Genomic DNA, 1,153,433 nt, shown 5'->3' on the forward strand with positions numbered 1-1,153,433 from the left:
AGTCAGAGATTATTTTTATCTTCCCTGACTGGATGAATTGACCCTGGAAATGTTATTCTACATGTGGGTGCTGGTGGATCAAACTGTAAATCCAAGCTATGGGTGCTCTGTCTGGGCAGTGGTGCAGTCTCTGCTGTGCCACACCATATGTTCTACTTCAGCACTTGCTGGTGGTACCTCACTGAAGGGGAAAGCTCAAAAGGCAGCCCATGCTTTTGATAGGGTATTTGAATTTTTCAAGACTGATGGAGAATGGATGCAAAGAACAATATTTGAAAAATCTCTAGGCAGTCTCCCATAGGATTTTCCAGTTTTTCATTCTCCTTTTTTCACAAAAAACCCGAAGATTTAAAGGAAAATTTTTGTCCCTGCTGGCTGCAAGGAGTTTTGCATTTGCCCGTTAAAGAAAAATACTGCTTATTCCTGCAGAAATAAACTGAAGCCAAACTAAACTGTTACACTCATAATCACCCAACAAATCAGGTAAAATACAAAATTTCAAGACTTCTCCTTAGACTGTGTCAATTCAGTTTTCTGGCATATTCTTCAGTCTTCCCCACGCATTTGGAATAATTTTCAGCTGCCTCCAGGTCCTGGTTCTGATCTCTTGGCTTAACCATCTTGCTGCCCACACTAAACTGCAATGCAGAGTGTGGTCTCTGCTGGCAGATTTTAGATGCATGCTCTAGTTATATGTTGAAAATTCTGGTTTTGGAATAAGTGTTTCTTAATTTCTTCTAGCTTAAGCTGTGCCATGTGATCTCTGTTGTGTTAGGACACAACGGCTGCTGAAAGTGTGACTGCAGGGATCAGATGTACTGATGCAGGAGGCTGAGAAGCAGGTGAGATGGATGGCTACAAAGGTTTTATGTTAGGTGTGAGTCAGAAACTCAGGATTTAAAGCTCTTTTCATGTCTTTGCTGCCTGGAAAGTGAAAGCCATGAGGGTTGTGATTATCAGAAGCCAAAGCAACACCAAACTGGGAAAGATGGGAATCATTCCCTTGCTGCCTTTTCCTGTTTTTATAGTTTATGGTGCATTGAGTTCATCCTGCCAAAGCCTTCAGTGAAGTCTTGGATAGTGGTTATTCTTTGCCTGCTGTGTCAGGAGTGTCCCTGAATAAGTTCTGCTTGAATTTTTGTGTAGTGAGAGCAGCTGGGATTTTCTGAATATATGTTTGTCTTTCTCAGCTTGCAGGACCAAGTCCTGCTGGACTCGAATTGACCAGCTGCTCTGATCAGTGACTTTCCTGTGTGGCTGCGTTTGGTGCATTTGAAGTCTTGCCCCAAGGATGTAAGAGTGTGTGAAGCAATGGCCAGAGAAACCAGGAGCAACACTTGTCCTGCCTGTTTCTTCAGCTACCACTTTGGTGAGCTGGTGAGGCTTTTTTGAAGTTTATTCTTTCAAAGGCAAGGAGGAAACACATGGATAGTGCAGTGCAGGTACTGTCGATAGGGGAAAGGGAAATGATGGGCCAAGATTTGAATGGCACAGCTACTTAATTGGTGTCTGAGAGGGAAGAAGTAGGAATTGAGCCTACTGAACTGCTGGTTTGCCTAGTCAACATGGATATAGCCGTGTAAGTATTACCCAGACAGTCCTTGGGACAGTGGTTTTTCAGTATCCAGTAGAGCTGATCTCCAGGAGTGTGGCTAAGACTCTTGTGTCCTATGAAATTGTTGCAGCTCCTCCTCTGGGGTAGTGTAAATTATTTTTTTTAGCATAGCTTAAACTGGTTAAAATGACAAGCCAAGCTGGAAAAAAAGGCCATGTTGCACCAGAATGTCCGTAGGGTATATAGGTGTAACTGTAAGTAACTGAGCATTATGTGGTGTGTTATCATGAACTAGTTTTACTGTAGAAACAAACCTTTAAGCTGGAGTCAGTAACATCTTTGTTGGACAGCATGGCAGGAAAGGACACTTTTCCACAGTAATTTTGTAATGTCTAAGCTGTATAAGAAAATGGTGATTCCTTTGATATCACATAAATTTACATTTAAGAAATATGTAAGCAAATTAAGAATTTTCTCTAAGTGCAATTTCTGCCCCCTCCTTTCCAAATATTTATTTGATGTGGAATTGTTAAAATTTCCATGTTTCATCCCAGCACTGTCAGTCTGTGGTGGACTCCACAATCCGTGATGAATTAATGATATGCAGCTTCACATGGGAAGCTGCTCCTTAATAAGCTAAAAGGCAAAAGTGTATTTCTGTGGTAGGCACCTCTTTGTCTGCTGAAGTCTCAGTGTCTAAACTCACTACATTCACTGAATTCAGAGGTGTTTCATTTCAGAGGTTTCCTGCTTCTCTGATTGCTGTTAGAGCTGAGCTCAGAGACTGTCTTTGCAGGGATGAGGAGGAAGATGTTTGGAGATAAGACATTTGCTTTGTGCCACTGAGGAAAAAGAAAAAGGAACAAAAGCTGATTATAACCTAAGCCTTGGAACATACTTAAAAAAAAAAAATACATGGCAGCTCAGATTTCCAGCTTTCTTCTTTTTTGCCAGCACAAGCTGTAGGAGGTGAAAGTTGAATGGAGGTGGCAGAGGCATCTTTTGTGAGTCTGTGCTCCTTTTAACATACCCCACACATCACAGGCAGTGTTAGCCAGCACTGCTGCTCCTGTGAGGCTTTTGATGGTGAGGTAGTGGTTGGCTGAAAACTATCTGGATGCTCAGAAATCCTGGAGAGGGCCAGATTTTGTATTTCACCGTGTCTTACAAATTGTTTTTCAAATGCTGGTTACTCTGGTGGACAAATGAAAAAATTAACTTCTTTGTGACTTGCTATTTAAATCACATGACATTGAAAACTTTTCCACCCTCAACCTGAGACATGGTCCAGCTTTAAGGGCAAATGGGAATGGGGTGCAAAATTTTGTGTGCAGGAGAAGCAAACTTGCTTCTCACTGAAATGTCTTGGTGGGCTGGAGCAGAAAGAGGTAAAGGCAAGCCTGGGTTAAGCCTAGTGTGGGTGCAAGGGAATATGCTTGGTGTCTGCTTCACTCTGCAAGGCAATTTTGGGTGAAAGGAATGGACACATCCTCAGAATTCCATCACAATGAAAAATTTCAGTGTGACAGACTGCCTAACCTTCATAGGACATAGCAGCAAATTTCTGCTTAGTGGAGGAAATGGGAGCAGAAGAAATCGTACCTTTGAAGAAACTCTTTTAGTAGAAATGTCAGATCAAAGATGCCATAAAGCAAATGTCTAAAGAAAAAAACCACCACACACTTTTAGCTCTGGTGTGAGACCAACCATATGTTGGGAGCGCCTGGTCACGGCAAAAGCTCATGGTGAAAGAGAAATAAAAATGTGGCACTTTCAACCCAGCAAACTAGCCGATCTCAATGCTACTGCACAGCTGATTTATTTTCAATGGATTCCTCTGGCACATTCAACCTCCATTTCTGGGAAAGCAAAGCATGTGTTTCCAGCATGTGGGAGCTGATGTGTCAGTGGAGCTGCTCAGGATGTTAGTTAAGCACAAAATAATTGTGTGTATTTTACTAAATGCCATTCATCAGAAGCTGTGCAGATCATCTAGGCAGAGCCACGCTGAACACAATGGCATCCGCAGATAAAAAAATGACAAATGATGATATTATTTCTGCTCTGTGATTCATTGGGAAGAACTTGGAAGCCAAGCATTTTTTCTTCAAACAAATTATTCAGTGAAGACTGAACAGAGACTATAAAACAACAGAACTACCTCCTTTGCAGTAGTTTTAAATATTGTTGTACATAAAATCTGATTTATATGGTATTAAAGGCTTTTCTTTGGACTACAAATCATCTTTGGAAAACGTGATCTTCTAAATGGTTCATCAGACACATCTCAAATACTTTTATGATTATTAGTAAATGGAATTAGAGCACCTAGTAGTAGTTTTATTGCATTTTGCACAGCTGTAGGTGGATCACAGAGAGGCTCACTCTGCTGCAGTTCAGGCTGCATAGCAGCTCTAAGTCAAGACCTGCTTTTCATAGTTTCTTTGCTTTTTGAGAACCTACACTACTTGGCTCTGAAGTGATCCGTGCCTGGTCCCAGCTGAAAGTGGGAGCAGTGGAACTTAGCTGCCTAGGTTCATTAAAAAAATCCCACTAGGTGCATAAATGCCTGCCCTTCACCACCTGGTTTTGTTTCTTACTTTGTCTGGCAGTTTGAAGTGGATCTGCTGCACCCCATTGAACATTTAACAAGGTAGAAGATGGAAGGGTTCACCTTAGGCAGTGTTGTGTGTTGATTGTGCTAGGTTCATGTGATCTTGCTCCATAAGCTCCCATTATACCTGCTGGTGCTATGGGAGTGACTCCAGACCTGCTCCCTGATGGGGTGGCAGCTGGTGGCCAGGCGTGATAACCCACAGTGCCCAAAACAGCACTAGGCTCCTATGATTACAGGATGGAATTGAGCCCTCTGTCTGCAGCTACACTAGTCAATGTAGGTCAAGCTGGAGAGCAGTAAGTATGTTTAGGGCATGGGACATCTCAGTTCAGATGTCTACTTTGTGGCACATTAGCCTATAATGTGAATGTTTTAATTATATTGAAAGACAGGTAGCTTGGGTGGACATGTGCATCTGGTCAGATGAGACCAATGTATTTCTTCTAAACTAGTTGTGTAGGTTTTTGCAATAACAACACAGAAAATGAGAATTGTTTGTCCTAAGGTTCTTAGAAACCTTTGTTTGGGATGAATTGGTATCTGGAGATGTTCTCCATTGGCTGCAGAGAAATTGTGGGTGACCTGTTTAGACAGGATAGTTAATATAGAGTCAGCTCAGGTTATATGGAATGAATCCCAGCTTTATAGGGCTGATGAAAGATTGCTGCTGCCTAAAGTTTGCAGGCTTTGGCAAGTACACACTGTAGAAATTTCCTCCAGAACTCTTGTCTTTTTGTTCTTAAGCCACCCTACCTACAGGACCATGATGAGGTCACTCTAGAAAACTGGCCTTGGCTTCTGATTTATATAGATAACTTCTGAAAATACAGGCCATTACCCAAGTAGTGCAGTGTCTTATCCCAGAAGTGGCTTGGCTCAGTAGCATTGCTGGGACAGTCCTTACAGCTCCCATATCTTTCCCAGTTAAGTGCATACATAAGTGCTTTGCTGAACAGGGATTGATTAAATACATGCTTTGGGTCCCTAGTTAATTATGTGTCAGGGATTGCATAACTGACACTCTACTGAAGACATCTAATAGCCTTCTTCTGATAACTCTGTATATACACAGTGGTCCTGAACTGTAATTTCGCATGATAATGCCAACTTCATTAAAGCTCAAGGAAAAAGCAGAAAGACATTTGAATCTGTGAGTCCTTGTGAGCTGACTGAATTAGTGATTGCAGTCTCTGATCTGATAAAAAGCAGCTTTTTCCGCTAAAACAGCTTCTTATTCAAGTGCAACCAGGGAACCCCTGCACAGCTGGAAGATGCTGAGCTTCCCCAGGTAATAAGGAAAATTTTCAGCCACTAGTCAGTCACACTGACAAACAGTGGCATGAGATAAATTTCCTGCATAACTTACAGACATTATAATGCCTTAAATAAGTTTTAAATAGCAGTCTAGTGCTTGCTGTGCAGGACACTCGTTATTGCTTGGGTATAATAAAAGACATTATACTATTTCTGAGCCCTCTGCTCTGTATTTTCAAGATCACTAGAAAACTGCTATGCAACTATGGAGCCTCACAAAATTTGCATATTTAGTAAGCACCTTTCCTTAAGCCCCAGTTTTGCCTGTTTTCTTCCTCTTTTTTTGTACTACAGAGAGGAAAATAAAAACTCTTGTGCTGTCAGAGTGCAGATGTGTTGATGTCCACACCAAATAAAAGCACAAAGAGGTAAGAGAGAGAGCTTTGAGGAAGGTACAAGCTGTGATTCCAAGGTTGCATGGGTCAGCTCTCCAAATATGAGAGCTGGATGTAAATGCTGTTTGTCATTCCTAGCCAAGGACAGGGCTTGCAACTTCTCTCTCCTGCTGCTGTCTTTCTTCTCTTGGTCACTCTGCAGGGCAGCTCTAATCTCTGTATGCTGGTAGTGATCATTGCTGAAGAAAGCCTGAACCAAGATTTGTAAGGTATCTTGTGTTGTGATGAAATGTGTTTTTCTTTGCAACTGAGTAGACACTGATGTGTATGTTTGAGTTTCCCCGAGTGGTTCTGGAGCTCAGCACATGCTGTATTGTACAATGCAGGGAAGTAAGCCTGTGCAATATTCACACCATGTAGCAAGTCCAAGGACAGTGGTTTTTGGCTAGGGAGTCCATGGTGGGACAATATGGTGTCCTTCTTCACTCAGGCTTATAGGAAAATATTTGGCTTATTTAAAAACAAACAACCCCAAAGGCCATTAAGACGTTCACTGTGTGCCATCTCCCATGCTTTGCTGTTGAGCTCTAATGTCTGAGCACGAGTGCCACTTGAGAGGCAGGATCTGCATGAGGGTGTGTGGGCAGGGCAAAGGGAGGTCTCCACACCCTCCTCACCCCACAAAACCACCCAGGCCCTTTGTTCAGAGGAGTTTTGCACCTATCACTGAGACCACACAAGACGAATGGCAGGCATCTAAACTTAATGAAGGGTGTACTGCAAACAAAGCAGGAGGAATATTAATTTCATGATAGTTAAGGAGCTAACAGAGAATAACAAAACTGGGAATTGACAGCAAAGAGAATTAGAATTGTGAGCTATTAATTTTTGCCACCAGAAAATAAGTAGTGCAACTGCTCCTCTCCACTGCTTCTTCCTTGCAATGGGTAACTTACATCCACCTTAGATTACAGAATCTGCCATAAAAAATATCATTACAAAGAATATTTCAAGGAAAAAGACAAAACTTTGATGGAAGGTCCCACCTCTGCAGACACTAGTGCTCCACAGTGAGGATTCACCCAGCAGTTCAGGTTTGCACCCCAGGGATTTCTACTGCAGGTTGGTCACAATCTCACTGTTCCCTCACAGTCCCTGTGCCTCTATGGCAGCAGTGTCCCTTCTGATGCACTCTTACAAAGACAAAAGGTCTGTGTAAATGAGCATAGCTCCATCCATCAGAGATGCACTCTATTGTAGCCAATCCATGCGAGATGTTCCCAGCTCCATGACAAGCCTCTAGCTGTGTGTCCCCAGCTCCTCCCATGGAAATTGCCCCTCCTCATGTACCTGATTGCTGCTCCCTTCTTGCCACCCAGATAGGATGCTTTTGCCCAGATTTGGTATGAGGGAGGTCTAACTGCTGTTGGATAGATGAATCCCCTGTCATAGGTGCATGCATCTAAAGGTACCAGAGAAGTGAGCAGCTGGACTCCTCTGTCACCTGCATCCCAGATACCTGCTGTGTTTGCCAGAAGGCAGGTTGAGTCAATGAATGACATAAGTCCCTTTAATTTTCAGCTGAATTTTCAGCTGTCAAGACATCCTAAGGTAGCCTGAAAGAATAGCTTGAACAGCTACTGTCACTGAAATGCCCAGACAGATGGTGCAATCCAATGCACACTTATGAGGCACAATTTTGAGCTTGCATGACTTCAAGTCTCCACCATCTTCTCTGCAAAATCTTCTCCTTTGTGCTGCTGTTACTGAAAGGCAGAGTTGGGGATTGCTCTTGCAGCAGATTTCAGGCTGATAACAGCCTGTTGATGAATGGTGCTGGGTAATACAGAGCTTGTTTATGTTCTGCTTTGCTCAGCTCTGCTATCTGCTGCCAGTTGGTTCTGGTTTCATTATCATCAGGCTGCTACAGAGACCTTAGCATGAAGTGCAATGTAAATTAAAGACAAAGGGCTGTACCAAATAATTCATTGCCTTTCTCACTTCTAATTGGCATTGGGAGAATCTCACTTCCTAATAAAACATTTGGTGCCTGGCCAAATACTAAATTTAGATGTTCATTGTCCCCTGTTTACCATTTGCATGGAGAGATAAATATTGCTCATCAAGTCACTGTTATTACCTTAGAAAAAGTTCAGCTGCCCTAAAAACTCCTTAATTGAAATGGTTAAAAGGTGTGTCAGGCACAGAAAGCAGAGCAGCTAGCAGAGGTGATGCCATGCCCTTTCCTTGTATACAACTTGATTAATTCTTATTGTTTACTGCCTGGAGGGAAACGCTGAACATCACTTCCAGGTGCATATCATGGGGCATGACTTCATTTTTAATACTGGAGGTTATGACACTGCATTTATTATCACATTCATAGCTCTTGCAATTTGTTTTTCCTGACAGGCACAGATGCCAGTCTAGTTTATCTCACAAGGACATTGATAGTGGGCAAGTGGTTTCTCCAGAATAGGAACTCTTTGTGGGAAGATTAACAAAAGAACTTCTCCTTACTTCTGTCCCTTTCCCTCACAGACTCTGATAAGCAAATAGCTGGGACTGACCATAGCCTGTGCAGAAGAGCTTGTCATCTGCAAAGTTGCAGGGGAGTGTGGGGGCAATGAGAGCATATAGCATGGAGGTTTTATAAGAGAGACAGGAAAATATGTATAGAGTGTTGTATTCTGAATGTCTTAATGCACAAACATATAGAGAGATGTCCACAGCCACTGCTTTGTGACTAACAATGCAACATTTAAATATGAGTAAATCATACCTTGGCCCAAGAAGTCAACACAGTCATGACTGTGGTTTATGGTGAGCAGCCACAGCCCTTCTGGCTGAATCACATTTGTTCATTAGATCTTGTACTCCTGCATCCTGATGCACGGTGCCAATTCCTCCCCAACCCAGTACATTGCTCAGAAAGGACTCCTGTATCCTACGACCAGGGCTGTGGTCTGGTTGTCTCCTTGGTTTTCCTTCAACACTTTTGCCTCCTTCTGGGCAGATGTGGGCTAATCTGCCAGGTGTGCATTCCTCCAGAAAAAAAAATAAATAAAAAGAAAAGAAAAACAAACATACAACTTCCCCCCCTGTACTCGTATTCACCAGACTTACCTCCTGACTGCTTGGTCACAGCTTGGGACTCCTGGCTCCAAGCACATCAGCTGTCCTACACCAGGCTGTGCCCTAATTCATCTGGAGGGAGGATGGTCACCTACTCATTGGCTTTGGTGAATTTTTTCCAGCTTCCTGTGAGGCTTTGTGTTTGTTTGGTTGGGGGTTTTTAACATTTTTTTTTCTTCCTTTTTTCTTGACTTTCACAGAAGGGTTATCTTTGCTCTGTGTTTTTGCAGAACCACCCATAAGTGAGGTTTGTTTCTTGACAGAGGTCCTGGGTGCTCCTGCATGGGAGTGAGTCAAGTGTGCCAAAGTAGGCATCAAAGCAGCAAGCTGATGCAAATGGGTGGCTCAGGCTGTGGCTGCATCCCTGCCATTTCTTCTCTTATCTGCTAATGTGTAGAAACAATGTTATGGAGATGATAAAGAGATAGGGTGTGGGCTCAGTTTTATAGTACTTTGTACTACTAGAGCACCTCTCCTATGAAGACAGGATGAGATAGCTGGGGTTATTCAGCATGGAGTAGAGAAGGCACCAAGGAGACCTTAGAGCAGCTTCCAGGATCTGAAGGAGCTACAGGAAAGCTGATTGTCAGGATGAGTGGTAATGGTTTCAAACTGGAAGGGGGTAGATTTAAATTAGATATTAGAAATAAATCCTTCACTATGAGACCGTGGCATGGGTTGCCCAGGAAAGTTCTGGATGCCCTATCCTTGGAAGTGTTCAAGGCCAAGTTGGATGGGGCTTTGAGCAACCTGGTCTAGTAGAAGATGTTCCTCCCTTTATGGCTGGGCTGAGTAAGCTGAGGCACCTTGAAGCAATGTGGGATTCATTAGCTGCAGCCCACGCTGGGATGGGCAGCCCAGCCTGGGGTCTGGTCCAAGTACCAACAAACAACACCACCAAAACCCTCACTAGATGCTCCTGACCCACATCAGAACCTGCATTTTTGTGCAGATTTTGTGATCTTTCTTTGTCTGTATTTTTTTTTTCCCTTTTAATTCACACTGGTTTAAGCTTTTAATGTAAAGTTTGATGTTACCCTGAGATAACACTTTGAATGAGCACAATTTTCCAGTGTAAGGCCATTATTAAATATTTTTGATCAGTCATGTTGATTGTTGGATTCTTAAAGGTTTCCTCTTGGCCTAGTAATTCAGACCTTAAAAAAGAAATTTCTTAGGAAAGGACTCAGTGGTTGGTTATAAAAAGAAAAGCAAGCAGATTTGGTTAGTAATAAAATCACACCATGTTATCCTCTAATTCCATATGAATACATAACTGAGTAATAAAGTAGTAGCCTAATGTTTCACATGCTACAATTTTACACACCCATAATTTAGCGTAAATTTACTTGGCTTTCTTAATCTCATCACAATATAAAACTGGATTTTCATTATTGGAATGAAATTCTGTTTCTGTTACACTTTATGACTGAGTTTGCCAGGCAGTACTGAAAATCTTCAGGGCAATTTACTAGGAGCTGAAGGCACTGTTTATCTTTCAGCATAAGACCCACATTAGACAAATTACATCTTCCAGATGTGGATAATACAGAAAAGCTGAGCTAAAAAAAAAAAAAAGGTTTTTTAAATTTATAATTAAGACTAGAATAATCACTAAGCCTATAAAGCTAGCATCCAGAGTTGCTAATATGTTTATGCCACAGATATCCTGAGTTTTTTTAGGAATCTATAATCTTTCAAATAGCCTAGAAGCTCTTTAGGACAATTGCTTTCCCACCTATTTTAAAAACAACTGACAAAGGTTTCATTTACAGTGATCTTTCAAAGCCCTTCTGCTGCCTGTAGATTCAGTTCCCTCTGGCTTACCTAAACATTTCTTATAAAACAATCTTCCTGGCTTTAATGATGTACAAAATCAATATATAGTTGTGCTGACTCCTATAAGTCATAACCACTTCCATGTGACAGAAACAATGCACGTTGGAAAGTGGTGTTAACACAGTGACTGCTGCTGCTTCAAGATCTCTGCTCATAGATTGCTTTTGGCTGTGGCAAGAAAATTAAATTGAAGCCACAAAATGGAGACCATCAGATAATTTAGAGGCTCTTTCATTATTTGTAAGCTGGGCTTTTTAGAGATGCTTTCACTAGGGGCAATCTTTCAAATGTAGAAGATTTTACCCATTTTCAACAGTAAATTAAGAAAAAAATCGAGCAGCTGTTACATGGATAGTTAATTTGTGGATCTAGCAAACCATAAATGTTGCATTTGAGAGCAGAGGTAGATTAGATTTTTAACAGAAGTGGGTGTTACCTGAAAAGCCTTGCTGAAAAATGAGATTTGCTTTTGAAAATGCTCATTCAGCAAAGCCAGGATGTCACAGGCAAAGGCTTTGGCTCTGTGTAGAGTCAGGGGATGCAGCCTGGTCTGGTGTGTCCTCTGAAACACAACTGGTGACATTTTGCAACTAGCTGGCTTTTTGCTACCAGATCACAGCCATGGGGAAAAGGTCAGAGCTGGGACAGAGACAGGTAAAATTGCAGAAAAAGTCCTCTATTTCATACAATTTTCTAGTAAAACAGCATTTCTCATTTTATATCACATAATTTATCTCAAATATATATTTCTGCTGCCTTCAAATATACTGTTGGTCACCACAAACCTCCATTTATTGATGACAATGCTACGTATTATCACTTCTCATATTTTTCAGTACATTTTGTTTATCTAAACCTGCTCATAAAAATCCATACCTGTTCCAATGACAATTTCCATAGAAGCTGAGCCTTAGCAGAATCCGTATTTAGCAAGTTGCTGCATCTGCCCAAATCCATTTACAGAGAAAAATACTCTTCCTGTTGCTGCACTAGAGATAGGAAAGGATGTAATAAATTCCACATGTTTTAAAAAAGTTGAGAAAACCAGTGTTGAAGGTTCTCAAATTTTGTGTGTACACACTGTACCAAGTTTAACAGAAGAAGTTTAGATCCAGCCTTTTATCAAGTTTTGGCCCATCCGTCAATATTAAAAGTCCACATTTGTTCTCCCAGAGAAAATTACTGATTCAGGGTAAGATTATCTTATTTCCTGTGAAATTGAGTATCCAGCAGCCAACATAAATCACTGAATGAAATTCTTTTCCATACTTTTTTTTTCCTCTGAGATGTTTTTAGATAAGTTACACTTTTGACTAAAGAATTTGTTATGGTTTTTTTTTTTTTTGTTATCGTTTGCTCTTCAGAAACTTGACTGTTGTCATAAACTTGAGTGCATCCAGGATAAGACTATTCTAAGAGAGCACCTTGAGATTTTTAGCATGCGATTTTAGCTCATGATTAGCTTTCAAGTCACCAAAAATGTATTTTCACAATCTTCATCTTTGCCATTTTGAGGGAAAGGTAACCCTCATCTTGCCTCCAAAGAAAGTGCTGATTGATGGAAAATATTTAAGATCCTTTCAATATACATATAATTTTCTGCATGGGTGTGCCTCAATATTTCACTGTGCTGACAACAGGATTAAAAGATTTCCCACAATTTTGAAATTTTCTTAGCAGATGAGAAGTGACTGAAAACTTACACGACATAAACTTCCAGATCAAAGAATGACTTTCTGATAGTTCTCTGCTGCATTGCTCTGTGTGGGAGTGAAGCACTTGGTTGAAAGCAAATGTTTATTCTTGTTTTTCTTTGAGTAGCAGACATTAAAACAAAAATTAGCAGCTCCAAATGAGGCTGCATTTTCAAAGTCCCAGCCACTTATTTGATTGCACTAACCTTTTCACAACTGCATGTATTCTGAATTAAGTTTTGCTGCTGCCTGGCAAATGCTCAGGCAATGAATGATTTCCCTTTTGCCACAGTTTTAGCCAATAACCAGGTGACAGGTGCTCTCAGTTATCCCCCCACTACCCTTCCAGGGGAAGAGAAAAAGGGGAATAAGAGAGAGGGAATTTAAGGTTGGAAAAAAGCCCCTAGCATAGGCTTAATGAAGTCACAATAATAGTGATGATAGGAATTACAGATATATACAAATATGTAAATGTAAAGCCCACGCTCCTCAGCTGGTAATTGCTTCCCAACTCGAGAAGCCCCAAACTGGACTCAACAGCAGATGGTGATGCCTGGGTCCAGGGTCCCAGTGGCAGTCCACAAAAAACCCTGGAGCAGCCAAGCCAGCCCTCTACTCACAAAGGCAGGAGAAGGCAACACGTTTCAACAAACAGTGTTCATCTCCAGTCAGAAAACAGGATGCAGGAAGGCCAGCAGCAGTGACAGAGGGAGGGGTGTCCAGCACCACAGGCTGCTGGAGGCCTGCGAGGCCATGGGACAGTTTTATCCTGCTCCTCTCAAGCCAGGACACCTTTGAAGCACAGAATAACAAGCAGTTTTTGGAGGCGTTTTGGTATTTCCATCATTTCAAGTATTAGTGGTTGCAGAGAAAAAATAAGGTATTTTCAACCATTGCAAATGTTGTTTATTTCTGTTGGAAAGTGTGTATGTATCTCTGCGTAAGGTCTATAGAGGAAAACCTTTATATTTTTTTGGCCATACATAAAGGTACTGAGATGCATCTTGTTGTCTCTCAGCTTTGTTTTCCAAGATTCACCCTTACCTTTGCAGTTCCTCTTGGGGTATCCATGAGTGATTGTGGGTAATGCTAAACGACACTTCTGTCCCTGCTGTAAACTTGTTTCTGCCTCCTCTGAGGTTCTTGGCAACAAAATGTTTCAAAATCTTTGTTCTTAAAAACTCCAGAAAATCATTATCAACTGCTCCATTTCCTTGCTGCCTTCCAATGATCCACCACAAGCAGCTGAGGAACTGCCTGCATAAACAGCAATAACCCTGAAGAAATTACTGATTTCCCCAGTGGCCCATGGAAAATCCTATCTCCATTCAAGAAAAAGGAAAGATTTTCCTTCTTTCAGGACTTATATCTTGCCTTGCTGATGGGATGGTAACAGCTCTGTCACTGTATTGGTCATTGAGCCTTTTACGACTGTGATGCAACCAACTGTAAATACATAAATTATCTGATTTGAGTTTAGCTCAAGTTCAATTAGTCTGCTTGTGCTTCCTCTGAGTTGACTCGTAGCTTCCAGTTAGACACTGTGTCTAATATGGTCATTATTCACCATGGACAGTCCATGGCTGAAATAATTTTTTGAAAGTAAAAATGTATGTGCATATGATAATCTTTATGCAACAATCTTTTCTCTTGGCCAGGCTGAGCAGGCTGGGAAGAGTTGTTATTTATCTATCTATCTATTTATTTATTTATTTTGTAGTATGTCAGCACTGATTGAAATTGCATCAGTTTGAAACTTTTGGTGAAAAAGTCCTATGAGGAGCAGCTGAGGGAACTGAGGTTGTTTAGTCTGGAGAAAAGGAGGCTGAGGGGAGACCTTATTGCTCTCTATGACTACCTGGAAAGAGGCTGTAGCCAGGTGGGGGTCACTCCTCCCACTTTTCAATGCAATCAAAAGACCTGGGCATTAGGATTCTAACCAGGGAAACTTCAAGGAAATCACTGAGATGGGCTGCAAATTGGAGTACATCTACTGTCAGAAATAAAACATGTACTTGAAAAGGCAAAGTGCTACTGAAGTGTTGGGTAAGTGCAATACATTAGGTGAGGACTGACAAGTGGAGAATTACTTGGCTAAGAAGATGGGAGAATGGATTCCTACTGTTGCCCATATGATCACCACAGGAGGTTCCTGTCCCAGTAGTTACTATCACAGCACATAAAGTCACAAACAAAACTAGACATGTAGAACGCTGTTAACATTAACAGTATATAAGCTGTAGTAGAAAATGTTGCATTCATCAGAAATGAGCCTTTTACTAGTGGCTTCTGAACTCCACATTTCACAGAAGGATGAACTGAAGCTTCACAGGTAAGAGATGAGTGTTGCTGTTCCAGCTTGGAGCAATATAAGTAGACTGAGAGGTGGGTGATTGTGTTTACTTTAGACTAAGCTGGATGATTCTCTTGATTGACGTTTTTACCAGATCACGTTGGGCTAGAATGGGAGTTTAGATTAATCTAGATGCATTAATTTAGGTGCCTGCTTCCTGAGCTGAATCCCACATGCAGAAATAGTAAAGGCTCAGTTCAGCTCCCCACTCACAGGCATCTACCACCCTTTGGTATCTCCTCAGGTATCCTGCTGAGCTACCCTTGCATTTCATGATATATCTGGAGCTGGTATTCACTTTTCTTTCCTTAACCTGAAATCCAGAAAATGATTGATAATGCTGTAAAGAATAATCAGAGAAAAGTCAACATCCCAACACTGTATCTGCAGAACACTATTAGAAAAAAAAGTTTTTGGATTTCTGCTTTACAGGATAGACTGCAAAAGCTGAGAGTGAGCAAAGCTGAAGAAACTGCACCTCACATATATCCCCAAATAATCCCATTTGCTGGCTGTGGGTCTGTCTGTACTACTAGTACTACTGTACTACTAATAGAGCGAGTGTGGTTGAAGCAGTGAATGATGTTAACAAGACATTAGCTGAATGGGATGTTTCCAATCATTAGAGCTCTCTAAAGAGGCAGAAAGTGATGGAATTTATGTAGTGTTCAGCATTTACAAGCAGATATCTATAAAAGATGCTGAGAAATGAAATGGGATTAAACACAAACGTTTCAAGAAGACAGGTGCAGGTTACAAACTGCAATCTCTAACTAGCAAGCCAAGCCTTACCGTGTTCTAGGTAGAAAAATGAGAGTTAAAAAGGTTACAAAGATGTTGTTTGCAAGTTGTCTGTAGTATTTGTAGGTCCCTCTGATTTCAGTTAACTTAAAACTTTGAAAGGAAGGAGAACTTCTGCACTTGTCTCCTGAGGGCTCATGCTGCAGTGGTTTTTCCATGCATTGTTTGCTTCTGGTAATAGATACAGAACTGTCAATCAGAGCTGAAGAGGCAGGCAGGCTTGGGCTGTCTGCCTTGTATCAGCAATGGTAATCACTGCCTGGTGTATAACAAGTTGGAAAAGACTTGGACATGATGTATAAATATTAATGAATTAGCATTTTACTTTGAAACCACTTGAAAACACTTCTTCCTGCTTGACTTTTTAGGGGACTTCAGTAAGTAAGACCTTATTCTAGATTTTGCTGGTGCAAGAAAGCTGGTCAAGTGAAAACTTTTGTCAAGTGGGTGCCAGTGACTGTCTGTACCAAACCTCCTGTGCCAAAAAGGATGAACATGACACTGATGGCCCCATTCCTGCCTGTGTGAGGTGCAGACTGTTAATTAGCAATTGGGACAGGCTCCTGATGGCAGTGACACAGTGCTGGGCATGATGACTGCACTGTTGATGCCAATGGAGTTTGTTTGGGTGGGTCATAGTAGCTGGATGCAAAGCTGCTGAGAAGAATATGAAATGCATCTGTCTCCATTTTTGACAAATTGGTGAATGCAGGTGCATTAGCAATGTACTGGAGTGTGTGGTGTTGCACAAGTATAGCCAGTCAAAAGGCTGATGCTGAAGAGGAAGACAGAACATTAGATCATTCCAGTGAGGATAAGAAGGAGGAATAGAATTACCATAGTGTTTGAGGTATAGGTCAAGTATCTTGCAAGTGTCTCACCATATGTCTGATGTTCTTTTGTTAGAAGAAAATACTGGGTTATTTATGTCACTTTTAAAAATGAATATATGATATATTTTTAGTTCCTTGTTTTTATAAAACCCTCTTTTTTGAGTAATAAGTGGCAAAATGTAAGTGCAAAACTAAATTTATTGCAAGATTAAATACGATCACTGTTCAGATTACCATGCTGCTTCTGAACTATCCTCCAGGGAAGGGTATCATACCTAAGTCATGTCTATGACCATAGATATTTTCAAAGAGCATTCTCAGTGTTGGCCTCAACATGTTGAGTCCCAGAAACCACTATGTTTTCTGAGGTTGATTCCCTAATAACTGCCAGACATTTCTTTCTGTTGCATGGCATTTGATTACTGAATGCAGGAGTCTTTCCTGGGAGTAAATCACAGTTTCAGAAGTCTTAAACAGGAGGCTAAACACTTATTTTATAGTTTAGATTGACAATGCAACATAGAATTGTCTGGTTCTAAAGAACTGGACAGCTTTGTAAAAAATGAGCTTTCCCTTGGTGGTTGTTTTTTGTTTGTTTGTTTGGTTTTTTTTGAGTATGGGGTATGTAACCTTTTCTAAACCCTGGGCTGTGACCTGGCTGTACTCACTGCTGGCTTGGGCAGCAAACATGGGGTCATCATGCTGCACGTGTGGGACACAGACAATTCTGTCTTGTGAGCTGCCCAGAAACTACATTGCAATAAGTAAGTGAATAACATCTTCATGTTCATTGGCCATATGTCAATTGTTCAGTGGCCCCAGGTCTAACTTCTGTTTCCAAAGAACTACTGGGACCATTTACACAAGGCAGGCTGTAAACGTGTTTGGAATACCACAAAGACATTTATCTGTGGTATTTTTGTTGTGGCATTTTTTGTGTTTTTTTTTTTTTTGGCATTCCTGGACTTAAGGGCAAACTCCCAGACTTTGAAGGTCTGTTTCTGTCTCACTGAAGTTAGTAGGTGTTTTGTTATTGATTCCCACAGAGGGGAGGCTGAATCATGCAGCATACAGCTTTGGTCTGTGTTTCTGTATCTTCACAGTACTGACAGAGGGATAAAGTGGATGAGAGCAGAGTGGATGGTTTGAAGGCACCAGTTAAGACATTGGTGCTGGGTTCAGGTGAAAAAAGACTGATCCAGGTGTCTAATTAGAAATCCTTATGAAGCAATGCACTTAGGCCAGAGTTTAATAGGCCATCCTCATTAAGGAAAATACACTGTACTTCACAGAGGGTATATCCTGAGTAAGTCCCATGGAGTTCATGGGACTAAAGCAAATAAGTGAAGTTTCTGCAAAGTGGGAGCCTCTTTGTAGCATTTTTTCACCCTGCCCAATGTATTCAATGGCTACTAATACATCATTGCACAACAAACTTTTATCTTTTCTTCTGTTCTGGCAGCAGCTCTTTCCCAGCATACTTCAGATGTCTGCATGGAATCCCTCCTTATTTTGGCAGGAATGATAGCTGCAGAGCTATTTTAATAACTTTAATATGAGTTTTTTTTAGGGCTTTCTTCTAGTTTATTAGGATTCTTGTTTACTTTTCTTATCAGTGAGAGAACATCAGCATTTTGCCTTTAGATAAAGAACAAAAAGTTTAGGACAGACATAATTTAGTGGTGTTTTTTTAATTAAATTTTTAGTTTAGTTTTTTAACCTTAAATCTTTGTGTCGTGGACACATTCCATGGCACTGATAGTAACAAGGAAAAGCCATCCATAGATCATAGAATATAATGACATAATAGATAAGAAATTAAATGCAACTGCATTTTATTTTATTCTAAGTCAAGTTTTAATTTAATGTTACATTTAGATCAATGAGGTGATTTTTATATCAAATATTTGATTATAATCTAATGGAGCAATAAATACTAATGTAGGTGTTCCTAGATAGTAACTCTCCTTGGAATACAGTCTGACTGTAGAATGCTATGCAGCCTGGAGAAGAGAAGGCTCCAGAGAAACCTTATAGCACCTTCCAGTACCTGAAGGGGCTACAGGAAAGCTGGGGAGGGGCTTTTTGCCAGAGAGGGTAATGACAGGAGAAGGGGTAATGGTTTTAAACTGAAAGAGGGGAGATTTAGGTTAGACATCAGGAAGAAAGTCTTCACCATAAGGGTACTGAGGCACTGGAACAGGTTGCCCAGGGAGGTTGTGGAAGCCCCATCCCTGGAGGTGTTCAAGGCCAGGCTGGATGAGGCTTGTGCAGCCTGATCTGGTGGGAGGTGTCCCTGCTCATAGCAGGGAGGTTGGAACCTGATGGTCTTAAAGGTCCCTTCCAACCTTAACCATTCTATGACTCTATGATTCTATGATTCCCCAATCCTCATTTGTTGAATGGGAAGGGTGGAACTGGGCTCTTGCTAATCCAGTTAAGCCCCTTGGGTACGAAGGATTTTGTCTGAGTGCTGTATCATGACTACTTGTTTACTCAACTAAAAAGAATATATGGGAAGCCTTGTTCATCATAGGCATGCACAAGACTGCTATCCTGAGTGTATGTGTCCTCTGCTCTTGCCTGTTAGGTCACATTAAGCAAATGGCCAGTGTCACATTTCCCACCCAAATCTTGCTGAGCAGGTTAATAAGCGCAGCCCTTTGCTTCCGTTGTGTATTAAATGCAGGTAGCCTGATCTTAAACTCTTGTCACATTTTGATTAATGGTTGTATCAAACTCTGATCTTGTGACACAGAAGGAATAACAAAACGAACAAGTGAGTTTTAGTCAAAATATGTGAATAGCTTAAGAAGTGTTGTATCTGACTCTGAACCTTTTAAGGTTTAAAGAATAAGGACACATCTTTGGTTTATGATTCGTGGGCAAAGCCCCAATTCCAGTTACACATGCGTGGTTCCAAAATGTTTTCTCTTAATACATCAAGGACTTGGCTTTGCTGAAGTGATCCCAGATTTGCCAGAGTGAAGAACAGCATCTTACCTAATGAAGGTGTCTGAAGGACCACAGTGAACAGTCACTGGCACATGGCTTGACGAAAAAGACACAGAGACATATAGTTACAGAAGATGGGTTAATGTTAGTCATCTTTCCTTGCTTTATTTCAGTTTAGTTAAAGCCAGGGAAGGGGAGGAAGTAAAATGTTTTTTGAGAAAATAGAAACGTTCTGCTGAAGATCTTGATTCTATGGAAACTGTTATTTACACTGGAACTAACTTTCTGACTGACTTTGATGGTTCCTTTGGCTGGTAGTTTAGACTGCAGCTCTGTATATTTGCTTCTGGTGCGAGCTTGGTGTATAATGTTGTGGTCCTGTTTCCTCACTGGGTAGCTGTGAGTGTGTGAACACTGGCTTTAACCCACTGTGCTAAATCCATGGCTATCTTGAGCCCCTTTGTACTCAAGCTAAGGCCAATGTATTCTGAAATGAAGGAATCAATAGATAACTGACATCTTGGAGGAGATGAAGAATGAAACTAGAGATGTGAAAAAGCACTACAAGATATAAAGATGATGGTGAAAATGGCACTGGGCAAAATAGCTTCCCCTGATTTGCAACACCTTTCCTAAAGAACTGGTGATTGTTGCATGTTTGCCAGATCAAGCAGAATTTTTTGATGGTTTTGAACCATTTCTTATACTTACTGTGATATTGTTCAGGTCACTGCCCTTGCTAGTCTGTCTTGCCTTCTTTGCTCAATTTGATGTGTTTTAGTAGTTCTTTATAATTTCCCTGCTATTCAGAGACTGCACATTGTTCTGTGCCTGCCAACTTCCCTTCCTACCTCTCAGCTTTCTCTTTTTACCTTTCTCTTGCTTTTGGCAACCTTCTTCCTTTCATGCAGCACCCCACACTTTTCAAATTGTTATCTTGTGTACTAATTGTGATTCTTATCCTTCTTTAAATCTCATTTATTTCCTTAGGCTCTAATAAAAATCCCCTAGGCTCTGAGCAAACCTTTTGAAACTGACTCATGCTTCTTACATTGACATCAGCAGCACTGGATGAGTCTAAGCTACTTTTGTTAATGTCTTAATTCATTAAACTTCAAGACCTTGCTGGTGAATAGCATTCTTTTGTTCTAGCTGCACACTCTAAATATTAATAAAGCCAGCTTATGAGTGAGTAAGAGATAACTTGCTGAGCCTCTGACCATTGAGAAGAGTTCCAGAAGTGAAATCCAGGCAGGTTTAAAATTACAACAGTTTGCTCTGTGACCAAGGGAACTGAAATTTTGGTTTCCTGTGGCTTTATATTGTGTGGTTATCCTCCATCAAATTAAGTGCAGGCTCCGAGTGAAACTTCTCCTGAAATAGTAACAGCATTTGTAACAGTCTTCACTCAGGGGGATTCTCTCATGTCTAACTCCATAATTAAACTCATGCTGAACTCATTTAAGTTTCTTTTCTCTGCATTGGAAGTGCTTTTCACAAAACTTTTAGGGACTAAATGCATTTAGGGCTTCAGTTCCTCTCTTCAAGTTTTTCACTGAAACTGGCTAAGTGGTTTAGATGTCAAGAGAACACACAGAGGCAGTCTGATTGCCCAGCCTCTTTCTGCCTGAAACCTACCTTAAAAAATGATTGGAGCAGGACTCATTATCCAATCTTTTGAAAACTGGTGGCAGTTTCCTAGTTAAGGGAACCGATGGAGGATAGTCTACAGAATTATCTGCTTGTATTTTAGTGTAAAGTGTCAGTAACACTCAGTATCTGTGAATTACAAATATGCTGTCAGTATCCATCATCCATGGGCATGCATTAAAAATCATCTTGGTGTGTTAGAAGATGTAGAGGACAAGATTTATTCTTATTTTACATATGATTTGTTAGGACAGTTTCATAGAATCATAGAACCACAGAGCTACTCAGGTTGGAAAAGCCCCTTGGGTTCACTGAGTCCAGCCATCATCCCTACTCTACAAAGTTCTCCCCTAAACCATATCCACCAACACCACATCCAAACGACCCTTAAACACATCCTGGGATGGTGACCCAACCACCTCCCTGGGCAGCCTATTCCAGTGTCTAACCACTCTTCCTGTGAAATAATTTTTCCTAATGTCCAGTCTAAACCTCCCCTGTTGCAGCTTGAAGCCATTCCCTCTTGTTCTGTGGCTAATTACCTGTGAGAAGAGACCAGCACCAACCTCTCTACAATGTTCTTTCAGGTAGTTGTAGAGACTGATGAGCTCTCCTCTCAGCCTCCTCTTCCTCAGACTGAACATTCCCAGCTCCTTCAAGCGTTCTTCATAAGATTGATTCTCTAGGCCCTTCACCAGCTTCATTGTAATATGCTTTTTGGAAATTATTAAAGAGCCAAATCTTTAAGAACCCCGAGGTTGCTTGTGTGCACCACCTGGCTTTGCTAGTTATTAGACAGCACCGAGAGGTGTGTTCACTTAGATTTATGTACTTGTTCTGAATGGGGAAATCACAAAATGGGTTTGGCAGAGTTTGGGCACTGGTAGAGAGCGAGTTGCTATTGTGAATAGGCAGGAAATAAAATACTGATGTCTGTCTATGGAAGGATGCTGTCCACGAAAACAGAAAGGATTTGCTCCTCCATTCCCCAGTGTTTCACTCTGATGAACCTTGGTGGTGGCACAGAGTTAGATTTGTCCTCATTCACTATGCTGCCTTGCTGTGTTTTGGACTTGAGTGTTCTCAAGGCAGGCATCATCTTACTGCTTTGAAGTCCCCACTGATGGCCTATTTACATTGTAGAAATGTCAAGTGGAAAAAAAAAAGAGGACATGAAAACTAATTGGAAACCAATTTCTGTCATGCTTTCTGTGCTCAGCATTATTTTCCTCTTCAGAAACAAAGGAAGGAAATGCTTGTAAAAGTACATTGAGATTTAGTTGCATTGTTTCCCTGAATTAAAGTTATTTTCCCAAAACATGTATTTTAGAAAGTTTTTTTTTAATTTGAAGGGATGGGCAGTGCCTTCTGTAAGCACCCTGCAATGTTTAATTATTCTCCCAAATACTCTCCCAAAATTTGGTTTTATTTCTTGCTGGAATTTCTTTTACTTCAGAAATTGGACCATGTTATGTCTGTCTGATAACCTAAATAACCCGTTAAGTCAGAAAAATCTTTGTTTTTTAGTAGGTATTTATAGACTAATTCATCATTTAAGCCAAATTGAGTATTTTTAAATCTCTTGGTGCAAAGCTGATTTTACAGATCTTGAATTATTTTTCTTTATCCTTCATGAGCCCTGACCTCTGCACTCCGAGAACGATGATGACAGAAATATAATGGGCTGATCTGCAGTCATGGTGCCTCCACGATCCTGTGAATAAGCACTCCTATATAATCCCATGGGGTATTTCTATTTTTAGATTTCACAGTCCCACAGCCATCCTAGACAGAGTGTTGTTAAGACCTCACTTGAGTTAAAGAGGTGTATGTTTGTTCTTTTTGGGTTAATAATTTAAGGCTTTGCCTCTTAAGCTTCACTGGTACTTAAAGGTAAACTTTATATTTTTTCTTTTCATCTTCTCCTCTTTAACTTGCCTGTTTATCTGAAAATTTCACAGAAAATACTTTTTTGAAGTAAGAAGCACGTGCTCCCAAAAGGTCTTGCTTTCCACTCTTTACTGTATTCCAGCCAAGTCCTAAGGGAATAGGGCCAGTGAAATAATGCAGTCACAGATGGAATTAAATGATCTTTAAGGTCCCTTCCAACCCAAACCATTCTATGATTCAGAGAACTCTTGTGGGCAGCTGATCCATAGTCCTCGTGACTTCATGGTGTTTTTCCTGTTCTGATATTATCAAGCAGCAGACTTAAAACATTTTTTCCACCCACTAAGTATATGATCAAGCCATAGAACTTGTCGCAACAGAAAAATAAGAAAAACAAGTGGGATGGGGCCATTTCACACGGAATTGCTCTGATTTTGGCACAACACACTCCAGGAAAGGATTTCATTAATAGAATGGACTTCAGGGAACTATCAAGTTTCTTTGTCTCTCTGGATGATAAGCAGATGTACTTTCTCATCTTGGAGCTTCATTGCTGTGACATGAATCTGAAACCAGGAAGACCGACAAGTACTAAGGGTGATAAGGGCTTTGCTGATGTTTCGTGAAAGAGGCTAGATTGCTGCAATTCAGCTGGGAAATGAGAATATTAAAGTCTACTCTAGACTCTGTTTTACTGGAATGATTCATAAAACATTGTCTCCCTGCATTAAGAGTCTGTGGCTGTATAGTGACTATGCATTTCTGGAGAAAGTACCTCTAGGGTGGGTACTAAGATTGACTTATCAGATGGAGAGGAAATGAGTGAGTTAGATGATTTTTTTTTAAATCCCAAATGTGTTTTTCTGGCCCCAGGTTGTTGAGTAAAAACTGAAAACAGATCTTAAGAAAAAAAAAAGAAAAGACTATAAATGTAATAACTTGCTAGAGCAGTTTACAAATACTCAGTACAAACAATATTTCTTGTGATAGCTTTGAAGATGGAATTTGGGTCATATTTCATGTGCTGATGCATACAACAGTAGCTGTAGTATGTGACAAACATAACTTTTTTCCAGAAAGTCTACATCCCCTCAGTACAAAGACCTACCACCTAGACCTGATATTGCACTTTGCTACCAATTTTTGTTACAAATCTGCAAGTGTTTTGTCAAGGGGAAACAAAGAACACTGGCAGCAGAAAACTGGATTATAATCTCTTTCATTTTAATTGGGTTTTATTTGTTGTGCTTGTTTGGCTCCAAGTTAATGTGGACTTTAGAAACACTGCTTGCAATGAAACTATGTCAAAAAGCCAGGTCTTTAATTCATGAATGTAATGATGCTCCACAGTGCAGCTCCAGAGAAGTCAGCAGAATTGCTTCAGATAACCCCAGTGGAGGGTCTGCTCCATCTATTCAGTGTCAGAACAACTTAATGCAGGGTTGATACAATTCTTCCTAGGTTCAGTTTACAGCACAGTTATTGGGAGTGACTTCATCCCATTCAGCTCTAGGTGTTGGTAATCTAGTCATCTGCAGCTGAACCCAGACAGCCTGTGCTCCTTTTTGTCAATAGGTCAGGTGAATTGGACCTTAAAGGTGTCTGTCCAGGGAGCTGGATGAAATATGAAGTAGGGATCTGAACTTTGCAAAAGAAGGCAGAGAATACAGGTATGTTATGTTTTTTGTAGATGGTTATGAGCTTGTTTTGCTCTTGATCTGCTTCTGAAAGCAATGTACCCATATTAATGTCAATGTATCCAGCTTTTGAGCTGAATATACACCAAATCTGAGCAGAATATATGCCTCGGCCACACACCAGGTACTCATAGTTACTTGGCTTTGAGTTTGGAGCAAGAAAAAAGCAAACATAACTCTGCCAGCACAGTGCCTGTAAGGCTGCATCCTATCACAGATCCCATCCTCTGCAAGAACCTGGCATGATTTACATGCACTAATACAGCAAACTGGGTGAGTAGCTGAGGCAGCACTACCTGAGCTGTGTGAATCCACAGCTAGATAGTATGGGGTATGAAAAAAAGCTTCTGCAAAATTGCCCTCTGACTGTTTTTACCCTGCAGACCATTTCTGTCTTTCACAGATACCATCTAGCACAACTCAGTCATTTGAAGCAAGTATCCCAACTGGAGAAAAAAGATGCAGAATGCAAAATGCCCAGCACTAACCAGCTGATAAGGAGAGAGTGCACAACTAGGCATGGTGGCAGTACATGTATTCACCCAGCATTATTTCCTTCCCCTTGCTTTGCTGCTATGAAACTCTAGCTTAAGGAGGCTGCCTCTGTCTTCTGTTGCCACAGAGCCTGCACCAACCCTGCAGCAAAAGTGAACTTGGGTCAGAATAGCAGTTTTGGCCTCTTGTGGTTACCACAGCCTACTGAAAGCTAAAAAAGCCTGAAACATGTTGTGACTGTGAGGGGAATACAAAGGAGACCTACCAGCCATCTTTCCACATTTTCGTGTCATTTGTGCTGTTATATTTTGCTGCTCCTCCTAATCCAGCTCACAGAGAACAAGCTCAAATGCAGCTAAGACTTCTCAAGCAAGGAAAGGAACACCAAGACTGTCCTTGCATTGGAACATGGACCCAAATTCTGTGCCTCGTGCAATATTGCAGTGATAGGCAGCACCAAAGTCCTTAAATTTGAGTCACCCTCTGGACTAGATCCCGGACAGCAGTTATTGCAGGAGGCTTTAAAGGGAATGGGCAGGGTGGCAAATATTCTGTTAGACAATGGTTTCTGCACAAGTCACCATTGACACTCTCTTTCTCACGAAAATACTGGCTGCTCATGGCTTGGATGGGTATGCTCTCTGTTGGATAAAACACTGGCTGGATGGCAGGGCCCAGAGAGTGGTGGTGAATGGAGTTGGCAGAATGGCAGAATGGTGGAATCCAGTTGGCAGACTGTCACAAGTGGAGTTCCTCGGGGATCAGTGTTGTTTAACAACTATATCAATGACCTTGATCAGGAGATAGAATGCACCCTCAGTAATTTTGCAGATGACACCAAGTTGGGAGGGAGTGTTGATCTGCTTGAGGGTAGGGAGGCTCTACAGATACTTAGGCTGAATAGATGGGCTGAGGCCAATTGTATGAGCTTCAACAAGGCCAAGTCCTGTACTTGGGCCACAACAACCCCAGGCAATGCTACAGGCTGGGGAAAGAGTGGCTGGAAAGCTGTCCAGCAGAAAGGGATCTGGAAGTTCTCATTGATAGGCAGCTGCATATGAGCCAGCAGTGTGCCCAGGTGGCCAAGAAGGCCAATGGCATCCTGGCCTGCATCAGAAATAGTGTTGCAAGCAGGTCTAGGGAAGTGATCCTCCCACTGTACTTGGCACTGGTGAGGCCCCACCTCGAGTACTGTGTCCAGTTTTGGGCACCTCACTACAAGAAAGACATCAAGGTGCTGGAGCAGGTGCAGAGAAGAGCAACTAGGCTGGTGAAAGGCCTAGAGAACAAGTCTTACTGCAAGCAGCTGAAGGAACTGGGGCTGTTCAGTCTGAAGAAAAGGAGGCTGAGGGGAGACCTCATTACACTCTACAGCTACCTGAAAGGACGTTGTAGAGAGGTAGGTGCTGGCCTCTTCTCACAAGTAAATAGTGATAGGACAAGAGGCAACGGCCTAAAGTTACACCAGGAGAGGTTTAGGCTGGACATTAGGAAAAAAATTTTCTCCAAAAGGATTGTCAGGCCTTGGAACAGGCTGCCCAGGGAGGGGGTTGAGTCACCATCCATGGTTGTGTTTAGGAGTTGTATAGATGTGGTGCTTGGGGATATAGTTTAGGAGTGGACATGGTAGAGCAAGGTCAAAGGTTGGGCTTGATGATCTTAAAGGTCTTTTCCAACCTAAATGATTCTATGGCTTTATGATTCTATGACACCTTCCCTGTCTTTCCAAGCACAGCTCAGGAAAGGTATGAGGGAGAAGCAGCAGCTACATTATGGGGATCTACGTGTTCCAGCTGGGACTCTGAGCTGAGTCAGTGGTTCCACTGCTGAGTGAGCAACTTGAGGATGTGTTTGTAGGGACACGTGACAGAAAATTGTAGCTAATCCTGCCTGTGCCCAGAACAATTTCCAGTCCTGAAGTCAGAAGCATAGTGCAGGGGTGCAGTTAACACAGCCTGTGCTTCCACCCAATACAGACTGTTTTTCTGGAGTTAATTACTTGGAAGCAAAAAATCATCCTAAAAATCCTTAAATCTGTGTCCAGGGATATAAATTAGTGCACAAGTTAGTCTGCCTCAGGAACTGGGCAATAACTTTAAACAGTTCCACATACAGGAGCAAAACCTGCAGTGGAAAAAAAAAAGAATAGATTATTTTTTTTTTTTTCTGAGAAAGGCTCCATGATACTGATAACATCTAATCTTCTTTCCTCTTCTGTAAGTATCTGTCCCCTGAGAACCCAGACAATGTTTTAAACCCAACTGTTCAGTCCAGCAGAGCTCCAGAGACATCCTGCTGTTCTAAAATGGTGACTGTGAAACAAGATGGCAATATATCTTATTATAAGAATTCCCTGTGATACCACTGGGGAGTCAATTTAGCATGCAAGAAGTGTCTTGGAGCAGGACAGAGGTTTTCCCATTTTTCATTCTCCTTTGTGATATTGTCTATATGGGAGGCAGCTGTTGGAAGGCCTACAGGAACTTGAGAATTTGACTGAAAGCCATAAAGTTATACAAATATATAAAAAAGCTTTGTATGGTTTCCACTGGAATCAGACTGCAGGTTTATTATGGAGCCAGAAAGCATAGTCTGCCTATTATCTTTTTTGATGTAGATGTTTTGATGTGAATGTTTCGGAGCATCTAATTTGAAATATTAGATTTTGTGTTGAATAAGGAAGAGGCATAAGTACATTCCAGGAATCAGCCCCTATACAAGAAATTAATTCCAGAAAAGAATTCTCTGTAACAGCTTTCCTTATGTCTGTTTGCATCTAGGGCTGCTGGGTGATGCCATTCAGAGGTACTTCCAAACTGTTTTGCTCCATCATGTTAATTAAGCTGATGTTTTCATTAGTTTCAGTCCACATATTATTTTAATCTAGATTTTTGAAAAAAGAGATTGTAGTAGATAATGGAACGTGGGCAGCATGGTGGTGGCTACAGGGAGCTCATTACCCTTTTCTCAATTCACTGTAGTTTCATCAGTCATTAACTCCACTTTTAAGCTTCCCTGTGGTTAGAATGTACATTGTGAATTACTTTATTTTTCATATTCACCAATGTGCCACTTTCCATACATAATACAAAGGTAGAATGCAATAATTTGCAGCATTAGAATGCTTCAAAAGGTTTGGAGAAGTGGAAGAATGTTCCCTGAAGAATGTATGTTTGAGACAGCAACACAAATAACCTTGTAAGGCTGAAGAAAAAGGCAGAAGAGAAAAGGGGTTATGTTGAACTTGCTTTTTCTTATATCACAAAGTCATGCAGCGAGTTAGGTTGGAAGGGGCCTCTGGAGGTCTCTGGTCCAAGGCCCTGCTTAAAGCATGGCTAGCTTCAGTGTTAGGTCAGGTTGCTCAGGGCCTTCCTTTCCAATTGCATTTTGAATCTCTCCAAGGATGGAAATTCCCCACCCTCCCAAGACACTGATTCCAGGCTTGGACTGTCCTCACGGTGATAAGCTTTTGCTTATATCTAATTGTAATTTTCCTTGTGGCACCTAGCACCTATTAACCTCTTTCCCTGTTGCAGTGCTCCTCTGGGAAAAGTTTTGCTGTGTCTTCTCTCTAGATCCACCCCTCACCAGGTACTTAAAGGCAGTAATAAGGTCCTCCCTTAGATCTATCTTCTTCTCCAGGCAGAACCAACCCAGCTTTTTCAGCCTCTCATGGTACTTTATATGCTCCAGGCCCCTGGGGTGTTGTGATGGTCATCTGCTGTACTCAGGTATGTCTGTGTCCCTCTTGTGTATGGGAGCCCCAAGAGAGATGCACTACTCCATATGCTGTCTTACAGGTGCCAAATAGAGAGGAAAAAATCACTTCCCTTGACTTACTCTCTGTACTTTTGTCCAGGATTTAGTTGCTTTTGTTTGCTGCAGAGGTGCACTGCTCACTTGAGCTCAATTTTTCCTGCATGACCCATGTGGAGCTGCTTTCCAGCTGGTTGGTTCTAGCCTGTGCCACCCTGCAGGCTATTCCTTCCCATGTACAGGGCTTTCCAATTGCTGAGCTCTGGGGAATTTCTGTCATCTCTTTTCCCCAGTCTATTAAGTACCCCTACATGACAGCCCTCCAGGATATTGAATTCTTCTGTCCTGTTTGGTGTCATCTGCAAAACTGCTGATTGGAGTCCATGCTTTTGCCCAGGCTGCTAGTATAAATGTTAAACACTATTGCCCTAGTATCAACCCCTGAGTAATACCATAAGCAACTTTTAACTTCTTGCTACTGCCCCATGTGCCAAACAATTTGGACACTGATCCACTCACCTTATATACAACCCTTCTGCTCCACATGTCACCAGCGGGGCTATAAGGATATCATAGGACACCCTGCCAAAATCTTTGCCAAACCAACACCCACTGCTCTTTTCTTGTCCTCTTCTCATAGAAGGCAAACAGGTTTGTCAGGTAGCCTGGTAATCTCTGCTGACTGATCCCAAACCTGTCCTACATGTGGCTGAAACTTGCTTCAGGAAGGACATGTAACCCTGCAAATGGACTATGTGCATACAAAGACCCTCACCTGGGAGCTGGAAGCAAGCTCCCCACAAATGATTGAGCTGGTAGCACATTTATAACTGTGTTATGTTTTATTAATAGATTTACTGTCCCCTTTTGGTTTCTTATGAGGTGTCACAGGTTGGTCAGATCCAAAAGCAAAGCTTTCCCCTAGAAAAGTGAAGTGAATAGGTGGTTATCATTCAGCTCTCAAGCAGATGCACACAGAGAAAGGTAGAATAGAGAAGTACCAACTATCTCAAAAGCTGAAGTATAATCCTGCCACTGGCCCATAACTCACAGAGCATATAAGGTGCTGAAATTCTTATTCCTCATTTTCTTGACGGATGATGCAACAAGAGCAGAAAATGGCTAATATGAATCTTGTCTCAAGACTATGATTGCAGCAGTAATAAGGAATGATGTAAACTCAACTCATTCTTGTTACAGGGTACTAAAGAGAGTGACTTGGACTACAGGAGCAGTGTGCAGCCAGTGCAGAAGTTTGCTGTGAAATAGCTCTTAAATCACCCTTTTTTTGAACTCTGTTTAGCAACTGTGTTTCTTGTATAATAATCAAAGTGACAGAAAACAAATGCTTCTTGGCTGTACCTTTTGACCATCAAAGACAATTTTATTTAAAGGGAGAACTTCAGTAAGGGTATAAGGCCATGAAACACTTGCTCACAGGCAACATGTTCTCTTGCTCACAGGCCCAGTGCTGCTTTGCTTTACTTGATCATGAAATCTTGCAGAAAACATAATATCTAATATAGAAATGATGGGAAAAAGAGGCTTTTGTTCCTGGAGAATTCTCTTTGCTGCTCTGACTCTTGATCCCTTTCTATATTTTCAAAGTGAAATATTACTAAACTAATAAGCTCTAATGAAACCAATAACTGACATAGTCTTCTAGATTGCTTTCAAGCAGCTTTAATATGTTTCAGTGTCTTAGGAGGGTGCATGGTCTTTCTAAGCTGCTGTTTTGCAGTCCTCTGGGTTGCCAGGCTGCTGAACTGTCAATACAGGGATTAATCTGGGCATTCTTTTTGAGTGAGGTACTTGCCCCTTGCACTTGCTTCTGTCAAATTCTGAGGACTCACAAAAACTTGATTCCATTAAAGGTCCTGTCATCATTTCTGATTACTGACTGTGATTTAAATTAATCTTTCTGGAACAGGGTAACTTGTTTTAGCACCCTCCATTTTGCCAAATTCTTTTCTTTTTTAAAAATGTGGAAACATTTTTTTTTTGGTGCATTACTGTTTTTTTAATGCCTCCATTTCTCTGTAGCCAAATGTGAACTATCTTGTTTTATAGGGATTTTCTGCTTCTATCATTCATTCTGATCTTTTCGATTCCATTGCAGTAGGAGTTGGTTTCTCAGCTCTGAAAACCATCCCAGCCAGCAGTGTTAGTATTTTGATAGTGGGAATATGCACACAGACCAATTCTCTTCCATTTGCAATGTTTCTGCTTGAGTTATTTGTTTCTGGTTCATCCTGCAGACTTGCAGATTCAAGGCAAACATTTTTATCGGGTTTGCATGTAGGTTTACTGCTTGTTTCACATCATTAGCTCCTCTTGAAAGTGTTTGTGCCGTTACTAATAGCACCCAAGCTGAACCTCAGTTGTGATGAAGTGCTTTCATATTTGCAAAATCCTCCTTGATATCTGTTAGAGTTTCTCTTTTGGGTCTTGAAGCCAGTGCTCATTGATTAGTTTCTGCTTTGAAACTGCAACTTCAGAGAAAATTTGGAAATGTTATTCATAGATGCTTGCTTAGGTCAATATAGCAAATGTACCATCTCTTTCAGTTTGCCTACACATCTTCAAGTAGCTCTCAAACCTCCAGGTGTGTAAGAGGCTAATAAACAACGTGCTCTGTGATTCTGCAGCAGTACTGTTCCCAGGGCTCCCCACTGCTTCTGGGAAGAGACTTTGATGTCTTTCAACAGGTCAAAATTTGGTGTTTGCTGCTGATGCCAAAACATTCTTCTTTTGCTGGGCTCTTCTTGTGCTGTAGCATCAATGCCTGTTTGCTAATCTAGCATGGGTCCTGTGAGCTTTGCAGAGACTTTACATTTGCTTCTCTGTTTTTTGAACTGTTTTCCCTCCCAATCTCAGCACATGCAAAATTACTTGAAAATGAAATTTATAGGACAAGGCTTCTTGAACCTGAGAATGCTTGATCTTTCAGTGGGCTCTGTATAGGTACTCTGGTTCCCCTGACTCCATCTTGTATGTGTATGTGTGTTATTGGAAGACTTCTAATTAACACAATCTCTTAAAAGCAATTCTTACAACCCCCTTTTTTTGTGTTTTACACACACATGGTCTAGTGGAAAGTGTTTCTGCCCATGCAGGGGGTTTGGAACCAGGTGATTTTTTAAGGTCCCTTCCAAGCAGAACCATTCTGTGTTTCTATGTTTCTATGATTCTATGATCTCACTGACTTTTCAGCACATTGGAGCATAAGTGTTGCCTGACATAGCCTGTTCTCCATGGGCTGTGCAGTTCCCTGAAGAGGGACATTTCCTGAAGTAGTGCTAATTGCTGTGTTACTGGTGTTGCTTCCTGCTTTCCACCCTTTGCAAAACACAGGAAGTACAACTCTGTTGCATTCACTTCCCAGTTTTGCTCACAGATGTTTATCGATATGTCTTGGCATTTCTCTAAGGTTTCGTGTAACTGTTTCTTTTGCTGCTTGATATATGCATATCTGTATATATCTATGTATCTTGACTTCAGCAGTGTCAAATCCATCCCAGTAGAACCCATGGACTTGTTTTTTAGTAGTTATAAGCTGTCTGCTTTTTTTTAATAAGGAAGTCTTTTATGACCCCATCTTCAGAGGAAGGGGTCCTTAAATTTGCCACTTCATTATGTCTCCTCCTGATGGCAGTTTTTTAATAAGTAATGCACAGTGCTCTAGGCTTGCTGTGGATCTGTTATTTGCACTTCCATCTTTGCTGAGTTTTTGTATTAGTTGTCATGGAATACGTTGCATTCACAGGAGGAAGAAAAGTAAATGAGAGACTTTTCCAACAACTGGCTGAAGCCTCATATTCACAGTGCTAGACCTCATGGTGGACTTAAACCACCACAGGTCTTCTGAGAAAGCTGTGCAGCAGGGCACAAGCAAACCAGAAGGTTTCTGAAGGGCACTGATGACAGCTTCTTGGCAGAGGTGACTGAGAAGCTGGTGAGTGGGGAGGCACTCTGCTGAACCTCATAAGCAAGGGGATGGTACTGGGGCATTTGAAGTTGGGCAGAAACCTTGATGACACTGACTGGGTGATTGTAGAACTCAGGATTATGAAAGGAAGGAACAAGACAAAATGCAGGATCACAGCCCCTGAGTTTAGTAGAACACACTTTGGTTTCTTCAGGGACTAAGGCCTTGTCCTGTCCTCTTTGAAAATATCTGAGGCCAGAGATTCTCTGAGCACCACTCTCCCTGTGAATTTTTTTCCCTCTTCCCTTGTCCTGTCTTCTCTCATGGTACAGCTGATGCATCCTCCTGTCCCTCGTAAGCAGCTAAGCACTTTCTCTGAACTACTGAAGTCAATTAATCTGCTGTGGACAGCTGTGTACAGACCCAGCGTTCAATTTCAGTTTTCATGTTTTGTGGAGCTTTGATTCTCTCCAGTGAACATTTCAATACTGTAGGACAAAGTGGTCATACAGCTGCAGGGGAGAGGCAAGAATGAGAGAAACAAAGGCACAGCTGGTGTTATTGTCAGCCCCTTCAGCCTGGGGTCTGTTTACACAGAATGTCAATATGCATCTTGGAACTGCATGGCTACATATCAGGAGGCCTTTGCTTTCCTCACCCCAGAGTGATGTTCTACACAGTGATGAGCAAAAAAAGAGAGCAGTGAAGATCTTTGACTTGGAATTTAATCAGTCCCAGAAGTAACATCAACAGTGATGACTTAGATGGACGTAAAAACCAGGCTGGGTTGTTCTTCGTAAAGTTGTAGGACTGGATAGCAGTCACTGCAATGTAAGAAGGATGCAGACAAAGCAGAAGGATCTATAAGTCTTAATGCAGGTAGATTGTTACCAACATATCTGTTGCAAAGATTATGTATTTCAGAGTGTCTCTTTTCCAAGTTCTTGGAAGATGCCTCTGAAGGACTTTGGTAAAGATGATTAAAATAAATAGAAGACAGTGAACTTTGATTAGATATTAAACAATAGGAAGAAAGAGTTTTTTTGCCAGTATCTAGATAAAGGCCAGGTTAGGTGAGAATGATAATTAAATGATGCATTTATGAGTCATAGGACTCAAAGGAAGAGAAGTAGCAAAACAGTAACAATGGATTTCAAGTAGGAAGATTTTAACATTCATAAAATTGGTAGGGCTGCCTGGGAGGCAAGCCTGATGGAATAGAGAATCTAAGAAAGCTGGCAGTTCCTTAAAGAAGAATATTAATAAAGTTCTCTCCTTGTGGAGGAGAGATAAGAAGTCAATAAGAGATAACTTGGCTAAATTATGAGCCTTTCATTGACTTCAAACACAGGAGGAAAGGGTACTGAAAGTAGAAACTAGGTCAGGCTACTAAGTAGGAGAATAAAGGCATTGCAAGAGCTCTCAGTGACCTAATCAAAAAGATCAAGACATAAAGTCAGATGAAATGGCAAGGCACATTACTTATGAGAAGTCCAAATGTTGACACCTAATAGACAGATTTGGAGAAGCCTAAAGCAATGAATGCTTTATTCTGCTTTGCTCTTCACTTGCAATCAGGTGGAGAACACTATTAATACCAGTGCCTAAAGGAGAGAGTTGCCAGCCTTAGGCAGGAGAGGAACACAGCAGAGAGAGTTTTCAAAATGATCATGCAATGATTTTGTCAAAGCACTTTAAGGAGCCCTTAGGGGTTTTTTTTTTGGTGTTTTTTTTTAAAATGTGCTTTGACATAAGTAAGATACCAAGTAGGTGTAGAAAGGGTAGATGCTAGACTAGGGAAATATGATCTAGAGGAAATGACTACAGACTGATTAGCTCTCTGAGAACAACATAGCACACAAGCATGTGAAGTTCTGCAAGGGCCTCCTCTGAATCTGGCTGTGCCAGGTATTTTTGTTATTAACCTGTACAAAGGAGAGGTACTGAGATAAGAATCCCATCAATACACTGCGATCTAGGAAGATCATCATTAAAAATGATCTTAACAGAATGGAGGTATGATCTGAAAAATGGGAATACTATTTAATAGGGAATGACTTTATTTACATAGGAATAATCAAGTATGTGAATATAGGGTGAGAGGAAAACTACCTGGACATTTGGAGATGGGTGGAGAGGTTATAGAGGACTGCAAACTAGACATGTGAATGATAACAAGCCTTTGCAAACCAGTTAGTGTCACAGGGGGGTGTAAGCAGGAGCATGGTCTGCAGTGTGGTATAGTTACCTCTATGTAACTAAAGGATGGCCTTGGGTGGAGAATTGTGCTGGGTTTGGTGCCATCCTCAAGAAAGATCAGAGAATCATCATGCTTGGAAAGGACCTCTGAGATCACTGAGTCTAACCATCAACACAAAAATACGAAAAAAACCAAAACCAAAACAAAAAGCACACACCACCAAACAACACTCACAGCCCCCCCTCTCTGCCCTACCCCCCACCTTGGCCACTAGAGCAGGCCCTGAAGTGCCACTTCTACACATTTCTTGAACACCTCCAAGGATGGTGATTCAGCCACCTCCCTGGGCAGGCTGTTCCAGTGCCTGACCACTCCTTTGGTTTAGAAATATTTCCCAATATCCAATCTAAACCTGCTCTGACACAACTTCAGGCCATTTCCTCTGGTCCTATTGTTACTTACTTGAGAGAAGAGGCCAACACCCACCTCCCTACAGCCTTCTTTCAGGTAGTTGTAGAGGGTGCTAAGGTACAAGGAAATATGGAACCGAGCTTGATCAACCTAAAGGAAGAATGCTGAAGAGAACATAGCCTCTTATTTAACTTTCTTCTTATTTTTTTCCTTATTTTTTCCCTTGTTTTCCATATTTAAAGAAAAAAAAGTGTCTTCTGTAAATGCATTTTGAAAGCAGAAAAAGGAAAGTACTTCACCTGCAGCAAGGAAAGTTCAAGTTGAGCTGCTGAGACTCCACCATTAGAGATGGTTTAACAGTAGGTTTGACAAATACTCATCAGAAATGTCAGTAGGGATCCTTCCTCAGGCAGGGACGTGGGTGGATGAGTTAATGCCCTCCTGGATTCCTTCCAGCCTAATTTTCTCTAGTGTGAGCGAATGAGATTTTTATTTGCATGACTGTTTGGAGGCAGTGACCCTTCCTCATCCTAATGCCATACTGGTTTGTGAACAGATGACATGAAGATGAATAGGAATGCTGCTGACAGTCATTATTTGTTGTTGCCCTATCTTTAATTTCGGACATCAAGTCACAAAAAGGAGGGATAATATCACATGGCAGAGCTGATTGTTCACTTTATACAGGCAGCTAGTGAAATTAATACATAAGCCTTTGATTGAAAACAATTCAACTCTGTGTACAATATGCAAATACTACATTCTCAATTCACAGTTGACAAGTGAGCAGAAAAATAAATGTCTTTGTGATCATTTATTTGTAATTCAGGAAAATCTGGTTGCAGTCTGAAATGAAATCAGTTTTTCAGACTTATGATATTTTTAAAAAAATGTTTGTTATGCTTCAGAATTGAATAAATCTGAAAGAGCATCTTAAACAGGCAATTTATGATTGCTGAATATAGAAGCTGGCCACAGAGTTAGGACTAACTTGTCTATCATTTGTCATCTACCAACTGTAGAGGGTCATAGACAGCTCTTGTTAGACTCTGAGGTGGTTTATGTTAAGCCAGGGTTTGGTCTGTTCTACGTCACTAAAACTGTTTGTGAGGCAAAACGTTGCAACCTTGTGTACTCTCAGTTCTCTAAAATATTTGTAGACAGACTTTTCTGGAAATAAATGCTGCTCTGTAAAAACCCCAAGCCCCCAAGACTGTTTGGCAACTAAAAAAACCTCTGAAAAAGGAAAAAAGGATGAGAGAATTTTCCTCCTAATAAACCTGTTCTTGTGAGCCACAAATACTTCTGATATCTGGATGAGTTTTCAGGACAAAAAGCATCACATTTCAGGGCTTGTAATGGTTACACTTGCATGTAATCTGTTTTGATATACAAAAATAGCTGTATTCTGTTGAGGAAGGTGGTTCAAAGACAATCAGAAAGCACAGTGATTTTTTCTTTGTTTCAACATTTGTTATCACTTGTGGGAATTTTTGCATAATGCAACATGTGAGAATACCTTTAACACTGCTGCTAAAAAAAAATAATCCATTTTTTTACAATCTCAGGATTTAATGAATGCAGGAATATTTTATTCCTTGCAGTCATTATTTTGAAGATTATCCCAGGTTATTAGATTTGATTAAAGGATTTCATGCTTGGCTTGCTTGAGAGCTGAGGATTAAGCAATAAAGAGCTTTCTCCTATGCTGAGCTTATCTCCTTATTTCTCCTATCTTTGAGCTTATCATTTCAGTACTGCAGGGCTCTTATTACTTGTCCATTTTTGTAATACATACAGATTTTGTTCATTTACAGCTTTTTAGATCAGTCAGAGCCATTAAGCCTGCTAGGTAATTTCCTGGCTGACAGGTTCCACTGCATACTAGGTTTGCTTCTGTTTTCTTGACCAGTGTATGTCCACTGTCCATACAGAGCACTCAGCCCATGTGGCATGTACAGGGACTTCAGTGACAGTGGGGATTGAACTCACCTTTCTGTTAGCAAGTACACAGAAAGTTTCAGGGTTAGAAGCTTTTTCTTTTAACTAATGTGATGGACTTGATGTTCTTCAGCTTCATTCAGCAATAAGGGCAGATACTAAAATGGTTTGCCTGGATTATTTGTCTACCATACTGGAGAACCGCTGTTGACCTGTCTTTGCACAAGACCAAGCTTCCTCTGGTCTTTCTTCTAAAGACTGTTTGGAGGGAAAGGTGAGAAATCCAGATGCTCACTTCACTGTTGCAGTGGTTTCCAGGCAAGAGAACAAATGCATTTCCATGATATGGAGGCTGGGGGCAGAGGGTGTATGTGTGTGTCTGTAAGTCCCCCTTCTAAGGCAGTCCAGAGGTTGCCAGAAGACCATGAAACAGAAGATCACAGTGAGTTACCTTCCTGAGGTGGAAAAACATCCTGCACATGATCCTGCCTGCCATGTACTGGGAGTTAGGGCTGGAAGAGGTCCTCTGCAGGCCAATGGGTATGCCTGGCTGTTGTGATACATCCACAGCAGGCTGTGTACCAGGCATGTTCCGGTGGGAATGCTGTCATTCACATCTCTCCCAGCTAAAGTTGCTGTAGCTTCAGCACATGTTGTGCTGTAGGCATCTCTGCAGCCCAGTCTTTCCAGATACTCTATCCAATCAGTTGAAATTCAAGGGTGTAGGTTTGTGTTTTGTGTTGATCTTCAATGTCACTGGATGCACCTCATGTAAATATGGTTGTTGTCCATGGCAAATGGCTTCCCTTGTCTCAAGGTTAGAGCTTGTGTTTCCCAGATCCTTTAGTGCAGTGATCCTTCAGCTTCTTTCTAGTGTGGGATGAAGGACCTTGGGACTTCAGAACAAAACAAAACTTCTGTTTCTTCAACCTAACCTCCTGCAGACAGATCACCAACAGAAGAAGTCCAGAAGACTGCCCAGGTTGCTTTTTGATATTTCAGGACCCTGCACACTTAGAGATTCCTTGGGATGCTCTTTTAAGTATGTGGGCTGGTATTCACTTTAGTGTTAAACTTAAGTATACAGAAGCAGATAAATAGAGTTGCTGAGCTTTCACATTTACTAATACATTTAATTATTACTGTCCTATCTGACTTGATGTTCCCACTTTGGTCTTTGAATTTTTTTCCAGCTTTGACCTCTTTTATATATCAAAGAACTGAAAAACAAACACCATTCTTTTACTTTTTATTTCCCCAGGTCATTTCATAACTAATTCAGCCTGTTAATTGTGTGTTGCACCGTGCTGGGCTTATCTTTCTTCAAGCAACTCATTTGCAGAGCTGCAATTCAATCCTGTTGCTGAAGTTCTGAAGCTAGTTCTCACTTAAAAGGACTTAAACCTAGATTCAGCAGAAAACAGTATCTGCAGCTAATAACCGATGGGAGTGCAATGAAAGGTCTTGAGCACACAGCTAGAATAAACTTCTAATATGTGAGATGGTCCAGGTGGTGATGGATAAGAGGAGTGAGGTATAGCAATGCCAGAGGAGAGCAGTGAAAAGGTTCCGAGACATTTCTAATGCTGTTAATTACACCTTCCTTTGTGTTTCTTACTCACTATTCCTTGCCAGGACTTTCCTTCTTGTTTATGTACTAGCCTTGGTAGTGGCAGTTGACAGGTCAGGGGGTACCATGGTATGTGTTTCAACGTGAGCAAAATGTTCTGCTCAGCTGCTATCTGCTCAGTGGTTGCTTTGTAAGTTTGGGAGGGATGGACATGGGTAACCTGAGAGAATGGTGAACAAATTACCATGATTAATAATTCAAAACCCCTTCCTGGCTGAAACACATGTTTTTGGTTTGATATTGTTTCAATCAACCAATTAAACTTATTAAAATATGAACCGTATCCAGAGATTAAATTCCTCTCATCTAAAATAACTTTAGACAGAACCATTTTATTAGTGTTTTTAGACATGCAGTGCAGAGTATTCATGGTAAATCATTAATATATTCTGCCATTTTAAAAATTAAATCTATTCCATGGTGTGTTCTATTTTTTATAGCTATTATATGAAGCCCCTTGGGATGTTCCCATAAAAGGTGCCCTATAAATTTTACACAGCCTTGTACTGCATTATATTTTATTGCAATATTCCAGATTTTCAAAAAACTTCCAAGGCATTGTTTTTTTTTTCCCCAAAGGCCTCCATGGGAGAAAGGCATCAAGATTTGTATTGGCAAGGTCTGGTGAAAACACCTAATGTTTGCAATTGTCATCTCTGTTCTCAGTGACCTATTGCCTTCTGTCACTTTGAATGGAAAAGATTTTGGTGAAAAAGATGCAAATGGAGTGAAAACTGCAAAAGCAAGGGGGATGATTTTTCGGTGTAAATCTTCTGTCTCTGATTACACATCAGTTGCTTTCTCTCTGCTTGTTTTACTCTCCCACTGAGCTTTGGCAGGCTCTCCTGCAGTGTAGTTACTTCTATAAAGACAGAGCCACAATCTACAGAGGAGGACAGAGACAAATGCTGGGTTTGGTCCACATTCGGTCCCCAAATTATTGACCTTGGGGGTATGCAAATCAGCCCTGGGGCAGCATCTGAGCTTGGGGACCCCCCTTGATATGAGCAAGCAGAGAGATGCTGATTTTGTGAAGTCTCTGAAGGCCTGATCTTACAGAGGAGAGGAAGAAGGGCTATATGGATGCTATCCTGAAATTTAGTATGTGAACTTAATTCCCATATGTTCCACAGATCTGCATGTTGGTGTAGTATTGGAAGAGGGAAGCTTTTAATGGTAATTTTGGAGGCCCAAAGATGCAGATACTCTGTGTGCTCTCAGTATGGGGTTGCTGTAATGTTATGGGGTGCTTAAATGATAAAATAAAGAGTTGGGCATGTGGAGGAGTCTCTGGGACTCCTGAGTATACAGTGCCTAAAGCAGAGGTGACTGAAGGGAAGGGAATCCTTCAGGAAAGCAGCACTACTGGCTGCTGCAATTCTTGCATTCCAGAAACAGGAGCTCTCTGGCTGCAAATGCCTAGGATGGATTGCAGAAGTCTGGTGGCTCTAGAAAGACCTTGGGAGACATTGGGGAATACAGAGGAACTTCCTCTACACTGTGAATACTCTTTGGCATGATGTCACTTGTTTCTTAATGTGGAAATGAGTTTGTTGCTACCACTCTGCTTAAGGACTGAAGTTAGTTTTTGCTTGAATTATTTTGGGTCATGCAGGAAATAAATACTTTCTCGATCTTTACATTTCCTGAAGAGCCATCAATACTTTTCCTTAAAGCCTTGCTTGCCATGATTCTCAGTTATAATATAAAACACTCCCCTATTTTCAAAGTTAAGATCAGAAAACTTTACAAATCGGAATTCTTAATGCGAAAGATTTTTTCAAAAGAGTCTCATGAGTTTTCAAGTTCCCAATGTTTTTGAGAACTTGTCAGTCTCTTCCTTTATTTCTGGCAGAACCAGGGATGTGCCAAGTAACTCTGCCCATCGGCAAATCTCAGACAGCACAGGACATAACAGAGTTGCTGCCTCTAAGCTAATTGCTTGAGAAGTTCTATCTTTTTAGTTGTACCTTTTGAATGATGCCTTCTACCTGCTTCAGCACCTGCTTCAGCACCTGCTTCAGCACCTGCTTCAGCTATGATCTAAGTCAGAGTGGACTGAATTCAGAAAAGAAAAGAGGATTTTGAGAGTCACTTCTTGTCATTTTTGCCTCCTGACTTTTTCTCTTGTTGTCTGGTTTTGCTGTTGTATTAGGAGTGCAGCTGTTCTGAATGCCTCTGTAAACCCATTTACAGTCCTACTATTTGCTATGCTCAATTCTGTTCATTATTTTCCATCCTTGTCAGCAATTTTAATCACAGTGTTGCAACCAGATTAAAACTATTTAAATATGCTAATATGATGACAGGCAATTGAATGGCTTCTTATAAATGATTCAGAATCAAACACAGCTTCCTGTGCTTGGTACACCAGTGCCTTATTAGCCTGGATATTTCTGCTTGTCTAACACATTTTATTGCTGCTTCCTTTCTTTGTGGTCTGACTTACCCTTTTGATTCCTCCCAGTTTATCTCATATTCTTCCCAAATTGCATTCCTGCATTCCTCTCATCACAAAAGGTGGCTTTGTAAAACCGCACTACAAATTGCACCTAATCGCATGTCTTAACATACCAGAAAAAGGGGTGCTTGCCTATGAACAGTTAAACTATCACTGAAGGGCTTAAAAAGATATATCAGGAATTTTTTGCATCCTTGTTGCAACTAGCAAGACCGGAGATTGAAAATAAAACTTTAGAAACCATTGACTAGGAAGATGTAGGAATACATTGGTAGCACAGAGCTGCCAGATCTCCCAGTGAGGGGTTTCAGCACTATGACAATTTAGTTACAGGGCTGATGTTATTGCCAAGCTTAATTTGGTCAGCTAGAACTATGACTTCATTTCATGCTCCTGACTAACCTAACTATGGTAGCAAAACACTGTGCATTAGCAGTCTCCAGTGTAACCCTAAATGAAAAAGACAGCCCAGATCCCAACAGAGAGCCTGGCTTGTTTTATCATTCTGGCAGTCAGAGTGAGAGGGAATAGAAAAGCAGGGTGTCTGTTCTGTGACTGCAGGAGTTCTTGTCCTGCATGGGGCTATGTGAGGGCTGTGGAGTGTGTGAAAGGTTGGGGTTTCTAGACAGCTTTCCTGAAGAGGAAGGTATGATTTTCTTCAGTGTTTACATACCAAGCTAGTAAAGAAGCTGTTTGGAAATTCATGGCAGAAAAACTGAAAATATTGGTGTGGTGTTTTTTTTGTGTGTGTGTTTTTTTTTTTTTTTTTAAATTTCATGTGTGAAATCCTGGAGGGAAAGTATTTCCAGATATTAAATTTCAGAAGAAGTAAGAAAGTCTGATGTTGTGTATTGTCTTTTTGTGACCCCTGGTGTACTGTGCTGTGCTATTGCAAACCTGTAGGTTGAGCTGGGAGATGTCTATACAATGCTTATTTACAACAGATTTTAAGTCCATACACATTGTAGTCAGCAGTGGTGAGATCTCTTCTGCAATGTTAGAAACTAAGACATCTAAAGAAAATGCTGAGTGATTGTAAAGACCCTGAAGAATGAACTTCAGAAGAAGAGGCCTAGAAAATGCAACTTAAGTCTTCAACTTGCTGAAAATAGAGGGTATGAATTTTGCAGTGGTCTTGGAGCTGGACAAGAAGTAGTGAATTTAACCCCAGAAGAGGAGATTCAGGTTATAATTACATTCAGGTTAGGAAAAAGTTTTCTTGGAAAAGCTTTAGAGCTGTGTGAGAGACGTGCAGTATTTGACACAGGAGGTCTCTGTGGAGCGCTCAGCTGAGCATTGGGCTGGTTAAGGTGCAGCAGAATTTCAAAGTCTCTAGGTCTTCTAGAGTCTCATTTTCTAATTGCTGTATCCAATGTGGTAATAATGAAATATAAAATGACAAAGAACATAACAGCCAAATAAAATACTAACAACAATAATAACAAGATTTGTGGAAGGTCTGAAACTCTTCTTCCAAATGAATTCCCAAGTCTAGAACGTGGATAAATGAATGGTAGATTAATTCCATGAGAAATGTGGAAAGCATCAGAGAGATGTTACTTAACATGCACATCATTCTTTTCTAAGCAGGATGTCATTTCCACACTTTGCATCAAAACAAATACTATAAAACTGCAGTGATTTGCATATCCTGAAAAATCTTAAGCCTGTCTTCACTCCAGCAAAAAGGTCTCTTACTGTCATGTACACCCAGTGTAGTGTGCTTGAAAGTGAGCTGGGAGAGACTGAGTGACCTTCAGAAGAAGAAGAAGGTCATGTGTCAAGGAAACCTTGGGATGTCTTGTCTAGTTGCATCACCATTGCATGTACTAAGAGTTTTCTTTTAAAGAGGTAACAAAAATTCAGTTCTTACAGGGGCTTGCACTCCAACATGATGAATCCAGTTGATACCCAGGCATGAGAATAATCTTAATATCATTCCTACTACTCATAAAATTAGGAGCTTGCTTAATGTAGGAGCAGGCATCAAAGCTGGTCAAATAATTTTAGTAATTTTCTGTGCTGGTATGCATAAATGCAGCAAATGAATCTACATGTGCAGGAATGCAAGATTTGCCTCCGAGTTTAAAGAAATAATGGAAATAAATCAATGTATATGAAAGCAAGAGACAAATGTAATTAATATCTCTTAGTGCATTCTGCTCCAAATAAGAAACCTGTGGCAAAAACGATGCCTACAAGCAGCTGGGTAATGTAAGTGTCACGAACAGCCTTTATTAATGGAGGTCTCAGTACATAAAATGATGAGCTCCTGGATATGGGTTTTATTGAAGATGTTAAAAAGTTCAAGACACATGAACACAAGTTGAGCTGAACTTGCTCCTCAGCTCTGCCAAGTGATCAGCAAAAGGCATTTAAATGGGAGATGGCAGGAAGCTTCTGCCCTGGTTCCTGTCACCTTCCCCAGCCAGGCCAAAGCTCTTTATGCTCTGTAGCATTTGCCCATATATAAGCTGTGATTGAAAGAGAAAAGTCTGAAGGTAATGACACAAAATTAGTGTTGGGTGCTGAAGTGTTTTTAATCCATTTTTTAATTATTATTTTCTCACTGAGTTGGACCAGCCAGGAGATTTTTTTTTTTTTTACATAGTTTTATTCTGCAGTATCCTGTGATTAGACCAGGAAGAAAGCTGCATTTCAAAATCTGCCAGAAATCTTAATGTAGATGGACATAAAACCCATCATTTTTTTAGTAGTCCGTTCATTGAAAAAACCTCCTAAAATTCTGAGCTCCAACACTGCATTTTTTTCAGCATAATTTTCATCTATTTATATTACAAATGGTATCCTCAGCAACATAAAAAACAAATAAAAAAGACATTTTTTACGTCTCAAAGCTTCAAGACCAGGGCCCAGCTATGAAATGTGCAACTGATTCAAATTCCATTCCCTGAAAGATTTAATTCAGCCCTGGTCTGTACCAAATCTCCTTTCCTGAGGTTCTCTTTCATAGAATGCACTGTTGGAAGATGCTCTTCCATCTCTATAGATGAGCAGCATTAGGCACAACAGAGTCAGTCTTGACTCCAGTCTTCAGGGCTTTTTAGTAAAAATAATTAATAATTAAAAATTAGTAAGAACGTAATTACACAGCTATTATTAAGCATCCACAATCAAGTACTTTCCCTGGCATAATTGTTAATAGTGTTCAGCTAATCCTCTGGAAGAGTTTTTACTGCTTATACTCAATTCAATTAATTTTCCATTTTCACTTGCATTTATCCATTTTTATGATAATGAAAGTCTGATCCACCATTTATCATTCCAGGTCTTAGTATGATCCATTGCTGAATGTTTTAATCTGATTCTACCAGCAGTGTAGCTCAGGGAATTAGCACAGTGAAGTGTAAGCTGCAGGACATTGTCTGGCTTTTATTTTGGTTGGATGCTTTTTTTCAGGTGGTATTTCTATTATTTTTAACAACAACAACAAAATATTGAAAAATTCTAATGCTGAAAGGAAATGTAGGAGAAGGGAAGATTAAGCACAAGGTTTAAATGGGTTAATAACAGCCAGGAAGAGTAGTTGTGTGAGAGCTTATCAGCACAGCTTCCTCCCTGGATATAGGAGGAGCCTGGGTGCTGTAGCCATTCCGGTGGGCATGGTTCCTCTGTGCTCTGGTGATTAGTTTTTACTGGCTCTGTATAAAACCATGGAATTAGGAGAAACTTTAGAGAAGGAGATACGAGTAGTGCTGTCAAAAGTGACAAGAGACAGAAGAGACCAGACTTGTTTTTGATGTTATGTTGACAATCTGAATCCAATGTCTTGTTGACTTTCAAGAAGAGTAAGACCTGAAGGGTGTCGATTGTTGGTCAAGGCAGTTGTACTGAAGTGTACATGGATGGCAAAGTTCAGGCAGTTTATACTGGGGAAGAGAAGTTTCTGCTGCCACAATTTATTCCTTTCTCTTGAGCTGTGTCAACATGACATGTCCAACACAACCACACTGCAAAGTTTTTGGCAGCAGAGCTGTTGATCACAAATCACAGCTTACACAGAGGCTGGATGAAAGAAGTATCGTGGCAACAACTACTGACAAAGATCACTGTTATGGGCCTTGTCCCTCCAAAAAACACCTGTAATCTTCCTGCTTTAGCAACTCTGGCAGTGTAATCAACCCAGGCCTTGGTTTGCTTAACACAGAGTAGATGGTATTAAGAGTTAATGTTAGTTAATTATAGAGCTATTTCATTATAAAGCTGCTCAGTTAGGTTGTGTTGGGAACCAGTTTACAATGCTTAAGCAGAGACTAAATTGAGGCAAGTCTTCTTCAGTCATAGCTGGGTCAGTTCCCACCAGACCTTCTTAAACCTTGTCAAAACCTTTCTTTGCTGTTCAGTCTTACCAGTGACACACTATAGAGGTACCAAGCTATAGAGGTTTACAAGAACAATACAGGTTATTCATTACCCAGATAACACTAGCAAGGTGAGAATAATTATGCATGTAAATTACAGTAATGACCATTTCCCTGCAACTTGGAACTCCCTGCTGCACAGCCATATTCTGCTCAGCTCAAAATGCCACTTTCCTCTGTGACACAAAAATTCCAGATGTGACAAACTGTTTCCATGGAATTGTTTCTTTCATTCATGTTTGCCCTCATTGCAGAGTCCTTGTCTGTTTTCATACCTGTGCAGTGGATGTCAGGGGGTATTTTTCTGACAAGCCCCAGACTGCCAAAGCAGGGAGTGTGTCAGAACTCCCTATGTAAAGCACATGGACACACACACAGGTCTACTACTACTAGGTGCCCACCAGGTAAGACACGTTAAAGGCCTTATTGGACAAGCTCAGATGTGGAAAAGGTGGAAATCTTGGTAAACTCCATATAAAGAAGACAAAGTAGAGAGAATAGAAAGAGGGGGTAAGTCAGCAGGCATTTCTGTGAGGGCAAGAAGTTGCTTGGAATATTAAGGCAGGGAATCTGCTTCAACAAGGTCAGTGCAGGGAAGCTGCAGGCATTAAGTAGAAATCTGGGGGAGATGCAGGTTGGGTGGAGCCTAGAGACATGAGAGAAACAGCAGGAAAAGAGATCACATTGTAGACAGATTTATGTAGGGCCTTTAAAGAAAAAGGTGGGAGGTCTAGACTTGATCTATTAAAAAAGAATGCCTGGATTCAGTTGGACAAACAGCAGAAAGGAGATTTATGGACATCTCTGGGCAATGTTCAGGACTGTGGCTTGTTTTATGTCACTCCAGCCAGTCCTGTTTCCTCTGACCCTTGTATATTGAAATATGGACCCATTAGGAAGGTAATGGAGAGAAACCAGAGCACAGAGAAGGTGGTGGGCAGCTGGGGTAAGGCTGATGTAAGTGAAGATAATGGAAAAGGCAATAATATAGCTGCAGAGATCCCTGAGCCAGCTAATTAACATATTTTTTGTAAAGCTGAAAGCTCCTAAAGAACAGTGTCCATTTGATGGGCAAGAGGAAGGAATCCTGCAAACTGATTAACTTTCCAAAAGAGGACTAAAAGCTCATAGAAAGTCAGAATTATGTCCCAGCTCTTCTGCCATGAGCCATTGAACTTACAGTGAAATATGAAAGTGTCATTTTTGGCCAGACTGGATTAGTGAAATAAGTGCAGCTATTAGCAAAACTTAAGGCACTGTGACATACAGATATCTTGTGGAAAATAATGTGCTGCAAAATAAAAGCTGGGTTCATTTGGCATTCTTGATACCTAACGGCTTTGAAACTGCTTTTGTTAAAACAGTGAGGGGGAGTGGCCCATGAATAGGAACAAAAATGCTCTTGTGTATATAATAACTATGAAGTCACTTAAGGATCACAGGGAAAAAAGCTTCCCCTTGGTAGGAAGTTCTTTCTGTTCTTCTGTGTTGGCTACTTCATCCATTGTCATGTTGTCATAAATAGCATGGAAAACATGTATTGAGTGAAGGGACAACTTGCATTCCTGCTTTGTCACATTTCATTTCTTAGTGGCAATGTCCCCACCTGGGACCTGACAGAGGACACAGGTTCCTCAACCTAAATTTTCAAAGTCCTTATGTTCAAATGTAATAAAAAAAGTTTTCTAAAAATCATTATTACAATCTCACATTGTTTCCATGAAGAGGGAACAAAGCGTTTTCATCCATGTAGTAGAGGTGCATGCCCAGCGAGGCCTCTGCATTTGCCACAGCAGATGGGTTGTTGTGGTGGGGCAGGAGAAGATGCCTTGGGCAGGGATGGAGGCTGAGTCTGCTTGGGAAGCTACACAGGGAGTCACAGTAACAGCACGTATGGATATGTGGTTATCAGGTCTGGCTCTGGGACTGTCCAGCAGTTCCTCTACTACAGATAACATTTCCATGGTTTCAAGTCCTGGCCTACTGACTCCTTAAATTATTAAAGCAATGGGGTTTTTATCAAGCATTTATATTCCACAAGTATGCCAGTCTTCTCCATAAACAGACCTCACAGCATGGACAGTGTAAAGAGCTTGATTAGTTCTCCTCTTGTTTCTGCTGCATTTTGTGTCGGATTCTCTTCCTGCTTGGCTGTAATGTGCAGCTGGGAACACTGCAGTGGGATATTAATTGAACTGTAAGTAGTGTTTCCACTGAATTAAAAAAGTTACGGAAACCATAGACTCAGGTTCTGCCTAAAATTAAAATTCAAAGCATATGTTAAATGTTAATGGGTAGTTTCTGTGATGCTTGGGAGGAAAGAGTCAGAGAAACTGACAGCATGTGTAAACCCCATTGAATTTGCCCATTCTTCTTAGAATGCAATTATATGATTGCTATGAAAAAAACACGTTAATTAGGCAGCAGGAAGAAAGTGTGCATTGTCCAATCTTGTAAGTGAAGAAAAATCTCAATAGCTCAGATTAAATGAGCCGGACATGGTGGGCACCTGCTGGATTGTGAGCATGTGGAAATATTAGTCGCTAGTGCTTAATGGTATTGCAGCATCCCAGTCTCTGTTGATATAGCACAATGAATCCTGAGATCAATACTTGCACACTTGCAAGGATGAAAGATACATTTAGCAGAAAAGTGTAACAGCATGATAAAGCCCTGCTGGAGACTTTTAGAGGAGCAGCACGATTCCCTTTTCAGCAGGGTGTGTGTGTGTTTTGGGGGGGGACATACGGGACATGCCTGTTGTTACTTCTGGTTTCCAGATAGTGCTGCTCAGGTGCCTGCTTAGTTGGTTGACCAAGAGGTGATGCATGAGGGACTCATGGTGCTCGCAGGCAAGGGACTGTGTGACCTCTCCCTTCTGATATTCCCACTGGATATGGAAGGTGGGACAGAGGTTATCATCTCAGTACAGTGCCTGCTGAATCTTTCTCTGGAGCAAATGGTCTTGCTCAGAAATTCCTGTACCACCTTCATGCTTCTTTTTTTTTTGCACAACTTTCAGCATGTCATTGTTCAGTTGTCTCTTAAGATGGAGAATCCATCTGTTTACTTTGTGGAGTATTTTGTACTCCCCATTCAAAATATGCTCCTTTATTTATAGTCTGAAATTTATAGTCTACTTAATACATCTCATTCTACTTGCAGAAATCCTTATTCTCCATCGGGCACAAAGCCAACACAGCCACTCTCTATAATCTGAACTCAAACCACAACAGAATCCCTGAACTAAGGAATTTCAGCTATGCACCTTGACTTTCTTTAGCTTTCAGTAGGTGACAAGGTTGAATCTTACCCAAAAATCCCATTTAGAGCCCTTTTCCTTTCTCAGTCTTTTGCACAGGGCTTTGCTCTCCCTTAAGATCACCTTCTTGGAGATGCTTTCCATGCTAGGTTGTCAGATGCTGCTATCTTTCCTTCTGCACCACCACTTCCCCTGGACTCCTCAGCATTTCTGCTGTCAAACCTGGATGTCCTGGACCCTCTTATGGACTTTGAAGCACAGAGTGAATACTATTGTGCAGGAGCTGTTGGACACTGGGATATGTAATGAAATGATGATGGGGAAGCTATGGTTATTGTTGCTTTCAGCCCTCTCTCAGGGTGACTGCAACCCCTAGAAATGTACTTCTCAGTATAGAAATTGAAAGTACTTCAGGGGCATTCATTTACCAAGCAGAGAAATGGAAGTGGTGGCATTTGGGCCACTTGTTCTAGTCAGTTCTGCACTCTCCACAGAGTGTGCATGTGCATGCATTACCTCAGGAGTCTGGGTGGAGGATGTCAGCTTGCACTGTGGCAGAAGCAGGTTCAAATCCCAGCCTTGCCTAGCTGATAACAGTGCTTTCCTGTCCTTGTCATCCTGAATCTTGTAGAATGAGAGCTGACTCTATCACTTCAGGCATCCAGCTCCACTACTAACTCTGCTTTCCACTCCCAGCCTCTGGTGTGGGTTGCAAGAAACTGCAGAACCCTTGCCAAATTTTCTTTCTGATCAGTTCTGCACGGAGGAGTTATTACAAACAGTTCATTTCCTAGACACATGGAGTAGTGGAATTCTAATTAAAGATGGAATTGCCACTTAGGTAACCAGACAGGCATTAAGCCACCTTCTGAGCTGAAGGAAATGGCTCTCTGTATGAATACAGACATAAATCATCTGGAGATGTAAGTCTGAAGTAGTTTGGTGGGTTGATAATATAAAGAACAGCTTTTGAAGCTTTCTAAAATAGCCTGTATTTGGTTAAGAAATACCATGAAGAACTGAAGGGATATCATTTAGACAAAACACTAATTATCTAGCTCAATGTAGGAGTGTCTTCAATAAAGGTAAGAAATTCTGTGGCCAGGTGATGCAGGAGATGGGAGCTGATGTTATAATTATTCTCTTCTGATGTTACAATCCAAGAATACTGTTCTGAAATTTTCTTTGGGAGACAGCTGAACCTGTGAAGACCAGAATTTAGGGAAAACAATTAAGGGTTTAATTCAAAATGGAAAAAAATATTTGCCTTCAAAATATTGGGCCTTTTCATGCTGCTCCCTCTCCAGTTAGCTGCCATAGCATTACTGAAAGGTTCAGAAGTAGGAAACATACTTACCATGGGTCAAATTTATATCACGTTGTTAATAAAACATTTATTCTTTTGTTTAAATGCCACTGCCACAAAGGTCTGCTATGTAGTTAAGTCCCACTGACATCAGTCACAGAGGGGTCAAGGTTGGAAGGCACCTCTGAAGGTGAAGTCCAAACCTCTGTCAGAGCAGGATCACCGACAGTAGATCCCACAGGAACACTTCCAGACAGGTTTGGAATGTCTTCAGAGAAGGAGACTCCACAACCTGTCTGGGCAGCCTGTCCCAGTGCTCTGGTACCCTCACAGTAAGGAAGTTTTCCTCAGATTTATCTTGACCCTCCTGTGCTCCAGCTTGTGCCCATTGCCCCTTGTCCTATCACTGGACACTGCAGAAAAGAGACTGGCCCCATCCACCTGACACCCCTAGTAGATATTGATCAGTGTTGATGAGATCCCCCCTCACTCTCCTCCAGGAAGAGAGGAGAAGGAAAGGAAGTGTTTTATTGGGAAGCTAGCATGCACAACTAGACACAAGCAGACTCCTGGGGAACTTTGTTCATATTAACAATTAGCCACATGCAGCAGCAACTCTAGTAAGCAGAACCACATGAAAAAAAACCACAAAACCCCCTGGTTGCCTTGGAAGTGTTCTCCTATTATTTGTGCTAATAACCATACCATGGCAGTTAACCCTGCAGCCTGAGGAGCTGGCTGCCAGCTGTGGGTGCCAGATTGTTACTGCAGCATTTCGACCGTGGCTGCCACTGCGCTGTTGCAAGAAACAAGAGTGAACTTTGACAACTTAGACCCTGGCACTGGAGCTTCTTTTCTGATGAATCATGAGGCAGCAACAAAACCTCAGGGTTGGTGCAGGCTCAGGGAAACTGGGAAGGTGGCTGGTTCTCTGTGTTCTTAGGTTCACGTGTTTCTCACATATTGAGAAATGATTTCAAACTGCTTTTTGATACAAGAGCAGTTTTGGTGTCGAACAAATAAAGAATAAAAAGAAAGGAATATGCTTAGATAACAAAGAAAAAAGTCAGTAAAAAAAGGTAGGAACAGGAATATCGATGGAATTTGTCTCAAAAATTTGAGGATTAAACTAGACTTCTAATCAGGGGGACTTTGATTCCTTTACCATTATCCATGGTGGGTAACACCTTCTGCCTGAAACCAAAGGTGGTTTGGTTTTTCTGTGCTTGTCTGTAGGTTTCTTTTAGTGCAGTGTAGGGGACAACAGTGTCTCAGGGTTGAAACAACTCTTGGGCTCTCCTGTGAGTAGGCTGAAAGAGAAGAGAGCTGCTCTGTGTTTTTTCAGTGCTCAATGGCAGAAAATACTTTCTTGGAAGTTATCTAGAGCCATTAGCATTTCAATTGTACTAGTATCCTTCTTTCATGCATGTAATCACAGTGTTGTCGACTGCTCCTCTTAGAGAGAGGGGGAAAGGAGAGCTCATGGTCAGGTTTGTATCTGCCATATTTCAGATATATTCATATTTCAGACATCAATAGTAACACAACCCCTGGGACCTCCCCCATGAGCCTTACCTGCCTAAAAATAAGTGTCTCATTGGTGGAGAGCAGTATTTCCACCCTCGTCCTCCACATAAGTAAAGAAAATTCAGACATCTGCCTTGACCTTGTCACTTCTAGATGGCTCCTTTTTTTTTTGGAGGGGGAATGAACTCTTCCTTTAGTGATTAAAAGGAATTAGCTCTGCTTTCAAAAATAAATAAATAAATAAATAATAATTAAAAAAAGTGGCTTTCAAAGGACTGGGGAGTTGGTTGCCAATGGGAATTCTGCATGGCAAATGCAAGTCAATCAGACTAGAGCTTGGAGTTGTATATATATCTGTATTTTAAAAGAAATTTACAGGTGAGTAAGGTATTTAGGGAATGATTTTCCTCTTTGGGGCTTTGCCAGGTTTTTAAATCTGTAGCAATTGGGAGAAAACTTTGTTACTCTAAAATGCACTCAGCTCTCACCTTTCAATGTACAGAAAAGTAACTCACAGAGCAGAGGAAAATTAACTCACTTAAACCTGTTGTATGGACATGAAATATCTCAGTTCCTTATATGATGGTAGCTCATTAGCTGTGCTGCACAAAAGGGCTTGACAGCCTGATTTCCTGACACCATTAAAACCTCCTCCTTTTTCTATAATACTTCAAGCTGCACCTTCCCCAGGTGGTTCCCTGACAACTACCGGCCCCATTGACTTGTAGAAAATATTTTTCACTTTTTACATTAATCAGAGGGGAGGGAATATTCAGGAGAAGCAAATGCCAGATGGAATTTTTGTTGACTTTCCAAACAACTTTTTTCCTTTCCTTCATCTGAGAATCAGAGAAGGTCGCCTTGAAGATCCAGCATTGTTTATATTTACCCATGTGGAATAGCAAGGCTCAAAACTCCACTGCCTTTACTATCATTGAGCTCTGAGAGATGCGTGAGGATAGGGACTCAACATAACATTTCTTTTCCTGTCATCTCTGATGATGCAGTTGCACAAATGAGGTTTTAGCTGTTTACATAGATGTTAATTTTAAGCTTAATTAGTAACACAAGGGGTGTGGGGAATTGGTGTTTGACAAATAGAAAAAGACACGTTTGGTAGGAAAATGAAGCAGCATTTATTTTTAAGCTCCTAAGAGGCTGTTGCAAACTATGAAGAGAAAATGAAAACAAAGTTGGACTACAAGAGAAGTACGTGAGAGTGTGTCCTTTCAAGTGCTCCCTCTTCTAATTTAAAAGGCTAATGACTGCAAATATAAAGAATGCAGAAAATTTATCCTGTATTTCATTTGCTAGAGGAAAGAGAGCCAGATTGAACCTGGTTGTTCTTTCCCTTGGGAAGACATGGGACTAAATCACAAAGTAGGAAACATTGTCTATAAACTAAACTCTGTCCTGCTTACATCTTCCTCCTAAAAGCAGTGAAAGTACTGACCTCGTCAAGTTGTTCAACTAGCAGAGAGAGATTAACATTTTAAAAGGTTTTAAGACATTTATATTCTTTGTAGAAGTTTCCTTACTTTTCTTTTGAGGCTCTTACCTCATCCATCAGCCATACTGAATCACTGTGGAGCACCTGATGTATTTTCTCTTAGGGGCTACATGTCTTGGTGCTTTCCTGTTTGCAACTGTGTCTTTGTCCCAAGGCTTTCTTGTCTTCTAGGTGCTCTCCAGGCATGCAAGTCTGCTACAAGTTAAATGGATTTCATAAAATAAAATTCATGTTTAACTTCTACCTAAAAGATCTCTAACTCCACTAGGCTAAATCTGCCTGTCCTACTTTTATTTTGCTTTCTCTTGTGCTGACCTATTTGTCCCCTTTTGTTAGCTACATCCAATGCAATGACAGTCTTTTGCAATCAAGAATAGTGCATTTCTACTAAAAGATGTGCTTGGTCTCACTGTGGCCAGCAGATAAATCACAAGCTATAGCGAGGGACTGGTTGAGGATCCAACCTTTCCTTTCACACTGCTGACAGCCACCCCACCACACTGCCCTGTACATATTGAGGGTGTAGAAATGAATCAGAGGAGCCTAAGAGATGGGCTAGGAAACCTTTGGTTGGGATTTATGTCAGGAGTTACTGGAAAAGAGCATCCCATATAATTTTATCCACTAGCCCCTCTGTGATTCCTGTAATCCATTAGTGGTTTTATTCCAGCTTTGTGTTGGTTAAAAAGTCAACAGAAGAGATTGTTTCCTCTTCCCTGTCTAGTCACTGCTGGGGCACAGGAAGGATGGCTTTTAGGATCCCTGCCAATCTGTTTTACCCCTAAATTTATGTCCTAACTGAAAAGCAGCCTTTGTGAAGAATCTCACCTGCTGTTATTTCTAAACTATTTCCTAGATTGCAAAATAGTGTCATGGGTCCTGTAAAAACTGATGAAGAGTCAGGACCTGGTCAGAAGGGTAAGATGTGTGTACAACCACTAAGCATCTGCATCAGTTATCCAGAGGACAGGATTTAACACTGGCTTATGTCATACTGTCCCTGCATGTTTTGATGCAATGTCTCACCCTTTCCTGCTGTACATGCCACTTGCTCACCTGGAAACATGGAGCAGCAAGATCAAAGTGTGTGAAGCAGCAACATTACACTGGCAAGGTACTTTAAAGTTTTGCATCTCTGTTCTTGGGAAGACTGTCAGGTGTGCAGCCTCAGGAAAACATGATGGCTTTGCTCCACAGCTTGCTTTTGACTTCTGAGAGACCCTGGAGGGTGAGCACTTGATTTAGAGCAAGAGGAGAAGGCTGTAATAGCTCAGTAGGAGCAGGTGAAGGGTGGGATTTACTGTGCAGCTCACATATGAAAACTAAGAGGTCACTGTTCCTGCAGCATCTAAGCTTTGAATGATTGGCTCTTCAGAACAGTACTTAGCACAGGAAGCTTGTCTGAGGTCCTCTCAACAGCTGGAGATCCTTCTGGTTTGGTTTTATTTAAAATGACACTCAACAACACTGATGAGCAAGGGCATGTGGAGAGGGCACACTCAGTCACCCATGCTGAAGGTCATGAGAGACAGCTCAGCACTTCTCATCACCAGAAAGGGCTCCTTCCACCGTGTCACCCAATGGGACTCTTTTCTCAGCGCATTTGTGCTGTTGTAAGAGCACCACACAGAGTTGCCCTGAGTAGCCTGTTTTGCTCCTTATTACTGTTTTATTCCTGGATGTTCCCTTGACCTGTGCTGACTCTGTAGGGAGAGGAAAGTAAAACAGCACCTTCTGTTTTTTTTGGTCCCTGGGAGACCTCTTATAGAGACATCAGGAACCTCTTTTATTTTCCCCACTCAGCAGGTCTCTTTGAAATTAATGCTAACATTTGGTATAAGTGTTGACGTTCTCCATGTTTCTTCCTGCATGCAAAAAGAGTTAGAGAGTAAAGAGTGTGTCACTCCTTGGCATCTATTTCTGTATCAAGGATTCTGATCAGGTTTGAAGTCCACGTGGGCTGAAAGGCTTGTTGACATGGTTTGAGTTTTGGGGTTTTTGGCAGTTTGTTTGCTTTGTGTATGTTTTTTTGTTTGTTTTGTTTCTTTCTGTTCTGCTTTGTGTTTTTTTCCTACTCTTTAGAAAAACACGGCTCTTGTACTTGGCCCTCTTCTGTTAATTGCAACAGTGGTGAGAAGTTAGAGAAATTTCATACTGGCTGAAAATGAAGTGAATTTACTCTGGGGTTTCTAATTGGAGTAGTTGGCACTGCCTAGATCTGTCTACATTGCCCTGGATAAGATGGTCTATATAAAGTTAATTATGCTGCTTTATGCCTCCCTTGAGAAAAATATTTGCTTTTCCTTGAAATATTAGGGAGTGCAATATCTAAAGTTTACAGTATGGTAGCTATCTTTATTTATCTTTTTAAAAAACATTTTGCAACTTTTCTTAGAGTTCCAAGCTGTTACTGCCTTCTGTAGTTATTTATTGGAAAAATGTAGTATATGGCATATGTGGGAACACAGTAACCTTCAGCAGCCCCATGTTCAGTTGCTTAAAAGGAAAAAATCTATTCCATGTTATAATTTTACCAGCTTTAATAAAAGTAAAAGGCATAGAGAAGTTTCTCCTTCCTTCTTCAGAATGAGCTGAAGCCAAATATTTTCTGCCTTCCATCAGGGACTAAGTGAAGGAGGCTCAGAGCTTCCCCAGCAAGGTTTCCTGAAACCACTGAGGAGTTTGCCATGAATTCAAAAAGCATCAACACAACCCAACCCTGGCTCTCAAACCAGCACTCACTAATATTTTTCTCTCTTTATGAAGTCAACTTTCTTTAGAACAAAGAGGAGATTTTCTAGATCCAAGAAGCAGGTGAGGATACGTGTTTGGGTTATATCTCCATACATATGTTACCTGATGCTCCAAATGTTTCTGGAGTGCTGTTGCCATATTTTTATTGCAGCCTTTTACTTTTCCATTTCTTTGTGTTATTGCTTGACCTGGCTATTTCAATGAAATGTCAAGGTAGAATTTATACACCTATTTTCTTCTCCTTCAAAAAGAATAGTGGGTTTTGATTTTGTTTATTTATGTATTTTTAAATTTTAAATGTCAGAATCTAACTTTTGCTGGCAATGTTTTGGGTCGCAATTATCTATTGAGTCCATGACTATCATAACTGGGTTGAACATGACAACTTTTTGTCAGTCTTCTGGAGCTGGATATTTATTCTATTAAAGTTCATGTAACAGTTGAATCCGACTTCACCTGCTTTTGCCATACACTCATGCTGAAATAAATCTTATTTATAAGACATAATACTACAGGCCTGTGCTGACTTTGATCCTGTTCTGCTTTAAGGAAAACTGACACCCCTTTCCCTGTGATATCAGTTACTTGTTTTTTTCTGTTCCTACACCCAATATACTATGTGCTTTTAGTTTTGGTGCTGGTCTTTTTTGCTGTACTTTCTTAATGCATTTTTCTTGTATATTTACTCTGTCCACCTGATTGAAATTATTACTGCAACACTTCTCTGCCCAAGACTCTTTGCATTTTTATGAAAATTCAAATTGCTCCCCCCAGGGAGACTCTAGTCTCCAATTTGCACAATAATTTCCCATGAACTTACTTTTTTCCCTTTGGAAAGGAATTTACGATGAAATAACCTGCTCGGTTGATGCAGGGTGAGCAGTGGACATCATCTACCTGGACTTCTGCAAGGCTTTTCATATGGTCACCCACAGTCTCCTCCTGGAGAAACTGACTCATTACGGCCTTGACAAGTGGTGTGTGTAGTGGGTGGGGAACTGGCTGATGGACCGTAGCCAAAGGGTGATAGGAAATAACTCCTCCTCAAACAGGCAACCGGTCACAGGTGGGATCCCCAGGGACTGATATTTGCCCCAATGCTGTTTAACATCTTCATAAGTGACCTGGATGTTGGGATCAAGAGCACCCTGATGAAGTCAGTGCACAACAAGGTGAGTGAAGAGGTTGACACTCCAGGAGGGAGACCCATCCTCCAGGATGACCTAGACAGGCTGGAGGAGTGGACTAGCGGGAACCTTATGAAGCTCAACAGGGAGAAGTGCAAGGTCTCGCACCAGGAAACACATAACCCAGGAGCACAGTTCAGACTGGGATCCACCTGGCTGGAGAGCAGCCCTGTGAAAAGGGACCTGGGGATCTTCGTGGATAACAGGGTCAACATGAGTGAACAGTGTGCTGCAGCAGCAAGGAAGGCCAACAGGATGCTGGGCTGCATCAGCAAGGGCATCACCAGCAGAGATAAAGAAGTCATCATCCCATTCTACCCGGTGCTAGTCAGACCTCACCTGGAGTGCTTGCATTCAGTTTTGGTCCCTGCTCTACAAAAAAGGGTGGGGACAAGCTGGAGAGGGTCCAGAGAAGGACCACAAGGATGATCAGAGGACTGGAGGACCTGCCATATGAGAGAGGCAGAGAGAACTGGGCTTGTTCAGCCTTGGGAGAAAAAGGCTTTGGGGAGACCTTATTACCATGTTCCAGTACTTAAAGGATGGCTACAAAGAAGATGGAGACTCCCTATTTACAAGGAGTGACATGGAAAAGACAAGGGGTGATGGGCACAAGTTGCTCCTGGGGAGATTCTGATGGGACACAAGAGGAAAATTTTTCACATGAGGACAATCAAACACTGGAGTAGTCTCCCAAGGGAAGTGGTAGATTCCCCCACATTTGACAGTTTTAAGTCTCAGCTTAACAGGATGCTGAGCCAGGTCATACAAACTATTGTAGTACCTAAAAAGGTTGGACCATATGATCCTTGAATTCCCTTCCAACCTGCCATTCTATGATTCTGTGAAAAAGAAAAGTGATATTTTTTCTTTCTTTCACCAACTGTTTCCTTCCCTTGATGAAAACCTTGCTGTTTGCACTACTTCTTTTCACACAAGAACTTGCCTCCTTCTTCCAGTTCTTGTTTTAAGGGAGATTTGCTGGTTCTGTGTTCTGTAACCCAGTAGTTCAGGTGCCTCTTAGCCTGGTTGGCTGCATTCCCATTCCCATTTCCATATGTGATGTGATAGGGCTGCTTATCAAGATGATAGATTAATATCATGGCTCTATGGGATCTGAACAAAAGTAATGATATGTGGAAGGGAGGATTAATGAATTAAATTAAATTAATGGAATAACTTGTAGAATAATGATGTTTCCTGGTCTGCATTCTGTGTGATATTCCCCTAATAGAGAAGATATTATCCTAACATATTTCCCTATTATGCCTCCTTTTCTTCTTCCCACTGAGGTACTGTGAGTCTTATTCCTGTGCGGATCCACAGAAGAAGTCCATGTGGACTGGCTGGAAGAGTAGTGGATGACTCAGGCTGTGTGAGGCTCTGTCTGGTAGAAGGTCGTGAGGTTCCCTCAGGTGATGAGTGGGATGAATTTCTTTGACTATTTGGAGAGATAGTGTATGTGTACATATGTGTGGGAGTGTGCCAGAAAGGGCTGGCAATAGAGCAGGATAGCCAAGCTTTCTGTTGGTGTTCGCTTTTTTTAGGAAGGAATAACCGAAACAGCAGAGCAGTGGAGCTGGAATTTTAATTTTGGCAGTGTAGGAAATGGCTGGAAAGAACTATTGGTTTAATGCCAAACACTCCAAAGACCAATGCTAGAGCAGCCTGGTTTTTCTGATTACACCTTCCCCTAAGCCACTACAACAGACTCTGTGACAGTACTGCTGGACCTCCACAGTTCATAGCTAATGGTCCTTTGCATGAGCTCAGCAAAGCTGCTTTATCCTTTGGTGTCTTGCCTTCCCAAGGGCACAGTTAACTTGCATTCTTTTTTTGCTTTCCTGTACTGCTGTCTTTCCTCATCATGGAGGAGCCCTGGTACTTTTCCAGTATCTCTTATCCTGGTGTGTTGAGGACATCTAAACAACACTGCTTCTTCATAAATCTTTTGCTGTCACTGGTAGTACTCCAAAGGCAGACATAAATCAGGAATGCAAATAAATATTTGTATTAATTTGAGGGCTTTTAACTATTATTTAGTGGTGAACACATCTATGAATAACAGCAGTAGAGCCCTTGTATCTGTGCTTCCCTCACTGTATGTCTGTACCTGAGCCACAGCAGTTGAAATGAGTAGTGATAGAGCATAGGTAGAGCAGCTTGATTGAGGTTTACTGGAAGCACAGCTGTCCCCAGAGCAGCATGGGGCACTTGTGTGATGGGGATGATGTTTTGTGGCATTGTGCAAGGTCAAGGAAGTGTCTGATAATACCCCAGCTGCCTGTTGTGAACAAAAAATCCCTGCAGTTTCTTCAGCCTTGGAAGCAGCATCTCCATTCTGTCCAAGCTCAGAATCACCTAATTACAGGAGACTACCAGAAGCACATCTCTAGCAACACTCTCAGCATTTATGTCAGTAAAATGGTAGCAGTTTCACAATAATTTCCTGGCTTAAAAAAATTAATAATAAAATGAGTGTGTGAAAATGCTAACTTAGAATTGGATCTCACAGAAGTTCAGTAAAATCAAATGAGATACAGTATTTTGTTGGTGTTTGGTTTTTTTTTTTTAATTTTTGGCACCCTAAAATCTGCTTAATTTTAAGTCTTGGTCACTGAAGAGTTATACATAATGAGATCACAAAAAAAAATTATGTATGTGTTGCTGATGTAAAGTAAATTCCAGCTGCAATTGTATATAAACTGATAAGGGGTTGCTGCTGGTGGAGTTTTTGGAAAAAAGACAATTATTGTAGAAATCTTGTTGACATCAGTCAGTGATATAAAACTGTCCTGGTCTGTTAAAGGCAAACCAGTTTCCTCAGATATAAAGCAATATTTTCCTAACAAGGTCACTGCTTGGCACTGCTGATGGCATTCATCCTGGAGGAACCACAGTAACTTCATAGAAGGAGAACTATAATTGACCATGTCTGTACATACAAAGCTGTAATTTGGATAGGGCTGCTTCAGATGAGATGACGAAAGTCACCTAAATAATCAAAGCTGGGCTCATGGTTTTGGGTAAATCCTTATATTTTCCTGCAATTATCCAATTATTGTGAAAGACACATCTCATTTCATGCCATTTCCATCTCAAGATCCCAAGGGTCTGATAGCTTGCAATTACCGCCAATGATTTGGGGAGTTGAAGGGGGTACAAATGTCATTATAGAAGCCTGTAGGGCCATGACCTGCCTCTGGCACCAGCCATCATCTCCTGCAGGATTTGGCAGCCAAGCCAGAGCTATGGAGAGCCCTAGGGCATGGCACTGTGTAGCCCAAGGGTCAATGCTCCATGGTGCCCAGCTTGGGGGCAGCCATGGGGGCAAGTCCAAAGAACCCCAAAGGAAGTCAGACTGGATTTTCCCTCCTAATATTTTTCAAAACATCTGCCCCAGACAGTGGTTTGCCAGCAGCCTCCTTTTCTGGAGCCAAGGATGATCCAATCTCTTGGGTTCGTGGTCCTTCTGCTCAGAGGCTGCTATCTGTCAAGTGAGCATCTTCATTTCTCCTTGGTCTGAAGTGTCAGGGAGGCTGCAGGCTTGAGGTGTCCTGCCAGGATGCACAAGGAACTGAGTGGTTTTGCTTGGATTTTTAGTGGGATTTTCAAAATAAGGCATAGCAGTTCTGCCTCTGCTGAAACGCCAAGCAATAACAACTCTGTGGTTTTGTTTTGATGCTTTTCTGCTGGGGGGAAGGAAGGATGGAGAATATCAGTACAAAATCCCACACACAAGGGTGAGGCCTATAATAAAAACATGGAGATTACATGGAGGCAGGAATATCCTTGTGGCAAATGCTGCCTGCTTGCAAGCTAATTCCTCCTCCTTGCACCTCTGCTCTTGTCTGCTCCTAACTGCTGAGCTTGGTCTGACCCGGTTAGTTCTCAGCCCTCAGAGCTGGATGAAGTGCTTTGAATCCTACTGTCTGTTGCACAACTGTTTTCTTTTGCTCAGCTTTCATAGAGATTGATAACCTCTTGTTGTTTTGGAAGCAGGAGTGCTCTGTACCTTGGGAAGCTTAGGTTCACCTGTTAGCAGATAATTGATTCTGAGTGTCACTGAACTCAGCTTCTTAAAATGATTCTGTTTGACTCAGGCAGGGCTCTTCCATGAATCCAGAACTATTATTTTGTTTGCTTCACCTTTCCCCTAAAAGCTTGCACGCCTACAAAAGCAAATGCCAGGTAAAAGCCTATTGTTAGAGTGCCAAAGTGTGGTGTTCAGGGTGGGTGTTAGAAAGGTATTGCAAATAATTCCACTAATGCTAATGAGGATAACTGGAATTGTTTGGCTGAAAAGGATCATGGTGGTTTAAAAAGTCTTCAAGCTACTGAGTTCTGCAAGAGAGAAACCATCTTCAACAGGGATTGACTTCATTTGCTATACAGATGTGAACTCCTACCCTGGACTGTAAGTACTGGTTTATGAATGTTTTGGCTTTTAAAGTTATTTGCTTAATGATTTGAGTTATAGAAGAAAGAGATTTGACTTCTTAAATCCTGGTCCTCAGATAAGCTCTGTGTGAGTCCCACTTTTTAAGATTCATCAGAAAAATCTCTGTTAAGAGATTGTGTACACTGAGCTCACACTTTTAGGGGAAAGAGAAGCATGAATTGCAATCCTAATTTCAGTAATAGTAACATAGGTATTTGCTTAAATGGGAGATATTTCTTCTGTGGCTTATGTTGGGATAATGGAGATGTGGTTTATTGTTACTGTAAAAAGTGATTTCTTGTGTAAAATAAAACCAAATTTTCAAAAATGCCTTCCTAAAAAGCAGGGAAAAGGCTGTTGGAAACTGGCCTGAACTTAAATTCACTTACAAAGCCATAAAATGTTACTCTTGTCTATCTGAAAAGACAAGACTAGAATAGCAGAAAGAACTGTGCTGGGAGCCCTCTAAGACCAGCAAACATGAGATAATGAGACTTAAGCTTCTTCAACTGAAATAAAAATAACTTGTATTACACTGTACTTGCTGTGGGCAGCAGTGCCTGTGGATGGATATCAAGGCTCAGCTAGTCCATGCTGGCCATTCCTCAGTCACCTGACTTCACATCTGAACCTAAAGAAAAAATAAAAGTAATGGCTTTAAGCACTTCATAAAACACCAGGTCTAATGGGACTGGGATTTTGCTTTATCATTATCTGGAAGATCAAAGCTGCTGGCCCTCTAGTTTGCCTTCCTTATACCGTGGCAAGCAGCCCAGTTACCCCATAGGCTGGGTAAAAGATGATCAAAAGCTTTTATGTTTTTTCCAACTATGTCAGTTTGTCTAATAAAACTAAAGCCATCTTGCCCTATGCACATTGCACCCTGTGTATCCTTGAAACCCTACAGCATTATCATTGCCATATCCCGGACACATAACAAATGTGAGGGGAAACAGATGAGAAATGGAGAATTAACCCCATATCATTGCTGCCTGTTAAGTTAGGGCAGTCATCTAATGACACACTATCTATTTCATTGGTAAGTGTATTCAGGTTTAATTGGCTAAAATATTGCCTTTCTGATATTTCTTCCTTCACCCTGATCTGTTCCACTGAAGTCTTGAAGTCCTCTGTTGACTTTACCAAACGCTGGGTAAAAAACATTCAGCAGATGGTAGAACCTGCTCAGAACCATCTGTAGTTCAGGTAGGAGACAGTCATGTCTGTAAATATTGACTTTCTCCTTTGTAACCTCAGTGACTGGCATTTGTTGCTCTCTCTTCTCTCTTTAAATCTCCTTTACTAATATTGAGGGAGCTCAACATAATCCTGACTGCCTTTGTATTATGGAGACAGTGACTCCTTGTGTAACATGGAGCCACTTAACCTTCAATCTAATAATATTAAACTATAAAATTCACTAAGTAAGGCCTAGGCTTTAAATAATTGAGCACAGGCTAGCAGGGTAATTAGGTATTATGAACTGAGGGTGAAGAAGATCTAATAATCTGGGGAGAGACACAAATCCATAGAGAAAATATCTCTAGAGAATTATTCCATGTTAATTTAGGGGCTGCTAGACAGATAATATTTAATACAGATGCCTGCAAGGTAGTTTGTCAATACTGTGTAGATTCAGGGGGAAAATACATATAATGCTGACATGACCAAAGTGGAATCTGTGCCAGACTCCAAATAATTTGGATTAGTATTTCTTAATTAGCTCAGGAAACATGTTGTAATTCAAATATATGAACACTCTTAAGCACCTTCATTATTTATTCATGGCTATTCCTATCTGATATTGAAGCAAACCATGCCATACCACAAACCTCTTAGCTTCCTATTGATAACAAAACCAAATCCAATGGTAAATAGCTCCTTATCAAGTTGCTAGTCCTGGTGCCCAGAAAGATTTTCTCAGGCAGCACTGCAAGAAAAAGGTCCAGAAACCAACCGTTCCCTTTTTTCTGATGCTGTTAAAATGCTTACTCAGCTCTTATAGGACCTCTGCATTTGGAGACCCCAACATTTAGCAAAGGTAGTCCCCAGAGAGCCCCTGTTGCCACAACTGTATTTAAAATGAAGCTTTTGATTTCATGAAAGTCAACTGTGCTTGGATCTGAAGATTTTCAAGGAAACCTTGAGAAGTTTGGTGAGTAAATATTTCTTGTTATTTCCTCCTGATGTTTGCTTGCAACAGTTGAGTCAGTTTGCATGCACTGTTGAAATTGCCCCCCACAGTTATCCCCCAGTTCACAGCAACTGCTCGAACTGTGATAGAGAACAGTATTTCAGTGTTAGTAACTCAAGACATTACTGGGCTAATCAATTTCAAACTCAATTGGACTTCTCAAGTGGTTAGAATAAGTGCCCATACCAGCTCCAAAATTAGTAGACAATGTCCAGATTTCACTATTGGTTAATTCACCCCCTTATAAAGGATGTATGACCAGATATGCAAATTGTACTTTTCAGAAAAGGTGACTATGAAGGACACCCTCAAGTAGTTTTAAATCTCTGACAGCACTTTCTTTTAAAAAACTGAATGGGAAAAAGGGGTATTTACTACTCCTGAAAAGAGCAATTCATCTTCCTGAGTACCCACAGATCCTAAATATGATTAAAAAAATCCTCCAGAGAGGTGAATTATTGACATCTATAGACGGACTGACTGTCCCATGCTCCTACCTTTCTGTCTGAACTGAGACACAATCTATCCATGATCCAGCCTGCTTTGTGTGTTTGAGTTGCTACATGAACTCATCCTACAAACAGCTGTACCCAGGGAAGATACACTTGAACTATTTACAGTGAGAAGCAAAGGAGAAGTTAGAGTTATACCCTCTTCTGCTCTCCTCTAAACCTTTTTATTCAGGGTTCCACATAAAAAATGGGGAACTCTTCCTCTTCAGTAGGGAAAACACGGATGTAAATACCAATATAGCAGCTATTCTTGTTCACACAGGCCTTTTGGATGACTGTTCATATTCAGTATGTATTAATGACTGCCTAATGACCTCAATAAAAATCCTGAGGCCCCTGAGTAGCACACAAGGCAGAATCTCTTGCCTTAAATTAATTCTATTCAAGGCTTCCTCTGGAGTCCTAAGTAAAATCAGAATGGTGTCAATGTCCCTGGAAAGAATGAAGAGCCAGCTTTGGAGGTAAACTCAGCATCTCAGCTCAGCCTTGGCATTTATTCATTATGTGGTAATTCCCAGTGAGTCTCCTCCAGTGTTCTGCCGGAAATAAACACAAATGGAAATTCTCCAAAAGAATGAACATAGATGCTGTTTATAGAGGAAAAGTAGGTTACCAGGAAATTAAATTGTTTTAGCAAAATTTTGGCTGAAAATATTCAAGGTCTCTTGGGCTGAGATTAAAAAAAATTGCAGTGAATTATTTCTACCAGTAATTTCTGATTACTTCAGTGGTCTGTAGAAATATGCCTTCTATGTAAAGAACATTGTTACACAGATCCAAATAAAAGCATACTCCCCACCTTGAAGAGCAGATATAAATGCTATAAAAAGAGAAACAGCACAGAGTCTGAAAGAAATTTTCCTCTTTAATTCACTTTTATATCTATCCTAGAAGCCTTGCTGCAAGACCCTTTGTACTGATCAGCTCCTTTCACAGCTTAAACAGAAAAATGAATGTTATTCAGCTTTTATGCCCTCTCCAAACACAAAGCTCATCTGCTTGTTTGTGAATCTTTTTTTTGCTCTCTTGTAATTGCATACATGTATATTAGAACCCACTAATGTCTCTGATAATGTGGCCAGGCTTGCAAAGTATGGGTGCCAAGAGTGGTAATACCAAAGTGTGAGTCAAATTGTGCTAACTAACGCTGTTCTGTTTCATTATGTGGGAGCGGGATTTTGTTTTTGCAATGTGCTTTAGAAGTAGCATCCTTCAGGGATGAACAGATTGCTTCTTGTAACCCTTGCCAAAAGAAGAACTAGGACTAAACAAGAGAGATTTTATTTATTTTATTTTATTTTAATTGTATTTTAATTGTATTTATATTATTTTATTTTTTAAATTTTATTTTATTTAAAAAAAATCAGTTTTGTTTGAATTAAGAAACCTTGCTCTTTGAATGAATGCTTATGTCATTTTTAAGCAGTAAGATGTCAGACATTGCATTTTTTGGGTAATAACAGTGCACCTCAGGTAACTCTTTCTTCATTCCCAATTCCTATATGCACACTAACAGAGCATCTTTTCCTGGCTACAGACACCTTACCAGATAATTAAAAAATTCAACAAAATGAAGACAAGAAAGACCATTAGATAACTAGGGGAAGCCTTTTGGGGCACTAAAATAACCATCTGCAAAACCCCCCCCCGATTTCTCCTTCCCACATTTCCTTCAGGTCATCTCAACCTTTACGTGCAAACACATCCCCTGGATTTCTGAAGCCCTGTAAAGACCATCCCCAATGGGATTTTTATTTGCCTTGGGAGCATCAGACCTGGAGTCTTTTAGAAGCAAAGAAAAAGAGGATTACAAGCTGCAGTATTCTCAGTGAGCATATTCCAGTAGCAGCCTCCTTTCTTATGCTCAAAGAAGAGTTCAGCACTTCTGATGGTCTTACCTGTGGGAATATAGGGAGAGAGAGTGCCTTGGCTTAGAAAGAAGCTGTGATGAGAAAATATACTGATACTGTGATGAAGAAGATGCTGAAACATAATACTACAAACTACCTTGAATTATAAAACTTGTACCTAGGAATTTTAAAATACTTGGCCAAAAAGACTCACTGATCACTGACAAATTTTGGAAAACTGGAAAAATCCTGACTTCCTGAGTCAGTGTAGAATATTTGAGATTTATTAGTACTTTTAGCATTTCAAAGGAGAGCTTTCAAAGCAGTTCTTATCCCTCAGCATGTAATGAAAAGAAGAAATAAACTGATAACATAAAATTTTACAGCAAAATATCATTTGCCATCTGCCTTTAAAACACTAGCATGAAAACCCTCCTTATCTCCTCACTCATTCTTCTGAGGCTGATCAAGTTCTCTTGATCTTCCTAAAATCTAGATTTATTGATAGGTTTCTACTTTGATTTTATTCATTTTAGTTTCTAGTGGGAGATTTCATATTCTTCTGCTAAAGAAAAATACATGAATTCTGTCTGACAGGCTTTTAGATGATCAGGAGTGGAATTTGCCACCTTCACTGCATGTTCCATAGCTTTCTTCAAAAATGTTTTTATGCAGTTCATTTTTGTTTCTTCTTTTTTGAGACAAAATTATGTGCCCCTGTACAGGACTCACTATCCTTTCCCAAATGTATTTTGCAAAGCTACTCAATATCATGTATTTTGACAGCCCTTTTGTGTCACCTGTCAGTTAATTCCACTAAACTTCATGCTTATTTTTGTCACATGGTAAAGTTTGTAAACATTAATAAAATATTAAAGTAACCCAAATATATTGCTGTGTCTGATAGGAAAATTATAGACAACCATTTAAGCTGACATTTATTGAAGCTGCCAGGACAGCTTTTACACCTGGAAGAAACTGTGTATCCCGTAATGATCTTTGTATAGTCTGAAAACTGCCCCAATTTGTTACATCAGGGTTGAAGGAAATGATCAGTGTCTGGGTGCCAGGATGCCAAAGCCATTTAAAAGACTCTTGCTTGTTGCTGCAATATTTTAAGTTTGTGTTCTTTTTTAATTATTTTTTTTCTTATTTTTTTTTCTCTAGTGGGTAGAAGTGGATTAATTTAAACAACTTTCTGAAATAAACTCTGAGCTCATGCTTTGATCATTTTCTCTCTGAAGCTGGTTAGGTTGGATGGATCCCTGGTTTGGAAGGCAGGAGTGTGTTCCCTGGCATGAGAGAACAGCTTTTTCTTGGAAGAGGATGGTTATTTTCTGTGACTGGTGCTGAAAATAAATAATGCTCCTTGAAGAAGGCTGACCCTCAACATTGCACTTGGCAGTAACAGAGGGACTCCTCCTGCGGGGTGTCCTGGTGTGTTTGTCCCTTCTCACAGGGCAGAAAGGACCAAAGGGTTTTGCTTCTGCTGTGGCATGCAGCTGCCTCTGGTGTGAGCTAGATTTGCTGTAAACTGGCTCTGGAGATGTATGTTTTAGAGAAAGAAGAAGTTCTTAAGGCTCAGCCCTTTCATTAGGTGCTTCTCGGGACATCGTGGCTCATAGTGCTGAACGGTGCGAGTGGTGCTGAGGGAGCTGCAGAGCAGGGAGAGAGGAATCAAACTCTTCTATTTCAATTAAGATAATGGTTAGTGGAAAAGGAGATGTAACTGCTAAGTGTTCTTATTGCCCTAAGTGATCTGCAGAGACTTTGGAGACTAATTTTCCCTTATTACAGAAGACACAGCTATGAAACTCTTTCTCCAAAGTAGGTGCATGTGTTGGGCCGTAGGGAGACTACTCACTATTCCAGTTCCAGAGGCTGTGGAACATCCAAGTGACTCAATGGTGCAAAGAGGAAAGGGAATAAGACAGTGAAAAGTAATGTATAGAATTAGTGCAGAGCTCACTTTTTAAGGTTTCTTTCATAGCCACAGTAATCACATGTCCAATCTACAGAGGAAAAGGCATAATGAGATTCTTTTGCACCTTCACAGTTACCTGTGGATTGAAAATGTGAATAGTGTGGGAGATGTTTAGCTGCTGAAGCTGGGTAGAGGTTTAGCAAGGCAAGTAGGTGCTACACAGTTCTATCTTAAAATACACCAGCTACCCTGAAGGAAAGCCTACATGACCAGCTTTGTCTGGAGAAGCTATAGCCAAATGCTTTGACTTCTGAAAAAAAATATTGCTAAAGCTCATCAAGTAGTAACAGAAAGCCAGTATCTGGAGACAGTCCAGAGCCCCTAATACATCAACTTAAATCTAGGAATTCAGCATGACTCTTGTTGTCCCCTTTCAGACCTGTTCAGTGTGATTTACCTTACTTACTGGCAGTGCAAAGCTGAGACTGCAAAGAGCAGATGATCTGGATACTATGTAATTTTAGGCATCATTAATAATCTAGATTAAGTATTTACAATAACTTACGTTTCTGCAGCTGTGTAGTAAAGCTGCACCAAGGAGAATAAGGGCTTATTTGACTTGCAGAAGCTGTATGATGGAAACTGTTTATTTTTCAGAAGTCCAGGATCTGGTCTATTTACAATTTTAGCCTGGCTTTTCAGACCTGGCGGCTGAAAAGCCCCATCACTTCATGGTGAATTTTTATCTGTGTTTTTGGCTGTCTGTAGCACATATTAGTGTCATCACTTATTCTCATCTGAAAGGAAAAAAAAATATGTCCGATGTACCTATGGCAATTACAATTATATTAATGAGGATATCAGCAAGACATACCCATAGCTGTAAGTGGAGGAGATTGATCTGGAAATAAATTTAAAAAATGCAATAAAAAAATGCATTACATCTTTCTGATTGTAGTCCTACTTCTGAAAAGCATTTCATACTTTTAAGACAAAAATCTTTAGGTTCTCATCTTCCTTGCAGCCCCATGTAGAAATGCAGATCCCTAGACAGTGACTTAGAGCAGACTTCTTACTTACTGATCTCATTCCCATGTACAAAATCCAAAGCAAACTTGAGGGAAAGAATGAATTGTTGTCCACGCCAGACAGACTGATGGTCAGTTTCATACGGGTTGCCTCCCCAGCAGCCTTTCAGCAGAGCACAGAAGCTTGACTTATCCCCAAGAAGATGGAAAACAACCTGTCAGGAGGACAAAAAAGCAATCCGTTCAGATAGCGATCTGTGCTGATAACACTGCTTGAAACTTGACATGATTGAATTGTATGATGCTTGAATAAATGTCCAATACCTACCAATAGCTGAAAATAGAAGGCGAATTGAAGGGCATATCTCAAGTTTGGGGTTTAGTGTGGAAAGAGGCTAAAATAGAGCTTATTATTCACAAAGCTTACCTGAACCATGCAGACCTCAATCCCAGGCTGTAAAAAAAGATGAAAGTAGCCTTGTAAATTCTCTGGTACTATCTGATTAGTGCTGGGTCACAGAAGACAGGACAATTTCACTCCCTCTTCTTTGTTAGGATGGTTCCCAGCGTATTAAAGGCAGAAGAAGACTCACAAGCCTTGCTTAGGCCACAGCCAGCTGGGTTTCAAAGTCACTGCAAGAGTCCACCCAGCTCTAGAGCTCCAGCACAGTGAAGCAGCTGGACTATGAACTCTCCCTACATATGTACTCGGTGCCTGTGACAAACACAACATATTGCAGTTTAACTTCACCTTGTTTCACTGCAGGATAAGCTGAATTAAACTGCTCTGCAGCTGGTACAGTGGCTAAGCTGATGGGTGGCAACGTGGTGGTTGTGCCATCACTTTAACTGGAGGCAAACAAATGATCATTTTCTCTTGAACTAAGAGTGCATTTCTGAAGCAGTCCCTTGGGCTCAGGCTGCAGAGAGCTCGTGGAGCACATGAACTGAGATGCTTACCAGTGAAAACTATCCTAGAAGATGAGCTTCAGGAGAGTGTCTAATGTGCTCCAGCTACTAACAGATGGGAACAGACCATGGGAACTAACCTAGACCAGTAACACATTTATGGAGCACTTCAGGCTCACAGTGCTGTTTTTCTCTGCATATCTAATCATATTAGGCACCATTACACACTATCATAACTACAGCTATTATTTCCTCCAGTTTGTATCTTCAGGTCTATCAGGTCCTAAAGGTCTTCTGCATGCTGTAAATCTTCTGTATTACCTGTATCTGTTTAAAAATTGGCTGTGAGCTCCAGATAACTTTCCTGCAAAGGGAATGAAATCTGAATATTGCTCTTATCACTGCAGTATTTGCAGGGATCTCAGTTGCAAGCAGAGCAGGAGAACAACAGGCACTGAGCAAATCCAGTAGATGAGACAAACCTTGTCCTTGTCACTTCTGGTGGACAATCCAAGAGCACTGCCAAGGCCAGTAGTTTTTGGGTTTTTTAGCTTAGCTTCTGGTAAGTGAACTTCCACTGGTTTTGTTCTCAAGTTTTGGATCTGGATTAGTGTTTTGTTGTTGTTTGTTTGTTTGTTTCCTTTCCAATTTTGATTGTGGTGTTTTTTTTTTTTTTCTTATTTTCTTATTTTCTTTTTTTCTTTTTAAATCAAGGGAAAGAGAAACTATGTTTTGGTAAATGAAAAAGAAATGGCAGAAAAAAATTTAAAAAAGCTGGTGATGCTCAAGTAAAACACCAGAGAAAAACACTGTTGTTACCCTATCAATGCTCAAATAAACCTGACATGCCTGTAGTCTGTGAGTATTAATTTCCTCTAAAAATTGTGTTAGATTAAACCCTTGAAGGAAAGGTTCCTTCTCTCATAAACATGAAAAATCTCCAAGTTTTTCAGTAACTTGATCACTCTTCAAAGCCTGACTTTCCAAATATGGAGAAGTCTTTATATGGGGGGAAATGTCACTGATCATAAATCTCTAAAGACGAGCTCTACTAAGACTACTAAGACAGACTTTCTGATGGGCTTTGAAGTCATAGGAAGCAGAAACTCTAATCTGACTTTTATCACATCTCTCAGCTGACATTTTTTGTATTATTGAAGCCATTGTGTAAAATGTAAATGTGCATCCGGGTTCTCATAGAGAGCCTCCTACAGCCAAACAGAAGTTACTACCCTATTATATCTTAGTAAGAATTGTTCTAACTCTTCCTGGCTCCCACACTGGATTTTCATCTAGGTTGACTATTATAGTTTGTTTCCAAGCCTGTTGAAGTTTGCTTTGGAAAGATGGAAAGAAGTGCTTGAGTTCATGTGTTTGGTTTTTTTTATCATATCATGTCATGATGCTGCCTAGAAAAAAAAAAAAGAAGGCACTTTAGAGAGCATAGCAAAGATAACCAAAACCACTGGCAAGCAGTTGGATATGTTCACCATGTCTCTAGAAATTTCACTGTTGTTTTTGACTTTAATTTGTAGATATGAGCATTTGGGGCATGGCTAATATTTCTCTCTGTGTCGTCAAGAAGATTTTGGTACCAGTATGGATTAAAGCTCTTCAGAGCTACCTCCTGAACATGTTTCTTTGAACTTAATGTAAAAAAAGAATCCTATCAATTGCTATTCATTTAAATCATGTTAATTGCTTACAGTACTTCAAAACAAATTGGAAACAAATTAAGTGGATGGAGTTGTTGGTGTGAATGGTGCTCTCTGTTTTCACTTGCAAGATGGACAGATTTTATTTTATTTTTTTAAATCTTTATATGGCAGCCATAACTGTCTGGTAGAAGAAAACCTGCTCTGAACATACAGCCAAATGCTGTGGATACAGTTCTCTGGGAAACATATTGGGTGATAAAAGATTTTTAGAGAGTAACAAAAAGCTTTAGCTCTTGTGTAAAGTTTCAATTTCCAGATTGCTCTGCAAATCTGAGCTAACCCACCACTTCCCTGGGAGTGAGATAACAGCCATTGCCTCTATTTTACAGATGAGAAAGGTGTAAAACCATAATTATGTTTGAAATTAGTAGTTTCAGTATTTGTGAAAACCTTACGCAAAAATATAGATGTGTCTCAGGCCTGATGTCAGCCCTGCTTGGATCAATGTGATATCAAAATTTCATTTTAATGGATCACAAGGGCTGTGCCCTCTTTTTGTATGGGAAAACATGTTAAGAAGCACTCTCATGACATCACTACCAAATGATTTGAGTTAGATTTGTTGCTGGATGTGCACAAATATTTGTACACATACGTGTTTGTTCATCTGAGCTGAGTTTACTCAGGCTTTGATGAGCAAATACTCTTTGTAAATGATGTGGCCATTCTTTAAAGTATCACTGTCTAGGCACTGTGGTGGCTGTTCATGTCTGTACACTTTACCTGTGCTAAAACTAAACATTTCTGTGTTTTCAATTGAAGTTTTCAGTGTTTCAATGTTTTCAAGCTTTTGGTGAAAGCTAAAAAGGGGAAGATTTCAGTTGTAAAGCAGAACAGTGCAATCAGACATTACCAAGAAACCTGCCAGCTCCTCCTGGCAGTTGTGGTTTTATTTCTGTTTTCCTTTCACTGAAACATGACCACTCTCCTCTGCGAGACAGTTTTTCCTATTGTTCCCAATGTACCATTTTAAAAATACTTCAGAGCCAGGGATTTCATAGAGGCCACCTTCCCTCCTGGGATGGGATGGGCCACATGTGAAATCTAAAGGGTCCAGAGCATCTTATCCCAGCTTATTTTAGGCAGATGATCTTCAAGAAACTAGGCAATAATTTGGAAAATCATGGTTTGTCAAAAGCAGAATAATTTGTTAGGAAAGTGTCTATCTTGCAGAAGGATTTTCCTGGTGTTTAGAAAGAGAAACCCACCTACTGTAGAAGAGCCAGCAGCTATTCTAAACATAAATGATCAAAATCTCTTGGAGGAGAAAATTTTCATTTTTCAGTGAAACCAGCGACGGTAAAAAGTGAGACCCATGCAGCTGAAGTCTCACTCTGCCTTTCAAGGCCAGTGGCCATGAAGAATTTTGACATAGTGAACTCCAGGCTAGACTGCACACAGTGTATGCTTTATTTTGAGTGTATTTTTGCAATTGTACTCTCCTAGTCAGAAAGGCTAACCCTTCACATGTTGCGGCACAGAGATGGATAGGCCTGATATTTTTTCATTAATGGTGACTGTATAAGTTGTTCTTATTCATATAAGTGTCTAATCCTTTAAAGATTAAAACTAAGTGGTTTATTAGGTGAGACAGAATTCCCCAGCTCTTTTGATTTATTAGTAATTTAAAGTAAAATAATTGGTCTCTTCTATATGGAGTAAAATGCCCGTTGGTATTCGAGGAATGCAAATGAACTAAAGTATTAAATACACTTTATCTCAGCAGCTTCTCAGGTGCAATTATAGTCTCTAAGAACTTGGAACACTTGCACCTTTTAATATGAAATCCAATTCAGCATCTGGTAGCAATATGTTGTAGACCCTGCATGAAAGCAAGTATTCAGGAATGAACATATGATCTGTCATATATATTGGATATACTTACATCTTTTCTTTTTGTAAGAAACCACGCAGAACTCATTCTCTACCTGTATGCACACACATTTAAAGATGTTCAAGTTGCAAAAGCAGTATCTCAAAATTTAGCAAGTGCCAGTATGAAAGAATCATACTTGTTTTGGGTTTTTTTGGTCACTTTGGTCACATGTTGCCATAGTATTGACATTAGTAACTTGTAAGCATAGTTGATATTTTAATGTCCACAGAATTTCTTTTTCTGTGTTTCAGGACCAACAGCTTTCCCATTCCTTTGTGTGCCCTTAGTTGACAGCTGGCTGCAGAAGGAGCAATGAGAGGGAAAGTTTTGCTTGGGTCCTGCAACCTTGAGTTAGACCCTTCTCAATACAAGCAATATTTTCAGACATGAAGAAATTGCACACGTGGTCACACACCTGCATGAATTGTAGTCTCAAACCAGAGCCAACCTCGAAATTCCCTTAATCACCTGGACTGGAGCGAGCTAAAGTAAATTTTGCACTTAATAACTAAAAGGGGAGGCTGTGGGAAATGTGTACCTTAGATGGATATCCTAGGCTGACACCTGAATTTCATTGCAAAGGTATTTAGTAAAGAAGCAGGAGTGCCAGGAGCAACCTCAGGTTGGGATGAGCTAACTCCAGCAGAGCCCCCTGTGAAGAGTGAAGTGTCCCATTAGCTACAAGCCAGCAGATGGTACTTTAGATGTGCTGTTCCTGATCCTGCAACATGCCAGCTCTCTGCAGAGGTGCGAGACTGGATAGTTTTTGGGCTACAGTCCTTAGATTTCTCATAGGTACCTAGTCACTGAAAGAAATTTCCTTTGCACAGGCATTAGGAGGGAAAGAAGGCTTTAAGGAGAACAAGCCCATGTGAGTAACAGGGTCTGGCAATAGGAGCGGGGCATCCAGTGGAAGGAGGTTTGGACAGTACTGTAGAAGTAGCTGGAAAATAGACTGGGATGGTATCGGTCTCAACATGAAGAATGTGATTAAATGCTTGTAAAAGGAGAAATAAGAATGCACAAGATTTTCACCCTAAAATACTCTGAGGTGTATGAACAGCACACTGAGAAAGCTGGCTCCTGACACATCCCAAAGTACTCAGAGGAACTACTTTTCTTCAGTTGGGCCAGAAACAACGTGAATTAGAAGGCCCTAATCTGATTTGGGTTCAGCTTGAGCTTCTTGTTAAAAAAAGTCCTGTTTTTTCTACTTCAGTGCTGTCTGATAACCCAACACTCTTCCCACTCAGATCAACAATTGTACCACACAGCTGAAAGCCTGTGGCACCCACCAGAGACAGAGATGTGACAGACACTTCATCTGCAAGCTATTTCCCTTGTTCTGTAAAAATTTGGATAGGGCAAGAGCAGCCGCATGCTGCTGATGCAAATGGCACCCTTAAGTAGTCTGGACAATTACAAAGGTGAACTTCTACTGTTTAGCTGCACTTATGTGAACCCAAGGAAAACTGCCCTGGATATCCAGCACTCATGGCAACTGCAGAACTCAATCAGCTCTTTGTTTTTGGTTTTTTTTTTGCTTGTGTTTTTCTTCGTCTTATCTGCTTTCTTCCATGCTCCAAACACGATTTCAACTTTTAGAGCATCTCAAAGCATTTCACAAATGGAGGTTAATTAGTAGATTCAGACCAGCCTTCATGAATAGACCAGAAGCCTTTATCTAACACATGAAACCTAGAGTGGTTCTCTCTTTTCTTTGAATCTGAAGAATGATGACTGCTGGATAAAATGGGTATGTGCTTATTAAAGCTGACACCAGAAACAACTTTTTTCTCTGTGGTGATGGATGAAGTTTAGCTACCATCTTCCTGGAAACCTTTCATAATGCCACTACACACTCCTCCCTGCTGTCTGTACTAGCTATTAAACATTCATACAGTTAGTGAGTTTTCTGTATACAAACATCCATTTGTATAGCTTAAACCTCTTGGTTCTCTTAGCAAGAGCAGGCAGGCAGGACAAACAGTTTATTTCTGTGTTCTTGTTTTTTTTGTTAGTTAGTTAGTTTTGGTTTTTTGGTATATATCTTTTATATTATTGATGTTTGTTGTCTCAGTTTCCTGTTTCAAACTGGAGAGACCCCATGCTTTAAGTCTTTCCTACAAGTCATATTTTCTAGAGCACTTTTTATTTGTTGTTCTCTACTCTCTCTGATCCACACATTCCTTGAACTGTGGTGCTCAAAGCACAACATCGTGCTTTCTTAGGGATTTGGTCAGCTTTGAGTTGCAAAGAAGAAATTCTGTTTGTATTTCAAGAGTTATTTTATGTTGTTAAGTTGTTATGTTCCTTTTTTTTCTTTTTCTTTTTTTACAGCAGTTTGACATTTACTTCTGTTTACTTGGTGATCCTCTAGAAACTCCAATCCTTTTTGTAGAAAGCTGCATAACCAGCTGCTTCCTGGCTTTCTGGCTTTTATGCTGTTGATTACTCTGTGGAGTTTGCTCTTATGCTTGGTATTATGTTCCTTACAGGCTGCTTCTCTAAAGGGATAGTTTTATAAATTTTTCACACTGAAAGGTATTTCATACTAGGCTTTGGTTATAGATATGCTAACATACAGATATGTTCACTGCACTTCTGGCTGTTTTAATGTCCAGGAAGAGTGTATCTGCAAAATTTGGGAAAAAAGCATATTTTTCTTCTTTAACTTGTGTATCTTTTATCCCCTTCCTGTATAATATATGTACATTCCAATAAGTACTGACATGGAAACAATTCAGAGCAGAGCAAAGTTCAGATCTAAAAGGACAAGGGAGAATGTAGTTAATTGCAGCACTTTCTTTACTAGGGCTTGGTTGAAATCTGTGGAGATATTCAGAATCTGGTGTCCTGGTATTTTCCAAGACCAAAATGATGGACTGTAGTATTTCCTACCAGCTCTAGAGCTGAGTTACAGCAGGGGTCTTTTCAAATGCCAAGTTACATAGGAGACTTAGGAACCTCCTGCTGCCTCCTTTTTGCATAAGTCTGAGGGTGGTAACTACTGGTAATTAGTAACTAATGAAAATTTATACACTACTAATATAGGGAAAAATTTAGGTCCTGCTTATGCTCTTTTGCAATCATATCAATGAACAACCCTTGATGATTACTATTATCATAGTGGGAGCTCTGATAGAATGAAAGAACTGGGGGTGTAAATCAATTTTCAATAAAATAAAATTAAATAATTCAATCTGGAGGGAACCAGTCCAGTGACTGTCTCCTAAACATTTTAATTGAAATGCAGTATTGTTCACTTGGTGACTACTCAGAGTGTTGATGCTGTATGTGTAAGTCACAGTGTCACAGCCATCATTCTTCACAACTTCCAGTAGGACAGGAACCCTGCAAGTCAGGCTGGTTTTCTACAACCTGCATGTCTGATTCTGTCTGAACTTTCACTTGGTTGTATCCTCTTTCTTGGACTTAAGCTAGTGCTATAATGTACCACAGCTCCTCTGAGCTACTAATTTCAGCAAATACAACTCTGACCTCTGAGCTCACAGGGTCCTCCATGCTGCTTCCTGGCTAGAGGTAGTATCAAATCAAATTACTACAGCTCTCTCTCAGGCACCAATTAAAAATGATCCTTAAATGTGTTGTGGTACATAGCCTGAGATAGTTGACAGCTGTGTTATGAGAAGGAGGAAGATTAGCCTTCTCCCATAATAATTGAGAAATCCCGAGTCACAGTGTTTGTGAACAATGAATATAAATAATACATGCATTTTTTACATATGTTTTAAAATACACAAACTATTTGGGAGCTGCAACTACATCTCTAAAATCCCTGTGGCTTCTGCTTCACTTCTTCCCATCGGTAACATAAACCTTACCTGGGAGAACTATTTGCAAACTCAAGCAGGGAATTTCAAGCCTATGTGAGCACCTCCTGCCCATCTTGCAGTGGATCAATCAATACCACAGTAGCATGATAATGCTCTGCATCAAAAATTCTGCAGAAGCCTTATCAAGACCTACCAAGGAATGAAGTAATAAACTGTTATTTTGAGTGCCAAGGCTGGCCACACATTTTGAGAGTGAGGTTGTTAATCTCAGCACTGTCAAAAAGCACAGTACTTGGGGAAGAAATAAAAAATAGTATCAGCTTGCTTTTGTTTTTATATATATGTCTGGGGAATGCAGCATTTCCTATTCTTAATCCTGCTTCTGCCTTCCTCAACAGATTTTCCACCATCAACCTGTAATTAATGACTGATAGTGCCACTTGGTTTGACAAGAAGAAGGTGTATGTTGTGTCCCCCCCTCCTTGTTTCTGTGTAATTTTCCATGGCTATTCGTGTTATTAATATTTTGCAGATTACTCTGCAGGACTTGGTTTCTAAGACAGAAGCAGGAAAACATTGTTAAGGAATATCCAAATCGGTTATGCACATTTTGAAGCTGATTCCTCAACATCTTGTTGCAATACAGCCTCTTCTCCCCTTATAACTAGCTGTAAAATGCCTACTACAAATGCAAATAGCTGTACAGGCATGCAAGGCAACACACTGTCTAGCACCATGACTCTACATTTTTAGGAGGGAGGAAGCAAGTTTGTATTTTAAGCTACAAGCATGGTTTGCTCTTGCTTCTATTGGGGAAGATACTATCATAATCCTTTCCAATAACACTTATTAGTCTCTTATAGTATTTACATTAAACAGGACCAAACAGCTGGCTTAGTTATTCATGTAGAAATCAAGAATATATCATGTCTTTTATCACAGGATCAGTGTGATGGGTAATTAAAAGCTAATCAAGCAGTATCCCAGCAATTCTGGGCCATAATTTACCACTGCAGCCAGCATGATGGATTAAAGCAGTAGTTCTGCCTGATAAGATGGACTCTGTGCTATTTTTCCTCATTTTAATTCAAATAGTAGAATTTAATCCTTTTGTTGAGACAGATGATGCCCTTTCAGAATATTGTATGTTTGTGGGTAGATTTAGGAGGGGAGGGTATGAGAGTATGACACGGGAAAAGAGAATGAGGTTGTTGATAGAACATTAAAATACAGACAGCACAGCAAGGTGAGCAAAACAATAATCTTAGATCTCAGCCCTTTTTGAATAAGTGCCATAGTTTGGTGCATTTTAAGCTGTGCATCCTCATGGGTGCTCTGAGAGACGTGTTGAAGTTTTTTAGTGACTGAAACATTTCAATACACCTTTTTCTTCCCTCCTAATTCCTTGTTTCCTATTTCCTACTTTTCTCCTTTGAGAGAATCTCACCCACTTGGAAAGCAAAAGTCCAAAGCTCAGAAACTACAGGCTAGACAGTGTAAATCATCCTAGTACCTCTGGAGACTTTGTTAGCTGAGAATCTCCTCTGTGATATGTCTGTGAATGGTGAAACTGCATTGATGGGAATGCTCATGAAAGTTTGCACTGATTATCCTCTTGACTTAATATTAATTTAGATTTATAGTTCAGACCAGAGCTGCCAACCCCAACTGTGAGGTACCCTGGACCATTCTCTAGTAACACAAATGGAAACACAGAGCTCAGTCCTTGAGGTTGATACATTCGAGTCTCCTGCATAAGTTAAGGTAAGAAATGCACAGTTTAGACTAATCATGGGAAAAGTGAATAATTAAGAATACAAGCCTCTTGAAGACCTTAGTGAAATTGTGTAAGATGTATCACTCTACACCTAACAACATTAGAAACATACTATGTGAAAACAACATGCAGAATGCAGATTGTTTGACACTAAACACGTATTTTAGAGAGGCTGATTTCCACTGAAACCAGGACAAGCAGGACTGAACAACAAGAGGCATGTTTTCTTGCTTCATCGTGGCTTCCCAAAGCTGTTGATGGCAATCTCTGACAAGAGCATGCTTTTAATGTCTGTCCTCAAAGCAGGATCCTTGGACTTCCTTCGGGGAAGGTAGAACCACTCTCTTCTCCTCAGCACACTGTCCTGCCTGGTGTCAGAAATTATGCCCAGCACTGACAAGTTCAGGATGGTAACTTCTGTCATAATGTAGAACCTCAGTAATCTCTGAAGAAATAGATGGTATGATCTCATATTTGATTCTGACCTTTTCACTAGTGATCATTAGGTGTGTGATGCACACAATAGCTTGCAACTTTTCACTACCCAGCATATTCTCTTAATTCTCCTTCACCGCTTAATTTTCGAGAGCACATCCAAGAGCATGTTACACCCACAATACACAGGTATACCCAAGCTCTTACATACACTTGACAAAGAATATGAAACACATGGTTAGCTTAGGTTAGCTTAGATCATGGAATCATTCAGATTGGAAAAGTCTTTTAAAATCATTGAGTCCAACTGTAAATTATCAACCATTAAGAAGCTCCTAGATTTTACTATTTCCAAGTAATGTAATGTGATTAATACCTTACTGTTTAGAAACACTTCTAGTAGCAGTCTTGGAGAGATGGTGCCCCAGCTGCAAACCACCAAGTATAAACTTTGTGGCCACTTTTGTTGGCCAGTAGTATCTAATTCTTCCTTATACACTTCTCCTACTAAAGTGAGATACAGACTACTAAAAAAATCTTTCTTTATAAGCAATAACATCAGTAGTAGGTTTGATCTGAGAAAACCATGAGACTCCTTGAAAGTGCAGGGTGGGTTTTTTGGTAGTGGTGGAAGGGCCTTATGTGTGGCTCTGGTAAGAAGCTGAGAAGATCCCCCTGCTCCAAAAATAGCCAAGGAGCCATCAGAGAGACAATAGATGAGCCTCAGCTATTAACATATGAGCTGAGCTGGAGATCTGAGCTGGAGAGGCAGAGTGGTGCTGGTGGTTGGTGAGGAAGAAGGGGAAGAAGGTGCCCAAACAGTTTCCCTGCAACCAATGGTGAGATGGCAGCTGTCCCCCTGCACTCGTGGAGGAATGTGGTGGAACATTCCCTGAAGGCTTCAGGAGGGGTGGACTTGGATTTGTTGCTAGTGGACTTGGATTATGTAGTTTTGGAAGACCCCAGCGCCAGGAGAGGTGGCTGTTCCTGAAGCACCTGTGACTCTGTGGGAAGCCCAGGCTGGAGCAGCTCCGGACTTGTTGGGAAGGACTCCTGAACGAGAGGTTGGTGGAGGACTCTCTCCCATGGAGGGACCCTGTCGGGAAGCAGGAAAGGACTGTAAGGAATCCTTCTTCCTGAGGAGGAAGGAGCAGCAGGAACTGACTCTAAACCCCATCCCCATCCCCTTGTGCAGCTGGGGGGAAGGAGGGAGAGAAACCGGGAACAAAGGGATTTGGGCCCAGGAAGAAGGGAGGGGTGGGGTAACATATGCACGCCCTGCTTTGTGTGTGTGTGTCCTGTGTGTGTGTGATTAGTGTGAAATTAAATTTGTATTTTTCCCCAAGTTGAGTCTATTTTGCCCAGGACCCTCCTTGTCCTTTGTCTCAACCCATGAGCTTCTAGCTGGCCTCTGTCCTCCCCATCCCACAGAGTGTGTGTGTGTGTGGGGAGTTCAGTGAGCGGCCACGGGGCTGTTTCTTTTGTTTTCATGTTAGGCCCAAACCATGACATTTCCACCATATTCTTCCAGCCTCTGATAGTACATAGCTCAGCAAATTCCTTAACCAGATCTTTGCGTTTAACAACTTTTTCTCCATTACTTTTTTTTATTGCTTTGAAATGCTTTTGTACTAAAATCTCACGTAATGATGTCCACAAATTACAGAGGCTAGACAGCCCCAGATGGTGCTGGATGCTGACCTCTGTGCTGTGCTTTACATATCAGGACACTGATTTTAGTTTTGTAGTGAGGGAGTTGGGGACAGATGTTGTCCTCCAGAGTAGGGCAGTGTTTCTTCTCCGCTGCTGTGCTGGCTCTGGGCAGTCTTGCATGGTGGCCCCAGTGACTGTTCTCATGTTCCTCCTGGCATTCAACAATGTGAAGAAAGAGGCTCTTATGGTGAACCTTTGTGTTACTCCCACACACCGTGCACACCTTTCTCAAATAATTTATCTCCTTCTGGTTCAGTGCTGCACTGATCTGCCCTTCCATAGCAGTGACTGGTCTGTTAATGAGCACTAACAAAAACTTGGAGCATTCCTTATCCCAAATAGTGATTATATTTTTATATGGAAGGAAATAGGGAAATCACTTCTTAAAAGGAGAAAGAATAAAAAAAATAAATAAAGATGGAGAGAAGAAGAAGGAGTGGCAAGAAAATAGGACTTAGTCTGCTTATTCTGCCCCCTGTGACCTGACAATAATTTATATGCAGCATTAAGTGAAAGAAACATTACCATGAAGTTGCATGTTGTCTCCCTCTTGAGGGAATAAGAATTGTAAAATTGCAAAACTCCTACCCAGGTTACTGTTATAAATGCATTGGATATATGGATAACTTTTGGAGGTGAGTGGTGAAAGTCTTGCTTATGAAGGTGTTTATTTTATATTGCTTTTGCATACAGAGCAATCATACTCCACTTGTTTGTGATTTTTATTAAATATGATGCCAACTCATATTTTATGGGAAATGTTTATGCAAAGTAATCTATTTGATTTGGCAACTCAGTATTTACCTAATGAATATATATTGCCAATGATTAATCTTCTCATCTTTTACTGTTCCAAGCATTTAAAAAAAGAATATAGAGTGGGCAGCTTCAAGCTATGCACTAAACTGCAAATGAATAAAGGCTTTTAGCAAAGGTGTTTTGAACTCACAGACCATGGCTGGCTTGCAATGTTTTGCTTTCAGAAAAAAAAGAAGAGTTTTTTCAAACAATTCTTTTTTTTCTTATTCTGAACTAAACTGAACCCAAATGCCTGACTTGCAGTTTACACAATTAAAAAATTCAAACTACGTAATAGGATGGGTCTGCAACTTGTTACCATCCTGTGGTTGCATTTGTCTCTTTTTGTTTCATCAGGTTCTGCAGAAGGAAGAGCCTCTTTGCCCTCTTTGTAGAGAAACAAAAAACACTGAAAATGTTTACAAATTTGGGCACCTGTTGGAAAGCTATTTTATTCCCTACTATGTTCTTATAAATTCAAATGTCCTGAAAGTTGTTTTTTCTGTTTGTTATTGATACCACGGAATAGGATGGACTTCCTTTAGTGTACATTGGGATTCTCTCTTATTATTCTCTCCCAGCCAGAGGTGGGAGTTTCAGAAGCTCTACAGACAAATAGCCAAAGAATGATGTGACATATTTTATGTGACCCTTTTGTCTTGAAATCAAAGTTGTGTAATGGAGCTCTTGGTTTGTTGGTTCCTCTCTTACAGCTTTCGATGCTTTTGACCATTTTCACTCGAAACTGACGGAGAATGAAAGATCTTAATGGTATCTTTGAATTTTAGGTAAATAAAGGACAAGAATGCCAAAGAAGGAACTCTGTGAGACCCACTGAGAGAGGCATTTATAAGCCAATATATCCAGTGAGTTGAGCCAGCTAGCTGGCCTCCACCAGCCCTGCCATGTGTAACCCAAAAAGGTCTACTGGAAGAACTGGTTGAGGTGGGCGGGAAGGAAGGGAGAAAACCTGACTTGTAGGACACAGGACACAAGTCTGCAAGAAAACAGTCTTCGTTTAGCTTTACCGTTCATGGAACAGCTGCTTACTTGGGGCTGGATTGAGTTTCTGATATGGTTAGATCCATGCTGTGAATCTCTACTGACAAGCAGGACACATTTTGTTGGAGACTGACAGTCCTTGTGTTGCTGTGCAAGATAACAACTTTGGGGAATCAAGTCTGGAGCAAAGTCAGAATGATGGGGAAGCAGGGATGCTGGTTAAGATATGGATATTAACCCAATAAGTAGGAAAGCAAGGGAAAGAATCCATTTTCTTATAGGCTGGCAATTTAAAAAGTAGTATATAACTTCTTTTTTTTTTGCATACCTCCTCTAGTTTTCATATAAACATACAGCTGTTTGGTTTAGTAGCTTTTTTTTTTTTTTTTTTTTTTTAATAGTTAAAGAAAAAAAAAGTGGGTAAGAATAGTGTTATTAAAAATATAAGAACCAGCTTCCTAGGCTAGACAAGAAGCATGTAGTCTCCAATCCTGTCTCTGGTAGCAATCAGTGATTCACATGGAGGAAGATTAACAGCTCATGCATGAAGCTATATTTATCTGGTATAACCCACCAGCTCCTGGCAAACAGCAGTTAAAAGAATTTCTGATCCAGCATTAATATGCAATGACATATTCTATATCAGTGAGTTTAAGCTCTTTTATAAAACGGATTTTACTTTTGTCTCTACAGTTTCCTGTAGCAATGAGTTCCACAACTGAATAATAAAATGTATGAAAATGTAATTTCTTTTTTTTTTTTTTTTTTTAATCTTCCTTTTGATAATATAATTTCAGACCAGCTATTTCTTGAGCATCATGAATAATTATTTGCAGTTTTTCTTGTCTGCGCATTTTCTAGCTATACAGACCTTTCCTATGCTTTTCTTCCCCCTCTATAATCCCTACAACCTATAATTATGTGTGTCTGCTTATTTTGGGGTTTTTTTCCTCCCAAATGCATTACATTGTATTAATCAGTGCTGAAATTCAACTTCAATTTTATCATCCTGTCACTCATCATTGTGAGATCCTTTTGTGAGCCTTTGAAATGAGCACAGAACGGACTATTCTGAATATTTTTTTTGTTATTTATTCCCTTTTTCAGAGTATTTATGAATATGCTGAGCTGAATGAACTCTGGGACAGATCCTTGAGGGATTTCCCTGGCAACCTGCCTTCACTCTGAAGAAGTTTTCTGATATTCCTTTTGTTTATTGTATATTAAGTTTGTATTAATCTGTAAGGAGGTTTATAGTCCGTTTGGTTGGTCTGTCCATGCCTGTGGTCACACTGCTTTCCATCCATATTCACATGCTCCTTCTCCAGCTGTGATTTTTTTTTTTTTCCCACAAAAGGAGAGGAATTCCCTGCTGACTACATGGGATTGAATTGGGAGCAAGGCTCGTGACGTTAGGAGCAGCTCAGCAAGCCTAGAAATCTCCCTGATAAAGGAGGACATGATGCATTTCCCTTTTCTTCACCACCCTCAGAAAAGAAGAACAGCTGTAGCTGCAGCAATAAATGCAGCCTGTGCTCTGTGCCAACAGCCAGGCCAGGGAAGGGCAAGCAGTAGGCCTGGCTGGCTGTTAATTAAATCTGACAAGTGTTTACACAAGCAGCCAGTCTGGGAGTGGCCTAAAACTGCTGATTGATCAGGCTATTGATTAGCAGTGACCCATCCAGGGAGAGCAATGGCAAAGTGCTGCTTCAGCACTGCCCAGGAGAGCAAAGTTCAGTGCAAGCTGCCCACACCTGTCTTATTTATAGAAGCATCCACACGCTCCTTACCATCCCAGACTTCTATGGACATATCCATGTATTACCACATCTGTGTATTCATCAGACCAAACCCATACTCTGTTATCCTTCATTTTGATTAGGTTCTTACACCCACATTGAGACAGATGTTCTGGATGTACTTGGTTTTAGCTGGTACATATTTATAAAGGCAGACAAGCAATAGCAACTGCGCTGGTGGTCGCAGTTTATCTTTTGCTGCCTTGCTTTCTTAGCAAGGAAAGCACAGCCCCCTTGGAGATTGCTTCCCTTTTTATTGGCATCTCATCTTCCATGCTGAAGCTGCTACAGTCTCTGAAGTCCTTCAAATTATAGATACATCCTGGCACTCCCTGATACAGTGCATCATATGTATGCATCTCACACTCCCAGGATCAAATATTCACCTTTTTCTGCTCAGCTTGCTGTACATGGAATAATTTAATATTGTACAAATCAACTTTTTTTCAGGCAAATATACCTTCATCACCGTAGTACTGGAGGATTTTTTTCAGATATATAAATAAACTCAGTGTTTTTAAATCCTCATTTGTACTAATGTTTTAGAACAGGAGATGCAAATACAATGCAAAACAAGAGGCCCTTTCTCTGATAGCACAGAGAAATAAATAGTCTTATTTCCATTCCAGCTTTCACTTTTTAACCTGTGTTTGCCCATCTAGACTGAGTAGGTAATGGATTGAGGATTACAAATTCGTTGGAATTCATAAAGTGGGAAAAAGAGAGAGATAACAAGGAGAGAGACTTTCCAGATTGAAAACTGAAGTAGACAGCTTTAATTAAACACTAATGATAAAAGAAAAATTGTACAAGTATATACAAGTATGTTCGGGAATGTGCAAATCCCTGTTGCCTCCCCCCACCCTCAGCAGCTTCCCCAGCACCTCCTGAGCTGTGAGCAGCTCAAAAATGTCCTGCAGCTGCCAGAGAGAGTGGCAGAGCAGGCAGGAGCTGATGGGAGAGGGATGAGGTGGTGGATAGAGGGAGTCCTCCCTGGATGCTGGCCGTGGACAGAAAAGAAGGGAAGGAGGAGGAAGGGGCTTAACTTCCATCATCCCTTATGCTGAGAGCCCTTATGCTGAGAGCTATGTAGATACATATGTATGGAGTATCTCTGGTCAGTCCTGCTGTCTGTCTAGCCCACTCCTCTCTACAGCAGGGCTGCAGACTTTTCTGCTTCCTCAATAATCCAAAGCAGCAGGTTCAATAAGCAGCGCAAAGTGTCCTTGATCTCTTCCAGTGTTACCAGTCCACTAGCTGGAAAACTTATTGCTAGTTAAAAGAGAGTTCATTGGAAGGGAAAAAAATCAGTAAAAGGAAAATCACCTTCATCCTGGCTCAAACCAGGACACAAACCTATAATCTGGAAAAAAAAACGAATCCCAATCTCAAAAAACCTTTCAAACACAAAACCATTCAAGTTTTTTTTTCAATTAAGCTGTTTATTTTTATTCTAATCTTTTTCATATACATATACAACAAATGTGAATATCAATTAATTGAAATTCTCAAACTGGAGGATCCTTTTAAAGAAATAGTTTTCATAATGCTGAATTCAGGCCTTTTTTTAAGTTTTGGAAGCAGTGGCATAAAAACACTCAAATCAGAAAAGCCAGAGAAGCTGACTGCTTCAAATGCCTTCTGTTCTGACAAGTTTCCATCTCCTGAGAGGGCAGAAGCCTTTAAACAGAAAATTCCCAACCAGTACTACTGACATGCTTTATATCTGAAGCTCTGCAATTCTCTTCCTCCATCTGTGCTGTGTCTGGCTATTTACACACAAGATGATGAGAAATATCATGGATGAGGAACCAAAATGCATTGGAGCCGTAGGGAGCAGCCTTAGTAGTATCACCTCATTTACACAGCTCATTCATGTTTTTTATTAATATTTATTATTTTCCTTCCTCCCTTCACACAGCTTGGCAATGCTAACAGTCCTGGGGCTGGTGACTGGGGAAGCTGGAGCAGCCAAGGAGAACACCAAGAGCTGACATGCTCTTCTGCACATCCAGGCTTCCCCTGACCATCCATCGCCCCCAGACTTCTTGCAGCTTCCCATCAGAAACTGAAGGATTTTTTTCTTTCTAATTCTCAAGTCAATCAGACCTGACTTCAGAGGCCTGATTTCCGTGTGCCACTGAGTTTCTAAGTCTGTCTAGGAGAGATCTAGCTGCCAGAAGGTGGCTCTTGAGACATGGTGGCTGGAAGTGGTGCTCTGAAATCGCAGGAACTTCCTTCCAGAAGCAGTGTTGTAGGTACCAAAGCCAGCCTGAGCCAGCAGCTAACGCAGCAGGGTGGTACCCTGTGCAGTGTGGGCAAGCTTTGCTTCCTAGGCAGCTTTTGGGGTCACCATCAACACCTGGGACTGAAAGCCACTCAGATGTCACCACACTGTCATAGAATCATAGTTTCATTTTGGTTGGAAAAGGTCATCAAATCGAACCATTAACCTAATACATCACTAAACCATGTCCCTCAGCACCACATCTACACATCCTTTAAACAGCTCCAGGGATGGTGGCTCAACCACTTCACTGGGCAGACTGTTCCAATGTTTGATGAACTTTTCAGTGAGGAAATTTTTTCTAGTATCCAAACGAATCCTCCCCTGGCACAACTTAAGGCCATTTCCTCTTGTTCTATCACTTGCTACTTGGGAGAAGGGACTGGCACACACCTCACTACAACCTCCTTTCAGGTAGCTGTAGAGAGTGATAAGGTCTCCCCCCAAAATCCTTTTCTCCAGGCTAACCAGCCCCAGTTCACTCAGCTGCTCCTCATAAGACTTATGCTCCCGACTCTTCACCAGCTTCATCGCCCTTCTCTGGACTTGCTCCAGCAACTCAACACCTTTCTTGTAGTGAAGGGCCCCAAACTGAACACGGTATTTGAGGTTCAGTCTCACCAGTGCCAAGTACAGGGGGACAATCAGAGCCCTAGACTCAATGGCCACACTGTTGCTGATCCACTCCTGCCCCTCCATGTGTTGCCATGAGTCACTGCTTGGGGTGTTCAGAGGGACCTGCTGGTTGGGTTAGTTGTGGCACCAAGGGACTTTTGGGATGGTGCTGTAAAGTGCAAAGTGAGCAACATCTTTTAGTAAAGAGCTGAGAGTACAAAGTAGGGCAGTTGTCAGCAAAGGACACAGTGCTGGGAATGCCATCTAGCAAAATTAGCCAAAGTTTACATCTCTCTGTTACATGAATAAATAAATTAGAGCTCAAAGCTCTCATTTGTACAGAAACTGCTCAAACCATTAGGATGAATTTTGCCTCAGATTGTTACAGAAAGAAAGCATTTAGAAGAGCTGTGCAAATGGGTTTGAGTCCTTGCAGCAAGGCCACAGCCCTCTCTGGCCCTCCATCCTGGTCTGTTGTCTCAGCTCTCACAGCTCCAGACAATAACTTCGTATTAAATGGATTAATCCCTGACTGCAACCTCCGTAAGACGGATCTGCACCCTGTTCCTGGGTTCACATCATTAACTCCCTTCACCTGGAGGACTAAATGAGCTTTCTGGGAGACAGGCAGGAGCCAGAATTGCTCAGCCATGAACACAAGAACTCTGTCTTTTGCTCCTTTACTAGTTCTATAAGAATCTTTGTATGAAATTGTGAGCTGCAACTCTATAAATTGTCCTGGCAAGAAATCAATAATAACTAAAGTCTAATGAATTAAGTTTCCACAACTGATTTCATTAGAGTCTCCAGATCAGCTAGATGCTTAGGTAGGCTTACCTTTAATCATCTGATCAGTCTTTTAGTCACCTCTCTGTTGTCTTAGCTCCAGGCATTCAAGCAGTTGAAGTAAAGATGTCTTGATGAAATAAATTTGTATGTGTGATAAAACACAAGGAATGAAATAAGTGCTTTGTGCTTTCCTGAGCAAACATCTAACAAAAAAAACCCCAACAACGAAAAAAAAGGCAATTGGTGATTTGTTTTTTCTTTGAAAGTTCTTTGGATAGTAAAGTCACCTATTAACATTAGGTATGGCTAAAATTAATTGGGCTGCACAAAGAGAAAAATAATGAGAAGAATTTTCTGATGCACATTAGCTTTGATGCTGGAGAAAGTTCAGAGACAGAGCCCGGATCTTCAGTTGCCTGTACTGAATGCTGGTTTGAACAGTCATTATGACCAAGGCCTGGACTGCAGCTTTCCACCATTCTGCTTCCCCTACAGCATGAGAGAATAGAGTGATGGACAGTGATAACTTTTGGCCTTGTTATCTTATACTTAACATCCTTTCTACCTTTAGTAATACCTGGAAGTTACTAACTATATTTATTATTAGTGCCCTCTGACAGCCTGGGTTTCTTTAACTGAGAAAGGATTTTGGAGGAAGGCAGGATTTAAATGAACAATAAGAACAGAGCTGGAATACAGAAGCTATCCTAGTTTGCAAAGTACATTCAGCTGTGACTGGTTTATTTGCATATGTCATTCTTGGTTTGCAGATAAATAGCAGCACAAATGGACTCACATGTAAATTTGTCCCATGATGATGCTATGTAGCAGAGAGGAACATGGCTCTCCAGGGCTTGTCTGCTTCAGTTCAAGGGGTAGCAAGTTCCTCTCTAAAGCTGCCTGATGTGCTCAATGTTTGCAGGAGTGAGACCAGAGGAGGGAGTGAGAAATCATGTGAAATCTTCTTTCTACCCATTTTGTGCAATTGTGAGCTAGCAGGTTAACAGCATACATCAGCATGGGGTGTAAAGGGGACATATTTCTGTTATTTCCTTTAGAGCATATGCACTTCAGAACCAATGGAGTCCCCACCACTGTTTAATTGCTGGGGCTCATCCCCTAGAAAATAGAGGGCAGCTTCTGCCTGGTTTCGGGGAGCCAAGGAACCCAATGTTTTCAAAACAGTACAGATCTAGCTCCCTGGAGCTGGGTGACAACCTCCTTCTTTCTGCAGGAACATTAAGTCAACTCACCCCAAAATCAGCTGGTTTTAATGGAAACTTATCTTATCTGCAGTGACAATAATGGAGGAACCATGAAATATGCCCAGGAAGCCCCTTTATTGGTTTTAAAGTGAAAACAGAGACACACTCACAACTGTAATCTGCTCAGTACAGAAATTTTCTCCTTGTTATCTGTGGGTCCAAACTGAATGTGTTTTTAATTGCCTATTCAATGCACCAAGCAATTAAGGCAAAATAATATCTCATCTTTTGAAAAATGTATGAGCTTTACAATTAGAAGTAATTGTCCTCGTTAATTGAAAGTGCAGCTTTATTTTCTGTTGATTGTATGTTTTATTTATTTATTTTTTATTAAAGGATTTTAAAGGCTTTTGAAATCCCATTAAAGGGCACATACTATCATGTGCTTCCATTGCAGTCAAAAAGAACAGACTAAGGGGTCAGCTCAGAACTTGTGGGGCTCTTTAAAGCTCTGTGAATATTCAGTGCAAAGTTAGTGATGTTTAAATACACTAAGTTGTACAGGAGTGTAACTTTCACACTGGACATCTCACAGCAAACAGTAGCACTCAGAGTCTTGCCTCTTGAGACAGTGGCCATCAGTACATTATATACATGTGCTGTGCCAAGGAAAATAGTGGCAAGCCCTTTTGTGCTGCTGTTTGATGAAAGAGTAAATATAACTGCACTGCATGCAGGAGAAGACACTTAGGGAACTCCAAGAATTTCAGAAGGCCCAGAATACTGGACACGGGGTCAGAAAAACCAGAGTTGTATCAGGGAAGAAGCCAAAACAGAGCATACCCCGTAGGAACTGCAGCTGGTACACATCAAGGTTGCAGAAGATTGGTATGACCAAGCTGTTTTTCAAATTATCATCTCATTCAGCATATAAGGGAGAAGTCCTACCTGCTGCTCTCTTGTTGCATGCTGAGAATGGTCAGACTGAAGGAATACAGAATAAATGCTGATCTCAAATGAAAATGTTGGACAAAATACATTTTGGAAATGGAAACACCAGGGCAGTCCTTGTATGCCCTGGGTATCTCACTCCATATACGATGGTATCTACAGTATAAGCTGGATCATGATTTTAAACATCACAGCTGCTGTGAAGGAATTAGGACATCTCCAAGTTGCAGGCTACTGTGCCTGTCAGTGGATGCCAGAATTAAACCTCAGTGCATGAAATCAAGCTGCACTGCTGTGCAGAGATCCTGAACAAGACACTCAGAGTCCTTCTTCACCCTTCAGCAGAGAGCTGGAGCGTGCTGAGATGTGCTGGCATACATGCCAAGCCATCTTTCATCTTCTCTTGTCCATCCCATTGCAACTGGAAGCAAATGGACATGGCCAGGCTTTTCTTCCCAAAACTCTCTACCTTGTTCTTCATGTCACCTTTAAATTACTAGATGCTGTGTTTCTCAGAGCAGCTCTGGAGAAAGACACAAGGCAAGTGCTTCGTTTAACACTGCTTGACAAAGTGTTCTCTCCTGACCCCCAGCAACAACCTTCTCACTCATTTTAAGTACAATGTAATTGCTGGATGTCTGACTCACCTTGCTGTCTTTCAAGTGTATTTCTATGCCTGCATTTTTAGGCATGACTTTAAAATACACTGCTAAATGCTATCTGCTCATACTTCTGTATTTCTCTGGTGTTCTGGCTGGGATGTCTGTCAATCAAATTGGTGCTTAGCCTTTTCTTCTGAGGGGAGAAAAAAGTACTGTGTGATAATATTCATTGGTCTGTGAGGAATGAATACTTGAAAGCTGCATACATCTGTGTACTTGTCCTAGTGTAATTAGATTTAAGGGGACAACGTTTGGGTTGCTTCTCCCCAGACCTGACAAACAGCTTAACACGTTCATTTCTTTGTATTTTGGTAGTGGCAGTTAAGGTCTAGTTTATTTTTTGAGTGGTTCACTGCCTCTCTGACAAGTGACTGCATTCCAAGTAAAATACTGGAGGATCCAGACCCACTAGTAACTGGGAAAATGGAGCTCTGGTTGTACTCCACATTGAAGCACACAATTATTGTTTATACTGTATTCATGTCCAAAGGCTCCCACCAAAATCTTGGTCCTGCTGAAGCTGATGTGTTCCACTTACTGGCTTTTCCTCCTTGGAAAGATTCTTTGATGATAAACGTGTTTAAAAATCCATTACAAGTGGTACACTGGGTTGTTTTCAATTGGAAAGGGGGGGGGAAAAACCTGCAGCATAAACAATTTTATATTTCAAAAGCAGTTCATGCTGAAACATTCTGCTGTGGCATAATTTAAACTGCAGACAGATTGGAACAAATAATGCAGAACTGCTTTGTTTTAAAATATTGGTGTAGATAAAAAATGTATTATTCAAGGGAGTTCTTTGGGCTAGTTCTGAAATAGCAAATAATGTATGCAGATGGTCTTATATACATATGTAAGCGAGAAATCTGAAGAAGCAGTAGCACGAGATCCAGCTGTGATCTCATCAGATGCTCTACAGGGATGCTCTCTGGTTTGTAAAGTTGATTTTTCTTTCTTCCAACTCCAAAGACCCTGGTATGTATTGTCTGTCTTTTATCCTCTTTTCTACCCACCTTATTTAATCCTCCTGTGCCTCTTCCTTCTCAGATATCCTCGATAAGAATATGATTGTTGGTCAGCTTGCTTATCCTTTTATTGCTCCTGCTTGATGTCACCGCTTTTGAGCTCTTTATCTGCAAAATGTTTTCAGTGGCCACAGGGAAGGTATCTTCTCTGTTCCCTACTCTGGCCGTCTTTATGCCTCTTGAGAGTGTTTTTTGGACTACTTGGAAGGTATTTGGAACAGAGGCTGCTTGAAGCCTCTGCAGCACACTTGCATGATACTTCTTGATCTGGAAGGAGCCATTGTACAAGTCTCCCTTGTAGCACAGTGGACGTTACTTCATTACATTCCTCTTCCTGCAACCTCTCCCTGAACTCCTATTGCCAAGAAGATTAAGCAATCTTGAGCATTTTGTGTTTGTTCTATGACCAGCCCTGTCCATCAAACAGATGAATTAGGTGGATTTACTCAATTTCTAGACAGCAATGGTGACCTACGTAGTTTTGAGGATCACTCTGATTGCTGTAACATACCTCGTAAGTGGAAATTCAACAGCAATAACACATTATCTTTCTACTATAGAAGAAGCTGGACCTGTTGCACCTTGTTATTTTTGAAGCAGGGATCACCAGCATTTTATTTTGCAGCACAAACACTTCAAGTAAAGTGCAAAATGCGGTTTGTACTTAGTGTCCACTTATAGTAATTCTTCAGCTCATAGCTCATGACAAATGTGTGTTAGCTGTTGATGAGGACTGCATTGTGCTAGTTACTGTATGGTCAGAAAAGAAAGACACAGTGTGTCTGTCTGCAGGAGTCTGCAGTGCTGTCCTCCTGCTTGAGGGCAGCAAGCTGCCTGAGAGGCCTCTGGCATCTCTCGCTGCCAGTGTCAGGGTTTGGAACTGGCAGAGAGACTGAAGGCTCATGTTGAACCCCCTTACCTAACACCCCTCACCAAGCACCATGCTCCTTCTATTCCCAGCATATGCCTAGCATCAAGAAAAGAGCCTGGATTTGTCTTCTCCATCACAAGCATGAAGACCATTGCTAGCAAACTGTCAGGGCTTATGCATGCTGGTGGCTTCCTGTAGAGAAGACCCAGGGGTTGTGAGGGGCCCTGAGTCAGCAGGGAAGCTGGGGGGGCAGCTGGGGGAGCAGCTGGGGGCAGCCTCAAACCCAGGCATCAGACACCTGCATGGGAAAAGACTGAGGCCAATCTGGGATGCTTGAACAAAAAAGACCCCTGCATTTTTGCTCTTTGGCTTGCTGTGGGAGAGGTGGAAGGCATCTGCATCTGGTGGCAGTGGTTTTGCAACCCTCTCTAAGTCTGGCAGCTGTAGATAAGCAAAATTATGCCAAACTCTGCAGCCTTTCCCTACCCCTGGCCATTGGTCTAATCATGAGTAAGTCAGCAGAAGGACAACCTTCATCAAGTGCCATCACTGCTTCCTGGGCAAAAATCATAGTGACCCTCTAAAGGAAGTAACAGATCTTGCTCTCTGTGGTGACCTATGATTTAACTTGTTAATCTCCTGTCAATAAATGGCAGCCAAAACTTTCTGATCACTCAAGATGCTCAGGACTGAATGAATCCACCTGCTATTACAATCAATTTTGAAGCAAAAAATTTAAGACCATTGCTTTAACCAGAAAAGGTACAGAACTTGCCCGAGGTGTGACTTCTTGTTGCCCTGTACTGACATGGGATGAGGCTTAACTGACTCCGGGCTGGTGTGGATAAAGTTTGGAATAATGAAGACATTTTTTATCATGAGGGTGGTGAAACACTGGAGCAGGTTGCCCAGACTGGTGGTCAATGCCTCATCCCTGGAGATATTCAGGTCAGGTTGGACGGGCCTCAGAGCAACCTGATCTAGTTGAAGATGTCCCTGCTTGCTGCATGGGGGTTGGACTAGATGACCTATAAAGGTTCCTTCTAACCCAAACCATGCTATGATTCTATGAATGTGTGTAAGTGACAGCTGTTGCAAGAGACTGTAAAACTTTTATGCAAGAAGAACTCAACATCTCCAAAGTTAATATTGTCATATTTGTAGACAACTGAGACTCTTGTGATAGCCTTTCTTTTGATGTGTGAGTAAGAGGCAATGTGGACTGGAGTAAAAACATCAGTAGGTAATAGGAGAGAAGGCAGAGAGTAATTTAATTTCTGCCCTTGACAGAACAGGTGGTGGGAGGGACATTTCAAAGCAAAGACTGAAAAGGGTGCCAAATTATTTCCTCCCTCTGATGTGATTTTTCTTCCACCCAGGTGACCAAAGAAACTATATGTCAGATGACATTTTATATGAAAACAGAGCTCAGTAAATAACCAAGGCTGAGGGATGTCTTTAATATTAGCAATGTACATAAGTACCTTTAATAGGCATGACATGAGCTGTAAAAGTGACTGCTCATTATGAACACATCTAATTAGCATATTCTGCAAGAACACTTTGATGTGTAGATATAATCTGTATTTGAGAAGTAATCATGCAGCTCACACTATGGTATTAGCATGGAAACCATGCAATTTGACTCTGTAAATGTATTCTGCTGCAGCAGATGGAACAGCAGCTTGTTTTTGAAATTGAGCTAAAATACAAAAAAACTAGAGGCAATTTTTTTTGGGAGGCCTGTAATTTTGGAAGTTCTCAAGATAGCAAGATCAAGCACCTGGACCCTCTTTATATAAAACTTTTATCACCATGAGATAAAAATGTTGATTCATTCTTCACAATATCAGCACTTAAATTTTAAAAAACAGCAAGTTATTTCTGGTGTCCCAGTTTCTATTTTCCTAGTTTTTTTCCACTATAAAGAAATCTATTTTTGCAAAGAGACACTTCAGAAATCAAGCCTCTTCAATGAAATTTAAATTGGACAAACAAAATCCTTAGTTATTTGTGAATAATTCAGGCCCACATAATCCTCATCCAAATATCCATCATTCTCCATATGAGAATCAGTTCATATCAGAGAACCTGTTTAAACTGATACAAGTGCATTAAAGTTTTATGTATATGCAAAAGAAAAGAATAAACTATTCATCATGGCCCTGTTGGACAGAAAGCAATGGGATTCAATCCAACAGTTTACCTTAAATATGAAGAGCAGGTTTCTAGTAGCAAGACAGCACTTGAATAGTTTATTGGGCAGGTTGGGCAATCTCTGTTGTTTGATGTTTTTGTAAAAGCAGAGATACCTGCCAAGAATGATCTGTTAGACTGGGTCTAGCTTCACTGAAAATTGACTCGGTGAGCTCACAAGGTCTTTTTCACCCTCGTTTTCTATCATTCTATGGATGTATACACCATGCTATCTGCACATCTTCTGAATATCATGTATATGATATAATAAATGTAACTAATTCTATTCCCACATATAACACACACAGTGCTCATGGACCAACATATATTGATAGTTTACAGATATGGCCAGCTGGATGAGTAGTTTCATATTTACATTTCTAATTTTAGACAGTGTGGAATGAAAGGCTAATCAGGCTAATAATAATGAAGGCCACTGTATTTGCCGGGTTGGCAAGAGCAGAGCAAATGCAGAGGTTTTTGCTAAAGAACTCATTCTTCCTTTTCAGCTCCAAGAACATTTCGCAACAGAGCCACAAGGTGGCAGATAAGCTGCAAAGATTGCAGACTAGAAGCTGCAAAATAAAAAAAAAAAAGAAAAAAGATTGCAAATGAAAAGTTTAAAAAAATGAAACTGAAAAAGAAAAAAAAGAAGAAGGCATCAAGGATGGAGTCATTCCTGTGCTTTTGGTCCTTTCTTAAAAAAACAACAGTGCTCAGGACTCGTGGGTGAATCCCATCAGGTCCCATAAGTTTATGCACCTTCAGGTTCTTTTGATGGTCACGAACCTGCTCTTCATCTATGGTGAGGGGTAATTCATTCTCCCAGTCCCTGCTTTCACCTTCTGTGGCCTTTGTGTTGAGGTTGGAGCACTTGCCAGAGAAGACTGAAGCAAAGAAGTAATTGAGGACCTCAGCCTTCTCAACATCCTGTGTTGCTACCTCGCCCGTTCCCTTCAGGAGAGGACCTACACTCTCCTTGGATGTCCTTTTCTCCCCAACATACCTAAAGAAGCTTTTCTTATTGTTCTTAACATCCCTGGCAAGATTTAATTCTAGCAGGGATTTGGTTCTCCTCACCTGATCCCTGGCTGCTCGGACAACCTCTATAATCCTCCCAGGACACCTGCCCTGGCTTCCACCCCCTGGATGCTTCCTTCTTCAGTTTGAGCTTTTCTAGGGGCTGCTTACTCATCCATGCCAGTGTCTTGGAGTTTCCACTTGACTTTCTCTTAGTTGGGATGCAACGTTCTTGGACCTGGAGAAGGTGATCCCTAAATATCAGCCAGATTTCATGGGCCCCTCTACCCTCCAGGATGTTATCCCAAGACACTCTCTTGAGCAGATCCATGAAGAAGCTGGAATCTGCCCTTCTGAAGTCAAGGGTAGTAAGCTTGCTGTGAGTTTAACATTTCCCCAGGTTCACACTGAATCAGTTCACTCAATTATTTTTTATCTGATGCTTTGGAACCACAGCGAAGAAAAACAAGTTTCCTTGAGATGGGAGCATTGCAGATACATCATGTTGTTGTGCTGGAGCCCACACCTACTTGTTCAACTACCTTTATTTATCTGATGCTTGTAGCAGGGTAGAGAGGTGTGATAAAAAATTGGCAGCACCTATTTTCTGCAGTTCAGAACTGATGATCAGAAAACCTGAGCAAGGCATCCTGATTCTTATCCAGGTGGTTTGTTTGGTGTCTGGTAGACTCATTCTCCTTCTGAAGGCTCAACAACATTTTTTTTTCCTGAGCTACAGGGTGTCTCTTCTGTATCACTTCCAACCAGACTCAAAAGAATACTCCTGAACTATTATTTTCCATTTGGGATAGATTAAGATACAGGTACCATGTGAACCATTCCCCACACCACAAACATGAAGCAGACAACAAACATCTCAAGCAAGCTGTAATTCATTTCATCCTTTCTCAGACTGCACAAGCTAAACCTCATCCTGCACCTTGAACAGATTTAAGGGAAATAAAATTCCAGGATATTTCTTGTTACTCTAAACTACTGCTTCGATTATCAGGTGCTGTAAAACCTCACAGCCTTCACAGGGCACGTGACTGGTCAGTGTCCTCTGTCCCTGGCCATCCTGGGGATGAGACCAGGAGGTTCCTTCATGCCACCATGTGTCCACTGTCATGAGGATGCTCAGATGCTGAATGCTCAAAAGAGGCAGTTTTAGGCCACCCATGAGGATTCAGCATCCCAGAGCTGCTGTGGGGCAAGGAGCCAGCACTGCTCTGGGCACTTTGCCTGAGCACTAGTCCATGGCCAGATCAGATCAAACCAGCTTCTGAGAGACACGGGCACCTGATCTACCTGAGAGCCTGTGGAGCAGAAGTGTTCCAGGTACCCTGGCCCCTTGACACCACTGGGTTAACCATCTCCCCTCTTTGCTTTTCGAGTCCTGTTTTACTCAGTGGATTTAAAGAATTAAATTTTTTTCTCTGAGGCTGATCTCGTTCTTGTAAGAGCCATTTGAAGCATGGAGGAGATTTCAGACAGTGACAGCTCCTCGCTAGCAGTAATAAAGCTAATTGGAGCAAAGAGATGCTGCTTGTTAATGGAAACCTTAATAGCAGTTCCACTGCTTTTGTAGTTTTAACTAATTTTACTGAATAATTAAACAACAATTTATTATTTTTGTTTTGAAAGCAGTTGCCTCCCTCTTCAGCTTGTTTTTGTTACGTTGTTGTTTATTTTCCATGTTTGATCTTATGCTTACCATAAGAGGAATATATACAGACATACTTTCAAAATGTAATAGAGAAATGTATTTGCTGCCTGTGGCTTTCCAATTATATGAGTGAAGCTTTTGTCATAAATAATTCAGTCAGTATTAATTAAATCTTCTTGTTTAGGAATAACTGGGTTCCGTATCTTCTGTTTATTAGTTTTGCTTTTATTGCAGTAGTCTTCCATAAGTTATTGTCATTAAATAAACTTTCAAACTATATTCCAGAGGGATCTGGTAACAGACAGAGTAAGGACCTGAAAAAATATTCCTGCTGATGTTTTTTTAAAGATTTATCCTGTTTCTGTTACTGTTCTTACCTCATTCTCCTAAGACCAAAAATAGGCAAATTTTCAGAGCCCAAAAGAGAAATGTTCACAGTGCTTCTTGCATTATGGTTGGTTATGGTGGTTAATAATAATAAATCAAGAATATTTAATTATTAAATTAATTATAATTCAGCAAAATCAAGAACACTCTGCATCTGTTTCAGAGGGTAAGTATGAGGTAGTAGTTTCTATGTATCAACAAATGTGGCTTATGGCAGTCAGTTAAGGAAGAAAAGAAGATTGTTATGAGATACAGATTTCTGGGGTGTCTAAGTTGCACAACAAGAATGGTAAGGTTCTAGTCTTGTGGGGAGGTGAGTGTCCAGAGCTCTGACTGGCTCTGGGGGAGACAAGGGCATTCAGTGCATCTCAGATGTGGGCACAAGTTCTGGAAGCATTAACAGCTCCTTGCTGGAGCTGGCACAGCAGAGACTGGAAGTGCTGATTTTCTCTAAGCTGCAGTACTTACACTAATGAGATAAAATAATTTGATTTGGGTAGCATTTGTTCACTCTTCTCCTTTACATTTCCTGATTTATCTTGGTTAGTCCCTGAGCAGCAGTTACAACAAACCTCAACACTGCAAAGAATGTGGGTTTTGAACTTACCACAAACCTTATAATATTCAAGTGCTCTTTTTTAGTCAGATCTTTTGGTATTACTCTTCAAAAAAGAACCCACTAGGATTTGCCATTCAGTGAATTGTTCTCTTAGGAGAGACACCTATTATTAGCTTTATTGAGCACATCACTTTGAATATTTAAAAGTTCAAGCAGCAGGGACATGGCAGTTAAGAAGTTACAAGGAGCTCTGGGTTTGTTAAGCCTTCTGGACATTCTCAGCCTCTTGAATCATGTTTCAGATTTTATCTGACACCCTGAACAAAGTCAGTACTGTTTTGGAGAAACTCAAGCAGCAAGATCCTGTGCAGAGGCATTACATGTCTACATCTGAACTTGCTATCCTTGCCTTCCTTGACAGACACTGGAGTCAAAACACCTGACTTGTAGGATGTTATTCTTCTCATCCTAAAGTAATTTAAATTAACAGAATCCTCGAAGGGTCTAATTCTTCCTGATGACCATAAAAAGACAGTGAGGTGATTAGTTTGTAAGCTTACATCATTTCTGTGGATGTTTAAAGTGAGATGAAGTCCCACCCACACAGTTTCAGTGTGATAAGACTTTGCATAATACGACATTGGGAGAACTTAAACAGTGTAAAACTGGATTCATTGTATCAGTAATGATGCTATTGTTGAGATTTGGGGAATAGTTAAATCAACATCTTGATTATAGTATCAGACTTCTTGCTAGATAAAATTCTGATATTAGCTATAACACTATGCCATAGTTACACAGAAATATTATGATTTATTATGCTATGATGTATTTCCTAAGTCAGAAAAAGGAGGAGAACCTGTCTTTAGAAGACTGGACTGAAAGCATTACTGACTTAAAAGTCTATGTGCTTTCTCTATGGAACAGGTTTAAACATGGAATTTATAATTTAAAATGGACATTTATGAATTTTTCCTCTGAGTCCTATCTGGGGGATCTCAGCTGTTTCATATACTTGTTATAAAGTGTTAATGTGATACCCCACTTGAGAAAAGAATTGGAGAAGCTGTGGCTTGATAATAGCTGTGACTGAACATTATCTCCATTTTATAACCTACTGTATGTTAGTTACACACCAGAGTAAATGGATATAGTACTTTGAAGTTTTTGCTGCCGTTATAGCTCTGCAGTGCACATGAAGACCTGCCTTGCTAATGGGCAACAGAATGGAGCAGAGACAATATCAGAAGATAGGGATGACAATCATAGAGGAACATGTTTCTTGACAATTTTGGTAGAAGACAACTCAAAAATTAGATTATAGCTAAATCTAGATAACATTTGTATTCCTGCATTTGCCTACATAGATATAAAAGCATTAATACAGGCATCTGTGAAAGGAATAACGTGTTACAGCCCTGGAAACTGTTGTGACACTTCAAAGAAGACAAGGTGACGGAGGTGGCGGATTGGGAATATGTTCCCACTGTTCCTGGCAACCTGCACAAGTCAGAATCCATCATTTGAGAGCACTTCTTGTCTCAGACTCCCATTTTACTCTTCTGTATGGAACCTGCAAGAGAATTCTCACAGTATATTGTAGCAGATGAAAGATTGCCAGAGTTGATTAGCTGGAGCCGACGTTCTCTATGTATTTTTATTGGAGTTTTGAAATTAATTTTATGTCCTCTGGTATTGTTATTTCTCTTTCTTCCAATGACAAATAATACAGCAGAGGGAACTTTCACAGTTGTAGGGTATGTATACTTTTCCTTTGCTTTCTTCTCTGGGTTAGTTCCTTTTTTACAGTCAATAATATTTCATCCAGGCATAAGCTGGAAAAGCTCTTCACAAAGACTCTATGACTCAATGTTGTGCAACATGAATAAGCATTATTACCTTTTTTTTTTTTTTTTTTTTTTCTGTATTAGCATTGCAGCCTTTGGCCAAAACCTCCTTAGACTAGTTCTTATAATGCAGGATATATAGACAAGTAATATAATATTTTTCACTCCAGTGTAGGTCGTCACTTTTCAAAATGCAGTGATACCTCTTGCAACTGACTTCTACAAGACTCTTCCTCTGGGACCATTGCTGGATGAAGATGCTGGGAGACAGATTAAGACATTTTGTCTACAAGTATTCTAAGACATTAAATATTCCTGGGACTGGTACAATGTTTATGTGGCACCAAACAGCTCAAGTCCATATTGCCAAGTTCTTTTACCCTCCAAAATAATCTACTAGGCATGGCCAACTGTGCCAAGCAACCTTGTGAGGTTCTGGAAGACATTGGTCATATCTGCCCTTGGAGACACTGAGAATATACCAGGATGGACAACATTTCAAAATCTATCATTCTTTAGCTTAGTAGTTGAGATGCATCTTTTGTAATAACCAGAACTACATTTATCAGGTATCACAAATGCCAGTACTGAACAAAACTATGTCTACCAGCAAGGCTTAAAGAGTTTTGTGCCAGTTGCATATGCTTCCAGTAAAAAATCAGGTTTTAGAGGCTCTGAGACTGGGAAATAGAAGAAGAACATGTGAATCAAGAATTCAGAAACTAAATAGTTCTATTACATATTATCTCCTTCAGAAATATGCCTCTAAAACCCAAACAGTTCCAAATGATCCTCAGCTGCCTCCACACAGACAAAGCAGCATCCCTTAGACCCTGTGGCTGCTGGTGGGAGTTGAATACTTGACCTTCAATGCTAAAAGAGTAAGACGTACAAATTGGTGGAAATTGAATCCATGGCCTTCAATACCAATAGAGTAACATCTGAGCCAAAAATTTAGGACTTTTATCTGTAAGAATCCAGTGGACTATTACAGACACTGGAGCTCACTATTAGATGAAGACATGATTATACACTAAGCCAGTGTGTTATTACACTTTCATTTCCTCTGCTGAAAGGTCTATTATCCTCTCTGTGAGCATGATCTCATGATCTAATGTCTGTTGAAGTCAGTGTGAGCTTTTCACTGAGTTTAATCAGCTCTGAATCATGATCTAAATGTGTGAGCTTGGTCAGACCAGCTAGAATTAAACAGTGTACAAGAAGTACGAAGAAGTGATCTTTAAATATCTGTCTGTTTGTCTCTCTCTATATATATATTTCATTTAAGCACTGTATTGGACAAAACAGAATAGCTATCTGAAGGTGGTAACACAATGTATGAAGGAATTTAATCAAGGAGTTTAAAAGGCCTTTTGAGTAAAGCTGATAGAAAGATAGAGGAGATGTGTGAATGGAAGGAAAAGATGAGATGGGAGTTCTCAAGAGTAACCTTCCCAAAGAAGGGAAACTGAGACACAGTTTCATAGTGAGTGATTTTCCTTCTGCTGCTCTAAATAACTTGGCTATCCTAGGTCTGATAAACACATTCTTTAACAGCAGTTTTTTATAATCACCATACATTTGTTTGGTGTTTATTTTCCACATCTTTCTCTGTTACTGCAGTGAATATATATATATATATATATATGTATATATATGTATAGCCACCATGGATGTCTCAAACCCGTTCAACAGCAAGTGTGACAGTTATCATTAAAGGCTGATTCTCTGAAAGTGGAGTAGGTATAACCCAAAAATCCATCAACAATGAAAAAGCATTTTGAGGCTATGCAAATTGTATGGAAAAATTTACCTTTTTTCTCATCCCAGACCATGTGAAATAGGTCCTAAAGTCTGAATATTTAATTATTTGAAATTGTTATCAGAGGACAATGCTCTTAAAAGGACAAGAGTAGGGCTTTGGGACAGTTTTATATGGCAGAAAAAGGCCTTTCAGTCATCTTCAAATACTTGACCTGAATCTGTTTGTTCTACTTACATTACTGTGTATAAGAATGGCCACATTGGTCAGATCAGAAGTTTGTCCTGCACTTTGTCCTGTGGCTGACATTCAATAGGCACTGATACTCAGGAGATAGATAGGAGACCAAAATAAATTATTTACAGAGCTGTTGTGCTATATGTACCCCTTAGCTTCTGTTAGTCAACAGTTTAGGAAACATCTGAGCTGTAGGATTCCTAAGTACTGTTATGTTTAACAGCCAGTCTCAGTCCTCCCTTCTGGTGTTCTAGTTTAATTTTTCAGCAGAATAGGGGATTCTCTAATGCGTTTCTTTCTTGACAACTCCAGCTCATTTGCATATACTCTCATGGCAATTAATTGAGGAGAAGCTAAGTTAGACTGTAAAAAGGACTGTACATGCTACAGTTCTCCTGGCACCTCAGATCTCCCAGCGTTTTACTGAACAATTATAAATCTTTATTGTGACAGTTGAAACATCCATTTCCACTGGTGGAAATTACCCCTGTTGGAAAGCAGGCAAAGATATTATCCTGCAAATTGTGGTAGATTGCTATAAAGAGTCCATCCAAATTGAACTGCAGTCATGCAGCTACAGCAATAGTTGGATCAGTTTAAATCTATAGTATAGACAAGTATAGACTATAAATCAGTAACTATTCTCAGTACACTAGCTATTTCAGCCACAGCTATTTTTTGTAGTGGAGATTAACATACCTTTGATGTGTATATAAAAGGTGACAGAATATACCAATTGAGAGAGCATTACATGGCACGTGGCTGTGGGTTGCTTACTGCTGGGATCAAATTCTCCTTTGCATCAAACTCAGAGAAATACTGTTGTAACTAAAATGTTCCATAGTTTGTCACTGCCAATAGAGAAATCACCTAGCCAGTATTATGCTGTCTGGAAATAAAGAAGAACTATCATAAGTCAGCCACTCCTTTTTATATTAAAAAAAAATGTACTGTAGCAATAACACTGTGCTGACAACTTTGAGCTCTCTGTAGGGCTCACAAAAGGGCATCCAAAAGCCTCTGCAGAGAGTAGAAATAACTTTCAAGGATCTGGGGACAGATTTTCTGAATTTCCCTGTCTCCCCCTACATCTTCCAGTCAGCTGGCATCAACATCTATTGCTGCAAATAATGTGGGAAATGAGAATGCTTTTCATTCTGTGTTATTGGTCTGTAAATCATATATATTGATCAACTGAACCTGGAAACTCAAAACAGAGGCTAAATCATGTGTTATGTAGCAGGAAAGTAAGCGTGGAACTGGAAACCCTGTGGTTTGCATCTCCTCTGCTTTCTCTTTCCAAGGGCAAGGGGACTTGGAAAACCTGCCAGAAGACACACTTTGGAGGCTGTGGCTCCGTCCTGAAGCCTTTTTCCCACCCCCCTCCCACCACATTACTTGATGTGGGTCCCCCTTCATCGCTTGGCCCAAAGAGGTAGAGGTGCAGAAGGTAGTGAGAGAAGGCCAAGAGATGCATTGTCTGGAGGTCCAGGTCACAGTTTGCAGGACTCAAACTGTGTACTGTTTTGGCACCCTAAGCTGTAGGGTGTGTCTGTTCTTCTCTTCTGCACCTTCTTCCTGCCTCATATGCAGCTAGAACAGTGTGGATTGAGACATGGTGAAGGGCCTAGAGAATCAATCTTATGAAGAACGCTTGAAGGAGCTGGGAATGTTTAGTTTGAGGAAGAGGAGGCTGAGGGGAGACCTCGTCAGTCTCTACAACTACCTGAAAGAGGTTGGTGCTGGTCTCTTTTCACAGGTAATTAGTGACAGAACAAGAGGGAGTGGCTTCAAGCTGCAGCAGGGGAGGTTTAGAATGGACACTAGGAAAAATTATTTCACAGGAAGAGTGGTTAGACACTGGAATAGGCTGCCCAGGGAGGTGGTTGGATCACCATCCCAGGATGTGTTTAAGGGTCGTTTGGATGTGGTGTTGGTGGATGTGGTTTAGGGGAGAACTTTGTAGAGTAGGGATGATGGTTGGACTCAGTGATCCCAAAGGGCTTTTCCCACCTGAATAGTTCTGTGGTTCTATGATTCTATGGCTAACACCAAATCTGTGAATGAACATTACTCTTTTGAGGACAGCATTGAGTCTACTATGCTAAGATAGCATAAGGTCTATGGAGGACCAACTTAATAATTAAACTTTCTCCAGTATCAATGTGGCATCCCTAGGGAGCTGTTTTAGACAGGAAATGAGGATTAAATGGAAGGAAATATAATTTAAGGCAACAGCAATGTTTTTGGTCATTATTACTTTGGAGCACTTAGGAGGGGTGGGCAAGAAGGCTGGTCAAACTTACATTTGACCTAATCACCTCAGTCTGCTTTAGCATCAGTGGAGACAAGCTGGCACTGCCAAGGCATGACTCATCTCCTAAATGCAGACATCTGTGTCAGATGAAGCCCCCAGAAGTGTCTGTTTCTTTCCGTTGATCATACAGGTCAGATAGAAGCGCTCACATTACAGATACATAAAGATTGAGGGTGTGAAGACTCTTATAAAGACACCACAATCAGTGTGGACAAACACCCTCTTCCTGACCATCCACCAAACATAAAAAAGCCAGTCAATTACATGACTGAATCTTTTGGGAAAGAAATATCTTCCTCACATGCTGGTGCAGGTGCAGCTCCTGGAGTAGCAGTAAATCTTCTCGGTAATATCAGAAGATAAATAATTATTTATGTTTCTTATTCTCTTTGGGTTGGTATCTGGTTTCTGATGAGATGTGGATGCTCAGCATTTTACAGTCTGAAAACTCAACCCCCTACACTGAGACCTGCCACAGAATCTATGATCCACAACTGACATTAAAAGTAAAAGGTAAAATTAAGAAGGGTAATTTAGTAGCCTCATAACTATTCTGGGTGAAATTACTTTTTACCAGTTTAGAGGAATATGTTTTCATACAAACTTTTATTGCCTGCAACATCTTATTACATTAATCAAACAGGTTCTGGTTTTCTGGGTCTTATTTTGGTCTTGCAAAGATACTTAATTTTATTAGATTGTTCGATCTCTTTTAAGTGCAGCTGTTAATCAGTCCTCATTTCTTCCTCTCTCTGTTGAGGAAAATAATTTCTGTCATTAAGACTCAACTCTACTAGTCTTAATGAAAATCATCTTGTCCATTGCTATCATAGAAAAACTTTGCATACCAGAAACCCAGGTTTTGAACTGTCTTGTCACACTTGCCTCTGTGGATTGTTTTAGATTCAGTGGTCACTAGCCCCACACATATTTTTGAAGGGATTACAGGTGATTTAGACCTTGCCACTTTAATTGCATGTATAAAATACCACAATTTTTTTTTAATACATTACTCTTAAATATAGATGAGTGCTGTTAACAGGCACAGTTGTAATATAACTTCCATGTTGTATGTTCATATACAGATTTTTCTGAGTTTAGAGTAGTCTCAATCTTTCTGAATTCCAGAGATTTTCTATTTTTTTATTGTCTTTGTTTATGCAAAAGTAAAAATAACCTGCTCAAAAAAGCATCTATTTACTCTTTTAAATAGAAAGTTAGATTATGTTATCTCCACTGCTGTATATCTGCATATCCACTGCTTTAATTATAGAAATATATTACTAATTCTATGCAGAAAATCAAGGAACATGAATCAATGAAGAGTATGAAAAGAAAACCAATGATTGACTGATCTGTTATTTCAGCATCTATAATTGGACACTACAAAAATCCTAATTTGCTTTTACACCACCAAGGGTTTAAGAAAGCTAAAGAATTAAATTAGCCATTTTTTATCTCTGTAATGCACTATGTGCATTTACAGTTTCTAAGAAAGCAGCAGTGCTCAATATACACAAGAGGATTGAAAGGTACAATTGAGAGTCTGCTGTCCTGAATAGGATTAAATTCAAAGGAGATAATGAGGTCATACTAAAGATGCTTTAAAATTCTTCATGTCCTGTTTATTATAGACCTCTAAGCATCCCCAAAGGGTGTTGTTAGTGGATAGAAAGTTGGTGCACATAACTGTCAGGTTGTAATTTTGTCCTTTGCATCACTCACACATTGCAAACCCAGTGATTACAGCTATGTAAAGGGTTCATGAGATATTTTTTTTTCCTGTTTATTTGTTTTTTTGTTTAGATTTGTTTGTTTGGCTCAAATGATGTCACCTCAGCAGCCAAGCTATAAATAGACAGACCTTCTAGATGGTCACTCCAATGAATCAACATTTTCCCCACCTCTGTGTTGGCCTATGATGGAACTGAAATTCTCTTTGTATAGGTGGGTGTTCTCATTCACTGTTCATGGAGGATTGTGTTAAGCCAAGTGGGAGGAACAGTGCATTTGAAAAGATAAAAGTTACAAATGTCACATTAAAGACCACACTTTAACCACTTTTATGCTTAATACGAACAGGATAACTGAGACAATGGAGAAATAATAACCTCTATCTTCTCCAGAAAAAAAACCAACAAGATGCAGGAAAACCAAGAGAAGAGGTGCCAAAACAAACCCCAACCCATCCAGCACAGCAATCAGAGAGGCCAGGGAGGGCTGAGCACCAGGGGCAGGAGCGCTGATGCACCCTGTCCTCCCCACAGGAACAGCTGCTCCCTCCACTGTCACTGCCACAGCCTGGACCTGCTGGAGATATCCCAGAGGGTCTCAGGTCAGTATAGCTGTAGGCAATTTTTATCCTTGTCCTCTCAAACTAGTACACAGGATGTCTCTGAATGCTGATCATTAGCCAATTGGCTGCTCTTGTATCATACGGTTTGAACACGTAATACACTTTTTGCAGCTAATAAGGAGGAATTACTGAACTAGCTCAGTGGTATTGCTTCTTGTGTATCTATTATTCCTTACCAGTTTGTTCCCTTCCAGAAGCTTAACAGGCTGAGCAAGTCTTTGAAAATCCCAGTTGTGCAAAAAGCAGTTTAACGAACTGAAATTCATGACAGTACAGAAACAATATTATCAGTAGGTGATGACTAGAGCTATCAGAGCCCAATTGTTAATTGGATTGTTACAAATTAAACACATGGACCATTAAAAGGACATCAAACATGGTGGCTTGCAGTAGGGACTGCAGGCTTTGGCAAAGATAAATTGTTCATTAAGGCCATCTGATGACTATAAGTAGCAATCATTAACACCAAGTTTCACTCTGATGGGATGATGTTTACTGCTGGCTAATTTTCCTGCCCATCTTTTTGTGCTGCTTTAATGGGCTTTTTCCTTATTTCATGTGTTTTCTTTGAATTTGTCACTGTCAGCTGTACATACTTTTGCTCTGACAGTCTCCTGACAGGTTTTTTGTTTGCTGTTTGTTTGTGCAGCCATTTCTTAACTAAGCCACTGACATACATCAGGAGACACATCAGTCCTTTTTAGCCTGGTGGGAATGCTCCAGTGCACGAGAGCCCCCTACTACTCTTCATTATCCTACTTGTTTCTCTGTTCTGTCCCACTAGTCTGGTCCTAGGCTACCTGCACAGCCACAATGCCAGACCTAGAAATACCTGTTGTTGTGCACCAAAACAGCTTCTTTTCTCATTTACCCTGCCCTAATCCGAAACATTTTCACCAAAATACCTGCATAAGTAAAACCAAGAGAAAGGGCTCAATGAAGTGATCCTATAGAAGCCAAGGTGGTATGTTAGTGGTCTAGAACAGATTTGGTTCTGGGGAAACTTTTCAGCTTGCATTTCTTAAGTGTTTTAGACTAATTTCAGAATGGGCCTTTATCTTTCTTGTATTTAATTTCTGGAGGAGTTCTGCACTAAGCAGTATTTAGCACCAGGCAGCTGCTGGCAGTGTCTGAGCTGAGCACTGGGTGCATCCTGCAGCCTGAGGTCCTGCATCCCCCTTTCCCACATCAGTTTTGGGTCTTGTCTACAGGTCCTCACAGAGGCTTTTTTTTTTTTTTTTTTCATCAAAAACAGGTGCATGTTGCAGACTTGGGCCTTTTCCCAATACCCTACACTCAGTTTGGGATATAGCTATGATCTACACCCTTGCTTAGGGGCTTGGAAACCCCCAGAGTTTGATTCCATTTTCCAAAGTGCACTGGCAGCCACAGCCAGTGAGTGCACTACCTCTTCTGCAGACCAGCTCATTGCTCATGCAACTCAGTGCAGCACTTGATTTAGCACATTCTACTTTTCTGAGCCTCCTGATAGTTTTACTGCTGCTGAGAGTGTGCATAAATGGGTCCAAGTCCCAAAAACTCCAAGCTCAAAGTATCCAAGATACAGTTCCTCTTTATGTTTACTCGACCAGTCCTTTACACATTATATAGCAATGGGAAAACCACCCCAATAGTTTTCATAATTACCTTATCCATACACCTAGCACACACACAAGCTCCAGTCTTTAACACCAAGTATTCAATTAATGGCACGTATCTTTAAATGTTGTATGCAAACTTTTTCCCAGTCTGCTCATCCTCCTCCATAAAAATATCATGTGTCTTGTTCAGACCTTCATTAATCCTCTGACGGACGACAGGCAACTTGCTCATTACTCCTGTATTTAATTGGTTATCAGTCACACTCTCAAGCTCTCCATCCCTTGAGTTGCACAGATACTTTTCATTAAACTTCACTCTTTTTCAGGCCTTTCCAGCTTTTCTTTAGCCATGGCTTGGATAGAGGAATCCTCAAAGTATTTCTAAGGACATGGTGCTGGTCAAGAACAGAGTGAAGGGCTGCTCCATTCCACTTTTGTCCCAATAAGCAAGAGAGTTCTGGATCTCATGGCAATGTCCTTTTAGCTTGATTCACCCTTCTTTAGTAGCTGATGTTATATTTTTATACCCAGTGGGATCTGCCTGTATGCAGCCCTGCCTGTATGCAATCACATGCAGACGCAGTGCAGGTACCATTGTGAGCTGATCAAATGCTTCAGTGCTTGTGCAGTCTGTGGGAAGAAAAATAAGCAGGTGCTGCTCTGGTGGAAGGGGCATTCAGCTTGCCATATGTCTTTCCTTGAAAACTTAGACCAAATAAACTCATAAAGATGTTTTTTCAATCACCTGCTGCACCTGTGTGTCTTTGAGGAGTTTGAGAGTCATTGGTGTTCTTCAGAGACAAGCCTACAGCAGACACATGGTGTGAAAACAGCATCCAGTTCCACACAGACCTCAATTCTGCAGAAGTAAGCACAGGTCTTTTCCCATGAGTAAACCCTCTGATGTAGAGATTTCCCAAGCTGGGAGAGCCAGCTGTAGACAGGTGACAATATTTGTAGCATGGTGGCCTGTGCTCTCTAGGGATAGAATCATAGGATAGTTTGAGTTGGAAAGGACCTTTAAAGGTCATCTAGTCCAACCCCACTTGACTTTGGTAACAGATTTACTTTCAGTAAGGATTAAATGATGTTTCTCTACTGTTGGTAAGATGAATATATTGTATGCATTCCAAAGATTGTCTCTCAAGCTGTCTGTCTTGAATTTTGGGTAATGGAAATGGTATTTTTTCCTCTTTACTGCTTATAGTACTCCACAGTTGTTGAAGAAATAGTTTTTTACAGGAAAGATCAAACTTTGAAATGCTTTAATCTTTGTAAACTCAGAAATCTGATGTTTATAATTACTCCCAATTATTTCTTATAGCAGACCTTTCTAACCCTAAGAAGTTATTGATGCAGTTGTATTTGCTCCTTGTTAGGCAAATAATATCCTGTAAACTGTCTTGAGCAGAATTAATTGCTCCATATTTTATTGATCTGCTTGGTTTATGCCTTTGATTTACCTTTTGTTGCTGATTGGCTGATGATATTCACAATACAAGTTGGTAAATAAATCCTTTTCTTTTGCAAAGTATCACAAAAGAAATAGCCCACTGAAATATTTGCTTTTTGCAATGGGTGTTTAACTGATACAGAAAAGAGATGTGTTACAATGAATACAAAACAAAGGTTATTTTTGCTACAGGGAGAGAGAATTCCTGAGAATTGAACCTGCTTTCTCTTGTTGCAGGTAGGCTATTCCCTATGGAAAACACCCTTTTCCCTAAAATACCTTTCTCTTGACTCTGTAACTAATAAGTTAATTTAAACAGTTTTGGTGAATGAACAATGCATGTGAAGCTTTTAACTCTTCTGTGAAATGACCATGCTTAATGCCTGTTCTTGAGAGTATCTAAATTCATAGCTGGTTGCAGATGACAGTATTTTTGAAAGACACAACTGGAAGGTGAAGCCTTTTGACTCCCTGATTTCCCTTAGTCAGTCTTTCCCAAGCCATCTGGGTGAAGTAAAGAGGGTGAGGACTGAGTCCATCACCCAAGGTGTGTAAAGGCAGCTCTTGTTTGATCTAAATATGGCATGCACCAGAGTGTGATGCTATCTTCTACCTGGGGTAGTACTGAACTCCTTTGTAGTGCATCTTAAATAACAGAGAGTTTGCAGGCCACTCTAATGGTCTTTAGCTCCTTCTCTTGTAGCAGCTTGAAGGAGAGAGTAAATGCCAGACCTACACAGACACACTTTGGTGGCTTTCAGCCAGTATGTCACTGAGTCTTAGGAATTACATATATGAGCCATGGTCTATACCCAGGAATTGCCTTCTAAAAGACCTGGGAATTGTGGCAAAGTTTACTTGTGCTGTGTGTACAGCTGTGTATGTGAAATTTCTAAATCAATCCTTATCCCCTCTGAAAGATGTCCAAGGATCTACCAACCTGGAGAAGCAAGGCAGAGATACTCCGAGAAGTTGGAGTACCAGCTGGTCTTTCCTGTTCCTCCCTAATCATGTTTAGGATCATCTTTCAAATGCAGAAAATATCAAATACCTACAGATATGTACAAAGCTTTTCCAAAAGTAAAAGCCTTAAAAATAAGTGCAAATGTATCATTGTGCATCATTAATCAAACTGTGAAATGTGCTTGGACCCACTGTCCTGTGCCAGTCCTGTGCTAGGGGACTGAAAGGATTTGGAGACCTTTTGCTTGTGAGCATTTTAACTCACTGCTCCTGAGTAGCAGACTTGGATAAGATATTGGTAATTCCCACCACCTCTAAACAAGAACAAAAGTCTTTTTGGCTCTGTACTCAAATTATCAGTAGTTTTCCCACCTAAGCAACATCACAGAATTCAGGTGCTAAAGTGTTAGATAACATTTACATGTGATTTTAGGGAGTTTTTGGAAATCAAAAGGGTTATGGTGTCCATAAAAACATAGCATGAAAGTCAGAACCCTAAACCAACCTGCTCATACTGAAGTTAATAGCAATTTCTGCCTTTTTTTTTTTATATGAGCAGGAGCAGGACATGAGAAAGCTGCTTCCACTGGAGTTACTGGAGGTACAAAATGCTGAGATTAACAGAATTGAGCCCTTTGATTATTTTCTGCTGCTCTCTTCTAACCTTCTAATCTGCTGCTTCTTTTTGTCAGAAAATGCAGAGCAACATTCATTTGTCTTACAGAAACCACATGCTCTTATTAAACAGACTCACATACCTGGGTTGTTCCTCCTTGAGAGCTCTTTTGCATCTCCAGTTCCCTCATTGCCAGCCACACTGACCTTCAAGTGCTTTGTGAAAAATGCTGAAGAATGACCAAGAGCAACATTTTAATGAATTCATTAGCACGTTAAAATATGGGAAAAGAACTACTTTATTGTATGGAGCATCTGGTACTCATTCCAATAGGATTCACCCAAAATCTTTTTTGCTTCTGGCTTTAGGATGAGTCATAACTGATCCCAAGAGGATAGCTCAACTAATGTCTGAACAAAATATTATTATGGAAAGCATTTTATTATTCTGCCCCTGGGAACTCAGAGCCTTTAGAAGAGATCAGCTTCTTACCAGATTTATTTGGACTAGTGATTTGTAAAGTGACAAAGAATGTTTAACTGTCATCATCAAACAGCTTTAATTTTGGTCTCATTAAAAAAATTAAATTAATGAAATGACAAATCCTTACTCCAACTGACATTAGTAAGCAAGACCCAGGTCCTCAAAGGCATGCAGTTGTCCAGATAGGAATTAGACATCTATCACTCATTGATTTTGATGGAATAATTTACTGACCTACCTTTGTGGGTCTGAGATTTAATCTCAGTGGGGACCTGGGCTTTCAAGAGACACCCACAAGCACCAGCTGGCATATGAGACACTGGGCAAATGCTGATGTTACACAGCAGTGAGTGAGATATGGAGAAAGTGGCTCTGATACCTTTGTCTCTGGCTGACAAACATGGGACACAAGCGATTTGGGCAGCAGAGGCAGAAAGCAGACCAATATCACAGCAGTCAGACAGAGATGGCTGATGGTTTCACACAAGAGGAGCAAAGACCATGCCTTGAATACTTAAGTATTAGAAGAAATTGACCATAATTTCCTATCACTCCATTGAATTCACAATCTCTCAGTGACATCTGTATTTTGTGGATTCAGTTCTAGAGCATCTGACAAAAATATATTGAGGCAAAGATCAGAGCTAGAGAGGTTATATGTAAAAGCATGTCTTGCTCAGTCAGGTACTGTTTGGATATTTGTTTCCAGAATTACTTCTGAAGGTGTGATCCCATGGGAAAGAACTAATTCTTCCAGCAAATGGGGACTGCAACAATATATTCCTGGGTTGTTTTAAGAGGGAGCTCTCAGTGGTAAATCTAGTTTCTGTTCCTTGGCTCCAGGAGAGACCATGTAGAAATATTTTCAGGAAAAAAAAACCCAACAAAACATGTTTGCAGGGTACAAGAAAAACCTTTACAATGAAAAAAAAACCCAACCAACAACACCACAAACCAAAAGAACAACAGGAAGAAAATAAAGATATTTTCTACTGACTTCAAATATACATTCAGTCTTTTTGTCTGTGGTAAAATAGTCAAAATAATTGAAATAATCTATCTTGGTGTCTCATGATAATAATGTCTCCCTTAGTGAAAGAGTGAAAATATGTTTTTGTTGGTAGGAAAAAATATATTCTAACTCTAGTGTACTTTCTCAATTCCCTGAGATAGCCTTAACAGGGGACTCTGAAGCTAAACAAGTGCTCACACTTATCAGATTAATTTTCCCTACATACCTGACATAGTGCTTAAGAGTGGAAACAGGTTGGCTGACTCATCCAGTCTGCTGTGAAGTGTGGATTTAAATGTTGCATCACTCATTTCAATCATAGGAAAGTGATAATGTTGACACCAAAAAAGCTATGGAGTTGGTCTGTGATTCGTATGTAGCACTGTCACTGTAGAGAGGTGTGAACCATCAGCTGTCACCTGTTGATGTTCTGATACGCAGAATGCTGAAATCAGAGATTTGTTTCTGCTGGATGCTAACATCACATCAAGTTAGGAGTTGCAGATGTTGGAAGGAACTATTAGGAGCCAGATGTGGGATTCTAGCTGCTCTCTCTCACGGTCACAAACTGCACCAATGCTGCTAGAGATAAACTTCGTCATCATCTGGAGGGGGTAGAGGGAAACACCTTTCTGAGAAACAGGCAGCACTTCTGAATCGATAAAAGAGGAGCTAAGCATCATGGATTCAGTTCTTTGTCCCCAGGTTTGGTAAAAGCAGCAACTGGCTGTTGCTGAAAGGCCCTGGAATATCTATGTCACCGTGTTAATTGGTGGAGCAGGTGTCCCAAGGGTTTTGGCACTGTGGATGCCACTGCTTAGAGTATTTTATAGATGGTTAGATAGTAAGATGTGCATGTGTAAATGTGCATGCCTGGTTTTTCCTTGGTGTGACTGTGCTTTACTGAGGAATGCTAGACCTTCAGGAGATTCCTACAACCCTTGCTGGCTGTACTATGGGCAATATTCATATTATTAGCACTTATTATTAGCTTGTTATTGGTGAGCCATCTTTTGTCCTTGTATTTTTTAACTGTTTATGAGGTTTTCAAACAGTTTTCTTTCTTTCTCTATCTTTTCTGGGGCTTTTTATTGACAATAAAGTGTGGCTGTTGTTTAAATGAATAATTGAGTGGATTCAGGGTTAAATATTGATTAAGGAGTCTGGATTTCCAGTAGGTTGGTGTACAAAGAGCTGGCACATGTGAGGATGGAAATGCCAAAAAGAAAAAGATTGTATTTATTGGCTGATTTTGCCATAAATCACTACACAGCTTTAAAAAATAATACTGTAAGCTTTTTAGCTGCAGATCTGACCCTGATGTAAAAACAGTATTATTTTCCTGTTATGTTGCTACAAAGACAGAATTATGTGATGTGCCCATGTCTACTTGTAGAGAAGCAAAGGGAATTCAGCCACCACCTCCAGATGTTCTCGTCACACCATCATGTTGCCTGATTCTACTGGTTGGTGAGGATGGGTTGATGTTTGAGATCCAGATCCACTTCCCAAACTATACACTCCCCACCAGTAAGACTCCACCTACCCCAGATACTCAAACTGATTCCTGAGACTAAAAATGACTCATATACATCTATATGGGGAAGCTTGGAGTCTTTAAATGTGTTGTGCAGCTATAGGGTCTCAAAGCAAATCCTTAGTTGAAGCAACAGTCTGTGTGCTATTGAAATCAGGCAAATCACAGTGGTTTAGAATAGAATTGGAATAAATTTGCTTAGCAGAAGCAGGCATTGAGAGACAGAAATATCCTGTAGGATGTTGCAGTCCAATAGATCATCCATTTTATGAAGCAGAAGAATCTATCAGCTGCAGACCTCCCCTGTTATCTCCTGCATTACTGTTTCTTGCAATAGGAGATGACAGCTGTGTGGCAAGGAAAGTCACACGACTGAAATAAGTGGAGTTGGTTCAGATCTACTACAGCAAAAGTAGGATCAGAATTTGGTTTCCTCTTTTTATACCTTAGATATGTGTCATTTCATGTTTATTAGATCTCTGCCTACGTGGAGATTGGCCAGCAAGAGCTAGGTTAAACAGATAAAACCTATTTAATCAGTAAGCAGGAAAAAAAAAAGAGCACAACTCTTCCACTTGCTGACCCATTAAAAAAAAAAACAAACAACGAAACAAACCACAATTTTTCTTTCATAGTAAAACCAAGGAAGTAATTTTCATTCTGGAGGAAAGTGCAGAAGTGACATGAAAAGTGCTTCTTCCAAGGATTGCTCTCCAAGGTAGACGCACATTGCATCCCAATGATAGCACAGGGATGGTGCTCTGTGCAGTCCCTTTGCTCCAGAGGAGGATGTGGTCTATTAGTCCTGAATTACAAATGAACAAGCTATATCCTCCTGCTACATCCAGATAAGGGTGATCAGTCTGTCCATCAGACTGAGGAATTTGTGCTGCTGCTCACGGTTATGATTCCTCAGTGCTGGCCACGCAAAATTCACCAGCAATAGCAGCTTTTGACTCTCTACCATTATCATTCATTTCACTATCAGGCTGCAAAACCCATGTGGCTAAGAGAATTAAAGGAGCCTTAACTGGGTGAAATAATTAGGAAATCTCCAATTTAGTTGCCTGTGTTGGGGTATCTGATATGCAAGCCTGGACAGACTGTTTCTGGTCACATTGATTTAACAAATCAAGAGATCTGGGATCACTATCAGAAGTTCCAAATATTTTTGTGCCTATGTGTGGAAAGTAAAAACAAAGAGACGATTCTGGCTTTGGCTCTTTGTTACATATTTCTGTTGAAAGCAGTGAGCTGAGGCAAGCATGAATTTTAAGGGGGAAAGTAAAAGTGCAGAGACCAGTGCTCTCGAGATTTCTGCTTCTCAGTATTGAGTAATACACTTCTACAAGCCAGAGTATTGGCTTCTAAGAGGGGGGAACAAATAGGACCATAAGGATTCATTTTTCTCTCAGACAGCAGTGTTTGCTGCTTCGTGGGCAGGTTAGTAACCCTGCACAACAGCAGTCTTTATTACTTGGCTACTCCATGACTGGTGTTGCTGCCTTCCTGGCCATAGATTTGCTTCTTGTGCTGTGAAAGATCTGTGCTGCCAGGGTGAGAAACAGCCAGTGGGTTGGAGAAGACACAGCTCCAAGAAGGATGACTAGGAGGGCCGTTCAGTCTTTTCAACAGCCAAAGACCCTTGCATTCGTACTTTCAGATGGTGACCCCATGTCTTGTGATTTGATAAATCAATCTCTCCAGAAACAACCTGTCCAGGCCTGGATATCAAACATGGCCAAACAGTAAACTGCTCTAGAGCTGGGCTGCATACCAGGAGAGAGTGGAGAGGTCATTTATCTACATCTATTCTTTCTAGCAGAGCTTCCCTGTTGCATTACTAGAGCCCTTCCCACAAATAAAATCTGTACTACCCAGCTGAGAACTAAAAAGCTGCAGTCAAGCTTGTCTGTTCTAAAAGAAGCAGAATGAGACTAGCACTAAGTGTTCCCTAAAACTTTAGCTTCCCTTGAACCTTTTTGACAAGTCAGAGCCTTTCTTTCATGTGCTACCTGCAGAAATGTTCGCATCCAGCATGACTGTGAAGAAACAGCACTTTGCTCTCATTAATTAAAGAAACACCAAAATGCAGGACCTCTGCAAACAGCCAGTGCAAGATGCCACCAGAGTGTAAGAATGTAGGAGCAGCCATACCAGTTGAGATAAAAAAAATGCACTAATCCCAGCAGTGCATCCCACTGCTGCTCAGTTTGCTCAGTTTGTGCAAAACCCTGGAGAGGGGACAGGCTCCAAAAAATGTGGGTCGTGGCTGTATCAAGTCCACCGGGTTTGAGGGGTTCAGCCAGTTGTGTTGTGTTTTCCAGCTCCTTGCTGCCATATGGACAGTAGCCACCAGCACTGGTGTGATGGCTACAAGAGCAGCAGTGTCTGGATTCACCACCCAAATATGAGGCGAGTCAAACTGAAACAAATCACACTGAACCCGAGATTGCTGTTGTTTCCCTTGTAGCTTCTGTTAACTTGCCTAGCACAGCTGTCAAGCTTACAGGCTCTTTGTGGCCCAGGTCCCTCTGTGATCCTTTTATTTTTCTCCCTCTAAATCCTTCCATTCCCAAGGAAGCTTTAAGTGACAGGGTTAAATGTTGCCATTGGTAACTCAGCTGTTTCCTCCCTGGATGGGGAAGGGGTGGATACTCTCATCAGTGGGCAGTGTCCACTCTGCCTGCTTGTGTTTCAGTCTCAGACATACGTGCAGGCTTCCAAAGGGTTTGCAGGACTCTTGCCAGTTTCTTCTATAGCAAAAATCAGTACAAAGAATTTATTATCTGCCTGGCAATGGCCTTGTCTTTCTTGAGTGCTCCTTGTCTACTGGGAACATCAGTTGGCCCTACAGACACTCTGGGCAGGCCTTTTTCTTGTGGTGTATTGGAAGAAGAAATGGCTGTTTGTTTTTATCTTTTTGTTGATTTCTTCTCAAACTGTTTTTTCAACCATCTGATCTTATTTTGTGTTTACTAAAATATTTTTTGACATTTCACTAATTTATTATTATTATTATTATTATTATTATTATTATTATTATTATTATTAATTACTATTATTATTTGGTTTGAGCATAATTTCAGTCTTTTGAATGTTGCCTTCTTAATTCTAATAGTATCCTTTTTTTCCTATGCTGTGTCATCTCACTCGCTTTTATCCTTTTTCAAGACTTCTTTAATGGGTGCTATTCACTGGTGTTGTGCTTCCAGTTTCACATCCTTCAGTAGTCTCCATATGGCCTAAAAGGTTTTAATTCCCTCAGCTGCCTGTTTTAACTTTTTAACAAGCCTCCTCATTTTTACTGAACCTGTCTAATTGGAGGTCTACTGTACTGGATTTTTGTAGCTCTTGTAAGGGTATTGAATCTAAGTGCATTTTAGTTACTGTTAAAATATAGGGCTTTCACTCTGCAAGTTTGAATCAGATCCAGTGGTTTGCTTGGTATCAAGGCAAGGGTTGCTTTTCATCTCACCATCTGCTCCAATGAACTATTACAGACAACTGAAATCCCAGATACATTAAAAAGGTAGTTCCTGTTTCACTGAGGTCATTGCAGTCACCATTTTGGAGGATCCACTCAGGGAAGCTGCAGGCATATATAGTTCAAACCCATGCTGCTGAGATTATCCATTTACAGCCAGCCTTCATCAGTTGGGTGAAGGATGACTTGAGGAGCTATTCTGGAATTTTAAAGCATAATTTCCCCTTCCATGCATCCCAGTTCATCAGCAGCCAGTACTTGGTCTCTGCTGGGAGTAGTAATGCAGCTCTCTAATTCACCCCCATTGGGCTATTTGTCAGTCTCCTGCAGACACCCTGTGCCCCCAGGGTGGCTGAGAAGGAGATCTTAGCAGTGACACAGGAAGAAAATCCTCTCCAACTGCAAGGCACCCACAGCCTTTGGGGTGTGTTTGTACCAGATGGCACTGCACAGACAATCTGACAGAGCAGGTTTTGCACAGACAATCTAACATGTTGTTTCTTGCTGGTATTTCACACTTCTTAGGTACAGCTCTGGGAAATCTTCAGCATATGCCAGCAAAAACCCAAATATGTATTTTACTTTGTTTTGTTTTGTTTTGGGTTTTTCTATTATTTTTTTTCTTCTTTTTTTTTTTTCCTGGGGTCAGTAGTATTATGAAGAAGCTTTCGAGTGAGAAACTAACAGAAATAAAATTTACCTCCTTCTCACTGAGCTAAAGTGATATTCTATTTTAGTTTACAAATGTTTGTTCCTATTCTGTATGTGCTGATGTCTGGGATAAGTTTTCAAGTGTTTTTTAGGAGGAGAAGGATTCTGGAACACGGCTGGAGTAGTTTTCACTGCAGAGAAAACCATGTTTCTAAATCATGACAGCAGAGAGTGAATCATCACAGACAGTGGTTCCTATCCTGTGCTGTTAAACACTGCTGTGAAACTGGCTTCAGATACAGCTGAGATGAAAGTAGACAGCTGCCTGCTGAACCTCTGGCATTTTTATTCTTGCACTGTTACTATCCTTATATGAGAGGAAAACTAATCAAGGACTAAAGACATGGCTGTCCCAGGATGTCATAACCTATAGCAAGAGGAAAGTATGCAGGTAAGAGATGCTAACTGAGGGGAAACACCATCCTTCTCCTGAAAAATATTACTTTTTGTTTGAAAACAAAGAAAAAAACCCCAATCCCCAAGAACAACAACAAAAATTATGCATCACGGGTATTTCCCTTTCCCTCTTACTATGATTGAAGAGGGCAAGTCCCATCACTGAGTTACACTCATGCTGTTTTTGGATACAGTTTGGCAATGGTGTCACACTGTTGGCAAGAACTCAAGTGAACAGAAACCCATGAAGACATCTAATGGCACATTATAATTTCTGAATGTGTTTGTCCAGTGACTTGTGTATTCTTAATTATTTACCCTGCTGACCAGCTCTCAGCTCTGTCAGTCCTTGTTGTAATCTTGGCCACTCAGTGGAGCTTAAAGGAGGGCAGAGATCTGTGAAACACAAGTAAAACACACATTGGATTCCCACTGTATTTCCATGGGCTGTCAGATGACAGGTATTTAAACATTTGTACATCAGTAAAACACATATCCCATCTGCCAAGGTGGAAATGGAGCCTTGAGAAATAAGACCACTGCAATGCACCTCTTGTGAAGAGTGTGTAGGACTGGGACAACACGGCTGCTGGTGATAGTCTCATCTGCAGCCTCTTGTAATTTCACTAGGATTTGATTGTTTCTCCTAGACATGTTTATGAGTTGTTGGATTTTTTTTTTTTGTTGCCACAGATTGTTAGAGAAGATGACACTGTTCTGTCAGGTCTTGCAACAAGTGCTCTTATGAACTCTGGATGCTACGTACACTATTGGGAGCAATTCCCTTTTATGGTGAATCGTGAAGCTGAAATGAGAAAAACAAGCTTGCCCCCTTTATTACCTCTTTATGATGCACAGGCACCTTCCATAAGCAGTTTCCATGCTTATTCTGCCACTGACCTTTCAACACAGATATCAAGCTCTGAATACTGGGTTTTGCTCATGAGCTTTGTGAAGAACAGGTTCAAAAGGACAGAAATATCACAGAGGACAGAAGCAGAACCTGGTTTTTGTTCCTTAGTCCCTGAAGTGCTGTGTTACTCCCATATTCTACTTTCAGTGTGTTGAGGTCTATCTACTTCTTTGCCAAGATTGATTTCACCTAACTTTAGGTGTCACCCTTTTAAATCAATAGGTGTGTTTAGGGAGTGGCTCATCTGACCTATCTTCGATGTCATCTTTAGCTTGAGAAAAAATTCTTTGGTGTGAGAGTGGTGAGACATGGCAAAAGATTGCCCAGGAAGGTTGTTCATTCTCCCTCCCTGGAAGTGTTCAAGGCCAGGTTGGATGGAGCTTTGAGCAACCTGATCTAGTGGGAGGTGTCCCTGCCTATGCAAGGGTGTTGGAACTAGATGTTCTTTAAGGTCCCTTCTAACCCAGACCATTCTACGATTCTATGAGAAGAATCACACCATTGATCCAGACATGGTTCATAAAGAAGATGACTAGAACAGGTTAGATGAATCACTTAAACTTACGGAAGAAAAATCCCTGATAGGAGAATTTGGTGCCTCCTTAGCCTTTTTTGCACACAAGCATTTCAACTATGCAGCAGAGAGAGTCACCAAAGCCACAGGGGCCTTCATCTCTTTCCTGCGATCACGTACCACGCAGCACTATCTGATGATTCCCAGGGCACAGTTCTGCTTTATTTATGAGTCCAGTTATTTTAAGGCAGAAAAACATCAGAGCTTCTTCTGAAGAAATCCTCCAGCTCTTCATCCAAGAGTAAAAAGCTGCTTGTGGGCAAACTAAAAATCAGCTTATGAGATGCAGTACCAGTACCTTCCCACTATATTTAAGCATAATAAAAGCAATTCCAGGTGTCGTGTGGATGGAACTGGCCGATGGCACAAGACATGGTGAATTTGAATCCTCCCCTGAGCAGAAATGACAAAGACACTCTACAAATAGCTGATGGGTCTCACATACAACTTGTGTTTCAGTCTATTTTGATTTCTATCAAATAAACTGCAGGCTAAAAAGATAAAAGTGAAACATGCTTATTCTTGGTAGATAACGGGAAAAAAATTAAATCCCTGTTCTGATTAAAAGACTTGGAGGGACATAGTGACAGGAATGTGAAAGATTGACCTAACACTTGATCAAACACTTCTAGTGCATTAGGAAACTTATTTGTGCTGAACTTTGGTGCTGTTATGCCCTTGGGACATGTAACAAGGACCAGACTTGAATATCAAGATGTGCTAAAAATGCTGGGCTCTGAACAGGGGAAAGCAGCATGACAGCCTCTCATGCAGATCACAGCAGCTGCTGGTGGCAACTTGTTGTAGATAGAGTTAATATACCCCCATGCCACACTGTTGCCCACACCTACACCCTGACCAGTGTTTTATACTCCCACATTTTTTGGCACAGAGATAGAGTTGAAGGAAAGGGAAGTGAATGGAAGGTTGAATGACATCTTTATCAGGTATCTAGTGAGTGTCCAGTGTGTAGTGGCTGGTTAGGTTGCCAGTAGGTATCTTCTAAGGAGAATTGGTTTCACCCACAAATATATTGTGTCTGAATATGAAGGAAGCCTTGGAACTTGTTTAAATTAGATTGGAAGAGTGGGATCAATCTGAGTATTCACATTCTTCCTTCCAGAGATAGGAATAATTTTATCTTGCTTTATCTTCTTTTTCAGTCAATTAACAGAAAGAAGCAATTTAGAGGATGAAGTATGCAATTACTTAGACATCTGCTGTAGAGTGAGATAAATCATAATGCAGATTCTCTTGACTGGGCATGAAGACAAAGGTTGAGTGATGTCTAAGTGAATGTGAGCCAGTGATTACAGAATCTTTTCTGCCCCAACTCTCCTTTTCTTCCTGCTCTGAATCTGTTTTTCCTTGCCATTTCAAGGGCAGTAATTAATGCAGTACTGAGTGGTGTCAGTCTAGCAACATGAGCAGCAAACCCAGCACAACTAAGGCATCACCTTCTAATAAAAAATTGGCAAGCAAGTCTGAAGAATGGGATTGTGTGAAAGATACCTATCATATTGCATTTGGGAGGCAGCACTGGAGCATAGCCTCCTTGGAAAAAGCAAATAAATGTACTTCAGATTTTAGCTTTAGGTCAAAAAGTCAACATATGCAGCTGCCTGGAACCAGTGGTTTCAGTTTGCTATGTTCACCTCTGGAAAATTGTTGCTCATTCAGCTGTGAATATCTGACAGAGAGCCAGACACCCCCCAGGGCACCTCAGGAACAGGCAGTTTCAGTGGATACCAGTATCTATCATCAGCATACACACACCCAGCAGAAGTGTGCTGGGGAGACCTATTCAGGAAGGGTGGTGAGCAAAGCAGAAATAATATCATAGGCCAAAAGTCTGCATCTCTTGAGGTTGTTGTGGTATAGTTAAAGGGACAGAAGATGAAAGTGGATGACACTCAGATCTAAGGAAATCGAGGGAGGTATCTGGAATTAATCAGGTAACTCCTGAGATAGAAAGGCAAGATTCAGAAGGGCCCATGGGGATTCAAATGGCATGTAGCACCAACATGTACCATGGAGCTGGGATCTGTGGGGATAGAAGGAAATTATACTGGCTTTTGTGGGTGTTGTATGGGAACAGTGAGACAGCAAACAGACAAAGTGGGAGATAATGGGGCTAAAAACCCACTTGCAGCATGAACCCTGACAGATCACAGCAGCTGAAAGCAGGCCTGGGAACAGGGTGTTCAGATCCAGAGGCACTGCCCCAGGCAGGACCACTTTTATGCTTGCACAAAAAAAAGAAAAGCAAACTGGGAGGTACCTGTTTTCAGGCTGACGCAGCTATCTGTGTGGAGTAACCCTTGGGGAGGGATAATCTTCACTTGGTTGAGTGGGGAATTTCCTCTTCTTCATCTGGACAAGGGGCTTGTTCCAGTGGGGAGCAGTCTGGAAAAGACAGAGTACAAACCCAAGACCTAGCAATTTAATAGTTGACACAGACCAGCTAGTGTATGGGGAGTGCTAGAGGCCACCAGGCTTTAAGGACAAGCCACTACCCTTTTGGGGTGAATAACAGGATTTAGCTGGACTCGAGCCAGTAAGAGTAATTTTTTTTACCATCACATGCATATTAATCAGATCAGATGTAAGAGAAGGGAATGTGGAGGAATTGTTGATGAGGCTAAATATCCTGTTGCGATGGTCTGAAAATACCGACAAAATATTTTGCTCTTCCAATTATTTTGATTTAGCAAAATTCAAATGTTTTCATGACAATCATGGATTTTGCTGAAGCTCCAGTAAAACAGTGATTGCTATGTAATATCCTGAACCTTCCTGGGACTTCTGTGCCACAGAAAGGCACTTTCCTGGGGAGTGTTTTTGTGACACAGCCAGACTGTTGTGGTGCCTCTTGGCCATTTTCCTGGCTGGCTATTTCCACCTTCCCGCTTGACTTGCTGCTGTTGTCCATCAGATCCTGAAAGGAATTGTTTCTTCTTCCACTTGCTTTCACTGTCATTTAAATATTATTTTCTTTGTTTGCAAGCACATAATCAATCTTCTCTTACAAATTTTCTCACTGTGACAGTCTCAGACACATCATAAAGACCATCCTAAATTCTTTCTCAGACACATTTGTTTTTATTCTCACCATTGTGCTTCCAGTCTCATCCAGCAGAAGAATCTGGAAACTTCTTGCATCTCTTTCTAAAACTTTGCTGATTTGGAAGACATCTGATCCAAGATTACAGGTGGCATCATGGGGGAACAGAGTTGGAACACAGGCAGCCAAGCCCTTAGGAGTGAAATGGGAGAAGAGGTTGCAGAGGAGGATTGCACAGAAAGATGTTACAGGCTGCTCAGGGAGCTGGAGCCTGTTGGTGCCCCCATGGCATGACTCTACATGTTTCACTCACAGACTTCCTCAGTATTTAAGCTCTTTTGGGTCATATTTACAAGGAATATCAAAGTGCATAATCAAGCGTCTGACTTACAGCCTGAAAAGTGACCAAAGGCTCCTTATGTCAAAGCTTTTGAAATTTCCCTCTTAATACTCTGTGGCTGTTTCCCCACTGGAGAACAGGGGCATTTATGTTTCCTTACTCCAAAGAAGTCTTGATGGGTGGCTATATAAGCATTAATATGGGGAGCTGTTGAGGTAACAGTTTCCAGTATGACACAGCTTGCTTGCTGGAGGGTGTTTTGCAAGCAGAAAGGACATGTCTGTGTATTTTAAAGCAGAGTTACATTTTATAGCATTTTGCACTGTGTTTCCCCAAGGCTGGTGCTGATGTGTTGTTTCTGCTAGACTCACTTGAACAGACCTTTTGTTTCTCAAGACCGGGGGGAGAATTTCGAACTTCAGTCAGAGTGAGAATCCCACTGTGAAGGTTTAGAGAGTCTCTGGGTGGGGGGAAATGGATGGGGACATCAGCTGTCACCATATTCTGGCTACATATCTGATAGCAAGTTCTGCTTGAGGAACAACTTTGAATGAGTCCACTTTCCTGTTTCTCCTCCTCGAACTCGTTCATAGGGAAATTACGTGGAAGATCCTATAAATGGGATTTGTTTTAAGCTTGTGGCAACAGAAAAAGTGACCAGTGTTGCCCCGTGATGTCCGTATATGTGAGGCAGACAGGGGGCTTCCTATGCATCATCCACACCCACACTTTCTGCACCCTTCCTTTTGCTATCAATGGAGACCAAAGGGACTCTTCTTAATACAATTTGAGGCAAGTGCAGTGATTAATTTAGTCTAAAACCAGACCCTGTCTTGCCACTGGGTGGTATCTGAGAACAGATTACATTTTCCCGTAGGATTTGCTCTTCAGTCTCAATAAATCTGGGCCATGAAGGGTTTGGTTTTGGGCCCTGTTTCCTGAAGTCTGAATTCAATCATTTGAGAACGTTTCAGTTTCTGCTGCTGAAGCTCTGGTTTCAGTGTCTGGTGACTGCTGGAAAACCACAGGGTGAGGTAGTGCCCAGTGATCCCTGTGGGATGTAACTTTCCTCCCCATGTCTAGACCACAATTCCTGCTTCATATCCCACCGTGGACACCATGTCCCATCCTAGTGGAGCTGGTGAAATGAGCAGTCAACTGCACATTAGACACCTGATGATTCTCCAGTCTCCATCACAGCAGAGGTCCAGGGAAACAAAACTCCTGCTTTTGTCACTCTGCCATACGTGAGCATCCTGATGTCTAGGGAAGAAACCACCAAAATCACTTGCATGTGATGTGAATATGAAAGATCACTGTGTGCTGGAAAGCTCTGCTGAGGGGCATGGGCCTGAAGGAGAACACAAAGGGCTGTCTTCCCTCACCAGGTACATTGTAGCCCTTTGTGCCCACAATGAGTTGTGTTCAGTGAGTAAAACCAGATATCAAAACCATGTGAATAGAATAGTCTAAGCTATAAAATTGCTAATATGATATGGAGGTGTTACTCTGATGTAATAGGCCATTTAGAAAAAAATGAGTATAGATTTTCTGTCTTTTATCTGATCCATTTCCTTCCTCACAAAGGAACAGCTAAGAAAAGTGCTGCACTCATGTATCACAGCCATTCCTCTGATGCTTATGGTGATGCTTTAATGGAGATGCTTTGAATCATTTGCTTTAAATCACTGTTACCTCTTATTTTCGTATCCGCTTTCCGTTAGAGTTAAGCAAAGCACCCATTTAGTAATTCTTACCCAAGGCCAGGAGCAAACAATAGCAAGATATTTAGTGCTACTAAGAAGCCTCAGGAACTTACTGTGCGTGTCCATAAACTGTACTAACATTTCTGTCAAGAAAATGAGTTTGCACACATGGCTGGGATTTGTGCTCAGTTCCAGTGATTAGTTGACCAGGAATCTGGGCATCTGTGCTCCAGGAGGCCATTTCAGTAACTTATTAGAAAATACTGCATTGCAAAAGGTGTGAGAACTTTTTTAATGCAAAGGATTGAGTGTATGTTGCATATCCTTTAGCTCACAGCAACCACAAGCAAAAGCAAATCCCTCAGTGAAGCAGAAAAACAACTGGATTTGGCCCTGGAGGTCCTGCATACCAGTGTCAGAGTAAATGTGTGGTGGGATTGCTTCCAGAGTTGATTGTCATTTCCTATTATTATGATTTTCTGTCAAATAATGGTGGATTTACCCAAACAGAGGGGAAAAAAAAAAAAAAGAGCAACAGAGATCTATCAGCCTTGAGAACATTTGTCTAAAAGCAAATAAAATGCTCTAAGCCACCTTATCTCTCTTTATCACGCATGGTCACACCCTGCAAAGCTAAGGAAAGAGTTTGAAGGGAGCAAAACATCCTGCTTTTGACATTTTCTGAATGCATCATTTTGTAATGTGAAATCATCTCATACTTTAGAATTTCCTAACCCTTTGAGAGTTATATTAGAAAAAAACACAAACAAAAGCAAATGACAACAACAACAAAACAACACATACTTCACTGAATCCTTCAAATAAAATTGCTTTCCCCATTTTTCCTTACAGGCAATGAGTCCATTATGTTGATTTGTTCTCCTGTAGGTGCTGAAGAATGCAGGAAGTTTGGGATTTGGGGGAAGAAAGAGTTCTGTTGGAGATAGAATGGAATGGAATGGAGCAGAGTGGAATGGAATGGAATAGAATAGAATAGAAGTATTTCAGCTGGAAGGGACTTAAAAAGATCATTAGTCTCATCTGCCTGACCAATTAAAAGCCCCATGCAATCCTTCACTCTTCAGCCTCTGGCAGAGGTGCCTTTAGTTATTTAGTTCTTCAGACAGGCCATCGTGGGTATATATGTAGCACACTGGCATTTCCCTGCACGTTATAAAGAAGGGGTGTTAAGAGTGGGAGCCTGAGGAATAGTGGGAAGCTATACCTTAGTATCTTGTATTGCTTTCTGTATGAAGCAAGGAACAGATTCACTGTTTTTCAGCCACTCTGAAAGGAAATATCTACCAGCTGAGAGCTGTGGAAATTAATAGGCTACATCTCTGACAAAGTGGCTGGTTTATCTCTATGTACCTCTTCACTTATATTAAATTAGGTGGCAAATGCAGGCCTCTTTCCAAAGTTAGAAAAGAATTAGTTGAATACAGCCAAATGCAGCCTGAGCAAGGTCAAGAGGATTAGTGATTTTTCACGTCTGTGTTTAGTAAATAACAAAGCAGAAATTAGGAGACTGTCATAAAGATTTGCTTCAAAAGGTAAGTAAAAAGATTTTATTACAAAGTGTAAATCAAACCCTTTATATTTTTCTAATTCATACTACCATGCTTAGTATTTATGAGGTGTCCTATGGTTTTTCCACTACCTTACTGTTAATTCAGTGAGACAAACTTAGTAGGTGACTGATTCAGTAGTAAAGTAATTAAAACCCCATAAATCATATTGGCTCAGTGTTTAGCATTCTTTGGCTTCCAGTCCTTTTTGAAAACTTGTTTCTGAAGCATTAGGACATGATTTAGTGTATATGAGGGATTATTTTTTCTTTACTGTTCTTGTTTTTACAGGACTCTTTCAAAAAAACAAATTAAAAAATGCTATTGGAGTCACATCATGGTGTTAATACAAAAAAACAACCAAACCAAACAAAGACAGAAGAAAATATTCTCACCATAATTATTGCTGCAGCTCCAGTGTCTGATCCCACCCTGTTTCCTGTATAGTAAAAAAAACTGTGCCAGATTATTGTGATAAAACCTTCTAGTTCCCTTGTCTGTGCACAGTGGGGATCCTGGTGGGGACTTGCTCCCTCACCACTCCTAGAGGGTATAAGGGGTTCATCGTTTTGGTGCTTCAGTGTCCTCTGAATTACACAGCCTGAATTTCAGAGTCCTCAGATCCATTTCAGCCAAAATCTCCCCCAGAACTGGAAATGTGCCTTTCTCATGAGCTATAGATTACTCCATGTATCAAACTCAGCACAGATTTATCCTGTCGAGGAAGGCTCTTCCCCTGGAAGGGTCTGGTGCCAGTGGCAACTCCAGACTCTCCTGGGACATCTTTGCTCCCGGGGGGTTGTGGTGGAAGCTGTGCTGGAATGGCTGGTATTCAGTCACTCCCTCTGAAGGGAGCTTTGTTGCCTTTAAACCAAGTCCAGTCTCTCTGGAGGAGTCCTGTAGGTACTGATGTTGCACATCTTGGAGAACAAACACATGGTCTTGTAACTCCTAAGCAACTCTGAAAGTTAAAAGATTGTAAAAGCACAGAGCTGGATGATTTGCAGCCAAGCATTTAATGGAACCAAGGTACTATTAGGTTCCTGAAAACTGGTGATGAGCATGACCATGAAACTGCAAGCAAGTGAATACACCCATGATTTTAAAGGATAAATAGAATTAGCTAATTATAGTTCTTTCAGCACGACATTGATCACAGAGGAAATAATGGGACATTCAGTCTGGGATTTGAAAATAATTAAAGGACAGTAATGTAATTAATGCTAATCTACCTAGGATTATTGGAAATAGATCTTGTCAAACTAAAATGGATAACTTTACCTGATGGCTTTACAAACTGTTTCGATAATGGGAACAATATCAGTTTCATGGACTTAGGCTTTGCTAAAACATTTACCTTAGTCCCACACAGAAAAAAAGGAAATCAACATGGATGCATTAAGTTGATTAAAAACTGCTAATGGGAAGAACTCAAAACGTTCCTGTAAATTTGGGATCATTACTGGGCAGGTGAACTGCTGGTTAAGACTGCTATTTAACACTTCTGTCAATGCTTTGGAAGAAAGTATAAAATCCTTCCTGATAAAGCATGGTCATGACAGCAATATTGGGGGAGTGATAAATAATGAGAGGAGGGGGTGACAGACATGGAGTGGTCTGAATCGATTGGTAAACTCAGCTTGGCCAAGCATTGTGCTTTTTACAACAGCAAATATAAAGTCATAAACTGAGCAAAGAACAAAGGCTGGGCTCAGACTGCTGCTTGAGAAGCTGAGACCCTGGGAAGTCTGGCCATAGTGGATAAAACCAACTCAATGTGGCCTCCTGGCTTGGAGTCTCACCAGATGAATTGAAGGTTCCTTAGATTATCAGATAGGGGACTATCCAGTCAGCTTCATGAGGTTTTAATAGCCCACATCCAACTAGGTTGTTGCTGTGGCCCATTTTTGTTTTATTATACAACTCCACATAACTCAAGCTTCCATTTTGCAAGACATGTAGGACCATGATAAGTCCTTTCTTCCATTAAGCATATGCTTAAAGGCTCTGCTGAGCTGGGGACTTTTACCACAAGATACTCTTCCATTATCTTGTGGTTGTTTTTTCCCCCTTGGTTTCATAAACTCATTTAGATGCAGTGGTTTTCTGTGGTTTAATTTACTTTCTCTGTGTTATTATTGTCTCCAAACTGTGTATATTTACAAAATAAATTAAATTAGTACTGTTTATTTTACAGCCTGTAATGGCCCTTTTGGAGGGAAGCCATTATGTAGATACTTCTAACATACATCTTCTCCTATTAGAGAGCTCTCATGACATAAATACAACAAAACAAATATCAGGCTCAGTCCTGTGAACAGTTTCTCACAAAACAGGCTTTATTTCCAAGAACAGCTCTGTAAAAACACTGAAGTATTTGCTCCGCTCAATAGAGGTTGGGAGTGTCTCTTGGTTTTATCCCATTAAAATAGATGTTTGGTTATAGATGTCTGGGTAAAAGTGTCATTAAGAAATGAATCTGCTTTTGTGTGAGCCAAGTGCATGTGAAAAAATCTCCACCAATTTCAGTAGAACTGTTCCTGGTGCAGCACTGTAAGCAAACTTAAGGTGATTAAAAAATCCTTGAATGCTGCAGAATCAGCACAGAAACTTAAGAAGAAAACTGAAGAGAAGGAAAGGGAAAGGGAAAGGGAAAGGGAAAAAACTGGAGACCAAATGAATGACAAAAAAGAAATTATTTCCTTTCTGCCAAATTATCTAAATTTGTTCCTTTTAGAAAGCTGATAGAAATAAAATAATTACAGAAACTTGCAAACATATTTTTCTCTTTGAGCAAAATATTTTAAAATCTCAGGGTAATTCAGGCTAGAAGAGACCTCAGGGAATCTCTAGCCCAATCTCCTGTTTCAAGCAGGTCAGCTCTGAACCAGACCAGATGATTCAGGCCTTTATCCAGTCAGGTCTTGAAAACATCCAAGGATAGAGACTGCACAACATCACCGGGCAACCTATCCCACTGCTTGACTGTCCTCATGGAGAACAATGTCCCTTGGGATGGCAGTCTTGGCCTTGAGTATGTAATCTGGTCATCCATGCCAGATTCTGCATCTAAGAGTGAGAGAAGAGTGGTTGGAGAGCAGCTTTGCAGGAAGGGATCTTGGGGGTGCTGGGTGGCAGCAGGCTCAAATTTAAGAGGATGTGAAGGACCTTGAAAGACTCCAGAGAAGGGCAACAAAGCTGATGAAAGGACTGCAACTAAGAACCTTGGGCTTGTCTAGTCTAGAGAAAAGTAGGCAGAGGGGTGACCACATTGTTTTCTGCAGCTTCCTGAGGAAGGGAAATGAAGAGGGAGGTGCTGAGCTCTGCTCCCTGAGATCTAGTGATAGGACACAAGGGAATAGTTCAAAGCTGTGCCAGTGGAGGTTTAGACTAGACATTAGGAAGCATTTCTTTACCAAGAGGATGTTCAAACACTGAAACAGGCTTCCTTGAGAGCTGGGCTGTACTCTGAACCTGTCAGTGTTTAAGAGGCATCCTCTCCTCTCCTCTCCTCTCCTCTCCTCTCCTCTCCTCTCCTCTCCTCTCCTCTCCTCTCCTCTCCTCTCCTCTCCTCTCCTCTCCTCTCCTCTCCTCTCCTCTCCTCTCCTCTCCTCTCCTCTCCTCTCCTCTCCTCTCCTCTCCTCTCCTCTCCTCTCCTCTCCTCTCCTCTCCTCTCCTCTCCTCTCCTCTCCTCTCCTCTCCTCTCCTCTCCTCTCCTCTCCTCTCCTCTCCTCTCCTCTCCTCTGTTTCACATGAGAATTTTTGAGCACATACTCCATCACCTTCTCCAGGTAATTTATAAAGATGGAAGGACAGGACATTTTCCGAGATGCACTTTTGCAGTACCCCGGTAACTACTGGCCTCCAGGTAGATTATGGTCAACTAACTGTGATGTTATGAGGCTGACCATCCAACCAGATTTTTATCCAACCAGTTGTCTACCCTCCTAAACTGTAACATCCTGACTCAGCTACAAGAATGTTGTGGGAGACGACATTGAAAGCTTTGCTAAAGTTGAGGTAAATTGCATCCATTGTTCTCCTTTTGTACTGAAATCCGTTTATTTTATCACAGCAGCAACTGAGTGGATCAGGCGTGAATTATTCTGATCCATGTGACTGTTTCAAATAGCTTTATTCTTCTCCATATTTTGTGAAATGTGTCCATAATTTTTCCAGAGTCTGGAGAGAAGCTGACTGGCTTGATCTTTTGGCTGTTTTTGAAGATGTTTTCAGCATATGCCTTCCTCCAGTCACTGGTAACCTGCTATGATTTCTGTGACCTTTCAATTATTACAGAAAGTGGACTCTTATAAAACTGGCCAATTCTTTTGGCACATTCAGATGCAGCCCACCTGGTCCCATGGATGAGCATGTGTTGAGTTTATAAAATCTAGGCTTTATGGCACAGAGGTTTCTTTGAGCTGCTTAAAGAATGTTTCATCCCCATCATTGCCCTGTCTGCTGGTTGGTAACATGTTCCCAACCCAGTATCATCCTCACAGGCTTCTCTGATCCTGAGCCTCAGGCTCTCACCTCTCACCAAGTCCCATAGAAGAGCTCCTACACTGCTCCTACACGTTGCTCTTCTTCTCCCTTCCTGCTCCATTTGCACACAGACATATATATACATCTAGACTTGTTTCTCATTCGTGGATTTTTCATTTTGCTATCAAGCTGATTTCTGAACAGAGCCAGGAGCACCTCAGGTTTTAAGCTGAAGTGTTTTGCACTCTATACTCCTCAAACCCAATAATTTTAATGGGATAAAGATAGGCTCTGACAAACCAAAGATTGTTTCTTGACAGCATTTTAATACCAGAAATCTTGGCTGTTTTATTTTGGTCATTGCTGCTCTATGGATACAGGAAAACAGTTTTATTCTTTTTGTATATTCTGGCAAATCAGCTCAATATTCTTTGAAAGCCTCTCTTGCCAGAATGTGTCCCTCTGATGCAAAGCCTGATATGTTGATATTATGCCTAACTCACAGCTGGGTACAAAAGACCTTGAATAATTTACTTCAGAAATGAAACAGATTTATCATCTACTGAGCTGATTCTTCACAGAGAGCAAGCATATATATATATATATTTTAATGGTATCCCCTTTGTCTGATCCTGAAAACAGAGCAACTTAGGGCTTTTCTTGTCACTGTCTTGTCAGAGTCACATAGATCAGCTGAGTCATTGGAGCCATCCATAGGACTGTTCCTCTGATTCCTTTCTTCTGACCTTCCTGCTCCTATCTTGGTGAATTTTTGTATATCAGAGTTTTTGGTCTCTGTACAGCTACATGTTCTATCCCATGCTCCAATCCAAGCATTAGACTTTGCCCAGGTTGCTGCCAATTCCACTCAAGGAGGCAAAAGCATGTACAAAATTAACTTATGGAAAAAGAGATACGTGCTGTGGTTTCCAGAATTTTATTTTTAATTTTGTAAAGGGACGTTAGAAAGGGATTTTGCCTGAATTATTTCAAACATGACAAGTTACAACCAAATGAGCCCCTTTATATTTCCTCTTTCTTAAATGTGTTGAACTGGCTCTTTCTTCCTATTGCCAATGTCTTCAGGAGCTCCTTCTTTGTTCGAATTTAGAAAAATTCTAATGACCAAAATCTTGAGTGAGTAAAGGGGAAGAGCCTTACTTTCATGGTTTAAAAGGTCAGAAGTCCTTGTTCAGTGATAGGCAATAGTACTTTTGTTGCTGTTCTCTATTATAAGGCTAGCAGGTAATTCCTGATCAGTGGGCAGGGATGTAAAGTTCCCATATATTATGCAGGGGATCCAAAATATTCCTAAATGTTTTTTTCAGTGATGTAATTAATTCAAGCACTTCTTTGTTTTAAGCCCTCCCAGAATAGGGAAAGCAGGCAGGTTCAGACCTTGTAAACCCATGAAATTTGTAGGCAAACTGTCATCTGGAAGGTGTCCCTGTCCATGCAGGGGGGGTTGGAACTAGATGATCTTAAAGGTCCCTTCCAACTCAGACCATTCTGTGATTCTATGATCTTGGAGGCTGAGAAGCATCTAAAGGACACAGTCTTGAGGGTTTTACCTTCCTCCACCTGTGATACCTTCACTTAAACACTTGTTTAATGTAGACCTCCCCGTGTTTGTAGGCACTGGTAGGTTTTGTCTTTCTGCAAACAGCACTGAGCCCCGCAGCTTATACCAAAGGCTACTTTCATGGCCAACGTACAGCCAGACCTGGATCAGGACAGTAAAAAAAGAAGTTTAACAAGTTAACGGGGAAACTAGTGGCTTTAATGTCCTCTGCAGCCTTTAGCTCAAGACTGGATGCCTTTCTGGCAGACAGGCTTAGCCTGACAATAATTATTTGACTTAGTGCAAAAGTTACAAGATGGAACGAGATGACTTCTGTTCTGTTTGAGCAGTAGGTAGTCCCTATTGACCTTAAAAACTACAGATCTCTAACAAGCAGGCACGAAGAGACACTCAATATGCCACTGTCAACTTGTTGCCAGTGTGGACTGTTTGTGGAGAACCGTAATTCTTCCTGCTCTATGACACCTAAATTTCACTGTTCCTTTGGCAAAGAGCAGTTCAACTCTGCTCCAGCGTGCTTGTGTGGTCAACTCAGTGTTGCCTGTGAGACCTGAAGTGGGACCCCACAGGTAGCAGTGTTATAGGGTGCTGAAAAATGGAGCAGGACAAAGTTAGCATCACCTTAGGAGCTCTACATTTCCTTGTTCCAGTATTTACGTTGAATATTCCAGAAGGGCCCAAGGTATAAACAGGTAGGTTTTATTGAGCACTTTTTGGTGCTGTAGTAAGCAACACTAGCTACATAGCAAGATGTTTGAAAGGGATTAAACGTAACCACTGACAATATTTTTTGTGGCTGCAGTAGTAAGAGTTTTGTCCATACTGAACTTCATGGAGATCTTGAGTTATTGACTTCAGTGGGATTTGGATAAGACCTGATGACCTTCTGCTTCCGTTCTTGCAGTTACTAATGCTGCTTCATTGTCAATAGTGGGGACAGGAGGAAGCCAAGAGGAAAGTGTTTACTTTTAAATGATTTGCCTTTAAATGATTTCCACCCTACAGGGTACCAGGCCATAGAGCTTTCTTAGAAAAATGACTTAGCACTGCAGTTAAATGTGTGCAACTTTTTTCCCTGTACAATAGTCATCAGTCTCATCAATCTAAAGAAAATAAATTCTCTAAAGCAAACTTATGTGGCTCCATGAATTGATCAATGGATTAGTCAATGCAAGAAGGTTTAGTATCTCTCAGAAACACTTCCTTCTAGTAGCTGTTGATCACCTGCCTAGGAAAGGGTTGCAAGACCTCCAAAGACACATCCTGCATACACTTCACTCTGCTCTGAACAGTAGAGGAAGAGGTCCCTAGGATGTAGGGATTAGGCTGTGGATTTAACAGTCAAGTAGAAGAAATGGAGAAGTTTTGACATTAGCTTTTTTAAATTATCACCCTCTATTTTTGTATGCGAAGTCCAAGCCCAGGGTATGGTTGCTCTACTATGCTTTACAGGTTAAAAGATACCTGGCATTTATAAATGCCTGACACAAATCCAATAGTTACTGTTCATGTTCAAGGTCATGGGCCTAGGAAATTGGAACCCACCCAGAGCCAGAAGCATATCTTTGACTGAGGTGTGCTGGAAGGCTTCCAAAGAGAGGGTGGACTGCCTTTTGTAGTAGCTGCTGGAGGGCCACCTGATCTCTGAGCAATTGCAAGGAATGCTTTTGTTGGTTTGTTTTTTTGTTTTCTTTAATGCATGCATTGGAAATCACCACAGCCTTCAGATTTTTAGGAAAAAAAAGTCATTAAGAGGGAACTATTCCCCATTTGTAGGGTGGTTCACTGGCAGCATTTGCTCTAATTGTGCCATTGAGCAGAGTTATGTTGGTAGTGTGAATATAATTGACCCACAGCAGATTATTATTTCTGTCACAGAGCTTCTCTGCAGATAGAAAGTAACTTTGGCAGGGGCTTATGGGCTTCAGAGAATCTCAACAGCCTTGAGCAGTACACATCCTTGTATGCAGCTGAGATAAACATGAAATACAACATTCATACATACCAGACCCTCGGGCTCAGAACACCTAATGAATGTGGAATGTGTTTCTTATATTTAAGTAGATGTGAGGGAATGCTAAATGCTAACTGAAAATAGAGTACTATTTATCAAGCATCCTTTATGGAAATGTGTATTTATGTTAATCCTTAATTAATACATTGCAATCACATCTCTTTGTATTAACAAAGGAAAATTAGCGACTAATACAAGTTATGTGAGCAACCATGTGTCTCTGACTGACAGCTTGTGAGAAACATTTGCATTTCATACCTATATCATGACAGGTCTGGCAAATTATCAGTCCATTAATATTCAGCAAAATATCAGTAATGTCCTTGGGGGAAGAGATATATTTATTTTTGTAGTCTATCATATAGAAACCAAAACTAAAATGAAGTGAGATTTGGCCCAGGTTACCATGAAAACAGTGTAGTAATAAAGAACAAACTGTAAATGAAATGTACTGAGGAGATTAATATATATAAATATACAAATATCTTTTACTGTTGGAGTTAAAACTTTAATCAGGTCTTTTCTGACATCATGGTATGCATGTCATCCTGCTCTTATGGTGGTGGCACTACTAATGCATTTTATAGAAGCTGTCATTTGGCAACAGCTACCCAAATCCTGACTGTATTATCTTCCTACCCAACATCAGTCTATTGCCAGGAGGTTTTTTTAAGTTTTAATTAAAAAATGAAATACAGAATGTGCAAAATCTGAAGTAAGCTAGTATATAAATCTTTTAAACTCCAATGTATACCACTTTAGAAAGTGGTTCAGAGTGCATTTCTTAAAAGAAAGTAGTTTGAAAAATTACACCTTCTTATCCATAGATTTGTGGCTTCTTATGTTTATTTCAAGAAGATTGCCTGATTTTGGTGACAAATGCACTTGATTACTGTTGTAGCCAAGACAACTGCACAGCAATGAGGCAATGAACTGTACATTGGATTGTTTGTGTGTGTTATCATCAGAGCCTCTTTCCTGTCTCCAAGAAGTTGTGACTGTGCAAAGCCATTGAAAACCATGACATTGAAAAAAATGCTTCTGAGAGCACTTACTGCTGAAAAACTTTTGCCTTTGCTGCAAAATTTATTTCAGATTCCTGCATGAGGCTCCACTGAGGTGGAAAGCCTTCATTTAAGTCTGCAGAATGGTTTGTGTCCACATCAGCTACACACTTTTCTGCTTTTCTTTTGTCTCCTTCAGGAGACTGTGTTTGAGACCAGAGTAGCCCCATGTGAAAATGACTCAGTTCCTGAGTTCATTTCATTTGGAAACCACTGAGAAGCAATAAACACAGGATCCCACATCATCGTTAATGCAAAGCCATTTTTTTTGAGCAGAAGTTGACATTACCAGGCTCCAGCTGATGGCTTTTGTGAGCCATTGACCAGTGTTATTTGTGGAGACAATTCAGCACAGTAACCGTGTGTAGGGAGAAAGAAACACGATTGTTGCCCTTCTATTCTACTCCTCAGCTGGAGTACTGTGTCCAGCTCTGGAGTCCCCAACACAAGAAGGATGTGAACCTGTTGGAGCACGTCCAGAGGAGTGCAATAAAAATGATCAGAGGGCTGGAGTACCTGTCTTACAAAGATAAGCTGAGGGAGTTGGGGTTTCTCAGCCTGAAGAAGAGAAGACTCTGAGGGGATCTTATAGTGACCTTCCAATACCTGAAAGGGCCCTACAAGAAGGCTGGGGAAGAGCTGTTCACAAGGGCATGTAATGATAGGACAAGGGGTAATGGTTTTAAGCTAGAAAAGGGTAGATTTAGGTCGGACCTTAGGAAAAAGTTATTTACTATGATATTGGTGGATCATTGGAATAGGTTGCCTAGAGAGGTGGTGGTGACCCCATCCCTGGAGACATTCAAGGTCAGGCTTGATAGGGCTCTGAGCAATCTGTTCTAGTGTGACGTGTCCCTGCTTATTGTAGGAGGGGTTGGACTAGATGACCTTTAGAGGTCGCTTCCTAGCTAAACCATTCTATGATTCTATCAATCTATGTTTGTAATTTGCTAGCATATTTCCCACTATGACACCAAGACAATTCAATAGCAGCAGGAGAACCAATGTTTGCAGAACTAGAAAGATCTAAACCAGGTCTTTGAAATGGACTTGGTGACTTCTGGTTGCTCCTAGACTGGGCTATGTTTTAGAGAGAAAGGATCTGATGGGACTCACTGGAGAGATTTACTGTGTTTCAGGTTATACAGGTGGTAAAGGAGGCCTCCAGAATCACCATCAACTTTAGAAAGTGCAGAAGAGCAGCTGAAAATAATTGGTGTCACTGCATATACCCCTGTTGGATTGGCCCTCATTTTCAGTGGGATATGTTGGGAAATGTGAGGAAGTGAAGGAATGTATCATTCTTGACCAGTTAACAGGGTGTGCTGACCATACAGATCTGCTTTATAGTTTTTACGACTTAGTTTCCATCCTTTCCTCAGAATGATTTGACAGATCAAGACACAAAACAATCTCTCTGGGCTGTGATTTGGATTGCTATGGCTTGAGACATGTTGCTGTGACCAGGACATGAGTAACATTCTAGAACACAGTCCTGTCAGTAGAAGCTGGTCTTTTGCTAATGATACCCAAATATTTGCCAGCCTTCAGAGAAAGGATCAGTCCAGGCATCAGGTACTTCAAAAAAAGAAATAAAGGAGCATAGCTGAGCTGAGAGATATTGAAAGCAACTTTTAATAATGGAACATTTCTGATTTTGTTGTATATTTTTCAAACCCTATGAGCCCCAACATGTTATTTTAAGAGCTTGTTTAGTTCTTGACTGGTTTTCAGTGCATTTGGAACAGGCATCATACAGAGAGAGCTACAAACAGTCTGGGCTGGAGAGATATGGAAAAATCTATGGGGTTTGATTTTCAGCCTATGGTTTGTGGACCCTTCGAGGGAAGATGGGGGCAGGGGGCTAAGAGTGCTGACCTCCTAGGGATCCTGAAGGAGTAATTAGGAAAAAGAAACACTCAGGCTAACTTCACTGTCCAGGGGTTCCTGCCTCTGTGGGAAATGTCTGAAGGTCTGCAAAATAGGGAAGGGGAAAAAAACAACAAACAGACAAATAAAAAAAGAAAAAGCTGAAAACCACTCAAATACAGCAACACTGGAACTGCACAATGTTCCCAGACTTTGCTATAAATTCACTCGCTTCCAGAGGATGCTGAGTGAATAATGTGTAACAAATAATTTATTTGACCTGTTTGTTTGTTTTGTTGGGTTTTTTCTTCTTTTTTTATTCTGCCTGTACATTGATCACAACTTTCAACTGTGCCTCTGGGCTTGTTTGTGAGATGAGGGCCCTAATGCTTACCTTTCAGAGAGGATTCTTATGAGCAGAGCTCCAAAGAGCCTGATGGTGCAGTCTGATGCTGCAGGCTCTTCCAAAGTTCAATGAACTTCACTGTTGAAGAGGCCAGGTGAGATTTGCCTTGTAGAGCTGTGCAAACAGCCTCACTCTAGGTCTGAAAAGGCTTTTGAGACTGGACTCTCTGAGTGTAGAACCATAGTGTGCAGATTCAGGGGTCTATGCAAATATCTAGAGCAGCCCCCATCTCTGGGCTTTGTTCATTCACTCTGTAAAGTTCTCTTGAAGGATTAAAGGTGTTGCCAGAGTGCATGATGAATTATTAATTCGTAGTAAAGGTACCTCATTTTAAGTATTCTCTGCACATGGATAGGCCACATCAGCTATAAAAAGCAGAAAAAAAAAAAAAGGAGAAGAAAAAGTGGTACTTTGAACAATGGCACACATATAAGGACTGTATGTTATTATCCAGTCAGGCAGAAAACATCCCAGGGCTTGCTGCTTTGTCTCATATACATAGGACTCCTGGGCTAGTAGTAGTTTGCCAACCCATGGGGTAACATTAATCATGGCCCACAAATTGTCTGCATGACTTACTGCTGACATCTTTAGCATGAGCTTATTTGAATAAGCAGAGCTCTTCTTGATGGGAAATCCATGGCAGATCTAAGATTTGGACCTTACAGAGATTTAAGGAGGACATTCCTAGAGGTTTTTGTTCCAGGAGAGTTCATCACTTGATTGGGACCTTCCCCACTGTGTGCATGGGTGTAATGGTGAAGAAGATGTAGTGTCAAAACTAATATTATTTAGCTTTCTAAGGCTTCCTTTTTAGAAAAAAAGAAAAAAAAAGTGGTTTTTTTTTCTCTTATAACTAGTTTTATATAAAAGAGATTTCTACAGGATCAGTCCTCAAGAAAACACACCAGAAATGTCAGAGAAGCAGATGTTTTCTGAGTTTTTTTGGTAAACTTTTCATCTGACTAAGCTGGGTACCTCATGACAGCAATCCCTCTGGATCTCTCTTCTATTCTGATCACAGACAAATCAAGAACTATAATAATAATAAAAAAAGTGTGCAACTTCACAGTATTTTTGTTTCTGTTTTTATCCCACCAGCTCAATATGTGGTTCTTGGCTCTAATCTGGGCTATTGACCATTCATTGCCAGCCAAAGACTCCCCCCAGCTGATGGATTTATTGACAGACACAACAGAGGTCTGTGTACGAGCTTGGATGTCTTGAGTTTAACTTCTCTTGACACTCAACTTTGCTCTTAAACAGTTTGAAGTGATTTGCCCAAAATTCCTGACTGCTGGTGAGGCAGCTCTAGTCGGTGTGTCTATCTCTTTGAGGAAAAATGTTGCAAGTTTGCTCTCTCTGAAAAAAGTCCTGGTATTTTTCTCACTGGGGGAAAATAAATTTTAAAAAGTCCTACATAAAGTAACTTGATTTATCTGGCAGAGATATGATGAGGATGTTATTTTTAATGATAGCTCAGCTAAAATAAAATGTGCCATGACTCCAGGAGGTTATGATTTGAGAATCAGAATCTCATGAAGACAGAAAAAGGGCAGCATAAAAAATTGATCACAGGGATACCTATCTCACACAGAAGACATTTTTCAAAGGGGAACACCTTTCATGCTTTCAAAAGGAGCCCTGCCACTTGAAAAGGTGTTTATCAGAGGCAGGAAACAAGAGGGCTGTGAAACTTGCAGTCTGAATCTGAAAACTGCAGAAAGCCATTCCTGGTTTTGTTGCAAACTTGAAGTTCTAAATGCATTCACTGAAAGCTCCAGGTAAATTTGTACTAACCTTTGAGTGAATCTGGGTAGGTTTATAAGTGTCACTGAAGCCAAGGTAGATGCAGCAAGAAAATGTCTTTGTTATCCGTATCTTGAAACATCACCAACAATACACAAATCTTCATAGAAGTCCTGGAATTAGTCCTGATATTTGGAAAAGGTCTCTGTGAGGCACCTGGAGTACTGCCTTATCTGTTTCATGGGATGGCAGGAAGTACTAAATAGCCTAATTATTGTAAGAAAGCAATGCCCATTAAAATCAGCAGAAGCAGAAAGTGCTCAGAAGCCTCAGAATAACAGGCCACATACCTACATGCTATTTATATATTTAAAAGCCTACTTTTGGTTTAAGGCAATAAAAAAGCTACGATAAAACATGGACTACACCTCAGTCTGTTCCTTGATTTCATCCCAAAGCCAAAGATACACAAGTCTTTGTGTCTTGAGTGCAGTTCCACCCTACCAGCTCAAGCTAGCCAAGTCTTTTGGTTCAAGCTCAAATTTTTGATCTTTAAATCCCAGTTAGATTTTCCCTTTTGAGCACATTAGCAGTTGTCTTGTTGTGTGCCATAAACCTTAATAGGTTTTGTAGCACTGCTGCTTGATCTGCTGTTAGGTTACCTGGAGATGGTCCCAGACACAGGACATAGCTGTGTGGTATTTTAAAGGCCACTAATATTAATAATATTGCTGAACTTGCTGTGAACAAAATTTGCTTCTCACACTTGTAGACTGTATTTCTATTTTCCCTGTACATTTGATTTGGACTGGTATAACAACATTTGCTTATTCTGGTGATTTTTTTTCAGTGTCAGACTGAAGGTACTGGAACTTGAGTGTATTTCACAAATATCTGAGACTTTTGCATCACAGAGAGATCAATACTATCTCAGCAAAACCTCCAGGGATTCATATCTCTATGCAGGGGACAAGCACTTTCTCTAGCCAAGCTCACATTCTGACAGCCTGTGGAATTAATGCTTTTGCTTTACACAACCACTGCTAGAGTAACTGAAACAGCATAAAACAGTGACCTGTGACTTGTGCATTCAGCAAAACGTGGGCCAAACAGTTCTGTGGTGCTTTTTGTACAACCGGTTTGATAGCTTGATCCAAAAGCCACCAAAGTCAGTGCCAAAATTGTTTTAAGTTTACCAGGATTGAGGCTGAACCCACACAGATAAGGGGTTTTTGGAGGGCAGATACTTTTGTATGGCCTTTTGAAATCTATCCTTTAGACAGATGACATTACTTAGAATGTGTGCTGAAGGTTTAACAGTAAAAATCAACACCAATTATCAGGCCCATCACATAAAGGTTCATAAACTTCTATGTCTTGCTCAGCAGAACTAGATACTTTATAATCTTTAGACTCGAGGTCTCTTCCAGTGCAGATTATGTTTTTCTTGTAGTTCAGACACGACTTTACAACCCAGGGATCCATGTTCAGCCCACACTGCTTATGGGCCACTGATCAGTTTACTGTTAAAGGTCACGGTTCACTTGCTATCATACAGAGATGAGACATTACCCATAATGTATGCATTTTATGGAATAAGTAAAACAGGAGAATTGTTGGGCAGTTCCTAAGACTGTACTGGATACTTACAAATCCTGTGAAGCTATTCTTATCCCATGCAGCCCAAGGCAGCCTGTATTCTGTTGTAAGGAGAAATGGTTTGCAGCCATGCCTGTGCCTTGTGCTCATTCTGTGTCAGGAAGTGAATGCACATGGACTCTTATTTGACAACCAACATGTTTTTAACATACATTTCCTTTTGTATAGCACTCCAAAGTCAATGGATATTTCCACAAGGCCAAATTCATGCCAGGGACAATCTGAACTGAATTAAGCACAGGTACAGATAAAACAGGAGCCAGAATGCACCACTCCTCCTTCTCTTTTATGGTGTGAAGAGTCTGTAGACCAATTCAGATCTTTGTACAAGCTACAGTATCTTCTTCAGAGCCTCTGAAATCCCAGAACTACTTGTAGGTCTTGCACCCCATTATTAGAGTTGTTTAGAGGGGAAAAAACCCTTATGGGTAAAAGTTAGAGGGGAAAAAAGGCCTTGTTAGTAATGAGGGGCTGAGGGTGACTGCTCCTGATTGTAGCAAGACTGATGGTTTATTATTTTAAACTGTAGGGAAAAGTAGAGAAAAGCATAGAGAGAAGAAGGCAGAAGTGTCCAGTTTACCTCACTCATCTGGTTCATTTATGAAAGAAAGTTACCTCATCAGATTTGCAGAACAACAATGCCATTAAACAACACCTATCTCTCTAGGCTCCTACCAGATGTAAATCCCTGTAATACCAAACTGGACAAAGGAATTAATCCCCTCTAACAAATGTTAGAGAAGAAAAATGTTTTGCACTTCAAAATGGTTGGTTTCCAGCTGTGGACTGAACAGAGATCTATAAGGTTAGTTAAGCAGCATTTTTATTTTACAAATGCAGAGACTGTGTGTTCATTCCCCCCGGCTGATAAACAAGATGCTTTCTTCTCCCTTTTTTTCCTCTGGAGAAAAGCTGCGTGTGGATGTTGCTGGAAACTGGTTGCCTGTGAGAGGGGGAAGAAAAGTGAGGAGAAAGAACTGTTCCAGCCAAAGGTGGGAGCTGGAACAACACAAAATCACTATACATTTTCAATGAATAAATTTAGACTGAATTGCTCCAATCAATGAAACTACCTTTCAGTTTAATAAGGGCAAAGCAACTTGTGAACTCTTGAAGCAGAGCTCAGTAAGATTATGAGATAAACTGCATAATGTGGTAACTGTGGAGGGAGCTCTGCAGCAGAGCCAGCACTTGGCAGCAACTGCAGAAGTCCCCTGAGAAGGACCTTTTGCCTGACAGAGGACAGCCTGTAGCATGATGTGACTACTGGTCACAGATGGCCAAACTCCTTTGCCTTGCCACATGTGCAGCCCCAAGCTGTTGCTGCTGCCACTGCCACCCTGAAAGGTAGTGTGGAGGCCTGGATTGTCTTCAAATATCACTCTTGGTTTTTCCTGCGTGCACGGTGGGTCAGTTGAGTTGCAAACACAGGTGGGACCATTTGTGATGTCCAAGGATCCAAGGCACTCAACCAGTGCCACTGTAGAATTTAAGTTTTCTGTAGATCCTCTGCCTTGCCTGCAAGACTGACTTCCCAGATACCCAAGGAAGTTTGGCATGGCAAGTATCCCTAGGTTTAGGGAACCAGTTATGGCCTCACACAGATGTTTGTCTGAGTAAAGCTAGATATCCAGAATGCAGACATCTGGAAGGGCTGGTCAGTTTGTCCATTGACTACACCATGGCTAAATCAATTGGGATTTAGCCAGTACAAGTCACTGGGATCTCTGGTGCAATGAATCTCATCCTGAAGCAGACATCTAAAACAGGTCATATGACTCCAACCCTGGAAGTGCCAGTTTCTTTCTACTGAGCATAAAGGGAGCCCAAGGTGAGACAGTCTCATTTAACCTTCCATTTTTCAGATGTCGAAAGTTTAGTGAGTTCAATCTCTTTCTTGTTGTGCTGGTCATACGTGAACCCTGATGAAGCTCCCCAAATCCAAGAGTTTCTGATTGGAAGAAGAAGAGGTGGAGTTTAAGTATTTATGAACCAAAGTTTCATGTGAGCAACCGGGTCAGCTCTGCCTTCCACAGTGATGGTGAGGAGCTCAATGACTCACAGTGCCTAGCTTAGCTCAACCCAACCAACCTAGTCTGACCACCAAAACAGCTACTGAAGCTGCCCCCTTCAACTACTGTGGGTCAGATGACATTGTCCAGTTTGAAAATCAGAGTAAAAAAATTGATTAGATAAACTGTACAGGAGTCTTTTAGTTATGTTTGTGGTATTAGCAGTATTTAAAGACTAAGTTTCTTTTTCTCTTTAGACCATCAGCACTTGGTTGCAATCCTAAGCAGAGTAGCTCTTTAGATAGTCCTGTTACACGTCTCCCCCAATATGTCTGAAGACAGAATTAACTGATATAAGCCATTATAGGACTGCAAGATTCATAATTGACCTCCTTTGGAGTGACTATACAAGACAAATGGATATCATGCCAATAAACTGCTCTCTGATTATGCTTTAAAATCACAAACATTCTTGCAGGTAGCACTTGGGATGTTATGTGTGAACATAAATACAAAATTCATTGATAGCATATTGATTTTATACAGTGACTCAAAGCATTTGTCTTGGCTGTACTTATTACTTATCTTAACTCCAAGGATGGCAGCAGAATCAGATTCTCACTAATGGCAAATGTTTTTCAGGTTGTTTGGTAATAGTATTTTATATACAAATATAAATACATCTTAATAATTAATAATAAATAATAAATACATTTATATACAAATTGTTTGGTAATAGTATTTTGCATAATCACCTGTTTAAATAATTACCAGCATCCTCCTCCTGCTGATGTTCTAAAATAAACCTAATGATTTCTGAAAACATTGTATAACGTTCTCTAACTGGCCCAGACATGTCAAGGTTTTCTGGCCCAGCAGTCAGGAAGGTGAGGAAATTGTGCTAAGTGTCTGTAGAGCTTTTTCCTCCAGTGTCAAAGCCAAATGTTTTGCCAAATATCTTGCTCATGTGTCGTGTTTTCTGCACACATCCAGCTGATACTGCCCTGCATCACAGAGCATTTGGGTTGCTTCTTGGACCAAGAAGAGAGAAAACACTTTTGTCTCTGGGATTAGGCTAGTGATTAATCTTTTAAGTTTTCATTTTGAGTTTTGTTTTATTTTTTTCAGATAGAGTGACTATGGTTACTTGATGTCATTGTTCGGATTTGTGATATTTATAGAGTCTTTTCCTGTAGGGAAAGTGGGAAATCAGCTCCTCAACAGGGTTGAAAGTGTGTTTAAATAAATAGCAGTGTAAAATGAAAAGCATGTTGTGATTTTAATTTGCCATTCCTTTCAAAATGGAAGAAAATTGGAGAAAACGTTTCAGTGGAAAACTTACTTTGCTGTAATTATGGTAACATTTAACCTTAATAGAAGCCTGTAAGTTTTCTACACTTGACACATTGAATGCTTTGTTAGACAAGGGTGGTGGCATGCAAAAAGGTTCATGGATGTGTAGTGCTCTTTTGATGATTCACAAGTATATGGACACCTCCTATATGTGCCCGGTGTAGAAGAGTCAAACACTTGCCTTTGAAACAGTAAGAATGTCTGTCAGGGAGTGAGAGGTCCTTGGTGAAAAAGATCTGGAAAGAGTCACTCTTAGCACAGAATGTGGGGTGAGATTTGTTTCATGTTTGAATCAACACAGATGAAACCTCCCAGAAAAGGGGGACACTGTCATGATTTGAGGAGTTCCTAGCCCCCTGTGGACAGGCAGCTTGCTCCCACTCCTGCTCTGGAGAACATCTCCTTCAGCTATGCCTGCCAAGCTACATGATGGATTAAACAACAGATCTGGGTAAAAAGCAACAAAACACTTCCTCTTTTTTTTCTTTTATGTTGTTTCCCTTTTGTAATTTTTAGCCTGACTCCAAAGGCCCCATCAGTACTTGTGACACCACTGAGAAAGTGAGGTTAGTGGAAGTGGAGTCATTCTTTAATAGTTAAATATTTTCTGTTAGCAGCATTATTTTTTCCACTAAATGTCCTTATCTTCTGTTGCACTTTCCAAACCCTGAGAAGATCACAGATTCTCTGTAGGTTGAAATTTTATTATATTGATGTTAAAACCCACACATACAGATGAGCCAGGGTTAATGCTTAAATCTCAAGCATTTCCAATATAAAAGACAACATGGGAATTGTTTAAGGAACTGATCTGAAAATTTCTATGAAATCTGCCTGTCAGTGAAGACTGATTTTTCCTTATTCCAGGCATTTCATTCAAAATTCTTGTGCTCAGATATTAACTCTTTAAAAAAGTTACACATTCAGTTTCTGGGAGGATTTGTTACACCACAGAGTGCAAATATAATTCCCAACCTGTTGAGAAACAAAGTGCTTAATGCTAAGAGCAGCAGGGATGCTGAGTGCTGGGGCCTCCCCTTAAAAGCACCTTGCTCTGTGTGCACTGGAGATAATGCAGCCTGTTTTCCTCTAGGTTATATCTTGTGGTGGCTGTCTAGTGTTTAATGAAGTGTGTGTTCATGTTGCATCTTTCAGTGCTTTACAAGCTTTCGTTGGCAGCCAATTTTCATGAAACATCTCTGAGACTTCTGCTCTTCTGTTGAACTTGGGTTTATTATAGCAGGACTATCACATGGTCTCTCTCTTGTACACACAGACATACAGAAAGTAACTGCTTAAATTCTGTATCCTCAGAAAAAGAGTTTAAGAAGCCTCAGCTGCAAGCAGTTATGCTAATTCTTAATTTGCTTACTGGGCTTGCCTATGTGCAGATCACTGTTGCAGTGATCAGCTTCTGTATTCCCTGATTGTTGCACAAGTTCACAAGTTGTGAAATTCCTGCAGACAAAAGTGGCCTCAGGATTATTTGCATCAGGAAAGCATGAGGTCTGTGAATGCCATTGGAAATAATGTACTGGTTTGTAGGGTTTTCTTTTGTGAAATGATTGCTAGGAGGTAAACACTTTGTAGTTTGTAACTTTGCCTGGTGATTGCAGTGAAATTACAGCTTGTGGCAGAAACAGATGATGGTTGTGTCTGTGATGCAGAGTTAGAACATTTGAGTGAGTTTTTAATGAAGCAGAATATACTACCCAGCACTAGATCCAATAGTTTGCCATCTAGTTGTGAGCAGAATAATTACTAGTGATAAGGAACCATTAAAAAGGTAACTTGCTTTTTAAGAAGACCTGCTGTCTGAAGCTCAGCCTCTGGGCCATCAAACCTCTGAGTGGGAGCAAGAGAATGGCTGCCAGCATGTGGCTCAGAGGACTGGGTCGAAACAAAAGGCTTTATGGTGTCTCTCACTGTTTGATACAAAAAGCACATTGGGCAGAAAGAAGAGGAATACCCAGTTGTAAGAACTGCAATGGGACTTTTCACTCCCAACCTTTTTCACTATAGAAAATATGAGCTCAATAATATCTGGCTCCACAGATGTGCACAGACTAAATAGCAGGGACAAGGGCAGCAAATAGGACCTGAAATGAATCAGAGAGGAAAAGCATTTAGAGTGACAATGACTCCGGGATCTTCAGAGGTGAAGCGGCTTTTGAGGAGACAGGAAGAAAAAGGAAATCCTTGATCCCTTTTAGGGACAATGTGTTCACAACTTTTTTGCCCTTTGGGTTTCTGAAGGAGTGGTCTGGTTGACTGATGGACAGATGGAGCTTTAGAAGTTCCCTGGCCTCTATGCACTTAGGAGAAGAATTTACATCACTTTTTGCCCTCTCACTGAGCCACTTGCTGACAGACTCATAGCTAAATGCCTTGAGATTAAGCTAGGGCCAAGAGTGCTCTTTCTGAGGCTTGGAATGCATTTTCATCCATTGCTGGATGGGAGTGACTGGAGAGAGAGGACTGTCATCTGGGGAGAGGGCAGATACCCCTCCCCAGAGCAGCCTGGGCAAACAGCAAGTGGGTAGTGTTGGAAAATGCTCCTGTTCTCACAGCATGGCTGGTTACTACGTGTACTCATGACAGCAGCCAAGGGCATGTGACTTCACTAGTGGTTTGAAGGCTGGGAGATGTGTAACCAGCTCTCCCTGGCCCATTATGGATACATGTAGGTGCAAAGATAACTATTCATCTTGCTGACCTTCAACGTCCAGTTTAGTGCTCTAGGACAGGTTCTCTCATGTCTTGATTGCATCCAGGCCTTAGTGCATTGAAGAGGAAATTATCCTAAGAGTCTCCCTCTGGTTTTCCCACCACTAATCTTCCTTACTTCTGAGAGGACTAAAAATGATCTGCTGTGGGCTTTTTCTGCTTGTAATGATCATTCCTTCCCTTTGGAAATCTCATGACACAGTTTTCCTCTCACTGTCAACGTGTCAGTGAAAAGCATGGAGGCCAAACTGAGAAGATGATGGAAGGAATGCTTTGGGGTTTTTAAACACTTTCCTCTAAAAACTATCAATTTCTCAAGCCCACATTCAGAGCAGAAGTGGGGAAAGGCTAAAAAATGTAATAGTTTTATTATGTATAATGTATTTTGTGCATTGACATAATTTTACTTTCTTAGCAGTATACTCCTTTTTAGTAATTCCCTAGGACACAGTCCTCTTCTGAGCTCACCACAATTCTGTTATTGCCTTTTCTCCACATCTGGGAAGACTTTTGATGTAGCTCATTTAAGGAGAAAGCATTAGAATGGAGCACTCCTGCACTGTCTGCTCTGAGGACTTTCCTGCACCGTTACGCCTGGGTCTGCAGGGTCTCATCTGCCATCTTGTCTGTCACTTTTCCAGCCCTTTTTGTACTCTTCCAGGGCACGTGCTGCCAACAGGAGACCCCCAGGAATAAGGATGGCAGAATTTCATTTGCATTTCCTGAAGTGCCAGTTCTGGGTCAGGTGCCCAGACTGTCCCACCTGAGATTGCTCAGTGCTTTTCAGTTCATTTACTCCAACAACCATTTTGCAGGTAAGATTGAGGAGGAAAGCTGAAATCCTACACCCTCTCCCACTTTATTCTTGGGGCACTGAAAAGCACATTTTAAGGTACATTTTTGTGCTCTGTGTTAAGAATACAGCACTGACCAGAGGCGAATGGTCCCCATAGCTCTATTAATGTTAGATGAGGCTTTTCATAAATCATGACTGAATTTCCTGTTACATTAGGCCAGAAATTCTTATCTTACTGCTCAGTGAAATTAAAATAGCAAACAAGGATTGATATTTAAGCTGCATATCTGCCTAAAATGTATTTCAAACTCCATTAAAATATTGAAGATAATTTGAACATACTGATTTATATTAATGCCATTAAATAGAAATACAGTATATTTTTAATGCTGAAAAATGTTTAGCTGGCAGCTTAATCAAATGTTTAGAACAAACAGAAACAGCTGAGGTTTCATTTTCAAATGCTACTCAGTCATACTTGGAGAAGGGTAAATATACCTGCATCTGTTGTCTGACTTTCCAATCAAAAAGGTTGCTCACTACAGGGGAGCACTGGAAGATTTATATGACTCTATTTGTCTTTTATCTACCTAAAACAAATTAAATCCATGCTGCAGCTATAATGATGGAAGTAATAAGGGAAATGGCAATCAAGTAGAATTTAGCACTCTGAAATTGTCTAGAATTACTTCAAATGAATGTTCAAACTGCCTAATAATTTTAGTGGGAAATTGGTAAGTGAGAACTCATCAGATGCTGCAGATAAGAGTGATGAAGAGCTGAGGGTCATCCCTTACCAAGAGTTCAGCCCTGCCTGATGAAAATGGTCCTTCCACTAGTTGCTGGGACTTGCACACTTCATTCTGCAAGACTCAGTCCCTTTTTAAATCCTTACACTAGAGACCTCACCATGCTCTTGCCCCTTTGGGACTGTTCAGCTGCACAGTCTTCTCCTGTCACTTCAAATTATGGTTTAGAAGAATGGGTGCAACCACCCTACACTGCCATGCACTTGTCCTCCCCAGTCTCACTCTGTGTTCAGACTCCAGTGTTTCTGCCAAGGGAAGGCAGCACACAGAGGAGTCCTGGGAATATTTTTATTTGCTTGGCCCAGTTGAAAACATCTCGTAGGGCCATGGCTGGAGAGCATGTGTGTGGTTGGATGAGCCAGGACCAGTGATGGAAGGGGAGAAAGGAGTAAAGGAGTGTGCCTAAATTCTCTTTTGCTTGTTACAGTGATGAGCACACTCATCTCTCAGTATGGGTGTGCTTCACACCCTTTCAGAGGAGTGAAAATCACAGCAGGAGGTACTGGAGAACATCACCTTGGGGCTCTTCAGTGTCTTCAGACTGTAAATAGGGCAGGAGTGTGTCACTGACTTGGCTAAACCTTCTTGGGTCACTCTGGCTTGTGCCAGTCTGGTGCAAGACAAGCACTGAGGTGTGAAAGCAATAGAGAGGGTTTGCAAGACTTGGGCCTCACTGTCCCTCCTTGTTGTAACTCCCAGTGTGGGAATTCATTTTACCAAAGGAGAGCAATGAAACCTCAGAAGAAGAGTTACTGCTAGTGGCAGTCAGCAGAGCACCGTGGGGCTAATGATGTTCTCAGGTGGCTCAAGCTGATGCATGGTTGAAACTTTGCTCCTCTCCTTTCTTTCTGTTGCCCTTTTCTGAGAGCACTGAAGGGCCTTCCCTGATGGAAAATTCCTCAGGAGAAGACAGCTTATTTTGGCTGCATCCTGGTAGCTACAAACATGGCTCCAGGAAATAGAGTGACTGGTGAAACCCAATTCCCACCACATCTGTGTGGATCCACAAGACACACCATGCAGTAACAGTAGGGCTGCTACAATTCATGAACAATCCCAAGGGGGTAACTCTTGTCATCTGAGCCATCTTTTTTCATCTGAGCCGTCTGCATGAGACTGACAGATATTTTGTAAGGCATAAGAAGGACTTCATTGTTCCAGATGACAGCCTCCACATACGAACAGGCTCTGATAAAACATGTGATAATATTTTTCCAGGAGTGCTGTCCTCGAAAGGGAGGTTCATCCTGGAGTCTGCAGACTGTGACAGTGCACCTGCTCCTGTGGCAGCATCCCTGGCCATGCAGTGGGGGGTGTTTCTCTGCCTCAAAGCAGTAGATTACTGTTTGAAAAAGTTCAGTTGCCTTAGAAAAGAATGTTTCAACTCAACAAAATCTCTCTAGCCCTCTTCTATTTTTGTGCTCACCAGCTTTCCCTATGGGTGAGTTTTCCCTCCCCTCATTCAGAGGCTTAACAAAAGTCATTAAAATTGCCACAAATCTGTCTGAACAATTCCTTTGTGTGAAAAAAAATCAGACAGGATGATGTTGGAAGAAATATTTAGTTTGAAAAACCCTCTTCATTGTGCTGGTCTCCTTGTCCTCCTCAATCATGTGAAATAGAAGTAAGCATTTAACTAATATGACATTTGTGTAAAATTGCTTTTTCTTGCCTTTGATTCATATTACATGAATCTATCCATTTTCCCTGCATAAACAAACAAGATGGATAATTTCTGGGTGTTGGAGAATATATCTACCTCTTAGCATCAAGCCCATTCAAATGATTAAAAGGAATAATAAGAACAGTATTTCATGTAGAATAAAATGCCTTTTATTTAGGCATTAATACACTGTGGTCCTCACCAGCCTCCTAAGCAACTAACTTCTCATGAGAAGCATCTGAGGACTAACCTACTAGAAGCACATTTGAAGGGGGACATATTTCAGGAGCTGGCTGAAGGATGGATGTTAAGAGGCAGTTTTGAATGCAAACTGCTCAGAGCAGAAAATAGTTTATTGTCACCAGAAGTGAGCCTGAATCCATGTTCCTGTCTTATGAATAATGTTCAAGTTTGAAGGAGTTCTTTGTCCCAAATCCATGCTCATTGGAGACCTATCAAAATGTTTGTGTTTACTTATTTATTTTTCCTGAGAGATAAGGAAGGGAGGTTGAAGAACAGAGAAGACTTGGGAGAATAGCTTGGTAGTCCCGTCCCCCTCCTGCATGTCCTGTGAACTCTCTGCTTGTTAGCAGGGAAAGAGCTCTTTCAACCTCCCTGCCATGTCTGATGCCTCTCTGAGTAAACATCCTTGTTGGAGTAGAGCAGTTTCTGTCTTCTATGTCTACTCAGCTACTGACTGGGGATTTTGGTTTCTCACCCTCTCCAAGAAAATACACCTGTTCTTGGAGGCAAAAAAACAGAGGAATGTCTTTCTGAACATTTTCCAGTCAAAAAGCTCTACCTTTTTCTGTGTTCAGCTCAGCACCTAACTTTCCTGCTCTGCGTCGGAAGTGATGGCAGTGCTGTGATACAGAGGATGAAAGTGCTGCCTGGCTTCTCGAAACACAGTGAAGAGAGATTGAGGTACAGGTGGCAACATTTTGTAAGCTTGGGATGAGTCAAACACTTACTTGGTGTCTCAAGAGAGCCACAGCACAAGGAAGCAGAGGACAGACTCTTCAAGTCTTCTGGAGCCAGACCCAGTGAGTTTAACCTATATCAGCACTGTTCCTACTTAGATGAAATACTTAGCTATACAGACAAGAGTAAGAAGGCGAAAGGAGAACCATCCTGTCAACATCACGAGAAAAGGGAGACGAAGAGCAGTCCTCTCTCCACTCTCCATCACAACCCTTGGCTGAGCAGTTTGTAGCTTTAGGTCTATATCCAGAAAGCAAACCCTCTTGGCAGCAAAGCATCCTTTTGAATCAGATAATCTGCTAGTGAAGGTAAAATAAAACTGATGCATGGCTGAGCCCTGAAATGCCCTGAAGACCACAGTAACCATTTGGGAAGTGGACCATTAAATGGAAACATTTCTACTGTTATGAGAACGTTCAATGGGAGTCCACCTAGTTTGACCATCACCCCGGGCAAACAGACACAGAAGCAAGGCAATATTTTTCTATTTCCACTTGTCTTCCTTCTTCCACCCCCACCCTTCTAGTTTGGTGTTTTAATGCTTCTGGAAATCTGAATCACTAGTGGGTGCTGCTTACCTGGTAGAACTCAGCAGGGGTCCCTTGGCACTCCACAGATCCCTCTACTACATTCATAGCTCAGAATGTCTCTTGCTTCTGTCATATTCCTACTGGACTTGGTCTAAGGGATAAGGATGATGGCTGCCTCTTTTACTTCTTTTCTCTCTTTTGGCCTACAAATATGGTAAAGATTTTGTGCTGGGTTCATCTTCAGTTCAACCTTCATCAATAAGTAATATACAAGTAAAAAATTTCCCAGAGAAAACTTATTCTATCAGCACAAACATTCCCTCTATTCAGAGCCACTTGGACAGATGGATGAGGAGAGGGTTACGTGACTGACTTCAGAAGGGTTGTTCCTGCAAGTGTCACGGCTGCTTGAATTTAAAATGTCAGAGACTTGCTCCAGTTATAGCTCCTGCTGGGCACCAAAGCCTGTTGAAAAACCCTAAAAGACAGCTGGAAATGGAATACTGTAGCAAATGTCAGTGTGTTTTAATTGACTGGTCTGAGCAAGAAAATCCACAAAATACGGAGAGGCCAAATCCTTGCCCTCAGATAGTTGGCTTCAGGAGAACTTCAGATGCCTTCAAAGTATACACCATGCATCCCTGTTGTCTGAGAAGATAAGAGTCTAATGCAGCCGGTGAAGTTCAGCTTTGAGTTTGGGAGGTGGAGATCTGTGCTCAGTTCCACAGGTCAGGGGTTCAAACCTTGCTAACGACTCCTGAAGAAGCAAATCTCACACATCTATGGCAGAAATCAGCCCCAGAAGTTTAGCACTGGTGAGTTCTCAGTAACCTATTGAAAAGCAATACTATGAAGAAGTGAAACTTTCTGCCTTTGAAAATGCAATCTCCACACCCTGCTGTATCTGAAAATGTGCTGTAGGGGTGGTGAAAGATTCACATTATCGCCAGCACTCAGGTCATTGCATTGGACAGACCTGCTCAAAGCAGATAGGAACCTTTGGATGTAATTTAGTAATGGGTAGAGATTCGCAGCTTTCAGTGCATTTGGGGACTTTGGCTGAGCTAGGCTTGAGCCAACCCACCAGGGAGGGCTGCTCCTGTTTTCCTTAGTCATTCTGTCTCTTCATACTTGTGCATTACCTTCTCCTAAGGAAACCAGAGGGTGGTGAGGTGGCTTACTCTGCAGAGAGAAGGCAGGAGAACTAATAAATGTCTCAGATATGGAGATGTGCTGTTAGGTAACTAAGGCCACAGGAAGAAGCAGAAAGGCACAGGTCAAAACTTCTTGACTCCTCTTTCAAGCAAATAAAAATTAAAGCTCCTGGGGAAAAAAAAAAATCCTCATACATCTTCTGAACTGACGTTACAACGCTTTTTCTGCAGCTAAATAAAAATAAGGCCACTGTGCAATGATTACTAATTTATTTAATTTTTCTCATGCTGAGTTTATGGTCACTTCCACATATAGGGAGAAAAAAAATAAGTCTATCAAATGATAGATTTGTGAGCTCAGTTTCAAGTTGGGGTTGAGGGTTAAAACAGAAACATAACCTAAGGAGGCTGAAATATTTTTTTTGTGTTGTGAGAAGCACTGGACACCAAAAAGAAATAAAAGAAAAATCCACTTCTGTCCCCATAGATCAAGCGGTCTAAAGAGACAAGTGAACAAATGTAGGAGAGGAAAGGGAAGCCTGGAGAGGTGAAGCAGCTGCCCAGGATCATAGATCCAGGACAGAGTTAGCCAAGGAGCCAAAGCTTTCCTAGTTGCAGCCTATGCTTTGTCTATTTGTTGGATGATCTTGACTTAAGATGTCATTTTCAAAGCCAAGTTACCAACTATGATTACACTCCAGTCATCTTTATTGCATTTTTATAGTTTACTGAGATGGCCTCATAGGCACAGCACTTTATGGACCTCTAAAATAGCAGGTATCTGCTGTGAGGAGCTCAGTTTAGACTTTGCTTAGCACTGTAAAGTAATGGCAGACAATAAACTAAGGAAGACAGGTGGGAGGGCTGTAACATTGAATGTGCTGATATATCAAAGTAAAGGTAATGAAATCCTGCATGGCTAGATCATCCTTCATCTGTAAAACAGGACAGTTCACAGCAAGGGAGGCTTATATTTAAATGCAGCTCTGTCTTACTAACATTTTTTTTGCCATCTTCCCTTCTCACTTGCCTGTGCTAAGATGACCACCAGACTTCCCCTTTGATCTCAAGCTTAGTGTGTGAACAAGGAAAGAAAGTTTATATAACCTTTAAGGATAAAGGAAATTCAGTGAGCCACAGGTGTAGTGTGGCTATGAAACAGCAAATACCATGGTAGGCTGCACTGGGAGAAGAACATGCAGTGATGGTAGGTATGTAGTGACAGCACTGTGTAAGGCACTGGTCAGGCATCAAGTATTGCAACATCTTTCTATTTAAAATGTAAATGTAAAATTCTGGCCACCTACATGCAAGTGAGATTAATGGCAAACTGACAGGAGCAGGAAAGTGGGATGGATAGGAACAAGAGAGGGTTTTTTACAGAAAGAGACTAGAAGAGTGTAACTCCTACAGCCTAGCAAAAGAAGGATGAGCAAGTGTGTGGCTGCTGTCAGCAAATTTGTGAGGATGAGCCAATGTACTGGATGGGTACTGAGCACCAGGGAAAAGAAGATTAATGCAGGTGAAAGAATAGACATAGAGACTTGCTAGGGATGCTCCTGAACTAAAAATATCTAACCATCAAAGGAGAGAGGTTCTGGAACAGTTTCTGGATGTGGTCAGTGTACGAGACTAAGCTATTTTGAAGATGGCACATAAATTGGTTGCCTGCAACAACAGGGGCTAAATTAAATGATCTGGGGGATCCCTTCTCCCCCTGAGATCCTCTCAGTCAAGGAGGAAAGGGTGATACCATGGGTGCATGTAGGGAAATAATCTCCCTGTGAATTGTTACTCATTGCCCTTTGCTGAAGGGTTTTTTGTGTTTGTGTGCTTGTTTTGGTTTTGTTTGGCTGCTGGTTTTTTGTTTGTTTGGTTTATTGTGTTTTTTTTCTGTGTGGACAGTGCACACTGCCTGGATGTGATACCTTTTGGAGCAACCTGCACATCTTTCTCCCCAGTCCTAAAAGCATGTCGTCCAGCAGGGAGTGTATCCCTGAGCATCCTGCTCTCCAAGGATATATCCAGAAGAGCTGGATTTCAATGGGAAGAGGCAATGCATCATTGAGACATGAAGACAGGTACAGAGTTGTAAGAAATGCTCCATTTCGTGTGTCTGCTCTGGAGAAGAAGCAGTATGCAAAGCACAGAAAATAAACAGGGTTGAGTTCTGCCTTTATGACTACTAAGACGCTTCACACTCCATCAGTTTAAGGAGACCTCTGGTCTTTAATCCAATAGCTGAAGTTTACAAACAACTTGCTACCATAACTCACTAAATCTTCATGATTCTCTAGGTCAGAAATGCAGCCCTGGAGATTAGAATCCAATAGATCTCTACCTCTTTACATCAGGATTGGGTTTGGCCACACAGTCATCCTGGTGGCCTTTGGGTTAGACAACATATTAATTTGGATAAAGTATCTCTGCAGTATAATGGAGTAAAGTTATCAGTTATCTGAATAATGTAATATGAAAGGGAAATACAATTTCATTTAGAGATCTACAGGGATAATTTAGTGTTCCAAATAGCCTCTTGACAGATACCTGCAAATTAAAGGTTACTTTCTTCCTCAATTTAATAGCAGAGTTCTCCTAGGTGTATCCATCTTAGTAAAAGAAAATAAAACCTCAAAAACTAATTTAGAAACTCCCCACATAGTCCTGGGATATTTATAAGAAGTAACATCTGAATTATTTCAGCCTTTAGTAAATCTATAAATATCACTTGCCGAAGTAGACACTGAGACTTCTGTGAGCTGGAATCAGTGGACCACCATTCAAATCCTCCCCAAACAACCCTGAATGGATTTCTCTTTGCATTTCTCTCTCCACAAGGAGCTACCAAATATGGTCAAAGAAAGGTTCATTATTTTGATTTATAATAGTTGTACGAAATGTCTCAGAGAACAATCACAGATATATCTCAAGATATTGCCCCAAACACAAGAAGGACATGGACCTGTTGGAGAGGGTCCAGAAGAAGGCAACAAAAATGGTCAGAGGGCTAGAGCACTTCTCTTATAAAGACAGGCTGAGGAAGCTGGGGTTTTTCAGCCTGAAGAAGAGAAGACTCAGGGGAGACCTTATGGCAATACCTGAAAGGGCCCTACAAGAAGGCTGGGGAAGGCCCGTTCACTAGGGCACGTAATGACAGGACAAGGGGTAATTATTTTAAGCTAGAAAAGGCTAGATTTAGGGTGAATCTTAGGAAAAAAGTTCTTTATTATGAAATGATTGAACTGTTGAAAGACAGGAAATAAGACCCAAATTCTTAAAAGGTGCCACTCAGTTTTTCCTCACCATGTCACTGACAACAGTATCTGGATATAGAGCTCAGACAACATGCATCTCCCGACCAGTTGTCAGGGCTTAACGTTGTGGCCTTTCCCATCATACCTGTGTCTTCCCATATCTGAAAATTACTTGCTTCTGTGGCCTTCTTTAGTGGGCTGAGTGGAGGTATTTGATTTGTGCCAGTTTTTTGCATCCTCACTGGCCCAGCTGCGGGGATCTGCAAGCAGACCGAAGACAGCAAAGAACTGCGTTGTATCTTGAACTTAGAGTATCTTTATAACAACCCACCTCACTGCTAGAATCTGAATAGAAGGTCACAGACCTCCATCTCAATGCTTGTTCCTCTCACCAAACAGCCGTTGTTTTTAAATAATAAATTCCTAAATTAATGGACTGTTAATTTATTATCACTTATCAGAGTTATATGATCGGGACAAAGCTGTCCGTGTTCAGGAAAATGAGGATGGAAATGTAGCCCTGCTTCCTGCCTGTGGCATTTGCTTTTCTTCCTGGGATGTAAACTACTCTGGAGCACTATAAAACATTTCTGCATTCTTTTGGTTCTCTGCTCAAAGCTGGGTTTCAGACCAGATTCCAGGAAACACCGAATGTTTTAAATTCCTGTTCAAAAGAACAGGTACAGTGAGAGTTTTAACACCTACTCAGGTCAGGTACTTCTTTGATCCAGCCACAAAAGAAGGAAGCTGTGAGCTGCAGTTCCCACTGAGTTATTCGGTGTTTATTTCAAAGGGGTATGACATTTGAAGCTTAGTAAGGAGCACCTATCCTGCTAAGCAGACAAAGCTAAATGCAAATTTCATGGCAATGCAAATTCAGAATTTTCATTTCATGCTTGGATAAAGGGGATGGCTTTGAATGACCTGATCCAATTTCAGAGTCTTCCTGAACTGATAGATCTGACCTGATCTGATCCAAACCAGCTGCTGCTGCCCTTGAGTGCCTGCGGTCCTTCCAGTCCTCTTACTGTTTCTTTATTTCCTTCATGGAACCTGATTGTCCTTCCCTGTCTCCCAGCACTGACTCTGTTTCAGTGCTTGGTGAATGAAGTTCTTCCTTCGCTCTCATGGCAGTTCATTTAGGAGCCAAATTTATTAATGTAAACTCCCAGCTTTGGCCATGACAGCACACTCTAACCTTTCCAAATTCTCATGACTTCCTGCCTGCAGCATTGACACCTCCATTGCCCATCCTATGTCAAAGCCTGGAAATCACTTCCCATAAGGGCCAGTCTTCCTGGCTTGAAGAAATTACTTAGATAGCAGGTTGTGGGAAAGATAATGGGCATTTAAACAGATTGATAATTTTTTTATTGTGGCACCACTTCTACTGTCTTCAGCACAAAGTCCTGTTTGGGGCAACAAGCAAGAACTTGGGAGCCACCACCAGCAACTTCCTGCTCTGAAGCAGCTGTTACATGATCTCATTGGGTCTGATCAACAGGGTTAGGGGCAAGTGATGATTTTGCCTCTTTGTTTTTGGTCACTTCTTCTGGTCCCAGATAAAATCTTCCTTTTTCTTTTCCTTTCCATCAGCAGGTACTCATAGTATCTCTTGTCTGGAGCAACTCCTCAATAGCATGGATGGGACAGCTACCAAAGGACACATTGGAAGACATGGTAGAGCTGGAAATCAACCCTCAACCAAAATGCCAAATAATAATTTTAAGAGACTGAACCAATGGCATTTTTTATATTCTTGTAACTAAGAGCACAGGTAAAACACCAGGGTCAGTGATCACTGCCAGAGGGAATGGAAGGGACTATCTGCTGATTTCGTATGTGTGTTGTTGTCCTTGCAGCAGAGGGAAAGCTTGGAGCTGTCACACAGGGATACAAGTGTCCCTCCAGACCTGCAGCTGTAAAGGCTTGAGGTTCCTTCATCCCCTAACATGGACATGACACTGCTGCCCTTCACAGAGCTGCTGTATGGAGTAGTCAAGAGCTTAATATCAATGATGTGGCCTGGAATTTGGGAATGGAGCTTGCCCAGTCCCTGCTTACAAATAATGAAGAAAACATGGCCATTCTGGTCTCAGTTTGTCCACATTTTTAGGAAAAGTGGTGAAACCTCTAAGGCTCCACCCTCTTCTCCAAACTATCAACTAGTGATAAGGGAGAGAGCAAATAAAGGGTCTCTCCTGCCCAGAGTAACTCATGCAGAGCAGCCAGGCAATGCCATGGCCTTTAATCCAGTTCCTCCCAGAGAAGCTATGCTTGCAGCCTGAGTCCTCTCTCTACACTGGATTATTCTCACTAAGTGTGTGGTGTGCACGAGGTACTGCCTTGCTAAGTATTCCTCTCTTAATAAATTATGGATAAAACTCCTTGACTGATTGCACAGCTGGGAAGCCCTGGGCAATTCTGCTCTTCCCCTAAAATGTTCCAACACTTGTATTTTTCTGATGACTTTGCAGCTTTTAAAATTGTTGTCTTCTTCAGGAACACTAATGCTTTGGCTTCCTGCAGACAGGAAAACCACTTTCCCCCTCCCCCCCCCCTACACTCAACATTTCATATTGCTTTTGGGTTTAATAGGGAGATGTGACCAGACTGCTTAATGGCAGATCATATTAACTCTAGACTGACAGCTGGCTTTTGTATAAGTGCTCAACAAGCAAGTTAACACACAAACCCCTATTTTACTGTTGTAGCTGACTTGTGCTTACTCTGTTATCTTGTTGGCAAGGGACAGAGGCAGTATTATCTCCATCAGGCTGCTTAAGGAAAACCATGCTGGACAAGGTGAACGAGCAGAAAGCAACGGGATGACTGCAAAATATATAAACCCCTCAGTTCTGATGCTGTTTTCCCTCCTGTTTGAATGCACTGGCCACGTGCATCTTCAGATGCCCACTCTGCAGAATGGTATACAACCTTCTAGCAAATCACAGAAATTGGCTGTGGCAGAAGTCTGGGAGTCAGGATTATCTGGTTTTATTCAGGAAACCATCCCCACACTGCTGTGTGATACAGGAAACTCATGTATCACTTTCTTGACTCAGCTAATCCATCCAACAATGTCCAAAGCTTTTTAACTCTTAAAACTGTTATGCATAATTAACAGATGTGTGCAGAACATGTGGCAATTCTCAAAGAAGAGACCAACACCAGCAAGACTGACATTGTTACTGTTTTTGTTATTACACTTAGTTCCTATTGGGAGCACAGAGTTTTTCACTGGATTGGGGCCCTACTTCATGTGTTGGGTTTCTGTACAGCTGCATTATCTGCAGAGCTGAAGAGCTTGGGATTGCTCAGGTTTTATAAACACTGAAGAATCTCAGGACAGTAGGAATAAATCATTTTATCAGAGTCTTATCTAATACAGACTCAAATTGAGCCAGCATGGCAGATGTGAGCTTCCCAGCAGAGTGCCTGGAGCTGTCTGCCAACCAGGCGGGCTGGGGGCAGGCAGCTCTGCTGGAGCTGTGCCCATGCACAAGTCATTCCATGTTTGCTGAGCTTTATTAGTTACTGGAAATTGGTGTGCAGCTTTGAGAAAGTGGGGGAACCACCAAACTTCATATTCTTTCCTAATTTCCCCAAATCATCTCTCTAAAGTTCTGCATCAGTTTACTGTGCCAAAGATACTTAAATATTCCCTTTTAAGTTAGCAAAATCTCCTGCCATTTCCATATTTAACTTCAGTGTTATTTTTATCTGCACTATTTTGTGCTTCTGGAGTCAAGCAGGGCTTTTTAATCTCTTTGAAAGTTGTAGATGCTCTACTGCCAGTCTGATTTTGTCCCAGCTTTAACCACTGGATTCATGGAAAGAGCTCCTTCAAATTCCCCAAGGAAGGGGGTGTAAAAAGGAGGGATGGTAAAAAGCAGGTAGGGACTGGATGATAGACATCACCAGTCAGCTCTGCTTCTGGGAGTCATTATGCATATTCTCATTTGTGGCATTTGGAATTGTCAGTGACAGCCCTTGCATGGTAAGAGGGTGCATGTTCAGGGTTTTCTATTTTACATTTAACATAACTTTGATCTCTACTAGTGATCAGATATCATACCCCAATGGCCATTGCTTCCTTGCACCAGAGAATACTACAAGCTAGTTTTCCTTCAGGAACCCTGCCCCTCTGGGCCAATCCTTGTTTCATAATATGAAGTATCATATAATTAATGTAAGAATGTTGTTTTACCTATATTTTTCACTATTACCAATACTGGCTTTCAAGCAAAATTCACGTATACTAACAATCCTTTGTTTTTCTACTTCTTCTTCCAGCCATGGTGGTCTTGCTGAATTACTGATTTTTGGATAAAAAATTAAGGCTACAACCTATTAACAATCCTATTTTGTTTTAAAATATATCCTTTGCTGCCTGAGGCCTGCATTTAAAATTTAATCTGGAGAGAAATGATAGGAAAAACATTGACTGCTGGGCAGAATCTGTATTTCTAGTCCATCTTCATCAAAGGTATGCCCAGTTCACTATCCTTAATCCTAAATTACTACCATTTTCTACACACCTGGGAAAGGTGGGTAATATTGAAAATTAAGTGGATTGCCCCAGGGCAATATCTGTGGTAGCAATTGCCTTCCCAGTAAAGTAATCCTTCCATTCAGCTTTTAAAGGTTATAGTTTTGAGTGCCAGGGTCTTTGGAGATGTTCAGTCAGGATTATGAGTTTTCAGGGGTCTTGAACTCTGATTGGGATCTATTTATATAACTTCTTTTTTTGCATTACTAGTGGATTTTTTTGTAAAGACACCACTGAAATGATCATGCAAAGGACACTGGGAGAAATGAGACTTCAGATGCCCCCATACCTGTTAGAGATATGGCAAAGCACTGTCTCTGGCTGTTCTCTAGCCATGATCACGGTTTCTGGGTCCTCATCTTGGGGTTTATTTCTGAAGCTTAAAGTGAGAGATTAATCTAAATGGAATCCCTCAGTCCAAGTATCTTAAGTTAAGATCTCTTCTCATTTATTTGACGGGTTTTGGAGAAAAGTTTCTTAGACTTTCTGGACCACAGAAAAGTCTCTAGCCCTTTAGCCATACAGGGGTCAATACCCCTGATTACACCTCACCCATGCATGTCCCTTGTGACAGTTTTGCAAAGGCAGCAGTTATGTGCTGCCCAGCTGGGCCTCAGCATTCCAGAGTCCCACAAACCACAACTGGGAAACCACTGGGACTGAGCCTCATGGGCTCTTGCTGAACAAGCTGAACAATTGAACACTGAATGACAGTCTCGATCCCAAAGAAATGTGAAACACAGGTACATCATTCCAGGGACATTTTCAAAACTGGAAGATTTATTTCACTGCCAGTTTTGTGCCTCAGTATTCTAAATTACAGCATGTCGAACTGTGGGATAGAATATAGTGCAAGAAAACAAGTGTCAGCAGTGACAGCACTGTGAGAAGATGCCAGCTTTGGTCTGGCAGCCATAAAGCTGCTCAGGCTATGGTCCAGCTGACCTACCTTGCATTTCCACAGGGCGTATTAACTCAGATGCTAACACATCTACACTGTTTCTAGGTCTGGGACTACCTTGGTCATCAGTGGCTTGGTGTCTGTGGGGCCACATGGTGGGCAACATTTTAGGAGCTTTTCAGAATGATGTCCTTGAAACTCGTGCTCCTGTCTGGTAGATAAGGAGTGTTATTTTACAAGGATGAATCAGATGATTTCTAGAAACTTCTTAATTAAAACACCCCACAATAACAGTACAACTGTTTGTTTTATTTCCACGCTGATCTCTAAAGCAACTAGTTACTCTTCATTAAAAAAATTCCAGTTTGTGGGGCATAGATGTCAGAGAGAAAGAGATTTGGCCAAAAAAGCCACAATATGACAGTAAATCTTCTTACATCATGTATACATTAGAAGAGCATAAACAAGACAGAAGCATCATGCTTTCACATTTTCTAAGGGATCTGGCTCTGGATTTTGTTGTACTACAAAGCCATGTCTAATACCTGTGTGACACCACCACCAATTATTCTGTTCTAATCAGCCCCAAGAAATCATACAATTTTGATGGTGTAATGGTACACAAGAACCTCTAGTTATCCAGGGCTATGACAATCATGGAATCATAGGATGGTTTGGGTTGTTTGGTTTGAAAGGGACCTTTAAAGACCATCTGGTTCCTACCCTCTGCCATGGGCAGGGACATCTTCAACTAGATCAGATTGCTTAAAGATAATTCAACCTGGCTCTGAACTCTTACAATCATGGGACATCTACAACTTCTCTGGGCAACCTGTTCTGGTGACTCCCAACCCTCAGCATAAGACAACCCAGAAGTCTGCCTGCCTGTGTCTCTCAACAGCATAAGTGGGTGCAGACATTTGTAATACCGACTTGAGCTTATCTGACCAAGTCTACTCCCACCACTGCTTCCTGTGCCTGCAAACTTGCTGAGGCAATGTAACCTAGAGCTAGAGGAAGGGTTGGCTGGGAACCTCACCAGGAACCACACACCTTTCAAAGGTATCTGGACAACTACATTACTTCAGGAGGGTGACCAAGGCAATTGGTAGATTTGGGCATGAATAAAGGACAAAGGAATGACTGACTCTGCACTGGGTCAAGTCCAGACACCTTTCACCATTAGTGACAACGTTGTAAGTCCTGTTCATGATCCAGCCAAGGTCTATCTTGAAATAATCCGGATTTCCTTTCCCCCATTACTTTTACTAGTGGGACATTTAATATCCTCACTCTTGTAATAGAAACTGTCATACAGCTCTCAGCCCAAATTAATAGATAGCTAATGCCTATTCCAGCACTTCTTTAATAGTCCTCCCTCAACGGTTTATACTCACCCCTTTATCTCACATTATACAGAATGATCACCTCTTCTCCATTTGTTAAGCCAAGCAAGTTAAACATAAGATCAATGGCTTTAGATTAGAGATCAGCCTTGTTGTCTCACAGAATTGCACAGGACTTCTCCAGCACCTCTTCCAAACTCCGCTTCTTGCTCTAGACTGGGGGACCGGATTTGTGCAGTGAAGCATTAAAGACAGAGACTTGCTGATTCCTGTGCAAAAGTACATGTTCTGCTGTACCATTACTGAAAATATCTAATCTGAAAAGGCTCACAGACTATTTTAAAGCTGAATTCCTTGCTTCCCCAGCCAAGGTATTTTCCAGTTCTGTGGGACTATTCCCAATCCAGCAAGCTTTTTATAGCTCCTGCTGTTTGGGTTGGATTTTATGTGTGGTTTTTTTCCACCATTCAGAGTTGGAGATTTTTCAGTTCTCTGAGTTTACCAAGATCTCTAGACTTGGCTTTTACCTGGGATGTGCCTGTACTCTACTACATGTGCTCCATTCTCCGGATCAGCTGGGTTTTACAGGCAATCCTGCCTCTTTCTCTTTATTAAAACAAGAAACACAGTGCTCGTTGAATATTTTGTCAGGGGTTTTGGTCCCCTCCCAATCCATAATGGCTCTGCCTCTTCTCCTTCCCTTTAATAGCTAAACACTTTTCCCTACCTCTCACTCATTTCTTTTGCCAGAAATAATTCAGTTTGTCTCTTGGCATTTCTCACCCTCTTGACAGTATTAACAGATACAATATTTTGCTAATTCTTCTGAGAGGATGGTCCCAATTTGCCTTCCTTATTCAGGCTGGATTATACGAGTCATTTGCTAAAAGCAAATAAACAAGAACCCTTTAATTGTAAACAGAATTAACTGGTAACGGAATAATTTAGAGATAACACCACAGTGCCCTTCTGGCCTGGGATGAACCATCACTTCCATGCCCATTGTTCCCATTTCATTTCCATGGGACATAGACTGCAGTTCTCATCAGACCTACAGAGCCCACCATGGAAAGGTAATGATATTTGACATATGCATTTAATTTAACTCCCCTCATAGGGACCATCCCTTGTTTCCCATTTCCCTGCTGCTCACCCTACATGATGTGCCAGCTCTGCTGGTCAGGCACAGCTTGTCCCTTTACTGTGTAAGCAGCGTTCAGCCCAGGAGAAGTCCACAGGGCTATGTCCCCATACTGAGAAAAAAATGGTGGTGCTTTGCTCCAGTTGAATCACATCTCTCAGTTTTGTAAGCATTTAAACCATCCAAAGTGTTTTCATAAAAGTCTAGTTGACAGCTTTTTTTGGTGACTAATAAGAAGAAGTAGGATGAAATTAAATACATCTAAAATGTTTTGTCAGTTTTCCCTCTATATTCTGACTCTGCTTTGCACTGACAGACAAACAGGATGCATATGAAAACAAAATCAACAATGAATAACGCATTTCTTCGGGAGAGGATATAAAGTCAGGAAGATTGTCTTTCACCTTTAGGAGTTTAAAGCATGAATAATTTAGCAACACACTGGCACACTAAATATTTATTTGTGGTACTGATCTGAGCAGAAAAGCTTAAAAAAAAATGCAGAAAACAAACTTTGCTTTGACCATACAATTATACATAAGAAATTTACAATCTGACTTAAGGGATTTAGGAACATGTACCTCAGTTGCCATAGGATTTATGCTACTAAATCCCTGAATATCTTCTGGAACCATCTAACACCTTCTGTGGTTCCTAAACATGTACTGTTTTTTCTTGATGCCCTTTTACTTTTGGCAGTTTTGAACACAGTATGTGCTAATACTCTGGAATCAGCACTTGAAATAAGACTCATTGGCTGCATTGGTTTTACTTATAAATACATGTAATGCAATTAAAAATTAAACAGCCCATCCTTGACTAGCTTTTTTGAAATTGGGTTAACAAACTGAGCACTTGTTTTACTGTGTGCAAAGCAAATAATGATCAGCCCTCCCTGGAACCCGGCTCTGGAGAGAAGATGTGGGCAGAAGATAGTAGAGATTATTTGCTGTAAATAGAGAGGAAGGAACGAGGTGATGTGTTTGCCACCATGCAGTTTCCAAAGATGAAAAGCAAACAACACTCAAAACCCCTCAGGCAGATTAGTATCTCTGTTTTTTCTCTCTCAGATGTCACCATCTGAAACAGCATTTTGGCTCCTAAGTCTCTGAGTTACTTTTCTGTTGCAGCTTACAGCAGTGCATGAAAGGACAGGACAGAGTGGACAACATGTTCAGACACAGCCTCACTTTTAAGTATTTGGCTTTATAGTTCACACACCATGATTTTAAGATGGAGCTGACTGCATGACATTTTAGCTAGAGACAAACAGCACAGGTAAGACTGAAGAGATCATATTTTAAATACAGAAGCACAAGATGACAGAGCTATGACTGAGCATCTGAGTGTTTGCTTTCTGAGTCATATTAGGAGTATGTTTTAAAGAAGCTTTCTTCATATTGCTCATTTTACAGCTCTCATTATTATTTATTTTTTATCAAGCTGATGATATCTTTTTCCTCTGCAAAGTGGTAAGATGAGCACTACATTCTGAAGCTAGCAAGCAAGTTACCAGCATCCTGCCACACCACATCTCATGTTGTGCTAAACCAGTTGCTGCCAAATCTCCCACACAGAAAAAGTATCTTCTGAGCTTAATGGTCTGCTACAGTAGACTTTGGGAAGCCCAGGCTTTAAATGCAGGTAGTTCCCAGGAGAGGTGCAAAAAGTTTAAAGTGTCAATGAGAACACTCAGATGTCATTTTCTGTCCTGTGTTATAGCAGATGGTTGGAGTAGGACTAGGTAACAGCCATGGACCTTTGTGGCTGGATAAGCCAAAATGGTATCAAGATAGCAATATATATTCATGTTAAGCTCATAAAAACTATTTGAAACCATAATTAGAATTACAAAAACAGGCACAGAAAGGCTAGAGAAAGCCAGAATTAAAGGAAGACTGTTTATTTATTCACAGCCATTATGACTGCCTTTTAATGTCATAATTAAAAGAGCCCATTGGTCAGTAATGCAAGGGTCCAGGAGGAAAAAGAGTTCTCTTCCAACCTCTCCTGACTGACTGGAGGCAAGCCAGAGTGAGAAGACCTGTGGCATAGGCTCCTGGAAACATCTGCTTTTGGGTTTCAGAACCCTAGGAGCAGGGACCTGGGCTCTGGGCTCCCCTCTCACAGTGTCCAGAGCAGCGATGTGTGAGTCTGAACCTCTGCACCATCACAGCGGGCTTGGACTTAGGCTTTCTTCTTGAATGACTGCTCCAGCTGGTGAGACTCTTAGCTTCACCCTGCAGACAGGCTTATGGTGGCATTCAGCTCTGTAATGCCCCACTCCATCAGTGGGCTAAACATCAACCCTCAGGTCTCAGCTGAAAACAGAGGTGAGAATGTTCTCCTGCTGCACAGGGATGCTGCAGGGGCAGAGAAGTCCATTGCAGACAGAGAGCAACATGCTCAGATTGCAATTAAGTGTATGGAAAATGTCTCACACAAACCTGTCAGTCCCTCCACTGGTCTCCAGAGCAGAGGCTGGTAATTATAGCTCTGTACCACAAATTAAATGGTGAATTTGTCCAACAAAGAATAAGTTAATTAATTTTTACTTGTTTTGTATAAGATTTGGACCAAACTAATCTGTGTTCAAAGTTAAATGCTTTAACCTCCTCCCTTAAGTGTTTTCTAGTCTCACCGTCTTGGTTTAGCTACAACTCAAGTCACTTCACTCTGAAACTTGTACCATCCACTGGCCAAGAGTGTCAAAGCTGATTTTCTTTTCCTCACTTTGCCTGGTGCTCGGTGACTGCACATCTGAAATTAGAATCATGGCCTTTGTTTACCCTTCTGAGTATAAATGTTTCCAGCTTGAAATCCCTCTTTAGTCCTGACATGGTTTCAGGCTTTTTTAATTATTCGACAAGATGAATGTTTCATTCTCACTTCACAACTCTGTATATTTTAATTTCTTTTCCCCTTCTGAAAAAAAGTCATCTTTGGTTTTGCCATTTGGAATAAGTAGCATTCTAGGAGCACAAGAGAGGATTCACCTGCAGGTGAAATCAAGCAGCTGCTATGAACTAATCAGTGGCACATGCTGATGCCAGCAGTGTTCACAGTGGGACAGTTTTCCATCCTCTGCTTCTCAAGCCTCCTGACTTCTTGCACAGTCACCTCCTCAGTTTGATGAGCTGAAGGCACTTTGCTCAGCACATCGTTATGTTACCTGTATGTTTATAGATTTTCCTGGCAAGGAATGCTGGTGTGGGAAGGTGGTCACTGTGTGTGTGCTTTCACACACAGCAGTGCTTTGGGCATCCAGGCTTGTTGTAGCTTCTGAAGAAGGGGTGGGTGACAAGTGCCACTGTGGGGAAGAAGTGTTGTCCACCTCCATCATGAGCAGCACATCAGGCTCCCTAGGGCTCTACTTCCATTTCCAGCTGTGACTATTATCTGTCCCCTTCCCATGGTAGCAAGACCCTGTCCCAAACTCGGCGAGTCTGTGTTGGTGGGGTGGCAAATGCATCCCAGAAGAGCCAAGAATACCTGTTCTTCCTCTGCCTTCTCAACCTGGCACTGTCTTCTGCCCCACAGACATTGCTGAAAAGTCAGGTCTCAAGCTGCTGCTGATTTTACTTATGTATCTGTGTTTGCCAAGCTCCATCACTCACAGGTAGGCTCAGAAGTGGCACTTTGAGGGAAGATCTATTTTGTCACTCTCTGTATCTGGCTCTAGAATACATACTGAGCAAAAAAGAAAGAGGCACCTAAAAATGGGGATACTTCTTACCTAAGTATATATTTAGATTTAAAGCTCTACAACACATTGCCCCTGGTGAAAAATAATTTCCTTTGAGAAAGACTTACCTTTCTTTTTCTTTGGGTATATTGATCTGTCTTAAGGGCAACCTGGATTTTGTATGGTGACTGGCTGCAAACACATAGAAAATTAATAAATCCAGAACTGAGTGAAGGCCAGTCAAGAATATTCAAAAATGAACATAAAAGGAAATCAAACCCTCAGCCACAGATGCAATTACTTAAATAAATATAGAGTTTCTCCTGCCTATACAAATAAATTTTTTTTGCCTTAGTTTATGCTGTCAAAACCCCTATTGCACATGATTAATCTACATCAGAGTGGTAACTCTTTTTCTCTGAAGGTAGAGAAGTGCTTAATACACAGCTTTTTATGGCTTTCTGGGAAGAAAAGATGAGGAGAATGCACCAGACTTTTTAGTGAAAGAGGAACCAATGACAAAAATATAAGAAAAGCCCACAGCCCACAAGAGCATTTCATCAAATACTGCCTAATCAATAAAATGCTAAACAAAACTTAAACCACTGGGGTAAAAATAACATATTCAAGACCACTTTGGGAATTGGACTAAAAATAAAGATTACGTTTTTCCTGACAATTAGATGGTTTAATCCTTCTTTTTTTGCATTTCTTTTTTAAATTGCAGCGTGGTTTGTTTAGCTGGGGTCCTCTGTGTGAGGAGCATGTTAGAAAAAGAAGTGTTAATAGTAGGGGACCATGGAGGGAGGAAAAGAAATTGCAAGTTGCTTGTGTCTTTGGAGAGGCAATTCCCAGCCCTACAGCCCTCTCCAGCCTACCTGCAGCAGGGCCTTGCTCCAGGCTCATGGGTTTGGGAGGAGCTAGAGGCTTGAGCTTTCCAACTGTGACATCTGTTTTGTTTTGTGAAGCTTGTACTTTTTGGTAGTGTTCAAAAAGCCAAAATATATCCAGCAGTTTAGGTGCCAGCTAAAACAGTTGGTGGGGGAGGTTGGTGGGAGCAAGGGGATGGACAAAGTTGGCTCACTACTCCCTTTGCCATGGACATGGGGGTTATCTCCTGCTGGATTAGCTCATCAGAATTAAAGTAAAAAAGAGCACTGGCTCAGACACTTTTTAGCCACCCCCTGTTTGGTGACATCCTAAGTCTGCCTTGGGATGGAGATGGCTTGGCAGTTGCTGCTCATTAAAATGGTTTTACAACATGTCTCCTTGAAAAGAGTAACAGTTATCTGAGCAGGGAAGATCTGCAGAAAAAGATGCAAACTAGCTATTATTTTAAAATAACTTAGAAAGGAGGCATCCTAGACAACAAAAATATGGTGGGGTCTCACCTGGAATACTGCGTTCAGCTCTGGGGTCCCCAGTACAAAAAAACTCATGGAGGTGTTAGGACAGATACAGTGTGGGCCCACGAAGATGATCAGGGGGTTGGAGCCCTCTGCTATGAAGACAGGCTGAGAGATTTGGGGTCACTTAGCCTGGAGAGGAGAAGGCTCCAAAGAGACCTTATCGCAGCCTTTCAACGTTTAAAGGGAGCCTGTAAAAAAGGCAGAGAGGTTTTTTACAAAGGCCTCTAGTGTTAGGACAAGGGATAAAGGTTTTAAACTATAAAAGAGGGCAGATTTAGCTTAGGTGAAAGGACAAAATTATTTCCTAGGAGGGTGGTGAGACACTGACAATAGTTGCTCAGAGAATCTGTGGCTGCCCCTCATTGGAAGTGTTCATGCCAGGTTGGATGTGGCTTGGAGGAACCTGGTGTAGTGGGAGGTGTCCCAGATGATCTTTAAAGGTCCCTTCTGACCCAAACCATTCCATGGTTCTAAGATTCTATGATATATGCAGTAAGTTAATGACAAAAAGCTGAAAAATAGTATGGAAAATAAGAAGGGAGCTGCTGTGAGCATGCATATGAGGCAAGTGTTCTGCTGAAATGAGGTTCCCACCTCACTGTGGGAATTCAGAGAAAAAACAAATTGAATTTCTGTCTATGATAGTACCATTAGAACTAGATTTTAACAGCAAATCACAACAAATTAATTAAAGAGCAATCTATCTCAGGCTGAGCTGGGAGATGAGGGAAATGTTTCGTCTGCCTTTGGGTAGTAGAACTGAGACTTTTCCATGATCTTATAATAAGATTTTCTCTATTAAAATAAGTGATAAAAACCTAGAAAAGTAGTCACCTTAGTGGGATAACTAATGTTTTTTTAATATAAAAGGAGACTATACAGAAACATGAAAGTCAGTCTGATGTTGTTATAAGGCACCTGTGTCATACCATCCAATTTGTACTGTAAACACAAAGATTTTATATTTTTTGCATAATTATATTTCTTCCTACTATTGACTAGCTGCAAGGCATTTTTTTTACTAATTTTTGCTTACTTTGCTATGACAAAAATGCAAAATGTGAAGTTTTTATACCTCTTAGACATGATTTTTTTATTGCTTGTTAGGTTTTCATGGATAACAGGAGCTGTCTGTAAGAAGGAATGACAAAATAAACTGCTCTAACATAGGACCGTGTGTAGCCCTACAATAACCTCACTGCATTTTGGAGACTTTACTACAGTTACAGCAAGGTTAAATTTGGTCCACATTGCCAGTCTACTTACTTAAATCCGGAGTATACTGCTTAAACCTTCCAGGACATACAAGTATATTAAGGAATTAAATAGATGTAGGCATAACCTGCCTGATAACACACATAACTAACCCTATGTTTCAGCTGCTAAAATATCTTCTGTTTGGTACTCTGTCCTTTTCTACTTGACCAATATGCTGATATGTTTGTGATATTTTAAACTTGACCTTCAATATTATTTTAAACTTATTATTAGGTGGTTTTTACCTCCACTCACTTGTGTCTCTTAGTGCAGTGCTACACATACACACAGGGGTACTAAAATGGGATGTATTAGCTAAATCTGATTGTCTTTCACTCATGTAAATTAGAGATCCTGTGAATTGCAGTGGTTTGGTATGCTCTAAAGAGAGCAGAATTTTATCCTTCACATGTAGCTCACTCTAGGTAAGCTCTTCTCCAAAAGATTAATGTCCTTCCAACTCACATCTACTAATTTCTTCTCTATAAATTGTTGCAGTGCTTGAGATAGTGTTACTGTCTATTGGGGTTTCTGATTCACTGTTTTATTTGAAGTGGCATTTTCTATTTCAAGGCACTGTAATTCAAGCACTTCTGAGCTTGTTGTAAGAAAAAGGTTGGTTTGGTCATCATTGCCCTCATGGAAGTCACAAGACTGAGAAGATGCTGCATAGTTTGGGTTTGTGCTGCTGGTCTCATTGACCGGACCATGTTCAAACTGAGTTGTCTCAGTTGTTCAGAGCATCCAAATGGTTTCATATTCCCTGCAGTTCCTGAAAGAAAAGCCATCTTTATCTTCATGTGGGGATGGAGACAGGAGCTCCGTGTGTTCTGGCTTCTGTCATTAGAATGCAGACGAAAGTACCTTGTTGGAAATACGATGTGTGAGCAGTGGAAGTCAATGGACCAACTGGAGGAAGAAATGGCATCTCTTTGATGAAATCTGGACTTTTTGCAAGGGCTTAGTGATACCATGAGGAGTAATGGCTTAAGCTGTAAGAGGGTAGATTTAGATTAAATGTTAGGAAGAAATTCTTTACTGTGAAGGTGGTGAGACACTGGAACATGTTACAAGGAGAAGTGGTGGATGTTCCCTCCCTGGAAGAATTCAAGACCAGGCTGAATAGGGCTGTGAGCAACCTGATCTAGTGGGAGGTGTCCCTGCCCATGCAAGGGGGTTGGAACTAGATGATCTTTAAAGGTCTTTTCTAATCCAAACCATTCTGTGATACTATGATACTATTCTATGCAATGGCCATGGCTAAAGTGAGGATGTGTACCCTGAAGAACATGGAAAAACAAGTAAAGAGGCTTATATCTGATGGGGTAAAGAAGAGAAAGTGATTGAAAAATGTTAAGAGAAACCAAGTGGTGGGGAAAAATATATTGTCAAGATCATGTGAGGACAATTATTGTGCAGAATTAAATTTGTTGAGACCAGATCAAAGGGCATTAGAAGGGCCATATGAGGAGAAGCAGGTATCTGTCTCCTTTAATCAGTTCCTGTTCTGTTTGATTATTATTATTTTTTTAATGTTACAACCAAATGTTTTTTGCAGCTGAGCAAAATCCATCTCTGGGGATAAATTAGAATAGAATGGTTGTGACATGATTATGAAATGCCACGTTAGTGAGCAGAACAAATAAGAGGTGAATTGTTGTTAATAATGGCATGAGGGTGGTGAACAAGGGTTCTCAGCAAAAGTGATGTTAAAGGCACTGTGTGCTTTGTGTGCTGCAGTTCCACTGTGTCCACAGAGTGAAAGGAAGACATATGACTTACAATTTCCTGCAAGGATATTGAGTGGTGAGGTCTGCCCTAAACTCCCGGGAGGAATCACTGAGAGAAGTCATTTAATTTCTCAAAGTCATAGCATCGTAGTATTGGAAAGGACATCCAAAGGTCAGGCAGTACATCCACTGCCCAAGGCAGGACCCACTTTATCCGTGTTATTCCCGCCAAACTTGGTCTTGAAGATGGCCAGTGTGAAAAGATTCACGCACTTCCCAGACAGCCTGTTCTCATGCACCCTGACCTGCTTATGAAGTGAAACCTAGAAATCTTTTTTTCCTAGTTTGGAGTGTGTTGGTTATTGGTAAAATGTTTCGTCCTCCTCTTTTGAGAGTGACTTTGTAGAGTCAGTGAGATGGACTTCCTCCTACAACAACTGTCTTTAAAGTGGGTAACTTTTGTGAAAGTAAAATATATGCCCCCAAAAAACTTTAAACCCTGTCTTTAGGAACTGGATTGTTGTAAACTGGAAGATGTGGAGCTATTTGAACCTGGTCCCTGGATGATCCTGGAGGAAGTTGCATGTCTTGTGCTGTTGACTTCTGGCTGCTGTTTGTGGCTGGGACCAAGTTCCTCTTTCAAATGGCCACTGAGCACTACCAGAATATTTCAGAAATGTATTGAGACAGTTCATCCTGGAAAATGTGATTTCACAGTTAGTAAAACATTAGACATGGTGATAAAGAGGCTTAATATGTGTTGTTTGTTTTTCTGGCAATAGCGATTTTTTTTTATTGCACTTTTCAATCTAAGCAAAATGAAATCTCTACAGGATTTTCTGAGCGATTTGGATTTGACTTTCATCTGGAAGAATATTATTTCCTCACAGACAATAATAAAAATAGAAGGATGCCAGAAAAATTACTCTTTCTCTGGCTTTTGACAATAACACACACAAGCCCTAGACACACCAGCCTTGAAGCTTGTCTGAAATACACACTGCAGGAAAGCTGCCTCTTCAGACAAAAAAAGGGGTGCTTTGGTCTCTCTTCTGTTGGCCTGTAAAACTATGAAATAAATAACGTATTAGGGCAGCCTAAGTCTGCACTTTTTCCTTCCCCAACATCCTACCACATCCCAAAATTATCCTGATCCAGCACGACGTTGATGCAGTCAAATAAACAATGCTCCATCCAGAGCAGCTCCCAGGGATCCCACAGCCCAGGGCAGGAGGAGTAATAGAACCAGCACTTTTGACAGCAATATCAAATTGTCTAACCACATTTGCAGGTTTGCAGGTAATTAAGCTGGCACTGCTGAAGCCCAGGATGTTAATATAAACTTTAGCTCGTGGTGATTTGCATTAATCCAGGGGGTGTGAATCATAGCAGTGCAGGGGTAATCTCAGTTTGGATACCACTGTGAGGAGGGAGACAGAGAGCCTAAACTTCTACCACCCTTAAATTGACTGTGAAATGTGAATCAGAGCCTTGATTTAATTCTTTATTATGGTGGGGAGGTTCAAAGTGATGCATTACATCTTACCTCCCAGCTCTTAGGAGTAAAAGCAACAGGTTTGGAACAGCCAAAGCTAAGCACAGGGCAGGGGCATGAGTATGTGTACCTCAAGCTAAAATTGAACATTTTGCTAATCTACAGTATCTTCTACCATTCTTCCCATCTTGTCTCGTGTCTCATTATTTTCCCTGAAAATGGGAGTCCAAAACTCGTAAGAGTTTTATGCACTGAAACTCTCCTTCAGTACCATGTCTGTGTGGAAGCAGGATTGGGACCGCAGAAGGGTCTGCTGGTACCTGTATAACATTTCTTTTTTAATGTGTAGCATTTGGGATCAAATCACTGTCAGCTGAAATGGGGTGGAGCAAAAATAAAAGTAGCAAGTGACAAATAAGCTGGTCAGATAATTGAAACGGGCTCAAAATCTGACACTTTTAAAGCATTCCTGCTCTTCCTGCATTTGTGCTTGGGTAGGTGGATACTCTTCATGCAACTCTGAAAACTTCCCAGAAGTGACGAGTGGGCAAATCTCTTCAGACTCCCTGGCAACCAAAAATGTCAGAGAAAAAAATCCCTTGATTGAGGGCATCAAAGACCAAAGGCAGGGATAAGGCAATGGAACATATGTGTCACCAGAATCCATCATCTGGAAGATGCTGTGAGCTACAGCTCTTGGAAAATAAAATGTTTACGGCCTTTGGAAAAGAGGGTTGGGAACTTATGAAGAATACCAAGGTGGACTGAAGCTCTGCAGGGGGAAAATTAGAAGGGCCAAGGCTCAAGCAGAACTCAACTTGGTCACTGTGGTTAAAGATAACAAGAAGAGTTTTTTCTAGTTTATCAATAGAAGAAGGAAGACTAGGGAAAATGCAGGCCCACTGCTGAATGAGGTGGGTGCCCTAGTGGTGGAAGACACAGAGAAGGCAGAGTTACTGATGCCTTCTTTGCTTCAGTCTTCACTACTAAAGCTGTGCCTCATGGATCCCAGGCCCTGGAGGCAAAGGGAAATGTCTGACAAGAGGAAGACTTTCCCTCAGTAGAGGAGGACCAGGTTAGAGAACAGTTGGCCAAACTGGGCTTCCATAAGTCCATGGACCCTGATGGGATGCACCTGAGTGCTGAGAGAGCTGGCAGGTGTTACTGCTGGGCCACTCTCCATCACCTTGAAAGGTCATAGAGAACAGGAGAGATGCCTGAGGACTGGAGGAAAGCCAGTATCACTCCAGTCTTCAAAAAGGGCAAGAAGGAGGACCCAGGGAGCTATAAGTCAATTAGTCTCACTTCTGTCCTTGGGAAGGTGATGGAGTGACTTGTTCTGGATGTCATCTCTAAACATGCTGAAGTACAGGAAGTTATTGGGAGTGGTCAACATGGATTTACCAAGGGTAAATAATGCTTGACCAATCTGCTAGCCTTCTATATGATATAACTGGTTGGCTGGATGAAGGAAGAGCAGCAGATGTGATCTACCTTGACTTCAGCAAGGCTTTTGACACTGTCTCCCATAACAGCCTCCTTAGGAAACAGAGGGAGTGTAGGCTAGGTGACTGGACAGTGAGGAGATTGAGAGCTGGTTGTGTGACAGAACTCAGGGGGTTGTGATCAATGGAACAGGGCCAAGTTGAAGGCCTGTAACCAGTGGTGTCCGCCGGGGGTTGGCATTTGGACTGGTGCTGTTTAACATCTTTGTTAGTGACATGGACAGAGGCATTTAGTGCACCATCAGTAAGTTTGTTGATGAACCAAAGTTTGTGGTGAGGTCAACAGGCTGAAGGGAAGGGATGCCCTTTTTCAGATGTCTTTTTCTTGCATCTCACTCTTAAACTTATGTAAACAGGTAGATTCTTGAGTCTGATAAGAAATGTGCTAGTGATATAGATAAAATATTTGTTCAAAGAGGCAAACCTAGTACAAACAAAGGAAACAAATCTGTTGCTTTTGGTAACAGGTTGGATTTCTAAGGTGACAAAGCCTAATTCAAATCAGACTGCTACAAGTGGATATAAAACCTTCTTGGCCTGTAAGGCTATAAACTCCAGCACTATCCAAATGAAGGTATTTGTTATGAACCCAACAGACTGTATGTCTCCTCCGAGTGATGGAGAGATCATTCATCATGCATTGACAGAAAGGTTGACAGATTATTTAGAAAGCATGAAAGAATAAGTAGCAGTATGCTGATCAAGGCTCAGGCCGATTGGTTTATGACAGTTATAAAAATTGAAATGTTATTTACTGTACACAATAATGCTTCCCAAAGAAGAAATACTGTAAATTATAACAAAAATGTGCATTCCCTGATCAGATATATTTCTCATACATATTCTTATGTAGCTTATACTTCTTATGAGACTTATTTACACTCTAACTACTAAAGAAAATGCAATAACTTTCAGCTGAAATGAGTTATTTCTTGTGGTCTAACCTGGGAAGGCCAAATAGGCAGGGATGCAAGATGAGGCAGATCTGTGCTGCTTCTTGCATACAACCTTCACTGCATGCACAGACAGCTAAGTAAGTAGTAGGTAATGGTAGCTGACAGAAGAAGTTAAGGTTGCAGATGTTTGCTTGCCTTAATTGATAGATTTGCCCCGTGGACTGTGCTTCTGAATGAACTCTGTTTTAGTAGAGAAGTGGGGAAACTGAATTGGGTTAATGTTTTTATGAAGAAGCCTTGCCTCAGTATCCCTTGAAGTCAATAGAAGTTTAGTGCTTAATTTGGTTGGTTTTTTTACTTATCACTATGTCAGCTATGAGAACCTGAAATGAGACGTTCACCCAAACAGTCAAGGTTCTGCATTTTTGCAGCATTTCCAGCTCTGGTATCAAAAAAGGGTAAAAAATACCTTCTAACAGAAATTTGTGAAAATGGTGATGATAACATTAAATGTGCTTAGAACATCTTGTTGGAAAAATGCTTCAGATTTTGCGAGGAAAAATAGTTTATTCTGGCCCATTGATACATGAATTAGAGTGTGATAGCTCTGATGTGCCCGTCCTTCCAAATGTTTAACAATGGGAATGTTCTGACACATGAATGCACTACCAGGGAGCAGTCAGTCACTCTGTGGCAGGTGCTTCGTGATCATTACCTGGGTATGTGTGCTTCTCTTAAGGAACTTGACAGTAAATGGAAGGGATTTTGAGGTTGTGTACTCAATGAAAAAGGGATGTCTTAACTCGTATTCACTGGAAACTAAAAGCATGAACACAGGTCAGCTGCTGTAGGGTGACTGGTGCACAGTGATTTGTTAGTCAATGGAAGGGATATATTGAGCTCACTGGAAACGAAGACAAAAAACCCCACAGCTTAGTGCTACAAGGAGACAAACTGCCAAACTGATGTCATTGCCAGATGCTGCCTACTTTGCTTCTTTTATCAAGTATCACCTGGTTTTATATACTCAGTGATTAATGTAGGTCATCCCCAATCTTCAGGCAGAAGTTGTTGCAAATAGATTAATATTAAATATTTTTAGCTTATTGAATTAATAACTTTTTTCCCCCCTAAATATCTTTAAAGGATTATATATAGTTTTTTCCTCTCCATAGGGCAACCCTAAGAGCTCAGTAGTTATTGATCAGCCCTTCACCACAAATCCTAATGGAACCACCAGAGCATGTGGTACAGCTCTGATCAGTTTCTGCATTGCTAATCATGCACTTCAAGCAAATGAGATTAGCTTCAGCTTTATGTAGCCCCTGCAGAAGCTTTGAAAATGCATGAAATAAGAGTTCTGATAATTTTGACATTATTAGAGGTCTTATCAGACCTGGGGTAGCCCCTTAAATTTTTTTGAAAGCTGCCAGTGTAAACCCGTGGCTCTCTTCTGAATCAGCAGACCGTGTTTGTTGTGTTCTGCAGCAAGGAGGGATCAGCAAGAAATAAAGGAATGTGATACCACCTCAGCCCTGGGGGATGGGGCAATGGAAATAACAGCAAATTATCAAAAACATCTGTGTTAAAGCTCAGCCCTGAACAGTTTTCATCTTCTGTTCAGTTTCTTCCTTGGTAAAATAAAACACTGTCCACTTTGAAGGGTTCTCATGAAGCTCAGAAAAGTAACAACTTTTGTTCTGCTTGTGAGTGAAGGGGCAAGATAAGAAATAGTGGCTTGACATCTGCTAGCAGAAGAGGAGAGAGGGAACGGGGAGATTTGCAACTAGTTTAAGTCTCTGCAGGAGTATTTCAGGAGTGGAAGGTGCTCAAAGGGAGGCTTTAATTATGTTTCTTATTTGTGATGAGACCAAGACCAACCACTCTGGAGACCTCTAGAGTATGAAAGGTAGAAGCAGCAAAGTTTGTTTCTCTGTGGCTGGGAGAAGAGGCTTCTTGGGATCAAGTCCTCTGGCAACAAAACCAGTTCATCATGGTCCAGATCTGGATATTGAAGTTTGATACACATTTCTGACAATGAGGGCTGAGTTGTGACCTTTGTTGTTGTGACAATTCGTAATCTGCTTGAGACTGTACATGATCACAGAATCTGTGTTAAGATCTTGCATTGTCCATAAAGATTTTTTTCAACCATCAATGGCCCAAGTCTTCATATTTTACAATGCTACATCTCTGGGGTACTACCAAGCCAAAAAAATAATTAATGATTATCAAGTCTTTGGATACTGTGATAATAAAGCCTTATTAGTCACCAGGAAAAGCATCAGTAATTGATTGGGGTGATGCAGTGTGAATTGGACAATAGTTTATTTTCAGGTCAGATGTTTTTATCCATTTTTAGCAACATTTCACACTTGTTTTCAGAACCCTGAAACTCTAACGAGGACCATTTTAGAAATTAAAAATGTATGGCATGAGGCTATTTGATGCTACCATTAAGGTACTTCACTGCTGTGTTCCTGGATCATCAGGGGAGGAGGAGGAGAGGTGAGCTGCCAGCTGCACAGTGCATAGCTGCATGCAGGCAGCCTGAGTGCAATTTGCTCAAGGAAAAAAAGGTAGTGGTGGCCAGCAAAAGCTGTCTTATGTAATAGAAATAGCAAACAGCCATTGGATATGCAATCAAGAGGGAAAGAAGCCTCAGGACATTACATGTCAAAGCACTTGGGCAATTTTGCCACTGAGTCCTAGTCACCTGAAGAGCCTGGTGGCAGTGGAGACAAGTCACCACATACATGCTATTTGCTCTATATGTTTATTCCTTCTTTTAGGAGGGTATAATTCTTTGCCTTTCTGGTCCACATTAGTCCTGATACTGTACAACCTCCCACTGCCTGTGCAGATAGCTTTGCTTTGATTTTTTCATTGTACATGAGGAAACAATCTGGAAAAGTTAAGGGCTGGGCAAATAATACTGCTACTGTTGTGTAGGTGTGCTCAATATCTCCTTCACATTCCTGTTGGCTAAAGGGTTCAAAGCCAAGTGGCTGACATGTGGCTGCTAACTCTGCATTGGAACACCTAAATGTGAATCAAGTTCTTCCATAACCTGAGGCTGTCCACTCTTCCTTCTCCACCTCTCCTGGGAGCAGTCTGACAGTAGAGGAATGAGAAGGGCCAGAGCCACAAAACCCAGAAGAACTAACTGGGTTGAGCCACCACTGCAATCAAAACGGAGCCTCAGGACATGTGGGGGTGCAACAGCTGCCTCCCCCCTGGATCTGTTGAGGACAGCAAGCATGCGAGAAACACGAGACACTGACTCAAAAACTATCTAACTAGTACAACTCCAGCAGTAGCACAGCTGTGCTTGGCTAGTTTGGGGTCATAAGTTTAAATTTTAATTCAGAACCAAAATAAATGGTTGAACAAAGGTAGTTTGCTTGGTTTGGTTTTGTTAGGGTTTGCTTTTTTGTTTGGGTTTTTTTGTGTTACGCTCTTAAAGACCTCTTATGTCCCTGAGCTCTCTCCAAATGCTGGTGTTCACTGGTGAGCGTGGCTTGATTCTCTTGTTGTGAGTTGGTTTAATGTTTAATTTCCAATAGGTCTCATTTTTAAATTGTTTCTCTTCCCTCCCGTACACCATCAATCATCTCCTACTCTAAAGCATCAGAAAATAAAAATGAAAATTAAAAAAATGCTCAATTGAAATGATAATTGGAGTAATCGTGTTTCAAACAGAACAAAGGTGGACAAATGGCCTGCTGTCATTTAATGTGGATGTTAACCCTTATTCATGCATCAAATGCTCTTTTTAGTTACAGAATTTGTCCTGCTCTTGCTCCTTTGCAAGCACTCACCACACCTTTTGGTGTTGTGATAATGATAACCACCCTAATCAAATGGCACCAAATGTAGGAAATAAAAGTTTTATCAGAAAAACTGACTTTTTAAACTATAGATTTTGGCTCACAGTTGAGGAACATTTCCCATTTCACACCATTATATGAGTTCTTGCACTTGTAAGAGGAGTACAGAGTCTGAAATAAAACCCTTTCACACTAAAACTTAGATTTCACACACAATGCTCTACCTTTATTGCTTAGTGGGATAAATTTCTAGTTGGAATTTACACAGCATTTTATAAACCTCATAAGATGTTTTCCATGTCCCAAAGTCCCTCAATCTTAGGAAAAGAAGGCAAAACATAGTTCAGGGAATACAGGAACCTTGCCACCCAAACCCAGACTTGTATCATAGAATCATAAAATGCCAGGTTGGAAGGGACCTCAAGGATCATCTGGTCCAACCTTCCTAGGTGCTATTATAGTTTATATGAGGAGGCTTAGCACCCTGTCAAGGCAAGATTAAAACTGTCTAATGTGGGGGAATCTACCTTTTCTCTTGGGAGACCATTCCATATGTACTATACTTGAAATCCAGCTTGCTTAGTACCTTGCCTTTGACTCTGACCCATAAGAAGTGCTTCAGAGGGAAGCCAAAAAGAGCCTGGTAGAGACAGAGGCTGATCTGCTTCCCCATACTGGCCTCTCTAATCACAGAGACTGGCTTAAGTACTGATGGGTGATGTTTCAAAGTCCTTGAGTGTGAAGAATTCTCAGGATGGAGGAGTTAGTTGATAAGGAAGGGGTGAAGTTAGGAAGCTCACAGGAGTCCTGTGTAGAGGAATAGACCCCTGAGTAGGTAAGCTGCTGGGGAGGCAGATGGGGTGCAGACATCAAGACTTTCCACTGATTACATGTGAACACTAGAAGACAATCATAAATGAATCAATTCAGGTAACAATGAGGGACTTTTGTAAACCTAGACCTGCAGATTAGATCTCCTGATGTCCACCTCAAGACCTCTTCTCCATACAGGACAATTACTTCCACCCAGATATTGAACTGAATCCAAGTCATATACTGGATTTGGTATTAATAATGAAAGCATTTACGTCTCTGAGTCTGTGCTCAGCTGGCTGTACTGGTAAGCTTCACACCACCATCTATTTGTTTCAAAGCTATTTTTAATCCATATAAGTCAGGAATACTGAAATGGCAGACTGATCAGTTTCAGAAGACCCAATATAAATCCAAATGTTTCATGAACATCTCTATTTTGACGAAATTAATATTCTGAATTAATTAAGAGAGAGTCTATTTATGTTCAAAACACTTGAAATCATTCTCTGAAAGTCTTCTTGAAGGGTATTTCGTACGTTGTTTGCATTCTTCTAGCTCTCTTTTTGAGTAACTCATCAACCTCTGGACCTGAAGACAGTGGCAACAGCCATATGCACAAATTTAACAGCTCCCTGGGAACAGCTCATGTTCACTCCTACCTTTGGAAAATACGAAGTCGCTAAACTTTGTTCAGTGAAGTCTAAGGCCATGACCACCCCAGTAGATGACTGCATGGTGGCAGGTATGGTTACCTGCGTCTCACCTTCCCCTCTGTGCCTCTTTTCATCAAGTAGTAAATGTTGGGTTGCTCTGCAATAAGCCAACATTCAGGCTTACGAGCACCCTGCAGACAGGGAGATGGAGAAAGCACCGTGTATGGATGCAAACAGCACACAGTGCTCCTGGGCTTGGCCCTAGCCTGGGTGCTGGGCAGGGTGCAAGAGAGAAACAAGGCAAAAGATGATCTTTTCAAGGGCTATAAGTTTCTGGTAGGAGTTATCCACAGTCCCCAAGGTAAGAGCTGCCAGTGCGAGAAAGATGTTAAAAGGCTGAACAAAGTCCTGCAGTTGGGCTCTGAGGTGGTCAGGACCAGGAGCATGAAGGATAAGCCTTAAGAGGCACTGGAGCAGGGGCTCAGAGAAGCTGCAGACTCTCTGTCCTTGTAGATATTAAAAGCCTACCTGGACAAAACCCTAAGCAACCCATATAACTTTGAAGGAGGTTCCCTTCTTGAACAGGGAGTTGGACTAAATGAACTTGCAGAGATCCCTTCCAAATTGGAACTTTTCTATTGACAGCTCTTCTAGAACTCAACAGATAAATTGACCCTGGGTGTCATAAACGGCCATGAGATATAGAAAGGGTCACAGGGGATTTGGATCTATATGGAATAATCTAGACCACCTGAATGCCTTTTGAAATAGCTGCCTGAAAAAATGTATCCTGTAGCTCATACATCTCAGATCAGAATGGAAGAAATCAATGCCCAGGTTGCTCTGCTCTCAGAATCATTTCAGCTTGGGCTTTAGTTGGGGACTGTGACTATCAACATGCTTGAAATCATGCATATGTTCATGTGCTCTCTCAGACCAGATGGACAGTGCTCAGCACCAGCCAGAATTGAGCCCTTGCATAAGCTTTTGCATAAGCTTACTTGTGTGGAAGGGAGTTCTTAAGCATAAAAAATAAGGTCTCTCAGACACAAAGATATTTAGGCTTCATCCTGGGGAATCAGCAACTTGATTTTTTTTTTTAATTACTTTTTATTAATTATTATTTTAATGTTATACTTTATAAAGAGAAACGGAGTTTGACTTTGAAAAATAACATTTGAGAATGCCCACATCAAATTTGCCTCCCTTTGAGGTTGTAGGGTACGGATGTAAAGGAACTGACACAAGTGTGTAAGAGGAAATGTCAAGAGAACTTTTTTGAGAGAAAAAATGTTTGCTTGCCTTTGTTTCTTCTGCTGGATTTTTACATGAACAGCAATTACAAGAACAAAAGCTTTCTGTACCTGAGTTCACATTTCCATTTGAGGTTTCAAGAGTAGTGGAAGAAGAGGCAGAAAAGTTTAAAACCAGAACAACGTGGAGATGGGAATTTCCATACTGAAGATCTCAATGCCTTAATATTTGTTTGCATCTCAAAATGAAACAAGCCCATGTTTTAAAATTGCACAAGTTCTGCAAAGATTTCATTCAGTACTTCTGGAAAGGATTTTTATTTTTTTTCACTGTTGCTCTGAAAATAAAAGTGCAACTTGGAAGTTGCCAGTATTGTGAAATACTGATTTGTGAGGAAGTACTTCATTCTGAAGTTGCCATCAGAAAATATAAATTATTATTGTGTTCCCTTGGAAGAAGAACTCTCCTACTTACTTGATTCCTCTGCCAGCCTCCCCCTTCTTCCTTTTCCTCACTGTGTCGCTGAAGAAATAAAGTTAATTGAAAAATAGTGGCCAGCTCCAGTTATTACAAAACACACAGAGCAAAATCACTGTAACAAAACCAACAAGCAGAGGTCTCAGGGGACATACCTCTCTCACATGCTTCTGGGTTCCCAACAGCCATCATCTCTGGAGTGCACAGACAACTTCCAGCCCAACAGCCCCAATAATGCCTTCATGGATGACAGACGTTTTAAACTCGCCTTCTTATTTACCTTTCATCTTGCTTCCAGTGAGTCACCGAGAGTCTTATGATGGGCATAAGTGGGAACAACTCCAGGTCCTGGAAGCAAAATCATATGAGAACTCTTGTTTTCGCAAATGTGTTGAATTTTCATGGCAGGATGGAGATTATTTTTCATTATTTGCCATCAGTCTGCTCAGATTGGGATGCAGGGCAGGTGTACAGCATGGAGTGCAACAAATGAAGGTTAAAACGTGGCCGTCTGTCAACCTGCTTTAGCTCCAGCTCTCAGTTTGACCACGTCACTGCTAACCAGGCACTTGGCTGGACCAGAATGTTATCACAGTGGCTCCTTATTTATTTCACTTTCATACATGTAAAAGGCCATTTCCCCACCACTTAGGATACTGTTGTGTCATCCCACACATGAAAAATAGCTTCTGTGGCTGTGCTTATAGACAGACTAATTGATATTTATGTAGTTCTCAGCAGAATGTACTTTGCTATGGCATGAAAGACTCTACATTGGTCATTATAAAGCACACTGGATTTGTGCCTTATCTAGGAATCATAAGTCTTGTGGAACATCTGAATCAGTGTTGCAGTGAGTGTACCACTGGTGACGACAAATCTGAGAGATCGATTGATCCACAAAGAGTTTATTAAAAATTGATTGGATCCTTTGCGTAACGTTGGCTCAGTGCTGCTTGCTTTGAAGTCCTGTTTCCTTTGAAGTTTTGTCGCTGTCTTCTTCAGTATCATGATCAGATACTTGTTCTGCATAAGTGTTGCCACTCAGGGCAGCACCCTGTATGACCTGTTTCCTTCATCAAGATTTTATCTTGACCTGTGTAACCAACCTGTGTTTGTTATACTACTGAACACCTGTAGCTCAGCCACACAGCCTGGAAGACACTCATGGTCTGGCATTTTTTTGCCATTTTGAGATTGTGGCATTTGCTTCTTTAACACCCTGAAATTATTAAAGATATTGGAGTTGATAATCTGAATGCAGTTTAAAAAGATTTTATGCTTCATATCCCTTGTTCTTACACTATGCCATCACTACCTCCCAAGAAAATCCCTGAGTACCCTGATAGCAGATGACAAAATACACAGAACTTTTATTTATCATTAGACCTGCCCAAATAGAACTAGAATTAGAAGTCTGATTTTTTTTTTTTAATAGGCTTTTTTCCTAGTCACAGAGAGCAATTTCACATTGATCAGACACCCACCAAGTCAACAGCATTGCTCTGCTGTTGTCCTATTTAATCAGTTTATGACAGAACACTTACATTATTAGTGTGATTCTCTCCTTCTTCCAATTTTCCTTTCTCTGAAAGTATTCCACCTTAGAATATTTCTGATTGTTATTGCTATTATTATTTTTTTGATTGCTCTCCTGAGGCTCAATAAGGCACCTAAGTCTGTTTTTGTGTGTGTATTAATTTTTGAACCATTGCCTAGTTTCAGTCAAATTGGTGAGAAGTGACAAGGCAGTAAGAATAATCAAATTCCTGAAGTTTTTGTGGAAGTGGGCACCAAGCTGAGGTCTGTAATTGCCCTATCTGAATTAAAGCCTGAAACCTGAACTTCCACAGTGTTAGGTATCAAACTGAAGAGGTGGCAAACTGAGCGGAAAGGGGGAAGAGAGAAAAGACATTTTCTGTACTCCAATCATAAGATAATCTGAGTAAGGGTTTGTACTTCCTTTAAAATCAAGCCAGGAACACAAGACAAGATGGAACACAAGACTGCAGAACCATGTTATTGCATGAGTAATTGTGGCATACCGGATCGTGACAGTAATGCACAGAGGAATGCACAAAACAGGATCACCTCTGATGAGGGAAGCTCACAGTACAAGCAGATAGGGCATACTTAGGAGACAGAGCTACAAGTGATGGTGGGAACAAAAAGACTAAATATTCTGCAAATTGTCTAAGTCTGGGAACTGGTATTGTCTAACTTTTGTTGATGCATTTTTGAAAAGAGTTTAAGTATCTCACTCCACAGATTTAAGGACTCCGAGGACCTGAGTGTTGGAAAATTTTATCACAGGTACTTTTTCCAAGGTCAGATGTAAAGACCCTGTGTAAGAGCTGAGACCAAACATCTTTAGACCTGATTAGCCACAGGACTATGTACCTTTTTTGTTTATTCCCTCTCCTGTGGTCAGTGCAGCATACACACACACTCCCCTCAGTTATATTAGGCTAGTGCAAAAGTTGTCATCCAATGTGCTGAGGATATTGCTTTGTCTGTCATATTCCAATATCCCAAGCTAAAGAAAAAAATGTCTTCAGCTCCTCTATCATTTCTGCTCTCACAGGATCTGTCCCTGATGAATTTGTTTTCCAAGTGAGTTAAGATAAAAATCCCTCTTAGTTGCTAAACTTTTCTGGTTCTTTAATGAGTTGTAATTAAACACACATTATTTACTTAGATGTCTATAGTTCATCAAAGATCATCTTAAAGCATCTTTTTAAAGCACTTCAATTTTAATGACTCTTTTCCCCTTTTAGGTATAATGTGATGACAACATAAGAAGAACTTGCCAAAAATGCTTTCTAGGGGGGGTAATAAATTGGTGTAGTAAGCGTCAGCTCAAGTAATATTGAAGGCAAAAGCCTCTATGGATATTTGCCGTAAGTAGGTGTGTTCTCATCCTTGTGGATGTTTTGTTTCCATAGCCATCATATTTCACTGCCAGCATGTTATAATCTGAATCCTTTTGAGACAATAAAAACAACAGTCTTACTCACTGCTTCCAAATAGTTTGCAAATTGTTCAATCCATTTTGCCATTTCCTTGGAAAATCGATTCCATGTCTGTATTTTAGCTCTGGTGAGCACAAAGAAAACTGTCTGGAAAAGTCCTGGTGTGCCAGGATATTCTGTGGCCAAGTGGGATCAGCACCTGTCAAAACCACAGTGTCTTTCCAGGCTTAAGCTTAATGTATGAGCACACCTAACAAAATGAAGGCAAGTGTTTCTTCATCTTTGAGGAGAAAGGCATTATGGAAACAAAAGAAGATTACTGCCTTGCAAGTCTATGGTTGAAGCAGAAACTAAGGAATGCACCTTTGTAGTGGGTTTTTCTGGGTTTTTTTTGGTTGTTTTTTTAAGAGTAAGAAATAATTGTGTTTGGGCACATTAGCATATAGTGACTCATACCAGTTCCTTCAGTATTGCTACACAGGAAATTAGACAACATGCACTTCACATCTTTTTGTCACCTGAAGAAACAGGTTACAAATTACTTGGCTGAGATGCTCCTGGCTTAATTCCTTATAACTACGCAAATTCATACTTTTTTAGCTTCCATAAGGCATTCAAAATACTTGTCAAAGTTTTAAGGCAGAAAAAGGAGCAAAAGGGCATTTTCAGAAATGCTTTTTTTGCATCTTTGGGAAATGGCAAGACCTCTATAAATGTTAAGCAGGTTGCAAAACTATAAACACCTTAGATATGAACTGGTTCACATTAGGCTTGGGCAGGGTAGCCCCTGTGCTTTCATGCTGAAAACCTGCTTTATCCAAGTACAGCTTCTGCTAGGATTTCTGGCTGAAGAAGGAATAATTGTTTGTTTGGTATAACTAACCAAACCTTAATACCAGCTTTCTCTTTATTTGAACCATCTGGCTTTACAAAGCAGTGAGTAAGGCCCACCTGCCAGACTGAACACCTCAACAAATATTTAGGAACCACTGACCCTCTGCTCGAGCCATACCTTGAGGTATGGCCAGAACTCAAAATAGGAAACTATGGTCCACAGTTAAATTCCAGCTGCAACAGGAGCAGTATTGTTTTATGGATTTGGGATTGAAAGAGCAAAGCATTCAGGCAATGCAAGTTAAAGTTGCAACGTACTACGATGTTCAAAACAGCAAAGCCACAGCAGGAATTGCAAAGAGTTGTAGAGAACCTTGAGTTTCACAGCAGCTTGTCTGTGTTTCTGTCCAGGAGAGGACAGCAGCTCCCAACACTAGAGCAGAGCCGTGTGTGGCAAGAGCACCAGCACAGGCAGAGATTTCATGGAGCAGAAAGTGGAGATGGGCAAGGAGGAGTATAAAATGGACCCGCTTACCTCCACCACGACTGCTCCGCTGCCCTTAGATGCACAGTGAAGGTTGTAGGTCTTGGCAGACCTCCTCCCACCCCACTTTGGTTGTGATGGAGTCTGTTTCTGTGGGCATCTGTTTACACTGTAATCATAGTGCTTGTTTTGAAATGTTTACTTTGCATTTGGGTGGGCTGTAAAAGCCTTCTGGTTTTCCTCTCCTCTTCAAATTGAGATCTGTTTTTGAATGGAAAATGTAGCTTCAAAATGATAACTCAAGAACTTCATTTTGAAAACTGTTCAAATTAAATGCTCCATCATGTCAGGTAGGAATGAGTTCATTTGTGAAAACTGGAAAAACAAACTTCAATATTTCTGAATTTCTTCATTCATTTTGGTGATTAAAAGAAAAAATAATAAAATAATCCTCTCCCTGTTTAAGGGAAAAAGCAGAAGGGAGTGACAGCAATGTCACTTGCAGGCTGAGCCAGGGACCTAGGAGGTGTCAACACACCCAGTCTTTCTCCATTTCTCATAGGACTTTGGCAGCAGAATTTTAGCCAGTGGGTTGAGGTTGCCAGAGACAGCCTTGAAATGCAAGCAGCCTGGTTTTCAGAAACACCCAGTGCCTGCCACTCTAGTGGACTGCAGTGGAACTTCCTTAAACTGAAAGAAGGAAGATTTTAGTATAGGTGCTTTTCCTACCAACACCCAGGTTGCTTTATGCGTTGAATGTCTGCTATAAGGCATAATTTCTGTTACTAGTACCTAGTATTTTATCTATACATAGACATGCAAGTGTATTTTGGAGAAGTAGGTAGTCTCTCAGTAAAGAATATTACACTTTAACTCATGTTAAAAAATGCTACTTTACTGCATGTGTCCAGATCCTGTGAGCAAGCAAATACTTGTGGAAATTTGACACCCAGGCAATCACATTAAAATGTTCTTTTTGAAACCAGATTTAAACAGTTATCTCTTTCTTCTCTTCATTTGTATTAGCTAGTGGCTTTGCAAATCAAAATGAATAGAGGCAGAACTCCTCTGAGACTCTGGGAGTGTGCTGGGATCGTGTTACATCTGCTCACTTCAGTTTGAATTGCATCAGACCTTGGAAGGTAACCGACTGTTAATGGATGCTGTCACACCCAGTTTGACACAATCATATCTCTGAATTCTGAATTTGCAGCCCCAGTCTTGCCTCCTGCTGCAGCCATGAGAAGAATTCCAGTCCTCTGTAAAGGGCTACCTTTAAATCTATACCTACACATTTTGGAAGAGCTTGCTGAGGCCTCACTGTGGAACAGCTGCCATTGGATAAGATACTTTTTCAGCATCAGAGGCCTCTCCCAAAGCTGTCAAAGTCAACAGTTTATTCATTTCACAACTGTAGATCTCTGAGTGCTAGTGAAAGAGCCAATATGCATCACTGAATTCAAAGAGAATATCACTAATAAACAGCATAAAAGCGTGTATGATCACTGTGTGTAGGAGCAGCCACAAGAACTCATGAGAGGCTTGGGGCTTTAGAATATATCTTAGAGAAGAAGAGGGCTAGAAAAATGAGTGTGGCATAAAACTGAGATGAAGAAAGAGGAAATGTTGGGCACATAAGACTGGAGTGAAGTCACAAGTGACATGAGGTGAATTCAGTCTATTTTACAGAAAAAACAAGAAAGCAGATGGTTCACAGCTATTGCAACTGTTCTGGCAAGAGGGAGACACTTTGGCAAGTTATATCCAAGATCTCAAGTGAAGAGTGATGGAATGAGGAGGAAGATGTCAAGAAGGGATCACAGGACTCTTTGGTCCTTCAGGTAAGGAAAGGTCTCCTCTGCCACTGAGGATGTTAAATAATTTGATGCTACTGCTCACCTTGCCAGTGACTAGAGGGGTCTTTGCTCACTGAAGATATGCATGGGTAAATCAGAATCCAGACTGAAAACTGGTCTTCCATGTTATATTTGTCTTGATGGTTAGAATCAGTGATCTTAGTGGTCCCTTCCAACAGTTCTGTGATTCTGTGATTTTAAAAATGAATGAACTACTTTAAGGAGGAGAAAGCTACCAATGGATCAGTCCCTTCTGAAGAACGTTGACTTAGAGACGTAGATCTCCAGGGTGAGGTATCTGGCTTCAGCAGAGAGATGTTCTTACACCCTGAGAGTCCTGCTAGGAATTTGCAAAGCATTAAACTTGCATTTGATACATATGCAGTGAACCAAGTTCTTGCCCTCAGCAACTTTACTTTCAAACTGAAATTAGCCAGTGGAGCTGCTCTGAGCTATGGCTAATGGAAATAAGAAGCAAATTTGATCTAGAATCTCATGTGGAAACTGGCAACATGAATTGAGACACTATTTTAGAAATATTTCATAGTCAATACCATGACTTCAAAACTCAATGTCATCTAAAGTCTCCTGGCATGGATACATGGCATTTATTAATAGAGGTGCTGAAGGACTGGCATCCAGTTGATGTCATCAGACAAATTACTTCTCCATTACCTATTGATTACTGTTCTGCCTGACAAAGAATATGTGCTTACTTTTCATACCAGTGGGAAAAATTCGATAGCTGACCACTTTAGCTAATTATCCAGTTCTTGAAATGCTTCATCTATGGCCAGAAACTGCCACTGTTCCAGGACCCAGTAATCTGTCTTCTCAGCAGAAGAGTTCCAGAGAACGTATTGCTCTTGGGTTCCTCACATTTCCCTGGGTCTTTTCCATTAGATGATAAGTTTATTTCATGCTCCTATCCTTATTTTCCACAGATGTGGCACAGTTAATTGAAGGATGAGATAAAAGAGAAACTTTAGTGGGATTTATGATAAAGTTTGCATCCATCAGGTTTTCACAAAAAAATCCTACATTTATTAAAATAGAAATACTTGTAAGAATGTGTCAATTTTCACAAACTATGACAGGAAAAAATAAAAATGAGTTTTTTCTCTTGTTTTTCTTTGGTAAGACAAAAATGTTTTGTTCTGAGTATATTGTCCACGTTCATTTTGCCTAGGTTTCTCTGTCACATGCCAATATATATATTTTACAGTGCTGCAAAGACAATGACATAAGTTGAGCAATTATTACCTTATCTCTGCAAAACATTTTGTCACTTCTGAAATTAAATGCTTCTGAAGTCTTGAAATCAAACAGTAGATTGCTATGTATAAAAAGTCTTTTTGTTTCATTTTGATTTCTCCCTTTTAATGAAACCACCTAATATGACCACAGATCTTCTGATGTTTTCTGGTGATGGAACAGTATAATCTATTTCCTAGTCACAGCTTAGAGTGTACTTAGAAGATCCAGGTTGGTTCTTGTTCTCAAAGAGCTGATCCTTCCACATAGAAAAAATAACACAACTCTCCTTCCCGTGGAATAAGCCTGGTGTTTTTCCTTCTCTGTGGAGCTGATGTGGAGGTGACTGCTTGTAGACCTTCTCATTAAATCTGAGATGGGATAGACACAGCACTGAGACATGAACACTAAATGGCAGAGCAGATTTGCAGATGCAAATGTGATGAGTAAGTGTTCAGGGTGCAGCTCACTGAAGAAAGGATGGAGAAGGACCAAGTGCTCTTGGAATGGTGATAAAGGAAATATTGTTTCTCTACTAGCATTGACAAAGAAGGAATTTGTCTTGTCCAGAGTCTCACGAGTCACTGCTGAAGATACAAGAAAACTCACCGGGCAACTGGGATTAAACTCAGCCCTTCCCATCCCTCTGTGAAGCCCAAGGAAGGTGAACTGGGATGGACCGTGGCACTGAAGTGGAAAGGTAAAACTGAATCATGGGAACATGAGGACAGCCAGTCTGCCTCTTGGTGCCACCTTTCAATAGTGGCTCAGGAGATAATTATCAATATTGTAGTGTTTCCAAATATCTCCTTAGGAAGAGGAATTCCTGCTGGAGCTGAGGAACATCTCTACAACTAAACACAGAAATGGCCCCTATCTCAGCAGCTCTGCAAGCACCCTTGGGTGGGCTCTGCAAGTCTGTGCAAGGGCAGGAAAACTGTTGATTTAACACCTCTAAAAATTGTACAGAAAGGGCTTTGACAAACCCTGCCCTGACTTAACATCTTTCACAACTCCAAAATTTCAACCAGCTTCCATAGGGAATAAATCAGAAAAGAGTTTGTCTCACTGATTATTAAATTAGTCTGTGGCTGCTTAGCAGCCCTCTAGACTGGCACACTGTGGCTAGGGAACTTCAGAAGCCTTTTTGACTTTTTGAAGAACAAGAAGTAATTAAAAAAAAAAGTCTTTCTTGAATCTACATTCTCAAGGGCAAAGTAGTGACCCACTGGAAAAAATTGTCAGTGAGCTGCATTTCACCAGTAAAAAAGAACATATAAATGCAATGCCCACAGGCTTTGTTTTCAAGACTTTTGTAATGAAAGCTGAGAGAATGTTGAAAACTTGCAGCAGTCTATTTGATGTCTCAAATAAATAAATTTAAGAAAAAAACTCAAAACCAAAACAACAAGAAAACAGCTATTTCAAAACAACTCAAATATGTTTTTAACATTTACTGCCCAGAGAAAAGATGAGTACCATAGGATGTCTGGGATTGGAAGGCATCTTTATAGGTCATCTAAGTCCAGCCTCCCCTGCAGTGAGCAGGGACATCTTCAACTACATCAGGTTGCTCAGAGCCCCATTCAACCTGACCTGGAATGTCTCCAGCAATAGAGCATCTACCACTTCTCTGGGCAACCTGTTCCAGCGTTTTGCCACCCTCATGGTAAAAAATGTCTTCCTTCTATCTAGTCTAAATCTCCCCTCTTTCAGTTAAAAACCCTTATTCCTTGTCCTATTGCATCAAGCTCTGCTAAAAAAGTTTGTTCCCATCTTTCTTATAATCCCCCTTTAATTGTTAAAAGGCTGCACTAAGGTCTCCCCGGAGCCTTCTCTTCTCCAGGCTGAACAGTCCCAGCTCTCTCAGCCTGTCTCCATAGCAGAGGTGCTTCAGCCCCCTGATCATCTTCATGGCCCTCCTTTGGACTCACTCCAACAGATCCATGTTCTTCTTGTGTTGGGGGCTTCAGCAATGGACACACTGCTTCAAGTGGGGTCTCATCAGAGCAGATAGAGAATCACCTCCCTTGACCTGCTGGCCACACTTCTTGTGATGCAGCCCAGGCTATTGTTGGCTTTCTGGGCTGTGAGTGCACATTGCTGGCTCATGCCCAGCTTTTAACCCACCAGCACCTCCAAGTCTTGCAGGGCTACTCTCAGTCCTGGCAGGGCTGCTCTCAGTCCTTCCAGTATCTCTGGTTGTTCTATAGCTTTCCCCTTCCTCAGGCAACAGTAAATCAATGGCCAACTCCTGCTTTCCTGCTTTCCAGACCAGAGAGAAAAAGCACCCACCTGCCTCTCTTTCAAACCTTCAGATGATTTCCTCACATCATGTGGTTGACTGAACACTGTGATTATTTGTTAATGTTATGAATAGGAAAATAGGATCACTCACAAAAAGCTGAATGAGCTCTGAATGAGAGTTAACACTGAGGAGCTATAATTGATAATCTGTTGACAATAATGCTTCGTGTATGGGAAGTGGGTGTACGGGTGGCTGCAGATCTATGCAAGGGTTTAAGTTTGATGGGGTGAGGCTTTCACCATGTAGGATCAAGCTGTTCTTGATCTGTTGCCTCCAGCCCATTTGACCAGGGTGACTTTTCCTCAGCAGGGCTGAAGGCCTGGCCCTTTCCCAGTTACACAGTGAGCCTTGTTGCCTCTGTTGCAGTCATGTACATTTATCAGTAATGTGCAGTAATATACGCACTTATCTGTACCCATACTTGAGAGTTACCCCTGTCTCCCAGTGCTGCATGAGCCAGCACTCAGGCCATCTCTTAGGCCCAGAAGATAAATAAATGAAGAGACATTAGCTTTTTATTACTTCTGCGACGTATGTAAGTGCTTTTGGTAAGTGACTACTTCAGTTTTAACAGCTGAAAGTTAAGCAACCTTAGAAGAGAGTACAGTTTTGTGTTCACTGAAGTAGGAAGGATAACTTATCTGGCATGATGGAGGTTTTTGAATGTTATTACATGCCCTGTGAGCAAGTGGGGTTTTAAGATTACAGTTCCAGAACTGAAACTTATTGAGTGATACATCAGGGACTTGAGGCTGAAACACAAGCAATGAATGGGTCTCTTATCAAGGATGAAGCATGTATGGCATATAATTAGCATCCAAAACATGTAAGCATGTCTCTTGAAAGAAGTTTGCTGCAAGCTTTAGTAGAACTGGTGGAAATTAGTTAGTGTTTCTGAAGAATCCCCCTTCATGAACAACTGAGAGCATAAAAAAAATGCAGTGAATCAGACGTGCATCTGTACCTCATGTGGCCACCACTCTTCCTGGATGTCCTGGCATGGACATGCAGGCAGAAAGAAGATATTGAAATCCTGCTGCTGTTGAAGACTGTGACAAAGCTTCTACCAGCCTCAGCATGACCAATTTCGCCCAGTTATTGCATTATTTAGAAATAGGAAGCCACTTTAACTACCTGCTTGCTTTGTGTGAGGAACTATGTTTCAAAAAGGCTGGGGCATGAGGTATTCGGAAGAAGGTTGTTGTTATGTGCTTGTGCAAACTACAGAAGATAGCAACTAAAACATGAATCTTAAGGATGGGACTCACTTCACTTAATCTAACCAGCTAAAGTTAAGTAAATCATGCAAAGTTCCTTCTATGTTCAATGGGCAGAGAAAGTTACCTCCGAAGTATAGTTCACCACGTCCATTTCAGTATGGAAAAAAGTGACCATATTGGGGTGGCAGTGGATGGGAGGCAGCATGTTGCATCTTGGAGAAGCAGATGAAGTTTGGCTGGAGGCCAGTGACCCATGGTGGGCCCTAACAGTTGTTACAAGGTAAAATATTTTGGAACACCTTTCTTCATTAAAGACCTGAACAGAGTACACTCTCAGCAAGTCTGCAGATGACAAAAACTAGGAGGAGTGGTTGATATGGCAGATGGTTGTGCTGTCACTCAGATAGAACTCAATAGACTGGAAAAATGAGCAAACAGGAAATTAATGAAGTTAATTAAAGGCTATTCTTCAGGAGAATTCATCTTCCCCAGGCGACAAAATTCTGGACCTAGAGGAAATACTACCACACACGAGTGAAGGTTGGAGGCTGATCCACAAGAAAGCAGTTTTCAAAAAGGCTCTGGAGCATTTTGGTGGGCAACAAGTTTACCATGAGCCAACAATGTGCCCTTTACAACAAAGAAAGCCAACAGTCACCAGGGCTGTACTAGGAGGAATGTCACCAGCCAGCTGAAGATCCTTCCCTTCTTCTCAGCACTAGTGAGACACATCTGAAGTTCTGGGTCCAGGTCTGGGCTCTTGGGAACAAAAGAGGAATGAAGCAAGTGGAACGAGACCAGTGCAGGACCACAGGGATGATTAAGGGTCTGGAGTAGCTGGCATGGGGAGACAGACTGCTCATCCTGGAGAAGAGGAGAGCCCAGAGGATTTTATCAGCATTTATAAACACCTGAAGGGTGAGAATAAAGAAGATGGAGTCTGGCTCTCCTTCCTCAGTGGTTCTCAGTGACAGGACAAGAGGCAATGAGCATGAACTGAAATACAGAAAATTCCATTTAAATATATGCAAACACATTTTCCATGAAGGTAGAACAATGGAGTAGGTTGCCCAGAATGGTCGTGGGGTCTTTATCCTTGGAGATATTTAAAGCATGAGAGGACTCAGCTCTGAGCAACCCTCTCTGCCTGGCCGTGCTTTGAGCAGGAAGTTTGGACTAGATGATCTGCAGAAGTGCCGTCCAGCCTCAGCCAGCCTGCATGGGTGCTGCTTTGGATGGCTCATGTGAGGTGAGAAGTTACACATGCATCCACACACCCTCGCCCAACCACGCAATTACTGTATGAAATCAAGCAACAGGCAGAAGCTTCCCAAATGAGCCTTGATTAACTTGGCCAGAAGCAGGAGCACATTGGTCGTGGAGCTCTGGTGTCATGCCCAGATGTTGTCCTATGTGCTTCTTGCTCTGCAGCCAGGAGACCACAGTGGAACAAGAGAGCTGGGTAACTCTTAATTTTGCAGAATGACCAACAGTGTTTTGACTGATTTCATCTTTATTGTTCAGAGCCTAAAGTAGAAATAATGCAAAAGTTTCCAAAGGGTTGATAAGCAGACAAAGCAACTTAGTCCATGGCTTCCCAGTGCAGTTGGCTTCATCAGTGTGATGATATCCACAGACTGATGACTCCCAGTTTTTACTCTATGTCTTTGGGTAGGGTAAATTGCACAGACATTCCTGCTCTTGTTCAATAGCATTTTCTGTAGATTGCTTCCTTGGATTAACATCTCCTTTGTTCATCTATCAAAAATAATTCATGCAACTGTGCAAAACAGATTAGAGGCATATAATAGCACAATAATGAATGTAAACCATGTAGCATTGCACTGCAGGTGCAGCAAATGGTGAAGGAGTTGAAAGAATTAATAACTACAATATTGGAAATGGATTATTTCTTTAAAGATAAACCCAGAATGATTAATATCAGCCTAAAAAGCAAAAGTGTGTGCAGTCTGGAAACAAGATGTAGACAAGCAGAACATAGCCTCCCCTTCAAGCAGCAGAAAAATAATTAGAAAATGTCTAGCAAGAGAACTTAAGTCATCTTAAAAGAGTGCCAACAAGTAATACATCATGAATTTGATTGCCTGCTTTGCTCTTGGCATAGCCAAAGCTTTTGGTGGTGGCAGAGGGGGATGTGGCAAAGTCAAAGGGGTGAAAGTGAAGCCCTGGTATGGGAACCCAAAACAAATTTTACATCACTTACATTTTTTACTGCCCTACATAAGATGGTAGGATTTTATACCATTGCTCACCACTGTAATACCTGAAAAATGATCTACAGTGTCACTTCTGAGCTTGTTTATCTGGAATAGCACTGCAAGTTTGGTTGAATGTTTTGGGTTTGTTTGTTCATCTTTTAAGGACATTTACATTAGATATGTAGTGTTCACTTTGCAGAAGAGAAAAGCTGAAGATTTGTCAAACTCCATGAAACAGATTTTCACAAAATTAAGACCTGATTTAGGCACATTTATACAAGTCCTTAAATCCCTCACTGTTTAAAACACCACTTCAGCATGTGCATAATGCAAAGTATGTTATTTCAAGGCCTAGTAAATGTATTTTCACAGGAATTTTTCCTGGTTGTACAAAAAATGCATTTTATTGTGTGAGGTTCCTACTTGAAACAATATCTTTTTTTTTTTTTTTTTTTTTCTGAATAAGAACTTAATGCAAAACAGAAGGAAGAGTAAAGTTGGGGCTCCTTCCCAGTGAGGTGTCCTCTGGGTACACAGAAGACAAAGATCTCCCAGGTTGTTGTCATGCTCCAGAACAGCAATATTCTCCTTGCCCACATCAGCAAAGGATGGAGGAGAGGAGAGATAGCTCAGACCATGTTACATTGCTTTCCAGCAATAGACAGGCATCCTGTCCTTTGCAATCACGCTGCCCGTTAGTGGTGGTGGCAAAGACAAAACCTGGAAAGGCAGACCTCATCAGGCTTATGAAAATCAATTACTTTTTTTTCTTAAATATTTTAGTAATGAAAAAAAAAGAAATCATTCTCCAAAGCAGGTGATCCAATTCAGAGGAATTTTTAATCACTGTGTTTTAGAGGAACAAAGATAATTTTCTCCAAGAGCATCACTTAGAAAAGCAAACAAAAAACCTGATTTATTTGCCATCCATGGACATTATGCTGTATTAACACCTTGCTTTGGGATTCCTGATTTAATTTCACTTAAGGAAAAAAAAATCTCTCTCAAACTCTCTCTCCTTTTTTCTTTTTATCAAATTCTCGTGCAACTACAGCCAACTAGTGTGTCAGGAGATTAGTGCCGGGCACTAAGAACATTTACATATCCTTGCATATGGCAAGGAGCTTTCCCTTGATGTTATTGTGGAGATTTTTCTTGTTTGATCATCTAGCTTGTAAAGCTGGTGAGAGTGGACTGGAAGAGACTGAATGTTTCACTTTCTTTTAAATTCCCATTGCCTGTTTTTGTCAGAAGCCATAATGTAGCAAACTAAATGCCACAGTACAAAAGGAGTCATTTTACTTTTACCAGCTCTTTTTATCCTTCTGCACTGTCAGCTCATGAGTTGGTGTTTGATAGTTGTGCCCTTCAGCTCAACTTTTTACAAGTTCTCTTTATTTGTGGTTAAAACTTTTCAAAGAAGGCCACTAAACTTTCACTGAACACACACTGAACATGGTACATCAGTATAAAATTGTTCCCACCATTCTAGCTATTTTGAAAAGAAAAACAGAAAAAAGGAACAAAGAAAAATAAAAAAGAGGGAGGAAAGAAGAAGAAAAATAAGAAGAAAAAAAATCATGTTTCTATGTACTGGAAAATCCTTCAAAGATCTGACTTTCTGTCCTTGGACTTTCTGGTTATTAAAGCAAAAGTTATGAGTACTAATTGTAACTTGTGCAGCATCAGCCTGGGAGCAGTGAAGCAAAATACAACTAAGCTAGAGAATTAGGAGGGTTAGTGAAAAAGTATGGCTCGAGATGTTGATTTCAGTTAAATTCTGGCCATTCATTTCTGAGAGGAGATTACTACTGAGGTCTCCCAGTGGAGCCAGGGCTAGCAAAGTACAGGGCACTCCGAGGTCCTGCCTTAGTCAGACTTGAGGAGGGCTCCCCAGCTGTGCAAGGCAAATGCTGTCTGGCAATAACACAAGACCAGGATGTGGAAGGAAGAGTGAGACAGCAAGACACTCACATGTGGGGAATACAAGTGAGTGAGTGAGTGAGTGAGTGAGTGAGTGAGTGAGTGAGTGACTGGAGAAACCCAATGAGCTCTTCCCATCTTTTCCACAGTTGAGGTTGGCTAACTGATGGTGGACAAGGGGTGGACCCTGATGGTGCTGTTGCTGGGGAAAATAATCTCCCAACAAGAGCTGTAGATGCTCTGCTGCTTGACCTCTTTTAAATAGCCTGAATTAAGCACTGGAGCAATTATCCCAGGATCGCAGAGGCTTGTCCACACAATAAAGCAACTATAGGAGGCACATGCTCTGGCCCTAAAGCCAGCTGATGTAGTGCTGCTCTGTCCATAAAACCATTTCCCTCAAGTGTTTGGCTTCATCCATACTGCCTTTTGAGACCAGTGACTGACCTATATTAAGCCATAGAATGGCTTGGGTTAGAAGCAACCTTAAAGATCACCTAGATCCAAAACACTTGCATGGGCAGGGACACCTTCCACTAGACCAGGTTGCTCCCAGCCCCATCCAACCTGCCCTTGAACACTTCCAGGGATGGGGCAGCCACAACTTCCCTAAGCAATCTGTGTCAGTGTCTCATCAGAAGACTAAAACTACTGCTGTACTGCTTGGGTTCCAGCCCTGAGCCCTGCTCAGTCATCCTCCCTCAGCCTGAGGGACCAAGGTCTTGTAGGCTCAGGACCTAATGGAATGTAAAAAAAGTACTGTCCCATTTCAAAAATTTAACACTTTAAAAAGTATTCTAAAAATCTGTTTGTCAATGATAAGGATACAATAAAGCAAGCTGCTCATGACCCTAGCTACTATATGCCTGGTCCACCCCACTACCTAGAGATAATCTCTTCATGTGTTTACATTGATAAACTTCAGAAAACTCTGCTAAATCTGGATTAGTCCCTGGGATACAGTGGCTAGAGAAGAAACTGGGTAACACTGTTGTTTTGAGCCCAGGGTAATTCAGGCAAGTTTGCATCATTCTCCTGGAGCAGAAGGGAATATGTCCAAGAGACTGTAGAGAGCTTTTGGACAGAGCTGAGTTTGGCTGGGAGAAAGGACATGGGCGATGAGTCTTTCTCCTTCTCTCTAACCTTCTTCAGACCTGCACTTGTCAAGGCAGAGCTGCTTTACAGACTAATTTACCCATTGTTAAGGAACAGCTGTCAGCAGATTAATTTCTATTTGGGATTCCCTACAGAGGTCTCCAGAGTGTAGATTTCCATAGGCTTGAAGGGTGGGTACAAATCCCAGCAGAGGAACATCTTACTGTTCTTCACACAGAGGAAAAATCAGCCCTTCTACATGTGGCTTCTCAGATGAGTCTGCATTTGCTTGTGGTAGAGTTCTCAGTGCAGCAGAGCTTTTATTTTAATGCTGTAATAAAATATCTGACAAGAAGCTCTTATGTAATGATCAGTGTTCTGCTTCCATCAGAAACTCCCAATATATCCCACTTCAAAGATAAGGTTCTTTATCAGGCACCCTAGATCAGCTCTGTCTTGCCAGAAAATACTGCATCTAACATCACATCTATTTTTACTGAAGTTGGAATTATTATTTTATTGCATTATTAGTTGGCATTTTTCAGTTGAATGTGTCACATTAAAGAATCCCTTTTAGCATCCAGGTGTTGCAAGAACCAAAGATGTGAAAAAGCTCAGTGTCAGCTGCAAAAATCCAAACAAAAGAGTGAATGAAGAACATGCTGATTGCCCCACAGGCAATGCCATAGCAAAGGCCCACATCCTGTCCTTGGTGTCATTCGAGTAACTTTCAACAGGAGCACTGGCAATGAGCTGTTCCATCTTTTTGTGGTTATAAAGCAGGACAGAAAATGTGGTAGCCGGGAAGAAGTGTGGGCTTGACTACAGGAACCCAGTGTATGGAGCAAAGTTGTGACTGAATCAGTGAGAAATTCAGATGGCAAAGAGGCAACGTGGCTTCTTGGTTGGCTTAAAGAAAGGCTACCATTGAAAGGTAAAGTTCTTCCTCATCTCTGATGCCTCAATCTGCATGTTTCCTCTCATTCTCTTCATGGTTCATGTGATTTTACCAAGTGGAATTTTCAGCCAGCTCAGTGGAGGTGGCTTGTGATGCTTAAATTGGCATTTCCAGTCCAGAAGAAACAGGAACTTCTCAGCTTCCAGGTTCAGACAATTACCTTCATCATGTTATGATGCTGGCCCAGGAGAAGATGCAGATTCTCACTGTCCTCTTTTGTCCCCTCTTGATTTCCATGGGAAAGAAATCTAGATCTGTATGCCAGAAGGGAGCACAACATTCTGTGGTAAATCTCTGTTTGAGTAGCAGGGCCACAGAATCCTGGAGTAGTCAGAGCCTTGGACTCTCAGGTAGAGACACAGAAAATAGATTGTGTGGATCTGTAAAATGCTGCAGAGCTGGAGATCTCTTAAATACCAGTCAATAGTCTCAGCCACAGGATCTTGAGATGTCTTCAGCATTTAAAGCTGAACTGAGATCTGTCTGAGCTGGGCAGGATTGATATGACTGTGACGACTTGTACATCAGCAAGCTGGCCAACTTGGCTTGAGATCAAACTAGCCAAAGGAACATCACTGTCAACAAGTTATGGTTTCCAGAAGCCAATGTCTTTTAACTATTCTACCACAAGAGTGCTACTGGGACGTGTTTTCTATTATCTAATTTGGTGAAGCCCATCCTTATTTAACATTATTTCAAAGTTTAATATAGTTTGTCTTTTTTTAGGTCACAGGGCCCACAAATCAATATGTATTGAGTTAGCCAACCACAATGAGATAGTTAATTCTCATCCACCACACTTTGAGCACTACCTGCATCAACTAGAGAATGCAGAACTGAATTCCTACATTGTAAAGCAAGGAAAGAACCCTATAACGACATTGCCGAGGACTGGCTCCAAGTTATTTAAGTTGGAATTTTCACGGAATTACAACTTCAGCTCTTCCACATTGAGCAATGACCTTCTTGAATAAGCTTAAAGGCATACATTTGAAATGTTTAGCTGCACTGTATGGTTTATACTCTATGGCCAGTTTCAACACATAAAGGTAAGAATGCTACAATCTGACTTATGGTGACACTCAAATTCTTACTCTATTTTATACATTTCATTTTTTTTTGCATTTCAGTAAGAATTTTTAAATATAAAGCTTGTTGCCACAGGTGAAAATAAAATATCTGCAGGGTGTTTGGCAACTGAACGAATAAGCCCATCTTCACAGCTTATTTTCACACATAGATTCTACCAGCTGGTAGCAAGTGATTATCCTACCTGTGACAATGTGACAGGCTTCAGCTCTATAAAGCATGAGCTGTCATTGGCAATTTTTTCACAAAGCTCCAAACCCTCAGCATTTTCCTTCAGATGCTGGTGTTTAGGTCTGTGTGATAACACATAGCTCTTCTCTTCCTCTGATTAAAAGTAGGGAATTTAATGGCTTCATGACTAATGTGAAAAGCTTGGAAATGTCATTATTCACAACTTAAAACTCAGAAGATAAACAGTAATAATCCCAATGCATTTGGCTTAAAATTAGCAAAGTAATATGTAGATAAATATAAGTAGAAAAAAAAAAAGCACAACACAAACAAACAAACAAAAAAAATTGAGACTGGCAGTTATGAACAACCTGGAAAGGCAATTTATGGTTCACTAAGAAGGTGGAAGGATGTATTCTTCTCAGCCTCACCATGGCAGGATCCTGAACCCAGGCAATGATTGCTTAGGATTACTACACTACGCATAGGTAATACATTTTTTCTAAGTACAATGTTCAGAGTCTCAGCATTGTTTAGTAGTGCTGAATAGAAGATAATTCCTGAAGTAGCTTTCAGTCTCTGGGGGATTAAATGGAATACCTTCCAAAGCCCTATCAAATTAGTACTTTGATTATACTTACCAGATAGTGAAAGACTAGAAAGAAGTCATGCCCAGCCTTGGTGTAACATCCTACAACACCACAGGCAGAGCAGTGCCAAGATGTGACTTCTGTAGCAAATCCAGAGAAGTGGCAAATGCCAGGAACCTGCATTTCTCTTTGTACCTGGCCTTTGCCTGGTCGAAGACTGTCAAACAAAAAGACAGTACAAAATGCAGATTGCAAAACCAAGTACTTAAAAATATTGAGATGTCCTGAGAGAAGCTGATTCTTTTGTTTTATGAACACAAAAGCAGTGAAAATCATGATGCTTCTGTGACAAGCTTTTATTCATAAAAACCCCAGGAAGCAGCATTTGCAGTGGAATGAAGCCAAAACTATTGCTAAGATTTTTTTTTTTTTCTCAAAACATTTCTCAAGTCAGGGAAGGATGTAAACTTGCTGCTATTTTTTTTTTCCCCCCACCATCCCTTTATGCCACTATCTTAATGTCTTTCTCCATCATTATTGTAATTCCTATTGAACTTTTTATGTCTCTTATATCTGACTGTAGACTTGATTTCTGGAAGCTTTTTCGTCTCTTCCTCGTATCAAATTGTATGAAGGTGCTACACTCACATTTTTCAAGTTTCTTCCTACAGAAAGATAGAAGGGGAGGCAGCAAATAAAGCAAATAAACCCTTGGTAACTCTCTAAATAAATGTTTTTTAAGGGAGTAAGAAAACCCATTGATATGTGTAGTTAGGTTATAGAGATGGGAAGAACTGCATATGGCTAATAGGTCCGTGTTTAAATCTCTTAATCACAAGCTAAATATACCCACCTGCAACACGAACTAATACCAAGTGCAGATGGTACTGTTGAGGATTAATATTTAGTTGCTTTTTGTACAGTAATCCAAAGGTGTGCCAAGACCTGTACTGACCTTACATTTCATTGAATATTCCTAATACACCACTTTATGTGAACTGTCAATACTTGCTGAGAGACCTTTTCAAGCAAAAGTTTCTGTTACTTTTAGTGCTGTCAAAGCACCTAAAAGTTTTCTCCCCTCCTTGAATCTGGTACCTCACTTAATACCTAAGGTTGTTTGTTTTTTGTGGTTTGTTTTTTTTTTGGTTGTGTTTGTTGTTTTTGTTTGTTTGTTTGTTTGTTTATGATTTTTTTGTTTTATTGTGTTACTTGTTTTTGTTTTGTCTTTCTGTTGTTTTTCCCTCTATAGTTGAATGAAATATAAAGGGACCAGCAAACTCAAAGGCTTAATGTTTCATGCACGTGTCATCTCCTGGCTGTATTAACATCTCTCTAAATCTTTATACAATTTTAAAATCAAATGTTAAAGTTTTAAAGGAGAGGATCTAGAAGATCTGTCTTACATTTCTTCCAACAGAAAGCTGTTCTCTTGAATGCATGTTTCTTGTTTTGTTTCCAGATAAGATTGTGAACTTTGGTTAAAATTGATGAGGATCTTTGCAGTGTTCTTTATCACTCTGCATTTTCAACATTTGGACACAAATAGAGTATTTGCTGATGGTTCTCTTGTATTATGCCCTGATCTCTGCAGTGTGAAATATGGAATCAACCGGGAGACTTAAAAAGGGAGGGTCCACCCTGTTCATAAAGAGCAGCTGAGGTGGAGGAAAAACTGTCATTAAAGAATTTTCCTGGAGATTTCCAGGGAAAACCTCAAGACTGAGAGAATGAAAAAGGCAATTTCCATCAGTGACACCTGACTGTTCAGAGAATTAAACTTGCAATCTGTCAGTGGGAGGTTTGCTGGCAAGGCTAGAGTCAGAGGAGGAACATTGGGCTGCACCAAAATTACCCAGTGCTAAGTCTGGTGATGTTACTGTTGATACCTGGTGCAACTTATTCTGAGCTGCCATTCCTGATTCCTTGCTGGTGCTGGCAGTGGTGCTGTGCACTCTCCTCCACCCACCAAAAAAAACTAGTGATGTTTCCAGAAGCCAGGCTGATGTTCACCAAGCCCATCCAGCAGTTCTGGTTATGTCACCGATGAACTGAATAATGCAAACTAAGGAATTCTGCCCAAATGAGACAAGAGCCATTTAGAGACAGTCTTACCTACTCCAGGAAGAACAGAGGTGCAAGTGTGTTGTGCAAGGGACTACAAAAAGAGATAGAAAAGTAGATTTGTATTTGAATTACATACAGCAGTTGCAGCCTCTAGTGCTGCTGTAATACAGTTTAATCACCAAAATATTGACCATAGCTAATTTTAACCTTCATGGTTATGATCTCTGTTTTGATAAACAATCACAGCTAAAGCCATACAGCAGCTTCTTGTTCCCATGTCCTGTGTCTGGTGGAATCCTCTGGTATTTTGCACCCAAATACTGTTGCAAAGACAGTTGCATCCTGAGGTCAGCTAGCAGAGATATGGTGGACCAGAAAGTCCTACTGACCAATGACAGGAGAGGACAGGTTCACATTGGGGCCTGGTTTAACTTACTCTGATGAGGTCCTGATACTGTGGTGTTAGGGATGACAGTGGAAGCAAACAGAAGGGTGGTAGGCTGGCTTATCCAACCTTTAGTAAAACCTCTGGTCCCACTACCACTTCTATAGGCAACAAAGCAAAACTATATGGATGAAATCGGAAACAAGTGCCCCAGAGATGGATAATTTTTTTAAAATTTATTTTTTTATGTACTTCCCACATGCCTCTGCAGTACTGTTCTTATCATTTCTCTCTCTGCTATGTGGGTCACAGACTTGGCTGCTCCTAAAAAGTCATTGCATGCTTTTATCTGCCGTCAGGACCAGTCACACTACTGCAGATCCACCTGCCCCATAACTTGCTGTGGCTCATGACTGTCAATTCTTCCATGTCATTAAATACACCAGAAACTATGTTTTCCTACAAAGATCCATAGTTATAACAGGTGTAAAAGAACTGGAGGTTAGGCTGTGGAAGCTGCACATGGATGGAAAGAAGCAGTCTGGATCTCCTTTTCCAACCTCAGACATTGCCCTGGTTCCCCTAAGGACACCTCTCCTAACTCTACCTCCCTCTTTGCACAGGGCAGAGTTGGTCCCACAACATGCACCTTGCATGCTGCTTCCCCAGGTGCACCTTCCTGCCAACCACTGGACAAAGCTCCTCCCTGTGAAATTCTGTTCTTGTAGCAGGGTAGTCCTCAGAGGAAGAATACTCAGACCTGTCTGCAGCAGAATGTGGATTTATTTGCCTGTTCCAAGGCAGCAGAGACTGCATTCTGCTCAAACTCTCCTTGGCAGCACCTACTCAGGTCTGGTCACCTGCTTTGCTCCCACTGGGAACATTTTAGTTCTTTTTGATTTTGATTTTGATTTTGATTTTTAATAATAATCTACTAGAAGGGGAAAGAGTGTGGGACATGCACTTCTTAGGGAATGGAGGGCAGAAAAAGGTGGGCACGGGTGCTTCCAAAGTGTGTGCAGATTACAGTAAGGATGAAGCCTTCCAGAAATGCCTGCAATAGTCCTTATTAAATTATTTAATCAGTGCTCTCCATTTCAAAAAATACTTTAATGTTTTTGGAGCAGGAAATGCTTAATTTGTACTTTAGCTAGAACAAAGAATAGGCTGTGGATTGATTAGATGCATTGTAATTGCTCCCATGAATTCATCCAGGCAAGCACAGAGGATTTATTTACTGTAATGCATCAACACTGGCCACTTCGTTGCTGTGCACAGGGGGTGGGAACAGAGGGATTTCCTTGCTTAGTTGTCAAGATCTTTTGCAGAAGCTGATTCCTGTCCTCAGCCTGGCTGCCTCCAAGCAAGAGGGAACATTGGCTAAAGAGTTGTGAATTGATCTACAGCTGGTCTAGACCAGAACCCAGAGGACAAAAAGTTTACTAAGAAAAGAGATAGAAAGGCATTGCAGCCTTTCAAAGGTCATTCATGCCTCCAGGGCTGATCAAAGAGTCTGAGAGGTGGTTTGGGCATGTCGCTAACAAACTGGCATCCAGTCAGTCACATTGCATTTGAGGTTCTTGCTTAAATGGGGAGAAAGCAAAAAGAAAAATGAGCAGTTGGCAGAACTTACCCCTCAGTGGGCAACCTCAGCTCTTCCTGCCCCTGGTGCATCATCTGTCTCTCTCACCCTGGAGGACAGAGCTGCAAGATATTCACACTTGGAATGATCTGTTAAATCCTGCAGCTGACCTTTTTGTTCTTAGTAACTATTACTAGCCAGCACCTACCCCAAAAGCAGTGATTTGGGGGTGATATGCAAAGTGAGAGAGGAACAACAGCTTTGGATCCACCTTGCTGTGCCCAACTATCTCCACAGCAACGTGGGTTAAATAATGATTTCAGCAGAAAGTCCACACTTTGGAAACTCCTCCTCCGTCCTTCTTTTAGCCCAGCCATCTTTTGAGCACTGCCTGTCAACGGCCTCTGGACCAGAGCCTGACTGTTTCTGTGGATGTCAAACTTCTTTTCTAGTGCTGCTCGCTTCTTTCTTCCAGTTTGCACACAGGCAGTCAACACATCTGAATCCACAAGGTATATTTGGAAAACGAAAAAGAAAATCATTGTGTTTCTTTTGAGAAAACAAAGAAGGCAGCACATGTTCTGTAGCAGAGCAAAGGTGGCTGTTTAAAATATTGATACTGGTACAGGCAGCCTGTTGACAGGATGATAGCTTAGCTGTACATGTATTCCTCTTTCCCTTTGTTCTCCAATGAGACAAGCCTGCTTATTTATGCCAGGGGCAGATTGCATTGTGCAGATAAAGGCACTAAGAATGAATAATGAACACGCTGGTCAGGCAGGAGCAGGCAGTGCCTGTCCTTGGAGAGCACTGACTTAACTCAGGGTGGTTCGAGGGAGATCATGAGCTGCTGGAGTGGGAGGGAGGAGCTGCTGCTTGAGCCCTCCTGTGCTCACCTGCCTGGGGAGGATTTAGCCTCACATGGCTTTACACATCTATAGTGTCATGCTGGTCTTCCTTTACAATCTGTAAGAGAAGTGGGCACCTACAGCATTGTTATAGACACCTGTTTTCAGTGTCACACCCCAAACTGCCCAGACACTGCTCACTGTTGCCTGGATCTCCACTGCCACTGAAGGGAGCCTCAGGGACCAGTGTGGATGGAGATAGTAAGTGCAGGTAGCTACATTTACCCAAATGAATGCACCCTTGGTGGGTAGAAGGGTTTTTTCTTCTGCCTACTAGAAGGTCTCTGCTGTAAATGTCTATATTCCAACTTTTTATCTGCAGCTGTTCCCCAGAGGGGAGGATGCACGTGTAGCATATTTAGGACTACTGAAAATAAGCTTTTTTTTTCTTATTTACCTTTCTCTCACTCCCTAGAAATCCTCCTCTCACTTACCAGGACCCATGGAGAACAGGGTATAAACCACCAAGTCTTAGAAAGTGTTTTGTGAGTGAAGCTATGAAAATCACCTCAGTGATACTGCTAGAGGCTTGTGGCTTATGAACCAGTGAGGTACCTCCAGAGAAGATAATAAATTATGGAGGATGGAGAAATAAAAAACAAAGTTCTGCTCTCCCTACACTGATAGAAGTGTGGAAAACTCTTACCTGGCAGTGCTCATGGTGGGTTTTATGGAAACATTTGCTGCTGGTTAAATTCTCCTCTCCAGTAGGCCAGTTTTTGACCGCCATGGCAGGAGACTTACAAACACAGAATCATAGAAACCTTTAGGTTGGAAAAGACCCTTGGGATCACCGAGTCCAACCATCATCCCTACTCTACAAAGTTCTCCCCTAAACCAGATCCACCAACACCACATCCAAACGACCCTTAAACACATCCAGGGATGGTGACCCAACCACCTCCCTGGGCAGCCTATTCCAGTGTCTAACCACTCTTCCTGTGAAATAATTTTTCCTAATGTCCAGTCTAAACCTGCCCTGCTGCAGCTTGAAGCCATTCCCTCTTGTTCTGTCACTAATTACCAGTGAGAAGAGACCAGCACCAACCTCTCTACAATGGCCTTTCAGGTAGTTGTAGAGACTGATGAGGTCTCCCCTCAGCCTCCTCTTTCTCAAACTAAACATTCCCAGCTCCTTCAAGCGTTCTTCATAAGATTGGTTCTCTAGGCCCTTCACCAGCCTCATTGCCCTCCTCTGTGCTTGCTCCAGCACCTCGATATCTCTCCTGAATGGAGGTGCCCAAAACTGGACACAATACTCCAGCTGTGGCCTCACCAGTGCTGGGTACAGGGGGACAATCACCTCTCTACTTCTGCTGGTCACACTATTTCTAATCCAAGCCAGGATGCCATTGGCTTTCTTGGCCACCCGGGCATGCAAGGCAGACTTTGGGCAGGCTGACTGTGTACAACGTTTCTCCTAGATGACTGCCTCTGACACCAGGACTGTTGCAGAGGTCCCAGTTTGTGTGAACAACTTTTCTGCCCTTAGACCCAGCTTGACTTTATATTTGGGAACAATTTTTTCTCCAGGTACAACCTTTAATGATGGAGAAGAGACACCACAGTTGTTGTTTAAGAGGCCTTTCCTTATGGGTTGTACTTCTAATGTAAAGAAAGGCTGTCTTGACTGAAAAGTACACACTTTTCCCAGGGAACTCTGAAATCCAGCCATTGACTGTTAGAGATGAGGAACAACTGAGCATTGTTTTGCAAAGAGACAAAAGCATTCTGCTCTTGCCCTATTAAAATAATGACTGGCATTAAAGAAAGATTTTGAAAAATCAAGCAAGAGGAGTGCATGTGAATGTGTGCGTGTTGCATAAAAGACTGAGTGAGAATGAATATTATATTAGACATTCAGCAACTGAATCACTGCAGTTTTCCTTTAATGTTTCTCCAAATGACTATAACCTTAAAAGTCAAACACATGACAGATGCACTTAATCACCTGACTGCAAGAAAAATAACGCCCAGGACTGTTCAACAGAAGAAATGAAACATGACTAAGCTGGCATTTGTTACAGTGCTTAGTTTTAGACTGTTCCGAGCCATTTGATGGTAAGGCAAGTCTGCAAGCAGTAGGTGGTTACTAATGCCTTTTCATCTTCAGGGCGATGGCAGTTGTGGTCAAAGAAATGTTTTCTGTGCTGCTTTCCACACTGGGCATGGGGTGCATGAGATGCTCATCAAGATGCTTCTGCCAGAAGAAAAGGAGAACTGGGATGAAGAGATGGGTAGAGCCCAGGAGCACCAGTCTGTCCTCACCACCATCACCATTGGAAGTGGGGGAATCATCCTCTCTAGTTCAAGACCCAGTGTGAGGTGACCAAGAAATTAATAACTTTGGGAGGTTTAAACTAAAGAAGGAACAATTATTCTTTTAAAGTGTATTTATTATGGCAAAATGCAATTCCCCGTGTCTCACATGCATGGTGCAGCATTCAGGTTGCACTAGCAAACACAACCTGCAGTTTTTGTGAAAAAACATAGAATCACAGAATCATAGAATCACAGGGGATGGAAGGGACCTCTGGAGATCATCAAGTCCAACCCCCCTGTTGCAGCAGGAACGCCTAGGGAAGATGACAGTGGAATACATCCAGACAGGTCTTGAAAGTCTCCAGAGAAGGAGCTGGGTGTCTAATGTAGAGAGCATTACCAGCAGGAGAAATGCTTTTTGATGTAACTTCTGTTCACCTTTATCTCTTGAAAATAATTTTAATTTTGCAAAACTCCTTGACATTAATGGTAAATCTAACCATAAGCTGAAAAAAATATACCTGATCTTTGCCTTTGTTACTGCATCAAACCACAAGGCTTCTGACTGGAGTATTTTTAATGTAGAATTCTTGCTTCTTGTCCTTCTTTACTCAAATTTTTACTCATCATGAAGTCAAAAACTGTTGAGCTGAAAAATGCTCACATTTAAATTTCCTTTATGTTAAATATGTCAGTGAAGCAGTAAAGTGCTTTCTTTTGTATTTCTCCATTGCCCAAAACATTTCTTAAAGCCTTTTCTCATGAGCTATTTTACCCAAATGCTTGGGAAAAGAAAGAAAACAACAACAACTGAATAAACTGATTTATGAACACAACAATTGTTTTTTAGCACATGCATTCTTTTTCTTTGTCTACTGGATGAAAGACATTTAGTTTATGAATATTTTTGGTTCTGAAAACCACCTCTCATATATCTCACGTAATCACAGAGGTTAGAGATTGAGAGGAGCTATTGGGTCATTTAATTAATCCCCTTACTACCACAGGACTGTCATCCAGAGTATATGCAGTACTTCGTTTTGTCCAACTCAAAATAATTTGGTAGATGTGGGTTCTCAAAATGCCTAGAAAATGATTCCAATGTCTCAGCAGTCCCATGTCCCCAGGACCAGTCAAAATAACCCGCCTGGACTAGCATGGTCATAGCATGGCTGGTTTTGTGTACAGTTGCAAAGACTCAGTGATATAACTGCCACTCCATGTGGTTGCTTCTCCAGCTCTTCTCTCTCTGTATGGCTCAGGTTGGGGCAGCTTTTGATGGGAGCCTACAGCAATGCAGATAGTTGTATCTTTCCACCCTTCCATCTTTTCCAGACTCAGGGCTGGGGACCAGAAGAAGTTTTGTAAAACTTTCATGTCCTAATTTCTAAGGATGCTCTGTATACCAGCTCACTCCACCAAGGGTGTTGAGAAATTGCAGATGTACCTTTCTGGGTGGTACTTTTAGGTATGTAGATACCATGATTTTCATTTCTGGAGACTGCACTTTGAAGCACAGTGTGGCAGTAATTTGCTACAGCAGATGGAAGATGCACACCAAGCACTCTCTGCACACCAGAGACTTTGCCTCAGTTTCTCATTTTTGCTCAGAATGTCCTAAATTAAAACTGCTCTTTGCTGACTGTATCTTTACTGAAGCTGGGTATTGGCATCTCCTTCCCATGAGCTGGTTTTTGAGAACAGCTGAGCTCCAAGTTGAAGCACCTCATTGCTCTGCTGTGTGAGAGTGTCTCTGGCATATTTGGATACTTTCTTTTTTGTATCAGAAATGAGTACAACATCGTGCAAGGGCCATGAAAGTGATTTGTATTTGGTCCTGACAAAGTGTTTTGTTTCTGAGTGGTAAACATCCCATTGCCCAAACAGCATAACTGCCAGCTAAGGTCAGTATCTTTTCAACAAGTTTTTATTTTATATTTTCAACAATATTTTTATTTAAAAGATGTATTTCCATTATTATTACTGTTTTCCAATAACATGAAACTCAAAGATTAACACTGATTATTCCCTTTCCTTTAAGGGACTGGAGCCAGATCTATTGGTAAAGTCCATCACTGGACTGAGTTTCATGTTATGCATGGAGACAGGGTGCAGGTCCTCTGGGGAACTGCCCGTGGCTGTGTTTGCAGCTGAGAAGAGGCCTCCCATGCTACCATGTGTGACACAGCACAGGGATTACACTGAGCCTAGGTGAGGCCACTTGTTCAAATACCAACCAGTTTTTAACATTTGAAGTATCCAAGCAGGAAGGTTGAGGTAAAAAGAGAAGAAACAAAGTTTTTCTGACAAGAGGTCCTTTGGGCAATATTTTGTTGAGGGTAATGAATGGAGTGCTCAGATTTTCCTACTTCACTGTTCTTGTTTGCTTGTTTGTCAACATGAAACAACAGAAGAGCAGCTGCCATGTATCTCAAGCACTTCCAGGGGATGATTTTAAGCAGTGAAGTTCTTGCTCCTCTCTTTCAGCTGACATCTTTCACATCTTTTAGATCTTATTGCAGTAATCAATTTACTGGTGAGCAGTTTTTTTTTTAACTGAAACTCCTAAATCCATATCCAAGAATCAAATTAAGTGTCTGGATTTCCACATGCCAATGCCCAGGAGCTCACAAGGACAAAAAGAACTGAGAAAAGGAAACAAACAAACAAACAAACAAACAACAAACCTAAGGACTTTATATAGGTGCCTAATTGAATATAGTTAATTTTGGAAAAAATAATGGCCTAGGTACATCAGTATTTACTTACATCCACTCAGGTGGATGTAAAGGTGGACTTTAAAGCTCAGTTGTGTGCCCTGAGTATGTGCCATTCACTGTGGGGACAGCAAGGTCCTGGAAAAGGACCTCCTGAAAGACAGGTCCACCTTAAATACTTGATGACAGAGGGTGTAGATGACCCTGCAAAAAGCTGTCTTGCTGGTGCGGTGTTCTTTGTGCTGAAAATGGACACACCAGTTGGAGTCCAGCCAGATTGTCATTCTTCTGCTAGCACTGACCCACCTTCCTTTCCTAAGGCTGCACACTCCAGAGGCTGGCTCCTCCCTGTCAGCTCCACGCAGCAGTCTTGGGAATCACCCCAGCTTAGCTCTTTCCAGCTTTGGAAAGCTTGTAGCAGCACAGTTTTCCAAATGTTATTAAGGTCAGTTAGCAGCTCTTCACTACCCTTGCTGCTCCCTGTTTTGACATTTTGGGGCTATATCCACACCACTTATTAAATTCTTGGCCTCAGAAACAGAGGATGAGTGGTAGGTCTCTGCACAAGCTGTGTCAAAGCACAGGGTGGCTGACTGTGCTTGTGCCAAGTGTTATTGAAGGCACAACTGCCAGCACATGCTGGCTGAAGATGCCTTGCTTTACTTTTAAAGAACAGCCTGCAAAGTGCAACACCCACTCATCTTACTCCAGCAAGTCATGTCTGCTTAAAGATAAGCAAATACCTGTGAATAAATTCATTGAAATCTACATTTTTATTTGGATTAATGCTTACACTGCTGTATCACTTGGAAAGTACAATCTTAAATCCTAGGTCTCAATGTGCTACACGCACAGAGGCAGAAAAATGAAATTTGGGGTGTTATCAACTTTTGCTAGGGTCCTGCATATCTCTTCACCCACCTATTGGATAATCTTAACAATTTCCTAAGCAATTGCTAGTATTTCTTGGCAGAGTTGCAGTCCACTCTGGCTGTTTTAGATATTATATTAAAATATTGGTAAATACTTGAGCAGTATTGAGACAGAGGAGCCTTGGTATTGTCCTAAAAATATTGCTATCATTGCCTAGCCTTCTCTAAATAAGGATGGAGGTCATCAAGAAGAAAATCAAAGGTAGAATCAGCAGTAAGCAATATTAATAGGAAGAATGAATGGAATAACAGCCAAGCAGCATAAAGCCCACATGTTAAAAGATGTGAAATACAAGTTTTTCTAGTAATCTTCACTATTTCCAATGAAGTATCATAGAAGATGAGGAAGGAGGAGGTATTGGAAAAGCAGCATTCCTGATCCTGCTTGAGGCACAGCTTAAAATTCTGCCTCCCTCATGCAGCTGCCTGTCAGTGGAGCACAGGACTCCAAAACCATGTCTGTAATTCAGCTTTTTCAACTTGTTTCTAAGCAGGGTGCTGACAATATCTGGATAATTGCAGAGTATTTGTGGATCTTCCCTTTTTTCTAGTTTAAGTTCTCTTGCAACAACAGAAACAACAATAAAATTGCTTAGGTTGTTACTTACAACTCAGAAACACTCAGAAATCACTGCTCTGCTTTACATTATGCTCCCTTGAGGCATGATATTACCATTGTTTGTGGGGAAGCACAATGAAAGCCAACAGCATGTGTTGTGACATGCATCTCTAGTGGAGAAGTTTTGAAGGGGGGTATGGAACATGAGGAGAAAAAAGAGAGATCGACAAGTGCTTGCTGGAGTTCTTTGTTGCAGTTGTGAATAGCATCACAATATCTCTTAATGAAGCAGATGTTCAGATAAAACATTTCAGGCTACAAATGCTGAAAAACAGAAACTTCCACAGGGCTGGAGCTCCAACTTTGTTTCCTTTGTTAACCAGTTGTCACACTCTACTAGGCACACCATAAGCACAAAGGCATCTAGTGGATAGAAAATATTGAAGAAAAAATGCCATTACAGTTTCTTAAACACATCTTGCTGTGGTACCCTTCATCATCTTAGGCAGAAACTTTGTTTTTCACATTTGTGGCTCCCACTGCTATTTCTCCTTTCCTTCTCACATGGGGCATCATGGCCCTAAGTCACTGCTGTTGTAAAACTGGGAAATAAGGTTATATGAAACATAAGTTTTGATATAATTGCTTTTTACTCTAATTTTGTGTGAGTGCTTGCTACCTGGGACTGTGTCAAATACTCTCTAAAGCCTCTTAAGTAAATTGTTAAGTTAACATTTACATTTGGTAATACAATTACTTTTGGGACTCTTGCTCACTTTCAGATGTGTAGATGACAAAATTGTAAGGTGAAGGAGAGAAGACATATTGGAGCAGAGGTTTGGTTTTTACTGTAAGTAGGGGGTAAGAAAGCCACACTTCACTTCAGAGAAACCTCGATCACCTGCTGGTCTCACCATTCCCAAAGTAGAAAAGAAGAGATGGCTTTGGAGAGTACTTCAGAACAGGCAGCAGTTGCTGAAAAGGCTTGGTGAATCTAGCATTAGGTTCAGGCAGAAGACAAAGACTGGGTCAAAACCAGTGTTTGCACTGGGAACATCTCCTCTAGATTTATGTCCAGGTTCTCCTGTCCTTGTACAAGCCTAGGCATGAAGTTCAAGCAGCCACCTGAGCAGTGTCCATAAGGGGATGATAACCGAGGTATGGGCAAAGGAAAACACCAATCCTGTGTACATTCCCTAGAAATATACATTTATTAACAGCTGCCATGGTTAGTTTTGGAGTGGCCTGCCTGGCTCTTTGACAAGCAGGAATTTGGCAACTGGAAGCATAAAGCTGCCTAACGGGGAAAGGTGGACAAATCTCTGCAGAAACACTCGCTCTGTGCAATCGGAGGCAAAGCAAAAACCATCATGTGCACTGAGATATAAAATGAACCAAATTAAAAGAAAACTGGGAGAGTAAAGGACAACAGCAGTGACTGCAGTGTAGCTGTGCTGCTTATGGCCTCCCAGAGCCCATGCTAGACAGCACAGATGCTGTAACTGCCACTGGGGAGCTGAGTATTTTCCTTGTGATGTGGAGGTGCTGTGTGATGTGGTGGCCAAGACCATCTGCCAGGATCTTCACAACTGCCTCTCTCCTACACACAGCTAGATCAGCCACGTCCTTGTTATGAAAGTGATACAGAAGACACAAGTCCCCTGCCTGCCCTAACTTAACTCAAATTAGAATGCAACAACATCTTGAGTTGCAGGAGCTGTGCAGTGAAACCTCTGTGGAGACAGCTGGAAACAGAGTCTACTACATTAACAAGGGGTGGGAGTTAAAATTTAACCTTCTGAACGCAGCAGCATTTACGCAGACTGCTTGAACATATATTTATATGTGCTTAACCCCAGTTTGTCTCACACTGTGAGATCTGGGCAAGCCAGGTGTGGGAATGGCATCTGTCCTGCAGGACCTGGAGTGGTAAGTGATTAGACATAGGAAGCTGAGTTTAGCACTCTACAAGACAGAAAGGATCCTGAATATACAGGGTGGTACAGAGGGTAGAAGTCATCTGGATCATGCCAAATTTTGAAGATCTGGTGTTAGGTTTTCATGATAACTACTACATATGGATGCTCAGTGCTCCAAGGAAGACAGACTGTATGCTGAGAATTGTTACAGACGGGTTTCTTACCTCAGCCACAAGAACAATGTTGTCTAAATTCCATAACAGCAGGAAAGGGGGTTGTCAAGCCTGAAAGCAAAATTCTGCCTTCCATCTCCTGCACCTTCAGGCCTCTGCATCTAGAGACTGAAGGCTACTCCTGGACTATGCTAAGATCTCAGGGACATGGCTTTCCTATCTGACCCTCTATCAGACAGTGCAGCACCATGTCCCCTTTGTTCATTATTTTAGTTAATGATTTAAGATGACTCCAGAAAAAGAGAGCACATGAGTAAAAAGGACTTTGTAAGACCTAAGCACGATCACAGAGGAATCATAATAACTTACTCCATTCAAACTTATCAAGCAGATCTGCCTCTATGGGACTACTTGTTGTCAAAGAAGAGGGAAAGGTAGTTTAAGAGTGGAGGTCATCTGACCTATTTTAGATGTCTCTCTTGGTACAATGATCTTCCCTCACCTCTTTCCTCATTCACTTCATCTCCATTGAGTTTAAAGGGAGCCATCAGTCACTAGCTTAGCTGCAGACTTCTCCATTTAGTCAGCTAAACCCACAGGCTGATACAGAGAATCCAGGTCAGAGATGTCAAGTGCAAAACTAATGAAGAAAGGAATAGACACCTTCATCAAACTCTTCTATTGGATGAAAAGCTGGTGCACTAGCAGCAGTACACAGCTAACTCTTCTCTTTCATTAAAATGTGCTTAACTTGGAGTGCTACTCACATTGAAAGTGCTTCTTCACATTTCACCTTTTCCCTTAGAATTAGCCTTGGAACTCACTACATTTTCTCTGAACATCATGACCTCAACCTGTATGAAGAGCAGGTTATTTTTTTTACCAAGATTTCTCTTGTTTAAATTAGGCAGTATAATAACCCAAATTAGGTCAAAACACTAATTCAGTTTCCTTTTTGTCTGGGGAGGGAATCTGGGATGTTTAAACGATGTTGCAAGTCTAATTAAACAAATCCAAAGCACTCTGAGCTTTCCCAAATGAATATAACTTATGCTCTTTCACCAATGCTGATGATCCTCCCAGTCACCTCTGAATCCCTCAGGAGAGGTGAGGTTTGCAGAACGAGCTGTTTGCATAGGAGAATTAGATGTACTCAGTGTTTGCAGCAGTCTCTCAACTGATAACGGGCCCAAAAGCACAAAGATTGCCTTCTTTTCCATGGCTGGGTGCTGAGCACTGTCTGGAAGTCTACAGACAGTGATTTATCTGGGTGCCTCACTGCAGTTGTGGGGGTGATGGAAGGAAGTTGCTGAAGTCTGAGTTGGGAATGCAGCAAGTGCAGGACTCCAGCACTAACAGCAGGCCCCTGTATCCCTGTCTGTGAAGACTCTGGCAGTGCAAGTTATGACCTTTTCCAGCCATTCATGAGGAGCACAGGGGCCAGGAACATGAAGAAGTCTGTCAGGGAAAATCCTTAATAGCATGAAAGGCAACACTAAGACAACCGCCTGTAGTTTCAGATCCCCCGACTCTGCACAACTTGACATGACTTCTCTACTTCATTTTTTTTCAAAGTGCTACAATTTTCTGAGGCCAACAACAGCTTGAGAAGCTGGGTGAACAAATGCTAGTCAAAGGACAATTGATTGCAGTTTGGGACTAAGTCTGTGAGGAGCAGAGTATTCCCCTCAGCTCCTTTTGACCTCTGAGAACTGCTGATGCTCCTCAGAGATGTGGTCCATGTCTTCTGGAGGAGAACATGTGAGAGACAGCCTATCTGTAGCCAGAGATGTTGTGAATCCATTTTCTGCCTTGTCTCTGGATATGAGGCAGTGGGCTCTTGCATGCAAAGCTGGCTGCAACAGAATGGGCTTTAGGAGTCTCTTGGTTTCCAACATGAGTACATTGACCGTTACTGGTCTTGTGTGAGACCTCACCACACAACCTGTAATTGCTATGGACATGCAGGTTTTAAGCATGTGCCTTCCCTTGCTGCTGTGTACCAGAAAGTTTTCTGGCTGTCACTGCCCACTGCAAGTCATTTCCTTATCCCTTGAGTCTCTCCATGCCACTTCCAAATACTCTTGTGTAGTTTCCATGGAAGGTCTTGCCCATGGTACTGCCTGGATTCAGGCAGATGGGAAGCTAGGCATTTCTGTAAGTTATTGACAGGATATATTTGATGAGGTGACATCCCAATGTTAAGATTTACTACTCATTGGGTAACGAAAACCTTGTTTGCTATATTAGCCCAGTGGTAGCTCCGTTCGAGGTGTATGAGCACAAGTACAGTTTACTTAAAAATATACAGTAGTAATTTTGGAACAAGATGCAAAAGAAGATTAAACTGCAAAATACATCTCAGATACCCTTCTTGCTACTTCATCATCTCCCCTCTCTCCCATCATCTCCCAGTAAGTTATCTACTTACTGTCTTTGACTAAAAGGCCTGGATTTGCTTCCATGCTTCTCCCATACACCCTGAAGGAATTCTACAGCTCAGTATACGTGTTAAGGTCTTCTTCCACAGTCTGCCCTCTATATCACCTCTGTCTTTCTTACACCCTGCTAAAGAAAGCTGATGCCTTCTTTCTGATGCCACAGCAAGATTCTGTGAGTACAGCCAACTGTCTTGGTTACCTACCTTCCTCATTCTTTTCCAGGTTCTGTTGTAATGTTTATGTAGTAAAATTTATTTAATTCATTTCTAGTCTTAGGTAATTTAGCTTCTTGGCTGCAAACAGGATATAAACGTCTGAAGATGTTTTGGTAAGACCTTAAACCTGACATTATAACATACTTTAAAGGCTCAGCATTTTCCCTGGTTTCACACCAATTCTGCTTTGCAGATATTATTGATTGAACATTATGCTCCAAATAACAAAATCGTTATGGGGTGCTTCACTTCAGTGGCAATCTCAACCCCTCTGAAATCATCAGTGTAAGGGATCTCTGCTCATCAGAGAGTGTTAGTTAGTGAAAGAAGAAAAAGACAAGTAACTTACCCAATAGTCCAGTGGTTCTGCCAAACTTGGACCTAACTCACGGTGTCCATGCCATAGTTTGCTACACTGGACCACTTTGGTCTTTTCACTGGCAATTCCAAGAAACTCATTACTGACTGATCTGTGAAATTACCAAAGCTTTGCCTATCCTGATGAGCAGCTTAGGTTTCTTCTGCTGGGCCATAAATCATAAAGTTACTCTAAATGTTTGCACAGTGGATAGCACAGATGGAGCTGTGACCCACGGCTGAGGTCATTAAGCCTACTAGACTGAAAGCAATAATAATAATAATAACAAGCTTGAAAGATATCTGTGCCTTCCTTGAGGTTCAGGGAAGGACATCTGCTGTAAGCAATTCTTTCATACAAGATGCAAAGAAATACTGCAGATGCCACGCTTGTGATTTGTCACTGATTTCTGTGCCATTTTTACCCTTTTGCTAACCCAAATATTTTCATCCTCAGTTGCTCCCATATTGTTAATCCCTTTATTGTCATCGTTGGTTTTGTGGACACAATTTATCCTTGTAAGTGACTTTTTATTTTTCTAAGCACTGCTTCATCACCATATTGTGCTGGACAGCTGCTATTTTGCCTAGAATTGCATTCTTTGTCTGTATTTCCCTGCTTACTACTTAGCACAGTACCTTATTGTCCTTGACTAGAATTTTTGCTTTTTTCCCCTCCCCAGTCCAGTTTTGCTCTTGTCTGTGATTCAACTTCCATAGACATTGTAGTATCCTTTTCCCTCTTTATAATTTGTCTTTTACAATATTCAGTTTGTTTCTTTCCCATTTCAAAAGGAAGTTGAAGCACTATGTTAATCTCCTACACAGTTTCAGATTCAGCAGCCCTTTCCTTTTCCTCCTGTTTCCACTACCATATTACCAGACAGCTGTGGGTTTTTTGTGGGCTTTTCTGTTTTGTTTGTTTGAGGGTTTTTGTGGTTGTTTTATTGTTGTTTTGTTTGTTTGTTATTGGATTTATTTATTATAATGCGTTATTTTTTGTGGTTTTATTTTGTTACTTTCTGACTGTGTCTTTTTATTCCGTGTAGGGTTTATTTACTTCCAAGTCTTTGTTTTCTTTCAAGTACCACTTTATTTACGTATATTTTTGCCATTCTCTATAACAATTTCTGATACTGTAATGCTAGTACAGCTCAGGGCTCACACCATTCCTGAAGCTGATTTTGCCCTTTTCACAGAATCACAGAATGGTTTGAGTTGTAAGGAACCTAAAAGATGATCTAGTTCCAACTCCCCTGAATGGGCAGGGAGACCTCCCACTAAACCAGGTCTCTCAGAGCCCCACCCAACCTGGCCTTGAACACTTCCAGGGAGGGGGCAGCCACAGCTTCTCTAGGCAACCTGTTCTAGTGTCTCACCATTCTCACAGGAAAACATTTCTTCCTAACATCTAACCTTAATTTACCCTCTTCCAGTTGAATTGTTTCCCCCTCAATCTATATATGATACAAGGTCTCTCCAGAGCTTTCTCTTTATCAGGCTGAACAACCCCAACTATGTCATCCTGTCTTCATAGGAGAGGTGCTCCAGCCTTTGGATCATCTTCATGCCCCCACTCTGGACTCTCTCCAAGAACTCCACATTCTTCATAAGTTGAGAGCTCCTGGTGGGTTCTTGTGAGAGTGGAATAGAGTTGGGCTTCATGTTCTGCTGTTTTGCTCTGCAGTTTGGCAGCCATGTATTCTGATCCCATGTCTGTCAATGGGTGAACCACCTGTCAGCAGCAGGGCTGCTCTTCTGGTGCCCTGCTGGTTGCTTTAGATAGGCTGCTAATGAGCCCTGAGGGCTAATGGGGCCAGTGCAGGAGGGTGACCTCAGGCATGAGAGGGCTTTCCTTGCCTGCAGGCAAGCCATGCAAATAGGCTTAGCCCTTCCTGGAGGTGGTCAGCAAAGCTGCAGAAGTTTGCACAGTGAAGGACCTGAAGGTGTTTGCAAGCTGGTGCTCTCCCAGCCCACTACGTACCATAGGGGTCCGTGCAGGCTCTGCATGTGACAGTGAGCAGGAGACACAAATCTGCAGAGCTCCCTCCCTGCCAGGGTGTGGGGTATGTGAGACATCCCCATTTCCCACAGACACTCATAATTCTCTCCTTTCCAATAGAAACCTGATGACTGAACACTGCCTCTTACCCACCATCTTATTCCCCTCCATCAGCCTGGCTTTTCTTTTATTCTTCACCCACCCTCCCACCTGTCCCTTGTGTCTCTCTAATTGAGCCACTACGTGTCTGCCTAAGCACTCTGAATAGCAGGATCTAAACAACTATTTTGCTGTCAAATATTCCATTTCCTATTCCTCTCCAGTCTATAATTCTTCTGCAAATGGTGTCTGCATAGTTAGTCACAATTCATTACATGGCTGTCAGAAATCCAAGCCCTTGCTCTTGACACATTTAATCAGTGTCCTTGGCTTGCATGCAGTAATGTGTAGTGGGCTTTAGATTAAATTGTTATTGTTTTTTAACAGCTTATACATCTTCCAGTGCAGTCATTGCAGGACCTTGGGGGAACTTGGGTAGAGAGACAGGGTGAGCAGCAGGAGAAACAACATCTCCAGAGTATGATCAGAAGAGATGTAACTGCAACAGCAGCTGAACCAGGACTGGTGGGAGGAGGCCACTGCCTGGTAGCTGTCTTCTACTTTGTATGTCCAGGCAGGACACAGGAATCCTGGTCCAGGTTGCAGCCAAAACTGATGGCACTGCTGCAGACTGTGACAAGGGTTTTACTTTGAAAAGTCATGGATATATTTAGGAAGCTTTGAAGCTTGATGGGCCAAGGGTGTAAATGCAGGAAGTTTCGTGAAGAGAAACAAAATAGTTTTCTGGATTGATTGTCATCACTGGCCTATGATAAATTTAGTACAATTCAGTCGTCCATAAAACTGTGTCTTGATCACTGCTCTAGGAGCATTAAAGTCCAGCAAACCATGGTCAGCATAAAAATAGTAATCAAAAAACTATGATTATAAAAAAAGTGCAAGCTAGCACGCCCACCTACACAAACCCAGCAGTCATCCAAAACACATCAAAAAAGTTATAATAGGCTGTCAGGTGTTCAACATCACCACACCTTCTCTAAAGTGAGCCTTACTCCCCTTGACAGTCTAAAGAGGCTGCTTGCCCAGCAAATATTTCTGATAAAGGGAGTAAAATATGCTGCAACTTAGAAATGTTCTAAGAAACTTGTTTCCCAAACCTTAAGCTCCATCAGAGATCACTAAATTCAACATTAAAAAGAAAATACCACAGAACAACATGTTCTGATTCTGGTGGAATCAGAATATTCTTTGAGTATAGTCTATGAAAATTGTTAATATATTTCCAGTCTTAAAATGTCCTGGAATTCTATGCTTACTCCTCCCAAATGTAATACATGTCACCCACTAATAAAGTCCTCATAGTAGTTTTATGTATAAAACAACATCCATGAGTCAGAAAGAGTCAGGCAAAGCAAAAGGGTGAAACTGCTCAGTTATTAGTAGATGACAAATTTGTAAAACACAGTCACTCAATTTCCACTGTTTGAGTCTTACTCCTCAAGAGAAAGTTACTTTCCAAAGGTGACAATCAAAAGACATTACTCATGATAAGAAGAAATCCTAGCATCAACAGGGAAAAACATTTATGGCATGTTATAATTCTTCCCTTTCACTGCCACACTCCAACTCACTTCCCAGCAAAACCATCCACATGCAATGAGCTATAAATTCTCCCTCTCTTCTATCTCTCATGCTGTGTATCTCTTTCCAGTAGAAGACACTGCCATGTCACCTTTCACTTTGTAATATCCTTTCTTCCATCCCTCAGGTATCAAAATATTTGTCTTTCCCCTTCACCTCCCCCAAACTGATTGAGTTCCCTCCTGTGTTCTCAGTTCATACTATTGAGGTTTGGTTCACCTATTCCTGAGCCTGAAACTTGTCTATTTTTCTCAAAATAAATCAGCTACTGCAGATAAAGATGTTACCTTCTCCTCACAATCTTTGTTTAGCTTCACGAATAACTTAGATCAGTGCTGAAAAAAATAACATATCAAATCTGTTTTGCTTCATAGCAAAATATAACAGGAAGGAGACCTCATAATGGCCTTCCAAGTATCTGAAGGGGGCCGACAAGAAAGCTGGGGAAGGACTTTTTACAAGGGCTTGTAGTGAGGGGACAAGGGGTAATGGATTAAAACTGCAAGAGGGTTAGACGTGAAGAACAAATTATTTCATGTGAGGGTGGTGAGACACTGGAACAGGTTGCCCGGGGAAGTTGTGGAAGCCCCATTCCTGGAAGTGTTCAAAGGGAAGGTTAGATGGGGTTCTTAGCAACCTGGTCTAATGGGAGGTGTCCCTGCCCATGCAGGGAGGTTGGAATTAGATGACCTTTAGGGTCCCTTCCAAACCAAGCCATTCTATGATATGGTTCCATAAATGTTACTTAGACTTCCTTTTCATGTCTCAATTTGTAATTTTATTTTTTTTTTCTGTCTTTTATTTTTAAACTGTGTGGTGGCTCTGGTGGACTAATTCTGTCTGCTTATTAGGAATGATATGAACTGGCTTACTTAATCTTTTAAGAAGTGTGTGCAGATTTGTATGTATAGAATCACCTCTGCATTGACCTGGAAACTTGGCTGTAGCACCACACCACTTCTTTTCTCTTCCTTTGGTGATGCGTTAGAGATCATGTTTAACTGCCTCAGCACCTGCCTGTGAAATATCAGGCCTTTAAAGTAGTACGTCTGTGATAAGCTGTAAAATCTGTGTTTGTGCATCGTTCACTAAGATTCATGATGTAGTCACCCGGGTATCACCACCCAGGAAGCTCCACCCAAGGCCAAATCTTACCATTCACGTGGAGTTGTGTCTTAAACTTCAAACTGACAGGGTGCTCAGCGTGGGGCTGCAGGCAGGGCTGGGCAAAAGATCTTTCTGAAGCGTGAGCAAATGAATCAGAGGAGCACTGGGATCCTCATAACAGCTGATCAAAGATGGAAAGCCCCCACGTGTTTTACACAGTCTGGTAGAACAGGGTGAGCAGGACCTTTGAAATTGGAAAGGTTTTGCCCTTTCTCCCATTGAGCATGTGATGTGAGTGCGGGAGAGTGAAATGGTTTGATAGTAAAGCAGCCAAAAGGCAGGAATCCAGGCACCTCATTTATGCTACCTCTGAATTTTAAACTGGCAAAGGGACTCCTCCTGAATTACTGCTATCATTCCATGCAGATTATATTTTATGTTTGTTTTTGAAATGCTTGTTTTCTTTCAGTCAGTAAAAGCCCATCAGACTCTAAATCACTTCTATAATCCTTGTATCTTTAGTAATGGCATTTTACTTCCTAATCTCTGTGTACAGGAATGTGCTACAGAAGCTCTCAGGGACTGAAATTCCAGGGAAACATTTCTTCACCTTAACCAAAGCAGGTGGAATTATAGCTTTTATTGAAACATCCACCACAAGTGACATGTCACTTCAAGATAATATGTACCCAGGCCTTTCTCTGGATTAGGTGCAAGCTACTGGCATAGCAAATCTGACTAATGACACATTCAGTCCTGCCGTCTTCAATATTAAATCAATCTGCCACGGATTTCATATGTGTGACACTGTGGCAGAGTCAAAGTCACCTGCACACTCCCAAACTGCAGAAAAGACCTGAAGGAAATGGGAGTTCTCAAGAACTGATGATGCTTTGACTTTGGTAAATGTTTGTTGTCATGTAATAGCACAAAAAAAAAACAAACCAACAACTAAAACAAACAAATATACAAACAAAAAAACCCCAAAACCCCTAAAAACTTGGAATGTGTCTTTGTCAGTTATTTATACTAAGGACTTGTGCCTGTATGAGAAACAAAGGGAATACTACTGGAGATTATTTGCTTGTATAAAAACATTAGATGTAGTAGCTCAGTAAAACAAGTGCCTGGTTCCAGCTGGGTGGAGGCATTCAAGTGCACAGAAACCACTGGCTAGATAGTGCTGGGCTGGGCAGTGGTTCTGCAGAAAATAATTTGAAGACATGAGTACATGCCATGACAAAATCCTCAATGGGGTCATGGAAACAGGCATCACCCCTTCCCTGCAGAGAATGCACAGATTCAGCTCAATCACTGCTTTCATTCCAGATCACTCCAGTAATAATGTGGACCTCCTGTAGAAGATTTGTGGAGCTAACTGGAGTTGTTTAGTTGATGTTGTGGAACAGTAGCAGGCTTCAGAGATGCAAAAAATTACTAGAATCAGCAAGAGAGAAACTGCTCACTCTGTTCCTTCTGGGAAGGAAAGAAACTGTGTTAGACTGCAGCAGACTTGTTAGACATTAGGAAAAACCTTTTAAGGTTACTGAAGAACTAGGAAAGCCCAAGATCTCCACCTTTTCAGGTCCTTATGAAGAAGCTGTGCAGATGCCCTTTGGTGATGGTATGTTGATGGTTCTGAGCAGAGCTGACCTTTGAAAGTTTTGTCTGCTGTGAGTGGGAAGCCAGTGGTTCATGTAGTGCCCATACATAATGCAGGAAGCCTGCAGCTGCTGCCTATAGGCTTCCAAAACCAGCAGTGTTCAGAAAGTCCTTGGCAGCTCTTTGCTGTCTCTCTCAGTGGCACCCAAGGGGTGTATGTGGAGGGAATACATTTTTTTCTGTCTGAACATCAGGGTCCTCTCTTCACTTATGCTTTGCAAACCCTGTGTGTTCACTGGTGAAGTGAAAGGCAATGGGTACATTTTAGGAAGCCAGACAACATGTGTTATCCCAAATACTGTCTTGGCAAAACCAAATTTTTCTTCGACCATGGGTCAAACTTAAAAAGGAATGTCCAGAAGTCATTAAAAAACCCAGCCTCTAAAACAAAGCCTTAGACCATTAATTGCCTTGACAACTTTTCAGTAAGACATTTCATTTTACCCTGATCATCTTGGCTTTCCATTTTTTATTCCTGAAGCTCTACATTTTAAAATAAAACATTTAGAGACAGACAAGCCCATGCCTTACTTCCACTTATTTCTCTTTGGCTACTTTAAGGTGCAAATAAACATCTGAAAATCCCATTCAGAGCCTTCTCTGGCAGTTCATGTTCACGATTGTTTTAGAAAGTTCATTTCTTACTGATCTTCCCACACAGAAATTAAATGATAAAGCCAAGTCCTGAATCATTTTTCTTTTCCCTGTGATGAAACTGTGGGATTTATGTTTGATTAAGGAAATGCTACTCTGGTTTACTACCAGTTCAAGTAGTCTCATAATATCTTAATCCATCTTTAACTTGGCAGCTCTGGTCTGATGAGCTTGACCATGCTTAGAGAGCAGACAGAGCAATACAAGGGACAAGAAATGGAACAGTTTTCTCTCTGGTGAAAAATTGTGAAATAAGCTGTTAAAAGATACCTCTAACAAAACATGCTTCTGTAGCCACCAGTGCTACCTGAAGAACAAGGTGTACCTTCTAAAATTATAGATTCCTTTCTTAGCCCAGTGTGTGCAACACTTACAAGCTCATTGAGTAGTTATTAAATACATATTTGGTTCCTAATTATTCTTGCAGATGAGAACAACTGTATCGCAGCCATCAAGTTGCCCATCTCTGCTTTTCTTATGAGCACTGATTTTACATTTTCCTTGATTTGATTGCAATGACCATGAAGATGGCTGGATCCTTTTGCAAACCATCATCTTCTCTGCACCCCAACTCATTTCTGGAGAGAGCAGACTGAGCACCTTGCAAAGAGTGATTTGCACATGAGTGGCATAACTTAGCATAAAAAATACTATTGCAGTCAGCAAAATATTTCCCTCTAGGATTAGTGAATGTAGCAGGAAAGCAAAGGAAGTTAATCTTTTCCAGAAGGGAAATGAGAAAGCTCCCAAGTATGAGGCTCAACTGAGCAATCAATCTTGGATATGCAGCCCAGCACGCCTAGAGCCAAACACCCTACTCCTTCTCCCTAGTGGGAATGTAGTAGTTTGAGACACTTTCCACAACTTTCTCTCTGTTTTCATAGTCTATTTTCATATTTTAGAAGTGCTCCTGGAGGGCAAGAACTCTGCAAGTGTGATTTGTGTAACTGTTGTGTTGCTCCTTGAGAAAAGCAAGTGAGGAGCCACGCACATCCCTTTCTCCACCCAAGATGGCTGATGTGCAGTAACGTGTTTTTTTGCTGAATGTGGCATCTAGATGCTTTTGGTGGAGGTGTCACCCATAGCTCTGCGGTTAGTATCTCCACCAGAAGTTTGCCCCAGGGGCACTGCTGAGTGTGGTGGTAGGATTTTCACCTACAGCCAAGGAGAACCTGAAGCAGCACTGATGGCTGAGAGCAAATTTTGATACTGATTCTCCCCCACCCTCCTGGACATCCAGCATTCAGGAAATACCTTAATTTTCCAGACAGCATGGCAGAGATAACAATTATTTTTAACCTTAACCACTGTTTTCTTTAAGACCTATTGCAATTGTGAAGCAATGAACTGACAATCTCTGGTGTCTGCTGCAGTGGGATCACAGCTGATATGACTTGTATTCACTGATTCCCTTGGGATGGTCTCTGCCTTGCATTTTCCTGGGGTGGGATTAATTTGCTTAACTTGGGATGTCTGCAGGATAAAAGTTTCCATCTGAGCCAGTCACTCTTTATGGTCAGTGGGGATGGATGGTCACAGGGAGGATGTAACTCACCTCCTCTCAGTCAGGCCTTTCTGTTAGATGATTCATGCTCTAAAAACCCCTATTTCGCCAATTACTATAGTGGATGTCATGGTCTCTCCATGACTCCAGACACTCACATTTGGTCAGAATCAGTCCTGTTTGCTGACTTCTGCCTCACGTAGGAGGTCTCTGGGGACAGGAAAATGCTTGTGCCCATTATACAATACCTGACACTGTGAGGAACCCTATTCCTTACCAAGACCACCAGTTCTGGCACAAACCTAGTCCAAAAGTTCGATAATAAACATTCTATTTTTGTCAACTTATTTTCAGTTTGTTTTCTGAAGAGAGATTCCCAAGGCAGTAGAAAACTGACCAGAGTTCAGGTCAGAGGCACTGTTGACCGCTCTTTGCTGGTGCCACCACTGAACCATAAACAGCCATTCCAAAAGAGACCATGACATTGTTTCAAACAGTCACTGCTTAGTTTGAATGGTGCCATTATTTTTAAACTTCTGTTTGTACTGAAAGCTCTCATCCTGACAGAGCTTTGTTTTGTGGACTTGGTTAAAGATTTTGAAGAAGGTTTTTCAGGAGGGGATTGTTTTGATTATACACTTTGCATATAAGACTCGAACAATCCCTATCTGAAAGCTGTGTTAGTAAGATATCATTTTACTTCTGGTGGAAGCAGGGAAGTGCTGATGGATTGTCTATAAGATGCATGAGCTGAGGAGGCAAATTAAACAGCATAGTCTGGATGAATAATTATTTTGTGTGCTTACCAGAGGAAACTGATTATCAGACATTCCTGATCAATCCATTTTCCCTACATCTGCTTTTTCACAAGAATGAATTTATTTCACTTTATTAAACTTTCATGGTCTAACAGAGCTTTTAATACTGTGAACCAATGATGCAAATAAACTTAGTATGAGCAGTCCAGCCTAGCAGTGATGTGCAAAATTTTCAAATGTAGAAGTAAAGCAGGTGGGAAAGACAGAGCAAATTAAAAGAAATTTTAGTGAAGGGTGAGCTTATTCTTTGTCTATTCTTCCTTGTGCTACTTCTTGATTAGAGTTTTCTGGCTGTACCTCAGTCTGGAGCTGTCTCCTTGCGCTCTAAAGCATTGTGCACACATAAGGTGAAGAAGAAATACTCTACCTAGAATGTCATAATGATCTTTGAGACTTACTTTGCAAAATTAAGGACATCTACCCAGTGCTGTTACCAAAACTCTGGGCTTTGAAATGTGTAGTTCAGTGCCTGGAGCCCACAGAAAGCAGCAATACAAAAACCATGTCATTTTCCCAGATTTATGTGGAGGGGACAGGAGACATACATCTTGGGCTGTTTGGTGCAGTCAAGAATCCTGAGTTCCTCCACCCTTCCAGGTGCTGTGTTCTGCTCCATGTGGAGGGGTTACACGAGGCTGCAGGACTGGCTTACCCTCTTATTTTCCTCCTGGCCCTTCTTGCTGTCTTGTCAGCTGTGAAAAGGTGTCCTCTGCCATCTTTCACCCATGCACTTGCCAGCATTACCAGAAACAACCAGAAATCTGGCCCCAGAGATGATCTTTTACCCATGCTTGGACACTTCTGAGGATGAGAGAGCTTTTTCTGTGTAACAATTTAATGTTTGTGGCTGGTTCGTGATGATACTGAATGTTAAGCAGACATAATTTCTTCCCTGGCTTCAATTTCTTTTTTATTACAGGGTGTTTTGATTCACCTGTGTCACCATCCAGCATGGGAGTGGGAGCCAGAAAGTGTTTGCAGGCTGGCAGAATGCCTTACCACGATGTATCTGATGAGTCCTGTGTGTCTGCTTCCACAGGAGCTGCTGTGTTAGGTGGGGAGAGCCCGTTCAACAGTCAGTGAAGGACCTGAAACCTGGATTTATTGAATTGAGCTGTAGTACCCTCTCAGAGCATCCAAGCTGGAAGCAAACTGACTAGATGGTCATTGACAAGAAGCGGCACTGTTAAATAGTGGCTTGGATCCCAGTGGTTTGTTCACTGGTTGGGAGGCCTGGGCAGATGCTTACGCTTGAGTGGGAGCTCTGGAGGTCAGTCAGTTGGCACTGTAGCCACAGCTGTGGTGCAGCAGGGAATCAGGGCTGTGCCCTGTGCCTGTGTGTACACATCCCATGCACTTCTGTTATGCATTCCTTGTGTGGTCAGGGGCTCCCCAGCTGCACAAATGAGAAAGTGGTTGGAGTTCAGGCAATGGCCTGACCTGAAACAAGGGTACTGACTGCATGCCATGCTGCCTTTCACTATTCAGTATAGGAGCTTTCCAGGTGGGAATTTTGGTGTGTACTTAAGACTTCCGCGGGTGGTACCTGCTGTGCCTACACCAATTTTTATGTGTCAGAGCAATTTGTAGATTTTGACATGTTGATTAATATCCTGGATGGAGAATCTGGGCTCTCTGAGGTATCTCTCTCTGCAAAATTGATTAAATTGTACATAGATAAGAAATCAGGCAGTAGAAACCTCTCTTGCAGATACAGAAAGGGTGAGAAAGGGCATGTTTTTCTTATTCCATACTCTTGTACTTTTTACTAGGACAAGAGATATTTGGCTGCAGCTTAAGAGAACCAATAACTATGGACTGTGCTTTTATTGTAGTGGGCATGTAGGAGCTGGATCTAAGAATTGCACTTTGGGGATGTTCATGTGATCCAGATGGAGATGCTCTTGCAAGACAGCTTGAAACTAAGGTTCCCATCACCATCCAGAGAGCAGCCAGACACTGTTCAAGAGCTTTGATTCCCCATGTGAGCATTACCTTCTGCAAAAATTGCAATAAATCAGTTATTATCACAAGTTTAGAGTGCTGGAGTTCCTGTGCAACATTTAGGTGATGAAAGCTAAGTGCAACTCATTCATATCTGAACCCATAAAACCAATTTCTACCACAGCAAATTATCTAATTGAGGAGCCAGGTGTGTCATACAGTATTTAGGAAAATTTATGATGTGTTTGCAGAACCGAGTTCTTTGCTGTAGCAGATTCTCTTCTATCAGCTCAGAGTTCTGCTAGTAAGATTTTGTCCTCTTCCAGGAAATGCTTTCTGCATCAATCTAAAAAGTAGGTGTATTTTCTTAACCAGCTGCAGACCAGTCGGGCAAGAGGGAACTGCAGCAAGGACGAAAGTGATGTCCTTGAATCCTTCATATAAATAATTTAGATTCAATCTGTTTACAGAGGTTAGATACCAGTACATTATTCAAATCTCATTAGACTGTAACATCAAGGGTGAGATAGCATTTAGATAGATCCTGCAAACACAAATCTCCATTTTCTTTTCTTAATGAAGTTAACCTAATACATTTCACCTTAGAGTGAAGAACAAGCACTCCAAACAAGTGGCAAGGAAACACAATTTAAAGCAAAATCCAGTTTCTTGATTAATGACATAAACAGTATTGCTGTTTGCATGGTTACAACTGTATTTAAAGGCTTGGACTCATCTGAATTTCCAGGTTAAAATCACAATACTAAAAGAAAATTAAACACTTTTCACCATGCGTTATGAACAATAGAAGGGCAATCAAAAGACTTCACCTGAGACCTCCTTGTTGACTGGAATATTGACTCACTGTGATCATTGCTGTGGAATTAATCTAACACAATTTAGAGACTTAAAATATAGTTACCCTGGGCTCCCTGTGTGGTCACTGGAAACTCAGCCAGGGAATGTTCAGAAAAGTTAAGATGCATTTCATCTCATCCTAAAGACACCTACAGTAATGACTTAAAAATATTTGTTTCTTTCCAAAACCTGAACACCTTGGCAGACTTACTTGCAGACTGCAGAAGTGTCATGTTAGCTTAGGAGGAGCCTTCACTGCTCATTTATAAGAGAGAAGCTGCAGAAGCACTTGAACAAGTTGACTGAATCTGTGAGTATTAAACTGACTGCTTTTCCTGTTGGCCTGGTTCTGAAGAGAGGGGGTTCACCAGCATGAGTCTATGAAATTCCCAGAGAAACCTGTGGGAATGAGGGCAGGAACAAATCCCTACCTCAGACACACCTTACAAAAACTTGTTTTAACCCCATGGTGTAGGGCTATGGGGAGAAGAAACAACATGCTCCTTTTCAGGATGCCAGAAACAGCCTAGCTGTAAAAAACTGCAGGAGAATTTGGAAAGCCTCTGGATCTTTGTTAGCTGGTGGGAGCTGGGGACCAGCCTGACATTTGGAAATGGTTGTTTGCAAAAGCTGATGAGCTGTACCCTTTCTGTGACAGACCTCAGTCAGCAAGTCCCCTTTGCTCAGTTGTAACTTCTGCTGGAGTAAGTAATTAGATTACAATTTTATAGCTACATATAGTCCTTACAACCAGTGAATCAAAACCTCTCTGCCTCTCCACAATCTCTGCTGCTGGCAAAGCAAGAATATTTTGCACTGAACTTGAAATCCATGACTTAAAATCCATCTTGCTCCAACAGCAAGGCTCACTTAAAAACAACAGTTTAGCCACTGACCAGACTGTTAATTTGCTGAAGAGATTATTGAATCTTGCCAAAATGCATGAAGAAAAAGAAGAGCTGGACATTTTCATCACCACTAATAAAAATGTGAAAGTGATGAGACAAACTGTGTGTATGGGAAATTAAATCTCCGGGACAAAACAAGCTGCTTAGCTAGAAGGTGAGCCAAGCAACCGGGAGACAGTGACACTACAATCATAAAATATCCCCACTTTTGGCTGCCAGGTTCTTAATAAATGCTCTCTTTGCTTCAGTGTTTTGCTCTCCACCTTCTGTCCATTTTCTTACCCTGGAATAAAGCTTCCCACTTAATTTCTGCTTTTCAGTTCTGAATTCTGCCTTTTCAAAGTCATTTTGTGTTGTGCTCTGCTACTACCTGTAAATGCCCAAGTCTCCAATAAACTGCTACAGAAATTCAGGAATGGCAACAACTTCCTCTTCCAAATGTTTTACCAGCAATTAGCGCAGAGGTGTTTTGGTTCATGATGGAGTTCCTAGGTTTTTCTGCAGATGGGTCCTGTTTCTTCTCACTGTCGACTTAAGTTGTTACAAGGTCTTGACTCTACAAAAGTAAGAATTCCCAAGTGGTGGTGGCTAACATTAAAGATGTAGAAACAAACTACTATTCACAAGGAAAGCTATCTCAACCATGAGGAAGGTGTTCATATTAGAGCTGCTGGTCCAACATTTTGCCTCCCTCCTTGAAGACCACCTTCAGGAAGAAGGTCCTTCAAGCTTCAATTCATGAAGCCTAGTTTAACACTAGAAAGCAGGTTCTGAAATCTGAGAAACCCTTCCACAGCAGACTGGACTGGTGCAGCAGTTCTTCACATGCACACACACAGAACCATTGGAGTAGGAAGGGAACTCTGGAGATCCTATGAGGTCATCTTGTCCAACTCACCCGCTAAAGCAGGATCTCCTGGAGCACATTGCACAGGACTGCACCCAGGCAGGTCTTGAGCATCTCCAGAGAAGGAGACTCCACAGTCTCCCTGGACAGCCTGTTCCAGTGCCTTGTCACCATCACTGTAAAGTTTTCCCTTATGTTCAGATGGAACTTCCTGTGTTCCAGTTTATGCCTATTGCCCCTTGTCCTATTGCTGGGCACTCTTGAAAAGAGCCTCACTCCATCCTCCAGTCAACATGATTTCTGCTAAATCCTGTACTACACAACAAGTACCTATGTCACCATTCCACAATGACTATACATCAAACCAATCTCACTTTCTGAGCATCCAACTAGCATAGGAAGGGCTGCAACTGTGACTGTCCACGATACTTTTTCCAAATCATACATTCATAAATAGGTTGAAGACTGCTTGCTGCTGAATGTTCATGGTTACAGCTATTTTTAGTTCTAGAGCTTGTCATGGTAAAATGTTTATGAAGCTCCCAGCTTTCACTGATTGTCAAAGGAAACAGAAGAGCTTACTCCCTTCATGCAGTGGAAAAAATGGCACAGAATAAACCCATCAAGTGGAAACAAGAAACTAAGCACCAGTGGTTTGCCAGGGCTTCGGTGACAGCCTTCTCCTCCTCTCTTTTCATCACCATGCTAACAGCTGAGAGATGCACAAGGCAAAAGAAAATAATTCCTTCAACAGGAGACAAAAATGAACCACTTCAGAATAAACATAATTCCTCACCCATGAAGGGCAATTAAACTTATTTTACTAGTGAAAAGGGGAGCTTGATAAACTTAGGAGTGTTTTAAAACTCATAAAAGCAATTTTTACATTCCCCCTTCACAGATGAGCTCCCTCGAGTCACAGGTTTGTGAGCTTATTATCAGCTGTCATTCAGGGAGCAGCAGGGTTGTTAAAGTGTTTTGTCAACTCTCTGATTTCCAAGTTTTTCACCATTAACTCGAGTGCTTTTTTTTTTCCCCTGTCCATCCAAGGAATTCAGTAACAATGATGCGTAAGATGAGACAAATAATTCATTCACTTGCCCACCTCCTCTGTGCCACATCTGTAAAATGATCAGCCAAATAATTGGTAGGACCCCACCTGGAGTACTGTGTCCAGTTCTGGAGTCCTCAACACAGGAAGGACATGGAGCTCTTGAAGCAAGTCCCAGAGAAGGGCCACAAAGATGATCCGAGGGCTGGAGCAGCTCTGCTATGAGAATAGGCTGAGAGAGTTGGGGCTGTTCAGCCTGGAGAAGAGAAGGCTCTGGGGAGGCCTTATAGCAATTTCCAGTATGTGAAGGGGCCACAGGAAAGCTGGGGAGGGGCTATTTACAAGGGTGTGTAGTGACAGGACGAGGGGCAATGGTTTTAAGCTGAAAGAGGGTAGATTTAGGTTAGACATAAGGAACAAATTCTTTAGTGTGAGGGTGGTGAGACACTGTAACAGGTTGCCCAGAGAGGCTGTAGATGCCTGCTCCCTGGAAGTGTTAAAGATCAGGTTGGATGGGATTCTGAGCAACCTGGTCCAGTGGACGGTGTTTCTGCCCATGCAGGGGAGTTGGAACTAGATGATCTTTTAGGTCCCTTCCAACCCAAACCGTTCTATGATTTTCTGTTTTTTGCTTCTCCCCCTTTAGTATGTGTAGAAAAATAGGCAGATGAAAATACCTTACTGAGGCTCTGAACACATGATGGGAGCAGCAAAGCTCAAGGCAATGCAATGGAGCATATCTTGCAACCTAGGTTTGCTAAGCAAATAAGCAAGTTAAAGAAAGGCATTTGAAAGCCTGGAAGGTTTAACCCTGATTCATTCATGAGCAGAATTGCCACTGTCTGAGCAGATTCATATCTCTTTGAATATTAGCATCAGATCTGGGCTTTATGCATTATTTTGAGTTTTTTTCCCTAATCTGGATAACTTACCTTGCCAGAAATTGGCTTATTTTTGTAGCTCTGGCATAAAAGTTATCTGGATTTAGAGACTGAAATTGCCTTCTTTTTCAGTGCTTACACAATCACACGTAGAATCATAGAATTGTTTTGTTTGGAAAAGACCTTGAGATAATCAAGTCCAACCATTAACCCAGCACTGCCAATTCCACCACTAAACCATGTCCCTCAGCATCACATCTACACATCTTTTAAATATCTCCAGGGATGGTGACTCAAGCACTTTCCTGGACAGCCTGTTCCAATGCCTGACAACCCTTTCAGTGAAGAAATTTTTCCTGATAGACAATCCAAACCTCCCCTGGTGCAACTCGAGGCCATTAACGCAACTTAAGGCATTAAAAAGTGTAGGAGGGTGGGACCGAACAAAAGGTCAGGAGAGCACTTTGTAGGCAGTGTGATTTTCCTGCCATGTTGTTGTCTTCAGAAGTAACATCTGAAAGCTTCAACATTTTTTGCACTTTATGCTCAGGAACAAAGCCACTGGCTTTTAAGAGGTGGCCGCTTGCGGAGGCACCTGAATGAAAGTTTTTAACAGCCTCCCTGCAACTGCACGTGTGCTGACCCCTCTGGAAATACACTTGGACTGTGTCTGTTTTGTGCTGTTCTTTTAGGAGTCTGGAAGCTGATCTGAGATGGTACCTTTCACATAGCTCACCACAGAGAGATATATTCTATTATTTTAAATGCACGGTAGTGAAAGGGTAATTAGGACTCAGCAGTGGTAATGGTGCAACTATCTACAGTTGCCTTTCAAGGTTGATTCAGTAACATTTTTGCTGGACCATGTACCATTATATTTCTTCTCTGAATATCCTCCTCAGAACACCCCAGGACCCTTACAAATGCACACATGTGCACACGTGTATTTTAGGAAGCAACTTCTCTTTGAACCTTCGGATGTCAGGAATAGAAGTATCACATTTGTTCTCCAGGACAATTACACTGTACACTTGTGTCTTGCTTATTCAGCCAGAGGCCATATCAACAAACCTACTGGAGATACTGCCAGTGTTAATTTTGTTCATTTTTAAACCCTAGCACAGGAAACATTGTTTTGAAGCAAGATGAATAAAAAAAACTACTAAGCATATATTTTTACAACCTTAGCTCTGCTGCAAGAATAAAATTGAATCTAACCCTACCCACAGCAATATCCTCTTCAACCTCCATGGGCCAAAGAGGAATCAAACCTCAATATTCAGCACTCTGCATAGTCATTGCAGAGTAATGCATGAATCAGCATCACTTGCAGCACCAAAGTCAGAAAGGTTGCACTAACACCAACTGTGTGTAAGCAAATAAACCTCTGAAAATAATACACATTTTTCCCACTTTCAGTGGTCATGTTTTTAACAAATGTCCCCTTCAGACACAAATTCAATAAGCTCATGGCATTCCATGTGGTGCCCAAACATAATATTATGATGTGATACACACCATTTTACTGCTTTCTAATATAACAACTCTCCAGTGTGAAATACTGTTAATGATCAGCATAAAAACCCGATCATTTTAGTACCACTGTAAATCAAAATTTATTTTGCACCTAGGCTGCCATGAGGGTGTGATTAACTTGCATAAAATGGGCAGGATTTGGGGAGCCATGTGATTGGTCAATATTAGCTCTAAGCCACAGGTATAAATCTTTATGACTAAACAGGTCGAAATTCATTAGCCCTGTGTCCCTTCTTCATCTCACATTGCTGTAAAATGGTAGGGAAAAAAATGTACCAGTGAAAAAAACCTAAATCTTTGCATTCATTCCCTGATTTATATTCTCCCAGCAGAATACAAATATACTGTGGCTTTAGGTCCACATTTGGTGCATGACACTCTTTAAAGCTCTGTTGGAGCCATGGGCTGGCTGTCTTTGGACGAGTCTATGAAGGTTGCACAGATTGGAGGAGTTTGCCAGGAGCCAACATCCTGCAAAAGGTGCTCTTTATTGATGATGATCTTGTTAAGGACATGGAGTGTATCATCAGTAAGCTTGCAGATGACACCAAACTAGGCAGGAGTCTTGATCTGCATGAGGATAGGGAGGCTCTACAGAGGGACCTGGATAGATTAGATCATTGGGCTAATTTTAATGGTCTGGGCTTCAACAAGACCAAGTGCTGGGTCCTGCACTTGGGCCACAACCAGCCCAGACAACGCTCCAGGCTTGTGGAAGTGTGGCTGGAAAGTGTCTGGCAGAAAAGGACCTGGGGGTTCTCATTGACAAGTGGCTGAATATGAGCCAGCAGTGTGCCCAGGTGGCCAAGAAAGCCAATGGCATCCTGGCTTGGATTAGAAATAGTGTGACCAGCAGAAGTAGAGAGGTGATTGTCCCCCTGTCCTCAGCACGGGTGAGGCCACACCTGGAGTGTTGTGTCCAGTTCTGGGCACCTCAGTTCAAGAGAGATATTGAGGTGCTGGAGCGAGGACAGAGGAGGACAACGAAGCTGGTGAAGGGCCTAATCTTGAAGGAGCTGGGAATGTTTAGTTTGAGAAAGAGGAGGCTGAGGGGAGACCTCATCAGTCTCTACAACTACCTGAAAGGCCATTGTAAAGAGGTTGGTGCTGGTCTCTTCTCACAGGTAATTAGCGACAGAGCAAGAGGGAATGGCTTCAAGCTGCAACAGGGCAGGTTTAGACTGGACATTAGAAAAAAAATGTTAATAGAAAGAGTGGTTAGACACTGGAATAGGCTGCCCAGGGAGGTGGTTGGGTCACCATCCCTGGATGTGTTTAAGGGTCATTCGTATGTGGTGTTGGTGGATCTGGTTTAGGGGAGAACTTTGTAGAGTAGGGATGACAGTTGGATTCGGTGATCCCAAGGGTCTTTTCCAACCTGAATAGTACTATGATTCTATGATTCTATGACCCCACTTCACCAAGGCCTGAAGCCATCACTGCTCCTTTCCTGTGTCCCAGACCAAGACTGAGCAGTATGAAGCCACCTGGTGCTGCTTGGACACCCAGAATGAAGATAAAAACATGACATGGATTGAATAGAATTCCCTGATGTTATCAAGTCTCAGTCACTGCCCTGAGGCAACCCCCAGGGCAGCTGCTTTCTAAATTACAGGCACTTAATTTTGTAGCATTTGTTCATTTTGTGCTTTCAGTCTTCCTCCCCAGTGCACAAACATCAAAGTCTAAGGCAGACAAAGGATTCCAGGTCTACAGTGCTCACATGCAGGTGCTGCTGCCCAGAGCCATCAACACCAGCACGGCTGTGCTGGAAGGAAGAAAAGTCTGCTTTTTCCCTGCTTCTTTCTTGCTTTTTGATTTCTACCTCCCTGCAGGTGTGGATGCCAAGCTGCCTGGTGCACTGCAATAAAAGGGTCCTGTGGACAGCTTGGCCCATCATCAGGGTGGTGAGGCTCCTGTATTTGACTTCTAACCCTCCTTTTGGGTGGGAAATGGGAACATCTCTGGGCGTGCCTCAAAGGAGACATTCATTTACCTGCATAAAACTATAATCAAGAAGCAAGAAGCCTTGTTACCAAGTAGGAGCACCTCCAGAGGTTTAACCCTGCTGATGACCTGCTTTACAGGTAGGAAATTATCCACCAGCTGTCAAACCTGCAACAAGACTATGGATAGAGCAGCACCCCAGGAATGTGTCCCTGAGAAGCTCATGCCCACAGCCTGCAGTGGAATATGGACACCGACCACTGCTTCAGAGCGGCAGCTGTCAGGTGCCTCCACACCCACATGGAGCTCATCTCCAAGTGATGATGATAAGGACACACAGAGAGGCTATATCACAGCAGAAGCATGACCAGGACCTCTGTCACTCCTCTGTGCTACCTGTTTGGCACTAAAACTGTAACAATTTTCTCCAGACAGTTAATGATGTGTTTCTGTACCAGAGTCTCTAACACTCCATCAGTGATTCTCATCATCCTTTTAAGCACCTTACTTTAGCCATTTTAAACTGCTGTTCCTATGAGATCTATAAATGAATATCATTCACCAGTGAACAATGTTAGCAAAGGAATTCAACCAATCTGTTGCTTTATATTTGGGAATTAGGTGGCTTTATTATGGAAACTCTGCTGCAACTTGAATTACAGTGAATGTTATTTTCAACTGTGCATGTCAAATATATAAACATATCTCTTGTAAATGCTAAAATATTGGCTTAAAAATGAGCCCAAGAAAGCAACAGAAAGTAACTAGTGAAATATTTTTCATTTTGTGTCCTTACAGCTGTCAAGCCATGACTAGTGCAGAGTCAGGACTAGGATAATAGTGAAACCCCTATTAGATTGGAAATACCTTTCTTTGTTCAACAGAAACTTATAGAGATTTCCCCACTCAAAACAACAAATGTAAAAGCAAATTTAATCACAACTGGAAGGAACACCCATGCAAAAGGTATTAAGCAAAGAGGACTCATTTCTCATCTGAGTAGTCAGAGATTTATCCTGGCTATGAAGTAAATATTCTCTGCATATTTTAGCACCTTCCTGACCTGGTGGCCAGAAAGCACAGCTGAGCAGCCAAAAAGGTGCTCATCACTTCCCAGACGCTCACTAGTTTTGTTTAGATAAGAAATGAGCCATCTGCAGTTTCAACAGGGGGTGGTGCTGGCCTCATTGAGCAGATTTTTGTACTTCAGAGGGTACTTCCCTGCCTCAGACTGTCCCTTCCAGAGAAGGATGTGCTGTTCTGTGTCTGTAGTAGCATCAAGCACAGCACAGCACTTTGATGCACTGTGGATTCCTTGGAGTGATTTCACCTGATTTGATTGCTTTTAAAATAAAACAGATAAATAGCTATGCTGAAACAAAAGCTGTTTCCCTTACAGACTACTATTGCAGTATCAGGAGAGCCTCTTCTTTCCAAGCAGCAGTGGAAGGGACACATTTAGCTTCTCAGGTCCAAGGAGCAGCCCTCTTAACTGGGACTCATACGACACCATCAAGAATTATTTAAACCCCAGTACTGCTTCCAAATGGCATCTCTTCTCTGTTAACACAGATGGCTGAGTGCTGGGCAGACCTTTGAATGTTCTTGTTTGACTTGTGCCCTTCACATCCAGGGTTGATTCACTGTCTTTAGTGCCTTCACAGGACCATCTGTTTTCCTGGCTGGCTGCCCAGGGACAACCTGTTCCTCCCCTCGCCCTTGGACATTTGGTATCTGTGCTGAGGGAGGGCAGCCCGGCCGTGCAGCAAGGGCAGGGAAGTGAGAAATTCAGGGAAATTCTCCTCTGTGCCCCCCTCTGATCTTGATCTGTGCTCTGATAGGGAAAGGTGGGAAGCCAGGCTGAAAAAGTAGACAGGAAACATGGGGGTTCCCAAGGTCCCCTATTGTTTGTGCTGCTCTCAGAGCACTTGTTACCTCTGGGGACCCAAGGTAGGTGACCCCCTTGGAGCAGTTTACCCTGAGCTCTTTTGATAGTCTACAGAGCATTCTGAGTTATCTGCTGTCTGACTTGCTTCAGGCTGTGCTGAGATGAACACTCCCACCTCTGAAGGGAGGTGGGGAGGGCAGGTGCCATTAGACACTCTGCCTGCAGATATCTACTCATGAGCTGGTAGAGCTCCTGCGTCCTACAGGCTCCACCAAGGAACAGCTCCTATGGCATGCTGTGGGGAATGATGTACTTAGGGCCAGGGGGTGTGAGGGGAGCACAGCCCCAGGGCAGCCACCCTTTAAGTTTGGGTTTGCATTTTGCACAGACAGGTGCATGTCTATTTTGAGGTCTGGGTACCACAGCATCCAAAACATGACCACACTTCTCCAGGGTGCAACTCATGGAAAGCTGATGTTCCCTGAACCCACCCTCCCTTTAACAGCCATTGCAAAAAAAACATCTGTCATGATCGGGTATTTGGATATGTGGCAATTTTTTGTGATCTTTCCAGGACAAAACATTATCAGGTGCACAAATAGGCACTGGGGCTGGTGTGCGGTCTTACGAGAGATGGGGCAGAACCCCCTTGCTTTCTAACCTTCCTCACCACAGTGGGGGGCTGGTGTGGCTGGACTCTGTCTCCCTTCTCCCAGGATGAGCCACACGGCAGCTGCACCCTTTGTTGTCCTGCAGGACCTGTGAAAAGGTTTAAAGGTGATCCCAAATGGTGAAATTAAGATGCAGACAAGGTCAGATGTCACGTCCACGACAAACTACTGGACACAACAAAGTCCCTAGAGCAGAGAAGACAGGGAGGAAAATGGAGACAGAAAAGAAAGGAGAAAGCAGAGATCCAGAGGACAGCAAGCAAGAGAACAGTTACCACCACAGTCCAGTGATGTCATCTGCAGGGAAGTGCTGCCCCGCACCCATAGTGTCCCAGATTTTTATACAGTTCTTGCCCACTGCACTCCCACTTTTCTCCCTGTACAAGTGAGAAAATCCTTCTATCTTTTCCATGCTCCTCCAAGATAGGATGGGGGGGTATGGTGCCAGGGCTACCTCCTGCAAACAGTCTTTGTTTGGCTAATTAATGAGATCAGCCATTGCGAAACAGGAAGTTGAGACAACTAGCACCACAGGATTCGTTTATTGCCGTGGAGGTTCTGTCCTAGGAGGCAGCTTGAGACTGGCATTCCTTATCTTTTCCTGCTAAGTTGGTAGTTTTCATGAAATCTCAAGGCCTGGTTATCACTGGATATTCTGCTCCCAGTGCCAGCTGTAGAACTCCTTTGTCTCCAATCTCAGCACGTCCCACACTAAACTCCCCAGTTCTCAGGTACACATCGCAGGGGCGGGGAGTAAAACGGTTTGATGGATCACTGAGACATCTCTTTAGTCCATCAGCAAATTTTGTTTAACTCTTAGATGTCTCAAGACAAACAACAGATATCCTGCGTGCCTAAATACATCACTTATCTCTTGGATTGTTCGAGACCAGCACTATACATCCTGAAAGTCACACCACCCACCTGAGAGTCCCACTTGTGTGCTGGCTAGCAGAAAGCAGCAGGTGCTCGCAGCACTCAATGCACAGACAGAGAGAATGAGCTCCAGGCTTTCACACTTAAGAACAATCAGAGCAATACAGTTCTTCAAAGGGAGGAGACATCCCCAGGGGACAGGAGGCAGCATGTCCAAACCCGTTGGGAATGAAGTCAGTACTTCTTTGAGGACCCAGTCAATTTGCCATGACTTTGTCACATATGTATAATTCAAAAATTAGAGTTCAGTTCTGTTCCTCTGATAGTGCCTGCTAATGGTTTTCAGAAGGCTTTATTTACAGAGGCTTGTTGCAATATTTTATTATATTTTAACATTTTATTACAGGCAACAAAAGCAGAGAAAATACTTCGAAATATTGCCACCTCTTTACTACACTCATCAGCTACCACTGAGTAGTGAAGAACTAGCTATTTTACAAAAAAAAGTGAAATTAAATTCTTACTTCATAGCTCGTTACAGGTTTGGAAGATTCCTGCACCCAAACCACACTTGATAGCTGCAGTTGGAAAAAGTGTCTCAAAATGAAGTGCCTATAGAGAAGATTTAGAAGTTAATGGATAGATTAAACAGGCCCAATTTGCTGGAGACAGATGATATTAATTCAAGTGGTCAAATAGTACTCAAATAGAAAATAGAGGAATTGGTAACTATTGTTTAACTGAGCCTTGCTGTCTGAAAAATACAGGATAAGAAATACAATCTTACTGGCAAATATACTACTCTTTAAAAAAAGCTTTAAGAGTGGTGTAAGGATCCAGATACCAGTGATTATTTCTTTTGCACCAGAAAAAAAGGTGTAAGATGCACTAAGAAAAGAATCAGAAAACAGTGAAAAGGATCTATTGTGAAGAATTAATGGAATTTTCATCAGAAAGAAATTATGTCTCCCAAATCTCTTAGTATTGTTTTCAATGAGCCAGTGAGCATGAAGATAAATAAGGTATTGTCAGTGCAGAGAAGCTTGAGTTACAAAAACCTTGTACGTCTCACCGAAGACTGTAGGGAAACTAAGTTCTCATGGGATAAGAGGGAAAGACCTGCTCCAGATTAATTACTGAAAGTGATTAACTATGAATTGCTTCATTAATTAGGCAATAGGGTAGGATTGAACAGTTTGTTTTCACACTGAGGAGTGAAAAAAGTTGAGTGTTTTCCATCAGGGGGTCTACTAAGGTCTGTGGTGTTTGCATGTTCACAAATTACCCAGGAGAAGATGCTTAGACAAATCATCACTTGATTGATGAGCTACGGAAGAGCCTTGTGATATTCTGCGGCTTCAAGATACAAAGACATATTTCAGTCATTTCAAACCCTTACCCAGCTCTCATCAGTAGGTGTGTTATGTGGGAATTCAAGACCTACCTTATCCTTTCTACCAGTGGTACAAGGGAGGTCTGATAGCTGTGGTGTCTTTACTTGAAGAAGTACTATATTGCATGTGGGTGCCTCCTGAAGGCATAGGAGATACTTGTTTGGAAAATCCAGTCCTGCAGTGTGACAACTCTTGGCCAGTGTGTGATGTGTATGCACACAGAATCACAGAATGATTTTGGCTAGGAAGGGCCTTAAAGACCTAGTTTCAACCCCCCTGCCATGGGCAGGGACACTTCCCACTAGACCAGGTTGCTCCAAGCCCCGTCCAACCTGCCCTTGAACACTTCCAGGGATGGGGCATTCACAGTTTTTCTGGGAACCTGTGCCAGTGTCTCACCACCCTCACAGGAAATAATTTCTTTCTAATGTGTAATCTAAATCTACCCTCTTTCAGCTTAAAACCATTATCCTGCATCCTATCAAGGGGTGACAGGCTGCACTGTGGTTTTCTTGTATGCCCTGTGCCAGAGCAGTGACAGGGTCCATGGGAAGGAGGAGTAGAGACCATTCCCTTTGTTGCCATGCAGCACAGTCTGTACACCAGGAAAACATTTGTGAATATGAGTGAGGTGTCCACATATCCCAAAGCAGCCATAAGACAGTGAGCTTTATGGACACGCAGGAACCCGTTATAGACAATGTGAACATCCTTCAAAGGTCATTTGCTAAAATTTAATCTTTTCTTGCAGTGCTCACTTAACTCCACATATAAATACAAATGGATAAACAGAGGCAGACAAGGCGTCAGTAGTAAAATAAGTCAAACTAGATGGACAAGGTAAAGCAATGTCACTGCAGTGAAAGTGAAATCCAATAAACGAAGAATCCAATAAACCAAGATAGTGGTGATATGAATATATTAGAAAGAATATTTATGAAAGTTGATACTGTAAATCCTTTTAAATCTATCCCAGTTCTTGGCAAAAAAAGGGACCCACCCTTTCTGTGGCTCACTGTCCTGGCGTTGTGCATAAATCCTCCTAGGTGAAAAACTGATGCTGAATTATTCCTGGCTTTTCGTTTTGCTTTTACTTTTAAACAAAGCACAGGTGTCTCCCTGTGCTTAATCTATAAGCAGTCAGGGTTCAGATTATGAGCTGAAAATTGTACCACTTGGCAACACACATAATGTAAAGCCCAAACAGAGGAACTTTTATCAGCAGGAAAGGAAGGAGGAGGCATCTTCAAGACAGTCTTTCACCACCTCATGTTCAATCAATTTCCTCTCAATGCTGAACCAGTTCTTTTTATTCTATTTCCTGTCTTTGCCTTATGTAGGGTGAATCAGTCCCATCCAGTATTTATGGCAGCCCTTATTTCATATTGATTATTTTTTGCTCTCAGTATTCAGCAACAGCAGAATTCTCTTTCAAAGTTCAATATGAAATCTAACTAGAGCAGCACTTTTGTGATAATTATTTTATGAATTAATTACAGGTAAGTGGCTGTGCATAAGAGCAATTATAATTATCTGTATCACGCAGAGAACTCCTGCAAACTGTCTTGCACTTGAGCTTGTGTACTTCTCCACTGTGTCTTGAGAATAAACCCATCAAAGCTGGCAGAATTTTCCTCAAAGGCTGAGTTGATTCAATGCAGTATTTCCGTCTGAGGCTTGTTTGTTTTTTTTTTCCTGAAAATCCTGTTTTAGCTTTTTCTTCCCTTCCATATTCTTGTTCAGGTGCTACATGATGCAAGTTTCAAGGTCATGCAATATCCCCATGGGCCTTCATTTTAACACCCCTTTCTTTGGGCAAAATTCTCATAAAAATGAACCAGAAAATAGTGTGGAAGTATCTTTCTAATATTGTTTACTTCTTTTGGGGATCTGGCTGAGCCCTGATTAGCTATGTGGTATCTCACCTCTGCTGCTCCATTCCATTTTCTGAATCTTTTTGAGGAGAGTATTAAGATTGAAGCAAAAAAATAATGAAAAAATATAGGCAATAAATTCAGGACTTACATCTCTCTTCACACATGCTCTATTGCATTTTCATGTCTCAGGAAACTTTAGAGCTTGTAAAGGCCAAGAGCAGAAGAACTGGGTGTCGCTGGTGCATCTCATTGGGAAGAGATAGTTTCCCCATATCTCTGGCCCGTGTTAAAGCTTGGCCAGGATCCTTTCCTACAGGAGCTTCTCCAGCTGAAGCTGAGCTGAAGGTGCCTCCAGCCCTGCCTGCCCTGCCTGTGGCCTCACACCAAACCTGGAAATTATTTGCAAGTATTTCTCATTACCCCATGTACTCCTCATCCCTGATTATCCTTTGCTTCCCACGTCTTGTCCTTCTTTAGCCAGCATTCTTCTGGGCAGGACTCACAATGCACAGGGGCATTTAGGCCTTTAGACATTAATTCCAGCATGGAGCAGGGAAATTTAGTCACCAGTGGAGATCCGGGTTGAAGGAAACTATCCTTCCTGCAGCTGGCTTGGCTGTGAACACCTGTAGGCAAGACCTCAAAGCTCATTCAATATAGACTGACTCAGAACCTGCAGAGGCAGGCCAGGGCTTAATGAGGCATTTTGTTAAAGTATTCAGAAACTATCAATATCTTGCACAACTAAAATGGAGTGTGTGAATTGAAAAATTCCTGCTGATCAGATGTGTGATCCTCACATCATCTGGGAAATGGGCAAGATCATAGCTCAGCCCTGATCTGAGGGCTTAAGCATCCCTTTCCTCTCCCCATCTGCACACATTATGTGTAGCCCCCTAAGACTGGCTTCAGAAGGAAAAGTAGCTTTTGAAATCAGAAGAGGGTTTGTGTGGGAAGAAGAGAAAAAGGTCAAAGAATAATTAGCTTTATTCTTAGGAAATGAAGCTCAAGCAAGCAAGAAACTGAGAAAATAATAGAGATCTCAGGGTGCAGAATTCAGATCTGGAGAACTGAAGTTCTCTGCAAAGTCTGCAGTGAGACCAAGAGGTCTTGTAACATTTCAATAACAAAGGTGAGACATGTTGAAATAGAAACACTTTTCTACAAAACCAGTTACAAAACAGTCAAGGAAAGCTAGAAAATTATAACCTCAGCCAAGTGGTGTCTCAGCTGTGCACATTTTAATTTTTTTCCAAATGTCGTAATCAATATAAATTATGATGAATAGAAGTAATTGCCCCAAAAAGTAACTTGGATAACATTTTGGTTACAGTGCTGGAAGGCACTGCATGTTAATTGCTTTTCAGCTCTTATTCAGGAAGTTCTGAGAATCTAAAAAAACCCAGTGTAAGTTAGGAGAGCTGCAGCTTCTAAACAACTCCAAAAATCAAACTTCCAATGTTTCTCTTCTGGCCATTCTAAAACATTTTGAGAAAATATATGGACATCCACAGTCCTCTTTATGGAGGAAAATTACTCTATTAGACTTGATTGTCTCAAAATCCCCTGAGCAGAAGTAAAAAAAGAGATCCTGATTAGAAAAAAAATGCATGGGAAAGGGTTAAAATAGAGCAGAGGATGGAACCTGGCCCTGTTGAACCAAATCTAAGACTTCCATTGACATCCAGGGGGGCAGAACAACACATCTGCTTTGAAGAGGAGGAGTTCAGTTTTGTAACAGGATTAACACGGCTGCTCTGAAGGAGACTCATTCAGCCTTAACTGCTTCCAGCTTTCTGACAGTCTTCTGCAGACCTTATCTTTGATGTTGAAATAGCTAAAAAGGGTCAAAAAAATAGATGAGTTTTGGATCTTGGCCTCTCTAGGGATATGAACCTTCATTACTAAGAGCTAAACGAGGAGCTGGATTTGCTAAAATAAGGCTTGAGGGCAGAGCCTTTCCAACCCATTTTGCAGAGGGTGTTTCAATGGATGCCCCTGCCTGGAGCATGTCCTATAGAGGGGAATGTGTCCTGGAAATACCAAGCTGCCATTTTTGTACGAGCCCTCACAATCTCATGATCTTCTCAAGTCACAGGGTTTTTGGGGAAGTTAGCACAAGTAGATAAAACATCCAGCAACACCCAGACATTTCAGCCTGCTTCACCAGCCTCTGATATTCAACAAAGTTGGGTATATAGCTCTATTGAAAATCAGACAATGAGGCTGAAATTCATCTATAGTGTAGACATTCATATCTGAGCAAGCTGATGAAGGCCACAGAATACAAATCCCCAATGTCTCCTGTAATTGCTGTAGACTCAGAACAATTTCTGACACCAGTAAGGAGACGGGTCTGCCCTCACTCTCTAAAGATCTGGACTGCTCTACAAGTACTGGTGAATGGTGATGTCCTGAAGAAGTTGAGACAGAAACTAAGGGCTGCTTCACTTTCCAGTGCCATCAGGAAATCCTGTAATAGTCAGGGAATTAAATGTAATTGCACTTGCTTTTCTTTTTTTCTGTCTCTTAGCTGCCCATGAAACAGTTCTTTCTACTATCCAAAATAAGTGGCAGGAAAAAGCCTCCAGAAATACATTTCAGGCTGCTTGCTTGATAAATCACCTTCTGTTGCAAAGGTTGGAGGACAGCCCTGTCTCTTTGCTCCTTAACCATGTCCTTTAGAAAGAAAATTGTCTCCATCTGTTTTTAACTGTTTGTGTAAATACTGGAAATAAGAAAAATCTATTTACATGGAAGTAAATATATTTTTCATCCCTAGGTGCATCCATAATCTTGTCTTCTACTGTGGTGAAAACAAAGTTCAAAAGTGATGTGTGGCCAGACATGGGTTTATAATTATTTTCCTAGAATTGCCTATTTATTTATGAGCTAAGTTAGCCTGGCTTAAGTAATGTATTTGGCACTGCCAGTTCTTTTGTCAGGAATATAAACCACCATTTTCATACTCTGCTTTTGAGAAGCTGATTCTTATTAGTTCTCAAACCTTTGAAAATTCAGCTTTACTGCTGTCTTTTCACGTGTTCCTCTAAAAGATAAGGTGCTGACCACAGGGGTTCTCCTTAGGAAGTAATTAAAACTACTGAAAGAGAATACTTTCTGAACCAGCCTGCAAGAAGGCACAATTTACAGCCAGACTGGCTCAGCCTCAGAGGAGGCAGAATATGCCTCAAATATGAGTCTGTTACTTTCCCTTTCCAAGATTTTTCACCCTCCTGTTAAGTAAATTATTTTATACTGCAGAGCTTTCCAGAGTAGTAAACTGCAATGTTTTTACAAGTTGCCAAGTTCTGTTACTTCACCTTTCTGTTACACACCTCCCTCCTTTCACTTTTCCCTCCACACAGGTGAGCTCTGGACTTAAGAATCAATTCTCATCTTCAAAGATGTTAAAGCAGCTAAGAAGATAGGGATACACTACCAGATAAAACTGTCTGACTTATCCTCACTGCTCTGTACATCAAAATTTTCTACCTCTCATTTAGAAAGAAAGAAAATAAAGATTAGGATTCATTCTTGTCTTACATCCCGTAAACATTTGTAGACACAAAGGACTTCAGGATATTACTAGTTGTTTTGTGGGAGGGTTTCATTTGTTTTAGCTATTCTATGAAAAGGACACCATAAGCTATAACCATTTAGGATCTTAAGGCATCTACATGTCTCTCAGTTACAATAAGTAATGCGAGATGTCTTCTGTCAATCTACATTTCCTAACTTCTGACTGCATGATTTTGCAGTCTCTGTGATGATCTTCTAATGAAAATTTTGGTTAACATGAAGGTCCCTCCATCTTTTAAAATGCTAAACAGAACCTCCCCACCACACAGAAAAAATCCCAGCCTATAGAGATCCTATAGTCCATCTGCCAAACCAGCAGAATATAAGTGTGGTCTTTGGTCATGGTCACTTGGGTCAACAAAGGACAGCAGTGACAGGTCACAGTCTCCAGTGGAGAGTGGCACTGAAAGATTGGGCACATAGCTGGCCAGAGGGTGTCACACTTTACCATTGTTGACAGGAAAATCCAATGAAGGTCTGAACCCAAACCTCTTTTCCATCCATGGTTGTGAGAGCTTTTCCTGCCCACCTTGTAGCACTAATGCACTAGCTGTCTCTCCTTTCTCTCCTGCTTGGTCCCAGACTTAATCCCTTTCCTTGGTTCCTCTTCAGCCTCCTAGCTCTCACCTTGGACAAAGGTCCAAGCCTTTTTTCTAGCTTTCTTCCTTTATCTCTACCTTATTTAATGACCTCTTTCACCAGAATCTCTGTTTAGCTCAGCAATTCTGTTCCCCACATCCATGCTACAGGTATACTGGGAGCAAAGAAGAAAAAGCCATGGGAAGCAGCACAGGAGGGACAGAAAGTCTTTTGTTTCCATGTTTGGCCTCCTCCTGACATGAGGGAGCTGGAATGTGTTGCAAGAACATCTGGGTCTGCCCTGGAGCTGAGAAAAACAAGTTCAGTCACTGTCTCCGTGCAAGTGCAGTTCAGGAGGAGTAAGAGCTGAAAGGCTGGAGAACCCTCAGTGAAAACCAAAGCCTGGAAGATGTTTGCTGTCAAACTTTCATAAGTCTCTACTGATCTGGAAAAAAGGTGACTTCCAAGAACTTCAGCAGGACAGATTTTCTAGGGATTTGCAAATTCATCCTTGTCATGAATGTAACTCTCCTGCCATAGTTTCCAATGGGGAAAGGGGCACTAAAGCTGCTAAGAAAAGCCTCAAGGGTTGCCTGACGTATGCAGTGCAGCATGTTTTTCTCTGTCCTCCCCTCAACACAGCCATGCTGCCTCTGCTGAGTTCTGTCTTAGTTCACCCTGAGGGAGACACATGCTGATGAGTTTTATTCAGCTAATGGATGTTTGGTAAAATCATAAACAACTGAAAGCAGGTCATTAAATGGGGACTTTAATAATCCTGCCCCACTCAGAGTGTGTGCAGTTATGTGCCTTTTGCTTGTGTGTGTTTGTTCACATGGCAAGAAACATAAAGGATGTTTTTTTCCATCAGGTAAGTAGTTGCAATACCTTGGCAGAGCCCCTGAATCAAAGGGTTATGGAAAAGTCAAAGCACACAAAACCCACCTTGCTCTGTAGGTCTCAAAGTTGGCTGAATAAGAATTTTTTCTGGGATTGATTCAGGTGAGCATTCTGCTCCAGCCAGGATACGCGAGCTCTTGCTGATGGGATTCAGAAAACAGAGAATGAAAAGCAGTGGAAAGAGTCTCATCTTGCAAATATTTGTTCAGAACAGCAGTTCCACTGAGCAGTTGTGTTAATAAGGAAAAGAGACAGCAATAGCAGCCACTGCCAGGACTTTCATGCTCTGCTTAGGCTGCACCTTTGATCCTGCAAAAAATCCCCAAAGCTTCATGCTGCCTGACAATGAAGCCCTGTCTCCTGTGAATGGAATGAGTTTGGAGAAGGGATCTGTTTCTAAAGGACACAAAATGTGCAATACAGGCTCTACTTCAGAAAATCCATGTGATTTCATAAAAAGAGCTTCTTGCTCCACTAGCTTGTTAGAGCATGTTGGGTTTTACAGTCAGTGTGATGAAACTGATCACCACAACGGGCAGGAGTTTCGTAAAGCTTTTAACCCAATTCCTTGGTTTCCAATTAAAATTACATCTAAGAGGCAGAGTTATAGAGCCAGGAGATACTAGTGCAGTGCTTAAAATGAGGCCAATTCTAGAAACCATCTCTTAAAAAAAATATGTTAATGATCACGAGGGACTCTGCAGAAGCCAGCTGTGGGATGTGAGCTTTGTTATTGTTTATATTAACACCGGGCATAATGACACTGAAATCAAGGTTTTCTGGTTTTTAAATTATGCTAAAGATCAACAAATGATAATGGACTTTGAAATTGGGCTCTGAAGTAATATCAAATAGTGAATGTGATTAAATATAGATAAACAGAGAACAATCAGTCACGGAAGAAGAAACCAAAAAAGCAATTGCAAAAATGGAAATTTACTGCTGCAAATTGCCAAGAAGAAAGATTCATTAAAGAAAGAGAAAATGGATGGGAAGATGGGATCCTGAGTTCAGGCAGCAGCTTCACTAATGAATGCAAACAAGACTTTGCCTGCACTGTGGGAGAATATGATAATTTGTAAATTAAAGGGAGAGGTAGTACAGTGTTTCTGTACAACGTATTAGTTAAAGGCCATCTGTAGTAGCTGCCATGCTTTGGAAAGAATATAATTCCTCCTAATGGGGAAAAACAGAGATGAAGCCTAATGTTCTACATCTCAAAGATTTGAATGATGAAGAAACTGAATAAGAATTAGACTTGCTCTTCAGTGCCTGATGAAAAAGGTCATATATGGAAGCATTCTCACATTGAATCAGTAACATTGCTCCTAAGAAAAACAGACAGAGGTAGGTGCAAGAAAGAAGAAATATAGTCACCTCTGGCAACTTTTATTCAAACTCCCTCCATTCCATGCCCTCCTCCTGCCATGCCAGGGCAGCACCATTCATCGGGGCAGATGGCAATGCAAGCTTCAGAAGGTGCATTGGCTCATGAAGTGTCTTTGGTGCAGTTGTGGAGATGCCAGAAATGTCCCGAGGACCCAGCAGCTACTGTTACACACCATTTACAAAGAGATGTGCTCTGCTCTAGAGAGCTTTCAATGCTGAGAGGGCAAACAAAACCATGGAAAGCAGATTGTTTAGAGTGACTTAGGTGAGTGGTAGGAGTAGAACCAGCATCCACACACACCAGTTTTGTGGGTTTAGAAATACACCACTGTATTTCTGAGGTGCACAATATGTGTACAGCAAAGATTAATTCTGCTCAAAGCTTTCCCATGAGCTTTTTCAGCAACCGCTTCTTTTCATTTCTGACCCTCAATTTCCAGATTTGCTGTGTGCCCCTTTCCTTTATTGGTGCTGCTGTAAAGCTGAACTCTCTAATGTATTTAATACATCCATCCTGTACAGCACAAGCTGTTCAGCACAAATGTATTGCTCTTTGCTCATCTCTCTTGTATTCCCATGACACTATTGTTGACAGGCTTTGAACACGTCACAGAGGGGAGGGGAACAAGAAATGAATCAAACTAAAATCCCAGGCAACATGCTCTCTTGCTTCTTAAACCTCTTTCTGCTATATGTTTGAAAAGAAAGTTCATTTATTGCCCTGTTTTCAAGTGAGTTTCCTGTTCTGCTTTCAGGATCCTAATTGCTTTTCAGATTGTGTATATAATTAATACTGTATATCTTCATTTTCTAGCCTGGGTAGTAATCGAGCGTTCAGTCATTGTTATACTCACCACTCTGCTAACATTTATTAAAATGAAGCAATTAACTATTGTCTTAAATGGAGTTTGGAGGTAAGGCTCATTAGTTTTAGACTCATTACAATTAAGTGGGATGATAAATGTAAAATTATTTTATTGCAGCTTTGTACAGAAACCTTGTTTGATTGTGCAGGGTCAATGTTCACCTTGTGCTGCACTTTTGCAGTTCATCTGGCCCCATTTTATGACAGCACGAGTCATTACATGGACATTCCTACAACTAGGGAATCTCAGTCCCTTCTCAGTCCCTGTGTTTGACATTGGAGTGGTCCTGATTCACATCCAGCACAAGGCAATGCTGCCTGGTGAGAGCTCTGCCACCTTCTGAAAGCAGCCAGATGTCTCAGTCCCAGGAACTGTTTCCTTCTCTGTCTCACCCCCTACTACCTATGAGTACAGCAGCTAGGAAGAGCCCATGCATTAGCACGAGGAGGCTGTGATTCCTCCATCCCCCTGATGAATCTCTCCATGTTACTCTAAGTGCTGCTCTCTGCAGCTTAGCTGGTTGTGATATATGATGTCCTACTAGGAGGCCCAAGAACTCTTCAAGTTATGGCCCTCAAAGCACGTGGAGAAAGGTTATTAAGAATGCACATTTGGCAAGACACTAATACACTCTTGTGGCTGGTAGGCAGAAAGCAGAACCCTTCTGGGCAAGACCTCCAAATTCGGATATCTAAAGATACATAGGGTCACCTGATTTCAGAGGCTTATTTCCCCCTTGCACTCAGGTCAGCTATGAACCTTTCAAATGAAGTCCTTCTCTAATTAAGGTTCTTAATGCAAGTGAACCAAATGATGTAGCTTCATGTAGCTACTTCATTACCATGTTCCAGCACTCAAAGGGTGGCTACCAAGAAGATGGAGATGTCCTATTTACAAGGTGTCACATGGAAAAGACGAGGGACAATGGGCACAAGTTGCTTCTGGGGAGATTCTAATGGGACACAAAAAGTAAATTTTTCACCATGAGGAAAATCAAACATGGGAATAGTCTCCCAAGGGAAGTGGTAGGTTCCCACACATTGGACAGTTTAAAGTCTCAGTTTGACAGGATGCTGAGGCATCTCTCATAAGCTATAGTAGTACCTGGAAAGTTTGGACCAGATGAGGTCTCTTCCAACCTGGCATTCTGATTCTATGATTCTATGTTTAAGAATAAGGTCATAGGACAACAGATGAGGTCCAGAAGGAGTACTCAGGGGCATAATGTTCAGTCATATGATTAATCACCTTGCTGAATGAAGGCCTCAGGATCTAAATATACCCAGCCAGGCTCCTCAGAGGCCCCATACCACATCAGCTCAGACCTGAAGATGATATAGCAGCTTGACTCATTGGAAGTTTCTTCTTTAACATATAACTTCCAGGGTAATATTTAACCATATTCCCCAGTTTAGATTTTTCTTTCTCTAGTGACACAAGGGGAAGAAATATTATTAATAGGTAAGATAGAAGACTCTGAAAAATAATAAAGAAATAGCCATAGTCACAGAATACCCCCTTAGGGCAAAATTCTGAATAGTACAGCTTTTCTGCATCTCTGCCTACCAGCTGAACAGAGCCCTTTGAAGGTATCTGCAATTCTCAGAGATGGGATATTTTTGTCCAGATATCCAAATACATTCACATTTGCAGGACATGTCTTCTGTTACAGCACTTGTGTCACTCAAGAGGTAAATTGCATCAGCACTTTGATTATATTCATTTTAGAAGATGGAAGAAAGCTGTGGGAGTAGGGAAGTGTCTGGATCTGCCTGGCTCCACACATCACTAACTTCCCCCCCTACCTCCACAAGAGAAAAGGGGCACAGTTGATAAATGTCTCTTTGAAACCTGCCAGGCTTTGCTCTTGCTTCATGACAGCTTTGAGAATCCCTGGGCTGCAAAAGACATTGCTGTTGTAGTCCTTGCTCCACTCTGCTCACCACCACACGGGTTTCTAGAAGAGGAGAAGTCGGGAACGCAGACACATGATGCACCATCCACCTACCACTGCTCAGCTGCAGGGGGACAGTCACATTGCCCAGCATCCATCACATTTAACATTGTCTGGGCTGCTCTACAAATAAGGAATATAACCAGATTTTTCAGAGGCTCTGAGAAAATCAGATTTCTCACACGTGGAGTTAGTGAGTCAGATTAAACCTGTATTTTCACGTCTCCATGACACCAAGCACCACACTGATTAACAGTGCTGATTCTCTCAGCACGTGAGTTTTCTGGGAAGTGTTGGTGCCTTTGGAAACCTGCAGAAGAATTCTTTCACTGGATCTACAGGTAGAACTTGAAAAATGGCACATGTTATCCAAAGTGAGACCAAAAAAAGACAGTTTGGAGCTGCCCCACAGCTCACTTGAGAGTCAGGTATTTATAAACAATATAAAAAGTGGCTTGTAAAAGTCTTTTCTTGAGATACTACCACCTTAGCTAGATTTCAGTGATAATATTTTCTATAAATTCAAAGGCTTCACTTTCATCAGTGATTTGACCATTTAATTGTAATGTGTACTACAACACACAATTTAAAATAACAAAATTAAAAAAAAAGAAAAAACACACCACAAACTGCTGATTAAACAAAATTACTTGATCTTTTAAAGAAAAAAATATTTCAGTAAGGACAAGTACATTATTTCTAACTATTCTGAGTCCAGGGGAAAAAAAAACCCAAACAACACACAAACCACAAACCACAAACAAATAACACTGAGCTTGTGTTTTCATCATAGTACCAGATTAAATTTCAAATCTAAGAATGCTCTTGGGTCAGAAATTTTGTTTTTCAGCTGGTTCTAATTTCCTGGGAGAGTTAGTGAGGTAGCAGAGCAGAGAAGACACAGGTACTCCAAACACCTGTAAGTAATATTCTAGGAAAGGCCCTTTTCAGTTTTGTTTGGGCTGTACAGCTTTGATGTGATCAAGAAGAGAATTTGTGTCTTTCTGGAGAACTTTTCACAGAATCAGTCACTGCCATTCTTCAGCATCGTATCCTCAGGACCCAGCAGATTCATGTTTCCAGGAAATAAATAAGATAAAAACTGAATTACTGGCTTCAGCAGTAAGCTTGCAGGCAGCAAGGCTCATTCCTCTTGTTTGGAAAGGGAATGTAAATTAACAAAATTCAAAGCTTCTGACTTACAGTGCTACCTTGCAAATGGCCTGTAACTCCTGTAAATCACTTTAATCACTCTCAGTTGCCACCTTACAGGAGAATTTCTGCTTATGATACACCCACTCTGATTAAAAAAGTATAGTAGCTGCATGTGTAGGAAGCCCAGGTCTCCTGCCTCCACCCACGGGTCTCGGGTTTACCCAGAGGCTGATGCACTGATTTACCAGATAAGATGTGACCCTGCTTCACATCCTGCTCAGAACAGAGAGCCTGTGATTAGCAGCTATCTGTGAAAACTCAAAGGGAGTCGAGATTTAGGGGCTTTTCTGGCTCCCCAGTGGGCTGCAATCCCTTCTCACAGGGAAGCAGAGATTTGATGTGTTGTCATTTGGCAGCTTGAATGGCAGAGAGTCTTCAGCTAGCTGGGTCAATCCTGCTTTCTCCAGGGAGTGTGCTTACACAGCATAGGGAAATAAAGCAGCAAAGCAACCACATGGCTCCCAACAAGGCCAAGAAACAGCCACTCATGCTGCCCATGGCTCCTTGGGTTGCTTTCTCCTTGCCTGCTGCAAATAGCCTCTTTCCTAGGGAGTTCCCTTTGCTGGATAAGGTGGCTTGCTTCCAGAAACAGTGGTTGCTTCCTGTATCAGTGATGAGAATATCCCACCGTTGCCTCTGAAGAAAAGGGAAGAAACAGCACATTCATTCAGATCCTCATTTCATGTCTATTTAGATCACCACTGACTTCAGTAACCCTGAAATAATTTTATTCTCGTTTGTAGCAGATTTAATGGTTGGTTGTCATTCTATTTTAAACATTAATATCACAATTAATTTCTATAAATGGAAGACTCAAGATGTTTTCTCTGGATTAAAACAGCCTATTTTTTTGTATTCTTTCTCTTTAATTTCCTGCTACAGTTCAGGAAGAGCTGAATCCTACAGCTCCTGACTTAAAATCCTTGCTGGAGTACAGGGGCTCCTGGGGATCTGATCTTTGCTCAGGAGAGGACTGTTTCATATTGCAAGTTCATTTTAAGTCACACCACTGCATTTTCAGTGTTCAGCCCCCAATCCAATACTATCTTTGCCCATCTGTTATTTATCTTATTGGTTGCAGGACCTGTGGATCATCCAGCTTTTCTTCTACAATCTCATTCTGTTTTGTGGGGGTTTTTTTGTGTCTAGTCGTTACTTGCTACTTATATATGTAAAAAATTGCCAGTATGCAGTTTTACCTGAAATAGTACTAAGTTGCATAATGTACAACAGAAGGGCTTGTGCTCATAACTATAGCTATGTGTGCTACTGCAAGATCAGCTCCCTGCCCTGAGTCTTATGTGGGGGGAGAAGATGGGCTGTTCTCCACACCTGTGTTACACAGGGACAGCAGAAGTCAAGAGAAGCACGCAAGTATCCATTGCAGTCTCTGAGGAAGTCCAGATGGCCATGAAGTGAGATTTTGCATGTGTGATGCTTCTTGAACAAGCACATATCAGTTGGTAACCAGTTGGCTTAGGGAGCAGTTTCACTGTTGTTCCACTGTTGTTTTGATTATGCCTGTTCTTGCTGAGACATCTGGTGGATGCTCCAGCACTAATGTGCAACCTTTGACCAAAGAGAAAATCCTCCCTCCCCAAAACAGTTCTAATCCAACTACAGCTATTACACCTGAAATATTAGTTAATTATTAGCTGTAGCCTGGACTCCTGTTACACAGAGGTCTAACAAGTCCCTTCTGGCTTTAAAGACATTCTTCCTTTTTTCTTGTTTTTTTGGCATTTTTTTTTCATCTTACTAAGTAATATTTTAAAAGACTTAAAAATGTTATGTTACTGCTACTGATAGACCCTTTGCATCATATTGCATCCTTAAAGCTTTACTCAGGACTGTGTCCCATTATTCTGGGAGCTGTAAAAGCAGAGGGAAAGTCCTTGTTGACTTCAGGAAAGTCAGTACTTAATGAATAGCATAAAGCAAGTAGCTATGAAAACTTGGGGTTGGCAGGGCCTGGGAGCATGGTGTTCAAATGGAGGAAAGAGTAGTTCAGGCAGGGGGAGAATATATGGAAAGTTAAACCCTGATTTTTTATTTTTTCCATTCTAACTCCAATGCAATTCCTTGTTTCAGCTGCTGTAAAAGCAAAATTAATCCCAACTGTTTTGGTTTCATTCCCATGTAAAGTATAAACATTTTTGCTGCGTTTTAAATACTTATAAGGTTTTGTTTTTTGTTTTGTTTTTTTTTTTTTTCTTTTAAAATTGTTTCTATTACCTGGTATTACCCTCATCCTGCTGTTCAGCATCTAGATGTACAGAACCAGTGACTTACTGTGTACAGAGGGTTGCTGCAACCAGGACTTGGAGCAATGGCTCAAACACCCAAACTCAGCATGGTACCCACCAGTTGTACTCCCTGTTGCTCCCTCTCAGGTGTATGTGTAAGTTTTTGCTACCGAAAGGATAACTACTGATAGCCCTGGGGAAAACAGAAGTGCTTGTCACCAGCTTTGCCCTTCAATGATGAACTGTTGATGGACAGGGGAAGAAAAGTTAGGACATGGTGCTAGGAGATATTACTCCTGTTACAGGAGGGTTCTAACTGCTGACTGAGTAAATGGGGATATTTTTCTCTGTTTTACATGAGGCCAAACAACATTTTCCAGGCTTGGGAAGGAAGCAGGAGGCCAAGACAGGCTGCTGGCTTTCTCCAGGCTCAATTCCCTCTATCTCTCCAATCCTGCAATGAAAAATACTGTCCTAAGTGACTGAAAACTGAGAAAGTCAAACCAAATTTTAATGGGCCACCCATGGAAAGAAAGAGCTCCTGGCTTTGCCTGTTACATGGCACAAAGAGCACAAAGGCACATTTCTCTGCTGAGAAACCTTAGCTTACTACTGACAGAAAAAAAAATAATAATTCATTACTTTGCTCACAGCTGCAGGAAGATCCAGAGCAAGTGACTGTCCTCATATTCCCTAAGCCTTCATTCTCAGAGATGTGCCTCAACACACTGACTGCTGGTCATGGGTAGAAAGGGAGCTCCCATGTCCCCTTGCCCAGCTATTGCCCATGTCTGTGCTGTGGCAGATCTGCTGTTGCAGTTATGTGCAAAGATGTCTGAGTGCAAGGAAATATATATTTTTCACAACCCTAAAGTAAAGGCAACCTTTTCTTTTTTTTTTTTTTTTTTTCTTCCCCTAAACAGAATTTACAAGCCATTGCCCATCACATCCAGGGTATTATTGGATCTGTCAAGAGGAAGGTCTCTGTGTAAAACATCATTCTACTGGGAGATGTAAAATGCCAGCAAGTTGGTCCCTCTACTATATGTCTAGTGCTTAATATAAACCGATGTGCAACTAACCTGCAATGAGTTCTGTGCATGAACTCTCTTCTGGGATGCTTGTTTGTGATATTCTTGCTCGTTCAAAAAAATAGCTTCTTGTTAAAAAAATCCCTTTTTTCCCTTCCTTTTTCCAACACAGACTAATGAAGAAGCTGAGTGACTCAGCTGTGAATCTGACCATGGGGGAGGTGGGGAGGAGGGGAGATATATTTCATTATTTATGATAATTCTATGGTGATTAGAAGTCCCTCTCAGTTCTTTTTCATGCCATGCTCTCTACAGTGTGAGCGACATGTGGCTTCAGGCACTTTTGTTCTCTGGAGGATGAAGTATTGGCTCGGTGGCCAAATCTCCTTGCCAATCTGCTCTCTGTCCTAGTTGCTTTGTGCCCTTCTCTCTTCCATTTGCTTTCCCCTCACATGCTCAATCTCTTCCCAAACCTTCATTTTACCTTCCATCTTTGATTAACCTGTGTGGGTGCATGGTTAACTGTCACAGTTTAATGCTGCAATCAGTGAGGGCTCAGAGACATTGGAGGAATTAATTCACTGCAAGCATTTGGCCTGTGCTCCTTTTGCTTTGATTTCAGCTCCTAGATGAAATCCCACACTAACAAACTGCAGCAAAGTGGCAAACAACTGCAGCCTCCTCCATCTTTGCTCCATGATCTCCTTGTCTGTTCTTCCTTCATCCTCCCTTGATTCTCTTGCTTTGACTTTGAGGTCTCTTGCTTGCTCTTTAATCCCGGTTCCTTTCTCTACTGGTAAATTCTGTATTCCTAACTATTGGCTGCCTTTATTTCTTGTATAGCATCCTTTCTCAAAGTGGTTCATTCTTTTGGTAGTCAAATACTTCTGAGTGAAAAAGCAGAGTTTGCATCACATTACTACCTAAGCCAACTCTACAAGCCATTATCCACCCAGCACCTTGCCAGGGCCGTACTCACCTGCTTCCTTAATAGCCTTATCACCTCCTTGGTTTCCCTCTCCTCTCAACTCGCTGGGAATGCTGATAATAATGATGAATTCAAATTTATATTCCTCCAGCCACTTTTCTGGCTTGGTTTCACCCAACTTTAGCTGCTCCTTAAGCAGTTGCTGAGAGCTTTTTTAGGTCATGTCTCTAGGTCTTTGTTCCCTCCCAACACTCCCTGATGCTTGGTCTTCTTCTGGTGTTATTTATCAGGTTTTTTTCAACACTTTATGGCCTGTTGTCTCCTACAGTAACAACTCTCCTCTAACTATCCTTGTGTCAATGTTTTTTTCTTCTGTTTTCTAATAGGACACCCTCTGATCCCTTCTTTTCTGTAATTGGTACCAACCCTATTCTTCCCTTCATGGTCTGAGTAATCATCCACCTGTTCAATCCTGCAACCAGCTTTCTCTGCCACTTCTCCATCGTGCTTCTTGGCATCCCAAATACATCCTGGTCACTTGAATTTTCCATACAGAAAAACCAAACAGGATGGTGACTGTGGGAAAGATTTCCTTGGGAGAGCATTGGTGCTGAACAGCTTCCTGTGTGTGCAGTTTGAACTTCCATGTAAATTCAGATGAGTTATTTGAAAATAAATATTGCTGAAAAGGCATTTTATGGGTGATCTAAACATTTGTAAAAGTTAGGTCATAGGCAAGCTCATCCTTACACTATGGCACAAGTTTTATAGTGGGAATTTTCCAGGGCCTGCTATACACTATGTCCTATTAAGATGATCTGTTGTAACCACTGTTCCTCCCTGTGGACACAGTAAAGAGTCAGTCCTTATATATTATTTACACTAATCTCTAGCCTGGGTAAATATATATGGTAATGCTGAGTGGGTCATTTTGCACCTTGCTGCATTCACATTGTTTTGCTTGCTGTGGTAATGCACTTGTTTGCAGTGGCTGGGTCATCAGAATATCCTTCAGCAGGGCTACTACCCCCTCTCAGGCTGTGGGACTTAACTCTTCTGAGGAATACAGAGAAAAATAAAACAGAAGAGATTTTTTTTTATAAACCCCAAGATGTTTGTCAATTAGGCTGTAAAACACCTGTATGTTATACAGATACATTACTGCCTTTTAAAGTGTTCCTATTTGAAAAGCAACTATGGGGGAAGCTGCAAAATCCCTCTGGACTTCCTGCCTTTAGATTATTTTCATCATACAGGAACTTCATCCTCGTTTTGAACACAAAGGGCCTGATTTTCATTAATTTTAAACATCTCTAGGATCTTTATATCTAAAAGAAGGAGTGTTACCAGCAACAGCTCAGACCTCTTCACCCTCGCTCCCACCAAGCTGCAAGCTTGCATATTGCTGAGGAGAAAGGGACAGCTCTGGTGACTAGATATCCCCAATGAGCAATGCCAGACCAAATGCCAAATTTCAGTGATGTTGCAGAAGGAAGAAGTGGCTGGAAGTTCCTGGGATCACAACCATTTGGAGTGGCCCAAGGTAGCTGTGGGTGGGAGAAGTCCATGGTGACAGCACCTCTGTGTGCTTCTCACAGGGCTCAGTGAGTGCCATGGGCTATGGTGAGGGTTTATCCACACAGGAGAAGGTGGCAGGGGGCTGAGCTATGCAGGTGGTCTTTTCTACCAAACTTTCATTGAAAAACTCCCTCTCTGAGCTACGCAGTAAATGTAAAATCTTCCATCATTTTAGGGTGGTTTAAAGAACAATTTGTTCCTCAGCCAATACCTTTTTTTCCTCTCCAAGAAATACAGAAAAATGTGTTTGATGTAATTAGTGAGTGCTGCACTCACTGAACTGGGGAGGAGAGTGTGAGCAGGCAGTGCAGCTGCCCCACTGCACTCTCCCAGCCTCCCACATGCCCAATCCAAAGAGCCCCTAGGACAGGGCTGGCATCCTTGTGCAAGATTTTTCTCCCTTGAACTTGTACAGTGATTTCTTTAAGACTAGGCAAACTTCTAACATTTACAATGACAAAACTTCCACAGTTTAAATATTGATTGTGCAAAAAGGTACTCACTCTCATGGGTTTTTTTGTTTGTTTTAAACCTGCTACCTCACATCATCTCTTGATGACCTGTAATTCTTGTATCATAGACCTATGAACAATCATCATCTTGCCACCTTCACTGTGACAATCACAACTTGTACCTCTGCTCAGTGGTCCTACTCAGCTGAGTGGCTTCTTACATGGAAATAAATTCATACCTCTGTTCACCCTTGCAACCTCCTCTGGGCATTCTCCAATTGCCTACATCCTTTTCAAGACAAGGGATTAAAGTCACCAACATTACTTCAGACAAGGGATCATTAATAGATTCATGCATAATGGTCTTTTCTATTCTATTGCTTTGATTTTTGTGGGTTGTTTTGATTATTAGTGAACAACAGTTGTATCAAAGTGACTTTTCTAATCTCAAGATCTTTTTCTTGAGTGATAATAACTAGCTCAGAGTGCATCAACATGTATAAAAAGTGAAGTTTGTGCTTTATGAGTGTGTGTTTTTTAAATAAAGTGGATCATTTCACACTTAGGTGTTAAATTTCATTTGCCATTTTATCATGGAGTCTCACAGTACTGTAGTGTTTGCAATTCTTTGCAGTTAGCTTGTCTTTAACTACTCTAAATAATAAAACACCAGCAAGCTTCCCCACCTCTCTGATAAGACTCTTTTCCACATCCTCCATGTATTATTTGAAAAGTGGATGTCCTGTTTGGTTTTGTTGTTGTCGTTGTTTTTAAGTAATATATATCTTTTATCTGTATTTTAATGTTAAATTTAAACCATTTTAACATTCCTTAAGTTGTATGCTAGCTTTTTACCATTTCAGATGAACCTAAAAGTTCAAAGAACAAAATGCTGTAGACAGATTGGAGAATGAACACTCAGTCACCCTGGAGATTGATCAGCTAATTCTCTAAGCACAGTTACTTCACAAGGACTGTATAATCTAGGCAAGTTACATATTCAGTTCAAGAGAATGCACTAGTTTGTCACCTGAATCCAAACACTTCTGAGAGAAACTCTTCCTTGATTGAAATTGTTGAGTGGTTCACTCTTCTGAAGCCTGTGCTCAAATCTCTGCTCCATTCTAGCCCTCCTGGACAGAAGGTGATCCCTTGCAGTGTGTAGAGGTTCTGTTCAAGTGAGATAGCAACAACAGTCCCTTCCTTCCCATGAGCCACCATGTGTGGATTGAAAAAGAGTCATTACACACTAACAGTAACATTGGTGAAAATTGCACACATATGTGGGGTCTCTGACTTGATTAAGGAGAGCAATAAGGTAACAAATGAACAGGTGGAACCACTTGATTATTCACATGACTAGCAAGTCGTCCTTTCAGACAGATCCAGTGGGAGCTTTTAAAACACCTGGGAGAAAATAATACAGCTTGAATGCCAGAGAACTTTAAAATGTAGCAGCAGAGAGCAGAAATAGGGGTGAGCAGGGTGGTGGTCCAGCCATTCTCTGTGGAGCAGATGCTCTGTTTGCAGGACTCAACCAAGGCAGTGATGGATTCCCGGGGTCTACTATAGCATGATTTCCATTAAGGTAATTCAGCTGATTAACTAAACTGTATTGATCAGAAACCTGTACAGACTCAATACAACAACTCTTGAATGTGGACCAGGGAAACAAAGGTGTGTATGAAGCTGTTGATGCTGCTTTTACAGCTGTAGCTTTCCTTACCTGAAGATCTTGTTTCAAATTTTAACTCTAAATCCAGAGTATCAACTTCTTGTCTTTAATCTTTCCTTGGACTTGGTACAATTAGGTTAATGGTGTGCAGAGTTAGGTTATGGTGGGACTTGGTGATTCTAAAGGTCTTTTCCAACCAGAATGATCCTGTGATTCTGTAAAAGAGAACAAAACAAGTTACATGGTTTAACAGAGCCTGTTCTGGCAGCTGAATTCCAGCTACCTCAATAGTATTTCACAATGGATTTATTTATTTATTTAGTTAGTTAGTTATTGAGAAAAGTCTAAGCTTGAGATATCCAGGAGTGCTGTTTTTGGTAGAACTAGGCAAGAAATACTATTCTGTGATCTCAGAACTTTTGCCAGTGCAGTGGCCCATGTAGCAGTTTTCCTTTGCAGTGCAGCATCCATGTATTAGAAATGAAGGGTGTGTACAGCTAAACACTGCTGAACCACTACATTACTGGCTGCCTTCTAAAATAGTTATGCCCCACTAAGGTAAAACAGTTATGTGCTTCATAGCAAGCCAATTATTATCTGAAAAATACAGACTTTGCTTAATAGATTTTCAGAAGATGTGGAAGATGTGTAGGTTAAAAGTCAGATAAACTAAGGATCAACAGGAAAACTCTGCTGTGGAATCTTGTATATACATGGGCTGCTTAGCAGGCTTTATGGAATGAACTTTTATTTCTAGTTTACAGCCTTTACAATAAGGCTACATTTAAAGTTCTCCAACGGTGCAAGACCACACTGTGCTGAGGACCTAGAATATAAAACCTGTGTAACAATGGAGCAGCAGGAATGAGTAAGATTACAAAATCAGTTGTGAAGTACTGATCTTAAACCTTCTTTGAAGTCAGAAGGATTTTTAATGCAACAGTCCTTTGAGTTGAAATTCAGTCCTTTCAAGACTTTCTGCTTGCTTCTTAAAGTTGCTACAGAGGTGGATCAGGTGGTCTTACTTCTTGCATATCAAAGACAAAAGGCTTTCATGTCTACACAGGGAACCCAAATTGTAGATAATTACCTGGGCAGGACCATTGTGTTTCTCCTCTGATGCTGTCGCTGAAGTACTGAACAAAGCACTTGCAGGCCATAAAACTGCAGCATCAAGTTTCATTCTCTTCCTTTTTAGTCAACTCAATAAAACTCTTCTGGTGAAGTAACTGAGGGACTAAGCAGAATTTCCAGAATTCTAGGAGAGAAATCAGTGAGTTCAACTTCTTTCCAGTAGCAAGAATGACTTCATTCATCTAAACTGCAAAGGGATGTGCCACCTTGACTTACAAGCTACCATAACATGCACACAGAGTGGAGACACCTATGTGCCTGCTGAATTCCAAAGTGCTGAGGTGTCCCCAACTTCAGTGGAGAAGCAGGAGCTTCAGCTGCAACTGAATCACACAACAGCAAACAAGCTGTCACATAGGAAAGGGGCCATATTTCCATCCAGGAGATGCTGAACAGCTCGTTCATTGTGCAGTAGATGCAATATGTTCAATACACATCAGAGCCTGTGTGCCTGTGCTGGAATACAGTTGATGTGTTACACATCAGACAGTCTCTGAATATTTTGGGTAAATTCATTTTTCTCCATGAAAGCAGTATTTCCTGAAGAGGAAAAGAAAGAAAGAAAAAAAAGTTGATAACAAACACTAAATAGGAAAGCTAATTCCCCATCTACTGAGTTTGTTCCTGGTATCTCTTATTCCATATTTCACACTGCATTAATTTAAAAAGGTTTGCAGATGAAAGGTACAAAAATCATTTTAGTGTTAGAGGAAGATGTCTTAAAACCAGACACTTAAATTTTCCCATCCAGCTAATGAGATTAGAATCAGCTCGGGTTGTGGGAGTACTGATGTGCAGGAAAAGTACTTCTGAAATGGCTCTTTAATCAGGAAAGGGGTTAAAAGAAACACTATCTGGAGGTGAGAACAAAGGTAAATCTACACCATTACATCAGTGTGATGGTGTAACTGCTGGAAAAAATTCCCAGAGGAAATTACAGATTTTTCCAGTTGTTTGTCCTTGAAACCAGCACAGCTTTCTGGAATAAATGTTAGAATCAAACACAAATTTCTGGGCTAAACAACAGTAGCTGTGACCTGGAATGCTGAGGGACACCAAAGACATCAAAATAAGGGATCTAATGATCCATTTAGTATTTAAAGTCCTCTGAGTTCATGACACTGATCTTGTATCTGGTTTCATTAGGGTTGTAGGGCTGCATGGGTTACCCCAACTGTATGATCAGGCCTTATTATTTATTTGCAATCAGACAGATGGTCAATGTCACTTCATGTAACACTCAGCAGCCTATAGCATTTTTAGGAAATGGGGCATTACTGTGGAGGGACAATGTGTTCTCAGTGCAGCCATGTTTGACCAGGTAATGACACGACCCTGAACAGGCATTTCAGATTAAGCTCTCAAAAGAAAAGGGTATCTGAAAAGAATTTAATCATAGTTTGAACCAAGATTATTTGAGCCCACATCCAATTAATTGATTATTTTCATTTTCTAAAGAATATAAGTCTTCTAACATTAGGGACATCTTCTGCATTAAGCATCAGTGATACTGTCAATACACCTTTGCAAGACTTTGCCTTCACAAAGTCATTTGCTTTAACAAAATGCCTCACTGGAACAACATCTTGGTGATGTTGAATTTTACTGTTTAATCCTTTAAATATTGTCCATTCCTCAAAAAAACCCAAACAACTTCTGAGTTTCTAAAAGAAAAAGGCATATCTCTCAGGAATCAAACAACTTTAGAGGAGATAAAAAGCACCATTACCATTTTTTGTGGATTTAGTTCTACTAGCAAATCAAAGAGGAATGGTTACAACCAGGTCTCAGATCCTGTAAGATGTTTATCAGCAAAAATATTGTCTTGCTCTTTTCTACTGGGTTATAGGAGAAAAAAAATAAAAATGATCTAGCATCTAGAAGGAAACTTGGTCCTAATTCAACACTTTCTAAACAACTGTTTATGATAAATTTGCTGGAAAATTAAGTATGTGCTTAAATATATGTAGCAGAACCAGGAGCTTTTCATATGCAAAGATAGAACGCATTCAGCATTTTCTTAAGCACAACCAGAGACTGAAACAAGAGGAAGTGCAGTCTCATATTTAACCTTTTCCTCAATTCAAAATAACTAAGATGCCCAAGAGCAGTTGGCTCAGTCACTGGTGGAAATAACTCACTCCTCTTAACATGGGCAGCACAGGACTACACATCTCTGGAGATCATTTCACACCCCATTACCTTCAGGCTCCTGGTAGTGTAACTGCCTGTTTTCCAGCCCTGGGAGACAAAGGCATGAGCTGCACTGGGACCAGCTTCTTGAGAACCAGTGAGACCACCCGTTCACAAAGAGGGAGGGTGGAAAAGAGCTGCTGCTCTTCCAAGCACTGTCTTTGGCAAGCCTGCTTTGCCAAGCCTGCCGAGCCTGCTTCCTCCCGAAGGTGGTGTCCTTGGAAACCACTTATCCCAGCATTATCCATTATCACCCTTCTTATTAAGGAAGTTGCTATTTGACCTCTCTTTTGTTAGGAAGATTTGTGATGATAAAGCTTAGGTTTCCATGTTCTTTCCTCTCTGTCTATCACCACTAGAATAACAAAGATACAAAAGCTTGACTCTGGGAGATGAAAATTATTGAAATGAGTAACAGCTGAGCCTTTTCTGTCCAATTTGATCTCATTCTCTCTCCCTCCTCTTATCCCTGTTTACTCTTGAGAGTGAAACTCTGTCAATTATCAGACATCAACAGAATTGGAAGGAAATCATCAAGGTATATCTACCTACAACTTTCTTTGTATTACTTGCTTTCTTCTGTCTGTGCAAACCACAGGCAATATTTTTTGCTGCTCTTGTCTGTAACTGTCTATTTTTTTTCACCAGTCTCCCAGTTAATGCATCTGAAAGCCTTGCAAGATGTTTCAGGTACCATGCAGAGAGCAGCAAGCTCTCAAAAGTGAAGGGAGCAAACACACAATGCAGGAAAAAAACCCACCAAAATATGATTTCTTCAGTGGCAAGCTTCACTCACGCTGAGAAACAAATGGACTCCTTTCTTCAGCTTTCAGCAAAATATTCCATGCCTCCCCACAGTTCTGTTTTTTCCCTGGTTCAAAATGTAAAGGCATTTTACTTCTTGCAGTTTCCATTTACATCATGTCACTTCACTTCCCTTCTTTAACTGTCTTTCAAATTGGTCACCCTAGAACTGTAAATCTACTGCTCACTCCATGATCACTATCCCCAGTGAAGGGGTGAACCATGCACAAGTGGCATTTCACCCAGGTGTCCCTAATTCCAAAGACCAGGAATTAATTTCTCATAGCAAGAAAAAAGGGGAATCCATTCCTCACTCCCCTTCACCATCATCAGCTTCATCAGAGAAGGGAGGAGAAGGGATTGCATCCTCTCCCCTTCTGTTTTTCCCCTTGTGAAGGACATACTCCCTGTTACCTGCTGGGGGAAGTGCTGCCCCACTGCCCTGGCAGAGCACACAGATCCCTGTACCAGCTGCTGCAGGAGAGAGCAAGAAGTGTCGTTGTGCCCCATCTGCACCTTGGCCTGAATTAATCTTCCCTAATTCGGGCACTCAGGTGTGCTGGGAGTCCAGTCATTCCTACAGTCCATGCAGGAGTCATTAGATCTTACTGCTCTGCTAAGCACAGCAGGGGCATTGGACTATTAGTTTTGTAGCTCAAGGACCTTTAGGTAAGTGCCTTTAATTTGGGGAAAGGGAAAAGCAAGGACCCTGGAACTTCACTCCTGAAGAGAAGGGTTTATTTTATTATTTATTTTCTTTTCTGTAAGGAAAGTGGGCAATATTACTGTAAGACCTAAGTGAGGGAAACTGCCTAAGAAATATTCCTTCCACTTCCTCCTCTAACCTACATATGACAAGGAGAATAAAGTGTGAATACAGACCATACTCTGGGTAAAAGGATAGAGTAAATAAATTTCTTCTAAATAAGAAATCTGAGAACAGATAAGTACTGAAGAAGCTGGGCTAATATTGCTGCTGTAACATTCTATGTAGAAGTGGATGGGTCATAAATCAAATTCATTGGAGTTACAGGAAAAGTGCCTGGAACACCAGATTCTAATACAGCTTCATGATGGGAAAATTGCATGAGAAACCTCAGGCAGCTCAGCTGTAACTTCATGAGAAAATTAGATGTCTGTTTTCCCTAGACCTTGCATTCTCTCCAAAACAGAAGTCACTCTACTTAATTTATTTCCTGCAACATCTCTTGCATACATAAGGTGGATACATGCATTTTGACTTGGACTAAACCAGGCCAATTTACTTGAGTGTTGCTGGTAAGCAGGTGAAAAACTTGTTACTGAAGACATTTTTAGTAGAAATTTAATTAATACATTGTATTTGCAATGAACTTCACTCTGTGATGCACCTCACTGTATTAAAGTGGCTCTAGGAAAGTGTATTTAAATCAATTCAGTAGGTAAAAATTTGCAAATTTACTTGTAGACACTTTAAAATGTGTTCGTTTTCCTAAATAGCTTAATCTAGAGGGTAGAAAAAGTAAAATGGGTGGTATATTTATCAGAAAAAACATATTTCTCATCTATCAGAGGTACATGTAACCTTATCATTACATTAATTGCTAAGTGGGAGGTTGAAAAAAAGTCTAGTTGTTACCCAGGCCATAGTTATCATCAACAGTGGAATTTGTGTGGTTATAACTATTACATCTCATTTACTGGCATGTGACTGTGGCACCATAATCACTACTCCAACATCCTGAGGTCTTGGTACAATGGAATACTCTGGATAACAACAAATCCAGGTAGCACCAGTACCTTGGGATGGATGAGGTCATTCAAGCTTTTAAGTTTTGCTCCCTGCTGACCTTGGGTTCAAACAGGCTGCTGTGTAGTCACTGTGTTTTCACTGCACTGTGCTCTTCATGCTTTGTGGTCTTGGAGGAATCCTTACAAGCCAAGACACAAATCTGGCCTCCTAACTGAGCAGGAGAAGGCAGAGCTTATCCATCTTATCTGATCCAAACCCAGCAGTTTGGGACCCAGGTTCACTGCTGTAAAGATGCTCGAGTTATGCTTGTGCAAAAGGATTGAGGAGAACTTTCCCAGTCTCAGTCCCACATCCTGACTTCATGGTACCATCTGGCAAAAAGCATCCTTCTCTCCCTCACTGCCCACGGTTATAGGAGTCAGTGAACTCCAACCAGTCTCCAGCTGACATCCTGGCTGTCCTGAGACCAGTCATAGCCTCAGTGTCTTTCACAGTTATCTTAAAGGTGATTCTGACAGAGGGTTTGTTTTCTTGGTTGTATTTCCAAGCAGGAGCGAAGATGATGCATTTGTTGTGATCAGTCATGGCTGGAGCTAATGATCCCAGCTCAATCTGAGCTGCTGGAATGTGGAACCATAGGCTGGAGATTCAGACCTTGGTCTGACCAACATGCAGGAGGGGTATCTCTGCCAGTTCTAGATAGAGTGATTTTTATTTTCACCAGCTTTTTAATCCAAGTTGGCACAAGCCCCAAATCAATGGCCTTATTTCTGGCCCTGGAAATAATACAGCTGTATCTCCATGGCTTCCTCAAACTGCACAGTCAGAGCTGAGCCAGCATGCACAACCCACAGCCTGGGGAGCTGAGAGTCAACTGCACTTAGGAGTATCTTACACATGCATTTTCAGAGGGGTGGGAATTCAGTGAAGTGTTGGCAGTGTAAACTTCAGCAGAACACCTTTGGTGTCAGCTAAGCAGCGAACCGAATTATATCCTCTGGGAGTGCAGATGGTGTAGTCAAAAGCAACAAAGACATTGGGTGAAACCCAGAACAGTAATCCTCACATTAGCAATACAGCTATTTAACAGGTACAGTTTTTTAGCATTGCACATGTCCAGCTCCCAGTGACATCACAGATGTTTGTATAGGGCTGGTGGGATCAAGCCTGTGGTGATCTGAGAATCTGTAAGTGGGAGCTGAAAGGAAAGAAGAAAATGCTCAAGTCAGCTTCTGTAATTTAAGGAGTTCAGCCTTCACTGAATACCAGGGGGTGGAAAAAAAATAATTTAATTAGAAAATAGCCAGTTAAAGCCATGTCTTCAGTACAGAAAGGTTGGACAAAACATATACTTTTGTTTGGAATGGCTGATATCCCAATGGCCAAAGCTCCTTCACAACCAGAGGAGAAACCAAGGGAGAATGGTACTTTGAGTCCAGTGGAAAGATGGGTAAACAATGTTCCAGGTTTTGAGCTATTCTGAGGTTTCTCTGTTGCATTTCCCTATTTAAGATCTCATTTCTAATTCTAGTCCTGAACAAAACCTTCAAAACCTCTTTTTGTGTGTGTGAAGTACACTGTTTTGCTTTTCTGACCAGGCCAGGCTGTCAGCTCCTTTGAGGAGTGGAAAGAGGGAACCCACGCAGCACATGGTAAGAGTTGGCTGCTTTGCTGTTCCCAAAGAAAGCTGTCTGCCTCTCCTAAAATACAGAGAACCAAAGCATGTGAGGAGAAGCACTGTGGATCAGCACTAATGTGCTGTCTTATCTCAGACACCACTGCTATTTTTCTCAGGGTAAGACATAAAGACTCAACAGGACAAGATACTTGAACACACTTAAAATACTGAGTATTCCTGAGTAAATCACTGAAATTACTCAATCTAGCAACCCCCTAGATTAGATTTATATCAATATGCTGAAATGAAACACTAACTATGGTCTCTTAGAGTTCACATTTACTGCTGATGAACACAGACAGTGGAACTGAGAGCAAGTTTGCCGACAACACCAGGTCCTATGTAGTGTGGATATTTTTGGTCGTCTCTAACAAGAGCTAGCCCCAAGGAGGATGCACACAATCCAGCCTGTCCCCACAGGGACCTGGGATTCCTGCCTGACTTGCCTTTATTAGATATGGCAATAATATGTTAGTAGAAAATATGATGATGCATTCATGGCCCTAAGGCATTTGCTAAGCCTGTATCACAGCCCTCAGTCTGAGACCTAATCCTGTTACTGTTCATGAACTGTTTTGAGTAGCATCTAAAATTCTCTGCCTCTTTAGGATCATTGTAGGGAGCTGAGATCTTGCATCAGATTTACATGCACTGTAAATGTACTTGAACAGAATTGCTTCAGCCAACCTTGTTCAGGTACACTCCTTTAAAGGTTGTGCTGAGCTGTGTTGGTTACAAATGCTCCCTGGCAAGTGTATTTACCAGCAGCACATGTTCCCAGCCTTGCTGATGCTCAAATGCCTGCTGAAACACCAAGAAACCAAGAGTTTTGCAGTTTTAATTCAAATATTAGTATGTCATTGAAATTTATCAGCAGCCTTCCTTTCTCTGGTTATCAAAGGGCCTTAGGCATAAATGCTGTAGTGACAGCTGAAAACAAAGATATCTGAAGAACCCTCCTCTCTGCCCCTTTACTTCATCATGACTCGCCTGGTGACCACTGACCCTCTGATTGAAGTGTGCAAGTTGTTAACGTAGCAATTAGTTGAAGAGCTTAGAGCAGGGCAGGGACTTTGCCTAACAGTATGGATAAGGTACTTGTGGCCTTTGCTAATCATTTAAGTGGATTTACTGCCTGCCTGGTTTTCTCGATTCTCAGGCAACCTTAACTGCAAGTGCAGTTTTAGATAAGTTGAGGGGAAATACACGTTTTCAGAGATGGTTACTCTGATGTATGAGAGTACTTGAGTACTGTGTCCAGTTCTGAAGCCCCCAACACAAGAAGGACGTGGAGATCTTGGAGCAAGTCCAAAGGAGGGTCATGAAGATGATCCGAGGGCTGGAGCACCTCTGCTATGGAGACAAGGCTGAGGGAGTTGGAGCTGTTCTGCTTGGAGAAGAGAAGGCTCCAGGGAGACCTTTTACTGGTCTTCAAATACCTTTAGGGAGCCTACAAGAAAGCTGGGGAGGGACATTTTATAAAGGCCTATAGGGACAGGTTTTAAACTAGAAGAGGATAGATTTAGGTTAGACATTAAGAAGAAATTATTTTTTGTGAGAGTGGTGAGACACTGGAACAGGCTGCCCAGAGAAGCTGTGGCTGCCTCATCCCTGGAAGTGTTCAAGGGCAGGTTGCACATATCTTTGAGCAACCTGGTCTAGTGGGAGGTGTCCCTGGCAATGCAGGGGGGGTGAAAAAAATAATAAATATTAAGGTCCCTTCCAACACAAACCATTCTATTATTCTGTAAGATGTCTGCTCTACAGTGAGATTATCATGTCTTAGAGTCTGTGGAGTGACTGATGAGATCTGCCTTGACTAGAACGTGAGCCCATAGTGTAACACCGAGGAGACAGCTCCTCTGTAGCTACCCACTGCTAGGCAGATGAGGTCTGCACTAAATACCTGTCCCAGCAAATTCAGTCAGTCTGAGCCCCAGGAGTTTTGAGTCAAACCACATGAAAAAGGTGAATGGGCCTTAAATTGACAATTTGGGATCCCTCTGCTTACATTTCAGCAGTACTGATGTCGATAGAAGGTTGGTCATTTCACTGAGTAATTCAGTATGGGCTCTGCAGATCTTATATTGGGGAGAAAAGCAGCTGGGTATCCAAGCACTACAAATCAGTTTAAACTTACCTTGGTATATGGAGTGGCTACAACTAAGAATTTAGCTGACTATCTTTGAGCTGTCAGCTGCTCTGGAACAGCAGAGAGATTGCTGTCCTTTAGAAAGAATTCTGCAGCTGCTGAGTGCCTAAAGCAATTCAGGGACCTGTCACAGGCTTTCCTTGTGGCAGCCGTGACTGAAGTCTCCCTGCAGAAGGGAAGGAAGTGAACTTACTTTCCTCTTTTAGTATGGATGTAATCAGCATCATTACCTAAGGGAACTGAGCTGTAAATCTTATGTCGACTTCAAGGTTAGTATCACCCAGAGGACTTCCCAGGGAGAGACGAGTTCACTGTGATGAGGTGTTTCGACTCACTGCTGTTGTGTTACTTTTGACTATGCAGCCCAGCAACTACACCAGCTGTTACTCTGGTGCCCATTTCCCACCTGTGCGCCCTTATGAAGGTGATTTTGAAGACAGTTTGCCCTGAAAATCCGTGTCAGAGTAGGGGCTGAAAGGTAGCAATGGGGAGCAGAGTGTTAAACTCAGTGCTCCTTGGCCATTGTAATCCCAAACCCAAAGGAGAGGCTGGGTTTCATGAGAAAGCATGAGATTCCTCTAATCTGAAGCCTGGCCCTGATGCATATGTCTGCACATGGAGGCTCACCACTGTGAGCCAAATCATGTAAACTTCTACTTTTATATGATGAGATTTACAGATGCAAGGTTCATGTGAATAAACAGCTTGTAAAGGCACTTGCAACTACATGCAGGGGCAGCAGGTCTCTTTGCAGACCTGCTGGCTTTTGTTACCAAATTTAGGTGAGCAATAAACTTCAGCATGGCTTTTGTACAACGTTTTTGATGTAACTCCATGACTTTTTCCACTGTCTCCAACTGAGATGCTGACTGTGCACCTTGAGATCTTGGACTATTGGCTTTGCTCTCTCTAAAGGAAGTTTAACATCCTACAGTTAGGCTGAAAAATGGGTAGTGTGCATGTTTCCCTGTACCCTCCTAAGTTCAATTTCTGCTTTATAAGTTCAATTTCTACTATATAATGCAAGCTAATAAGACTAGAAACTGCTTTTGTAGAAAATCAGATAATAGCTTCTTTCTAGATTGTGTCTTCGTATAATAACTTTGGTGGAATTTCATCACAAGACTGATGGGGCCATGGCTCTTTGAAGAGAATGGGTAATGGAGCAGTGAGAAAAGGCCCTGCCATAATTTAATTAGGAATAAAATACCTTATATGTTAACTTGCAGGAAAAAGATTTGCAATGTAACACATTTCCTGCTTTCTTTCCTATTACTTTTTAGCATGCTAACTAATAACCTGTAATATGTAATTATAATAATTAGAATTCCAGTATATACTGGGCATGAAAGTAATTTAAAACAAGCAGAGCTGCATGATGACAAAAAGAAGTCTTAACTTTCATAACAAAATATAGTTCTAGCAGTCATCACACAAATGTTTGTGTGAGTCCAAAGGAAAGACTAAGATCACATATTAGTGGAGTTAGCTCTATCCTGAGAAGATTCTGTTTATTTCTACTACTTATTGATGATACAGTGCCAAACAAATGTATCTTTCACCTAAATCACTGTCTTGTGAAAGCGCCTGTTGCCTCCTCCTATTCAAAAAGCAAACGGTCTAGTGTGGAGAATGTTTACCCAGGTCCCATTTCTTGCTTTGCCAAGGATGTCTTCAGAGGTGGGAGCAGCCTTTTAGTCTTCCTGGCCTGCTGGGCTCAAGAAGGATTTGAATACTTGGCCCTTGGACTTCTGATAGGCCTGGTGTCATCTAGTTGTCCCATGCAATGCCTGGGGAAAGCAAGTGTCTAGGAAGGGACTTCACAACCCAGGAAGGAAGGTGTCTGCAGCAGCCAGCAAAAGATGCAGCTGACAGATGTGTTTCTTAAATCCTGCTCTCTCCACAGCTCAAGCACGTAATGCATCACTTTTCCTCCATTGAGGATGAAGTCTTGGGCTCTATTCTTTCCTTGAGAAATACAGCCAAGATCAATACTGCCTTACAAAGGACAGACTGCAGTAGTGGCAAGGCTTATGGATCACACATCCATTGTGGTGGGTAATTCAGTAGCCATAAGGCACCAACCTCACCTTCAAGCACATTAAAGCCTTTAATACCCACTATCTACAGAGGGTAATGAGCAAGCAAGCCAGCAGCCTCCTATTTATCCTCAACTACTGCAAGGAAGTGCCTAAACCAAAAGCTGCTTGAGCCATGCTTTGGGGTCTGGAGAACCTTAATTCAAAATGCAATGGGAGTGCTGCAAATGAGAGTGGCTTTCTTGCTTCCCAGCCCTCCCTTCCCAAAAAGGAATCATATACAAAACACAGGTTCATCTTTACTCTCAAGGAAGGAGACGACCCATAATGATCTATGATAAAAGAAAGCTGAACTCAGGCCCCCTGGATCCTGGTGGAGTGCTTTAAGAAGCTAGTTATTTCTGAAAGATGGAGACCACACATCCAAATCAAGCCAAGTTTTGAAGGAATAAAACAACTGATGCTTGGTTTTTTTTGTAGACCATACTCAATAGATGCTCATCAGCCCAGGGTGTGAGAGGCAGAGGAACAAGCACAACCCTCTATGTGTTCTCCAGGCAGTTCTGATGCTTGTCCTACAGAGAACTTGAGACACTTTGCAAGTTTTAACATTCAAATTGAAGGTGTTCAGTCATTCACTACCTCTAGGATGAGGTGGGAGAGCAGCAGTGAGTGCTGAGGCTTTCATGGGATCTCGTCCTGGGTGTCTCCCTCTCTAACAGGGGAAAAAAGCATTTCTGAGGGTAAATACATGGAAAATTGCAGGAAGCACAGTTAGATATGGTGGTAATTGGAGTGTTGTCTCAATTGGGCAGAATCAGACTCCAGGCAAATCTATCTGCCAGAAAAAAAACAATTTGAAGGAAAAACCAACTCAAAATCATGAAGAAAACAGAATTAGAGTGGAGAAAATTCTAGTCTGCTACTTCCCAGATCTTATAAATAGAACAAGCCAATAAAACGCTCCACTGAAATGGTATTACCTTCTTACCAAACAAACAGAAAAGAAAGTGCTTTTTAGATACAAACTGAATTAAAAAAAAAAAAAAAAGAAAAAAGAAAAAAAAAGAAGAAAGAAGAAACAAAAGAAAAAAAAGGAAAAAAAAAAGGTGCAGGAAGTCTAGGAAGAAAAACCTCTTGAATTTCAATTTTCTGCTAACACAAAAAAGGAAGTGACTGAATACTTGTAATCTCTATTTTTAAAAAAATCTATTTTTCATTCAGCGATCCTTTAGAGTAATAATTTGTAATAACAGGCATTAACCTAAAATCCAATTGCTATGTAAGTTTAACTTTCTTTTTCTGTACACTAGTAAACCTTTTCAGCATAAAGAACTTCCTGTTCAGTTGACATTTGACTTATTCAGTCGAGTTTACTGAGTTCACAGAAGTGCTGGACTTTGCACTCAGGCTGTTGCAGATGACAGCTGAAAACTGCTTAGCTCTAAAACCTGAATTAACAACACTTCTTTTACATGAAACTTGAAAACTAGCCAAAGATGAACTGCATTTTAAATTTCCTACTCAATCCACAAGGTAAGATTTGGAAGAATAAAGGCTTTGATTAGTCTTCAGAGGTCCAAATGGGTTGGACTTTGTCATGCAGGGCACTAGTAGCTCAGTACCAACTCAATATGCTGCAATTGTATCACCCACTGTAAGGGTCAAAATAATTCTCTGTCATTAGCATCCAGCAGGAATTAGTAACTTGAGAAGAAAGGAGCTAAATGCTGGCTGACATGCAGCTGATCCTTGAACTCAGTTTGTTAAAGGTATAGATTTAATCATACTGTCCACGTCTGGGTGCACATCTCTGTTCTTACACATACATTGATCTGTTCCTTCCTAAAAGCTTTAGTGGGAACTGGCTATTTTTAACCAGATTGGATGCAGAATTAAGAGTCTCAGAGTTATAACAAGATTCATGTAAATAGCCTGGGAGAGGTGGGATAGAGAGGAAGGGCTACAGCATGAAGCCAAGTTCTACTGGATAATCCAAATCAAGGACAGCTTTTATGAGCATTCTAGCTGGAATAAATGCTTCACCTGAGCCTTGTCCTGTTTTGGAGACCAGAAAGCTCACTTTCTAAGAACCTGGTCTTCATTTCCTTAATGTTTTTTGTGGCTCTTCCCCTAGATTTCCTTCATGTTGTTCCTCATCTGGTAAACCTTGCTTGTGCTGTGTGATATGAGAGAAATACAAAGACTTAGGGTTGGATCTAGATGACATTAAAGGTCCCTTCCAAGACAAACCATTCTATGATTTTTAATTATCATGGAAGAGGAGAAATGTAACCCTCTATAGATGGGCCAAGATGAACTGTCGGGAGAAAAAGAAGGGAGGAAAAAAACCGGAACAACCTAATAAAAACCAGTCTGGAGGTAAATTCACATGGTGAGGTTTTTTTCCAGTGAGCTTCACTTCTCTGCTTTTGCTTCAGCATATGTTTGTTTTTCATAATGGCATGTTTTTGTAATTTCTAATGTTGAGTTGAAGATCTCTGTTTTCAAGAACTTGGTGTGGCCCTCAGTGTCAAATGGGTGTTTTCATTTACTGCATTCAACATTTCAAAACAAGTAATAAGAGCAGTTGCTTTGCTGGTTAGAACACTGAAGAACTGTATGTGCTGAGTAACTCTTGATAGTCTTTGACCACAACACCTGAGCCAGTGGTGCACACTACTGATTCAGATGGGTATTCACAGCATTTGAATATTCTTTGAATCACATCTGCACTGGACACAGCATATGTAGAAATCCTGATGCTTCCTTTCTTTTACCATCCCATAGACCTATCCCTAAATGGCCTTATCAGAAGCTTTTCCTGAAAAGAGCAGAAGTCCAGGCCAAGTGACTTTAAAAAAACAGCTGGAATCTAGTTCTTTTGCAACAAACAAAAATGCACTAGCAATGATTGCTAATGCTGGGTCCTGTTTCTGTCTTTTAACAAAGAACATGTGAGTTTTGTATTTATAACAACTATCTTAATAACATACCTCCCAATCAGTCCCTACACTGATTAATTCTAAATGTAACCCGTCAGCAAGAACACCCCAGTGGCTTAATTTTTTTGTCAAATTAAAAGTGTGTGTGTGTTGCTACAGAGCCACCCACGTGTAGTCAGAGGTTAATGTGTAGGGCTTGACTCTAATGCTGCAGTAAATTGTTTTTATTTTTTTAATTGTGAATAATTCATCACTAAAAGGATCAACCTAATTTCCTCCCTCCCCTTCCCAGACAGACTGTAATTAAGAGAGACTACATTCCTTATGAGGTTTTACAACTTTAAGTACATAAGCTACACTTGTGTCTTTGGTTTAAAAGACTGGACGGTGTCCTTTTAATAGTAATTAGAATTAGGTAGTGTCTGCTTGTATTGCAAGCTTTTTCATCTTATTGATGGATTCTTTTGAGTTTCTATAAAGCATCATAGTGCAAATTATTCCTCATTCATCTCTGATATGGAGGTGGGGGAGAGCCTAGACAGAGTCTATGTTTCAAAGAAACTGGCTGTTAAATATTGATCCATTTAAGTTAACAAGAGCCTCCTTGTCAAGTTTTTTTCTAAGTTCCTATACTTTTTCTTAGGAGTTCATAGAAAAGTACTTACTTCTGTAAATGATTTGATAAAGACACCAGAAACAGCTTGCAGGAGGGAAAAAATAATGAGAAACCTTATACCTGCACAGCAACACAAGATTAATTCTGGTAGTGACTACAGCAATGATTGCTTCATTTGCTGCCCTTGATGCAGGGAGAATCTGTCATCTCAAAGGTTTTTTCCTTGCTCTCTACGCATGCTCCTGAATGTACCTGCTGTGAGATACCCCACTTGTCTTCCCAGGCAACTAAAAGCTGTTCCCATACAGCAATGCCACAGGTCTCTACCTCTGGAGAGATAACATAGCCTGCTTTAGAACAAAACAAAACAAAAACCCAAACCAACCAAGCGAAAAATGAACCCCAGCTAAAGCACAACAGAGGCTGAAATGTCCTGTTAAATAGAATATATATTAAGGTGTATTTTCAGGTTTTGCACTTCAAGGGGGCTTTCAACTTTAATAGTTTTTGTAGATGCCTGATAGTCCTTGGCAACAGGCTTTATAGACACTAATAGCTTAGAATTAATTGGGGGTGCCTGAAGATGCCACCTTTTTGTGTTGACGGAAAGGCTGACCTAAGACACACCCAATCTAAGAGCTGATTGTAGGTTTTTGGGGGCCATAGACCTGACCCAACCACTAGGCCCTTTCCTGAATTTGCTTCAGTTGAATGTCCTGCTGTAACTTTCTGCTCACAGGTGGGAAGCACTGGGATGAGATAGGGATTGCAGTGGAAGAGCAGAGGAGGGGAAGAACCCAGGTAGATAGTCAGGCCAGGTGAGTCTGAAGGATGGGCTCTGAGGATTGGCTGAAGGAGAACACGCTCAGAGACACCTTTCACCTAAGTTCAGATTGTGACTGATATGCAGCTACATGCAGGCTGCAGTAGGAAAATACAGACCATAAGATACACAAAGGTGTTATGTTTGGTGGATGACCGGGTAAATCTTGCGACCACAAGCTGTGCAGGAATTCTTCTGAGGCCAGTCCTGAGACTGGAGCTACAGAAGGCCTTGTGAAAAATGAGCCATACAGTGTAAAAAGATTTTGGCTGGTGTAAAACCTGGCTCATCTCCACCTGCCTTTTACAGTCTACTTTTGAGGTCAAATTTGACATCGCAAGACAGAGCAGGAGCTGCAGTGCTATGTTACAGGCTTCCTGATCCCATCTTCTTGCACAGCAGAGCCACCATCCTGCTCTTCTGAATGCCTCCTCGCGTCAGACAAGAAAACTTACCCCAAACTATGTATTCAAGCCTAAATACTGCCCTCTGGTGCACTTCTGCTGGTGAGGGAAGAAAGTCTTGATAATACTTTATGTTTCTGTACAAAATGAATGCACCCCATTTACTCCTGATTTTCTGGCCATCGGGTTGCAGCAGTCTTCACTAGCTTTCAGCAGATGGACTTGTTTTGCAAAGCAGAACATGGATATTAGGGAGGTCTGTAGTATTTCAGTTATGGTTGCCAACAACTATCTCTATCTTTGTGTTCTCCCAGTGTCTGGGTTTTTGTTGTGTTGCTTTTTAAAGTCTCAGTGGTAAGCAATACCTTCTCTTGTTGCTGCTTTACAGATTGTGTGTGTGCATGTGGATTCAACAACACCTCTTGTGATAGTTATAAGATAAATTATGTCCAAGCCAATGATACCTGCACTGAAAGTGCAAGGTAAAGTGCTTAAGAAACGGTAGCTAGAAGATGGAGTGGATTCCTGAGCAGTCCCTCCAAACATTATGTGACATTTCAATCATTTTAGTTGCTGCATGTGCCTGCTACAGTGTTCTCTAGAAAGAAGTTTTTTAGGATCTTTGAATTCTTCAGAGCTTGTGGTGGCCACACATAAGTCACAACTGTCCCAAACCAACCTGATCAACCCTCCATCACTAAAGAGAGATACCACAAAAGAGGAACACAGATTAAATACTTCTGTGCAATACTCACTGGCTAATGACACCTTCACCACCTTATTTCTGCTTCTGTACACCTGACTGTGGTTTTCAAATTCTGGAGTTCAAAATATTTCAACTTCAAATTCCTTGCTTTGTTCTTTTGGCTTGCAGAAATTAGAGGTTTGAATGATGGGTCTTGGCAGATGACATGGAGCCTTTACATGGAGTTATCAGGGTTTTTTTGCTGATTAACAAATGGGCAAAGGCACATGTGGCAATATTCTACCCATGAAGTCAAATGGGAGTATTTTACAGCAATTTACAGCTATTTGACATCTTTGTCCTTGACATGGACAGTGTCTTTGAGTGCTCCCTCAGCAGTTTTGCCAATGACACCAAACTGTGTGGGGAGGTCAAAATGCTGGAGGGAAGGGATATGCCATCCAGAGGGACCTTGATAGGCTTGAGAAGTGGGCTTGTACAAACTGCATGAAGTTTAACAAGGCCAGGTGCAAGGTCCTGCATCTGGGTTAGGGCAATCCCAAGCACAAATACAGGCTGATGGAGAATGGATAGAAAACAGCCCAGAGGAGAAGGACTTAGGGGTGATGATGGGCAAGAAGCTCAACATGAGCCAGCAGTGTGTGCTTGCAGACAGGAAAGCCAGCTGTGTCCTGGGCTGCATCAAAAAGTGTGGCCAGCAGGGCCAGGGTGGTGATTCTCCCCCTTTACTCAGCTCTTGTGAGACCCACCTGGAGTACGGTGTCAGATTCTGAAGATTCAACATAAGAAGGACATGGAACTATCAGATTGAGTCCAGAGGAGGATCATGAGGATGATCCAAGGGCTGGAGCAGCTCCACTAAGGACACAGGCTGTTGGGGCTGTTCAGCCTGGGAGGAAGAGAAGGCTCTGAGGAGACCTTCTAGCAGCCTTCCAGTACCTGAAGGGGTACAGGAAGGCTGAGGAGTGACTTTTTACAAGGGCTTATAGTAAGAAAACAAGGTACAATGGATTAAAACCGGAGAAGGGGAGATTCAGGTTAGATCTTAGGAAGAAATTCTTTAGTGTGAGGGTGGTGAGACACTGGAACAGGTTGCCCAGGGAAGCTGGGGATGCCCCATCCCTGGAAGTGTTCAAGGCCAGGTTGGACGGGGCTCTGAGCAACTTGATCTAGTGGGAGGTGTCCCTGCCCATGGCAGAGGGTTTGGAACTAGATGATCATAAAAGTCCCTTCCCACTTAAACCATTCTATGGTTCTATGAATTGTATGGGCTTAGAGTTTTGTATTGAAAATAGTTTTTAAAAATTTAATTTTTGAACTTTCTCTTCCAAGTCAAGAACTGGAAGGTAAAGGGATGGTGAAGTTCCTTTGAACCAGAACAGGCTGCCCAGAGAGAGGTGTGGGGGACTGGCTGTCTCCTGGCGGGCTGTGGTACAGACACACTGGAGGGACCTGCTGAAAGCTGGTGGGTTATATGTTGCTCATCCTCTACCTTGACTACCACTGCAAGCTGACAGAATAAACAGTTAAAAATGCAATTCAGAAGCTGCTCTTTGGTTCCTTCAGAAGCCTAATGCATGTCTTCATAAAAGCACCAGATCTTAGGTAGTGAAAACTGACGGCTCAGCACTTCATAAGGTCATTCAGGCTGGGTGTCCAAGACATGAAGCATTCAGAGGAACCCATCTGGTTTCTAGAATCCTGGCTTAAAACATACTTTTGCTGTTCCTTTTCCATCTAAGCAAGCGCTTTAGTTGCCTCAGGGATACTGTGCATTTGTGTTGCACATCCTCCATGCTAAAAAGTAGTTCACAGTGAACAAAAAGGAAAACTAAGGCTGCTTGGGGATTTTCCATCAAAATTGACTGTTGAAAAAAAGTTTTGTTTTCAACTCAGTAAGGGCAGTGTTGATTTCCTCACTGCCTCAAAGAATAAAAGCAACACTATTTTAAGGGTGTGTGGGAAGACTTAATATTTTTGATGGAAAGTGTTAATGTTCTAATTTAAAAATATTACTGTGTCTTATGAAAATTCTAATTTGGTGGATCCAAGTCTCCTTATCCTTCTCTTATGTTCAGCATCCACAGAGGGACTGCAGACCCCATGCTGAGTTTCTGCTGCTTCAAAAGACAACTACTTCACAACATGTCAGATGAAGAGCAACTGAGGAGTCCAGGGAAATGGATTTGAATTACTGCTCCCATGAGTAACTCTGCAACAATCTTTCAACTACTTTTCACTTTTTTTGGACACACTATGGATCTTGAACCTTTAATGAATTTTTAATTATTTTTTTTCCCCCTGAAAATCTTGATTTGCTTTTCTTTTTTTGTTTTTCTCTTTCAAACACCTTCCGTTCCAAGCAAAGAATCTCCCTTCAGTTCATTCTAAAAATGAAGTTTCTCTAAAGATGTAGTTAGTGAAGATTTGTTTTTAAAATTTGTGTGGAGTTTGTAGACTGTCTGGCAGCTGTCAAAAATGACCTGAAGTTTCAAAACATGGAAGTGGTGACCATCCAAGGGCAAGAGATGCTCTTCAAGCCTATCCCCGAACTCGTGCATGGCCAAAACGTTGCACCATCTTGTGGTCAGCAGGATTATGGCATCACTGCAGAAAGCCCTCACCCTCATGAAGGTAGTGCTGGAGCTTTATTTAGATAGATACCCTTCATTTTCAATACAGATAGACCATTTTTTAATCTGTTTCAAACAGCTTGCTTCTTCTTCAAACGTGATGTTTGAGTAAAATTATTTCCCATTGATTTATTAAATTAAAAGGCCTCATGTAGCCTTAATCTAGCCATAAGAACATCTGATGGTAGTTTATGGGATGATTTTTCTTATGTTTATAATCTGTATAAATTATGCAATATTTTTGTAACATGTCATATATTATGATGTGATTTAATATCTCATATATATTCTTGTGCCTGAAAGTAAAGTGGAGAGATATTTTTGAAAGGCCATTAAGTATAAATAAATTAGAGTGAGATCTAGAGTAGTACTGATGAATCATATTCCTTGATAAGGAGACCTCGTAGACTAAATGGGGTGAGTAAATTATTACTTAATAATGCCATGCTTAAAACATTCCTAATAGGGCATTCACCTGGGAGTGTTCATACATCTGGCCAAAGGACTGCTCACCCAGCAGCTGTGTAATATAAAACACAAGGCAGTTCCAGAAGCAGGCACAAGCCCCAGGAACACTAAGAAAAAGCCCTTATCACCAGACTGTAGATGATTATCACTTCGGACATTTGCTCTCCAGCTTTATAAACCCTTGTTCTTTACTGGCCAAGTTCATAGCTTTCAAGGGATGCAGGTTGAGGGCCTCAGCTGGGGCTTCCTGAGCATCCCTGGTGCCCAGTGAATTTAGAAGCCTGTGAGATCTACCAAACAGAAAAGTGAAGTTGGCTGTATTCTAACTAACTTGGGTGTTTCACTTCCACTGAAGTCCTTTACCACATTTAGTGCATTGTCTTTGCTCCAGGGGTTTCAGAGCAGCTGCTTGGCTGAGCTGCAGATGGAAGAAAATGTGGATGATCCAAGGAACTGAAAGGACTCAGTGGATCAGCAATTGAGCCAAAAGCAAAGCTTGGATCCTTGATTCCAGCTCAAGGTTTTGAGCTACCACTTCCTCCTCAATAATGTCAATGAGAAGAGGTAAGTAGGCAGGGGAAGGCAGGGGGAGTATTGTGGGTAAGCATGGGGGTCCAGCATCTGTGGAATTAATCACTACTTTTGCTTTTTAAGTTCCCTTTTGCCATCTCATCTTGCAAAGAACAACAGGCCAAGTAAAAAAAGAGCTGGAAAATGTAACAGGAGACAGAATAGGCTTGATCAAGGTGGGAGCTGCTGTGAGCACACTAGGAAGAGAACGGTACCAGAAAAGCATGGAGTTTTTTGGCTCTCACATACCTCTCAAGATTCTCACTGGGCCAAATTCTTTCAGGAATGGTTTTGCCCCAGTCAGCACTGCAGCCTGCAGGGGCCAGCAGAGGTGCTGTGAACTAGCTCTGAATTCGCTCAGTTCAGTACTGAAATTTGTCCTTCTCATGGGGAGAACATTGGACCAAGCTGGGCTCTGTGCTGGTAGTGTCAGCTTGGGTATTCACCCTAAGTTACAGCCAGCATGTGTATGTCCTCATACCATCTGCTGAGCAAAGATTCCTCATCATGATCAAGGTTTCTGGGGACTTGGAACACCTCCTTTTCCTTGCCTACTCACAGAGCCTGGAAGTTCATAGAGATGGCTCTGTTCTGAGGAGGCCTAATATTCACAGCAGTGTTACTCTGCACAGGCATTTTCCCCATCATTACATTAGCTTTGACTAACCTCCACTGCTGGTAGCAATGAAAGGAAAGCAAGAGTGGAGACTGCCTCTTTGCAATTTCCCTGCAGAGCCACCAAACTCAGTGTGGACAGAACAGGTCCAAGTGCTGCTGGGGTTATTCTGACTTCCCAGCACTTTGCTAAGTCCGTATCAGAGGTCCCAGAAGCACAGCTGCATCAGGAGATGTTCAGCCTGATCTGCAGGTATAATTTTTCCACAGGGTGTGAGATCCCTTTGTGTACTAATGAGTTTTTACCTATATTGCTGTAATACAGACTGAAAAATCCTGTGAACCTCCCCCGTGTTGCTGTCACGAGAAGAACTGTAACGATCAAGCCAAACTCTGCATTAACTGTGTCCACTTGAGTGGATTCAAAAAGCTCAGTCAGGCTCCTGGCTATGACTAAATCATCTAATTATAGCCTTCCCGTGCTGTGCTTTTTGCATTCATTCCTGATCCATCATTGCATTGATTTTTAGAATTGTGTTCTTTAGCACTCCGTGGTCTCAGTTTTCACATCCTCCTCATCTCCTGTGCTCTCAACTTCTCCCCACTCGCTGCATGTTGACCACTCACCTTTCTAAGCTTTTTCCTAAAACCAGGCTTTTAATCACATTTCTGTTCTGAGGTGGAGAGCAAGGTGAACCCTGATTGATGATTTCTGCAACAATTTGACCTTTGTACAAGTGTAAGTTCACATTAGACTTCCTGTGGCCTGGCACTGTGGCTTTTGACCTGTACAAATTGGATGTAACTTACTGGTTAAGTCACAAGCAATGTCAAAAATTGCAGAGTGGTAAAATGTTAGACTCTCTCAAACAGCTTTCTACTGAAAATACCAGTGAAGGAAATCAGGAGTCTTTATCTTTGCCATGTTATTGTGAAAGCCTGAAAATCCCTGGAGTTCCCAGAGCAGTGATACCGTGCTGCAGACAGCTTAAATTTAGATCAAAACAGGCACTTGGGAAGAATTTATAAACATGGTGAGGTATTCCAAAAGTCCTTAACTAAGTCTGAGCTGGAACTTGAAACTAGCTGAATTCACCAGTGTTGGAATTCCTGCTGGTTTTGGGTTTTGTGACACTGGGTGTTTCTCCAAAAGCCTCAATTCTGGAGGCAGAAGAAATATATAAAGCTCTTGATTTTGATTTTCTCTTAGTTTTAGAGAGTTAATCTGTGACGTATGAATTTGAAGAACTTAAAAAGTACTCGACACATTGTTAAACTTTATTACATAAGTTTGGCTTTAAAATTCTGTTTTGTTTTATTTAAAATCTTATGTCATGCTTGCCTGAATTTCCTTGCATCCATTTTGCATAGCTTTAGCTCAGCTCCAAAGACAGATTAGCTCTCTTACTAAATGTTCCCAAAACGTGTGGCTGAGATTCCTTTTAATACTGTTCTCAGCTGAGCTTATGTATAATCTTTTTCAAAGTGTAAAATGCCTAGGGATGTTTATATGCTACAGTTTATATGACACTATACTGTTGTTCCTTCACACTTCACTGAACAGTCTACGAACACAAATCTATGAATCACTTGTCTCACAGGCACTTGAAAACTTTTGTGCTGTTCGTGGCATTGTCTGTTCTTTTCTAGATTTTAGAAAACACTTCAATTAAAAGAACAACAGATTGTAATGATTTCACATTTGCCTTTTCTGCAGTATTTAGGGGCCCTCACTGAAACAAGAGCCAAATTTTGCTGGACCCTCTAGGATTGCATAGGTATGTCCTGCCTTAGGGAAGTTGCAAGTGGTTGGGGCAGAGGGACACTGAAGGGTGAAGGAGGATGGTGATGGTTTTCCTCCAGGATCATGTAGAGAGGTCTGGGCAGAGTTTGGAACTGAACCAGTTCCTACCAGATTTCAAAAGCTGCCCTTCCCCTATGCATTCAGCAGCCTTCTTCCAAGTAAACATCCTCATGCTTATTCCTATTTTTGAAAGCAAATGTCTTCTCCTGTGAACTCTCCTCACTATCCCAGCTGGAAGCTGCAGAAGGGAGGTTCAGTGCTGTAAGGTTTGTCTGGGTTTTAGGAGAGAATGGAAACTCCCATGAGCGGGGCAGGAATCAAGTGGAAAAATGAAAGAAAGCAGGAGACATTCCCTGGCTCTTTCTTGCCAGGGCATAAGATAAAATGTGCCCTATAGTGAAAATAGCCTCCCTGCCTGCTCTAAAAGACTGGCAGCAGAATGAAGAGGAGGCTGCTTCTCAGAGAGGACAGAGGAGAGGTGTCTTTCATATCCTGCCTTGCTTCAGGACAAAACTGCGATAAACCAGCATGAAGCAACACTCCCATGATCCAGGAAGTGGCCAGAAGGGTTTGCAATGGATTTTAAATCTCTTTGGGCAATTTTGCTTGCTTATCTCTTTTTTTAAAAAAAATTGTTCTGCTTGTTTGTACAACTGGAAATAATTCCAGGGACTTCTGCATGTCTTGGTGCAACAAACCATTCTGAGAGAATAGAATGTAGCCAGGGTCCATTAAAGATACAACTCAAAGTCTGTAATTGGACTTACTTACGGACATTTTGCTTGGGAAGATACGAAAATCAAACCACTGAACAGAGCAGTCGGAGCATTAAACCTCAAATTTTAATCAGTACAGAAAAGTAAAAGCCATCAGAGGAAGGTAGCAGGGATTAGTAATAATATATGATATTTGGGGCTGAGCATGCTTGATAGCTCGGCCAGGGTGCCAGCACCCACTGCACATGGAGGCTGGTGGGACACTTGTCCATGAGGGTGGAATTCCTAGCAGCACTTCTGAGCTAAGCATCTTGTTTCAGTAAAGCAAGGGAAGCAGAAACTGCAAGGTTAAGGAGCAGTGTGCTCATTACAGTATGAGAGCTCCTCGGTGAGGAAGGACTGACCCTGAAAAGATGGTTTCTTCCTGAGGAAACCTGTTTCTCTTATCAAAGCAGTCATTAGATGCTCTTCTAAAAATCAGTGCCCCTTGCTGACAGGGAGGGAAGTCTAACAGCACACTGTGGTGTTGGGACCTCTCTTTGGCCTTGGAGCTGAAAGGCTGTAACAGAGTTTACCTTCCAACTGTGCTTTCTTCTGCTGTCTGCTCCACAGTGGTGTCTCTAAATCCATTTTAACTACAGGGCTGGAAAATACAGCCAGTTAAGCACGTGATGGGGTATGTGCCCTTCAGAAATTAAGAAGCTGGGATTCTACAGAGCACCGTTGGCTCTGGTGCACGATGAACAGCCAGAGCATTGCTGTTCTTTTAGAGGCAGTGCTGTATGGCCTTGCTTACCTGAAAGAGGGGTAACAGAAAGGAGAAATCCAGAAAGGATTTTATTTATGTAAAGGTTTTTAAGAATGCTGCAGAAACATAACAAAAATGCCTGAAACAATCCATTCTGACAGATTAACCCCTAAGGAAAAAAAAAAACCCAACAATTTGGTAAGATGAAGTGTGGATGCTTTTAGCCTTGCTATCCTGATCTTCTCACTCAGACATAAGGTGGGTTGGGTTTTGCTTTGTTGTTGTTTTTTTGCTGGGTTTTTTTGTTTGTTTGTTTATTCTTTTGTTTGTTTGGTTTATTTTTTCTACTCTGGGAACTTCATTTCACAAAGTTTTTGTTCCAAGACCAGAAGAGGCAGCATCTGGCCTCATGGGCTGAAGCAGAGGAGTGGAACAGGAATAGCAGAAAATATCTGGATAATGACTCGGAATAGGGGTTGGTTGGTTTGTTCGTTTAATACTTAAACACCACATTTTTACCACCAAAGCCAAGTCGGTTGTGCAGCCCTCATTTCACCAAAACAAAGAAAACAAACAAACAAACAAACCCAAAAGGCCCTGAGCTCCGGTACACCTGGAAAAGGAATTATACAAACAAGTAAGACCCAAATCCTGCGGCTCGGTAGCAGGTAAACACCTGTCAATCAAAACACAACCAAACGTTTATTTCACGGGAACCGGCCGGACTAGCTGCCCCAAGCACCGGTGGGTCAAACCCATCCCTGGTGGAAACTCGGACAGTTGTTTGTTTGGGTTGTTTTTTTTGTGTTTTGTTTTTTTTTTTTTTAAAGGCGATTTCCCCCAGCGGGGGAGATTAAAACCAAACAACAGCGAAGAAGTGAGAGCTCCCCGGGGAGCGCCGGGCTCGCTGCGGAGGCGGGGACAGCGCGTCCCGCGGAGCGGAGCGGCCCCTGCGCCCGGTGCGGAGCGGCCCCTGCGCCCGGTGCGGAGCCGGGCCAGCCCTCCCCGCTGCCGCGGAGGCCCCGGAGGGCGAGGGGCGGGCAGAACCGGGCTCGCCTCGCCTCTGCCGTGCGGGGCGGGGGAGCCGGTGGGGGGGTGTTTCGGGTGTTGTTTTGGAGCTGGGAGCTCCGGTGGCGCGCAGACCCCTGCGGACGGAGACGCGGTTCCGCCGCGGGGACAGCCCCCGCCCATTCCTTCCTCCCCTTTCCCCTCCGCGGGTGCGCGGGGCTGCGCGGAGCATCGCGCCCGGAGCCCAACTTTCCCTGCCCGCCGGTCCCAAGATGAACCAGACGGCTGGGGTCACCAACCATGTCCGCTGCTCCAGCGGCAAGGGGGCCAAGGTAAGACCGGCCGCGGGGCTCCGCGGGGCTCCGCGGGGCGCGTAGCCCGGTGGGAAGGGGGCTGGGTGGGGCGCGCAGCGGCGGGGCTGCCCGGCTCGCCCGTCCGCTGCTCCCGCTCCCTGAAGCTGTAGCTGGGAGCGGTGCCCCCGTCCCGGGCAGCAGCCCCCGGCGCTCCCCTCCAGCCCAACTTGGCGAAGTTCAGCATCTCTGCTCGGCTCTCCGCGGGTGCGGAGCCTCCTCCGGACAGCGGTGCTGGGGCCGGGCGGGTTCCGCTCCCCGCGGGGTGACACCTTTAGGCTGCGGAGGTGTTGAACGTGGTTTGTAGGGACCGAGGATGCTGCGACCTTTCAGCCCCAAGTGCTTGAACGGTCGGAACTTGTGATCGTGCTTCAAACGGGTTAAAATGATTCGAAGGTAAAGGTTTGTGCTGGTGTGTAACGTGGGCTGAGGTATCTTTATCTGCTGCTTTTGCTTCTTGCCACGGTGTGTTTGCATAGCCAGCATTAAACTAAAAATAACTGGCATAAAACACTTTATCGTGCACTCTCCTGAACTCAGCAGCATTGGGTGCTCCCACCTGATCCAGATCAAATTTGCAGTAACCTTTTTCTGATGGTGATGAAGGCGGCCCTTGCCTTTGCCATTACAACACTGATAAACTGCAATACTAAACTAGTTAGGTATGTGCCCTCTTGTAGACAATTCTGTTGGTGCATCTTCTGGAACTCTTTGAAGTTTCTCAGTGTTTGCGTTTCTGTTTTATGGTGCTTTTCACTCCTCCCCAAAGTTTTCAAATACCTTTTTGAGGCTAGCATTTTGCACAGAGACATGATTTCATATAAGAGCTAATGGGATGCACCTTAAAGAAATGCAACATTTAGCTTTCACCAGAAATGGTACTTTGTTAACTTCTTTTTTGTTTGACTTCTGAACACTGGCATTGTGTTCCATCTTCTAGTCTTGAGGTCGTGTTGTTTTGAAATGCTGGTGCTGCCGCTTGCCTGGTTGGGTACTTCATGTCTAGTTACTGCAGACCTGATTCTACAAACTCTTAGGCACACGAATTTACCTCAGACCTCTCCTTCTCTAAAGCATAGACAGCTATACCTGCTTTCCTCATATGATCTTTTTAGGATTAAGCCCACTAATCATGAGGCTATGTGAGTATTAAAAGATGCAACATGATGAGGACTGTGGAAGCACATAAACAGATTAGATGAGTCTGCTGAAATTATTTGCTTAGCCCATGACTAATCATATATTGGAAGTTAAACCCATGCATAAGCTCTTTGCATAATTCGAGGGCCTTAAATTGAAGGTCCTCGATGGATCTTGCCTGTTGGGCCTGCTTTCTTTGCACTTGCTGGGTTTCATTGAGTTTTGAGTTGAACAGGGAGGACTAGTGCATGTCAGTAATAATTTATTGTGTGAAGCTGCTGACCTAACACTTTAATGGAGAAGGAAGAGATGGAGCTCAAATGTGTATATTCTTAGCACATGATAATAGATACATTTATATTTGTCTGGAAGGCATCTTCTTATTTTCAAATGCTGTAGGATGTAGTTGTTGTTGTGTTTTTTTTTTTCCATTGGAAACAAGTATAATATTCAAGTCAGAAGATAGACATGACTGATGGTTAAAGGTTTTTAATTACAACACAGAAAACTCCATGCAGGACTGATTCAGTTGCAAGGAAACCTTGCTGAGTTCTGAGATGAGTGTGTATCAAACAGGGCTCAAAAAACGAATAACTGATCCCTAAGAGTTCCACGATAGAGTAAAAAATAAACAGAATAGCCAAGATTTTTTTGGTGACACTGACTTCTAAAGCACACAAATGCTTGTGAGTTGTATAATAGTGTTTTGTTGTTGTTGTTGTGTTTTGTTTTTTTTTTTTTTTTAAAACAAACAAAAAATTCCACAACTAAAAATAAAGCAACAGAACCAAAAACAGGACTTGTCTGACTTTCCTAATCTCCTAACTTTTTAGCTTACTGGCCAATTTTAACCAAAATTGACCCAACAGTAGAAGTGTTGAAAATGTCAGCTTTCTACAAGTGTCACAGAAATCAATTGCTTAAGAGAGAAGAAGGATTATCTCATACCTGAGTAGAGGAAGAAACAGGGAGAAATCTGCCTGTACCTTCTTTACTTGCCCTGTCCCAGCAACCTAGTTATTACGTCGCTGTAGCTGCATCATGGGCTGTCCTTTTCCCATTGCAGCCTGCACAGAGATTGAGAGGGAAAGGGAGAAAGGAAGGAGTATAGAAGGAACTTCCAAAAGAGCTGGAATTTTTTGGTGAAAGAGGAACAGCCAGGGGTGAAGGCTGGAGTATTTGCAAGAGGGAGTGGGTTGAAGAAATAACGCAGGGCAAAAATCCATCATAAATCAAATACTGTTGTTTCTATTCCTCATTAACCAACTCATTAGGCTTTTTTCCCCCCCAAAAAATGTCAGCACGCTGTGTCGACTCATAGAGCTGCAAATGTCACGTCACTGGGGCAAAGTGACTCTTCCTGCCTTTGCTCTGAGTTTCCCCTCACTAGGTAATAGACATTTAAACTTCTAATTTCCTTCGCAAGATTTACAGCTTTGCACAGTTGTGATGAGCAAGGGGGTTAACATTTGAAAGAGCGGAAGCAATTAAAGCCCTTAGGTAGATTAATTGTAATTCCAAATTCTAGTAATGCATGCCCAGTAGAACCCATATATTTGTTGACATTTCTATGTAAGACTCTTTAGCTGTTTTTAACCAAGATCTAGCTGTAAGCCACTTGAGAGTGCTGTTGAAAGGCTGTGATTTATTGGCTAGAGAGAACTATTTTTGAGAAAGAGTTTGTGTACATAGAGCTTCTAATGCTCTTTTTTTCCCCTGCCTGTGACTAATCTCATTGCCTTTCCTAAGATAATTTGTGGGAGGAAGGCAAGAGGATTCACCCCAATGCTGTAATGAAAAGCTTAATCATAGGAACATTTCTGTTGTGCTCGGGTGGTTGGGGTGGTGAGCTCTACAGCCGCTGAGGGTCTGTACAAAACCAACCTCCTCTCTCGTGTGGGCTGGGAAGAGGATTTGACTCTGCTTAAGAAAGTGCATGTTATTGGAAAATGATTCAGATTCTGGCATAAGAATTTGGGGTGCAGTTCCCAGCTGTCGCATTTTGACAGATATCTTGAAGGAAGTATTGATGAGGGCTAATTCCATATGGGGACTCAGGCATTCCAACACTGCATGTTGCAGCTCCTGGCTTTTGGCTTGTATTCAGTACTCCAGAGCCCCATGCCAGCCACTGCAAGGCACAGAAACTGTCTTAAATTTAATTTATTTTCTTAGATAGTACCAAGGAGGATGCTGTGAGAAGGCACTTTGTTTCACGTTGGGTTTCCCAATCTCATCTATCCTCAGGGAGGAAAATCTACAGAAAACATTGGGATTAATTCCTTTCTTTAGAAACTACTTTCTTTGGAGTCCTCCATCTGGGTACAGTGAGCAAGGAGGGTCTGTGGATCTGGTGTCCTTCTAAGTGTTGACGAGGGTTCAGAGCCCCACCAGCTCCCATCCTGGGAGACCTGTATCCAGCAGGAGACAGACTGCTCCATAGCAGAAACCTTCTTGTCTCTCCCTTTGGAGAGGGGCCAAAGCAGAGTGCAGGGCAGTTGTTTGGGGAAAATGGAAAGCCACAGTGTCTGCTTGGGAGAGAGGGATGCACTATCTCTTTATTTTACATGAAAACACATTTAGCCAAACTCTTGGCTGATGTGCACAGTCTGGAGGGTAAGGTCTAAACCCCCAGCTTTGTACAGCAGCCTCAGCTGTGCATTAGTGCATCCTGCTTGGCACAGCACTGCTGCTGATTCAGTCTCTGTCAACCTCTTTCTGACCATATTTTTTGAATGGCTATAGCTCTTGCAGCTATTTTGTGTGGAGCTCAGTGTTGGACATGCTCAGTGTTGGACATGGTCAGTGTATAACTGAGGCCCATTGTCCTCTGAGATGTCATTCCAGCTCCTTCGGCATAAAGTCATCTGCAGCTTATGGCCCCAACAACACGTCACTGATGAGTATGTAAATAGTTTAGGTGTGTTTTGAGGGTAACACAGTCTTTTTGCCACCTAAGTGGCACTGGCGTTTTGTTAGACGTTTAAATCTTTTTGTGGATCTAGACTTCAGCCTCTTCTTGATTCTGGTCCTGGTGCAGGTCAGAGATAAGTGTTTTCTTGTTCCAGCAAGAGTCGTGAGACTCACTCAGGCTGTATGGTAAGATGAAACAAAGCGGAGTTATAACTAAGGTAATGGTGTGTGTTTACATCATGAATTTCCTAGATGTGACTTACAGAACATATTCTGGACTGCAGCAGATACTAAGCAACCACTGTTCCTCTCTCAGCTTAAAGTATGTAAGCATTAACAAAAGATTGTTGAATCAAAGTCCTGAAGTTGGGACATCTGCCTAAATAACTGCAACTTGATTTTTAGTGGGCAATAGTGAATGTTCAAGGACAACAGCAAATCACTCGGACACATTTCTCTTTTCTACTGAAGGAGAGACAATTGTATAATTAGCAATATTGGTAGATAAGAAAGTGGGTGTGAAAACAACTCAGTTAAGTAATTTAAAATCTTTGTTAAAGTACAATCAATTAAGCTGAACTGGAACTACAGTTTTGATTATACCTTTGTTTGCTTTCCCATTGTTTTGCAAAGAACAAAATTAACCTATAAGAAAAGTAAATTGATGATGTGGGGTGTTCCTACAGACTGAATCTTTGCAGGGAGTTACCCTGATCTAAAGGGACAGTGCAGTGTTTGTATAGCCATGATCAACAGGACAATAATGTCCTTTTAACAGGGTATGAAAGTTCATTTTTAATAGTTGTTTATTCTTTAAATGATTAATAAGGGATTGTTACATCTGCACTGAATTAATTTAACTTTCTTCTTGTACAAGAACTATTACCCTCATGTGAATTCCACTGATTTCAGTTGAATAACTACTTATTTATGTCGTTTTAATTGCAGAGAGATTAAATAAATCTAAAGTTATGGGAGCAGCACAGCCACAGTATTTCTAGCATTCTTGGATACAGAAAATTAAGATGAGTAAGCTATGGTAGCTCCTCTGTATTATTGCTGAAGTGGAAATTAATTCAGTTTTACTTGGATATTGCATTTTACTGTCTGTGGTGAGCTACTGTGTATGGGCACAGCTAAGCAGGATAGTTTTGAGTGGTCCAATTTTAGTGCTCTGGTGGAAATGCAAACTTGACTTCCACACCTGCTATAAAGTAGGACTTGATGTACCTGCCAGGGCTTTAAAACACGATCTTCAAATTCCAGCCTAGCTCTAAGGGCAGTCTCTTAGAAATTACGCTTCCGTCTCAAAACATGAACCTTTGAGAAAAACATTGCTTGAGAGCCTCAGCCCAGGTCAAAGCCCAGTCCTGCTGGATGCTGTAACCCCATGTGGACAGAAACGGCTTTGCCTTCTGAGTGTTTACAGTTTAGTTTGGCAATAAGAGGCCAAACCTGGGAGAAGGGGAGAATTACTCAAGTTTTACAGGCAGTGAAGTAAGGGGCTGAGAGTAAACCACTAAACCTACTAAGCTTAACAGAATAATAATGATCTCAAATTTTGTGAAAATTGGAAGCTCGGTAGAGAGGACAGATTGAAGCTGAGCTTGGCTGCCATGGAAAATGAAGGCAATAGTAGCCATTGGCTATTTAAGAGCCAGCTGGCCCATCAGCATGTGCTCCTGACATCCCTCTCTATGAAGCATGTTATCCCTTGCCCAGTGCAGGTGTCAGCAGGGAAAAAGAGAAAATGGTAGATGTGAGTCCTCTGTCCATTAGGTAGCCAGGTGTTAGTTTGGCTCCTTATGGAACATGGTTTTATCTTGCACACAGGGTGGAACTGTGTAGTGTTGATGTAAATCTTTCCCATATACTAGTTTATATCCATCCTCTACCTTCTTGGCCATTCATGGGTGTCTTTCACAAAGCTGCAGAGGCAAAACCTGTCAAAACTAGGAGTGGTGAATTCAAAATCAAGGAAAAAATGCCAGGGAACTTCAGGGGAAGTGTTTGAAACTGATTTTCATCACATTCTCTGTCTTTCTTGTAAACTATAAGTTTTCAATTGACTTTAGCTGGTACAAGGGCTGAATTAGTGAGAGAAATTTTGCTTCTGTTGATGTAAATGGAAAGACTTTTAGAAATTTCTAAGACCTTAAGTAACCCAGCCTCAAGGATTTTAGTAGTAACAGCTGTGGGAAGCTCTTGACCAGATCTTGTATTATTTCAGACAGTTAAATCTGTTTTCTCTATAATTCTACCTGATGGTTTTTGTCAGTTAATGCCAGCTGTACTCTCTTGAGTGCTTCCTGGGACTGTCTGAGTGTCAGCTGTCCGGTAAAGTTCCCATTCACATGAAGTTTTGCAAAGAGGGTGATGACAGGTCAGGACTAGAAATTTCAGTGGAAGGCTCAAACACCACTTTGAAGGATGGGAAGACAAAGGGAGGTGGCCAGGCTGCCTTGATAAATGCCCTGACTGGTAAAAAACTCCCCCTGGCAGCAGTCATGCTTTTCCTAACTGCAGGGAACGCAACCACCAGATGCAACCTGGGGAGGATCAGGCTCCTCTAGTCCTGGTGTCAATGGAGTTGCTCCTCAAGGCTATTTTGGGTGATGGTCAGTAAAAGGAACCATGAGCTTTGTACCATTGTGCACATATGCCCCAGCATGGGTGTACCTTGCCTAGAACAGCTGTTATTTTAAGGTTTTAAGAGGTGCATAAGAAAGGCGATGGAGAAAGACTGTTCTCCTCACACAAAATATTTGCTCTGAGTGTTATGGAAGGGCTATGCAGAGCTGGAGGGATTTCCAGGGTGCATGGGGTTTCATTCTCTGTATCTCCACAGTGTCCTTCATTGTGGGGAGCCCTGAGCCACGACTTGGAATGAGCTCTGGGGGTCGGCCACACCAGAGCCATCCTGCTCCCTGTTTATTTGTGGGTGCTGCTCTCTGCTGCTGTTTTTCATCTTTAATGAGAGCTCAACACATCATAAAATTTTACTGGGTGTTTATGTTAACAAAATTAACTAACGGTGCTTTAAAAATGCAGCCGGAGCTCTGAGCGCTAGGACTGGAATCTGCAGTGGCTTTTAACTGGTGTAGGACAGAGCAAATGTGTGAGTGCAGATGTCATTTAACAGTTAACTATTTTATATTAACTTTTTATGGACCAGAACTGATCAATGAAATTAAAAAAAAAAAAAAGATAAAAATCTTAGCATGATATATTAATCAAAACCATGTTTTCAGGCATTAGAGAGATAACCAGAAGCTCTGGCAAAGTTGTGGCATTAATTTATAATACCAAGACCAGTGGCCTGATAATCATAAGAAATTAACTTAGCCATTTCAGTTCTTTAATGCTTAAGTCAAATAATAATAATAAGATTTATTTTAGCATTTTGATTCTTGTGTTTCCTAAGAAAAGAGATATAATATCATGCTGTGAATGCTGTATGGATCACTTGAGGCCATGACTTCAGTGAGAGTACAAAGGAGCTCTAGGCTATATAAAAAAAAGAAGGAAAAAAAGGATTAACTTCAGACTCAGTTTCTTGTTCACTGAAATGCATTGACCTATTTCTATATTAGTGCTGTTAAGTAAACATAGGAAAGTAATTTGATTTCACTAATTCATTCATTTATTTAGCACTTTTATTTATTTTCATGTGGTTTCCCATGGCTTGTCTTGATAGAATTTGATGTTTATGATCTTTACATTATGCTAGGGATTTCACAGGCTTGTTCTAAAACAAAATAACCAGATTGACATGCTGGGATATGTGTGTGTGAATGAAATAGTTTTGATTATGAGTTAGCACTGATTTACCACATATTTACCTAAGTATAGGTAGGGCTGATTGTGTATTACATGACATTACCAGAAATAAAGTTTGGCTAAAAATCTTGTGTTAGCCCTCAGGGGGGATGTCCTGAGTTATACTGGGATACTGGCCAAGCTGTTTAGACTTTACATTTTCATGTTGTCACTTTGTCATAGATTCCAGCTGATTTTCAAGGCTAGAAGCTGCTTCTGTCTAGAACACATTCTCCAACCTGCTTTTAAGCTTGCAGTGTAAGCATGGCCTTGGGGCTGGAGTGGGAGCTCAGCAGTCAGCCCTAGTTGCACCAAACCAAGACTGGAGCAAATATTCTTGCTCTTTTAAAAAGGATGAACACTTCTTAGCATGGTCTATGAGCTCTTTGGTGGAGAGCTTTGAACCCACTAAGTGGCCTTATGTTATTGTGCTGAAAATCTGAGAATTTAGCAAACTTTAGTGTTGTTAAAAACATACTCTCCATTGAAACAAAGAAGAAGGAATGTAGGGAGGATGGAGATAGGAGGTTGCAGAGACCCTAATGCTGTGACATGCAAACCTTGCTCCAGAAGATGACTTTGGAAGGAAGTGTACTCAGAGGGATGAGTTGTGTTGTAAGCACAGAGCACATGGAGGAGAAGAGGGGAGCACATGAGTGTTTCAGCTCACTTGGGAGACAGGTTGTTAGAATTATAAGAACTTGGCTAATTTAAAAAGAAGGCTTGTACAGCACTCCTAGGTGTCGTGCCTTCAAGTGGGCAGAATGACATAACGCTGCTGTGAAGCCAAGGCTTGTCCTCAGAGAGAGCCCCAGGGAGAGGTTTTGGGGCTGACAGAGGTGGTAGGTACTGGGCTCCTCTCAGCTCTGCTGGCAAGTTGGAAATGAGGAGGTCAGCTAACAGGTGGAGGTCAGCTAACTGGCTTATTTGCTGGTGGTGTCTAAAATTGGAATGCTAGGAAGAGGCTGAAATTATGGCAGAGAGAAGTGTGCTGATGATTTACTGCTACTCAGGGCAGCAGGTACACCATAAGCTTTTTTTTATATGTATATATTAGTTTATTCTTCTAGGCTTTTGACTTTTCTAGAACTTCCCCTTAGCATCCCAACATCCTAGTGTCTGCAGATTTTTAGTTGCAGTATTTTATTAAAGTAAAATTTTGCTGGATAATGATCTCACACAGAGCCTTTACTACTGCTTTAACTCTGTTCTCCTAAGTGGAGAATCAGATGATAGTTTTCATTAATAACAAGTCCAGGAAAGGTCCAGCAGCAGGGATTCACTTCAGTATTATTTCTGTTGTGGCACTCCATAGGAATGCTAGTTGCATCCTACCTCAAATAACTTAAAATTTAAATTTGTTCATTGGTTTTTGGTCATCCTTATAACCAAGGTTTTTATTCTTCAGTTTATATTCTCACTGCTTAGCATTTAATTCAGTCACTTATGGATTTGGTGGTCTCTGCAGAAGTGTCTGCTGTTACATGACAGGTGAAGTTCTTTGTTGGGATTTTCTTTCTTGTTTTTCTTTGTTTCTTTCTTTCTTGAGCATCTCTGGGGTACTTTCCTGAAACTTAGGCCACGTCATTTTGAAGCCCACCTAACTCACTTGGGTTCCTCTGGGCAGTCTGTGGAAAAGACCACTGGCCATTGCTGGTGGCCTATATATATCTCTGGAAACATAGGTTCCTATCTTGCATTGATTTCAGTAAGCTTATGCATCTAAACACTTCAAATGCTCTAGCCCTTTAAAAATTATCTTGGGTGGTTTTGACTTAGGAGTATCCACTGCCATCAGGAATAAGAGTTTCATGTGCAATCCTTTCCTTCCATCTTCTATCAAACATACAATCAATTTTGTGCAAAGGAAACACTTAGACTGTGGTTTCAGATAAATTTAAATTTAAGTTTGAATTATTTTCTAAATTAGCTCAGATAAATGGATGGGACTTGTAAATACCATTTTTGTGTAGGACCACACATGCTAACAGGAGGATGCTCCACAGTGGTATTGAGGTGAAATGTTGCAAGGTCAGTCCAAAAGTGCCATCAGCCTCTCTGCTACTAACTCTGGAAATAACTGAGATGCATCACCAATTAATTACATGACTTCCATAGTCCTCAGAGATTTAAAAGCACTAGTTTTGAAAGGACTGAGTTACTCGGTGCTTGATGCCTCCTATGTGTCCAAGGGCAGTGGGGATCTAGAAAAAGACCTTTCCTGTGCCTCTGGACTGAGTGGCAGTCTCCTCTCACCTCTCAGCCCCAAGGGAAAGAAGAGAGCAGAGTTCAATGTATCCTTTTTTTTTTTTTTTTTAGCTTTTCCTGGTGTGTTATAGAGAAGCCACATAATTTTGTCCCCAGGTAAAATAAACGTTGTTCATCCTGACTATTCCATTTTTGCCTGTCCCTTGACTTGTAGGCTGTGCCATAGTTTCAGTCCAGTTTGTACTGATATATTTTGCACTTGTGGTGGGTTTGCTTATTTTTAGGATGAGAACTGTTGTCAAGCTATCATTTTTTTATTCTCTTCAGCTTTTCAACTCAGATCTTGGCCTCTCTTTGGTAGGTTGAAAAGCCAATATTTGCACCCTTTGACTGCTGTCTTGGCATCCAGTGGGTTTAGATTCCCAACCTGAGATTCCCCCTGTGAGGGAACTGCTTTCAGAATGGCCTTAGCCTCCCACAGGAGAAGAATGAAGCAATTTATTCAGAAGAGTTAGGTATCTACATGTAAGTTTTAAAAATCATAACCAAAGTGTTTATATATATATATATATATTTTTTTTTTCACTGTGGAATTAATCCATTTAGATATTTAGAAAAATAGCTCCCCTTCTTAAGAGGAAAGCATTTACTGTGACATCCATTTCATCCTGCCCCTTTCAATCTGAAAAGGCATATGTTGCAACCTCTTTGGTTTTCACTTCTATAATTCTCTTTTAAAGTTCCTTTCACGGTGCACTGCAGAAGGAAAAAAAAGACATGTCACAGAGAGATTTTATATGCTAAGGAGGCTGCTTCAGACAGAGGCAATTAACTGGCGTTGAGCGGCTCATACAAGAAAATGAGGAGATGTGAACTGAAGATCAGTCTTTGAAAATGTGGTTAACAAGCAGAGCTTGAAAGACTCCACTGCAGCAGGCTGGGCTGAGGGCGCAGTGATTCCATCCTGGGTCCCAGGCACTTTCCTTGCTGCAAACTGCCACAAGGGCTTTGGTTCCCCCCATCTTCAGATCGGTAGGTATGGGGTACTTTTGCTCCATGTTGGCTGCAGGCAGCCCAGAAGTCTCTCACATGAAGGTAGTCTGAGATTTTTAAAGCCTTTTAAAATTTATTCATTTTTACATATCGGTACCTACTGAATTATTTTTGGGGCATTTATCAAAACAAGAACTTGAATGCTTCTCATCATAATGAAACAAGTTTTGTAAGCTCAGTTGAAGGTCCCTGACTGTTTTAACTCATAACAGCTGTACAAAGAAGATGAGAAATGCTGCCAAACAGAAATCCTCTACTGCCTGGGAACAGCCTCTTGGAGAGGTGTGGGTGACTTCCCGCAGGTTCACAGCTACTGAGATCAGCTCTATGCTCCTGCTGACCACTAGCTTAGGATTTAATTTAGCTCACTGGCTGGTAACTCAAATATAAAGAATAGCACCCATCTGTATCAGCTGTATTTGTTTGTGCAGGAATCATCTGGCCAAATTCTCTGCTGGTGTAGGTGCTGCTGGGGTCAGGAGAAATGTGCTTGCTCAGACCAGTGGAAATTTTGGCACAGCTTTGCTGTGAACAGACACCCCCAAAAAGGGCTCAAGCATGTGCTGAGAACTGCAACTGCTCAGCACCAAGAGGGAGAACTCCCATGAGGGTGGAGGACTGCTTGGATCTACCCCAAAGTCCAGTCATCCAACAAACAAAATAATAAGACAGAGAAAAACAGCTACAAGTGCCTCTACAGATTAAAATATTGGGAAATGGTCCTATGCCAAGAGCACCACAGGTACACTGATTGACTTAGCTCTGACTCAGGGGCCTAAATCATCTTTGAGCACCTGGGCAGCAGTCCAGTAAAATCCAGATTTGTGCTCTATACAACAGATTTTCCCTGGTTCATCCTGAAACATTGCATTTCTGGGGCATATTTCATGCATATGAAACATAGCTAGAAAAGCCAAGACGGAAAATTCACAGATAGCTTTTCAGATAGGAGTTGGGAGGTCTCTGTATGCATGTGATTTTTCTAACATCCTTTTTTCCAGACTTCAAACCCAAGTGTAAACCAAAAATCATGGTGTTGTCATGCAAATTTGTGAGGTATCTTGCAGACTGGGGGGTCTGTACAGCAAGAGGTGATTTTTTCATTGTGGATTATGTGTATCCTTTGTTTGTTACATAAAATTATTCAGTCTGCTACTCTGTGTTAAAAAATACAGAATAGCTCAGTCTGTAAAATTCCTCTTTGCATTCTTAGGTTTTTCTATCTGACATTTTTTGGGGTCTGATGATACCCATGGAGCTGGCATGGTTCAAGCGTTGCCTTATTCAGGTACTGATGGGTCATCAGGACTTTGTCCTCCTTAGCTTGACTTGAACTATTGGGCTTCTCTGTCATTTGGCCTGGTGTGTATCCTGTCTTGTAAAGAAGTGTCTGGTGTTCCAAATGCCATCTCCTCACTTTCCTAATTAGTATGGTTTGGAGGTTAATTACAGAAATTTGTGGTAGTTAATTATGCGGGATACTTGCTCAGGAGTTGTTGACCTGGAGACATCACTTCATTGGTTGAGTCTGAGCTTTTTCTTTTTTTTTAAACAGCTCCCTCTTAACTTTTAATCAACCCTATATTAGGAGTGGATTGCTGATGGGTTCAGGTCTCAAGGGCTACTTCTGTTAACCAAACTTGTCCTCTTTGTTTCAAGAGATAGGGTTTGTGCTTTGGGAGCTAAAGGCTGTGAGTCCATTGCCACCTTTCACAGGAGCTTCTCTAGTTTCTGTTGTCTTCTCTAGTCAGTGATTTAGACAGATATCACTCATAATAGAAAAAAAAAAATCAGTACCTGTTTGAAAGCTACGGAATCAATTCAGGCACTGTAGCATTTGAACCTGTAATACAAGCTGTCCGTGTATTAATGCAGCTAATGGAAAAATAGAGTCTCTGCATCTCTCAGCAATAATGCAGTGCATTAGCCCATGGGTCAGTGTTGAATAAGCTCACACAGTTTTGCTTGAAAAATTTGAAGGCAGAGCTGTGTTGACTAATCCTGGAGTTTTTCTTGCAGCACAGCTCTTGCTTTAAGCACACTGATACACATGGAAGCAACTCATGCCCCTGCCATGCTCATATGTCTAACGCAGTAGAAACATGGAGATTTTTTTGCCCTCATAATGTCAAAAGAGACCAACTTCAAGTCTCACACCAGCAGAGTGCAGAAGTGATTAATGGTGTAATTGGACCCAGCTCTTGTTTTTCTTCTCATTCAAGTTTTTTACACAAAGAACCAGAATACATAAAAATCTATAAAAGCTGAGGTTTCAGTTTTGCGCTTGTTTTTGGAGTCAACTGCTAGCAGTGGAGATGATTAAAAATCAAAATTAATCTTTCCTCCAAAACTTTGTCAAAATTGAGATGATTGTGTAAACAGAACTGGTTTTCTCAATCTGGCTTTTCCTGGTGGAAATCTGTTGCAGTGGAAATCTGCCAGATCTAGTTGAAGAACATACGGATCCTAAAACTACTGTGGCTGAGGAATGAGGCAGGTGTCTGCTAGTGCACTAAAAAAAAAAGAAAAAAGAAAAATCAACAACAACAACAACAAGAGGAACTGCTGTTTTGGGACTTATCTTTCCATCCATCTCATTTCTTGGTCTACTCAGAATTCCTGAGCAATGATCTTCATTTCTGGTAAAACAGTTTTAGCACATACACAGCCACACACATCTCTCTGAAGCAAAGAGAGCATTACACAACACTAGATTCAAGAAAAAAATAGAATAAGTACATTTATTTCCATGATGGAAAGCTCTAGGTGTGTGACTGAGGCATATTCAAAGAAAGATGCAAGGGCTGCTATCAGGGAGCTGAATGTGCTGTCAGATAAACAAAAAACACTGGAAAAGGCAGCACATTCATGGCAACATTCAGAGAGATTATACGTTCCAGGTAAAAGACAAGCATCCTAATATATACCCTTCAATCACATGTGCCAAATTCAATGATGGAAATGTGCTTTCTTAGAGAGAATACGTGTTTTCTAACAGCAATGCTGAACTTGGCTTACTGGCTCAGTTCTGTTCTCTTTACTTGTTCATGCAAGTAGTGTCCTGCATACACCTAATAAAGCAGGTTAGAGTTTGTGGGACTTTGCCAGCTTCTTTAGCAGTTTCTCCTGGCACAAGTGGTCACCAGCTAAAAATCCTTCAGGGAGGGTCAAGTGTTGGCAGGAAGAACTCAGAGTTCCTGTGGGATCTTGACTGGGGCCTTGTGTTAAAATGGAAATGCCACTGGTTTGCTGCAGTGAAGAAGCAAAGATGCTTCTTCCCAACACTGACACCCCAGATGTGCTTCCCACATTCTTTGAAATTCATGGAAATTAGATATTTATAGCACCGCACTCATTAATTCAAATAGAAATGGAGTCCCAAATAGTGAGTGAATGTTTTCAACTTCGGTGTGCTCAGTTGCATCAGCCTATTCTTAGCTTATTCATTCCAGGTTGTGATCAAGCTGGATTAAGACGTGTATTCATATGCAGTGACAAGTTTGACGCAGTGCCGTGCAAGGTGGGAGGATAGTTAACTGATTTCCACTGCTATCAAAGTATTTGCTTGTAATTAGCAATCAGAGGCATGAAAGGTTTTTGTTGCAGCAGGAATAAATCTTTAAATAATGCTGCTACATTTCCCAGAGCTTGCCTTATACTGGCCTCGGTGGTTAAGGCAAATCAACAGGATGCTGGGCTGCATCAGCAAGGGCATCACCAGCAGAGGTAAAGAAGTTGTCATCCTGCTCTACTCGGTGCTTGTCAGACCACACCTGGAGTTTTGGTCCCCACTCTACAAGAAGGATGCAGACAGACTGGAGAGGGTCCAGAGAAGGACCACAGGGATGATCAGGGAACTGGAGGACCTGTCATATGAGGAGAGGCTGAAAAACTGGGTTTGTTCAGCCTTGAGAGAAGAAGGCTTCAGGAAGACCTTATTACCATGTTCCAGTACTTAAAGGGTAGCTACCAAGAAGATGGAGATTCACTATTTTCAAGGAGCCACATGGAAAACACAAGGGGTAATGAGCACAAATTGCTCCTGGGGAGATTCCAATTGGACACAAGAGGTACATTTTTCATCATGAGGACAGTCAAACACTGGAATAGTCTCCCAAAGGAAGTGGTAGATTCTCCCACATTGGACAGTTTTAAGTCTCAGCTTGACAGGGTGCTGAGCCAGGTCATAGAAACTAAAGTAGTACCTAGAAAGGTTGGACCAGATGATCCTTGAGGTCCCTTCCAACCTGGCATTCTATGATTCTATGAACAGTTAGAGATGAACCAAAGCATAAAGTGGCTCTGGAGAGAAAGGGGGGGAAAAAATAAATAAAAATGATGTGAGAAGATGTCTATCACAGAATTGCTTTGTGTTTGACCTTGGTGAGTTTTTATTAGAGATGTGGTCTAGCTGCTTTTTAAGCTGCTCTAAGATGACATCTCTGCTGTTCATCGTCTCCCAAAATAAACAACTAGAGTGTGAAACATGGAGTCAGAAAGGCAAAGTGTTTTGCTCACTGTTTCATTGCAGGTGAGTGGCAGAAGGTGGAGGGAGGCTTGTAGATCCCCAGTTCTCACTGCTTAGACGTGACGGCCTCTTGTCTAGCTGCCGCCAGGAGGGGGCCAGCCCGAGCCCCAGCTGGCTTTCCTGGGATAGTTTTGATCCCGGGAGCTCTTGCTGATGGATGGAAGGGGTGACCAGGGTGCTGCTGGCTGCTGCTGCTGAATTGATGAATGGCAGGAAGATGTATCTTGGAGCATTCCAGCTGTGTCTGTTTTGGGGGCTACCCATGTACTTTGTACCCTGGAGTACAAGCTTGAAGTCTTACAGGGCTGAGTGCTAATGGGGATAGGAGGCTTTTCTGTGCCTGGAGGGGGCTGTCTGCAGCTGACCATGGTCTGCAGGGGAAAATGTCCATCTGAGGGTGCTGAACAGATCTCAGTTGAGCTCTGGAAATGTATGGGTGCTGCTCTGAGCCCTGGTGCAGCTGAGGACTCTGGCATGAACTGGGAAGGTGGAGGTCCCTGCTTCAAGTCTCTGGTGTGCTAGGCAAGACAATGAGTTCTGATCTTTCGTGGATCAAGTCTGTTGGTTCTCCATTAACAGAAGCAGGGTCTGAATGATCTGGTGTGGTCTGAAACCTGGATGCCAGCAGCTGGCTGAAAGTCCTGTGCCACGGCAGTATGACTTTTTACTTTCCCTGCTGCACTCCCCATGTCAGAGTACCCTTCAGATTGTGGTCTCATAATCCAGCAGCAGCAGCTTTTGGATCAAGTGTCAGTGGGGTTGAATTAATTGTCCCTGATAATCCCTGGCACTGAACTCCCTTCTCTGCCTCTGTTTCCCTGTGCAGTCTGTTCTGTAACGCCTGGTCCTTCCGGAGAGGTGGCAGGAGAAGGGTACATGATGTCCCCATGCAGAACAGCCTACACATTTCTGTTCCCTTAGACTAGTGAGCTGCCTGGACTCCAATAGATTAAATGTGCTTGGGACAGTTCTCAGACTCTGAAGCCATCTGGCATAAACTGCTTGATCTCTCTGACCTCTTGGAGCCTCCCAACAAGGCTGCAGATTGCTTTTCAGCAGTGGGCCAGCACCTGTGTTAGCTCCTGGTCTACTCAGGAGCTGCTTGGGGGACCACCACCTGGCAAAGGGCAAAACCATGTTTGTGACTGTGTTAAAAATTTAATGTGATAAAGGCATCAGGACAAGTGTCCAGAAATGGTGCTTGACCCTGGTTAGTTTATTATCCCAGAGACACATGGCCCTTTCACTTTTTTTTCTTTTGGGAGACCAGTCCCACAGTCATACACAGGGCTCCTGGGCACACAAGGGGCAGGAAGGGGGTAAACAGTTGTGAGGCCTTAGTGAAGAGAACAATCTTTCTTAAAAACATGCCATTTTCTGATTTCTCTACATGTCTGCAAGCTAGGGCTCAAACCCAGAGGAAAAGAAGGTGAAGTGTTTCACCTTCTTGCACAAGTCAGTACATTTTTTTTTCCTGGCATCTTAAGAGTGAAAGGACTGGAAATGAAGACTGGCATCCCAAAGGCACCTTGGCTTGTTTTCAGTGTCTTTTCAAGGTAGCCATTCTGTTCATTATATACTGGAGGCACTTGGGCAGAGCTTCTTCTTTAAAGAGCCATGAATGGATAGACTATGTGTCAAAATGCAATTTAAAAATAAAAAAGGCACATAATAAAAACAATATCATTCCATAACTCTTAGTACCATTAAACTAGTCAGCAGGGGATGTAGAAGTCACCCAGGAAAGAAAAAGTATGATAATTTTTTTAGAAGAACATAGGATGCTAAATTACTTTGCAGCTTCCAACCATCTAGGGAGAAAAATAAAGTAGGCTCATCCCTGCTTGAATTGATGAATTGAAACTGCAAAAAAGACTGGGTTTTTTGTATTGCTGGTCTGCATGTTAATTCAGAGCCCAAGCTGGTGCATTCTGCATTGACTGAGCATAGTTAGCACAGTGTGCATGATGAGAACTTGCTTCTGTGGTATACTCAGAATAATTTTGTCCTGGTGCATATGGTTGCTCAGTGGCATGTCCAGAAAATAAGATCTCCAGTCTGGTTTCCTGGGGAAATGAGGTGTTACATGATCACAATACGTGTGAACGCACCCTTGCTTCTCCTGCTCCTCACAGTACTTGTTTGTTGTTTTTTTTTTTTTTTAAATTCAACTGGCCAGTATCAACCAGATCTGATGAAGACCTGACAAGCTACATGAAAATCAGGGGCTTCATAGAAGAGGGAGATATTTTTTTGTACCTCCACAATATAAAAGGCTACACTATGGATTTACTCATGGGGACTTTGTACAAAGGAGGATTAATAGGAATCCTCCAGAAAGGGAAGAGCATCAGTGGGAGTCATGCTAGACACCAGAGAATCTAGCCATGAGCCACAGATCCATTGAAGACCAGACTTCAGTAGCTCTGCTGCCCAGGGAGCTATTTTTTATTTATTTTTATTTTTATTTTCTCTCTGCTCTTTGAGCCAGCAGTATCATGCTGTTTTGAGACCTGTGGGTCACTAATAAAGAAGATATGACATCTTGTTTGAGACCTTCTAGAAAGACTTTGTGGCTTTGAGCAACCTGGTCTAGTGGGAGGTGTCCCTGCCCGTGGTAGCAGATGATCTTTAAGGTCCCTTCCAACCCAGACCATTCTGTGAAAGTGCCCCAGCAAAGAAATAGCTAGCAAAGAAATTGCCATCTAGAGCATGCTGCCTTCCTGAGGCAACAACATAATGGAGAAGCATCAGGCCTTAACATCTTCCTTTGGACTTGTGGCCGTTCCTGCTGTAAGGAAAGGTTGGGCCCTTTTCTGGGGGAGGAGCAGCCGTTACTGTGAGGATTGTCTGTGCCCTGATGGGGTTATAGACCTTCTGTAATACAGCCTGTGATTTGTGCCCTCAGGACCAGCAGATAAAAGGGAAGTGTGTAGTTTTTAGCAGGTCTTGCTCATTTTTGGCATGAACAGGTTATTTGTTATGTCTAATGAGTTGCCACGTGAGGAGGGATTCCTCAGGCAAATGACTCCTGTACAAAGCCCCAGGTCTATGGTGCTTGTGGTGACCCAGAGGAGGCTGAGCTAACACCCACTAATGATTCCAGTGACAGCACAAGTGGGAACAGAAGGAAAGCAGTTTCTGTAGGAGCAGTTGAGCAGAAAAAAAAATACAATCTGTGTCCAGACTCAGCATCCTTTGGTGCCTTTCAGTAGCGTGGTTATGTGTGCAAGGATTACAAGATTAAAAAAGAATGAAAACAGCTAATGAGCAGTTTCAGCCACACTCTCAAGACATGATTGTACATGTGAGTGCTGTTTGCCTAGATATATCCTCAAATAAGGACTTCCAAACCTTCCTTTGCGTGAGAGGAGCTCTGTGTAAGCATTCATGAATCGATCCCACTATCATCCTTTATCTCCTTTATCATCCTTGCCTTCCCTGTTTCTCTCTTGCCTGTCTATATCTGAGTACTGTCTCCTCTTAGGAATTGGCTTGAGATTTCTGGTGCACAAGCTTTCTTTCTGTTCTGATTTATGTAGCACGTTGCACATAGGGTTAGAGGCCATACCTGATGAAAATAAATTAGTTTTATAGTAGTAATTCTTAACACAAACACACACTCACACAGGCATATTTACTCTTTTTTTTTTTTTTTAATAAAAAGAGAAATGTGAGGTCTTTAGTATTTTTATAAGGAATTTTGCAGGTAGAGTTGTTTGTGGGTTTTTGTTTTATTTTTGTGAGCTTTTTTCCCCCAACTACAAGGGATTTTTATCCATAATTTTACAGTGTTTCTCTTTTTCCTTGGGCCTGGTTGGTGTTTGGCTAGTGCTTTATCAGGTCCTGTGTCCTGTTTCTGCCTTATTTCTTAAATATTTTTTAGCATTTGTATAATATTCATAGTAACCTGCCCAATTCCATCTCCCCTGTATCCATATGGTAGAATCCTCTCCCATATCCAATAGGTAGTTTGGTAACAGCAGCAGCATTTTACTTTTGATGCACAGACCTGATTCTCTTTGCTACAAGGAGTTCCATGCTTGTTATCATCCAACCTTACTGTCCATTTTAAATGAGAAGACTGGTCCCCTGCAGGTTCTTTTTATAGTCAGTAGGGTTTGCTGAACATGCCCAAAAATAATTTTTCCCACCTGATAGAATGAAACTTTCTCCACAAGCATCTGTCCCAGAGCTTCCAGCCTTGGCCTAGGCAGTGTCAGTGTTTGGCCATAGCATTTCTTGTGCTGAAAAAGTCTGATGAATACTCATATATTAGGAAAATAGTCTAGTGCCATTACTGCTGTTTTGATTTCTATTATAATAAGAAATAAGGCATTTGGTAATGAGTTTTTTCTTATGCAGTGCTTGTGTTTTGTGACTACATTGCTGCAGATTATGGCTAACTGCATATTTAGTAAACTTAAAACCGGGGTCAATAGATCAACAAATAGATCATTAATGGGGATACATGAGTTAAAAAGTCAGAAGTACAAATAAGATCTTTGGCATCACCTGAAGTGCAGTGGAAAAGGAAGCTTGAGGTATCTGATCCCCCAGAGTAGAGACTGGCTAGCTGTCACACAGAGCTAATGATGGCATGGGGTGATTACAGTACTGGATTTAAACTCTACCTTGCCAGATGGGCTGTGGTTTGATCTCTTTTGGAGAGGCCGTTGCTGAACGTATTGAGAGAACCATTCCTGGGAACCATTCCTGGGCTAGAGTGTAGTTTGAGTTAGCTCAGCTGCAATCCCAACTTAGTGCCTTGAGTCAAGAGCTGGAAGTCGCGTGGGATGACTCGAATCATCCTTTATCTTCTTGTACATGTGCAAACACTAAGAGCCATGTCCTATGGCTTTTGCATGAGGCATCCATTCCACTTTTTGCATCCCATATTTCTAAAAGCTATCAGAGTATGTTTGGCGTGCAAGGGAAACAGGATCTGCCAATTTGTCAAGACAAGTTATTCCATTGTTGTTTAATCACATTGCTCCAGGAAAGGCCTCCTAGCCCCCTTCTGCAACTGGAGACAGTGGCATAAAGACGTTCTTTGTCCAAGGTATTTCATGAGGCTTGTGATAGAAAGAGGCTTGGATCGAGGTCCAAGAATCACATCTGAATCCGTGTAAGATGAGATCTCACTTGGGATCTTCGTTGTTGGGCTGGGACCAGCTACAAAGTTGGGTTACGTTAGACCCAGACAGATCCAGGACTTTGAAACAATTTCTCATGTAGCCTTGGAGAGATGATGAACACAGGGGTGGTTCAGAGCTGTTTGGGTATTTCATTGATTTCAAGAAGGAGCAAGAATTTAATAAATGACCAAACTTTGGGACTGACAGACCTTGACAGATTTATTTATTTATTAATAATACCCAACATTCAGACTTATATCTGTCAGCTTTTGTCTTTTCTGGTTTTGGGTTTCCCATCCAAACTCTTTTTGTAGCCACTAATTTAAATAATGCAGGCTTGCTATTCACTTTGTTTTGCTCTGCACTGCATTCTTTGAAAAAACATGGGAACTTTCCTCCATATGATAACCAAGACTAGGTATAATATACCCAGAGAGGTCTTACCACTTCCTTACAATGTACAGCAATTATAGTAGCACTTTTGATTTTTAGTGTATTCCCCTAGCAACCACACGTTCTGTTTACTGCCTTCACTTCAGCTGTATGTTGGAATAACAGCTTTGGAATGTTTTTCTCTCAGTAAAAATCCTTACTCTTAAACAGCTCCAAATAATTTTCCTGGACAGTGTGCTAAAATTTGTAATTTTTATAATTATTTTCTTTTATTATCATTACTGCTGTGGGTTGTTTATTGTTGTTTGTGGTTTTGTTTTTTTTTTTTCCCCAAGACCTGTTATTTTCTTCAGGTTTGCATAAGCTTTGAGCTTGATCACTTTCTTAATTTCATACCTGATTCTATAGTTGTTAGGTTTGAGAGGCTGATGTAGGGACTCTGTGCCTACTCCAAGCTGGTATTTGGAAATTTACCAACCCTGTCCAAAGCTTTTGTGCAGAAGGTATGCTGGCAATCAGAAGTTGCTTGGGAAGCATTTGCTCCATCTATGATACTTCCACTGTTTGTTCTGCTGTTGAATTTCTGTTGTGAATGACTTAAAGGGAATATAGCATTTTCCCCCTCCTGCTACCCACTGGGAAGAGAGGAACCACTCCAAAGAGTTTATTTCTGTTGGGAGGGTGTTAATTTATTATGATGTCCTAAATTTATGTATAAACAAATGTTAATCTGACAGCAGGCAGCTTTTATAGTGACAGAACTATCTTTAGGGGACTGATTCTAATTTAATTTCTGTTTCTGTTTCTAGAACACAGCTATCACTCAGCCCGTAGTCAGTGTGAAGGCAGGTGGGAGCCACCACAGGAAGGACCCAGCAGGTGTTGAGATGCAACCCAGCCAGTGCTAACGTGGGAGTAGTTTTCTTATGTGAATTGCTTCAAAGGCATTTCTCCCAGTCCTGACCTCTCTGTGCTGTAATTAATTTCCCCAGGCTTCACCTCTAGGGCTCCATCCTGACAAATAACATTTTGGCAGTCACTAGCTCTGCGGAGCCATTAGGAGAGCATTGGAGCAAGTATCAGGGTGTGAGTTAAACCTGAACTTCAGCTTCCCATCACCCTTAATAATCTAATCCCGTGCAATGGAGACTCCAGCCCTGGAGCCTCCCATAAGCAGACAGTAACCATGAACCTGGGGCTCCTTCTTGCTCTTGTTTATCCAGGGGGAGCTGGACTCTGAGCCAATTTCAGGATCTGCAGCCTTGGTTCAGATGGCAGATCTGACCATCGGTGGCACTGAGCTGAGGTGTGTGTGTATGGAGGGTGTTTGGAAAGTGAAGATGCGGGAAATGAGCTTTTCTTTCATGATCCATCCAAAACTGTTGTGATTGTATCATCTCGGGAAGGTTACAAGCAAACTGGACATCAACTGCTTTTGAAAATGCATGTTGAGTGTGAGAAGCAGCAGAGAATGAAACGTATGGGTGGATATGGGTATTTTTACCAGTTTCCAATTCAGGAATCTGCATTCTTTAAGTGAAAGGCTTTGAAGAGTTATCTTACTTCTGTGAGCCTTTCAAGGAATGGGTTTTATTCCTTTACAATACCATTTGTAGGGAATGCCCCTTGATGTTTTTTAAAGAAGACTAAAAAAAAACCAAACAACCTTAGGTAACTTTAGCACAAGATTTAGGAGCATGGTTTCTTACCCTGCATGTTTCAAACTCTAACTATTTTGCCTTTTTGGGTGAATTCAAATACAGGATGCAAGGAAGCACAACAGGTAAAAGCAATGTTAAAGCTATAGTAGGATAACATTGGGAAATGGCAGTGCAGTGTAAAAAAAATTATAGTTCCTGAACTGTACCACTACATGTGTATGTGACTTTAGGGCTATAAATGGGCTAGACAGACTGATCCCATTTCCTCCTCTTTGAATGTCCCTGGAAGCAAACAATTTCCTTTTCGTACTACTCATCTGTGTTTATAATTGGTGGCAGTTATGCTATCAGTAACAAGAGGAGCTTTGCTTTTTCTGAATTTTAATTAAAATAGAATTTACATTACACTAAACTCAAAAGACCAACCATTGCCTTTATTGTTCATGGGAAAACATTTTTTCCTGGGACTTTGGCACCTCAGGTAGTGAGTGCCCCAAGGACATTTTCTCTCATCTTCTTGGTTCAAGCAAGATTATTATGTAGAGATTTTTCTGATTTATATAACAAGAAAGGAAAGTGAAATCTGTATAAAAAACTGTGGGCAATCTCTGGCTTAATCCGAAATTATTGCCTACTATAAAATGTATTAGCAGAGAACATATTTGTGAAAGATGGGCTTGTGAGAGGTTTCACCACAGTCAATGATGGTGCTATGCATCCTGGATAAAAAACTTACAGATGAAATCTCAGATGCATTGCGAGTTTATCTGGAAATGTCTATTGTGCTTCTATTTAGAATAAGTTTTGAAACCACGTTACAGAAAACCTGTGGATCAAATGGTAAAAATGTGAAATGACCAGCAGTAGCAAGGTCTTTAAGAGACAGTGCAACAACCTGACAGAGTGGATGGTCCTGAAAATCTCAAAGCTTTAATTTGTAGGTCATTTCCTTGGAGAGATGCCTTTTCCAGTGAGTGTTTCTGTGTATTGCAGCAACTCACACTTGACTTCTTTGTGCTGATTGGTGACTGGCTATTTTCAGCCCACACAATTCCTGCACTGATGGGGAGTAATCCCTAGTATTGCTTCAATATCAGGGGATTCCTGAGTAAACATCCATCCCACTGTCTTGGTTGTTTCCCAGTAACTACTGTCCCCGAAATTCACATCTCAGATTAGAGAAATTAAAAACCGAATGAAGCGGAACATCAGATGTTCAGGTACAAAGGTGCTTTTCCATCTTTCACCTCCTTCCATTCCACTCAGGCATTTCTGCTGCCCTTTCCTTCAATCAGCAGAAAAAAATAAGGATTTGTGAAGCATTTAGATGTTGTATTCATCTCCAGGGTAACTGTATGTCTTTAAAGGCCCAGAAACCCTCAGGGTTTTTTAACTCAAGCTGTCTGCTTTACAGTGGAAGGTTGATAACTCAAGGTGATGTATTTGTGAGGCAGTGACTGTTAGTTAACTGAAGTGAGTTTGCCTTTAGCAAGAGCCAGGTCACATCAAATGGTACTTTTGAAAATCCCACCCTCTGTCTGTACCAGACGTAGCCTTCAGCTGCAACTGTCATAGGCAGATAAAAAAAAGTCCTGATTAATATAAAACACTGATAATCTACAGTAGCATATGCTTTTCATTTTCATCTTTCTAATTTTAATGTTTGGTTGGTTTCATTAAATTTGAAGTGTTTGTGAGAGTTGTGCTTGGTGACTGGAACTGGGGAGTTTCACACGTATGTTTGAAGAAAGCTTGCATTTGGCCACATTGAGTTTATAAACTCCCCAGTCAGACTTCAAGCTGGAAGGCAGACTGGAAGGAGCAGTGATGGATGCACCCTCACTACTTCTCTGGAAAGGAGCAGACTCTTATTCCCAGTTCTGGACCTCCTGCAACAGCCAGCATAACTGATGGTGCTGTTCTGCTGTCCTGCCAAAGGATGGTGGCAGCACTCCAGGAAAATACTTTGCGACGACTGATGCTTTTCTTCGATGACTGTCCAGACTGCCCCGGTCCTCTCTGGTTTTCCACAGTGCCATAGACTTACCCCACCCTGTGTAGATCAGCTCAATTGTGCTGTGGCGAAGTTGCCACACTCCAGTGACAGGTCTGATGTCACCTCTGATCTCTGTCTGTCCCATCAGTTTGGGAGCTAGCTGAACCTGAACACCAGCTTGGTAAAGGTTCTGTCTTTAGGAAACTTTCTGTTTTCTTTGGGAACTCTTGCATGTTGTACCACTGATGAGTTACCTGCCTTTCTCTCCATTTCCCATAGGAGAAACCACCTCCTCACTCTGACCTCTGCAGAACATCCCCTTCTGTTTCACAGGTGAATGCTGCCTTTTCTCTCAGATGGCCTAACTGATTAGGATATTTTCTTAAATTCTGAACAGCTGTTCCTAGCTTGAATTTGTTTTTTTGAAGATTGGTGTTTCTGTGTCAGACCCTGGAGAAGGTCTTTGTGTGTCCAAAAAGCTTGACAGTTTTTCCAACTTGATCAGTTAGCCTACTAAAAATATCCTCTCTTGCCACCAACAGAGATAGAAAGGAAAAATTTGGGGTGCCTCACCAACAGAAGCTAGTCTTCTGGCCATGGCAAACTGTCAACAGAGTCTGCAATCTTGAGTTTTCCTTCCCAAACATTTAGCCAACTCTGAATGGCACAGAGCAATCTCTGACACACTCACAAACACAGAAAAAGAGACATACTTTCCCATCTCTGGGGAGCTCTGTGCCTTCTTTGACAGAAATAATGCAGGCTTGATGGCTTGATCATACACTAAGTGTCTTCAGTACTTCCCACCCCTATTATTGCAGCAGACTTTATGTGACCTTGAAACGAATTATGTTTTTATGCCCAGGAAAAAAAAAATCATAAAATAATCTGTTTCAGAATGGAACCATAAGCCTCCTCAGCAACATGGATTACTGAAATCACATCACCTCTGTGCTCTGCTCACTCCACTGACTGCCTATATAGAGCAGCAAAAGGATTATGCAACTCTCTAATAGATTGGCTGTCATAACAAGACCCAAAATCAAATGAGTTTGGTCTAAATTTGGGTTGTTGTAAATGCTTTTCAGATAGCTCTGTATACAGCTCCAGGTGTCTCAGTCTGAGGAAAATGGAGATTCATTAAAATTCAACATCATGCTTTCTGATCTGTTTTTAATAGTTAGATTACACATAATTATATTTAGATTTGAAAACTTGAGCAGTCTCTCTTTTATAGTTTGTCTTAATTAGCATTGATCTGGACAGGCTGAGCAAAAGCTAAACTTTTAGCTTCACTGTGTTCCACTCTTCCCTTCACTAGAGTAGTTTAAAAGATCAACTTGTCAAAAAGAATAAAAGACTCTCTCATGTTGAGAGTTCTCATAAAAGGCTCTAAGAGCTTCTGTAGAGCCATTACTGTCTATTGTGCACAGCAGATCTGTAAAATACTGACATGGGGCTAAATTTAATGCACTGAACTCTGTTAACATGATAGGGAATCAGCATGTTTTCCTGTGGAATTGGGCACCTTTAGCCTCTGTCTGGAAAAAAACCCCAAAAACCCTGCTATTGTGTATTTTCCATTACTTACTTTATTGCTTTGAAACAGTGTGTTTTGTGGAGGAAGAAAAAATGAAGCAGTGTAAAAATGTGGAGGAAGACAAGAGACACCAGCATTACAAGTATGAGTGAGCTCTGTGCTGTGACAATATACATATTAAAAAGCTTAAAGGATTTTACTCCTTTAAAGAGTGAAAGAACTAATGTGAAGAGTCCTGAATGAGATGCATAAAATTACAAGCAAAAAGGGAAATACAGTAGGTGTCAGAAAACTGTATCAGACTGAAAAAAAAAGGCAGAGGAGGGGATATTGGAACTTTGAAGAAAGGTTGATGTGATAACAGCTGCATGCTTCAGGAAAAAAAATGCTTTCTACACCAACTACTGCAACACTTTGAGTTAGTTTACAATGGCTTGAATGCATTGGCATGCATAGCAGAAAAAGAGAAGAGAGGATTTGTGTAAAAGTAACTAAGCTTATTAATAGTGGGATTTTTTTGTCACTCTTGTTCACTTAAAACTTTGACTTTATAGGAGAAAATTATTCTTTCATATTATTTTTGCTGTAGCCTATGTACAGTTTGTGGGGCCCAGACTATCTCAAGGAAGACAAAACAAGGACATCTTGTATACTGGGAAATCTTGGCAGTTTTTTCAAACAGCCCTGCCCCAGCAACCTGCCCCTTAACTGCAAAAAGTAATTGATGGCATCTTAAAAAAATATTATAATTTTAGCATCAAAAAGATAATTTGTCACCAAAGAGAGAAGTGAGTAAATGGCCACAAAGTCCATTAAGAATCTTACTATTATTGCCAATTTTTTTAAGTCATGCTCCAGTACTGCGTGGAGCTAAGAAACACTAAAATAACTAAGTGGAACTGGTTGAGCTTAAGATAAAAGTTAGCTTTTTGTGTGGCTAATGGAAATGTTCACTGTTAACATATGAAAAAACCTTTTCCTTTGAGTTGTATTTGAGGACATTACCTTCCCATTGTGTTCCAGGTAATAAAAAGATGTGATTTTCTTTTCTGTGAACAAGCAGAATTACATCAGGGAAATATCTGACTGTCATCCACCAAACAAACACATCAAAGATTGTCTTGGATTAAAAATAACTTTTAATTTATTTGGTTTTGACCTTAAAACTTGTATAATTGGTTTCTGATATTTTTGATAGCTCTTATCTAAATTTCCATCTGTGGTATCACTGTCTTTTGTCTCCCAGTATTGTTGAACTTGTAAATCAGGTGATAGCTCCTGGTGTGACAGCTCAGCTTCATTCATTTCATACACCACTCACTGGGTTACTTGAAAATAAGTGGAAAAACAGCTTATGTTTTTGCATTATTTAAACATAGCTGCTTCAGAATGCATTCACCTACAGCATCAAGAATGTGTTCCTTATGCCTTTTTCACTGTTTGATCAGTTGATGTGCACATAGCTGAAGTAGTTGCTGCCTTGTTCAGAAAACTTGGTCTCTAGTTCTTTTGTCCATCTCAAAAGCTGTATCCTCAGTACACCTTGTCTTACCTAAGAGTGAGAGAATAGAATATATCACTATTTTTATATTCCAACAGCATATGGTCCATATCCATGCAGATTCAGGAGCTTAATCTATTTGCAGAGCCTTTCACATATAGTGCTATCCCACTAATTCATTTATTGGGGGAAATGAATATACCAATATTGTATGTTTTTTCATAGATAGACTACGGGTAATTCTTCTCTCTGTGGAGCAATCCTGTTTTATGACTGTCCTTTCATGCTAAAGGAATTTGAATTCATCCACAATTGCTTTTTTTTGGTATCACTGCTGTCACAGTGCTGTAGCCAAAGTAACCTAAATTAATTTAGGTCTACTGGCTTTAGAAGCAATTTCTAGTAATTGATTATCTGTCCTTTATGGTTAATACTTTTTGTATGTGCTCATTTTGACTTGCTGCATTAGCTTTGCACCCAGATAGAATTAAGCAAAGTTACATACTTTTGTAAAATTTTGCCTCATACATACTGGTAATTTGACAAAATACTAAATTTGATCCAATCATCCTGTCATTTGCCTTGTTAATGTGTAAATGCTGTTTCTTTCCATGCTTCCTAGCCTGGCTACAGCTGTTTCTCTAGCTTTCAAGTGTTGCCACTGCTGAGAACATATTACCACAAAATCTATAAAGAGAGATCTTAGGAAAAACCTCTTCCTACCCTTCCTATATAGAAAAGTACCATGTATTCTTATTGTTTTATTTTTAACTATCTTCTAAGCCGTGACTCTACTTTCTCTCCCATCCTGAGTTCCTCTGAAGCTCTTGTGAGTCTTTTCTTCTTATTGTCCACAGAGGGCTTTGGATTAAGAGGAACATTTTCCTAATGCTGTCTTCTGAGGAATTCTATACATGGATAAATAAATAACTATGATATTTTTTTAGTCCTACCCCTTCTGTTACAGAAGCACTGTGTGATGACAGAGGTCTCGCTTCTTCCTTCCAAAACACCTGATGTATTGAGTCTGTCTGTCCTGTTGAACTAAAGAGGGCCAGGGCAGGGCCTTGCAGCTGCTTGTGGTTGTCCATGCTGTGAGACTTAAGAGTTGCTGGCACAGTTTTCATCTGTTGCTACCCCCAGAAGTGTTTGGGCAGAGCCCCAGCTGTGGCAGAGTCTAACAGCCTTTCCCAGTGGGCTGGCAGCATTTGTTCCCTGTGTTGGAGGAGCAAGGAACTTCAGCTGGATGGATGCGACTGTACTGCCTGGCCTCTGGGCAGGAGACCATTCAGTGGCTTGTTTTATCTCTTTGCATAGAGACAGCTGTGCAGACTGGTCAGGAAACAAGCCATTCTGAGCCATGTATTTTGCATGGCTTTGTGTATCACAGCGGGTTGATGCAGAAGACAATGTTACACTTGATTCATGAACTGGTTGTTGGGGAGTTGAATGCCTGGCAGGATTGTCACTGACTACTGGACACTAGAAGGCACAGAAGGAAATGGAAATGACTTTTTATGTCCTGTCCTTCAGTCTTTGTTTCCAGACTCCCTGCCTACTTATAGCTCAGTAGGCACAAAATGTCCTGTGCTGAGATCATGATCAGCTCATCCTCCAAATGATCCATGCAGGATGCTCAGTGGTCCTTTTAAAACTGATGATTGCCTTTTTAGTTAGTTGGACATTATGTGTGGGCAGTTGGCTGAGAGAAAGATGATATCCTTCATATCATAACCTTTAGGGGAAGAATCTGCTATTTCACAGTTTGACCGGAAACTGTGAAGTTCACTGTCAAGTGACCCACATTTCAAGAACCCACAACCCCAAATAAAAACCACTATATAAAAACTTCAAACAGAAAACACAACATGCAGGGAATTTTAAATTACCCAATTCCACTTTTCAAAGACAAAAGTGAGTACTGGAGTGACATTTAGACAAGAGACCATCCTTGTCCCAGAATAACCCTGTTTATTAAGTTCTGGCCTTAAATACCACATTTGTTGAAAGCATTTCTTGGTAGTCCCTGAAGTCACACAAGGTGCTTTTTCAATTCCTTCTGAGAGGAAGTTAGCTTTAAAACAACAACAAAAACAAACACAACAAAAATAATAATAAAAAAAACCCCAAACCTTCTCCCCCCAAAGCCTGAAAACAGGGCCAGGCTGCATCCTGAGGGAAGGACTGTGTTGGGCATTTCGGAGCATGTAAAAGAGCAGCCCTCCTCTCCAAGAGTTCTCAGCAAACCTGCCTGCCTCATGAAATGCTTTGCATTGGAAAATGTTCTGGGAAATAAACCATTTCAGTTCACTATGCTCACGTTTTTGTAAAGTAATCATTTAAGTGACCAAAGTGTGCTTCCATTCCTTAAAATTAAAAAAAAACCAACAACCCAAAAGTCACGATAAAATGTATTAATAGGTGGGATGAGAAGTTCAGGGAGTAAATGTAATTGTGCACTTCCCAAAGGCACCAGCATCCTCAAGACAAAGGCCAGTGCAGCCAGGGGGTATGACTGGGTAGGAAGAAAAGATGTCACCCAAGTGAGAGGCAGCAGGACACCTGCCTTCTCAGGTGGACAGGAACAAGTAATCAAGAACAGCTCCTGTCCTCCAGGATGCCACTTATCTCCATCTCCTTCACTTGGAAATTTCCAAACTTCCTTACTTCACAGTTTTGCTTAGATCTCCTAGAAACACTCAAGACTTGGTGTATAAAAATATGAAGTAAGAGGAAACGTAAAGATTTAAGAGTTGCCAGGAAAGGCAATGGTTTGCATCCTTCAGAAAAGGCTGTGCACTTTCATAAGGATGGTGCTCTTGCTTTGGCTTACCTTTGTCTTTCACCTCAATTTCTTACACTCTAAGCATCTTGTCACCACCACACCACTTTGCTTGTGCTAATGAGCTCTGTTTCTGTCATGAAATAGGATTCCTTCATGCAGAGACCTTTTCTTGGTGTTAGGAAAGTAACCTGCACGTCAGTGGCACTGCATAATGCAATCACTCAGGGGAAATAAAATCATTTTGGATTTAGAAGCCATCATAAGGCTTCCACCCAATAAGGAACTGATTTAACACCTCAAATTACCTAGGTATGTGGGAGTGTAAAGGACATCTGGGGTTGGGGCCAGCCCCCTGTCATAGCCAACCTCTGTCAGATAAACCCTTTCATAAACTAATTAACTCATGCATCTTAGAACAGATTAGGTCATTTGCTACCATTAATCCCACTGGGAAATTGTTCATGAGCTTCACTTCTCCCTTGATTTGAAACCTTCTCATTTTCAGTCTCAATTTATTCATGGCCAGTTTATATCCATTTGTTCTTGTGCCAACAATGTCCTTTAGCTTAAATAGCTCTCCTTCCTCTCTTGTTTTCCTTGATGTATTTATAGACAACATTCATACCCCCTCTGAGATTTAGTTTTACTAGGCTGAACAAGACAAGCTTGTGTCCTCTTGTGACACAGGCTCTTGTGTTGGTGTGATCATTATTGTTGTTCTCCTTAGCATCTGGTCTTGTTTAAATTTATTTCACCTCTATGTGTATGGTGACAAATACACATAATTGATAGTACTAGTAGTAATTGATAATGCTAGTAGTAATCTCTAGTCAAGGTTCAGTAAAGGAAAAAAACGCCTCAAATGTGCATCGGAAATTAAAATGATACCTTCAGTAGGCACGGGGGCAGTATTTATTTTTGGTAGCATTTATAAAGTTCTGGGCTAATTTCAGAGGTGGAAGAAAACCCATTCCATGCTCTAGAAAGTTTACATGTGGCTTTCCCCACTACCTCCAGCTAATAGCATGGGGTTTGTTGCCAGGTGTGCCCGATGTTTTCTGCTCTCGGGCACTTTTTCAGGCCATCGATTTCTTTTTAGTGTGTCTTGGGTGGATGCAAAGGGGAGAGTGGGGGAACCTGTGCATTTGTGTGGCCACATGTCTCCTCAGCAGACTCCTTGAAAGGATGGTTCCCCTTTCTAATCCTTCCTCACGTGCAGCTGTATCCCAGAGAAGGAGCTGCTGTGTAGGTTTGCAGCAGCCATCTCATTACAGCTCACACAGCAGGTTTCCTCCTGTCCCGGCACACAGGTTGGTGGCCTGATCACTGCCCTCTGCTCAGAAAGGATTAAGAAGCTGTGAAAAAAAACATGTGTTACATGGCTTGGGACGTGTGGCATGCCAGCAAAGGGTCACACAGGGTGTGGAGGTTACTTTGATCCCTGAAGTAAATCCAAACCTGGAGACTGGCTTTGTCTCAAACAGATCTTTCATGCTTTCACATGCTCTCAAAAACTTGTCCTGAAAGCTTCATTACTTTTTACTGTAGCTATCACATTTTGCTTGTTTTGGGGCAAGAACCAAAGATGTTGACAGCAGTATATGAGATACCTGTGATACAGCTTCAGGGAGTTTGTGTTCTGATGCTTTGGTACTGCATGGATTCGGGCATCTATTTAATTTTAAAAAATATGTCTTTTTAAAATACACGTAACACTTAGAAATACATGTACATCTGCTTCAGGTTAAGCAACTGTAAGTCTTGGAAGAGCCTAAAAGGTGCACACAGCTGGAATGCTTGGGAGGTGCAGAAAAGGGGTTAACACAAATTTTTTAATTCAGTTATACAAACTCTCCACATGCTCTTTATACTAAGAAATGTGACATTTATGGGCCTCATTGGTGAAGTGGGACTCTAGAAGAAACTTGAAACCTGATGATTTAGGCATGGGAGATCATTTAATGTTAAGGAGCTAGAAAGAAGGCATATACAGTATTTCACAAACATTTCTCTTTTCATATTTTTGATACACACCATCATCAAATGACCATTTCATGTACCCAGCATCTAGTCACATCTCTGTTTCTCATCTAAAATACTTTCTTTTTTTTCTGTTTTGAGCAGTTTCTAAACTTTAAGAGCTCTCTCAATGAGAGATGATCAGAAACATTTCAAATTTACCAACCATCAGGAAATGCAGCTTAATCAAAGTCAACACACTTTGCAGGAACAAAATTCAGTTTTGCTGCAATTTTAAATGGAGAATGAATGTAAATGAAACATGTGATCCTTGTTTCATTTAAATATATGAAGTATTTAAATTTTACTTTACTGTTTTGATTAGTTTTGTATCAGCTGTCACACTGTCAGTCAAAACACTTCATATTGCCATTCATTGTGCACCTATTTATATTTTGTATTTAACATTTAATTAAAATGTTTTGGCATTATTGACCTGGAACTTTCCTGTATTGTGATGCCCTTTTTTTTTTTTCTTTAGAGTTTTGTGTTGGTGAATAACTTAGGTGGTTAAGTTTTATTTCTAATTCAGAATTTTCTAATTCCAGGAATAAATTTGCAGTGAGCAGCTTCTCAGTATTTCTTCTGCTGGGTGGGGAATACAGGTTCCCCAGGTTTTCATTTTATTACCAAATGATCCAGATGAGTCCTATGCAGACAGTCTTTGGCACCAGAGAGTTCCTCCAGATGTCAGTGAGTACCAAAAGCTGGCTTGGCAGTTACAGATAGGCTTTTCTCCAGGAGATGATTCACCGTGTGAAGGACAACAGCAGATTTAGGAAAAGGCAGTTCAAAAAGGGTCTCTAAGAAGCAAAGGTACAAAGTCTGGGGGAAAGCATGCTGAAGGAGTTTAGATGAGTCACAGGCTATCAGATAGTGTATTTAACAAAAAAAGAGAATTATTGTGGTCTACAAGTTCTGTGGCTGAGACCACAGCAGGAAAAGTGGAATCTGAATAGGATAATGTGGATTTAGCTGTCCTTGCCATCCGGAGCCCTGCGAGCAGTTTATTATCTGGGAAGTTTTAGAGCCCCGTGTTTCACTGATGGTTATGCACCAAGTGTTGCCTTGGTTCCCAGGCTGTGCTCAGATATCTTTCAAGATGATGGTAAATATTGATTTAGTGCTCTGCTTAAACATGCATCTCTGGCACAGGCTCTTGAGCAAGTGTGCCTGTGTCAAACAGAAGAATTAAATTCCCAGCCAGAGTTCACTGTAATAGCTGTCTTATTCATCTCGTGCTTGCCTCCTTGGAAAGCAGCATGCTGGTGTGTGTGTCTCTGAAGTACATAAATGAAAGAAATCTATTAAAATGTTAAGATCTTTGACAGTGAAATATCCCCATCTTAATGCTGGAAAAGTCACCTTTGCAAAGAGACTATAAAATGGTGTGTTAGGCTGGTATGTCTCAGCTCCTAAGGGAGAGGCTCCCATCATCCCTTCCTCTGTTCTCAAATTGTTCTTTCCTTAGTTTCCAGCGTAGCACTTTCAGCTTGAAGAGCTTGGTGCTGTGAGGACCACTTCATCTCACCTAATATCATTAAATAAAACAGGCATCCTTAGGAGAAGCAGGGTTTTGGGGTTCACCAGGGAAGCTGTGGTGTCCAGAGGGGGGTTGAATGTTCTTTGGTGTGTAGTGCTTGATGTTGAGTCCTCTTCACCAGGGATGGACCACATTAACACCTGTGGGTAGACAAGCTTTTCTCCTGAGGTTGACAGAGAAGTCTGTAGTGGTTGATGTGGCTGATCTTCATGGGGAGCTTCCACATGACCCCCTGAGAAGTGCTCTGATAATACTAAATTGGAATCTTTGCTAACTGAGTCTAGTATTAAAATGAGTTTCTAATTCCTCATTTTAGCTCCCTCAACTATAGTTTTTACAACTATAAATTGCTAATCTATGCAAAATAGTACAGCAAAATATAAAATGGTTAAGATGATTGTCTAGAATGGTTTGAGGCACAGGGAGGATTAAGCAGGCTCAGTTTAAGAAGGAAAAAAGCTAACTTCTGCTTCATAAGAAATTAATTTAATTGTGTAAAGCCCATCTAGTTTTTTGGGCCCAGCCACTAGTGGTGTTTAAAAGCCATCATCTCTAGGCATTCATATTACTAGAGGAATTCAGTTTCCATCATGAGAAACGTACTGTTGTCTGTACTGGATATGACCAGTTTCTGGCTAATAGGACTTTTGCTCCTCACGTAAGGCTCTGCTCTTAACTGCCACATCCTGCAGGAATGGCACAGCCCCCAGCAGACCCATAAGGATATGTGTCTCATAGTGTCTGCTGCTCTGCTTGCATGGGACCTTTCCTTGGTCTTGTCCTTTTACGATGCCGCCTGCGACCTGCATGGACCAGTAGCTTAACACTCCATACAGAATCTCTCCCAGAGCCACATCTTTTGTAATCTGCCTACATGAAGTGAAATAAGAGTCAAGCCTTACTTCTCTCTCTATACGTAAAATATGTAAAAAACATGAGTTTTTTGAGGTCCTTCATTTTGCAGAAAACTCGCCCATGGTAAAGGAAGGCTCTGGAAAATCCAGAATTCAGGGAAGTGGCTGTGGTTACGAGGGGGGCAAGCAGCAGAGGCCAAACTTGAGGCTTTTTTGTGGAAAAGTGGATTGTACCTTAAGGTGTGTGTATCAGCAGAGTTTGTAAGAGGTGGTAGGTACCACTGAGGGAATAAAACTGAAACCTGGAGTACTTTGCTGTTACTAAGTACCTGCTACTCTGCTGGAGCATTTCTTCTGGGATGAAGAACTTTGTCTCTATTATACGCATTTTCAAAATGAAGGTAAATAGTGGGCCATATATGCTTCTAGGTGGTTAACTTGCTCATTAGGCATTTCTTCCCAGCTAGACTTCATACTGACTGGGCAAAAAAAGAAAACTGGGCTGATTCTGAGCCTTGCACCAGCCTTTCTTTCTTTGTCTCTTTTTTTTTTTTCCTTTGTGTCTCTCTTTCTTATTTTAATGCCTATACCAGACAGGTAGGTCAGTGCCCCCAACCAGATCAGTGATGTGAGAAGTTAATTAATGGCACATGGCTCATTTAGATTAGGATGGGCATCACCTGGGCAGACCATGAAATGGGTTTGCTGAAAGAGCATCACAGCTGAAACTGATGTGTTGGGTTTGTTCTTGCAGTAGTGAGTTCTGTAGGTGAACTTTCCTGTACCAGCCTCATGGACTGTGAGCTAGAGGAACTTACTTGAGTGTAAATAGTGTGTTTGTGCATGTTTATATGTGTTCTTGACATATGTGTGTATCCCATTTTTGACTCCCTGAAAGTCTTAAAGAAGCTAAGGGCCTTCTGAGGGAAGATATCTTTGATGGCTTCTAAAGAGCCAACAGAAAGCTGGGTGCTGCTGGACACTCTGGCTCTAGTCCAGGACGATGTTTAATAATGTGCTGAACTTCTAGCACGGGGATAATCACTGTAGGTCAAAGTACACACATAAATCCTTGGCTAGTTTGAGCCAGGTTGCTCAGGTTTTTGCAAGATGGAGACTGTAATGAACAAGACCTCTCACAGTAGTAGTGGTATCTCCCAGCCTTCAGTCGTGATGGTGCTTTTCATCTAGGCACTTTATACGGGCCATGGTTTTGCCCATTTTAGTAGTGGAGGAGGTCTTTTGCTCAGGATTGCTCCTCCAGCCAGAGGCAGATTTGCAAGTCTAAGCCAAGCCTTATGAGCCATGGGTCTGTTTTGGGAGTAAGGTCAGCTGAGCTGCCCTGAGGATACACTGTCACATATGGACGGTGCCTGCTGCAATGCAGCTCTGGTTCTTTTGGCTCTTATCATCATAAAAAGTCACAGTGTTAGGAGTTATTAGGTGCCACTTGGCCACCACTAGGTGCTAATTTTGCTACTCATCCTATAGAGAGTTGTTTGAGCTGTATTTGAACTTCTTGCACCTCCACCTGTTGGCTGTGAGCTATTAGTTCTGTGAGAGGAAGAGGGTACACATGTGAAACAGTCTTTTAGGAGCAAAAAAATGGCATATTTAATTCATCTGGTCAGGACTATGTCAGGTGTTGCTGGGAAGGTTTTGGGCACTCTGCAGGGCCAATAACAGCAGTGTGATTTTGTGCTAGAGGCGTGAAGTTCTCCAAGAAAGTATTCTCCAGAAATGCTTATGTTACTTCTTATAACCCAGAACCTCACATTTCAAGCAGATGTTTCATTTCTAGACAGCAGCTAAGTGAAAAGCCAACTGGTTGAAGCGGGTGTGCTGATATGTGTTTATTTAGAGCTGGGAGGTGCTATCTTCATTTCTCTATTATAGGTGTGGATAAACTCCAGAAAATAGGTGTGTAATTGCTGATTAATGAAATGTTGGAATTAATGGGATAAAGCAGCACATGAATGGAAAATATTCAAACTGTATATTGTTCCTTATCAGTTTGTTGATTTTGCAATAAGTATAGATTTGGCTGAAGAGCCACTGAATGATAGGTATGATTGATGCTGTTTCATCTTGTAAGTTCTGGCATTGTAGGTTGCTGCATATCTTTATAAGTTATCAGATGAAAGATAAACATGTCTGAACATCTGCCGTTGACTCTTAGGATCACTTTGAGAATATACAGGCTAAGTTTGCCCTCTACTGGATTGCAAAATTCCATCACTGACTTTATGGCCAGCTAGAGATATGTTCTTGTTATTCCCAAGGAAGTTTTCCTTTACGTGATATAGCACGTACACACTTCACCTCAAGACTGTATAATTTTTGGTGTCATCTTTCTAGTCAGTCACCTTTGCTGTGTGAACTCTTCCCTGAATTATTTTCTTAAGAGTTATTCCTCTATACAGTGCTACTTTTGAACAAGGTTGGTTTCTGTTTTCCGTTTGGATGCAAAGTTTCTGCAGTGGGAGCAGTTCTGAACATCAGGAATAAACTAACAACTGATTGACAGGAGCCATCTGCACAAACTGATCTGCTCTTTTCCCTCTGACAGCTTGTTTCTAGCCAGGGCTGGAGTCTCCAGCAAACTGTATTCACAGCCAGGGGATAGCCCCTGAGGTGCTGCAGCTTCTGCTCTTTCCCTGCCAGCCAGGCTGCCTGCCATGTCTTTACTGAGCAGCCTCTTGCAGCCAAGGCATGAAACGTTGCTGCATCCTCTTTCTAACTATGCACTGGCATTTTGAGGCTCATTTATTTTTGTATCTTTTAATAATAGTAATAAGCATATACATCTCTGACAGACTGTATTTTGACATCGGCTCTACAAGGGTGATCCCGGACTTTTGAGGTCATACCCATGAAAGCTAATTTTGCCTGTAATGAATTATAAGGTGTATGAGGCCACATGCTCATCTCATGTAAATCAGTGTAAGTTTTCTGACCTCAAAAGAGTTGTGTTGACTTCTGCTGGCTGAAGATTTGTCTCATTTAATGTCATTTCTCATTTGCTGTTTTCCTCTGTTGGATGCGTTCGTAATGAAGGTTTATTGGCCTCATCGTGCCACTTCAAATCTCCATCCTTGTTCATCATTTTTTGGTCTGCCAGGTTCTATTTTACTACCAGAAATGCTATGTCGAACATATTAGTTCCAGAAAGAAAATCAATGACTGGCTGGACAGTGCTCAGTAGATCTTTGTTCTGACCCTGTGTCCACATTTCTTTGGTACTGAAAAAGCACCGTTCAGCACAGTGGGGCACTGTTGTCTGTATCTGTGGCAGTGCCAATAACATGTTACAAGCAGCTGACAATTTGTAAGTCTCCTTCTACAGCTCTCCTGGACTCTTCCTTGGAACCCTCAGCAAAAGTCTGAACCAGAAAGCCATGCTGAGAGCTGCTGTCCTGACAAAGCTCAGGTATATTTGCTGTGAAGCTTGGTATCCACACCCTGATGTGCTAGAAGGTTAAGGTGAAAAATCAAAAGCCCTGAAAGTAAAAAAGCTCTTTCCAATATTACTATAGTTTTCCAGAGCCAGCAAGGTGCTTTTTTTTTGTCATGATAGTTTTATATCTGGGTAACCTGCAAGAAGCATGGAGCCTGAACATTATCTGAGCTCTCCACACCAGTCAAGACTAAATTTGGAGGTGAGGAGGAAACCAGCATATCTCAGAGCATCAGGTAATAGAAGGTGAGGTATTTCTGGCTGGCTGATTTATTTGTCTGTTTTTTTTTCACCATGAATTTTGGAGTTAAAGTTAAGTCTCTGGGAAAATGGGGTAGGCAACAAATGATCAGTGATGAAAGGGGTATGATAAATTTATGTGCCCATGGTTTTACAGTTCATCTTGGGGGCAGCACCTGCAAAGCAGGCAAAGGGAAGTCAACTGCTTGAATTTCAGAAGACATCTTTTATAAAAAGAAGAGAAAAAAAGAAAACATTTGGATATTTGAATGCTGGGTAGGTGTGAAAGAAGGACCACTGTACCAGTGGAGAGCTACCTAATTGCCCTGAGCAGCAAAGCTTCTATTGAAGTCTAGCAAAGGTCAAACTCATCAGCCTTTGGTTCCTGAGTGTCCTCAGAAGAAGCCAAAGCTCAGCATTTGTCCTAGTAATTCATGTCTTGCAGGTCCCTGCCACTCTCTCAGTCTCTGTGGGAAGTTGGTGCAGTGGTTTCTTAGGCTGGATAAATTCTGTTTGCACTGGAAACATGTCTGAAGGCAGAAACCAGCCCAAACTCCTCAAATCAAGTGGTTCCTTAAATTTGAGATTTCAGTACCCTTTGGGTGGCACAGATCTCCACATGGAATATGATTCAGCTCTGCTTTGTAAGCTTCCTAAGCAAGGCAGATGATGGAAGGCAGCACATGGGGTATTCACTTGATGCATGGACCCTGCTCAGTGTCTGGAGGAGCTGGATGGGATCTGCTGGGTGCAAGAAGACCTGCAAATTCTGCCATTCAATGTAAATTTTTCCTCTTTGTTAGTGAACAGAGTATGTTGGTAAGACCTGAACGTTTGCATTATTGCTGAGCAAGCTCTTTTCTTGATAGTAGTGACTTTACTTTTGGTCTCTAAGTGATATAATTAGGACAAATCCTGAATACCAGTATGTGTTTTCTAAGGATAAGCCTGGAATAGAGCTATTAGTGTCCGAATTTTTCAATGGACTCATGCACAGAGAAGCCAAGATTTGGGTCCTCAAATGCGTTTGGCACTTAATGTTATGTACTAACCGACCTTGACTGCCCGGAACAGCCTCATCTTGGATTTCTGCCTGCACACTCTGGTCATGACCCAGGAGCTCTGTTGAAGCTTGGGCTCAGGTGTCCAGGGCTTGTCTGAACTCTGTTGTGGGTGTCCCTGAGCTCAATCCTGTCTCCTGCTGTCCCTCAAATCTACAGTGTTGGTAGCTTGTCTCCAGACTGGTCCCTTGCTGGAGCTCACAGAATAGTCCTGGACCAGACCCACCATTATACCTTGTGGATGGACCTGTCACCACCCTGGCTCAGCTCTCAGATGATGAGGGACAATGCCTTGTCAGTGAGAGCTTGTGTCTATCACCCTTGGCTCCTGGCTCATTCTCCTGATGGATCAGACCTGTTTTTGCTGCTCCCTGGCACTCAGCCCTGTTGAAGTCAGTGGGCCACGTATAGACACGTCAAGAACTAGCCTGTGTCCTACCTGAGGCCATGGAGCAGTATCAGCAGACATGAGAACTCTTCATTGAACCGTCTTTTGTGCTGCATCAATCCTCAGTAATTAGGGTTTACAAACTCATATCCATTACTTAATTGCTTCTGTATTCATTAAAATGTCACAGCATTTTAGTTCCTTTTACATTTAGAGGCTGGAACTATGCAGTCTGTGGGGCAACATGCAGATTTTCAAGTTGTTATAATATAAACCTGGTAGATAAAGACATGAAGGTCTTTGTTGATAACTCAGGCCTGAAGATTGACCACTATAGACCAGAGGCAATTTTAATAAAAACATACTTTTCACAGAGAAAATGGAGACAAGCAATGTAAAAGAATTTGGGAAAATTAAAGAAAATCTGAAGGGTAGCTGGAACTTTTTCAAAGATAGGCCATTTAAAAGGGTTTGGGAGGAGGTGGGGAGAGAAAAAAGAGATGGAGACCTGGATCATGAGCACATGGCATAGAAATGGTGAGGGGCTTGTGCAGAGCCTCTCATACAGGACTCAGAACTGCTCCATTTTGCTCTAATGCACATGAAAGGAGAAGAAACACCTCTGTCCATCTTACTTGTGCAGGAGCCTGGCTCAAATTCAGTCCTCTGGGTAGTTCAGAGCTAACATGTTAATACAACTGGTAGTCTTCCCTTCTTATTTTAAAAAAAAATAGCTATGGCTTTAGAATGAATCTGTGGGAGTTATAAAGGAAAGAAAATAAATAACTTATGTTCCAGCATTTCAGCTCACATCTAATTTATTCACTTTGTAGATGCATAAATTCACACAGAGGTCAGACTCGGCTGAAAACAGAGTGTAGATGGAGTATTTATTGCATAGGCAAGAGCAGCCCAAGGAACAACAGGAAAGAGAGAACATCAAAATATATATTTTGAACTCCTGTCTGATAAACACCTTTCATTTCAAATTCTCTTACAGAGAGAGAAACAGCATCAGAACAATTGCTTTAACAGGCTTTATGTTACAACTGACTGGGGAACTGTTTCATCTCTTGTACCAAAAAATGCCTACTTTTTATTTATTTTTTTAAAATGGCAATGACTTGAAGAGGAAGTAAGGCATAGCACTTGAATGGCCAGTCTTTTGCAGCATTTGGAGTTACATCAAATTGCTCCACTCTGACTTTGGTACAGATTTGTAAGACCTGTTTTCAGTCCGGGAGTTATTTTCTTTGCATTCTGTAAAGACACTGAACACTTGACTTGCAAGGAGGTAGCAAACATTTGTGTGGAAGTGAATGGGTGACAGAAGAAAGAGTGAGCAGCTGCCTAAGGTTAGGATCTCAATCCACTTCTAACTACAGTAGCTGATGTAGCAAGATAAATTTTGCCCCACAGTAAAGTCTTGAGAAGATTTTCTCCATAAAAACTGCCTCCAAGCTCTCCTTTCCCTCAGCTCTTCCGGGGTATCTGGGAGTGTCTTACAGCTCTGGGCCCTAGAGGGCTTTGGGACCCAGCTCTTTCCCTGTGGAAAGGCCAAAGAGAAGATGCCTGGCCCCAAAGCCTGAGTGGTTGCTGGATGTTGGTTTGCAGACAACCCAAGCATGCAGGCAAGCTTTGGAGCACCATGGCTACCCAAAACCAGGATACTTGTGCAGGAGCCCAGGTGTATATGAGCCCAGTCCAGCTTTGCAGGTCACAAAGGTCACAAACACCAATGACAAAGGAGCTGAAGAGATACAAGATTGAGGTGAGGACTGAGCAGTAATTATAATGATTTCAGCTTTAGATTAAGATATTTAAATTCCGCTTACATCCTGCTTTAGGCCTCCGAGTCTTCCACTAGTCTTAATTCTGCTTTCTCTGTGTTTCCATTTAAGAGCTACTGTGGTGATGTTTTTCTGACTCTTCCCATTCTGCTGTGTGCTTGATCTCTGGTCCTTTGTTAAAATGTGCTGTTTACACTTTGAATTTGCCATTAATTCATCCTTGAAACCAGTTATTCCACTTCTATAATGCATTTTGCTTGACTTTACAAATGATAGTTGAAATAGTTTCACTTTGTAAAACATCTTGCAGGTAGCTGTCACAGGAGTCAATAGCTTTTTAAATATAAAATATGCAGTCATTCATTACCAAAGTCACTCTTTTAAAATATAGGCTTAGCTTAGTTTGTGAGAAGTGCTAGCCTGTTTTTTTTCAGCAGTCTGTGCAATTGCACTTGATGCAGAGTTACTGGGGTCTTAGAGGACTCAACTTCTCTGGAAATTAGAGACTTAATAAGTACTTAATGAAATATTTTCAAACTAAACAATTTTGAGATGCAATTTGCATGTTTTGATAAATAAAAATTTTGGTGGCCAGAATTTCCTTTGCACAGGTTTTTGGTTTCTTTTTTTTTTTTGCTTTTGAATTTGGAGGTGACAAGAGTGAAGTTTTTGCTGTCTTGTAACAATGCTCTGGCTTTTCATACCCTGGTTGTTTCTGGTTAGATTCCTTGTGCAAGTCACATTGTCCATATCCAGGATGTGGATAATACACCAGGTAAAGAATACAGTAGTTGAACACAAATGTCATTTAACAAAGTATCCAGGCCTATAGAAAGAGATAATAGCAGATGAACTCCCGTGATGCAAACCAGCTGCATTTCAGTACCAATTTACTCATGCAGAATAATTTTTTCTTCAAAAAATCTCAGCATAAAAATATATTCTTGTCTCTAAAAAAAGGTTTTAATCAGCTCTACTTAAAAATGTTTTCTCTTGCTGTATTCCAAATACTGAACTTCGTTGTTTCATTTGTACTGATATTTAATAAATCGGTTCTGGTTTTCAGCCATGACAAGGCAAGATGAATTCTGTGGAAAAGGACTGTCTAATAGAGATGTGGTGTATAATTTGGATGATGAGTTATCAGAGAGCCAGAGTAGCCTGTGTTGTGGTCCTTGTATTGTTCAGTGCAGTAACGCAGTTAGATTGTATTTACATTTTCTAATTACATTTTGTTATGCAAAAAAATTATACATAAATATCCTCTTGCCAAACCAACCACTGAACTCTATTCCTCTCTCAGAAAAAGAAAAAAAAAAAAAAAAGAAAGAGGACAGCTAGGACTGAAATAGAAAACAAAATAGATAATGAAAGTCCACTGAAATCACAAAGAGGCTCCGCTCTGCATACCAGACAAGCATCCTGCTTTTCATCACAGCCATGGCCTTCACTTGTCTGCTGAGGCCACAGCTCAGAGTCTCCTCCTGCCAACAGCCTTGGCCAGGATCTCTAGCTCACTGCTGCTTTGCAAAACACAGCTTTAAACCTCCTTGATTTTGGGATCAGCCAGGGATTGTGCTTGCTAGAGGTGGTAGCACCATAAAGGCTCTTAAAAATTATGCTTCCCTGTGCACATGTGAAGGAGCTGTAATGTTGACACAGTGATCAGATCATGGCATATCCCATCTTTTCCCCACAGACCAGTCTTCTGCTCTGAAGGGGTGGCTCAAGCTGTGGTGTTCCTCTGTGCAGGGTGGTCACTGGGGAGCTGGATGAGCTCCCTGGCCTTGTACTCCCTGAGGTAGTTACAGTGAGGGAGAGACAGTTTTGAGGAAGGGGTATTTTTTTCTCCAGTCTTCCTTCCAACCTACCTCAGCATGCTACTCTCTGCATCACTGTATTGGAGCAAAACAGTGTTTGAGAATGGCTGGAGAGCAGCCCTGAGGAGAAGGACTTGGGGGTGGTAGTTGATGAGAAGCTCAACATGAGCTGCCAGAGTGTGCTGGAGCCCAGAGAGCAGCTGCATCCTGGGCTGCATCAAAAGAAGTGTGGCCAGCAGGGCCAGGGAAGTGATTCTGCCCCTCTGCTCTGCTGTGGTGAAACCCCACCTGGAATACTGTGTACTGTTCTGATGCCCTCAGCACGAGAAAGATATAGACCTGTTGAAGAGAGTCCAGAGAAGGGCCACCAAGATGATCAAAGGGCTGGAGCAGCTCTGCTCTGAAGACAGGCTGGGAGAGTTGGGGTGTTCAGCCTGGAGAAGAGAAGGCTCCAGGAAGACCTTATAGCACCTTCCAGTACTAGAAAGGGGCCTACAGGAAAGCTGTGGAGGGGCTTTTCATCAGAGAAAATGCTGATAGGACAAGGGGTAATGGTTTTAAATTGAGAGAGGGAGGTTTAGGTTAGATATTAGGAAGAAATTCTTCTCTCTAAGGGTGGTGAGGAACTGGAATGGGTTGACCAGGGAAGCTGTGGAAGCCCCATCCCTGCAAGTGTTCAAGACCAGGTTGGATGAGGTTTTGTGCAACCTGATCTAGTGGTAGGGTTCTCTGCTCATGGCAGGGGGGTTGGAACTTGATGATCTTTAAGGTCCCTTCCAACCTTAATGATTCTATGATTCTATGATTCTATTTACTTAATTATTTAACCATGCTGGGTTTGCCTGACTTACCTGAGAAGCTACAGAGGTCCTACTCACATCCCCATAGCAAGTGCCAATAGCTGAGCTTCCTGAAGCCCATTGCAGTCAGTGGATTTGGTTTATGTGTTTATATCCACATGTCTTTTTAAGTGAAGGATGGCATAATCCTTATTCTTTTTGGTGTGACTTTCACAGCTTGCTCTTTGCCGCTTTCAGGCATTTATTGCAATGAACACCATGGTCTTTACTTAGCTGTGTTCTCACATTTAGGTGATTGTGTCTAAATTAGACACAAGAGGCTGCATTAGAAAGCAGATTAAGAAAATATAGTAATTTATGTTTCCGAGTAAAATAGAGTGTATGAACATACATTTTAATGAAAATTAACTCTGAGGCAGGTTTAAACTTTGGTTCTCTTACCCCAAAGCTGGCAACCTAACCTGACATCTAGAAAAATTAACAATAGCTTTCCCAAAACTCCTTTTGCTTCCACTAAGGAAAGTGGTGGTCCTGTAATAAGCAGCACCAAGTCTTTAATTCAAGGCAAAATGATGAGGTGAGTTATCATTTGCATTCTGAATACTTTGATTTAGAGCTGAAGCCTGATAAAAGCAATTAGATACTTGCTTGTTCTTCCAAAATGTTTTAGGCATTCAGAGACAAACTCTTGGTCTGAACCTACCTTACTAACGTTGGAAAAAATGTTACTTTGATATTTTATATTATTGGGTAGAAGTCAAGGCCCAGTTTGTTCCACCATTTTATAAATTTGATAAAAAGTAAGCCCTGCCCTAGAGAGTTCACACTTTCATAAATTCATGTAATGACAGGTACGTGATTGGCACAACAGATTAACTAAATCCTTGACTTTGGTGAACTCCCCAACACTATCCTAACAATAGGTTCACACCAACAGGCAATACAAGTTACTTGTAGTCATGATGTCCACTCCTTCAAAAGGACTTTGGTACCTAATCGTAGTTGAGAATTTGGGTTTAACTTACTACCCTGGGAAGAATAAATTGTGTGTTATAATGTGTTATAATGTGTTACAATGTGTGTTATAATGCTACAAGATTTAGTCATCCACTGTAATGAAATTCCACTGAAAGTCCACTGAAAAGTAGAACAAAAAATATCAGCAGATGTGGTAGGAATACCATCCAACAGCAAGACACATTAGCATTGCCCTCAAGGTGGAGAAGAACTCAAAGTGAATTGACAGGCTTATATCAACCTCTCCTCATAAAAAAAAGGAGTAATGCAATTAACTGCAGTCTTATTTTGATGAAATATTTTTGCCAGGCACAGGGTGTTCTGAGGTGATACAGATAATTAGCAGAGAAATTTAATCATCCGTATCACAATGAAAGAAGAAAAAAAAAAAATGGCTCTTTAATCAAAACATAGACCCACCTGATCTGAAATTAGAATGTTTCAGTATGTCTTCCAGGCTAGAAAGTCTAGCTGAAAATTAATGGAAGTTGGCAAGCATTAAATTATCTACCTAAAAGATCCTATAACATTTTATGAATTAAATAGATATACATTGATATTCACAAAATGAATGATCTGCAAGACTACTGCATTGAGATTGTGACATAACACATACCACAGGCAGGATGTCTTCTGAGCAATGTGCCATCACTAGGGCATGTGTTAAAAAGAAAGTTTCCTCATGGGTCCAGATTTTCTACTTGGCTAAAGTGGGAACTGTACTAGTTTACACCAACAGTGAGCTTGACTCATGGTGATGTTGCACGTTGAAGGCAAGTTTGTGGCTAGACCTTGGCTGTAGCTGTGGGATCCAGGGCAGCGCTGTTGATTTCAGTGGGATGAACTCACCTGGCTCTCAGCGCTTGGCATTTTCTTGGCATATATGAGATTCTTCTTGATTCTAGGACTCGTGGTTTTGATATTTTTCCAACTTGGCTGGAATCACTGTCAGGAGTGAACACTTGAGTGAAGGGGACCTTGACGCTATTTGCGTTCTCAACATAATTGTCATTAAAGAATGAAACTGTCAGAATGGTATGAAAATTAAATCAGAATTGTTTTGGAGGATAAAATCTTTTGCATAACAAACTTTAAGATGTTTAACACAAATCTGTCTATATTTTCAGTTCAGTGTTAATGAAAAAACTTAGCACATATGTTGCTTTTAGCACACTATGTTTTAGCTATGCTTTTGTATATTTTTAAGTGTTTGTTTTTAAAAACTCTGGAGTACCCATTTCTGCTGGAGAAACTGGGTAGCACAGGATACTCCGCATTTAGCAAACACTGGAATTGGTGCAGGCCAGCTGGAAATCCAAAGTACATTTAAGGGTAAGGATAGCTGCCAAAATCATAGAATGGTTTGGGTTGGAAGGGACCTTAAAGATCGTCTAGTTCCAACCCCCCTGCCATGGGCAGGAACACCTCCCACTAGACCAGGTTGCTCCAAGCCCCATCCAACCTGCCCTTCAACACTTCCAGGGATGGGGCATCCCCAGCTTCCCTGGGCAACGTGTGCCAGTGTCTCACCACCCTCACAGTAAAAAATTTCTTCCTAATGTCTAATCTAAATCTCCCCTGTTCTAGTTTAAAACCATTGCCCCTTGTTCCATTACTACAAGCCCTTATTAAAAGCCCCTCCCCAGCTTTTCTGTAGCCCCTTCAGGTACTGGAAGGTGCTATAAAGTCTCCCTGGAAACTTCTCTTCTCCAGGTTGAACAGCCCCAACTCTCTCAGCCTGTCTCTATAGCAGAGCTGCTCTAGCCCTCGGATCACCTTCATGGCCTTTCTCTGGACTCTCTCCAACAGGTCCATGTCCTTCCTGTTTTGGGGGTCCAGAACTGGACACAGTGCTCCAGGTGGGGTCTCACAAAAGCTGAATAAAGGGGGAGAATCCCCTCCCTGTCCCTGCTGGCCATGCTGCTTTTGATGCACCCCAGGACACAGCTGACTTTCTGGGATGCAAGTGCACATTGCTGGCTCATGAAGAAGAGATTAATGAGGTGTCTGCTATTCCTATTAGAGGACTTGTAGTTTTTTTAGGTAAAAAAACCAAACAAACAAAAAATAGCTCTGATTAACCAGAAGTGGTATGTGCCTGAAAAGAAAGGTCTCATAAGGCTTCCTGTTAGTGTTTTCCTGTTACCACTGGTGAGTTTAATGAGTCTGCCCAGATTTTCCTACCATTCCCATATACTTATATTTCAACCATTATGCAGAAATTACATTCTGAATGCCTTTCCTCCTACTCTGAATCCCTTAGCAACTTCAAGAATTTCATTCATGGAAAAGTAATTACTTCAATTCTGTGTATTTTTAGCTTTTATTAGTGGAGTTTAGAAGCTGGAAATGTGAAAAACAAGAAGTTTTAAGGGGGAATCTATGCTTTTAGCAGAAATCCTCCAGATTTTACCCTACTGTCCTAGTCTGCAGCTGTCAGCATTGCCTCATGCCCAGGCTGCACTATGGAGTTTATCTGCTGCCTGTCTTAGCAAGAAACCTCACACTCTCAGTTTGGACAGGGACTAATCTGAGTCCCAGAATTTGAAATACAGACTTGGTGCTTCTACCTAACAAAGTAAAATCACAGCACATTCATTAGTGCTGTGGATCTTAGTATGAGATCTCCCATCTGATCTGCTTTTATGAGAGCACAGTGAAAGGTTGTGTCTAGGCTAGTTGATATGTCAGCATAACAGCATGAAAACAGTGCCCCCTGTAAGCCTCTAAGCTCTTGGTTTTATTGTGGGCTACATGAAAACCAGCTGGGGACCTCTGTATGAATGTTATGGTCTATTTGCAGATGAATAATTCACCCATGGATAATAGGGAATTGACTGCATTCCAGGTGGCTGTCTAGAGGTGATGTGTCTCAAGCCAAATCCCTGATGAATCTAATAAATAACCATGTTTTCTAAGAACTAAATGTCAGAGCACACATATGGGCATTTGGTGCTTAAGTAGTGTCAGGAGAAATCAGATGTGTTGGGCTCCTCCCAGTTTTCCCCAGGATGGAGTGGGTACGTGACAAATAAACTGTCCAATTAGACCTTTGGGAAAAACACATCCCTATTGGTGGAAGAGGAACACATCAGTAAGTCTTTTCTCAAAGGCAACAGTTTTCAACTATGCTGTTGCAAATTCCCTCAGCACTTGAGGTTGCTTAGTCCTGAGTCTCACTGGGAGGGATGAGAAGTGACTGGCCATGCTTGCAAAGAAAGAAGATGGAGAACACGGGGAGAGGAGGAGAATGTCACCATGTGGTGACAATGTTGGCAGTAACCCACAAAAATTCAAGTAAGGGTTAAAAAAAATAATAAAAATTAATGGTCCAAAGACAAATAATTCTAAATTTCAGTAATTTTGTTCTTTTTCCCTCAGAATACCTGAGATAATATAATTTCCTTTCTTTTCAGATTCATCTCTCCCATTTGGGTTAACAAAAATGGTTTAAGTACTCTCAAGCTGTAAGAACTAACAAGTATTAACTTCTTAACAGCAGCTGCTCTGTCATTATTCTAACTTCTTGAAGGATTAGGGATCCTCAGAAGTAATTATTAAATGTATTTAACAGTGTATTTACTTTATCTGACTCTCCAATGTCTGTGCTTTACTAGGATCAATCACTGCAGTTGTAAATACGTGGTCAAAGTTCTAGCACAGCATGAAGGAAGATTTTTCAGAATAGACATGTAACATGGCTTGAATAACAAAAATTCTCAAAAATTGGCCCACTTAGGAAGAAAAAACTTTGCTTGCTGCAACTCTCTTTCTGTGTTGTACTACTAAATACCATTATGGAATACGTTTACAGCCTGAATGTTCCTCTGATCTCAAGCATTTGGGTTGGGTTCCTCCTCAGTGTTTCTATTGAAAAGCACTAGCTTTCCTGCTTGCTTGACAGAAGATACACATCAGACTGCTTTGATGCTCAGTTCAATCTGCTGGCCCAGTGAAGGGAAGAAGACATGGGTCTCATGATGAAATACTGTGCTGTGGGACTGGGTCTGATGGGGTGTAAGGGATAGGGAGAATTCAAGGGGCATGTACAGTATGACTTGGCCTAATCATAGGGAGCATAGCCTTGAAATTAGGCTGGAGAAAAGCCTGGCTGGAGAGAAGCCTGAGCACAGGCTTGTACGATAAGACTAGCAGGAAGAAGATGGAACCATCGCAGTAGGGTCTGACTGAGAAGAAAAAGCCATTTATTATATTTTGAAAACATGACTCCTTTTATTGGGGAGAATAAAAAGTAACCTTAAATTAAGAAGAGGATGTGAAATCCTGATACTCTTAGAACTGATTTTTAGTACAACAGCTGTTGTATTTGTCTGTGGTCTTATATCCTTAAAATATTTTCATTTTAAAATACTGAATAAATAAAAGTCTGTGCTGTGCAGCCAGCTAATACTGTGTGAAATTAATTCTTTCCTTCTATTCAGAAGGACTGTTTCCAGGCTTTTTTGGCTAGTGAAGAGAGCCAGCATCAAATGCATTGAATGGGTTTTATTTGATAAAATAAATTCCCCCACTCTCTTATCATCATAGCTTAAAATAAAGTATTGTGAATAGGATGTAAGCATTGTAGCCTGTGTTCCTTTTCAGATAAAGAAAGTCAGCCTCGGAGTACTGAAACCCACAAAGAATAGAATATAAGGCTTTTTTTTTGCTTTTATTTTTGCCTTTTTTTTTTTCATGTATCTCAGTCTGTGATGGATGTCAGAAAAGCACATTCCTCCAGTATAAAAATGCTGGTGGATGAAGATGCCACGTTGGTTTCGTCAGAGGACCCGAGATACAGAGAGTATCTTTAGATCAGATATAGAATGAAGCCTGTCTGAGTTCCCAAGGTTTTCCTCCTGATAGGTACAAATGGACAGATTGCCAAAAAAACCCAACCAACAAACAACCCTTATACAGGGGTTTCACTTAAGTTCTTGCTGTTAAGATGCAGCTGAGTCAGGGCTGAACTTTCCTGAGTTTGTATCAAAAGTAACACTACTGAGAAAGGAGGTGCACTGGGCCAAAATCAGTTAATGCAAAAGTAATAAATGTTGACAAATTTCCTCTGATAAAATGCTTGACATGATGAGGAAACATTTTCATATTGAGATTACCTGGATCAGACCTTTGTCCTTAAATTCAGAATAGCCACCAGCAAGCTTTTTAGCTGCTTAAATCCTATTACCTCCTTGGGTCCCAGGGTGATTTGCTATTCTTCCACATCATTCAAGAGAAAGTAAAAAATGTTGCCTACAAAAATGTGGAAGAAGTTTCATATCATCTTTCTGCACTCACCTTTTCACTTCCTAATAATAACAATGTTGATTCCTTGTTCTCTGAGATTATTTGTTGCAGCTCTAGTGACTTTGCATTAAAAAGACATGGAGAACATCCATCAAGAAGAGAAGCTCAACAGTTACTTGAATGCTAGATGAAAAGGAGTCCAGTGAGGCTAATGTACTTGAGGAAGTAATTTGGCAATATCACTTGTAGTTGTTTTAAATGTCCCAAAGCTGAAGGACAGTTTCATTGACCATTTGTAGTGAAATCACCTGGCCACAGCTTAGGGTAGAAATCTGCAGCACCACGTAGTTTCACACTTCAAGAACCGAGAGCAAGTCTTAGCTCTTCCATCAGACAGATGAAAGTGGTTCAGACATGAAAAATGTCAGCTGAAGACATGATTGGCAGGACCCAAAGTCTTTGGTAAAGTGAGGGAGGCAGTTTTGGAATCACAGGAAGTGTCACAACAGTCATTTAATAAAGAAATATTTTTGTCTGTAACAGAAAAGGTCACTCAGTTTGGAATGTTGTGATCTAATGGGTAATTTAGACTGCAAGGGACCTCAGGAGGCCTCTAGCCCAACCTCCTGGTCAGAGTAGGGTGAGCCCTAAGATCAGGTCAGGTTGCTCAGGGCTTTATCCAGTTGGCTTTTGGAAACCTCCAAGGGTGGACTCTGGTCATAACACTTTCAGATATAAACCATTCACTACCTCTCTTCTCAAAGTGTCAAATAAGTAAAAAAACAAAACCAAAAACAAACCCCAAAACCCCCCACTAAAAGCAGCAAATAAAGAATTTCTCATAATGGGATTTTTTTGCCCCAACATAACCAATGCCATAATTTTGCACAGCATTGCAAAACACTCTCTTATTTCTCTTGAAATCTCTGGATTATGATGATAGGGGCACAGTTCATGGCAGAAGTGTAAACACATTAATGTACAAGTGCTGCCCCAATTGACCCTGGTTGATGGTTAATAAAAAAAAACAAGACAACAACTGGATCAAACTAAGCATTTTGCCAGTAGTCTCAGCTTTAAACAACTCTGCTTTAATCAAGGCAGTTGATACAGTTATGCCAATAAAAATAAGCAGACAAATGCAGTAATTGCATTATGACAAAGCTGAGGGGAAAATATCCAAAACACCACTATTGCCAGAGTTCAATATACAGTAAGTAACTCTACTGGTGTATGAAGTAATGCAGGAGGCAAATGGGACTACTAACTGTGAAGTAGATAACAAGTATTTTGTGTTCATACATAATTGAAACACCTGAGGGTAAAATACTGAGATGCAAAAGGAATTGCCTGATAAAACATCAGAACTGAAGTAAAGAAAGCAAGAGACACAGGTTTGATGAACATAATGAATACTTTGTGCTCAAAGATGCACCATGTATGAGGTGTAAGCAGTTCCCAAATAAAGACATGGAATCAAGATCTACAAGTGACGGGAGGGCCATGAATGTGATCCAAGGGCTGGAGCAGCTCTGCTCTGGAGACAGGCTGAGGGAGTTAGAGCTGTTCAGCCTGGAGAAGAGAAGGCTGCAGGGAGACCTTAGAGCACCTTCCAGTGCCTGAAGGGGCTACAGAAAAGCTGAGAGGTTATGAATGCTCCCTCGCTGGAAGTGTTCAAGACCAGGTTGGATGGGGCTCTGAGCAACCTCGTCTAGTGGGAGGTGTCCCTGCCCAGTCAGGGAAGGTGGAACTAGATGATCTTTAAGGTCCCTTCCAACTCAAACCACTCTATGATTCCGTTATTTTTCTAGATCAAAACTCCCAGAGGTGATGCTCAGGGGCACAAGCATTGTCTGCTGTTGGTATTTTCCACAGGTGTCCTGAGTCACTTCCCCATTAGCAGTGTTTTCAAGATATATGCTTAATGTCTTAGGTGAGAGATTTTATATTTCATTATCTTGCAACAGCTGGGTGGCTTAAGGAAAAAGTGTAAGCAACTATGGGATTGCACATATTGTTTCCTATTTCTAATGATCAAGCCATTGCCTATGAAATTAAGGTGCCACAAGCTGTGAAAGACCAGAGTTCAGGGTGCTCCAGGTGGGCTTAACAAAAGGACCCATGAAGAGTCTGCAGTTCCTCCACTTAGAAAAATGAGAGGAGAGGTTCTGCTCTAGCCATTAGTGTCGTTATACCTTAAATGAGAAGTTCTGCTTCCTCTTGGTTTCCCTTTTCAGTTGTTAAGCAAATCACTTTCTGAGAGTGGCTTCTCTCCTTTTGAGTGGGCAAGATCTCAAGCAACCCTGCTCATGCCAAATGAAATTAGTGGGCACCTAACTCTCCTGGAGATGGCTGTAATTACTTCTGGTGAACCAGGGACAAACAAAAGACACAGCTCTTTGGAAGGATTTATTTATTTATTTATTTATTCCACGAATGCAGGCTGAGGTGTAAACCTTGGGGTTGGGTGGCAAGGCTGTGTCCCTGGAAAGCTGCAGCAAGGCAAGGAGTGGCTGTGTTCTCGCAAGGACAGCAGGAGAGGATCATCATCTTCCAGCAGCTGCTCCAGCCACCTGTGGGGCAGCTCAGCTGGGGGACTGGAGCTCACAGGGATGGAAAACCTCACAGAGAAAGCGTGGACACGGCTAGAACGGAGCAAAGGGCACGGCCAGGGCTCAGCCGCAGGGACAGGCGGGTTGTGCTCCTGCCTTTGCGTTTCCCCGTGGCGGGGCCGAGCTCCGGCATCCACCTGCCCGTTCCTGCCGTGTGTGTGTGTGGGGGGGGGGCTTCACCTGCATCCCAAATCCTGGCACTGGGCAGGTCCCTGGGAGCGCCCCCTCCCCCCGCATCCTGCGGGCAAAGGGGGGACCGGCAGTGTTGGGGCACAAGCGGGACGGGGGGCTGCGGAAAGGGAAGCCGGGGGGGGTGCGGGCAGGGGGCTGCGGGCAGGGGGGCGGCGGGGCGCAGCCATGGCAACGCGGCGTGCGTCCCCCGCTCCCCCGCTGCAGCCTGATTCCTATTCCCCACCCTCCCTGCACCAGCCCTGGCCTGGCTGGGGCCGCGCCGGCTGTAGCCGATGAACAGTTAACGCCGGGAGGGGCGGCTCCTCTCCCCCCTCCCTCCGGCTCCTGTTTGTAAAAAGCGTGTGCAGCCCCCCCAAAGAGAGAGAGCAGCGAGCCGGGCATAACCAGGGGAGGGGGTGGTCGCCCTTCTTACCCTTTCCAGCTCCCTCTCTGTTTTTTTTTTTTTTTTCCTGCAACTGGTCCCTTGGGGTGGTCCTCGGCTCGGCGGGACCGCGCGGGCCCGGGGCGGCGGCCGGGCATGGCCGGGGCGGGGGGCGTGTGTGTGTGCGGCTCCCTCCTGCCCACCCCACCGCGCTGGCTCCCGCAGGGCAGGAGCTGAGTCTGGGTGGTGATTGAGACCGACTGCCCCCCTCCCCCGCCCCGCCGCTCCTGCCTTCCCTCCCTTTTGACAGGGGCTGTTTCATTTTTTTGATATTTTTTTTAAAATATATATATTTTTTTTTTTGGGGGGGGGAGAATTTTGCGAACAAAAGGAAAATATCAATTGAAAGGGTGGGGAAGGGGTAAAAAGGAAACTAGGCGCCCTCCCCCATCTGCTGCTCGTAGTCCCCCCATCCCCTCCACGCCAAAAAGAGCCATCGCAAGTGCTCGCCAGTTCTTCACTAAAGTGATCCAGCCGCTGGATTAAGCAACTCTCGGAGAGCACACACACCGCAGAAATGAAGGAGAAGGCGATGTTTCAAACCGCTAAAATGCAAGGGAACATGATGGTAAGTGGCTACTGCTGGCGCCTGCGGTGACTGCAAGTGTCGGGGCTCCCCGGACCCCGCGGGCTGCGCGCACGGCCGGTGCGGAGCCCCCACTGCGGGGCTGGGCTCTCCGGGGAGCGGGGCGAGGCTGCACCTTTGCTTAGCGTCCGTCCCCCCTTCCTGAGGAGGGTCGGTGGAGGTGCGGGGGCTGCTGGGGCGTCCCCCTGGCTGCGGGGAGCTGGGGCGGGCGGGGGGTGCCGGGGGGTTTCGGGGCTGCGCTCCCGGTTCGCTCCGGGCACCGCGCTCCGGCGCGGCCAACTTCGCCAAGTTGATGATCACGGTGTGTGTGAGCTGGAGGGGCTGTGGGGGTTACTTTGCCTTTCCTCCGGTATTACTTGTGGAAACATTTGTCTTGATGCCGTTTTAAAAAAAAAAAAAAAAAAAAAAAAAAATCTACTCGGGATGCCTTTGAAATCAGCTCCCCCCTCCCTTAAGGGGGGGGAAGGAAAAAAAAAAAAAGCAGCTGCTCTCCCGGAAGAAGTGCGGGTTGCCATCTTGTGCTGATGGAAAGATATTTGTGTGTTTTGCCTGCTGGTTTGACCCGGGGGGTGCCCGGCGCCCCACATGCGGGGGGTGCTGGGAGTGGCGGGGGGCACCGGAGGGTGGGAACCGTGATGGCTTCAGGGCACTTTGTTTCAAACCCAACTTATTTCACATCACCTGCAGCTTGTTAAGGGGACCTGTTGGTCTTCTGTCCCCTCCCTCTTCTCAAGCACTCGTCTCTGTGTTTTGCCTCCCCTGGGAGGGGAGATGCCGATATTTGAATACAAAAGGTAGCGTGCGTTTCTCTCGTGTTGGTGTGTTCAAGAAGCTGCTAAAGTATTCTCCATCCTTCAGTTCCGTTGCTAAAATGCTTTGCTGGCTTCTTAAGGAAGTGCCTCCTTTTCCAACTCCAATAATACTGCTTCTTTTCCAGCAGTAGTTTTTTCGAGGAAGGTGCAGTGCTATGTGACCTGTGAATTCAACTAAGGGAACTGAACAGGAACTTCTGCAAACATTTTTCCAGGAGAGCTGCACAGCCTGTGTGACTGCATTTTACTCCTTTCGTTGTGGCTTTTAAATGCCTGGGAAATAATCTGGTGCTGGAACTTTTTTTTTAACATGGGGAAATTTAGATTATTTGCTTTAGCTACTGATCCTAGAGGTCATTGTAGTCTTTGCTGAGGGTGTTCTCTATCAGGAGGCAAAAATAATTAACCACCTGAGATGACATTGTTTGAGTAAAGTACAGGATTAACCTAATTTACAAACACAATGTCACAGAATTAATAAAAACCTCGTGCACATTTTCATACTGGTCTCTGGAGTCAGGAGTGATGAGTGGGCAGGGATTCCCCCACTGCCACTCAGCAAAGATCTTCTGCTGGGGTTTTTGGCTCGCAGGTCCGAGCGTGGCAAAATGGATCCGCATATCCACACCTCTGTGAGATGAGCAAAGGCTGGAGAGATCGATCTGCACGCTGAGCTGTGTAGCAGGGGCTGTCCACAATTCCTATCCTTTTGCCAGACACAGTGCTTTTTTGCCTCTGATTCAAATGGGAGCAGGATCTGGCCCCTCAGGCAGCTAAGTCACAGTTATTTCTTACTGTCACTCGGGGCAATCTCCCTGTACCCAAATGGAAGGTTCTCTTTTGAAAAAATTATTTTCAGACACTGTCAATGAAATTTGAAGACAAGGAAGCTGCTACACTTAACACAGATGCTTTCTTTAATTAATGCCTGCATTTTTGTGGGCCACCTAAACCACACGCAGCTGGTTTCTGTGTTAATCTGGTCTGTGGTTGCAATTGGATCTGCAGTTTATTTAAGCAAGAATTAAATTTAAATGAATATTTGAGCTTTCAGATATTTGGACAGAGTTTGTATTTCTTCAAGATAATAATTAGTGGACCTAATCTTGAAGCGTCGAATATGCTGTTGATGGGAGTTCTAGCAAGTTTAAAACTTCCTTTACCCGTTTCCTTAAGTTGTTTTACATTTTTTAAAAATAGTATTTTTACTTATCTCTTTCTTGTAACAAAAATTAGAATCCTGAAGTAGTCATGTCAAAACCTAATGCTGTGAGTGTCCTCTCTCACATACCTGTCAGTCACTGGGAATAAGGGGTTGGGTGTGTGTGGAGCCCCAGGAGGTGCATTACAGTGTGCTCTGCATTAATTCTCTAGCAGTATTTTAAAGGTAATTGAAAATTCAAAGCCCACTATAATTTTCCTTTTTGTTTTCTGGCAGTTTTGCTTTTGCTTAGAATCTTGACTAGCTTCTAACTAGGTATTGATTTTCTTCCCTTTAAAAAAATCTTTCTTAAATTGAGCTATTTCATTCTTAAAATGATGTGACAGCAAGTGATAATCTTGGCATGCTGGTCCTTGGCCATGCGGCAGGTGCTTTTTAAGTGCAGTGATAGCTCATGGAGTCACCACACCTGTGATTTGTTTATTACCTAATTAGACCAGCAAAACCAAAGCCATTCTTGTGACACTGAGATAAACGTTTTTATCCCTGTGACAGTATTTCACCAGGGCTTTGTTTTGGCGTTTTTAAACAACATTTACCTGGAAAGAAGCCTGTTTTTATTCTCCTGCACTATTTCCCATTCATCATTTGAGCCAGGGGAATGGAACTTAGAGAAGTAGCTCAAGCTTTTGCAGTGGGATTTCTCTTAATTCTACATAAATGTTGTAGGGAGTAATTAATATGTAGTGCCTACTTCTAGTAACAACTGACATAACCCATGAGTTTTCCGCAGTCTTTTTCAAATTAATATGCAACATTGAGGTGTGGAGATAAATGTTTATCACTTTTGGAGATAAATTTAATTCAGTTACATTTGATCCTAACCTTAGGTGCAACAATTGAATTTATTTCATTAAGTTATTCCTACCTTTTCCCTTGCACATTCAGTTGTCAGGTCAAGGACAATAATACAAACTATGCTTGTCTTCTTCTGTTCTTGCCTGAGTCTTGGGTGCATTAGAAAGGGTGTGGTTAGTAGGTCAAGAGAGGTTCTCCTACCTCTTTATTCTGCATTGGTGAGGCCGCATCTGGAGTATTGTGTCCAGTTCTGGGCCCCTCAGTTCAAGAAGGACAGGGATCTGCTTGAGAGAGTCCAGCGCAGAGCTACAAAGATGATTAAGGGAGTAGAACATCTCCCTTATGAGGAGAGGCTGAGGGAGCTGGGTCTCTTTAGCTTGGAGAAAAGGAGACTGAGGAGTGACCTCATCAATGTTTACAAATACGTAAAGGGTGAGTGTCAGGGAGATGGAGTTAGGCTTTTCTCAGTGATGACCAGTGATAGGACAAGGGGTAATGGGTGGAAATTGGAGCATAGGAGGTTCAAGGTGAATATGCGAAAAAATTTTTTTACTGTGAGAGTGACAGAGCACTGGAACAGGCTGCCCAGGGAGGTTGTGGAGTCTCCTTCACTGGAGTCATTCAAAACCCACCTGGATGCGTTCTTGTGTGATGTGCTCTAGGTGACCCTGCTCTAGCAGGGGGGGTTGGACTAGATGATCTTTGAGGTCCCTTCCAACCCCTAAGATTCTATGATTCTATGATTCCCAAGGACTGATCTATCATGTGAAGGCTCTTCTTTTTGATCCATAAAAAAAAAAAAGCTGTTTAAAAAAGGACCTTTACAGCATTGCCAGATTGTTTTCTTATGTACACCCATACAAATCCTGAGAATCCAATTTGGTAGAGACAAAGGTGCAGTAAAGACAAAAAGGAGCTACGACCTTTGGGTATAGACAATTAGGTGAGTAGAAACAATGGGCTTAGTGAGAGTGCCTAGGAGTATTGAAGGCAAAATGTAATGTGCTGTATGTGGGCATGCTGTTATTTTGGCACATTTAGTTGTCAGTGAAAAGAACACTGTGCTTAGCTGGCTGTTAGAAGGATGTTGCTGTGAAACTTGTTCTGAATTTCAGTCTAGCCAGCAGCTGCTCTAATGTTTGGAAATTACCAAGATAAACTGTGATGGATGGGTCTCTTTTCTGCTTTACCCTGCTGAATAATTTATCAGTGGGGCAAAAGAGGTTCTGGTTCACTGAGAGGACTTGTAGAGGAGTCTGGAGATTTAGATATTTTTGACCATTTAAATCTCAAATCTGGTAGCTGCAGTTTGGATGTATAGATAAGAGTAGTGGCAAGTCCTATCCCTTAGGAAGTCAGCTGGCACCTATGAGGCCTTGGAGACCTCAAGGGTGCAAATGTCTTAAGCTACTCTGTCCTCCTTGGAGTGCTTCTCAGTTTCCTGGAGACACACTAGTGCAGACAAATAGAAAATCCCACTTTGCTCTTGTCCATTTTGTGTTTCTGGTGCCTCTCGTGAGCAAAAAATTAATATTAAAAACATAAATAAAAGATACTGAAGTTCCACTGTAATTTCCCTTATCTGCTGTATTTTACCTGCAGGTTTATTGCTTGCAGTGATCAATCACATTGCACTGAAACATGGTGTAATGCTTCTCAGCCAAGAATGCAGCTGTCCTACCATGAGGTAAAGAAGCTGCATAGAGATTAATGTTTCTTCAAACTCCTATACTGAAGTAGGTGGTGGAGTTTCTGATCCAGTGCAGACTCCTTGCTACTTTATCCTTCCCTCTATCTCAGATTGCACTTGACTTAGAAGCCAAATGCAGATTTTGTGTGCTATTCACTAGCTGTTTACTACCTCAGCTGAAACATAGGGGCCTCCAGAGCTGAAAACAGAAGAGCTATGGCAGTGTAGCAAGATGCTCCATCTCTCAATATTTACATCTCATCTGCCATCTTGCCCTGTTTGGGACAGGTGGCCATTCCCAGATGAGCTATCAGGAGTCCAGCAGAAGTTTAAAAGCAGAAATTCAGTTATTGAACTACAGCAAGAATTGTAGCAGCAGATTGTTGGTCTGCTGCTGCTCCTTAGTGAGAAGCAGGATGTTTTTTAAGGAGAGTATCTGCAGTCCAGAGTGCACAATCCATAGGAGGTACTGAAATTGCTGTGTTGTGGCCCAGTGAAGAAGCTGTAAGATGTGCTGGGTCTGTTCTAATGTCTTGATGCTAGGGATGGAATTACAAGTCTTTGCAAATTTAAGACTGGATGCCAGAGTGCTCCACAAGGAAATATCCAGCAGGATTTGAGCTTATCCACTTAATGTAGGGTCTCTTTGAATACATCCTTAACTAGGGGATAGAAATGCAGTCTGCTCACGGTGTATTGGAAGATGGTTAGGGATCTACCAAAGTTGCAAGTCCCATGAGAAATCATTGAATCATAAAATCACAGAATCGTCAAGGTTGGAAAAGACCTTCAAGATCATCAAGTCCAACCACCCACCTTGCAACCTCTAACCACTAAACCATCTTATGAAACACCAAGTCTATCCCTGGGGCCAGGGTGTCTCAGAATACTTTGGCAGTCCTGTGAAGTTGTCCACATTGCTAGCTTACTGTTTAGCAATGTGAAAAAGAAAGGGGGGCTTGTGTCCTAACTTTAATTTTCATAATTAGGAAGGTTCAAAATCTTGACTCTAGTGGTGGTTCTCCCACCTGCATCGCCCTCTTCAGTATTATGCAGCAGCTCCTCTGCTTCCTCCTGCTTGCAAGGAAAAAGAAACACACTTGTGTTCGTTTCTGTGCCCCTCCTCTGAGTAGGAAAGAGAGTGTATCTCCTCCCCTCTCTTACTGAATCTCTTCACTGGTTTCTCAAACAGTATGAAAGAAGAAATTGAAGGGACTGTTATGATTTTACTGCTACCTGCTCAGGTGTTGTTCAGTAGAGCCATGAGCAGCACCAGAGCCAGAGAGCTCTCTGTCTGTGCAGTCAGGAAGACAGCATTGCAGTTATCTCTATTTGAGAGATTACTTTTGTTTATTAATGGAATCTGGATTTGTGTTCTCTTTCTAAAGGTAAGTACCTAAATTGTGTATTTGGGAGATACTGATGGCCTGGAGGAGGAGAGTTTCCTTCCCTGCACTGTGGAATGAGTCTTTCAGCTGCTGGATGTTTCCTTGCATGTTCACAGCACATTCCCTAGTACTGTATCTTGGAGGCTGCATTTCTTGGCAGAGCTTTGCACCCACCTAGTTTTGGTCTAACTGGCTATATAAAGGGGAAGACAATAGAGAAACATGCTTAAGAACACCTCTGGTGGGTACAAAACCTCTAGTTAGAACACACTCTTCAAGGTAGCTGACAAAGGCAGAGCAAGATTCAAAGCTGGAAGTTGGAGTCAGAGCATTTCAGACCAGAAGATAAAGTGTCCACTTTTTTATAGTGATGGTGATGAGCTACTAGAGCAGTATCTGTGGGAGTGCAGTAGTTTCTCTGGCTCTTGAAGTTCTTAATTAGAACAAAATGGGGATAGGATTCCTCTGTCTAAACATTGGTTTCTTCAGTGTAGACAGCTACATCTAAGTTAATCAGCGTGGGCTCCCTTTATAATTTAGTTAGTGGAGCCTGGGGCATGATTCATCCTGTCTTCATGTAGATGAGTAAAATGGGCCAGAGGACCTGCACTCTTAAATGCCAGTTTCTTTCCAGTAACTTAAGGAAATATGGGGTACTTGCTGAACCATAAACATATACCCTGCAGAGATCAGAGTCGTGAATTTGTTGCTTAAACATATTCATAGATATTCCAGAGCATCTCATATGACACTAAACACCTCATTAGACCTCTGCCATTATGGGAGACAAGTCCTGCTCTGCACATCTATCCAGGGTTTGTCTATCACATCTGCAGCAAGGTATGGGGACACACAAGCTGCATGTTTGGACCCTTATTCTTTCCAGGTCCCAGTGTGCTTGTGCAGAAGCCCATTGAGTCTCCCTGCGCCACAGTCCAGCTGTAGCTCCAGGGTAGCTGCATCTCAACCAGATGTCGTCTTGGGGCAGAAATCACTCGGTTTGTGGTTTCCATGTATACAGAACTGCCCTAGAACATAATGCACCTCTGGCTTCAAAATGACTGAATCCAGGAAGTTAAATGTCATCACAAATGCAATGCATGCATTTATTCTTCTAGATCTGTGTGTTTGCATGTGTGTTGTCTGTATCTTATTGTACTAGACAGCGACTCATGTGAGATTAATAAGCAAAGCCCGTTTATTAAATTGTTTTATGTACTGTAAATCTTGGGTAATCCACTAATGCATAATGCTGCCACTTAGGAAGCTTGGCGTTCCTTCCTAGTGGAGCATCACATTTAGCGGGTTCCTGTAGTGTTCACTTTAAAAAGGCTACAGCTGAGAATAACATTTTAAAAATAAATCTAATTTACAGAATAAATCTAAACCATTAGAGCCCAAATGCTCACAATATGTTGATAACTCGTGTCCCAGCTGTAGCATGCTTCATCTCTAGATGCTGTGGATTTTTACCCTTTCAAGGACATTGTAGTAAGTCAAGAAGGCATTGATAGCATGTCCTAGTTGCCCTTGAAGTTGACTATCTAGTTTATAATTTTGACCAGGAGGGAGAGTGGTACCATCCGGCACTGGATGGTAAGCAGAGTGGTCAGTGCTGTGAAAAATCCCTAGGAAGTTACAGGGAATACTGGCCAGAAGATTTTGTCAACTCAGGCATGTGTAGAGACAGTTAGACTTGGCATGAATTCCAGTCACGTTAGATGGCCTAATTCTGTAGTCATTATTCAGCACTTACTCAAGCAAAACTTTTGCTGAACTTAATGGGTTTACTACTCCTGGCGAAATGAGTAAGAAACTTGTCTGAGGCTCAGGTGCCTTCAGACCTGAGTCTCAATACAAAACCCCACCATGTGTGTGTCAGTAAGAATTTTCAGTATTTTTTTAAAGGTAGCAAACAGTGAAGTGTACTGGAGTGGACAAAACAAAGGTGAAGGGCTGAGTGAGAAAACAAGCAGAAGAAAACCAGAGTGAGATGATTATACCAGAGGATGCTGCAGGTTAAGAAAAGGACTCTGGAGTTTTTACTTCATCTCATTTTGTATGTTGTTTCCCATGGAGAACCTCATCAGATGTTTTGCAGACCATGCTGCAGGGCCACACTTCTGCTTGTGCTTGTTTTCACTGGTGGTGATAAAGTGGAAAACATGCTGGAAATGTAGTATTTTTATTTGTTTATATTTTGAGACTGAAGTTGTTAAAAACAGGGAGACAAACTGAAATGATAGTGTGGCATGTCTTCTGTAAATACTGAGTAGTTCTGTAGTGTATGATATAACCAGAGTAACCTAGAAATAAGCTTGTAATGCGCTTTTTTTTTTCCTGTGCCTAATTAAAAGGATGTGAACAATAAGCTCATATTAATGCCTTCTCATTTGGCTGTGAGGGAGCTGAAAGTACCTGTTCTGAAGATCTAGTTTGTAAGGCAAATGATTGTAATGCAAAAGTATTACTATTCATGAGCTCTGAGATTGTTGACTCAGTTAAAAAGTGGATCTGTGGTCCACATGAAGTATATGTAAAAAGTTGTGAGTAAAGCAGTAATTCAGAAACTAATGGTAGTTGACCTCAATATCACTAAATCATGATTTCACTATTTGAGAGTTTTTCTTGGGAAAGGGAAAGTCATTCTGTGTTCCCCATTGCTTCTGTGTGCATTCTTCTCTGTGCATTTAATTTCATTTGCATTAACCATGTATATTTACATTTATGATTGTTAAAAACTTTGTTAGGGAAAGTATTATTCATTTGGATTTGTGCATTCCTGTGGAGATCAAAATCTAGAAAAGATTCCAGAAAATTTAAAAGTAAAATCTACTTGTCTCCTTTTATTTTGTTCCAGTATCTTGGATATTACATTTATACCTTGTTTTTTTATAAAGAGAATGTCTCTTGCCATTTTTTTAAATGCAGATTTTAACAGAACTGCTGTCTTGGTAGGGAAAAGAAGCTCTTGGTAATACCTTGGGGTAACAAATAAATAAAACCTGCATGTATGCAATAGCAGTTAAAGCAGAAATCACGTACTCCAGAGGTGTGCTCCTTGTTATGTTCCCTGTTCAGCAGCGTACTTAAGCACCTGTTTAACATTAATGGTAAGCATATGCTTAAATGTTTCTACTGACTTGGGAGTTATGAGGAGTCTGCCTTGACACACAATAGCTGAACAGCCCATTTTCCATCTGTGTGCGAGCCCAGAGCATGGTGCTAGCTGAGCATTTTCCAGGTTAATTAGATTGGCATAACAAGATCCCTAGCGGACTTGGTGCAGTCATCAGCTCTCCTGTGCTCTCCAGCTACCAGGAGCTCAGCTTGGAGTAGTGGATCTTTTGCTAGGAACTGAAACAGAATATTGCACTCTATTTCACCAGTGTGTTCAAATGGAAACAGAATTGAGTGGCTTGTGAGTACACCATAAATACCAATTGGCTCCATATTGCTCACATGAATATGGTGCATCCTTCAAATGTGCACTATCTACCAAGGACTATTTGTTCTATAGAGCTACAAATAATGGCTGTGCTTCCATGAATTATGCATGTATTTGTCCCCAGACCCCACCTGACTGTGATTTGGAGTCTTTAAGACTTGAAGCTGGCTGTTGGTATAAATTGCAGGTATTTTTCATAAAATACGATGCCCTCACAGATTTCTTTACAACATTAGTCAGTCCATCATGCCTGTATCTACAGTTAAAAAAAAAAAATAATAAATTGGAATGAAAAGAATTCTAATTCAGTACAGGGAAAAAAAAAAGAAAAAAGGGGCTTGATGCTTCAAAGTCTTGCAAGAAAATGGAAAATTACATGAAGTCAAAGATAATTTTTCCATCTATTCACTAAAGCAAGTGAAAGGAGATGGAGCCATATGGTAGAAATAAGGGGGTTATTATTTACCAAATGAAGAAGGGTAAATGACCCCACAGTCTGACTAGAAGCCACCTGCCAAGGTGTAAAAACATAGCAGTGAGAATCCTGTTCAGGCTTTTTGATGGATTAAAATGAGGAGAAAATGCACATGCTTTTAGGGAGAGATTAATAGATGAGGAGGAGTATGGTCATTTTAGCTGAATTCAGTGGCACAAAACTTAGCTTTCCAGTATTTTCAGGGAGACACTGCCTTGGCTTCCTCTGAACATTCCCTGTTTTCCCTGTTCATATAGTTCTATCACATTTGAATTTCCAGTGTCCAGAGACTTCTCTAGTATTTACTTTTCACGTTTATGTTTGTTGAGGTATTTTTAACCTAACCTCTTACATTTTTAAGCAGTCATATCCTTGTGAAGCATTGCATATTCACAGTGACATCACAGAAAACATTGAGACAGAGTGGGGTGATCTGCAGGACAGTGACAAATGCCTGTTGTGCCATCCTGAGCTCTCTGCTTCCTGCTGTATCAAAGAAGACACGTTATGACTAGATGCAAAGAAAGGTAGAACAATGAAAAGACCGGAAAGCTTTGGGCAATTTGGGGTATAGGGAAGCTTTCAATCTTCAGTCACAGTTTGGATCTATCCTAAATTGATAGTTATTGATGGTTGCTGACATCCATTGCCTGCTTGCTAATCTCTGTGTGCTGCAGGAGGAGAGCCCCAGCTGCATGAGTAATTGCTGTGAACCAGCTTGCGACCACACTTGCTCAGGCACTCTCTGGGGGTGTCTGATGGATTCCATGTTGCACATCACTTGGCAGGAACCTCCTTGGTCCCCAAGTGGCCTTGTTCTTACTGGAATGGAAATAATTTGTGTGTTTTTTCAGTTTGCAGGGCTGGATTAAGTCCTTCCAAATGATGTTTTTATTCTGTGACATCCAAACCAGTGTGTATTGGATGTGGAAGGCTTGCTGAGTCAAGGATGGAGGGAGTGTCAGGAGGAGATGTGGCCAAAGTGTACACCACCTTTGTGGGGCAGGCTCTAGGGTGGATTGTCTTTGTTAACTGTGCCTTTTGCAGGGAGCTGGCAGCATTGCTTGGAAAGCAGCTTAGGGGTAAATTGACATGTATGAGGTATGGATGCTCAAGTCTTGATTCCTGAAGTGAAATAAAGAGCCAGCTAAATTTTGTAGTCAGGACACGCAGAGTCTCCACTTGTGGGTAGAGTCCCTATGTCAAAGAATGCTGCAGTTGGTGAATTCGAGCACAGGCTCATCAAGACCTTGCAATGCATAGGAAGTGTTGGATTGGAGGGTAGAGAATCTAGTTCCCAGCTGTCTAAAGTAATTACAGTGTAGTGTCTTTCTCGTTGGTGTACATAGGAGAAGTTGTGCCTGAGGCTAATAGAGTCCAGTGGATCACATAAGCTGAGCCCAGTAACAACATTTACTATCTGAAAACTAAATTTAATTATTTCTCTTGTGCTCTGTAAATGTGTCAGGCTGGCACATCTGCTCTGCTAGATTCAGTAACTTGTGCTTCTTTTGGAGACTCTCATAGTAAGCTATTTTTCCTCTCACATGACTAAACAAGTAGAGACTTGTAACAGAAATATTAGGATTGGTATGAATGAAATACAGATGCAAATATATAGACATAGGAAAAAAAACTCCAGAACTAAATAAATGTGAGAAGACTGTCATGTACTGATAATAAAGAAAGCTGTTCCTAGCAATAAAAGCAAGGAATGTGCTGTGTTGTCAAGCCCAGAGGCCTGGGCTCTGATAAAAGTCACAGTACAAGCATCTCTCTAGCACAAGGCCCTGCTTTCTAAGGGCAGTAGAAGGCCACAAGATACTAATGCATCACACACACACTAGCATGATTCCTTTTCCTGTTAGGCCAGCAAGGAACTATGCTGTAGATGAGTATTTTTTTAGATATATTCCATACAAGCAAAGGCAGATAATGAGCTGCAACCTTATTAACACGTATCAATGCCTAAATAGGCAAGATTCTGAAGCAAAGGACCACCCCTTCTCAGCTGGTGGCCCATAAAAGGTATAAAAGACCTGTCAACAAAAGTGTCTTGTAATTGACAGTCAAGAAAACCCCAAGTGTTGCTAAGAGGACTTCATAGTTGATATTCCTTGTCCACTGTGGCACATATAAATTGTCTCTGCCAGACCACCGGAGCACACACGTCTTGGTGCCTGTGAGAGTGTGAGGAAGGAACTTTAAGAGAGAATGAGAGTGAACGGATAAAACCAGCATATTCAGATGTTGTTACTAAATACTATCTTCTTCCATGAGATCTTGCACTGAGGCTTGTTACACTAATACCACATGTACTCAGGACTCATCACAGAATGGTTTAGGTAGGAAGGGACCTCAAAGATCATCTAGTTCCAACCCCCTACATGGGCTCAATGTCTTTCATTCATTGCATGTTAACAGCAAGGACCTGTATGGTGTGGTACACTGCAGCTGATGTGAAAATGAGGGAAGGCCATGTCTCCTGACCTCTCCAGCCATCTGATGGCAACTTTGCCAGTGAAAGATGTGACTGGAAAAGATGGTGGGGGAGGGGGGATGAGAGGCTTTCAGAGTTCGATGGTGGAAGCTTTTTAAGTAGCAAAGCCACATGCGTTTGCAAATGTCTGTTATGCCTACACCATTATCTTTATCAATCAAATCTGTAATTTCATCAAGAAATGAAATCAGGTTTGTTTGAGAAGACCTTTTTTCCAGAAACCTGTATGGACTAACATCAATTATACTCTCATCCTTTGTTCTTTATTGATTCATTTCTTTATCAACTTTACTACTTTTCCATTCTTAGAAGGAGCCTTTCTAAATGGAGACTAGCCAAGCTGTATGATTTCTGTGGGTAAATAAGGTTTGGGGTTTTTTTAAGGCTGGTTGTAAATTCTATAGTCATGTCAGTAAAATTAGCAAGGGTGAGGAAGAGATGCAAGGAGACACTTTGTGATACAAGGTGAGACAAAGCACCATCAGCCAGAAGGTCCATTCAAGATTCTGTGGCATCAGTAAAATGATGAGCGTGTGCATCCATAAGAGGACAGGAGAGCATGAGAGAGTGTAAATTGATGTTAGTAAAGCCCTAAGGCAGTGGTATTGTTTGTTACACCTTTTGTTTGTAAGCAGTAGGAATGTATGCTGGAGGTGTGAGGAGAGTCAAAAATGATATTGATGATTCTGTAGAGAAACAACTTTATGATGAGAAGAAAGACACTAACAATTCTGAGCTATAACAAGGACAGACTGGGGTGAGAAGTAGAAGAATACTGATGCAGTTCTGTGTGCTGGAGTGGAAGCATGTGTTGTGCAGTCTGACTGAAAAGCCTATGCCACATCACTGTGATATGGAGCAACTTAAGACATTGTTAATGCAAATGTGTCTTGCCTTGGGGAGAAAAGCAAATCTGGAGATTTGACTATAAATGAAAGAAAGGACTAACCTATGGTAATGAAATGCAAAGTGTCTGATCAAAATTCAGCATGTTAATCTGAGTAGTAAATCTTTTATATGAATGTGTCACTTGAGCCCCACAGTCTACAAGGTTTTCTTCTTACGGTGTGTCCTGCCTTGATGTCCACTTTGATTGCAGTGTGGTAACATTTCCCTCTTGCCCCTTGGTTTGCCTGCTGGAGCTGCATGGAATGAAATGGCTTTAAAGGTTTCCTGACTACTGGTGACTCCAGGCTGTGTGTGGCACAACTGTGATTTGATGAAATGGAAAGTGTAGGGCCTTTGCATATGATTGAGACAGTGCGGTATTTAACCAGCGGGCATTGCACCTGATCTAGTCATAAAAAAAAGAAATGTAAAACAAAAACTGTATTCAGATGTTGGTAAGGGTAGTGCTGACAGGAGCCCATGCTGAATGCTGGCTGTTGTAGTATTCTCAGCTTAAAAGCTTCATTCAAGCTTTGACATGTGGTATCGTTTCTGAGGAGAAACACTGTCCTGCAGTGAGTACTCTTGGATTGGCATGCAACAAATTTGAATTTGCAGGGAATATGAAACAGATTTCTTGTGTGACCTTGGGCAAATCTGACAATGCTGCCACGCACACGTCAGCTGTGCAGGGCAGCTCTCCCACCTCCCTCTGCGGTTACGGTGCCCTGCATTGAGCTTCTTACTGGTCTTTACATCCATTCCCAATTTGTAAAATAGGAATGATAATTTCTTCTGTTCCATATGTATGTTTTGACTGGTATTTTTAACTTCCATACTATCCATCTGTGGGTTTTTTTGTACATAAACTGTTAGGTTCAAGTACTTGTCCATACTTAACATTATATTAAATGACAGAAACATTATTGTTCTATTCAATATATGGCATTCAGTAGGAGATCATAGGAACATGTAGATCTGTACAATAGTAGTTGAGCTGCACTTGTAGAATAGGTCTATTCTAAATTCTGAGGAAAACTGAGGATAATCTCTTCTATTTTTGTCCATGTTTGTGTCTGACTCAGGGTTTTATTATTAATCTAAGCACTGTTTGTCACAACTTTTTTTACTAGATCAGGCACTACCCTAAGTATTAATAAATTGGTAATATTTCAGGTGATGAGAAAATTTGGACCAGTAGTGGAATCTAAAATTTTCACATCAAATATTTCTTTCTGTATTTGCACCATTAACCTCATATAAGAACATCATGGTTTTGATGGTGCTTTGATTAGAAAAAGAGGACTTTAAAGCACTCCACTGGAGTCTGACATCTGGAAAAAACTTTGAAATGTAATCCTTGATGATTGTTTCCTTTTATGCTATATGTACAATATGTGGAAAATTAATTATTTCCATTTTAATAAAATGAGACATTTTGATTGATGGGAATTGAAATGTTATTTACTTAGAAGTTTCAACAGTCCTTGTTTTCGTCTTGCTTGGCAAGGAAAACAAATACTGAGATTTTTTCTGATAAATGGAGATTTAATTTCCTTCCTCACCTTGCTTTTTGGCACATAATTTTCCATCCATCTACAGTCTATCAATACTGTTAAAAATGTATTGTAAATTGAACTGACTGAAGAAGACATATTTAGACAGAAGCTATTAGTGCTTAATTCATTGTTTGCTTATGCAAGACCACAGTCTTCATGCACAACTGCTTTAATATCCAATGTGGTATTTCAAGCATGAAGTAACTCCTATCAGGGTGTTTGTATAAGTAAAGTGAGCAGTATTGGGTTTAGGAGTGTCTCCAGGATGGAAACATTATATTGAGGGGTATCTTTTTTTCTCTGTCTTCATCAAAGACAGACATCTGCTGTTTGCCATCTGTAAAGGGTGTGTGTAGCTTGCTTTGTCTTGACGTCCTGCTGGATCTGAGATGATTCTGAGGATTTGTTGAGTAGGGATGATGGTTGGATTCGGTGATCCCAAGGGTCTTTTTCAACCTGAATAGTTCTATGATTCTATGATTCACTACAGTCTTTACAATAAGAATGCAATAGCTCCTTTGTAGCCATGAATATTCCTGTAAAAATGTACTTTCAATGTTACTTATTACTGAGAGTGCACTGATGAGTACTGAAGGCATCCTTCAAGTCCTTGGCATACATCATGTATTGGTTTCAAGTAGACCATTCTAAGATCTCCATGTGGACAAAACTTTCAAACATGTCTAGCTGTGAATATTACATCCAAATCCTGCACTGGGTATTCACTCTGATTTCAGTGCCACCCATTTAGATCTTGGTTCTCCGTGCACATCATATGCAGTTGTGGCTTTCAAGAGAAGCACAGAGAAGGAAAACACGGCCAGGGTGAAACTGCAACAGATGCAGACACTCAGTTTTCAAGTAGTCAGCCACTGACACTGAGTCTGGGTCAAGCAGCTGCTCTGAGCACCATGTTCCTATGACTAGTTTAATATCATCCCAGACCTTCTTGCAGAGATATGTCAGAGCTGCTGTTGCACCCCAACTACATTTCAACTTGCCCCTGATCACAATCCCACCTCAGTTCATTTGTTCTAAGTATGGTATATTCTGTCCTTGTTTGTCTTGCCAGACTTTCTGAGATGCAGGTTTTGGCTTTAGACAAATAGCTCCTAGAGAAATGCCATCACTTAAGAGAAATCTCATTCCATAGCAGGTCTGTGTGGCTAGTAGAGTGTGGGGTGTATCAGGAGGGTGAGCTGGTGGTCAAAGATCCCAGGGTAGCTGGCAGCTGCCTACAGGAGTGGTGCAAACTGACTCAGAAAAGCTGGCCCAGTGGTTTGCTGTTTTCTCCTAAAGCAGACACCTCAGAGTTTACATTGTGAGTTGTGAGCTTTGCTTTAGAAAGAAGGAAAAGGAAAGGGAAAAGTGCTGAAGCATAGCACTCAGTGAGTTATTCGTAGCTAATTTTCAGAGTATTTTTTATTTAAATACTGTTTCACTTATTACATTGTAGTCACTGGTTGCAGGGACTGTGTGTTTCTGGGTCATTGTCTAAAGTAACTCTATGAAAGCATCAGTAACAAAGTTTTTACCTGGAGTCCTAAGCTGGCTGATTTTCTCCTGAGCATGGAAGATTTTGCTTCCTTCTCTCCATCCTTCACAGCTTTCCTGTGATCGCAAGTGTACTGTGGGATGAAAGTCATGCCCTCCTCATGATTTTATCTCTCTGTACCCTTAAAGGGTTATGATGTGTATCTAGGTCTCAGTCTTATTTTGCTGTGATGTGCAGAGAGGAGAGGCAGACAAACTTTGAACTTTACTGGAAGATAATTTGGATGTCACATAATAGTGTTCTTACTTCTTACTATTATTTTTTTTTTTCACTCAGCAGTGTGGCAAGGAGCACTTCTATATGTATTTTTGCAAAATATAAATGGTAAAGCTTTAATCCAGAGCCCTAGGTTTAGCCACCAGCAAGGTACTTGCATAGTACACAAAAGCTGTCATGGAGTTTGGGTGATGATTGCTATTGAGAATGAGGTAATGTGGCTTTTTAAAAGAAGACCCCATACTTCATCTCAAAGCTTCAGTGCATAAGGACCATGTCTTTCTAGCCATGATATCTGCAGTCTTCTGTGTTGTAATGATGAAAATGCTGTTAGCAAACTGACCCAGATAGTCTAAAGGACATTTTGTTGCAAAGGATGTTTTTGTTCCCTTTTCACTTGAGCTGCCCCAGCGACTTGTGGAGCTGTGAGTAGGATGGAGTGATCCTATAAATGATCCTGATTATCACTTTCTTAAATGACTCTGCATTTTTCTAACCAAATGACCAATGAAGCAAAAGACATTGAACAAGATTTTTAATTATAACAAATGGAATCTCTGCTCTGTAATCAGTTTGTTATATAGGTGGCTATTATTCATTGCTAAAAGTTAAAGCAATTAAACTTCAAGCAGTCATTGGACAGATTATATAAAAGAATTACTTGATTTGAAGGCTTGGGTTGTTTTGGGTTTGTTTGGGTTTAATTACTGTTTCTAGTGGAAACTCACAGTATATGGATCTTTCAAATCTGTCTAAAGACAAAGTATTAATATTGGTGCCAAAACAGCTGCTGCAGGAGTTACTGTTATAGACTTGCAAACCTGAACAAATTTAATATTGGGTCCTCATTTTGTGAGACAGCAAAGGGAGTAGAAGGTATTTTAGGTGTGTGTTGTTTGTGTTTTGTTGGTTTGTTTGTTTGTGGGGTTTTTTTGTTGGTTTTTGGTTTTTTTGTTTGATTGGTTTTTTTGCTTAGCATCTTTCTCTATCTGAGCTGACTTTGCTACATCCTTTCTCCTTTTCACATACATATCAAAGCTGCCTGCTTGCCTGTCAGAAAAGTGTGGAGGGAGTATGTGTTTTGGCTGTTTTGGAGACTAGGGTGTTACCACTGTAAGCAGGTGTGGTCCCTCCATTCAGTATGCAGCTTGTTGATCCTATTTTTAAGAATAAGTCCCACTGCTGCTTTTTAACAATTGTGAGGGATTTGCACTGATTCAGCTACTTGGGTGCAAAAAAAATCTCATTTTCAGCAAACTGACCTCATTATATCTGTTTACCTGTTTGCAAAGTGGGCAACTTAACATTTGTCTATCACATGGGAGTACTGTAAGGCTTGATGAAGAGTTGCTTTTAAAGCATTAAGAGATCCTTGGATGACAGACACTATAGAAAAGCACTAATTCTATGCATTCTTTTAGTATTCTCCTTTTCCATTTTAATTCCAGCTCAGCACTTACACCAAACATGTCAGCACTCTGCTCCTGTGCAAAGGCAGGTTTGCTCACTGTTTTTATTGAGAAGTGATATTTGTATTCCCCATGCATGCACATACAGTGCCTTTAGAAATGAGAGTAATGCCACCTAATTCCAAGGAGATTTAACTCACAGCAGGGCACACCAGGAGGGCTTTTCCACATCTAGGCTGAATATTGACAGAATTCCTCACTAGGTTTTAGTTACAGAGGAAAACTGTTGGGTCCTGCACTTGGATCAGAGCAACCCCATGCAGTGCTACAGGCATGGGGAAGAGTGGCTGGAAAGCTGCCTGGAAAAAAAGGATCTGGGGGTATTGGTCAACAGCCAACTGAATCTGAGCCAGCAGTGTGCCCAGGTGCCCAGGGCCAAGGGCAGCCTGGCTTGTATCAGAAATAGTGTGGGCAGCAGGAGTAGGGCAGTGATTTCCCCCCTGTACTTAGCACTGGTGAGGATGCACCTTGAGTACCGTGTTCAGTTTTGGGCCAGTTGCTGCAAGAGGGACATTGAGGGGCTGGAATGAGTCCAGAGAATGGCAATGAAGCTGGTGAAGAGTCTGGAGAACAAGTCTTACAAGGAGCAGCTGATGGAACTAGGGTTGTTTAATCTGGAGAAAAGTAGGCTAAGGGATGGGAGACCTGATGGCCGTCGAAAGCTACCTGAAAGGAGGTTGTAGTGAGGTGGGTGTTGGTCTCTTCTCCCAAGTAACCAGTGACCGGACGAGAGGAAACGGCCTTGAGTTGCTCCAGGGGAGATTTAGGCTGGATATCGGGAAACATCTCCTTAGGGCAAGCGCGGTCAGGCACTGGGTGCTGAGCGCTGTCCGGGGTGCTGAGCGCTGTCCGGGGTGCTGAGCGCTGTCCGGGGTGCTGAGCGCTGTCCGGGGTGCTGAGCGCTGTCCGGGGTGCTGAGCGCTGTCCGGGGTGCTGAGCGCTGTCCGGGGTGCTGAGCGCTGTCCGGGGTGCTGAGCGCTGTCCGGGGTGCTGAGCGCTGTCCGGCCTCAGGGACAGGCTGCGGGTCGCTGAGCTCAGCACAGGGGTAGGTGAGCACCTGCCCGCTCCCTGGCTTATCGCCCACAGGTCTCAGCCCCCTGCTTGCCAGCCAGCACACCGGGGGTGTATTAGAAAGGGTGTGGTTAGTAGGTCAAGGGAGGTTCTCCTCCTCCTCTATTCTGCCTTGGTGAGGCCGCATCTGGAATATTGTGTCCAGTTCTGGGCCCCTCAGCTCAAGAAGGACAGGGAAGTGTTTGAAAGAGTCCAGTGCAGAGCCACAAAGATGACTGGGGGAGTGGAACATCTCCCTTATGAGGAAAGGCTGAGGGAGCTGGGTCTCCTTAGCCTGGGGGAGACTGAGGGGCGACCTCATCAATGTTTACAAATATGTAAAGGGTGAGTGTCAGGAGGACAGAGCCAGGCTTTTTTCAGTGATGTCTAGTGATAGGACCAGGGGCAATGGGTGCAAACTGGAGCATAGGAGGTTCCATGTAAACATCAGAAAAAACTTCTTTACTGTGAGAGTGACAGAGCCCTGGAACAGGCTGCCCAGAGAGGTTGTGGAGTCTCCTTCACTGGAGACATTCAAAACCCACCTGGACACGTTCCTGTGTGATGTGCTTTGGGTGATCCTGCTCTGGCAGGGGGGTTGGGCTGGGTGATTTTAAAGGTCCCTTCCAATCCCTAAGATTCTGTGATTCTGTGATTATATTTGAATCCAATCAGTGACTGTAATAGAATCCTGTGTGCAAAGAGCTGTACTGAGGCTTGAGACGTGTAGATGTGCTTGAGGACATGGTTTAGTGGTGGACTTAGCAGTTTTAGGTTTATGGTTGGACTCAGTGATCTTAAAGGACTTTTCCAACCTAAATTATTCTGTGATTCTAGGGATATCATGAGAAATATTCTCTGCCTTGTCCCATATCGTTGTGCTGCAGACAAAGGGGAACATTATACAAGGCCACCTGACTCTTCTTATTTCTGTTTGGACACCCTCACAGCTCATAGAATCATTTAAGTTGGAAAAGACCATTAAAATAATAAAGTTCAACTGTTCAAGTAACAGTGCCAAATCCACCACTAAACCATGTCCCTCAGCACCACATCTATACCTCTTTTAAGTACCTCTGAGGATGGTGACTTAACCACTTCCTTGGGCAGCCTGTTCAAGTGCTTTACAACCTTCCAGTGAAGAAATTTCTCCTAGTATAATCTACTTGGTGGTCCTCAGCAAGGTTCATCTGAATTAACTAAATAGTTGTCAATTGGCTATTTGAGCCACACTGAACTCTCATGCAGAATTAAAGTAGCCTTCATTTAATTTTATTTATTTTACTCATGAAGTGGATTAAGGTAAATTAAATTAAAGCTATTTTGATTCCATATGGGACTATCATCTCAGCTGCCTAATGTGGCATAATTCATCCATCTACAAAGTAAATTTACATGTATCTTTCCGAGACTCTTAGTGTAAACAGGTCATTAGTCCTTATCGAAAGAACCTTTTGTTTGCTGCTAGACAATGTTATTTGGAAGTGTGGAAAGCTATAATGAGCAAGGACACTAAATGCTCACCTCAGGAATTGACAGCAAATGGACTATGAATTCACATCCTAGATTAACAGATAGTACTTTTTCCTCTATATAGACAAAACAGGCTTGTTGAGATCTAGAAGCACTTTCCTGTGGAATTTATGACCTTGGCTTCTGCTCAGAAACATGAGAATCACAGATTCATAAATGAAGTTGGAATCTGAGGCCTTATGCAGCAGGGAACACTAAGCACATGCTTAGCTCTGCATCTAGAGGTAGTTTGATTTACTGGTTAAGAATTGTGCTGAATCAGAGCCAAAGTGTCATGGCTTTTTGTGACATTTATATGGCTTCAGAGTACAGATGTTCAATGAAAACTTCAATTACAGTCTTGCTTAATAATTCAGAAGTCCAATTTTTCTTCAGAATTAGTATCAGTTTGGATGATACAATCATTCTGCTCGTTTGAATCTTGGCTGCATAAGGACTTGTTTGCAGGAAGTAGTGCACCAATTACAGCTTTATCACAGGCAGTGGGAGCACTGGGCTTGTAACCCCTTTTTTAATTAAAGTTGTTTGTCATTTATTAAGGCTATTTTTAAACTGTTTGGGTTTTTTGTGGTGGTTTTTTTTTGTTTTTTTTTTTGTTTTTTTTTTTTAGTTTCCTGGGAAAACAGTGGTGTGTGCTTTCCAGCAATTTTAATTTAGTTACATTTATACATGTGCAGCTACAGGAAGTCTCTCTTCATCATTAGGTGGTGAAAACCATTAATAGCAACACCACTGTGAAGTAATGCAAAGCTGTTGGGGTACTTTGTTGCAGACACAGATTAGTATTTCCTGGGGAAATAATGATATAGAAGGAGTAATTTGGGACAGCTATGGGAAATCATGCAGTACCTTCTAATTGCTATGAAATTCGCTCATTTTTGTCACTGTCAATAAATTGTCCACTACTAATCCTCTTTTTGGTTTTAAGACAAAAAAATAATATTTTAAAATTAAAAAGAACATTTTTAAAGAGGAAAAAATGCTAAATGAATAACTAAGACTTTACCTAGGCAGCTGAGAATTTCTAAGATGAATAACTGCTCCTCCTCAGTGTCCTTGGAATAGCATAGAAAACACTTGTTTTGTGTTCCTGGCATCCCTTCAAAATACTACAAAGCAGCAAGAGCAATATTTGTGTAAAGACCACAGTCACCTGAGATATAAACAATCTGTCAGTGGAGCTTCAGGAAACATGAAGGATACTTCAAGAAGGAACAGTTTAGTTTAATGCATAAATATTGTTCATTACTGATACATGCTTTTTTATTTTTCAAGTGTGTGGACTGAGATTACAAATATATTTGAATGTGATGAAAAATATTCCATAGCCTAAAGTTAGTAACCTAAAATAAATTAATTTTAGTATCTCAGTAAACAAGGGGAAGAAACAAATCACAAAAAAGTGCATTTTCCTAAGAAAGGAATACAATTATTTCCATATAAAAAGTTATCTCTTGATTGTAAGTGTAAACTTGCAATGTGTTTCTACACAGATGTCTAAAGAAAATTGTAGAAAGAAGAAATACGTTATATATACATATCTATATCTATAGATATAAACATAAAATCCATTCCATAAGAAACAGTTTGCTTACTGAAAAATATTAAATTGGAACAGTTTGGCCCTGGCCAGACATAATTTTCCCCACCACAGGCCCAGGTAAAAGCCAAGACTTTGCATCTTTAAATGCTGAAGTGCATGAGCAATCAGCATCTGTTTTGTACGTGGAAGCATTGGAGAGTGTGTCACATGCAGAGATGCTCACGTGAGGGAGCCTTCACAGGCCACCAGAGCAGGGCTTACACATGTAGAGAGTGTTCAGAGCTATGCTAGTCCATCCCTCCCCCTTTTCCAGCTTCAGGGATTAAAACTTGTGTTCAAGCTCTTACCCCAAAGCACGTATGAAGTGACTTTTGATTGCTTGCAACCCTGTAAAAGAGGAGCTTGTGGCTTCACTTGGCTCAACTTAATGTCAAGAGGCAGGAAAAAGGCAGTGAAGATGGACTTAAGTCAGACAGGACCTCAGAGTGGGGCAGAGGCAAATTTGGGATTAATGTAGAGCTGTGCCTCTAAATCTTACTTAAGGCCCTATATTGTGTAAGGTCAACCCTGCCCTACAGCCTGTTCCAGTATTTCATTGTTAAGTAAATTGATGCAACATTCATGTCCTTCCTATAAAGAAAATGCTACCATGGGAACTATTACAGCTTTTTCCTTTAACTGCTTTATTCCATGTTTTAGTACAGGACTGTTTTAAATTAATTATCCTCTACTTCATAGTTGAGGCACTCAGTGGCTGTTAGTGATAACATCTCCACAGTGCAGTTAATGTTACATTCTTTGTGTGTATAAATACTTCACAAATGCGTTTTTCTCTGATGTAAATTGAATTTTAATATGTTAAACAGGATCATTTCTGCATAGAGCTTAGCAATGCATTCCAGGTGCTTCAAAGCAATTTTAGAGAGTGAAATTTTTTCTGCAAATCATAAATATCTTAGAATTTCTGTCATTTTCTCCAATAGACCTAATATTCAGTTAATAGGAAATATCAAAATGTTTTTTAGTATTAATTTCATAGAATCATAGAATGTCTTGTGTTGGAAAGGACCTCTAAAGGTCCCTGCAATAAGCAGGGACATCTCGCACTAGAACAGATTGCTCAGAGCCCCATCAAGCCTGATCTTGAATGTCTCCAGGGACGGGGCCTCCACCACCCCTCTAGGCAACCTGTTCCAGTGATCCACCATCCTCATATGAGAGAATTTTTTCCTAATGTCCGACCTAAATCTACCCTTTTCTAGCTTAAAACCATTACCCCTTGTCCTATCATTATATGCCCTTGTGAACAGCTCTTCCCCAGCCTTCTTGTAGGGCCCTTTCAGGTATTGGAAGGTCATTATAAGATTCCCCCCGGAGTCTTCTTCAGGCTGAGAAACCCCAACTCCCTCAGCCTGTCTTTATAAGACAGGTGCTCCAGCCCTCTGATCATTTTCATTGCCATCCTCTGGACATCCTCCAACAGGTTCACATCCTTCTTGTGTTGGGGGCTCCAGAGCTCAATACTCCAGGTGAGGTCTTACCAGGGCAGCATCATCTCTCTCAATCTGCTGGCCACACTTACTCTGATGCAGCCCAGGATGCAGTTGGCCTTCTGGGCTGCAACTGCACATTGGTGGCTCATGTCCAGCTTTTGATCCACTAGTGCCCCCAAGTTCTTTTCCATGGGACTGCTCTCTAGCATGTCTTCCCCCTGCCTGTATTAATGTTTAGCTATTTCCATGTAAATATAGTGAAGTAATTTGTTTTTTGGGGATTTTTGACTGAGCTTTTTAATGCATGTTCAGTTTAGAAATTCTGATTAAAAACATATTCAAAAGGTTAAAGAAGTGAGGCACAAGTCTTTTTATATTCTAATATCCAACTTTTTTACTATAATGGTATGAGAGCAAGAATTACAGAAGTGGTTCCTCTAGGTGATTTTTGTTTTTCCAAACAAAAAATCAGGGGAGACATTTTAAAGATTCTTGATGGAGGATCTCTGCACTCTTTAGAAATAAGGCCCAGTAAGGGGTGGGTTGCACTGGAGAAAAGTTTATTGAAATCTTGGTCTTTGGAATTACAACCTTTGATTGAAAAACTGCTGAAAGATCTAGCATTTATTAGGATTCAGAAGAGCTGTGTGATGAAATGAATACTAGAGAGTAAATGTTGCATTTGTTCTGTTACTACATTGTTTTATTAATCTATCCAAAAGGGAAAAAGAAAAAAAAAAGGCATGGTTGCTAGGTGGGCTTTTTCCTCTTAGAGAGAAAGCCCTAAACTTTCAAACCACTCTCTAAGACCTTTTTATGCATGTCTTGATTGTTATCCCTCCATCATTTATGCTATAATGCATTACTGGAAGATCTGGAGTAAATTTAATTTCCTTACCAGCTGCAGTCTTTGCCTTTTGGCACCAAGTGATTGTGTTTGGCTGTGTTTAGAATGAGAATAGAAAAAGCTTTTCACAGGGCTTCTCAGATCTGTGGTGTTGTGCAAAGAGCTGAAGCAGGAACTACCATGGTAGAGATGCTATGAGATGAAAAATGAGACATTCTGCAACAGCAGCAGAGTTCCTGTTCTCCAGTGACATTGCAAGAGCTCTGAAGGAAATAACTTACTTTTGCCAATACTCAGAATATAAACCATATTACTACTGCAGGCAAGATCACTGAAACTTTAAAAGCAAGAGAATGATCTAGGATGTTTTTATCAAGTGTTCATCCAGGGTGATGCAGTTAAAAGACTGTAAAAGGCTGGATCAGCAGTTCAGTGTCACAGATGTGATTACCAAAAGTGTCAGGCTTAGCAGTGCTCTTGTTGAAGTCAGCGGGCATTTTCTCAATGACATTATGGGTATAGGGAACTTGTATATTTTAGATGAGCAATCAGCAAATGCATATCCCATGGGTGCACTTCAAAGAGTATCTTGCACTGAGCTCTATCAGCTTGCCCTGCTCATCATTTCTTTTGATTGTACCATGCAAATGTTGGCTGTTCTGATATGTGGGGCAGGTATCCTCCAGTATTGGTACTAAGTCTGTTTTGTTACTAGTCAGTGTGTATCCAAGTCCCCAGTATGACTGCGTCTTCAGGAGTGGCTTTGCAGCAGGAGTGTTTGTTGCCCTGACCTTTATGTACTGTGAAAAACCTCTTAGAAAACAGAGGAAAAGATAAACACAGCATGATAACAGCAACAACTCAGCAAGCTTCACTCTTTCCTAAATGCAATTCAGCGCAAACTTAGAATAATTAAATTCTGCAGTTAATGACAGACTATACAAGCCTGATTAAGCAGATCCTCTAATGAGACCCTTGGGACTTGGAAAGCAGAAGCATGCTGCCCTCTGAGGTTATTAAGGCATAACATCACCTTCACCTAAGCTTACAGAGCTGCTACTGTGAGTGGGAAGCCAGGGCACTCAGAATAGCCAACCCAGGTTTCCTACAGCAAATAAGAGTAAAAAGAAAGAGTAGAAGGGAAGCACAGCACCCTGTCATTACTCCCCTAGTTATTACCTACTTACTCATTCTGAGAGAAGGGAAGTTGTCCAAAGAAGAAAAAGCAAAGTTTAGGCCCCTTCCAGTACGTTATACAACAAACAATTCTTGGGTCTTGCCTGTTAAATCAGAGGGCTAAAAACAAATGTGATTTCGTTTGCATTTTTGAGCTTTGAACATTGTGCACTGTTCAGGGAAAGATTTACTTGATGATCTTTAAGGTCCCTTCCAACCTTGATGATTCTATGATTCTATGGTTTTGATTTATTTTCTTTCACTCTGACAGAATTTGGTGTGATTTGTCAGAGATCTGCAACCAGTGCACTGTACTTCAAAGTGTACTCTCAAAGAAGTTAAGCAGGGGCAAAGGACTAGTGCCATTTTCTGCATGTTAATAAGAGCCCACATAAGCCTTGAACTTTCACCCTGGAGTCAGAGTTGACACTGATATCTGCAAGCTGTGAAATAGCTGTGACATGGAAAATCATTCTGGGCTTTAACATCCAAGTAAGCACATGAGTCTTACAGTTTGTTTCCTAATTCCCACATTCAGTGCTACTACAATAGCCATTTGAAAGTGGAGCAGAGTTTGCCCACAGGATAGCTTTGTAAGATCATTGCAGAAGCTTATTCACTGCTGTTAGATCCTATCACTCTGATTTGACTTCCATGCTAGAACCTGAATTCTCTTTCAGCATGGCTCCAATTTCACAGCAATGTCCATGGGCTAAAGTGTAAGGTCTGGGCAAAACAAGATAGCTGGTTTTGTTAGAGGGAGCTATTTTTTTTTTTTTCAGCTGTGACAAAGAACAAAACCCAAACCAAACCCCCTCAAATTCAAAAATGTATTCATTTACTTCTAAGCAAAGAAAGCATCTTCTGAACACATGGCACACCACCACCATGTTGTATGATCCCTTCATGAATCTGCACAGAGAGCCTTAAGTTTATTTTCTGCCAAGTTAGCATAATCTCCATCTGGAAGGAGGTAAGATAGGGATGTGCTGTGATATTCCATTGCTTGACTAGTTCTAAGCTGCCTCAGAGGGTCAAAGTGAGGATTGCTTATACAGGCAGTTAGTTGTTTACTAGTTTGATAGTGGTTTGTAGAGCATCTGGCACAGCAAGGCACAGACCTAAGTGAGGCCCTCAGATGTCCCAACCCAGCAGTGGCTGCCATAACCTTTCTGCTGCCACATCTTCGGAGAGGGAAAGAAGATGCCAGGCTGAAATAACATGTTCACACATTCACAGTGGTTCAAATATATACTTCCTTATGAAAGAGGAACAAGTTAAAAACAAAAACATTGAGTTTGGAGGGTAAAGCAAACATTTCGGTATTACTCAGCATTATAAATTTTCAATAAGCTTTTTACATTCAAAAGTAGCTTTGATGGAAAGGAAGTGAAGTTAGTGTAAAATTATATGGTGGCATTTTCTTTTTGAGTGAAGGTTTGTCCAGGAGAGAGAAGGAATAAGGAGAGGCACTCAAAGATGTCTGGGAAAGGGTTTTTTGTGGATAGAGAATCTGTCCTTGTCTGACTTAGGATAAGAACCATGTACTACTTCTGTCAAAACAAAAGGAAACCTGGGCCTAATTGTTGTCTGAGGAAAGGTATGGGAGTGGATGGTACAAATAAATTTCTCATCTTCTCCAAGCCCAATTCTCTATGAATCTTTATTCCTTTGTGGCATGTACTCCAACTTGATGGTGAAAGATATTCTCCACCACACAGCACAAGGTGCCAGGGCTGCAGAGTCCTGAGGAGCTGCCTACTGTGTTGGACACTACTGAGAAAGCTCTTGTTTTGAGCTCAGTAAAATTCTCTCAACCCATGAACCTGATTGTACAGCTAAAGCAAAGATGTTATGAGATGTAGAACATGATATAATTGTTACCTTGAATTACGAATGACCATGTATGACTTTAGTGCCCGTGAGGCCTAAGTTACAGACCAGGACTCCCCTGGTGGTCAGAGCAGAATAAAAATATGGTAACTGCCCCAGAAGACTCATGATTTAAGACTTACAATCCAACTAGTAGCAAAAAAATTAGTCTCCAAAATTCCTATGGTGTCAGACAAAGAATTAATGAGGAAATGGGAAATCATAACTCTGAAAGCAGATGAGAGCTGAGCAAATTCCAGTCTAACAAGAAATCTGCCAGTTTGAAAGCAGTAATCTGGATGTAAATTATTTTTAAGAGTCTTTTGTCAATAGAGTGGTTAATTAAATACTCTAAATTGTTGTCATAATTTGTTGAAAATACATTTTTTCTTTAAAGAAGTTGTTTTCCAAAGTTAAAATTTATCAAAATTTTTGCAAGATTAAAAAATAAACATGTCATTGCAACTGTGATAAAAAGCAGTAATAATGACTTATTTTCAGCAGGTTAGCTTCAGGATCTACTTTCATAAATGGCAACTGTTGAGAATAACTTTCTCTTCTCTTAAAATATTTAAATATCTCACAATTAAGTCATTTCAGTGTTTCAAAACCAGCTTTTCATTTCTCAGCCGACTGACTGGTGAGATTAACCTAAGAGTGATGTACATACAATGCTAAAGAAATACATAATTCCTCTACCACAACAATAATGTCTCATTTTCAGCATTTTCATGTGACAGTTGAATTTTTTTCAATACAACCTGTTTTACAAGGCTGGGCCTCCTGCTGGGGTGTAGAGTGCTGTATCACTGAAGGTAAATGTCAAAGCAAAGTGCCTTTTTTTTTTTTGCTTTTTCTTTCCTTCCTGATAAGGTATAAAGCAGCCTTAAGGGCCTAGCCTCCAGTGGGAAATCTAAAAGTGTCCCACTTGTTCATCTACAAGTGATGAACTATCAGCTGGCACTGGTGTTTTAATCCACAATCCTGAGTAACCCTGCTGAGAGCAGGAGTGATGGCCCAGAGGTGATGGAATTTCCCAGGTATAGTAAAAAACTAAAGGTTAAGTTCTGTTCTTTCATTGTGGTTTTTAGGACTATCAGAGCTTTAGTTTTTCTTCCTTTGGGCTCAAGGACTTTGTTTATAGTTTAGGTATTAGCTTTATTTAATGCTGTACAGGATGCTTGCAGCCTTATCCAGCAAAAAGAGAGGAGAGTGAGGATCTGATTGTTCCCATGTAATAAATTCCAGCAAACCAGCTCTAGCTTTGAAGATGTCTCTGCTGACTGGGAAATGTCAGTATTATTGTTTCATAACTTACTGAAATTATAAATTGATGTGGTGTAGCTTGTGAAAGAGTTTGTTGTGAAGGAGACACCTAGAACAAAACCAGTTCTGAAGCCCCAGAGGACTAATCCCTGGCATACCATAGCTTTGTGGGCAATGCTGAGAATTGGCAATGAAGGAGAAACCACAGAGCTTGTTTACACAGAGGAGCTGCTGCAGTAATGCTTCATGTGGCTACTGCTATTTCGTTATCAATATATTATTGTGCAGGTTTTAGAAACTAGTGCCATGGTCCTCTTGAGCTAGTGAGGGAGGGTGTTTCAGTCTGGTGAAGGGGCTGGAAGAAATTTGAGTGAACAAAGACGGGCAAATTCCTAAGGATGATATTGAGAGGGCAAGTCAGAAGCAAGATGGTCTGCTCGTTCAAGCTGAAATTAGTTATCTAAACTGAAGGGAACTTAAAAAAAACCCCACAAAACCAGAAAAATACTAAACAAGGAGAATAAATGTAAGACAGGATTTTTTTACTCCTTTTCTCTTTTGCTTTGTGTGCTTTGTTTCTTTTGAGGGTCTGATTAAGTAGTGCTTCATGCTGCAAATGCTGTCCTAGAGTCATTTTAATCAACTCGCTCTTCAGTTATCCCTTGAGTGAAAGAGCTCAGAGATGTCAACTGCAGTTACTCTTGTTGTGTTAAAGTGCTGGAAGATGGAGGAGCAGAGAGACAGTGGCTGATCCCAGTGTGGTTGAAGCAGGTGGTTCTGCTCAGTGTGGTGCTGAAATCCCAGCCTGTCATCTCAAATATAAATTAGAGAAAGATTCCTGGAGCTCTCTGGCATGGGTCTTCTTGGGGCATGGCACTGTTGTTGTCTAATAAAAGCCCATCCCCAGTAGGTTGAGTGACAACTTATTTCCATTTTTCGTTTTTATGAACTAAGCTTCTCAAACCTGGTACCTTTGTTCATTACCAGCTGCAGAGTTTAGGGGGGAAACATAAATCTGGATTTTGTCTTTACATCAGAAGTGACTAAAATGTCATCACACATTGTGACTTCAGCAATTCAGATATCTTTTTGGACTTTGTTCCTTTTTAACAGGAGTTGCTTTGTTCTCAGAGCACAGTGATTACATGTTAGAGACAACTTTGAGATGTGCTGTGGGCAGAAGGTTACCAGACTATCAATTTATGAAAATACTTTAAAACATTCCTGTGAGGGATTCAGTTTAGATTTAAAGAAATTATTTTTTTTTTTAACTAGATACAACTAATTTTAGTCCATTTAGTAGAACAGAAAAGATAATTTCTTAAAAGCATTTAACTTCTGTGGTAATTCTTCTCCACAGACATAGAACTGCTTTTCAAAGGAGAATAAAAACGTCATTCCAGTTATTCAAAAGGGAAACTTAAGTCACCAGATAAAGAGGTGACCTGAGCAAGGTGCAAGCCAACAAGTCACCTGCAGAGTGAATGTCTCAGTTGTGTTATTTATTCTGGGCTTCCTTTATGCTCAGTGGAGAGAACTGGCACATAGATGTCTACGTTTGGAAGAGAGGAATCCTGCCTTACAGGCTGTTGGCTGTCAAGGAGGCTGAGGATAATTCCTGTCCTTAGTATTTCATTCTCTGAAGTGATCTGTTGCAGTGTCTTAGTTTTCCTTTATGGATAGTGAGGGCTTATCCAAGGCCCATTGAAATCTTACGTGGGTAGAGGCTGCAAATAAAATGTGGTAAATACCTGCCAAGTATCTCTAAGCTGGTGAATGGATTCCCTTGACTCTATTTGCCACCCTCTACTTTTCAGGACCCATAGGTGGAACTGTGATACAGTTGACCACTGCATGAACCTCAGGGTGTCTTTTCACAAGGAGGTCTGTACTAGGAGTGTTGGACAGTAGCTGGTTTGTCAATTGGCATTTTCCCATGTAGTCAATTACCATGTAGTCAATCAATTACCGTTTTCATACTCTTAAGAGGTTGCCATTCCCTGCAGAAGAACCTGACTCTCTTTGTTTCAACTTGAAGTTTTGATTCAGTGTTTGACATAACACCAGGAATGGTGGGAGGAAAAGGGGGGTGATACTGCTGGTCTGATCAGTGGCATTCTCCATTTATGGCATATCCAAGTACTTCCTACTCTGCTACTTCTTCTGTCCTCCATCCCATATGTGAAGTGTCTGACTTCCAAGGAGCAGTTTGGATGGCTGCACTCTCAACATGGAGTTCTTCAGTTAAAGTCAGTCTAAAACCATCTCCCATGCTCCCTCTCTCTGCTCCCATTGTTGCGTGGTACTTTGCCTCCCCTTGCCCAGCAGTAGTGCTCACATCCAGTGAGATCAGCTCATTGATCCAGCTGAGGCTGAATCTGATTTTCTTTTTTTGGGTCTGGCTGGCTGATCTGAGTCACCGAGCCGCAGCATGACATCTAGGCCAAGAATGAGCACACAGCAAAGGGGCTGAAGAAACAGCCTCTCCATTAAGTGTTGGTGTTAGATGAGATTTAATATGGTGTAACGAGGAGAGAGGGGAACCTTCTGGTTTTAAAGATTATTTTGGTTTTGGTTTGCTTTTTTCAACTGTAGTTCTACTTGATTCATGAACTACTAGTTTTGCTTGCAAGGCAAAATTAGCAGTGGTCATATAAAGAGAAGGAACTGGCTCGGTTCATGGTAGCCCACACTCCAGGTGTGGTGTAGAGTGGTGCAGTGAGGCAATAGCCTGTCTGGCTGTCTGTGCCCTGTCTATGCATTTGCTTCCATTTCCTGCTGATTTCTCAGAGAATGGGAGTTCAACAGAAGAAGAAAAGAATAAGCAGGAGCTGCCAAATTAGTGGCTACCTTTGAACCAAGCAGGGAGAATGCTGAGACATGCATCAACAGTTCATTGGTCACTGCAGCAATGCAGTGTAATAGTCAGTGGTGCAAGAGCTTTCATTTTCTGTAAATGAAAAGCAATATAAAGGTAAATGATTAATTATGCTTCTGTTGTTATGTAGGTCTTAATTTCAGGATAAATTGTTTCAGAATAAAAATTATTCCAGATTAGAGTTCATGTACTAGAACAGTATTCATTCATCTGTAGTCATGTGGTTTTTTTCTGCTTTGTAGCCACACCAGTTAATGTCCCCATGTAGCTGAATACTGAAATGGGTTGGCTTTGAAGCCTGAATGCAGCTCTAAGTGAGATGTGATACTGTGAAAATTGATCTGAATGTCACAGCTTGTAATGTAGAGGACACAGGAACCTGTTAGTACCTGTAATGCCCTACTCCTTAGCCTTGGGCATGATGAAGTAATCACTTTGAAAATTATTCAGAGTAGAGAGCCATCTCAAACAATTTGCTGCAAATCAGTTCCTGTGTAGGTGTTCCTGCTAAGCAAGTATCTCATTTAAGCTTCATGCTGATTAAGGAGGTCTTTCTATATACAAGGATATTAAAATGAGGTGGTGCATTTTTTTCTTAGTAGATTTAACAGATATTTTGTCCCTGGGGAAGAGCTTTATTATTACCAGTTTCATTTGTTAGCAAGTAATAAAGTTGCAGTTATTACCAAGTAACCAAGAAGAGAGCCCTGGTATCTTAGACACCATGGACAAGGAGAATAGGCAGCTCTTACCCTAAAAGCATGTGGTCTGTGTGAGATAGATTTGTGGCAAATAGGTCAGGAGTCCACATTTTAGACTTCATACAAGCATTAAGACTGTCCTGTGTGCACAGAGCAGGGCAGTGCACTTTCGTAATAGCTTCTGGGACATTTTGCAGCAATTTGGCTTGTTCAGCTGGGACTCAGCTAAAAACAAAGCAATGGAGCAGGTGTGAAGTGTAGCTTGGGGGCAGAAGATGTGAGACAGAGGTGGATCGAGCTTGAGCACACAGCATATTAGTACCCAGTGGAGGAAATCCAGGCAGCACTGCAAGTGTTTTTATGAACAGTCAAAGGCTGCTCATGTATTTGCTTCCACAATATTTTCTATTTCCTGGGGTGTCTGGAAGGCTCTCTGGAGCTTTCCCTTGTGCTCTTTGCTAGAGAGGAGAATACTGGGAGGGCCTGCACAGTGGATAAATAATCCTCTGCTCAGTTTCTGAAACAGAGGAGAGATAAATTATCCACACTGAACATTACTGTCCCTGTCTTTCTCTGATCCACCTCCCTATCTGATCAAAATACAAAAATCTCAAGTAGCATTGCTACTGGCTTATTGATAAAACTGGGGTTTGGTTCTTTTTCACTACAGAAGTAGTTTTGTCATTTCAGCTTTCACTAGTTGTTGCAGTGATTTTATTGAACGTGAAGATATTGGTAATATTGAGAATGTTATTTCATGGGTAGTATCCTCTCTATAGGGATAGCAGACAAAAGGAGGAGGTTGGAAAACAGACCTGTAGGTGTTAAGTGAAATCAAGGCAATCACTGAGATGCCCCAATCAAATATGACTGTATTCTTCTTTATTAATTCAGACTGATGTGACACATTCTGCAGTCCTGCTGACAGCACATGCTACAGGATGTGCAGCAGGATCAGAGCTGATTCTAGGATGAGACTGCAAAGCAAAAAATACTGACTGTGAATCCCAGTTCTGACAGCTATTCCCAGTGACCTGGAGGATTGTTTCTGGTCTGCCGCATTTACTTCATTCTAGGGCAGCTTGTGATTCCCAACAGCCACATAATGCCCTGTGCCCCTGCATGGATCATAACCCTTACTGCTGTGAGCTCTAAATAATAATCCCATGTAGTGCAAGGGAGGGGTCTTAAGCTTGACATTTAGTCCCCAGCCCTGAAAAGGTTTGCCTACCCCTATTTAAGTCATCACTTCAGGAAAAAAATCCAAGACATCGTTGTTAACCTCTATATCCCTGTTGCCACACAATGGCAGAAGAATAAAAATGAAGGTTATTAGACAGGTCTGTAGCAGTAATATTTATTGCCTCAGGACTTCACATCAATGCAGATAATAAGATGCATATTGATATTGGCCCACATACAGTTGTGCGTAAGAAAACTCTATTCTGGGAGAAGGGAAAGTTTCTCTTTCTTTTCCATGAAATGTCAATGAAATCATGAGCTTGGTGAGACCTTGTAGGTATGGCTGTGTTAAAAATTAGAAATTCTAGCAATTAAGGCTGTATTTAATTGAGCTGGAATTCTTTGGAAGCTTAAATGCGAAGTTGGTCCATGCCAGGGACTGGCATCACAAAGGATCTGTCTCGTTTGGTGGTACTGTTTGGAAATGATGGATCCCTTAGCAATAAAGAAAACTGCAAATATCACCTTAAATCTTTGAAACACACACAAAAAAACAACCCTTAACTGATTTGAGCTTTCATTCTCCCTCCTTATTGCAACCCAGGGAACAAGCTGATAATAGCACTACTTACGTGTCACCTTCCTGTTAAAAGCAGTTTCTGATAGATATCTAAACAGAAGCCTTTCTTGTTCTCTAGAGTATATGATACAGAAGAGATGTTCAACATTACTCCTTACAGATGCTTTTCTGACGTGTGTTGGTCTGGGGTTGGATTTCAGCATTTCTATATGAGAGAGAATTTTGGAAAAAATCAGTGGTCGCATATTTAGCCTTTTAATGAAGGGGATCTCTTGGTGATAAACCTCTTTGCCATTATGAAGGATATATTGAGAAAGAAGCAAACGTTTCATTATCAGTCTTATACCACTACCTTAAAATGTCTTATTAAACTGTATTGTATTTCTAGGCAAATTCAGAGACAATATACATGCAAATGCATTGTTAATTATGAAAGCCTGGGGTTTGGATAAACATTAAATGGTAATTGCAAGGGACTGTAACTGAACATGCAAATCACTTTTACATCTATATTTTACTCCAAGAGCATGCTTAAATAGGGTCTGTGCTGAGGAGGCTGCACAGAATGATTCTTCATTTTTATTGGTGATTTTTTTCAAGATTAGTAGATATTAGCCAAATCAGGATTGTCTTGGGTTTTTCTCTACAACTATAAAACAATTGTGCCAATGAAAAAACAGTTGTGACTCTTAATGCCATTAATTTTCTCAGGCAAACTTGCAAATGGGGCTATCTACATACCCCTAAATTAGAACTTTTGTTAGGAAGTATTAATTTTTCTGTTTCTGATGTAAGCAGATCATCAGCCATAGCCAATAGGGTAAAATTATGTAAAGGTTCTTGTAACAGAGAGCAGTGCTTAATAGTACACAGATGCACTGGTCTGCCATGCCTGGGGTTTTACAACAAAAATGTTCTGAACCTGTAGAACTCAACAGTTCTACAACATGATACTATCCCTTTGAGTTATATGTGATGAATGAAATAATTAGATCAGTAATCAAGAGCTGAAACTTGACTAATGGATAATCACTTTCTGGTAATGGTTGACCCCTGTGAATAGTCAGCATGAGTTGCATTGATTAACAAGATGAGAGACTGCAGTTTGATAGGAACAATCCACTTATCAGTGTTAAACAATAGACTTACTGTAAATTGCACGGACTAACAAATGAGACAGGAATAAATTGATCCTTGAGCATTTTGAGATCTCTTGGTGGAAATCCCTTGATAGCATGAACAATAAGCTACACTTCTTCATTTTTAACTGTCTCTAAGGGAAAGCAAAACAGACCCACATGGCAGAGAAAGAGCAATGGATGTGCAGGAAATGGTTGTCTGTGGTACATGTCGGTACCTAAATTATTAATTTACATAAGTAATCTCTGGCAAAGGTTGTGCTGACACAAGACATAAATACTGTGCTTGGTAAACAGCTGACCTTCTAGAAGCAGATAAAATCAATAAACTATAGCCAGTAAAATAATATATTTGCTTAACTTACAAAAAGTATATCCAGGACCTCTTTTGAGTAAGGTCTGGGAAGTTCCATCCTAGTCTTTATGCTTCTACTGTTCTCAGATGTATGCAGCTAGTCTGATACTGTAGATTATAACTACTACCACAAAATTGTCAGGAAGTTTGGAATGGTCTTAAATATTTGATATTGCTTCTTTGAATCCTGTGTAGGACTTCTTGGAACCCTGCATAGGGCTGGGATGACATCCCTCATAATGTTCTAGAGAGTTCTGTGGTGTGGACTGTGGGGTAGGACCCTCACATTTGTAATGATTTTTATAAAGAAAAAAGAAAAAAAATATATAAGTATTTGCTGGAGTTTTTACAGACTCAGTTTATTGACTCTCATCATAAAGGAAATATCTGAGGGAAAAAAAAAAAATTGATTATGGAAAAAAAAAATACATGCATTGCCCAATTTTGTACTGTTTTGTAATTGAGACAAACCGATTCCAGGATGGAAAATCATCTTATAAAATCAAAACAACAGCAGCAATTATGAAAGCAAATAGGAATGATAAAAAAAAAAAGTCACAGAAAAGTCCCCAGCTAAGCAAAATGTTTGCAGTCATTATATGAATTTCCTGATGACTTCAGGGAAGGGAGGCTAGGAGCAAAGCTGCAAAGTTTGACAAAAGATGTTACTTAAACTGTCAGGATGATTCTGATGAGCCTGTCAACACGGAGTGGAGATCTAATCTCAGACGTGATGCCAGGGCCATAAATTTGAGGTAATTTTTTCATGGAGAATTAATCTGCCAATGTCAAATGTTTCTTCTGAAAGCTCATTTACTGATATATGGCCTTAGTGCATAACAGAAATGTACTCAGCAAAAATATTTTTAATACATTTTGGCAGTGAATTCCTACGTTCCAACATAACCATGAAAGCATCCTATTGGTCCTGTTGTGAACTCTTACTATTGATCAGTGATGTTTCTTCAGAGGTTTCAGGTTCACTGAGGATGAGCATTCTTTATGCTTACCATGTCCTATGTAAATCTGTTCCTGAAAGGTTCTTGTAACTCCACGATTCTGTGCACAATAAGCTGCCACAGGTACTTGGTGCAACAGGAGGGCTAAAGGACCCTTACACTACATGTCATGCTACAGACCGTGTTGTGTTTTGGATGGGATGAAATGATTCAACAACAGTGTATTGTCAGGTCGGCCAAAAATTGTGCAGAAATTTGCTCTGAATTTGGCAAATCACTTTGAACCTCAGAAAAATAGGACTTACAAGTCAAAATGCTATCTTTTAGCATTTTCCAAATGAAATATTTTAAGTTTTCCTCTCAGAACAGTGTTCCAGTATGTAGGAAGTAAATCCACATAAATTTACTTTCTCCAAAGCCCTCTGTGTTTAATGAAACAGAAGTAATGTTTTCTTGTCTATTAATTTAGTTATGAAGATGGAACATCCAACTTTTTACCTATAGCTTGCACCTCAATGCTCTTTCAGTCACTAAAGAAAAAGAAACCCAGGGATTCACACAACTCAGGTTTTATTCTTCATGACCCCTCCTGTTCTCACTGAAATCAGTGAAAAACATTTCAGGGCAGCAGTGAAGAGGGTCAGATACTGTCTGTGTCTGCCTTAGTAAGGTAAGGTTTACTTGGCTCGAATTCATCTGTCTCCTTTCAAAGGTGGCTTGGGCTAACCTCAATTTTAGCTTACATTTTAGCTTCTCAGAGGAGGAGGAAATTGTTAATAGTACAAACTCTTGCTTTTCATAGCGTTATGAGTTCATGGTGGTCATTCCCTGAAACTTGAAAGACTCTGAGGTCTCAGTGGAAAGATGAGAGGGATAGGCTTCCACCAGAGAGAGCTCTTAATAGATGCTGAAAACTTGTATCCATTCAATGACTTTTTCAGGTGGAGGTGAGAGAAGCTTAAAGTGGTGCAGTGGCTAAATGTGTTTCCTGAGCTCTCAAAGAATGATTCTTCTGTGATTAGTGATGTCGTTCACATTGTCTAAGTAGAAGCTTATTGTCACTTTAAATGTTTCATGAAGAACAGAGTATAAGAAAACCAAAAGAAAGTAGCTTCTGTTTTCAGGTAATTGTTGTGGCTTGTTTGTTTGTGGGTTTTGATTTTTTTTTTTTTCTCTTTTAGAAAAGGTTTTTAGTATCAGGTGTCATGTTTCTCTGACTTTGGGTGTACCTTTCTTGCCCACTTTCATTTTGTACGTTTATGTCTATTCTACAATCATTTGTGATTTAACATCTTCTTAAGAGTCTATAGCGAGTATGTGCATTTTATGTGTTTTGGGTTGATGGCCTTTAATTTGGACATCACCAGCCTGTCATAAAGCCCACCAAGAGTAGTATTGTTTTAATCAGTCATGTAGCTTTGCAGAATGGTGCTGCTTTCAGTGTGATTTACTATACAGGACAATAATAAAGGGGCCCTTTCCCTTAGTTCAGGGAAAAATCCTCCTCTAATCACAGCTGGCTTCCCGATGTAGTCAGGGTGTGCTATTGCCGATAGTGATTTTTATTGCTTTGCAACATCTAAATCCTTTTTTTTATTTATAACATTCATCAATATTTCAATGCAACTTGTGCATTACTGCAAAGAAAAAGTGAAATCAAATACATAATATAGGTCTCTTTTAAACTCTTCTGTCTCTAGGGTGTGTGTAAACTAGTCTCATAATACTAACCTATGATAATCAGTAACTACCTGTTTACTGCAAATTCCAATAGATAGCATTAGTTTATGGAAAACAGAGCAGCTTAAATCAACCTTTATTCCTAAATCAAACAAATCAAAATTTGGGCAAAAATTGTCTATACTATCCTTCTCCCCTTCTGCTTTATTGGTTTTAACACACTGCAAGAAGTAATTGGATCTGTAATAGTACTTGTTTTCCAGATACAAGGATCACCAGCAGTGTGTTCAGACAAGTTTTATTCCATCCCATAAGCATCTTTTCCTCCCACTCATCCAGATTTGTGTTTTGGAAACAAATCTAAAGACTTCTTGGATTTCCCCACACACATCCCCTATGTAGGACTGATTTATTGTCCAATTTACATACAGAGTTCAATATTCAGATGTGTAAGTGCAACATAAATAAAATTGCATACTCTACTGAGCCAAAGGGGCTATTTTACTGGGAGCTGCTGTAAGTTATGGTAGGCTTGGCAACCGCATAAATATCGTTGGCTTGTTATCACAACCAAACAATAAGCCACTTCAGGGTCATGGAAGACAGGTGGTCTTGAAGAACAGAGAGGAGAAATCATAGAACCATCAAGGTTGGAAAAGACCTTCAAGAACATCAAGTCCAACCATCCATCCCGCAACCCCTAACCACTAAACCATCTTATGAACACCATGTCTACCCCTTTTTCTAACATCTCCCGGGATGGTGCCTCCACCACCCCCTGAGCAGCCTGTTCCAATGCCTTACCACTCTTTCTGTGAATATTTTTTTTCCTAATATCTAATCTGAACCTCCCCTGGTGCAATAAGACAATGCACCAAGAGCTCTTGGTGCAAGTGTTCAAATGTGGGTTTGAGACAGCTATGACTTGGCATGGCTGAGACTGGAACAACGGTGCCTGCCACCACGAATGGCTGGGGAAAGGAGGATCATTTCCTTGAATGGGGAAAAGGGTGGTTGTTATTTTGGTGACTGGTCAAACCCCAAGGAAGGCAGTGGGAAGTTAATGAGAAGACCCCAGGGCAGGGGGCAGGATCCATCAGAATCTTCAGCTGAAGAAGTGACCTAGAGCAGAGCCTGACTGGGAAGGGCAATTTACCTTCCCTCTCCCACTGGCTTTGCCACAATGTCAGTGAAGATTTCAGCTCACTACCTCAGCCTCCATGCCTCTCAGCAAGCTGGTAGGTGTCCTGCCCTCGCACCCCAGCCATGAGCCTCCTTGGCTGCTTGTCCCAGCTCCCTGCAGCCTTCCTGGGACAGGGTGTGCGAAGCATCCCAACAGTTTGCCCATCCAGGAGAAAAAACAATCCAGGGATTTGCGTATGAAGAAACTTTTCCCCCTTCAGCTCTATCGAGCTGCCTGGGGCAGCCGAGGCTGCTCTGCTCGGCTGTGAGGAGGCGCCTCAGATGAGGTGGGGGACAGGGAGCGAGTTATGCCAACGAGAGCCGAGAGCATGAGTCGTAAAACGGAGGGATAAATTAATCTCCATGATACAGTTTCACTCTTCCAGCGACCTACAAATTATTATGGAAATTGTATTTCTCAGCTGTCCCCCCACCCCGGTTCTCCTTGGGCGGGAAAGCGGAGTCAGCGGAAACTGGCGGCGGGGAACGAGCTGCAGCCCAGCAGCAATGGTTGTGCCTGGCCCAGCGCTGCAGCGGGTCTGGAGGGACTCACGCTGCCCCAAACAGGGTGCGGAGAAGTGGAGGGAGTAAAAAGAGGGTGGGAAAACCCCACCGAGGAGGTCAATTTCCTTTGGGTATTCAGCGCTGTGGAAGCAGGGCCAGAGCCCGTCATGGCCGCAGCGGGAAGCAGGCCCTGAGCTGAGGCACCGCGGGGCCCCTCTCCTTGCCCCGCTGGCACCGTGTGGAGCTGCGCCTTCTCTGGGGAGAGAACAGGCTCAATTCTTGGCCAGCGTGCTCCTCTAAACCCCAGGGAGGGGTGAGAGGCAGTTTTATTCCCAGACAGTGATCTGTAGCTGTGTGCAGTGCCAAACTGGGTGATTCGGGGTTGGCCGGTTATTTATTTCCTTAATGGATTTTCCTCTGGGATCGTCCTCCCCTTCGCCCTTCCAGTACCTTTGCCACGTTTTGGCTTAGTGCATTGCAATTAGCAGATGTGCATCTTTTTTTGATAATATAGGAAGAACTGTTATGCAGCATCCCTCATATTTCATGTTGATGCTCTTCCGCAAGAGATGTGAAGACTGCTGAACCAAAAGTTAGTCCTAGCATTTAATTTATCACCTGCACAACTAAGTTGATTGATCACCTGCATGCCCTTAAGAGAAAGGCAAATCTTTTTTCAGGATTAAGTTGAAAGCAGGAGAAAAACCATTCCCCAGGATAATGTCTCAGTAATGCTTCATTCGAGTTAAAATGCTGGGTGTTTTTCATCCCTTAAGCACTTGGCTAATACAAGGTAATAATTGGGTTGATTATAATGTTTAGTTTGTTTTGCTGGTTTATTCTATTTCCTGCTGTGAGAAATATATTTAAGATGGCTTTAAACTGTTTCATTTTGTGGCTTGAAATAAAAATTAATCATAAGGTTCTCTTTAATATAATGAAGTGTTTCAAGTTGTGAAATTCAGCTTGCATCATACACCATCTCATACAAGCTGCATGCTTCACAGAGTTAAATAACAGAGTCAGAGCTTTTAATCAAAAGTAATGGCAAAGGCAGAAGCAAATTAAGAGCTGCAGGCAATAGGAGAATAATGTGTCCTGGTGAGATTTGAGAATTGATGGTTTATGCGGTTTTTCATACTTCAGGAGCACGGGCTTCACTCCTGGAGGAAGGGCCAGGTGTGGTAGGCACATGTTGCACAGGACATTTCTGATGGACAACAAGAGGCAAAAGGTGCATAAAATACACGGATGGAGCTGATTATAATGCAATGGAAGTATACACACTTATGTTTTTAGGAGAGTAGCTGTGGGCATAATAAAGCTCTGTGGATGTTACAGCCATTTGGCAGCAGCAAGGTGGAAAAGGTCCAACCATTGCTCCTTGAGGGAGTTTGCTTAGTGTGTAGAAGCACAGATAATGATTGTGGTTCCAGAGCACAGGAGCTACGGAGGAAAAGGTGTTTAAACTTGTAGTTTCCAGATTATATGAAGAGATGGAAAGCAATTTCATTGTAGGTAAGAAAAATGGATCCTGGATGTGATGTCACTCTCAAAGTTGTAATACAAAAAATAAATAAAGCTTTTAGTAATATTGCAGAAAGTGCCTGCTATTGCCTGGGACCTGAGCACACGGTTATGAAGCTCCAAGAAGAGACTTGCCAGCTGAACCTTGCTGGTATTTTCAGATTTCTGGAAAATCAATGCATGCAAAATGAATTTATATTATTTAAATGGTTAAGAATGTATGTTAATGTTAATTAATGTACATGTTTATCAAAATATGCTAATTCAGTGTAATTGGATCATCATAGTATTTAATATATTTGGCTGATCACTTAACTTGTAATTTCTAGTCTGCCTCTCCAATGTTTTGTGCTTGAGGTAGTCATTAACAACATGGGCAAGGAGGAATAACCCTCTGCCACAACAAAATTATTGTGATTTAGTCTCACTTTGCATGAATGGAAATCACTTCACATGCTGGGCAGTTACCTGAGAGGACTTGAGAGTCCTGAAAATAAAACAACCATAGGTTAAGGGGACTTTTTAAACTTTCATGTGACAGTTTTGGCTGATACTCAGTCCATAGATGAACAGAATACATTTCTGCTGCTCTTCTGAAGTTTTCCTGTTGCTACCTGTGCACCACCCTGCAAGACCCTTTCAAAGTCCTCTGTAATTCTTGTGATTTGCGTGGCAGCATGCCAGAGAGATGGATGCTGATTTGCAGTACATGTTTGGATGTGGCTGTTAAGAACAAACTTTGTGTATGACCTAATGCTCTGGGAAACACTGATCAGTCATTTCCTGTTACCATTAGTGTTGTAGAGGACTTTGTTGTTGCCTGAAACTGTGGTGGTCCTTAAGCTTAAAGTCTGCCCTTTCAATGTAAACTGAGCAGAAGACTCTCTTCTCTTGCTCTTATCACTTCTCATTAATTTCTCTGCATTTACTCTGTAGTTCACTTCTCCACTGCTTAGTTACCTTCTCCACTGCTCTTCCCCCACCTCACTCCCTCAAATCTGTAGCCTTATGATGTGTTTTCTACTGCAGTTTAGCTTGTTTCCTTTGGCTGATTCAGAGCTAGAAGCAGCCCAGATCATCTGTTTGCAATGGCTTTGGGTTCTTGGCTTCTTTGCTTCAGAAGGATGCATCTCTGCTTTGGACTTACTTTAGCTGTTTTCTTGGTCATTTTTCTGCTAGGCTGCAATTGTCTGTTTTGAAGAGACCAAGCAGAATTCTGACTCTTTGTCCTCTGGTAGGAGATAATTGCAGTATTTCAACATTCTTGAGTAGGGAGTCCATATTTTCCCTCCTGCCTTTGCTGTTTTTAGACTCTTGGTTTTCTCTGGCTGCTTCTGCCTCCCTCCATGGATAAACAGGGAAGAACTGGCACAACGATGCTTCTGTATTTTATCACATTCTGGTTGCATTTACTTTAGTCCCCTGTCTGAGCCCAACACAACAGATGTGCTACCTATGCAAACTTTCCTTTTTCCGAGAGTCCATGCTGGAACATCTTCAGATCTCCCAGTTAAAGAAACTGGAGCAGTAATGAATGAGAACGCTTTCCTGTTCAGTACTGTAGAAGGTGGATTCAAGCCAAAGAGAGCACTCAGTGTTCATAAATTGTGGTGGTTTTGTTTTGTTTTGATTTTGTGTTTGTTTGTTTGTTTTCTGCTGTTACTCATCAGTTCTGTGGTCATTTCAGTGGGTGCTGAAATGCTTTTGATTTCCATTATCTATTTCAATGACACCCGTGAATTGTCCGTTTCACTAGCTTCCTTGGCTATACAGCATGGGTGTTTCTAGCTCTAGCATCCTGTGTTTCAGTCACTTCCCTCAAAATACATTTTTTGATTGTAATACAATGTGGCATAAAGCCTCTGGTGACAGTTCTCCTCCTGTGTCACATTAAGACTTCCTTACGATGTTCTGTGATTAAACCCATAGCTTGTGCTTCCCAGCAGTGCCTGGTTCTCCTGCATGTCAGCTACTGTGAGCTTCATGCAGTGTTTGCTCTTGCTTTTGTGGATCTCTTATCTACATCCTGCACTTGCCCATTGGCCTCAACATGGCTTTATTTTCTATCACCAGCTCTTGCTCACAAGTATTATGGCCTGCTGTTACTGCCTTGTCAGTGTTGTAGGGACAACATTGCAGCTGGCTACTCAGTCCTGCTGGAACAGAATTGATCATTGACCTAACAGAGCAGCTGCCAATGTGGTGATTGAATTGCTGGCAGTTTTTTCCTCTGGTGTGTACACATTGTTAGCCCTTGGATTTGATGAAGTCACATTGTGTAACTGTTTAATTGGGAATCTTTACATCTTCAGTCACTGCATATGTTGCTTGCTTTCTTCTCCAAATGACTGTGTTTTCTTTAAATTAAAAGAGTGATTTTCAGCACATGACACGCCTGTCTTTCTTTTTCCTTCTCCATCCTCTACCTCTTCCATGTATGCTGGACCCAAATGCCTGTTCTGCTTCTTGTTTTCTTTTTACCTTGGGCTTCAGTACTTGTTTTGTTAACTGGTTTCCCTTTTTGCCTGTCAGATCACTTGCCTTTGCTGTTTGTAATAATTTTTCTAAGGTCAGATGTAATTCAAGCCTCTCTCCTACATGATAGAATCAAATCCCCCAAATGTTTCCCCGCTTAGGAATCTCTGGTGCCTACAGAATTATGTGGTCATTGCAGAAAGGTCCTACTTACTACAAGACATGATCCATCAGCACCATTTGCTCAGCAATGACCATTCTGTTCCATCTCTTAGTTCTGGCTATATGAAGAAAGGAATTTCTCTGCAGGTTTTTATTTTTTCTTTCTTTTTTTTTTCCCCTTGAATGTCAGACACTCTTATTGGCTGTTAAAGGTTTTGAGGCAGTATTCCTGGCAAATCTGTCTCACAGGCCTTTCATTTTTTTTTTCCCCCACAACTGCACATTGTAAAAGTTCTCATATTTATCCCCAATAGTTAGCTTTTAATACAGATTGTTCTTTCTTTCAATGTCTCCCCGTTTAAGCAGAATTTCTGTGTAGAAACTGCTTTCCTCCAATGGCCAACCAGAAATCCAAATCCCCATCTGTCTGCCTTAATTGCTAGTAAATTATTTTCTGTCCTGTTACCCTCACTCTGCTCTTTGCTACATTTCTGGGGTGGGGGTTTATATCAACTGTCAGGTCACAAAATTTCACATTTTGAAATCTCAACTCGCTTTTTATTCAGCAAAATACTTGCAAAAATAGTGTATTTAATAGGAAAGATGTGAAAATGTATTGATTGTTTTACATCTTCACCAAGTTACTTTCAAGATCTGTGTTATTCTCTCCTGCTTTCACGAGCTTTGGCCAATGTGGTAAACAAATGATTCGGTAATACATGAGGCAGTGGAAAACTTTATTTAATTTCTGGAGTGAAAACTGATTCATTAAGATTGTTATCCACCATTACATGTCTGTGTTTTCTGGGTCTTCATTTTCCTAGTCTTTTGCTATTGGCAATCAACATGTTTTTCTGTCTTTATTATTTTCTTTTCACACATGGCTTGAGTAATAATTCTGTACTAATCTGGGTCTCTGCTTCTCAGTCCCCATCAGTCTTATTTTTTGCACAGACGATGGGTAAAGCATGATACATGTTGATTGTAGGGGATGAGAGCTTAATCCAAAACCAGAATTCAACTGATTAAAAGCTGAAACTGTCAAGATTTTAGGCATGTCAAACTAGAATTACAGTCCTGGGAACCTTGCCTCAGCTGCAGCCTAAAACTCAGCATACTTAGATGACACGAATATCTTAATTTTACATCTTGGTCTGCCAAGTGCCTGGACAGCCTCTCATTGTATGCTGAGGTTTGTCTCTTTTTTCAAAATGGGACAGCCTCCTGCCAGTGAGTGCTATGTCAGGAGGAAGCATGTGCAAGTCACAGCAGGGCTGTTCCAGCAGGTGCTGCCTCTGCATACTTACCAGACATTCATCAAATCTTGCTGAAAAAAAGCTACTTAGAGCTGCTGCCTCAGATAAAATGGTGGAGGAGTATAGAAGATGGGTAACTTGTATTTTTTCTGTAACTCTGGTTAGAGTTTTCACCTCTGTGAAGCATGAGCACCTTCTTCTGCCTGAGAGGGGTCAAGCTCCTATGTCCCTTCCTGGGTATAGAAGAGCATTTTCCCTTTATCCTTTAAAATTCTAGCATGTATGCAATTTGGATTCATGGGACAAGGGACACCACAAGACCCACTGGCCAGCTGATTAAAGTGCTTGTCTTTGAATGGGGTGGGGAGGGGGAGTGGTGTCTTTCGTTCTCGTTTGTGCTTCTACTCCCATTTATGTATTTTGAATTAAACAGTTATTGGTTATACTTCTGAGTCCTTCAGACTAACAATGGGTGGCTTTTCTCATTGTAGTTTTAAATAGCATACCTGGCCTAAATAGCCAGGTGATAAACTGTGTCAGTTGGATCGAAAACTAAATAAATGTAAATATCCCTTAGGCCAGGGAAATTCTTGGTTTACCTTGCTATTTTTGCAGTAATAAAAACACTTGGAAAAATCAGCACCTCAACGTCAAGAGGAGTTTTGTATAGGAGAAAAATAAATACAGGAGGACTGTGAGCAAAAGCAATTTACTCTTTTCAGTGACTCTGTAAAATCCCCCTTTGTTTAACCTTTATCCACACATATATTTAAAAAGTATTCTCTCCACACCTGATCTAACTAACAATCTTTAATCAGGTCTTTCTCACATTATTCTGTTGCAAATAGAAATTGGAGAGAAATCACAAATCCAGAGATGCTTTGATTTGTCTACCCAGGCACTGACCTCTGTGACCTTGGGCAAATCCTGGAGGCTTTTTGTGTCTCTCTTTACTTGTAAAATAGAACCTGCTTTGTAAAGGGTGTTGAGAGGTACAGAGTAACATACTGAAATACTTCACTTTTCTGCAATTGCTGGTGTTGTTACATAGTGTTTCTGAAAGGCAGTCCAGGCTCAGAGCCATACCTTTGCAATGGGCCCTTTTCCTCCTTTTGCTTTTTGGGAACCTCAGGAAGTTCTCACACAGCTGCACCAAGCTTAGGCCTGACCATCACCTCTGCATAGGCATTATCAACTCTTCACCTTCTGGAATTCTGAAATCCAGTGGATACATTTTGTAGCCATTGGTGTAGGCATTGGTTGATGATCAGTAGGACTTCCTCTAGAAACACATGAGGGTTTGCCTGTAACCCAACTTAGAAGGGACCCTCACAAGACTAGCTATATTTTAGGCTCTGCACTTTGCAAGCAGCTGCTCAGCTTGGCATTAGGGAACCAGTGTGCTTCCTCCCCTATGCTTAAACAGCAATCCCTTCTTGTCTTTAAGACAAAGGAGAGACATTCACTGTTAGCAAGCATTAAAAAACTCTGGAATGCCACTCCTTGTTTGTTATCTGTATACATGCTGGTACAAGCATTAGCAACAAGAGGAAATGTAATGGAAAGGTCAGAGCATAATGCTGATGAACTGGCTGATCCATCACTGCACGTGAGCTGCCCCAATCAGTTTGGGCAGCCCAGCTTGGCTTGCCTTCCAGCAGCCCTCTGCTTTAATTAAGTTTGTTGGGAGGTGAAAGAAGTTCTGTGCCCTGGCTGACATTTTATGTTAATAAGTTGCAAAACCACTAGACTGAGCTATTTTTGTGGTTTATGGATTGTTTTACACATTATGGATTGAGAAGAAATTAATATTTATTTAAATGCAAATGTATTTCCTGTTTATGCTGTGGTCTTGTTACTACCCTACATTTCTCTCCTACCTTTCTTCTATTTAGCTATTTTACTCTGATGTTAAGGCATTAATAGCCTTTGTATTACTAGGTTTTATGTTTTTGAAGAGTATTTTTTAACATTTTATGGTGAACTGTCTCCTATCTTAGTTACAGTCTTACAGTCATGTGTTTATTGGAAAACCCAATATTCAATTATAGTATTTTTAAAGGCATTTTCTGTCCATGATGCTTATGGAGGAACTTGCAATAGGTGTCTTTTTTGTTTGAGAAGCAAATGGCAAATAAAAGCACTGTAAGTAAATAATTTTTAGACCTCATTATTCTTAGGCTAGTTGCAGTATTTGGGATTAATGCGTGCCTGTTCAAAACTTGCAGTGCTGACTTTGTGGTGGATGTTTTCATCATGTATTCAGTGATGCCTCTGGGTACTACTTGGAAACATAATGAATAATAATAACTTCATAAATTGGAGAGTCGAGTATAAAGTGAGTATAAAGATTATAAAGACAGAGGGAAGCAAAAACTGTTTTATAGGGTTTTTCTTTTTAAAGTTTTTCTTCAGTATGAAAATCTCCATATGAAAAACACTTTATAGAAACATAATAAATCTTCTGCTGTAGAGTTCTACAACTTAACTGCAGCTGGTGCTACCAAAAAGATAATAGAACTGAAATTTCTTCTCATTAATGCCAGGTTATTACCTACTGTACTAGACATATGTCACAGCATTAGCAGCATTTTTTGAAGCACAGCTAGGCAGAAAGTGATAGTTTATCTACATTTTCCTTTCTTTAAAAATAAAATATTCACCCATCTTAAAGAGATACTAATTCAGGTTGAGTAGTAGCCATGAGCCCCATTTACAGACCAGAGCTGTGACTTTGCTGCTATGCAAATGCTGCACAAAGTCTTAACCCAAGTGCAGAAAAAAAAAAGCAGCATGTGCAGTGATTTCCTTCTCTGCTAGGATAATCACATGTAGAGGAAAATCCATACAGTGAAATAGGTTCTTTTGTCCAGGAATGAGCCTTGATGGAGATGCTGAATATATTGAAAGATACATTTGTATCTCAAGACTGTCTTTAATAGGTGTGTTTTTTCTTCCATGTCTCCCTGGTTGTCACATGCCAATTGATGTTTGACTTAAGCTTTTAAAATACGTGATGCATTGCAGCTCATTTGAAAAGCTACTAATGTCATTAGCAATAATGTTTCAAAAGTACTTCATAATGGGTGGGGTACCCAGCTGTCTGCTCATATTAGTGTTATGTGGTGTTTATTACAGTATTCAGCTCAATACAGGATTTGGGATCAATTTTAGTCTTAGTTAACTGCTAAGAGCCAAGCAAGTTGCATTTTATGTCATTTCAGACATCACAAACCCTTAAAACAGAGCAAAGAGCTGCAAATGCTTCTCAGTCTCCTGCTTGTGGAAGTACTGTAGGAAAAAGCACATTCCTGCTAACAAATCGTGTCAAGTTAAGGACATTTATGTTGCAACACATTGTTCAAAATGTGGCTGTTATATACAGTGTGTGTGTGCATGTCTTCTGCTGATGGCTGAGTTATTCAATAGTTTATTATGTTTTTGTTTAAAATACTCTATTTCCACTCAGAAATGAGTGCAGCCAACCGGCGTTTACTGCTGTACGTCATTAACAGGGCAGAAGTGTTCAAAATGTGACTGATAACATTCTGGTTTGCTTCAGCCCATGTAGAGCTTGATTCAAGCCTGTATTTAACCCCAGTGCTTTCTAAAAAAATATATATTTTTTTTAAAAATCTCTGTATTTCACACACTTTCAGAGCATCTTGCAGAAGTGAACAGAAGTGGTCCAAGCCAGTCTCGTTGGTGTCTTGGTAATGCAAAAGTTCTATTGGACCTGCCTCCCACAAGGGCCTGCTATTAGACTGACTGCAGCCATACCTGTCTTGCACCAGTATTTTTTTTGTATGTACTGCCAAGAAGCAATATGATTTTTCAATTGCAAAGCTCATCATTCTTATGAAGTTTGCATGTGCAAAGAAAGAATGTGGTTTTGGCCTTATTGAAAAATCAGACTCCCAGAATTTTTCACAGGTAATGCACTCACCAGAAAAAAAACTGTTTTGTGTCTGTACTTTTACCCACTTTAGACCCTCAGCATCCTAGAAAACTAATCAAGAGCTCAGTCATTTGAAAGCCTCTGAAATATTACAGTGGATGTTATTTCTGCTGTTTCTCTTTGGATTTGTATTTCTCAACTTCTGTTGGAATTGCTGAATTGCCCAGAATTGCTGAAACACTACAAATGAAGCTATTTTTCTGTTCCATGCTGTGGTCCAGGCTTCCTGTTGTCCTCTACTGTTGCTGTTGATGCTTTTCTAACTGTATCAAAGCTTGAGGGCAGTACAGGTCTGTGTGAATAGACAAGTCTGTCTGTGTTCCCCAGAGAAGACAGAAGCTATGGCTTCAAAATCATTTGTACTCATCTACAGACTATCAGATCACCCAGCGAGATGAGCTAGATCTAATTTGAGTTTTGGCACATGCCCCCATTTCTGTCAGCTTCCCTAGCATGCATGCTGGCTTTCAGGGCTGCTGTGAAAGGCAAGATTGTACCTGATCTCATAAAAAACTGCTGGTCCAACCTCAACTTGTCCTTCTGTAATGAATTCAGACCAGCAGAGTGAGTTTCCATTGAGCAATATTTTGTGTCACATAGCTAGAAGATTTTTTTTATCTGATTTTGTGAGCCTTGCAGCAGGGTTTGCTGTATTGCTGAGCAAGGAAATGTAAGTTTTAGAAATGTTGTACTTCTTAGCTCCACTTGTAAATAGTTAGAGGGCAAGGATACACTTGTGCCATTTCTGCAGTTTCAGTTTCTGCAACAGGAACTTTAGTAAAACAAGGTCTGTTAAAAACTTGCATGAAAATGGATTTGCATTAAGAAATCTTGTGTATACTTGCCATAAAATAAGGTACATATAAGAAATTTATAGCTGGCTAGAAATGCTAATGGCAAGTTGACTCCTGAAAGCAGTGCACTCCCTAATCCCAGTGCTCAGGCTGTCAGTATTTTCATCACACTTTGGAAGCTGGTAAGACTTGGCTCACTGTTCTGCTTCAGGACTTTGATCACAGGGTGTGTAAAGAACCCATGCAAAAGATGAACATTCATTTTCTTAAGGCTTTGAGATCTCCTTAGTGTTTGGCTTTCACAAGCGTTTCACTTGATTGTAGTAGTTTGGTGCAAGCTTCTTGCTAAGCTTTTTGTTTTGGAGAGAGGATAAGGACCAAGAATGATGATAATAGCCTGGGCTGACACTGCTTGTCAAAGTAGCAGAGACTAATCTATGCTAGGGAAGATGCCCCTCTTCAGCCTGGGAACTTGAGTAGGCTTTTGAAACTGAGTAGTTGTGTGGGTAGTAAGCCCTGTCTTAATTCTGCTGGTCTGTACTCAAATAATGGATCTATGTAGTAGACATCTAATTGTTGAGAATCTGCATTATCATGAGACAAGATGTAATGATGAAAACATAAACCAAATCTGTAGTAAAATAAAAAAGCAAGAGATACCATACTAAAGCATACTCCTAACATTGTGCTTAGCAATAGGGATTTTCCTTATCTGTTCCAAGTAAGTCAGCTAATGAATTTCTATACCTATCTGATGTGCCCTGGAGATTTCTTACAGCTATGCCTTCTCCTTTTCTTTTGTTTTTAAAAAGCAACCTTCTTTCTTTTTAATGTAAGATAAAATGATTGAGCCTTGTTCAATTATCCCTTCACAAGACCTCATTTCTTTGTTACTTGTGACTTGGCACTGGGACATCTCAGGTAGTACGACAGCATTAAATAACATCTTTTCGCCTGTCCTTCCTAAGCTTTCTTAATTACCACTTCTATGGCATATCTGGATTGGATTATATTCCTGGATTTAGGCTTTAAGTTGCCTTCCCCATTTTACATCCTTCTTAAAAGATGGTTATATGACTTTAGAAAGTATATTATGAGACATAGCAGCATACAGTGATCTAAAAATTGTAATAAGTAGCTCACCACAGGCTTTTCTAAGGAATATATGTGTATATGTATATATGCACATAAAAATTAGTCTTTTAGTGAATGTGTAGGCTAGAAGACAAAAACTGCCTAACCCTTAAATTCCTTTCTCTTCCATTTACTTAGGTTGGAAGGGATTTGGCTGACTTTCTGTTGCAGGAGTCTAGTGCTATACATAAGGTACTGAGGCTTATTTTAGGAAATTCTAGGCTATTTTCTGACACAATACTCAACTTCAAATGCAGTATGTGTGAATCTGTTGCCTTATGTTGGCTGTATCCATCATACCAATTGCTGTTGCTTAGAAGAGGTACACTTTAAAGGATATATTCCTGGTTTGGCTGCCCTGTGGCCTTAGCACTGATGTCTCTGTCAGATGGGGTAAAAAACCTGTGTTCTATTGTCTGAAGAAAAAAAAAAAAAAAAAGAAACATAAATACACACATCTTAAAAGAACTCCTCCATACATTTTGGAAGCTGTATTGAAGTGTGCAAGAAGTCTTTTCATGTTCTCTCCTTCATTTGTCTTCTAGACTCCAAAAGAACTAATTTGACCTTTCCAGGACATTGACTTTTCTTATGTGTGTTAATTCCTAACAATCAGGATGGACTTCAAAAGAATCAGTGAAAATACTTAGAAATACTGATGTGGGGCAGGAAGAAGGCTTGATTTTTGGTGTGTTCTTTTTAAAGTCTTATTCTTTTCTGTGGAAAAATCTCAAAAAAACCCAGTGAAAACAACCCTGTTTGGAGTTTTGGGTCAGAAAATTGTTGTGTATTAAACCATTCTAAGTGCTATAATTGTTTTGCAGAGCATTTTTCTCCAATGTAAACATGAGTGAGAGAGTTAACCATGTCCGCTGTCTGACTGTGAGGTATTTTCCACTCTGGTGCCCAATGTGGTTGAGGAGCTATAGGTACCATTTCAAAATCAAAAGCTCATTCTGCACTCATCCTACATGTCTCAGGTTATGTATTTCTGGGCAAGACAGGGGAATGCTTGGAATTAATTTTTTTTTCTTCCACAGCTAATTCAGTTAATCAAAGAGATTTAGAGCAAGATGGGCTATTTTGTACACCACCATTGATGTCTCTGTGGCTTGTTTTCAAGTAATTGTTGGTACCCACTGAAACCCTGTGTGTGTTTTTCTTGCTGTGTGTGAAGAGATGCCAGGGCTGGGTGCTGCTGCTTGTGCTGGTCTAGGAGAGGGGCCAGGATGCTCTGCTAGTGGAATGTGCTGGGAGTAGGTTGTCAGGCTGTGAAAAGAACAGTAAATCAGACACCTGCTTTTTACTGTTCCTTGTGTTCTGATGAGAAAGAGCTTTAACTTCTCCATTTTCCACTGATATATGTTTGCTCTTCAGTGGGCGACTCTTCTCTCCTGACTCTTTTCTTGATGGATGCTCTGTCCAATAAAACAGCACGATGCAGTCCCTCATCCTTATTTCCCTTTCCAGCCTGATGTGATGGGGTGAGTCCAAGCTGTTTAAGAATAAAACAGGGTGAAAATTAAAATATATAATTAAATTAGCTGATAACAGGAACCTGTCAGGGAAAGCTGATGTCTTGCCAGCTATGATGTCTTCTGAGTTGTTTCCAAAGCAGAATTTCTAGTTATTTGAGAAGCTATTGAAAAATTGACTCCTGTACATGAGGAGGCTAAGGAAGGCTGGTCTTGTCAATACATCCTAAAGGTTTTTCCTTGAATTCCAAGTAAAAGCAGTAAGATTTTAAAATGCAGCTGTTAGCTAATGTTGATTAGGTCAGAGGAACTTACCAGGAATTCAGAGTGTTCTTGTTGTTTGACTAAACAAATTGACTTTTCCTGAGTTCTGCAAATACTACAGTCTGTTACTGATGCACCAGATACACATAAGGACTCTTAGGAATTTCTTTTAATGTTTAATGGGTATTGATCGAATACTAACCTGAGTTTCTCTCATGTTGACATCAGTTTACAAAATTATTTCTGATAATGTGCTAGTTCAGATTATGAAAAGAGTCATAGATTTTGTGACCTAAAAAGGATCACGATGATAACATAATCAAAGCTTCTATGCAACGCAGGTCCACAGGGGACTCAGTAGAGCTTCTGTGCTAGTTTGGCTGGCAGGCCTTACCTGCAGGGTGTACTGTCTCTTACCTCACGAAAGACTGGGATGGTTTCTGGGAAGAGACCATTCTTCTGCTCTTGTACTGGGCCCCCATATATGATGGACTTCTGATCCATTCTAGTGGCTCAAAGAGTCTGATGAGGAAGGAGAAATCTGGAAGGTTTATTTTTCTTTCATTTTTGCATAACCTTGTGCGTTTTGTTGGTTATACTGGAGCGTTCTTTTGATCTCCTACAGGAATAACCCTGGAGAACACTAGGACAGATGAACAATACAGATAAAGAGCTTGAATTTTTAGCAATGTCCTAATTGGATAAAATTTTAACCAAGGGCTTGGGGTCTGTACTGAGGCTCCTCATTAAGTACTTTGGAAATGGTAGAAAGAACAGTCTTGACAGAGGGAAAGAAAAAACAGGTAGAAAACTTGGCTTCTGTAATTAGGGCACTTAGAAAAAGACAACAAATTGTCTTAAAAGCTCTTGGTAAGAGAGAGTGCATATAATCCTTCTTGTGCATTAGCTCAGTTTCCTTGTGTAGGAACTTTGCTTCATAGAAGCTGCCTAGAGTTACTGTGTGTTTCTGTGGCTCTCAGAAAAAAAATATTTGCCCAGAACTGAATGCAGTAAGGCCTGCTTAGAAAGCACAGAAAGTTCACGGAATCATAGAATGGTTTGCATCGGACGGGACTTTGCATCTAGTCCAAACCCCCTGCCATGGGCAGGGGTAACTTTCACTAGATCAGGTTCCTCAAAGCCCCATCCAGACTGACCTTGAACACTTCCAGGGATGAGGGATGTACAGCTTATCTGGGCAACCCATTCAAGTGTCCCACCACTCTCATAATAAAAAAAAAAGAAATCTTACTTATGTCCGGTCTAAACCTGTCCTCTTTCTGTCTGAAGCTTTTGCCCCTTGTCCTGTCACTATAGACCTTGGTAAAAAGTCTCCCTTCCTCTTTCTTATAAGTCTCCTTTAAGTATTGAAAGGCATCAATAAGGTCTCCATGGAGACTCCTCTTCTCCAGACTGAACATGTGCAACTCTCTCAGCTTTTGTAGGATAGGTGCTCCAGCCCTCTGACCATTTTAATCTGCATGCTCTGGAACTGCTCTGACAAGTCCCCCCTGTCTTTCTTGTACTGGGGACCACAGAGCTGGACACAGAACTCCAGGTGAGGTCTCACAAGAGCAGAGAAGAGGTCATCATCTTCCTCGACCTGCTGGCCACACTTCTTGTGATCCAGCCCAGGATACAACTGACTTTCCTGGCTGAAAACACACATTGGTGGCTCATGTCCAGTTTTTCACCCACAAGTGTCCCCAGGTGCTTCTCCATGGGGCTGCTTTCAATCCATTCATCCCACAGCCTACATCAATACTGGGGATTGCCCAGCTGCAGGACCTTGCATGTGGCATTGTTGTTCCAGAGGGTTTGCACATGCCCACCTCTGGAGCCTGTCAAGGTTCATCTGGATGGCAGCAGAATTTCTAAGGTGGTGAGAGCAAGATCCAGTTAAAAAGCTTTATGAATTGTAACCTTTCATCTTAAAATAGGAGCAAACTCCAGGTCTGCTGTTAGGAAAGTGTTCAGCATACTCTGAACTCCTCATTCAGGACACAATTTTATTAGTGCTAATAAATGGTGAACACCTACCTGAAGGAAAATGTACAGTAATAATGAGAAGCCTAGTTCTCAGACATTAGCCAGTGGGAAATTTGAGTTTGTCAGTTGATTTCTCCATGGCTTTCCTCTCCCAGAGTTTCAGTTCTGTGCAGTTTTGCCCAATTTTCCGTGCAGTGGAAGAGTTATGAACTTCTCCTTGATGCCACCAGACCTATTTTCCGTGGGTTTTTTTTTTTACATTCTTTTCTGAATAGCTTCTTGCAGCTCTAACTTTGAAATAGTTTCAAAGATGTAGTTCTGCTCTGCGCACAGATCCACTTACACTGCTTAAGGCAACACACCCTTCTTGCATACCCAAAGAGCTTTACTCATCTACCATTTGTCAACAGAGCTTCTTTTGCTCCAGGCTATTTTGGGTAGGATGTGTCATTCAAAACCAGGTCATTGTAGCTATGTGATTATATTAATATCTTTAGTCATGCATGCACAACACCTCCCCATTAATTAGGCACTTGTTCCTCCGAGGTGATTAACAAACTAATTTATTCTGCTAATTACCAAGTGATTTGACCCTGGACCTGGAGAATTATTATAAATCTGAGACAGGTCAATGCTCAAGATTTCTTCTGTGACTAGCTGATTAGAGATCCTCTCAGCTGTGGACATTCTGCACAATCAGGGGAGCAGTTCTCACTTGAAATGGCTTCCCATTAGTGATGTACTACTGAGGGACAGCAGGAGCTCTTTTACAGGGTGAAGAGGTAAAGCATTTCCATTGGAGTGCTTTTCTTGATTGATGATCCACAGAAGTGTTCATGGTGTCCTCAGTTAACCCCAGCTCTGAAGCTGAGATTGGTTTCCGAATGCTGTGGTTTATGGGCTTAAGGCATTTCCTTTTTACTTCTCATCTAGGTTTCCAGGACCTTCTGCTTGTATTGTGTGCAGAAATCAGAAATTCTGCTTCATAAAAGTCTCCATAATGAAGTCATTCTCTGAGGAGAAAAGCATTAGAGGTGTGGCTAGGCAGCCAGAATTCCTTTGCTACGAAAGGAATGGAGCTCTTTTCCGCCTGAAAAAAACCCCACACTTCTACTTTATTTACATTGGGAAGGGAAAATAAACTTGGTGATTATCAACACTGTGGATTTCCTCAGGTTCAACTTTCACAAAATAGTTTAGCAACCAAAAAAGTGTCATGACATGTAACTTGATGTCTTCTGGCTCCGTAAACACATACAATTTGCCAGTGCCATTTTTCTTCCAGGGTAAAGGAATATTTTGGAAGGAGACCTAAACTAGCTTTTACTTGATTGAGAGTTAGACCCTTTACCCTACTGATTCATTAAAAGACAGCTAGAGAAAACACAACTAAAAGTTATCTGCTGTGACTTTCCTAGAGCCTTTTGAGGTGGAGTATCTTCTTGGATGTCAGGGGTATTTACTCTTGGAGGGGGTCTAGGAAGGACAGTCCCAGCAGAGGTGCCTTTGGCAGTTCAGTGTTCTTGATATTGGATAGATATGCCTCTATTTTGGGCACAGGCTTTTTCAGAGATTTCTTTGAGATACACAGAGGCAAGTCCTCATTCGTGAGTTTCCTGTTAAAATCTTGAGTCCCAGCTTAACATTCTGAAGGTGGAGAAGATTTATATCTGCAAAAATGAAATTTGTGTGGAAGTTGCCCAGTTGAGCAATGATGTGGCACTGCTGGGGATCTGTAGTATTTTAGATTGGATGTAATTTTAGAGTACTTAGTAGAATGTAGTTTCAGAGTAATTTCAGTTTAGTTTTACTAGTAGGTTGTTAGACTTATCGTTGGGGTAGTTCTTCTATGAGTATTTCCTCAGATCCAGCCCATGTGTAAAATATTGAAGGTCATTAAGGCTTTTGTCTAGAGGTGGACTGAGGTCTAAAAATAGCCCCAAATTCTCAATATTCCTTTCTTCATGCTGCTGCATTCATGAACTCATGAGTGCAATTCACCAGAGGATGCAGTCACAACAACTAACTGGAAGACCCACCTTTTGAGGAAGCTTGTCTTAGTCTGTGAGTATTTTCTTATAACCAGGTGAATATACTCAGTCATTTCTTACATTGTTTTTAAACAGACTGCTGCATTCAGCAACTTGCTGAAGAGCTTTTCATGTTACCTGTATTTAAGAACTGCTAGATTGAGTTACAGATCAATCTAGCCCCAGCTGCAGGGTTCTGCAGGAGTTCATCTGTTTTTCTGTGCTTATAGAAGCAAGTGGTGTCTTAAACAAATACGTTCATGCCACTGCCAGCAAAGGGACAATTTATAGACGTGAATGAAACCTGGAGGACAGTAGTAAATTGCCTAAAAGCCCTAGAACATTAAGATCTTGTAATCCCAAATCCATTTTACTACTTTAGAGCTGGGTCTATTCTCATCTAGTGTAGTGTAAAAACAGGAGGAATAATGCAATTGAAGTCAGCAGGAGTGATGCCTGCTAAAGTGAGAATGGACTCAGAGTATAATCAAGTGGGAGATGTGTAGTATAATGAAAATAATCTTAAAAATACCTACTCTGATACATGATGGTTTAAAGGGATTGAAGGTTTTCTGAGAAACTGTATAATTTCAAATGTGCCTACTTTTCATTGAACAGAAAGATTTATTTCCTTGTATTTAAGCCCTGCAATCTCCCGTGAGGACCTGAAAGCCAGACCGTGGACATTCAATCTTGTCCATCCACCAGAAAAACGATACAGACAAGAAATCAAGCTCATCACCACTGACATCAAACAGAGAAATATAGGGCTAAAAGGGAACATTAGATTTTACTTAGTTCATCACCCAGCTGCAATCAGCTCTACCTTAGTCACTTTTGGAATAAGTCTGTTAGACTTTTTGAAAATTATAAAGGGGTAGGCTTCACAATCTTCCTAGTGATACCACAGCATGCTTAAAAAGGTTTTCTATGCTTAGGAAAGCTTTCCTGCTCTTACTTTCCAAACTTGTACTATCTGTTCTATCCACCACAGACAGCAATTTTTGCCACTTGCTTTATAACTGGCTTTTAAAAACCTGTTGGTCTTTTTTTACCCCTCTTGATTGAACAGTTACTTTTCCTTCTGTTTTTCTTCATGCTGTCTCCAAACTGAGCTACATTTTCTGTTTCAAAATGGGCACAGAACCCTGAACACTGAGTCAAGTAAAAGTCTCACTGGAAGTGTATTAAAAGCTTTTCTCTGCTTTATTGATCCCAGCATGGTAGTTGCACTTCTCAAGAGCATGATGTTATTTTCTCATACTCAGTTTAAGATTTGCTTTAATACAGGATCCTTTCCCTCAGAACTTCCATCTCTCTGGAAATTTCCCAACTCATATGTATGTATGTCATTATTCTCACAGAAATGTAGTTTCTTGTCCTTAATGCTTTTTAACTTTTTATTTAACAAGTTTAAAATCTGTCTGAATTCTGATACTCTGTTGTTGACTAATACAATAATTGGTAGATTATTCCAAAATCAGGCATATCTGTGCACTGTGATGAGCTGGGGATATATAAGTTACAAGGTGATGCACTCACATGAGTTGATTTTGCAGTGGATAGGAGGAGTGCAGCTGTAATCTCATGACAAAGTACATGCTGATTGCATAACGACTGTAGATCCGTCTGGTCTGTGATGTTAACATCACTTTTCCCAACCAAACCTTAGAGGTTCATTAATGTAAACTGCACAGTAAGACAAGCAATCTACTCAGCTCCTGATATAGACGTATTAATCTCTTCGCAGAATTACACCCAGTTTTATTTTATAACTAATGAGATACTACAGCGTTTTCCAAACATCTATTAATATCCAGGAGATCCAAGTGCTGGTGATAAAAATCACTGCAGCATTACCAGTTTCTTCACAGGGTGAATGTCGCTGTCATGCTCAGGCTGAAGGCAAAATAGAAGAAATGTATTTTTTTTCTGTAATGCTTTTACCCTCCAAAGAAATCAAGGTGAAAGTAAACCCATCATAGCTGTGCTGAAAAATGAAATTTACATAAGGAGAATATGAATGCAGTGTGTGAGCAGACTCTTGTTTTCTGCCTTTAGGAAATACAATGAAAATACAAACCAGCTGGCTGAGTATTGGTTTGTGCGTGTTTTTGTAAGGCTGTGGGCAGGCTTGACAAGTCTCACACATAAAGAATATCACACATTTGGATTCCACTTCACACTCCTAAGTCCCTTGGCTTGTGTCTCTTGCATCTGAAGTACACATGGTTTCTCCCTTGTGCTGTGACCCCTCAGGATACGTGCTCTCCAGCAGCAGCCTGGCTTCATGGTTCTTTTCTTTCATTGGGCTGTACTGCATGGGGACATATCCACATCTGAGAGAAGAGAGACTTCACATCTGAATATCTCTATAGGTTTAATCTTGGCTTCTCCAAGCACTTGATTCTGAGTATAGCAGACACTGCCAAACCGTGGTTTTTCAGTGGCCTGGTAGTGGGAGTTTAAGTACATTGATGCTTGCCTACACATGGAGCAGTTTTGGGTTAGGTTTATAGACATGGTTCTTCATTCCATATTAGCTTAATCCCCTGTGAAAGAGGATTAAACTAGAAACCAGTACTTTTCCTGTGAAAGAAGCTGATTGTGATATTACCCTATCCTCTTTATTACCTCTGTGGCTGTGGCCAGCTCTGTTTTTCCTTTTCTACTCAACTGGTGAGTGATTTCAGATAGTCACATTTACTCTTTAAGAATCCTTGTGGTTTCCACCACCCTCAAGTCAATTGGCCTGTGCATCCCAATTTCAAAAGTGAGTTAATAGTTGAAAATCAAAGGCATTTGTGCTCTCAAATCAGATATGGAACTGAGGCCAGGCATCCTAGGTATCTTGGGGTTTTGCAGACATTTAAAATTAATATTTGTTGTCATATGTTTGCAGTGCCTTTATTTGTAGCATTTACATATATCCTACAGTACTTATGCATGCATTTGAGAAACCATACTTAGTTTATTTTAATTTTAGCATATTTGAAATTGATCTAACACTTGTAGAAATGTTGGACAGGTTGCTGGCTTGATTCAATTTGAGTTAGACCCAAAGCATACCCCTTGTCTTTACAGCTGTGGTGTCTCCTTTCCTGTGTCCCAAGGCTGGAAGTCTCCCCTTATTTATCTGAATTCTCCCCAAGAAGGTATCAAAATATATGGCTATTAAGGGCTGCTCAGTCTCATCTCTGTCTTGTTCTTCTGTGGTCTCTCTGCCATAGTAGCCACACAAACAGTCTAATTTATTTTTCTTCACAATGTTTGTTATGATAGGACAGTGTTATGGTCCACTTAGGAGACTGGCAGATACAGGACAGGATTAATTAACGATGAATTCAGCATTCGTGATTAAATGTAGACATAGACACCATAAACACCTTACATCTGAGCTGGTCACCCTAGCTTCCCACTGAAATTTGTGGGGATCTAGTGGGTGTCTCTCTGTGTGAAACAGATGCTGAAATAGATTAAATTACTCATAACCTTCAGTGGTTATTACTTATAAAGGGCATTTATGTAACTAAAGCTTAGCAATAAATATTTACATTGTAGGTGCTTAAAGGTGTGAAAGCTCAGCTTGTACAGTGAAGGATATAGCATGGCTCGGGTGATGAGAAAACAGTGAGTTAACTGGACTCTGTACTTGGTGTCGAGGGAGAATCTGACAGACTGTTGGTTTGGGATCCTTCTCTGTTGTTGGGTTTTTCTTTGGGGACCTTGCAGAGATAACAGGTTGCAGGGAGAAAATGGGCAACTTTGGCACACTGGACTTGTGTAAATATCACAAAAGAGAAGTTTCACTGTGCAGAACCAAAACCATAGAAGCAAATGCATGTCTGAGTATCACAGCTTATACTGTCTTATCTGTCTTGTTTTCACAACAGAGGGTGCTCTAGAAGGATAAAATTTGTGCTGTTGTATTGAAATGCAGGGATTTTGTGCCTGCTGAATGCATTATTGCACACTGTTAGTGAAGTTATATGAAGCAGGAAGACTTTCTGTGTTGCTGTCTGGAAACTCTGAGGCTGGTACTCAGTGTTGATTTAGTCATTGTCCAGAAGAACACTAAAAACAATGCCTGCTGTGCTTGTTATGCCTTTATTGAGCAGCCTTGTCCAGTAATACTAATGGATTGAGCACTGTTAAGCTCACTGCTCTTGTAGGTCAAATGAAGTCTCAAAATGTAGCAGATGTTCAGTGTATCCTTTCCTTGTCAGTGATTCTGCTCATAGTTTTCCTGGATAAGTGGAATGCACGTTGCAACAAAAAAAAAAGTGCAGAAAAATCTGTTTCTTCAAATAATGCATCTTCGAAGACTCTAGACACCTGAGGAACCTGAACTGGGAGTTACTGGAGGCATTAGGAGCTCTCACATAGACTCAGAGAGGATGTTAAGCTCTCCTCCTAAACCTGAGAAGAGACCTATATTCCAGTCCTGGATATAATCAAAAGAGGGACTTAGGCAGAGTTTCTGATATCAGCACTGTGTTATCACCTAGTCCATGATAAACACTCTTTTCATCAGCTTTTTCAGAGTATGGGAAAACTACCTGCTAGTAGCTGTAAACTGCAAAACTAACGGGCCAGATAATTGCATAACTGTGTCATCTGGTGTTACTAATAAGTGGTTTTAGGAGCTTAAAATTTCCTGTGGATGTAATGAAGACTCCAGGTCAGCAGGCCCTTCACTAGTGTAGCTGCCTTTGATGTAATTGTAATCAAATCTCAGCATAGCTAGATACCTAGTTCATCTTGTAAATGTCATTGATTCATTTGCACATATAAGCTTTCTTGCTTTAAATGTTTTGTTCTTTGTTTCATCAAAACAAAGCATTGATGAAGAATGCCCTAAAAGCAGACCTGGTTTTAATTGAAAAATATAACCACCTGAGGGAGTGGATAGATGCAGAGGAATGAAGACTATTTCTGGTGATGGCAGAGTCTGTGGACTTGCAGTTAATACCTAGGAAAGATATTAGATCCTAATGATTGTTGAACCTTAGGGAAGCTAGTGGGCTTTTAATGTGAGAGAATATTTGAGTTAGGAACACCTTAAAAGATACACATTCTTCCTGTGTGATTTTCTGCTTTAACTTCCTAAGGAAATCTTCCTATTCTATGTAATTTTAATTCTTATATTCCCAAAATAGCTAAAAGAGGGTAGATTTAGGTTGGACATTAGGAAAAAGTTATTTACTATGAGGGTGGTGGATCACTGGAACAGGTTGCCTAGTGAGGTGGTGGAGACCCCATCCCTGGAGACATTCAAGGCTTGGTGAGGCTCTGAGAAATCTGCTCTAGCTGCAGGTGTTCCTGCTTATTGTAGGGGGGTTGGACTAGGTGACCTTTAGAGGTCCCTTCCAACCCAAGACATTCTATGATCCTATGAAAATACTGTACTTGCTTCAGGGAAGTCTGGAATGTGATGTTATAGAATTAATTCCTTAATGTCGTACATTGATAGTTTATTGTAAAAGCATTTTCTGTAAGATTGAAATGTCAGCAGTACAGTGTATTTCTTTCAATGGCCACTTACAAATCAAGACTCTTCCTGACTCTATTGAAGACTGTGTTTACCTGCATATGTGAGCACATGTGTGCTGTTTAGTAATTTCGTAAATAGTCCTGAAATTACAGCAGCAGCATTCACCTCTGGATAAAATAGCCACAAGCTTTTTTTTCACTACAAACAGCTTGAACACAAGGAAATATTCTTTACTTGGTGGTGTCATGTGGAGAAATTTCCTGAGAACAAGCATCAATTAAGAATAACATAATCTTTTGGTATTGTGAACTGGGACCTCTGGAATTAGTAAAAAATAAAACACCACAACACTAAAAAAAAGAGATGCAAAGTAAGAGTGCTGAGGGAAAAGAAAAAGTGCTTGGTTTTATTCTGCAAATAATTTGTATTTTAAGCATGTGCAGGGTTTAAATTTCTGTCAGCTTCACTTGTTGGGGATTTTATTTTCTCAGGAATAACTTATTAAAATGTAATCAAGCATCATATGTGAAGAATCATTGTGACTGAGAACCCTTTAAAAGGTTAGCAAAGGGCAGTATATTGTGATGCTTGTATCTCATAAATGTAACATAAATGTGTATCTAAGAGAAGAGAGAGAAAAAACATTAATGGCCTTATGTTAAGTCTAGTGAATTAAAATTCTCAAATTATTCTCTAATCTTTTATCACTTTTGAATCATGCTCAAATGTTTTAGTGGACAACTTAATGGCAAGAGTTCTTCTGTCTTCATTGTAGGCTTCATCCTGCCTCTGTTTGAGATGTGCCACAGAAGCATAACAAAGGCATTTGTCTATTCTTGGAAGTCGATTATGAACCTTGTAGTCATTCTCATACTTTTTTCAGTGGAGAAGATAATGCACACAGAGAGAAATAAATCTCCTTTATGCTTTCATAGTCTTATGGCTTCATACTTCAGGAGATGAGGTGACCTACTTAGGAAAAAAAAAAAAAAAAAAGAAAGATGGTAAAAGAGAAGTAAAGGACAAAAGAGCAATAACCTAGTATGGATTTATGAAGAATTACAGCAGAATAAACTGATAATTTTGGTTTCTGGAGTTGTGATTCAGCTTGCTTTCTGCTTGGGGCTCCTAGAGATTAGGTTGCAGAGATCCTGTGGAAAGTGAATGTGTCTGAGATGTATTGATTAGCAGGCAGTATGCCAGAGCAGACAGAGGGAGAGGCTTTGGTATTTGGAGGGAGACAGTTTTACTCTTAGCTTTGCGACTGATTTTGCTGTGTTTATGTTAGTTCTCCCTGTTTGTTCTCTCACCTTCTGTCTGTCTTGCCTCTGAAGAAACTATAAGCTCTTCAGAGCCAAAATTGGCTTCCACTGTGTGTTTATATGTTGTATGGCACACCAGACTCAGGTCACAGTTGGGGTTTCTACGTGCTGCTGGAATATATAAATAATAGCCCTTATTTTTCTTTCACTGAGTCCAACTCTGCATCTCTTGATATTTCCCTAGTTGTGCTCAGTTATTTGACAAGGTTTTTGAGACATTTCAGAAAATGCATGCAGTCCTTGCTCACCAGTTATCCTACTGATGTCAGAACAGAACCCTAGTGGCTGCAACTGAGCTTGGGATGGAGCATTATCAGAAATAAAGCTGAAGATGTCCCAAATGGCCTTCCAGCAGTGACAGGTGCAGGAATGGTGATGACTTTTCTGTAAATGCAATGCAGTTTGTTTTGTGCACGTTGAGCTGATGCAAGGAGCAGTAGTTTTGGCCAAATGGAGCATCCTTCACTTGCTGAAATAGTATTCCCATCACACCATGCCTTAATATTCACAACTATCCATGTAGTTCTTGTGGGACTGCTCATAGGCTGTCTAATACTCAGAGACCGTCAAAACTGGAAAATCACACTTCACAGAAAAAAACCTGGCTCCATGGAGGGTACTATTTTTGTGAATCCACTAGATCCACAGGACATTTTCTCTGCAAAATTGCCAACTTGAAGGATATTCATTCTCAGTACTCAGTTCAGGTGCCTCAGGGAGGAACCTGGGCTCTCTGTAATCAGTGGAGAGGAGGAAACCCAGAGTGGGATTTCAGAACTCATGAGTTTTAAGCATGCTTACTTATATTGACTGAAGACCCCAAATACAGATAGTAAGTGTATTTTTCTGATTAGTTGTCTTGTTGGGTTTTGATGTTTATTTTCTAGTTTCCAGAGAATGTGAAGCATTTGTAGCCATTTGTTTCTGTCTTATTTTCCCTATTCTAGTAATTTTAAAACTGATTCCTGCAAAGCTATTTGAGGGTAGAAGTCTATATTGCCCCTATTTTCTTTGGAAATAAGTAGTCTGGCTGGAAAAGACACAATTCATAGACCCTTGAAGGGAGACTGCAATGTAATTTTTTGTCTTATCAAGCACTCCAAGCCTTGTAAAGGAAGAATTGTTAGGAAATGCCTCACAAGCAGGAAAAACTTCAGTCGGAGCTGATACCTCATTAGACACTGGAGAATCTAACCATGAGAAATGTCTTGATAGAAAAGTGTGCTTCTCTAGTTCTGCTGCTCCACAAAAATACTTGTAGGGTTGTGTTGTTTTCTTTAATCTCCTACTTTTGTCTGCTTTTAGGCCAGTTATTTGTTATGTGTCTGGCAAATCCAAGTACTGCAATCTGTGAGTAGCAGTGCAAAATACCATCTGCTGTGAATGACTCTTTACAGCTATGTACCCATTAGAACTTATGTTAAGATGCAGGGAAAGCTTCAGGAGGCAGAAATGCAAGTGAAGCAACATTTTGCTCTCTACATGATCCCGCTGATGCCAGGAGGATTGTCTGAAGTTGAAATTAGCATATAACCTCACCTCAGCTGTTTAACATTAAGCTGTAGGGATAAATCTGTTTCCATTAATCATGGCAATGGTCAATGTAAAATGTCTGCATGAAGTCATTGTGCTAATCTAAGAAAGCAAAGGTTGCTGCTCTGATTTGAGACAGTAAGAAATAGGAAGGAAATTTGCAGGAAGAAAATGGGCAAAGTGAGTGGTATCAAAAATTCCTTTCATGCAGCTCTTTTCGTGCTGCATTAGTTTTCTGCATTGCTTTGCTAAGAGGAAACCAGTGTAATTCCAGCTGGAAAAGAACAGTGCCCACTTAATACAAGTTTATGGCATTGATATTATATGAATAGGTCACTGAATTTAAGGATTCTTCTGCCCTTTTGACATCTATTGAAAACTATTGCTTTGCCTGTGCATATTTGCTTTTCAAATAGTAGGAAGAAATATAGCTATTGCAGATGGTCAGTTCATTCAGACTCACAGCATTTCCCAGCTTGCAATGCAGGAGTCTGGGTAGGGAAACTAAGCAATGAAACAGTATTCTGACCTTCTGCCCTTTATGGGTCATCAACAGAAAGCAGGTTTTGGAAAGATTAAAAAGCATTTTTAGTTGCAGCATGCCATCTATTTTACTGCTCTGTAGTACACTAGTGAAATGACTGGTGTTGCTTTGGAGTGTTTGTGGATCTCATTGGTGCCAGAGTCATGAAAAGTGTGTACAAACAAGGGCATCACAAGTAGAATTCAGACTGCAGGAGGAGACTGAAATATTGCCTCATTATATAAATAGGAAAGCTTACTGAAATATCAAAAACTGCTCATTTTAATAGTATGGTGTGGCTCTGCTTTCTCTTCAAATAAACAAGAAACCTGGTTCCTTACTTTGATAATCCCACGAATTAACATAGTCTTTCATGAATGCTCTACAACCCTAGTGAGTACCTCTCTGGGGTTAATTTGCCAGTCTTGGGAGAATTCAATTCTTCTTTCACTACATAGAAGCCTAATGTCTTTGGAGACTGTCAAAAGACTGTCATTGTCTTTAGTGGGCTTTGGATCAAGCCTGACTTCCAGCTTTAGACTGTCAAGAGTTCAGAAGCCCTGCAATGTCTCCTATCTGGACTGATGTTCAAACTTTGCTATGACAATGATTTCGCTGTGTGTGTGTGTCTCTCTATATGTGTGCTGACATATTTGCTAGCATTTTCAACAGTGAATTTGAAGGGCTGGAAAATAGCTTCTTTCTCCAGGCAAGTCTGGGTGTGGGTGAAAATAAGTTGCTTGAACTTCAGCAATGTGGAGGTCATGAGGGTTGGTTGAGGAAGAAGACAGGTAAGATGACAGACCATGAGGAAGATCCCACCAGAGCATGGAAAGATGTCTTCTAAAGAGAAGTGAAGCAGGGCGCTACCTGGGGCAGCATGAAAGGAAGGAGGAGTTATTTTCAGCTGCTTTTTCTAGGTGTTCTGAATTAAAACACAAGGTTGTTGATAAGTCTTAATTCTGCTTTGCATGTTTTTTACTCCCCCTGAGGAATAAAATAAGTTGCTAAATATTGAGAAGTAATCAAGCTTTATCATGAACAGGAAAGAGAATTACAGAGCTGGAGAAAACAAAGAGTGAAAGAAGGATTGTAGCTCTTCAGAGAGTGAAGGTGGGGGTGTTGGTTCATGAGGTGATTGTCCAGAGTATTACCGCCATAATATAAAACTGTAGCCCTGATCTTGCAAGGATCTGTGTGCAGACTGAGCACCATTTCTCACACGACTGGGCCATATGATCACATTATCAGGATCACCCATGTCTAAGGATGAGCATTTCCAACTTGAGTTGCAATCCTCCAATCACTGAACTCAGTGGGAGAACTTTGCAGGTGCTTTGCTGGGGCAGGATGGAAGCTTGAGTAAAGGATATAATGCATGAACACACATTTTCCTGCAAAAATTGGATAACAGATTGCATTCTGGAGTGTGTTCTAGCTTCTTGCTTCCCCTCCAGCTGTTAATTATTCTTCTGGTTTAGATCTTAAGGGAGGAATTCACTATTTGTGTTTTAGTGAAACATTAACAGTCTCGTACTAATTGCCTGTGCTAATCATCTCAACAGTAGCAACATTCCTGCTCATCTAATGAAATCATCAAGGGAGAATGTGGAGCAGGAATAATGACATCACTGTGTTGTCCCCTTTCTATGCAGGCTGCACAGAAGTAGAGTAAAAGCATGGTAGATCCTGACCCTGCTATGCACAAAATGTGGTGCTCAATACTTGCCTGTAGGAGCACAGATGTTTTGAAATGCTTCTGTGGAGTAGTTTGGGGTGGTTTACAGTATGCCCGTAATTGAGTGTTTACACAGCTGCCACTCACTCCTGTGCACATTGACACAAAGCAACCACATGCTCCTTTGAAGTAAATATTTTAGCCCAAAGATTTTAATGTTTTAAAAACGTTTGTGTGAGGCAAACCACAGTGGTTTAATATGAGTGACAAGCATTGCTTCTTTGTAAAGAGTGCTTACAGGCATTTGATATGCTACCAGTTATTTACAGAAGGAAAATTAGAAATGTTTACCTTGCATGTTGCTGGTATAATTAAATATAAGGTAGGCATGGGCTATAAATAATAGAATTAAGTATTGAACAAAATAAGGGCTGCTAACACTTACTTAATTCAGAAGACTTTGCAGTGGCAGGCAATAAATATGCCTTTTCTGTAGTGCTGTTTTCCACAAAACATAAATCCTTTTTGTTAAATCAGATAACTGAAAGAAAGCACGGAGTTATGGCAATAGATGAGTGATGAAGAGAAGGTGATATGACTTATTCTAATATGAAAGGCTCTCTCACATCCCTAATGCTGACCTTTTCCCAGTGGAATACATTTAGTGTTACATGTTACTTTTTAATAATTTCAACTATTCTGGTCTTGGAGTTCACAACTCTTATCTTGAATATGTATTTTTAAGTAACCGTGACCATTTTCTGAGGGACAAGGGTCTGGTCATTTTTCATGGGTTGGCATAACTAGGACAAATGTCTGTCCTTGGCTTCCAGGTGCTTTCCTACCATTAATCTTCACAGTCTCCTCTGGGATAGGTGGAGATTACTGCACACACATCTTATTCCTGGGGTAACTTAAAGAGAATCTGAGCAGTTTGCCCCAAATTTAATCCCAGTCTGACTGAAGTTAATAGGAGGTAAATGCATCACTTTGTGGGAGGCAGAATTTCCCACAAAGTCAAGTCAGTAATGAGGAGTTCCTGTCTGTGCATCCAACAGCCAAATCACTTGCCTGTGACCTGTTTGCTGATTTTCCTATACATGTAGGCCAGGCTGGAGCTCCACATAAACCTGTATGAGATGGACTCGTGTTTTAAATGAGGCCAAGATGGTATTCTACCTTCTTATGCTATTTTTGTCATTAAAAAAAAAAGTCCTCACAGCAGTTCGCTAACTGATAAAAATCATACATATCTTTGCTCATTGGAAATGTTCATCTCGTATTGTGACCTTGGTATAAGGCAGTGGGTAGGTCTTGCTCTAGTATTAATCACGTGTAAAGGCATTTTTTAAGGTATTTAAAAGGTTACCATTCTCGGAGGAATAATCAGGGCACCCTGCAAAGTAATGAAAATGTAAAAATAACTAGCTGGACAATGCAATGTAGAAATGAATAGGCTGTAGAAAAACCCACATAGTGTCAAGATTATCTGTCTATTTCTAAAGAAGGAATATTGACATATTTGCTCAAATTTCAGATGCCCCAATGAAACAATATCTCATGATATAGGCACAGGGATTACTCCTTTTCCTGTAAAAAATCTAGAGTAACTTTTGCTCTCTTTTACTGAAGCTGAGTTTTCCAACGTAGGGGGTCAAATTGCTCCAGTCTATTAGAGGGTTAAGGCTGAAGAACTGTGTTGCTGATCATATTTGCAGAATGAATTCTTGGCTCTTGCACACCTTTCCTTGATACATTCACCCTCATCTCATTGCTTCTCCATTGTCATCTTTTGTTAGGAAAGTGAGGCACAAGCATTTGTTGAGCTGTTCGCATGTCCTGAGTAAAGATGTTCGTTAGGGTTAAATCAACCTTCCAAAATTGGGTCAGTTCCTTATCTGTGTGAGTACAGGCCTGGGAAATTCATGTTAGGGATCATGGGTGGTCTCAACTTCAGCAGCAGCCTGTTGCTGAACAGTCAACTGAGGGAGAGGACATGGAAGATGGTTTTCTCTGTCTCTCATTGCCATGGACTATTCCTAGTACTTACTTGTTCATAGATTATATTCACCCTTGCAGCAGGGCAGACTTACTCTTCAAGCTGATTGCAGTACTTTGATTTCAAGACCAAGGTCCAGGTAGTCATAGTATTTTTCAATAGTTTCAGAAAATCTTTCAAGCTACTATGGTCTAACAGGCACCCAGCAAACAGATCAGCACTAAGAAGATCTCAGGTTTCAAGACTTCAGAAACTTTGTTGCTCTGAATTGGGTTGATTAATCAGTCTTGGAAATGTTTTCTCTGTGGCAAGCCAAAGAATAAAATAAGTTTGGATCAACATAAATTATTTATTCTAGTTTCAGACTTATTTTTTCCTTCATTGCAATTTCAAAACCACTCAATTTTTGGAAATAAATTTGTGTTATTTTCAGTCTGAAGATGGTCCATTTAAATCTTCTAAACTTAAACAATACATTTTCCCTCCACAAATGTCTTTGAATTCAGAATTTTGTTTTAAATTAGCCCTTTTTCCACCACCAGTTTTGACTTTGATGTATCAGCATTTTCCAAGGGTATAATCAAATAGTTCCTGACCAGCTCTCTTGAATGTCTGATAAGAGTCGGGTAAAAGAACTGGAATTAGACATGCTTTCCAAACCAGACCTCATTTTATGTGCAGTCACTGTACTTTCACGTAATAATGATTTTGTAAGTTTCATTTCATTTCACTGTCATCTGTCCTTTTTTTCATGTTGTTATAGTCTCATGAGCAAATAATGTATTTTATGATAAAAGGGAGGTTCTACAAAATAGGATAATCCTTGATAATATTGGACTCAGACTCTCCGTTTAGGTTGCTGTGGCTTTTTTGAACCATTTTCTATTGTATTTCAGCATTTCTTTGTGTTTTACAGACTATTCAATGTATTTTCTGCAGAGACTAGTTCTGTGTATTTCCTTAGTGAAGACTATTCAAAGGAACTATAATCCTGTAATAGTTTATAACAAGATCAATTGAATATGCTTTGGAAAACATTTCCTTGGACTGCAGTCAGAGGAAATGTGTCTGTAGAGCTGAGAATTTATATTTGCCATTAATTTTTTGAAACTGCAAATGTATGTGCTCGTGTAATTGAACGTCCTGTTTTGTTCTGCTTAGTTTTCCTTTTCCCTCCTCTTATTAAGTAGAAGCCTATTTAATTACCTTAGCTAGGAAGGTTTTAGGATTTAAAGATGAGTTTTGGAAGAAGCTCTCCTGTTCAGCTGATTTGTGTGTGAGTTTAGCTCTAGGTGTTTTGAGGGCCTCCTTGGAAGTAATTAGAGGAATTATTGCTGCATAGCTCTGTGTACAGGACCTGCCTGGTAGCACATCTTTGAGTTAATATTTAAGAACTACTGCAGCACCCTCAAGTGGTGATGCTGATCTGTATTTACAGGGTGTTTTTTGTTTTTTTTTTTTAATGTTTATTTCTAGGATTATGAATCACTTTAATGTTTTGGTCTGACCTGCTCAGATATTGTCAGACCCTGCAGTCCTCACTCAGGTAAAGCTCCCACTGAATATAATTAATCACACTGGAATCTGAACAACAGAGTAGGGAAGTTTTCCTTGGATTGTCAAACTATTTTGTGGAGAGCATAAAGCATTATTTGTGCCTGCAGTAACTGTGGGGTTTTTTTTGTCAGTTGGGGTGGACCCTACAGAAAGAGAAACCAGCATGTTAGGTTTTTTTCTCAGGACTGCAGTTGCAAACCTAAATCAACTGTGGCATAAGAAGCACAACTGGGAACTACACATACTGCTTGAGCACACACACATCCCCAGTGACAGCTATGGTAAGGACTTAAGAAGAAGGCTATTTCTCAGGCAAGTTTTAGTATCTTTGTGGTGTAGTTAGTTCTCTGACTTCAGCTTTTTTCACCCTTGCTGCCTATTTTAAGCAAGCAGCTGCATCCTGGGCCAGATGGATGGCCCTGGTTCGGAGGCTGTTGCTTCCCAAGTGAGCGAGTGGCATCTCTCCTGATGCTCCACCTCCTTCTAATTCTGCTGAGCTTTCCCAGTACTTGAGGTAAAGAGAGTTGTTACTCAGTAGAATAAATGGCCATGGGATGAAGTCTGCTCGCTCTTCTGTCCCCATTATAGTCTTGCATGAGCAGATCACTTAGCTCCACTGGTCTTATACCAACAAGGAGTTCTATTTCAGAAGTTTACTGTAAGTCTTAATGGATGTTGTCTCCACTTTAAGGGCCTTAAGTGAAAACAGATATCAAAATACCTACTCTCTTGTCAGTTGTAATAGTGTGTGGTGGGCAGAGGGCACAGAGAGGTGCGAGTCAAAGTGCTCCCCCGCCACTGGCACCACTTTGTGCTGCATGTGCTAATGCTGCAGGTTAGCAGAATGGCACACCTGCTTGTTTACCACCCCAGCTTCTACTAGGTCCAGCATGGCTGCTGTATCAAACTCAGAGAACAGGTTTGACAAGTGCTGTAAATAAAGCAATTTTATTTCTGAAGGGTAAAAGGTGATCCAAAATTCTATTTATAAAACTATATTGATCCCAAGGAATTAGCTTCAGATTATTATTATTTATTAATTAGTAATTAGTAAGGGTTTTTTTTCCCCCTTTTTTCCCTCTCTCCCACTTAATTTCAAGACATGTTTGGATGTGTTTCTGTGTGACCTGCCCTAGGTTCTGTAGTGGTCCTGCTCTGGTAGGGGGGTTGGACTTGATGATCTCCAGAGGTCCCTTCTGACCCCCAACATTCTATGATTCTGTGAAATAGAAATCACTAGTATTTTAGGCCTTGTCCTTATGTCTGTCTTCTGTTTTTACCTCTCTCTCTCCATAAAAGACTCATTTACAGTTTGCCAACTAGGTAGTCATATCTGTAACAGACTGCATCGTGTTCACAAGAGAAACCTGTCAGTAGAGGGCAGAGTCCAACAGTAGTGAGTTTCCAAAGGGATCTGATAAAGAAATGGCAACTGTTTTCTAAAATGAACTAGATGATAGACAAAAAATTGTGTGATGGAGCATACTTAATATAATGTCTGTGCTTTCATCTTAATGGTCTGCTTTTAGCTTAGAAATCACACTGTGAATATCTCAATGCCTTTTTTAATTTGATTTTTTTCTATTGAAAGACACTACTGGTAGCACAAAAGGCAGAGAGAGAGAGATTACTTTGTAAACGTGCCTTAGGCTGCTCCTAAAATAAGCAGAAAAGTACAATCAGACCTTTCCCACCATGGCTGCAGCACTAAGCTGGGATATGCCAGCAGCCCACACAGCACCTGACCCACAAACCTACTTGAAAATATTTTGGGGCTTGCAAGGCAGTGGAACCTGCAGCTCCTGCTGCCTCTTAAACTAGGTGGCCTGGCTAGAGAATTGCCCCTGGTGGAGAGGGGAGCTAAAGCTCAGGAGGAGAATCTCAGTCGAGCGTCAGCCCCGAGAACAGGGAGCCCATCAGCCCTAGATCCTAAACTTACCATCCAAGTGCATTACAGAAAAAGCTGTGCTTCTCTGCAGCTCCTTGGAAAAAGCAGGACAAAGATGAAATCACTGCTGGTTTATTTATTTAGAAACAGGCCTTGATGAGTGTTCTAGAAGTAACACTATTCCAGGCTTAAGAGACCTGCAAATTCTAAAGGTTTGAACCCCTTGCAAGTGCTTTCTCTCCTTTTACTACAAAGAAATCTCCGAGTGTCACAAGATGAGGCAGATTTCTTTGGTAGGAATATCCAAGGTAATTTAAATTCTTCTTAAGTACAACGTGACATCTCAACTTCTAGCCAAAAGACAGTGTTGCTCCTCTCTGGGGGGAACTGTCCCGCTTTCTGGTTATGTCGCCTCTCTTATCCAGCAAATGTTTCCACCTCTGACAAGTTGTTTGCGTTTGTCATGGTGTGCTACAAATGTCAGTACCACATGTGCTTTATCTTGGAGGACCCGTATGTTTACAGATGACACAACTAGGCCATGCTGATTGGTTTTGAGGTTTCATCCACGTCCAAAAACACAAGCAATACCAATACAAGGCTGTGTTCCTTCCAATGGGAATATTCTATTCTCAGTAAAAAATACTTTCAATAAATTTATTATCCCCTGAAGCAGTAGTGAATTCTGTTTTACTGAGTTACTGGATAGACAAAGACATATTTAAATTGGTGAATAATGGCTAGTATAAACAATTCCCACAGAAAAAAATGTAAACTTTACTCAGTCTCAGGACATTGAATAAGGTTTTAGTGTGGTTATTTATATGAAATCATTGAAGATGTAGTGTTGAGAAACAATTTAATGATTATCTAGAACCTTAAATTCCAGATAAATGGTGGTGCTGTTTCTATCTGCTCCTTGCTGATACAGTGTTCCTGGAGAGGAGGCATCAGCTGGTGCAGGAAGTGGTGTTTCATCAGAAGTTGTCATTGCCTTAAGTCATAGTGTCTTCATTTTTTCAACAATTACCTTCAGCCTTGGTGCTTTTACAAAACTCAGCTCTATCTGTGTTGCTGAAGTCTTGTTGATGTTGGTGTTGCAGAAACTGATGGACTCAAAGGTTGTTTCTTGGACCCCTGTTGTGATATTTTTAGCTGCCTAGTTGCTGCTTTCCTGCTTTGCAGAGAGGAACAAGAGCGTCTGAATACTGCTGTGTGCTTGCATAACTTGGAGGGAATTATTTTTCTCTGGAAGAGCAAATCAGACTTCTTTCAGAGGTTTGAAATTATCAGTTGCAGTCAAAAATTTCACAGGATTGCCTTCATCACAGTTGTATTCAGATCATGACGAAGCAGCTTGTATTTCCTTGCTTAACAGAGTCCTGGATTGCTTTTCTCTTTACATTACATAAAAATTGTTGAACACCCCCAGAATCAGTTTTCATAGTTTCTTTAGTTTAGTTCACTTGGCATGCTTTTATAAATCCTTGGCACATGCAAAGAAATATACATATAGATCTGCCTCTGAGTCAGGAGCACTAGAAATATGCATGTCTTCTTTAAAAAAGCTTTGGGTTTATTTATTTTTAAATATAATAATTATCAAGCCAATAATATCTATATCAGCTTAACTAGCAACTAGAAATGCCCCTTAATGTAGGTATATACAGTGAATATCTGCTGGAATTTTCCAAGGCATCAGCTCATATTGATTATGATTTTGATAATTCTGGTGTGTATTCCAGTACCTCACATTGTTAAATACTTTTGCAAAGCTGACCATAGTTTCTCTGTTTGACCTAGTTTGAAAGATTGCTTTAAGGTTAAAAGGAAGCACATATATTGATGAGTTAAACCAAGGCTCGTCCTAAGAAAAATTTAAAATGAAAATTTCTCTTTGGGTGGTTTTCTTTTTGTGGATTTTAAGTAACTGTGCTCATCAACTTCTGTTAAATTGGTAAAGACATCATTTATTAATATCCCATCAGTATTCCATTCTTGTCCTTGTGTCTCCCTCCTCTTAAAAAATGAATACACTGTTTGGACAGCCATTTATAATTCTGTATATTTGCTGTTACATAATGGCAGTTGGCTGAAAGCATTAACAAACCTTTAAAATAGCTTCCGAGAGCCTCAGTCATTTTAGACCTTATGTTACTAAGACAGGTGAATTGGATGAATGGGGTAATTTGTACTTAGAAAACTATAAGTGAACAGGTAGGCTCTTTTCCTAATCATTTATAAAGACAAATGGGCAGGAAATTGTATGCACCAGCACTAATAGTGTACTAGCTCAAACATTTACCAATTGAAGTTAGTGCCAAATCCAAAAGGGAAGTATTTACTTTTGAGTGATTTCAGGGGCTTCAGACAGCTAATCTAGAACTGTGTTCCATAAAGTCTCTGCTTATGGACCACTTAGCTCCAGCAAACTGGAAATCATTAGAAGCTTTTTTTGTTCAGTCTGAAAACTTTCTGAACTGCAGGGAACTGCCCTGAGAAGACAGCTCAGAACAGCTCCTCATCTGTCTGCAGTCCCGATGGGAAACAGAAAGCAGACTGAATTGTACCTACAGCCTTTGAGATCCCTGATCCAGTGTTTATTCTTAGGGAATATTCAACATTCTGTCACACAAGGTGGGTTTTTGACAAACTTCTGTCATTGATTCTTTTTAAGAGACTGCAAGAGAAGAACCTGATGAAGATGTGCTAAACTGGAGGAAGAAATGTGCATCTGGCAGGGCCAGAATGAGACCAAAGGAGCAGAAGGATATTTTATTAGCCTAGCAGCAGCTAGCCTTTTTGAGATGTCCATCTCTCTATATATGTTGGGGTTTTGAGGGGGGGGGAGGGGGTTAGGGTTTTGTTTTGTTTTTCCTCTTCATCTCTCTCTAGGGTCTTCCTTCAACTCTGGGATTCCAAAATCTAAAACTGTGTCATGCATCACTTGGGTCTTTTATTATATCTAGGTTTTAGTTCTCTTCCAAGCAACAAGAAAGCTGTCAATACAGTGACAGCTAGTCCAAAGAGTCACAGATCTGTTTCAATAAAATCTCTGTGTTACAAAGAAGAAGTCTTTAAATGAAAGTATTTTGTCCTGTCTGCTCCCTTTGAAATCTGTGGCATGCATTTGAAATGCTGACTGGTTAAATCCCTTTTGTTGCTCTAAGATTCTGCATGCACAAGTTGTTTTCAGCAAGGGGAAATTCAGAATTTCTCCAAGGTGTGCTGCTTCTCTGTGCTACCAATTTTGTAATGCTGAATTAGAGAGGAATCACATCAGCTTCTCCCAACATGGGCAATCAAGGATGTGTTGATGTGGCTCAGGCACTTAAGATGGAGCAGAAACCCTTCACATACAGACCTGAGCATGATCTCCTGCCTTAAGAGAGAGTCCATCTGGAGCAGCTGACTGAAGTGCCAGTGGATACTTTTGCAAGATGGTTACTTTTTTGGTTAGACCTGCAACAGCTTCCTTTGCCTTGCTGAAGAAAAAAATAAATAAATCTCCTTTTCTTACTGAAAACCCCCTTGAGAGGTCATATTAATCAGGCCAACTGGTTGTTGTCATGGCATATCTGACTTGAGCATGAAATACTGGCAAGTTGTGAAGCACAAAAGAATATGCAATATGGAGACCAGCTCAGCAACATTAGCTGAGTCTTGCATGGCTGCCAACTGCTCTTGGCATCCATGCTAAGAAAAGTGCATTTATCTGAAACCTTAATGCTTAACTTCCTGGCTTCTCTTGAAGACATGGAATTGGGATCTTGTCCTAACTTCTCTCAGATAAAGCTCCCAAAGACAGAATATTAATTAAGGCAAGCAAGACAATCTTCAGTGCAAATTCCTGTTAATATGCTAGGTACAGAGGTAGGCCAGGACCCCAGTGTGATGTACAGCTGTACAAACACATGTGCATCTCTACCTTCTCTCACTTAAACTTTGCAGTTACCTTTTCCAGCAGCACACTCACACAACCATTGTTCTCGAGTGCTCCCTTCTGTGTGGGTTTTATTTGTGCCTTTCATCACGCCTGCACCAGTTGCAAAATCATATAAAACTATAAAAGCTAAAGATGGGAAAATCCTTTTTGGTCATGCGGTCTGTCTGTTTGCCAGTTGGCAGGATTATGGCTCACAGCATATTTTCTAGTGCCTCATACAGGCTATTTATAAATGTCCTCCACATTAGGACTTTCATCCATTTCCTCTGAAAACAGTCCTGCTTACACTACCAGGAAGTACTTGCTGATATTCAGCTACATGTTCTTGATTTAATTTAATTAGGCCTAGGAATTTATCAAGACTCTTACTGGATAAAATCAGCTGTCTACTGACCACTGAGTGAACATTTATCCCCCAGGTGTCTAAGGTACCCACTGGAGTTGCTGATCTCCCTGGCTTTGAAAATCCTCCTGTTGTGTGGCTCCAATTAACCTTATGCCACTCCAGCCCATCTCCCAGCTCTCCAGGCGTGTTAGTGCTTTCCATCTCTACCAGCTCTGGTCCATTTATTTTCTGCCTCTTTGATCTCACTTGCCTTCATAACCTTTCTCTCTCAACCCTCCTGGTACTTCACTGTGTCCCTGCCTCTTCTAGGTGCTTTTGTTTTTCTTTCTTCACTGTTCTCTCTGGGCCCATCTGTTCCCCCAAACAGCCTTTTTTTCCAGCCTACTTTCTTTTCTTCCCAAACACTCATATCCTGTAAAGCCATCTTGCCTACTGTTTCAATTACTTGATTATCAGGAGTTTATTTTCCTCACAAAGAGCCTTCATTCAACTGCTTATGGAAGACTGAATTATATTTGTAGTGCCCAGAAAACTAATGTTTTCCAATGCTTCTCTTAGTCCAGCCTGGAAATCTAGCTTTTTGTTTGTTTTTGTTTAGGGGTTTGGGTTGGTTTGTTTGGTTTTAATAATTGTAAAGCTTGCAAGATAATTTTTTGTGTATAATCAGTGGGATGCCAGAGAGAAATAAGCCTCTCTAGGTCCCATGCAGTCCAATGCTGCATTTCTAGAAAATTTACTCTGAGATTCTACTAGCACAAATAATGATGTAAGAAAATGAACAGATCAGCATAGTAATTCCACGTTATATAATACCTCTGGGTCTTCAGCAGCCCCACTGTCACTTATCTTGACACAACCCCAGCACACGTGTTAGATCAAAATGAACAATCAAGTGTATCCTCAGGGACTGCTGAATTGGTGCATTTGACATAGGAAAGAGAATTTCTGTTCTGGTTTGGTTTGGTTGAGTTTTTAGATGACACCAGAGAGCAAATGTATAGATGACATAAGCCTGAGGCCATTAGAGATTCACAAGTTGGATGTTTTTAGCTTGGCTAACAATAGTAATAGGAGTTAAAATAGCATGTCTTTGTTTCTGTAGTGCCTGGAGAGTTGCTATTATAAAAAATCAGAGGGATGATATTAATAAATACAGTAATTTTAAGAGCAAATATTTATTTGGGGTTTTCTGAACTGATATGAAAATATAACCAGGAAATTCTAAAATTTCTTTGAAAGTTTATTGGAAAAGAAAGACATGATATTTTAAGTAAGGAAAACTACTTGAACTATTTAAATGTTAATTTTTTGTTGGGGAAAAAAATCACTAATAAGCTACTAAATCACTAATAAGCTACTTGTAACTATTGCCACATGAAAACCAGAAACATACTTACCTCTGCAATAAACTGTATTATTTAGATGACAAGTTCAAAGTTCAAGCAAACATGAATTGCTTAGTCAGAACAGAAGAATGGAACATGAATAACAATGCTTGAATTCCCTGACAGACTTAAGTAGTGCTTTTTTTTTTTTTTTAAATATCCAAAAGAGTCATTGCTGGATTGTTTCTTTGCCAGTGTTATTCTAAGAAGGCTTGTCCAAAAAGAAATCTATTATGTATAGTTTTAAAGGCAGTAAAGCTTGGGTTTGACCTGCTTTTGATAGTGTAACATAAGTAGTACTGAGTTGGGGATGCTGTTTATTTATACAAAGTGAAAAAAAACCAAGTGTCATTTTTCTCTGTATGCTTTTAAAATGTCAGTAAAATGTAATTACTTTGCTGCTGCAGGGGAAATATCTTAAGCTAACACACTTTATTTTGATGGAAATGTCACCAGTTAGGAGTCAAAACCTCCTTGCAAAACTTTGGTTACTGAATTAAACACACAACTAAGGGACGCTTGAGAACAGAGTTTAAAATGCCTTGATTTTTATCTTGGGATCTGTTTGCAGGATTTAGGGAAAGAATCTTCCTAACATATAAGATGTGTGTTTAAAGACAAGAACCTTACGTTTGTACTTCAGAAATATTTTGCCTCTTTAAACATATTTCATAATGCAAGTTCCTTTCTTCTCCTCAAGTCTTGCCCTTGGTTGAAAATGTCTTTTGCTGTAATGAAGCCCTGGTGTTTGTTTGTTGCCATTTTACTATCAGGTCTCAATGATTCCTGTGTTTCTTTTTTGGCTCCATCCTGTTTTCCATTCTCTGTTAGTGTGTACACTGTGTGACTATATCTGGTCATGCAACTGGGACATTGTAGAGTACTCAGGGCTCTAAGTCATGCAGAGGTGAACAGCAAATTAAGCATGGAATTAGGAGCAGACAGTAGAGGACTTCCAGCACTGAGCTGTGACTCAGGGGCACTGGGTTGTGTCCGTCCCTGAGAGGCAGACAGGACAACCATAATACATGCTTGTAGGGAACAAGCTACATCCTGAGATAACTTGTGCACAGGCAGATTGAAGCGCTCTCCAGAGTCCCTAATGAAGTCATCTGGCTCCTCTGTGACTCAGAAATATCCTCCTACTTTCAATAATGGCAACAACAGACTGGTTCTGGTGCATCTTATAGCAAGGGGTTATTAAAGATATTTCTGCCTCCAGCTGCCTGCTCAGTCCATCCACACAAGGTCCTTGACGCTGTAGCAGGGCTACAGAAACGTGTCGTGTGGTTCCCTACGGGTGCAAACTGTTCAACCACCACAATATCCACAGCATGACCTGACTTTGCTTCTGCTGTCCCTGGTCTGTCATGGAAAGCTGGAATCAGGAAGGCCCTTAAATAGCTGTAATTATTTATTTTGAGGCAAATGAATCACAGCCTGGAGCCGCATGATCGGGATTTTTGGTAGATGAGGACCGTTTGGCTGGTTGTTTTTCACTGAGTTTTTAAGGTATTTGGCATTGCAATTTTATAGTCCCTTGATAAAACTTTTCCATGAATTGTGTGCACACATATATGCAGACTAGAAAACTTGATTACATGAAATCTTGCTGCTTAAGAATTAAATCAACAAACTGAATGTATTTGGAATTGAATTGGTCCTTGGTGGCTCTTTCAGTTTTGAATTGAGCTGTGAAGCAGGATGTTTTCTTTCTTCTGTGCTTTCCTTGAGACTTTTTAATTCAGACATTTAATCTTTGGTGTTTTTTCTGTCTACTGGTTTCATCTGGCCTTTTTGTGGCTTGCTTTGATTATTTCTTTGTGTCCTAGTTTTCCTTAGATGTTAAAAATGTATTCTTTCTTTTAATTTGATTCCTTCTCCCTTTATTTTTTTTCAGTGCTAGTTGTCATGAATTTAATTTAGTCATAAAGTCACTATTAATGGAGTTCCAGATGGAATTTAGCTGAGCTAACAGTCCAGATTTTGGTAGCGTGTACTCAATTGGTGTCTGAAACATAACTTAGGAGGGGTCCAAGTAGCTTCTGGAAAGTTAGCTCTGTCATGATGTGTGTCACTATGACTTAGAAGCTAGACTTTTTCTTCAGAGCATGGTGCACTCATCTCATTTTTTAATTAAATGTCAGGATCTCAGTTGTGAAGATCAAAATTATTCCTTCTTTCAAGTTCTGTCAGGAAGGTGGAAGAGAGTTTGGTTTTGTTTTCTCTCTTGATACGGTAAGGTTCTCTTTTCATCTGAATGTTGAGACTTTTTATCTCTGACTTTGAAGACACAAATAAAAAGCAGTGGATGAAACAATTAAGATGTAAAGAGATTTTTGATCAGGCAGCTGTTAAAGTCCTGGTGCGGGGCTTAGTTGCTCTTTAGGGTGTTGTATTAATGATCTGCTGAGGTGGGGTTTTTTGATTGACAAAATTACATATATGAAAGATGGTGTTTTCTTAACAACTAAAACTTTTAACAACTGTGTTTAGAAACATCTCAGCCCATCAAATCCACTTGCTAAAGTAAACTGAAGTTTCTGAGCTCTTCAGCAGCAAGTCTATACAAATGGGCAAGCTCTGGATTATGCTTTACATGTTTCCCATAAAACGACACCCAGTGATCCCAGTATCTCTGGCAAACTAGAGGTCAGAGGGGAGGAGAATTTCGGGGAGGAGAGGAAAGGACAGCAACTCCGCCACTTTCTTTTAAACCTAAGCATCTGTTGCTATGGAAACCCCGGGAGCCTGATGCTGGAGCAACAGGAATTGTCACCCCTCTGTCCCGATGCAGCCGTGCCAGGAGCGGCTGGATACCCACTGCCAGCTCCCCCACTGCCCACCTGAGCACATCCCCATTTTCTCCTCCGGGAGCGTTAATGACCGGCCGTGGTTCTCGGAGCCGAATGAGCGGCTCCCCCGCGCAAGGGCCGCGCTCCCGGCACCGCTCCCGGTCCGGATCCGGATCCGGCCCCGGCCCGGGCGGCGGGACCGCGCTTGTTTATCGCCGGTCGGTGCTGCCGGGAGCCACTTCGGGCACATTTCCACAGAGGGGCGCTGGAGCACGTTTTAATGCAGCAAAACATGAATTAATACCGAAATAGTAAGAGACACGATTTAACCGGATTCTTTTGAAAAGCGACAACAGCAGCCTCCCAAAAGCTGCAACCTACCCCCTCCTCCCTCTTCTTCTCAGCCCTGGGGAGGCGGAGGACGGGGTGGAGGGGACGGGGACCGGGCACTTGCCCTCTGCCCGGGCAGAGCCTTGCCCGGGGCTGGCTGGGGCAGGGCAGGGGCAGCCGGGAGCCTTCGTCCCCGCTCCCCTTGCCCCTTCCCCGGGCTTAACCGCTCCGGACACACCGGCCTCCAGCTGCCGCTCCCGCCTCGCTCCTCCCCGCCTCGGCTTTCCCCACCTCTCCTTCTGTCTCACGCCCGGCGATCAGGTGTCTTGTTGCTCTTTCTTTCGCTTTTTCTTTTTTCTTTTTTTTTTTTTTTTTTCCTAAGTTGTTTCCCCGGGGGGAAAAAGAAAAAAATAAAAAAAAAAATTATGAAAAAAATAAATGATTGGCAAGATGAAAAAGAAGGCGCCGAAAAGGAAAGGATTGTAGAAGAGCCCTCCCTCTCCAGAAGAGCAACGTGCTTTGAATGAGGCTTCCCAGCCCCTTCCACGCCGTCTCACACACTGTCACTCTGCCTCTGGCTTGTGCACACTGTTGGTATGCGACCTCGGAGGCGACTGCTCCGCCACCTCTGCCTGGGGAGCCGCTGACAGCAGCGCCGGAGCCAGCCCCTCTTCCCGAGGATTTTTTTTCCCCTCTGCTTTTGCAAACACACACGCACACACCCCCAAAGCACATTGAGTGCTGATCCACTCAGGCGCCATTATCGGGGTACGTCTTCGTGGAGTGTTTTGGTTCTTTTTTTTTTTTTTCTTTTCCTCTTTTTCTCTCTTCCCAGCACTGGATGGTGCAACATTCCCGGGGCCTGTGGTGTTACGGCGCGATTGCGTTTTATTATTTATTTCTTCATCTTCTCTCTTCTCCCTCCCCACCACTCCCCCCCTCCCTGCTGTCTCGATCCCCCCTCCCGCTTCTCTCCGGGTGCCGGCAGAGAGGACCGGGGAGCAGGATCCCTCGCTCTCCCTTCCACTGATGTGGGACTGAGCCTCGCCCGCCTGTAGTTATGCTGTAGCCAAAAACGAAGAGAGGAGGGGGAGAGAAAAAAAAAAAAAAAAGAAATAAGAAAGAAAAAAAATAATAAGAGGGGAAGAAGCGTCTTTCTTTCCCTCCCTCCTCCTCGTTTCCCGCGGATTGACTTCATGGCTTCACTGTACCAGCGGTTCAGCGGGAAGATCAACACCTCCCGCTCTTTCCCCGTTCCCCCCGAAGCGAGTCACCTCCTGGGCGCCCAGAGCAGCGAGGAGGACGGCGCTGCCGGCAAGACCGCGCGTCCATTGCAACAGGAAAGCAGCCGGCCCCGCTTCCAGTACCAGCCGCGAAGTGACTGCGAGGAGGAGGATGTAAGCGCCGGTGCCGTTCGCGCTGGGTTGGGTTTTGGGTGTCTCCCCCCCCCCCCCCCCCCCTTCCTGCCGGATGCCTCTGTGCCCCTCTAGTCTGGCGGCCGTTTCTTGCGGTTTGTCCGCTCCTCCAAGCGGGTCTTCGCGCTCCTCTTTTTTTCCCCGAGGTGCCAGGGATAGGACGGGACGGAGCCGAGCCGGGGTTCGCCCGCCCCCGCGCTGCCTCCGCACCTCTCCCCGTTACCTGGCTCCCTGCGCGGGTCTCCGCTGCCGCGGAGCAGGGCTGGGGGCGCGGGGTCAGCATGTTTAGAAACGGCAGGTGCCAGCTCTGGCCGTTTCCCTCCAAGCGAGGCCACAGGGCTCACGCCCGCCCCCCCCCCCCCGCTCCCCCCGCTTCTATTTATTTATTTATTTCCTTTTTGTTATTGTGATTCCATGTTTTACCCTTTAACGCTCCTCCGGGGCAGAAGTGTTCACCTCGTCCCTCCCTCCTTGCTTTCCCGTCAGCCTCCCCCTCCAGCCTGGCAGCGAGGAAACTTTTTAACCCCTGAGCAGTCGTTTCTCGGGCTCTTTCTCTTTTCCCTCCCCGCCACCTCCGGGCGAGCACCCGCGGGGGAGGCGCAAACTTCGGCCGCGCACCTTCCGCTCCCGCGCTGCCTCTGAGAGCAGCAACTTCAAAGGCTGCATCTGCATATCGCCTTAGTAACCAATGACTCATCCAGGCCGCTGGCTCGCTGCTGTCCCTGATGGAGTTAAACCAGCTTGGGTGGATCGCGCCTCGTTCTTCTGGGGGAGAAAAGACGGGGTTTACAAAGCAGGGAGGCGAAGGAGGGCCGGCGTGGCTGCCCGTCGCTGGCATAGCCTGGGGGGGTTCCCAGAGGGATTTGAAGGTGTTTTGACTCTCTGGAAGCACACACCGGGGGAGGCAAATGGCTGCAACGGGGAATACTGTTGGTGTCGGTTATACTTCTTGCCCGGGTGGGACGCGTTAGCTTTGCGGCAGGGTTGAGCCCTGGCTCTGGGAGCCTTCCCAGGAAAGGCACCGCTTTAAGCGGAGACAGTCTGCCTCGCTCGCAGGAGAGTTGTGTTCGCAGGGAAACTTCTTCCTCGGGTTGCTTTTTTAATTCCCTGTCCCTTTTCTGCCTCTTCCTAAAAACTTGCGCGGTCGGTGAGAGCAAGTGCGCTTTTGCCAGCGACGAGGCAAATCGGTCTAAACCTCCCCGAGGCCACCACCAAACTCATAGCCCCCAGGGCTGACAGGACCTGGGATTAACTCTTCCCTGTGAGTAACTCTTCCCTGTGACTCACAGACCAGCAACGGTCCTGGTCCTGCTGCTCCTTGGCCCCAGCCAACTGCGTGAGGGGAGCTGCCCTGTGCCCAGGGACCCGCACCCACCCGTGACCCTTCCTCGGCGTGACGGGGGACACGGGGCCCTTCCCGGCGAGGTGCTGGCTGCAGGTGTCGCTGCGAGGCAGCGGAGCGCCGCCGCCGGGCTGGCCTCGGGCGCATTTTTCGCACTATTTGACTGTTTTAATTTCACTTTCCTGGATTTGGAGACGGCAGATGTCTGGGGCTGCTTCTCTGATCACCAGAAGCGCTGAGCTGGGGAAGCGAAGGATGCATGTGCGGGTGATTTGTGCTGATAGGCTCCAAAATAACACTAATATATTACAATAACAAACTACTAAAAGGAGAGTTGTGCTTTTTTTTTTTTTCTTTTTTTTCCCCTTTTATTTTCTTCCCTCAGGGTTTGTGGTGGGGGTGGAGGGCAATGCTGTGCAGTGCCATCTGTAGCGGTAACGGTGCCTGCCTGGGGGTCCCCCCGCAGTGAAGTGCAAAACACATGGCCAGAAACACAGATCTGGGGTGCCTCCTGAACTCACGTGGACCCCTCATGTGAATTATTTTTAAAGGGCGGCAACCTGTCTGAGGAAGTGCAGTGGACTGGATCGGGCGGTTCTAAAGTGTTCTTGTCCAACGGAGACCGGGCAGGCTGAGCCAGGGGTCTCCGGTGGAGAGTCGTTCAGATGGGAAGGATGACGTCGTGACGAAGCCGGTGGAAATGGCCTTTAAGGCGGTGTGGCATGAGGGAGGGGGCCTGTCCGCGGGGGGAGAGGAGGAGACGGGCAGGAGGGGGTGCGGGACCAGCGGAGCTGTCTGTGGTGCTGAATCCCCCGTTTCCCTGGAGGGCGGAGCTGTCTGTGGTGCTGAACCCCCTTTTCCCGGGCGGGCGGAGCTGTCTATGGTGCTGAACACGCCTGTCCCGGGGTAAGGAGAGGTATCCGCAATGCTGAACCCTCCCGGGTCTGGCTCCACCTTTTGCCCTTGGCCCTGGTGACATTTCTCTCCCTCCCCCGACAGCAGCTCGCCCAGGACAAGGGAATGCAGCCCCGGTGTGAAATCCCTGAGGCAAAGAAAAAAAATGAGGCAGGCAGCAGGAAAGGACTAGGAGAGTAGTGTGAGGAGAGTGGTGTGTTTGTGCCGGGTTCCAGGAGCATGTGCTGTTCCTTGTCACGGAGCAGGCCTTAAAAAGAGAACTTTGGGGAGCCTTTTCTAAGATGATCAGACTTTTGATTTCTGTTTTGTGCAAATAATATAGTAGGACATTCAGATTTTCTTTCATCCTCCAACATCATTCTAGTAGGAAAAGGCAGAACTTAAAAATCTAGAAAAAAAGTTTTGTCACCTGGCCACACAGAGAACTAGCAAAACAAACCCAAGAATGAGACTGTCCTGTTCCTAACTTTGTCGTGGATTTAGTAACTGGGAGAGAACTTAGATTTTTTTATAGGTTGCCAATGATGACTTTCCATCTTGAAATATGTGTGCTGCACTCTGTGCTATATTTTTAAGCACCAGTACAAACCTCAATGCAATACAAAACAGGGAAAGACAAAATCTTGCCTTTGAAGGTCACATTATTGTTAGTAAGCATTTTGTCCACTGGAAGTACTGCTGGTGGAAAAATACTAGAAGAAACCTATATGGAACTGAAAAGAAAGCAGTAACTTTGTAATAAATCAAATTTAAGACAGAGACAAAGGTGATTTAATGTTACAGCTGCTCACTTCCCTTTACAGCCACCCTTGAGACAGGCTTGAGAGCATTGCTTTTGTAATATGCAAGTGTAGCAAAGCAGAAGTCACAATATTCTTTAGAGTTTTAACAAGTTTTTACAATGTCTCAAATCATTATAGGTATATGAAAAAAATAGATATAGTAGACCTAAGTTGTGAACAAAACTTGGGTTAGATACTGCAAATTTCATGTTCATTATTAGCCTGATGAGATAAGTGTGTTATTTATGGGAAGAGTAGTGAGGACACTAGGTCCTGCATAAATGACCCCAGAAAACCACTTCCCAATTGGCTCTGTGGCAGTATTGACACTGAAGTTAATTAATAAAAGAGCTATAAACACTATTCTGATAAACTTTTACTTTATTATAGGATTTCCTTTTTACTACATTCATTTACATATGAGGAAATCTATATGAATACTTTTAGTAAAATCTGATGTGGTGGTATAGCAGATTATGCAGAATTTTGGTAACACAATCCTCCCTTTTAGATGGACTAAGTTAATGCTTTCCATATTGTAATGTGGAAGGGATTTTCTTCTAGATATTGACTTGTGGTTCCTCCCCCCCCCATAAAAGAGAGCTTTTTCCATTTTTCCCAAGCTTTTTTTTCTTTGGCATCACAGTGATTAATGAGTTTAATTTTTGCAGGCAACTGCCAGGAGGTGCTGAGTAAGATGTATCATACTGATTGTGTGTAATCCTGCTCCTTTTAATTACTGGGATGATAACAATGCATTAATCAGGTGCATAAGAAATTCAGCAGTTTTCTGTAACACAGAATATTGATCTATTTTATGAGGTACTGACTATAAAATGATGATCACAGAAGTCGTTTTTAAATTAAATTTTGTATGATAAGTGGTGTGTTAAAAATATTGAACCCTCCACTGAAGCATCATAAAACTTTTCTATAATAAAGAGCCATACACTGCATTCTTACAGGTTCATTACTTAGCCAAAACTCCTGTTGGATTTAGTGGGAGATTTAACCATATAAAACCAGCTAGACTCAGAAGTACAAAAGCCTTTTTTACTGCAAATATTCTTCCCATAACTGAATTCTGAATATTTCTTTCTATTCTGCCTTTGCTTAGAGCTACCTTTGGCCTTATATTATACTTCACTAGTTCTGTAGTGGATTATTCAGAGTGATTTACATTTGGAGAAGTTTTTCATTCAGATATTAGTAGCGATAATTCTGAAATGCTTCAGTAAAATTGTGTTTCCTGCTATTAAAGATTAAGTAAATTGAATATCATTTGATAATAGAGTGGGTCTGAGAAAGTGAGAATCAAAGCTGTTAGTGGAAAAAAAAATGTAATTTGGTATGTCAGACTTGCTGTTGCATGTAATTGGAAGTGTTAATTTTTAGTTCATTATTTGTCTAATTGAAAGAGGTTTTGCCTCATAGAAATGTGTGTCAAGGACAGTGTTGAGGCCTAAGCTGCAGACATCAGGCATTTCAGAAGTGGTGTGGTCTTTTCCCAAAGTGATGAATGATTTGATTTTATGGAAGGGTTTGTAGGAGTGCAGGATTCGTAACATTACTGTAAGATACAGGAATCTGAATTGTAACCAGAAGCTGATCTGCTGATCTGAACTGCTGTGCTTATTGATAGAAACTACTGTTTAAATCTGTGCGAGTCTCTTCTTCTGCCTCTTGATGAGTTCTGGGAGGCTGAACTCAGTTATCCAACTAAGACATAGAGGGCTAGGACTAGATCTTTCAATGGACATATTTAGGACCCACTGACATTCTGGAAACTTACCTTTTGAAATTAATAAAATTACAGCCTGTCTCCCTCACAAGAAATAATTATAAACCTCATAAGAGTCACGGGTTTAATTTGCATAGAAACCTGTCATATATTTTGTGATTACTGAATAATGGACACCCTGATCTGGAGGTGGCAGGTTTTTTATACTTTGCTTGATAGCTAAATTTAGAATTAAACCACCATGTGATATTTGCTATCAGCCTCTCATTCTGCACTCATTACTAGCCATGATGATGATGCATACACTAAAAAATCTACCAAGGAGAATGTATTTTTAAGTATTCAGGCTGAATCATCTGTCTAATAGTAGTGAGCTGTGCAATAAGTTGGGATACCTCATGCATATTACTTAGATCTTGTTACTTCTCTTGAGCCTTTACCTTAGTTTGGGCTGATGTATTTATACTCGTGATGATCTAGCAAAATCTCCTATTAGAGTTTACTAACTACAAGTTGATTTTACTGGGAGTTTTGCCTGATGTGCTGGATGATTCCCAGTATGTTGCCGTAGTGTACCTGCATTGTCATCATGTGACCAAGGGGTGGCAGCGTGTCTTGATTACACTGTTGTGTGGAGCACTTGGCATTTCATTGCATTTATAGAAAAGCACTAATCAACCATTTGTTTACATACTCATGCCCACACGTGAGGGTCATTTTCAATTCCTTACTGCTTTTTCTACGTTTGATTGACTTGATGACAATTTGAAAAACTGTTTAACTATCCGGGAGAAAGACTTGTTTTCCAAGCTCATTAAAAAAATGGCTCAACAATAGTTTTAAATGGTCCCATAATCAAGCCTGGGGGAAGAAGGGAAGAGTCAAATCTTTCTTCTAAGCGAATGTTTTTCTCTTTTCTCCCACAGGAAAACAAAAAAACCCAGCCTTTTCACAGAAGCCTCTTGCACTCATACTGGGTTGTGGTACAGTGTAAATTTTCAGAAGTACACAGATAATTTATGTTTGGGAACCTTCATTTCCCACATTCAACTGGAGTTTTAGTTATTTCTCAGCTTTTAAACACTTTAATTTAGAGGTCTTTCATACTTTGTTTTATTAAAAATAGCACTTGAAAGTTGTACCAAAGAATAGCCTCAGGGAAATTGTAACGGGGAGTCAGGAAGAAAAGGGCCTGATACTCATCCATGTTGCAAGCAGTAAGTTTAAACAAAGCTAATGGAGTGTGTGAAGAATGTGAAAAAGGCCAGTATTGGGAATCTCTGCTGATGAAATCTTATGAGATTTCCATTGAGCATATTTTTAGTTGCTTGTCTCTTGTATGCTAGAAATTATTTTCACCTAAACAAGGTGCTTGTTAGTAGAGCTCCACTATTACATAGATTCTTCCTTCAGTTGCTGACTCTGTGCCTTTTAAAAACTACATTTGTCTTTATTATCTTCACTTTGCAGATGGAAAATCAGAGGCTGAGTTGACACATTGTCTCATATACAGTGCACCTCAGCCCTGTGGCAGTGACAGTTTGCTGAGGCTGAGCCCTGTGAACTATTGCAATTTCTGATCCTGAAACTAAAATTATTCCAGTTCTCACCAAGGATATTCTTACAGGTGTGAAACTAATTGTGAAGTCCAGCACATTTAAGTCTTTTCTGTATCTAGCAATCCTTAATGGCAGTTTTCATGTGACATTTCAATTAGCTGGTGTTTTCCTCTAGTTGTTTAAGAGTTTGGAGCTTGCTTTGAGAGAAAGGAGATTTAAAGCATTCCAGGGGAAGGACAGGAGTATCTTAATACTGTCACTATATGATATTTTGAGCAGGGGGTGATGATTTTTTTTTTTTTTTCTTTTTCCTTTCTGTATTTGTCAATAGCATCTGTTCCAGCATTTCAAGTAGATTTCACTTTAGGCAGACCTCAGAAGCAAATGCAAATTTCCCCCAGGCTTGCTATCTTGGACATGCAGTGCTACATGAAATGGAAAAGCTACAGTGGAAAATGCCTGCTAAACTCAGCTCTAGTTATTCCACAATCATTAATTTTAAAGTGTTTATAACAAAAGTATTTATGTGTTTCTTGTTTTCCATTAAAATGAGCTCCAACACTCTAAAAAATAAAATAGCTGTTTTATTTTGGCCAGAAGAGAAATGAAGCCCATGGATACTGAACAATTACAGATGTCACTGCAGCCTCCAAGCCGCAGATCTGAAGACAACTTGGGGAGCAGAGCCAGCAGCAGTTTTGCACAGGGTCCATGTACTTGCTGCTTTTCTCCCATTCTGACAGAGGGAGAATAATGTCCATCATCTGGGCAGCAGCAGGAGGCTTGTTACTGCCTGTTTTGTCTTCTCAAGGGTATAAGCAGAGGTTTGCAGGAACCAGTCACATAGAGTTTGTGTCTGTGGAGATGAACTCAGTGGTCCTGCAGTGCCTCTTGCTAAGGTGAACTAAAAAAGATTTGTATTTAAAAGACCAACCTTTGGCAAAAGAAAAAGTATGATCTAGTGGCAGTAGCAAAACAGACATTTATAATTGTGCCAGGGTCACAGAAAAGCAATGTGTTGGCAGCTGCTGCTGCTGCTGGCAGGTAGGGTGGTACAGGAGCTGGCTCTGGCGTGGATGACTCCTCCCATTTGCTTCCAACACCTCCTAGTATCTTAGGAGCCGTGGAGGCTGCAAGCACATCTCAGCTCTTCCTCTCTTCCTTTCCCCAGCCCTACCTCATGGGAGAAAAGCTCAATTTTGTTTGCACTTCTGGGAAGCCATGAGTCAGTTCCTCCTCCCCATCTAACAGGTGGCTGCAGGCAACCGTATCTCTGTCTGCCCTGGCGCCTAAAGACGGATCTCCCAGCAAAAACCTCAGATGGCTCCTCTCCACCTGCTTCACAGTGACATGCCCAATGGCATTGCAAAATGCGAGTTTCAGCTGCTTCCTGTCTGCCCTGCTCTCCTCTCAGGACAGGCAGGTTGGGTTATCTCATATTCCAGAGGAACACAGGGAGCTTTGAGCAGAGAGGAAAGAGGATGTTTGGATCTGCTTTAAATAGTGCTTGACCTCTTGCATAAGAGACTGAGTGTCCTAAGATAAGTTTATTGCATACACAACTCTGAGATTTGCACAGATTGCTCATAGGATTATGTTTCATGTGACTGTAGAATCCTGTCTTTATTTGTTTGTAATTTATGTTTAAATCCCTTCTCATGTTTCTGGATAATCTATATTAAATATGGTTTGGTTTTGCTTTTATTTTTCCTGTTTCCTTTAGGTGCCAGAAAAGAAAGGTAATATTTAAAAGACCAAACATCTCTCACTTTGTTGATAGGGAACCTGTAGAAATCAACAATGGTGTTACTATAGAGACATAAATGGTTTATAGTGAACCTAAAGACTTACACTAGTCTTCCTGCTAGGCATACTGAATGTAAGCACTTCATTAATGCAGTTCCTCTGTCTGTTATATATTAATGTTTTTGTTTGCTTTTTGTTTGTTTGTTTGTTTTTAATGTATGTGTTTTTAATCCCAAATACAAGAGAAGGTACGTGGAGGAAACACTAAAAGTATTACAGTGTTTCACAACGGTGTCTCTAATAAAGTGGGTGCTGTTGAAGCTGCTGCTTTGTTCTATTGTGGACTGCAGCACAAGAAACACTTGTCAAAACACATACAGATTCATTGCAAACAAGAGTGATTAATAAAGACTGACACAGCCAAGGTTTAGTCATAGTAACCTAAGCTATTGTACTTGCCTTGTTTATACTGTGTTTGAGTTCTGCAGGCTTTAAGTAGGTTTCTTCAGGAGTGGGTAGTTCCCATTAATTTCTGGGCACATTCTGTTCTAGGTGGCATGGATCTGTAGTAGAACATTAGAATGACCATTAGGGAGGTCTTGGCATTCCTGGGTCTGCCACTGACCTGCTGCATGACCTTCAGATAGTTATTTATCTGTGTGGGGCAGGATCTGCATCTGGTGGATACCATAAAGGAATCAAAGCCATGACTTCATTTGTGGCTTTGATGTGGTGGTGCAGAATTAAACAATTTCTGCTTTTGGCCTTAAGCTTTAGGCTAACCCAAACTCATAGAAACATGAGATTATTAATAATTAGTAGTGTGGTCATTAATTCTGACAGTGGCAACATTTGTAGGAACGTTACTAATAACTAAAACAGACCTGATTGTGCTAGTTTATGGTGGGTTTAAGGTCTCTCATTACAGTGTTTCGCTCTCATTACAGTGCCAGGAGCTAATAATCACTATAACACACATTTTTTCTTTTAGCTAAGAAAAGCTAATAAGCATCTGTAATTTTGAAAATGTCAGATTGAGCCAAAGTGCATGCAACTAGATAAGGAGAATGTAGCAGATAATAAGAAGATACATGATGCTGGATGAGCAGTTATCAAGCTATTGTGCTTTGGCTGCTAAAGTGCAGTGTGTCATATCAAAGAAGGTAGTTCTTGGTTGAGGGAAAACATGCCACAAGTTGTCAGAGATGCAAACATGAGCTAGTGTGGTAAAGTGACAAGGTTAGTCGTGGAGGAATATAAACATGCACATCAGGCTCTGGATAGATGGAAGGGTTGCCTGGATTAAAAGTCATATACTTGGGAAGATGGGAAAGGCCACTGAGAAAAAAAAAAAAAAAAAAAAAAAAAAGGGAAGCAAATGTGGAAAGGAAGATGAGCAGAATGGAGTAATTCGTGGTTGCTGTCTTTAAAGTTTCTTTTTTTCCCTGTTTTCGAAGACTGTCTTTTATGTGTGACGTCTGGGCAATTCTGTCTGCTTTAGGGTGTTAAAAACTTTCTAAGAGAACTTCTTTGTCCAAAGGGAGATCCAGCCATAATGCACGGCTTGAGAGACTGGATGTGAATTTTCAAGTGGTGTCCTCAATTCAAGTTGCCACTGGGGAAAAGAATAAGGTAGGGTCCAAAAGCAGAAGAGAACAGAAGGAGGAAAAACTAGACAATGGAGGGAAGAAGAAAGAGGACAGCTGCAGAGAACTGGATGCCAGCTCTGATACTGGAAGCCAAGGAATTTTACTTCTAAATATTTTTTGCTATAAAGCAAAAATATTTTTTGTGGCTGAGACAGAATATTCCACATTTGCCCTTTCCTCTTATTTATCCTAATCCAGGAAGTAACTCTGGGCAGGAGGGCAAGTTATTCCTAATTTGGGAAAGAGGTGATTTTTTGTCTCATATTTTTTCCTGAAATGTCTTTTTCACCCTTATCTTGCCTCTGTTGAAGTGTTCTGATGTCCCCAGAAGGGAGAGGTTGGAAGCAATTTTTCCTATATTGTGGTTCTATAGTAACTTTTACAATTGGTTGTTTTGTTTTGTTTGTTTGTTTGTTTTCTTTTTAGAATGCACCAAGTATTTTATATATTTATAAAATGCCTGACAGAAAAGCTGGTCCTCTCCTCTTCTGTAATTATTTGTCCTTAGGCAGATATTCTATAAATACTTAATTAACAACAACCAAAACAACAACAAAAAAACCCCCAACAAAACAAACCACCAACATAAAACCAACCAACCAACCAACCAACCAAAAAAACAACCCACAACCAAAAAACCCAGCTTTTATTATTATTCTTATGAAAAGTCTGCATTGCAGATAACAAATTTGAGGTATATTTTGGCACCTCCAGGTTTTTTGTTCTCTCAGTTTTTGATGCAACTTCGTCCTGGGTTAGTGATGTTTGTATTACAGGGTTGTGCAGAATCGCGTGTTTGTACGTAGGTTTGGAGAGGTCTCAAGGAGGATCTTCTTATATCCTCTGGCCTTCTCTTACAGATGGGAGTTGAGAGTTTTCCATGTTATCACCATCCAGTGCAGTCTGCATGCCTACATTGTGGGGCATGATTGCAGTTACGTGGCTTTTCAGGCTGAGCCTTCATCTTTCCTGAACCTTTTCCATTATGTGTGGCTGCTCAACTAGAAGGTCTGTAGCTGAAAAGCCCTTTTTCTGTACCCCTTTCTTCTTGCATTCAGTCATCCTGGGACACTCCTGTCCAGATCTGTCAATGTGGGTTTGGAAGAATGGAGCTGATGACATGGATTTGGATTGGGTGTCTGGTAAGAAAGCTTACAGAAAGCATCACTGAAACACTGTCTGTGCAATTAAGCTCAGGGTGGGTAGAAATTATCTTCCTGGGAATGTTCAGAGAAGGTCACTTAATGTATCTCCAGGATGCAAATTCAGAGCATGTGTGAACATAGCCAAAAGGATTACTTTTGTGGCTGTTGGTTTTGGTTTTGTTTTAATTTTTTTTGCAGTTCTGTCAATAGCAAATTATATGCTCCTGAATAAATTGTTCTTCTCCAAGCATTGGACAACCTTCATATTAGAGGAGAGGGAGAAGAGAGGAAAACAGCTCTCCCCTCTCCTGTTGGGTCATGAGGGAATTGTGTCTTTCTCTCACAGACACAAGGATGCTCATAGTAACTGTGCAGCTCCAGAGTGGCTCTTTCTCTTTGGATGAGCTGGAAATGAGTGCCTCATGGCACTACAGAGAGAAGGTGAAGGTTAAGAGCAAGGTTAAAACCAGTTTAATCCCAACCTGTAAATCTGCCTGTGAAATCCCTCGAATTACAAACATGTTCCTTCATGGTTCATTCCTGTCCTAACCCAGAGCTCCTCTGGAAGAGGGCTTTTTGCAGATAGCACAATGCTATTGGACTGGAAAGATATGTGAGAATGCCACAGTCAGCTTTTAAACTGTGCAATTGAGAATAAAATGTATAGAGCAGCAGTGTGAATCAGAGGATTGAATTTGCTCTAAAAGTTCCACAAAAGGCTCCTCTTTTGCTAAAGACAGATTGTGCCAGTCCAACCTGAAAAGCTGTAATTGAATTTGAAAGCACCGTTCTGCGTTCCTTTCACCTGATCTCAATTGGTGACAAGCCATAAAATTTCTCTGTGGTCCACTTGACTTTAATAGGTGAGCATTTCCTAACTTCATAAAATGATTAAAAGCTCTCCAAATGTATATTATTAGTAAGGCTTCTGTGAGACAACTCAATCAGCAGGCTTCAGGTGTCTTTGTGAAGGGCTTGGTGAGCATTGTTTGAATGGCAAATTGCTGAGATAGACATTAATTGAGGGGAAGATTAATAACATGGAAGACTTTATGCTTAAAGTAACTTACAGAACAAATGATAGTGCACATGTTTTCTGGTTTGTCACAACACTGTGTAGATGAACTGTACAAACATCAATGTCTCTAGCAGTGACAACTGAGGTCTGTGTGGCTGATTTTGGCAGCAGCCCACTCCTGTGCTTTTCTTTATCCCAGTGCCTTGGATAGCACTGGAAAGCAGAACGAAGTAGATTGGCTTTATGTGTACTGCTTGTATCTCATCTATAAAACTCATCTCCTCCAGCATCCTGTATCATAAACCAAAAACTGAATCCACTCTCATCAAATGTTTGCGAGTGATGAACCATTTCAGGGCCGTTCTGTTCCCTTCAAGGCATTTCTAAAAACAGAAGGAGAATGATTGATCGACTCATTCTAAAATACATGTTGGGCATTAAGGACTGCCTTTCCTCTCTCCATTTCCCACCTTTCATACAGACTGTTTGTGACTTTCCAAACAGACAAGACTACTTCTATTTTATATTTCTGTTCCACTTGTTTTCCTGATGACTAGGCAGAGGCTTGCCAAAGGCTGAATGGGCAACTAGATTTCTGGAAACTGAGCCTCTTTAACATGAGGTTGGATACCCCAAATTTCTAAGACTGGGTGAAGAAATCTGGCTGCTTTTAGTCAAGTGGTTGAGAGTTTGTATCTTGACATTGTTAAACTTTATAAGGAAAACTTAGAATAAATATTTGTCATAGTTAGTGCTTCTCTTTCTTTCCCCTGGAGTTCAGAGCTCTCCAGCAAGGTACAGCACCAAAATCTGTTGTTTACTTCACAGTGATGTAATCTCTAGGGTTCCTAAATGTAGATTTGCGTGCTTGCTAAGAGGAAAAGAGGCTTTTTATACTTAGTCAGTGTTCTTATCAAAGCAGGAGATTAGAATTTTCTGTTACTTGGTCTCTCTCCTTTGCTGATAATGGTGGAAGTCCATCCTCAGGATATCTGTCTTAAGAGAAAATGTCATCATTGGACCCTAGCATTCCCAGCATTTTTCTTGATCAGCTTCAATAATCTCTGCTTCTCATTTATTCAGGTCAATGGGCCCTTCTCTGGGGGAGAGTAAAGTTTTTTATGATGAGGGGTATTGTTGGAGGATGAACAGATGGCCATAAATTGACTTAGGCTGGAAATGATAAGGTTTCTAAGATCTTGAGCATTGAAGTCTTGGAAAAGGCTTCCAGTAAGAGTGAGCAAACATGAAAGTAATATCTAGCTTTAAGGTGGATCTTGGTAACTCTTTTTTTAAGGGATCAGAGCTGCTCTTGGAAGTAGAGAAAACATAAGGTCCCCTTTTTACAACTAAATTTATTGAAATTTTGCATGCAGCCAGTGAAAACGTCTCTGCCTCCAGCTAGGGAACAAGAACTTCAGTTTTAATTCTGCAAGCTAAATGTCTTTTAGAAGAATTTCCTGAAGGGGTAGAGATTATTACACTCCATGTTTATAAGAAAAGTGAGTTGTATAGGGCTGCATCCACCCTTTGCATATATTGTTAAGGTGTTTGTTTGGTCAGGTTTATTCAAGAATGCCTGGAATGCTGCATTTTAAACAAATTTTGTCAGGAAAGTGTTCAAGGGCAGGTTGGATGAGGCTCTGAGTAACCTGATCTAGTCGGAGGTGTCCCTGGCATGCAGGGGGGTTGGAACTAGGTGATCTTTAAGGTCCCTTCCAACTCAAATCATTCTGTGATTCTTTGATATTAATTTGCTAAGATTTTCTGGCTACCTCCTCTGTAAGCCAAACACTTTTCCGTTTCAAAAGGCAAGATATTAAGAAATCTGTCACTACAAGGGCAGCAGCATCTCTAGGCATTGAAGTTGCAAATGGTCTGTGTTGGCAAATCTAACTCAGAACAGTTCTTTTCCCCTTATTGTTATAGAATTGTATTTTCTTGTTTCTCCAGAGTACTTTGCTTTAACTTTCCTGCACAGAGTTCCAGAGTCCTTTACAGACAGTAATTTTGCCTGTGTCAGCAACAAAGACAGATTACAATGGAAAGCCTATGGCTGAGAAGCTATTGGAAGAATATCAGTTTGTGTTGTATTATAGGACCAGTATAGTGTAGTATGAATGCATAATCTCTCCAGATAATGTCAATTACAGTTTCGGGTATTTAAAGAGAATTTAGTAGTTTAATACATCTAAATGATCCAGAAAAATAGCTTGGACTTTGAACAAACTTTCTGGATATTTATCTTTTTAATAGAGATGATCCTTATGTCACAAGAGCAGTGCTGTTTGTGTGACAGTATTGTTCAGCTCTAGTACCCAAGTCCATGAAAGTCCCTCTGTGAGGCTGAAAATAGCAGAGCAAGGGTTCACTTCATCTAGGAACACACCAAGTGCCTTTTAGTAGCTCACTGCAGTCAGAGTGGGTTTAACATGCATTGGAAGGTTTGAGTCCATTTTAAAACATCCAGTATTTTAGAAACTCTTCCTGGAGAGGAGAAACTGCCCCCTTGTTACATGATGCTTTAGTAGCTAGGGCTTTCATCTAGTCAGAAGTCTGGGTTTGGATCTCAGCCTTGTTCAAAACCCCATCTCCCAGGGTGAGCTCTTGGCTGTTGCTGCAGGCTCAGGAGGCATCTCCTCTCTCTTGTCCATTCTGAACACAGGTGAGATGGGTGAGTTCGAAAGGAAACTGAGGGAGAGGCTGTGTGGTGGTGGGAAGAGGGCTGAGATATAGGGCTGTGCTCCTCAGCAGATGGTGAGTGTAAAAAATGCACAAGAAGGGGTACCACACATGCCAGGTAACTCCTCTTTAGCTTCATCCACTCAGTACTCCCAATGCTGCTTTTTCAAGTTCAGAGTGAGCTGAGAATGGTGACAATGTCTGAATGGCAATGCCTGACTTCTGAGCAGTTGTGTCCTTACTGAGTCTGGCCCTGAGCACTTGAAAATTTGACCTGTGGCAGAGATTTGTTTACAACTAGTGCAGCCACTTCTTCAAATGAAGTCATGAGAGGCACACATGGACGTATGTATTGTAGCAAAGCTACTCTGAGGCACCAAATTTCCTACCAATTATTTCACATTGGCAGAGAAGGGCCCTCTCCCTTTTTGAACCATGCAGGGAGGGAACGGCAGAAGTGGTGCTTTCTGAAATGATGCTGAGGAAGAGGTGGTGATGCTGTGTCTGTGTGGTTAGAGGCAGAGGGTGCAAGTAACAGCTTTTTACAAATGGGAAGAAGTGGTTTGGTTGCACAAGGCAGTGGGTATGTTGATGGGGTGGGAATTGCCAAAGCAATCTCCAGTTATCTCATCTCAGCAGCAGAGGGAAAGCATGCTGCATCTGAGCAGTAAGGCAGCAAACCCCATGGCTGTAGCACATGAGAGCCAGCTTCTGTTCCTGCATGCCATTTAATTTTTCATGAGCTTTTAAATCCCTGTGTGGTGTTGGTTGGATTCTCCAGAAGGTTTTGGTTATACAATAAAAGCCATCTAATATTGTTTCTACACTGCTGTCAAAATGAAGCATTCTTAGTATATCCTATGATCTTACACATGCTTTCTATTCTTGATGGTTTTTCTAAGCCCTGGGCTAGAAGGCATTACAGTAGAAATAATTCACTCAACATCCAAACTGTGAAGCAGTAAAAATCCTGCCTTTTTTTTCTGCTTCTCAAAACAGCAAAGATCATTATACTACTCAAAAGTGCTATTGTATGTTGAAGACTCAGGATTTGCATGGTTATTGGAGCTGGAATTTCCCATGGCACCAAACATGCAGCTGCTCCAAGTCAGTGCCTCCCCAGGGCTGTGTCTGCCCGAGGGATGGGCTTCCCTGGTGCCCAGGCTGTATGGGCAGGGCCCAACGTGTTACTCTTTGAAGGAACATGGGATACTGCAAGTGCTGTGTTGAGCTGCTGCTCATTCATATTAGTCAGAACTAATTTATCTACTGATTACTCACACGACTGTAAACTTTCAGTGGCTGATAGAGGTTGTCCAGGGCTCCTTTAACTATCTCTGCGTGGTATTACAATCAAAAACCAAAAACCACATCAGGCACTCAAAGAACATAAGCAGTTCTGGACTTAAAGTTGCCAGTGAAACCCTTCATTCAACTCTTTCTTGTATTCATAACTTTCCTTGTTTTTTTTTTAATGATTGCATGTAATTGTTGGTTGGGGTTTTTTTGCACAGGACTCATCTTCCCGGGCTCACAGTGATTTTAGGAAAAGCTCTTCACATTTAATTTCCCCCCTGTTATTTAATGTGTGGCCCTAGGACTTAATCTGCACTCTTTTCAGATGCTGTTTAATTTCCTCATGGGCTCTTCTCTAGCATTATTGCCACAGGATTTGAATATGTCTCAAATCCCAGTGACTTTGTTTTCACAGGGCAGCTGCTGAGCATGAGGAGGAGTTTGTTCCCATGTTAAAGATAACAAAGTGAGGAAAAGTTCTTAATATATGGAGAATACCTGAATGTGGGAATTATTCATATGGAAGTCCAAAGCACAAGTCTGTGACCTCAGTGACAATGCTGACCCTCACCATTTCTACAAATAGTATCAGAAGTTCCAGAGATGAATGTGTGTGAAGTAACACTGTGCTCACTTAGCAGGATTCTGCTTACATGTTTTGCTCAGCATGACAGAATTTGGCTCTACAGGAGACAGGGAAGTCATCTGTGTCTTCAGGGTGTCAGTCCATTTGTTTAGTTGTGAAACTTGCCTTCCTCTTTCCAGCTCAGTGCTCCACTTACTGCATGCTGTTTCTTTTCAGCCATGCATGTCACCATGGGGCCTACTAATTCCTTCTCATGAGGCAATGGACATTGTAGTGGAAATTCCTGTGTGCTTGCAGACAAGGCTAAATTAATGTTACGTTAGACTTTAACAGTTCTATATAGACCCTCAATATTCTGCCATACTTAGTTTTAAAGCAAGACTCATAGGGAGAAATATTATCTTTTATTAGGGTAACTGGTCTTGTGGGTAAAACTTTCTAGTGCATGAGCCCATCATATTTGAAGCCTTCTTCTCTTAGATTAGTTGACTTAATGACACTTCCTCCTACAAACCCCATCTCTTTTTTGTCCTCACACCACCAAGTCTACAGAAGCAGCCCTGTGCTAAACAAGCAAGCAGGAAAGCAAAAGATGACATTACGTGACAGCAAATGGAGTCTCCAGTGACTCGCCAGTAGGTTACAAGTAGGAGAGTGTGACTACAGACTGTTGAGTTCATGGAGTAACTGGGAATAGTTTTGTTCTCATCCTCTCTAAGAATCTGCTATTGCAGGGAAATAGGTCCATCTTTTCTTTGTAGTTTCAGAGCTGTCAGGACACCCAACTACATAGTGATTTGGGAATGCTGAATTATTTTCTGATAGCAAAGGGCATATTTTGGTAATTTCTTCCTGACTCATTAGGAAATTAGAACAACTGTCTCTGACACATTTCCAATATCTCTTTCCCTTTGGCATGCGTCTGTCTTTTGTATCATACTTTACTGAGAGGGTTTTTTGGGTAAAATTTACCCTTCTTTAGTATTCATACAGTTCCTGGCACAAAGAGGGTGTGGTTTATACTGGGATCATTGGGTAAACTGATCTGAGCTACTTTCCAAATTCAATGTAATTTTTTTCCAAACTGTGTAATTTCATTTTTCATGAAACTGGCAAGGTTGTTGTGACTCTATGGACAGTTTAGGCCATAAAAAGTTAAAGACTAAATTAAAATTAAAAACTAAATTAAGACTAAATTAAAAAGGAGAAGGAGGGAGTTGTATCAATTTGTCCTGATGGGTGAAAACCTCTTTCAGAAAGTTTACATAGTCACTAAGACACAGGATTTTATGGGTCTGCCTTATATAAGCCATACCACCTTGTAGAGATAATTAAAGATTTCCAGGGGCAAATTTTTAAACCTAGGTATCCGATTTCCCAAGAGAGTATGTTAGACTCCATGGTAGAGAACTGTTACTGTTCTCTGACCTACATAATAATTTCAGTATTCCATGCAAACTGGATCAGCTCATGTAGAAAAGAATGACAATATCCTCTCCCAGCATATTTCCAAAATCTTTAGCCTGGGATATACAAGGATGAAATTCCAGGAGGTCTAGCAGTAGGAAAAAAAACCAGCTAAGTGAAAGAAGGAGTGTCCACAAAAACAACAATTAACAACAAGTTAACTAGTTAAGAAATAAAAAGGTACAGCTATTTTTTTCATGATCCTTCTTGTTCTCATACATGTTCTGGATTTTATGTTATTCTAGTTGTTATTACACACAGTTTATTTCTAGTGCAACATTTCAAGAGATATTTATCTTTTGTATCTTCAGTGGTTTTATTCCTGAGAAAGACTAATTGGAATCTGTCTCCCATTCATCTTCCTGCTCTGTGGGTTATCTTGTCTGAGTTAAGTTTAGGCACAACTTCAGAGCTGATCTAACATACCTAGAGGATTTTCCTGCTTTTAATAAAATGGGATATCCTTAGCATTTTAGAACAGTTCCTAGAGGAGTCAAAAGAAAGAAATGCTCATTGTTGCTTAATGGCAACCAGTAGTCCTCCAGCTAAGAGAGAAATGCTGCATCACAGGATTATTTTTTTTTTTTTAATAGTTTATATGACAAAATATCTGAGGCTGGTGAAACTTCATGTACCTGGAAAACAGAATTTTATCTGTGTGTTGAGTGGCTCAAAGGACTAAATTTGAGGAGGAAAATGAAAAGAAACAAATGCAGGTTTATGAATTAATACAGAAGAAACTCTTCCTATTTGTAGTCTGAAGACTTAAATGTCTTTTGGGAAAAAGAATAGCATAGTGTTGGCCACAAAGAGGAAAACAAGTGTTAAGGTGTGGTCAGTTTGGAAGAAAGCTTCCTAAGGGTGCAGTTGTTGAGAAGTCTTTCTGGAAAGAAAGTTCAAATTCCCTTTGCAGTTTGCAAATATTTAGTACTTTGCATTCAGGGACAGTAAGTTCTGGATTTAAGACCAAACAGAGCAGTGTTCAGTGCCATGTCCTATGCTAAAAAGAGTAATTTGGAACTACCTGAATAAATAAAGTAGATCCATTCACCATTTTCCATAATTACATTCAGTTTATCTGATCTTCAGGTCACAAGATTTTGCTGCATTTGAATCTGGTTTTGGGTGCAGATACCAAACCAGCAAAGAACTTGTAGCTCTCAGAGCCTAAGACAATATTCAATATTCCCCAGTCACCCTGAGCTGCTGTGTTGGAAAGAACAGGATTTAGCTTCATTGCTGGAAAAGTGCTGGCATATTTAATATAAGCAAGGGCAGATTGCGTGCCTAATGTATGCAATGAGCTTGCACCTACCTGATAAAAAAGAAATGACAGGGTTTAGGCACGTCAGCTGTTAAGTGGCAGCTCTCAGGCAGTAAGTGTCCTGTAAAGGCTAAACTAATCCAAATTCCCTTACATTTGCCATATGTGAAGAATATGCACAAAGGCAGTTGCTGCACATCAGCTGCCAGCTGGTAGTTATATATAGAATCATAAAACTATTGAGGTTGGAAGGGACCTTAAAGATCATCTAGTTCCAACCCCCCTGCATGGGCAGAGACACCTCCCACTAGGTCAGGTTGCTCAGACCCCCATCCAACCTGGCCTTGAACACTTCTGGGGATGGGGCTTCCACAACTTCCCTGGGCAACCAGTTCCAGTGTCTCACCACCCTCACACTAAAGAATTTCCTCCTAATGTCTAATCTAAATCTCCCCTCTTCCAGTTTTAATCCATTACCCCTTGTCCTCTCATAACATGTCCTAGTAAAAAGTCCCTCCCCAGCTTTTCTGTAGCCCCTTCAGGCACTGGAAGGTGCTCTAAGGTCTCCCCGGAGCCTTCTCTTCTCCAGGCTGAACAGCCCAGCTCTCTCAGCCTGTCTCCAGAGCAGAGCTGCTCCAGCCCTCGGATCATCTTCATGCCCCTCCTCTGGACTTTTCCTGGGAGCTCCCTGTCCTTCTTATGTTGGGGCTTCAGAGTTGGACACAGTACTCCAGATGGGATCTCATGAGAGCTGAGTTAAGGGGGAGAATCACCTCCCTGGCCCTGCTGGCCACACTTCTTTTGATGCAGCCCAGGGCACGGTTGGCTTTCTGGCCAGCAAGCACACCTTGCTGGCTCATGCTGATCTTCTCATCCATCATCGCCCCCAAGTCCTTCTCCTCCAGACTGTTTTTGATCCATTTTCCACCCAGCCTGTATTTGTGCTTGGGATTGCCCAACCCAGGTGCAGAAACTTGCACTTGGCCTTGTTGAACAGTTTGCATGAGGCCACTTCTCAATCCTGTGCTGCCAGGGCTGTGTGGCAGCTGCTGATGGAGCTGTAGCTGTCTCACCCTGTCCAGGCACGGTCCAGCAATACATGGAGTATTTGTGCTGGTTGTGGCTGAAAGGCATCTTCGAAACAGTAATGTGTTACCTGAGGTTGAATTGTTCTGAAATTGTCTGTCTGTCACCTCCCTTCTGCAGATCACGAGCTTCCATGAATTATGACTGCTTAGAGCTGAGGAACTGTTTGAGATAGAGTGTAATCAGAAAAAAAAAATCCAGTCTGATCTGAGCATGCCCTGGTGACAGAGAATCCATCAAGGTGTTAAAGTCATGTAGTCGTTAATCACTTTGCTCTTAACTGCGTGCCTCATTTTTCACTTGAATTTGTCTGAATTTGTCTGGCTTCAGATTTCAGACATTGATCTTTGCTGTGAGGCTGAAAACCCTTCTGTCATTCAAAATATATAGAAGGGGAAGAAACTGATACTTGATAAATGTGAGGCTGTGCTAATGTCATTTCCTTTTTCACTTCTTTTCCTACATTTGACATTTATTCTCACAAAAACCCCTTGTCTTACTTCTGGAAAGGTTTTTTTTTATGAAATTGCTGCAACTGTGGAGGTAGAACTGCAACTCCTGTAGGTGTATCTGTGTCTGATAAAGCCTATTTTTACTGGGTGCCAGTAGGAGTTTAGTTCTGGCAGCACAAAGCCCATTGTGGGTTCCTTATGGCTGCCAGATACAAGAAGTTTGTATTTACATGCCCAACGCTACTGAACTTGCTGCTGGGACTTAACCACTCCAGGGACCTGAACTTGCTAGAACAAAGCAAGTGTGGGCTGCAAAGTCCTGTCACTAAGTATGAAGATATACTGTGTTTCTTAATTTGTTTCTCCCTGATGATATCTCTCGTAATGAAATTAATTCTTACCACTTAGGAACCAGTAGATTTCCTGTTTGTTTATGGGACTGATGAGCATTGAAATTCCATGGAATGATATTACTGCAGTTTGAGTAAACAAGCTCACTTCTAGTAGTCTCTGTCATAGTTTTAAAAGAAAGCAGTGATTTAGAATGTACTGCTCTTTAAAATTATGATAATGTGTGTTACAAACAGTAAGAATAACTTGCTTGAACATTAGAGTCTGGTTATGTGAAAGAACTGAACTCTGCTGGGCTTTGGCATATAAGTATCTCTGTGGAGCTGGCCTAGAATACTGCACCTCGGGCACCAAAAGGATGGATTCGTGGCTTCCATGTGCAGACCACAAATGAAATTCAAGGATAAAAGAAAGAAAAAGGGAAAGAAGAATAAGTAAGGGGTAGAACAATCAGTTCTCTTGCTCAAAAGATACAATAGGTGTATAATTAAAGACAACAGCCTATTGAGAGAAAAAGCAGAAGCAAAAATACAGTAATGGTGGCAAAAGGACTAAGAATGGGCTGGGAATATGTGCAGAAAAAAATGCTGACTGATGAAGAGGAAGAGATTAATTTCTCCTTCCTGTTGAGGGGGTATAAGGGTCAATGGTAACCTCACCTGGGCAACTTTGGGTGTGGTTAACATGAAATTCATAGCTTCTGGAGAAGCTGATTTGAAGAGATCTGATGCTTCACCAGATACATCTGTAGGTCCTCAGCACTGCAGCTAGCACTGGCTTTCCTGGTGTGCTTAGGTATGCTTTTCAAACAGACACTTCACAGGCTGCCCCTGATGTTACTCCACTGGACAAAACGTTTTTCAGCTGAACTTCTTAACACAGTTGAAGTGATGGGGGAGGGATGAAAGCAAGGAGGTTATCTCCTATCTTTCCAGAGCAAGCTTTTCTCTAGAATACATCCTTGTGTTTGAATGTGGGCATCCCTGAAGTAGCCTGTTTTGTGACTAGAGTCTCAATGAGCCCCTCATTTAACACAACAAGTCCTGCTCCGTGCCTCTGAGCTGTGTGTTCTGGTTTGGGATGGGCTATGAACCAAGAAACATGAGTTGTTCATGGCCAGCTGCAGGAGTTGAGCATGACCCTGTGATCTAAGCTGTGGGTTTCAGTTTAAAGCAAACCAGCTGACCACGTGTGTATTAATCTCTCTCTGTAGGCATTTTGAAGTACTGTTCTGTGAGGGCCACAGCAGGGGTCGGTTTCAGTGGAGCCTCAGTTATAGCTGCTCTATTTAGAGACCATGAGTGGGATTACTCATGATCTGTGTTTTGGCATTACTCTGCCATTCCTCTCAACTGCCACTTTCCAGATCAATGTACAGAGTAGTGAACCCATTTCTTTTAAGGAGCAAAGTCAATGGAAATCCCCAAAGAAGAATTGGGCTCAACATTGATCAGTTGGTGCTAGCAGGTCAGCAGGGCTTGTTTTGCAGCTTCTACTGTGCATGTCTGTTTTGCCATCTGGAAGTGTCCTGCACAGCTTGCTTTCTCTCCTGGGGGTGAACATCAGGTGTGACTGAGCTTTGTCAAATCTTTACTTTTCTACTTCCATGTTGCTGCTGGGATGGTGCACAGGACATGGAGGCACTGGGAAGATTCACATCATGATCCCTGTTGCATCACAAGACCAGGTAGCGTGTCATGTCAAGACATGCACAGGCTGTTCTATTACACAGGTAGGCTGAGTGGAGCATCCAGAGCAATGCCTAGCTCTATTGCTACTGCCTCCCAGGTCCTTCCTGGCATAGGACAGCAGGAGAAGACATCTTTATGAAGAAATGGAGCATGTAGGTACTGAAAGGTGTGCATCATCAATACTTCTGATTCCCAGCATCTGTAAACTTTAGCCTCCACATTTTGAGATTTGCTGAAGATAATCAGAAGATTAAACATTTCTAAGTCTCCTTAAAGCCTTTCATGATTTGCTTCTATGATTTCAGGCACTGGGTTCTAAAAGAAAGCTGAAGTCACCAAGTACTTTCCAGTATCATAAAACAGCAGAGTGCATACTGGGTCACTCCAAAGGTCAAAATATTTTCTTTTTTTTCATCTCTTTGACAATTGTCAATAGTGGTTGCCTAGAGAAAGAATATTAGACTAATGTAAGCAGACTGTGTAGCCCCTCCGCGTGTCTTCCCAGCAGTCTGTGGCTGAGAATGTTTCTGTGCCCAAGGTTGTGTCACTGGATTTTTCATACAAATACATACAAACTTCTGGCATACACAGCAGCCTGGGGCAATGAGCTTCACAGTTTACCTATCTGCAGTTGGGAATGGAAAAGGAAGAAATGTCTTTAGAAGAGGAGAAAAGAATGGTAACATTGCTGTTCCAGCACACCAGTGACCCTAACATCTCCCTCCTCTGCTTGCCCTACCCCTGCAGTGAAGCCATCAGTTCTGTATTTTCACATATCACAGAATCACAGAATCACAGAATCCTAGGGGTTGGAAGGGACCTCGAAAGATCATCTAGTCCAACCCCCCCTGCCAGAGCAGGGTCACCTAGAGTACATCACACAGGAAGGCGTCCAGGCGGGTTTTGAATGTCTCCAGAGAAGGAGACTCCACAACCTCTCTGGGCAGCCTGTTCCAGTGCTCTGTCACTCTCACAGTAAAAAAAAATAATTCTGATATTCACCTTAAACCTCCTATGCTCCAATTTGTATCCATTACTCCTTGTCCTATCACTGGTCATCACTGAAAAAAGCTTAACTCCATCTTCTTGACACTCACCTTTTACGTATTTGTAAACATTGATGAGGTCACCCCTCAGTCTCCTTTTCTCCAAACTAAAGAGACCCAGCTCCCTCAGCCTTTCCTCATAAGGGAGATGTTCCACTCCCTTCATCATCTTTGTGGCTCTGACCTGGTCAGCCCCTATCTCCTTTCTTTCTGAGACATCAGTGGTGTAAACCTTTTTTGGGGGACATGGTGGAATAGTTTCCCTTGTGTCTTAGCTCAGTAGATCAAATAATGGGGCTCCCCCTCTACAGTCTAGATTACTGTTTAGCAAAGTGGGGGAAACTGGGACTGACAGAGGCTGACCTCGTGTCCACTCAGAGCAATCCAGTACATTTGCTGAACTATTCTAAGCAAGAAGTGTACATTTTTTACCAGTGAGGTCAAGAACCCAGATGATTTGCCCAATTGAGGGTGAACAGCAGAGGTCTGGATATTCTGAAGTCTGGTTTGCGTTAGCAGTGTGTTTGAAACACAGGGAATGGGGATTGGAGATAAGGAGGGCAGACGAGATTGACACAGAATCATAGAATGCCAGGTTGGAAGGGACCTCAAGGATCATCTGGTCCAACCTTTCTAGGTACTACTGTAGTTTATATGAGGTGGCTCAGCACCCTGTCAAGCTGAGACTTAAAACTGTCCAATGGGGGGAATTTACCACTTCCCTTGGGAGGCTATTCCAGTGTTTGATTGTCCTCACGGCGAAAAATTTTCCTCTTGTGTCCCATCGGAATCTCTCCAGGAGCAACTTGTTCTCATTACCACTTGTCTTTTCCATTGATTCCTTGTAAACAGGGAGTGCCCAGCTTCTTGGTAGCCACCCTTGAAGTACTGGAACATTGCAGTAAGGTCTCCCTGAAGTCTTCTCTTCTCAAGGCTGAGCAAACCCAGTTTTCTCAGCCTCTCCTCATACGGCAGGTCCTCCAGTCCTCTGATCATCCTTGTGGCCCTTTTCTGGACCCTCTGCAGCCTGTCTGCATCATTCTTGTAGAGCGGGGGACCAAAACTGAATAAAATACTCCAGGTGTGGTCTGACAAGTGCCGAGTAGAGCAGGATGATGACTTCTTTATCTCTGCTGGTGATGCCCTTGTTGATGCAGCCCAGCATCCTTTTGGCTTTGCTGCTGCAGCACACTGTTCCCTCCTGTTGAGCCTGTTATCCACCAGGACCCCCACATCCCTTTCCACAGGACTGTTCTCCAGCCAGGTGGATCCCAGTGTGAACTGCACTTCTGGGTTACATGTTCCCAGGTGCTTACACTTCTCCCCATTGAACTTCATAAGGTTCCTGCTAGCCCACTCCTCCAGTCTGCCTAGGTCATCCTGGAGGATGGCTCTCCCTTCTGGAGTGTCAGTCTCTCCACTCATCTTAGTGTTGTCAGCAACCTTCATCATTCATTACCGTGAAGTTAATGTGCTGCCTCCTGAGAATGTGTGTTATCCCAGTTTTGCTGCTTCTCATGTCCTCATGCTGTGAGTTTGTGCTGGAGTGGAGAGAAAAAGCACCAGTCTCTCCTAAGCAGTGTGACACAGACTTGACTTTGATTTTTTAGCTCCCAGGTGAGAATTGTGTAAAACTCGCATGAGTTTCAAGCTGCTGTATAGATGTTCTCCAAATTTCCAGGAAAAGAGGAGAAGATAGAAGAAAGGCAGGACAAAATGAGAAAGAGAGAGAGAGAAAGGGACGATGCACAGGAAAAGGAGAAATGAATAGATGTATGTTGATGCTTTTCATCCAAGTGGTTTTGCCACCAGGCTGGTATACTTGTGCATTGTAATGCATTTTCCAAGTTATATGGTGATTTGAAGCCATGTCTGGTATCATAAACTGGAATGAAAGTAAAAAGCTGTTTGCCTTCTGCCTTGAAATTCACTCCTTGCCTTGGCTGTAAGCCACTAAACCACAATTAAAATAGCATGAACAGGATGTGTCACTGAAGTGGAGATCACAGTGTTCCCTCACACCCTCTGGTTGTGCCCTCTGGAGAGCCTGTGACAGAAGGTAAGCCCTGCATACAGCTTGCATCCCTTGGGCACTGGTGTACAGGTAAAAGACCTTACAACAACAGCCAGAAATTTGTGGCAGGTGCAGATGAAGAAACAAAATACAGAATATAAAGCAAGTGACAGAATGGAGACAAGTACTAGTAAACTCTTTTTTTTTTTTTTTTATCCCTCCTTTTCCAGTACTTTAGTACTAAGAACATTGCTCAGCATTGTCAGCAGTAAAAAAATCTTCTCTGTCTCCAAGCCATTCAGCATGTCTTCAGTAAATCACCAATTTGATGATCCTTGCAGCAGCTGCAACCCTCCCTTGCACTGGCACTGCTGTCTGCAGCAGCAGATTACACGAGCTGATGAAGCCACACTGTCTGTACTCTGACTGCAAATTCAGGGCCTAAACTACTGTCCACATTGGGTGTTATTTTTCTCTTTTGCTATGCAATTTCAGACCTGTTTTTAGGAGACAGGTGCCACATTTAGAAGATCATAGGTTTTTGTGTTGCCTCCTGATGTTTCATCATCCTCAAGGCATTTGAAAGTGACAGAGCTTGTCTCCCTGGCTAGTAAGATGTGTCCTCCTGTTACAAGATCTTTCTGTAGAAGACTGTGCTGAACTTAATTACCTAAGCTTGTAGTAATGGCCACTTAAATGGCAGGGTGCTCTGGCTTTGCCCACTGCTCCAAGTGCTATTTGTGCCCCATATTTGCTAGTTCTCTGGCACCTGTTAATGGATGACACCTCTTCAGCTCCATAGCAGATCTGAGCCTGTTCAGTGTCTTATTGACTTAGTTTGAGTCTGTGCCCACATCACAGAATCACAGAATATGAGGGGTTAGTCCAACCCCCTGTATACCTTAAGCATGCATCAATCAACCAAGTGTCTGAGGAGACCTTATAGCAGCCTGCCAGTATCTGAAGGGGCCTTCAAAAAAGCTGTTGAGGGCAGGCAGTGATAGGATGAGAGGGGATGGTTTTAAATTGAAAGAAAGTAGATTTAGGTTAGATATTAGAAAGACAGGTATTACTCTTCACTGTGAGGCTGGTGAGACACTGGCACAGGTTGCCCTGTGGAAGTGTTCAAGGCGAGGCTGGATGGGGCTCTGAGCAACGTGGTCTAGTGGGAGGTCTCCCTGCCCGTGCAGGGGGGTTGGAACTAGGTGGTCTTTAAGGCTCCTTCCAACCCAATCCAATCTATAATTCTGTGAATCATGCCCACAGCCCCAGAGACTCACCTGACCTTGTGTGCTCTGTGTGCAGCAGGTCCCTGCTCCCTCCCAGGTTTGGGAGCAGGGGCTTCAGTCATTCTTCATGGAGCTCTTGGCTCAGCAGAAGACCCATGTTCTCACAACATGCTGCTTTAAGCATGTGTTTAAAACCAAGCACATGTAAGAGCTTTGCTGAGTCAGGGTAAGTGATAACAAACTGCTGCTCTATGAATAACAATGAAAGCCAGAAAAGATTTTTAAGGACACCATCAACTTGAAAATCGTACTCTGCCTGAAAATTGTATCTGTTCTAATTAGTAGTAGCGCCGTGACTGAGAGAAAGTAGCAGGGCATAAAATGTCTTTCCTCTTGGGTTGATAATTGTTCTCTTGATTGTGCTTTGAGCTCTGTTGTTCTTACTGCTTTACTTGTTTTTCGTGCCTGCTTTGCCTCCGTCTGGTGCCTTAGGAAGATGGCCTTGCTCTCACATGTGGCACATCCCTTGCAGTAGGCTGTGCAGAATGGCACATCCCAGAAGCAGCAGCAGGAGGACTCACACTGCTCTTGCAGAGTTGGGTCTCTGCAGCTGTCTCGCTTTCCCAGCAAATCCTCTGAGGGCAGAGGAACAGCCTTGCTGACTTGCCAAGGGTGGACAAGGCAGGGTGACTTTTAAAAGGCTGGGGAGTCAGCTGAACACCTTCTCAACCCATCTTTGCAGCTACAGTGTTAGCACCATGCAGCAAATGGCTCCTGCTGAAATGAGAGCAATAGAAATGCAGTTAACCAGTTTTCCCAGCTGTTTCCAGTCTTTCAGCTGTTGTTCAGTCCCAGCTAAGTGCTCTGTGGGTCACCTGGAGCCCATTTTCAAGACTTACCTGCAACCTGTCACCCAACTCTTCCTGCACAGTGCAGCTCCTAGCCTGAGAACAGCAGGTTGTGGCATGGAGCCATTGGGCAGGGAAGAAGTTGTGATTTATGGGCCTCTCCCCCACCTTTCTACCTGCCTGTCCAGATGTGTCTCAGCATGACAAGCCTTGTGCCAAGCCTTGCTGCTGCCTACTAATCTGCAGGGGAAAAAAAAACCCACTGAAAATCCTGGTAACTCCTCAGTTTTGAAAGAGAAATGCCGTGCAAGCCCCTGGCAGCTCTCAGCAGTATTGCCAGTGCATTGATAAACTGGCCACTGATCTAAAAATCCAGTGACCTCATCTCTGTCCCCCCAGTGCTGTTTTGCTTTTGATGACTGCTTGGATTTTGGTTTATAGCAATCATAAAGGTGTAGATGCTACAGTCACATCAAGTTTTGTGCAATGGGAAGGAGGCATACACTGTTTACATAGTTCAGATAGAAACATTTTTCTGCTTTTTGGCCTTTAAATACAGCTGTTTAATATGAAGTCTTATAAAAAGCTTTTGCCAAAGATCATGTACATTTCTGGATTTCACAATTTGTACAAATTCACAAATTTCACGATTGTACAAATGGGATAAGTTTAGGACCCTGATTATGCCAATCATTTCTTGTCTCTTAACTTCAAAGTAGCAATGCCTGGTGTGTGAAATATTTGTCTCAGCTTTGCAGGTGTGGGGTCAGAGATGGGCTCAAGGATGTTGTTCTACAGAGCAGCCTGAACTGACTGAGACATTTGCTATTTTGGTGGCAGAAGGATGAGGCTGGACAGTAATTCCATGGGACTGTGTGATCATGGGATCTTTCCACATGGGACTGTGGAAAGAGAAGTTGTTTTCATAGAAGGGGGGTGAATATGCCACTTTGTTTATATACAAAATGCACAGTGATCCTTAGTGTAGGTAACATGAACACTTCCCTGAAGCAGAAGTAAAAAAAAAAAAAAAAAAAAAAAGTATGAAGACCTTAAAAGGGAATAAATAAAATCCAAAGCTTGCTACTGAATGGGTTTTTGCTTTCATTTTTCTTGGCAATCTTTGTGCAAAGAGGCAAAAACCGAAATGCGTATATATGTATGGTACTAATGGCATTTAGTCAGCAGAGGGCAGGGTTTGCTGAGTAGAAATTCTTTCTGCTAAGAGAAATCAGGCTCAGGAAAGAGCTACAGAGCCCCCGAAGGAGGAATTTTGGAGACGTCAGTGCATCAATACTTACACTACCACCATTCCTCTCCCCCCTCCTGCCGTCCCCACCTTATTTCAGCTGTTCTCAGTTTCAACGTTGGCTTTCTTACCTAGATCTGCTTGAAAAAAATGGATAATTCTTTCTGGGTTTCCACCTACGATGTACCACCAACTCTTAAGATCGTTTAAGCTATTTAGAATATTCTTGTGAGCTTTGTAGGTTCAGGGATTTTGTTTTTCTTTTCATAAATGTAGTTTTGAAAATCATCGCTGACCATGTTATCTCTCGGGAAATGTTAAAAAGGTAGCAGAGTTCAAGAAAGCAAAATTGCAATGCAGAAAGCATCCTGGGGAATTTTTGTGAGCTGAGGTCGGGAAAAAGCCAAAAACTGTTGCAGGAAGGAGTTTCAATGACAATGAACAGGAACAAATACATTTCTTGTCCTAGCATAGTAATAAGTACCAAACTAAAAGGTTGGAGAGAATATTTAGTATGTTGGCAATCTTTTACCTGATGGTGATAAAGACATTTGAGGCTTTAAACTTTCCAGAGTCCATGTGGCAAATTATTGAGCTATTTATGTTATCTGATATCGATACATAATATCTGTGAGCAGTGCATTTGTAGGAAAGTTTGTTGAATGACATAAACCCCCCCAATATTTTTCCTATGTTAAAATTAGGATAAGTGGCACAGGGCAAGGACTAAAGGCAGTGAATAAAAATAAAACTGATTCAATTTATAAATCCCAGAAGAAAAAGCTGATTATTTATAGAAAGAGTTAGATCTGTACCTGATAACTTTAAAAGTTTCAATTTAGCTGCTCTCAGGCATGGCTGGATTTCGATCTGGTTTACATGGGTTTTCACATATTAAATGTGTGCCAGGTTATTTAGAAGAAAATGTCACTGAAAAAAAAGAGTCACAGTGACAACCATGAATATGTTGTTTGTAATCTTTGAAATGCTTGAGATAGTTTATTTTTGTGTTAGCCTAACTCTGCTTTCATTAAACTCTAGAGTTCCTGTTGCTGTTTAGTATATATTATTAGATAAGTTCTGTCATTAGCAAAGCAGTTAGTTTCTGCAGTAATCTAAGGAAGTGCTGCTCATGCTTCAGACATACCTAAGATAGCAGGGGTGAGAGGAGAGAATTGGCTACTGAAGAGCTATTGTAGCTCTTCTAGTTTTCTTTCTTGTTCTGATGAGAACTGCTCCACTGAGATGCTGCTCAAATAACTTGTGAGAAATGTGGAAACAGTCAGATCCATGGAGAGGAATGAATATTTTGGAAAAGTCACATCAGGAGGGAAGGAATGTTTTGTCTGAGATGGACAAGTATTTTTGAGGAGCCTCTTTTAGGCACCAATGGATGTTCTGAAATTGGGACCTTCAACCAAGAACATTCTTTCACTTAGACAAATTACATAGAAGGATTTGGGTAGGAAGGAGTTAATTGGTTCATAACTAATAACTATTTCATTTGCTGCTTAGAAAAAACAACAACAAACAAACAAAAAACACAAACCACACAAAAAAAAACACAAACCACACAAAAAAAAACACAACAGGAGGGAAAGTATGATGTCTAAGCAGAGGAGTGGTAAGATGTACCACATGGTGACAGTCAGGAGTTCTGACAAGTCCCTTGACTCCCGCCCACCAACTTTGCTGTTGTGGTTTGGTACTTTAATGCTTGAGATGATCACTGATGAACATAGCCTGTCAAATAGGGAGTGCTCCAAATACCATTTTTTGGTGATTTGAGGGAAGAAGAGTCTGAGAATATTGCCTGTGCTGGCCAGGGGAGCCTTGGCACCAGAAGGAATTAACCCCAAATTCCAGGCTAACACTTCTAACTGTGGTCCATCCTCCCTTCCTGCAGTTTTACTGTTTAGTATAGGCAAAGGATTTTTTATTTTTTCTTCCATGTCTAGCTCTCTAAGCAGGAAGACTCTTGCAGAGGTCTGCTCTTGGCTTTGCTGTTCATACCTCCAATACTTCAGAGAAATATAAGCAGGTAAAAGCTGAGTTAAAAAAAAAAAAACACAAACACGACTTTTTTTTAGAACCAGCTTTCCTGGCAAGTTGATTTCAGAAGTAAGTTGTGGATTTGTTAGACATGTTCAGATTAATGTGCACTGCAGTGCAGTGAATATTAAAGGAACTGTCAAGAAGGAATGTCTGTGTACAGGATAAATTAAGACTCTCTAGGGATTAAAAAGATGTAGGATTTTTTTAAACTAGCTAGCCTACTATTGAAAAATAATGAGTAGTTTCCATAGCAACCTCACTTTCACATGGTGCACACACACTGTAGCAACAATAAAAAGAACAGTATCAAAGAAGGAATAAAACTGAGCTGTGCTATTTGAATTTTAAATAATATTCCTCCATCCTAAACTCTTTGTTTACAATGCAAAGATCAGTAAATCACAGGGTATTTTTTTCCAGAGAAAGTAATTATTATAACTTTCATCCAAATACTTGGGAAGAGGAAGCAAAGTGAGAAATATTGCAGAAAAGAGAAGTGGAAAAGATTATGGTTCTTCTCTTTCTGTACTGTAGCTTAAAAAAAGCCAGCAGTATTTCAAGTTATCAGCATCTTCTCATGGCTTTGAATCCCGAGTTGAGTTTTGTATGATCGGGGACAACTGGTGATATTCCCTGACTGCACATCAAGGTGTTTGACTATGTGTGATACACACATGTTACTCCTCATTTGACCCATACAGAATGTTTGTGAGAAAGGCCAAAGGAAAGTCAAATTCTTACAGCTATAAATTCTCAAAATTAAGAATAGGTTCTTCTGAGGGTTGACTAAGGGTTGTGATTTCTTCAAGCACACCAGGATTCCTTTTGAGTTTCACTGAGAAATCAAGTAGAAATTGATATAATCTCAAAAGAGAAAGTCCAACCAACAGCTGACAACTTTGACAGCGTTTTGCAGTGATTTTGCATGTCAGTTTGAATCCAGAATTCCCAACAACTGCTGAAGGCCATGAACTTCAGGCAACTGAAGCTCAGGACAGTTTCAGACACCCTAAATTTGACAAGGGGATCTCTCAGGCATAGCCCTCTAGGTGACCTGACTCCACAATCTAGAGAGGAAAATAATATTTTCTCTTTTTAGAACAGATTCTAATGTATCTGTTTTAGAGCAAAAATGAAAGGAGATTTTTAAATGCAAAGAGGGAAGGGTTAATAAATAGAAAAATACTAAATCAGGATGGGAACAAAGAAAAAAATCATTAATTGTAATCATCATAATAATTTAGAAGGTTGAGTTTCTAGACCTTTGATAAGGAAAGACAAAGATGATGACATCCGAAAGATCAGGTCTCATCAGGCATAACATTTTTTTTCCCTCAGGAACTGTCTTAGCTGGGTTATGGATGTTACATCTGAGAGTCTCCTGGCTCTGTACCACAGCCCTGCACAGCACTCAAAAAAAAATGCAAAGGCACTGGTTCAACATGTGCAGCCTGGTTAGACTCTCATCTGGCCAAAGGCCACATGGAGGATCATCACAGAGATCATCACATGTGCTTCTCAGTCCTGTAAGTGTTGGTTCTTGATCCACCACCTCAAACTTTGAGTAAATCACCCGTAAGAACACACAAAGCAATTGGCAAACAAAGTCGTCTGATTCCATTATACTGATCTTTGTGTCAATACCGAAGATAATGGGACAGATCCAGGATAGCTGGGATCTGCTGGTAAGCTGAAAGAATGCACAAAAAACTTGTATTTCAAGAAAGTCACATGTAACAAGGGTAAAAACCTGTCAAATTTGAAGAGTGAGAGAAGTAGTATCTGTGAAAAAAGGCTTAGTGTCACTGAGGAGGATGAAGTGAAGTGCAAACACCCTGTGCTTTAGTGTGTCCAAAAACATTCACGTGCATTTGACCCTTCAGCAATAAAAAGGAATTTATAGTAGAACTTTGACTGACCATGATGGGGTCTTTAATTAAAAATTATAGGAGTGACTAGTGTCCATATTTCAAAAATAACATTGAACACAGTGAAGAGGAACCAGAGAAGCTCTTATGTTGAACACGAGAAGGAAACATATGTTTTGGTGAGCTGAGTGAGTGATGTGTTCAGTTTATTGGAAGTTCAGGGCTCTATTGCATCTCACTGGTCTGCTTGAAAAAGAGGTGAACAGAGTACAGTAAAGGAAACTGAAGGTAGGAAAAGGTTTAAAAATGAGGCAGGTAGGCATAGCTTTCCAGTTGAAAAACTTGCCAAGAATTATTACTACTGCACTGAATCTTGGGAATTTTTTTAGTCATGAATAATAAATGGTCTAATTCAAACAGAATTCAAATTCAGAGAAGACCTGCAGCCACCCAGATTTCTGGATACATGACTATAAATGTCCTTTATGGGTGATGAATGTATTAATCTCTCTGATGTGTGAAGGCTTTGCCATGTGAACCTGTTATTGCACTGCAGGAATTGCTTCAGGACAGCTGTGTCAGGATGGTTGATACACATTTGTCTTACTTCACCATCAGCTCCCAAGGCAGCTTGTCCCACTTTTGCTCAACGTATCATTCAATCCATCCAGGCTTGATTAACTCAGCTTACCTTACATTTACCACTGAGTGCCAGGTCATAAAAGTGGATATGTGCATAGTTATTGCAGAGAAAATGATATCTGGTAATTTCCTGTGCTCAAGTCCTTTAGAAATACCAGCAGGCAATATACTATAAACTGTGTTCTTTTTTTCTACTCCCAGCTTTCAAAACTAGAAAGGAACCATTTACTAATTACCAACAGGTAGAAAAGGCTTAAAGAGAGATCTTGCTTTTGCAGCAAAAGTCTTGCAGATAGTAAAATATGGTAAAGTCTGTCCTTTAAAATGTAGAGAGCAGCTTCGATTCTGAAGCATCAAGCATGGTACCAGAAGGCTCGTATCCTTGATTTTCAGAATTTGCTTATGTGATTTCCTGAATTTATTTATTTAGAGGGAAGAGTGCCATTTTCAAGTCAGGATGTTGCAAGTAATTGTTTTTCTTGTTCATATTTTCCATCTGTTTTTCTTCTTCCTTGCACAGAACTTTTCATATGGTTTTACTTTCTTTAATATTAAAACAAAAATTGACAATAACGGAAAGGTTCTGGTTTTAACTCCACAAAGACAAATTAATAGGGAAGACAACAGTCACTGTAACCTTTCATTAGCACTAGCCAGCACTTCTAGTTGCATGACTTAGAGCTATGGCAGCTTTCTTGATAAAGTATTTCTTAATGCCAAATTGTAATTATTAATGGGAATATGCTTCTTTCTGGCCCTGGGTCGTTGCAGAATATGACAGCTTTTAATATTACTAAATAAAATATTATTTCTCCTGTGGCATTTTAGTGAGTACTGCATTTAATGACATTTTTAAGGTCGTTTTGTTAGTAATGAACCAAACAGGGTTCTTTTTTTTTGGTGTCTGTATTTGGTATTGTAGTAGTTTTAAAAACAAGTTTCTGAGTAATGCTATTTTTCTACAGAGTTCACTGGAGTTTCTTGAACTCTGGAAGTCTTATTTTCTCTACCTACATCAGAAAGAAAAGTCTTATATGATTGCTAGGAAGAAAGCTGTGATGTGAAAAGCTGAAATATATTCCAACTCATTTTGTTTCTGTGAAGATCTGAAGTGCATTTCCCCTTCGTCAGTTATGTGACTCTCCATCCCACATCATTTACTTTTCAATTAGTCATTTTTTCCAATTCCATGTTCTTTGGGGAACATATTTTTATTACTTCAGGAATCCTCTGCTGCTTTTTACAACTGTTCGGATTATTTAAAATACTTTCCTTGTGAATTATGAAAACCTCTAGCTACCCCAGCTAGACCTGGTGTTCACCAGGGAGTTGTTTTAGCCCATGCCTGCAGGCCTGGTCCTGACCTGTATTAATCAGTAGGGAATTTTGCCAGTACTGCCCTGGAGATGTATCCCAGCCACATGGGCAAAGCCTGCTGTGTTTTTGCAGATGAAGACAAGGCAGTGCCTGAGCTGATGTCCTGGTAGGAATTTCCTCCCTTTGGTGTCACACAAAACCATTGACTTGTGTGGGGCCACAACTGGTGGCATAAGATCAGCTTTTGCAAAGCTGGTCCCCATCCAGTCCACTCTTGCAGGATGCCTCTGTCTTGCTTTTCCCACCTGCTATTGCTCCAAAGAGACATTTGCTCTCCCAATAACTCTTCTAAACCCCACTCTAGCATGGAGATGGTTAAATAACTGCCCCTTTTTCGGTGCCACTGCTGATAAAAAGCACCTTCTGGTCTTGTTTTAGCTTCATGCCAAGGCACGACGCTAGCTGTTGATGGTGTGTCTTCAAAGGATGGCTGCCATCCTTGCTTACTTCTCTGCAGAGAGCGAAAAGCCTTTAAAAGTACCTTCTGCCTCCTCAGAGTAATGAGCTCTTAAAAAAACCCAACAAAACCACAACAACTCGAGTCAGCTCAGTGGTTCAGAATTTAGCTGAATTCTGAGTAATTAATTAAAGATTTTTTTAAAAAAACATTGGTTGCTCTGCCAGTCTGTGTATCTAGGTTGTGCCAGTTTCCAGGATTCCCCTCCACCTCCATCCCCGCCCCTCGCCCCGGTTCCTTGCACAGACGTGAGCAGCTGCAGCAATGGAAGACTTCTTTGTAGAGGAGACAGCTCCAGTGGAACAGGTAGGCGGGTGGGGTAGGTGCTCAGCATCCTGAGCCTGCTGCCATGGGTGGCAGAATTTAAAGTCAATGGCCTGAGGCTCCAACCAACTTGCAAACTCTTGGGAAGGAGCAGGGATGATAGGAGCTCTTGGCAGCACATCAGGTGTGGCTGAGAGCAGCCCCTAACGCTGGATGAAGATGCCCCAGTGTCTGCCTGGAGAGGGTTAAGAAACTTGCCGGGGTGACCAGAAACCTCTGTGTTTTGCTCATGGGGTGGGTGTTGCTGAAAGCAGAGCTGGCTCTTCCATGGAGAGGGGAATTGAGCAGGAATGATGCCCAGCAGAGAAGCTCTGACATCTTGCGGGAGCAGGGAAGAAGAGCAGGCTGGAGGTTTCCTGCACAGGCCGGGGTGTGACCGATGTTTCACTGGTCCCTGCTCAGATGGGTCTGCTGGCACCATTAGTACTTCTCTGACTTTTCCATTTCACATTGTGTTGAAGCCACATAAGTGAGGACACTGTTGCAGTACAGGTTACATCAGATTTGCATCTTCTGCTTTGTATTGACATGCAATTTTTTCTTCCTCCGTGATTCCTTTTACTTCCTTTCTTTTTCTTTTTTTTTTTTGGTTTTGTTTTGCACGTTGGTTACTCATTAGCTATTTACACCTCTGCTAAGCCTCTTGCTTCATCCATGCCCTAGATAGGTGTATTTCCAGGCAAGTGGTAGCCTTGAATAAAATAATATCTAGCAATCATTGCACAGGGAAGAAACTTGAAACTTATTAATGCCGTGGTGTTTGACCAACAGGATGCAGTGCAGCACGTGACTTGCTAATGTTGCAGGTCCTTTAGGCTAAACCTGATTTGGGGAACATTTTCTTCATTAGGAGAAATGACAATGGCAGAAGTTACTTGTTGTACTTCCCTCTTTCCGTCGTACTGGTGCTGTAGTGTTTGCAGAGTGGTACGTTAGTGTTGATCTGGGTTGCCTAAGAGGTAGTTGTACAAACCTAGATTTTCAAGGTGGAAAGTGGTGTTCAATAAATATTAATCATTTAAACTGTCTTTTTAACTGATGGGCATATTTTGAAATGAGCTATGCTCTGTCCACATCTGGGATGTGGGATGAGTTTTGCTGCTGTTTGAATAACTCCTGAAAGCATCTGCTGCATTAGCAGTATCAGAACCTGCTGCACTTTTCCAGTGATGCAGGAAATAATAGCTGAGAGCACACGATGTCCTACACTGACAGGTAAACCTGTGAGTGCAGGAGAAATCTGTATAGTAAATGGGAGTCACTGGATCTGATATCGTGGGTGGGTGCCATAGTGGTGCAAAGCCTGGCTGCCAAAGCAGGATGTTGTGCTCAAGTGATGGTTCATTGAAAAATACATTTCTCAGTTGGCCCCTGGGCAAACTCAGGAGGCACCAATTTGGGACTTGCTATGCTGAGCTCTGCTGCATGGATGGGCAGGTATTAATCTATTGGACTTTTAAGTCCTTCACTGTGAAAGGGAGATAATAACATTCCTTTCCCTTTGGGGTTGTGTTGAGGATAAATATTTCTTGAGTTTCCCAGGTACTGTGGGACCACAGCTACATAAGAGGGCCTTAAATGGGTAGATTATGTTCACTTCATGCCTTCAATGGTGTTTTGAACCCGATGAGATGTGTGTCTCTGATTAGAGAACCTGAAGAAGAGTTGGAGCCTGCTCAGTAGTTTCAGAAGAAATCTTCAGGACATTCATCTGATCCTAGTGTTTTCTAGATTTGTGCTTTGCAAATTCACATCATGTTTCCCGGCTTTTCTTTGAAGTGAACACCCATTGTTTTTAAACTGATTTGGTGAGTAAATGTACATGGAGTTTGGCAATTTTTCTTTATGGATAACTGACAGTATCTGTGAGAGCAGTGACAAGTTCTATTCCTGTGTGAAATAATGAAGTAGGCACATCAGTAACAGGCCACCACTTCTTTAAGCAGATTTATTTGAGTGATTTAGCTATAAGCTCATAATTCAGTCTATATGGGCAATTCTCTTGTGCTGGATAGCTCGTTTGCATCTGCATTGATGCAGATGTTTGGCTGCCAAGCAGAACAGGACCCCAGCTTCATGTTAGTGTCAATCTGGAATTTATGGCTTCGAGAGTGTCCTGTTTAATTGCCTGTTTCCCCTGGGAGCAGAGTGTCAGGATGTAGAGAGCACTTGCAGGACCCCTACAATGATACAAAGTACAAGGAAAGAGTGGCATTGAATTGGTATAATTCTGACCTGGGGATTTATTTGGTGTGTGTTTCTTTTAGTAGAAGGACCTTACTTAGACTGATTAGATCTTACTATAGATTTCCATGCACTTACACTCTTTTTACAAAGACTTTTAATACAGGGAGGAGAGAGTGTGCAGTACAGCTGCGTGTCTGTTCTGTGTTTTGGATAATAGAATAAGGAGTATAACTCAAGTTTGCAAAATGGCAAGTGCTCTCCAAGACGACAGGCATAGAATTTCAGATGATCATGATACATTTGTGTGATGGTGTGTAATGAATAAGATAAAAGTCAATAAAAACAAATGCTAAGCATTGTAGTTAGGAAGGAAAGTCATATGACACCAGGACAAAATGGGGAATAATTGGCCAGGCAGCTCTCTGCAGAAAAGGGGTTTTGTGGTATATAAATATAAATATAAATATAAATATAAATATAAATATAAATATAAATATAAATATAAATATAAATATAAATATAAATATAAATATAAATAGTGGATGACAAGTTAAATATAGATCCAAAATATGTGCAATTACTGAAGTGGTAATGCTCATTCCAGGTTATACTGATGGGTATGTTGTGTTTATGTCATGGGAAGTAGTTACTCAGCTCTACTTGGTACTGGAGAAGTCTGAAATTGAGTACTGGGCCTAATGTTTGGAGGAAAATTAGGGAAGCTGGAAGGAGTCCAGATGAACTCAGAAGGGCTGAGAAACATGAAAAAAGTTTTAAAAACTGTTTAGTTGAAAAAAAAAAAAAAAAAGAGAGAGAGAGAAAATGGAGAGAAACAATTTTAACAGTCTTAGCTATGCAAATTATTTTATTGGGTTTTTTTTGTAATAAAGGTTTCTTCTGGGAAAACTGAATTTGCAGCAATGAGATTTTGGGTAGTTTTAGGAGAAACTTGAAAATATTACATGGCTTTAAGAAACATTATGGAGTACTCTTTTGTGAAGAGAACGATTGCAAACAGAGAAGACAAACATTTGTCAATGGTACTTGGGCAACTGTGTTGGAAGGGACTGGAGATTCTCCTGGGTTTTCTCCAACAGTGTCTTTCTGTAGATTTTATTGCTATGGAAAGTACATGCTATGTGCTTTGAAAAAAAATAAAAATTGTTGTGTACTTCAGATGACTTTTGTGGTGACATAGAAGAGATAAGCAGAAACAAAACCCATGTAGGTGCTACTGCTAAAGTCTTGTGGAGTCAGTCACAGTGCACAGCATCCTTAGCTGTTGTGACTGTTTCTTATAATCAGGTTAAGTCCTGCTGTTGCCTTCCTTTGAGGTAAGTGCCAAGGAGGCATTCCTATAACTCCTGCAGATGAACAGCTTACTAAGAAAACATGAGCTTATAAATGTCCATTTTTTGAACAGTTCTGCTTCTTTAAATGATAAAATGATTGATCCTACATTGCTTGCACTATCATCTATCATAAAGTAAAAACCCATCCCTGCTGCAGAATTACCTTCTGAGACGTTTGCTTGCAGAGATGACCACTATTTTAGAGCTTTTCCAGCTTTTGATTAGAAGGAGGATATATTTTACATTGTTTTACATTGAGGTGGGAGACACATGAATAGGAGGGTGAACCTCAGAAAATTTGAGGGTAGCTGCTATGATTACTTGGCTGGAAAAGATCCCATTTTACTGCTTGGCTAGCAGAGGAAGACCTAAACAGAAAATGTTTTCCCCAGAGGTTCAAATAAACAAAAATCAGGGGCTGCTAGTTGTCATCTGCCCAGCCAGTTCTAGGAAAAGGGCTGTAACTCTTGAGTAGGAAGCAGAGGATTTTTCTGGTGAGTCAGTATGTAGTGAAATCCTTATATGAAAATAAGTAAATGAGGGTGCTGCTGGTAGCTGGATATTCTTGGATTTTGAAGTCTGGTGATATTTACCAAGGTTATAATGTAACACATGAGCAACTCTTAACGATTTCTGCTGAGAAGGGAGGTTGTTACAGCTTAAGCATGATTAAAGAAAGCAAACTGACATTTAGAGAAGCACACTGATATGTCATGTGTGTTTTGATCACTTTGATGGAGTTCTTCTGGATTATCTTTTGCTGTGACAATCCAAAGCTCTAGTAAAAAGCAGGAAAAGGGTTAAAGCTATTAGAATATATTTTCCTGAAGAAAAAAACAGCCTTACCAACAACTCATCTCCTGGATGATCAAGACAGTACCTCTGACTGTTTGAGTTTCCACAATAAAGTAAGAGGAAATAGAGAATGCTGTGCTGTGGTATCACTAGAGCTGGATCAATGAGCAATTAAAATAAAGTTATCCAATTAACTTGTCCCTTTCATCTATTCTCAAGCTGTTTGCAGATCAGCCTTGTCTCCTGTGTATTTGCCCTCACTGTTTGAGTACAAAACACATTTCAGCATCTAGATTCTCTGCGAATTATGATCACAGTGTTTTTCCTGCTCTGTGTCTCAATAACTAATACATTTTTAAAAAGGATACTGTAAAATCAACATGGTCTTTTCTGATTTGGTCGTTTGGATAACTAAAGATCTTGAAATGTGTGAATGTTCATGATTTAGGAACATACTCTTTGATATTTTCAAGGACATTTTCGTAGCCTCCAGCAATTTCACAAGCCTGAGCTCTCTCTGCATTTAGTAGTCATAAATTAATTTCTCTTCTACAAATTTGTGCAATACTTTTTGAATCCACGTAACCTTTTAGGCCATTTGATGTGATGTTACATAGTTATTACCTTAGAAAACAGAATAAAAAAACATTTCCCGCTCACCTTCTCCTTTCCACCCCTCCTTAAACAGACCCCTGTCCTCTTGTCCCTTTTTAAGCTGAAGAGTCTCAGTTTATATACCTATTCCTTCCATGGAAGGCAGGCTCTCTCTTCAGTCATCCCTCTTGCCCCTGCCAGTAGGGTGTCCATTTCTACTACATGCTTTTAGGGGCAGGGAGCAGCATGGAAACTGCACTCCAACTTCAGGATGAGGCTGTCACATAGATTTATTCAGTTGTATGTTTCTTCTGTTTTCTCCCTTGTTTCTTTCCTAGTAATTCTTAGCATTCAATTTGCATCCCTGACTGTTCCTGATCACTAAGCTGACATTTTCATAGGTCTATTTATTATAACCCAAGTTCTCCTCCCTGAGTGCTAATCATTCAGAACCCATCACTGTCTGAGTAAACTTTAGAATTGTTTCTCTTTTGTGCATCACTTTACATGTATTTATCTTGGGCTCTTGTAGGTCATTTCATCATTCAGTCACCATGAGGGTTTGGTCTCAAGATACTGGACAGTCACTTGAGCAAATCTCGGTGTCGTTCCCTTCCTGTCCTATGTTCTGCCGTGACATGTTGCCTCTCTGTCTTGTTATTAGAGCTGGTTATTGGCATTAATCCTAGTTCCACTGATGCTGTGGATGCATTCACAGGGACATCACTGGAAGAGACATGTGCCCTGCACATGCCATGTTTAACTCCCTTTCCATGTGGCCTCAAACCTGTTGATTTGATTTAGTAGTTGATAGTAATATTTTTTTCCTTGGAGGCATGATAGAGATGCAGTCAAGATAATAGTTTTGTTACAAGTTATTTAATGAATCACAAAGTAAACTGACATTTTTTGGTTTGTATGATTCTTGCAGTTTTAATACTGGACCTTGGGATATTATATTATCTGAAAAATGTAGTCACTCTATGGAGATAATGTATCAGTGGTTTGAAAACTGGACATGTTAGATTTACAGTTCTGGCAAACTAATGATCTCTTTTTTTCAGTGCTTTGCTGCCCATAAGCCTTGGTGTCTGTAAGGGGCTGTATTTTGGTGATTAACAAGGTGGTGTTTTCATCATGTATTTAGTACACTCACTCTTGTCAGAACAATTCTTATCCAGCACATTTATTATTATTCTATGTCTTCATGCCGTTGGTGCCACTGTGATAGTTGGCAGTGTCTGGTTCAATAAAATAACTATTAAAAAAAATAATCCCCGAAGAGCAATGTATATATTTGCATAGACTGTTGGAAAAGATGTCAGATAAAATATTGCTGTGTTTTTATGTTCTGAGAATGTCTGAAATTGCAGCCTCCCACCAGCTGATAAATACTTTAGATCGGGTACAGCTGAATGAGTTTTTACCTTGGTTAGTCTAAATAAAGATGTGTGAGAGGTTGCTTGGAGAACTCGGGAGGTGAAAGGAATCTGAAAGTTAATGGCTTTAGGAAATGCAATGAAGGTGGGAGAGTGCCTATGCTTTCAAAGCCTGGAACTGTTTACACTTGTTTAGGTTGCATCTGTGATGGGAACACAGATTTATTTCTTGATAAGAAGAAACCAAGAAAACTCCCTTTCTTTTAACAGGAATTCAGCAATCAGAACTTCAGGGAATATTTGCATCCCCTTTTCTAAGAATTTGATGCACTTTGCGCTAACACTAGCGCTCACAAAATCTTGCTGTTACTGCATCCTGGAACCCTGTAGAATGCTCTTCCATGATTTTAAAACACATTAAGGGAGATTTTTCAGAAGCACAGTAGGCATTCAGGTGCCTAATGTTTTTTTGAGAGTCCACAGAAACAGTCGTTTATGCCCTGTATGATGCCAGACCAAAAAAGCTTATGGTGCTGTGCTGGTTTCTGGATCGCACCGCTGTGCTTTGGGAGTAGCACAGGATCACTCTGCAGTGATATGTGAAACCACACTCCTTGCAGCTTCACATCAAAGGTTCATTTCCTCCTTTGAGCATTAGTGCCCCATATCATGCTTTGCCTGCCAGAACATTGGTATGTGAGCACGTGAGCCTGATTCTTTCTAAGTTAGTAGGATAGTATTGTAGCAGGTAAGAAGCCACAATGAAATAAGGCTACAGAAAGGGAGGAGAGCATGCTGTAAGTGGCCTGGGAATGTTCATTTTATTTTATTTTGGTTTGGGTGTTTCTTTTCTATAGAATGGATTTGGAGGTGCTAAAAATTACTGTTAATTTTCTTTACAAATGAAATGTTTTCATGTCATGGATTCTGACATACACTCTGCAGTATCTATTCATGTCAGTAAAAGCAGTTTTAAAAGTCTAGTTAATATCTGCATTTTTCTGGCATATCCTGATCAGGCTTTTTGCTAGGCAGATATTCTTGCCAGTTTTTGGAGCATCTGATAAACGTATTGCTCCTGTTTTTGTCCTTCTGGGTCTTCAGTTACTTTATGACTGCAGGTTTATTTAGCAATTAAACAATGTGTCAATATCCACTTGTTAGTCAGGGTGTGAGAAACCTAGCAGCCGTTTCCTGAGTCCTTGTTAACAAAGAAGAACAGAGAAACACAGTGTGGAAGAACATAGTTTTCTCCGGCATCTTAGAGCACACTGTAGTATAAAGGCTGTATATCAAAACTCTCATGGACAGCCCTTTAGCATAAGATGCAATTTAAAATGCAACAAGAGCTTTTTGCCAGTCTAACTAGCTGACGTTTTCACTGGCAGAAGATACACCAAGTCCTTACAGAAGGTATGTTGACCTGGTGGTGTAGGTATGTCAGCAGGAGGGGTGAGAAAGTCAGTGTGGGGGTAAAGGTGTTCACTCCCTCATCTCACCTGGTTCTGCAAACAATGTTTTCCAGTGTATACCTTTGCCTGAGAAAAGAATTGCAGTGTGACCTCTGATGCATAAGCCATAGATGTGACTGTGTAGTTTATTTAAAGCTTTCTTCCATGCGTGTGAGTGCTCAGAGGCTCAGAACAGACTTCTGCATGATGGGAGGCTGCAGGAGGATGTTTCTCAGGCAGGGCATGTACACCTGCTGTAATCAAATTCAGACACCTAATATCAGTTCTCCCAGCTATTTTGTGCTGTCCCTGCTGTGACACCCCTTCCCTTTCAAGTTGCAATCGAAGCCCAGGAACTGGTACTTAAGATTTCTTAAGCCAAAGTTTCCTTTGAACAGACTTTTTCTTAAAGAGTTGTGAAGACTGCTGAATGCAATCTTCAAATCTTTTTCCTGCAATCAGACAATGACCTCTCCTGCCTGCTCTTCTCAGGAGGGCTTTGTGTCCTCCATCAACCTTGTACAGGTTCTGCAGCTTGTGTCCCAACTGAATCCCATATCCACTGTGTGCAGGGATTCAGCTGGATGAAGGGCTCCTGGCATCATTAACACTGAACTCAGGAAAAGAGTAGGAATTATTTGAGAGACATTTCAGGAGACAGCACATACAACATAGGCAGCATAAAGAGGAGTGATTCATGTGTCCAAGACTAATATGGGAAGGAGATAAACAGGAGTTTAAGGCACACAACCAATACTGTCCTGGTGTTTGTACTCGTGGTATGTGATTCAGCTATTAGAGGCTTATGTAGCATTTCAGATAACAGTACTATGGTTGGACTCAGTGATCTTAAAGGTCTTTTCCAACCAGAATGATTCTGTGATTCTGTGATTCCATGAGTCTGTGACTTCTTGTTGAACAGCAGAGACCAGCAAGACCTTGAGCTGGGTGGGTGTCTGTGTTTTCAGGACCTACCATGTATGGAGAAGCTGAGAAAACTGGGTTTGTTGAGCCTTGAGAAGAGAAGGTTTAGGGGAGACCTTATTACCGTGTTCCAGTACTTCAAGGGTGGCTACCAAGAAGATGGAGACTCCCTATTTACAAGGAGTCACATGGAAAAGACAAGGGGTAATGGGCACAAGTTACTCCTGGGGACATTCTGATGGGACACAAGAGGTAAATTTTTCATCATGAGGACAATCAAACATGGGAATAGTCTCCTAAGGGAAGTGGTGGATTCCCCCCCATTGTACAGTTTTAAGTCTCAGCTTGACAGGGTGCTGAGCCATCTCATACAAACTAAAGTAGTAACTAGAAAGGTTGGACCAGATGATCCTTGAGGTCCCTTCCTACCTGGCATTCTAAGATTCTATGATTCACACTTGTTGCCTATAGAAGACTCCCCCTGTTTGAGGAGGGTTGCAGCTGTACCTATCAAGACCAACTTTGTGTGTAGTTTTAGAAGTACAGCTACATCTATTTACTCATTCAGCCTTGCAAAACTGTCATAGAAATTTATCAGTTCAGCCACAAAGACTAATCTTCCAGCTTTAGCAGGATGGAAATACTAATGACATTTTACTCGTCCATCAAAAATAATTACTCGTCCCAGCTGAGTGGGCAAGTAGAATTTGCAAGACTCAATTAAATACCTACATTTAGGAGAGTTTATATGATGTTCTTGTTGTAAGGCACTTTGATTCTTACCAGAGCTGTATAAATTAACCACTTCAGTGCTTTCCAAGAAACCCCCTATGGGTCAGAACTCAGTTTCATTGGCACCTTTTGTGCTGTTAAGAGTGGCTCATACTGAAAGCAGGTAATAGGAAATGTCTACAGTAGCAAATTGCCACCAAATGCACTAGTGGTAAATACATAATACTAGATGATACATGATAATAAATGGAGTGACATTGGATAAAAAGGACTGGTATTTTATCAAATCTCTTTATGAGGTTTTGATGCTCACTTAGCCAATTAGGAGCCACACATCGAACAGAGACTCACTGAAGCAAAGCACAGCAATGAGAGCTGGTGTGGAGCCAGTCTAGAGATGCTCATGAAAGATTAATTTAATGGAGAACCTGAGCTTCTCACATCTTGCTGCTGTGCCTCTGGTGTGCATGTCGTGGTCATCTCTGCTGTCCTCCAGAGTCCAGCCTTGGGGAAGATGGTTATGGTTTCTTTGCCTTCTGCTCTCATGCTATGTAGCCTTGGGGAGCATTGAAGAGGAGGCACCACACTGTCCTGAGCCCTGCAGTGATGAGATGCAGCTGGACTTAAAGCACCTCTTACTTTAACAGTGTGATATTATCATCATCAGGGTTGTGATGAGAAAATCCCTGGATTACAAAAAGCTATTGTTTCTGATGGATAAAGTACAAATTGATCCACATGCCATGAGCTTTCCTTCTAACTGCTGTGAGTCAGCTAGGGATGTCTCTCAGGAACAGGGGAGCATCACCTGCCAAGGACACTGCATCAGACATACTCATGCCTGCCTTTTTGAGGGAAAAAGATTCCTTGAGCTGTTTCGTAGGACCTTCCACATACCTTAGCAGCTAAAAAAATCCTTCTAAGTAACTGGTTTTGACTGCTGCAAACCAAACATTCTCCAGGTATGCAGTTATGGGTCTAATTTTTGTCAAAGAGGAGATTAGTTCAGGATTTATGTAATAAAGTCCTAGATGTAGCATAAATTGAATAGCTTCATCTGTTCCAACATAAATCACAAAGCGCCTGCAGTTTTGAGTGATTGTCCCTTAAATGTCACAGGGACATGGGTCATTGTGGAAATATTACAGGTTTGAGTAGAAACATGAAAATGGGAAATCAAAGATAGCTGTCAACTCATCCATCTTGTCACCTCACTTGTACTGAATGTGCTCTAGGATCCATCAGGAGCAGTGTCTGTTGGCTAGACTAGTACTCCACCATCAAACCAGTTCAGTGCAAATCTTGAAAGTTACCAACTAAGTATAAATATAAAGGCTCTGATGACATAAATGCATTCAAAATTACGTTTTTAAAGTATGCCTGGCTAGCACATTGGATGGAATATTTCTGAATAGCAGAAGAAAATAAAAAGGCCATTAACAAAAAAAAATGATGACAGGAAATTTCAGTGTGTATTCTGACATGTTTTATGACCAATACTGAGACAGTATGTAAAAGAAAAGGACAAATAATAAAGCATTTTCCTCTTAAAACCCAAAAAAGCTTCCATCCCGATTAAAACCTATAGACTGTTCACCAGTTAATTAAGCTTACAGCAACATAATGACCATTCAGCAGCATTAAGCACTCAGAATTAGGTAACAAATTTGCTCAGCCAGCAAGTGGCATTAAATAACTATACACACATAACCTCAACTAGTCAATAAATCAAAGCTACACAAAATCATTACATCCTTGCATGTCTTTTCTTCTCTGAGATTTCTGCTTTATTTCCAACAATTGTGCACATTAAAGACTTTTCCAGGGTGCCTGCTGGAAGGGTATCCAGTTGAGATGGAGAAGGAGGGGAACAAGTGCCAAGCCTTGAATAAATGGTTTGTTCCTGACTCCCTCCTTCATGAAGAGGCTTACAGCTCAAATGCCTCTTCTTTGTGTGAATGAAGAAAGGTACTCCTGGAACCTGGCAACTGCTAGTTAAATCTGTTATGAATAAATTAGTCCTTGTGCTCAATTCCACTGTTTTTACAGACAGTTGATCAATGCACTTAGTTTCGTGGTGCCTTGGTTTCCACACTCAAAGGAGTAAATAATATGGGTTTCTTCCATCACAGGGAGAATAAATACATTGCAAATGGTGAGACAGTCAAATATCAGCAAACTCAAACCAAAAAAACTGCCTTAAATTATAGGTCAAACTAGATCATTACTTGTTTGTTGCAATCCACCCAGAGGCCTGTCTACAGGGACCCTCAGCTCATCTCTCTTGTTCTCCATGTTTTGCTCAATGTGCTCAATATTCCTTCAGCCTTGAGTAGGTACAGGGTCAAACCTTCTGGAAAGTGCATCACATTGAGCTCATCTTACAGTTGCATGGTTTTCCATATCTGAAAATCTAAAAGTTGCCTTGTGTGGTCAAAGGTTATATAATGCAAACCTATTTGAACACGGTTGTCAGGATCAGCCTTGGTGGGCCATCCCATCAGACTGGGCAGTGAAGTTCCCACCATGGGAAATTAGATGATGGTCAGATAGCTACCGGAAGGCAAGCCAGGACCCCGAGCATTGTCCTTGCCATCAGGTTTTTCATTCTTAGACATTTATTCCTAAGCCTTCCCCTAGGCAGATGTCACTGGAGGTTGTATGTCAGTATGTGAAGTGTGGGGTGATGAAGTATTAAATTTTTTTCAGAAGAAAAAAGTGTTTTAAAATTTCTAAATAGATCTATTGAAACTGGAAAGAAACTTTTACAGCTTCTACTTTTTATGTGGCTCTAAGATGTTAAGAAACACAAAAAGCTCAGCTTAAATCTCAAGAATGAAAGCAATAAAGAAACATAGACAGGATAGAAATGCAGGCAGGGACAAAGTCAGTGGGTGAAAGGAAAGATGAAAGAGCTGTAAAAAGCTGGCAGAAAATTATCTATCTGTAGCAGGAAGGAAAACTAACGTGGTATGTAGAAATATTTAGAGATAAACTCTGTGAATATTGATCCATATTCTTAATGCTTTCAAAAAAAAGTGCTGGGAAAGAGTCCCCTCCTTGTGAAGCTCATTATTCAAAGGGGCAAATACAAGACTGAAGAAAAGTGCTCGCTGTATATATGGGTGTGCTTCCTGTGTTCTGTTATGGAAACTAGTCTTAAATTGTTTCTCCCCCTTAAAATTATCAGCTTGTAATCATAGTGTCTTTTGGTTTAGAGAAACACGGCATTTTGTGAAGAAGAATCCAAATGCCAAATCAGATACCTGTAGAACCAAAGACTCCAGAAGGTCAGAATTTATGATTCCTATAAACTCTCTGTAGCAGTTCCTGCAAATTAGACAAAATGTAGCAGTTCAGGATTGCTAGGTCAATCAAAAAGTGCATCAGTCACCCAAGCTCCATCCAGCACCAGCTGGCTTTGAGTCTTTGGCTAATCTGTTTAGACAGGAGAGGTATAAGAGCAAAACCCCAGGTGATCAGGTTTGCAGCACAAACCCAAAGTGAGTTTGTCACTCTTTCAAATTCCCACATACACTGGTGGAAAATTGCTTGAAAATGAAATGAAGAGATGGCAGAAGCAGTTTAGTTTCCTGTCAGCTCCAGGGTGCAGACAGACTTACACGAATGTGATACATGAACAAGCCTCTGTCAGTGTAAGCTGGGTAGGCAAACTAGCTTGAAAGAGCAGGCACTCAGCTATTAATGGTCCATGGCTGCAGTTCTGCTCCTGGGTCTTGATGGTCTCATCACGGCAGTGGGCCTCTCTGTTGGCCTTCCTACCCTTTGCTTCTGAGGTAGGTTGTCCTCAAGCTGTTCATCCCACAGTTGATCACACATCTATGAAAACAGTGAGTATCTGCCAGGCTCCCAGCAAGGCATATGCCTGCTTGCAGCTGCAGTGCTGGAGCTCCAGGTTTCTCATGCCACACAGTAGCTGGTAAGTCTAATTTTGTTTAAATGTGGGCCCAGAACATTGTGGCACTGATCTTTGCTGAGCCTCAGGGCATAGTGCAGATTCTGTCTGGCTTAAAAATAAAAAGGAAGAAGTGGGTTAAAATAAATTAGGTTTTGGTTGTGGTTTTTTTTCTGTTTATTATAGGGTTAAGTGTTGCTATTAACTTTCAACGTCAGTCCAAGAACCTCATCCTGAGACACACTTTGTATGTATAAGACTGTGTACATGGTGAGTTGTCTGGAATTGCTGCTGTTGAATATGCATTTCTGAAATAATTTCTGTTTTAAGCAAGCCCTTGTTGATAGTTTTCATTCTGCCAAGCCCAAACCTACCTTTTGCTTGTAGCCTCCTTCTAGAAGCCAGTTATAGTTGAAGAGGTTGCAGAGGATGTAAAGTCCAGTGGACTAGCATTGCAAATACATTTTCTTAGTTTTGATACTAAACTTTGCTCCAGCTGCACTGTCTCAGATCTGTGTCCAGGTCTTGGAAACTCAGGGGAGCAGAAAGTGTATGGTATGTACATCAGAGGATTTCTCCAGATAAGTGCTGAGTATTTTATTATTTATTATTTAATTCCAGGGGATATATTGAGAGTCAAATATGGAAATTCTTTCAAATGATCAGGCCCTTAATGAGAATAAGTAGCAGTTACCCCAGTGTGACACACAAACTGGAACAGTGTGTGGGGGTCATGCAAGTCATGGGAGCGAGTGACTTACATAAGGAAACCCCTGTGATTACAACAGGTGTCACATCACTTTTTCTATTAAAGTGATCAAATGGGTTGAAATCCTTGGAGATTCTGTTATTGAGGTTTGTGCTCGGGGCTGCATAGGCCAAGTGGTTGCAACCTCAGGAGAGGAGGAGCTTGGCACGGAAAGTGAACTCTGTTCGGCTGAACTTTCTTTAATAATTGCCTCCAAGTCTATGATGTGTGTACCACATCACATAATTACAGGTCCCCTTCTGGTTTTTTTTAACCTGTTATGTAGGATTGTTTGCCTTGGAAAATCAAACTCAGTTATTTACTCCTTGAGCAACATGGTTCTTCCTCTACCTTTACTGCATTCAGGAATTAATCACTGGACAGAGTAAAACTCCGTGAAGCAAAAGCACTCCTAAAAGTAGAGTGACAAGTGAATTGACCAAACAAGGTGAAGAGCACTGAAGTCAAGCCATTGTTTCTGGCAGTGTTTCTGATACATGGAACAGACCAATTTTTGGTGTTTACAGATTTTATAAACGGTCCCTTTGAGCTGTTTTCAGGTTCATCTTTCATTTTGCATAGAGCAACGGTGTTGGAAACAAAGCCTTTTATTTCATTCTGATGAATTATCAGTCAGTGAGTTATTCCTGTAAAACCAGGGCTGGTTTGCAATCTCCTTTACCTCTTTTTGCTCCTTCCCCAGACTTCTTAATGAATAGGCTTCCATCTCCCTTCTTGTGAACGAAGGTCCAGGTTATGTCGTTAATTTTTCTTCTTGTTGTTTAAATAAAACGGAGCCCAGGAGCAGTTTTAAAGGGAGGGAATGCCCTGCTCCCTGCATGCTAGTACCCTTGACCAGCCACACGGTGTTGTTTGAGAGCCCAGCCTAAAAGCAAATACCTACCCTAGGCAACAGCTTATGTTAAGCTGTGGGTGGTAAATTAGGCAGTGATTCACAGCACTTCTTGGTGCTGTTGCTCTGATTCCAAAGTGTGGGGAAATAGTACACAAGCACAGGATTTTCCCGTGCAATCAAACACTTTCTGACTTTGGCTCTGATGGATACCTGCAGGTGCAGTGAGGCACACAGATGATTTGGAAGGAGTTTTAAATTTGAAGTTATGTTTCAGGCTGGGGTTCCTGGTTGCAGTGTGATAGTAGGGGTGTGATACAGTAAAAAAACATGTGAACATCCTTCACTGGAGACATTCAAAACCCGCCTGGACAAGTTCCTGTGTGATGTGCTCTAGGTGACCCTGCCTGGCAGGAGGGTTGGACTAGATGGTCTTTTGAGGTCTCTTCCAACCCCTAAGATCCTGTGATTCTGTGATTCTGTGAAGTGGTCAGAATGATTTCTTTGCATTTCAGCTGGCAGCATCTCAGCTTCCCATGAATGCACAATCTCAATTCCCATTGTAATTAAGCTGTTCCACTTCAGCCATAAATATGGTCAACATCTGGTATTTTGTAGCAATGCAGCCATGGGACTGCAGTCCTTCTGCAGGTGTGCTGCAGTAAGCCATGGAAATGCAGCTGCCACCAAAGCTTCTGGGAGAGCAGGGCCCAGATGACTGCAGCTGCATAACAATCAGTTTGATGGAAAGGACAAATAGGTTGACAATAATACATGACCATATTGACAGCCAGCCTTTTGCAAAAGCTGTGCAAGCTGAATAAAAAAAGGTAGAACAGGACTTCAGTGCATAACCTAACAATTAGTTTGCCCATTTCTGTTTTGTTTCTCCACTAAATGCTATTATACTTGACATTTATGTGTGTTCACTGCTATAATTTTAAATTGTATTATTGAAATAAAGAATGGTATGTGGAAGCCACAAATGATGGCTCATTTCATGCTTTCCTTGTGGCTTTGGCTCATCTGTTGTTTTTTTTTGTCTTTTTAACTTAAAAAAGGTTGGCAGTTGGACAAGTGGACACACTGGGGGAAAAAAAAAGACACATTTTGGACTAGATTTTTGAATGAATTGAATCTTTGCAGTGTATGTGTGTGGTCTGGTAGGGCAGGTTCTCATATGGGACATTTCTGTGGTCATAGGTCTTTGTGCATTGAGCAGACTGCTAGGAACATGCTGGGGGGGAAATGGTGACATGATGGTTTTCTGATATTTTCTATTGTAAGCAACAAGCTACACAGGGTTCAGCTGTCAGAGGTCAGACTGTTTCAAAAGGCAACTTAGAAAGCCAGACGTGAAGGAATATCACGAGAATTTGAAAAGAGAGGAGACTGAGCTGAGGCACAGAATAACTTTCAGCAACCAAGTCACCTAAAAGACAACAAGAAAAGGTACTATAAATACAATAGGAACATGTGAAAGGCAAAAAAAGGTAAAAGGCAATTACTTAATATAGAAAGAAAACAAAACAAGCTGGCTGAAGAAAGGCTGAAATTTTTATTGTCCTTTCTGTCATTCTTCTAAAAGGAATCTGTGACTCTATAATTAAAATGATTAATTTGAACAAGGAGATGGATGACCATATGAAAACAGGGGAGGAGAAAAGGCTACCAAATATGTAGATAAGTCAAAACAATTTATTTCAGGAGTGCCTGACTGAAACTGTCTGTGAGTACATGAGGAATGAACCAGTAGGAGGGAATAAAGAACACTGAGAGAATGGTCAACCAGTCAGCCTGACTCCTATGGCCCAAAGAGAAAAGAACTATCCATTAGTAAGCCTGTAGAGGCTAATAAAGAGATAAAAATAGACCATGTGGGTTTGTCAAGTATAAATTGTGTCATCCCTATGACAGGAAAAAAACTGCCAAGTCGATAAAAAGTAAGTGGTATATGCTACGTATCGTGAATTTAGTAAGACTTTTAACACCATTCCAGATGACATTTCCCAAGCAGTCTAGAGGAAAATGCATTAGGGTAAAATAATCTTGAAGTGGGTTTAGAGCTTCTTGAAGAGCAGTAGAGCAACATATTGATGGTTTGCTGTTGAGCTGGGAGAGCATTTCACTGGAATTTACTCAGGCATTTAGCACTGGGCCTTGCTGTAGTTGTTATAGTCAGTGACTTGGGTGATGAAGGGTTGGACTCAATTATCTTAAAGGTCTTTTCCAACCAAAACAATTCTGTGATTGTATAAATGAGACAAATGTTGTTAGAAGATGTGACAGAATATGACCATCTAAAGAAGGTGCATAAATCTATGGGACCTGATGGGATTCACCCATGGATCCTGAGGGAGCTGGCAGATGAAATTGCTAAGCTTCTGTCCATCATATTTGAGAGGTCATGGCAGTCTGGTCAGGTTCCTGCTGATTGGAAAAAAGGGAACACAGCCCCTATTTTTAAAAAGGGGAAAAAGGAAGACCCAGGGAACTACAGGCTGGTCAGTCTCAACTCTGTGCCAGGCAAGGCAATGGAGCAGATCCTACTGGAAAGTCTGCTAAGAGACATGGAAAATAAAGAGGCAATTGGTGACAGCCAACGTGGCTTCACTATGGGCAAGTCATGCCTGACCAATCTGGTGGCCTTCTACAACAAGGCTACAGAGATGGTGGATGGTGGCAGAGCAACTGACATCACCTACCTGGATTGGTGCAAGGCATTTGACACTGTCCCACATGACATCCTGGTCTCCAAACTGACAAATCATGGATTTGACAGATGGACCACTCAGTGGATAAGAGATTGGCTGGATGGCCACATCCAGAGAGTTGTGGTCAGTGGCTCAATGTCCAAATGGAGGCAAGTGATGAGTGGTGTCCCTCAGGGGTCAGTATTGGAATGAGTGCTGTTTGACATCTTTGTTGGAGACACGGACAGTGAGATTGAGTGTATCCTCAGCAAGTCTGCTGATGATACCAAGCTGTGTGGTGTGGTTGACACCCAAGAGGGAAGGGATGCCATCCAGAGGGACCTTGACAGGCTGGAGAGGTGGGCCAGTGCCAGCCTCGTGAAGTTCAACAAGGCCAAGTGCAGGGTCCTGCACCTGGGTCGGCACAACCCCAGGCACAAATACAGGCTGGGGGAAGAATGTCTGGAGAGCAGTCCTGAGGAGAAGGACTTGGGGGTGGTAGGTGATGAGAAGCTCAACATGAGCCACCAGTGTGTGCTGGAGCCCAGAGAGCAGCTGCATCCTGAGCTGCATCAAAAGAAGTGTGGCCAGCAGGGCCAGGGAGGGGATTCTGCCCCTCTGCTCTGCTGTGGTGAGACCCCACCTGGAATACTGTGCACAGTTCTGGTGCCCTCAGCACAAGAAAGATACAGACCTGTTGGAGAGGGTCCAGAGAAGGGCCACCAAGATGATCAAAGGCCTGGAGCACCTCTGCTATGAAGATAGGCTGAGAGAGTTGGGGCTGTTCAGCCTGGAGAAGAGAAGGTTCCAGGAAGACCTTAGACTTCCAGTACTTGGAAGGGGCTATGGGAAAGCTGTGGAGGGGCTTTTCATCAGAGAAGATAGAGATAGGACAAGGGGTAATGGTTTTAAACTGAGAGAGGGGAGATTTAGGTTAGATATTGGGAAGAAATTCTTCACTATAGGGGTGGTGAGGAACTGGAATGGGTTGCCCAGGGAGGTTGTTGATGCCCCATCCCTTGAGGTTTTTAGGGCCAGGTTGGACAAGGTTTTGTGCAGCCTGGTCTAGAGGTAGGGTTCCCTGCTAATGGCAGGGGGGTTGGAACTTGATGATCTTTAAAGTCCCTTCCAACCTTAATGATTCTATGTTTCCATGAATTTCATATAGGGATGTGTGAATAGGAGTAGCATGAGCAGGATGTGGGCAACAGTTACTCTGCTATTTATACTTCTTTGTGCTTTGAGCCACACTTTAAGAATGGTATGCACAAATCCAAGAGAAGCCAGAGAAAACAAAAAGAATGACAAGATTAAAAAAGAAAATAAAATAGCCTTTTTGGAAGGCTGTATTTGTTTGATTTAAAGTGGGAGGATTTCAAGACATCTCCAGTATAAAAGAGAGTCTTAGAAAATGGAGAGCAGTGGGTCAGAAATAGAGTAAGAGTGAATGGATTTAAGTTTGTTAGCAGTAAAAAACCTTATGATTCTAAGAACAATTAAGCATTGGAACAAGCTTGAAATGGATGATGGCAGAAATAGGAATTATGACCTTGTCTGATTAAGGATATGATGTCCAAACTGGTGATGCTCTTTAAATAGCATTAGAGAAGCTTAGTAAATGTCTTCACTGTCCACCACTCAGGTGTTCTTGCAATCATCAGGTCTGTGAGGTAAGGGCAAGTCGTTGACCAAGGCAGATTCCATTTTCTGTGACTCACTCTTAGCTCATCCTCAAATCTAGGGCAAGATTGCAGTTCCTCAGGTGCATCCTTGCAGAGAGGTCAGGTTCTTCCTTACTTACTTTTTGCTGCTACAGTGTCTCAGATTAAACATACAGCAAACCCACAGTTGTTGATTCCTGATGCTCAAGAATTATTTAATGACAGATAGCTAAAAAAACCACCCAAAATGCAATGCAACTGTATGTATTAATTTGCACAGAACTTTTTATACCACTATAGCATAATACAAAATACTACACCCAACACTAAACTTGACTTGAAATAATTTAATGAGGGCAGTTTGCACTGCAGGTTTCCAAATTATAATTATCTATCTGTTCAGTGCCATTTGCCCGGGAGCATGAGGGGACTTGTCAGTCTCACCTCTGTGCCTCGAAAGATCATGGAACAAATCCTCCTAGAAGCTGTACTCAGGGGCATGGAGGCACATTTTGATCTGACCTGCCAGGCTACAATATTGACTACACTTCGAGAAAATGAGGGGGTTTTATGACATCTCAAAAAAGAAAATGTATTCCATTTGTATGATGTCCTTTGTTTTAACATTCCTGTTTATAAGAAAGCAAATTCATAAAGCAGTATCATTCTTTGCATGGTGCAAATTCTGTTTTAAATTGAAATACATTCAGTTTCAGAAATTGTGTGTTGTTCTGGAAAGTTAAATGTGAGCTTGAAAATGTGGAAATAAATTAGGTCTTTTCTTTCTCTCACTTGTAAACTTTAAAAAAAATAAAATTTAATATCCTTGAAGGACAAATGATTCCGAGCACTGAAAGCAGAAAGCCTCTATGGATTTGGGTCATGCACTCAATCATTTCTTCTGAACTTAAGCATAGCTATGAGAAACACCCTTAGTGCTTTATACATTAAAGCCTGGGTCTGAACTCTATATTTTGTCACAATTTCATATTGAGATATAAATAATGAAACAAAAGTCTTCATAAAGTCTCATTATAGAAGGGGCTTCTGTTTGTATCATTGATTGATTTGCTGATGTACTGCTTGCTCACCGTTGATCAGATGAAGTTCTCAACCTGCTAAATATATTCCATACACATCAGGTTGGTATTTATGAAAGCAAATACACTGAAACTCAAGCAGTTGTGCCTTTCCCAAGCATAGTTTGAGCTTGGTACATCATGAAATTGCAGTGCTTTTGTAATCACAAGCCAAATTAAGGAAATGGCTTATTTCTGAAATTGGGCTTCCATCCCATTTAAATCCACAGTATTTAAGATTATGCTAAATTCTGTTAAGCTTGTGCTATAATTTTCCTGAATTCTGGCCATGGTTTGATATTTGTGTTTTGATTTCTAAAATAAAGTTGCTTGATTCTCTTCAATGCACACAGTTAAGCTTTTGAATTCCTATTTCTGAAAACAAAACAACTGCAAAGACTTTTCATTTTGATGCTTGTTTTATCCATATTATTATTATTATTTAAATGCAGCTTCTGAGCCTGGCATACACAAAGTATGATTGACACATTAGCACACACGTGGCCTGAAGTATCCAAAACAGACTCACAGAGGTCACAATCTCCTTTAGTTGAACATTTAATAAATAACATTATTTCATGGCTTCTTCACAGAAGGAATTGATTCCTGTTTTATTATATTTTCTTCATTCAAGGGCATGCTCAGATTAAAGAAGGATTTTATAAGTTTTTTTGGTGCTATCAATCAAAATAAATGCAGGCTTTGGCATTTTTCCCCATCAGCAACTAGTCAGAAAAATACTGCCATCAAAGTGGAAGCACTTAGGTTACAATGATGTATTTATTTATACTCAGGTTTGACTGTTGTACTTCATATCTTCCAGTAGAAGCAAAGTGAAGAAAGTGTAAGAAGAGGTAAAGGAGGAAAAGTGTTTTCTTGGTTCAGATTTTGAAGTTCTTACTTCCAGGGTGAAATTTTTGTTGTGGTTTGGACAAGATGAGTAGTTTGTGCCTCCTCTAAAATAGGGAGCAATTTCTTTTTTCCTGTTTGTAATGGTATGTCACTAAAGGTTCAGTGGTCTTTTGTAGAGGATATTCTTAGACCATTTGTTTATAACACTTAATGGTTGATATGCAGAAGTGGTTGCAGCACCAATATTAACACCTGGATCTGACTTTTGATGTTTGCATTCAGAGTATGAGCTCAGTAAAAATATAATAAATGGATGTATAGATACAAACATATAGATTATGGCACATACTTAATTTGGAGAACCCTACTTCATGCCTCTTAGCTTTGTGATGAGGAAGTATATTTAATAAAAATCTTAGCATACTCTTATTCCAGAACAAACAAAGAATTCCTCCTGGAAGAAGAAAACAACTGGAAAAAAACACTTCAGAGAAGCAGGCATTCAAGAAAACTTCTAAAACTCATACAACAGGCACTTAATGTGGGTAAAACATGATCAAAACACTGTGAGATAGGCTCATCGTCATGCACTACACACCTATCAGTTCAGTTAGCCTCCGTCAGTCTGATGAAATAATTACATTGAGGGCATGATGATGTGTCTTTTTAAGCCTGCCATTGCTGATGGCTTATTTTCTCTACTTCAATTTGAAAAAGTGCAAAGAGTGTGCAAGCAGAATTCACAAACCTCTCGTCCCACTGGCAGAAAGTCTGACTTACCAGATTTCTTCCAGGAGCATGATGGGAATATCTGAAGAGGAATCATGGAATCACGGAGTCACAGAATCACAGAATCATCCTGGTTAGAAAGGACCTTGAAGATCATCAAGTCCAACCATAACCTAAATCCACTAACTATAACCTAATTGACCCGTTCAATTCTTAAATCATGTCCCTAAGCACCACATCTGTATTTCCTGTAAACACTTCCAGGGGTGGAAGAATAAACGTGTCTTGGAAGCAAAAAACGATTTTGCCATGTGCAGACAGCTCTTTTGAAGCATGCAGCACTTGTTTCTGTGTGTGCCAGAGGAACCTGGGTTGTCCCTGAACAGCTGCTTGGAGGAGGATCTGACCCCTCCTGCTCCATATCTGGTCTTCTGACAGATGTGTCAAATACTGGACTTCTCATCACTTGCATCTACTTTACCTTGGCAGCTCTGCTGTCTGGCAGCATGACACATAGAGCCCTTCTCTACACCCTTTGCACTGCATGGGCAAAGTTCAATCTACTTAAGTTGACTTGTCTACTGGGCTGGATTTACTCACTTTGGATTCAGCTGGCACTTCCTGTTAGACTTGTTTGTTCTTAAAGTCATAAATCAATTTTTTAAAAGTAAGTTTTATGTGAGCACTCTGTATCTTTCAACATCATTATAATATCTATTCCAATAATTGCATTGAGTCAGATCCACCCTTTTGTCTTCTCCTAAGCTGTTTATAGTCAATATTACATTGTTGGTCCATATGTTTTCCAGTCCATGACTTCGAAAGGAAGTGAAGGTGACTAATAATATTCAAAACCACATCAAAGTTGGTTACATACAACAGAAGGATGAACTCTCCCTGATTTGGAGGTTTTCATTATATTCCAACCTCCATAGAATGTTCATCGTTGCAGGTTTTTTGTGTATTTGAGTATCTTAGATCATCAGGTCACCATCTGTCTTTAAGGGAGGAGAATGAGATAAACTTCACAGCACGTCTGGCAGTTGCATACTGAAGAAGACCAGTGGGCCTTACTGGGACAGTGTGAGGTTTTTTCCTCCCTCCCTCCCTGGTGAATGTATCTCTTACGCCACAGGACACAAGTGGGTGCTGCCTGTTTGAACGGCACTGAGAAAGTCTTATCTTTAGTGAAGGGGATTTTTAAGACACAAAGCTTTCATGCCCAGTTCTGTGAAAAAGCTTTGAGTGAGCTCATCAAAGAAGCTGGCAGCCAGATAAAGGCATCTCAGACTGTACAACACTTAAGGTGTTCTGTCGTTCTTAGATGTCAGATATTGTTTCTTTGATGATTTTCTTCTAGTTCTCCTCATCTCTGGTAGTGACAGCTGAGGATGAAATCTACAGTTTCTTCATGGTCAAGCAAGGTACCTCACCAGGCTTGGTTCTCTGCAAACATGCAGCAGCCAAATGGTCCCTGCTCTGGAGAGTTGGACTCTAAGACCTTGTGTTTCTCCTGGTGATTTTCTCTGTTTTCTCCAATTTGGACATAAGCATTAGCAGCCAGAACACCTTGTTGGCTTCTCCTTCCCCCAGCTCCTTTCTTATATATGCAACATTCAGCAGAGATTTGGACGGTTATTTTTATTTCCTGTTCTTTCCCAACCCAGTTCCACTTTATAAACTCTTTCAGAGTCTGAGCAGTGCCAAGTCAACACAATCCTTCCTTGTTAATACATCCCCTAAAAGCTCTATCAATGTGTAATTGTCTGGTACATTACTTCTCATCATCTGCAAGCAAACTGGCCTTTTGGATAGAGATAAAAACACTCAACAAGTAATCCAGTATGGAAAATTACTCTTTGATGTCAAATAAGCAGTAAGATCTACAACTGTGCTGCTTCAAGTTAATAAAACACAGATGTAATATTAGCAGATTTTCTAGCTTTTATTAGTAAATTAAGCCTTATTTTTGTCTCAAAAGAGAATACTAGGTCATGAGGGCTGAAAACATATAAAGGAAACTACTTGCATTTTGTTGTGAAGGAGAAATCTCTTTCCTTCACTTTCCATATTTTTTCCTCGATTTAGCCATAAAGGTTTATATCTTTTCAAAACTTCCCACAGCATTTTTTTTTCACTGTTGGTCTTCTTCCCTTTCTCTCTACTGTAATCTTTCTAGAGGTTAGAAAAGGAGGGTGGTTTTGTGCCTTTTTCCTTTCCTTCAGATTTACTGGAAGGGTAGGGAGAAGAGGACAAAGGGAAGACAAGATAAATGGCTGAAGAGAAGGGAAGAGAGTGGGAGAAAAGAAAACCTTCCATTTCACTATGATATTTATAGATATTTTCTAATTTTTTTCTCTGAAAAGTTAACACATGATATTATAATTTTTTTAAAAAGCAAACAACTTATATTTGAAATTTAGTTTCAGTGGATTTTTTTTTCCTGAGCTCTGTGGGTTTTTTCCTTTAATTTTTCCCTTAATTTTTCTTTTTTTCTGTTGAGGTGTACCAAGATTAGTCTAATATGTCTTTTTCCAGCAGACACTATTGGGAGCCCTAGTTTCCTAGTCAGTCTAACTAAGCTGTAGAGTATCAAACTGCAGAAGCTACTTTTCATACTCACATCTGTGTGTCTGAATTAAATGCAGATTGTCATTTCATCAGGACAGGGACTGCATTATTTGCTTTCTGTGTTCATTCTGCAGTCAACATGGTGGGATTTGTTAGGGCAGGATCGTGCTTGTCATGCTTTTTGCCACCAGCTTATTGCCCTTAACTTCTGTATCTCCACTATCTTTCCCTGTTTTCTGCCTGTTTCTCCAACACTGCCCAGTTTTCCTAGTGTTTAGTCTTCCTGTGTGCCTGCTGCACTTCTCTGCTCTCCTTGTATCCTCTACCTTCTTTGGTTGGCCTGTCCCAGAAGCCACCTTTCTTCCTTGCTTCACATTCCTATCTCTTTCTCCAGCCTCTCCAGGTCACAGATCTCCCCTGCCACAGTGGTGGCTGCCCTAGGGAGCAGCATGATGCATGGTCATGGTGTTCAAATCATCAGCACTTGTACACACTGATCATTAAAGGGTTAGTGAAATGATGCAATGTTAAGTGTAAAGGATGTCAGATTAAAGGTTATGCAATAAATTAGGTTAAACTGACAGTAGAGAGCTAGGGAGGCAGAGGTTCAATTTCTTATCCCAACTGGCAGTTATTTTACCTCCCTAGCTATCATTCAAGAGAAGAAAAACCCTAAACCCTAGATATATCCCTGACTGCCAGTGCAAATATTCTCATGAAAGTACAATAAAATCCTGAGCACATAGATAGGACTTATGCCTTCTGAGCAATGTACTTGACAGTCCTTAATCCTGTTGACTTTAGGCATTCTCTGAGTATTTTCTAACATTTCTGTAAGAATGTCTGGAAAGTGGGACAGGAGATTTCCTATTGAAAATGGTACATAAGAAACAAATCCATTTCCCAGCTGGCAGCTGGAAATAAAGGGAGGGTTTTTTGAAGATAAGAGAAAGCACCTTTAGAAGCAATTATCTGTAAGAGAAGTAACTTCAAAGGCAGCTTTTTTCGTAAGTCCCCCACAGTTTGTCAACTTTTGCCCTCCCCATGTTGTAGTTGACTGTATGATTCAGCAGGAATGTAGTCTCATTTATAGACATTAAGGTCAGAAAGGACTATTCCATCTGAATTCCTGTGTGTGGAGGTCATTAAACTTTCCCCCAACATCCTTGAATTAATTCACCCCAACAAATTCCAATGGAGTAAAGACAGGGATTTTAAAACACACTGGGGAGAGCAGAACCAAGGAAGGAAAATACAGATGCAATATAGGTCCTTTGCTGTGGTCTAAGTGGTAATGTTTTAGAAAAAGAAATGCTAAATAGGTAGTTCTGGTTTGTAATGGGACTAAATATGATCAGATATCCTTTCCATGTGGATGGACAAAAATTATACTGTCTTGTTGCACAGAAGTATTTTAAACAGGCCTCTTTTCTGTTTTCTTGCAGAATTTTAGCAAGAATCATGAAATATGATAGTTCTCTGGTCATTGCAGTCTGCTTGCCTGCCTGCTCTGAACAGCCACTGCCTGCTGTGTGTGTCAACCCTTTTGGTAGTGTTATAAAGTACTGGAGATGGCTTAAATTCACAGATGAAGACACCTAAATATCAGTGTCTGCCTGACTGTCTGAACTGCCTTTACATCCCATGCAGATCTAGCCAGTACAGGCAGTCATGCCTAGAGAACTAAAGACCTCTTCAGGCTAATATAGGCTTTTAATACTAGGTATTATTATTTGTAGGTTGAATCCCACCCCTGATGTCCCACTGTCATCTGGTTACAGTCCCTAATAACCAGACACAGACTTCCTGGAGGAGGTGTGAGATTTTTGGCCTTGTTTCCACCCCGGTGTACCCACAAGGATCTGGGCATTTGCCCTCTCCATGACCCCCTTACCACATTTAGGGAGCTGCAGAGAAGCTACGGCTCTGGGAACAGCTTCCCAATCACAGCAGGGTTAAGGAGATGGAGAGAGCTAAAGATTTGTTCCATTTGACAGCCTGAGCCATGTAAGATTCCACCTGCCTTCATCAGCCGTCGAGTCCTTTCCATCTCTAATACTCCAGATCATTAATTATTTCTGCCCTCACTAGTGAGGCCACCTCCTCCAGCCTGTTCCTCTTTAGGAGTCTGCTACTATTAAAAGACACTTTGCTCCCCACCCCAGAAGAGAGACAGCAGCACAAATGACATTGCTGGGAGATCAAGGACAGCACCGTATTAGTAACACAACAACTCCCTGTTCACGGAGAAGAAAGGAAACGAATAAACACACTGTCCTTGCAGCAATTTCAATGTTATTTTATAGCTCCCCAAAGCATGCCAGACATTTTCCAGATGTGAAATACTTAGTCTTCACTTTCATCAACTTCCTACATAGTCCTAACTAAACATCATTGCAGCAAATTGTTTGGCATGGCAGAGAACATTTCCTTGTGGTTGAAGACTAGGGAATTGGCTTGTCCTAGGTGTGCAACAGTTGCTGGTCCTCAGCCAGCCTTCCTGCCCACAGTCATCTTGAGGGCCAAAAAGGCCCTCAAGCCTTTTTGAATGCTTTTGAAATCGTTGTTCATCAGGGAAAAAGAATCCCCTGTTATGTTTTTTATTTGTATTTTCTGTTTGGTTTTGTTTTGTTTTGTTTTGTTTCCAGTTGGTTTTAGGCTGGTACACCCTTGGTTTTATTCTTTTCTCATATATATCAGATTTTCTTCATAGGAAAGTGAAGCCATTGCTAACAAGATTAATTTTAAAGTATTTTACATCTCTGAGAGGTTCATTCACATCATTATAGTTTAACCATCACTCTTTTTAATATAAATGTCACTACATTTCACCTACCATCTGGAACCAGACACTTACTTCTCCTAATTATGTTAGTCATATAATTAAACTGAGTGAAAATAATAGTTTTAGAAAATATTTTGGTTACAGTTCTGGCACTTTATTAAGCATAAAAATTTTGGAGAAAGTCAAAGTCTTTTAGCAGACTTTTGTCAGCTTTCAAGCAGTGCCTTTCTTCTTGATGTACTCCTCTTGATGGGCTTGCTCATTAGTATAAACCAAAGTGCTGCTCTCAAAGTGATGGCTATGTTCTGGATTTCTTCTATTTTACTGACCCTGTAGCACCTTCCTCTAGTTTGTTTTCCAGAGTGATGAGTGTTAGACCTAGAAGTGAGCTATAATCTTTGCACTGCTAGAAGTGGAGTGTGTTTTTTGTGACATTCCTTTCTGGAATTTCCATTCCTCATCCTGGAAGTCCCACAGAAGAAATAAGGCACTCCTCAGGAGAATAAAATCATGTACAGGCAGGATCCATTGGCAATAAGACTGTAAACATAAATAAACCCATTAGCTAGGAAAGTTACATTTTCTTCCAGTTTTCCCATAAGTTTAATTCTTCTCCTGTGCTATTAGAAAAAGGAGACTGGTCTTTCCACTCATCAGTGTGCTTGATCTCAACACCTCGTTTAAGCCAACTACTGAAGGCACAGTCACTTGTTCTGTGGCAAGACAAGAACAATTGGCTTTTAAAACAGCCTCTGACTCTGAGGCCTGGTGGGAGGTACTGAAGGTCATTTTTTTTCAGAAGTAACAAGCTCAATTAAAGCAATGGTGCCTGCTTTTTAAAAATATAGGCACTGACTATGCTGTTTCTTTCAGGAGTCTTTAATGACTGAATATACAATAATGAAGGATAAGCTTGGAGTTTATGTGACCATGTATCATTGAAAATGATGTAGTGACATTTCTTGGGCACATCTCCAGCCAAAGCAGACAGACAGGAAGCAGCAATATCATTTCAACAAGATAAAAAATGTTTCAGCTACAGATGTTTCAGGAACTACTGAATATAACTGAACTGTTGTCTAGAGAATCCAGTTAAAACAATTAAACTCACCATTCTGTGGGGTAGATACTATTCCTGACAGTCTTTCAGTAGGACTTTTGATGAACCTGCCTTTTTTTAAGGTGCACAGGCAGTGGGTTTTTATTCTAGGAATTTCCTAGACCATTGAAGTTCCTGTATTACCTAACTCAATGTAGAGCAATACTTATTAAAATCCAGATCTTTAAGGAAGCCTGTTTCTTTTCCTGAGTTGCTGGGCAAACATAGCAAGGAGTTTTCTTTTGTTTCCTTTTCTATAATGATTAAGAAAGAGCAGCAGTTTCCAAAGTTAGAGATTGCTGACAAACCACACCTCTCTAACAGATCCCTATCAGCAACTTGTAATCTAACAAATGGAGATTTTACAGTGAACCATGTAGCACCTGTCAGACCACATGCATGTTTCACATAATAGTTTGAGAGTCACTTACCTGGAAAGGTGATGGAACAACTTGTTCTTGGCACTGTCTCTAGGCACATCGAGGCTGATGGGTCATTGAGAGCAGTCACCATGGTTTTACCAAGAGGAAGTCATGTTTGACCAACCTTATAGCCTTCTATGAGGAAGTAACTAGGAAGATAGATGATGGTAGGGCGGTAGATGTGGTTTATCTTGATTTCAGTAAAGCATTTGACACTGTCTCCCACAGTGTCCTCGTAGATAAACTGAGGAAGTGTGGTCTTGATGGTTAGGTAGTGAGGTGGATCATTAACTGATTGAAAGGAAAAAGTCAGAGAGTTGTAGTCAACGGGACAGAATCTAGTTGGAGGTCTGTGACTAGTGGAGTCCCTCAGGGATCGGTGCTGGGACCAGTGCTGTTCAGTATCTTCATCAGCGACCTGGATCAGGGAACAGAGTGTGCCCTCAGCAAGTTTGCTGATGACACTAAACTGGGAGAAGTGGCTGACACACCAGAAGGCTGTGCTGCCATTCAGTGAGACCTGGACAGGCTGAAGAGTTGGGCAGGGAGAAACTTGATGAAATTCAACAAGGGCAAGTGTAGAATCTTGCATCTGGGGAAGAACAACCCCATGTGCCAGTACAAGTTGGGGGCTGACCTGCTGGAGAGCAGTGTAGAAGAAAAGGACCTGGGGGTCCTGGTGGACAGGAGGATGACCATGAGCCAGCAATGTGCCCTTGTGGCTAAGAAGGCCAATGGCATCTTGGGGTGTATTAGAAAGGGTGTGGTTAGTAGGTCAAGGGAGGTTCTCTTCCCCCTCTCTTCTGCCTTGGTGGCTGCATCAGGAATCTTGTGTCCAGTTCTGGGCCCCTCAGTTCAATAAGGACAGGGAACTGCTTGAAAGAGTCCAGTGCAGAGCCACAAAGATGACTGGAGGAGTGGAACATCTGCCTTATGAGGAAAGGCTGAGGGAGCTGGGTCTCTTTATCTTGGAAAAGAGGAGACTGAGGGGCAACCTCATCAATGTTTACAAATATGTTAAGGGGGAGTGTCAGGAGGACAGAGCCAGGCTTTTTTCAGTGATGTCCAGTGATAGGACAAGGGGCAATGGGTGCAAACTGGAACTTAGGATGTTCCATGTAAACATCAGAAAAAACTTCTTTACTGTGAGAGTGACAGAGCCCTGGAACAGGCTGCCCAGAGAGGTTGTGGAGTCTCCCTTGTTGGAGACATTCAGAAGCCCCCTGGACAAGTTCCTGTGTGATGTGCTGTGGGTGATCCTGCTCTGGCAGGGGGGTTGGACTAGATGGTCTTTCTAGGCCTCTTCCAACCTCTAAGATTCTGTGATTCTGTGATAACACTTTATGCAAGAATAATAATTCTGCAGCTCATAAAAAGAAAACAATACAGCTACTAGACAAAAGAGAAGCAGTACAACTCAGTATAAAAATACAAAAAGGCGCAAGAGAAAATGATACCCCTACACACCTGTTTTTGTGTGCCTCAGTCAGTGAATCCTGCCATTGATCTTCCCTGAAATTGGCTTGTGCTTCATAGAGAAGCTAGGCTGAAAATTTTAGGGCAGAAGTTTTGTTTTTCTGCCATCCAGTGGAGTATATTTGGCTGCAGCTCCAAGGGTGCTGAAAAAGGTATTTATTTTATTTTTTTTTTTATTAAATGGCAAACAGATGAAATTGACACTTGTACCAGGAATGTCATAAGATATTTAAACAGTACAGGTGAATAGAAAAAGCCACCTTCAGAAAATTAAGCCCTTCAGAAAAGACAGCTGGAGCTCTGCCAGTACCTTATGGTTTGTTGGCTGTCACCTGTGTTTAGGCAAAGGAGACAAACCCTAATGATGGGATATAAACTGGAGACACCTAAAGGTGAGCCAGCCCAAGTTCCCATGACAGTGGAAGTTGTTGATTGCATTAGTGGAGTCTGAAGAATTCAGATCTCCCTGAGTCAGAAATCTATGTCTCAGCAATTGAACTGTGCCCAAAACTCCATTAGCTGCATTGACTGTGTCTCCATTGCTTCTAGTGGGAACTCAGAGACCTGGCTTGTGTGGCCAAACTCAGGCATATCTCTGCAAGCCCAGTCCACCCTAAATGCTGTTTAATGCTCTCTACCTTTTCTGGTTTTAGCATGGAATGAGGCTGAATATGCAGTTCATTATAGCCTTGTGGAGGTTGTCATAGTGGAAGTGGCAAGTTTTAATGCAAAATAAATAAGGCATTTGGTAAAAAAAAAATGCCTGGGAGGGATTTAGATTCTTTATGATAATTATACTTGCTGTTTTCATGTAAAAATCGTCAAAAGGGAAAGAGTTAATGAAGTGGTGGTCCCAATTCAGGGTTTATTTAAAGTTCATGGCTCAGAATCTCTTGAGGTGATTGCTCTTCCCTTGCTCCTCTGTTGTTTCACAGCCATCTATACATTGAGGAGGATTTAAGTGCTTTTGCATTCCTCACACATTGCTTAGGTTTTCTTCATAACCCTTGCAGCCAGCACTTCCAAATGAGAGAAGCAAGGCTATTTCATGTTAATGAAATGAATGTGACAGCAACCTGAAAACGTTGCTAATCACACCTCTGCCTAGGGAGATGAGACAGAAAAGCATTATTCCTGCCCTGTTTGGTAGAATATTAAATAATGATTAGACTCCAGTGAAAGTAACAGGTATAAGAGAGAAAATGAGCTATCCCCGTTTCAAGCAGTGCTCCCTTTTGTCACAGTGGGTAGTTTAACCTGTTTAGGATCTATTTTTCTAGCTATAAAAAAGTCTGCAGATGATTGAGAATTACTGACTCTGCAGCACGGCTCAACGCTTCTGGATCTCGTAGCCTCCATTAGTCACAGTTCTGCTCCTCCTCAGAAACCCAGTTTCCCCGTGATATTTTTTCCCCTTTTTTCAAGCAAGCGGGCACTGCCATCCCACTGCTCTGTACCCTGGATCATTGCTGCTGCCTCTAAGACTATCCACTGTGAGACTTGGTGAGCTTTTGGAAAGAGGGGAAACTTCTGCCCATCCTTAAGTTGCCCTGGTAAGTGGCAACTGGCTTTCTGCTGTGCCCCAAACTGTCCACCACCTCTCTTATGAGCTCAGTTCAGCCTGAAGAGTAAGTGAATGAGGAACTCAAAGGGGTGGTGCAAGATGCTTTCCAAGCTATGCTTAATTAAAAAGTGTAAAAGCAGGAAAGAATGGACCTTCTGTCTTTCTCAGATCCTTTAGACGTCATCAGTTCACAAGTGCCCAGATCGTTTAAGTTTAACCTCATTGAACCACAGTCCTCTCTCTCACTTTTACTGGCAATTAAGGACAGTTTTGTTGGAACAGATTGTGCTCTGGGCTTCTCAACAGTTACCAATAATCATGTTAGAATGAAAGAACTGCTGAAAATCCAGAGTGTGTACTTACATAGGGTACTTCATTCCACGTCCCTTTGTTGTTCTCTAGTCCTCTTTTTGTTTCTTTGGGTTTTTTTTTAGTGATAGATAGACAAGGACTACTCCTGATAGATGTTGACATGACAACTAGTCCACAGGCTGTAATTTCACAAAGGCTGTGGGCAAAATTCTAAAGATCATTAATTATTTCTTCTATAAGTAATTGCATTTTTTTGATTACTAGCTTGTTTGCAGAACTTTCAGTCTGCTAAATAATAGCACCTTTGCATATTAAAAATTTTAAAGAACTGTAGTATCTGAAGGATACAGTACCTGGTGTAAGACCCTACTAGTTCTGTATTGCTATTTCTACTCTTTTAGTAGGCACTGTTGACTCAAGGAAAAAGACAATAACATGTCCTGAACTGGGTTCAGTTTAAAACCAGCAGCTTTTACTATGATACTCATGGTAATACTGAGCCCCCTTATCCCAAATTAATTGCAACCCTGTGATGAAGTGGACAGTGAGTCTAGTGAGATGTAAAGTTCTGAGGGACTCTGAGGTGGTGTTGAATGCTTTTTTTAGTATTTCCCAGTCAGAGAATGTGAAATCAAATGGCCAAAATGCTTCAGTGAATTTAAGCATTACTATGAGTATCAAAGAGTTCTGATACACATGTGACCATTATGAAAAAGATTTTATACTTTCTAGGTTCTTTGTTGTTCAGCTGTTGGGTCTGCTTTCAGGGCTGTGATTGTTCTCTTCAGCCTTTGAGTATTGAGGTCAGCAAGGGACCAAGCTGTTTCCAGTCACCCTTGAAATGCAGGAGAGAGGAGATTTTGTGATGTCACATTGGCATGCTCCTTCCTCTGGCATCCAGTGTTTCTTTTGAAAGGGGAAATAAAGCAAAATGTTCAGTTTAAATACAACATTTAAACCTGTGAAATTGTTTTCTTTGAATGTGAGCTAGGCAGGTGAATTTCTAAAGCCTCTGAGGTAATTTTGAAGGCAGGAAACAAATGTAAGTGGTTTTATGTCATGCTGCTATGTAGCATTTATGTAAATGGTCATTTTCACTTTTGTGGTACAAAAGCTATTTTTATACCTTGTTAGATAATTTCTGAATCCACCCTGAAGTGTTGCATCCCTTGTTTTAAGCAGAGGGTGGCTGTGAGATCCTGTTAAAGGGGATATGTTGGGGAGGAGTCAGAGCAGTTCTTCTCAGTAAGAAAAGGGAGCCAATAGAGCTGACAAGGCAGAGCAGAGCAAGGTGAGTAGAGCTGATCCAGGGACAGTAGCGAGGGCCTGCCAATAGGCCAGGTCTCCAGACGTGTCTGTAGGATGAGATAGGTCCACAGTCAAGCCAGAATGCCAACCCACAGGTCAGGAGCAGCAGGGCACATGGCCATGCTCAGACATAGGGGTAGCCTCACTCAGGCAAGGACTGAGGGGAAGGGCTGGATCAAAGGCAGCTCCAGAGTGAAGGGATCAGCCCTTGCTGGGGCTTCTCCCAGCTGGTTTCACACAGCTCCTTTCCCAGCAGCCTGCTCCCAGGTTGCAGTGATGCTGCATCCGAGCTGGCCTGGAGCACCAGCAGCCAAACCTCCAGAGACAGGATGAGGTTTTGCAGAGGCTGCCAGAGCACCCAGGGTCTGGACCCACTGGCATCTGGTACCAACTGTCCCAGCACCCAGGAGGGCTGGTGAGAAGAACCTGCCTTTCCCTTTCTGCATTACCCCTGCACCTCTCCCAGTTACCTCCAAGACTGCCTGTGCCTGACATCCCTACTGCTTGATGCTGGGTTTTACAGACACCCCTGAAGCACCTTCAGTGAGTGCCCCTCATGGTATCGTTTCTCAGTGGTGACTTTTGGGTGTAGCATAAAAATGATGTCTTGGCCACTGCCACTATGTCCTCCAGACTGTTAAATAAAAGTAAAGATGATTCCTACTCTTTCCTCACCATGTTTCTGTGTGGAGAATTTAAGAACAGAGAGAGGAGTGACTCCTGTACTTCCTATGCAGAAGGTAATTCTTTTGGTATCTTCATCCTGAAGCTGTAGCAGATGAGTCAGAGATGACAATGTGTCCTCCTCTGTGGCCACTTGAATTTGTTAAAGGAAGTTTTCAGGTCTGAAATGCTGCTGTTCAGTCTCATGTCAGTGTGAATGGCCTGTGCGTTCTTGTAGATAGGTGCTGAAGTCACACTCAACTGAAAGCTGGACTGCTACTTATGCTGTGCTCTTGGTAAGAGAAGAAACAAAATGAAGCATAAAATATAACTGGAAGATATAAAATATGCTATTTATTAGACACTACACAGTGCTGTTTGCATATCATATATTGAGAACTCAGTCTTACCCCTAGCTCCTGAAAAATCACTGCAGTTATGAAGGAAAAGTGATCCTGCCCTAATCCAGTATCTTTGGATGCTTTGCTATGTGTTCATGAGACACTTAGAGAACAACCTAGGAGAGCAGATGGCACAAAGCACCGTATAAGCTCCTCACTCTGCTGTAGCAGCAGTACAGTTCTCTTCTCCCCCTCTGGGGCTACTCTGGTATCTCATGAGAGCTGAATGGATGGGCTCACAGCAAGACATGGTGCATCCTGATTGTCACTGCTGAGATTCTAGAGAGATTTTGGAGAATCTGTTGACACCGTCTGAGGCTTCTTAATGTTCCCTATTCTTCAGCAAATCAGACTAATCACTTTCTGCTTAAGTGAGAGTGTAGAAAGTTCAGCAATTCCATCCCTATTTGTTTTATATGTTGAGAAGAAGCTGTTGAAAGTGAGTTGCTTTATTGTATAGAGAATTCTAGGGTCCAAAGCTACTGAAGGCTCATGTATTTGGGGCTGACAAGGAGAGTGAAGATTTATATCTTCAGGCCAGGTTGAGGACTAGTGTCCCAACACACTTGCACCTCTGTGTGCAGAAGGCACCTTCACAGCTGCCTTGCATGGTGTGGTTGTGCAGTGGTGTGTCATGGCTGTAGCCAGCTTGGTGGGATGAGCAGGTCAGACTTTCTCTGTTCTCCAAGTAAAGGACTTCAGGAAATCAATGATTCGCTGAACAAAACTATGCTAGAAATGCAGACTCATTCTCTGATCAGGCTACTCTAAAAACATGACTTGTTCACTGCAAATGAAAACCTTTATTCCTTGCTTTGATAGAGAGAAATGGGAGGTAACATTAAACTAAGGTTATTCTTAAGAACTTAAATAGGAACTCCTTCCTTGAAGTTTCCAGTGTTGCCTTTGGTGACAGGGACTGAAGTTGAAATATAAGGCCTTTTTTGAAATGTTTTTGAATTCATAGACTCTGATGGTCTTTCTTATTAGAAAAAAAAATCCCACCATTATGCCTATGGAGGGCATAGAAGAAAATGGAAGTGTTTGAACACTCGAGAAAAGCTCTAAGTTTCTAAGAAAGATGCTGAAAATGATCATAAATAGCAGCAGAAAGTTTCTTTCTAGTAACATTGATAAGAAAGAGGAGAAGGCTTTTGTGACATTGTTTGTGTATGGAGCTGACAGAGCTCCCCTCTTCAGTCTGGAAAACCAGAGCTTGCAAGAAGTTAGAAATAAAAATTTTTAAACAGCTTTTGGGAAAATTTTACCAGCAAGAGAGGCAGAGATTTCATGGGGAAAGACAGACAGAGCAGTTCACAAACTCTGCAGCAGGCTTCAAAATGTCAGGAAAATCAAAATAATTGAACTGTTCTTAATAAATGAAGATACCATGCCATGCTGTAATGGCAAAACTATCCCAATCCATTATTTACCCAGGAATTTTAAGAACTTAAATTTGGTTTTGAATAATGGGGCTTTGAGCAATCTGATGTAGTGGGAGGTTTCCTTGCCCATGGCAGGGGGTTGGATCTAGATGATCTTTAAGGTCCCTTCCAACCAAACCATTCTATGGTTCTGTGACTCCAATGTGGTAGTAAGTAGGCCAATGAGCCAGGTACCAGACAGGGTAAGTTGGCTGGCTGAGGGGTGTCTGGGTTATGATCAAAGGCTGGAAGTCTGGTCACAGTGTCTGCAAGATGTCACCTTGGAGTAGTCTGAGGTACATTGTAAATGTCATTGCAAACAGCATCCTGAGTGTTTCATTCACTGGTTATTTGCAGTTCATGGTTTCTACTTACTTTGTATGTGTAGTGCTTTTCAAGTTCCTGTTTTTTGTACGATTTAAATTTACAATGGACCATGAGATAATGTGACCTTTTTTAAACTTCACCTGCCTCTGGGTCAAACCCTGCAAATGGTACGATTTGTCATTCAGAAAGACATTCTGTCTTATCTAGAGGTACAAACACCAGAGAATCTTCCCATTCTCTTGGCAGTGATGTACACCTGGTTGGAAATTTAGAATCCCTGATTTGACATGTAAGACATTTTGTTTAGCTGAGGGGAAGTATTTCATTGTCATTAAACCAGTTTTTTTCAGATGCTTAAGGTAATTATGATGACTGCATTGATTTAATTCCAATGTGTTATTGAACATGCTGTTCAGAAGCCATGTCCTGCATCCTGTGCCCAGGCACAGCCTTGGTGCATAGAAGACACATGCATGGGTGTTGTGCTAGATGGGTGTTGTGCTTATAAGCACAAGTCACAAGACTGTGACACCTGAGAACCTGGTCTGTAATGAGAACACGGCTACCAAACATCTGAAGTAGGACCAGTAAAGCTTTCCAGCAGCTCAGGATGAGGACAGACTAGGGTGTAGTTAACCCAGATGAAAATGTTTGCATTCGTTTTGACACAGCAAAACATTGTCTTTCAGTAGTGCAGGTATGAAAAATGAAATATGTAAGCTGAAGTCTTCCCTGGAAAATGTTGATTTTTCTGGAAATCCTGTTTTGTGCTGCAAAGAAAAGGTTATTTAAGCAGTATATTCCCAACCCACCCTCACACAGAGTCTGTCTGAATCTCAGTATTGCCATCTGGCACTCAGTTGGAGAACCACAATAGCATATGCTTTCTTTTACATTACTATTGATAGTTATGAGTAAGACAACTTGATAATATATTTGGCTATTTACTTCTTAAAATTCCACGTCCAGAAAATTTATGGGAAATTTGATGCAAAACTTTGTTGAACAGCAGTGAACAGGAAGCTGTTTTCAACCTGAAATAAGAGGAAATCTAAAGTAAAGGTGCAGCACAAAACCACACTGCAAAGGGAAGCTCTTCTCTGCAACATGCTGGGTAGATCATGCAAGGCTCAGGTACAAGTGGGAAGTGATGGGCAGTCAGGGAGTCAAAATCTTGAGCTCCCAAATCAGAAACATTCATGATAATGTTCTAGTTGAAAACTATTGTTTTAAATGTAATGGGTGTCATCATCCTTGGGTTGGGCCCCTCTCTGCCATGCCCCTGAAAAATGTATCTGCATTGTAAAGGGCAACCAAATATGAAATTCGGATTGAAAAGTAATCAAAATAATTTTGGTTTAGAAATGGCACCACAGTGTTTCCTGCCATTCAGGTGCCTCATTCCCTGCACAGAGTGTGGCTCCCAGGAAAGGTGACAGCTGAGGCTAATCAACAGGTGATGCACCACATTAGCAGATCAGTAGAGGAAAGCAGTGGAAGATCCTCCACTAGCACTTTTCAGAGTTGTGTCTCTTCAGGCTAGAGTTAGTTTAGCTTCCTAGGCCAGACTTCACCATGTGTGTGACTTGAAGCTGTCCAGAGAAAAGCTGTCCTAGAAACTGTTCCTTCTGTCCTGCTTGCCTCTCAACCTAGCACTCCTGTGAGCAGCACACAATTGTGTTTCACACAGATGACAATAACATTCTGCTCTTCTTCCATCCTTCCCTATATGAGGTGTGACACATGAAACAAGCCTTGATTCTTGTGCTCTAGGTGATCCTGCTCTGGCAGGAAGGTTGGACTAGATGATCTTTCAAGGTCCCTTCCAAACCCTAAGATCCTGTGATTCTGTGATTCTGCCCATGTTCATTCTGTTCCTGCTTGCTTAAGGATGGCACCATGACACCTGCTCCTCTACCCCACCCAAGCTTTCATGTTTAATCATCACAAGAACAAGATCAAGGAATCCATATCAAGAGCTCTACAGCTCCAAACTGAGGTCAACCAACATTTCTGATACCTTCTCTGCTTGAAGAGCAAGGCTGTGAGAAGTCATTGCTGTTGTATGTCATAGGATAGTCCAAAACATCTTGGATGGGAGGCAACTGAACAACAAATCTCTAATGGCCCCTTAGCAGTACTGCCAAGTGCAACTATTTTGGATTCTCCTTAAATAATGTACTGCTGAGCTATTTGGTATTTCAAGGAAAAAGAAGAGCATTTACATTTTTGCTATACAGAGTTGTCACCCTTTGTGAAATATTTACTGTAATAACAGGAGCCCTTTGAAAACCAGGTCTGAACTTTCCTAATAATTTTCAAGAAGTCTTCCACATTAGATGGCTTTTTGACTAAGAAAAAGCCAATGATTCTATTACTGCAGCAGAGCAAAGAGCTGTGGAGGCTGTTACAGGGGCACATGGAAACTCCAGCAGAGATCACTGGGCTGTTACTGGAATCCTGCTATAAGTTGTTATTAATAATAACTGCAGATTTTTTTTAAAAATAAAATATTATTGGTAGTAGTCCTGGACGCATAAAAATCAAAACTTGATTCTTTAAAGTCTAAAGTGAAAGCACAGCCACTGACTTTGCTGGAAGTTGGCTCAGATTCTGAAAGACTGCATGAAACTGTATATTACTTTAATAGAGCCACATTTCAAAATGCAACACAATTTAACAGATTTACATTGCATAACAAAGAATGTACTATTTTCTAAGAGCAGTATAAAAACTAAAGCTACCTTTGGTAGAGTGTGTGCAGAGAAAATGAGAAAGGAACAGATGGGGAAGCATTTACATAGGAGATGGCAGGCAATTTCATTTTTTTTATTGGCATGCTAATTAATGATCTTTCCAAAGAAGGAATGCTGTATAAATCTCCTAAAGGAAGGATAATAGCAAGGACAGATGTATCTGCTAAACTATGCAGGAATTTGAATGCAGAAGTATTGCAAAATCCTGTGTCAGGTTAATAACCTGTTCTAAAGAAAAATCCAGAGGACTTGGTGAACACAATTTGAAATGCAGATATGAGACAGAAGGGAGATGCACTGGAATTTCAAGTAACAAAACTTGAACTCCTGAGTTGTCCTAGATCCTTGTTTAGATCTGTTGCCCAGGTTGAATGTTGAGATCAGAGGGGGAGAGCTGGCATTTTTGTCCCCTTTCCCCAGCCTGTGAATGCCTTTGAAGGTCTGCATGGTTTAGCAGAGAAATAATGATTTCAGGACTTCAAAGGGTTCATTTTGTCTGAGATAAACATTTGAAATAGTGGGGGCTTTTCTATAGCTTAGACTAATAGTCATAATATGAGCAGAACTAGTAAGTTAGCAGGTACTCTGTCTGACCAGGAGTATGGCCCACAACAACCAGGTACCTCTAGTTGGACTGCCTGGGGTGCTGTTCAACTAAGGAGTGTCTCAGTGCCTTACACACGCCAGGCCCATGGCAGTGTAGGATTGCTCCCTTCTTCATAAAATATGTGATGAAATTGTCTAAGGTCACCCAGGACTCTCCATAGAATCATAGAGTGGTTTGTGTTGGAAGGGACCTTAAAGATCACCTAGTTCCAACCCCCTTGCTTGGGCAGGAATAACTGCCATTAGACCAGGTTGCTCCAAGCCCCGTCCAACTTTGTCTGACTGCAAGGCTGCACAGAGTGTGTTTCTGCAGTCTCTCCAGCCTCATCTCTCTCCTTATCTCATGGTCTCTGACATGTTTAGCCCTCTTCTTCTATGATCTCTGCTGACTTTCTGTCAGCCAAGCCCCTGAGAATTCAGGGCTCTGGCACCTCTGGCTGCGCTGAATTAGTTTTTTTAACGCACAGAGGCTATAAACATAAAATACGCTGTGTCTGGAGACCAGTTAGAAAACATTTTGAATAGCAGGGTTGCAAGGAAAGACCACAAGGCCATGCTGTGACTAACAGGTTGGCTCAGGGAAGGGTTTGGTCCGTAGTGTCTGTAGGAAATCTCTGCTACCTCAGTGCCCAAACTGCTGACTCTTAAACTGAGCAAGGAACTGCTTGTTCGGAGCACGTATTTGATCCTCCCTTTGGAGCAATTCCACCTGTAAATAGCTCTGGGCTAAATTCACAAGGAAAACTGAGATAAGCTACAAAATCGAAAATGCAGAGCAGGAGCAGCCCTCTGGCAGCCTTCTTGGAAGCCTTGCTGCTGGGCTTGAGCAGAGCCATGGGCACCTTGGCAGTGTGGACCTACCTGGTTTTTCTGTCTCACATTGTAGGACTCATGGGCTCCGACCATTCCACACCTTTTTTTTTGGTGTTTTCCATACCAGTCAAAGCTCTTCAGCACAGGGAATTTTAAATGACTTTTCTCTTCCATCAGTCTTTAGTGCGAAGCTGAGGACGTGGATTTCATATCCAGAAATTACCTTTGCAGCACTCGGGCAAACCTCCATGTACCTCTGCAAGTAAATACAAGAACACAGGGAAACAAAGAGAAAAAAGGTCCAGAGTTGAGAATTAAGACCCTGAGTAATAGTAGCACAAATGTGATTGTTGGAAGTAGCAGCTTACAAAATAATACAGTATTCACACCTCATCAGCTGGAAAACAGTCTCCATCCCAGCACTTAAAAAGAAGGGATTTAGTTGGAAGAAGTTAACATAATGATTTGTTCTGTACTTTCAGTCATAGATGAGATCAATTAAAAAAATCTGACAAGGAGGATTCAGACAAGTATGCATACACTGAAAAAATGAATGGATACAGCTAGAAATACAACAAAGCAAGCACTGAAAATTAACGTTACACTTTGTGACTGCAGATATTGTGTACTGTGTATTGTTTTATTGGTGTGACAAGGTGCAAATTCTAAGCATTGCATGAGCAAAAGAGGCTAAAATCTCCAGCAATAAAGTTTCTGAAATATATTTTGAAAATCAATTTGAAGGTAATGGTGTCTGTTAGTTTGGCTGGGGTGAGCATCTAACTTAATAGAAAATGAGACACTGGCAATAAAATAAATAATTCTTTATAATTACAGCCTTGACCTTTAATAATTGCTGCATTATTGCTTGATGTTGTAAGAGATTTATCCTATTTACTGAAAGAATTGGGATTTTCTTCCACCAAAACCACCAAGCATTGGAATTGGAAAATATCTTGTAGGTTATCTGGTTTTTGTATCCCATGCTGTGCACTGTCTTGTCCAGTTCTGCTGTAAGTATCTTCAAGTGTTGTGTTTGTGGGAAATGCACTGGAAGGTTGTTCTACAACCTGAAGTACTGATTATTCTTACCATGGAAACATTTTTGCCTCTGATGAGTTGAGATGTGGGGTTACTTCCATCTCATTTCTGTTGGCTGGATTTTTCATGCTTTTCTTCATTTACAGTGGTTTGTCAACCCATTCTTCTTGCTTTCACTCTTTTCCTAGAGTTACACCCATATCAAAAGGGGATTGTTTTTATTCGTTCCTATGACTGCTTGTGTGATATGAAAGAAAATATGAGAATGTGCATTATGAAATCCATACAACATTTGTGCAATTATTATTGCAAAAAAGGCAAAACATGAGCACAGTAGAGCTGGTGTTCTTTGAAATTGCAAGCTCAAGAGATTCCTTGCTGCCTCTAATTTCATGGCTTCCTAATGGCAATGGAAGAGGGTAAAGGTAATAGTTTAAAATCCAAAAAGCGAAGCAAAATAAAAATAGAGCCCCTAGTGTCTCTTTCCTGTTCAGGCCTAGTGAATAATAGTGGAAAGGCTTTATAAAAACTGCACTGCAATGGAGGAAAATAAACACAGGGAACGAGGACTAATATTTAAGATCTACAGCCAGTAGATGATAGACTGGCATGTGTAATGAGATCACAGAATCACAGAATCACCAAATCACCAAGGCTGGAAAAGACCTTTAAGATCATCAAGTCCAGCCTGTGACCAACACCACCACATCAGCCAGACCATGGCACAAAGTGCCACATCCAGCCTTTCCTTGAACACATCCAGGGATGTTGCTTCCACCACTTCCCTCGGAAGTCCATTCCAAAGTCTAATCACCCTCTCTGTGAGGAAGTGCTTCCTAGTATCCAACCTAAACCTCCCCTGGAGCAGCTTGAAGCCAGGCCCTCTTGTTTTGTTGCTGGTTGCCTGGAAAAAGAGCCCAGTCCCCCACTGACTACAACCTCCTTTCAGGTCATTGAAGAGAGGGGTAAGGTCCCCTCTGAGTCTCCTCTTCTCCAGGATCTCACACTTTTCCCTCAAATCAAAATTCAAAGCACTATCAGAAATCTGCAATGATCTGTTGTTGTGCCAACCAGCTGATTGCATTTGGCTTTATTGAATGGGTAAAATGTGTAAGTAACTGGTGCTATGGAACACCTGGTACATGTGTACCAGGTTATGTGTTTCACCAGAGAGGGCAGTGATAGGACAAGGGGTAATGGTTTTAAACTGAAAGAGGGGAGATTTAGGTTAGAAGAAGAAGAAGAAATTCTTCACCGTGAGGGTTGAAAGGTGCTGGAATAGGTTGTCCAGGGAGGCTGTGGAAGCCCCATCCCTGGAGGTGTTCAAGGCCAGGCTGGATGAGGGTTGTGCAGCCTGGTCTAGTGGGAGGTGTCTGCTCATAGCAGGGAGGTTGGAACCTGATGATTTTTAAGGTCCTTTCCAACCTTAACCGTTCTGATTCTATGTGCAGAGGTTGACAAGGGGTACATGTATATATGTCCCAAAAGCAGATTTAAAGAATCACTTACCAAGTGTATCTAACTCATGCATTAGTTACACACAAGCAATTAATGTCTGAACCTCAGGGGAAAGAAAAAAAGAAAGAAAAAAAAAAGAGAGAGAAAAATAAGAGAAAGAATAAATCAACAAACACTGAAAAAAATTAACTGTGCTCAAAGAATCAGAGTTGGAAGGACACCAAGTGGTTAATTCTGCACCTTCTGCTGTTACTCTCGTGTGCCTCAGTTTTCACCCAGTCCCACCTTCTCACTCAATTCTTTCTGAGGTGTGTGTGAATGACTGTAAGAGAAAGGTCTTTCGTATGGCAGAAGGCAAATCCCAGCCTTGCTGGAAGCTGAACACCATGAAGGGACTTGAAATTAAGTAATTTACCCATATGAATAAAACATAGAGAGTTATTTTTAGAAGCTTGACTGTTCTGACAGATCCAGTAATTTTTTAGCTAATCTCACCACTGGTCCTCCTGAGCCAAGGGCTGTCCCCCATCATCCAGAGTTCTGAAAGTAACATCCCTGATGATAATACTTGGATTTTGATGGAATTTGCTACCTTTTAGCCAAGCACATTCCACTGGGGCCTACAGGCTCATTTCAGAGGCAGTCTCCCCTCGATAAGCTGCCTTGGCCAAACTTTCAAAAACTTACTTAATTGAACCTCTTGCTCTTTCAAGGAGATATTGCTTATACTCAAAGACTTAATAAGTCTCCCGATCTAGATAGTTCCCTCTCTGATCATTACAAGAGGCAGGGCCATTAATATCAGCTTATCAAGCTTTGCTGCCCTGTCATATTTTTCCTTCTTTTAATTTTAGAGAAAGTGTTATATTAGCACAGAGCTCCTGAAGCAATATGAAATGTTTGGCCTCATTTTCCTTCTAGCTGTCCATATTTTCAAGGCAGGTTCTTTACTTTGTCAGCCTGTCGTAGTGACAAACCTTTTATTTCCTTCTCAGTGGATGGAAAACACAGTCCAGCTGTGATGACTGCCAAGGGGTTTCCTCACTGGGGTCCTCACTGCATCTTCACAGGTACAGCCAGACTTAGAAATTCTTCTGATTCCCCATTTTTCAAATGCAGATTTTGCTTTGCTCACTGCCACTGCAGCTTGCTGAGCTTGATAGATCACAGCACCCCATCTCCAGGCTTCATAAAACCACTTTGCTGTGACACAAGTGGCTGTATCTCAGCTCTCTGCAAATCTCTGGTGTTGAGCCCTTCTGGGTAGGGTGCATGCAGCTTATCTGGACAACATTGCTCTCCAGGTACCATGGACCACGTGAGTCAAACTCTCTGCAGGTAAGAAAGCTTTTTGGAGAAGCCCATATCTGCTATTCCTGCCCATGTCCACTTTTCCTACTAGGTTCTAGAACATACATAACTGAATCCAACCAGAGCACATATTTCCTTATCCAGTGTTTCTTATGCATAACAAATTTGAAATTTAAATAGAGCATAGATTTGAGCCATTCCCAAACTCATCATTTGTGGAGGGAGAGCAGTTTGAGCTACGGTTTCCAATGACAAAACTGATCTCTCTTAGAATCCTTTTGCTCACTAAAAGTTGTCACTGAATTCCAGTGGTAAGAGTGGCAGCTTCAAAGAAACAAACAGGCCAAGAGATCCAACAAGGAAGCTTTTTTTCAGTCATCCCACTTATGTTCTGAATAGATTGCATCCATCTTTTGATGCTTGTAAAAATCAACAAAGTGGTAAACATTGCCCAGTAATGCTTCTGATATTATCTGCTAAGAAAAATGAAATCCATACCCTTTCAGACAAATCAGCAGGACACTGCCTTTTTCTTGTTCCCCTTATTGTTCACTGTATTCAGAACAGAAGTAATGATTTTCTCAAAGGCTTATTCCTTTCAGAAATCAGTTCAGAAAAATCATCTGTCTTGGCAAAACAGCTAGAAGTCTTCCAAATTAGGCCTTTCAAACTAATGGATTGCTCCTTGAACTTTGATGACCTTCACAAACACTTCAGCTCAGAGGAGGAAGCTCTCATCCCCCAGAAATGTAGATCCCTGTGTACAGATGAAAGCAGTTTTACAAATGTGCATTACTTCCTACACAAATCATCACTTCTGCCATGTGAATATTAGCATAGTCTTGAACCTGCTTGCTGTGACTTCAAACAGTTGAAGGTTTTGATGAAGGCAGCTGGGGGGAAAAGAAGAAAGAGATGTGGAAGTTGTTAAAACATGTCTATAGATAGGAATTGCCATTTCCTACTCTAAATAGGGGAGAAGACTATGCTCTATTTTGGGAGCTATTCTGTCCCAGATAACAGCATTTCTTCTGTCTGTCCTCACTTTGTAAGGACCAAGTGTCTTTCCTCTTGGCACTTCTTTGCCTTTCAGCAACTTCCACCTCCCATAACCTCCATTTATTCATACCCTTTTCACAAGGCTGCTTTATCACTGTTTCCTTGAGATTCTCTGTTTCTTTTTTCCCTGGCCTTCAAACTCCTCAGATGTGCTCTAAGAGGACCTTTCTTATCCCATATCTTTCAGCTCCTGGCTTGCCTTCCTATCCTTTCTCATCAGTTCCTTCTCTCTCAGCCTCCCTTCCCTCCCTGCTCAATGGGAAGGCTCGGGTAGAGGCAACCAGAGGGTCTACAGACCTGTGTCTCTGGGGGGTACCCAGCACATCCCAACTTGGGCATTTATTGCCCCAGGAGCAGCGCTGCAGACAGCTTATCTCCTGTCCTTGGGCACAGCAGCCCTGCACTGCACCCCATTTGTCCTTCCTTCTGCACTGGCAATTTGCAGTTACTGGGATGGAATGATGAGGCAACCAGCAACTTCATGCCGTATTTTGCAGAAAGTCTTAGAACTGAATTTTCCTTACCCCTCAATAGGAACATTTCTTTTTTTGCCAAATACTGGCTCTGCCCCCTTCCCCACCCCCAGTCACTTCCATTGCTGGAACAGCTGACTTGGGGGCTTGCTGTGGAGCTTGCTGTAGGCTTACTGTATGAGACTGCATTAATTCAGACCTTTATTTCATGCTACGTTCATTCTTTGCATGAAAAAAATGCAGACAAAATATTCAATTTAGTGCAAATCAAACACTTGGTTATGCAGGTGACATAAAAAAATTTCCAAGTACCATTTCTGAGATAAACAGTCTCTTGGATGCTGTTCTCCTGCTCAGGACTGCCTGTGCAGATGCATTCTCACAAGACTGGGCTTGGTCCAACTGGTTTCTATTGTGAAGCAGAGAAACAATTCTGGCAAATGCTTGTTCTGGAAGAGAGGCCACACAGATGTGAGGGGTGAGCTGAAAAAGAGGCATTTCAGCAAGATAAAATGCTCTGTCTGAGCTCTCTGAGCAGTGAGCCCCTGTTTCATAAGGTGTACAGAGATGGCAGGAGCCTCTTGCCCCTAAAGCTTGGCTTCACTGGGCTCTGGGTGCCATTTGCCTCTGGTTGCTCCAGAGTGCTCTGCTGTACCTCTGCAGCATCTATGGGAAGTATGGCTGCATGTCTGAGGTCACCAGTAATGGTGCAGCTTTGTGTCCTTTCTACTCAATGTGATGCTTTATTGGTACCAACCCACCTCAGAGTAAGTTCAAGCAGAAAACTCCATTGAATCAGTGATGAACATGTCATTGCCGGTGCAGCCTCGTGAAACTCATTGGCAAAGTCACCACTTTGACATTTCATCACTGTAACTCAAAGGAACAAAAACTAGCCAATAAATAACATGAATTTTCCTACCAACCTCTGAGGGCAATCGTATATATTTTTAAAAGGAATTTTTGTTTCTTTGTTTGTTTGTTATTTGTGTTTTTTTAAAAAGAAAACTCATTCAGCTTCACAACTTGTACCAGCCTGTTCTACCAGAAACTGAGGCAGTTTGCCAAAGGCTAATGATTCAGTTTTATATGATTTATTTCTTTAACCAGATCCAGATATTTAGGGGAACTAATAATCTATTATGCTGCTAATTTCTAAAATGCCTGTGAGAACTCAGTCTGACTACAGTACTGCAGTTGTGACATTTTAAGTTAATATTTTTGTTCTGTGCTGTTTGGAATGAGTATGTTAATGTAAGAACAGAACAATCACAAGATTATATGACCCATATCATTTCTCACAGCTTGGCATCATAAGGATATATAAGCAAAGACAATCTAAGGGAGATGCACCTAGGTAGAAGCTACAGGCTTAATTAGAGAAAATTATGTGGCTATAAAATTGTCAGTGTTATATATAGCTGGCCCTGATCAATCAGATTGTCCCTGAGTGGGGCACAACCTAACCTTCTGACTGTGTTTCTGCAGTTTATATCAGACTTTGGTGTTGCACAGTGGTGTTTCAATGATGCCTGATAGTTTAGGATGCCTTTAATCTTAAGTGCAACACGGAAAGAAGTCTGATACTCAGAAATGCAGTGAAAATCAGTTCCCTTTATGAGAACTGTGTTGGGCCTTTTGTGCTCTGATAAGCTCAGGATTGCAGATAATTTCTAAAAATATTGCAGTATTGCATATTGTAATATAGTGGGTTTTTTCTATATCCCTCTGAGTACCAGCCAACACGACTGGGGTTCATAAGGGAACTTTCAGGCATCTGTATGATACTGACTGCGATACTACTGAACACTGTGCTTACTGGCACGTGTCATGCAGTGCTTAAGCTCATAAAAAGTTTAAAACCATCTGCAGAATCAGAATGGCTTGGGTTGGAAGAGACCTTAAAGATCATCTAGTTCCAAACCCCCTGCCATGGGCAGCAACACCTACCACTAGACCAGGTTGCTCAAAGTCCAGTCTAACCTGGCCTTGAACTCTTCGAGGGATGAGGCATCCACCTGCAGACAGCAACTATGAAAAATGTTCCCCTTTTCATTGTGTGTCTGAAGTAGCAGTGGGAGCCAGTTCTTGTCTGCTGAAATATGCAATGCCCCTTTCTTCTCTCCAGGTACTGAAAATCTCCTTTTTTTAAAAAAAACAAACAAACAAACAAAAAACCAAAAAAACAAAACAAAACAAAACAAAACAAAACAAAAGAGGAAAGTTGTCCTTTTCCTATAATAAAATGGACTCAGATTGGGTTCCATGGCCAATGCCTATCTAAATTGTTGTGAAAATTAACATAGGAATTAGCAGATCAGAATGTTGCAGACTAATGCTCCATCTGGTCCAGTGTTCTGTTTCCAGAAGTGACTTACACCAGATGCTTCAAGGGAGGAGTAAAATATTAAACATTTAGAGAGTGCTATAAGTGGCCTAACCAACCACTGACATGGTTGTTGGGCAGCTGCTCAGAAACGTAGTGGCAGAAGGAGCCTGCCAGCATTTCTGCTTTTCTGGTAAACAGAGCAAAGAAATGCACTTCCCTGTGGGTTACCAGTATGTGTGGTACCCAGCCCTGTGTGCATTTATCATTCATCCTCACCTCACATCCACACCTGTCTCTAGGTGCACACACAAACCCTGCTCTCTTAAGTGCAAATACTGTGCAAGGTTGCAACACCATGGGTTTTATCAGAGGTTACAAGTTGCTCAGGTGACTCATGGGGCAGAATTAATCAAAGTAAGACATTTCCATTTGATCTAGTCACCCCAGGCTCCTTTTAGAATCAAAAGAGCAGTTCCAGCACTTTGAGGTCATGCTTCTCCTGACTGGGTTTAGATGTCTGCTTTAGGAGACAATCACTCCACTGACTTTGTGCTCCATTGACTGCAAAGGGAGGCCAGGATGAGTAGCTGAGAGGCAGACCTCTACAGGGCAGATGGCTGTGTCTTACCAAATGGGTCCCTCCTTTGGTGGCAAAGCTAATATTTTTAGAATGATAAAGGGTTTTAACTAATTAAGATCCAAAATAGTTAAAGCACTTGGGGACATATTTCAGTTTGCCCCTCTCCTTAGTCTCCCTGATCGCCTGGGCAGTAATTACATCTAACAGTCTAGATGATTATGGGAGAAGGAGAAGGAGCTTTTTACTTTCAACTAGCAGCTCAAAATGATCCGTCTTCATAATGATCAAAATGTGTTAGCAGTAGATGGCCATGAAATGGGTTGATTGCATCCCTAATGGTTGATCACACAAAATGCCCTCTGGATTAACATTAATTGGTCACCTTGGTGGAGACTTCAGATGAAGAATCGGTCTGAAGAGAGGCAGTGTTTTGACTCCTATTTCCCTTGTAGAGTTTGTCCTTTAGAGCTGGAAGCACCCTGAGGGGATGGTTGTACAACCACTAGCCACCGAGTTACCTATCTTCTCCAAGTGTGGTATCTGCCAAAGTCACTTTGTCTGTGTTTATCCTAAAATAGTTCTTTATATATCTGTAGTATTTGTGATTCTATATTTGGTTATCTAAAATACAGGTTATATTCTTAGAAGTAGAAAGTAGCTTGGTGTGTACCTTCTCTATGAGTATTTTGTTGATGTTTCAATTTATAAGCCTTTGTCTCCCACAATGAGCAACAAATTTTTTTTTAGGTGTCAACAACAATGAAAATAATACCAGGGCTAGAAGCCCATTACCATTCCTAACAACCTAGGTCTACAATGGATATATAAACAAAAGCAGAAAACTGCAAGGCACAGTATTCTATCACCAGTCAATGTCAGAGAGCAACATAATGCAGAAAGACAAAACACACTCCCCTAAGGAGAAACACACCATTAAATACTATGTAAAAATCTTTATCTCTACCTAATAAGGGAGAGAAGCTGAAACTGCCTTTATAAAAGAACATGTTGTCAGGTCTAAGAATGAATATTATACATGGATGGAAAATTAATTTGTAAAACGTAAAAGCAGGTATTGTCTAATGCCTTCCTTCACAAGGACACACAGTGACAGTTTTTATTTATCTAAATAGTAATTGCAAAGAGGAAAAAACTATCCCTATGTCTTGGGTAGGCATGGCATAGAATAATGAGTTTGAAAAATGAGCTTTTCAGCTGTAGAGGCTGGGATAGATTGTGTGCAAATGTTGTCAGGTCTTCATCAATGGATGTTTCTAAACTAGGTTTGAACAACTATCTGACAGGAATTGCTTAACTTTTTAAGGTGATGGTTTTAAAAAAATATTTATTTTAGAGAATCAGGACTTTCTTGCAACAAGATGGAGTATAATTGACTGTATGTTGTTATATGTAGCACAGGTAAACATTGCCCTGGTTTCTGAGCTCAGTTCTACAACAGAAATTCAGTGGAGGACAGCCCTAGAGCTGCTTGTCCAGAAAGTTACTGCTCATCTGGGCAGTCCCAGTTGCAGGATACCTGGAGAGCTGAGGTGCTTGGAGAGATCTGGTAACTCAGACAAGTGCATCTTCCCATGGGCCCCAGACTGGGACAAGATCTTCTCTATACATACTTGACAATCTATAGTACATTTAGCCTCTTCATATACTTTCAAGTATTTGAGGTAGCATTTTCAGGTAGTATATTCAGGTAGTTGAGCCTCCGGTGCTTCTGTCTGTGCTTCTATCCACCTCTCTCTCCTGCTCACATTCTCAGCCCTCTTGCCCCCAAGCAAGAACAGTGGTTCACCCAACTGTCTCTCAAAGAGGACAGTAGACTCCACAGCCCTCAGTCTTTGTTGCTGCTCCCAGTCCTTTCTGCAGTCCAGAAGTTCAAGACAGTGGGCTTCTGAATGCAAGAGCATGTCCCCTAATGCTGGTGCTGCTGGTCAAGGATTTCCCTCCCAATGAACCCAGTGGCTCATATTAGGAGTAGCTGTTGCTGTAAAACTGCCTCATGGGTGAGAGTGGAAGTTCTCAGGTGGTTGATTTAGAAAACAAAACCAAGGCCCCGATTAGTTACTGATGGTCTCTAACTTCAATATGAGTTTCTGCAAGGAGCTTTTGCCTCTTGGGATGGAATTTCATTAAGACATTGTCTTGGATACCATGGTCTAAACACACTACTGGAGATGTGAGAATGTGGTTCCTTTTTCCTCTCTAGCTGAGTTCAACAGCTTTTGTGTATGCTGAGACACAGAACATATGCAATGCAGAGGAAGAGACATATTAAATGCCTCATACTGGAACCCTAAAATCCATGTGGCTGAGTTTAATGAAGATACTGCTTGCAAAAAGTGTAAAATCTATAACAAATGGAGCATTTTGTGACAGACAGTGGTGATGGCAAGCTGTCTCAGAGTATTTTGTTCCACCCAGAGCACATGCTGCTTTCAAGGCTTCTCTCCCACATTTCCTGCAGACTGGAAATCAGCTACTGAGTGTGGCTTTGAATAACTAAGCACTAGGTGCTGCTTTTTGCAAAGGCTCCATGCCTGAAAGTGTGCACACTCATATATGAGGAAGGACTTTTCTTTCCTTTCATATTTCTCTAGCACAGTGTGTAGAGGTGGCTGAAGTATCCAAGTTAATATATATGCAAATACCAGAGACCATTAAATACACATTATCTTCTCCTGCTAACGATCTTCAGCACTTTCACATTGCTGTACTGAGGCTTCTTTCTGAGTGCTTTTTTGCTTGCAAAAAGCTGATTCTCACCCTCAGAGGACTGGTGTTTCCAAGGAGCAGGGGTAGGTTCAGAAGTTCACTGCAGTTCCCAGCATGAGGGGCTGGAAGGTAGTTCCAGCAAAGGGAGCTGCTTCTCCTCAGCTTACACATCCGTGCTGTGAACCAGATCAACATGCTGATAAGTGGTCTGACCTGCCTTGAAAATAACCTGGTAAAAGAAGGTGAGTTTTCTGATCCATCTCACAGTGTGACCCCACAAGCAGTTGCATTGGCACAACCAAGGGGACCACACGCTGTAGTGTGATTTGCATTTAAGGGAGTAAAGTCATTAAAAGTATCTCCTGGTTTTGTCTGTTAATGTTATTGAAGTAAAGAGAACAGGAGTTCATGCTGAGCCATCTTTGCAGCTCACATGGGCACCATCCAACAGGGCCATGCGTGGTGGGCAATGGACATGTTCATTAGTCTACTCCCAGAAGCAGGCAGCAGAAAAATACTGTGTGGAAGAGGTTTGTGGGTGACTTATCTCGCTGCTGTGAATGGGCGAAGGTTCCCATGCAAAGTCCTGCTTCTAGTCATGCAGCAGAATCAGTGCTGCCAGTGGCAAAATGAGCACCAGCAGCACTGGTGGCTTGGGAAGAATGGAGGACTTCACTTTTCTGGGGTTTGGCCAAATTCTGCTGTCATCTTTGGGGACAACACTGAGCAGCTCAGGCTGGGGAGGTAGGAGAAAGGTCGAGGTGTGAAAATGTTTCTCTTCAGGATTCTGATCATGAGCCACAATTCTGAGAGCAGATCTGGGCACAGCATCTACCTGTCACTGCAGCATTGGATGTTTGCACCCATTTTCATCATAGTGCTCAGCTATACTAACACATGTCCAAGCCACAGCCATTCTAGGATCTTCATGAAATAAGATGGAGATTTGGATGTTTCAGTTCTCCTCCTTCTAGTTTTGGTGGGTGCTGCTGTTGTTGCAAAAAATAGCTTATTTTTTCTGTCTGTTTTTCATGGGCTTGGGCTGTGGCTCTAGGTACCATTCCCATTTCCAGGTTCAGTTCATGAGCTCTGACTGAATTCAGTGTGGCTCTGCTTCTCTCACTCATGACAAATTCATGAGCAAACAGGACTGCAGATTTCCTTCCTTTCCTCTCTGCAGCTTTTTATTTCTGTGGGTTTTTTTAATGTGTTCTATACTTTGTCAGCATTCTGCATATTCTGCCATAGCTGTTACCACAGTCTTGTGCAGATATTGGTTCTGTTAACTGTTAGAGAAATCATGTTGTCTCCCACTTTCCTCCTGTTTATAATGATGGGGTATCTTCAAACACCTAAGTAGCTGTTTCTGTGAGTCAGGAATCCTAGAAAAGATTTAGAGGCTGATGGAGGCTCTTAAGAGTGTTCATATGATGATAAAACCTAGACTAGGGGTGGCATATTTGCACTTGATAATGGACAAGCTTCAACTGTTACCCTATTTGTGAACCAAGAGGGTCCTGTGCCTTCAGCTTGGAAGCCAACCACCTGCAACGTGATCTGTGTTAGATTTAAAAGCAAAGGTTCAAACTCAGGTGTGATTTGCAGTGTGAGTGCACCTGGTGCATCTCATTTGCTTGGAAGGAGATAGCTAATTCTGGAGGAAGGTAAGGTTTCAGCTATGGTGTGTTCCTGAAATTGGGTAGCTCTGAATTTGTACTTGGCTGCCGTGACTGATCCCCAGAGCAGGAGTATGATCAGATCATGACCTGATGAGCAGGTAATGCTCTGGTGGCAGATGGACCCATGAGTTTACATAAGTAGATGATGAAAGTTAGAGCAGTCCTAAGACTACTTCATGGGGCAGTGTATGCTCACCAGGAGAAGAGGGTTGTGGCTGGTGCTCACAGTGCAGCTGAGCATCAGGTCCAGCATTCCAAGATGTGTGCCTAACTCTGTCACAAGGCCACTGTGACCAGGACAAATCCCCGTTAGGTGAGAGTAGTGTGGGAGGTCATGAGCTTGAAATAAGACTTTTGTGGATCTTTCACCTGAGCAGAGAAAGTCTGATTGTTCGTTGGCATTCACTTTGCCACAAGTATTTCTTCCCAGATTTTCCCCTTGTGGTAGAAATACATATTTCAGTAGTTTTTCCACCATTGTTTTATGACTTCCTGCATTAGAAAACTCTACTGAAGCAGCTGCACTAACTTCATTTTTGCCTGCTACTCAGAAGGGTAGGAAATTGTTAGCAGTTTCTCAGGGTGGTTTGCTCTCCTCATGCTCCAGTCACTCTATTATCCTGTCCCAGTTATAAACTACTAAATGTGATCATAGAATCGTGTATAATTTTTTTCCTCTCTGTCCTTATTAGAAAGATACTCTAGAGTTAGATGGTCACAAACCATCTGATTTTCAGCTTACATCTGTCCTTTCTTGTTTATATACATCTGTCCTCTGTCAGTTTTGACCTTGGATTTAAATAGCTCTTCTTCCCCATTTCTGCTTCTTTCCCAGGTGGCAGTCATACCCCCTCTTAGCCTTACTTTAATTAGGCTCCTGTAGTTTCTCTCACATGACAGGTTCTCCATTCACCCGATTATCTGTTAGCCATTATTTGCATCTGTTCCAGTTTTGCTTTCATTTCTTTTCAACATGAGTGGCCAAAATTGTACCCACTACCCAAATGAGATGTCAGCAATAGTCTGTGATTTCCTAGTAATATTTCTAAGTCTTTACTGGATAGTGAAAGCTTTCCCAATGATTCCTTGCATTGCAGATTTCTTTTTCACTGCCTTTCACACTAGTGGCTTATAATCCTGTCATTGATTAGTGCAATTATATCTTCTTCCTATTCTGTGAATTTGAGATCTACTATAGGAACATGATTATACTTAGAGGAACACACATACAGCACTCTTACTCTCAGTAAATGCAGCTGAGGTGAGATTCTGTAGTAAGTATTCAGGGATTATTTTACTCCATTATGTTTAATTAAATTACTGGGTAAAAGCTGAACATCTCACCTTACTGGAAGCAAAGCAGCAAAACCCACAGCTGCAGTTATTGTTGGGCAGCACAAAGAATGTGTTCATGTGTAACCCACCAAGGCAGCCAAATGGAGAAAATTAGTATTGAAGATTATCTGTAAGAACTTGAGGAGAATTTGGTAGTTTTCTTGTCCAAAGTGTTCTGTTGTTTTTTTGACAAAATGTCAGTAGGACTTTCTTTTACCTGTGTTTGTCTCCCTTTCTTCATCTGACTGTTACTTACAAAGCACTCTTACATCTAAATAATTATAAACTAATCTAACAAAAAATACTAAGGAATTTGAAATATTCTTATCTGTCTTTTCAATGGCAGGCAGATTAAGAGCCTCTTGTCAGAGTGACTGAAAATTAAGTCTGAAAAATTAAAATTTTGAATACAGTTGTTAGATAATTGAGAAGGTGATTAGTCAGGGGGGATGAAGTGCTTACAGAAAATCTAATGACATAGAGATAGTCCTTTTAGATAAAAAGAAGACACGAGTCACTTTTAGTTCTTTATTAAACAAAGGTCAGATTCTATTGGCATTGAAATGAATAGAAATGCTGTTAGTGGAACAACATTAAGACTTTGACATCAAATGTGAGAATAAAATGCTGAGATAGATGCCTAGGACCAGCCTGTCACTTCTGAGAGTATTACATAACTGATGTCAGTGTCAACTAAACATGGCATCCACATTTGAAATGGAGCTTTACATTAAATGAAACATCTGTGACCATTAGGAAGTGTGGGTCGAGTGTTGAATGACTGGTCAATGCACATTTCCATCAGGGTTTTGCTGTGTCATGTAGGTTATGACACATTGCAGAAGTAGAACTTCGCAGCACTTCTGTCTAGACCTTTCCTTGCAGAGACAGGGCAAGTCCCATAAGGGCTGCATCAGTATTGATGATAGTATCAAATGTGGCCTTCACTGTAATCTGATCCAGTGCACACTGAACAGGATTTTAAGATGGGAAGAGAAGATTTCTGTGATGCCATAACACTGAGATAAAGACCTAGGGTGGCACAATGTGACAAAGAAAGTAGCATAATACACATGAGGAAGTGGTGGTAACACCTTTATTCGTGTAGAGAGAGCCACACTGTACACCAGAAACTTGAAGCAAAACTCTTTAAACGTATCTCTTCTAAATGACTTCCTACCAGCCACCTGGGTTGTTATACTACCAGGCTTTCAATTAGAGCTGACACTTTAAAAGGGTGTCCTCTACCTTGACACAGCTGTAGAGATGGCTCATTGCACACCACAGCACCACAGGCGATCAGCTTTGAAGTTGTAGATGCCTGTAATAAATCACAGTGTTTGTCAAACACACTTATTTTCTCATTCCAGAAATTGACTTGAAGTATAGTGGTTTGTAGGGTGGGGTTTTTTTTAATGTTTTACCAGAGAGATGTATTTCACACACTTTCTGCTTTCTTTTGCCCAGCTGTATGAACAACAAAACAAAGTGGCTCTTCTGTCTTGTAGTGACCTGTGAGCTGGGTAACGTGAACTGTGATCAAAATTACTCCATGGTTGGGAATTTCCATGGGATCTCCCTCCTGGATAGATTCTCTCACTGCTGCCTTTGCCTTAGGATAAGAATCAATTTCCTGAGTCATTAATTCATTTTGGGGAAACTTAAAAATTAACATTTTTGAGACTTCTATTTTAAATGTGGGTTGTTTTGGGTTTTTTTTTTGGTTGGTCAATTTTTTTTAAAGGGGCAAGAGGTAAAAAATTATTTGGGAGGAATGAAGGTATGCACACTCACACCATCATATAAACCTCACATCCTTAGGAAACCACAAAAATAAAGTAGAAAACATGACATGAGTTGCTTCTTAGCATCATTCCATTGCAGCACATTGCAGACATTTTTGTAGTATCATGTCATTTCCATAAATATTAAGTAGCTTTTGGGTTTTTTTAATATGGAATTAAAACAATCTCTTTCTAAAGACTCATCATGACAGAGCTTTAAAGTGCCATGACTGTCAGCTCACAAGTCTTCTTAAAGTTGGACAGCAGACATAATTGCATCTTTCTTTTTTATTTTTGCACTGACCTAAATCAAGTATTGGGTGGATCAAGACTTCTCTCTCTGTGATCTCGAAGGAGAGATTTTTTTTTGTTGTGGGTTTTTTTTTTTCCTTAATGTAGTGTTCAGCTATTGGTTACTTTATGCTGAGCTGTGAACTGTGTGGTTATTGGAAGCAGCATTAAAAGCCAGGGACTGCCTCTGTTTTCAAGAATATCTATCACTCTGTTTTAGGCGCCCGACTGGTTGTAGAATATATTTACAGCCATATAGGATACATATTTGACCTGCAGACATCAGAGATGAACAAATCCAAATTGCCCAGAGTGAAGAGATTAAAAAAATTATGGAGGGTGAGTGAAAAATATGCATTAGTCTATTAGAAAGATTGCAGTGGTAAAAAAAATAAAATAAAATAAATGACAAGTAGATAATGTTGATGTTTGCAGACAAGCTGCCCTGCTGCATGCACCTTGCTTGGTCAGACTTTTCTTTGCAGGCTTTGATTGTGTGTTTGTTTTGCAGCTTAGTTGCTTCTTTGCAAATTTCTGGAGTCATTAAGCATTCAGGCTAATATGACTTTTGAGGAAAGTTTTAGAGAATTTGAAACAACAACATTTATACAGTAAAACCCTTGAGGAAACTAAGCTAAATAGATTTCCTCAGTGGCCTTTAAAAATGCCATTTATGGGTGGATGAATATAAAAAAAAGCATTACAAAAAAAAACCCTCTTTGCCCCTCAGGCTGCATTTTTGAGCTGAGATATTTTGTAGAGCTGATCTATATGGAACACACTTAAAGCCCATTTAGCATTGGAATCAAATGTGATGGGCAAATTAATTAAATAATAATAGAAGGGCATGTTTACTTTATAAACAATTTCATATCTTACAGGCTGGAAATAAGACCATAGAGAAACTGAACAGATGATTCTTTACCCAACGTGAAACTAATTGGGTGCAACAAGTGAAATGAGCATCTCGGTGATGTCTCATAAACTGGTTTTATGGGTTTTCTGGAGAAATTTGGGGACAGTTTTCCCCATAGTTAGATATGATGCAAAGAGTAGTAATTTAAAAAGTAATTTTATTTTGATACTTTCAAAAGATGGGGCTCTGATTTCAGTTAATTAAGTTACATAAATTATATTGTATTACTAGTCAAATAATGTGTGTTTTCCCTGATCTTAAGATCTGTTGACTTTCTTCCTGATAAAATTGATTTGAGTATTTAAAAGTAGCTTTGATATGAGGTTCCATCAATGAAGAGAAATTGTTGATTCCCATAATATACAGCAATTTATAGTCAGGACATTGAGTAACAGAGGATTTCCATGTTTTTAAGTCTATCTATAGAAGAGATGTCTCTGTTTACGGTTTTGTTTGTTGAGAAGTGTTTATTGCCTGAGTGAAAATTATCTTTTAATCATCATACAAGTTTCATTTGTGCAAACAGGCACCGTTTCCTTAGAAATTAAAGCGTATCCATTAAACATAAGTAGATATTACATCATATTAAGTGACATGAGATAATTACCACAGTCAGAGCATGCTACTTAAATGGACTCAGGGAGCAGTTTAGTTTTAAATGTCCTTCTTGGATAGAAATATTCTATTGCCTATAGCTATGTGTGTTGTGCAGCTGAACACTATGTCCTTTACCTCCTATTTATAAAAGCTATTAAACTGCAGGCTGTTAAGCATCCTTTAATTGATGCATTTTCTGCTTTTCTCCCTAAAGCATTTATCCCTACTTCATCATTGCAGTACCTGATATTTCAGGGTAATATAGTTCAAAATTAAATTTCTGCTGAAGCAAATGTCAGTTGTAAATGCTACTGTTTCTTTTTTCCTACGTCAAACTATTCTGGATAAAAGTATGTCAGACTCTCAAAGAGGGTTTTTATGATTGGGATGAAAACAAGGGATAGGCTTTTATTGTGCCAAGTGTGCATTTATAACAAACCATAATGTATTTATGCAGGAGATTATATGTCTAGGATATGGAGCACACTGCCTTCCTCCTCTTAACTCTCAGCATTAACTTGCTCAGTATTTATGGATATATCAAAATTGTAATTTACACTGTACTTATCATTAGCATCCCTTGCAATAGTTCTGCATAGTTCTTGCCATCCCTCAGAATACAGTCATAAAATGAAGAGATTAACAGATAATTAAATTAAATCCTTAATTATTTGGGGATGATAAATTCACTCTGTGATTCTGGAAAGGTATAGAGAGCCTTTTTCATAGGCAGTATAAATTGAAACCAATGGAGCTATGATGATTTATGCCTGCTTGAGGATCTGACTCATACTGTTAATTATCTGTTCCTCTTTTAAAAACATTAATAACATTTGAATGTAGGAACTGTTTATTAAAATATGAAGCTTTCAAGATATTTTTGAGATATTATATACATTCAAAGACAGCATTGCTTGAAAAGTATCTGTCATTTTTCACACGAATTGCACTGTCCTTCAGCAAAAGGCAGGGAAACTTCACTTTTGTTTCTCCAGTGGTTTTTGACAGCCTTGGGAAGCCTCTCATTGCTTTCAATTAATTCTTGATCTGGCCTGTATTTCATGTGGATATCCAAAGTGTTGGCATATATCACTGACAGTTAAACCTTCCAAAGTGTTCAGTGACTCTCTGCTCCTGCTGGTGAAGTGGCTGTGGTAGCTAAACACTCCTGAAAAAAAAGCCAACTCAGCTGATTAAGGACAGAAAGCTGAACTTATTGGAAAAAAAGAAAACACAAAACAAAACAGGAAAATGAATTACAGGGTCAAAACTAGCAGCAATAATAAGCAATCAGTCTTTCTGTACTCAATTCTTAGTACATTTGCTTAAAAAATATCTCCCTACAGTCATTATAACAAAGATTACAGATTATGATATTTAATGGGCATGCTGGGCTGTTGTGAGGACTGAAGATTATAATATTTAACTTGCATACTGAGCTGTCTTGAGAGCTCATTAGTAATGGTTGTTAACGATGCAGAGATGTTTGGTTAGCAAGCTCGGAAGGAACAGGGTGCCACATTTTGCTAGTAATAAAAGTGTAAAGGAATTGTCATGGAAACATGAAAATGGCTGTGACAGTACATAATGGCTGCTTCAAAGGCATCAAGTCTCTTGTGGAGACCTTTATTTAGAAAATGTTTGGAGCACACATTATTTACTCAATAGTATGCCCCATTGTGATCCATCATACCAGTAAGTATTCAAGCTCCATTTTTCTAAATGGATTTTTGACCCAATAGACTGTGATGCCAAGTCTTTCATGCCAAGTATTTGAAAGGATGTTTGGAGTAAATATGCCTTTTTTAAAAATCCCTATAATTTGTTCTGGAATGTACTTATGGTGGTGGGCTGAAGCAATTTGTTCTTTTCAGGAACAGCTCCTGGAACTGTCACTGATTCTATTGGGAAGCTGTACTTCTCTATTTCATAATTTGTGGGGTTTTAGGCTGAAAATTGGTATAAAAATACTGATTCTAGAGGGATTTCTGTGTCTCTCAGCTTCTTAGAAAAATGTCTCAATATGTGTTATTTAAGTGGCTTGTGTTAGTATGCATAGGGACCGAGACGTGAAAAGAATGTCCTATTTAGGTACTTTTAGAACTCATTATCATTCCAGAGGGACCTGAACAAGCTGGAGAAGAGGGCCCAGGTCCATCTCATGAGGTTCAACAAGGCCAAGTGTGGGATCCTGCACCTGGGCTGTGGCAACCAAAGCTATAGGAAGGCTGGGGAAGAGCTGTTCACAAGGGCATGTAGTAATAGGACAAGGGGTAACGGTTTTAAGCTAGAAAAGGGTAGATTTAGGTTGGATATTAGAAAAAAGTTCTTTAATATGGGGGTGCTGAATCAGTGGAACATTGGTTGAGGCCCCATCCCTGGAGACATTCAAGGTCAGGCTTGACGGGACTCTGAGCAATCTGGTCTAGTTGGAGATGTCCCTGCTTATTGTAGGGGGGCTGGACTAGATGACCTTATAGGTTCCTTCCAACCCAAGACATTCTATGATTCTATGATTTTAAAGAATTACAGCCTCATCCCCCCAGCCCCAAAAGCAACAAGGCTGAAATGCTTAAACCTGTGAACAAAATGAAATGTGTATCCACTTTTAGTTGAAAAGGCTTTCACCCTCCCTCAGGTGGCAGTGACTTGCACTTTCATTGCTGTGGAATAGCAAGTTCTAGTTACTGTGGCCTCGTGTATTCTGTTTGCTTTCTGTAACATGTCCACCAGACAGCACTTGGGTGTAGCTTTAAACCTTTTTGGGAAATGCCTTTTCTTCCTGGCAGCATGCAGGACAGGTCCTTCTGGGTTGTGCTGTGTCATAGCAACTCACAGGGGCTCTGCCCATTCTGCCTCAGGAAGTGTTTGCATTGCATAAAAGCTGATGGCACAAGATTTGGAGGAGCAAAGATAGATTTAGGAAGGGAGCACACATCTCAGGAAATTTCTCCATGACTTCTTTTTCTGCCTCTCCCTTGAGTAGCTTTTAGCAGGAGACTAATAGACTTTCCATTTTCAAGGGTGCTTATCATCCTCTGCAGCATGCACTAATGGGAGAAGGGTGACTGGAAGAAAAGTGGGAAAGAGGGAGGAGGCATCTGAAAGACTTGAGATGATCCTCAGTGCAGGCAGCCAGGGAAGGGCTTAGGCAGCCTCTGGCCTGTGGCTGAGCACCTGCTCCCTTCCTGCAGTGAAGGATGAGCCTGCAACACCCATGGGTGCCTGCCCAGGAGGAGTTGGAGCAGCCTTCCTGCAACATCAGCAACGAGGACCTGCCCAGTGCCGATCCGGTTAGTGTTGACAGGTAGGAGTGGGGGTTTGAGAGGCACAAGGATGACAGAGACCCACCAACTCTGAGGTACAGACATTAGAGGTGGGCTGGGGGAACTGCTTAAAATGTTGGCACAGGGCAACAGAAGGGTCAGGATTTCTGGTTTTGTGGTCCTCCCTTTGCTTTCTTCTCCCCTTTGATGGCTTTACGATCAGCTGGTGAAGGGAAGGAGATGGAAAGAGGAACTTGAATACAGCAGCTCACAACACCACTGCTTCTTCTGGGACCTGCTACCATCCCTCAGAGTCCTTTATCCTCAGAAAAGAAGCAACAGTGAGTTATGTGGCTTCTAGTCCCTGTGTTTAGGGAAAGATTTGGCCACATCCCCTTTCAGTTCCCTACTTCCAAGGACATCCCGTGGCTGAGTCAGGTGGCTCCACCATTCTTGTCTCCAGACCCGTGGTTTGTGCCCTGGCCCGGGACTCAGCCATGCTGAAAGGACCTGCTTGGTAAGTGCTCAGACAGGTGAATGAGAAAAACTGTTCAACTTAACTGTTTATGAAACTGAAAATGTCCAAATGATCATCCTGGGGACACCACCTGGCACTGCTGCTCTCTGTGTGATGCATTCTACTGCTGAAGGTGGCTGAAAACAAACTGCATTGATTTGAAGTAATCATAGAATCATAGAACAACAATGGAAAACACTTTAATGTGTTCTTGAGTGTGGCAATTAATGGTACAGAGTTCTTCCCTGCAAAGATAAGGACACTTGAACGGGTCTTAATTATTCAGGGTCTGTCCTTTGTGTTGTGAAACTAGTGAAGCAAACTATAAATCAATAGAAACATAGATTACAGATATTTCTGTGTATTGCTACTTTATTAATATGTTTCTAATTACACTTAACTGGTAATACCTGGTGTATTGGTTTAGAAACAACTTAATTCACTGTATATGTAGAACTATCACTGTATATGTGGATCTATCACTGCAATGAAATTGCACATGCTATTTTGAAAAGTTGCTTCTTCTTTCCATTTGAATTTTTCAACCCCCTGCAGCTACAACACTGATGCTGCAAACCCTTGTTCACAAAAGGGGTTTCACTTGTGACAGCAGTTCTTTTTGTTTCTGCGGGGACTACACATAAAATTAAACATACCTATAAATGTTTACTACATCATCAGACAAAATTAATGAGTTGCATTGTTAAAAAATGAATGAAGTTACATGCTCACTCTCCTGGTAATGTTGTGAGGTTTTTCTCTGATTATAATGTAGCTAAGCCAGAGCTGTGTATTCACCTCCCTCACCTGTGGGATGTACAACCCTGGCAATAAACTGCGAAGGAGACCTCCTCTGAGGGGAGAGAACCCCTCCTGACACTTTGGCTGTCTTAGCAAATTCTTTTCATTTGGAGGTTATTTTGTCTAAAGATAGAGGAGAGGCTGCTTTTTCAGTTGTTTTGGTTTGAGTTACAATCAAGCTGGAGATGGCATCAGAATCGCTGAAGCACAGGGGCAGCATTTTAAACAACATTTTACAGAAGAAATAATGCTCTCAAAATACCACACTGCAGTTCAAGCACTTCAGCAACATAAAGCTAGAACGGAAAAGTCAGCAAGCAAATGGAAATATGCATTTACAGCTTTTTTTTTTATTATTTAAAGTGTCCCCTTTTATTTGTAAATCAGCTTTTACCTGCATTCCTCATTTTGTGATAGAACATGCAAAGAAGTTGACTGCACATCTATTTGGAAGCCAGTCTTGCTGTGCTGTGCTAATGGCTGTCTGTAATCACTGTTAGCAGTGACAACATGCTCTACAAAGTTTATTGTAGCATTTCTAGTTGGCATTTGCACTGTGAATGATGAGATCTGAGGTTTCTGGTGCGAAATCCTGGCTGGCTTGAAGTCATTGGCAGACCTCCATCAGCTTCATAGGTCAAGAACTAGATGCTGAGGGTCTTCTGGGTGATTATATCCAATTTAACAAGCCATGTGGCACAGGGGTTTGGTTGCAGTGCTTGCAAAGTTAGGTAGCTCCAAATATTCTGCTCTTATTTAAATGAGATGCAACATATTCTTAATTGATTTAATTTTTTTATATATCTATTATAAAGAGAAGGACAGCACTGGAATTCAGTTCTCCCATTCAGCTGAATGTGAGCAGCTTCTCTTATTTTTCATTATTTGCCTCCATGGTGGAGGGACATCTTACACCTTTTGCTCTGTTCTGCCAGTACCCACATGGGCTGCATCCACATGTGGGCAGCTCCCATGGACTGAACTTCTCAGTGCTAACAAAACAATGATGGGGACACAGTACTTGGCCTTTGATTCATGTTATATAGCCACAATATTCTGCTTGGTAGAGTCTTGGGGTTTATTAAAATAAAGGGTCCATATACCACTATTGTGTGCAGGAGCTTGAGTCTACTTCTCCTAATTTAAGACAAAATGCTGATGTAAAATGAAAACTCCCATCTCACACATTTTTAGTACTACAAATAACTTCCCCACTAGTGGGGTTCAACAGACCACCAGTGGGTTGAGTTGCTCCTGGCTGGCCATTTCATGATCCTTAGAGTGCCTATCATGAAGGCGGATCTTTGGGACTCCCTTTTGATACCTCCCCATCACCCAAAGCCATGAGGGATCCCTGGGGTCTAGCGGGACAGTGGGAGCCAGGCTGTGTTGTGACAGAGCTCGCTGGTACCACACCTCCAATAGAAAACACTGAGTGGGGAGCAGCCCTTTCCCTTTTGCTGCCATCTCTGTTGAGAGATGTCTTTCTTACAGAGGTTTTCTTACACAACTGAGTTACAGTTTGCCTCCTCCAGTGCAGGGCAAGCTTTCTGAGTAGATGGCTGGACTTTCTGGGTTGACAGCTGGACTTGGTGATCTTAGAGGTCTTTTCCAACCATGGAAATTTTGTGATTCCCTGGTAGTCAGGCACTGGAATGGGCTGCCTAGGGAGGTGGCTGAGTTATCATCCCTGGAGATATTCAAAACACATGTAGATGTGGCACTTCAGGGCATGCTCTAGTGGGCATGGGGAGTTTTTCTGGGTTGATGGTTAGATTTGGTGATCTTAGAGGGCTTTTCCAACCATGATGATGCTGTGATTCTTTATAAGCCAAGGGCTCATGCATCTTTGATATGAGGAACAGTTTATATAAGCAAGGAAGCATGTGAGCCTGGCCCAAGCCAGCACCTGAGGAAGACTGCTGCTGGTTGATCTTGTATGTGCCCTGTTCTAAGTTGAATATTTAATCTGAAAATGTTATAGCTTCTACCCATGCAAACTATGTGCAGAATTTAATAGCAAATAACAGACAGTGAATAATTTATTATTGCTTTTTGGCTTTTTTCTTTCTTTCTTGTTCTTTTTATTTTTATTTAAAGAACTGTTGAAATTGTACTGGGGCTCCTCTTGACCCGAGCTCCTTAGAGGGTAATAGTGACTTCTCCTCCTTTGCCCAGCAACAGCACTGGAGGATGGGAAGGTGAAAGTATCCTTGAAGCTTGGCACAGAATATCTGTTTGGTAGATAATTGCTGCATTTAGAGAAGGTACAGAATTAATGGTATGGTGTCCTTCTGGAAAAAAAATGACATGTATTAGAGAAACAGTGCTAATAGCTTAGAATGCCTCTGCAAATGCAGAAGTTTGCGTAACTACACAAATTTGGTGAGTGTAAAAGCCATGTCAAAGTAATGGTTTCTGATGGCAGTGAACAAAATGGTAAATCTTTTTGTACATAAATAATTTGGTTTTATGCAAACTCTGGCGTTCACTGAACTCTAAGGACCTGCTCCCTTTGCTTTTCAGTGTTTTACTAAGTGCTCTCAGACAACATGGTTTTTTTAGTCTGTAGTTATCACTTCATGTCCTCAGGCAGGTTGACCAGCTTTTGCCCACACCTATTATCATATGGTGAAAACAGAGTGGTCTCCAACTTAGGCTGAAGACACCCTAAAATGAAGTATTGGTCAGAAAGGCAGTTACCTCCTTCCTCTCCAGTGAATTTTGGACAGCTTTACCAACAGGTTAATAAGCAGAAGAATTCTCCTTTCCATCTCACTACCAGAGCAACTCTCAGATCAGTTTTGTCCTTGCTTCAGACATTCCATTGTTGCATTTATGGCCATTTTTTTCCTGTTATTATTTCCTTTTGTTACTATTGGCTTCTTCATTTGTGAGGCAAGGGGGAGAAGTATTCCTGGGTGTTACACTGTTCTTCTCTAATACCTGCAAGGGGGATGAAGGGAGACTCTTGCACCCTTCTGAGGCCAGTGTTAGTTTTGTCATTCTTGCTGATTGCTGAAAAGGAAATTTCCTTCCTGTTTTCTGCACAAAGGAGAGGACAACATCTGGAGCTGAGTGATGCCAGCAGGCACCCTCGTGCTGGTAGAAAGCCCAAGGGGGAACATTTAACCAGGAGGGTGCTTGGAAACCTGCTAGGGTAAATTTGAATGCATATAGCTTTATTCTGTTAGCCTCAGAGACTGAGAACGGGAGAAAAAAAGGCCTTTCTTAGTATGTTAACTGTTAGACTCACCAACTGGGACAGCTGTTTTTTGCTATCAAAAGCTCTCTACAATTCACAGTACCCTTTAGCTTTGAATGTCTCTGTTGTGTGGTGTGTTGGAGTAGCTGAGCTGCATCAAGTGTAGTAAAGCTACGTCCCACAGGTGTTCTCAGAGAATTAAGAGGTGCAGTGACTCAGAAGAGGGTACACTGATTTACCCTAACGTGGTATTCACACCTAGACTTTAGACATGCACAAGGGTGAGCTTGACTTGGTTGGCCATTTGGGAACATAGCCAGACTCCTAGCTGGAGAGTCAATAGTATGATACAATTGATGACCATTTGCTTTGAGGCTGGGATCTGGTCTGAACAGAGCGTGGAAATGATTTCTAGTCATCATTTCTTGCCATTTCTTCTCTTATCCTGTTGTTGCTCCCCATAAAGCTGGAAGCAAGCACTTGCTGGACCACATGAATGAAACAGGTTTATGGCTGCTTCCTGAATTTCCCTGCTTTTATTGCTTCTGTGAAACTGTTCCTGAGAACTTAATATCTCTCAAATAGTAGCTTGATTGACAATAAGTAGCTGGGATATTACTCTCCTCAACATCTGCTACAGTCTCAGGCTATGTTTAGCAATTGATAGGGCAAAAAGTCCTCTTGCAGAAGGACACATCATCCTCCTGTCCTTCTTTTGGTGAAGAGCAATCACTCCAGGAGCTGAATCGAGACTGATGGATGGCTGCAACTAAAAGCCACACTAGCGTGGACTGAAGTGTTTTGGCACTTTGCTCTTCACAGTGGTACTGCAAAGAAGTGTGACACAGAGGCTTCCATCTCTCAGCTTCAGTCATGTACCCTGTCAGCTCTGCCAAAATCATTTGTTTGCTCAGAAACTGAAACAGTAATGGACATATATTACTTAGCATAAATTCAGCTTATTTTAAAAGCAATAAAATAATAAAGTGAAGCTGAGACATTTTGAAAGGGAGATGGATGTCTCCCCACAAATCATAGGATTTGTGATGACTCATAAATTCTTTATGGGTTCTTCTTCAACTTTTCACCTTTAAAATATGAACTAGTTTTCTTGGTTGATAACTAATTGGGTTAGTCATCTTGATACTGTAGATATTAAGACCAAACACCTCAGCTTTCCCAGTCCATCCCCCAAGGTTTATGATTGCTTGAGAATTTGCATTTAAAGTGTGTATTCACATTGGTTTTGGCCACTGCAGATTACAGACTTGATTTTGCAGTGGGGTTGTGTGCAAGGCATCCGTTGAGCACATCCATAATACTCTCTTGGTTAAAAATCTGGGCAGTGGGCTCTAGCTGTCCTGTGCGTAGAGGCCCTCTGAAGGACAACCTAAATTAGACCCTGGTACTTGAATGCTAGGAACAACTCTGGCAGAAGCTATGCCCTGCTGACAGAGCTACCCAAAAAGTGGGGATCATGGAGCTCACTGCTCAGGCCAGCTATTAGCTTCTGTGGTAAGTTGTCCTGTACTAATTTCCCCTCTCTACTCCTAATCATGCCTCTGTATAAATGAATAGTATTTTTAATGTTTCTTCTTATAACATTGGTCTGTTTTGAGTTCTAGCTCAGGGACTGTGTCTCAGTAGCCAGACACAGCTCATGAAGGTTTAGCAGAGTGAACTCTAAGAAATTTACTAGTAAACACTCCCAGGCCCTTTCTTTCACTGCTGGGGCTGCTCCTGATGGTGAATCTGCTCCTATTTCCCGATGACTGAGAGCTCAAGGATCCACAGGAGTCCCAGGAGGAGTTTGCTCCTTGCTGCAGGGTGCAGCAGGCCCTGGGCACAGCCTCATCCCAAGGCTCTCTGCCTTGCAGGAGATGCCAGGTGTGTGTGTTACTGCTCATACCCTTCAGATAGGTGTAAACTGTGCCTATTTTCCTTCCTTATTCTCTTCTTACCTAGTTTCTTGTCTGTCTGTTGTACACCCGGACAATGTAAAGCAGACTACCTCCTGATTAGTGTTTCTAAGAATATCTTGAAGAGATCCCTTTGGTTTCTCTTCTTACCCTATAAAATCCAGAAACCATGCTTGCCTTACCCCTGTTTTTTTTTTCTTTCTGCTATGAATCTGCTTGTCTTTCAGCACTCTTCCATAGGAAGAGTGAGAGTGCAGAGTGAGAGGAAATGATCAAAGGATTGGAACAATTAGTGTATGAAAGAACATTAAAATATGTATAAAATGCTTTGATTTAATGGCGAGTAATGTGGAGATGGGCTTAAGACAGTCTACATATTTATCAAAGATGTAAACATGAGGAAAATGAGAAAATATTTGTCATAAGTTGGAGTTTAGTTTACATTTAAGACATTAAATTTTACATGGAGTAATGTATGCTGAATATAAAGCAAAGCTGCCTGCCTTGACATCTCTGCAGCTATGGAATGGTACCCAGGAGATGCATCTAAATGCCTTTGCCATTATTATGAAAATTTTCAACTGACCTAGGGGAGACACTATAATATTGATTTAGGAGAATAGTATTGCATCAGTAAAGAGATGGTTTGAATGATCTAATGTTTGGAGTTGTTTTCTATCACTAATTCCTAGGTTCTAATGGTCTTTGAATTTGGCAAGATCTGCAGAGGGTAAACAATCTCAATATGTAGTTTCTAGTTTTTCTGCTATGCAGTGTGGATAAACAGCAACTGCTGCAATGAATTCCAGCCTTCATGAGGCTCTGATGGTATCACATCAAATTGCTTTGCAGACTATATTCCGTTTTAGTTTGATACTACTCTGAGGGGGAGGAGGGGTGGAATGTTTCTTACTTCCTTTTGGCACCAGCAGTGCTTTAGTTGAGAAGTGCTTAGATTATCCTAGCAGAAGTGTCTGTGCAGCGTGGCTGAGAGGGATCTAGAGAAAATGTCTTTTCAGACTACCTGTAGCAAAAGTTAGTGCTCAGCCCTTCCACAGTATTTAGAAATTTCACAGGATGAAGCGAGCAGTAATTAATTCTCAAGCAGCCCTCTCAAGTGGGGAAGCATCAGTATCCACATTTTACAGGCTAAGCTCCTTGGAAAGATGTTAAAAGCTCTCCCAGAGTTACAGGCATGATGTGAACATCCACTACTTTATGCACTGGAGTTACTCAGCACCTTTCAAAACCAGCTTACTTATGAGTGTCTACAAATGGGCTTAGACTCCTAGATTAGAAAACTATCTTCACACACCAGCCCAAAGGAACTGATGGCAAAGTTGGAATTACAATGTAAAGTACTAGCTTTTTCCTCCACTCCAACATTTATGCCTGTCTGCTTTTAAACAGACATCCCCTATTCTAGTGCTGGCAGTTTCTTCAAAGGTTTTTCAACAGCATCTGCCTCTCACAGCCTGGCTTAAGCTCTCTCTGCTGAATACAGAATCATGAAGCTGCAGAATGGTTTGGCTTGGAAGGGACCTTTAAGATCATCTAGTTCCAACCCCCCTGCATGGGTAGGGACACCTCCCAGTAGACCAGGTTGCTCAAAAAAATCACTTGTTTGCATTATCAAAGTACATATAACATTCAAGCTAACGCATTGGTATGCAATTTGCTGTGTAGATTCCAGACATAAGTTGGAGCCATGAGATTCAAAGAGGATTTTCCAAAGAAACTGAGCTCTTGTTGTAATCATAATTTTTCTATGACTTTTACATACTTAGTAGAAGGCAGTACAAAGGTGATGTCACAGATTTATGCATTACAGTCCCACAGAATGCATCAATGGGTGATTATATGGGTAGTAATGAGAAAGAAAATAAACGTAAGAAAAGAAAATAATGTGTTACAGTCAAAACAGGAAGAGAAGAGCAACAGGCAGGTAACTTTTATCAGGGAGAAAATCTTTCCTGTCTTTCCTTAGTTCAGAAGTATACGTTATGATGCAGAAGGGGTTTCAGGCCATCTGCTAATGTGAAGCAGGTTCAGAGCCAAGAAACACCATCTTGGTACAAAACCAATCTGCCTTTAATTATCCTATAACTTGTATGAAGTTAGCTTAATTTCTCTGCAGCGACTAAATATGGTATTATCAAATTATCTTAATATAGGCATGGTAATCAAATATCCATACTGCTAATATGAAGTTATTTTACTCTCTGTAAGCTAATGAATATATTTATTCACTGATTTGGAACTCATGTGGCTTTCCGATTTCTGCTTGTAGAAAGCTCCAGGCCACTTCTTTTGAATCTCTTCACTTCTAACGTTTTCTGGAAATCTTTATTTTCTATTAGGGTAACTAAACAGAGCAGATGAAACCTACAATTATTACTTGTCTATGCTAAGCTCCTTCATGAGTTGTTATAGTATTCTGGGCATCCTATTATTTTTCCTTGCATTATCTTTTGCTAAATATGTATAGAACTACAGAAAGACCAAAGATTAAATGATGGGACTGCACTTAGCTCAGCCTTTCTGCCATCCTTCAGCACTACTTGGGATTTAGGTCAGTCATCTCAGGATTCATCTCCTAACTAGCAGATAGGTTTTCTTTAAATCATTAAGTCTCACAGGTTTCTTCTTCCCACATCTCTGAAGTGGTTCATGAGAGGCTCTTTCATTTATAAGCTCCTGGTGTGCTCAGATAACTTTCTTACATGGCTCAGCACAGCATCAAAGTCCATTATTTACTTACCAGCCATAATCCCTCCTCTGGCCTCTCAGTGGTGGAATGCAGCTGAAGCACCAGCCTGGCTGGGACTCATTCAGACCCTGGCTGAGGGATGCTGCCTGCAGAAGAGCTTTTCATAATGGCAAAATCTCATTGTTTGCAATACCCATGCCAGGGGCAAGAATTGCTCTTATCCTCACAAACTCATTGCAGGGGAAAAATTGGGGAAAAAAAGCCAGTAAATTGTCAACTCAAAACCAAAATAACAGTTTGCTATAGATACAGAGTTCTTGGCATCAAATGTGATTTGAAGGATTTCAGAAGCAGATTTCCTAGATCTTTGTATTCTGGTTTTATGTATATACATATATAAACTTGCATAAACACACAGACATGCAAACTCCACACGTGCCACAGTCCCATGAAGCATGGTGATGTGTGCACAGTAGTCATGCTCAGGGAGGAGAGCTATTTTGCTTCACCAAAAGGTGTTTAGAGAGAACTTTGAACACTGTAGCTATAAAGCCGTTCTAGCAGTACAAACTTGGGGAAGATCAGCCGCTCTTCACTGAAATGAACTCTGTGTAGGCTGAAAAACCTCTTTTCAACACTGCCAAATCTTTGAAGTGGAAATCTGCACATCATGAGGGAATGATTGAAGTGTGAGAACCACCTGCCCATGAGAGGCCTATAAAGGATGCCCACCCGCACTGATCACTGCAACTGTGTGATATGAACTATTGCTGTGTGTCAATCTCTCTTTTATACTGTGTATTTCTGTCAGCATATGGCTAATGCTGGAGCAGGGTGGAGTTGCCTATGAAATGCAGTGTCACAGGACCACACGGACCGTGTGAAGGGCTCCTGGGATGCAGAACTGGGGTGGCTGGCTTTGCTGCTGGGCTGACACAGGGTAAGAGGACAAAAAGCTTCATCACCCAGGGACACAAAGAGAAGTCTTGCACTGAGCAGAGATTAGATATCTAAGTGGTTTGGGTTTCATGAGCATGACAAAATTCATAGGGAACTTACTTGTGAAGAGAATTTATCCCTGAAGAGGTTTTCCTCTGTTTTTCACTTAAGAGAGATAAACTCTCTTGTTCTGGTTTTGCAAAGCAACTTGCACGAGAGCTGGGCCCCTGCAATCCCTCTGGCCAAGGGAACACCACCTTTTCTACTCTCATCTCCATAGGCACTAGGTACTTGGAAGGTTCCCATTCGAAAGCCCCAGGACTGTGCTCGCGATCTAATGCCACATTTCCCAGAGATGTGCACACCTGGTCTTGTCCCTGGGGTTTGTCTCAGCCTTTATCAGCTGTTCTCCATCACAGTCACAAGCCAGATTTCAGAAAAGTCTAATCAGGATGAAAGGTTGGTGGCAGGCTGCTTGGGTTATGTGATGCCTGAGCAGACAGTAAAATAACACTTGGGTAAAGGCACTGTTAAGCACTTGTGGTAGACACATATCTTTTTCTGCAGGGAGAAGATAACAATTTTTTAATTTTCAATTCTTATTTTTGCAGTACCCTGATGCTTCAGCTGTTACCATAAAGCAACCACTGTGATTATATAAAATGCAAGGCACACTAAGATGGCTGTCCAGAGAGTTTGACAATGTGGTTGGTTGAATGTCCTGTAACTTGTGAATTGTGGATGTCCTATAAATATTTTAAAACTCCTCATTCAGCTACAGCCTCACTGAAATCTGTACTGAGGCTTCATTTTCCTGACAGCTGCCTTCAGAGTTGCAATTCTGTCTGGTCTTCTGTGTGTCGCAAAACTTAATTGAGGAAAAAGGCCATTGCTGGTTCAAGCCTTCTCTCAAAGTACAGGTTTAAGCTTATATTGCAGACATTATCACCTTCATGCATAGTCTTGCAGTTTCACACTATTTTCCCAGACCAACGGACTATAGGTCCCTTTGCAGGTACCTTTACAATATTTCCGGGAGTTAGTTGCACCAAACATTTATTCTGAGACTGTGGGGGGTGGTTACCTGGAGTGTGCAGCACTCTGATAAAAACAATGCCTCTTCTATCCCCTTGTTTCTCTTGGGATATGTTGTGTGCAGTGCCCTCCTCCATGCCTCAGACCCAAGGCTCCCTGAGAAATGGGTGAGAAGGACAGTCCACTGGACAAGGCACAGCTGGAGAGCCAGGCCCAGTTCCCTCCTTAGTCACAGATGCTTTGTCAAGTATTTGCTTTGCAAACTGATTACCCCTATTTTATTTTATTTTTAAATGTTTACAATAACATGTACACACTGGGAAGATAGTATCCACTGAGAAGGGAGAAGTGATCATACACTGCAGGGATTAGGAATGGGTTTGTGTATAGATCCATGACAGTGAAACATCCTTGAATAATCTCTGCCTCAAAGCAAAATTTGACCTGCTTAATGATCTCACTTTGTCTTGTTGGGTGACTAAAAGGTTATGATAATCTCAAGGGATGCTGTAATTCCTCCACTGCATGGTTGTGTGCAGTAGGGCTACATTTGCTACACAAACATGAAGAAATATTAGAGTTTTGGGGGTGGAGGATTTTTTGTAACAATTTGGGGTACAAAGGTCGTTTCCATGAGGGTCACAAACAAAGGTGTACATTAACCCCAGCAAGTAGCAAGTCAATAAAATTTGGACTACCAGAAAGAGTAGAAGTGTAGCTTTTTAAACAAACAAACAAACCCCCAGAAAACCACAAGAAACAAACTTCTAGGATTCAGCATAATTTTCTGGTTAGCTTACCTATGATATTCAGACCTACAAAACCTGCCAGTTAGCTATGAATACTCATTATAAAGCTGCTGGACTAATCAAGGATTTTAAAATATATTTCTCTCTTAACTGATATCCTGTAATATGTACGTGGATTTTATTTTTTAGACCTAGAGTCTCCCATCATCTTCTAAATCCTGCACTTCTCAAAAAAAAATTAAAACACTTAGCTGATTGTCTCACTGAAATATTTTAGAGAGTCAATCCAGTTGTATCTTGTTTTCTTCGCTCTATAGTAAGTACTGAGCAATTAGTCTGTGGTTATGTAATTTGTAAAATTGATCTGCTAACTAAAAGTCTGATTTACTGACAAAGAAAAAGTAAAGACAAGTGAAGTGTCTTCTGTAAAGGTTAAGTGCATCTTTTATTTGCAACAGAGGACTACACAACTTCCCAGCAAAGTTTTGTGTATCATAACAACCTTGTGAAAATTAATTTTCTTTATTTAAAAGCCATAGTTATCTAGTTAGTGAATTTTCTGAAGCCCAATTCCTGTGGATAGTCTCTGGGGTAGATTCTCCAGTGTCTACTAACATGACTGTGTTCATCATCTATCCCCTCATTCTGTGCGGATGTAAACTCTTATCTGTCTTCCCTGCTGGGCTATCCATTTCCATAAAACTTCTGGGACCTTTAATGTGTTTGTTGAACTTTACTTCCTTGTGACATTTTGTTGAGTAGCCACAAGTTCAAAAGTGACAAGGGCAGACACACATTCAGCATTGTCACGTCAGGTTGGTTTTCTTAGAAAACTAGATTTAAAAAATCTGATTCCAAAGTAAGCAGCCAGTTGAGGAGCTCTGTGAATCCTGTTTCCAGTGTTTTTGAGGATGTTATGATGCTTTGCAGGATGCTTTGCTGGGTCTCTGCAGAGTTGGCATCCAAAGTCAGAAGTAAGAGCAGTCAGAGGGGATTTAGGTGACAATTCATGAATTGTTCAGGATCATCTGGGGAAGATTCTTTGCAAAGAAAGTGGAATATCTGGGGGGGGGGGAAAAAAAAAAAAAAAAAAAAAAGAGTGGAGCAAAGCTTGTTTGAGCAGGGGGTGACTGCAATGTCAGGTAAAGCTGGAGTGTTTGCCCTCTCACTCTGCACCTTCTGCTTTCTGGGGATCAAATGAAGAGAGCATGTATGAAGCTCTTGCTCCCTAGTTTTTCAGGATACCTAGTGGGTTTTTTTCAGGTACCTAGTTTTTCAGGCTTTGCTGGTAACAGAGCTGCTTCCCTAAACTGTTGCCTCTGAAGGCAGATGGGGCAGCATTAGTTCATGCCATGCCTCACTCAGTAAAGCACAGCAAAATTATATCCTGAAAAGAACCCTGACTTGATTGTTGCCTATAGCAAGTCTGGCTTGAGTATTTAGTGTGAAAATCATCAGTGTAACTTCATGTGGTGTCTGAGTCTGGCAGTTTGTTTCACCCATTGTAGAACACAGATAACCCACCCAAAAGACCACATGATGGAAGAGGATGCATAAATCTCTAATCTTTGCAGTCAAAAGAAAATGTGCTCCATGTCACACGGGATTCGACTAAGTAGAGATATGGATCCTGTTTTGAGCTGCCTTCAACCTGTGAAGCCAACCTATAAACCAATGGCTCTAAACTAAGCAGTAAACAACCTTTCCCAGAGCAAGATGAAACGATGTTTAAGCACCCTGCCAGTTAATGGGTGATTAGCGGATGCCTTTGCTCATTACTCCATCAAGAAACTTGCTCTCAGTCAAATGACAAGCAATGAGAAATGCTTTAATTGTTCCTAAATCGTTCAGCAGTAATTAATCAGCTGTAAACCTAAGGAAGAGAATAAGTATAGGATAATGACAATATTTCCTGCAGAAATAATTGTACCCAACAGTGATTTCCCAGACACGTTAGTGCTTTGCAGTCCTGTGTGCTTCTAGGGTGATATGTGCCTGTACCATAGTCCTTGGTCTTTGCTGCATGCTGTCTGAGAACTTATCAGCTGAGCATAAATGCCAAAATTCTGCCCCTTTTTACATCTTGGTTCATTCATCACGCTTTCTCCAAGAGTGAATGACTACAGGAAGCATAAATAGGGGATCTTTATCTATCCTTCAGGCTGGGTGACCTCCATTGTGAGGTTAAATCTTGTAACCACAGTTGTCCAGCCCAGTGCTAAACTCAGTATGTCTGTCATTAGTCAGTTGGTAACTGTTGCAGCACAGGTCTTGCTTGAAGGTTTCTTGGCAAAATGTGAAACCCACAGAAATGATGTGATGAGAGTTGTGGCTGCTGCTTCTTATTCTATGTAATGTTAATGCACGGATGGGTTTCAGTGTGAAAGTGAAAGCTACCTCTAGAATTGTTTTTTTCCAGCGAATCCTGTGAATGTGTGAAACCTTTTATGTTTGTGTATTTCAGACTTGTACACATAGTTTTAGGTTATTTCATTAATGATAATGAACAAAAACAGATAAAAGGCATGAATCAACACATTGTTTTGAGTCAGAGCACACCATAACTTTGTTGATAACTTTTATATTTCTGGGCATTAAATATATAACTTCTTTTGTAATAATAATTTTGGGATGCTCTGAAAATCTTCCATGTGAATGTAATAAATGTGTTTCCATATCTAGTGTCAAATACCATGTGAGTCAAAAGTAACTTTTTTTTTTTTTTTCTAAGCAGAGTTACCAATAAAACAGTGCCTATTCTGGACATGGAATTGAACAGCTGGCACTAGTCCTGTCAAAGAGCACAAAAGGCACCACAAAAGGTAGCCAGGCAGCTTTTCTTCCATGGTTGTAACTTGCACAGTGCATCTTGGTCTTTTCCTCTCTAAATCAGGCAGTTGCACAGCAATTACTGTCAGCATAAATTGAGCAAGCTTGCAAATTTTCTTCAAAGTTGTCCAAGAAAGCAACTTTATCCTTCAAAGTAACTGAAATGTTACTTTGATATTATATACAATTGTACAGATTTATAAGTTTTCTTTGGGACAAGTTAAGTGCACTTTATGTGTTTTATCTGGATGACTCCTAATGCAATGGAAATGTGAATTATTCATAGCTTGCCTTTTGGTTCTAGGAGTCTTTATATAGCTTTTGTTTGCTAATGCATTTGATAGGCTATTTTGTGCACTAACACATTATATAGATAATGTTGGCAATAAAATAAATGCTAAATTATACATGATGTGCTTGTGCATTAAGAGCTAGTACAGTTTGCTTCATAATTTTTGCTCTCTTCTACTTCACGAATTTAAAGATAACTGATACTGTGAAACTCTCATCTAATTCATCAAATATACACTGTTGCTGAACTATTCCTGTGTGTGTTGATGTAGAACTGGCATTGTGGACCAACTTGTTAAAGCACTGAAAGCCTAATTATCTAACCTGGAAGCCTCAATATAATACCCAGAATCTGTCTGGGGCTTCTTAAGTTTGTAATATGAACAAGCAGTATGCATCATTTTTGTCCAAACAAAATAATTGATAATAATCTTGAGTGCTTGTGTGTGAATGTTGACCCCTGGCTAAACTGATGACCCTTCCACACAGAAAAAAAGAAGAACAAAAAACAAACAACAAAAAAAGGTAGAGAGCAACCACCTTACTCTTTCACCCCAAAAGACACAGGATCTAAGGGACTACAGGCATTTGTTGCTTCTTTGTGTCACAAAAGTTTTCTTCTGGTTATAAACACAGCCAAGGCAACACACATGAAAGTCTTCCATTGCAGAATAATGAATCATTGCAGGGGACCTGCTGAATTTGGTCAATATGGTACCTTGAAGCTACTACAGGGACCAGAGCTCCATGTTACTGTGTCTGTTATGATCACAAAAGTGGTTCCTGCTGGGAAGAGCCTTCCTGGTGCTTTCCTGTCACGTGGTTCACAGTATGAATGAGCCAAGGTTTTTAGGGGGTACTCTGCAAACACATGGAGCCCTACGTGATGTGAGGGTGGCACAGTAGCTGTCTCCAGCTACCTCCTGCTAGATCCTCCAAGGTTGCAGCTCCCTCATGCCTTTCCTCAATGAAGCATCACTATGATAATAATTAACAAGCACTTCTAATGCAATAAGGACTTTCATGTGCTTATCATAAATTAGTAACTAGTTAACAGTATTCACTGATGCTCTGGGACACCTTGCACTGTTGGATCTCCTCAGAGACATCAGCTCCATGGTTGTTAGGCAGGGCTAAGCCCTTTGCTTTGGGTTGTTCATGCTGCCTGCAAACTGCTGGCAAGATAGCATTGCTCCCAGTCATTTTTCATGAGCAGTGTCTTCTTAATAGGCTTCTGCAGTCTCTCAAAATCTTAATTAAGATTCTCTCCTCTCTACTGGCCATCTTGATGTAGGATTGCTCTCCATCTCTAGGTTTGCATGGCTAGATTGAGTGTATCTTTCCCTTCAGAGGTCAGTATCCAAAGGAACCACTAAATGACTTAAACCCTCTGCAGTCTTCCTATATGCTTGGCAGGGCTAACTCTGCCCCAGGTATATGAAGTGGACCCTTGTGGATTTGAACACTTTGGGACCACAGCATCATTTGTCTTAGTGAAAGTTCCTGTTATCAAACTGTGGCTGCTGTGGCAGATACATACCCCTCAGGTATCCTGAGGAGATTTTTCACTGGAAATGGATATTTCAGAGATTGCAAAAGAAACAGTAACCCTATAAGGCTGTTAAGTACCAGACACAAAAATACCTGAATTAGCAGCAGAGCCAGGAGCAGGGACCATCTGCTAATCAACAAGATTACCTTTTCTGTGGAATTTTCAGTTATAGCTCTAACTTAATGTCTTGGACGTTTCCATAGACATTTGGTTCCTTAGGTCATGCTCTTCTCTACCTTATGTAAGATACATTTCTTCACAGCTATCCTTGCACCATTTAGTGCTGGCACTGTCTGCTACCTTTACACTATTGTCTAGAGACACTAGAGCAGGTGCATGTCCTGTTGCATATGTAGTAATGGAATCACAGTGGAAAACAGTCACCTCATGCAATTTTGCACAGGTTGTGTTGATCTTGAGCCTGGCACCAAATCCATGGGCCAAGTCCAGCCTGAGTCCCTCTTAGCATCTGGTGTGCTAGTTCCTGTCAAAAAGGTGTTCACCTGTTAGGTTTGTATCTTGCCTCTGGCAATGATCAGTAAGTAAGGCTTGAGAAAAAGGACTAAAGGGAAAAAAAAGCCCAAAACATAATGCACTTCCCCAGTTGTACAACACTATTAATTCATTCTCAATGCCCTATAAGCATTTCTGTGAATTATCTAGCCTAAGGCCTGAGTCTGGCCTCAGTTTGCATAAATAAAAAAAAATTACTGTTAATGAACGTGTTTAGCATCTGGATTCAAACTATACTATCTTAATTAAGACAGAGCTGCTTTTTCTTACTTTGTGAAAAAAAAAAAGAAAAAGAGCAATCTGAAGTATAATTAAAAGCCAAATAGGACTTGCAATGCTCATTTTTTCCAAGTCCATGCAGACCACTAGAATTCTTATTCCATTGGCACCATTCAGGTTCATTTGTTAAATTTTCCCCATTTCTGTTGTATGGGTTCACATACCTCCCACTCTGATATAAACCAAAATGATGTCATTAATAACATTATACCATTCTTAAGCATCTCTGGTTGTCCCCACCTGTGAATTAAGCTTTTCAGTAGTTGGAAGATGGCGAGTGTGTTAACGTTTCAGGAGTTCGATTAACAGTTATTACTTGAAAACAATCTTCCATTGTTTTTTTTAATTTGCTAATGGTTTCTCTGTTATGTGCTGAAAATGTTCTTCTTCCCCACTGCATTATCTTCTCTTTTGTTACGAATTTTTATTGCTTCTCATAACTTAATTGATAGTCATTTGAACATATTCGTGCAGAGCAGCTTTACTTTCCCCCCCAAAAAAAATAAATAAAAGAGATAATTTCTACTTTTGAAAAAGTTATAAAAATGGTGTTTTGTTTTGTTTTTAAAGATTGTTCCATTTCATGGCTTTCTACAGCGAAGTGACTACCTCAGTCAACCAGGGAAAAGCAGTGGATGTCATCTATCTGGACTTCTGCAAGGCCTTTGACACGGTCCCCCACAACATCCTTCTCACTAAATTGGAGAGATATGGGTTTGATGGGTGGACTGTTCAGTGGTTAAGGAACTGGCTAGATGGTTGTGTCCAGAGGGTAGTGGTCAATGGCTCTAAGTCCAGATGGAAAACAGGGACAAGTGGTTTCCCTCAGGGGTCAGTGCTGGGCCCAGTGTCATTTAATATCTTCATTAACGATATGGACGGTGGCATTGAGAGCACCCTCAGCAAGTTTGCTGATGACACCAAGCTGGGTGGTGCAGTCAATATGCCAGAGGGACTGGATGCCATCCAGAGGGACCTGGAAAGCTGGAGAAGTGGGCCCGGGTCAACCTCATGAGATTCAACAAGGCCAAGTGCAGGGTCCTGTGCTTGGGCCGAGGTACCTCAAGAATACAGGCTGGGGAGGTCACACGTGAGAGCAGCCCTGTGGAAAAGGACCTGGAGGCCCTAGTGGATCAAAAGCTGGACATGAGCCACCAACGTGCAGTTGCAGCCCAGAAGGCCAACTCCATCCTGGGCTGTATCAAGAGTGTGGCCAGCAGATTGAGAGAGGTGATTCTGCCCCTCTACTCTGCCCTGGTGAGACCTCACCTGGAATACTGTGTCCAGTTCTGGTGCCCTCAGCACAAGAAAGATACAGACCTGTTGGAACGTGTCCAGAGAAGGGCCACAAAAATGATCCAAGGGCTGGAGCACCTCTCTTATGAGGACAGGCTGAAGGAGTTGGGGTTGTTCAGTCTGAAAAAGAGAAGGTTCCGGAGGGACCTCATAGTGGCCTTCCAGTACCTGAAGGGGCCTACAGGAAAGCTGGAGAGGGTCTTTTTACAGGGGCTTGCAGTGAGAGGGTGAGGGGTAATGTTTTTAAGCTGAAAGAAGAGACATTTAGGTTAGAGATAAGCTGTAAATTCTGCAGTGTAAGGGTGGTGAGACACTGGAACAGGCTGCCCTGAGATGTTCTGGGGGCTCCGTCCCTGGAAGTGTTCAAGAGTAGGTTGGATGGGGCTCTGAGCAGCCTGTTCTAGTGGAAGGTGTCCCTGCCCATGCAGGGGAGTTGGAACTCGATGATCTTTAAGGTCCCTTCCAACTAAAAAAATTCTGTGATTCTGTGATTTTTATCTAAGAATTTCAAAGCCTTTCTGAGTTTCCAAGGGAGCCATTGGTTAAAAGTCATCAGAGTGTAGTTATTAAACTCTCTTGCATTAAGGGTATGGATGGATGAGCAACTTTGGAGGGGATCCAAATCTTCATGAACTTTGTAAATTAGGATATAAGCACTTATTAAAGCATATCATTATTCAATTAATCCTTAGTATATGGGAGCATTGTTTCTATATTACTTAATCTTTATGCCTATTAGTCTACAAAATATTTCCAAGTGCAGTAGAATATACTAGTACTGCTTAAACTCTAGCTTAGGAACCTGTTTCTCCATTGCCTTGTGACTCAGAAGTGGTCTTTTCACACTAGGGAAGACTTAGGATGAATACTCCTAAATTATAACTCTCCATTCACATCACTCGCAGTCTGATGTGACCTGTGCTTTTCTCATGGTGGTGTAGCTATATGGCAAGAGCTGCAGGCTTGTATGTTGCACAGCTTCCTGGGGTTGAGAAGAGTTTGGACATACCAAGCTTTAGAGGACCTGTAGGAGACGATGTGGTTCAGGACCAGAGGTATGTAGAATATAACCACAGTGTCAGTCCTAATGAAAATTTAACATGTGTTCCTTAAGGAAAGGGGTCAGCATCATGTCTCATTGAGCTTTGCCTATTCTGGTCCCTTCTGGTCCCTCTAGAGGACATTATACCTTACACTGTAACAACACAAGAGGAGTAGGGAGCTCACTAAGCTTGTTTTGGAGTGCTGGGACTGTCAACCTACCCAGACCTGCTGCAAAGGCACGAGTTTAATAGAAAATGTCATTTACTCAGTCATACTCTGTTAGCTGCCATCTTCTCATGGAAATGACTGCTGTGGACTAGTCCTTATCACATAATAGGATTAAAAAGTCTTTTTTCATGAAACAGTGTATGGAATAGAGTGCTGAACACTATGAAGATCTCCTGGTTTAGATTGTTCTTGGCCTGATTCCTGATTAAAGAGGCTCATCCAGAATAAGAGACTTCGTAGAATCAATTGCAACTGTTCTGCTTTTTAGAAGCAAAGGTTCAGGGAGATCAACTGTAGAATGATGGCAGAAGAAAAGTGATGGAGACAGCTGTGCAGCTCTGAAAAGTCAGGACCAGTAAGCAATGTGTGGTTAGGAAAGCAATTTCCTAGATATTCCTAGATATTTCCTAGGTGTTCCTATTGCTCCGAAAAGCAAAGGGACTACTGTACTTGGCCCCTCGAGTCCATCAGCAGAGGTTATTCAGTATCTCTTTTTGTGTCTCACAACTTACCCACATTGAAACTAACATGGATTGTATTTGTTGTTTTGTTTTGGTTTTCCATTTGCTACTTGTTTCTTTTTGGTTTCCTTGTTGGGAAAAACATTCACAGAAGCCAAGAGTTGTGGATTTCAACTCTTCTGTTTATTTTAAGAATAATACAGCAGCCAGACTTTTCAAAAAAGGGAACATCTAATCTCTTCAGAAGTTCTTTCCTGTCAAGATGTAAATTGCAGACTCTTCCAAATTTAGTGTATAGAATCATTGTTAAGGAGATTAGGCCAATTTGTACAATTAGTTCTAGAATCCTCTAATTTAATAAAAACATTAAGTAAGTGTGGTCATCCTGAGGAGAAGATGAAGCAATCATAAGATTTTCTCTCAAAAAATAATTGGATTACTTTTTTATTTGAACAGGGTAATTAAAAAAAATGATCAATTTTTTACTGATTTCATTTCCTGTAGTCTGTATAAGGATGTAAAAATTACTAATAAAATGTCTATATGGAATACTAATTGAGGTGTATCTTCTTACATTCCCTACTTAAATTTTGTGTTTGTGATGATTCTCCATGCATTGCAGTGTTTTACAGCTGAGATTCTTGAGATGTACTCTTCCCACTGACATTAATGGGAATGGTACATCAAAACCCACTCGGGTGGCTTTGAAAATCTCAGACATATTTTCAGTGTACAGTGGAAATACTGCTGAATTTATCCGTACACCACCCCTCAGAGACAGGTAAATACCCTTTAAATGTATTTTATTGAAGATGAACTGTGCAGAACAGAAACGTGAGAGACATAATGGGCCTCATCTATTGACTTAATCTGGCATTGGAGGCATAATCATGAGCCAAAGCCATTAAGCATTCATCAGCAAAACTAGCCTGATATTGTATTTGCCTAGTACCATTTAAAAGGATGACATAGAAGAAACTCTGTGGCACTTTGATTTTTTTATTTTATTTTTGTGTGTGTGTTTGTGTGAAGGAGGTGAGTGTATTTTCATGTCTTTAAAAGTGAAAACCAAAAGATGTATTTATAATTGGCACTATATATAATAAGGGAGATGTGGCTCTTGAGCTCCATATTTCCTTTTCCTTCTTGGCAAAACTACATGATGCTGTATTCTTTTCTTTCTTAGACTCAGGAGCACCTCTGGTCATGTCCATCACAAAATAAACTACTTGGTTACTGTAGGTAGTCTGGGCCACCTATAGATAAAGTAGCCAATCTGCCATTTTGCAGGATTTTTTAATTAGTCATTTTGCATTAAAATTAATGTTTGCTGCAAAAAGGAGAAAACTTGCAAGAATGTTTTCATTGTGTTGAAAAGAATGTCTCATCAAAACAATGTTGGGCAGCTGATTTATTTATCTAACAGGCTCCTCATGCTAGTCCAGATGTAGATTTTTTCCCCGTTGCCTTTCATTTCTGTACAATTCTTCTGCATTTCAAAACTGGTCTTTCTCCTCACTTCACCAGGTGTGAGATGTTGTCTGTAGTACTGCATCCAGTTTTGGGATCCCTGGAAAAAGGAAGACATTAATAAACTGGTGTGAATCCAGGGGAGGCCACTGGAGGTCAGGAGCTGGGGAAGGGGTTGTGGAAGCAGAGGCTGATGGAGATGGCTTTGTCCAGTTGGAGAAGAGCTAGACCCCACAACTCTTGGAGATGCACAGCTGAAAGGATGAGAAGCCAGGGAAGCTGGTTACAGCAGGGGACATTAATGAATTGCTGTAGAATTTAATTTAAATCATTGTGCAGTATGTCTTCATATGAGAAATACCAACGTGGTAAGGAGGTCTCAATTAGAAGAGTTGGAAAAATTGTTACAAAGGATTATGACAAGAAATTACAGGTTTCAGCAATGTGTGACTGAGGTCAGATGGTAGAAAATTAAGGTGATATTAAGCCAAGGGGGGATAAGGTCACTTTTCAGTGCTCTGGGATCCCCTTTACTGGAGGTGTTTCAGAACATCCTGGACTAACATGTTTCAGTAATGGCCTAGGGGGAGTTAACTTAGTTTTTTGGGAGGACACTTAGACAAAACAACCACTCCCAGGCTCTTCCACACCTTTTTCCTACGGGTTTTTGATAAAGTGTAGGGCAAAACCTGGGGTCTGTGCCTTGGCTCTGCTGCAGTCTTCTTGTATGACCTTGGGTCCATCAGTTAATTTGAGCTGTGTTTCAACTCTCCATCTCCAAAATGGAGATTATTATTAGTGTTTAGCATGGGAGGTGCACTGAAGAGACAATCCATTAGTGTTTTTAAAGCGCTGGCGTATTACATTCATGATAAAGATAATGTCCTGGCTCTGCAGGATTTATAATCTAAAAAGGTCAGACAAAGAATGTGAGAGGAAGCATCAATATCCTTGCCTTACAGATGAACAAGAGAGCTGCAAGGAGAAGTGCTTTGTCAAATCTGGTAAATCAGCACAGAGACAAGACACCCAGATTTGTCTTGTATTCCTTAGGGACAGGACCATGCTTCCTCTCTTCGCATAAGCGATGACAAATACTGTGAGTGGTTTCCTCAAGCTCCTCCATTGGTGTTCTTTCACAGGAGTCATTTTCCCTGCCAGCTTCAGTAGGAGTAGCACAACCTGGAGCCATTCAATTTTACTTTCTTTTAAGATGGCAGCACGTATTTAAAAATTAACAGGACTAACCCTCTGGCATAGCACGTCCTCCCGTCTTCTGCCCAGCCGTGTCCACACTGGTGCCTTTCTCAAAGGGTGCCTTACTTTACACTGGTCAGGCATTGCTATTGATAGTCCAGATGTAACTCCTTTTTCATGGCTTCCTGCTATTTCCTGGCATCTCTTTGTGCTTTTTGGCTTCAAGATCTTTGAATCCAAAATTCTGCCAGTAAGTTTGATCCAACACTGCTCATTCTCAGAGTAGGTGTCCTCCAGACTGCCATGAGTGCTTCATCAGTACTCCTTTTTTTGCCCAAGTAAAGATGATCTCTGCAGCTTTGCTGGGTTTTGCAGAATGTATTGAGACCTGAGGCAAGCCACATTAAATACTGTATTTATTTTAAGAAATTAATTCATCTGAGAAAACACATGAAAGGGCTGGAGAGCTCTTCTCCTCTGGGTGAGGGCTTTTTTCCACAGTGAGGGAAGATGGCACATACACCTGGTGACTCATAAGATTATTGTGCTGGTGGAACAGGCTGATGCATGATGCCACGGCAGGACACTGTCTCCTAGCAACTGCCTGGAGTTGCTCTCTTTACATTTAACCCTTCCATATTTCCACACGTGCCGGGATGTCACCAGGATGTGTTTGCACAGCAGCTTCTGCTGCAATTTAATCAATACTTTTCTTCTCCTGTTCTTTGAACAGTGTGAGGCAGGCCAGAGGGCTGTGGCAAACTGACTTGGCTAAATGAGATGGATCGATCAGTGATGCCAACATGACAGCATGAAACTTGTTCCCCTTCTTTCACCTTTCCATTTCTTTTCCCTGTGCTTTTTACGGTGGGATTGTTTCTGCTTTATCATGTGTAACCTCTGTGTTTTCACTGAAATCTACCCTAAAACGTGCTTCTCTGCAAGTGTCTGAGTTTATGGTATTCAAAAGAAATATTTTTAAAGGATCAACTAGTTTATATTAGGAGGGGGAAGAGCCAGAAGCACTCTGACCTTTAAGACTTGAGCTTTGGTATAGACTGGTAAATAGATGATGCATCTCCATGATGCAGCAGCTCCTCTCCTGTTCCCAGTTCCTACCACACCTGACACATGTGCAGTGTGACAGCAGGGAAGATGTTTCCATGTTGGGAGGAAAATTGATGACTAAAACCTCCACCAAGTCTTTCACTACACTTTTCTAAAAAAATGGGATATAGGTGGATTTTATGGAACTAATTCAATCTCAGTAAGCTAGGCAAAGGAAATCATAGTGTCATTGATTTAGAGGTACATAAAAGTTAACAAGGCAAGAGAAGGTGCTTACCAGTTGTGTAAAGGTAAAGGGATGGCTCGTGCCCAAGTCTCAGTGTTTAGTAAACTGACTTCTCTCTCAGATCATGATGGAAATGAGCTTGGGTTTTGTTGAGCTCTTCTATGTCTGTGCATGTGTGTTCGAGAGCACTTACTTGAATGAAAAGAAAATATTTCGTATTTTGCCTTAGATCAAATTTTTTAATTATTTAGGCATTAATTTAAATGGCATTAGGGAAGTTGGCGTAGTCTAACTGCTGTTGGAAATGTGCTGTTTGTACCAGTTGGATGTATGAAAGGACAACATTATCCCTGTTCTTTGGCCATGAGAGCCTGCTGGTTCTCCCATCTGAAAGCACTCACAGCCTTTAGACTGTGTATGAACCTAAAGCAGTGGGAGCTGGGCACCTGGCACTGGCTGAGCATGTGCAATTTGGAAAATTAATTTTGAAATTTTAAAATTAACACCACATGGAGTCCTCACCCTTCATGGTGTTTCTGCATTCCCAGATTGAATTGTAAGTGACTGAGAGGGGTGGCAAGTATGCAGCGACAGGGTGCACACACTGCCTGTCTTCTCAGCATAACCTTGTGAAGGTCCTGCATTCAAAGGTCCTTCATTTGTCTCTCCTCACCAGTGCTACCATCCCTCTTCAGTGGTAGCTGTCATTAATTTATTTTTGGGAGTCACCTTATGGCAACAGCCCTGCTGCTGAGCAGCAGTGCTTCGCCCTAGTGCAATCTATGTTCATTAAAGAAAAAAGTTTCAGACTCTTCCCAGGTTTGTGTAATATTGCAAATCTTTCAACATCTATTAGAGCTGATGGTACTGAAACTTAACACTGAGGTGATCTGACAAAGTTGCCTAAGGAGGTTTACATAAACCTTTTGTCCAACATCTCTGCTTCCTTGCCAGTGAAAATTAACCTCTACTTGCACAAAAACGAAACTTCATCTAACTCATTTAGAAATAGCAGGGGGAAAGAGAAAATCAATTCATAATGAGCAGTATCATATTAAGAAAATCTAATTAGAAATGGCTTCTCTTTTATTGCACTGATAATGGTAAGCTTTAAGAATTACATCATTACAAAATCCAATAGCTTATAACTGAGTGAATTTCTCAAAAAGTGTTTAAACTACCGGATTAATAAATTCACACACCACGTAATTAAATTGTACAGAAGTTCTCTATAAACATTAATGTTAGAAATGAGGTACTCAATTTTAGAATAAGGAATAGGTTAACTTCTGCTGCATGTTCTGCTAAACATTGCCCTGATATTTTTAAAGAGTGATAATTCCTCTTTAGAAATCACAATAAGGACAAAATCTTCTCCACTTAGTCTTACTTGTTCATCTTCAGCTGGAGTTGGGTGGAACAGTTTTCTGAGTCTATTCATTAACTTCTCCCTATAAATGTTATTTAAATGTGTGTGTTATTTTTTTTAAGACTGAGACTTGAAAAAATAGTAGAAAAATTAAAACTCTATAGTGTAACTTCCAATATTTTCTTTTCAAGTTATTATTTTAATTTCTTCATGAGGAAACAAAACCAAGAACACTTCTGCTAACTGGAAACAGACCTTAGTTGTACATTTTATCCAGGGTTCCCTCTGTTCCAGTCTCCAAAACTTCAGGTTTTTAAAAGAGAAACACCCACTAATGAGTTTTTATTCAGCCCCTGGATGATTTAATACTTGGGATAAGTTTTGGATGCCACTAAAATACAATAACGTGCTTCGCACCCGTTATATCCAATGGCCCAAGGAAGAATTCACCAGTGGCAAAATTATTTTTTCTAAATGCACACAGATAATCCACACTCATATATTGTTCCCACTGAGAGAGCCGCATATCTAATGTGCAATCTTTTTGTGATGAACCTATTACTCTGGTTTCTAGGTAGAGTTCCACCAGGCATATCTGTGGGCAGTTTTGTTCGTACTCTCATTAAAAAAATGTCTTAGCAAGATTAGCTGCTGTTTGGCAATTTGCATGGCTAAATATATTTGTTTATAACAAGAGCATGAGGTAATTAATACACTCTATACAGAAAGCTTCAGCCATGAAAATAAAGAGGAACAAGATAAAATCAGTTCTATTTTCTTTTTAACCAGTCAAGTGTTGCAGGAATTTCAAGAAGTGTAGGCAAAGGATTCAAGGTTACACAACAAAAGAATTTCTCCAGCATGGAACTTGCAGATAAGAAACAATGTGCTGCACATAATACTTTTGAGATTTGAATTAAAACTGCCAGGGATATTGGCAGTGGAGATGAGCACTGTAATGCACTGTTCTGCAAAAGGAGTTCATCACTGGTAACAGAATTTGAATTATGCTTTACTAGATTTCCTGCATATGTCAAAAATAAGTAATTGCCAATTATCCTGCTCAAAAGAGCTGGTGAGATACAATCATTTCACTTAAGCATAAGTGCAGAGCTGCAGAGCTCTGAGGAGAAAGCTCTGCAGAGGGAAAGTTTCAAGAAATAGTTGCTGATAAATCGAGAGAGCTTCAACTAAAGCAAAGGCTAATTTTAACTTTGTCCCAGCATGCAGATGTTCAGTAGTGCTTAATAACCTGCAGAAATGCACCAACTAAAGCAAGGGGTTAATGCAAACAATATGCTTACTCAACAAGACAGCACCATTATTGTTCAGGGAAGAAATAGCTACAGAGACTGTGGCTTGCTAGGAATAATTGTGGAAGGCCAAGGATGAATCTGGTCTCTTAAGCTCATTACCCTGCCCACTGGAGTCTGCTTTCTCTGAATGACCAGGAGAAAACTAATGAGAAAATACAGTTCCTTATATAGTTGGCTTTTTAAATTTTTCTTTCTGTCTGCAAAATTTATTGAATCCATATAGAAGCCAGAATATTTAATGGTTAGATCATTGTTCAGAGCCAGAGCTCCGAATTTCTGTTCCAGGTTCTGCTGCTACTTCATTTTGGGCAGGTCACTTGTTATCTTCCCCAGTGGCTAAAATGAAAATAATTACATGGAGTATAATGTGGTGCTATGAGACCTGCTTGTTGGTTTAGATTGCTGTGGAGTTTTTGCAAGAAAGATGACAAAAAAAATGTCAAGTGTTGAAGTATTGCAGTCTTTTCAATACCAGAAAAGATTTGCCTAGAAACTGTGCACACAGTAAAAAAACAACAAAACAAAACCAAAAACCAGGATAGAACAAAAAAATAATTACGTAACCATATGATAATTGTATAGGTTTGCCTACAAATGTACTCATCTTATACAATACTTGGTATGACTAAACTACTCCTTCTATCACAAATAGAACTGAGTTTGGCTCCAAACATCAAACCATTTTAGCTTTTGCAGTTTTTCTGTTTCTGTATGTGCTTGTGTGATAAATGTGTTCAATTAGGAAGAGATTTTGTAAATAGATTTCTGAGAGGCAGCCTTGATTGCAGTTTAGAAGTGCTGGGAATTCTCTAAAATGTATCCCCTTGATCCTTGGTGCCTATGTATAAATTCTTAGGACCTGAGGATTGCAAAAGGGGCCTATAATAATTGTAGATGGGACAGCTAGAGAATTCCCCAGGAGCAAAGCAAACAGCCGTATGGTTTCCTGCATCAGCAAAGCAAGTGCTCTCAGCTGCACTGAACAGGGGAAACTCATCTAAATCTGCTCAAGCCCAGCCTGCTGTGGGGATGATGTAATTAGATTATGTATAATTATGTGCTGTAGGTAGCACACCTCTGTAGAGGAATGGGTAGATCAGTCTCAGGTGATACTCTTTGGCATCTCAGGATCCTGGGGGAGCTCTTTTCCTGCTTGAGTGCAGAAGGATAGCTAGCAGCAGGTTATGCTGTTACCTCCAGGCTCAGGAGGTAGTGCAGTGAGGTCCTGTGGGAACCTGTCAGGTTCCTGTAGCCTCTGGAATCTGCTCAGCAGGGAGTGTTCTGGGAGCTGGAACTGGAGGGCTAAAAGCACTGAGAGGTGCTTCTACAGATTGCATGTCCTGGAGTATCAGCTAAGCATCTCGTTGGTTCCCTGAGTCTAGGATTGGGTTCCTGAAATGATGGGCTGAAATTGCTAAGAGCAGCACAGCAAGTGATGAACTTCACCCCTGGAGTTAAATGGGCCTTAGATTACCATTTAAATTAATCTGTGAGTTTTGTCCTGACCCCTTCCAACTGTTTACCTGAAATGATGGATCTGGCAGCCAGAACCCCAGGGAGTAAAATAATTGTTTGCTCATAAATTTAGGAGAGAAGCTATGTAGAGCAGTTGTCTCTAAAAAACTTTATTTGCTTCTTAATTTGTCTGAATACTAAATTTAGAGGAGAATCGAAGGGGAAGCAACTGGTAAATGTAGATGTCTGTGAAGCCTGAACCCACCACTGAGGTCCTGTGGATTCCTCTGCCAGCTCCAAACCCATGTCAGCTCAAATAGCCTCCTCACATACAGTAAGGACACTGCAACATCTATTCTCTTAATGAGATTGTACCTGTCTTAAAAAAATAGGGTCAGAAAAAAGTGATCTTTCAGATGAAAGCAAGAATAAATCAGGTAATGTTTTTTTTCCAGATACTTTAATTTTCTTGGGAAGGTGGGTGTTTTGGTTTTTTGTTGTTGCTGTTTTTTCATTTGTTGGTTTTACTGCAAGTAAGTAATGGGCACATAACCTGTCAATCAACTTGCCTGGAGACTTGATAACTCATGAGCTAGATTGACTTCTTTGAGAGAATCCTTTTTCTTCCCCTTCCTTGGGAGACTGTAGGATTCAGCTGTGGAGTGAAAATACAGCCGTGGTCACAGCACTGGCTTCCATGGGGAAACAGCTGCTGCATTTTAATGTCTGACTGGAGAGAAAAGTAGGTTAGAAGGTTTTGATGTCCCCCCCCTGGAGCTTCATCCCTGGCTGAGCAGATAATAGCTCTCTAGGAAAGCACTCCAGCAGTCTGGTGTTTTCATTCCTCCTTCCCTGCAAACCCTGCTTGCTGCTTCTTCCGTAAGGAGGTGAGGAGGGTGAACCTCTGCAATTAGCAGCTGATCCTGCATTGAGGGGCTTGAGAAGATTGGATTCACATTTCAGGCAGGGGGTACCTTTGAAACAACTTGTCCATAATCTTCACTTGACATCCCACAATATGAGAGAGCAGGTAACCTGCTGCAGGCAGGAATCTGTTTTGCTGTGAATCTGGTCTGTAATGTTGGCATGTTCTATACAGGTTTGATGCATTTTTGCTGTGGGGGAAAAACAAACCAAGTAACAAAACAAGAGGAACAGTGCTTTAAAAGCAATGATGTCAGTCTGCATGGGATTTCCCTCTCTGAAATAGAAATGCCAGAAAAAAATAATATCTGGGGATATATTTGACCTAGACACTCCAGGCTCTCTTCATAGTTATAGAAAAGGGTACTTCAAGAGAGTGATTTCTGACCCAGGTTCCCTCAGGCTACCCATGGAATATATAGGCAGATAGCTGTTGGCTAGAAAGCCAACAACTGTGTGGAAAGCTCAGATCTGCCTTTAGTCAGATGAAGCCCCCACCCAGGAGCTGGAGCAACTCTCTGGTTTTAGGACCCTTTGCCATCATCCTGCACTATGCTAAGCATAAATTGACATCTAATATTATGCTTTCTTTCCTATTGTGACAGAAATCTATTCCCTTCCATCTCTGGGTTATTTTCTGAGTATCATCCTGAAGACAATCTATTTGGAAGGTCTTTTTGGAAATCTACTGTTATTCTTCTGCTTTTCTCTTATGTCTGTTCTGAGAAAGAGTAACGCGCTTAGTGGCTTGACCTCAGCTTCCTCTTCTCATTTTATTTTGCTCAATTGCTCTGGCAGATACTACAGTGGTTTGTGGGTTTGGCCATATCTGCCCATTCTTTATTATAAGCACAGAATTGCTTTTTCCTGTCCTTTTCTCTTTCATTCAGTATCCCCTCTGCCCGTCCCTGTTACTAAGGCAAGACTGGGTGATGTGTATCTCCTGGCCCTCTCTCACCCTCTAACATTCTTTTCAATAAACAGATGTTGCTTTGGCCACCCTCTACCACATTGAGCTCTGATTCAAATGATTTAATACCTAAAGTACTTGTTTACATTAGTAACTCACCTTCATTTTTTCTACGCTCTTGGAGTGATACCAACCAGCCTGGGTGATTTATTGCATTTTAATTTATTGAACTGTTCTTTCACCTCCTTTCTCAATACATCTGCCTTTGTGAGCGCCTCAGCTTCATTACTTGTAAAGTGTCACCTTGGGATGGATATTTCCCCTTCACCTTCTGCAGTGAAAGAAATGAAAAGAAATCCATTTAGTTTCTCTGCTCTCAGACTGAGGCACTTACCTTCTCATTTTCTTTTACACCGCAGTGGTGCTGCTAACAAACTTTCCTGTGGGCTTCCAGCTGCTGGCGAACAAAGAATCACAGAATTATTGAGGCTGGAAAAGACCTCTCAAGTTATCAAGTCTAATCTATGACCTAACACCACCACATTGGCTAGGCCATGGCACTACGTGCTATATTCAGTCTTCCCTTAAACACCTCCAGGGATGGTGACTCCACCACTTCCCTGGGCAGTCCATTCCGATGTCTGATCACCCTCTCTGTGAGGAAGTGCTTCCTAATATCCAACCTAAACCTCCTCTGGAGCAGCTTCAGGCCAGGCCCTCTTGCCCTGTCACTAGTTGCCTGGGAGAAGAGCCCTCCCCTGACTACAACCTCCCTTCAGGTAGTTGTAGAGAGTGATGAGGTCCCCCGTTCAACTGGGTTATTCCTCCCCTTCATAGTCTTGGTGAATTTCTCTTCACGTGTCTACCAGCCCCTTTTTAGTAGGAGATTTGCAGTAGACCTGGAAAGTGTGCAAGTGACACCTGAATGTTTATCTGGCCCCATCTCATGCATCCTACTGATGAATTGTATTTGGAGAAAGGAGAGTAGCTCCCTGGTTTTCCTTTATTTGATTTTTGAGGGCTTTTTTTGATTCTTACAAGTTGGGCATTGTTGGGCACATGGATTTTGTAGTTTTTGTCAAAGAGTTTCTGGGGAGGAAAAAAAGAAAAATTATTTTAAATTATTTACTATTACTTTTGTGGTTATTTAGAGAAAGAAAATGTAGGAGAATAACAAAAAGTGTCTTAAATCAGCATGGCAGTAGGAACACTCTGCTGGAACCCCTGGAGAGTTGTCAAGTTAGTACACAAAAGCAGGCATTGTGCAAATGAAGAAAAGGAACATCTCCAGAAGTCTGCAGTTTTAAACCCCTAGAGGAGAAAGGGAATTACTGCTGGTACTACAGGGCTTTCCCTCGCCTGGTTGGTGGGTGGAGGGCTTCAATGTTGCCCACCCATCTGCTCTGAGGCTGGTTTGTTTTCCCCAATTTGCCAAGACTTGGCAAGGGATTATATCAAGAGCACTATTTTTTCTGCTTCTAGCAGGACATAAATTCAAGATTAATCTGTTTAAAATGTGGCTGCTTTGACTTGTTGACTCAGTCACCTCTAATTAGAGTCAGTGGTTGTATAATACTGGAATGTGTGTGTTTTCCTCATTTTTCCTGTACTGATTGTATTTATTCTCATTCTATAGTCTATTTTTGGCATTCAAAATCCCAGCTTTTTCTTTCTTCTTTGTTCAATTTGACCAAAATGAAAATTTATAGACATGGAGCAGACTCTGATTTAAATTAGACATGTAATTTGTTTCAGTATTTAGACATCAGGATTGATGACATTGTATATAGCAGCATCAGGGTCAACTTTTCCTTTCAGGCTTCTTGGATTTATTCTTGTTGGACTATCCTTTCTTATCCCTGCCTGCCAACATTTAAAACACTGTTTTCTGATCCCTATAAACACATAGTTCTGCTCCTTAATTCTTCCAAAGTGCCTTTTGGCTTCCTTTCCTCCACTTATCAAATCTCTTCTACTAGTTGCTCAGATTATTTATTTTCATTACCAACAGCATGCATAATTTTTTTGCCTTGTGTCAAGCCTTCTTAATAGGCTTCATCCTCAAAAAATTCCCTGGTGCCTGTTTAAGTTACCCATTATGTCATGTCCTTAACTCATGGAGACAATGCAACTATGACAGGCCTGATGGATGGGCCGAGGCCAGTTGTATGAGTTCCAACAAGGCCAAATGATGGGTCCTGCACTTTGGCCACAACAGCCCCCAGCAGTGCTACAGGCTTGGGGGGCAGTGGCTGGTGAGCTGCCCAACAGAGAGGGACCTGGGCATGCTGACTGACAGCCAGCTGAACATGAGCCAGCAGTGTGCCCAGGTGGCCAAGAAGGCCAACAGCATCCTGGCCTGCATCAGGAATAGTGTGACCATCAGGACCAGGGAGGTCATCCTGCTCCTCTACTCTGCCTTGGTGAGGCTGCACCTTGAGTACTCTGTGCAGTTTTGGGCAGCACAGTATAGGAAGGACATGGAGGTGCTGGAGAGGGTGCAGAGAAGGGCAGCTAGGCTGATGAAGGGTTTGGAGAACAGGTCTTATGAGGAGAGGCTGAGGGAGCTGGGGCTGTTCAGCCTGGAGAAGAGGAGGCTGAGGGGAGACCTCATTGCTCTCTACAACTACCTGAAATGAGGTTGTGGTGAGTTGGGTGTTGGCCTCTTCTCCCTAGTGACCAGCGATAGGACAAGAGGAAATGGGGTCAAGTTGTGCCAAGGAGGTTCAGATTGGATATTAGGAAAAAATTCTTCACAGCAAGAGTGGTGAGCCATTGGAACAGGCTGCCCAGGGAGGTGGTGGAGGCACTTTTCCTGGAGGTGTTCAAAAACCAGGGAGATGTGATGTTTCTGGAGATGGTTTAGAGGTTAGGGGTTGTAGGGTAGATGGTTGGACTTGATGATGGTCTTTTCCAACCTTGATGATGATTCTGTGTTGGGGTGGGTTTTTTGTGGATTGTTTTTGGTTTTGTTTTTTTTTTACTTAGGTGAATCTGTTTTAAACCTCTGTAAAACACACCAACTGAAAGTTTACCCTGCCACTGGAGCAACTGGAATACAGTGCTACTCTCTTCAATTCCAAAACAGGTTTGCAGCCTGGGTCAAGCAGCAGCTAAAAGGCAAGTTAAAGACAGTCAGACTTTATGTCCTTTGCATTAGACTGAATTAGTTCCTGTTGACCACCATCTCTTTGTATGTTGAGCTTTCTAGAAAAGTTCACTGTTCATCCCTAATTTTTTTGAACAGAATTCCTGATTCTGACATAATATATTCAGCAGCTCCAATGTGTTCTTCTGTTGCCCTCTTTTATAGCCCATATAACGATGAGATGCTTTATACTGAGCTTTATACTTACTGCGGGATTTTATTTTTTCTTGGATTCTGCTGTACTAAAAGTGCCCTTTAGGTTATATTCTCCTAAAAATCCTGCATTCGTTAGGACTAACCCCTTCTCCTTTATTAGTCCAGAGACTACAATTCCTGTCTTACATGAAAAGACCAAAAGATATTGCCAGCATTCACTGTCCAGTTTCCAAGCCTTAAAAATATCTTCTCTACTTAGCTCCCCTGCTGGTGAAACCAGGAAAACCAGCAGCAGCAGCCATCCCTAAACTTCTGTGCCATTACCCAGATTCTCTTCAGAAGGAGCACAGAAACCCTTTTTAAAGAATCTAACACTTGAGTGAGTGGACCTGCTGTAGAGAGGAACTTAGAGTAGCTGGCACATGTCCTGTAGATAGTAAATTAAATTGTTGTGACTTACAAGTGTTTTCTTGGTGGTACAAATTTTGTCAAGTTGTTTTGTCTTTGTCCTGACCTCTTGGTCAGGATGCTCACCTTCCCACCACACATGGATAGCTCACATGGGAGGTATTCTTGTATTGTTTGTGTGACATAAAAAAGCTTAACATCAAGACTGTGGTCTTGTCTAAATGCAGAAGTTGCTTCATTTCACCATTAAAGAGAATGGCTACTGCACCAGTCCTCATGTGATGTAATCTGGGGCTGGTGCACACAGACCAGAAGTGGTGTATCCCCAGCAGCAGCGTGGCCCTTCTGGTCAGTATAAGCACATGTTCTCTGCCCCACAGAAATAACAGCAGAAATGGGGCAGTATAGATGGGGCAGTATAAATGGGGCTACAAAACAAAGGCTGTTGCAGCTGGGAACCAGAAGCAGGCAAGATGAAATAGTTTTACTTGGTAATGTGAATTCTTAAAGCTCTGCATTGGGTTTTCCTTTCTTTGCTTCTAAGACTTGCCCATTAGAAGATTCTTGCAAAAGATGAACAGCTTTTAAGAGGAAGGCTTTTGGGTTCCTCCCAATGGAGATTTTGTTCTTTCCCAGCCAATTCTTATTAAGAAAAAAGACAAAAAAAAAAAGGAAAATAAAAAAGTAATTCTGAATCACCAAGGTGTCCAGAGTTCCTTGGAAGTATATAATTAAAAGAATTGGCTTCAGAAAAGTTATAATTTTAAAAGGATATGAAAAGGAAAATGTCAAGTCTAGGTTTACACAAAAAATCTCCTGCAAAGCTGTGATTAACACAAAAAATTTCCTGATTCAACATCCAGTGCCTCCTCTTACTCTGAGTATCTAGACGAGCAGACAAATAAATAACTAGGAAAAGCCAATTGTTGCAATTCTCAGAAATTCACAATAGAGAATTCAACACTAGAGATGGGGATGAGGGGAGGTAATTAAATCAGGTTGGAAATCTTAATAGGTAGAAATTAAAATGGGGAACTTTCTGTCTTTGAGTAATCTCAATTGGCAAAGCACTTGCAGATGGCTTTCAGCCTAGAGGATTTCAGCTGGGAGGATCTTCAGCAGCACAATGAGCTCTGTGAGTGCTGACCCATAGTTAATATCTACACTAATCTTCATTTAAAATATCTGGAGAATCAGGAAACAAGTGACTTTACCTGAGCTTTTCTCAGGTGCATTTTGCAAAAGGCTCCCAGAAGACAGAATGTAGCTGCTCACAAAAACATCAGTAATCTTCCCAATCTCATCTGTTCTTGTACAGACCTGTATTAAAAATGAAAGAGCCTTGGTGAAATTAATGCAAAATACAGTTGGGAACATAATGAAAACTCTTTTCTGACAGTCTTTAGAATGCTGCAAGCTTCCCTCATTTCCCTCTTCCAGAAAGGATATGATAGCCCTTTTTAGAGTTTTGTTACATTTGAAAGAGGAACACGTAAGTGTTTTCTACTTTTTTTTACCATTTTTAGTAACTTAAAAAGCAAATTGGATGAAAACAACATATAATGTCCTCACTTATGATTTTTTTTTTTTTTTTTTCTCCTGCAGAAAAGATACATTCAGTATTTTAATAGCACCATCTGTCACAGTAGCAAGTGCCAAGCTGCAATATTGATCTTGTCACTTCAGGGAATTGTATGATATTTGGGATTATAAATAACATTTTTCTTTGGTCTGTTCATGTGTTTAGTTTTTATATAGAAACAAAACTCAGGAAACCACTCTTATGACCTAATAAGACAAGTGCTTTCTTAGAATCCACAGCAGAGGTATCATTAGGACCTAAAGCAGTGTTTGTGGTACAAGCTGTCACACCTTAGTCATGTGAATAACTTAATTAGGCTATGCAGTTTATCTACTGACAACTACAGTCACAACTAAGCAAAGATAATGGCTTCTAGTGACCATGAGTCATCACTGGGCACTGTTTTTCTCTCTTTAAAAGAGAGATGATTATGCTGATGAGAATTTAAATGGAGAGCACTCAAGCAAGTACATTTTTTTGCTATTTTACATATTGAACAGCAGTCCCTGGGTGTTTTAAGGCTCTGTCCCCTTCATATTACCTGGATTTTGTTTTAAATTTTCATTTAGACTGCCTTGGAAAAGAGGGGATGCAGTATGTGGCTTGTTTTTATCTCCAAACAGACTCTCTGGAGACACCAGAATGGTAGGATCAGGTTGAGGTTATCATGAACCTGAAAAGGTTTCAGTGTATTGAGCATCTTTGTTCAGAAAGAGACTTTTCCTGGCAGGTTGCTGGCAAGGAGGAGGCAACTCTCCTGTGAATGTAGAAACTTGTAGGTTCTTCCTTCCCCACTTGAATTTCTGGATGTAGACATATTTGTCAGTGCACTGGGCACAACTCTGATGCTCACAGATTGTTGAAGACCAAGATGTTGGATGGATGTAAGGGGTAATGAAATTTTCCAAGTGATAATGATATTTTCTTAAGATTGATAGGGTTGAATGCTTCTGTCTGTAGCACTCTGCTGGACGTTATTAGCTCCACAAACTTCTTTATTCTGCGTTGGATATTACATTCATTTTATGCCTGCTATAGTAAGATTTCAGATGGGATTTGTAGTGTTAAAGTGTTAGAATAGATATAGTTTAATACTGTTTCTTTTGTTAGTAGTTCTGCCACAGAACATGTATTTATCTTCTGATGTAATTTCACTTACAACTTGAAGGCAGCACATGGTGCTCATGAGTACTTCATTTTCTAGATTTTTCAGCAGTTGTCACTAGGCATCTCTTCTGGGGGAAAAATACCAAAAACATTTATACAAAACATCAAAAGCTTGTACTAAAATAATCCATTATAATCCCATTCTTCATTTCTGACAGTCTGTGCAAATTGATTTAATCCAAGATATTGTCTGACTCCATTCAGGATTGGAGTTGGTTCTTTTATTTGTTTCATTTCCTTTAACTTAAAGAGTTTTACAAAGTGCAGTATTTTTACTGGGGAAAAAAAAAAAAATCCAGTAAATAGGTTTCTGGATACTGGATGGTAGGGCCTGGATAATCCATTCTCTAACTCATTGCTTGCTTTTGCTGTCTGATTGCTCAGATACTTGCTCAGCTGTGTCTGTGTATTAGCATTTCATTGAAGTCATTCATACCTGGTGTAGAGGACAGCCAGGCTGTAGCCATGGGTGCAGTAGAAATCCATACAAATGGCACATTGAGCTGCTGAGAGAGGCTGTTGTATATAGATTTGCAAGCAGTCTGTGGTAGAAACCAACCACTACAGAAAACTACATGTGTAAATGCATGTATATATGTATATAGTATCTCCACAGTGGACCTAGCATTGCCTGTGGGTACCAAATGCAATTCCTGTTCCTAGCATTTCATTTAGATACCAAATGCGTTCTTGTGTGATGTGCTCTGGGTGATCCTGCTCTGTCAGGGGGGTTGGACTGGATGATCTTTCGAGGTCCCTTCCAACCCCTAAGATTCTATGATTCTGTGAAATGTGAGTCTTGGGTAGCTTTTAAACATTGTGTGAGGCTCTGGCAGTGGCTGATCTGCAGCTTTCAAGCCTCTGGGAAGCCTGGTCAGGTAGTATCCAGCCTCTGGTTTGTGAGAACTTGTCCTGCTCTCCATGGACCTTGGCATCATGGCAGCACCATATTCTGGCAGGGTCCAGGCTTCCTGCTTCTCCAGAAAGAAACAACAGATTAAAATAAGAATGGGCATTATTTTACATATTGTTGGGTAGGAAAAAAAAGAGGAAGTTTTTTGGGGAGGATTTTTATTTATTTATTTTTTTCCCAAGCGAAAGAGAATATCTGCCTCACCTTCTCTTCACTCTCTGGCAAAACTGGCACAGAGTACTCCTGCATCCATTACCTGTGTCTGCAAATACTCAGTGCTGGTGTTTTCCCATATGTAGGTCTCTGCTCACAGGTGCTGAGAGCTAATCCAACCTCTTTCCTGCTGCCCCAGCAGCTCTCAGAGCCAGTCATGCCTGGCTGCAGATGGGAAAGGAGACGACAAGAAACACTGCTCTGTTTGAGGCTTGACACAGTCAGCTTTTGCGTATACATACTCTTCTCATCTGTCTTTTGGTGGTGGAGGGGATCTACAGTCATGATCAGCTGGCAGTGACGTATTTTTACAGTGAATTCAACCCCCCTGGTGCCTTAGGCATCTGTCTGCCTTCCCAGGTGAAGAAAGCGGATGAGGCAATGGGCTATCTGGGTTGGCAGGAGCTGAGCTGTTGGGGAGAAAGGGGAAGTGGCAGCAGTTTCCCCTTTTCCTTGGAAATGTGGGGCGACCTGCCTGGCATGGGGACACTGAGGGGATGCTGTTCTGCAGGCAGCTAGGGCAGGAGGAGAGCTGCAAGGAGCCAAAGGGGGTAGGGTGAGAGCTTGCTTTGTAGATAAATGAGCAGAGGGGATGGAGGAGAGGATTATATGAACCTCTATGATAAAATAAAAGGTTTTGTGAGCTTGTTCCACCAAGAGGTGCAGCTCCTCTCTGGGCTGGGTTGCATGACTCTTGAGCAGAGACTTCTAAAAGAAACCCAGGTAGTTTTTCCCTTTCCATGATCAAACAGGAAAGGTGTATAAAGTTACCTAGAGTGTCTGAATGAAACGAAATATCCCCCCATCCCAAATGCCCATACTGAGAATTGTTTCTAAATATGATAATTTTTGTCCAGCTGTATACAGCCCACACAGATGAGCCTATACCTGAGAAAAAGGAGCAATTAATATCCCCAGGGAAGCAGAGGAGCAGGCAGCAAATGGAGCAGGGAGCACAAACCAGAGCAGAACTGTCACTGTGAGGAAAGGAAAGGGAGCGAGCACTCCGAGTGCAAATTAATTAAGCAGCAGATTTAATCTGAGCTTTATGGGCACAACTATGAAAGAAAGCACGTCAGACATATTGCAGTTAAAGTATTTATATCTGTAAATTGTATGAATTCACAAATGCAAGAGAGCATAAAAAGCAGCTGGTTTGTATGTATGTGCTGTTTGGGAGTATATGCTGGTTTGGAGATGGGGGTGAATGTAGGGAGGTAGATATTCCTTCATCAGCATGCTGGGATTGGCTGGCAAGGGTTTGTGAGGACTGGTACCCAGTGTGACAGATAAGGAGGGAAGAGTGGGGAATGATGCATGGCCTTGTTTGTTAAAACAAGGGTAAAAACAAAAGGTGAAAATCTTTGTCTCTAAGTATTAGCAGAAACAAAGACTGGAGAGAAGTGCTTTGAGGTGAGTAATCTCTGGTAGTAAATTATGCTGAGTATCATGACACCTTTTCATTAGAGAGGCCAAGATCATGGTTACAAGTGTAAAAAAATGCCAATAACATAACTGCAGTGGGACTTGAGGAATATCCTGCTTCAGTGAAGGACAATGAATCACATAACAGACAGCAATGCTGCAGGAAACTTCTAGTCCTCAGTGACCACCAAGTTCCCTGATGTAGTTGTCTGAGTGGAGCATCCAGAACTGAGATGCTCTCTTATGCCCAGGGGGAGGGCTTTCACTTTGGCCACAGCACCCTGAAGAGCTGCAGTTCCAGCACTTGTGCTTATTCTGGTGCTTGCTGATTTTCCTGCCCTTGAAATGCAGATTTGGCAGGGGACTGAGCATCTACTGCCTCAGCCATAGGATTTGAGGGGAGATGCAACCCCAGAACAGTGGTGGATGTGTTTTGAGGCTAAAATATGGGGCTCAGGGCTGCAGAGCTTCTGGCTGTGGTGGCCACTGTCTGTAAGAGAATTTTGGGCAGGCGACCTACACAACAAAAGCGTTTGAGAAAATGGGAATGGAAAGGATCTCTAAAGGTCACCTACTTCACCCTTTTGTCCAAAGGCAAGTTTAATTATACCCACACCATTCCTGAGAGATGTTACATCTCCTCTGCCTCTCTAAATTAAACCATCTGAATTCTTTCAAGTTTTTCCTCGGACAAGATGTATTTTTGGAAATCTGTGAGCCTCTTCTGGACTCTCCAAGTGATTTGTGTCCTTCAAGAGCCCAGGGATGAGTGCAGCTAGTACCCTACATATGACTCCTCCAACTTTCCAATTTGGAGGGAGCAACTGCTGAGAACTCTTGGGTTTGTGTTATGGGCCTTTTTTACTATCTTCTGGGTCAAATAATGGGCCAAGTCTAAACATGAAAACTTGTAGAAGCTGCTTCAATATAAACAGCTTTGAGTGGATTGAAAATTAGTACAAAGTTTTTGATAAATGGCAATACTCTATTTACAAGGAAATTCTTGTTGCAGCTGTCTGTGTTAGGTCAGGTCTCATTTAGCAGCTTCATTTAATGATCCTGAAGAGGGAATAAATAGCCTGTTAATGAATTTGTGTGTAATTCTATATAGGGAGGAACTGTGAGTAATACACAGAAAAGAAGAAGACTACAAAGAGACATAGAGATGATAAACATAGATAATAGAGTTAATTCCATCTATCTCTGCATAACAAAAGTTGATGTGTCTGAGTGAAGCAAAAGAAAGGAAGATGGTTAAAAATCTCCTGGTCTAGTTGAAAGCCTTTTATGAGAATAGTAGACTTATGTTTTCCATCTAATGTTACTCCCAGCAAGTGGAATGCTTGTTTGGACTGTTCCAGGACAGGTCACACATATGTGGGACATGGGAATCTCTCCTCTCTGTTTAACTGCTACTGGTCTGTGTGCTTTAATACCAAGGAGATGTGTCAATATACAAAGAAATATTAGTGGTTAGTGAGACTGGATTAAGAGAACTTGGATTGGCTGATTAACTAAAGGGACAGAGCCACCTATGGATATAAGTCTCAGCAGAGAAAACAAAAGTAACGTGGCAGAAGGGAGGATGTTTGAGAAAATGCATTTAAGAATGGGGAAGCTGGGACCAGCAATAAGGCATCTGAGCTGATCATGTCTGATGAATAGTTTAGCCTAGTGCTTAGAAAAGTTTATGCAGCAAGTGGGGAAAAATCAGTAGAGAAAAGCTGATTTGCTGAAAAAGAGGGCATGGAGGATAAGGAGTGTAATCCTTATTCTTAATTTATTTTAACTCTCCTTCACATTGTTCTGACAAGAGGAGCATAGAAGGACACTTATTTTAAATGAGTCTGACCCTAAGTGTCTCAGCTGAGAGCAGGTTCCCTCCAGCGTTTCAGCCCTTCAGTCCCTTCTGCAAACAGAGATAAATACAATGATCAGACATATCATAACCTCAAAGATTTGGAAGTGAAGACTCACAGGGTTGGTTTTTTTTCAAATTAGTTCCTGTCTTCCACTTGTGAGCATCCCAATGTGCTGGAGGTTGGAAGAAAATTGCCTTTCTAAATGGGGACACATCTAAAACCTATTCCCAAATGAAGGTGTGTGTGAACATGTATAAAGAGAGTGAAGGGATGTTTAACTATGGCTTTCCTTTTAAAAAAGCTGTAGGCCTTTTCTTCCATGCACCTCTCAGTCTTGTCACATCGTTGTGGTAAGAAAAACTCTAGTAATTAAAAACGAAAATCTGCGTAGAGAAAAAGGCATCCAAAGATTAAACTGGGCCAGCTGGACAGTAACTGGATTATGGATAAACAGCAGAAATGTCCTTAAGTATCACGGAAACAATGTAGAAATGCAGAGGTCAAGCAGGGCATTAAGAGACATGAACAGGGAATGACAAATGAGGTTGTCATTGCAAAGAGCCTCCATAGTTCTGTGCCATTAGTATTAAGAGAAAAAGCTGAAGGTCATAAAAGAGACTAGAATACATGTTGCTTGGGGCAATATGAAATGCTAAGAGGTTTTATGATTATGCCAGAGCAGGTAGTTAGGCAATTAGAGCTGTTAAAAGTTGACAAGGCACTGGGCTCAGATGAGTTACATCCGAGAACTGAGCTGGAAGCAGCAAGTGGAATTGAATGCTCTGGCAGATATTTTTTGATTTACCTCCAAGGATGGGGTGGTTCAAGAGGACTGGGCAGAGGGACTAACACTGATGCTGTTTATAAGCAATGCTTATCAAAAAAATCCAGTGTAAATATAATTCTTTGGTAAGAATATAACTGATAAGGGAGAAATATGTTTCACTTCTGCAAGCACATGATAGAGGATTGTTTGCTTGGATTCAGGAAAAAAGAGTTCTTGGCTTATAAATTTATTTCAGTTTCTGAAACACATTATTACACCAGATGACAAATGTTGAGGAAAGGCTGTAATTTATCTGACTTTCCTGAAAGCATAGCATACAAAATATTGATCTACTTAATAAATGCACATTATCTCCTGCAAATGATTAAAAATTAGCTCAGGAAGAACAAATAGTGTCAGTATTGTTGCAGAGGGATTATGGAGAGCTGGGGAACATGCATAGTGCACTGTTTACTAGCAGTGGGTGGACTATTACAGATCCTTGCACAACATTTGCATTGTTTTGAGCATTAGACTTAAAATATTGTCAAGGAAAAAGGGGGAAATCTGGTCCTTCCTTGTGCCACAGGTCAGGTTCAGTAAGAGGACCGGACTATGAGAAGCCATTCACAGCGGTGCATGAGAACTTCTAATCTGTGTAAAATCTTATGTCCAGCCTTGGCACCAGCTGCCCTTGAGGCACAATTCCGTATTTGAAGGAGCTCACCACTTTCTAGGGTGATGATTGGCCTCATAAGTATTAATGATAGCAAATGAGATTGTTTCAAGCACTGACTGTGATGTCAGAAAATATTTAACAGAAGATGAAGAATTCAGCATGATAGTTACAGCATTTCTCTCTGTGCTGGGCTCCTTCCCTAGGGAGGATTCCCACACTTGTTTGGAAATGGGAGCTCACAGAAGCAATGACAATGGGCAGCAGTCCATCCCCATCCTGTGCGTGATGTTCTGCTTCTTTCCTCATGTTTCACAGTGATAGAGGTTGGTGTTAACTGGACCCTGCCATGTCCCGTGGCAGCAGACATGGACTGGAGGGATCATTTTTTTTCCTCCCTTGCTTTTGGCTACGTGTGTTTCTTCTTTGGAGCATTTTGTCTTTTGCAGACAGAAAAATCTGTAGCAGGTTCCTTGCAGGTGAGATTTTTATTCTAAGCAGATGGAACTATAGTCAGACCATGGCACTATATGATCTGTCCCACATGCATGACTCCCCTGCAGTCCTCTATGTTGCACTCGACCGTGCCAAAACAGCCCCCTTGCAGTGACCCAGCAGGAATGCAAATAGGAATTGTAAGTACTCAGGACCTTCAGGGATCTGGCACTGTGGTAATCACCTCCTGTAGCATAATCTTCATAGCTGAACCATGTTAATATGTTTGCTGTTCATCTGTTGTAGCATTTAAGCAGTGATTATTAGCAGCATATTCTTTTGGGTGATCAGCACAAAGCTGCACTGGAGTAGTGTGACCTTGAGTTTTTCTGTAGACAATGGAAATTGGTTGATAATGGACAACAGTAATTGCTTGGATGACTGCACCTCTGGAGCTACATCACCACAATACATCACTGAGGCTAGGAGCTTAGCAAGATTCAGGAAAAAAACCACCAACAAAATGCAAACAAGATGTTAAAATGCATAAAAAATGGGATGGAGGATAATAAAGAGGGTAATGATAATGTAATTATATAAATATAATTATATAAGGAAGCACTGTAGCTTCAAAGGGAACACTGCATCCAGGGCTGTGCTTGGAGATGGCTGATGGGTATGTTTTGAGGCTTGAGCAAATCTAACACAGGGAGTTATTAAATATTGGTGGTAGGTTTTTTTAGAAAGGAATCCACAAAAAGGATATCAAATTGCAACACAGCTCTTCAGGTGTCAAGCTATGGGCCAGATCCAGCCCATGAAAGGCAAGTGCCCTTCTAGGAATTAACATCCCCAATTTGACCCAATATGTGAGGAGAACAAGAAGTGGTGGATGAAAAGATGAGGACACTGCAGAGAAGGGAGATGTGTCATACTGCTGCCTGTCCCAAGGGTGATGAGGAGACCTAGGGCATGGGGGGTGGATGGCAGGAGAGGGATGTATTAAATGGACAAGTGGAAAGGCTGAGAGATAGGAAGATCCCAAGATGGAGAATTTGGGTGACTGTTTGGAAGGTGCTGAGGTTTGAACTGACCCACTCATTCAACTTAGCATTGCTGTGTCCCAGATAACAATAGAAAAGCTAACTACAAAAATAGGAAATTTTAAAAAATTTGACATATTGAAAACAACCTTAATTTCATTTTTGGCCAACTGCTCTTCTTCAAGCTGAGGGGAAAAAGTATAATTTCATTATTCTGTGTTAAACAGTTATAATATTTTTTTTTTCCTTTAGAGTTTATCCAGTGAAAGCAGCATGACCAAGATCTTGTTCCCTTTTTTTCTTTTTTTTTTTTTCTTTTAATTTTTATTTTTCATGAAACCTGAAAAGAAGTAATGTTTTTGTGATTTTTCCATTCCATGGTTTTATTGCTGGGACAATATTGTTTCTGTTACAGCTTGTGAGCAGTGCTTTGTATCTATTCTTAAACAGATCTGATACATGAAATGATGAAGTTCCTGTGCTTTCTCAGGCTTTGAGGTTATTAGAGCTAAATATTGTCAAGTTTGCTAAAGGTTTGGGTGGACAAGCTGCTGTACTCTCAGACCTGAATGCTCAAGAAGTAATAATCCATACTTTAAAAAAATAAAATAAAAAGAAAGAAAAAATAGCATAGAAATAAAGGAAAATTATATTGGCATTTTTAAAAAGAATGCATTTGAGGCCTCTTTATCTCTCTTCTGGGTTTTGCACTTTTTGTGTTAATGAAGTTGAGATTTTTCCTTTCTTCAGGAAGGCCAGAAATTGATTGTTGCTTTTTTTTTTTTCTTTTTAATGTAATTTGGGCTTCTCATATGCCTCTCTGAGTGGGAAGTTGAAAGAAAGCTCCATACATCAGCCTTTCCTGAAGATTTAGTTGCACCTTCTAGCAGTGTCTCCAAACGTGCCTGTCCACACGATCCTTAGCCATAAATACTTTCCCTCTTTGCAAATGTATTTTAACCCTGGGGAAAAAGTTGCTAGCTCAAGGAAATCCTAGAAAAAACTGGCTATTCCATAGTGGCTGACTAACTTGTCATTAGAGGTTGCTGTGATTTGGGAAAAGCTGCCTCACTTCACCCCAGCACTGACTGTTTCCATAGTGGGCAGAGCTATTATGATTGGTTTGCCTTGTAAATGTTGAAAAGCATCTGCTGTTCCTTGGAGGTAAGTGGTGAAATGGAAATTGATGCTGATAATAAACATAATTATAAAGGAGGCTGCTGGAAAGACTCCTGATCTGTAAGGGAAAAGTGACATTTTAAAAGCTGTGCTGTGGTTCTAATGAGAATTGGTATTGCCTTTTAAACCCTTGTACTAAGGATGAAATGATATGTCTGATACAGTCACATCCATTATATGACATTAAAGATGCACCCATTATATTGCAAAAAGTTTTTGTTATATCAAACATCCATGATGGCTCAATGAATTAGGTTGGAAATTCTTTCCCCCTGTATCTCATTTTTTAACCCTTGGGCTTGGACTTTCATTGTGTTCTGGGTTGGTTGTTTTTTGTTTAATACAGAAGGGAAAGAAATCAAAGAGATTCCCTTTGAAACCTTCCCTGAGTTTGGTAAGGCTTGGTCTGCTGAATCCAGACCACCATTAGGGAACTGTAGGGTTGCAAAATGCAAAGAAATATGAATGTCTGGGTTTGGTGCAAAGCTTCTGTCTTGATGTGCCTGCAGGATCTAGTCTTGCTAACAGTAATGTCCAAGAGGAAGAGATTGAGAAAATGTATCATTCTAGAAGATTTGTGCTACCCGGTAGTTTATATGCCAGGTATCTAGGCAGAGGTCACAAAATATCAGCCTTTAAATTAAAGACAACTTTGTGCAAATGTCAGTGGTAAAAGAATCGAGTTGAACATAACATTCAATAATTATTGTGAAATTAAGGGACTATTTTGAAGTTGTAATTGAGTTTGATGTGCCATGATTACATTATTGGTAGGAGTTTGTGGCTCATCCAATGTTATTATTGTAGAATCGATGTTTTCATTTACTGTTTTCTGGATCATTTTAATCTTCTGTGGTCCTTAATGGAATAAAGCACAAGATTCACTTGGAATAGATGCAGAAATAAAGTACTAAATTTCTCAAAGGAAGGATGTTTTCACATTGTTTAACCCAAAGCATTTATTTGCAAATGTAATTGATACTGGCTTGAAGAGCATTCCTAGATTACATTAAATGGGGCAGTCATAACAGCAGTATTAGATTTATGCCAGATGAGTTTAAATAGTGAATATTAATGGTAATGGATTCTGGACTGTAAATACACCATCATATCCCACTATGTATGGATTGGGAGTCTTATTCATGAGTGACTTTTTAGATGTGCATTGTACAAAAGGAAAATGCCCCATACTTTGAATTACCTCCTGATGCTTAACACAAAGAAGTACATTTCTATAATGTTGAGCTGCAGGGTAAAGCCCAGGTCCTGGCCCCCAGCAAGGCTGCAGTCTCGGTGTCCAAGCTCAGACCAGCAAGTAGAAACATGAGATTGAGTTCAGTGGAAGGTGCATCAAACCTTAGTTGTCAATGAAGGACTGACAGAGGCTGGGAACCTGTGCAGAGAACTGCACCTTGCTCATCCCAAATGGGAATGTAACATCAATGGAAGCTATTGAATGCTGATATGAACCATTCAGGCTTTTTGTATTTAAGAAGGGTACTTTGAAACAGTCTGTGAAAGGCTGGGGAGAGATGCAATTCTGCACACACAGAAGGAGTCTTTTCACAGGGTTCCTCAGAAGTGAGTAGTGGAAAAAGAAATGTCTGTCCTATGTGGACAGAAAACTCAGTATTAGTAAGAACGGCCTCTTTAGGAATAGGCAGCAGTGTGCTGAGCAGAATATTCTTGGGATTGTAAATTATTTTCAGCAGGGTCTGTTGTTCTGTTGGAAAAATCTCTGGCCCAAAGCACAAGGAACCCTGGGCTGTGCAGCTCCTGGATGCTGCTGTAATACAAATAATAATAAAATAAAAATAGGAAAAAAAAAACAAAACACCTTTATTTTTCATTAGTTTCATTACAATGAATTCCTAATATGTTGACTATATTGATTGCATGCAACTGTACTACAGGACTATTTTATGAATAAGTGCTTTTTGGTTTTGAATTCAGTACACAAGAATGGTTTTTCATTTATACTGCATCTGCTTTGCACTTCTCTGACTGTGTAAGGAGGCTTTAAAATTGATGTGCATTACACTTACAGCCACTTATAGCTACTTTACAGAGCCAGAGTAATGTCAAGGAGCTTTAGTGCTTGGAGATGAAAATGCATAGGTTTTTGCCAGGATGGAAGCTGTATCAGCCTTTTAAAGCAATCAAGTATCTTTGATTATAGAAATTTAAACCTCATTTAAAGTGTGAAATCTGATGGATATATTTAAGTTTCTGTCTCCCACAAAAGGATTAGTCCCAGGTAAATTAACTACCCCTTTCTCCACAAGGAAGGAAAGTGGAAGTGAATGAGCATTCTGGTGTCATGCTCCACAATGCAGTGTGGACTCCACTCTTTCAGCAAAGGCCTTCATGTATCATAAGGATTTATTCTCCTATCCCATGCAGGGGTCCTTCCAACCCAAACCATACTATGATTCTATGATCTGTGTTTGTGTTAACTTCTGTTAACACACCATACTCCCATTGAAGAGAAAATTAAAACTTTAAAAAAGGTTGCTCTAAGGGAACTGCTTGAATCCTCTAATTGTGTTACTAAAGAATGTATCTGTACCAAAGAAAAGGATATGGCAGAGTTTATTTAGCAATGAGATACAGAGGGATTCATTTTTATTACCATTTGTGTCATCCTAATGGACCAGTTGATAAGAAAGAATTAAAATATGATGCTGGATGGATTGTAAATGATTGCTTATTTGCCTTCTACAACTACCACATGAGTGAACCAACAATCCCAGGCTAGTACCTAACTGGTAAGAGGAACTATTCAATTGGGTGTATGTGATTCTGCTGCCAATACTATCTGAAATGAAATCAGTTTGAAGACAATACCAAATTAAAGCATCCTGTCAAGACTACAGCTGACTACTCTGCTATTTTTCTAACTTTTAATTACTTGCAGCCTGTCTCTGGCATCTATGAAGGGTAAAAACCATTGAAAATAGTTTAATCTGTTTTGGAAAGCTTGTCTCTTGTCTTCATTTCTGGATATAATTAAAAGCCTGGTCTGTTGGTTAGAATTTTCCCATTTGTGTTTACTTTTCTTTGACTACTGGAAGGAGCAAAGCGATCAGGCAAAGTGCTCCTGACAAATCCCATCATTAAAGCTTTGTAAATAGTTTCCTTTTCATGCTGAGCTCAGGTCTACTGGCAAGCATGGATGTGCATACTTTTCTCATCAATCTATTATGCTTCCTCCTTGTGTTAATCCTTTCAGAGTAGCTGTTGCTTGTTCTAATATCACCAAACTACAACATGAGGTGAAAAGTTGTTAACCAGCTATTCAGTGCCTTGGGTTGCTTTGTAAGGCAGAAGAAATGGATATTTTTTTTCTGCTGGCCCAAATTCTATTTCCACTTATCCACACTCTTACAGCTTAAGCCTATAAATGTCCCATTCTGCAGCCACTTCCCACACCAGCAGAAGTCTTAATCTATAGAGGAGAACAATAGAAACGAAAAGACTGCTGATTCCATGAATAAATATAAGCCCTTACCTGTCCTATTATCCCTGGAAAATATGTCAAAAAGACTGTCTCTGGGTAATGTTTGCAACAAAAGGCTTCTAGTGTTCTCAGGTGTGATGAAATCTGCCCCTTCTTGTTTTAAAATGTCTGATTTGTTCAACAGAGCATGCAGTGATGGGTGTTGCAATGTTTTTCCAGTGTGAGTTCATGTATGAAGGTGAGACTTTGTAGGCTTTCCAAATGCAACACATTGCAGCTGTAGATATTTCACAGGTAGAGCTGAGTAATGACCCAGGGCCTTCCAGAACACGCTGATTACAGCAAAACCTCATCCGAGCACATGGTATTGATCTGCTGTTGCCTCCTACTGCTGAGATCTAGCCAATGAATTTTAAGTCCCTCAGTGTCTCAGCTGGACCAGAGGTTGGGATAAGGGAAGGCTTGGCTGACAGCTGGAAGCAGGGGTAGGCTGAGCTTTTTTATCTCTTTGTGGGCATCATTGTTGTCCCACAGCATATGGAGGCAGTCACATGTGTCACTTGCATCTGTGATGTACGTGTGATCTGATTTTTATATGTATAAAAAAGATGGGCATATAATGTGTAAATACATACCTAGGTCTGAAAGGTATATGAGTAATATGAGAATTACTTATTTGTGACAAGCCTCTGGTTCTGTCTGGTGCACTTTATCACACTGAAGCTCAGATTTCATATTCACACAGTTTCCTAAGGGATATATGTTTGGGGGGAAGAGGGCACATTCTTGCATAGCTTTTCTTTCAGCTCCTAGGGTTTGTAGGAATTGCAGACCAATGCCACAGAACTTTCTATTAGTTTCCATGTATCTCAAATTCCCATCCCTGTGCTATTTGCTAAGATAAATGAAATCACAGATTTTTGGGCTTTTTTGTATTGAATAATTCAGAGATATGTTCATTTATTCAGCTGTAGGCTACTTTGAAACATTTATGTCATTATTTCTTCTTTGCTGTCTTTAGAATATGGTGGAATGGAAAGGTCCTGGGTACCATATCAACCAATAATATGGTAAAAACTGTTACTGGAGACAAATTCACTTGTGAGTACCATAGAGAAAATTAATTTGTTGTTTTGGGTTCTGTGGAGGAAGGTGTGATTAAGTACATCACAGTAAGTAGCTGTGTAATTTTTTGGGGAGGTTGCCAAGTATTTTATTCATATTCACAACAATTAATGAAGTCCTGCAAACTGCAGGGAGACAATCTCAAAGTGAGCCACTGTGTGTTAAGCAGAGGTTCTCAGTCCCTTGATGAATGCTGCTCAGCTCTCCTGGGACCCTATAGTAGCACTTAGACATCCAGAGCAATTACATGTACCCAAATCACTGCCACTTACTCTCATGGCTCACCCTTCCTCTCTCTGGCTGTTGGACCTCAAAGGAACAAACATTTCAGATGGAAGGAGACAGGGAGTTTCCTTGAACCCTGGCAAGGGACCTTTTATGCGCCCTGTACATTTTGGACATCCCACCCATGCTGCTGCTGCTCTTGTGCTGCTGCTGACAAAACAAAGCCTTTTAAAGGCTTTTGTTCTTTGTTCCAGTGGGGACAGGTTACCTCAAAGTTACCTCTAGGCAATAAATAAAAAAAAAAAAAGTAGTTTTAAAAGTTCACCTCAACATAATTTTTTCACCATGAGGACAATCGAACATTGGAATAGTCTCCCAAGGGAAGTAGTAGATTGCCCCACATTGGACAGTTTTAAGTCTCAGCTTCACAGGGTGCTGAGCCATCTCATATAAACTATAGCATTAAGTAAAAAGGTTGGACCAGATGATCCTTGAGGTCCCTTCCAACCTGGAATTTTATGATTCTATGAAAGTTGAGGCACTCTGTCATTTCAAGCAGAGATGTGACAGCTTTCATACCTCCTCTGCTTATGGTACATCAGGCTCTGTGCGAGCTGCCCTTGTTCTTGCCAAGGGTGGCATTGCAGAATACCTGCTATGTCTCTTTAGGTAATGAACATTATCAGTGCTAAGAATGTCTCCTTTTAGAGGTCTTATGAGGCCCACAGTTTTACTGTTCTCCATCAGGTTTCAGTAAGATGTATAGAGTATATACATCTTACCCATCAGTTCTACATCTGTTCTGTAGTGTTACAAGCAGATTAAACAAGTGTATGGGAACAAGACCTTGCAGCTTTGTTACTTGAATTGCTTATGCAATTTAAGTTTGTATTCAGGTACTTTGTGCATCATGCAAGATTTGCATACATACCATGTAGGATGATGTGCACATCGTGTAAGATTTCCCCTGTCTTCAGTGTGTCATCTGACTTCAAGTGAGTTGGGAATCTGGTTGGAGCAGTATTCTCAGAACGGAGACTAACCCACTGAAGCAGTTAAAACAAAGACAGAGCCAGCACACTTTCAAAAAGCACCTCTCATCTTCTGAAAACAGAACCTCTCAAAGGTGCTCCAAGGGGTACATCAAAACTGCTGGTCAATTTTTTAAAATGAGAACAAGGCATTGCTCTGGTTTCTGTTTGATTCATCACAAAGAAAGCAGCTTATTGAGGTTGTGCTACTCATAAGTCAACTCTGTTCATCCTCTTCTTGCTCTTTTTTACTAAATACATATTTTACCTCTATGTTAGGGGGTCTGGGTAGGCTTTTCCGGTTGGCCCATAATTTTTCTATCAATAGCATTTCCACTAGAGGGCATTCAAAATACTGGTACCAAGTTTTCACTGTCCTCTGCTTTAGCACATGTACTGTGCAAGACCTGCAGTCCAGAAGGGTGAAGCTGAGGGGGATACTGAGGCACAGAGGGGAAAAGGGAGTGAAGTGACATGAATCTCTGCACCTGTTGTTTCATCTAAGAAGGGAAGTAGTGTTATACCCAGCTGTTGTTTTCTGCCTCTTCCTTAGCCCTTTGAAGACTTGACTACAGGAATCTCAAAAATATTTTGATTTTGCCTTCTCTAAAAATAAAGATGTGAAACAGGCAGGAAGGGCTTTGGGTCCCTTGTCCCTTTTTAAGAGAAGACAACTGTCTGCAGTGTTTTCATTGTTCAAACCGTTGGAAAGGCTATTTGGAGATGGTGGAGAAGCTTATCTACCATAGAGCTAGGAGGAATGCAGCAACATACGTTTACCACAACAGATTTCATCCCAAGAGATCTAGAAACAGTTGAGAAAAAAACACACTAGTATGCAAACATTTGCAGCCATCACAGCCCCACCAGTAATGGAGGGCAGTGACCACCACACCCATCCAGCTCCAGTGAGCAATTTGGGGAGGCAGTAAACTCCAGGGAAAACACCAGTGCAGATGCCAGAGCTGACAACTTTGGCCCTCTTGGTGTTGTTTGGGAATGTTTGTGAGAAGTTATCATGAGGCTACCATAGTATTCAACAAGTCACCACTCATCAGGGTCCAACACTCACACCCTTTGCTACAGGTGGTGGCAGCCCCATGGAGATCCTCCCCACTGTGTGAAGCTGGACCCAGCCCTGCCCAGCCTAAAGCATCTCATGCACCTGTCAGGTTTTACGTTCAGAAACTGAGGACGTTTGGTCCTTATGCCTGCATCATTTGTGAGACCTCACCAGTGCTGCTGGTATAGCTTCCAACTAAATATGACATCTCTCAGAAGAATGTATGCTATGTGCATCTATCCACTTCAACAGTATTTTGCATAACCTCACTATCCAAAGTGTACAGATCATGTTATAAATTCAAGTGGGTTTGGTTGGTTGTTTTTTTTGGTTGTTTTTTTTTAGTTGTTGTGTTGGGTTTTTTTCTTAAAGCTGATATAAAAGTAAATGAAAAATAACAACCATTGCAATGAAAAGTGTACTTCATAAAACAAATGCTTAAAAAGCCACTTGCTCCAGCTGTGGCTTTTACGTACAAGGATCTCTCAGGCAATTGTGTGTGCTCATATAAGAAGTCTTTCATAACATTTACATTTAAACCAGTCATCATCTTAAAGGCAGATCATTTATTCATCCTATAAATCACTGTTGCAGCTAAAAATTAAGATAGCAGTAGGCTGCTAAATAGCCTAGTATGTCTGCAGCTCTTTTGAAGATGGGGATTCTCTGTTTGACAGTAATTTGGGGGTTGTTATTTGGTTATCTCTGTTTTCTCATGACTTGTCGTCTCTTTTACATTTTCTGACCTGGATATTTGAGTTAAGTATATATATTGGCTATTCCATAAGACTTGCATTTGAATAAAGAGAAAACAAAGTAGGGAGCAAGGTAATAAATCCTTCTTCTCCTAAAACAACAGTCAAAATGAGCCCATAGTGAATCACTGAGGAAGGGATTCAGCTGCTACCCAGAAATAACGAGAGGGGGGGAATGAAATGTCAACAAAGATTGATCCCTAAGATCACGGGGAGCAGAAATACTAAGCCAGACTGTGAGGAGGCAAACTTTGAAAAACCAATTTGGAGATGATTCACAGCTGGCACTGAAGTTGGGCCTCAGAAGTCTCTCTTGCACAGATAAACAAGAGAGAAAGAGGCATCTGTTGCATTACAGCTGCCAAGGTCACACCAGCAGGAACAGGCAGAGGGGGAGAAAAAAGCCGTCAGTACAGTTTGTATTCCTTACAGGGATAACACAGTGCCAAGCAACTATGGCACTGCTAATCATGTGCCTTTGAGCCTGGAATGATGTATTAACTATATATGCTGACTCAAAAAATAACGCCATAGTGGATAAAAAGGAATGGTTTTGAATAATATAATCCACTCAAATAGGAAAGTCTGGCTATATGTACACATACTTTATCTTCAGGGTAAGCAAACCAGAGTGGATACATAATCCAGACTTGAGAAGGGCACGAGTACCTGCCGTGTTGCCCAGAGTCATGCTTCAATGTAGGCAGGAAAGTGCTGTGCAGAACAGCTCGAAGCTGTGCACAAGTCAGCAGACTTCTCCACGGCTTGCAGCCAAGCATTGTCTTATTTGTTTTCCATGAACTGTGGGGTCCTGGAACATGGAGCAGCAGACATGGGAAGTGGCAGAGTATAGCGCTTCAATTAAAATATTAGAATCACTCGATACAACTTTCTCATGCTCAGGTTAAAACAAAAACAAACAAACCACAAAAGCAACAAACCAACAGTCTGCAACATAGTGAGGCTTCAGTAATGTACAAATAGTAGCAACACCATGGGACTGTTATACAGAACCACAAAACAGTCTTGCCATATCTGTTTTCTCTGTGTCCTCTGCTGCATGTATCTGCTGTCTCAGATAGCAGGAGTTCTCAAGCTTGTAGGAACATTTTCAAGTGTATCCCCTGTAGGAACAGATATTAATTCAAATAACTAATTTATGACATTGACTAAATAAACTGGATTTGATCTGTTAAATGAAAATACCACATCAAATTGCTTTCTTAATTATTTTGGTCCTGGGTAACGGAAATGTGATGCATTTTTATCTGTAACTGTGTTCATAATCTATTATTGCCTCTAGCATGTTTAGAGAACTTTTGAAATATAGAAAAGCATCCAAGTGGTTCCACAAGCCACAGAGAACCTCAGTGGAGACCCTAAAAATTCAGCTGTATGTAGAGACTCCCTTGTGGCTAAACCTTGGCAGAGCCAACATGCTGGAGACAACAGGAGAGGGGCAACAGAAGCTGGGATGGTGCAGAATAAAGCTAACTAATACATATCTTTAAAAGCCAAAGCTTTTCCCCCCTTTATAGAAAAATCTTTTTGGGGATGTGTTTTGAGAAGCTGAGAAGTCTTGCCGAAAGGTAGGGATTAATTTGGAACAAGATTAAGTGGTTTTGTGGTCTTTTAATAGGAATAAGGTTGAGAAGCAGCACTGGGGATGGTGTGTAAGCAACAGAGATGCTCTGCAACCCTTGTATGAGTACAGCTGGTGTCAGCTGATCTACCATCTAAGTGTTTCCACTTTCCAATTCTGACTGGGGACACTGGTGTGCAATTAGTGTTGTCACATTCTTGGAGAGGGGCAGGGCACAAACTGTGCTTTCAGAACAAAACAGAATTAAATTCTCCCTCTCCAAAGCTTATTCAGATGAGCAGAGAACAGAGACCTCCAGATTGAACAACCAGGATTTTGGCTGCTTTTGCAGCATCTGAAAGCATAAACCCTCAGAAAGACAGTTCTTAACCATGCAGCCCTCAGGGTTTTACAGTGCTCTGATCTGCTCTGGCATTCCCTCTATAAGAAAGACTTGACCTCCAGTAGGATCTGTGGTGGAGGAGCATAGATCCCTCTGACTCACTGCCTCTTATGTTTCTTGTGTGAATGAAATGTTGGCATTAGGACTGGGGAGAGCAAATTGGTTACTAGTTTGCTTGGCACATCTGCAGGACCACGATGATGCCATTGACAACCTCCTTTATACAGACATTTCCCTCTAGTTCCCCACTCTTTGAAATTCTCTAGGAAAGCTGTGTCCATGGGGAAATAGGGCAGCTGCAGGTGTATGGAATCAGCCTTGGAGATTGAATGGATTTCTTTCTCTGGGAGTATGCCACTGGTCTTAGGTGAGCATGGGTCAGGTAGAACATCTTCATAGATAGTTGCTGCAGGAGCTGCCAGCCTTGGGGAGAGCAGCACTGATACATACTATAAGCCCTTCTCCTTTTGCATCCTTTTGGCTTCTTTTAATCCAAACTGCATCAGTCACCTTTTAAATGACTGAATGCTAAAATCCATAGCTACAACATTTTTGTAAGTTCATTTCACTTTCCTCATAGTAGGTATCCACGCTGGCAGACTGTCTGTCTTCCTGAGTTATCTTACTAGCATCTACTACCTGTAACACTGTATCCTAAAAACTGCAGCCCTTAGGACTTTTCCTTTGTAACCCACCTGTGAGTAGAGATTTTTCCCTTGTTAGAGCTGCCAGAGTTATGTCCTTTCCTGGGCCATGTGTCCTTCCTGAACTGAATGCAAAGCAGCCAAACATGGGAGCTGGTAGAGAATGTGAAGCTCAGAGGGCCTGGCTGTACAAGAGCGGATCACGTGGTGTGTTCTGCTGGAGGTACCACTTTACTGCACCCCAGATACTGGTGGTTTAGACCCACTAAAAACTTCCAATACATAGCTCTCCATGGGATCTGGTCTTTATCTGCAGAGGGGAGAACATTAGAGGACTGTGCAAAGGTACAGTTAATCAAGTAGAATTCATTTCTACCCACTCTGTCCACTGGCTTAAAATTCCTTGATGTTGTAATGAAGGGGGAATAAATAGCCTAGAGTGGTACAGCCAGAACCCAGGTTTCAAAGGAGCAGAAGGGTTCTGCATCCAATAACTACACTCACTGCTGCTGCATGCTTGTCACTCCCCTTCCTAGGTCTATACTCCCTTGAACAGACGTGTGTAGCTGGAGGGCTGCCTGTGAGCACTGGCTCCTGTTGGATCTGGCTTCCAAAATGTGCAGGAGACAGGAATCCTCTGCACTGACACTTAAGATTCCATCACTGCTTCCCATGAAGGGGCTGCTATGCCTCCACAGACAGCAGAGACCTCTGCCTACATGGAGGGGCAGGACTGAGGATGGTTTTAGTAAACTGATCTGCTTAAAAATATTTGGGAGCAATAACAATCTGCCTCTTTCCCTAGCATAAGTTTCTGTAACGGGTGGTCATAAACAAGAGTTATTGTGCTTTCGCTCCTCAAATTTCATGGGTCTTCATGATGATGACTTTTTAAGGTTTTAGCCCACCTTGTCTCCCAGACCCATTGCAGGATTATTTTCCATTTGCAATGTGCAAGGTTTACAACACTCTGAGAATGAGGGAGCTGTGCGGTGGTTGTGGAGATGCTCTCCAAGGTCTCCTGGGAGTGTTTTGAGAAGGATCCCAGACCGCAATCCTGTTCCTGCCAGTTTCAGGAGAATGAAGCACTTTCCTTCTACCGGAAAAGGCTCTAGCACATGTGTGACTAATTTGTTACAAGGTAATTAAAAAATACCTGTCTTACTGCAGAGCTGCATGATTTTGTGCAAATGAGCACTCTGGGTGAAGGTGAGTTGAGAAGCTGGGAAGAGGTCTTTTTGCCTGTCACTGGCTCCTCTCCTCATGGAAGGGAAATGTCTCTCTGTCCTGCCATGGCGCTGGAGGAGCTAATCGCTGTGAAGTGTGGAGATACTACTCATGCAGTTGTAGCTGGCATTCTGAACATGCATCTTGGTTAAGAGGGAGAGCTGTCTGTGCCCATAGCAGTGCTCCTGACCTCTCCCAGTGGTGGCATGGTGTGAACTACATGGATTAAAGGAAGATGCTCATGACAGGAGTGCAGCTTGTGTGTCAGTGAGCAAGCTTGGAGATAGCTTGCCTTCATGTACCACAGGTGGCCAGCAAAGATGAACCATGTGCAAGTGATGGGTGGTTAAGGGATGAACAACCTGGCAGGAAGGAAAAATCTTCTGCCTGTATCCCTGTGATCAGCTGGGATGCTGTGGGGTGGGATGAATGGGAAAGGTCATATTCCCAGCATCCTTATCCACCAGTGCCACCTGCAACACACTAAATGGGACTGTCTATATAAATCCTTCTGTCTGGGCAGCTGCTGGGGTTGGCAGATACGGATTTTTGTCCTGTGAAAGGGATGTATTAATCTTTCATAAGTGACGTCTCAGCCGAGCAATAGAACTGGTACCTTAACATAGCACAGAGGCCAGGGTGGATGGTCTCAGCCCTGCTAATATGCGAGCAGATTATTCTGTGCCTGTAGCAATGAGTATTTCTGAATGGCAATGGCCACTGCTTCCTCCTTTAGAGTCTCCCCTGGAGATGCTTGGCAACCTCTGATCACCTTTGATCAAGGAAGGATGGTGGCAGAGAGCTGGGGGATGTGACTGTCCCCTGCTTCCTCATCCTCCAGGAAGCAACTGTGATCTCGTGTCCATCCGAGGGGCTGAAACCCCCTGCACAGGTCAGGGCTGACAGGGGTGTGTCACCAGGATGAGAGACCAAGGCATTTCAATAACACTAGGATAGCTCTGCCAAAACATTGGGATGTGCAGTGAGAACAGTCAGCATCATAATGCACCTATCTAATGAGGCTAAGCCATATGCATTTGCATAGCTAACTGCTGGACTAATTGGCACAATTAACTTCTGATGTGTCCAACAACAGCCTTATTGGGAAAAAAATTGCATTGTAAGAAGAGTGACTATTTCCAGAGCTATTGAAAACTTTGTGTCTTAACTTGTTAACCATGAAAGAATGGAATATGCATGGGGAGGGTATGCAAGGGTTAACAGGCAGATACAAATAGATTTATTTTCTTTAACCGTGCAGTTAATTACCAGTGCAAGGGACACAGTGAGTGGTCTGTGTTTGGAGAGGGATCTGTTTTGTAGAAATTTTCAGGATATACTGTAAGGAAGTAAAAAAAATCCAACCCAAAATACAGTTTCCTTTTGTTTTACTTCCTCCTGGAAATTAAAATAGCAAAAAGTGTGGAGTAAAGCAAGCCTTTGTTACTACCCACAACAAGTAGAAAAATAGATCAAGCCAACTGGAAAATCAAACGGATTCACTTATGTAAGACCTTGAAAGCAATTCTGTCCTGATGACTGGGGAAAAACGTGTGAGCAAGAATAACCTCCCTATAAACATCTACAAAATATTGTGACTAAAACTATTGGGACTAAAGAGATGAAATTGCAATGTAAGCTGGGACTGTGTCATAGTATAACCCAGCAAGAGGCTGACACAGGCTGTTAGATTTAAATGTAAATTACTGCTTTTTGTTAGAAAGGTGTTATTTGCTGCTTTTTTTTGCTTTTTTATTTATTTATTTTTTTTTTAATGAGCTGTTGCCTGGATCCTGGCAACTGGGACCAGGCAAGGTTGTCCAGTTTCCTACCAGCACAATTTCATGTTGCAGATCTCTTATGTTGTAGTTTCTATGAACTGATGTGGTATGTAATGGTGAAAATGCAGAAATACGGTCCTAGTGGTGGCTAGTAGATAACCTCCAGGAAAACTTAGCCTGCTGTTGATCTGTCCCTAAGCCAAGGTTCAAATACATCCCTGGTGCAAGGAGAGATTGCCTCCAGCAGGGTTGTGCTCCTGGTGAGTGTGACCTTGTATAATAAATCTGTGCTGTAAAAATTGTGGATCAAACGGGGCATAATCACTTCCTTGTCAGAGAAATACTCTGATGTTCCCTTTCCTTAGCTGGTTATCTGCAGACTCAGCAGAGATCCCTGTATCACGTGAGGGAGGAAACAGCTTTTCTACAACGCTACAGCAGAGAGGCAAGTCCTGGGCTCGGCCCAGCCGGGTGTGCTGGGTGCACTAAGAAGGAGGTGAGGAGGGGAGAAGCAACCTGGTGTTGAGGTGAGCTAGGGCTTACATACAGAAAACCCTTCACGCTACTCTAAGTTTTGTCCAGCTGTGCAAGGTCCCCTGAGGGTTACTAGAGAGCGGTGCTTGCTGTATGCCTCGTGCTCAGGCACACCCTGTGTCACCCCGTGCTGACAGCAAGGCGGAGGAGCGGGCTCGGAAGGCTTCTTCTGACAGCTGCACCGGGTTGGAGAGCTCTCTGTTATGGCAGGGAGCCCGCGGGGAGCGAGCTCCGGCAGCGCGGAGCGGAGCAGGCAGCGCTCGGGGGGTCACCCTGCAAGGTGACCCAGATGGCAGCTGCAAGTGCGCGGGAGGCAGCAAGGGTACCAGACCTGCAGGGCAGCCCCCGGCACGTCAGGGACGTGGGGAGGCTGGGGGGGATGTTTTACCCGTGTCAATGTGCTGCCTTTTGGCAGTGAGGCAAGCAGCTCCCCGGGGAGCATCGGTGCTATTTGCATCCCGCCAGTGGGAACCTGCTTCCCTGGGAGCCCACGCTGCATCCTCCAGAACTGCCCCGGCACACTTCCAGAGGCTGCCCTTGGCACAGCCTGGCGAGCACCAGGGCACTGACACCTCGCCCAACTTGGCAGGAGCCAAGAGCCCATCTGCCAGAAAACTCCGCATCCGCAGGACTCCCATCGCCGGCAGCGTGGGAGGGTGCGGGATACAATCCCCAAGCCCCAGGTGGCTGCTGCTCCTTCCCCCCCCCCTCCCTTCCCCTGCCCTCCCAGCCTGCGGGCGGGGAGGTGAGCGCGGAGCTCCGCGCACCGCGCAGCGAGCGGGCGGCCGGGGCATGCGCAGCGCCGGGGCCGCCGCCGCGGAGGTGGGGGAGCCAGGAGCACATCCCTGCCTCCCGGCTCCGAGCTGCCAGTTGCTGGTTGCCAAGCAGTTATCATTGTTTCTGTGACGATTGCAGAGGCTGTTGCTAATTGAAGAAGCCCCCACAGCATCCTTCTCTCCTGCTCCTGCTTCTGCTTTGATTTGAAAGGCTCAAGGGGGAAAGACAGCCAGACTAGTGCTTTTTTACATTGCTTTTTTTTTCATTGATTTCTTTTTTTTGTGGGGGTGGGAAATTTCTCAGCTGGTGATTAAGTGATGGACTAGTTACTCATCCCTTTAGTCTTTGCGTGTGTGTGTGTGCGCACGTGTGTATGTCTGAACACACACAGACAAGCTTACACACACACACACACACACTGTAAAATCCTGTTTGCCACTGCAGTGGGCACAAATAGGTGAGCATGACTACAGCCAAGGAGCAAAACGCCTCAGGGAAACAAGCCCAACAACAAGATCAGGTAATGCTTATTTTCCTCAATTTAAGACAAGTACAGATTTGCATTGTGTAGCTCTGTGTTTCTTGTATGATTACTGTTTCAATTTTTTATCTTCTTGGTGTGCATTCCTAAAATTGCCAACTGAGTCACCAGTCAGTGGCAGGAGGAGAGTACGGTGAAGCTGGGTTCAAGATTTGCTTTCTCAGTGCATGTGGAAGCTGGAAGGGGGAAGCTGGAACTGCTATTTTTAACAGCCTGTACATCTTGCTGAAAGCTATAGAGGTTTATTCTGTAACTTGTTCCTTGGATGGGGAGGGGGAAGTCGAGAATGTTGGGACAGAGGCCCCTTCTTGCTGGAGAAAGGGGATAAGGCTTTTTAACAGCCCTGCTGCAAATAGATATAAAATTGCAGAAGTGGGTTTTAGCTCCTTACTTTGTCAGGCACTTTCAGGGATTTTGTTTTGTTGGACATTTACTTGGAGGAACACTTGAGAAGACAGCTGGTGGTCAGGCTGTGCGAGTGCAAGCAGCGGTGGGGGGGTGGAGGCAAAAAGCAGCTGTAAGTAGGTACAACTCCCGTTGACTTTGGGGAACATTGCAGTGCTTCCACCATAGCTGAACTTGATTCATTTTCTTGGTAGGTGCTGTGTATGTCTGTATAGAGGTGGAAAGTTAAAGATGTGACTGTCTCAGGCATGCCTGGTTTTTAGAGGGTATTCCTACCTGACTGCACTTACCGGGACAGAATGAAGTCAAAACTTTCCCTGTCAAAAAAGCAGCGGGTGGCAGAAAAAGGGGACGTTCACCCTCAGCTGTAAAAGACAGGCAGACTTAAGAAGTGGTGGCATAAGGGAAAGTCTGGTTGCAATCTCTGAGCTCCAGCTGAGGATGGCAAAGGTTGGCAGGCTCCTGGTGCATGGGCAGAGCAGCAGCTCCATCCTCAGCTCCAGCTTCCCCTCCCTGTGCTTGGCCCGTGCCTGGGGGCACCGTGGAGGAGCCCGTCCGCTCCAGTTCTTCCATTTTCATCCCTCTCCTTAAGACGTTGGAAGTTCACTGCTTTAATCTTCGGTTAGGACAGCATGGGAGGATAATTTGAACAGATCTCTCAGGGCACAAATTAATTCTTAAAATAGTTCTTCCTGGCTTGATAGGCTGAGCGCCTTGCATGTTGTTTTTCTGTTTCTTTTTTTTTTTCCTAGATGCTTTAGTGTAGAGAATTGGGGAAAGGAAAACATGGGAAGACAGCAGGCGCCACAAATAGCATCATATAATCTGCATTTTCAGGGTGACATTTTACTAATGGCCAAAACAGGCTCAATGGTTCAGTGAAAACAAGAAGAAAATAACTTTGATGCAGAGGGTAAAGAAGCTGCCTTCATCTGACCTTACATCTGTTAGGCTTCTCTGTCCAGTATGTATTTTTGTCGTACATTTGTTGCAGATTAAAATCAGTCTAGCTGTGTTTCTGGGAGGCAGGGTAGAGGTTTATGTATAAGTGCCTTTTCTGAACAAAGAGAGCTGTGGGGCTGTCCCCTCCTCCTTCTTAAAACTGTACAAGTGTCGGGTTTTGTAAGTCAAGAAGTGTAAGTCAGTTGCCTTTTATAAAGGAGCAGTGTTTTTGTTTCAAGTAGTGTTACCTACCTAATGCCATTTTCCTACTGGCACACCATGTCTCTGCTACTTCCCTCTTCCCCTGTGAAGTATAAAATGCCTAGAATAGGTCTTTAGTGTTATGCAGAGTCTTGATTTAATATATTCTATAACTGATAGAGTTGCAATTCTACGCATATGGTATGCTTAAATATTCTCAAAGTACATGCTCTCTCAGCTCTGCCCTAGTGTGAGGATGGAATAGAAATATCAAGCATATATAAATATCAATGATATTAATGAATATTAATGTCTGAGTCTGTAAGTAACTTTGTTCACTTCCATAATTATTTTTTTGTTTTGTTTTCACAATACATTATTAGTAAAATATCTTGACAGTGGGGGGGTCAAATCCAATATGTGCCCATTGATTTGAGTGCACTTTTATCTTCCAACACTAAAAGCAGATTGAAACCCCTGTTTTATTTAAAACATTTCACAACTGAGAAAAGGCTCTGTCCAAATTCTAGTTCCAGCTGAAATTCTATTTCCAGGCTTATGCACATCAAGAAATGCTGAGATTTTTTTTTTTTTTCTTGCTTAAAATTGATCAAGAAACTGAAAATTGTTGCTGGGAGAAAATTGAAGGCCAAGTGCTAGTCTGTGTGTAGAGGACTGAGTCTTTTTCAGAAGGAGCTGCTGCTGTTGTAAGACACTGTGACTGACCCTTTTCTGTATCCCTTGCTGTGACATTCCCTGGATCCAGAGGCAGGCAAGTGACGAAGTTGGCATAAATCTACACTGTGACCTACCATGCTAACCTAAGCAGAAGCTGGGCACGAGAAGAGACTGCAGGAACAGGGTGGGGAAAGTTTGAAAACATCTGCAGAAGCCTAGCGGGCATAAATTGAAAAATCTAATTCGGATCCATGTGTCTATACGCAAATGAAAGCATGTTCTGTCTTGAGATTTACAAAAATTATAATAATTAGAAGATGATTAGGCTGTGGAGATAAGCAGTGCACTGCTTTACCTGCTTGGAGCCAGGCAATAAGCATCCCTTTCTTCCTTTTGTTGATTAAAAATGCTTCTATACAGTTTATTTCTGATAAGCAGTGTTGCCCACCTCCAGGCCAGTTAAACTATCCAGAATGTTAATAATTTACCTCTTTGTTAATCCGTTTCATAAGTCTGAACTTTTAAGTCTTTTGGGCATCGTGTACAGAGAGCATTCTGTAAGTGATATGTAATCCTGGTTCTTGCTGTCAAGTTGTGGCTGCTTGATCAAGATGTAAGTTGAATGTGGTTGCCTCGGTACACTTAGGTGCATTTGACACAGCTAAGGGTTCTTGTTCAAGTGGTTGGAGTTGGATACTGTGCAGTGTACAATGATTACAGCTGGCTTGCTGCTAGACCCTGTGCTCAGAAGTCCATGGAAAAGCCTGCAGACACCAATAGACTTGGGATCTGGCTCAAGAGGACTGGTGAATCTCTCTTGGGGATTGTTTGCTGGATGTGTGAATATACCATTAAAACCACTTTTCCATTAAAAAAGGAGAAGAAAATAGCAACAGCAGGTCAAGTACTGGGTCAGTGTGCTTTAGTAATTTACACTGGCTGAAGATCTTTCTGTTTTAACATAAGCTTGTGAACTTATCTTAGTTTAGCCCAGTTCTTGTTAATTTTAATGGCCTTTGGGAATGCAAATAGCTCTATTGTCATACATAAAAATAAGGAGGGTGGTTCTTTATGAAAATGTGGTAATTGGCATAATGCTAAAATGAGACTTCTAAGTATTTTAAAAAATGAGTCAGCATATCAAGGATAACAGGATTACAGATTCTCAAAGAACACCTTTTCTAAAATGTATTTAAAGGGTTGATTGGTTAATTGGGTTCTTGAACACTCAGAATAAAAGATTGTTCCCATTTCTTGTGGTGCATAAAGAAGAACTGTCCTGGACTTCTAGGGAGAAGAATCCTGCCCTGAAATGTGCACATTTCCTAGACAAGGTTGTTAATGATTGCTTGCATGCAGCTCCATGCAACAGACCAAAAATTAGTTAAGGAGGCAAAATAGCTTGGGGGCTGCCTTTTACTGCAGTGGGTTCCGTGGGGGAGTGGAGTCAGATCAATAGAACAGTTGTGCTGTCATTAAGGTAATCAATTTTGAGTTTTAAAAAACAGATGGAATTCCAAATGATAGGTGTTTTCAAGGAGAGTGAGAACGCATTTAACTTGGAAAACCTAGGCCAGAGTCAGGAATAAAATGATGGAAAGATTAATATTTCATGCTTCTAATATTCTCCTGCTACTCTCTACTTCACAGAAATAGCCTGTTGTGTCTTGAAGAGTGAGTACAGTTGGAGCATCTAATATACTATGCTGAAATGTGCCTCTATTTGAGTAAATTTATCCTAAGAAGAAAAAAAGGATGTACTTCAGGTGCATTATGCAGGCTCTTCCCCTACATAGTTAAAATTCAGGTGTTTCTGGGATTCCTGTAGCAAGGGATGTCAATCCCTGTGTGCCCTGCTGTCTTCCTTCAAGATCATAAATATCCTCAACCATTTTGAGCTGAGTCCCATGTTGTTACTTCCTTCCCAGAGTAGATTGAACTAAAAAATGTGGGTGTGCTTACATTAGGAAGTGGTGTTGACCCAGCTCGTGAGGGTGAGAGAGATGACATTGAGGTTCCAAATACACATTTTGGACAGGGGGTTGTTTTCAGCTAGTTCCATACTGGTTGGAATGTCCGTTAATTGTTGAACAAGATTTAGGTGAGACATCAGCAAGAAATTCTTCACCATGAGAGTAGTAAGGCAGTGGAACATGTTGCCCAGGGAGGTTGTGGAAGCCCCCTCCCTGGAGGTGTTCAAGGCCAGGTTGGATGAGGCTTGTGCAGCCTGATCTAGTGGGAGGTGTCCCTGCTCATGGCAGGGAGGTTGGAATGTGATGGTCTTTAAGGTCCCTTCCAACCTTAATCATTCTATGCAGTTCTGAACTGAACAAATATACTAGATGTGCCCGATATGTCTGTAGTAGGAATGGGGGGAGGTGCAGTTAAACACATTTAATTTCATGTGAGTTATGTTCCCTATATCTGAAGATATTCTTAAATGTTTAGTTGTTTGTTTTGTTTTGTTTTCCTGGGAGATATGACTTAAAATCATTCCAGATCTGCTCTGTTCACTTGAGCCCTGTCCAGAAAATCATCATCCCTGGGTGAGAAATATTTGCCTTGGTTCATTCAACATGCTTTACCAGAAATATTGCACCAATCCTGATTCTCTCTGCCACTAAAGCCTCCTAACATCACGTGAGCAATGGAAATTGGCTCCAAAGAGTGCAGGATCCCTTCACGTTGTAAACAGGCTGTAGTGTACAGTGGGTTCAGGCACATAAGTTGTGAATTGTATCCATTGAAATAGAGAAGGGAGTTTGCACTTTTGTTTGTCATTATGATCCCTGGTGTGTGCTAGAGCACAGAGAGCCACTGCTGAATCCTCTGTGTTTTCTTAGCAAGGTTCGAGGCTACTCAGTGTGACTTTATGATCTGAAGCAGCCTGTGCTGGGAGCGCCGTACAAGAGAGCCCTGATTTATGGTGCCATTAGCTGGCACAATCAGCCTCCCCACTGGCAGCAAATCCATGCAGAGGAACTGAAGAGCACCATGACATACCTCTGTAGAACCCATATTCAACAGTGGGCTGCAAGGAGCTTGGCCTGGAGCTGTTGAACAGGTGGGAGTGAATCTCCCAGATGTGCTAATTCAGTGTGTTGTCTCAGGAGCCTGTGATAAAAGAGCTCCTGCGTTTGTGGCTGGAGTAGAAAGCCCTCGTATCCCAAATGTGAGTCTCTGCTTCTGAGAACCCCTCATTCTTGCCGACTTGCTGCAGTATTCTGGCTCTGGTTATTATAACCGTGCAGAAATTCTGTGCAGAAATCAAGGAGCAATGTCCACTTTTGGAAGGCCTCTGCCAAAGAGAAGGGAAAGAGGAGAAACCTGACTCAGACTTGCGTAGTAAACAAGGGGGTTTTGTTTCTTTTGTTTTCTTTTGTTTTAGTTTTAATGGAACTGTTTGTTGTTAGTGCTTAACGTGTGTAGTATTTTAGAAGTAAAATTGTTGATATGAGACAATACTTTTTTTTTCCTTGTAACAGCTCTGTAAATTACCTATCTTATTGTAGACCCAACACAGTCTTTCTCCAGGAAGTCCTAGAGAACATTTGCGTTTTATTCTGTTAATGATATCTGATCTATTTCTCAAGAGATTAAATTTCCATAATAGTGCTCCTGAGAACACTGTATTCAAGAACATAAAATTGTATCAAACTGGCAGTCTTTTCAGGCTGTTAATTTGCCATGAGGAGAGCAGGCAGCTTACCAATGGGGAAGAGGAACCAGAGATGGAAAGGAGCATGTTTGGCCTAAAACTGGAGTCTCAAAAGGAGAGGGGTATAGAAAAGCTTTTTAGGTGTTCAGTATTGAAGTGGAAGTACTTCTGGAAGGCCTCAGATGTGTCAAGACTGCATTATGGTTGGTGATCTTTTAAGCACACAATTTCTTAGGGTTGGTTTACTTCCATAGGGTGCTGCTTGAGATTGTGTGTGCTTTACACTCGGACTATACCTTGACAGGTCAAGTGGGATGTGCTCTGCCACTTGTCCTTGGGACAATGCTAGTCAACTCCTGGTCCCTCCATTCCTAGCCAGAGGTAACTTGTGCTGCAGTCTTTCTTGTTAAATCTTTCTTTTGCTGCTGGATCAAGACAGAATAGTTTGTCTTTGAAGTTCCCCAGTTATCTAGACTGTGTTTGAACTCCACTACAAAAAAAAAAATCTTCTTAGATTTATTTTTTTTAAATCTTAGAGCATCTGATGCTTCATTCTAGCTGTGGTCCATTAGCAGTGCTGTGTGTTGCTACAGTCATTTTGTGAAGAGTGGTTTTATTGGTTTTATTTGCTTTCAATTCTTTTACCTTTAGTGCTGCTGCTTTGTGATTTTTATCAGCGTTAAGTTATGGTGAATCATGGTCACTGGATGTTGTGAGAGAAGGTAGCACTTTTTAAATGATATAGAGTAGCATCTATTACTTATGTAGTTTATTCTGTATGTTTTGCATTCAAGTCTTTTGTTCTTCTGCCCTTTCTTTTTCCATCCTTTCATCCTTTTTTTTTTTTTTCCCCCCCATCCTTCGCTGATTCTTAAGTGGGATTTGAGTAAGTGAAATAGATTCAGAGAAAGGAGAGTGCCAACAGCAACAGAAAGGGGAAGCTGAGCTCACTCTTCTCCAAAAGGCTGCTGCAGATGTGGAGAAGAACTAACTGGAGAAGTGAGGATTCTATTGAGCAAGGTTGAAAAGCCTTTGTTGAACAGAAATTTGGAGATAGACCTATATTTGAAATCAATAAAGGTGAGCAATAATGGAAACATGATTTAGTATCAATTTCTGATTAAAGAGCAAAGTGTGACATATTATCAGGTGGCTTTGATGGATGGTTCAGTGGTTGGAGCATGGAATTTAGTGCTTCTTGGGCTGCAGGCTTCCATTCTGACTTTGTTAAACTTAGGTCCTTTGTGGCAGTCAGCAGCTGTTCTTCAGCTGAGACAGTCCACTGTCACCTTAATTTGGGGGTCTCCTGAGGATAAGTACATGAAAGATAAAGTTCTGAGATCCTGTAGTAACTTAGGCTGCACAAGTACCTGAGATGTCAGAGAAACATATTCCTTGATGTTCAGAGAATACAGGAAAAGGGCCCTAGGAGAAAACCTGAAAGTTTGAACTCATTCTGAAGACTTAGAAATGAAAAAGAATTTCAGCAGGAAAAGATCAAGATAAAGGTAAATCCTGGCAATACTTGAGATACTTATAAGAAGCAAACTAGCAAATGAGAGAGAGATAATGCAGAGAGTTTTGGGATTGTATCTGATTCTAAGAAGTGGAGAACCTGGAGCAATTTTATAGTTTGGGGTAAGATAGAGGTGCATTTTTCAGCTCTCTGGTGCATAATGCAAAGAGACTGTTTCTGAGAAGGAGTAATTAATTTTTTTTTTTAATAGGAATACTGTGGTGTAATTAGGAGCCATGGAGATGAAATGCAAAAGTAAATGAGGGGCTGATGAGCCCAGGGTATGTGTGGTCACGGCTAAAATCAAAACCTTTCAGAAGTGGAAGCCAGATGCTAAGTTCAGGGCCCAGGAGGTTGATGGAAAGCATCTTCCTAAAAGACAAGATAAAGCTATGAGCCGGGGCTGAAGCCCACAGCCTGGTACCTGTAGAGAGAAAGCCCTGACAAAGATTGTGGAAGTAGTGTAGAGCTCTTAAGTGGAGAGATCATGGCTACTTCCAAAACACCATTGGTGAAAATCCTCCCTGGATCAAGGGAAATGAGAGAGTAGAAGATGAGTGGGCTAGAGAGTAACTATTAACTATCTGGGGAAGTGAAAGGAATTACAGCAGAAGTACGGTTGGATTTGGTGGTGAAAGGTGCTCGTGGAGAAAGAAGCTTCAGGTAGGTAGCTGGTTCATAAGAAAGCAGGGAGTACATGGCAGCACCCTTTCCTGTCCCACACAGAGGGGGCAGCAGGAGCAAGGAGGCAGGGGAAGGAGGAAAGTCAGTTTGGGCTGTGCTGTAGAGGGTTATAGTCTCAGTATCTCCATCCTGTAACACACTGGCCTGCCTTGAGAGAAGCAGTGAATTTGGCAGTATTTTTGCCAGCTCTCAGATACCTCTTCAGAAATACCTTGCCTTCAAAAGAAATATTTAAATAACATGTTAACTTTAGACACTGACTTTATTCTGTTGCATGGGGGGTGTGGTGAGGAAAAAGCAGCAGCTGTCTTTGCCAGGGGAGAAGATTCTATGAACAAAAGGAAGAAAAAGGTTAAGGTCCTCTTCTTGCCCAGGGAAAGGACTCTGCTTCCCTCATTATCCCTTCTATTACCCATTTCTGGGTGTGCTGATTGCCCATGCCCTTACTACTGCTGGAGTAAAGCTTTTTTTTTTTTTTGAAGGAGACAACCTGTGTGCTGTACACATGATGTATGGTAACTGGCAGGCAAGGTATGGCTATTGCTATTATGAGGTATTATTTTGTGATGGAAACTGCAGGTGAAAAGTGCAGATAGACCATAATTTCTCAAGAGTGGGATTTGTCTCAGTCTGCTGGACACCATCTGGTCACAGAGGCATATCAGGGACTCTTGTTTTGGGATCTTGTCTTGTTAAATAGCCTTGCAGTGCCAGCACCATGGCTGTGCCTCTGGGCTGAGCAGCCTTAGTGGAAGAGGCTAGGAAAGGATGGGCAATCTCCCTGCATCCATGTGAGTGAGCAGTGCTCTTAGAAGGCACTTCCCTGCACTTTAAAAAAGCTGAATTGCAGATGATCATGTGCAGAGGACAAGCCAGTTTCATTAGGATTGCCATGTGCTGGGTTGGAGAGGGTTAGTTTTTAGGATCCTGAGGAGTCACCCAGAAAGCAGGAGCCTCTAGTCATAGTCTCTCTGCTGCTTCCTCAACTTGGTGTTACCCTTACAGCTCTTTGGATGTGAAAGCCTGGGCCCTCTTTGCATCTGCTTTTACAGGAGTGAATTAACAGGTCTAAGCTGAGTGGGGAATCAAGCCCTGAGTGTGTCTCATGGTGGAGGAGGATGAGATAGGCGGAAACATGCACTCAAGAAGAGTTAAGCTGAGCTTACAAATTAAATGATAATGCAAAAATCCATTACAAATGGAGAGAGGAGGAATTGAGCAGAATAGTAAAAACAAGCAGATCTGAAGGCTGAACTGTTGGTTGAGGGTTTTTTTTGACCCTTCAGCTTACATCCTCACCTTTGTCAGTCTGAAAACAAATGACTGTGGCTTTTGTTGTTTATGAAAACTGAGAGAGAAAAATGAAAATTAATTTTATATAAAGATTCACAATGCTTTGACTCAAGTAGCTTATATTATTGCTTAAGTGCTGCTCAGCTTGAAATTGGAGAGATAATAAGCCTTCATCTAAAGCAATTAGTCTGCAGTTTTTGACTCCATTACCTTCGCTTATGTCTGTAGCTGAATAGTTACGTGCAGATTTTTAGGGCTTAGTTGTAGTATATTATTGTCAAAAGTGAAATAATAACGTAGACATTAAATTATTGCTAATTTAGCTTGTCAGAGACACCATAACAAACATATAATTGACTGGGGGTGAATGTATACAGCAGTATATTATGTGGAATGCATTTTGGGTCTTTAATTTAGCTTAATCACACACTGTGACCAACCTCTCAACTCTTTCTGTGTAGGGTTAAAGGGGTGTGATGTGTGATCTTAATGTGGTTGTAGGAATGAATGAATGGTACATTAAGTTGTAACCATCCTTAAGTATGCTGACAGCTTTACACTTTTATCTTTTGGTTTTTATGGCCTGGAGCAAACAGGTTCAAGTGCATATGTAGCAGTTTGTGACTGCTGATAGAGAGGAACCCAGGGTGGACAAACAAGACATATTGCAGTTTAGCCCATCTTGAAAGGAGAGAAGTGGCATGAAGTCCTGGGTTTTTAATTGTACGAATCAGATGATATAATGTGAAGGACATAGTAAGCAAAACCTTCAGGCTTTTTATTTTATTTTAATTTTTTTCCATGGTATTTTTGTTGCAAGGTATAATACATGGTTTTACCTGGATTTTATTGATGCTTGACTTTGCTGTTGCAAGTCATGATATAATTAGAACTTTTATTTCAAAAATCCAAGCTAAACCATCTAGATAAAACAAAGAGCAGTTCTGTGTAGAACAGGGAAATCCAAGGAGAAATTGATTGGAATAGCCCTGAAAAGTACTTAGCACATAAGATTTGTCCATTAGTAAAATGTATATTGATTAGGGAATGTTTTGACTTTCCTTGATGAAGGCTTTGCAGCTCACTTTCAAATAAGTATGTCTTGGTAGGACTAGCTGACTTCAGATACTACTCATTTACCTGAGAAATGTTGCCTCCCTACCCCTAACATCTTTAAGGCTGGTAGTTAGTAAATAGATCATGTCTTAATTTGGTTTTGTTCCTTGTTTGCAACCTGAGCTTTCCAATGCCCTCCTGGGAGACAAGGAAACTGTGTTGTTCTCAACTAGGCATTTTTTGCTCAAATGTGTTGAGGAATTCAGCATTGATAGTGGGCTGCGTGTTGACAAAGTATCCCTGTATAAACCAGAGGACTTCAGGGAAATCTGGAAAGTGCATGGATCTGACATACAATGAGAAGATATTTGGAGCAGGTGGTCAAGTTGAGAATAAATCCATTTACTTCATCAAGCCTTGAACTGACCCCTGTACGATCATTCATTGGTCTGAAAGCCCTTTTGTAGAAAACTGAAACTTGACATCTACAAGGAAAAAAAAACTGGAACTAACATTTTATTCCAGCTGGCCCATTCTGGTTTTATATATTTTTTGTGATAGAAGAAGCTGATATTGTAAGTGGCTCTTCTCTGTACTTCTCTGTCATGATGGGGAGTGATGCTGCTTTCAGAAATCAAACTTCTCTTTGGTCCTCTGATGTGTGAACTCCAGTGGAGCTCTGTCTGAGAATGGACATCATTGGATGGAAATCAGGCCATGTTTACACATTGGAATAAGATTGAAGGCCTGGTTCCCTCATCATATATTACATAATATTTATTTTGGCACCCACAGGTAGCCATTGTTTTGATTGTGAGGGGGTACTGTTCACACTGGTCTTCTCATGATCTTGAGATGGGAGGTGACTAGAAGGTACCTGGGGACCAAGCAGGTCCATTGCCAAACCTCCATGTGAGATTGTGTTCTCCCTATAAATTCCTGTAGGTTCCTATAAAATCCTGTAAATTCCTATAAATTTTAAATCTTTCTCTAGTCAGTTACAATGCTCATAACATCTGGGTGAGTCAGTAAATACATTGTCATCCTGTATATCATGCCAGAAAGGAGCAATTTTTTTTTTTTTTGCTCCTCAGCATCCTGGTGTGAATTCCAGAAAGATGGCAGTGATCAATAACACACAGCCACTGTCACAGGCTAAGCTTAGATTTTAAGTCTTCAGTGTTCACCCTGCTGTAAATTAAAGCTATTTGAAACTATGATGCATAGGGTTGTTGGTTTTGTTTTTCTGTAAAATGCAGTTCATTCATGCAGGGATATACCCACTGAATCATCTAACACAAAACATGTTGAGGAGGTGTGTCAAATCAAACGCTTGGCTCATAAACCTAGTTTTACTTAAGAATTTATATGCATTTACGTTAAAATGCAAAACCAAAAAAGACTGAAATCGAGATTTGATGGGATGGGAAATTACCAAACAAAAAAATTCCCACTGTTCAAAAAATTGTTTCTGCTGTCAAAATATGTGATAAGCTTCTGTTTTCGTTCTTGAGGGTTTAAAATATCTGAAAATGGAACCCTTTTGTCCCGATTTGTGGTACAACTGGAGTTAATGACACCCCTAATTGATATTAGAAAGCTCTTGCCCGCCTTGCTCTAAGAAATAAGAGAGGGCTTGGCTGGATACTAGTTCTGTAATAAAACATTCTGGAAATACTGTTTTTATGTACACAAAGATATGAAGTAATTGAGCTCAACGGGCCATGTAAAATACACAAGAGAAATAGCGTATGTACTTGAAGCTAAAAATATAAGCCCAAATGAATCCTAGTGGGATGCTTGGTGCTCATGCTACTTCTAGACCTCTCACTGAAACTAGTGCTTTTTTCTCTTTGCTTTTGTTTCCCGAATAGCTTCTTTGTCATTTTTCCTTGACCTCTATTAAAAAAGTTGGAGCAAGAATCAATTCTTTCTTCAGCTGTGTTGCGGTGGCGCCGTCTCTTGTAGCAAACAAGTTGTGTGTAATTCTGCAGAGAAAAATAGGTGTGGCAGAGGTTTGGGGAAGCTGTTAATGAGAGATGGTAATGAAGCTACATGAGTCTGCTCTTTCTCAGGGGAGTCACTGTGTAGGGAGACACTAATACACATTTTTCAAACCATGTTTCAGATGATCATAGAATCATAGAATCATAGAATCCTAGGGGTTGGAAGGGACCTCGAAAGATCATCTAGTCCAACCCCCCTGCCAGAGCAGGGTCACCTAGAGCACATCACACAGGAAGGCGTCCAGGCGGGTTTTGAATGTCTCCAGCGAAGGAGACTCCACAACCTCTCTGGGCAGCCTGTTCCAGTGCTCTGTCACTCTCACAGTAAAAAAAAAATTTCTGATATTCACCTTAAACCTCCTATGCTCCAATTGGTATCCATTACTCCTTGTCCTATCACTGGTCATCACTGAAAAAAGCTTAACTCCATCTTCTTGACACTCGCCCTTTACGTATTTGTAAACATTGATGAGGTCACCCCTCAGTCTCCTTTTCTCCAAACTAAAGAGACCCAGCTCCCTCAGCCTTTCCTCATAAGGGAGATGTTCCACTCCCTTCATCATCTCCGTGGCTCTGCGCTGGACTCTTTCCAGCAGTTCCCTGTCCTTCTTGAACTGAGGGGCCCAGAACTGGACACAATACTCCAGATGCGGCCTCACCAATACAGAATAGAGGGGGAGGAGAACCTCTCTTGACCTACTAACCACACCATTTTTGATACACCCCAGGATGCCATTGGCCTTCTTAGCCACAAGGGCACATTGCTGGCTCATGGTCATCCTCCTGTCTACCATGACCCCCAGGTCCCTTTCACCTACACTGCTCTCCAGCAGGTCAGCCCGCAGCCTGTACTGGTGCATGACATTTTTCTTCCCCAAATGCAAAACTCTACACTTGCCCTTGTTAAACTTCATCAGGTTTCTCCCTGCCCAAGTCTCCAGCCTGTCTAAGTCTCTCTGAATGGCAGCACAGCCTTCTGGTGTGTCAGCCACTCCTCCCAGCTTGGTGTCATCAGCAAACTTGCTGAGGGTACATTCTGTACCCTCATCCAGGTCGTTGATGAAGATGTTGAACAACACCGGTCCCAGTACCGACCCCTGAGGGACTCCACTAGTCACAGGCCTCCAACTAGATTCTGCCCCATAATGATGTTTCATTATTTTCTATCCAGGCTCTTCTATTTTTGGTCATAATTGCCTATGGATTGCAAGAAACACAGCCTCCAATAACCACCTAACCCATGTTTTGTCTTTCCTTGGCCCATTTCTTGAGTAAATGCTTTGTGTCAGTCAAAGAGTTTTTGTGAGGAAAAGGGAATTAACTTGTTGCAAGGTATTCACCAAATCCTGTTTGTGCTTTATGTGTGGTTGGCTGCTCGTCAGGTGTGATGCACAACTCTTATTTTTATTTATTGCTGAAACTGCTGATAAAACAAGAGATGACAGTTGCTCTAAGGAGACTGAATTTAGGTGACACTTGGACGTTTATACTTCATTACTTTTCATTGTCTTGACAGTTTCCATAGAATTTCTTTCCATCATATAAATCTTCAATTATCAAATGAAGATTAGTCCAGGGCCCCAAGCCAAAAAAACCTGTTGAACAGCATTTTTTATATTAATCATCAACATGGGTAATACAACCAACTCAAGAACAGATCAACTTCAGCTAAGGGATTCTTCAAGGCTGGTTGTGTTGGCAGTGTGCGAAAGCAAAGACCAAAGCCTGTCTGAAAAAGATCTGGTATTCACTTGTCCATTTTTCCTTATTGTCTTTGCATATGTTAACTATTACTGCATTTTCCTTTTGCTTTCACAGCCTGAAAGGGGGGAGAGGATATACAAAAAAAAAAAAAACCAACAAAAAGTGTACTAAGCCAGACTATTAACTGAAGCACAGACCAATAAAAACATTGACAATTGCTTTTTGAAATTCCAGTGAGCAAGAGAGGATTAAGAGCTTTATTACAAAAAAAAAAAAAAAAAAAAAAGAAAAGAAAATCCACCTGTGACTCTTGCCTACAGGAGTTATGGATTTAAGAAAAGAAAGATTTTTGCAGAAGTAGCTGCTGCTATGTTGCTAGTCTCTCTGATTCCCCCCTCCCTGCCTGGGAGGTGGTTTGGAAAGGGACTGGGAGATGGGAGGCAGTCACTTTGGGCTGCCTGGCAGCAGAGACAGATGGCTGAGGGTGGCACGAAGGCTCCTGTCCATTTTTAGCAGCAGATTTCAATTTTTTATTAATTGGGCAACACTTCAAACTTTGGCCACATATCCAACTTTTTTAAAGCTGGGGTAGCTCCTGGTTTTTTTTTAGAGTATTTGGGACAAATGTCCTCCTGAGTTTTGTCTCGGTGATGCCACTGAAAGATGTGATCCTGTTTGTTGTGAAATGCACCAGGCGTGCATGAAAAACAGCTCTAACTACTGAACAAGCTGCAGAGTCTTATTTATATAGCTGGCATTCAGCAGGACAGGACCAGTTAAAATGAAAACCCAGGAAGAAAATCAAATAGTTGTGGGAAATATTGAAAGTAACAGATGAGAAGAGGTTGCTTGCAGAATTTTGATTCTACACAATAAATTATTGCTAGCAAATTGAAATGCTGCCTGCTTTTCAGTGATATTAGAGAGCTGGAAATAATGCATATTTTGGCCAGGCAATCATCTCCTGTTTTATTGACAAGCAAGTAAAACCTGAATGGTGAAAAAAACCCTAATTAATCATTACTTTATGTAACCTTTACCAGCATGATACTGTTTTGACCTTTGAATCCTAGTGTGCAGTGTTCATCTAAATTAAGACTGTGGGGTTTTTCTTTTTTCTACAAGATCCAGGAATAAAACATGTGAAAACACTTGAGGGTGTTTTAGAGGAGCCTAATAGAGTTAAGTGTCCAAGTCCAACCAAAAATGACAGTTTCAAATGTTTTAGCTTTCTGTATGCCACATAGCTGGTAAATAATGCCCAGGGGAGAAATTGCTGAGTTGTGATAAATTGTTGAGCATCCAAAAGCTATTGTTGGTCTCACTGGGGGCTGCTGAAAGCTCAGTGCTCTTTAAAATCCAGCCAATTATGTAGGTGCTTATGCACAGGCTTTGAAGGCTCACTTTTCTTGTGTATTAAAAAGGATGTTCTTTTAAAAGCTTTCTGCTGTTACTGGCCATTTATTTTTCCCTCTGTTGTTTTTGTTTTGTCTTGTATTTTTTAAAACACCTAAAAAGGTAGCATGCTTGAAACAAAAATGCTTGAACTGCTGGTTAGTCAAATTATGGCATTTAATTCCAGAAAACTGAGGGTGGTCCCTTGGTCAGTATAAAGAAGGAAGAGGTGTTAGTTTCTCAGATTTTGAGGCATTAGATAATCCTTTTGAGTTTTGTCTTTTTCTTAGCATCCAAGAGATAATAATGGAACTAAATTGACATTTTAGTGATAGAATATTGTTTGTTTTCTTTTTTTATTTGGAATGTGACAGACTCTGAAAGACCTCAGGACAGGAGATGCTCTAAAATATCTATTTATACTATTAATGATAAAGACATGTAATTATAGGGTTATGTTATTTAAATACAGCCTCTTTACAGAAAGGTGTGTGTTGTTAAAATGACACTTTCCACATGTAATATTAATACCTAACCTTTTTTTTTTTTTTTAATGCTTTATGTCTTCCAATTGCTTTTTAAAGTATTCTTTCTGACATCTCAGCAATGTAACTAAGCTGTATTACCCACACTTGGCAGAAGGGGAAGCTTAGTACGAGACTTGCCCAGGGCTAAATTGCTCCTGTCTGTCAGCCTCCAAGCCAATGCAATGTTGTTTGGTGCTGTGGGAACTATCAGTTTGGGTCAGCTCTGGCTTCAGGCAGTTTGTTGCAAGGTGTGGACGTGTCCTACATTGCTTAAGCATTTTGAAAATGTTAACAATGATTTATTAATTTGTTTGTTCAGTTACTCAGGTTTTGTTTCTTTTAAATAAGATCAGCCACCCCTGGGACTTTGGAGCTTTATGGGCATGTCTAGAGATTTGACAGCTGTTTAAAGAAACTCCTCCTAAACCAGACTATAACAAGTAGCTGTGGATGTTAACAGTTCATCAGGAGAACTTGTGCACACTATGATTATATAAGTTCATGTGCACACACACAGATGCCCAGACATATAACCTCACCATGAAAATCATAAAATGAATCTTTGTGCCCACCAGCACCTGCTGAACTCTGAACTTGAGAGCAATAAATCGGTGCCTTTAAGCTCAAGGTGCTTCCAGAAAGGTGGTGGACAGTATCTCTCCCATTTGAGAGGCAGCATTTTCCAGCTTCCCCTAGATTTGCACTGCCCTGAGTAATAACTGCCTTGGTGAAAAAAACCCAACCAAACAACAATAACAAAGCAGGCTGGTACACCACTCTCAGAAAATGGCTCATCTCTAGAGGAAAGAAAAGTGCCCTTCCCCTGCAGATGGTTTTAAATTAGAAATTATTTGTTATTTGTTCCTTAAGGAAGAAAGATTTCATTATTTTTGCTGGTTTGTGTAAGAAAAAAAAAAAAAAATCCAAGTGCTGCAGGTGAGTGTTTGCAGTGACAGGAGAAAATGAGCCCCAGAACTGCCTGTCAGATGCACTGATGTGACCTCCTCCCCTATCTGAGTGCCTCACAACTCTTAATGAATTTAACCTCAGCAGCAGGGATGCTGCCGTAGCTTAGGAAGCCTGAACAGACCATTTGAGTTACCTGCTTAGTCCTCCTATTACAGGCTGCACACTTACCTTTAATCCATGCTTCTCCTTTCTCAGAGAGAGGATGGAGGCACAAAGAGATGATCCAGTTCTGTCTCAGACTGGTGCTTAACCCTTGCATCCCAAGTCTTCAATGCTTTCACCACCAAACTGTCCTTTCTCCTAGAAGATTCAGTCTCTCCTGTCCTGACCGAGCAGTGACAGGAGTATTTTATAACCTGCAAGTGTGTTTGCTTCCCTTGAGAGGCAGAATATATGTCATTCCTTAGCAGGCAGATGGGGATGGCATGAGGGATGTGTGAACAGTGCTGCTTTTGGCTGCCCTACTAGGCAGAATTCTGTGGCCACAAGTGCTGGCCTGAGAAAAAGAAATATGATGATTTTTTCAGGAAGATCCCTGAGATTTCTCTCTTTCTGTTTGTCATAGCATGTGAAAGAAACTGCATTTTCAGTGAGCTACAGCTAATGCAGACAAGGAGGGCCTAGAGAAGGTGTGGAGGCTGGAGGAGAGGGAGCCTTCCCTTGAAAACAGATGTAGTAGTAGTGTGTTAAAAATACATATGTGGGGGAGAGGAAAGTCACTAGTAAAATAAACAATCATCAGCGTCTCTTTCTTGTTCTTTCTGGCAATTCTGCATCTGAAACTACAGACAGCTTCTATCCTGAAATATCCCAAGTGAGCTTTGCCCTTCCCTGTGGCTCTAGCAGTGTTACTGGCATAGAACTGGCTAGAAAGTCCTTGTGTTTTCCAAAATACCAGGATTCTGACACTTGGTTGACTGCAATAAATGCTGTTTTGATGAAATATTTTCCAATTAAGTAAGATAGCCCGGATTTCAAATTTCTTTCCTTCCTTGACTTAATAGTTCTATCTTCAATGTGTCTATTATACTAAGCTTTGTAAATGTTTGTAATATGGAAAACTACTAAAATTATTCCTTTTAAATTCATTCCATCCATGTGTTATCAAGAAATACATAAAAACATGCATGTAAATGGACATACCCACATATCCAAAACCAACATCTCCAATCCAAAAGAAACAACCAAATAATAATTGAGCCAAATGTTAGGAAGCTTGAATAAAAAAGCCCCAGTGTCTAATTTAAGGGCTTTCAGAAAAGCACTCTGCTATTAAAGGTGATTTTTGGAGTGTAATACTGATGAGTTTACTATCTAGTTCAGTTGTTGAAAGTATTAGATGGAGTTTAGGGACTGAGAAAGAGATACTGGTGATCGGGGAGATTAAACGCTGCCCCAGAGCCCCTCAAACCCTTGTGCTATAATTCCTGTGTGATCCTGAGCTAAATTTTTCACAGGTTTCATAACTCTCATTTGTCCCTTTTTTTTTTTTTTTTTTTCCCCCTAATTCTCAGCTCTGTGTAGTTGTTCAGTAAGACTCTGAATTCTAAACCAATTTTTTTTTTTTCTGACTTTCCAAAGTGCTAGACATTTTGAGCTGCAATTGAACTACATAGGAGCTATACAGAACTATATGAAGTATGATAATTACCCTGAAAAAAACCTGATCTCAGGCCTCTGAAATTGAACAGCCTAAATTAGCAAAATGTTTGACCTTAATTCTTCTCTGACTCGGCTCCCTATCTGTGCAATAGGGTGATATCTTCTCTCCACCATGTAGAGGTGCTGTGGATGGGAAGTGGTGAATATTTGAAGCACTCACATACTGAAGTGATGAGCTGTATAGAAACTGCTATGAGAAAACTGAAAACTCTGCCTTTAGAGCCAATCAGGATTCTGTGCTGCAAATAAGGCTGTGAACACAACAGTGAGAATCAAATGAAATATTGAAAAGGCCTCATTAAACATGAGCACCAGCCACTTGGTGCAGTGTCTGAGGCAGCTGAAAGTGTGTAGGATCATCAGGCTCTAGTAAAATGCATACACATGAGCCAGAATTACAGCTTCTGGACCTTGAAGCTTAAACCTGACACTTCCCAACTTGCTGCCTGTATGTGAACCTTAACTTTAAGGTAGATTTTTGTCTGTTATTGTTGAATACAGGTTAGATTTTCAAAGCACTTGGCTCTGTCCTGTCTCGGTTGCCAGAACAGGAATTAGGTGTAAAAAGATAATAGAACAGGGGGAATGGTTTCAAACTGAAAAATGATAGAGTTAGATTAGATATTATTAAGAAATTCTTTCCTGTAAGGGTGGTGAGACATTGGCACAGGTTGCCTTGGGAAGTTGTGGATGCTTCCTTTGTGGGAATTGTTCAAGGCCAGGTTGGATGGGGCTTTGAGCAACCTGATCTACTGCGAGGTGTCCCTGCCCATGCAGGGGGGTTGGAACTAGGTAGTCTTTAAGGCCCCTTCCAACCCAAACCACTCTGTGATTCTATGACTTTATGGATAACTTTAGTGGGAGGAGAATTAGGCCATAGCTGAGTACTTTCAAGTCACAAACCGTGATTTATTTTGCAAATTGTCTGAAAAAGACACTGGGAAAAATGTGGTACTTAACGTGTGAGCTCAGTGAGCTCTTGTCATTCCTAAGGGCTCTTGTAAGAACAACCTTGTACGTGAGATGCTAAAATTAGGTATTGGCAGTGTTTGTTGTTTGCTAGGGCTTAACATGAGCATGCACAATTTGTCTTCTTAACCTTGAATGCAGAATTTCATTGACCTGATTCAGAACATCAGAAACCTTGGGGTGACCCACAGAGGCTTTTATCTGAATGTACCAAGTGTTATTTAAATGACCCAGAGTCAAGTTTTAGTATTATTTATATGAAAGCTACCATCAGAGCTCAAACCACTATTGTATCAGGTTCTTATCAGACACTGCCATGAAAATATAAATTGACAGATGGAGTTTTCTTACTCCTGTTTTACCTGCAGAGGAGGCAGAATGTGGCCTGCAGGGAGGGGAACTTGTTTTACACTCGCTGAAGGAGAGGAGAGACATCCTCAAAGTCAGGCACAAAATCTTTTACAGAGTCACTAGCAGAATCCAGAGCTGTTGGGTCAGACCTGTAATTTTAACAGCAATAATCCATTTCTCTTCTTTGCTGATACAGTCTTCCAGCCTGCATGCTGAGATTTTGCTTTCTTTTTTTCCCTCCACCCTTTTAAGACATTTTGTGTCCTTTTAAAGTATGCAATGTCTTATGTTAGTAGGAAATAGTTGTCTTCCTTGCAGAAGAGCATTTTTTTCATCATAGCTGTACACATGGCACCTACTATGTCTCTTTTAGACTTTGGAAATGAGTGTGAAGTCAATACTACATTCCTCCCACCCTGGAGCATAATTTCCTACCATACCCTTGGCATAGACTCCCTGATCCTGCACATTTTCTTAGCAGTAAAGAAGAAACATTTTAACTGCTACAATTTATGGGACCTCACAGGGAAAACACCGTTTCCTTAGAAGGTGCAGAAGCAAATAGAAGTATTCCTCACAGTGAGACTTCAAGTGAGCCAACAGTCTAATGGAAAGACCTGTTTTAACTCCAAGAAATTGCCCACTTTCACAAACTGAGGGAGTGCTTTGGAAAAAAATCTGTCAGCTCTCTTCCCCTTGGGCCACTGGTGTAGCTCACTGTATTTCTGCACTGTTCTATGGGTTCCACGTCCCATGGTGAGCTGTGTTATCAAACTGTAGTAAATATCTTTCGGTAGCACACATGCAAACTGAGATGTATATCATGGTTGAATTGTTCTTTGCTATGCTAGACAGGGTCTGTCATACTGAATTCTGTTTTGGAGACTGCCACATCTAGGGGTGGCTGGACTAGATGAAAATACTGTCCTTTCTAGGAAATAATTGTCTAAATTTTAAGCTGTTTTTCCTAATTCAAATTACTTTCTAGCACCCTTTATTCTCTCTTTGCCACAAAATTTAATTCCTGTTTTTAGGTTATCGTGTGTTTACTCATATTGCAACAGTATCTAGCAGCTCTGACCAGAAGCTCTGTTTCCAAAGAAATTAGGGTCTAAGTGTAAAGCGAGAGATCATGTTGATGATGAGCACAAACAGTGAAACAGCAACAGGAAGACAAGAGAAAGGCCACTTTTTTCCTAGGGTTTGGTAAGGATCCTGAAGTACAGGGTTATACACTGAGCACACTGCAATACCTGAGATCAGTGAATAGAAATGAATGACATGCATAACCCAAAAGAGTGTGACTTTCTGAAAATCAGTATTTTCTTCAGTGGGACTCTGAAAGGGAGGAAAAGTGCACTTGCAAGTTGTTGCATTTAGAAGTTCCACCTGCTGCTCAACAAGCCTGGCTGGGTGGTGGCAAAAAGGAGAGACTCTGCATTGCTTATTGCCCACGGTGGCTCTGGCAACACAATTCAGAGGGGAATTCAAACAAAGTGATTTAATTATTCCATCTCCCCTAGTTTCTCATCTCTTTCTGTTTTATGAGTACTGAATTCCCTGTTTTAAATTTCTTTTAAATCACATTTCTGTATTGGTTCATTTTTTATTGTGTTTATTATTGCCAAAAAAAATGTTCTAACAAACCTAATGAGATAGTAACAGTCTACAGGATGATGAGATTTTAGATGTTATATATAAGTTAGTCTTAGGAATAACAAGGTTTCATTCTCTTACACAACATGAATGTATCACTAAATCTCTCATATTACGTGTTAAATGTGTTCTTAAGAGCAGTGAGGCTTTCACATGGTGTGCACTCACGTAGGCCCATCTGTAAGGGATGAGTCAACTCCTGGAAGTCTCCGGTATTTTGCAGCTTGAATACTCATTTCCCTACCTACCACACTTCAAGGTTTATTCTTACAAGGAGCAAGATGATCTTGCTGGAAGGCTGAGACCAAACACCATGTGCTAGTGCACACCTAGGGTTTCTGAGGGCATCTGTGAGATTGCTCTCTGTTCCTGTGAAGGACAAAAAATCAATCCCTTGTTCCAACTTTGCAGATTTAGCAAGAGAGAGAGAAAAAGCTTTAATCCCAGTAAATTCCTATATGATAAAGAAAACATGAAAATGAGATTTCACCAGAAATTGAATTATGGTGTGCAGTACAAATCTCCATTTAATAGAGAAGTTAATGACTAATTTATTTTCATATTCCATTTCCTCTGAGACTTTAGCTGTTTTTCTAGAGCTGGATGGAGAAGCTATTCCTCAGCTGAATAGGAACAGCATTCATCTTTACTGTGGCAGAATGGCTCTTGGAAGAAGTTGATAGGAAATAACTTTTGTCAGCTCCGAGAAGGCTTCTGCCACACTTGAGCTGTTGCATTTTTGCAGGTGGGTCCATTGAAGGACCTGGACCACCTTATTCTTTGCAGAGTACCTGCAGGTCTGTATAAGCCATTGCAAATGGGTCCATTATTGGGATTGTTTTGTTGAAGTAACAAGATACAGTCTGACATATCTATAGAAATAGGTATAAATACACCAGTTGCAACCTTGAACAAATCATAAAACACTTTAAACCAGACCATTTAAGCAAACCAACAAGCAAACAAATAAACCCAACTTTTACTTCTGGGAACTGGGATTACTATTTATAAATAATGTAGTGTAACCAGCAACTGCTTATCAGGCTTCCTGAAATATTAGGATAATTTTAAAAGTATTTACAAGTCACATGATTTTTGGAGGCACTAAACCCTACAACTTGAAACACTGTTTTCCTTTTAGTTATATTGATTTCTTTTGTGACTCTTGTTTGCTTTCCCAGGAATGTGAAATGCTTGCTAAAAGCTCATGTTATTTATCTTTTATGAACTCTTGCAGTTCTATGATATTTCAGCAAAATTCTATTTCTTAGCAATCTGCTACAGATGATGTTTTTCCAGAATTTAGCCACTGGCTGGATTGTTTTTCATCTGGTATCCAAATTAGAGATGTGATGTCTGAGAAAAACTGTGAGCAATAAAAGGGAAGGACTTCAGAATTCCTCCGTGCGAAGCCAGTTAAAATCTGGATTTTTTAAAGTATGTCTGAATCTTCTTTCAGCACATCTCTGATTTGATGTTATTTCAGGCTTTCCTCTCCCCTTTCTTCTCTCTTGAGCTCAGGATGTCAGTTGTATCAATATGGGAAAATATCTGCAATCTACTTACAAATACAATTTCTACTAGCAAAGAATTCTGGACTCAGTTTTGCTTTCAGTGTTCCTAAATTATAGGAGCTGTTCAAATTTAAATGACACATTTACTACTTGTACATCTATTACTGTCTGGATGTTTGTAACTGCATTGTCTTCATGTGGTTTCCCCCTCAAACACCTTTTTGATGGTGAATTTGGGTGAGACATCCTGGCTGTGTTTTCTGGGGCATCTTCTGTTCCAGAGAAAAATGGAATAAATTGTTGGTATCTGCAGTTTGTTTGTTTGCAGTTGTGTTTCTTTCTTGGCAGATGTGCAGGAATAAGTGCCTTGGAAGCGTTTTCTCTTGTGTACACAATACCAGCCTTTCCCTGTGTAGTTCTAAGAAAATACTTCTCAGTGTTCTGCTTTTAGTTTAGATGCATCAAAGACATTATTGATGTCTCTTGGTATGCAGACTTGTATTTATGCATAGTGGCTACCTTCTATTATTCATATATTTTGCAACTTTTTGTGTGCATGAGTTATGAATAGTTCACTGCATTTAAAGAGCTGTTTCTGTCTGTTCTGTTTATTACTAGTATTAGGAAATGTATGGTATTTAATATTTTTATTTGATACCTGTAATCAGAAAAATGGCTGCTCAGCACTGCATGAACCTTGATAGATATTTTTGCTTGACATTATTGCACAGGAGAAACCATTGTTTCACAAAGCATGAATTTACTTGAATTAATAATAGGATGTTGGAAGTCCCCATAGGAACAGCCTTGCAGTGACTTGGGCATGTTCTTTAAAGTGCTGTGTTGGAGGAAATGCTCTATTTTTGACAAAAGTATTCTATTTGAAATGGTATGAAACAAGCATTACTCACTTCAACCCCTTTGGCCAACAAAGCTGAAAACATCCTCATGCATTAAACTTGCATTCCTCTTAACATCCTCCCCTGCCAAAGCAGGCATAATAATAGTGAGAAATATCATTGCTGGTTACAAGCAGGGATATCATTAGTCATTGGAGTCATCATTAAATTATATTAGTTCTTTAATGGACCTACAGTATATTTAAATTGCCAAAAAATCAATTACATTTTTTCCACATAGGGAGTTATAGAAAAGGGCTACAAATACACATAAATAGAAATTTATGTGAGGCTGTTCTAGTAGGAATTAGACTGAAAGCTGAATTCCTGTGATAATTACTGTGTAAAGCCTTTCTTATTTCTAAGAGCTTTAACTTGGTCCCATCAAAAAATAGCATTTATGTCAGAGATGTTGATATTTGACCTTAAGTCAGCACTGAAAGTTAGATCAAAACAACATTGCACATAAGTAGTCACTAACTCACAGCTGTTCCTTGTGCCTGCAGATAACTTCAGGTATGATTGTGAGGGTTTTTCTGGCTCTAAGAATGGCATTCAGTTATTTAAACCTAAAAGCCTAGTGCCATTTTCATGCCCTTAGTTGTCCAAGACACTTGCACTGGGTTGACATCTGCCAGATACAAAGAACTTAAGACCTGTGTCTTTCTAGTGTGGCAGGGGGAAATCAAGCAGGATGCCCCATGACATCTGAAAACGTATGTGACATCTGTGATTAGGGAACAGAATCCTACTGTTATCCTTTTACTTAGATCCCATTTTTTTTCATGACCTTTCATTTCTTTCTGGTTTCCTGCAATACCCTGCAGCAACTGGTGTTATTTGCATTCAGTGCAATCCTTCAGGTCCATGATATTTCAGCAGCATTTATCTTCTTAGGAGGCTGTTCCAGCTAATAATCTTTTTAAAGATTTTTCCTGAGTTGTCTTTCTTGTGGTGTCTTTCATATCCCATAGCTATAGTTTCATATTAAGTTCTGCATACCTTATTTCAGATAGTAATTATGTACATTTATGAATGACTTAGAGGTAACAAATGTCTTTACAAAATACCTGCAGATATTATTTCAACTTCCACTGAAATGAAAAAAAGCTGCTTCACATTTACAGAATATTTCTTGCCTACCTGAAAGAATTACAGCCAGGATTACCTTCTGTATTCAAGTTTCTAGTCTGCAAAAGTGATTTTATATCTACTATATTTATCATGAGCTAAACATTGCATGTATGAACCACAGAATCTGACATCTACTGGTTCAAATGAATGTAGGCAAAATAGACTATATTATGAACTAAGTTAAAAATATGTGCTATTTATGCAGCCCTCCAGAAAGCAGAATTTTTCCATTTTGCAAGAATGATAGGATCAATTTGTATGGCTCAAAAAAAGACAGCAATAGTTGCCAAAAGTTTATGTACCTACTTGCTGCAATTTAAATATTAAAACTAGATGCAAGGCAACATGCAGTGGATTGTAAAAGTAAATCCTCTGTAGTTTCAAACCCCTAAATTCTGGAACTGTTTTTTTTATTGGGGAATGTAGCAGGAAATACAGAGAGTAGTAGTGGCTCCTGAGAAATGAGAAAAAAGTATACTGGAGTCATTCATACAGACAGATTGGAATATATCTAAAAAATGGAATGAACTTATTTGCAAGAATAGTTTATACCTAAAACTATATATTCTGGTAAGACAAATTCTTTGCATACTGATAACAAAGCCTCTTAACTGAACACACACCTCTAGGATTGATTTAGAAGGATATGTACAACCATGTTCTTTGTTTGCACCTTCACCTTTCTGTCCACATCTGCCAGTAACTGTGGAATCCACCAAATGCTTTCAGCCAAATGTGACAGACCAGGCAGTGATCTCAAAAGTATTAAGGCCAAATATGAAAATTAGTGGCTTCCTAGGAATAAAGAAAGTCAGATTAATGCCTCCACATGAGAAAAGGACGAAGGATGAACTTGACAGTCGCATGGTCTGGCTGTCCTGACAGCTGGCTGGTCAGCACATGTAGTTTCCTTTCCCATGGCCAATTTTGCAACTCAGGTTGTAACTCTCTCCAGATCACAACTCTAGCATTCCATGACCTTTCTTTGTGTGTGCATTGGAAGAGATTTGACACTCCCTTTCCAGCACCAGTAACTTTCAGGGGAACAGGATACCCAGAATTCATAAATTGTACACAGGCAAACATATTAGTGTTGAAAAAGTGTCTAGAAGGTAAAGTTTGAGGTTTTGAGCAAAAAAAAATGTTGGAAGTTGGTTGATTTGGCTATAATTCTCAGGATTTCTGTAGGTTTTAGTACTTGTCCCACAAGTTTTCCTCAAGCAAAGAAATTCAGATTTCATAGTGCCTAGTGACAGGACTATTGCAGCTTGGGAAGTGGGCTCTAAATCCTGGGTGACTGTAGTAATTCCCAAGGGAATAATATAAGTCACCACAAATGAAGTTTGACGCTGATAGCTTTTCTGTCTCAGATTCATCAGAGAGAACTTATGTCATAAGGCCTCAAAAGCTGTGTAAATCTCCACCTGAAAGCATGTAATTTGCTTGAAGGACTCCAGGCAGCTTCCAGCTGGAATTGCATGCATGTGCATTTTTTGTATGTTGGATAATGTTATATTAGCATAAATAATGGGTTTCTTTCCTGTGAAGGATTGAATAAAGTTTTAGAGCTTGACAAAAAGACTCCTGAAACAGAATATACCCAGTAGAGATTTGTAACTATAATGTTTGGCTTTCCTTAATTTCCATTTTTTTTTTTTGTTTATTCTCCCTCAATCTGTTTATCTGTGTAACAGAGATACACTGGCTTTCTTAACCCATCATAAACTCTTCAGTGCTCTCTGATTCAGCTTGTTTGTTTTGGGGGTTTTTTGGGTTTTTTTGTGTTAATAATTTGTATCCTTTTGTTTTTTTCTGGGTTTGTTTGATTTGCTTGGTTTTATTTTTTTTCTCCTAATACATAAAGCTTTGGTTAGATGTCAGCTTTGCTTGTATCATCCACACAATCAAATTACAGCCAAACCAACCAACCAATTACAACCAAGCCAGGTTTCCAGCCAAAGTGAAGACTAGCACTGGCCTTCAATGATTGTGGTGAGGTCACTGTGTCAAACCCTTTGCTCCTGAAAATTCAGGACTTCCCTGTTGGCCAGAGTCAGCAAGTAGATAATGACTCATCAGGAGAGTTCATGGCTCCAGACTTTTTTCCTGTATCTGGCTGGTGTCAGGCTGGATGTTCATGCCTGGATGTTGATGCCCACACAGCCCCATGTGGTCTTCACTCAGACTTTGCAGAGAGGAAACTGTGCCTCTGAGCAAGAGCTGTTACAAATGACACTAACCCTCCTCCATGATTCATGTGTGCCCCTAGGATGCACTCATGGAGACGAGGCTTCCAAACTGGAATTTGAAGTTGGATGCAGTTCAGGGGAGGATCTGTAGTTCTGTAAAGCACCCAGGATGCTCCTATCCTACACAGATATTTTATTATTGTATATTTATATGCATATTGAAATAACACCTGAAGGCCAGAAGCAATTTAAGCTGTATTGTAAGAAACAGTGATGGCCCCTTAAGTGTGGTGTCTGAAAGACAAGATGGACCATATGGAAGATACGGACAAAAGCTGGAGCTACTGAAGGGAAAGAGGTGCACGTAACTACTAGTGAGGTAAATGCAAGCACAAGACTAATATCAGGTATAGAATAATTCCAATTAAAGATAGAATTTATCCAACAGCAAATATTACTATCTTTGTGAGCTACTATCTCCAAGAAGACATGATGGAGCAAGGATATCTGCTTTCCTACACATTATTGTGATTCCATGTGCATGGCAATGCTTCTGACTTCTTCCAAATGCAGCTGAGATAAAGAACATACAGCCACTTCAGAGCCAGATAAACATGTCACCAGGAAGCTTAATTTTCAAGATGTGTTACAAATTTACATGATTTAAGTTGTAAACCAATGCATTTATTAAATACGAAGCTGCTCTGTGCCCCCTTTTTCATCCATACCTTTGGCACTCATTTCCACTTCCAGTTACATAAACATGTTAAATATGTATCTGTAATGAATAAAGTGTAAGTTGTTATTGCATTTACTGTTTTCTCAAGCCTTTATATTGTTTGTGTCACATTTATGGGCAAATCCTCCACACCACATCGTGCAAATAGATCCATTAGGTTTAAAGAAAGTATATTTTAATTAAGGATTTTTCATATAATAATGACAAATCAAACAATGACATTGAGCTGAGAATTCATCTGTCAATATTCATTCAATTTTAGAGTTACCCATGAAAACATATTTTGTTTTCTGTGACTCTCCTCCCTGTATGAAATGCTGAAGAGGCAACCATACAATTATCAGTAGTGAGACTTTAAATCCTGCATCACTTTTGGAGGTATCACAGTCTGCATTCTTTTGTACAAGGTTTCCCTGCTGTCTGCAGCCCAAGGGAAGCAATCCACTGCAGGAAAAGCAAACCTTATTTTATATGGTCATGTAAACTCAGAATCAAAGACCATTTATTTTAGGCATAGGTGTATCTCCACTTGCATTTTCTGCATTTTAAAAAAATGTTTGAAACAACAAGAACTCTATGTTTTTATTTCTTATTTTGATGGACTACAGAAAGCCAATTGTGCTGTCTCTTATTTTATTAAAAAGGGATACAGGCTATTGTTTTAATGAAAACTGTAGATAGTCATTGAAAGCTGTTATAACACGTGTAACTATATAATGCATAATATTTTAATGGGCTGTCTATTTACCATAGCCAGCATGCAACAGAAGGGCCTGTATTAAATAGAGCATGAGAAAGGATAATGGAATAAGCAGCAAAAATTTCAAGTCTTTGTTTTTCAGAAAGAAGCTAGCTCGAGTGTGGAAGTAAATTTAAAATGCCTTAATGAGTGAAGGGGTTCAAGGTTTGTGTATGTGTCTATGAAAGTGTGTGCATGTGTGTACATTTATATATGTTTTGCATTATGGAAAGATTAGCTCTAATTTCCTATTTCCTATGTATTATACACAAGATTTTTTTTTTTCCTGCATAGAGAATTTTCAGTCTTAGGAATGTAGATTATTATTTTCACCTGTTCTCAGTACTTCGCTATATGTTTGGGACATGCATTTCAAATATTCTGCTGTTTATTTACTGCTTATTAGTTTTGTCCAAGTGTGAGGCCCCTTTACAAGCTGTATTTTGATTCGAGAGAGAAGCTCTTGCTCTGGTAGCACGGGTGTCTTTCATAGAGGCAGCAGGTGTTGGCCTGGGGGCCCTCCCTGAGCTGGCAGCAGCGAACGGGTTGCGATTCAGTACGTGTGAGAACAGTATTTTGCATCTCTGTCTGCAGAATTTAGTTGGAGATTATTTCTTGCCCCCCAGCACATTTTAGATGAGACCCTTTTTTTTTTTTTTGGTTCCTCTCAGTGGTGATGCTCTTACTTTTAACTGCTGGCATTCTGTCCTTCCCTTCTGCAAAATTGTTATGACCATCCTATGTTATCTCTTTGTAATTTTATTTTTTGGTGTCACTACCAGTTGCTGAATTATCTCTAGATCAAGCAAATCAGCATTAAGAAGGATGAAATTTATCCTAGTTTACCAAAAGCAAACAAGGGGACATCTCATAACCTTAAATGACAGTACTCATAACCTTAGTACACAAAGATAAATGCACATAAGGTCCCTTTACCAAAAGCAGATTAATAAGGACACATCTGATCTGAGATTAGTCCTTAACTTTCATCATGAAATCACAACTGATGTGATGGAAATGGCTTAAGAACCAAAATATACTGAAATAGTCCTTTGTTGAGCTGGCAGTACCTACTTTTTTCTTTCTTTTTTAAACAAGGAGCTACTGGGCAAACTCAAGTGGAAGAAGAGAATCAATGGATCATGGAAGGAGGGGCTGGCCACTTGGGAGAAATATAGGACTGTGTCAGAGAATGTAGGGAGGCAATAAGGAAAGCTAAGGCCTCCTTGGAACTAAACCTTGCTGCTGAGGTCAGAGACAATAGAAAAGGCTTTTTCAAAAGGCTTTTTGCAGATAGAACTAACACTAGAGGCAATATAGGCCCACTGCTGAATGAGGTGGGTGCCCTGGTGACAGAGGATATAAAGAAGGCAGAGGTACTGAATGCCTTCTTTGCCTCTTTCTTTACTGCTGCAGACTCTTCCCAGGAGCCCCAGATCCATAAAGCCCCAGAAGAAGCCAGGATGAAGGAGGAGTTTGCTTTGGTAGATGAGGATTGGGTTAGGGATCCGTTAAGCAATCTGGACATCCATAAATCGATGGATCCAGGTGGAATACACCCATGGTGCTGAGACAACTGGTGGAAGTCATTGCTAGGCCACTCTCCATCAACTTTGGCAAGTCGTGGGCAACAGGAGAGGTGCCTGAGGACTGGAGGATAGCAAATGTCACTCCAGTCTACAAGAAGGGCAAGAAGGAGGACCCAGGTAACTACAGACCGGTCAGCCTCACCTCCATCCCTGGAAAGGTGATGGAGCCACTTTTCTTGGCACTATGTCTAGACATATCAAGGCTGAGGGCATCATTAAGAGCAGTCAACATGGTTTTACCAAGGCGAAGTCATGTTTGACCAACCTTATAGCCTTCTATGAGGAAGTAACTAGGTGGATAGATGGCGGTAGGGCAGTAGATGTGGTTTATCTTGATTTCAGTAAAGCATTTGACACTGTCTCCCACAGCATCCTCGTAGAGGAAGTGTTGTCTTGATGATCAGGTAGAGAGATGGAGCATTAACTGGTTGAAAGGGAGAAGTCAGAGAGTTGTAGTCAATGGGACAGAATCTAGTTGGAGGTCAGTGACTAGTGGAGTCCCTCAGGGGTCGGTGCTGGGACCGGTGCCCTCAGCAAGTTTGCTGATGACGCTAAACTGGGAGGAGTGGCTGACACACCAGAAGGCTGTGCTGCCATTCAGCGAGACCTGGACAGGCTGGAGATCAATTTGGGTGTTTTAAACTAGCCCCTACAGGGCCAGGATTTCTGCTTATCTAATGCTACCTGCTCTCTAAGGCACAGCTCTTTCTACTGGGATGTGCTGTTATCCAAAAGTCCTACTTGTTCTGGGTTTCACTTGGAAATAGGGTACCCACTCAGCTCAAGCATCGTTCTGATCCTCAGTATAGAATCTAAGGCTCACTTTGTTGTTTTGTTCAGTTTGATTTTACTTGACTGGAGTTTGAAAGTACTCGGGGGATTTTGCCAGTGTCCTATTTCAAGGAAAACTTATTAATCACTTTTGGTCATGCTGCAGAGTTTCCTGCTGTGTATTGTTGCTGAAGAAGGAAATTCCAGTCTAATATTTTCATTAATGATTGTAGAAAGTTGGACTGGCACTACTTAAAAAGACTGAACCAAGCAGAGTTATATGAAGACTTTTTGTAATGTGAACTTCATCATAAGAGAAAAGTTGTTCTGTGCTCATGTTCTGTCTCCATTAAGGATTTTACTACATGAAAGCAGCAGCCAAAGCAGTTACCTGCAGAGAATAGTAGCCTTCAGAAAGCATTGTAGGTTTTTCTGTCTGTCTCAATATATTGGAAACTTGCAAAAATATAAAGAGTCAAGTTCTCAATGGGTTCTTGTAAAGTAGTCTTTTTTTTTTTACTTGTGGGTTAATGAAAGATAACCAAAGTACACCAGCACCATGACAGCATCCAACTCTGTGGATGCTCTGTGCATTTCCATTGATCAATGTCTACACCCTTTCTTATTCAAGGACAATATACTCTTAAAAAAATTTCTAAAACTTCTTGTGCAGAATTACATAAGAAAGTAAAGTTTAGGCTAAACTCTGAAGTTTCATTTGCTGGTGGTATTTTTCTCTGTTTTATTTGTGATTTTATTTGCCCATGTGGGAATACACGTTACCTTTTCAGGGGCGGTTTTTTGAACTGCCTGGTGGTGAGATGTGAACCAGTAGTGGCTCAAAGACTGTTGATTGAGATACACTATGAGGCACCACAGTTTGGAAATCCATGAGCCAAGCTATTACCTATGAGACATACCTCATGAAGTGCTTACCATAGAATCATAGAATGCCAGATTGGAAGGGACCTCAAGGAACATCTGGTTGAACCTTCCTAGGTACTATTATAGTTTAAATGAGATGGCCCAGCACCCTGTCATGTTGAGTCTTAAAACTGGCCAATGTAGGGGAATCCACCACTTCCCTTGAAAGATTATTCCAATGTGTAACTGTCCTCATGGTGAAAAATTTACCTCCCCAGGAGCAATTTGTACTCGTTACCCCTTGTCTTTTCCATGTGACTCCTTGTAAAAAGGGAGTCTCCATCTTCTTGGTAGCCACCCTTTAATTACTGGTACATAGTAATAAGGTCTTGTCAAAGGCTTCTCTTCTCAAGGCTGAACAAACGCAGTTCTCTCAGCCTTTCCTCAGCTAAAGTTAGAGGATGAGACCTCTCAAAATCTTCTGAAAAAGTAGTTCAAAATTGGATGCTTCCACTTCCATAAGACAAGTAACTTGCTCTCCTACTGATCCAGTTTACATGAAGGATCAGAATTTTGCTACTACTTGTAGGTAGTTATGTACTTGCAGACTCCTGATTCATTGCTTATATTGATATACATCAGTTGGTTGTTGAAATGTATTTTAAATCCTATTACATATGCAACATATTCTAAGTATAGAGTTTAATGCAGTGCTTCATCATGATTCGGATACAAGTGACTCAGAATCAGGGAGAAGTGACTAAATTATTTTTAATGCTCCTGAAGGCATTTCTGTAATAGGGAGATACTGGGACAAGATGTGAATATTGCATCAGAAGAGTACAAATTATGCCAGAGAAAGAAAATTGAGTGTGGCAATGGAGAGTCTTAATGCTCCAGATTGGTTGGAGGATAAGAAGCCTGTAGGACAGATAAAAGCTACTGTTGGTGTTCTCGAACATGTTGCTTGGAGAAATACAAACTGCAGCCTCAGAGACTCTGGAGAACAAAGAATTTGGAGAGCAGTACTTATGGAGGAATATTACAAGGGAAAAGAAACAGAAGTTTGTGAAGACAGCTATCACTCATTTGATATAAATTCTTGCTGATTTTAAAGTTTATATAACACATATTAAGAACTTTTTTGATGTAAATTAGGTTCTGTATCCTTGCTTAGAATTTGAAATAATGTATAAACTGCAACAATACTTTTAAATACTTTTATCCTATATAAGTACTGAAAGTTGTCTCATTTGTAATTTTATTTCATCTTGATCAATGATTTGCTTAGCTTGTTGAAGCAGGACTTTTTTATTGAATTCTGGTGGAAGTGGCCATGAATTATGGATAAGGTCTCACTTAATTGGTCTTTTGGTCTTTCCATTGTCTACTGAACTCAGTTTGCTTCCTGACTGAGTTTAATGAACTTGCTGTCTATAGGGAACATTGATCTTAATGCTGCAATAGTGCTCAAAGGTTCCAGGCAGAACTGGTGCAAGGTGCTGTGCAAACACACAGATGTGATCGTGAGCCCCAACTTCATTTTGCCAAACTCATTACTTCAGTTTCACACATGCAGCAACTTCAGCTACAAAATGTTTCCTTTGAAACCACATTCTGTTAGTGGAATTACTGTTCAGCATTGAGGGCAGTTCCTTGAACCCTGCAGAGTGGGATTCAAGGGACTGAATTGCTGGGACAAATAAAAACATTATGTCACGTCTGTCTGTGTTCTCAAATGGGAATTATGCAGGAATAAGGGCAACAAGTCCTTCTGTATTGGCCTCAACAACTCAGCTTTCTTGAGTGAGGCTGGTAGGTTTAGTTTTTCTGCATCATCTGATTCACTCCTATATTGCTGCATGGATCACCATCTTGTGTGCTGAAGGGGACGGGAAAAATATACTCCTAATATTAAGCAGATACTGAGATCTTACTGGAGCTCTTTCTCTACTTTAATAAAAGAGGAATGTAGAGCACAGAAGTGCTGGAATGGAAAAGTCATTCTTCTACACACATCTGCTCTAATGAGAGAAGGGGAATTTTACACATTGATGGATACAGAGCTGTGTAACACTTGTCCTGGGCTCAAAAAGGCTCTCAAACTGTCCTTGAGGGACCCCACCGCCTCATGTGACAACATGTGGCAACACAGTGCTAGGACACTCCCAGACCTCACAGTCTGGTTATTGCAGAGGCCAGTGTGGACCTGGACAACTACTCAGGTGCCAGATAGTGATGATGATGTTCTTCCTTCTGTTTTCTAGATGTATGACCAGTAAACAAAAGAGCTTGGAGGTTCTAATTAAGAAAATGCAAAAATTGAATTCATGTGCATGCAGAATTAATTCTCATTAAATTATTTTTTTTTAAATACTAATTAATTTTAATAGAGTTGTTTCTATAGGAGATCTGCCTTCTATAGACAGTCATTGTGTTCCCCTCTGCCACACAGCTGCAGAGAGAGAAGTACTCTTCCAAGATTAATGTATTAAAATTGGACTGACAGTGTTCCTATTCTTGTTTCCAATTTTATCACTGATTATTAGAGTAGCCTTGGTAACATCACTTATTCACCCTGGACCTTCTTTCACTTTTTTCCTCTAAAAGAACACTGTAGAGTAGCTTTTAGTTCATAGGGGTAATGTAGGTTAAGCTTTGCCAACGATTGTGAAGTGTCTTGATATAACTAGATGAAAACAGGTTATCAGTGCAGGGTATTGTTACATTATTTCACTGCCAGATGACTCATCCCAAGAAGTTAAAAATAGGGTGCTAAGGGGCTTTGTCTTTCAATTGTGTCGTGACTCTAGAATTAAATTATTGCAGTTGCACTGTCACCTCAAAGTCCATGTGGCCCTTCTGTGAGAGAGCCTTGATTAGCATCCTCTCTGCTCTGATGGTCTGTGGGTGTTGGTGTTTCTATCAGGACATGCTCTAGTGGCCAAGGTTGTGGGGTTTTTTTGTGTTGACAGTTGGACTCGGTGATCTTAGAAGCCCTTTCCAACCCTGAAGATTCTATCTGTATCTGATCTGGGGCAGATGTTTGCAATAGACCTTCCATTTGAGCAGGGGGCAATTAATATGATGAAAAAGAATATTCCGGGCTGTTATGAGGGAGACCCTGCAAGTCCTAAAACTCTGGTCTTACACTCTGGCATGCATTTGGTGATTTTTGTAACTGCAGCTGAAAGCCTCACACTGAGTGCACCTTACATGTGTGTCTGCTTAAGAGAGTTTTATGAAATACTCCCAGTTAGTCAACTCAATCAGATTTATTCCTCGTTCAGGCTAAGCAGGTTCAGTGGGCTCCACAGTCAGATACATTGAACAGTCATGGTAAATTTATGTTCACTTCTTCATTTTTGATTCATATACTTCTGGTTGTTTCTTGCCTTTGTTTTGTTGAGGTAGATGAGAAGAGGGCAATTGAGAAACAAAGAGGAAAATGTCTGTGTGACTTCCCATGGTGAGGTCTATCAGTTTCTTTTTGCTTCTCTGTTTTCAGGCTGTGATGTTTAAGCCTTTTTAGTTTAGAGAGGAATATTAAAAACTATCAGTGAGTATTTTCTCCTTTTACACCAACACAAAGTTAGGACAAGTTGTATGTGATGGGAGGAAAGATCAGTTCAGCATTTCCCTGCCCCTACCGTCTCCATCCGGCTATGACTATCCCCAGTTCACACAGTGTTGGTGTCACCCACACCATAGTTTTACAGGCCTATGAAGGCTCTGAGCACCCAAATAATAAACACTGTGTTGGGATCTGAATGAGATCAAGCCTGTGTGAAACTGGGCCAGTGGTGCTCTACAGAAGGATCTGATCTCTTACAGAAATTTCTGACCAGTGAGTTTTGCTCAGGGCTACCATTTTCATTTGCACAGAGGCAGTGTGGCTCTCCTGGGAACTGTGTAGTGATGCTTTCTGTCTTTCAGCTTCTGTTTTTGATTTGTTAGACCTTTTCTCAGTTTGGAATAGGTGAGTAGTACCCAAAATACGATTTTCAAATATCCTGCTTCCAGAAGTGGGATGTTTAGAGTTAAGCCCTGATTCCTTCTGAGATGCTGGAGCTCAGCTTTGTGTGGTGATCTCATGAGTTTTGTGCTTGACCTTTACAGCTCACTTTCTGAACAGGTTTTCAAAAGCTGATTTTTCTATACTTTCGGGTTTCAGTAGCAGCTCTGATTGCTGACTATTCGTGATAAGGCCTAAAAACTCCTTTGCTTTACTCTCCATTTTCAGATTCCTGAATGGTGAGACAGGTCAGGAGGTGCTTTGGTTCCGTACAGAAGAACATCTGTAATGTGAGCTCAATTATTTGATGTGGCAGGGCATGAAGTCAGACAGAGACTTCATACACATCTCTGTAAAGTGGCCTAGGAGGGGACAGAAACTGGTGGCTTTACTAATTTGAGCATGAGGCTTGGTAAATGAGGTTGGTTCAGCCAGGGAGGACTAGCCCTTCAGGCAGTAAGTCTCCTGTATGAGACTTTAGAGGAGCTACAGCATGTGGGTTGTGAAAGGAGAGAGGAAAGCAGACCAGAGAGATGGACTTGTCTGAATAGGAAGAAAAGCAAGAGCACCTTGGCATGAAGCAACCTGGTTCCATGTCAAAAGTTACAGCCTTCTCAAGGTCTTGCCTTGCATTTTTCCAAACCAATTATACTTCAAATTTTCTATTTTTCCCAGGGCAAGATTCAGCCATAAATCTCCAGGCTTGCTTTGTTATTCCAATGTCTCTATAAGATTCCCAGCCTGCCCTGGAGGCAGTTCCCAGGCAACATCCCCAGGCTTGCCTGGGACGCGTCCTTTTTCTCCATGGTGTGAGATCGTTTGGGTGCACGAGGTTGCCTGACTGGAAAGACTGAGCTTCTCTGAACGTGTGGTAGATCGTGTCCTCACAATGTTGGACAGCTCACCAACAGCTGAAAGACTCATCGGCAGCTCTTGGTGGACTCATTAGGACTCTTCTGGCACTGGGGATGCTGCAGAGCTGCATAAATCCAACTGCAGGGAGACGCAGGGTGGGATACAAGGGTGTGGTCTGAGATGGAACATGCTGAGCTTAACAGGTCTGATAGTCCTCTAAATTGCAGCTGACTAATGGTTGGATGGAACATCTTGTAGCTTTACAGGAATTTTGGATGGCTTGCTGAAGGCCTTGTTTGCCTCTCTGGAGACCCAACAGGTATCTCATGCAAAAGACAAGAAAGTGAGGTGTGGTGAACTAAACCATGTTTGCATAACCTTGATATGTCTGTGTAAGAATTAGCTTTTACATCTGGTAAATAAAATGCTGTGTAAACTTTCTGTGACTAAAAGATGACAATAACACAAAATGAATTGTAATTAATCTTAGTTGACTGCTAATTACCTGTAAAATCTGATTAAAGGGAAAACTAAATTTGCCTGCAGTAATTGGTGCTTCAATATGAAGTCTATGTCCATGTAAATATGTCTAGTTCTTTGTGCTAATTTATCACCACTGATATTTATGAGGGTTTTGGGTTTTTTGGGTTTTTTTTCTTTCTGTAAAGGCTACAGAGAATGAAGGACAAAATTAGAATAATGAATCTTTGTTTATTAACTCAGCAACAGAGCAAATATTGTGTAGACATTTTATAGACTCCAACATTATGGTATTGTCAGAGAAACATAGTGTTTCAAACATATTAGCATAGAAATAGGTTTGTTTCCTGTTACTTCAGATGGTTTGTCATTCAGCTGTCAGTAGAAAAGTAACAAATATTCAGTGTCAGTTGACCTCAAGAAAGGACTGGTGAGTCTGCTGCTCATTGACAAATGGATTTTGAAATATTCACATAATGAAATCCCCTGAGCAAATGGACTTTAATAGCTGATAGGGTTTCGTAAAGCAACATAAAATCACAGCTGGACATCTGGAGACACTTTTCAGTAGAGATGGCAGACAAGTACACCCACTTACTGATGTGGTTGAAAGGAGCAGGACATGTAATTCTCCAGTCTGACAGGTAGTAAGTCTTTTCTCTGTCTTTTTAGCACAAATTCATTAACTACCTTGTCCTCTATCAAATTGTGTTAATAATATTCCTGTACCAGAAAAACTTCCTAGATACCATGTTCAACAGCCAAAAAAGCAATCTATAAAGTATTCTACACAGAAAACTCACAAACTTACACTTTTACCACTACACAACAAGCTATTACTCAAAACACACTCCATGCTCATGATGTGGTTATAAATTCCTGCAGCTGCACTGAGGGGAAAATACACATAGCCCATCTCAGCCATCTAAGTTCAACTTCCATGCAGCAAGATACTTTTTTATGGATATAATTACATCTTTGAATAAACCATCTGAACAACACGCTACTTGAAAATGTCCAGGGGCTTTTTACAACTTACAGTGGAAAAATAATGTATGTTGATTTTCTCCCTTCTGGCCTTTAAGCAGCTCTCCCAAACCTCGCCAAACTGATTAGCAGGAGCTTTATGGAATCAAGTTTTGTGAGAGCAACAAATACAAAAGCTGCCAAAATATCTCCAAAGCCTCCACAAAAAATAATGTTCTTGACAATCAAATCAACAGTGAGCTCTACACATGGAAGCCTTAGAGTGTAATATACTTTCTTTAATGCACTAAATACCCTCTTGAAGTTATGTGAGTGAAACAAACAGTGACTTTGCACCAAAATACTTCTGTGCTGACAACTGGAATAAGACAGAAAAGCCAGTACTCAGAGAAGAACACTTCTTGCAAACAATTACTTTACCCCAGATTTGCTGGGCCTGGTTCTCAAGGGAGCTGTACAAAATAATTTAGAGGGAGGTAATTTGGGGTAAAATGTATAACTTTGCTGGATATTAGAAATACAGACACAACGGATTCATTTTTATTTGGAATTACAATTTTTTTTCTAAGCTTTTCTTCTTGAGAAGCTCTTCCTGTTCCCCCTGTTGTCCAGCTGATAAGAAAATGAGCCTTATCACCTCTCCACTGTGTTATCCTTCATGATGCTGTTCTCTCAAGTCATTTAGCTGATTAACATAACTAAACAAAACTCAGAACAGCATGTCCTAGTTTGTACAGTGACTGAAGTTTGCTGCCTCTGTTTCAGCCAAAACTGTATCAATTGTTGTATAAAACGTATTCAGATCTTCAGATCTTGCCTGTATTATGTGGATAAAACATGATATTTACATGCTTACAACAAGGTTATTGGTAGCTTTCTCCTGTAATTACTCTCCCCTGAGAACAAGGGAGCAGAAGTTGAGGTAGTTTTCATCCTTCAAATAGGATCTGGAACGTTGTCAAGCAAATTCCTGGATATGGTCCCCTTTCTCTGTTTCTTGGAGTAGGACTGCATGGATGTTCTCCTAGTAGATCTGTACCATTGTGGTCTGCTTATACAAAGTCAAATAAGAAAACTGTAAAGTTTTCAGCAAAATCTTCAAATAAATGCAGTTCTGAATTAGACCCTTAACACTACCCTAATGTGCCCAAAGATTATAGTATTAATAGTTAACTCCTAAATAATCTCATGATACAAGCTACTACACCACCTGTGTATGACTCTTCAAGATCTTGTACTGCCACATAAATCAAGGTAGAGCAGGATTTTTTCCTGTACAGAAAAATTGATATAACAATTATGTTATTTAAGCTGGATTATATCCTTGATTATTTCTGTTTGATCTCATAATTTTCAGGGTCTAGTAATTTGTTACAGAGAGCAAAATTTATTCCAAAATGCAAGTAGACAGTATACAAAATAAGCCAGCAAAAATAGTTTGGTAGTTTTTATCTCCTATGCTTTCTAAAATTTAACCTATATCCCACTGTTGTAAGTTTAACTGGACAATTCACAGTGACCATGGTCTTGCCTGATGACTATTCAGTGGTTTGTATAGTTCTTAACTGGGCCAATGTTCTGAAGAAAACTTCACATGTCTCTGAAACGACTATGCTATTTGTCACCCTGGGAGTCGTTTCACCAGAGGTGTCAGAGATCATGGCTATGAAGCCCGAGCTGCTCAGCTGGTCCTTATGGTTTTCTGTCCATTAATGTTAATTTAGCCCAAAAAAGGGGATATTATCTTACAAACTAATGACTTGGCTACTTGATTCTGTAACAAAATCAACACTGAATTTGAAGTTGGTCAGTTTGTGCACCTATAGGACTGTGTTACTGTATTCCTGTTACCGTCATTCTTCCCTTTTTTTTCTTTTTTTTTTTTTTTTCCCATATTCAGTCATTTCATGTCTTTAAACTGGGGTCATGCATCAATTGCAAAGCCTGAAGCTGTGAGAGCAATTTTGACTAGAGCCTTTTGCAATAGAAATAACGATGCAGTGGAAACCTGTCAGACATGAACAAAACATTTCAAGTGTGTTGTAATGGACCCTTTGTGGCAGATTTTCAGGCCACAGTGTTTGTTCTCATTTTTGGGATGAGAAGTTATCTCTCATCGCTTTTATGTGTGGAGCAGGAGGTGAGCTCACATCCTTTAAAAAATGTTTTGGTTTTTGTTGGTTTTTTTTTCCCCAGCCGTATTAGGTACCAAAGAAACTCTTCTGTTTACTCTTCCCCAACACTTGCATCGTACCCAGAAGCAGTTGTAAAATCACATCTCTACTTTATCTGTTCTGCAGATAATAATTGGTGTAATTCTGAAAGGCTGAAATACTGATGCTTCCTTTGGCAATTTAGCCCAACAGAGGAGCCTACAGAGGCTTTTGACTATTAAGAGGGCAGGGAATGTGTCCATATTTCATTCCAGCAATGCAATTTGGTTTCTCTCTAGAAACCCATTTATAGGAATATCTGAACCAATGCTCTCATACCAATTTGGTTTTTGTCCCAATACTGCTAATGCAACCTACTTTCTGTGCAAACAGGACAGGAGTTATACAGTAGTAGATTACTAGGAATTGTTTGTCACCAATTACTCTTGCAAATGTAGTGGAATCTGTACTGGATCCAAACTTCTTCCAGCCAAAAGTGTTTAGAAACCTGAGACCAAGAAAAGGATAAAGAATCCATTACTTGCATAACACCTTTTTCTTGCTCAGCATTGCAGAGCTTTTAACACTTTTGTTCTTAAACCCTCCAGTCTTCCAGTTAGGCAACCACTAAGTACTGCAGTAACCAACACGTCTTTTCTCAGAAGAGCTAATTCCAGCAGACCTGAGTTGATGGGAGAGGGAAGAAACTGCTTGTCCATTGTTTCACTGCCCTGAGCTGGATCACTGGCTTGCTGTAGTCTTTCATGCCTGGTCTCACTTCCTCAAAGCTTGAATTTTGGCTGATTCTCCTGTTAATGCCAACTGAATATGATAAAAACACTTAAAGAACCCCTAGAAAAAGACCAGAACTTAGAACATCTTCATGAATAGCAATGCCTTGCCAGGAACAACTGAGCTTTTGCCTTCTAGTAGGAAGTCCTGGTATCATTGTCCCTTTCACTAAAAGCTGTAACAATTATTTTTTAAACAGGATGCTTTAATTTATTTTCCTGAGTGCTATGTGTAGCAATAATTTCAGAAATTAGGGTCCCGAGAATACAAACCTTCATTAAAAAGCAACCCCAATGAGTTTATGGTGCTTTCTCTCCAGACCTGTGGGGGGAGGTTCATGTCCTTTCCTATGCCCTGGTGCTGAGCTTAGTGGTGTCAAATAGGATGATACTTTAAAATTTATTTGAGATATAAGGTCATGAACATTTCTGTGCTACAGAATATTCTGTACCAGAGTGATAGATGCAAATGGACACACGTGTCTTATGATGTTGATGTAATTGAAATGTGACAGAACTCTCATTTGTAGGTAAAATTTTTAATCTGTGTATGGAAATGCATGTATTTTAGAGTGAGGCAAGCCTGCAGTTTTTGAACATCTTTCAATAATCAGTTTATAGGATCAAATGAAAAAAATTGCTTTTGTCTCATGGGAGAACTTGAACATTTTTAGATAGTGAAAGGTACAAAATGACAAATGACTGAAACTACCAGGTGAATTTTCCTATGGGCAATTTAGGGACAATTCCATAGTAGTTGAATAGGGTGAAGTATGCCTTTCTTCTGGTGATCGTTATCAAAGAGCTAGTAAAATACCTAACCAGATTAAAAGATCTTTGGTTTTTAGGCATTGGATAAAGGGATTTTAACAGTGCTCTCTTTATTCAGTAGGCACGTGGTTTTCCTGGCATTGGGAGTGAGTTTTTTTTACCCTTCTGGTGTTGAGACCTAGCTCTGATTACTGAGGCTGATTCTTCTTGTATGTAAGAGACAAAAGCAGCCAATGATTCAGTCTATTAAAGCTGAACTGTATTGAAATGACTGGTGATTCTGTGCTGGAAATCAGCAATGGGCTACTGCTTGCATTAGAATAAAAAACAATCCTGGTAACATCATTGATTCAAGGCTACTCAGTCTATATCTTTAAAATTCACACAAAAAAAACCCAAAAGGAGACTTAACTGCTGAATTAATCACCACAGGCTGAGCTTCTCTCCAACAAACAGATTATTTCAAACGAAAAAAAGAAAAGCTAATTAAGAAAAAAGGAGAAAATTAAAAAAAAAAAAACAAAAACCCAGACATAAACCCCAAACAAACAAAAGACAACTGAGCAAGCAGATAAGAAAGATGTATGACAGGACTGTAAAATGGAAGGTACAGAAAACAACAGACTCCGAGCAAGCTTTATACGCTTCTGATGCAAGAAACTGGGTAAGATTAAATCCCTTAGCTTTGTAAGAAAAGAGCAGAACAATCTCCTCCTGGCTGTTGCAACAGAAGAAGGAGGTGTGAGATGCTGAGACAAGCCGGCGTGTCTTTCAGTGCTCGTTTCCAAGTGCCTTTTTTGCTCCTAATTCCTCAAGGCTTACAATTTGCCTGTTACTTTGACTCAAATAACCTGTCGGCTGATCGTGTGCTTGAACTGTCTGATAGAAAATAAATGGCATAGCAAGACAACACGGCAAGACGTGTTGAAGGAATGTTGAAGGCAGAAATAAGGTGCATCCTGATAAATCCTAAGGAGAAGAGAGGTGAAACCGGGTAGCCCTTGCAGCAACAGCAGCACTCCAGCCTGTGCCAGCCGGTTCTCTTCCTCCTCCCACTCCCAGCAGGAGCCAGAGCCCTGAAAGGACTGGTGCTGGTTTTCTCTGCTGGAGGTTTCTAAAAGCCTATTCAGCCTAAACTGGTCCTCTCAGCTGTTATAAGTCTCTAAAGGAGGTGCAATCAATGACAAGTCAGGGTGAATGACAGGTTTCCTAATTCAGATCATGTCTGGTAGTGGGTTTTGTATCATCAGGCTACTGCATATAAACTGCATGGTCTGAGGTAGATTTTTCTTTGCCTTAAAATATGCAGATAATCTTAAAAATGGAACATCTTAAACTAAAGTTAATACTGTTGGGCCAGATTCTCACAGCTCTGACTTCTGAAAGATACTGAACTATCTCAGCTGAGAGCCAGACCCAGAAGGGGCTTCGTGTGCTGTCTCTTCTGGTCTAGCTGGGATTATCACATTGCCTGGGGGATTTACACAACTTCATTAGTTGCCTAATTGCCTTTTGGCCTTCTAAAAATACCAGATGTAACTAGTGGTTTTTCTTCCACTGTGGACTGAGTGCTCTTTTCTTTCCCCATGTGGTCCAGGTGCATCTGCAGAGTGTGGGAAGGCCATAGGACCACGAATCTACTTGTCCTCCTTCCCATTCCTGAGGCTGTCACATCCACAGTGCTTTGCAAAGGATCATTTTCTCTTTCTTTCTACAGCAGTTCCGAAGCAAAAATGAAAAATGGTTCATCCCCAAGGGCTGGCAAAAAGTTAATAGCTTTGAGCCAAGTCAAAATGTTGTTGTCTGTCTTGGTTTGTGGCTCTTTGAAAAGAGACAAGAGTAGTCTCATTCTGGAAACATCAAAAGGAAAAAAATCAGATTTCTATGATTCAAATATTTTGTCAGAAACCCTTTCTGTTGTTGCTGTTATTAATATCGTGTTCTGCCTCTCAGGTTTTGGCTGGCTCTAGATCCACTTTGCTCCTGCCCCTTGAGACTGGAGTTCTGGCCCACCCTAGTCAATGTCAAGGCTGCTTTGCAGTCTCAGTGCCTTCCTGAGGTCACACAAGGGTTTGCACCACATAAAAGTGCAGGAGGCAAAGAAAAGCTGCCTTATTTATTTTTCCACCACAGCCTACAATTAAAAGGTATTCAGGCTGCCTGTTGTTAGCAAAGATTTCTTACAGTCTTACATATCATTATTCCAGCTGCAGGTGCATAAGCTGATGTTCTGTGTTAGAAAAAAAAATTATTGCCAAGTCAGAGATCCAAGATTAAAGCTGAAATGCTGTTTGAATGCTTTGGTGTGTTGTCATGAATGTAGATCAGTTGAAACACTACATCTATCTGTCTGTCTAATCATATACTACTGCTTGAATCAATAAAGTTAAGCACATGGGGATCTATTTGAAATACAAATCCAGAGAAAAAACACTTACTTTCTTTAATCTTGGACCAATACTTGTATAGAGGCTGTTTCATTAGTATATTATCTCTGGAAGGTAGCTGGGTCTGTTTGAGTTGAAATAAGATTAAATGAATCAGCTATTGTAGTTCAGCTGTTAAATCACAACACTTTGGTCTCAGTTTGTAAAATAATCTCCAGACTAATGAAGTAGGGTCAATCACATGCATTTTTGCTGGAACCAAATTGCCATTAATTGTGTCACAGCTATGGATAGGTCAATAAATGATGCTGTTGTACATTGACTATTGCAGTGCCAGAAGATAAGCTTTTTTTTTTTTTTTCATTATGTGGTACAGATTTAGACTCTGCACAGATCAGTGTCTAATTTCTGTGGTGTAGAAGCTCCCCACATAGCTCACATTTCTTGCAGAAAAATCATTGGCTGCTTCATCTCAAAGTGCCCCATCACTGAAATGGCTGAGTTCACAGTGGACAGCTGGTATTTAGCATTTGGTAGGTGTGGGAATTGTTCAGGTCCCACAGATCCCTTTGTAACTTCAGTGTATTGAACAAATTCCAAAAAATGTTGTATTCACAGTCGTGCTGTTTTGGCTTGTGGTTCACTGCACTGGTGGATGAGAATGGCAGGAGAAACATTTGTGATAAGTAATGCATGCAATGTGGTTGTTGTCCCAAAATAACAAGATGTTGACTAGCTACTGCAGTGATTTCATCTTGGCACATACTGATTATTTAATTTGCTGATAAAAAATAAGCAAGAATGGGAGGGAGGGTGAGGACTATGTTAGCTGGTAGTATCACACCTTCTGGTTAACGTTTCAAGGAATATGAGACAATGTAGAACCATCTGCTTTGATATGCACCTGTGACACTCTGCAGAAGAGTTTTAACTGGGCTGAGAAGACACAAACAATAACGGTGACCTTGGGCAAGATTTGAAACGGGCAAATGGGATGAGGTGAAAAGTAGAGGAGAAAACATCTGCCCCACCTCAAAGAAGATGGGGTAAGAGTGACCTCCCTAAGAGTTTTGGGTACACTAGGCTTGATCACGTATTTTTTTCTCAGTATTACAATTTATTCTTTTTTAATGTGGTGTTTATGTTTGTTTCTTTTGTTTAGTTTTTATAATCTTTGACCAATCTGATCACTTCTACTAATCTTGCTTTCCAAAATCTGGAGAGAAAAGTGTGTTGCTGCCAAACCCAGCTGGGGTCTGGTTGTAAATGCTCCTGGTGCAGAGCCTGCTGTGCTATGTCTTCAGATGGGAGGGAATAATTGGATGTTTTTCTGAAAAACAGAAATAGGGAGAGTCTGAACTCAGTCCATAGAGGGACCAAAGTGGCACCACACTTTCTATTTGTGGCTATGTCTGTAACAGAAATGCTCAGCTTTGTGGTTCATTTGGGGTTTTGTTTGTGGGTTTTTTTTTTCAAGATGCACTCTTTTCTTTTTCCTGTTTTGTGTGGGTGAAAACCCAAGAACTGCGTAAGTTCCTGATAAACAATAGAGCTCAGAAGAGCAAACTGCAGAGAAAAGAGGATGTTTGCCATTCTTCCACCTCCCCAAGGAATGTGCTAACTATTCAGCAGTTAGCTGCTCTGGGCTGGATTTCTCTCAATCTTTGTTGTTGCAGCTGCATAAACAATTAAATATTAATTGGACTAGGAAAACAGATTGGCCATATGGAGAAAAAAACCCACTCACCTGGGACATGAGTGTCCATGTTCAGCTCTCAGCTCTGAAACTGGTAAAGTACTTTTCTGACCTACTTCTGAGTTCCTGGCCTTGGTCACCCAATTATATTTTATTGCCCTTTATTGTTTTTGCCCATGGTCTCTCTCATGTTCAGGCCATTCTAAACATCAAACACCTTTTCTAAAGATGTCATCAAAATTAGCACATTTCCAGCGGCCATGTTAGTTTCAGCGACTAGATCTTGTCAGGTTCAACACTTTTGCTTCAAAAATTGTGACTATCTTGAAAGGGTTAGAAATTTTTCTTCAAATGGACCTCCCGCCTCATTGTTTTTTCCCCAGATGAACCTTGGAAGCTGAAACATGAATATACACACTTATTAACTGGCCGTTTTACTTGGAGGATGAATATTGTGTTACCTTTTGCAAGTTGCTAGGTGCTTTCTTGGCGAAAGACGTAATATATGCTATTTCTCTGGCCATATGTGTTATAGTTGCTCTTGGGTATCCAAATACTGAGTTTGTTGCCTCAGAAGAGCTCACAAGCCCCTGTATTTTTTCAGCACACATAGTGCAAAAGGGCCAAAGACAGGAATCTGGCATGATGAAAATGTCATACCTAATTTAGAAAGCAAGCAAGTAGGACCAGATGTCCAAAAATGACCCTAGGGAAGTTTGCATGGTTATATATTAGGAAGGAACAAAGCTCTGTTTTTTGCACTCTGAGCACAGAAATTTTTCATGTATCAAATCACTTTTGTGAAATAACTTCTTACATCTATTCAGGCTTAGATGTATTGGCATTCCCACTGGAGTGGAAACTAAATGGAGAATATTGCTTAAAAAGGACTCTTGACTAATATTCTCATCTTCCAGTTGTATTCAGCTTTGAATTTGTTCCCTTTTGATCTCAGAAAGTTTAATAATCAAATGTGATAGTTGAGATGCCATTCTGTCTCAAGTTTGCTTCTCGTAAATTACCTCAAGATTTCTGTAACTGGCGTTACACATTTACTACTGGACAAAACTTAGCAGCAATGCTCTGTATTGACGTGGCATGTTTTGAAACCCAGGCTTAATTGTTCTCTGTTTCCTTCTTTGAAGTGAACAGGGCTGGCGTGGGAAGAACAGCATTTGACTCCTGCTCATGCTGCCTGCTGCAGCTCATCTTAAAATTTTAAACTGGGTAAGACACAAGGGAATGTCTCTGGAGTTCTCAGTTGTGAAAAGGGCACAAGATTCCCAGTAATTCTCAGAGAAGAGCTTGGGTTCCTGTTGTCATCATTTTTAACACTGTTAGAACAAGTGTGCTTTGTATTTGTCAGTATTGCAACAACTTAGTAAGCTGTTAGATTCAGCTGGGTTGCTGCATTTGCCAAAAGCTGTTATCCAATGAGGCAAATAAACAAAGTGTGGAGTTTGTTTTGTTTTGTTTGGGTTTTCTTTCTTATTATATGAAATGGTTAAGAGCCAAGTCACATAGACTTTGAGCTATTTTAATCAGTAAACCTGCAGGAGCAAATATGTTACTGGGGCATCTGTTACGAGAGGATGGAAATGATCACAGAGAGGTTTGAGCATTGCAAGGAGGAATTTCAGGGGAAGGGAAATCTGCTTCTCAGTGCAGGCTGGGTTCAGAGCTGCTCCCCAGTGCCAGCCCCACATTTGTCTATTGTCACTGGAGGCACAATAAAGGACAATGAGGCAAACTGTATTAGTCAGGGACCTATTCTGGTTTTGTCACCCCTGCTGGTCTTTTACATGAGGAGAGTGTGACTTTGCCAGCAGCACAACATGAAGGACGGTGCCTCCAAAATTGGCAAGTCATTCAGAGACACACTTGTTTTTCACTTGTCCTGCTTGTGCTTATGGGCAGGGCATCACAATGTCCAGAGGGCTCCTGAAAAGTCCAGCTGCTGGAGCAGCAACAGGAGCTGGGATCAGAGAAATGCCTTCTGGGGAGAGATGGGTTGAGCATCATCCCTTGTGTCGCATCCAGCCCACTGGCAGGTTGCAGTAACACTGCTGGGAACTGATATTGTTACATCTTTTTAATATATTTTTGCCCCACCAAAGAAAGCCCAGCTGCCAGGGCAGTGTTCACTGGTAGGTGCCTTAAGGTACCCATGCATGTTTACTGTGCTGCTAAAGCAACAAAGGGGTTTTAATCACTGCAGAGATGATGGCCTCAGGGTTTTAGAAATCAAGAAATCAAGTTCTCAATAAATTAATGATTGCCCTAGAAATCAGAAAATTCAAACTGTAATATTGGCTTGTATTACCTTCTGGTTTTCTGAATCTCTTAAGGGGCTATTCAAATCATATTAACAAGCTTTCTTTGCACTATAAAAGCTTTGGGGTTTTTGTTTGATTTGTTTTGTTTTGTTTTCCTAAAAAGAAGCATTTTTATTTAGCATATGGCTAAAGGAAAGTGGCATTAAGAAAGTGTGAAGTTTGCCAATGCCAGTGAGAAAATCTGCACACTCACAGCTCTTACTAAGCTAAATAAGAGTGGGAATTGGAAGACTCTGGAAAGGAAATTTTAAATCATTAAATCCTTGTGGTATCTCCATGGGGGCATATGTTTTCTAACCATTTTGTTTACATCTTTCTGGCCCCTTCCCTTATCACTCATCTTCTCTTACAATGTTGCCGGGCATCACACCAAACCAAGGGACTGGTGCCCCTGTCTGAGCACTGGATCCCCCAAAACTGCCCTCAGGGTAGAAGTAGAAAACAACCTTTTCCAGCCTATCTTATTCCTGTTACACACAACAGGTCCTGTGCAATAGGAAAGCCATTCTGCTAAGGGAGAGACAGAAAACCGAAAAGCTGCTTTGGAAAGGGTTTTAAAAAAATAATTATCTGTAGCCTGTTTGGATTGGGCATTACAGGGAATTGAAGGATTGCAGAGTAGCTCTTCACTGTAGCTGAAAGAATTAACTTCTGGAGCAGTTGGTCTTTTTGCAACATGGGCTGTGTTTGGGAGCTCTCAGCCATAGCTGCTCCCTCTGGTCATATGTCTGGTTGACTGGTAATTAGGAAAACCTATTAAATTTGAGTGTGATTTCTGATGATCCTTCAGCTTTTGGGTCATTAGCAGACAAGAGAGTGACAGGGTTGGTGACAACCTGTTTTTCTACTAGGCTTGCTTCCCTTTCTGGCATGTAAAATATGCATTGTATTATAAAACTGAGAGGGGTTTTTTCTCTGCAAGCGTGAGGGAGGCTATGTCTGGTGGTTGTGATACTAACTGGAGACCTGGGTGCTGTACTGGTTGAACTCAATTCATGGAGCCAATGTGACTGTGATTTTTTTTCCTGTTTGTCCTGTACTTTGATCTTCCTTCAAGCAAAGTGAGACCAGGAATTTCATTTTCATTCAGCATTTCACGGGGAGGACAAGTCCTTTCCATTTACCTGAAGTGAAGCCAGAATAGTTCACCCTGACTAAGGATTTAAAAATCAAATCAGACACTACATCAGATGAATAAAGTTGTAAAACTTTTTTATTCCTTTTGACATGCACTGCTTCTAAAAAGCATTCCTAAAAGCAAGGAACCCTTCTGCTGATTAATCTTACTTAGCAAGGGGAAGCAGGGATACAGCCTCAGTGTTTCACAGGGTGCTACAGGGCTGAACTGATACAAGCTATTTTGTTCCACTGCTTCAAAAGACTGATGAAGTGGGGAATTAATTATAATATTGATTCCAAATTAACCAAGTTAGATTAAATGGTTTGTTCGATAACAGGAGGTTTTTTAAATGTAGTAAACAGCGTATTATTTATAATCTCCACTTAAACAAGAGGATCCAAATATTTTATTCAACTGAAGAAATGGGTTCTGAGGTGTAACTCTACAGGCTAGATAAGTAGGCTGGGTGCACTTCTGAAGATTTTTGCTCTACAAAAAAAAATAAGTAAGAATGACGTTATGAAGGCAGACAGAGGATCCATCGAGTCTAGTGCCTTGTCTCCAGCAGTGGTCAGTTGCAGATAACTGCAGAAGAGTATAAAAAAGGGCAAATGCACAGCTGTATTTTCTCAAATCCCTATTTTCTCTATGTGGAGAAGAGCTTGCACTGCTAAAGATAGCTGCCTCTAAATGTAACCACCTATAATGTCACTGAAACCAGAAGTATTGCAATAGATTTATGCTGCTGAAACAAGTGTAAGGTCTACCTTTTAGCTTCCCACCAGGAGAATGTCATTGAGTCCCCCCCTGACTCCAAAAGAAATAAACAGGCGAAAGGTGATTTTATTGCATTATACCTCAACAAGGCCAAACGGACACCTTTAACAGGAATCAGGCTACAATAAAAGCCAGGAGTGCAATAGTATGTCAGTGATAAAAATCACACATCAAGATTATGAAGATGAATTATATGGTGGTTTGCTGTTTCTCTGAGTGTGAAGATTTCTCTAGAGAATTTGAGGTTTAGATATAAAATGTTTCTGGCTGATAGAGCTGCTCATATTGTTGCCATATCTTGCTGATGTTTTCCCCTAAATTGATACATTTAAATAGCATCTAAGGTTTGTGTCCTGCAGTCCTATCAGTACTGACTCTCCTTAAACTACAGAAAATGAAAGGAGATGAGTATCTCTGAGCTGAAGAGACTGATTTTGTCTTCATGTTTTCCAGAGGGAGCCAGCATCTCAGGATTGTCACTGTAACTGTGCTCAGTATGTGGATCTCAGGATCCTAAATTTTCCCTTTGGCACTGGTGAGTCAATGGCCTGGAGCATTGCTAGGCTGAGATATGTTCATGAAGATGGAAAAACAGTAAAAGGTAGCATTCTCACTAGTCCCTGTGTGGCCTGTTTCTCATCAGTTCCCTGTTGCTTGTGTTCCTGACCCATCTCATTAAAATCCTGCCCACACACAGCTACAACTGCCTTCCCTCCTGTTGTCGTGGTGCTGTTTAGCCACCAGCTTCTCCACAAGTTTCAAGCAAGATTTGGAGAGCAGCAAATCTGGAGCTTACCTGGCTTCCTCTGGCAAAACGTGGGTGGAGGGGGAAGCTTCGCTGGGTTGTAAGCCGCAGTTTTTAACACAGTTCTCACAAGATTTAGCATTTCTCTTCATGTTCCTACTCCAGGAGGCAAGTGGCTACATGCAGAGGTCAACTTGAAGCAATCAAATAAGCAAACAGAAAAGCCCTTGAAATGAATGTGTTGGAAAGTTCAAGTCCAGAAAGCTAATGATACACTTCAGGTTTTCTGTGTGAAAATATTAATGGATTTTCAAGTAATCTCATAATTAGGTGTATTTATGAGTCTGACTCATGGTCTTTGATTCCTGAAGGGCTGACAATTCAGTTATTAAAAAAAAAAAAAAAAAAGCAGAGAAAGGTGATTCTGTCATTTTTAGCCAAGGCATCCAGACATCTGAGTCTCCTGTGCAGAGCAGAGGAGTTCAATGTATGAGATTTGTGAGGAAGAGCCCTGGTTTGCAGCATGTTTTCCTTGGATCTGGGAGAATTTCCTAACGGAAAGGTATCAGAAGTGTGCTTTAGAGAGGGTTAATGTGCAACAAGACAGGGAAAATAGCCACAATCATGCGAAATAGCTCTGTTATGAAGGGAAGCTAGAATCCTGGAGCACAGCAGAGCTTCATCCATACCTTTTGCTATTTTCTTAGCCACTTTCTAGATAAAATCCCAGTCAAATCTCTTCTCTGTGGTGGTGAGTCAGTGGGAATGCTCTGTGCATACCTATTAGACTTTAAAATCCTCATGCATAAAGGACTCACAGTCAGGGCAAGTGATGATGTTCAACCAACTGCGTTCTTACTGAATTTCTTTTATGTCCAGTGCTGAGAAATGTTGCACTTCAGCAACTGTCATTTGTTTTGTTGTGGTTTGATTTTTTTTTTTTCATCCCTCATATCATGTGTTTTCCCACATGGGATATATTTTGCTGTTTGGAAGATGTTAAGCAATTAATAAAATGGCATATTTTGCATCCTATTATGTCATCAGAACGACAGAGCTCTCCTTGTGTGTACAGATAAAGGCAGCAACAATAAATTCCCACTGAATTAGTAAGACATGTCTGTTCTATGCTAGACTTGCACTGTGGTGCTCTTGTAGGGTTGGTTCTATGATATTTGAAAGGAATTTTTGTTTCATTATTGAAAGCTGGCAGCAAAGGCTTTTTGCATAATTTCTCTTTGCCTTCTTTTCAGTATTAGGAATATTGTATGAAGAATCAGTTCTTTCATTGGCTTGGGAGACAAAAGAGCAGAGTTCATCTTCTCCTGCCAGATTTATCCTATGTGACTTTGGGTACTGGGTGTTGGTAACAGCCTTTTGCTATGAACAGCTCAGAGGCAATCAAAGATTGCAGGTTTGCTGATGACACCAAGCCGTGTGGTGTGGTTGCCACACTGAGAGGAAGGGATGCCATCCAGAGGGACCTTGGCAGGTTTGAGAGTTAGGCCCATACCAACATCATGAAGTTCAACCAGGGGTCCCAACCTGGGTCAGGGCAATCCCAAGCACAAATACAGGTTGGGTGAAGAATGGATTGAGAACAGCTTTGAGGAGAAGGACTTGGAAGTACTAGTTGATGAAGCTTAACAGGAGCTGGCAATGTGCTGTTGCAGCCCAGAAAGCCAGCTGTGTCCTGGGCTGCATCAAAAGAAGTGTGGCCACCAGGTCAAGGGAGGTGATTCTGCTCCTCTACTCCATGCTCGTGAGACCTCACCTGTCTCCAATTGTACTGTGTCCAATTTTGGAGCCCCCAACACGGTAAGGAAATAGAGCTCTGGGGGCAAGTCCAGAGGAGGGACACAAAGATGATCTGAGAGTTGGAGCACCTCTCCTATGAAGACAGGCTGAGACAGTTGGGGTTTTTCAGCCTGGAGAAGAGAAGGCTCTGAGGAGACCTTATAGCAGCCTTCAAGACCTGAAGAGGGCCTACAGGAAAGCTGGGGAGGGGCTTTTTGCAAGGGTGTGTAGTGATAGGATGAGGGGTAATGGTTTTAAGCTGGAAGAGGGTAGATTGAGGTTAAACATTAGGAAGAAATTCTTTACTGTGAGGGTGAGACAGTGGAACAGGTTGCCCAGGGAGGTTGTGGCTGCCCCATCCCTGGAGATATTTAAGGCCATGTTGGATGGGGCTCTGAGCAACCTGATCTAGTGGGAGGTGTCCCTGCCCATGCAGGAGGTTTGGAACTAGATGATCTTCAAGGTCCTTTCCAACCCAAACCATTCTATGATTCTATGACACTATGTTTCTATGACTGTCATTGGCTTGTGACAGCTGTAACACCTTGAATTATCAGACAAAACGTGTGATTAAGATGTATGTGACAATTTAATTAGAGAATTTTGAACAAAAAAACAAATCAACCCTAATTTTGTAGTCATAAATTTAGGGCCACATCACCTTTGTAGAACTCTGTTGTGGGAAACTGTTCTTTTCTTCCCCACATAAATCTAAACAACAGAACAGAACAGTTTGCAGGTCTGGATTGAGAGCATCTACAAGGGTCTCAGAAGGAGGCATGGTCAGATCCTCCCCTGACATCATCTGCCCAGGACTTCTGCTGCACAGGGTAAAGTAATCAGGGAACCATATGCTGCATTTAATACTTAAACTGAAATGGCCTTAATTTCCACTGGTAAGAGTAGTAAGAATAATGTAATTTTTGGCATTTCATTAGGAAAAATGAGTTGAGAAAGTACGTCATTTTCTTTTATATGACAATTAGAAATGTGCCAAAAATGTCTGTCTGGAATTTATGTGCAGCTATCCTTTGCAATTAGTCATCTTATTTACTGCCAAATAAATGTGTTTTTAGCAGAATTTCTGTGAAATTGCAATTGCATCTAGGGAACAAGTAGATTAATGCCATCTGCATGTGCCGTATGGATCTTTCTGCAGATACTCTGCATTCCATCCCCACATGCTCTATTCGTGGGTGACTTCCTAAATCCAATAAGGCTGGGAGAAAGAAATTCTCTGCTCTCTTCAGATGAAAAACTGAAGCAATATAACTTAACCTTGTTTACCAAAGAAAGATTACATTTCCCTATGTCACCTACTATCAGGGCAATTCTGGGCAAACAGAATGTATCATTCTGCTGTGAGGAGAATATTGGTTGGAGGTCAGGACCTAATCCTGCAGCTTGTCCTCCCTTTGCTAAAAACACGGTGACTTAGAAAAGAAAGGACTACAGGATCAGGCCATGATATGAAGAACAATTGAATTATTGCATGAGATGAAGGGATAACAAATCATATCAGGATTAACTTTCTGTTTTTTTCTCTTTTGGAGACAATATGTGATTGTCCTTTCTCTCCTCTCCTTTCAAATGAGTATAGTGCAGCTGTCCTGTTTTGAGGACTAATTGGCATTATTTTTGTGAGAGTTGTTAGTCGATAAATTAAGGTAAGACTTTGAAAATGTCAAGAAACATGCTTTGCACTTGAATACAGCACACAAAACCTGTGGGTACAGAAAAGACTGTGCACCAGTGAAGTCTGTTTGTGTTGTAAGGCTGCAAAATGTGTCTTCCAGACACATCCATGCAGCTACACGTTGCAGCACATATATAGACGTGCAGTTGACTGCAGGGCTGGACATGGGCCTGAGCCCTGGCCTCACCATTCCCATCAGCTGCTCCTTGGCACATTTTTGGCTCACAGCAGCCAGTGCTCTCCCAGGAACACCAGAGGCACAGTTTGGGGAACATGGCAGAACACAACCCTTCCAAACATGACTGCCCTGTTTTGTGGAGCAGTTGTGGCATTTGGCCTCAGAAGCAGAGAACCAGTTCTGCCCTTTTTTGTTCAACAAGCTGTAGCTTTTCAACATCATTTACTGACACACATAGTGGTCTTGTGTTACTCATACCCTGGAAGACCTTCCAACTGTGTCGAAGAAGAGTTGTTTCCAGGAAAGAATCATGAAGTCTGAGCTTGACATATTCATTATTACTAATGACAAATCAGTTAATTGTGGTCATGAGTAGGTTTTTTGAAAGTGAAGTAAATCTGAAGGAAATGTCCCATGAAATTTTACTGAAGTATTTCACTGAGCCTGCACAATGGGAAGGCCCCATTCACATCTGCAGGTTGATATTTCTGCAAATATTGCTGTTTTAACATGTCTTAGGAGTTAAACTGTACCCATATGATGATCACAGCCATTTTCTAGACCATCTGTCTTTCAGGACTATCAGAAAATCTAGATGGATGGGACTGTAATTTGGAACTAGGTATTTCATTCCCTTGAATGTACTTATGTCAGACAGAGTATAACTCACTACTGTTTCCAGTAATTATGATACAATTGCCTCATCCAAACTGTGGTGTCTGACTGGGAATATGTATTTGTGTGATGCTTACTCAGTCATGGGGAGACCTAGAAGGAATCATGCATAAATAAGCTATTGTACATGAGTATCATGAGTATGATTTTGCAAATGGTGTCTACAAAATTAAGTGGATCAGGAACATGCTCCATTTATTTCCTTCTCATTTGGAACAAGGAACATGTCCATGGTTCTGTGGGGAGAAGTCTCTGTACCCCATTATGCAGCATGAACTGTGTGGAGACATCACAGAAGGACAGTCACAGGAAAGCTTAGGTTGGAGGTACTGCTGCAGTACCTTAGCCCAAACATTAGGTTGCTCAGGGCCTATGCAGTCCAGCTTTGAAACTCTTCAAAGTGGGGATGACACAACCTCTCTAGCCCTTGCTCCAAAGCTTTACCACTCCTATTATTACTTAAAAAAAAAAGTCTAATCAGAATTGCCTGTGTTGCTACTTGTAGCCATTGCACTTGAACTTTACTGTGCATGAAAGAGGTACTAAGAAATCTTTCTCTGTTCAGCAAAGGTCTATTAAATGAACAAAGAATCAGGAGCATGAGAGGCACTGCCACTCATTAGCAGTGTTCACATAGAAGTATTCTGTAGATTGATCAGCAGAGTCAGGCTGCATGCAAATGTAAAGTTTCTCTTGCATATGAAGGTATCCTTCCACAGCATTTCATTAGACCACCCCTCAGGTGTTTTTTTTTCACTGGACCCTCTATCCAGCCTTGATGACTTCAGAGATTAAGCTGAGGTTGTGTAGTGAAATAAATTGTTGTCTTCAAGACTTGTTGCAGAAGTTGAGATGGACATAGTTATGTTACATTAGGCATCTCAAATTACAAGTAAATTTACACATTAATCTAAGAATTGATTTTACATTTGTAAAAAGAAGATAATAATTCTTACTTTCTTGAAAAAACTGTGAGGAAGGAAAATTCCTTAAGTGAATAAAGCTTGAGAGTTTTAAACTGGTGAATACCATAGACTATGCCCATGCTTGTAGATGAAAAGCAAACTCACACCTATATTATTCACACCTACGTCCACAGCTGATATATGGCCTGTCACCACTGACACCTATAATATCATCTTAATGACTGCAAGTCTCAGAAGAAGTGATGTCCAGTTATTTATTAGTGGGCTGGGATGCAATACACCCTGACACAGCTGTGCTCAGTCCATCCAGACAGGGATGAAAGCTTGAAGCAATGCTGAAGTGCTGAGCTTTGTCCTGGGGGCTTTCTGCTGCAGAATATGTGCCTGCAAACCCATCATGTGAATAGGAGGAGAGTCTAGGCTTCACATAGGAAGATGACTTCATCTGAGGGAAAACTGTCAAGGGAGTTAATAATCTTTAAATGCAATGGGATTTCAGTGGCAAGTAGTAAAAAGATGAGAAATACAAATGGAATAAAAATAACTAGTGAAATAGTTGCATTGAGCATTCCCACAGAGTGAAATTATCTTTGTGAAATAAATGAGGTACAGTCTTATACAAGGATACTCCATGACCAGGGTGTGGTGTTGCATTCAAATGCTTACAGCCTGAAGAGACAACTAATTCCTGAGATGTGACTCTGCAGCCTGGATCATTTAGGAGATTTTCTTTTAAGCATTTAGTGGTTTCAGTATTAAAGCATCCCAAACCGGGCCAGCATTTTTAGAGGCCAAATACCTTAGCACTCATCTGTAACAAACATGTTGCATATTCAGATTATTCATAGGGTGCTTTGGAGAATCAGCTGGTAATGGGTATTTTGCTGGACATGTGGAGATTTGTGATTTGTGGTGAAGGACAGGCTAGCCATGGATTTGAGCAGATGGCAGTCATTACTTGTGCCAATATGTGACTGCATTTGATTATAACAGAAGTGCTGAGGCAGATTATTTTGCTGGGCTCTTTACATATATCTTCATGGCAAAGTATTCAAGGAAGCATTGCATATAAAAGATCAAAACTGCAACAGATTCATTTTAATCATTGCTATGTGACACAGTGTCTAATATTTAGAAATTCATGGTCTCACACATTTCCAGGTAGAACCTTCACTTGAGAACAAAAGACTCTGTCCTTAATGTGCATTGTCCACTTAATGCAATTCAATTTGATGGAAACTTCATTTTCCTTTGAATTCATGAAGCAAGAGAGTAAACTGGCTGCACATAATAAATGTCTGCCCACCTTAGAATATAAAGATGGCTTGCCATTTTAAACCATATTATATGGAATTATCTGTAATGCAGTATGATTCCATCTTGGAGACCACGCTGTTTTATGTTTATACAGTCTCACTGGGTCATATTTTAAATTTGCATGGGTTATTTCATTATTGTTTTGCTAATGAGACTCAAACCATTTTCTTTCTCCCTGATAATGCATCTTCAGTGACAGTGCAGTCTCTTGGCTGTGAGTTTGTGGATGTGGAATACTTTTTAGCAATTAAACACTTTATTGATTAAACTGTTCCTTCTGTTCCATGATTCATGTCACTGGACAGTGCATGGGGAACAAAAAACAGCTGCAAAAAGGACAAAGTGTAGAGAAAAAGAGGTGCTATAGGATTCTTCCTCACTGACCCTAGTTTTTGCAGTTAACTTGCACCCTCAACAGCATCTTGCAGCCAACCACCCGTGCTGAAATGCTCCAGGAGAAAACCACATACCACATGCAGAAGTAGCACATAGAGGGAGTGCTGCTGGAAACAGTACTGACATTTCCTGCATGCTTTGAGGGATATACAGGAAAAGTGGCAAAAAGCTGGTTACAGGCTTAGCAGCCTGTGACATTCTATTGTCTACCCTGCCCCGTGTGGCTTGGGAACAGACTTGCAGAAGCAGCTGTGACTGGGGTTCAGTGTACTCCTTTTGTATGTAGAGAAAAGCCTATGTAGCTTTTTCAGTGATTCCATCTCTCTGCCTGTATTCTAGATTCCATACTGTTCTCATTGTGTCCTATGGCTTGAGTTTCCCTGAGCCAGCACATATTTTAATGTCAGAGGAATGATGATGAAACTGAAAGCATTTGTACATGTTCATTTATGAATATAAAAAGCAGTGAAAATAAAGTCCTTCCTGCAGTAATACAATCTTGTGTTTGTTGCCATATGGCTCACTTTGCTGCCTGCAGTTGCTGGACCATCTCCTAAACCCAGCTCGTAGCTCCCTGCCAGGGTCACTTGGTGCCTCCTGATGTCGTAGGTGCCATTCTGTGCTTTTCAACTCTGTGTGTGTCTTTTGATGTGCTTCTGAATCAGCAGTTGTAAACTTGTCTGTATCAACACTTTGTCACTATATTTATTTTTAATATTCTAGTAATAGGGGCTTCAGCTTCATCCACTGCATGATTCAAAGGCCTTTTAAGATTGGTTCTTGGGCATCCTCAAGTGATTGTTCCTCTATATTTAGGGAATTCAAGTTGCTTGAGATTGGGGTGTTGGACACTTGTAATGTATGTGGGGTAGATGCAGAGTTAAATTTCAGTTTTGGTAGCTAGGTATAGGTAGGTGGGGAAGAGGAGCAGACCAGGCATGTCTGTGTGGGAGCCCTTGGCGCTCTCTAGCACAGGAGAGCAGGTGAGACGTGGGGACATAACCAGGGGTAGCCCAGAATGAGGGGACAGTGCTCCCCGGCTGAGAGCACCACCAGAGGCAAGACAAGATCTTGCATTTTGTGCTTTGAAGCTTTGTATGCAACTGACCTTCACTTAAGTATTTTGTACTATATAAATATTTCAAGCGAGCCATGAATCAAGATTAATGCATTAGGTGACTACCAAATCATTAGCAGTGCAGGATGTAATAAAGTGGTTGCCAGGGCTTTATTAAACAGGGCGTGTTAGTCATTAAGATAAAGTAATGGTGTTGTGTAAATGTGAGAGAAGAACCTCATTTCCTCTGGGTGTCTCATTTTAAGGAGGTAGTAATGTTAGGAATGGCAAATAGCAAGGTAGGAAGTCAGGCATGGTGTAAATTGCTATAGTGGCTGCATTCTGATTAACTAATTTCCTGCATCTCTTCTCACAAGGAAGATTGTACCATACCTTCTTCTCTATTTGGCCTCAAAACCACAATCTGGATAATGCTCAGAGAGCTGATTTATCAGGCTCAAAAACAAATACTGAAAAGAACACAGAGCTGGCAAGAAAGAAAAAATGCATAGTTTATAGCAAGTACACAAATGTCTTCTCTTCTTCCTTTTTTTTTTTTTTTTTTGGTAGCAACTAAGAATGGACAATGAAATATTTTTAATCCATTGTCAAAACAGACTTCTCCAGACTGAAGAGGAAAAAAATCCAGAATCCACAAATCCTTTTTACACTTGAAAATTCTCTTGTATTATTGATCATCATCCATTTAGTTTATTCATTATTCTGGGTCTGTGCTATGAGTAAGAAAAAAACCAAAAAAACAAAAAGCATTTGAGAAAAATTTTCTGTGTAATAGGTGAAAAGTTTACTATGTTGGCATCTTCCTTAGTTTCCATTCCTTTGAATTCTCAAAAATGGGAACATCAGCCCATTTAATAAATGCAAATTATGATTTACATTTCTAACAGGAATTACTGAACTTGCACCTGTGCTCCTACACAGAGTGCTGAGCACTCCTTTCCTCTCTCTTGGTGGGCTGTGGTCAGTCACCCAGAGATAAAATGACCTTCAATTCACACTCACTTGTTATCTCTGCTGTCAGCAGCATCCTTCCCCTTTCACCTGCTCTAACTCAGGTTTTCTGCAACTTTTAGGCCACCAGTGTTGATTTCATAACTATTTTCAGCTCCTGATGATTTTATTATTTTTACTCTTTGTAAATTAATCCCTTGAGATACAGGCACAGACTGCTTGTTTCTGGTTTTAGTCTTGTTCTACCTTGTTCTTTTCTATCTCAAGTAGCAACTTTACCTCTCCTACTGCTGAAAATGCTGGTTTCATCATCTTTCTATCTCCTTTAGCATTTCATTCATCATTGCTTTTTCTCACCCCCCATACCAATGTATTTCAGGGAGCCATCCAAGCAATGGATCCATCCTTACAGTAGCCACACAACCTTGGCTGCAGCCATTCTCTACCAAGGAGAGGAGAATTCTTTGTTTGTTTGTTTGTTTTCTCTTTCATCTCAAAGCAATTTTTTAGATTTTGGTCTCCTCCTTGCTCGTGCAGTGATTTTTGTTTGCAGGTTTCTCATCTTCATCTTACTTCTTGAAATATAATTCATCATCCTCTTCAAACTGTTTCCGTGTCAGGAAGTCTTTATAACTATAGTAGTTAGAGGGTAAAATACCAACATAACATTTTCCAGTGGCCGAATCCTGTAAACCAGATATCTGCTAGTTTTTGGGAAATAAAGCCCATAGTGACTTTAAAAACTGATATGCAGGAGTGAAGTGTGTTACTGAAGAATTTAAACTTCACATAGACCTGTTTTAGCTGATGGCTCTGCCTTGTAAACTGCCATGTCTTCTACAATACATGGTCTCTAGCTGAAGTAAACATATTTTTTGCATTGCTTTTTTTTGTGTGTGTGAGCAGTAACTAACAAGTGTTTTAAATGATCAATTTATAACTATCTGAAATTTATACCTTATGGTAATTTATTTTTGTTTGGAATGTGCTTTTACTACAAGTGATATTTCAATAGTGTGTTGCAGTCTCTGGAGTCCTTGAACTATTTCTAAGCAGTAAGCCTGCTGGGGTTTCAGCCAGTTTGGAAATCTGTCTGTTGGGTTGATGGATTATAGTCCATGTAGTGAACACTCAGCCTCCACGAGGTTCATGTCATCTTCACCTTTAAGTATCTAATTTATGTAGAAATGCCAATAAATTATTTAGAAGGGCATGCTTGCTGATATCAGCAGTTCTGGAGCAAGTGAAAATGCTCTGTCTTTGAAAATCATTGGAAATGTTGGCAGATCTTCAACAATTCTTTATAGAATCCGGCTATTAAATATTTGAGAAGAAAAAAGTATGGTTTTCTTCTTTTCCCCAGGATTTTCTTGTCAGTTCTTTAGGAGTTTATCAGATTGTTCTTGGAATAAAGTCCACATTGATTCTGGAAAAGCATGCACGCCAGAAACATATGAGAACAGCAAATGTTCAATACAATATAAATATAAAAGAGCTTCTTTCTTTCTTTCTGGTTTATTAAGCTTTGAGGTTTTTTTCTTGAGTTTGCAGAAACCTCACATCCTTACCAATAAGGTAAACACTGAATTGGCCCATTCAGTGAGGGCAGGTGCTCCAACACCTCCACACTGTTCAGGTCTTTTTACATTGCAGGTTGAGTCGGCCACTTGATGCTCCTGAGCTGAACTCAAAACTCCACTCTGGGGTTTATTTGTTTTCCTGTGGGCATGAGTCCAAGCCATGCCAGGGAGCTGCATTGGTATGGAGAGCTGAGTCCCCCTGCCTGGGCCAGGCCATATTTAATAACTTAGTATCAACACATCTATAGGAATGAGACAAGGATCCAGTTTAGCACAACATGCAGCACATTTGATGGTGTCAAAGTTAACCCTGAAAGCCTTAGAACTGCAAATGTTGACTCTTCAGATTCAACACCTGCATCTGTCCAGAGGTGTGTATCAAAAAGGCAATGTTTTTGCTAGTGCTGAACACCTATGTTCTTTATTAAATCAACAGGAATTTGAAAATCACTTTGTAGAAGCAGTGGGATAAAATTAACATTCATTAATGTACAGGGTTACTAGAATCTACTTTAGAAGAGAGAGCTAAATCCAGTTGTGCCATTTTTACACTTGAGGTTTGTAAGATACTATCAGCCAGAGGAATATTTGTGAACTCTAAAGCTCTTTCCTTCCTCTAAAACTTCCTTTCTGCCCGCACCCCAAGATATCCCTAAAAGCAGAAAAAGAAGGGAAGGGAAAGTTAGCAAGTGAAAAAATAGCTCCACTTATTTGATTGTAAATGAAAATTGTAAATTGTCATTGCAGTGCTATGTTAGATGCCTGTTTTCCAGAAAGATCAGGTGGTTCTTCAGTTTAAAAAAAAAAAAAAAAAAAAAAAAAAAAAAAAAGGAAGAAAACCCCAACCCTTATGGTATTAAGAGACTGGAAACGTGGGTTATTTCTTGAATCTGCTATTGACTTATTTTACTTATTTTTATTCTGCTTCTTTAAATGTCTGGGGCATGCCCAGCTGGTGTGCATAGTGCAGGGCAGAAATCACTAACCTGGTACATTTAGTACAGAGCTGTCCTGTATAGAAATACCCACCAGTTAACAGCCTTGCTTCATTAGTGCAGGGCTGGGCCTGAGTTAATTAAAGGGAGGTGCTGCTATGCTATCTCCCATTTAAGAAGCTGGTCAGATGCTGGGCTTCTGCCTCCTAAGCCACTCCAGAAAATCAGGAAACAACTTGGCCACCTATTGTAAAAAGGAACGTTTGTGTGGAAGGTGAATATTTTTCACTCTTTTTTTATTCAATGTTTACACCATAGCAGCAGTCACTGAAAGCTGCAGATCATATTTTACAAGAATATGAATGACACAGTGTATTGATTTTCTTTAATCCTGAAATTCAGTGGAGTAGTGGTACAGCTTTGTTCTTAGCTTAGATCTGTTTATCTAAAACTTGGAGGACTAATTATTTTATTTTGTGGAGCCTAATTTAGTTTTACAAACAGGATTACATCTTTAAACTCTGAAGCATAACTGGGAATGATTATGGAAGACCAAACTAAGGCAGCTTTCTGTTATTCGCAGTGACAGCATGGCAAGCTGCTTCCTAAGGGCATCACGTGCAAACAGCTGTTATCTTAGCATGGATCTGGCTTGTGACTTTACAGCAATTTGGAAAGCTAGTGGGTTTTCACCTAAAAGAGGAACTTGAGGCCATAGAGCCTGATTCATGTGAGTGGACATGCTGCTGTGCTGGGGGGCAATATGCATCGCTCAGTGAGGCAAGTTGTACCACCTGCTTGGACTTTGGTGCTCTACTGACTGCTGCTAACTTCTGTGTCTGAGTGGTAGCTGGTTGCCTGTTTCAAAGGAGAGATCCATCACATCTACACAACCACCTTATCTTAACCAGTAAGCATATGGTGAACATGGTTTGTGAATATACAGTGGCCAGAGTACTGCAGTTTCAGGTGTGAATCTGCTGCAGGGCTTTTGTCTTGAGGCAGGAGTCGGCAGCAGAAGATAGAGTTTCTTGAAATACATCCTAATTTGCATTAATTTGGTTCATATTAACAAATTAGCTCTCTGAAATTGTGTCAATATGTAGAGAGAGACTCTGAAAGCACTTTATTATGGACAGGGTTGGGCACCTTTTGATAATTTTAGAGAACATGATGGTTTTCAGCTGCTGGCTATCTCAGAGATACACTAATGATGTTGAAACCTTTCAGGTTGTCAACAGTGGTTTGCTTAATAGAGGCTTTAGGGTCAACACTGCTTCTTTTAATTAAGCTCTTTTCATGTAATCTTAGGACAATTTCTAACACAGGGAGGTCATAGTCTTGATGGGAACTTCTAGCATCCACATGTCAAGACTGCTGAGAATCTGAAAATATGGTTATTAGCAGAATGATGGTCATGACTGGCAAATTCTCATTCATTTGTTGTGGATCTGTAAGTTCATCTGTTACTTGCATCTCACCTTCCCCATGAAATGCCAGCCTAACCGTTGCTTTCTTCTTCAGAAGCTGCAGCATTTCTTCTGGTAATTGCCATTTTATCCAATCAGCCCATTAACTCAACAGGAGACTGGCTGAATTTAAAGGAGTCTGTGGACAAATGATTAGCTTGAGGGGGAATAATATCTGAGAGAGGAGCAAAAAGTGGCATTAGTGTATAATTTTTTCTCTTTAGGATGAAAGAGTTGTGTCAATTTAGTTATGTCAACTGTGGACGTTATGCCTTGCTCCCCCATGTGTTTTTTTGGCTGCTGCAGGAATGCTTTTAGCTTTGCATTTATTTTCAAACCTTTTTCAAATTATTTGATGTGAGCTGGGCTTTCCCTTTAGCTCTATCTGGAAACATTCCTCAAAGACAAGTAAGGACCTGTCTGGCTATCTCTGGGACTCTTTCTCTGATAGCTGCTTTGATGAGAAAGTAACCACCTGTCTTGCACTAGCTGGATTTTTTTGCAGGGAGAAGTATAAGTTAAAGCTCCAAACCAAAATAAAACTAATGGTTGTATCTTATGACATGTTACAGCACTGTCCAGAAGGACCTTGTTAGTTAAACTGAATGAACTGCCTGTTGTAATGGTTAAATCTCTTGGAGAACTCCCAGTCTAAACAGAGCATGTTATCCTCCCTGAAAACATTTAAGAAGGCTGTAGATATGTGAAACTATACATGTATAATGTGGTTTTGCAATAAGAAAAGTGCAGCATGAAACCTGATGAAAAAGGTAGTCAGTATGAAGATGGAGGTATGAGATGTATTTTTTTCAGGTTTAATTCTTTATCAAGTCCATTAGAGAAGTGAAAATAAAGTATGATCTATTAACATAAGTGTTTTTTTTTTTAAAAAAAGTTAATGTCTTTGTTATGAAGTACAACCTGCTACTGCACAGAAAGTTATTAGATTGTGTGTGCATGAAGTAATACTCATAGAAGAAATTAGATGAATAACCCATAATAAATCATATCTCACAAGGGGATGGAGTTAATATGAAGATTAATTATGGGCTGATGTGTAAGTCATTATATCATAGATAGCAATGTTGAGGTTTAATTTTTCTCTAAAAACTGTTGAATTCTGATATAGCTGCTTAACTATTGATAAGCACCCTTGAGATGCAGGCTGAAGCAAGACAAGGAAGCATATCACTGTTTGATCAGTTTGCTTTGTGTAATGGCATGGTTAAATCCACAGTATCCATCACCAAAACTTGATTAGAGTTTCTGTTTTGTGACCCAACCTTGTAAACACCACTTAGTGTTTGGTCTCCTGAGGTGTTGGTAGCAGGCTGTTTTTCTTTCTTTCCACTCCTGATAATCTACTCTTGTGATGGTTACAATGTGGCACCATTTTTATCTGATTTATTAAAAAGATGAAAAGGCAGGAAAACACAGGATATAATCTGCAGTGCTGATGAAGTTTTATGAGATGTTTAATATCTTGTGTCAAATATAATTTATATTCTTAAGTCATTAGCATTTAGTCATTAGACTAGATGATCTTTTGAGGTCCCTTCCAACCCCAAAGATTCTGTGATTTGAAACACCATAACATTTAATTTCCTTACAGATGAACTTAGAGGCTGACACCCATGCGTTGTGCTCAGCTCTCCACACCATGTGCAGAGAGGGCTGGGTGCTGTGGGGAGGTGTTGCAGGAGTTGGTACACAGGGCAGGCATCCTCCCACCAGGGGAAGGATACCCCTGTTACCAACACCTACTCTGTATCTTGAGTCTTCCTCTGCAGAACAAGAGTTTACTTTGATAAATCCTATACCAAAATATGTAAGAAGTGCTTAAGCATGCATATCTGCATCCCACTGAAGTCCACAGGAATTGCACAGAAGTGAAGTGGTTTCTCTAATAGAGAAAGGCATCCTTTTACATGCTTCATTGGAAGCTGTGAGGCTGAAGGTAACCATTGTCCTTTCCCTGCAAAGTGTTCCCTGCAGATGGAGGAGAGGAAACATAAAAGCCACGTGCAGTATCATGCATTATCTCACAGCAGCATTTCTTAAGTGGTATCAAAAGAATTTAGCAACTTATTAAATACAATTATTTGGGAGCTGCTCATAATATACAGTGTTAAATTTATATTTTGATAAGGAAATCAACAATACTCCAAGGCACACTGTGCAGCTAATAAAGCAGAGATGGCCAAACAAAAAAAGCAACTATAATAGAGTCATGCTTTACTTTTTTGGAAGTTATCTATTTTCTATTCCTTTGCCCACATTTCCCTTGAAATAAAATTGCCTATATGCACATGCAGATGACACTTGCAGATCAGAACTGCACACATCATCCACACACACCACCATCCCTCTGAGCTTAAATGGAGCGCAGAGGGTGATGTGTGCCATCTGGACCAAGGTAAATGTCATCCTTAATGGAGATGGGAAGCATTTTTCCGGAGGCTGATTCCATGCACAGCCCCATTATCAGGCAGGCCAAGCATCTCCACCTCTTGCTGATCCTGTGTCCACCCATGGCAGTGGTCTTTGCCAACTCAGACTCTGAAAGATGCTCAGGCAGTTTGCTGTGACTGCTCTGATCATCCCACCTGCAGCAGAGGGAAATGGGAATCTTCTTCCCTCCACAACAAATGTTTTTATAATTGATAATGAAAGTGGTAAGCTGGAACTATATGTGGTATCCATTCATGCAGTGTAACAGAAGCTAATAAAATATCTGGAGATTATGTCTGCCTGTGCAGAGCAGCAGATAATGAGTGGCAGGCCTGGTGGTACTCCTGAAGCAGAGTTCAAATGCTCCTGCCCTGACAAGGTGATGAAGGAGCCGTGATTGCTGGCCACTGTGGAAGTTGATTAGCTACAACCACCTGCTCTTCTGACTTGAAATTATGCCCTCACATCCTCCCCTGCTGCTTACACCACAGATGTGCTGCCTGTGGGCACGGGTGCAAGAGCAGCTGCAGCGCAAGAGCACGTGGTTTGTTTTCTGGCCGTGGCTTCAGTGGAGACATTGCTGGCATGTGTGAGTAGAGTGGGGATGTGGCTGTGCTGCCAGGAGCTCTGGCCTCTGTCCTTTAGCTGGAAAAAGCAGACCTGCACCTTTGCTCTATGCCCTGGCCAGCAAACCTCTCAAGTGTTAGGCTAACATTCAGAGCCTGCTCCCTGCCTCAAAACTCTGTGAGAGACTATTTTTTGTTCTGTATGAGAGCAGTGAGTCCATAGGAATATGGCTCTTAAAGGGTGCTCTCTTGAATGGAAAGGTGCTTAGGAAGATGGGCATCCATTTTTACAGATGCTTGGGAGCCTTGCCCACAGGGAAGCTTAAGAATCAGGCTATTTAACATCTTTGTCAGTGACATGGACAGTGACATTTAGTGCACCCTCAGCAATTTTGCTGACAACACCAAAGTGTGTGGTGAGGTCAACATGGTGGAGGGAAGGGCTGCCATCCAGAGGGACCTTGACAGGCTTGAGGAATCAGCTCATGCAAACTGCATGATGTTCAACCAGGCCAAGTGAAAGGTCCTGCACCTGGGTCAGGGCAATCCTATGCACAAATACAAGCTGTGTGGAGAAAGGATGGAAAAGGGTACAGAGGAGAAGGACTTGAGATTGATTGTGGACAAGAAGATGACAATGTGCACTTGCAGCCCAGAAAGCCAACTGGGCTGCATCAAAAGAAGTGTGGCCAGCAGGGCCAGGGAGGTGATTCTCCTGCTTTACTCAGCTCTCGTGAGACCCCTTCTGGAGTACTGTGTCCAGTTCTGGAGTCCCCAACACAAGAAGGATGTGGACCTGTTGGAGCAGGAAGAGAGTGGGTTTAGGTTAGACATTAAAAGGAAATTCTTTAGTGTGAGGGTGGTGAGTCGCTGGAACAGGTTGCCCAGGGAAGTTCTGGAAGCCCCCTCCCTGGAGGTGTTTAAGGCCAGGTGGGATGGGGCTTTGAGCAGCCTGGTCTAGTGGGAGGTTTTCCTGCTCATGCTGGAGGGTTGGAACTAGATGATCTTTAATGTTCTTTCTAACTCAAACCAATCTATGATTCTATGATCCAAATGGCTTTTAACAACTTGGCCCTGCTTTTGATGTAGTTAGCGGAACATCTATTGATGATGTAATAAAACTGTGGGGAAAACAGCAGCAGCAAAAGCAACAAACCAGCAAGAATATAGGAAGATGCAGATGAGGGGTTCAGGATCACTTCTCAGTGAGATTAATAAATTATCAATTACTGGGTCAAAAACTGGATCCGTACCATGGGTTCTCACTGTGCCTGGTTAGTCACTTCTGCAATGGATCACTGGGTGTTGGAGAGAAGGATTAGTTCAAAATCAGAAAATTGAACTAAAAGCATAGAAAAGTCCAAACAAATGAATATTTTTTTCTGCCATTTCTCTCATGTGGGCGTTTCCACATAGGTTTTTCTGCAACAGATGCATTTGCTGATGCTTAAAATAAGGCTTAATACAGGTGGGAAATTAGTGGAGTTGTAATTAAGAGTTGTGTAAAGTGTAGATGATATCGAAAATAGGAGGCTCTTGGGAAGTCCTCGCTCAGCATGAACCCAATCACAGACATTTAGTAGACTCATCTTTCAAGGACGTCTGGGTTCAGAAGTCTTGTTGTCAAAGGATCAGGTTTATATCAAGGCATCTTTGGTAGGGCAATAGATGTGGTTTATCTTCATTTCAGTAAAGCATTTGACACTGTCTCCCACAACATCCTTGTAGATAAATTGAGGAAGTGTGGTCTTGATGGTTAGGTAGTGAGGTGGATCATTAACTGGTTGAAAGGAAAAAGTCAGAGAGTTGTGGCCAATGGAACAAAATCTAGTTGGAGGTCTGTGACTAGTGGAGTCCCTCAGGGGTCAGTGCTGGGACCGGTGCTGTTCAATATTTTCATCAGCGACCTGGATGAAGGAACAGAGTGTGCCCTCAGCAAGTTTGCTGATGACACTAAACTGGGAGGAGTGGCTGACACACCAGAAGGCTGTGCTGCCATCCAGTGAGACCTGGACAGGCTGGAGAGTTGGGCAGGGAGAAACTTGATGAAATTCCACAAGGGCAAGTGTAGAGTCTTGCATCTGGGGAAGAACAACCCCATGTGCCAGTACAGGTTGGGGGCTGACCTGCTGGAGAGCAGTGTAGGAGAAAGGGACCTGGGGGTCCTGGTAGACAGGAGGATGACCATGAGCCAGCAATGTGCCCTTGTGGCCAAGAAGGCCAATGGCATCTTGGGGCGTATTAGAAAGGGTGTGGTTAGTAGGTCAAGGGAGGTTCTCTTCCCCCTCTGTTCTGCCTTGGTGGCTGCATCTGGAATCTTGTGTCCAGTTCTGGGCCCCTCAGTTCAAGAAGGACAGGGAACTGCTTGAAAGAGTCCAGCACAGAGCCACAAAGATGATTAAGGAACATCTGCCTTATGAGGAAAGGCTGAGGGAGCTGGGTCTCTTTAGCTTGGAGGAGTCTGAGGGGCGACCTCAACAATGTTTATAAATATGTTAAGGGTGAGTGTTAGGAGGATGGAGCCAGGATTTTTTCAGTGATGTCCAGTGATAGGGCAAGGGGCAATGGGTGCAAACTGGAACTTAGAAGGTTCCATGTAAACATCAGAAAAAACATCTTTCCTGTGAGAGTGACAGAGCACTGGAACAGGCTGCCCAGAGAGGTTGTGGAGTCTCCTTTATTAGAGACATTCAAAACCTGCCTGGACATGTTCCTGTGTGATGTGCTGTGGGTGATCCTGCTCTGGCAGGGGGGTTGGACTAGATGGTCTTTTGAGGTCCCTTCCAACCCCTAAGATCCTGTGATTCTGTGTGTGATCTTTCATTCCCATGGGGGATAATGGCTTCCTGCCTGAATGGCAAATGTTCTCATTTCCCTTGAAAAGTGATAGGACAAAGGTTAAGTACCTCCTGTTTTTTCACAAAGAAATTTCATATAAGCCTCTAGCTGTCTTCTCTATCTGTACCAGACATTTTTTGCTGTTCTGGAAGCTGATTGCATGGTACTGCCTGTAACACAGGGGCTTGTTAGGACCTTGGAAGACTGATTATTTTACACTTCATGTCTTCAGCCTGCAAATGGGATGTACTGTACTACTCCATAACTTGCACTGAGGGTACCTCCTCACATGCCATTTGCCTCTGGACTCTCAGCATTGCTGGAATTGTGTCAACAGACCCCAGGGGAAAAAAAAAATAAAATAAAAAAGGTAGAACTGTGCTTATTCCCTGCAAGGGATTTTTTTTGTTAATGTATTTTTTACAGAAGAGCAGCAGAAGCAGACAGATTTCAGCTCTTTGTCCTATTACCCAGAAGAGCTTTTCTCTTTCTCACGAGGGGAAACAAAATTACTGAAATCACAAATAAAGAGTGATGAAGGAATTAAAGTGGGAATGAGATACTGTTGATGTGAGTTTTAAGAGTTCTTCACAAAGGGTTATGTAAGAGAATGAACTAGATTCTGATTCTTTTTTTGTTAAATTCCTGCCAAGCAAAAAAAAAAAAAGAGTCTGAGGTTTCTAACACCCCATCAGCTTGCTGTGAGGTTTTCTGAAAATAATACGACTTTTTCATTTTACATTACAAGGCTATGGCAGTGCTATTTTACAAAGGCAAAATACTATGTACAAAAAACCCAATGCTATTTCTTTGCTATTTCAAGACCACAAAAAAGTGTTGGGCACTAAGGCACAGCCTTATCGTATTTCTTGTTGACAAGGAGAGGTCATAAACCATACAGTTTTTCCTCCCCCATCCTCCTCCTCCTAAAAAGTAAATGAGAGAACGTCTGCTTTGCAGTCACTGTCACAAGTCCTAGCTTTAAATTAGCTCACTGGAATCCCAAGAGCATGTGGCTGCAGGAGCCTGAAGCTTAGCCCAGGCTGATGGCCCCAGCATTTCTCTCAGCTTCTCATGCAGGTATCATAGCACTAAGATCCATGTTTCAAAACCAGCACAGCTCAGGATGCCCTGGAGATCCAGTGGAGATGTAGGGTAGATACATCACACCAATAGCCACCATGCTTTCAGGAACACACATGATGATGGGCTGGACTTTCAGGTTTAGGGTCTCTTTTTCTTCTGTGAACCCAAAGAAGCTTATGGAAAGAGAAGGAGAAAAAGAAAGAAAAAAAACCAGTAGCTTTTATTGCTGCAGTTCCTCTGCTTCTTTTGAACTTGTGATCAGACATATTTTCATAAATTATTCTCTACAGTCATAGTCCCTCAACATATGGAGAAGGGATTAACTGAAACAATGAACCTCTGCTGCAGTTCACCACTGTTGCTTGGTCCTATTGACTTCTGAGGTGTTTCCTCAGAGGAGCCAAGGTCCAGCTCCACTCAGCTTACTAAAGGACAGTTTCTTTCATGTTTCAAAGGAGATGAAAATTAATGGATAAAAAAGAACTGACTTTTCAGCCAGAGCTAGGAAGATGTGTTTGTAGGGGGTTAGTCTCTGCTTTCCAATGCCAAGAAGTGGAAAGAAAGAAGGTGTGTGAGTATGTATATTTATGCATATGTAGTTCTCTGCTTTAGCAGTATAATGCAGTGCATGAATCTGTGCAAGTCTAATTTGGGGGGGAGGTTGGTTTTTTGGCTTTGAGTTTTGTTTGTTTGTTTTGTTGCTTTTTTAGGGTTTTTTGTTTGTTTTTATCATTCCCCTTGTCCAAATTAATTTGACAAAAATGGCTGCAAATATTTTAGTTCCATGGCTTACTTTTTTTTGGTTGCTCGTTCTGTTTTGGGGATTTTTTTTCAATTTTTAGATGAAGTGATGGGCTTTGTCATTATGTTTTATCCTGGCAACTGAAAGACTAGCACTTGACAGTCCCTTCATTAGTAGCTCAAACCAGCTGTAAGAGGAGGGAATAAAGAGTCTATAACAACCTGGTCAGATAGAAAAGACTGAAGTGATAAATAATAATTTGCCCTTGACATTATTTACCAGCAGATGAAGAATTTCTGGAGAGAGAGGTAGAAAATCCCTACGATACCATGAAGGGACAGGGAGGGCAATGTGGGATCTGATCAGCAATGTGGAGGATACTGGAGGAGTGAAAAATGCCAAGAGGAGAGGCCTCTCTTCCTCAAGGCAGCATTTGGCAATGGTCGAGGATTCACCTGTCACTGTTAAATAACTGAGATTCTTTACTTGGACAATTACCTACTCTACCTACTCTCTATAGAGGGAGGTTTCAGTGATGGACCAGATGAAAGGCTGTTGAATGCACAACAGGAAACAACGCAGGTATTTATGTCAATGAAGTGGAAGGAAAATAACACAGCTGATTTATCTTGAGTAGCTCATATGACCTATCTGTCCCTTCACTGAGCTGCTGAGATCTTTTTGGCAACCAGAAGCGGATGAGCACAGATCCATTGTGTCATATTCTTTCTTCACTTCATTGACACGGAACGTGTCATAAAATCTTGCTGCTCTCAGCATCACCTTCCAGCTCCTGAGTTGATGACAGCAAGTGTCACTTGAGAAAAGCACAAGAGCTATGACTAGTGATAGTTTTGGGAAACACAGTGTGGAGCTTTGTCACTTTGAGGACATGCTCTTATTGTAGTTTTGAGTGTGAATGTCACTGTACTGTGGGTGTCCTCTCCAGCTAAAGAAGTTACCCTATGTATAGTTGTGGTGATGGGAAGAGGAGTCCATAGTTTGCAAGTCAAATAATGGGGAATTGAGAGCCTGCAACAATGCCTTGAAGTTATGGGAATTGTTTTAGGCCTCTTGAAAAAGCAGGTATTCAGCTGAGATTTGCTCTCCTGCCAGTTAAAATTACTGGAAACCTGAAAACTTTGGTTCAGTTCTTCTGTATGGGTACCATGAGTCCAATAGCTTCATCATTTTGGCCCCTAAATTTCATGTCTTCAGATGCAGCTGGGCCAGTGCAAGGTCTTGCTGAATGGCAAATCTGGAGCCCAGAAGTCAGCCCTGCTTTTTCTGAGTATACAGAAGTGTGTGCAGCAAAGGCAGAGGGGTTGCAATCTGGTGAATATGAGGAGAGCTGACAAATGAGATTTCCAACAAAAATGACTTTATATTGCTTTACAGAAAATGTTGAGCTTTGCAGGCTGATAGCAGGGAGAGTCTTGCTTCTACTGATGATTCAGCAATATCTTTCACTGATAATAGCCTCTTTGTAATCAAAGAAGGTAAAAATGAAATGCATGTTGTGATTTTGTGTGTGCACCAATGGGCAATCAAATAAAAATGTAGTTTTAAATTAAATTATTTTGTTCCTTTTGTTAATTTGAGGTTGATGGCTTTCTCTGGTGCCAGAACCTAATTTGCAGCAGAGAAAATTCCCTTGAATTGATTTTAAAAAATGCACTCATAAACACTATATTGATGTTTGCATTCCCTTATGGTGTGTGTCAAAGAAAAATGATCTCTGTAACTCTGCTTATTGGAGAGGTGAATATGTAGAGTATATTAATTGGTAGAGTTCACATTCTGCTCTGGACAGATTTTTCATAAAGTAAATAAAATATTGGCTGTGGTAATGCTCATTTCTTTTCTTGAAAAATACCAGTGTCGTAGTGCCCATCATCTGCCTTATTCCACTGCTACACATCTGATTAGTTAGGAAAGAGTTTTATCTTTGAATTTAGAGAGAAAGAGGCACTAAGGCACAGGTTCTCAGGAGTGTTTCTGTGCCTGACTCCTGGTGAAGCCACAAGGAATTAAAGATCTGAACACCTTTAAGGACCTTTTGGCCTGGGAAAGGTAGGGAAGTCTATCCTGGAAGGTTTTTTGCAGTGTCACATGAAGTTAAGATGTCTTTAAGTCTGGCAAAGTGAGTGAGATGGACAGGGAGATTGTGATAGAGGAGCTTTTTAGGTGTATTTATTTCAGGAGTTGATCTGAAACTCTTCTGTGCGATGTTGGGAAATGCTGGGTCTGTTTAGACCTCTTAATTTCAGAAGCCAAACCCTGCATCTCAAGAGGATAAAAGGCTTGTGAAGTGCAGAGAAGAATCTCCGTTCTCAGATGCTTTTTCCTTCGCATCTCTGGAGCATTTTTTTGTGGGGTGCAGTGAGCCTGCCACACACAACTCGTTGTGTCTGCTTGGAGGATTTTTCTCTTTTCAAATCCTACAGCATGGTTAAATCAATACGATATCTCTACACTTAGCTTCAGTTCCAAATACAAAAAGGACCTTTCTAACCCATGTTCTCTCACTCTTGACATCTCCGAAGAGCAAGAGTCACAAAATTAAAGCGAGAATTTTGGTTACAGCGGAAATTTTACTGCCTGAAGCCTCTGAAAACCAGACAGATAAACCAGCAACATGATTCAGAAGAGATGCTTTTGTCAGTGCTGCTAAGAGGCTGACATGGATTGAACAGGGAGATTAAAAATGGTCATGAGAATGAAATAGCTTTGCTGCTGGGTGGCAGAGACCCTCACGGAATAGATCACCTGGGAGAAAGAAAATGCAATTTATGTATCAGTCAGTTTTGCTTCCTTTTTCTTTTTTCTGTTTTTGTTTTGTTTTTTGTTTTTTTTTTAAAGCCAGAATGTAAATGTCTCATTTCCTTTCTGTAATTCAATTATTGAGTCTCAGGATTGTATTGAATTAAGGATATTTCTTTCAAACAAAAAAGGAGCAAGAGAAGCGTTATTTCAATGCAGGGTGTCATGCTCTTGTAGTGTTGTGCCACAGTTAACACAGCTCAGTATGGGATAGAAAGTTGGCATCTTGCTTTCCAGAGAAAAAATAACTTACTGTTTGTTGGTTGTGTTCACTGCTGCCCAGAAAGTTTCGAAAATGAAAATAAATGACTTTGCAAAGCTCTCTGCAATGTGCTGTGAGAACTCAGGTAAAAATAGAAATTAATTAAAACCGATGAAGCTTAAGACTCATAAACCCTTGGAGACCTTAGAGTCCCTTGGTCTGGCAGCAGCGCTCAGGGCCCCCCTGGCATCTCATGCCAAAAGCCCAAGTGCCCTTCGAAGAGCTGTAATTCTTCAAACAACAGTTTTCCTAAGCCAGAGCTGGACAAGGGCCAGGGGGAGTTAAGACTCTTTTTTTTTAAACTTCAGGAACATCAAATGAGGATATCCATTAAGTGGTTTCTGGTTCAAGGGTATCTGAGAAAAGCCTGAGCAAATCCCATTAGGAGAGCTGAGATATCTCCCAGATGTTTTGAGGACAGTCTTGCAGCCTGTGGCCTCTGCTCATCATCCAGGCAATACCCATGGAAGGCAGCACAGGTTGTTGCTAGCCAGAAAGAAATAGTTAACGTTATAAAAATGGAAAAGACAGACTTCCTTTTGCTGTTGTGTCCCTTGCTCTGTACTTCTGTAACAGTATGAGCTCAAGCAAATTATTTTCCTTAAGAGTAAGAATTGTGGAACCAGGGATGAGTTGATGATCTTTGAAGGTCTTTTCCAGCCTTGATGATTCTGTGATTCTGTGAGTTGGGAGCTGTAGCTTAGGTTTAGGATTTGGGATTCAGGTGGAGTTTGGGGTTCCGTTTATAGGGTGAAGTAACCTGGAGGGGTTATATGGAAAAGATTAAAGTACTCAGGCATGCTACTAAAAATGTTGTTATTGACCTCAGTAAGGGCAGGTTCTGGCTTGAGACAAGGAGGAGGTTTTCTCCCTCATGAGATTCAACTGACCTATTTGAGGCTTGGTCTTGGGTGGGTTTTTTTGGGTTTGGTTTGGTTTGGTTTTTTTGTGCTATTGAACTCAACTTTTATGTAAAACACATGTAGCTCAAGTCCCACAGATGACAAAAGTGCATGATTTTTACTGAGCTTTTTTACTGAATTTAGTGTGTTATAGTGAGCACACAAAGCAGATTTTACCATCACAAGCTTTTTAGTTTGGACTTTTTTCTTTGTTCAGTAAGTAAAAGCATTCTGTGTTGTGTCTCCTCATGAATTTTCATTACTTTTGAAATCCCAGTATTAAGGGCTCTGATCAAATATTTTCTTTCCTCAAAAAGCTCTGAGTTGTCACTGCAGCCTCTTCTTCCCTGCAGTCACATCCTATGCCATCCTCTTGCCTCTTGGTCTGTCTGTGTCCCTCACCTCCCCATGTAATTCCAGGACTCAGGGGTTAATCTTTTTGCCCAACTGCTTCCATGGACATGGGAACTTCAGGAGCTGTCACGTTGCAGCAGCCACACCAGCCAGGGACCCCAAAATCCCCAATCCGACATCATCCTGTAAGAATTAATGATGAGAGAAGAGCATTCTGAATAAAAAGCTGCTGATGTATTTCAGGTAGTAACAATAGATGGTGGTTGGTGTGATGGTTACGGCTTGTCCTACGACTTCTCTCTTTGTTGTTTTTGGTTGTTGTTTTTTTTATGTCCCCCTACATCCATCCAGCTTTGCTGTGTGTTAATGAGAGTTATGTATGTTGATCAAAGGAGGAGTGACCCTCCCCTAGCCCCCAGCTGCTCTAATTCACAAATAAATTCATATAATAGTTACTGTATCGCAGAAGTATTTGATATTAACCTGGCAAGGTAATTTTTATTTTCATAGCACACAGTGCAGTTTCTGCATCCTGCATTTGATGGACACCTCAGGAGAGTGCAAAATGAAAATGACAAACCTGTTTTCTTCTCCCTCTGCTTCCACACACCAATTTTATATTCCTCTTCCCACCATCTCTGCAGCACAGTGACCTCAAAACCTGGCTGTCTTCACAGCTCTTTGTCATGTTGTTGCCAAACAAATTCTTTAGGAAATAATTTTTGCTTGCCTTATGTTTTCCTTCTTGTGCCATTTAGAAACAAATTACGAACTAGATTACAGAAAACAAAAACAAACAAAACCTAGGAGTTAGTAAATATATAATATTAAACAGAATTTCTAATGTTGTATTGCTACCCAGGGAAAGTAAGCACCTTCTATTTCCCTTATCACAAATTCTTCCTTGGTGTTCAGAATCATAAATGGAATGATATTTTCCTTTTTTTTCCCCCCCCCTGAAATATAGTTTCACTAAAAAATGTAATTGCCTTTCTACAAATGTAAGCAGAATGGCATTAGGTTGGAATTAGGGGAGGTGACAAAGCTGAGAGGTGATTTTACCAAGGTCTCAAATATTGCAGAGAAGCTTCTTTTCCCATTTCTTGAGATTATAATTCTTCAAGAAATAAAAATAGAAAGATGTCATCCCAGAATGCCTTGGCAACATCACCTTTTGCAGATGCTTTCTGCACAGGTATGAACTGTTTCACTGCTGGGTTTGGAGGGAGCCAGGCTGTCAGAGCATCATAGTGGAAAAACTGGAGCTGAGCAAGTGCTGTGGCATACAGGGGTCCTGGGATCAGTGATATAATCTGTGGCATTGGGCTTGCCAAGCCTTTTCACAGATCTGATGATAACACAGACTTGTATGGAATAAAATTCTAAGTGTCAAACCAAGTTTTACTGGTGCCATGGCAGATATTTCACCTGAGGAGATGATTTGATTCTGTTTTAGTGGATTAATGTGTGTGCTTATATCAAACATGGAGATAAAAATCAAAGAAATACTGTTGATTTTATGGGCTCTGTCACTATTGGGAATGGATCTTTAATTATGACTTGAATTACAGTAGCAGCTAAGGGCCCCTGTGAGGATGTGCAGTCCTGCTGTGCCAGGTGCTATGAAAACATCTAGGTTGCAGCAGATGAATGAACCAAACTGATGGTGGGAAAGTGAAGAAGATTAATAGGATGACATTAAATCAAGACCAACACAAATCTTGGCTAAAAGTATCTATAATCACATATGTGGTGTTTCCTACAGATAGACAATACTGGCATTTCCTTTCTCCTGGGCATGAGTCAGAAGATGTCCATGACCTTGGCTGCAGCCACGCTTAGTGCAACAGGCCCAGCTGGTGTTCACAGCTTGTATTTTTGTGCCCTTGAGAAACAGGGTCCTGGCAGGATTTCAGAATCCATGTTCCCAACTTCTAATTTATTTTGGAAATTCCACATAGTCACATTGTCCCTAAGCACTAGGAATAATTTGGGAATGCTTCAAATGGCAATACTGCTTATTTATATGTTGTAAGGAGGTAGCAGGACGTTGCAGTGTGCTTACTATACTTGGGTGCAAAAGTCTTGTGAGATGCCAGTTCAAAATGTAGAGATGCTAAATTAATCTTTTAGTGCTGCTAGGTCTGGAGAGGTTCCAAACCTGTTTCATCATAATGCTTATTTAAAAAAATGGAAAATTATTAAATATCCATTTATACAATACAGTGCAGCTAGGAATCCCAGATATTACTGTTTTAAATGTGTAAATAGCACTGGGTTCCACTTGTAGCTGACACAGGCTGGCTTTGTGCCAGTGGAACAAATGATCTGTGTCAGTCAAAGCTAGCTGAGGAGCTGGTGCCTTCTGCTCTAGAACTGTGGAGGACCCATCATCCATTAAAGGTAACAGTTGGGTGTAAGGTGCAGATGGTATTCATTTTCTCCCATTGGCTTTGTAATAGAAATGTGTGAGACTGAAAGCTCCATCAAAACATAAAACATACAAGGTTTATTTTTGCAAAGGGCTGAGTGTTACAGGTACAGCTTTTCCTCACTCACCCTCTCAAGCGCTTCATTAATGCCCAACCTCAAAGCATTTGTATGTGTGCATTTAGCAGAAAATAGTGAGAGAAAATGGAGCTACAGGGCCAAAAGGAGTGGCTTTAGGGGATTCATAGAAGAGCCTCCTGGAAATGCAGGGCAGGATAGTGTGTTGCATTGTGTGCAGGGTGAAAGATTTTTCTCATAGTGCTGGGGAGTAGGCGGCAAAGACATTAACTGTTATTAAGTCATTGTTCCCTATTAGTAAAAAACATTTAGTATTAACAGAACATGAAAAACATAACATAGTTGTCTTTCTTCACTGTAACAGGCAGGATGGTTTTATCCCTCTCCATATTTCTGTTGGGGTTGTGCAGGAAAGCCCCCACACATACCATGCCTCATTGATAAGAATAGACCAAGTTTTTATTCCTCTCCATCTAAAGCGTCACCATCTGAACCAACTGAGTTCACTGGAGCTTCAGGCTTAGGTTCTCTGCATCTATCTGCAAACCAATTGCTATTCATCATCAGGCTTCAGCTGGAGCACAGCTCAGGGTGGCCACAGCAGCAAAGGGGAGGGAGGCAAGTGGGGAGGAGAAAGAAAGGAAACAGAATGAATTAGAAAAAACCCAAGCAAAAGTACCTCAGCTTGAATTCAGAGATGAGAAGGATGCAGTTACATGATTATTATTGTCTATCTGTATTATGATTCTGCCTAAGTTCTTTAGGGATTGAGTTTTCCACTGTGCCAGGCAGGGTACCAAAAATTATTCCTGCCCATAAAGAACCTCCATCTTATATTTAAGGCAGGAGAGTGGCAGAGGATCCAGACACAGAGTGTGATGAGACAGTAAGGCAGCATCGATCAGCAGCATAACCAGACATCTCAGCAAACCTCCTGCTGTCACCACTGCAAAGCATCTGGTTTACTGCCAATATCACTACAATTAATTCTTTTTCTGCAACAAAAGGTTTATAATCTACCTGTATGTGTTACCTACTCTTTATCTCATTTGTTGTACTGCTTAGCAGTTACCATCTGCAGGAATTTTTGTACTATGAAGGACTAATTAACAGGAAGATTTTTTTTTCCTCTGAATGTCATAGGAGTTTTTGCCAGGACAACAGCATTCCCATACCTTAATTCCTCAGTAAAGTTTTTATTCTTGGCCATATTCTGAAACTGGTGAGCTGACTTGCCAGAGACATTTTACTCACTATGCTACTTGATCAGGCAAAAATTTTATTTCAGGACAAGGGAGCCTGAGGTGAAGGTATAACACATATTCCTCCATTAGCTGTATGTTGACAAGCTTGCTAGATTTTTCATTTACTGTGTTTGTGAGCTTGTAGTGTTTCAGGTTATTTAGTTATAAATAAAAAAAAGCAAGAGCTTGCAAGAATGGCAGGTATGGAAACCATACAAAACTTTGCTGTAAACCCCATCCTGCCACCTCTGAACCCAATAAGGGATCTTGCTCCTGCTTTTGATTCAGATCATTCATTTCTTCCTTGTTTTTTTTAATTTGTTTTTCCTTTTGGTTTGGTTTTTTTTGTTTTTTTTTCCCCCCATTTTTAAAAAATTAGTTCTATTTTCTTTCTGATTTACACAGGTGTAACTGAGAGGAGAGCTCAGTCTCCTGTCTGCAGCTGTGTACCAGTGTCACCCGCTTCAGCAAGGGCCCTCACACACAGCACGTGTCTGAAATGTATATATTCCAGTATTAGGCACCTAGGTTTTGTTGTTACTGCACAAAAGTGGCAACTCCATGTTCATCCCTCTATTGATATTTCAGAGATTTTGGTCCAGCCTTTATTAAATAATACAAATACTTGACAAGAGATGTCTATATTGTCCTTCTTTCATTTTGCAATATAGACATTAAAAAAAAAAAGTTTAAGAAGCTATCATATTACTCAAATATGGCCACTGTGCTGACAGACTTTTGGCAGGTTTCAAATAAACATGCCAGAAATAATTTTGTTGACAGCATCTTGGATTGGAGCACACCCAGCCTTCATCCATAACATGTCAGCACAGTGATTCTTTCACAGGCAGGAAAATATGTCATCACAGATCTGTATTTTAGAGTCTTAAAATACTGTAAATGTCTGGGTTTATGGCTTCAAAGTCAACTTCACAGGCGGGTAGCATCGTTTTTCAATCATACATGAAGATGAAAGTGATAACATTTACAGTTTTTAATATGCAGCATCAATGAAATGTGCTTATGGTGATACCTGTGGTAACATCTGTTTTACTTTCCTAATCCACAACCAATTAAGATTCTGTGTAAGAGAAAGAAGGAGGTGGAAAACAAATAGCAAAGGAAAAAAGGAGAAAAAACAAGCTGAAGGGTTTTAGCTTGCTTATAGAGGTCAGGTTGTGTTAGTTCTTCATCAGTAGCAGAGAGCAGGTGGCTCCTTTTGTGCTGTTTTCAGTAGAATCATTTCATTACAGCAGAAATGGTGCATGCTTGGCTTATACCCATTTGTGTAAAGGGCTCAGATCTCAATATTAAAATCAAAGTGGTATCTTCAAGATAAACAGCCCTGGTTCAGGAAGGATATCTGCTTGTTGGATGCTTTAGATATGTGTTCACATCTGCAAGCTGGGAACTTGCAGGAATGGGCAAATTATAGCTTTGTATTGTGCATTGGAAACAAACCTTTTCAGGTGCCACTTCAAGAACATTATTTATGCACTTCAATCTGTACCTGCTTAAGTATATGGATAGGCAATATGGATTGGAAAGCAGTGCTAGCAGATAGATGGTACTGTGTGTGTGCACTAGATCTACTGTAAGTGATGCCATCAAAAGAGACTTCAAGTGACTGAGCAAAAAAACCTGTTTTCCAAACCTGTGCTGAATCAAGCTGTTTACTTTTCTTTGAAATGTCATTTATCTCTTCTTGCTTTTTATCAGGGGAAATTTCCTAATGGAATTTTGAAAAGAAAATTAAAATCTTCCTTTCTGCTTCCTTGCAATATATTAAACCCCAAATTTTGTTTATGAATAGTTTTCTCCTCTTGATACACTAGAAATTCCAAGTCTTTTTTTTGTTGTTGTTGTTGTGATTTTGCTCAAATATTGATTGGATGACTGAAGGATTAATGGGGTTATGATGGGATAATGTATTCAGTGGAAGTATTGATATCCTGAAAGATTAAGCACATGTGTGGATTTCTATCACGCTGGGAGTCACGGATGGGGGAAACCTCCCTTAATGCAAGCTTTTATTTAGCTTTTGAACTACATCTGGGTTTTTAGATCTAATTCTACTCCATGAACTATTGTTTCCGATTTTAAATCTCCTGGCAATTCAGGGGGGAGAGGGCTGTTAGATTATTTTCAGGGAGGTGTCTTTTGCCATCAGTCCTGTAGTGCTGCCTGCATCTTCTCTCAGTCCTTTGACGCTGCCAGGGCTTGGCTGGGTAGAAGCACTATGGTTTCTCAGCTGCTTCTCCCCAGTTCTCCTGTCACCCCTCTCAGTGCCCTGCTGTGAAAGGAAGACTATTTCTGCCACTTGCTAAGAAGCCCTGGGTTGTTTTCCTGGCTTTATTTCTTGATTTGTGTGTGACCCTGCGAAAGTCACAGACCCTCTTTTGAGCCTGTTTGGATCACCTGAAAAACAGGAACCACAACAGTTTCCTAAAAAACGTGTTAGAAGACTAAGCTATTTAACATTTTTGTTTGTGCTTAGGGTGAACACACCATAAAAATGCAAATATTTATATTCTTTCTGTTTGTTATTCACAAAATTGCATTTCTCAAGGCTCCTGACCTACTTTTGAGATTTTTCTCCAGTAAGAGGAATAAACTATAAATTTGTTCCTTCTAATTATTTTCATTTCAAATAGAAAGCCAAGTGCCAAGTGCAAATGAGGGGAAGGCAAGGAGGGGAGGGAATGCTAACCTCTACCCTCTTTGCCAGAAGGACAAGAAACATAATGTATTTTCCCGAACTAAAATAAATAATGAAATACAGATGCTACTTCAGATGTTTAATGCCTCAAACCTGGCTTTCCATTCCATATGTATAGCCTTTGTGATGGATAGATCCCCAAACCTATAGGAAGAGAGTCTCAACATTATCTTATTCTGTGAAATGGATTCCTGATATAGAAAAAAAAGTGAAAAATATTTTCCAGAGTTTTCTGTAATTAAAATTGTTGAGGTTTGCCTGACCTCCTGGTTCAGGTCATGTTGATGTGTATAAAAATAGTTACAGCGAGTGTAACAAACTCTCTGAATTACAGAAGAACTAAGTCTATTATAAAGCTTTTTGCTTTCCTGGAAGAAAAAAAAAAAAGAAGATGATTTTAATGAACTACCAGCAGGTCTGTCTTAGACTCACCATCATTCATAATAAAGGAAATGAGGCAAAAATTCTAAATTGGTAAGGTCGACAAGGAGGAGGAGCATCCAGAGTTCTGGCTGTGAGGCCAGATTCCTTGAGTGAATTCAGCCTTCCAGGGAAGTGGAGTGCTCTGGTATTTCACATACTTACTGGAGATGCTTCAATGTGTGCATGAAATCACATTTAATGCACAGTGCTAAGGGGAATCCAGGAAAAAAAGCATGAAAGGAATAAAGTGCCATAAGTATTTAAGATCTTGTGAATGCGAACACAGCACTTCATAAAGCTCTGAGTCTTGGGAGCAGGGGTGCTGTACACATCATAGACAGAACATATGGTGCAACCCCAGTGAAGTCAAAGCTAATCAGTGAATGGTGATGGGGCTTTTTTTCTAGTTTAAAGGATGTGATTAAACTTAATGTATATGCTAGATGTGCGTCCTGTCTTCTTGTCCTTAGACAAGCCAGGCTAGAAATGCATCAAGGTGTCCTGAGGGGATGTGATGTTTTCTCGGAAGGCAGAAAAAACATTGACCATGGGAATATCCTTATTGATTTTCATCTCCATACGTGCCACTGTGAATTATTTATCTTCTTGTATTCTTCCCCGTCATCCTAATAGAAAAGTCTCTTGAAAGTTACTCTGAAGCTCTTTATTTCCAGAGTTAATGAGTGTTGATAGGAAATGGACTTTTGATAAGTGAGTTTGGCTGAGGGCTGGTGTTGGGGGCTGGTGCCCATATGCAGAGAGGTGATGGGGAGTGTGGGCTTCACTACTAAGATCCTATGGTTGCATTTCATTTATTTATTGTATGTGTGGATTCAATTAATGCCACAACATATTGTAATGACATAAGTTGTATTTGGCTTACGGGCTTCACCCAGGCAGGGGGCATGGTGTAGTTCTGCAGCCATACATTTTTGTTTGGATTCTGGTGTTTGTTTCCTTGTCTAAGTGCCTCTTCTAAATGTTTACTTTCCTTTGATCTTTCTAGGAGCTGGTGGGGAGTAATCCTCCTCAAAGAAACTGGAAAGGAATTGCAATTGCCTTACTTGTTATTCTCGTTATCTGTTCCCTGATTGTCACCTCCGTTATACTCCTGACACCAGGTATTTATAACCTTTACCTCACTTCCATTCCATTTTTCTTCTGTAATTTTACACTTCCAAGGGAAAGAGGTTGCAAACTGACAGCAAAGCAAACATCAAAGGAATCATCCTTCCTGTTCTTCAGCTTGATGTGACTCTTGAGTTCAAGGCCATTCGTAGGTAGATTGTTTTAGAGTTTTACATCTCAATGCAAAGATCAGGGCTGCTGAGCTGAAGGTACACGAGTGAAACCTGGTTGCCTAAACATAGATGGAGAGTGTCATTTTAGATGTGCCAAGGTGTGAAAGACATCTACGTGGGGCAGCCAGTTAAGACACAGGAATTCCTGAAGTTCATGCCTACATGGAGCATCAGCTGCTTGTTTGGTGGCACATCCTAGAGCATCTGAAATGGCATTAGATGCCTATGCTTAGGCACATAAATCCCATTTTATTCAGGTGTATAGATTTTAAAATCAGATCACAGTGTTCTATCTTTACAAAAGAATTCCAGATAACTATGTGCCAGATAGCACTTAACAACAGCAAATAATCAATATCTTCCCAATTAGATTCTCTAGATTAATCCCATTACCAAGTTTCAGCAAAGTTCTGTGCATGTAACCTCTGTGAATTCCTTCTCTTACAGTAGCTGCTGATGTTGTAAGCTTAATTTTTAATGTCGTATCATTATGATTGTTGATCATTACATATTTATACAGCCCTGTAAATTTCCATAGCTACTTATGGAGTAGAAATAATGTGCTTTCGTGGCTCTGAAAAGCTTGTGATCTGAGAACAAAAAGATGAGAGACAAGACATGGCAGAGAGGATTCAGCATCAGAAAGGGTTAGGAGCTACAAAACACAGAAGAAGGCAGAAGGTCCCCTGCAGAGGGATGCAGAGAAGAAAAGAGGCTCCTTCTTGGATGAATACATGTGTGTGATTCTAGGGGACAGCAGGACAGAGCTCACACAGCTGAAGAAGAAAATGGAGGCAAGGGAGAAAAGAAACCTTAGGAAATGGAATAACACAGTAGAGTGAAATGGAAAAACTAGATGGAAGTTGTGAGGCAGAAATTTGTAGCTTGTAGTGTGTGAACTGACATGAGTTCAGCAGATCTGGGCTATCTTCCCTGATACAATTCTTATTCCACAGTTCTACTACATGGTAGCTTGGAGACAGAGGTAAAGCTATAACTGCACTAAGTTGATTTGAAAATGTTTAAAAAAATCACTGTGTTATCCATTTGGTTATTTATAGTCATGCCATGTTCAGTTTATTTATGCTATCCTGAAATTTTCAGTGTAGATGTAAGAAGCAGATGGTCATGCTGGAGTAATTAAGTAATTAAAGTTAAACTTAATTAGGGATAATTTTTAAAATTAATTTATCTGGGGTTCCAATTTAACACCTTTGGACAGTACAGTTCATTTCTCAGGTGTTTTGAGGCATGGTCTGTGGACTGTACTCACATCAGACACCACTTGTTTGCAGTGACAAATATTGTCCATTATTGATAAGGTATGGAAATGTCACCTTCTATTTTACACAAGTGCAGTCCCAGGCTTTTCAAAAATGTGCACTGAAGCACAGACTCCTAAACCCACATTTGTGGATTTCAAGAAGCTGTGAAGTCCTAATACAGCTGGAGTCACAAGTCTTTACTTTTACAAGATGACCCATAATAAGGATTTCTTTATAAGGATGGTCAGAATGATGTCTGGTGAGGATTTAAGCAGCTCTAGTTTCAGTTCTGGGCTGTACCTGTAGACCTCATTTAGGTCTTCTCCTGAACCCTGCTGCCACTTCTCCATGAAGAAACTCACACATAAAATCCACTAATGACTATTATGACTACAGACACCACAGTGCTGTTGTCCAGGTAAGTGCCTGGTCAGCAAAGCTGCACTGAGCATTGAGACCCTGTAGTTAATGTTCTCTAATTTAGGCAGACACAAGGAAATGTGGGTTATTACAATGACCTTGAATTTTATGTGGTATGAAGTGGGAATGTGAAATACCCACATTCAGGTATAAATTACATTCACAAGTGTATTTGTGTGTTTGTATTTATATATGCATACACAAAGGTGTTCTCTGTTGGGAAAATGCATGCACACACATGTAGACATATAAATCACACAGTTATTGGTATGTATTTAGTACCAATTCCAAATAGCATCATTGAGAGAGTTTCTGTGCTTAAAACTTAGAAATATTTTTCTATGCTAAAATTTCCATTCATTATTTTTTATACAAAACCTCCAAGCTCAGCACTGCCTCTGGGTTTATTACAGACCCAGGCTGCTTCATGGTGAGACTCTGCCAAGGGTGAAATCAAATACCTTAAGTTGCTGCTGTGGCTTGGCAGCAGCTGAGTTTAGTCTTCTCTTGGACCACTGGCCCTGGAGCTTATTACAAGGGTGCACTGTGGCACAGGGTCACAGAAGGCTCATTTCACAGGAAGTTCCCACCAGCCAGTGCTAAGTGAGACATCCAGGCTGACTCGACAAATGTAGAAGGTGCTACCTTGCTAATTCTGACTGAGGATAGCACTTCCCAGTAAGGTAGGAGTGGGGAAGGTGGAGGTGCCAGTCCAAAAGGAGAAGCAGATTCTGCATTTTCTTGCCATTAAATAGAACTCAGAGCTCCATTCAACATGGCCCTCAAACATCTCCAGGGACGCTGCATCCACAACCTCCCTGGGCAACCTGTTCCAGAGTCTCACCACCCTTACACTAAAAAATTTCTTGCTAATGTCTAACCTAAATCTACCTTTTCCCAGTTTAAAACCCTTATCCCTTGTCCTATCACTACACACCCTTGTAAAAAGTCCCTCCCCAGCTTTCCTGTAGGCCCCTGTCAGTTACTGGAAACCTGCTGTTATAAGGTCTCCTTGGAGCCTTCTCTTCTCCAGGCTGAACAGCGCCAACTCTCTCAGCCTGTCTTCAAAAGAGAGGTGCTCCTGCCTTTGGATCATCTTCATGGTTCTCCTCTGGACTTTCTCCAGGAGCTCCATGTCCTTCTTATGTTGAAGGCTCCAGAACTGGACACAGAACTCCAGATGGTGTCTCACAATTTTGGAGTAGAGGGGCAGAATCACCTGCCTCAACCTGCTGGCCACGCTTCTTTTGATGCAGCCCAGGACACTGTTGCTTTCTGGGCTGCAAGTGCACATTGCTGGCTCATGTTGGATGAAGAAATATTTATTCTTTGGTAGCCAAACTGAAAAATAAGAGATATTGGAATGAGAGAAGGGAACGGGAGGACAGCAAAGGAAGGAGGCAAAGCAGTTTGGTGGATGCTGGCAGGGATCTGTTGCCAAACGTCAGGGTGGCTTCAGGGGAGAAAAAAAAAGAAAAAAAAAAAAGAAGCCTCTTCACTGCAAACGTCTCAAGTGGATGATGCAGTCTGGCCTGGGCAGAGCACAATGCCTGATAATACTTCAAATATTTTTAAGTCTTCCTTCTGATTATAATGTTGGAGTACATCCTGACACTGTCACACTAGTACAAATAACCTTTTGTGGTTTACCTCTACATTCCTTTCTTATACCTGTCTTGGCCCTCTCCCAGGCTGGGGAACCATTCTTCTCTAAGTATTTTGCTGTTGGTTTGAAGGCCTGCTTTGCAGTGCAGTACCAAGGCATGCAATGCAGAGATGCTCTAAAGTCAGTGCTGAACATCATGAAATGCCTACAGAGAGTAATTTGGGACATACATGGAACAGAGTGCAGCAAGCAGTCTTGCAGTCAGTGTTCAAGCTAAGAAAAGTGATTAAATGGACCTATAACTTTTATCATGATGGTGATGTTCACCAATAATGTGAAAACAAGGTAGTCTCCTGCAAAACCAAGAGTAAGTGGTAGAGTGGGGAATGGGAAAAGTTTGCTTAGCAGAAGAGATAATGATTAAGGTATTTAATAATTAAGGGAAAAGGGGTTTCATATAACTCTTCAACTTTCTTTTGCAAATCAGCCCAAATCTTTAAAGAAGGTTATAACTCTGAACTCAGCTGCAGAAAGACTCAAATCCCTACTGGCCTGGGTTTCCCAGGAGCCAGTCACTCAAATTTAGCTCATGAACTGGGAGCTGTGCTCTTTGCATTCAGCAGACAGTGCTTCATCATCCACTAATGCTTGGGTCTTATTTTATAAAACCCTAATACAATGTCTACATCTCTATGATTTGTATATCCTTTGTTACCCTAGGACAATATTCTCAAAAGAAGCAGTACCTAGTGCAAGTTTGCATTTAATTGCACTGCAGTGCACCTCATGCACACAACTGCCTACACTGAGGAACTCTGATTTCATGTGTGTGCGAGTCCTGCCCTTCCACCCACCTTTGAAAAATGTGGAACTATTTATACAAAAGAGAAGAGCTTGGGACTCAGCCTTTCCTGACTGGCAGTTGCTCACTTGTCACAGCATATGGCATCTGTGGGGGTCCCATCCTAGCAATGCTGTTTGTGTGTTTATATAAAGACCTGCCAAAGTTCATAGTCACGCATGCACGCACACACACAAATATACATATCAGAGCTGAAGAAAGGACCTAATCCTACAGAAATCTTGATTAAAAAAACTTTCCCCCAATTCCATTAGACATTGTGCTTAGGAAAAGGCTGCTTTTTAGTCCCCTCTGTTTGGACATGGAGGTAAACAAGGACTTTTTGCACATCTGTTCCTGGTATTTAAAGCTTTCTGGAGATAGGCATAAAGTTACCCCTTTAAAATTTGACCTTTAGCTGAAAAAAAGAAAGTACATCCAAATCTGTATTAAATTTTTTATAAGATTCATGGGAAACATTTTTCAGAGTGGGTACTGAGGTAGTCATTGTGTAGCATTAATTCACAGCATGCTGTCAGGCAACCAAAGGTATCACCTAGTAAGCTTGGTATGACATTTTACTAGCCAGGAAGAGCAAGGAAATATCCTGTGACCAACTGAGCAGAAGTGTAATTGTTTTATATAAATGTATATTATACACAATTAAAATAAAGTGGGATTTCGAAGAAGGGAGAGAGACTGCCTCTGTGCTTTGTCTCACCACTCTTTTGAGTACAGGGAGGTCATCTGGGTGAAAAGAGGCTCAGGTTTGCCCATCCCTGAGCAGATAAACTGAGGTGGAAAGGGAGCTGGGTAAGGTCTGCCAAGAGATGGACATTCATGAACACCCATGTGCACAATAGCCCAGGAGGTGTGTGAGAAAATCATCTGACACAGACCTGTAGCTTAGTTGTAGGGATGATAGAAAAAGGTGGGAACCGAAAGGGATCTGAAACCTTCTGACCCATCAAGCAGTCTCTGAGCATTGCTGGAGTTGAGAGGAAGCTTGGAAGAAAGGACTGGCACTGCAGAGGCAAAGCAGGCAGGGAGGTCAGCTCATAGCCCTTTTCCCTTCTGTTTTGAGCTTTCTGGGGTTTTGCAGAATCTTTGTTCTGTTTGTGTTCTGGAGAGCAAGGTTTTATCAGTTCAGTGATAACTTCAAGGATGAAGTGCAGACAGATGAACCCAAAAGGTCTGACCAACGCAAGGTTGCCATCATGCCTTTAATGTTGAATCAAAAATAAAACCGGTATGGTTTTCACTTGGTTCTCTCAGCCTGTACTTTGCTGTTTGGATGGTGGTTTTCTGAGTTGGCACCCAAATCACAAGTCCTTGTGTCACCTGTACCACAGCCATGCTGCTGTGCTCTCAGGCCCTGACTGGCAACTGCCACCTGAATCTGCTGGTAGAGCAGGCATAGATGAAAAAAAGGTGCTGGCACATGCTTGATCCTCTCCTTTCATAAATGCAAGGAGGCTCAAATGTTTGTGGACACAGCTTGTCTCTGCCAGCTGGTCTAGCACTCTGAGGCATGCTCAGAGACTGTGGCTCAGGAGAGAGACTACCCGAGATGCCACAATTGCATTTCTTCCTCTGTAAATGTCTCCCTTGGGGCCAGAAGAATGGACCAGGCATTCTTAATGAGTGCTTTGACTTACTGTGTGTTAGATGAAAGGTCAGTAAATCTGATTTTTTTTAACTAAAAGATCGTTAATTCATTGATTATTTAGTAATTTTTTTTCTCCCCAGCTCTGTGACTGAAATTAATGTTGTCCATGGGTCATTATAGGACCTCTTGCAGCTATTCCTGCTGTCCCTTGCAAGGAGTTTGAAATGCTGTGAAGGTGTAGAGGTGGTATAGACCAAGACTGGCTGTCTCCGTCCTGCACAGAAAGAGGGAATGAGAAGGGATTCCCACCCTGCCCCTTCCCAAATCTCCAGCACAGAGATTTGCTTGAGCCTGGCCTGATTTCCTCATGGTAGGGAAGAAGTGTCCATGTTCCTCAGGGTGGCATTAGGGAAGTGGTACCTGAAGCAGCTGTAAACTCAGGGCTGTAGGCTCTGACCTCCTTCTCTGCACAGCCTGATTTCCCTGGATATCAAGTGCTGGAACCTTGCACCATGGTGGGAACTAACTGGAACATTTTCCTGGAGTTTCTCTGACCTGTAGTATCTATTTTAATAAATTAAATTATACAGAAGAACTTGGTTTAATGCTGTCACATGGAGAGATTTGGTTGAGGACTTCTATTAATGCCTTGTTATTTGGAAGCCACATTGAGCAGTGTGATTGAAACCTCAATCAGGCTTTTAAAAAGTATGAAAATTGAAGAATGTAATTTAATTTGGTAAAAATGAAACACATTTTAGTGGAACAAAACATTGTTCATAGGTAATTTTCAGTGGTTTCAGGTAGCTCAGGAGCTTCAATTTAGTGTAGTAGAGAAGACTTTTTTTCCTCCAATAAATGGCTTCAGAGAGTCTGTTCCCACTGTTTCCAACTATGAGTGTGTTCAGTGTAACAAGTTTCCTACTAAACAATGTTAAAGGTAGCTGAGGCTGCATGATACCAATAGACCTCAGGCATGAGGATGCTCTTTTGAGGAGAGATGCTGGAGCACACAGGCCTGCTGTGGAAAAACTCAGAATGCAGCCTCACATGTTCCTCACAGCAAGTGTGTTTAAATTGACTGAAAGGTTTCCATGAAAACATTTTTTTTTCAGAATAAATTGTATGTTGGAAACAAATTATTCATAGAAGGTGACTGCTTGTCATAACAAAAAATAAAAAATAATAAATCACGCTGTTGGGAGGAATAAAAAAGTGTTAAACAATATTATTGGTTTCAGTTTGTCTCTAAAAATTTTAGCCTTGAGAAAATAAAAATCAAAACTAAATGAAAGGTACTCTTTATTACACATTGGTCTTACAGTATCCCAAACTGGCAGTCTGGTTCTTCAACGTAAAGGCTGTCCAGATCTGCATGTTTGCAAATTAAACTGTATATTCTTTTACTAAAAATTAAAATTAGTATAGGCCATCTGTGCAACAGCTCAGGATTTAGGGTTATGTCTCAGGTTTTTTAAAAATATTTATGCAGTTGAGTGTCTGAGCCATGGAGAGTGGAATTGAGTGTATCCTCAGCAAGTTTGCTGATGATACCAAGCTGTGTGGTCTGTTTGAGACCCGAGAGGGAAGGGATGCCATCCAGAGGGACCTTGACAGGCTGGAGAGGTGGGCCAGTGCCAGCCTCGTGAAGTTCAACAAGGCCAAGTGCAGGGTCCTGCACCTGGGTCAGCAGAACCCCAGGCACAAATACAGGCTAGAGGAAGACTGGCTGGAGAGCAGTCCTGAGGAGAAGGACTTGGGGGTGGTAGGTGATGAGAAGCTCAACATGAGCCACCAGTGTGTGCTGGAGCCCAGAGAGCAGCTGCATCCTGAGCTGCATCAAAAGAAGTGTAGCCAGCAGGGCCAGGGAGGGGTTTCTGCCCTTCTGCTCTGCTCTGGTAAGACCCCACCTGGAATACTGCATACAGTTCTGGTGCTCTCAGCACTAGAAGGATATAGAGCTGTTAGAAAGGGTCCAGAGAAGGGCCACCAAGATGATCAAAGGCCTGGAGCACCTCTGCTATGAAGACAGGCTGAGAGAGTTGGGACTGTTCAGCCTAGAGAAGAGAAGGTGCTGGGAAGACCTTATAGCACCTTCCAGTACTTGGAAGGGGCCTACAGGAAAGCTGGGGAGGGGCTTTTCATCAGAGAAGATAGTGATAGGACAAGAGGTAATGGTTTTAAACTGAGAGAGGGGAGATTTAGGTTAGATAGTAGGAAGAAATTCTTCACTCTAAGGGTGGTGAGGAACTGGAATGGGCTGCCCAGGGAGGCTGTTGATGCCCCATCCCTGGAGGTTTTTAAGGCCAGGTTGGACAAGGTTTTGTGCAACCTGATCTAGTGGTAGGGTTCCCTGCTTGGTTGGTTGGAACTTGATGGTCTTTAAGGTCCCTTCCATCCTTCATGATTCTATGATTCTATTATTCTATTATATTCTCTTTCAGAAACGGAGACTGATGCTGAGGATGGAGAGGCACTGGAATAGGTTGCCCAAGGAGGTTATGGAAGCCCCCTCCCTGGAGATTTTCAGGGCCAGGCTGGATGAGACTTTGTGCATCCTGGTCTAGTGTGAGATTTCCCTGCAGGGAGGTTGGAACCTGATGCTCTTTAAGGTCCCTTCCAACCTTAACCATTCTATGATTTTATGATCTTTTGTGAATTCCTGACATAATCCGTATGAATCCTTATAAGGCTAAATATCTTTCCAACTTCTGCCTGACCTTTTTTAAGGAAATAAAAATATAAACTACAGAACTTGGTTACTTTTTTTTTTTTTTTTTTTTTAATTTAACTAATGATTTCAGAATAGTCTTAGTGTTAAACATCTTTAACATTCTTCAGAACAGTCAGCAATATATAGCACTATGACATCTATAGGTGTGTTTTCATGACAGTTAGCATCTTTTTGATCAGGTTATGTCCAAAAATATGTGGTTTGAACCATATCTGGTTCTTTTTGTAGCTGGAGAATCCAGGCATAAAAAACCCAGAAGACTTCTGTTTGTGAATCTCTGGATGGTCCTTTTATAGCATGGGCAATGGGAAGGGGCTTATGTGTGACTGAGAGCTTAATGTGGACAGTTTCCAGTTGAGATATGTCATGGCACTGTTCACAGTTGCTGTACTTTCAGATACATTTCAAAGTTGAAGTAATGTCAGTTCATTTTTTAATGTTTTACAGTTGAAGATAACAGCTTGTCTCAGAAGAAGAAGATCACAGTGGAAGATCTCTTCAGTGATTATTTCAAAATTCATGACCCAGAGGCTAAATGGATAACTGGTGAGAGAGGCACGAATGTGTTGCAATCTCTGTGCTTTGCTTCCTCATTCTTTGTGTGTCTCTTTTTTGTTTTGAGATATTCCTCCTGTTCTTTATTTTGCTCCTGAAAGTACAGAATCAAGGAGTGCTTGAGGTTGGAAGGGACCTCAGGAGATGATCTTTTCCAACTTCCTGCTCAAGCAGGGGCAGCTAGAGCTGCTTGCTGAGAGCCATGCCCAAGAATTCAATCCTCTAATTCCTGTTACACCTTTTCTCCTGATAAATATGCAAACACCACTGCTCTGTTATTATTATTTCATATTTAAGGGTCTCCAGTGGGCTCACAGGCACTGAAAACTGCAGCCTCTGGCCCCAAGAGCTTCTAGAATTCAGGAGGTGATGTAGCACATGGTTGGAAGAAGTGGTTGGAGCATTGTCACAGTCTCTATTTTAAAATAAACAGAACTTTAGGTTTCTATTCCCTCATCAACACGTTTCTTTCCAGTAGAGAGGTGAAGCATTGCTAAGCAACAGGCAAACAGTGGTCCAGCAGCAGCTGGGCTGGTGCTCGCACAGAAGCCATGTGCTCTTTTTATCCTCTGCTGCCTTATGTTTTCTAGCCAGGGGAAAACCAAATAATACTTGAATTAATGCATGTAGTATTTGCTGGAATAGAGCTGTTTTGGGGGATGTAGATTCCAGCTCTCACTGGAAATTGCTGCAGTCTGAACAAGCTTTGGCGACAATAAAATGATTTGTGGTATGCTGCTCATGTAGGTTCCAGTCCAACTCCTATTAGCACTGAAGTTATTAGTTTTTCTTTTGAATTTAATGGGGAACTAGATCAAGTCCTTCCTTGTGTTTGGCTTCCCTGGTCTGCTATGCCCATTGGTAGCAATTTTAATGCCTGTCAGGAAAAGAGAGAGGGTGAAAGGGTAGAGCTGAACCAACGTGTTCCTTAGCTGCCCTCAGCAGAGCTGTCTCAGACTGCTCCCACAAATTCAGCTCCAGGGAAGTGCAATTGCCAAGAATACACACCTTCACAAACACGCCTACAGATGGACAGGAGCTTTTTTTTAGGTTGTATGCTCTGGGGGAATGGTGCTCCCCAGAACCACTCTCTGTGAGTAATGATCACAGAAATATTAGCTGCATTGCAGTTCAGAATTATTTATCTAGCATCCTTTTTTTTTAGCACTGATATCCCTAATGAAGGAGGAAATATTTTATTGAGGCCTTTTCTGCTGTTTTCTTGATTTGCCAGAGTACAAGGGAATTATATTGAATTAAATAAACTTTTACAGGAGCAAAGAATGAAATATTACCAAAGAGCTAGGTGTAATATCCCTCATCTGATGTATATAGCTTTGTATGAATGTAAAGCATATTTTTCACAAATATGTGCAAAAACAGTATTTCCCATGCTTTTCCTGTAATGGTCTCATACTGGTACCATATAAACTTCTATTAAGGCTTCAATCTTGAATGTTTTAAAATCCATCTCTCTCCTCCCACGTACTCTCACTGAGTCCAGCACAATTTAACATCAGTCTTGCCTGATCTGAAATTACTAAAGTGTTGGGTTTTTTTCTGTGAAGGACAAAGCACAAAGCAGTATTGTGCAAACATGCATAGATATTTTAGAAGGACTTGTCCTGTTGCTGTGCTACCAGTACCACTGATACTGATTTTAATATGTCTATGGAAATTGTATTAATAGATATTCTGTAGATTTACCCAAGTGTGACTTTGCATTTAAGGGCAAAACACTAATCTGCAAGGTCATTCATCTGAGGACCTAAAGCTGTTTTACGACATTAATTAATTTTCTGCATTACAGTTGCTCTTCACAGCTCTCTCTAGCTGGTTAAGTGGTGAAATCTTGATGAAGCAAGATAAAAGACCAGTAGTGCATTCCCAAGCCCACAGTGCTGTTGGTCTTCTATTCTCAGTGTTCAGAATGCAAATGACAGACTCTGAAAAGGACAAATCCAAACTACTCAAACTTAGTATAACACAACTGCTGGAATGCCTTAACAGAAAAATTGCATCTTTAAAAATAGCATGTTTAAAATCACATATCAACTCACAAAATGGGTTGATGTTTTGTGGGGAATCTGCGCAATTCTTAGAAGACAGGTAGCTGCTTTCTATCCTTCTTCCCCTTCTTCTCCTGTTGATCATATAGCAAAATAACATGGTCATTTAAAGATCTGTAAGTTTCAGTCTCCTTGGCTCTTCAAAGCTCTGTTTCCTTCTTTTCCCTCTTCATTATTGCAAAAGGTTGGAGTTTGGTGACCTCACCACAGATGAAGCATGTTGCATATTTAGAAGTATTTAAATCATTCGAGGGATTTGCTTCCAAAAAAGTTCAGTGAAATACCTGTAAACAAGGGGCTGATTCAAGCTCTCTTAAGGAGCAAGGTCTTTCCCTTAGCTTGAATGAGTCTTAGAGCAAGTGATAAAATAATAAGAAAATATACATGCTGAAAGCTCACTGAAATTGATGGGATCAACTTATGATTAAACATCTTCGTGATTCTCAGTAGGCAAGTGAAAAAAATAACTGATCAATAGGTTTTTCTGATCGTTAGGTTTGTCAATCCATTGATATTAAAAGAGCTAGGGAGAAAAAAAGAGAACTAGTCTCAAAGCTGACATAACCCACTTTCAGTGCAAAGTTGATAGATTTTCACTAAGCTTTCAGTCCCAACTTGTGGCTGGTTTGTGAATATTTTTTCATCATTTTTTTATTGGAATTAAAATTAAATTTATTTGCAAGAAGTGAGAGATGTGCCAAAGATGTGACTTTGAACCTCTTTGAATTTCTGTGAGGCCATTGTCTTTTCAGATTAGTTTGCATTTTTATCCAGTTTGCATTTTCATCCAGTGATTTAGGGAGCAGAAATAATATTTTGTTTAGTTAGCTGCTGTCTTCTACTGACCTCACCAGTTACTGATTCAGTTAAGAGCACTCCAGAAGGGAGTACCTTATTCAGAGACCATAACTAACTGCTCCAGAGTTTACTTCTATTTCCACTTCCAGGGACTGCTATTGCTTGGATTTGCCCTATAGTGTAAGTAAATGCTGGATTTATTGTGAAGATTTTCCCCTTCAGGGCAGCACAGTATATAGTAGTGTAATATAGTACATATGGTATGCTAGAGTAGGTATAAAGCAGTGTAGTTTAAGATTGTGCTGGTGATAAAATCACAGAATCACAGAATAATCATGATTGGGAAGGACCTCTGAGATTACTGAGTCTAACCATAAAACAAACAAACAAACAAAAAACCCCACAGCACACAACCTACAGTTCTCAGCCACTAGAGCATGCGTGGAAGTTCCTCATCTACATGTTTCTTGAATACATCCAAGGATGGTGACTCCACCACCTCCCTGGGCAGGCTGTTCCAGTGCCTGGCCACTCTTTAAGTATAGAAATTCTTCCTAATATCCAATCTAAACCTCCCCTGGCTCAGCTTCAGGCCATTTGCTCTGTCCTGTTGTTATTCACCTGGGAGAAGAGGCCAACACCCACCTCCCTACAACCTCCTTTCAGGTAGTTGTAGAGAGCAATGAGGTCTCCCCTCAGCCTCCTCTTTTCCAAGCTAAACATCCCCAGTTCCCTCAGCCGCTCCTCGTATGACTTATTCTCTAGACCCTTCAGCAGTTGGGTGGCTCTTCTCTGGACACACTCCAACACCTCAATGTCCTCCCTGTAGTGAGGGGCCCAGAACTGAACACAGTACTCAAGGTGTGGCCTCATGTGAAGGAATTTGAGCTGTGTCTCTGTTTGAGCCCCATCCATCCCATACTTCCTCCTGCATTCCTCTGCTCACCAGTTGGTACATCACACCCCGCGCCGTTCTATTACCGTCCTCTCTTGTGAACTTTTACTGTACAGCTATAATTATGTTGTCCATATGCTAAGCATGCATATGAGCTCCAATTAGCAGCTCATTTCATACTCGATCTTAAATGCTGTATGTGGACATTTCCTTGTTTGCATATCCTCCTCCATACCCTGTCAGCAGTGTCCTGTGCTGGCCCTTCGTTAGCCTTCTTGTGGGTAACAGATGGCCTGCTCATTAGTCTAGTCTCTAACTGCTTAGCAGTTCTGCTCTCCAGCTCCATGTTACTTTGTAATTAGGCTTCACAATTACTAGGCTTTTCCTGTAGTTCCTCTCACACAGGATTTTAGCTCAGGTTACTGAAAAGATCACTGGGATGCTGCAATGTTCCTGTAATGGAGGACAAAAAATGGGATAAAGAAGGGTGTCTGCATTTTGTGATGAAGAGCACCTCAGATGACTCATTTGTCCTAAAAACAGTAATTGGTAGTCATTAGCTGGACCTGGCCTGAGGAGCTGGCTGGGTTGTGAATGCTGCCTTTGTGGCCCTATGGACCTGCAGCAGTTCCTATCAGCTGCCAATCTGACCCCCAGCATCTCAGGACCCTCTTTTTTCACTGGGGAGGCAGCATCATGCCCTGTGTCGAAGTAAGCAGTAGAGTCTGAATCATAAACACCACTTGCAGAAGCTTGTGATTATCTCCTGTCTTTGTACTTAATGGAAAATACATTTTGCCCACACTGAAAGTTCTTGGTTGCTGTTGTAGTTAGAAGAACATGGTAGCAAACTGTAATATATTGTCCATGGTGACTGATTGGATGCAACATGTCACTGTTACTCACTTCTTGGAGGGTGTTTTCCCAGCCTTGCTGTTGGCATCTTGCAAGATGGAGTGTATGTAGCCCTGCCTGTTGCCAGGATTTTTGGCTGGATGATGGTGACTGGAGGCTCCAACTAGAAGTGCATCTTCTTGGTGCTAGACACTGGCCAGACAAGGTGAGACAGTCTTTGGAGAGAAGTTGCAGCAAATGAGAAGAATAACAGTTGAAATGAAGAGCGGAATACATTCAAGCAGTGAGGAACACTGAGGCACAGAACACCAGAGAAGGTGTTCGGGGTCCTAGGAAGCTGACTTTAAAAAGCCCTGAAAATTGAGCCCTGCTCTCCCAGGTCTTTGCCCACTTGCTTTGCCTGCAACACTGGCAAAATAGTATTTATTCTTATCCAAAGAGGAATAGTGGGTAAATTAGCAAAAGGCATTGAATGGCATTTTCGGAAATGGCTCAGTTATTTGGAAAGCTGCCACTCAGTGAGAGCCAGCACCACCACGTGCTAGCTCACATCTGAGAACAGCAGCTAGGCTGTTATCTCAAAAGTCTTTTGGAATAATACACTAATAACTGCTATCTAAATATAATAGAGTAATTCTTTTCTCTTTAATACCAAAGCACATATGTTTTGTTGCATGTTTTACTAACAACATCATAGAATCTCTAGGCTCTTTTACAGTCTAATATTGAATTTAATGACCTAGAACTAATAAGTTTTATTTACCATGCTGAAAAAAATCATTGTGTAGTAACTGAGGTAATTTATTTCAGTTTACCTGCAGTAATAATGCCCAGATCTACAATACTTGGATAGCCCAAATGCCCTCAAGTCTATTCTATGCAGTGTAAATTCATTGCATTGTATTGATAAGAGCATTGAAGCATTTCAAATGATGCAGATGTGTGTGGAGTAAATGAATTATTTATATTTTGCTTTCCATAGTTATTAAGAACTTTGTAAATACTAATATTTTTCATTGTGGAAAACATTTGCATTAAGGTGCTGCTTTGGCAGCTTCTAAGACTAAAATCACCCTGCTAGAGAGCAACAAAATCATTAGGTGTAGTCCAGGCTTCTCTGGGCTGCTCATCCATGGGCCAAAAGATCGACTATCTGAATTGGCCAAGTGGCCATCTGAATTGTAATGCAGTGAACTTCTAGCTCCAATTGCAAAGACCCCCACAACTCTGAGGAGCCATAAGGGTACCTTATGCTGAGGTAAAAAGAACACTGAAGGAAGGCATTGTATGGACCAGAGGAAAATACAGAGGAAGGGCTGAAGGAGGCTCTTCTTGTCTTAACACCTCATGGAGGTGTGTGGCCATGCTGCCTTTCTGAAGGCTTTCAGAAACCCTCTGTTGTGATTCTTGAAGACATGGGTGCTAGTTAAATAAGCACACAGTGAGCTTTTAAGTAGTGTGGGTGTGGGTGGAAGAGTCCATGTGCTTTAGAGATGGTTGATTGCTATTCTTAATCCAAATGACTTAATGAAGTGATGACCTCTGTTGCCAAAGCAGAGTAGACAAGGGCTCATTCTCTGTCAAGAGAGGAATATATTAAACCATTTCAACCATTATTTTGGTTTTAGACCCCATCCTGCATCATCTTCTTTAGAGATTTCTGTAGGTCTGTGCTCTGAGAACACTGAAGAGAAGTTGCCCTGCTGCCTGCCTTGCAGCTGCTGGGCAGTTGTCGAAGTTCAGTAGTGACAGTAACCTGTTCACCAAAGACAGGAAACCTGGGAGTTAGTGGCTTTTTAACATACTGTAATAGGCCGTGGAGGAGAGTATTTCTGCCATGTAGCTGTTTTGTGCATTACTGCCAGAGGGAATGAAACGAGAAATCAATTTGGCTCTTTTAAAAATTAATGTGGTCTGCAGGAGCAAGCCAGGGGGGAGCTTTGTGCCTTGGCTTTAGCAGCACCTCAATGCCCAGCTTCTCTGGGAAGCTGGTGGGACACAGGCGCTGCTGTCAGACTGAGAAAATGGTCCTTTGGCTTGTACAGCAACTTCTGAATGTAAGAGAAATGTAGGGAAAAATGTCCTGGAGAAACATCTGTTTGTGAAAGTTATCACACTGTAGAAAAGCAGAAGTAATTTTGCAACAGTCGAATAGGGAGTTTTGTTGGTGGATTTTATGAGTGGTCTGTTGTCTTGAGGAGGTAAAGATTTTCATAAGTGTGTGACCCTATATTTAGGAGCCTTGATTGATAACCTAATTTCTCCAAAGCCTGCTGAGCTCTAACCATTCTCCTATGTATCACCGATTGCTGTTGAACCTCTGAGTCAAATGTCCTCCTGAGGTACCAAAATAGAATCATAGAAATTGTTTTGGTTGGAAAAGACCTTTAAGATCATCAAGTCCAACTGTTAACCCAGCACAGCCAAATACACCACACACCTGTGTCCCTGAGTGGCACATCTACTTATCTTTTAAATACCTCCAGAGATGTTGACTACACCACTTCCCTGGGCAGCCTCTCCCAGTGCTTGACAAGCCTTTTAGTGAAGAAATTTTTCATGATATTCAATCTAAAAATAAATTACCTCAGACATTCAGTGCAATAGTTTTACATTTGTTACATCCCTGCACAATGCCAGGTTGAGTGAAGGGTCAAGCCCAGGGATGGGGCTGTGGGATAAGGGAAACAGTGATGAAGAGGATGTTAGCGATGTGATGTTGCATGGGGAGGACATCCTGCAGAGTCACTTGAGGGAGAAACCCAGGCAAGGGGGGAAGACCTTGGTGGTCTGCAAGGAGGAGCAGGAGCTAGGGTTGTGCAAAGGGTGAAAATGAGCCTGGAAGTCAGTAGTGTGATGTTGCCTGAGTAATGGCTTAGTAGCCTAAGATGAAGAGCTGGGAAATATGTTTAATTGCTAGGGTAAGACCAAAGGTACAATTAGTGAATCAAAGATGTCTGGAAGAGTGAGATCTCCTTGGACTTCATTTATTCTTCTTGTCCACCTTCTCCTAACAGTTACTCCCTGTAACTACCTCATTCTGTTCCTGCTTTTTTTTTTTTTTTTAAAGAACAGGAAAAACAGATTTCCCCTGCAGGCAACGTGATGCTCACAGTCTCACATGTTGGACCACCAAGCTGGTTTCCTATCCTTTTTATAGCCATTCACAAAAGCAGATTCCCCATTTCCCTTTCAAGACTGGCTGCACTAAAATTAGTGCTGTTTTCTCAGAGTCATTCAGAAGTGAGGTGGTACCTCCTGTCGTGGCCGTGTCTGCTAGCAAAGAGCAGCTATGGGGAATATTTTGAAGCTGCAACAGGTGTGAAAACTAGGACCAGTTGGGCTCCTTTGTGTGTTAAATATGTTTGCAGATTGGAGGCAAAAGTCCACAGGAACTAGGCAGAAGCTGCCCTCCCTGCTCCTCCCCATTGTCACGCTTTATGTCCCACCCAGGTGCACAGCAGTGCTGCCATGCTCGGTGTGGCTGGTGGTTAATGCAAAGCTGCTAAATTCAGTGCTGGGTCTTTTTACCCTGCCAGCTGGGTAGGCCTATTGCAATTGCACCCAGTTCCCAGGGGGGAGCCTTTTGATTAAAAAAAGGGAGACCAGCAGGCATGGAAACAAGAAGGAAACTGTATGGTGCTGCTGGGAGTGGCTGCAGCCATGGGGGACTTTTGAAGATGCAGCTCACATCAGTGATGTTTCTGCTGCTGGAAGAAAAGAAAGTCACACAGCAGTCCTGCCTACGTGCTTAACAGTTTGAATCCAGTTAAAAAAGGATCAGTGGTTTGTTTGTTGGGTGTTTTTTTTTTTCATCTTGTTCAAAGAGGTTTGAAAATAAAAATCTGCTACTCTCGGAGCCAAAGAAAAGGTGCTGGTTTTACAGGGGTCTAACTTGGACAGGGTTTATGTGTTCTTTCAGTGGGTGTTGGTTAAAAATCCAGGTGAACAACTAGTGGTACAGTGAGACACTGGTTAGGTGTGCTTCCCCAGTTGACAACTGCAAAGCAGATGACTGTAATCTCCCAGCTGTGCCCAGCACCTGGATCAGGCAAAAATTGTCTTCAATAAGCTTTTAAAAGGATGGTCATAATTGCAGCCCAGCTGGTTGAATTTGTGCTAAAATAAAGTTGTTGTGTTTTGTTGTTGTTTTTGTTTTGTTTTGTTTTTTTCCTTAGACTCTTTGAAGGAGTATAGTACAGGAAAGAGGAGGGAGAGAAACAAGGAAAGCCATTTTCCTGGGTGATGGAGCTATCTGGATGCAGCAGAGGGTAGTGGTCTTCTCCCATGCCCAAGAAGTTGGCAGTGTCTCAACATGAGGAGGCTTGATTTGGAAGAGAGTAAGAAAAATCTTTCATTTAGATTCAGCACTGCTAGGAAACTCTAGGCAGATAGGTGGGACATTCAGTCCTGAGCTGTAGCAAAGGAAGATCAAGAGCGATGGTTTGCATCAACTTGCTGAAGGTTTTCCTAACAATCAGGCTGGTGTAAGGTTGGAAAAGTTTTGGGAAAGGAGTATCTAGGAGATGAGCATCTGGGAAAGATCAAATGGAAGGAATGAGGTGCATAATTGCAGGATATGCTGGGCAAGAATCACATTCAAGGGAGGGTTATAAATGCAAAGATGGAGAAAGGAAAGCTCTTCAGGGTGTTTGGACCTCTTTTGAAGCAGCTGATTACAACATACTACAGATATTCTTCCGTTTCTTCCTTTTAATGAACATTAAAAAATGTATGCTGAGAGGCAGTAATTTCAGAATTTGGAGATGGGAAATAATGTGTTTCTGGTGATTAAACTTTTTATCAGATATTTGTAATTCAAAATTTAGCAGGCGAAGATTTACTTATCTAAGAAAGAAAGAAAGTCTCTGGTGGGTTTGGATTTCCTGACTGTATTAAGCTGTAGAACATATAGGAAGCAGTACCTTTTTTTTTTTTTTTTTTTTCTCCTTGCAAGAGGTTATATAATTAATTAAAAGACATTTAGAATGAGATAATTATCATTGATCAAGGGAATATAATTATACTTTTAAATGTAGATATACAAATCTCACATCAGGGAAAATTAAATTAAGAACAGAAGAGAAGAAATGTTTGCCCAGTCCAAAATTCCGTTTCTATAAGAGGAGATACGTGTGTGCATAAGGACAGTGACAGGGTAGTGAGTTTCACATCCTTTTTTGGTCAGGGGATTATGAGATCCTGTTGTAGATTTTCTCTAATCCCAAATGTTTTTCCCTTCCAAGTATCCTCCAGAGCCTCTTCCACCCACCATGTTCTTTGTCAACTAGCTTCACTGACCTAAGACCTGTTGCATGAGGAACTGATTCTTTTTGCTTACTTGGGAGCTTTCTTCTGTTTGCTTTGTTTGATGGGCCTTAGATCAGTAACCTGAACCATCCTTGTAATTTCTTGAATGTTTTCCATCTCTGTTATATCATTTTAGAGAGGATCAGATGGGAACTACACACAGTGTTTACCTGGGAGGGTCAGGGTTGGACTCTCTAATGTGTTAAAATTATTTGAGATTCATGGCACTTCAAGGCATGTGCATGCATTTAATATCATTTGTTTCACCCCAAGGAAAAGCCAGAAGATTTTGCACTGTGTTACAGTTAAAATCTGTAGGTCCTGCTACCAAATTGTAGCACGCTGAGTGGTCACGGTGCCATAAAATCATGTGATGTGGCTCCCCAGCAGGACTTTTCTCATGGAACCAGCACTGGGTCTATACACATGCTCCAGAGTTTTAAAACTGGTTACTTGACTGACATCTTTTTCCACTGCCATTAACAACAAGTAATCTCTATGGAAAATAAAGCAATCCTGTAAGTGATCCTGAGACAGAAGTGGCTGTGAATGCAGAGCAATAATCCCTGATTATAGGAGTGTAACACCTCTTAAAAAGCCACTTCTACTCTCGTACTTAGCAGGAAAAGAACCTGAGGTAGGACAGCAAGTGTGAAGAAATGAAAGAAAACCAAATGCAAGGAAAAGGAGAATGGGAAACAACTCCTTAGAATATTTGACTGTTAAAGAGTAAGAGCTGAGCACAAGGCTGACAGCTGGGTTTGATGTCAGACTTTCATTTTGCTGCTTAAAGCCCCAGCTTCTGAGGACAGGTGACTTACAGAAACACATACTTTGATTCAAAAAGAGAATAAAATAGATCTTAACATTTTTAGTACTCAAAGACATTATTAAAATTCTATCAAAATGGCCCTCCAAAGGCTAAACACATTTGGAAGGTAAATGGAAATAATCCAATACTTAATTTCATTGCAAAAGACACTTCAAGAGATCAGGTTCTTTTGAAGCCTTGCACCTGATTTGTCAATGCTTAAGATTTTTTAGTCATTCACAAAAGCTGGATAATCAGCTTTAAAGCATATTCACTTCACAGGCATGGCAGATGGCAATGGCATGGATTGTAAAAGTAAACAAAATCTAGTAAAAAGGTGGTGGGAAATTTCAAAATCTCAGTTTTCAGCTCAGAAGAAGTTCCTTCATAAAGGGCAAAATTTTGGATCTATTGGGTAAATTATGGTTATTTATTTTTGGCATGCATTAGACTTTGTAAAAGATCAACTGCAGATTGCAGGGGTAGTAAATCCAGCAGTTTAAAGAAATTTTGGGCTCATTGCAGTTACATTCAGTGTGGTCATTTACACAGAGTAAATCATAGAATCACAGAATTGTCACAGTTGGGAAAGACCTCTAAGATCATCGAGTCCAACTGTCCACCCAGGAGAAAAATAACAAACCACAAACACCCACAAAAAAACCCCAAAATGCAAAACCACAACCTCACACCCCACAAAAAAACCCCAAAAACCAAGAACACCTCACAACCCACAAAAAACCTCACCATGCCTGCTAGAGCATACCCTGAAGTGCCACATCTACATATTTCTTGAATACTTCCAGGGGTGGTGACTCCACCACCTCTCTGGGCAGCCCATTCTGGTGCCTAACTACTCATTTGGTAAAGAAATTCTCCCTAATATCTAGTCAGTCCAGGTGCTGCTTGGAAATGCTGATCTCACCATGTACATAGTGTAGGAATATCTGAATACTATGATACCTTCAGGTGGGCTGAGAAGAACCAGCATGACTTTGACAAACATATAAAACCCACCAATTCTGACTGGTCAAAATGTCCAGAATTTTTTCCAATAATCTAATTTATGGTCAGGCTAGTAATCACTTATTCTCTGCTCAGCAGTCAGTTTTCCTATTTTCTGGTGGACAGGAGTATTATCCTTCTTCCAGGTTTTAATTCCAGGGACTGCATTTGTAAGAGTTTACTATCACCTTTTGCCTTTAAGCTAATACCAAACTTGGTAGCATGCATAAGATATGGCCTTAAAACAAATGACACTTTAGTGTTTATTCTTTTTCTTTTTTTTTTCTCTATTTTTAATGTGTCACAAAAGAAGGTATCTTTGTAAGTATAATTATATACCAATAATTGCAATATGCCTGTTTTTTTTCCTTGAACACAGAATGGCTAATATGGCTAAATTACCAAGCCAGAATAGTATGAGTAAGAAAAACATAAGAGGGTTTATTAAAATTCCATATTTTATATTTGCTTTCCTTCTCTTAGGGCAGGAAACTGAGAACATATAATCAATTTTCTGTTGCAATGTATTTTTTTTAGAGGAAGCAATATTGAACTATATTCAGGAGACAACAACACTGAAAATAGCATATTTTTTTCCAGTTTGAGAAACTTTATCGCCTTGATCACTACAGTGAATTTGGGCTGCTCCATCCTAAAAAGAGAGATTGTAGTGGGAATAGACATGGTCCAGAGAAGGATAAAGACCATGAAAGAAGCATGGAAATACACAGTAATAAGAATTGCCCTGAGTCACAAAGAAATTCTGTAAGGATATAAACAATTAAAGAAAAATATGGAAAAGTCAAGTTCTTTTAAGAGAGTAAGGTTATTCTTTGGTTTTAATGCCATCTGCTTAAAGTTGTTAACCCACTGAGAACCAATTGAAAAGATATTTCTCCACAGAAGGTTGGCCAGGATTCAAGAAATGACAGCCATTCTTTTGGTGTAACCATTTTTCATTTTTACACTTAAACCAGGTGTTCATATCAGTTCTTTTGCTTCAGCACCCTCATTAGCATGTTTGCCCTCTTAGCAGCAAACCACTGCTGATACAAGACCATTATCCTGCAGGGCAGAGAATGATGCATGGTGTCATATTCTTGACAGAGAAGAATGGGAACAAGAACAGGTGGAATAAGACATTCAGGAATCATTTCTAGGGGTTGGTATGGGGCTTTCTGCAGGAGCTGGCCCAGGCACTGCAGGCAAACTGATTTGAGATGTTAAGGTAAAGCAAAATACTTCACTGATACTCATATTTTCATTCCCTCATCAGTTAGTTTCAAAACACTGTATACTGGATGTATTGGATGCAAACCCTTCCTGCCATTGGTGGTTCCCTTGCAGTTGGGTGTGAGGAGTCTCTGCTCCCCTCCAGGTGCTGTTTCTTGCCAGGTTTACTGCCCAGCGACATATCCAATTATTTATTAATGGTTCTTAGCAAGTGTTGAAAGTGTTTCCACCGTCTCTGTAATATGGTGCCCTCTTGTGACCAGCACAAAACCAGTGATCACACGCCCGTAACCAAAATGTGTAAGACGTTGGGTTTCATGTTCTATCTGCCTTGATTTGCAAAAGCCTGGAGTCAGGGTGGTGGCCGTGGCTCTGCCAGACTCCCTTTACAGATGGGCTTCAGCACAGTTGTACTTTGCCAGACACATCTGAAATTAGAGAGTAACATAAAAAGGATTGTGAAATATTGCAGAATACAATGTATACACAGAAAATTTGCTTGTTAACATACAGAGATCTCATTCATGCTGTAGTGAATTTTCAGTGTTCTGCTCATGATAGTAATAATGAAAAGGAAGAAATGCCACTTTGTATGTTCTTCCTCCATCATGGCCACTAACAAGTGTAATTTGGTTGGGGGCAAAGAGAAGGAGGCAAGGAAATGTACAGAGGAATTAACGAAAGCAAGCTGTGGGGTCACATTTTAATGAAAATTTATTCATGGATTCCTTTTTTTTTTTCCTCAGCATCAAAAGGATTATTGAATTTACGTGTAACAGTCTGGGTTATGCACTCCCCTGTGTGAAGGAGGCAGATAAAACCCACTGCGTTTGGCAGAGAAGAGGGAGGTGGCCAAGCCGTGTTGCCCTGGCCTGGGGGCCAACTGGGGGTGCTTGGAGCAATTGTACCCTGTAAGGTGGGGATGACCAAGCAGGAATGGTAGCTTGGGCTCTCAGATGAGCTAGCAACTACTGTGGCAAAAGCCCTGGAGGTTTTATACTCCCACAAAAGTCTGTGTCATGTATTTGGGGCTGTGCCACCCACTCCAGCCCCATTAGGGAGCTGGGATGAGCTGATCCACACTACCTGTTGTCCACACTTTGTTTTGCTGTTTAGATGCATGGTGAGACCATGAAAAAAAAAAGAAAAAAAAAAAAAGTGGGATGTGAATACAGGCATCAGGGACTCTTTCCTGGGAAACAGAGTTAAAATTGCTTTTGGTCTGTGCTGAAGGTGGGAAGTCTGTGGCAGGGAATCAAAGGCATGAGTGTAATCTGGTATCTCCAGCTGTCCTGACTCAGGCAACCTAGAGGTCATCTGCACTTTTCCTGCTGTTACATCTAGGATTTGAAGAGCACATGGCATGAGCACAGCTGAACAGGAAAAGAAGGTGGCACGGAATTTTCAAGGAAGATTTCCCAGCTCTGGAATACACCAAAGTCAGCTCAGTGTGCTGCAAAGTACCCCACACTGCTGTCACTCATTACACAGAGATAAACTGAGGGCAGGAAGCAACAAGATGTACTTTTTTTTTTACTGTTGTTACTACCGTCTTACAGCAGTTTTGTAATTGGGATGATTTGTCTTAGATGGAGTCAAAATGGATTTACTTCAGAGGATTTCTCATTCATTTTTTCCTAATTGTAGTGTGTCTCTTTCCACCACACCCCCCCTCCCCCCAGTGTGTTATAAAAGTAGTCAGAAGCAGGGAAGAGGAGTTATTTGAAGTTGAAACATGTTCTCTCTTTCTCACATGGGCTTCAGCTTTTTGTGCCTATGCCACTAAGCTGTGATCTGAGCCTACAGAGTTCCCAGATTGGGGCTCTTTGAAGCAGACTTCACTCTTGCAAATGAGAGGCAGCAGCTGAATTGCAGCTGGTTTCATATGTGAGACTGAAATTTCAAAGGTGGACTCTGCCTGGCTTTCAGGCTTGGTGCTGAGGTTTTCTCTTGATGAGATTGGGTAAGTTGGATTATTACTATTATTATTATTATTAATAATAATAATAATAATAATTTTTTAATTTGGATCTTGAAAGATTTGAGATTAGATAAAAAAAAAAAAAAAAAAAACAGATGGACATTGCTGATTTTTAAAGTTTTAATTTTTCCCAGGACTCATCCTTCTTCAAGTTTTTAACAAGTTAATTTAAAAGCCTAATAGAGATGCACATTGATATGGGAACTTTCCTGAGCTATAACTGTATTTTATTTTACTGGCACTACTGTAACAACACTATATTGGTGCACCAAGTGCAACTGTATTGAGGTGATGAGCAATTTAAACCACTTTTTGTGTAATAAAGCACATTCTATCATGTTGCACTTAATGTACCAAAACAATGTGTTATACAGCATTTAGCTAAATTATAGCAAATCACCCATTTAAAGAAGTTTTTCTTTCAGCCTCTCATGTGAAAAAAAAAATAAATAAATGCTGGAAACAGTAAAAGGATAATGACCTATAATGCCAGAAAGATTAAAATGAGTTTTCAGCTGTCTCCTGGAATTAAAGGCTGTCGGATGTTGTTAAAGGCAAACTGTTCTCTGTCCCCTGTTGCTCCCTTGCCTCAGCATCATGAAGTGTAACAGGTCCTTACTTATTTCAGAGTAGCAAGACTGAAAGAAAAGGAAGTTGCTGGTGCAGGGCATGTGGATTGAAGACAGAAAAGCAGTGTGGTGGCAGGAAGGTGTGATGAGTTACAAGTGCCAAGGTCTACAGGGACCACATTGCTAAGGATCAGCTCTCACTGAGGGTGAGGTGAACCTGTGGGTGTGGAAATGGGGTTTCATTGTTGTCCATCTCTCGTGCTCCTTCTCTCCCTCTTTGTTATCCCAGAGCCAGCTTACTGCAGCACCAGGGAACAGGAAAAGGGAAGGCTTCCCTGCTTTCTCTCCCTGGGAAACATCTTGGTATCAAAACAGGCTTGGCTTCTGCTTTGAGGGGGGGAATTTTATGTTCAGATGTTTATGGGTATGTGCTATAAATATGAAATAGATGCACTGCCATGTGTCTTGAAAGAAGAACAGATCATAGTATTAAACACATCATCACAACATGCCTCTTTTCTACCTGAGGCTGGGATTGCATCTGTCTGGATGCCTGAATAGGTTTCCATCGGGGATTGATTGTGCCTTTATTTTGCATTATATTCTATGTGGTTAAATTTTAGAACAGTTAGGGAGCATGCATGGTCTTAGAATTTGTTTAATACCCGTTCTCCATGCTTTTCTGAGGAGTAAACTATACCTGGCCCAGGGACTGCAGGTCCTGGGGTGGTTCTACATGACTCCAGTTAGGCAGATATTGTCCCAGTGAGTCAATACCCTGCAGCTCTACTAAATAAGATGCAATTTCCATTTTCATGAAAGCAGTAAGTAAAATGAGTTTTTCCCTAAGCCTGTCTGTGTTCATCCTTTGACTTGTTCTTATCATGTTCCAACTTACTCCTCTTCTTGGTGCTTCTTAATGTTTGCTGTTTTTCTTTTTCTGACAGTTTTTATTTCCTATACGAGTTTACCCTGTTCTGTCACTTTACTCTCTGCTTCCATTATTTACCAAAACCTCAGGCTTTTTCGCTCAAAACCTGTCTCTGAAGATAGCAGGCTGTTCTGGTGATACATCTGGCAGGATTAAGGGTGGTTTTTTTGAGGTCTTGGTCCCAGGCACAGCAGCCTGTTAGCCTCAGCCTGTCCTGTAAACTCCCCTGTGTCACACTTTTCTTGCAGGAAATCCTAAGTCCCCTCCAGTTTACTTTCCATGTGAGGTCCTCACATGAGCTGTGTGGAAGACTGGACTTAGTGGACCCTTCCCTTTGGCCTTGTTGTGTGGCTGCTGGGGTTGAGTGCTGTGAGATGGCCCAGCCCACTCGAGGGACACCCCTACTCCTTTCCTTACCTCTGGTCTCCACCTACTGTGCTGGGGCTCACCTGGCCCTTCAGAAAACTTGTTTGAATTATAAACAAGCAAAATATTATTATTTTTTTTAAATTTATTCCCACTCCCTCATCCTCACATATTTTTCTGAATGGATGTGACTGTAGTACGTGCCATTGTCAGTCTGAAAATACCAACTCTGTCTGAAAAAAACATTTGCTCTGTTGTGCCCTTCCTGCCCAATATCTTGTTGGATGGTGAGCACTAACAAGTTGTGTCTGCCTGGGAGGATGCCAAGAAATCCTTGGTTGGTTCAGGCACTGCTGTCATGTCAGCAAAGGGGGCTCAGCCTGGCTGAGGCAGAGCCATGACCTGCACTGGGGTGGGCAGGGCTGCTGAAAGGCTTGTCCTTCAGATGTAAGATAAAAATAAGAAGTCCTGACTGCTTTGGGTCATTGAAAGCTCCACAACAGCTTTTCATTTTGGAAGAGAGAGGGTGATAATGTCAGGCTGTTGACTAATTTCCACCTGCAGTAACTGGCTTCATTAGGTTGCAGAGAATGTAGTGTTGTCATTCCTTACAAAAGTCAGAGGACTCTCTCAGGATTTCTGACCCTAATGTAAAGCCCACCAGATGCAAACCACCTGCCAGGTTCTGTGGGTCATGCCTGAGGTCAGGTCTAGCAAGGATCTTCCTATTGAAGCAGGGATAAGAAATAAGAGCAGAACTTACAGTCCTCTCCTGGTGCCCCCAGGACACTGGCTGTGGCAGCACAGCTCTCTGTCCCAGCAGCACACGTGGCCTGGTGCAATGTGACCTCAGTCCCCAGGAGTAACACAGGGTCACTCCTGTGGGACGTGCTGCTGTCTGCTCTCTTGACACGACATAATTTGTTTGCCAGCTTTGCTGGTCATGCTGGTATCTGGAGGCTTATATGTCTGAAATGGTTCCGAGCAATTTAGGATTTAAATTTTCTTTATTCCCTTAATCTTAGGCATTGAGAATGATAATTCCCCCAGCACTGACTTTCATCAGACTGGGACTCATTCAATTATCTTTCACATCTGTTGATCTGAAACTACAGGACTTGAGAAGTTGCCTTTTCCTCTGAGTCTCTGGCTTTGAATTACTAGAACTGTCCTAACTGTCCTGATCCTTTCTTCCTTTCTGTAACTGTTACTGCTGACTTGCTGCATGTGAATTTTCTAACTTTTTTTTCCCTTCTTTTCATTCATCGGCTGCTAAACAGATAGAAAATTACATCTTCATTTAATATACATTTTAGAGCTGGATTTAAAACCTTATTCCTTCTCATATTTTATCACATGGTTCTGCTTTCTGTAATCTCTGACAAATAATGAAAATTCTCCTCAAAAGCATGCAGGTCCTTATCTTATAAAGCAGTCTCTCATCTCTGATAGTGTGTGCTTAGTCTTGTCAGAGAAGCTGGAAACCCATAAATTCAACTTACTCCTTCTAGAATTAAAATTGTCCCAGATTTCCTGGTCTGCTGTGATGAGCTCTTCAGTCTGGTGCCCAGTCTGACACACAGCAATGCACAAGGAAGTGGTGTTGGCTCAGACAATGCTCCTCCAGCCCGGTGTCAGGTCTCTAGCCACAGCAATAGCTGGTGTTATGTTGGACTGGAGCCTGGCTCCTTTCCATGTTCCATGATGAGGCAGCCATGCATTAGAGATGATAGATGGTTTGTCCTGCCTGTGTCCTTTAATATCTGTCAATTTATCAGTTCTCCATGATTTTTTTGTACTCCTTTGTTTTATATCATGGCCAATGATACCTGCTGTCCTGCTCTTTTGGTGGTGCCCAGCATTCTGTTGGTTGTTCAGGCTGCCTCTGTATATTGAGCTGGTGATTTGGGGTCCTCAAATGATACCAGTGATGACCTCATGATCTTTCTCCTGAGTTTCAACTGCCAGTTCCAGGGTCAGCATCATGGCAGCACCTGTGGACAGGTTTCCTGAGACCCCATGTCTTTTCTGATGCAAAAACCTTGGGAAGGGTCAGCCAGGGAGCATGCCTGAAAATGCAAAACCTGCCCTGGGGCCATAGCACATAATGCACAATTATCTCCAGAACAATCCATATATTTTGTCTTGTCTCAGCCTGCATAAGAGCCCAGCAGGCAGAGCTGCCAGGCTAAGCAGACCCACACCTGTGCTGTTCCCAGTGAGGGCTCAGTGACTGCAAGGGACATGAACTCCCTGTCACTAGATTTGCTTTCCCTCTGCGCATATTTCCTGACTGAATTTAAGAAAGATGTGTACGAAGAAGCTGGGAAACTCTGACACTGCAAATATATCACTGGTCTTGGGTTTCCTGATTTCATCTATTCTGCTTAGCAGGTTTATAAAAATTTTGGCCAAGGCTCCCCCATTTCTCTACACTGACTGTACAGCACTGAGGCTGCTCTGTTATTTCTAGTAATCATTGCTTTTTGTAATCAGTCACTTTTGTAAGTGTGACTAGATATCTATGTCTACACTCCTAGACACATAATATATTTTACCAGACAATTTCCTGGAAGCTGAAAGAGGGGGAGGAGTTGGCAAAGTGAACTCTGCTGTTGAAGAAATCCATTATTTAATGGGGTAAATGGCTTTATGCCCGAAAGTTACAATTTTCAGCATCATTTACACTGAACACCAGGCCCAAAGAAAGACAGGTATAAAAAATGAGATGCAGTGATGACCTTTATCAGCTGTGGTGGCAGCTATAAATCAGGCTGCAAATTCTCATCAGCTCACTGGACAGAATTCATTACAGTCAGAGGTTGCTGCATTGCTTTTTGTCTTTGGGTGAGGTATGTCCCATTTAAAGAAATGATCTTGCACTGGAACAAATCACACATTTCAAAACACAAGTCCAAGAATATTATTCATTTATTCTTTTGAGGACTAAGATAATACGACTTACAGACCAGTGAAACTTCACAGTGTTTTGCTTGGAATATAATGCAGATCAATTTGTTCTTTCCTTAAGTAGACCAATTTTCTGCTCATTATTTCAGATGCTGTGTTGGTGGCTTGTATTGAATATAAAAGCAAGATTTACGGCCCTAACAAATCAGCACTGCTTCATTTATTCTTCCTTATTCATACCAGAGATACATGCAGCAGATTAGCACCTGATTTTAAACTTGTTACACTCCAACAAATAATAGGAAAGTCTTTCATCTCCTGCTTCCAGCTATGGAGCAACTTTTATGTGATCATCTTAAAGTTTCCTCATTTGTGGAAGTGTTATGTTTTTTTGGAGCACAGGGAGCAATGAAAATTTAGTAGCAATGTCATTATGGGCAGTAATGGAACTTCCATCAGTTCATGCATTGCTCAAGAAACAGCTATCAAGTAATAAGAGCCTCACAGACTCATTAGATTAATAAACTACTTTACCTGGCTATAGAACTTTGAGCTGAGTTTCATCACTGTTTTTATTTTCTGTAATTAGGAAATATCCTGAGAGGCTTACTATTATCCAAATGCTTTGCTGGCACATTTAAAATGTGATTTTTCTGTCTGGTACTCAGTATGTAATTGGATAACATTTTATATTCTGGAGATAGGGTGATTATTAAAACAGTAATCTCTTTCAAAATGCTTGATAATTAGGTAGTATTCTGCCTCTCAGCTTAGTTATTCTTATTCCTGGAATACCTTAACATACAAATTTGGACTGTGCACTTTCATCATATAAAAATGATGCTTCAGCCTCAACGAACTAGGGATATAAATGGGCAAGGTGTGTAGGGAGCATTAAAATCTTTTATTGTATCAACTCCTAAATTGTTTACATAGAGGCATTTCTTCAGTAGAAGCTGACAGAGAAGCTGGAAGTTGAAGTTGTAAATAAGTCAGTTCTGGAATGAACCCTAGAGATGTCTGTTGTCTGGCCTAGGACAAGAGCAAATGCTTAGAGAAGATTTTAAAAAGAAGGTTAATTTCTCAAGGTGATAATTAAGGATATGCTTCTACTCCCTCACAGTCTCAGGTTCAAGGGCTTTCTGTAAAGTGTCTCCCCTCAAGATCCATGATCTGTGATGGATTTTTCTTCCATTTCTCTAATTCTTGTTTGGACTGAAATGCAATCCTGGCACCTGCTCTACTCTGGGACTGTGACTTCACAGATTGTTTACCTTTGGCGTGAAGAAATAATCCCTTTATTTGTGTTGAACCTGTCACTGGCTGATGTCATTTAGTGCCTCCCAAGACTTATTTTGGAAAAGGCCAGGAACAAGCATTCATTATTTATCTTCTCCACGCTATGTAGGATTTTTTGACTTCGGTCCTAGTGCTGTTCAATCAGTTCTTTTCCAGGTTGAAAGATGTTTGTTCAGTCATAAATCATATCAAGTCATATTTTAAAGTCCTGAATATAATCAGTCATGCTTATGAAAATGCCAGTCCCTTGGACAACACTCCAGAAATAATGACAAAATTTTAATACTGTCAAATCCAAACAGGAACTATATTCATTATTCTGATCTCAAATGTAAATCTTAACCTAATTCAGATCCTGTGTTTTTTATTCAGGACCAAAGCTGTTGATAAAATTTATTCCATAATTAAAATAAAAAGATAATTTGAGAACTTTGCCAAGGAGTCTGAAAGGCTGTTGCTGTGATTTGGACACTTGAGGACCTTAAATCTCTAAAACCTTATTGTTTGGAGAGGATTATCTGTATTGCACCAACAGTTTAGCCTCACAGAATCTGATTCATCCCAATCTCAGAAAAGGTTTTTTTCACCAATGCTTACGTGGAAACTTGTGATATGTAGGAGATGACTGGTTTTATTGATAATAAATAGAATGTGGAAGATTTTTGTCTGAACTTTCAGAGCATTTTACAAAGATGGCTGAGGACTGTGATGAGGATTGTCATCACAAGTTTAGAAATCATTAAAGACATGGGTAATGAAGGATTAATGCTAGGTTTGTACACCAAAATTTTGGAAGAATTTGGTCTGTGGACCCAATGTTGTCTTCAGCTGGGGACCCTGAGCTGAGCAGTGTCCATCTGTTCGTGGCTACAATGAGTTGGGTCTCTGCTTTAATGAATCTGGTAGGATTTAAACTTACTTTGCCTCATCCCAGGGCAGCCCATGGGTAAGGTTTAACCATTCCTGTGTCACATTTGCGGGATTCACCATAGTAGCCACCCTGGAGTAGCCACAGCGAGGGTAGTCAATGAGGAGTTGCTTCCCTGGTTGAAACTGGAGGCAGAAGTTTGGTAGGATACATGAAACTTAGATTATCTAGGTTGCAAATGAAACCTAACCTCCTGTGTCAAGAAGAGCTCCTGAGGCTGTTAATGACAATATGCTCGGGACTTACACTTCATGATCCTCTATCTGTAGGGCAGTGCATTAGAGCACTGATCAGACTCAGCTTCAGTTTATAACATCTGACAAGATCACAACACTTTATTGTTGTAGTGGCTTTTCATCCTGAACCTTTGACCTGCCACCCAACCCTAATTTGGAGTCTCCTTCATACATCTACCCCAGGCTTTCTGTTAAGTAGGTTTAAGCTTTGAACTGAAGACTGTCTCCTGCCTGTGCTGCAGCTACTGCAGGTGATCTTGTCCAGATAATTCCAAACAGGAACAAACTTGTCATCTTGTTCCATGTTAAAATGGCAATTTATTTGCATGAATCTCCTTCTAATATTAATTTGCAGGACAAATGGCAGAGCTGAAAGATCTGCACAACATTAGGTTCAACAATCTGCTATGTTAGAGGGTAATTTGTCTTTAACTTTCAGAGACTTTCTAGGCATCTGACTTGTTAAGCTCTTACAGAGACTGAGAATCTTGGAAATCTTTAAGCATAAGGAATGTTTTTCAACCCTGTTCTTTTCTACACTATCGATATAGCAAGCTGCCTGTTTGGATTGAAAACAGGTCATCCTCTTCCATTCAGCTCTGAGACAGTGTGGCAGAATAAAAATCTGGCAGAATAAACATGTGACAAGCACTAACCATGTTGTTTAATGACTAACCTGGAAGCCACTTTAACATCACAATGGCCGTATTGAAAAATAATCCATGTTCTTTAGAGAAAAGTTCCCAATGGTACTTCAGGTTCAAGCCCATAATTAGATTCTACACAGACAATTTCAGAGTTCCTTAATGTTCTTTTCTTTTCCTCCTTGCAGATCATGAATTCATTTATAGAAACAAGAATGGCACAGTGATTCTGAGGAACGTCGAAACCAACAATTCCACAATATTAATAGAAAACAAAAAAATTGTAAGTATTTGCTATAACGAGTAGCAGAATTTCACACTTCTCTTGCAGTTGAATCAGTAAAGCAGAAAATGACTTGGGTTTCAACTTCATGTATTGTCAAGGAGAAGCAATACACCAGTGATACTATGGGCTCTGCAATGGCTGATAATGTGAAATTGCACTCCAGCTTTTGTTGTTATTCTGCACGCTCAGTTTCTTTCATACTACAGGGAAGTATCATATAGATATTTGAAGCTAGTCTTCCATATCATATATAATTGAAACTTGCATAATTCTCATCTTTGCAGGCTTCATAGAAAAGACAAGTGATATAATTTTTGTCTGCTGATAGTACTCTCCACATTCCTCCATGCAAATTCTTATTTTTTTTTAAGTTGTGGATTTGCTGATTTTTATTGCCTAATGGTTGAAATGGAATTTTGGTGTTGTTAATGTCTAGTGTTGATGAATGGAAGTGAAGTTGCATATGAGAGAAACCCTAAGAAACTATTGGGAAAGTAAGTTAGTAGGTGAGTGAAAATGAATGAAAAAGAAATAAAATCACAGGTAATACAGAGTACAATGGAAGTGTTTTGTAGCTGTTTTATAGTAGTAGTAGTAGATGAAGCCAGCATCATGGCAAAAGTTTGTACATTAAATGTCAGAGCGTTTTCAGTATTTCCTGTCAGTTAATTTCCAAAATGAAATATGCTTATGCTTGCTCCAACAATGAGTTATGAATCCCACCATCCTGGTAAAATTGCCTCTTATGCAGTACCTACCAAAGTTTTTTATTAATTTGAGGTGTTTTTGTTGTACTGTATCATTGGAAAACTTCAAAAGCAGAGGATGACTAACAGAGTTATCTTAATGACCCAAAATCTGCAGAAAACAGCTGTAGAAATTCAAAAGCTGTAATCTACAAGAAAACTACAAAACCACATTCCAGGTTGATTTTTTTTTTATTATTTTTTTTTGCAGTGTGAGTATATGACTTATACAAAGTTCAAGTACAGTATTAATTCTTTTTTAACGGAACAAATTATTATTGCAGAACCCAACCCTCAACTTCACATGCTGCCATTTCACCTTCAACCTTTGCTACATCACATAAGCAATCCTCTTTTACCAGACCTTTCTTTAAAATTATTCTAGGAGTAAAGGAATGAGCTGGTTTCCTCTAATGCCAAGGTTTGTTGAAGTCAAACTGCTTCCTTTTGGCCTCTGTTTATTCCCCTGGTTTTTAATTTGTTGCCATTTCTAAGAGAAGCACACTGTTACAAGATAATCCTACTTTTTCATGCCATGATCTGCTTTCTGCCTGTCCTACCCTTGCTCCTCTGCCCTCTCAGTAAATACATCTGCAGAACATCACCTCCACATTAATACAAAAAGTCCCAACACAAGAGTTGCTGTTGCACCTCATCTGGACACATTGCCTTTGTCCTTTCCCAGCCCTGGGTCAGAAAAACCTTTGCAACCTTGGCATGTTTTCTTTTCTACCTTGTTATAACATTAGATAAAGTCCATCTTCATGATGACACTGCTGGCTCTCCCACTCTTCTGGCATCTCCCATTCCTGATCCACGCTGGCCCGTCGACCCATTATGTTGCCCAGAGAGGTGGTAGAAGCCCCATGGAAAAATTCAAGGTCAGGTTAGATGGGGCTCTGAGCAACCTGATCTAGATGAATATGTCCCTGCTCACTGCAGAGGGGAGTTGGACGAGAAGACCTATAAAGGTCCCTTCCAGCCCAAACCACTCTATGGTTCTATGATCAGTCCCTTCTGCCTTTGGCCATCCCCTGGGCTCCCCAGGCACCACCTCCATCCATGCTGTCCTTCTGGTGGAATGCTGTGCATTTCCCTGCAGCCCCAATTCCACCCTTCTTCTAATCTGCTCCTTGGGAATCTCTCAAGGACTCACAGCTAATTTGTTCAGTGGGAGGGTGAGATTTAAAAGGCAGTGGGTGAGTGGCATTTTAGTGGCACCTCTCTTTGACCTTGGTGCACCAGCAATGGATTATATTGATACTCACTGAAAGGAGAAGGGGTGTCTGCACTATGCAAGTGATAAGTGGAGCAGGGAAAGAGAAATTAATGACAAGTCTGAGAAATGTTGGCTTCTCTTCTTGTTAGTAAGACTTACAGTGGAGCTTTTTGCAAAACCCAGATCAGGGTACACCTGGAAGGCTGTATCACCACAGCATCCCAAAGACTTTAAACTAGGGAAAACGGGATAGTTTTCCTTAATCAAGACAGATAGTGGGCTCACCTTATAATAATTACTTCAGCAAGTATTTCCTGTTTGTTATCTCCAGCACTTTGACCAGTGACTGCAGGGAATGAGAGGGAATTAATGAGTTGACATTTATCAGGGTTTTCTCCTACCTGCTGCCCATAGCTGCCCCACTAACCACTGTGCAGCAGGTTTGTAAGGAAAATTCTGACTTTTTGAGATGGCTACCTGGTCTAAGACACGATGCAGTTGTGCTTTCTCTCATGGGAGCATATATGTGCCTACATAACATTTCTGTGTTAGGAAAGGAGATGTGATGTATTATTCTTCAAGACACTTAATCTGGCAGTATTCTTCACCATCAGAAACACGGCCATAACAAGTCATTCTAGATATTATTTGCTTGAAAACTGAAAAATATTGATTTCAATTTCTGATTTGTTTTCTAGGTCTCCTTAAAGGCCATTCGATACGAAGTGTCACCTGACCGGGAATATGCACTTTTTGCTTTTAATGTTGAGCCAGTAAGTAAATAGACTTTATTACAAAATATGCAGCCAGTGGTGGGCCTTTTTTTTCCCCCCACTTCTATTACATTAGTATTACCTTTTTAATTAATTGCTTCCTATGAAACAAAGAAAGAAAACCCCTCGCTTGGATGTTCTGAGAGCATGTCATGCTGCCATCTAGCAGAGGAGAAAGGTATAAATTGCACTGTAGAGAAAACACTGCCATTGCCACGATTTTATAGTCTTTGGAAGGGGGATTGTAAGGACATGTCTTTGCTACAAGGATTTCTATTCCTCTTCTGAGTGACTTTTTTTTTTTTTTTTCCCCATGGTGCCTTTTTCAGTCACACTATAAATTTCTTCCCAAGAACAAAGAGCGACTGTCAGTGTTTCCCACAACTGAAATAATACATTAATTATGGTGTCACCATTCCCAGTGCTGCAGTTAGGGTTGAGCTATCACTTTCATTATAAATCCTTTTCTTCAGAGGTTTAGGTATAAATCATTTGTTAGAAATCACCGTTGGGTTGCCACGAAGTTTTAGATTAGGGTGAATTTTCGACCAAACTTCAAAAGAGAAAAGTGTAATGAGTCATTTTAAAACGATGACTAAAGAATCAGACACATGGGAAGCAGTTTTTTGGGGATGAATAATATTTATTTTCTTTTTAAATTCTTCTGGTATAAGAACTGAAATGTTTGAATGATAGCTCTGCTGTATTACTTAATGAACTATAAGCCCCATACATTTTGTTTCCATAATCTACAATTGCTCCTATTCCTCAAAATGAAAGTAATTCATTCACTAGCAACTGTAATTCTTCTTCCATAGAATAAATCTAGTTTTAGCCATTATCCAAAGGAAATTTGTTGGTCCTCTAGGTAATAGGAGGTTGTGGCTCTGTTGCTCATCTGATTTCTCTGTTGTTGTCTCTGAAGTTATTCATGACTCACACTGGTATAAAAGTCTGGCTAACCGTGCCTGGTATTAGAAGAAGTTAAAATAAAATAGTATCAGAAACCTTAGGGGTAAATCTTAAAGACTTTTTGCTGGGAAATGGTCATTGGTGCAACTTCGCTTACCCAGAGCTTAGCAGAGTTCTAAACAGAGGTGGATGTGGGAGTGTTAAGTTAAATCTAACCATGGGGAAGACAGCCTGATGGGCACTGGGCAAGCAAAGCCTTTCCATTAAAGCCCCCCTGCCTTGTGTACCAGAGGTGTTCTGTAAAATTCAGTTCTTTCAGTGGACATTGGCCTTTGGCTGTGGCAACCGTGTGCTGACACTGCTGAGATGCATTGTGCAAAGCTGGAAGAGCCCCAGGTAGTGAGGGCTTCCTCAGTTCCTCTGAGAACGAGATAAAAAATTGGGAAAGAATATCAGAAAGAAAAGAAAAAATGTAATGGGAGAAAAAAAATTGTCATTCCTAAAATGTATTGAGAAATTATTTTCCAACCTGAATAGTTCTATGATTATCTTTTTATTCTCAGCCTTTACCCATCGAGGGGTGCACATAGAGAGTATGTGCAAGAAGCAAAGTTACAGAGGCTTTTGAAGCCCAGACTTTCTGTTTCCCCTGCAGAGGAACACTGATGCAGGCAATGGAGGAAGAGGAAGATGGGGAGAGAAAAGGGATGGGTTGGAGGCATTTCCTCCACATCCTCCTCTCTACATGTCCATGCTTATGTGTCTGTGGTTTTGGGGTGCAGGCAAAACGGGTGTTTTGGTGCTGTAGATACCTGGCTGGAGAAGAGACCAGCACACAGCCAAGGTGCTTCCTTCTTCACACCATGTCTTCTTCCAGAAAGGAAATCTTGAGATAGCAAGCTGGAAATATGACCTTGGAAAGATTTCGGGATGTGTCTAGACATGTATTTGGTAAGACCGCACTGCAAATTGTTCAATATTCATACAGGAGATTATGACAACAGTTCCTGAAATAGTCTTCTGAAACAAAACAAAGCAAAACTAAACCCCCTTCTTTTTCCTTTAAGATTCAAGCTTATAAAGCATACAAAGATTATTTTTTTTAAGAAGCATGCTGGTAGAGGAGTAGTAAAATTCACTCTTGAATATTACATTCTAAAACTGTGATGGGTGGTTCCTTATTAAAGTTGCAATAACTGTTAAATTACTTATTCAGCTTTCTTCTCACTTGGCATGCAGACTGTGGCTGCAAAAAATTGCATGTTAGTTAGCTTTTCACATTTTCTGCATTTCAAACTGTATTCTTGGACAAAACTCAAATCACACTGTTTTCTGCAGCACAAGAAATTGATTAGCAAACCCTTGGGCAGTTGTCCTTGTTGCAAAGTCAGAAGGAAATGTGTTGGCAAAGGACATTTTTTAAAGTTTAATTCTACAAATACTGGCAAAGAAGAAATTCCTTGAAATTATTGTGTACTTATTGTACAGGTGTCAGAAAGTGCTGCTTTATTTTTTGCCTTCTAAAACTGAGAGGTCCTGTCTTTTGATTATTTATGGGTATTGATGTTTTAATCATTTTTTAAACAGTACAGTTGTGCTGCATATACATATGTGTAAAATATCTTCATATACATTGCATGAATTAATAATTTCTCTCCATTGTAATACGAATGGATTCATCCTCTTCTTAATACCATCTGGGAATAAACAACATAGAAAAGCATAGTGTATCACTGCAATGAAGTGAAATATTTTTAAGAAGAATGCTATAAGGTCATTTCCAGGCAGTAATTACTTCCTTCTAAGGTTTTTCTGTTTATTTGCATAGAAGCATTTGTGCTCAGTGTTGGGTCTGTAGTGGCAGTGACACCCACATTTGATTGACACATCTCTGAACTGACATAAACCTATTTTGCAGATACAGAAGCAACTAATGTGTATTTTCCTATTGTATCACTTCATCGTCTTAGAGGAGGATGAATTAAAGCATGTTCCTTAAAATATATTTATCCCAGGAAGCCTGGCAGGTGGTTATGATATGGGCGTGGGTACCTTGTGGCTAGTCGGGCTGTCAGGTTTCATTCCAAATGTTTTTTTGCAGTGCTTATATTTACAGAAGTTTAATCTTTCAGGCAGCAATATTCTGGGTAAGCCTTGTGCTAATAGGGAGCTTTTCTAACCTCAAACACAGAAGATTTGATCTTTTTTTCTGGAAAGGTCATAGGGAAGGCGCCAGGCTTCTGTGTCTAAAATACTCTTGTAATTTTTCTGTTGTTTGGTTGGGTTTTCTGTCTTTAAACTACAGCAAGGTCCAACCCGAGGCTGAAACCACAAGGTGAGGTTTTGGGAGAGGGCTGGAGATAAGTATATCCATAGAGAATCTTAGATTTCAAACCATCTTTCCCCAAAACAAGTGTGTGAGGCTCTGGCTATAGAGTTCAGTAACCCCAAAACACAGAAGCAAATTGGGGTTTAGCCACAGCATCTCAGCAGAAATGTGCAGAGGGTCAAGGCTGTCTCTGGTGGTGTCAGGTCAAAGCCACCCTTGCCCCACGTGTGGCTCTACTAGTGTTGCTGGATGAGATCCATGCTCCCTGCATACTTCCCAGAGAGACAGAGAGGTCTCCAGTGTTTGGGCTGGAATCACATTTGTGGGTCTCTGTGCTCTCCAAAAGGCATTTCCAAAATAGATAAGTGTCAAACCACCTCTTAAATGAATAAATCCAGTAGCATTTCTGTGAGTGGGAGGGTGATGGGGTAAGAATAATGACAAATAACCAATCCCCACGGGCTTGTGTAGCTTTCTGTGCTCATTGGAGTCAGCCAGTGGGGTTTACCTAATGGTGATAAAAGAAGCAGAAGAAAGGAAATGAGAAGAAAAGTGATTTTCTTGAGTGACATGGTGAGGCATTAAATAGAGAATATTTAATTGCCTTTATTATGAATAGCTGTCATTGTAATGCAAGAGAGGAAATAAAGTGGCCGAGGTTCTCCTTAAAGCTATTTGTTCTTCACTGCCAATTTACCAGTCCACTACTGTGTTTGAACTAGTTAAGAGTAATTACACACAGGAAATCCTGTCTGATTTATACCAATCAAATTGCAGAGCCTTCCAAACAACCATTAGGGCTTAGAGACAGTTATGGCTGATCCAGAGGCTGCTATTACCTGTTTTGCAGTTAAAGGAATGCATTCTTATAATGCTGAAAGCTGCAAAGAATTAATCATTGTTGTAATTAGAGCAAGCCCAACTATTGTGTTTTAGGGTAGTTTCTGTGGTGAGATTATTTGTTTTCACCCTGCCTGTTGCCATAGATCTCATGGGAGTGGTGGCACCAAAAAGACTGCAGAAAGACCCAGTCCAAACCCTGGACTTTGTGTTTAAAGCATGAAGTAAAAAAAACCCCAAACATTATTTAAAGAAAGGAGAGTATTGTAATTGTTGTTCTTACTATTTTTTCCTATTTATTCAAACCTGGTTGTTATGTGGAATAAAAAGGTTTTGTGATTGTGGCTCCAGTTGCAACCTCAGACTGCTCTAATTAGTTATGTAAAAACTAAAATAATCGAATTATTATTATTTCCCAAACATTAAAGAGTATGAATATGAATGAATCCTCACAATGTCCTTTTGAGTAAGGTAAAAAATATTATTATGATAAATTTGCCTCTGAAAATTAGACACTGTCATAGCTATCATCAGTAATACTTCTAATATAGTAGCTATGATATTTATTATTTAATTGAAATGAATTTGCCATTGCTAGAAATAAGTTTGCATAAACCTGTTTTCTTTCTGTGGCAATAAATATATTTCAAATTTACTTTTTTCTTTCCCACCCAATGTTGTTTTCAGGAACAATGAAAATGTGTATTGATTACACCATATAAATTGAGGACAGTTAGAACATTTGGACAATAAAATAATATCATCTAGTTTAGTGATTTGTTTAATTTTTTTTGTGTTTGTTGTAAACTAGTAGAATATTTGAGTTTTGGGGGAAGAAGCTTATGTTTCTAGTTTTCATATCCTTTTTTTTTTTTTCATATGAATGCAGTTTTGAGTCTTTGTTGCTCATAATCAGAAGGAGTCCTCTACTGTAAAGCTGCACAATGTGAGGGGAGGGTTGACTATTATCATATTATCAAAGCCTAGTGGCTAAAACCATTTTCCCAACATTTTCAAGCCTAAAGCACTGCAAGTTTATTTACTTATGAGTTTGGAACCTGATGATCTTTGAAGTCACTTCCAACTTTAACCATTCTGTGATTCTGTCATTCTGATGATAAATAACTACACTTTCACTTCCCACATAAAAACAAGAAAAAAAATCCTAATAATTTAAAGTTTATATTCATTGAAATGTTTTTCAGTTATTACATCTGTGCATGTGTGTATCTTTGAGCAAAATATCTTCTCTCTTCTCATCTCACCAGAGCACTGTAGTGATTCAGTGCTTCTGTAATGAGCAGAAGTCAAGTTATTAATGAATTAGTGGAACCACTATATGTGCTAAATCTTGGGTCTTTTTCATGAGAATAACATCATCAGTTGCTTCCCACTAAAATAAATATTACTTTATAAATGTTACTAATACCATTCAGCTAATATTTAATATTGCAGTGAATATTGCTCTCAACTTGTAAAAATTGCTCCATTTTTATGAGTGTGCTTACATGGGGGTTTAGTGAGGTCTTTCTGAGGTGCCAGGGCTAAAGGTGGGGACCCTTCTTATTTCTCCTTCTTCTTACATATTCTTAGGTCCTGTTTTGAGTCGTGTTATTTCAACAGCCAAGATCAGTACAGTAAATATCCTTTATTATTAATATGCTTTTTATCATGTTTGTAGTGATAAGGAGAACAGAAGTGCTCCAGCTACATTTACATAACAAGAGCTGAGGCTTGTTTGTCCAGGAGTATTGTAGCAACAGGAAGATACTGAGAACACAGGGGAGGTTTATTTTCTGGGTGATAGTTTACTTTGGATTTGAAGCTGAAGCAGTAGCTGTTATTTAGAGGCAATAATTTATTTTTAATTCAGTGTTGTGGGGTTTTAAATCATGAAGCTGGTCTACTTCAAATACCCTTTGTGAAAGACTGTCTATCTTTTCTATTCTCAAAATCACAATGAATAAATTCCCTAATCTGCTGTTTTTAATGTGGGCTGAAGAGCAACAAGCTAGACAAAAGAGGATTTTCAAAAGCACCAGAGAAGGTTGATTCACAAATGCTTCTGCACATCCATTTGCTTTTCTGTCAGAGCTGGAGGTGTGCAGCTCACCCAGGACACCAGTACTTCTGGTCACCTGGAAGTAAATAAACCAAAGCTGCTGATGAAGTAACTGGGAGATTTTCCTACCATTGGATCTCAGTTCAGGTAGAAGTAGGAAAATCTCTGTCACACACCGAGGCACCGAGTTTTTCTTTCATATATTGGTACCAGTAATTGGTTCAGCCTAATTAATATTTCATGTCTGCAGTGGCACAGAGCGAGAGGGAAGTTTGCCACATGACTCTAGAGGGATTTATGGGCTTTCAAAACCCTATTATAGTGTTGTGCAAACATTTTCTTCTCAGGTATCTTCAGTTGTGCCTTTGACATAAGAGCCCTTCAATCACAGTATTTTCTGCTGTGAATGTTTACAAAATTATTATTTTTTGCTGTGGGATGGTGGATACCCATTTTAATTGAACAAACATTAGCAGAATAGTGAGAATATTTGTTCTTACCCCTCAGCAGTCATCTCTCTGTCCAGTTTCTGCCATGTTGTGAGTAAAGAATATGAATTTTTGGATGGAGACACGGGACTGTGGAGCAGTAATTGGCAACAACCTTAATCCTAGACCTCCCTTTTGAATGGGAAACTACAGAAACTAATTTCATGTTTGTAACTTTCAGAACCAATTTTGGACTAACACAGGGGAAGATAAGAGGTAAAACCTGCTCTTTATTTTGTTTGTTTTGGAGGAGCCTCATGGTTCATTTCAAATCCCTACAAAGGTCCAGCAGAAAATGTGTTCCTTTATGTTGCTTTATTCTTTGCTCTTAGCAGCAATCCTTCTGCTTTGGCACAGCCCAGTTTAATTACAGAAAAAAATTCCAGCTTATACAAGAAGGCAGAGTGGGGTTAGGCACTCAAATACATGAAGTGCAGGGACATTTTGGTAGTGGGGTTCCTTGGGCCATGGGGCAAGGGTTTCTTAGATAAATTAAGGGTCTGTCATTGAAAACCTGGGTAGAAGCAGCTGCAAAAAAACATTACATATCTCAAAGCTGCACATTGTTTCTTTATTTTCCATTCTTAATAAAAGGAAATGATAGGCACTGAATTTCAGTAAAGAGGAATGGGGCATGGAGCCTTCCTGTGCTTAATATCCGTGGAAAAAGTGTTTGCACCCCTTAAATGCTTTATTCTCTAAAGGGAGGCTGGGTGAAATTTTGCTGAAGCCATGACTATAGAGAGAACAAGCATTAGCAAAACTGGAATGTGGGTTCTGAGGACTGCAGGAAGACCTGCTGGGCAGAGCACCCCAGTACCATTTCCTCAGCAGGGACTGTACGAGTGGGATCACTTCAATGTTGAATGGACTAGTGGGGACCCTGTATTTGTCGTGGGCACCTACCATGGTCACTTGTGGCCTGCAGCCCTTTCCTGGAACAAACAATAAACCCCAGGTTTTTAGCTCTGTTGCTCCCCATTATTGGGAGATGTTCTATGATCCTATGTTTTCATTAAGAAGTTGGTGCTTATGAATTGATGCTCTAGATATGTTCTTAAAACATGATGTGTTTACCTGAGCTGAGAAGAAAAGCTCTACCCAGCAGGTCTTTCTGCAGTCCTCAGAACCCATATGCCAGTTTTGCTAATGCATGCTCCTTCTATAACAGTGTTTTCAGTAAAATTGCACCCAGTCTCAGTTTCTTACTAAGTTTCTATTCCAGGGAGTGTTGTTTAGGGTGATTACTGCAGCAAAATACTAACTGTGTGAAACGGAGCACATTAAAAACTGAGCTTGCTGACTTCAGCTGCTGTGCCACCTCTGAGCTGTAACTATTTTCTATTAAAAACCAAAGGATTAAACTCTTGCTCTACTTCTAATGATGTAGATAAACTGAGTTAAGACAAAACTTAAAGCCTCCTAATTTGAACTGGGAGACTTCAACACAAATGGCACAGGCGTGACTGGGTGCAAAATAATATTTCAGACTAAGTTGGAAAGACTTGCTCATGTAGCAAAGGCCAACAAACTGTATCCTGCATTTATTTGCAGGGACATATATACAGCAGTGAACTGAAAAGCACATCCACAGTTCCAGGGAAGACTAGACTAATATAAAAAATATCAGAAGTAATTAGCCTGTCATGCAAGAACACATTGGTGTATTATGTATCAGTATCAGCTGTCAGCAGTCTTCCTCTGTAAATATTTTCTTTAGCAAGTGGGATTTTCATCAAGCAGAGAAGGGAAAGTAAAAAGACTCAAGGCAAAACACTATGATACAAAAATAACCAATTTTTCTTTGCTTGGATGATATTAGATTTTTCATTCTGCTTCCTTTTCTAAGTGTATAGATGATCTGACTTGAACAGACAGACTGGTAGAGATTAATTTTCTAACAAAATTCACAAAGCATCTTAAAAATAACCTGCAATTTATTTTTGAATAAAACATAGGTAAGGTAATTGTAGAAGGTCTCCTAGGAAGTCACAATCATCCAGACAGCAGCAAAATCATTGCAGTTTTCTTTCTTGCACTCCCATGGGAATCCATCGTATTGGAATGAAAGGGAACTTCCTGTGCTTTAAGGAATGAAATGAATACAACTATATAAAAATTATTGAAAAAAAATAGAATGTAAGAAAGAATAAGATTTCTTGCAACACAGCAGCTTCGAAATTGCATTAGAGGTGAGTTCCTGGGTTTTAGAATAATTTTACTTCCCAAGTTTTTAGGGACGATAAAAATTCCATTTTGTGGATTGTGATAAGTATAGCTAGTTGTTTTAAAATATTAAGGAAAGAAATATATTAGTAACATGCAAAATGGGAAAACAACAGCAATTTAAAAGGCATTAGAAAGCAAAATCAGAAATAATTTAATTCTGTTGTCTATGTGAAACATAGGAAGCAGTCCCAGCCTGCGGGAGTTTTTAATCTAATTTTTCTGATTTCCAGTCTGTCTTATTTATTTATTTATTTATTTGTTTATTTATTTGTAATCTCTGAAATAGCAAAAAATATGTTTAGTGCCCTCTTCTGGAAAACAAGATCTTACTATGCAGAGCACCCCAATGAAATTCCTGTACTCAGAAATGTAAATCTTCTGCTGCAAATGTTCTACTCTTTAACCTGAGTTATATGCCTGAATCCAAAGTGTGTGGCTCTGTGCTTACCCTGAACAAGTGCTTTTTATCTCTTTAACTGCAGAACTCTGTATTTATCAGGGCTATGTTAAAAACAATAATTTACGTCCCTCCTTGGGCATCTAATGGCCCAGATTTGAAAATCTTCTATTTTATTTTGTTCTCTGCTCAACTGAAAAAGCTCCTTCTTGAATAGGTGAACAAATGAGAGGGCTTTATTCAGGTCTTGAAAGGCACGAGCCCTCAGATTTTTATGTGCCAAAGTGGAAGGGTACCTATACAGCAATGCTGTTGATGGTGGGGCTGTGAAGGGTTGCACAGCAGGCAAGGAACAGGAGATGCTCTGTGCTTAGTCCTGTCCTATTTGCTCTCTCCCCACTCTTTGAAGAGATGTCCATCACCACCACAGTCCCTTTACCCCTTGGAAGATGTCCACAGCTTCATACAGGTGACAGACAAAAAGCCCCACTGTCTTGTATATGATTTCAGTTTATTTTTCCTTATATCAGAAAATAGAAATGTCACCTGCAGTGAATTAGATCCACGTGCACATCGAGATACAGCTCAAAGTCTTCTGATCTCACATGGAACGAGAAAATGAATCTGTCACTGAACAGAGAGCACATTTTTTCACCAAGGTCCCTGGCATATACCTGAATACTTTTATTTTTCTTTCACATCCACTTCAGTGCTTTTAAACTTTTTCTCTCTAATGCTTTTCAGAAGTCTTTGCTTTCTTGCCTTGGATTCCTTGAGTCTTCTCAGCGTGCCCTAAGTCTGTGACCATCATTTCAATGGCAGAGCCAATTCTCAACTGCTATAGCAGGAAAAGCCATTTTGATATGCTAAGAGTAAATTTTAATGGAAAGAACATATGCTGTGGTTCTGTAGTTGTTGGTTTCTGCTGCTAAAGTGAGTTATTTAAAAGTGAATACATTAATTAGATACACAAAACATTCAGCCCATTTTCGTGGCTTGGTTCTCATGTAATTGTTACAAAGCGGTGCCATTTGAATTGCAAACTTCACAAAAAAAGGGGCTTTTCAAGTCTCCACACCCAATCTGCCCAGCTCAAGAAATGTTTAATTTAAAGGAGGCACTAGCTAATGTTTCATTAAAAGCATTGATTATTAAGCATTGATTTCTTATGCTGTCCTCAGCCCTCAGACTGGTAGCACCAAAGTCAACGAAGGTGAGCGTCAGTCAAGTGAATGTAGATGGGAACAATGTAAAGTCCCCATATGCATCAGCTGCCCTGGGCTGCCTTTACAATCAGGATACTCCAGGGTGTAAATGTGAGGCTAAAATAGACTCCAAAGCCTGGCCAGAGGAATCATACCCCAAACAGGCTTTTGGTACCATTGTCTGGGAAGAGGGTGTTACTACACGAGGCTGTAGGTGCAACAAGGGTAAACGCTTGTGAAGATTGGCTAGAGAGGTCAATGGCAGGGACGTCTCTTGTGGTAGAGAGCTGCAAGGAGAGTGGTTCCAAATGGCAAACTGTGAGATCCTGGAAAAAGATTCTGTGGAAAGTATGTTTGTCCCTAAATAAGCTGACTCTAGCTTTATTTCTGAATCAGCTTTGGGCTACTGTCCAAGCCAGGAGAGTCAACTGGATGGACTTTGAGTCTTACACAATACAGATATTGTTATGACCATAGATATTACAAGAGAATCACAGTTGAATAATGTAAAGTTCTTTATTTCTCTTTTACTTATATTTTCTAGATATATTATATGGTATGTTAACATTGCAATATTAATTTTGTACTGGATAATTTACTTCTCATTTCCAAGTTTCTGAACAGGACTATAAAACAGGCAAGTGCATTGCTTGGAAAATTTCCATCCACTCTTAACACTGTGCCTGCTGCAGGATGGGAGTGGGACCTGGGAGCATATGCCCTGTGATGTGAATACCAATAAAAGTTTAGAAACTAGATCAACGACAAAATGAGCTCATTATTCACAACCCTCACTTGTAATTCTTCATCACTTGATTTCAGATACTCCCCAATAACCTGAGCAGCAACAAGGGCACAAAGACTGGTGCAAAAATCCGATGGAGCATTTTGTAGCTGCCATTTTATTTACCAGTTAAAAATGAAGCAGTCGTCCTTTAAGCCAGTGACTGCCAGTGTTTGCTGGTGCTGCTGGTGCCAGTGGAGCACTGTGAGGGACAGGTGGCTTGGGAGCAAAAGGAGGCTTTTGTAATTGCTTGGCAGGGCCGAGCTGCATTAGAGTGTAGCAGCAGTTGGCAGATTGGATTAACGCTTTCCTAGGGGTGAGATCTGGCACACGAGCTGTGTGTTAATACCTGGAGTCTAAGTTGATTCTGGAGCTGCATTTGTAACAAAAAGAGCATCCACTTTACCGCCGCCATGTCACAAAGTCATAAATCCTAAAGCCAGCCTCTAAATTCCCATTCAGTGTTGTCAGCAGTATAAGGCTCTCAAAGTGTAATTTGGAAACAAATCTTTTAATAAAGAATTATTATCGTGAAACAACTGAGGTAGATAATCAGTTTGTGGAACATGAAGTAACAGCATTATCTTACAACACTGCAGTCCATTTATTACTGCAGGGGATGTTGCCATCACACTTTATTTATGGATATTTTGCAAACTAGAGATGACACTATTCATGAGGGAGTAACTCCTCAGCTTTGCTGCTTCAGAGACCCTTGGTTTGGTGGCTGGAAAATCAGCATCTAGTCCCAGCACTCCCCCTGTATATTTGTGGGAGAGATTTACATATTAACCGTGCGTGTTGCCTGCAGCGCTGACCCTGTTACAATCCGCTTGAGCTTGAGTTACAAATTATTTGAAAATGCAAGTCCCCGTGGCATGAATGTGCTGTCACTCCCTGATGTCACCTTGATGTGAGATTTTCGTTGCTCCATGGAAGCTTCTCCAGTGTGGGTGACCAGGCATTCACAGCATTGCATGACCGGAGAGCTGTTCTGGTTGTCTTCTATGCACCAAGGGCAAGATTACGGAGAAAGGCTCCTTCAGGCTCCTGTTGCAATGATTTAAATGTCAGTCTTAGAGATTAAATTGTTAGAAGATTTGAAAAAACAAAGCCATGCAAAGACTATTCCTGATGATCTGCTGCTTCTTGCCTTCTTATACTCTCCATCCTTTCTACATAGCATTTTATTCCCTTCTTCCAAATAATTTGCTGAAATTTCTTCCTCGTTCTGGAAATACCCAATCACTGATCTTTGATTTCCTACAACACTGGGTAGCAGTGGAGCAGCTCTTTATTCACACTGGTGTGACTGAGATGAGGCACTGACCCATTGGGTCTCTCTGAGACACTGACCACCTCGTGCTGGCTGTGTCCTTTCACTCAGACAGTTATGGTGCTGGGTCAGGATCCTTCCTTCCTCTTTTCAAGAAAAATAGTTTCCTTCAATAACTCAACTGTAAGATGTGCATTGCCCAGGTATCCACCTTGCTTCTTTTGCCCAAATGTTGTTTGTTTCTCTGGAATACAGAGACAATTGCTTATTGATTCATCCAGAGACTCCTTCTTATCACTTATCTGTTCAAACCTTTTTCCCTCATCTCTCCCCTTTCCTGAGCTCACCAGATCATCCCAGAGTGTCCCATCCCTCTCAGTTTGCCCTTTCTGTGGCTGTGATAGCATGACACATGTAGCTGATCAGCTGAATAGGGTGCAGCGGGTAAAAGCATCCCAAACCAGGTGTTTGATAACAGCTGTGGGTTATTTGGCTGCCAGCTGAAGTAAAGCACAGGAAATGCTCCCTGATAGCATTTCATTATGGTTTTCCTAATTTATTGCAGGCACAAAGAGAAACAGGCAGTGTTCCTTGGAGGGAAGTAGAAACAGGTTGGCACATGGCATGAGATTGTATTAGAAGTACATTACATGGGAAGTGATAAAGTATAAAGGGGTAATTCAATGCAGAGACAAAAGAGAATTTGCTGTCTCAGAAGAAAACAAAATAGGTCAGTATCACAATGAATTTGAAAGATGAGAATGTTGAAAAGACCTCACGTTATATGGCTTTATTGATTTGTTTGATTCTTGCAAGCAGTCGAGCTTCACTGAGTGTAGGGTACAAAATACCAGTATGGATTTTGGTGTGGTTTGTTTTATTGCAGTGACACAAAACAAATAGATAGCATGTGGTTTTGCAGAGAATCTAATTCCAGGCTACGGTGGTAATACTTTGCTAAAATGTTGGGCTGGAGAGAATACTGCTGACCAGTCTGTCTCCACTGACAGAAAACAATGAGAAGACCATTCGTTACCTAGCTGCCCACAAACCATGCCTCAGCCAGAGGTAAACCTTTGGACTCTAAATCACAAATACATGGCAGAATGTAAGAGCAGAAATTGAACTAAACATTGCCAAGAAGCTGGTGGCCAGTTACAGGAATGGGTTTTTCACCCCGTTGGAGGGCGAGGGAACAAGCTTTCCTCTAAAAGAAGAGAAAAGTGTTCAAGTTATTAATCAATTTTCAAGTCAATAAACGAAAACAAAACCAATAGTATCATAAAGAATTTTGAACAAGGCAAATTATGTTGACTCACTAATTGAAAATCTAGGCTTTGATGTTGACTTTGATAAAAAATGCAGGAAATTCTGCAAACAGGTGCAGTAACCTCCTTTAATTCTCCACAGAATACCACAAAGAAGTGGCAGTGAGGTATTTTTAGTCACAAAATTGTGCTTTTTCTACTGGAAGATTTGTGTGCGTGATACACATGTAAAGAGAACACAGTATTTGCTTGTTGGTGACTGACCAGTAAAAGCATCAATGTGACAGTGTGGTAGTGACTTGGTTCATCCTTCACTGTGCACAGTATGGGCATGTACTAGAAGGAAACACAACCTCTGGGTAACATTTGCTTGTGATTTTCCTTCTGAACTTGTTTTTCCCTCCTTTTCATGCCATCGTTAGATAACAGGGTACTAAATCAATACAGAGCAGCAGCCTCCCTGCATTCTACTTTGTTCTCATTTCCCCTTTTAATCTGTCAACTTCAGAGCCTGGTTGAACATCCCAGATATTAAAGGTCAAATGGCAAATCATCTTTTACCTGCATATTTCACATTACAGCATGAGTTAGCTTTTAAGGGTGCCAGGACCATTTTGAAAGGTGGAATATATAATTATGTAAAATGTTTGGGATTATTCAATCGGTGTGACATTCATATGTGCATTTGGGGATTTGTCTGCTCACAGCATAAGTAGGAAAATGGGCTATATAACCTACTTCCAGCAAATGTCTTTTTAGAGGCTCTTCATGGGAAACCCTTTTAATGGATCTGGCAGTTCCTGTTCCACTGGCCACTTCTGCTGTATTTTTACTGTCTTACTATAGAGTATAAAAGGGAATAGATGATAAAGACAATTTGAGTCTGTTAAGAATCCTGAGGGGATCTGTTATTTGGAGATATACTTTGTTGTTACAGAGTAAAAAGTGATTCCTTTTACCCAGATAACTATTGAGGGCTTTATAATTACTTATATTAAATATATATTTTCGCTATTTTCAGACTTTAGCCAGCGGTTGTACATGTTAATTTCTGATTGCTTTTTAGATTGTTAATTATTATTTGGGGGCACTGGGATGACTTTTTTGATTAAATGTGGGGTACCTGAAAAAGAAGAAAGATATTAAATCCTAGGAATTTTATATTGAGCCTTGAAATCTACTTTATAACTCATCTTGCACTTCTACTCTGCTCTGTAGCTTTTCCCTTTCAAACTCTAAGTTTTATGGGATTTTTTGGTGAGTTTCCTAGATAATTCTTTAATATAAATAACACTGCTGCATGAAGGACCAGGTGGCACTTTGGAGTAATTTAAAAAATGGATGCAAAATGTGGTTTATTGTTGTATTTACCAAGTAAATAATAATCATGAGATCATGGCAGCCAGTCCACCTGGGTTTAATCTCAGATCCACAAACTTTATTATGCTTAGTGGCAGGATCCTAAATTATCTGTTTTGATAGAGCAGCCTATTGGAAGATGAGAGGTTTGGGCTGATTTAAAGAGTTTTATTTTCAGGGATTTCCCCCTCTCTTTGCTTATAAAACTCCTTGAAAGAAAGTCTGTGTGTGCTTCTTGTTTGTAGTGAGTCAGCTCCTTGTCATACGAACATGAAAGAAAGACTGATTGCTGCTGGGGTTAGCATGGTGTCAGTCCACAAAATGTGCCAGAAGATGAAAGTGTAAACTAAACTGTTCCTTTTTTTCTGATGCTAGTGATAAATCCTCAGCAGGTAGAGAAATCTTTCATACCGACAAAAATACACTGAAAACACATTTTACACTCTTCTAAAAACTCTCGTATTTCCATCTAAAGCTTTTTCCTAATCCTTTGTGAGTTGCATGGGCAGTGCCAAATTGAAAACAATGGTGACAATTTCAAACTTTTAACAAGAAGTTAATGAAGGTGAAAGCTCTGTGTGTCCAGCTTGTTTGTGTCTCTGTGACAACCCAGGTTAGATCTAGGGGAGTAACCAGGATCCTGCTTTGCTTTTTGGATTTATGTCAAGTACTTGTGCAGTTGCTTTGGGGCAAGAACCAGAGCTATGGATCCTAATTTAAAGTATATGAATAATCACAATGAGTAAATTACTCCAATTCTGTTCTCAATTAACAGATATTTTCTATTTAAGTAAGCCCTGCTGGACTAGGACCTGTATCCTTGAAGTTGAAGCAAATGCTTTCAGGTGACATCACTCTACTGTTCACACCATACTTTGCTCTGCAGTGGTGTGGGACAGAAATTGCTGCTTCCTTTTTTGTTTCTATAGGTTGTAGGAACCATAATTTACTCATTATTTTGGAATTTTGTGATGGGGAGAGGTGGATGCTCTTCTCTGCTGCTATGTCTGCTGCAGTGCTTGCATTTCCACTGTCATCTGGTGAGGTCCATGTTTCTTTTGTTGATTATATAAAATTAGGTCAGTGGCTTCACAACAAACCATTGTTGTATATAATTAGTCCTGCATTTTTCTGAATTTCAGAGAAATAATTGCATTTCCGAAACTTAAGTGGAAGCAGATAGATCCATCTCTTAGACCCTTTATGATTTCAGTGTAAACATGCACGTGTTGCAGAGCATAATGTAAATTGAAAGTAAGCATGATCTGTGCTGTGACCTGGGATGAGAAGCCTGGTGGGAGAGTGTTTCTGGCACAATGGCTTTAGAATAATAACTTTTACAGCTCTCATTGGTTACAGCTGGCATGGAAGCTTTATGACCTGATTTTGGTAGTAACCTAGAACCCTTCAGAGCAGTCTCAAACCTGTTCTGACTTCAGTTGGTGGGATGACTTGGCACACAGGGACTACAGAGCAAAACTCTTGCCAAAACACTATCTTCAAATATGCCTCTCTACTGAGAGGAGCTGTGTGCTTCTGGCATCCAGCCAAAAGTCCGGGCTAAGAGAATTAAATCAGTGCAGTGGCTTTTTTTTGGCTAAGCCTTGGAAACAGAGGGGTTAAATTGAATGAATACTAACTTTTTAGCACTGACCAGCCTCTGAGGCTTAGCTTTGGATTTCAGAGGGATGCTTTTTTCATGGTGTGGGGTCTTTCTACTGGTAAGTAAGTAGCCTAATTCAGCTAGACCCCAGCAGAAATTTAGTTGAGATATTAAGCAGACATAGTCATCCTCTCAAACAGTTATAATAACTTTATTTGGTTTGCATATCTAAGAGGAAAACAGACATTTCATTTCTCAGAAAGACATTAAGTGGTTTTTCTCTTGGATTTCTGTCTACTTAGAGTAGGGTTGGTTGCTTGCAGTGTGTTTTCCAAAGAGGTCTGAAATAGTACTAAGAAGGACTTTTGAGTTCCATGTGCTCTTGTCCTTAAGAACTATAATAATAATAAATGTCTAATCTTGAAATCATTGCTCATGCAAGTACTTGTTGTTTACATGACCAAAGCTACTGATCTTAAGGATTTGTTTGAGAAAGGATTGTTCCTGTGAATTTACTCAGCCAGCTGCAAGCCTTTGAAAACTACATGCTACAGGCACAGCTGATATGGGATATTTTAGAGTCTGGTTAAGACCCAAGAGGTTGACAAATGTTGTTCAGAAAATAAAGGAGATTTTATGAGAGTCCTGCAGCTTTTGTTTTCCCTGCTCCTAAACTCTCTTGGCAAAGAAAATGTTTTACCTTAGTCTCCCTTAATGGCTCTAAGACAGCTCTAAACTCTCTAGCAAGGCTGTGGGGACTCTACCACAAGCAGAGACATCAGCAGATACCCTGCTCAAGACTTCCCTTGCTGTTTCTTTTGCTTCCAGCCTGACACTTTTCTTTATTTTCCCCTGAAGGCATCTCTTCATACTCATTTTGAGGGCTGGCTTTTGCCTCTGAAAGCTGACAACACAGCATGACTTCTTACCTTGCACACCAGTCTTTGCATCGAATCACAGTTTACTTATCTATATCATTTTCTACATCCTACTGCCACATTATTTCAAGACAAAAGTTGCTCCGTATTTAATGGCAATGTATTGTTAGGTTTTTCAGATCTGTAGAGAAATTTAGACTTCCAGTGCTTTTTCTTTAAGGGATTTTAGAAGTTTTAGAACTTCACCAAAGCTGGAATATGATCTAAGACCACATGGATCAGCCAGGTCTCCAGTATCAGCGTTATGAGATTCAAGAGATCTTTGGTATGATGGGATGTAGATGAGATAGTGGTAGTTTATTTGACATCATCTGAAGTGGGTGGATCTAAAAAGGACACCTGTATTAAAATAAATGGTAGCTTGCAGGGAATTCACTGGTGTTTCTAGAACTTCTTTGATCCTAATAAATCAGAGGCTCACCTTACTGGAGGAGACTTTATGTATCTGAATGCCTAAAAGGAGGTATGATTTTGGGATATCACCTGATGATGTCTTTGTAATGAGGGGAGAGAATTGCACAGGAGAAGGGAATTACATCAACTTGGCATCAGTCTCTGTGTTTCATAGGTACAAATCCAGTGCTTTCACCTTTACACCCCATACATATTCCTTTTATACCTATATACTTTTTTCCAGGGGCTTCATGCCTTACTCTAAGTATGTAGTAGATTTGGATTCAAATTGTAACAGAGTAGTTTAATATATACAGGTTGGTGTGCCTTGTGTTTATCTGCCTCTCTACTGAGCCCCTAAAAGATGTAAGCCTGTTATAGATGTCTGCATCTACTCAGGCTTATCCTTGAGAGTGATGGGTAGTAAGTTGTGCTTACTGTGATGCTAGTGATGTGCTTGGGATGGCCACTGCTGAGCCTGGCAGCACCATCCAGGACATCTCATGGTTTATTGGCAAAATGAAAAAAATATAATTGTGCAAAACCAGAGATACCTAGGGAAATTGATTTTGATCAGACAAACTTGACTGGTGAAGCAAGTAGTCAAGATGTTTCTCCTTTATCCTCTGAGACAAGATGTCTCATGAGAGCTTCTGGAGAGCAAGTAACTTCAAGATTTAAGTTGAAGTCAAAATGTTATTTTAGAAACATTTATTTGGCAGCATACAGTAACAGGACAGAGTTCCAAAAGTGAGTGCCTGTATACATGTGGATAAAGTCATTCAAATTTTGACCTTTCACACTAGTGCCCTGGCTCTTGTGTTGTTCAGCACTGCAGCCACAGATCACTGTTAGGGATTATATGGTCACCAGCAGAAAGTCTTAATTCACTGACCTTGGCTCTGGTGTAGTTATTTAGTACTTGGAAAATAAGTGATAAACTCTCCCTTCTGAGATGACCTGCCATGCAAGCTGACAGGCTTCTCCCCAGGGCCCAAAGAGTGCAAATTGATATGAAGATGCAACTTAGCAGATCAAACAAACATGAGGTCAGCTTTGTGCCCTAAGTCAATAAGGTTTCATTTGCTGACTGACAGGAATCCTACAACCCACTCCGAGATCACCCAGCATCACTCACTGGTTTATTTATGTAGGAATAAAGCACAAAAATATGCATTATGTCCCTGTTGTGTCTAGTTACAATGATGGTGAATGTCTCCAGCTGACCAAAGTGTCCTCATTAATGATTGTTCTATATTTAGCCCTTGCAGAGACCACGAGCCCCCAGTTTAATCAAAGACCTGGTAGTCATGGTAACAACACAGAGCATCTGGATGTATACAATTTGCCAAAGACTGTAATAAAGTGCAAGATAAAAAGAACACATAGCAGTGTTAGGTGAATTAATGTATTTTTCATTTCTAGTACAGATTTTGAAGCTTTTAGAAGAGCTCCCTAGCCATACATGCTGGATTGTTTTTGCAAAAAAATAAAAATAAAAATAAAATAAAGAGCCCTATGAACACAGGTGACAATTACTAATCTCATTTCTGTTTTGTTCTGTTTCTTAATTTCATTTTGCAGGTGTACCACCATTCATATACGGCATATTATGTCCTCAGCAAAATACCTCATGGGTAAGCAATTTTTCAATGTCTTCATTTTAAAACTCAGCTATTAAAAATTCTGCAAAATAATGTGAATAGTGACAAATGGTTTCCTGTGACAGCCCTTTGCAATGGTCTGGCATTCAGCTGCAGCATCCACTGAGCTGTGTGTGGTACAAAATATGACATAGTCTGGAAGCAGAAATACACAGCTTCCCCAGAGGGTCAGACTACATTAATTTCATATTCCAGTTTTCAAGTTTTTGGCTAGAATATAGATACGTTCAAGTCTGGCTGTGAATTGCTGTTGGCTGCTCACCAGAGCACTCCCAGAGAATCTATCCAGGGGTGTTTAGCCCCTTAAATTTGGTCAGAATTGAAGCATTAGCCTTCAGCTGTGGGTTCGATTCCCCCAGGGCAGATTCCCGACACAAGTGCTCCCTCTAACTTCCCATCTGAAGGTAGACAGACCAGTAGCCTGTTCCCAAGATCCTGCTGCTGCTGAGATACATGCACTCATGATCACAGTGAAGCTATGAGTCTTCAGGTTTATAGTTTATCTTTTTGTAGAGTATGAGGACAGTGCACATAAGCAAGAATGGAACACAGGCTTTGTTAAACATAACAAAAACATATTGCTTTACCTAAAGCACATACCATGAAAGGTTATGTATCATTACAAGTAATAATTTCCATCACACAATGCCTCTTATTTTAGGTCCTCCTATCCACTGGAGGTCCTGAGGAGGGCTCAGTGTTTAACATAGGCATTGGTTATCTTCAGGAGGTCTTTCTTTAACTCTGATTAGTTGCAGGTATTTAAATCCCCCTTTGTCAGCTTTGTCTTTGTGGTGCTGTGACCTGTGGCTCCAACTCCATCCCCCTGCAGCTCATCTTGCCTGTGTTGTTCCTCTAGAGTTTAGCCCATAGTTTCTTCCTGCTTCTCCCTTAAAAGAGAATTTTTTTTTTTTTAATATACTTTTAAGACTGGTCCAGCTGGTCAGGAATGGGATGCCACCATACCAATATGACACAAGTAAGCATATGATGATACATGGTGTTTCAGAGTGACATTTTCATAGCTCCAAAGGAAGTAGGTCAGTTGCACAGCAAAATTCTTAAAATCATTGTTAGTAAAAACAAAGCTAGAAGCCAGGATGCTGATGTGTGTTTTAAATATTATACTGATGATAACTGTGCAGGAATAGTAAGAAGTGTCAATGTAGTTGTGCTTGGCCCTTTTTGTAGAACGTTGCACATGACTGGTTATAAAACCTATCATTTCAGTATTTGCTAGACTTCTGCACTAAGTTGTCATTTCTACACATCATAGCTAAAGAGTAGATGTTTTTAATCCTTGCAATAGCTGGGAAAACCTGCAAAGTTTAAAAAAAATCAACACAGGGTGATCCTAGAGTCATCAGATAACTCAGGCTGGAAAGGCTCTTCCAAGGTCCAACTTCCTGCTCAAAGCAGGTTACTCAGAGCTTTATCCAGCTGGGCTTTGAAAACCTTCAGGGATGGGGACTGCACAGCCTTGCTGTGCAGCTTGTCCCACTGCCTGACTGTCCTCATGAGGAAAAAGTTTCTCCTTATATCCTGTCTGACTCTCCCCTTTAAGTTTATATCCACTCTCAGTCACTCATACCACCATATTCAATGGATTACTATGTCTCTGACTTGGGAGAACATTGAGGCAGGTCTTAAGGTCCTCTTGATTTCTGCATCCACAGGCCAGGTGCCTGCCCTTGTGAGAAGACAGAATCCTGGCCATGCCTGAGTGCTCAGTGTTTCCAACTGTTTTGTATAGGCAGCTCCAACTCTGCCTGTACACAGTGGATCAGCAGCTTCCCCATGAGCAGGCCTCAGGGGACCTCACTGTTTAGTATAGGAACGATGTTTTAAGAGAAGTCCTAGAATTCAGACATTGCAACACCCATATTTTTGAGGCCCATGGCCTCTTTCCAATCTAGTTTCTTTGGTACAGTAACCAGAGGGTTTAACAACAACGAAGTACAAGATTCAATGACAAGACATAAATATGTCTCTCAGCAGTTTTTTCATTAAAATGCTAGTTACATTTGGGTGTTCCTCAAGGATTTGTCTCAGCACACCAAAAAAATACTTGTCCACACACAAAAAAACCCAACCAAACCCCAAGTTACATCCCCTCCAAAAAAAAACAGCAAGAAAACCCAAACAAACAGAAAAAAACCCCACAAAACAAACAAACAACAAAAAAAACACACACACAAAAAACCAAACCAAAAAACCCACCAAAAAACCCCACCAAAACAACAAAAAAAACTGAAATACCTTTTTTTGGTTTCTACCTAGAAATGGAGAAACAATACTTTGTATCAAAAAAATCTGTTCTAGAGACATGCATGTTTTAAAATCTGTGGAGTTAGGAGCTTGTGCAGCCTGCTTCCCTTCAGCTTGTATCTCGTGATTAACTCACCACAAGAAATCATGAACTCAAGATTAAGTTGTTTCCATGTACAGTTGGAACATGGGAATTAGGAGGTTTCTCACCATCGTCTGCATCAAAACTCTGGTGTCCCAGTGTGACATGCTCCTGACTTCTTTAGTCTTTTTCCTTCCCTCCCTCCATCTCGTCATCATTTTTCCTTTTCTTTTTTTTTCTTTTTTGTTTCAGTAATTTACTGGATTTATGAATTTTCGACAACTCCATCTTTCTGGCAATATGTCTGAAATTAGCTTGTGGGCTGAAAGGGTGTTGAGCAACAGGATGAACACACAGCATGAGCACATAAGCTTTTTATCTGCACTAAACCTGGCTAAGAGCAAAAGCATTTGACTGACAGCACAGTTCTACTCCAGACAAAACAAAGGTGGAAAAAATAGGTATCATGCATAGGATGTGCTAGAAATGCTAAAGATTATCAAGACAGTGGTCCAGGCAGTTTACTACTATGGCATGATCTTTCTTTGTGACAACCAGCTTCTTTTTCCCCCTAGCTTCAACTATGTTGCACACTCAGCTGTGTTCCACCTTGCTCCCTGTGTTTGCTTGTGCAAAGGCGCAGGCAGCTGGGGGGATGGAGGTGTCCAAGGAGAAGTATCCAGTATAAGGGGGAGATCTGGAAAGTGAGAGGGTGCCAGAAGGCACTCAGGTGTGTGAGGCATTGGTGTCCCCAAAGCATGATGTAGTGATGGATCAGGTGACCACTGGAGAGAGGAGGAAGGATTGAAGGATTGCTGCATTTTGTGTTGGTACAGGTATGGTTTACAAAGTGGTTTAGGTGGTGGGTCTTTATGGAGGCATTGCAAACCATACAGTGCAGTAACATTTGCATTGGTCTTTCAGGTGATCATAGTGCATGTGAATGGTGAAAGGACTGGCACATTACCGTTTCCCTGGAGCATGGGCATTTACTGTTCATTTGGAGGTCTGCATATATTTAGGGTGCTGGGTGAAGAGAGAGGACGGTTTAGCAGGTCAACATGATGTAACAGGTGATGAAATACATCATCTGAAAGTAGGGCCTCTGTTGGATGAAGGGGTAAAAAACTCTTAGTCACATACTTAATAATTTAACACTGGAGTATTGCTCTGCTGGATGTGTGTGGATGAAGAGTGTTGAGAGCAAGACCAAGCACCCTGACACAAGGTTCAGTTAAGTTCTCCACTCCAGGTCCTTTGGCAATAACAAAATTTGCAGCCCACAGGCAGCATCCTCGCCCTCTGCCTGACAATAATACGAGCAACAAAGGCCCTTGACACTGAGCAGCAATCTCTTTGCTCTTTCTACAAACTGTTTTAATGAATTAGACATCTTCTGCAAGTAGGCATCAGCTTTACACATTGGCAGTGTGTGCTAGTGGTGCCTGGACCTACCTCCAAATCATTATTCACCTGTGTCTGCTGGTGAACAAACTCACTCCCTCTGCAATATCCCTCCTGCTTGGTAGACACTCATTCCCAGAAAAAGGCCATGACAGTGTCTTTCCCTGGGCTCTCTCTACCCTGTTCCTCATCCTTAGCTATGATCTGCCTCATCAGGAAGGCCAGAAAGTTTAGGCTTTTTACCCTCTTGTGCCCTTGCTACACCCCTGCTGAGGATAACTAATAAGGAAGCCAATTAATCTAATCTGTGGCATCACTTTGTTTAATAACATGACATTTATCTGATAGCATAAATTGCTTTTTAAAGGGAGATTTCTAATTATTTTTGCTGTGCTCTGCAGACTCTCCAGATTCAGGCTGTGTCTGAAGTCAGAAGGGGCTTGTACCAGCGTTTTCCAGATTCAGTTCTCAGCTCTCCCTAAGTTTGTCAGGAAAATCTGGGCGTGTCCTCAGCACATACATTCACAAATGGTATTTTATACAGGATGCAGGACTGCAGCATTTTTTCAGGAGAGCTGCTGTTGAAGTAAACTCCCCACATAAGGAGCAGCAGCACAGTTGACTCTTTATAGGACAGCTAATATATGCCAATGACATAGACTCAAAAAATCTTACATGAAAATGAGCATGAGGTAGAAGAAAGAGTAAAAATTTCTGAATGGATTTTTAATTTCTCCCTTTTTTTTTTTGTTATTTCATCCATCTCACAGATTCTTAGTAAACTCAGGGTAGACACCCCTACTGCTTTTGCCACATTTGCTGTCTGTTTTCAACTACCCATGGTTTTCAGTTCACAGAATCACAGAATCTTAGCGGTTGGAAGGGACCTCAAAAGATCATCCAGTCCAACCTCCCTGCCAGAGCAGGATCACCCAGAGCACATCACACCGGAACGTGTCCAGGCAGGTTTTGAATGTCTCCAGCAAAGGAGACTCCACAACCTCCCTGGGCAGCCTGTTCCAGTGCTCTGTCACTCTCACAGGAAAGAAGTTTTTTCTGATGTTTACATGGAACCCCCTATGCTCCAGTTTGCACCCATTGCCCCTTGTTCTATCACTGGACATCACTGAACAAAGCCTGGCTCCATCCTCCTGACACTCACCCTTAACGTATTTGTAAACATTGATGAGGTCACTCCTCAGTCTCCTTTTCTCCAAGCTAAAGAGACCCAGCTCCCTCAGCCTTTCCTCATAAGGTAGATGTTCCACTCCCTTAATCATCTTTGTGGCTCTGTGCTGGACTCTTTCAAGTGGTTCCCTGTCCTTCTTGAACTGAGGGGCCCAGAACTGGACACAAGATTCCAGATGTGGCCTCACCAAGGCAGAAGAGAGGGGGAGGAGAACCTCTCTTGACCTACTAACCACACCCTTTCTAATGCACCCCAGGATGCCATTGGCCTTCTTGGCCACAAGGGCACATTGCTGGCTCATGGTCATCCTCCTGTCCACCAAGACCCCCAGGTCCCTTTCTCCTACACTGCTCTCCAGCAGCTCAGCCCCCAACCTGTACTGGTACCTGGGGCTGTTCTTCCCCAGATGCAAGACTCTACACTTGCCCTTGTTGAATTTCATCAAGTTTCTCCCTGCCCAACTCTCCAGCCTGTCCAGGTCTCACTGGATGGCAGCACAGCCTTCTGGTGTGTCAGCCACTCCTCCCAGTTTAGTGTCATCAGCAAACTTGCTGAGGGCACACTCTGTTCCCTCATCCAGGTCACTGATGAAAATATTGAACAGCACCGGTCCCAGCACCGACCCCTGAGGGACTCCACTAGTCACAGGCCTCCAACTAGATTCTGTCCCACTGACCACAACTCTCTGACTTCTTCCTTTCAACCAGTTCATGATCCACCTCACTACCTAACCATCAAGAGCACATTTCCTTGTTTTCGCAGGGGCAGCTGGCTAAGGTCTCATTTTCCTGGGCTGAGGTGTGTAGAGAGGCTATGTTCAGTTGAGCTTTACTGCATGACACCCATTTTTCTCCCACCGTTCTCCCAAAAACGAGCTGCTGGCGCCGGGTGCCATCTAGTGGAAGAAGCCTCTGCGCTGGCTGCTCGTGGTGGCTGGTGCGAACATCTCCGACCCGTCCCACCTGCTCTCCTCTGAACGCTGCTGCTTTTCACATGTACCTGTGTCTGCTTTAGAAGTATTTTTGCAAGGCTCGCCCCACAACCCCACAGTTTCACTTCTGCATTGTAACTGCCAGCTGGCTGTCATGTATAGGTACTGTGGTGGCATCTGCCAGTCTACGTATGGAACAGGGAGCTCTCGTGCAAGGTGCTGGGAAACACTAGGACACAAACTTCATGTATAGTTATGTCCTATTTTTTTTTTTTCCTAACTCTAGGAAATGAAAATGTAGCAATGCAATGTGGGCAACAACTTGCTTATGAAATCCAGACAATGAAAATTGTTATATTCTCTTGTGGGTTTTCATAATGCTGCTCTTCCTGCCTCCGATATGGGTGGTCTTAGTTTAGGCAGGGTTTTCATGGTCAGGCCATGACAGACCAGAATGTTCCCCTAACTCTATCACAGGATTTCCCTCACCAGTTGTGAGGTCATTTCATACCAGTGCATATTATTGGCCCACTAGTTTGATCTGGCACTACAGATCCTAAGCAAGAGCTAATTTTGGATTGCTGTCCAGTGGGCCTCCTCTGTCTTTAACTTTATGCTGTGGTTGGAAGAAATTCTTTTCTTTTCTTTTCTTTTCTTTTCTTTTCTTTTCTTTTCTTTTCTTTTCTTTTCTTTTCTTTTCTTTTCTTTTCTTTTCTTTTCTTTTCTTTTCTTTTCTTTTCTTTTCTTTTCTTTTCTTTTCTTTTTTTTCTTTTCTTTTCTTTTCTTTTCTTTTCTTTTCTTTTCTTTTCTTTTCTTTTCTTTTCTTTTCTTTTCTTTTCTTTTCTTTTCTTTTCTTTTCTTTTCTTTTCTTTCTTCTTTTCTTTGCTTTTCTTTGCTTTTCTTTGCTTTTCTTTGCTTTTTTCTTTTCTTTTCTTTTTTTCTTTTCTTTCTCTTCCTCTTCTCTTCTCTTCTCTTCTCTTCTCTTCTCTTCTCTTCTCTTCTCTTCTCTTCTCTTCTCTTCTCTTCTCTTCTCTTCTCTTCTCTTCTCTTCTCTTCTTTTCTTCACAGTTTTGTGTTGATTTTGCATTCACCAGAATAAAGCCCAGCATAAAGCATCCATTTCCTCAGATCTCCCAGTGCTCATCCAGTTCTGCATGAACCACTTCCCTCTGAGCACAGCTAATTGGCAGGGACTGGTGCTGATCCCTCGTGCTGACCTCTTTCTTGCATGAGCTCTCAGCACCGTGTTGGCACATCCAGCTGTGGCACATCAGTGGCTGCTCGCAAATGTGCTTATAGGGAACAGGGAGAAAATCAGCAGTTATTCCCACTCCTCATTGATCCCGTGTTTGGGAAGGAGGGAACTGTGCACAGTTACCCCTGTGCAGTGTCCATATTTCTTCTCAAATTTATATGGTGTAGTCAGAGGAACATGGTAAGAAGATGACAAGGGCAAGTTCAGCTGAGTTCAGCTCTTTCTGCTGAAGGTCTGTGAAGTGCTGCATGTGTGTCCCACACTGAGCTGCTAGTAACTTCAAGAGAAGTCCCATGGGAGGAGTGGCTGGCTGCAAAATAAGCATTGGAGATCCACAGAAGTGATAACAGGAGAAGGAACTGAGCCCATGCTTGACTTAAATTTTCCAAGCGATATCTAGATCTCTCTGCAGAGCTCTCCCTGGTGTTCCTGTCTCCTTCTATTGTACAAGCTACTGGCAGGAAAGAAGTTAAAGTTAATTGAAGAAAACTTAATCAGATTTTTATGTACCCGATTATATAATATTTTCACAGACAACGAGGTTTTCCTTGCACATGCTCCCATTTCCATGTTTGCAGTAAAAGGAAAATGTGTTTCACCATTTTAAATTATGGTTAAAAAAGCTTCAGGGAATTGGTTCTGCCACGGACATCTGCCTGCTTGACCAAGACTATTCTGTTTTATTTTGTTCTGGGCTGTTATGCCCGTTCTCTGTAGCATAAAAGGATCTTCCCATACCTCCATGTCCCCATCTGCAAAGCAAGGACAGAAATATTTCTTACCCCACAGAGGTGACATGTGATAATTACTGTAGAGAGTGCTGCACAATTTCACTCTTTAACATTTAAAAACTTGTACTAGAGCCCACATTTTATTTTAAGAGGAAAAAGAACTGTAATTAGTAGAATCCGTTTTCAGCTATTTCAATTTTACTTAGAGGAGCTGATTTTTTTTACCCCAACAATTGTATAGAGAGGTTGAAATAATATACATAACTATAATAAATTATAGTTTCAAAAATGTATCTAAAACCAAATAGCAATATGAAATCTGTTAAATAAGTAGAAAAAAACCATATTCTGCAGTTTGTGAAGCATCTGCTAGTGTTACTTCTTCTTTCTCCTCCCTCTTTACCAATTATCATTCCGTAGTTTTTTTATTTTTGAGATAGTTTATGTGGTTCATTAAGGCACCTCTGCTGAATAGTGTGTTGTCTCTTATGCCAGACCAGAACTTAAAACAAAATCGTGATGTGGTATGTTTTTTAAGTTGTATTTTGACAACAGAAGACTGGCCCTTGAAATAGTTAAACTTTGTAGCTTGATTGTGGAGCTTGACCTTAAATCCTCTAAAGTGGATAGGAGTCTTTCAGTTGGGTTTACTGGCATTTGGCTCAAGCCCTGATGGAGCCATTGGGCTTCTTGCTTTTTATAATAATCTGAATTAAACACTCTGTAAATCACTGGAACAGTAGTTAAATAACATACTGGTTTATTGCTTGTGAATACAATTTGTAGCTCTTTAAAAAGAAAGAGCCAGCATTTCATTAAGCAAAGCTGTTATTTGGGCATCACTCCCATCCAAGCAGTGGCAGGTTGAAAGCAGCTCAAAAGGTAATTCAGGCAAGACCCTTGGCTGTGCTGGTGGGAGGAAATCCACTTCAGCAGCTCAACACCATATCATTTCCCCAGAGGATCTGCCATTTGCTCGCCCATCTTGGTCACTGCATTGCATTTTTAATGTGAAATGTTCCTTTTCTGTGTAGGCAAAGCAATTCTTATCACATGCTTCTCTCTTCCACAGTCAGTTGTGATGTGGGTGGACACCTTAGAAACCATGTATAGTGATAATAATGAATAGGCCCCTGATGGGAGGATTTGATATTAAAAATTAAGTAATGACTGCTGAGACTAAAAAAAAAAAATGTCTTGGGTAATTAATAGTTAGATGCAACTGTTAGCAGACTAGCAGTGAAAAGACCAGCAACCAACTTCTTTATGTTATAGAAAAGGTCAATAGCTTATAGCTCATCAGGGGGAAAAAAAGGGAGGAAAGAAGAAAGATTTAAAGTCTCCCGTAGTGTTTGTCTGAGGCAGCACCCCCTGAAATGGAGGCAGGGTTCTTACTAAATTCAATTATTGAATAAAATGTGCTTTGCTGGGTAGATGCTCATGTGGATTTGGAAGTGTTCTCGTGTCTCAGCGCGAATGAACCTCCTCCAGTCCCCATGCTGTGGTCAGCTTCCAAACCATAGACACTGCTGCAGGGTGCAGGCACATCCCAATGCTCCAACACTGACCACCACCAAAACCTGGTGTGTTGCCATGGGTTTTCCTCCTCTTTCATGCTTGGTAAGGTTGAGTTAGTACATAGATTTTTGACAGAAAAGGGAATAAGAGACATGTGTAAAATGATGGTGTGTAGCATTACATAGTCAACGAGCCACAGCCCGTACAACAGCTGTTTCCATGCATCACCTTCCCAGAAATAAAATTGTTATGCTGGGGAAATGTCATAGTGGGAATAGGGATTTTGTAGTTTGGGTGGGTTTTTTTTGTATTTTTGTCCTAATTTTCAAAGTTCTGGTTTTCCACTAAAGTAGGACCAAGAAACAGGCATTTCCCCAGGGCATCATTTTTCCTTCGCTGCTGTTGGGCTGTGGAGACACCCTGCAGCACGGGCCTTGATTATTTGTTGCTCTGGTTGGATGATAAACTGTTTCAGCTTACTTAAACTCTCAGTGTGGTGTTGTTTGATTACACAGCACAAAGAATGTGCACTGCATGTTACAAAACAGACTCATTTTCCTGTGGGCAGCTGAGAAAGAAAACAGTTTTGAGAACCCAAGCTTGCAAGTTAACGAGCATTTCCTCCATGTTGTGGGGTTTAATAAGGCCTGGGCTCAGGTTATGTAGTGAAAGCCATATAGGGACCTGTACCCAGTCACTGAGGACTATGTTTGATCTGTGCCCCACCTCTGAGGAATACGCAGTGCTATAGTACTTTTGTGCCTCAGTGGTGTCCTGGGGCTCCCTTTCATCCTTCTGTGGCCACTCCACAGGTAGACACTAAGCAAATTTAAGAGGCTGAAAATCTCTAGTTATCTTGGGATCCTGCCCACTTGGGGAGCTCAGAACACACAGGGAAGAGGGGAATGGGGAAATGTAGAAAATGTAAGAAATTATCTTTGAGTGGAGAAAGGGTGCTGCAGCCAGGGCTTTCCTTGATCCAGTAACCACTGAAGAAGTCTCTTTATGGCCAAGGGGATATACTGCCAGGCTGATCACCCAGATTGTGTCACACCAGCCCTGATGTCTCTTCACCTCTTACCCTACACTTGTAGCTTCACCACAAATTTGAGGAGATAAGACAGGAATAGAAAGGGTTACTTTTCCATGGCACAAATGAGGAGACAGAGGAATGAAAGAATGGTCTGTATGCAGAGTTCTAAAATCAAAACTTACACCCCATTTCAAGCACAAGCATTTCCTCTTGCGTGTGTATTGAGATTTTATAGATCTCTGTTATGAGGCAGAACTGTAGGGCTAGAGAGGTATTTTTATCCCTTTAAATAAGGAGAGTGTTTTAAAATCCACTTTTAAACTGCATCTGAAATCAGGTTAATTGTGGTATTGCTTAAAAGAGATCATATCACTATTGTTAAGACATGGAAATAATGGCTCTACTAAGTGTGTGCCTCACTGATGAAGGCATGGTCTATGGGGGGAGAGGCTGTTTAGAAGACTATTGTGTTTCAGTATTTCTGAAAACCTACACACAAACCTCAAAGATCTTCTTGTTGACATTAGAAGTAAGATTTGCTCAAAGACTCCTAGTTTTCCAAAAGACCCAAAGAACACTGAGTCGTTCTGGTTTTCTCTGAAACTCGGTAACACAATCTGTTAGGTTAGTTTAGAGCACATGCCCAAGAATCAATCTCTTATCCCAATTAAAAGTGTGACCTAGCATCCAGTGAAGTCATAGTGTAACAAGGCACTTCTAGTTGTTCTGGTAGTAGGAGATCACAGCTGTGTCTCATTTTATGTACTAATAATGCCATATTGCTCTCTGCAGGCATCACATCATGGTGCTATATTTTTATTAGGGTTTGGAAGTCAGACAAGGGCAGCTGGATGGAAAATAGCAAGGTTTCATCACAAACATCCTTTCCTGGTGACTAGCAGAGTTGCTCTGAAGAACCTCATCGGAGGCTCATTATTGTTGAGATCTTCCCAGTTCATTCTTCAATATCTCAGTGCTCATTGGGTTGTTTCTCTTCAGCATGTGGGGGTTTTTTGCCTGTATTTTCAATAGCTGGTCTTTGGGTAGCTGCAATTCTGACTAGTCTTCTTAATAGCATTCAAATTTTCCATGCTTCTGTTGTAGATAAATAGACTTGAAATCCACTTCCTTACCTTGTGCCTTGAGCAGTTCTGAGATCAGAGCTGGCAGAGAAACCTCTATAGAATAAGAGAAAATTACATGAGTAAGAAAAAATTACTTTTAAGTGGTTGTGTTTATCACCTGAATGCTATCACCTCACATTGTCTCTTTAGAAGACAAAATATGACTCCAGGAACAAAAGTTCTTTTTAAAAATGCAATAAAAAATTCACTCTGTCGTCTGTGATTTAGAGGGGTCACATGAGAAACGTGATAATGTCATCATTTTAAAAGTAAAGCTACTGGTATCTAAGAATCATTTCCACTGTTTGCTTACTCAGGCAAACCTAGAGATTTTGATCAAAAGCTTGCAGTCCTCCAGCCAGTGTTACCATGACTCCTACGCATTTACCAGTCTCCTCTGCATTTTGAAATCAGTTTTTGTAGACCTTCACTGGAAAGGCAAGCCTGTCATTTTACTTCATTCCCAATAAAAGTTGGTGGCTCCTTTTCTGACAAGTGGTTGATTTTAAACTGGTATTAGTATTGTGCAAGATTTTACAGGCCCAGTACCAAATATTAGATTGAGGGATGTTTTTACAGGCACAGGCAAACCATAATCAAAAAGACATCTTGTTAGCTTGAATCTGAATGGATTGCCAAATTAGGGACATATGTTTTAAATTCCCTTTCTTTTTGTTTTTTATGCTTTAAATCCATAGAATTCATCTTGGTGGAAATGACTGGTGAGCACAGTTGTTTTTAAGAACAACTGAATTATTTGATATGTACCTGTACCTGAAATAAATAAGTTCAAGTTGCTTTTATTACTTCCTTCTACTTTTGTTCACTGAAAAGTGCTGTAAGGAAACTATGTGTATGTGTGTCGCAGACAAGCCTAGATGAATGGAAGAACCTTCACCATGTATTTAAGCACTTTTATTAGAATTCTAGGGGAATTGTTTTACTTGCATTTTCTGACAGCATGATTCCTTGATTATCTGTTTGGCAAGTCTTTGATTCCCATTTGTATCACATTTTATTCTATCTCAATGCAAGTCTCTGCAGGGCTGTGCATCTCCTGGGCAGCAATTTTCTTGATGGCACCTGTCTTCTCCTTGGTGAATACTGAAGTAAACTAGTCATTGAATTGTTTAAGAATATGTTTTCACTCCTCAAGAAATGGCATTCCTTCTTCTTGGAAAACTTTTCCTCTTTGTCCAAGTCCTTATCTTTGGTTCTTTGTATTTATGAACATGTTTTACCTGCTGTTTTTTTCTTTTAGCAAATTTTCACCCATGCACTTTTTTCTCATCATGCATCAAAAGCATTTAAATATTTTCAAGTTTCTGGTTCTTCGTAGCCCTTCCAGATACCTTCTTGACATGGTGGTTAATATTTCTTTTTTTAGAAATTTGTCTAAGCCACTGTCTGATTTTATGCTATTAGAAGCAGACACGAAGTTCTGGTGCTGAGATACTTAGTTTAGATAGACAGTTTTTTGTATTTAACAACAGAAAAGTGTTAAAATACTGTGAGATGATGTGCTTAGGGCTATTGTCTTTCAAAATATTCATTGTTGTCTTGATGCAAGTAACAAGAGGAGATATTTATTCCTTCTGCACACTTGTTTTTTAACTGTCTTTACTTCTCATCTTGTTTGCATATGCTACTTAAATCTTTATGGACTTTCTATCCTTTCCAAAATGATGGCATGGTTAAGCAAGGCGCTTCAAAATTGTCCTTAAGAACTCACTCCAGGTCATATACCTAGTTTTAGTTATTTGTTTAGAGGATGGACATGTCCGCACAGCCTCTGGTGCAAATGGTTGCTTTTTTGCTCACATTGGCAGCATATACAAAGAATTTCCATAGAAATCCTATTGTTCTGAATTTAAAATTAAAATTAAAAGTTATTAAAGCAGGCCCTAGAAGAACAGCCTGTACAGTTCCCCAGATTTGACTGCTTTTATCAGTTTCAGACTTTTTCAGTCTAGCGTTGTAAAACATTCTTTTTTTTAAAGAAAAGGAAACTCTCCCTCAATTACAGTGGAAAATTTCTGGGTTTTTTTAAAGTTGCTTTTGAAGATCTTATTACAGAATGGTTTGTCATGTTTGAGCTCGGAGGGAGACTCAGTGCCATCAAGACTCTGAGGGAAATTGGTCTTCTTTAGAAGAGGAGAAAATGTCAGAATTGAGAAGACATAGTTGTAAAAATTTCAACAAAGCAAAATATGCTCTCTTTAAAACTACTTCCTCATTAGTCATGGTATTTTTAAGTTCAAAACCAGGCAACTTGCTAGATTTAATTAATTTGTTTTATTCTACATAGATGTTCTGATCTGAATTACAAGCAAAAATGATTTAGCCAACAGCACACTAATTGCACTCAGGAATTTTCCCTTTTTGGAAATATTGAGGGGAGACTTTTTGGCAGGAAGCATCATCTAAATGAGCAAATTTCACAATTTACCATATCAGTAATGTTTTTTTGAACAATGTGCTGAAATCATGCCTGTGTCTGGCACAATTTAACAATCTCGGCTCCAGACAATGTCATCTTAATGTGAAAGAATTTATACAGCACCTGCTCCATCTTCTGTCTGGCCTAAAACATTATTATTCCCTTCTTTCCTGAGCTTTAAAATCAATCATTTTAAGAGGTGAAAGAAAAAACAGAAGTACTTTAGCAAAGCCTTTCCATTGCTTAGGCTGGAAATGAAGATTAAGGATTTTTTCCTTAAGGAAGTCATGAAAAGGGTGTGAGGATGCAATGAACCTAGTCCTTGGTGCAAACCAATAAGAGGGGCTGCCTGGAATTGCCCATTTCCAAGCCAGCATCCTGCACAAATGAGCTCACATGGGGAAGGCTCAGATCCAACCAAGGCCTAATTCTGAGGATCTATGAGGAGCAGTGGCTCTTTGGAGAGGCTGAGATGACCCATAATATTGAGTTGAGAAAAAATATAGAATTTCAAGCAGACAGTTTTGGAGGTGAAGCAAGGGTGTAGCTATGGAGGACTATATCTTATCAGCAGTAACACACCTCTCAGAAAGAGCTGAACAGCATGAGATCCCATTTATGGAAGCACTTGGATAATGGACAAGTGCTCCTGGGATATAGGTGTGCATTGGTCTGACTCCCTTAGGGGATTCTTTCCAAGAGGAACTAAAGGTCCAGAATAGTATGAGATGATTGGAAATGTGTTTGATAGCTGCTCTCCAGATGGGCTTTCAGTTTGATCACTAGGAGCTTCCCTGGGGAGAGTGGGAGAGGGTTGTGGCCATCCCACCTGGAGCAGCTGTGTAGATACTCTTCCTCCTCTTTCTATAGGTGATGGACTTGTAAAGAGGTTGCTTGGGGCTGCCAGGGAGGTAGTCCATGGTTATTCCACTGCAGACCATGTGCCCAGGGTAGCCCAGGTAGCCATGTGGGAATCTGGTCTTTTCTGGTAGGATTCAGACTTAGGTGAAATCCATTTCCATGCCACCTTCATGCTGACAGCCTGGTGTTCCTTGGCCACTGCTAATTCAGCCCATCCACAGATCATTCCCTCAGCTTCTCTGAAGCCTGCTAGATCAGGCTTGGCAAGGAGGGATGTCCTCTCAATCCCCTTGCACATGACGTGGAAGTTTTCTGCAGATGAGGGAGGGAATGTTGATACTCTGGGGAAGAGGATTCTGTTCAGAAGAGGTGAGAAACAAGCCAATATCTATCAAGAAGAAAATATCCATCTCTCAGGTGTGTCTGGGTTGGGGGAAACTATGATCTCAGACTTCTTTCATAGCCTGTGGTAGAAAAAAATAGCTCACAGGATGAGGATGGATGCCTGGCTGCCTCCTACCTTCAGTGGTCTGCATCACAACCCAGATGTGTATCCTGTCACCTGCTCAGTACAGAGGCAGTTTGTGGTAACTTAAGTTTGTAAATCAGGCACCTCCACACAATATGCAAATCCACCAGTCAGCCTTTCTAGCCACGTATTTTTCAGAAGGTTTCAGGGCAAACAAACAAGATTTGCTACAAAAAGACGTCTCCCAGCCATTTTTAACAACTTGAGAAGCAATTCAGGAGATGTAATTCTATTTTCCCACAGCCATACCGGAGAAAGAGAAAATTACTTTGCTTTTTTTTTGTCTGCAGCAGAGATTTGTGCTGGTAGATGGAACGTAGTGTTTTTCCTCCTACCTTATCACCTACCAAAGTTGGGTTATGCAGCATTCTCACTGCTTAGAGCTTTCCTCTTCTAAGAGATGATGCAGTGAACAGAACTGACAGGACTTGTTTGAGCTCTGGTCTGAGTTATTGGCTCTAATTGCTGTGTCTGTCCCTTAACTCCACCTGCATTATCTGAAGCTTAACAGGGTTGAATTTGTACAATTTGTATAATGTGTTTACATAGGGGTGATATTTCCCCTGCTATTTGCAATATCTTGCTCCTCTTCTCACCATGAGTAAAAAAATAGAACTAGATAGCTGGTTTGACAAATAGTGAAGTACATTTTTTTTCTCCCATTAAAGGTTTTGATTTAGTGTTTTTCTCTCTTCCTGCTCCACTCAGAGGTTACTCTCTGTTCAGATAATCAAGATAGCCAACCAAAGAGACTGAGTCTTAACAGGAATAGCTGACTTGAAACTCAAGTAGCTAATGCATAAAAGCATGAAAAGATCCAGAAGAAGCTGTAGGGCTTTTCTTACTGGAATTAGAATTTTGTTACTGCTATTTTGGTCCCTACAACTACCTGAAAGGAGGTTGTAGGGAGGTGGCCTCTTCTCTCAAGTGAACAATGACAGGACAAGAGGAAATGGCTTGAAGTTGCATCAGGGGAGTTTTTGACTTGATATTAGAAAAAAATTATTTACCAAAAGAGTGAATGGACACTGGAACAGGCTGCCCAAGGAGGTGGTGGAATCACCATCCCTGGAATTGTTTAAAAGAAATATAGGTATAGTGTGTGGCGACATGATTTAAGCTCTGAATGGGTAGATTAGGTTGTAGTAGGGGGATTTAGGTTATGGTTGGACTTGGTGATCTTCAAGGTCCTTTCCAACCAGGATAATTCTAGGATTCTATTCTATTTGTAGGAGTTCATTATGAACTTTATGTGTTCTCTTATTCATACCTTACAAAAATTACTTTAGACTACCCAAAAAGACACCGTCTGGTTAAAAACCAGGAGAAGAAAAAACATCATTTTACTCCACCAGCAGGAGTTGTGGGTGACGCTTTGCCTATAGAGCCAAAAGCTATCTGGGCACCCTTCAGACTTGAAGGGTCAGTGCTCAGCAATCCCTTCTTGCCCCTCCACATTTCTAATGGATCCTTTCTGCATCAAAATTTAATCTTTAGCATTTTAATTGTGATCTGCTCCACAGACCACTTCCCAGAGGTCCTGCAGACATTATGGATTATGGTTTATAATCACTGATGATGGATTATGGTTTGCAGCCTCCTAGCAAGAGAGCTGAAGTTGCTGTTGCAACTGCAGGAGTTATGGAAGGGGGAAACCATTGGCATCAGTGTCCTCATCTTGGGTCTGCCTTGATTTTAGGTGGCCTTTGAACAGGAGCTCACAGGAAAAGTCAGGTGTGTTTTTTTTTCACATTGGAAAGACTGCACAAAATAAAATTCTAAACATTCCTCTTGCTGCTGTGTTTGGAGATGCTACAGCAGCTCCAGTGCAGTGGGATTGTGCAGCCAAGGGTATTCTGGCCTGAGAGGACAGAACCAGAGTGTAACTATGGTACAACACTAGGTCACAAAACAGACAATAAAAATAATTCGGTTAGTGTCTAATTATTGCATTCAGATTTGTTCTGTTTTGAAAATATGGTCTGGAAAACATTGCCTTTAATAAAGACATAAACTCTGTACAAGAGAAGGGCTTTTGTTTAAAGACTGGGCAGGCTTTAGCTCTTTTCTCTGGTTGTCATAGAATCACAGTGTCTGGGCTTGGAAGGGACCTTGAAGGATCATCTAGTCCAGCCTCCCCCACAGTGTACAGGGACCTTTGTGAATAGATCAGATAGAATAGATCAATAGAATTTGAATTGCTCCGAGCCTGGTCAAGCCTGACCTTGAATGTTTCCAGGGATGGGGCCTCCACCACCTCTCTGAGCAACCTGTTCCAGTGCTTCACCACCCTCATTGTAAAGAACTTCTTCCTAATGTCTCATGTAAATCTACCCTGCTCTAGTTTAAGACCTCTGCCCCTCATCCTATAGCTACGCATGCTTGTAAACAGTCCCTCCCCAGCTTTCCTGTAGGTCCTCTTCATGTATTGGAAGGTCACTATAAGGTCTCCCTGGAGCCTTCTTCTCTCCAGGCTGAACAATCCCAGCTTTCTCAGCCTGTCTTCACAGGAGAAGTGCAGTGCCTTCAAATTCCTATCTGTAGGCCAGGGATGATAATACTCTTTTTAAAACCATTTGAGCTCAGCTAATGAGATATACTGTATACAGGCTTTATTAGTGTTCTTATTTGTAGAATATCACTATACACAGAGTTGTAGCAATATAACTTCAGAATATGTAATGTAATTATTTGTGCTGAGTATAAATACAGTCAAGACAATGTTGTCTGTGCTGCTATAAAGTTACATTATGCTGCTCTGACATTTACCAAGAAATCCTCCTTTTTCTGTATTGCATTTGTTCTGCTACAAAATGAAAGTAATGGATGAATGAACAAGAAAAGCATTTTGATTTTATTTATTAAAACAAATAGATACTTGGTAATAATGGGAGCTTTTCCCTTCGAAGCCAGGCTGCCTATTAGTTGCTGAACTTTTCTGCTGTAATGTTTAAAGGAAAAATATTAGGCAGAAAAGCCATTGGGCAAAGAAGATAAAACTATGGGGGGGTTGTGACAGTATAATAATAATAATAATAAAAAATTATTATTAATCCTTTGTGGACATCATCAGTGTTGATAAATACAATTACTTTGTTTGCTACCCCTTGACTAATTCTTAATGCTTAGGCAAGTCATCAGTGGAACAAATGTGTTTAACTTTGTATTAATAAGAAACAGAAATTGTCAGTTAAATACTTGATATTACCAATGCTTGCTAGTAGTGCTTACCTTAGGAAAAAAAATCTATTTAAATCTGACACTAAATATTAGAGTATTCCAACTGAAAAATGCCTTATGAGGTCATGATAGATTTCCAAAGAAAGTCTGCACCAGCTTAAATAAGGATATTTCTGAAACTGAAATCTTATTTTTCTCTTTTTTGCAGGGATCCCCAGAATTTGTATCCCCCTGAGGTCAGCAATGCAAAGCTTCAATATGCTGGTTGGGGTCCAAAAGGGCAACAGTTGGTAAGAGAAAGAACAAGTGTGCAACTTACCGTGGTGCTAATGTTTGGAAATAAAGAAAGAATTATTCTTTATTGATTAGTTTATTGAAGCCTATGTGGTAGATTCTAACATCTTTATGAGGATTGTTTTATCATTAATTTATTTATAACATTTCCAAATATGTATGTTTACTGCAAAGTAATTGTGTCAGAAAATGCAGGGAAAGAACATTTTGTGGGAGCTCTTTGAGGAGATGCACCTGCTTCTCCCAGTGTTGGACACAGGACAGATTATAGACATATAGACAGTATGATTTAATTAGCATATCATTGCTTCACAAGGCCATCTTCAGAATTGCAAACTTGGCACTAGAGGTATTTGAATAGTAGCAGCTCTGTTTGGAGAATGCAGCTCTCTAGAATGGAGTTGCCCAAAACTTGCCCTCTACTTGTTTGCAAAATAGACAAAAGTAGAAATGTATTCTGGAAAGTTTTCAGAGCTGGCTTAAAAAAAAAAAACACCAACAAAACAACCACAAAAAACACTTGTCAGGGATTCATTGTTTTTCATGGAGTCTTTCATCCTAAAACAATCCTGAAATCTCCAGTGTTCTGTCCCTCAGCCACTGCCATCTTGGATTTGCCCATTTTTCAGAGCATATATTTCCTGGCCAGATCCCCTGGCTTCGTTTCCTGGTGCAAATCCAATATTAAGGTTTTGCATATTCCAAACACTCTCTTTCTCCTGTAACAAGAAAAGCAAAAGTGGCATCTTCTTTTTTTTGATACGGAATTTTTGTACCAAGAAATGAGCTTTAGAAGCTCATTATCAAAGAAAATCTAGCACATGTCTCCTGTCCCCAGTCCTTTCTTGGGGATTTTTTGCCTGTGTCCTTAACTAGATTGTTTTCAGATTTTGTGATTTAAAAAATAGCAATAGGAGACATGCCAGTCTGAAAATCAGGTTGGAGGAAACAACAGATACAGGAACAGGGAAGTCTCTCCTCCCTCTGCTCCATCGGGAAAATCAGGTTTGGGGGAGTCATCAACCTCAAATCTGATAAGAGTGGAGATGCATCAGCCTTTGCTTCTACACCAAATGAGATCTGGGGAGCTCATGTTTTTTCACTACACACATGTACATGCTCCACCTTCATCCTCTAACGTGCTCTTTCAAATTCTGTAATCCACTGCCCAGCAGGTCACTGCTGAGCAATTTGTGCCAGTTCACAGAGACTGGGATCTGATCATGACCAAACTCTTCTATCTTCATTAGGTGAGAACCAATGTGATCTCTTCATCAGGCTTCAGGCCAACTGGTGACAATATACAATCAGTTGATAACACTTCATGTTCAGAATGAGAGACCACCTTTAGGACATGGCAAAGAAAGCAAAAACTGAACACCAGATTTTTATTCACCGTTCATTAGCTCTATTTGGTTTAAGTCTAACAAGCTGAGCTTCACAACGTATAGTGAAAGCTACATCTGCTAAATGAAAACTATCTTTGAGTTGCATTAGTAATTTTCTCCATTTCACAAGTGAATCTTCCTTTCTTTTATATAGTTTTGTTGTGAACTTGAGTGCCTTTAGCACCTTGAGTTCCAGCATGTTATTGATTCATGTTCATGTCAGTTTTATCAAGCTGAATGGGTGCACTTAGAAAGAAGATTTAACTTTTTATGATACCAAAGTCAAGATGACCAATTTACATCCTCTATTGCCTTCTCTATCAAAGGAATGTAGCTATGCAGAAAGGAAAAATATTCTTATAAAATGGGCAAATTATTTATGCAATAGAACAGTATATCCAGTCCAGGAAAATAAAAGTCTTCTTTATTCCCAGCTTTATATTTCGATACTGAAATAATTGATACCACTTGCTACCATTTTTTATTAAGAAATATACAGTGAAAACTTAATTCCCTAGGAATTCCCTAAGACATTAAGATTAGTACATGTCCCTTTTGTGGGACATGTGGCAGACTTTTTAAAAGTAATTTCAAATATTCCTGTTACTATTTAATTCCATATGAATCTTGAAAATATCCTGAAATAGGGCATTTGTTCTCTATGGGTTTTTTGTTATTTGGTTTGGTTGTTGGGGTTTTTTTTTGGCTTCCAGATGGGTAAATCTGTTGGCCTATAATTCAGCTGTATTCCCTGTAGTAGAATTATATAATTGGTTAGGTTGGAAAAGACCTTCCAGGTCATCAAGCCCAACCATTAACCTAACTTTACCAAGTCCACTGCTAAACCATGTGCCTAATCACCATATCTACATAACTTTTAAATACATCTAGGGATGGTGACTCCACCACTTCCCTGGGCAGCCTGTTCCAGTGCTTGACAACCCTTTCTGTGAATAAATTTTTCCTAATATCCAGCCTAAACCTCCCCTGGCACAACTTGAAACCGTTTCCTCTCGTCCTGTCGCTTGTTACTTGGGAGACGAGACTGGCACTTGCCTCTCTACAGCCTCCTTTCAGGTAGTTGTAGAGAGCAATAAGGTCCCCCCTCAGCCTTCTTCTCCACAGACTTAATAGTCCCTGCTCCCTCAGCCACTCCTCATAACACTTATTGTCAGGACCCTTCACCAGCTTCACTGCCCTTCTCTGTACCCACTACAGCACCGTGATGTCCTACTCTGTCCTGTGGCACCCAAAACTGAACACAGTACTGTTCTTGCATGTGGAATCAGGGTATGTGAGGAGAAACACACTGGTAGTTTAAGTGTTTTCTTGCATGTCTCTAACAGATATGCCTTTTTGCTCTTTTTCTTTAAAATAAAATTATAGCTGTAATTTATAAAATAAGCAGGCTTTTATATGCATCAACATAATCTATTTATAGCTAATGATCAGCAGAGAACTGCTAGAGGAAAAAAGGGTTTTTAAAAGACATCTATAAGCATTATAAATGAGATAGAGAAAATATACAATGCTCAGTGGTCTGTATTTCAGGACTAATTGAGTTATTCAGAATATAATTGCCAGTGAAATTTGTGTCTTCTTCTGTGGGAAGAGCATCAAGTGCAAAGAAGCAGAGAAAAATTAAAGTCTATTTAGACTTCAGAGTGTCAATGTCTTTGATAAGTGTAGGCTGGGTTATGTTGTAGGAGAAGGAGGGAAAAAATATCAAGTGAGATGGAAAGGAATGACATGCTGGGAATTGTGTGTCAGCTCCCCTGGTTCTAGGTGGTCACAGGGACCAACCCATGTGGGAGTGCTTGTGGCTGGTCCTACAGCTGCTCAGAGATACCGAGCATGTGCCAGTGCTGCTCACAGTAGCACCTTTCTGTGCACAGCCTGCAACCCAGCTTCATGCTTCATCTCCCAGGAGAGGTGGGAGCAAAGGGTGGGTAAGTTTTGTGTCACCTTGAAGATATTCCAGCTTTCAGGAAATGAAAAAATTTCCCCTTGAAATCTCCTGGTTTGCTTTTCTTTGGCAACACAAAAGAGAGGCAGGGCAGGAGAGTAAGAGGGCTTGGTTCTGAAATATTTTTTTTCCCTTTGTAGCTTCTATTTCATCCTTCCTAGGGGAACTTTTGGTCGCTGTGTCTGACCTCTTTCTCTCTTGCCTGTCTAATAATTCAAAAAAGAAAGAAATCTGAAACAGAAGCAGCCTGAATGAGTTGCATTCTTTGTGATTAAAAACAAACAGTGGAACATTCCCAGGAGCAATTTTCTATTTATCTTGTTTTCCTTTGTCCTTACTCATTAAATTACATGCCAATTTTTAGATGATGAACTCCTCAGAGCATGGTTCTTGACTTCTTACTAGCCTGCAGAATGCCATTCATGCCAGCAGAGCTGTATAAATGATGGCAGATACTGGATCTGAGAAAATCTGTATCAGGAGATCAGAATGCAAAAAAAAAAACAAACCCTCCCTCACTTCTGGTACTTCAGAAAAATGCTGCAGCCTTTCTCAGACCTCAGACAAAGACTTAACAAAATAAGTCTTTCAAAGCTGTTAGAAGAATTGAGCCCTTACCAATACAAGCACCTGAGTGAGTAGAAAGAGCCACTAATTTCGGTGCAAGAAGGAACACATTTTCTAAATGTGGCTTTTATTAAAGGGCTGATTCCTCTCATTTGTCCTATGACATGAGCCATCATTTAAGCCTTTGTACAATGGATGAAAAACACTGTAAGATTGAAATAGCACTATCTCATGCTCAGTTTATCTGGGTGTAAATGACCGTGTAAAATGTCTACGAAAAAAAATCCATCCTTTCCGTGGTGCTACTGGCAGCCCAGTCCCCCTTAGTTTTTGATGGCAACAGCCCACTGGCTTTCAGCATGATGCTTGGTGGTTTTCAGTGAGTGGTCTGTATTATCCTCAAACAGTTTGTTTGTTACTTTCTAACAATATGAGAGTCTTGGTTGCATTATAGGATTGCAATGAAGTGTTAGGTTGTGATTTGCCCTATTCTCTGTATGGTTATCTTTGTAAAAGTCTTCACCCCTGAGATTTCCTCTCTTTTTATGTTCTTGCCATTTATGACTCACCAGCTACCCACATTTGGAGATCCAATTCTGCCATGAAAAAGCTTCTTTTAATTGATCTTATTGGAATATTTTACCAGTTTCATCAAGTTACATCTTTTAGAGCGAGGTTCTGCCCACGTGCAGAGGACTTACATGAAGTTCCCATGGTACATTTGCCCCTGTGCAAAGGTGAATACTTGCTATCACCCTGAATTCAGTTTTCAAAAAATGTGTGCAGCTGACAGGCCTCTTTTTTATTAAAATATGTAAATATGTATATATAAGTACAGTGTGGAGAGGTTCCTTTGCTGGTTTGCTTGGCAGCGTGGCAAGAGGAACCCTTTTTCCCTTCAGAACCGAGACTGTCTAGTTCATGTCAGTAGATGAAGTGCACAAGGAATCCAGAAAATCTGAATTTTTCAGGATGCCTTTATCTAAATTATCACAAAATGGTCACATCTAGGCTCAAAATACTTGCTTTGAGGACAAGCTAGGTCTGTATGTGAGCCCTGTTTCTAAAAGGAAGGAGGAAGCACTGGGACTGCTCTAATAACAGGCAGAGAATATTTGCCTGCATTGGCAGCACTAAAATGCAGTTCACGGGAGTTGATAAACTCCAATTTCAAAAGCAGAAGAACTTCTGCTCTGCTACTATTTTCCTTTTTTTAATTTTTTTTTTTTTTTTTTTTAAATCAGAGTCTGTAACAGCCCTGACAGATACTGATGATAACAGTGACACATCAGATGCTGGGTGAAGCAGTTCTGCATAATTTCAGTGGCAGCAGTTTTAATTAAAAAAAAAAATCTCTCTCATAAGTCAGAGTATATATATTCTTCAGCAAAGAGAAACATTTTTTGAGGTTCTCCTGGCCAGTAAGTCTTTTATTGCTTCTACTGTTTCTTTAAAGTACCAAAATATACAGGAAGAGGATAAGATTTGCTGACAGTTTTGCATGGCATTGCACTTACTGCAGTCCCACAAACAGGTCAAAATGGGTTTCTCCTGCTTTCATAGTCAATGAACCTTTTCCAGTGTTAACTTTTCTGGAGCAGGAACTACCTCTTATTCTTGTAGTTCATGCAGCAATCAAGTGTATGGTTCTAAAGTAATAGAAGTTAGGTTTCACAGCAGGTGCAGAAGTTTTGTTAAGAAATCTCTATTTCAGTGAAATGCAAATGCCAGGAAAAAAAGGCCTAAGTCTTTCAGCTCCTACCATGTTAGAGGTTTGCAGGTGCCCTCAAACAATGAATGCTAATGCAGGTAAACAGCTTAGTGTCATAGAATCATAGAATGGTTTGGGTTGGAAGGGGCCTTTAAAGGTCATCTAGTGCAACCCCCCTGCAATAAGCAGGAACAACTTCAACTAGATCAGGTTACTCAGAGCCCCATACAACTTGACCTTGAATGTTTCCATGGATAGGGCGTCTACCACCTCTCTGGGCAGCATGTTCTGTGTTTCACTACCCTCATTGTAAAACATTTCTTCCTAATATCTAGTCTAAACCTTCCCTTTTTCATGTGGGGTGGCCCCATGTGTTAGGAATTGTTATGAATGTTTGGAACTAGACTATAATGATGACAAGGTAGAGTGCATTTGGTAGAGTGCAGCAGATCAGGCTGAGTACGGTTATGCAGTACATGCAGAACAACCAGGTGATCAGGCCCAGTCAGCATGGGCTCATGAAGAGCAGGTCCTGTTTGAATAACCTCATCTCCTTCTGTGACAGGGTGACCTGCTTATTGGATGAGGGAGGGCCTGTGGACGTTGTCTACCTTTACTTTGACACGGTTTCCCACAGCATTCTCCTAGGAAAGTTGGCTGCTCATGGCTTGGAGGTGCACACGCTTTGCTGGATAAAAAACTGGTTGGGTGGCTGGATCCAAAGAGCTGTGGTCAATGGAGTTAAATCCAGTTGGCAGCCAGTCTCGAGTGGTGTTCCCCAGGGCTCAGTGCTGGGGCTGCTCCTGTTTAGCATGTTTGTTGATGATTTGGATGAGGGGATAGAGTGCACCCTCAGTGAGTTTGCAGATGACACTAAGGTGAGTGGGAGTGTCGATCTCCTTGAGGGTAGGAAGGCTGAGCAGAAGGATCTGGACAGGCCTGATCAATGGGCAGAAGCCAATGGCATGAGTTCCAACAAGGCCAAATGTCAGGTCCTGCACCTCGGCCACAACAACCCCCAGCAGTGCTACAGGCTTGGGGGGCAGTGGCTGGTGAGCTGCTCAGCAGAGACCTGGGGATGCTGACTGACAGCCAGTTGAACATGAGCCAGCAGTGTGCCCAGGTGGCCAAGAAGTTCAACACCATCCTGGCCTGCATAAGGAATAGTGTGGCCAGCAAGACCAGGGAGGTGATCCTGCCCCTCTACTCGGCCTTGGTGAGGCTGCACCTCAAGCACTGGGTGCAGTTTTGGGCAGCACAGTATAGGAAGGACATGGAGGTGCTGGAGAGGGTGCAGAGAAGGGCAGCTAGGCTGATGAAGGGTTTGGAGAACAGGTCTTATGAGGAGAGGCTGAGGGAGCTGGGGCTGTTCAGCCTGGAGAAGAGGAGGCTGAGGGGAGACCTCATTGCTCTCTACAACTACCTGAAATGAGGTTGTGGTGAGTTGGGTATTGGCCTCTTCTCCCTAGTGACCAGCGACAGGACAAGAGGAAATGGGGTCAAGTTGTGCCAGGGAGGTTCAGATTGGATATTAGGAAAAAATTCTTCACAGCAAGAGTGGTGAGGCATTGGAACAGGCTGCCCAGGGAGGTGGTGGAGGCACCATTCCTGGAGGTGTTAAAAAAATGGGTGGACGTGGTGTTTCTGGAGATGGGTTAGTGGTTAGGGGTTGTAGGGTGGATGGTTGGACTTGATGATCTTGAAAGTCTTTTCCAACTTTGATGTTACCCCCTGTCCTATCAGTACAGGCCCTGCTAAAAAATTTGTCCCCAAACAATAGTCCCCAGCCATAGCTGGTACACAGCTTATTCTCATAGATATTACTCTCTAAAAAGTGCAATGCAAGTTAGAGAATTATTGTAATTCATATCTAAAACATTTGAATGATAGATCCTGCTGCACGAGGTGAGAACCTGTCTAGATACAAAACACTGGTTAAGTGATGACACCTGGAACTAAACTGGAGTGACTTCTCTGATGAGCAGGTTTTTCCTTGCCTGAATTTGTGCCTGTCATGCCAGCTTAGTTCCAGGCAGAAGGGCTGCATAGATATCAAGAGAGGATGACTATTTTCACAGGAGGTACTGAATCATTGGCTGTTCTTCTTAATCCAGCAGAGCTTTTGAACTGCTGTGTGTCTAATTGCTGTAGGTCTGTTTGTCTCCACCATTATTCCATAGATTTTTACATCATTATTTTCAACCTGCTGTTCTTTCTCCTTTTTGTTTTGCAGTGACATCTGAATCAATATTTAACTGTGGTCTGCTGTATGTAATTATTCTGCCTTGATTATCTTGCTAGTTGCAAGGAAGGAAAGCATCCCCCCCACTCTTTCCTAATGTCTATATAAGCCCTGTTTAAGCATGGTGAGGGATATTCAGACAGTTTTTACATGATCCCTGCATTCTGGGAAAACAAGAGTTTCAGAATAATTATATCCTGCCTCTCCTTCATCCCCTTTTCCAGTGTAAGGATATGAATTCTTTAAGGAAACCCCAGTAAGACATGTGACATGCACACTGAATACCTGGATAGGTTACTATGGTTGTGGATTCCCCTTCCCCTCTCCCCACATTTTATTCAAATAATTCCATCCACTGTAAAAATATTTTTTGTTTGTTGTTTTGTGGTTTTTTTTCCTTTGATGCTCTGCTCTTTGATAACAGTGGCAATAGTGTCCTATATTTTTTTTTTGCACATCCTTGTCATTTCCTTTGGCACCAATGGGCTTGATGTGTTTGGTCCTCACTAAAGGGAAGCTTTGGCACAGTCACTGTTATGAGTTCTGCCGAGAATGGTTTTGTCCTTTCCCATCTCAGTATTCTTGGTACTGTGTTTTCATCGGTGGCAGAAGAGCAAGATATTTAAGATAACTGAAGATGCTACAATAACTATTCCTGAAAGAAGATGTAGGCGATTATATTGTAAATTAGATGTTGCTGTTTACGTGGGCTGGAAAGATTTCAGAGGAAAAAATGAAATGTATTATTTCTTGTAGAAGCTTTACCAATAAATCAAAGAACAAATTACTGCTTTTGCATCTAAATATGAGACATGGGATGATGTAGTGTTTAAGGCATCACCCCTGGAGGTGAGACACTGCCATAGGCTTCCTCTGTGACTTCATACACCTCACCTTGTTTTCTGGTGAAGTTACAGCATGAAGATGGCAATAGATTCCTCCCCTACAGTGGACTTACAGAATTACTATATTAAATATTGCAGATCTTCACACTCTGCATTATGGGAACGACAAGAAATGCATGGTATGCAAGTATCCATGGACTTGCTAGCTTAGAGTGATTCATATCTGCACTTCTCTTCCTTTATACATTTCCACGTTTCATCATATGCTCCTGCAGCTGCATGAAGTGCACAGTTCCTAACAGTGCAACACTCTAGTGTAGGGTTGGCTCCACTGAAAGTAATTCCCTATTACAGAGATTTAAAATGTTGATATTACTTTAATTTCAATTGTGCTGTGTGGATATTGAACATGTAACTTTTGTTATGGGCATTTTTTTAACTTTGGAGTTCTAACAGCTGCAAGTATGTGCATACGGGTTTCTGGCATCTTAGAAAACCCTGGTTGATAGATGATGTCCATTGAAAGAAGTGCTTATCAGAAGTGCTGTTCTTTTAGAGCTGCTACTCTGTGCCATGCAAATAGTTACCTTTTTCATAGATAGCAGCAATTATTGGTGAGTCTGTGTTTCAGTGACAGATGTTAGGATGCCATGAGCAGGACTCAGCAGTGCCATCAAAGGGCCTGTGGAGCAGCTCAACTTCATTTGTGGTGGCGGTCTCTCCTTCCCCAGAAACTGCCATTTTACAGAGCTGTGAGAAACCTTCAGGAACAATTCTGCTAGCTCTGCTCTTCAGCTGCTGGAATAGATGTTGATGGTTTGTATTAATAAACACTGTATTAAAGAGGAATATTACGCTGACTAGCTCACTGTCCGAGGTCAGATGTGTTCCTCAAGGAACCCTGAATCCCAGATGCCAGTCTTTTTATGCTGACAAGTAACCTCTGTGCTCTCCCTTGGCAGATACTCATCCTGTAATACAATAAAATATTTAAAATGAAACTCTGTATCATCTTACATTAAATAATCTAATTTATAGGGATGCCCTACATAACCATCAGTGATATTAGGTTACAGAATACAAGATAATCCATCAAGCAGAACTTAAAAGCAGAATCAGACTTCCATACTAAATGGTACATTTACTGATACATTCTTAAATACACCAAGGCAGTTATAAATTTAAATAACCCCATTATAATCCAGGGCAAGAAAATCCAAGCAGATATGTTTCTCTTTGTTGAGATGAAATAAACCCTCTTTTCTTGCCTGAAGAACAGAAAATAGAACAGTGTATTTTTCTTGAAACATGTATTTTTAAGTCTCCAGCATCATGATAATTGCTTATTTGGGTGGACTCTGGCAGATTCTAAGTGTGATTAGAATCTGTATGTCTTGTGGATTAGGCTACTCACAGAATACAAATGGAAATGCAATGTGTTTGTGATGATGCAATGTCAAAAATGTAGAGAAGCTTGTAGAAACTTGAGAATAATATTAATGCACTTAAGGACTCAAGCTGGCCAAAGCAAGAAAAAAATCGTGTCTGTGCCTAATTTAAAAAGCAAAGAAGTTGGGCATGTGTCTCCAGATCATAGAATTCAGTAATTACTCATATAGTCCATTATATGGGACTTTATCTCATGTATCAGTTTTGCCGGTCTCGAAATGCCTCTAAAGACCTTAAAACCCACAAGATCCTACAATCTCTTCTGCTTTCCAAAGGGAATCTTAACATTTCTTCGATAAAAGGTCTCCAGACCTTTCTGAATCCTGTAGACACACCACAAGGGTGATTTAGTAAGAATGGTCATCTTAGAAAAATCTTTACTGTTTCTAACAAGGAATTGCAATACATGAGCTTTATAGAACATGCTTAACAGCTCAATATTATTACTTGCAGCAGACCTGTATTTTCACTAGACTTTCTTTTGCTGCTGAAATACCTATACAAGCCATTCTTATTGCCCTTCTTTCCTCTCACTGAATTCAATTCCAGAAAAGCTTTGGTTTTCCTAACCCCATCCATGCACAACCAGACAATGTCTCTATTTTCCTCCCAGGTCACTTGTCTCTACCTCTTTTATACTCCCCTCTAATGTTTGAGTTGTGTCAGGGGCAACGTACTCATCCACACAGGCTTCCTGCCTCCTTTGCTTTGTTCTGTACACATTGGGATGGACTGTTCTTAAGCTTGGAAGATGTGATCCTTAAAAATCTAGTAACTTTCCTGGACCCCTTTTCTCTCCAGGGCTCTATGCCATGGGTTTCTTCCAAGCAAGACCCAGAACAAGTCAAAGTCAGATTTCCTAAGTTCTTCTCACGATCCTGAACTTCACCACCTCATGGTGTGTGCAGGCTTCCTACAGAATCATTTGAAAACTGGTGTAGTAGTCCTCACTTTAGTCTAAGTGCCACCTTTGCCCGTTTTTGGGTAGTGTAAATTTGAATTAAAGTAAGCCTTATCTATTTGTTGTGTGCCTTCAGAAACTGCCATATCTTCTAAATCCTTGGCTTGGTAAGGAGTTAGCTTCTTACTTTGAATTAAAGCAAAGATAAATCCTGGTGTGAAAGCCTGAAAGTGTAGCCTTTTCTGCCAGTATTTTTTCAAGATGTGATTCTCTGCAATGTCTTGATCATGTGGAAGAGTTTCATTGGTCGATCACTGGTTTTAATAATGGCATTTTGGTTTTGTAAAGACAAAAAGTTGATTTAAAAAATCTTTATCTCAGTCCTCCATCATAGTTATCTGTCTTCTTTCCCAAATTATGAACACGAACCATTTGATGGGGAGAATGAAAATATTTTGACGTTTTTTGTCTTCTTTTTTCCCACCTGCTATCAAGCGATATTTAAATGGTAACAAGAAAAGCCTAATTAAAATATCATGCCTTATTATGTAAGCTCACTGGTGAGGAGCAGTTTATGGTTTTATTACTTTTTTTTGAAAAACTGATAAGAGTTGGCGTAATCATGTCATATGCATTAAGAACAACACTCATGACAGAGCACATTAATGGAAGCTATTTGAACATCAAAGTTTGCTTTTCATGAGGTTCAAAAGAAGAAATTCACAGAATATTCATTAAAAAATGCATAGTCAATCAGCAACAAGCTTTAGAACTGATTTTTAATTGAACATCTATTTTTCTGCTGCAGTCGATGTAAGAATGATAACTGCAAAATACCAAGACCTTTCCTTGATATCCCAAAGTGAAAACACAAGTATCATATCTGCTTCAAGATGCTGCATGGACCAGGATGAGCGTGCTAATTCTGCATAGTGAAGGAAAGTTTCAACTTGGAGAAGAGAGCAGGGCATCTTTCTCTCTTTGCAGTTTTTCATTTTCACAGTCCTCAGCTTCCAGAATTCATATGACAATAGAAAGACAAAACTGGCTTGAGAAAGCTCTCTCCAATGTATTTAGATAGCATTGGAGAGCACTAGAAGTGGAGGAGAGAGAGGAGGTCTTTCTTTGTGTGTTTCCAAGAAGAGCTTGATGGTGCTTAAAACTATTTGTGTTCATGATCTGACATTTCCAAACCCTGGTTACATGCTGTGACTGTAAGAAAGAGCATAGAAATAAAGAGGTAATTCTTTTCCACTTCTTGGACATATTGGGAGGCTAAACTTGTGCATTTTCCTGAGGCTTTCAGACATTGGCAGTGTGCAGTAGGAGATGTAGAGAGCAGGATACATGCAGCAACTGTGTTTCTTTCTTATTCAGTAAAAGGGATTTTACAGCCATAGCTCTGCCTTTGCAGAAGGAAGTATGAGTTCAAGTAAATATCATGTTGAATCTGACCATGATTCTGCTGATAAACAGATCAGCTAGATATGTGGTTCGTGGCAGGATAATGCACATTTTGGGTCTCTTCTCTCCTGGTCTTCACAAGCTTACAGTAGTCTACCTAATGTGAAATAATTGCAGTAAGGAAGATTTTGTGGTTAAAGCATCAGAATAGAGCTCAAGCTACTCAAGTTTCATTCATGGTTTTGCCAGTCTTCCTGTGTGACATTTAAAATAGGATTTGCTGCTTAAACATTGTTTCTTAGAGCACCTCAGCTGGAGAGTGCTATATGTATGTGGCCTCTAGATGCTACTCTGTAAGAGCAGAGGTTTCCTATATGTCCTGTCTGCCACATCTTTTAGACACATGAATGGGCTAAAAATGACTCTAGGTCCCCATGTTTGTGCAACTGAGTTTTAACTTTGGGGTCCCTATTTCTCATTTTTTTTTCAGGTGTTGAATGGGGACAGCAGTACTTCTCTGTCCATTAAAATGAAATGCTGTTGGGGTAGGGACTGTCTTTTCTGTGCATTTGTTCAGCACCTTCAACCGTGAAGTCCCTGGACAATTACCTTTATAGAGATATTTGTAACTGATTCTGCAAAATAAATACAAGCACTTCTGAGAGATGCACAGAATTATAAAACGATTCTGTTGTTTTGTTCATTCTGCAGAATATGCCCTCAGGTAAACTGGTTTGCCAGCATTAGAGCAGACTTCTACCCAGGGAGAGGAAAATAAAAGAAGGCTTTAACATTAAAAACAGAAAAAAAAACCAAACAAACTGTAGTACGTTTTTCTGGATGAAATGAGAGTAACATGTTGATTTGTAGTTAAATTTCTCCACTCACTGAGTCTTCCATTTTGTGACTGATTTTTTTCAGCCTCCAAGGAAGTTTGGACTGATTTAGAATTTAAAACAGGGTCAAGGCAAGATTTTGTGCCTGTCTACACATCAAGTCCAGTTCTTGTTGAACCAGCTCTTAATGTTAAATGACCTATCTTTTCATGTTAACTTCTCCCTCCTAGTTAAATCCCGTGGGCTGGCCTTCCAGTGTGGAAGGCTGCCTTCTAATGTGTAGGAAACATTCAGAGTTCTACAATGTGCTAATAATTTAAAGTAATAAGCATTCAGGCATTAGCTTTATGCTTGGAGATGCTAAATCTGAGTGATGTCGCTCATTCATTTGACAAGTTCTACATGTTAAAATGATGGGGTAAAGAGAACATAAACTTAGAATACCAGACTACAGCTGGAAAATAAATAGAAGCTGTAAAAATGCAGATTAATGTTCAGGAATTTATTTTCTCTTGCTCTGTGAAGAAATAGGACCTTCACTCACCTCTTTAGCAGGAAGGAAAGTGAGTTGAACAACTGCACAAGCAGGTATAGTATTCATCTGCTCAAAATAATTATTGTGACTTTTGCAATGGTCTTAAAGAAGTTATTTTCATTAGATTTCTGAAAAAGTCCATAAATTAATCAATTTTAAAGTACCATTATTTTAATTACTGCAGCATAATTACTTAATACCACCCTGGGTCAGTTTGGTAGAGAACATTATTTCAGAAGCCCTTAAGCAGTTGCAAAAATATTTTAAATTAATCCTCCTTAAACCAATCAGTGTTGTTAAGGCTCTTGTATGCTTTAAGTGAATTAAGTTTCTTTTTTGTTTGTTTAAACATTTACCTTGCTGTATAAATTCCCCTTTCTGGATAAATATTTAATCTTTGACTTAAAGTTCCCCCTGTCTCACGCTTGTGGTCCAATCAGTCTAGTATTTTTTCTTCAATATTAGTTGTGCCACTCAAGGATGTCAAATGGTTTAAAGTAATCAGTTCTAATACAAGTTGCACACAGGCAGGGATTTCTTCCCATCCCCCTTGAGTTAGTGGTCTGTTGATACCTGAGGCTAAAGGGGTTATATTTTATGCTGAAAGTTGCAGGTGACATCCTGAGCCACGTAAAGCCAACAGCAAAATCCTCATTGAGTTCTATTATCCTGGGATTAAGTGAGTGCATTGAAAATACCAAAAACTTTCTCTTAGTCCCATAGACATTCCAGTTATCTTTGTTAAGTATTTCATCTTTTGAGCATCTGTTATAACATTTATCAGGAAGAGAATGAAATTCTTGTCTTCTGTTACATCCAATAGCAAGGAAGTTCTATGCTTTCATTCTGATTTCTTTAGGGAAAATATTGGTATTCATTTTTAAACAGCTTTCTTCTGTGTTTCATTGATTTCCCTACTGTTTTGGAGAAATGAAAGTGTAAAAACATCCTTTTCCTCATTTTTATAGAGCTTTTAGGCCTTCCATGTTTGTTCTATAGAGTTGGCAATTTCAGTCTCTTCAATCTATGCGTGGATGTTTCCATTCTTATTTCTTTCAGAGTATCTTCTCTTTCCTCTGTGTTGAATGTATCATGATGAAAACAGACATGGGATTCCATGGCCTTTTCTTCCTGATGTAGCACATGTTTATTTTCCACACCATTAGTTGTGCTCAATGTTGGACCTCAGGTGCCATCCATAATAAAAGGAATATATATTGCAAGGATAAAGTCTTGCTGAAATATACACACCAAAAGAGAAGGCACCAAAAAGTTTGGATCTGGTCTTTATCTCCTTCCTGTACAGAGACGCATAAAGCTGAGCTTGACCCCTTCTGTTGTTCTACATTAGTCTAGAACTGCTGTGTAAAGCAAGCAGAAAATAATGTGAGAGTGATTTTTACATCATTTTTCTTTATTAAAAATTCTTATTATCTAATTAACTGAAAGGATTGTGGTAATTTGATAGAACACATTGCTTTGATGTCATAAAAGCAAAACAATAAAAAAACCCAAACATATAGGTATTTCTTAATATCATCTAATACATTTCTAACCCAGAATCTGAAGTAATCCAAAGACATTTATTTTTGATGAATAACAGAAGTTCAAAAGCTTTTTCTTAATTTATAAGATACATGACACAGAAATCTTCCTTGTGCTGCTTCAGTTATCTTTTATCTTGATTATGGTTGACGTTTTTAGGGTACAAGGCACTGTGGTTAGGAGGATAATTTTAAATTCTCTATGAGGTGCTGCAGTTTCATTCTGAATTATATGAGAGAGGGTTTCAAGTCAGAGCACTATATTATTTTTCCATTGCAGCTACTGGGTACCTCATGCAGCCTGGTTAGTGCAATGAAGCTTTGAAAGACAAACCAGTTGAAGACAGAAAACACTGCAATGTTTTGCAAAGAGAAAGGCAGGAACAGGTTGTCAAGTCACCTTCTTTATTTTTCCTGTAAATTAATTTAAAATTTAATACAGTACAAAATATTGCAAAACCTTCATTTGCTGGGAGGATTTGGGCAAGGGTTGTGTGGCTTAAATAACTCCACTTGATTGTGTGCCTGTTGCAGAAGAGCCCCCACCCAAGCATCCCCTTCACATTAGGCTCTTCGACACAGAGGTATTTGGGTCCAAAGTATCTTATTGTGCTTAGTCTTCCTGATTTTTATTTACATATAAGCTTCAACAACCATCCCATAACAAATTAGCTAACACATAGAATTCTTGGCATCCCTCATCTACTTACTAATGGCTCCTCTGCTTACTAAAAATCAAGATACCAAAAAAAAATGTAGTATCTTTCATAACATATTTTTTTGCTTTCAAAAATATTAATTGGATGCAGCTTTTCTTAGTTTAAAAGGAATAAAAGCAAGCTCCTGTTTCAGACAGACTTTGTACCTTTAGGTAAACTTGCTGCAACTGCTGCCAAAATTAAATTAGGATCTATACTTTCTTCTGGAATCTTTCCAGCTCATCTTTAGGTGCAACACATGCTGTAATAGGATGTGAAACAGAAGCTGAAAGCAAATCTTTTTTCCCAATTCTGTCTTTTCAGGAGTGTAACATGAGAAATTGCATCCTAGTATTGTCATAAAGATGCCTGATGTTTATTCCACTATCTTCGAGTGTATAAAAACCCATCTGTAAATGTCTACTATATTACATTAAGAGTTTGTCTTTCAGTCTAAATGGCTTTTTGATACCCTGTTCAATACATCTTTGTAGTCTGAATGGAGTTTAAAAATATTTTTAATACAAGAGCACTACTTTGAGCAAGATGCAGTTCACTTTGGGGCGAGGAGGGTCAGGAGTGTATCTGTGTCATTGATGACAGGACAAAGCATTTAACCAGATGATGAAGACTGGTGGCATAGTACAATATTTTTTTAAATGGCTGGCTAAAGTTTTGCTTGCTGATCAGATCTTAAACATCTAAATAACAGCCTGATTCTGAAAAACATTCTCATAGCAGTATATCTAATGACTTGCATTAAATTAGCTTTTTTTAAAAAAACAAACCAGGAGGTTTATTGAGAGTCTTACATTAGGCTCCTTTCCTGACAATGCTGAATTGAAATTTTTATGATTGGTAAGAATTTTATATTTATAAATTCTTCACCAAAACAGCACCAGCTGTGTGAACAGGGGTTTGCAGAGGCAGGCTCAGGTCCCCAGTGGCAATCCTTGGTGTGGGCCTGCCCTTGCCCTCCCAAGGAGCTGCAAGGTCCCATCACATTTTGATCATGTAATCGTTCAGCAACCTGATTCCACTAGATTTTTGCAGCAGGATAGGAGAGGTTTCCAAAGATGGGCAGGGGGTTATGGCAGCTGCATCCATGCTGGCAGGGAGGTAAGAGCCCATGGATGCCTTTGTCCCACCCACCCTGGTTCCTGTAGGAAGATGAGCTGGGGACAGGGCAGGGCAGGGCAGGAGGTCTAGCACACCCCTTTGGGTCTTTGGAGCATGTGCACCTGCTCCCCAGCCAGAACATCAATGTTCTTGTGCTTTGCTGGCCAATGTCCTGCAGTCACATAGACTGGCTATTATTCAATAGCACATGTTGTCTTGTTGAATCTGCATTAAAAACTGGATTCAAATTTATTTAATGAGGTGCCAGCTGTTGTTTAAGGAAGCAGGAGCAGATGGAAGAAGGCACAAAGCCATTTCCAGTAGCCAGTTCAATCAGCACATAACATCAACATCAGCTCTGCAAACAGCTACTGTGTCCCAGACTACTTTTTCAAAACCTTGAGCACTGGCATTCTTCATTTCATGCCCTCTAACTGCTCTGTTCAATTTCTGAAATGAAGACAGGAGTGAGAAAAATAAAGCTTGTCTCAAAGAACCAGGGCTTCAGGTTGTGTTAAATTAGCATCTTTCTGTTAGTTGATGGTATTGGAAGCAAGCTGTGGAAATCCTTTTTTGACAAAAGACTATAACAATGTGACATGTGATTTTGTACTGCCAATTATTATAAAAGCAAAATGCAACATTCTATGCTGGAGCCACTGCTTAATGCTTTTCTCTTTTTCTTTTTCCCTTCAAATCAGATATTTATCTTTGAGAATAACATCTATTACTGTGCCCATGTGGGGAAACAAGCCATCCGAGTGGTCTCCACAGGAAAGGAAGGTGTTATTTTCAATGGGCTCAGCGACTGGCTGTACGAAGGTAGGACGTGACATTTAGGGCAACAGTTAGTTATGAGTTTAAGTTACACTCTAGATTTACAGGACTGGCTGGAATTAGACATTCAGGATTGCATTTCTTGAGACTGGTGGACCACAGAGCTGAAAAATCTGCTATTCTAACAGTTGTCTGAAATGCTGGACTGGAAATAATGTGAAATGATGTAAGAATTCTGTTTTCAGGCTGGTTTTCTTTCTCTTAGTCCAAAGGTAATAAATCACCAAGTTTTAATGAACAGAACTGCTTCATTATTTAATGGCACCTGCAATCACTCATAGACGTGCCAGTTCTCAAATCACAAAAAGGGCAGAAATGTGGAGGGAAAAGGGGGATTATTTTAAAGGACGAAGCGATTAAATGATTTTTCTTGATTGGTTGTTTTGCACAGCACTAGGTGGGCCCTGGAAGATGCCCAGATCTTGCTACCTAAATATTTTCTAAAAATCAACAGGTCCTCACAGTAATTGGCTTCTTCCCCTTGAAAATTGGCCTGATGGGGTAAAGAGTCATTGCTGGAGCACTGATTCACTTTGGTCCTTTCAGCTGGCAAATGGTCTTTTGGGTGTCTGTGAACAGCTGCTTGCAAAATAATCTCACCTGCTCAGCAGCTTAGGAAGTGATCCCAGCTATCCCCAGATCTTTTGGGGGATGTTATAGGCTCTTAGGATAATACTTTATCAGAATTAAAATATATTTAAATAACACATGCGTGTATTTTTATATCACATGTACCCAACCTTCATTCCCCTTCTTGTTGCTAGCTAATGCTGCCAGTAGTTTATTTTAACAAGAATCCTAGTTTTGTGACCTGGCAGTGTCTTTTTTTTTGACACAGTTTCCCTTTAAAATCACGCTTCCTCTTGCAGGTCCCAGCACAGTCCCAAGCTTTTCTTAAGTCTACAGAAAGAATTGTCCACATACATCTATTAACTGCACCCTGCTGGCTGCTCTCAGTTTTCTTGAGGCTTAATGGAACAAAATAGGTTGCAAAATGCCATTCACCATTAATTGGCATAAAAATATGAAGCACTCCTTAAATTACTCTATATCACAGCTAAGCTGGGACTGTTGGACTCTAAAATGAGGAAATTAAAATAGATTATTTAATTTTCTGCTGTCAGAGAAGCTTGTCCCATAAATTGGTGTACAAGCTCATCAAAAACATGATTGGAAAATCTTATAGCAGTATTTCCTTTGATATTGAAATGTGTGTTCACACTCTAACCACAGAATATTTGCAAGTTAATCTCCTCCTTGTGGAGCACTTTGTAACCAGAGGAGCGACTGAAAAATTACAAAATGCAATTTTCTTTACTGTTTCTTTTTTAATTAATTGGTTGCTGAAGCTGTGGGCAGGCCTGTTGACTCTGGAGGTCAAATGAACATATTAGTACTTGTATTTAGCTGATAAACGTAATTTAGTATGTAAGGTCTTCTCACAGAGTCTTGCACCCAGCACCATGCTGACAGGAGTTTGTCAAGCCAGTGACCAGCAAGCCTGTGATGACACTGGTGTTTTGCTGACACATGTTTTTATTCAATTATGGGATTGCTCAGGCAATTTCTTGGCTGACATTGACTTTCAGGTTTGTCCTTTATAATGAACTTTCTTGTGAACTTAATGTGCTGGGATAAGAAATGAATCTATGATCGAATACAGTCTGGATATACCAAGCCAGGTAACCTCTCTGAGCAGCACGTACAGAGCAGGACCACTGAACCCACTCTTCACAGGGAGTACATTGTGCAGAAATCTGGATAGAATATCCCTTTGGAAATGTCATTTTGTGCTCAAGTACAGTTTATAGCAAAATTAAAAGTTTGCTTGCTTCATAAGCAAGGCATGGAAGGACCCAAAGGAAAACCTGAGATATAAATGTTCCCAAGTGAATCCAAGAATCCAATGCCCAATCCAGAGCTGGGCTATGTAAGCTGAACTACTTCTCCCACACTGCACCACTTGTGCAGTTTTCATGGAGGTACACCTGGGCCTGAAGTCAGGACTGAGGATTTGTGGCAAATACTTGAACAAGCTGTAGGACCACAGGATCGGATGGGTCTGCAGTGTTCAGATGTCAGCTCTTCGAATGCATTGATGGATGGAGGGAATCCTAGAAGAACTGGAGTATTGCATGGTAGTAAATGGGTAAGAACAACTGGAAGATGGATGACAGTCCCCGTCAGAGTCCATGGGCATTCAGGCATCATCAGTGAGGCTGCTGACATGTTGCCCTTGCAGCAGCTGGGATGCTCTGCCGGCACACAGTTACCAGCACCTTTGTTTCTCCAAATTCTTTCCTCTTCTTGGGTGCCTTTTCTTCAGTGCCATCAACTGAAACAAACTTTTAAATCCAAACTCATCTGACTGGAATTGCTTGATATCTCAGCAAGGATGGAAATTTACCACCCCAGGGCTATTTTCCCTCCTCCCTTATTCCCACTGACGTTTGCAGACGTGTCTTCCCCACCTCCCAAACAGAGCTGGGTGGGATGCTCAACCCCACGTTTGTTTGCACTGCCACTGTCTCAGCAAGCTACTGGGATGAACACTGAGCATATGTAGAAATCTCATTCCATCTGTGCAGCCATCACCAGCAGATAGTCTGCAAAGGAGTTGTGAGAAATGCTGAAACAGGATCACAGAGTTGGTGCTCTCCTCTTCCCCCGCATGCTCTTTTTGTTGATGAAGTTCACCACCTCCAGTAGCATCAGCCAACCTCCCTGCAGCGCCCGCTGAGGTACTGTCACAGCTCACCACCTGCTTCTCACTTTCCCTAAATGCAGCAAACGAACAAACAAACAAACAAACAAAACAATCTTGGTGTTTTCTGTTTGAAGAAGCCAATAGTTAAGGTCTATCATTGTAAGCGGCAAGAGCACATCAACAAAAATTGCCCACACCCCTTCTGAGAGGTGTCTGCAAAGTGCCCCGTGCAGGTGGCAGTCCCAGCAGTGACACCAGCTGGGGCATCTCCTGACTCTTGGGATGAATGGTAGACACAGAGAGAACACTTTTCTTCATAACATTATTGCTTCTGTCACGACAGAATAGATGCACTGTACTATTAATCACAGGTTTTTACTTAGTCCGGAAGCAGAGCAGATCCAGAGCAGATTTGACAGGCTTTTTGCTGTGGAAAAATGCAGAAGTTCATTTCAATTCAAGTTAAGTTAAGCTCTGCTTTTGTAAATCTGCCAATGGGGAAAAAATTTCTTCAAGGTATTTATGCTGATCTGTAGACTTTTGATAATATAGTGAAAAACATTTCATCAATCAGAACTTAATCTACTTAGTGCATTTAGCTGGAAGGTTGTAGATTGATACATAGGTTACTGTAACATGAAAGCATAGATTAAACATAGCTTTTATTACTAAAATAAGCATTGACAATCTTTTCATAGTCTGACTTAACATTTTCAGAGCTGTGCCTGATAGGTGCTTGTACTAAAATGGAGTGATATCCTATAAAAGAGAGTTTAAATTTCTACAGTTGAAACCAGCTAACCATTTAAATGCATAGCACCAGGAAAGTGGTTTATATTTCAGTTTGCACTTTGATTGCTGTTGGTTTGAGAATCTGTTTTAGCAACAATAAGGCTTAAAGATATTTTCAAAACAAGTGGTGGTATAGCATAAATTACATCCAAAGTGATAGGATAAGTGTATTTATATGTTTTTATGTATATAGTACTTTAATATAAGTAATATATATTTTAACAAGTAAAACACAGGTTAAATTAATTTCATTTAAGCACTTTGTTATGACACTCTTCAACAGAAATTAATTCTGTCATGATGTAATTAAAGTATCTTCATTTGCTACCAGGCACTTGGCAAGACTGTTCAGATGTTGTGAGACAGGGTGGCAGCAAGGGGCTCTGCCAGAGATCATCTCTGTGGTCCTGCTAAGTGACAAAGAGAAGGTTGTGGTGTCCCTGTGTAGGAGTTTGGAAGCTCACTTGGTTTGGGATTTTGTGGTGCTGAATTCTGGGGGATAGGGCAGGAGGACCTCCCTACATGCTGCATGCTGCTGCCAGACCAGGGACACCCCAGCAGGGTAACTCAGGGTACTTTTACCTGGCTCTGCTGAGCAGGATAGGGACCTTTCCTGGGCTGCACTGCATTAAAATCCTGATGTGACCTCCTTTGAGCAAGTCTCTGCAGATAGAGGTGCTTGACTTCTGGAGAGCTATTTATCTTCTTTGCATGCTGCTAAGCACATGCTTGGCAATCATGGGGGAGCAGGATGCAACATGGTGGTGTGTGCTCCTGTCACTGGTGGAGGGATTGTCACCTCTGGATGGGCCTATCCCACCCACAGAGTGTGAATCTGAGGGTTTTCCTTGTGCTTTGCTTCACGTGTCCTCAGATGTAAGAGTAGTGCGTCAGAATCTATCTTGTGACTTAGTCTGCAAGATATTTTGGGGGGGGGTGTTAGAGACTTTAGTTACGAAAGGAGTAATTGCACATGAGTTACTCCCTCGTTTCATGTCACTGCCAGAGTGATCAGAAAGGTTTGTCCTGTGAGTCTCTAAAGGATCATCTCAAAGTGAGCATCGCATTCCAGACTTAGTCCTGACACGGTGGTTGTGACATCTCATCTAGACATCTCCTCACCCTCACGCCAGCAAGAATCACATCTGGCAGCCAGGCAGGAGCCCCAGCTCTTATGGCATGCATCTGTAATGCAATATGTGATAGATGTGTCTGCCATTTAAAATAAATACTGGGTTGAGCTTAACATCCAGGCGTGCTGCTATGCTTTCTTTTTGGCTAGGGAGCCAGAGGAGTGAAAAGAGACTCTTTCTCAGCGATGTCTCGTACCTTTATTAATCTTCATTCTGCCTGCATTTACGTTATCACCAACTGATCCTCTTCTGCGACTTCGCAGTGACACCTGGTGGGAGAGGCCAGGATGTCATCGTCATTAAGACAATGGACTGCGGAATTTTTTGCTGCAAGATCTAGTAAAGGCTCCCAATTCCCCCTCACATGCATTTTCCTGAAACTCTCCCTGAGTTTATGGGAACTACACATCCAAAGCTACTGGCTGATTCATGCTAATAGTTGTTCTGTTCCTTTTCTAGGGTTTATAAAGAGAGGAAAGAGAACACAGTAATAAAGAAAAATCTTCCTTAATTGAATCAGCATCTCGCAAAAATCAGAGGGTATATTTAGAACATGTATGGCTGGTCTCCAAGGTGCAATGCCTGGTAGCAGCTGCCAGGTCAAAAAGAAGTTATTCTGAGCAGTATTTCAAGCTAGTGAAATAGATATATTTCTTAAGTTTAGAAGTATTAATCATGGGATTCTGCAAGTGGCCTTACGACGGGGAAAATGCTAGATAATTCTGCTGAAACAGTGCCTTACCTAATCTGTCTGTGTGTTCAATTTTTCATTGTATAATATGAGAACACTGGACTTCTGCTTGGAAACAGGGCCTTTGATGATCAAATTATACCTGAATTTTGAAAGGGACATTTATAATTATGCTGAAAGCAAGTAACTGCTAAAACTCCTGTTCAGTGTCACTGGAGAAGATTAGATACCCTCATATTTCACAGTGTAGGACTAACCTTTCCCAGTAACTAGTAGCTCCAAGATCTGGTGGAGGAGGATGAGAGGAAGAATTAGGCTGAGTCATCACTGAATTTCTTAAGGTACTCATGTTGATCTTCCTATAAACCAAGTCCTTCTCCTCAGGGCTGCCCTCTATCCGTTCTCCACCCAACCTCTATTTGTGCTTGGGATTGCCCTGACCCATGTGCAGGACCTTGCACTTGGCCTCGTTGAACTTCATGAGGTTGGCATGGGCCCACCTCTAATGGGATAAATTTGCAGTTTTACACATCTCCTATGAGCTAAAAGGATGAGGAAGGGGTGGGTAGGAAAACACTTGTACTGGCAAATGTCCTCATATAGTGCCGCAAAAACACCCTAAGTCTAAAAATCACATTTGTCCTCAGGTATGTGCTGATGTTATTCAGGGCTTTTGAGGAATTCACATGGAATTTGTTCCTTCATTTCTGTGTCTGTTCAGCAAAAGTAGCAAAGCCAGTGTGGTGCTTCAGTGATATTGTCACCATAATAAAATAGAAAGCATTCCTCTGTTTTGCAGATTGGACATCATTGAGTATTGCCCATTCAGTACATGCAGCTGTTGTGCAGCACTTGGGGCTTTACAGTTCCCAGTTAGCCATTATTTAGCTGCCTATTGAAAAAGTAGGTGTCTATTTTTCCTTTATTTGCATGTTCATTTATACTGAACATGTGTAAAATTTGGCCATTTCAGTTGTAGTCAAAATAAGAATGAAGAGCAGCTCTTTGACTCAGACATGTATTTGAAGTGGATATTTGCACTGTAAATAGCTCTGTGGCAAGGAGGATCGACTAGATGCAGCATTATTTTGCCTTATCCACTTTAAAGCAGAGGAAAAAAGACAGCCTTTCATTTCACCTGGTCATTTCATGAGTGGTTTGGTAGAAATTCCTTCAGCTTCCTCCTTTGGCGGAGGTTCCCCTGTCACAGGGAGGTTCACAGTATGGATTGCATACTTGGGAACAGGCTCCTGGCCCTTCTCAGTTGGCTAAGGTCAAGGAAAATTGAACCATTTACAATGCACATTGTGAATGCCTGCCTAGAAATCAGCAAGCTCCTGAAAACTTAAAAATGTACTGTTATCTGGACTGACTTCAAAGTCCAGCACCGCACCACAATAAACCTTGCCAGCTCTAGCCCAGTATTTAACCTTCCCTTTCTGCAGAAGGTTGTTTGGAAGGGGCTGCCAGCCAAACCCAACACCTGTCATCCTCTAATTTTTGGATCATTATTCAGGCTTCTGGATAGCTTTTGGAAGGAAAACAGACTGTTATTTATCGTGGTCAGTGACCTCCTTGGGGTGGTGGAAGGAAGCCAGATGTCCATCCTGATGTTGCTGGTCAGGAAGTGCCTGCCTGTAATCTACATCAAGAGCTGTTCAGCAAGTGAGCTTGTTGGTGTTTGCACTGAAGCTTGCAGTCTTCTCTTACAGAGGTTCTGTTTAAAAGGACATTTCTTCAGGAAGAGCTCTGAGCCTCAATGCTTCTCTTGGCATCATGCTTGGAGGCAGGACCTCAATGCTAGCTCAGCTCAGGCTGATAAGGGAAAAGAAAAATCTCCTTTCTAGAATTAAGTGCTGTGCTTCCAAGTATAATAACAGCCTGGTCACAGTCAGAAGAAAGATTTTAAATAAGTCTGAACTGTTTTGTAATATTTTAGCTAGTCCCTTGTAGTTCCATGCAGTCTCTTGCAATTACTTCTTTGCTGGTTGACATTGTTTCTTTGTTAGATGAAATCATCCAATCATCGTTGGATGATTTCTATGTAGTTGAGATAATAGTAAAAGTAAAGATGTCATACTCCACTGTTGCCAGTATTTTGATCGTGTAAGATAAGGCAACATCCACCTGCATTACAACAGTTTGTGAGTGACTTGGGTCACTCACAGGTCTGCTTGGCTATGTGATTAAAGAGATTATTGAAACGTAGAAGATTTGCAGAAAACAGATTTGCAGTCTATATAGCAAATGTGAGAGCACAAATTGTGTTCAGTTATAGCAGTTTAAATCCAGACTAAATCTTTTGATCTCTGCAGATTTAGTTGAGATGTGCAGCTTCCCACAAAATTTTACCAGCTGCTGTGGTAGGATCTCTTTTCCTCTATTATTTTACTGCTGCTGCTTTGTCAGGGATACAGTTACTTCTTCAATTACCTTATGTGAGAAGAGAGCTTCCCAGCTTGCAACCATATTAAACCCAATTAGTTAACTACTGTTCTACTTAAGCAAGAGTATGTGAATAAAAATGTAAAAATTGTCAAATGAAATATGTAAAAGAGTATCAGAATGTGAAAGAGCACCTGGTAGGTATCTGAATAGATGTTGTATCACAGATTCAAGTACTTCTGAAAAAACGTTATATGAAAAGTTGTATAACAGAGCTGTTAGGGTTTTCTGCTAGTTCCTTAGTTCTATTTCTTGACACCAAAGTCATTTACAGTAGCCTTGGGTGAAATACTGCCTTGGAGATCTGTGTCCCCATTTTGTGATTATGCTGGTATTTTTAATAACTAATTAGTATATAAGCGCTTTAAATACTTCAGAATAGATTTTCACCTATGCCATGCTAATCTGAAGTCTGGACTAACTCCCTGGAAGATAATGGTGGTCCTCTGGATCTGCACTAGGGTGCTGAATGTGAGGGTCTTGCTGTAATATTTGTAGCAAAGGAGATATATTAAATGGACGTTATTCCCAGGGGAAAAACAAAAACAACAAAACAAACAAACAAAAAAACCACCACAACATAAAAAAAAACCCAACCAACCAAAACCCACAAACAACAATGTTACAGAGTCTGATGTGATAAAACATGGAGAATGCATTTAGGTGATCAGGTTCATTGTAGATAAAATAAAAAGTCACAGTTTCCAAGTCGGTAGAATTGAGCTTTGTGGCTGTGACAGAAGAGTCCTTCAGGCTGTAGAATGCTGTAAGAATGCTACAGAAGATTAAAATAAATGGGGCTAATTTGTACATAAAGTATGTACATTAATATTGGGGAAAATATATCTGCTAGGGCTTGTTGCCCAGGGATACTGTAGGGTTCACTGTCCTTTGGGATTTTTTAAAAGTGAGTTAGATAGATTTTTGTCATAGATTGTTGAGATAAACATCAATCCTATCTCAGTGCAAGGAGGGGATTAGAAGGTTGCTTTGGGCTTCTTCTAGACATACGGTTATATGATTTTATGTTGTATTATTATATGATTTATAAAAAGCTTTTGCTGTTCTCTTTGCAGTTAGATATGTTGGCTCTGAGATTACAAAATCGCTGTAGAAGCTTTTGGAATTCAGATGTTACAGAATATTTGGTTTTATGCACAACAGGGTAAATACACATAACCTGCTTGTAGAAGATATGTGTAGGGAATGGAGCTCTCTGTCATGATAAATTGATGTTTGCCCCATAATTCCCTTGAGGCAAATTGGTGTTTTTCTGCTTCTGTGAGTGTCCAGGAACTTATATTGAAAACCATGTTTAAAGAAAACAACCAAGCTTAATATTTGTAAAGTGCTGCAATCACAAATCAATTAAAACAACAGAAAAACACAATCCAATGTAGCCATAGAAATCTGTTGTTGGTCCATAATTCCATCAATTTGACCTGAAAAGTAAATTTCTGTAGTTTTTTTTTCTTGATGTACCAGTTCTTCTTTGGTGCAGACATGCTTATGGAAGTTGAGGGGCCAGTGCAAGAACTACAGGCTGTTTAAATAGCAGTCCTCTTTGTCTCACTGCTCCTTGGCCTGAATAAAAGTATGTGCCATAAGAAATTAAAAAAGCAAAAATAAATGTACTCTCTCCAAATTGGAACAAGCAAAAGCTACATGAAAGAGAAGAAAATTCTGCTGAGAAATTATTCACACTGGAGAGTTGGCCTATCCCTTGTTGTGTAATAGTAGTAAAATCAAAAGAATATCAGAAATAATGCCGGAAACCAACTCATAATTTGTGTGTGCGAAGTGCAGTTAAAGAACTACAACCCTAAATACTAATCCCAGGTGGAAGCAGACACAGGTCGGAGTAGATCTTTGAAAGGAAAAGCCGAGGAGGTAGTGACCCCAGAAATGCTAAGGATGAAGGGCTGCCAAGGGCTGGAGGGGACAAAGAGCCCCCACAGAGCAGAAGGTCACTGTTTCTTCCAGCACAACAAGCAGGAGCTCTGAGGCCCCCAGAACAGGAAAGACATGGACCTCTTGGGACCTCTTGACAAATATATCAGAGGGCTGGAACACCTGTCTTGTGACAAAAGACTGAGAGAGTTGCTGCTGTTCAGCCTGGAGAAAAGAAGGCTCTGGGGGGACCTTATTGTGGCCTGTCAGCACTTGAAGGGGCCACATAAGGAAGATGGGGGGGGGGGGGGGGGGGGCGCATTTTAGCAGTGTCTGTTGCAGTAAGACAAGGGGTAATTGTTTTAAACTGAAAGAGGGTAGATTTAGACTAGATATAAGGAAGATTTTTTTATTTTTCACAATAAGAGGGGTGAAACTCTGGAGCAGTTTGCCCAGAGAGGTGGTGGATGCCCCATCCCTGGAAACATTCAAGGTCAGGTTGGACAGGGCTCTGAGCAACCTGATCTAGTTGAAGATGTCCTGCTCACTGCAGGGGGATTGGACTAGATGACCTTTAAAGGTCCCTTTCAACCCAAACCATTCTATGTTTCTATTCTGTGATAAGTACTTGTATGTGAAAAGTGACCTTCAGTATTCCTAGCTGTGCTCCACGTTGCATGAAGGTCAATAACTGACATGCTCAGGTTCTGGAACTGGGAAAACAAGCCTCTTGGACCAGTGTTTCTTGCTGCCCGCTCTCCACTGGACAGAGATGGGGGACCTTTAGTACATGAGGGATATGGGTGTTACAGTACCCTGTATTTTTCAAAGTGGGGCAAGGAAGCCCAGTGGTGACTGCAATGTTGATACCAACCAGGACATGGAGGTGACTCTACCTGGATTTTTCTCTGGATCAGAAGTGAAGAACTAGGGCAGATCTTTAAAGCAATCAGATTGACACCATCAGTTTCTAAAAGATAAAGCATCCAAGGAGTATATCACCCTCAACACTCAATTAGTTTATGTTGCTAGAAGTAACTACCATATGGTGTAGTTCTGCACCAGCTGTTTTCCGGTTTTCAGTGGGTACAGGTCTACAGGGGAAACTCTGCCACAGATTAAAAGTAATTAGAAAAGTGGAGGAAAATACCATCTTTTAAAGATGATGTTAAAACTTTCAGAGAGGTAAGTATTAAAATACAAGTGGCCAGGTATGCATTGGCTGTTCAATGCTGGGCTGGGGAACCAACTGCCGACCAACTCCTGCAGCAGGGCAGGCTGCAGAGGTTTGTTTACAGATGCTCATGGGACAGCAGGAACCTAATCCAGGTGGAGAACAGAAACCTTTAATCACATCCTGGGGTCTTGGAATGTGGGTTGAGCTCTGCAGGGACTGAGCCACACAGTAACCAATGGGAGATGTTTTCCTTCAAACCCACAGCAAACAAAGGCAGGCACTGCTCTGACCTGGCACCCTGCTCCTGCCTCCCTGCAGCCCTCACCCATGTCCACTGTGATTTCTCAGGGTCTGGAGGTGGGTCACAAACCTTGTGACCATTGTGACCATTGGCCACCAAGGCCATAACTACCACAGCAGAGTAAGACTGAGGGATAAACCGGTGTTTCTACGTCTGCTCAGCTCTGCAGCCTCCAGCCAGAACAGAAGCAACAACTGATGTTTTCCCCAGCCTCTTTGCCTGCTTTTCATGCTTCCCATTGCAAACTGGGTTTCCTACTTCAAAACATACTTCCACAGCACAGCTGGGCCATGTAGAGCTGGATTTGATGCTGTTCTTACCAGTTCTTCTAAAGGGGTCATGGACATTTCTGTGTTCTCCTGGGTCATCTTGGTGCTGAATGATCACACTTCAGCCAGCCGATGCTGCCAGCTTGACAAGTTATTGTTTGCATACCAGAAAATTATTATTAGACTACATTTTTTTACCCTTTTCCTTGTTCTGGGTAATGACTGAAAATTTATTGTGCCCTAAACCTTAGCCATAATAAGTTTTAAGACTGTGAAAATTCTTGCATTACGCTGGAATTACACTGGAATATTTTAGTCTATTGTTTTGAGTCACATCAAGCAGCATGGCAACACAAAATGCTGCTAAGAGCTAAATACTGTAATTTATTTGGAATTACTTAAATTTTTATTAACAATTTCCTTAATTGTGGATTTTGAAGGAATCTCTTTTCACTTTTAAAGGATATATGAGATTTTAGGGAGAGGAAAGGGATCATACAGTACCAAAGCAAACTATCAAGTGTTTTTATCCATAAAATTTCCTGTGATGTAGCTAGGTCTTCTAGAGGTTTTTGCAACCATAGTGGCTGTACAGATGTAAGCTGCTCTGGGAAAACTTTCACTTATTGTCTCACCTGGTACTTATCATACAGCAAAGGGCAACCACTGCAGTCTGTCAGGCAGTGTGTTTGAATTATAGTCTAATAGAAAACTAATTCCCACGATTCATGCAACTGTGCCAGGAAAGTAGATGTAAAATTCATAATTACAGTCTCATTTACTAGGTACAATACCATGATTTATATATTAGATCCAGAGCAAAATTATACAATTAGGAGAATTTGGACATGCTCCTTAAACTTCTCTGAGTTTTGCTTCATAAGTCTGTTTCTTTTTGAGCGTTTCCACTGACTTATGTAGTACAACAACAGCAAAAGCAAAATAGACTAAAGGAAAGAGGTACTATCTTGGAGGGAAAGAGTTAATACAGAAGGGACATGAATGCACGTTGGCAGAAAGAAATAATTCAAGAGTGATCCTCCAAACTTCATTAGAGATCAGAGAAACATGCAATATTGCATTAGCTGAAAGAAAAACTTGTATAACAGGGTTTAATGTCCTTGGAAATGTTGCAGAGTTTACTTGAAAAATAAACCCAACAATACTATATTAAATTTATAGAGGAAATGGAAAGCAGAAACTCAGAACACTGTAATTGCCACCTACAAATATAATAATCAGAGTGAGTAAGAAGTAAGGAAGAATTGGAGAAAGGAGAAATCAACTCACCTCTTCAGCAGGAAAGTGGAAGTTATATTGCCACCATGTGGTCAGACTGTGGCGAGCTACAGCTACCGAGAGTCATGCAGAACAGGAGTGCTGCAAACAGAAATATGCATGATTTGTTGAAAAAAAAAAATAGTATGCAAATAGCATCTTGATTAGAAAGAAGCAATGTGAGATTCAATCCCATTTTGCTTTTGATTAGTGTGTACGATCGTTTTTTTGGTGGTGTGTTTGGTGTTGTTTGGTTTTTTTACTTGAATTTTAATTCAAAAGTCAGTTGCATAAAATATTCAGTGGAAAAGTGAGCAGAGTGCAGAAAAGGATTTAAAAAAAATCTCTTTTTAAAATGAGATCACTTTTAAGCTTTTATGAGTACAAAAATCCATCATTCGGTTGCGTGTCTTCTTGAAATCGTCTCCGAAGTTTCTGCATTAATTTTGATTTTTCTCAAATTCTTCTAATAATCCTGAGCTACTTCCCAGGTCCATCATATTTAGAAGTATGAGCCTTAGTGTTTTGCAAAAAACTTTTTAGAGCATACTCTACAGAAACACAATTATTTTTCAGATGGGAAGTCTTCCAGTTCTGCCTCAAGCGGGATTTGGGATTTACAAAAGTGTGTCAGCTTGTTCTTTCCCCCCTCAACTTGAGTTTGTAATTCTTCATGACATGATAACTGGTTGCTGTAGAAATTATTAGGATTCAAGAGCATGATTTCACGGCCTGAGTTGGATGAGCTTTTCACAATCCCCTTTTTGATCAGATTAACGCTGGCCCCTGAGCTGACCCACAGCCAGGGAGAGCTGGGCAAGTTTCTCCAGCACAACCCTCCCCAGCCAGGGATTGCTGATGGCCTCACTTCAGGAGGTCTATCCAGCTCCACTGCAAGGTTCATTTCTTGTACTCTGGTGCAGCATGAACATTTTCTCTTGTCTCTAATGTGTATTACATCACTTGCACGGGGTTGTTTGGGTGTCAGTGTAACTAAGTGTTTGAACTTCATGCTAAATACAGTGGTTTCCTTTGTAAGGAGAACTCTCCTCCTTAGCATCCACACACTGGTAGCTAAAATACAAGAATGAAATTAAATGAGCACCACAGATGATGGTCAGCTGTACCTCTTGGTACATGTCTAATTATGACCTTCACTGAGGCAATTATTCTGTCTTGGTCTTAATGCCTTTTTCAACTATCAATTAATAAAATTTTACATAATGACCTGGTAGAACAGGAATCATTACCCTTTTTTTAGAAACAGGCAAACTGAGGCACAATTTTCAACCTGATTTTAGATTAGCTGAGATAAATTAGGACACAAAAATGAGGTGAAAGTCTCACCTTGGCCACTAGTTGCCAAATAAAATGCAGAGCATCACATGAAAACGCAGATCTGTCCTTTCTCAGCACGTTCCTGGGATCACCTCTGGCACAGACCCCTGGCAGGTCCCCTTCAGGTTTGGTCACAGGACATGGGGGATGCAGGACAGGAGAGATGTGTCTAAGTGAGTTACCACACCAGAAGGCTGGGCTGGTCCCAAGTGATTTCAACAGGAGCAGGAGCCTTGCCAACCCATGGGATACCCTACATGCAGAAGGCAAATGCCTGCTGTTAAAGCTGCTCTGTGCCATGGAGGGGCTAATGGACTCTTATGTGAAAACAAATCCCAGAAAATAGGAGCAAATCACTTCAGACCTTCCCTTTTCATACATATGACTCACAAGCATTTGCCTCCTACATTAGGTTTGCTTTTCCTCCAAGTTGAGTCATTGTCTTGTATTTGATTTAACAACAATAGCAGGGGAGGAGAAAGCAGCATTGGTTTGCTCCTGTGTAAGACTAGATCAAAAACAATTCTTTAAAAGAGGCTTTCAAGATAGCTAAAGATTTGGGAAACTGGTAAGAAACAGAACTGAAGAAAAAAAGAGAAACAGCTCCTAAAAGCAAACCATTATGTTTGTGCTTCTAAAGTGAAGGCAACAGTCTGAAACAGACCAAAATAAGTCTTACTTGATTGGAATTATCTGGAGATCATTGTATTTATTGCATTTGCTTTGATTTTCCAGTCTCTGCCTCAGACAGTCGGCACAGAGATGGCTTAAAAGATTCAGTATCTCATTTTAAAAAATTAAACTTCACTTGATTATTGAACTGACCCATACTAACCTGGAGACTGTTGTCTTGTACCAGCTGCAGGCTAGAAAGCGTGAGAACAGCCCAAGAGGTAAGAGCTGTGTCCCTCGATAGCTTAATGATTTCAGGAGCAGTAACTGAGGCTGTGCTGCCCCTTAGAGGCCCGGCACAAACTTGCAGCATTTGGGAAGAGAAAGGATTAATTATGGTGCTTTAAAATTGTCGTGGTTTTTTTTTTCCTTCCCTCCTTTCTACCCTTCTCCTCCCAACACCCGCTGTCACCCTAAGATCTTTATGTATGGTGGTTCTTGATGAGTCTAAAGCTCCTGTGATTTAGCACATTTTGCCCAGATTATATCATGGGCAATGATACTCTGGAGAAGTAATTTTCCAGCCCACTGTTGGTGTTTTACCATCCTTTTTTGCTTCTTAGTGCTCTTCTCTAATGTTTGGAACCTGAAACAACTGTGGAGATTTCACCAACTACTGAAGATAGAAATAAACTGATGGGACGGGGGGTGGTCAGGAGAAGATTCAAGGAGCTGATGTGGTCCAGCACTATGGAGCAGGGAGCAGTTTAGGAATTTCTTTGTGGATGTTCCTGTTGTAGCCAAGTCCATCAGTGAAGCTGCTGCTCTGGCTCATGGGCACTGCTGGTGAACACCAGACCTGGAGCAGCAGTGGGAGGAGTTGGCATCCTTCTTCTAGTACAGCTCAAGTGACAATGCACTGAGATGAACAAGAAGTTCACTTCTGCACATTTGTGAGTTTATGGTCCTTTTAAAAAAAAACCCTTTTTGGGGAATGTTAAACTCAGTTAAAATATCATTTTGTTTGACTGAGAACACCACAAGTCCCCATATGGGGTATCTCTTGTTTACAAGCCTGCCTCTGAATTTTGAGCATCTGATTTTGACCTTGCTAATGAGAAGAATTTTAATTGGATGCTGACCTGGCGAACAGTGAACCAAGGAAGCCTGGCATACGTCAGGAATGGTTCAGCGCTTTTGTGAGATTTAAAATTACACAGGACAGAATAATAACCCTAAAAAAAGAGAAACTATAACTTTACTGGGGTCGTTCTGCCTTTGTTAGCAGAGTGTGTGCGGTGCCAGATGAGAGGTGGGAGTAGTAAGACAGAAATGCAGACATAACAATTTTATTCTAGTGTGAGCTGCCATCCCAAAGTGTTGTAGGACATGATCTGCTCATTGCCAAGGCCCGAGCTAATCTTTAATGAGCAGATCATGCAGCACAGCACTGCTGAATGGTGCCTCAGCCTGAAGGAAAGTTGCTTGAAGACTTGAGAAGCCAAGACATATGTTTTCCTCCATCCCCTGGAGTCTTCAAAGGGGCCACATCAGAATCCAGTCCTGGCACAATTCCTTTCCCTGGGAGAGGAGGGAAGCAGCAACATGGTGGATGTAGCCATGTTGCTCAAGCCCAAGCACTGTCCCTGACTAAGCATATCAGGGTTAAACCAGCCAGCCTTTCTGTTGCCTCCCAGAACTGATGTTCACCTGCATGGATTGTTTGCTTGCTCTGTCTAGAAATTGGGAATCCAAGTCCACCAAGTGCTTGGGAGTAAACAGGAGATCACAAAACATTTGGTTTTGGTTCCAGCAAAATAAAGTTCCGGGGACATCCAGAGACTGTCCAGCTCTGTCCCATGTTGAACCTGATCTTCTCCTCTAGGAAAAGCATGCATTTGGAAGCACAGCTGAGATAGGGTTAGGAGGAGAAACTAGCCCTTTGCCTTCAGTGCAGCAGCTAAAATGTACCTGAAGAGTCACTTCTCCTGTCTGGATTTTAAACTTGTAGTTTAGATGAACGAAAACAGTGTGCACTTTGCTGACCACTTGAAACAGGAGAGAAAGCATAAAATAGTTGCTTGGCTGCACAGTTTTCCTGAGTAAACATCCTTCTTTGGTTTCAAGTGGAAAATAATGAATCATGTAGTGCGCTCACAGGTATGGAAGGAGTGCAGTTGATTCCTGCAAACACATAAGGCCTTAGGAGACAAGCATAACACTGTTACATTTCTTTATATTACATTGAAAAACAAGAACTGGATCCTGAGCTAGGGTGTATAACTAGATACCTAATTTATACCACTTATGGATTTGGACTTAAAACTGCACTAACCCAGCTCTCAGAGCACACAAGGCTCAGAAAGATAATTTACCGGCAATTAGTCAACCAGGTGGTTGTGTTTACAGCAGTATATCATAGTCTCTTTCCCAGTTTGTGAGCATAGATCTGCAAAATAGAAACCAGACATCCTGTTAGCACTCCCTAAGGAAATGCTCTTCACGCTGAAAGATAATAAAAATCTGTGTAATCATGATGTAACCATGCCTTGAGTGTTTGCACATCCTGGTGGAATCCTGCTACGTCTGATGAAGATGAAACCTCACTCTTAATGTGCCAACAACATTGTTGGGATTTATAGCCACAGACTGGAGCACACAATCTTCAAGGTTTGGAAGGAATGACAGTGAAATGTCACCCAGAAGGAGCCCAAAGAGCAAATCACAGCCTTCTTCTCTGATGGATGTTCCATCGCCCAGGTCTCTATCCCTGTAGGAGCAGGGGAGAGCAGCCACTTCAGGGACTGCCTCAGCCACACACCATCAGTGGGAAGGGATGTTCAGCCAGCCCAAAGAGATGTGTTCTCCAGGGGAAGGTTACCATGGAAAGATGACTGGCATCCAGGGAAAGCTTAGAAAGAAAGGACAACGTATATTAAAATTGGCCTCTCTGAGCATAACCCACATCTGGGTGCACCAGGAATAACATGACATAGAAATTTTTACTTTTACTTTTATTTTTTTTAGTGATAAACAATAATGGGCAAGGAGTACAACCCAGCAGTTCTGGTCCTACTCAGTAAGGATGATGGGATTTTCTTTGCAATGTGATGATGCTTGACATCTGAACATTCTGAGGCATTTCAAAACATACGTTTCAGAGTTATGTGGTGGGAAAGCAATTGCCAGCTTGGTATGTCCTATGGCCTGGCTGTGCCTAGTGCTAAGAAAACATTCCCAAAAAAAACCAGCCCCAGTCCCCAGGCTGCTGCAGGGAATAGAGAGATACTGGTCAGCCCTGACCTCAGCACAGCAGCACTGCTAATGTTGTGGGTGTCATGGTAAAAATATACTGATGGGAAAAGGAGCAGCTATAATCAGTCTTTTAGATGTGGGAACTGTCCCTGATACTAAGATACTAAATAAGAAGTGTTTAAAGGTAGAGCCTTGGAAATGAAGATTTGTCTACATTAGATATTGGGAGCTGATAGGCAGATAAAGATGGAGCCATCTCCATCCTTCCATTACATCCAACAGATAAAGAGGGGAAAAAGGGAGGGCATTTTTATTTTTTTTTCCCAAAGCCACCCTTAATCAGCACAAAACAGCAGACAAAATTATCTTTGCCAGATGGGGATTTGAGGGGTCCGGGTTACGTTTATTATCCTGTAGGTTATAAGTTTTATTATAATTTCCGGTATTTGCCTCCTACAACCTAAGGAACAAAACGAGCTGGCTCTAGTGAGTGTCATTTGTAACTCTGTGCATGTCATTTATATGGTAATGGGGGAGGTTCCCCTCATCCCCAGTGGTTTCTGCAAAGTTCTACATGCTGGTTCTCAGTGTATTTAGCTTGCTCCAGCGTAAATTAAAATGCACGTTCATGATCTTTGAACAAAGTGGGCAAGGATAATTAGTAATTTGATACTGTTCTGTACAGAGCAATTCAAAGTAATACTTATAATTTGCAGTTAATTAATCAGGGTTCTTTTCCTCAAAATTCTTAATTGCCTTTCCACAATATTAATTTTTTATATTTTTTTTTCCTACCAGTTTTAGATCCAATTATGCAGACAATTTCTTTTTGCTCTTACTACACGGCTCTGTGTGTCTGTGTTTGTATGTACATTTCTCTATGCATTTTGGTATCTTTTTTTTTTTCAGAAATATTATGTGCTGTTTTATGGGTGGGGTTTCTGCCAGCTGAAATTAAAAAGCTGAAAATAATGGAACTGGTGAACAACTGCAAGAAATAAGATGCAATAGGGAAGAGAAAATTTAAATAAATACAACAACAACAAATTTTAAATCCTAAACCTCTGGAATTCCATTGCCAGTATGAATAGTTAACTTCATCTCGTATTTAATTCACTAGCCAATTAAAACTCTCATTAGAAGATTCTAACTGTTGTAGCTTTAAAGTAAAAAAAGAAAAGAAAGAAAGAAAAAAAGAGCAGTCATTAGAGACACATACTTTGGGCTCTCCAAGGAAATCAAAATGGTCATAAATTCAAAAATGTTAGTGAATGTAGACATATGTAGGGGTGGTGGCTGTGATGAGAAATGTGTGAGAGACCAGACCTTCCCTGGGCAAGGCACTGGGAGCTCTGTGCCTCACAAACCCCAGCATCCTCCCTCTCGTGGGCAAGAGCTGGGTGATGCCACCTTGCTCACCCCTCCAGTGCCCCCTTAGGGCCCTCGAGGGCCTTCATCCCCTTTGTGCTCTGCACATGTGGAGGGAAACACAACAACTTCATTTCCACACCTTTTCACCTCTCTAGAAGACAATGGGTTCCCTAATTTGTCTGTCCTGTCTGGGCATGTGCTTATTGCCTTAGCAAAAAAGGCTTTAAAGTGGTTGTGGCAGAAATGTTCTTCCCTGCAAACTGCTTCATGCTTTGCCAGCAGTTCCCTACTGGGCATTCTGCATGCACCAAACACTGGGGTTATTTACTGTCTGTCTCACAGGAGCTTCTGGGCTGTAGATGTAAGTCAGAATTATACAGTCTTGGTGCTCTTGCCCTGGGTGCAGGGTAGCCTGTAGCTTTCCCTCTTGTCATAGTGCAACTGGAGACATCACCTGGAGACATCACCTGTGCCCAAAGCATCTGTAGCAACATTCTGGGCATTAGTGGGGTTTAGCTTGAGGTCTGCAGCTCCTTGGAGAGAGGTGTGGTAATTCAAAATGGTCCAAGGAAGGTGACTATGCAACGTTTGTCAGTAGATGTAGAGTTACTAACAAGAAAAGGAAAGGAAAGGAAAGGAAAGGAAAGGAAAGGAAAGGAAAGGAAAGGAAAGGAAAGGAAAGGAAAGGAAAGGAAAGGAAAGGAAAGGAAAGGAAAGGAAAGGAAAGGAAAGGAAAGGAAAGGAAAGGAAAGGAAAGGAAAGGAAAGGAAAGGAAAGGAAAGGAAAGGGAAAATGGATTTCCTAGTAGCAGAGAAAACAGATACTTTAGTGGGTCACATTATCCTACAGATATGATTGTCTTTTCTGTGCGCTTACCTGAATCAGTAGTGGAGGTCCTTCAAAACTTGCACCTAGGAAGAGCAGAATGTCTGTTCCACATGCAAGTGTCACCACTCTGGTAAACATAGTCAAACCACACTGATCCAACAATGGCATAACCTTATTATATGTCATTACCTTAATTAATAAAAAATGTTTATGTTATTTGATATGAACCTTCTTCTGAAATATTGCTATAAGCTAATTTGGATTCTGTTTTTATCCTGCTCTCTTTTTTATTATTCCTGGCTAACTCTATTGATCTCAGTAGTTCCTCTGATTATTCAGTACTGTAAAATCAGATTCATCCTCTGAATCATTATTGAGCTAAATCTCTCAGTTAGCCAGATCCTGAATCACTGTTCAGGTCGAAACCCCTGGGAATGTTGCCACAGTAAGGCAATATAAACTCTGAGTGGGTTTTTAATGGCTGTTCAATGGCTGTAGCAGTTTCAGCTGGGTAAGAAATTTGGAGCTAAAGTAAATTCTGTCAATGTGCTACAGTTCTCAATTTATAATGCAGGGCCATATTTTGCAATATTAACTGACGTTTATTAGCACTCATGCCAGGCACTAGCAGGTGCTGCTCAGAGTGAATAAATCATGCAAGTAATTCACATGAAAGACAGCTTCTGCAAGTGCTGATAGAAATCCATGGGGTTGAAGAATCAAGTTCTTTAATAGCAATGTCAGGCTCTTCAGTCTTCTTATCTCTCATATTTCTGTATGAAACATTTAAAGAGATTGCTTTTGGGCACTTGTGTTCTTGAACTATTGCAATTGTCTAATGAATTTTTGATAGTCAAATTCAGAGAGGTTTGTGATCACTAACTTTCTTGATATGTCTGTAGCTATTGAAATGGTTCCCCTGTGTCAAGGCTGGCTGTCCATCTTCCTCCTGTCATAAAACCCACAGATTAGTTGGGAAGAACTTTTAATTTAAAGGGAAGGTAAAGTGGAAGCTACTTGAGTAGGTTTGAATAGAGTGATATCCAGCATATAATGAAAGCCTTCATTTGCCTCACTGCATTGCACAGATAAGCAAGTTGTGTTTCCAGCCATAACAACCTGTTAAGTGGCAGGGGAGGAAAAAAAAAAGACAGAAGGAAAAAGGATTTGAATACAAGGAGCCCCACTGCATCCAGTCAATTGGACAACATGGGTTCTGTCTTGTCTAGGTTGAAAAAGTAGGATATGACCTTGTAATGGACATTAGGCTGAGGGAGCTGGGGTTGTTTAGCCTGGAGGAGACTCAGAGGGTCCTTATCGCTCTCTTCAACTACGTGGAGGGAGGTTGTAGTCAGATGGGGGCTGGGCTCTTTTTCCAGGCAACCAGCAACAAGACAAGAGGGGATGGCCTCAAGCTGCTCCAGGGGAGGTTTAGGTTGGATGTTAGGAAGTACTTCCTCATGGAGAGGATGATTAGACATTGGAATGGACTTCTCAAGGAAGGGGTAGAGGCACCATCCCTGGATGTGTTCAAAGAAAGGCTGGATGTGGCACTTAGTGCTATGGTCTGGCTGATGTGGTGGTGTTGGTCACAGGCTGGACTTGATGATCTTAAAGGTCTTTTCCAGCCTTGGTGATTCTGTGATTCTGTGAATTACCCACAGCAATGAGCTGCAGTTGCAAATTACTCAGAAGGTATTTACAAGGTAAAGCTTCTACAGATTTAGTGCCTCCATCTAACAGGCTTTCACGGAGAGCTGACAACAGGCTGTGGGTTTGTGTTTATGCCAGGTGATGGAAAAATACATTCTTATTATGCAGTAGTGGTGTACAAAAGTGTGCCACTGTGGACAGGTTTTCCAGATGCTTTTGTTCTTTGGAGTGCGTGTTAGGAATATATGACAATGTGATCTCCAAGCAATATTTCTACTTTCATAATTCAGTCCCCGTTTTCATTATTACCTCTGGGCACCCTGACAGATCACAGACTTGCCTGTGTTGATGAACTGCCTGCACGTCTGTCTAGTCTAGCCAGGATGATCCAAGAGGGTTTTACTGTGGCTGCAGCTGACTCACACCACCAAAGGAGGAGCTCGTTGTTAGGAGCTCGTGTGAGCATTAGTCATTAATGCTTCTGAAAGCAAACAGCCAAGACTCAGTAAGGATAGCAGTGCACAGGGGAGAAAAAGACAAAAGCAAAGAGAAAGGAAACTTGTGAAAAGAGCAGAAGGAGGATGTGCAGGCAACTCAGTGTTGTGCAAAGTGTTTGTTCAAAGAGGTGTATGTCATAGAATCATAGAATAGTTTAGGTTGGACGGGACCTTTAAAGGTCATCTAGTCTAACCCCTATCTTCCTTTATGTTTTGCAGTGATTACTGCAAAACAGGCTTCAAAATCCTGGTGTGCCCTTGGTATGGCAATGTGCTTAGCGTACAGTCTGCCTGCTTGCCTGCCTACTGTGGTTGCTCTGGAGGTGCCAGACCGCTGGAGGAACTGCTCTTTGCTGATGATGGAGACACAGAGTCCATGTGAGATCCAAGGGATTGCCCCTCTCCATGGCTTTTTGCACCTCAAGTGGGACTTGGTCAGATTGGTGTGCTCAGTGTGTCAGGACATGATCGTGGCCCAGAGGAGACCCTAACTCCTCTGGACATTTCCAGATAGATGGATTCTTCTCTTATTTATGAGAATCCATCAGTACTTCTCAGATGACACCATACACTTGTGTGCATCTGTCTGTTAGGGATGTTTGGTTTTGCTTGTTTGGTGTTTTTTTTAACAAATCCAGTTGTATGAATGATGGAGATTTTAAGCATTCATCATCACTGGGGCCCGGCCTCCTGTGTGTAGTCTGGTGGGAGCTGTGGTGATGTACCTGAGGACAGGATCAGACCTGTACTCAATATGCCAGCATTTTGCAGCCCCCAAACTCTCAGAGAGCAGAGGAGGTCTGGCAGCTACTTGTCAATAACCTTGTGAACAACACCCCAATGCCCTGACTCATGTAACAACTACAGAATCTTTTACTGTTGGAAACACAACAAATTAGAGCAATCAATGGACCAGGAAAATAAAAACCCAGAAGTATTAAACAAACAGTTTTGATGTGGGTGAGATGAGTAGCTTCAGGAAGTCTTTTCTGTCTGTCAGTAGATGCCATCCTAACATTAACTCAGTCCTGCTTCTTGGGTGTCCAAAAGATTCTCCTCAGGGAAACAATGGGGGGTATTGCTGGTAGTTAGGACTGTAGATAAGGAGCCTGTGTTGAAGTAGTCAGAATTTGGCCAGGCTGGCTGGCAGAGCTGCCTCTGATATGAGCACACTGGCTGTGCTGGACACTGTTTGCTCTTCATCCCTCTGTCATTCCCTCGGGAGTCCTTCCCAGGTATCAGAGAGCAATAGTGGTGACATGCCTTCTGCTGGAGCATAGCAACTTGTGGTGTTATTATACAGAGCTACCTTAATCTCACAGAAGCAAAGATGGACCACAGCCCATATACCTTCAGATTTGGCAGGGCTTGCCTGTTTGCCAAGCTTGAGCTTGGCTCAGGCCATGCAACAACTCTTGAGAGATGTGGAAGTAAGATGTGACCTTGTTGATCACACAGAACACATGGAAAGTCCCATAGAACTGTCCTCAGTGCCCAGCGTGAATCACTCCACTGAAATTAGCTTCTCTCCAGGCCCTCAACATCTAGGCACAGGGAAGCAGAAAGCACTGGCCAAACCCTCCTTCACTCTTTCAACACAGTATTCTGCAGGAGCAAAGGGCTGGAAGGCTGTGTGAGCAGAAAACAATATGTGCTCAAGCAATTAAACCACATGACTAAGGGGAAATAAATGACACCTACAGCCTACACCTTCCCTGCACCTGAGGAGATGCAAATCTCCTGGCTGAACTCCTTTCTGACATGAGGGTCTGTCACCTTCTTGCAGCAGCCAAACACATGGGAGCTTCTCTCTTGCATCTGTTCAGCTTCACAGCTGCATGATGCTGCTGCCATCAGGTGGTGAGCTTTTTGGGTTGAGGATTTGATGTTTAAAATGTACTCTCTAAAGAATGTCCTCAAAGATGCCATGAGAGCAATTAATATTTTATTCCTCATGAGCTCATTGCCTGCCAGTGCCTGGGGAGGCTTCATTCTGAGTAGGAATAAAGGGTCACTGTGGTGGCTGCTCAGATTTTCTTAAGGAACTCTTGGAAAATGGCACGAACACCTTGAGAACAGTTGTTGTCTACATACGGGGAGTGTGAAATCAGGCTGAACCTGGAATTTGGGCTTAGCCAAAAAATTCAATTTCTTTTTTTCCCCAAAAGCTTGATGGATTGTTTAGTGGCCCCGCAAAGTTACTTTTTTTCCCACCTGGCTCAATTAGACAAGTGTGACAGAGGATTAATTGCACTGAAATCAATGGTGCTGCAAGGCCATTGCTAACAGCACAAAACAGTGTCAACACAGGAAAATGTAGATTGAGTATAGTCATATAAAAAAATTCTACACAATTTGTATTCTCAGAACTGCTTTTACACCCATTTTATACCTATTACAATGACTTACTGGATGTCAGTATAGATCATGGAATCACAGAATTGTCAGAGTTGGAAGGGACTTCCAGAGATCATCCAGTCCAACTCCCCTGCTAAAGCAGGATCCCCTAGAGTTACTCAGGACTGCATCCAGGAGGGTCTTGACTATCTCCAGAGAAGGGGACTCCACAACCCCCCTGGACAGCCTGTCCCAGTGCTCTGTCACCCTCACCATACACAATTTTTTCCTCATGTTTAAATGGAAGTTCCCGTGTTCCAGCTTGTGCCCATTGGCCCTCGTCCTGTCACTGGGAACTACTGAACAGAGTCTGGCTCCATCCCCCTTGCACCCACCCTTTAGATGCTTGTAGGCATTAATAAGGTCTCCCCTCAGCCTTCTCTTCTCCAGGCTAAAGAGGCCCAGCTCTCTCAGCCTTTCCTCATAAGGGAGATGCTCCAATCCCCCAGTCATCTTTGTTGCCCTCTGCGGGACTCTCTCCAGTAGTTTCCTGTCTCTCTTGAACTATGGAGCCCAGAACTGGACACAGTATTCCAGATGTGGCCTCACCAGGGCAGAGTAGAGGGAGAGAATGATCTCCCTCAACCTATAGGCCACACTCTTCCTAATGCACCCCAGGATTCTATTGTCCTCTTGGTGAAAAGTGCACATTGCTGGCTCATGGATAGTTTACCACCTACCAGGACTCCCAGATCCTTCTCCTCAGAGCTGCTTTCCAGCAGGTCCACCTTTAACCTATATTGGTGCATGAAGTTCTTCCTTCCCAGATGCAGGGCCCTACACTTGCCCTTTTTGAACCTCATTAGGTTCCTCTCTACCCAGCTCGCCAGCCTCTCCAGGTCACACTGGGTGGCAGCACAGCCCTCTGGAAAGTCATCCACCCCTCCCAGTTTGGTATCTTCAGCAAACTTGCTGAGGATACACTTTATCCCCTCGTCATTGATGAACATGTTGAACAAGACCGGACCTAGTATTGACTCCTGGAGAACACCACTGGTTACAGGCCTCCAACTCGACCCTGCTCCATTGATCACAACCCCCTGAGTTCTGTCACACAGCCAGCTCTCAATCCACCTCACTGTCCACTTATCCAGCCCACACTCCCTCTGTTTCCTAATGAGGATGTTATGGGAGACAGTGTCAAAAACTTTGCTGAAGTCAAGGTAGATGACATCTGCTGCTCTCCCCATCATAGAATTCTAGCAGATTGGTCAAGCATTATTTACCCTTGGTAAATCCATGTTGACCACTCCCAATAACTTCCTTTTCTTCAGTGTGTCTGGAGATGACAGCCAGAACAAGTTGCTCCATTGCCTTCCCAAGGACAGAGATGAGACTAACTGGCCTCTAGCTCCCTGGGTCCTCCTTCTTGACCTTTTTGAAGACTGGAGTGATATTGGCCTTCCTCCAGTCCTCAGGCACCTCTCCTGCTCTCCATGACCTTTCAAAGATGATGGAAAGTGGCCCACATCTACACAGCAGCAACTGAGAGAAAAATGTGTTTGTGCGTGCATGAAAGATGGGGGGGTTGTCTTCCAAAGCCATCCCTGAAAGACACGTCAGTGAAGGCTGATATGAACTTAAGTGTTTTCCCTAACTGGGTAAAAATATGTGCCTTCAAACTATACAATAGTAATCAATATGGTCATGTGGTTGGTGGTTTGAGATGATCTAGTAATTGATTTTAAAACAGATGGCAGCTGTCAGATAAGAATTTGTATGTATTTGATGTTTCAATGAGAACCCTTGAGGTTTCACTGTCTCAGAAGTCTTTGTTTCCACTTTTCCTAGACTGCCTTTCTTTTTTTTCTGATCTCTCTTCCTCTTATATTCTTTTGATGCTTCCTTCTGACAACTTCTTTTGAGCTTTCTTTCCTAATGTAAACCATGGCCTTTATGTTAGGCCTTAATTTAATTTTGTTTGAAATTCCTTTTTATTAGCAGCTTTAATAAACAGCAAAACGTCTTCAGCACACCAAGTGCTTAATGGGCTGAGCATCATCTACAATACATCACACAAGCAAATCCATTGATTAGGCTTCCTGGAACTGCTGCACTTTACCACATCAGCAATAAATAACACAGAAGGGGAAGTTCCTTCTGTCAGACAAAATCTTGCATAATTCTTTGTGCAAAAATTAAAATCTTCTGAAATTAATGTGTCTGTTGACAGATAACTAGATATAGTTGTATGTTCTTGTATCTATATCTGCTCAGAAGCAGAATCAAACTATTTATTTTCTGTCTTTGTCTTCTGTGTGCACATTATTAATATTATTGTTTTAATTACCTACTGAGGAAGAGAATGCAATGTCTGGAACAAAAGAGAATTTTCATTACATAAATTAAATTGATTTATATAATAAGTAAAACCTTCCAAGTGCCTTTACCCATTACACCCTTATTTTGACCTCCTAAGATGCAGAAAGCCTCTACTTTTTTAGCTGCAGTTTAAAACCCCTTTCTGTTCAGTCTCCAAGGACACCTCCTCAGCTGTTAGAAATGGAAGTTACTTTTTTGAAGTTAATGACACTGCAGTTGTTAAGTGCAGCTCATCTGTATAACACAAAGAGCTTCACCAAGGGTGGACACACCATTCAGATCTCCAGAAGGTCTCTTGATTATCTGCAGCACAGATCTATAAATGAGCCATTTTTTCCTGGGAAAGAAAAGGTTCATTTCTTTGTGTTCATTGAAATATTTTTCCCATGCCTTCTCTTATTAGAAGGCATTAGCAGTTGAAGACTGAAAATCTCTTGGGACCAGACTTGCACTGACTTGCTGGCTCCTGTAGAAGTTCTTTATGTGCCACCCCCAGTAGGGCTGTGTTGGTGTGGCTGCCACTGCACTCCCAACGAGGGATGGAACAGGGACACGTGGCCACGGGCACATCTTAGGGATGGCTGCAGAGTGGTGGGATCCTGCCTTGCATGGGGCAGAAGCATGTGGCTGGCCCAAGGAAAGTGGCTGATCAGGGTAGTGTCTGCAGACATCTTAACTGGACATGGGAACTGGGTTATTGATGCTTGTAATATGTAGAGCCTTGGTGGGTGAATTATACAGCTAATACAACTGTATGCCTGTGTTGACTGTGATGACAGGAGAACAAATATATTTTTTCACTTGAAAATTATTCCTTTTTTCCTTTTCCTCAGTTTTTCCTCCTGTTGTCATATTGATTTTTTTTTTGGAAGTGATAGTGCACCTCTCTGCTTCTGTTAACCCACTCTTGCAAATTGCAAGTTATTTTTTTGACATTTCAAATATTGGAAACAATCTCTAAACTACCAGTTGGTTTCCCAGTCAGTCACTGGTGAAGTCTTCATCCTTTCTCTACCAGCAAGCCAGAATTTTGCCACCTTAAGCAGAAAGGCATGATTGCCATATACCACTTAGGATGGACAAAGACTGCAGCACTAGTTAGATTTTTTAAAATGCATGAAAAAACTCCCATGGCCAGGGCATTTACATTTACTTGTTAACAAAGAGGAGCTCTGCCTGTCTAGAACTCTGCACAGGCCCAGGGAGTGGATTTGTCATGGAAATGTCTGTAGAAAAACCACAATAGCAGATGCTGGTTTACAACATTAAAAGATCTGTATGGATTTCCAAGTGTGGTCCATACAACAGGTTTTATCCAGAATCTGCTGGTTGCCACTGAGGCTGCAAAAGATAAAGCCCTCATTGACTTTGTCAGGGAAGGCAGAGGTCTGGACATGCTTCAGTAGGACTGTTCAGTGCTTAGACAGAAGTGGACATGAAATTAAAAGTTTTTTATTTCTATGGCCAAACCCTTGCTAAAGGTGCTATATATTATATATATATATATATTATATATATGCTATATATTTATATATATATAAAGGTGCTATATATATGAAAAGGAATAGTGAAACCCATTCCTGAAGATTCTTACAGGACTGGGGTGGATATTGTCCATGAAGGAAGGGGCCAGATAATTTTTGAAATCCCTTCCAGCCCTTTGTCCTGTGATTCCTTGACAAGTTTGTTACCTTAAAGTAAGATACAAGCCTCCCATTTGATTGCTCTTGAAAGTACTGTTGGCATTTATTTAAAGTTTGAAACAAGGAGATGCTTCCTTTCCTTTTGCACACATGCTGGGCTAGTTTTCAATAGCACACCTAGTAGAAATGTCCATCCAGTCCCTGATAACAGGATTACCAGGTGGCTAATATGTATCCTCATCAAAGATCCACTACTTAAAAGCAAGGGCATCCAGCTGTTTCAGAGCAGTTCGATATTGAATGTGGTAACATGGAATAAGCATTGACTTGCCTGAGAACTCAGCCACCAAGCCAGAACGGGCAGTGTCACAGTCCTTGTGCAGTTAGGGCAGCTGCACGCTTCATTCTCACTATTTTAGGGTTTGCACATCCCAGTGTGATGGCTGGCAAGCAAAGCTATGGAGAAAGAAGCACAGAGACACCAGCAGCTGACTGTGAGGAACCTCTGCAGCTTGCTCACATCGTCCCTACATCGTGTAGCACCCAGCAACTGCAAGCTTTGAGGAAGAGAGCAGAAGTTTTGATCAATTACCGCTTTATACTCTTAGCTAGGAGGTATTGAGGCATATGTGGAGTGGGACTTTGGTATTTAAGGAGAACCTGGTTTCTTATATAAGTGAAATGGGATCTGAACTGACTTTTGAAAGACTCAGGAGTATTGAAGGCAACTGCTTTTCTGAGCTTGTGGTAAATAAAAGTGCAAGGAATAAACTGTTCCCAACACAAAATTGTCTGCAAATGACATTTTATTTTCGGCTGAAATTTTTTAGTATTAATTTTATATTTCATAAGAATGCTCTATACTTTCCTAAAACTAAGTGACTTCTCTAATGCTGGCAATGTCCTGGCTTTGTTTCAAGGCAAAGGTTCACACAATTAAATCTCATTAACAGAGGACCACAAAACCTGCACTAAAACCTTTCTTGATGTGTGACCTTCAGCAGAACTGCTTCATTAAGTCTGAGATCCTGGAGAAAATGTTTACTGAATAAAGTCATTCCTAATTAATGTTAAAATGTCAAGGATGCATCTGCCAACCATTTTTACTCCTTTTCCTTTATGCTCTTAATTATCTCTTTAATAAACAACCAATATAAAAGTCAAAAGCAGCATCTTTCAAACATGCACACAACAGGTGGGACAATGTAGCAAAGCAAATTTGCCAGACATTTGCTTTCCCATGTAATATTTGCAACTACCTAGACATCTTTCTGAGCCCTCACTTGGATGTTGTCTTTATGTATTGAGTATTTCATTTGTTATTTTTAGATGGCAAAACTATCAAGGTTGATTTTTCCTTGTACCCTTTCTGATGTTACCTTGTGTTTTATCTCAAGCCATATGCAAGTCTGAATTAACAAAGGTGTTCATTTGCTCTATGATGAGTGTAATTGTCTGTCTGTTCTTGAAGAATCACTTGCCCAAGAGCTTTTTTTTTTTTTAAAGAAATAAAACAGTCTTTTATGAGTGTTTACTCCTCAGACTAAAGGGTCATTCTTATTGGATCAAGGGGTCATCACAAGGCCGTGTACAAACATGGTGGGTCTGAACTCTGAAAATCCTATTTTTGCAATGACCAGGGGTAAGATCAGATGTTTCAGCTGCTTGGACTTCAGTGTAGAAGGTTTAGGAACACTCTGCAGCCTCTTTAATTCTTATTCTCACATCAAAGTAATGAGACCTGTCTTCCTGCCCATCAATCTGTACAGCATATGCAAGAACTTCTGCTATGGTTTAAATAGGAATGACTCATGATATTAAGCCTATTAATGAAAATGGATTACATTACTGCCTTTCACAAAATGGGAGGTTTAAAAAGCTAAGTTAGTGTCTTCCGAATGTCAGTGACTGGACACACTTTGGACAAAGAGTGAATTTTATGGCTATTCTGGATATCTATAAGCTGAAGTCATCTTTGCAGTGAAGGATAGTAAAAGTTAAGGAAAAGTATTAGAAAATATAAGTTCTTTGACCAGAAGTTCTGTTTCATAAGAATTAGGTTCTGCCAGCCTTCAAAATAATTTCTTACGATGGCAGTTTTGTTTCCTCCTTACATACTTGAACTCTGACATGTTTTTATTGTAATCTTTCTGAGTATTTTTTCAATTACAGCTGCATTATTCAAACCACCAAGAAATCTGTAATCCCAAAATTTATTGAAAACTGCTTTGCAAAAGTGGTCTAAAAGAAAAAAAAAAAAAAGAGATAGGGATAAAAATCAAGATGGTATCCAAACCACAGACTCTAAAGCCTCGTGCCTTGTGAGGTGTTACAAAGTTCCAGCACTGCACAACCTATAAAAAATTCCTATTTCTGTTTATTTCCAACTGCCAAAAGAGCTTAGAAAGGTTAAAGATTGTGTGTCTGGTATGATTGAGCTCTTTTTGGAGGACTAAAACTCAGTCACAGCATTTCTCTGCTAGCCCTGGGGGAGCCTCAGTTGTGTTGCCATTGGGCAGGCAGGGACCCAAGCTCTGCTGACACGTGCATGTCTGTGTGTCCACACATCCAAGTGCAGGACACAGAGCAGGAGCAGCCAGACAGCTTTTATTCTGTCATGAGTACTAATATGAACAATTTGATGTTTCTTGAGCAAGACAATTATGCTAAATAACATATATTTGGAGTAATTGTTATCAGTTGTGTTCATTTGTGTATATGGCATAATTTAATGACTAGTTTTAATTGATATTCATCTGGCATCTTGCCTGTGCTGTGATTAGACTGGGTTTTTCATTTCTACACTATTTAATTTATAGCTGTCTAGTAATTTACGTCTAATAACCCTTTTTTTTTTTTTTTCTGTTCTTGCCTTTTTTTTCTTTTCTTTCTTTTTAATTAGAGGAGATCTTGAAGACTCATATTGCTCATTGGTGGTCTCCTGATGGCACCAGGTTAGCATATGCAACAATTAATGCCTCCAGAGTCCCCACCATGGAGATCCCAGTATATACTGGTATATACCCTACTGTTAAAACGTACCATTACCCGAAGGTAAGGGAAAATAAAACAAACAGTTCTGATGTTCTATCAACTTTTTGTCTTTTTTTTTCCAGTGGGCTCAGACAGGAGACTGTATACTAGTGCACATTCATAAGCTGATGAAAATAAACAGATCTAAGGGAAGATCAACTGTTCCCCAGTGAATGTGGTCTTTATTACTCTTTAGTTACATTTGTAAAATTGCAGTTTTCTAATTTGAGTGTCAGTCCTTCTAAATATAATTAATATAAAATTTTAAAATTCTTGCTTTGTACCCACACAAAAGCAATTGTACTACCATGTTAGAACACAGTTGTTGGTGTCTGAGAGTTTGGAAGCCAGCTTTTCTACTCTTAGATATATTTTCTTATGTATAGAAGGAAAATGTATTATTTGGGCTTCCTTAGAATACCCAGGATGACCTAATGTCAGAGGACATAGACTGGTTTTGGAGACATGTTGTGCCTGAGCATAACAAAGAGCACAGTGAAAGACTGAAAAGATGTAAGAGCAAATCTCTCCTTGATGGCAGAGGCCTCTACCCTCTGTGGTTTTCTACAGCACAGAAGTGCACTGTGCTGCAGTCATGGCTTCTGGGTGTCTTGCTTTATGCACTGGTTACTTAAGACCTCACATGTTGGTCCAAATGGAACCATAATTTAACAGGAGAGTTATCCACAGGCATGCAGGTTTTGCAGAAGGTAACAGAGAGTCAGCAGGGGATGCCCTTTCCTACAGCACAAAATGAATCAGTATTTTACTGTGTCTGCCAGCATCCTGTTAGACAGCCTTTTATCAAAAGATACATAAAAGAGTAATGTTTCTACTGGCCATTTTGCCAAGGCTAGAGGTGCACCAAAATTACCTCTTGGTTGTGCCTGCCAACCTCTCCACACCTCTGTGCCATGTCACTACAGTCACAGTTTTCCTGCAACCAACCACAGCAGCCCAGTCCATACCCTCTTACAATGGGAGTGTGTTTTATAATCCACGTGGGCTATGAAACGGGGGATTATACAATGATAAATCAAAACCATTCTGTGTTGTATAAGATATGGTAATTAATTCCTTTTTTATTATTTCTTTTTTTTTTTTTTCTTTACATCCAGGTTGGCATGGAAAATCCAACTATTTCTTTGCATGTTATTGGTCTGAATGGACCCACCCATGACCTGGAAATGACTCCTCCTGATGATCAGAGGATGAGGTGGGTGCCTTCTTGTTCTGGGATGCTGGACCCTATTTCTCTCATGGTTTTAAATCAGTCCTTGCAAAGATCATTTCACAGTGCTTTTCTCTGCCACTAGTAAAGGGGTTTATTTTGAGTAAACCTGCTTAAAATGTTCCAAATAATTTTTCTTCTTACCTGTAATTTTGTAGAGCATTATTATTTTTTTCCTAGAAATCGCTGTGACCCAGACTAACCTCACAGCAGGGTGATTTTTAAAGAACTTGGGAAAATGTCCCCAAACCTATAAGGAAACATTCCTTTCACATATAATCACAGGCATGGTAAAGGGGATGTTGTCTGAAGCCTGTATAAAAGGCTGTGATGTACAAAGAGGACAGCCCTGCAACACAGCAAACACAAGCTCAGTGGTTCGTGAGATGGTAACAGGAAAGAAACCAGGCAGATATTCTTCATCAAAAAGGAAAGGTCCTTGCTAGTTTTAGGGCAAGTGAGTTTTAGAAGTTGGTCTGCAATTCAGCTAACTGCTTTCACACCCATTTCTATTAAAGTAAGTGCTTAAGACTGCATTTAGCTAGATTTCTAAGTTGGGCTTGGACGTCAGCATGTCCAAGCATGAGCTACACTTTTATGGGTCTGCAAACACTTGAAAAGAAGATCACATTGCTTAGGAGAGAAGCAGCTTTAGATAAAACATATCACTCCTCCCTGCAAAGCTTGGAGATTAGAGTCCAAATCCAGATTTCAGTAACTTTGATTTAAATTTGAAATAGCTTTATAGCAGGCCAAGAGACATCAGACTCTGCTTCTACATCTCAAGCATCCATAGTGACCCCTCCAAATATAATGCTGCAACTTTATCCTTCCCAGCTACATCTCTTGTTGTGTTGGAGCATCCAACCAATGTGCATGCTCACCTGTTTGTAATGATTGCTAAATTAGATTGCAGGATCTGTACTTCCAGTGCCAAGCAAGACAGAGGTAGAGCACAGAGCTAAGGAAACAAGGCATCTTGTAGGGCAGGGGAGGGTGCAGGGACAGTCTCCATTATGCATGGTAAATATATGAGGCCAGTGGAGAGGCTGTGTAGTCATCTGAGAGGATGCTACATCACTGGGGAGATTTATGGTGGGAGTTACTTTTCTTTGCTAGGAAGGTTAGTGTCAGCCTCAGAACATTTTTTCATTGAATCAGTCTGAAATACTGCACTTCAAATCAATTTATGCAACAAAAGGTGTATGACCTGTGAGCAAACCAAATGGGCTAACTGCACTTGCCTTTCAAATAAATCACTCCACATCTGTACACAGCAGGCAGCAATTCAGGGTCACAGTAGCCCCATCACAGTATCAGAACAGCAGCTCCTGGGCAAGATCATTTTTCTGTTGCTAGCATACTCTGTCAACAGAGAGACTCAGCCCATGTTTTAATTACAGCAATAACTTCAGACTGCAGGATCCAAGTGTTGTTAATAAATTTGTCCTCTGTTGTTATGGGTGGCTGTAATCAATATTGTAAAATTATTATATAAAAATATATAATTATATATATAATTATATAAAAATATATAATTATTAATTAGTCTCTGTATATTTCATCAAAACCATGGCAATTTCCATCCCTAGGGCATGATATATGTAGTGCTGCTAGAGTAATAGGGGTGCATTTTCATTATGCATATGTTTTCTGAAATGAGAAGATTACTGTGATAACATTTCATTAAAAAAGACAAGAGGGATGTACTGTACAGTTAGTTACAGAAAACAGTTTCAAAGAAGCAGGGGAAGCTGGTGATCAGGATCTTCAGGCAGAGTGGTCCTATCTGATGCATTTCAATGTGCGCAATCTGTTCACACAGATGATATATGGGCAGAGCAGTACTTCTTGGTGTTCTTTTTATCTGGAGCAAAGTGTTTTAGTACAATTAATAAAGCTGAGAATAAAATGGAGATATGCCAGGGTAATTTTTTTGCTTTCAGAATCAAAGGAAGTCAGAAATTTTGCACAGAATTGAGATGTTTTCAGCTAAAGAAAAAAAAATTAGGCTGATGATGGGAAAACATATTTTTGGGGGAAATATACAATTTTGGTATTTTTTCTTTTTAAAAAATATTTAATTCTGAGCAATTTTGCCAAATTTTTTCCATCATCCTGGCCATGCAGACAGTCAAAGGACAGGGAAGCCTGCCAGATGAGGAAAGGCTGACATAACTGGGTTGGTTCAGTCTTGAAAAGAGAAGGCTTAAGGGAGACCTCATCACCATGTTCCACTACTTAAAGGTGGCTAAAGAGAAGAGGAGACTCCCTTTTTACAAAAAGCCATGTGGAAAAGATGAGGAGTAATGGATACAAATTACTCCTGGAGGTATTCCAATTGGGCACAAGAGGAAAAATGTTCACTATGAGAACAGTTGGTGGTTGGAATAATCTTCCCAGGGAAGTGGTGGGTTCCCCAACACTGGACACTTTTAAGATTCAGCTAGTGTTGGGCAATCTCATCTAAATCATTTTTCTACCTAAAAGGGTTGAACCAGATGTTCCTTGAGGTCCCTTCCAATCTGGTATTCTATGGTTCTATGAAAAAGTGAGTGAAGAGAGGGGTTGGAAATTGCAGGGGGGGGAAAAGTATCCTAACATTTAATGCCTGACAGACATTTTTTTACTTTGGTAAAAAACATTAGGCCCCAAGAGTTACGTCAGCAGGTGATCAGAATTGGGCCATGATCCAGTTAATTTATCACTTCATATTTGCCTCCCAGGTAGCAAATTAAAAATACACATTATCTCCCCTGAGTACAGAAATCATCACTGGTCCTCGTGTAGGTCTCAAACAAATAAATAATGGAGAAATGAAGACAGCTCAAGTCTGGATCAGAGGCAGGATCTGGCTGTGCCCCAGGGACCATGGGCTGCTGCCTCTCCCTTGACCACATCATACATCATTGTATCTTCTTTGTGGTGTTTCTGTCTTTATTACTGTTGTCATTGTTTATGGCTTAATTGCTGTTGTCATATTTAAAATATTTGTATTGTAGATTCATACATCATACTTTAGATTCATACCCCCAGAAAGCAGTTAGGTAAAGTTAGGGTATGAATTAAATATGCTGTTCAATAACCAGTCTTGTATGATTGCAAACCCAACCACCAACATCTTTACTGGAATGTCTATAAACAAAGTGGTTGTGTACTGTCAACGTTTGACCCAGTTGGACAACAATGCTCTCGATCCCCTCCCCCTCCTACCCAGGTAGGGAAGGAGAGAGAGAAAAAAAAAAAACTTGTCTAGATTGAAAACTGAACCGTGCAACTTTATTTAGAAAATTAATACGTGATGTTAGAGTGTATATATATAGTGATTATACAAAAGTGTGGCAGAAACCTCTCGCCTCCCCCCACCCCCAGCAACTCCCACAGCACTTCCCTCAGATGAGACAATTCCGAGGAATCCCGAAGCTGCTCCTGGAGAAGGCAGAGAGTTACGAGGGTCAGGAGGGCTTGAGGTCGATGGTCCAATGATGATGGGCAGATGGTGTTGTCCCAGACGCTGGCCACGAACAAAAGAAAGAGGAAAAGAGAGAAAAAGGAAGGCAGATAGACAGGCAAGGCGAAGCGGCGAGAGAGCAAAGCAGGAAGGAAGGAAGTTTTCTTCTGTCATCTCCGACCTTCCCCCGAGCCTACGTAGATATATGGAATGGAATATCTCTGGCCAGTTTTGCTGTTCGTCTAACCCAGCCTCCCACGGGGGGGGGGGGGGGGGGGGGGGACCACAGATCCCCCCGTAGTGTCTGAGCCAGCAGAGCAAAGGCACAGCCTTGAGGGCCCAGCAATTACAAAAACATTCCAGTGTCTTATCAACCTAGCAGAACACGCAGTTGCTAGTTGAACTGAAATAAAAAAAAAATCAGCAAAAGAAAAACTGGCTTCATCCTGGCTCAAACCAGGACATGTACCTGCTGATCTAGATTTTGCTCTATGGGAAGAACTATGTTCTCCTTACATCAGCTTCATATAAAATCTGCTTCAGATGAAGCAAAAGGGCGTGGGAAATGCACTGACTCCCTGTTTATGCACTGCTCAACCAATGCAGATGCCAGAGTTGCAGGTGTTTAAAATTAACTGAGATGAATCACACCTTATTGTCTCATTTTTTTTCTCTGCAAAACTTGAAGCAGAAAACTTGTGTGTCCTAGAGAAGAGTTGTGAAGTTAAAGTCTCCACACTACTCTGAGACTAGAACAACTGTACTAGGATCTGCAGTTGTCTGCTGGCTGGTGTGTCTGTGGGCTTGATGGCTGGTAGAGGCTTCAGAGAGAAACTGGGCCTCCATGCCCAGCTCCAGTGTGGTAGGGAAGATAATGTTTGACATAAAATAATAATTAAAAGTTCTTGAGAAAGATCTGTGGCTCCTGTGTTTAAACAGAGAGAGGGATGTAAAAACTGAGTATACGTCCTTCAAACTTTAAATTGGAATGATGGCAAAATTGCTCCAAGCCACAATATGTGTTAAATTCACATTCCTTTTTCTGGGGAGATTGAATCTGTTCAGTTAATTTTGTAGAGAAATAAGAGAAGGTTTCATAGTTTAATTTTACTTTGTTGTTTTTTTCCTCTTAGGGCTTATGCTGTTGCTGATGGAGACTAACATTTTATTTTAGGCACTGCATTTTCAGCTGTTATCTCACCTGGAAGTATCGTTCCTTCCAGGGCAGTGGATGCAATTGCTGAGGTCCTTTGTTGTTTTCCCCCAGCCAAATTCAGGCATTAAATATTACAAAATCAGTTTCCAACTTGTTATTTTGCTAGACAAATGGGCCTTTGTTGCTTTTGCCCTTTCTCTTCAGTATATGCAGGAGAGCTTGCCAGAACACAAAGTACTCTCCAGTGACACAGCACATTAATTCCAACAAGAGCAACAATTCCTTATACATATTTTATAGCAAACAAATGAACTAATAAAATTTTTATACACTGCATGCTGTGAAGTCGTATTACAATTCAAGGATGTCTTTGGCCCACATAGCCCAGCAGCTTATTAGAACATCACCAGCTTTGTCAGCTCAGCCAGAGTTTTACCCTACAAATGAAGTGGTGAAGCCCTGAATTGCTGCAGAGGTGGACACCTCTGAGTACCACGTATTTAATCATGATCCTGTATTTTCCAGCCCAGCTCAGCCTAGGTGGTTCCAATGCTCACTATTGAACAGGACTTTTCCTAAAGATTACATGACTATGCAGGACTGGTGACTGACTCCAAGTATTGTCACTGAATATGGTACAGGGAATGTGGGATGGCAGTTTTGCTGATGAAAACTGTCACATTTCTGCTGCCATCTTTATGGCAACCAGCTGCATCTGCTTTACAGAAACCTCATGTCTCTGAACTCTATCCTACTTGCTGTTTTTTCCTTTTAATGCAACACTCGTAGATATTTTGGTGTGTATTAGGCATTTTTAGAGGCCATTAACTCTTCATAAGCATAAAGAATGTAGCCATTGGCAGTGATGGGCCTAAGTCAGCCAGTTAGTGTGCTCAGAATGGAAATGGTTTCCAATTTCTTTTCCACCTGTGCATAAATTTTTAGCTCCAGGCATTTCAGTCCTCCTTGGAAGACTGAATAACTTGAAAGATTCTTTATCTCTGCATTCGTCTCTTCTTTGAAAATGACTTTCAGAAGTGACAGATAAAACACCTGCACAGCCCTAAAAATGTCATTTTTAGGGTATGAAATCTGTGCATAAGGAAGCCTAGAGACATCAAGATGCAACATCCTCAGTAACCAGACATCTCTCCTGGAATGTTTGCCTGCAGCAGCCTCCGACTGCTCAGCCATGTGGCAATGCATTAGGATGCCAGTATTGTCATTTGGTTTCTCTATGTCTGTGTTTGCAGGGACTACTACATTACCATGGTGAAGTGGGCAACCAGTACCAAGGTGGCAGTGAACTGGCTGAACAGGGCCCAGAACGTGTCAATCCTGACACTGTGTGATGCCACCACAGGAGTCTGCACAAAGGTAGGAGAGATGAGCCCAATGGTCACTTGCCATCACTAGATATAATCCACACAAGGAGAAAGTGTTTCAGCTATCTTACCTGGCAACAAATCAGCAGGCACAAATTTATTTAGGCAGACATAGAATCTCAACAATGTTTGCAATGTTTATTTTTTTTCCTCTTTACACTTTCTAAAAAGCCAGGGATGTTATGTCCCTGCTCACAGTCTGTGTGTGTTTGTGTGTGTGTGTGTAAGAGAGCAGCTACTGCTCTTGAAATAACTATATACATGCACAAGCACTCACACATCAGCTGTTTGCAATCCAAATATCTTTGCAACATTCTAGTTTAATGGCATGATATGTATTTAATGGCTTTTAAAATGGCTCATGCTCATATACCACAATTTCATTTTAGTTAGTTAATGCCTTCTCTAGACATCCTAATATAAACAGTGTATTGATATAACCTGATCAAGCATTAGGGGATACCATCTTTTAAAGTGGCAGAGGTGTTTCCAGAGTAGAAAAGTGTTTTGATATACCTGTCCCTTGAAAAAAATGCAATACTGTGCATAGAGCCCAGTGCAGAATCTTAACTTTTATTTCCACCTCTATTTGCTTCTTTTGGGAATAATATATCTTGTGGATGTATGTGTTTTGTCTGTATGAATAAAAGGTTTTCTTGAATGAGTGCATGCTTCTTCATCAGAGCAGAAAGACAAGGAGAGCAGGCACTGGATAATACTCCTGAAGCACATATTTAGGGCAATTTCTTTGTGCTTCTGGATGACTTTCCAGATTAAATGCAACTGCTTCCTGCACTGATAAGTAACACGTGATAGATACAAAGTATGGTATTTAATGATCTTGTTTTGTTTTAGAAACATGAAGATGAAAGTGAAGGCTGGCTGCACAGGCAGGTAATGGTGGTCTTCTCTTTGCGGTCAAGTTTTTGGTAGGTTTTATTTCTTTTGTTTGTTTTTACCCCCAAGAGGAAAAACTGATTTCCAAAGATGAGAAGATGCTTGGAACATGGCATGGTTTGTATTGTAGAACATGATTTCCCAGTAGTAAAAAAGTTCTTACTGAAGATGCCATCTTCTGTGGTAGAACCCACCATTCATAGTCAGGAATTTACTTGGATTTAAAAGAGGCAAAAAGCTGATGCTGGTGGAAATTCACTCACTGACAGTATCTGTGTGAGACTTGTCAGCCTCAGGTAGTCCTTCATACCCTATATCAAGATTGAGGATGATTTTAAGCAGTATGGTGGTTGGTTTTGGTCTTCATGGAAAGCACTTGTGTCCATTGAGAGACAAAATCATGCAAATAGGACTTTTAAGTCATTTAAGCTTCCACAGAGCAAAGAATGAGGAGAAACTACCTGACATAGTTTAAGATCCTGTTTTAACAGACAACTGTCTCACATATTTCATCTGACACTCCAGCAGATAGCTAATACTGTTACATTGGATGGCTGTGTGCTCCCATTCCCCGAATGAAATAAAACAAAGATGAAAATAAACACTGGGGGGAAAAAAAATAATAGAAAACAAAAAAACCCCAAGAAGTTTTGATTTATGGGATATTTTTACTTAAAAAAAAAAAAATTCAGATCAGGGCATTTTTTTAACTTATATCTATATAAACCCTCTAGATTTCCAGCACGTAAATCTCTGGAAGATCATATATAACACTTCCTCACCAGTCAGTTTGAGAAGTGGTCTCAAGTTTGATTAAGCTGTTCTTGAGAGAGGAGCTGCTGATACCAGCTCAGCTACAACACTGAACTGTTTTTCGTGGAATATGTGAACACGAGACAGGGAATCACATGTCAGATAAAGATATTGTTCTATATTCATCCAAGTCCAGATTTAAAGCATTTCACTTTTTTGTCACAGCTTGTTCAGAGAATTCAAGAACCTGTAGAAAATGCAGTACCTCAATTCACAGCAAGAACAATGATCTCCTCTGTTCCACTGGCTGTCCTACAGCACTGGGCTATATCTGATCCACATAGAAAATGATTATACAGAGAAAATATATTTTATGGTCCAAGCATTTCAAATAATCTTTTGCTGCTATACTCAGGTGTAGAGTAAAAATGCTGCTGAAGTATTCTTTACATTTTATAAGGGCAGTGTTGCCTTGGGTAGAAGCCTTAAAGACAAGCCAAGTCAAGAGAAAATGAAATTGCCCATATTTTTTATCTTTAAAAAAAGAACAAGAAAGTACTTCAAAAGATTAATTTATTTTATAAATCAAATACTAATACTTCCACTGCTGTTTACTGGGACTGTCATTAATGTAGTACAGTAGAACCTGTGATTTTACACTGCTGTGGTTCCTTACTCATTTCCCTACTATATGGACCAGCATTAAAAGATAGTGCATTAAAAGATGGTGTTTTGTCCAGAATAACTGTAGTAAACATCTTCCAGGTTCTAATGGCCTTGCTCCAGGGAAATATAGTTTGTTTTACTGCACCTCAAAACTTCATATACTTAGTTTATGGTTACAGAAGGATGTTCATTACAGCCAAATGAGTCAGACATCTCAGTACTGAACTAAGATAACATTTGCTATGGACGTTGGACACATTTGCTAGCACTCTTCAACAGCTTTTGTAGGAGTCTGAATTGCAGAGCTCTTTCGCCTGCTTTTCTGACAAGAAAATTACTTAAAATTCTAGTTTTGACTGAATGTATGATTACTAGGAAAACTGTATTTCTATATTTATCTTTTACACTAGGACACATTCATCTAGATAACTGGAAAGTTATTTTCATGCCACGTGTGTCTGACTGTGATGTGAAAATGTTAAATGTTAGTGCAAGTCCCCTAGCCTCTTTAAGGAGGAGATGAATTGCACGTTAGGCAGCTACTGAAGGAGCTCAGGAGTGTGACTCCCATCAGAATGAAGACTCCTTGGTTTAGACATTCTAATATAGGTGTAGGCATATTAGCCAGGTGCCCAGTTCCCTACTGCAGTCAGCCAGTATGGTGACCAGTGTGGTCACAGAGCATGATTCAGCCCTCCCTGAAGAAGACATCCACTGCCTCATTGGCCAACTTGTTCTAACTGCTCCATTGACCATTTTTTGAGAAGTACCCCCATTTTAAATCAATAGGACTGAGAAATCTAACTTCTTGCCTCATTCTTTAAAATACTCCTTCGAAGTACTCCATATACCTGGCTTGAAAGCCATACAAGAACTTTACCTTTTTTCTTGGGAGTTTAAGTACATCTGATCTTCCTGGAATAGGGGCAAACTTCACAGTAGGCTGGGAGCAGGAGACAAGGATTAAAAACCATCAGTATCAGAAGATACTCACCAGAGACATGAGGGAGTCTGCAAGGATGACAGGGCTGATTTTTTCAGCTGTTTGAAATAGGGGGAGTTCTGAGATAGGGCATGTGAGCCATGGATTTGAATATTGTTGTTGTAGTAATAAATGTTGTGTTCCCTTCTGGGCTCATTAACAAATTCTACTCAAGTTCACAAACTTAGGAGAGCCTTCCAGAGCCTCTCTAAGACAGGCAAAGAGAAATTTTGGTGTCACTGTCTCTGTAGCTGAAAAACAGGATAAATTACTCAAGAGAACAGTGAGAAATATACAGTATTTGTAGACATGTCAGATGGTATGACCAGAATTTTTATTTTTTTTGCTCAAATAAGAACAGGAAAATGTTCACTGAAGCTGCCTTGGGATTTTGGAAATTTTTACTGCTTTTGTATGCTTGTGCACTTATGAGCATAAAAGCCAGGCTGAACTTTACTCATACTTCTGCTTAAACATACAAATAATTCAAATCAGTAATTATAGCTGTAAACAATTTTGTGAAGAAGCCATTTCACAATAGTGCCAATGATGGTCATATTCAGACAGTGAGGCAGCAAGGGATAAATAAGACAATTTCTGAGAACCTGCTGAATATAAACTTTAGTGGCATTTTACTTAGCTTATTTATTTAATTGGGAATTTGGCCTGAACAAATTGAATTATAAACCAGGGTGTTATTCCAACTCCACCAAAGGCTGTGGGCTTTGACATTGATGTTGACATGGACACTGACATTGACAGGAGAGGACCACAAAGTTGTTTAGAGACATATAACCTCCAAAACTACCTGTGTGGGCTGGCTGGCCACCCCTGGTAACAATTTATTTGGGCTGAGCTCTGCTTTTCAGTTCTCCTGTTTCCCAAGTATTTCAGTCTGAAAATGAGGACTTCTGCTCTGTCAGAAGACTGAGGTGCTGAAAACCTCACACATTTTTCTTTTACGGCTCCCTTGTCTTAAACCTGACAGCATGATTACCCAGTAATGATTCTCTTACACAGTTAATAGACAGTATGAAATAAGATTATTTTAAGTAAAAACAGAACTCAGAGAACCTTATAAATAGGACCGTTTCACCCTGTAAAGCCCTTTTGTCACATAACAACACCATAGCTGACCTAATGTTGCCCTAAAGACAAAGGATGCAGCAGAAATGGGACCAGGAGCCCCATTATTCAAATACCCAAATTCATCTGCCAGAGCTAACAAAGCAGCTTCTGACTATAGAGTCTTTGCCACTTAAATGAGGAGTCCTGGTTTCATCCAGTGGAGGGGATTGGTACCCAGGGTCATGGGCTCCTCTCCTCTGCAGTTGATGACCCTGTATTTTGGTGCAGGTGCCCTGGCTTCAGAGCTGGCCATTGCTGTGGTGCACCCAGCCACAGCTGAATATGAGGACAGGGATGGAAGCTGAAGCTCAGCATTGTCCCTGGGGCTGAGTGTGGCAGGGAATGGAAAGAGATCTTCCCCCTGTGCCCAAAGGAGAAGGTGACTTCATTGTCACAGTAACGCCAATGTGCATTTATAACACTTGCTTGGATTTTAGTGACCTGTTTGCCTAAATGCAAAGAATTAAAAGGATTTATGTCACTTATCTCTATATCAGAGCTATTGGCCTGTGACACTAAAAGTATTGGGATATTTCCCTGAGGGAATAAATACCTACAGAACAAAATCAATAATTCTGGGATACGTGAAGGTGGATCAGACAGAGAGGGCAAGAGGCTGTGCTGAGGAAGGGAAAAGGCATCAGAGGAGAGATTGGAGAGGAATTGGTTATTCAGTGTAATTGATTTCCTTTTTAAAACTTGAGGATGAACCAGAAAAAGGTAATTCTCATGGCAGTAGAATTCTCAGTCAGTGATAAAACCAAATTTCAAAGACTCAGTTTTCTCAGTTGTTTCTGTGAGGATACATGTGGAGTCCAATCAAAAGTGTGCAAAACACTGTACTCTAGAAGAGTAGGAAGCAGGGAGTGTGTTGAACCATGGGAGCACAGACAGACCAGGTTGGAGCTGCAACTTGTGGTGCTACAATATGATGACTGTTTGATCCATGTCAATGTGTGAGTGGTTTTGGTGGTGCTGTACATATGGGTCCACATGGCTTTCACACTCTCCAACTTCCCATAAAGGGGGTAATTTCTCTTTCAAATGTTTGTCCCAGTGCAAATCATGCAAATCCTCAAGGTCAGAGACACTTGAGCACTCCCAGCCATCCTGCAGGCACCTTGCCTTTCCTTCTTTCACTGCTGGACTCCTCCTCAAGTGGCTGCAGATCCACTGATGCTCTCCAAACACAATTTAATACATTCTACCTTTTTTTTTGTTAAATTTTTATTCCTTATTCCAGGATTTCTAGGACCTACATAAACTCAGATTGCAATTAGCATTGTCCTCTCATTTATCCTGATTCTGCCAAACTCTGAGGAACTCCTTAGGTTCTTCTCCTGACTATTTGCAGATACACTGACCTGTGTTGTGCAACTCTGAACTCCAGCACTGATCCTTCCACGAGTCACAGTGACCTCCAATAGCCTCGTATCACATTATCTTTTCCACCAAAGCTGGAGTCTTTGGTGGCATCATTTTGATAGCCATAAACAGGTGGCTGGAAACAAAGCTGCTGCCTCTTTCTTTTACTGATAGCTATGAAGGTTGGTTCATCCCACCAATTCCTTCTCCAGCCACAGGATCATTCTTTGTTTAGTGATTATTCTTTCAACTCTGAGGATGACAGGGTAGTCCTCAGCTCCCACCACCTGTTTCATTACTCTTCCACCTTGGGGACAATTGCCCATTGCAGCTGAGCAACTCTGGGTAGATCTGCTTCCTGAACCTGATCTGCTTCCTGTTCACACAGGCCCCAAAAAGGCAAATGGGATGAGGGACCCACATTTACTCAGTCAGATTTAACCTTCAATTTAAGCTGCTGTGGAATCACACAACAGTTACTTTTTGCCCCCTGAGTCAGAGCACTGAGTTGTTGTTACATGCAGCTTTGTCCTTCATTGGCCCAAAGCAGGGGATTTCTGGAAACTGACCTTTACGGTTTGGGTAGAATTCATTTGTCTAAATACAGAGATCTGCATGAGCAAAAAGACAAGAAGAGCCATAAAGACCTAAGAAGTGCCCTGCTGAGCCTCTGCTCCATCATTCAGCAGGCCCAGCAGCTGATGGTATCTCAGGACTGTGTGTGAGCTGGCTGCTTTCCACAGTCCAGTCCTTTCATATTTCACCCCCAGCTACAATAAAAATATGATAGACATTTGAGATTATATCCCTATTCCCTTAGGATCTGTTAATGACTCGTGAGTTTGTTCAATCCCTTTTTGCACCTTCTGATACCAGCTGCTTCCATACGTCTCCTGGAGTAAAAACTCCCAGAAATTCCCTACCTGCTGCATAAGAAAAGTATTATTTTATTTTTTTTTACCAGCATTAAATTGATTTCCTATTCTTTTAAAGGAGGGGCTCTTCTGTTCTAGTGCTGTGAGATTCAGTCAGTAATAGTCAACTTGAACTGGCTTGATCTGTTTGGATCACATGCAGAATATTTTGATTACATGCTCAGTGTAGCTCTCTACAGTATAAAACCCTGTTCCAAAAGACTTCCAGCCTGATGTCCCCCCAAATTGCGATCCGAGATAACCCACCATCCCTGTCAAGATCCTAAACAACATTCTAGTATTACTGTATTAATGCATTGTCTTTCCAGCAACAGGAACATGCAAACAGGCTGTCTCATAACATCAGTCAAGTGCTAAAGCCTCACATCTGTCACCTGTGCTGGGTACCTGTAACTCTGAATGAACCTCAAACTAATCTGCATAATTCCTGCTTCTCCTGGCAGAGACATACTGCTGGAATATATAATGCAGCCGGCACAGATATAGAAATGTAGGGTGGACTCATTGCTATTTACCTCAGTAAAGGAAAACCTGCCAAGCAGAAGGTTTACCCAAGTTATCAGAATTGTTTTTCAATGAGTTTTCTCCTGTCATGAAAAGCGTTTGGAAATAATAGAGGGGTTTGTGTTTCAGGTTCCAGAACAATGTCAGAAGCAAATGAAACCATTATTTCATAGAGCTGCAACAAGCTGTAAGCAGGCATAGTTTAAAATATACTGAAAAGCTTAGCAGGGGAAAATAAAAGGAAAAACAAACAGTTTGAACGTGTAATACAGTGCTGATAAATCTGATAAATTGTGGAGAAGAATTAATCAGAAAAGAAATGGAAGGAAAGGAACATGCAGTAAGAACAATGTGTTAGCTTATGAGAAATAAAAATGTTTGTTTCTTTGCTGTAGGTGTTTGCATTATCCATAAGTCTCCCAGTACAACCAAATTCTTGCTGGTTCATTGAGATATATTGACATGTGCAGAGCAGAAAGCTGGAGTGTTAGATAAACACTAAGCCAAAGAAGGACCCAGAAGAGGCTGAGCAACAGTGTTCCTGTTGACTGTCCATGAAGAAGAAGGAGCCACAAAGGTGGGCCAGAGCAGGCAGGGCTCAGCCAGTCCCCAGAAAGGTCTGATATCACAGGAGAGGTTCAGCAGAGTTTCAGCTCTTGTTTTAGTCCCAACTATTCAAGAGACAGAGTAGAGGAGCTTCCACTAGCCAGTTCCCTTGGTGCAGTGCTACTGTGTCACACCATATGGACCATCCTTCTGCTTTCCTTTGTAATATGCTGTTCAACCATCTCCTGCAGTGAAGACTTCTCATGTGCCTCGGGGTTCCTGTACAAAAAGAAGACACAGACCTTTCCAGGAAATGCTTGCTCACCATATGTGGTGTCTGATTTCCTCCTGCTGAGTCTCTTCTATCTCTGGTTGAAAGTTCTAGTCACCCAATGAACGTCAATCATCGCATTCACCTGGGAGCTCTGTGTTAAAGACAGTTTTCCAATATATCCTCCCCTTTGTAAATAATTCAGTGAAATAAGCATTTGTAAGAGAGTAGCAAAAGACAGCAGTTAGATGCTGTTAGTTGTGTTTTTCGAGAACAGGAATAGATCAGTTCTTCCAGCAGAGTAAACAGGATTTGTCATACTTGTGCCAGCCAGATTCAAACCATTTCTAAAGGCTTTATTCCAACTGCCCCAAGCTGTGTATGTGTATTTTTTTGCTTTGCAAGTGGGAATTGACGTTTTAGCCAAGGAACCCTCCTTGCTGCCTGTCTCCCTGCCTTCCCACAGCTGGAAGGTGTCTGCTTCCCTCAGAGCAAGAAGCACTAACCTTCAAAACTTCCTCCACTTTTCAGAGAGCTTTTTGTTTGCCTCAGGTTACTGTTAAAGGGCAACTCTCTGTTTCACTGGCAGTTAATTTCACAGGGGCTTGCCAGCACTGAGCAATTTAAAATGCAACACATGAATGGTAACACAATCCTTAAATTTGCTGTTTACAGAACGAAGAGCCAATATTTTCCAAGGATGGCCGGAAGTTTTTCTTTGTCCGAGCCATTCCCCAGGGAGGACGCGGGAAGTTCTACCACATCGCTATGTCATCATCACAGGTGACTCACTCACTGCTGCTGCTTTGGGTCTCACCTGAAGCAGAAAGCAATAAAAAGTCCTATCTGTGCTTGTACTGGTGAGAATGGAAGGTGCAAAAGCAGAATGTGGGTCATGGAAATAAAGGAGAACCTTTGATGATGGTTTACTGGGCATAGAATAACATGAATTGCCAAATGAGATACTTGTTGGAAAAAAGTCAGCTGTCTCTTCCCAAACAATATAATTGCTTTGCTTTTGTTTTTCAAAGCCTTCCTCATATGTAAATAAGTAAATCCCTGCACTGCCATTAAGGATTAATCAAAAGCTTGTGGGCATGCTGGATTAGAGGAAGGGGTTTGAAGCTTTTCTGTGCTGAATTCATCCTATTATCTCCAGTGGAGTTATGGTTAAGATGATCCTGACTCCCTATTATATTTCTATGCCTGGAAAAAGGGTGGGGGGGGGTGGGTGGAGGTGAGGGGGTGTAGGAAATTGCAGATGCAGGGTTTGTTTTTAATAGGCAATGGAGTCAAAAGAACTCCCTTTTTCAGAAGAGAAGCTTTGCTCAGATGTCTTCTTTTAAGAATAAAGAAGTCTTCTTTCCTTTCTGGCAGCCCAACAGCAGCAGTGACAACTTAAAGTCTATTACATCTGGTGATTGGGATGTGACAAAGATATTGGCATATGATGAGAAAAGGCATAAAATGTAAGTAACAAAGTGACAGATCAGTCTTCCTTTACTTAGCCCAGGACTATAGGGTTAGTTAAAAAGGTGTTGTGTGTAAATCTGAAATGTATGAGCACAGGGAGATAGAGATAAGAGAGCAGGAGTTATCTCAATTTTTACTTAACCTCCCATGCCTTTACATATATTTTGTCTTATTTTGATTTTCTCTGTATAGTTCACACCTCTCTTTGGATAACTATTAAATACATTTCTGTAAATGACTGATTTCTCCTGCTGCAAGTTCTGATATTAATCTCTAAAGGAAATAACTCTATTTTCATTAATCATCTAGATAGTTTTAGAAAGAACCCCTTATTGACCTGCAAAAATACTAATGCATTAGAAAAGAAGTATTTAGTTAGTATACCAAAATAAACCAACCCCTCTTCACACTTTTCCTTTATTCTTGTAAAATAACTGCTGTAAATGCTTACTTTTAAAACCACATTTCAAGAAATTATATAAGGAAATGTTTGGAAGGCTTTTGGGAATCAAATGCCATATAGATTCCTTTCCAGGCAAAGTTTCAGGTGGATGCAAGGCTCTCACCTCTCAGTTTCTTCAGCTCACTGAACAACTGAGTAAAAAGTCTCTGAAATATGATAAATGTTGAATGATCATTAAGAAGAAGATGCTCCTTCAATGTTTTGAATGCCCTCGATGAACAACAAAGTCCATATGAGATGAGTCTTTGGCACTTGACAGAGCAAAGTAACAAACTAACCCCAAAGTCTAATTTGCATTTTAACCAGTCAGTCAAGCGGAAAATACCACACACAATATGTGCATCAAAATGTACATCACGGCAAGAGCAGCTTATTGGAGACCAGCAGTGCTGAAAATCCTGCCTGATGTGTTACCCCACAAACGCCACATTTGCTCCTGTGCTCTGTCATTATTCACACAAAATGCTCTGAGAGATCAGCCTGGACCCTGCACGGTGGTCTGAGGTTGGCCACCTCCAGCAGCACTCCTCTGTTACCTCCAGAAGCTGTGACCACACAACAGGGCTTTCACTGTCTGGCTAGGAAAGGAGTTCACCACAATCTCAGCAGTAAACAAGGGGCAATGAAGTACTCTTCAACTTCATACTGTCTTGTCTGAAAGTCCAATGCCTTTTTTCAAAGAGGACGTTTGGTGGGTTTATCATCAGACCCCTGTTAGCTATATATTTGGGCAAAGAATAGGAAGTAAAAACTGATTCTAGAGGAAAAAGGAAGCTGTTTGAAGGATCCTTTTTGATCTGCTGATGTGACCAGTCTAGGATCCAAACACTTCCATGCTTGGTTTAACTGCAGAGCAGCCTGTGACGTACTTGCTGGAGCCTCTGCCATGATGTGTCCCTTTTTCTATTTTTCTAATTCAGTTTAAGCTTTCCTTGCCTTTACAGGATGAGGTGAATGGCAATGTGAATGAAGATGATGATGTATGAGATACTTGTAAACACCCTTCTAATGATACAATTGCCTTTTGTTTCTCCCCCCCCCAGTTATTTCCACAGCACAGAAGATTTGCCAAGAAGGCGACATTTATACAGGTATGTGCTTTGCTGATTTCTCATACAGAACTGAACAATTTTTCAATCTTACTTGAATCATTACATGAGTGATTGAAATAGAAGCAGCTTCTTATGAGTTCGTCCGTAATGGCATTGATCTTGTGATCTGTCACTGGGACAGACAAAGCAGCACAATAGAGAACAAAATGCTTGACATTTGGAAAAGTTTTATCTTTAGCAATTTCCTCATTTTATTGCAAATTTTAAATTGGTCTCAAGATTGATAAACTGTAACAAAACTTTCCAAAGGGACTCGGTAACACTTAAAATAATTCAGAATTACATAAACTAAGGGTATAAACTCTTTCCATGAAAGAGTTTCCATGAAAATCTGATAACACCTCACCTCTTCAGGAAATTGAAAAGAAAAAACATGTTATGTTTGCAAATGCTTTTCTGCAACTCCAGATGACTTTAATACCCTCCCTAACTGTATGATGAGTAAAGGCTGCTTTATTGGAAGATACTAGTAGTGTAGCTCTTACAAAGTATAGTGGGAGGAGATTACAAAGGGAAGGAACCCCAAACTTTTAAATAAACATTTTGGAATCATTATTCTATTTGTCCTATTTTTCTTTTCAATCACCCTGCTGTCCTCTTAGTACCTGCAATGAAGGGCAGAGTTGGTGATAACATCGGTTGTTAAGGGACACTCGGTGCATTTTCCTTCCAAAAATGATGTCATACGTTTCTTTCCTCAGTGGGAGGGAAACTAGAGGAAACTAAATTACCTGCAATTGATTAATTTTTTCCTTTCAAGACTTTTATGCCTGCTCACTACACTCCATAGTTTTCTGAGAGCAGCTCAGCTCAGTGTTTATTTTCTTGAAGAAAAAAACCCAATCAAAACTATATTGACCTTTCATTTCTGTTGAAACAGGAATAGAATCTCATTTTAAAAGCTGAGTCCAGGCTCAGCTGCTCAAGAGCTGCCAACATAAGTCAGAGCTTCCCACCCCTCACATGGCATGCAGCTCATCCTGGTGCCTCATTAACCTCACCTTCCCACATAGGGAAAAGAGATGCCCAAAATGTCAACCTCCTTGACCTTACTTTGATTACAGTGATCTTGGCCTCACTTCAGGTATTTCCTTTGTGCGGGGTAGTTTGACTGTGTCTTGTCCCAGCCCAAGGGTGTCAGCTCTTCAGCACTCTTGGCACATCTTCAGTGACAGAACTCCATTGAAGCTCTAACAGCTTATATTGGATGAAGATTTGCTTGGGTTTGGGTTTTGTTTTGGTTTTGTTTTCTTTTCTTTTCTTTTGGTTTTGTTTGGTTTGGTGTTGTTTTTTTTTCCTTTTTTGTCTCTATTTAGTAGCTTTAAAAAAGACTGAAGTCAGAGACATGGTCTGAGCCTAAACAGGAATCCAAGAGCTACTCAGAGTCTGTGTGGTTCAAAACAGATTGCTCAGCCTCATCTGAAGAAGAGAAGGCTCTGGGGGGACCTTATAGCAGCCTTCCAGTGCCTGAAGGGACCTACAGGAAAGCTGAGGAGGAGCTTTTAAGAAGGGCTTGTAGTGAGAGGACAAGGGGCAATGGATCCAAACTGGAAATGGGGAGATTTAGGTTAGACATTAGGAGGAAATTCTTTAGTGTGAAGGTGGTGAGACAGTGGAACAGGTTGCCCAGGGTAGTTATGGAAGCCCGATCCCTTGGAGTGTTCAAGGCCAGGCTGGATGGGGCCCTGAGCAACCTGATCTAGTAGGAGGTGTCTCTGCCCATGAAGGGTGGTTGGAACTAGATGATCTTTAAGGTCCCTTCTGATTCAAACCATTTGATGATGATGATATCTGCCTTGAAACAGTAGCAAAAAGCACTCATCTGCTTTACAGTAATGCTGGAAACACCTATTAGCTAGTATTCTATATAGTATGCTATAGTAGTGGCAAATGTTATGTATTAAGAATTGCAAATAACATGTAATTAATTCTTCAACACGTGGTAGACTCTTACAAAGAATATGGAAAGGCCGTAGTGCCTTCTTCAAAAATAGATCCCCAAATACAGTCTTTTCTTTCTGCTTAGATGTTATGAGAGCTACTATTTAAACCCCCAAAAAGACCTTTGGCCCCTGAGGCAGCTGCTGGCAGATCAGACCAGTGTGGCAACCAGTATGAAACGTACAGAAAGCAATTCCAGCTCTTTATTGTCTGTTGTAGTAAAAGTAGGTGTAGAAGTACTGCTCCATTGTTTCATGCCCTCATTCACTGAATAATGACTTCCTCTTGTGGAACTGCAACCATCATTTTCTTTTAAAAACTATACCTTCCTTCATAACCATCTGACCTTGCAGCTGAAGACATCAGTATCCTTTTCTATATTCTACTGCTATTTAAACTCAACCAAATGGAAATGCTTTGCCTCTTACTAATGTTGGACACCTTGTTTTTATTCTTTTATGCTACAGTACAGTAAGCTTCAAGTAATGTTACTTCCAGACAACATTTTCCCAGTGACCTTCATGGGCTTTTATTAACTTTTTCAGTGCAAACACAAACGGGAACTTCAACAGGCAGTGTCTGTCCTGTGATCTGATTGAGAACTGTACTTATTTCAGTGCATCCTTCAGTCACAATCTGGAATACTTCCTACTCACATGTGAAGGTATGTTGGATTTTGTTACTGCAATTGTTGTGCCTAAGGATAGGATTTAGAGCCAGCATCGATATCTTTAGATATCCTGTGTACCTGCAGGCAGCTTTGAAAGACTGGCCATAAATGTCTGGGTCACTTTGCTTTTAACGCTTTACTCTTGACATTTTTCTTTTGTGTATTTTTATTTTTAACTAGACAGCAGATGCATGCAACCAATATCTGACTATTGAAAACAGAACTACGTTCCTCTAGCAACTCCAAGCATCCTTAAGTTAAAGTAAAAGCAAAACCTACAGGATATAAAACACCAGAAAGTTTTTTGGGAGATAAGCCAGAGAGGTGGGGTTAACCGTGGGCGACTGGGAGTGAGCTCCAAATGCATCAACTCATACCAATACTGTGAGCAGGGGGATTCAAAGTAAGTTACAATGAAAAGAAAGATTAACAAGAAAAAGCAGTTTGCAGAAAGCTACCCAATGGGCAGTGTGAATACAGAGTATCTAATGTTTCACTGCTTGTTCATCATAAACCTACCTTAACTTGGAGTAATGTACTCCAAGAGAGACTTTCTGTATTGAAAACACCTTAGAGTATCAAAAAGGCTGTCCCAGGTTGAACCAGGATAGGAGAAGTTAGCTTTGTCCAGCTCTGTTAAGAGCAAATGCAGAACTCCATAGCATTTAATACTAAGTAATTTAATTCTGCTTTCCTAAAATACACTTGCAATGCACACACACACCAGTCATCTGCTGCTGTGATCGAAGCTGCTCAAAATTCTGCACTCTGCCCTAAAACAAGTATTGCAAAGCAGCAAGCCAGCAAGAAATAACTTATTTTAAGGAGAAAACAAACATGTGACGTAAAGAAAAGTGTATGCTGGCTGTCACAGAGCAGGTAAGTACTTTGCAGAATGTCAGCAGTCTGGTTGGCAGTGCAGAGGCTGCCCCTTCTCTGACTGGCCGGTAATCCTTGGTACCAGAAGCTGCTTGTGGTGAAGACCAAGGATGAAAAACAAGTATTTGAGATGGTAAAATGGGAAATAACCAGGATAATCAAGATAAAGTGGAGAAGTAGAATGGTTGGCGTAATAACAAATAAAACATCTGGACATGGACATTTGTTAAAACATGTACTGCCCCAAGAAGGAAAGGTAGACTATATTTGGGGGGCATTTATAGGTATTCTAAAAAAAACACCTGGCAATAGAGTACAGAGAAGCAGCATTCACAGTACCATGGGCTCATTAACTTAACGGACTACAAGTAAATTCTTTGAGTTATGGCAGACATAGAGGTGTTATTTCCCAATAAACATTTAGTTCTGTAGTAGATGTTAGTATGTTTCTGAAGTTTGTCTCTTTAAAAGAAAAACCCTGTGTATTTTTCTTCTTGTTTTCATTTCAAGAAAAGCTGTGAACAGCTACTGGAGACAGTGTCCATTTCCTTTGTACCAAGATAATTGTTTTTACCATAATTAAAAGCATTTGTGAATAACAAGATTAAGTTTTCTAAAGGGTATCATCAGCAGTTATGAGGTCATACGTTTGTATTACATTATACCTCGTTCACAAGAAAACCTGCAGTGATACCTGAAGAGATTGAGTTTTATTAGTGTGTGCATAAATCCAACTACACAAGATAATGACTTTGCATAGCAAACTGTGGGCCAGATTTGCAGCTGCTATAAACAAAACCTCTGTTATAAGGTCATTATAGCTAGATCTGTTTACATCTGATTTTTTTTTTTTTTTTTCTCCATTTTCATTATACAGGACTAAATTCCCAAACTGTAATCTCAGTGTAGCACAAATCTAGCACAGCTTGAGCTATGGCACCGTTGTCAATGTCACCTTTGCAGAATTTGTACGCATGAAAAAATACAGAGATCGTGGTAGGATTTCCATTTTCAATGATTTTATAAAATTAACAGTCTGTTATATTTGGTGGAGTTGCTTCTTATTTCCATAACTGAAAGTGAGAAGTCTTTCAACTTCTTGCTTTCAAGCAGTTTATAGAAACATTTCTTTTCACCACTTTTAGAGTAGGATCCATCTGACTTCAGGTATCTGCTATGGGTACATTTATAGCACAGACAACTCCTGTCACAGCTGATGGGGGTCAGGTCAGTGGAAACATCTCTCTGGCTGAAATGCTGACTTCTGGATAAAAGTAACCATCCTGTCAGACTTTGATCATACAGCTAAGGTAGAGCTGTTGAGGTTTGATAGAAAAATCACTTGGATCCGCTTACAGAAGATTTCCTTCTCCACAGCTCCTCAGGTTGTTTAGCTAGAGCTTGGCCTTGCCTCATTTTCTCAGGGTGTTATTTTATTTCTCATAAGCAGTTATACTCTAGTATCTTCTTGATTAGCAGGAAATCCTACTTAATCATACCCACGTAAAATGCATAGCTGGAGAAGCTACTTGAATGAGAACGTATCAAGGAGCCCTGCTTATCTTGCAGTTGATCAAGCAGGTGGAGCAGCATCAGCCCACCTGAGTGGACAACTGTTTGTCTTACAACCTCTGCTACCCAAGGAATTCTGCCAAGAGGTTTCTGTCATCTCTGCTTGCCCAAAAAAGTCACAGTTGGAGTCGATGTTAATGACCAGACAGTGGGAGACAGTACCTGTTGCTGCCTGGTGCTTTCTTCTCCATCTGCATTATATGAAAGCACCCAGGTCTTGCTGTATACTCTGTGACTGCTTACAAGGTGTGTGTTTGTATCAGTAACTAATGTATGTCAGACCCATATGTGTCTTCAAAGGTAGCTAAACATAAAATATTTTACTCCAACCGAGACTGTAATAATTTCAAAAATTTCATTTTCTCAGCTGTCTCCAGGACAAATTCATGGGCAAATATTTATGGCTTGAAAACAATCTCTGTACTGACACTGAGACTATCCCCCACCATAGCTCATGCCCCCACCATGCCCCTTTTATTGACTTGTGTTTTATCTTCTGCTGCAGACTTCACTGAGTTTAGAGACACAGACATGACTGTGGCTCAGCTTAACCTCTCTGAAATAGGTGGCCAGGTTTGTAAGATTTGATTAAACAACCAATGTTTGTAAAGCACTCTGTGATACTTCAAAGAAAGGCAATGGAAAGGAAATTATATATATATATTAAAACAACAAGAAAAGTCTGGCATTGCTCATTTGATCCCAAAGGTCAAGATTGGATTGGTACTTTAGAGGCAGCCTCTAAGTGCCTTAAAGGACTTTTTTGCTGTCCTGCAGACTGTGCTTAATACCAGTGCTACCTGGCACAGACTAAAAGGAGAATAGTTTGCTATAATAAAAGGTAACTTCACTTTCAAGAGGACAATGTAATGCTTACTGTCAGGAGGCAACATTCATTGCAATCACTCAGTCCCAGAAGGCTAGTTTCCTTATTTTTCATCTAATTCTCTATGCTTGTGATTGAATGACTGTACCTGGGCCTAAGGAAACTTGATGCTTTGCAGACTGCTGTTAGATTATATCCTCTAGACAATGTTGAAAAGGCAATATCTGCTGGAGCAAGGTCACTCCTGTTGTCATTTTCATCATAAAATATGAGCTTACACTTCTGTCTCCTCTCATAAACCAGCACAGGTACTGCCACGGATTTCCTCTAAGATAAACAGAAAGAAGATCTGAATTAAGGGGTTTTGTTACTTTATACATAATTTGAGGATGGGGTTTTGTCATCTGAAATGGGATGTAAAATACAATTGCAGAACAAAAAGGGTAAGAAATGACAAGTTTTGACTGTGGAAAGCAAGTTATTCCTGTTTCTTTAGCAGGGTTCAGACACGTTCGGTGCAAGGCTGAACACTGAGCCAGTAAAGCACTTAAGCCCATTTTTAGGTGATAGCTCCTTCTCCTCTGAAGGATGAAGCCTTATCAGTGGCTACCACTGTAGTCAGCTCTGTAGTGGTTTAATATTTCCATTTTAATAGGGTGCACCTTGTCTTCAATGACTCCTTCCCTCACTCCCTAGTGTAACCTGCCAGCACTATTAAAACTTGAGTCCTAATGAGGCTGTTCTTGGGGGAAGAAAGGATGTGCAACCATTTCTGGTGTACTCTGGCATTCTGGGTAGCAGGTTTGGTTACAACATCTTCACTTATTAAAAATCTGCAAAGTCATTGAGACTTTTGCTTGAACACACAGAACTGGCAAATTTTTTCTGGATCCTGGAGTTCAAGTCCCTGCTATTGCAGACAGTGACTTTGTAGCATCCTTCACGGTAGTTGGTCAGTCTCCATTAACTGACCTCAGCCATAAGCTGATCTGGGCCAGCTCAATGCTCTTGGGGAGGTGTGAGGCTCCCCACCCAGGATTAATGCCTTCCAGCTCTGAGACAGGAGGAATAGTGAGGAAGGCCTCTGGTACATGCATACATTACTGCAATGAATGCCATTTTGATGTGATGAAAATTATGAGGGGGGAAAGGGAGGAGAAAAGGGGTGTCCATGGGATGCCTACCATCCTCCTAATTACAGTTCTCCAGAATAATGCATTGTCAGGAAAGGATTAATCACTTTTAGGGATGACATGAAGAAAACTGGTAGTTGCATAGAGGGAAGAGAACTGTAACGTGGACTAAGAGAAAACCATTGTTGCTGGTGATTGAGAAGTGCCTTTGCCACGTTGTCCTTTCATTCATTGACCAGCTTGGGAAAAATCAGCTTTCACTTTGAGAAGAGACAATTGTATAACAGAACAGGGAACATTACCTTCTTCTATAGGACTCAAGTCCTTCCTCCTTTTCCAGAAACAGTAAGACTGTTTTACTTCAAACTACCATAAAATCACTGAAGTTTATCCTAGCTCTTTGAGGATTTTCTCTGCTGGAACCTGTGTCCATAGATGACTGGTCTTCCTTACTCCCAGTATTATGCAGTTCAAATGACTTTAAAGCCATCTCTCTTTTTGGAGAAAAGAAGATAGACTCTTCTAACAAAAATGTTAAAGTATTATCACCTAATTTAGATGTCCTCTCTAGCACCGTGGTTATCAATAGCATGGCCTAGATGCTGTAGATCAGAAATCATAGGTAACAGGAATGAAGCAATTTCTGTCTTTCCTAGCAGACGGCTGTAGAGTAAAAGGATGTATTGTAACTGAGCTGTGCTTAATGAAATACCTAAAGGACCATCAGGAAAGATATTTATCTGGGTATACATCTGCCTTTCTCCAGTGATGTCCCCTGAGCCAGCAGCCATAATGACAACAGGAGCTGCACTCCTGGCCCTACAGTGCTGATGAATACCAACAGGCCTGGGAAATCACTAAAAATAGGTTTTATCTCTTCTAGCTCCTGCCAGATAAAATCCTGGTTCAATCCACAAACAAGAGAACAAATGGTGCAAAGACACAGAGCAGGAAAATTTTGCAGTGTAAGGATCTCCTTTGAGAGTGATTCATACTAATGAAGAAGCAATGCAACCAAATTAGGGCTAATCTGAGTCAAGTTCCTCATACTATTGTGCATGGAATTCTGTCTGTGTATTGATGAGTTTTAAGGAAAAGACCTGCAAGTTTATTCTTTATAGAGGCAGCATGTAGCTGTAAACTCCTTAGCACCTTAAACCATTTCCTGAGAAATCAATTATCTTCTTTCTTCCCTCTTGGTGGAATATAAAAACACCATCTGGACATGGGAACACTTAGATGCATTATGTGCTCCTTTCACTTACTAGCTTTATTCTGAGTATTTTAAAAAGTCCCTTTATTCTACTTTTTATTATTACTTTACATTTATTTTATTTTCCAGATTTTTGTCACCAAAGACTTTCACTCCTAGTTTTAATCAAATCATCTGACTCTGTTTTGTGGTGGGTTTTCCTGACCTCTCTTAATCACATTTCTAACACCACAGAGTCATGATTTAGCAAGGTTCATCCTTCCAGTATGAAGAGATCTAAAACCATGTTTTGGAACCATTTAAAAAAATCTAGATTTTTCTGCCCTCTCATGTGGTTGCAGCACAAGCTCCTGCCCACAAAGCTGAAACCAGTCTGAAATGCATGGTTACACTTCTGGAGGATACCATATGCACATAAATGTTTAGTGTAATAAAGTCTAAGTTACAAAAGACATTAAGTGAAATCATTACTTCATAATGAGGTCTGCTTTAGGAGAACACATTAGCTCACTGTTTATGCTTGTTTGGACCAGGATTCTAAACAGGGCTCATATCTTTGATCAGTGCAATCTTTCTCAGCCCAGTTGGTACCTGCTAACTAGCACCTCTCCTGCTTTCTTTTAACAAAAGGCTTTTTACAAGCCAAGACTCCTGTGCAAAAGAACTGTTGAAGGAGGCTGGAGGTGGTCAGAAAAGTCAAAAAACTGGGTCGTTAATGCTGCCTCATATGCTTCAAAACCCAGTGCTGTACAGCAGGAGATAAGCTCAACCAACAGTTGGGTGGATGGGAATATCCTTTGACACAGCAGCATCCAGCACCATTGCCATTGGCATCCTTCAGCTCAAGGTTTTGGGTTTTTTTAATGTGAATAAACATAAAATTCTGGGCATCTTTTCCAGTATTCTGTCCATACTTAGATGCCATTACTGCATAAAGATTTTGTCTTTTTTTCACAGGAGATACATATTTTGGAAAACCTCTAGCATTTTCTTCTCTTATGGGATTACCAGCTGATTTGGGTAGCTTTGAATGTGTTCCAATGAAAAGCTAAATTAAAACCAATAAAGTGTTTGCATTTGTTGATGAATTTCACTGCAATGAAGTAACTTATTTTTTTGGCCATCTTCTCATGGATTCAGTTGGTTTCATCTCCAAGTTTTACAATGCTGAGTTTAGAGAACTTTTTTCCTTGCAAATCTCATAAAATTCTAGAGGTATGTTTTTTAATCAACAAACATCTTCATAAACATGTACTAGTTTTAGCATAGCACTCATGAGACATTTTTGTCTGTAATATTCATAGCAAAAAAACCCAGAGGCTTCTACTGCTAGGGACTTACTTCCTTAATAAAAGTGTCTGAATCCTTTCTGCCTCAGTAAAGAAGATAATGACATTTGTCTTTCACTGTGACTGAATAAAACCACATTTTTCTTCAGCCTCTCCATTAATATGAAGGAGCCATGGGATCATCACAGAGGCATTATTGGCAGTAATTTCAACATCTATGTCATGTTGATAAGGAGGAGCTTGATATTAGTTAATATCTCAGGAGAATTATGTCTTGAGATTTATCACGATACAGGGAAGGGAGAATAGAAGCTTTATTGTTGGTAAAACAAATAATTCACTAAGTGTTTAATTTGAGTAATGGAAAGAGCCCTTTGCAACCTGTCCCCAGCTGATCATTTTAATGCTTTTAGCAACTGGGGAGCAGAGGTACAGCAAGAATTAATGGTTTGCCTATGGCCACATTTTGGGTCAAGTATCATGACCCGCATTTCCTTCCTCATATTGCAAGACAGCACTTCAAGGAAAAGGACCACTGGCTGCTGGAAAAGACCAGAAATGTGTCTGGCTCTGTATTCTGTCTCCATCAGTGGATGGTGCATAATTACCCTCTTCAGGATCTTTGCGATAATGTACCCATCAGGGACATGTCTGCCCAGCTTCTGCAATAAGAGGTTGGCTCATGCCTTCAGGCAGGAGAATAATGAACCTCTTTCTACACCTTTCTCAGTTCCTGCATTTAATCAGACCTTTTAACCTGTGCCATTTGGGCCAGATCTACTATCCCTGGAAAGTAATGGAAAACCTGGAGACAAGGATTCTTTATACTAACTATGCAGCAGCAGATGCAAGGAGCCATAAAACAGCGGAAGATGTCTACCATTCAACAGCACAAGTTCATAAAACAACATTTGTCTACAAAATCTAACTACATTACTCATGGATTGCCTTACATATCACATGGAAATCTGGCACATCACAGTCTCATCAGCAGCATTCCTGGAACCAATTTGTTCTTTGCAGTTGTTATGCTCAGGTTAACACCAGTGCAAAAAATAAAGGAAGTACACAACTTGAATCTTCCCTGGATACATTTGACTGTGAACCATAAACCAACTTAATATTTAGGCAAATATATCTGGAAAAAATGAGGTAGATTACTGTTATTTCTTGCCATTCTCTAACAAAATAATCAAGTTATTTGTTGAGTACTGTTAGTACTGTTTCTAAATTCAGTGTTGAACGTGGACACCTACATATATTTACAAACAGGTTATTTTTGTAATAACTGTTTTAATGTGTTGGCCTGGGTTTAGACATGGAAAGTTGAAAAACATTTGGTAACACTGGTCCAAGAAGTCCAAGAAGATGCAGAATGCTGGTTGGGACACACGGGTTTGACTTTTTTCTCTGTCACAATCTCCTTTAGCTAACTCAAGCAAGTCTTCTAATTCCATCTTCCTAGAGGAGTGAAAATAAAAACCAAACTGACTGCAATGCTCAGACATGCAGTGACAATAAGGGGCATAGAGGCTCCTAGATGGATAAATTACCAGGGCGGTTTTGAAAGATTTGGTGAATCTTCAGTCTATACGTTGCAGAGAAACCTTCCTAGCAGGAACCCAGCTATTAATATGCAGGAGAGCACTCCTGTAACAAAACCAGCATGTGAAATTATTAACTCATCCTGGAGTGAAGTGTTAACAAGGCTTGGTTGCTCAGGCTTGCTGTTAGCTCACAGCACCGCGCGGTTTTGTCTCGATAGCAATTCAAGAACAAGTCTGTAATTACATTACAGGCCTTAATAAATTCTGGGTCTGCTCTTCCCAGGTACTGACTGCTTTTAACATCCCTGGCTGCAGCAGGAGCTGGAGGTACCCAGAGCAGCAGAAGAGCCCCTCAATGTGTGGTGGGATGGGATTCCAGCAAAACCAGCCTCCCATGGCACCGTAGCATTGCTCTGGGCCTTTAGGGATCTCTGGAACCAGAGGTTGGATTTTGAGTTAGAGCAGGAGTAAAACAGTTATGAAAAATATAATCACCCATTTTGGTTTAAATCACGTCATTATGTATTAGTTTTTATAGCACTGTGAGTCTGTTAGGAACTGGGAGTGCAGCTGCAAGGGAGAAGAGCATCCTGTGGCTTTTTTTGTCTGGAGAGGCCTTAGATGTGTGTGTGTGTGTGAAGTTTGCTCCTTGTGGGTGGTGTGGAAGTATTGATCTTATAAGTAGGATTTGACCAAGGAAAAATGTATTTGCTTGTCAAACTCTGCAGGGATAGTGTTTCCTTGGGAGTGTTTTCTGTCAATAAGACTCAGGTTAAAATGGCATAAGTTCTTTTTCTTGTCTTTAAGAGAAGCTGAAGTTCCCTTTTATATTCTCCAGGTAGTCATTTCGTGTGGATTGGGGCACCTCTGGCAGATGGCTGGGGAAAGCTTGCTGCTGTGGGCACAAGTATCTCACTCCAGAGCCTAAAACAAGCATTAAACACACAGAGGGGACATACCTACATTTAATCCCTGCTTAAATGTGGTTACATAGACTGCCTGGTGCCTGGCAATATTTCTGAAACATGTGGGTTTAGTGTCAACTAATATCATAAAACTACCTGTCATGGTAATGGCAAAGCATCTTAGAGAGTTTTCAAAGCACTTCTTACTGAAATTCAGGTTAATGTTTTCTAAGTGCAGCTGGTCCTGCTAAGAGGGCCAAAGCTTGGCAATTCAGATGACCTTTGGTGAGGATCACAATAAATTATGTCATTGAGGTAGTTTAAAGAGACTTAATTAGATGTTGAAATAACTACTAGCACTGACAAGGAGTTCTATTAACCAAGTCAAGAGCCTATAGATAGAGAAGTGCAGCAGGTGGGCACTGGTTTATACAAATGTGTAGCCGTGTCAACAGCTCTAAAGCCAAGACCTTTAAAACAACCAGGGCTGAGAGCCAACTTTAAATAGTTCCCTTATCACAGGTGCCACAAGCAATAGCTCCCAGAGGGTGACCAGGAAGAGGAGACTCATGGGAAGGTGGTTTCTACCTCCTGTCCTCACTGATTGTGCCTCTCTGTGCTTTACCTTGCCTTGCTGTGAAGTGCAATAACCTCCTATAAAGCACTTTATAACATTTTTTATCAGTACATCTTGGAAAGCCACAGCACTGTGTGTCTACAAGGACTGGAAGACAGTGTCAGTGCTGCCACCAAAAGAGGCAGCTCCACCCTCTGTCCACCTGGGGGGCTTTTTCACCAGTCTGCTACCCATGCCACAAATAGACTAGCTCTCAGCTAGTCTATAGATAGAAAATCTAGCTAGCTAGGAAAATTAAATGCAGTATTTTTTTTTTTTTAATTTTTTTTTTTTTTTTTTTCCTGGCATCAGCTTTAGAAGCTGTTCTGCTGTGTTGCTGGATGGTTGTACAAACACTTGGGACTGCATAAGGGAGCTGGGAAATGCTGGGGTGAGACCAAGTGGCCAAGGTAGGCATGGAAGTGGATAGTTCTAGTTTAATTTTTTAGGGAACCACAGAGCAAGAATTTGGGAGTATTTTACGAGGCATCTGATGACTGCAGCTTATTACTGCTGCACTCCAGAGTAGAGTGGTATCTATATTCTCTATTGCTTAAAAATAAATTATGGTTTTCATCTGCTGGCCCAGACTTACATTATTTTCCATCACAGTAAGTGTTACAATATGCTTCAACAGAAAGTTTTGCTACTTACTGCCCTTTGTGAAGCTCATGGGAGTTCAGATTTTCTGAGCTGTCCTTGGCCTGGATCTGGGGTCTACAGCAAGGGGTAGAAAGCCAGTGTTTCACACCCTGTACTGTGGGGGTCTGAACATGGTGTTGTCTATCTAGGTAAAGGAAGACAGGCAATCCCTAAGAGTATAATATCATTGTGTTACTGCACAAGCTAGACATCCTAGCCAAAATATCTGGCTAACAAAATCCAGGATGCAGAAGAAGCATGGAGGTAACTCTGAACTGCAGCTAAACATCCTGTGATGTGATAACTGCCTTTAGGGACATGGGTGCAGGTGCCCATCCAGCCTAATGCTGAATGCTAAATGAGGAAGCAGCCATGCTCATGCCTGGAAAGCAATTCCAGGGGCTGCTCACATATTAGGTCACTGGGTGACTGTTATCTGTTGTGACCAGGATGGTTTCCTATACAAGGATGATTACAACCACGCTTGGTTTTTTGTATACCCAATAGTGGGAGGCTGTAATTAGTGCTTCCAGGCAAACTGTGACCTTTTGGAACTTTTCCTGAGGCTTGTGAAGCTTAAATTAGTTTCTGCTGTTTGAAAGCATGCACAGACTTAATCTCTGGGTCCTATTTATATTATAATTACTATATAATTCATATTTCCATTCACTTGACTCCTTTCTTACTTAACAGCCAAGGCTGGCTCTTGTTTCTCAACTCCTTTGTGTGCAGGTCACGGGTCAGAAACCCCGTGGGTAAAGGCAGGATGGGGAGAGTACACTCTCTCTTCCTCACATGCTTGTACGACTCCAAAATAGCAGACTGATATGAAAAGTAACTCTGCAGAAACAGAAGGTACCACAAGAACTTCTTCTCCAGGAAAAGAGAGGATGGCATTAGTGGTTTGGAATTGAAACTTCTTTTCTATCAGATGTTACCAATGGGATTGTTAATGTAGACTGAGATGAACTAAAACAGTGTCTTCCGTGGATGTTCCAGTCACATTTTGTCTTCCTTTAATCAGACCATTCATTTATGTCCTACAATATTTCGCTGCACAGTTATACATCTTTAATGCAGTGTAAAGTACCCATAAATACTCAGTGACATAGCATAAGTAGAAAAAAATATGCATTAATATTTAATAATAAAATTAATAGAAAACAAATGGGATTTCCATTGCACAGGGGAAATAAAGTTTGTGAAATTCAAGTGAAACTCCTGTCCCCTTAAAAATACATCAGTCTGCACAGCACTACATGTTCCTTGCTTTTATATATTTTGATCCTGTTTTCATTTTGATTCTTGCTTGTGGATGTAAACTGTCTGGCATTGCCCAGAGGAAGGTGATCTATCAGCAGCTTCCAGCCAGGGTTCTTGTCATTCAGTCACTCCGTACATATAAAATTTTATCTGAGCTCCACTCCTAGGAGATAAATGACCATGACAACAGGATTCAAATAATGAAGCTTCACAAATCAGGCAGTGGCCTCCTGCATGTTGAGACTAGGGTGCATGTGTGTTATTTCCAGCTATATGAGCGACCTTGGTTGAACTCATTATTCTGCAGTGGATAGTACAGATGTTACCATCCCTCAAGATTTAAAGTGTCCTCTAAGGAAAACTGCTTCTTTCACCTTGTTTGTCAGCTGGACCAGCTGTAAGGTTTATTGCTAGCTTTTGTTTCCTGTTTGCATCATAGTTGTTTAGCTCTTTACTAACACAGTCAGTACATTAAGGATATATTCAAACATGAGAGCTCATGAGAGGAAAACAGCTGAACAACAAATCCAAAGCAATGTTTTTGTATGTGTGTGGTTGGGTTTGTTTTTTTTAAGTTAATACCTAGCATCAGTTACTATTTAACTAGCTAGGATATGATTATTTTGTTGCAAGAAAAATTTACTTATGGAAAATAATAAATTAAATTTATCTAAATCAATTTATACTAGGTTTTTCATAGAATCATAGAATCACAGAATGGTTTGGGTTGGAAGGGACCTTAAAGATTATCTAGTTCCAACCCCTCTGCTTGGGCAGGGACACCTCCTGCTGTATCAGATTGCTCAAGGCCCCATCCTACCTGGCCTTGAACACCTTCAGGGAGAGGACATCCACACCTCCTTAGGCAAGCTCTTCCAGCATCTCACCACCCTCACAGGGAAGAACTTTTTCCTAATGTCTCACCTGAATCATCCCTGTTTAATCTTCAGGCAATTGCCCCTTGTCCTCTCACTACACACCCGTGTAAAAAGCCCTACCCCAGCTTTCTTGTAGGCCCTCTTCAGGTATTTGAAAGTTGCTATAAGGTCACCATGGAGCCTCCTCTTCTCTAGGCTTAACAACCCCAACTTCCTCAGCCTATCTACATAGGGGAGATGCTCCCACCATCTGATCATATTTGTTTTTAATGGAACACAAAAAGATGCCACAATTACAAGGAAATATCCTTTTCCTTTAAATATATCAGCAGTATGTTTATTAGAGGAACTGGGAGAAACAACAGGGATAGGAATGCTCTTCCTCCCCTTCCACAACTCTACTAGGACATGGCTACACAGGCTTTTGTGATACCTGTTATTCAAGGAATCACATCATGGGAAAATTCAGGTTGGGAGGAATCTTAGGAGGTCTCTAGCACAACCTCCTGCTCCAAGCAGTGTTAAGGATCAGACCAGATTGATCAGGGTTTTGTCTAGTCTTTTCTTAAAAGCCTCCAAGGATGGAGAGTGCACAACCTCCCTGAACGTTCTGAGTAATCCAGAGACTTTCCAAGGCAGGCAGGGAATACAGAAAATGTCAGGCATGTTTCTTCTCAGATGCTGTTTCTTTTAGGATTCACTTGTACTAATCCAATAAGAAACAAACATGTTTTTAAGATGGGGACAAATGTAAAACTTTTACTTCCACCTGTTTGCAAAGTTTGCAGAAAGCCTGGGTTAATTGAAAGAGGCTAAATTAATGAGTGATTAAATTAGAAATAGCAGGAAATAGAACAGAAATTGGAAAAAGAGAGTCGAGTGTGGGGATTTCTCTGTTCAAATTTGTTCTTCCAACCATAGATCTGAACCATCATCCTAGAACAAAATACCTTAGCCTTTTGGGGAAGTCAGTGATCCCCACATGACCTGGAGTGGTTCCCTCCTACCACTGGTACTTACGTCTCCAGTTACACAGTCACAGTGCACTATTAGATTCAGGAACTCTGCAAGCAAATTCTCCTGACCTACCTCCTTTTTGTAGTTGATCTTATCCCTGTAGTGGATGAAGGTACCTGCAATGGTTCCTGAAGGTCATAGGTTTTCCAGATTCCTCTTTGGAACCATCCACATGCATTGTCACATGATGGCTTTTTAAAACCTTTGCCAAGGTCTCATGAATGGAGAGAAATGCTTTCACTCAGCCCACTCCATGTGGTACCTCATTGGATGATATTAATTAAGAAGGAGAGGATGGGGATTAGTGAAAGAATTGTTAAGGAAGGTTAAGTGCCAGCTAAATGAAAGAAGGCAGTAGATTATGATGAAGAGAAAAATAAGGCTAATTGGAGATCAGCAGCAGGGTTCATTAGGAGCTGGTCTTGGGAACGACCTTACTTAGATTGTTCCCTGGCAGCCTGGGAACCCAAAGCTGGATGCAGCTAATGGAATTTGTTAAGGCCACAAAACTGATAAGCATCTACATAAGGCAGAGAGAATTACTGGAGAATCTGCCTTTCTTGCAGGGCTGGAGTGGGAAAAATTAATAGTACAAAGAGCAAAATTAAACACATGGTGACTCAGGGTAAGACGTTGCCTTGTATGCCTGAAGCTCAGGATTTACAATTGCCTCAGAAGAGCAGATGGGTGCCTGGGCTTGTGAAGCTCACCACTGGCTATATGGAAACCACATACTGGCTGTGATCATGGGAAAGGAAAATGTTCTTTTAGGATGGATCAGGCAAAGAATTTTCCATAGAACTGGGCAAGTAGCAGTTTCACTATATAAGGACCAGTGAAAATGTCCTCAGCAGCAGGGGTAGAGTCCTTGTCGTTTCTGTTCAGGAAGGAGGAACTCAATGAAGCAAGGGGGAGTCAGTCTTCTCAGACCAAGTTCTGTGTTTCAGTGACCATAAAAGGGGCAGTGGGATGCAGCTGGTCAGTATCAGCCCAGCTTCCCACACCTCTGTTTGTAGGCACCTCTCAAAATCCACTGAAACAAACCTAGGACCTGACCATGCTTATTGTCTTGAGCAACCTTTTGAAGAATGTACCAGAGCTGTTTTGTGGATTATAAACAAGAACAAATCTCTTGCTTATTTGCCCACTAGACACTGCTAACTGAAGCTGCCTCAGGACAACCAGATTTATTTCTGCTGTATATAAAGCAAGCATGAAATTTATTGCTGGTATCAGATGGGGCAGAAACAAGCAGTCCCATCAGTGTGGTTTGTGCAGTCCTGCCTGAGAAAAAGACAGTATTGATTATTTTACAAGGCAAGTTGCATTTGAAGAAGTAAAGATTAGATTAAAAAATTAAAAGCCTTGGGGAGGGTGAATAGCAGCACAAATCTGTTTGATGTTTGTGTCAACAAGGTTGTCAAAGCAAGCAGCATGAACATCTGTCCATAGCATAGATGGGAAAATACTGTAAATAGGAAAATATTTTAATTGTGAGCAGTGGTTCACAGAGCTCCCCATGTCTTTATTTATTAGGATGATAATATCACCCCAACATATGAACTTTATGCAGCACGTATAAATAATTCATGGATTAGCAAATAAAGAGATCTGGAATCTGTACACAGAGATGGCTGTTGCCAATTATCTCAGTTGTGCAGAGCCAGACCTCTCAGCTCCCATTGCTTGCAGCTGCTCTTTTAAATCATTCATCAGTGCTTAAGAGATATGCTGGTGGCACTGGCAGAGAGTATTTGAATTTTCATTGTTTACACACTGTGAATTTAGCTTCTGGTCTGAAATTATCTGCCACATTGAAGCCTTTGAGAATATGGATAAGGAGAATAAGAAAATTCCTCTTTATTTCCTTTTGTAACACTTCTGTAACTCTCATTACCTTTTCTGCAATTTTACTTCATGTTCTTTATATAAGCACTATTTCATTTCCAAGTTGGAGGTGATAATTCCCTATGCTGTTTAGATCATTAAAACATCAGGAATGATTTGGAAAATTATCTTAAAATATTGCTAAAACAATGTCTGTTAAATATTTTGTTCAAAGTTTTATGATTTTTCATTCTTAGTCTCGGAAACCTGTGCCTTACCACCTCAATATCTAGAGTTTCTTCTTTCTGACAGTGTTTAAGCAGAACCTTCTCAGAAATACTGAAAACTGCTTTAAAAATTGATGACAAGCCACGACCAATGCTACTGCTTGTCAAATTACTGAGACACTGAGTTTCTGTGCACTTTCAGATCACAGTAGGTAGCACTTTCTTGATGATAAATCTGCCGTGTCATTACAGAAGAATGGCTTAATTTACTTCTAGTATTGGATAATGACAGTAACATTTTTAAAGTCAAAGGCCTTATGATAAAGCCAGATTTTTAGCTGTATTAATTTAAAATCTCATTCCAGTAACTGAAGATTTGTGCAGCATTGTTAACTGTGCATCTATCCAGGAATATATAGAGTATGTCTATGCACAGAAGTTCTCCTGCCAATACTTTTGGTCCTTCCTCTTATGCTACAAATAAAGCAGCACCATTAAAGTTGCTATCAGGTTACTGGAGTTGGCTGGTGCAGTGCGGGAGCCCAGGAGAGGGGAGTGGAGCTTACAAGCCAGGTGAAGCAGTTCCAGCTGCTAGTGCTCCAGCACACCCCATCCCATTCCTGCCAGAGGGCTGCAGAGAGGGATAACGGGGTTACAGAGCCAATACCATAGCACCCAGCATCCTAAATAAGCCCACCCCTCAGAGTGTATCATCACAGCCCTGCTTGTATCTACCCCTCTGCAGCCGGGGCAGGAGGAAGAAATCCAACAGCATCATCATCCTCTCATTATGCAGGAAAGTGACCTGTCTCTCATTTTGGGGACAGTCACGCAGCTTATGGGTATGTGCTGGGCTTCCCTTACCTTTTCACATGGGAGGCAAAACAGCTTGGTATCTGCTTTAGTTTCTTGAAGTGGAGCACTTTGTGTTTTATTCTGCAAGAAGCACAAGCAAATGTTTAAAAGCAGCCTGCACCTGATGCTCCTGTGTGCTCAGGACCTCTCTAAGGAAGAGACAGAGCATTTGAAAACTTTCCAAGGGGGGCAGGAAGACATGGGTGTTCATCAGCACCGATTAAAGACCAGAAGCTGCAGAATGTACCAGGGCTCAGGAGTCCAAATCAAAGCCCGTTTGGAAGGGCTCTGGAGAGAGAAGGCACGGAGCAGAGGATGTCCTCACTCTGCTTCTGTCAGCTCCCAGCAGTTCATTGAACAAATTAGGTTTCACTCTCAGATCTGCAAATGACAGTGGATGGCATTTACCATATGGCATGTGTGATGGGACTGTCACACCATTATAGGCTTAAAAATAAAGCATGGGAGGCACCTAATGAATATACACTTCCTAATATCAAGAATTTTGTTCTATCCCTGTTGAGCGTTAGGCACTCGACTTGTGAGCGTTGAAAGGCTTCTGATGTGTGTGTGGTAAGAGACATAGTCTAGCACTAAAACTTGAAATGAGCAATTTACCTAATTCCTAAAAAAGGTGATTTTTCTTCTTAATGACTTTGAGCCTGCACACATGTGAAACACATTGTGTAACTGGAGTGTCCTCAGTGGGAATATTTAACATCGGGAGTAATCTTTAACACAAACCTGATGATTCTGCTCTGTAGGTATCTGTCTTTGCCATTTTTTTCTTATTTGTTGAAAAAAAAAAAATAACACCAAAAGAACACCAACCTGGGCAGTTGAAAAGTCTACTTTTTCAAGATACTGTAGTATATTTTTAAAAAATCTTTATTTGATACTAACTGAATCTCTTTATATGAGACCTGACTTAAAATATTGATTTAGGGAGATGACAGTAAGGTAGTGTGTCACTAAGGAAACACAATACATAATATGTGGAATGTTCTAAACTACATACTGATTTTTCTGTATTTATTAGTTTCTTACAGTTTCTTACAGTTTTTCCAGTGATGGTTTTATCATGCCCATGCTGAATTTATTAAGTTTGCTACTTTTCCAGTAGACTGGCTTCTGGTACTGCAGGGAAAAAGCAGGGCAGATTTATAAATAAATATGGTCAACATATCAATGCGTATTGGTAGTAGAAAGGTAAGTTCAGCTAAATCCTGGTGAGCAAAACATGGTTTTCCTCTGTGTGTTATGCTCACTTATCTGCATTCTAAGAAAGTGGTGCAAACAAAGGAATTGGATTGTTAGTGAAGGAAATTCTCAGTTACTAGGAGACAGAAGTCAGAGCACTGTATCAGTCAACTTAATTATAAATGAAACTTTTCCTGCCTTTTCTCTCTATAGGCACATGGGGGTTTGGATATTCAGTGTAGTCCAACAGCAGGTTTCCCCAGCAGTGTGTCATCAGGCTGTTGGAGCCCAAGAAAGGAGGAAACATGGTTTCTAACAACCTTTCCTCCATGGGTCTTTTGCACAGACAGTTCCAAATTTTGCCATTCTCACCAGCTGCACACCCTCCTTGCTTAGTGAGTTTGATCTGGAAATTCAGTATATAGAAAAGAGGAGTCCTGCCTTGAAGACTGGTGAGGCAGCACCTCAAATACTGTGTTCAGTTTGGGGGCTCTTCACTACAAGAAGGACATTGAGGACCTGGAACATGTCCAAAGAAGGGCAATGAAGCTGGTGAAGAGTCTGGTGAACAAGTCTTATGAGGAGTGGCTGGAGCTGGTTAGCCTGGAGGATGCTGAGAGGAGAGCTTCTCACTCTCCACAACTACTTGAAAGAGGTTGTAGCAAGGTGGGGGTCAGTCTCTTCTCCCAGGTAACAAGTGATAGGAGAAGAGGAAATGGCCTCAAGTTGTGCCAGGGGAGGTTTAGACTGGACTAAAAGACGCTGTAGCATCCTATGAATTCTGTGGCTCATTCTTGTGCATTGCATAATAATGACAGCTCTCTTTGTGTAATACTGATTGATTTCAAATGCTGCAATTTAAGACAACATATGTGGTCTTCCTTAGTGTAAGAGCCAAACAGGTGTTTAATTAATTTTTATTAAAAACAAAACAAAACAAACCAACCAAACAAAGCAAAACAAAAACAAAACCTACATGTTTGCAAACCAGCAACAGTTATCCAGAGCAGACGAAATGTAAATGCTTTGTGCTGTGGTGTTTGACTGTCATTTGAATAATTTTTAAAAGCAAGTTATTTAATTGTGTTTGTGCTAATTATAATGCTTACAAATCAGGGAAAGATGCATTTAGTGGTCCATTGGGAAATGGCTTTGAAACCTCACATGTCTTCGAGTCTACAGTACTGTCATTTATTCGTAGACTCTTTCTAATACCAGGGTGATTTGCTTTTTAGATTACTCTTGCATGGAAAGCAAGTCTCAGGAGTCTTCAGCTCCATGGAATTCAAAACCAGGTTCACATGCATCTGTGTGTGCTTCTGTAGGTTTTAACCGAGTTCTTTTCTTCTTTTCAAGGTCCCCGGGTCCCGATGGTGACTGTTCACAACACAACCAATGCACAGAGTAAGAATGGACTTGACCTTTGCAGTTCTTCAGAGGAAAGTAGCCAGGCAGAACAGTGAGATGTAGCTGCTCTTTGGTAAACTTACACCAGCAGGGAGCTCAGACTCTGCCTAAATGCAAGTCTTCTGCAAGTAAACGGGACTTGCTGTGTGGGGTACAAACACAGGGCTTTGGGCATGATGCTTGTTATCAGCTTTCTCAAAAAAAAAAAAAAATCTGATTTAAAATCAAATTTGTGGCATATTGTAGCCTTTGCTGTTAAAATAGAAATACTCTAATACTCTACAGTGTTCCATCTAGTGTCAATGCTGTTAAGGAAATGTGTTGTACATTTAACTCTAATTTATCCTCCCATCTTTTTCAGTCATTTTCTTCCTATTAAAATGTTCCTTTGCAGAGGAAGAGATGCATAAAATTCAGCAGCATCCTAGGACAAGTTAGGTTGAAGCAATGTACTGCTGTGTGACTGTCCAGTAAAGGCAGCAAGAGAGATCTTTGCTGCCACAGCAAAGCAGCACAACTTACCCTGGACCATGGCTTAGACCTTCAGACATCATCTTGCTTATGGAGTGACTGTGAGATAAAGATGTCATTTCCTTGTGACTCAGTTTCTCCACTGGTCTGTAGTTTCTGGATAAAAATGCCATGATGGAGCTCTGAGTTTTCTGTCCAGTGGAGGGTTCTCACTTTTTGTACATGTTCAAGTTGTTGCTACTGGCAATAGCGGGATAGGGGTGTAGCAACATGTGCCCCTCTGGTCCCTGGCTCTGCTATAAATATGCAAAAGTTAGCACTTGTAGCTGTTCTGGTTTACAAAAATACAATACTTGCTTTTTTTTTAAGTAATATTGAAAGCAAATGGCAAGCTCCTAGCTGCTCAGTCTTCCTGCACCAGTGACCACTCATAGCTGGGTCTTTGCACAAGGAGGTATCAGCTCTTCCTCCTGGCAGAGGCCTGGGCTTGGCAGTGCCCTTGCTGAGCATAACTCCAGAGCAGCTCTGTTGATGCCCACAAGGCTCTTCAGCCCACAGAGGATGTTGCCACAGTGCCAGGAGAGTTAGCTCTGACCTGCAGCTCCAAAGTAAATGTATTTTTTTCCCCTCCTTAAACACAATATTTTTGTTTTACCATAGGCATGGAGACTGTAACAGCATGTACAGGAGAGAGCTCTCCTGAAATGTGTCATGGCCCCCTGTATTATAAAATACTTTTATGTGAATAAAATGAGAAATGCCATAAAACAGAACAAGCGAATGAAAGGCTTGAAAAAGTAACATAAACCACACAGAAACTAGTTTTATTTTGACAGATACATATGTGTAGCATTTATTACACAGAGAACTCAATCTAGTCATGCACAGAACACATCCCCTACTGAAATTCATGATTTTTGCATATGATTAGCATTTCCCCTGGTTCTTTTTTTCTTCCCCTCATTCTTTTGCTTTTGAAAAAGGGCAACTGACAGTTGCATGTTACTGAATGTACTTATTTAATATGAGCCCTTTACTCTATAAAGGGAGTTTGCCTCTGTATTCTGCAATAATCTGATAATAGTAAGTTGCATTGAATATTATAGTGTGCTTACATTTAATTAAGCAATGACCATGTGTACTCCACAGACTCAAGCTCCCTGTGGTCCTAAAGCAGAAAAGAAAGTCCTTTAGGAGATATGCCAATCTTTTTTATTTCCTCCACAGTCTTCCTGGCTTTCTGTGAATGCAATTATAGGAACAAATAAAACGGCTTGACTGAATTCCCCTACGTGGCAAGGCCCTTTCTGCTGATAAAGCTACTTGTGTGCCTGATAATTAAATGAGAATCTTAATATTTAACTAAATGTAATAGGCTGTTGCTTTGGCACTTTTGTGGGGGTAGTGGTTTCAATGGAGATGAGCCAGGCTTTTCAGAAGCAGAGGGAATAGTCATGGAATCAACAGTGTTGCTGAAAGGTCTGTGATACATGTTAACTGGGAAGGACACAGTTTTGTGTTGTGCCTGCCTGTTCAGCAGAGATGGGTGATGGCAGCATGATAATCAGGTACCAAAAGTATTACTTGAGGAGCTGGGGTTACACATCTGTGTTTCAGTGTGTCTCAAAAGGAAAACTATAGTCGATGAAACAGAATTTTAGGCAAAACCCTCAAGCCTTAGGTTCACATAGCATGCCCTGGATCTCCCTGGTTCAACCCCAGTCTGATGTAATGATAATGAGCACTGCAAAGGGCTCCCCAGGCCAGGATTCACTGCCACTGCAATGGATTTCCTCCAGCCCTTTTATCCTTCCCCCACAGAGCTCAAGAACCTCACCCGTCATCAAGAGATACTTCCCACCATGTAGGACATACAATCTGAAATGTCTTCTAAAGATGGGCCTTTTCTGTACCAGCTAGGAAGGACTCGTTCCTTCTGACGTTGGAGGTGCCTGATTTTCTAGAAGAGGCTCAGCAGTTAGAGCGCATGGCCAGGATGAGGGGTACAAAGATTAAATACTAGGAACGAGAAAGGAATCCTCTATTTCAGTTTTAGAGTACTTGGATAAGACACTCAGGCAAAAAGAACAATTCTTGAAACATTCTGAAAGCCAACACACCTCCAAAACCTGATGTAGCAGGGTTGTATGCTCTTTGCCCACTCTACTCTCCCTGTGGCTTTCCGACCCATGGATTTTCCTCTTGTGTAGCAACACAACTGTGTCCTGAAGCCTTCCAAAGTCTCCTCCCTTCCCCTATTTATTACATGTAGTTTGAACACAGATGTTTCTCACCTGATTATCTTCTACCTGATATCAGGGAGATGCCTGACTGCAACCCAGAATTGTGTCTCAACACAGAAAGTCTTGTTCCCATTTGCTGAATGTCACTGATTTCAGGAATACAGCTTCTTGCCAACACAGAACCTGGAAGAAGTTTCAAAGACTTAAGTGAGTTAGATGTCTGTGAGGACCAGAAGGAAATTATTTCAAAGGAAACTTGTGTTACAAATGTTAAGGTGGATATAAAATGTTAAAATACATTTTTACAAATAATGCCGAAAAAAGTTGAGATCTTCTTCTTCTTCTTTCAGAAATTTTTGAGCTGGAGGTAAATGAAAATGTGCAGCTGACTGTAAATGAAAGGCAAATGCCTAAAGTAGAATACAGGGAAATCAAGATAGATGATTACAGTAAGTAGTATATTTCCTTTTTCTTTTTCACTGGTATTGCTGTGAAATGATACAGTCATCTTGGCTAGACTGTCAGGAGAAAAAATTACTTTGGCTTTCAATAAACTCACAAAGTTTGCAAAGCACTCTCTTAGGATGTGCTACATAAAGAGGTTATTACAGAGACAGGATTTGGTGAGAATGCAGCTGAAGAAGGGAAAAATTATATGACTGGGTTGTTTGGGGTTTTTTTCCCTTTTAAAATTTTCTTGGTAGAGAAAATACCACTCTGAGAAATGACACAGTCTGGTACTCCCATTGTTTGGGGCACTTGACCTAGCTGGACTGGTGTATTATTTGGGATGGGTTTGAAGTGGGATACTGTATGTCCTTGGTGGCTACAGCCTTGGCTGCCTTTCAGTACACCATACTGAACTGCAGTGAATGAAGATGGCTCACCAGTGACTGCCCATCAGAGTCATTCTTTGAGAAAGCCCTAGCACTTGATAGGGTTGGGGAAAAAAAGCCTTATGAGAAAAGGCAAAAGAGATTTCTCCTGGAGTAAAGAAGGCAGTTTGTGTCTGCAGCTGGCGGATTATGTGTGCCACTTGTGTAATCATTCCCCACACACCTATGTGCCAAACAGGGCAGAGAGAGAGAGAAAAGCCTAGTTGCAAATAGCCAAAGTGAAAGCATTTTCTTCCTGTCTCTGTAGTTGCACCTGAAACAACCTAAAAAGCATCTCTAACTGTAAGCAAGTATCTTACCTATATGTGGAAAATTCACATACTCAGAGTTGTGTAATGGTCCCGGTTTGTATGTCTGGTGGCAACTCCCAAAGAACCCCAAAGACCGTGGGTTCAAAGCATAACCCATAATATTTCCCATGCCAAAAAGGAGTGTACCTCTCAGGTCAGATGCAGTGAAATGAGAGCAGCGAGGTGTGATGGATGACAGGTCACTAATTGCAACCACACCAGGTGTTACAAAATGTGAAGCAAAGGCTGAGAGACAGTTGCCATTTAAAAAGGATGATAATGGCCCTGAAGTGCTCTGCTGGCCACATGGGCATTAGGAACATAATCCAGTGCATAAAATAAGAAGAACAGATGTGCATTTCCAGGCCTGATGGGCAGGAAAAGATGTAAAGGCACCTGTCATGAAGATCATGTCTTTCCCCAACGTGAGCCAACTCGTAGTGGCACTGAGACCTTAATCAGAATTACTCAACTTGATACTTAATTTCTTAGCTGCAAGTATCATTGAAATGTGATTCTGCTCATGAAACCAAAAATATATGTTTGTGCATAATAAGGACAAGGTGGTCGTAGCACTGTGGCTTTTCTGTGTCCTCCCTGTATTTTCGAGGCTTTGGGTTTAACAGCCCTGGGAACACTGCACGTAGTGCTTAGTTATATTTAAAGTCAAGCAATGGCCTTGTTGGCTGTCCCTGGGCCATTGATCCAATTTGCAGCTATTAGCATTCAGATGGAATAACTAATTAGGCTGAGTGTCAGACAATGATTGCAAAGCAAACCACTTAAACCATGCGGTTAATCTGTGTATTAATCTACGGAAAATGCTCCTAATACCAATTTAATTGCTGGGCCTTTGCTAATCTGGATTGTAGTTAACATTTTAAAAATAAATGTGCTGGTGTTAATGTGGAAAGCATTTGTACAGCAGCATTTCTGGCTACCAGTACCAGGCCACAGGAAACAGTTAAAGGAAGCTTTGGTGAGCCCATGTCTTGTATTGGTTCTGTACCAGTGTAATGACAGGGGTTTCAGGACAATTACGTCCAATTTTACAGCAAAATTAAGCCCTCTAAAAATTAGGATTAAAATACATGTTTCTCTGTCTGTCTTCACACCATTACAGCAAAACAATCCTATTCTCTCCCCAGCCACCATACTTAATTGGGTTTTAAATTATCATTTTCATCTCTGATTTTCCCCCTCCTCTGCTGCCCTGAAATACTGATTTCTGTCTGTGTCACTCATCCAGCTGCCAAAAAGGAAAATTATAGCTATTGCCAGATGTTAATTGAATGCTGTAAAAGTGATGCATGATTGAGCAGCTCGCACTCTCCTCCTGATTTACATTTCTTGTCACCTCGGCTATCATAATATGGGTCTTTTCTTTGACAACATCTGTGTTCCTAAGGTGTTATTTACCAGTGTATCTGATGAAATGCCTTTTTGTTCCTGCTCATAAGTGGCCAAACCACCAGGAAACTCTATTAGAATGATGTCAGTGTTGCCACACTGAAGACATGCTGTTATTTGGGTTGTTTGTTATTTTTCCCTAGGATTGCCAATGCAGATCTTGAAGCCAGCCACCTTTTCAGACACTGCACACTACCCCTTGCTTTTGATTGTGTAAGTTCTTACTTGTCCTTTCTTTCGGTTCAATTTCAGAGCCTTTAAAGATATATTTTGTACAAAGAATTCAAGAACCTAAGCCCAGCGCATTGGTCCCTAACCCCTGCCTCACCTCCCAGCTGGGAAAGGCTATAGACACAGCTCCCTTTTCTCCCATGTTTGAGCCAACTCTCAGCAGGGTGTCCTTTGAAAATCCTGCAGATCAAATTGTAGGATTTGGTAAAGTTGTCCCATGCACACTTGTAATTCAATAATTTGGAAGGCAGAAACAGGAGGAGCAGGAATAAAAGATGGATGCTGACTTTCTGTCCAGGTGCTTAGAGGACACCCTGTGTTTAACAGGTATTTTCAGAGGGGAATACAGTAAACCTTGCTACAGATTAAATGTTAAACTCTCTCCATCAGTAATCCTTCTCATGTAAATACCAGTGTTCCCTGAAGTGACAGTGAAGGGAGAGCTAGAAACCTTTGAAGATCTCCACAATGTTAGCGTTTATACCAGGGAGGCAGGATCTCCTCCTGGCAGACACAGCAGATGGGTTTTTCTTTATGCAACATTTAGTAATAATAATACACATTACTGAGTTTTTTCTGGCAGTTTGGAAAGGCTGAGGGAGGGAAGTCAATGACCTTGAAAAAAACCTGCATGGCCCTGGCTGTGTCCCACTGCATCACTTGCTCCCTGCTGGGGAACCCTCCATGAGAGAGAAGCCACCTGCAGGAGTGATGGGTGCCTGGAGACCACCCTGCACATCCCTCCATGAAGGAGAAAACCAATGCAATAAGCATGTCATTACATCACAAAATTACTGCAGAGAAAATGTACTTCATTATACAAGTGCTTGAGGAAGATTGGTACTCATCAAGCTAACAGCACTTGATTAGGCTGCCTCTGAAACTGGATGTTCCCCCGTCTCACGTGAATAAATGCAAATGACTGAAGTCACACGCACATTAAAATCCTGCAGTGAGTCTCCTGATGTCCCCAAGCACCCCAAAAGGACAAACCGATGAAAGCACTAATGGTTCTACAGTAATCCCAGTCCTAAAATATTTCACTTCACGTATTTTTTCATCATCTGTTGATTTTTCTGAGCTCTCTGGCTGAGGTAGGGTCAGTATTTCTCAGGATAGTTCCCCTTGTGCAGGATGGGACCCTAAGCAGAAGGGTGAAGAGAGAGTCTTGCCCACCCTTTCCCCTTCCCTACCAATTTGGAACCAACCTGAGCATTTTTAATCCATTATTTTTATCACTCTAAAAGTGTTCTTGTGTTAAGCAGTGGTGACTGAAGGGACTGACAGCTCCATCTAGAGCTGCTCTGGAGCAGCCCATAGGAGAGGGAAGGGCTGGGCAGGGGGAATGGGAGCAGGAAATGAAACCCAAATGCTTGCCAGTGAAGAAAAGGGGGGTTGATATCTGCAAGCTTTATCCAACGTATTTTTGCAGTCCCAGCACTCCCTAATGCCAGACTCCTCACAGAAACCCCTCCACCAGAAAAACCCCTGTAGAAAGGAGCTATAGATTAGAACAGGCATAAATGGGGAAAAATCAACTGACCTCTGCATGGCTGCCCTGATTTGCTCAGAGGAGGAATCCTGCCCAGTCAGTGATGTGCTTGCTTGGCTTGTTCAAAGCTCAGCTCAGCACAGAGATAGTTGCTGTGCAAAGAGGAAGGCAGAAACCAGCCTGCAGCTTCCACCCAAACCTCAAAACCCGTCTCACGCAGCCAGCCTTCTGCACACCATCATTGCAGGGACTCGCCTCCCCTTCTTGAAATCTTCCCCGTCGCTGCACCAAGCTCACGGCCCTGGGGAGGGCGTGTTGACCTGTGCTTGGTGCCACTGCCTTGGCCTGAAAACCCCTTTCTGTTGCAGAGACGGGACACCTGGCAGCCAGATTGTAACAGAGAGATTTGAGGTGACGTGGGAAAGCGTCATGGTCAGCTCTCACAACGCCATCGTGCTGAAGTTCGACGGCCGTGGGAGTGGCTTCCAAGGCACTAAACTACTTCACGAGGTTAAGAGGAGGCTGGGCCTTTTGGAAGAGAAGGATCAGTTGGAAGCTGTCCGGTGAATGACACTGTCATCAAATAAATCCATTCATTCATGATAGCTAACCCAAAACTGACCGTAGTCCCGGCTGCTTTAATGGTGTGTAGGGTAGAGCAAGGAGCTTGGTGGGAGGGACAATGTAGTCGTAGAGCTGGGACCAAGTGGTGGCATGTGAGAGAGAGCTCATGCCAGCCAGTGCAAAGGGGGGGAAACAAGCCTTAAATAGAGCTAAATTAGAGCACACTTAGCTGTATCGTGTTCAAAGCCCATTTATTTTTAGCTCTCTACAGTCACACAGCTACAAACAAGTAAGCTTGAATATCAGCTCCTACGTTTCTCTTTAAATTCTTAAACTTTTTAAAACAGAAAAAAACAGTGCAAACCCCTAAATGTCAAGTCCTGTCATATTGTTAGATTTATTTTGCACATAATCACACTAAAAAAACTGCCAGAGTAGTGCAATTGTATCAGATTTATTATGACTTTGAGAGGTAGTGCATGTTATTTGTTGCCATTGCTTGGTCAAATCCAACACAACTGGTTGCAAGATTAAATCGAACAGAGACTTGAGTGAAAGCAGCAGGTAGCAGTATGAATTTAGACTGTCTCCATCATTTTTCTGTGGCCACCCCAAATTCAAGCTGGTAAAAATGACATTATGTTTACTATATCTAAGGGAAACATATTTTTAACTCATTGTTTCTCCTCTCTCATGTTCTAGGACAATGCTGAAGGAGCATTACATTGATAAAATGCGAGTTGGTGTGTTTGGGAAGGTAACATTTTCCCGTTGTTCCTCTGTGTTGTCCTAGTTGGCTGATGTGGCTGAGCAGCTGAGCTAAATCCTGATTTATTGAATATGTCAGTGGCAACTTTTTAATTATTATTTCTTTCCGAGATAAGACTGCTTCTTGCTCAGATATGTTAGAGATGAAAGCTTTCATTTTATCAATGTATTCATCAATGTGTTGTTTGTTTTTTTATTAACTTCCAAGTGGAGAAAGTGGCTATTTGTCAGGAAAACACTGTCAGATAATTAATTATTTTTTCCCCTTGCAAACTTTCATTTCATTTTCGTTTGTCCCTTAAGGCCTGTGGGAATGTGAGTAGACCTAGCTCATGTTGTACAAGTGTACAACAATATTGATTTCTGCAGCTGATTCACACCACGGAGTGTGCTTGGCTGGGAAACAGCAATTGCAAAGTGCACATGGTTTGAAATTAGTGAGACTATGAGTAGGAATTGTTTGTTGTAGGAGATACAGGCCAGGGGTAGGTGGAGAGAGCTGCACGTACAGCAGCCTCTCTGCAGGGAATTGCTTACAGACTGTCAGCAGACACTGACATTGTCATGCCCATTTTAAATAACGAAAGGCTGGGATCATGTCTGAGAGAGGTAATATACCTCATCAGGCCTACAGCCATAATCTGGGATGAAAAGAAGCAACCTGTTGGGCACACAACCCTCCTGCCTTCAGGAGAGTGCAGTGAGGGTAGAGTTCACCATCAGCTGCAACTGCCAAAGGCAGGGAGATATCCCTTGTCCCCTGATTTTTCAGGGCAAGGTTTTAAAGGCTTCATAATGGTTGAGGGGCTGCTGCAAGGTCTCAGCTGCACCCAAAAGCAGCAGTGCCTCATGGCAGGACCACTGATGCCCCTGCCCTGTTTGTGTTCCAGGATTATGGTGGCTACCTGAGCACTTACATGCTTCCAGCCAGTGAAGAGAACCAGGTGTTTGCCTGTGGAGCTGCCCTTTCCCCACTGACAGACTTCAAACTATATGGTAAACCCCATCCCAAAGCCCACAGACCCTCTTGCTGACTACAAATGATGTTTCTGCCCTGTCCTGTCCTGGTTATCTTCTCTTTCCTCCCCAAGATCGTGCCTGTGGATGGATGCCTTTGTAATGTGGATCTTCTCAGGACCAGCCACAAAACCTTTTTTCCTCCTCAAGGGCAATTTTGCTGGAACTAGTGGGACCAGCCATGGTGGTCAGAGTAATCAAATAACTTCTACTGCTCACTTCTTTATTTAAAAGAAGAATTGGCTCTAAACCTCTCCATTCTCTGACACCAACTGGCAGCACTGCCTTGAACATGCTTCTTTCTTGCCTGAACCATCCCCCTGTGGGAGCTGTGGTCCAGCCTGCCCATCCTGTCTCCTCTGTGATGGCAATGCCTGCAGTTGACTGTTGACGGAGGTGGCCCCACGTGAAAGGACAAAGGGAGACAACATGATAGTGCTCTTCTCTTGTATCTCAGTTGCATTAAGGAAGAAAAAAAAAAGAATAAGGCTCTTCTGTGACCGATTTAGAAGCCATAAGTAAATGGTGATAATGAAAACCTGTAGTATCTTACATATTCTTAGTGCATTTTCAAAACCTTTGAGAAATATGTCCTGACTAAGGCAGTATTAGAAAATAAGATCTTTTTTAGTATAAGCAATCTTTGATTCTGAAGCACCAGTCTACTCACTTATGACTAAAACTGATATTTTCTTTTTTTTCTTTTCAAGCTTCAGCCTTTTCTGAAAGATATTTGGGCTTGCATGGGATTGATAACAGAGCATACGAGGTAATTGCATGGGCACTGCACTTCCCTGATAAAAATGTGGATGGAGTTATAAATCTTCCTCCCTGTGCTGCTCTCTTTTGAGAAAGGAGCAAGGATATGCAAGATGGACTCACTAGTAAAAATCTGAAGGTGTCCTTCAGCCTGTTTACTGCTTTTGTTGCCTTTGTAGTAATAATGGATACAGTTTTTATTGATTAGCCTTTGTGTCTGCCTCCCTAAATTGGGTAAATACAGCTACTCCAGTTTTACAGATTGAAAGAGCTAAGGTTGAGTGCCTTGAATGTGCCAAAGGGGACACGATGTCACAACCTCCTTTAAAGTTCATCCCAATGGCCTTGCCACTTTGATTCTCTCTGAGATACAATTTTTGACCCAAACTCAAGTGAAGCTCAGCTTCTCTTGGCTTTTTCAAACTAAGCACGTATGTGATACTTCCCATAGGCAGAACTCTGTGCTAGAGTTGGGCAGGACATGGAAAAGGAGGATGTTGTTTAAATATGTATGATGGGATCACACGATTCACATCTTTTTTCCTTGGAGGAAAAACCTAATAAAGAATAGTCAGCCAAACAAGAAAACCTTGTTAAGCCTGCTCAGCCTTGTCTTCCAATAGAAGACATGAAGGCAGCAGAGGTTTGAAACTGTTTTCTTCCAGAAAAGACAGGTAGCTCCCTGTGCCCCTGAGTGAAAGCTTGTCCTGGCTATCTAAATGTGGAGTTCATTGTCTCTCAGATTTTGCACTCATGATCTCTAGATCATTGCAAACTCTTTTACTCCTTTTCGAAGTCTGAAGGCAGGTCAGTAAAGGTGAATGCAAAGGAAAATATTCCAGAAATGAGAGATTTGTTTTGCCACATGCTCTTTGTGTGTTGAAAAGCTGGTCTAAGCAAATAGTGGTGGTTATGGTTGACTTGGCATTAACTGCTAGAAACATCACCTGAGCTCTCTGCAGAGCATGGCACTGCTCTGGGTTTGGACCCTTACTGATGCACATCTGCTACACGCCACAGTGGAACCATGAATGGCTTAGGGAGAAGAACTGCTCCTGATCCATGGACCAGACATGGACTTTATGATGGTCACCTAATTCAAGAGCTGATTTAAACTCCAAAAAAGCTGTATTGTCATGTGGTAGGTTACAACTGAAGGAGAAGAAAGAAAGAAGCCACTTAGGGGGAGAGCAGAGGGGGAGGCATGTGCATACACCATCACAAGGCTTAAGCATCACAGCCATCTGAGGATGAGAGAACTCATTAATCAAGTCCAATAATAGAGGGAAGATCAGAGAGCACCTTTGCAAAATCCACAAACACTTTCTAAGCCCTTACAGAGTGTGGAGCTGCAAGAGAGCCAGAACAGGCCTGTGTCCACCAGCATTTCCAAAAACTTGCCTATAGCACCACAGAAATACACAGGGCTACTTCTAATGCTCAGGGCTGCTTTATCTTTTAAATGAAATACACATAAGCTGTAATGTAAAATGACAGTGAGCTTATCTTAATGATACACACAAATGTTTTTAGCCACCTAATTTGACCTCCATAGCCAGGCATGGAAGGTCCTATTGCTGTTGCAGATGCACTTTTCTGTCTTCTGTGGAAACCACATAAGCCAGTGGGAAGATGAGAACAGGTGTAGATAGGATTGATACACAGGTGCCTAAATTGAAAAATACATTCACTCGTGTGAATGAGTGAGAGCCAGGGCACATGCATTTATACAATGAAGGAAACATGAATTTAACTTGGGGCAGGTATTCTTCTGCTATGAAACAATAATATCTGTGATTTGAGATGTACATTTCTTTTGCTGCTCCAGGAGTTTTTGGAAGTCTTGGAGTCTCCTTGAGACTTGTATTCTTCTGAATGCATCAAAACGTGGAGAAGTCCTTCATTTCTCTTTATGTGGTATCATTTGCAGTCGCTCAGATTTGTATTTCCCCTGTGCATCTGACAGACAGCTGGGGGCAAAGGCATTCTCAGCAGTGGACACCTGAATTTAGTGTGAAATCATCCCTCGGGCTGTCAAAGCTCATTGAGGTTGGCTTTCAAACCATACCAAAGTCACTCCAGCTCTCTGAGGAGTTCTTAGGCATAGGCACCTGGGCACACTTTTCATCAGTGTTTTGTATTCACTGGAAATTCACTTTGACATTTTCCATGTGTTCTGTAGTTCAGGCTTTTGGTGAACATTATCAGAACAAATGAGGGTTCTTCCTGCTGCAGATCCTGAGCCTGGGAGGACACAGGTGGGGGTCTATTTTACCTCCAGACTGATTCAAATAGCTAAGAGAATAAGCTGTGCTGGTGTCTGCTTGTTATCCTTGTGATGAAGTATCAAATGGAATTCAGTGCTTCCATTTTCTCTATATAAATTGCTAATTTCTAGCAAGATTTTTAATCTTATTGCAACCTTTACCTTCACAGATCACCAAATTAGCAAACAGAGTCTCATTACTGAAGGAACAGACATTTTTAATCATTCATGCTACTGCTGATGGTAAGCTAGCCCATCGTTTGAGCTCTTTATGTGTTTGGGACTTTGATTTTTCTTAATTAAATTTGCCTCTTTAATGATTGCAATTTGTTTTTACAGAAAAAATCCATTTTCAGCATACTGCAGACCTTATTACACACCTAATTAGGGCAAAGGCTAATTACAGCTTGCAGGTACAGTATTTTTTTTCCTTTTTTTATATATTTGAACAGTTATTTCCCAGTTTGAACTCAAACTGCTGTTATGAGACAAGCTTTGAAGAGCCACTTGCAATAGCAGCAACGTACAATGTGTTCCTGTGTGCTCCTGTGCTTGTTTGGTACCATGGTTTTGGTTTGGACAGTTGTTGAACAATTATTAAATTACAGAAAATTGGGTTTTGAGAGACGTATCTCTAAGGAATTGGCACCTGTTTACCTTCTTTGGGAACAACAGGCTAACTTCAGGATGAATTACAGGGAAATGGGGATCTCAATTAAATCAACCAGAAAAGTAAAGGAGAGAACATCTCTTAGATCTGGCATCCCACTGCAAATGACATGCTCTGGTCTGGAAAGCCCTTTGTTCAGCTGAATTACATCTCTGAGGTGCTGAACAGCCCATGTCCAGGGCATTGAACCTTCCAAAATGAACCCATCCACCAGCCATGGAGACGGTCCCTGGCCATCTCCCCGACTACATGTCAAACCATGGTCAGGAGAATGCAACAACCCAGGCTCATGCCAGGGACCATGCAACAGCTCACAGTATATAGATGGTTGAGTTGCAATGCCCAGATCCTACCAACATTTGATTTGCTGAATACCAGCTCCCTCTGGCTGCATTTCTGTGGAGCTTCATGTGATGGGTGTGCTCACTTCATCAGGTTCCAAGGGCAGATAGGCTAGAGCACAGACATATAGGAGCTTAGCAATGAGTCCCAGTCAAGCTAGTTCAGCATTACAGTGACTGAGGTGCAGAACTGTTACTTTAGAGCTTGAAGTCACTGATGGGCTAGAGGCACCTCAAAGATTAGTTGAGGACTGAATAGAGGGGCTGAGAGATCTATATCTTGGATCGAGGTACTCAATAATGCAAAGATCCAGCCCTAGAATCTGTTTTTTCCACTTTCAATATCCTGGTCTAGACAACCAATCATGATTATTAGGATCAATTATGATCTTCTTGCACTGCTTCAACAGAAGTTATCTGTTTCATTAAAATAAAAAGTTGTCTTTAAACTTTCTCAGTCCTAGCTTCCCACATTTTTTTTTATTTAATTACTTTTCCAGCAAGCTTTATTTCAATTTTTTGCTAAATGGCAGTTTTTCTCTTGGAAGTCCTCATTTTAGTCAGTAAAACCTAAGGATGTTTCTCTCCACTGACTTGCACAAGGAGGGGTTTCTGTTTTCAGAAGGAGCAAACACTGTTATTTGTAAGTGTGGTCTGGTTCTGCTTAGCCTGAACTTGTTCCAAATGGAATTAAATGGAAAATACACCCTCCTGCCTTTTAAAGGAAGATGCAAGTCTGAGCTCAGGCCGCTGGGGTGCCTGTATTACCCTGGACCTCATGTGCACCTACAGAAAGACATTGTAGTGCTGAGGAGCAGCAGTGGACTTGCAGACCAGCTCAAGCCGCAGATCTGGACGGTCGGTCCTGAGACTTTAAGCTCCTAATGGTGTGTATTTCCCTGTTTCTTCACAGATTTACCCTGATGAAAGCCATTACTTTAGCAGTGCAGCACTGGAGCAGCATTTGTACAACTCCATCGTCAACTTCTTCGTGGCGTGTTTCCAAGTTCAGGACAAACTCCCAATAGCCCCACTGAAAGAGGAGGAGGACGACGATTAACCCTATTTGTCAGTGCTAAGCACAAGGCAGATCTCTCTAACAATATGCAACTGGATCATTTTCCTGAAGAAAGAGATGTTACGTTGTTAGCATGTGTTTAAAGAAAACTGAAAGCAGCTCATCTGCTTTACTTGACAGCAACTCCTTCCTAAATGGAAGAGCATTACGCATGGTGAACTCAGCAGAAACTGCTGTCTAAAATTAATCCGTCACAACCAACATCTTTTTTTTTCTTTCTTTTTCTTCCCCTTTTTTCCCTTTGCTTGTTTGTTTTTTTTGTTGTTGTTTCCCACAAAGTGACTTCTGGCATGAAAATGGCAAGACACTGGACTTGAAGGAACACCACAAGAGACCATTTTGAGAACTGGAGGATTACCAGGTCTTTGCATTCAAGCAATCAAGAAGTAGCAGTGAAATCCATCATCCATATTAAGGTTACTCTAGTTAGCATCACACTGTGTCAGAAAAAAAAAAAAATCTAACCTAATACATGGAAAAGATAATAGCACAATTATTTTGAAGAAAGCATACTTGCCTCTTTCCCATGTTCAGAAGGTTTCTCGTTGCTACAGGACACAGAAATTCAGTTGTACAAAATATTGCTATAGTTACATTGATCTTTACCTTCTTGTAATTATTTCTTAATTTTATATAGCTTTTATTTCTGTTTTCATTGGGTGTCATGCTTCCATTATTAACTTCTCAACTTGTTCTGGATTGGGAATAAACATACACTGAGTTAAGCAACTCACTTTAGACCTTAGGAGTCTAAAGGGGCAATGAGGGTCAAGGTACCCAGACATGAAAAAGTCTATTAGAATAAAGCAAAGGAAATCTCAATCTCATATTCCTGGCACAGCTTTTATCTGCAAGATTGAGTATTTTCTTTGGTAGCCTTGATGAAAAATATGCACATAAAGAAGCTAAATCAGCCTAACATTGAGATATTTTTATTGTACTGTAGAAAAATATGCGACAGTCACAATTCTTTTTTCCTTTTCTTTTAGTGTTGGAACAATGGGTTGGCAGCCTGTTGGGGTACAGCTAGATGAGGATATGGTAGCAGGAATTTGTACCAGATACTTCACAGATCATCTCACAAAGCCATTTAAACAGAACCAATGTGCAGAGATGTATTGCACGTGCTGTCTGTGGCTTAGTTTTATTCCAGGTCAATGACTAATACATTCCAAACACATTTAACTCTCTCTTCTGCTCACACTAGCATAACAGAAGTGGGAGCATTTTTTTTTTTTTGCTTTTAAATACCTAACACTTCATTCTAGCAGTGCAAAGCAACTTTTAAAACTTCTTGTGAAAAAAAAATTCAACTGTCAGAAAGGAATCCAACATTCATTCACTTTCACTCATCGAGTCATAAGAATTTTGACTAGTGTCGCTCCTTGTAAAATATTCTGACCAAATGTACAGCCAGTATGAATACTGTATATTTCATTTTGTTGTATATAAAGGAATGTAAGTCAGCTATTTGTCAGGTCCCCAATCCAATATTAGTCTTGTGTTCAGCATGCATGCGATAACACTTCTTTGCTGATCAGGACTCTTTAGAAGTACTAGCTTGAAGATATAACAATTAGTGTCATTTCTTTTCTTGTTTTGACAGCTTCGATGTCAATGCTGGTTTCTAATTTTACATAGTACTGTGGGTCAACTCACATCCTGACAGCAATGATGATGTTTCCATTGTGTTCTTTAGTGTGTCTTTTTTTTTCTTTTCTTTTTTTTCTCTTTTTTCTTTTTGTTTTTAAATTAGCATTCTTTTAAGCTTTGAATGTTGGTTGTTCTTTGACCATCATGAAAAAATATATGGGTAAACCACAGAAATTACCTAGTTTGGTTTTGGTTTTCTGCTTTGTTTTACAGTGCATCGACATGGTGTGAACAAGAACCACGGTAGGAATCTGCTTTATCTGGCAAAATGCCAAATAGACAGTAAGAATGCTGCGTGTCCAGATTTTGCTACACCAAACAGGCTCAAAAGCCTGAAATGAACTTGACCCGAGAAATATAAAAATCTGCTCTGTCCACAATCTTTTTGTAGAAAGAACTTTAGGATGTGGCATGGTAGTGTTTGTTCATCCATGGAATAAAACGTTATTTTACCACCCTGGTTGCTACTGCTGTTATTTAGTGTTAAGTACTTAAATAACCATGAAGTTGCTGGAAGTGCTATTCCTGGTTGAACGGAGCCCAAACTCCAGGGTGCAGATCAGAAAAATGAAAACATCCTTATAAATAAACACACATCATTTAGTCTGCCTGCAACTTCTACACATGGTGTCACCATGGTAAATGGTGACTGCTTATGAGGAAAACATGAAGTAGCACAAAGTGGGTTCAATCCCAGAGTAGCAATTAATGAGAAGACTCCTATCACCTTCTACTCTTTGGTAAAAACACACCTTTCCTCCCTTTCTGCCTGCTGACCCCAGTGCTTGGGATACCTGCTGACCCAGCACACAGGCTTCCAAAGGGCATCAGCCAGGTACAACAGTTTGACCAAAGGGATTTGTGGCATGTCATCCATCGTCCCTCTTCCCAGAAGTTGCTTTTTGGGTTATGAAGTGGGAACAAAGCACTAAAACTTGCCAAGTCTGCCGTAGCAGATTTTTCTGCAGAAGATTCTCCATCAGGAAGAGACAAGCATGAAAAGGGAGTCTTGTCACCCAAATTCAGATGTTTGGTTTCCTTCAAGCCAAGAGGAGAGCCATATACATGCCAGGGCTGTGCTTAGACACCTCACTTGAATGAGCAGCAGCTTTTCCATGTGTCTGTTTCCCTCCACCGGCTGCAGGGACAGGAGTGACTATCCCAGACTGAAAGAGCTAGGGGAAGAGTTGGGGGCATCCCCAGCTGTCCCCAGTAACAGCACTTTGCAGACTCCCAGATCATCTGAATGTTCCTACACCTTCTTTCCACTGTAAAGGAAATCCTTTCATTTCACAGATTTCCTAAGAAAATGAAGATTTCTGCTCAAATTCGAAATCCTGGCTGTGGCTGCACCCCACAAAACACTGTCTGTTTCGTCTCAAGCAATAACTTCAGGACAGATTGAAATCTGCAGAGACATCTATGTCTCTAGGCCTAATAAAGACATGAAAGGTCTTTTAACCTTAAAAGACTAAATCATGCAGCAGGGCTGTGATGCTCAGTAGCCACTTGGAAGTACAAGGATGACAAGGATGCTTTCCAATGGCACCCTGCTGATCTACTGCACCTCTCCAGTGTCCAGGGTGATGACTGAATTCATTCAAAGGAAGAGAAATGTAGCATTTCATAGCAAAGCCAAGAAATTATTGTCAACACTTAGTCTGATCTTTGTTGCTAGCAAGTCAGGAAACAAAAAGCTTTAGCACTGGTACAGGCAGATTGCACAAGTGCAAAATAGCTTTGCTGTTATTTTGCTTAATTACCTAAATGTAACTAATATATATTTTTTTTCAATTGTCCAAAAAACTCAAGCTCACAGTCTCCACAAACTGCCATTTCTGAATGTCATAATGTTCAGTCCCAAAGCAGAAGAGCACTAATGAGTGGTGCCCTACTAATTCAAAAGGAAACCACAGAGGCATTCAGGCATTGCTGATATCTAATTAACAGAGCCAACCAGCCAGCCATGTTTGTAATTGTCTATGGGTTCAGGCATGGAGCATATAAACCCATCCAAGCTCTGTCCACAAGCTCAGGCCAAATAAATGCTGCATCTCTGAAGGGTAGGAAGTAAAAAAACAGTGAAGTAGAAAGGATATGTGGGAGGCTTTCCCATGGGAAGACAACTGGGAAGAGCTGTTGCAATAGGAAGAAATGGGTGTTTAGTTGGGGAGACCAAAGGAATGAAGCCAGTGCTGGTACTCTCATGGAGCTGTGCTGGTACCTGGCGAGGTGCTCTTGCTTTTGCTCTCATCTTCATGTTGTCTTTCCAAAGCTTACCCAGTTGGCAGTGTTAAGGCACTGGATGTTTTAAATTTGCATATTGAGTGGCAGGGCACATCCACCCTGCAGCCCTTCTTGAGCTGCCAGACGTGCCTTGGTGAGAGCTGGGCTGGGGACACTTTCATCCTTGCTCTGGGTAAGTGCTGGTTCCTCGCTGTGCTGTCTTACCTGCTTTCCATAAGAGGAAAAGGGAAAAATGGAAAAGGTAACAGAAAAGCTCAAGATCTCAGTTGCCAGTTCACCAGTCATTGCCTCTTACAGAGTCAGCTGTTTGCTTAGCTCTGTTTCACTCTCCCAAATTAGGCAAACATAAAAGCAGTGTGAGGAGCTCTTTGATAAGTTATAACCACAACTATTTATTTATTCTAATAGTTAACTCTTGCTTGGCCAACATCCTTTGCTTGGTGCTTATTCTTTTGCTTTGAGGGAATAAGGAAGAGAAGATCCACAAAAGTGAATTATTTGTCATCCCTATTGCATGAGGCCACCTACTATGATGACACGTGCAGGTCTGGCTGTCCCCACTCCTGCCATCCAGCTGAGTGTCCATCCGCCTTGCACCTCAGCCTTTCCAAACCTGTGGTGGGTGCAGAACCAGGCAGCTCACAAAGGGAAGGGAGAGGCCATTTTGGAAGAATAGGAAACCATATTGTAATATTCAGGTTTTGACAAAGGACAGGATGAGGTCTGTAGCCAAACAAACTGTCCGGCTGTGGTGTTTCAAGTTGTGAAGGGTCCCACATTACCCTCCTGCTCCCCACTTCAGCTGCTGCAGACAGATGGGACACTAAAACCCAGGGAACTCATGTCTCTACTGTTGGAAGAACCCATCCATTTGATGTAGCCCTGAGCAGGACATCACCCATCACCTGCAGCAGCTGCCAGGAGCTCACCTCCATAGTGACACAAGCTCCTGACAAAAAATATATGGCAACAAGGCTTTGGTCTTCCCTCCTTTTTGGCATCCTCCACCTAACTCAGCACCAGAGCCAAGGAGAAAGGAGGCCACGTCTGGCCTGTGTGGTAGAAAATCTGGGTAAGTGATGATCCTGCTCCTGGAAGCAGCTGCTGTCTTTGCTAAGCATTAGCAGAGGCAAATCTTCAACTATCACAGTGTCAAATGGATGTGATACTGTGTCTGTTCTTAAAACATCCCAGATCAGGACTTTGGTGTTTATGTAAGAACTGGAGTTTTAATTTCCAAAACAAGCCCCAAAAGCCATCTGCTGTCTGCAGCTATTGTGTGTGTATGAGTAATTTTGACTGTAACAACCTGAAACACCATCTGGCTTTTCCACAACAGCTCAAGAAGTGAAGGGCTGAGGACACCTTTTTTCTGAGTACCCTCAGCTGGGATCACCCTGGCTGCCCATACCTGAAAGGGGACAGAGGGATAGTGGGGGAACCTCTGGGGACAGGAACCAGTGGGAGAGAAGACACCAGCCCTGCTGCCACTCTCACTCTCTGAGGCAGCTGGGGACAGGTCTCCAACCTCCCAGCCTCAGACCTGCCCTAGAATGGGAGAACCTGTTTCTCCCCATCCCACAGCTGCATGCAGGACCACCCTCCCCATGTGGTCTTGGGTCCTTCATTTGGCCACAAAATCAATGTCCTTTGTAAGCAGCAATTTCCACTACAGCAGTTGTGTTGCCAGCAGCTGTGAAGGGCAAGACTCAGAAATCCTTTTGTAAAATGGATTTTATTTTTTTTTTCTTCAATACGTTCATTAAAAGCATAATATTGAATGAAGCTACATTTTATCTCCTCACTGAGATAACAGCTTTAATCAAAATGTCCATTTCCATGACTGAGAGAGAACAGTAAAAAGAAAAAACAGATGTAACGAGGCCCCAGGAAAGCAACAAAGTAAACCCTGCTCCAGTATTCCTGTGGAATAGCAAGGTTTTCCTACAGGTTGGTGGTTTGCTCTTTTTTTTTTTTTTCATTCATTCATTATAAATGTACCATTTGGTTTGTTTTAAAACAACAAACATCTCTTTGACTGAGCTGATATGGATGCTCTCCTCTTTGCTGGAAAAGGCATCCAGGCCTTACACTGTCTGCAACAGCTGTTGTGTCTTGAAATGCAGTTTGTGCTGAGCATCTCCAGTAACTCAAACTGCTGTGTCATTTGTGTGAGCACTGGTAACCAGCCTGCACAAGTACCTGCTCCCCACCACCTAATCTGGGAGCACCTTAAAGTGGGGTAGATCCCTTTCCTCCAAAATGAAATGCGAAGTAAAGACTGAACAGAGCAAATCCTGTGCTCCATGTTCTCCTCTGAGACACCACTGGAACAGGGTGCAGAGACTCGGGAACCCCAGCAGGGCAGTGCTCTGTGATAGTTTCTGCTAACTTTTGTTCCCTGCAAATTCACATTTGGAAGCACAGAAAGCAGGACATTCAGAATGCTGTTTTACCTATACTTGGCTCCTTCCTTACGAAAGCAATGTAAGGGAAAGGAGCAAACAACAGCCCAGAAGGAACAAAAAAATCAGTAGAAGGAAAATTGGCTTCATCCTGGCTCCAACCAGGACAGAGTGGAAACCAGAGCCAGTGCTACATCAGCATTTTTCATCCTTATCAAATCTGCACTGTGGGCTGCAGTTCTTCTTGAAGACGTATGTTTTTGAAGGTAGAAGCCCTGGAAATATTAAATTCAAACCTCATTAACTGCACAGGATTTATCTGTGATCCTGCAGACTTCTGTTTTCTCTGGGATGATTCTTATAATTATATAATTTACAAGGAAATTGGAATAGAAGAAATTTTTCTCACTTGCCTTTAGTGACAGACTGTAAACCACTAATCATGCAACAAGGGAACAGCAGCCAGAAACTCAGCCCAGACTTCCTTGAAATAATCTTGGGTTTTACAAAAAAATATAGAGATCTTTTTCTGGACAAGTGTCAGCTGTTTTCATGGAGTGAAATGCAGATGTTTACACGGAACATCTCCACAGCTGAGACATATTATCTAGGATCTCTTTACAGCCTGCCTTCCTTCCTTCCTTCCTTCCTTCCTTCCTTCCTTCCTTCCTTCCTTCCTTCCTTCCTTCCTTCCTTCCTTCCTTCCTTCCTTCCTTCCTTCCTTCCTTCCTTCCTTCCTTCCCTTCCCTTCCCTTCCCTTCCCTTCCCTTCCCTTCCCTTCCCTTCCCTTCCCTTCCCTTCCCTTCCCTTCCCTTCCCTTCCCTTTCCTTTCCTTTCCTTTCCTTTCCTTTCCTTTCCTTTCCTTTCCTTTCCTTTCCTTTCCTTTCCTTTCCTTTCTTCAGAAGACTAATAGGCACTTCAGGGCACAATTTAGCCAGCCAGATGCCTGCTTTGGGGGCGCTGCTTGGTCTGGGCAGATCTGGGTTAGCAGATCAGCTATAGATACTCTGTTTTCACCCAAGGAGACAAGGAAAGCAAACAATGGAAGTATTAGACTTGCAAAGAAAGGACTTCTAAGAAATTATCAAACCCCTTGGTTTCCCACCAGATTGCTTACTGCAGCTATAAGCAGAGCACAGATACTTGCTATTATATATTTATTACACTTTACAGAGCCAGGAAAGCTTTCAACAGGCAGGATGCCATCTGCTTTGCTGAGCAGTTATTTCCTTCCTTCCTATCCCTTTCCAGCTTGTGCCCATGGGGGAAAGTTTAAAATATGTTTGGATCATCTGCAAAGTAAAAAGATTTTCACCCACATAGCAACATTTGCCTGGGTAATAGCAGAATGAAGAGTTTAACGTCACAAGCACTGGCTCAGTGATGAAGAAAAGTTTGTGCAATGAGTAAGGTATCCCCGAGAAGATGTACAATATTTACCCACAGACCAGCTTGCAAAGAAGATTGGATTTAGTATAATTTCCAGTTTAATGCCAAGACTTGCTGCTAATTCTGCTAGCACCCACCTCCATTACTGCAGAAACAATCTTCTCCACATCTGTGAGTCAATGCACTCCCCTGTGACCCTGAAATACAGACTCAGGGTGTCTTGCTAAAATCTGTGGAGTGAAGAACAAATTAAAACACAGGGTTGGCTCATGGGGACTGGAACTTAAACCTGTGAGCAAGCTCTATTAAGTCCAGTAATAGACACCAGTGATACTCAGCCACACAATATAAGTAAAATGGGATGAATAGCTCAACATCAGCTCCAGCACTCCAGCAGTAATAAGCATCATGCTGGGCTCACTGCACTGACTAATCCATAATTTATTTGGCTTCATAAATATCAAAACATACCACAGCTGTTAGTACTTCAGTGCGAAACCCACAAATAATGCTTCAATTATTCAGGAGCTCCTTGCAGGAGCCAGTTAACTGATTCCAAAGTCCAATTTCAGAAGGTATCAATTGCTCAGGAGTTCCAGCAGCACAGTTACTGGCAGGGCCCCTGGGGCTGCTGGCACAGGGAGCTCTGGGAGTACCAACAAGAAGAAATGCCTCTCCCTCAAATATAGCCTAAAGCCTTGAGCCCCAGACAGGGAGCAATCATAGAATAGTTTGGGTTGGAAAGGACCTTAAAGGTCACCTAGAGCCAACTGCCCTGCCATGTGCAGGGACACCTCCCACTAGATCAGGTTGCTCCAAGCCCCATCCAGCCTGACCTTGAACACTTCCAGGGATGGGGCAGTCACAGCTTCCCTGGGCAACCTGTTCCAGTGTCTCACCACCCTCACACTAAAGAATTTCTTCCTAATGTCTAATCTAAATCTCCCATCTTCCAGTTTTAATCCATTACCCCTTGTCCTCTCTCTCACTACAAGACCTTGTAAAAAGTCTCTCCCCAGGTTTCCTGTAGCCCCTTCAGGCACTGGAAGGCCACTAGAAGGTCTCCCTGGAGCCTTGTCTTCTCTAGGCTTAACAACCCAAACTCTCTCAGCCTGTCCTCACAGGAGAGGTGCTCCTGCCCTTTGATTAGCTCTGTGTAAAGCAAGCAGCTCAGTGGCAATGCTCAGAGGGGCTATGTGCTGTCCCCTACAGCCCTTGGAGGGGTCTCTGCTTCAGCTCCTCACTCTGAGGGGATGCCAAAGTGACCATTAAATCAACAGGCCCAAAAGCTTGCGCTCCTAAATTTATTCTCTATGCAGGACACAAGGTTGACTTGCTTAAAAGATGAAGGCCACCAAGTTCAAGTAACCTCTCCAGCAATGAAGCATCACTTGACACCATCCTGAGCTTTCTCTCCTGAAGACACCTCCCTCTTCCAATGGCATTTGGGAGAGGAAGACAAAACCAGAGACTGTGGCTGGCTTCTTGTTGGGTTGAGGTCAGGATTGCAATTATCAGATGGCACAGTGACTAATGCACAGGCATCAGGTCCCATGCACACAGGTCCCTGTCCCTGCTCACACTGCAGATCCAGCCTCTGCTGGGGTTCATACATCTCACCCTCTCTGTTTAAAGCCAAGTTTCCAGGTTGGACTGATTCAATTACAGTGACCTTGTGCTAGTTTGCTGGATGTGATTTATGGACCAATACATTTTTCCACTGGATAAACAAACAAACAAACAAACAACAAAACTGTTTAATTCTAACTTCTGTCCTGTGCTATCCTTCTGCAAAGAGCTGCAAGAGGAAACAAGATGCTTGAAGGAGCAAATGCCATTTCAACAGTGCTCCCCTATAATAAGGTATATACCCAGTGGTCATTTGCTACTGGAAAAAGAGAATCTCAAAGATAATTAGGTATTTGCAGGCTTTGGGAAAACAGACATCCAGCAGGACATCCAGCATGTGTTTCCCTACTGAGAGGAAAGGCTGAGCTGAACTATATGAGACAGCAAAGAAGCCACATGGAAAAACTTGATGGCAAAGCACCAGGGAAAGGAAAGCAGATCTCACTCATTGGGCTCTGCAGGGACAGGAGAAAGCATGGATGATCCTGAGGGACACAGCATCTGACACTTGAAGACAGACTTGCAGAAATGAGAGCTGGGAAGTGATGTCACTAGTCCAGCTTGGTTCACTCCATTGCTCCAGAACTGAGGATCTGTTTTTCTGCATCTCTGAGGTCTGCAGGAGGCTTTTCCAGTCTATAATGGGACCAGAGCACACTCTTGGTGTTTCCACATGGCCAGAGCTGTCAGCAGGCCTCCCAGATCCAGGTCTATAAAGTTCAGCTCTTTTTTGTTAAATCAACAACAGCTTCCTGATCCCATGACTTTTGCAAAACAAACTACACACACACACACACACATAAAAACCCCAAACAAAACAAAACAAAACAAAAAACCCCAAACCCTTTGCACGTCATATTTCTATTAAAGGGTTTGCTGAAGCAGAGTGGGGCCATTCCCTGCAGTAAGGGAAAGGGCAGCCCAGCAGCACCTGCTGCCAGGAAGGCAGGCCCCTGCCAGAGAAAAGCATGAAATTTTCATGCAAATTTCCCACCAGGGTCTCTTGAAAAAGCTCTGGGATTCCCTGCCCTTAATGAATAAATCACTCAGCCTCATTAGTGGAGTCTCCAGCACAAGGGCAGCAAGCATCACCTTTGCTGCTGAGTTGACCAAAGAATTGACATTATCAGAGATAAATATTGCTCTTAAACTTGTGCTGAAGAAGATGTGAAAAACATGTTGGCTCCTAATCTCACATACATTGATGCAACATGGGGATAACTGAGATATAAATGCTGCTCAGGCACCAACTTCAGAAGGATTTTTTTCATCCTTAGTAGGCTAACAAACCATTTCCAAAGCAATGAGTCTCTTTAATGTTTTTTTGGGGTTTTTTTGCTAGTTATAATTGTTCCCCAAATCTTTTGGGAACTGGCATTTTCTTCTAGGATGCCATGTGCATCTGGAGGGAGCTTTTGCATAGTACCAAAAAAACAAAGAAGCTCTGAAAATGGCCTCTTGAAATAGCCCTGATAAATCTAATACAGAGCTGCATGCTCTCCATTTTCATAGCCCAGGGATCAGCCTGGGTCAGCCCCACATGTCTCCAGAGACTTCAGCAATGGTATTGCAGGCTGTCCCCATCCTCCTCAAAACCAGGTGAGCACTGCATGCCCTGCTTCGTGAGAAGTGTCTCAGCCAGTGTCCCATGCACTGGTGTATCCTGGGGTTGGGTGTAAGGCCAGGAGCTCAGGCATCTCCCGTAACACACATCCCATGGCTGTGGTTCAGCCCAGTCCTGCAAAAGCCTTTCTGACTCTGGACTGTGCTTCATAAAGGTCCATAGGCAGGACCTGTGATGCTGCACGAGAGCATGGGTGAAAGAGGGATTGTCTCATCCACTTTGGTGCCTGTTCACAGTCCCCAAGAGGTGAAGTTCCCCAGCTACCGTCTGGCTCTCCCTCCCTCTCTGCCTTCTCACTTCTTTCTCATGATTAAAAGGAAAAGAGGAATAGAAGAACATTTTCTGGAGATGACTCAGGTTTCAGAGCAGCTGAGGGGCTTGTTTTCCTCATCAGGCATTTTGGATGGGACAGTATTTCAGCAAGAGGTCCAGTTCTGAATTCAGCCTTGGCTCTAGATGTATAAAGTGAGCACAGTCCTGGCATGGGGCTTGTATGGAAAGGGAGAAGCAGCATCAACAGTGCTGGTTCAAGAGCAGAGGTCTCGTGTTCCTGGATGTGAATGGTCTTGAGGTCCTCCTAAAGAGGGGGAAGACATTTAGGGTGTGCAAGAGCTCATCCAGGGCATGTTCACACAACTATAAAGTCCCCTCCCCACACACCACAGTGAATAAGCAGGTCAGGGCTCCAGCACTTGATTTACAAAGGACACTGGCCTGCCTTAAGGCATGGGCATTGCCTGGAAAAACCTCACTGGATTTTGAAATCCTCTAAATGCAGCTCTCTGTCACTCCGAGAACAGCTTTACATTTTCATGTATTTGTACATACTAGTGTTGCCTATTCTCCAAGTTCAAGTCATATCCTAGACATTGCTCATCTGCTGAGTGCTCCCAGGCTACAAGGCTTAGGAGTTGGTTCCCACGTATAGAAGCCACAAAATGAGTGTTGGTATATTTGTGCTGTGACCTTTTAAACTTGCAAGTAATAATGTTCTTGAAAGAGAGATGGAGAACATGGAAAAAACAAACCCACCTGCCATGTGTCTCCCCAGACCACTTGCTCCCACTTTAAGAAGAACATCTGGGGGCACCTTCCACATTCAGTCTCTACCACACACTTCAAACAGCGTAAGGTTGAGCCAGGAATTCTCAGCACCTTCTTCCCTGGAAAAGTTTGGTAAATCCAGTGCATGCACACTGAGCCCAGCTGCGTTCAAGGAAAACATAAATATGGAAAGCCAGTACAAGAACTGCAGACTAGTAATTCCCAAGCTTTCAGTTGGTATATGAACATACACAGTTTGTCTGCTTTTAAACTTCATACTCTGCAAAGTACAGCTGCTTTTCTGCATACATCTCTGATAACTTTCACTTCAGCAGGATATAGAGGGAAAGGAGCAAACACCTCTTTTGTCCCCAGCCAAACACTTCCCTATGCACAGTCAGCTGGAGCAGACAAGTATTCTGCTCTTTACAAGTGTCACAGAACCTTCTGTGACTTCCGGATTATGGTTGTTCAACAGGTCAGTTGATCTGGGTTGCCTGGGGAGCTGCCCCTGCTGCTGAGACCAGCCATGTCCAGCACTGCCAGTCCCACAGGTGTCATGGTTTAACGCTGGGATGGCAATTAAATGCCTGACAGATGCTCTCTGTTAACTCCTCTCCCTTCCCAGGAAGGGAAAGGAAAGGGATTAAGGGAGAGAGACTTAGGGGTTGGAAACTAAACTATACAGCTTTGATGAAACAATAATGATGAAAAGAAAAATAATGAAATATGTGCAAATATATACAAACAGACACAAATGCAGTATCATGTTCCCCCTCAATAACGCTCACAGGGTGTCCTGGAAAAGTCCTGGACTCAATTCCTGGAGTCAGCGGCAGACACGAGTTGGGTGCAAGAACACAGGGATTCACAAACACACTGATCAGGATCAAAGGCAGATGAATGAACGGAATCCTTTCAGGACACTGGCCATGAATGAAGAGAGCTTGACCCTCGTGATCCCTCAGTTTTGTCACAGGTATGACATGTACGGGATGAAACAATTTGTTTGGTCAATTTTGGTCTGGTCACCTGTCTGGTCTGCTCCCCTCCCCAGGGAGGGTCATAAGTGTGACCCCTTTCATTCCTTTTGTTTCCAGAGCATAAGATCATTTTCAGAACCAAGACTGTGATTCTGCAATCCATTCTCCAGCTGTAACAATAAACATTATCAGTCCTAGAAGCAGACACTGGCTGAGAAACATGGCAATGATTTCAGCAAGTGCTGCCACTTAGAAGAGACTTAACTGAGAAGTAAAATCACTAGAAAGAAAATTGGATCTAATCCTGGCTCAAACCAGGACTGTGGGGCTGCTGCCAGCTGTGCTGTTAGCATCCCGCTTCCCAACATGGCCAGGAACACTTGGAGTCATGAAAAAAAATACCTGTTCCAGCACCATTCCTGTTTTTGGAGAAGCACCAGGCTAAGATCCATGCTAACTTCCCCCGTCATGCTGTGGTGCAAAACCTTGTGATTCAGACTCTGAAACAAACTGAGTCATATAAGCAAAAAGTTCCTCAAGTAGCTAATGGAGCCCTCAGGATCTGCTGAAGAGGTGTGGTGGGTGTTTAGCTGGATGTTGAGTTTTTTGAGAAGACAAAGGAATGACAGAGTTCAGTTCTACCTGCTCGCAAGTTGTTTCACCTCTGTAATTACTGCTTCTGGGATACTTCTGCTCCTTGAGCCTGGAGCAAATTGTGCCTGCATCCCTACAGATGGTAGATCCCAAAATGTTGTACCAGGAGTCAGGCTGTTCCAGGAGCCAAAGGGATCCTGAAATTGTCTCCTGCTTGTTGCACCCAAATTTCCCCCTTCTACACTTCACCAGCTTGCAGTGGTGGAACACAGAGGTGTGGCTCATGAGGTCCTGGGGACATCACAGGGACAAAAGCCACAGCAAATCCAGCTCAGCTTGAAGTAGGAGCTGATGCTTTGCCTTTGGGCCATCCTTCCCTGCAAGCAGAACCACTTCATCCTGGTTTCCATGAGAGCAATCAAATTAGATGTTCATCCAGAAACTACAGAACATTTTACAGCTGCAAATCACAATTGTGTGAGACAGATAATTAGGCAATCAGAACAATTAGATGTTAGGACATAATGTCTAGAAGTGAAGACGAAGAAGAGAAGACGGGAAAATTCTTGCAGGGTTTTTTTCTCTGCAAGATTTTAAAATGGTGTTGATCATGGAGCAAGCAGCTGGTGAGAAGGGAGGAGACACTTAGCTAGAGACTGTAAGTTTTCTTAGGCAGGGCATCCAAAAATTAATACCTGCCCCTGTGAAAATGAAGTGGGATTTTCTTGTTGGTTGATTTTGCTCATCAAAATAATCAAACAAAAACCTACAGAGAAAACTAATGACACGTTATTTGGCTTTGGGACCTTTAAGTTACTTTTGCAACCTTAACATTTGGATACTGTGGCAAGCCAGAGCCACAGCTCAGAGCATGGTCTTGCCTCGGGGCATCTCCCTGGGGAGTCACATTTCCTATCAGGCTGCAGCAGCCTCTTCTGGGGGATAAAATTTACTTTGTCTGCCTGGGGGTTTTTGTGTCTCTCATGCCTTGGACGTGCCTGACAAAAATGTGCTCTTAACACAAGAGGATAAAACTGATCACAGAGTCTTTTTTGGTCTTCACTTTTTCCAGGCTGTTAATTTCCTCCTTTGCACAAGAGCTCAAAGGTGATCCCTGGTTTGGAACAAACCTCTGCATCCTCTGCAACTTCTGCTCACCTCTGCCCTGTTGCCTTGTTAAACCAGCCTTTCCAAGCTCTTCGTTCCACCCTCAACAGGGGAAAAATCAGAAGGGCTTTTCTGGTTTTCACTGGCTCTTTTGGGTTTTGCCCTGGAAGAATCCCTGATATTTGGAAAGGGGCTGGACACAGACTGTCACTGCAGCACATCCCCACCAACGGGACCCCAGTGTAAGAGCCATGGATCTCATCTGTCCTCCTGCCACACCAACCTCCAGGCTGAGCTGAAATAATCCCTGCTTAATCCAGCAGGCAGCTAGAAAACCATTATGAAGATTCACTTCCCTCTTTCTGTGTTTGCTGGCAGAGCAAAGGGGATGTGCAGGCAGCTCTCACTTTTCTCTCCCCATGCCTGCTCCTCAGACCCTTCTGTGACTGCTATTGTTTTATGTTTTACCTTCACTCTCTTGCATTTAGCCCAGCCAAAACTCACTTTTAATTTTGCTTTACAAAAATTCTTCAAAATCTTTGGTTGGGGGCTCACCAGCATTTCAGGGACATAGCACCTTCTAAGCAAATCTGTCCATCCCTTTCTGCCCCTCATATGGCTCAAATCTTGCCCAAATTTCAACATACACCATAAGACACTCCCCTCCTATTTGATACTTGCCTTTTTATTACTATTGTTACATACAAGTGCCAACCATGTCTGGGTTTCCTCTGGGATCCCTTGTCACAATCAGGTTTTACAATGACAGTACACTTTCTCAGGTGCCCATTGACACAATTCTTTTTTTGAGTGAGAATTTGAGCAAGGGAGTTTAGATGAGCTGATAATAGAAACCAGCCAGCTGTGAAAGCTGGATCTACAATCTCAACCTGAAGGCCACAGCCCTGCAAAGATTACAGCATGGCTCTGCCTCTGATTGCTGTAAGAATAGCCATCTTATTGTCTACATCTGCTGCAATTTCATTACTAGATGAAGGATGCTTCTGTTACATATGAAAGGGGAAAAAAACCCACACCACTGAAACCCACACCTCTCATCCTGCCTTATGCACTTACGAAATGAGGACGTTATTACAGAAGAGAGGAATGAAGCTCCAGTGCTGATGCTCTGTCTTGCTGAGGGTTTACAGAGTGGTAATTAAGAGAAGCACTTTCTGCCTAAGAGAGCTCTTCTGCTGCAGAGGAACAAAAAAACATTTCTGCTTGTTTTAATCAGGCATTGATGGATGGTGTTAATCAGTTACGTTAACGTGTGTCAGCATCCTCCTCGTGCTGCAGCTCTGCAGATCTCCTGTAGCTGTTGGATAACCTGGCCCACTCGCTTTCAGCCTGGACCACATAACTGGGAAACCTGCAGCAATGTCAGTGGACACAGGATGGGGTCCTTTTTGGATCTATTTGCTGTTATTTGTTTACACATTTCCAGCATGGTTTTGAAACCCCTGCCACTTCACAGACTTTAAACCCTGGAGTCTCTGTGCACACACAAACGAAGGAAAACCCCTTCCCCAGGTGAGGCTGGCCCTCCCTGTGGGCATAAATCACCAGAGCAAATTTCAAGGCACGTTACTCAAGCTGGACACATATTTGCAGCAGAGGCGGATTTTATGTGCTGAGTGTTTCTTTCCCAGATGGTCCTTGTCCAACTCTATGAGCAGCCTGGCTTCAGGAGGCTGCAGAGAAGACACCAGGAGCAGTGCAGTGCTTCAAAGGTCACCACAGTGCCAGGAACATTCATCCCCAGGACACTGGGAACTCCACTTCTCTCCATATAGCAGGTGAGGAAGCAGAGCATGGTGAGGACAAACAGCTTTGTGCTATGTTCAAACCCAGCAGTACCAGCTGCACTGAGTGAGGTGACCTGGGAGGACTGGGGATGAGTAGGGTTACTCACCACGAAATGGCAGGACCACATTTAAAACAGTCTTCAGTGTTCCAGCCTGTGATGGACATCGGGGCTCAAGCCAAAATCTGCTGAAGGTCATTGAATCCTTCAGAGCTTTCCATCTGTTTGGACTCTTTTGAGATTGGGTATAAAAACGAATGTAAAAAGCACTAAATTGTGACTGATAGGAGTAACATCTACTGTGCTTGAGAGCAAATGGTGAGGAAATGTTGGGAACAGCACAGACTTGGGGACCTGAAACCCAAACACCTAATCCTGCTCCTCATCTGTTCATGCACAGCACTATTCTTGCAGGATTTGAGGGGGTTGGAGCCAAGGAAAGCTGTGAAAGTGCAGAGACAACGAGAGAAAGCTGAGCCTCCTTCTTCAGAAAATACTTCTTTTGCAGTGTGTGGTTCTGGATTCCAGCAGAAGTTGGAAACACTTTGCTTGTCCTCCTGCTTGCCCAAAATCAGCAGGGAACTTTCTACAGCATCTGCCTCCCTGGGACACCATGGACAGCTTTCATTTTATTTTCAGGCATGTCTTTAAAGTGCAAGGAGAGAGAACAGCCCCTGGAGGTGCTTCAGCAGAAGGGGAAGCTGGGTGCCAGAGGCCAAGCGTGGTGTACGGCGCTGGTGGGGTGCAAACACATACCCTGTGATCCCTCATCCTGCTGGTGCCAGAGCTCAGAGCCACGGCTGCAGGGGAGCAAAATACAGGAGAAAATAGTGTTTATTTGAGTGAAAAAGAGCTATCCAAGGAGACATATGTTCTTTTGAAGAGTGGGGCAGGAAAAAACCGCAGGGGTCTTGCTTTAGTGCACTGCTCTTTGCCAAAGGCACCGTTCAAAGGAAGAAAAAGGGCTGCTGGAAAGCAGAAGCTGGGCAGCCCAGGCACCAGGTGAGTGCCAGGAGCAGTTCTGCATCACCCCTTAAGGCAAGGGAAGGATTTTGGAAAGGACTGGGATTTTGGAAAGCATTATCCTTCCCACTGCTCCACTACCAACCAACTTCAGCAGCAGGCAGAGAGAAAAATTCAGTGATTTGTTGAAGGTGGACTTGAGGTGGCTGGGTTGTGTCCTGGTGCAGGTGCTGGGAGCATGAGGTGGTCCTGGCAGTGCCTGCCTGTACACGCTGCTGGTTTGGAGCAATATCTGCCTGGCCCAGTTTGCTGCTGGGGAAAGACCCACATGCCCTCCTCCAAAACAGGGTGCTAAGGGAGCTTAGATACTGCAGTGATCTGTTCGGATGTAAGTAAAGGTAGAACAGACTGAAGAAAGAAGAGAGGCATCATTCCTGAATCTGGGCATGCCAAACTGCAAAGCTCTTAATCATGCACTAAGGAAGTTCATAAATGCATGGACAGCTTGCAGATCAGCCCCTATGCCACATGGTTACAGCTCATCAGCATCATGACTGCCATGGGAAATGGAAAAATGCAGATAAAGAGCAGAGTCGGTATCTCAAAGGGGCTGGATTTGTGACTACTTGGTTGAATTTTTCAAGAAGTACACGAGAGAGACACCAGGGTAGTAGAAAAAGAAACAGCAGAAAAATGTTCACACAGGTTGAGTGTTGGTTGGTTTGCATCAGGCTTTAATGGGACAGCTTCTACTTACCATGAAGGAAAAGTACACACAAACCTCAGGGTGGTTTTGACTTTTAACCAGGTTTACGGAGACCACGGGTCACACCATTGCCATGTTGACTTATACAAGCCCACAAGAACTGCAGATGGCTTCCCTAGCCAGCCTCCCAGGCAGCAGATTGTGCAAGTCTTGCCTTTTCCCCCAGCCTGGGACAGAAGATCATCCAAAGCTCTGGGCTAGAGAAGGCTGATACTAAATACACCTGTTAGGACTTTCTGTGTCTCTGGCTGTGACAAAGGAGGCAGCATGCTGTCCCCAGCCTGCAGCTGCACAGCAAAATGCAGCTTGTTGGGAGGCAACTGAACTGTAAGCACCAAGTGCTAAGGCTGCACGTGTCCTTCCCAGGGACAAGGGACAGGGCAGCAAGAGGGACTCACATTTGCCAGATTTTTAATATTCTGCTGCAAAGTGCTCCCATGAAAGAGTTTAATAGAGGCTACAACCTGGAAACATGAGAACAGCTGAGAACAACCTTTGCTTTTATGTAAAGTGTAAACAAAGCAAAAAAAACCTTCAAAAAAGCAGCAGCAAACAAGTCCAAGGTTACTGGCAAATAAATGTGATTTTAAATCTGAATTTCTGACTCTCTTTTTCCTCTTTTTAAACCAAGGTTGGATCTCAGAGTTATTGCTTAGATTACAGTCTTGCTCTGAAAGAGGATATATCTACCTCTCTGTGCCAGCAACAAAAATGTTGCTATTCACATCTCATTGGAGGTGTCAGAAAAAAAGTAAGTGCCTTCTGTAAATAAACTGCCTCAATAATTAATTGCCAGCACAGACAGCACAATAGAAAAGCTTCAGAAATAAGCTATTGCAAGTATAATTTCAAAATAACAGTGCCTGAATAGCTTTTGAAAAAACCTTCAAAAAGCAGACCCTGAATTTCAAAGAGAGGTAAAACACCACTAATCAACTTGTCTCTGCTTTCTCAATGGGAGGTCTCAGCCTATCCCACCTCAGGTGGGGCAGCACACAGCCCAGAAACAAGCCCTCTTCAACAGCCCCTGGTTGGCAAAGAAAAAAAGGGGTTCAAAGTAGCAGGGATGAGTAAGCAATGGCACAGTCATGAGGAACAGAGAAGAAGAGAGAGGAAGACGTGGTGGGTGGATGCATGGAAGGATGGATGGATGGATGGATGGATGGGTGGATGTGGTCCATGAACATGGTCAGTGAGAAATGCCATCACACGGAGAGAGCAGCCACATGACAACCACAATCATCCTCTGCCCAGGTAAGTTTCCTCCAGCAGCAATAAGAAGAAGAGGATGGTGAGGAAGGCAGGACCTCTTTAGCCCCAGTCAGGGAGTATAAACATTATCTGCACCCTCCTCTGAAAAGTACGACATTCAAAAGACTAAACCGGGCTGCCACATGCTTGGTCGCAACAGAAGAGTATCTCAACAATCTATCCCTCAAACCACAGAACCACAGATACATCACAAGCTGTCAAGAGAGCAGGCAGGTGAGACACGTGGTGCAGATTTGATGCAGGGCAAGGTACCGGCATGATTACATACATGGCTGTGTAGAGGTACATCCAAAAGCCAGAATTTATGAAAAGAGGTACAAAAGGGAAGGACATGGGGTGGTAGATTTCCCAAGCCTACAAGTGGTTAAGACCTATTCGGACAATGTCCTCAACATACTTTAACTTTTGGTCACCCCTGAAATAGTCAGGCAGTTGGACTGGATGATCATTGTAGGTCCCTTCCAACTGAAATATAATCTTCTTCTCCTCTCCTCTCCTTTCCTCTTTTCTATCTCATCTCCTATGTTTTAGGACAATTCAAAACTCATTTTGTCACCGTTTGACTCAGGTCTGACAACAATGCTCTCGATCCCCTTCCCCTCCCACCCAGGTAGGGAATGAGAGAGAGAAAAAGAGAAAGACTTGGCTGGATTGAAAACTAAACCACACAGCTTTAATTAAACACTAATGATATAAGAAAATATATACCATTATATTCAGATATGTTCAGATATGAGCAAAAGCCTCTTGCCTCCCCCCAGCCCCAGCAACTCCCACAGCACTCCCCTGAGCTGGAGCAGTTCCGAGAAATCCCAGAGATGCTGCTGGAGAGAGCTCAGAGTGATGAGGGTCAGGAGAGCTCGAGCCTAAGGGTCTACGGTGCTGGATGGACGGAGTCCTCTCCAGACACTGGCCATGGACGGAAGAGAAGGGAAGAAGAAACAGGAAGGAAGTTGTCTTCTGTGATCTCTGACCTTCCTCTGAGCTTACATAGATATATGGAACGGAATATCTCTGCCTAATTTTGCTGTCTGTCTAACTCAGCCTCCCACAGGGGGGGTCATAGGTCTCCCCGTAGTGTCTGAGCCAGCAGAGTGAAGGTACGACCTTGAAGACCCAGCAGTTAGAAAAATGTTCCAATGTTTTATCAGCTCTAGCTAGAAGAGAGTGTTGCTAGTTAAAAGAAAGCTCACTGAAGGAAAAAAAAAAAAAGTCAGTAAAAGGAAAACTGGCTTCATCCTGGCTCAAACCAGGACACATTTTAAGATAACATTAGGAAGCAGGGGAAAGATGACAGTGGAAGGAGGCAGAGAGGAGAAAATGTAAATAGAAACAGAAGACAAAAATACAAAAAAGACAAAAAGGAAAACATCCAAGTGAAATTTATAATTCCCATATAAATGAAAAAAGAGGTAATGATGCACATGGAACTAATGAAATTATCCTGCAGACTGACTGCTAGCTAATGAAATCGCTTACTTAGCAGACATTCACTGAGCTGCAACTGGCATTTCACTGCATTTGCATTAGCCAAAACTCCTCCTGTCAGCGGTGAGAAAAATGCCACAGGGGTAGAGCAAGCCAGTTTGACTTTGCACTGTACCCAGCAGGAAGTGCAGCCTGATGCAGAGGCTAGCCAAGGCACGGGGTCAGGGCTGAGGCTCAGCTCTGAGCAACGCCTGGGAGGGGTCAGAGCCCCCAGCCCCAGTGCAGTGCTGCTGGCACAAGCACCATGGTGTGAAGCCCTCTGAGAAAAGGCCACTCTCTACACATGGCATGGTGAGGGGTTGAGAGGTGTCACATTTACAGTTTTTCAGTGGCTGCAGATCAGCGTGCTCTGCTTGTGAACAAGGGAAAGTGTTCTTCTGACCTGACAACCCCACTCATGAGAGGTGAAGCACAGAAGTCAAAACAAATTTCTTCTGGTTCATGGGCAGTCAAGCAGGACTATTTTTTGGCTGGAGATTCATGATTTAGCAATTTTCCTGAGGACAGTTAAGCTGTATTAGGATACAGCTCTCCGTGACTGTATGCTGGTAGCTCTAGGACAACAGATCAACACCCCTCCCTCTTTGCACACACCCAGGGTGCCTTTCTTACCCTGAAAGTGTGATGGACTCCAGACAAAATGTTAAGGTACTTCAGTTTTTAAACAGTTATAAATTTTGGGTTTTTTTCTTCTGGAAGCACCAAAAGACAGAGATTGGCATCACCTGCAGAAGACCTCCTAGTGGTTTGAGCCAGGAACAGGTGTGGATAGCAATGAGCTATGTTGGGAAGCCCCAGAATTAGATGGGGAAACTGTCCTGCAGCCCATCCAGTCTTAGATCCTGCTAGTGCACATCTCCAATATCACCATGGTGAAGCTAAAAGCAAATGTCCTGTGTGGAACCACATCTGTGTTTTCTCCTTTCTAGGGTATTTCACAGTCTCTGTCACTCAGCACATCGATGGGCACAATGAAATAACACAAATCACAGCTTGACAGCATTCAGATGGGCAGCAGAGCCTTCAAAAATCCTCCAGGGAGCAATCCCCCTAATGGCAATTACTGCTTTTTAGATAAGGATTAGAGGTTAATGGTAGAAAAGTACCTACACAGGAGCTGACAGCTGCTGTTATGGAAAACTGTCCCCTCTGGTTTGCTTCAGTTTGGTTTTAAGGAGCCTTTGGGAGCACAGTATTGTCATGATACTGAAGTTCAGCCACAGATAAGTGCTGAATCACACCAAATGTTTCCTTTAAAAGGGAACTTCACTCATGATTTTAGAGACACATGGGATTCGGTAATTTTTTCTGAATTTTAATCAGATAATATACATGTTCCCTTATCAAATGATGTAACTCTTAATCAATGCTTAAAGCTTTAAAATATGTACATTTTTCATGGTTTTGCGTTTTTTCTATACTTTGCAGCTAAATTAGAAACAACCAGAAAACTTGACTGAAAAGCTCTTTGTTGTCTATTTTTGTGCATCTACCTGCATTAGGATTCAAGGTAAAACATTCAGCAAAGTTCAGCAGCATCTGGAACCCACTGCGTCCTGGTTTGAGCCAGGATGAAGCCAGTTTTTCTTTTGCTGATCTTTTTTTTTATTTCAGTGAGCTTTCTTCAACTAGCAACTGCATGTTCTGCTAGGTTGATAAGACACTGGAATGTTTTTGTAATTGCTGGGCTCTCAAGGTCGTGCCTTTGCTCTGCCGGCTCAGACACTACGGGGGGATTTGTGGCCCCCCCCCGTGGGCGGCTGGGTTAGACGAACAGCAAAACTGGCCAGAGATATTCCATTCCATATATCTACGTAGGCTCAGGGGAAGCTCGGACATGACAGAAGAAAACTTCCTTCCTTCCTGCTTTGCTCTCTTGCCTCTTCGCTTCGCCTCTCTGTCTGCTTTCCTTCTTCTGTCTTTTTCTCTTTCTTTCGTTCGTGGCCGGAGTCTGGGAAAACACCATCTGCCCATCATCATCGACCCATCAACCTCAAGCCCTCCTGACCCTCGTAACTCTCTGCCTTTCCCCAGGAGCAGCTTCGGGATTCCTTGGAATTGTCTCATCTGAGGGAAGTGCTGTGGGAGTTGCTGGGGGTGGGGGGAGGCGAGAGGCTTCTACCACACCTTTGTATAATCACTATATATATATATATATATACACTCTTATATCACGTATTAGTATTACAAATAAAGTTGCACGGTTCAGTTTTTAATCCAGCCAAGTCTCTCTCTCTTTTTTTTCTCTCTCTCCTTCCCTACCTGGGTGGGAGGGGGAGGGGATCAAGAGCATTGTTGTCAAACTGAGTCAAACGTTGACACACTGAAAAGGCTGAGGCAGCCTCGAAATCCTGATCCCACCACACAAATGCCCCACAGGAGCAAATATCTTTCAGGGAGTGATCATTACATCAGGGCTCAGAGGATGTACCTCCAGAACAGACAACATAACAGACCCCATGATGAACCACAGGCAGGAGCATTCCAGTTTCCCAGATATGTTCTTATATCTGTCTATACGCACTGCTTAAAAAAAGTCCTTTTCTAACACCAAAATAATTGCTTCTGTGTTACCCAATCAGTGCTGAATAACCACCCCTAAATCTACTGCATCTTCATGGCTGGTGAAACAATCCCCATCTATAAAAGCCAAAAAAAGGTCTTTGGGACAAGAGTGACAATATTAAAATGAAAGACCAATGAGTCCAAGCTCTGCTCCAAAGATTAGCTGCAGCATTGCCCAGCAAGGGAAACAGTCTCCACTTCCCACAGATCAATGTTTCTTCAATCCCAACCCTTCAAGGTCAGCTAAAGTTTTCAAAACATACTTGACAAAAGTTGTGCAGCTTTAGCAAGCAGCCACCTCTCCGGGGCCCTGGCTCATCTGAATAGTGTGCTGTAACCTTCAGCCTGTCTTGATGTCTGATTCCCTGCTTGGATCCTATTATCATTACTCACTGGGGAGACCAGGTATGTTTGAAGCAAGCCAAGCCTTCCAGCTTGTCAGCTCTGAAATATGTTGTCTCAGGCTGCCCAAGCTCTTGTTATTCCTTATTCAGCATGTGGGCTAAGGCTACCTACAGCTTTCACCCTTTTTGCTGCACAGATGGGTTTATCTTTTGACCACTGCCATTTATAAAGAGGGAAGAGATGTCTGCAACGTCAGCCACATACAGCCTTTAGCCTTGAAAACACAAGGTTATTCAGGATTGTGGTGCCTCAGAAGTGATGAAGGGAGGGTTGTGTGGTGAAATCTGGCAGTAAAGCCAGCTCAGACTTGCTGCTGGTCAGCAGCTGAATGTGCTTCTCTAATTCATCGCAATTTGTTTCCTTTGTATCTTTGGTCACCCATTTGTCACTCCCTCCCTATCTCATCTCACAGTGCATCTCTAAGAAAGGAAGGGTTGCTGTCAAATGAAAGCATCATCACCTGTGCCCTCACCAGCACGTGTCCTCCTGATGGTGGGCCACCAGATCTGGGATTCTGCAGCCTCGTGCCTCCACCTCTGTGACAGAGCACATCTGAGATGCACACCACCTTGCACCAGCACCGCAGCACCTGAAAGAGATGCAGGCACAGCAAGACACCACTGTGCCTGGATGTCTCAGGGCTTCAGAGCACAAGCTGACGTGCAGCTACCAGTAGGGCTGGGAGAGGGGGGCAGGCTCTCTCTGACTGCCTCTGGTATGGGCAGCCCTGCTGGCACCCTCCTCCAGAGCCACTGGCACTGACTGTCCCCAAAAGGGACAATGAGTGAGATAGCCTCTGATGGGGACCTGGGCTGATGCCCCTGTCCCACAGTGTCAGAGCTGTGTGTGATCATTGCACTCTGGCAAATGCACATTTGATGGTGGTGAAGCCAAAAAGGAAGATGTGCTTGATGCAGGAATGAGCAGCAGTCCTGGGAGCACATCTGATCTCCCACATCCAGGTATATGCCTTGGGGGCAGCCAGGCACCAGGCTGGAGGGAGATCTGGGTGGTGTTACCATCTCCAGCCCTGGTACAGGCTCAAGGAGAAATAGTATTTGGACACCTGAGGTCCAGGCTGTCCTACCTGGACCCCACTTTACACATGGGTACCTAGACCCCACTTTTACACTTAAAGACCTGAGGTCCAGGCTTCCCTGGGCTGCCTCTGCAGGAGAGGGGTGCAATCAGGAGAAATCAGTTTGTGCTACAACTTGAGTCAACTCAGGCCCTCAAGCTGAAGTGAGAGCTTCCAGCTGGTGGAATGAGGCTCTCCTGAGCATGCAGGTGCTGAAAGCCAAGCCAGGGAGGCACTGTGTTGTTATGAGGATGGTCACAAGACTGGTGCACCAGGATAGGAGTACCTGCCACAGAGAGAGGGTGACCCAGAGAAGGATCCCTGAGGAGGGTGAGCAGGCCCAGGGACATGGAACAAGGATGTCATCACTCTGTGACACGGTGTCACTGTTGTCCTGGCTGCAGTGAGAGCTGCCACGAGATCACTTCATTGCAGGTTGTAGGAGGAAAGCTGCACTTCCCTACAGCAAAAAACCAGATCCTCTCCTTGCATACCTCGGCTGGGAAACATGCCCTTTATAAAGAAGTCTTAGGAGAAGAAAAGCCCTTTACTACCAATGCCTGTTTCCCTCGCATTTGCTTTAAAACCTCATGTAAGCCTTTCCCCGGCTGAGCGCTCAGCCAGCGCTCCATCTAGTGGAACTCTCCTGGAAAGTGCCACCACCGGGAGCACAAAGACCCCTGAGACCAGAGCTGAGACACACGAAGGGTGTGACACAGAGAAGGCTTCAGGCCAGCCATCACACAACCTTCACCTTGCTGCTGGGGTCAAAGGACACAGGCAGCCAAGCTCTGACCTTCGTCTCTGCTGCAACACCTGCAGATGCTCTGGGAAGGATGCTCACGAGAGCTGGCAAAAGCAAAGCAGGAATTAAGATTTTCCCAGTTGTGTAGCTTTAAATGTCTTCACAAAACCACAGAACGTGCAGAGCAGGTGATCCTGGTCCATCTCGATGCAGGTAAACTGCAAACCATGTGCTGCTTGAGTTCAGGCAAGAATTTGAGTGGAAAATTCTCCATTTTCCATGAATGTGCTCCAGTGAGTGGTCAATGCCTGCTCCTTCCCTCCCATTTCTGGGATGCACCTCCCTACTGAATGCAGCCCCTAATTTGTAATTTTCCTTTTTTTTTTTTTTTTTTTAATCTTGAAAAATATATAATTAGACCAAAAAGGAAGTCTCTCAGCCCAGGGTAAAAACAGAGTATTTGCAACTCACTGGCTGCTCTATAACTTCACCTGTCATACTAAGTACCAAACAAACAGGTTAAAGACCACAACAGCCACTTTGCCTATCCCTCTAAAAATAGAAAATAACCAGAAGAAATCACATGAGGAAGAGAGGGAGACTAAGATGTGGGGTTACTGATATTTTATCTAAGCAAGGTTTATGCCATCATTCTTCATAAGTCCATGTGTTGATATTCTTGTCTGTCATCCTCCCTTTGTAGCCCAATCAGCTCCCTGACCCACTGGTCAGGGTTAGCAGGGATAACAGTCCCAAAGATACGTGCTGTGAGTTGTGTGAAAAAGGGTGTTTGCCTCAAGTAGCAGCCTTAAATGTCCTCACTGAAGACTAAACATTTACGGCACACCTGTGAAGTTACACATGAGAAAGTCCTGGAAAGCAGGTGGTGTTTGCTTTGCTGTTCTAGAAACTGTTTCTTTCTTGTGGAGTGAACAGAGAGATGAGAGTAGCTCTCATTTGGCTGAGTATCATCATTCTAGCTCTAAATAGGAAGGGAAATCTCAAACAAGTAAATCAAATTAATGGATGTAATATCATGCAGGTGCAGGACTGACATAGCTGGCTGGGTTCATGAACTGCCTCTTCCCACACCTCAGGCCCTGCACAGATGCAGGGGCTGCCTGCTCATGCTCAGCAGTGCTGAGTAAAGCTCAGGCTTAGCATAAAAGGCTCAAACTCTCCACCACAGCTCTTGTGGTACCCAGCACTCTAGCATGGAGGCTGGTGTCAGAGTTTTGAAAGAGGTTTCTAACCTCAGGGGGTTGCTGTGCTGTTGGAGGGTAACTACACAAAGACAGCAGAAGTGATTCAACCTGTCATTGCACTGATGCTTGCTTCTCAAGGAGCTACATGCACACTAATGAGGTGAGTCTCACACCAGCCCTCTTTGGGAAGCACTGGGAGTCCTGTATGACCACTGGGAATACCTGCAGAGAGATGCAGGCAAGAAGGCTCAGCTGAGGTTTGAGCAGGGGTTGTGCAGCAAGGATGAGGCCAGGACCAGATCTGCTGGCTCCTGCTCTGCACTCACATCATCAAAGACAGTGGCTGTGCCAGCAGCTCTCAGAGGGCAGATTAGCCCTCTCAACTGAAGGCTCAGCAGTTCAGTAGGGGCACTTCCAAAATGCAGCTACTTCTCTGAGTGTCATCCTGGCAGAACTGTAGCTGGAAACATCATCAGCTGAGGGAATCGTCAGCAAGGTGATTATTTTGCACCCTTAAAAGTGTCCTGTACTTTTGTATTCTGGTGGAGAAACACCTCACACTGCCCAAGCGCCCTTGGGGCAAGCAAAGCCTTTCTTACAAAATAAGACAGGCTGAGGGGGTCAGTTTGGCGGCTGAGTGGAAGCACAACCCCCTCAGCTCTTCCTTGGCAAGGGATTCCCTGGAAACAAGCAGCTGGGACGGGGTGGGAACAACAATCTCCCTCACTGAGGAGGCAGGCGGGCGCTGCGGGCGGCAGGTGGCAGCAGAGGCCGCGCTGCAGCGCGGGGTCCCCGCACAGCCCTGACACCTTCACAGAGGAGGCTGGTGGCCTTGCTTCAGCAGGCATCGGTAAAGACACTGTCCTCCCTCACCCAGGCCCATCAGAACTTAAGAGATTTGGCAGGCCACCTTTGGAAAAAAAGTCCAGGGATCTGGATTGAGGTATCGGCTCTATGTGCTGTCATTTTCTGTCCTTACTGCACAGCGCTGTCTTTTTGAGAGCTGATGTCCAAACAAATTCTCTAATTTCTTATTTCCGTGGCTCTTTCAATTCTCTATCATTAAAGCAGAAGATAAGAAACCCACGTCAGTCAAAGTGGGGGGATAATAGACGGGACTTTTTGCTGGTAGTTTTGATCTAAGCTCCAAACGCGGGGGCTGGTAAGTAGAAATCCAGGTATCTCCCCCAGTGGCATCTTCCTGGAGACAACCAGAGACCCTAATGACTGATGCAATGAAAAACAGTTGACTTTTTATGTCTTTTACTGTTACCTTTGTTCCTGAGAAGCAGGTCTGAATTACATTTTGAAGGCACTACCTAATCCAGCTCCATTTGTCTCCTTGGTGCCAATTTTGCATCACGTCCTTTCCTCTTGTGGGAAATCACCTCCAGCAGCCACTGTGCACTATGCCATTCATCTCAGAGAGCAATCACATCTGTACTGTGAAGTGATGCTCTGCAAAGCTGCACATAAACAGGATGAATCCACAACTTTTTGAAGATACAAGTGCCAGCCACTACCAACCCCTTTGGAAAGGTTCCCTCAGTGTCATGTCAAAGATGCTTATTCTTGTGAAAGTTGATCTTGTTAGAATGAGCCTTTTCTGTGGCATAAACTATGAATTGCAGCTCCCTTTCTCTTAATTTTCTGTCCTCCCCCATTTTTATTTTTTCACAGACACTCCGTCCTTGTGGCTCTCAGCATCCTTACAGTTACAAAACAGCTTCTTGAAGCAGAACTGTCTAAAGTTACATAAACACAGTTTAAGGAAACCTTGGTGTGACCTGCAGCATCTTCATAAAAGACTAAGAACAATCTGTTAAGCACTGCAACAGTACATTTGTATGGGTAAAATTCCACATGAGCATTTTTTTTAATGTTTTTGTCATAGCTGCATTGCACTCGTAAATTGTAGGGTATAAACTGTGTGACAAGACACAATTAGCATTAGTATCTATTTTAATTAAGGTGTGTTATTAGACATCGTATTCCAAATTCCCAGAGGAGCAGAGATAGATCTCTAAAGGAATATATGCAAAACATGATCTCATTGTACAAGGAATCTGCTTTGTGTGCTGTATCTCCTGTGCAAAGCATACTCACAGAGGAAAACAACTACCTCTTGTAAGTGCTTAGGAAATACTGCTGTGCTGGTGAACATGGGAAAGAGAGATTGAAGGGGAAAATATTGCTGTAAGTCAGGGATTGAATACGTGTCAGGAGAGTCTATCAGCTCCTGACCTAATCAGTATTGATGGTGAACAGGTTTTGCTGCTTGGTGACTTGGGGATGTCCCTTGCTGGCTGCAGATGGCCTTACCTCTGGGCTGGCATCTGGCTGTGGTGAAGGACCAACACAGGGAAAAGTGAGCCCTGCCCAGTGGCATCAGCTCAGCCTACACGAGGGACACATGGATCTGGTCTAGCAGGTGAATGCTCCAGGGCAAAACCGCTCATGGCTGACCCAGCCACCAGGAGCTCTGTGTTTGTCCCTTTGAGTGCATGTTCCCTATAAATGAAGAGGTGAATTTTTCAGTGATATTTTTTTCCAGGCTCTGAGGACAGAGCTGTATCTGCTCAGCTTTCACCAGCGTCAAACAAAACTTCTGAATAACGTGGGCTGAGCTCAGGGCTGCCACCTGTAGGAGGGAGACACTGCAAATGGTGCTTTCGATGTTTCCTGATGTTCCCAGCTCAACAAGAAAGCAGAAAAAGGAAGAACTACATCTACATCTACATCTGGCTTCCCACCTGCTGAGCCTACCCTGGAGGATGTTCCCTGTGTCCTTGTCTAGTCTGCAGTAGATATCTGCAGGGTTGGCAACCTTTGTGGCCCCAGGTTGCCTCCTGGTGCCCAGGCTGCTCTCTGCAGCTCCAGGGACAAGAGCAGCCAAACCACCCAGCACAGGGCATCTCCTCAGGTAACACCACTTTCTGATAAAGTGATGCTACAAGACCAGCTTAGATAAAGCATCATTTACAGGGAGAGGCAATAGCTAAAAACTGAGCAGTGACACCAAAGTCTGAACTCAGACTATCTTTCAACCCACAACTTAAGATTGCTAAATGCATGTCTAGAAATCCTAAATCCACAGAGGAGGCCTCTGCAGCAGGGATCAGGAGGAGCTTGGTGTTGAGGCAAACAGGCCAAAGGGCCCCAGCAGGCAGCACCCTCCTTCTGCTGTCTCTATAGGAGCTGGATCTCACCATCCTGATTTATTCCAATGTTCAGTAGCCTTGGAGATACCACAACAGGATGACAAGATTTCTCCTTGAATGCCCTCATATTTTGTTTTTTTAACAATATTTCAGGACCACTAGTCATTTTAAAGCCACTTCAGAAAGGTTACAGTAACTAATCACTACTGTTTCTTTGAGTGGAAAAAAAATGACAAGAACTATGTCTAGAGAAAAGTTTCCATCCCTGAAGACCAGAAAAAATGATTCCTGTCTCTTTGCAAGAAAGATCAGAAGGAAGAAGATCTCTGAATTTTAATGCATGCTTCTGCATGTGATTAAGCCCATGTGAGAAGATGGCAGCCATGCTACTGTCTGTATGGACAACTCATGTTGGCAGGGGAAGGAGAGGACAGAAGAAGGTTATAGCAAAATCCAGGGATGTCCTTTACAAATTCTCCTTTTCTCTCTGTACACACAGAAGCAGCATCAACTGAGCTCTGCTCTGGATTATTGCAACAATGCCCAGCCAGTGCAATCCCACCCCAGTGATGCTGCAGCAGCCCATTTTATGTGATTTTGGTGGTGATTTATGAGTGGGAAAGAAGGAGCTGCCAAGAGCTGCCACTAAGTCATCATCTCTGTTGCACTTTCGTGTCTACAGTTATTGTTTGCTTGCAAACATGGATACCAAGGGGTCAGGCTAATGAGCCTAGCATGAAGACTCCCCACAACAGACACATGATCTCTTTTGTCTTGACTCCTTCACCTTTAAAAGCTGATCTGATTAACTGGACTCAAAAACCACAGGTGTCTACTACGCAGGTGCTGCTGCCTAGGAGGGAGCCTCAGCTGGATGCAGGTCAAGACAAGGTGATCTTTGGAGTCATCCTCGAATAAAAGAAATAAACAGTAAAAACAAGGCAGATGAGCTGTTCTCCAGGAGTGCAGCAGGAGCCCAGCCTGGGCAGCTTTTGACTGTGCAAGAGCACACAAAGGGTCAGCAACAAATGTCATCAAGGTACAAGTAGAAGAGAGCAGGGATTTGTCCCTGGGACCACCTGAAGGTAGGAATAAAGTCCAAAGAACAATGATCTGGTAATCAGGAATTATTTTCTGTGTTACGCAGACCCTACATTCACCTAAAACTTCCAGCACATTCCACTTTCATAAATGCTAAAACAGGAGAAAAAACGCTTAAGTGGCTTTGTTAAATTGCCACCAGGAATATTAAGAGCAAAGCTGTGCAACGTGGATATCTGTCCCAGCTTTTCCCAGAGGATTGTTCTAGGGCAAGGGGAATCCCATGGATCCCATGGGAGAAGGCTCCCTGGCTCCCACCCCTGGCTCCATCTCCTCCTCTAATGGAGGGACTAAAATAAATCATCTTGAAAAAGGAAAGTTGAATAAATGCAATCCATATGAATGGGCTGCTTATTAAATAGCAAGGAAAGCCTTTTCACAGCAACCTTTCAGACACACACATCTGCAATTATCTCTTTTAATTCTAAATCAAAGCAAATTAGCAGCCTAGCACGAGCAGTAAACATGATTTGATTAGGCATTTCATACCCGAGACACAACAGGATTTTTTTGGAAGAACTCAATTCCGACCGTGAGTCTGGCTTTCTCCGTGTTATCAAGAGCTCACCACCCAGCAATGACAGCCCAGCACACAGGGTCAGATTTTTCAAAGCTTTCATTTTGGTCTGAAACACTGAGTAGATGCTAAGATTGCAAGAGCTGGCATCTCCACAGTTCACTGGGACTTGGGTGGCACTTTTATTTTCAACTACTCCAGCTCCTAGAGTCACCAAGTGCAAGGTTCTGCACCTGGGTCTGGGCAATCCCCAGTATCAGCACAGGCTGGGGCATGAATGGATTGAGAGCAGCCATGTGGAGAAGGACCTGGGGACACCAGTGGATGAAAAGTTGACGATGAGCTAGCAATGTGTGCTTGCAGCCCAGAAATCCAGTCGCATCCTGGGCCGCAGCAAATGCAGCATGACAAGCAGGTTGAGAGGGGATCCTCCTCCTCTACTCTGCTTTTGTGAGACCCCACCTGCAGTACCATGTCCAGTTCTGGAGCCCCCAACACAAGAAGGACATGAACCTGCTGGAGCAAGTCCAGAGAAGGGCCGTAAAAATGATCAGAGGCCTGGAGCAGCTCTCCTGAGAAGAGGCAAAGAAATTTTTTACATTGAGGGTTGTGAGGCACTGGAACAGGTTGCCCAGAGAAGCTGTAGATGCCCATCACCAGAACCATTCAAGGTTAGGCTAGATGGGACTTTAAGCAACCTGATCTACTGGGAGGTGTCCCTGTCCATGACAGGGGAGTAGGAACTAGAGGATCTATAAGGTCCTTTCCAACCCAAACCATTCTGTGATTCTAAGAATAATACAATCTCCTTAGTTATCTGATTCCCTATGTAAAAACATGTTTCTAACCCCATGGCTAATAAGAAAAGCTTGAAAATATACTTAAAGTTTAAACCCTCCCAAATTAGATGGCAAATAAATGTTTTAAATGTCAGAAATATCAAATAACCCTCTGGATCCTAAGCCCTCTGAAGTGGCATATTGAGTAGTGGTGTTCACATCACTCAACTGAGCCACATAATTTCAGATGGTCCTTGCACAGACAACCCCTCTGCATGATCCTGCTAGACCAAGAGGGCAGGAGGGTCCACAGGAACTTTACGATTACTTTGTCCATCACTTAGGTCATAGCTTTGTCTTCAAGAGCTATACAGCAGGTGAACTCAAACATGAGAGCTAAGGATGAGTTTTTGGGAGACTCAACATATAAATGGCTCTCCAGTCCATTAGAGTTCTATATACAGCATTAGAGAAATGCTTAATGCTCACTAGCATTACATATATACAAAGATATTCCTACAGAAGCAACACTTGTGCCCAGCAAGCATCACCCACTTAAAACTGTTGTGATGGTGAATATATAAGCAACAAATCTCAGCTAATAAACCTGTCTGTTAAGGGCCTGCTTCTCACCAGCTTTCAGTGTACTCTAAACGCAAAGCAGGAGGCGAACTCTCGGGACAGAGTGTTCTGCCAGGCTGCAGAGCTTGAGAAAATCAACAAACACAATAAACCAGCATTAACAGGCTCATTACAGCTGTGCCAGAGCAGGACTCCACTACTTAATCTGGTCCCTCCATGCACTTTTTTCAATGCCATCCTGAAGAAAAACCCACTTGCAATTGGGCCTGATTTAAAGCTGAGGGTTTGGCCATGCTTCTGCATGAGCAGCACCAAGTCAAACATGAAGAGCACAGCTAGGAGAGGAGGGGTGTAGGTGGCAGATCACACACAGACATGCTGTGATTCTCTTTCAGAAGGGAGCACCCCTGCCCTTGCCATGACCACAGAGCACAAACAATCCTCTTTTTCCCATTACAAGTCACAGGACTCTGAAACTGCAGTTTTGCTGAGAAAGCAGCACAACAGTGTGCCTGTAGGACGTACTCTGTGACCTGTCTTGTCCCTGTCTATTGTCACTTCCTGACTGTTTTCAAAAGTGCCTGGCAGTAACTATTTGTGTAGGAGGAACAGCATGTTGAGGAGCTGCAAGTAATATTTATGCTGCAAACCTCTGCCACATGTGTTAACTAGTAATTCATCACTCAAAGAGGCTGAAGCTGCAGGTTACAGATGACAGTGTAGAACTTTTCAGACACCAGGAATGTGTCCTGAGCCCACGCTCTGGGAAAGGGCAGGTGAGAAACACTCAGGCGTGACTGGAAGAAGAGCACACAGCAACTGATCTCACAGTAAAGGCTATCAGTGTTTTCTTCTATGTAGACACAATAACTAGCACTGTCACACAGATTCACTGTTGTATCAAAGCAAGTTGCATATTCCATGTGGTTTATGGGCAGAAGAAGTGAGGCAGAGATTATGATTACTTTCTTAAATGGTGCTGAGTTTTCATCCAATGCTGAAACTGGGATTCACTAGAAAGCACAAGCTGGCACAGGGAGACAAGTCAGCAATGCAACCAGAGGTCTGGCTCTGCCTGTTTGTAGCCACAAAACACACATTTTGGAAGAAAACTGCCACAATGGGTAACACTAATGGGGATGATTGAGCAGCGTTAAGGCAGGAGGGTGGGACTAAATGTCCATGGTTCTGTGTTGCTCAGTGGTAGGCTGTCCATCTGGTACTCAGTGCTTTTGGCACAGGTTTAAATTTGGCCATGATTGCAAGAGAGGTCAGTTCAGCTACTTTCATGCTTCCAGTTAAACACATATGTTCTTTCCCTGGGGGTTGAAGCTACCTGGACTTCTTTCACTGGTCTCAGCAGCTAAAGGGCAAAACCCATGGAGAGCACTTCAGCCTTTGCTCACAAATTGAATCCTCTTTTAATGACACAAAGGGGTATATTGTTTTGCTAATAATCCAGGGAGCTATATTCACCACAGCAAAGCAAACCAGCCCATCTGTAGAAAGAAGAGAAGCAAAGCAGGACTGAGGGCAACAGCTCCTTAAACATCCTTTGTCATTTCTGAATTTGCTAAACAGAGAAGCCAAATAATCGGGTTTATTTTGCTATAAAATATGACCCAGTGCATGTTAGGTTTTGGGAAAGGTAAGTTTTTCAGAGAGGAAGAAATTGAATAAAATTCTTTATAAGTAGAACAAAAAAGCCTTTTTATTTCTCATGCTGTGCTTTTTAAGTTTATAGGATGGTGCTGTCTAGGCTGCAATTTTCCTGACAGTCTTTTGAAGGACACACCTCTCCCTCCTTCTTTTGCCCCTTTTTTCTTAGCCCAGGCATGCAGGAGATGCCTAAGATGGAAACTTCACCTTCACTCAGCACGGGCTAGCACAGCTGTTTGCAGCCCGTGTGTGGAGGGCGGGTGATGAATTTCTAAAGGGCTATGTAAGTGAAGGTTAAACAATTAATAACATCCACTAGATCACCCAAACAAAAGACTGAACTAGCTTGAAGTGCTGCATGATGCTGTGCTAGCAGTTCCATTAGAGGTGCTACAAGAAGTAGCTAGTAGGCAGCGCCTACACCCACTGTGGTACTTGAATAAAAAATTAAAAGTTTCTGTTCCTTATTTAATCAGAGTTTGGACAAATTGCAAGACTTCTGCATCATTTCAGCAGTTACCAAGCAATGCTGCTGCAAAACCGGAAATGTGAATTCCCATTTCAGTTTCCCCAAATTGAGCAGTTTGAGTATGGTGGTATAGAATGTTTTGTTTCTGCTTTCTTTTCTCAATTAGTTTAATTCCAATTACTTTATTAGTTGATAATTAATTTTGCCTTCCTAGTCAGAAAGTCCCAAAGTAGTTTAATAAAAATTGACAGTTTCTTGCAAAATACTACGACTTAAATGGAATAATTTACTCATTTGTCAGCTCCCAGAGACTCCTAGCCTCAAAAAATCGCCTGCACACACCTTTGCTCAGGGGCAGGGTACATTTTTCTTCATTGCTCAGGGGCACTAGTATCAAGTTTCTGCTCTTGCTTGGTATTATCCCTGCCTCTCTTTCAAAGCAAGCACAGTCATACTATGTCTCCATGGGATGCTCAGCTGTTCCAGCTTCAGGCTGACGACCAGTGAGTGACTCAGTTCTCCAGAGCCATCCTAGCATATATTGTCACACCTCTTGCACTTCCTTGTTCTCATTGACTCAACTACTGAGCTCAGTATTTCATTTAATCTTCATGCCTTTCTTGGTTCTGAGGAAGTCCTTGGGTCTTCTAATGGCTCCGTAAATAGTCTATGTTTAAAACGACCTGTGGAGAGAAGGCAACACAGCTCCAGCCTGTGGGCAGGTTTTGTTGTCTTGCCTCTCTCTATGGCTCATGAGTGATGCTACTGGGGCTTCAAACAGGCTCACTGATATAGGTGAGTAAGTGTATTGGGAGGGGTAATGTCTTCCATGTCATCAGATGATACCACCAGATAAAACAGGAGTTTTCAATCACGAAGGCCTTTCTCCAGGTGTGCACGATTCAGAGCTTGGGCACCTCGAACATCTGTATCAGCTGCCCTAGGAAGAGATATCTGCCCTCCTTGTAAAGCTTCTTCTAGTATTTCTGAGTCATCACAGTTGTAACGGTGCTTCCCCAGGCTTTTTAATAGTGTCATTTCACCACAAATGCAAATAAATGGAGATTTGACTGAGCTTGCATTTGATTAGTTTGCATTTCAGAGATTTCACTACCTTACAGCAAAACAAATCAGAGCAGTTTACAAATGTTTTCTTCTACATAGCTTCTGCCTCCAAGATCAAGAGAGATATTTCTTTTAATAACTAGACTATTATATTGTCTCTTCCACAGAAGTAGAAATGCAGTTTGCAATAAAAAACTTCTTGGTATGGTAGGAGAGGAAATGAAGCCGTATCAGTCACTGCTGATCAAGAGGGAAAGGGTCACATTGGGACACGTTGGGATGTTCATTGCAAAGAAACTCTGGGGAACTTAGAAGTGAGCAAACTGCTTGATTTCCCCTCCAGAGTGGTGCTGTGACCTCCTGCTCATGCAAGGAATATGTAAGTCAAAGATCACAGAAGACAGCTGCTGCTCATGCTGCAGACAGCATCCTAGAGGGTTTAGAGCCTGAGGACAAAATATATTACTTTTAATGCCCTCAGTACCACTTTTAATATCCTGAATGGCTTGTATACTGTGCAGAGCTTTCTGTCAGAAAGATGGTATTGGGAGGCCAGGTAAAGCAGTCTGCAACCCAACAAGAGCTGGTGAGTCTGTAAAGTTGATTACATGGCCACAGCTGCCTTCTCTGGACAGAGAGGAAAAGAAGGTGCCCGGGGAAAGCAGCAGGAAATAAGAAGGTAAAAAGCACAATCTGAAAACCACACTGCATAAGAGGAAAAGATGCTGGTATTACCAGGAAGATTGGAGTCTTGTTCTCATTCAGTCCAGGTAGTCAGAAACAGGAAAGATGTGTTTGCTGTTTGAAACTCTGTTTTAGTATGTCTCAGACCACAGTTCCTCCAAGTCCTCCCCTTAGGTCATGTGAGCTGTAACTGTCAAGTGTCTCAGCTGAAGACTGCTGAAATAGAATATCTGTGTTTTGGTTCCTCTCCCTTCCTCCCAGGTGCCTTTCAGTCATGTCTGAGGGGGTTCATCCTCCTGCAGGCTTCTCTCCAGCTGGGCTTAAGAGCACAAAATGGACTCCACTGGAGTTTTTCCGTAGCTACAGCAATATTCAGGTCTTTCTCCAAGCTGGCCTAGTGGCTCCAGTCTGCCTCTCCCCCTGCATGGCTAGAAACCACCATCGTGAAAAATCAAATTCTCCTCTTTCCCTTTTTTCTCCTTTGAAAACATTTATTGCTTTAACAGACCACTGAGAAGTCTGAGAAGGTTTGAAATACTCCTGTTTTTCTTCAGATGGTTCCTCCTGGGAAGGGCAACTGCCTTGACTGGTTTTTTGGCTCATTTATCACTGAGCTCCTCTTCCTTTCTCTGCTCCAGCCTGGCCTCTGGAAGGCTGATGGGCTCCAGTTTTTTTGGGCACCATGGGTTAACCCTGACTTCCCAAATGTAGCTGAGATGGTGATCTTCTCTGACAAAGTAATTTCTCCATCTTCTCTCACAAAGCCTCTTTGTACAGCAGGCAGGGATTATAGGACACAGTTGCTGTCTATAAACAGCTGCAAGTTTATAAAATTTAAATGTCAAATTCCAAGTGCCAAATGTCTAAATTCCTCACTGTTTTCAGGTATCATTGCTTAGTGAGTTATTTTCTGCCTCTGGAAACAGAACTGTGCAATCTCTCACAACCCCAACACCCTGAGTTCAATGAAATCAAGTGAGGATCAGTCCTGTAAGGACACAGAGAGCAGGTAAGGAAATTTCTGTTTCATCTCCATTCTCTTTGAAGTAGCTGCTTAATTTAAGTGTTTCAGTTTACATGCTAACAAAAATCTACCTCTTAAGCTTAAAATAAGGTTTGTTTGTTTTCCTATTTGGCACAGCTTGCTAAGAGGAAACATCCTAGGCAGGCCCTCTCAAAGCTGTGTCTGATCTGTCTGATCCAGTGTGCCCAGTGATTACTGCCTTCTCCGTGGCAGACACAGCCTGGTCTCCTTCTGACAAAAGGCTGCTTGAGGACCAAAGAAATGTACCAAGCACCACTCATTCTTCACAACTGTCTGTACAAGTACTCTGTAGGTTAAAACTCCCTTGGCAGGGCTCCAAGCATCTCCCAAAGGCTCAGTCACTCTCCACTCAGCTTCCTCCAGGGAAAGCTCCTATATCCCAGAGGACGCTTTTCAAGCATGCCTTTCCCTCAAGAGAGGTCTCTTGCATTCCAGAGACACTGGATTGCTTTTCTAAGTAAAGGAAGGCACCTTTCTAACCTACCTGCCTCTTGGTAGCATAGCCCTTCTCCATACTGGAGGTACAAGGATTGTATTCTCTCTTCTGAATAGTCTGGATGAGCAGCCAGATCATTATGATGACATTAGAAGTATCATCATTAGCATCTGAATGAAACGGATTTGGTAGGTACTGCTTGTGTCAGAAATGCTGGTCCATGGCCCGTACATGCCATAGCACTAGCCAAGCTTAGAGACATTTGGGAACAGTAACAACTAGGAAATATTTTTTCTTAAACAATATCAGATTCTGGAGATTCAAGACAGCACCAAGAAAAGCCTGTAGCCTGCAGCGCTTCCTGCAGAATGAATTATAGCAAAAGGAATAATTTTGAAGACTGTCAATCTCACAGCCTACAGGTAAAATGAAATACATCTGCAACTTTCTGATTTGAACTTCTTGTATTCATTACCTCTATTCCATTAAACTCCAGGAAAACTTACCCCTATTAAACCCTGGAGCCATTTGTCAAAGTCTGTTCTTTGAGGGGTCAGCCTGTGAGTGTTTCCTTGTTTCATTCATGTGTGCTCTTTCTTCTGTTCATGTTCCTTAGCTCCAGTGCTTTGGAATTTCTTTCTTCTTGCTGCCAGCAGCATAGACAGGCAGAAGGAAGAAGGGACAGGCTTTGACTGGCTGTCAAGATCTGAAACTTTGGATATAGCTAACCTGGGTTTTATTCCCTGCTTCCACTCCCACTTCAAATTTCTCTTAATCTTTATTTCCATACACAAAAAGGGTAACTCTTACCTATCACGCACTAGTCTATGTAACCTCCTAGTACCCTGCAAGGCATCACAACACTTAAATGTAAAATATATAAACATCAACTGAGCTGTCTTCTTGTCTACCCTTTTGCCTTAGAGTAGGGCAAACCAGGTAAACTGCCTTTAGACAATGTGTGATGAATTTTTAATAGCAGAGCTGTGTAAAGATTAAAGCTGCACAACATTCCTAAACACATCTGTTCTGGTCCTTATCTGCTTCACTCAGATGTTTTACACATCTTGAACAATGTAGTTGATTTTTTTATTCAGGAGTAGCTCAGCCTGAGTTGTAACTAGCAAGAGATGTGAAAGGCAGCATGAAAGAATCCTGTAAGTGTATCAGTGGCAAAAACAAAAGGAAAAACTTCTTGTTCAACATGGCAAGGGACCTAGTGATGAAAGACATGAAAAAGGCCAAGGTGCCTAGAACTTTTTTCTCATTTCACAGTTTTGAGCTCCCTCATACAGTAAGACATGACCTACTGAAGCAAGTTCAGCAGACCATCAAGATGTTTAGGGGGTGTAAGTACACAACGCACAGGGAGAGGATGAGTGCTGAGTGTGCTCAGCCTTCAGAACAGAAGACATTACAGCTGCCTATGGCCATCTCCCAGAAGGGTAGAAAGAAGACAAGAGCCAAGAGATGCATGGGGATTCGAGTCAACTGCCACTTGTGAAACAATGGACATACCACTTAGATATGAGAATGGATTATTTATTACCTTGAGGGTAGCAAAATACAAAAACAGGATGCCCACAAACATTGTGGTATCTCCACCCTTTGAGATACCAAAAACTTGACTGGAGCTCCAGGGTTGTCTTCCAGCTGCAGTACTACGACTCTGTTCTGCAATTCTACTTTACAACTCTTGGTAAAGAAAGCTGCATGGAAAGGAGTGGAGACCATGTCTCCCTGACTTCCAGCAGATCCCTAAATGATGGAATGTTGCCATTATTACAGACATGTTCTGTATTTCTCTTTAAATAACTGCTATATCAGGAGAGATTTTCTACAAAGAACACAAGCCTGTATTATGGACCTAATCCCTCTGCAAGCAACTAAACAACAAGAAAGGCATTTATTTTTTCCTGAGTACAAGAGACAGGATCAAATAAACACTTAAGTATTATAACCTTCCATTCAAGGAAAAGCATACTCCTAACAGCTAGCATATTTCATGAAACCCTTTCTCTATCCCTAATCACACACAAAATAACATCTGTGCAAGCCAGTTGGCTCTAGACAGCTCCTGTGGTTCTTGAAAGACTATTTCTTGGCAGTTTCTGTTTTTCACTCTAATCAAAAGGTTAATCAAATCAGTCATACTTGCATGTTGGCTAAATAAACACACTGTCTCCACTGATGATGAAACAGATGCATTACCACTCACGTTTCCCATGGGGTTCATTTGTTCCATTATTGCATTTGGTTTTCTTCAAGCTTCTCCATGAGATATCTGACAGCATTTTGGATGGTTTTCATAAGGAAATTTACCTTTCAGGTGCTATTGCATTCACATGCCTCTTAACTCTAGCAGCCTTTGGTAAAGGTGTTCTATACCCTCAACAATGCTTAGCTGTGGAAAACGTGGAAGAAGTTAATCCTCAAAAAGGTGAGAACTCTTATTGAAACATAAAATTTATAGTCAAGTCCAGCAGTTTACGTTGCGGAGGCACCAACACATCTAAACCTGGTTTCTTTCCCAGCCTCTCCTCCCTCACTGCTAAGTTCCATTTTGCAGAAAGCTGTTTTAGCAGGTCTGGTTAGCTTTTAGAACCCAGTCCTGTGTTTTATTTCATGCACAGTTAAACAGTGTCACTGACCAATTACACACATGTATCTCTTTTTGAAAGCAGCATTTACATTTGATTTGGCAATTCAGTGTGTGTAAGGCACACAGGAGATACGCTGAATGCATGATAGGTAGAAAGTAGTTATTCAAGTTAAGAAAGTTTTGTGTATCAAAGCATTTTCCAAAGTCCAAAAGCTAAAACATGCTGCTGTTTTAAAGGAAAAGGCATACAAAAAATTTCTGCAACCTGCTGACTAGTATAATGAAGAAAGTCTCAAGTAATCCAGAGATTAACACAGACTTAGTTCATTTCAGTATTACACATTCTGAAATATATTTGAAGAACTTTTTTCTCCACTAAAAAAAAAATAGTATTTATGCAATGCATTACTGAAATTCCTTAGGGTGGGATTAATCTCACCTATTTTCTGTGTTCTAAAAGATGTAGATAACTAAACCAGTCTGCTAAACCACTAAGAGATACTCTCTCTTCAGGGGTCTTTAAGTCAGGTTTTAGAGATATTCTCTCCCTCCATTTACAGTAAAGGGAGACCAGACTGGCCAGGTCTATACGTCTGAACGACTGGCACAACAACTCATCAGCCAACAATCAACTCCCACTGCAGTCCCTCCATTTTAAAATTTAAAGCATAAAATCATGTCATCAGCTGCCACTATTACACCTCCACTTTTTCTTAATCTCTCTCATAACAAAGAGGAAACAGTTTCAGAGAACCAAACACCACAGCAAGAAAAATCACACAACTTCTGTTACAAGTTAATAGCACATGGGGAAAAGTACCATTTTCTCCCACCCTGTGCCACACCTTTCTTAACCTCCAATGCACCTAAAACCATCTTGAGCAAAAATAATTCTCATTTACTACATTTTGTGAACTTATCAAAAGTCACCATGATAGAAATTTTATCATTCTTGTTATCATCATGTAGCCCCTTACTGCTGACAATAGAAACACCCAAATACAGGAAGCAAACCAGAACCCAGAGCCAGCAATAACAGGCAACAGGCGCAGTACTGACCTCCGCGGGACTTCACTCATCTTGACACGTACTCCGACTGTTCCTACAGCTTGAATTTGTCATTCACTTAAGCACTTTGTTGAACTGAGGCATGGGAAGGCAATAGAAACAGTGGTCCAGTAGCTGGTGGATTTACATTTTAAGCCACAGCACAAAAGGGAGGTCTGAAATTAGTAATTTCTCTATAGAAAGCTCTATGTAAGCTAAAATAGCAGCTTACCTCAGTTTACTGACACTGTATGTGTAAAATCTTCTCTGTAAAATGGTTCTGCATAAAAATACAAAATGTTTGAAAAAAAGCTATTGCTTAAAGTGATTAAGCTTAAAGCGATAAGCTATTGCTTTTTTATTTTCTATTTTGAATTGTTCTCAAGGTGCTTTAATGCACTTGATTCTGTACAGATAAACAAAAACCTGCAATCCCCAACTGGAGCTTAATGGCTTGCTGATCAAAGACTAAATGCTCTTAGGATGACTTTTGTTAATCTACTAGAATCTGAAGTCAGATTATTAGAACTGTGTCTGTATTAGAAAATACAACTGAATATAGATTTGGGAGACTTTTAAAATATTTATTTAGTAAAACTCACTATACAAACAGAAGTTATCACAACAGTGTAATATGCGGGTTTATAGTTTCTCTTTCCTTCAAGCTATTTCTTTGTTGCAGTAAAAACACATATATAGATTTACAACAATTTCCCTCTAAAGCACTGGGATCTTATATATTAAAACATACCTGGTAAAATAAGCTTAAAATAATTTTACATTCCTTGGAAAAAGATCTGAGTAATTTACTCTTACCAGAGTGCCATTGTTGCACAGTATTCAAAGAAATGAACGACCACTAAAATATAGAGTAAAACATTTAAAAGTACATTTATTTAAAATGTGGGCAAAATATCAATATAAAAGAAAATAGAGTATAAGAAATAAAAATAAAGTACAAAACATTTTCATCTTCAACATCCATAATTTAATAACATAGCAAGCCCTTTCATTTTTACATCCAAATTATACTTTTGGCTCAAGTACCATCATTTAGGCTAAAATGCTTAAAAACAAGGCTAATCATGATAGCTAAACTGGGCTCTTTTAAAATGGTAGTATAATACAAAACATAGTAAATTATGTTTCAGCATAATAAAATTACACATCCTAAAAAAGATGCAGCTCATTTTTGCTTTCCTGCTTTAAACTGCTCATCATCCCTAGGAAAACAGCTGGAAAACAGCATCCACAGGAAGTTTTAGTTGCTTTGTACAATGGCTGAACAGCTCGATTTAATGCTCCAAGGATTCCGAAGCAGTAAGGCATTTTACTATCCATCAAGTAAACTTATATGTATGTATGTTAAGAAAGAACAACTTCCAGAAATGACTGTAAAATAGAACTTGTATTAAAAACAGGTATAAAGACATAGAACCCTTACTGGTCACTCCACTGTATTTATCAAACTGGATTTAGAATCTTCTTTAGTAAAAAGCTATTTTCCTCATCTGCAAATAACAAATATTTTCCTCAGTGATAAGTTTGTTTCCTGTTCCTTAATTATTCCACTACAGTTACTTTCTGACAACCCTGCCTCCCACCTCCACTGATCAAAAAGTAATTCCACCTTGATTTTAAGCTAGCTTAGCCAGTTTCTGGGTGTTAAACTACCCTCCTATCATGTAAACATCACACATTCTAAAAATTTAATAATAACTACTTCCTAATTAAGAAAAACTTTTAACACACCACACTTCTCAAAGCAGCAGCCAGCCTTTAGACAAAAAGGATATGATTCATAATCCAGTGTTTGAGTAAGTACCCCAGTCAGGACAAACTCGGCATTGTGGACATCTGAAAATACCAAAAACATGCATACAGTTCACATGCTACACAGACATTCCTCCTCATTCTGCATCAGGAAGGGCCATTCTGAACCATTCAAAGACATAAGGGAGTATTGCCCCACACACCACACCACAAATAGACTTCCCTGTGCATGTTTTTGTTAACAACCACAGTGAGTCTTGGGGCTCTATACTTGAGTAAAAATAGCTGAAGGGAAAATTGCAAATCTTTAACTAACTCAGTGAATACTGAGACAGTAATCTTGCCTGACACAGGACTGAAGCCCCAAGTCCAAGCCCACCCCTTCCAGAGATTTATGGTGACTTGGCTATAAAATAACCCTATCAGAAATACCTAGCTAACAGCTGGTTCGGATCTCGCCACAGTTTGAAGGATAGACCATGTATTCCTCTATTATTATCTGAAAGCCTCAAAAGATATCTGTACTTGTAAAACTACTATAATTTAAATTAAAAAATAAAAAAATAATCAAAACAATATAGCTATAGTGTTCCAACTACACTGATAACTTATACATACCTATGCCTCTTGCGAAATATTCTCGACATAAATGAAGGTCATTTTCACAGGAAATCAAGATTATCTCCGGCAAACTCTAAAGGAAAGAAACTAATTGTAAGCTCAGAATAACACAGTAAGATTTTACCAGTAAATTTTAGCAAGCAACACTCTACCCACTTTATTCTGCTTATGCTCCATGAGTTTGCGAAAAGATGGTTGTTTAGATAATACTTTTCCTCCTGCGCATTCCACAATAGCTTTCATGGTGGAAAGGCTGGGACAAATTCCAGGTGTAATGTAAAAATATTTTCCCTAAAAAGAGAAAAGAGAGAGTCAGAAAAAACATTTTGTTATCTGATTTCTGCAATGCATTAGGGTTTCATTATGATATGACTCTTCTCTTGCACAATCATGGGGCAGGCTTTGCAAGCTGGTGTTAGATGTCACAGCTTATGGTAGCAAGTTCATCAGCTGATGAGTTGTCCTTAATTACCACTGATATTTTCCTTGGAGGGCAAACCCACCATTTTGATAAATTTAAACAAATTATGTGTGCCTATTTCTGTAAAATGACAACCAGGATCTCTAGAGGTCCCTTCCAACTCTGACAATTCCATGATTCTGTGAAACCTACAAATGACCACTGGTTACACTAAGATGAAAAAGAAAAAAAAAAAAAAAAGCAATAGTAAATGCAGCTTGGTAAAACATGTAAGAACAACAATTTTCCTTGCTCTTCAAGCACAGGGATGTCTGAAGTGTTGCAAAAGAAATTTCAGATTCTAATTTATAGCCAATGTATTACTTCCTGGCAAAAATTATCCTACTACTGGACTGAGACCAACACAGGTAATCAGATCACAAAGTACATTATCTCTGTTCACCACTCATGAATTAAAAAACCCCTTACTATTTAGACTGCAAAACTGACCCAAAGGTAGATTTAGATTTAATAAAAGACATAGATTCTTACTCATTTCAGGTTGTAAAAAAACCCTTTTGAGGTGGTTTGCCTCAATAAAGAATCTCAAATTTAGTTAGGCTGTAGAATCTCTCTAGCAACCTGGATCTTTGGACACCTCTCTGGACTGTAATATAATTTCAACCAGAGGCATGAACGCCATTTTGCACTATCCTCATAAACAGCCAGGTGGTAAGGGCAGTCAGTCTTCAAAGAGAATCAGACTAGTGCTCCTTGAGGCTGAAGTGCAAACTCAGGCTCAGACTCTCATGTTTATGCACAAATGCCTTGACTACCAGGATGGTGTAAAAAAAAATGGTCAAAATTTTGTAAGGTAACAAATACTATTAATGATATTGAGCATGTTTTGTTCACATTTACAGATCCAGTCAGTCAGAGGGCTGAGATCCATCCCAGCAATGCTTAAGAAGGAAGTGGAATTAAAGAAAAAAGTAAAATGTCTAACAAATGCTTCAGTTGATATGCTAGTCTGTTTTACACAAAAGCTGTGCTCTCGATGCTGAAAAAAATAAGTTGAAAAGCTCCAAGTATTTAAATATCCTTTTAAACTACATACCTTGAACAGTGGAGCTACTTGTGCTCTCTTTAGAGACTCCTCTAAACTAAAGCAGAACAGCACCTCAGCTTCAGCATCTCTGAGCACAAAGTTCTGCTCATCTGAAAAAGAAAGACTTATCATGTAACCCACAGCAGGCAAAAACATCCATGTAACCCAAGATCTAATCTGAGCAGAAACTGTTGGTGGCAGACTGACTCTAAATGGTACACTTTCATTAATTCTAACATACTATAATACTGCCTTTTATTAGGCATCTTACAAGGATGACCCATAATTACTTGGACAATAAAATTGTGTGTGTGTTTTATACTTGTGTTTCTAGCTACAGTCACTGTCCTATAAAGCCCCTTTTCTAACTTATTGGAGGAACTTGTAAACTTTTATTTGTTGATTTTCTATAAAAAAGGAGTAAAACAATTAAGCTCCAATCACTGTGACAACCTGTGGGAGCCCAGGAAGTCCAACTCCTCACACAGCCTTAACAGAGCAAACTTTCAGTCTGTTTCACTTCTCCTGTAATTCAGTTAATGTTTTGGTTATTAGGTACCAAATTTGTCTCAACTTCATCCTTCCACACAAAAAGCTGTATTTCTAAATCAGATTTCACTCAAAACACCTATGTTTAAAGAATGAAAAAAAATGTATGGAGAACAAACTGTTTTTTCCAAGGACAATTTTGACAACCTTCAAGAGACAGTGTCAATATTCTTCAATAAAACAAAGAAAACCATTTTTCTAAACAACTGCCATTAGCTACAAATCCACTTGATTTCAGTAGACAAGTAAAGTACTTCAAGTTCTAGATCAAAACAGTCATCCTAAATCCCCAGACTTTCTTTACTTCCCAATAACTTTCAAATAGATTGATTTCTCAGTTCACTGATGCTGAGCCATGCAAGCTGCCTTCTTCAGATTCATAAACCTTTGCTGATTTGTTGGTTAATTATCTATAAGTTTAAGTCTTTGCGATGGTTATGCAACTATGTTACATATTTGCTTCTTACAAATTCTATTAAAAACATCAAGCAAATAATCTGCCTTTAAGAAGATTTTCTTCAGATCCAACATCCTTGTCAAACAGACCAAAACCATCTATTTTGTTATTTTCAGCTGTCAACAAAGAAGTAGCATAAACACAAATTTGACATCTTCCAACACAACTACTGTACTAGACTAATTAATTATTTAAATGCATTTCCGTATTTATTTCCAATAGTGGTGTAGTGCTTTACACCTTCCATTCCAGAAAAGTTATTGAACCAAAAGTATTTGAGGCTTAAGAAATAATGTAACCACAGGTAAAAATCTGTAAATGTCTCTATGAGAAATACAATGCTTAAGAAATCCAACCATTTAATCACCCTAAAGCAAATTCTAAAGGTTGTGGTTTTTGCTTCGTTTAATGCAAAGAAACTACAAAATCAGAGAAAAACTAAATGATACAAAATGTTCCACTGACAGAGAACTAATAAAATAATACATCATTTCTACTTCTGACAGCTTTTTCAATGATACCAACATAATCTACCTCAAGTGAAATACCAACTAGCTGCTAGTACAATAACTTAAACACAAGTTACGAACTCATCAGACTTCCTGTAGATTTAAAAGCTCTGCTTTCTAAACTGAACTCCATCAAACTTGGAAGAGACCCTAAAGTCAGAAGTCAAAACAACAAATATGCATCCCATCCCCCATGCACTTAAATCAGCAAACCTTACATTTGCTATAGAAATTGATACTAGTTTTAACTTACCAACAAACTTCTGGCATTTGAAACACTCTTCTAACCACTCTGGAGTTACTATGTGCTTGACTACAGAAATTGCTGTCAGGAACTTGACAGTTCGAGTCACTTTACTGGCAATTAGGTGGGTGCATTTCTGGGCAGATTCTGCTACTTCACCTCCGAGGATATACAGTTTCTGAAAGTTGTACAACACACAAATCAAAATGCAACAGTCCTTCAAAAACTGGGAGGGAAAAAATATGAAGATTCGCAACATCACCATCAAATAAAACTAAGCCTGTAATGAAACAGCAAATACAGGAAATTTCCATGTCACAGTCATTCCTAAAGCTAATTAATTTTGACAGAATTTAAAGCCATTGAAAATCCTGGTGTCACCAGAAATAAACTTCATCCAGCAAGACTGAAATCTACATTGTGCTTCTGCAGTTTTTTGGTTTTGGGTTATGTGTTTTTTAAAGCAAGGAAAGAACTGTTAAGATACAAACAAAATTATTTTCTAAGTGAAACGTGCTATAAAATTAAAAGTAAGCGTCACATTCATTAATTTTGCTCTTCTCTATGGAACTTATCATATATACTGTAGCTGCAGTAAACTTAATTTTGCCAGTCTTTTCTTCAGAAGAAAAGCATCTCATGAAAACCACATATTCTTCAAATGCACTAGTTCAACACGTATTTTTCCTGGCACTGGACAACTATCCTTTTCTTCCTTGATTAAAACTACCAAGCCCAAACTACCTCAATCACAATTTCTATCTGGTCAGTTAAGATACAAATCATTATCTGATGGGATTAGTAATACAACTAATCAACTAGTGAGGCATATCAAATTACCACAGGTGTCAGTTACAAATAAAGACTGCTTCCTCCCATAAAGGTTTAAAGAATGAAAAAAATATTTGGACAACTTTAGTATCTACGCACCACAGATTTCTCATTTTGACAAGCATTTTGTCCAAACAAATAAAAGCCCCACAAATTTGTGCAAGCATAAATGCTGAACATAATAGGGTCATGTTGTTGTATCAGTCATCAGTAGCCTCAAACGCAGGAAGTTCTACTGGGTGTGTTAGAAACCTTAAAAAGACCTCTGGCATCACTCTGTACTTTGCTGCTCTGAGAATAAGGAACAACTAGGATGGACAGTGACAATATTGTAAACTTTACTTCACTGGGCTGGTGTACTTTGACAGTTTGCAGAGAGATGATACACAGAAGTATTATCCAGTGACACTGAAGCTCCCCACTCTATGTCCTTCGAAACACATTGTGAACACTATGCTTGTACACCTATGAAAGGCAAAGGCTGTTATTTTCACAGTCAATACATGTTCACCTCAAACACTGTACACATATGAGTGAAGATCTTACAAGACTTCCACTCTGATGTTCAACGTACCCTTTGGGCAAACACGAAACAGAGACTACCCTTCCATCTCAAGAACTAAGCAGCCTCACTCAGACAGGTACCCAAACTCTGAAAGGTTTGGATGGTACCACCACTGCCAAGTTTAGATTCAACATCACAAGCCTTGATGCTGAAGTTCATTTTCTACTATTTGTGAGCCATAGCTGGTACCAAACCAGATCCTCCATGTAATTAACAGAGTACCAACACAACAGAAAATGAGAAGCTGACATTGCAAATTTATGGGAAATACTGAAAAATATTTTTTGTTCCAAAATATTTTATGTTCCAAAATACTTAATATCACGCTTCAAATGCAAAAGGGAAAAAACCCTCAAAAATCCTACTACTTAAAAACAAGTCTAGGTATACTGAAGAAGATACTAGGTATTTTTGAGCACACCGAAGTGATGCATATTTCCAAGAAGTGTGGAGGATTCAAACTAGACCTAATTTCCTTTTGGTTATCTACCAGCAGGCATCATAGGCAGGATCTTTTATGTACTACTGAGTTCAGCAGTGAAAAAAAAACCCTGTGCCTCAAACCTCAGCCAACATGTGAAAAACAACTAAATGAAAACTTCTTTAGGAACAAATATTTAAGGTTCAAGGAATTACTGGATTTTTATAGCATTAAAAGAATGTTAGAAATTAGAGTGATGTTCTGGGACAGGTTTACTAGGGAACAGAACAGTGTCTTCCTGGGAACTAACTACCTCACACCTGCCATAACCTTTGTCATCAGCTTTCCTTGAAGCACTTGGCATTACAGATAGTAACTACAACAGAAGAATCTTGGGTATTATCCAGTACAACCATTACTCCTTTTCTCACCTAAATACGGTTATCGAGTTTGCTGATTTGAAAACAAATGTGGAAGGGGCTTCTTGCTTTTTAAAACAATCATATGGAAAGAAAAAACAAGCAGTACATAAGTATGAAGTAGTTTACTAAAGCAGAACCGTTACCAAATAAAACTCATTTCACATAAATCTACACCCTACCATCAGCCCCAGCAAGTATGGATTTATATTCACTTATTGTACACTCATCATGTCTTAGATAGCAAAAATTCAACACTGTGAAAAATGTTGGCAGAGGTTTCAATGTAGTTCACAAGAGATAAGCATGAAAATCACCTTAATGTACTGCTGAACTTGCATAGGTTCGAACCCCGTGAAGAGCACCATTGGCGTCGATTCTGGGGTGAGCTTTTTAGTAGGTGGTGGTAGGTCTTCAATCCTACAAAATACATGAAATACAGCAGCATGTGAAGTTAGGGCCAAAGTTGCATAATTATTATTTTAAAACTAGACAAGTACACTCTTGCAACTTTTACCAACAGGAGTACTGAGATGAATAAGAATTAGGTAGGATCGATCTCCTTCTCAAGAAAAAATTTCTATGCTGAGAACAGGACTATTGTCCTGTTTCTCTTCTCTCCCAGTTCTCTAACTACTTCACAATCTCTAGTTATTATTTTATTCCTGCCAATTGAGCAGCTGGCAATATACAAAAAACATTGCTAGTTATTTCAACTCACCGGGCACAGGATGGAGCTTTTTCTGTAAAAAAAGTAAATTAAGGACTACTGGCATTAATTGCTCACTCTTCTTACCTTGCTCTTTTGGAAGATGGCTGAAGACTGGACTCATTCTGCTTTGGTTTCAAAGGCAACCTTACACCCTGAAATTAAATCAGCTACACATTTATATCTGAATTGAGCGCAGAGAAACCAACTTCTATTCTGAAAGATGAAAACTAGACATCAAATGTTCTAAGACTATGACAGAAAATTAAACACAAATGAGTACCTACTGCTTACACAACTGACTGGAGCAAAGCTGAGCATTAACCAAAGCTTCTCCATAAAGATATGTAATAATTTATGTGAACACCAAATAAAATATTGTGGGACTTTTTTTTTCCTTTAAATAAAACTGACAATCATCAATGGAAATCCTAATTAATCAAATGAGAAAGAGGCTGAAAACCTGTCCATTTGTTAAATACATGAAGACTACAATAATTTTTCAGGTGCTTAAATACCAACAGAAAATGCTGGCAACTGCCTTTCAAACACTCAGGTCCCCTGCCTACATAAACAGAAGCTCCAGTGCATGCTCAGGTACTCACTGGATAGACACTCCCAGTCTCTCCAGTACTGATCAGCCACTAGAGCATTTGCCCTGGAGTAGAGAAATGTAGCTTTTACTTAGAAATATTTAGAAGTGTGGCTGTTATTTGTAACTTGATTTTGTATATCCTAGTGCAGGTTTCTAGCTCTGGAAAAGACTATTTCTCAAGATTTCTTGGAAAAAAAAAAAACAGTAGCAGGAAGTACAGCCAGGAGGCTCAGTATGGGTCTGTGTAAGTCCCTTGGGCATGTTGCTCACACCATATATACACGTGCTCACACAATTCAACATACCATTAGAAGTTCTGGTGACACCTTTAATGGGACTCTCCAAGCATCTAAGACATGAAGAACAAAATAAAAATGAGATCATACGAAGTTATTTTTAATAGAAGACACATGCTTCCATTGATTAAATAGGTACATATATAACTGCTACAGAACAGAATTTTGAGACCAAAACTCTTACCCAGAAGATTTTGAACTAGATGTTGACTAGGAGAAAGAGGATCTTGAAGACTGAACACTGTATACCGACTGTGCTGTATCTGCCGTAAAGCTTCAAAATTTCCTAGCAGGATGTCACAGAGCCACTGTGCATTCACACATGGTATCCTCCACTCTTTAGCTTTCTCATACTTCAAGCCACTGGGCCTTATTGTTCAGAAATTCAGAAAAAAAAGATATATTTTAATAAAATAGGTGAAATAGAGATTTCTAATAATAAACAAAAAATACTAGTATTTCTGTGTTAGCATATCACCCATTTTAATTGTGACAAAGCAGATACTCTGAAAAAATACTTTTGCTTTAGGTGCTAAACAAGTCAATTAGGGGAGAATTTCTGCCCCAAAAGGAATCAGTCAGACCTGGATTTAACTTAATTTTCCTTCCGCCAACGTTCCTTTACCACGTAACAGTGTGTAGTTGTTTCTTAAACTAAATTAGATCACTAAGTTTATTGCTATCAAATCACAAAACTGATTAAAATTAACAATCCTATCATGAGATGTAACTAGCACCTCACATTTAAGAAAAGCACTAACTGGCAAGAGGCAACTGAGAAGATGAGTACTGCAGAGATAAACCACTTACTCTTTACAGATGAGAACCGTGTTGCTGCGACACAGATAGCCTGTGTATTTGGCACCTGCTAGGTAGGCCATTAGTTTGAGGTCATCTCTGTCACTATCAACAAATCCTGTCACAGAGATTATCTACAGACAGAAAGAGACAGTTACAGACAATAGAAAATAGGCAGTATTACAAAACACTCCTGGTGACAGTCTTTTTCTGTTACTTAACTTTTTTGCATTACAATGAAATACACGGTATTGTAACTATGCCACAGAGGCACTTAAAACTTGCCTGTCAGGATACACAAAGTACAATTTAAAAATTGGTTTATACATTAAAATTGTAGGTTTCTAGCACTAGTTCTGACTCAGAAAGAAAAAACGTCATTCCACTGGTCAGCTTTTTCTCATATACAAAGACTGTAGTTTTACTACGAAAGAGCTCACAGCTAGTTTTCTTCTCACACTTGTCTTGCCTCCTTCTTATGCTGGTGTTTGTACACAGGAAGACAGAAAAACATTAATACTTACTTGCCTCACTCTGCTTTTGAACATCTCCTGAATGCTCTGCTCTACCCTGCCATGACACTCAACAAACTGAGCCAGCTGATCACGGGTTACTAACCAATTCCACCTCTTCCTTTCTTATCCTCAGTCTTGACAAGTTTCCCTTTTTGCTATTCTCTCCTTTAGTTTAGGAAAGGTAATGGCAATTTTGTTGCTGATAACAAACTACACTTTTACATTACATGTTACATTTAGTAACCACTGCATTCACATGCATATTGTTACAGTCTGATTTTTCCAAACCTCTATTTCTTTCTATGTCTTTTAGAACTAGGTAGTGAGGTGGCTGTCAGCCTGCAAGTCTGTATCCAGCACAAAGAAATCCAATGCCAAGACAAAGTTTGGCATCTTTTGATGTTGCTCAGTCTATTTTAAGATGCATCTGATTAAACTGCAAATTTGTCTTTCAACCCCACACAATTCAACTTCCCCAGTGCTCCTCAATGCAGACTACTGGAATGGTGACTTCCTATTCCCTGATTAACAGCACAGGCTTCCTTTTCTGGTATTTCCTAAGCATTGATCCAGAAAAAGTAAAAAGCTCAAAAAATGCCCTCAAAATCCTGGGTTATGTTAAAGGAAGCATGTACTGTTGGACATGCTGTCAGTCAAGAACCAGGTGTCTTGGACTCCTGTCATCTTCCTATGTATAACTCCTGTAATCTTTGCACCACATTCGCTCTTAAGAGAACAATTAACAAAACACGAGTGTTAATCTTCAGAACTTTTAAGACCTGCAAAGCACTCTGAATCCTGCTGTATGCATCACATCAACATGGGACTTTGGGATTCATAGAAGCTTTTATTCCAAAAAAATGTGTGTTTTGCTTTGAGTAAGCACCTTCCAGCTATATTTTAATACTGCTCATGTAACGAAACAAGCATTCTTTAGATAAAAGCTTTTTCTTCTCACATGTTGAGCGCATGGCTTTCCTCCTGGTGGAAAGGCCACTGGAAAATGAAGGGCTCGATGAGGTGGTACCATTTTCTTCTTCTTCAAGATAGTGTTCAGCCAATGTGCTGTAATACATCTCTTCCTTTCTCTTAAAGCCTATGAATACAGGCATAAACAGCTTTTAAAAATCAAAACATGTCTTCCTTTTATTAAAAAATGTTTCTACAATACAAAGCTTCAATTTCAATAATTTGCTTCTCTCTACGATTTCAGGATCCTCCTTCTCACAGCAACCTTCCCAGTGTTCTCTGGAATAAATTTACTACATTCATTCTTAAAGTTTGTTAAACCATGTCATTAAAAACTTTAATGTTATACTTACAATCTAAGCATGAAGTACATCTGAAAAGCCCTACCTTTTCAATAATTATAATTTCCAACTAAATGAAATTATGTATGAATACACATCACTGGTTTGCTTACCTGAGCAAACATGTTACTGACTTGGCTTTCACAAAGAAGATGTGTACATCTGCTTGTGAGGGTAGGGTCCACTGTCCCACCATGTGCTTGAATGATCTGAAAAGAGAACAAACCTGAAATTCTGAGTATATACATAAAAACTCAAATTACCCTAAGAAAAAAAAAAACAACAAAAAAACAGTCTGAAATAAAGTCTACTCTTTATGGCTGTCAGCACTAGCACCATTCCACTGCAGTTACCCCCCCAAAGTGGTTTGTTATTTAGCTTAAAAACATTTTTGAAAAAAAAATGGAGAAAATAAAATTAAATATGCACCTTTTTACTGAGATACAAAAGGTCTTTTCAGAATCAATTGAAAAAAAAAACAACAAATAAAGATATATAACAAAAATAACCTCATGTTTATTTTTGCAGTTTAACTAATAAACAGTTTTTATGAACTATTCAATTCTATGTCAGAAATAAACACAAGTGCTGTTAAAAATGTCAACAGCTTACTTGATTATGCAAAATTGTAGGGAAAATTCAACTACAAAATCCATCAGAAGTTTCTGAAGAACATCAAAGTCCTCTCATTTAGGAAAGGATACAATCAGATATTTCTGAAAAATAGAAGTTGGCAAAAAATAGAAATGCTCTATTCCTCCATCTTATTCAGTCAGGTGGATACCTCACAGGCTACTAAATGCCAAAATTATATGCAGAAAAAGTATTTTTATACAACCAAGTTAAAGAAAGAGCAACGCAATATTACACTTGCTGCACTACAGCTGACTAACTAAAAGCATAAATAGTTAAGGCTACAACTTACTTAGCCAATGGTCTGACTGAAGACAACTTAAGTCAAGCAGGCTGCACAACTAAGGCATTTTTATTACTTTTTCTGGTCACCTGCAGTTGAATGATGACTTTTAGGTTGTAACACAAACATTATACAAAAGGATGCCTAAAGGGAAGTAATCAGTGCTGAAATTCTTCCAGTCATTCCTTTTAGGGTTTAGTCACTATGACTTTATGTTATCACATAGTTTTTCAAAAGTACAGCAGAAACTTACCCGTTTCCAGGTTGCCAACAGTTGTTTGTCAGACATCTGTTCTGGGTAATCAGCAATTGCAAAGACACAGCCCAGTAGGAAATACTCTTCTGGAACTGGAATAGTTTGGCACATAAAAGAAAAGAAAATTAAATACTTAAAAAGTCTGAAGAGTTCATCCAAGAACGTATTTGCTACACTAATCTTTCCTATTACCAGGTTATAAACTTCACTTAATTCTGGAGTGAATTTTTCTTGGAAAAAATAGTATCCAAAATTTCAAAGCTGACAGCCAAGTCTAAAAGCACAGCTCAGGGCTTTTTATTCTTGTTCTGGGTGTTTTTTTTCTTAGAGGAAGGGAAGCTAAAGAGGTAGAAGAAAGGGGTACCAAAAGAAAAACAACTCACTCTTTTATATAAATCATCTACGGATAGTCAAAATAATAAAAAAAACCATTCAGTTCTACTAGCATAGACAGAACTCAAAGCAAGGTATGACAACTTTCTATCTGATTCTGAATTCTCCTTAATTAACTAGTATTTCCAAAATTTAAGCTGTCTTTCCAGTTGTTATCCTCTCTGAAATCCCCTTTCCTCTCTTCCTAAGGTAAAAATGCATAGACTAACACAGTTCTCATAGCCTAATTTATATGCTAGTGGCTTAAAGTACATATTTGACGAGAAAGTTCTCAGTGCTCTCAGGCTTTTTAGATTTCTGGATCATCCTTAGTTTTAATTTAAATCTGTTTCCCTAAAAATTAGTAAAACTGGTCCTGAGCCATGGATGGCGTTTCTAAATCTTACAATCTCATACTGCAAACACAGAATCATTTTTTGATGTTCTAACCCACATCACGTCATGTCATCAGCTGCTTTTTTCAAGGATCAGGAGGCAATAATTACTAACTCTCTGCTGCTGGGTCGTGTCCAAAAAGCGGCTGTTGTTGCAGTTGTTGTTGCTGTTGCTGGTGTTGCGGCTGCTGGGCTACAACTTGATGCTGTAGGACTTGAGATGTCTGAGTCAAGTGTTGTGCTGCCTGATTCTGCATTTGCTGTTGCTGATGCTGTTGGTGTAACCGTTGTAAGTGCTGCTGCTGCAACTGCTGCTGCTGCATTTGCTGTTGCTGATGTTGCAGCTGTTGTTGCTGCAGATTCTGCTGCTGTAGCTGCTGCAGTTGCTGCTGCTGTAGCTGCTGCTGCTGCAGCTGATGAAGCTGCTGTTGCAAAGCATGTTGCTGTTGGAACTGGAGCTGCTGCTGCTGAGGACGGTGGAGCTGCTGTTGAGCATGCAACTGCTGCTGTGGAAACTGAAGCTGCTGTTGTGCGAACTGGTGCTGCTGATGAACTTGCTGCTGCTGTTGTGAAAACTGATGGGGCTGTTGATGTTGGAAAGACTGCTGGGAAATCTGGGGTTGCTGCTGCTGTTGTTGCTGTTGTAACTGCATAAGTTGTTGAGGTTGAAGGTGTAAAAGAGGATGGTGCTGTTGTTGCTGTGCTTGATGAGACTGCTGTAATAAATGTGTCTCTGGTGTTAGTTTCACTTGACTAAACAGCACCGCATTTGGATGTCCCTGTTGGCTATGATTTACTTGTTGTTCTAAACTTTTTGTAGGTGCTGAAAGTGATTGTAATATCTAGAAAACAAAGATTAGTTTTGTGACCTTTTTGTTGTCATTCAGTTTTAAAATTATTTCAAGAACTACTGGGCAACTATAATTCTCAAAATCAAAGAACCCTATTCTTAAATACATTGCGAGCTAAACAAAAAACTTTCACTGTTAATAGCAAAATGAAAAGATAGGACTTACAGAGAATAAAGTGTGGAGCTACACATGGCTCCTAATATGTGATAATGCATCTTTTAGCAGAAGTTTAAAAGATTAAAACCCATCCCTGTATTATTGCTATGTCCAATAGGATTATATTAATAACTACCTTGATCAATTCCATCCACTGTAATATTCATTTTACAATCCTGTCGGTCTATTACGGTAAAAAATTAGTCCTATAGTCTCATTTTCTTTAGCTTAAAAATTGCTAATAATGCCTCTACTAATTAAGGCTGTTTGAAACATGAGAACTTAAAACAACCTTTTGCCTTCTTTTGAACCAATTAATGAGCATTTAGCTCTATTTTTTAAACTGAATTCTGAAATGAAGAAAAAAATTAAATCTGCTGAGTACTAATAGTTTAATGGGAAAAAAATCCTAACTAACCCATCCTTAAGAATAATAGATTTTAAGTTTATAGACAGCGCTAAAGTAATCTGAAGTTTAATTTCATTTTTAGATGTATAACTCACCGTCAAGGGAAAAATCATTTCACACTAAGCAGACACAAGTTAAGCAAATGAAGTTTTAAAGCATCAGAAAAGGGAAAATTAGGCAGATTCCCAACAGATCAAAATGAGTTCTACATCATTATTAAAATATTTTAATATAAACTACCTATCAAAAATTAGAAGAAGCAACAGGAACCTCTCAACTCTTCATAAAGTCTTTAAACATGAAAGCAGCTTTGGTGAATCCTGCAAAGCTTGATTGCTTTCCCCACATTATTCCACTGTAAACTTCAGTGATACGTGTGTGGACGAGACAGGAATCAAAGCACATCACTACAACACAAAGCCAATTAACTGTACCCTGTCAATGAGACATCCATTAACTCTTCATCAGAGGTGTTTCAAGTGTTTTTTTACAAAGCACTTCAAAATACCTCAGGTTCCATCTAAGTAATTTTGATGCTGTTGGTACAGCATGCATTTACAACCACGATTATCAATGCATCATCCATCACTAATATTTAGACAGCATCACAGTATCAACATTAAAAAGCTAAAAATAACATACACAAAAAGAGTGTTTCTGTGGCTCAGTATGAGGAAAGAGCTTCATGCTGCTCTCCACAAAAAGTCCCAAAAGTCAAAATTACAGCAGCTTCAGGACACATATTTCAAAACAAAGGGATAAAACTTTCAAAAGTATCCTAGTGCTATATTCAGAAAGTAACTTCGTATCTGCAAAATGCCACCTTCTTACAGATCTCACCATTCGCCAGAAATCTGAGGTTCAAATTAAACATGAACTTTCCATGACTTCACTAAGACATGGAATCCACCCAAGACTGGTACCCAAGTAGGACACAAATTTAACCTAACCAGAGGGAAGTTTTAAGGAAAAAGGTAGAATTAGTATTCCTCCCTCTAGGAAGCAGATTCAGAATTCTAAGATTCAAAGCTTTTCTCCATGTGCCGGAGCTAGCACACAGCACCCTACACAGCAGCCTGATAACAGTACCTGAGCACTGTCCTTGCACTGAATGGGCCAGTCCCTAGCCTAAAAGACTTCTGGAGAACAAAGTCTAGCTGAAGCACAATACCATCAACTGCCCTTTAGCTCTATAAATATTACTTACAGAAAAATACTTCCACAGAGATACCACTAAAGAGTATTTGACAGTACAATTATTGGGTTGGATGTGTTGTACAGACATGAAAGCATCAGCCAGCTTACCAGCACTGGCCAACCGACCAGGACTTGGGCAGTTCTGCTCAGTCCTTAACCAGAAGTCTCAGCCCTTAAACAATTCAAGGCACTGAGAAGAGGAATCTAAGACTCAGTTTTACAAGGAAGCCTGCATTTCCATTTCATATTCAGAAGCCATATAGAAAACAAAGAACCAACATTTTTCTATGTCTCCACTTTTGTGTTTAAGTACTAGCCGTAAGCTTCTGTATTATTCAGGCACCTTTGAAAGTTTTACCTTCAGATGAACATCCAAATAAATGCACCAATACAATTACTTAAGTAAAAGATATGTCCAACATTTACCAGCACCTACTTTTCTCATGTTCCCTTCCCATGAACATCTGAGAATTTCACTGCTGCAAATTATTTCAGTGCATGCTCACTCACTTTTTGTTTTCTTCTAAAAATAAATTCAGTACAAAAGCTGCAATTATCTCAAATATATGAGTGGCATAAAAACATGTAAGTTAGGACTTTTGCCTCATAATCCTGACTACACTATACAACAATTTAATGATGCCAGCAGAACAACACAGTATAGAACTGAACCTATTGTAAGAACAATCAATTTCAGTTTTATGTGTTTAAAGCACCAATAAATTCTTGCACTGAATAAAAAACCCAAAGAGTAAGAAATCAGGTTTCCTGAACTAGCCAAATAATTCTCAACTGATTAATTTTTTTTTCCTCTTACCAAGAAATCAATACTGAAACTCTAAACCACACCATAGGTTAAAACACAGCTTTCCTCTTCCATTGTTTCTAACTATACTCTTCCTTCTGTGAACCTGCTAGGAATGAAGTTACTTTTTACAGGGGGGTTACTAATTTGGCCACGGCTTCTAAGTAAGATGGAGATCTTTTAATCCTCTGTACGTAAAAAAAAACAAAAAAAGGAAACTGAAGTTCTTGGATACAATAGTTCCTAAGAAAAAGTCCAATATCTTACAAATTAAAAATCCAACACTTACATGTGCTACATTTGATGGTCTATTAATCTGCTGAATATCAGCACTATTTGTAATATTCCTTAATGTTCGCACAGCTGGACTCCACGAAGCCATCATTTCTTGTCGATCAGAACTTTGGGCACCTTGTACTGAAGCCATCAGATTGCCTCTCATATCCGGAGGCAAAATATTACCTGGCACTGGTGGGACATTGGCACATAAATTAATTAACCCGGAGTCCTTCCCTTGAGGCAACCTACGCTTTGCTGTAGATGCCTGTGGGACTTCAGCTGGTGTCCAATTCAAATTCCTTTCTTGCTTTTCTGGAGAGGAATCTGAAGAATCATCAAACATCAGTTCCCCTTTTGCCTTATCAGCAGTAGTAGATTTTGGTGAAAAAACTTGATCACCCAAAGGTGACCCTTCTCGAGAAGATGCCGGGCTTGATAATTTTTCATCAGTACTAGCTTCATTTTGAGAATCTTGTTCTTCATTTTCTGCTTCCTCCTCCTCTTCCTCCTCCTCCTCTTCTTCCTCTTCGTATATAATTAAACGAGGATGATAAGGAGTCTCTTCTTTTTTAGTCTTATCAGCTACAGAATCCACCACCCAGTCTGGTGTCACAATTTTAATGCTGTCCCGTTTATAAGCACATTCATATTTTTCCTGGGGAAACAAAAAAAACAGAAATACTTAACACAAATCCCAAATAAGTTTTTTGAGGGCAAGGCCAGAGCGTGGAAAGGCAGATCACAAGAGGCTGTCCAATAACAGAAAGTGATCTCTCCTAGAACCAACTGGACTAACTACACTGCTGTGTGTAGCCACAAGTTCCAAGAGATTAAAACAAACCCCTCTACATTTACAATATAAAGGACTCAGAAGACACAACTGCAGAAGACAGAAATCTTCACTTGCAAAAACACCACTACCTAAATTCCTTCCACACCTGATTACCAAAAGATTTGAAAATAATGAAATTTGGTTCTGAAAAAGCCTTCAGAACTCCAGCAGCTGGGAACATCACAGTCAATACTAAGATGCAGCTGATTTTTAGGTGGACGTTAATATGAGTCTAAACACAGGTTATATTTGCATATTCTTCACTAAAAAAAAGTTAAAAGCCAAACCAACCAAACATGAAAAAGCATTTAAGGAAAAATCAGCATGTCACAATAGAGACAATTAAGTACAAGATGATCACTGACCAAAAAAAAATTTCAGCAGGAATACAAATCAGAAACCCACTGGGTATTTCCCACACACCTTCTCAGAAGCTGCAAACTCTGATGTTGCCCTCAACTTGCAAGTTACACTTCTGTCCAAATATTAGCTTAAGGCATTTCAATGAGAAGTCTGAATGCTGACAAAGAAGAAAAATTTATCCCTCCCTCCTTCCTTATAATTTCATCCTTTGGAAATACAGAAAAATAGTAAAACTTGACTGTTTCCTAAGAAACAGAAATAGACACAGGATCAGTGCTCTATTTTATTCAAACACTCTCTTTGAGGGGAACCCCCTCACAAACACCAAGACATAGGAAAATAAATTTAAAAAAAAATAACTTTCTTTAGAAAATTTGAAACCAATTTCAGGATCTAATATTTAAAAGTGATTGAACTGGGACTTTCTTTGGACGTCAAACAACATAAATTAACGAGCACATCCAGAGGAAATTAATTTAATTTAATGATTCTCTAGAGTTATTACATACATTGAAACTGTCATTCACACACAATAAAGAGATTGCAGATGAAACCAACTTTATTTGTAGATATGAGTTTTCATTCTTTTTTTGTGGTGAGAATAATTAAGAATCTTGTTTTATCATCTTCTCTCTAGTCAAAGCAATCATTTAAGTTTTCACTAGTGTCAACACTGTTCTCATTACAAACTGCTGCAGATTCCCTTACAGTAGTTATGCCAGAGCAGCAAGACTAGAAGCATTTAAAGTAATCATCCTATAAAATTGTTCCCATTCAATGATTACATTAATTAAACAAGATATTTTATCCTACAGATATGAAATGCTAATGTGCTTTCTCAGCCTCTTGAGTGGCAAGCTCAAGACAACATCTTTTGCTTTAAAAAGCTTATGTTTTAAGGCAACACTTCTTAAATGTTATCATTGCCTCTTAAAAACACTGTTTTGGGCAGCAAAGCTCTTTATCCAAGCATTATACTTTGTTGTGATGGAGGAGACAAATAGGGTGGTGTTTAGTACACTCTTCTGATCTTCCCATGGAAAAAAAGATCATGTACTTAAAAACAAAAAAACAACCCATGCAAAAAACCCCAACATTAAAAAAAAAACAACACCCAAAACACTACAAAGGTTCTTAACAGTTTTAAATTAAAGAGAGAAGAAAAAGCAAGCATTTCCCATGCCCACACTTTTCTCCCAGTGTAAGTCCATTTTTTATTCTAAAGCACACAGAAGTTTATTGTCATCCTACTAGCCACATGTTTTTTCCCTATCTTTGTATTAGATACTTTACATTAAGTGCAAAATACTAAAAAGGTCATTGGTGGGACAGCAATTTACTCAGTTTGTATAAAACAACACTAGTAATTTGACAAAATTGTAGAGATTTATATTAGGAGGTAGTGTATAGAACCTGATCTTAAGAGTTACTCATACTCAAATAACAAACATGTGTGACCCCTCCCACTGACTGAAAATTAAAAAAAGTGATGTGAATGTGCTTATGCTATTACAGAACAAAAAAATAAAGCACACAAAAACAAAACCAAAATCTTGCTCCATTCACCACATTAACTAAAAGCATCTAAGCAACCATTTTTAAGTAAGCTTCAATTCGTTTTAACTATTTTCAGTCTCTAAAGAAACACAATAAATCAATTACAAATGTATTTATTCTTCAGGAAGAGGAGTACCTGCACCTTGATGAAGCTTCAGTGAACAGTTATCAACAAAGCATTACTAGCCTTACAGGAGCATCTGGATGACACTCTTAGTCATATGGTTTATTTTTAGGTAGTCCTGCAAGCAGCAGGGAGTTTCACTTGATGATCCTTATGGGTTACTTTCAATGCAAGATGTTTTATGATGGAAGTGATCTGCAGCATGGCTGCTTTATCAGCAGTTGGACACAAAAGCTGTTTACTGTTTCTCCTAACATCTCTCTTTAAAAGGAATGACTTGAGGGACTTTGAGAGCTCCATTTTCTTTAGGAAAAAAAAAAGAACAAAAAAAATCCAAACCTGTTCCTCCTTCTGCTCTCTTTATTCCTCTCTCCCTAACACTGAAGGGCATTTCATGCAATTTTTCAATTTTGTCCTTAATTTTAATTTGCTAATTCTGTATCTACAGACTTGTAAATCACAATCAGTAATGATTATGACATGCCAAAATTAAGTTGATATAAACAGAATAAAATGCTTTATTCAACCAGAAATAGAAATACTGATAGGAAACTGGCTATCTTTTGAATTTATCAGGCTTAAAGCCATGCAGAAAATAAATACAAACCAAATAGCTGCAATGCATAATTGTGTTGAATCAGGTTGCTCAAGACTAAAAAACAGTCTATAAAGAATCCTAACTTCAGAAAGACAGAAAATTGTTCATTATTCAAAAGCAAATGAGAGCTACAAGAAGAATTGTACACGTAATAAACTCTTACCCCCTTTGGCTCAGGCACAATCAAATGAGTACACTTATTATTGAGGCTCAGCTGGCAATTCCCTCCATAAAAAGTAATCAAAGCCCACAGCGTACTTCGGTCTTCTGATGAAACCTAAAAGGAAGGTAAATAAGCCTTTTAGCTCTACGCAACCAGCTGCCTTCTGCTTGAAGAATTTTAGTACCATCCATGACATACCATTTAGAAGTCTGGCTAATGCATCACCTATCACTTTTAGATACCAAATTAGCATAAAAGTTGTGGAGAAAAAAGGGTGACAAAGAGACACAACAAGACATTAAACTATCACTTTTAACCTGCACCAAGAAAAAGAAAATATTCTTCACTCCTGTAAAACTCAACACTGATATATCACTTTCCACCAGAGAAAAAAGTCAGTGATCAAACAAAGATTTATCTTAGATAACCTGTTCAAATTCTTTACACAGAATTTTAACAAGACAACCAAATTCATAGCCTGTGTAAACACCTGGAGCATTTATTTCTAACTGTTTCTCATAGCAACATCCCCCTTCCCTGCCAGGAAAGCCACATGTATTTAAGCCATTACCCTTCAAAGCTAGTGACACTACTACAGGAATAATTTGTTTAGAAATCTAAAGCACACAGATATATATTCCATTAGCACCTAGGGCCTGATCTGTGCCCACAATGGTCACGAACAGGGTACTCACAGATCTATAGAGATGATAATGAACATAAGCCACTGATGCACCACTACCTTTCTACTTACGCTCACAGTTTGAAATGTTTGCATGCTCATTTTCAGTGAAAAAATGTTTTAGGAGTTAATTCACCTAACACACAGAAAAAAAAGTCACAGTACAGCAGAAAAACGGGTATCTCTCCCCAGAAATAAAAAAAGGATTGCACACATATTGTACGTTGGTGTAGACTGAAATATGGTTAATTTCTTACCTGAGAGAGACAGGCAGTGACTCCAAAGAAGATCTGACAAGACTCTGGAGAAAAGCCATTTACACTGGAAAGCAGGTGTCAAGGATGCAAAATAAAGGAAATGAGTTTCCTGAGAGACATTAAAGGAAATTAAATAGTGTCTATAGTACTTCTCAAGTATTTCACCATTCAAAAATATTATCTTTAAAAGCATGTTGTGTTGTTTCCAGTTCAAGTTGAATGTGAGAGAAAAAAACTGAGGTGCAAACTGGATTAGGACACCTCTAATACCATGATCAATTTTGGCAGCATTATAAACTTACCTCTTCCCAGAACATCTCCCTCAGGATGCTAAACACAGGAAGTTTAGCTTATGGGAGTCAAGTAATTATCAAGAGCTTCCTTCCATTAACAAGTGCTTGTCTTCAATGCTTAAAAACCAGGAGAATTTGAAGAAGTTTTTGCTACAGTAAGCAACACACAACAAAGAAGTATTATGATGCACAAGAAATTCTCTAAAGCAAGACAGACCAAGAAAAGTGTGTTTTTCTAAAATAAAAGCTTATAGCAGACTAGCACAGAATCATAGAATTGTCAAGGCTGGAAAAGGTCTTCAAGATCATCAATTCCAACCATCCACCCTACAACCCCTAACCACTAAACCATCTCCTGAAACACCATGTCTACTCTTTTTTTTAACATCTCCAGGAAGGTGGCCTCCACCACCTCCCTGGGCAGCCTGTTCCCATGTCTCACCACTCGTTCTGTGAAGAAATTTTTTCTAATATCCAGCCTGAACCTCCCTGGCACAACTTGACCCCGTTTCCTCTTGTCCTATTGCTGGTCACTAGGGAGAAGAGGCCAACACCCACCCCACCACAACCTCCTTCCAGGTAGTTGTAGAGGGCAATCAGGTCTGCCCTCAGCCTCCCCTTCTCCAGGCCAAACAACCCCAGCTCCCTCAGCAGACACCTGTGAGAAAGTTTTAACTGCCTGTTTTTTTTCATGCTTACTAAAAAAGATGGTAATCTGGTAATTACTTCCTTTTAAACTATTAAGAAATAAAAACACAGACAAAAAAATAAAAGAAAATGTTTTAGAAAGCAATACAGGTAACCAAATGGTAGAGCTTTTGGTTGAAGATATCTTTTGGAACCTAAGCTGCCCTTTGCAATTTCTCAAAGACTGGAAAAGTAGAAACGACAGAGCATGGTTATTAAATCCACAAAAGGCACTGAACAAGAAATGTATTGAGGGACAAGAAAATATATCAAGAAAAAAATCAACCATACAAACTAGTAGACAGATTATCAGCAAACAGCAGTAGGCTAGTCAATATAAGGAAGTATCAAATCTTCTGCAGCTGATTTTCTCCTACTGAGGTTTAGCTCTGCTTTGGAAGTTGGCTAGGCAACAGACATGGGGAGGATCTCAGGTGGCAGCAATGTAGGAGCAACTGTGAAACACAAACTGAGAAAACATCAAACTGAGATGTAAAAACAGAAACACAAGTTTTCCACCATGCTTTCAAAATTCAACACGATCTCTGGTGGCAATACATGCTTGTTGTCAGATGCATGAAAGACTAGAGATCAATGAAACAGTATAAGAAACAAAGCAGTGAAAATATTACAGATCTAGTAAATATTATTTAAGAGGAAACTGAAAGACCAGAATTGATGTGTTTAAGAAGCTAAAATGACACATCTTCAAATCCTTTAAAGGCTGCCAGATGAAAAGAGAACTTATTTGTTCCCCCTGTTAAGAGTGGCTCAGATAAATGAGAACAGTTTTAGACTGCAGCATGGCAATGGGGTTAAACTTCAGCAACACAATAGTGAGGCACTGGCAAGGTTACTGGGGAGAGTATGAAACCTCCACTGCAGGATGGACTTTGTGAAGAGAGAACAGTTTGACAAAAGCGACCTGGAAAAGACAGACCATCTGACTTATGCAGCTTCCCTCCCTTCTCCACACTTTCATGTGATTTTATGTTTAAGATAGATGCACACCTTGTTGGAAAAAGGGACTACATATATAAACGTGCATTGTGTTACAAGTACATACTGAAGGAGTTCTGTAATGAAACAAAACTATTTTCTCCATGCTGTTGACAGATTCACCAGCAATACTTAAATTTCGAGACCCAGAAGAGACAATACACAGCAAGATGCCAACAAAGCCCAGAGGACTTTAAAACTTCAAAATAGAGTACTGTCATTATCCAGAATACTCCAGGATAGTCAAGTCATCCTAAATTTCACTGTGTTGCTCAGTATCTCACCTAAGGCAGAGATTCGATACTGGGTCTTTCAGAAGTGCACAGTTGTCTGTTCCCTGCCTTAACATCTGCTCCTAGCACATAAAGCAGCAACAGTTCAGTAATTAACTTTTAAGAGGTCCATCAGTTTGAATGCAGCTTGCACTCTCTAATAGGAGAACTGAAGTGATATAGACCCTCTTAAAACAGCTACAAGCAACATAACAGTAAGTTTCCAAGTAGGTCTGGAAAATAAAAATGAGGGAATGCAACAAAACTTTTTTTTTCCTCCCAGCAAGTAAATTTCAGAAGTACTCTGACCCTCTTTCATCTGTAAAGACCATAGAAAAATAATCCTTCCTCATTCTCACTTTTGCGGCTATCAAGAAAATTAATAAGAAATCAACAGCCTTCTTTATGGCATTATAACTGAAGTTTCCAGACACAAAACTGTCTCTCCTTCTTCAGGAAGGCTGCTTCCAGATTAATTTTTATGTTGCTGCCATTCAACTGCACTTTTACTCAGATTTTAGTCAGTTAGCAGTAAACAGCAGAACACTCTTCCTCTGATGAAAACAACTTTCACAGTGAAATGTTCAAATGTATTTATAAGAAACAAGCAAAATTATTACACTTCTATACTGCATTAAATCTTTCTACATAAAACTTCATCTTTAACAACTGACAGGCAAATGCCCATCAGATAAATAGCAGAACTGGTAAGCAAACATAAAATCTTTAAGGCTTTTATTAGATCCATGTATCTAACTTGACATAAGACATTTCTAGGACTTGCTTCTTCAGTAAATTCAATGACAACTTTTGAGTATTGCATCTGCAAATTAAAACATAAATAAGAAGCGAAAATGCAGAATCTCCAACCTCTGCCTCCAGGGTTCAAAAACAATAAATTGGAAAAGTAAGCATTTCATTAACTACTTTTTTTCATTATGGCAGTACCTAAAACCCTAATGAAGGGCCGGATGCCACTGTGCTAGAAGTCATAAAGAGACTGAAACAGAACAAAGACTTAACAACCCATTTTAGTGAGCACTATACAGCTCAGAATAAAATCTATAAACACCAGGTTCTAAGGACATGAAGTACTAGCAAGAATAAAGCCAAAGGTCCAAGCACACATTTATTGCTGACAGGTGTGCAAAACTTCCTTCTTCCGTGCAACTCAAGAATACGAGAGTACTGAGACCTGGTCTTTTCATTCAGCCATTTCTATATGCCCACAGTAAAGACTTCCTGAGCAACAGCTATTCAGGGCTACATTCACACATTTATTGCTACAATTCAGTCATGGACTGCATCACTCAATGGTTTTATCTGTTGATTTCTCTTTTGGGTATGTAACAACGTCAGCCCTTAGAACATCATTTTTAAAAACCCTGGTTTCAGGTGGAAGGCAAAGTTTCCAACAGTGCAGCTTCTCCATGGGAAAGAACAACCCTAATAATGCAATGCTACATTACTTAAGCCTGAAAATGTAAATAATTTCAAGCTATTATTTTTTCAACCAGTCCTCAGGAACAGGGAGAAGGCTTACAGACATGTGACATAAGCAACTGTACACTCCCATCCTGACTATGAAAGGATGATGAACTTACTTAATAACTCAAGATGCAAAACACAAAAATCACCATCATAGATCTCATCACAGAAATCAATCAATCAATACAGAAGTAGCACTGCTGATTTGAATTTTGCCAAGTAATGTTTGGTGCATTTTTTCCATTTGGAAGCCAAGTCATTCACAGAGAACCTTCTTCTGCTTCAGTCAGGAAGACTATCCAGGACTATGGCAAGTGCTTAACACTAACTGCTAAATCCTAACCAACATGTTGATTACCATGACCAAAACAATTGCAAAGACCTCACTGCATCATTTTATCTGATGAATTCTATGTTTTACCCTCCCATACTTCACTCCCTGAGCTGAATTCTCTTGGGGAAGCAGAGAATATACAGGCTATTTCCAAATTAGTTAAGACACTGTAGGATGCAAAGGCACAGACCTTGAAAAACTGGGTATAAAACATGAATCAACAAAGCACACTAAGACATGAATTCCTAATATGAACACCTGGATTATTACACCTACCACCTCTTATTTTCCATTACAGACAGGACCACCTACTAACCTTATTCCAAAATGAGATCTCATGCCTGACAACAAACATCCCTAGTCTTGGCATTGTCTGTTGCCATCATCTGCTTGTATCTGTACTGAAATGTACTGCTCTGCTTCAGCTTTTCCATATATAAAATCTTAATTGTGAATGGTCTGAGAGAAAAAGAATCAAAAAAGATCAAAAAAAGAGAAAGTGATATGAGAAGAAGTATCATTTTAAATACAATTTTTATATATTTATATAAATATATATGTATTATATATGTGTGTATATATATCTTTTATAACAGCCATTGTCACTATTCCTATGATACAAAGGAAAAACTGAGAGGAACGTAAATAAAGATGCAACAGTAATAACTGACAAGGAAGGAATGCACCACACATATGCAATAATATATGCTCCAAAAAAGTTAAGAAACACAAATTCAGCCAAACATGAACAAGTGTCTGCCAAAGGCAAGGACAGGTTATCCCAAAAATGGGAATACTTACATCATCTATCAATGAAGTGCTACATATAAATAGCGTTGAGATGAGTTACTGATCATTTACCCTTACTTAATTCTGCTTCTAGAAAAGGCAGAATAGCCCATTACACTCAAACCCAGCATTTGCCCACTTACTGCACCCCGGCATTTTTTCTGGAACCTCACAGTTAATTACCAGCTTCCACCTAAAAAGCTTTTGAGTCCCTTTGATGACAGCTTTCTTGCAAGTGCCTATTAAGCATCCAAAATAGCCAGAGGAATAGAAAAACTGAACTAAGACAAAAAAGCTCCAAGCACACTGTAATCCTGGCAAGCAAAACATATTCTACCATTTTAAAAATTTAAGCTGTACATAGTTGAAGCAGTCTTAAATCCCCCGACAGTATCCTTTTTAAAATGTTTCCTACAGAACTGATTCAAACTTGAACTGAAAGGATACGGCAGAAGAGCTCCACAGCGAACAGACAAGATCACCCAGGAAGGCTGAAAAATAAAAACCACAAGACATTAAAAATCTTAGTCTGCATGTGTGAAAGGCAAATTCCCTTCCAAGTTCATACAAAAGCTAGTCACAATATACATTTCCAAGCTTTGAAAGTCTGAGTGTTTCACAGACGCTGTACTCGAGCCTTTACAAAAAAGATTGTTCTGATTTATTTTTAAGAGTTAATATAAAGACTGCTCAAAGGTTGGGCAGCAACATGGGAGCAAGATGTCTTTCTCTGGTTTTCTATTGCCAAGAAAACCATTGACAGTATTCATTCATCCTCTGCCTTTTTTCAGTTCTCTGTGCTTGAGAAAGAAATCCCTTATCTTAAGACTCATCAACAAAGAGTCAGGAACCATAACTTTACACAGAAAGAAATTTCTGAACACACAGCAATGAGGGCTGCTAAGCACACGGGTGATGACCCCTAGCTGACAGCATTCCCTGCTCTGGGAGAGAGGGAGGTGGTGGAGAAAGGAAGAGGCATAGGACAGTGGTCCCAATTCAGCATATAGGGAAGCAGGCAGAAAAGAGAGGCATCACATTCCGGATGAAATTACTTCTCCTCAACAAAGAAATATATTGAGGTAACTATGTATATATATGGTGTTCCAACTCTTGCCATTCTTTCTCCCTTAGAAAAAGGCATAAAAAAATGAACTAAAAACATCTAATTCCTAACTTCACCCAATTCATTTTACAGAGGATTGAGATCTTCCTAAAGTTTTTCTTTGTGTTATTCTCTGTGTCTCTTCCCTCAGTAACAAGCTACCTTTGCCTCTCACTTCCATTTCCTTAATTCTTAGCATAATTTGCTTGATTACAGCTCATGCTGTGATATTTTCAGGTCAAATTACAAGACACTACCAAAAGACTTGTTCTCATTTGACCAATGAAAAAGTTTAGCTAGTAGCAGTTATAAAGAAAATCAAATTATTTAAGAAAATGGCATTAAAAAGCAGAAAGCACTGTTAATGACATCAGTGTCCTTCCTTGCCATGAGAATGGCAGAGTCTTCTTGTTTATAAGATAAATATTATGCCACAGAACACAAAAAAAATATAATTAAAAATTAATCAGAACACTCACTATATCTATCTCGAGCTAAGCACCTTTTAATTTTTGAAATTAATTCATACTTCTACACTGTCAGGTGAACTCTGATGATATAAGCTATTAAAATTCTTTACTGTCACCTGCAACCATATTGAAAAAATAACCCAAAACATGTAGACAAAGGTACTGGAAGTGAAATACGAATGTTTTTTCTTCTAATAACTCTCATGACTTGAAGAGTGACAAGTTCACATCTTCAAACATGAGGCCCAGAATCTTTCAATGGAGAAACAACCCAGTATTGCAAGATAGTAATGAAATACTGGTAATTCCAGTATGAATGACTAAGAAAAAAAATACATAAGAGAAAATTATGTTTTTCTGTAAATACCTATTGTTCAAATTCAATGTCACACATATGTAGAATCAGCAAAACCATTTTACACCTTGGCAATCATATGTGTTAAAAAAAAAGGCAAGTCTACTACTTATTCCATACTGAGATTTTCCATTACAAAAGGCTTGTAAGAACCTTCCCATCAGAAACATTTCTGAAGTACAGCTAATAGGACACCATCTCACAGATGACTGAATGAACAGTCTGGATAACAACAGAACATAAAACAAGGAAAAAAAAAACCCAAACTACTGATAGATACAGAGCAACAAGAAAAATTACAGAAAATAATTGTAAAAGATATCTGCCAGTCAGGATAAAAGTTTGTTTGCAAAGAATAAAAAAAAAAATCCAGAATATGTTTAATTTGGTCATCATCCAAACATGAATACTTTCTGTTATGATAATGAAGTGTCCACACCAGTACTTTGCAGTATCACTGATGAGTCAGTCACCTTTACCACAGGGAGATCAAAAACTTCACGAGATTCTCCAACTTCTGGATTGTCCCCATCTTCTGCAATAATATGTGAAGCCAGTGCATTGTAAGAAACTTCCTTTGCTTTTCCAGCTTTCAGAAGTTGAATAACCTAAACCCAAGAAAGAACAAGAAGATAACAATTTTTAGCACCTTTGATTTGAGGAATACATTAATGAAGAACATGCTAACACAAGAGGAATGACTATCACCTTCTCTCTTGGCTGTCCTCCTGCAAGTGTCTAGCACTCTTTTTGAAGCTGCCAAATGCATCACATCTAAAACCTGATTGCAAATGATTTACACCTCTGACATATTTTAATCACACAAGTTGAGGAATTACTTTCCAAAATAATTCAGGCTGGAACAGAAATCTGGAAAGTATCAATTTTTTTTCCAAAACATATATCCATCAAAAAACTCAATTTTATCTCAGGCAGGGTAAGAAAACCCTTCTTCTCAGCATTTCCTTTTGTATATAGTAGCTCTGGAAGCATCTGAAAATACTTTAAAATAAGAGCTTCAAGTTAAAAAAAAGATAACCCAACAGTAGAGGAGGTAACATAATGACTGTGCAGTGCAGTCTTCGTAGGAATTTGTCCAGATTTGGCCAGTTATTTTACTTGATTAAAAAACAAACAAACAAAAAAACAGTGTTCATGCACTTTCTGTAAATGCTAATTTAACAGCTAAGAAAGGAATTCCATCTTCTCCAAATGGATTTCACAGAATTACAGAACATTAGGTGCTGGAAGGGACCTCTGAAGATCACAGAGTCCAAGCCCCCTGCCAGAGCAGGACCAAAGAAAACTAGGGCAGATCACTCAGAAAGGCATCCAGGAAGACATTTGGTTCCAGTATTTCTAGATCAAATCAATACACCTCATCCAAGAGCATATGACTAAGTCCGAAGAAGCTGTCCAGCTGCTCCCAAACATTGCAGCCAGACAGAACAACCAAGGAGAACAACTGCTAATAAATACCCGCTTAGTACGAGAAGGATCTGCAAGTAAAAAAGAAGTTGTAATTGCTGCCTCGAGAAGGGAAAACATTCAAAGCAAGAGTTGATGGACTGGGAAAAGAAGTGATGAAGAGTGATTTAGAAAAATGCAAAAGAAAAAAAGTAGGACACATGCCCTCTAAGTTACTACCCTAAATAGCTAGAATTGAAATGTCTCACTCAATTGAAGTGTCCCCAGAAAATGTAAAACTCACAAAGCAGAACTTATAGCTATTTCTGCAAGGCCCATATAGATGTTGGTTTAAGAGTTCAGCATTCTCTCAGTTCAATTTTAGACATCTGTGTGATGACTCTAGCCCTGTTTCCGAAAAACGGAATTAGCTTTTATTTGAATAAAAGTAAGAGAGAAAGTAATGGGGTATAGAGGAGAGGAAGAGAAAAATGGTTTGAAACAGTAAGGTTCAGAGTTCAAAGTTAAAAACACCAATTAGGAGTATGCCTTCATTTTTCCTTGTATTATTCAGAAAAGAACAGTTTCATTTCATTATTAAGTTGCAGAACCAAACTGGTATGATGTTCCAAAACCTGCTAGGGACAGATATTTATCCCTTAAAACCTGCTGTGGACACTCTCTTTATAACAGGACATTCTCTCCACACCAGTGAACAACAGAGCAAGGCACTACGTTCATCAAACAAAATGTTAAGTAATTGATCCCTAAGCCATTACTCTGTACACTAAATAGGACAGAGAAGGCACTGAAGAAGAGACTCTTTCAAAACGTGACACTGGACTATTATAAAGCATCTATGCTAAGCAAAAATTAAGGACAGAAAAGTCACCAGTCAGTGAGGAGGCAATTTTGGCATTTCCTCACTGAAGTACTTGACTTCGAAACTTCACTTACTAAAAAACAAGCAACCTTTTTCTGCCATGGGTGAATATGTGATATTAACAAATTACTCTAAAATAACCAAGAAAACTGATCACAAACTTGCTGCTCTTGTCACCACACAGTCAGGAACAGGAGAGAACGTTTCCATTTTACACACCAATCTCCTAAATAACGGGATGCCTTCCCGCATGAAATCGATTTGACTGCAAGGTAACACATGATGCTCTAATTGCAATAAGAAAAACTAAATCAAAATAAAGCACTTTTGAAAACAGCAGATATTTAAGAACAGCTTCACCACACAAGCTCCATGTCTCACACAGCTCTCCCTGAGTTACAAGACCCATTCAACTGCTTGTTTAAGGGGAGGCTAAAAACCGGAGTAAATGTAATTAAAACTAACTACCCAAATCTGACAGTGTGAGAACAAATCTACAACTAATGAGCTAGAAGTATTTTTTATATATATATTGAAACAATGCTGCTATGAAGAGTCTGTGCATAGTGTCTACTTATGTAAAAAGTTGCACCAGTTTCAAGTGACGAGTTAAACACTATAAATACAATAGATAGTAACTTCAAATGATTATTTGGAGTGATATGAAAAAGACTTTTCCAGATTTAGCTCATGTCAACTTCCAAACTCCTCTCGGAACACACAACTTCTCCAGTTTGAGCAGCACCTAGACTGAAAAGTTGTATTTGCACAATTAAAGAACTTCACCTACACTAGAGTCAACCACACACCTCTAACTAAAAAAATGCTGAAAAGCCCCAACATGATCATTGTAAAAATCCTGCACTTTCGGTTGGTAGCTTAAATGCATTAAATGAAATTTCATTTTTGGGGGCACATAAATGTTATCTCTATTGTCTCCCAATAAACTACGTGTTGGAAGAAACAAGGGGAAAAGCTCACAACTAAGTAGTAAGACTACGGGCATAAAAAAATTTAAAATAATAATGAAAAAAGGGATAACCAGAAACCAAATATGCTGCTGAAGATCATTATGCTGAATTGCATTACTTTTTTATCTCTTTCTGTATGAAATACTGATTTTAACTGGTGCTACTGAAATATGATGGTTTGGGTTTACATTTTTTAGGAAAGCAGGAAAAGCAATAATGAAAAAAGTAATAGATGCCACCTCCTCCTCCCCCTCTGAAAGGTGTGAGCAACCAACTGCACATCCCAATGGGATGGATTTAAAGTTGAGAGCCAGCAGCCTAATTCTCCCTCATTTGCCAAAAAACATCTAGGCACCAGTCCAGACTTTTGTTTCCCTTCTAGTTATGCTGCATATGTTTTAGTAGGTAGTGGATATGCAGTCATTCACCTGAATAAATTACTTTTTTTTTTTTCCCCTTACTCTAGGATTTGTTTTGATTAGAGTGCTCACTTCTGCTAGACCTGTTTTAATATTTATTAAGATAATTGCTTTTCCTTGAAACCATTTGGAAATTTAGGCTCATCAAAGTGTGTTCCTCCCCAAAAAATTAAAATTAAGGTAGCATTTACTTGTAAGGAGAGAAGTAAAATGTGCCAAATATATCAGTAATTTGTGTACTAGTAATGGAACATTCTAAGAACTGTTTTGAAAAGCTATTTGTGGAGATCAATTTAGAACTTCTGCTTTTTGTCTGGATTAAAAACACAACCATTACATACTCCTCTTGTTGGGGTTGCTCCAAAGGTACCAGAAAGGGCATCTGCAGAATGGAGGACAAAGGCACCCTGAAGAGCTCAGCACAAGGCACTTACTGGCTCCGACTCAGCTCTGTAGCCCAACCCCAGCATGACTCTGCCTTCCCAGTGCCTTTTGCTCCCAAGGGCTCAGCAGCACGGCCAGGAGCCAGCCCTAGCCTCTGTGTCCTGCTGTGCCATGCCAGCAAGCTATTTGAGAATCCCAAGCACCAGAGGAAACAGTGTTTAAACAGGCCAGCCAGTCTCAGAAACGACTCAAGTGCACAGGACTTCTCAACTCTGGGCACCGCTCCTGATGAGAAAGTGGCTCAACAGCTTCAAGCAGGACTTGATCTTGGAAGCAGTGGAGCCACTTCCATGCAGCACTGTGCCTGACCATACCAGAGCCACCTTCTGTGTCTGCCTGCAACTCAGAGAATGCACCCACAGAGAGTGGAGAATTTAGCATACCTAACTCAGAGCAAATCAATGCCTTAAGACTTTATTAACACTAACTGCTAAAGAGAATAAAGCTTAGGATAATTTAAAAAGGGACTAGAAAAAAAAAAGAATACTTGTTTATTCACTCTATGGGAATACCATTGATTGATACCAAAATTTTATGTCTAGAGACCTTGGGGCCTTTTTTCCTGCTCTTTGTAGATTGTTCTTCTTTTTAGCACATAATCCTATTCCTGTGAATAAAAACTATCTCAGCAGGTCAGTGCCTAGTTCACTTAAACGTGTGTAAGACTTAGTGAACACGAGGACATCAGCTTAAAGGAACCCTGGACTGAACAGAGATTCAAATGTAGCAACTACCAAAGAAACACGGACTTTAATTTCAATGTGAACACGCAGTAACCCATCTGCATGAAGGTGCTGTCCTAAAGCTAGATACAGCACACTTCAAACACCTGTTTAATTACACGTGCCACTGAAAGGTAGCTTTTCTAACCACCTTCACCCAACGTGACAGGGCGCTATGAACTCTAAGGCCAACTTTATCATCTAGGGTATGGCCTTAGGCCAGAACAGGCCAACCCTGCCATCCAGAGTGCTGCCCTAGGCCCGAGCTGTAGGGTCATTTGTCAGCACCTTCTGCTCCCTGCCGCCTCTGGATCAGGGCCGGGACAATACAGACGACACATCAGCACTTCTGTGCACCCAAGGGGTCTGAGAAGTCCTGGGGCGGGCACCCCAGCCACAAGGGATCCGGGACGTCCCTCTCCCGTGGGGCTGCCGCCGCGGCGGGAGGGGAGCGGGCTGGCAGGCACGCCGGTGCGGGGAAGGGAGCGCCAGCCAAGCCTTGCTTCGCGAAGCCTCCCCGCGCCCCGAGCTGCCTGTCACCGTGCCCGTCCTGACTGCGGATCGAGCGGCAGGGCGGGAACGGGAGGGGCCGGCAGAGCGGGGCGCCGACGGCGGACGCACCGCGGCCCGGCGGAGCAGCGGGCGGCAGAGCCGCGGGCGGCAGAGCCGGTGCCCGCCCGGCCCGGGCGGCAACAGGAAGTGCCTCCGCCCGCCCCTCCTCCGTTCAGGCGGCGCCGGGGCCTGCGCGAAGGGCCCGCGGGCTCTCCCGGGGGGTGACGGCGCGGCCGCCGCCGTTACCGGCCGTTACCGGCCGTTACCCTCCCCCAGCGGCCCCCGCAAGGGGCGCGCGCGCTCCAACCCCCGCCGCGCGCGCGCGCCTTCCCCGGGGGGGGCGCGTGCAGCGAAACGGCGCGTGATTCTCGAGGAGGGGGGGAGGGGATGGGAGGGAGAGAAGTGACCGATCCCGCGGGGCCCCCCCCCCACCGGCGGGGCTGGGGGGGGGAAACGCAGGAAGGAGCGAAGGGAAGGGGCACGGGGGGGGGGGGGTGGGGGGGTGTGAGCCGGTACCTTGGGGTCGATGTCTCCCACCACGAAGAACTTGACATCTTTGAACATCTCCTCCGGGACTTTCAGCTCCTCCTCGTCGGCCGCCATGGTCCCGGCCGCCAGCCCCGCGGGGCCCCCCGCGCCCCCTCCGCGCTCACCGGGAAAAGCCGCCGAGGCCCGGGGCTCCCATCCCCTCCCCCCGCCGAGCCGCCGAACCGCGCGAGCAAGGCGCGCGCTACGGGACACACCATTCCCGGCCGGGACGAAGGGAGGGGGGGAGGGGGAGGGGAGAACCTCCCAGACAAAGCGGCTCCCCCCGCCCTATCAGCCACCCCCGCTACCGCAGCACATCCCCCGCCTCTGATCCGCGGCCCCTATCTCTGCTTCTCCCTCTCTCTCCGAACCGGGCCGCGAGCCAGCATCCGGGGTCCGAGCTCCCCCCCGTACGAGACGCAATGGACTCGCCCAGAACGACGGAGGCGGGCAGCGGGGAAACCCGGCCCCGCCCATCGGCAACGCGCGAGGGGAGGGGGGAGGGGAGCGCGCGCCGCCCTCCAGCCCCGCCTCCCCGGGCCGGCCCAGGCCCCGCCCCCCGCAGAGACCACGCCCCCTCGGCGGAGGCCCCGCCCCTCCGCAGAGGCCCCGCCCCCCGGTCCCGCCGTGCGGGGCGGACACGTCGGGGTCCCGGGGTCCCGGCCAGGACCGAGGGGAACAGAGGGAGCCCCTCGGGTGTTCCAGTGTATCCCCTGGGCCAGGTCCCGGAGCTGAGCCTGGCGAGGCTCTGAGGGCCCCAGCGAGGCGGGAGCCGCATCCTCTTAACTCAAAACCACGGCGGAAACGGGGAGTTAAAGGCCTGCGCTATTCCCGTTTTCTTCACTGTTCCAGGATTTAGTCGCTGTTCCCCGGGGGAAATAAAGCAACACAGTAACTGACCACCGCAAGCAGTGGCAGACAATACCCTAACCACTAACACACTTCACATAAATTAACAGCATTTTGCACTTTGCAGTTTCAAACCATTTTCCTGTTCCGTCAAGGACGTCTCAAAATGCAGTCCTTTCCCAAAATACACATTCACCTTTCCAGGTGGGAGCCTGCAAATCCAAGAGGTGTAAGACATATTCCAGCATCCAGCTCCTTAATTAACATACTGCTACCACCCACATGAGACATTTTCCCTCAAAAACCTGCTCAAAGCATCCTTCTACACGGATGGTAAACCATTCAAACCTCGAGGGAGAGGTGTCTTGCTTAACTTCATGTAACTGATCAGAAAGCTGAAATCAACACTTAATTACAGTCAACAAAGAGAAACGAGCACTTTCAGGGCCTGACTAATCTGGCATAGTTAAAACATCCGTACATGGTCAGGTAACTCTTGCCCCCCACACTAGGCTTTCCAAAGAAGTTTTGGAAATTTCATTATACTTCTATGTGGACAAAATTTCCTTCCCATACTTAAGAGCAATGCTACAAGATGGCATCAAAAAGCTTACTGAAATAAAAATACAGGACACTTACGAGTTTGTCTGCTATCTACCAGGCCTTCATACTTTCCCAGGGGAAAAAATCAAGTTTATTTAACCTGAATTATTCTTGAAACAAACCTGATAGAAATTATTAATCTGTTTGCAATACCTTTATTACTTATGCAGTATTCCGGGGGGAACTGAAGTGAAATTTATGGTATCCAAGTTCCTAGCCTCCTTTTCAAGGAAGGTGCATCATCTGCCTTTCTTCTCATCTCCTGAATCTCCACATAACATCTACCCCTTTCTACTCCATCTATGTAACAAATATCCAACCTATCACTCATTCTTCTCCTGCTCCAGACAGAGACCATAACCTGTGGTTGCAGGTTTTTGTTCCATTACCCCAATTACAATTTATGTTTTTAGTAAAAACCAAGGTAAGAAATTCTTCAACTTTTATATTTTATTTTTTTTTGTCATACAGGGACAAACAGTGGAAATAACCATCTGCTTTTAAATCTGTTTATCCTTTTTGTGCAATAATTTATGTTCTCATGTTTTGTCTTTTCTAATAACTCTTTTTAGGGCAATTTTCTTTTGCCCCAAGTATTTTCTGGCCTGAAAAACACTTATGTGAGCCTTGACTTCCTTTATAGATGCTGCCCAGGCCCCCAAGTCCAGTCCTTGCTTGCTTTGTTCCATCATTTTCAGTCTTTCCAACTCCCATTTTTGATCCATTTTGACTCCTCACTAAATTAGAACTACTTTGACCAAAACCTTCATTCACCTGCAGTAATAGGTTTGTTTTTTTTTTTTTTACTATTCTTCTACCAGATACCATTAGCACTATAGCCTCCTGTGTTTCCTCTTGGATTTCAGTGCCTCTGTAATTATCTGCATCTTTGAGCACTGGTAATTCTCACCTCTTTTCTCTCATAAATAACACTGTCTCTCAGGTTTCCGTCCCACATTTTCCTCTGAGTTCTTTTCTCTTCGTGATGCCATTCATTACTTGGCTTCATCTTCTTTTTCAGTGTGACTGCTAAATTGCCCCTTCTCACAAGTGTACTTCCCTTACCTCTAATCTGATATGCTATTGCATATTCCCACTCCACACACAGAAAGCCAAAGTGATTCCTGCCCTTGATTTCTCTGCTCAGCCTATTTTCTTACTCTAATGAGTCCCCCTGGCCTTTCTATCCTTTCATTTTACCATGGCCACATTGTTTTTTGTTCTTTGTACAACTCCAAGATGACAATTATTTCAAATCAGATGCTATTTCAATACTAAGTATTAATCTATAGTAATGCAAACAACACTTTGAATGTGATTTTTTTAAAAAGAATGCTGCTGAAATTGTGCTATTGCATCATCAGGTGGGGCCATTTTGGATCTTCTGTTTGTTCAACTAGTCACATCAGAAGAATATGAGATACATTCAGTATTTGAAATCCCAACAATTTGAAAATTCTCTACAGAATTCTCCTGGAAAAGAGAAAGCTCCAGGGAGACCTTATAGTGGCCTTCCAGTACCTCAAGGGCCTATAGGAAAGCTGGGGAGAGGCTTTTCACCAGAGAGGGCAGTGATAGGACAAGTGGCAATGGTTTTAAACTGAAAGAGGGAAGATTTAGGTTAGACATCAGGAAGAAATTCTTCACCATGAGGGTAGTAAGGTGCTGGAATATGTTGCCCAGGGAGATTGTAGATGCCTCCTCCCTGGAGGTGTTCAATGCCAGGTTGGATGAGGCTTGTGCAGCCTGGTCTAGTGGGAGGTGTCCCTGCTCATGGCCAGGGCTGTGGAACCATGGACATTTGGGTCGGTCCTTCTCCTGAATGGAGTAAAAGCAACTCCACTGGGTGCCTCCATCCTCTGTGTGTTCTTTCACCACAGAGCTTTTGATAAAAATGGGAAGAAAGAGACCATCACATCCTCCTTCCACCAAACGAATATGCCCCAGAAGCAGCTCCTGGACAGAGCTCCATAGCTGTGCTTGGTGAAAGAAAAGGACTCGGAAGATCTTGCCTGAGCTCCAGTAGATGGCAGGTCAGTTGGCAACCAGCCGTGTGGCCCAACCAAAGCAAAGGCATTTCTGTTTGTGCCACGAAGCACTGCGTAGCAGCAGGTCCAAGAAAACTTGCCTGGTTGAACTTCAGGCACCTAACAGTTTTAGAAGCCCCTGAGAAGTACTTTTTTACATCTCAGTAGTGGATTTTGGGTCACATACAGTGGCTGTTGTGTTATCAGCAGTTATATGTATCTTCTCACACAGAGGTATCCTTTTTTAATCCAGAGTTTTATAGAATAGAGTCATAGAATCATTTAAGTTGGAGAAGACCCTTATCAAGTCCTTATCATCAAGTCCAACTGTTAACCTAACACTGCCAAGTCCACCAGTAAACCATGTCCCTCAGCACCACATCTACACATCTTAAATACCTCCAGAGATGGTCAATGACCCACTGCCCTGGGGAGCCTGTCTCAGTGCCTGACAACACTTTCAGTGATTAGATTCTTCCTAATATCCAATGTAAACCTCTCCTGGCACAACTCGAGGCCATTTCCTCTTGTCCTATTCCTTGTTACTTGGGAGAAGTGACCAAAACCCACTTCACTTTCAAGTGGCTGTAGAGATTTTCTTGTTGGCTTCAAGATGACCACTCACAGGAGAAAAAAGTACTCACATGAGTCACAAATTCTTCCCCTTAATTATCTTCTAAATAAGCAGCATAATTAAAATAATGAACATATTTTTTACTCCTTTATGCATTTCATGAGTCACCTGTCAATAATTTCTTTAAATTCTAGTAATTAGACTATTTCTGAGAAATATTAATAGCTCAAATTTCTGCATTGTGCGTGTGATCTGCATTATGAACCATAAGAACAGAAAACTTGATTGAAAAACTATGTTATTGAACATGAAAAATATCCTCTGTATTAGCCAGAAATAAATTCTGGGTTCTGCTCACAGTCCAGAACACTGAACTGAAACAAACTAGTGGGCTGGTCCCACTGCTCAGTCATAGCAAGGTGTAGAACAAAGTGTTCACCTGTATCTAGCCTCAGTACAGATGTATAGGTTATGACATAAAGCTCAACTGCAGGAGCTCAGAGTGAAAATGGCAGGAATGGAAGCCCAAAGAATACCCTGCCAGGCTGCTCCCAGGCCCATTCCAGGGGCAATCAAAGGCCCATCTGCACAAGAAAGAGGAGCACAGGGGCACACTGGCAGGTAGGAACCCAAATCAAGTTACCGCCACCTTCTCCAGGCCCCCCCCCACAGCTGAGAGTCCTCAGCTCCAGTTCAATCTGGACCACGCAGTGACGTGGCCCCGGAGCAAAGGGGATGGGTGAGTCTCTAAGGGCCAGCTCTGGGTGTGAGAACACCTCTGTATCTATCTCTAGGGGTCACTTATGGGACATGAGAAGTCCTGTCCAACTGTATGTATGTGACACTCTGTGCCCAACTGGAGCAGATCCAGCTACTGGGCTGACTGTGTCTGACAGCAGCTGTTGGAGGGATCTACCTTCTACATTAATATATAAATATATATATGTATGTATGTATGTATGTAGTATATATACTCTCACTAGTGGACTTCCATACTGTCCAGCTGAAGAGGGAGCAGGATTAGGCCATTGGTGGTGTCCATGTTGGTGTGAGTGCTCTGAGTGTGTCTGTGATGTGTGTGGTTGGCCATGAATACCTGCAGCTATGCAATGTGTGTGTGTGCTTCTGTCTGTGTGCTGGCTGGGAATACATGCTCAGCCTTGTGACTGGTTGGACCTGGAAACATGGAGTAGAAGCCACCTCATCTCTCTCGGGCTGTTGGACCCAGAATGATACATTTTCTTCTAACAGTATTCACTCTCCCCATTCATTTCATCCTCTTTCAGAAGGCTCTGCAGATGTTCTATGTCACATCACTTGATTTGTGCTCATCGTGTAACACGGGGTGCTCAGTCTTGTGGTGGCAAACCCATCAGTCTGATCACCACACACAGGGATGAGACTAGTTCAAAGGAACATGACTCTTGTAGAGGTGCTGAGAACATGGCAGGACTTCAATCTACCTAAGAAATATTCCAGACTGGACTCATACTTAAAGTATAGTCTTTGCACTGATGCATCCACAGCTATGTAACTGCATGGGAGCAACCACTCACAGAAACCAATTATACCTCAACACGAGTTCATTTCTGGGCTTAGTTACTTCAGTGCTGACACTGAACAGAGACTGTGCATATTGCCATAGTCCAAAGTGATCTGACCAACACATTATCTGTACTATAAACACTCCATGCAAAGCATTTAATATGTCTTAACTATGAGAGTTCTGCACATAGAAGTTGATGACCATGTTTCCAGAGAAGCTGCAAAGCGATGCTTATTTTGCAATAAGCGTTGCTTGCACGTGGTGAAAGCCCATTGAGCTGACAAGATTTGTGCAGACTATTAGTCTTTGATTACATAAAAGCCTTATTTGTGTGCACAAACAATTATATGAAAAATTAATATGCACCTACAAGATGATATTTAGGCATAATTGCTTGGGTAAAAACAACAGTTTGATTTTCTTCTTGCAGTTAATTAAATTCAGAGCTTAGAGTAAATTGTGTATTTGTTGTATTCAAGTGAGCAGAAGGCTTTCCGAGTCCTTTGTTAATAATACATACTCATTTGGTAGCAGCTGGCTCTCTAGATGTTACTTTTCCAATATAATATAACTTCACAGAGTACCCAGTTTTTCACAGAAAGCTGATATTAGTTTCAACATGTCTGAGAAGCTGTTGAGAGGTGACAGAAGGCATGCCTCCTCCATTGTCACCATACCAATTTCTTAACATCAATAAGAATCTGGTTTAATCATCTGAACCAAAACATGGAAAACAGGTACATAGAGGGCTCTACTTTGGCTTGAACTGGCTGTACATTTTTCCTCTTTCCTTCAGTGGGACCACTTGCAATGGCCAATATTATTTATAATTAAAAACTTCCTTTTTTTCTGTACTGCAACACTGAATCCTAAAAGGCTCCCATGGAACTGCCTGTCTCATTTTTTATTCTCTCCCAGTTCCCAAGCTGTGCTGAGAATGCCTGTGTGCCTGAGAATGACGATTTGCTTGACAGTTTTCTTTTATAATGTAATAGTTACAAAATGTTTTTAAGTGCCAAGTAACAAGGTGTACCTTTACTTTAACTGTGCAGAAATGGACAGGGGATGAGAGCACATCTAATGTGAGGGCATTTTTTATCAGCAGTGAGACACAGTATTAAAGGAGAAGATACACTCCTTTCTATTACCTCTCAAGTAATGTGTCTGGAATAGCAGCCCACAGGGAAAGGTGTGTGCCACATTGCAAGAATAAAAAAAAAAAACAAACAGCCCTAAGATGCCAGGTTGGACAGGACTTTGAGCAACCTGGTCTAGTGGGAGGTGTCCCTGTCCATGCAGGGGGGTTGGATCTAGATGATCTTTAAGGTCCCTTCCAACCCAAACCATTCTGTGAGTCAGTGATTCCATGCAGTAGGATATGCCTTTATCAGAATATAGCCAGCAGGACAGTACACAGTGTCCTCGCAGGAGTTACACTTGTCTAAAGCCCCTCCAGCTCCAAGACCTTTTCCACCAAGTGTAACACAGCTTTGCATCATCACAGGGCTTGCTGGGAGGGGTATTTTCATAGTTTTTAGCCAATAAAGGAATTAATTATGCAGATTGATGCAAGGCTCTTCAAAACTGCAGTCTCTACACACACAGCTGAAAGGAGCTGCCAGCATGGATGGGGCATCACAGGAGGAACCCCTGATTAATCCCTCAGCTTTAACACTTCCAGTAATAACATCTACAGAACCTTATTCTTGTGTTGTAAAAATTCCTTATGGTTAGACAGTCTTCCCTAAAATCTGATGTAAATCTTCTGTTATGTAAATGAGGCAAATTCTTCCTATCTATCTTTTCCTCAGACTACCAATAACCCTCTCTAAATAAATTTTCTAAATACATATATATGTACCTATATATTTTATATATATATATATACATAAACATTGTAATACTTTCTTAATGAGCTCTGGACCTTATCGTAATGCACCAGGAAAGAAGAATGCAAATCCTCCCAGTGCTCTGGGCAAGAACAAATAATTTGCCACAAATCAAAATGTGTTACTATAATTTATAGACTCCATTCTTTGCATCTCAGGAGAAGTCTTTGCTTCTGTTCCTACTGTTTTCTAAGTTTGAGAAAAAATGTTTGTAAAACGTGGCAGGTAATTTTCCCTATAGCCCTTCTTTGTAGTTTGTCAAGATTTCCTTCACTTACAGGCTTTCCTTTTGGGTAAATTAGTATCAGCCAAACATTAGAGAATGGAATTTTCCTTTAAGCCTGGGATTTCATTCATTCATTGAAAAAAGGTAATGAAACCTGGAGTTACTAAAATGAGTTTTTCTAGGAAGGAACAAACTTGGCATTACTTGTGCCAAATCTTTCTTATGTGATTCAAAGGACACTAACACTGGTATTTATTTTTACATTATTCATGCATAAATGCAGCAAAAGGCAACTGAAATTGGTGGAATTCCAGAGTATGTTACATAACAGTCAGAGGACTGAGTCTGGGTACTTCTCTGAGATTATCTCCGTTATTCATTTATGGCTTTGTGCTTATGAGTAGAGTAAAAATCCTAAAGCTGTACTGAGAAAACCTTTGCATCACATCTGTCTGTTGTCCAGAAAGTTGATGTTTCTCTTACTCACCCAGAAAGAGGAGTCAACAGAAGACACTTGCCTGAGGATGTAGCATCACATTTGAGACTTATCTGACCACAGTGGAGCCAATGGGGAGCCAAACTCCCTGAAAACTATTCACCTGGTCTAGTTCCTTGAGCCTGGATTCATGCCAGGCCTGAAGCAGGATGAACGAGAGGTCCATGCTGCTGAGACAGGAGAAATTGTCTGATGCTGACTTAGGCCTCCTCCAATCTGCAATCTCATTTAAGTTGACTTAAACCACCACAAAACCTCCCCTGGTTCTGGTCACTCATTTCTGCCTCTGCCCTTATTTCAGTACTATGGTCATACAAAAGTGTCAGTGCCTCGGGGGTGACCCATGCTGATCTAGCTGAGAATATCCTATTAAAAATGGTTGGGTTTTTTTCCATAGGTCATTTTCCTGACTCAGTTAACCTCCTGGTGCTGGCTCAGTGCGGGCAGTGATGGAGATGGAGGGCAGCAGCTACACGAGCCCATCTGGCCGCCTGTGCCACAAGAGAAATTCCTGTGTTGTAGTCACGGGGTCTTAGTGCTAAAACCAGTGAAAAATACTTCTGCCAGGAAACTCTCTGACTGATGTAAATTAACAGCAACCCCATCGTCTTCGGAGCACTTCCTCCAACATACTGAGTGTAAGGCCAGAAGGTCACTTAGATTAACCTTCCACATGGAGCACTGGGAGCAGAGTTGATCATTGTTTTTCTCTAAAAGCAGCCCCAGTCTGGGAGCACATTTCTGCTTTATGACCTTCCCAAATGCTGAAGCTTAAAGCAGATTTTCAGGGTAGCTGAAAGGCGTGTGCCTGCACGTCCTTAAACACAGGCACAGAGCTATACATGCTTATCTGCCAGTGGTACGGTACAAACAGAGAAGCTGATTGCATTTGTCACACATTTGTGGTTGCAGCTTTAGGAGGCTCCCTGTACTTACACGTGGATGTTACTGTACTATGCAGACATAGTAGTTGCTGTTGCTGGGTTGCTCTACTGCTTTCTTCTCCTGTGGAAGGAACCTGATACATGTTTTTCACATATTTTCAAGTTAAATTAACAACTTAGATCAACATTCTTGAAAATCACATTCTAAGAGCATTCTGGTAACAGCCTTGAGGCCAGAAGTAACCAGCAGATCTTCTGGTTAACCTTTCTTATAATTTGCCCTTAAATTTCATCCGAAAGACTCTCGCTAGAACATCTGTACCTTGAGTGACTGGTTAGTGAAAGTGGAACTTCCTGGAATATATTGAATCTTGATCTGAAGACATCAAGAGATGAAGAATCCACTGCTGCTCTTAGTTGATCAATAACATGACCTCGGAGCCAGCTTAATTAATTATAGATTGCTATCTAGAACTCTCTGCCTCTTTAGTATGCCAAGCAGAAAACATAATGAAGTAACACATTTGTTACTGAAGTCCCTAATTATCTGCCACTTTTCAATGCAAAAAAAAATTTGAATTATTGATTGAGCATCTAGAGTAAGTCTGTTTTAATGATTTCAATTACTTAGTACTAACCAGGAGTTGGGATTCAAGGCAATAGGTCTCACTGTCAAGACTTCTCTCATTAGAGCTAATCTCAGGATGAATGCAGCCATACTGCTTATACTCTTGGGTCAGACCTGCCTCTCGCTCTCTTGGTTTTGCTTCCAGGAGGCTTCCAGGGAAATAAAGGCTCTGTAAGTCCCTAAATCTTCTGGTTACTTGAAAAATAGGCTCTCTGATAAGCTTAAACTCCCTCAGTAGGAAAAAAAAAGTTCTCTGAACCAAAAAAGCCTACAATAGATTTATGTCTCAAGGTCCAATTCCTCCATGAACGTAAGGCCAAATAAGGTTTAAGTTCATAGAATCATATAGAATCATGGAATATCAGGTTGGAAGGGACCTCAAGGATCATCTGGCCTGACATTTCCAGGTAGGAACATGGTTTAGATGTGATGGCCCAGCACCTTGTCAAACTGAGGCTTAAAGTGTCCCATGTTGGGGAATCCACCACTTCCCTGGGGAGCTTTTTCCAATGTCTGACTATTCTCACAGTGAACAATTTTCTTCTGATGTCCAATCAGGATGTCTCCAGGAGTAACTTGCATCCATTACCCCTCATCTTTTCCATATGACTCCTTGTAAAAAGGGAGTCTCCATCTTCTTGCTAGCCACCCTTTAAGTACTGGAACAGGTCTCCCCTTAGCCTTCTTTTCTCCAGGCTAGACAAACCCAGTTCTCTCAGCTTTTTCTTGTACTGCAGGCTTCCTTTGACCTTCTTTGTGGCCCTTCTGTGGACCCTCTCCAGCCTGTGCACACCTTTTTTGTATATGAGGGACCAGAACTGAATACAATATTCCAGGTGTGGCCTGACAAGTGCTGAGTAGAGCAAAATTATGACTTCTTTATCTCTGCTGGTGATGCCCTTGTTGATGCAGCCCAGCATCTTGTTGGCCTTCCTTGCTGCTGCAGTGCACTGTTCACTCATGCTGAGCCTGTTATCTACCAAGACCCCCAGGTCCCTTTCTACAGAGCTACTCTCCAGCCAGGTAGATCCCAGTCTGTGCTGCACTCCTGGGTTATGTGTTCCCAGGTACAAGACTGTACAATTCTGCACACAGAACAAGACAAGATTCTTGTTAGCCCACTTTTACAGCTTGTCCAGGTCTTCCTGCAGGGTGGTTCTCCCTTCTGGAGTGTCTACTTCCCTACTCAACTTGGTGTCATCTGCAAACTTCATCAGTTCACAAAAGTTTACAGTGTGGCTCCTTCAGTGTCTATAACAAGGTCTTTCACCCCTACCGTATCCCTGACGCCCCTACAGACCACTCAGATATGTTTGAAACTGCCCAGGAATTGGGTAAAAGGCACAACTGCCATGCCACATGCAAGAGAATGCGATCATGTTGAACCTCTCCAAGGCATCAAGCTACAAAGAAGCTGTTTCTTTTGATTTCAGCATACTACAGCCTGACCTTATTAGCTCTCCTGTGTGCTTAAACGACACTCCTTAAAGGACTGTCCTCCTTCTCCATCACTGAGGCTTCTGCCATATTCATGTCAACCGTGGTCATTTTTAATCCACGGCACTGTGGTAGGCACCCACAGATAAAAAGGTTCAACATTCAGAGAAGCCACCGAAAACTTCTTGGGGCTTATTTAGAACTTGCTGCATTCCCCATATAAATTAGAGCAGCTTCAGGGTCCCAGGACTTGCCAGGTCTGAATTCTAAGTGCTGCAAATGGAAGAGATCATGGCATGAGGCAGCAAGCACCAAAGCTGTAATGATCTTCCTCCAGGGTGTCAATTACATTTGCTGTTTGCCTTACGGCACATGTAGGTGATTACAGTGTGAAGGCCAGGATACATTTGTTTAATGTATCTTTGAACTCTATTACATTTTCCACTCATCTTGCTAAAGCCTTATCTTCAATTACACTCCTTTCCATGTGCCTTAAGCTGTTATTTGTTACAAGACCAACCTGACCCTCTTGTATCCAAAATGTCACTGAATTAAATCAAATTTTTATACTTTTCAACTTGAACAGTTATCTCCTGATGCACATAACAAACAGATAATGAGATCTGCATTTTATTAGACACAGCAGCACTTACTGATGTTTAACTATTAGGCAGAACCATTTTGCTGCTTCCAGTCACAATTACATTATTTTTCCCTGGGGCTGGTTGGCCATCAATTGATTTAACTCATTCTAAACATGCAGTGTAGTATTTTCCTTAGTGTTGCTTGCACTCAGAGAATTGGATACATACATTTATATCCTTTTTTTCCTAAAAGAAAAGGGATTTTTCCACACTTACTTTTCTCTACAGCCTAAGCTTTTTGCCTCCTTTTGTTACAATTTTTCTGAGCTTTGTCTCTGAGTCAGGGATGCTCCAAAATCACACTCTTAGATTTAAGCATATCCTCAAACCCTGCTCACTTTGATAGGACTAAAGCACATACTTGAAACTAAACACAGTCATGAATGAGGACACATTCCTGAAGTAAGTCCATATCAAAAATGCCCCACTGGGCACATTCCAGTGGCTAACATTTACACCAGCTACTGGTAGTGTTCTACACACTTTATGCTTTCTATGTACTTGCTTATAACTCATTATTCATACAGTGCTCATAATGACTAAATGATAAAAGCACCAAACTGGGATCTAATCAATGCAAATATTTAGGTCCATGACAGGACACACGGAGATCTGCCACCCCCCTCCAGAAGAGCCTGGTGGCCACGTGGCTCTCCTACACGCCGGGAGTCAACTCACACATTCATAAATAAACCAGATGGTAAACATCAAAAGGTTACATACCCTCACTAGTTCTGTGTGCATACTCATGCTCTGGCTCAGGGCAAGGGAAGGAAGAGAGGTGAATCTAATTCTCTTTACATTAAGCCAACAAGAATAGAAGCATATATGTCATCATTTACTGCATCTCAATTTGTGGAGGGTTTTTCTCAGAATATGCTAACTTGATTGCTTACTGAACATACCTTGGAGACTGTTTCATATTGCTTGTGTGTAGCAGAAGCTCACCCACGTCTCTCTTGACTCTAAAAGATAAAGGATATAAACGCTACTATAGGATTATTGTTATTATTGTTATTATTGTTATTATTTAGATGAAGAAAATAAAGCTTGATTCAGATAAGAATGTGTTTTTGGGATTTACTAAGCAGTCCAGAGGATTTATGAGCTATGTTCTAGATACGTCAGTTTTATTAAAAAAATATTACTACATTTAAAAATAATAATCCTTCCTGAAATGAATGGAAGAGGGGCACCCAGAGCCATAGATTGCTTAAGAAAATCTATTTCCTCACCTATTTCACCGATGCTCACAGAAAGCAGCTGCCATAATTTTTTATTATAAATGCTAGGCAGATTGTTGGCTAACTCTGCTTACACAACCCAAGCCTTTGTAAAAAGGCTTTACACCTGTGTAAAAAGTCCAGCTGGGTATTTATCAGTAACTGTTTCCAAGATGCCCCCTAAAGAATCCCCTGTGGTTCTCCACGACCCATGGTGCTCTTCTGTACCACTTGTCATTAATCTCAGGCTGTAATGTGGTGTTTAATAGGGCATGCCATCCTGGGCAGGAAGGATTAGCTGGGGCAAGGACATTGGGATTTATGGTTCCTTACAGTCAGAGCTGCTATAAAAACATAAAAGCTTTAAGAAAACCTCCTTGAAACAGAGAATGTGCAGTGTGGCAGAAGCTGTTTGTGTCTCTTCCTCACAACATTATCAAGCCCTGGACTCCAACTTTCCAGCCTCCCATCGAGGTGTGGCTGTGCTGCAGAAGGGTGAAGGATGAAGCAGCTGGACTGGCTGTGGTGTGACCACAACAGGAGGGATGGGAAGTGTGTGTGTGTGTGTGGGCAGCTCTGCAAGACTGAAAATAGTGCCAGCAGTCAAACTGAGACTAGTGCCAGCAGTCAAAGCTAAGGGACAGGAGATATTGTATGTGTGAGTGTTGGATGAAAGGCTTTAAAACATCAAAGTGTTAAGTGTTTTGGTTTGGTTTTTTTTTTCGCCCTCATTTTTCTATTCAGGTATTGGTTGCATTTCTATTCAGTAATGAAATTGCATTTATAACCCTCCTGCTAAGTCAGTTGCTAGTGGTGATGGTTTAAAATTTGACCAGGAGGAAGGACATTGACAGCCTGCCCAGAAAAATCTGAAGATGTACCAGATCAGATGAGGAGTCCTTTTGAAAAATACAGCAAGATTTTTTTGTTTCCAAAATCAGATTCAGCTTTTAAAATAATACATGAGCCATCTTCTGTGTGGATAGATAGATAATACCTTCTGTAATGAAGACACATCATGAACTATGCTCGTATGATACCCTGAAAGAATGCAGTAGTATCATAGAAACACAGAGTGGTTTGGGTTGGAAGGGACCTTAGGATGATTATCTAGTTCCAGCCCCCCTGCCATGGCCAGGGACACCTCCCACGAGACCAGGTTTCTTCAAGCCCCATCTAACCTGGCCTTAAACACTTCCAGGGAGGGGGCATCCACAGCTTCTCTGGACAACCTGTGCCCCGGTCTCACCACCCTCACAGTGAAGAATTTTTTCCCAATGTCTAACCTAAATCTACTCTCTTTCAGTTGGAAGATTTTGACTAAATTTATGCTGAAATTCTGACAGGGAAGTAATCTTTTTGGTTTCTTTAGCAGCTGAGTTCAAAGCCCCTGTGATATATTCAAACTCTGAAAGCAGAAAGTAACCACAAAAGAGGTAGAAAAAGGAACTACAGAAAATGAACTTACAGAAACCACCAGCTTAACAAGCCAACCTGATCACTTGCCTTTCAGGTCACATACTAGAATCTCTACAGGGACAAGAATTACATAACAGATTGCATCTATCTGGAAGAACCTGAAGAGAGGTGGAAGGGATGGCTCAAAAAAGAAAGGAGAAACTCACTTGTGGCAGATGCCAGCAGCTCCCTCTGAGCCTGGTGGCTTTACTGCAGGACAAGGCAAGGGTGGGCACACAGCTGTACCCCAAGGTAACTCAGAAACCTGGCCTCAGCTGCTCTTGCTGGATCCATTTCTCCCACCACCAGCCCTTGCATGAGCCTATTCCCAGGGTCACACATCATGTCCCCAGGGTGGGAGCTGAATATGAATTGCTGGTGAGCTGCTGCAGGTCACAGACCTTAGGTCGCCACCTCTGAGTTACATTCTACCAACCTTGACTTTCAGACCAGCTGACAGAAAAAACACCAACCCTGATATTTTATAATAAAATGCATTGCTAGACAAATTAAGAAAGGTCTGGCAACATTTTGCTGTCAAAATAGTGAATACTGGTTGTCAAAAATAATGATGCTACGAATAAAAATCCTTGTGAAAAACAGAGAGACATTTAGACACATTTATACAACCACTTTCATCCCATGGGTTCAAAGAATTTTACAGCAGTAGCAAAAAGACACTGCTTGATCAGGTGCCTGCTGCGGCAGAATGGACCAAAATAAAGTATTTGTGACATGATACTGGCAAATTCTATCAGAAAAATGATGTTTGGGGTCCTTTAAAAACTGCTGTGTCTGTTCAAATAGCAGGAAAAGTTTGCTGTCTTGCCTGTGATGAAGAGGCAAGCTTTTTGCTGGCCTACGGGAGATCTCTGCAAACACTCTTCTTGCACAGGCAAGGAAGCAGTCTCCTTTCAGTTGCAGAAAGAAAACCTGTGGTCATATCCTACCAGTTGACTTTTTGTAACTTGTAAATAATTCCTTTCATTTGTATGAGCCTCTCACTCGCTTAAATAGCAACATGGATATGAAATAGAAATAAGTAAATTTCCACAGCTTTCCCATTTTCTCTAATGATCTGTCATGTTGCATGGCTTGAAAATACTAGGAATTTATCTTACTTAAATGAACAGCAGTTGTGCTGATCTGCGTGACCTGAGCAGGCGGGGGCAGGGAAGCATACAGGTACACAGAATAATCAGAGGGAGGAAAATATTCCACAGCTTGAAGGAAACAGCATGTGAATATGAATCTGAGGCTCTCATCACTGATACCCAAGCTGAGAAACCAGCACAACTATGCCAATGCTTCCTTTGGCAGGTAGAGATGTGGCTCCAGCTGTGGTCGTTCAGCAATCTCCAGGGAAGAAGGCAGCAACCAATGGCATCTAAAGAAATTAGGCTATTGAGGTGGAAGAAAAGAATCTCCCACTGAAGACATCATTTGATGTCAGACATTGATGGTTTCATTTTTGCACATCCTGCCAATTTGTTACAATTAGAAAACCAGACTTGAATGCTAAAGTTAATGGTGGCTTGGGGATAAGGTACTCCAACCGAGGAAGACGTGGGCATGGGAACACACTGCCAGGGAGCCAAAGGGAGCACAGCTGGCATGGAAGGAGGTAAAAGAATAAAACTTGAAGAACTGCTGGCCTAGGAAACTGTTTAGAGTGATTTCTCTCCTTATTACCATAAATGGATCTTAAAATGTTTTGCCTCTGGAATTCTGAAAGAACATTTCCAGACTACAGATGGATTTCTGTAAATGAAGGTTCAAAAATCTAGCACCTGCAAGGAAGCAGAAAAGTAACCTGGAAAACAACACACAACAGAAAACCCCATGTTCAGCTTGACACTATCACAGCCTTCCCTATAGCTTCACACCTATGCAAATTATCTGCCAAAATGCATAAAGCTCAAGATAAACAAATCTCTTCCACAACTTGGCATACAGAAAAAGGGTCTGAACTGAAATGATAGTGGAGTTTTAGAGACCCATCCATTTGCTGTCATCGTGCCATCTGTCTCCCTGGCAGAGTCCTGATAGTTTGCATTGGCAGCTTTGATTGCCAAAGCTCATGAATTAAGTTAGAGTTACCTAGCCTTCCCACACACAGTTTCTTATTAGTTTCTCTAGGCCTGCTATTCTAGATGATTGACAGAACTGCAGGATACTGTGTACTTGCAGAAGCATAATATATTTTGATATTTTTACACTTTTTTCTTAAACCAGAAAGATGGATTGTTTTCTATTGTGATTTGAAAGCAATCTGCAGAGACCAAGTCCATCAGAGCCCAGAGAAAGGTTTACTTCTCAGGGGCCGACCACAGGTAAAGAAGATCACAGGTGCCTGTATATATATGTGTTAAGTATTTGCTGTCACCACAGTAATAAATGGAAGCTGTGGATGCCTTATGAGGGCAGTGCCCCCTGAGGCTGGCTCCAAGTTATTGTGTTACTGTCATAACTACTCACTGCAAAGCACCTTTGACTGAAAGCCAATATGACTCCTAGCAGAACTCTGCTGGCTCCCCTGAAATTACACATTGATTAATTGATTAATGTTCTCCCTTAAGGTATCAAATAAGTGATAAAATTATTAACATTTCATTTATTTACACAGAGCATGACTTTAACTGTGGCAGTTAATAATTTGGGAGTTTCCTGTAAGACTTGATGAAGTTGTGTCACATCTGGTCCTTCGCCCGTGAACATGGTTTTCACTATGCAAGAACAAAGGGTTTAATTCCAGCAGGAGTTAATTAATGTTGAGCAGAAGACAGATCAACACTCCTGGCAGTCCATTTGCTGAGACATACCCAGTAATGCAAGGTACTGGAATCCCTCCTCCCTTTAGGCTGGCTGTGAAGGGGATTATGACCAAATTTGAGAGAGACAAGGACTGAGACACTTACCACAGAGTTTACATATAAGAAGACTATGATGTAGGCAAGACAGATACACAAAGAGGCTGCTCTGTTGAATAGCTTTTGTTCTTGTTCTGCTTTGCTCCTGCTGCAGAATTAAACAATACTTTAGTTATGTCACTGAAGTCATATAATTGGTGACAATTCCTAAAGGAAAGCTTGCATGCCCTGAACTAAATGAAAGCTGCCATTAGAGGATGGATGAGGAATAGTTTTCCAGCCATACAGATAAAAAGACAACAGGATTTCAACTCATTGTTTTCATTCTCTGCCCCAGGACAGAGAGACTTTTCAAAGCTCCTCACAAGCAATCTGGAGCAAAAGAACCCAGTCTGGCAAACACTGGGGCACACTGGGGACATGAGGCACTCGTGTTCTTGCTCTGAAACACTCCCATAGTCCTGCTGAGTTTCTCACTAACCTACAGCAGGATTAATCTCTGCTTCTCAGTCAGCGGGAATTGCTCAACTTTGCAGTAAGTAATTACATGTTACTGGGAGAGGAAGGCTGACTCCATCTTTCTGTTGCTGTGGCACTTGGTTCGGACGTTAGAAAACCTCAGGTAAGTCCATGCTCCAGTAAATACATGATTACTAAAAAGATTCAACATAAGAAACCTGAGAGATAGCTACCCAGAATAGCCAGACACTTGGCAATTAAAATGCTTACATGGAATATCAAGTATCATGATTCAAGGCCATAGCCTGAGCTAGGATGCTGTAAACCCTGATTGCTTATGTCCCCAATTCATGCTCTAACTGACAGACCACTGGAGAGGGAGGGAATCTCTCAGCCTTTTTCCCAGTTAGAGCTACTACCTTGCACTTGAGACAGCTTTTATGGGATAAATTAGACAAATCAACGCTCATAAAAGCCGATGTGTGTCCATGAAGAGCTCTGCTTCAGCATTCCCTCTCTCCCCTCCCAAAACTACATTCCTAACACCACAGGATGCTCAAACCAGAGGTGGAGCATAAGTCCATCACAGGGCTCGTGTTGCTCATCTCTAGAGATCTTGGTTTTGGAAAGACTAGAGTGAGACTCAGAAATGTGGACAGGCTCTGAGGGTGTGAGAACAATCTCACACTGCATTTTAACTCTTTGGATATTTTGTTGTTACAGGGGAGAAGCAAGTGGCCTCCTAGTGTTCAAAAAGCATTTCTGGATGTAAAAAGTGTGAGATGAAGATGATGAATGCTAAATAGAATTTAGATTACCCGAGTTTTAGAAAATGCCTTGACAGGACACACTTACTGAGCAGTCTGGCTGGCCACTCAGGAGAGCTTTCAGTGTTGTTGTATACAGACAGTGAATATATATGTTCCTTTAGTCCTAAATCTAGCAGCTACTCCTACCCTGTAGACTGAAAATCTCATGTATTCATTAAGCATTCTCAGCAAAAACACCTCCTGAACCGTCTCCTCTCCCTTTTCTGCCAGATGTAAGTGCAGAGGTTCAAAAGACATGCATGCAGACTCACAGTAAAGTCCATTCACTCTGTCCACCAGAGCAGATGCTACTTGGATGTGCATGTAGGCAATGGCACGGAGTGCTTTGGGAATTCCCTCTTAACTCCCAACCATTACCCGCATATTTTGAATTGGAAGGAGGGTGTGACATAATCCTGACTTTGTAGTTAGATCCTACTCTTGGAGATTCGCATAGATGTGATCATTCCACAAACAATATTCACTCAGTAGGGATCCCAGCCTTCCACTCACTTTATAAATATCAACAGTTTAGTGGAAAACAATGAGCTTACTAATCTGGGTAAAGTAAACAACATTCTGTTCTTAAAGATAAGAACATTCAGTCACTTCCAGAATGTGGTGCATTCAGCCAATGTGCTTAAAGATTGCAGAATCAGAATGGTGGAATGATCTAAGTTGGAACGGACCTCTGGAGATCACCTAGTCCAACCCCCACCAACTTCAAAGTTAGACTGGGTCACTCACAGTGCTGAATGTTGAACATTGCTGAGGATGGAGGTTTCACAGCCTCTTTGGACCCATTTCAGTGTTTGACCACTCTCCAGGTGAATATTTATTTCCAATTTTCTAATTGGAATATCTGATGTTGTGACTTGCATTCATTGCATCTTGTCCTACCACAGTGCACCTCTAAGAAGAGTTTGCCTCCATCCTCTCTACACCCTCACCTGAGGTAGCTGGAGACAATGAGAAGATTTTCCCCTTAACTTCTCTCTTTTTAAGATTGATAAACTCAGTTCTCCTCTTCCTTTTACACCATATGTCAGCTTGCTCATCACCTGCATGACCTTCTGCTGGACTTCCCCCAATATGTTAATGTCTTGCAGCAAAGAACCCCAAATTTAGCCTAAAATTCCAAGTTTTGTTGAACAGAAGGGAACAGCTAGATCCCTCATCCTGATGGCCATCTTGCTAATACAGGTCAGAATGCTGCTGGCTGCCTTTGCCACAAGGGCACTTTGCAGACTGCAACTTCTTGCCTAACAGGCCACCCAGATCCTCTTCTGCAAAAATGCTGTCTGACCAGTCAGTCCCCAGCCTGTACTGTTGTGTAGGGTTCTTCCACCCCAGGTGCAGACCTTTGCATTTCCATATATGCTACATATATATGTATTTGTCTACATTTTAAATGTCCGATTAGTGCTCAGTTGACCCATTCAGCTCCAGAATCTGCTAATATATATATATATTTAAAGTCCAATAAGATAATTAAACTATTCATCATTTTTCATTAGAACATAATCTACTTTTACTTCTTCAGATTTAATAAGTTTTATTTCCGTTTCCCTTTAAATGTAATTTTGTCTATTTGCTCCTGAAGCAAAAAACCTAATAATATCTTTTCAAGAGCACATATTCCATAATTTGTAGTTGATTCTGTTAATTCTGGGCTTCACAAGCTTCACAAGGGCCCACGCAACAAAAAGCTCAGTCCCAGCAGTTGCTAAGTGTTTTGATCACTTGAATGACAGTTGAGGATGTTTGGCACCTTGCAAACCAAGAATTTTAAATCAGGAGGCTTTACGAAAGCCTGCAAACCCCATTTGTCCTTTGAGTTGTAAGAAAAAATATCCACCCTTTCCAAAATTGCTAGTATTCATGTGTATAAAAGACAAAATAATAATCTCTCCCCCAAAAAGATGTCAGTATACTTCCAGAATTATGTTACAGTCTCTAAGGCTACACCTTTTGTAGTAACTACAATGGACCAAGTCCTGTTTTCTGGATCTGAGGACAAATGCCACTGCATGGCATGAGTCCACATGAGGAAATTCCCACTGCAACAAAACAAGGTCCTGGACTTGTGTTGGACATGCTGCCTCGTGTTTCACTTGACAGCATGGAGAAACAAGCAGCAGCACTAGAAAACATCTTGTTTCCTCAGCCCTTGTTATTATTACTTTGCTGTTTTTCTTTAAGAAGCCCAGAGAGAACTGAGAGGAGACAGCAGCAGCACCAGTTTGGTTCTCTCCTCGGTACATACCGCGAGCTCAGTACACGCCCGGTACTGCCCTGCCCACTTCTTTCCTTGGTGTTTTCTCCCCCAACTCTCTGAAAGTTCACCATCAAGTGTCATTGTCACCAATCCATAATGCCAATGCTCCTTCCTTCCTTTTCCTTCCTTCCTTCCTTTTCCTTCCTTCCTTCCTTTTCCTTCCTTCCTTCCTTTTCCTTCCTTCCTTCCTTTTCCTTCCTTCCTTCCTTCCTTCCTTCCTTCCTTCCTTCCTTCCTTCCTTCCTTCCTTTTCCTTCCTTCCTTTTCCTTCCTTCCTTCCTTCCTTCCTTCCTTCCTTCCTTCCTTCCTTCCTTCCTTTTCCTTCCTTCCTTCCTTTTCCTTCCTTCCTTCCTTCCTTCCTTCCTTCCTTCCTTCCTTCCTTCCTTCCTTCCTTTTCCTTCCTTCCTTCCTTCCTTCCTTCCTTCCTTCCTTCCTTCCTTTTCCTTCCTTCCTTCCTTCCTTTTCCTTCCTTCCCTTCCCTTCCTTCCTTCCTTTTCCTTCCTTCCCTTCCCTTCCTTTTCCTTCCTTCCTTCCTTCCTTTTCCTTCCTTCCCTTCCCTTCCTTCCTTCCTTCCTTTTCCTTCCTTCCCTTCCCTTCCTTCCTTCCTTCCTTCCTTTTCCTTCCTTCCCTTCCCTTCCTTCCTTCCTTCCTTCCTTCCTTCCTTCCTTCCTTCCTTCCTTCCTTCCTTCCTTCCTTCCTTCCTTCCTTCCTTCCTTCCTTTTCCTTCCTTCCTTCCTTTTCCTTCCTTCCTTCCTTTTCCTTCCTTCCTTTTCCTTCCTTCCTTTTCCTTCCTTCCTTTTCCTTCCTTCCTTCCTTCCTTTTCCTTCCTTCCTTCCTTCCTTTTCCTTCCTTTTCCTTCCTTCCTTCCTTTTCCTTCCTTCCTTTTCCTTCCTTCCTTTTCCTTCCTTCCTTTTCCTTCCTTCCTTCCTTCCTTCCTTTTCCTTCCTTCCTTTTCCTTCCTTCCTTCCTTCCTTCCTTTTCCTTCCTTCCTCTTCCTTCCTTCCTCTTCCTTCCTTCCTTTTCCTTCCTTCCTTCCTTCCTTCCTTCCTTCCTTCCTTCCTTCCTTCCTTCCTTCCTTCCTTCCTTCCTTCCTTCCTTCCTTCCTTCCTTCCTTCCTTCCTTCCTTCCTTCCTTCCTTCCTTCCCTCTGTCAGCCCTGTGCTGGTGCCTGCCACCGCACACATCACGTCAGCTCATTCCCAAAGGCTCTTTGGACTCATTATCCCGGGACCATCCGGAGAAGCAGGATGCCAGCGCCCTGCCCGAACGCCATCCCAGGCTCGCAGGCGGGAGCTGCGTGGCATCCCCGCACGGAGCTGCTGCGCGGGGAAACCTGCTCCCCGCCTTTAAATTCTGCCTTCCACGGTGCGGCGCAGAATCCCGCCTCACTCACATCACGAGCAGCGTGACAAAAACCAGGTGAAACGCTCAAACACTTCATGACTGCTTAAGGTGTTAATAACGTAACCATCAACAACGACAGCCAAGTGAGAGACTATTTCTAATAAAAGGCCCACCAATTACTAACAAGTGAGGAGATGCCAGAGCAGAAGTCCTCAAAGAAATAATCCCCTGCCACACCACCCGCCCCCCAGCAGAACCAGCATTACCAGCAGGTTTGCTGGACGCAGGATCTAGCACGTATGGCAGCTCTAAAATTCCAGTGGCACCGCACTGAGACATTTTTAGAAGAGCGCAGGGACAATTCCACAGGGATGCCAACTTTCTGCGTCTGACACGGAATACGACCCACGGGAAAGAAGAGACGCAGACAACGCCGGCGGCTGCGCCCGCACAGTGCGGGGAGCGGGCAGGACGGAGCGGGCAGCGGGGAGCGGCTGCCGGTTCTGCCTTCGCCCCGCTCCGGCCGGTTTGGAGGGACAATCCGCGCCCTGAAATGACTAAGCACGAACCCGCCAGCCCCAAGCCGCTCCCCGCCGAGAGGCTCCGCGGCCGCGCACGGAGGGGCACACACACACTCACCTGCCCGCCCCACGCCCCGCCAGCCCACGGCGCCGGCTCCTCCGCAGGGGCAGCCGCTCCTCCGCGCGGGTTCCGCCGCCGCGGCCGCGCCAGCACCGCCCCGCGCCGCTCCGCGCCGCCCCGCAGCCGCGCACCGCGCCGCGCCCGCGGAACCGCCGCCTTCCTCCCGCCGGCGGGGCGGGCCGGGGGCTGACGCAAGATTCTTCCTCCCGGAGATGAAGACCCCGGCGGCGGGCAGCGCGGAGCTCGGGGCAGCCGCGGACCCTCCGCGCCCGCGGTAGGGCGGAGTTCTCCCTCCCCCGCCCTCCCGGCGCGGGAGTGCGCAGCGCCCAGCTCCGCCGCCTCAGCCGGCTGAGCCCCGCTGCCCCCGAGCCCCCGACATGGAGCGCCCGCTCAACCTCAGCTGCTTCGCCGATACGACGCTGGACGCCGGCAACCGGAGCGGGTCCTCTGGCAGCCCGGACGGCGGCCGGGGACACCTCTCCGTCTTCAGCGTGCTGGTCCTCACCCTCTTGGCCATGCTGGTCGTGGCCACGTTCCTCTGGAACGGGCTGGTCCTGGCCACCATCCTCCGGGTGCGCGCTTTCCACCGGGTGCCCCACAACCTGGTGGCCTCCATGGCCATCTCCGACGTGATGGTGGCAGCCCTTGTCATGCCCCTCAGCTTGGTACGCGAGTTGTCTGGGCGGCGGTGGCGGCTGGGCCGGTTGCTGTGCCAGGTGTGGATCTCCTTTGACGTGATGTGCTGCACGGCCAGCATCTGGAACGTCACAGCCATCGCCCTGGACCGCTACTGGTCCATCACCCGCCACCTGGAGTACACACTCCGTATCCGTCGACGTATCTCCAACATCATGATTGCCCTCACCTGGGCACTCTCTGCCTTCATCTCCTTGGCCCCGCTGCTCTTTGGCTGGGGAGAGACTTACTCAGAGGACAGTGAGGAGTGCCAAGTCAGCCACGAGCCTTCCTACACCATCTTCTCCACCTTTGGGGCCTTCTACCTGCCCCTTTGTGTGGTGCTCTTTGTGTACTGGAAGATCTACAAGGCCGCCAAGTTTCGCATTGGATCTCGAAAGAGCAACTCCATCACCCCCATTACACCAGAAGGCCTGGAGGTAAGTCAAATCAGTTGTGTTTTCCTCTAGTCAACTTCTGGTAACAACCAAGCCCTTGCAGCAGTTGGGGAAACTTAAGAGCTAAAGCATGCAAGCAAACAGCATCCCACGGAATCCCAGTGAATCCTGAAGGCTTTCAAGGGAAAGTTGACTGCAAAGCTTGCAAGCCCAGTCTTTGACTCCTTCCGAGTTCCCCGCTGTGAGCTTACAAGGTGTAGCTAAAGCAACTTTGGGCCAGATTGCACGCCTGAGCTCCACGTGGGCGTGCAGTGACTCACGGATGTCCCCCCTGGAATGCTGAATCAGTGCTGGCGAGCATGAGTAAGGGGTCACCATTCCTCCCGTGGGGAGGAGGCGTGTGGGGGTGCGAGTGGCTGGGATCTCGTCTCCCCTGGGAATGATAACCTGGCAAACGAGTGCGGCTGCGGGGAGGTTGTGGATTTACCCACACGGAAGACACGAGTGCAGGGGGTTCTTTTAAATTCTTCCTCGTTGTGGCTACAACATGTCAGTTAATCTCAGGCATGGTGACTGTACACTGTACACACTTTTCGGGGGGAGGAAATGTATGTTCATTTTCCTGCCTTTCCTACCAGGCACTTTTAAACTCAATGGATTCAGAGAAAGCCAGGAGACTTCCATGCATGGCATGTGGGTGTGTGCCTGTTCTACTGATCAGATTGTAAATGGGGAGGTAATCTTACTGCAACGCTGTGTGAGCAGTTCCATGTGCCCATATATCACCACTGTCTCTAGTTTCTAGCCTCACTTAAAAACAGTCTCTGTCACCCAGAAGAAGGTCACACAACCACTCTCCCCTCCATTAGAGTGTGACATAGGTGGCCGGTGCTTCCCCATGAGCTCTGGCTATCGCTTGCACAGGTTGGTTGTGTACCTGTTGTGTGGGATCACCTGACTGAGGCACATATGGTGCAACTTGTATTTGTGTTTGGCAGGTGAAAGATGCTGCCCAGGAGCCACAGATGGTCTTCACTGTCCGTCATGCCACTGTTACATTCCAGACTGATGGAGACACATGGAGAGAGCAGAAGGAAAAGAAAGCTGCCCTCATGGTGGGCATCCTTATCGGGGTCTTTGTGCTCTGCTGGATCCCCTTCTTCATCACAGAGCTCATCAACCCCCTCTGCTCATGTGACATCCCACCCATTTGGAAGAGTATTTTTCTATGGCTAGGCTATTCAAATTCCTTTTTTAATCCACTCATCTACACTGCTTTCAACAAAAACTACAACAATGCCTTCAGGAACCTATTCTTTAGACAGCACTGAACAGAAAAAGCTTTCCTGCTGCTGCAGGAAGCTGATTTCAACTCTCAGTGAATCCTTCCAAACTCTTCAGGAAGTTCAAAGCCACAGATGCTGGAGGTGATGCTAGAGACACATCCCCAGGGGTCGTACATCCCAGCAACAGTCTTGGTTCCTGCACAGACTGTCCTACCCAGCCTTTAAGTCAGTTGCTATTTTTCCTGCAAAGAGCATGCAAGAGTTTCTCTGGTCGGCAACACAGCTCTCCCTCCTGTGCCCCACTGCTTTCCTCCTGCCCTTCCTAGTGACATTCTTGGGACTGCTCGGTGGCAGTAATGGTGCAGAGGAGTCTTCTGGCAAAGAGTGATGTTTGAAACACTGGTTTGACCACTGCCAGTCTCTCATGGCATGAATCAACTTAATGTTGGGAGGTTTTGTGATTATAGATGAAACTGGATATTTTATGGCTTGGTTGAAAAGGCTGTTTGCCTTGTCTTTCGCTGGTAGAGACTGTCAAATGTTTGTATTTGGGGAATAAAACCCTCATTAAGGGTTAAAAGCAGATTCCAAGTATGAAGCCTTTTCTCACACACTTTATCAATGAGTTGTTCTATTTGCTCTTGGATTCCGTGTAGCAAGTTTTTAAAAATGTATTTATTGTGAAAGCTTAATGCATGGTGTACCCTGGAATGAGAGAGAATGCATGGGAAATCCACCTCCTGTTCTCTGACTGCTATGTGTGAGCATCTGCCTCAGACCTTTGCTTTCAAAAATACCAGCTATAAATGTTGATCCTTGTGTCTGTGTTTCCCATTCTAAACCATAAATGTATTTTGAGCGGTCATGGGGCAGGTTTTCTGTAGTTGCAGAGAATGCAGTGAGTGTATTTTAAATAAGCTGTCAATGAGGAGCTGTGTTTTACTATTTCTGAGTGTGATTCAGGTCTTCCTGAAACCAAAATGAGGACCCCACTCGGTTTCTGTGAGCACTGGATTGCAGGCAAAAGACAGGGATGTTTCATTCTGGAAGCATAACCAGCTCAACCAGCACCACAGAGGTGCTCTTCTGCAAGGACCAGACTTGAATATTTCTTCTTCTGCCCACCCCGCTTTCTCTTCCTCCCTCATAAGCATCCAGTCCTGCCTGGTCACTATTGCTGTTTCCTCCCTACCTTTCCACATTGTCAACATAATTATAAAAGTTGGCATTTCACACCCAGAATTAAAATTATGTACTTTATGCTTCTCCACTGGAAGACTGACAGGTCTTCAGATAGAGAAAAGCATTAGTTTTAACTCTCAGTTCTTATGGGGCAGCCACTGAAATCAGGCCAGAACTGAAATGGTGGAGGAAAAGATGGGAATCAGTATGACATGATTTCATGTTAGATATCTCAGGAAGAAGAGGTAAAATGGAAAACGGTCAATAAATCATGAGCTCCCTGGGCTGGATAGGGTTAGTTCCTATCCTTAGTGAATCATGAGATATCTGATGTTAAAATTGTCTCTGGTCCTTTAAGCCAGTCAAAAAACCTGATAGAGTAGGTAAAAAAAAAAGACATTTTTCTTTCCATATCTTGGGACAGGTGAATAAAGAAGCAGAGCTCAAGGTGCTATCAGGTGTTGCAGCTCTTTCAGGACCAGTTAGACAAAAATCTATCAGGACTGACATAGATGTAGCTTGATCCTGCCTTGTAGCAAGAAGAGAGATAGGATGGCCCTTGAGATCTTTTTCAATGCTATTTTATAAAAGTCTGTTAGAAACATTAGGTGAAATATTGCCCTGTTGAAAGCAATGGACAAATTTTCAAGCAAATCAGAACTGTATCCAGCAAGTTTTGTCTTGTAAAAACATATTTTTAATGTTAATTAATTCAAAGAGAAGCTGGGTAGGATGGGAGCAATCTTCTAAATCCCCTTAAAGAGTCTTTTATCTGTGCTCACCATGTACCAATCTCTACAGCTAGTAAAGAACATTTTCTGTCTTTGTTACATATTTTAAAGTATTGCTAGAGACATCTCTTGTTGTACTGAAAATGGTAATAAACTCTTGGGCTGTTGGTTTTTTTTTTTACTGAGGATATAAAGGTTTCATTACTTTTTCTGGACAGTCAGTCACCAATGCAGAGTTTCTTTTTGAGAACTTTGTCCTTTGTTGTGTGTCAAGGGTTGTTCAGCCAAAAATGAGTTGGAAAAAATGCTTCATTGCTCAAGCCAGGCCTTCAGCTAAGCTTGGTTGTGCCATAAAGCAGAAGACTACTTGTTAGGCCACCACAGCAACACTTTAAACACTAAAAGCATGGTTTAACCAGGAAGCTGGACTTTAGTTCACCATTTTAATATACAACATCATGTTTACACAACCCCATTTCAGTCCAGGCTGTGTCCATCCTCATTTTTATTTGCTCTTTGATGAGTATTACAGTTTGCCAATCTGCATTGTGTGGGATCCTTGCATAGGCTGTGGAGTCACTGCAAACTCAAATTTGTATCCTGTTTAAGCAGGCAAAAATTATACTGAAATCAATGGGAAAATCCTTACTTTTGCTGCAGCTCAGTGCTGGGATGAAGCTCCCTTTCATTACATCCTGTGTTTATTCATGATATGCCTTAAGCAGTGACAGGGAGACAGGAGAGAATCTTAAAAATACACTAAATTCTAAGTTGTCTGTGGTCATGGGTGGTCGACCATCATGGAGTAAGTTACATCCACGTGAATTTGACAACCTACATCCCATACAATCCATACTGATATTCTGCAAATATCAGCTTCCCGTTGGTCATATCTTTTGTTCCTTGAATCATAGAACCATGGAATGGTTTGGGTTGGAAGGGACCTTAAAGATAAATCTAGTTCCAGCCCCCCTGCTATGGGCAGGGACACGTCCCACTAGACAGGATTGCTCAAAGCCCCATAATTGGCAGATACATTATGGACCAATTCTTACTGCTCTTAGTTGAGACTTAAGATCATTAACTTTGCTTCTAAATGCTATTCCTGCAATGTAATATGACCATGAAGGAAAAATATCAGTATTCTGGACATTGTGATCAAAACATGTTGTGATGGACCAAGCACAGTGAAGGGCACAAAGAAACCTTGACTTCTGATTCTGGCTCCAAGGCTTTTTACAAACCTCTCAGTATTCAAACACAGATGCCAAGTGGGCTCCCAGAGACTTAAGTCATGCTTGAAGATATACACAACCTCAGCTTCAAAGGATGTATCTTGTACCTTCTTGTTCCCATTTATAAAGCAGAATCGGTGGTGTGAAGAGATCTGCCTCACCAAGGCTTTGTGAGGATTAATTAGTAAAAGTTTATCATGTACCAGGAAGGTGGAACACTCAGGTCTGAATGCTGAGCAGCATTATGAATTGGGCTCCTATTTAATTCCTCAGAAGAACATTATTACCCATTACTATTGAGCTTCCTATGCGATTTAATGACTATCTAATACTTCCAGAAAAGATTTAACTAACCTTCTTCCACTTACAATTAATTTATTTTCCTCTCAGTGCTCTGGCAGTTCAATGATCATCTGTATGGGAGCTGGATAGCCAGGGCAGCGACGGCGTGTGCTGAGCGCTGTCTGCTCAATGTCTCCTCACAACACTGAATGCCCATTGTCAAGGTTCAAGGAGCAGCAGCTCTCCAGGCAGTCTGCTTCTGTGTTTCCTTTGCTTTTTAGGGAGAAGAAAAGGTCAGGAAAAAACGCCCTTGGATTACGTGACAGGTTGGCTGACCACCTTCCTCCTCCACCCCCATCCTACTGACCTTTCCTCTCAATGCAGGCAGCTCAGGCAGGTGACTCCAGGACGTGTACCCATCTGTACAGCCAGAGGTGGGCCATGCCTGGCTTCATACTCCTTTCATTTGCCTGGACTTTTCCTAAAAATTACAGCTATGAGACATGGCCTCCTAAGTGGCAGTGGCAGCTGAAAGTGGGAGTTTCCTGGAAGTAAAGTTGCAGGCAATTAAGGAAATTTCACCTGACAAAGGTAGCTCATGGCTATGAGTCCCAGCGATCGCTGCAGGGAGCTACTACTGACAAAGTGTCAAAGTGATTTTTGCAATGTAGTGATTTGAGCTGCTTTGTTTGCAAGGAGCTTGTCACTGTTTTACTCTTGGATCCCTTGTTTTAGCTGCGTTGGTACAGGAGCAAACTGGGACACCAGCAAAGTCAGGGTGAACGTGATGTGGGAAGCATTAATGTTCCGTGTGGGAGCAGTGGAGTAGGATATCCACAGCAAAGTCTGCATCCCCACTCTGATAAAGCCTGGCTAATCATGACAAAACTACCATCATCTTCATCAAATTTAAGAGGTGGCCAAAGAGCTCTTTAAATCACCATTATTTTCAGAAACACTGAGATTCTGAGGAAGTCACAGAAGTCTGGAAGAGAGTTGAAGTTGTGCCAGTATCTTAAAAGGTCAGATTGGAAAAGCCAAGTATTTATAAGACTGCTACTGTTACTGATTTACAGCTTGAAATTGATCCTTGGCAAAGACGTGCAACAGCTGATAAAGGACTCAATGAATAAAAAAAAATACAGGAAATAAATATAATTAAATCACATTGATGTCTTTCTTTGATTGCAGCTCATGGTTCACTGCTTGATGGTGATATAAAGTATTCACTCGTCAATAATGAATCTGACCTGACAACACTCAACACTTCCATGAAAAAAGTGAAGAAGAAATCAATACGAGGTTCAAACTGTCCAGTATTTGCTAATGACTCATGTGCTGGAAGAGGTGTAAATACAGAAAATTAAGTCACTTGTACAGAGAAATGAGGATGCAAACTGGCTGGGGACATTTTAGTCTGGTGTGAGGGAAAGGCACACAGCCCTGAACAGCAGGATGGGACCCTCCTTGCAGGTGGGCTGGCACAAGTGTGCCAGTGTGTGTCACAAGCTAAACACACAGGACTGTTCAGCATTTTGGGGACAAACAGACTTTTTCCTAACAGTGCTGTTAGGAAAACTGCGGCTGTGTCCAGCTCACTAGAGGGGAGGCTACGATTTCAGTTCGTTGCCTTTTTGCTGTTCCCCTCCAACACCGCTGCCAGGCGACAGTCTCAGCATTGCAGTTCTCTTGGCCATGTCATTTCCCATGCTGACCAAGTCAAATGCTTTCCCTAATCATCCTAAAAAAGCAGGACAGATGGGCCCTTTCTCTGGATCCCTCAGTGCGTTGCTGTTGTTCCTCTGTCTAACTAATAGTTTCAGCGGTGGGAATATCTTCTGTAACGCTCAACTCTGGCTGCCTGCTTGGTGGATGGGACAAAGCAGGGCTGTGTGCAGCTCTGGGGCTTGGTGCATAGAGCAGGGACTGCCCCACAATAACTAGGGTGGGGAGGGAGAAAACAGGAGCTCTAACCTCTCCTTGGATTTCTGCTGGAGCTGTTCCTGACAAACCAGTCCCTAATACTGCTTCTAGCCACTCTCTCTGGTTCTGGTGAGAACAAACCTGGCCACGCTGCCCCTGCTGTGGGTCTGGTCATCTCTGCAGGGAAGCAAAAGGAAGGGGAAAAAATTCCTCCAGTCCTCTGCAGCCTTAATTGCAGGAACAAAATTCCCCAGCTCTGACTGTCTCTCTGGGAGAGGATGCATTTTCCACATGTCTTTGGCACCCACCCTGCTGAGTTCAATCCCCTTCCTCTTGCTAGCTGCAGGGGGTGGAAATCTCTGTTTAATTCAAAACTACCTGCTGTTGGCCAGGTCCCCAAGTTTGTTCAAGTGTTGGCCTGAAATGTTGCATTTTTCATAAATTCAGGACTGCAACCTGAGGTCAGTGCTTCTTCCTTGTGCCTTTCTGTCACCAAATCCTTGTTACACACAGGTCCCACCAAACTTGGCTGCTGGTGCAGAGGAGGCAACCTTTCAAAATTATAATCTCGTCAGGAAATCCCCCTCACCTCTGGGTTCAAGGTGCCAAACCAACAGTTTGAAGTGCCACAAAATCACAAGATCTTCTTCCTCTTGCTTGAGATACCTTGATGCAATGTTTGAATGACCAGGCTCTGCACAAGACACCCAGCTGGGCAGTCCCAAAGTTTAAACCATGCCAGGTCTGGTTCATTTTGCTAAGGTCCATCACACATCCCCCCTTTCTAATGCTCTCCTGTGATGCTGTGTTTGAGCTCTGGACCCCACATATTTGTCGGGGTCTTGCCTCTGCAACATCTCCCTGGCCTGGCACAGCAGGACCAAACAGGGCTTTTTCCAACCCAAAAGAGCCTGTGATACATAAACTATGGTGAAAATTACTATGATCACCTTGCAGCCCCATTCTAGATCTGCTGACAGCCTTCTATCCTGTCCCCCAGGTTGCCTGTCCTCCTGTCAGGCAGATTTTGTAGGGGAAAAGCAGAGCTCACTGTCACAGAGGTTTGCAGTCTAAATGGAGACCTGCTCCCGAGGAGGGGGGAGAAAGAATTTTGATGCAATGCCAAGCTCGGCTCTTTCGGCGGGCACCAGAGCATATGGAGCCTCTCGCACAATTGCCTGGGAGTTGCAGGTCTGTGATGGTTTTTTCTCTCCTCAGGTGCTCACCTGATACCAAAGTTTCCAGGTGCATTAAGGCAGGATGTCCCCGCCGCGCGCCTTGGACCTTCCACTGCACATCACGGCGTCAGGGTGAATATTAAGCAGCCAGCAGGAGTAGAGCAGATGCGAAGTGCAAGTACACCTGCTGACACAAGGGGTTACTCAATATCTGGGATCTGAACAGAAAAAGAAGCTGCAAGCCCAAGGTATTAAGTAATTAAGCACTTCTGAGGCTCTTTGAAAGGAGGCAGGTAGGTGCTGAGATGAAGCGATGCGGCACTCAGCCACGCTCCTCTGCTTCCCACAGTTTTGCAGCACAGACCTCAGCCTTACTGGGCGATTTCAGAGCACATTACCCTGACTAAAGCCCTAGGGCTACTTTATAAGCTGTTAATAGTTGCCAAACAAAATGAGCGTCAGGGTTGTTTCTTATTAAAATGCTCATTTGAGCCACCTGGAGAAGACTGTAAGGAGCAGCAACCCTTTAAATTCCTTCTGAAACCCCACAAGTGGCCAGCAGCAAATTATTTAAAGTGAAAGCTCCTTGACAGCAAAGCTGCTGCTGCTGCTGCTCAGATCAGCTTCTCCACTGCTTTTATTCAGACATGTCTCCAAGACAGCACATACCTCCCAACTACGTGTGGATGGCAGCCTGTTCCCCAGGTGATTCCCAAATCGGGAAGAGTCCTTTCCCTGGGCAGCCTGGCCTCTGGAGTACACTGGGTGACTTGTCTGGGCTGGTTTGCACCCTGCTGTTTTTCACTGACTGTACCCTCATTCCTTGGCCAGCAGTCCCAGCCAAGCAGTAGCTTCCACCCCACCTCTCGTGGCTGCTGCCTTGCTGTCAGAGATGCCTGAAGGAAATCTCTGATGGCTTGGTGGAGCCTGTTTCCTCCTGGAGTCAGGGCTGATAGTGTAGATAATCACTTGATAAACCAAATGAGCGATGTGCCAGATAAAATTGGTAATAAAAAACTAGGTACTTCAAAAGTGCCTAGTAGGTATGATCCTCACAGTGGAGGACTTTTTTCAGGAAAACAGGGAATCATCTCAGCCTGAACCTCTCCAGCACTGATAATGGGAGATGCATTTGTTTCTTTGAGGACACTCTTTCCTACAGAGAGACTTTGCATGCACCCTGTGCAACGCAGCAGGACCCTTGTCCTTCACAAGCACCTGGTGTCAGTGCCACCGAGAAGATGAAGAGTATTGTGCTTTTACCCTGACTTGTACCTGATGATGTGGACCTGCATGCAGCTTGGAGCCTGCTGGAAAGGAAGGAGGCTGCTCTGGAGGCAGGACAGAGGGTAAGGAGAGAGCAGCTGCCTGTCTGTGGGCTCCCTGGCTTGGCTGGGCCCCACAGGAGCCGGGGCCACCAGGGCAGCAGGAGCTGCAGGTGACAGACAGCACCCTCTGCCCAGCTCCAGCACCCCGGAGTTTGGCAACAGACAGACAGCAGCATGACTCTGCGAGCTTGCAGGAAAGGAGAGGAGGTCAAAAGCACCATCTGGCCCACTCACCTTTCCTCTCCTCTGTGGTAAGATAAGAGTCTGTTTGGCAAGATTTGAGGTCAAGGGCTGAGTGCTCTTATCTGCTCAAGAGTTGGCAGCACAGGGCAGAAAAGAGGTCAATTATCTCTCATTTCATACTGTCAGCTGCCATGAAGGGGGGAAAAGAAGCAATATCCCTTTTATTGTTCCCAGATGTGGTCCTTAGAGACGGCAAGATGCTTAGACTTTATTATTGTTATTTTTATTATTATTATTATTTGAATGGTAATGGGGCACCTAAACAACCCAGATAACCCAAACCTTAGTGCAGATGGTAGAAGTGCACTCTCTGCTGCTGAGCAAGTATCCTCCAGCTTTGTGAGATGTCTTGATACTGTGCAGGATGAGCAGCCTGTACATGTTGTTCAGCACTTGGATGCTCAGCATCATACAGCGCTTTGTGAGAGGAAAACATCTTTCTTGCTTACCCTCTCCAGCTGTTATAATAGCTCTCTGAACCAGATCAAATCCACTCTCCTCCTTCCCTTTCCCCTTCAAGTGCTCTGAATTTTGAAATGCTTCAGAGTAGGATTAGCACTGTACGTTTTCAGACTCCTTTATCCAGCTTTAGGCCCTTTAACATTTCCATTCCAGGCAAAGGCAAAGCTGCCCAGCCTGGCTCTTGCCAGCTGGAATCCCAAGTGATGCTTGTTGCTTGGAGCCACAGGCCCTGGGAAGTCTGCATGGCATCAGGGAAGGGGCAGCTCTGAATTAACTCAAGCCCCAGATACTACATAAACACCCCACAGCATCAAATAGGCAAGAAAACCAGAATTACCCAGATTGTAGGGCAATATGTTTTCTGAGGAATGGTTGATTTATTTTATGGGGCCAGGATGCAACTTTTTGATGCCCATGTATCCTTAGAAGACTTTTAAGAGACGGGTGAGTATAAGAGCCTCTTTTGTCCTTTGCCTTCTGAGCAGAGCAGCATAGGAGGTGTGTGAACTCACACACACATCAGCTTCCCAGATTCATTGCTCTGAGTGCTCTTGCCGAGCAAGTGGCACCACATACCTAAATATACCCAGGAAAATATGTTCTCCTTGGGCACAATGATCAACCCACATGCACTGGAAAATGTCAACACAGATGCATAATTTTCCAACAAAGCATACACACACACACACTGCATCAACCATTTTAGTGATTTTTTGGGTTTTTTTGCTCTTGACTAGAAAGGCTCTTTGTGCAAATATATGAAGGACAAAAGTCTCTCCCAGGAAAAACTTAATTACTAAAACTGCTCTCTGATCAAGGGTAAAAGGAAAGGCAAATCAAAGGTAAACTGATTTTAACCAAGGAAAATTCAGTTAGCTTGTTAAATTTTTCTATTGCATCAATTACACGTGATTGGAGGAGATAAAACATTTCCAGAACTCTTTCTGGAGGAGAATAGCTAAATGCTCTAGAAATTGCTCTGACTGCTCAGGACTGAATGCTATTTTAATAATCATTATGCCTGAATGGCTGATGTTAGGGACTTAGGCTGTTATAGAAAGAACTGGCTCAGGCAGGGCCACCTGGAGCCAGCTGCCCAAGACTGTGTCCAGATGGCTTTTGAACATCTCCAAGGATGGAGACTCCACAACAGAATCACAGGATCACACAGTTTTAGGGGTTGGAAGGAACCTCTAGAGATCATCGAGCCCAACCCCACTGCCAGAGCAGGACCATCACAGAATCTAGGGCAGGTCACTCAGAAACACATCCAGGCAGGTCTTGAAAGTCTTCAGTGAAAGAGACTCCACAATCTCTCTGGGGAGCCTGTTCCAGTGCTCTGTAACCCTCACAGTAAAGAAGTTCTTCCTCATGTTGAGGTGGAACCTCCTGTGCTCTAGCTTGCATCCATTGCCCCTTGTCCTAGCACAGGGCATGACTGAAAGGAGATTGACCCCTCCTTCTTGACACCTTCAGATATTTATATACATTAATAAGATAGAATCATAGAGTCATTAAGGTTGGGGGGGACCTTCAAGATCTTCAAGTTCCAACCCCCCTGCCATGAGCAGGGAACCCTACCACCAGATCAGGTTGCACAAAACCTTGTCCAACCTGGCCTTAAAAACCTCCAGGGATGGGGCATCAACAACCTCCCTGGGCAACCCATTCCAGCTCCTCTCCTCTCTCAGTTTAAAACCATTACCCCTTGTCCTATCACTATCTTCTCTGATGAAAAGCCCCTCCCCAGCTTTCCCATAGCCCCTTCCAAGCACTGGAAGGTGCTATAACGTGTCCCTGGAGCCTTCTCTTTTCTAGGCTGAACAGCCCCAACTCTCTCAGCCTGTCTTCAAAAGACAGAAGTTCCAGTTCCATAATCATCCTCATAGCCTCCATTGGACTCTGTAAATCCATGTCCCTCTTGAACTGGGGATCCCAGAACTGGACCCAATGCTCCAGGTGTGGTCTCACTAGGGCAGAGTAGACGGAGAGTCTCTCTCGACCCGCTGGACACACTCTTCTTAATGCACCCCAAGATATCACTTGCCTTCTTGGCCACAAGGGCCCATTGCTGTCTGATGCATAACTTGCTGTCCACCAGGACTCCAAGGTCCTTCTCCACAGAGTTGCTTTCTAGCAGATCAGCTCCTAACCGGTACTGGTGCATGTTGTTTTTTCTTCCCATGTGCAGGACTCTAGTTATTCTTGTTGAACCTCATTAGGTTCCTCTTTGCCCAGCTCTCCAGTCTGGCCAAATCTTGCTGAATGGCTGCACAGCCTTCCTGTGAATCAGCCAGTCCTCCCAGTTTTGTATCATGCAGTGCACTCCATCCCCTGGTCTGGAACCTGTGTAATTCACTCCTACTTTCAGTGGCTCATGGCTTCAGAGCTAGAATTCACTGCTAGTTTAAACCTATCGAAATTACCTGAGTGAGCTTTTGGGCTTTTTTGAAAGGTCTTTAGCTTTAGACTAACAGGACAGAAAAGCTTGCAGGGTCTAACATATCATTTGGACTACAATATGACAGATTATTTTAGCACATTCATATCCTCTGTTGCAATCACATCTAGCGTATTGTTCCAGTGTCTGATTGCATGTGGGAAACAGGGGTATAGCCTGGACTCTGACCTACTGTATTCTAGAAATTAATGAAAACTGATTTGCTTTTTTTTAACAGAGAAAAGATTTTCTTCTTTTTTTTGTTACTGCCTTCAGGAATCATCTGAAGAAATCTGTAGCTGCATGTCTCAGAAGTATTTAAAGTAGCAAAACATACAATAGCCTCCCTTTTTTATTTCTTCCTTTTCTTCCTTTAGAAAAAGGGTAGTGTGTGTTGCATGGGAGTTGTTTGGTGGTGTGTGGGTGTATTATGTGTGTGTCAAACTCACCATGGGGAAGCTAATGAAGAGTGAGAAGTTTTGCCCACAACCAAAGCATCTCTTCCTGTCCTTCATTTGACTGGCACTTCTGGGAAAAGCCAGTGGTTTGAGGATGAAAGAGAAGCCAGAACTGTGGAGGTGACAGGCAGTAATGTTCAGCCATGGCTGATGTTGCAATGCATCTCTGCAATTTCTGCCCTAGGGCTGATCTGTCTGGGAAGATGACAAGCTGCTATTATACCACTGGGTTGCTCTTTATTCAGGCTCTTCCTGCTCTACATGCCTTGTGGAGCTCAAAAAGGCACAGCCACCCCCGTGCACCACACTTGCCCAGCAGCTGGGTGGCATCTTTGCCAACAGTTGCTTGGGTCTTGTGACCCTTCTGTGCTGGCTTGTGGAGACAAAGGTTAGTATGGTTGGACAGAAAGAGTTTTTAGCAGCCTTTTGCTGTTCTTGTTGCATGGTGCTTCTTCTTGAGCCACTGAAAAGGGACTTTTCAATGAGGCAGAGCTCAGGTGCATGAAGAGGGTTTATTGCTTGACAATAACCCAGCACATCTGAGGCATGAGCAAGCACTCCATGAATCTGTTAGAATGAGGATTTGGGAAATACAAACATCGCTTCATCCAAGATGAGACTTTGGTGATATAAAACATTACTTTGAGAATAGCTCAAGCATTATTATTTATATTATTTATTAACGTTATATTAATATTATGGGAATATTTCACTGCAAAATGGTATAAGGTGCCTGGCTGAAGCAATGATCACCTTATTGCCCATTTTATGGTCTGAAAGCATGAAAATGTCCATTGAGTTGGTGCTTGTGTTGCAACCCTGCCTTTGCCTGGGCACGGGTCCCATGTGGGCCCCCAGCCCAACCCTGACCCACTTGGGCTTGGATCATCCCTGTCCACATTCCCATGGAGGTGCCCAGTGTCACTGGGCTGATGCTAAAAATGCTTGCTTGGGAAATGCTGCTGAGTGAGGGAAAAGTTTAGAACCAGGTTTCTTCCTGTGAGGTTCATACATAATATATATTTTTATCAATAGCTTCAAGTGCCAAATTCCTGGCTGAGGCTTGCACTTCAGAAGCCTCCTGAAGGCTCTCCTGTTCCCCACTGGCCATTGACATGGACTGGTTCTCTGAGCTCCCTCTCCGTTGCAGCTCAACCAACCAACCAACCAACCAACCAACCAACCAACCAACCAACCAACCAACCACAGATACCCAGGGCAACCCTAGATGCTGGTCTTATGTTTTAAGTATTGCAATTAGATGCCTAAAGCAGGCAGGTAGGCAGTGTAGATCCTGCCTTTGATCTGTGCACATGCACCATCTCCTTTATTCTTTTATAACCTGTTGTAAAGTGCTTCCCTGAAAAGGGCTGTGATCCCAGATAGGGCTTCTTGCTGCAGGTGCCAAAAGGGTTTATGGGAAGTGCAAGCTGAAAAAAAAAAAGCTTCAAGGAGGACATGTCAGTGCAGACAGTTTCCAGTGAACCGAGCTGGACTGGGCAGCACTGGAGAGCACAACACTGTGCATTTGCAGTTCAGGTGTCCAGGAATCAAGAGGCAGGATCTCCTCTCCCCACACTCACTGTGCTATAACCTTGGTGCAACCTCAGACCTGTCTCTCTGAGCCAGACCAGTGGAAAAGGGGCACAGCAAAACTGCATTCATCCCAGAGGAATAACCTGCTTGTGAAAACGGTGAATTCCCATTGCCCAAAGCTTGCAGTCACAACTGTGTGCATCTCTAAAGCATGTCCTGACATTAAGCAGGAATGCCTTAAGGCAGAGCAGGGCAGCTCTTTCAGGAAATTTTCTGGCCTGTGCTATATAAGTTAAAAGTGATGCTCCAATAAGCTTTGCAGCCTAACAGAGTATGAACTGTCCTTTTTGACCCACTTATCATATAGCCCTTAATATTTTTGAAGACAGTTTTTGCATGTGAGGTATATTGCTCAGCTGTATTGTAGGTACTGCTTGATTTTGAGGCTAGTTTTATGGTGTCAATACGAGGACGTAGAGAGAAGGCATTGTTTAGGACCCCAAGAGATGCAGGGAGAAGAACAGAAAGAAGTCAGTATTCCCTCCCATTTTCTGCCATACCCTATAAAAGCCAGAAGGGCAGAAAAGTCCGTCCCTTTTTCTTCCTTTCTTCCTCCCTTTGTTGGTGTGGTGGACATCTAGGAGAGGGACTCGTGCTCTTTGTCTTTGGCTTGCCACGCACTCTGCAGGATCCAACTTCACTGGTTGCTGGGAAGAGCCATGGATCCTTTCCCCAAGTCAGCTCTGCCACGAGGGACTGTTGGGCACATATCAGCAACCATCGAAATCAGGTTTTGTATATATTAATATATTTTTCATTATCATCTCATGTGTTACTATCCCACTCCTTTCCTAGTACACCTGTTCTAGTTTTAACTTGCAAACTAGAAGTCTTTCTTCCTGATTCCTTCTTTATCTTCCTCTGTGAGGATGGGGGGGATGTGGCTTGGTTCATCCTAACCACTAAAAGGAGACATTTTCTAAAAAACCATTCCCCCAAAAAAGCAAACCAAACCAATCCAAACCCAACCAAAACAAAATGCCAAAAACAAACAAACAAACAACTCCAACCAAACAAGAAGGGCTCTGAGCATGGCTGTTTCCAGCCTCATCCTCCATGGGCTGGTCTGGGGTTATCATTCTGCATTTCATTATATAAGCTCTTTTAAAACCCACTCATCCAAAATGCCTTTAAAAGTGAGAAATGGGAGGGAAGCTGTAAAGGTTGACAAGATCTTGCCCCTTCAAGCAGAGCAAAGAGCAGTAAATGCACCCCAGAATGGGGACGTGGTGGTTCTGTGGGATGGGAAATAACCCCTGTGTGGGTGATCCCAGCTTGGGCACTCATCCCTCCAGAGACCTGGTGGAGCTTTGTCCTACTGATAATTCAAAAATAAACACTGGACACAGAAGGAGTGAATCCTAATTCCAGGGCACTTTAAAGCTTAAAGAAGTAGTGACTTCTCATCCAGGCTTGGAAATGTCTGGTTTAGACCCCCATGTGTATTGCTAGGAGGCAGAGCTCAGTAGGTAGCCCTGCTACCCAGTCACAGGGAACACTGGAAGAAAAAAGAGAATATTGATCAGGTGCATTCTAGTCTGCCTTTGAATCAGCATTTGGCTGCAATCCCCAAAGGGCTCTGATGTGAGAAGTAGAAGAGAAAATATAGTCAGAGGAGCTTGAATGGTCCACTGGTTTCTGAGGCTAAATCATAGAAAGAAAAATGTAGGCAGCAGTAATAGGAGCAATAGTAAGTTTTTCTGAGCTCAGTATTTAGATTTTCAAAATGCAGCAAAGGATGAAGCAGCAAATACAGGATTTGGAGGGACTTGTTCAATAGCACCCATCTTTCCAAAGCATCCTAAAAAGGAAACACCCAGCTGAATTTCTTTAATTTTTCTGAAATCTCAAAAATTTCTACAGATTTCAGGTAAATGGGAGCAAAGAAAGCCACTCCTGCCATTCTGTGAGTCCAACTGGAAGAGTGCTGGGACAAGAAAATAGCCCCGTGTGGCTGGTCAGACAAGAGTCACACACAGCAAGGAAGCAGCTGTGGATATTTCTCATGCAAGGACCTTCATTATATCACCTTCAGGCTGAACTGAAAAGCAAGTCACCATAGCTTAGACTCACAAGAAGAGATTTTCTTAGGAGAAAATTTTAAGAGATTAAGAGAGTTTGCAGCAGTTTGAGTTAAGGATCTGAATTCAATGTTCAGTGCTGAATTTATCCGTGTTGCTGGGCTGGACTGACACTGGTTTTCAATGGGAAATGAGTTGAAGTCTTGGTATAGCAACATATCACAGCATGTGCTCTGTAGTGGTTGTGTTGGGCTGTTTGTATCTCCTAGAATTATGGGAAGTGCAATCACTTAACACAGTTTCATCCCAGGAAGTAATGGTCAAGTGTAATACTGTGGAGCAAGATGTTCCCTCAAATGTCAAGCCTTCTCAGCTGTCTGTATTGCCATGGTTGTTTTCAAGCCAGAAGATCTGGGTTTGAACAGCCAGTTCACTGCTGTGCTGTGACTTGGAGGCCCCATTTGCATGTCAAGATATGAGGCTGGTAGAGGTTCATATCACCTTCCCTCAGTACAAGGTCCCCAGGGATCAGTGTGGAGCTTCATGGAACACTTGCCATCCCTTTCCTGTAACAAACCACAGGTCAGAACTACTCCCACTGCCTGCTTGACATCCTTCTGTTTTTTCTCTCACATGCAGACTCTGATAATAGGAACCCTCCTCAATAGGGACCAAAGTGAAATTCAGCCACATAAGAAAAAGCCAATTTTTTCCAGGCAGTTAACTGTGGGAAGAGCTAGCCAAGCAGTTTAGCTTTATTTCAAAGAAAGTAACTTCTTTTTTTTTTTTTTTTCTAAAAGATTCAGATCAGGAGAGGCAGAAGGGCTGAAGATGGTAAAGGAAGCAGGAGGTAGAAACCTATAGCAATTATAATAAGAGGGGTCTTATGGGGTGATCCCACTAGTCACTCAGAGATCTGGGATTATTTCTCCAGCTTCTGCTTGAGTTCTGATTTCAGTTCCCTCAAATGCCACTGGCTTTGATACTCACTCTTCCTCATGTTTAAAAATTACTGAAGAATGAACCTGAGAGGTGCTCACATTAAAGTTAATGTAGCCTTGGACCCTTAACCTGCTAATTAAAAAAAACAAAACCAAATAAATAAAAAAACAACTACAATAAACCAGTGGCTTGATACAAATGATTGATGATACACACTGAGAAAACTGCAGTGAGACATCCCACAGTGAACAAGTGCCCAGAGGTGTGTTAATGGTAAGAGAAACCTGCATTACCCTGATGTTTAGATTTGGGCAGTGTCTGGGGCTGTTCCAGGGAGATGGGGTATTAAAGACCTAAAGACTGGACAGGATCTTACCTGTCCCTGAAACAGCTTCCACAAACTGCTCATCATCTTAATATGAAAGCTGCGGAGATAAAACTAATCCAAATCCAAATGTCAGGATTCAGATTGCTGCTAAAATTTAGCTGTAAATAAGAAAATTGCCTCAAAAAAACCCCAAAAAAACCCAACACAGAAATCTGGGAATGCTCACTGCTGAGCAGGAGCCAAGAAAACTTGTTTACAGCTCGCTCTCCGTTTAGAACAATTAATCACTAAGCCTTGGCTGCACTTCCCACAAATCACCCAAAAGGATGTCTGTCAGGTTGTGTTAAGCTGAAGGGCTGGGACAGAGTCAGCTACTGCCTGGGATGAAAACTGGCATGTGAGTTCACTGCTAATAGGTGATTAGCCAAAAAAATCCAAAGCTATCCAATTACTTCCTGATACCTGGACCGAATCCACAGTCAAGGAGATGTATCTGAGATGCTCCTGGAGCTCCAAAGTTGTGGGCTTTTCTCTGGCCATGAAATAATAAAATGCAGTCAGAAATGCACTAAAGATAAAGCCAATGAGAGAGGAAAAAGAAGTCTGGAAAAAAAGGGAGGATTTATTCCACTATTTGGAAGAGCTACTGTCCCAACAGGTAGGCAGAAGCAACTTAACAGCAGATACAAATCAGAAAACATGAGTTTGTTTGGGCAGACCTGTCCATGAGGTGAGTCTTTGCATATGGAAACTGAGCTTTTCCCTGGACAGAGACTGGGTGAGGGACATAGGCTCTGCAGTTTCTTCTCCTACCATGGGTATCCTTTTCCATTGGCCCCCACCTTCCCGTTGTGGTTGTAGACCTGTCTGGTCACTGGGGATGTGCCTGGAGACCCAGCTGGCAGGAAGCCTAGATGACTGGTTTAGACTCAGAGGTTGTAAGAAAAGACATTAAAATGATAAATGTCTCTCATCCTTCAGCATATTACATAAGTTACACACACTGTAAAAGGAACCAGAAGCTGAGTTTAGAATTTTATGTGTGACCAAAAGAGTATTTTCATCTGAAATAGTTATTTTTGTTTAAATGAGAAATAAAGTCAAGATGAATGTGTGCTATGTTCCCAAACCTTCCCTGAAGAAGCATGAACTTTACAGATTTATAGGCCTGTCTGGAAATACTCAGCAGCATTCACTTAGGTCATTATCACACATAAACTGGTCTAGGTACAGACTTCTAATTACCTTTAACAATAATAAAGTGTCTAGAATATAATTTCTTGGCATTTTCAACTGCAATTTTTCCCTATATCACAGACATAAAGTGATCACAGTGACTCCCAGCTGATGCCTAAGAAGCACCAGTGAAAACAGAGACATCAAATATTGAGAAGTCTCTTATTTATACCTTATTTCACAGAATCACCAAGGCTGGAAAAGACCTTTAAGATCATCAGGTCCAGCCTATAACCAACACCATCACATTGGCTAGACCATGGCACTAAGTGCAACATCCAGCCTTTCCTTGAACACCTCCAGGGATGGTGACTCCACCACTTCCCTGGGAAGTCCATTCCAATGTCTGATCACCCTCTCCATGAGGAAGTGCTTCCTAATATCCAACCTAAACCTCCCCTGGAGCAGCTTGAGGCCATCCCCTCTTGTCTTGTTGCTGGTTGCCTGAAAAAAGAGCCCAGCCCCCACCTGACTACAACCTCCCTTCAGATAGTTGAAGAGAGTGATAAGGTCCCCCCTGAGTCTCCTCTTCTCCAGGCTAAACAACCCCAGCTCCCTCAGCCTATCCCTGTAAGACTTTCCCTCTAGTCCTTTCACCAGCCTTGTTACTCTCCTCTGGACCTGCTCCAACACCTCAATATCCTTCCTGAAGTGAAGGGCCCCTCTTCTGCAAAAGAATGGCTTTCTTCAGTTAAGCAATGAGTTGCTGGTTTAGTCTGTGTTTCTGTGTCTCCTTTCCTGTTCCAGTGTAAAATCTTCAGCAAGAGGAGTTTTCTATTTAGGAGATCCATCAGCCTGTCTACACCATCTTTCTGAATACACCCTAAAGCATTTGAATTTTGCAATGCATTTTGATTCCAAAACACGTTGCAGAAAAATTACACACCAAAGAGATATTCTAGGGTACATTTCTGTTAACTTTGCAGTAAAGAAAGAATTATTAGTGATAAAATTTTATTCTTTATTGAATATCATCCCCTAAAATTAACAGCAATAAGCAACAATTTGAGGAGCAGAATGATGTTAATCAGACAGAAATTAAAACACTGGGTCATTTAATTAAATACTCAAGCAAGTCACCTCAGACAGCAAATCAGTCTGAACCACCCAAAGACAGCTGGTTTGACACCACAGACCTGTTCCTCAGTGCTCTGAACTTGGCTCAGTAGCATTTGGCAAAAAAAATAGGAGGCAAAGAACATTTAAAAAGCTCAGGTTTGTGGTGGTTTGGGTTTTTTTAATCTGACCTTTCTGCTCACCACTGAAATATTTTAGATAAATAGCAAGGCTATCTCCAGGTCCCTGTGAAGAAACCAGTATTCTTGCAGTTATGCAAGTGCATTAATTAGGACTGGCTGTCTCCAGAGTGAAAGGTCTGCAGAGGACAAAGAGAAATGAGGGGCACAGTACAAATGCTAGATAGGGGACAAGGGTTCATAACTTATAGTGCTGTGAAATGTATGGCATTTTGCTGTGTTTGCTGAGAAGTGGAGCAGAATTGACACTAGGAAGCACTTCTTTACTGAGAGGATGGTCAAACACTGCAACTAGCTTCCTAGAGAGCTAGTCAATGCCCCAGGGCTGCCAGTGTTTAAGACACATTTGGAAAATGTCCTTCTGGTCAGCCCTGAAGTGGTCAGACAGTTGGACTAGATTATCATTGTCAGTTTCTTCCAACTGAAATCTCCTCTCCTCTCCTCTCCTCTCCTCTCCTCTCCTCTCCTCTCCTCTCCTCTCCTCTCCTCTCCTCTCCTCTCTCCTTTGCAGCTGAAGGGCTATAAACTAGCATTTTCTTCATCAAGCTTCTTGACAGATTGTCTTTGTTGAGTCAGACAGCTTGTCTCTTGGACACATCCTGGCTGTAGGACAGGGCAGTTGGCTCCCAAGCCAGGACACTAACTGGTTCCTCTCTGCTGCATCAGATGGTGCCCAGGGCTGAGCAGAGCTTGTCTGCAGAGGTTTAGCCCAAGTCAGAGTGCTTCGTATCCTTGGTGCTGTCTTTAGGACTGGCAAAGTGGCAACACACAGCATGTGTTGTGCTCTTTTTCACCAGCCTGTTTCCTTACAGGACTGCCTGGGAATAGGAGTCCATCCTGGTTGTAACATGGACTGAGATCCACAGGTAGCTGCTGCCACCCCTGAACTTTGTCATTTCATAGCAGTGACTCCCAACATCACAGACCAGCGATTCCAGGGCCATAAGATTGCCTTGTATCAAATTCATGTAAAAATGAAAGAATATTTATATATCTATAAATGTTTATATATGTATAATTTTTTTATTTTTTTTTTTTTTTAATGGGTAAACAAATCAGTTTCAAGACCACACAATCCAAACTGGAGCAGCCTGCTTGCCAGTGCTGGGATTTTCAGTCCAAATCCCGATGCCAGCAGAGGAAAGGCCCTCCAGAGAAATCTCTTGCCTTTCAAGTTGTTTGATACTTCTCAGTTGCACTCTGCTTTTACAGAACAGCCTTTCTCACCTCAGCAATCAAATTTGTCGTCTGAGAAGGGAGAGAAGTAATTCCCACTTCCCATTCTCCTAAACACTCATCTTTTTTTAAGCAGGTTTATTATGTCTCCTTTCGCAATGAGAAATGTGCAGAGTAAGAACAGCAGGGAACAATTTATAGCACATTGGCTGAGCTCTTTCCTCAGATCAAGGCAGCAGAATGCTCCCCCTGCCTCCCTCCCAGGAGGCAAACCAGCCTCTGTGCTCGTTGCAGGACAGGGCTGGTTTCATAGGAGGTTGCATGACACACTCTTCTGTGTTACAAACACGGTGGAGGCCAGTAGGGTTCAGGTCCCAAAGCTGCAGAAGATGTGCCAGACAGACTTGCCTCCTGAGCTGCCGGGTGATTCTCCAGAGGAAACCCCAGAATACAGCAGCTCTTGCTACACCAGCAGGAAGGCAGGAGGGTGGCTAGTTTAGCTGGAAGGAGCCTTGCAGGCAGAGGTTGTGGCCCTACATGCTGGCTGCCTGGCTTTAGCAGCGAGAAAATCTGCACACACCTGCAGTATCTGAGCTTTCATACTGGGTGCTCGTACTTTTTCAGTCCACGTACAGTTATTTGTACACAAGCCCTGGTCCACTGAGGCACATGGACACGTAGGTGTCACTACCAGTTTCCTTACATGCTGCTTTTTTTGTTGCAACATCGAAATGTTACATACTGCTTGCACTCTTCGAATCTACCTGGTGAATGAGAAAGAGTCATATCTTTGCAGAAAGATACTGCCTGAGACCATCTACCCCAAGCACCTGAAATAGCTCATGTGCATCTGTGGCAACCCCTTTAACAAATTCAGTCAGTCCTCATAAAGCGTTCTGGGAAGGCTGGATGAATATCACAAAGTGAGATCACTCCACACGTTTCACTCAACTTGTCCTCATATCCCACTTCTTGCTCAGAGCAGTAATTTCTTGTCCAGAACTGCTTGTAGTAGCAGCCATCTTTTGAAATCCTCCCTAGTAAGGAGGGGGTAGGTTTTCACATGCTGGATCCACCTTGTTCACAGCCTGCAGACAATTAAGCACTCATCTATTGAAGATAATGAGGCAAGCTCTGCCTATTATGTGGAAAGATTTTACAAAGAAAACTCGGATCAGATTTGCTGGGGGGTGTTGCATAGTATTGAATATCCACAATTTTAACCAAATACACTTTAAATAATACTTTTTCAACCAGTCTGTCATATGAAGTACTGCCTCAGAATAAACCCACCAGTTTGGAAACCCAGTGCAGCATTTAACTCGTCTCTTCTAAATTGCTCTTTTAGCACATATTCATTCCCCAAATCCTTTTTTAACAGCAGGACTGCCTTGAAAGCTGTGGAAATCACATAAACCTCAGAACAAGATAAATAGTTATGCCCATTACTGCTTCCACACAGCGTTGCCCAACCGGTGTGTGAGCTCTTCACGGCAAGAACACTGTGCTGTTTAGGAAGCACTCATGTTACTGAGGTTTATAAATCATATAAACCAGCCAGATATATGCCTGCCTGGTGATGTGCAGATGGGTGTTTTTCTGAACCCCGGGATTCCAAATTCAACTGTTTTCAGACAAGTGAAGGATTCATTAAAAAGGAACAACATGTAATTTTAGACAACAAGACAAATTTCAAGCTTACAGCCAGTGAAGAGGGGGAGATGCTTTCAGCTGTGGATGTTTGTGTATGTCCCACTGAAAGAATCACACATGGCCTTTCAAGAACTAGGGACCCCATCTATGAATTGAGAAGGATGAATAATGCTCATTACAGCTGAAATCAATCAAGGGAATAAGAGCCTCATTTCTTAAACCAAGCAGACAGTGGTCATTTTGAAAATAGCCACCCTTTCAGCTCAAATCTCCACCTTTGGGAGCACTTTTGGGTTTTACCCGTTGTATCTGGGACTCTCTTGGTGTCAGTGTTATCTCTCTGTCAAAATTCCTGTTTGCATTTCCTCTCAGTTTATCTCGTCAGGTACAGCTGCACTACTTTAGCGTGTTGAGACACTTACTCAATCCCCTTCAAAGCTTTCAAATCCTGCACATCAAAGCATCCAACAGGCAAATCCAGTTATTTCCAACTAGCATTTAGATTTTGTGGCAGGTTCAATATGCAGAAAAGGTAGAAGATACTACCAATGAATAAATTGAGGGGGATTTAGGTGCTTTATATCTATTTTAAATTCAGTATTCATGTTGTGTAATGCTTTCTCCATGAGCTTCCCAAATGTCCCAGGAACAATGCATAGGCTGAAAGCCATCACAACAAGGTGCCACAGGCTTTGTTCTGCTCTGAAGGCAGATTTCCCTGATCCTCTGAATTCACTTCTGTTTGCAATGTTTAAAATCTAATATAGAAAAACCAAACCTGAACCTATTACAGTCTCCAGGGAACCATATGTCTGTGCTAATGGCTAAGAATTTTAAAAGTGACTTAGTTTTGTTTGCTGCCATCTGTTTCTCCCCAGTATCATCTTTTGGCTGAGCCAGTGAGTACAACTTGTATTGAATAAGGTTGGATCCATGTTAGAGAACATCTCCCAGTTCCCAATCAAAATGCCTCTTGGACCATCTACTGAGGATCCTCAATAAGTGTTGAATGGCACCTCAGCAGCACTTAATGGTAACATTTCTTCTCCCAATAGCCTGATTTCATCCACTAGCCAACATTTAGGGCTCATGGTCTGTGCTCTCCTGCCTGCCATGTGACATGGACATTCAGCCCACACAGAAGGCTCTTCCCTGCCTCATGTACAGACAGATTCAAACACATCTTTTCTTCCCCAAAATGCAGCTTCAGGCTGGTACAGCTTCTTCTGTGGAAAACTGCTTCCCTACAAACCAACCAGGCCACATCTCAAAATGCGAATGCCACAGACAAACCTGTAGGACATCTTTCAGATCCTCCTGTATCTGCCTGAATAAAATCCCCCCAAAGACTTGCTCAGACATTCAGCAGAGCCAGGCTCCTTGCTTGAATTCTCCCAGCCACACTTCCACCTCTTTTGGGGTGGTACCTCCATACCATCACCTCACCACAAAGTGGCTGCCCATTGGATCCATTCACTGACCTCCACAGCTGGTCTCATCTCCAGGATGGATGGCCACGTCCAGCATGCTGTTCCCATCACTTACCTGATTACGGAAGGAGCCAAATTGCTGTTGCAGTTGTTAACCTGCACAGATGGAAACCAGACATGAAGAGGTGATATTTATACCTCCAAAATTAGCCTCTTCAGTAGTTCAGGGTCCCTGTTTCACAGAATGGAGGAGAAATTTCAATTTTAAACTCATTTATCCTGGGTAATCTTGTAGTAGCTCTTTTTCTCGCCAGTTTTTCCACTCTGTCTGCAGTAAACTGAACTGCTTCCCTTATTTTTTATGTAATCACTGATTTCCCTGGTATTGCAGACTGGATTTATGATTTTTTCTAAGTGTTCAGTAATGTCATGATTCATCTGAGGATCACTTTCATCCTCATGCATATGAAATCCGGCTGCATAGGGAGCTCATGCTCTACCAACTACTTGCTTTCTAACAAAAGTCAGAATAAGAAAATATAAAGAAGTTGCTCTGTCAGAAAAAGAAAATATAAAGAAGTTGCTCTTGCTGTGCTTCCCCTAAACTCTGTCAAATCCCATGTTGTCTGAATGGGAATGGGGAGAGCTTGTAGGAAGCTGACCTGACTTCTGATTGCCAGAGGCCCTTTCTGACTCAAAGTCTTCTCCAGCTCCACAGAACTTCTGTAAATATCACATCTCTACCATTTACACCAACTGATCCAACTTCCTTGCCAAGCCTCTGGCTCACACTGAGTCCTTTCTGGTGATGACTTTTTTGCCTTCTGTGTTGCCCTTCACACCTGTCAGCAAATCCCAGCTCAGCCAATATTTCTCTGCTTTCCACTATTTCATGGCATAATTTCCATAGCAGTTTGTGGGTCATTCCGTGGAGCTCACTTGCTGTTCCAAAACTAGAGACTTGCAGATGTGCTCCCAACACATGCAAGTGTTCAGCAGTTGCTGTTCACAGAAGGATGCTGTCTAGCTGTTGAGTGCTCCCAGGAAAACCAACACCTCTTGACAGAGATCTGGTTTTATCTCCTTTGGCAAATTCTCTGCATTTTAAATCCTTCTTGCCATGTCCAGGTTTGTGACCCATTCTATTTCATGCTCTTCCTTGGCCAGCGACCAGTGGCCTATAAATTAAGGGCTCTGCAAGGTGTTCTGGTTGCAAGGCTGACGGAGAGGTACAACCAGCCATCCTCAATGACATGGTGTTCTTGCACAGAGACACCCAAAGCACTGATCTGCTGAGCATAGGAGTCAACCAGCAGCCACAAAGAATCTCATTGCTTCCCACTCAGCCAGCACTTGGTCCTAATCTTCAGTCTCAAAGGCTCGTGGCATCACAGAGGACATTAAAGCTTTCTTTGCTGCTTATGTGGCTCCTCATCACGCACTCACGCTCCTTCCAATATCATGCTCGACAAATCTCCTCCCAGCTTGCTGGCACTCCTGGGTAATTTCACACTTGCTTTTATGAGCACAAGCTCCTGCTCAATTGTCTGCAACACTGCCTCGCATTAAAGGTGCTGATTAAACATCTCGCTTCCAATGAGGTTTATTCCACCTTAGAAAAAATCCTCCCCGAGCACAAGTTGCACCACTGCCACAGCACAGCACAGGGCCTGTGACCTTGACTTTTTTCCATGGAGAAACCAATCTTCAGTCATCCCTGTAGTGAACTTCTGGGATTTATTCCTTTATCTAGCAGCCTTCTTCCACTGAATCCTTTCAGCTAGTCTGACAACAAGGAAAAAATAGCAATGACATGAGCAGAAAAGGGCAAGGGACAGAGTTTGGGTAGAGTTGCATTATTTTATGGTGTATTGAATGTAACAGTTGTAGGGACCCTAACTTCTCTTGGTGATTCTTTTGATGTTAAGAGTCCTGCAAGGAAATAGCTGACAAAAATATTATATGCTTGAACAAGTTCTGATCACCTTCCTCCCAGGAAAAATCACAAACATATCAGTGAAGTTCCTAACCCCTTGTGCAGTGATTCTTCCCAACATGCCTCCACAGCAAAGGAGGAAGATCTGTTTGCAGTCTCTACACAGCTCACAGGATGTCCAAGTTTGATTTCACTTCCACCTAAAGCCCAAGTGACAATATCCATAACATTTATGCAATGAGTTTTCTTTTCTGCCCTGGCCTGGGCTGAAAGTAATTTGCAACACAAAATACAGGAGATGCTGTGCAGAACTCACTACAGCTGAAACCAGAGAAGGGCATTGCTCAGCAGCATTGAGCCTTACTGACAGTGACCATCGGTGTCCTGGGGCACCATCCTCTCTGACCCTTCAGTCTGCTGCACATGGGACCCAAACTATGCCTAAGACTGCCACAGTAGCAGAGAACACAAAAAAAAACCCCAAATCTTCCAGACTAAGAACTGTCAGTTTCTTAATTCAGAAAATCATGCAAGAGACCCTCAAGTTTTTATGAACTCCAGGCCATAACATGATTTAATATTAAAAATATGGTGCCATCAACCATACCACTGCAAATAAGTGTAAAGCTAAAGTTATCAGCAACCAGAAGGACTGGCCAATGTTGGCCAACTCTGTTACACGGGTGGTGTGCTTGAGGAGCAGATCATGCATCCATGCATCCATGTGTCCATGCCAGAGACTCAGGACCATGAGTTTCCAGACAGCAGTAGCACACATGCACTGACCAGGAAGGAGTTTTCCTCTGCAGATGCAGTCTCTTCAGCTCAAGGGTAAGCTCTGCATGGATCTTCATGTGAAAGCCAACTTATTTTTCTGGAGTTCACCTACACGTTGTCTCAAATGCACAGCATCAGTACTTCTTGCTCCCATCAGTGTCTTGAATTCAGGAATGCACCAATGGACAGTGAAACTTGTTTTAGAAAGAGCTCTTCTTCTGAGAGTTGCTTCCCAGTGTAGCACCCTTCTTATTCCTCCTACCATCCCCATCTGGCAGAAGCTGCAGGTCTGGAGGGTGAAGTTACAGCTGCTACTTCTAAAATGGCAAATAAATTGACATGCCACTGAATGTCACGCAGATCCAAGTATGTCATTATGTGTATCCACCTACTAGCTCTGCACAAGCAAAAGGCTGTGAAAAGGCTTTACAGCTCTAAGCTGGAAGAAATTAGGAATCTTGTCACAGAATAAATCCTTTGGTCCCCTTTGCCTTCAGCAGATGGTACTAGATCTCTTCCATGACATAAGCAGAAAAGGAAAGGAAAGGAAAGGAAAGGAAAGGAAAGGAAAGGAAAGGAAAGGAAAGGAAAGGAAAGGAAAGGAAAGGAAAGGAAAGGAAAGGAAAGGAAAGGAAAGGAAAGGAAAGGAAAGGAAAGGAAAGGAAAGGAAAGGAAAGGAAAGGAAAGGAAAGGAAAGGAAAGGAAAGGAAAGGAAAGGAAAGGAAAGGAAAGGAAAGGAAAGGAAAGGAAAGGAAAGGAAAGGAAAGGAAAGGAAAGGAAAGGAAAGGAAAGGAAAGGAAAGGAAAGGAAAGGAAAGGAAAGGAAAGGAAAGAGCTTCAGTCATCTGCACATCATTCTGTTAATCCCAGCTCCAAATGTGGATGTGTACAAGGTCTTTGCTCACAAATCCAGCTCCCCTTGCTAAATGTGCACTGGCATCTAATGGGTGCCATAAATAAATAGGCCTGATAGTACCTGACCAACTTTGGATGCAGGGTTGGGATTGGCATTACAGGTTCCAAAGAAGGGTCCATTCACTAACTGATGCTTTTACTTGGTAATTATTGCACAGCAGTACCTGTAAAACTGTGATCCTATTTGGTGGTGACAACTCAGAAACCTCCCTGCATAAAGAAAACAAGAGAGGTGTCATGTTTATTAATGTTCAGTGGCTGCTACAGGAAGTGCTGTTGCAGACAATACCCGCACCTGCTCTGCAAGAATGTATAACTAATGCACTTCTGGAAATGACCTCATGAAGCAGAAACCATGAAGGCAAGAACAGATGGGAACCAGACTTTCACTCTCTGCTGCCCTTTGAAATTAGAAATAATTTCTAAATGAGAACTCAAATGAACAATGAGGTTGTAGGAGCAGAAATGCTCTGGAGTTGGTACTTCTAGTCTTTACTTTGAAACACTCAAGTCTTCTCAGAAATGCATTTACTTTCTGTGATAATCTGCCACTTAAAAAAAAAAAAGGAAAGGGTGTAATTGTGAGAAAATAATTACAACAGGGTTAATGTGATGTGCTGAGTGAATGAATGCTTCTCTGTATCATTAAATATCCTCAAGGAAATTCTGGATGCATATGAATAGCTAACTGGGTGGATTTTTTAGCTATAGCACACTAGTACAGAAGCTCAAGGAGGGAGAGGAATAAGAGTTTGCTACTGAGAAGCAAGTAATATCTTATCTATCCAGTGCCCTATTAGGCTCAATCTATGGAAAAAAAGATGAAAGGAAATTCATCACACACAGGACAGGAGGTAAAGGTGGGTGGAAGGAGTGACAAGCAAATGGAGAAGTGATTCTGGAGAGAGAATGAATAAGAAAGAAGCACTGCAGGACGACCAAGGGAAACAGCTGGGAGTTTGATGAATTTGTAGAAGGTGGGCAGCTGTGGTTTATTGTGTATTTTTTACCATCTGGGAATCAACTTTAGTGGTCAGATTAGTTCCTCTCCCAACTTGTGGCTTTTTTTTTTTTTCCTTGTAGAAGAAGAAGCAAAGTGAAAAACATGAGGTTCGTGCTTTGAATTTCACCCTACAGATGTGCAATGAGTGTGCTCAGCTTGCAGGGGCTCACACAGATCATGCCCAACCATCAATTTCAGGGTTAGAGATTGCCTTCAGACCAGTTCCCCACCCATATACTACTCGAAGGGCATGAAAGTGCTTTGAGAGAGAGAGATAAAGCCCATGGATATGCATAGGGCAGGAACAGGGTGGAGACATCATCCTACTGATGAGAATCAGACCTTAATCTGCAATTTCTAACAGGCTAAACACAGAGCTGTTGGAGAATGTTGGGGTTGGGGTAGATGACCTCTATAGGTCCCTTCCAACCCCATACATCCTGTGATTATATGGATGTTGGTTCTGTCCCCTGTACACTTTGCACTGCCTGAGCTGGGGGTAACCTGGCCTTCAGCATGGACAAGACAATGTCTCTGGCTTCTGCACCAACAGTAGTGAGCTGTCAGTAAATCCATGAGCAGCTCAGAGAAAACTGGGAGTGGAAATGCTGGAGATAGTCACACCAGTGGAAAACCACCACCTGGGCCAGGAGGAGCCTGCAAACCTGGAGATGAAAAGGTCGTTTCAGTCCATCTCATATGCACTACAGAGGGCTAAAGCTGCATGAAATTTAAGAGGAGATTATGGCTCATCTTCTGGCCATCATTGAGTGGTTTTAGACTAATACGGGGAAAATAATGGTAAAGGAATCAAAGAGGATGTGGGTTGAGTAATGAGGTAGCAAAGTAATGGAGATAAAAATGATGGAGAGAAAGGGTTTGTTGCTTGGGGTATTTATTTATTTATTTATTTGCTCTTTATTAAAGATAAAAAGATGAAAGACATGCAACACATTTGAAAAGTAAGGGGCTGAAGTGCAAGAGCCATGTGAATTATTCAGCATCTTTTCTAAAGAGCTTCTGTGCAGAGCAACACTTGTAGTTCATCTTCCTGAGTCCTCTGAGCACTTGCCTGCATCTTGCAAATGTCCCTGTTAGAGGCACCACCAAAAGCAGACCCTGATACAAGACTCCTGCTTGCTGTCAACCCTTTTAAACAAATCAAGGAAAACTAAGGTGCTTGGCCTTGATCCATACCTGTAGGTCTTCAGAAAGACTTGGCAAAAGCCAGCATTACCTTTTGCTGTATCTCTGGTCTCCAATTCTTCTGCTCGCTTTATCTGCAGGTTCTTTTGAAGTCCTTGGAAGCAGGTCCCTCGAGCAACTTCATTCTGCTACATCAGAAGATTTTGATCTTTCACCGACTGTGACCAAACACCACTTCATTGGAAAAAAAAAAAAAAAAAAGGAGATCCTGATGGCTGAGAGGCTCAGCTCTAGCCTGCTTCAGATCCATACACTTGTTGGTCAAATAGTTGATCTCACACGGGCACAAACTTCCACCAACATCCAAATCTTTCAGTCTACAACATCAGATACATATTAAAGAGACCACAGGACCACAAGATGTTACAGAACAAGCTGTTTGCCATAGCTTCTCTTTCTTGTCAGAGGTAGAAACTGGGAAGACACTTTTGACTAAAAAATTAATTCAACAAAATTCAGTGTGGTAGTTTGGCCTTGGCTGGACACCAGGTTGCTCTATCAGTTTGCCTCCTCAGCTGGGCAGAGAAGGAAGAAAAGGTATGATGTATGGCTGATGGGTCAAGATAAGGACAGGGAAATCACTCAGCAATTACAGAATCAACTTGTAGAAATTATTTTAATTTATCATCATTCAAATCAGAGCAATGAGAAATAAAACCAAATCGTAAAACTCCTTCCCCCCACCCCTCCCTTCTTCCCAAGCTCAACTTTCCTCCCAATTTCTCTACATTCTCCCTCCAAGCGGTGCCCCAGGGGATGAGGAAAGGGGTTTGTGCTCTGTCCACCACGTCTTGTCTCTGCTGCTCCTTTCTTCTCAAGAGAAGATTCCTCACACTCTTCCCCTCTTCCAGCTTGGACCTCCCCAAGTCCTGCATTAACTTCTCCAACTGAGTTCTTCCCACGTGCTGCAGTTTTTCACATGCTCCTCCACTGTGGGTCACTTCTATGGGGTGTAGTCCTTCTGGAACTGACTGCTCCAGCCTGGGTCCCCCACAGGGTCACAAGCCCTGCTAGCCAACCTGCTCCATCCTGGGTTCCTCTCTCCATGAGGCCACAGGTCCTGCCAGGAGCCTGCTGCAGCACTGGCTTTCCATGGGTTCACAGACTACTTTGGGCATCCACCTGCTCCAGTGTGGGATTCTTCACAGGCTGCAGGTGGATATCTGCTCCACCGTGGACTTTCATGGGCTGCAGAGGGACAGCCTGCTTCACTGTGGTGATTTCTGCTCCAGGAACTGCTGCTCTACCCTGGTCTTCACTGAACTTGGTTTCTGCAGGGCTGTTTGTCTCACATATTCTCACTCCTCTCCCAGCTGATGTTGCTCAGCAGCTTTTACTCTTTCTTACACGTCACAGAGACACTACCACCATTGCTGATGGGCTTAGCTTTGGCCAGGGCCAGCAGGGTGAGAAGGGGCAGGCATGGGAGACCAAGGCTGAAAAAGTGAAGGAAAATGAGAAGCTCCAGCCTGGTGCAAATAAGAAGGCAGCAGAGGGACATGGAGATGGGAAATGTGACCATGGGCCAGACTCAGGGAGGAAAGAGCACAACCATGTCTGCCATGGCCAGAAACAACAAGGCAGCTGCAAGGAGGATGCTCTGAATTGCCACCACTGAGCCACTGAATTATCCTGTTACAGGCAACAAGTAAGTCTCAATTGACTTCAGCAGAAGATGGATCTGGTCCCAAAGCTACAAGTTATTTCTGCATGACTGTAAACAAAACATGACCCAGATGCAATATGTATTTTCCCCACTGTTTTCGCTGCTTCTCTTTTCAATGCTTTGCTCCTTTTCTTCCATCTAGTTTCCAGACAGGGAAAACTGCTCACATAAAAGTTGATTTCTTTTAGGGGTGTTTGAGAGCAATAAAGGGAGGCAGTGGCTTTGTTCCTGTTTCTGTGAGCACGTTGTGCACCAAAGAATAGCTCTTTTCTATATCTACTAAGGAGCATCATATCTTTTTTTGCCTGCTAAGCAACCAAAATTAAGAAGTTCAAGATAACTTGTAAGACCTTAAATTCTGGTTTTCACTAATCCCTTGAAATGCTGCATTCAAAAATCTAAAGAGTTAATATATTTTTTGGCTATGAGAAGCAAATAATGAGTACTTGGGTGGGCACAGCAGCAGGGGAAAAACACCTTTGATATGGAATAACACCTACAATATGAGGGGAGGAAAAATACTACCTGTTACTTTTGTACAAGTATTTGTTTGCTTTCTGCTTTGCATTGATTTTTACCATGTGAATTTGTTGACTTCAGTGTAGTAACTATTGATTTATACTAGTGAAAGGGAATGAAGAATCTCGTCCCATGTGTTGTAAACAAACAAGGCTCTTTAGGGGGTTATAGCAAGAATTTTCCTTCAACACAATCATAAGGGAAACTACGAATTCCAATCGAAATGCAATTTTTTCCAGGTTCTGACTACAGAATTTCCTTACAGAGGGTGGCAGAGGCTGGTCAGACCTCGGGCAGTGATGCTTCTACCAGTAAGGGAACTGGGCAACCTCTTCTGGACTGCAGAAGAGTTGTTTGCAGCACAGCTGCATCTAATATGCCTTGTGGTTTTTGCAGTGATGAGCTCCAAACAAGGCTCTTGAGCTCTGTTTACTCCTTCAAACCCACAAACTCAGCTCCCTGTTGCTGCAGGGTCTCAGCCTCTGTTGTTCTGTCCCTGCATGGCTGCTGAGTCATCCTGGCACCATCTCTGGCTCCAGGGTGTCCTCTGTGTCTCCAAGTTTAGTGGGCTTGGCAGTGTTGGGTTAACAGTTAGAGTTGATGATCATAAAGGTCTTTTCCAACCAAAATGAATCTATGATTCCAAAGCCCACAGTGATTTCTGCAGCTGAAGGGAAGGCAGGTATGCATCCCCAGCTAGGACCCACCTGCTCCCTGCCCAATCAACACCAGCAGCTAATGTCTACCTGTAGACAATTCATTAACCTTCTCCATCTAATCCCAGCTAAACTGCTTTACCCTAATTCACTGCCAGTCAGTCAGTAACTGAGTTTGTTGACAGTCATAAAGGCAGAAAAGCACATCCCTGTGCTAAAGCCACCTTGTCTGATCATTCCTTCCTCCTGGCTCGTTTTCTTTTTAGCTTGTCCTGGTGAAATTTGGAGCTGGTAAAACATTCCCCGGATAATAAGACCTGGGATTGTCACCATCAAAAACAAGCCAATAAATGCCTCTTGGTCTGGCAGGGGAGGTTTGAGGTTGCAAGTCACCCAGCCAGTCTGTCCTCAGTTGACATCTCTTAACAAGCTTCTCAATTAACACCAAGGCCACAGCAGCCCTCAGGAGAGTCTGTTATCTTTCCATGATCCTTGAGTCACTCAAAAACAAGTGAGGTTTGTGGAGGCTGGACCCATTATGAGCATCTGTGAGGGTGTCCAGCTGGAGCTGAGTTCTAAATGGCTGCAATATCCATATTAATCCTCAGGTTAGAGGATCAAAGAGCAACGTGATGGTGTGCCTCTTGGCTTTGTGGAGCAAGCAACCCTTGCCTGGGTACTGCAGTCATCCCTCATTTAGGGAGGTCTCATGTTTAAAGATGAAGTCACTCTCCTGTAACAAAGCAGCATGCACAAGCAGACCTGAGCTATTGAAGCTCTACTAAAGATTCCAGCTGGAACATAAAAAATAAAACCTGGCTACATCTTCCTAGCAGTCCTGCTATGTCAGCCCACGATTGCACCTCTCTACAGCCCCACTGGCAGGGTTCTGCCAGGGAAATGTGGCAGTAAACTCATCATCCTGGCAAAACTGTGGCTTCCTTCCCTGGTGAAAGAAGGATTTCCTATGCCTGCATAAAATACAGTCCTGTTGAATTGTTGTAGTCACAGCAAATGTACTTTGAAGGTATAATATTCCACAAGCCCAGCCTGAGGTGGGTGTTGGGAACAGGCACAGCCTCGCTGCTCAGCAACAGGAGGGATAGTTTTCTAAGTTATGCACAGCCAAGGTAATTTATCACACCTAAAGTGCCACATGAACAGAAGGAAATGAAGATGGCTTGTTCAGTATCTAATGAAAACGAAAAACTGTTTCCAAACAGAGTGGCTATGAATGTTTCTGGCCTCCAGAAAGCTCCAGAAAGTTCATGGTGAGACACAAATAGCACAATAAATGTTGTGATGGTGCATGGGTCCTGTGGTGGGAGAGAACATGGAGTTCCTGGCAAACAAGATCTGAAGGTAATCCTGAACGCAGAGGCCAAGCACAAAGAATGTCTTGCAGCAAGGGGGGGAAAACAGACCCTGTCTCTCACCTGCCATCTCCAGTGGATAATGCAGAACAGCTCAAGTCCTTGCACATCATCAGAGCTCAAGCTAACATTATAAGATGGACTCGTGTAGCTATCAGCATCTGCTGACATTTTATAGGGTAGATAAATAGATAGGGAAGAAGAAAATTAGTTTATTCTCAGTGTAAGGTAGATGAAATGTGCTTTAGTAAGATATTGATTCAGCTCCATCCAGGAACACATCTCACAGTCTGAAACATTAAGTACTTGTGCTAGCTGCTGACCAGGAGTTACCTGCTGTAGAGATGTCTGGAAAAACATTAGTCTATTTATATCCCATGGTGCTGGAGGACTTCTGATAGATAGAGTAGATTAAAGGTGGATGAGTAATTAATTAAATAAATCATATATTTGACTAATTCCCTTCCTGCTTTATTTGCAGATTGGAGTGTGGCACAAACAGTGTCACACTGATTTGACATAATTTCTCAGCTACTTCCTACCCAGAATTGTAGCTCGGTCAGTGATGCTAACAGCTTGTCTCCAGTGCTCCGTAGCTGCAATACTGCCAGTGGGGAGCAGTTCTGGCTGGTTACTGACAGTCTCAGCCCTGATGGAAGTGGGGCTGTTGTTTCACCCAAGCCAAGGTCAATGAGATGCCATAAGGAGCAGAGGGATGAAGATAACTGAGTACCGTCTCCCCCATTTTCTGCACAGTGAAGAAGACCTGTGGCAGCTCTGTCCTTTGAAGCAAGATTTTTCAGTGCTGGTTATACTATGGAAAAGCCACCCCAGCCTTCTAAAAACAGTTATGTTGTTCCTTGAGAGGACAGCCTGTGAAGCACTCACCAAGTCCTGTTGCCATGTCTGCACAGAGCTCTGCACTGCCTACAGAGCTTAGTCCTAGAGCCAGTGTCCGTCCACTGCCCTTCCTCCCCTGACTCATGTGCATCCTCCTCATCCTAATCCTTGAGTAGCAGTGAAGCCAGTCTTGTCATAGCCAGGTAGAAATGGGGTTTCCCTCAGAAATTGTTGCATGTACTAATTTAAGCCAACTATTTACAAATAGATTCATATTTGTTCTGATATACTCCACACTCAACGAGCATTCCTGTGAGTTAAGTCACTGCCTGGAATACCCATGCAAAAAGGTAATAACACCACCTCCTTTATAACCATGAGCATATGTTCAAGTCTTTGTTTCTGCAGCATTTTTCTAGTTTTGGAATTAAGATGAGAAGAGAACGAGCCAGGTGGAAGCAAAAAGAAAACCCATCTCCAAATTCAGGATGTCTCCTCACTTCTATTTGCTCCTGTTCCTTTTCTCCATTGAAAAAGACTAAAAGCAAATTAAATGGCCTTTTATTTAACATTTCTTTAACATTTATATCTGAAAAGGACCATGATTTTATGTGCTGCATGTTGAGCAAATATGCTATCATTTGTGTACCATCTCTTGGAGGTTAAACATAAGTTGGAACATCAAAATTGCACTGAAATAAAGGTCAGGGTCCTCTCAGTGCCCTGTTCCCAAAGGCACACAGCAAAATCTTCAGCTCATCATTGGTTTTAATTTCCTTTGTGTACTTAGTGTTATATCTTGCTGTTTTAATAGATGAAACTTTTAAAACAAGGTCTCAGTATTGATAGCACTGAAAGTACAGCTTGTTGAGCTGGCTTCCGCCTAGAAATATTTACTGCATTTTTTCAAGAATTAACTTGATGCAATTTTCCTCACCTTAGCAGTCTTGAAATCAATGGAATCACACAAAGGGAAAGGAAAACTTCAAGGCAATTTTTGGAAACCTTTATTGTGAGCAAAGACATGCCAGTCACAAGGGAAGCATTCTGAAATTCAAAGCATTTGGGTTTGCTGAGTAGCTCTGTAAGGAGTGTTGTCTCTTTTTACTTATATATGAAGATCATTGGCACTGAAAGGGTATAAGCACAGGAGATAGGATGGGGTCTAGTCTTCAAAATTACCCAGGTTCTTTCGAAAATCTTAGCTAGACTCTCCCCCTATCAATTTACTCAAGGTGGGACAGAATTCTGATAGGCACATGATGGCTAGAATAGAATCCTGTGCTTTGGGGGAAGAAAATTTTGGATTAAGTGTAGATCTGAAGGAGATGAAAGCCCATCCAAACCTTGGTATGTGATAGCAACTGAAACAGGGTCCCACTGGGCCATTGCTGTCACTTCACTCTGTGATCCCCTTTTTCCAATCATTTGTGCCTAGTGTAGATCCCACAGATCCTTTGCACAAGATTCCACAAGCAATGTCCCTTTGCTGAAAACTGAGTATTTCTTCTATCATTCCTTTCCTACTGCTAAAACACTTATTACCCTCAAGGACAGTATATCCAGTTCATTATCACACCAGTGTCCAAGGTTGTGCAGGTGACTAGAACCCTTATACAAAGCATAATGTCCACTTTTCCTGTGCTTGAAGGTAAAATGAAGATGTACTGCACTTGTGATACTGAGATGGCATCAGATCCATTCAATTTCTTCCAGCAGCTAAGTCCAGAGGACCTGCCCTTTTGACTAGTGTACTTTCCTTAAAAACCTTAGAGGAAAAATCCTGCCAAAAGCTTCCTGAAATCCAGATATTCTCTCTTTATAATCTTGCCCTACACTCATTCACTCCTTTTGGACACCTCAAAAAACTTCCGAGGCACATTTTTCCTTTAAAAATATGAAGTGAACATTCTCAGGAATCTAACTAAATGCTAATCAATCCTTCAGCAGAACAGATGTGTTTTCTAGTAATAATAGTAATAATCTCTAAAAGCCCTTGAAAGTGTGACTCTTGTCACACTGGCTGTTCTCAGTAGTTCCCGGTGTCAGAATGAGGGGCAACGGGCACAAGCTGGAACATGGGAAGTTCCATTTAAATACGAGAAAGAATTTCTTCACAGTAAGGGTGACAGAGCACTGGAACAGGCTGCCCAGGGAGGCTGTGGAGTCTCCATCTCTGGAGACATTCAACACCCGTCTGGATACAGTCCTGTGTAAAGTGCTCTAGGTTATCATTCTTCAGTGGGAGACTTGGACTAGATGATCTCTAGAGGTCCCTTCCAGCTCCAGGAATTCTGTGATTCTGTGATTCTGTGTTTACCAGGAATAAATAGAAGAGGAGTTATTTCAAGCCAAGCTGCTGCTTCTGTGCTCATAGAACCAGTTATTTTCTGCAAAGACCTTTTAATGATCACAGCTCCCAAAAAGATTACTTTACTATGGATATTCCTACAAGACACAAGAAAGGAGAAGGATTGCAGGTGTCAAAGTATAAGACAGCCCTGGAAAAGAGGGGCAACTGATAGTCAATCATTGCTAAATAGCTCACCACCATTTAGATTTTGTACTCAAACAGAGAAATTACTGTCTAACACACTGACATTCCTGATGGTCTTGGGAAATATACCACCAGTGCACCCATAAATTAGTCTCAGAGCAAGTTACCCAGCAACAGCACAACTCTTCCTCCTGCTTTCTTGGGCACACGAGCACAGAAATGCAGTCCAACATCTCCACTCTCTCACCAGCCAACCTAGTACAGATAAATACAGAAAATAAGGGTCCCACAGCACAATGGAAACTCAGTCTGAAACCCAGTTATTATAAGAACTGTGCAAAAAATCTTTAATTAATTAAAAAATGAAAGAGTCTTCTTGAGAGGAAATGTAGGTATGACATGACAGGTCTTCTCACACAGATCCTCAGCATGGCTGAAATCTCAGAACAGCTCTGATTTATAGCCGAAAAGGGTTATTAATGCTCCAGAAAAATGTGTTGAAGAAAGCCAACTCTTGTTTCATCCGAGTTATTAGTTTCCACAATCATTAAGATTCCAAAGGCAAAAAGGAAGAAACTTTGTATCCTCATGGCTGTGCTGGTCCTGTAAGGCAACTTGCACAGAGACCACTCAGCATGAAACTGAGCCCTGTTCCTATGCTGAGGAGACATGGAGCATCCCTACACCTTAAATCCCAAACCCAGCCTTCATTTTCTTCCTTACATTACCTGTTTTTCAGTCGCTATAGTCACAGGCAGCATCACACCAAGTGCTTTATACAGCCAAAGAGTAATGAGGGAAAGAAATGTCATCTTACGTTTTAAAAAAAAAAAAACAACAAACAAAACCCAATAAGAAAAGAGATTATTGAGAACAACAAAGAGAAATTATCATGTAGTAGACATTGTTAAGACCCACACTATAAAAATCTACAATCTAACACAGGTGTACTTCAAAGTCAATGGAACTTTTTCCATTAGTATGAGTTGGACCCAAACCTTTTGTTTCTTGCTTGGTTCTGCTGCCCTGAAGACAATTGTAAAATTTTCATTAAACTCTGGTGGGAGCTCAGCTGGGTTGTAGCAAGTGCTGTAAATAATTTCCTCTATAGATACTGAAACAAAACAAAACAAAACAAAACAAAACAAAAACAAACCTTAAAGCCTCTTTTTGTGCAAGTCTTGTGGATGTCTGAAAATGATAATTGTTTACAATCTCTTGCAATTGGTGGCAGATGGAAAATAATCCCAAGGCTGAATAACAGCATCTTTCTCTTCTGCTTTGCCACCTGGACTAATTCCATTTCCAAAAAGGAAAGGAGAAAACAGAAGAGAAAACAAGGGCTCTTGACTGGGGATTTTCAGGGCCTAGAGTTCAGCTCTGCTTAAAAATTTGCCTTGGTTTCTTGTGTGAAGCTTCCTCTTATTCCCAATTGTTTTTCATGTTATTCACAGCTGCACAGAATTGCAGTAATCCCTTCTGTAGGAAGAAAAAGATGGGAATTTTAAAAATACAGTCTTTGTTCTGTGACTTTAATTGAAAGAGCCTCTAAATTAATTGCGCCTTGTCTTGGCAATGCTGCACAGCTTAGTGCCTTCCTGCCAAAGATGGACTTCATAGAGGAAACATCACGATGTCAGAGAGAGGGATATCACAGGGAGATTTGCACATTTCTGTGGATTTGCACAATTCTGGGCTTGCAGGCACCTTGCAGACACTTTCAGATGGCTGCAGGAGGAATTTTTCCAGCGAGAAGTAAACACGAAGGTGTTGGCCTCTCTGGGAGATGGAAAGCAGATAACTTTGGAGCTAATTACAGGCAGGCTGATGGAGGCTGACAGACGTATTGCCCTGATGAAGGGCCTGCTGCTGGTTCTGCCACAAGGCAGGGAGCAAAGCCCCTCCTTCTCTCGGCAGGCCCATGACACCAGGGAGCAAGAAGACAAGGATGTCAGGACTTCTAATTATACACCAGGAACCTGCGAAAATTAGAATATTAAAAGTGTTAGTTAAAAAGAATGCCCCGAGGTGATGAAGTCAAGCAGCATGGGAAGGAAGAGTGCAGTGGTGGGAGTGAGGGGTTGGAAAGGAGGTCTGCTCGTCCTCTTCCTGATGGGGTCTGGTGGGGCTCCTCACAAGGGATTTGCAAAGTGTGCATACAGTTTTATATCTGCTAAGGCCTTGAATGTATTTTAATTTGAGATGTGTTTCCAAAAGCAGTTTTAAACTCAGTTTAAAGACACTTCTCTTGAAAATATTGGCAGTATAATCTAGCCAGCCAGGCATTCTTCAGCCTGGAGGAAAGCTGCTGTCCTCAAAAGAGGAATGGACATTAATTGGTTAGCCTCAGATTTTGAAGACCCGTGTTTAGTTCCAATCTCTGCCACAGAAAGACACACAGACACCTCTCCAGCTAAAATTCATTGCAGATACACTTGAAATCTTCTGTACAAAAAGGAACTTGTGGGCATTGAGTTTTTGTCAAAAAATTCTCTGGCATGTTAATATAAGCAACTCAAACCAACTTGGAGGAGTGTTTACTGAAAATCTACCTGCTTCCTCACTAAGTGATGATCCACTAAGAGGGTTACAGTTATGACAGTTGCTAAAATGCTCTTTGTCCTTTGAGCAAGACTAGTGGGTGGGTCAGCACTGGGGAAAAAGTTGCCCAGGATCAGGCTGGTGCTGCAGTACAGCTGGGCTGCACCAGTGCCAGGTACAGCATGTCCTGGAGGAGAAACTGCACAGGGCTGAGATGCTTTGAAGTGCTGGGCTACAGCACATGGATTTGCACTTTGTGGATTCCCTCATTCATATTCATATCCAAATTTTTATTGACGTAGTGGCCTGTGAGGCACAAACTGTGTCAATCATTGGATGCTAATTGGAGAGGAGAGTCTCCATCCAGAGGGGTGACCTAACCAGCAGACAGCAGACTCGTTCTCCTGTCTGCTCCTATACATAAAGAACTCCAACACTCAGAGCAGGTAACAGCAGGAGGGAGGGCAGAGAAACTCTGCTTACCCAAATGCTCAGTTGGTGGCCCTCAGGTGGGACATTTTCCAGGACATCATCTATCTCCTGAGCAGTGCTGGGTCTATCCAGCTATCTCTGTGCATAACAGACACCTCACTTCACCATCACCACTGCCACAGAGGTGATGGCAAGGCAAGGTATCTGGTGGGGTTTTGAACCCACTCTAGGCCAGCCATAAACCCCCAAACTGGGCAATTTATTAATCCTGTGGGGCCATTGCTTTCCAGTGGGCATGGGTCATCACCTTGCAAACTGGTGGCATCACAAATATTAAAACTTGCTGGCCTGTACGCGGGAAAGGAGCTTTTATTAGAGCAACATATCCCATAATGAAAAAGTGCTGCCATCATATATCTGGCTCCTGCTTTTATCAATGCCCACAGCTCCAAGTCAAAATGAAGTATTAGGAGGTAAATCACCTCGTGTATTTCTCTCGGGCACTTAGGAAGAGAAAGCAATTTTAGGGAGGACCACAAGGAATTCCTCTTCCTCAATGGGGGAATTCTATGATCTCGCCTTGTGCTCTAGCATTGCCCATCAATATTAAACCAAATAAATAAGAGGGATGGGAAGAGAAAACCATAGAGAAGCAGTCAGAAGCCTCAGATGGCTCAGGAGCACAGCCCTCTGCCTCGTTCCTGCAGCTCACAGCACCTTTGATCTCTGCAGCAGTGTGGCTGCTGGCCCCATGGACACAAGCACACATCTTCTTGTCTCTATGGAGTGTTGGGCTTTTCTTTTTTTTTTTCCTTTTTTTTTTTTTTTTTTTTGAGGGATTTGCCACAGTTTAGCATCTTCCAAGGGTACACAAACAGCCTGAGGTGTGTAGACATACCAACCTGCCACCCCCTGAAAATATAAATCGATAAGCAGCTGCTGATGCTCTCTCGTTGTCTGTGGTTTTGGGGGTGTTACACTTCACCAGCCTACTCATAGTCATCACTTGAAGGATCACAGAGTTTGCCCTATACTCCCATGAGTTTCCAGAGACAGCTTTGAAAAGGCAAGCTGGAATGAAAGGAGGTGAAAGAATGCTTTTGTTTGAGTCCATGAACCATGCAGGCTGAACAGCTGGAAGGTTGTGGAGTAGGAGCTCCTGCAGGAACAAAACATCACCCAGAGCACTGAGTGCTGCCTTCAGTACTTCTGTGCCATGAAGTGACCTCAGATACCTTGGTCATGGGAAAATGATGCAGTGTGCACATCAGTCAGTGCCCATCACTTTACAGAGAGACCCTGGCAAGGCATTAGCTGGAAAACTGTACAAAAATGTACAACTGTACAAAACCAGCAGCTTGAAGCCCCAGGAAGGGACAGTAATGAGCTGTGTGTGTCTCTGGAAGGACAAGCAAGTAGCACAAGCAATGCTGCAAATCAATGCATGCCTGGAGGCAGTGGAGACTTTATATGTAGCTGATCCATTTCTGAGGCATTGGGAAAGACACTGAACCCTCTTGGAGCCCCTTCCAGCCCGATGATCCACCCCTCTGAAACACACAGAGCCCTCACATGTGCTACACATCAAACCTATCTGCCTCTGTTCTTTGCAGCCACCCATCACTCCTCCCCACAGCACAAGGACTCTGAGGATGTAAAATCAAGGCCATTTTCTAAGGACCCAGTAATGACTTTGTTGAGAGGTACCAATAACATTGCCCAAGTGGTACACATTTCTCATGTGGCTTTTCCTTGCTGTAAGGGTTTATGGTCATTCTAGACATTTGTTGCCCAACTTCGCACACACCCTATATCCATACACAGTCAAGAATTATCACCAGAACATGCCAGGATTCAGGTAAATAAAATACAGCACAAGATCATGCTCTGCCTACCCAGGAGAACAGGGATGTTGCAACAATCTCAGAACCATGTGAAGAGCTGTTGGTGTGAGCAGGGTGAAATGGGGTCTGCTAGTAAAATTGTCATTGTGCATGGAAGGACAGTGGACAAGAAATTATAGCAGAAATTGTCTAATTAGAAAAGGGATAGATGGTGGTGAGCAAAAAAAGACATTTCAAATGAAGGAAAATGATACCTTGTGGAAATTGCATGAACCTGCTGTTTGCTTAGAGGTAGCAGAGGCTAAGACCTGAGAGTTTCATCAGAGAAATTGTTTAGGAAATGACCAAAGGAATGTACTTCATTGTTCAAATGTTAAGCTCTTCATGTCTAGGGAAGAGGGCACGAATTCATCAGCAGCAGTAATACACAACCCACAAGGAATAGCAGAGAAACCAGAACATTTATCATAGATCTGCTGTGCCTCAAATATCCCTGGTGCTCTTGCTGAAGATACCACACAGGAGACGAAGATTCATATTACATTTCCTAGAAAAGTAGATTGATGGGTAAATACTAAGCATGATAGAAGCCCTGACAGAAGAGAAAATGAAGCTTTTCCCAACCATTGGGTGAAAGAAAAAAGCCTATGCATGATCTCAGTGCAACAATAAGCAAGAGAGATGCATCTGGAGTAACTGACAGCAATTGAATTGGGACAACCATTAATAGGCAGCAGGATCCAATCTAAGAGGTCAGGGGAGCACTGCTGAAGTAGTTTATTTTGAGGACAACAATAGATTAAGATAGATTTGCAAGAAAAAATATCCACTAAAAGCAATTTTTCTTTAAAAGAACAAGTACCATTTTTTAGGTAGAGAATGAACACATCTAAGAGAACAGGAAGAGGATACAGGCTGTGTCGAGAATAAACGTGGTTGTTGTGATGTATCCAGAGAAAAATGGAAAAGGAACACTTCTCTGCTGGAGGTGAATCACTCACAGGGTTTGTTGGAACAATTTTGGTGTAAGAAAATATATATTGCGTGACGTGCTTTTAGGGACAAGCCTCTTGTTCTTTTGTATTGTCTAAAAGCCATGTGTTGATCACAAGAATCCTGTTCACATCATGAGATTCTAAAGCTGGAGCACAAAACTTGCGTGTCAGAGGTGAGATGCAGGTCTTGGTGTCTGAGGCTTTTCATTTTGCCTTTGGATCAGTGTAAGTGATGAACAGACCCATCTGTGTTCTGCTTTATTGGACCTGCCACATCCAGACTAAACTGCTGCAGATATTTGTGAATCAAATCTCAGGAAGGCAACCTAGGTCAATAACTAGGATGAAAAATTTAGGCTAGCAGATACAAGAGTTAACTGTGAAAAATTCCAAAGGCACTTTGTGTCACTAGATGTCCAAGCAATAAATTGGCAGATGAAATTCTGTGCAGGTAAATGCAAAGTGATGTAAATGGAAAAAAAATAATTCTAATGTTTCCTGGCTTATGATGGACTGTGAGTTATTACCAATCAGGAGAAAAATATTGGGTTGACTATACAGGGTTACCTGGAAACATCAGCTTGGTGCAAAGGATACATTAGAAATAGTTAGGAAAAGAACAGAGAATACAAAGAAAACCTGCTTTGCTGACACAGCGAGTACAGATCTGATCATCTAGATGAAAAGTAGTATCACATAAAATTAACATTGTAGAAATTGAAGTATCACAGAGAAGGGCGATGGGATGATCAGATATGTAGTATGGTTTCTGGGTAAAAAAAATCTGAATAGATAAGGACTCTTCAGCCAGGGAGAGAAACAACTGAGAGGATCTGTGACAATCGTCTCAAAAATAATGAGCAATATTAATTAAGGTCATCATCTCTGGTCCAGCAGCTCCAGAATCCACAAGTAACTGGAGTCTTAAGACAGCATCCTGAGGGAGCTTTACTGCATTTACTTTTGCCCTTCATGAGGTGTTTGCTATTGGCTTTTGCTGGAGATTAGTTGCTGGGCTGGGTGGTTTATTCTGACTTAGCTTTTCTTACATTTTTTTATATTTAGGCCATGAATACAGCCATTTGTTTCCCACACAATGTAATGCATCATTAGTACTTCTTATCTCCCCTAATCCCTCCCACAGAAACCATACAGCTCCTCTACCTCACGAATATGTTCATTTTTATATTGCTTCCAGGTGGAACTTACTGCCCTGGGTGTTGCAATGTGAACAAACTCCAGCAAATTCATCTGTCACAGCACATTGCAAGCCACCTGTTTCCTTGCTCTTTCTCATATGCTACCCCCAAATTTCTTAAGAAGGTCCATCCATAATGGGAAACACTGACATATCCCAGCCAGTTCTGTAATATATGCATATACACAGCACAGAATGACTGGCTGGACCCGTGCAGCTCAGCACTGTGGTCTTGTTTGACCCACACACTATGATAATAAGAGCTGTTCTGCTTGCAGATGGTAATTTTGTTTGCATCCTGAAAACCAAGGCAGATGAAGAAGTGGAGCATACAGTTCAGCCTGCAGTGAAAAGGCAGCGAGTCTTCCCCTGCTATTCTCAGAAGCTACTTGCATATTCTACACACTTCTCTGATTACTTACCAGCTTTTTTTACATGCATGCAGATATTCAATCATCTCTTGGTACTCCAAGCTTCCAGGTCAATGGGAAAAAAGTCAATGAGTCAACAAATGAATCAAATTTATGCACCCTACAGATGGAGAATAGAGGAGTACAGCAGGTTCTGAGCAGGAATGAAGATTCAGAGAGGAAAATGACAGCAAATCATTTGAGATGTGTACAGCTTTGTATTTATGTTCATCTGAGATGCAATCAGATAAGTAATTTCTAAATAGGGCTGTGACAGCCAGTGAAAACTGCTCCATGCTTTTCCTGGTAGGCTGATAATATGGTGACATGATTCACATTAGAAAATCTCTCATGCATAAAACCCAGTACACTGTCACCTCAGTTGCCCCAGCACAGGCACTGTTTTGCTCTGTTTGCACTCAGTGTTACAAACTGTCCCCCTGACCTCCCATTTGGAAGGGCACAGGATTCCCGTGGGACCCGTGCTATACCTGGCCTGTCGTGGAGACACTGGTCTCCATGGGAAAGCTTCAGATTACTTCAACCCAACAGCTCTTGAGGCCACTGAATCAAGCCACAGGCTTCACACTTCACTGTAAGATGGGCGGGCATGGCTAGTGTAAATTCCCAAAGAAACCAGGCACAGGATAACTGAGAGTCAAGGATTACACTGCAAATGAGAAGTGAAGCTAGAAAGGGCTCTCAGCTTTCAATCGTAGAATCATAGAATGGTGAGCGTTGGAAGAGACCTTAAAGGTCATCTAGATCCAATTCTCCTGCATGGGCAGGGACACCTCCCATTAGGTCAGATTGCTCAGAGCCCCATCCAACCTGACCTTAAACACTTCCAGGGTGGGGGCAGCCACAACTTCCCTGGGCAACCTGTTCCAGTGTTTCACCACCCTCACACTAAAGAATTTCCTCTTGTCTAATCTGAATCTCCCCTCCTCAAACTTTAATCCATTACCTCTTGTCCTCTCACTATATGCCCTAGTAAAAAGTCCCTCCCCAGCTGCTGGCGGCGAGGGAAGCAAGCAGTCCAGAATCAATGTGATTGATAAAGCAAGCTTCGATTTATTGAATACACAGTGTTACTTTTATACCCTTTTCCAAACCTACATGTAGTGAATTCATTGGATAGTAACCACACATAGTGAATTCATTGGATAGTAACTACTTGTAGTGATTTCACTGGACGACAACTACTTGCAGTGATTTTACTGGATAATAACACACATCTGAGTTCCAGGGTTCTTCCTTGTTTTCTATCATTCTACTTCTCTACCTTGTCCTTGAGTTAGTTTAAGCTAACAGAGATTGTTTATACTTGTGTTAGGCTAAAAAATAGAGACTGCTTGTACAGCTGCTGTTTGTGCTACGCTCTCAAGGCCTCTCGAGGAGATAGCAGGGGCCCATGGCCCTGCTGCTCAAGCCATTCTGCAACACCCAGCCTTCCTGTAAGCCTATCATGCCTTCCCTTCCTTACATACCAGCATCATCTTACAATCTTCACACCACAACAGCTTGCTTTGGGGCTAGGTGTGCAGCAGCTGCGACAAGGACACTCTAGCAGGCTGTAAGGACTCTGTAAACCTGTGCCTTCAGGTTCAAAGCAAACTTAATTAGTGGCCTGTTTACTTGAAACAGGACTATGTGCCCATGTGTTCTTGCATTCAAGTGTAAACAACAAAGAATTATGAAAAGGTTCTCAAGGACTTGAGATAGTAATTAAAAGATGAGTGATCTTCACAGACTACAGCACGACTGCTTTCCAAATGAATGTTGTGAAGCTTCTTGGCTAGGATGTTACTATGATTGTAAATTATCATCTCTAAAGCTAAAGATATAACAGGATTCCCACGCATCTCTCTGTCAGGCAGCTGTACCCTGCCATGCACAGCCACGAGGTGATAGACACCGTACGTGGAGCCATGTGGAGGAGAAGGCAACAAACAGTTGTAACCGATGTCTGGATATGGAGACAAAAAAAGGTGTAGACAGATCTGTCAAACCAAACATAGGGGGAATGAAGTGCCTTCCTACAGACCCCACTGGTTAAGCATGGAACTCCCCACTGGGAAAATGGAGACAAAGATTTTTGGGGGGGAGAAAAGAGATGTGGGGAGCAGCCAGGTATGTCCAATTCCAGCAAATTGTTGATTGGCAACAGGCAGCTTAACAAGAAAGACCACTGTCAAGACACTGAAAAACTCCACTGCTCCTTCCTGAATGGAATTTGATGTGTCCTTAGTCCACTAAGTGCAAGCTAAAAGAAAAATAAAAAAAAAAAAAAAAAATTTAAAGAAAATAGTCATATAAATGGATAAAGCTCTCAAGGTAGCTGCTAACAATCATGTTCCAAGCCAACTTTCTGCTTCACTAATACTCTGAAGCTAATCAGCATTTTTCTAAATGATCTCAGTATAATACTTGATTTTGGTGCCCCCAAAATATTTACTTGGAAATATTTATGCTGATCACACACCTTGCCACTTATTCATATTTACTAATTCAAATATGTTTTGCAGAAATAGTTCTGCCAGCTGCAGCTCACAAAACTGAGTGACCTTTTCCCAGGCTTAGTCTTTCCCTGGCATCCAAAGCTGAAGGTGTCTGGATGTGAGGTGAAGAGCAGCAGGATAGAAGATGGGTGCCCTGGCAGATGTTCTTGCAGCAGTCAACAGAGGAGCAGCAGATGACCATGAGCTTGGCTGGTGGAGGCTTCACCAAGCCCCTGTTATTGCAGACAAAGAGAGGGGCTTGAGCTGGTTTTGCCTGGAATCAAGACTGGGATCTGCAGGTGGTTCTGAAGAAGACATACAGGTGATGTACCTGCCTTCCAGGGTTTTTTGATACTGGAACGGCCTACATGGCACCAGGCTTGCTGGCTTTGGAAGGGACTCACCATTCTCAAATGGGGAAGAGGGTCTTTGCTCAGGACCTTGCAGGGCTCACTGACAGAGCTTTAAACTAGACCTGAAGAGAGAAGGGGATAGTATCAGGCTTGCCTGTGATAAGATGTGGGATGACACAGCAGGGTGAGAGGGGCAGGGTGCCAGCAAGGGCCCTCAGCCTGTTGCTTGGAGATGTGCTATGTACACTGGAAGTGTTATAGAGATGAGCCAGGAGCTCCTGAGGTTAATAGAAGCCAACACAGGGAAACACAGGAGAAATACCTCAGAGAAATAGGATGGTGCTCCTCTAAGAAGGTCACATAGCCTGAAGTGCCTCTACACCGGTGCATGCAGCATGGGCAACAAACAGCAGGAGCTGGAAGACACTGTTCTGCTAGAAAGCTGCAACCTGGTTTCCATTACTGAAACTTGGTGGAATAAATCCAATGACTGGTGTGCGGTCATCAATGGCTACAGGTTGTTCAGAAGGGACGGGCAAGGAAGGAGGGCCAGAGGGCTTGGTTGTCCACTACACCAATAAATGGATAGAGTGGTAAGAGTTGTCTCTGAAGAACAGCCATGAGCAGGTTGAAGATTATGGGCAAGAACTGGAGACCAAGGCAACAAAGGGAATCATGTGGTTGATGTCTACTACAGGCTGCCTCACCAAGCCTTCTTACTCCAGCTATGGGAGGCATCACACTCCCAGGCTCTCATCCTGCTGGGGGGCTTCAACCACCCCAACACCTGCTGGAAAAGTAGCACAGCAAGCTGTAGGCAATCCAGGAGACTCCTGGAGTGCATTGAGGATAACTTCCAACCCAAACCATTCCATGATTTTAGGAAAACACAGCAACACCACAGCCTTTCTTAACGTGTGGTAACAGCAAGGGTGAGTTAAATACTGGAGCTTCTGCTACATGAAAGTAGTGTCACTTCTGATTATCTTTTCTTTTGATTCATAAAGCAGATTATTATTTTTTTTTCCCAATTTCCATCTAATAAGAAATGACTAAACAAAATTAATTTCAACAAAAAATAAAACTAACAGAAACCCAAGGAATACCAAACCATTTGTGCCATTTCGAAGTGAAGAAACAAATTTGACCCTGGGACTCTCCAAACTGCCCTGTAAAATGCCTAGAAACCTTTATATTCCCCTTTGCAGAGACATTAAAGAGCTTCCCACTTCATGAAGTTCCTTTCTCCAGTATCATAGCAACCTTGTCTTCAGTTCAGTTTAATAAACTAATCTAACTTGAAAGCCTTTGATGCTTCTCTGGTGGGAATGCTGTGGGAACATTACAGTTCTGATAATTAGAATCTTCTGATTAATTTACAGGTTAAATGTGTTTGTGGTCATTTTATACCCATTTGTTCTCCTGCCAGTATTGCCTGCAACTGAGAGCACAGAGCCCTGAAAACTCCAGGACTCCAGAGGAGCAGCTCTGCCATTGTTTTTCTCACCTGCATTTCAGCCAAAACCCATCAAAATCAACATGTGCCATCAGAACCTTCCAGTTAGCTCCAGTTGCAATTGTCTGCTCTTCCATCTATATTGCAAATCACAGATCATCAAGTCTGGGAGATTTGCAGAGTTATTCAGCTGAACAGAAGGGACTGAGTTATCTAGATGTAAACATCTACTACCATTTCAGGCTTCTGTGAGATCTGGATGGTGCAAGAAGACATGGGACAGCACCTGAAAGGGTCTCACTGCTCTCTGGAAGCCAGGAAGGGTAAGTTATAGCACCTTCAAAACCTTTAGACAACTCTGTTAAGGACCTGGATCCCAGCTGAGTGTCCAACATAGCATAAGCTGCATAGCTCTCTGGGACCTGTTGAGTCAATTTCCATGGACTATGATGGGAGTTTAACCACTGTGCTCACAAAGAAATACTAACATGTGGACACCTGAATATAAGTGTCCTAATTTCTGACCTAAATCCCACCTGATCTTCCAATATTAACAGGAGGAAGACTATTTTTCTGGACATCCTTATCAAGGCTTTTCTGGACAGTCTATCACATATTTGGGACACCATTAGGCAGTTCAGCATATTAAGAGAAGGAGGGGACCAAACAAAATGTAAAGCATAGGCACACATTTTCTTCTTTCTTTTTTTCAAGGGATCACCACGGCACAAGAGTACTCCTAAATTTATTGAGGGTTTTTTTCAGCCTAGATTTCCAATGTCAGAATTTGAGAATTCAACTTTTCATAGTTGGATTTTGTGCTCTCCCTTGGTGAAAGTATAAAATTTATGAGAAGTCTATTAGAAAACCTGGTCTGACCTAGTTTCAGTTACCCTTAGAAAGCTTTATTTAAAGAAGACAGCATCGTAAGAAAGATTTTGCCCTCCAGAAGTGAGACTTTTTTTATGGCAGGAGGCTACTGTTAGCTGAGGCTCTTGCACTAGAGTCAAAGGGTGTCTCAAACATGATGGGAAAGCAGGGAAGAGCACTGTAATGGAGAAGAGAAGGAAGAGTGTTGCCAGAATTGGTAACCAGGGAATTTAAACAACACCTTGGACACCTCTAAATATAGGTCAATATAATTAAATGGAGGGTTAGAAGAAAAGAAGATTGCAGCTGAATTTCATTACCTCAAGAAAACATCTCTGCTATGTTAGGATAGATCGTTAATTCAGAAAGGTGGATGGGACATCTAAGAGGACTTGAATATGGTGAAGGCTTCAGATATCCTTGCACTTTATGGCAGGACAATTGGCAGTCTGTCCCACCAGCCAGGAGGAATGTCTGTAGGGAAAAGCTCCAAATACCTCAAGAACAGTAATGAAAACAAGCAGAGAGACAATAAGGAGTGGTATAAAGGAGTAGCCAGAGAAGACAGCTGTACCTTTAAAGTGATTAAAGCAAAAATTGCCAGCCATGTTTAGCCAGGCCTGCTACAAACATTAAAGCCAGCAGGAAAATGTTCTGCTGGCACACAGATGGACAGAAACACAGAGAAACAGGCAACAAGAGGTGTGGAAACATAGCTGCACTATAGATGCTTTTCTTCAGCCCCATTTTCAGTCAGGTAGTACTGATGCTACTAATGGGCCAGAAGAAGGAAGTGGGTGGAAACAAGGGCACGACAGAGTTGGGCTGATCCTAAACTCCAGGAATTTCACATCCCACAGGCAGAAGAGCCTGCTCCCCTTCCTGAGCCCCATGTGGTACCTGGAGCCAGCAACCAGCATTTTAAGCTAATATGTCTAGCCAGAATGGCATCGTATGACTGGAGAATAGCAAGTTGAAGAGGGAGAGAAGAAAGGGAAGGAGCAGAACACTCCTATGTCTGATCTCAAAACCATGTAAGATTTAAGATCAGATTTTGAAGAAAAGTATAATGGAGATAAATGATATAACCAGCAGTATGGACTTATCAGAGCTAGCTCAGGAACATAATTGGCTTTACAGATGCAGAGAGTGCAGCAGAGCTCATCCATGCTGGCTTGAAGAAAGCATTTGATTAAGTGCCATCTGGGAGATTAGCTCAGATGGGGAGGGTGGAAACTAAATGAACTGCAAACTGGGTGTGCTGCTGGCTGAAGGGGAGATGGAAGCACATACTGCTGCAAAGGTAGGGAGCAGGCTGGAGGGAAATTATTAATAGAGTTCTGTAAGAAGCAGTCTTGAGACCAGCATTTTTATTAATTTCTTGGAGACTGAAAGTGCCTGACAAAACCTGCTAAAGACAAAATTTAGAGGCAGCTTCAATATGGAAGTGGAGAGAAGTATTTACACAAGAATAGACCAGAAGATCTTGGTTTGATCGGCCTGGCAAAACAGAGGGTACTGGAGCAGTTCCCTATAAATGCACAGGGGTTAAGTAGGTGGGAAGGAGAAAGGAAGTTTAACTGGCAAAGTAACGTTGGCAGAAGACTGAACTGGCACAAACTGTCACGAATAACTAGATGTTGCAACCTAGGAGAAAGTTTCTGGCTATATATTAAGAGGAAGAGTAGGGAGAAACCTACCTGTCTGCAAAATGGAGCTTGACCACTTTATGGAAAGCATAGCATGAGCCTTTGCTCATGACCAAGATAATGGACTCCAAGACATTAGCAGATCTCTTCTGGTCCTTTTCTCCTGAAAAGGGATCTCCACTGCATGTACATATTCTGCAATTACAACAGGGCACAGTTTTTCCTTTTAGTTCCTGCCCTAAACTGCTACACAGGGAGACAATGAGTAGCTGAAGTATTAAAATATAACTTTCCTCAGGGAATTTGGATTTAACCTCTTCTTAAAGCACAGCCTTCACATCAACCCAGAGCTGGGATATTCCCCAGCAATTCTGTCCTGGACAGGGAATTACAGCAGCACTTGGAGCTCTGAGCAGCCTCACTGCATGAATAATTCAGCATTTACCTTGACCAGCCACCATCTACACTGGCCTTCACAATAGCAGTGAGACTTTTGTGCCCAAAATTGCCCAGGAGCCCTGCTCTGAGGTCTTCAGTAGCCAATATCTTATTTATTAGGCCATGGTAGCTGGCATGGGGGCTGTTGCTCTCATGCCAAGACAAGCAGCTGTTGCCTCTTTCCCAGCAGGAAAATGGAGGTAAAAGGGTCTTCAGGGGGATGTGCTTCTGTGCCAGAAGAAAGCAGAAGGAACAATGTCATTATCATGCCTGCAGAGGCTGGTGTGACCCCAAGAGACAGTGACAGTAATGGCGTTCTATAGTAATCCAATAACTGTTTGTGCCAGGAGGATGAGTTACTCTGACTGGCCTCATTTCCTAAGTTAATAGATCACAAAAATAAGAGGATTTTCAGAGCTGGCAAGGAGAAGCGACTTTGGCTGCCTTTCTTTTTAGTACAGGGGAAAAGCAGAAGTTGGTCTAAGTGGACAACTAACCTAATCCTTTGACATGTTGAACATCCTCCAGCCTCAAAGAGGCAGCAGGTGCTCTGTGGAGCTGGAGGATGCTGAGCTGGAGCTGAGCACACCAAGGCTGGGGAGAAATGGTTACCAGGGCTGAGCACCAGAAACAAAGGCTGGAGATACAGGAGTCTGCTCCTGTCTCCAGAGCTGCTCTGCTGCCTGCAAGGTATCTCCACCATCAACATACTCCCACATAGAAACTGTGTTACTGCCCATTTGTGGTTGTGCAACTCTTTCCTCATCTCCCCAAAAGCATTAAAAACAGGGAGATGGGTGAAAAACTTCATTCCTGACCACAGATATTTCCTCCTCTGCTTCACAAGGCACATCAGCCCCCAGCCTCATGCTCAGAAATTCAACTGCTCTAGAGAAAAGCACACAGACAGCAGAAATGCATTAGCCACAGTGTGATTTGCTAAAGGTGGGATGCACACAGGGGTATCAAGCTGTTTGCAGTGGAAGTGAGAAGAACCCAGCATGCTTTTGGCAGAAATGAAACTGGAGGGGGGATGGCATGAGAAAAAGCAGGCACTGTCTAAAACTCTCTCCAAACTCACTGAGGATAGAGAGAAATTTTGGTAAAACATGGTGGAAACAGGATCTCTGTTTGGCTTGGAGACTCCAAGGTGAGAACTATGTTTCCTACAAAATAGTTCTTGATTTGTGAGGAGTAACAGGTAGGACAAATCCTGGGAAACTCATCAGTCCTGCCCTAGCTGGGCACCACACCAAGGTGCACACATTGCATAGCTCCCTCTGCCAGAGCAAGTCATAAAAATGGCTCTTCATGCTTCTGTTGAGGACAGACATCAAGCACAAAGCAGGTAGAGCCACCTGAGTCCCCAGTGGCCTCGGGAATCCCAGAGCTGGGTGCTAGGCACTGTGGTCCCAGGGTCCCAAGCCTCAGTCGTGCTTGAAGCCACTTCCCTGGAAAAACTGGCCAGTGCTGTGCTGCTTCACATCCTACTCCAGCTCTTGGCAAGCAGCTTCAACTGCTGATGGTGAGCCAAGAAGTGCTCAGGAGAGTCCAGTTCTGTAAAACCCATAATAATTTTGCAATGAGAGCAAGTTGGGGGGGAGAGTTCACCTGCTTGAGGGTCAGAAGGCTCTACAGAGGGAACTGGACAGGCTGGATCAATGGCCCAAGTTCAGTTGTATGAGATTCTGCCAGGTTAACTGTCAGGTCCTGCACTTGAGCCACAACAACTCCGGGAAACACTATAGGCTTGGGGAAGAGTGGCTGGAAAGCTGCCCAGAAGAAAAGCACCTGGGGGTGCTGGTCAACAGCCAGCTGAATATGAGCCAGCAGTGTGCCCAGGTGGCCAAGAAGGCCAACAGCAGCCTGGCTTGTATCAGAAATAGCGTGGCCAGCAGGAGTAGGGCAGTGATTGTGTGTCCCTGTGCTCAGCACTGGTGAGGCCACACCACAAACACTGTTTTGGCCCCCTCACTGCAAGAAGGAGATTGAAGTGCTGGAGCATATCCAGAGAAGGACAACAAAGCTGGTGAAGGGTCTGGAGCGCAAGTCTTGCAAGGAGTAGCTGAGGGAACTCTTCAGCCTGGAGATAAGGAGGCTGAAGAGTTGCTCTCTTGTTGCTCTCTACAACTATGTGAAAGGAGGTTGTGGCAAAGTGGGGTTGGTCTCTTCTCCCAAGCAGCAAGCAATAGAACAAGAGGAAATGATCCCAAGTGGTGCCAGGGAAGGTTCAGATTGGACATTAGGAAAAAATATCTTCATCAAAAGGGTCATCAGGCACTAGAGAAGTGCACTGCCCAGGGAAGTGTTGGAGTCACCATCCCTGGAGGTGGTGTTGAGGGACAAGGTTTAGTGGTGGACTTGGCAGAGTGCTAGGTTCACAGTTGGACTTGTTGATCTTAAAGGTCTTTTCCAACCAAAACAATTCTATGATTCTATTCTACAACATCCCCAGTTTTTCCCTTTTAACTGGAAAGGAGAACTGTCCCTCCTCCAGGCAAGGAGATCTTATGAGAGGGCAGTGCCCTCCAGAGACACTGGTATTTGGGGGAATTCAATGCCCAGAATCTGCCAAGAGTCTCTTCTTCTCACCTCAGAGGGATGAAGAAAGCAAAGTTACAAGAAGTCTATGGAGAAGCCAGGAGCCAACCCTCGCTCCCAAGAGAAGTACACAAATGATTCTTCAGCAAGACTGTCCTTCCTTGGGGAAAAACAAAACAAAACAACAACAACAACAAAAAAAAAACAACCACAAAAAACAACCACTCACGAGAATTTGTGACATTCATTATCCAGACTTGCCACTGAAACAAATCAAAATTCTGCATCTCGTGCCATAAACTGGGCAGGGATATATTAAGCACATGGAAAACATACACACTCTGTTTGGATGTGCTGACACATTCCCCTGTCAGGTATAATTAAGGCTCCTATTCTTCTTCTTCTTCCCTACCACTAGTTCTAGATATTGAGTTCCATTCTAATTTAATTACCCTTATTGCAGCATTTTTTCATTCAAAACAAATAGCTCCCAGGAATGGTGTTTTCAGGGGAACACAGTGGGCTTTTTTTTTGGCACTGGTAATTGGCATTTGCAGTAAGCATGAGGAAATCCCAATTCCCAGTGCCTCGGGGAAGATAATGAAGTTTGCACAGTTCTAAGAAATTAGAAGGGACCTGGAGGTTTAAAACAACTTCTACAAAAGAGAACAGGAAATTTGTGTTAGTTTATGTTACAGGCAGCCAACAGGAGGCTCACAGACAAGCTGCAATTCATTCCCCACGTTAACGTAATTTATGTACCACACAGCAGCACCTGAAGGCTCCATCCAAGCCTGGGCTCCCCTTCTTCTAAGACTGTCCAAATAGGTTCCAGTAAATCATCCACACCACCTAGAATCCCCAATGAGAACTTGATGAAAATATCCCTTAGGACCGATTTTTTTCTGATGGAAAGTGAAATATCTGCGAAATCATCTGTTTTAACACGGCTCTGATTACCCCAGATGGGGGAACGGGCCCAGACAGCTTGTGCCCTTTGCCCAGGCCCCTGGGCATTTAAGGGCTCTGTGCCTTTCCCTGGAGATCTTGAACGTGGTTTCTGTGCAAGACACTGCCTGGTGCCTTTGAAACAAGCTGGACCTTGTGCACCCTACAAGAAGTCTGCCCACATACATCCCGAAAGTCCTGTGTGCAGAGCTCCTGGGTACCAAACACAGACATTTGGTTTTGCTAGTAAAAGCCTTTTTCTTATCAGGGTGGCACATCATGGAGTACATGTCCCCTTCTCTAGTATTTTACCAAAGGAAGCTAAAATATAGACCGAGTGAAACAGGAGTTTCCAAAAGGGGACAAAAAAGAAATGAGCCCCAAATGCACCAGAAGTAACTAAGTCGCAACTGCAGAGATGACAACAAAAAAAACAACAAACAACATCTAACTTAAACACTTTGCTGGTGTGGTTTTTTTTTCCTTCTATAAGAATAAATGTTGTTGTAAGTTCTGTATATGCCATTAACTTTTGTTCTAAAGGAGAACAAGGATGAGTAAAAGTGGAGAAAAACAGCTGAAAGACAATGTTCTCAGGGGACACAAGCCCAAGCATATTTTGTTCTCAGTCCTAAGATTTAGAGCCACTAATTATTTGGGGTGTTTCCTTTTTAGATACAGACTATTTGTTGGAAAACTGATGTTTGTTATGTCCTGTCAAACAACTTCATTTAAGAGCTTTTCGTTTACCAGCTGAAAATCAAGGCACACAGATCTCCAGTTGCTTTTGAAATCTGAGTATCTTGTTTAGTTAAAGAAAAAAAACATGCCACAAAGTCCTTTCTCTTCTTACCACATTTTTTTCAAAAGCAGGTGTGGTGAAGGCTCTGTCTTGGTACCAAGTTTCCAGTATCTTTAATGCTTTGTGTTACCCAAGGAAGCTGGGGAAGAGAGCTGATGTCACAGGCCTCTGTGCACATATCTTCTGGGCCATTTGGGTTTGAGATTGGATTACACAAACACCTTCCAGAGAGACAACCTTAGAGGAGATTCCCAGCTCAGCTGCTTTTACTTGCTGAATCACAGAAACACCTTGGTTGGAAAAAGCCTTAAAGATCACCAAGTCCAATCATCAACCTAACACTGACAAGTGCTTAACTAAACCATACCCCTAAGTACTATGTCTATGTAACACCTAGATACCTCCAGGGATGGTGTCTCCAGCACTGCCCTGGACAGCCTGTTCCAAGCCTGATAACCTTTTCAGAGAAGAAATTCTTCCTAACATCCAATCTAAACCTCCCCTGGTGCAACTTGAGGACACTGCCTCTCATCCTATCACTTTTACCTTCATTGAACAGACCAATCCCCACCTCTTCACAACCTCCTTTCAAGTAGCTGTAGAGAGCAATGAGGTCTCACCTCAGCCTCCTTTTCTCAAGACTAAACAACCCCAGCTCCCTCAGCTGCTCCTTGTAAGACACATGCTCCAAACCCTTCATCAGCTTCATTGCCCTTCTTCTTGCAGAGAGCAACAATCCATGGAGGGAGCAGCAAAAAGTCATTCCTCAAGCTCTATCCCTGCATGTTGCTTAAATCCCCCAGGTTAGCATCACCCAGACATGTGCTTCATTGCTGGCATGCAAAGTACAGTAACACAACCTGGTATTGATACTTCTTTGGATGCTGTGCAACCTCATGACAATGCAATCCATCATGAGAGTGAAAGCAGGTAATTTATTTGGAGCACATTGAATTCTGGTATTTAGCTTCCTTTCTGGTGAAGCCCACTTGCTGGTCCCATTGTATTTGCTGCCTGTTCTTTGAATTGCCATTGATGAATTGCTCTGTGTACAACTAACTTGCATTAAAGGCTTCAGCAATAGCAATATGCAGTCAAATGCACATAATTGCTTTTACAAAAGGCAAAGAAATCACATCAAGGAACATAAACCTCAGTCCCTGTGTACTGCAGTTTAAAATAGATTATGCCCTATGGCTGATAATATACTTCAGTTATAATCATTATGAGTCTACTAAATAAGAAGCCAATTATTGTTCTAACAAGGCATTCATTAGTAATCTGGACAGAGATCATATATAGATGGTATACAACAGCTGGAAGTGGCAAAGAAAAGCAGAAGTGATGGGATGAAGACACAGTAGAGCTGCAGCTCTCTTCAAACACATGGTTTGATGAGGAGGAACAGCAACCCACCACCAGTGAATGGTACACACTCCATCTTCCTGGGTTTGTGACTTGTGCTGTGCTTTTCCAAGCCCTTAACACGGGAGGAAACCAATAAGTACAGCTCCAGAAAAGCCACCGCTGTGGCTTTGCCCCCTGGTCCGGGCACACTCCAGCTGAGGGTACTTGTGCAACTGTAGTGTAAAAGCCCCAGGTCCTGCTAGGAAATTAGCACCTTGTGTGTATAGGACAGGCCTTCTGAAACACATGTAAGCTAAGCAGCACTATCATAGGGTCATAGTTATAGAGTCATCAGCATTGGAGGGGACCTCTGAAGATCATCTCATCTAATGCCCCTGCTAGAGCAGGATCACCTACAGGAGTTCACACAGGAACATGGGTCTTGAATGTCTCCAGAGGAGACTCCACAACCTGTCTAGGCAGCCTGTTCCAGTGTTCTGTTACTCTCACAGTAAAGAAGCTCTTCCTCATGTTTAACTTGAACCTCCCATGCTCCAGCTTCTGCCCATTGCCCCTTGACCTGTCACTGGGCACTGCAGAAAAGAGGCATATATAAATGAGCAGAGAGTTGTCTGGTTTACCAAAGGAACTCAATGGTGAGAATGGAACTCAATATATGCAGAATAATATAGCACCAAAATGCTCAATTTTTAAACAGCACCTTACGAAAATCTTTCCCTGAAGACAATGCACATGTTGTCTTGTTAGAACACTGTCCTGGGGACCTTACCAGCCAGTCCTGGTACAGTGGCATTAAATCTTCTCCACTGCCAAATCACACATTTGCAGGAAGAGGTTTCTGACACTAATGGAAGAATCCGGTCATTGCCTCTGTTTCGGTTTGTTGGTCGGGTTTGTTTTTTTTTTTCATTTTCTAAAATGATGGGTCTCTTTGGCAGGAATTAAGCTTTTCTGATTGTAGGAAACTGATTCAGCATCCAGCACGCTGAGATTGCACTTGAGACCTGCAGTACTGTGTCCAGTTCTGGAGACTCCAACATAAGAAGGACATGGAGCTCCTGGAGTGAGTCCAGAGGAGGGCCTTGAAGATGATCAGAGGGCTGGAGCACCTCTGCTATGAAGACAGGCTGAGAGAGTTGGGGCTGTTTGACCTGGAAAAGAGAAGGCTTCAGGGAGACCTTAGAGCACCTTCCAATACCTGAAGGTTCTACAGGAAAGATGGGGAGGGACTTTTTTCCAAGGGCTTGTAGTGAAAGAACAAGGGATAATGGATTAAAACTGGAAGAGGGGAGATTTAGGTTAGACATTAGGAAGAAATTCTTTAGTGTGAGGGTGGTGAAACACTGGAACAGGTTGCCCAGGATGGTTGTGGAGGCCCTGTCCCTGGAGACATTCAAGGTCAGGCTGGATGGGGCTGTGAGCAACCTGGTCTAGTTAAGGAGGTCCCTGCTAAGTGTAGGGGGTTGGATTAGATGACCTTTAAAGGTCCCTTCCAGCCCTAGCCATTCTATGATTCTACGAGATACCCACACACAGGACTGACTGATTCCCACAGACCCCAGAGCAGACCCACACCTCTGGAACTGCCAGCTGTGGGACACCCCACTGGAGATGAAACCAGCCTGGAGTCCTCTCCTTGCATTCAGCCTCCTGCCCTGGCTCTCTCATTTAGCCAAATGCAGCGCAGTGCAGCACAGCAGCTGATGTGCTTCTTGACCCACCAGCATTCAGGGAGCGATGGAGAAGCAGACAGGGTTGTATGAGGGTCTCACAGCAGCCTCCATTTACAAATAAGGGGTGGGGCAGTGTGCTAACCCTGTTCTGCCAGCCTCTTTTTTTCTGGTTTTACTAGGTTAGTCTGCCCTCTTTTCTACCAGCAGAGACACAGGGTGCTGCAGGAGCTTACAGAGGTGGGAATTACTGTGACTAACTACCCTTGCATGCAAACTCCACTCCTTCCTTCTGTTTTCATCTCTTCAGGAAAAGATGGGTAGGGCAGGGGAAAGTGCAGAGGGGCTCCCAAAGAGGCAGTACAGAAGATGCTCTGCTGGTCTCCAGTATGGTCCTGAGCCCTCCTGTGCCTCCGCTTACCCACCAGAGCTCAGCACCCTCCTTTGCCCATGCTCTCAGGCCAGATCTGGCATTTGCAAAGTCACCTGGGAGGGAAGAAGAAGGGATCCACATCAGTGCAGAGTAAATTGTTAGTAAATGAGAGATAATGGATGATCACATGAATCCCAAAATTGGAGCAATTAGCCACTCTGCTGCTGCCAGAGGGTATTTTCCCTGCTGCCACAGTTGCCTCCAGGAGGCTGATTTTTAAATTACTCTTTCCTCATCTCTTCAAGAGCTTGCCTTGGGAGCCAATCAAGCCTGCTTTTTTTTTTTTTTTTTTTCCCCCCAAGTATTCCTAAATGCTCATTTACACCCAAGAGCAGTCCTCCTGCTGCATCTCTGCTGGGATGACCCCTCAGACTGGATGCAGTTTATTACTGTTGAAAAAAGCTGATTTGCTTGAAGGAAGGATAAACTGTGGGTGGCTACAAAGCACCTTTGCACAGACTCACCTGAGGAGCTACAGGACCTGTGGCTGCAGCACACACTAGGTTGTAGGTGCATGGACAATCATTGGCTTTCTCTGCACAGGAAAACAGTCATTTCTTGCAGCAGGACCCACATGAAAGTGATAATTCCACCAAGACTTCTGCGGATATATCATCCACACTCAGGATCACTAACCAGTATCTCTGTCCAGGTAGGTATTTTTATCCCTGGGTGCAGGGAAACTGAGGCAGAACAGACAAGGTAATCTCCAAAAACCCTCAAAGAGGCAGCAACAGGGACCATGGAGTATTGCCATAAGTTGCCATCACATGACTACCAGCAGTCACTACTTCAAAATACTAACAAAATTCAGGCAAGGAGCTTGGCTGCCCAGGAGACTGGCTTGAAAAAGTCACAGGCTTAAAAAACTTATTGCAAAAAACAAAGTCACTGGAGCAGGCAGCTGTGGGCCTTTTGCCTGAATATTTGTATTTCATCCACTTTGGGTTCACTTTGGGTGTATAAAAGCTTGTTGCATGTCCTAGCTGGCAAGCAAATGCAGCAGAAAAGGTTTAGGCAACTGGGTTTTTTTCATGGCAAACCTGGCAAATGGCAGCTGGAGGGCAGAAAATACTGTTTGCTGCTGCATGCCTCCTGAAGGCATGTCTCATAAACTTCTCTATGGCTTGTGTAATTATTTCTCTCATCCGTAATTAATGCCCTTTTGCTCCCCACAAGCTGGGTAAGGCAGCTTTTACCACCCATGGTGATGTGCCTGTGGCTCACATCTCTGGCCCTGCAGAGCTGCTGCTCTGGCCAGGAAGGGTGAGAGCAGCTCCCGCTGGCAAACCCAGCACTGCTGGTGGGATCTCAGCCACCAACCAGTGGTAATTGTCTCACTTCAGCCCATTTTTCTTGATTGACTGCTCCTCTGTACACGCTTACCTCAGTCCCTCATCATCTGCATGAGTGCTGAGACCTTCCTGTGTCCGAGGTGTGGAGGTTTGCTGGCTGGGAATGAGGGCAGAATTTGGCCAAGTGCTACTGGAGCTGTAACCAACCCTGAATTTTTTTCCTTAGGTTATAGCTAGTTCAGCTGGGCACATCCAGCTATGTTTATATTTCATCACCACAAAAAAAGTGACTTCATCACCATGGAGACAGCTCTGATTTGCATCTTAATTAAGCAATGACAGATGCCCGACTGATAAAGGCAAACTTTAGCTATGGATCCCTATTGCCTTCAATTTCCAGCATTCCCGTTTCTTATTAGGTGCTTCTGAAAAAAAAAAAAAATTAAAAAAAATTGCCAGGTGATTTGCAGAGAGTTACATCTTAATGTTTTTGATGTGATGATGTTCTGATGTGAATAAATATTTCTGGCTGGTGGGACAGTCAAATACTCCAGGCTGAAGCAGAGTAGGACCAGCAGAACTCTGGCTGGATCTGCATGGCATAAACCCCATCACCCAGTGCTTGGGGACTTGGGGAAACACAAAGTGATCAGCCAAGAGAATGACCATGGGTAGGTAAATGGTGTTGACAGTGCAGCACCAAGCAACCCAAAAGGTCTCCAGAGGCTGGAAAGTCAAGCACTTACAGGGCAGCCAATGCCCATGCTGCATTCCCAGTCCTGGCAGCTCTTGCCCAGTTGATAGACACTGAAATCATGTTTGTGTCTCCTCTGTGCTGAAGGGAGATTGCAGAAATAGGGTTTTCCTGATGGCCTCAGCACATAGTAACAAACAGGGTTCAAGGAGCTGTTCAAGCTGTCATACAGGGAGAGGGGGAACAACAAGAAATGAGATGGAGCTAAACCAGGTACAGTGTGGCCCAGGCACTTGGTATTTGTGCATTGCAACCAGTCCCTGCTCCCACTGCAAACTGCCCTCGTGCACAGGGATGTGTTCACCAGCTTCTCACCTGTAGTGATAGGAAGAGGAGGAATGGCTTTAAACTGGAAAAGGGTAAATTTAGATTAGACATTAGGAAAAAATTCTTTACTGTGAGGGTGGTGAGATACTGGCACAGGTTGCCTGGGGAAGTTGGATGCTTCCCTTTCTGGAAGTGTTCAAGGCCACGGTGGATGGAGCTTTGAGTGGGAAGGGGAACTAGCTGATCTTTAAGACCCCTTCCAACCCAAACCATTCAGTGATTCCATTAGCTGTATCTCAGAGCTTCACTACCATTAATGGATCAAACACCAGAGCACTGAGATATGGTGTCTGGTTCAGCCCCTGAACTTCCCCATCCTTACTCCTTGGCCACCCCAAGTTAGTGGGTACTGCTGGCATTTACAGCGTGTCCCTCTCTGCCCCAGTAACCTATGCACAGTAGAAATGGTAAAGCTGCTGAAGGTGCTGAACCAGACAGATCAGATCCTTAGAAATTAGGCTTGTCATTCTTCTTCTCCTGGTGCATAGCATCAACTAAACAGGAACACACAAACCTTCCCAACAGTGGGGAACTTGGCCACAAGGAGGGCAGAGGTGGGTTCCTGCCCTTTAGGTAAGGATGAACTTCTCCTTGAGAGGTGTAAAGGTGAGCACCAGAGCTTCCAGAGCCTGATGCCTTGTATCCCATAGTTGGTTTACTTTCTTTAGAGAAAGTGTGAACTTAAATCAAAGCTCTTCACACTTCAGTGGGTTTTATTCACCTTTCGTTCATTTTTGCAAGGGCTTTTTGCCATGTGAATGTGCTGGCACTTTATATGGTCTAAGCAAAGTTTGCACGTTCCCTTTGGCAAAGGTCCACAGTGCATCTTTCTCCTTTGTCAGACCACCTGTTTTCCTCAAATTCCAACAAAATCACTTACCTTTGCAACTTCTTTTCACCTGCGGAATCTGCTGAAACCTGGCCAAAGGCTCGGGAGGAATGGTGGAAGTGGGGACAGGCCAGCAGCAAACTGCCTCCTGTGCATGTTACAGGAAACCAACACAGGTCAGTTGTCACAAATCATTGATGGGGCTTCAGCCCAAATGGTTATGCCTCTGCAGGCATATTTTGGAAATATTGAATGCAATGCTGTGTCCTGCAAAAAAGGGTGACTCCTACATCAGAGGCATGAATTAGGCCTAGCAGAGGACAGACCTGGGAAGGGATGTAACTGCAGCTGCTAACAGAAAACCTCAATTTACCCACAGAGTTTCACTGCTGTGCTATCTGTGTCTTTAAGGCAGAAAGTACTTCTTCTGCCAAACAAAACCAGAGTTAGCAGTCAGGTCAGGTGCCTCCCAGGAGGATAATTTAGCCCCCCTGTGCTCCTTCAAGCTTTATGGCATGCTGAGCATCTCCTGCTCTTGAAGGGCAGTAGACTTGTACCTGAGTACACCAGAAAGTTAATTGGAAAGAGCAGCTGTAAAAAAGGCCTGACCTTTTCCTGAATCTCATCCCAATGCTGAGTAGCAGAGGTCATCCAATTAAAGGGGAAAACGATACTGGAAGAGAACTTTCTGCCCTGAAAGAGTGATGCTGAAGCTTGTTAGTAGGGTCCCATCACAGCATGCTCTGTTTCGAGGTGAGATGGTCTTCCCAATGAGAAAGCAGACCCTGCAGCCCTCAGACGTGGGTGGTTGTCACCAACACTGGGATAGCTCCTTGAGCTCCAGCAGCATTGCTAGAGATTGGACATGCTCCCCATAGCCTGCTAAAGTAATGCTGCTGCTTCCCAAGGTTTTTACTGTCAGTAAAATTGAACTTTGTTCCAAGGAAAATGGCCACGTAGGGTGAAGAAAGACCTAGAAATTGCCCATCCTAACAGGAAAGGGATCATTTCTGCATCTCATACTTTCAGCATATCCAAGCCCTAACAGGTTTCCTGCTCTCCATATGCCCCATTCAATTTAAAAAGAAACTCTTCCCTTGACACTTCTTAAAACATTCCCAAGGTTTTTCTTCAGTCTCCAACACTCTGAATCAGTGGGACTCCTTCAGGCTGGTTCAAGAGACCATGACACTGAAGCATATCCATTGGAATGCTTCTCCTTTCAGTGGTTAGCAAAGAAGCTCCTCATCTATTTTCTCATGAAGGAAAGCAAACAATCACTGTGCAGCAACATGGGATATCAGCTAACAGCATAACTGATGCAGATAAACTCAACACATTTGTACTTCAAAATGTTGAGAAATTGTGTCAATCTTGAACAAGGTGCTGTGAGTATTTTTACAGGGTGTATATTAAAAACAGTTGCATCAAGATACTGGTCTTTCTATATACTTTCTGTATATAGTATAAACATTTACAACCCAATTCCCAGGCCTGGGATTGTCTGTCTTTGGGGATGATGAGATATCCTGCACTCAAATCATCCTCCGTGCTGTACTCACTAGTCTTCAAAAGCCATAAGAAGTCCAAGGGAGAACCACAATTCACCTTTTTCACCTTCTAAAATCCCATACAATTGGCAAAGCTAAGGCTAACACAAGAAAATCGGTCAGGACAGATCTAATTACATTTTCTCTGAATCAGAACAGCCTTTTTCCTTTAGTCAGAGGTTCAAAAGAAAGCAGTCAGGGAATGGATAAAGCAAAAAGAAAATAAAAGTGAAAGGGCCTGTCAACTTGTCAGTGATTTCCCCACCAGCCATTACCAGCCACTCCAGTCATAAGAAAAGAAGAAACCTGGTGGAAGATCCTCCACAATTCATTGGTGCTGACCAGAGGAGGAGCAGAAAAAGCGTGTAGAGAAAAGAGGTATTAGATGAACTAAGAGATGGAAACAAAATGCTGACAAGCTGATGGCTGTTCAGGGTAACATGGGAAAACCAAGCAGAGGGAATCTCAGATTGCAGAGGGCTTTTCAGGAACAGAAATGTAATTCAGGTTATATATGTGCTTTCTCCAAAGAGGTCTGCTGTTCTCTCACCAGTTTTCTTCATTGTGGTCATAAAGAGAACAACCAATACATGTGGAAAAAAGAAAGCAAACGGCGAATATTAGACATATTATTAGGCATATTATTAGACATAGACAGGATATTAGATACCTCAGATTTACTGCAGCACCTAGTTAGCAGGCTTGAAAATATTGTAAAAAATAAATCTAATTTTCTCATACATTTTTTTAATAGGTCATTGATTAAAGCTATTTGCTTGGAGAAGAAACATAAGCAGGTGTTACTAAAAGATTTACTCCCTTTGGCAAGAATTATACATGTTTCTCTAATGTATGAGCCCCGTGTGATAAGGGGAGGATCCATTTCCCAGTTTAAAGCAGGAGAGATATGTGTAAATAAATGTGGTAATTAAAACTGACATTTTTTGCTTGACTGCTAACAGTGACCACAAGGATGAAAAATGACATTAGTTCCACCAGGGGCAGAGACACTGCTCGCTGTGAGAGATTAGGGGAGAGCATTAAGGTGGTAATGAACCAACTTGTGAGCTCTTGCCCAGGGGTGCTGAACAGCTCCTGTGATCCCTGGTGCCGTTTCCAGCATGGAAGCTGGCACTGGTGCTGACAGGGAGGAGAGGTGCCAGCTTTCAGGAGAGCTCTTATTTGCGAATACACTCCGTGGCTGAGATGTAGTGAGAAAAATTCTGTACATGGTGAAGAAAGACTACTGAGAGCTTCAAGGCATGAAGGGGTGTTGTGAGAGGGAGAGGGTGTGGGCAGAGTCATTTGCTTTGAAGGGAACAAACAGATCACTGATTCAAATAGTGATGGGCTGGCACGGAAACTCCACAGCCAGATACTCCTGAAGTTGTAGCCATGTTCTGCACCTTCTGTGTCTGGCCCAGGGACAGGCCAACTGCAGAAAAGGCAGAGGCTGAAGTTGGGTTACACACACAGAGGTTTCAGGAGCAACTTTTGGCGCTCACCTGGCATCAGCATCACAAGTTCCCATGGGCTGCACAAACTCCAGCCAGGTCAGGTTCCTGGGGCCGAGGGGGTGATGTGGTGTTGAAGAGGAGTGTGGTGGATGGGGAGCTCTGGAGATGGAAGAACTTAAAAGGTGACATCAAGAGATGACTGCTGCTTTGGGTACCTGGGACGTTTGCACCGAGTGTTCTATCCACCCGTCTGCACTCACCTTTGGGAAAGAGTCCTCCCAGGGTAGGCAGGGGACTGACCTCAGCCGACCTTGCCAACCTGCGTGTTGGCCATGGTGCTCAGTAGCTCCTCCCGGTGTCTAAACAGGGAGCCTGAGACTCCATCCTTGGGAACGACGCAGGTGCTCGTTTGCAGGGGAATTAGAAAAAGACGTAGCAATTTCAGAACGCCGTGACATCAATCAGAATTCATGAGCAGCTTCTCAAAATTATCATCTGTGGTAACTACACTGTGTCTTGCTGGTAATTAGATGCCAATGTTTAAGAAATTGTGGCTGATTCGGCATCCGGCTTTGTTCTTCCTTTTCCACTCTTGTTGCCTCTTGAAGTGACAATTTAGCTAATTTATTCTGGCCAGCACAGAGCTTGGGTGTGAGTGTTGCATTTGTGTCTGAAAGGAAGCTGAGGTGGCCCCAGTCCAATATCATCTATTGAGCAACCAGGTCAGTAACACCTTTTCTTGATCCTTTGCATGAAATTTGTGAGTGCTGCCTATCCCTTGATACACAATTATGTGTTTTTCCTTTTTCTCTGAAATGAAACAGAGTTTAAATTATGCTCTTATGTGGTCAGTTCTGTGAATTGCACTCAGGGAACTGCCACGTCCCCAGGAGCAAAACGATAGGAAAGCAGTTAGCACCAGCTCATGGCTTGTAAAAATCACATTTTATTATCTTTAAACAATAAGATAGAAGTGTCTTAAAATAAACGCTCAGCAGAAGATTGATCCAAACAACTTTAATTCGAGACATGAGGCTATTTATACTGGCTTTGCTTTTCTAATTTAGCTTTCATTTTCATGCTTAAGAGTAGCCAAGTAAACCAAAACTCACGTGGCTTAGTGGAAACTTGGGCTGTTAGCAAAAGGATCTCTCACCTTGTGCAGCAAAATGGTGAAGGAGGTGACTAGGAAGCAGCAATCCAGCTGCTGATGACTTTTTAAATGCCACAGGTTTGTTGAAACGATCAGGTGTCCCTTGTTCTGTGAAGCAGTGTCTAATCCTTGCTCCAGCCTTGTGAGCTCCTTGTCCAGGCACAACCCCTTCCTGGAGTTGCCCAGAGCTGGTCCCAGAGCAAGTAAGTTAAAGTGTCCCACCTCCTGTGTTACACCCTGTCCACTATCTGTGCGCCCAGAGGTTGAAGGTGCCCTGTTGCACCATGCACCCAAACAGAGCTACATGCTGAAGGGGGGTCTGTGTTTCAAGTTTGGATGTGACCTAATTCCTTATGGAAATGCAGTCTGCATACCCCCAAAAAGCAGCAGCATTTTCATTCTGGCAGTGCTGGCTGAGAATTGTCTCCACGTTACACAAAAATGGTTTCATCTCCTCCTGCATTTTTAAGTTCCTCCATCATTTGGGTAGGATTTACAATACAGAAACATCTACAGGAATATGGCATTTGGAAGAGGAGAAATCATTTTTGGCAGCATGAACTTTTCCAGAAAAATGTAAAGTTCCAGGAAAGTGCAAAACTTCCAACAAAAAAATTAAAACATTACAGGTCAGTTTGATACAACCTGAAACATAGTCCTCAGTGGAAGAAGCTCCATCTATCAACAGCATGCATGCTGTGGGATATTCCCTTCCCCTCCATCATTTCCTCTTTCTCTCTCTTCACCCCAAAACAGCAGAAGCTGCAGGATGGAGATGGACACAGCCCATGCTGGGTCTGCACTCCTCCTGCACCCACCCCTGCCCACCCCAGCGTGGCAGGCTGCTCTGTGTTTAGCCCATCACCAGCCAGACCCCCTCAGCTCCTGGGGCAGGGGGTCCTGGGGATGCTGCACCCTGGGGGGGGGGGTGGCTCCAGCTCTTGCCAACAAGGTGGCAGCTACTGTGCTCCAGCAGACTGAGCCAAAACATCCTGAATCCCAGAGAGAGGGTGTTCTTCACCTTCCCACCAGTGGCTTTGGCCCCTGTATCCTCGCTCTCCACCCAACAAGACAGGAAAGCTCAGACCTCTCTTTGCCAGAGAATGGGGCTGGCTGGGACAGTGATAGCCTCTGCTGGCAGCTAATGGCTTTTGTGATTGATTATATATTCATGCTGGCATTTCATCAACTCCAGCAGCTGTTTCTTCCTGCAGACCTTGCACAGTAATAGAAATCCTGCCTCAATTCTTGCTGGTGAGTTGAAGCTTCCCACTGCCTCACTCCTTGGAGCTCCTCGGGGTGCTCACATTGGCACATTGGTCTGCTCCAACTCCTGCTGGACAGCTGCTGCAAAGGGTGGTGGTAACCAGGAGAGGAGATGCCTGAAAGCCCAAACAGCAAAGATATGTGTATCTAAGGGGGATTGAACAGCGAGGCAGCCCCTCCCCTGAGCGGGATCTGTGCTCTGCAAGGCAGGAAGAAAAGAGGAGAAATTCTAAGGAATGAAGTGTGAGCGAGACATCTGATTACATTCAGTGGGAGAAAAGGAACTTATATATGTAGAAGTGGGAGATTTATCAGAGTTGGAGTAGATGGACAAAGGCCATGGATTTCAGGGGAGTCCAGGTGCTTCGCAGCTGCTGAAAAGTGAGCCCATGGACACCCCTCCATTGTAGGTCTCACCCATCTCTGATACCTCCATGGAAATACGATAATCTGGCTCTGGAAATAAAATTAGTAGTTTCAGAAATGGAAAAAAACCCCACATTCAGACAGCAGCTCAGAAATGCTGATGCATTTTCTCACCACACTCAGGTATGCAATGTAGGGTTCAGGTGCCCTATGGAAGCACCTAAACCCAAGATACCTCTTCCTAAACCAGCTTCTCTTGTGGTCTGTGGAGAGAGATGAGTATCTGCTGAAGCAGATGGTGTTGGAATACTGATATGATTTTCTCTCTGAAAGAATCTCCTCCTTTTTTTTCTGGCTGTGCAGGGAAATGAGAGCCACTGTCTGAGATTACCATGTCTCAGCTTCTCCCTCCAGGCCTTCTCAGAAATTCCTGCTTAGCCACAGGAGAGCCAGCTGCTGGTCCACCAGGAGAATCCACAACCATCCTGACTGAGCAGAGATGGAGCCACCCCACAAGGACAGTCCTGTATGGATGGGGTGTATATCCAGCCTGGGAAGCCACAGCTACCCCAACTTTTTCCCTTTCCTTCTTCAGCTGCTTCTTCTTCTAATCCCCCTCAAATGCTCTGAAGTTTTAGTCTGGCCTTGCTATAAGTGAGGGGAGAAAAACTTCAGCAGACAAGCAAGGAATTAATAATTGTTCATATTTCTCCCCACACACCAAATCTAATGACACTTACAAGACCATATTAATAGCATGATGGATTTACCTGTGATTTCAGTTTTGAGCTGAAGCAATATTAAGAACCAGGTGAGAATAAGTTTTGATTTGATCAAATACCCAAAAGTGATGTGTGCACTTCCTGGGCACAGTTCTCGTGGCACCTGCACGAGGGATGCAGGGACAGCATCCACCCCTGCCTGCTCACACTGTGTATCACTGCCCTTGCGTGCATGAGTTAAAGTGATAAAGCTTGATTAATAAATCATTGCAGAGCAAATGGTTGTAAGCACTTCAACATTATGGTATTTATCAGCTTGGCTGCAAAAATGGAACTAGAAATGAACTTAGTAAGATTAGTGCAAGTGACTCCCTCTGCAGCAGGAGGGAGGAGAGGGGCTTCCAAAGCAAGGGCACAGCTGCATGGGAGATGGGTGATATGTGACCTGTAGGAGAGGCTCATCAAGCTCTGAAGGAGACTGAAAAACCACACTGTCCTCCCAGAAACCTTGAGCAGGCATAAATATCACTCCTGAAACACTGCAGCCCCTGGCTTGAGCGATGACCTATGTGGAACAGGAGGTATGGTAATGTGGCAACTTGAGTTTTGGAAAGAAGGAATAATTTTGAAGGAGGTGCTTCATGTCTGAGCAAAAGTTTTGTGCCTTACCAACAAGTGAGAGCAGAGGAGGTGAGCAGGGGCAATGAAGACCTGGTAAGGACAGGCACCCCTTCACTCTCTGCTCCACTAGCTGTCCAAGTGGCTGAGCCCTCAGTGGCAGGGAGATGACGTTCAGACTTGTCCATAAACATTTCCATAGCCATCAGTGAAGATCTCTTGCCATGAAGTTCAAGAGGACACAAGCTTCTGGCTCCAAGGATGGACTCAGAGGACAAACAGTCCTTAAGCAAGGTCCAAATCAAAAAGTCATGTTACCTTTCCTATTGTAAGATGAGGTTTATTGCTTTGATCTCACTAATGCTTTGAGCCTGGAGGGCAAAATGGAAAACCTATGTCTACTGTACACAATAAAGATGATTGAGAGAATCTCAGGCTGATATAAAGCAGGAAAGAAGGGCAGAAATGCAATGCTACAGCAGCATAAACATGGCACAAGTGAGCAGAGAGGGACTAATAAACTGGAGACGGGAAAACAAAACCTTATTAGATATGTAACTTGGAGCCAAAAAAAAAAAGTCTTTGTTAGTGGAATAAAAAGCACTTCTCCTTCCTTTGAGCTTCACCCATGAAAGGCTGCACCTATCTTGCCTCTAGATCTGTTGTGTTATCAAGTCTATATGCTCATTTATTTTTCATTCCACCTGTCCTTATTGAACAATCTTCTCACTTCTGAGGATGAAAAGTAGATATAATCAACTCTTGAATTTCATTTACTTTTTACTGAAGATGGACTTTGTCCAAAATGTAAAAGAGAAGAAAACATTTTGGAAGCAATTTGTTCCGACTTTGTTCTGGTCAGGGTCTGATTAACATTTGGCAATCAAACCACCAGTGTTTGTATAGACCTGACTCACAACCTGCCATTAAAAGGAAAACACAAAAATCATTATAGTTTGTTGCAAATACCTTGAGCTTTCCCAGGGCAGGTGGCCTGCTCTCCCTGCCTCTCCATCCCACATGCTGAGCCAAGGCTAGACAAGGAAAGGCAAACAAGGAAAGATATGCACATCAGAGCCTGCTTTTGTGGGGCTTTCTTAATTCACCCCACCTGGCCCCAAGAGGACACTCCCCAGGGACCTGAGCCCCACCTTATGCAGCTTGGCAACAGGCAGGTAGCTGAGCTAGCCAAATAGTCTCCCTCTCCCTCTTCTTTAGCAGTTGTTGCCTGTCTTATGGATTATCCCTCCTGTGGAATATCTATTATTCACACTATTTGCACCTGCAGAGAATTCTTTAGCTACGTGCCTGGATGTGGCCTTTCAGCTCAAGGGCAGGCTTGAGCCAGGGCAGGGTGTTTATCCACAGCTGGGTGCTGAGCTGAGACACACCCTTGTGCTTCTCAGGGCTGTGCTGTAACACCCCATTGATCAGTCAGGTCAAACAATCCCCCAAATTCTTTTGCAAATGTCTCCTACTCACTTCCTTCAGCTCTTTAACAGCCTCACAATTATTTAATTTAGCTCCTCGGAGTTTCATTTGCCTTTTAATTTCCCCAAGGTTCTCCTACTTTTTTTTTTTTTTTCCTTTTTACTGCTTCTATTTCAACATGTGCAATCAGCCCAAACTGCAGTTCTTCCTGGGCCGAGCCAGGAGGTGTGTAGCTGGTGAACATTGGTCTAAATCATCCCTCTGCTTTTTTAATTCCACAATTAAAGACATTGTGTTCTTTGAAGGGATTGTCTGAAGAAAGAAATCCTTGTGACTTGGATGCTCTGCTTGGATGGGGAGGTTGAAGTATGAACACAAACCTGTGTGATGTGTAGCTGCTGCCCCCAAGTTCACCATGGGTCATATGCACACTGTGTAACCATTTACATGAAGTTCTGCAAGATCCCAGGTGCTCACCTCTGGCTGATTGTGCTGGGACAGAATCTGAAAGAAGAAGAACAAAAGGTTTTGACCCAAAATGTGTGGTCTCTGAGTCAGACCAGAAGTATCTCCTGAGTACCACAGGACAAACTAGGAAAACTTGGTGGATCTGAGACATTTTGTCTTAGGAAATTATTAAGCCCCAGAGAACCAAGATAATTCTAAAGCAAAATATGATCCTTTATCTTTGAGGCGTTGTTTCTAATTTAATTTTAATGATGCTTATGAGAAATGTGACGCCTGTGTGTCTGCTTTTATAATTGCAGCACAGTCTATCTCTGAGGCTCTAATGTCATTTTACAGAGAGTTTGTTGTATCTATTGCAAAGCAACTTCAGACTATTTGGTAGGTATTCTGGAAATTACATCTTATGTTATAACTTCCCTCCTCAGACACGGCAAAGCTTAGTTTATTAGCTCTGTCGTAAAAGGCAATAGCTTTGTCTGTTGTAGCTGAAGCTGAATTATGGATCTGAAAGTATTAGAGTCAGTTATGGAAGTGTAGAAGGAAGTGTAAGACCAGCAAGATATCCAAAATTACAGCAAAATATTACCATCTTGAGATGTTCTGACTTCACTGCATTTGTTTTCCCAGCAGTCTTATTATCTGTATTTAATCTGAGATTCTGAAATTATTTACCTTTTTTTTTTTTTGAGGGGGTGGGTTGCCAGACAATCTAAGATCTCTCTATTCTTCCCCTGTCATTCTGTCTTGCTCTGCAAAGCAAGATCTTTAGGATCTAGCAGCCCATTTTAAGAGATTATTTATTTCTCTCTTCTGCTCCAGTAGTGTTTCTCTCTGGACAGAAGAACATTCTGATTTTAGTTTTTATCTCTCTACCTCCTTGGGATACACTAAGAATTTTACTCCAACATTTTTTTCAAGCACCCGAAGTGTTCATCAAAAACATTTGTAGATGATTTTGGAGGCACTTCCAACAACTATCACATCTCCTGATTTTAGATGCTCATCTTGACTTTGGCTGCTGATGCCTCTCCTTACCTGAGCTCGGTAGTAAAGCCACAGCAAAACCAAAGCAACATGTAAGAAGTTTGCATTCAAGCTCAGATCTGAGATTCTTGGTAGCTTGGTGTTCACCTTGGCATCAAAAGGGAACAGGTCTTAGGTATCATGTGTGTCTCACCACCCTCACAGGAAAGATTATTTTCCCTAATATCTGACTTAAATCTAGCCTCTTTCAGTTTGAATGTCGTACCCCTTGTCCTATCACCACATGTCCTGAGACTATGTGACCTCCAGAGGTCCCTTCCAGCTGAAATCTCTCCATAAGCATGATCCCACATATTCCCTGACCAAACAAACTGGAACAAGGAACGTGCATGAGTGACAAGACCAGCAATTCTAAACCAACTGTTGTGAAGACAATAGAGTTATGCCAGCATAAAAGAAACCTCATACTTCTTTGTACTGGTAATAAACTAACACCAGTTTTATGCCCATCAAACACCAGAAAAAAAGAGCCCTCACTGACTGCATTTCTCATTGATCTATTCACACTAACATTTTAAGCTATTAGTGCTGTAATACATAAATGATACTTTCCTATTTAGCAGCCTTATTAAACCCTGGAGACCAACTTAAGCTCCTAGTTTGTTACATTATTAAGCTTGTCATTCACTAATGGATCAGTCTGAGTTTATTGTAGCTCTGAGCTACACACTACTAAATGCCAAAATCAGCATTTACATAACATTATGACAGCAAAGGCCAACAGAAAGTTGGAGGAGTCAATGTTTAAGTTGACACTTAATAATTAAAGTTCGTTGAAGAGGAAGAAGCTGGCTGGCAACCATTATAGTGCAGAGCCTGGCTGTTCCTGTCCTTTCCCTCATGAGAAAGGGCCATATCCCAGCATCCACCTCCATGGAGATGGATGAGATTATGTTTTTTGCTTGGGAGGACTCCAGGTCCTGGAGGAGATGTGGGCCACAGAGCAGCTGGGCTGTCCAAAGGGGAGCTGGAGTGGTTTCTGTCCTCTTGGCAGAAGCAGTTTCAGTTCATTTTTCTTAGGAAGTTCCCCTGTCTGGCTCTTGTCTGATTCTGTTTCAGAAATATGAAGCAAATTATGGCAACCAAGACAAATTACATTTTTAAAGTGAAGCTTAGCCAGTCCTTCAGCCTCATCAGTGTGATGGTATCTTCCGAAGAAAAGACAGGAGGAGTCCATACCAGCAGCCAGAATGTATTTTTGTGCTTTGCAGGGTCTGGCATGCAGATGCTGTGGGTACAGAGCACCTGTTTGCCCAGGTGCCCCTATCTAGCTGCAAGAGGGGCTGCAGGGCTGTGTACCTCTGGGGCTCACGGCCTCTGAGCCAGCCCACACCTGGACACGAGAGTGGCTCTGACCTTGGGCACCTGTGAGAGCACAGCTGGCAGCACTCAGGTGGGCAAAGTCCTTTTTTTCAAGAGGAATAATTAAATGGGTTATTTGGATAAATTCAGATCAACCATGGTCCTGCAGGAGGCAAGCCTGGGCATACACCTGAAGGGAGAATGAAACACAGGTCTGCTGTTGGTGGAGTGTTTCAAAGGAGAGGTCTTATACCATCACTCTGCTGATGGTTTTACCCCATTTTTACTTGGTTTGCAGGCAAAAAAAAGTGTTTATTACTTGAATTTTTATTATGCAGCTTCAAGTCTCTATAAAAGGAAAAGAGATTTCTGACCATTTTGTGAAATACTGCCTTTCCAGCACCTTCTTATATTTTTATTTTCAGATCTTACTGGTTTCTCCCCACATCCACATTCTCTGATGCTTTCTCCAAAGGGCCTGGCAAAACCTGAATCTCCATTTCTGAAAGAGTAGAGATTTATGCAAATTGATTTTTTTATTTTTATGGTTTTTTCCTACAGAATACACCTTTGATCTGTCATCCCCATTTCATTTCCTTGCCATGACAAGGGTCTCCTATTTGATGTTAATAGGGGGTATTCTTCCATTCTTTTCCTAAACTGTTTTTCTTTACAGTTTATCAGGATCAAAGAGCAAATATCATAGCTTCTGATCAAACACAGACTGATTTTGTGGCTCTCATCTTCTCCTTTAATCATCTATTTGTTAAAAGGACATGTCTAATGTGCCCCTGGCAGGGCTATCAGCTGTATCATCCTCCTGTTTGGTCCTTCTGGTCGTGTTATAGTCCTTATTTTAATTCCTAATTAACTGAGAACAAGTCTGTGAATAAATTAATATGTGATGGAAGGCTTCACATACCATTTAGGAAGTCCAGGAAGCTCAAAACTGTGGTAAGCACATACAGCAGTGAATCAGCATCTGAATGAGCATCAAAACCACCTTTTGCTCTGTTGCTCAGCAGCTCATCCACAGTCACATCAGCTTTTTCTGGCAGAAGGTCCCAAGGGCATCACGATGGCTGCTGATGGCATCTAAAGGCCAAGTCCCTGTTTATGAGCACTGCTTTGTCCATATCCCATATCATATATGGGACCTGGGGCTTTGCCCACCCTACCTTTGCCTATTGTGGCACTTACAGTGATGAAGTATTGGGTGGTCATGTGCTTTTTGCTGCTATTTTATCAACAGGTGGCATCGAAGGCTCCAGCATTTGTATTCAGAAACTTTCTCATCAGCCCTCATGCTCAGCTCCATCAGGTTAACACTGAATCAAGCCCCCAGGTTCCTATTTGGTGCTCTCTCAATCTTTATTCCCAGATTGGTCTGAAGGTTGACAAGGCTGTACCAGAAGAAGGAATGAGCCAGGCCCACATTTCCCTTTTGCTAGGTACCAGGCCATTTGGACAACATACAAATCAATAACATAAAATTGAGATACTTTTGAGAGGAATGACCTTACTTATAAAATCAAAGTTGTGTCCATGTGGACCTTCTCAAAACCAAAGCTGTGTCTGAAGACACACCCTGTGTTTCAACAAGACAGTTCCTAAGGGCTTTCTCAGGTTTAAAACCATATCCTGAGGACACCAGACATTTGGCCAACACCCAAATGGCCTCTGTTCGTATCTGTGGTGTGTCTCAACATGTAGAGCAGCAGTGTCTCCTCAGCTGTCAGCTTTGAACCACAGAATCACAGAATGGTAGGGTTTGGAAGGGACCTCTGGAGATCATCTAGTCCAACGCCCCTGCCAGAGCACGTTCACCTAGAGTAGATTGCACTGGATGGCATCCAGGTGGGTTTTGAATGTCTTCACAGACAGAGCCTCCACAACCTCCCTGGGTAGCCTGTTCCACTGCTCTGTTACCCTTAAAGTTTTTCCTTATGTTTGGGTTTAATCTCTTCTGTTCCAGTTTGTGACCATTCCCCCTTTTCCTGTCTCTGGACACCAGTGGAAAGAGTCTTCTCCCATTCTCCTGACACCCACCCTTTAGATATCTATAAGCTTTGATGAGATCCCCCTTCACCCTCCTCTTCTCCAGGCTGAACAGACCCAGATCTCTCAGCCTTTCCTTGTAGGGTAGATGCTCCATTTCCCTAGCCATCTTAGTGGCCCTGTGCTGGACTCTCTCCAGTAGTTCCTTGTCCTTCATGAACTGGGGATCTCAGAACTGAATGTGGTATTCCACATGGAGCCTCACCGGGGCAGAGTAGAGGGGGAGGATAACCTCCCTCGACCTGCTGGCCACGCTTCTTGATGCACCCCAGGCTGCCATTTGCCATCTTGGCCTTGTGGCACATTGCTGGCTCATGGTCATCCTGTTGACCACCAGGACAGCAGCTTTGGAGGCTGCTGGTTTTTATTTCATAGTTGAAGTACAGTCTGTGTACCTGAGAGCTCTTGTTTTTCTTTTTCGCTTCATCTAAATTTCATGTGCCTTGACATGAAGGGTTTTGAAAGGCCTTGGTTTCCTTCTTCTCTTCTGACAGAGAACAGCTTGACCCTGTTGTGAAACGTCATTCTCCTCTTCCAGCTTTCTCTGTTGAAAACAAGACTCTACAAAAACACCCATGAGCAGCTTATTGGCATAGCTGCAGTTAAGGCAGCTTGCTTGGAAATGAACACACCATCCTCAGTGTAACTCTCCAACATAACACACTTTCCTTTTTTAATATTTCAGCCCCCGGGCAAACCATCTCAACAAAGAACTGTGGGTATTGAACACCCTTTTGCACATGTTCTCTTCTGTAGAAAGGAACCACGGAAAAAATGTCATAGACCATCAGGCAAAGAGGAACTTTCAACAAATATGAGCCCCTGAACTAGATCCTGAGTGCTGTCTTTACTTGGAGTAACTTTGATTTTGTTAATGAGCAGATTAAACCTGAGTGTTCATGAATTTTTACTGTCAGTGCCTTCAGCAACTATTGCCACTAAAGCTGATTTTAAAAATTTAGTATTTGAGGTCTATTTAGAGCTATACTTAGAATTTAACATTCAAAATCTCAGTACATAAAACTTGGAGAGTTACAGTATTGCTGCCTTTCAACTGCCATCTCATTTGGCAGTCTGACTGCAAGAAAGACACTAAGAAAGAAGCAGTGTTATAGCCATGGTGGATCAGTTGAATCACTGATCATGGTGGCAGAAGAACAACAGGTCCAGCCCACAAAAAACCTCTTAATTTGTTTTCTGAATTTTCCAAATTATAAAATCTCTTTTAACTTTATAGCATGATTTTGTTCCTGGCTTAAAGCTGTTTAGGTGCAAGATCATATCCACTTCACCTTCTGTTTCAAGGTGGACATCCAATTATTTTTACTAACTTTATGGATACTTTTCTATTAGGAAACTCGTTAGGCAAAAGCATCAAAACTTAAAATATACATCTAGAAAAGAAAAAAGGCTGAAAATATGTCTCAGATAATTAAGCAACATTATTCATTTATTTTCCCAACTGGCTCTCCAGATCATGCTGATGCATAGCTCAGGGCATCATCTCCTTGCCTGTTCCTCTCAAGACTATGGCTTTCAGAAACTTCCTCATTTTAATCACGTCCTGCAACAAATATATAGAACAGAAAATATGTAGAATAGAAAATTAGAAGTGCTACAAGAGGCAATAGCACTGAATATGACAAGCTTGAAAGACCTTGCTGTGAAATTCAGGAGACATTATGGCTGATGGCACCAAGCCCATGCAGTCCCTGTACATCCAGCTCATGGTCACAAATGAAACTGGCCTGGAACACGTGGCTCAGTGTGCATCGTTATGGACTTCACAGAGTAAATATGCACTGACCTTCTCCATAACCCAACACCAGATATTGTGAGTACTCTGAGCCTCCCAGACTGCCCCATGTAATTTCCACAGGTCCACTGCATAAGTGGGATCCTACCTCAAGTTACTTCAGGACAGCTGCTTTAGCACCTTCAGCTTCTCTAGCATTCAACATCAGAAGTGGATGCTCCCAGAGACCACATATGCTGGCAATGTGGATAAGTCCCCATGTTTTCTTGAAGGTCTACATGTGTCATGGTTATCTCTGCCTTTGCCTGAAGTGACAAGCACCGTGGGGCTGCAGTGGGGGGTTTCCTTCATGACATCTCCCTGGTGACAAAAGGCAGAGCCAACATCTCTAGTTGCATGATGCAGCAATCTGCATGTGAAATATTAGCATGATTGCATCAGAATGCATCCAAAAGGCATCAAGAAGAGGCTCCATGTTGTAGGTTAACCCCATGAGCCAAATACTGGGAATTATGCACATTGGTGTGTGGTGGAAAGATGTAAAGAACTATTTTTGTGGGTGAAGGGCTAGAGCCATCCTGGGCCACCATGTCACGAGGCCAGAGGTGGAGGCTGGAGTTAGATTTTCCATTGCTGTTGGTAGGTTCATCACTAGAGGGAGACCAAGATCTACCCTATGGTGGGTATTATTCTCACCTCTGATTGGAATATGGGAAAAACAAGCTTTGAATTAGCATTTTCCTGCTTATTTTTCCAAAGATGTTTGTAGCCCCACACAGCAAGATAGCTTGACATGATTACTTCCATCATGCAGCACAGTCTGGGTGGATGGTGCATCATACCCTCAGGATTTCCTCCCAGTTTGATGCTGTGGACTTGGCTCAAAATACTAAACACTGTAATTTGCCTGGTTTAATGATATGACTTTGAGAGGAGCATTTAGTCTGGTCTTGGGGGAGAAATGTACGTTCATAACTCTTCCAATACCAGGTGGGGGGTTTGCCACCAGGAACACTGTGTTGTTGCTATACTTTTGTTCTTGGAACAAAGTGGAATTCAAAATTATATGCTGTAGGCTTGGAGTTTTCCTCTGGTTCTCATGATGGTCAAGATGAACTTTGGTCTGAAGTTTAATCTTGTTTTGTCCTGGTACGTGCCAGCAGTGTGATGGAGAGAAGACTGTTGGAACAGGCAGGTGTGGGCCTGGGTAGAGGCACATCCAATGTTCTACACCTTGGCACCTTCAGCTAGTGTCCAGGGGTCAGCCCTGGAGGATACTGGAGAGGGCCTGTGCTCGGGCTGTTCCCCCATCAAAGCCCCAACCATCACACCCAAAGAAGAGGTGGCCAAGCAATGACTTAAGTCCATTTTAGCCACAGCGAGAGAACCACACCTGCACAACAAGCAACACAAGCTCTTTGCTTCATGAGCAAATAGGGAAGGATCTCAGACAAACTCTCATGCCAGCTGGTGGTTCCCTTTCCCAAGTGAGGTGCTATTTTTGCAGGTAGATACACTGCCTAGTTTGAAACTTACACATCTCCTCTGACTTCCAAGATACGCTGGTGGTTGTAGTTTCTTCCCAAAGGTCTTAAGCTTCTTTGTCTGATTCCCAGCACACTTCTATCTTTCCGGGTCCTTCATGGAACACATGCACAAACTGAAATTTGTTTGCAGCTTGTCTTTGCTGGGTGCTCATGGCCTCTCCACCACATCACTCCTCCAGGAGCAGCTGCTGGAGGAATATTTGCATTGCAACCCAATGAGGCTCATAAAAGGCTGTTAGTGTAACCATGATCAGATTTACATGTCCGACAGCTCCTGGGGGCTGCTGTCAATGGGGACAGTGACAGCCACCATTCATCATTTGGTACAAGGGCATAGCTCATGTCTCAGTCCAGCCCTCGTTCTTATGCAGCCAGTGAGATGTCTGTCCTGCTGGGATGCAGCTAAGACTGCCAGGGACAGAGACGGCTGGAAAGATGCCACCAAGCTTTGCTCTTCTTGATGTAGGCAGGGGAAACAGCAGAGGATGGTACAGGGCAGGACAGCACTGCCTTGGCTCTGTCTTCACAACCATGTGCCAGTTACCAGTGGAGGAAATTATTGATTTATTGGCTTCTGCATCAGATTTCAGTGCTGCAGCTGGTCTCTGCTCCTGTGTTTTCTAAGGTCCATCCTCCCACGTACTTGGCTAGAGTGCTGCTGAACGTTTGTGTCCCTCACTTTTTCGCGCTTTGGCTGTTTTGCCATTTTTTTCTCCTGGTGCTGGTGGTGCTATGATGTGTTATCTGTTGGATGAGACTGCTCTGCTTTAACCCCAGCCAGCAACTAAACCCCACACAGCCACTTGCTCATGCCCCTCCAGCAGGCAGGTGTTCAGCCATATCTAGGAAAACAGGGCTCCATCATGGGTAATGGTGACTTGGGAAGACAAACACGATCACTCTGAACACTGTCCCTTTTCTTTTTCTTCCCCCAGCTTTACACTCTCAGCATGACATATGGAATATCCCTTTGGTCAGATGGAGTTGGCTGTCCCACCTGCTTCCCCTCCCAGCTCCTTGCCTACCCCCAGGCTACTTGCTACTGGGTTGGGGTGAGGAGCAGCAAAGGCCTTGAGGCTGTGTGAGCACTGCTCAGTGATAACATCTCTGCATTATCAACACTGTTTTCAGCACAAATCCAAAACACATGCCCATACGAGCTACTATGAAAAGAATTAACTACCTCCTAGCCAAACACAGCACAGATGTTTACAGGCACAGGGCTCTGCCTGGCAGTAAAATTGTGCCCAAAAGCTTCTGCACACAGGTTGTTCTGATGCAGTTTTCTCCCGTGTAATGCAACTGGGAAACCAGCCTAGGGTTACTCTTTCTGTGATCACTACATGGAAATAAAGTGCTGTTAATCAATTCACTGTGTAGTACTTAGGACAGTTTCCAAGGGAAGAAATAGAGAGTTAAGGGTTTGAAACAATAGCAGGATTCCTGCACATAATTCTTTGCACAGTGTTTTAAAACATACCCTGCAAATCACTCTCTCCAGGTCCTGACAAAATCTAATCAGTGGTTGATCTTGTTACAAGATAATTTCACCAGCCAAAGAGACTTGTGCCAGATTAATTTAGCCACAGTCTTAGTTCATCAAAATACAGCCTCACTGCAGGCTTATCTCCTCCCTAGCCCAAAAGGAGTCAAGGAGGTAACGCGCCACTTCCTTCCAGCTATAGTGGGGTTGTGGAAATACCTGTCTGTCCATGAAAATGTCAATGTGACAACAACCATCCTGTCCAGCCATTCACCTACACCAGCTGTATGCTCTGGGCTGAACAGCCCCACTGGGAGAAGAGCAGATATATTGTGAGGGTTTATTTAAAAGAGTTGCTTCATTTCATCTGCTTCTTTCCTGTGCAGGGCAGCTGAGAATTCCCCCAGCATCTAGTTGGATATTGAGAAATACGTCAGTCATTGCTGCTGATCTGGACTTTGCAATCTAGAGGTGCTCCTGAGGCATTGCTTCAACACCAACCACATCTCCTAGCACTGCTCCCAGCCCTTTGGCTGGTCCTTGAGTGCTGGGATCTCCATGCAGCTCCTGACAAGCCATGCAGAAAGCCAAGGCACAGCCACGACAGAGCACACTCTAAATGACTGGGTCTTTTTAGGGCTGTGGGGATCTCTTAGATCCCTGACATCACGACCAGTAACCCCAAAGTCATGCCTATGAATGTGCAGGAAGCATGAGGTTTTCCTTGGTCTCAGCTTGAGACTCATCTGCTGAACCAGGGAGGGGTTTCTTTGCTTTGAAAAGTCCTTGTACCGCGGAGGTATGAAAAAGCATACCTGAAAACTAGAGATATTTTTAGACAAATAGAAAGACCTTAGTGAAGAAAGAAGACCAAGTCAGAGTGAGACAGAAGCCAGTTCCCAGGTCAGCTCGGCAGCTGTAGCCCACAGCCTGGCAGCTCCCTGCACAAAGTTTGTTTCTTGTCTCCATCTGCTGTCAGGTCAGGTAACCCACATCACGGGCTGGGCTTTCCAGATGTTTGAGGATGCCCAAAAAGTGTCATGCCACTTGCTTCAGAAGGACACTTGCTAGCTCAGCATTAGTCTAGATCAAGCTGCTGGCATGCAGAGACAAATATTTCCTTGGAAATTTAATGTATTGCTTAAAATTAATTACAGTTAATTTTATTATTACTTGAAATAAATCAGAGTCAAGGGCTTCTCTGCAGATCTTGCTTATCAATAATTCCTGTGGAAGCCCAAGAGGCTTCAGCTGGGAATAGTCCTTTCAATTTAAGCAGGGAGGTCATTACTGCTACAAAATTTCAGGAGCTGCTGATAGAGCAGGTCTGTGCTGCTGTCAACCAAACAGAGCTCTGAACATGCCACTGACTGCCTTGTTTGTAACAATCAAACTTAGATATCCAAGCTACCTAAATACTGCAGTGGTCTGCCATGAGAATTGTCCAAAGGGATAAATTTTCTTGTCTGCTTTGAAGTAAAAATATACTCCAACAGTTTTATTTACTGATATTTTAAATCTGCTGCTGCTGTATCTATTGGACAGGTGAGGATGAGGAGCAATGGTCAGAAGTAGCACAGAAGCAATGGTCTCTGCTTGCTTCTCATGCACGCTGCAGAAGAAACTGTTAACAGCAGTCAACTGCCCTTGAATGTCATCCTAGAGAAATGAAGTCCTTTAAGAAGATCTTGTTACCAGAAAGGCATTCTGCCAGGTCTCCTCAGGAACATTTACCCTTGTTTGGGGTCAATTTCCACTTCATTCTCCGCCTGGTCAACCACAAGTGCCATCTTTGCCCTGTTCTCACACCATGGTGCTCAGAGCAACACCACTCTCACTGCTATTGAAGGTGCTATTAGAACTCGTCCCAACTCACTTTGCAAAGTAGAAACCCTCAAGGAATCCCCCTCTGGTGTCATTTTGTCTCTCTGTGAGCATCATGGGGGGGTTTACAAGGCCCAGGTATGACTCAGACCGCAGGGTAAGCCACTAAAGTTTATGTATCATTACTGTCTCAAGTGAGTAGTTTATGTGCTGGTACCACCTTTGAATCTTTAATCACATTCCTCAACTCTGAAGAGCTTTCCAATCCACTCTGGAGCAAATAAACACCTGTATTTGGTTTGCTCACTTATTCCATGGAAGACAACGGGAGCACAGACATCTAACTCTCATGGAGATGGCTACGTGGTGACAGCCCAGCACAGGTGTGTTATTTGGCAAGGTGAGTCCCTCCCTGGGGGGAGAAGTAGGGACCTATGGGATTGCAACTGTTGGACTTCCTATTAAGGAAGGAAGCAGTGGAAGGGTCAGTTCCCAGCATCCCACAAGGGGAGAGCTGTCAGAACCATGCAGAGATCATGCATAGACAGCATGCCAAGGAGACTGAGCATTGACAATTTCAGGACAAACATCTATGGATTTTGGGCTTCAAGAAAGCATAAAGACCAACCCAAAATTTAGCTGGGATGGAAAAAAAGACAGGACTTTGCTGTGACTGACCACCAGTGTCACATGCTGTAAGAAAAGACAGAAAGTGTTTCTGGATCTATGGTTGCAGATTCTTGCCTGGCTGCAGTCTCATATGTCTACCATCAAGTTATAACCTCAGATCAGAGGTGGGAGGGTTTGAAGACAAAATTTAATGACCAAAGAGTTGGCGAGGGGGGAAAGGCTGATCTAGCCAGGCACTGAGTGGAGGTCAGAAGCTCGTTGTCAGAAGCAAACCCATGGCAAACAGGCCATGGCAAAGCCCAGCTTGACAAAGAAGCTGGTGCTTTGGAAAGGAGTTGGGGTGGAGCCAGTAGATTATTCCTTTGGGAAGGAATGTGAGGAGTTCCACTTCTGCTTGGAAGAAACGGAGGAATTGAAAGGCAACTGGTAAATGCAGGTGGATGTGGAGGAAACAGATGTTTTGTCCTGCCCTTTGAAGAAGGTTGCAGAGTTGCATGTGAGAGATGTGGCCATTGCAGCAGAATGGTGGCATGGGATGGGGAAGCAAAGTGTTTCCCTGATGCCTCTGGGCTATGGGCTTAGTCAAGCTTCATCCCAGCACAGCAGGTTACAGGCTATCCTGGGGAAATGCTGCACAGCTGTGAACGTGGCATGTCCAAGCTGTCATCATCTTGTGCTCACCCATGGGGTTTGGAGCAAGTCACATGCAGGGACAGAGCACTGTTAGTTTGCAACATTGTTATCAATGTTAGATAACAATTGTTATCAGCCAGCCTTGCAAACCAAGTGGCGTGGAGGACTCTGCTGCAAAAGGAGAGCAGTATTAATTAGTATGTAGGCCCTGGCTCTCTGCTTTTACCAAGGTGTCTGCTAACACTGTTAGCTTTTTATTTTCTCATCTGCATGTCAGTTTTTCTTAGTCTTGACAGCAAGCTCTTGCAAATGCCACCACCTCTGTATATTCAGCAGCAAGAGTTATCAAGACCATGGGCTTGACAGAGGGTCCCGGGTGCTTCAATAGTGATAAGAGTAAATAACAATAAGATCATTAATTAATCTCTCTGTATTTTATAATTTAATATACTCTGTTGTAAAACAACAGTCATGAGCTGAAAGGAACAAAATCTGTGAAATTCATGTCATGTTGCTATCTGTTAATTAATTTAATTTAGTATCTTGTTAGTAAGACCAGGCAGGCTCCTGAGTCATGGTTTCAAAAAAGAGGGATTAACCTAAATGATGTTTTTAACTCTACCAATATTTATGACAACATTTCTAGTCACAAAACTAACCTTCAATGTACAAATGTTATTAATACAAAGACTCCCCATTCCCACACTCATTCCAGGACAAGGAACTGCTCTGTTTCTTCTCTTAGGAGATGAAGGCCTGTGCCTCAAGAGGAGCTAAGGAGAACTTTGTCAAAGAGTTGGGATAGGAACCAATTTAGGCTGCTCCACATTCTGCTTTGCTCACTAAGCAGCAAGATGTTGCACAGCTTCTACAGCTTTTTCCCAGCCACGTTTTATAAGAAATCACAGAATGGTTTGGGTTGGAAAAGACCTTAAAGATCATGCAGTCCTTCTATTAGCTCACCAAAGAAAATTATCAAAGTAATTTAAGAACTATTCTCTATGAAAATATCTGGATATTTGTCAGTATTTTTCAACTTATAAATTAAAATGATCATTTCATTGTCAGGAGAGATATGAAGGGTGGCTGCTGCAGGAGAAACCAGGGAGGAACACAACAGCAGCACTTGCAACAGTATAAAGAGATGTCAGGATTTCTTGGCAAACTGTATCTATTTACATAAAACTTGCTTTATCTAAATATTTTTTTTAAAACACCACTATTATATGCATAAATATTGGAATCCATCTACCAGGATAAATCTAAAAATAGGTGGTTGTATCCTGTAAAACTGCAACCCTGACAAGAATGTTTAACTTGCAGTGAATTAATAGCTCAATACTAAGTGATTATGTGACTATATTTCTTAAATAATGTGGAAAAGAAAGCTTAGAAAGGGATGGAAAAATAGCATACCAGAGAGGTAATTTTTACCTGTATATGTATACAATTGGTGAGATTAGGTAAGGAAACTAAAATACTGAATGTGGTTCTCACTGGCAACATTTTTGAATGGATGTTTAATGATGGGAGAGGTGTTAGTAAGAAGTGGCAGAAACTTGTGAGAAGTTAAAAAGATGCCTAACTAGTATGAGAACTGACAAGCTCCATCTGTTTGACTTCACTGAAAAGATCAAAAACTGGCTTGATCACAGACCATAAATACCTTTAAAGGAAGGAAATCTTTACAAGAAAGGGGACATAAAACCAGAATTTCAAGTTCCAGTGACTGGAATTTAAAGCCAGGCACTTATTAATCAACTGCAAAGAACAACTTTTGTTCATGGGAAAGGTGATTAGCTAGCTAGGCAAATTAATTAAGGAAGGGAACATACACTGGTGGTTTTCTGAGGAGTGAGAAGAAATGCCACCATTTCCTGCAGTCAGTATGATAACCAGCTAGTGGATTCCAGACCAGAACTTGGCTTCTTCTACCCTTTAACTCTTCAGAATTTAAGACCCATCTGTGCCTCCTCTCTAGAAGGCAATGAAGGAACGACATCTTGACTTCCTAGCCATAGCTGACCCTGGTAAAGCAAATCCACCTCTTCTGGCACCTTCTGATAATGGAGCTGGCAGCAACCCCGGGTGGCATTGCTCTGCCATCACTGGCTGCAGAGCCGAGCCAGGTGGCTCAGCAGCAAATGGGGCACCAGGAGATGCTCACCAGGCACCCAGGCAAGACCTTCTCTGCAACCTGCACTAGGATTCAGCAAAATCTTCTCCACAGAGGAAAAAGAAACACTTCAGACTCAACAAACCAGTGCTGGTTTTTTTCAGTATTATTTTGGATCTAGCCAAGCAGTCCTAGTGAGCAGCACAAGTGACAGGTCACTGGACCAGTGCATAACAAGAGAAACGAGTGATGTACCTTCAAGTGAGAAGCATGGCTGATGGTTTTTATTAGTTCCACTAAGCTGTAATCCCCCACCACACTCCTCCCCTTGTACCTAGGAATTCATATTGCATCCTGCCTTTTTTTTTCATACCAAATCCTATTAATATTTGGTATATGAAGCAAAAATGTATCACACTTTTGGAGATGCCTACACTATAACTTCGCAGCTGTCAAATCCACTGTCTGCAAAGCAGGTGTTATTTTTACCATATGCACTCAAGGAAACAGCTTTCCCTAGATATGGTTTTCAAGAACTCAGCCATAATATTTCAAATATGTGTACTATCATCATGACAAGTCTGTCAGTCAGTCAGTCTTGGGAGCAGCTTTATTTTTGCTGCATTAGCTGTGCTGTGATCAGACCTAAGTGCCTCAACGTGGCAGACACTGCATAAAAAAAGCAGCAAAAATTCAGCTCCTGCCAAGACTCCTTGTATTCACTGCAGATCCTTTGGGAAGGCTGCTGGAGCAGAGGAGCTCTCACAAGAAGTCTGTATGGGGGTTAGAGGGGATTCATCACTGTGATACCTGCTGCCTAAGATCTCCTGTGAATAAGTGAGGGAAGAAAATGGTTTCTGCATGGATGGGATGGGGTGATGTGCACACAGGGGCAGGAAATGGGGAGGGACTTTTTATGAGGACATGTAGCAAGAGGACAAGGAGTAATGGCTTTTAACCAGAAAAGGGTAGATTTAGGTTAGATATTAGGAAGAAATACTTCACTGTGAGGGTGGGGAGACACTGGAACAGGTTGCCCAAGGGAGTTGTGGATGCAACTTTGGTCTAGTGGAAGGTGTCCCTTCCCATGGCAGGAGGGTGGAACCAGATGATATTTAAGGTTCCTTCCAACCCAAACCATTCTGTGATTCTATGATTCTTTGAAATATGTAGGGATAAAACATCAGCCTCCTTGGTGAATTCATCTATATCCACAGAAAGAAGACACAAGCTGCTCCCGAATGAAGGTGCTAATATTTTGTGCCAGTTTATTCATGTGACAATTCAAAGCCTGACACAGGGGACAGCAAGATCCTGTTGGTGGGTGACCTGAGAGCCTGCAGCAGTCAGGGCCTTCCTCTCTGCAATACCACGAAGGGAAACATCCAGCCTGCAAACTGATGGGAAACTAGCAAGAAAGTCTTTAGCTACCTTGCAGCCTGGCTCTCATTAATCAGGAGCTCATATCATACAGCAGGAGAGAAAACCTGGCATGGATTTATAGATTTCTTTTCCAGGCACTTTTAAAGAAAGATGCAACTTCAAAATCCCTAAAAACCAAGTTATGAGTTGTTTCAAATTCTTGGAGATTGGTATAAACTCTCTTTGGAATTGAAATGCACAATAAGCCTGTTACTGTTCCCACATGTCCCCTGGTAAGTGTAGCACTCCATTAGTCCTGCTCCTTTCCAGCATTTGTATCAGGAATTAGTAATCCCTGCCGTTCTCTGCCCAACATCACACCAGTATAACCCCAGTAGAGCCATCCATCATTTACAGCCCTGTACGCAGCCAGGGAAGGATGCAAAAGCAGTATAGCCTGAGTTCATTGCACAAATATATTCATATTGTCATGAGGAAAAGCTGCTCGTGCGCTACACGGTCTCCGTATGGGACTGGGGCAATGTTGAGGGTGCACTCAACCCTGGCTGCATGGAGATGGACACTGTCCATGGCTGATCTCACAGCCCTGACAGCACACAGATTAGTGCAAAGCAGAAGTCAATTACAGGCTGCAGTAGCCCTTGTCGTTCTCAAGAGTACAGACCATAGCTCTGCTCAAAACCCCATGGACACAGCCACCTGGCTGGATGGAAAGCTAACTGTCCTTGGCAATACCAAGTGGTCGCCTCAGCTTGCAAGGAAGGCTGTCAGGTGTGTCAGACAACTCCCTTTGGGATGCCCGAAGGGAGAGAGGAGCAGTGTTGCCCCCACAGCAAACCACTTCTTTATCCTGTTAAACTCTCCTGCAGAGGCATCGGCTCAGCAGACACAGCAGCTGTGCTGGAGAGCCCTGGCAGGTGGCTGTGAGGGGTGCACAGCAGCAACCACTGCACCTATGAGCTCAGCTCAGATGTCTTCAGGGGTAAAAAATATTGCATGAAGAGCACGTGTTACATCACACCCTGAGCAGCTGGTCAGTCATGAATGATGACGTTCATTGGTATAGACCTGTCTGGCTGATAAAATTTGCATCACCAAAGCCTGGTGCACCCAAAAGCAGAATGATGGCCCAGCTCATCATTTGATTTTGGGACACACAACCAAGCCACAGGCACGGGGGCTAAATGCCAAGCCACCTGAGGTAGCCTCTACCAGGATTCATTTCTCTTGACCCCAAGTAGATGAGCCCAAAATCCAGATGCAAATGTTGCCATCACCTCAAACTAGTCTTTTCCTTCATGCAGAAGCAAAATACAGTTTGTGCAGAATTCTCTGGTTTCCAATCAGGGTCATGCATCCCTTAATGACTGCGGTGGAATGTCTCTCCTGGTCCTCATGTTCACACTCAGATAACCTGAAACCCAGATGGCAGCTCCAAGCTGGTGGCCTTGGCTGCCCCAGTGATAACCGCAGTGACTGTGGCTGCAGCCAGGCTGATGGCATCTCCCTGTGCCAGGGGCTGGACCTCTGCTCTTCCCCCAGCAGCAGGTTCTGCATTTGCCTTCGCCTTCACTCTCCACTGCTGCCCAGGTCCCCATAGTTATTTTGGAGGATTAGGGTTATTGCCTTCACACTGTAGACACCTGTGTGGAGAAGACAACAGTGTTTTTAGGACACACAAGGAGCTCAATGTACATCAGCAGAATTTCAGAGATGTACATACGTGTAAAACTTGTATTTATTAACTTTTTCTTTCCTTAAAACTAACACTCTCTATCTTTATTCAATACTGTGAAATTCACAGTGGCCTGTATCCATGAGGAGATGCTTAAATTGCCTTTTAAATGCTTCCTGCTCCCATTTTTTTTTTCCTCTGTCACAGATTTTTTTCCCCTCTTTCACAGATCGTTTTCCCTCTTTCACTTTCTCCATTTCCCTCAGTCATGCCTGGCTTCAAGTAAGACCTGGCCTACTTTGTGAGAGGTATTACATGATGAGCAGTTCACCCAGGAAGCCCCTTCCAGCACATCACCTGCTTTTATGGCAGCTGTGCAACCAGGCAGGTCTTACCTGTCCACGAGGAGAGAGGGCTCTTTAGTTTCCCAACACTTCTTGGCTAACATCTCTGATTAACTTCCTTCTTTTTAATGTTTTTGCACCTCCTTCCAGGTTAAAAAAATAAAAAAACATGGCAATATGTGGTTATTACCACGTCATTAATCCACTGAACATACAGATTGCCCTCCCCTATTTCGTGCCCCTGTCTTTGGCTGGTGGGTGGCAGTGGCACACTGATGGGTGTTTTGACACCAAGCAGTGCTGGCCACAACCAGTAAATAGAGACAAAATACAAAATATGACCCTGAACTGTAAAGACACCTAGAATGCTTGACAAAGGCCATCAAGCAGAATATGGCAATGTGCTATCAGAAGAAGTGAAGTCTTAAGGCAATGAGAGAAGGTGAGGACAGAGGGAGGAGGTTGCTAAAAGTAATCACATGTTTTTATTCTTTCTGCAGAGATCCAGTTTGTCACATAATAATACCCACAGTCAATAGCTTTATCTACCTTTTGCAGCTGGCAGGCAGAGTGTGTGTAGCAACATTACCCCCTACAGTCCAACACTATGTTCCCACCTTCTTCAAGCTTTCAGTAGAGTTCTGAGTTTTGCTTAAATTAAACCACTGAAGAAACTTCTTATTTTAGTTTGAATCTATTAAACCTGTGCCTGTGGAAAACACTTGGAGGAGGCAAAAGGAACAGGTCAGCTGGCAGCCTATAAAGACTGATTACTGCAAATAAACCTTGCAAAGACACAGTATGTTCAGTCAGCCTTAGTGACATTTTGTTTGCACTTCTCCTTATCTGCAGCTTTTTGGTGACCAGTTTTCTTTTTGACCAAGAAAAATGTTGATTTTTCCACCTTCCCTGATGTTTTCACCTACTAGTTGAGAAGGACTTAACATGTCTTGCAAGATAGACAATCTTTACATTTCAGATTTGGGAACTTTATTGGGAAAAAAAGGTACAGTCTCACACTAAAAGTTGTCTTACACAATTTTTTCCTTAGGAAGAATGCTGCCTGCCTGGGGGGGTGTTCCTTGGGCTCCTCCAAGTCTCAGGAATCCCATTGCCATGGCCCTTGCAGAGCTTGAGGTACTCCAGTCTGGCCCCAGTGCCGGTTCCCTTGTCCTATTTTTTTTTTTTAACTTAATTTCCTTAAAAATGAAATGAAGAAGAAACACAACAGAACTGTCTTTAAAATACTACATGCCTCAAAAAAACCAAAGCACCTTCAAGAGGGGCTGGAAATCTCCTTAGAGGTTAAATGGATATTAAATTTAAGGCAACACATCAGGGAGTGACACCTTAAAATGCAGCTGGTGCAGTGGAGCCACTTGAGTTTGTAAAAGCTGAAATTGGCTTTTTGGAGCTCATTTGCACTCCTGTGTAGAAGAAGGCAATGACAGCTGGGACACAGGTACTTACCTTTGCATTTCCCACAGTTTCAACATGGCTGTAAAATGCTTGAGCTTATTTATTACCTCAGAAAAAATTACAGGGGATTTTGAAAGGTTTGGTGGCCAGGTGGAGGTCCTGGAGTGATATGAATGTGTGGAGGAGGAGGACACTAAGCCACCAGTCCCCATCCCCAAAAGCCTGGTGCTGCAGTGCTGCACAGCACATCCCTGCCCTGCCTGCAGGGAAACCTGCACTGGCAAAGCTGCTTTCCTCCCCATCCTAAGCAGGGAAATGACTTCATCACCTCACCCGTGGTGATGGACAGGGGAAGCCACCTCTGCCTGGATACTCCAGAAGGGTTGTAGCATCATCAGAGAGGACCCAGTGTTGCATTTTGCAGCATATCATGGAAATTGGAGTTCACCCAAATAGCAGGCGCGCGATTTCCTCAGCCAAGTGTGACAACTTCATTGATATGAGCCCTGCATGAAAACAGCAGTATGGAAAAGTATTGAAACAGAAACTCTGCCATTGCAATCACAAATCTGAACGGGTTCTGGCTTGGGGGTAATAAATTTTGCAGCAATCAATCATTGGCTTTGCTTTTGCTGCCATTAAAAGCACATTTAAAAGAACCCAGAAGAATTCAGTTTCCAGAATAATTCCTTGTATCCTGCCCCCATTATCATACTTAGATTTTATCAGTATAGACCAGATGACATGTGTGAGCCTTTCCTTCCTGGGAGAAGAAAGCTACAAGACAAAGCCTCTGCAGACACAGCTTTTAATGGATCTTGGTAGATCACAGCAACCTTCTGCTCAGAGCTATCTTGTTTTCGGTTTAAAGTACCTTATCATGTCTTAGCAATGAAGAAACAATTTTAACTGCAGGTTGCTTTCAGCTTAAATTCTGCTGTATTTTGATGGAGGGAAAGATGTATTCTTTGTCCAAAATAAGAACCTACTTTGTACAAAATGCTGCATTTGGGGGCTCACAGGGCAGACAGCTGCAGTCACGCCTTTGCTGTGCAAACACCACTGTACAAACCAAGTGCAGCTTTTTCCCCTGCAAATTCAGGGAAAAGATCAGAACTCCAGAAGCTGTTCAAACTAATCTTGTTTTCTCTTCCTTTAGAGACTATGAAAGCAGTGTTCTGTTGCAATCAATTAACCTGAACATACGGTTGCAAGGAATCCCTCAGTTCTCCATCACACTTTTGACTTCCTCAAGCCCAGAGGTAAGACCTCTATAGGCACATCTGTGCATCATAGATTGATCCTTTAAGAAAAGCTCAGGGCCAAGCAAGCCAAATGCTGTATCAGAAACCAGGATTCCCAGTCCCAGCATCAGCTCTGAGTCAGGCTGCAATGAATCCACTGCCTGACTTGGGATAAGTATCAAGATACTCAGATCTCAGGGCCAGCAAAAAGAAACCTGTGAACACTTTTAAATTTGACTTGGTTTTTCCTGGCTTTGTCATTATGGTTGTTTACATTTTGCTTTTTCACCTAAATTGCCCTTATCCTGATTTTTGCTGTGATGAAGTGCAGGTTGACATGCCAGCATACCCTGGGACTGACACTGGGCTTTTCAAGCAGCTGTTGCACAGCTGGATACTTGCACCCACCTCTCCTGGCACATCACTAAGGATCAGCACCGAGAGACACTTAGATATAGCTCCAGGTTCATTCATACACTCCCAACAGACATGGGGGGGCCAAGTTATTCCTCGATGTACAGCTGATCCTCCAGTTACTCCAGTTTCCAACCCACTTGATTCCCTGTGTGGAGGGTGTAAGCAGGAAGTAGAGCAATGGCTTCTGAGCAGGGCTAAAGCACCTCGAACAGCTAAGACACATGCTGTGTATAGGCACTAACATTAATGCTAAAAAATGAGGTTTCAGGACAGAAAAGACAGTGAGAAATGTGTCTTGCCAGAAATTCTCACCAAAGGAAATTGAAACTGTGTTTTAAAGAAAGTGAAATCTCCAAGCTCTTAACTCCTATGCAGCTTCACAACAAGACCTGCATAAAAAGAGCAATCAGAGCTCTCATCAAAAGCAATTTCATATGCTAAAGTGGAGCCAAGTAATTATTGTAAGACGCTGCAGTACAGCTGCCTCAAGTTCCTGTGTGATCAGCATATTTTAAGAAGAGTTTTGCAGTGCAGTTTTTGGATGTTGCAATCACAGCAGAGCCCTGGGGAACCACAGCAGACAGCCTGCCACAGCTGGGCTCCACCAGCTCCTCAAGGTGGAAGCCCACATTAGCAGCAGACTCTGGGTCCTTTCAGGATTTGTTCCCTGTCTATTCCCACTCCGCTTTACACCAAGCACCCCACAGTGGGAGTTCTTCTGTGGGTAAGGGCAAATAGGGTCATATCTTTCTCCTTCTTGTGCTGGGGTGGACACTGCAACCAAGGGACTACCCAAATCCAGTGCTGCAGTCATGTGGATCAAACCCTTGGCCATAAACTGTTCCAGTGGAGAATGAAGGCATCTGCTCAGATGTGCAGTCAGAGTTAGCTGCCAAACCCTAGGGATGTAGACCCCTTTGAGAGACCCTAGGGTATTCAAGACATTTCCCAAGAGCTTTTTCATGAGACCCTGTAGGACACCTGCAACTTTCTGGGTCAGCATCTGGAAGCCAGGCAAGGTACCTTAGGGTCTCTCAAATGGCACTGGATGTGCATGTTTAAGTGACTGAATCCTGCCCAAGGAATGGGATTCAGCTTGAAGATTAAGACACCTAAATCAAAGAGTCTTCATTGTAGATACTGAGATGAGCAAGGTGTCTAGATTCCTCTACTGTCAGATGAGACCAGAGACCATATAGGGGGGTTGGAATTAGATGATCTTTACGGTCCCTTCCAACCCAAACCATTCTGTGATTCTATGATATATTGGATGGCAATAGATGTCTACATGTGAACACCCAGTTGAGCCCTGGAGCCCCTTCAATTGTAGTGGCAACTCAGCATTTTCCTCAAAGGCATATACATACCTACACGTGGGCACCAAGGTATGTGTGTCTAAATCTGTGAGCCAAATCCCATCTGTAGGCTTTTTGTTTTCCTGTAGATCACAAGAAACTCAGCTTCAATGCTCATGTTTCTGCTTGTGATATTATTTCCCCAAACAGTACCTACAAGGATATGACAGGCTGGATCCCAGACTGGTGGAGATTTCACGTTGATGTTAATAGGATCAGGAACACAGCCTACACAAAGATCAAATATAAGCCTCTTACCTCAGCACTTAGAGGCAAAATAGTATTAGGCACTTTAGAAATACAGATAAATTCTATTCTGATGCAACAATGTCAAGAAAACAATAGGGAAAAAATACAGCTTTGTTACTTGTTGTTTTCAGTTTACAGGGGGCAGTGCACAGATCCCCAGAAAATATTAACAATTAATCACATCTAAAATACGTGCTTAGAATTTTTTCAGAATCTACCTAAACACAAGAACAAAAGGCTTTTCTTTCTCAAAACAAACATAAAATGCTATCTAGTGTTGGCTCTTTGCTACTGCAGCCTCACATACCTATTTCTGAATTAAACAAAATTAGCTGAGAAGCATTCAGGTGCATGGGACAGCGTCCAGAGCAGCACCTTGTCAGGCTTCAGGAGCCTTGTCCAGGTTTAATGACTTTTCTGAATTTCAAAGACCATACAGAGCTTGCACTTGCTGGATTCCCACCCTGCAGAGGTGTGAAGGACTGGACTTCTCCTCACACGAACATAATATGCCCTTTAGGTCAGCAGTCAGAACTGATTTAAAATGGCTGCTCCACGTGGCACTTTAAACCCTCTCTGGTCTGCCTGCCTCCTCTGCCACAAAACAACTCAGACTCCATGAGGGAGCAACCAGCATCCAGGCAGGAGAATGGTGGGAAAACTGCAGCAGGACGGGAGGAAAGTCCCTGCCTGATTGGCAGGGAAGAGCCAGGAACAAGAGACTGTCCAACTGGGGACGAAGGAGCGAGTCCCTGAGCCTCATAAAGAAACTGCTGGTCACCACCACTCTTTGGACAGACACTGGACCTGCTGCTGCCTGCCTTTTAGGGGTTTGCCTGCTCTTTGGGGGTTCCTGCTCACCTGCGGTCCCCGCTTCCCTGCAGTCCCTGCTTCCCTGCAGTCCCTGCCTGCTGCCAACCACCTGCTCTGAGACTTCTTCCCGCCACCCGTGGGTTCTAAGACCTGGTTGCAAGGGAAATCATCCACACCTAATATATAAATACCTAGACCACCTCAGGAATAAAGTAAGGGATTGCATTTTTGGGATCATTCCTTCCATAAGGTGTTCCTGCCCTGGCTTGCCTCCACACAAACCACAACCCTATACAGGACAGGCGTCGGGCATATCCCTCCTTCCTCTTCCCCTCTTAGATAATGTGTTAATCTTGGTGTGTAAATAATAAGGTGTATTCATATATAAGTATTAGTACATGTATAAGTATTTGGTGTTTCAAAGACCCTATCTCTCCTGAACATTATTTTTAATGTATTATAACTTTGTGCTCTCTAACATTGAATTACATAAACTGTTAATAATTAAAAAATATTTATTTTCCAATAAGTATCTGTATTTCAAGCTCAAGAGAAGGAATGGCAACAGCCTGGAGATCCCTGGGTTTCAGATCAATCCTTAATATTCAACTTACTTGTTAGTTAAAAAAAACCCAAAACCAGTTTTACAAGGATTTGTGGTTTCCATTCTGATGGCAGTTAAAGATCAGATCCTGCCTCCCTGGCCACTCTTGCAGGAGAACTCCTGTACAGCGCTGCTTTTCCACCAGCAGCTTTTCTGTCCATCAGCCAGGCACTGTGACATCTCAGCACGTACAAAAACATCTTCTTTAAATTGCCATCAGCCTCCCCTAAGACGGATCAAAACATCTCAGCTTCCCCCATGTGATGTGTCTCAGAAATGTCACTTTTATCCTCAGCGGGTGACACCCCAACTAACAGTTTTCATGTCCTTCCAGGAGGAGGGAGCAGAGGGAAGAAAGAGAGGAGTCTCTGGCAGCCATTAACAGGCTTGACATGCTGATTTGGCTTTTTGAGGCCAAATTTTCCATTGCTGACTCTCTGAGACACATCATATACCTCTGCTTGTGGCACTTACAGCTGGCACTGCTCTGCCTCTGAAGAGACCACATGAGGGCTCACAAGGTTTGGGGTTCTTGCCATACAGACCATTAGCTGAAGCTTTGGCTGCAATATTGTTTTCTATATGATTTTCATGTGCCCTGGGGAGGATGCATATTGACTTTTTAGTCAGACTACTTCAAATAAAAAGCTCAGAAACACTTTTCCTCTTCACACACAGTTTTCTTCCTGATGTAAAGGCAGAATGAATTGTGCAGACCAGCCATTGGTCATGTTAGTACTGTCAGACTGGAAAATTATAAATACTTGTAAAAAATAAGACATTTGGAAAATTATTATCAGAAGAATATTAGCAACTAAATAAAAATGTGTTCTTATTAGATTTTAATTCAGGTCTTGTATGCACTCACTGAGCCAAACATGTCTTGTTTTCAGCACCACCCAGCCCTTGATCCGGCAGATTGGAAATGAATGTATGTGCTGAATGACAAGGTCTTTCAGATTTTTCCCTTTCATCACTAAAAGAGCATCTGCTAAGAGTAAAATTAACAATGTGTGGAAACATATGGAATGACCTGAACACATCAGGCTGCAGAGGTAGCAGCATGCTGGCAGCTTGGTGCATTGGGTTTGTGTGGCAAGGTTTGGGTGGCAGGTGGGCTAGAGGGGTAGCTTCTGTCAGAAGATGCAAGAACCTTTCCCTGTGTCCAATGGAGCCAATGCCAGCAGGCTCCAAGACACATCTGCCACTGACCAAGGCTCAGCCCATAAGAGATGGAGGTGGCACCTCTGGGATAACATTAGGAAGAAAATTTTTAGTGTGAGGGTGCTGAGACACTGGAACAGGTTGCCCAGGGAAATTGTGGGTGCTCCCTCCCTGGAGGTGTTCAAGGCCAAGTTAGATGGGGCTTTGAGCAACCTGGTCTAGCAGGAGGTGTCCCTGCCCATGGCAGGGAGTTTGGAACTAGATGATCTTTAAGGTCCCTTCCAACACAGAAAATTCTATTATTCTATGATCTTGACCTTTAGTTATGTTATCTCACCCCTGTCCAGCTGCAGAGAGGAAGTAAAGAGCAGTTTGGTGCACACCTGGACTCCAGCCAGGGTCAATCCACCACACTCAGGACTGACGAGCCACGGATCTGGCAGGGACTCAGGGAGGTGACTGTACCGTGCTACTTGTATGGGTGTGGCTGTGACCTGTCCTCCCTGTTCCTGCCTCTCCTTGGTCCTGCCTCCTCCCTGCCAGCCCCTCATCTGTCCAGCTGTTCCAGCATCTGCTCCCAGTGCCCAGCACCCGTCCCCAGATATGTCTCACTTTCTCTGGCCTTTGCCAGTCCACGCTGCCTCCACAGAATCACAGAATCATTCTGGTTGGAAAAGAACTTTAAGATCATCAAGTCCAACCATTAACCTAACTCTACTGAGTCCAGTGTTAAACCGTATTCCTAAGCACCAAATCTACTTCCTCATGACCCAGCAACCCTTCAGATCGTCATCCCCATCTCTTCCCCATCAGTGTGGTCCCAGTTTCTGGTGGGTCAAGTGCAGCACATGAACACTAATTCTGGCCCCCAGAAGTAGAGAAGCACTTGGTGCATACCAAGTATGGGCAAGCACTGATTTTTTTTAATTCCACTAAGCTTTTTCTGAGCCTGTAACATGCAGAGGGACTGCTGCTGGTGCAGATACAGGCTTTATGTGCTTGATGCAGCTCCAATACTTTATCTGCATCAGGACATTTAAGGATAAATTAAATATTTCAAATCCTCAATCAGTGCAAGGATGATGGCAATCATAGGCCAAAGTGACCTGGAAAGAGCTTCTAAATTGTCCACCGAGAAGATGAACCTTCCTTGCCTATATTCCCTAGTCCCTTTCCTGCTTCTGTGTTTTTTGCTTCTTTCATTTACTGATTTCCTCCTCTTTTACTCCTGATAAATCCCCAAGGTCTGGCAGCAAAGCTGCAGTTCCTGAGAGCTTTGTTTTTCCTGCATTTCTGCCTCGAGGGAAATTTATCCCATGTGGGTAAAAAAGGAAAGACTCAGGCTGACACATGAAATGTCTTTAAGGAACAACCTCAAGAGCCTGTGGGAAGTGTCCTGAGCTCCAGAGCAAAACCATCTATTTTGAGAGATGTTTTCAAAAACCTGTAAACCCTACCCTTGATAACAAGAGGTTAAAACCCAACCCTAAAACACCTTTCCACAGAGGCAGCACAACCTGAGGGTGGTTCACATGACCTTGAGACCAGAGCATTGTACCCAACCCCCTTCACTCTGGGGCAATTCAGGTCATCTTTACCTGGGCCTTGGGGACCTTGCTCACAGCATCTGGAGGAAAAAGAGGAGAAAGAAGGCATTGGGTCTCAAACAGCTATTTCTCATCCCAGGCTGCTGCTGCTGCACGATGGTGTCATAGATCCTGACACCTCAGTTTCACAAGTCACTTGTTTTCTGCTACTTTCAGAGTGTTTTAGCACCCTGCCCCCTCAGGATGGCATTCCTTCTGACTGTTTTTTGGCTATATAACCGAGCTTTTAAGGTTGATGCTGATACACTGATTGGAGCAGAACTGGAAAATGAATCATGTTGTGGAAGAACATGTGCTACAAGGGGTATGGTCCTGCCCAGGTATTTTAACTCCTTGTTGCCCACCAAATCTGTCATGGTTCAGAAGCAGAAACCAGTTCCTTGGGTGCAGAGCTTTTAACAGAAAAATCCTGCAAATAACAAAGCCTTGGGAAAGCAGCTATTTACTGAAAGAGAATGAGTCACTGTGTTTACTGTGCAGACTGGGATGTGAAAGACAAGACACACAAAAGGTCACAGAGGAGTTGTCTCCTTGCCACTTATTTTGTCTGTTCCCCTGACAAAGGCAAAGCCATCTGCGGTACAAGCAATGAAGAAATGATGACCAAAAGATTTCAAAAGGACATATGAAGAGTGCCAAATGCTCTGGATAAAAAAGCAAGTGAACAAGAGGAGTCAGACAGCTCTTTGTGTAACCTTTACTCCGCCGTTAAGTGCGCCCGTTTATAGTAATTATGGAAAAGCCACTGATTGTATTATATATAATGACATTAGCAGGACTGTGACTGTGTTTGTGGCAACAGTTGTGAAATTAATTTTTTTCTTCATTAAGGAGACCCTTATTTGCATGATTAAAATGTCAGCCCAGATAAATGCATGTGCTGAAGAATGAATCTCTGAGCAAAAATGCCACCTGCCAAGCCCGGAGAATAGGACAAATAAACAAGCAGCAAGAAGTGGCTCAAAACTTGATCCAGCTCCCAGTGGGAGTCGTTCTATCATCCTTGGGAGCTGCAACAGGCTCCAAGCGAGCACCAAGGTGAGGAGGCTCAGCCAAGCAACAGCCCAAATGCTTGAGATTTTTGCTTTGGCCACGCTCAACCATTTCAGAAGGGAAATCTACAGCCTCACAAAAACAAAGTGTCGCCATTGGGGTTTAGAGGGTACAAAACCCGATCTCCATGGAAGAAGACAAAATATTTGCCATCCAAAGTTACTCCTCTGCTACTATTTGGTAAATCAAAAACCCAGCCATGACCTCTCTAACATGGCTGAACCTCATCAACTACGCCTGCTATTCAGAACCAACAATATTTGCTATTTACTTTCAAGCTCCATTCAAATCCTTGCTAAAGAAGATGGATCCACACCAAAAAGACTCATACCCTTACATGAAGTTCCAAGCTCTGAGGGTGACTCACAGCTGTCCCCAAATGTCCCCAGCTGGATCCTAAATGACAAAATTAGAAAAACTCGTGGGCAACAGGAGAGGTGCCTAAGGACTTGAGAACAGCAAATGTCACTCCAGGCTACAAAAAGGGCAAGAAGGAGGATCCAGGTAACTATAGACCAGTCAGCCTCACCTCCATCCCCGGAGAGGTTAAGGAACAACTTGTTCTTGACACTATCTCTAGGCACATTAAGGTTGAGGGTGTCATTAAGAGCAATCAACATGGTTTTACCAAGGGGAAGTCATGTTTGACCAAACTTATAGCCTTCTATGAGGAAGTAACTAGGTGGATAGATGATGGTAGGGATGGTAGATGTGGTTTATCTTGATTTCAGTAAAGCATTTGACACTGTCTCCCACAGCATCCTCTGAGATAAACTGAGGAAGTGTGGTCTGGATGATCAAGTAGTGAACTGGATCATGAACTGGCTGAAAGGAAGAAGTCAGAGAGTTGTGGTCAATGGGACAGAATCTAGTTGGAGGCCTGTGACTAGTGGAGTCCCTCAGGGGTCGGTACTGGGACCGGTGTTGTTCAATATTTTCATCAACGACCTGGATGAGGGAACAGAGTGTGCCCTCAGCAAGTTTGCTGATGACACCAAGCTGGGAGGAGTGGCTGACACACCAGAAGGCTGTGCTGCCATTCAGAGAGACTTAGACAGGCTGGAGAGTTGGGCGGGGAGACACTTGAAATTCAACAAGGGCAAGTGTAGAGTCTTGCATCTGGGGAAGAACAGCCCCAGGTACCAGTACAGGTTGGGGGCTGAGCTGCTGGAGAGCAGTGTAGGAGAAAGGGACCTGGGGGTCCTGGTGGACAGGAGGATGACCATGAGCCAGCAATGTGCCCTTGTGGCCAAGAAGGCCAATGGCATCCTGGGGTGCATTAGAAAGGGTGTGATTAGTAGGTCAAGGGAGGTTCTCCTCCCCCTCTATTCTGCCTTGATGAGGCCACATCTGGAATCTTGTGTCCAGTTCTGGGCCCCTCAGTTCAAGAAGGACAGGGAACTGCTTGAAAGAGTCCAGCGCAGAGCCACAAAGATGTTTAAGGGAGTGGAACATCTGCCTTATGAGGAAAGGCTGAGGGAGCTGGGTCTCTTTAGCTTGGAGGAGACTGAGGGGTGACCTCATCAATGTTTACAAATACGTTAAGGGCAGTGTCAGGAGGACAGAGCCAGGCTTTTTTCAGTGCTGTCCAGTGATAGAACAAGGGGCAATGGGTGCAAACTGGAACATAGGGGGTTCCATGTAAACATCAGAAAAAACTTCTTTACTGTGAGAGTGACAGAGCCCTGGAACAGGCTGCCCAGAGAGGTTGTGTAGTCTTCTTCTGGAGACATTCAAAACCTGCTTGGAGACATTCCTGCGTGATGTGCTCTGGGTGACCCTGCTCTGGCAGGGGAGTTGGACTGGGTGATCTTTCGAGGTCCCTTCCAACCCCTAAGATCCTGTGATTCTGTGATTCTGTGAAAAGGTACCATAGTGTCAAGGAGATAGCAGATTTTATCTCTTTAAAATAGGTCCTGATCCCACAAGACTATTTTCACAGATAATTAAAGCAAAGAGAGAGGGAAAAAAAAAAAAAGCTAGGAAATAAAGCTAGTTTAAACTGAATTACTCCTTTTAAAATACACATAGACTCCTCTTATCTGTTTTTCATGGCAAATTTCATTATTTGGACTTTCTGCCCTTTTAGAAAATACGACAAAGGAAGTAATCTTGGTATTTTCTGCAAACTCCAAGGAAATGTGTTTATTTAAAATGTTGGGTTTTGACACAGTCAAAAGTTCTAATTTGATTTTATATTTTTTTCTGTATCACTTGAAAACTTTAAGAGCTTTAATGAAAAGTCCTTTAGAAAAACAAAACACTTCCCTCTGGAAAGGTAAAACCAAAAGACTTCAGCTGCTGTGCAATGCTGTGTCCTTGAGGAGCCACAGGGACAGTCCAAAGGTAAGTTTCTTAAACCAGTGCGTTGCAGTGAAATTCTATTTGATAATTAGCACTTTGTAGAAAATGACTTGCCAGACAACATCTGAGCAGCTCAGCATCACGCCATCACCACACCCCTCCTGGGGAGCAGAGCTGCTTTGCTCCCAGACAGGCAGTGCCTCAGGGGAAAGAGGGCTCCTGCCCCTCAGTTTGCTCTGCAGGGTCACTCCACGGCAGGACAGGCAGGACAATCTGCTAGTTTATCCCAGCTGGACTGCAGAGGTACAAGTGTGCTGGAAACCTGCATGAGCCTCCTCATCTTCCCGAGCAGATCGACACCGCTGGCATGAAATCTTCCTTCTGACCTTCATCAGAGCAGAATATCCTCATCAATAGTAGTCTATATGGTGTTTGCCTTAAAAGGGGATATGTTTAAAAAGGTATTTTAGCACAAAGTCCAGTGAATCAAGTCTCTCGTTATGTTAGAAAAAGGAAGTTCCACCTCAACATGAGGAAGAACTTCTTTACTGTGAGGGTGACAGAGCACTGGAACAGGTTCCCCATAGAGGTTGTGGAGACTCCTTCTCTTGAGACTTTCAAGACCTATCTGGATGCCTTTCTGAGTGATCTGTCCTAGCTGGTGAGGTTTTTTTTGTTCTGTGTGATTTTGTGTTGGTTTTTTTTTGTCGTGCTCTGGCAGGGGGGTTGGACTCGAAGATCTTCAGAGGTCCCTTCCAACCCCTAATATTCTGTGATTCTAATACAGCTACACTCAGTCTAGTATGAACCACACCAGACAAGGCATCTGAATCAGATGTTTGTTAAGATTTCTAAAAAGAACTGGCTACTTTTGTAGAAGTTAGGAAATAACAATTTCAGTTCCTGAATGCTAATTTGCATGTACCAATTTGTCTCTAAAAACGTGTGCTTCAGACAACCATCATGAAGCACCACTGGTGGGATGGAATAAAAATACAGCAGAAGGCTGTAACCAAGGGACACGGACCACAGTATATAGAATCATAGAATGGTTTGGGTTGGAAGGGACCTCAGAGATCATCTAGTTCCAACTCTCCTGCCATGGGCAGGGACACCTCCCACTAGACCAGGTTACTCCAAGCCCCATCCAACCTGGCCTTGAACACTTCCAGAGACAAGGCATGCACAACCTCCCTGAGCAACCTGTGCCATTGTCTCACCACTCTCTTCCAGCAGGTGTTTTAATGCAGTTATGGCCAATGCACTGAAGAATGTGGTCACTGAACTGAGGGTGAAACCTCTTTTTCAAAGAAGATTGTTTGTAGCTGTTGCCCAGATAGACATGGCACTCTTCCCTTCCATCCCACCTTTCCAACCTTGGGGTCTGGCAGCTATGTCCCTCAGCACTGTGGGAGCCTAGCTGCCACAAAGCTGTATATAAGCCTTCCAGAGAGGGTGGTCTATAAGGAGAAAATGCAGAAGACACAACAGAACTGCTGCAAATGGCCCAGCAGCACAGCAAGAGCTTGATGGGATGCAGCACTCTCCTGCACCACACAAAGCCCAGGTTGCAGGAGCAGCATGATGTGGGAAGCCAGAGGACCAAACAATAGGCAAGGATGATACTCTACATGCAGGTCACCTCAAAGATAACATCCTACGTGCAGGTTGTCACAAGGATGACAAGAAATACCTGGACTGGGAGGAGTCAAGCCTTTTGTCACCCACAGAGCTCAGTCTTGCAGGCAACAAGATGATTCAGGGTCAGAACCAAGATAGTTGTTCTTCACCTTCCAAGATAATGAAGAGATTCCTGCTGGCTTCACCAGGCTTTTATGAGCCTCAGTTTGCAGAAAGAGGAGTGGACAGAAAACAGAAAGCCATTGCAAAACCAAGATTGGCACAACTTTATCCAAGACCTTTATCCTGCATGACTTCTGCTGCCACCCTTGTTTTCCATGAGAGCCAGGTGGAGTGAATGGGTGCATTTCACAAATGCAGTTCCCATCAACTCACTGCCCAGGATCTGTCAGAGCAAACATGGCCCAGCTCAGCACCCTTGTGGGTCATGAAGAGTCTTCCCTGTGATTTCAAGAAGCCTTTAGATGGAACCTTGTGCTTAGGTGGGTGTAGCAGAGGCAAAGCAAGGCAGCAACTATTTTCACCAGACTTTTGGAGTTCTATATTAAATCACACATGTGTACACATGGTGGCCCCTGCAGCCCTGCTCCCCTGGCATCCAGACCATGTCCAGGCTGCACTACAGCAGAGCTCCCAGCCACTGCACCCAGGGCCTCTCCCACAGGCCTTTGGGCACAGGCTTCCACAGGGAAGGAGGTGAGGTGGGACAGAAGGTGCATGTCCAGGTCTCATCTCCTGATGGAGTCACCATGTCACCAAGGAGCTGGGGGAAGCCTCTTTGGCTCAAGCATTTGATATAGAGCAAATCCCTGCCCCACAAACAGACAAAACAGAGGGATTCTTACTCTGGATCAGTTCTCTACAAATAGGTAAGATCTTGCCTGTGGAGATAAACAGTCTCTTCCAGGAAGACTCCAGAGATATAGGGGATCTGTTGCCTCACCAGAACCATTCATTGTGTTGCCTCCATGAGGCAGTGGCTCCCACTAAGTTTTTCTGGGGTTTTGTACAAAGCTCTGCAGTGGGACTGTCAGAGCTGCAGTGGAACCAGCCCATCTTGCCACATGGCCTGCAGAGTGAACAAGAGGGCTTTGCCACCGCTCTTCTTTCATCTCCTGCAATACCACAGCTTTGCACTCTGAACTCCTGCTGGGTTCAGATCTCAGCCTCTGCTTCACACCCTGCTTCAAGCCCTGCTGCTGCTGAACACACTGCTGCTGAAGCCAGGATCACTGTGTGGTAAAGAGAAGCTTCTTCCTCTGAAGGAAATAAAAACAGCTCCAGATGTGGACTTCAGCAGCATTAGACTTGGTGATATCCAACATCTACACAGGGCCTCTGGGAGAGTCTACCCTTGACCTACTGAAATGGGCTTCTCTCAGCTAAATCAGATTGCAAAACTCACCACAGAATAGAAGAGGAAAAGTTCCTAAGTCTGGTGAGAGTCTGCTGCCAGTACGAGCTCCACAAAAGGTTTGTTCTCCCTCCCCTCAGTCTTTCCCAGCAGAATTTGATTCCTGGCTTCCAGTCTTGACTCTGGTGTGCCCAGCCAACCACAACATCTGAAACCTCTGACGCATGCCCCATGGCTCCACTTGGCATCCCAGGCATGTCTGCTGGAGACAGACATGAGCTCATCCTCCTCTCTGCATTCACAATGAGTTCCTGACCATCGCAGAACAGCTTCCATCATCTTCCACCAAGATGATGCTCATCAACATCCAGGTAAATGCACTGCACTGGCAGGGACCCCAGCCCAGACCTGAGCCTGCAGGATCCTTTAATCACCACCAGCTACTTTTGTTCTGAATGTTATTTTCAGCAGAGTGTTTCAGCATAGGAGTTTTGATATCATCTTCTACTGCTGTCACACAAAGAGGTAGGCAAGCCAGCAAATCCTTATTACTTATTGGTTTTCAGCTAGGTTCAAATCAATCTGTATTACAGTACACTGGACATATATTTAATTCCTGCATCCTTCCTGACATCAGGGAGATGGAGGGTTTCTTATTATTATTGTGGCATTTATGCTGAAAAGCTTTGCAGCAACTATGCAAAGGAAAGAAGAGAGAGATGCAGAAAGTTAGACGGTGCAGAAGAAAGCAACAATGCAGAATAAAAAACAACTGGTTGAACTATATGACATAAGACAGCATGCAGGAAAAGGGCATAATTAAAACACTCCAAATTTGCAAGTGATTACCACTGCTAGCCCTGGGTATCTGGAAGGATGGATCCAAGCTTTGAGAGGGAGGTGATTCTCCCCCTTCACTCAGCTCTCATGAGACCCCCACCTGGAATACCATGTCCAGTTCTGGAGCCCCCAACATGAGAAGGACATGGAGCTCCTGTCCTGGGAAAACTCCAGAGGAGGGCCTCAAAGATGATCCAAGGGCTGGAGCACCTCTGCTATGAAGATAGACTGAGAGAGTTGGGGCTGTTCAGCCTGGAGAGGACAAGGTTCTGGGGAGACCTTAGAGCACCTTCCAGGACTGGGAGGGTCTACAGGAAAGATGGGGAGGGGCTTTTTTCAAGGGCTTGTAGTGAAAGAACAAAGGGTAGTGGATCAAAACTGGAAGAGGGGAGATTCAGGTTAGACATTAGGAAGAAATTCTTTAGTGTGAGGGTGGTGAGACACTGGAACAGGTTGCCCAGGATGGTTGTGGAGGCCCCATCCCTGGAATTGTTCAAGGTCAAATTGGATGGGGCTCTGAGCAACCTGATCTACTGCAAGGCATCCCTGCCCATCCAGGAGAGTTGGAACTAGGTGGTTTTTAAGGTCCCTTCCAACTCAAACCATTCCATGATTCTATGATTCTATGATTGTCTACAAAACCCCAGTGAAGTTCATAAGAATTCATAAAGCAACAGCAGTACCTCTCCCAGGTGTATCTCTGCTGCCTGGGCTCCCTGGAAAATCTCTATTTCATCCACACCTCCTGTATCTCTGAGTCCCCAGTAAATAAATGCCTTTTTTGCATTTTAAACTGTGAATTTTGCAATCACAGACTTCTTCCTCCACTATTGCCACAATACAAGGCACATGAGCATATTTTCTAAAACTAGTTATGTTAGGGGGAAAGAAACTGCAGTAACATAAAAGCTTCCCTTGACCTTGTATAGTTGGATAGACATCTCATTGCTAAATGTTGCATGTTTCCCTAAAGACAAAACAAGTATGAAGAAAAGCCACTGGATTGGGAAGGCTGGCAAAGCTATCTGCTATCTGCAGAAATTCAGCTGGGCTTCCAGCAGATAACAATGGCAGACAATACCCTGATTTTCCTCATTTTTCTCTCCTTTACACAATAGAACATCTTCTCCACTTAGAACTTGGGTTCCCATTAGTGTGACTGAGGTAATGTTTTCTGGGACCCTGCTATTGTGAAACACTGAAACAACCTTTTCTGGGTGTTTGTGGTAAAAGTCAACATCATCTTGAAATTCCAGGCCAGAATAATTCCCCTTAGTCCTAGAAATGATCCTACTCCTCCTTCGACTAATAAAAGTGCTTGCAAAGCTTGCACTGCAAGCACACACAGTTGTGGAGGTCAGGCATGGGCTGGCTGCCTATTTTTTTGTAAAATCACTTGATTTTGGGCTCCATTTAAATGCATTGATCTCAGAGTCCAACATAAGTTCATCTGTCTCCTGGTCCATGTATGAGGGCTGCAAGGTAGAGGAGGAATAAGGTCTCTACAGGAATGACTTCTTGCTTTTCCATTTTAAGAACAAGCTTTCTGTGATTCTGTATTGGGGTTGATTTAGGCAGTTCTGCTCTGGAAACAACTGTCACCACGAGAAGCATGTCCACTGGCCCCAGGGACCTCGGTGGGGATTCAGCACAGCACTGCTTCTCACAGGCAGAGCTGTCTCCTCCAAAGACACACACACACCTTTTGTTGTTGTTACTGTGAATTTCAGGGGTTTTAAACATTTCTTTCTGTTTAGCTAAAAAGGAAAACTGCTGACAAAAGATGACACCTGGTCCTTGAGTTCCCAGGTTTCCACCTCCTCCATAAGTACATGAACAGCTTCATCTCATCCCCATAGTCGGTGCTCCTGTAACATGATGCTCTTTTAACTGGTCACAGAGCCCAGCATCCCCAGTCCTGGAGCAGAGCTCATTGATGTTCACAGTCTTACATGAAGGGCATTTTCAAAGTGACTTGCATTGCTTTTTTAATTTATGCCTCTAATTTATGCCTTTAATTTATGCTTCTGCCACGAGTATTTATATTCTACAGTCAAAGGCCAACATTTGGGGGCACTTCTTTCCAAATCAAGTCAATAAAGTCATAGTGATACTGTTATAATTGTGTGAGTTTGTATTATGCAGACTTGATTCCCTTTGTGTCCTCCTCTAGACTGGCAGGTGATGGTAATGGAGAATATGATATGCTGTATTATATCTTAAAATTTCAGTTTCCTGTTTTGGAAACTCACATGTCTCATGTGTTCCCTTTTGGTAACTCCCTTGCCCATGTGCTAATGAGTACTTCCTATCATTACACCCTGGAATCATTACTGTCTCATCATAACTCATTACAAAGCAATTAATGGGGGAAAAAAGCTCTTCAGAAGAATGCTGATGGTGTTCAGAAGCAGGTCCCACTTTCCAGCTGCCACTTGGCATGGGGCTTATTGGGGAAAACATTCAAAGCCTGCCCTGCTCCCACGTCTGTCCCCTAACCTGGGCAAGGGACACACATGATGGTCAACACACAAGCCAGGCTGGCTCACCACATTAACTAACCCCATGCTGGGCAGAACTGCCCACACTCGTCTTATTATTACCCTGTCTCTGTTTCCCCTGCTCAGACACATATGACCATATTTAGGTTGTTTTCTCCTTTTGAAGGAACTGCTGCTGGAGAACTGTGATGAAACACCTCTGGGTCCTTTGGGCTGCAAGCACATCCACATGGGACCCATCTGGCCATGGGGCACCAACACCAGTGGCACTTACCCCAGTTTCCCTAAAACTTAAGGAGCTCAGCAACACACTGAGGGGATGCAGTGGCACAGTTCAGCTTCCTCCAAAGTAAAACCTACCTCTGGATGCCTGTGCTCAAAAGGGAGGTTGCTCTCTATTGCAGACAATGAGTGTTAGCTGAGATTTTATCCTCACTTTCAGGTTTCAAAGCAGTTTGGAGGATAATGGCAGAAATGAGAATTTTATTCTTTTTTGTTTTCTTGCATTCCTGATTGAGACAGTGTTTTAGTGGTAAAGCTGCCACCACACCCAGGAAAGAAAATCCATCAGTGACCTAAACTCTATATCCCAGAGATAAAGAGAACAAGCAGCCCTGGTGAGTCCTCACTGTGCTGTTGGGTACTTCCTATCAGCCATGCATTTACTCTTAGAAAAATTCCCTAAGATTAGGGTATTCATTTACAAACATCTGATTGATAAGGCACAAAGACAATCAGAACTATATTTGATTTAGGGTCCCAGTTCACTGTTCATTTGCAGCAGCATCACTGGGAGCAGGCTGTGGGTTAGTTCAGACCTGAAGCAGTGCTCAGGTCTTCTCTGGGGAGAAATCAGCAGGTGTGGGCTAAGTACAGCCAGGGAAACAAGGTTTCAACTTACTTGCTCTGGGTCAGAAAAAAAGAGGTTAATTAAGAGGAAAATTGGGACTGAAACCTGGACCAGGTCACTTCTGCAGGTCCACCTCCTCTACGCAACCCTCTTTCCTCTCTCTTGACCAGGGTGAGTGCATAAAACCAGCACTGGAATCATACTGCCCTGTGGTTCAAGCAAGGTCCATGCTCTTAGCTGGAAACCATCTCTGAGCCCCAGCCCTGCGTAGCTCTCCTGGGGAAACTGCACGTGCCTTTATGCAAAGAACGTGGTTTCAATATGCACAGGACACATGGCATGATTCATCCATCCTCACTGACCTACATAGTCATTTATACCAGAGTGAGATGGAAACAAAGCACTTCTGGTTCTAATTTGGGAGCCCAGCTCTGTCTCCTTGCCCAGCTGTAACTGATGCTGGATGCCACTAGGCAGGACAAGGCAAGATGGGCACGGGTATCCAGACACATCCTCCTTCCCCACTACTGTTGATCTAAACTGCAGTAGGCTAATCTAAACACCAGTGCTTTGAAGAGAAAAGGCTGAGGTCCTCAGTGACTTCTTTGCTTGAGTCTTCTCTGGCAAGTGCTCCAACCTCAACACAAAGGCCACAGAAGGTGAAAGCAGGGACTGGGAGAATTAATTACCCCCCACCACAGGTGCAGAGCAGGTTTGTGACCATCTAAAGAACCTGAAGGTGCATAAATCTGATGGGATTCACCCACGGGTCCTGAGGGAGCTGGCAGGTTAAATTGCTAAGCCTCTGTCCATCATATTTGAGAGGTCATGGCAGCCTGGTCAGGTTCCTGCTGATAGGAAAAAGGGAACATTGACGCTGTTTTCAAAAAGGTGAAAAAAGAAGACCCAGGGAACTAGAGGCTGGTCAGTCTCACCTCTGTGCTTGGCAAGGTCATGGAGCAGATCCTCATGGAAAGTTTGCTAAGGCACATGGAAAATAAAGAGGTGACTGGTGACAGCCAACATGGCTTCACTAAGGGCAAGTCATGCCTGACCAGTCTGGTAGCCTTCTACAACAAGGCTACAGAGATGGTGGATGGTGGCAGAGCAACTGACATCACCTACCTGGATTTGTGCAAGGCCTTTGACACTGTCCCACATGACATCCTGGTGTCCAAACTGACAAGGCATCTGTCAAGATGGACGACTCGGTGGATAAGAGATTGGCTGGATGGCTGCACCCAGAGAGCTGTGGTCAGTGGCTCAGTGTCCAAATGGAGGCAGGTGATGAGTGGTGTCCCTCAGGGGTCAGTATTGGAACTGGTGCTGTTTGACATCTTTGTTGGAGACATGGACAGTGAGATTGAGTGTATCCTCAGCAAGTCTGCTGATGATACCAAGCTGAGTGGTGTGGTTGACACCCGAGAGGGAAGGGATGCCATCCAGAGGGACCTTGACAGGCAGGAGAGGTGGGCCAGTGCCAACCTCGTGAAGTTCAACAAGGTCAAGTGCAGGGTCCTGCACCTGGGTCGGCGCAACCCCAGGCACAAATACAGGCTGGGGGAAGAATGGCTGGAGAGCAGTCCTGAGGAGAAGGACTTGGGGGTGGTAGTTGATGAGAAGCTCGACATGAGCCACCAGTGTGTGCTGGAGCCCAGAGAGCAGCTGCATCCTGGGCTGCATCAAAAGGAGTGTGGCCAGCAGGGCCAGGGAGGGGATTCTGCCCCTCTGCTCTGCTGTGGTGAGACCCCACCTGGAATACTGTGTGCAGTTCTGGTGCCCTCAGCACAAGAAAGATACAGACCTGTTGGAAAGGGTTCGGAGAAGGGCCACCAAGATGATCAGAGGCCTGGAGCACCATGGCTATGAAGACAGGCTAAGAGAGTTGGGGCTGTTTAGCCTAGAGAAGAGAAGGTGCTGGGAAGACCTTATAGCACCTTCCAGTACTTGAAAGGGGCCTACAGAAAAGCTGGGGAGGGGCTTTTCATCAGAGAAGATTGTGATAGACAAGGGGTAATGGTTTTAAACTGAGAGAGGGGAGATTTAGGTTAGATATTAGGAAGAAATTCTTCACTATAAGGGTGGTTAGGAACTGGAAGGGGTTGCCCGGGGAGGTTGCTGGTGCCCCATCCCTGAAGGTTTTTAAGGCCAGGTTGGATGAGGTTTTGTGCAAACTGGTCTAGTGGTGGGGTTCCCTGCTCATGGCAGGGGCGTTGGAATTTGATGGTCTTTAAGGTCCCTTCCAACCTTAATGATTCTATGATTCTATGAAAAGCAAAGGAGCAGCTTAAAGCCATAAAATAAATACATCACATAAAAAAAAGACAAAGTAGCACAGCCCCTGTGCTGGAAGAATGGCAGTGCTGGAGGGCAGGACTGAAAGCCATTAGCAGAGCTTTGTGGGGATCCTGGCACAAGTGCTCGCTCACATCACACATGACATTGGCAAGGCTTTCAGTCTGTCTCTGTAATGAAGGTTAAATTGCTCCCAAAGGCTGTGTCTACGTGGAGGATTTTCTGAACTCTTACTTGCCTCCACCAGCAGCAGCAGCACTGGTACTTTGCTACTAATCCTGCTTGAGCAAGTTTATAAAAAACCAGTAAAGATGCCAGTTATAGCAACATTCACACAACGACAAGCAGAGGAACCAAAGCTTGTAGGAAGACTTAATGTCTTTTATTAAACCCATGCTTTTTATTAACTATTCCTGGGGGAAAAAAAAAATAGCAAGAATAAAAGCTGTAGGAGACAAAAAGTTGTCTATGAACCCTGTTAGAATAGTGGCTCCAAGCTTAGCCCCTGTATAAACAGGTTGAAGTGAAGACTCTCTCTCTCTGTCTATTCTAGACACCCAAGTAAAAGAAAGAAAACCTCTGGAAAGAAGTAAGAGAAGCTGAGAACTTCGTTGAAGAAAGTAGTCACTATGCCAAGCAGAGGCAGTGCGGGGTGACATTAGGAATGGAGAAGCTGCTCCCACAAGGTATCAAACATCTCTCAAGTCCTGCTCTGATGAGTTAAGCCTGGCATCTCACAGCCAGACCCTGAGAAACTAGGGGAAAGCTTTCTGATTTATTGATATGCTGGAAGAGACAGCACAGAGCCAACTGATTGAAAGCAGGCAGTCCTGCAGCAACTGCCAAGATGTTAAATCACAGGCAGAATCCAAACAGGGTGTATACGCGGAGAGGAGATCTATCATTGCCAAAGGCTGGCAGCATCGTTTATTAATCCGGTCCTCTAAGAGTATTAGAGGCTGCCAGGTTGCACAAGAGCAACAATGATAAAGCAGCACGTTGCTCAGCACTCCCGTGGTGCTGCTGTTTCAGGGTGAGGCAGCTCTGCAAAGCACAACACCACACTCCACACGTAGCATGGCAGTGGTTGCTAGCAGCAGCAGAGCTGGTATGAAAGCCTCACGGTTGGCACATTGCTCTCATTCAAAGCTTAAAGGGTGAAAAATTAGTAGCTAAGGGTTCTCCGGCGGTCAGGTTATCTGTAAGGTGATAATTTACCCAACTCTCTGCTTTTTTAGGTGATTGCTGCTGGATTTTTCAAGTCTACAAGCTAAGAAAATACACCCCATTCAGTCTTCAGCTATTCCCCAAGCTGAAAAGGTGCACTGTAACATTCTTGTTCTGAATCCTAGCTCTGAATATACCTTGGGATGACTAACTAGTTGTAGTCTTCCTAGAGAAGGAGTAAGATTCATGCAAAGAATAGCTTCCTGGCAATGTGGAATGGGCAGCAGCACTGGCTGTGTGGCTCTGCTGAAGCACAGCACACGGCTCTGCCAGGGGCTGCGCTGGAGGACAAGTGATCACAGCACTAAAGTGAGAACTAAAGGAGGTCACTCCACCAAATGTCACGCCAAGGAATCTGATGTTGGAAAATGTGCTCTAACTGGTATCCTGACCCCTCCTCTCTACAACCGAGATCCTCCTTCCAATGAACAGATTTTTCAGCCAGGTTGAACAGAGGCAGAGATCAAATCTCCTGGGGGGTGAGCAGCACCCTGCCCCTCCATGCCAACCGTGGGCCCAGACACGGGACTGCTTCCACCCGTGTGAGGCCAAGAGGAAGGGGTTTAGTGGGATTTGGCTGCAAATGTCACACTTCCTTTCAAAAAATCCACTTCCTCAGCGGTTTTCACTTCTCCTGAACTTTTGCATAACTTGCTTCTTCTAAAGTTGGCAAGGGAGGTTGCCCTGCAGATTAATTCTTTCCACCCCCTAGCCAAATGTATGAGCTAAATGTTTATGATTTAACATCAGTCCAAACACAAGGCTACTCATGCTGTTTTGACAGCTGAGCTGCAATGAATTCTAATGAATTACCGAGGATACTTCTTCTAAGGGCCTTCTATATTCTTTAAAGTACATTGCAAGAAATAAAATAATCTTAGAGCTAAGAAACTGACAACAAACAATCAAAACTGTACCAGTTCTCAACCTGCATGTGCAGACACCAGCACCTTTTGCCTGCATCCATGCGACTGAAAGAGGCTGTGTCACTGACTTCAGGGTTCTGCACTTGAAATGTCCATGACAAACGGAGCCAGGGTGCCAATGACCACAACAGGGCCAGAAAATGTGGTGAACTTTGCCATGTGTTGGGAACACAGGCAGGTCTTCAGGCTTCTGACTGGTTTAAAAAAGCTTAAGCAATGCAGACAACAATTACAGCTGTGCTAGAAACCTGCCTCTGATCCCAGCAGAGATCTGCTGTACCAATAACATTTTTGAAAGCCTGTCAAAGTATTTTCTTTGTTTTTAATTAGCTTCTGCAAGAGGTCATGGCTTACAGCTTGGAGCAGAGAGCTGGGAGTAAAGACATCCAGGGTCTATTCCTAGCTGGGGAAGTGACAGGACAGGTGGCTCTGGGCCACTGGCTGCAGCCCCTCTGCCCAACTTCCATAACTGTGAAATGGGTAAAATAACACTTGCTGCTCAGGGATGATGCAAGGCCTAATTAGATGTTTGCAAAGAGCTCACTGCCCCTCTGATGAATTGTGTGAGAGAAATGAATAGTATTATCATATGGGTAATGAGCTCTCACAAGATAGGGACTCCTTTGTTCAAAGAGACAGGCTTTTTCAGCAGCAGTCAGGTTCCAGCAAAGTTTATTAGAGAAAAGTGAGTATTGCTCATCTCTGTGTAACTGAGAATATATTGCTTTCTATTAGGAGGATTTATCTGCAATATATTGCGTTCCTCAGAGTCTTTACCTTTAGGGAAAGCCTTAGGAATAACTCCTTAATTCCTAGTTTTGTTATGAAAATGAACTTTAGCTATCTTACGAATTGTTTATCTTAAGACTGCACAATCACTTTGATTATAAAAGTCTAGTGCTATTCAAAAGACTGCAGAATCTCAAGTGAGTAGATGAATATTGAAAAGATATGAGGGACATTCTGCTTTTCTGATTCTGTTCCACTCATGTCCATTTCTCATACGAAGAAGAACAAGAGTGTAATTGTATTGCAACCTATTATTGTGATACAGAAGAAGCAATTACTATATGTATACAGAAAGATCATTAAATGTTTCCACTGGTAACCACCATGAATCACACCAGAAAAGTATTACGATCATACTGGATTTTCATTACATTCCCCACAAGAAACTTAGTTAACAATTAATTCCAGCAACAGCATAAGGAAACTGAAGCAGAAGACAATTTTTCAGCCATCCTTACAAATAGGCTGAAATTAAAAATGGGGTGACAAAAACTAACTGAAACTTTGCAAGTTGTTTTCTAGTAGTTTAACTTATGCAGACTTGAGTGACTAGAGGGTTTGCAGTTGAAAGGTGGAGCTGTGTTGGTGCAGCAATGACTCCCTGCATGCTGAAGAGGTGAAGCAATCTACCCAACCCTCTGTTTTTCACCTCTGGGAAAAAAAATAAACACTGACAACCCTTCTCCCACCCACACATTGCCATCTGCACTGGCAACTCAGGGCAAGAGCTTCAACAGCTCCAGCACCTGAGGTTAGAGCCCTTGAGACATCTGTGTGTGGTGGCAAATGGCTCTGAGTCACTCTCTACTCTGTTTTTCTCACCTAAAGTCTGTTTTCCTTTTTTTGGTGCCTTCACCAATGATGGCAGGAATTAACAACAGGTTTTCTGTTGCTGTATCTTGTTTCCATGTATAAACTAACAAGAAGCTACAAGCAGCATCCCTGCAGTATCACAGCCATAAGTGTAAATGGCATGAACAGTGCTAATCTATGACATTCATTAATTATGCATGAACTTTATATTGCCACAGTGCCATGGTATCCACCAGACCAGCAATATTAATCTTGCACCTTCCCTGCACCTTACACCACCACATCACACTGAACTGCCTTGTTTTCCTATCTTCATCTACTGGGAAGTGTTCTGATTCCACCAAAATTAATATAACAGTATCTATTTAGTATAGCTGACAATACAGCACAACTCTCTAGTGTGTCAAATGCTTAAATTACAAGTAAACTTGTTTTAAATGAGATCAATGTGCTGGGATCTACTCCAGATTAGCGTAGGCTTAAGCATAGAACTGGAGCTTAAACTGAAAGCCTCAGGGTCCTTCTTTCTAGATCTCTGTAGCTGTTCTACATCTCTATAGCTACTCTTAATCTGGTAGATATTATGAAAGGAGCATACGTAGCCAAAAAGAGGTGTTTCCCCTTTGCCAGCAGTTACTGCCAACACTTAAGCAGTCAAATATTGGGTAATCCCTATGACTCTGCTGATGTTCTGGCATATCTTTGCTTGGAAAACAGACCAGTCAGCAACTGAGCAGAACAATTTCTGCTGTAACAAAAAAAACAAATAATTTGCAAAACACTTCTTATAGCAAATGTTGTACTGAAGAGGTTAGTAGGTTGAGAGATGAAAACGTGAGAGCATTTATTTTCCAGAACTTTCCAACCTCCCACTCAGTCTGCTTTTGAAGTTAAATGGCATTCGTCCCTGGGGAATATTCTTACTACATCCTGGATCTTGGGAAATACACATTTTCTGTAACTAATCATTTTCACCTTTCCATGAATTTCCTTCCACCCTCTGTTCTTCTTGCATTAATCATGTCCTTATACAATGTTTACTTGGTGATTTCTTATTAAACATTTTTGGGACAGCTTGGGACATTGCCTATTCTTCTAATCTGATGCAACTGCTTCTGGTGTTCAGAGAAGATGGGCAACATGCTGAGTGCAGAGACAGCCATCCTAGATCAAATCAAAGGTCAAGCTAGCCCAGTATCTGACAATGGCCACTGGGTTAAGATGAGCAGAAGCTTGTATGGGTTGCCCTCCAGAATATTTTCTCAGCTTCTAGTGACTTCTGGTTTAGGAACTTTATGAGCAGAAGTGTTGTCTTCATATTTAGTACAGTTATTTCATATATACCTTTATTCTAGTTACTTGTTTTAGACCTTTCTCAGTCCTTGTAAACAAGATACTTTTGTAGGTTGCAAATTTCAGATTGTGTGATAGAAAACCAAAAAGCAATTTTGTTACTGTTATGTATGTGCAACCTCGTCGTCTGTGGTTATATGATGCCTAAAGAAAAGAACTACGCTTAGTTATATTCAGATTTCAAAAAAACCATTTATGTTCCTCAGGTTTGTATACAGGGGATTCAGTAGACCACTTCTTTCCCTGTGTCATTAAAAACACTACCTCTGCATGTGGATATTGCTGGAGGTATCAGCCTTAATATTGAATAAAAAACCAAAGTTCTCAGCATTTTGACACTTTAAAAAAGAACTTATCCAGCTTGAGCATTGCTAGTCCTGGTTTCCTCAGCCTGCATGGCTGAAATTATCTTATTGATGGTCACATTTTTTGTCCTCAGCTGCCACATATATTTACTGTATTTGACAACTGCCCTGTTCCCTCCAAGAGGAAGCAGTACATGAGGAAGCTGTACAGAGCTGTACTTGGAACCAAATTAAGACCTCACCTCCCATGGGCTGTAATTACTGAATGGAGTGAACCAGCTAAGCACTCTAGCAACCTATTATTAGGATTACCTGAAAACACAGCTGAGTTTAGTGTGACCAACTTTGTTTTGGAAAAAAAAATCTACATGAGAGCACCTCCTCCCATTCCATCCAGTCTTACCTGACCTCTTCTGATCCGTCACACCCTTACAATTTTCAGCTGAGTAAGATGAAAGTACAGAGGAAACCATGAGTTATAGGTGATTCAGTACCAGGTTAACAGGACTGGTGTCCACGTTCCTGCACAGCAACTCCTCTCCTACATCACTTCCTGAAAATGAAAGACCTATAAAGACATGGATGCAGTACATGAGTTAATTACATCTCACCTCTTTTCAACAGAAACAGAAATTACTGGTTTGACTGATTAAAAGATAGCAAGAGCATAGCTAAAGGCAAGATAGCACTTCTATTCAGAATCTCTTTGGACTAATAGAAAGATAACAAAGTAAATACAAATCTATATTATTTTTTCAGTTAAACAGAACTAGATCTTTATTTGTTGATACCATTTTAATGTGGAACCTATTATTTAAACATCTAACATTTAAAATTGAATCAATGATCTGCATTAAGGCCACATTCTACTAATTTACAGTAAAAACCAATTGTTGTCAAGCAATCCACGTTTGCTGCTGAAGGTGACAAAGAGAACCATTTTGCTGGGGCCAGCAGCAGGGAAACACTAGAGCTTCCTGTGGCCATGACCAGTTTTTTGAAAGAGCAGCCTTCCCTGCATGTACTCTCATTTAGTACAACCTAAATTAAACTAACTAGTAACTAACGAGTTTATTTAAAGTTGGGAATCTCTTCTGTGCTGGTAGTTTAAGAAGCAAAGATTGTTTTCTTAGCTTCAGACAGCTGAGGGGCTGCCACCATATGTCACAGAGCATAATAAGCCCAGCTTGATTCAAGGTAAGAGAGCAAAGAAGTGCTCTGTATCTCTGCTGTGCTTTCTCCAGTGCTCCTTTAGGATCCTCACCAGGACAGCTCTTTCTGCACCCTGTCACCAGAGCCTGCAGAGGTTACTGGAGAGGCCTTCACACAGCCATGACACAGATAATCTGCTGCTGAACCAGAGGGAGCCATGGATTTGACAGATGTTCATGCAGCACTCGGCTTGAATCAATACAGCCTGCTGGTCCAGAGTCAACTTTCCATGTAGTAAATAAACTGAGGTCAGTGCAACCCCAACTTGGTTAATCCACAATCCAGACAAGCCATGCGTAGATAACTGAGAATTGATTTCCACATTGAAATGGTAGATAAATGAATACAAACTGTCCGTTCAACTTATGCTACAAAGGAGGGGGAAAATATGTTTTAATTATTATCAGTGATAAACAATTTCGGGAGGTTTTTTCGGGAAAAGTAAAAAAAATAAAATATAAAAGATCCAAAACAAAAGATAATGAAGTGGCTTATTTAAGGCATGGCTTCTTGCTTGCTGATTAGAAAAGCAAAGCAGTGCTACTAAGACAGATAAAGAAGCCTGAGCTGTCTCTTGGAACAGCATATCCAGCGTAACTCAAGACAGATTAAGGGGTGAGCAGAGAAAAGTGAATTGAAACCAGCTTTGGATCCTCCTCCTTTCAGTTTTCTCAGAAGATAAAAATAACATCTGGTGGCATTATCAGCTGGAATACATGAGGGAAGGAAATAGGAAATCAGTTTGAAACAGCTATGGCTCAGGCAGTTTGGGGGGGGAAATAAAAGAAAAAATTGTGGTTACCATCAGAAGAGGCCACTAGCAACACTTACACAGGAGTTAATCCAGTTACAGATATGAAGGTTTGCTGCATTTTCTCTTGTTTTTTAGTTACGTGTTGATATCTACTCTATGGGACTGTGGCCTAGGAAGGAGAGGAGTTTTATGTGCTTTAGTTTGGAATAAAGAAACAAACTTCAGTTTTTGTCCTTTTGAGCAGATGAGTCAGTGGATCTGTTCCTAAGCTGCCCAGAGGAGGATCAAGTTTTGATTGCCTTCTTGATGTACTATGCAATAAACTGCAAAAGAATTGCAAGAGACAAGTCAAACAGGATTTTAGCTATTGGGAGCAAATCTTTGTAAAAGACCTGAAGTAAAAATTTTCTACCTCAGTACAAATTCAGTTTTTCCCACAAGGTAAGATTGACCCATTGTGCAACTGCAGGTTGGCACACAACAGATTCCTAGAGCATTCATTCAGTTCAGTATCACTCTGGGGCAGCAAAAAAAGCCTTTGCAGCAGTTCAGCTAAACATCATTACCTCGAGTCTACGTCCAAATTATTTTACTAATGCTTGGTTTAAGCAGAAGATCTTCTCATCAAGCCATTTCTCTAGGGCTAAAGGTCAACCGTGCTTCCTCTGGTCAGAAATACTCTCTGTTCACCTCGTGCTTCTGCAAGTCTTTTTTTTTCTTTTGCTGAAGAGTCACCTTTCAAAAAGAGTTGTTTCATAGAATCAGGGAATGGTTTGCATTGGAAGGGACCTCAGAGATCATCTAGTTCCAGCCCTCCTGCGTGGACAGGGAGACCTCCCACTGGAGCAGGTTGCTCCAAGCCCCATCCAACCTGGCCTTGAACACTTCCAGAGATGAGGATATTTGATGGACAGTATAACAAAATGTTTTTCATTGTTTTTCGGCTGGTTTGTATCTGTTCCTGAGAACAGTTTATTGCAAAAGGAACGATACCCTCCACTGCTTGAGAAGAGTTAAAGACAATCTACTGTGGAAGTTTGCTCCTCACGAGGAGTGTGTTTGCTGAACCATCTTCTCCCAGTCCATGTTCTCTCTGTTCTCCTGTGAAAGATACCGATGGACATGCTTCATCTTCACCATGAAATAGCAGCAGGCTTTATTTCTACAGATAATCCAGATACGTTATGCAGCCAGAAACATTAAAGACATGCCAATAATTCTTACAGTATTTATGACACTATTATCTCAAAGACCAGTTGCATTAATAGTTATCTGTAAAACATAAGGTTGGTCTAGACTAAAACACTCATACTAGATATAGTAGGTCTTTAAAAAAATGGTAAATTTCCTTTTTCATTCAACAAAATTTTTCATGAATGAATATTTTGGAACAAACCCAGGCTTTTGCTTTTCCCATTGAAATTCATTGGTAAAGGGTATTTCCTAATACAAAGTGAAATGTGAATGACCTCCCTTAGCAAATCAGGTTGTGGACTTTAAACACGAGCTTAAAAAATTCAAGTGCAAGTTTGACTTTTGCTTGTGGGGAAAGCCATTGGGCAGTTAGGCATTTCTGACTGGCTGCCAATCCAAATATCAGATATTCATTACAAAATTTATCTTGTGAATGGACAGTACTTGGCTTTAGCCAATCCAGGTAGGTGAGTAGATGCATTACAGGACACATTCCTTCCCCAACTGCATGAAAGCTTCTCTGCTACTTAAATGAGTCTTCAGTTATATCACAAGACCAAACAACAGGTCAAATTCCTTTTGCTCAACTCAGATACGCATTCACATAGTCAATGAAATATATATATAATCCATGATAGAAAGCTTTGTCCAAATCCTTGGACAAAACCAGGTGGAAGTATTCAGGAAACACAGTGGTGGTGGAATAAAGGTCTGATGGAGAATGAGAAATATCCTAGGCTACTCACACACACACAACACCAGAGTCACTAAACACAGTGCCCAGAGAAGAGGCAAGACTTGAAGGAGCAACTAATTTCCATGAGTGGTTGCCAGAAGATGAGGATTAGGTGCCACCATGCTATTACTGCAGACTGTTTACACACAAGGAGGAAAAACAATGTAGAGAAACAAGACTGGTAATACTAATCTCAAAATCACAAGGAGGACTGTATATATTTAGTATGTTAATCAATATTGAGTTGGGGAAGGGAAATGGTACCACTTTAAGCCTGCTTTCTTAATGAAAAAATATTTATTTGGCCTTACTGCCTTGTCTAGTATTTGCTTTCCTACTTATCCTTTACTGTTAAAGCCACTGAACAGTTTTGACCTGATTTTACAGCTTGATAAAAGGCACTAAGCAAAAAAAAAGTTCAAGATGTTTTCAGAATTAAGGTAGCAAGGCACGACACAGAATCATCATGTTCAGCCTTGAGAAAAGAAAGCTTAGGGGAGACCTTATTGCCGTGTTCCAGTACTTAAAAAGTGGCTACCAAGAAGATGGAGACTCCCTTTTTACAAGGAGTCACCTGCAAAAGATGAGGGGTAATGGATGCAAGTTAATCCTAGATAGATCCTGACTGGACATCAGAAGAAAATTTTTCACTATGAGAACAGTCGGACATTGGAATAAAGTGGTGGATTCCCCAACATGGGATAATTTTAAGTCTCAGCTTGATCAGGTGCTGGGCTATCACATCTAAGTCATATTCCTACCTAGAAAGGTTGGACCAGATGATCCTGGAGGTCCCTTTCAACCTGGCATTCTATGGCTCTATGACAAGTGCTTTTTTATAAGTTCCAGTTAGACGTGACTGAGGGAAATACTCAATGCAAGCTCACAAGAATCTACAAAGGAGCTTACCAAGATCCCAATGATAATAAAAGTTATGGTCAGTTTGCCATCAGTCAACAGGCCCGAGCTCAGAGGAAACCATTCAGCACAATCCTTGTGAAATGGCTCGGTGATGAACTTGAGGTGAGACACACTTTGAAAGCAGGGAACACAAACCAGGTGCTGGTGTGACTGACCTCAGAAGGCTCCGTCCCCCTGTAGCTGCTTATTCTCCCTCACCACACCATTTATGGGGTGGATGAGAAGTGGATTAGACCAGAGACAGGATACGGGAGAAAATAGCAAAGCAATCTGTCCCCATTCCACTTCACAGAATGATTACACAGGGAGATCCACAAGCACACTGTGGGGATAGGCAAGAGGAACAACTAGGCAGGAGCAGAGACAAGGCTGACTACCCAGTCAATTAAAGCTTGCTCAGAGACGATCTGAGCATCAATACACACATTTTAAAAATCTGGGACCTGCTGTAAAGGACAAGGAGGAGTGGAGGAGTGGATGGGTATCCTGTGGCGATAAAAGGCTTAAAAGAGCTACACAGAAGCTGAACTAGGGTCAGCTCTACACAACATCTCAGCTGTGGAGTTAATTTTTACTTTTTCTTTTCTCACAACCAATTGTTTTAACCTTTGTACAAAGAAAGGCTGAATTACCTATTAACAGCCTCTTCAGTCACAAGCCTTCATTACGATCATGATATATGTGTGTTGATTTTATAGTGTACTTTGTAGCTTAGCTAATGATAACACATGCAATAGTCACCTGGTAAGGTTTATAAATGGTGTTTATTATATATACAAACACACCTTCCATAAGCACCACAAGCCTGCAATTTTCCAAACAACTTCAGGGATTTGGAGCTATTAATGTCCACTTAGGAAATTACTATGTCTGTGGAAAGCTCACCCTTGATATCCAAAGACAGGCTAGTAAATAAATGCCTTGTTTTTCAGCAGGGCTAAGCCCCAGTGGAAGTCAGGCACTTCTGAACATGAAGTCAGTGAACAAGGCAGCTTCTCTCTTTATGGTGGTAATCGTAAGACCTCCCAACTGGGAAATATAGTCCATCTGTAATTAGAAATAAATATGGACATGACAGTTATTTATGCGAAATCCACTTTACATGATCTGACCATAAGAAGTGGCTTGTAGTTAAGAATTTTGTTTAAGCCTTTACATTTCTGGGCTGGTGTAAAAGGCCGTTTATGTCAGTTAGGAACCCAGCCCTCTTTGTCTTCTGTGCATGCAAGTATAATATTGCAAATATTTACCCGATTAGACAGTTAACTCCACCCAAGTCTGAACAAACAAAAACAACTGCTCACAGCATTCCAGAGAAACAACACAATGCAAGAACAAAGATTTCCACATGCAAACACAGGCAACTAGCTAACCACAAAGCAGCAAAAACAGCAGATTCTCAAAAGCTAAAAAACAGGGACAAGTTCTCTTCGATATCCATAAATCTTTTTGCTGCTGATTCAGAAGGAGGGGATAGATGCCTGCCTGATTTTTCCAGCTGAAACTTCTCCAGTGAGTGAGAGAAAATTAAATACCTAGCAAGCTGAATAAGTTGCCTGATGAGAAGACTGAAAGCTTCTTAGGTGGGATGCAGGAACTTTTTAGCTTCTCAAAGGGGACAGAATGCGATGATATCTTGAGGTATTTGGTATTTCTTTCTTCTGTTTCCTCTGATGGGGTTATTGTTCTTTATTCCTTGTGTTTCTCACTTACCAGATATGGGACATAAGAAACTAGAAACACCCAAGAGGTTAATACCTGTTTGCCGTGAACTCTTTTTTGCAAACACAGTTTCTGAGCCTTTGCAACAGACGTGAAGGCGTCAATCTCATCTTTACAAATGTCATGAACACCTGACCTTGTGAGGCAATACACAAACAAACCCAACTAAACAGTGAAATCTGGGTGAGTCCTGGAGCGATTAACTACTCCATAAGATAACAGGATAGAAACATGTAGTTGCCCTCTGACCTCAAAGTTTGAATCTACCCTACTTCAGTTACTTCTGAATAAAAAACACTGAAGCTTGTGCTGCAGTCAGAGGAGAGAAACTGCCACCTCCCAAGGCCAGTCCAGACAAACTGGCATCTCAGCAGTTCTCTGGAGGTACCACTTCCCCCTGCTCCCTCCAAGGGCACCTGAAAGCAACAGCTGCTAACTTTGGCACCTGCATTGTGTGCGTTAGTCTCAGCAAACTGAGCGGGTGCAGTGCATGCTCCTGAACCATGCACGTTGTTCTCCTATGTGTTTTGAACTCCTTCAGCACTTTGCATATGCAACATCCCAAAATAAACCTGAATAAGCAAGTGAAGCTGGCAGTGTGCAGCTCAGATCATTGACAAGATTAAATTTGCAGAAGGCTAACCTAGTATTTGACTTAAAACTAATCTGTTAGCAATATCTATAAAAACAATAAACTTTACTGTGGTGTGTTTGACTCTGAAGGTCCCATCTGGCATAGCAAGAGTTACATTAGCATATAACTAGGAAAATTTAGCACATAATTATGTCCTTTGGGTTTGCATGCAAGTGGCCTGATCTCCTTATTCAAGTAAAGTATGTCTTTCTATGAGTAAAAGCTGCAGGGTTTGGCTTTAAGCAAATACACTCTTCAGCACAACCCAGCTTCAGCCGTTTCTAAAGTATCACTCCAGGCAATCTTGTAGGCTTCCCATATGCTGCACTTTTTTAACTTAAAGTTCAGCTTGGCACTCTGAAAACATGCCTAACGGTAATCCTTACCACCTCATCAGAGTGACCTGCATTTAAGAACAATCACTGAAATGGGAATCTTCAGATTTTGCCTGAAAGGTGCCAATGTTTACAGCACTAACCGTGACGCAACACGGAAGCCGCTCTTCCAAACACCACCATGCACCAGTGCACGTGCACGTTCTCTCTTGCTGATACTGTTTTTTCTCTGCATTGGTCTTCCTGGTTGGATTGGGAGCTTTACACTGGAAAGCTTCTCCCAATGTCCCACTCAAAAGCAAGGCTCTTCTCTGAATATGTGCCTCTGCAGCACGATGGGGGGAAAAACCACGGTGAGATGAGGTCCACGCATTCATGCTCTCGAGATGGCAGCCTGGAAGAGGCACTTGCAGTATTCAGGCACCTCCTCTGACCTCTTCCATGCAGTCACAATGTTGCCCTGGCAGATGAGCTAAAGACATCTAAAAGTTCTTTTTAAAACAAAGCAATGTGAATTGGGCAGAATAATCTATGTTACAAGCTCTGGAAGAAAGCGTTTACCATACAATAGCAACAGCCCTAAAGTTCTCAGCCACTGTGCTCCAGAGTTTAAGGGACATGAAGACGTACAGATATAACCCGAGTGTGTGATACAGTCTATTCTTGGTAGCCACATCTCTGCTATTTATAGTTATTATGCAGTGATGACAGGGAAGGAAGGGGCAGAGCAGAGAATTGTTCGTCTGATTTAGACCTTGGCTATCTCATCAGATATAGAGGCTACAGCTGGCTCTCCTAGATGGGAACAGTCCTGCCTCACACAGTGAGAAGAGTCTGGAAAATGAGAATGCTGTGAAGCTTCTTCTTCTCCTGTGTAACTACTTGTTCCAAGCTGAATAGCTACAGGACCATGTCACTACACATCTCCCACACTGTAGAATTATGAATCTAAAGTTTCAAGGATGTTCGGGGGGAGCAATTCCTTTGTGGTAGCTTCATGGTTAACCCTAGAAGCTAGCAAATAAATTTCAGAAGCATGTTCCTCAGACACAAGAGTAAGTGGAAAGGTTGCCATCATAAAGGGACAAAAAGTGCTGAAATTGGGTAGCATGAGAAGAGGGCTGTAAGCAGAACTTAGTTCACATTGCAGTTCTTGAGGAAATCTCCTTTTTATCCTATATGGGAATTACCAAGTTCCAAATCAACAAACAAGCCAAAACCATTTGAGCCATGGGTATCTATCAACCATGGATGTGCTTGCACATATATCTGGGAAGAAGCCTTTGACAAAACCTGACGTTGTACAAGGATTGATGATAGGAATGCACTTAGCTTCCTTCTTCTTGCAAGTAGTTTCCAACAATAAATAAATGCATGTAAAAAACAGTGTTCCTTCTGGGACTTTTTTTTATGACAATACATCTGTTTATTTAAACTATTCTTGAGAATATTTGGGCTACTTCAGAATACTTGGGCTACTCTAATAAGAAACTGGCCATACCCTCATATGATGATTGACTAGCTACTGATTTACAAAGGCATTATAGCAAATAAATTCATTTTCAAGGAAACCCACTCCCCTTACAGTGCCCTGCTTGTTATGTCACAGCCAATGTGGGGGGGGAAAAAAAAAAAAGGATGGAAACTGCTCTCCTAATTAGTACCTTTAAAGATCTGGAGGTGGTATAAATAAATGTATAAATGCAAATAAAATATAGCAAGACCAGAATTCCAACAACTTTTAACCATAGTTGGATAGAACAGTTTGCGTCAAAAACATACTAGCCTCAAAAACTTTCTAATATCAAGTAATTTATTTTTTCAACAACAATATAACCAGAAAATAGTATTTTTGCACAATGAAGTTGAGAGCAAACCACCATCTTGAAGTACTAACTCAGTGAACTCCCTGCTACGAGAATATGCAAAATAATGTTGATGAATGAAGTTGAAACTGAGACAAAGATGTTGTCTTTGTGTGAGGACAGAGGTTCATTGACAGTGAGTCAGTACCCACAGCTGCATGTGCAATGTTGATTAGCTAAATATATGAGAGTTGTCACATGAATGTATAGACATTGAAAGACTGCAGTCTGCATATAATTGTTCTTTCCGTTTTGCTCTAGTAAAAAAAGGCAGCTAGAGACATGTCAGCAACTAAACAAACAACCTTCAATTAACATTCATCATATGCCCACTATGATATTATTAACTACACAAAGACAGAGCTTTGTTAGGATATCTTAGGGTTTTATTTCCATGCTCAGACTCCAAATACAGTTTCTTACCCTCAGATTACATAAAAGCAGCCAGGTTTTTCAGTACTGCTCACTGTGGGTGACTCACATTATTATATACTAACCACCAACACATCTTGTTTCACCCCTTTGTTTTACATGCCTGGAGTGTTCCGTTTAGGGTTTGTCTTGTTCAGAGCCTGTCTGTTCCTCACACTGCTTGTTGTACCATGTAATCACTCCCTGTCCTTCTCCTTTTAGCTTTTAAAGAGGTCCTGCACTGAGACTTGGACAATTCCACAAAACTGTGCTGCAGAACTCGGCATGCACCGTTTATTACCAAGGCGTGCTGAGCTCCAAGAAGGCTTCACTGCAGATTCCTGAGAAATCACACAACTACACTGGAGACCAGTGTAGCAAAGAACTCAATCTGATAAACCGCTGCTGATGCCTAAATATTTTTTGAACTCTTGTACATAAGGTTGGCATCAGGAATCAAACAATGCATGTCACTAAATCCTTGTATGGAGACACAGGAGATTGAGGCTTAGTTTATCACTGGGAAGGTTTCTATTCTCTGTATCAGTCGGAGAAAGTCTTGAAGGTGAATAAATTCCAAAAAAAAAGTCTTCAGTGAATCAGAGAGAGAGCAGCTTTAGGCATAATACAAGTCTTGCTCTGTGATTCTCTGCCACTGCCTTCTGAGATTGTATCAGCAGCCAGGTCATTTTAGGATCTAGTTTAAGAAGGGAGAAAAATAAACTGTCGGAGTATCCTAAGTTTCCTTCCTAGGAGGTCCATGAAACAGCCTCTGTGAGACAAACATTGTCAGATTCCAGACTGTCACAGAGTTTCACACAGAAAGCATGAAAGAACCAGTGATTTTATTTATGTAATAAGCAGTGATGCTGAGTACTCCCAGATTCTGCTGTCTTTGCTAAGGAATGAGATAAAAATAGCGACGTCGTTCATCTTACAAAGACATGTGATCACTTATTTCCAGAAATAACTGTTAAGCATAAAATTTTAGGCATTAATCAAACCATGAAGAGGCCTAACCCTTTTTAGGATTCTGAAAGGAAAGGTAAAGCAATACCACTGCAAAACAACACAGACATGAAGGGGCATTTAACCTTTATTCTAAGCAGGTAAGTTCAAGAGAAACAAGCTTAGGGGCAATTTCTCAGCTAAATGCACAGTCGTATTGCAAGTTTTTACTATCTCAGAAGTTGGTTGCTGCTGTCTAAAAGAAGCAAGAAAGGACACCTCCACATATTGTTATTAATAGGAAGGGGGGGGGGGAAGGAATAAAAAGATGCTGCAGGAAGTAGCAAAGGAGACACACCCATGAGGAAAGGAAAAACAAGATAAAAACAATGCTTAAGAGGTTCTTTCAGGAAAGCAAACTAGCAGACACAGCACAAGGGAATGTGTGAATTCTGCCCAGACACTGAGAATATGGGTAAGACTCGGGGGGGGAGGGGGGAAACAAATTCTCTCTATATATATAAAGATATTTTTTCAAATAAAGTAGAGATGTAGCACGAGCAAGGGTGAATTATATTTGTTACCTACAAGTCAACTACAGAAAGAGATTTCTTACAAACATGGGTTGTTCTATCTCAGATCCGCAGTCCTGTTGATAAATCTCAAAGTGATTCAACAAGAAAGAGAATTTCCCAGGGAAGGAGCTCTAGCCCTTTTAGAGAGCTGCTGAATACATTGCTTAGCAGTCCAGGGATACAGATAAATTACCTGTGTCAATTCAAAACTCATTCACAGTAGCCAAAAAGAGAAGTGTCATGTCTGCATGTGATTTCCTGGAACAAATCAAATGTTTCTGCAGAGGAATCCATAAAATCCTGACAATATATTAAGACTGCTTTCTCTGAAAAAGGTTAACTCAAGCTTACAGTGCAGGTCCATTGGGTCAGAAAAAAAAAATAAAAAATAAAGTAAAAGAAGAAAGGGAAATAATCATGCCTTGAAAAATCTGATGGAAGAAGCCAAACAACTTTAGCATGTGAAACTAAAACCAAAAGCTCTTTCAGAACAATATTGAGCAATGGAAACTGAATATTTACAATGCAGAGGACACATACACTGTGGTTGAGCAGTGAAGTCTGCAAGGCAGGACTGGGCTAGTCAGTATTAAGAGAAAAATACTGGGCTCTCCCATCACTTCCAACAGTGGTACTAACAATTTGGCCATCACCAAAACAGCCAAGTACCTTGTCCAAAGGCACATTCCTCAGCAGGCTCAGCTATTCTAACTCTTTGCATCCCACTTAGAACTGAGCAAAGATCAGAAGGGATAACCACACCCCAGATTAATTTTACTCTTTACTATATACAGAGAACTGCCTCTCTCAGCTTTTCAGTCTTTAACTGATTCCTCATTTTTTGTTACATCTAACACATCTGGAACCATCACTGAATGACTGAATGCTGAGTCTGCCCATCACTGGCTTGGCTAGCAACTGTTCTTAAATCCTTAGTATCATCACTTGGGAAACCATTGGGTCCTATATCTTTTCCAGCTGTAAAGAAGGCAGAGCACATGTGAAACAGACGACCTGCTGGCTCCAGTGAGGCCAGCTAAATAAACAGGAGATCCAGTTATTCCTGCTATCAACACACTAGCCTTCAGCATGTCCAGGAGAAATGGCATCTTAAGAAAACCAGGAGCTGAGTCTCGCTCTGCAGACAACTGTTTTTGCTAAACTCTAACGTGATGTACAGCACACACAGTTAATCATCTCTGCAGGGCCAGCTCTGAGACCCTGGCAGAATCCAGAGGGTGAACATGCATTTAACTGTATTTTTATTACATTACACTAGGCTGGGTACACCCCAACCCAGGCTTTACTGGTGCTGGCACAGTAGCTGCCCAGGTTGTCAGCACCCATGGCAGCAGTCAGGAGCCTGGGCCCGGCTGGCACCCCCTGGCCAGCTGCTGACACCATCCCTGGGTTTGGCACAATCTTCTTACAGTCCTGGGTTTGGCAGAATCTCCTTACACCATCATTTTAGAATTACAACAGCCAGGATCACCAATCCTTTCATCTTCAGGAGACGCCACAGCAGACGCCTCCGACCTTACCCATGACTAAATGACGTATCTCCAGGGAACAACCTGCCATAGAATATAGAATGGTTTGGGTTGGAAGTGACCTTAAAGATCACCGAGTTCCAACCCCCTTCCATGAGCAGGGACACATCCCACTAGACCAGGTTGCTCCAAGCCCCATCCGGCCTGGCCTTGAACACTTCCACGGATGGGGCAGCCACAGCTTCCCTGGGCAACCTGTGCCAGTGTCTCACCACCCTCACAGGAAATAATTTGTCCCTAACATCTAACCTTAATATACACACTAATCACGACACACCCTTGTAAAAAGCCCCTCCCCAGCTTTCCTGTAGGTCCCCTTCAGGTACTAGAATGTGGCTCTAAGGTCTCCCCAGAGCCTTCTCTTCTCCAGGATGAACAACCCCAAGTCTCTCAGCCTGTCTTCACAGCAGAGCTGCTCCAGCCCTTTGATCATTTTCATGGCCCTTCTCTGGGCTTGCTCCAACAGCTCCATGTCCTTCTCAGGCTGGGGTCCCCAGAAATGGACACAGCACCTGAGGCGCTGGGCAAGCAGCCAAGGGCTGGGCTGCCAAGACCGCTGCCACCTTGCAGCCACAGAGCCAGAGGGTAAGAGTTTCAAACTGAAAAGAGGGTAGATTTAGGTTAGAAATGCAGAAGAAATTAATTTTGCCTTCTGCAAAAGGCGGGTGAGATACTGGCACAGGTTGTGTGGCTGCCCCGTCCCTGGAGGTGTTGAAGGGCAGGTTGGATGGGGCTTGGATTAGCCTGGGCTGGTGGGAGGTGTCCCTGCCCATGGCAGTTGGGGCGCTGGAACTCGGTGATCTTTCAGGTTCCTTCCAAACCCAAATCACCCTTCGATCCCAGGATCTTCACCACCGCTACATCCACACCGGCCCCACCGCCGGGCTGGCGGGTCCATCCCTGGGCTCTCCTCAAGGTCACACCCTCCGGCGGAGCAGCGCTGAGGGACCTGCCGCCTTCCCTCCCGCCGTCCGCCTCCACCGGGGGGGGTGGGGGGGCCCGAGCGCTGCGGTGCGGGGCGGGGCGGGGGGGGGGGGCGGGTGGTGTGTCCCGCACGTCATATCAGCCGCCCCGCCGCCATTGGCTGCCGCGCCTCACCCGACCGGCCGCGGCCGCCGGGGCTGGCGCGGCGGGACCCGCGCTCGGCGCTGCCCGCCGGCCCCGCCTCGCCCGGCCCGGCCCGGCCCCGGGGGAGGGGCGGCGGAGCGGTGCGGTGCGGGGCGGCGGGAGCGGCGCTGCCTGCGGCCGCCGGTAGGTCGGCGGCGGGTAACGTGACACGCGCAGCTCCGGGTTTATAAACCTTACACGGCGGGCCGGGAGGGAGGAGGAGGAGGCGGCAGAGCGGCCGAGGCGGCAGCGGGCGCAGCCCCCGGAGGTGAGAGGGCCGGGGAAGGGGTTTAAGCCTCCGAGCCCCGTCCCCGAGGGGGAAGGGGCCGCGCGGGGCTGTCGGGAGCTGCGGGCGCGGGGTTCCTGCCCGTGTCCTCCCGGGGCGCTGGCGCCGCAGCCCCGGCCTCGCGGCTGCTCCTGCCGGGCTCCCGCCTTCCCCCCCCTCGGGCTCGCCGCCCTTCGCCCGGTGCCCCCGGGGCTTGGTTGTTGCTGGAGGGGGCGGCGGTGCGTGCCAGGGGTGCGTGGGGGGCCGGCCCGGCGTTGGGCTGTGCTAACAAGCGGCCGTCCCCCCGTTCCAGGACTCGGGTGAAGCCGATGCCCAGGCTGGAGCACTGCGGCTGGAGCTGTTCCTGCGCTGCCAGGGGAAGGCACAAAGCCCAGCCGGGGGACGCGGCTGCCGGGCTGGCCGCCAAGGTGGGCGAGATGCTGAGCTCCTCCGTCTCCAGCCCCTCGCTGTCGTCGGTGGGGCACGGAGCACGGAGCCCCAGCACCTCCCGTGCCGGCAGCAGCACCTCCGGCAGCGGCAGCAGGAGCAGCACCTTGAACTGGAGTCAGCACCTGGTGCAGAGGAGCGTGGTCCTCTTCGTCGTCGGCGTTTTCATGGCCTTGGTGCTGAACTTGCTGCAGATCCAGAGGAATGTCACCCTGTTCCCTGACGAAGTGATTTCCACTCTCTTCTCCTCTGCCTGGTGGGTGCCCCCGTGCTGCGGGACGGCAGCAGGTGAGTCGCCGGCCCCCACCCGCGGGGCTTTCCCCCCCGCATCCCCCCGCGGGCGGGAGAGGTGGGGGGAGGAAGCGGAACCTGCGACCCGCGCGCGTCCGTCCGCGGAGGGAGGGACGTCAACTCGGGCTTTTGGAAGGCTGCATGCCCCCCATCCCCCCCTCCAGCTTTATCCACACGCAGGACCCACCCACGCGTTTCCTGCGGGTCCGAATTGGTTGTTTTGTTGGGTTTTTTGTTTTTTGTTTTTTTTTCGGGCGGGTGAAGTCTGCTTGCCCCCGCAGCACGGCCTGGAAGCGCCCGGCAGCGGCTCCAGCGCCGAGCGTGGCAGCTCGTGTTTCCCGGTGATAGCTCCATGCAGGGCTTCCCCGTGTGCGTGTTCGCCAAGCCCCGCACAAGCCCCGCAACACCCCACCCCCCCCCTCCCTCCCTCCCAGACCCCCCAGACCCGCAGCCGGGCAGGAGTGGGCGGGGCCTCGCGTGGCGCGCTGCCGCCGCCAGTCCCCGCCCCTCGCCCGCCATTGGCTGCCGGCGAACTGGTGAGTGGCGGGCGGCGGTTCTGATTGGCTGCCGCCGCGACCTGGCCACGGGCTGGGCCGAAAACAAGGAAGTCACGTGCGGCGGCGGCGCCCGCTGCCCGCCCGGTCCCTGCGGCAGCCCCGGGGGTCCCGGCCGCGTCCCCGGAGCCCTCCCGGGGTACCTGCAGCATCCCTGTCGCCCACCCCCAGAGTGCTGATAGCCTGCCCGAGGTCCCTGTCACATTTCTGGGGCCCCCCTAGCGTTCCGAGGTTCCCTCGCAGCGCTTTTTTGGGGTAGCTGCAGCATCACTTTGGGTGCCTCCAGAAATGCGGTGCAGAAGACTTCCGAAAACCCCGCACTTAAGTGCTGGCTGCTGCACCAACTCTGCTCTGGTTGTCACAGCAACTGGCACTGACCCGGTGCATTAGCGTTAATAGCTTCCTGCTGGCCTTGTCAAAACAAAATAAGGCCTTGGTGGAGGGTTGGGGCATTAAAATTGCATTAAATCTTGGGAAATAAACCCACTGTAATTTTTTTTTTCTGCTTGCACTGAAAGTACTTTTTAATTTACGCTTGAAAGCTGAAGAGGAATTGTTTACGAGGGCATGTAGTGATAGGACAAGGGATAATGGTTTTAAGCTAAAAGGGGGTAGGTTTAGATTAGATTTTAGGAAGAAATTCTTTATACAGTGAAGGTGGTGAAACACTGAAGCAGATTGCCCAGAGATGCTGTAGATGCCTGGAGGTGTTCAGGACCAGGTTGGATGTGGCTTGGGGCACACTGGTCCAGGGGGAGGTGTCCCTGCCCATGAGGGGGGCTTGGACTATGTGATCTTAGAGGTCTCTTCCAACTCAGACCATTCTATGAGACTTTAAACAAGTCTTCCATGTTTGTTTTTTTTATGCAGTGATAGTGTCACATGCTGTTTGTACCTTATGTAGTAAGAGAGTATGAATGATAAGCCATAAACATGAATGAATGATAAACTGCACAGTAAAAAGTGTTTAAGATATTCTTCAATGAGAGATCTCACAGTCCCATGGTCACAGTTGGATTAAACTTTGGCATTTAGCTGTTATCATTAGGTAAAAGCCCTGATAATGGCATTAGAATAATTAAACTGTTTCAGCATCAGGTCATATGTTTTTCTTAGAATGGTATGTTTTGTAACCTTCTTAAAGTAGAGGTTATTCCTTTTAGGAGTTGGGGGTGGGGGTGAAGGGGTAGGAGAAGAAACAAACAGATGTTCCATACAGTTCAAGTGTTTAACTCTGGAGTTGTTGACAAAATTTGGAGTTTCGAGGCTCAAAAGAATGAAACTCATCTGGTGTTTCTGCTGGCAACTGAGCTAGCACTAGCCAGTGTGTTTCTTCTGCAGCCAGCTTGCAGGCTGCTAAGGCTGAGAAAGTGCTGCATGAGGATAAAAACTTTGCCTGGTTAATAGCATGGGTAGTTATTTTTTCCTTGACATAAATATGGCTGATGGTGGGTGTGTCTTTAAATTCATCTCTGCTTCTATTTGGCATCAAAATTCATCTGGTTAGTTTGGCAGCACTAGCTGACTTACAGCCCAGCAGAAGGAGGGAAAGCAGCTCTGCCAAGAAACTTTTGAGTCCAGGCAAATATTTAATTCAGGGCCTGACTCACAGCTTATGAGTCAAGATCATAAAACTGTCTGCCCTGCACGTGAGCAGTAAACACACATTCCATTCCTCACTCTAATTAAGTTCTTTGTTACGTTCTGTTGTTTTTTTGGAACACACCAAACATCTGCTCGGGATGTCAAATGAGATACTCTCATTGTAGAAAAGGAGCTTAAAGTCAGATACCTTAATACTGCAATATACATCTAAGCTTTAAAGATTCAAACAGGACATTGCTTTTTAGAGTGGGGTGGTTTGTTGGCTTTTTATTTCTAAAGCAGGAGGGTAATCATTGTTTTTACTTCATCAGGCTTACAGCAGCGTGATAAGCACCTAGGTACTTTGTCAGGCACTTCTTTGCCAAACTAATATTTAGTAGCACTGGATGAATCATGTGATAGTGGTTAGTAACAGTAGTTGTTGCATCTCTTACAGCTGTGGTGGGCCTGCTGTATCCCTGCATTGACAGCCACCTGGGGGAACCACACAAGTTCAAGCGAGAGTGGGCCAGCGTCATGCGATGCATCGCGGTGTTTGTTGGCATTAATCATGCAAGTGCTGTATCCTTGAACTAGTTCCCGTTGTTGCTTGATGGGCTTTGTCTGTTGTCATGAAACAGTCTCCCTCATTCATACCTGGGAGAATTCCAAAGGTAAGGATGGCGCTACTGGCAGAGACAAACTTCTGTGAGATCTGCAGTAGTGAAAGACAGATAACACAGTTCACTTAAGTAGCTGGGAGGTGTTTCGGGAGGGAGGAGGGGTAGACATCATAGTATGTCTGGTTTAACTGCAAGTGTAAGAGTGTAAGTTGTGTTATTTTTATCTCTATGTTGTCTACACCTGATACTTAACACAATTAACTAGTGAACTGTGCTGAACTGTTCAGTAAGAGTGTTCTTAGTGTGGGATAATGAGGGTTTGAGCAGAAGACCTAAATCAGCAGGGATAATGGGGCTACTTGAGACAAAAAATCATAAAATTTAAATGTATTACAATATAGCATATTATTTAGATGCTCAGTGTGACAAAATTTGATATTGCCTTTGCACTCACACTCCAGTCAAAGTCAGCAACAGGCAGGTTGCTCGACAGGTCTGAAAACCAGATCTGTGATGCATTGTGTTTAGAGAAACAGAATCGCTCACTTTCAGTTTGAGTTCTCCCTACTTCAGGCTCAGCAGCAGGATGTCTGCAGGCTTAAAAGGATTGTCCTTAACATCTTTTTCCAGAAACTAGATTTTGCAAACAACATCCAGCTGTCCCTGACTCTAGCAGCCTTATCTCTGGGTCTTTGGTGGACATTCGATCGTTCAAGAAGTGGTCTCGGACTTGGAATTACAATAGCCTTTGTAGCAACTCTCATAACCCAGTTTCTTGTATATAATGGTGTTTATCAGTAAGTGATGCTTTTAAAATAGTATTCTAACTTTTTGTCTTTACTAAAAACAGGTGTGTACGTGCACTGGAAGTTAGTTATTAACATATGGTGTGTTGTTATAATAAGACGTTTTGTCTAAGGCAGCTAATAGTCCAGTTGTTCAAAATTATCCAGTTGAGAAGTGGGAGTGTAGGGTGGGAAGCAGACAAATTGGGATGTGTGTTGAGATGGTAACAGCTCAGCAAACTGAACTTTTCCTGGCTTGATATATCAATAGCTGGCTCTCAGTAGAGATAATTCCTAAACTTGGCTGGCTCGGACATTGGGGTTTAGAAATTTATGAAGTTAACAGACTTGGTTTGGTCTCCCCATTTCTTCTGCAATACTGGGGTGTTTTTTTGGTTTGGGCTCAGGGAGAAAATTCTATAACATCTTGCTAACAGTGTGTAAGGTGATGATAATAACTTGTCTCTAACGTATTCCTTTTGTTTACTAGGTATACATCCCCAGATTTTCTTTACATCCGTTCATGGCTTCCATGTATATTCTTCTCAGGAGGTGTGACTGTAGGAAACATAGGACGCCAACTGGCTATGGTAATTAATGCATAATTAGCATTTCCTTTAAAAATCCAAACACCTTCCTTTGTTGCCAGTCCAAAAACAAGATGTGCCTGTAATAAGGGTATGACTCACAAATTGTCAGAAATAAATAGGTGTCTTCTGAAGAGCTGAAATATAAGTGCACAACCTGAGTTGCCAGTAGAGAAGAAATTGTTTTACTAAGTGTTTGAGTGTCTTCTGTATTTCACTTTGTCCAGCCACCACCTGAATAAGACTGGAGTCAGTATGCTGCTTCTGGTGAGGATCTTAACCACCCCTAATCTGTCAGTACTTTGAATTAGCAGCTAAGGTAGCTTGAGAACTGAGACACAGATGGGATTTCTCTAGTTACATATGGAGTAAAGCATTCTTCTTATGTAGATGGAAGGAAATGACCATATCTAGCATTAAATTTCACCACTCTAGAATCAAATACACCCTTCCTGGTCACTTAAGATGTAGTTCAAGTATCACTCCATATATATGGGATAATAGAATATAAATTATTCTCATTTGCTAGGTTCTTAAGTAATCATTTCCTTGCAGCATACTTAAGAGTAAACCCAGCTGTATGCTTGCACATCAGGCTTGGTTGTGAAGTGTTCTGACAGTGATGGATAGTAATAATTAATACTGTATTGATTTCACTTCTGCCTTCTTTGCTACATAAGTCCTTTATCCTGGAAAATATCCTTCAAGTATTTCACTTCTCTAAGGCTGCTGTGGCTTATGTGCCTTTAATTTTTACTGACAGAAGAGCATTTGTAGACTTGATAGTTCCTGAAATATTAGTCTCTGAACTGTTCGGTAAGGAGGAGAGCTGCTTTTGGGGACTGAAGCAGGAGTGAGTAAAAAGATTAGTCCAAAGCTAACGTCTTGCCTGGAACAGGCTTTCTGTCTCTTCTGCCTAGCCTTGCTAACCCAGTGGGTGAATGCTAATGTACTTCTAATTTGGACAGTCTGAACTTGGTGCTGCAGATGGACAGGCTTGCAAATAAGCTGGGGAAGAGAGCTGTGTTGCTTGACCACCACTGGCTAAGATTAAAGACAATTTTCTTTTGTATCGAAGGTTCTCAATTACAATAAATTAACAGTAACCCCTTGTAGAAAAGGCTGTTTAAAAAAAACCAAAACACAAAAACATAGGGCAAATCAACTCCTGTTCTTGAAGTTTTTCTTTTATGCTGGCTGGAGACCAAGTTACAGATTTCCTGGAACTGTGGTCACAATCTTAACCTCATGGTCAGTTTTGGTTTCCTCTGAGGTTCTCTAAAGTACAAGCTCAGTGCTCCACCTTCACATCTCAGTGATGCATGTTATCTGCATGGTGTTTTTCTTGGGACTACATGTATTGGGGGAAGAGGAGGTATAATTTCTCTCTTGAAATTTGCCACTAACATTAGGTGAGAAAGCTACACTAATATAGTTTTATTTAAGCTTTGCTATTGCAAGCCAAGTCTCAGAATAAAATTCTAGTCAGTTATATGCTACAGTTCTGCATTTCACACTGGCATGTACACCACATCCAGTTGTTGTGTTGCTTGTGTTAGAAAGCAAAGGAGCCTTAAAGAAGAAAGAGCTAAGATAAATTTGGGCACATAGGACTTTTTTTCCTTTGACTTCTTTTCACTCGATATCTCAGCTGAATGTAGCTAAAATCAGACTGGCTCCCACCTGCAGCTTTCCTGCCTATCTTGTCTTATTCCTTACAAAGAAAGAGGGAAGTTGGCAAGGCAACGTGTTCTTTGGTTATCTAGAGGTATCCTCTCATGTGTTTTCACTGCCATTACTTAGTCTGGAAAAACTTGGAGAAGCCCAGCATTTTTGTAGGAACATTTTTGCAAGTTACTGTGAAGCATTCAGTGCTGGAAATTCAGAGAATTCCACTTCCAAAACAGAATGGTAGCATTCAATCTATCAGGTTTTTCTTCTCTAGAGATGACCCAAAAACATCAATCTGTCTTGTCAGCCATTTGCACTGTGGCAAAAAGATGGAATATTGCTTTTTTAAAAACTAAACCCCAATACAACAGTTATTTTTGTAGCTGTATTCTTCTGCAGTCCCTGAGCTGTTTGGCTGCATACATTGCAGATCAAACAGTAGGTATTTTCTGGACATGTCCAGAGCAGATGGTGGCACCTGTGGAAGATACTCCAGTGGAGTCAAGTTGCCTTGCTTCTTCCTCAGCCCCTGCCTAGCTTTTGCAGTTAGAAAATAAATTAGAATGAGAATGAGAAGTTCCCTTAGGCATCCCTGCACATCCTGAAATACCTTAGCTAGGAGGTGCTCACTGCTTTTCAGTCACTGGTTTTCAAGTGACCTTACATAAAATCACAAAATGGTTTGGGTTGGAAGGGACCTAAAAGATCATCTACTTCCAAACCCCCTGCATGGGCAGGGACACTTCCCATCAGACCAGGTTGCTCCAAGCCCCATCCAACCTGACTTTGAACGCTTCTGGGGATGGAGCAGCCACAACTTTCTTGGGCGACCTGTTCCACAGTCTCACCACCCTTACAGTAAAGAATTTCCTCCTAATGTCTAATCTAAATCTCCCCTCTTCCAGTTTTGATCCATTACCCCTTGTCCTCTTGTTACAAGCCCTTGTAAATAGTCCTCCCCAGCTTTCTTGTAGGCCTCTTTCAGATACTGGAAGGTTGCTACGTGGTCACATGCAGTATCCAAGTTCAGTGCTCCCTTTAAACAAACCTGCTGTTAGCAGAGGGGTTTGTGTTTGGGTTTGTTGTGTTTTTTTTTTTACTATCAGCTAGAGGATGAAATCAAATATTTTCTTTAAGAGCTTGATTGCAAAAGAAAAGGTGAAGGTGCTGCTGCCACCATCAGCTCTCACTGCTCATTATGACACCTAAACTGTCTCAGTGCTTATCAGCTGGGCTAAATGGATGGCAACACTTCATTCTGAGCTGTAGCCATCATGCTCAACTTCTGGCAAAGGTATTCACAACTTGGACCTCACAGATACCTATTGTTTGTTAGTGCTTGAGGCTGCAGAGCTGTGAATGCATTCAGTACTTGCAAAAATGTTCTCTAAAACAGAAGTTGGTTAATTTTCTTACACTGATATACTGAATTGGAAAGGACCTTAAAAATCATCTAGTTCCAACCCCCTTGCATGGGCAGGGACAGCTCCCTCTAGACCAGGTGGCTCACAGCCCCATCCAGCCATACTAGAAAAGGGACTTAGGAGGAAATGGGTAAGTCTGTCAGATACCAGGGTTTCATTGGAAAATAAAGTGACTTACTCTTGAAGACAGTTTGAAAGAGGGCTGTTAAAAGATTAATTAATGCTCATTAAGTGAAGCACTGTGCACCTTCTGCTAAGAAATGAACTGAGATAGGGAGGAAAGCTAATGAAGTCTTATAAAAAGCAGTGCAATTGGGTAGATGAATTGATCAGATGCACTAATGGAGGCAGCACAGACCCACAGTGACTTTTTTGCCCACAGCTAAGGAGCATACCCTTGTTGAGCTTTTATAATAAGCCATTTGTTTGTTGTAGCCTAACTGAAGATAGTTCACTATGTAATCATTGAAAATATTGCATAATGTACTCACTTATCAGATGGTATTAAATGATAACATGTATTTTTTGTTGTTTTTTTTTTTTATCCACAGGGTATTCCAGAGAAACCACACAATGACTAAATCTTCAAAGAAGAGAGCACAGTGCCAGTGTGAAAGCAACTTTACAAAGATGTGTTCCTGTTATAAATTGAAGATTATTTAGAAAAAAAATAATCTCTTTATGGGCTCACTGCACAAATTACTTGTGGAAAAAAAAATATTAATCCACTCTTAGAATAGCCAAGTGAAATTAACTGCTTATCTTGAAATCTCACCCTGATTTACCACATAAGCATTTGCATATGGCTGTTCTCTGGAAGAGTTTAACACCAAGTTGCATACAACTGTTCAGGCTAAGTGGCAGTTTTCCAAGTATTAGATTCCAGTGTAAGTTATTGAAGCAGCTGCCATACTTTAAAGCCTTGAAACTGAAATTTAATTACATGCTCTTGTATCAGTGCCCAAAGGAAGTAGATTGATGGTGCTTAACAATGATGAAGTATGGTTTAATAGGAATAGTATTTATCCAAATCTTTTTTTAAAAAATAGGGTTATTTAAAAATAAGAGTGATCAAAACAGGTTAAAGGCATTGCACTAGTGCTTTTAGGAGTCTTATGAAGGAATCATGTCCCTACATGTAATGCTGCATTAAGTTTCTGTCTTTCACAGTGGAGAAGGCTGGAGGGTTGAAAATTTGGAAGTCACCTAGTTGGGGGTTCTAAATTACTTCAGTACAATAGGTGAACACAGAAGACAATCTTGTTCTAACATCAACTTTCCTAGGAAATTCTGACTGGAAGTTTCATTACTTCTGAAGCTTTCAGTCAGATTTGCAAGAGCCAAGTTCTGGCCCCAGTCAGTAAGAAATTTTAAAGTGTGTGAGTATTCCTGCTTAATATCAAGACACATGCTTCAGGATCTCACTGAAGGAGGTCTTGGGTGGCTGGTGTCACTGAAAAATGTGTGTTGCAGGCCATTGCTTGGCCATGGAGTATGTGCCCCAAGCTCCCTAGATCTGCAGTTTCCTCTTCAAGGTGTCTTTGATCTTACTTCTGTTTGAGTTGGGGTTTTGACTGAAAGGACTGGCAGCAGAAGCAGGCCTAAAATGTGATTTAAACTGTATGTAAAAAATACAAACAGCTCTTTTTCTCAGTTTGGTTTCTGAAAGAGATCACTACTTGTTTTTTTCACAACCCTATAGAACTTGCAATCTGTGATTGCCTTCTTAAAAAAAAAAAGTGCTTATGTCACTACATTAAACATTTGGTGTTTCTTAATACTTAGTTCTGGTGAGCACAATGTATTCATTTGATAGCTTAGACCACAGGAGACCTAAATAGCAAGTATTAGGTCTTAAAGTTGAAGTGCAATGTATAGTAAATCTGAGCCTCATGTTCTCTTCAATCAAACATTTCTGATGAGAGATTAAAGAGAAAAAGGTTCTGAGTTCATTTCAATGCTGCATGGAGTCAAATGGAGCAATAATTTATTTAACTAGTAAAGCTAGTTTTGTTGTATCTTTCATTGAACCCAAATTTTTAGAACTACTCCAATTTTGTGGTTATGGTGTACTTGTAAACTTTTATGGATTTGCCTTTTTGTATTATGCAATTATTATTTTTTTTTGTGTTAATTTCCAATCTCACATGGCTTCAGATACAGTTAGAGGCATCAGCTAAAGACTGACCCATCAAAATGATGTTGAGGGAAGGTAGCAGAGTTCTGGCTGTTTTCACTCTTCTAAGGGAATGCTGTAAGTGCTGCTTGTGCTTTTTTTGTAGCAGGAAACATTTAGCACAAAGTCTGTATTACAGAGCAGACCCCAATTCTAATCTTAGTTTGGTGTAAATTGAGTCATTTCATTGGTATGAGATCCTTCCTCAAATGTTTAAAACCTAAATAATCACATTTTATAGGACTACTTGAAGAAATTAGGTCCTCAGATCAGGACTGGATCAGCTGAGCTCTTGTAAAATATGCTACCTGGTGGGGAGACAGTTTTGTAATCATCTTGAAACCAATTTCAAAAAGTTATAAAACCAGATGTAAGTTGGAGGTGACAGTGATCTCTACAGCTGTTTGACTGGTAGACAAGTATTTTTTTGTAAAGAGTGAAACTAAATCTCTTACGTGTTAGAAATAATGCAGCCAAAAATGTAAGTCAAAAGTTCATATTTTGCCAATATTTCTGAGTATCTTAACCAAAGTGATTTGTTTGGAAAAGGCAGGGGGGGAAGTAAAGAAAATTTGCACTATTCTGAATTTGAACACTTAAATTCTCATTCTTACTGATAAGTTTTCAGCGGTGTGTTTGGTTTTACACTTTTTTTACTATTAAAGTTTTAAGATCAAGTCATGTTTGCCTTGGATTCTCTGTATTCACATTATGCAGGAATTACTTTTTTAAAAAGGACAGTTGTTATGGTTACATAACAAATATTCAGTCATGCATACTCAGTGGTTTAAAACAAAACAAAACAAATCCTAAACTGAATTTAGAGATTAGTTTTTAGAGGGGTATCCAGCTTGGATTATACACTCAAAGAAACAATCTTCTATTGTGCCAAGAAAATGGCATAAGCATATGTTAGGGTTATGTGACTTAAGGTACAGAATCTTATTATCATCATCTTCCATGATGCTGAATTTTGTAATTTGAAACAAAATGTGGAGGGGGCAGGGTAAACATGTTCATTCCTGTTGTGTCTTGGTTATCTGCAGTAATGATGACTGAGCTCTGAAGCATCAACAGCAAGCAGAGCTGGGAATGCTGAGCCATTCTAAAACTTGAATCATCTGATTCAGGGAAGGCAAATTCAGACCAAAAAGTCTTCAATTTTACTGCACTTAAATACTTATTTCAGACTTCTAGAACCTGCTGCATTTGTATTGAAAAGAGTAGGATGGGGTTTTGAGCCATCTTCATCCACATCAGTGCAGAGTGGTGGGTTAACTGAAGAAGCCTTCATTAGAAACTTCTTAAGTACTTTAGCACAGATAGCCTGTGCTACCTTGGTAACTGAGGTGGATGTTCCATGTCATCTGAGGAGGTAGCCCTTAACAGCTCCAGTCTGAGGGTGGCCCAGCTCCTCCAGGTACATTGCTTTCCCTCAAACTCTGCTCAGGTTTTGTCAAAATGAATAAAAGATATTAAAAAAAAAAAAAAGTGAAATACAGCCTGGTCTTGGAGAACAAGAACATGATGGTCTCCTTTTGAAACAGAAAAGTGTGTACAAAGTTTATAAAGGGAGAGAAGAGTCTTCCCAGCATGAATTATTTCACCTGTGGATAGTTCCTGCAATTTCATTCAGCAGGTTATTCAGCCTCTGGCTTTAAGCATGGGGATTTGCAGGTGCTAAATTAGCCACAGGAGGGCCCATAGTCTGTTCTCTGAATACAGCAGGAACATATTGAGATGAATAATGAAATTAAGTCTCAGTTGCTTTACTGCACATCAGAGTAGCTCCAAAATTCATGAGAACGAAGCAGTACATGCTGGACTAATTGAACAAAGCATGCTTCTAGATAAGAGATTATTGAGGGCCCTATCTGGCAAACCTGTGGGTGATCATAGGTTCTTCCAGCTAAAAGGTCAAGAAAAGGCACCTTTGGTGATGGTGGTTTCTCTGGGCAATGAAATACCACATGGGTTGCCCCATACCTAGTTTGTAGTCCTTCCCCTGAATTTAAATCCTACTCTTGTGTGGTGATGATTTTCCATCTTGATGGGCTGCAACTGGGGACAAAGGAATGATGTGTGCAGTAAAACCACAGTTCTCGTGACTATCTGTGTGATAAAGTTTGTAGGTGGTGCTGGTGCTACTGGCCTCATCTGCTTCATTTTCTAAGACCGAATTCAAAGTATGTATCATGATTTCTATAAATAATGCATTAATGCCCAGAAAGTCCTAAAGGGTCAGAGCTCACATGAGTTTTACTGAGTACATTTTTTTCTCCAGCTGCAAATCATGTTTTCTGTATTAACAGTAAGTCATGCCTGTGTATTAAGTCATTTGAGTGCTATTATTTTGTTCTATTAGGTATCAAACAAGGGCACTGACTTGCTGTGTTTCCTAGGGATTAAAATACTGCCTTCCTCACCCTTTGGACTTCATCCTTCTCCACGCCACCCCAAGGCAGCAGAGACCTGTGCTGGATTTCTAGTTTGCACACTGTGCTGTCTGGACCTTTTCATTCTGGGATTTTACTCTCAGCTAGTTCAAGGCCTTTTTTTGCTTCCCCCCCCCTTTTTTTTGCCTGCCTGTGAACATCTTTTCACAATAAAATAGTCAGCTTGCTGGAAGGACCTGCATTCCTCACCTCAGAGCAAGCAGGGAGCTGGGTTGTCCTGCAGAATCTCTGCCTCGTTCTGACAATTGCATTTCAGAAAAAGAACTGAAGTGTTTGGTTTGTTTGGGTTTTCAAACATAGAAATAATAAATATACCCCAAATTTTCTCAGCTGTTCTCCCCTGGCTCAGAAGAGGAGCTCTGCAGGGCCAGCTGCATGGCTGTCACATTGTACTGGAGACTGCCACAAATTCCAAAAGCAGCTCTTGGGGCACAGGTACCTCAAGCTGTGTGTTAACTCTGAAACCTACAAGCTGTCATTCAGTTTCTAAACCTACTGCATTGTCATGGCTTTATAAAAAACAAGCTACTGTTGAATTTAGTGTTAAATATAATCTGAACCTGGTGTCATCCACCAGCAGAAAACTTGTCCATGATCCCTGCTCAATCCTGGTGTGCAGCTGGCAGACTGGAGGGGAAGGTTCTTCTGGTAGAGATCTGTGCTGCTGAGCTCTTCCAGAAGGACCCTGTAGTGTTGGACCCTGGGCACTGCATGGAGCTGTGCTGGTGGACTGAGCAACAGGCTCTGAGTTCTGCAGACAATTTGCTGCTGCTGCAAGAGGTGAAGCAAGCTGGTGTAGGAAGGAGGTGCAGCACATCCCAGCCAGCATTGCAGAAACCCACTCCAAATTTTGCCCTGCAAGGATCACACAGTGTATCCCAAAAATCTCTGTGAAGCTAATTAGGGATGCAGAGCTTGAACTGAGAAAGTCAGCAGGAATACTAAAACCCAGCACTAGCAAAGTAAACTGGGCAGAAGTCAAAACTTCAAGGGCTCTCTTGTGCAACAGAGATCTTGCCCAGACCAGCAGAGTTCATTAATTTCCATGCAGAACTCTGCAGCAATTGACTTCTTTGCAAGCTCATTTTTCTTGTTTTGCTGATGCACCTTGTGAGAGACTGGTAAAATTTTGGACCATTTTGTCCCAAAAAAACCAAGACAGATGACCATGAACAGCTGAAACAGGACATGCTTTGCAGAGGTGGGGTAGTGAATTGTTTCTGGGAAGTTTTCTGAGGGTTGTGTAGCAGATGTTTCACCACCAGTTCTGAACCATAATGGTGCTGTAACCAAGGCTCACAAAACATGCCCAGGACAAAGGCTGCATGCCAGTTGGATGTGTCATGGGGTAGCAGGGCACCCACAACAACCCCTCCATTTCCCCTAAAAAACTTTTGCAAAAGCCCTAGAACTCATGCACAGGGGTTCTCTGTCAAGGTTCTAAGAAGAGGGGGAGAGCAGCCCCAGGTGCACACCCGCTGCTGGAGGAAACCAGACAACTACTCTTTGGTGGATCCAAGGGTGGTGATATTTACCTTTCCTCATTCTTTCTCCTTTCTTTCTCTTTTCCATTTCTTCTCTTCCTCTTACTTCCTTGTTGAGACTTCGTTGTTAGATGTTTTTTATCTTACCTCGTTGTTAGATTAGAAGCTTTTTATTCAAAACATCTGCTACTCCAGAATTAACCATACTTGTGTTTTAAACCAAATGTTGAATAAAGCATTTTTTAACCATTCAGGAGCCATTGTCATTATTCCTGCCCTGAGACAGGGTGTTAAAATATTCTCCTCCCTCCGGACCTCACTTAGGTGACCCCCCAAGCATCTTGCCTAAGGTTATCTTGGAAAAAGTTGAGTAAAAGTTATTAAAAACACCAGAAAAAGAGCCACGCAGTAGTAGGAGTTACTAGCTGCAAGTGGAAGAAGATAGTAATGATATCTAACACGATAATCAGCCCTGATGATTTTACTTAGGTTTTTATCAGATTTTTTTCTTTTCATGCAAAAAAAAAACCAAATTTGTATCACCAGGGCAGATCCAGACTTCATTGCTTACTTTTTACTTCATCTTTAGGCAAATAGCTTGTAGTGCTGCTGGGATGAGAGTCCTACCATGGTATGGATGAGTCCTTACTAAATACAGATTTGAAGACATGGGGACCTGTGCTTCTCTTGGTGGGACCTATTTGCAAAAACCAAATACCTACTATAGACACCTCAGGGTATTCAATGCTTCCCTACAGAGCTGATATGTCAGGCACAAGAGATCCAAAGCCAAGAGCAGCAGCTGAAGGCCACACAGATGATGTGGGACATCTCAGATGGCACTAGGGTCCAGTTTTGAACCCCACCCCAGATGTCCACTAATACATGAACAAAAAATGTCGGTGAGTGTTTAAGCTGAGAAATACCAGGGTTTCAGGGTTTTGCCCAACAATCAAACATTGGAAGCAGACCCTGAAGCCAGCAATGCACAGATACTTTAGCGTCATCACATCCACAGCTCATCATCATGAGAAGGATAAATCTCCTGGAAGGTGCAGCCAGGTGAGGGTAGCTCGACCATGAAGCTATGAAGTTGATAGAGCAAGTAGCCCAAGACTGGAACTGGTGAATGAGGCTTTCCCATCAGATCCGCAGTGGGACTTGGGGAAGGAACAGCTGCATTTGCCTGCCTGCTCCTTGGGCATGTTCCACCTGCTTAATTGAAGGCAAGTCCAAATGAGCCATCTGTTGACCTGGCTGAGGAATCAGAGCTTCCCATTAATTTAAAGATATTTTTACACATTATTAAAGGAGTAGAAGGAAAGGAGAAATGGAGAAAAAATAACGGTAAGAAGCTTTGCCTTAGAGGCACAGGTAATATCTGCAACAGCTGCTACACCCTATGCCTAAGTTAATTGTTAAATGAGTCACCCTGGCAAAAGAAGCATTAATAAAGGGAAGTGAAGACTGAACATCTGGAAAATAATATGAAAGGGAAGAATTTTCATATTTTGGAACTCCTTGCTGGGTGGGAACTGCTTGGGGAGACAGCTCTAATTGCTTGTCTGAGAGAATGAAAAGTGAATCTATTCCCAGTCTGAAATCAGCAGAGTCATTGCATATTCCTCTCTGCTCTACTGTCCTAGTGCCACAACTGTTACTTGGGGCCCTGACCTGCAAAGACCAAGACACACTCTTCATCTTCTGTGCCTGAGTCAGACAGCCATGAGGGTCCATCAAGCCAATGCTGTGCATGGGGTACAAGCTCAGGAGAAGCTGATTTCAGCAGCTGAGCACAAGATGCACTATAAAACCAAAGTTTTTCTGGTGGCAACTGCGCTGATGAGGGTGTACCAGGATTCATTTTGACAGATCTCTCTCTACCTGGGGCTGTCTTACCTCCTCAGCAATGGCCATGTGGTAGGAGGGAAGAACATCAGGTCTGCTTGCCCCTCCTGTGCATGTTTCTGTGGATTGTGGCATTTTGCTGGGTACGGGGAGGTAAAGGCATGGTCAAGTTTCTCCCTCTACACAAGAACAGCATGGCCAATGTACAGAAAACATTCAGCATGCCTGGGGAGACCTGGTCCACCTCAGCAAGTGCAGAAAGTGTCTGCACTGCAGTCTGAGCTAAACTCTGTCTCCACTTCAGCACTTGAAACTGGGCTGCATGAAACTCAGGAACTTTCTCAGGTGTCATTCAACTTTGTCAAGGAGAGACAAAGTGGGATTTGATGGATCCTTCTGATGGTGGGATGTTGGGATTTTAGCACATACCTGGAAAATGGGTTCTGCTGCGATGCCTGTTTTGTATCTGACTGAGATTAGTTTTTCTGCTCACCATTTCTTTGGAGAAGCAGCTAATGATTCTTCCACCTTCCCTCTGCTTGCTCTTCTTACTCTTCTGTCATTTTGCACTTTCTCTCAGTCCCCTCTTTCCTGTTTTTCAGAAGTTCCTCCACTAAAACCTTCCAAACAATGCTGTACAGCTTGGAGATCTCCATCCAGCCCTGGTACCTACCAGCCCAGGGTTGGTCTCTACACAGACAAGAACCCAGACAGGTGGCTCCTGGGCAGGGACTTCCCAGGGCAAGAGTCCAGAAGGACACAGTGGGTCTGCAACAGGCACATGGTGAGGGCAATGGAGTGAAAAAGCACTGAACAAGGGCTCTGCAGCAAGACAGGAATCACAGCTCTTATTTCAGCAGGAATGTAAAGTTTGAGCAGCCTGATCCACTTTTCTAAATAGATCCTAGAAGCAGCTCAACCACAACCCAAGCAAGATGCTGCTCCCGGCCTTCACTTGCCAGGCATCACTAGTGGCACATCAAGCCCTTTTGAGCTTTCATTTCCACCTGCAAAAGAAACAGGAGAGGTTTTGGGTATTTTACATCTGCATTTTTGAAGGTGAAGATGCCAGCCTAGGCACAGGCATCACCGATACCGAGCACCACACTCCCAGGGTCCCCTAGCACCCCAGCGTGTCCTGGTGCCACCCCTCTGGTGCCACCAAAGGGAGGAGAACACTGGACACCTATTTCTAGCTAGCTGAACACAAAATCATCAGTAACTGGCAACTCCCATCCGCTTACCGATTTTTTTCTGGAATAGGTGTGTGTGGGAATGGATCTTGCAGGCAGAGGCATCGGAGGGGTTGAACAGATCTGACATGGGGACATGTCACCTGCCCCCTCCCAGCACATGCTGTGCTGTTGTGGCACCACGCTCGGGAGAGGTGCCCAGCAGCACGGAGCAGGGAAGGGCTCAGTGGGGCCCTGATGTGGGTGCCAGGGACAGGGATGGAGAGGGAGGGCACCCTTGGTTGCAGGGAGCAGGATGCCACCAGAGCACAGGCAGGGAAGAGGCTGCAGCAAAGGAGGGTACACGCAGGGGGCCGGGGCCAGGCAGGCATGTTCCCAAACATCCACGCAAGGATCCTAAAACGTAATTATGAAATTTTAAAAAACAAGTTGACGTTATAATTATAACGGTTCCTGGAGGAGCCGTGTAATTGAATTCTAGGGTGTCTCACTCTTATTGCAGACGCTAACAAGAGAATGGCTCAGCTTCCCTCGCAGCCTTCCCGGAGCCCTGCAAAGCTCGGGAGACACCCAACAATTCAATTATTGTTTCCCTCTGGAAAGCAGATCATTTTAGACACGCGGCCAGCTCTAATTACAAAGGAGAGGGGGGAAATTTCTCGTGTCCAAAATTATATGACTCATTAAAAGGATTTACTTTCCACCAGGCCTGAAGAGTTGAAGCTGTGGTGGAAGGATGGGAAGGTGGGGAGGAGTGGCATTGCTGGTGGGAAGGGCAGGGACCTCAGACCTGCAGAAGCATCCCCGAGAGCCTGTGCTCAGGGCTGAGCCTCTCCAGATCCCCCTTCCCCAGGTAAAGCTGTTTTCCACACAGAAGGAAAACCAGGGCTGCAACCAGAGGTGGCCGAGCGAGCAGGTTTCATCAGACCACGAGGCTTCACCCAGGCAGTGCAAGGAGAGCTGCTCCTTGTGCCTGCATTTGGCAGGAGGGAGGCCAGAGCTGGGGTTGGGGGAACTGTCCTCCTCCTCCCAGCTCCCCTCAGCAATAAAAACAAGGTCTTTTACTCAAAAGCTTCATTATGCTGTTGTAGGGCATTGTGTTTGTGTTTGCTGGTCTTTTTCTCAGATTATTTTTAAATGCTCTTTTTGGAGAAAGACAATTTTACGCAGGGGAGGTCCCTTTTCCAATTACCATTAATTAACTCATCTCTAATAGAATTTTTTATAGCCCTCCGTTTCCTGTGGCCAGGCAAAGGCAGCAGGCAGGAGCCTGAGCTGCTGTTCTGCCCCAGGATGGATCAGACCACTCTGAACCCTCCCGAGACAGCACTTTAGAATGATTTCATATCTATTTTTCCATTTTTATATATATTTTTATAATTACAATCATGCCTTCGTAGGCTCTTCAGGGACCATACTTATGCCCAGTGCACCCTGCTCAGGCAAGGGGGAAGCAATGCCAGGCACAGGGTTCCCAGGACCCCCCTGTCCCCAAATCCACTCCTTCCCTCCTTTCTAGTGCAACGAAATGAATCCGCATGTCGTGTTTCTGGTTAATTTGAAATCTTGCACTCGTTAGATAATCCTGTTAGTAGCTTGCAAAAGCAAGGGACCCCTTGTATAATCAGTAATTATAACAGGCGTTTTATGTTAAATTATATCTAATAGGCAAGACAAAAAGGGAAAAAGGGGTTTTTTTTTGGATGGAGCCTTCCTTGTTAAAAAGGAAAAGAAGAAAAAGGGAAAGTCTTCTCCATGGTGCAATTCTACACCTAGGGGGGAAATTAAAAAAAAATGAAGTGAGTGGGGATGTCAGAGCCGGGGTGCTCAGAAGGTGAAATCGGGGTGATTTCGCTCCTCCCCACCTTGCAGGACCGGCCCCAGCCAGGCACCGTCGAGACCCGCGGGGCTGGGGGAGTGTGGGCGGCTGCGGGATTGGGGGGGTGCGGGAGGCTGCGGGGCTGGGCGCCCCTGCCCGGGGGCAGGAGGAGGAAGAGCATGTGTACCCCGGGGCTGGGCCGTGCGGACCCCTCGGGCCCCCGCTGCCCGCCTCCGCGCCGACGGGGCGGGCGGTGAGCCCCGTTCCCCCCGCATCGCACCCCACCGCACCCCACTTTCGCTGGGCGGGGGGGGGGGGCAGAGCGCCCAGCGCAGGCTGCGCGGCCGGGCGCGGATTTTTCTGCGGCGGGTGGAGAGCTGAAAGAGCGAAAAGAAACCTCAGCGGGGAGGTAGGAGGTGGGGGGGGGGGGGGGGTTAGGCGGACCCTAAGGAAAAGCGGCGCCACACACACACACATACACACACAAGTAGAAATAAAAATAAAGACAATAAGAATGAAATAAAAAGATCTTTCAGCCTTCTGGCTGCTGAAGGGGGTGCAGCACCCCCAGATATTGCACCTTGGCGGCAAAGATCGGTCCTCACCAGCCCACGGAGGGGCCGCGTCCGCGGAGGTGGCACCAGCCGAGCCTGGCTCCCCCCGCGCAGGGGCCGCGGGTGCGCATCTTCAGCCCCTGCTCCGCGTTCTCGCTCTGCGGGGCCTGAGGGCTCCCGTCCGCGGGGATCCAGTGGCAAAGATCCTTTTGTCTGGCTGTAAGGCCACCGGCCCCGGGGGCTGTGGGTTATTGGTTGTGCTGTCTGATCGAAACAGAAGATGATAAAATAAAATATAAAATAAAAGAAATATAACTATAAAAATAAAATAAAATAAAATAAAATAAAATAAAATAAAATAAAATAAAATAAAAGTCCAGGGCAGGCTGGAGCTAGTGGCTCTCTGCAACTTTTCCCCCTCTTAAAATTACGCTTCCATTAAACCGTCCCCTAAAACGTGACAACGTTTAAACACCGGAGTTATTGCAAATACGTTTAAGCAAATAGAGTGGCGAGGAAATCTCCCTCCATAAACATGCAATCCTGTCCTTTAAACACGTCCATAATCAGAAAATCTAATTTAAAAACTAACGGGAGTGCCACGTTTTGTTAATTGGGCGCAGAGCGCGGAGCAGGGCGCAGCGCCGAGGCGGCTCCGCGGCCGCGCGGGCTCATCTCAGGTTTTCCATGTGAGATGGCAGATTCCGCCCGCCTGCCCGAATTTCAAACACCATGTGTCAGGACGAGAAGCAAATGTTGTTTTAGCAGGGAAGTCGTAATAACAAAGCCATTTATGCAAGCACATTAGAGCGGCGGGAATCTTGCCTGTTAGTTAAAATTTTTGAGCCAGAAAATTAAAAACAAATATTTAACTTCGCGATTTTGAACCCCTGGCTGCTACCGCCGTTAAACTTTTGCCATGCATATGCAATGAATTCAACCCAAGCTCTCGCCCAGCGGAGGGAAATCGGTTTAATGCGGTTCAAAATAAATTAGTAAGAGTCTGGATCGATTCCTCACCGAGGCGCGGAAAGGACGCGCTGCGCGCAGCCGGGCCCAGGGTAACTTTGTCGGAGGGTGGCGAGTCCCTGGCATCACTTGGGGCACCGCCACTGCGGAAAATCGGCGTATTCCCGGGGTTTAGGTGCCCGGGGGACGGGCCTGGGGAGGCGGAGCCGCTCCCGACCAGCCCCCAAGCCGTTTCCGCGGGCGCGCACCGGCGGCCGCGGCTCGCTGCCCGGGGACCGAGCCTCCGCCACCGCGCAGGGGACCGCGGTGTTCCACCACCCGCGGAGCTCGGCTGCGAGCCAGCGGAGTGGTGCGGGGCGGCGCTGAACTTCAGCGGGGCTGAGTGAGGGGGAAAAGGGATGGAGTTCGGGAAGGGAAAGGGAAAGGGAAAGGGAAAGGGAAAGGGAAAGGGAAAGGGAAAGGGAAAGGGAAAGGGAAAGGGAAAGGGAAAGGGAAAGGGAAAGGGAAAGAGAAAGGGAAGGGAAAGGGAAAGGGTGGAGAAAATCAAGAAGAGGAAGAGATGAAAAGGAGGCAAGGAAGAAGGAAGGGGGGAAGGAGAGGGGAGAAGGAAGGAAGGAAGGAAAGAAGGAAGGAAGGAAGGAAGGAAGGAAGGAAGGAAGGAAGGAAGGAAGGAAGGAAGGAAGGAAGGAAGGAAGGAAGGAAGGAAGGAAGGAAGGAAGGAAGGAAGGAAGGAAGGAAGGAAGGAAGGAAGGAAGGAAGGAAGGAAGGAAGGAAGGAAGGAAGGAAAAAAAGTGACAAGGAGAAAAAGACAAAATCAAAAGAAAAAGCAAACACGAAAGGTGGAAGAGGGAAGGAGAAAGAAGCAGCCCCCAGGTAGCTGGACAGTATTTGAGGCCAGCCCAGCAGACCACGGGGGGGGTTGGGGTGGAAGGGCAAGAGGGTCCGGCCCGGGCAGGGGGGCCAGCGAAATCCCCCGACCTGAGCACCCACCCCAGGACAGGGAGCACCCCTGCCTGGGCTCGCAGCATTACTGTCACCACAGCTAGTGCCCTGCCACTTCTCCCCCAGCAGACAAAATCACTCCCGTTTCTCCTTCTCATTTTCCCTTTTATTTTTTTCTCCTACCGCCAATTTGCCGCCCCAGCCTCATTTCTCCGTAAAATTCGATTTAACGACTGCAGGATGCACCGAGCGCCCCAGGTCCTGCAGCAGCGGGACGGGGCATCTGCCGGGGCCATTGGTAATTGCAGCTTTTGGGGGGATTTGGGAGCTGTTCAGCATCGTGAACCACGAAGTGTCATTTCCTTGGCTCGCTAGGGAAGTTTGTGGGAGTTATTTTTATTGATGTGCTCCTGGTAGATTGTTTTGGCAGTTGCAATTTCCGTGTGACATATCCAGCCTCTGCTCCAAAAATCGCGAGGAAGAAGAGAAAAAAAAACCCAACAAAACAACAAACAAAAAAGAAGAAGAAGAAGAAAAAAAAAAGCTTTGACATTTATCCCCAGCTACTGCCGCTGCCCAGTAATGTTTAATTACAAAACTCAGCCCCGGTGCCAGTCTGCATCGGTCATTAGGAACCTTTCTCGAAATCTTGTCAACCTGGAATGACAAACAGATTTAATGGAGGCAACCACATACCTCCTGGTCTGCCAGCTGAAACTGAGACTATGCAAAAGAGGATAGAAATGCCAAATGCATTCCCTTCCTAGCAACCAACTCTTTGCATTTATTTATTTACTTTTTTTTTTTCTATTTTCCTTTTTTCTTCTTCTTCTTCTCCCTTTCCTACCCTCCAAGCCTCCCTTTGAGGAACTGAGCAGGATCTTCTTTATTTTTTTACAAGGTGCTTTGTAGAGGGAGAATTAAGTTTTGCCCGGGGATGTCGCTTGGGTCGGTTTGGCTGGTTTTGTTGGTTGGGTTTTTGGGGAAAGAGGCAATGAGAGATGGAGGTGGCTGGCGTGGTCCGCAGCCCCCCGTCCTCCCCGTCTCCTTCCCCGTCTCTCTGCCCCCCTCCAGCCCCGGCTGTCCTTGCAGCGAGGGGACGCCAGGGGGCAAGAAGTGTTCACAAAGGCTCCCTTCGTCCTTCCATCCTTCTTCCATCTCTCCATCCTTCCGTCCCTCCATCCGTCCCCTCCTGCAGGGGTTTCAGCATCTCACAACAGCAAGGGTCAGATTTCTTAACAAATAAATAAATAAATAAATAACCCCCAAATAATAATAATAATCATTAAAAAAAAAAACAACCCAGGAATAAATCCACGAAGCCTTGTACGTTTCTAATCCCCCCCCGCCCCCCCACCCCCCAATCTCGTCTCCGCGTGCACCTCTTGGGCACGGCAGCGCTGCCTTGCGCGCAGCACAACCAGGCGGAAACGATATCGAGAAGCCTTGGAAAGAATGGCACCGTTTCGTTCAGCCAGCCATTAATCCTACTTACCTTGCTGCTATTTGGACCTAATCCTATTTTCCTCTGTGCATTCTAAGGACAGAGGAACGACACAGTTTTGTTCTCCTGGCCGGGAAGGAGCGTGTCGCGGTGGCCGGGCTGGAGCCGGAGGAGCGGGATGCGCTCCACGGGCAGCGGCAGCTTCCAAAGGAAATCACTCAAGGGAAACTTCGCCAGAAACACACACACAAAAAAAAACCCAAAACAACACCCACATTCAATTTCCTGACTACTGCTTTCCTCCCTGAGTTATTTATTTTGGCAATCGTACATTCAATAAATGAAATATTCAATCAACTGCCCTCCTCGCCAGTTCCTATGATTATTTCAGGAGTCTCTCCCTTTTCTTTTTTTTTTTTTCCTTTCTTTTTTTTTTAATTTTATTTTATCTCTTCAATTAACTCTGGGGATGGTTCCCATATCCCAGCTTTGCTTGACAACTGATGCATGATGCGGCTTATGAATTTTGCAGACAATGAACCCCAGTGTGGATGAAATGGACCGTACACACCTACACATGCCATTTCTTGGGCACGCTAGACATTAGGGCAAAGTATCACCTATTCTTTCATCTTTTTTCACACCTTTTTCCTTTCCCAGAGTCTGCCCTAAATGCTGAGAGTTGGGATGTGAAGCTAATGCCAGAGATTTTGCTGCAGAGGCGGAAACCTCTTAAAATAATCAGATGGCAAAATACCAGGCTCACCCCCGAGAGCAACGTTTGTAATGCTCCTGCCTGGCATTTTATTCCTTGCTTTATCTCCCCGTATCACACAAATCCATATGCTGTGTATCATTTCTTTTTTGAAATGCCATGAACTTGGTGTTTTAAATCAAACCAGCCTTTCCTTTTTTTTTTTTTTCCTCTCCTTTCTTTTTTCTTTTTTTTTTCTTTTTCTTTTTTTTTTTTTTCAGCTCCAAAACAATAGAGATTGTCAAAGGGCCCCGGGTTGAGCTTTTCTACGTGTTCACAAAGCGTTAAAGCTTTATCGAACAAACCGGCTCTGTCTGACCCCTGCCAGACAAAAGGCAACTTCCATTTTTCCTCTGTGGAAGAGAGGGGCAGAAGGGGAAGGAAGGGATGTACAGTAGGGCTGGGTGGGCCCGGGGCTCTGGGGTGCCCTTAGGCAGCAGTGGGACCCCCTGTCACCCAGCCAAGCCCCCAATGCTGCTGGTCGTGGTTGTTTTGGAGGTGCTGCTGATGTGCTCAGCCTCATGCAGGTGGGGGACTTGGTGCCAATGAAACCAAGAGAGTGGCAGCCCTGCAGGCTGGCACCGTTGGGCTCAGACACAGCTTTTGGGTAGTGCTGTGCTGCACTGACAAGTGCTGCATCCACCCAGAGCGGTGCTGCACCTCAGTGGGGCTAGGCAATGCTGCCTGGTGGCAGGTGTGCCTCAGTGCCACGCTCACAGAACACAAGCCCATCCTCCTTTGCCCTCCTCAGCCACCCTCTGCCATGTTCTGCTCATGCCTCAGCACCTCAATGCCTTCCTGGTGCCTGCCATGTCCTGCCGTGTATGCCCCAGCAGCACACATGTTCCCTGCCCCAAAAGCCACCATCAAGCATGGAGCAGACGTGCTGCAGGGCCACACATCCCTCCCAAGCCAGAGCCTGCTCTAATGTCCAGCCAGGGACACAGCAAGCCTTGGCTGAACAAATATCCCCCCTCCTGGTTCTGGAGGCTTTGAATTTCTTCTCGAGGCTCTGCAAAGAACAGAACCCCTCCATCACTCCTAAGGTCCACCCTGATGATTTACCATTTCTATGGGAATTTTTTTAAATTAATTATGAACAAGGTAGGACTGCTTGTTCTTCTGGAGCTGAGCACCACCATGGTGGTTTGGAACTGTGGCCAGGCATTGATGGCAGAAATAGAGTGGTCAGAAATGGTCAGAATGGTCTCCTGGGAAATGGGCAGGGAGATGACTGGCAGATGAACCGATATGTAAATGCCACTTTCTGGATGTTGGCATTCACCTGAGCTTGGGCTCTGGGTTGCCCACATAGAGCCCCACTCGACCTCCAGCTGCTGGTCCAGAAGAGCACCAGTCTTCTGTAAACCCTTGGTGACATGTACCATTGTTGGTAGCACTGGTTTCTGCTAATCACCACCACAGCTTGTGCATTTAGCTCACACACAGACCCCGACACAGAGACACTGGACTAAATCCTGCCCAGTGTGTCTGCAGCTTTGAAAAAAGTCTGAGCAATGTTTCCCCCAGCTCCAGCAGCAGCCAGGTAGCAGATGAATCATTGTATTGATGAGCTGGTGATGCCCGCCAGCAGAGACGTGTGTCTGCAGCACCACGACTCTGAGCAGTGTGAGCACTTGTTACTGCATCTACTGCCTCGGCCCCCTTGTGCCACCTTCTCCTGTGCAAGGACAAGCACAGGGACATCCTTTGCTGGTGCCTGGGCTGAAACGAGCTGCTCAGAGGTGGGTGGGAGAAACCCTTACCTCCCATGACCTGTGCTTTGGTTTTGCTAGTGAAATCCAACTATTTCTCCCTGGGGTTTGGTTATTTGCAGAGACCCTTCTGCCCTACGTCCGTCACTACCCCACAGGCAGCAGAGCAATGCCAACACTGCTGCAATGGCAAAACCCACCTTCCTGTGGGTATATCATATTCTCACAGTGGCAAAGCACCCATGAATTTCCAATCCTGCTCATAAAATGTTAATTTCCAAGGAGGAAGCCGGGTCCATGCTCAGCTTCGGGCTTTTTGAGCTTTGGGTGGTGGGCACAGGCTGCTCCCCCTGCCCTGCCAGCAGCGTTTTGCAGTACTCGTTAAGGGAAGCTGGCAGTCAGCTCTGCCCTCAGCAGAGATTTGTAAGCCTGATTATATTCCTAAGCATATGTTTGGAAACGAGAAGCAGCTCTCTGAAGTCAGTGGAATTGCTCTGATTGAAAATCTCAAGTCAAGAAGAGGGAAGCCTGGCTCCGGGTCTGAACTCCCGCCAGGAAGAGCCACAGGCAGCAAGTGACAGCTTTGAGCTCTGCCCCTCCCCCAGGGGAGAAGTTGAACAGAGACCAGAACAAACATCTTTGTCTTGAAAATCCCATAATATCATAGAAGTGTTTGTGTTGGCATTTTATAAGTGCATAAAGGATCAATCAAATTACCTGGGTGGGCAGGTAGTGCCTGATACCTTTTCCAGGCTATTTTACAGGGTTTCGAGGATAATCCTCAAGGGAAAGGGAAGCTCATTGAACTCATATTGCACTAGATATTCCCACCAGCAGATGCTTGGTTTTGAGTGCTGAACAAAAGTGGCTAAGGCTGAGCAGCAACAGTGAAGGGTTCGCTTTGCTTTGCAAGGTTCAGCTCTTGGTGTTGCTGGTCCCAGCTGCTCCAAAAGCAAATCTGTCTCAATGGGAGTCACAACTTAATTCCCTAAACCAAATGGTTACCAAAAGCACATTGGTTACTTTAGAACAGCACCACTTCCCTGGAGTCAGCTAAATTTGCCTGGTCTAAAACTGCTGTAGTAGAGCAATTACTCTGACCTGTAAAGCTTAAAGCAGTGAGAGATTTGAAAGACTGGAAAGGTGAGTCCTTTGGTTGCTCCATGTTAGAAGCGGTGAACAATGAACACCATAAAACATTGCCTGAGCAGTGTCACGACGTCAGCAGTCACACATGCACCCTCTGCATTCCCTGCCCTCTATGCCTGACCACAAAACATGCTTGGAAAAGAGAAATTTGAGTTGTAACCATGCAAGTTTTCCCATCAGAAGAAAGATGCTGCTCACACAATGAGGACTCAACCCACCAGGGCTGAGACAGGCCGCCTGGAGCATTCACCCAGTGATGCCTCCCTGGCTTTCCACTAGCCCAATGGGCTGGATCCAGAGTCTCCAGTGGACAGTAAATCCCAGCCACGTGGCTGGAATTACTCCCGCTTTATACCAGCACAAGGGATGGGGGAATCAGTCTGACTTTGTGTAACTGGGACAAGAGAAAATTCTATTTAAATTCTGCACCCCGCCAGTGAATCTTGCAGCAGCCTAATTTTTCTATGAATAATGCCTTGGGCAAGGCTTGTGTGGCCCAGAAAAGGGGAAGAAAAAAAAAAAAAAAGAAAGAAAAGTTAGAATTTCTTCTATCCTGCTTATTTGAAACCTCCTTCTAAACGGCTGGTGAATCTTGAGAGGTTTGGCCCACTGGTGGCCAAATCAGGGCTGTGATGCTGGAAAGGGTACCCAGGCAGGGAGCACCAGCACCCATTGGAGCAAGGAGGGCATGGATATGGGGAGTCAAACACTTGTGAGATTAAGCCAGAGAGCAAAAATAAAAATATATAACTTGGGGGAGGGGGGTGGGTAGAAAAAAAAAAAAAGAAGAAAAAAATTAATTGAGTAACCTCAAATTACAAATCAATTTGAGGAAATCCCAATCTAGCTGCAGACACTCTGTGAGCAGCTAAAGCTGAACTCGTTGAGCAGACGGCTCTAATTAGCACACGGTGCCGGCTCACTCCAAGCTCCACGTGGCTCTCTCCATGTTGGATGTGCTCGGTCCTGAGCCCTGACACTCATCAGTTTGACCCAAAATCCATCAAAGGTGGGATGTCACCATGTTGAGATTGTTAAGGGGCTGAAGGAAGTCAAACTCCAAATTTCTCTGCTCCAACACCTCTGTGCTGCCTTCTCCCAGCCACCCCGGGCTGGTTTCTGACCTCATTCATGCCAGTGCAAATCTGCAATAACTTCACGTTAGCCACAGGGTTTATTGCAAATTGTCCTTGTGTAAAGAGACCAAAATCTGGTTTATAAAGTTGGCTTCTTTTCCCTCATTCCCATGCAAGAAACCCTTCTGCAGTCGGAGTCAGTGGGACAGCTTTCACCTCTTAACTTAAGGAAAATTGCTCCCAATTCACACCGATGGAAGCAAGGGGCAAACCCATTTCCTCAATAATAGCAGCATTGCTTTGGTGGTGCAGGATTTAGCCCTTTAGATTGAGTGAGGATGGAACTTTTTTGGGGCAGGGAGCCCAGCTGAAGACGAACACCAAGGACCCCAATGCAGCAAGGCACATCTAGTTACTGGAAGGAGGGGATGAAACACTGCACCAAAAAAAGCCTCTTTCAGCTTTAGTGAAAGATGTGACCTCATTCTTTTCCTGAGGCTGTAGAGATATGCAGCATTTTCCTTGTAAAGATGTGTTTTTTTCCTTCGGGAATGGCTGAAAGACTATTTGGGTATTATATTATTTTAGACATATTTTGCATTCCTGCTCTCCCTTGGAGAATGAAACTGCTTTCTCCTACTTCTGCAACATTCCCTTTATTCCCCTGTACCAAACCCCGTTTGATCAAACACTTGGGACTAGATCCTTGGCTCGTGCATCCATAAAGCTGTGCTGTTTTACACCTGGAGATTTACGCCCCCGCCACGAATTTCTGATTTGTCTCTAACACTCATCTTAAACCCCATCCTTACTTTGCTAAGCTGATGCCTTCCTCAGGGAGACATCTTCTGATCGCTCCATTATATCCTCTTGCCAGCACCTGGAGCCCAAATCACATTTAGCTGTTTGCATCATGCATGACACCGTACTGGGAAAATTAAGGTAATATTGTCACAAGCTCATACTTCTTGGCTTTACTGCCATAACGAGAGCTTGAAATCTTCCCACTGTATTGAAAACCTCCCTGCAGTGGTAGCTGTTGTTGCTATTCCTTACTGAGACATTTAATGGAGGCACATTTGTGGGGAGAAGTAGTGCCTTTCATTAGTTCAGTTGGGGTAATTGCATACAGCACTTAGTCCTTGGGGTCTGCAGCTTTCAGGTCTGAAAAAAAAGGTGGGTGCAATGCACCTCATCTACCCTTCCAGATGTTATTTCCCTACCTACAGCCTCTGTCCCAGGGAAGTCTTTTGCTCACCAGTTGTGCTGGGGTTGCTGCTGTGACTTGGTTGTGAGCAGATGGCTGGAAAATGTTGCCCAAGTGGACATGGTCATTGCAAAAGTCATGCCTGAGGCTGTCTCTTGGGCTGCCCTTAACAGCTGTGGAAAGAGATGGGTGCTTCTTGGAGGTGAAATCTCTCCCCAAAACCACCTCAAGCAGATGACTCCTCAAGAACACTGTTTTAAGATTTCAGAACACTTCAGGGGAAGGACTCCCCTGCAAATGTCCCAGGTGAAGGGGTGAGCTCCATCCCCAGTGTCCCCTCACCCTGGTCAAGGGGTTGAGAAGGCATCCAGGAGCCAACGTGACCATCCTGTGGTTGCCCCTGCAGCTCCCAAGGAAGCCACCTGGACCCAAAGCTGCCCTTAACAGCCAATTACAGCTCAAGCAATTTCAGGATGGGGCTCAAGCAGGCAGTGACAGCACATGGAGCCATCGCTTGCTTTTTCCTGCCCAGGAAAACTCATATGGGCTTCCCCAGAGAACAGCAAGCTTTCTGTCGACCCTGGATCTCTCAGGGTATGTGCTGCTGCTCTGTTCCCCAAACACCACTGCAATCATTTCTGCCCAGTTATATTTCATTTCAGTAACGTCTCTTGGGCTTCATCTCTATTACATCATTTGGACATTGGAAAGTGGGATTCACCCCACTTAGCTGAGGCTGTCTCCGGTATATGTCTCTCCATGTGGGCTTGTCACCCTGGTCCTCTGCAGGGTGGGTGGAGAGAAACAAGCCCTTTTGGTGTCACCTCAGATACCTTCAGGGAAAGGAGCAGTACTGCAAACTTTAAACCACTGAGAGGACAGCCCCAGGGTAACTGATTCCAGTGCATATGATTACATGAGATGACATTAATCCCAGCTCAAGTATCTAACTTCCTGTGTGGGGTATTTTATTCCACTACAATTTTTTGCAAGAATTAGAAAGCAAACTTAAGCAAGTGAACTTACATGATGCAAACAGCTGGAAAAAGTAGAGGAGGCTTGTTCTGGAAATTTTCACTGCTGTGCCTGGATATACCCTACTCATCTCCTTTAAATGAATTGTGGGAGGATGTTCCCAGGTTTCATTTCCCAAAACTGGGGTGAAAAAGGCAAAAACAAATGATGGCTCTCAAATGTAAACAAGCAGGAATCAGTCTTGGACATGGAAGTACACCAACCCCTTTGCTACATTAACCTTGTGTCTTGGAATTATGCTTAGCAATGAGGCACATTGGAAGTAGGAAAGAATGAAGCTGGATGTTACTCCTCTTGGAAATAAGGGCAATGGGGACAGGACTTTACCTGTTTAGAAAGAATACCCTGACATTTCTGTATATATTGCAATGTCTTTTCAAAATCATCACGTTATTTGGTGGTCTAACTTTTATTCCCTGCATTGGCATGTGCTAAATTTGCCTCCAACAGCAACAGTGGAATTGCTGGGGGATGGGTCTTTTTTTTTTTTTTAGGATAATTTCTTTCTTCAAATATTTTTGAAGTGTGGCTTGTATTATACTGGGTAATAATTAGATAGCAAAAATGCTCCCATCTAATGCTTAGATTATTACAAGTGCCTGAGGCAATTCTTCAAGGTTTATAACAGACATAGAAATCAATGTTTAATGTCAAAAGTGATCCTGGAAGGTGTTTATTGAGAGTTATTTTTTAATATAAAGTGTAAAGATTAGGAAAATGCTTTTATTCTTAGTTTTACATCTTGCAGTGACTGGGGGAAAGGTGTGGGATCATCAGGGAAAAGTATTATCATAAAAGCTGGTGTCAAATCTTCTTTTAAGATTCTTGATCCAAAATATCAGTTAAAACCAAAACAAGTCAGTATATTTAAAGTCAATATTCCCCTGGTTACTCTTACATTACACTGATTTCTTACAGGTGCTATAGACCAGCACTAGATACTTTCATCAGTAAAGCTTCATTACTGAGCCATGTGAGAATCTGGCCTTTCAAGAGAAACTTTCTGCATGTTTGGGCTAAATCCATAAAAAAGCCCCTTGTTCTACAACAACAATATATGAAGTCTGGCTTCCAGCTGCCAGACAGAACAACGTAGCAGGGACAGCAAAGCTGCTTCAGCATCCTCTGCTAGCCTTCACCTTCCACTTCCACATTTCACCTTCTTCTTCCATGCTTCACCCTCTTCTTCCAACTTTCATCCTCCTCTTCCACCTTTTGCCTTCCTCAGCCATGCTTCATGCTCCTCCTCCACCCCTCTCCCTTCTCTTTCACCTTTCATCCTTCTCTTCAATGGCTCATGCTCCTTGCCTGAGTTGGGGAAGGGTGGACACCTGTCAGGGCATGGGTCCATCCCCACGTCCATCACACCATCTCACAGCCACACAGCACCAACCCCACAGCACACGGCACCCCTTCTTTCATGCTCCATCCCCATCTGGTGTCCTCTACAGCTCTATGATGTCTTATGGGAAACCTGAGGGGATAATGCAGTCTGCTCGTCCAATCCCCTATCCAGCCATGATGGTCACCTACCTAAAGGCTTGGAGGGCACAGTGACTTCCTCAAATTTGGAGGAGGCAGTGCAAGAGCTGGAATGCAGCCAATGGGTTCCCTCCTGGGCAGCAGCTCTGAGTGTCCCCATACCAGCACGGGCACTGTGTGCCTCCCTTGGAGATGGCCAAACCCTACATCCTGATGTCAGAAATGTCTCAGGTTATGGAGCTCCTGCCTGCTGAGGGCTGCATAACCACACCTTTGCCTAAGGTTCTGGTAACTTGAAAAAGAGCTATAAAACTGAATAAGAGTATCACGAGTTTAATCAGCATATCTTGTGGATGTGAACACAACTAGTAACAGGGACTGATGGGCACTAGATGGAGTTGTATTAAATATTAAACCTACATTTAAAAAATACATTGGGCCAACCCTTGAAACCCACTGTGTTTCAACAGGATCAGTCAAAATTACATCAGCAGGATGTGGCCTGGGCTGTTTATCTACCTCCCATTGTGATTCACAGCAAAATCCCAAATGGCAATCTTGCTTTGCAGTTGTTTTTTCAAGCTCACTGCACTAAAATATTGTATCTTTCTGATCTTCAAGGACTTTTTATTATCAGTTACACAAACTTTATTTTTTGTGTGAAATTCTGCAATATTAATGAAGAAATTCTGAACACTAAACCTACTATAATAATGACTTATTACAGAAGAGACCTTTTTCCCTAAATTATGCCAAGGAAGTGCTGAAACCAGTTTGCCTCTCATGGTATTTCTGTCATAAATCCAACAGGCAATTAGAGCAGTTTACATCTTGCCTGGAGTAACTTCTTGATTCACAGATTTTCCTGCAGAGCTGTGGAAAGTTGAAATAGTTTTAAAATTGTCCAGCGAGACTGCGAGAATGTTCATTTTTGTCAAATATGTCAATCTCCTTTCATCACCCTGTGCAACGTTTGGATGCTCAATGTCTTTTACAATCAGGCCACTCATTGTACCCTTAAGTGTGGAGTTAGATGTCTAACTGTGGACAGCAGTGTGTCTGAAGAGCTGCTGTTCTTGTTTGCTTCTCAGCCAGACACATCTGCCTCCAAAGTCTCTAGAAGCTGAGCAATGGCCTCAGAATTTGCCTCTCTCTAAGGCATCAACTGAGAATGGCAAGCAAGGATCACTACAAGGTGTCAGCCCAAGCTTTGCCCATTTTAGGGACCAGTGATGACAGTTTTCCCTGGGGCAGGCAGCATTTCCTCCCTTGTCTTTGTGCAGCATTCTCCGTGGCTGGTTCCAGTGGAACTTTCTGGTGCTGCTGTGGCACTCACCAACAGGGATGGCACTGGCTGGGGGGGTCCCCTGCACAGTCTTCCATCCACATCCCACTCATAACACAGCAGTTGGCTGTGATGGGCAATGTTCTTCACTGCCATGGCTTTTCACCTGGTCTTGTATTTCATTCCTACAAGTACAACTTTCCCCTGTGCATTTCCAGGTCTGCATGTCTACTAACCACAAGTAGCACTTCTCCCAGGCAGTTTGTCCTCTGGAGGAAAGGTCCAGGAATCAGTGAGGAGCCATATGCTGAATTCAGCAGACATTTAAGTTTGGTCCAGAGTAGAATATACCCATATTCTTTATCCTCCTGGTACAGCATGTAATCTCTCAGTACGAGCTGGAGGGTGGATGTGGTTTTCATTACCCTGTGTATGCACAGTACCTGCAGTTTCATCTGCGTTGGTTCATCCTATTCAACGAGGGAACAAAGTTTCACAGCATGATAATCTATTTGCATCTTAAAGAAACTGGGGTGGGAAGTTCTGGCTATCCAGTGTAGACTTTGAGCTTTCTTACCTTCTAGTTTCCCAGCCCCACCTCCTTCCTTCTGTGCTTGGATCTGTCTCTGCAGTTTTGTCTCTTATGTCGCACTACCTTTACGGTATCCATCCCAGAAGTGTAAATGTTGAAACACCAGCACCACTGGCATCAGATCATTTTGAATTTCTGTGTGTGTGCAGAAAAGCTTCAGAATGTGAGATGATGATACACACTGAAAACTACCTTTCACTGGAGAGAAGAGAGTCAGCTGGAGCATTGCCACTAAGTGCTTGAAGAACTTCATCTTCAGCAGGGCTGGGCACCGGGTTCCTACTGCTCCTCTGCCTGAGGGACAGGAAAAGCAGGAGATCTGCTGGGAGCCGAGATCAAGATACACATTAAAAGCAGCTGAATCCCCTGAAGCTTCGGTTTGCTTCAACAGCAGAACCACTCTGTGCTTTCTTTGGTGCCTCCTGCCACGCCAGGATGCAGTCACCCGCACGGACACCGGGGACTGGATGACACCAGCTGTCCCCTTGCTGCCAAGCCAGACGTGGCACGCAGGAGGATGGAGATCCACCTCCGCCCACTCCTCTTGCCCAGGGAGAGCCGTGCCAGCCCCGCAGCCGCGGGAGCGCTGCTGTCCGCGCCCCGCGCAGCCTGCGCCTGAGCTGCGCCGCTTTCTGAGGGCGGCAGGAAACCCACGGATCAGAAGTTCAGCCCGGAGGCTGCTGTCACTTCGCTCAAGCAAATAACTTCATACGGTCTTCAGAGATCGGCGGGATCTCCGTGGGCAGGAGGGAAAGAGACAAACAGGAAAGTTTGTTCTGCAGAGCAAGGCTGGCCCCAGTTTCCCGGCCTTCCAGCTGGGAAGTAGGTGGGGAAAAGGAAGGGGTGTGGGGCTGGGAAGGAGGGGGGGAGCGATGGCTGGCTCTGGAGACACACCTCATGCTTCCCTAGTGCTGGGCTGGGGCAGGTAAGCAGGCAGGGACCCAGAAAGATGCTGGGAGAGGCAGGACATGCCTCTGAGGACTGCGAGGACAGACCCGTGTGCTGCTGAGGCTGCTGAACTGCACCGGTTCCTCTGTGCTGGGGATTCTCCTCCCCAGGGAGGAACAGGTCATACATTATATCAGCAGATCTGCTGTCAAACCTCGGTAGTTACTGCCTCTGAGCCTTCACATGCACAAACCTAGACTTAGTGAGAGCTGCCTGAAGGCTTGATCACACCAACACAGCTGCAGAGCCCAGGAAGAGCAGCCTGAATGTGCTGGAAGGGTCTATTAAAAAAGTGCATTCAGAAATGACCTGTAGCCTATGGGTACCTCAGTCTTGCCATTGCTGGTTGGCAGTTCAAAGATGTTCAGATGTATATGAAAGCAGTAAAACATTTGATTCATCTTCTGTGCTGCCTCAGTTTGCCCAGCTCCCAGGCTGGGTATGGGCTGTAGGTCATTTAAACATCTCTGGTGCCTGGTGTAGTCCGCCAGCAGCACTATGTGCTGGAGGTACAGAAAACATTCACATAAAACACTGGCTGAGATGAGGATGCGGTGAATGGCCATGGGCAGAGGTCATTGGGGGCTTTCTGGTCCTTGCAGGCTGCAAAACCACAGTGTCTGCAAAAAGCATTGTGTCAAAAACAATGTTGGTCTGTCAAAACTCATCTCCAGGTAAACATGTGCATCACCATGTAACTGTCATGGGTATGATTCCCCAGATGAAGAAAGCAATCAGATTTTGGAGTACTCTGAACTTTGCAGGCTATGGATGCTTTTCTACACCTCCTTGCTGTGCAGTATCTTCCAGTGATGCTACTGTTGGCCAGCAATGAAGTTCAGCCCAGTGTTGGTTAAAAGTAAGGCTGGCCAGTGTTTCCTGAGAAACATGGCCAGGCTTTCCAGTTGAGTACCTGGCACCTTGTGCCGTGGGCCCCTGGGAAGTTTTGGTGAATGGAGAATGCCTGGTTAGACCAAGACAGCTGTTGTCCTCCTTCATATCTGTTTCATAGGTGGTCCACAAGAAGGCTTGAGACTCATGTGAACAGTTACTGGAGCTGAGGTTAGTGAATGGGCCTGAGACCAAAGCCAACCCCACGTAATTAAATCTGTCATATTTTTATATATTTATACAGTGCACGTCTATCCATCTAGACATGTAGACTGACACAAGAGCATCTTATTTTGCTACGCTACATGACCCAGAAAAAGCCAAACCAGATCCCTAAGAGTCTGCTGGAGTGACCAGAGCTGTCTGCAAGGCACCGGTACCCAGACATGAGAAACTGAATGCTTTATCCCAGCATTCAATAATTCACTAAACCAAGACAAAGAATTTTAAACCAGCTGTTCTAAAATGAACTTTATTGCAATTCAGACACCTTCCCTCTGCCAGGCTGCAGGTTTAATAAACACACTGGGCTTATGCCTGAGCTTGCTGAGGATAACCTTTAAGCACTTTGTGACAGATTTGTCACTTTTTTTAGAGACAGCATAGAATCCAAATTGCTGGAGCCAATGTAAAAGCTTCTCTCCTTTAGGGTTTTATTTGTAACTTCTTAACTCCTTACCTTGGGAATCAGGGGCAAGGTAGGACAGAACAGGAGAAGATGGCTGAGAGGTAACTTTCCCAGAAATGTTGCTTTAATTATGTTCTCTTTGTATGATGACTTGGAATCAGGTGAAACCTCAACTTCTTTCAGTCTTGTGTTGTGTCAGTGGGGTTTTGTTTCCTTTTTTCTCCTGTGCTTAACAAAAGGCAAACGCTGATTGGGACTGAAGGGCACACTCCTGACATGACTCCCCAGTAGGAGCACCCAAGAGCAGATGACTTCAGTCCTTTTGCTCTTGAAGCTCAGGCATGGCTTTTGCAGTTCTGCTGTGCTTCAGACTGCACTGGTTTATCCTGGATTTTTGGGAAGCAGGAGGATGCAAATGGAATCAACCCCCAGCCCAGCCTCTCTGCCAAATCCTCCTGAGAAAGCAGACTCCAGTGCCTGGAGCAGCAAGGGAAATGCAACAGAAAGCATTGGCAAAGTGAAGCTCCTATTTCCAGTTGTACTGGGATGGCCCTGGAGCCAAGGTCTCACAATTTCCAGCCTTTCATGGGTGTGGGTGAGAATCTTGTAGGACCACTGAGGTGAAGAAAACACTCCAGTTTTGCCCCTGCCTTCCTTCGATGCACGGTGGCAAAGGGAAAAGACACTTCCCAGCTCATGTGATGCCTTCAAGACCTTCCCTCAGCGTCCACACCAGGCTCTGGTACCACCATGGGGCTGAGCCCCAGGCAGGGGCCCAGGGGGGGCTCCTGGTCATGGGCTGCTGGCCGGGGCTGGGCAGGACACAGGCAGGAGGGAGCTGTGGCTCGAAGTCTTGATCTGGAGACTTGGCATCCTTAACTCCAGTCCAGGTTTGACCTGGAAGGACAAAGGGACCTCATGCCTGGCAGCGACTGTTCTCTGCCTCTGTGCCAGGCTGCTAGTGGGGGACTTGTTCTTTTTTGCTTAGTGTTTTATTTTTAGGTAGAGACCAGAGATGTTGGCGAGCTGTGGCAGTGCAAGGAGACACAGGCAGCGTTTTCACCCTCTAGGGCACAGACAGCTTTTGAATACGTGATTTCACAAGTGCTTGTCTTGCCTAAAATTGCATAGATTAAGGCCTTTAGAATGAATGCTTCTTGCTTGCTCAGTTGTGTTCTGAGCAAGGTTTTCTCTGACCAGCTAATTTTTGTTGTGATCGACCCCATCATCTTCATTCCACTGCCCCACGCAGTCCTGGCACAAGCAGGTACCATCCCACCTGGTGTTTTCTGTTCTTAAGCCAGAGCACTCCTCATACCCATGAGCTCTTAATCCACAAAGCCAGATCACTGGGAGAAGGGGACTGTTATCTACTCTTTACGATTAAGTCACAAACTGCAAACAGAGCCACTGCTCTTCTCCAAGGTCACCTGGCAAGGTCACTGCAGCATCACTGTTCAACTGATTCACTGTTCAACTCAAATTCAGTGCTGAAGGATCCCCAAGTACATCATCCCAGGGAGCATAACTGTTTTGTTTTGCTCTAGAGATTAAAGGACATCCATCATTTGGAAACTGGATTTGCACTAGTTTGGTCCCAGGCCAGACAATATGTCTCCTGGCCATTCACGAGGGCAGTGGAGGCTCCAGCATCACCAGCTACTGTGGTCCCACCTCTCCCTGGTCATTTAAACCTCTTGGTTTGCACTTCCCATGCCCAGAGCACCCACATTGAGTGGGTGGTTGATGTCTTGAGGTAGATTTAATTGAACGGGCCCTCTCAGACATGGTCTTCTTTGGACTTGCAGCCTTTCACTTAGCTTCTGGGAGCACATGTCTGAAGGTTATAAGCAAATTTCTCACTCAGTAAAGCTGATGGATCCCACACAGTTCATTCGCATTAGTGCTGGGAAAAGACAGTGGGTGTTACTTAAATATTTCTGGTCTCAGTTTGCATAAGCAATAACCACACTGATACTGCATCCCTCTGTTCCAGGACAAGCAATTTTATTTACTACCTGGTAATTCAATCTGTTCTTGCAGATCACCATTCACTAACTTCAATAAAAATTAGGGCCATGAACATGTGACAGAGGAAAGTCCTCATGCAGGGATGGGTTTGTGGGCACCCGTTTTTAAAGATCTTTACTATATAATAGCAGCTGTTCTCTTAAACCCTGTCAAACTGATACTTTGACATCATTTCATGTTTTGGTCATTGAAGCATTTAGAAATTAGGGTACAGGTTAGGTGTGATTATGTGAGGAGTGGGCCTGTATGAACCTCATGAGGTTCAACAGGGGCAAGTGGAAAGTCCTGCACATGGGTCAGGACAATGTCTGGTATCAATACAGGCTGGGAGATGAAGGCTTTGAGAGCAGCCCTGTGGAGAAGGACTCATGAATACAGTGAATGAAAAATTGGACATGAGCTGGCAATGAGCACATGAAATCCAGAAAGCCAATCATATCCAGAGCTGAATCACAAGAAGCGTGGCCAGCAGGTTAAGGGAGATGATTCTTCCCTTCTACTCCATTTCCATTAGACCCTGCCTGGAGTATTGTGTCCAGTTCTGGGGTCCACATAACAAAAAAGACATAGGTCTATTAGAGCAAGTCCAGAGGAGGGCCATGAAAATGGTCAGAGGGCTGGAGAACCTCTCCTATGAAGATATGCATAGATTTTTTATGCTGAGGTTGGTGACACACTGAAACACAGGTTGCCCCAGCCCTGGAAGTGTTCAAGGCCAGACTGGATGGGGCTTTGAGCAACCTGATCTGGTGGGAGATGTCCCTTCACATGGCAGGGGGGTTTGGGACTTTCTGATCTTACATGTTCCTTCCAATCCAAACCATTCCATGATTCTATGATTTTAATAAACCAACCAAAGTTATTTATCAGTCAGGCCCAAATCTGTTTGCCCAGCCCTCAGCAGTGTGTCCTCCCCAAAGCATAGGAGGGATGCTCCGTGCTGGTGGGAATTTGCCATGCTCCCAGACTCCCATCACTTCCTCTTTCCTTGAAAGTTAATCTCTTTTATGAAATTTGACATTGAAATGCCTCCCTTATACAACAGATTATCACTGTAATTAGCTACAGGATAAATAAGACTGTATTGAGTATTACATTAGACTTCCTTTTATTCTGCCAATGAAGCATTTTTTTCCCCTATTGCTTCTCCCAAATCATCATGAGACTTTTGAAAAGAGAATATATTTGCACAAAAAGCTGTGGGCAATTGCTCTTGAAAAGATTCTTGCAGTTACTTAATACTGTGAAAGGGCAAAATGAAATGCTATTTAAATGTATTTTCATGCTAAATTAGAATAATGAAACTTCCTCTTAATGCTCTGACAATGAAATCAGGGACAACTCACTTTACCCAGGTAAAATGTGCAGACTGGAAGAAGCTCCTCAAACATGAGGCATGGAGGTTACCAGTAGCTGTATTTCTTTTAATATTTTTGATGGTTATTTGCTTAAATTATTATATATATTTTTTAATTACTGTAGTCTGCTTCACTTGGAAACTAATTTCTGGAGTGTCACAAGATCTGGGAAAGAAGATTCCTTGATGGGAATCAGGGCAGAACTTGGCTCTCAATGGAGAAATAGACTGGTTGCAGGTTCAGTGGACCCAGCATGAGGAGCACCGGGGATGGACTGTGTCCAACAAAGAGATGCGACATCCTTTGGACGTCATCAAGCAGACAGAAAACATCACAGTTTTGGCATCCACTGAAGGAAAGGAAGGGGAAAGTATTACCTACTACCAAGTATTGCCTTCATCTAGATGCTGTTCTGACAGCACCTCGATTTCCAACCCCAAAGAGCGAAACCATCCCAGCCTCTGCACCATCTTCCCAGGCTGCTGCGCCCCTGCCTGGCTCTGGATGAACATCCCCATGAGAAAAGCCATTTAAAGGCTGTGGGAGCTGAAGGAACTCAACTCCCGTCTGTGCCCAGCTTTTGTGACAGGCAATGAGCCAGCAGAAGTATGGTCCAAGGCACTCCATTTACTCCAGTGTCAAACTCAGAGTTATGTGATTTTTTTTCTATTGCCTCTCAAAAGCCAAAGGATCTTTGTGCTGCTGCTTGTTCCCATGGCATGACCCAGCAGAGGTTTTGTGCCTTCTGGAACTGAGTACAGCATCTTCTGACTCCTCTGGGCAGCCAGCACTGTTGCTCCTGGTCCCTGTCTGCTGCATCTCTCATCCCAGCCCCTGAAATCACCTACAAATGGCTGCTGCAACCAGCATCTGCTCATATAACTGACTTTATTGTCTTCTCTTTTGAGAAGGGTTTTTAAGCAAACCCTTTCAACTGTGGGGAAAAAAAAAAAAAAAAAAAAGGCTCAAAAACATTCATTGAGGTAATGCTCTGGCTCTGAACAGAAAGCCCCAGAGCTAGCTAGAGATCTGAGGTGATATTTTCTCCGTGGTGTGTGCCCTTGTGCTTCCGGATCTCAGGGCTCTGGAGCAGCATGTGGCCGCGCTCGCCATATGTGCTGCGGCACCCGCACGCCGTGCACTGATGCCCCTGCCTCTCCTTGCTGCTGCAGGCTGGAGGAGAGCCTCACTTCAGCCTCTATCTTGTGGCTCGTTTCTAATCTTTCTGATTAGAAACCTGTTAAAACGAGACCTCAATTCCCCTCCCTTGACCCTACCGATATCTGCTGTCCTCAAGGTTGAATTTGAAGGCATGAGGTGCACAGGTTGAGGGTATTGCTGCTTCTGCTATTTGCTCCCTAAACTTCCTTATCTTATTCCTGTAGAAAATAGCCTGGACTTGGGAGGAAATTAATAAGGGTAGAAAGCCCAAATGTGCAAGGAAGAAAACAGGAGAGAAGTGGCAGTGCTTTCCAGCATGGGTAAATACAAATAACCACTGTGAGGGATGGAGGTCTCAGCAGCCCCAAGACAGAGGTATCCCCCAGGTATGTATACTCCAGTATAAAATCCAGCACTCACCTTCAGTGTCTGTGTGTGTGTTTTGTATATGTGTATATATACATACACACATCTATGTACACACACACATATTTGAATATCATGATTTGTGCTTGTGGTTTATGTATTTTTGTGTGTGTGCACAGACATATATATGTAGACACAGATATGCATGTGTATAAACACACACACACATATGTGTCTCTCTATATATATATGTCTATATGTGCATATTTGTTTTCTGTCTCCTGGATGTTGTTCAAAGAACCTCAATTGTCTTTGCTGGACACAGTCCATCCCCAGTGCTCCTCACACTTTGGGGCCTGTGAACCTGTACCCAGTCTCTTTTTCCACTGGGAGCCACGAGCTGCCCTGATTCCCAGCAAGGAATTCTCTTTCCCCCTTCTTGTGACACTTCAAAAGTATGTTTTCAAGTGAAGTTGATTGTAATAACTAAAAAAAAATAAAAATAAAAACAAACAGCCATCTAAAATATTAAAAGAAATATAGCTGTGCTATATATATATATGCACACAAATATATATAAACCACCAGCCAGATCCATGACCCAGCAGTTTATGACAAAGCATCTCCCTTGGCTCAGCAATAAGTAACTGTCCTGATTATTATTTCACCTTTTGAGCACCTAACCTCCCTTCAGATGTGTGTTTTCCTGTCACCTAGCTCACCTGAGGCAATGTAAACCTCACTGAGCTGCTGCTGCCTGTCTCAGCAGTGGGAATATAACTTAATGATTCACTCCTTGCCTGGACCAACATGTCAGCCCCTCCTGACTGTGCCACTTGTTTAATCTCTTAGGAATAGGAGATACTCTGACACTTGATGTGTCACATCAGCTATCAGGATGCAAGGAGAGATCTGGCTGCCCCATCTCCATAAATCCTTGATCTCCGTAGCAGGACTGTCACTTCCCCCTGCAGAGACTGTAATTTTGGGTTTGCTTTGAGCTGGCTGCAGTACACCTTGTGTTTGATATCTTCATTGGAAGTTAAAGTCTTTGTGCCAGCCCTACCTGCCAGGACAGTGTTGCTAAGACTGCTCATGTTGACATTGCAAGATGTCCAGACAAGGACTTCAAAGCATTTGCAGATGCTTTTTAACGAGGTCTCATATGAAAAGCATGAAGTAAACAAGCATAATTATATGCCATAATGGCTGAGACCATCCCCTAAGGTCACAACTTCCAGCAGGCTCAACCAGGATGGTGCAGCCCCAATGTCCTGCCCCATCCATCAGAAAACACTTTATTTTACCATATTGCCACCTCTATAGCAGCAAAATGGACATAAATAATAGCTTTAAAAACTCAAGACCCCTGCTTCTGCTCTGAAGGCAACAGGCAACCAGGGCAACTCACTGTCCATCATCCACCTCCACATCAGGGCACAACCCACCCTTTGCTCTTCTGGGAAAAAAAAACAAACCAAAACAAAAACCTGGAAAAATACCCCAGCCTGGCAAAATCCCACCTTCCCAGCTGGGAAATGACATCTATCCCAAAAACTTCCCCCCACACCTTTTCATCCCCTCAGGTTTTGTTTCCATGAAAACATGGCCGGAAAACCAGCTGACCATTGGCAGCTGGGGAGTGGGGAAACCCCTGGAGAGGTTTCCATACCTGAAAAATACAAGGGTTAATTTGCAAAACATGGACATTTTGTTGCTTTGGGACTCCCAGGTCTCTCAAAATGTTAAAATGCATATAAAAGATTAATGTGTTTCCTATACATAATAATAAGCATGCAGTTCAACAGCGAAAATTTCCCACCTGCACCTGGGTGATGTTTTGCAGGGTCTCTGCTTTGATCTCCAGAGCAGCTCAGCACCATTCCCCAGGTGAGGGGACACTGCCTCTGCTTCCCACAGCCAAAGTGTGGTGGCTGCCCCACTTTGGGACTCAGCTCTGTTCCCAGAACAGTGCAAAGGGCCCCCATGTCTCCCATACTGGTGTGACACAGCCTGGTGTGCAGTGGCCAAGTCACTACCAGTTCACAGAGGTTGTCCTAAAGAACTGTTGGCTTCCATCCATGGAGGCATGTGCATTGAGAGATCTATACAGGGGGAGATGTTTGGCATAAATAGATTCCTCCAAGTAGTAACACAAACACCAGCAGATATTATAGTTTAAAATAATAAAAACTTCAAATATTTTATCTGTTTTTAGCGACAGAAAGGACTGGTAAGTGTAGCTATGTGCCATCCCTGAAAACCACAAGACATCTCCAATCCTTCAGTGTCCAGCTCCAACCAGATGAACTACCATCCCATGCAAGCAGGGAAGACAGCCTAACATGATGCACATGGAGGCAATGCCACCGCTTTGGCCCATTGGCAAAGATGTTCCCAAAAACATTTGCTCAGGCACGTCACTCCCCCAGGAGAAAATCTGGTATGGTCCCATATTGGACACTGAAGACAAGCAAGGCTGAGGAAACCCGCCTTACCTCCTGGATGGATGCTGTTGTCGACCTTCCCGCTCACTGTATTGAATTTAGGAATCCAATTATATCATTTTTAAATCCCCAAATCTTGTGCTCTTTCTCATGTGCACATCTCTTCTCCTGTCCTGATCGATATTTCCAAGCCTCTTACTCAGGAGCAAACCACAGCCTCGCTGCAGGATTTTCTCTCAGGCCCCCGAAGCAAAGCTCTTTCCTGATGCTACCTACAAGCTGCGCTCACTCTGGGCCTGCTGTGCCAATCAGGAAAAATCACCAGGTGTGTGTGTGAGGGGGGAGCTGTGGTGGTGGATGGGGCCAGTCCACCTCTCTGTTGCTAGAAAATGGAAAGGAAAAGTCACACCCGGGTGGCAAGGCCGCGCTGCCCGGCGGGCAGCGGCGTGTGCTCCCTCTGCCCTTGTGCCGCAGCCGTGGAGGGGCCTGGGCAGAGCTCTGCGCTCCCGGGATGCACAGCCCCGGGAAGGCAAGTCCAACCAAGGACCTTGTTTTCTCCATCAAAGCAGGAGGTTTAGGAGCTAATGAGGATGCTCTCTGCCCGGGAAAGGGAGTCTGGCTGAAAAGCTCCTGGCAAGCAGAAAGGCAAGCTGGAAGAACTGGCTGTAAGTGAGCTATGGGGAGAAAGGTGTGACGTGGTGATTGCACTGGAGCCCCCCCAAGTCATGTTAAATTTGTGTTTCAGGGCAATATTTGAGGGTTCAAAGAACAGATATTTGGAAGAGAGCAGGAGCAGGAGGTGCCTGCACAGGGGGAAGTTTTATTCTGGAGCCTTTGCAATGCGTGCACCAACTTGTATCAGCAGCACTGCTTGTCTTAGAGATGAGTTAGCATCAGTAAGAAGGTAGCTGGAGAAGGGGCTGATTGTTATCTCCCTTAGTTGCCCTGCAGCATCAACCCAGCCAGCCCCAAGGGACTCTGTTCTCCCATTCACGAGATTTAATCCATAACTAAATAATGTGTGAAAGAGACAAATCTGTCCCAAGTTCCAGGACATGTTCAGGATAGAGGCAGCAGCCCAGGCACAGTCCTGCCCCTCTCACTGCTTCCCAGGGCTCATCTCAGAGAGGTGCCTGACCTGAAAGCAAGTGGAGACTGAGCACTGCTCATGGTCTTCTGTGGTGCAGGTAAGCAGCTAAACCAACTGGCCAAGACACCATGACCTCTAAGGAACAAAAAGTAATTAATTTTGTACATTAAAGGAAGCACCAACCTTTGCCATTCCAATCACCAGATTCTCTGGCAGCTGTAATGCACATCTGGTTCAGCTGTATACCAAAGCCTTTGGGCTCCTTGAAGTCATTGTTGATGAATTTGTAAGTTGGCTGATGTCAAAGTTGTTGGTGCAAGGACAGAAATCCAGTGGAGGAAGGAATCCACCCAAATGGCTTTTCCATACCTCCATCTGTGCCTGCTAACACTTCCTTAATCCCTAGATGATGCATCTGTCCCAGCTGTGCTGTAACCAGGCCTGGAGATTCTGTGAAGGTGCCAGATCTGTACTGTACTGCAAAATGAGCGCATGAAGAACAGTGCAATGCCCACATCCAAGAAGCCACGTGAGCTTCCTCTGGGCTACTTGACACATCTCAGACCACCCTGGTGATCCAGCCCGTGCCATTGTGTGATTTCATAGATCATAAAATGGTTTGTGTTGGAAGACACCTTGAAGATCATCTAGTTCCAAACGCCCTGCATGGGCAGGGACACCTCCCACTAGACCAGGTTGCTCCAAGCCCCATCCAGCCTGGTCTTGAACACTTCCAAGGAGAGGCATCCACAACTTTTCTGGGCAACCTGTGCTAATGTCTCACTACCCTCACAAGAAATAATTTGTTCCTAATGGCTAACCTAAATATCCCCTCTTTCAGTTTGAAACCATTACCTTTCATCCTATCACTACACAACCTTGTCAAAAGCCCCTCCCCAGCTTTCCTGTAAGCCCCCTTCAGATACTGGAAGGTGGTTGTAAGGTGTCCTGGAAGCCTTCTCTTCCCCAGACTGAACAACTTAAACTTTCTTCATAGGAGAGGTGCTCCCACCCTCTGATCACCTTTGTGGCCCTCCTCTGGACCTGCTCAAGAGGGTCCATGCCTTTCCTTTTCTTGGAGTTCCCAAGGTATTTGCACCACTGTTTATTTCACCTTTGAAATATCATCCCAATCCTTCTCGTTTAGCATTTGGAAGGGTTCCCTGCATCAGGACACCGGAATTTTCTGTGTGCAACAACAAAGCGTGTCAGCACAGTAGAAATGCCTCCAGTTACTGCTGGGCTGTGCATTTAAATCAAGCCATTTACCATGTCTTTAATTCAGAATTCCTTCAAATCAGGGCTGTGTCTTGCACCCAGAAGTGTGGGCCTTTGCTCCCCCAGCCAGGCTGCACGAGTGACGTTTCTGCTCGTGGAGGGGGTGATCGGGAGGACACAAATTCCTGCAAAGCCCCCATGCCTTCAGCACCAATCCCATCAGAAAGGACCCAGAGGACATTGACTGGGAACTTACCCTCATGTTTTCTCAAAGTGGGGAGGATGGCAAAATTGGAAAGGAGCCAGAGGGAAGTATTTGTAAACACTTTGTAAATGATCCAATTTTCCTGAGCATCTGTTCACTCCTCACTTGCCAGCTCCATGGATCTGATGCGAGTTGCTCAAATGGTGAAGGCTGAAAAAAGCCCCAGACTCACTGTGACTTTGATCCTGTCACTGAAAGCAATTAATTTGCAACAGCTTCCTTCTGACCACGCAGGCTCCTCAAAATAATCAAATCCATCATCAAGGAGGTGCCTGCATTATTACTGCATTGCTTCCGAAAGCAATGGCTTCCAGGCTATGGACACTTCTAGCCAGCCTTTCATCAGCATAACTTGCCTTGGAGAGGGATGCCTGCTTTCCCTTAGGAACAAAACCAGCAAAGGGAGTCACTCACACTGCAGGAAAGACTGGAGCTAGGGCTAACCAGGACTGAAACCTAGTTTGGTTCTAGTTGAGCCAACAGCAGTGGAAACAAGTGTTTTCCATAGGGGGTTAAACAGAATGCTGAGACTGACACAGCTTCTAAGTCTTTGGATAAAGACTGAGATCAGGAATTGGCCACAGCCTGTCAAGATGAAATGACCTTGTATTATCTCTGATTTCTGTGGTCTGCTCTGCCCTTTCCAATTGCAAGTGATCAACTCCTAAAAACAAACAAACAAACAAACAAAACCACAAAGAATTTCTTCTTAATAGAAAAGATGGGAAGAAAACACAAGGGCACCAGTCTCCATAGACCTCAGCAAATGATAACCCAGTAGGATATTTAGTGCTATGGTCCCAGCTACATCTTCATTTGCTTCATTTTTTTTCTCTCCAGACTGGGTAGGAATCACAGGACCAGGTCTCCATTTCCAGCATATATTGGGACTCTGTGGATAGCCTGGATCTGCAGGCTGGACAGCTCAGCATGCATTTGGAGAGAAGACAGCAGCAGCAGAAAGGGACGTGCTGGTCCTTAACTCCATGTTGGTTCATTATGCCAGAGAGCATGAGGTGCTGCCCATTTCATACCATCACCTGGGAATATCACCTGGAAATGTACTCATTATTGGAGGATGAGGTGATGCTGGAGATGGCTTTGATCCCCACTTTTCTCTCTCTCCAGTAAATCAGCGCTTAAGTGGAAATTGAGGCCGGTCATTGCTGTGTATGTGCCAGCGTTTGGCCAGTCAGGCACTTCCATCACTGTCCCTCATGCTGTGCTTTCACACCTTGGCTTGGGCTTTTCAGAGATGATATATTAATCATTTTTCTTCAGGTGGATCTGACCCCATTCATGGTTCCTCATCTGTTTGTCCTCGTGCTAATAATTAGAGCAGCAAGAGGCTGGGGGAGCCCGCCTGGCAAGCCCGCTGCCTGGGAAACCAAAACTCTCCTGCCTCAGGGAGGCTTTCATCAGCCAAAGGAGAAATTGAAAAAAAAAAAAAAATTAGAAAAGAATAAGAAAGAATAAAGGCCAGCAGTCCTTAGATGGGCTGTGTCTGTCACAAGGACAAAATGTCTCTCCACACATCTTCTGATAAAGAGAGGGAAAGTAACACCTCCTTTAGGAAGCAACTACAGAAAAAACATGGAGGGAAGGAATTACAGGACATTGGATAAACAATTTGATGTCTTGTGCTAAAAATAGGAGAGTTTAGTTGTTCTGACTCCACTTTCTTACACCACCATCATTAGGAGACATTTACCTGGATTTAACAGGATGATGTGGTTGAACCAAGAGGGAAAATCTGTTCCTGACTGATTTACTCAGAAAATCCCTTTTTTTTTTTTTTTTTTCCATGTGGGCTCCTCTGTAAATAAATTTTGGGGTTAAAAAACCCATCCAGCCTTTAGCTTGGCCTTGCATCATTGACTTCACCATTTTGGGGACTACTTTTAGGAGGGGTGGGCTCACTGGGTGGGCTCCTTGCTGTGGAAGTGCTCCAAGGGATCTAACTATAGCATTGCCATCTACACCAGGGAGTGGTGGTGAGTTAAGGAAACTGAGTTGATTTCCTGGCTGCTCCTTTGCTGTATCACCTTTCTTGTTTCTTGCTGGGAAAATGGTTGTGAAACATTTGGTTAGTTGGTTACAGACCAGCTCATTGCCAAAGAAAAGCAGTGGTGTGTCACTTCACCTGCTAATAATCCCCAGATTAAACTTTGTCAGCCAAAAAAAAAAGCCCATTTCTGGCACCTGCCTCATTACTGGCAGCTCATGGAGTGGATGTGGTGGGACAAATCCTGGCTCAACATTGGAGATGGGTTTTCAGGAGAGAGGATGCTCTCCTCTGCAGACCTCTGCAGCTGGTGCCCACTGCTCCCATGCCTGCCTGACAAATAGAACAACCGCTGGAAAAGGTAAAAGAGAGGATTTCTGGTCCCTTTTTATAGCTCATAGCCCTCGTGGTCACTGAGCCAAGAGATGCAGTTTTCAAGGATCCACCAGTGTGTTGGAGTGAATAGGACCTCATGGTCATATCTTACCTTCAAATGAGAGGGAACAGCTACTCCCATTCCTAAATTAATTCCTCAGCCAGAACCCAAATATTTTGCCATGCTGAAGCATGACTGACTCTAAGATGGAAATAACCCCTTCCATTGCATGATCCAGCACAAAGCTCTTTAGCAGCATCATTGCAACTCTTCTTTTTTTTTTTCTTGGGAAAGCACAGCAACCTATCCTGGAGGTTCCCTGCAGTTTGGGATGGCTGGGGTAGATCTACACCCCTCCAGCTATGACAATTTCCATAAAAGATTTTAGGGTCTCTGGCTTGGAAGATGCCTGGGTAATTTTTTAGTGCCAGGGGAAAGAATTAAAGCAATTTTGTTTGTGTTCCACATTTTAGGCACTGTGAAGGTTTTTCTTCAGTTTGCACTACTGAAGGTTGGAGAAAAAATAAATAAATAGTGTTGTGGTTAATGTACCTTATGGCCTTTTGGGCTTATCAGTGCAATTTTTTTTCTTCTATATGTCATTAAGTTGCCTATTGTTGGTTTTGTGATCTTGATTTAAAACCAATGAAGTCTCAAGTGGAAAACCTGGGTTAATTTACGTGGAAGTCCATAGACTCTCTATGCAAGTTCCCAGTAGCATATTATAATGCTGGGAATTAACTGGAAAGTTTTTTCCTATACCCAAAAAAAACAAAAGTCTGTACTCAACTTATTGTGTAATGAAACCACGAATGATACCTAGGGAGTAAAAGGCAAAACATACCTTGAGCCAGCAGGGTGACATCATCTGTAAGCATTTTGATCAAATGACAATGGCTCATATGCTTTGAATAGAAAAAATAAATACTGTTCTGGAGTTGGATTTTAGAAGCAGAGATTGGAGGAGCCCTTTGCTGGGCAGGTTCCTGTACCATAGAAATAGAAAGCATGCTTCTGTCCTTCTTTCTAGCCCTCCTTCTAGTCTTCTTTCAGTTCCTCCATCTGTCCCCCAGTCCCTTCATCCCTCATCCTTCCATTCCTCTCTTCTTTTCTCCCTCCCTCCTTCTCTCCATCCCTTCCTCCCTCTTCTATCCCTCTCTCCATCCCTCCATCCTCCCTCCAGCCCTCCCGGGCCTTTTCAAACCGGCTCACCCATTCAGAGGGGATTTCTCCACGCCAGGCCGATCAGGGGGATTAAAGAGCAATTAAACCCGATAAATTATCTGCCTGGAACATTTTTTCAAAGTGGCCACTGTGCTGGAGCAAAGTCCCTGTCGCTTCATTTCCCCTGTGAAGGGGGATCAGGGCAGATCAGCCCCCAGTGACCTGCTGACCCCACCTGGGCCCAGGCAGGCTGGCAGACAAGGATCCCGCGGCGGCAGCGCGCTCCCCAAGCCACGGCCCATGGCAAGTGAGACCCAGCCTCTCCTCCTCTTTTGGCAGGGCTTTCCCCTTTAGAAAGCATGAAGGATGTCTCCCAGGCTGAGGCAAGTGAAGCAGCAACGGGAGCAGCCTGCCTCTTTTAAGGCTAAACAAACAGCCTCTGCCTTCAAAGCTCCCAGAAATTCTTGTCCTAATTTCTCTCTGATTCGATATTCTGCAGCTGCTTTTGTGAAGGCTCCAGCTGCCTTTTGCCTCCAACTCTTTCTGGCTTCTGCTCAGCAGCAGCAGCCAGAGCAAGGGGCTTTAATGACAATAATTTGGAGTGTCATTAGCCTAAATAAAAAACAAACCTACACCGGTCCTCAGGGATGCTCCAAAGCACACTGCAGATTCTAGCTGGGTGCTTTGAGCTAGTGAATGGTCTTGGGCTGTTATACTGGCCCTTCCCCTCTGCTCCCTTGCTCAAGGGTCCATAAAATTCCTGCTCTTATTTTCAGCCCCATGCTATTGCTCAACTCAGCTGCCAGCTAGACCCAGCTCAGCTCAATCCCAGTACAGGTAATTACCCACCACCTGCCCTCAGCTATGACAGATCTGCAAGGGGTTCAGCCCCATGGAGCTACTCCAGATGTATTGAGGAGCAAGATCTGGCCCCCAAGACATGATCATTCATTTCAATAGCAAGGCTGAATGATCACATGTACAGCTCTTGCACCTTGCTGGTTTTCTTTCCCATACTTTCAGTCCATCAATTAGAATAGGAAAAGATGCAACCCCCCGAAAAAACTGATGATGCATAAATGCCTAGTATTAGTGGATGCTAATATGCCATGTTAATGCCATGCATCGTCCACCCAAAATCTCACAAAAACAACAGTTCTCTGTGTGGGAGCACATCACCACATACAGCCTTGTGAACCTCTGGGGACAGGGGAGAGTAAGGACAAAAGTAGTTTCTGATACACTAATTAACTGATAATAACCATGAGGTCAAGGATCAGTCTGCTAGGAAATATGCTTTTAAATATTCTTAATATGCTGTGTTTTATGGCTCTGCACAGTTGTACCCAGTCTCCAGTGTGGAAGTCCTGCTCTTGCCTCTCAAGTGCAGTTATCCAGAAAGTAGTTTGACCAAAATTGGGTCATGCAGCTCTTCAGACGAGATCACCTTTTTTCTCTCTTTCTCCAGCTCTGCCACCAGCCTTGGAGCTGTGGAGTCGGAATACCCCTGAGTTTATAGGCACAGACTCAAAGCACAGAGAAGTTCAGTGAAGATCATATCCAGCTAAAGAAGACTATCAATTACTGTCCTCACTTTTTCAGCTGATGGACATCTAAAAAAATATCCTGAAATGCTCACTTATATTAAAAAATCCAATTTTCTCTGGATATGTTCTTGTCTCTTTTGCCTTTCCTTAGGTGGCTTGGCTGGAACGTGCCTGCAAAGAGAAGGCAGTAAGAAAATGTTGTAAAAGACCTACAGAAATTTGACCTAGTTCTGATGGCACCATCCACCCCTCAGGAAAGATCAGTGCTAATGTGACCCATGTGTCTAGCAGTATGTGTCAATGCTGTAAAATGCTGAATGCTCCTGATGTGCTACTTATGACTAAACTTTGGGCTGAGAATTACCTTATTATATGCCCACAGACATTCCCCCATCCTCTATGCTGGATCTCTGCAACCTACACAGAGCATCCTTCAGCCTGGAGGCACCTGGATGTCCACACACTTTTGTGAGGACATAGGAGTTGCTTGGCCTTTGCACCACCATCATTTCTGCTCAAACAAAACCAAACAGGTATGGAAATACATTCTCTGTATTTAGGAAAGACCTTTGATCATCAGCTGGAGAAACTGTGAACTGGAGACTGCTCCATGCTGCTCATGGCATAACTCAGTGTGGTTCCAGAGACGGAGCCCAGATGAGGTGCCTGGTAAGGGGAGAATGCTCTGCTGAAGAAAATGGAAAGAGAAAGGTGAAGTGATCCACCCAAAGACACAAGGAAGCCAGTTGTGAAATGGAGATTTCATCCCAGAACTCTTACTCTCTTCCCTTTTCTGGCAGAGGTGAAAAATGCAAGGTAACCACATCCTGGGAGGGCTTGGCAGCGTTAGCTGAGGGCACACAAATATTTCGGGTCCAAAATCACTTGAAAACAATCTTTTTGCAGGGGCATTTGGGCCCAGAGGAGCCCAGGGCATGCGGCATCACTTCCCACCCATGTCCATCCATTTCAGCTCATCTACTTCTTGCTCACCCCCACCTCACCAAACAAGCCCTTCTCCCAAGGTGCCTCTCCCCCCCCAACTGCCAGCCTCTCAGTTAACATAATGACATCCTTGTGTGTAACAGCCAGGAAGACCCAACTCTTTCTTTCTCATTTCTGTCACCTGCATCCAGATTTCCCCTCTAGTGGTTCTTCATCTTCCTCCACTGGGAAGTTCATGGAGGGCTCCTTCTCCTTCCCAGAGCCCGTCCTTCCAGGCAGAAGCTGGCTGGATAATCACCCATCATTACAGCACTCCTGCTATTGGGCATAATAATGCTGCAGGGATTATTTCTTTTCTACTATAACTGATTCATTAAATTGATTTCACAAGGATCCCTGCTCACAGCACCATCCGTAGCATGCTAGGAGTGTACAGCATTATTTACATTTGTGTTAGCTGACTGTACCTCCATAAATATTTATAGAAGCAGTGTGTATCTGCAATACCCAGTCAATTCTCCAGGAGTTGTGTGTGCTAGGCTTTATGGTCTATCCTGTGGTTTTATATAAAATCGGTGATGCAGAAAGGTAAAAGGAAAGGGAAGAACAAATTCCCAGTCCACACAAGCCACTGGTGTCCGCTGGAATGGGGAGAACCCACACCTCTGGGAAGGGCCAGAACAGGACAGGACAGTTTGCAGATGCTTCATGGCACATAAAACCCATAAGTCAGGACAATTGTGACCCAGCCTCAGGCAGGGGTAGGAGCCACCTCTGCACAAGCTGACGCAGCTCCAGTGCCTGTGAGAGAAAGTGTGAATGGATTTACTGTCCTCAAGCAGTTGCTGCAGCAGGCAGAGCACTGAATGGCATCTCCAGTGGGCACGGCTGGGCATTTGCTACCCATGTTGCAGAGGGGTGTTTACTGAGAGACACTAATAAAACCAAAAAAACAAAGCAGGTTAATGTCAGTAATTCCCTTGGATAATTTAAATGCACATATTTTAGGAGAGGAGCACACATCCCGCACATCCCTTATCGTTCTGTGCTCACACATGCTCTCCAATTGTCCATTGAGGACAATGTGGCTGCTGCACTTTGGAGAAGAAAGTGAGAATGGATTTGGGGACTGGCAGTGCCAAGCAGAAGCCACTGAGCAACAACTATGTGCTACCCAAATGTCACAAAGCCCTGGGATTGTGGGAAAGGGTGGGAGAGCTGTTTTGAGTACAGGCATGAAGGGGCAAAGAAACCTACTCAGGATCACAGCAAGAACATGGCTGCCTCACTAACATTTGCCTCAAAAGCTGCACCTGGCAATCATTCTGCAGCTTCCCATACAGCCCAAGCAGGAATGTCCCTGTGTCCACATCTTGGCCTTGCTCGGGCCTCAGTTTCGCAGGGAGGTAACTGCACAGCGCTGCTCTTGGAACTCTACTTGGGTCAGACAGACACAGTCCCTTCCCCATCCTCATCCCAGGAGAAAGCATAACCCTGGCTCTGCTTCCAAAAGCCCTAACAGGACTCCTCCCCAGAGCTACAGAGAAACGTCCCAGCCACTGACCCATGCTGGCAGCACCACAAGAGCAAAGGAAGTGCTGCAGATCATGAATTACCAGGAACCTCCTGAGCACAGGAAGTGGACAGTCCAGGACCCAAACCCTAGATGAAGGAGAGAGAGATGCTTGCACCCTTCTTAGAATTGTTTGCATCCCTCTTAGAGTGGACAAGATGTTTTCCATCCCTGGTAAGTCTGTGGCCTCATCTCCCACTTGTGCCTGGCAGAAACATCACCATGCTGTGCCCAGCAGTGCCCTAGTTGGAACTGGTGAGAAGAGCAAGCTGTACCCATCCAGAGGGGCAGAGGAATGGGAAAGGGATCAGACAGGCAGAGGGCACGCAGGGAGGATACCACCGCCTTTGTTGGCATTGATCCTGGAGCCTCAGGTTGCTGTTCATGCCTGAGCCCAGAGTGCTGCCCTTCTAGAGAAATGAAGGGAAGAGAGCCCCCACACCCATAAGGATGACTTGACTTCACCAGGGAATGGTGCCATCAAAAATAGCAGCCAGTGTGGATGGATGCAGAATAGGGGAAGGGAGGGTTGGGGAAGATCACTTGTGTGGTCCTGTCCTCTTCCATCACATGGCTTGGCTCCCCACAAGTAGGCAGCAGTAGCTAACCTCAGGGAGGAGGCACAGCCTCTGTCCCCAGCCCCAGAGAGGAGCAGGGATCCCCATAGCCATCTCCCTCTGCACCCCACATCCCCCAATGTCTCATGGCCCACTTGAGCCAGAGCTCCAGAGGGGTCGCTTCCCCCACCATGATGTTTCCTGCTGGATGACACAGAGAATGTGAGGGTTTGGGCACTGAAGCAAGGGATTTTACCTCTTTGCATCCTCTCCTTTCTCTTGACAGCTGAAAGATGCCTGTGTGGGACCAGGGACTGCTGGGGGCCCAGCAGCCCCCTCCAGCCCCCCAGCATCGCCCCCTCCACCAGCACCCCCCACCTCCCCTCAGTAGCTCTTCTCACAGATTTGGGGAGGCTCCAGCTCTGCTTTCTCTGCGAGGTGGAAAGATTGTTCCTTTAATCTCACTCCTAACCCCGTGACCTTCCTCCCCTAAGGAGCTTTTCCCCTTCATGTCACTGCTTTTTAAAGCCTCCTTTACAAATAAAAGCAATTTCCTTTTGGAACTGTAACTACGACATGGGGGGATGCACTTTTTTTTTTTTTTGGACAATAAAGGGGTAAGAATGGGGGGCTGGCTCCCTTTTGGTGTTTGTATTCGGCCGGGTCTGTTTGTTTAGATACTTTACATAAGACAGTAAACACCAGGCGAGTTAAAAGCTTTAATTAAAAAAGGTGGTGAGCTGGGGAGGGGAGGAAAAAGGTTGGGGGGGAAGCCTTTCAGTTGACACAGCGACTTAGCGAAGCAGTCCCAGACAGACAAGATAAATACATCCCGGGAATCCAAGAAACCTAGACCACAAAAATAACGAGTAAGATGGTATCTACCTCGGGCGCACAAAAGCCCAGCGCCGCGGCACCGTGCCCTCCCGCAGCCCACCCAGCCCTGACACCCAGCCGATGGGCTCGGAGCTGCCCCCCGCCCTGCTTTGCCTCCTTGTAAAAAATCCCCACGAGGAAGGCGAGGGAGCCGACACCCTTTTCACAGCCACCCCGCAACCTGGCTTTGATGTTCTGGAGAGTTTCTATTATTCTCCTGGGCCTGCGTGCGGAACTGGCAGGTCCTGAATGGCCCCCGCGCTGTCCCCCAGGCGGTATTGGAGAGAGGCACTGGAGCACAGCCCGGCGCGGGGCTCTGATCGCTGGGCTGCGAATATCGCGTGGGATGGCTCCGCGGGAAGGGACAGCCCCGCCGGGTCCCCCCAGCCCTGCCCGCGTAGATGCCGGCCCATCCGGCAGGGCTGGGGGGCTGGAGGGGTCCCGGGGGGAGGGTCCGGAGGGGAGGAGCCCGGCCCCTGATGCTGCTGCCGTCCTGGGAGTCCGCCCTGCGCTGCTATGGACTGTGATAGGCCTGGGAGCGGTGGGAGTGAGGGAATTGAGGGGAGGAAAAGGGAAAGGGAAATTAAGGGAGAGAGAGAGAGGAAGCGAGAGAAAGAGGAAGAAAGAGAGAGGAAGAAAGAGAGAGAAAGAGAGAGGGAGAAAGAGAGAGGGAGGGAGGGAGGGAGGGAGGGAGGGAGGAAGGAAGGAAGGAAGGAAGGAAGGAAGGAAGGAAGGAAGGAAGGAAGGAAGGAAGGAAGGAAGGAAGGAAGGAAGGAAGGAAGGAAGGAAGGAAGGAAGGAAGGAAGGAAGGAAGGAAGGAAGGAAGGAAGGAAGGAAGGAAGGAAGGAAGGAAGGAAGGAAGGAAGGAAGGAAGGAAGGAAGGAAGGAAGGAAGGAAGGAAGGAAGGAAGGAAGGAAGGAAGGAAGGAAGGAAGGAAGGAAGGAAGGAAGGAAGGAAGGAAGGAAGGAAGGAAGGAAGGAAGGAAGGAAGGAAGGAAGGAAGGAAGGAAGGAAGGAAGGAAGGAAGGAAGGAAGGAAGGAAGGAAGGAAGGAAGGAAGCCTTTGTTCGTTGATTTTGGTTTGGCAGGGTTTTTGTTTTGCTTAGCTTTTTTCTTTTTAATCCTGGACCTAGTGAGAAAACGAAGAGTATGTGTGCACCCAGCATGTCCTGGCCATGTCCCCGCCAGTCCCTGGGCCCAGCCCGGTGCCCCGGGATTTGTAGGGGGGAAGCAATCGAGGGAATTGCGCTTCGTTATGGGGAGGAGTCAAACAGCCCCACAACCCGGCCGAGCACAACCTCCAGCACTGCCCTCGCCATCTCTTCTGCAGAGGGACGTTGTCCTTGACCGAACCCCCTGCCCCGGGCACCATCCTCACAACAGGGCCGACGGTATCCCCGGCTAACCGGAAAGCCTCGGGCAGGCTTAGCCTGGCCGGGGAGGCCGGGAACGGGGCAGAGAGCCCCGGTCCAGCCAAGAAGCGAAGGGACCCCCCCACATCCCGTTCGTGGCTCACCCGATCCCACAGCCCCGGCGGTCCGGGGTGAGCAGGGCTGAGCTCCCGATCCGCAACAGCTGGAAAATAGCCTTCGAGAGACCGTAACAGTTGATTATCCGGTGAGGAGCTGGAGTGGAAATTACCTAGTTAATTAGAGCGGTGGCTTTATTCTAGCTGTGAGTAAATGCGAGGTGTAAATCCAAGGGAGTTTAGGGGAATTAGCTGCTTATGTGGAAAGTGCAGGAGCAGCTCTCAGCATCCCGCCCCAGCCCCTGCTAATGCTGGGGTCGGTGTAGAGTTGCTGAACTTTACCGTCACAACAGCTTCTGTTGTGTCTGTACGGATTAACTCCTCCGAGTCATGGGAAAAGCGGAAAAACGTTCCTTAGTCGGGATATATTCGTGTGTGAACGCTTGCTTAGGTGCCTTGTGTGCACCTGGATATAGTGCCTGTGTGTGTAACACGGGGGTGATGCGTCCTGTTGGGAAAAAAAATAAAGAAATAAGGGTTCGGTAGAGTATTTTTACATTTCCTTTAAGCTTTTCTGCTCCAGGTGGGCGACTGAACGGCCAGCCCGGCAGATTGTCTCCAGGAAAGGGGCCGGGTGACCGCAGCCAGCAGCCGGGAACGTGTTCCCTGCCCGGACCGCATCCCGGGCATCTCCTTGGAACGGGACAGGAGGGCCGGGATGAACCGGGCACCTCCCACCCAACTGCAGAAGTTGCGGGGCGGCTTTCTCCCTCCTCACAAAGCGTCTGTGTGTCTTCCTCAAAAACACAGGCAGACCGTTTAGGTCCCAACTTTTTTTTTTTTTTTTAATTGATAGTGGGTTGTTGTTTGTTTGTTTGAGTTTTGTTGTTGTTGTTGTTTTGTTTGTTTGTTTGTTTTAGAGGAGACACAACGTCTTTCTTTGCACAGGCCAAAAAATGTTCTGCAGGAGCTGGGAGTTCAGTCCCTGACTACCCTTCTGTCGGATGGGTTCGTAAAGCGATTGCTTAGCAGAACAAAGTCCAGGCACCTCGGGGACGGAACCGGCACCCAGTGCCACCCAGTGCCACCCAGTGCCACCTAGTGCCACCCAGTGGTCTGGCAAGGCCCCGCTGGTCCCGGGTGACCGGAGCAGGACTCCGCCGCAGAGGGCTGAGGGCGCCGGGCCGTGCTACAGAGACCACTGCCTCCGCCCTAGGAAACCATCGGGTTTTCTTTTTCTTTTTCTTTTTCTTTTTCTTTTTCTTTTTCTTTTTCTTTTTCTTTTTCTTTTTCTTTTTCTTTTTCTTTTTCTTCTTCTTTTCTTTTCTTTTCTTTTCTTTTCTTTTCTTTTCTTTTCTTTTCTTTTCTTTTCTTTTCTTTTCTTTTCTTTTCTTTTCTTTTCTTTTCTTTTCTTTTCTTTTCTTTTCCTTTCCTTTCCTTTCCTTTCCTTTCCTTTCCTTTCCTTTCCTTTCCTTTCCTTTCCTTTCCTTTCCTTTCCTTTCCTTTCTTTTTCTTTTCTTTGTAATTTTTTTCTTTTTTCTTTTCTTCTCTTTCCCACTATTTTCTTTTCCCCTCTTTTCTCTTATTTTTTTTCCGCTTTCTCCTATTTTAATTTCTCTTCTCTTCTCTTCTCTTCTCTTCTCTTCTCTTCTCTTCTCTTCTCTTCTCTTCTCTTCTCTTCTCTTCTCATCTCTTCTCCGCTCGTTTTCCTTCAGTCTCCCGCCAACCATCCTCACGTAATTAGTCTCTGGGCTGGCGTTAAGCTCGAGGCTGTCTCCCCACAAATTTCGGGCCAAAGTTTTTTTTATTATTGTTGTTATTTGCTCGTTTTCGATTCGGCCCGTGAGGGCTGCGCGCCGCCCCAGCCTCCGAGCGGGAGGGGCAGATGTGCTCGTTGTCTTGCGGGGGGGCAAGGCCGAGGGGGAAGGGGGGCAGGGGAAGGGAAGGGCAAGGCAGGGCGAGGCAGGGGCCGGCTCTCACCCCCCACCCGTACACCCTCCTCCCGAGGAAGGGGGGGTGGGGACGTTGGGGGGGAGAGTTTACCCCGCCACTGCATGCTGCGGCCGGCAGCCGTGACCGTAAACAACTTTTGGAGTCACGACTCTGACATTCAGCCTCATCCGTTCACTCCCGAGCATCCTCCGTGCTCCGCGCCAGCGCCCGCGGCCGCTCCGCGGGGAGCCCCGTCCCGGGCCGGGGGCGGCAGCAGCGGGATCTGCCCTCGCCGCAAACCGATCATGATCCTGCAAGAACAGTGGAACCCACGCTTCCCAACCCGTCTTTTTAACCTCGTTGACGGGAAAATCTTCCCCGCTTGAAGTGGCCGGGGTGCCGGCGTGGGAACAGTGCCCTTGATCCAGCCTGTCAAAGGCGGAATTTGGGGAAATACGAGGGTTCTTCTGTTTCTAATTAATGTTTGTTATCTCCGTGCGCTGTAAACCCGGCGGCATTGGGAGAAACGCAGCCTTGATGGCTGAGCTCACCGGCCGGCCGGCTCCGGGGAAAGCCTGGCCGGGGCTTGGCGAGGGTTGTTCCTGGTTTTCCCCTTCCCAAACATTGATGTGGGACTCCATGGAAGTCTCTCCGCACAGGGCCGGGCAGCGCCTGGCAGCCGTTTGCTGCAAGGTCAGCCTCGGCGGAGGGGAGGGAAAGGAGCAGCCACCTCTCCCCTCTCCTCCGTCACTGGCTCCAAAGCACTGGCAAAGCTGCCTAAAAAAGCATCTCTCGGAAATAAAGTCCATGTCTGGTGTAGGCAGGGGGAGAAATGGGGGCAGCCGGGGGATGGGGCGGTGTGACCAGGCTGTGCCCGGTGAGGCATCCCCGCTGCCAAATCTTCTCCAGTGGCACGGACACTGGCTGATATTGGCTGGGAATAAATGAAAACCCGGCGAAATATAGTGCATGCCAACGTTTTGCAGGCAGGAAATCCCGCGCTGGAAGGACGAGAGGCGTGCAGACCCTCCTGGGCTTCCCTCTCCGCTCTGGGCATTTTGGCTTCCCAATACCTCGGGGTTTGTTTTTTCGTGGGCAAAACCTGGTGAGAAGGTTTGCTCGGAAGAGGTGCAGAAAACGGCCCCGGCTCTGGAGCCGTCCCTCCCCGCAGGCGGGAGGGGGTCGGCCGGTAGCTCTTGCCCTCCCTCTCCGACACCCGGTTCCCGGGTTGCCATTCCGCTTTTCAACTTCTCAAAGCACAGCGGAAAACGCCCTGTGCGGGGGGTCTGGAAGGGGATGCGTGAGGCTGTGCCCACGCTTGTTTGAGGGAGAGGAAAAAAAAAATACATCTTTTTGATGGGTGGCAGCACGGAATGAGCCTCGTTGAAGCTATGAGGGGAGCGGAGGGAAAAGAAAGCTGACTGGTGTGCGGAGATGTGACTTTTGCAAGCACCAGGGCTGCGAGGGGAGGCTAAAGCAAAGAAGCTAACGAAGCCAAAACCTCGTTTTCAAGCCACCTCTCCCAGTGACCCACAGTGGTTCCCGAAGAAAAGCCCCGCACGCCTCTATGCCGCTGACTGGGAGCCCTCAGACTGGCGAGAAAACGTGCTGCTGGGGAATGTTTCGCAGAGATTAAGCTCCCAGATAAAAATAACCTTGAGAGAGAAAAAAAAAAATATATATATAAAAAAATAGATCGTTCAGATTTCCCCGGTTAGGTATCAGATCACCCTTTCAACCCCCGCCACAACCCCCCCTCCCTGCCTCTGCATACCTGAGGTGCTGGATTATTGTCAGAGGACAGGCAGATGCAGTAATTGTTTTGTACAGCTTTGTTTGTCTTCTACTTTGGAGTTTATCTTAGGAATTTTCCTCCCTGTCCTATGCCGGATATTAATATCCCCGCGAATACGCGGGATAACGAATGGGATCGTTCCCGTGGCACCGGCAGCGAGTTCCTGCCCGGCAGAGCGGGCAGGTAACGAGGGGTTCGAGAAGGTTTGAAGTTTTTATCGGTAACTTGGGTCCGCCCGGGAGCGAAATATTTGAAGTGCAGCACCTTGAACACGTTTAATTATGGGGTAGCAGCAAAGCGAGAGCTTCCAAGTAATTAGAAAATACTTCTTGGGAGACAGGCTAATGGCTTTTCATGGGGAGTTTGAAGAAATTAACCTCTAGGTGCTTGTTTGAGCAAAACAACTTTAGATCAGCTGAAGCTGGTCTTCACTGATGGACACGACCCTTTGCGAAGTACAAAGGGAAGAAGGAAATAAATTAAGGAAAAGGAAAAGGAAAAAGAAAAGGAAAAGGAAAAGGAAAAGGAAAAGGGAAAGAGAAAATGAAAAGGAAAAAAGGAAAAGGAAAAGAGAGAAAAGAAAAAAGGAAAAGGAAAAAAGGAAAAGGAAAAGGAAAAGGAAAAGGAAAAGGAAAAGGAAAAGGAAAAGGAAAAGGAAAAGGAAAAGGAAAAGGAAAAGGAAAAGGAAAAGGAAAAGGAAAAGGAAAAGGGGAGAGGAAGGGTTCTCTGTCCCCTTTCATTCGAGGCGGGGAGTGGTCCATAGTCACCCGCAGCGAAGTGTCTTCCAAATAAAAATGCCATTTAGCAGGGAAAGCCGGGGTCTGGGATGCTGAGGCCACCGGAGCCGAGCGATCCCCGGCCCGGCCCTGCCTCTCGCTGTGCGCCCCGTCGGGACGGTGACACCCGGCGGGCCCGGTGGAGGGATAAAGGGTGGGCTGCGGAGCAAGGACCCAGCTCCCGCCTCCTCTGCCCCGTCCTCCACGTCCCCAACCAGTTCAGCTCCCCATCCCCTTGTCCATCCAGCCGCACTTTGCTCCCTAATTTTGTTCAAGGGGATTTCTCCCTACAGACAAAAGGTTAATCAGCAGCGGTAGCTACCCTGTACCAAAGAAGGTGAGAATTTTTCGGGGCGTCCGGAGGGTGATGGGCAGGCGTTTAGCGGGGGCAGCACGGGGCCGAGCTGCCGTTTCGGGAGCAGGCAGGGGAGATCAAAGGCTCCTGTCCGGCTGCGGGAAGGACGAGTCAATTACCGCCGCCTGGGATGCTGAACCGCTCGGCGGGGAGGGGACGTGCCGTGCCCCCCCGGACAGCCTGCAGGCACCGGGTTGGGGCCCGTTCCCTCCTCCCTATCCCTCCCCCCTTCCCCCCCCGCACCCCCTTTGTATCACCGCCGCTAGCTTAATATTATTTATGCATTTCTGCAAGGAATTATGGGATGCCCCCCCCTCCCCAGTAAACAACGGGGCAATTAAAAACCCAAATAATCCAGGGCTGGAGGAGGAGAATAAGGTGCCCCAACGTCGGGGCAACCCCTTTCTCCCCCACTCCCCCACGCACATCCCCACGGCGGCCGGGCCCGGCTTGAAGAAGGGGGGGTGGGGGGAAATGTCCGTGGGGAGGAGGGGCGTGGGTGCTGTCACTTACCGGAGCTCCCCGCACCACGTGTGCGCATGCCCGCCCGATCATTGGCCCGAGGCACGTGTCGAAGTGCCCGGACCGGCGACGTCACCGGCGGGGGCCCCGTTAAAACCTAAAGGACAACAATCCGGAGTGGAAGTGTCCGGGTGCGGCGGTGGCGGAGGGAGGGTGGGAGGGAGGGCGGGAGGGCGGCCGCCGGGGCGCAGCGCAGCTTTGCGCGGCGCAGCGCGGAGCAGGGAGGGCGGCAGGGCGGGACGCCCCCCCCACCCGCGGCTGCCCCCGCATGTGCGGGCGCGGGGCGGCGCGGGGCGCCCCTCACCGCCCTGCCCTCCGCGGGACACCGGCTTCCGAGAGCCCGCCTCCACCCCCGCCCCGGCACCCGCTTTTTTTTCCCTTTACCCCCCCACCACCCTCCAGTTATTATTTTTTTTATTATTAATAATATTTCTTCCCTCCGCGGGGGCGGCGGATGAAGCTCAGCGGCGGCGGCGGCGGCCGGGGGAGAAAGCGGCAGCGCGCCGCGGGACCGAGCGGCTGAGCGGCGGCAGGAGGCGGCGGGAGGACCGGAGCCTGTGTGTTTTTATTTTGGGCAAAGTTGGAACTCGTGGAGGCTCGGCTGCTGGCTTCGGGGTCTCCCTGGTTTCGTTTCATTTTTATTTTTATTACTATCCATTTTTAATTTTTTATTTTTTTTTAATTTTTTTTTTTTTTCAAACTCTGGATTTTGAATGCCGGGCGCGGCCAGGAGAAACGAAAGCAAATAGACACCTGTGCGTGCGTGTATATATATATATATATATATAAGATATATATATTAAAAAAAATAATAATAAAATAAAGAACCACCGACTGCAACAGCAACAAGCGCTAGGCAGCCGCCCGGCCGGCGGCGGGGCGGGCAGCGGAGCCGTCGGCGGGCCCGGCCGCGCAGCATGGAGGAGGGCGGCCGGAGCCCCCGGGAGGAGGCGGCTGAACCGCAGGAGTCTGGCGGCGACGCGGAGCCCGGCGGCGGCGGCGGGCGGCGGGGGCTGCTGCTTCCCCCCGGTGACCCCCCGCACCCCCACCCGCACCCTCACCGCATCACCAACTTCTTCATCGACAACATCCTGCGGCCCGAGTTCGGGAGGAGGAAGGAGGCGGGCGGCCCCGGCGGAGAGCCCCGGCGGCCCGGCTCGGAAAGCCGCCGCAGCCCCTCCGCGGCGCCGGCCCCCGGGGCTCCGCTCCCCGGCGGCGGGGCGGGCTCGCCGGGCCGGGGGGAGGGCGGCCCCGCCGGGCTGGCCCTGCACGGAGCCTCCAAGAAGGGGGGGGACCCCGCGGCGCTGGAGGCGGCCCTGAAAGCGCGGGGGTTGAGCGGCGGCGACCTGTCGGTGAGCTCGGACTCGGATAGCTCCCAGGCCAGCTCCAACGCCGGGAACCAGCCCATGCTCTGGCCCGCCTGGGTTTACTGCACGCGGTACTCGGACCGGCCCTCCTCAGGTAAGAGTTGCCCCGCCGGGCCGCCCCGACACCCCCCTCCCGGGGCTCTTCGGTTCGACTCCGCCTGCCCGCGGGGCCGGGAGGGCGGCAGGGAAAATACCCCGCTCCCCTTTTCCCTCTCCTTCTTCCCCTTCTTTTTATTTTTGAGGGTTGGAGGGAGTTGCTTAAAATCGCCCGAAAATGCGGGGAGATGAAGGGGTGGCTTGGGGACTCGCGGAGACAAGGGGACGAAGGGGGAGCGCGGGGTCTTTCCCTCCATCCCCACCTCCGCGGCTGGGAGCGTTTCCCACTAACTGCCGGGTTTTATCAAAGAGGGAGAGGAAAAAAATCTGGCCTTGGGCTCCCCACTCATCCTCCCGACGAGCTGCCCTTCTCCCTGCCAGGATAATATCCCCGCGCTGTGTTTTGGGGAGGGGAGACTGGATTTCCACAGGCCTCGCCTTGTTTTGGTTATTACTTCTTTTATTATTATTTATTTTTTACCCCAAAACAATCTGCCATCGTTTATTTCTCTAACTGAGGCCTCGGAGCGGCCGCCGTTTCTTTTCTTTCTTTTTAGTATCCCCCCATATGCTGCGGGTCAGCTCTGTAAGGGCCGGGGGACATTTTCCAGGAGCCGGGGAACTTCTTCTTTGGCAGGGTCCGCCTCTTGGCAAGGGCTTGGGGCAGAGCCTCCTGAAATTATCGATAAAAACGTTGGGGGGGGGGGGGGAAAGCAAATTCAAAAAGCTCCAGGGTGTAAAATGTCCTTCTGCTACGGCGGGGAGAGCAGGGCTGGCCCCGGCAGGTTGGTAAAACCCTGGTTAAAAAGAAGTAGAAACCACGGGGGGAAGTCAGGGGAATCACCACGCAGGGGATCTGTTCCCAGGGAAAAAAAAAGGGCGGGGGGGTGGTGATGGGAATGTTCTCCTCAAAAGCAACGGGCTAGGATTTTCACCCGGAGAGCCGAGGAGGCATTGTAGGACGAGCTGAGAATTAGTTCGTAAGGTCTGAAAACAAACTCTTGCTCGGAGGTAATATTCAGAGCTGAGTTGGAATTTACTCCATTGTTCTCCGGTGCTCTCCTTTGTTAATATTTAATTAACATATATCCTCACAATGGGTCGGCCCGGGCAGAAAAGGCTCCTTGTGCTGCCGAGAATAATATTCCCGAGAATAATCCCGGCGATTCGGATCGGGCCGTGCAGCGCCATATGGGCACTGCAGCAAAGGGATGGATTTCTCCTTGCAATGTGTAAACGGTCGGGTGATCGCCGTTTTTTAATCGCCACCCACCAAAAAAAAAAAAAAGGGGGAAAAAAAAAGGGAAAAAGAAGTAGAGGTTTCCTTAAAAAAAAAGTTTCCTTTGGGGAAAAAAAAAAAAAAAAAAGAAGAAGAAAGAAAAAAAGAGGTAAATTATCTGCACTGGGAATAAAATTTAGCTCCGTGCCGCTGCCTCTGGTGCAGGCTTCAGTTGCTGGGGCATCCCCAGGATGGAAAGGGCTGGTCAATGTGGTTTTGGGGTGAAGGCGGATGCGGAGGGAACGGTGCGGGCAGCCGGGCAGCGAGCGGAGGTTGCGGGGGCACCGAGGGCTGCGAGGGCACGAAGCGGGGGGGGGCTGTTGATCCGGTCCTGCCCGCTCCCAAGCATCCCCAGGCCGCCGAGGCACAAGGTGGGGTTTATTTGTGGGTTTGTTTGTTTGTTTTCTTTGGGGGGAGGGGAGGAAGTCGGAGGGTGGGTGCCCCCCCAGGAGGGACGGCAGCGGGTGTGGGGCCGCCCGCAGCGGAGCGTGGCGGTGTCGGTGCTTCTCCTCTCTCCCGGCCGTAGGTCCCCGCTCCCGCAAACCAAAGAAGAAGAACCCCAACAAGGAGGACAAGCGGCCTCGCACCGCCTTCACCGCCGAGCAGCTGCAAAGACTCAAGGCCGAGTTCCAGACGAACCGGTACCTGACGGAGCAACGGCGGCAAAGCTTGGCCCAAGAGCTGGGGCTCAACGAGTCCCAGATTAAAATCTGGTTCCAGAATAAAAGAGCCAAGATCAAGAAGGCGACGGGCAGTAAGAATTCCCTGGCAGTGCACCTCATGGCCCAGGGGCTCTACAACCACTCCACCACGGCGAAAGACGGCAAGTCGGACAGTGAATAGCCAAGGGGGGCTGGGGGGGGTGGGTGGGAAGCGAGGGAGGGAGGGGGGAGGCAGGGGAGGGGGGGGTGGGCAGTTTGCAGTCAAAGTTTATACAATGCAATAATTTAATTAAAAAAAAATAAAAGAAAAAGAAACGTAAGGGCCAGTGTATAAAGATTATACCAGCATTAATAGTGAAAAAAATATTGTGTATTAGATATAATTCTGCAATATTCTATGTATATATAATTTACAGGTAAAGTGGTGTAAAAATCCAAGATATCTGATTATAAAATATTTTTTTGATTTTTTTTTTTTTGGTTGGTTGGTTGCTTTTGGTTTCGGGGATTGGGGCTGGTTGTTGATTTTTTTTTGTTTGGTTTGGTTTGTTGGTTGTTTTTTTTTTTTCGGTTGTATGGAGATTTTAGACGCTATCTTTATGTTTTATTTTTAATGCTTAAGTTACATTTTTTATAGACTTAAGCGCTGTTTTACTGGACATTGGACGCTGTTTTTTTTGAAATTCAAAAAAAAAAAATAATTAAAAACAACTTTTGCTGAAGTCCAAAGATTTTTATTGCTGCATATCACACGACTGTGAACCGAATAAATAGTTCTCCTATTTGTTCTATGAGTTTTACCTTTTTTTTCCCTCACCCCTCCCCTTTTCCTTTTCTTTTTCTTTTTTTTCCCTTGTATTTTTCTTTGTGTTTTTTTTCCTTTCTTTTTATTTTCCTTTTTTTTTTTTTTTTTTTTTTTTGAGATGTGAGCGCCTGGGGCTGACTTTGGGGATAGACGTGGAGACTTTAATTCAAAAAGGGGGGGAAAAAAGGAAAAATATATATATATAAGAAACGATAGAGAAAGAAATTTCAAAGCACCATCTTGAAACATTTCTTCTTCTGAGCCCATTGCTCCTTCCTCGTCCCCCCGAGAAACCCACGGGCTTGCATGGGTGCGGGATGCAGGGGTGGGGTTAGCACTGCCCTCCCCAAAACTTGTAGGGAAAACTTTGGGACCACCCCCCCCCTCCCCGAAAAGCAGCCGCCGCACCGCTGTGCGGTTCCAGCCCGTGGCTCCCCCTCCGAGGAGGTCGGCCACGATTTGGGGTCCAGCTCCTCTCCGGCACCACCTCTTCGAGCCATTGGGAAGAGTTTTACCCCTAAAAAAACCCCAACACCCCGAACAAAAACATTTTCAGTTTTTTCTTCCCCTCCATCCTCATCCCCACCCAACAACGCGGTCCCCGCTGCCGCGAAGCTTCGTGGCACCACGGGGATGGGTGTTTCTCCCCACCCACCCCCTCCCCAAGCAGACACCTCCTTGTAATCGGAATTTTTTCGAGGTTTCGAGGCGGTTTTTCTGCGTTTAACCCGTTTGTCCCTGAGCGTGGGCCTGGATGTGCGTGGGCCTGTGTCCCGTGTGGGTCTGGGGGTGCGTGGGCGGCTGCTCAGGAACGGGCTCTGAGACGCTGTTTGTGGGGGGGAACTTCTCGCTTTGCCTTAAAACCTCTTTATTTTGCAGCTCTTATAGACACGCATTGTACATAGCAGTATAAATATTAAAAAAAAAAAAAAAGGACATTAACTATACAATAAACCTGTAAATTTAAATTCTGTGAATAATAATCAGCTGCTTAGGAGCCAGGATGAAATTACATTGCCTTTTAGCAAGAAAAAAAAAAAAAAGGATTTCTCCCCCCCCTTCTCTCCAGTTTATAAAACACGTGCATTTTGCAATTGCAGTATCAAATATTTATAAAGGGATGAAATATGGATGTTTCTATTTACAACTGTGCTCTCAATCAAAATTGTGACCATTCTGGCTGCATTTTGTGTGTTTCAATTCTCGACGATTGCATTAAATAATGATGATAATAATAATAAAAAAACAACCCACTTTATTACGAAGTACCAACCGTGTCGCTCAGACCTTGTAACGGAGCAGGGCTGTTAGGGAACAGACATCACTCTGTATTTATGGAGTATTTAGATCGCTTTTCTGAGCACTGGAGCTCGAGTTAGACAGCATTTTGTAATTTCAGCTATTTACAGGGGGCATAAAATCCGTGGCGATTTAAGAGAAAGGTGATTTTACAGCCAGGCGTTTCATCAGCCTTTTGACTTCGTGAAGAAACTTTGGGGGGTTTCTTGCCAGCAGGAGGAGAGGGCAAACGCCAGCTCGAGCTGAGCCCGAGCTGAGGCACCCGGTGTTTTCAAAAGGATCTCAAAACGGAAAAGAAAATCTCTTTAACCTCACGTACTGTCAACAGGTTTCACCTTTTCAAGACTTTAAATACCCGGTGGTGTGATGCCTTGGCAGGCTGCTTTTGGAAAACCTCTACTAGATAAACACCACGTAGCCCTGGAGCTCGGGAAGAGAGGTGATGGGAATATTGCCGATGCCACGCCACGAAAGCGAAGCACCCTGTAAAATACTTGGCATCCTCGGGAAATGACAGTACCACGATTTTAGGGCGGGCTAGACAAAAATAAAACGGTCGCTCGCTCTGCGGCAACAAAGGGCACAAGATCACCAAAATAGTTCAGCCCATGTTCTGCAGACAGGAGGAGAAGGAGCAAGGGGCAGGGGCTCAGCCTCAGGGCCGGCTCCTGCTGCAGGAGACGCAGGCACAGATAAAACCGAGGGAGGAGTGTGTGTGTGGGCGTGTTAAATTTTCTTTTATTTTTAAAGCTGCTGCCTGGGGGTATATTCTGCAAGGTGCACAATTCTCCAGGAGCAGAGATGACGCTGGGATGGTGCATCGCCCCTCCGCTCCTCCGGCCCCGCTCTCCGGCCGACACGGGGGGGATTCACCTGCGGGGAGAGGGTCGAGGGGGAGCGGGGGCGGTGGAGGAGGCTGCGGGGCTCATTTCCCAAACCATCCCTTTATTTGCCCAGACATTCTGGTTCACGTTCCTAAGAGGAGATTTTATTTTTTTTTTGGTCGCCCCCCACTACTGGACGCAGGTGATTTATAATCCCGAGGGAGAAAAATCGGTGGCAGTGGGCACTAAAGAGGAGTTTTAACTCTAGACTGAAAAATTACTCCGGTTGTCCGATGGGACAAAACGGTACCGTGGCTGCATTACACACCGGCGCGTAAGTTGCACGGAGGTTTCATTTTTTTAAGGATTCCCTAAGCCTGCACCGAGGGAAATTTTGGCCCTGCTCCTTAGTATGCAGTGGGATAAAGTTTCCACCTGTCCTTCCCCAGCCTGCAAGAAGTGCGGGGAACAGAAAACAGATGTGTGACACCAGCAGGAATATGTTTTTTAGGTTTAGAAAAGGAAAAAGAAAAAAAAGTTGGGAAACTCCTTTAAGTTAGTTCAGTCTTTAAAGAAAGGACAGAAAACATCTCGCTGCTCCTTGGGTTTTATCCAGAGCAGAACATAAAATGTTCGCAATTGGTAAGAGCTGCCTTGAGCTGGGAGCAGAGAATGCACCACATGGGCTGCACTCCTCACCTGGCTCCGATATCTGGGGGGGGCAAAGCTTCCGTGGGAAGAGGCACAGGTTCGGAGACCCTTGCTCTGCTGCTCCTTTCGCCATCTTTTGAAGCTGCTGCCGGTTCCCGTGCACCGCCCAGCCCGCGCTCCCACGCCCGGGCAGCGGCTCCCCGCTGGCTCGAGGAAGGACAAGCACGACTAAATTAGCCCTTGTTAACTTAAAATTTTAAATTAATTTAACAGAAAGAGCGCTCGCACCAGCCATGTGCGACATTTTTAGCAGAGCAACTCCAGTTTGCTGGGAGGAATCTTTTTCTCTTTGGAAAAGGAGGAACCACAGCCCCAAACCACACAAGCCCCGAAAGTCAGTCAAAGCCTTCTCCCAAAACCCTGGGTGCTTCGGGGCAGGAGCAGGCAGGGGCAGAGGCAGGGCTGCCCTGGACTCATCCATAGCCTGGCAGCTTTTTTTTTTACTTCCTGGCAGGCATCTCCGTACTAACCGTTTAAGTTCCTTCCCCTCCAGCCAAAGCATCAGAGTCCCATTAAAAAAAATAAATAAATACCCAACCCAGGAAAATATTTCAGGGCCGAGCAAAAATACATCTGCACTTCCCCGGCGCCAACCAACCCCTCCGTGTAGTTCATTAAGCGTATTTTCAACACAACTCTGTTCAATAAGCATCTGAGCACTGAGGTTCAGTAAAGGTGTTCCTCCGCTCTGCTGTCTGTTAATGCAGTATATGGCATGAACGATATATAAACCCATACCCAGGCACTATATATGCAAATGCCAGCGCCATTTCTCATGAAATGCCTATCAGAGTTAGAGAGGGAAACTATTTAGCTAGCTCGCGTTTGTGGAAAAAAAAGTAATTCTGTATCCCGCTGATTTAATATCCGACCTCCACATTCAATCCCCGCCCATGCAGCTATCAAAAGTACCCCTGGGATGTTTGGATATCATCTCCAAACTAACATCTGTGATTATGAAACGCTCAGAAGGGGAAGGTTAATAACAATTTGTTTCAAAGGGCCACGAGTCAATTTTATAAACAAATTCGCTTTGCTTTAAAAACAAACACACAAGCACAGTTAAAGCCGGCAGGCGAGGGTGGGGGCTGTAAATGGGTGCTCGGGGCAGTATTTGTGCCCGCTTCTCCCAGGGCTGGAGACGGAGAGGGCCGGGAACAACCCAGGAGCAGCAGTCGGGGATGGCCGGGGGAGCAGGGGATGAAGGGGGAGATGTTTTTACTGTGACAGCCTGGGGGATGCTCCATGGCACCAGTGGCTCCGGCAGAAACGCACCCAGACACGTTTAGGGAGGTGAAGACAGTCTCGGTTTTCTTTGCAGAGAGGCGGGACGGTCCCTGGTAGCGGAGCTGGGCTTTGCGGCGCTGGGGAGGGGGCAGGTTGAGGCTTTGTAGCCTTGGGGAGCGGGGAGATCCATCCCCTGCGCTTCCCCCCGACACCGAGACCAGCCCTGCAGCTAAAACCAGCACCAGCCCGTCCACAGTCTGCTCTGTCACATATTTGGGACCCCTGGCAACCTCAGACAAGAGCTGCCGGCCAAAGCACAGAGACCCAGCGTTGGGAATAAGCGGCCTGAGAGAGCCCAGAGGCAAAGAGGAGAAGCCGGAGCCGGCAGCTCCACCGACACCCAGGGCCGGAGCCCCCCGGCAGCCCTGCCTGCCCCCGCCCCTGCCTGCTGCCCTCCCCTGCCTGCCACCGTCTCCTCGACCTGGAAAGAAATTTAAATTTGGCGTCTGACACATTAAACGTTTTGAAGACGTTAAAAAGTCTTAAAAAAAAAAAAAAAAGGGAAGCAAACAGAGGCAGAAACACACACACGCGTCCGGATGATCCGCCCCTGCTGCCGGGCCCTGCGTGGGAACCGACGTGAGTGGCGGGGGAGGGGGCAGTCCCACTCCCCGCGTGTCCCTGGGGCTTACTCTCCTGGGGGGCTCAGACCTCGCCCCCTCCGATTCCTCTCCCAGAAGAGAGGGGCGGGAGAAGGGCCCCCCATTGCCGGCAGTACCTCGGTGCCCGCACCCCGGGAAGAGCTGCCCGGCTCAGCCCGGGACCGGAGGGACCGCCGCCGCTTGCACCGCCCTGTATTTCTCTGGGAAACAGGATAAAAATACAGTTTCTTCCCCTTAAGGAGCAGTTATTTTCAGAGCCTCGCACATAGCGGGGGTGTCATTGGTGAAGGTGGCCGGCTTCAACTGCCCGGCCCTGCCCAGGCACAGACCCCCCCGCTCCGCGGCGTCCCCGGCTCGGTGGGAGCTTTTCCCGTCCCCGCGAGTTCCGGGCGGCCTCCTCTCGCCTCCACCCTCCCAAGCCTCCGAGGCCAAATTTCTACCGACTCGCTGGGTTTACACGGAGCTGATGCCGGCTTCTTGCCACCCCCCTGCCACATCTCTTGCTGTCCCCTGTGCCCACCAGTGTCCCCGCAGGGCTGGTAGTGGGGAGGGATGCCGGGCCATACTCCCCAGCCGGGCTAGTATCTCCCAGCTCGGCCGTATTTACATTTCGTGGGTAAAGAGGATGGCGAAGAGTATTTGGAGGGAGGATGTAACCAAACCTGCCCGGGTGGGTGCGGGGCAGCGGCGGGTGACCCCGCACTCTACAAGACCCCACGCCCCAGGCCAGCGAGGCTTCGCCCCTGCAGGAGCTGGGCCAGCCGAGCCCCGCAGCAGGGATCAACCGACCTAGGAACACAAAAGTTCCCAGCACCGCGTCTCCGATGGAAACCCCCGTTTCTCAGAGTTTCACCAGTTTTTCACGTT

The 1,153,433-nt window shown here is 42.1% G+C and overlaps 5 protein-coding genes across 8 annotated transcripts; 4 read left to right on the forward strand and 1 right to left on the reverse strand.

Annotated features, from left to right (window-relative positions):
- Window positions 1-291,404: 291,404 nt before the first annotated feature.
- DPP6 (dipeptidyl peptidase like 6) lies at window positions 291,405-851,576 on the forward strand. Of its 4 annotated transcripts, none has more exons than XM_051611181.1 (26): window positions 291,405-291,555; window positions 671,299-671,413; window positions 680,516-680,614; window positions 703,652-703,746; window positions 706,413-706,487; window positions 726,155-726,207; window positions 744,988-745,069; window positions 762,980-763,100; window positions 794,617-794,768; window positions 795,866-795,963; window positions 801,839-801,962; window positions 802,826-802,864; window positions 810,693-810,800; window positions 811,395-811,486; window positions 812,997-813,044; window positions 815,552-815,670; window positions 834,922-834,969; window positions 838,037-838,135; window positions 840,426-840,495; window positions 842,374-842,568; window positions 843,272-843,326; window positions 844,228-844,333; window positions 845,065-845,123; window positions 847,550-847,622; window positions 847,719-847,792; window positions 849,304-851,576. In XM_051611181.1, the coding sequence occupies exons 1-26, from the start codon at window positions 291,496-291,498 to the stop codon at window positions 849,448-849,450; spliced, it is 2,406 nt and encodes an 801-aa protein (XP_051467141.1). In that variant the 5' UTR covers window positions 291,405-291,495; the 3' UTR covers window positions 849,451-851,576. The 4 variants fall into 4 exon arrangements, with proteins under 4 accessions (XP_051467141.1, XP_051467143.1, XP_051467140.1 ...); XM_051611183.1 differs by lacking the exon at window positions 291,405-291,555 and adding an exon at window positions 346,072-346,277; XM_051611180.1 differs by lacking the exon at window positions 291,405-291,555 and adding an exon at window positions 428,551-429,512.
- Window positions 851,577-892,451: 40,875 nt separating this feature from the next.
- PAXIP1 (PAX interacting protein 1) lies at window positions 892,452-926,726 on the reverse strand. Its single transcript, XM_051610792.1, has 21 exons — window positions 926,623-926,726; window positions 921,182-921,316; window positions 919,226-919,269; window positions 913,917-913,980; window positions 912,978-913,091; window positions 909,351-909,995; window positions 905,759-906,485; window positions 904,874-904,968; window positions 903,818-903,913; window positions 903,353-903,490; window positions 901,892-902,013; window positions 901,266-901,450; window positions 901,091-901,134; window positions 900,278-900,345; window positions 899,799-899,901; window positions 897,255-897,423; window positions 895,496-895,596; window positions 894,135-894,269; window positions 893,976-894,051; window positions 893,377-893,441; window positions 892,452-892,936 (listed from the first exon to the last, which is right to left on the reverse strand). Exons 1-21 carry the CDS (start codon window positions 926,707-926,709, stop codon window positions 892,925-892,927), a joined length of 3,225 nt encoding a protein of 1,074 aa, XP_051466752.1. The 5' UTR covers window positions 926,710-926,726; the 3' UTR covers window positions 892,452-892,924.
- A 23,169-nt stretch (window positions 926,727-949,895) lies between these two features.
- HTR5A (5-hydroxytryptamine receptor 5A) lies at window positions 949,896-952,440 on the forward strand. The gene is made up of 2 exons (XM_051611170.1): window positions 949,896-950,633; window positions 951,590-952,440. Exons 1-2 carry the CDS (start codon window positions 949,896-949,898, stop codon window positions 951,920-951,922), a joined length of 1,071 nt encoding a protein of 356 aa, XP_051467130.1. The 3' UTR covers window positions 951,923-952,440.
- A 129,637-nt stretch (window positions 952,441-1,082,077) lies between these two features.
- Window positions 1,082,078-1,093,019, forward strand: INSIG1 (insulin induced gene 1). The gene is made up of 6 exons (XM_051610514.1): window positions 1,082,078-1,082,199; window positions 1,082,510-1,082,931; window positions 1,085,530-1,085,654; window positions 1,086,326-1,086,492; window positions 1,086,971-1,087,070; window positions 1,090,714-1,093,019. Exons 2-6 carry the CDS (start codon window positions 1,082,526-1,082,528, stop codon window positions 1,090,741-1,090,743), a joined length of 828 nt encoding a protein of 275 aa, XP_051466474.1. The 5' UTR covers window positions 1,082,078-1,082,199; window positions 1,082,510-1,082,525; the 3' UTR covers window positions 1,090,744-1,093,019.
- Window positions 1,093,020-1,144,551: 51,532 nt separating this feature from the next.
- Window positions 1,144,552-1,147,230, forward strand: EN2 (engrailed homeobox 2). Its single transcript, XM_051609288.1, has 2 exons — window positions 1,144,552-1,145,095; window positions 1,146,903-1,147,230. Exons 1-2 carry the CDS (start codon window positions 1,144,552-1,144,554, stop codon window positions 1,147,217-1,147,219), a joined length of 861 nt encoding a protein of 286 aa, XP_051465248.1. The 3' UTR covers window positions 1,147,220-1,147,230.
- The last annotated feature ends 6,203 nt before the right edge of the window (window positions 1,147,231-1,153,433 follow it).

Source organism: Apus apus, chromosome 2 (assembly GCF_020740795.1).
Source record: "Apus apus isolate bApuApu2 chromosome 2, bApuApu2.pri.cur, whole genome shotgun sequence".
NCBI classification, from domain to species: domain Eukaryota; kingdom Metazoa; phylum Chordata; class Aves; order Apodiformes; family Apodidae; genus Apus; species Apus apus.

Bases quoted from the DNA above. Each gene is read 5' to 3' on its own strand.
- DPP6 (XM_051611180.1), top strand. From the start codon at position 429,312: ATGGCTTCACTGTACCAGCGGTTCAGCGGGAAGATCAACACCTCCCGC. The intron at 801,963-802,825 runs GTAGGAGAGATG...GTTTTGTTTTAG, and splicing joins CCACAGGAGTCTGCACAAAG to AAACATGAAGATGAAAGTGA. The intron at 810,801-811,394 runs GTGACTCACTCA...CCTTTCTGGCAG, and splicing joins TCGCTATGTCATCATCACAG to CCCAACAGCAGCAGTGACAA.
- PAXIP1 (XM_051610792.1), bottom strand. From the start codon at position 926,709: ATGGCGGCCGACGAGGAGGAGCTGAAAGTCCCGGAGGAGATGTTCAAA. The intron at 909,996-912,977 runs GTAAGAGTTTAT...TTGTTTCCCCAG, and splicing joins TTGTGCCTGAGCCAAAGGGG to GAAAAATATGAATGTGCTTA. The intron at 897,424-899,798 runs GTGATTTTCATG...TACAACTTTCAG, and splicing joins AAGTTCAGCAGTACATTAAG to AAACTGTATATCCTCGGAGG.
- HTR5A (XM_051611170.1), top strand. From the start codon at position 949,896: ATGGAGCGCCCGCTCAACCTCAGCTGCTTCGCCGATACGACGCTGGAC. The intron at 950,634-951,589 runs GTAAGTCAAATC...TGTGTTTGGCAG, and splicing joins TTACACCAGAAGGCCTGGAG to GTGAAAGATGCTGCCCAGGA.
- INSIG1 (XM_051610514.1), top strand. From the start codon at position 1,082,526: ATGCCCAGGCTGGAGCACTGCGGCTGGAGCTGTTCCTGCGCTGCCAGG. The intron at 1,082,932-1,085,529 runs GTGAGTCGCCGG...CATCTCTTACAG, and splicing joins GTGCTGCGGGACGGCAGCAG to CTGTGGTGGGCCTGCTGTAT. The intron at 1,086,493-1,086,970 runs GTAAGTGATGCT...TTTGTTTACTAG, and splicing joins GTATATAATGGTGTTTATCA to GTATACATCCCCAGATTTTC.
- EN2 (XM_051609288.1), top strand. From the start codon at position 1,144,552: ATGGAGGAGGGCGGCCGGAGCCCCCGGGAGGAGGCGGCTGAACCGCAG. The intron at 1,145,096-1,146,902 runs GTAAGAGTTGCC...TCCCGGCCGTAG, and splicing joins CTCGGACCGGCCCTCCTCAG to GTCCCCGCTCCCGCAAACCA.